The sequence below is a fragment of the Copidosoma floridanum genome, unplaced genomic scaffold (genome assembly GCF_036245765.1).
Source record: "Copidosoma floridanum isolate Cflo_tuat_1 unplaced genomic scaffold, Cflo_Japanese_pri ptg000020l, whole genome shotgun sequence".
Lineage (NCBI taxonomy): Eukaryota > Metazoa > Arthropoda > Insecta > Hymenoptera > Encyrtidae > Copidosoma > Copidosoma floridanum.
This window is the reverse complement of record NW_028321897.1, coordinates 24,317,839-25,471,271: the sequence shown is the minus strand read 5'-3', so window position 1 is coordinate 25,471,271 and position 1,153,433 is coordinate 24,317,839. Positions and strand designations below refer to the sequence as shown.

At 33.8% G+C, this 1,153,433-nt stretch overlaps 4 protein-coding genes and 1 pseudogene across 11 annotated transcripts in view; 4 read left to right on the top strand and 1 right to left on the bottom strand.

The window, feature by feature from the left end:
• Wdr33 (WD repeat domain 33) overlaps positions 1-225,224 on the top strand; it is a 312,953-nt gene extending 87,729 nt beyond the window's left edge. For all 6 annotated transcript variants that reach the window (XM_089593911.1, XM_089593910.1, XM_089593909.1 and 3 more), the window contains exons 4-9: positions 45,027-45,178; positions 111,700-111,797; positions 111,864-112,224; positions 173,771-173,982; positions 174,051-174,386; positions 223,686-225,224. In XM_089593911.1, coding sequence (XP_089450037.1) covers positions 45,027-45,178; positions 111,700-111,797; positions 111,864-112,224; positions 173,771-173,982; positions 174,051-174,386; positions 223,686-224,992 — 2,466 coding nt within the window. In that variant the 3' untranslated portion in view covers positions 224,993-225,224. The remainder of the gene's footprint in view (positions 1-45,026; positions 45,179-111,699; positions 111,798-111,863; positions 112,225-173,770; positions 173,983-174,050; positions 174,387-223,685) is intronic.
• A 60,625-nt stretch (positions 225,225-285,849) lies between these two features.
• Positions 285,850-288,307, bottom strand: LOC149374422 (uncharacterized). Its single transcript, XM_089593708.1, has 4 exons — positions 287,138-288,307; positions 286,585-286,714; positions 286,162-286,520; positions 285,850-286,110 (listed from the first exon to the last, which is right to left on the bottom strand). Exons 1-4 carry the CDS (start codon positions 288,305-288,307, stop codon positions 285,850-285,852), a joined length of 1,920 nt encoding a protein of 639 aa, XP_089449834.1.
• A 9,223-nt stretch (positions 288,308-297,530) lies between these two features.
• Positions 297,531-298,064, top strand: LOC149374421 (uncharacterized). Its single transcript, XM_089593707.1, has 2 exons — positions 297,531-297,571; positions 297,638-298,064. The coding sequence occupies exons 1-2, from the start codon at positions 297,531-297,533 to the stop codon at positions 298,062-298,064; spliced, it is 468 nt and encodes a 155-aa protein (XP_089449833.1).
• A 108,401-nt stretch (positions 298,065-406,465) lies between these two features.
• LOC106641739 (long-chain-fatty-acid--CoA ligase 5) lies at positions 406,466-1,111,610 on the top strand. Of its 3 annotated transcripts, XM_089593847.1 has the most exons (8): positions 406,466-406,758; positions 485,318-485,441; positions 693,104-693,440; positions 740,626-741,094; positions 905,218-905,508; positions 950,786-951,007; positions 1,047,456-1,047,773; positions 1,111,376-1,111,610. In XM_089593847.1, the coding sequence occupies exons 1-8, from the start codon at positions 406,687-406,689 to the stop codon at positions 1,111,511-1,111,513; spliced, it is 1,971 nt and encodes a 656-aa protein (XP_089449973.1). In that variant the 5' UTR covers positions 406,466-406,686; the 3' UTR covers positions 1,111,514-1,111,610. The 3 variants fall into 3 exon arrangements, with proteins under 3 accessions (XP_089449973.1, XP_089449974.1, XP_023247364.2); XM_089593848.1 differs by lacking the exon at positions 905,218-905,508; XM_023391596.2 differs by lacking the exon at positions 1,047,456-1,047,773.
• A 33,117-nt stretch (positions 1,111,611-1,144,727) lies between these two features.
• On the top strand, positions 1,144,728-1,147,461 carry LOC149374420 (uncharacterized; annotated as a pseudogene).
• The last annotated feature ends 5,972 nt before the right edge of the window (positions 1,147,462-1,153,433 follow it).

Sequence of the window (1,153,433 nt, the reverse complement as noted above, 5' to 3'; positions counted from 1 at the left end):
AAAAATATATTGTACACAAATTAGGTTAAAAACAGCAAAATGACTTAGTAATGATGTAAATTTTGTAAAAAAAAAGATTCAACAAAAAGGTTAACAACTTATAATGTGACAATGCAAAAGAATATTTAAACAAAAATATTATTAGGTACATTAACAAAATAGTATAATGGAAACATACAACTGATTGGCAATGAATATGGGTTGGTGTTTAGTGGAAGAAGCAGAAATAAATTAAAAATTTTTGCCTAACGTAAATAAAAGTTCAAAAAAAAAAAAAAAAAAAATTGTGTAAAAAAGCCATGAATGTTGAATTAAAAAATCTTACTAAAAATAAATCGTGGAATACAGTTCAAGGGACAAAAAGTAAGAAATTTGAAATAGTAAATTGATATTTAAGAGGAAGGATAAAAATACATTTAACACCAAACTTTTAAAATAAACTGAGTTCATAGAAAATGTATGTTGGCCTGTTAATAAAATGCAAACATTAAAAATATTGTTATCTTATTATTGTCAAAATAATTTGTTTATCATACATAACATACATCTGTACATATTGGATGTAAAAACAGTATTTAAAAATAGCTAAATACAATCAGAAACATGCATTATTCATCCAAAAGTCTATGAAATTGTTAAAAATGACGTTCGTTAACTGAATATAACACTATATGGATTTAAAGAATGCCCAATAATAAAGTAAAAAACATTTCATGAATTCTTAAGCGAACAAAATTTTGTTAAAAATGATTACAGTTTCTGTTTATTAAAAAAATAATAATTTTAGTTCAGTATACATTTTAGTTTTTGTTGATGATTTATTACTCTGTAGTAAAGATTTCAATGAAAAAAAAATGGAAGCAAAACTTAGTAAAAATTCCTGTAGAAAGATATAGGTAGAGTTGAAAATTGTATTGTGATTGAAATTGATCCTAATAAAGAAAAAAATACAAGAAGTTAAGTCAAAAAAAGTATGTAGAGTCACTAGCGATGAAATATAATGTAGGAAATGTAAAATTATATAATACTCTCATGGAAACAAATATAAAAATTAAAAAGTTTAGTAGTTGCAAACAACAATTAATGAACAACAATTTAATTGGATTTGCTGTACGTAAGTGCAAGCAAGAGACTGGATATAACAAGCAGTGTAAATTATCTTTATTGTGGAATTAGAGTGTAGAATATTGTTATATTCTATAGAATGTAGTTATATTGCAACTTACTATACGTATGCAAGGAGAGTGTTAAAATATATAGTAAAGACAATAGATACAATATTAGTTTATAATTACGATGGGAAAAGTATTAAACTGGATGGTAGATTCGGACTGGGCTGGTGATAATATTACCAAAAAATTAACAGGATGTGGAACAAGAATATACAATAACGTTACTTTTAGTAAGGCTAATTAACAAAAATGTATAACTAAATGTCAAATATTTGTAGAGTTGTCAGAAGCTGTTACTGAAATATTGTTTAGAAAGAGCTTTGTTCAATAAAATTTTAAATGTTAAAATTTAAAAACCAATTAATATTTATGAAGATTATTCAGGGGCAGTTGCGATTGTAGTACTGTACTGATGAAGTACTGTACTCTTGTGTATTGTTGTGTCGAAGTACTGTGTCGCCATATTAATGGAAAATATTGGAATGATAACTCCAGGGTGATGGAAACGATAAAAACAGAGTCACTGTAAAGAATACTAGATAAGTTCTATGTGAAATGGATATCCAAAAACCTTGACTACAACTGTTTGCGTGGAATCTGTAGCATTGCTGATGCCAAGAATAATTCTATCTCATCCTAGCTTCTTTCCGATCATCTCTTTGACGGTTATTAGGTAACCTTAACTAAATAATGTAGATTTATTTTCATCGTGAAAAACAAAAATACACTGAAAAATAAACACTTAAGGTGCATAAAGGCCTTGCGCGACCTATAGAAGCTTACATTTGACTTAAATTACTAAAGTACATGGTAAAATTTTAAAAACACACATATAATTCTGATAACGTTAGCCTTTCAATTCCAATCGTATTACCTAAACGTATAGGCTTAGATTATGAGCGACACATTACATTTCTAAAGGAAAATAGATAGCTATTGAAATTTGTATTATATTGATGACTGTGAAATTCTAATTTACGTTAATCAGTGTTTTAAATATAACGCGCATGAATAGTGGTATTTACATCCATTTCAAATAAATAAATATGAACGATTTTAAAACATGCTTCAAAGAATGATAATGAAATGACAATTACAATGTACAGTAAGGGATAAAACGAAAAATAATCTACATTAATAGTAGTAAACTATGATGGGTATATTATGCAACTCATATTTTGGGATTTGCTTCTGACCTAGAAATCTCGAATACTGATAAAGAATTAATCAGAACTTACAAAATAATTTTGATAATGATACAATACTGAAAATCCTCGTTTTACCTCGACTCATTAATTTAATTATCCAAACCCTCAACAATTAACCCATCCCCAAGCAAATTATGTACAAAATACTCAAGCCGCGTGGATCAAACTATACTGAGTAAATACTGTACAATACGATAACCAAATAATAACCAATACATTTAAAATACTAATTTAAATAAAAAGTTTTAACCAGCAATTTGGACATGATAGGAAAACAGTAAAATGATAACGCAATATTAGCAAATTTATTATCAAACTATAAAATTTTGGAAAACAAGTTGGAGTTGTACCTATACACTGTCGATTAGCTTCATACTTACTAGGTACAACTTAAGTATTAACTTGTTTCTACTTGTTGCGGATTGACTAGTATGTCAATTAAGTGGACTGTATAATTTAATTGTAGCCGGACTTGTAGCGAAAGGAGAGAGGAAGTTGGAAGTTGCAGGTGCGCAGCACATGGAAGGAAATTCTCGTAAAAAAAGCAAAACACTACACTTTTAACTATTAAAGAACTATATTATAATAAAGAAAAGGAGAAAACATTGATAATGAATTTAACAAAGAAATGAAAAGTTAATGCTGAGTCCCATCGCACGGGTACTTTACAAAGTCAAATAAACTAAAAGTGGTTTAACAATAAGCGTTGTGACTACTTGAGCGGACAGACGTGAACTAGCGGCTCGGCGCTACACGAAGGGCCGGAATAGTCGCACGCATACATGCATACATACTCGCGCACGCTCATACGCATACTCGCGCTCTCTCTCACTCGTACATTAGTCAGCAGACAGCTGTACAACGCCGGGTCGGCAAGAGCCTTCGAGAATTTTCTCGAATCCTTAACACTACTACATTACAAATAAAAGTAAAATAACTTTTAAAAAATTAAGACAATCATATACAGAAAGCTTATGTTTCAAAAATATTTAAAAAATCAAATTTAAAACAGTATGTAGGCACGTAGCTGCAAAAAAATTCGAGTGTTAAATTTGATTCTTGAAAACCCGATAAGAGTCCAATTGTTCGATACTTACCTGGAGAAAAAGTATACGTTCAATTTAAATGCCAAGAATTCGAAATTGAAATTTTGTTGCGCTTATCGACACAGAAAGCGAAATAACATGCGTGTAACAAAAGTTTTATGAAGAGAAACTTGTGGAATTAAAAATCTGCAAAACATTGCCTGTTATGGGAAAAATAATTATAAAGAAGCAACATGCACGAAATCTACGAAATAAAAATTGCATATTAAAGCAAACACCAAATTTGGAGATTTATAATTCGATTTAATCTATTTCGTAGTATCCAAATTGATAGTACTGTGTATTCTACGATATGATGCACAAAAAAAAATAAAAAGAATTCCAAACACGTATGACGACCTGGTTAAATCGCCAACAAATAATCATATACTTGAAAGCAAATAATTTAATCAAGTGTTTGTTAAAGAGATATAAACCTTTGAGTACTCTACATAAATAATATCTGAGTTACGTAAGAACGATGATGAGATACACGTCATGATAAAAATAGCTGTTCAAATGAAGAAGGTAAGATAAAGTTTCGAAATTCAAAATGAAATAGTTAATTTTTTTTAGATGAAAATAGTATATAGGCAGTTTTCAAATTCAATTTAAATTCATTATTTTACCTCGAACAAAATCATACATTCGGAGACAAAGTAAAGAAAACCCGAAAGAAAAAGTTTCCAGTTGTGGTTACGTCAAATGCTTTGAGACAATAGAAACAAAAATAGAGGATGAAAAAAAGAAGTTTCAAGAAACTAAAGAAATGAATAAGAAGATCTGACTAGAGAAAATTAAAATTGAGAAAAAAAAAGTTAAAGAAGTAATTCAGTTAAAAAAAGCAAAAAAATTATAGAAAATTCAGTTGCGAAAAGCTAAAGATTAAGGACGTCCGGTAGAAATAGAACCCAGTGATGAATCTTTTTGAAATTTTAACCAGACGTTCTTATTTTTGTAATAATAAAAATATTAAAATTTCAAGAGATTCGTCTGTTTCGTTTCTGGGATATTGAATTTCAAAGTTCAGTCATTTTAACATTTTCAAGACTTTTCAAGTCACATAAAAATTTAAGAATTTTATTTACATTAGCTACGAATATAATTGTATGTACATGTATCTGTCACAAGTCTTTTTAATTATTTACTCATTTATATTACATTGTTCTAACGAATAAAAATCAAATACTTACACCTTTAGCACAAATACATTACAAATATACACATACGCTGCCGTAACCGACGCAGCAGACAGTGCAGACACTGCAGAGTGCACATCACCTGATGTGTGTGTATATATGTGTGTACATGAACACTCACACATTGGAGACCCGTGCGGCGATGCCAAGTCTTAACTCATCGCTACTTCCCCCTTGCCCCGCAAGTGGTTCCCCCCCGCTATCTCTACCGAACGTCCTTAAGAAAAAGCTAAAATTAGACAGATAAAAGAATCACTAAAAACTGAGAAATAAAAGCAAATGAAGAAATAATGAATATTTTTCTAGAACGTACCCTTAATCTTAATTATTAAATACCAGAAATTAACATAATTTTTTTTATATTAAATTCAATAAATTAAGTATTTGGTATTTAGTTACTTATTAAAAGTTCATTTATAAATACTTCTTATTTAAGAGCATAATTTCTTTCTCAACTTATGTCAGTGTCTTCAACATATATTTTCAACGAACGAACACAGGATCACGTAAGAATGAATTTCGATACATCACGATCTTTTGCAAAAGAAAATAGAGACGTTTTTAAACTTGTTTTTTTGTCTGTTTGATATTTAAGTCTTTTTTTTTAAATATTTTTCAGTCGAATGCCAAAAAGTTGAACTTTATTTTTGTCAAAAATTCATGTGATTCCGAAATGAACGATAATGGTGTGAAAAAAATCTCTTTCTCACATTTTAGGTTACGAATGTAGGTACATTGACCTTATTTATCACCAAATAATACTAGCTTTGTATATTCTTATGAGAGATGAACTTTTCTTGTATTACTTAAAAATTAGTAAAATTTAATAAACAACGAACCTAAATCTAACTTTGGAGTGTTTGTATCTCTTTATGGCTTTTGATATTTATATGAATGTAGTGAAGATGACTATTTAGCTGGTACCCTGAAATTTGTCTTTCTAATTTTCACCAATCAATCATCAATTCTCATCAATTTTCATTAATCTAAATTTTCTAACACCAAAAACGTTTATATCTTAGTTTCCTTCCGATAGTCTCGAGATTTATTAAATGTACATATGATACATACGTATAGGCCACGCTACATGCATAAAGAATTTTGCATAACATTTTATTTGTTATTTTCAGTAACATAATTAAATAGTGCAAATTTATAATTATGATAGCACAACCACACTTATCAGGAATTTCCCGTGTTCAACACACACATGTCAAATTAAATTTCGATATGACTACTATCAAGCTTAAGGCCCTTTGAATTCTAGAAAATTCGTGTACCTTAAAAGCCGTTAAATCAGGTTAATGTATTGAAAATCAAACACTCAAAATTCAATTTAAAAAAGAGAATGTTAAAATTAAAAGAATATTTAAGAAAGTTAATGGCAAAATAAAGTACAATTACAAAAAGACATGACTGTTAATTTAAGATGGCGTGTAATTATGTAAATAAATTGGTACATTCTTATTCGAGCACACATACACGTGTTAACAACTACGAATTGTACGTTAAGCACTTACTGATGCTGGCAGTCACAATCTAGCTTTTGTCGTAAGCAGTAGCTCTTTAGCCGTTAAGGTCACGAAATATAATAGACCATAAATTTGTTTGCTTTCAACACTTCCTTTTATTATTCCCAACAAAATTTACAACACTGAAATTTTTTTTTTATAAATCCACAATTTTCATTTTCAATAAAATAATAAACTTTAAAGATACAGGTTTTCCGTCCTTAAAATTTACCGGCTTGCGTTAACAGAAAAGTTTTAAAACTCAGATATCTGGCTTCACAATAAATTTTTTTAATATAAGTTTAGTTGGTTAATACTCGCAAAATTTGTTTGTTACACATTAGCCGAAAAATAATTGATAATATTTTTATTTAATTCTACCATGATTTCAGCAACCAAGGCCTATTAATTGATAAAATTAAAATTGTTTTAACAAAATTCATTATTAAACAGCGTGAACTTGTCTATGTAACAGTTTTTAAAACTTGCAGTAATGTTGCAGTTCTCTTTACTCTTTCTCTCTCGATGTATTCAAATAATTACGTTTCTAAAACTCCTCTTTAATTTTCTGGTGCTATACATCCATAGGAATTTAAATGACTAGATTAATAAGAACTACTATACGGTGCCATTCTCTGATAATATCATTTTATTTGTACTTTTAGTGAACAAGAGTGAGTTGAAATCAACGTAAGTCGTTGGGTTTTTTCTAAGAAATTATTTTATTCTAATATTTTTCTAAGACTTTTACACTTGATAAAAGTAATAACTCCCATCTTATGAGTCGTATAAATTAATGTGCATGGTTAAGCTATAAAAAAAATTATAGTTTATCAGTGCGTGATTTTTAAAAAATATTTAATTATCTTTTGTTGTGAGATCATAAGAGTGTTTAGATGTTTACTTCACATCTCTCTTAAGCCATTCATTTGTACTATGTGTGGTAGTGCTTGAAGTAGTAATTTTGAATCATTATTAATTGATAAATTATTTAAAAAAGTGTATTTTCTTGTTTTACATTGTCGAATAAGATCCGTTAGTCAAATGTTCGAACGCGGACTTTTTGATAATACAGTCGGCCATGAAACTGTTGTGAAAGCTGTTTAAAAATTTGTTGATTGTAATCGTCCATTAGAAAATAATTTCATGTTCCGTTATTACAAATATACCTTAAAAATTATTGTTTTTTTTTTCCTTTTAGCCGTTTAAAATTATTTTATAATGATTAGACAGATGTATGGTGATAAGTTTGGGGGCTAATTATTTTCAAATGCTGACACAACTATGGAATGTACATCGATCATTAGAAGTGGTAAGCAAAGCGTATTGCTATATTAACTGACCAGATATGAATTTTTACATTTACTTGCAGAGGCTAATTCACAACTATCGACTAGTGGTTCAAATTGGTAAATATATGCAGATGTTAGTGGGGATGATGAAAAAGATTCAGACACGAAAAAAGCAAACAAAAAAACGATAATGATGACATAAAGTACAGTAGAAATAGTGTCAGTGGTATCAGTAGCAGTAGCATTAGTAGAAATTGTAGCAAGAATCATAGTAAATATTCTAAGATAATTTTTTTTTTTAAATTTATTTTCGAATATTCGGAACTTTTTAAAAAGTTGCAGTATCGTGAAAAAATTAACAGATAAATATAATAAATATTACAACTGGATATTATTGTCGATTTGATTATGAAGGGCGAAAAATTCAAGGCTGATTAGTAAACCATCCCTGAATGTTAACATGTACGCATAGGTTAAAGATTGTATGAATGATTTACGTAATAATTTGGTAGAAAATAGTAATCCTAAAGACTTCATAGGTGTTGCTATAGATTCTCAAATGTTCTATCATGGTCGATTGTCGATGTCTTTCAGGCTTACTTGAAATTGAATTGTTGAAGATTTATGGGATGTTTTATTGTTTTATTTGGTGCCATGTAGAGTTTAAGTAACTTCTAAATCGATAATAGTTTGACATATTAATATATAAGGCAAAGTCGCAAAAATCGTTGTAATCGCTAACTGCGAAAACTACTCAACCGATTTCGCTGAGATTTTGCATACTGATTCTTGACACTTCTCGAATGGTTTAAGTTTATTTTTTATTTTAAAAAAATTGATAACATTAGCAATAAATAAGCTCAAAGTTTTTCAAAAATACGCTAGCTTTTCTCTTTAGTTTAGTAGGATTCGCTAGATAGCATAAATGTAAAACCGAAGCTACCTGCAATAGAATTATGTAAAACTGGTTATAATATTACCGAGTAAAGTATCGACTGCCACAGTCGTTCACTAGCAGTGCATGAATCATAGAGCTGGGAGTTGTGCAGCTGGGTATCCAGGCTACCGACAACTCTATTCTCTAATGGACAAGCGAATTACATCAAACTCTATCCGAAACCACCATTATTAACGAGTGTCACCAATACAAAGGTTTTCTGAATGCTAACGTCTCTGGCGAAATACCAGGAGACGTCTAGCCAGAGAATAATCTGCTATAGCAGTTTAGGGCTTCATGGCCATTTTTCCAACTGACCTGGTGCCTACCAGAGCAGATTTTGCTACAACAGCAAGCCAGAGAAAACAACCCTGAGTTTTAGCAACCACAACAGCCTCCTCAGCGGTTCGTTGCAACGACATACCCACTGATAAGGTATTCTCCAGGCCCATTGACCCGACTACTGATAAGCAGTTGATTATTCGGGGAACGACCTGGAAACGAGATACTCTTCGGTCAGCGACGTACCTCCCTCCAGTACTATCTCCGTACGCAGAGACTCCGAAGGTTAGAGTCAAGCTACGAGGGGCCAGCTCTCCATCATTAAGAATAATAATAGTAAGCAATGGCTGCAAGTATCACCACTGGCCATTTCAGGGCCATCATAAGTATTAACGTTCCCTTATTAATCATGAATTTCATCGGTTTTTTAGGGCTATCTAACGTTAAACTACCTTGCCAATAAATATATTGTATCTACCATTTTTGGCAACAATTTGTTTAGTAAAATACTGTAGAAAGTCGGCCACTATTGAACCAATAAGTTATTTACTGGCAGACGTCACGAGCGAAGTTGTTCGCTTCAAGGCTTGGAACCCTGGCAACCGACAACCCTACATTATCCTCTCGACTTTAAGCATTTAACCAGCAATCACCGATCCTCTCCAAATTCTGCACTGGATGAACGTAACAGCTATGAAGGAAAAATAAACTTGAGCAAACAGGACAGTCTCCAACAGGCAATCATCACAAACCAATCTTCCCACTTCAGATCACCAAAACGACTGAAAAAAAATTCTTTCGACACCAACGTTTCCGGCGTAATACGAGGAGACGTTAAGAAAGAGCTTTCGAACTAGCTCCCACGCTTCAGACGTTGTAGTTTTCGTCCTCATCAGTCTAGTGCTATAATAGCAGACCAGAAAAGATCACCCTGAGGTATCCAGGCAGTCACGTTTGCTGAAAAATTCAGTCAAGAATGAGTCAAGCTCACTGGTCTTTTTTAGGGACATCGGACGTCGAACTATCTTGTCAACAAATATAGTGTAACCTAATAAAGGTAACAAAAAACAGCCTTTAGGGCTCACAAAAGTTTTAACTATTATGCCCATAGCCGACCATAACTATAATGCCTACGGTCGAAAAAAGGTGAATTAGAAGGAAAACTTAAAATGCTTTAAATGTATACAATTTTACGCATCAAGAAACTGATGCAGAATACTTATTGAGATTGAAATAGCAGCGTCAAAATCGACTAACAAAAAATCCATTACGTGAAAGGTTAGCTTTCTGTTATAACTCTGACAGTAATCATTCAAATCTTTTAGATTTTTAAATGAACGGAATTATATGTATTTGTTTTTATTGTGGCAATAAAAAAAAGGAGAGATTGAGCTTAAGTACTTTGTATCTCTGGTAACTAAGTTGTAATATTGGAAAAAACAATTTTTCAATTATGTATTTTTTGTGAGTTTCAAATATTTATAGTTTTAATGAATAGCTCTTTACATTTATTATAACTGGAGAAAGTGCCGTGTAGACCAAAATTTATTTGATAGCGTAAGGAACGCATGGTACTCTCCATCACAATTATATTATCTTTACTTTTTATAGCGTGTTATTTGACAAAATAAGCTGCATGGATTCCAAACAAATATGTTTTTTATAAGATTTTTCTTCTGAGAAGGGTTAGAGATAAATGTAAAATTTTTTACTAAAAATTTTTCACATCACGTGTCAACTTACTGCGGGGTCCTACTCAGTAAGTCTCAGATGAAGCTGGGACGGGACGGGGGGCTGCTAGTAATATACATCAAAGAACATGATGATTTATTTCTAATACATATTATCATGTGAAATCTCATGCAAAATGTGGAAAATTGTTTATTAGGACGTATAAAATTCTTGGTGCGTAATTATGATTATCATTATTATTATCATTATTATTATCATTATTATTATTATTATTTTTTTTTACGCATAAATTTGTGCCTAAATTTTTCATAGTTACAAAATGATGGAAACTGTGAAAATTTTTCCCTTGAAATATGACACTCTTTCGCAAACCATGTTAAAGAGCCAAATTGTAAAACCAAAAAGATCATTTTTTGAGTACCTTTAATTAAATGATCTAAAAAATATAAAAAAATAAGTACACTTCTTAACGTAATTTTCTTAAAGTCTATTGTACTTATTTGTATTTTATTCTTATATTTTCTCAATAAAAATTAAACTGATTTAGTAAAATTATTCGTACAAAAGTATAGTTTAATCGAAAATCTCTATCCAAACAATGTTTCCTAAAACTGAATGTTTTTTCTTTTCTATTGGAATAAATATCCCATTTGTATTTTTGCATTTTGGTAACGCTACCTAAAATTTACCATAGAAAAATGAAAATTTCTTTAAGTATAAACTAACACTATTTTAGCTTTGACCTTGAGATTTATCGTTGGCCGTAACAAAAGCTAAAACTCCAGAATATTGTGTTCTGTATAAAATAAATGGCAGTTAAGAAGTATCTCCAGTATTTAAAGTTTTTTTTTGAAATAAAAGGTTTTTTTCTAATTTTTTCTCTATGTATTATTTCACCTGTTATATTGTATTTTACATTATTTTATTACCTGCAACCGCGTACCAATACATAAACTATTTGATATACTTCAGTTTTTCATTAGTATTACTACCCTTCCAATTATTAAATTTTGTTTATGAGGTGTTAAGACTTGTTAAATATTATTTAGCACTTTCATAGGGAAGTTTGTACACGTATTATAACCTGTATTATCAACACCTTAATAAGTTTCTTGGTTTGTGCTATATTACACTTTAGACTACCCTTTTAGTGTTTTTGAAATTTTATTGTCAAAAAAAAGTATTTTATTGTGTAAAGTTAAAATCACTTGATTTAATGCGTTGTTATTGTCTCTAAATATTTTCTAACAAATATTGCCAATAATCCATTTTTTAGGAATAGTAAACGTTGGCAATTTTTCTTCTTTTTTTTAATAATAGTCTTGAAAATGTTTTATTGTTTAAAGACGTTACTTATAGTTAAGAGGGAACTGCAGAGAGTGCATTAAGGGGGAATTGAACATGCGGCATCGCCGGCAACTGTTTGGTGTGCATTTGTATACCTATACACAGGTGACTGACACTGATTTTTTAATTAAAAAAATTTGAAAGTATTTTTGTAAAAATTATAGTTTAATAGTTTATACTATTATTACATTTCTGTTACTGTTTTTTATTATTGGAAGAATTTGCCTAAAATCTGCTTCTTAAGCAACTAAATATTTTTTAAAGTATGTTTCCGTTTGACACAGGTCACGTAAAATTCTATCAACTATTTCTCAAGCTTTTTTTAGAGTCATTGACGCTTCGTCTTAAATAGTTAAATCTATCTATTGTAATTTTTTCTTGTCAATTTCCAATTTTGAAAATGTACTTTTAATATTACTGAAGTTAAAGAGTAATTAAAAAGTTCTGTGGCTTGTAATTTCTTTAGGAAGCAATATTGATGCAATACCCGTTCATTTTTCTACCTTCAGAAATAAAATAATGAATTAAAGTGTTACATAAAGTAGTTTTTCCTAAACCTCCAGGTCTATAAATAAAGTAAATTTTATTATCTTTTTTGTATACAGTATCACCAGTTATTTTTTCATCGTACTTTAAATTTCCATACGTAGAATCAAACATTGTTTTAGAAAATGATACTTTATCGGTGTTGTTGTTGTTGTTAGAAAATAATACTGAGTCGTGCGCTTTACTACATCTAATAGTAGTGTTTATACTCCTTTAATTTTTCGTAGTGCAATATACTTACTCAATCTATGTAAATCTGTAATAGTATACTGTGTTTTGCTAAGTTTTTAACAATATATTTAATGCTTCGATATCTTACATCTATCTTAACAGTAACTGCAGTATCTAAATATAAAGCAATTATATAGAAACATTTTTTTAATTGAAACATCAACTTAATAATATTTTTTCCTTGATTACACTTTTAATTTGAAAATTATTTTATGATCTTAACTTACGAGAAACGTAATTAGGATTCTTACATCTAAAAAAACCAACAATACATTATATACTGAAAAGTAATGGTTTTTTTAATAAAAAAAAAAATTTTTAATTTAGATAAAATTGTGTGTTACATGCATACTTTTTTCCCCTAATGTTTATTAGCTATTATGTTGGCTTTAATATTAGGTTTCATCAATTTTATTTTTTAATTCCTTAGCATTACATACTCCATCCACCTTACGTTAATAATCTATTGATATTTGTACTGCTCAAACTCTTAAGTTTAATTTATATGGTGTAATACTCAACGAATAATATTTGATTATCGTAGTGAGATATGAATATAAATATAAACATCAAATAATTTAACATTTTTCTTTGTGATGTCATACACATCGTAGTGAGAGACAGTTACCTTATTAATAAAATACAAAATTTTATTGTCTTTTAAGCTCGTATAATTATTACAGATTGTTAAAACTGTTCTAGCGTAATTTAAATCTGATTTTTTAAAATAAAATATATATTCAGTACTTTGTATTGATGCACAGAACTGAACATTTACCATAAATGGTAAATTTACTTTATTTTAATGGAGTTTATTATAAGATTTAAGAAAATAAGTATTCGCTTAAATTTTTTTGCTTAGAATTTTTCATCTTGTAGATATAGTCGTCAGAGACGTTATTCATTCTCCTTTACTTAAGATTCGTTAAAACATTATTTAAACTGTCGAAGATTTATTTAATTAGAACCTAAAAAAAGCCTTAATTCAAAGTTGTATAAGTTGTGGTTAATTCAATAAACACTTACTTGTAAAAAAAAAACTACATTATATATGTATGCTTTATGTACGGTGACAAAAATTTTACGTAATTGTCAAGTAACTCATTTCTATCATTGTAAGTGTTGAGTTTAAAGTAAACAAATGCTAAAATATATTGTGAAATTATAGTTTATTAAATTGCTTTAAAAAATTGCTGTGATACTTGAATGATAGTTACTAATTTAAATATACTTTCTTTTGTTTAATACATTACGTTTTATTTTCTCATTAGCGATTAACATGAATACTCACTAAATTTTCCTTAATATTTGCATTTTTATGGTATACAAAAAGGTATATTATTTGCAAAAAGGTATACATATAGTGCTTCGCGTAGCAAAGTTAGTCTGAGTAAATGCTGCTGCTAAGCTCAACGCAGTAAAAATATGTCGCTATTAATTTAAACTTTTTCGTATCTCGTTTGTCCTTCCTTATAATCTGCTTCCGATGGCGGCTTGGCTTAGCTCGCGATGGAAACGGCCCTTCCACATGCATTTTTGATAGTGGAGCATAGATCCTTTAAACGAAAAAGTTGAAGCAGTTTTGGAATTAAAGGCGTGTGAAGTTCTGTTTCGTAAAACGTTCTTTAGCTGCAAGTGCAAGCAGTTCATTCTCGTCTAAAATTTGCCAAGCTGTGTGAGTTCTCGTCACTTCGTTTACTCATACACAATGTTTCACACAGTTTCGTCGTATCACTAGTTCTCGATCAATTTGGTATTCTCTTGCAAGAGTTGTTTGGTGAAGTTTCTCGATCGCACGAAAATCTACTCAAGCGTGGACAAGCTATAGAAAATTGCCTCGACTAGTAACACGACAACGGAAATGAGTTCCTGCTGAATCATTTCCGGATTAAGGTGCCGTGAATGGAAGACTCAGCAATTATTTGATTGATTGATTATTTCTGTCAAATTTTTATGATCTTGCGAAAGAAGGTTACTTGAAATCAGCTTCAGGTCTATCTGTAGAGTTACAAAAGCTCCCTCCACAGCCAGTGCTGCAACCATCTTCTAGTCCTGTTAATGTAGAGCCGTAAAGTTTGCTTGCATTGTTTGTACCTACATTTCTAGGCAAATTGTATAGCTGGCTTGAATTGAAAGATTTCTTTTCAGCTGTTGTATTACGTAAGTTTTGCATAGGTAATGTGAAAAATTGTAACAGCTAAAAACTGAGTTAGACTACCAAGATGCTGTTAACAGTGAAAGTAATGAGCGTCAATTTTAAGGTTGCATCAAAGATGCTTCAGGATCATAGCACCAACATATGATGCCTAGTTGCAGTGACAACTCGTAATCTTCTCGCAGTGCCAGCTGTAGTTTTGGAATGACTGCACAAGTTGAAAATATTGCTCAGTGGCGCTGTGGATGTTTTAACCGACCTACAGCTAAAAGGGAGAACCTCGTGGTCACTTTCACTGTCTGGAAGCTTGACCCTCGAGCTTTTAGAGCGTAGAAATCTTTGTTTAGCAACACCATTAAGCCACCCCCATTCGCTACGTTAAAGCTCTTTATTAAGCAACGTATCTCGATGCTCGAGATTATCACATCTTCGACAGTTAAACATAATTTCTCGAAGGACAAGGGAGCTCATAGCTTGAGTTTCACGCTCACTGCAATAACAGAAAAATGCCGCTTACGCCAAGGCAAACACTTTATCTACACATAATGTTAAAAACATTTTTTAACTATCATTTATCTAATGATTCGTTAAATCAAACGTGTAATAACAAAAAACAACTTTGTTAGAAACATTATTTTAGGTATTTTTTTAGAATGGTAAATTAAACGATACGCATGATTTATTTTCCAATTTATTTATTTATTTATGTGTAAAATAGCACGGTTTTTTACTATTAAAAAAATCTTATGTAAAATAACTTTTAGGTTTTGTCCATCTGTCATCGCCTTGAATGTTTTCTGAAATTGAAAATCATACTATAATTTTTCGCTATTAAAAAATAAGCACAATTGAGCAAGCTGTCTCAAAAATTTTATTAATTTGACTATCGTAATCAACTAAATACGAGGGTGGATTGATAAGCAAACGCGGCACCCATCTTGCACAGAGCTTTTCCATGTACAAATATGTTGGTGCAAAATATTTTGTACACGTTCATATGACATCTTACAGGTCTCAGCTATCTCACGCACTTTTAATCTGCGGTCTTTCAGCACTATTTGATGGATTTTTTTGATCATATCTGGAGTTGTGACCTCAATGGGGCATCCTGAGCGAGGCTCATCAGAGGTGCTCACACGACCCCTTTTAAACTCGGAAACCCACTGCTTAACGGTTGAATATGATGGGGAGGATGTCCCCAGTGTTGAGTCCATCTCTTCTTTAATTTCCTTGGGCTTTAACCCCTTCAAATAAAAGTATTTGATGACAGCACGATTTTCCAGCTTTTCCATTTTTACGAAAAACACAGAGGCGTCTTGTTCAGCGTGCTCTCAAACCTAAACTAACATGGCGATCGGACTGAAACTATAGCTACAAGCTATCTTAGGATGGTACTATAGAACGCCACCTCAAGGTAGGCCTAGTGGCACCATCTCTTGGTCAGGCCGGAAACTTATCAATCCACCCTCGTATATATCAATTACACAATTGCAACACTCTAAAACGTTACGTATTAAATATTATTGTGTTAATATATAATATTGTTATATGTTTTTTAATTTTTGAATGACGTCACTTTATGCTTTAAATTTAATAGTCACTTTTTAAAAACTTATTAGTTACTTTTAGGAGATACTATATTTAATTTTCCTATTGCTGTAATTAAAAAAAAAAAAATTTTCTTTTTTCTCAAATTTAAAAGTTATTATTAAAAAAATAGTTTTCTGAAGCATGAACGTGAAATTACGATTTTTGAAAATCATCGATTTTATTTAACTTGAACCAAGCTGTGCCGAATGTCTGCCATTCTTTATCTTGTTTTACATTTTATTTTCTTCTAATACAAATTTTTACCCATTGCCAAGATCTATGGCTAGATTAGTCATTTCGTGACTGCTACCACAAATTGGAAACTCTTTTGTTATTTGATATCTCCTTCATTAATATGTATATGTTACCTGCAAATAATGACCACTAACACTTGGCATGTGTATTAGCTCACTTTTAAAGGTTATGTCTTATCGCAGTTCGTCAATAAAATAACATCTTCACGTATATGCGTGAGGGTAAGTATCGGGGTCAGTAAAAGTTAAAAGAGTTAAAAGAGTGTCAGGAAGTTTCCACAAAAATGGTGTGGAATAATGTAGGAGGAGTCGAGCAAAATTCTCTGGGGGTGAAGGATAAGATAGAGACGAGAGGGTTATAAGGAGTAGGAGAGGGTCTGGACAACAAGTAATCTAAGTAGAAATATGGGACAAGCGATAAAGTTTTACCTTATTTTAAGGGGGTGGGGTCAACGTTGGTCGGGCAGGTGTTTGTGGAGGGTTTGTGTAAAATAGGTATATATGTACATGTGTATCTTCCTATATTTTAAAGTGATTTTAAAGGGGCATTCCACACAGCACTCCCGCGACCCCTCCCTATCTCTCTTTGGCCAAAATGTTTTGTCAATTAAATGCTTTTTTGAAAACTTTTTTTAATTTTCTGGGTATTTAAAAATCTAAATTAGCTGTGATACAGCATTATTTTCTTTTACTTTTTCAGAAAAATTATTATAATTTTTTTTATAATAATTTGCTTATAAAGTTTTTGCCTCAAATATCTTAAGACATTAAGAACTACGTGAAATAATTGCTTAATTGGCATGACAGCATATAATATAAGTGTGTTTCAAAAATAGTATGAATTTAGAAATCGTGCTCTACTAAACCTAAAGCAAAAGTAACATATTGAAATGTACTATACAGAATTTTGTCAACTGTTCTAAAAATTTTAAAAGATTTGGCTCCATTATTACGATTTAAAGGTAGTTAAAAAATAACGCTTTAGGTTCTTGAAGGATACTATATTACGTCGATCCATTGTTAAATTATTTTGAACTCTTTCATGGTTCATCCAAGTTTTTGTCACTGCATTAAAACAGTAGTATTCTTAAGTATTAACATAGAGAATTGTGTTAAGCAAAATTTTGGCAAAGATTTCTGAATCACAAATTTTCACTGTTGTTAGCTTGGAAAAATATTTTTTGCTTTAATTTTTTATAATAATGTATTGAGGCAATTATTGAAACGAAGATAGTTTATTCAATATTATAATAAACTTTTTTCTTTTTAATTATTTAGTGCCAATGCCGTAAGTAAAATGAATAGTTACTAATAATTCAAAAAATCAAGGTCAAGTTTGCTACATGACGACCAAATCTATTATAAATAATTCTGATAATCCTTGTTACAGTGATATATATATATATATATATATATATATATATGACTTCACTTCTGAAGAAAAACGTTTGCCGTCATAGCTTGTTTTTATAATTTTTTGTGTAAAACATTTCTATTTATTTCTGTTTCATTGTTTGACTCACTTTTTTTCCGAAATATTATTTTTTGATTTTATCGTAGTATTGAAGATGCTACAAATTTGTTGTTTTTTATTAAAAATGATAATGCTTAGACAATTTTATATTTTCTTTTTTTTTTTAAATTACAATAATCTTCGTTTTTAATTTCCTTTAGTTTCTTTGCGATTTTGACATTATATTGTATTTAGTGATAGTGCCCGCTATCATCATTACCAGAAAAAAGTGTAAAATTTAAATTTCTTAAAGTTGAAAATCTCCGAAACACTTGCTCCCTTGCCAAAAAAAGTATCGCTTAAAACTCAAACTTCTTGAATTATTTTCAATGCTATGAGTTAAATTTAAATTTTAATGTCAAGTTGTAACAAAAATATCACCAATTTTAATGAAAAATTTCAATAAAATGTTTGTTTTGACAGTTCCATTTCTTCTCATAATAATATTTATTTTCAATTTACGTTACTTTTTAAAAGATGAAGACACGTGATTTATAATTTAGAACTAAAAGTAAAGTAGTTATATTGTATCACACAACCCTTATTTTAAGATTGAGTATTGGATTTTGAGTAAAACCTTTTGCCTCCTACCTCAAAGCCAATCTGAAGGATAAAAATTTCACAATAGCTTAGTCTGAGAAACGCTTTAATATTTGTTCTAGGCCTTTTCAGACAGTCATCATCAAAAAACTCTTTTCAAACAACATTTTTTTCTTCCAAATCATCACTTTATTTTATTTTACTATAAATTTCTTTTTTCTTTTTGCATTTTAATAATACGACCTATAGTTGACCATGCAATCACAGTGGTTTCTCAAGTACAGTCCAATATTATAGAAACTTTAACCTTGAAACTTATCTGTAGACGTGGAAAACGCTAAAAGTAAAGAGAATTATTTTGTGTATAAAATTAACAGTAATGATGATAAATTAAAAATATTGTGTCACTTGAACGAATATTGATATAACGTTTTAGAATACAAAACTTTGTTCAAAGATATAATGATTTAATACTTTCTTGTACAATTATGCTTCTCATACGATTTTTAAACACTGAAAGAATCAGTCTAAAATTTTCTCCTGGAACAATAAATTAATTATCAAAATTGGTATTTGTATTACTTAAATCATTTAACGTTTTTTAAACTGTTTTTAAGGCTTTTTTTGGGATCGTAGAAGTCTTATCCGATATAGTTAAATCAACTTTTTGGATTCCAATTTTAAAAACGAAATTTCTATCATGATTAAGTCTAATGGTAAACGAAATGTTTTATGACTTGTCAAATATTGAAGTACAAAAATGAATTTTTTTTAATGGGACTGCTTTCTGTTACATCAGTTTTTATTGGTTTAGGTAAATTGAAATTTTTACATGATTTGTCGTCTAATCGTAAAATTTCATCGAGTGCACGATTTTTGTATTTATTCCACTGGAAAAGGCAAACTAAAAAAAATGAAGTATACAACTGATATTAAAAAATGTTGGGTTGACGTATGAAGCATACAGGGGGTGAGGCCCTGCTAATATACATTACATACGTATATATATTAGTGCAAAATTTTTTTCCTAACACGGGAAATGTTTTTAGTCCTGTGTACTTGGGAGAAAAAAAGGATGAAGGATAGATAGACACCTATTACTTGGTGGAGATTAGAAGAGAAAATAGGTAATTTTTCTGCAACAAGGTTGCCCATCCTCTTGACGAGGAGCACTGCGTAGTGAAAAAGCACATATGAAAGTTCATAGAGCTACTTGTTTGAAATAGTAGCACTGGCCGAAAATCAATTTGCATTCTTTTGTATACCAACCCGCGATCTTGCCAACTAACCCTCTGAGCGCTCCGAATCTATACTAGTGGGGCTTCGCCGCCCTTCGCGCTTCATGCGCCAACCCCTAATTTTTATATTAAACAATAAAATTTTTGTAGTTTAATATTAGCACCTTATTTTTAGTCTTTAGTTATGAGTCATGTTATTTGAGACTTTAGAAAGAAATGTATATTGCAAAAAAATATTTCGTATTTTATTATACTACAGAAAGCAATATATTTGTCGCGAGAGATAAGATGATACTGCTTAAATGTTACCTAGCTTATTCTGTCCACCATTATACGCCATTATCCAAATGGAAACAACTCCACTCATTCTGTATCATTCTAGTCATGTCCAGATCCATGGTATCAGTAAGAATTAGGGTGTAGTCACGTAGAGCAAGCAATCTGCTGTATAGAATCACTTAAGCCCATGAGAGTGAAAAAAAGTTTTACGGAATGAGCATGTAAGAAATCCCTCATTTTCATGGGCTTAAATTTATTTGTATCGTAGATTGCGTGCTCCATGTGGCCACAATCTTAGTTGTAATTACTTATAAAACTTTTTCATTTTAGTTTATTTTGTTTTATTAATAAAATTAATGGTTTATAAATTAAATTTTCTAAAAACTTGAAAGCATTTAATCCAAAAATTTACTTAAAAAATCATAACATACCCGATCCCGATTCGATTCATTGATTATGCTTTACGTAGAATTACTATTACACCGAATTTGCCAGCCTAAAAACGAGTAGAAATAAAAGTGGGCTGTCAATCTAAATCGCATTTAACAATTTGAGCAACTAAGCCTGGCGGCAGTTGGATTTATAATGCCAAGCCAAGCCAGGCTACCCCCCCCCAATTTGCGCTGTTTTATGAGCCTACTGTAGACCAAGTTCGGTGCCAAGCTGTAGCCAAGGTGGTCGGCGTAGTAGCCTAGCTTGGCCCTATTTTTCGCCCTCTTCCAATTTCCATTAGGGAGTAGGTCTTGTACTTTTATGGCATTGGTGGCGCCACTACAACGAGATTTTTTACCTATGTCTTGAGCAAGTTTTACTGAAAACGACGTTTGTATACTTATGAATCTCACGATTGGATAAAGTAGTCTATTTTTATTTTCTTATGATACTCACAACATGTTAATGGCTATACACTACTAATATAGTGTTAGGAGTTGTGGTTTATGATGTATTGTTTATCTATATGATGTGATAAACCCTAAAATTGCTATATCATTGATAGTTGCTCAATAAAAATGATGTGATTTCTTTCAAAACGTATTGTTTAGCGTAGCAAACAACTCATATAATTATATAGTAACACGCTTAGAACACATAAAATAAGATTTGCCTATTTTTTGTTAGCCAAGTGCGTAATAGAACCTCTATTCGGCTATACGTAAACGATACGCTTTCATTATTTGAAGAAAAATCATACAAAGATTAAGTACTACCAGAACTAACTTTATCATTAATGAAACAGAACATTTATCAATTAATAAACACAGTTCAAAGATCTTGTCGTTAAGTTTAACAGTAATGAAAAAAAAATTTAATGAAATAATTAAGAGTGCAAAAAATTCTATTTTTTTGGTGGTCCAGGAGATTCAGGAAAAACATTTTTGTACAAAACATTTGTTCATTTTTTTTGTTACTAAAAAAAAAATTATTAATGTTGCTTGGACTTAAACAGCTTTGATTTTATGACCCTAAAAAATGATAAGTCATGGAACGTTTCGATTACCATTAGATACGACTACCTATAAAGTTAAAAAATAAAAATATGTATCTGATATAAAAAATAACGTAAAGTAGATGTAGTTATTTGGGATAAAGCTTTAATGATCTCTAAAAAAGTCTGAAGTAACTATGACTTGCTGTTTGTAGTGGATTATTCATTTTCGAAGACTACTTTATGCAAATACTTCTAGTGTTAAAGCATGAGTGTGAAACCTTAATAATTAACGATACTATAAAATACTTATTCTTCTAGAAAAACATCATAATAATATAATTGAAAAATAATGTGCGTTAAATGAATAAAGAATTTGCTTCATTGTTCATTAAAATTAGAAATAGAACCGTAAAATCGTTAAACATTTCTGAGAAATGACAAATTGATAACAGATCTAATAAAATTTATGACGATCAAGATGGTATAAATGATGACCTTAACAAGGTAATTCTACCAACTCACAAAATGAATTATCTTATATCTTAAACGAGAAAATTCTAAGCTTAATCAAAGAAATCGAGCATACGTATTACAGTACAGATTATGCAAAATATAAAGGTACTAATCTTAGAGACGATGATATAGATCTAAATTTTTCAATAGAAACTCTCAATCATACACGTGAAGACTTACCATCACATGTTTAAAATTTGTAAGTTAGTATAATCGTTAAGTAAATAAGAAACTCAAGTATTTACTGGTTTGGGCAATGGAATTAGGTTTGTAGGACTTAATTATTTGAATATAACATTAAAGCAGAAAGAAACTCTGGAGAAAAATCAGGTAATCAGGTTTTTATACAAATAATCACGTTAAATATGGGTAGATTTATTTTTATCGTTTACATTATTAAGAAAACCATTTCTTTTGATTCTAGCTTTATTAATGACAATTAATAATAATGACAAATAGTAAGACATAGAGCTTTTAAGAAAATAGGAATTCTATTATAAAAGACTCTTATTTTTGCACGATTACTTTTACGTATTGCTTTTAAGACGTAAGAATCCTAATAATATATTTACACGAAATAATTTCGGAAATAAATCAACTATTTAAAATACATTCAGGAAAGACATTTGGTATATTTTAATCTGAAAAATCTTTTTCTTCTAGGAAATAGTTACAGGCAACTCTTTTACTAATAAAATTTTTTTCTACACATGGTTAAATAGAATAATTCGTTTCTTTTTTACATTACTTTTTTTAGAGTATTCTTTACGCTAAGTTTATCGATTACAAATCTTACTTTCGTATAAAATGTGTCATTATTGACAAAAATAGTGAAAAAATTATTTACACCAATGTAAATTTCTAGAATTATCATGAATGTATAATGCAAATGAAGTGATTACTTAAATGATAATTTTACTGCGTGTCATGAGGCATTTTTATCATGAACTTAAAAATTCTATTGTACTAATCATACTAATTGATAATTTATTAGTGATTTGTTGTTGGAGTGACTATTGACATTTAATTTTAAAGTACGGAAATTAGACCAAAGAAAAAAAAGGTCAACGATTTTTTAATTATCTTGTTCCCATATTTTTTTTACGGAAAGTTTTGGATAAAATTTCGTCTTTGATCAACCAATTTGTACCCAAATAAAGTTTTCGTATTACTCAAATGATGTAAGTATTATTTATTATCTCCGAAGGTTTTTTGCTCCATCTTACATACCTTATCCTATTCAATTAAATCCACTTCTTTTAATTTCTGTTTTTTCTGATTCGAATACTGAAAAAAACGGTTTTGCTATGCCTTAAACCTTAAAGAAGACAAGTTCTATGGCTGGTCACACCTGAAAAAAAAAAAAAAAATTAAAGTTAGTAGGTGCTGGATACTAAAGTATAAAGTTATAATTCTTTGGCAGACAACACATGAACGTAGAAAAATCTTTTTAAAAATAATTTTTAAGGATGTTCACTATGGTTAGTGGGTGAAAGCTCAAGCGGTGAGGGGGGAATGAACAGGTGGCAGCGCCGGCAACTGTTTTGCATGAAAAAGTATAGCTATATGCATGCACCTGAACCGGTTTTTTTTTTATTATATTGCAAAAATAACTCCTCAATCCTTCTAAAATTTTAATATATTATTATTCTTATGGTATTGCGTCACGCGAAAAAAATTGGCTGAATTCTACAGACCGTTTTCTCATAAATCTCATTTTTATGTGAGTTTTTCATGAGGTTGCGCGTTGAATTCAAGTTTTTCCGACGTTTCATATCTCAAAAACGGTGTTGTTAAACAGTCTCTAAATAATCATCCGACTTTCTCAATTCGTTATAAACATCCTTGTAAAATTTCAGGAAGATCGTACAGAAACTGCTATGTGTGATAAATATCTTTAATAACTTACTGCCCTGCTGAGCTCTGATATAAAACAGAGAACTACGAAACACTTTCCCGTTGACAGTCTCTCATTGGCCGAGCTTTTGCGCGTCGATCAAACATCTCAAACTTGTAAGGCCCAGCATGTGAGGTCTGAAAACGTCCACCCAAGTACTTAATCCCCCATAACCCTGCGCACTTACAGCCAGTGCGCTGAATTTTAATATTTCAATAAAATCTCGAAAAGATGATCCCCAATAATCTAGCACGCTTACTGCCAGCGCGCTTAATTTTATTATTTTAATAGAATCACACACATCCAATCCCCAATGACCCTGCGCGCTTACTGCCAGTGCGATTAATTTTTTTATTTAAATAAAATCCTGGAAAGCTTTTTCCCAATAACCCGGTGCGCCTGCTGCCAGAGTGCCTAATTTTTTTATTCAAATAAAATCCTGAAAAGCTAATTCCCAATAACCCTGCGCTCTAACTGCCAGTGCACTCAATTTTTTTTTTTCAAACAAAATCCCGAAGAGCTAATCTCCAATGACGTTGCGCGCTTACTGCCAGTGCACTCAATTTTTTAATTTAAACAAAATCCCGAAGAGCTTATCTCCAATGACCTTGCGCGCTTACCGCCAGTGTGCTTACTTTTTTTATTTAAATTAAATCTCGAGCATCTTATCCCCAATGATCCAGGGCGCTTACTGCCAGTGTGCTTACTTTTTTTATTTAAATTAAATCTCGAGCATCTTATCCCCAATGACCCTAAGCGCTTACTGCCAGCGCTCTTATTTATTTAACGAAATTAAATTCTGACAACCGCAGTTAGCGCACACGGTCATTGAATGTTGGATGCTTGGGATTCAATTTTATTAAATAAATAACTGCGCTAACAGTAAGCACACTGAATAATTAGGGGTTAAATGCTCGGGATTTTATTAAAGTATAAAGATAAGCACGCTGACATTGTTCGTGCAATCATTATGGATTGAGATGCTTGGAATTTAATTTTATCATAGAAATAAGCGTGATGGCAGAAAACGCACAGTGTCATTTGGCGTTAGATGCTCGGGAGTTGATTTTATTAAATAATTAAGCGCGCTGGTAGTAAGTGCGCAAGGTTGTTAGGACTTGATGCTCGTGGTTTTATTTAATAAAAAAATTAAGCGCGCTGGCAGTAAGCGCGGAGGGTCATTAGGGATTAGATGCTCGAAATTTAATTTTATTAAATAAATAAGCGTGTTGACAGTAAGTGCACTAAGTTATAGGGGATTTAGTACTTGAGTTGACGTTTTCGGGCTTCGCGCGCTGGATCTTCGAATTTGAGGTATTAAACGACGCGCAAGAGCTTGGCCAATGAAAGACTACCTGTGCATAAGTGTATGCGAGTTCTCAGTTCGATATTGGAGCACTGCTATCCTGTAACAAAGGTAGTGCAATGATACTTGGTATAAGAACATTTGGTAACCAGGTGTTGTTTCAAAGAATATTCTCATATTTAATAAATAATTAACAAATAAATAAACATTATTCAATAAAAGAAAGTATAAAGTCAACCATGACTTGTGATGAAAATAAAAATAAAAATTTTTGTTTTGATTGCACAAAACTCTAAAAATATATTTTTTTTGTCAGTATTCTACAAAATAAACATTTTTCTTCTGTCCTTAGAAGTTTCTTTTTGCGCATAATGTGCCTGATCTTTGTTACTTATATCAAAATTATCCTTGACACAGTTCTTAAATACTTTCTCAAATAAACTTCAAGCCAGTAATCGTCTTAAGGTGGTTTCAGCAAGCACTAATATCATCTAAAAAATAATTGTGTCAGTTAGTATCACTGCTGCAGGTATATGCGCGTGCACCATCGTGTATGTATATGTATCAAGATAAAAACTATATGCCAATATAAGTGGAGTACAACGACTTGGTGAATACCTTACGAAATATCTCGAATTTTTTGAGGGTTACCTATACTTTGCAAGGTACCACCTGAGAGCTGAAATTTGTTTTTATAAAACAGTTACCATCCTGATTTGTAACTTCTTCATTATGGTTAGAAAATTAAGATGTTTTTATGTTGCTCCATAAGAGGTTGTGTATAATGTGCGAACTTTGACAGAAAATATCTCAAAATGTTTCACGGTTGAAGGGATAAACAAGAACACTGCTAGATTTAGTGGGTTGTTATCTATCAATAAAACTACCTAGGACTTTTTAGCTTCTCCTACTAGAAGCCCCTTAACTAAGGAGGTAGCATTTGAATCACACTCGCTTCATTGAAAATATTCTTACGTCGTCGTGACGTATTCTTTGAGCTAAAGCTTGCGCTTAGTAACCTGGTATCTACATGGAGTGCGTAGGTGAACCGCAGGGCCGGGAAACCGTGAGTGGCTTGTGGTGAACGGTCTCCTCGTATTGCTGGTCTGATTTGTTGCTGTTGTTGCTGTTCCGAGCAAATATACACAACTACGGTCAATCGAATGATGCCAAGTTTTTCGCCATTCTAGGAAGGCCTAGAGTTTGCCACTGCAGTCTTGAGTAGTGGTGCTCACTATAGCCTTTACGTGTGTAAAACAAGAAATGTATTGTAAAATCTGCGATGTGTCTAGAGGCTGCCTCTGCCGTCCAGTGTTGAACACCTGAATTTACGTCTGCGTAATAATTATTATCTGTTTACCTCATTGTTATCTCTGCTGCCTGGAACATTTGTGCTTAATCGACAACAAAATTAAAAAAGTGGAAAAATAAGACACTTAATTTTATTCACGAGTCTAGTTATGATACACGATGGAGCCAGTAAGTTAGCCCGGCCCTTTATTCGCCAGGTACCTAGAGGAACTCTATAGCTTGGCGAAGAGGACACAAGTTCCTGCTTACACGAGGCCGTAACTTTTACTTTTACTAGGTGCTTGGTTGGGTTATATTGAACGTTTAATAGCAGAAATAGATTTCCAACACCAATTGTATCGTTAGAAGCAAGAAAAAAACTGATTTTTTCGGGGTTTCTAGACCCTTTTATTATATGTACCTTGGTCACACGGTGGCTTAAAAATAACGCAGAAAAGTTTGCCGGGGAGACATCTCGATAAAAAGACAGTAACCAATTACCTAACTTGCTAGAGTTGCTCTAGTTTATTGTTATATGCTTTCAGTCAAGCTTATGCACTCAAAAATTGTTACTTTCCACATCCAGGTTGGTTGTCTACAATTGGTAATTAAGTTACTTGTGCCCTTCTTTTTTATTTTACATTCGGATTTGACGAACATTGGAAGTAACTTAATATTCATGTTCAGAGAGCATATTATAACTATATACATATGCTAATACTGTGAGTTTATTTAATCTAGCCTATTTCAAAATGAACAATGATAATAGCTTAACATTTTGATTCAGAGGATTATTGTGGAATTTTATTTTCAATGGAATTTCTTTAAAAAAATAAAATACAATTACTTTTGTATCTTAACACTTTTGTAACATACTTAAATTTCAGGATCCCTAGCATCATCTTACTAATATTTAAAGCAAAGTCGCTAAAACCGTTGTAATCGTTAACCACGAAAACTACTGAACCGATTTTGCTACAATTTTGCACACTGATTTTTGACACTTCCTAGATTGTTTTAGTATAGTTTTTAAATGAAAAATTTAATAAAAATATCAATAAATGAGCTCGAAAGTTTCCAAAAATGCTCCAGCTTTTTACTTAAGTTCAGTAGGATTCGCTAGGTGGCGTTGACATAAAATCGAGGCTACCTGCAACATAATTAAAAAAGTTTGCTTATTATACGCCGGAGCGTCTCAAAATTTCTACAGTCGTTGACCAGCAGTCCATCGAGCTGCATCGAGAATGTAGATGATAGTCGTGCAGCTGGGTATCCCGGGTACTCATGACAATCTTCTCTTATGGGCAAGTGACCTAAGACTACGTCTACCCTAAATCTCCCGGATTGACGAGTGCCACCAATAAAAAAACATTCTAACCGACGTCTTGGTGGAATACCAGGAGACGTATCTAGCGAGAGTACAACCTGCTTCAACACTTCAACGTTCAGTGACCATTCCACCATCCCACCTGGTGCTCAGAGAACTTTTGGCTAGAAATGTAAGCCAAGAAAGACAGACCTGAGGGGCACAGGCAGCCACAACAGCTTTGTTCTCAGTGGTTGTGTTCCCAACGGCATACCCATATTTTCCTGACTAACGATAAGCGGTTGGTTATCCGGGGAAACGATCCGAAGACGAGGCATTGTTTGGTCAGCGGCGTACCTCCTTCAAGAACGGTCTTCGTACACAGAGACTCCAAGGATAGCAGTCTGCAAAAAAATGTGCTTTGGACACCAACGTCTTCGACGTTATACCAGGAGACATTGGGAAAGATCTTTACAACTAGGTCCAAAGCTTTGGACTTTGTCATTTTTCTCCCAATTAGTCTGGGGCTTCAACAGCAGGCTAGAGAAGATTATCCTGAGGTATCCAGGCAGTCACAATTGCTGTTTACTTCAGTCAAGAAATAGTTTACTTAAAAAGCTCACTGGTCTTTTTAGGGTCGTCGAACTACCTTGCCAAAAAATATATTAGAACTGAACAAAGTTGACAAAAAACAGACTTTAGGGGTCACAAACGTCTTAAACATGCCAAAAGTCGCAAGAGGGTGAATTGGAAGAAAAACCTCAAACGTAATAATAAATACAATTTCAGGCGTCAAGAAATTGACGCAGAAGATTTATCGAGATTGGAACAGAAGCGTCAAAATCGACAAATAAAGAATCCATTACGTGAGAGATCAACTTTTCAAAGTACCCTCGCAGTAATCTCTCAAATCTTTAAAGATCTAAATTCAGATTTTTAAATAAGCAGAAAATGTATTTGTGTTTTTGTGGCAATAATAAACGTAGAGTTTATGCTCCAGGACTTTATTGCTCTGGTAATAAAGTTTTTAGAAAAGAGGAAAAAATTTTTCCTAATATATATTTTTTAGGAGTTTAAAATCTTAACAGCTTTAAGAAATAGCCCTTTTTGTAAATTATACGGAAGAAACTGCAAATTACTGCCAACGATTATTTTATGGCATAAGGAACGCACGGTACTTTTCAGCATAGTTATATTTTTCTTAATTTATGCAGCTTATTATTTGATCAAATAAACTGTATGGACTGCGAACAAATATGTTTTTAATAAGAAGATTTTTTTTCTGAAAAGTGTCAGGAATATATGTAAAATTGTTAACTATAAACATTTCACATGACATGTCAACACACGACGGTTTTCCATTTAGTAATTCTCGGGCGAAGCCGGGCTGCTAGTAGTTAATAAGAAAAAAAATTAAAACGTTGTCTTGCTTATACACGGGCTCTATTAGACAGAGCATCGTGAAGTCATTGTTACTATAACAATTTGACTCACTGTTCTGCAAATTTTTAATAGATTTTGTTAAAAACAAATATGTTGTAGTTAAGTATAATGAGAATTATTATACTGATTTTGAGCTAGCTTAGTGCCATTAATTTGGGAATGTGTTGACTTGCAGTTACACTAGAATGTTGTTTGTATATCTATGTAGCAATACAGTCTCTACAAAAGCCGAAACTGATTCGTAATTTTTGTACTTTTTTTCATGCTTTCTTGTTTTTATTCTAATTTTAAATTTCTTTTTTTAAATTTATGTGTCTTTCACTGGTGCTATTCTTTGGTAGAATATATCCAAGATGTCTTATTTCGTCCACTTCATCTAATTTTTTTTTTCTCCACTTCCATACTCTGTTTTTCTTCATTCTTTTTTCAAACACCATGATTCTTGTTTTTGTATCACTTAAGATAATTTTCTTCTTTTTGATATACTTCTTAAATCTGTTCAACATATCCTTTAATTCCTCTCTCTTGTCCGCTATTAGCACAGTGTCATCTGCAGACGAGAGGCACCACACTTTTTTATTTCCTATACTACATCCTCCTACTTGCCCTTTTCTCAGCTCTTCCCCCAGGTCTGCCAAGTATACATTAAACAAAGTTGGGCTCAACGGACATCCCTGCCTCACTCCTTTTTCAGTCCAAAATTCCTCTGATACTCCTTCATCTACTTTAATTACATTACTTGTTTCTTTATAAATATTTATAATTCTATTTCTTAATCTTTCACTCACCTCCATCTCAAACTTTTTCTTATGGTTTGCTCATACTTTTCTCTACTATATGATCTAGCGTGTAAATTGTTTCTATTAGTCCTCTTCCTTCTTTAAATTCAAACTGACTTTCTGGTAACTTCTTTTCAATTTCTTTCTTCAACAATCAATTTAGCATATTAGCATACATCTTATATGCCGTGTAAGTTAGTGTTACATCTCTGTAATTCTTCGGCTTACTCTTATCTTTTTTCTTATATATTGGACAAATTACTCCAATTTTCCATTGATCTGGTGTTTCTCTTCCTTCCCTTACTTTTTCTATCAACTCCCATACGGCTGTCTCTAGCTCTCGTGGCATACATTTTTAGACCTCATTTTTCAGCTTATCTTCTCCAGGTGCTTTGCTCAGTTTCAACTTGTTGATTTGTGTTCTAAATTCTTCTTACTTTTTTGTGCTTCCACTTGGAATCTACTCTTCTTTTCTTGATTCTTCTCGTACCATTACTCCTTTATTCTTACCATCCAACTTTTCTATAAAATGTGATCTTCAATCCTGCATCTTTATACTCATACTTATTTCTTCTTTCCTTTTCCTGAATCTGTTTATGTTCTTCCACACTTCTTCTTCCGATGTTGCTCTCCTTAATTCTCCTCTCCATTTTTTTGCAGCCTTACCCTTTTTGCTTTGCACCAATTTCTGTATTCTCTTTTTTTGCTTATGACGCATAATCTTTCCACCTTCCGTTTCCTTCATAGTTTCATTGTCTTCCTTAACTCTTTTTTCTTAGCTTTCCATTCCTTGTCATACCCTCTCCTTTCTCCCAATTTTCATTTTTTTCTGTTTTTTTAAATTTAGGCACTGATCTTTCCACCATTTCTTTTATTTCGCTTCACCTTTCATTTACTTCTTTTCCTCTCATCTTGCAATCCTTGCATCTTTTTCGAAACTATTCAATTATTTCTTGAGACCATTCTCTCGGTTCTTCTCTTTCCTCTTCTGTCGTTTCTATTTCTTCCTCTAAATCCACTTCCATCGGTAGGTGGTCTGACTCCGGTCTTTGTCCGATTTTCATCAGCTTCATTTGATCAAAAGCCTTTTAATTTCCTATAACATAATCAATTCCATAACGGTAATAATAATAATAATAATTGTAATAATAACAACAACAATAATAATAATAATAATAGTAATAACAATAATAATAATGATCATAATAGTAATTATAAAAGTAATAATAATAACATTATTCCTAATGGTGCCGATGATTACAATGATAATGACGATAATGATAATAAAAATTACAATAAAGTGCCCCACAGTAAGAGGAAATAGACGAATTTTTCTCCAACCAAGATAGCTTCTGACTTCTAAGTCTGATTCTAATGATTTTTTCTTTATTTTTAAGATTTGGGATGGTAAAATGAAAGAAAAGTGGTCTGAAGTACTACTTTGACCCTGGGTGGAAAGGGGGGGGTATAAACCTTAAGCCGTGCTCCAAAATGACAAAAAAAGTCTTAACAGATATTGTTGTAATTTGTCCTTAACAGAAAAAAAGCATCCTTTTTATTATTAAGGTCACATTTCTTAAGTATAAGAAAGATACGTAAGGATTCAAAATTGTAGTGGCAATATGGTGCCCAAGATGAAAGAATTATAAATAATTTACATTATTTCTGTCCTAATTTGATCTTATCCACTGAAACTTATTCGAAATAACGATCAAGCAAGCATTAAATATGCATTTAATGTAATAATGCGCGAGGTGCCATTTTTAATTAAAAATGGCGACTAACACAGAATGGCAGATCGTCCGTTTTTTTTATTACGCCTACAGTATGTATATTAATTAAAAGAGTTTAGTTAGTGAAGTGTATTTACTGTATTGCATTAATTTTTATTCAAAATGGTGACTAACACAGAATTATTGATCGTTCATTTCACTATAACCCCTCCAACATGGGTATTAAATATTAAAGTACGATAAGTAGGATCGAGTAAAATAGGGTGAAACATTTTCGATCCAGAATAATGAAAAATACAAAACGGAATATCATCTTTTTCATGGTAACCTCTAAAACATGGGTATAAAATAAAATATTATGGTAAGTAAAATAGCTTAAAATATGTTGCAATGTTTTGCATTCAAAATTGCGTCTTGCAGAAAATGGTAAATCAACTATTTTACATCAGTTTGTTTTCAAGTCTGCTTTATTTATTACTGAATTTACGATAAAGGCTATCTACAAATCATCGTTTTGGAATGGAGCATCGTAGAAGGATCCTTTTTTATAGCATACTAGTGAAGATTGTTGTATTACTGCATGCGAATTATTATTCCGAGACTTATGTTTACGTAAACAAACTTCATTCTTATATTTTTTAGTATTGTAAAGTCTATAGAAAAGTATATAATTCATACAAGATAAATATTCGAATAATACAATCGCTTAACTGTTTTTTATCTAATTGCTAAAATTATTTCATGCTCAATATTTCTGAACTTTAAATGCATGTAAATCAAGCTGTTTCATCGTACGGAAATGTGTATTTATACAGGTGAAAAATTAAAATTAATCTGGGCTTTGTTCATAGCAACCGATTTTGATTGTGGATAAATTTTTTGTACAGGTGAGCAATAATAATAAAATATGCTGTAATATATCTTTTTTATCCAATGAATCACATATTTTATTTTAATCTGTCGTTCCTTTTAAATTATTTGTATCCTACTCACTATCATTACTAGTATTAATGAGCTTATCTTCACTCCCTTCCTAACATTCATCCGAATTTTTGTCTAAGCCCTCGTTTTGCTCAGCCACTTTTTTTTATTATTTCTGCAATCTCGTAAGAAACTAAAAAACTATGAAACCGTAGGATTAGGGGGGGACTGGGTATGGTTGTGCCAATTTTTACTTGAGAGCCCGTAACTTGAAAGTATGACACTCAGTAGAATGAAAATTGCTAGGCATGATCAATTGAAGACTCCTCTACATGTGTGTACGAAAATTATGACTGCAGATACAGCCGTTCGCACGTACAAGCTGTTGAAAAAAAAGAAAAAAAGAAATATGCCACAACCGACCACACCCCAGGGACGGACGGTTGTGACAATGCCTGGGGACGATTGTGACAGGTTAAAAAAATTCATTAAAACTGTTTTAAATCACTTTTATTGTATCTTATGTTGAACATAATAAACAGCACCATCTTTTTGGAAAATTTAACATTAATTTTTAATTAAAGGTATCAAATTTGAAATTTGAAATAAAATATAGATATTACATACCCAAAGTATATATCCGCGCAACGTAGTAGGTATTTTGACAACCGCTGTTCCCGCTCCTTAGAAAAGACTTTGTTGTGAACAACGCAACCTATGCTGACGCTACCTCCGTTATTGCCGTTGGTATTGGCTGCCTCACGTTTATGAGTGTATCGCAATATTGTCATGTGATTTACTTGGTGCATTTCTGCAGCTTTTCGTACAGAAATCCCTTGCTTTGTATCATTGTATGCCTTTTAACATTACACGTACCTCTTTCTGTTCTCTTGGAATATTTACGAGGCATCTGAAAAGAAAAAAACTAATTTTACTTGTGTCACAACCGTACCGAGGCAGTATGTCACAACCGTACCCACCGCACTCATTTGAAAAAAAAGTTACCATGTAAACACAACATAGCTTACATGAAAAGTAACTACTGCCTTTTATGCACTTATATGCATCGTATAACGCGAAAAAATACTCATTGCTCGATCTGTACATATACAGCCGCAATCGAAAAAAAAAGTTTAAGGAAATTACTTACATTTCACTCCCCAAAAGTAATATAGACCTCTGCTGTCGTAGATATCACATGGCAGCTGATGCTATACTGTGAAGTACAAGTGGCCCAGCACTCCACTCCTTCCCCTTCTTGTATTTAGCGGTTCTCTCTTACAGTTTTGCCAATATGATCACTGTCACAACCTTCTTTTGGCACAACCGTACCCAGTCTCCCCCTACTATGCTTTTACTTTTGTTCTATTGCATCATCGGTACTATGTGTAAATAATATAACTAAGCCCTTTGAAAGAGGTAGGTATAATGTATCTTCCGTGACTTACAAATGAATAGGGCAAAATGAGTTTACAGGGTAACTAAGGCACTTTATCTATTTCATAAATAAATTTATATTTGAATTCTCAATTATTGTATGTATATGTTTTAAAATAGTTATAATGTTACATTCAGTGACTATCTTGTTGTGACACCACAGTTTCTATAAGTTAATGAGATTTGGTAAAAAACTGACGTTTTGGTATATTTGAGTTTTGAGGTTGAGTTATTTGAGCTTTCATTGTTCAGAAAACTATCCTGAAATTGTTGGCTACTGTTTTAAAGTAAGTTTTTCAGAAAAGTTTATTTTGAACTGCCAGTAGACGAAGAATATTACGGAATTTCGTAAAAAAAGTTCTTACTATTGGATATTTAAGATTGGAGGTTAGGTTATTTGACCTTTGGTACATCAGAAAGTAATTTTGGGATTGTAAGCTCATGTTTTAAGCTACTTGCTTGTAGATCTTTATTATAGAATTATAGAACTGATAAGTGCATAAGCTTAGAAATTTTCTAAGGAAATCTTAAATTGCAGTTTTAGTTTCAAATTATTAAAGGGCTTAGTTCTAGTTGTCAGTGTAGCCATTCTCAGTTGAACTTGCATTAATGAGTCTGTTAAAGTTGTTTTATTTTTTTGCATTAAAGAGTATTTATTTGCTTCTTATTTTTGGTTAGCATAGGCCTTAATGCTTTAATTGTTTTTAAACTTGATGTGGAGAAAATTTAAAAAAAGGAAAAAACAATTGATAGTAATTCTTGAAAAAAACTATAGCACTAGAAACACGTTTTATTCACAATTGGTCGCCTAATAAGTGACGTTAGCACCGCTTAAGATATTCAATCAGTAACTACGAATATAGAGTTTTAAATCGCGCTTTTATAGCATCGAATACTATAGTATTGGTACGTAAGTGAGTGCTACAATGATACAACATACGGTACAACTTAATATACATATTGATTATGAGAATGTAAATAACGTGCTTTTGGGCCAAGAATACAACGTTTCCTCTAACTTGTAAGGTCATTGACTTATACTTTTGGACAGTCGTGTGTGTTACTTGTTGTAGTGCATACTTACGCACCAATACTGCAGTATTCAATACTATGAAAATACTATTTAACATATAATATTCGTAGTCACTAATTAAATACCTTAAACGGTGCTAACGTTGCTTGATGAGCGATGAATTCTGAGTAAAAAGTGTTGGCTACTGTTTTTTGTAAAAAAATTTCTGTCCTTCAATATTGTACTGTTATTTTTCACATTGAACCTAATGACGGTCTTTAACTTGTTCTATATCGACCGAAACGTTGTTCAACTAATAAAAAATTTGATAGTACAATTCTCTACGTCCACAAGTATTTTATATAATTAAAACTTATCATATACTTTAAAAATATATTTATATAAAGTGAGAATATATACTAATAGGGCTCTACCTCTTTTCGCGCTATACTTGCTGACCCCTTATAAATTACTATTATTACCTCGAGTTTTCTTGAACTGAAAAAAAACTTTTATTATTACACACAACAAATACTTCATCAAATTTCAAACATAAAAAACTTTTTCCAAAATGATTTTTTTATGTAAAAACCATCAATGAAAGTATGAGTATAGGAAACCACTAACAGCAAAGTGTGGCGCTATTGCTGTTTTGGATTCTGATTTATCATAAGAGTTTTTAACTTTGCTCACACCACTATTACTTACGGATAAATTATTCTAAGCAGACATATTAAAATGAACTGTCTTATTTTGTTGATTTTATGGTTTTCCCATTATTGTTTCCATTAGGAAACTTAAGATGAAGTAAAATTTTTTTGCAAATGTATTTTAAAAGTAATAATAAATAAGTAACTTTTAACATTGTAATTAATACAGACTTAACGATTAAAATTTCGTCTTTTATTATAGGCTAAAAGATTAACTCTAACTATTTTTCATACGTGCTAACGTTATAATTCAGAACAATTGCTTGGATTATTTGAAACAGAATAAAAAAAATTTATAATTGACCTTATGGAGGCTTCTTTACTGCAGCATTTAATGGTGTTTTGATTATTTCAAAAAATTTGTGACCTTGATATTCTACTATTTACATACGCTGAAGGTCCTAGACATGCAGTAGCACTAACAAAATTCCATATCTATGATAAAAAAAGTACTACTGTACTAATAACAAAAGTTATACTGTTCGAATTCCAAAAAAAAATTCATTAAGTTATATTTTAAAGATAACTGTTGAATCATTGTATTTTAAATTACAATGCACTTAGAATGATATAACTTGTGAACACATTTCTAGTGAAGTATCAACTCACGTTTACACTATAGAATTTGAGAGACCAAAGCTACCACATACACATTTTCTGATTACATTACACCCAAAAAATAAATTAGTTACCTCTGAACACATTCATAAAATGACATTAGCTTAAATACCTTTTAACCATAATTATCTTGCAGGATGAGTCGTTAAATCCATCCTGAGTATTCCGTATGCCTCATAGAGTCCATGTTTGGATAAACGTTATAATAATAGTGTCGAAAAATTTTCTTGACTGTTTAATCTACTAATGTAATATCGTTCAAGAAATTTGGTTATCCGCCGTTATGAGAAAAAGTAATATTTTGCACAAACGTTATTGTAAAACCAAAAATAAAGATAAAGTTGTGATTAATGATTTCATGACTGAACCGTATTATGGATTTTTTTAAATGAAATACTCTGTATCCATTCAAAGTATTATATACGTAAATGACTGCATTCGTCAAGCTATTAATAGAGCATTTGTGGAAATGAAGGAAGGAAACGATTCTGAAAACGAAGTTTTTGACAAAATTAAATAACTTTGTTGATGGTACAAACTGAAGTCCGATGGAAGCAGCATGAAGATAGTAAGAGTTTCCAATTTGCGGTTGAAGTCACAGAGTAGTTAACTTAGCCTTACATTTTCAAAATAAGAAAAATTAGTATTTAAAAAAAATAGAGTTGAAAACACACTTTAAAAATGACAGACAACCTTATCAGCTTAGAGTAAGATCAATAAAGTCAATGGTTTTTCAGAATCATTTATCAATATTGAGTATCATTATTCAAAGGTATAATAACATATTACAATATAAAAAACATTTAAGTATAGTGCAATCATTAGGGGTTCAATTGATTATAGTACTAACATTAATGAAATTTTTTAAGATAGTACAGTTATGCTTCCTTTTTAATTACGACCATTTGATGTATGGTTTTTACTTCGAGAAAACATTTGAAGCAATAACACATAAAAGAGTATACAGATTTTTTCGCAAAAGGTTTTAGTAATAATAAAGAAAGCCGTGCTTTTTTTCACATGAATTAAATTTTTGTATCGGAAGATAAATTATGCTTATTGTTTCATTAACTAGTACCAATCAGAGTGGCCACTCGTCAGGGAAAACTGGAAAGTCAGGAAAAGTTCGGGAATTCTCAGAATACTTGGAAAGGTTATGGAAAGTCAGGAAATTTGCTTCGTTTTCTAAAAAGTTAGGGAAATTTTATTGTTACTATACGAACGTCTCCGTCGTTAATCAGGCAAACTATACAAGTTAAGCTTAATCGAGCTGCCGATCCGTGTGTGTGTATATGTATATACCGATAGCCTGGACAAAGAAAAGCTTAACTTAAATTGTGGGACATGTGGGACTTGGAAAAATACATAATCAAAACAAAACATGCGTGAATTAAAGCGTACCTATATACACAGGAGTGACCTCGATAAGCACACACATGTTGTGGTGTCACATATCAGTTTTAAATGAAAATGTATTTATGTAAATTCCATCATCTTTATAGTAAATTAGGTATGTGCAATATAATACCAACTACCAACGACTTAACTATATTCGTGTTTTACTTCGTGTATGAATGTTGTGTAAGAATTGTGCTTCAACTCGCTTTAATATGTGCAAGTCATTGCTTCACCGCTTTATGATAATAATGAAAAAATGTTCTGAGTGACTTATATACTTAATGAATTTATAATTTATAAGGCGATTTTTTGAAGTTATTCTTCATAGTTTGAATATTCAGTCATTATCCAAGCGAATTCTGCAAAAAATGGTACATTACGTCACTAGGGCACAAAGTACAATCATAAGAGCCCAAGGGAGCGATTGTTGTATGTTGGTGCCCGAGTCGCGTATAATGTTTTTCTTACCGAGAGCGCAAAGTAAAATTTTGTGCCCGGTAAATCACTTAGGGCCATAGGGCAGATTAGTATATTACGCACTAAGGGAGAAAAGTACGTCATTCTCTCTCGGGTGTGTAATTGCCTCCCGAGCCGAAGGCGAGGGGGCAAAAACCCGAGAAACGATGCCGTACTTTGTTCCCGGGACCCGTATACGATTTTTTCTCTTCCTCCTCTGAAAGTACGACGTTTTTCCCTGATTTGAGGGAGAAAAGTGTAACATAACCTCTTAGGTAAAAATCGCATTTACTGCTTATTAGGGAAAGTATTTTGGCATCCTCTGCGAGGAAAGTGCCTCCAGAGCCGTAGGCAAGGGTGGCAACCACGCAGAGGATGGCACAATACTTTTCCTATGAGCAGTACATGCGATTTTTTACCTGGGAAGATTGTAGCACTTTGCTTCCCAAAATCAGGAAACAAAGTCTTACTTTCGGCGGGGGTATGAGAAAAAAGTACTTTGGGCCCGGAAGGCGCAAAAAACTTTTTTTCCCATAGGCCTAAAGTGTTTCCAAGGGTGCAAAGTGTGACCCGAGAGTGCAAAGCGGCAGTTGCACTTTGGGCCCATGGTAAAGAAAAAAAATAAAATTAAGATAAGTATATTTATTTTTCCTTCTGTTTTTTCTTACGTGAAATTAAACTACTTCAGCAAATCTAGATACAAGTTTTAACTCACATTAAAATGGAATGATGGAATATCCTTAAGAATTTATTGTACTAGATTTCGATATTCATACAGTAATCTTACTTTGACTCGAATTTTGATACATATTTATATTAGTAAATAAGACTCTCAACAGAAGAACTTATTCTTAAGATGTAAGTAATTATTTTTATTGAATTGTAAGTGGGAAATAAATCGGTGATCTGGTTACGGTGAGGACTAGAAAAATTAAATCCAACAGTGTATCTCATTTTTCTCTGTGTTTATTTTCTTTGCAACGTTTTGTTCACTATTTGCGCCAGCCTCATCAGACTTTGTACGCAGGTTATTGATCAAACAGACAGTATATAACAATGAGTTTGTTTGTGAAAATTATAAACTCACTCGTTAAGGAACAGTATAATATGTAAAGGCAAAATGCTTTTACTTTTATAATTTTATCAGAGAGCGTAAAATAATTCTAATTTGATTTTTCCGAATGTTATAAAATATTCATCATAACGAATTTATGAGTCTAACTATGATGAATAAAATTATTAATCTGAAAATTTTATGTATTTGTTTTAAAAAAAAAATCAATATTTATCATAGTTAGACAAAAAACTTTCTATCATGAAAATTGGTGAAATAATCCAAAATATTTGTTGTAAATTCAACGTTGTAAAAACGATTTCACTGCGAGCATTAATGCATATTGTAAAGAAGGCAAAAAAAAAATTTTCACTAAGTAATATGAGAGAACGTGCTCTCCTTAGTCATAAAAGAGATAAATGTCATCAAAAAACTCTAGAAGACCGAAAGACAAGCCTACAATTAAACATTTTTGTTTCTGACAAATTGGATGTGGAACCACAGCGAAATTCGAAACATTATTTGATTGACATTTCTTTTAAATGTAACACCGCTGAATCTGGCAATATTGCCGGAGGTAAGAAAAAAAGAAAAAAAAATTGTATTATTTATTTATAATTCTTTTTATTATCCAAAATTCATATGACTTATGTAAAATAAACAGTTAGAAACTCTTTAGTTAGCCTATACTTGAAATAAAATAACAATTCATTAAAATTGAGATTAAAATGTGTTTGAAAAACGTAATTAAAAAAATGTTGAACATCATTTGCAAGTCTTTTTAATACATTTAAATCATGTAAGTAGTCTTATAACTTCGTTGAAAATTTTATTTAAGAATTAGAATTCAATAAATTGTTTTAAGACTCAAGTGCTTATTTACTCAAATTCATTAAAGTTCTTCTAAATAGTTTTACTTACTTAAATAAAAGACTCATAACTATTGAAACACGTGTACGTGTTGCAGATTCAATAAAAAGAAATAAGGCAGTAATCAGTTTAATTTTAAGTTACTTAGTAAAAGATAAAGTTCATGCTACTGAAATTACTTGGTGCTTGAATGTGATTGCATGACACATATCTATTAGAAGTGCTGCTACTTGAATTAATTTTTCCGAAAATGTTTCCGGGCAGCAGAATAGCAAAATCAATGCAGCTAGGCAAAACGAAAATTTATGACTTTATTCCTTATAAAATTGCTTATTACTTTCGTAAAGAGCTATTTAATTTATGTTCAAACTCTTCTTATTTTGTTGTTGTTTTCGACGAATCCCTGAGCAAAGTATCTCAACGTAGTCAAATGGATGTTAGGATCAGGTCATGGTTAAACGATGTACAAGAGGTTGTAACAAGATACTATACTTCTGAATTTTTGGGATACACTTGGGCTGAAGATTTATTACAGTCATTTTTAAAGGTAATAGAAAATCTGGACTTGCAGATATTACTGCAGGTATTAATGGACGGACCAAACGTAAATCTAAAGTTTTATAGATTATTAAAAGATTCTCTAAAGGATATCTTGAAATAGGAAAAAATAATTCTTCATATTGTAACTTGTTGCCTTTATACCGTAAATACTGCATTCAAAAATTTTATAAAATCCGTTGCTTGGGATATTGCAAAATTTTAACAATCTGCGTATGATTTGTTTAAAAAAAGGTACCGTCTAGATGTGCTAGTTTTATTATCTATTTCAAAATTCCAACAGATAAGTTTTTGATAAAATTTCGTAGTACAGGATGGCTTTAAAATGCAAAACCATCAGAGCGTGCGAGAAAAATTATTCTTTACTTAGAAATCTACGTTAACAAATGTAAAGATAATAAAAATGAACCCGCTTGTTATAGCTACAAAACTATCCGTGAAAGTTGAAAAAACAAACTTTTGCTAGCTAAACTTGCCTTTCTCCACTGGCTTGCATTAACTGTTGAATTTTTTAAAAGTTTTTATGAATCTGATTTACCTTTAGCACTGTTTTTGTACATTGTTTTGTTAAGCATTCAGAATGAAGTTATGTAAAAATTTAAAAAACTAGAAGTCATAAGAGTTTGACCAAATTCAGCATCGAAGATAAGGAGAATTTAATTTTTCCCTATCAAATCGAGCTTTCAGCTTCAATAAAAAGAGCTATTTATAACTCAAAAGGTTCAGTTGCTAAAGATATCAATTTATTTGAAAACAATTGTCTAAAAATACTTAGAAACTTCATTAAAAAAGTATTGGAAAGATCTCCACTTTAATTTAGTTTGACAAGAGCATTTTCATGTCTTGATTCTCAAGTAACTATAGATTTAAGTCTTCGAAAAAAACATTTATTGAAGCATTAGACATTCTTATTAATTGTAAATGGATAAGTGAGATAATTGCCGACAGAGTGTAAAAGCAATTTGAAGAAGTTTGTTGAAAAGATAATTTTTTGGAATTCTTAAAAGCTTTTAATAAGTTAAAAGACCTTCAGATAATTTATTGTTCGAGGCGTGGGCGTTAGCACACACTAGGCTCGGATAGGGTGATTGGGAAGACACAATAAAACACAATAAAATTAAACAACATAAAATAACAACGTTTAATATCACTCAAAGGCCAAGAAATCACAGTTAATATTCACAAAAATAGTAAAGGTCAAATAATACAGGAGAAAAGAAATAATGTCTATAGTCTTTAAGCAATGAACTATTGAAATATATAAAAGCGAAGAATGTAGAAAGAAAAGAGTCAAGTTGAATAACACAATATGTAAACACGCACTGGCCTTGAGCTCGCAAGAGAGTTTGAAAGTTACACGAATAAATGTGAAAATGAAAGCACTGATTTAATATAACTGATTGAAATATTGATTAACGAAAAACGATTGTCTGTAGAAATGCACAATTACTGTCTGTAGAAATACACAATTACTGTCTGTAGAAATACACAAGAGTTTCACTGAATCTTGCTGTTGATAATCACTGGTAGTTCAATGAAATTAACTATTTGAGCTGGTCTGCAGATTATGCAGTGAGCAACTTAAACAAAGCACTAAGTGCACTGCACTGCACAACTGAGTTTTGTCCACTGTATTGAGAGAGTTAATCAGAAGATTTACACTAGCATTTAAGGTGATGTATGCACCTTTGAATGCTAGAGTTTGGCAACGTAAATTAAGAGAGTCTATCTTCGATGAGAGCTGAGTATAATCTAGCGCTTACAGTATACAAAGCTTGCCGCGTGAATACGCACACACATACCTGCAGCGCGCCAAGTTGACCAAGCGCACACGCACAGAGCGTTGAGCTGACAGAGACTACAAGTGTACACAATGTACACAAAAGCCGGGCCTACTGTCGGTCGCTCTCATTTCCAACATTTATGAAATAAAAAATTGGTAAATTCAAATAATAGAAATATATTTTGTGATATTTTGCAACTGGTTTTCACATTATTTTATGGTCATGCAACAAGTAGAATGAGGGTTTTTAGTAAACAAGGAGACTATAATTGTAAATCTTGCTGAACACTCTCTAATCGCAGAAAGAGTCGTGTAAGATTCTGGGAAGTTTTATGGAGGAATGCAAAATATTGAAGTTTTGAAAAGTTTGATTTTGAGGTGCAGAGATTCATTATTAGTATACTTAGAAGCTCTAGAAAGAAAGAAAAAAAATCAAACTGAAGAATAAACTAAAAATCTGAAAAAAAATTGCAAGAAACAAATTTATGAGAATTGGTGAATACAAAGAATAAAAGGCTAGAAAAAATGCAACAAGAAACAGCTTGATTCATTGCTAAGATGGAAGAAATAAAAATAAAAAAGATAAAGTCAGCTTTAAATTAGATTCTTTATTAGAGTTGTCTAACGTACTTTTAAGTTCTAATTTATAATATTTTAATTCTTGTCAAAGTTTCTGAATACTGTTCCTGTCCTTAAACTATGTTTAATGCATGAAACCTTAAAAATTTGTAGAATTATTTAATTTAATAATCAAAATGGAAGTATACAATGAAATTTTTAATTTCGTACTTATTTTGCAAATAAAAATAATTTGTATTTTAAAAAAACTGAAGCTCTATATTTTCATTTAATCATCTTATAATTTCCCAGTATTTTATTACTGATATGATTAAAAGTAATATCAAGGAGAATTATAAATTTGTCATGGAAAAAGTCAGGGAAAGTCAGGAATAATCGATTTGAAAATTTAGTAGCCACCCTGGTAATGGTCCTGGAGGATCAGGAAAATCCGTTCCGTACGAAAAATTAATTTATTACCTTATTTCTTAATGTTAAAAGATTTTGAACCTTTTTTTTACCTGTAAACGTTTGGAATATCCGAAAAAAATTAATTGATCTAGGATAAGACTTTTGTCTCATTTTTTCCATCATAAAAAAAAGAAATGAAAGTATTTTAATGGCTGACAGTATTATATCATTTTCAAGAGCTCTGATGGCTTAGTGCTTAGCGTTCTCGCCTCTTAGCCAGAGAAACTTGAAGATCGTGGGTTTGAATCCTATCGAAAATCATCGACATTTTCATCTCAGACTTTTTCGATCGGATGAGTACCCAGGATGTCGCAACATTTTTTATCTGATTTTTATAAAAATACTCGATTTTTCTGGTGATGTCTGGATCTCTTGGGGCTTTTTTTCGAAGGACAAGCCAACACCTGGCCGGCTTATTAGGCAGAGTCACACTATTAGTTTGAAAAAGGGTTGGTAATACTTATACTAAACTAATACTATTATGTCATCATTATTATTGAAGCTTTTTTTATAGTTTGAAATTGTATCAAAAAAAGTGTTTAGTGAAAAAAATTTTGTCCCGCTATTACAGATTATAGTGGTAAAAGCTAAATCAATTGTGATTTTGCCACAGTAAAAAACTAACAATATATGTACCATCAAATGTATCAAATGTATGAGTATTTATGTATTTATGTAGTAAATTCAAAAAAATCAACGGTCTAAAATCCTTATATTTGAATGAATTAAAAAGAACTACTTTTCCAAACAATTCAAATGATTTATAATTTTTCTTTATTTATTTAAAAAAGTTGTTTATATTAGTTACAACTATAAAATTGCTTTTTTTTTATTGGCGATTTGAACCTTCAAATAAGTAAAAAAATAAATAAAAAAAAAAAAGCAATTTACTGTCACCTGACAGTTATTGTCCCGGTGGATAGACTGTGGGGGGCTGCTACAAAACATTGAGTCGCTTGGCTGTGGGGGTCTTGGCAGGCTATGGGGTCTAATTGAAAATTTGGCCTTTACAAAAAAAGCAGAAAACAAGCGAATTTTTTTTATTTTCGAGGTTGTAGGAAGAAATGTAGTAAGCCTTATCTTAGTAATTGTTGAATTTTTAATATTCTGAAATGAGTACTTTTTTTTATGTGTCAGTAAAAGTGAAGCTTTGCTACTAAATCTATCAACATAAAATTACTTCGATCTACCGACATAAAAAAAAACTAAGGTTTAAATGTGGAATTACTTCCCTTAAGATTTTTTATCTGTTTATTTTGATGCGTTTTCACTTACTTTTGTTTTTTATACACTCGTAAAAATTTGTTGTGTCAAATTTTAATTGATGAACAAGTATCCAAGATTATTACATGTACATTTTCTTTCTTTATTTAAAAATATTTATTGTTTTTTAATAAACCATATTTTTCAAAGGCACATGATAGTCCGGTTAGGACTATGGTATGGTCGCATAATGAATGCTGGATGGTTACGGGAGACCATGCAGGATATGTTAAATATTGGCAAAGTAATATGAATAACGTTAAAATGTTTCAAGCCCATAAAGAAGCAATACGAGGATTAAGGTAAGTTGTTATTTGTCAACGTAGATCTTGAAAAATTTCTAAGAACTATTCGTTTTTTTATTTTTACAAAGATATCATAAGCACAAAAGTTTCTATGTAAGTTCAAATAAGATGAAAGAAAGGACTTTTATTTTGCTGAATAATATAGACACATTTTCATTAGTAGTTTGATAAATTAATGCCTTTAAGTGTGAGAGAAGATTTCTCAACGTATTTGAACAGCAATACTTAATGATTTAGAAAGTAATTTTTCTGATATCAAATCTAAAAATTGTTTCAATTTCTATGAAACTGTTAACGTAGTAAGTTTGTTTGAAGTTTTTTGTTGACGTTGAAAAACTTTATCATTATTCGTATTTTGGGCCTTAACCACACTATTAGGTAATAGCTCTCAAATAAACTAATTTTTTCAAGTTGTTAAAGTTGAATACGTTCCGAGTAAGTCCAATATAACATAGGCTTAAAGTATTCAGTAAAGCAGGAGAAAGAATGGTTTTGAACATCTCATCCTTGATAGTCGGTAGGACTTTTCAGTGTTGTTACGCTAACGGTTTTAGACATAAGCAAAAAATATCATACATTCACTGGAAGTCAGCGTGGGTTTACCTTAAAAAAAATTTTGTTCTGTGATAGCCTAAAACACATTTTATCTTTTCATGCCATCTTCGTTTTTCTCGGCGTAATTCGTTTCATGTAATAGTTGGATTTACTAGAATTGTAATAGCTGTAACTTTGCTTTATTATTAAAAATTATTACTTATTAATTTCGTAACTTTCACTTTATATTTATACATACCTTAATTTCAAAACTTATATTGTTGTGTCTTATCTCTTTATATTACTGTCAGTCTTAACGTTCGATCCAGTATAAATGTTAGCTAATATAACGTAAATCATTTTGATACTGATAATGACTACTTGTGTGTATTTGTAGATAGTTAACTTTAGTTATTCTCTCCGCTATTAATATAATAAATCAGACATTTATCAACTAGCAAAGAGCCAACATCAATGTCGCTCTGAGCTGTGCTAACTGCTATTATAACACAAATATACAATATTAAATAAACGCTGTATAAACGACTAAGACCAATCAAAAGTTTCATTGATCCTCAGTAATTCCTGAACAATTAATATTGAAAGATCCCTGCATTCGGCAAGTACTTTGGCTTGACCGTAACAGCCTTCAACATGTTTACCCAGTACTTCGAGCCAATGTTATATTTAGCTTCTTGGGGTATGTAAGTATGTTCATCTGATTCTGAAAATCAGTTCATTGAAATGCTTTTAACTTACTAAAAATCTGCTTGTGTTACAAAGTACATTTATTCAATATAATACTATACAGAACAAAAATAATAGTCCACTGTGTATGAAAAATAGCTTATTAAATATAGCATCCCTTTAAGATAAAGATAAAAATTTAATTTAAACTTCTAATTTTTTTTTATAGCAAACAAGTTTAATAACATAGAATATGTACGTTGCTCTAGGATAGGCTTAGTTGTGTAACATCGTTAAAGTTCGTATCTCTATGATGCTCATAACAGTTCCCCACAATATCTATGAAGTTCATATTATCCCAAATCAATTAACATCTGGAGAAATGTAGGTTTATGGACTCAATTTGAATTACATATTACATATTACATTGAATTACATATTACTTAATTTAAGCATTTGCCTTGTTTCTCCATCTTAAACGTATGCACTTAGTGTCGCCTGCTGCTAACGCGTGTTTTTATGCAATACTACTGAATTTGAATTTGACACCATGTCTTATTTGGGAAAATTTAACTTTCTACACTATATGCAATAACATTATACAGAAAATTTTTTTCCTAGTGTGTATAGACTATGTTTTTTCATTATGTTATCTGCGCAAAGAAAATCAATTATCCACACACATTAGGTAAAATGGTTATTAATGTAGCAAGTATAAAAAAAATATTTTTTGTACGAATAGTAATAGACTCAAAATTTAACGGCACCATCCGTATACGTGAGTCCAACATGAGTGAGATTCGTCCTGCAGGATTTATGTACAAAATTAAAAAAAAAATAGGTTATTCACTTATACAAAATAGAAACAGCGTGGGAAATACCTTCTTATTGTACACTATTATCAAGTAAAAATTTACACCTTGTAACGTAAATATCTTCTTTTATCAACAGTTCGAACATCAGAAAAACTAATGATCTAGTCAGAATTGATGTCCACTGCTTAAGAAAATTTCTTGAAAAAGAAATTATGTGGCTTAGTATTATGAATCTTCAGTATATTGTATATTGAGAAAAGGGCATGTATGAAGGATATGGAGTGCTTGTATAAAAAGTGCCGCCATCTATACATATGCGCCTATTTATACAATGATGAAAATGCATCAACATTCGCTTGTACACCTATTGTTCGTATTAGATTTCTAGTTTACCTACAAGCATTAGAGTCATATACCTACTATATCGAGCTTAGGTGAAAGACAGCTTTAAAAATTAAGAATGAGAACTTATCCAAACTTACCGTGCGAGTAAACTTACGGCTCCTCAGTAGCTCAAGTGGTAGAGCCACTGTCTAGAAAACAGGAGGTTGTGTGTTCGATCTGCACATGGAGAAGATATTTTTCTCATTCTTATTTAATTTAATCATTTAAATTAATCTGTTTTAGAGTTAGTATGCAGATTATAGCATCTACAATGGCTAAATAATACTTTTAAAACATATTTTTCAAAATAACAACATCTACCAGGGACGTTGATAGCTATATCCTTAGCTACGTCTTTGTTGATGTTATCTGTGACATCCTCAAAGATGTATTTGGAAACGAACTTACGATATTTTTTAAAAAGTTCTTAAGTCGCATAGGGTAGCATGTAACTTGAACATTTATGAGCTGTAACTATTTAGCTTTGATTCTCAATGGATTTTGATAAATTAAGGCTTCGAAATACTTCTACAGTACCGACTTTTAGAATTATTTTACTACTTAAATAAAAAAAGCTATAAAACTATTCATTAATAAAAATGTATTTAGGTTAATTTGTCAGTAAAGTCGAGACTCTTGCTCATTATTAAAGGCCCCCATCAATAGCGATTTCATGAAAAGTCTGTTCTTGCGATTTATTTATTGTTATTGAAAAAGCTAAATTAATGAGAAACTGTTGTTTTTTTATTACAAAAGAATAGTCAGTTTCAGTTCTTTACAATAGTCAATTACTCCTTTCTCATTATCAGTTAGAATCTTATATTGTAATACATAACTACGCAGTTCTAAAAGTGAGTTCCTGGTTTCATTACATAAACATTCACTGATGTTAAGATTTTAAATAAGCGTTTAAGTATACAAGTATCGATCAGCTTGAAAATATATAACCTAGAAGGGAGCAATGGTACTGATAATGTGTTTAGATACTCAGGCAGTAACGCAATATCAGAACCAGAATAATCAAAATTTAATGTACTATCGATACTTGTATATATTGTTTCTGCCACGCATCGTATGCTGCAAAACAATCTTCTACAATATCCACATCATGTTCTGCGAAACAAGTATTAGAAAAATGAGTTAAGTTTAAATCATTATAAGTATTATTCAACTTTCCATTTTCTTATTCGAAAATGCATGCTATGTGCAGTGATAAAAATACTTTTTATAGTTGCTTTTTCATTTGTAAGTAACTTTACAACACCAAGCTCATTTCCATCCTTGCATCATTGAAGAATGCATCCTATACTGTGCAGTACCAAGACTAGTTTTATCTACGCATTATTTATAGGTTTATTTCCAGTACTACGGTCTATTTTCATCCTAGAATTATAAAAAATGCATATTTGTAGTGACAAGAATACTTTTAATTCTTCTATCATTTATAAGTAAGTTTACTATAGGGCTGGTGAGTTGGCAAAAAGAAAACTAAACAATTTGGCGAGCTTAGCTTAGAGGGTGCTTTTTGGAATAGAAAGTATATTTGTGTATGCTGCACCATGTTTATAAGTAATACATTTTCTATTGCAAGCCAGAGATTTTTTCTAATTTTTTCTAAGCTAAGCTTGCTAACTCTCTAGCCTCATACTAATGTTTATTTTTATCTTCAATCTTTTACAGGTTGATTAAAGATTCTAAAGATCCTTTTTATCCTTACATCCTTGCATGTTAACTTTCCATGTTCGCATTATTTTTAGTAAGTTTTACAGTACAAAGATTTGTTTTCATTCTTGCATCATTAAAAAACGCACCTTAACTGACGTATTAAGGCTAGTTTTATTCTTGCATCATCCAAATGCATCTTGTGTTTACTACTAAAGTTGCAGTTTTTTTGTCTCATAAATTAATGTACTGTCACAGCTTTTTCTCGGATATTGCTTTGATATCAATCACATTCACATTAAAGAGTTCTTACTTTAATCAAATATTTCTGAGTTCTATAAGCCGTTTCCCTTTTAAGATAGGATATTGTACCTAGCATATAGTCTGTTCATTCAATAAAATAACGTTTAAATTAAGGTATAAATCATTTATAGTTTTGGCACATTCCGGGGGGAAAAAACAATGTATTTTAATTACATTTGAGTATTCAATCCCTTGTATAATTTTGAAGTAAAATAACATCAATCACCATATAATCTTGCGCAATATAAACGGTTTCTTTATACACTGTGTCACTTTGCCCTTGTACCTGTATAGAAAAAAGGAGGATACAAAAGTGACCACCTTGCTGCGCGAACTGCGAGCATGCGTCTCGGGTCCTATGGCCAGGAAGGGCCTTCGTCCTGTTGCACGCCAGGCTTATGTTGCTCGCACACACACACGATTGCTCATTCCTCACTTCCGAAGCCTACACTACTCTCTTCTCTCTTAGTCTTTAAATACAATTTAATTTAATATTTTCTAATCTCTCTCTCTCTCTCTTCTTATAGTCTGTTTCTCGTCCTCGTCCTACCCCAATCACTGCGTGCTTTGTCTATGTACCCTAGCTTCTTTCTGTCTCTCTCTCTCTCTCTCTTTCTCTCTTTGCTGTTTTACCTGGAACACTCCAGTCCGGTCTCCTGATATACGTCCGACTCATGGCTACTCTACTACTATGCCCTACTCTACGGACTCCCACTGTCCCTAGACTCTGTCCTTTCCCTGGTCCAATGTCTTTGATGTCCTTTCTAAGCTTTCTCACACACGGCTCTCTCTCTCTCTTTCTTTCATACTCTCTCTTGCACAGATACACACCAGCACACACTTTCTCTTCTTATCCCTGTCCTCTACTCCTGACCAGTGTCTGGGTGTCCTATCGGCGCTTGCGAGGCCTAGCACGACGCAAGAAAACGGGGGAAGTCACGCTACCTCTCGACTCGATCTATTGATATTTGAAAGCTTCTACCATATGGGTACGTGTAACCTTTGATATTAATAAATTTCGTTAAACTCAAACTTTCTCTCTCATCTTAAACCTCGCTCTGGGTGGTAAGCACCGTTGACGTAGGTACAGCACCTAGGTTGCTTCTCCCTCTCTTCCTTGATTTCTTATGCCCTCTCGAATAAAACTTTCGCTCTCTAGTTCCTCACGAAGTAATGAAGAACATGTAAAGAAAACTGTGGTACACAAAAATCCTTTCTCTATCTCCGAACTATCTCTCCTTGCGTAATGGCTCTCAGACCGATACTAACTTGGGAGGCCTCTTGCCTTTTCTGCAACCGTAGTGCCTAATTCTACGGCCTTTTTTTTATCTCTTTCTTATACCCGAAGGCAGCCGCAGCTGACCGAACAGAGTTGCGCGTGCGTCCACTCAAGCTCTCTCTAGTCGGTGTTGCTGCTGTGTGTAGGCGCCGCGTCTTCGTCCGTGTTGTTTTTTTTTTTACCCAAGGAGCCACAAAGAAAAACAAAAAAATTTTGGTATTGTAAGCCTTTGAATATGTGATTTTCATAGTCATACACGTTGCATCAGCTAGAGTGGCGTGAGACTAGCAGCCAGACCTGCCTTGTTACAACTGGAAGACAATCACCGGTGATGACAATAACTGCAAAAACCCAGAGAAAGGTAGTAGCAAAATATAATACTAAAAATAGTGTGAAGTAGATCTCGAAATAACGTGAGTACTTATAAAATGAGTAAACTGTGTAAGTGATTCAAAAGTATACGAAGACGCTCTCCTGCAATAATAGTGTGATTGAATTAGTTTTTCGAACCCAAAAATTCTGACTATCTTGGAAATAAAGGTAGTGGTTTTAATAGATAGTAACGGATTGACACAGAATTTAATGTCTACAAATATCAGTCAAGGCCACAAAAAAAATGGAAACATTGTCAAAACAGGCTGTGTGCGTTTAGTAGAAAACCGAAAAATTGCACATAAATAAGTATGTGGTAAGAAAGATACGTAATTTTGATACTACTAAATAGGCCGTGTTGGGTCCAAAAAAGTAAATAACTCACGTTCTTTACAATTCTAAGAGCGTAAATTTGAACTCAAGACAGGTATTAGTAGTCGTTAATGTACCCACGAAATTTAAACCTGATCAGTCTTAACGTTTTCTTGAACCGTAACAAAAATCAAATAAAGGTTCTCTCCGAAAAAGGCTATAAAAAAGTTGTTAGCCAACATGAAGTCATTTTCAAACGTAATTTTTTTTGTCTATATTTAGCCAGCTACTAACAAAAGAAAGTATTTGAGAAATTGATTGCAAAAAACAGCCTTTTTGCTCTCTGATAAGTGAAGTCGGCAATTAGGTAATTTTTTGGTAAAACTTGGTAAAAATTATGTATAAAAATTGATTCCAGCCATAAACAAAAAAACAGCAAACAGCGCTTTTTACATTGGTATTAAAAATATATAGAATGGAAACAGTTAAGTTGTAAGTGCTGAAAAGTAAACAGCATAGTGAATAAGTCAGTATTAGTTAAAAAGTTGTATCCTTAAGGTCTGTGTAAGACTCTAATAAAATTGAAGGATGTTTTTCGACGGTATACAATCTAGCGAGCGCAGTAAAAGTCGAAGAATCTTAGTTAGAGTTATTTTTCATTGGAAAACAGGTAAGAAATGGAGTTTTTCGTATACCTAAGTACCAAGAATAAGAAAAAAAATAGTTACACCTGTAACAAAAGTGTACAAATAATACAGGAAGCTAAATGTTTGGGAACGTTGAGACGAATATTGTAGAAAAATAATTCTACGATAAACTTTTATCGGCGTATTCAAAATAGAAGCTAAAATTTAATAAAAAATGAGACATGAAAATATTTTCTGGAGACTCAGAATTTTAACAGTACGTATGAAAATAACGCTGCATTAGAAAAGTTAAACAAATAATATTTCAGACAACATATAAAAAAATATTATAAAAGGGAAGTTCGACCAAATAATTTTATACCAGAGAAAAACCCAAAAATCCAGCAACATAAACTATTTAACAAGACCTTAGTTAGTGGAACGTCTTGAAAAGAAAAAGTATCCAGATTTTATAAAACCTCAGTATGGTTTATTTTTTCTTCAGTGCTCATGTTTCAAAACAAATCTAACTCTCATAATAACGATATGCTTATTAACCTCAAATTTTTTTATGTTTTACAATGCTTTTTTTATCTGAATTGACCATATTGTTATAACTGAACTTGTTTAGAGTATAATCTTAACTGTTTTATTTTAGTGTAAATCGTGGGTCTCTTAGGGTTTACCTTGTGAGTTTTATTTGTTATTTTTAGTTTGGTAAAACTTTTTATTCAAATGATATGTGTAACTTCAATTGATGTATTTTCCTATTAAAACAATTAAAAATAATTTCTGATTAAAATTATTTATTGATTGTCTGATCTGTTGGTGTAAGCTTGTAATGCACAACACTCTCCCAATTAAAAAAAACAATCAACCTTGACTTAACATTGCTTCGACTTTGACTTGCTTTTTTTGGTCTTGGTGATCCAGAGTGCTTCTACTGAGAAGACTGTTGTTTGTTTCAGGATCATAACCATAAATTCATGAGTCATCACCAGTAATAACCTTTCTAAGCAAAGAATAATCAATATTGACCATTTCTAAGTTGTCCTGTGCAATTTCTTTGCGGAGCTGTTTTTGTTCTGTGATGAGAAATTTTGGTATAAACTTCGCACACACGCGTGTCATTCATAAATTTGAGGTTAAAATTTCCTAAATTATATTTCTGGTATTCCAAAGTTTTTTTTTAGTTCCCGCACAGTCATAGGACGATCTTCTTCGATCGCAAGTCGCACCCGCTCAAAATTATCCAATGTTTTTGTCATCGAAGATCGGCCAGAACGAGGATCAGTATTAATGGCAGTTTGGCCATCTTCAAAACGATTTAACCTCTCTTTTATTCATGTTTTGCTTATACACTCGTTCCCAAAAGCTTTCTGTATCATCTGAATAGTTTCAGAACTCGTTTTTCCGAGCTAAAAGAAAAATTTAATGCAAATTCGTTGATTTTGCTTTTCACTCATTTTAAACAGTCACGAAATCCACCAAACTCAAAAATAACTATGTAAACAAAGTCACGCTGTACGTCCGAAAGGTATTAACGAGTAACTGCTGAGTTTGTGAGCCTTCACTGTTTACGTTTATGCACCACAGAGATCGCTCGAACACTATGGTGCGGAGATGTAAAGGTACCTCCGATTCTTTGCAGACAGATCTCGTATATATAATGTACAATTTCAATACATACATGCATTTTTACCACGAAGCTGTTCGCATTATATGTCAGCATGTTATGAAATATTCACCTGGAAGCTAATACACATACATACACACGCGCGCGTACCCGCGTGCGCACGTATGCATGTAAGTGACGTTTAAGCTTCACTTGTCATATGAGCTTTTGTATATAGACAGTACGTCAGTATGAATTTGCCTAATAAATTGCATTATTACTTATAATATGATTTGTTTGTTTTAACCAGGAATGTAACAATATAAGATAAGCTAATCCAACTCAATAACTGTAAGTTTAATTACTTTCATACTTATGATAGTTCTAGTAGTACTTAAATTGTATTGCCAATTTAATTTTTTTCTTAGGAACATTTACTGTGTTGAAGTATAAGACTTTATAATTTTGGTGGTATATTATTTTGTGTATACGAGAGTATGGTTTCCTTCTTTAATATTATCAAAGATATATATATATACAGCATGATATGTAACGGTGGCATTTCCCGAGAACCGCGTGTAGAGCGATTTTTTCTGACGCAAACCCCGTTGGAATCAATTTTTTAGGGCAAATAGCTTTTAAATGGGAGCCGATTGAAAATACGTTCCAAACTACCCCTAAATGGGGTTGGAAAGCTATAGCGCGCCCGCATAAACTCGCAACGTTGCCACATTGTTATTGGAGCTTAGTCGGTAAGCATATCCATGTGCGCACGCAAGAGCGTCAGCTACTGCTGGTAACTTGAAGGTTGAATGAAAAAATTTTTATCTTTAGGTAAATATTGTCTGCTCCTTATGTTGTCAGTTGTTTATCCATCACGCGCTTACTGTCTTTCTCACTCTCATGTTGGACAAAAGCATCTTAAAATGTTTATACTTAAGTAATGTTACCTCGAATGAAAGTAAAATACCATATCAGTAGGGATTTGTCCACTCTACACGATAGTGTTTTTGCAAAAATAGTCGAGCTCTTTGTCAAAAATATTGTTGTTAGGTATGTCTTGCTTACGTTCTCGGGTATGTCGTCTGTACACGATTTAGAACGAGTCCATTCATAAATTGCAATAATCAAGTACCCGGGAAGTACCCGGCAAGTGCCCGACGAAGTGCCCGCCAAGTCCCCGCCAAGTACCCGGGAAGTACCCGCCAAGTGCCCGCCAAGTACCTGGGAAGTGCCCGAGAAAGTGCCCGCCAAGTCCCCGCCAAGTGCCCGGGAAGTACCCGCCAAGTGCCCCGGAAGTCCCCGCCTAGTACAATACAGTCGGGTACTTCCCGGGTACTTGGCGGGCACTTCCTCGGGTACTTCCCGGGCACTTCCTCGGGTACTTCCCGTGCTCTTTCCGGGTACTTGGCGGGTACTTCCCGGGCACTTGGTGGGTACTTCCTTGGGTACTTCCCGGGCACTTGGCGGGTACTTCCTTGGGTACTTCCCGGGTACTTCCCGGGCACTTGGCGGGTACTTCCCGGGCACTTCCCGGGTACTTGGCGGGTACTTCCGAGGCACTTGGCGGGTACTTCCCGGGTACTTCACGGGCACTTGGCGGGTACTTCCCGGGTACTTCACGGGCACTTGGCGGGTACTTCCCGGGCACTTCCTCGGGTACTTCCTGGGCACTTGGCGGGTACTTCCTGGGTACTTGGCGGGGACTTGGTGGGCACTTCGTCGGGCACTTGCCGTGTACTTCCCGGGTACTTGATTATTGCAATTTATGAATGGACTCGTTCTAAATCGTGTACAGACGACATACCCGGGACAGTAAGCAAGACATACCTAACAACAATATTTTTGACATTGAGCTCGACTATTTTTGCAAAAACACTATCGTGTAGAGTGGACAAATCCCTACTGATATGGTATTTTACTTTCATTCGAGGTAACATTACTTAAGTATAAAAATTTTAAGATGCTTTTGTCCAACATGAGAGTGAGAAAGACAGTACGCGCGTGATGGATAAACAACTGACAACATAAGGAGCAGACAATATTTACCTTAAGGTAAAAATTTTTACATTCAACCTTCAAGTTACCAGCAGTAGCTGACGCTCTTGCGTGCACACATGGATATAGTTCTCACTGCTTACCGACTAAGCTCCAATAACAATGTGGCAACGTCGCGAGTTTATGCGGGCGCGCTATAGCTTTCCAACCCCATTTAGGGGTAGTTTGGAACGTATTTTCAATCGGCTCCCATTTAAAAGCTATTTGCCCTAAAAAATTTATTCCAACGGGGTTCGCGTCAGAAAAAATCGCTCTACACGCGGTTCTCGGAAAATGCCACTGTTACATATCATGCTGTATATATATATATATATATACACATATATAAGTAAATCATGACTTATGCAGAAATTATTATGTAAAAAAAGGTTATTATGAGGGCAAAATCACCTTATATATGTGTATAGAATCCTAAAAATTAATATACAAATTGTTTTTTCTCTCAAGTTTTCAGTCAAAAGACCGTGCATTAATAAGTTACTTTGATAATTTTAATCGTTTGCCAAAAAACTGCTTAAAGCCGGCGCTTTATACTATTTCATTGCAAACAATAAAAATTATTAAAGAAACCTTATAAACGGCAAGTTGTACAAATGTAACAATTTTCACGAAACATTGACATGTTTGTGAAGCTGAACCATCCATTTCGAAGTACTTCTGAATTCTGATAATACTAAAGAGAATTATATTTTTTTCTAATAAAATACGTAGTTTACTTTGGTATTGCAAAAATTGTAATTTATATTTAGTGTAGGAGTTAATAACTTGACTATTTTTTGTTGTTTTCATTACTTCTAAACCTTTCGCTTTGTTTTTAAAAAATGTTTAATCTCTTCAATATTAGCATTGAGAAATTGTTGTTACCAAACCATCATTCGTGAATGATAATTTAATGTGGCAACAAATTAAACTTATTTTAATTGATCCTATTAATTTTTCAATTTTTTGTTTTGTTGCTTTTGTACAAGTAACATTATTAATATTAATTATGGTTTTTAACGAATTGAAAATTATTGAGCTACCGCTGTAAAAGTAACTTTTGAAAAACTTGCATAACCTTTTATTTTGGACTAAAGTAAGTTTCTTTATTAAGTACACATTGTACTGAAATTTTAAAGGGTACATCAACCCTTACAAAGTGAAATATTTCCAAACACTTTTAAATTTCAGGGATTTTTTGCGATCCTATGGATAAAAAATTGGTTTAATTGACTATAACAAAGTTTTATTAAACAAAATAGCTTTAATAAATATTAATACTTAAGTATCAAAAACAGGTTTAAAAGTGTTTAAAAACATTTTATGTTTTGTTAATGTTTAATAGAAAAAAATTCAGGGTACGTTACTTATTAGTAAATTCGCCCTTTTCCCCGAGAGATATCCGAAACAAATTGATTTCACTTTTACTTTTCAACCGTATTATTCCTGTGACCTTGTATGAAATTCTCTTTATAGTCCGGACAAACTTACCTTATCACTTTAATTCAATACTTGCAGTCTTTGACCGTGCTGCCCCCACAAGTGTCTATTTTTTCCCTTTACTTGCTTGTGCCCTCTCGCTTGCTACAAATAATACATATCTGCCAGACAACACTGTTTTTGTTCTTCTTTGCTGTTTTTGCCATAACGTGATAGCTTGTACCTAATGTGTGTTTTGCAGAATTTCCAACTTTTTATAAATGTTTTAATTATAAAGTGTCATTCATGTCTGTGCACTCTTAATTTTGACACTTATGGCAGTTAATTTTGATGCAGTCGAACATATTAACTCATTAATCAGCACCCTTTATTATTCATGCTCATGAAAAAATTAAACTTAGTCTTGTGTTTTAATTTATTATGACTTTATGTTAACGCAAGCATATTGCTCCAAGCCAATGTAACACTGAAATCTTTATCAATCAAGATCTTACAATTTTGAAATCAGTAAATTATTTGCCTTAAACTATGATAGCCTTGACACCCGTGACACTCAGTAAATTTCATGCTTCTCGAATCCAATGAAGCTTTTTACAAATCAACATCACAGTTTTTTTTACATGTTAATATCTATTTGAGCATCGTTAAAAGAAACTATAACCATATTGATAAAAAGTAAATAAAAAATTAGGAAATTTGATAGCTAGCTTAGTGGTTGAAGTGTTAGCCTGTTAGCTAGAGAGACTTGGAGTTTAATGTGTGCGTGGAATGTGTGAGTTCTAACGCCATCGAATTACATTGAAATTTTTGTTGTATCCAAGATGTCCAATAATCATTTTTTCAATTTTTAATACTTAATGGATTTTTCCGAAGAATATTTTGACTTTGTTTTTGAGGAAAGATAACATTTAGCAAATTTATCAGTTAATTCACTACTAGTTTTAATGGTTGTTACAATAAGTAAGATGCTAACTTGCTATCTTTAACTGTTGTTATCTTAGAACTAAGTAACACTTACCTGTACTTACTTGCAACATTGAAACCAAGTAAATTTGATGCTTTAATGCATGATAAATATAAAAATAGTAAAACTTATACTTTAGACTTCTATAACTTTAAAACCCAGTTTGCTGCACGCATTAAGATGCTAAAACGTTTTCATCTGGTAATAGGTAATAGTAAGATTGAGCCTATACAAATGGAAAAAAGTTAATACCATCTACTAATTTCTCCCCACTGTACCATTACGATACACGACTTTAAGTTTCATTGCAAATAACTGATTTAACTGTTGCTATTAAAATCATAGATCACTTCTAGTGCATAGCAGTAAGTAAAGAGTTCTATAGAGAAAGGCTATGTTATATACATATAGAGTAACTGCGGTGCACGATTGTGTGCACATGAGACAGAGGGACACAGAGGAAGAGTGATAGACAAATAGATCCTCTGTGCTGCAGTCAGCGCCGGCTGGTATACGTATAGATCATGCGCGCGCGCGCGCGCGTGTGTGTACATGGAAGTGCTCACTCGTTTGTTTCACTGGTTAACTCCCCATATAAGGTGCACCTGGTAAAGTTTCACTTTAAAACTATTTCAAATACAAATTGCCATTTACTTTTATCTTACTTCCGCAATGAGTTGTTCGTAATAATAATGAAATAAAATTACGAAATTTGTTAAAAGCCTTATTTTTTCTTAGCCTTTCATTGTATGTAAAATAACTGGGGGTAAACAAAAATGCATCCTTTAAAATAATGACCGAGTACCATTCGTCGTATTGGGTTTGTAATAGTACACAGGGTCTAGTCATCGAGGTTCGTATGCGATAAGCCCTAACGAGATTTGGAGCGAAGAAAACGCCGAAAATTCACGCAGACAGTGTTCGCAACACTTCCCCGTTTTTATGTAGGCATTTATTCCATCATGTATATATTCATTTAACTCTCCGGATTGTAATCAAGTCTGCGATCGATCTTGTTAAAATTTGGAATGGAAAAATAACATTGCTGTACCTAGAAATAATACTATGTTCAATTGCAGAAGTTTCACCCATTATGACCGGTCACCATAACAACATTATTACATAATCCAGTCGCATGTACGAAGAATAATATCAAATCAAGCCACTGGTGTTGTTTTACATTATTTACCAGTGCCTATTTGCCATTTATATCAAAATGTACAAAGCCAATTCTGCCACATTCTTTAATACATGGGTTTGATTTTTGAAACCAATTCCTCCCTGCAGCAGCGTAATAAAAATGTAATCTATCAAAACATATACAAATCCAACAAAAACTGGGCCTAGTTATAAAAGTAAACGACACTCAGCTTGTAACTTATGCCATACGAAATTTTTAAGTATACAGCGGAGAAACATTGGTAAACAATGTAAACAAGGTGAGTCCTTGAAACCACGTTTAAAATCATTAGGTCGGGGGGACGTGCGTGCACAGTGCTCAGTGACATTCGAGCGGCCCAACTAGGCCGAATAAATAAGCCAAAAGACCGAAATACATAAGGAGTTGGTTGGGAGGAACTCCGCAATGTTGATTAGGAAGGGAACTGAATGTATTTTTGTAGAAAAGTAAAGGTTAGTATGGTACCTCTCACACCTTTCCAGGTCTAAGAATGTGGGTTTTGTGACTTTGATGAGGACGTTATTAACTCGTCGGACACATAGCGGTATCAATTTTACATTTTAACGCCCCTCTGCGTGCTATTACTGGCTTCATTACCATGATAAAGTGGAAGCGAATTATTCCACACATCTGGACTCGAAGCAGTTGTCATCGCTTTCGCTATCCATCGTGGTGGCAGGATCAATTTGCAACTATTTATTGTAGACGTCGATGGGCCAGTAGTTTGTTTGATCGAATAATGTTTCATCGAGATTTAAGTGATCGATGGTCAATTACGCCACACATTAGTGGCGTCTTTAGGCACCTCGTTGAATTGTAGGAAGCAATCGGTGACGACTCGTCGCACTATGTGCCAAAGTGAGTAAATCTGTGCGAGTAATAGTATATTGCATACGAGTTTGCAAAGGCTTCGATTTACGAATCGAGAGGTTTACTGCACGTGCTGAAGGCAAGGGCCGTAACGAGGTTCGTAAAGAACCCTTTTCGAACGAGTTTCGTATACTATTTTTCCGCCTGAGTACCCAAAATAAAACGGCGAAGGTGCTATTTTGAGGTTAGAAGGTGGAAAAATATTTTATGACCCAATGGACTGGTTGTAACATTTTTTTTTTTTTTTAATTAAAGCTCATTGATTCTAGTTTATAGAAAAATTACAAAAAACATTGTCGAAAATTATTTTAATAAACGAATTCATCGTTAATAACACATATCGTGAAAACATGATTCCTCATGAGAGAGCCATGAATATTTCCGTAAAATATTAACTTTCTCAGCCATTTTCCAGCTTTATTGTCATATATCCTTACTCCTAATAAAGGATCCAGAAGGTAATTGTTTCTACAATGATAATAAAATAAGTAACAAACAAATTTAAAGAACAAATTTATTAGCATTTTTTTTATTAACTTGAATACAATAATCTCATATTTTCTAATATAATTTTTGTAGAAAAAATTTGAAAGTGCTGTGCATGCATACATACGTGCGTACATACATACAAACATACTGAAAGATTTAATTTCTAGAACGAAGTACTCTGACTAAAAAATTTTCTTTTCAAAGAAAAAATCACTAATTTTGTTCCATTTAAATTCGAGGAACATTGAAATAAAACTAGTGAATGAGTAATAATGATCTTTAACAATCGTTCATTGTGATATTAGTTTACGCAGCAGTGGATTACCATGATAAAAATCCATGAAAATAATAATTGAATAATTAAAAAGAACCATTTCGTGTCAAATATAAAATATCTTGTGTTTCTTGCACTTGCACCACTCTTTTCTTATACGTCTATTTTTAGATACCGCCAGAAATTTATCTTTACCTTTACTAGCATCCCCAAAACATAAATATCCAGTTTTAACAGCCTTAGTGCTGCGTGAAAGAGGCTGTGAAATAAACGTTTACGAAAACCACGTAAAACATGAAATATCTCTTTATTCTCACACTTGTATCGCTCACTAAATATTTATAATATATGTTTTTTAGATCTTGGCACTGGGTCCGCTGTTAAAATTTAAGAAATTTCAACCAGCAAATCAGGATAAAAGAATCTCTGAGGTCTCTTTTCATGAAATTTTTTTTTAGATAAAAAAACTGCTGCCAATTTAAGGGGCTGTCCATACTATTTTCAAAATTTAACGATTTAAACCGATTTTAACACGATCTAAATCATTCAATCACCAAATTTTTTTGTTTTATTTTTTAATTTCCATTTTACTTTGAAAAAACTAAGATACTAGTAACTAACAAATTTCAGAGTAAATTAATTTAATGTATTCTTTTCTTTATAAAAATCAGTCAGAATTCCAAGTGAATTGCATCACTTATTGACCTTGAAATGCACCGTTTTATTTTATTGTTGGTAAAAACTACAGAAAATCTATTTAATTCCGAATATAGTACAAATACAACTTGTATTCGACGGTGAGTTATTTATTACACAAGAAAAATGAAACCATGACTTGAATATAAAGTTCCTTGCTGAGCATAAGCTTTAAATACACACTGAAAAAATCGTTTCCCCACTTTTAAAGATTTCAGATTAAAATTTTTTGCGAATAAGTACTTATTACAATTAGAGACATTTTATTGTCCGACTGAGGTGTCTCTAATTCAAATTTAAGTATAATTTACATGTATGGTTACTAAAAAATTTTTAGAAATAAGATTTTGAATCACCCAAGAATTTAATTCTCTTATAATGTAAACTGCAAATTTCCACTAAGGAAAATGCCATGTATATGTTATTTGGGTGCAATATAATCTTTGTGTTTAGAGAGAAAGAGAGAGAGAGAGAGAGAGAGAGAGAGAGAGAGAGAAGACAGAATAAAGCGTAGTCTCATTTCAGGAATAAAACTTGAATTTCCGTCACCTTTGACTGAAAGCCGATGTCAACGTTATTTAAATATTATGTAAACGTGATTTTAACTCAATTTGAATCTTACAGCGCAATTTTTTTTTTTCATTGATAAGAAATGGAGTTCCCATTTACAACTTCAAATAATTATGAACGTTTAAATAAGTATATCTGTTTGTGGACAATCATAATGAACTACTACCCAAGCTGAGAAGGGTATCGATAAACATATGTAACATTTGAACCCCAGTTTATCAAAGCTGTAGTAGCAGAGTTGGGTAGCTGTTAGCATTTAAACCCGAAGATCCAGAGTTTGTGCGCACGTTAGGGCAAGTTATTTTTTTTTGTCTTTACTACACTTATTTGGTACAGAAAACAAAAAATTAAGTTTAAAATGCTTCTGAAAATTTATGTTATCATAACTAACAATTACAATTTTTTGTATAGGTACTTTTATCATCGTACGGAGAAATGTATTTTTTATTCCAAACATTGTAAAATCCATAAAATAAGTAGATTTTTACTTGTATCATTACGTAATAGAAAATTCAGTCAGACTGACTACGCTTCCGCTAGATCGAGTTTCTGGAAAAGTTCTTTTAGCGCTTTATTGAGATGAGAGTCCTCTAGCCTTACACCTCCAACACTCTCTGTATCGTTTCCCTTATTACACCAATCTCCACAGCCATCATGAATGTCGTATAAATGATGTGGTATATTAATAATAGCCTCTCTAATTTTTTGTACGTTTCTTTTGTTTTGTTTTATTGCGTAGGTGAAGCATCTATGGATATGCTTTATAATTTCAGTGCTAAATTCTTTGTTAGGATCTTTCGATTTATCATTTCTTAAATCATACAGTAAATTTCCCACACCTTTGACTGTATGATTAAAGTCAGACTGTTTCAAAATACGGTTTACACCGACTTTTTGCAAAGCTCATGTACAGCTACTATCATTGTCACCAATAAAAAACCCTACTTCAAGCCTGGCATATTTTAAAATATCACTTTTACTTATTAGTTGAACGGCTCGATCAGCTTCCATAGCTTTAGATCCACCACTTAAATTTGAACGGTTATCATGGGGTTTTGTATGACCTGTTGCAACTTCAATTTCACATGATCTGCATTTCCGATTATTGGTACAAAAATCTAACACTTTACCACTTTGCATACCGATTAGAGCACAATACCCGTTTAGGCTGTCGTAGGTGGAACCGTTATTACGTAAGCTCCATCCCATATCATTTGACCCAAAAATTCTGACAATGCAGTCTTCTAAATCCAAGGACTCTTTTTGAACGATGAAAAAACCCTCATGTAGCTCATTTGGTCTGTTACATTAAGAAAGAGACAGGAAATTAATAAGAAGAAATCATGTTTATGCAAACCTTGAATTTTTTTTATTAAAGTATTTTATTTTTATGTCTAGTGAGAGTACAATAAATTATACATTAGTAAAAGAACAAAAAAGTATATTTAAAAATAAAGCACATCTACGTACAAAAATAATCACATTGTAAAAGTCAGATAAAATTTCATCAAGTTTTAGTAAAAAAATGATTGATTTTTTTTGGCACTAGTATTAAAGATTAAATAATAATAATACTGTTTATTTTTACAAAATAATTTAAAAAATCATGCACCCTCAAAAAAATTGTCGTAAATAATATTTGGTCAAATCTAAAATGGTTATCTCTTACTTATGATCAAAATAAAAAGTTTTTAAAAAGTGCTGAAAACTCAGCAAACACACTCAAATAAGTTTTTTTAATGTTCTTATATTTTCCAATGTAAGCAGTCTCTTTAAATAAGTTGCTTCTATGTAACTTTCTGTTGCTACTAATTCTACAACAGGTCCAATCATTTTTTTTTTTTGACTTTTGAAAGTTTTATTTTTTAAACAAAGAACTTTTATCGTGCTCAAAAATTTTTTCAGCTGCGTAGCACCAAAACCAGCATGCATAATACCTGAAAATAATGACGTTTGCTTAGTCAATGCTGTTTAAATATAAATATGAGGTACAAGAGTAAATGATTGTTTACCAAGCACTACTGGGGCATTTAAATTACTAAATTTTTTATCGGTTATTGGACCCACGCTTTGAGCTTCAGTAGTAACTGCATTCATATACAAACAATATCTGCACTTGATGTGTAAAAGACACAATAATCCATTTTTTACTTTTTTTTCAATATCTTGGATGAACAACGGTATTTTGCACATAACACAAAAGCTTTTTTTTGTTAGCTTTCCCAACTTTAGGACCCTGAGACTTAGCTTCATATACTTTTTTAGAAACGTTAACTCCTTTCCACTTAAAATTAACTGGAGGCATTTCGAATAAGAAGAGTGAACAGTAAACAAAATAAATTTTTTGTGGTTAGAATACAGCAATAGTTTTCACACAGCAGAGCAGAATAGCTGGCTGAGTATTGTATAACTATATATACATCATTCAAAGTTTACCAACGTCTAAGTTGTCACGTTGTTACGTTTACTCCGTGATTTTCGTAGACGATATAAGCCAACTATTACTATTGAAAGCAAAATTAATTGTTATAGTGAAGATGCATTGACTAATCATTAGTGTAAAACGTGGTTTTTTATTAAAAAAATGTAATAACAATAACATTTAAACGGATTCATTTTTTATTTTTTCAAGTTGGCATCCATACTCTTGTCCCATGTACAAGTATATAGCTCCCCTCGAGCCTCAGCTCCCCTCCCCCGCTAAAGCTTCCAAACCTCCTTAGTACTCATTATTTTCTTCATTTTTCCTACCGTTTTCATATTGTGATGCATAATTATGACATTAAGGCTCCAATCGATCCATAGGTGTTAATATAATAGTTTTTCGTGAAGGCACAAATGGTGCTTCAAGTCTAAACTTCTTGATTTCTTCTGTACCAATTTTTTTATAACAGGTGCATGTATGTTTGTGCATCTATAATTTAATATTTCCCAGTGCCTCAGTTGTTGAAACTAAAATAAGTGGATCAATTAATTTGATTGCATCAGCTTTATTAAAACCCATGATGTCTAGCCACATGAAAATATGTGCATGTAGACTTCCATGGAGTTGAACTCCAATGCGTTAAAAATAATCAATTACTCGATATCGACGAAACGGATTAAACATTTTACATTGTAAAAATCTGAAGTTTAACATTTACCGATTATTTTAAATAAATGGCTCAAGTGACAGTATTGTCATTGACCACTGTACTTCTTTCCATAACATTTAATTGTGATAAGGTATCAACAGAGATGTGACTTACCAATTTCATTAACTTGAAGTATTAAAAATGCAGTTGGTTTTCATTTGTGTCTAATTCTAGCGAAAAAATCTTTTTTTCTTTGTGCCCGATAATAAGTAGATTTTAACAATAATTTTTGAAAAGCCAGAAACTTCCTCTTAAAATTTTTTCGGTTGTCCTAAATAAATGCTTGGAAAAGCAAGCTTTTCAGCGTGTCTATCAAAGAATCAACTAATGGAGACATTATTTTCTCCTAGAGCAATTTGTAAGTACTTTTTGTTATTTTCCAATAATGTATGTTGCGAAGCCATAAAATTTTTCTTGATTGGGATTTCTTTACTTGTCTCGTCTAAATTAACATTATTTTCTGGAATGTTATTATTGAAGAAGCTATCATCAATTGTAACATCATATAGTAAGTAAAGCGGTTTATATATGAAATATTAAAGCAAAGCCTTAATAGTTTTATTATTGATTACGCCCAGCACGAAACTTGATTTCTGTATTTTTTTCTGTTAACGTGCACGTATACGTAAAGATCGTCATAAATGTTTCTTGGAAGATGATTAACTATAGTATTTGCAGGTACAGAAACATTATTCATTTGACCATAAATGCTGTATTGTACATGAATGTAACGTAATCTTCTAATTTACATAAAGTTTATTCTTAGTCAAATCAGTCTTTTAGTAATAATGTCAAGCATAGGTTAGTTAGTTGGCATTGCTGTATACTTGAATCCATTATTTACCAAAAAACTAAAAAATATTTTTTGTCCAACGTTGATTTGCAAGTAGCGCACACCATTATCTGATTGACGTTCACGAGATTCTACGTGAAATATAACTCAATCTAAAGTTGTAGTATTTTATTTCACATTTAATAAAAAAGATATTAATTTTTTATGTTACCTTAACTATATCTTGTAATATGTTTTCATGATTAACAGGAGCTTCTACAAGGTCATTTTAAAACAACAATCTGACGCATACAGAGTAAGCACAACTAGATAAATTTATATTGAATGTTGTATAAAATACTTTAAGGGCTTTCTTATGTGAATAATAGTAGTATAGCTAGGATACGGATCCACTCTGGCCTCGTATCCCCTACGGAGCCTGTCAGGCATATCTACTAGCGGCGGATCGGACTTGACTCGATGCGTCTTGCTCCACAATGCATACATGGATGAGCTGCGTAATATGGCTCTATTTACGTATGACTCTGCTGGAGAAAATATCGAGCCACAAACGCAGATATCAAGTGTAATGTGATATCATACTTTTTATCTCACCGGTGTGGACGTGATTCACTCAGTTGTTTATTTATACACACTATCGTTGACGGAAGTTGTCCATAGCACGCGTACTTATGTAACTCGAAAGAGATGAAAGAATAAATGTGTTCGACTCGATGCGTCTGGCTCCACAATGCATATTATATGGGTATGCTGAGATATAAGGCTCTATTTACTTACGACACCACTGGAGAAAATATCGGGCTACAATGGCATAAGAAAAATAATACAAGGGGTATGATTCCTTTGGAGAAGGCAGATGATTTGCTACCTTCGGATGCTGCAAACCTCGAAAATAACGCAAGTGAGCCATCGAAAAGATTTTCATTCACGTTTTAAAATTTTAAATTGAAACATGCTTAAAATATCTTTGCTTAGTACCAGTGGCAAAACGAAAAGTATTCTTTTCAGATACCAGTGTGCGTTATGCGCCGAGCAAACTGCAAGTGTTATCAGTAGATAAGAAATCAAAAATTTTATCACCACTTTAATATAAGGACTACGAAATAGATGACGAGTTTTTTTTAAGAAAAAAAGATAATTGTGAGTGAAAATAATGCCAACAGTGATAGTAATACGAATAACATTAAAATCGAAGAAAATGTGAACGATGATGATGATGATGATGATGATGATGATGATGATGATGATGATGATGATGATGATGATGATGATGATGATGATGATGATGATGATGATGATGATGATGATGATGATGATGATGATGATGATGATGATGAGGATGATGATAATGAGGATGATGATGATGATGATGATGATGATGATGATAATGATGATGATGATGAGGATGATGATGATGAGGATGATGATGATGATGATGATGATGATGATGATGATGATGATGATGATGATGATGATGATGATGATGATGATGATGATGATGATGATGATGATGATGATGATGATGATGATGATGATGATGATGATGATGATGATGATAATGATGATGATGATAATGATGATGATGATAAAAATGTTAATAAAGATTAAAATTCAAAAAAAAAATATGATCGTATACCTCGTATTTCAGTGAATGGCTCACCAAAAATCTCTTTACCATTGAAATATAGACACTTTAGATTGGATCATGAACTTCCCTTGAAAAAAAGGACTGTAATCGATAGTAGCGTTAGTAGTAGTAATAGTGACAATGACATAAATAAAATTAAAACTAAATTAAAAGAAAATGATTATGATAATCATGATAGTGACGATAACGATGTAAGTGAAAGTGACTCTATTATTTCAGTTGGCAGTATGTCAGTTGTCTCACTTCCATTAAAATATAGGTATTTAGGATTTAATCATGAGCTTCCTTTAAAAAAAAGGAATGTGGTTTACAATAGTGTTGATGATAGTGATGGTGGTGCTGATTGTGAATCTCTAGTTTCAGTAGGTGATTTATCAGACTGGTACAGTGGACCAGTCGATATCACAATTGATGTTAGTGAAAACAAAGATCATCGTAATAGTGGTAGTGACAGTGAATCATTATTAAAACAAAAAAGTGTCGCTGATTATGACTGTGACGAAACATTTAATGGACTTAGTTCTTCGAAAGACGAAGAAAGTGCACAGTTATTTTCGTTACAAACGATAATGAAACCAATGATTATTGGACTTGTAAAAAGAAAAAAAATCTCGTGGAATGGTAAATGTTTGTTGTGTTAGCTCAAATATTAAAATCAAAATAGACAGAAAGGATGAAAGTGGTGTTATTATAATGATTTGAATGAGTGGTTATGCAGTCTCTGCATTCAAATATTCGAATAAGTGGATCGCAATAATAGTAATCAACGTCATCATCATCATCATCATCATTATATATGGTTAATAAGTTATTATTAAAATATTTGTCATGTTTATAATTCAGTTATGTTTTAAAACTGTTCTCATTACTTTTTTTGTCAAAATTATTTTACATAAATAAAAAATACATATAGTATATGTTTGATCGTAATTCATTCATAAAGAAATAATTAAAAAGTATTTTGTCTAAAAGATATTCACTTTTACTAATTACTCTTGCATACTTTGTTATTATTTAAAATAAATAAAATTTAAGACCATTGGGACCCTCAGTTGGTATAAATACTTTATTAGATAGAAATGCTTAATAAATATCTTTATTACCTTTGTAGGCGAAATAATTTACCCATATTTTTAAGATCAACCATATAATTCAAATTTTGTGAACCAAGCTTAAGAACAAATACGTTTTATAGGTAAGTTAAATAAAAAAGAGACAATATTTTTTAATAAGCTAAATACTTTTCTATTCAAACTAAAAATGCACTACAATTTAAATAGTAAGCAATTTATTAGAATGAATAACATTTATCCATCATCCATAACATTTATCTGAATTGTCGATCTTGACTTATTTATTACCTCATTTCAAATTTTGTATCCATTATTTAAGTGCATAAGTATTGTGCAAAGCGCACTGAGCCAGCTTATTGTTGCATGCTTTACGATTAGCACAAAATATTGACCCATCGTTCGAAGTTTTTAACGCTGAGCACCCAAATCTTCGAGATTATGAATTAAGCTGAAAACCAATTTCATTAGTTTAATGATTCTGTTTGCCAGTCTAAAAACTTGAAAACTTACCATTCAGGCAAAATTCTAGCCAACCACTTAGTTCTTTCTAGTCCCTTAACGTATACCTCATCACTCATGTTGATGACTGATTGTATTATATGCTGCACTTTATCATAAGATATTTTTTCCGATCTCCAAAGTATTCTATGAAAGTTAGTTTCCAACCGTGATACTTGGTACATGTTTATCTTAGATGAAAATATCCGTGGATAAGGAGGTTGAAAAAGAAATCCTAATAGTTTCGTGTTGGTCTTCATGTCCAATATGGCTACCTCTTTGAAAATGAAGTTATTTTTGTTAACTTGGTAACCTTGGACATCGAAAATGAATTTTTTTTTGTCACTAGTATCTGCAGTCGTTTTCAGATTACACATTAAACAATCTCTTTTCATTGGTGCAGGACCATCAATTTGATCTCTTTCTGCATTATGATGATCATAACAACGTAAGTGTTCTTTAATATTAAAGTCGTTTTTTAAGTTTTTACTTAAAGCTTCATATACAGAATCTATTTAAGCGCCAAAGTATTTCAGAAGAACTTTCTTTGGCAACATATGCAAATTCAAGGAGTTCACATGAGGTAACATGTCATTGATGGCAGCCATCGCATTACTGACTAAAATCATTTATTTGCGAGTGTATATAAGCAATTGCGACGTGCAATACAGTGCTATAGGAACAGTGGAGGAGGGTACATTTAAAAATTAGCTTTATACACCCTCTCCACTATGAATACTATTGATGTTATGACTAACACATTTCATGTCTTATGGAGCTGGCAAGCTCAGTTTAGAGGGCGCAAAAGAGAAGAGCCTTAAGCCAATGAGAGTTTAATATATATATTATAGGATAGTGGACATAAGCAATAGACGGCATATATATATATTTTGCATGTATATAGATGTACTATGGCAACTCCCATTGACTGGACTTTCTCTTTTATGCCCTCTGCTGAGTTTGCCAACTCACTAGTCTGATGTACGTCAATATAAAATCCGCGTCGTAGCATGAACCGTTCAGTTTCTTGAAAATTATCAAAGAGAATTAGACTTGTCTACTAAAAAAGTGAATCATGTTTACTGCTCAGTATTTTAGAGATGAGGCAATAAGCATACATAAATCATATCAAGAATTTTCAAAAAGTGAGAGTGATATTATATACGCAAATAAAATGTTAAGTTATTGCTACACAGTTCTTCAAAATGCTGATATTTTTTTGCAAACGTCAAGATTTAACAATATTAGATAAACAGAAATTTTAAGCTGCTGTGGCTCTCATTGAGAATAAACCTGATTTTTTTGAACCCTCTCAGCTAGTAAAAAGTGATTACCATAAAGTAACACAAGGAGTAGGAATCTCAACAGCAACGCCAGATACTACAGCCACAACATCCTTTAAAGATGCATCAGTGGATTGGAAGGTTATTAATAGTGCTTTCGAAAATCGAATAAATACTGCTTTAATCGTGAATCGCAAACATTTATATCTCCTCACATTCATGGAAGACGCTTGACAACAATTTGTTAAGTGAATAAAACAAACTCTGGACGAACATCAAGCGTTAAAAGTAAATAAAGTGCTCGCTGCTGAGTATGTGAAAGTGAAAGATGAAAATGAAATTGTTAATATTAAATATTTTAATACAAAGTCACAAGCTGTTTTTTAAACAACTGATTTGTATGAATGGGTTATGATGTATGCACAACAACCAATTGAAAAAGATGTGAAAGATTTTCAAGACAAAGAATCTGGTTGGTCATTACGTTCTATACTAAAATTTAGTCTTAAACATTAATAAACTTAATTTTATGAGAGAAAGTTCTTATATTAAATTGCCAAATTATATTTAAAAAAACAGGCTTGCAGAAAATGTGATGAATAATGATAATCAATGCTTTAAATGGGCTATTCTATCAGCGTTGCATCCAGTGCAGAATCATGCATATCGTATCTCCAACTACACTTACTATGAAAATGAATTGAATTTCAATGATATTGAATTTCCAGTACATCCAAAGGCAATTCAAAAATTCAAAAGACAGAATGATATTTCAATAAATGTATATATTTTGAAAAAAAAAAGAAATGTATATGATGTTTTCCCTTGTCATGTAACTTCTCAGAAAAAAGATAAACATGTAAATCTTTTGTTGGTTGAAAGCTTTTAGCTTATTTTTATAAAAATGAAGAAACAAAACATTAAGACAATCAAGTATATGTATCCAACAAATTTCACTACGTTTAGATAAAAAATCTTTCTCGCTTGGTACACAGTATATTCTCTAAAAAATGCGCATCATTCATATGTGATTGTTGTCTTCATCATTTTTGGACAGCGCAAAAATTACTAGCACATGAAACTGATTGTAAAAGTATAAATAAATGTAAAATTACACTTCCTAAAAACAATAATTATGAAAACAAACTCAAATTAAAAAACTTTACTTATAAAAATCGTGTACCATTTGTAGTATACGCAGACTTTGAATGTTTGTTACAACCTGTTAAGCGTGATCATGTTTTTCAAGAGCATAAGGCATTTAGCATTGGATTTTTTATTAAGGGTAGTTACGATAATCGTAAATCACAGTACAAGAGTTAAAGACAGAATTGTAAAGAAGATGAAGCACCTGCTATGTGGTTTGTAAAGAGCTTACGTGCTTTAGCATTTCAATTACAGTACTTATACGATAATCCATGCAGAATGATAAATTTGACAACTCAAGAACACGATGAATTTGGTAATGTCCTGCTGTGTCATATTTTTAATGAGTCTTTCAGATCAAAAGCAGAGAAGGTTGAAGATCATTGTCACTTTACTGGAAAGTAAATATCAAACAATACAATATTACTTTATGGGACTATTTGTATGATGTAGACAATTTATTATGTATAAAATATATTTCAGGTATCGAGGTCCTGCACACAATAAGTATAACCTTAATTACAAAGACTCAAGAATAATACCTATAATCTTTCATAACTTAAGTGGTTATAATTCACATTTGTTTATAAAAAAACTTTCAATGAGCTTTCCAGGTCAGGTGCAACTTCTCCCACGACCAAAAAAAAAAAATACATATCTTTTACCAAGTGTGTTGAAAGGACCAACATAAATCTTCGTTTTATCGTCTCCGTTAAATTCATGGGTTCTTCTTTAGATGAATTATCATCATATCTGAATAGTTTTGAAAAGCTAGAAAGAATATTAATGAACGATAATAAATACAGTATTGAGCAAATTGGATTATTAAAGAGGAAAGATGTATTTCCTTATGACTATGTTTTTTCATTTGAAAAGCTCCAAGAAAACAGTCTTCCCTCAAAAAATGATTTTCATAGCAGTTTATACGAAGCTCGTGTTTCTGATTAAGAGTATAAACATGCCATAAATGTATAGAACACATTTAATATTAAGACAATCGGACAATATTCTGATTTATATTTGAAGACAGATGTTTTGCTACTTGCAGAAGTGTTTAAAAATTTTCGAAATAATTGTCTTGAAGCATACGAATTGGACCCAGCTCATTATCATATTTCACCTGGGTTAACCTGGGATGCAATGTTAAAATATACAAAGGTAGTGATTGTGCTTTTGAATACATACAATTTTTATCGATAAATCTTATAAATTAAGACATTTTTTCAGATTCAATTGGAATTATTAACGGATATTGATATGCTTATGTTTATTGAACGTGGTATATGAGGAGGCCTTAGTCAATGTAGCAATCGTTATGCCAAAGCTAATAACCAGTATACGAATGAAGGTTGATAACCTAACGAAGATGAGAAATATCTTATGTATTATGACATCAATAATTTATATGGGTGGGCTATGACTCAACCATTACCTTATAGTAGTTTTAAATGGATACAAAATATGAATTCGGTGGGTATCACGAACGTTAAAGATGATGCTGAAATTAGTTACATTCTCGAAGTAGATTTTGAGTATTCAGAAACGCTACACAATGCACATAAAGACTTACCATTTTGCGCTGAACATAAAACACCTGTAGGATCCAAACAGAAAAAATTAATGACTACTTTATACGACAAAAATTGCTACGTCATACATTATCGAGCACTTAAACAAGCATTAAAGCATGGTCTCTACTTAAAAAAAAATTATCGAGTATTGGAATTTAAACAAAGTACATGCTTAAGGGAGTATATAGACTTGAATAGTTCAAAACGCTAAAATGCAGAAAATGAATTTAAAAAGATGTTGTTCTAACTGTTTAACAACGCAGTTTATGGAAATACGATAGAAAATGAGCAAAAACAAGTTGATGTAATACTCGTTAATAAGTGGAAAGGACGATATGGTGCAGAAGCACTTATTGCTAGACCGAACTTTCATAGTTCTGATATCTTTGACAATCAGCTTGTTGCAATTTAGTTGTTACGTACTGAAATCTGCATTAAAAAACCTATATACGTTAGATTATGTGTCTTAGACTTATCAAAAATACGTGTTTATAGATTTTACTATGACTTTATGAAAAATTATGTAGGGGATCAATCTAAACTACTCTATACTGATACTGATAGTCTTTTATATGAAGTAACTAACACCAATATGTAAAAAGTCATGAGTGATAATCTTGAAGAATTTGATACATGGGATTATGCTGAAAACAATCCATTTAACATTAAACGAGGCAATAATAAAATTGTTGGCATCATGAAAGATGAATGTAATGGAAATATCATATTAGAATTCGGAGGATTGAGAAGCAAGATGTACAGTATAAAAATACAAAATCAAAAGCCATCAAAAAAAGTAAAAGGTGTAAAAAACAATGTGGTACAGGCTACAATCATTTTTGCTGATTATGTTAAATGTCTATGTGAAAATACAAGCATCTTTCGAGAGCAGAAAAGTATCTGATCACGTCATCATCAACTCTACTCAGAAAAAAAAAAAAAAAAAAAACCTTGAGTGCGTATGACGATAAGCGTTATCTACAGTATGGTCAACAGATACCCTACCCTGGGGCCACTATAGCATCATCCCAAGACATATCAATGAAGAAGAAACCACCTATTAGAGAACCTAAAGGGGAACCTACCAATCAACAAGTCGAATTTTTGTCAAACAAAGAGGGAAGAGCCATATATGAGGAGTTGCAACAACTGACTAAGCTTAATCTGTCAACAACTCCAAAGAGAATTAACATTGAAAATTTTACAGACAAAACAGTGGATTCTAGTAGGATTGCACACTCATCTAACTTTAAAAGTTGTGACACCATCTTGAATAAAAAGCCTAAATTAACTAAAGGTTAGTAAAAAATTTAATAGATCTTTTTTGTTAAATTAATGCATGCACTGATAATTCCTTAAATGCTTCAAAGGTTTCTTCCAAGAATGATTGTAGATGCGTTACTAGAAGATGAAAATTATTTAATGAAATTGCAAGGAGATGCGAATAAAATAAAATTATTTATGTGTCTTAAGAAAAGTAAAGTTATATTTTCATATGTAATTTTCATAATAATTTTAGTGTAAAATAAAAAACAAGTTCAATGTAAATTTGTGTGTTTCATTTATTTACTTTTGATGCAATTAACACTAATAATTTTAATTCTCTGCAAATTTTTTTATATTAACATCAAGTTTTGGAAAAACACGTGATAAATCTTTTTTATCAATCCAACTAGTATGAATATTGTCGAAACCCAACTGATCATAAAATCTGCTTGAGCTTACTGGCCGGATATGGGGGGAGGATGAGATGCACGTAGGCGCAATGATCGCCTATATTGAAACTCAGAACACACTTTATTGAACAACTTACTTGTGTTTTATACAGGTGGTTAAACCGTCTGAAGCACCAATCAAAGCAGGGTCGCGCTCGACCCTCGAGAGACAATAATAATAGTAAGAAACTTAAAGGTATAGGTATTATAGAAAATCACGACGCTTCTCGTCTTGACACGCTGTTGGCTCTCTCCGTGCTTCTTGCAGAGCTCTCCACTCTTTTTCCACAGTCTCGACAAGCTCCGTCGCTGCGATGGTGGCGCTGGCGTGGGCGTGTGGCGCGGGAAAACCAAACACCAACCATTTAACACAAACGCAATTTTTTGGACGACTTATACGTTTTTCGACAAGATAAGTATCTGGGTATTTGATTTTCTCGAGTTTCTGTTCATAAAAATCTCCAGACATTGGTTGCTCTTGATAATCTTTTAAATGGTAAGTTGGTGGGCTAGTAGGAGCTACTCGTGCTATGGTGAAAATTTCAGTAGACCAGTTTGGTGTATATCCTTTTTCAAACATTTGCTTGATATTGTTCACTTGTACTTTATCACCCAACTTAAATTTAGGTTTTTTTCTTTCTAATGTTTTTTTTGATATGAAAATTTTAATAACATTATTTGAATTAGCAGCTGATACAGTCTTAGGTTTCATAGCTATTGTTAGGTGATTCGTATCATTGTAGTCTGCCAATAACTAAGGTAAAATATCAATCCACTTATAGCTACCTTGAAAACTGATTTTTCTCCTCATAGCATGCTTCAGTGTACGATGAAATCGCTCACATATGGATGCTTTGAGATTGCTATAAGTAGAGTACAAATTAATTTTGTACTTTTGCATGAGACTTTGAAAATTTGCATTGTAAAACTCTTTACCACGATCTGTTCGTAAATTAGTTGGAACTCTCCCCTCTGTTAATATCGACTTCATAGCTGCAGTCTCGACTTGACCACTTTTATTCTTGACAGGCACAGCCCATGCTAACTTTGAAAATACATCAATGACTGTAAGCATATATTTATAATCTTTACTTTCTCGAGCATAAGGTATCATCTCTACAAAATCAGCTTGCCATGTTTCATTCAAGCCACGCACATCAAACTCTCGACGGAGTTAGTTGCATCTGGCAGGTTTATGAAGTTCTTTCACTACTTCTTCCATCTCTTCTAAATGTCTTCTCAAGTTGTATTAGATGTTTGCGCCATAATCTCTTTAACTGTGTGTATTTGACGCTGCAAATTTAGTACTGTTTCTGAGAATATATCACTCAAATTACTCAATAGTAGACTTATTTTCTCTTGTTCATCTAGAATAAAACTTTTTTCCTTCTGTAAAGTAGTGAGATTTACAGCATCGTAAAGTTGAACAGGTGATGCAACATTGCACAATCTTTTATTTTCCAAATCAAATTGACCATCTGTGGTGAGCTTATATTTTTGTCAAATTTTCTTTCATGTGCACTCGAAGTTTCCAAGATTTGTTTGTATTGAGCTAAATTATCTGGTGTCATGTGCTTTTTATCAAGATGTTTTTTTATGAGTAACTCCATTAATTCATCAGTCATTGGGTATCTTAGATCTTTTATATGAATTTGACTTTTTTTGAAATATATGCGTGAATCACCAAGTATATATCTTCCGTCTTTTTCTTTTCTTATCCCATGAATTCAATCCAATTCCGGCTCATTTCTATCAAGAATTTGTAAGTATAGGTTTGTGGATAAATTTTCATTGATATCATGCGCTGAATCATCATCATCACTTTTTTCAACAACGGTATCATATTTTTTGATAGTACCATCCAACGAAGAAGTATCATCTTCACTATTACTATTACTATTTGCTGATTGGAACGCTGATGTGTCGATACTTTTAATTTTTGGCTTAAAAGGTTTGAAAGGCTCTTCAGGCGGGGATTCAAAGCTTGGTGAAAGGTTTTTTTTCTTCTTTTTGTCATAGATGATTTTATTAAGCGGATCAGTAATAGGCTTGTAAGTCTTCCCTATCTATTTTTCAAAGCTTTCTCTGCCTAAATTTAATAATCGATGCTGACGTCTAACAGCTTTTCTTGCTTGTTCAACTCGACGAAGAATGTGTTTTTCCTTACGAAAAGCATCCATGTTGTCCGCTTAATGGTTAACAATAGACTAATACACACTTATTGAGCATGAGTAATATTTATAGTAAAAGCGTCAAAACCTCTTCTGTATCTACCATCATCCACATCTCTTTTCTTGTCTACTACAATAAACCCATGTTTTCCAACTCCCTAACAGTTTACACATAATTTTTGGAATTCATTATACGTCATGTCGGTATTAACATGATCATTATAGATGTGCTTCAAATTCATATCATCTTGTCGAAATATCACTAAGAGATTTAAATTATCTCTGACAAAATGCTTTGGAACTTGAGCATATGATTGACAAAGATAAAAGCAATTAATACTTTTGTGACAGCCCATGCACAAAATGCTTCCACATTATCTTGTTCTTCACAGGCAATGTCGTCGAATATCATGATGGAGTTGGGTAGTGCCTTATCGGGAGATATGACTGATTCATGATCACTAAATGAAAAATACTTAATACCATTTATAGGCTCCAGCAGTTGTTTTAGAAACTTTTACTTTGGCTGATTCAGCGATTTTGAGTACAGATAAACATTCTCAAATCTCAATTGGTTGGGATGAGTAATCAAAGCAAGTAAACTGTTTGTTTTACCACAGTTTGATGGACCAAAAAGAACAGCTCTTATAGTATCGGGTAGCAGATCACCATGGCGTTTTATTTTTTTATCTTGCTTAACGATTTCGTCGAAATTCACGATAGGAAGCTTAATATTATGTTCCACAAAGCTCATGTTTGTTGTATGCTGACCCAACCAAAACTGAAATATAATACTATGAAAAATATGCCTTTATACTTTCAAGCTCATACGTCATCGTATTTTTAAATCTCGCTGATATGGTAGTTAAAATTAATGAAAGGAAGTTTGATATTGTGTTCTCCAGAGCTCGCGTTGACTGAATACTGACTCAGTTGAAATACGAATTTTTAAATAGTGCTCCACTCATATTTTCAAGCTCATTTATGATTAGGCACTTGAAAAGTGATGATCATTCATAATCGCAAAGGCTGTGGAGTTATAAACACACTTATCAACAAACTGCCTGTAGGACTGTCCATACCAGGATATCAGTATTGCGGACCAGGAACTAAATTAGCCAAGAGATTAGCTCGTAGGGATCCAGGTATCAACCCATTAGATAAAGCTTGTATACAACACGATATAGCCTATTCTCAGAATCGAGAAAACATCGCGGCAAGAAACACTGCTGACAAGATTCTTGCTGAACAGGAGTGGCAAAGATTCAAAGCCAAAGACGCTAGTTTAGGGGAAAAAGCTGCTGCTTTTATTGTTACCAACGCTATGAAATTGAAATCCAAACTTGGCATGGAATCGATTCGTAATACGAGTTCTAGTAAAGTGAGTGAGAATAAAATGAAGAAGAAGAAGAAAATCACTTTGAAAAGCTTGATTCGAAGTGCCTCGAAGTCTATGGTTCAAAGTAGTTGTGTTTGGAAAGTTATTGGTTCGGCGTTAAAGGGAGCGTGGAAGGCTGTGAAAAAAGTTGGTGGCAAGAAAAATATTGTGATGCCTCAAGTATTGCCTATACTACGAGAAACTAGGGGCTTTTTACCATATCTTATTCCTGCGTTTACTGGCTAAAGTGCTTTAGGTGCTATTACTCATGGTGTAACTGGAGTTTTCAAGGCTATTAATGATGCTAAAGTCGCTCGAAAACAACTAAGTAAAAGGCATACTAAAGAAATGGACGCTCTCTTACTTGGAAAAGAGCTCTTTTTAAAACCATATAAGAACGGCTAAGGACTACATTTAAAACCTGAAAAAGGCTTGAAAGATAAAAAAAAAAAAAAATTCCTATGTAAAACTGCCTTACCGAGCTCTCACAGACTATAATCTCATCAAGTATGAAAAACTTTTGAAAATTCAACATTTTCGTGGAGTTTTTATGAGAAATGCTTTGCCAGCCGATGGCCCACGTTTTTCCGAATCAGCAATAGTCAATCTCGATGATAAAGATGGTCCTGGTACTCACTAGGTTGCCTATCGAAAACGAGGCAATAACGGAACGTATTTCGACATTTTTGGTGACCTGCAGCCACCAATTGATCTAATGCTATATTTTGGTGTTAATAATATCAAATATAATTATCAGAGGTACCAAGATTTTGGTACATACAATTGCGGCCATCTTGGCTTAAGCTTTCTTTGTAAAAAACTCTATTGTCAGCCTTTATAAATGTATCTCAATACTCAAGTAACATTAGTCATTGAAAAACTGCGATGGGAGAGTCATTGACATTAAGTTTATTAGGAACATCATCTATTCTCGAAGCGCAATATTTTTCACCTATCGAGTTATCATCAGCACATAACTACGTTCTTGGTCTAGTAAAACTTCTAACTTTCAATTCAATACCAAATATTGATGAAGGTTATAATAAATTTTACGCAGTCGATCAAGTAGTTGTTTTTCTAATCGGCAGCTATGAAATTCAAGATATTGAGTCATTTCTGATCGATGTATTACAACCCGACGATATAGCTATTAGCATCAAACCAAACAATAATACTCTTCGCAGCGTAATAACGTGTAGTCATACTATTGATTTCAGACCATAAGATTCTATAGGCCGTCTTTTAGGCTTTACTGAAAGAGTTCTTAGAGATATCACTACTCATAACTCAAATTTACCTGTCGCTATTCTCAAGATTAATACATTGAGAGTTGAGTGCAATATTACTACTGGAGCCTATGTAAACGGAGAAAAACTTTTGCTGTGAAAATAGTAGATTATCTTCAAGTGCGCATTGTTGATCAGGACGGTAACTTGTTTAATTTTTGTTTTGGAGTTTTAAATATACGGCTACAGTTAAAACAACTTAACTAAAAATTGGCATAGTGTACAACAACAAGAACAACAAAAGTAAAGTTGGACGAGGCTATGAAAATAAATTAACGAGGGTAAGAACAATTCGTCATTCACGAGCCACCAAAACTAGACGAAGCTATGAAACTAAACCAAAATGGATTAGACGGATCAGTTGTCGACAAATGCCTAAAGCGTTAACGCGTCAAAACATGCAATTCTTAAAAAAACTTAGGCCTGAAAGTAAGAGCTCCTGGTGACAAATAACTTGTGCTTTCTTTTGCTGTCTGCAAACAAAAAAACACCGAGATGGAAGAGATTCTCAGCATTCAGTCAGGTGTCGTATTCGATGAGTTGGTTGCACACTATGAGATTCATGCACATTGACCCCACATTGCATCAGCATTTCATAACAGTGATGAGATTCGAATCTTGATTCAACATCAAGATTTATGTCTCTTATCTTTTTAAAGTTCCCTGCGTATTGCTGGACGTGTAACAAATGAAGAAGATTTAACAAATGGTGCTTTATTAAGAATAACACCAGTTAACAACGCCATCTGCCATATATTTGAAGAAATACGATATGAGCTGAATGGTATAGAAATCGACAAGTATAAAAATGTCGGATTAACAACTTTAATGAAAGGATGGATATCTTTCTCTCCCAGTCAGAGTTTAATGCTTGAAAATGCTTGTTGGATTGACGTTAAAGAGAAAAAATCTATTATTAATGATCATTCTCATTTTGAAGTGTCAATACCTTTGAGTATGATATTTGGTTTTGCTGAGGACCATCGCAAAGTTGTGGTTAATGCAAAACATGAAGTAATTCTTACAAGATCAAGAGATGATGTGAGCGCCGTTATACAAGTAGCTAACAAGCAAAATTTCGAAAAGTATAAGCTTACATTGACTCAGATTAAGTGACTTGTGCCTTACGTTACAGCATCAGATAGACGAAAAATTCGTTTGCTCGATATTTTTGCAAAAGACAAGCCTATTTCTATGAGTTTTCGTAATTGGAAGTTATATGAGTACCCTTTATTACCCTAAACTTGTAGACATGTTTGGACTGCAAAAACGTCCAATCATTTGGAAGAGCCTCGTTTTGTCATTTTGGGCTTTCAAAAAAAAAAAAGAAAAATGATCCTGCTTTTAATGCCAGTCTCTTTGATCATTGTAATATCAGCAATGTGAAACTTTTCTTAAACTCACACTATTATCCTTATAGAAATCTTAATCTTGATATTAATAAGAGTCAGTATTTAATATTATACGATATGTATACAAATTTTCAAGCAGCCTATAACGGGAAAGAACCAGAACCTACGTTAAATAAAACAGATTTCATCACACACATGCCCCTCATTGTAATTGACTGTTCTAAGCAAAATGAAGCTTTGAAAAGCGTGCCAGTGGACGTACGCTTGGAGCTTGAAGCACGAAAGAATTTCCCGGAAAATGTATCTGCTTACTGTCTTATTCTACATTATCGTATCATAGAGTACAATCCTATCAGTGGTGACGTAAGAAAACTTTTTTTATCACGCCTATGAAATTGAAAAATATTCGTAGTCTTCAACATGATAGAGTACGTGGTAGATATGCAGGGCTTTAAGAAACCTGGCAATGATTACGTGCTTAAATAGTTGGCGATTCTTTCACTCAATGGGGATGATGAGCCACAAGTATTTCTCTTCAAGCCACCATTTCCTTGGCGCAGACTAAATGATAAATACAAACGTGAGAATTTGTGGCTTGAGCTGGCCTATCATGGATTAGATTGGAAATCAGGCGATACTGACAACATGGAAATTGGTAATGTGCTACGTAAAAATCTCAAAGATGCAAAAAAGATTTTTGTAATTGAAGAAAAAGTGGCTTGAAAGGTTTAATTTGTAAGTTATTAATAAGACTGATTACCCACCATTTGGGCTTCCAACATTGGCTACTGCAAGACCCCACCGTAATGGTGCATATAGATCGATGTGTGCTGTCCACAATGTAAATCGAATGAAAAAGTTCTACTTCCGTATGGAGTGGGAAGATGTCACTAACTATGATAAAGAGGTAAAATAATAAAACCTCAATAGAAATTTGCTTTCTTATAAACAAATAAAAATTATATAAAGCTTCATTTGAAGTGTATTTGTTGAGCAGTCATCATCAAAATGGGTCCGTACTTTAATAAACCGAATAAGTCGGAGGAAAGCAGCAAGAGTTGTCATACCAAAGACGATGAAGATAGCCGGAAACCTCTTTTAGAGAAGCACGTTAAAGCATCTCAGCCAAAAGTCAAAAAGAATTATTATTCTAAAAATATTTGCTCATGTCCCAAAAAAAAGATATGAAATAATTAAAAATACGTTATATTATTTTGTTAAATAATTGGCCCTTACTAGAGCCATATACTTTTTTTCATATCTATGCAAATTTTAAATAAATGTATTAAATTTAAAGATTTTATTATCATTCAAGTAACCTTTCCTCATGCTAGCCTTACGATTAAAACCTACGAATTATATATTACTATACGCAGAAAATTTATTTAGTGAATGAATGGTAAACAGATATTAATTATATCAACAGCAACTTGTTACAAATGGTAAAACAATCAGAGATCACAGTATCGAGTCGAGCACGTTTATTCTTTCATCTCTTCCAAGTAACGTATGCGTGCTATGGATAACTTCCGTCAACGATAGTGTGTATAAACTAGCAAGTGAGTGAATCACGTCCGCACCGTTGAGATCAAAAGTATGATATTACATTACACTTTATATCTGCGTTTGTTGCTCGATATTTTCTCCAGTAGAGTCATACGTAAATAGAGCCATTTTACGCAGCTCATCCATATATGCATTGTGGAGCAAGATGCATCGAGTTGAGCACGGTCCGGTGCTAGTAGGAATGCCTGACTGGCTCCGTAGAGGGATACGAAGCCAGAGTGGTTCCGTATCCGTAGGGGGTACGAGTCCACAGTGGCTCCGTATCCTAGGGGGCCCCGTATCCCCCTAGCTATACTACTAACAATAATTTGTATACCTTATAGTTGAATTATCGCAATATATTGTATTACTAACATAGATGCTCGATTGATTATCATTCGCTTCTATCGGATTTTGTTGATTTGTATCGTGATTATGTTGGTTGTGTCCAGTCTAAAATCTGAAAAGCATCATGAAATATAAACCAAGAAATTTTCAATTTAGAATACCAAATTGTTGTACCATCTAATTGTTACATGTTATTCTTAGGCAATTTTTAAATATTAATAACGTCATTAATTTCTTGGTGCCTACGTAATAAAACGCAACTAAATTTATAGTACTATCATTGATGCTGAATTTCTGATTAAAAAAATGTTTTACAAGATGTTGGTGATGTATCCCGTTGTGGAGCTCTATGGTTTTGTAGACGATTAGCTTTGGCTATAAAAAATCATATGGTTGTTTATGCTACTAGCCTTATCATTGCCTTGACTACATTCTGTATCTACAACAGTTAGAACTTGCGATGACTCATCAGCTAATTGCGTACCAGCTTTTCTACAAACCCAGTACAGCCTTAGATGCTCAGCTTCTGATTTTGTAGTTGCTAGTCGACATTGTGGTGAAACATCTCGAGCTCTATATTACTGTAGACGATCTGTTTCGGGTTTCGAAAAATCATTTGTTAATGGTAGTTGATTCCCAGATTCACTAGCTTCATAATTTTCTTTGATACACTCTGTATCTGTAACACTTGCGATGATCTATCAGCTGCTTGCATATCAGCTTTTTTACAAGCTTGGTTAAGTCATAGACGCTCAGCTTCTGATTTTTGTGAGCTATCCTACTGTTAAGTATAACATTCTACTTCAAGCTCATTTGCTGCCTTTAAAAAATCTGCTGTTAATGATTATTGTTTGTTTGTCACACTTGTTTATTTTGTCGCTGTATCGTAAGTCAATTTAATACGCTTACGCTTAGGAAATCTAAAAAAAGTTAAGTTTTTGTATGTGCTAATAAGTTTAAGTATAAGAGAGATACAGTGAGAGAGAGGTAGATAACGAAAGAGAGGGAGTGAGTGTGATTAAGTGAACAAAATAAAATTATCTTTCTGTATTTTTCTCAATATTTTGTAAACAATCATCAATATTCTGGACATTTGCTGAGGTCGATCGAGCAGTATTCGTTTGGTACTTTATTATAACCCATGCTAATAATAATAATATTCAACGTACGTACGTACGTTACACTGGAACACTTAGCACGTGTATTACACAAATGACCTTTAACTGCAGCTCTATCATAAATGAAATGTCAATAGCAGTATGTAGCACCAAACAGAATGTCTAAAATTGCAGGACTAAATATTGCAGCTAGTTATCAAAAATAGATGAGAGAGAGAGAGATAAATAATGACATAAGAAAAATACTTTCACTGTCACGTACACTACACAGTAACCAGTTCTCATTCTGTCAAATATACACATCTTTGCATGTTTAGTGTCACTTAAAAGCGGTGTGTGGAATTTCTTATGCGATAGTATTGAAAGACTGGATAAAACTTGAACGTTCGAAACGTGATATCTTGAAATAACATGATAACCTGTGTATAAAAACAGGAAAGTAGAAAGTGGTTATTGCTTTGGTACATTAAAAAAAATGAATTCAAACAAAATAGAGTAATGTTTTTCATAAACATGTTCATTAATGTGTGTTCCAGAAAGTGTATAGCACTTATACTATGGCCATAAAGGTCGTGTATTGTGATAAGCACATTGACATAATGCCCATTGACAATAAAATTTCTCATCGAAATTGGATACTCGCACTTACACATGTAAGTAGTTGTGTTTGGTCAATCTATCTTTCCGTTAGCGTTTTTGCGTTTTTAAAATAATTTTTAAGATTATTTTTAGGTAAAAAAACAAAAATTATATTCTACATGTATTAATGATTTTACAAATATGCTGCAATTTTTTCTAAAATTTTCTACCTTGATTTTATACAGAAAGATTAAGAACACTGATATTTGAGGTTATGTCTTTAAAAATCGCAACACCTTTCTATTTGGGTGCCATGATGTTTACATTATTCTTAGGAAACCTGAGAAAATCGTTATTTTTAGTCTATTTTTTTGTTTTTAAATATGGCGTATTTTTTTACCATTTGAAGGTTATATGCACGCGTCACCGTGGTAAATCATTTCCAATTATTATAATTCTTAACTAAATGTAGTATAATTTTTCCAAAACTTTTTCACCTTTATTTTATAAAGGTACACCGAAAACATCGAAAATCAAGGCTTTGTTTTTAGATAACCCACGCCTCTCTTTTTGTGGGCCACAATGCTTCTTTCCTTTTCATAAACCGGTAGTTATCTTGAGTTTTTCTCTATCTTGATTTATTTCAAAAATATGGCTTATTTTTTAATATTTGGGGGTTATGTCACATAATAAAACCTGGTTAATCAATACTGGCTGTCTGCATCGATCTGCCATGGATGCAAAAGATTTTTGGTAATTTTCTTTATTCAAATAGTAAAATTACCTAGTTTGTATGGTACTAATATTAAAAAGTATATTATGTACACACATGCATGCACATGTATACACGTACACAGCTGAAGTAGAAAGTACACATACATACACACACACACACACACACATAAATGTACACTTGTATAGCTCCATGGTTCTATGCACAAGGTACACACACATACAGACGTGTATGAATACGTGCACACAGTCACAAACTATGACACGGCAATATGCATGTACAGAGCTCTATATGCTGACTGTATATATGTAGTATAATCTAAAAGCGAACTATAAGACTCAAGCACCACCAAGTTGAAGTATATATAAGTACGTACGTCCGTACACATGTAAGTATGACCGTACGTTTTTACCGTTTTGGTCCCTAACCGTGGCATCCCTAAATAAGTTCTCACTTATAAAATTCATTAACATACTATACAATGAATCCTCCTCTGTTTTTTTCTTGATTGTACTGTGTTATCTTATAATAATATATTTCATAAACGTTTTCAACGATATAACCTACACAAAGGCCATCTTGACCTCTTCGACCACCTACGTACCTCGTAAAATTCAGCCTCTTTTATCTTCGTAGGTACAGTACTAATAAATCCAATACGAGGTCTGTACGGATGGTATCGAGCCTACCACTACAACTCCGCGCTGTAGTGTTCGAACGATCTCTGTGGTGTATAAACGTAAACAGGATACTGAAAAATATGTACGGCCGTATTGTCAGTACAACACTGTCAAAACAGTAGTGTTGGCTACAACGATCACTGTATGGCGCCATCCTGCGGCTCTTGTAGGAGAGTCCTGCAGTTGTGGCAGTACGTACACAGCTAATCCATTAATTCGATACTACCGCTGGAACCGCTGAACCTGTTTATTTTTATTCTATTCAATAATCCTTTTTCAAATATAATAGACAAAACTATATTGCATGCCTGGTTGTACATATGTGCTAATACAAATATGCTTTTGTATATATATGTATGAATACTTTAGTCTACTGAACTGTGTGTATACGATATACATGCATACGCATGAAGCCTTGAATAAAACATGCAGAACGTATATGTATTGACACTGCATGTAGCGCGGGAGTAAGTACAGCGGTTTCGGTGGTGGTATCGAATTAACGGATTAGCTGTGTACGTCTGCCACAACTGCAGGACTTTCCTGCGATAGCCGAAGGTTGGCGCCATACAATAATCGGTGTGGCCAACACTACCGTTTTGGCAGTGTTAGACTGACGATACGGCTGTACAGGTTTATCAGTGTAAAACCTTGCTAACCCAGTGATTGCTCGTTAATGTAGAAATTGTTGTAGTTAATTCAGATATTTTTTGCATGCACGCGACTCTTAGTTAGAGGGATAGTTGTGCATTCCCCAAAAGTATCCACCTCGAATTTTTTAAAGGTTTCCCGAAACGTTAAACAAACTTATCTCAAAATTTTTACATCTCGTTTACAGTATTTTATAATTTTATTTATAAAGTTAAATGTATAATGATTTTCTACTTGTCCATTCTACCATTTTATAAACTGATCTCTATCATTCCTTTGCATGCTGCTGGATAAATATGCGACGAGCGGTATTCGAGGACCTATGTACGATTGATTTTCGGATTGTTTCAAAACATGTGGTAAAATACGTTCTTTTAAGGACCGTACGTCTAGAGTCATCGCTTAGAGGCATATAAAAGAAATTGAGTCTGTAGATATACTTTTATTTTTCATAAATTTTATCCATATTATTTTTCATCCGTTTATCATGACAGATAGTACTACATACCAACAGTGTTTTTCACTATCTATTTAGAAACTAATTACACAGTTTTGCAACATGACGAGCAAATTTTTTTTTATCACAACGATAAAATATGTATTATAAGATCCTTTTTAAAATACACCAAGTTCAAAAATAATCTGTACCATGAATTACACTTTTTTGATGGACTCGTCACATCACAGAGATTGCATTCATTTTTACCATTTGTTTGAGCATCTATTATCCTAGAAACTTTTATTGCATAAAGTGCAGTATCTGCATTTACTGCTTGTACCAATCAAATTAAGTATAGGTTCATAACGCTCAGCGTTTTTGTTGTTTATTAATCGTAATGTAACTTGAACTTTTACAAGACCAAACCCCCAAGTTACAGAATTTTTTTTTAATCGGAAAAGCTCTTTGGCAACTTTTTTTTCGATGGGCTCACAATCGCGGCTCACGAAATCCCAACAATTATGAAGTACACCTGTGCGTTTTTGTCTCCGAGCGTTGTGATTACAAAAAATTTCTGTAACTAGGGGGTTTGGTCTTGTAAAAGTTCAAGTTACATTAGATAAATTACACTGGCACTCAAAAAAAAATGGAATGTACTTTTGACCAGACTCACTTATCTTTATGTATTTTGAAGCGTTGAGTCCGAATCTAAGGTCCGTTTGACCCGTACACCCTTAAAATTTCGAGTGAACCGCAAAAACTGCAGAAAATAGCCGAAAATCGTAGGAAATCATATTTTTAGCTTTTAAAACATTCGAAAACATTTTTTTAAACATGTGTCGAAGTTTATTCTCATATATTTTGACGTGCTTTATCCGAATTTAACGTCCGCTTGACCCGTATACCCTTAAAATTTCAATAAATTTGCGAATGACAGCAGAAAACTGCAAAAAGTAGCAGAAAATCACAGTAAATCGTAAAAATGGAATTTATATGCTCTAGCTGAGTATAAAAAAAATTTTATGCAGATTCTGTCCAATTCTATTGTTTCATTTTTCACTGAGTTGAGATTAGAGATTCATTTAGCTCCAAAACTTTTAAAATTCTGAGGAAATCGTACAAACAGAAGGAAATTGCTTTCGTAAGCGTTAAAAAACTCAAAAAAGTTTTTTTCAAATCGTTTTGAAATGTTTTTTTTGTACGTCGAAAAATGATGTGAAAAAACGGCCAATGTAAGGAGTGACAAGTGTCGAATATAAATACCATAGAAATAAAATGGAGCCAAATAGGTCTACACATGTGAATCGTGTTTTCGTTTATATTGCTTTCACACTTTGTTCCTCTTGTAGCGAACTTGTTTTTTCGCTTTGAACGACCTATGAAGCGGATTTCTCTTTCTCTTATTCCTTTCTTGAGTTTTTTCTCTCATCAATGTCCAACAGACATCAGCCATTATGTTGATATCCCATCTTTCTTGATATCGATTTTCCATTTCACTTACATCTTGATCAAATCATTCTCCTTGCTCCTCGCTGTTATCTCCAAGATTTTCTGGGAAATAGTCAAGGTTTCAATTTGGAAGGTTCAATCAATGGTTCACGTATGATTTTTCCTGATCCTGGATGAAACTCAGTTCTTTTTGGCCAGTCTTTTTTAATATAATGACTTTTCCTGTCTTTTCTATCCCATAAACAAAAGACGCGGGGATTTTTTGTAAATATGGATTGTTGATCTAGTATTAGAGTTGAAACTTTAAGATCATTGCAATCTTTCCATTAATGTTTCGCGTAGTCTATTTTCTTTTATACTATCTGTAAATTTTCATAGGTCTCTTTTAGTTTCGTGGAATGAGCTATTGCAATAGGAGCGTACGAATTTCCGTTGTGAAGCGGAACTGCTTTGAGACTTCGTTTTGATGAATTAATGAAAAGTCTCCATTCTTCGTCCTGGTAAATATTTGATTTTAACTCATTTACTAATCCTTTCACGTTAGAGCAGAAAACCAGGGAGTTATCCTTTTCTTTGGTAAAGAATTTTCGAAACTCCCTATCTTTATCACGATAAACAAAAGCACTAGTTTCTTTTGATAGAAAATTCTTCTTTCCGAGTGCTGCTGCCAGGTATTCCGCTCTATCTTTGGGTAAACCAAGATCTCGTATCAAATCATTGAATTCTTTTTTGGTAAATGTTTGAGAAGCACTCCTCTTAGAGACTGGTAAGTAATCGTTTTCCTCGTCATCTTCCTCACTTTTTTCTTCGAAAAACTCATCAGTTTGCATTGCTCCCTCTTCGCAAAATTGGTCAACATCCATGGTTTCTGGAGCTCTTGTTTTGTTTGAGGCTACTACTTTTTCAGATCTCACAACTGAAGAAACATTAGCGTACGAAACTTTGTAGCTGTGGTAAAACCTGTAGTGTTTATCATACAGGAATAACAGTTTTTATGGCAATATGGGGCAGACCATAACATTGGCTTCGTGAATATTAAAATCTCTTTTTTTCTAGTCTTACCCAATCGTATCAACATCGTATAACACAAACCGCAAACTGTATGTTGCATCCAGTTCTCATTCTGATTAGAAATTTCCAAATCGTAGCACTCTTCGTAAAGACACTTCAATTTATCAGAAAGAGGCCTCCGGTATTTAAAAACTTCAAACTCGCCACAAACGCAGCAAAACACATCGAAACTTTTGTCACACACGTGTGAGATATTTCTTGCGGCATTACACTCCACAGAGGCCAAGTAACCCACCAATGTAGAGCTGTGGTTGCATGATGACGACGACTGCGGGCCAGCTTTCTGACCCTATCCAGCCACCGATACTGGGTTTCCAAATCCCTGCATCGTAAAGCACTCACTGCTTGTGCCTGTCATGACGGCATGAACGCCGTTAACCAAGAGACTCTGCCGCATGGACCCGTTGCCCACCGTCAACACGTGGAGGTGTCCCAGTTACAGGCACAAGCAATAAGTCCTTACGTAAACTGAATTTTAAATTTCCAAATACCAGAGGCCTCTTTCTGAGAAAAACCAGAATATAGTTAAAGAGTTGTTAGACAACTTCAAACAATTGGGTAGTTTGATGAGTCTCAAATTACATTTTTTACATTCTCACCTTGACTATTTCCCAGAAAATTGGAGATAACAGCGAGAAGCAAGGAGAATGATTTGATCAAGATGTAAGTGAAATGGAAAATCGATATCAAGAATGATGGGATATCAACATAATGGCTGATGTCTGTTGGACATTAATGAGAGAAAAAACTCAAGAGAGGAATAAGAGAAAGAGAAATCCGCTTCATAGGTCATTCGAAGCGAAAAAACAAGTTCGCTACAAGAGGAACAAAGTGTGAAAGCAATATAAACGAGAACGCGATTCACATGTGTAGACCTATTTAGCTTCATTTTATATCTATGATATTGATATTCGACACTTGTCACTCCTTACATTGGCCGTTTTTTCACATCATTTTTCGACAAACAAGAAAAACATTTCAAAACGATTTGAAAAAAACTTTTTTGAGTTTTTTAACGCATACGAAAGCAATTTCCTTCTGTTTGTACGATTTCTTTAGAGTTTTAAAAGTTTTGGAGCTTAATGAATCTCTAACCTCAACTCAATGAAAAATGAAACAAGAGAATTAGACAAAGTCTGCATAAAATTTTTTTTATACTTAGCTAGAGCATATAAATTCAATTTTTACGATTTACTGTGATTTTCTGCTACTTTTTGCAGTTTTCTGCTGTTATTCGCAAATTTATTGAAATTTTAAGGGTATACGGGTCAAGTGGACGTTAAATTCGGATGAAGCACGTCAAAATATATGAGAATAAACCTCGACACATGTTTAAAAAAATGTTTTCGAATGTTTTAAGAGCTAAAAATATGATTTCCTATGATTTCCGGCTATTTTCTGCAGTTTTTTGCGGTTCACTCGAAATTTTAAGGGTGTACGGATCAAACGAACCTCAGATTTGGATTCAACGCATCAAATTACTTATGAATCAACCTCGTCACGTGTGTACGAAATTTTTTTCCAATGGTTAAAAAGCTGAATAAGTGATTTTTTATGATTTACAGCTATTTTTCGCAGTTTTTCGCAATTTACTTAAAATTTTGAGGGTGTATAGGTCAAACAGACCTCGGATTCGGACTCAACGCGTCAAAATACATAAAGATACGTGGGTCTGGTCAAAAGTACATTCCATTTTTTTTTGTGTGCCAGTGTAATTTATGTTTACTAGGAGCTCTAGCAGCAGCTTACACCTGCATCGCTCGGGGACAGAAACGCACAGGTGTACTTCATAATTGTTAGGATTTCGTGAGCCGCGATTGTGAGCCCATCCAAAAGAAAGTTGCCAAAGAGCTTTTCTGATTAAAAAAAATTTCTGTATCTTGGGGATTTGGTGTTGTAAAAGTTCAAGTTACATTACGATTAATAAACAACAAAAACGCTGAGCGTTATGAACCTATACTTAATTTGATTGGTACAAGCAGTAAATGCAGATACTGCAGTTTATGCAATAAAAGTTTCTAGAATCATAGATGCTCAAACAAATGGTAAAAATAAATGCAATTCTTTCTCTGTGATGTGACGAGTCCATTAAAAAAGTGTAATTCATGCTACAGATTATTTTTGAACTTGGTGTTTTTTAAAAAGGATCTTATAATGCATATTTTATAGTTGTGACAATAAAGAAAAATTTGCTCGTCATGTTGCAAAACTGTGTAATTAGTTTTTAATTAGATATAAAAAAAACACTGTAGGTACGTAATACTATCTGCCATTATAAATACGCAGGCCAGGTCAAGATTGGCTTTGTCACTTGCCTTGTTGAAAAAAGGCAAGTTATAACAAAGTATTTCAAAGGTCTAAGGTATAGACATGCATCCTATGGCTGCAGAGAAGAGGGCAGATTAAAGCTGTGCTTTGAAAGCAGAAGCTGTAATCACTGCAAAAATAAATGCTGCCGTACAACAGTACAGCAGTACTACTACTACTACTACTACTACTACTACTACTACTACTACTACTACTACTACTACTACTACTACTAATACTACTACTATTACTACTACTACTACTACTACTACTACTACTACTACTACTACTACTACTACTACTACTACTAATGTTCCATGGCCTTTCTTCTCAGACAAAGGACGACGAGGAAGCCTGTCGAGTATAGGCACTAACGACACCGAGGTTAGCAAGGTGTCGGTATTTAGCAACCAGACCCAGGAAGAGCTTGCCTCTTTAAAAGAAAGTGCCACTAGGCTCGGAAAAAAGCGACAGCAAGTTGCTGATAAAGTCCAATCAGCAACGAATGACATTACAGAGACGCTAAAACTGATTAATGATAAGTACGGCAACACAGCGAACGCTGTTAAAAATGGGCTCAAAGCGGCGCTTAAGCATCTTCAAGAGGCAGAGGTGCTAAGAGAACGCTGTCTTACTGAAGAAGATTTGTACATGAACGCTTGGAAGTCGTCATTTGAATCCCTGCAGTGGAGGGAAAAAAGGCGAGATAATTTCCGTCGGCATGTACAGAAACGAACCCTGAACACTGCCTTAAAGGAAATAGAACGAAGTAAGAGAAACAGGAGCCCATCGGACAGCCCTGAAAAACGCCAGCATACTATGTCTTTAAAGAAAAAGAAGACAGGTAGTGGCAAACAAGAGGAAATTCCCCTGAATGACAAAACAAGCCAGAAGAAAAAAGTGGACCCCACAACAACAGTAGTAGTAAAGATGGCTGAAGGGCAGACCTTTGCAACGGTGCTGAAGACTATGAAGGCGAACTTTGACCCCGATAAGGCTAAAGTGGCAGTCCAAAGTGTTGTCACTACAAAAAAAGGAGACATACTTATTAAAGCCAAAGGTGTAGAGAATGCTACTGCATTCTCACAGCAAATTGAAAAGTCGGTAGCCGGACAGGGTACCGTGAAAATGAGCGACAGAAAAGTGACATTAGAGGTCCGAGACCTGGATGCCATTGTAGAGGAAGATGAGGTCAAAGAGGCTTTCGCTAGGACTTTTGGACATCAGAGCCAGGAGCTAGAAGTTGCTCTCTTAAAGCCAAATGCCAGAGGACAGAGGCTGGCTTTAATCAAGGTGGACGAAACAACTGCCAGACAAGTAGAAAAGGAAGGCAGGTTACGAGTTGGCTTTGTAAGCTGCCGAATTCGAAGAAGAATCGAAGTAACAAGATGTTTTAAATGCCTGGGATATGGACACGTCTCGGGCAACTGTAGGGAAGAAAACAGATCCAAGCTTTGCTTCCGGTGTGGGAGCTCAAACCACCGGAAGAAAGAGTGCCTAGGTCCAGCACGGTGCTTCCTTTGCCCAACAACGGACAACAAGCACGAAGCAGGCAGCGGAAGCTGCCCTTTATTCAGAAGAGCCCTGAAAGAGGCCAGGGATAAGGCCCAAGCAGGGTCAAAATAAGGCAGAAAGGCCTTCAGTGGAAAGACAGGCTTATGTGGACCCACGCTGCGCTGGGTACTTTTTACCTATCAGCAAGGGAAAGCATTAAGCTTATAGTGGTGCTGGCTGAGTAGGCGGCCTACTATGAAGCGCTAGACAGGGTGCTGGTCCTCAGGGACCCCGAGTCCTTTTCAGGACTCGAGAGCATCAGCACCTCTAGCAAATGGTGGCGAGTTAGCTCGTTAATGCTGTGAGACGCGATGGTCTCCCTGGTGGCTCCACCCCGAAGTAATGCTAACGCGGTTCCGGGGTGGATCAAAAGCCACGCGGCATGGGGGGGGTTTTAGTGGGTATGGGTGGTCTAATAAAAAAAATCCACCGAGTCCCACACTACCGCTGTCCCTGCGGTGTGCCTCAATGCATTTCCCCTCCCTCCACAAAAAAAAAAAAAAAAAAAAAACTACTACTACTACTACTACTACTACTACTACTACTACTATTACTACTTCTATTACTACTACTACTACTACTACTACTACTACTACTACTACTACTACTACTACTACTACTACTACTACTACTACTACTACTACTACTACTACTACTACTACTACTACTACTACTCCCGGGTGGGGTTTTCGCTAGTTTCTCCATACCGGGCCCTTCCCCGGGTGGCGGATAGGGGCATCCTCTTGAAATAAGAGGTGACGATGGGCAGCTGAGGTGGCTCTCTATGGTAGTGGTCGGGGGCGTGGATCGGGGGGCGTGTGTGGCGCTGGCGTGTGTATCTGCGGCGGTGTGGACGGGGGACTAGTGCCCCATGCCTCCATCGGTGTGGATGTATGGGCCGGCTCTGCTTGTGCTCCTTGTTCTTCGCTTTTTGCTGCTTCCGTGAGTGGCACTCCATTGCTTGATGCGGGCCAACAAAAACTAGCACCCGTCGTGTATAGAAGTAAGCGGCGGTTAAAACATTCTTCTCAGATACATGCATCACACACTCTTACTAAACAAACACAGGGACACTTACGGATTGTTCTGGGTTGCGTGTGGCGGGTCCTTTTCCGGGCTTGCGTTGGGGGCTCGGCCACGGGTGAAGCCGGATGATGAGGCCCGGGTAAGTCTGGGTAACCACATCTGATATGGCTGTACGCCTCATGAACAAAAAAGACGTGGTGGGCCGACTAATCTAGGCTTACTACCACTGAGAAGGCTATATGGCGGCACCTTAGTGCCTTACGCCAGCCCGTTTTGTTGGGTTGTCTGCGTGGTCTCGGGACTGTACGCCTGCCGCTCGTCTCGCTGGGATGATCGTTGTGTACCAACAAATACATACATCACACACGAACACCCTTCTTACACTGGTTACTCAACGCCAGGGCAGTCTCCGCGGGTGGGACTGAGGGAGAGTGGCGACTCCCGGCCGGCCCGAGCAAGTAGCATCTCTCTCTGGTAACAGAGAGGGCTGCTGCCCTGGTTTTACCCCTTTCTAAATGCTTATTTTTAGGAAAAAAAGGGTAGTGCTGGCCTTCGCGGGTCAGTACGAAACTAAAAAGATGCCAAAATGAAAAACGTCGATGTAAAACAGGTACCCCAGGCGGTAACCTCTCTGAGGGAATCCGCCGTCAGTTCCGATCCGGTGAAAGCCCGGGTGACTGACGCAGGCCCCACGGATTCTGGGGGGGGCCACAAAGACGTGTCTCATGGCCAACAGGGACTGCTAAATGTTCCATGGCCTTTCTTTTCAGACAAAGGACGACGAGGAAGCCTGTCGAGTATAGGCACTAACGACACCGAGGTTAGCAAGGTGTCGGTATTTAGCAACCAGACCCAGGAAGAGCTTGCCTCTTTAGAAGAAAGTGCCACTAGGCTCGGAAAAAAGCGACAGCAAGTTGCTGATAAAGTCCAATCAGCAACGAATGACATTACAGAGACGCTAAAACTGATTAATGATAAGTACGGCAACACAGCGAACGCTGTTAAAAATGGGCTCAAAGCGGCGCTTAAGCATCTTTAAGAGGCAGAGGTGCTAAGAGAACGCTGTCTTACTGAAGAAGATTTGTACATGAACGCTTGGAAGTCGTCATTTGAATCCCTGCAGTGGAGGGAAAAAAGGCGAGATAATTTCCGTCGGCATGTACAGAAACGAACCCTGAACACTGCCTTAAAGGAAATAGAACGGAGTAAGAGAAACAGGAGCCCATCGGACAGCCCTGAAATACGCCAGCATACTATGTCTTTAAAGAAAAAGAAGACAGGTAGTGGCAAACAAGAGGAAATTCCCCTGAATGACAAAACAAGCCAGAAGAAAAAAGTGGACCCCACAACAACAGTAGTAGTAAAGATGGCTGAAGGGCAGACCTTTGCAACGGTGATGAAGACTATGAAGGCGAACTTTGACCCCGATAAGGCTAAAGTGGCAGTCCAAAGTGTTGTCACTACAAAAAAAGGAGACATACTTATTAAAGCCAAAGGTGTAGAGAATGCTACTGCATTCTCACAGCAAATTGAAAAGTCGGTAGCCGGACAGGGTACCGTGAAAATGAGCGACAGAAAAGTGACATTAGAGGTCCGAGACCTAGATGCCATTGTAGAGGAAGATGAGGTCAAAGAGGCTTTCGCTAGGACTTTTGGACATCAGAGCCAGGAGCTAGAAGTTGCTCTCTTAAAGCCAAATGCCAGAGGACAGAGGCTGGCTTTAATCAAGGTGGACGAAACAACTGCCAGACAAGTAGAAAAGGAAGGCAGGTTACAAGTTGGCTTTGTAAGCTGCCGAATTCGAAGAAGAATCGAAGTAACAAGATGTTTTGAATGCCTGGGATATGGACACGTCTCGGGCAACTGTAGGGAAGAAAGCAGATCCAAGCTTTGCTTTCGGTGTGGAAGCACAAACCACCGGAAGAAAAAGTGCCTAGGTCCAGCACGGTGCTTTCTTTGCCCAACAACGGACAACAAGCACGAAGCAGGCAGTGGAACCTGCCCTTTATTCAGAAGAGCCCTGAAAGAGGCCAGGGATAAGGCCCAAGCAGGGTCAAAATAAGGCAGAAAGGCCTTCAGTGGAAAGACAGGCTTATGTGGACCCACGCTGCGCTGGGTACTTTTTACCTATCAGCAAGGGAAAGCATTAAGCTTATAGTGGTGCTGGCTGAGTAGGCGGCCTACTATGAAGCGCTAGACAGGGTGCTGGTCCTCAGGGACCCCGAGTCCTTTTCAGGACTCGAGAGCATCAGCACCTCTAGCAAATGGTGGCGAGTTAGCTCGTTAATGCTGTGAGACGCGATGGTCTCCCTGGTGGCTCCACTCCGAAGTAATGCTAACGCGGTTCCGGGATGGATCAAAAGCCACGCGGCATGGGGGGGGGTTTTAGTAGGTATGGGTGGTCTAATAAAAAAAATCCACCGAGTCCCACACTACCGCTGTCCCTGCGGTGTGCCTCAATGCATTTCCCCTCCCTCCACAAAAAAAAAAAAAAAAAAAAAAAAAAACTACTACTACTATTACTACTAGTACTACTAACTAATTAACGCCAGGGCAGTCTTCGTGGGTGGGACTGATGGAGAGTGGCGACTCCCGGCCGGCCTGAGCAAGTAGCGGTCTTCTCTGGTGACAAAGAGGGCTGCTGCCCTGGTTTTAACCCTTTCCAAATACTTATTTCTAGAAAAAAGGGTAGTGCTGGCCTTCGCGGGTCAGTACGACCCTAAAAAGATGCCACAATGAAAAACGTCGATGCAAAACAAGTACCCCAGGCGGTCACCTCTCTGAGGGAATCCGCCGGCAGTTCCGATCCGGTGAAAGCCCGGGTGACTGACGCAGGCCCCACGGATTCTGGGGGGGGGCCACAAAGACGTGTCTCATGGCCAACAGGGACTGCTAAATGTTCCATGGCCTTTCTTTACAGACAAAGGACGACGAGGAAGCCTGTCGAGTATAGGCACTAACGACACCGAGGTTAGCAAGGTGTCGGTATTTAGCAACCAGACCCAGGAAGAGCTTGCCTCTTTGGAAGAAAGTGCCACTAGGCTCGGAGTAAAGCAACAGCAAGTTGCTGATAAAGTCCAATCAGCAACGAATGACATCACAGAGACGCTACAACTAATTAATAATAAGTACGGCAACACAGCGAACGCTGTTAAAAATGGGCTCAAAGCGGTGCTTAAGCATCTTCGAGAGGCAGAGGTGCTAAGAGAACGCTGTCTTACTGAAAAAGATTTGTACATTAACGCTTGAAAGATGTCATTTGAATCCCTGCAGTGGAGGGAAAAAAGGCGAGATAATTTCCGACGGCATGTACAGAAATGAACCCTGAACACTGCCTTAAAGGAAATAGAACGAAGTAAGAGAAACAGGAGCCCATCGGACAGCCCTGAGAAACGCCAGCATACTATGTCTTTAAGGAAAAAGAAGACAGGTAGTGGCAAACAAGAAGGAATTCTCCTGAATGATAAAACAAGCCAGAAGAAAAAAGCGGACCCCACAACAACAGTAGTAGTGGAGATGGCTGAAGGGCAGACCTTTGCAACGGTGCTGAAGACTATGAAGGCGAACTTTGACCCCGATAAGGCTAATTGGCAGTCCAAAGTGTTGTCACTACAAAAAAAGGAGACATACTTATAAAAGCCAAAGGTGTAGAGAATGCTACTGCATTCTCAAAGCAAATTCAAAAGTCGGTAGCCGGACAGGGTACCGTGAAAATGAGCGACAGAAAAGTGACATTAGAGGTCTGAGACCTGGATGCCATTGTAGAGGAAGATGAGGTCAAAGAAGCTTTCACTAGGACTCTTGGACATCAGAGCCAGAAGCCAGAAGTTGCTCTCTTGAAGCCAAATGCCAGAGGACAGAGGCTGGCTTTAATAAAGGTGGACGAAGCATCTGCCAGACTAGTAGAAAAGGAAGGCAGGTTACGAGTTGGCTTCGTAAGCTGCCGAATTCGAAGAAGAATCGAAGTAACAAGATGTTTTAAATGCCTGGGATATGGACACGTCTCGGGCAACTGTAAGGAAGAAAACAGATCCAAGCTTTGCTCCCGGTGTGGAAGCACAAACCACCGGAAGAAAAAGTGCCTAGGTCCAGCACGGTGCTTTCTTTGCCCAACAACGGACAACAAGCACAAAGCAGGCAGTGGAACCTGCCCTTTATTCAGAAGAGCCCTGAAAGAGGCCAGGGATAAGGCCCAAGCAGGGTCAAAATAAGGCAGAAAGGCCTTGAGTGGAAAGACAGGCTTATGTGGACCTACGCTGCGCTGGGTATTTTTTACCTATCAGCAAGGGAAAGCATTAAGCTTATAGTTGTGCTGGCTGAGTAGGCGGCCTACTATAAAGTGCTAGACAGGGTGCTGGTCTTCAGGGACCCCGAATTCTTTTCAGGACTCGAGAGCATCAGCACCTCTAGCAAATGGTGGCGAGTTAGCTCGTTAATGCTGTGAGACGCGATGGTCTCCCTGGTGGCTCCACTCCGAAGTAATGCTAACGCGGTTCCGAGGTGGATCAAAAGCAACGCGGCATGGGGGGGGGGTTTTAGTGGGTATGGGTGGTCTTATAAAAAAAATCCACCGAGTCCCACACTACCGCTGTTCCTGCGGTGTGCCTCAACGCATTTTCCCTCCCTCCACAAAAAAAAAAAAAAAAAAAAAAAACTACTACTACTACTACCCGGGTGGGGTTTTCGCTAGTTCCCCCATACCGGGCGCTTACCCGGGTGGCGGATAGGGGCATCCTCTTAAAATAAGAGATGACGATGGGCAGCTGGGGTGGCTCTCTGTGGTGGTGGTCTAGGGCGTGGATTGGGGGGCGTGTGTGGCGTTGGCGTGTGTATCTGCGGCGAAGTGGACTAGTGCCTCATGCCTCCATCGGTGTGGATGCATGGGCCGGCTCTGCTTGTACTTCTTGTTCTTCGCTTTTTGCTGCTTCCGTGGGTGGCACTCCAATGCTTGATTTGGGCCAACAAAAACTAGCACCCGTCGTGTATAGAAGTAAGCAGCGATCAAAACATTCTTCTCAGATACATGCATCACACACTCTTACTAAACAAACACAGGGACACATACGGATTGTTCTGGGTTGCGTGTGGCGGGACCTTTTTCGGGCTTTCGTGGAGGGCCTGGTGGCGGGTGAATCCAGATGATGAGGCCCAGGTTAGTCTGGGTAACCACATCTGATATGGCTGTACGACTTATAAACAAAAAAGACGTGGTGGGCCGACTAATCTAGGCTTTTCACCACTGAGGATGCTATATGGCAGCACCTTAGTGCCTTACGCCAGCCCGTTTCGTTGGGTTGTCTGTGCGGTCGTGGGACTGTACATCTGCCGCTGGTCTCGATGAGATGACCGTTGTGTACCAACAAATACATACATTACACACGAACATCATTTTTACACTTTATACTCAACGCCAGGGCAGTCTTTGCTAGTGGGACTGAGGGAGAGTGGCGACTCTCGATCGGCCCGAGCAAGTAGCGGTTTTCTCTGGTAACAAAAAGGGCTGCCGCCCTGGTTTCAAACCCTTTCAAATACTTATTTCTAGAAAGAGAAGGGTAGTGCTAGCCTTCGCGGGTCAGTACGACACTAAAAAGATGCCAAAATAAAGATCGTCGATTCAAAACTAGTTCCCTCCGGTGGTAACCTCTCCTAGGGAAACTGCCGCTAATTCCGATCCAGTGAAAGCTCGGGTGATTGTTGCAGGCACTACGGATTATAGGGGGCCACAAAGACGTGTCTTATGGCCATCAGGAACTGCTAAATGTTACATGGCCCTTTCTTACGGACAAAGGACGAAGAGGAAGCCTGTCGAGCATAGGCACTAACGACACCGAGGACAGCAACGTGTCGATATTAAGCCACCAGACCCAGTGTAAGCTTGCCTATCTAGGAGAGAAGGTGCTAAGCTTAGAGTTAAGCGACAGCAATTGGCTGATAAAGTTCAATCAGCAACGAAAGATATTACAGAAACGCTACAATTAATCAACGATAAGTACGGCAACACAGCGAACGCTGTTAAGAATGGGCTAAAAGCTGCGCTTGGACACCTTCAAGTGGCAGAGGTGCTGAGAAAAGGCTTTTTTTATGAAGAAGAAGTGTATGCAAACGCTTGGAAGTTGTCATTTGAATCCTTGCCGTGTAGGGAACCAAGGCGAGATAAGTTCTAACGGCAGGCACAGAAAAGAACCCTGAACACTGCCCTAAAGGAAATAGAACGGAGTAAAAGAAACAGGAGCCCATCGAACAGCTCTGAAAAGTGCCAGCAGGCTTTGTTTTTAAAGAAAAAGAAAACAGGCAGTGGAAAACAAGAGGAGACTTACATGAAAGCTAATACAAGCCAGAAAAAAAAATTCAATGCCACAACAACAGTAGTAGTAAGGATGGCCCAAGAACAAACCTTTGCAAAGGTGCTAAAGACGATGAAGGCGAACTCTGACCCCCATAAGGCTAACTTGGCAGTCCAAAGTGTTGTCACTACAAAAAAGAAAGACATACTTATCAAGGCTAAGGGCGTAGAATTGCTGTTGCATTCTTACAGTAAATTAAAAAGTCGGTAGCCAAACAGGGTACTGTCAAAATGAGCAACAGAAAAGTGATATTTGAGGTCCCAGACCTGGATGCCATTGTAAGGGAGAATAAGGTTGAAGAGAATTTAGCTAGAACTTTTGAACATCAGAGCCAGGAGCCAGAAGTAGCTCTCTTAATGCCAAATGCCAGAAGGCAAAAGCTGGCTTTAATAAAGGTGGACAAAGTATCTGCAAGACAAGTAGAAGAGGAAAGCAGGTTACGAGTTGGCTTTGTAAGCTGCCGAATTCAAAGAAGAATCGAAGTAACAAGATCTTACAAATGCCTGGGATATGAACACGTCTTAGGCAACTGTGAGAACGAAAACAGATCTAAGCTGTGCTTCCGGTGTGGAAGCTCAAACAACCGGAAGAAAGAGTGTCCAGGCCCAGCACGGTGCTTCCTTCGCCCAACAACGAACAACAAGCACGAAGCAGGCAGCGGGAGCTGCCCTTTATTCAGAAAAGCCCCGAAAGAGGTGAGAGACAAGGCCTAAGCATGATCAGAATAAGGCCAAAAGGCCTGGAGTTAAAAGACAGGCTCATGTGGACCCACGCTGCGCTGAGTACTTTTTACCTATTAGCAAGGGAAAGCATTAAGCTTATAGCGGTGCTGGCTAAGTAGGTGGCCTACTATGAAGCGCTTGACAAGGTGCTGGTCCTCAGAGACCCCGAGTCCTTTGTAGGACCCGAGAGTATCAGCACCTATAGCAAATGGTGGCGAGTTAGCTCGTTAATGCTGTGAGACGCGATGGTCTCGCTGGTGGCTCCACCCTGAAGTAATGCTATCGCTGTTCTGGAATGGATCAAAAGCCACGCGGCTTGGGGGGGTTTTGACGGGTATAGATGGTCTAATAAAAAAATCTACCGAGTCCCTCACTACCGCTGTCCAAGAGGTGTGCCTTAATGCATTTCCCGTCCCTCCAAAAAAAAAAAAAAAAAACTACTACTACTACTACTCTTCTACTACTACTACTACTACTACTACTACTACTACTACTACTACTACTACTACTACTACTACTACTACTACTACTACTACTACTACTACTACTATTACTACTTAGGAATAGCTTCGAGGAAATAGCGCTGATCCTGCAGGTGAATCTTGATAGGACCGTGCTCGCGCACGATTTTCTGGACCAGTTTCTCCGTGCCCGGGGTGTGGATATGCTCTTTATAAGTGAGCCGTCCCGCACGCTACCGGGCTGGGGCCGGTACTGCGACAGAACAAAATGCGCAGCCATCCTGATTCGCATCGAGAAGTTCTCTGTATCTGACACTGGAGGTGGAGACGGGTTCGTGTGGATCAGGTGTGGGAGTGCTTTCTATGTGAGTTGCTACATATCCCCTAACATTTCGATTGGTGTCTTTAGAGATCGGCTTGCCGAACTCGAGGATACCGTTTGAGTGTGCAGGGAAAGTGGTGATGTAGTCGTGGCCGGCGACTTTAACTCCAAGGCCATCGCTTGGGGAAAGCCGAGAACCGACCCCAGAGGACGGGTGTGTTAGAGAGGGCTGCAAGGCTGGATCTCATCGTCATGAACTCTGGTGGTTCAGCAACGTTCAGGCGACCTGGCAACCGGAGAACGATCATCGGTCTCACGCGGTTGTCTTTAGAAATGGTGGTGCGAGTGTCTGACTGGCAAGTCCTAGAGGATAACACGGCCAGTTATCACCAGTATGTCAGCTTCGTGGTAAACGAGGATCATGGTGCAGGCTCGTGAGATGTAATCCGAAGGCGCGTTGCCGGGTGGAACGTGGCAAAACTCAACTGAGATTTTCTGCTGGAAGCCATGGTTAGCGCGCCTCCTCCAGCTGATTTGAACAAGATCAGAAATCCAGCGGAGGCCGAGCCACTCGTGAGCAGCACTACGAGACGTGTCAAGGAATAGTATGATGCGTGTATGCCTAAAAGGTTGGCCAGAAGGGGTCGAAGTTCGTGCTACTGGTTGACCGATGACATGACTAACTTGCGTGGAGAGGCGCAGCATCTACGGCGTCTTGCACAGCGACACAGAACTCGCGAAGGCGCTGGGGCAGCTGTTGACGCGTACAAGGAAGCAAAAAAAGCGTTGGTGAGGGCGATCAAGGTGAGATAGAACCGATGCTGGTGCAAGCTCATCGCAGAGGTTGATGAGGACACGTGGGGCCTGGACTACCAGATCGCGTTAAAAAGGCTTCGTGCTGCGGACCCGACGCCGCCGATGGGACCTTCCTTTTCGGAGAGGGTGGTCTCTTGCCTTTTTCCAGATCATTCCGCTAGGAGGTGAGATGACATAAGTGTAGGACAAGTGCCTCTCTTTACGCTCGATGAATTAAGGTCGGTGGCATCGGAGACGCCGGGGCGAAAGGCTCCTGGTCCTGACGCACGAAATGGTGCCGTCCGAAGTCCTCAAGATCATAGCTGCGGCGAAGCCTTACGTTTTGTTGGACATGTTTAATGCGTGCCTGAGCGTTAGACTGTTCAGCGAGCGTTAGAAGATCCAAAAACTGGTTTTTCTGGATGAGGGCAAACCACCACCTCTGGTCCTGTCGTCATTCCGATCCTTAGGTATGTTGGAAAATTGTAGAAAAATGCTTGAAAGACTAATAAGAACTCGCTTAAGAGGAGATATAAAGCCTTTCTGAGGATCAGTATGGGTTTCGAAAGGGGCATTCGACGCTTATGGCTGTGACTGAGATTCTTGAGTCGGTTAAAAAGGCAAAGAAACCCTCTTATAAGACGAGGAGCGTCTGTGTTCTGGCGACGCTCGACCTCAAGAATCCCTTTAACTCGGCAAAATGGTCTGACATAATAAGGGCAATAAGGCGCCAGAATGTACTGGTTTACCTGAGAAAGAACCTGGACAGTTATCTCCAGGACCGAGTACTCCGGTACGATACAAATGACGATACAAAAGTGAGGCGTCTGATGTCTGGGCTGGCGCAGAGATCTGCCCTTAGACCTGACCTCTGGAACCTAGTCTATGATAAACTTTTGCGCCTTGAAATGCCTCCGGGGGTCAAGCTGACGGGCTTTGTTGACGACATAGCATTCTACGTCACAGCGAGATCGCGAGAGGAGACCGAGCGCAAAATACGGTGGGCGGTCGCGATAGTGACAGAGTGGCTCCGGGATCACGGTTTTGAGCTAGCTGTTGGAAAAACGGAGATGGTCGTCCTCACCAGGCAGAGATGGTTCGGGGGTAACTTTCGCCTGAGTGTTGCGGGTAAGGTTATCTGCGCGAGTCCGGTGGTGCGCTATCTCGGAGTGTGGATCGATTTGCGGCTCACCTTCTGGGAGCACATTAGAAGAACAGCCGACAAAGCTGCTAGGATGTATGGGACACTCTTATTATTAATGCCAAACGTTGAGGGACCGCGGGAAGCCAAAGACGACTTCTTGCGTCGGTCTCTAACTCGATCCTTCTATACGGTGCGGAGGTGTGGGTGGACGCACTCGCGAGAAGATATGTCCGGAAGCGCCTCACTTCGGTGCAGCGCATTGAATCGCTGAGGATCGTGTGCGTCTATCGCACAGTATCCTCCACTTCCGTTCTGGTAATAGCACGAACGATTCCCGTTGTTTTGCTTTCGTTGAAGCGGCAAAGGAATTTCCTGGGCTCTGGCGACGAAAGTGATAGCGATAGGCGGGAGAAAACGTTGACGACGTGGCAACACGAGTGGAGTCGGTTTGGTGTGGGTAGGGTGACGCATCGGTTGATTCCGCACCTGTGGCCACAGGTGGAGAGAGGACATGGAGAGGTAAATAACTATCTCACCCGGTTTCCCTCCAGGCATGGCCAGTTGAATGCCTATCACCATCGCATGGAGGTGATAGCATTGACGAGATGCACTTACTGCCCTGCGTTGGATGATTAGGTTGAACATTCGTTTTTTTTGTGTGAGAGATAGTACCGTGAGCGCCAGCAGCTGATGGACGGGCTCAGCATGGCACCCGCTCCCGAAACCATTATTTCTGAGATGCTACACACCGAAGAGGGATGGAGGGCAGTGGATAGCTTTGTCGCGTCTGTCATTTAGCGTCAGAAAGAAGAGGAGAGAGCTGCCGCACAGGGAGCAGGGGTCCCTGAATAGGTCGGCAAAGGTGATTGATGATGAAAGGTAAGAAACCAGATTACAAAAAAGCACTAGACATAGGTGTCAGTCCTGAGATCTTTTCAGGACTCAAGAGGATTCGCACTCAGCAATTGGTAGCGAGCTTACTCGTTAATGCTGTGAGACGCGATGGTCTCCTTCGTAGCTCCACCCTGAAATAATGCAAACGCGATTTTTGGGTGGAACTAAAGCCACGCGGCGTGCGGGGATGGTTTAATGGATATGGGTGGTCTAATAAAAAAAATCCACCGAGTCCCACATTACCGCTGTCCCTGCAATGTGCCTCAATACATTTTCCCTTCCTCCACAAAAAAAAAAAAATAAATAAATTAATAAAACAAACCTTTGCTACTACCGCTACCACCAATTACCACTACCATTACACACAACAGTGAACTTGTTTAAACTAATAAGTGTAGGCCTTACATGCAAAATCCAGAGGAAAATCTCATAATACCTCTCACTCCTTCAAAAGTATTTTTCATTAAATGAATACAACATAACGTGGTGATTTTCCTACTTATATTTGCTGTTAACTTTTAATGTCTTTTTTTCTGAGAATTCTGGCTTACCTGTAGGCTATAAGATTGAATTGATGTATGTACGTAAATTAACAATAACGTACAGAAAAATATCAGCTGCGATTCAGATTTTTTGTTCAAAATGGACAACATAATTTTTATTCATTCTAACAGTATTTTAAAAACACCTTTACCCAGAAAAATATGCGCATTTAATCCATTTAGTTAATAGATGACCTTTGAACACCTAGAGTCACTGAGATTTCTTTTATGGAGTCATCGATACGAAGGTAGTTTATGTCAAAATATCGAAGTCGTACTAGCTAATGTATAACATTATACATGTCAGTGTATTTATAATATTACAATACTTACTTAAACCAAACACATTTTCTTAAACTAAAAAAGGAAAGACTGCTGTCATTGCGTTCGATTACTATTCTCAGGTATTAATTGCTTTCAAAATTTAGGTTTTAGAAATCCGTAAAATTCAGTAATATTGTAATGAAAAAGTCTCTTGTAAAACCTGACAAAAAAAACTTATTTATTACAAGAGAAGATCAGATTTACTATATAATTAATAGTCTTATAAATACAAACTGACTGAAAAAAAAATTTATTACCCTTAAATATTCTTTTCATATTTGAAAATGATATTTTATTTTCTTTGTGCTTTTTTTTATAAGTTTCTTGCAATTTTAGTTCGTTAATATTATCTACCCTAAGAAAGAACCTAAGTGAAAGGATAGTATATGATAAAAATTGTTTTTGAAAATGGAATATGAAAAAGTAGGAAACTTTTAATGTAATTGACATTCATGTATTGAACATTTCATCTGCATACGTTAAAAAAGAAAAGGTTTTATAATTTATTGAATTGAAAGTACACTAATACTTGCAGTATACGTAAAATGTTTTTTGAACGAAAAGTATTATTTGTAAAATTTTTAATTGAAATATAAAAAATTTTATTTACCTTATTATAATTACTCTTGCTCGGTTGCATTCGTTCCAATTGTTTTCACGCACTCTGTAAAACATTTGTTTATTTATAACCTTTTCGTCCAGTTTAGGCATATGCAATATCTTCATCGCTACCTTTGCCCCATATTTTGCTTACACGTATCCAGTAGTGAAGCACCAATTAGCATTTTTAGTTGCTCTTATTTTTTAATTGAAAAAAAAAAGTTACGTAAAAAGTTGCCAGAAAAGTGTAACACGATTAATTTAGGGTAATTATTGGTATAAATCTGTTTCGGTAATCATTGTGCTGTGCAACTTGTCATTAAAATTACTTATTAAAAAATAGAGTTAATTCCACCCAACCTGCCCCTATGGCGCGCTTGTAATCTCAACCGTGGAAAAATATGACTAATACTTACTCTTTACGCGCCTACTTATTATGCGTCGGCAATATTCATTAATTGTGATGAAAAGAGTTGCAGGGAAGGAATACAAAAATAATATGGAAATATCTAATAGCCATATATTTTTGATCGTTAAATCAATAAAGTTTTAATGAAATAGTCTTTTTGTTCCCTTAATTTAGAAAAATGTTAAGTTGTAAGAATTTCATCGATGTCATATCGTGCATAATGTATTACATGCGAAACCATCTTTAATACAACCTGTAAGATGGATGAAATTCTAACAACGTAATAATTATAAATTAAAAAATGGGGTTGCAAAGATTATTTTTATTATTTTACGATCTAAAACATTATTGATTCCCCCATTACCTATTTATTCCTACCGTGTAACTTCTCCCAACATACGGTTTTGTTGCTATATACCCCATAAAATTGTTTAGACTCTAATAACTTTACAGTTAAAAACTTATGTCAAATAGATAGTGGGATTATTTTACCATTTATCTACTATGCAATGCTCTAAAGCCCACAAATGATTAAACTATGCGTTAAGCTTGCTGCGAGAAATATGTCCAAATCCTTCTTGAAGGTAGAGAAAAGTTAAATTTCAGGAGGTGATGCTAGTAAGTTCTTACATTATTTCACTAGGCTTGAATTAAAAAAAAATTTCTGATTAAATAAAAGTTTAAAATATTTTTAAATTTATAGACGAAAGTAAAAACATGTAGCGTATCTAAGTCGATGGATACATATATACAGAATGCAAATTTTTTTTATTTAGAGGTAAAATTCTATATAGACTGAGAAATAACAGCGATAAATCAAGTCAGAAAAATGAATAAGGAAATTACAAAGTTAGTGCTAAACATATGTAAACAAATTATATACTAATTGAATTGAAAAAAGAAAACAAAAAATAAAATACAAGTATTATAAGAATTTAACCTAGAGGGAGGAGAATGCAGGGGTATCAACACATAGACAGACTTTATCTTTGAGGGAACACCTGAAAAAAAATAATTGTATGATTGGAGATAAGGGCAGAGAATTATGATAGGAAAGTGATAAGCTTTAAAAGCCGTTCATTACAGTTAGAGGGGAAGAGCAGAAAGTGCAGTGACGGGGGAGTGAGCATGCGGCAGCACCTGCAACTATTTTTCATGCATTTGTATACTTGTATATAAGTGTCTGACACTGTTTTTTTATTTAATTGCTAAGATAACTTGTCAGTTCCTCTAAAAATTGAATACAATACTAGTATTATAGTATTGTGTGATGCAAAAAAAAAAAATTTTGACGAATTCTACTACCCATTTTTTATGAATTTCATTTTTACGACTTTTTCACAAAGTTAAGTGTTAAATTAAAGTTTTTTCAATATTCAGTACCTAAGAAACAGTAGTGTGAAACGATCTTACATGTGACTTTCTAACATCATTACGAATATCCTGTTAAAACTTTAGGAAGATTGTACCCAAAACGCTATGTATTATGAATGACCTTAAAGATATTTTTATATCTTAACATATAGAGAGTTACTGATTTAGGAATGAGTACCATGAGATTTGGGTAAGAGCTTTACTACACAGACTAATAAATTATAAAATATTGAGATGAACTATTTTAGACGTAAGAGCTATAATACTCCAGATGATGTATCTTCAAGTAGTAAGTAACGCATCGTAAAACTGTAGTAAATAATTTTCAGATGCTGAAATGCAAATGTACTGAGGTTGAAAAACAGAGACAGAGAAGAAATCGCTTATCATGAACTCTGGGTACCAAGACCACAGCCCTTTAAGATACTTAAACAGTTTGAACATAATGGTATTATATTTTTATTTAAAGTGAAATCAAACTGTTGAACTACAAATGCAATTGATACAAAAATTGCCATCAAGAAATCGTACCGTGAGTGCAATGAAAATACAAAATTTAGAGTCCTTATTTTAAAATCTTGATTAAAAACTCTAATGTCTTGAATAGTTTCTTTCGATGTAACATCGTTGTTAATGTACCTACTATGTGACTTGATTTTGAATAATCTAAACTATGTATTTATGGAACTACTTCAATAAAATAACTTAATCATTGTTGTTACTAAGAGCGCAGGTATGAATAAAATTTATATCTTTCGCTAAGAGAAAGCTGGTACGTGTACAAAGCATGCGCGGTAAAAGCTATACACACACATCTTAAGATATTATATAGTTATTTGAGTGTGACGCAGACAATCACCCCATAGACCTTCAAATACCCCTCCACAACCCCCCACAATTAAAGGAAAAATTCTTTTAAAATCGAGGATTTAAGCGATAAGTTATTTGTAAAATTGAATTTGATTTACTTTTTTTTTAATCAAATTTAGGTTCGTTGACTTTTTTTGTTATATATTTGTGAATAATTTTTAGCGTTTATAGCGCACTTTGCGCTAACAAGAGGTTTCCGACAGAAATATTTACAGAATTCTCCATGCAAGTGGATGGTTTAAGTTTAACGTTATATAATAATCTCTGTAGACAGTAAAAAAAAAGATTTCCTACACCCAAACTATTATCTGATTACTACTTATTTCGTACCAGGAGTACTGAGTCTGGTGCATAGAGAATTTTAAACATAATAAAATGTTAGTGCACGTAGGCCATTCGAAGAGAACAGGAATTTCAATGGTTAAAGTAGGGGAAATAATTATGCACCCAATAATAATTATAATAATCAGTGACGAGAAAATAATTATAATAATTACGTGCCCGGTAATAACAATTATAACAATTATAATCAGCAACGAGAAAACAATTATAACAACTACGCGCCCGGCAATAACATTTATAACAATTACAATCAGCGACGGGAAAGTAATTATAATAACTATGGACCCAGGGAGGAGCGGCGTTGGCTCAGTGGTAAGCGTGCTTATTACTGATACAACGCTGTTCTAGGGGTCGTGGGTTCGATTCCCGGTGAATGCAGATTTATTCAAAAACTGTTTTTACCGGAAAAAGTTCCTATGAGCCCCTCATTGTTTCAGGGCGGCCGTGCAATTTTCCTTCAGAGTGATTCCACGGTTTTTTTTCTTGCTCCACAGGTCTTCGGACATGGCTGAATGCTGAACAGTTTTAAGGCTGTCAGTAGGTATTAGTGGATCTGATTCCAGGCAACAGGCAGGTATTTCCAGCTTTACCGGTGAGGAGTGGCCCCTCAAACATGGGGCTTCTTTGGGGCTTCTTCGGGGATCTCTGGGGGAAGACCACATAGTTGTGAGTTGACGTGATGCACCATTGGTGCAGAAAGTGCCAGCTTAACTAGCAAGGTGTAAGATCGGTGATGCTCACACTGTGCCCATCGTATCATAGGTAGGATGTCTATGAAGGGATTGGTAATTAGGTGCAGAAATGCACCCCCACTCATAGAAAGTGAGTGAGTGGCCCTGGTGACTACACCAACAGACTGCGAAAAAAAAAACCTATCTTCTGAAGTATGAAGTATCTTTAGTGTGATATGTTAGACTCATATTTCTCTTATTTCTTTAGAAAGTGCTTTGAATAAGCGCCTTTTAGTTTTTTTCCCACGTTACTCATACCTTCTACAATTGTATGTCCGATGTGAAACTATCAAGTGTAATAGCTGGGTTTTTCTGTGAAAATAGTATTTGTTTAATTCATTTTCCACTATTAAAAACTTATCATCTACTCAATACCTTAGTAGTATGATGACCTGTCTATAGAAAGCGTTAAATGAATTAGTGTCATGTTGTTTCCCTTATTTTTATTTATCTCATTTGTTGGTCATTGATTCTCTCTTTTCCATCATACCCGTTAAATTTACTGTACTATGAAAATTTGCTATTTTGACTTAAAGAAAAAGTGGTTTGAAAAAACCATTTTGTGATTTTTAATTGATTATAAATATGTATAAAAAGATTTCACAAATGGTTATACTGCTGCGTAAAAAATGCTGATCGAAATCTATCTGTATCTGCATTGTATGAACTGATGTAGCCGTTTGATTTTGATTGCTTTAATTGTTTGAGGTGCAATACAAAATGTATGCTTTAAGTGATTCAAGTGATGTTTTCAGAAGTAAGAAGAGAAAGTTAATTTAAATAATATATTAATTATAGAATATACATAAAGTTATTTAAAAAAGTTTATATTACCAATAATGTAAGCTCATACACAGTTAAAACTTTATTTGTTGTTTATAGAATCTCATTTTTCTCTGACTAGTGTAAATGTGAGATGCGCATATTCAAAACTAAAATAAGTAACAATAAATAAAACAAACTAGTTACTAGAAACTTTCTATTCAGCTTTAGTCCCACCGATCATAAACTGGCTACATGTAGTGATGATGGCACTGTGAGAATCTGGGACTTTCTACGTTGCCACGAAGAAAGAAGTCTGCGAGGTAAAAACTTTTTTTGCATGTAAAAAAATTACAATTATTTTATTTAGTTACTTTTTTTATTTTTAGGTCATGGAGCAGATGTAAAATGTGTACATTGGCATCCACAAAAAAGTCTTGTTATTTCGGGTAGTAAAGATAATCAACAACCAGTAAAATTGTGGGATCCGAAAATGGGACAATCACTAGCTACTTTACATGCACATAAATCGACTGTTATGGATGTTAAATGGAATGAGAATGGTAACTGGCTCATAACTGCTTCTCGAGATCATTTACTTAAACTTTTCGATTTGCGGAACTTGAGTCAAGAAGTTCAAACCTTTCGAGGTCACAAAAAAGAAGCTTCTAGCGTCGCTTGGCATCCTAGTCATGAAGGTTTATTCTGTAGTGGTGGAAGTGATGGAGCGATTCTTTTTTGGCATGTAGGGTACGTAACTTTTTTTGTATTTACAAAATTAATTACAATATATATATGTATGCAGTTCTCTTATAGAATACTCGCAATCAAAGTAATTTTTATCCAAGAACTTGCAAACTTGTTGTTAAGTTCAAAACTTCCAGATAACTTTGAAAGATAGTCATGTCTTCTGCATGCTGTGCTTGTCACGCTTGTGCTTTTATCGATTTTTCAAGGCCCAATACGCTTATTAAAACGTAAACTAGTGCACACGTACCTTTACTTCTTAAAGTTCTTAGAAACAAATGAAACTATTAAATGGCATGATGTAGTTGCGAATAAAAATAAGTTCTATTATTGTCAGAATGGCGTACCAAAAATGAAAAGGTTTCATGGCTTATGTGGTTCGTTATGGTTTGAAGCTCTCCGAGCACACCTTAAGTCCATATATGGGCATATCCACTGAAAGTGGGACTCTTTTCGCCTGAGCACGCTGTGTTTAACTCGCTCATAATAGCTGGAAGATAACTAAAAAAAAAAAAAAAAAAAAAAAAAAAAAAGGTGTGTCTCGGGACCCTCGGAAGTGAAACTTTCAACTTAAATGTTATTAAACTCGGTGTAACAGAAACTGAGAAAATTAGAATACACCTTATTTTAATAGGTCTTTAAGGATTAAATATTAAAATGGTAAAAATTTTATTATTATTGCTTGCTTAAGCACGCGCGTAGATAAAATACATAAACTTATACATACCACTTATGTTATACGTGATTCGCGCATTCTAAGAACTTGCTACTGAATGTTTGCTACTATATATTAAATAATAGATGTACTAATTGTTGATTATGTAATGCAGAGTGGAACAAAAATTTCCACTATACTGTACCGAAAAAAGGTAATTATTATTCATTTATTTGATATGACACCATATATATACATACAATAAAGTTAAAAGCATTTTATCCGACAAATACATTTTTTTTTTTAATTTTGGCTACCATAAAAGTAAAATAGTCTTCTCTGTCTGATTAAGATTAAGGAGAACAATAGACATACACTGTAAAAAATGCTGTAGTAAAATCACTATGCTCAGCATAGGTAAAGTAAAGAACTATGCTCAGCATAGAGATTTCACCATCGGTTAGTAAAATGTTTTTCCCGGATGGTAAAATTAAATGTCAAGACAGTAATTTTTAGCGAAACCGAAATCTTCAGGAATTTTTTGCGATCGCGTAGTAATTTTACCATCCCAAGCGTAAAAATCATATCTTAGAAATGAGAAGCACTACCGTAATGTTCATAGTTCCATTTCAACCAAAAGGGTAAGGTTATTATATCTTCATATTACATATACATACATATTACTTTCACATTTATATAAATATCTGTATTACTGTGTCTGAATAACATTTGTAATTCTGCATAGGTTCATTGATAGGCTGATTTTTATTTTAAAATTTTAATAAGAATTTCATTTTAGATATTTAAGTAGCTTTTTACAAACTATATTTTTGTCAGAAAAAATTGTTTCATTATTATAAACATTTAGCTACACAAATTCAAATGTACTGTTAACATTATATTTAGCTAGTGGTCTACTAAAGTGTATACCCACGAAGTCATAAATGATACATAACCTGAAAAGTGTTTACTTTCCAGAATGCTTTCGCTATATATACAATGTACCTAATATTTACTGATTACGAATTTGTAAGAGCACAGATGATAAATTAACTTTTATTCCTTATCACAGTTATTGATTATAGTGCGAGAGCATGAATCACGAACCGTGAATTAGGTAGAAATATACATGTACATCAATGTAGTCAATGCGAGATTTCCTTACCCCCATCAAGAGTAATAGCTGCATGTAACTTTAATACTAGATATTACTTTTACTATCTCGTGTTATTTGGATCACTGTACTTTTACCATCGGAGCGCAATATTACCATCATTTCGTATTTTTCCGAGGGATGTTAAACGTATTTTCACTATTGGAACGTAGAATCTCCATTGTCTTGTAATTTTAATAGCCGATTGTATTTATCATGCAGCTAGTAAAATTGATATGCTGAGCATAGGTCTCACTGTTACCTATGCTGAGCATATTAATTTTAATAGCAGATAGTAGTATCAATACATTGCTAGTGAATACGATGCTCAAGACATAGTTTTCGCTATCAGATATCATAATCACTGTGCTCAGGATAGTAAAAAAGTTACTATCTGCAAGTGATTTTACTACAGCATTTTTTAAAGTGTAGCTATTTTCCATTGTAAAGTTGTAATTTTTGATTCAGCTCATTTTCTATGATTATTTACAATTTCATATTAAAATTTACCCATGCTTAGAACTAATTTCTACTAATCTTAAAATTAATAATAAGAATACAGCTTTTGGTCATGTGACAATTATTCATATGAAACATGATAGAGAGTAGAAAATAAATAAACTTATTGCTAGGATTTGAAAAATGTATCTTTGCTTTTGAGATATGACTTATTATTTTTACTATTAAAACAATTAGAGCGAGTAATTGAATTTATCGACATTTCCCATCCATAACGAGAAACGTAGCAATTAAGAAAAAGTGCCTTCTCGACCAGGATTTGTACCTAGAACTCTTTTCTTGTCAGAAAAGTGCGTTATCAATTTCGCCATCAAGATCTTAGTGCCTTCTCTTCTCAAATGCTACATTTTATATTTTTGGCGATTTTCCCGTCCAGAACCTCCTAGACCATTATTTAAATATAATTATGTATGATTGTTAATATTTTCATTAATAATTATTTTTTGATCACTATTTAGGTTAGCAAATAAATCCTTAAAATTTGTTCCTAAATTAATTATAGTTTTATTGTCCTGTTATGTATGTTATCAACTGTTGTCAAAGTTTTACAAGATTTAGCTCCACTCGCCCGATTTAAAATTAATTGAGAAAAAAAACGCTCAGCGTCTTTAGGTGACACTAAATTTAGTCACCCTAAGTTTTTACTGTCGAATTGAAACAGTTATATTTTGGGATATTCACGTATCTAATTTTTTTTCGAAACTATCTATTTTATTCAATTTAAACGAAGCCGTTTTAGAGTTTTCTATTGCTTTAAACAAATTTTTTTCTTGAAAAACTATTTTTTATATATTTTCAATATGTACTAATACATTAAATACAGGATTACGTCCACACAGACGGAACTCTTTTAATTGCCATGCTGCTTCCATAGGGCTGAAATAGTGGCCATCTACATACTCTGATATTTCAAAAAAAAATTTCTATATTGTTTTTTTTATCACTTGTATCTGTTTTTGTTATTTTACGTTATGCACTGTCTCCTCCTTTATGAACATGATCAAAAATACTAGTACATGATTTATTTTTTAGATGAATGGTTACAATAGTATTAGTGAGATCATTCTCTTTTTTGAAATTAAATGGTATAAACGTAAGCAATAACTTTTCCGAGCATATTATGTTTAGTTATACCGTCTAAAATTAATTTCAATTTTGTATGAAATAATCTAACAGTTACATTCGGTATATCACTTGGAGTAGTACCTTTAGGAAAGTTTTCGAAATTTGGTTTGTTTCTTTTCATTGAGGACTAAATGTTACGGTGATGAAAAAATCAAGTTGTCTAAACTTTCGAATTATTGCCCTTGCATCTTGATAGTGTTTTTGCATATACCAAGTACTACCGATGTATGTTGAAGGTAAAATAAAAATATTTCGAATTTTTTTGTTTTCAAAGTTTTGAGTTATTTGAGGTACTACGTATTATGTAATCTATTAATCTTTGATAAGATTCAATGCTTAGAATTTTTCGGTTATTGCCAAAAAAATTTATTCTATTGCTTTCTATCATAATATATGCATGCAAAAAAAAATTGTTGCGTTGTTCTTCCATCATACAGTATGACACTAAAAAGTTAACTATTTGATTGATAAGAAGTTCAATAGAAGTAATATCGAAGCCACATAAGATTGTCTGCTCTTGTTAAAAATATTTTTCTATCGTATGTACTCCATCCTACATCCCCTACTGGAAATAATGAAAGAAATACCATTGGATCGACATGCTGTATTCGGCATACAGCATCAATCATGCAACCTATAGAGGCGATAATATTCATGTAAGTTTTCCCGTTGAAATGTTGAACAATATTATTGAAGGCTTGCCACCTCAAAAACATTAATTTAAAATAGGTACAATAGTAGCGTTTATTCGAAATTTTTGTATATCAGACGGCTTATGTAACGGCATACGATTGCGAATTACTTAATTGGTAAAGTATAACGTAGAAAGCGAGATCGTTACGGGAGAAAAATTTGGTAATAAAGGTATCATTCCAAAAATTACAATAAGTACCAAAAATAATTTAGTATTACCTTTTATTTTATGCTGAAAATAATTTCCATTAGTTGTAGCATTTGCTATGACTATAAAGAAGTCTCAAGATCAATGTTTTGATAATGTCTGATTATTCTTGAAAAAACCTTTATTTTCTCATGGTCAATTTTACGTGGCTTTATCGAGATGCAAAAATTAAAATAAAATTGTTGTTTTAATCGATAGAAAAAACATTTTAGATATTGAAAATATAGTTTGGAAAAAAATTTTTTGATTATAAGTTATAATGTATCTAATGATAACATAATTTTAATATTCTTATATGTATAGACAAAATTTTGTACTTGATAATACATCCTATAAATGTATACTGTGTTTATCTATTGTACCAATTACAACATTAATTTAAAAGAGAATCGGAATATGGAAATTTAAATGAAAAAACGTGGAATCTTGGAGCATGGCTATTTAGTAGCATTTAAATAGCCATGCTCCAAGATTCCACGTTTTTTCATTTAAATTTTCTTAAAGATGGCAAAGGAGCAAGAAGACAGTAGTTTAATTATCAAAAAGAATCGGAATATACCTAAGTGTTCGTGACCTAATAGGGCTTTAAAAGTTGACTCAGGAAATAAGTCATCTTAACGCAAATCATCCACAGTTTGTTTTCATGATAAAATAAATGTAGTTTAGATTTATGTATATATTTGTATATACGGAATAATATAATAGATACACATAAAAATTAACACAAGAACTAAGCGTACCAAGAACTTTAAACTTACAAATAAATTGAAATCAATTGATATGAATTGGTTTCTAATCGTACGTTTAGTTATATAAATGAAATAGTTAATAATTATTCGTATGTATAAAATCCATCTGTTTGCTATCTAAGTGGTGAGGAAAAATAGATGAAAAATAAGTTTATTGTAAAAAAAAATGTTCTCATTAGTTAACATTCTTCACTAATGAACATTTTCACAGTTCAAAAATATATATGACATTTTATTTGTAAGATGTATTAAAATATACTTTCATCGGAAGACTTAGGGTAAAACATGGATGAATAAATAACCTTTTAACTACCAATAAAAATGATTTTCAATAGTGAAACGTTGCTTAAAATGCCCCACACAGTTAACTATATGATATAATAGATAACTGTATAATTTCATATATAATTATAACGACGCTTTGCGCAATGACCCCCTATAAATTTTTTTTTTTTTTTTACATTATAGTGCTCTACGTCCGGCTCCTTTAATAAGGGCACTACTATGGGCACTTAGCACTTGGGAGAAGGAAGGGAAGAGGGATGGGGGGCCTCCCATCACTGGGAGGGGGGTAGGGGGAAATTAGGCAATTTTGCTGCGAGGAGGTTGCCTAAACCCTCCTCGAGGAGCATTGCGTGGTGAAAAAGCACATGTGAACATACACAGAGGTACTTGCCCGAAAGAGTCGCACTGGCCAGGAATGGAACCACGGTCTCCCGTGTGCCAATCCACGACCTAGCCGACTGAGCCACCGCGCGCTCTACCCCCTATAAATCAATTATGACTTTGAATTTCGTCTTGGCAATAAGATTAATCATGTCGATAAGACAGATTTGTTTTAAAGTTATTTAATAATAAAGCAGATAGATTAATAGATTAATCCATATACGACACGTACACATCTGTATACACTTAAAGATCTGAGAAAGACTGTATGATCCCTGTCAGGTTCCCCAGAAGAAGTGTGGGGGCTGGTGGAAGATCGTTGGGGGTCACGAAAAAATGCGTGGAAGGTCTGTGCAGGAGGCTGTGGGGAGTTAAGGAAAAACTGCTATCTATCAAAATAAGGAAGAGAATGTCGGGTTATTTTGTGGGGGCTGTGAGGGGGCACACAGTAGGAGATTTTACTTTTTTTTGTTTCAAAATTGTAAATCTCGTGATAGAAAGCAGATATCCACTTAATTTTATTTTATTATTGATATGATGATTCTGCATCAAGGGAAACCTATACTAAGAATATTTAATTGTTACAAACAATTATTATTTAAACATAAACATGCAAAATAATGTTGTTCAAAAAACAGATACAGCTCTAAAACATAAAGTACAAGCACGATTATCTTGAAATTTATTAAACTTTAGTTTTTTGGGTCGCTGAGTACGATAAAAAGGTTAATTTTGAAAGATTAAAAATCGCCGATCCAAGATGGCAGACAAACAAATTTTTTTGTTCAAATATTAATAAAAACTATGGGATGAGGATTTTTTGGGTTACTGAGTACGATAAAATGGTTATTTTTAAGAAATTCAAAATGGCCGATCCAATATGGCGGTCCAAAAATTTTTTTGGTTCAAATATTGATTAGAACTGCAATATAAAGACTTTTTGGCTCACTGAGTATAATAATAAAGTTATTTTAAAAAATTTCATAATGGAAGATTCAATACAGCAGACTTAAAATTTTTTTTTCTTGTAAAATTGATAAGAACTGCAAAAAACATTTTTTTGTACATAGATGATTATGACCGGTCTTCAAACCATTACGTTATATCAATTTTTTTACGTAGTAAACTATCAAATTATTGTGAATTAAAGTTACTTTAATAGACCAGACGACGGGGACGAAATAATATGAAAACGTGCATTTTCCGGGCGGTAGCAATGTTTCGATTGATTCTTATGTATTTATTGCCGTAGAATACGATTATCGTTACCTGTACTTTGTAAAAGTTGTGCTTCATTTTTTAATTTAACAATTTGTGAAAAAAAAATGATTTTTTTTTACATTTTCCTTTATATCTCCTTTCCTGTGCATTTTTAGCATTATGCAGGTATATAGTTTTTTGTTCCTTACTTAATTATCTAAAAAATAAGATCTGGTGCGATATCCCAAGTGTCATTGTTAACCTGCAAATTGTGTTGTAAGTTGAAAAAGTGCGTTTTTTTAAACATTCAATATCTCAACAATTAAAATACCCAAGAGCTTGAAATTCGTAGAAAATGTTGCTATTACTAATATAAATAACTGCACCAAATTCCAAAACGATCACTTTTTAGCTTTTAGAGTTATTAACGATCAAAATTTTTTTCGAAGCTTAATTGCATAATGCGCCAAAGTTGCTGTGATCGTCTAATTTTGATCCAACTGGTCTCAAAAATTCAAAAAACTATTCAAATTTAATATCCCGTTTGAATTGTAAAAAAGAGTTAATTAGAACCTATTTTATAGCGATTTGTTTAACAGTAGTAGTTTTATACACACGTATAAAACTATATAACTTTTGCAAAAATCAATATTGATGATTCTCGTTTGCACAACTTTAAAGCTGGTATTTTTTTATAAATTAAAAAAAAAGAAAGTTGTCCTAGCATGCACGGGAGCCGAGATAATTTTTTTTTGTTGAAAAATTCGTGTGGATGTATTATACGGCCTAAAGCTGTCAGGTTTGGAGGGATTTAAGTTCAATACTTGTACTTTCAATAAAAAAATATATCGTACTTGCAGCGCATCAAATAGTATATAATAACAATTGTTGAAGTTGACCGTGCAAGAGCCGAGCGCGCCGGCCGACGTGTGCTGCAGAGGTGGGGGGAGCGACTGCGGCGGCGGCGGCTCTCCGAGCGCAGCTCGGCAACAAGAGAGCAAGTGGTTTCAAATCATACATTCTCGTTCGAATATTATTTTCTCAGCTTCTTCTGCACGTACAAAAATCTTTTTGGAATGGATTTGGGGTAGCTTGACGATATATTATCGATGGTTATTACTATTTTTATGGACGATTAAGGTTTTCGTCTTTGTCAGTTAGTTAATGCATAGAAAATATAATGCACTAAAAAATGCCGTGAAATACGGTTTTTAAACATTATTATTCAAAGTAATGTGAAAATTTTGAAGCACTGTGAGCACGAAAGTACAAAACAATGATGAAGTAGAATGCCTCAATTATAATGTATCATGTGCGGAAGATGAAGAAGAGAGCAGTAGTGACGATGAGAATGTAGATACCAGTGAAAGGCCATCAAAGCGCGCACGCCTATGATTTTTATAATAATTATATTTTTTATACTTGTATCGATTTTATATTTAGAAATAAAAAACAATATAAATAAAAAAATTTTTCCGTAACTTCCCGTAACATAATGTTGTGTATATTACAAACTTTTTCTGCAAGTTCATTACGATAACACGTAAATATTGTGTAACATATAATATTATCATCATTACATTATTTTAGATATAATTGAAAAAAATTTCCTAATTAATGTTAAACATAAGCTTTAAATTTAAGACGAAAACCTTAATCGTCCATACAAATAATAATAACCATCGATAATATATCGTCAAGCTACCCCAAATCTATTCCAAAAAGATTTTTGTACGTGCAGAAGAAGCTGAGAAAATGATATTCGAACGAAAATGAATGATTTGAAACCACTTGCTCTCTTGTTGCCGAGCTGCGCTCCGAGAGCCGCCGCCGCCGCAGTCGCTCCGCCCACCTCTGCAGCACACGTCGGCCGGCGCGCTCGGCTCTCGCACGGTCAACTTCAACAATTGTTATTATATACTATTTGATGCGCTGCAGGTACCATTTATTTTTTTATTGAAAGTACAAGTATTAAACTTGAATTCCTCCAAACCTGACCGCTGTACGACGTAAAATACGTCCACACGAATTTTTTAACAAAAAAAAATTATCTTGGTTCCCGTGCATGCTAGGACAACTTTTTTTTTTTTTTTAATTTATAAAAAAATATCAGCTTCAAAGTTGTGAATACGAGAATCATCAATATTGATTTTTGCAAAAGTTATATAGTTTTACACGTGTATATAAAACTACTAGTGTTAAACAAATCGCTATAAAATAGGTTCTAATTAACTTTTTTTTAAAATTCAAACGGGATATTAAATTTGAATAGTTTTTTGAATTTTTGAGACCAGTTGGATCAAAATTAGACGATCACAGCAACTTTGGCGCATTATGCAATTAAGCTTCGAAAAAAATTTTGATCGTTAATAACTCTAAAAGCCAAAAAGTGATCGTTTTGAAATTTGGTGCAGTTATTTATATTAGTAATAGCAACATTTTCTGAGAATTTCAAGCTCTTAGGTATTTTAATTGTTGAGATATTGAATGTTTAAAAAAACGCACTTTTTCAACTTACAACACAATTTGCAGGTTAACAATGGCACTTGGGATATCGCACCAGATCTTATTTTTTAGATAATTAAGTAAGGAACAAAAAACTATATACCTGCATAATGCTAAAAATGCACAGGAAAGGAGATATAAAGGAAAATGTAAAAAAAATCATTTTTTTTTCACAAATTGTTAAATTAAAAAATGAAGCACAACTTTTACAAAGTACGGGTAACAATAATTGTATTAAACGGTAAAAAATACATAAGAATCAATCGAAACATGGCTACCGCCCGGAAAATACAGGCAAAAATCTCCGTTGTCTGGTCTATAAACGATTACTTCAGTATTTAATTCATGTTGTAAACGGAAAGGACCCCGCACAAATTTTACGAAAATTTGGTCCTGATTAATTTTTTTGAAACTCTAGGAAATGTTAGTTTTTGACCTGTAGAACAAAAGTTTCCATAGGCGCAAAGCTTAATAATGGATAGATTCTAATATACATGTAGTTAATTAAATATAGGTTTACTAACTCAAAGTAACTCATAACCTCATAACCCATTACGTCGTATGCTTTAAGAGCACATAACCTCAAAATACATAAAGTTGCATGTTTCATATGCTTTCGTTCCCAAAATCTACAAAGTTATTTGCATGATTTGGCCATGGCGAGTGACGAAAGTGATGGTCATACCATCGACTATGCACTAGACTTTACATGCCTCACCGATATTGTGGGAACTTTTTTGGATTGCCTTTTATGTCAGATACTTCATTCTTATTAGACAACGTCTTTTTTTAATACATTTTATGTAAAGTTTCACCGTGTTTTTGAAATAGACCTGACAATTAACTGATTCTCCGATGAGATTTACCGCAGAATCAGCTGAAAATCATCTGAGAATCACATGATTTTAACTTAAAACTCATGTGAGATTTTAACATGAGTCTGACCTGATTCGCAGCGAAAATTCGTCTAGTTGGTAGAGACTAGGGACCCTAGGAATCTCAAGATCCCAGAACTCATTGTATCTTAAGAAGTGACTACTACTTACAGCCTAATTATATTCAAATCATCCTAGGATATAGAAGTATTAACATAACCGATTAACCAGTCGCAAAAAAAACGAACTTATGGTTATGCATACATTACGTATTGATGAGCTTAAGTGCGTATAATTCATCTCAATATATCACAGCAAGTCCTTATAAATTTCTTACAAATCACTATCTTACGTGGAAATCGTTAAATCCAGAATCAAAATTTCAGCTGCGAGTCAGGCAGGACTCATGCTCCAATCTCACATGAGTTTCAAGTTAGAATCACGTGATTCTCAGATGATTGTCAGCTGAGACTAAGGTAAATCTCATCGGAAAATCAGTTAACTCTCATATCTATTATGAAAACTCGGTAAAACTTCACATAATATTTTGGAAAACCTCGGTAAGATATGAATTATTATTATTTTTCTGAAATTTCGAAAGATTTTAAGTGTTTTACAACTCGCATCTTTTGTTAATTAAAGTTTAATAATAACCCTGATGACAATCACTTGAAACATTTAAATAGTTCAGAATGGTCGATAAACAATAATTTTATTCCTTACTTTCAGAGGTTTTTAAATATTTTCAAAACTTCAGATAAAATTATGTATGATTATACTTGCTGAAAACTTTACCATCCTAAATCACTAATCCATAAATATATTGTAATAAGTACATAAAGTTTATGTAAAGACTATGATAGTACAAAAGTTCCTTGAATTATACTAAAAATTCATATTGCAAGGTTTTATTCTTATCCAACAAGGTGAAATATCATTCTGAACTATTATACTTTTTTTGTAGTATTTTTTTATTATTTTTAGGTAATGAAAAATTTCTACAAAGTCTGAAAACAAATTTTCTTTTTATTTTCGCAGTTTTTGTCTGGTACCTAGCGTATAATAGAACTTCATATCACGTACCTACTGAATAGGTCGTGATCAGAAATAAAATATATGGATCTGTTGATGCTTGCGTCTTCATTTAATAGTCATAATGTATATCAGCATGTTTGAAAACAATCTTTTTATTAAATCCGCTTATAAAAAATCCTTAAGACTAGCCTCTAAGTCGCAATTAGGGGTCCACAAAAAAACAGTAGACCAGTTTTCAATAGATTATAAAGGAAAACAAAAATTGTGTCTATCATATTTCTTCAGCCATTTTGGATTCGTTTCTAATTACTTAATGTTTATAGTTTGGGACACAAAAACCAATGCAATAGATTTTTTTTAATTAGAAAAAAGGGTTGTCTGCCATATTGGATCGGCCAAACTGCGTTTCCCAAAAAAACCTTTTTATTCAACTCTGCGACCCACAAAACCCTCATACTGCAGTTCTTATCAATATTGAAACAAAAAAAATTCTTTTGTCCACCATCTTAGATTAGCCACTTTGAATGCCTCAAAAATAATTTTTTTATTGTACTCAGCTACCCAAAAAAACTAAGGCTTACTAAATTTCAAGATAATCGTGCTTGTACTTTATGTTTTAGAGCTGTATCTGTTTTTTAAACAAGATTATTTTTTATGTTTATGCCTAAATAATAACCTTTTTATTGTATTCAGCGACCCAAAAAACTAAGGCTTACTGAATTTTAAGATAATCGTGCTTGTACTTTGTGTTTTAGAGCTGTATCTGTTTTCTTAAACAAGATTATTTTTCATGTTTATGCCAAAATAATAATTGTTTATAACAATAAAATATTCTCAGTTTAGGTTTTCCTTAATGCACAATGATTACATCAATAAAATAAAATGAAAATTGAGTGGATATCTGCTTTCTATCGTAAAGTTTACAATTTTGAAACAAAAAAAAGCAAAATCTCCCACTGTGGGGTGGTATGGGTAAATGGGGGGACTATGTGAGAGGTTGTTTGAAATGCCCTACTGAGATAACCATATAATATAAAAAGATATGTATACATATCTGTGCCTCCCTGCACGCTTCGCGTGCCAACCCCCCAAGAACATTTAAAACTTGAAAATTCAATAACAACATATAACAACAATAAATGTGATATGGCTCTTTTATATTGAACAAATATAATAATAAGATGATAAATTATGTTTATGCTTTAATTTCCCTACACAAAATAAAATGGAGAATAAAAAAGAAGACATAAATAAAAATTTAAATAATGACGAAAAAAAAATATTTCATATTATTTGGAAGTTCTGTCTCTTCGTGATTATGATATAGCTGAATTTACTAGGTTATTTACTTAACCTTTTTAAATTATGTGATACTTCCACCATTATTATTATTTAATAATTATGTAACGTTTTTATTGGATATGTATTTGTATGACGTCATACATGTACGTATGAGAGATAATGAATTTTACAGTACTAACTAATAATGAACATTATTCTACTATAACAGTAACGCAAAAAAAGCTTAGTGCACTGTGAACTTGATACTTATTTATGAATTAAAAATATTTTACGATAAATATATTATCATGTATTATTGATTAATATTAATACATGATTAAACATGAGTTCTATATATCATCAATACGTATAAAGTCCATCTTTTTGCCTTCTTGGCAGTGTATAAAATATATAACAATTAATTTTTTTTACCTTTACCAAGAAAAATGGTGTGGGGAAGCTGTGGGGGAACAAGAAAAATGGTGAGGGGGGTTGTGGAGGGGCTGTCGGGGGAAGGCTTAGGAAAAAGGTAAAAATGTCAAATTAACTGTGAACACGGTCGAATTTTAGCTTATATGTTGAGGGGTTGTGGAGGAGCGATACTGGGAGAATATGTGGAATGTCCAACACAAATAACTATATAATATATAGAGCGCGCGGTGGCTCGGTCGGCTAGGTCGTGGATTGGGACGCGGGAGACCGTGGTTCGATTCCCGGCCATAGTGCGACTCTTTCGGGCAAATACCTCTGTAATTCTTTGTACAACATCTCAATTAGTATATTTAGGCCTTGTACTAATAAGATTCTTTGTGTAAATCTTAGCTTCCAGTCATCACAGCTTCTTGTCAATATAATATCGAGGCTATGTAGAAACAAAATTCTTTAATAAAATCTTAATTTCTTGTTATAACTGTAGCCTTCTCATAAACAAAGCATTGTTTATAACTGTTTTGCTGAAATGAAATAATTAAATGATGTTATGCTTTTAAAAATAAATAAACTTAGCCCACTTTGATCTATTTGTTATTACTTAAGGGCGTTGTATGAACGAGAATTGCTGGAAAAATTTGAATTTCTCGTGATAACAGCAGAATTTTCTCAATTTAAGCGTCAATTATAACTGTTGTGCCTCAAATAAATTAGTTATATAATGTTATTTATCAAAAAAGTAACAAATCGAGAACTGTAGGATCTCTTAATTTTTATTATGAAGGTTTATAAGAATTCATTTCTTTAAAAGAATCTGGGTGTCTGTTTATTTTAGCAGATTTATCATGAACAAATAATTGTTGAACAATTTTTGTGCCTTACCCAAAAAAATTAGATAATGTTATGCTTAAAGAGAGAAAGAAATTAAGCCCTGCAGGACCTGTCATTCATTATTTTAAATTTTTGCATGAACAAGATTCTTTGAGAAAATCGCAGTTTCTTTTGATTGCAGCAGCTTAATTATAAACAAAGCATTGTCAAATACTGTTGTGCCTTAAAAAAAAAAAAATTCTTTTATTTCATGCATCAAAAAATAAAATCGAGCCTTTGGGACCTCTTTACTATTACATTGAGGCTGCGAAGAAATATTTTTTTCCTCAAACTCTTCTTCTTGTGTAATTTTAACAGCTTTATTACTAACAAATGATTATTTATAATTTTTGTTCCTCAAACAAAAAACTTGATGATTTAAGGCATAAAAAAAAGAAATAGAACCTCCTTAGACATCTCCATTATTATTTTAAGGCTTTGTATTGACAAGATCCTTCGATAAAATCTCAGTTTTTCGTCGTTACAGCTGCCTTATTATAAGCAACGCATTGTTTGTGATACGTTTAATAAAAAGGTGAAGTAGTATTCAATAAAAATTGAGTGTTTATGGATTCAGTAGAAATTAGTAACAGTTGTAAAAAAAATTTCAAATAGTTCGGCCATCCAGTATCTTAAAGAATACTTTATTCATTGTGTCTTACAAAATGAAGACTATAGTGTCGCTATGGCTAAAGGAATTAGAAATTTTTTTTTTTTTGTCTTAATTCTCACAATAATTGTAGTTGTTGGTGCAGTTATACAAATTCTGAAAATTACGCCCACTCCAACATTGGGAAAAGATCTGATGATGAAATTTTATATGAAGCTTTAAAGTGTATTCATACACTTTATTCAGTAAGTCAAATCGATTTATTTTTGGTATTTTAAGTGACGAAAGTCCTAATACAATGATATTCAGCTGGGCCCCTGGAACCAGATTTTCTGGAAAGAGTATATTCAGTGTTATAAAGTAGCTTTAGCTAAATTTAAGGCAGGTACACTGAGACAATTTACGACAATCATTTTTTTCAATAATTGTTTGAGACATCAAATAAGGTTATTTATTTTTATTATCATTATCTTTTTTTTTAATTAAAAGCTAAAATCCTACAGAATTAAAAGCCAAAAAAAGTTTGCTTGATATTTTTAAAATTGAGATGAAAAACTTTTTCTACATTGTATCAAGAAGTAGTAGCGTGACTCATTGATTTTGGCATGAACTTGTACTGGGACGAGAAGGTACCAATAGCAGGACAAATCAAAATTGCAGATGAGTAATAAAAACATAAAACGATGAAGTTTCAAATAGTTATTCAAAGTAGCAGTTTGTTCACACATATTTATTTTGAAGTACTAAAAGCATGTGAAATCGCAAAACTAGGATTATAACAAATTAACTTTTTTCTTCTTTTATTTTCATTTTTTTTTAACTAAAGCCCGCGTTTCCATAAGTAATAGCTTGTTTTCAAAGCTTTTTAATTTTGCGTTTAAATCATTTTTTTATCTACTAGGTGTTTTCTACTTTTTTTTTTTTTTTTACTATTCTCTGAATTTATGAATTTGGTTAATTTTTACCTACTTGTGTATACATATGTAGCAATATAGTTGCAGTTGTATCGACAAAAGTGATTCTCAGCTCCCCCCGCTTCCCCCTGCTCACCCTTTGCTCCCCCTCAGCTTCTCCTCAATTGACATAGTTATTTGCTTATTTTTACGTAGTTTTTGGTCCAATTATGTCCAAGCAAGCTCGCCCTGCTCCCCCAGGTCACCCATCCCTCTACCACTCCCTCTCCTTCCTTCCCCCGAAAATACATATATTTATATAGTATTTTACCCTTTCGAATGTTGAAAAATATATGTAATATAGTACCCAAGTCGCACTTCGTTTATATGGTTTTTTGAGTCGCTGATCATAGTTCCCCTTTGTTTATTCTTCTCCACTCACTCACTGTATGTCTCTTAAATTACGTCATTTATTCCACGTAAGTGACCTATTACGTTTTGATTTCTCTAATCTCTTTATAATCGATGTCTATTTTTTCCAAAGATAAAATTCTTGATTTACCGGGTACTTTATTGATGAAGAGACAGAATTCGGAAAAAGGTATAATTAAATGGACAAACCAATATTATGTATATGCAGAGTAACACGGCAATGCAGAGCCGTTAAACGCAAAGTTCGCCAGAATAGCTAAAACTTTTTGTTTGTATTAGAATCGAGAATAGTGTGGCGCTCTAGCCCGTGTCAGAACCTGAAAACTCAAAGAAAAGTCAGTGCTATCCAATCCACGTCGTTTTTAAATATCTTCCAATATTGAAGAAGGTATTAGTTTTTAATCGAAAAAATATATGAAAGCGTAAGAATTGCAGCAAATTTAAATTACTGGCTTCTCCCAGGTCTCACACAATTGACAAAGTGGGTGCCGATAAATGTGCATACGTTTCATCCCCATCAGGTTAGGGGTTGGCGAGTGGAGTGCTCACGCTAATGATTCATTGTATTTTATTTCTACAATGAGTTTTGTTGGTATATAAAAAACACCACAAGCAGTGAATTACTTAGATAGGGGGGCGTTATACACTTTTTAATTGTTGCTTGTTTCTGCTATTACAAGTCCACTCTCAGCCTGTATTTATAATTACACGAGTAATGTTTTTATTTTTGTCTGCTTACGTATATCAGTATAATCCAGATATAATCAGCGAGTAGTGACAGCAGCACAATGAACTAAAATACAGACTGCTTGTCCCATTTTAAAATACAAAAATTGAAATTACATGTCAGACCTTAAAAATCAATTTATTCTTATGTATTATTATTAATAAATAAATAATTATATAATCTGAGCCTTTGTTAAATGAAAAATCAAAACATATTCCGAAAACATTACAGTTCTGACAATCTGTTAGTGGGGGGTTGCTGCGCGGAGCGCGTATGGGGCTTAAGCTTCACTAGTATATGTATATATATATATATATATATCCACAATATAAATGTACCTACAGATGTATACACTTAATCAAAGTATTTTACAATTTAATTAATATCTTAGACGTCAGTTAATGTACGACAGTTAGAGCTGTAAAAAAACCCTTTCAATTAAACAAAATCTTAAGAAATTTTTATATAAAGTCGACTTGAGACTTAAAAAAGTAAGATTTATTGCAGTCAATTACTGTAATCTATATTTTATCAAAAAGTTTTAAATATATTTCAAAAATTCGAATTGAAACCTATTTTTATAATTAAAATACCTTTATCTTTGTCTGTGAGGTATCAAGAGGGCCAAAAATGTAGATATCTCTAGAATTCACTGTTATTTCATATAAATTTACAGAAGCTAAGAACCTACGGTTTTGTTAAACACTATTGGAAAACCTATATGTATATATGCAATTGGGTCTTCGCCCCTTGCCGCTCCTCGTACCAACCCCCAACGACCAGGTCTGCACATTCTTGAACACATTGCGACGAATGTTTTATTTTTAGCGCCAGCATAAATGCAATTATAAATATTAGATTAAAAGTCGATAACCAGATGGTTTGAAAACATGCATAAAATTTTTCATCGTTTTTTAAAAAGTAGCATTACAGGCTCTTATAAATACGTTAAAATATCAAGGTTGAAACCCACCAAATAGAAATGTAACTTTGCCACTGCACATACATCACGTAAATAACAGATGTTTTTTATAATACACCCAAATAAAACTTAACTTAGTGTTAAGATGTAGTTAATATACCAATGATTATTGACAATTAATAGTTGATAGTACATTCCGTTGGAGCGTTTGATGACGTTTTTTTAACTTGTCCTAGTTGCTGTTATTTTTTCTACCGATGGTTTTAACCGTAGTTTTGTGCCTGCGTACATACTTTACAACTGCTATTCACTTGGTACCATGGTGTAGTAAATTTTTTTTCTTATAAGGGCCATTTGCCTTCATTAAAAATATTATTCATTACAGAAACGATTTTCTTCGTAAGTCATTTGGGCCATACCAGATCACTGACAGCTATTACGTTCATGTAACGAAAAGTATTATTTTTAGTATGGGTACGAAGCATGGCAGATTGATTAGCTGGTCCATAGTCGCAAAACGGTATTTACTGCCTTAAAAAAAAAAAAAAAAAAAAAAAAAGAAGAATGTTTATAATAATAATAATTTTTATTATCACCACTAAGGTGAAAATATTCAATAACCACCCTGATGTGTCACGTTAGTCTTCTTTTGCGCCCTAGAGATGATAGTACATTCCTTACTATAGGTAAAATGACAAAAAAAGAACGACTTTTTTTTAACACTCAACACTAATGAGTGGGAAAGAAATTTTTGCATGGATGACTGGAGGGCTTCCTTCCGCCCATGGGCACGAAGGCAAGCGTTTGCTTTTACTATGCCAAGAACCGTATTTAATTTATTGTGAGTCTGTGTAAAATTAGAAACTAAGACTTCAGTAATATTTTAGACTGAAAATTTAGGATTCATGGACGCAAAAATTGTGGGTAAGACCTTATAAATATACGTAAAATATACGTGGTCTGGTTAGGCAGCAGTGGGCCAATGCTTTCAGTAAGTAGTGCAGCTTTAAAATCTCTGTTAATTTTTTAAGGATTCAAGATTATGATACTTAATTTAAAAAACTAGCATTACATACTTTCATAAACGGCCTACTTCATGGTTGGAAACTAAGTATCGTACTCTTGAATCCTTAAAAAATTAACAGGAGGATTGAAGGATTTTCTATTTTCCATGGATTTCGTCCATTTCTTCTGTTGTTAGAAGAGTTAAAGTTGTCTCTACAAGAAAAATCGTTCTGTACTAAAGAGTATACACAGTTTAGTTTTGTTTTACTGTAGTGTTCAAAAGCTTTGCCATGTACTCATCGTAATATTCGGTAGAAACAAATTCTTATTTTGAACGCTTTTTTAAGTTCATATGCATATATATGTATATTAGACGTTTCACATCAACTGTCCTGGCGCCATCCGCAAGTATTAAATCATGCTTTCTTTTACTTGCAAATGCGGCATTGTGACAATATTAAAAAAAATGTAATGGTTATACAGGATTGACGTGTACGTTCCTCAGCTTCAGGATGGTGCAATGGGTTTTTTGAGAAAATTACGATATAACCTAAAAAAACATAAAATGTGTTAAATCTCGAAATTGGAAATTTTTATATTTTTTTAACCATGACTTAACTAAACACCAGGATGTCTTACGTCGGTGTAGCAATTCCAAAAAAGCTTTTTTTTCATTTAAGCGAGATATTAAATAACAAAGTTGGGCGCAACACCTCAGTGGCAGTGTTTGTTTGATTCGTGCATCCCTAGCTACATCTGTGGTGTGCTATGTATAGACCGCAAAGCAAAAAAAGGTTAGGTTGCATTGTTTTGATTTGATTTTTAATACATAGAAAATGAAAAACTTATATAAATAATAACATTATTCAACAAATTGCAAAAAAACTAACATTAAATTTAACTGCATACAAATATTAAAAATATATTAATAAATTTAAAATTAACATACAGATACAATCAATTATTTTCACCGTTCAAATTCTGTGACTATGTTTCTCACATAATGTACTCAAGAGTCACTTAATTCTTTCTTTGATGAAATAAATTTTTTTTTTAGTAGCCTTCACTTAAGGATTTTTTCTTTATTTTGAGAAAAAAATTGTATTTTGTAACTGTATTTATAAAAAAAAAGTAGGGGAGGGTGGCGCGAACTTCGTCATGTGGGTGACTTCGTCACCCGATATTTTTTCTTTAATAATGCCTATTGCGATATCATTTTTGTTGAAATAGGTTCTTGAATGCATTTACTTAAATCCTCTCAAAAATGTATATGAAAAAACTATTCTACCTTATAATAAAATCAAACTGAAAAATTTAAGCAAAAAATGATGATTGGACAAGAATTTTTCAGCTCTGGCTGAATAAACAATTATAAGTTTACGTGTTGTTTATCATAGACGTTTAAAGCTTGATTGCTGAACTTTAAAATCCATTTTTTTTAATGTAAATTTTAAAAAAGTGTAAAGTGGGGTACAGTTCGTCACTTGTGAAGGGGCACAGTTCGTCACCGGCAATCGCAGCAGTAGGTACTTGTAAGTGAAGTTCTCGTTTTATTTACTATGGTGCGTAATTATAAAAAAAAGTTGTATTCTCATGATTGGACCGATGAGGATATGAATTTAGTGATACAAAGTGTTCGTACTGGAAAATTGATCAAATCTACTGCTGCAGAGTTTGGAATCCCGAGGACAACTCTTCAGTATAAAGTGCAGAACACAAGCACAACTGAAGAGCAAACACGTAATTTGGCGTTGATTTTCCTGTAATTTCTAATTTATTTTACTAGTATTAAAAAACTTGATACTGTGATTGAGACTACAGAAAATAAATCTATTTATAGAAAAAAGAAAATTTTTCATTTTGATTCAATAAACCTTTCTCTATTTATCTGACACACGCTCGCCTGCATTTTAAGAGCAACTAAACTCATTATTTGCATTTGTAAAATATTATTTAACAAGTAATTTCAATACAAATAATTTTTTATCACTTGGAATCATGGAAATAAGTGCACTGTACCTAACCTTACCGGCAGTCAGATCCGTGCCTAGCGAGAGTATGACGAACTCTGCCCCCTCTTATGACGAACTATGCCCCGCCATGACGAATTGGGCTCCACTCAAAGATCGTTTGATTTTACTTGATAAAAATGATAATTGTATGATTTTTTTTTTTTTAAGCGGAATTTCTTTCTTGAGATATTTACCTTTCAAATGCGTGTGTGTAAATAATCTCATCAACAATAAGTTCTCTCTAATTAACGAGAACAAAATGGGTGACGACAGTGCCCCACCCTCCCCTACGTGATTCTACCGTCTATCGAAATGTCGAATTAAAGTAATGAAACCTAATCTTTTTTGCTTTGTCGCCTTTACATAGCATACCACTGATGTAATCAAACATGCACAAGTCAAGCAGCCTTTGTCACAGAGGCGTTGCGCCCGACTTTGTTGTTTAATCGTTATATCGTCGTTTTTTAAGCAAACCAATTGCACCATCGAAAAACTGTTGATAAAAAATGGCAGAAACTTTATATTCTTGCAGTTCTTGTTAAATGGGTATTAAATGATAGGGCTTACAAAGCGAAGACAGTAGAACGTGTCATAACTGAAATTACAATTAATAGGATAAAATAAACTAAAGGAACTTAATAATAGGGTATAATAAGTGTAATGCAAAAAAATGTTGGAAACCGTTATGAAATCAAAATGGCAAAATATTAATTTAGATTTACAATAGGATCTTGATCCAAAATGAAAGTTGATACAATGACCGATAATTCAATTGACTGCTACCTCTCAAGGTATGACCTGAACATGGTAGCAATTAAAAGATTCTAGATGTATAATGTTTAACATACCTCGATCACAAGAGAAAAATTTGTTCATATACAAGAATCAAAATGTTACAATATGAAAGAACAGATTGTTTTTATGTGTTAACGTAATTACCAAGCAACAGTATTAGTGAAACTAATGACTTGACATTATTGTAATTTTTCTTTTGAGCAACATTAGTTTATATTTTTAGACAAATAGAAAATGATTAATCATTACGGATGGTGGTAACTTATTTTTATATGAAGAAAGCTTAGTTTGTGATTTTGAAAAATTCTCAAAACACTCTCACATTCGTTCTCTTCAACGGTTAATTTAATTCAGCTTTCTTTCAGTTTTGCTTGGATTTTGTTGAATAATATAGATAGTTAAGGATAGTAAAGTCTTAAAATTATGTAAATAAACGTGTTTTGCACTACAAGCAGAGTGACTACATTGAACTTATATTTGCATATCTATACTATTACATTTATACTGCAGACAGATTATTGGCCTCAAAATAATGTAGTGTTAGTTTGTGTGCCCAAGACCTCTTTTACCATCATTTTTTTCTGTGATCTGGCCTCTTCCGCATTTTCTTGCTTTTTTTGTTGCTCTCCTCGTTTTTCGTTGCTCTTATTTTCGTGCGGTTTTTATATTGGAAGTCACTGAAAACATGTTGTTAGGTGACGAGGGTCGTGTGTCGTAGAAAAAAAGTGACTCTATTAATCTAGATTCTCCTAATAATGTTGAAGACTTATCCCAGGAGCTCGTAGAGTATGCTGGAGGTCATCAGGGTGTAGTGGCTGAATTGGTGCAAGGTCAAGATATCAGTTTGACGCAGGAAGCCCTGGGCTAAGCAATCAAGAAGGCTCAAATTATAAAGAAAAAGAGTAGCAATAAGTAGTACATTGACTTTACACTCTGTGTATTTAAATTAACTGTCTTCCTTTTGTTTTCTTGCATTTGTTTATTATAATTGATTAATATTTTTAATGGTTTATAATTTGATTAAAGATTGTATTGTTAAAGTAGTTTACTTGAGATTGCATGACAGAGGTTTATTTCATTTAATAGCAATTATTTTCTCGGGAATTTGTAGAACTCAAGAGTTGACATGTGCTTGTTTTTGCGTGGGGTTGGCTAGCGTCGTATCAGGCAGAGACAAGCTGTTGCCAATGTATTCTGTTATCGCCAACGAGGACACCTTTAGGAGGAAAGGTGCGCCTTATGGTTATGGCTTTATTTTTGGTGCGCGCATCTTCTAACGTTATGGCTAGTGACGCGCATAAAATCGTATATTTTTGTATTCAACCATTTTCTCTCTCACTATGCCTGTCACATATTGATGTAGATGCCATTTTCTCTCGGATGCACTCACGCTTGTTTTCCGTGTATTTTCCACGAATAGTTTAGGAGACTCTTATTTCTGGCGTCTATAAAAGTCCTTATGGGATAGTGAAACTAGTGCAAAATGGCCACAGTACAAGTAACAACAATAAGTGTAAAGAAATTATAGATTATTTATTGCTTCTGCAGCAAAGACCGAAAAAACTTAGTAAGTCAGCACAAATAATAGTAGAAGCTGCCCTGGAATTTCGAAAAAAGTATCTATAAGGACTTTTTCAGATACCACCAAAATCGTTAAAAACAGAAATATTAATGGTTGTAAAGAACTCATGATTACAAAGATTCCAGAGGCTCAAAGTCCCTTTACCAAGAAGTTAAAAATATTTGAAAAAATTAACAGAGCCACGCTCTGGTACGTAAAATTTGGACATCCGTGGGTTAAATATGTCAGGCATTGCAAAGGTCTGCCAAATTTCTAAAATTAAAGGATTGCCTTTTAGCACTAAAAGAAAGAAGACAATTGAACCGCCTAAGATAGTTCACGCTAACACAATGGGAGCAATCAGTTTAGCCACCCATCCTAAATGATTCAAATTCGAAATTGTATAGACAGACGACTACTTAAGATTAACAAAGGCATACCCAGTAAATGTGAAAAGTGAAGCAGAATGTTGCCTGTACAATTTCATGATGAGTGCTGGAAACCTGCTGTATTTTGATGATAAGATGTGCTATCTGTGAACTGATGAAGGCACAGAGTTTTCAGTAGGTCAAACGGTAGAAGTTCTCCAGATGTTAGGAGCTGACCTTCAACTGGCCTGTCCAGACACTCTTTAATACAATGGTATCTCAGAGTGACTTAATCGAATATTGCAGGACAAAGTGCGAGCTTATATGTTTTATTACGTGTTAAAGAAGAACACTTTAAATTTAGGCTCTACTGCTACAGTCTGTCCATAATCACACGCCACACAGGTCCAACGACATAATAGCCCATTTAGAAAAGTTTGCCTCCATTCTAAAGATAGACATATTCAAAAGATTGAATTGTGTGGCGTTTATCAAGATATAAAGGAACACTGAATCCAAATGAAGCCTGCAAGGTATACAAGTAGTGCTGATTGGTTATTCTACTACTGGCTATATTTTTCTAAAACTAGAAAACGGAGAATTTTATGATAGTTGGGATGCAAAATTCCATAAAAGACTTGTATTCAGAGATTTATACAGGAAAAATAAAATGGCAAAGTGTAATAATAACAAGATAGACATCAAACAGAATGGTTGGTTTATTAAGTTTCATAAAAAATAGTCCTGAAAAGTTGTTAGAAACGAAGGGAGAAGAAGGAGTAAGATGACAGAGCTGCTTTAATCTGAGAGCGATGTTAATTGTTTAATTGTAGTGGTTAAAGACGAAATAACGCATGCCCTGATTGCTGGATTGAACGAAGATGTTACAAACTACAAAGAAACTGTGACAGCTCTAGATGAGAATGAATGGCTCAGAGCAATTGATGCAGAACTATAGTCAATGCTTAAAAATCAAGTATAGAAAATTGTAGATGGACCAACCATGAATGCTGAAGGTACAAAGCCGAATACCATTGAATTGAGATGTGTCCTAAAGAGAAACAAAAATAGAGATGAAAATACAAAGTTTAAAACGAGATTGGTAACTCGTAGCTTCAACGATAAAAACAAGTTCAACTTGCAAGAATCTTATGCTTCAGTGTCTGGATTAACTCTTAAGAGATCAGTGAAATCAGTTATTGATAAACATAATCTTGAGAGTTATTAACTTGACGTCAAGACAGCCTTCTTAAATGGTTTAATAAAGAAAAGAAATATGTATTAAGATTTTTTAAGGTCTGCTTAGAGAACATACACTTAAGAAAAATAAGGTTTGTAAATTGAAGAAAGCCCTTTATGAACTCAAAATCTATCCGAAAAAATAAAACGAGCGTTTTTGTGAGACTGCCTTAAAACAAGGTCTACAGTCTCATACCAGGTAGCCTTGCCTTTGTGCATCGCGAGAAGAAAATAATTTCTTAGTCCTAATTGGATGATATTGTTACATCCCGAGTTGATACAGATGAATCATATGAAAAATAAAAACGCAATTTATCCGTCAAATTCATACAAAACGTATTGTGTACATACAGCAAGCTTATTTGACAAGTGGGGCTCATACGTCACTTATATGCGTGTGTGTGTATTAGCTTTAAGGCAAATGTTTCATAATATGCTGACATACAATACGGCCAGCCTCGTTATAAGAATGCAAGTATTTATTGAAATTGTACGTTACATGTATAAGTGCATAAATCATATTTGTATGTATAAGTCAACAGTTTAATTGCGCATTGATTGTCCATTCTAAATATTGTTAACCAAATTAAAAACTATAATTCACACATTATTTTGTTAGACTTAAAATTTATTGTAAAATCGCCGCAAGAATTAATTGCGGAAATTGTAAACTTATTTATCACACTAGAGGCCAATTACTCTACGGCATGAGCTCTGCTTGAAGCGCGCTACGAGCACAGCCGCCTTCTCGTCCATGACCATGTCACAGCCCTGCGGAACATCAAGCCACTCAGAGACGAGTCCGCCCGCGGGTTGCAAAGCCTCTTGGACACCCTGGAAAAACATCGCGACCAGCTTCGCGCCTTAGGTCGTCCCGTAGCCGGCTGGGACGATTGGTTTGTCTCGTGTGGAATGACTGGCATGGATCCAGCGACGAGGCGTGCATAGGAGGAGAGTACGGTTGGAGAGTACCGTTTCCGGCTCCGAGGTTGACGTCGCCACATTCGCCACCTTGACCGACTTTCTTCGGCGCCGTTGCCGCGCCGCCAGCTCTGTCGAAGCCTCACAGCTCGCACGTCCCTTCAGCGGGACAGCCGCATGCTCGAACTCTTCGACATCAGGACGCAATTACCACGCCCTCGCCACGAGCAACGATACGCCGTCGTGGCCGGCGTGCCACGAGGGCCATTATCCCGGGCGTTGTGCGCAGTTCCAGGGGCTTGATGTACGCGCATGGAGGGAGCTCGTCTACCAGGCACGGCTGTGCTTCAATTGCCTCCGACCCGGGCACGCTGTGAAGTACTGCCCCTCCCGGTCAGCTTGCCAATATTGCCGAGAGCAGCATCACAGCTCACTGCGTGACGGTGCCCGTCGCCGCTGCTTGGGGTAGCCCGACGGCTCTACATCATCAAAGCAGCCCCGCACGGACCCGCCCACCTCTTCATCGGGAGAGCACTCGACTGAATCGTCACCTCAAGCGTGACTAGCCGTGCTTCCGACCGCCCTCGTCCATCTAAGCGGTCCTCCTGGTCGTCGAGTTCCGGCCCGAGCGCTGATCGACGCGTGCTCCGAGGTCACCGTCATCTCTGTGACTCTCGCGCGCCTGGTCGGCGCACGACTGGAAACCATTGAAGCCAGCATCTCCGGCGTTGGCGGCGAGTCCGCCGTCCGGTCCAGAGTCTGGGCCCATCTCCGCCTCGAGCTTCCAGGGCCCGCACCACCGGTCGCGCTGACAGCACTGTGTTTGCCCAGGCTCGGCCTGGTATCTCCCTCCACCTTGCTGCACCCGGAGGCGATCCAGCAGTGGGCTGACTGCGAGGGCCTCGCCGATCCTTCGTTTGGCACTCCACAACGCGTCGACCTCCTCATCGGCGCCGACTACTACCACTTGCTGCTACGACCTGGCTACACTCAACGAGGAGAAATCGTCGGGCAGCGCACAGTCTTCGACTAGGTATTGGCATGCCGTGCCGTCGGGCTCGCTCCAGGTACGTCGGCCGTCTGTGCAGCCGCCCAATCCGACGTGGCTCCGCCTTGGCATAACGAGCTGACCACTCTGCTACAGCGGTTCTGGAAGATGGAGGATCTTCCTCAGGCTCACCGCTGCTCAGATGAGGACATTGAGTGCGAGCGTGCGTTCGCAGACCACCAACGCGCCACGGACGGACGGTACATCGTGCGCCTCCCGCTGAAGGGCAGCGGTTCGCTTCTTCTTGGCGACAGTCTTCAGAGCGCCAAGGCCTCCTTGACAGCCCTACAACGCCAGCTTCGGCGAAGCCCCGACATGGCTGTGGAGTATAGTCGATTCATGGCTGACTATTTCGCGATGGGCCACATGCGCCTGCTCACCAGCGCTCAGCTTGCAGCTACAGCTGGGCCCGTCAACTACATCCATCATCATGGCATCTGACAGCATGTTGATTGCGGGCGCAAGCTCCGAGTAGTTTTCAACCCGTCCAACCCAACTTCCAGTGGCCACAGCTTGAACGACGTCCTCCACGCTGGACCCAGACTCCAAGCTGCGCTCCCATCGGTGCTCATGCGCTGGCGGCGGCACCGCGTCGCCTTCTGCAGCGACATCCGCATGATGTTCTGGCAGATTTGGATTGACTACCGTGACGTCGACCTGCAGCGGATCGTCTGGGCTGCCGATCCCATCCAGCCTCCAACCCACTACCAGCTGCTCACTGTGACTTACGGCGAATCGTGCTCGCCTTACCTGTCGCTGCGTACCCTCCAACAGCTATGCCAGGACGAAAGCCACAACTGTCCCGAAGCTGTGTCAGCCGCCCTGTGTGACCGCTACGCCGACGACTTTCTCTCCGGGGCCGACGACGTTACCGCGGCTCGGCGCTTCCGCGACCAGCTGAGCGGGCTCATGAAGGCCGGCGGCTTTTCCCTGCGAAAGTGGGTGGCCAATGTCCGCGAGCTGCTCGACGATCTGCCTGAGGACGTCCGCTTACGTCTGACCTGGGAGCAGCTCAGCGCTGAAGGCCTCGTCAGCGAGCTCGGGGTCAAGTGGGATCCATCGTTCTGCACTGGCTGCGTTCAGACAGGCCAACCAACAACGTGCTGATCGACAACTATGTCGCCCAAATCCAGGAAATCCTGCCTTTGAGCGTCTGGCGATACGTGCCGACCCAGTCAAATCCAGCCGACCTCGCGACCAGAGGTGCCGACATGACCGGCCTTTGCTCGCAGCGCACTTGGTGGGAGGGCCCCGCTTGGCTCGCCGAGGACGTCGACTTGTGGCCCCTAGACCCGCTCCCCGCACCGAACCAGCATTCATCCATCTGCTGCGTAGTGCAGCAGCTCGATGCCAGCTACCTCGAGCAATTCTCCAACTTACGCATGCTACTAAGCTTCCTTGTACGCATTTGTCGATTTGTCCGGAGCCGCTTGGACAGGGGCCCCGTGCTTTCGGTCGCTTCACCTCTTACGCCGACCGAACTCCACGACGCTTTTCTCGCGTGTGTACGCTTCAGCCAGGAGAAATCATTCTCGGCCGACCTCCAGTATCTTTGACGGGGGAACGTCTGCGGAAGACGAACCCCTTGGTACCGTTAGCAGCCTTCCTCGATGACGACGGGATTCTGCGCGTCGGCGGGCGGCTCGAGCATTCGCTGCTGACCTACGAGGAGCGGCACCTGCCGATCCTCAGCGGTGCCTCTTCCCTCGCTTCCATGGTCATCGCCTGGGCGCACTCTCGGGCGCTGCACGGTGGATACCGTGTCACCAGTGCCTACGTCTGTAAGCGCGCTTGGCTTCTCGGTGGGCCCCGGTGGATCAAGGCTCACTTCCGCAGGTGCGTCGTCTGCATCCGGCTGCGAGCGCGACTGGCGACTTAACTCATGGCCCCACTGCCGTCGTCCCAAATCTCCCCTTCTCGTGCATTTGCCTGCACCGGAGTAGACTACGCCGGCCCTTTCCATGTACACTCCGCCAGAGGACGAGAAGTCCGGACCACGAAAGGCTACATCGCCGTTCTTGTGTGCCTCGCCACCAAGGCCCTGCACCTGGAGCTGGTCGGCGATCTCTCAGCTGCGTCCTTCTTGGGCGCCCTCCACCGTTTCGCTGGACGCTGCGGTCGGCCCGGCGAGATATGGAGCGACAACGCGACTTGCTTCCGCCGCGCTGATGTCGAGCTGCGCGATGCCTTGCTGACAGCCGAGCTGGACTGGGGATTGGTCACGGGCTCTCTCGCCGATCAAGAAACTGCTTGGAAGTTCATTCCACCGGGTGCTCCTCACTTCGGTGGCTTGTGGGAGGCCGCCGTCAAGTCAACCAAAAGTCACCTCCGGCGCGTCATGGGGTCACGCCATGACACCTACGAGGAATTTTCCACGGTGCTCGTTGGTATCGAGATGGTCTTAAATAGCCGACCACTGACACCGCTATCTGGAGACACTGGAGACCTCGATATTCTCACCCCAGGGCATTACCTCGTCGGTGGCCCTCTCAAATCCATCGTTCTGCCCGGCCTTCCTGTGGAGAGCTTGGATGCGCTCGCCCACTGGGAGCTCGTTCGATGGGTCCGCGCCCAGTTTTTGTCCCGCTGGAGCCGAGAATACCTCAACACACTCCAACAGCGGTCAAAATGGACTACTCCTCGCCGGAACTTCATGGTCAGCGATGAGGTCGTCCTTCTCGACGCTACACTTCTGCAGTCCAGTGGCCGATGGCCGATCGGCCGTGTCATCAGCGTCCACCCGGGAGCCGACGGCTTTGTCCGCGCTGCTACCCTCAAGACGGCGACTGGCGTGTACGAGCGATCCATCACCAAGATGGTCTTGCTGCCTGTGTCGGCGCCTCCCGCGGCTCCGCCGCCTCCAAAAGACTCCCCGACCGACCCCGGTTTGGCAGGCGGCACGTAGTTCTTCGATCCAGGATCGAGGCGGGCGGATTGTTTGGTTTCGCGCCCGAGCGCGACAGCCGAGCGAGGCGCTGCGTGCACTTCCGCCATGCTCGAGGGCTTCCACCTTGCCGGGAGCCGCCTCTGCGTTCGGGCACTTGAGCACTGATCTCCGAGACGACCGGACGCTTGTCCCGCTCACACTTACGACGCCTCTCACGCTGTAATAAACCCTCTTGTATAATATCTAATAAAGTGTTTTACCAAACAACGTTTATCAGACATAGGTTTTTTTGACAGATATATTCAAACGTCACACGTATATTAAAATAGTATAGAAAATACCCACAAGCATTGCAGCTTGTTTGACTGTACCATTATTTATGCATGATACACTGAAAAAAATGGATATTTAACATGCAACCATATGAAAAAATCACGTTAAATGGCATTTAGGTGATCTGTAGGAATTTCCCAATTTTTTAAGTACAAAAAATTACTTGTGTTTAAAGCTATTGAATTTTCGAATAGATTTACAAGTGGTTTTTAAATGAATTTAGAAAGAGGGGATAAAGTGTGCGTAAAAGCACGTAAATGAGTACATCCACATAAGAAAAATAATTTAGCGTTACTCCACACATTAACGTCCCTGTCATTTCTCTGAAGTTTCCCCCACAAACTATGTGAAGAACGTCCTGAAATTAAAAAAAGCACTTAAATCACAAATGAAAAATTTTTAAAAGAATAAAATACAATAAAAATTAGTTATTGTATTAGTACAGTACAAAAAATTTTCATAATTTTTGAAAATTTTGAAAAAATATGAAAGAATTGTATTTAAAATTATTTATTTATTGTAAAAGTAATAAATAAAATACGTAGGAATATATATATATATATATATATATATATATATATATATATATGTAAGTTTGTTGTATTTAACACTTACAAACTTAGCCGCTGGTGCAACTCATGGTTCTCATGAGTCATTATGAAAGCACACAGCTAAACCGTCATCACCACCCTCGCCTCTCGTTGTCCACGTACTCTAGTCAATTAGCTACAAGCGCTCAATGTGTTCGCACCAAATATAAAATTGTATTGTATAATTGTTGTGTAATGTAAAGTTGTTAATGTAAGCTTGTAACACCTAAAGCGACATAATTGTTGATTCAGGTAATCAACATTGTAACATTGTTTTAATTTTAATATTGTGTATTGTTATTTACAATTATTATTTTTATTAAAATTACAGTTATATTTCTTTCTGCATCAACTTGTGTCTGATTTTGTGCCATTCAACACCACTCCTAACCATCCGAAGTTTCACGTTTAAAGCAACTTGAAACTTACAAATCAACAATTATGGAAGGAAAAATCAAGGCAACATTTCTCCTATCTGTGAAAGCTCAGGATAGTAAAACCACGATTGTAAAAGTAAAGACTATCCAAATCCTGGGACAAGAAGAGAAATTTTTTTTTCCGCCCGAATTTGAGCCCATATCTCAACATACAGAATTGATAAAATTGTCAACGATCCAGGGAGCTGTAAAGAGTCTGAATGTGAAAGGAAAATTCAGGAAAATTGGCATCACGTTAACAGAAAAATTAAAAGAAGCTTACACGGATGAGGAAGGTAATGTGGTGTTTGGCGGTTACTATTTAGAGGTAGTTGATAATACCCCCCCACCCACGGACAGCACATTGCCCACTTCTGTTAATGATAATCCGATGAAATTTGTCGCAAGCAACATGATTCTGCAAAAATTTTCGAGTAAGGATCAAAACGCAAAGTCGTGGTTAGATTTATTTATGCTTGAGTGCAAAAGATTGAATATCGCCGAATCCCAGTTTCCGGAGGTTTTAAAAACTTGTTTGGAGGGACCTGCTTTGGATTGGTTTTCGGTTCTATTTAAGTCTGGTGCTTTGATAAAGCCTTGGAATTATTGGGCACAGTCTTTTCTGGATACATTCGGGGAGATTTCTTGGTGTGAGATTAAAAAAGCTTATTCTTTCCGTTGGTTGGGTGGACCTTTCTTGGATTTTGCATTAAAAAAAAAAAATCTTTTAATAAACGTTGATCCTGATCTTAGTATAAATTCTCAAATCAATTTTATTGTGCTGGCTTTACCAAAATTCGTTAGAACACGTTTAAATAAGAAAGACATAATAACAATTGAAAACTTAATGTCGGTACTGCGCACACTTGAGCAAACTGTAAACACACACACAAATACGAGGAGATCCGAGGTGGATACATACAAACAGAAACAAAAGTACTTACCTTGTCGTATTTGCAAGAAAATTAGATACCCGAACAGATTCCACCCAGAAAATTTATGTAGAAACAAAACAAATTCGATTATAAAATAAGCAGAAACAAAAAACTAAATTCGATCCCGCTTATAAAATTAGGGATATTTGTTAATGATACTGAGGCCAGTGGGCTATATGATACTGAAGCCAATGTGTCACTAATGAACTACAATTTTTATAAGACACTACCATTAACAAGTGGAATAAGCGGGATCACATCGATAAAAACATTAAATGGTTCAATACAAGCTTACGGAACAGTAACGGTAAATTTAAAGATTTTTAATTCAACAAGAAAATTTTCTTTTACAATTGTTAAAAATAATTTATTCGATGATCACTTATTGATAGGTTTGGATTGTATCAAGGAGTTTTCTCTGTGTCAGAATGAAAATTTAAAAATTGTTCAAAGTTCGAATTCTATTTCTAAAAATATAAATGCCAAAGAATGCCAAAATTTGATGCTCGAAGATAAAAATGATAATAATGATTTAAATAATCTCTTGAAAAAACATAAGGCAATATTTGCTAAGGGTAAATTCGATATTGGTACAGTAAAAAATTTCGAGGCAACGGTCAAGTTAACTGAATGTAAATATATTTAAAAAAAATCATATAAATGCTAAATTCCGGATAAAACAGAAATAGAAACGCAAATAAACAATTTGTTAAAAGTGGGACTCGTGGAAGAGTCGTACAGTCCATATGCTGCGCCAGTCACTTTGACTTATAAAAAAGATGAAGGGAAAAAATCGCGATTGTGTATTGACTATCGTGAATTAAATAAATTAATTATTCCTGAAGGCCAGCCGTTTCCTAGAATTGATGATCTAGTGGTACGTGTAGGAAAGTGTATTTACTTTTCAAAACTAGATATCAATTCGGCCTTCTGGTCTATTCCCTTGCGAGCTAAGGATAAATACAAAACGGCCTTCGTGACTCATCATGGTCATTGGCAATGGAGATGCTTACCTTTTGGGTTGAAGTCAGCTCCGGCTATATTTCAGCGGATTCTTTCTAGTATACTAAGAAATAACGATTTGGATTCCTTTGCTATAAATTAAACAGATGACATTCTGATTTTTTCTAAAAACTATTCTGATCATCTTAAACATATTCAAAGAACGTTGCAAGTTTTAGAAAAAAACGGTTTTAAATTACATGAAAATAAATGCAGTTTTGCACAGAAAGAAGTAACATACTTAGGAAACATAATATCAAACAATAACATAAGGCCAATTAACGATAATATAATAGCGATAAAAAATTTTCCCACTCCGAAAACCAGAAAACATATCAGACAATTTTTGGGCAAAGTAAATTTTTATTTAAAATATATCACCAAATCAGCAATTGTACTGGAGCCTTTACACAATCTTCTGAGGAAAAATGTAAATTTTGTGTGGTCAAACAAATGTAAGGAAAATTTTACAAAAATAAAAAATTATCTGTGTACTTCACCGATATTAGCAATATTTGATCCTAATAAACCTATATACATTTACACAGATGCTAGCTTAGAAGGAGTTGGTGCAATTTTGAAACAACCCCAGGAAGATGGATCTATTAAACCAGTATTTTATTTTTCACGAAAACTCAATTCATCTCAAAATTCAAAAAGGGCAATTTATATCGAATGTTTAGCGATAAAAAAAGCCATTTTATATTGGCAGTATTATTTAATAGGCCTACATTTTAAAGTATTCACTGATCACAATCCTTTACAAAATTTTAATATAAAAAATTGTAAAGATACAGAACTCTTACATATTTTAAATTATATATCGCAATTCGAATTTGATATTCAGTACAATCCAGGAAAAGACAATTCGGAGGCTGATTGTCTTTCAAGAAATCCCGTTTGTCTGATGACAACAATGTTGAGGAATCAAAAATAAAGATAGTAAATTTTTTAACATTGGAAAATATCTTGAATGATCAAAAAGAGTTAGTTCGTGATAAATATTGTAAAATAAAAGATAATATTATATATAAAAACCTAAATAGGACAGAAAAAATATATTTAACAGAAAAATTTGGTGTAACGGTTCTTAAGAAACTGCACGATTCACAAGGGCATATTGGTGTCAAACAAATGTTATTAACAATTACACCAGTCATATATTTTAAGAATATGCATAAACATATTAAACTTGTTTGCAGAAGTTGTGAAATATGTAAAAAAAATAAAACGAGATTTGGCAATTTTAAAGCTCCGTTGTCGCAATTAGGTCCAGCGTCAAAACCGTCAGAAATACTATCATTAGATACAATTGGAGGTTTTAGTGGAAACAGATCCCCAAAAAAATACTTACACTTGATGGTGGACCAATTAACTCGATACGCATTTATTTTGACATCAAAAACACAAATAGCACGAGATCTCATTCATTTGGTAAAAACGGTTGAAAACAAAGGAAATATTGGGATGATTTTAACAGATCAATATCCGGGGATAAATTCCACAGAATTTAAAAATTACTTAAATCAGAAAAATATTCAATTAATTTTCACAGCAGTAGATTGTGCATTTTAAAACGGACAGAATGAGAGGACTAATCAAACTTTGATAAACAGAATCCGTTGTAGAATATACGAAAATAAACAAAAACCATGGTTTGTTCTTGCAGAACAATGTATTCGCGAATATAATAATACGATACATAGCTCGACGGGGGTTTCACCCAATTATTTATTAACAGGAGAGGATAACTCAATAATTCCAAGAGAAATAAACACAAATATAAATAATAATTTAGACTTTAACAGATCTCTAGCACAGAAAAATGCTAACAGATCACATATTGTAAACAAACAGTACTATGATAAACATACTAAAAATATAGAATATCAAAAAAATGATTTAGTTTATATTCAGAGTGGTAATAAGATGAATAAGAAGAAGTTAGATCCAGTCCGGATAGGTCCATTTAGAATAACAAAAAAATTATCCGAATCCATTTACGAAATAGATACTGGTGAGAAAAAAAAAAGCTTAAATATTTTTCATAAGAGTAAAATGATTCCTTACGATCCTAATTCTGCCGAATCCTCTCGGGGAAGGGGGATGTAAGTTTGTTGTATTTAACACTTACAAACTTAGCCGCTGGTGCGACTCATGATTCTCATGAGTCATTATAAAAGCACACAGCTAAACCGTCATCACCACCCTCGCCTCTCGTTGTCCACGTACTCTAGTCAGTTAGCTACAAGCGCTCAATGTGTTCGCACCAAATATAAAATTAAATTGTATAATTGTTGTGTAATGTAAAGTTGTTAATGTAAGCTTGTAACACCTAAAGCGACATAATTGTTGATTCAGGTAATCAACATTGTAACATTGTTTTAATTTTAATATTGTGTATTGTTATTTACAATTATTATTGTTATTAAAATTACAGTTATATTTCTTTCTGCATCAACTTGTGTCTGATTTTGTGCCATTCAACACCACTCCTAACCGTCCGAAGTTTCACGTTTAAAGCAACTTGAAACTTACATATATATATATATTTACTAATGCATTGAAAGGGTACTCCGCTAAAATATACTAATTGCCTCGTTTTTAAAAAAACTTTAAAAGACAAATTATTTTATTGAGTAAATTGCTTTGTTTATTTAATTTATAACTAAATCAAATAAATTAATGTACATTAAATAGAAATTTCTGTGAATAATAAGTAACAAACTGTAAGGTAAGATGAAGTTATTGATATTCCTATGTTGGGCCTGTTTATAGTAGAGAAGGTAAGGACCGTAGCCAGAAAATAAGAGGTCGGGGGTTCAAATCTCTTAAGAAACTGTTTTTTTTTTTTTTTTTCTTAGAATTGGTTGAGAGAAAAAGAAATAACATTTATAGAATTTAAAATGTGTGGCATGGTGGTGTGGTGTGACACCATGTAGTGTAGAGGAAATTGGAAGTACGTCACGAGGGGTGGGGCAAAGGGGCAGAATCAAGCAAAATCCACCCCTGTCACACTTTTTCTTTAGGTCAAAATCTAAAATCGTTAACTTACCCCTGCGAATAACGTGCCTATGGAAGTATAACTTGAAAAATAAAGCGTACGAGCTGAATCTTAAAAGACCTACGAACAATACTAAAATAAAACGGGAGTTTATCTCCCAAACAAGTCCAGTCATAACAAATTGGCATCCATTGTATATTCTTCAAATCTTAGTTTTGTCCGAGAAAAAAAATTTAATTAACCTACATATTTAAATAATTAAATTTAAAGAAAAAATCAATATTTAGAAATGCTCAGAAATAGAAAATAAAATTAGTCCGTGTACTAATTCATTACACAACAGTCTTGAAATCTTTCACAAGGATTAAATGTGACTAATTTATGAATGTGCATTAATCAAGCATCTCCACACATACCCTTTTATGACGGATACTTAACTCCTTTAAAATACTTTTTACAAGGCGTAGAAAATAGACCATGTCTAATAACAGCCACTCAAGAACCTAGGAACTTTTGCACAGTTATTTTTAGACTTAAAGGCAGAGCTAAAGAGAGTTTCTATGGTTTCACTTTTGCATCAATTAATCAGTTGAAAAAACATCTAAAACAAGAAAGACGTTAAACAAGTATCATAAATATATGGCAGAACTTTTGAATACTACAATAAAAAAAAAAACGAAGCAGTTCGAAATTTCTATTATAGAATAATTTATCTCGCTGAAACTTTTTCAACACTCCTATTGACTTTATTAAATGATGACAAACACAAGACAACACAAAAATCACAACTTGAAAAATTAGCACTATAAACAGTTATGAACGAATTATTTGACTCGTAGAAATTGAGTATAGCACGTCTGAAACCTAAAGATATCCACAAAGCTTTAGAAGCTTTTTTACTTAGTGAACGCACTTGTCCACCAGTATACAATTATTATCAAGAACGATATCGAGACTCTCCCTCTTACTCACCAAAAAACGAGAACGAGACTTGCCGTTTGGACGTGACTGTGAGTTTGAATCTGATCACGCATGCGAAATCAATAATGGCAGTGAAATCTACAGAGACTTCCGAGCAAAAACAACAGGAAATTCGCCAGCAGTTGAGTTACGTTGCGAAACATTTCGGAAAGATTTAGAAATTTTTATATTAGATTCGAGTGCAGAAATAAATGTCATTAGTTATAACGCATAAAAGAACGGCACAGAGATTAATTGTGATAATACAGCTACATTAGAAGGAATAGTTCCACAGAGAATATACACTATAGGCACCGTTACGGTAAACTTGTTCGAGACAGATCATGAATTTCACGTTATGAGTCTAGAATCGCCAATAAATAATGCATGTCTTTTAGGAGATACTTTTTCTACGCAAAAAAACGCTAGAATCAATTACAGATTAAATGCAACTATAGTAGAAAGCAGACCAATCAAACCTATACCTTTACTTTATCGAGATAATAAAAGTAACTCTATAAAATGAATCCAAAAACAAGAAAAATCCTTAAGACTAAAAACTGAACAAAATTTCGAATCAACTTTTAAAAAATTTATTTTTCCACTTCATGACAAAGAAAAAATATCCACACCCCTACGCAATACTATTTATTACAATTCTCAAGGATTTCAAGAAAATAGAAACAGAAGTTAAGATTTTCCAGCCAGAACAAAAGTAGCTATTAAATTACTAACTTAAAACAAGATCATCAGCCATGTTTATCTGTGGAGAATTACTACAGTACCCGAAGTGTACATAGGTGAGGCGGTAGTAGATCGTAAAGAAGGTCACTGTTGTACAATAGCTATAAACACCAGTAATGAGGTGACAAAAATAGAAATACCTGCGTAAAAACTTGAGCCCTTTGATGTCATGGTATCTGAAGACTTTTTCGCCACTGACTTTGAAAAACCGATTCAAGTGACATAAAAAATCGCTTTGAACTTATGATAAATAAGATGAAACGACCTTAATACTTAAAGCTAGTCGATCGGAAATAAAAAAATTTGTGAAAATTTACGATTACTATTTTAACATTTTAGGTGACCCAGCTCCTCGTACTTCTATTAGGACACAAAATACCTTCAATAGACGATCATCCTGTATATGTTTAACAAAACCGCTACCCCTTATCGTCACACAAAAAACTTGAAACTCAAATAAAATAATTATTAGCACACGGTACAATCATAAAATCAAACAGCCCTTACAGTAGTCCTCTCTGGAAAGTACCCAAGAAACAAGTACCTGATAAAACAAAAAGATGCAGATAAGCAATAGATCACCATAAGCTAAACAAAAAAACCATTTCTAATGCCTATCTACTACCAAACATTATTGAAATATTAGAGCAAATCGGAGGCTCAAACTACTTCTCTGTTTTTGATCGAGTCAGTAGATTTCATCAAATAGAAGTTGACCCTGCCGATCGATACGAAACTGCTTTTAGCACACCTAACGGTCATTATAAATATGTAGGAATGCCGTTTGGACTATGCAATGCACTTGCAACATTTTAACGTTTAATGGACGTAATTTTATTAGGACTGCAAGGCATTAAGTTATTTATACTTTTTGGTTACATAATTGTATGTTTGAAAAAAGATCATGTGACAAAAATCACTTAATTATTTGAAAAAATTTCTAAATCAAATTAAAAATTACAACTTGCCAAACGTGAATTATTAATTCAAATAAAACGTCCAATGACAGTTGGTAAATAATTAAAAACAACGTCCAATGGTGGTACTGTCATATTTTGAATTTATTAAAAAACAAAACGACAATTCGGCCGTTTGGACAACGTCCCGGCCCTCATCAGGTACAAAAATCTATGAGAAACAAAATTCTTTTTAATACAAATTTAAGTAAAATATAATAAACGCAAATTAAGTTACATGTATAACATACCTCTGACTCTTACGAAAGGGATGTAAAATCGTAATGTAGTAAGAGTTTCAAGCTAAGTTGCTTTTATACCCTGCACATATAGAAATGACATAGTACACGCACGTAATACAATCGAATAAGAATCACAAGCATTTCCTTGAGACGCACATAAACAGTTCATGTTTTCCTAATACTATGAATGAAAGGGGTCCTCGAATCATGTATTTAAAGTTAGTCACCTTTCTTAATTGACATAACGAGAGACCTATAACAATCTTTCAATTTTTCTGTATCTTGTTGTCTATTAATATTATTATTAAAGTAATGTATATTTAACATTTCGGAAAAAAGGCGCTTTTTGTAATTTTGTTCTATGTCTAAAATTTTAATATTATCAAAATTAAAATTATGTGTAAATTCAATGCTATGTTGTGATAGTACCGATGTATTCTTTTTTTTCTCGATGTCTCTTTTGTGTTCTGTCATTCTTAACTTTACAGCTCTCGATGTTTGACCAACATAACAGCAGTTGCAATTCGCACATGGTATGTGGTAAACAACATTTTTTTTATCGAGTGGCTCAGTTACATCTTTTCCAAGTGAAAAGATCGATTTTAATTTATTGTTTAAACTGTATATAAGACCAATGTGAAGCTTCTTATAATAATATTTAATATGACTATGCAAGTGGGGAATATACAGTATTGATAAGATTAATTTATAATTATTTTTATTTCTGTTGCTATTGTCGATCATATTTATGTTTTTCAAGGTATTTAATCTTTTATTCACAAATTTGTCAATAAATCTTTGAGGATAGTTGTTAGCTAATAAAAATTAATTAATTAATTTTAAATTATAATTATGAAATTGTGTGTCTGCTAATTTAATAGAAAAGTCTACTAGTGTGTAAATGATACCTATTTTATGTTGCATTGGATGGTGGGAAAGAAAATTCAAGTATCGGCCTGAGTGTGTGGGTTTTTGGTACCAATTAGTTAGTACTGTGTTATTTTTTTGAATAATAATCTCCAAATCTAAGAAACTGATGCTGTTGTTATTGTTACATGTCTCAACAGTGAATTGTAATTCAAGACAGTAGCTATTAAAAATGTTTTTGGTATAGTTGATATATTTAGTAGGCACGCATATGAGGATATCATCCACATACCGTACGTACAATGGAACATCAAAACATAACTTATCTAAACATGAAAGTAAACGCATTACGAGATCACACATTACTGGACTACAGGGACTGCCCATTGGAGAGCCGAAAACTTGTTTGTAAAATTTTTAAATTGAAAAAAAGTTGAATTCAAAACCAATGACACTCCTGCGCAAAATTCATTCAAAGAAACATTGATCTTATTATTCAAGAATTTCCAAAAATGTTTTATTGCACTTGTAATTAAGGTTTCACTAGTATTAGTAAATAAACTAACTACATCTAGACTAATAAGAGTGTAACCAGGTGGAATGATAACTTCTTTTAATTTATTTTTTAATTCATAGCTATTTTTTATGTGTGATTTTGCCAGCGGAATATTTTTAATCAAAAAATCAGAAAGAAATTTAGAAAAACTATATGTGGGTGAATTCAATGTTGAGACAATGATACGGAGAGGAAAGTCTTTTTTGTGTATTTTTATCAGTCCATAGCATTTAGATAAGTCTTTTTTATGAATATCTTTATCAAATTTACTTAATTCATCAAATTTATCAAAAACACCGTATTTATCCCACTTGCTTACAAAATTCTTAGTATCTTTTATTAATTGGTATAAAGGATTTTTTTCTATTTGTAAATAATATTTATCATCACTTAACAATTCTTCTACTTTATTAATGTAAGTTTCTTTTTCAATGACAACAGTGGCATTACCTTTGTCTGTTTACCTTTGGTAATTAAAATGTGTTCATTATTTTTAAGGAAGGCTCGTGTGAATTATTAGTGAATTATTAATGCCCGAAGTAATCTATTTAGGACATAAAATAGGTAGTTCTGGAGTCAAACCAGATTCAAATGAAGAAGTTAGAAAATTTTTAAATCCGAACAATTAATTAAATGTTAAATGATTTTTAAGATCAGTGAACTATAACCGTCGTTTTATCAAAAATGCTTTAGTAATTGCAGAGCCTACTTTGTCTTTGTTAAGGAAAGGAAAGAAATTTGAGTGGACAGATACTTACCAAAACAGGTTTCAAGAGTTTAGGAGAATATTGTGCAAATTACCTATGTTAGCTTGCGTCGATTTAAATATGCCATTTATATTAATAACAGACGCATTTTATGTAGCTGTTGGGGTTGTATTAGGCCTAGGAAAATCTGAAAAAGACCTCCTGATTGCGTATTTGTCAAAAACTCCTAATAAAGCTGAAAAAATTTATTCTTTAATATTTCAGACATTATTTATATGGCAGGAAATTAACTGTTAATGGAGATCATTAACCATTATTTAGGATTGAATCTATCAACGATCCTATAAGCAGGCTAAGTAGATAGAAAGCAAGACTTTGAGGTTATAACTGTACTAATAAATACAAGCCTGGTTGATGAAGTACTAACACAGACGACTTATCAAGAAATTCAATAGAATTAAAAGAAGACAAAATGATTAAGATAATTCTTCAGATAAATAAGTATTATTAAAAGCTCGTTTGTTACTTATAAAACTTTAACAAACTAATACTTCCATGGCTTGCCGAAATATATCAAAAACCAAACAATCTTATTTCGATGCAATTGAAAGTATACAATAAGCATCTAAAACAAGAAAAAATAAACCTAAAAATACACCATTAAAAGTACCTTGGTGTCTGGAACACGGACAAGGTGAGTTAAATGCATCTACAATAGCAGAAAATTTGAAAGCGAGACAATAGTGTTGTATATATGAATGAATAGTTTATTTGCGCATTAATTGTCTATTTCTCATAATGTATATCAATTTTAAAATATAACTTACTTATTATTTCATTATATTTTTAATTGAATATAATATTTCCAAAATAATTAATTGCAAAATTTGTAAACTTTTTCATCATACTTCAACTTGTACTTGGTTTTTCTTTTATTGCAGATGCAAACTTTTATCATCTCTGATCCAAAAATCAAAATCGCTTTTCTCAGAAAATTGCGATTGTTACTATAATATTTTTATTTTCTTATACATGAAATTATATCGTGCAAGCCTACTGTTCGGCTGTCAACGCAGTCTGCAAGAACGTCGCTTATAAGTTTAAATTTAAAGTTTAAGTCTACTCTTGACTTCCGTGACCTGTGAGTGCCTTATATACGTAAAGTATAATGTGTTGGCTGAGGCAACTGGGGTATTTTTGAGAACATCAGTAGTGTTGGACTATGCTAAGGAGCAAGGTATACGGAAGGAGGCCTGCTGAAAGTGGCAGCAGAGAAAGCAGAAACCGCAACATCTTTCTGGCCATGAACTCACTCGTGTCATTTAATTTATCTATATCATTTAAACAAAAAATTTTTACCCAACTAACATAAATTATTAAAGCTTACGAGCTGAACACTGAGAGACTCACGAATGACACTAAAATTAAACGGTTGAGACCATATTTCACTTTCATTACCAGTCTCAGTATAATCATGACTGTATTGTTCATCATTTGTAGTATCGTCACTTTCATCGTATCTTTCATCCACACTCGAACTGTCAAAAAAGCTACCTTCATATGTATGGTGTGTATTTGCTTTATAGAAATCTACAGTTATCTTGACATCTGCAGTACTCGTATAAATGTTTTTCGTATGAATGCTTATTTTTTATGTATTGAAGGCAGAATACTACAATACGACTATAAAGTTGGTGATCATTTTTTTTACGAAGGCAGACAATTTGTTATAGAAGGTAAAGAAGTAAGGAAAAAGATTTTAATGTCATTTTGCTAGGGCAACATTTTGTTTGACTTGTAAACAATCATGGCAGGCTTCTTAAAACGTTGGAAATTATTGATATTCCACAGATCATTTGTCCATGCAAAGAACTATATTTTATTTAAAATAATACAAGTTGTTGTTAAATTTTTGAGAACAAATATTTTAATTTCAATAACTGCAATACCTCTTTCGTTAAAAGCTGTACTTAATCTGTCATAAGCCTTTTTCGTTTTAACTTTTCCAACGCTTAAAGATACTTATTTGACTTGACTTACTTAAGTAATTAAATTGCCTTCTTCAATCAGCTTTTTATAGTAATAAGAGATATTTTTTGGATCGCTTATACACAATGTTCTTAAAAATAGGTCTTTCAACCGATTTTTTTCGTCATACTGTCTATAATACACATTGTTCTTTCTCCGGTGTAACCTGTGCCATGGTTCTTGACAGTCTTCAGAAAAGATGCCATAGAGAGTAACAATTTCTGAGCTTTTTTACAGCCATGTCGCAGATGTTTATGTAGCGTTAGACTATTGCGAGTCCATAGATATTTTCGGTAATACAACAAGTGTCCAGCAAAACATATGAAATTCATATAGATAAATCTCTTTTTTACACTTGAATGTGAGAGAACCGTTGCAATATTTTTTACAAGTTGTTTATTTATTCCTAATCAATTAGCAAATAATTGTGGTTATTTACCATATTTCTTTCGTAAATTTAACAAAAAGTTAGTCTACTTTATATTTTAATTGTAAGAATTATGTTGCTAATTTCTTTTTTTTAATAAATTGTTTATTTATGCTGAAAACAGCGTTTCGGACTTACAGAGTACAATTGACCACACATCGAGCTATAAGCGTGTGTGCAGCTCTTGTTAAAAGTAGGTGTGTGAGTGTCTGCTGCTGCTGCTCGAGGTAAACAAATGGCTAAATGTGTGGTTAACTGCTTTTAGTATATGTTTACGATGTTAAATAAAAAATTGCACTGAAGAAAAATAAAATAGCAATATAATTTTAATAATGTTAAAAACGTTTACTTCAATAACTTTTTAAGAGTAAGTAGTTTTTAACACACACACACACACACACACACACACACCCATATATATACAAGTGGGGCTAATGCCCCCCTGCGCGCTCTGCTCTCCAACCCCCCACTAACAGATTGAGTAGACAAAATAACGACATTACTCGTGTATTAAACAATGCAGGCTGATAATTAGTTCACAACAGCAGAATACGTGACTCAAAAAGGAGTTGATTAAGCATATGGTAACATAAATATTAATTTTTTAATAGAATTTTTAAATAATATCAGAGAAAGTCTTCCACCATACGAATAAAAATTGAAAGTAAATGATATAGCAATGTTAATAAAAAGTGTTAGTATATCAGACGGTCTCTGTAGAGGCACAAGATTAAAAGTAACAAAATTATTTAAGTTAAATATAGAAGCAGAAATAATAACGGAAAAAAAAGCAAAGCTTATATTCCTAGAATAACATTAAATACTGGCACCTCATCATGATTACCTTTTGTCTTCTATAAAAAACAGTTTTTCTTTGTGTTAGCATGTTCTATAATTATAAACAAATCACAAGAACAGAGTTTTGAATACTTTAGGATTGTATATTAAAAAACTTTTATTCTCTTACGGTCAATTATACGTTGCTTTATTAAGACGTAAAAATCCAAAAAGAATTTTTATTTAAATTGAATCCGAGAATAAATTAAAAATTAAAAACATTGTTTAGCAAGAAATTTTTCAGTAATTCAAGAACATGTAACTTTGAAGATCGTCACATGTATGTTATTGTATAACCAGATGTATGTTATTTAATAAAAACCATGAAAAAGAAATATGTTAAAAATGTGAAAAGGGTTTCAAAAGAACAGATGGGTTAAAACTACACATTAATTGTCATGAAGTTAAGCTAACAGAATAAATTATTGTCTCAAAAGCTTCATTTTATTTGTCTATTTAATTATATTTTTTCCTGAATTCTGTATTTTTTGTAAAGAAAGTCCTCAGGTAATCAAAAATTTTACATTCGGGCAAAGTACACATGGATCGGATGGATATTTAAAATGTAAAAGTTCAATGAAGTTAAACGAATAATGGTACTTTAGAGATATAGTAAGTAGGGGGGAGCAAATACACAAAAGAAGACCTATGATCAGTGACTTGGAAAACCCTAAAAATGAGGTATGACTTGGGTACTAAATTACTTATATATTTTAACATTAATAATAGTAAAACATTCTATAAATAAGTATTTTTTGGTGGGTAGTAGAGTCACATGTATGTAAGGGTTATTATGAGGACAAAAGTAGAATTATGTAGACTTCCGCATAATTCTATTATGTTATTAATATATATGTTAGAAGCACGTGATGTCCGCATAAGTCACTACTTATTAATATATATATACTTCTAACATATATATTAATAACATAATAGAATTATGCGGAAGTCTACAAAATTCTACTTTTGTCCTCATAATAACCCTTACATACATGTGACTCTACTACCCATATATATATATATATATATATATATATATATATATATATATATATATATATATATATATATATACTAGTGGGGCTTCACCCCCTGCGCGCTCCGGGCGCCAACCCCCTCCCCACCCTTGTTGTGTTATAAGTCTAATTTTTTCAAAATGAGCTTTGCATTAATATTTTATAAAGCCTTAAAAAATTATAAAAATAATTGTTAGTATGAAAAAAAAATTTCGAAGTATATGTGACAGAATTCGAAAGACTACGGCATTTTTCGAAAATACTCGGAAATATATTTTCTACGCTGTGGAATGACTACTGGGTTGCTTTTAAAGAAATATGAAAAACAAGCTGCTAATTTTGAATCAAAGTGGTAAAGTTTATATAGAAAGAGAGATGTGCCCTTAACTTTTGTTTTGGTAAGCTTTGTTATTCCTTTTAGTGGCCCCCTTTTCTAAATGAGCTGTCTACCCTGTAATTGTCAATACATATTTTTCAGACCTCGTTCTAAACTTTTATAATTATCTCTGCTCCCTGCGTGCTCTGCACACCAACCCCCGTAATTGTGAATATAGATTTACGAAGTTTAAAAGAAACACGAATTATATTAATTGTTTCTTGCAATTAATGTATGTAATAAATGTATACTGATCATATTTAATTACATGAATTTTTAGCAATTATTTTTTATTTTCCCTGAGAAATGCCTAATTTTTATATATTTTAAACGACAACGTATTGAAAGATTTCAAATATCGTCAAAAATTGAAAAATTACGAAATTGTTAGAGTCACAAATTAATTTTGTTTTAACCGTATCGTTCGTTGATTGTTATTTTTCTTTTAATTTTATATAACTAAAGTTTTGGCCCATTGGTATTTTTTTCTTCGTTTACTTTCACTTCGTTAAATTCGTTTCAAAAAGTTACAAAATGTCTAAACAAAAATGTGACAGTTAATTAGACTCCCAAATTGCAACAAAAAACGATTTTTTCTTTTACATCTACGTATAACTTTAAGTCTAAATTTGGAGTTGGAGATAGATCTGTGTAAGAAAATTATTACTATTACTACTATTTTTCAAGAAATAATGAAATTTGAAAAAAAAATTTCATTGATGGTTCTGGTGGATCTAAAAAAACGTTTCTATATGAAACATTCAATTATTATTTCATATTAATTCACAAAAAATTCTTACAATGGCTTGGACAGGTATTGCGTCTATTATCCTTCTAAAGGAAATGACCACTCACAGAACTTTCAGACTTTCTTTAGACTTAAGCACTGTAGAAAGTGCGTTCTTCCAGTTTGAGCCAAATAAACAAAAATTACGTAATGTAGAAGTAACTATTTGGGATGAAGCTTCTATGATACTGAAAAAAGCGTTATAAATCGTTGACAGGACTTGAAAAGATTTATTTAGTGGTAGTAAACCTTTTGGAAACAAAATAATAATTTTAGTTAGAGACTTTCGTCAAATTCTCTCAGTGGTGAAAAACGGAAGCAAAATTACTATTGTGTAAGAAACCATAAAATTTTTTAATTTTTGGCCTTCGTTTAGTATTTTTTATTTAAAAATTAATATATGTTTGGTTGATAAAAAATTTTCTTCATTGCTACTAGATATAGAAGAAGGCAAAATTAAAACTCTAAGATTTCCTTAGACAAAACATACAATACATTTTCTAAAATTTTTAATAATGATGATGATTATTTTATAAGCAAAGCTATATTAACATTTTACAATGAATACACTCATTTTTTAAACAAAAAATTTCAAATAATATGGTAGGAACATTTGTAACGTATAAAAGTGCTGATAAAGCAACTTATAAAGGAGTAAATAAGTTAGACGATAATATTTATATTTATTTTCCTACAGAATATTTGAATAGTATTAAAGAAGGTCTTCCTCCACACGAATTGAATTTCAAAATTAACGCTATTGTTATGTTAACATGAAACTTCAACGTATCTGAAGGACTTTGCAATGGTGCAACATTACGAATTACAAAATTATCTAAATACAACATCGAAGCTGAAATAATCACGGGTGAAAAAAAAGGAAACAAAGTCTTTATTTTAAGAATAACTATTAATACAAACAATTTTTCTTCGCTACCATTTATATTGTACAGAAACCAATTCCCATTTACCTTAGCTTTTTCTATGACTATTAATAAATCTTAAGGTCGAAGTTTTGATGCCTCAGGAGTATACCTTAGAAAACCATTATTTTCTTATAGGCAATTATATGTTGCATTGTCTAGATGTAGAAACCCAAAAAAAGTTTTTATTTAAATTGAATTGGAAAACAAATTTAAAAATAAAAATATTGTTTAGATCGAAATTTTAGAGTAACAAAAAAACTATTCCATGGTTCATTACTTTTTTTATACTTTCTTGCAAATTTTTACTTTCAATATGTTTTTAGACACACCATCATGGATGCAAAGTTATATCAGTGTGACAAAAGTAACTGAAAATTTTCAAATCAAGAGAGTCTATCATCGTACGAAAAAATCTACAATAAGAGATTTTTTGTATGTGATCTATGTAGCATTATAATATTAAAGAAGAAAAACTATTTGCGTCACACAAAAGAATGCCAAAACATTGAGAAAAGCTTAAAGTGTATTAAATGCGGGAAATGTTTCAAAAGAAATTGTCACTTACAGAGACATTTTAAAAGTCATGAAAAAAACGTTTAAAAAAATATTTGTCAAAATTTCGGGAACGGTTTATGTGAGATCAGAGCACCTCAAAAGACAAAAAATTTTTGTTAGGGTCTAATAAAATAATATGTAAAAATTTGACCATTTGTAACAGTTAATATCTATAAGGCTTCAGAAATTTATTTATATTATATATGTAGTAACTGGGAGGGAGTATGGGGGAAGCTGGAGGGGAGTGGCGAGCTGGTGGGTGGAGTGGGGGGGAGCTAGAAAAAAAGTAGGATTATTCGAAAAATGCAAGAAAATAAAAGAAAAACTACCTTAGTTGGGGCAGGGAGCGGCGGGGGAGCGGGTGGGGGCAAAACTTCGCTCTAACTCTTATGACTATATATTATAGGAAGATATATAAACTGGATTTCTTTCATAAAACCTGCAAAAGTTTTTCGTGAGGTAGCTTTATATTTTGCCTGGTCAAGTGAGAGCGCATAATCTTAATAATAACGATGCACAGTACTGGCTTGGAGATGATTTCCTGATTGCACCAGGCCCTTAAATTTTAATAAATGTTACTATCGAACACCAATTCGTGCTCTAACAAATGCATTACGTTTTTTGAAATATATTATTAATACGTGTTAAAAATTTCTGCAATTTAAAACATTGGTGTGCAGCAAGTGGTATAAAATTTGTATTTGATGAACTGTAACATTATACGAGAGCGATTGCTTGTTCTACAAGAAAGAATACAATTATATAGAATTTAAAATAAATTGCTACAGGTAAAGCACAAGTCAGTACAAAACAAAATTGCATCACGCAGAATGTGCAAGTTACTCAAGCGAAACATAAATTTTCTCACCATGGGCACAAAGTGCAACTGCTGCTTTGTGCCCTTGGGCCATACTTTGCGCCCTTGTAATCACTCGGAGCCTACGGGCTGCAAAGTTCCGAGTATTATCATGCGGATTTATAAAGTGCCAGCTGTTTTGATGACGTCGCGTAGTCCTGTAACCTTGGCCGTTATTATTATGTACACTCACACGATTGACTCGCATTGAATGTTGCTAGATTTGATTTTCAGGACCAGTATATTTGTTTTCAATAAACTTCTTCCTTCCATTGTAATCCTTCTAAATTTGCTAAGGTCTGACTGATAGCTTTGTTATTTCCAAAATTGATCATAGTGAACGCTTTTTGTGCTTCTTGTGGTAATTGTTGTATGATAGTATACTTTTTTTCAGAATTTGACATGATGTGGCGCAGATATAAAGTTTAGTTTAATTAACTACAGTAATAGGATTGAAGCGAACAATTTTGATGTTTGTGTTTTTTTTGTGTGCTACATTTATTTTTTATCCCTAATTAGACCGGAATGGAGTAAAATTTTCTTAAAAATGTCTCGTGAAACTGGTTATAATTAAGAAAAACATTCTGAAACTCGAGCTAAACACAAGCCTTCCCAGATATAAATAGGTTTACTATGCTTAGTTTCCTTTTATTACTTATGCTCTTTTAACTACAGTACCTGTCAACTTATCCCAAAAACTGCAACAGCTTATTTTCGTATTTTTATTGAGCTTTGTGATTTTTGTTTAATAATAACTTATTTGCATATTTTCTATAGCTACACAGAGCTCCGTAGCAAAATTACGTGGAACGGAAGGTTGCAGATTATTTCTTAATCTATCAAGCTCCTCCCGCAACGCATTAATTTGCTCTCGAATCGTCCGGATTTGAGCCTCTGCCGTTTTTCGAGCTTCACATGTGCGTTGTCACGCGAGCGTCACATAATTGTTCTAATTTGGCTGCCTGTCGTTGAATTGTCTCGTCCTGTCGTCGTATTATTTCTTTTGCTTTATCCACCGTTTTGTTCTTATTTGAATGTACAGTAATTTTTGAAGTGAAGCTTCCTACATAGGGCCCTCGCTTGACAAAAAGGGGGAAAGCTTTACACTTTCTCTGACCCTCTTGATTCCTGTTCGCCCCTACCACCGCATGTTCTTTTGCGGGTGAGAGTAGTATATCTCTCCTTTCTCTCGGCGTGACAGAACGGCGCGAAAATTTAAAAGTGAAATGAGAAAAGAAACTTGAAAATAAAATAGGTAAAGTACAAATATTTAAAATAAGATATGAGCCAGTAAAATTTATAAAAACTTCGATCAAAAACTTCCAAATAAGCACCTGAGCTAGCATTCATTGGTCCTCGTGTAGCAAAGGCGTTTCATGAAATGATGGTGGTGTGGTGTTATGGAGGAAGAGCTCGGCCCTACCCAGGCATCCTAGTATGTCTACATGTACATGTAATGGTTGCATAAACCTGTATAGGTGCAGATTTCAGAATGATTTTCTATAGAACTTTCAGAGCTTTTCGAAATTTATAGAAAACAGCTATGGATTAAAAAAATTAATTGATTTTTAGAAAAAAGTTCTCTATGACGTTGACTTGGGGGGGCTGAAATTTAAAAAACGAGATTTCCATAAAATGGAAGTCGCTTACAAAAAAAAAAAAAAAAAAAAAAAAAAAAAAAAAGATACTGGGATTCAAACATACAACCTTTTAATCAATAAGCCAAGCGTTTTAACCGCAAGGCTATCAAGATGTTACGATAAATGATAAATTTTTAAAAAAAATTTATTTAGCATAAATATGGTTATGTAGGTAAAATCGGATAAAGCGCGTTTTTACACATTAAATATTGGTATCTTATGCATTTGATACATAAAATACCAATCAATTTTTTTAAACCTAATCTTTTTTTGCAATAAATTAATTATTTGATTTATAAATAAATTATTAAAATAAACACACAATAGAGTTGCAGAACATATCAATAGTTTTTAAGGGCGCTTATTTCAAATTTTACATATAAATTATGTCAAAATGTTAAATAATTATACAATTAATTTAACAAATTAATTAATAAATTACGTAGGATCATTTTATATATATATATCGAGTTACATATGATTTTAATGGTTTTTGAGGGTGCTTATTTCGAATTCGACAAGCAAACTATGTTAAAATGTTTAAAAATTACAGTTATAATAAATTGATTCAGAAATAAGTTCTAAAGGATTACAAATATATGTATATGTTGATTTACATATCGTTTTGACAGTTTTTAAGGCTTCTTATTTCTAATTTGATAAGCAAATAATAACAAAATGTCATTTCATAATAATAAAAATGATTTATTGATCTATATATAATTTTATGTAAAATAAATTTCAAGTAGTTTTAGAATGCCCGCTCTAAGTTTCTTTTGGCTCTCAGCTGATGGCGCCGGCTGTCATAAATTATGAACTACGGCCGCAACAGGCTTCTTAAGACATTTCTCCCTCATTTGACAGTCGTCTTTGTAAGTAGAAGGGATTTTGAGTGCTACTTAGAAAGCACGTGTATTTTATTTTGAGGTTTATTTTCCTAGTGTTGCAACGAGTCAATGACTTGAGTGTTAATATTTTGTGATAGTGATTTTCTATAGGTGCAAAGTGCGTTATAAAGCTTAGTTTTGCACGTTTAAACAATAACTACATTAATAGTTAAAGAATCTGTTTGTTCTTTAAATTCAGTTGAAATGGGTTCAAGTCCTTCAAAATCAAAATCAAAGAAGTCAAAGGAATTGACGAAATAATATAAAAAATAATTAAAAATTAAAATTAAAAAATGGGGATGAAATTAAGAAAGACATAAAATAATGAAACGAAATAAAAAGAAAATAAAATATAAAAGAAGGAAATAAAATTAAAAAAAAAAAGAAATGAAAAAAATTAAAAGAAACAAACCGGGGGGTATAAATAAATCATGGAACCCACGGTTAGACCGAAGTTCTTGAAACATGAGATGAGTGCCGAAAAATAATTAAATATGAGATGTGTGTCGAAAAACATCATTAAATAAAGAAACACAATTTCTCAGGTAACAGGAGGGTCGCAAGACCCATAGGGAGAACGAAGCTCTATGAGAGTAAATACTGCATTTATGTAGTTCAGTAAAACAAAAACGATAAAAAAAAAAAATTAGTTCAGTACTCACGATGGCTGAACTTCGTGAGAATCTTGTGCATAAATACAGTACTCACGAAGTTCAACTTTCAGTTGTGAACTAATTTTTTTTCTTCTTTCATTCGTTTTTCAAGTTTTTGTTACACTAAGCTACATGAATGCAGTACTTATTTTTATAGAGCTTCGCTCTTCCTATGGGTCTTGCGACCCCCTTGTTACTTGAGGGCTTGTGTTTCCTTATTTTATGTTTTTTAACACCTATCTCATATTTAATTATTTTTCGGCACTCACCTCATGTTTGAAAAACTTCGTTGTTACCGTGGATCCCATGACCCATTTATACCCCCTGGTTTGTTTCTTTTAATTTTTTTCATTTTTTAAAATTTTCTCCATTTCTTTTTTTTTTTCGTAATGGATGGGTAAAACTTTAATTACTTGAAAAAATACTTACATTAAAAACACTTTGATCATCCTCAGTAACTCGTAATTCTTAAAGCACGATATACTTTTTCTGCTTGTTAAGGATGTTGCCTACTTACATAAAATAATAACAGAATTTCATGAACATTAAGAACAGTAATTTTAAAACTATTCTGAATCCACTTCTTTTTTTTAAGCGTGTGTTAAACTATTAAATATTGAGAAATAACATGATGAACAATCGTGTTCAACATGAGCTGTCATGGGACAGCTACTAAATCAGCATTAAAAACTATGATAGAAATAATGCATACCAACAAAACTTAAAGGACTGATACGTTACTATTCGAGAAGTAATTGTGCTAAGTTTCAACTTATGTTGTAATACTTTTTACAGATTAAAGCATTAAAATGATCAAAATCCTTTCGAAAATCACTTATTAGGTTATTATTCTGCTATTCTTATCCATTTTATTCAGCGTATCTGTAATGTAATTCCCTACAAAAAAAAATTAACGAGGCAAGGTCCTTCAGGATATTGTGATGTTGATGCAAACAATAACAAAACTTCTTGAATCTAAAAATTATGGAAAACGTGACTATTCTAAAGTTATTTCTAGATGGAATTTTTTTTTTTTTTTAATTTGTAATTTCATGTGTTTTTCCATACTACATTACATTTGTCATCATCAATCCAAAACCTCTTTTGTAAGGTTTTATGTTAAAGCACACGAAATATCGTATGGCTTACCCAAAGTAATGACACATAAAATTCTGTCATCTATTTTTTAGGTCGGTAGCCGAGTTCAAATTTCCGATCTCGAATATATGTAAACGTGACGTTTTCAAACAGCGCAAAAATCTGAAAGGATAAAACTAAAAGTGTATTAAACAAGACAGCAAAAGTACGCATGATAAATCTTTATAGTTATAAAATAGTAAATAAGCATTGAGTATTTTTATAATTATTTAATAAAATAATATGATATTGCTTATAAAAACGGGTTTCGTTATATGTGATGCACCGCAAAAGTGAGAACTTTGAAAATAATCAAAATACGTAGGAATTAACACTGAGAGCAAGAGTTTGTGATTGAAATAGTGAGAGGTTGAAGGTTAATGATTATTAGAACAATGAAAAAAGTGAATCTGAACACCTACTGAAATAATATTTTTATAAAGATGTTCATTGATCTGTGTTCCACAAAGTGTATAGTACTTGAACTGTTGCCACAATAGTCCAGTTTAGTAATAAGAAAATGGGCGTAATGCTCATGGACGATAAAATTGCTTATAAAAATTGCACACTCGCGCACACACATGTTAGTAGTTATATTTTGTCAACCTGTCTTTTAGTCAGCGATTTATCATATTTTAAATAATTTTTAATGTTAATAATACAAAACAAACTATTACATAGTCATGCTTCACAATACCAAGTTTATTTCTTAATATTAATTATAATGACTGAGGAGCAAGTGAAAGGAGTACATAGTTACGTATAAGTTTTTACAGTTATTTTTGGGCAAAAAAAATGAAAAATATATCGTTCACATTTGTAATAATTTAAAAAAATATGCTATAATTTGTTCTAACGTCTTCCACCTTGATATCATAGAGAAATATCGAAATCACTGAAATTTGCGGTAATGTCGTCTCATAACTCAATGCCCGTCTATTTGTGTGCCACGATGTTTTTTTTCACTTTAGAATGCCCGTAAAACTCGTTACTTTTGATGTATTGTGCTCACTTTTGAAGAACTGCCGTTTTGTTTTTAATATTTAGAGGTTATGTACACTTATGGGCATGGAAAATCATATCTGCGTTATTGTAGTTCTGTACTAAATGTTACATAATTTTTCCCATAATTTTCTCCTTTCATTCTATGAAGGTACATCAAAAACATTAAAAACTAGGGTTATATAATTTTACATACCTCATTGCCCTTCTTTTTATGCACCACGATGCTGTTTTCCCTTTATAACACCTGTTGAACTTGTTATTTTTGCTCTATCTTGCTTCCTTTCGAAGATACAGCGTATTTTTGATGTGAAACATCTTACGGCGGGCAGTGAACAGCTGCGTGAGGGGAAATATGCAACAAAAAGTCTGGTCCGCTCCTCAGTTTCTATTTACCCCACCACTGGGACCCGTTCTTTCTCTCTCTCTCTCTTTCTCTCTATACATAAACATGCAGTAGAACTTGTACATCTATATATATTATATTTGTGTGTATGGTACATTGTCGTGTATATATACATATATAGCTTTTTGTTGTAAGGTATGTGTATTGGTGTATTATCCGTCTACAATGTCTACATTTTTATACAGAATTGTACGTGTACATATGTAAGTAAACAGCATCTATGTACTTTATATATAGCATATGCATTACACATACATTACATATAATATATATATATATATATATATATATATATATGTATATATATATATATATATACATTTATGATATATATAATTATATATATGGTATGTGTTTATTATACATAATTTATGTGTATGTATTATACATAATGTATGTGTAAAAAAAATTTCCAAATTTTACTGACTCCGAAAATGGAACCCACATTCTTGGGAGTGGTAGTCAGGGACCTTATTGATTGTGCTATGCAGCACGCTAATCTGTTTTCTGTTCTTAGTAATTAAGGATACCAACTGAGAAATTTCTGAATTAAAAAAATTGAACGATGATTGGGCGTTTTTTATATTACATGTAATTTAGCCCGCTTATATAAAATGAAATAAGTATAATTATTTTTAAGCGGTCTGATCATGTTAAAATCGTGTTTTAAAGCTCGTTTTCTTATATCTAGTAATCGTTTGATGTACAGAAATAATAAAACAAGAGCGTGTAGAGTGAAAAATTGTCTTTTAATAAACACTTTTAATTTCGTTTTGACAGGCGCAAAATGTTGAGAAAAATAACTTCCAAAATGAAAAAATCATTTTGGCAGTACTTGTAAGAATAAGTGAAATAGAGAGAGCCATTGTGTGAGCCATTGTGTTGAAAACGTCTGCTTTGCTATCGCGCTTGCTCTCTTTTTATTGTACTCATACTGGTAAGCCTTTTTCATTGATTTTATTAATATTTTGCGTTTGTTGAAAATGATGAATTAATATTATAATTAGTATTATTTATTTATTATTTTTTACAAATTTCTTCTTTATGAACAGGATTACTTTAAAATATAAATATTTGACCATAATGCAAAGTTTTTCTAGCGTCTTCCAATTGTGTTTTTTCAAACACCATCTTAACTCATCTTTAGTAAAGAGCCAACTAAGTTTGCGCATGTACGCAACTATGCACAGGTATTTGAAAAGAGATAGAGAGACACAGATAGTAAAATACACGAACGTATTGTTAAACATGTATATACCTACGTGTGAGTAAGTAGTATAGATACTCTTCGCCAAGTATTATTGTTGTTTCTCGCTCTCATTGTTCATACCTTAATGAACAAAACAAATATAAACATAATTCAATATTTGCTTTTTCCTAATCTATAATATTCACTGATAAAAATACATATTTGTTCATTCGTAAGGTCTTCGCAGATCCCTTGGGCCGCAAAATAGCCCCAGAGACAATGGTATTTATCCGACGAAAACAACTATTTTCATCATAGACAATCAAATACCACCGAGTTCAATAATATATTCTTTGATGTTTCACACCTACTTTTTTTAATATTTGGAGGTTATATGCACGCATTACCAGAAAAAATCATTTCTGCATAATTGTTATTCTGTACTAAACGTAATATTATTTTTTCTTATGGTTTTTACCTACATTTAATAAAGGTACATTGAAAACACCTCAAATTAAGATTATGTTTTTACATAATTAAACGCCTCTCTATTTGAGCACCACGATAACTTTGTTCCTTTTAAAATACCTTTAAGACTCGTTATTTTTTCTCTATCTTGCTTCATTTTAAAACTATTGCCTAAGTTTTAATATTATGTAATTCGATAAAAACTCGCTCAAACAATACTGACTGTCTGCATCGATCCACCATGCATGAAAAGGATTTTATGTAATATACTTTGATAAAATAATAGTTGTAACTAGTGGATTTAGTATTTACATTAACTACTATATTACATACACACGCACGTAGAGGTACATGTACACACTTACACAGTAAAACAGTAGAAGTAGTGAGTACCCACACTTATCATGCACACTTTTATAGTTTTATCCACGATTCTGTACCCAATTACTCACACACACACACGATACACTCAATAACCCAAACTCTAAGTTCACAGCGTTAAATTCATGTTGCACTGTCACAAATGTTGGAAAATTTTAAGGACTAGTAAGCTACTATTGTCGTTTAATTACCAACTTTGTAGAAACTGCAGTGCTCTTGATGTCTTCATCAAGTCCAGGAAAAAAATGAAATTGAAAAGAAGAACAGTAGCAAAGTTTCGAACAACTACGAAAATCAACCATCTAAAACGCTGGTATAAGCTTTCCTTACCTTAAATAAACCGTTAATGTAAACAAGAGATTATAGTTAATGGAGCCGTATTGAGTCAAGGAGAGCTAGAAAAAAATTACTCCATTACGTATGTGTCAATTCATTTTAATAAAACAAAGTGACATCATTTACTACCTAAAAGAAATAAAGCAATGCTTAGCAGTGCAACCTTTTAGTCATTATTTATGTGGTACAATTTTCACGATTCACACAGAAAAAGTCACAAGAAAAGGTTATTACACATAAAATCCTCCTAAACTGAAACTTTTTAACTCGTTCTAATGAATCAAGAACTAACTAATTATTAGGCTTTACTCTCGTAGACAATACGCAAAATCAAATTTATAGTGCAGTCTGTCTATTTTTAGCCTCATGTTAAAATTTCACTTCAGAGATACAGTAAACAAAAATACGTAAAAAATGGTAAATTTTCTGTAGAATTCGAAAAACTAAATATAAATAACTGGCGCACTGAGAACTGACAGTAAAGGGGGCCCAAATTGTGCTCAATACGGTTTGTTCCAATTTACTTTCTTCAAGCTCGTAAAATAAAATAAAGTTATGAACAAAAATTGTAGCACTATGAAATACAGATCGATTTGTGCAAATCTAATGTTGAAAAATTGAAAACATAACTTAAAAATCACGTTTTCGAGAAATTAAAAAATTATTTAAACTTTTCGAAAACATTGAATTTTTTGAAAAAATAACGTTTTTTTAAAAACTCCATATATCATAGACGCTTGCATCTGCAAAGTCCTTTTTAAGCTTAAAATTTTCTTGAAATGTTGTAGTTATGTTGTGTTACATTTCGCGCTTTTTAAATTCATCGTTAATTTGCAAAAAATCGGTTGGAATATCGGTTTTTTTTAAAAACCTAAAACATGATTTTTCTTTGAGAAAAAACTCTTTTTGATGTGAAACATCTAATAGCGGGAAATAAACAGCTGCGTGAGGGGAAATATGCAATGAAAAGTCTGGTCCGCTCCTCCGTTGCTGTTCATTCCACCACTGAGTACTCCTCTTTCTCTTCCCATCTCTCTCTACACAGAGAAAGAGTTGGGAGAGGTGCTATCTCATAACAGATGGCTGCTGCACGAACCACGCAGAGCGCAGAGCTCCGTTGGCGTTGACTAGAGGCTCTCCGTTGTGGGAAAGCTACGCTCCCACTTTTGGTACGGTAGCAGCGCCAGCTTAGTGAGAGTGCTTCTGCCATGTAAGGAGTGGTAAAGTAACTCTACTATACGTTATGTGATACATACGCTCTCACTACTGGGAGAGTTGCTCGGTGCACTCTCAGTCGATATGAAAGCCTTTGTCTCAGATATTTAGTACAGTAACTGCACCATACGGGGCAACAGCGCTACTGCATGAGTGGGGCAGTAGCTCTCCCACTTTTGAGGGCAGCCACGGTACGCTATGGGAGAGGTGCTCTCCAAAAAGTAGGAAAGCACTAACCAATGTGAGAGAACGCTGCTGTATTACCACGCGCACAGCACCTCCACCAACTCTTTCTCCGTGTACATATATCCATGCGGTAGAACTTATGTATAAAATATACATATAATTGTATTTAAAAAGTATATACATATGTTTATTAATAGTAACTTGTGCAGACTTTACGTGCTTCTAACATATATATTAATAACATGATAGAATTATGCGGAAGTCCACATAATTCCACTTTTGTCCTCATAATAACCCTTACATACACGTGATTGTCCGCATAAGTCACTATTCATAAACATAAAGATATATATGTACGTATATACGGTAATTACATAACTATTTACTAGTATATATACTCTTTTTCATATCAATGTGTACTATTGTGTACTGACCGTACACATAAATAGATGTACAGAAGTGTATACATACATGTAATTAAATATCATATTTTATGCATATAGCGTATACATATATTTATATGTCAGAATACGAGTGAACATATATTATATAAATATATTTGTGTTGAAAAAAGTTTTCAAATTTTTCTGACTCCGAGAATCGAACCCCCAAACTTCGAATTAGTAGTCAGGGACTATATCCGTTGTGCTATACATCACGCAGTCCTGATTTCTATTCTTATAACTTATGAATACCAACGGAGAAACTTCTGAGTTAGATAATTGATCGATAATTCGGCGTTTTTTACATAATATGTCATTCAGCCCACTAATTGCGAATAAAATAGTCATTATTATTTTTGAGTGGTTAAATAAAGTTAAAATTGTGTTTGAAAGTTCGTTTTGCTTATATCTGATAACGGGTGCTTGAGATGCAAAACAAATAAAAATATCAGCTTGTAGGGCAAAAATTTTTTTAACAATGAGCACTTTTTTTTTGTTTCAAAAAGCGCAAAAGTTTGAGAAAAAAATTATAAATAAATTTTGGCAGTACTTGTAACAGTAAGTTAGATATAAATAACCATTTATCGTCTCCTGTCGCGCGCTCCCTCTCTCTCTCCCTCTATCTCTATTATACTTGTACAGGTATACCTATAGGCCCTTTTTATTGATTTTGTCAATATTTTGCGCTTGTAAAAAATAATGAATTAATTTTAAATTACTTCGTTGTACGAAGCGAGTCCGGAAGAGTCGGCTTCGCTTTCTATCTGATCATTATCATCATGATCATCCCCATTATCATCATCATCGTCGTCGTCGTCGTCGTCATCGTCATCGTCATTATTATCTACATTGGTCTGTGATTCATTCATCATCATACAAGACTCGTTCAGTACTTTTGTTATTCAGTACTCGTTCAAGTCATCATCAAAAGTATCAGCCGCCACTGTAATTACTTCAGTACTTGAAAAATTTTTATGATCTTACGTCAAGCACGTGCTCAAGCACTTCAGACCGTGTTTCCTGCAGCTGCAGATCTTTGACTTACACCCGCTTCCGCATCTGCAGGATACAGTTTCCAATATATCATCAATTATTAGCTGATCCACGTTTTTTTAGCAGTAAATCAGCATCATTAAAAGTCCAACCCTATTGATTTGGCTCGAGTGAATTTTCGAGCTACATTTGCAGCTTAAAATACGAGCGGTATTTAGGTTATACTGCTGCTTCCTCTGTCAGTTGTAGGGTGGCCAAATGGAAGGACAATCTTGATGCCGATTTAAGAAAAATTTTGTTTTGCCCCATTACCGTCCTTCCATACAATTGTTTAAGAAAGAGGGAGAGAAAGAGAGAGATTAGATTAGATTAGATTCTTTATTGAATGGCTCAAGGCTCAGGGCCCGAGAGAGAGAGAGAGAGTGCGTGTATGTGTTTTAATACTTATATTTCACACATTACTTTTCTTTTTCTTGACTGTTGGCGTCATGCTTTGTTGCTGTTTCTTTCTCTCTGTCGTAGGACAGTAACTAGACCAAGTACTCAATGTCATAAAAAAATGGTCTCGCACATTATAATTGACTTGAATACTGGCGTTTAAGGCTCTGAGTTAAAAAGTTGACTCTGTCTCAGTGCTTAAAAGTTGACGTAACATTAAAAAATAAGAGTTATTGAAATAAGAGCTGAGGGACTGAGGAAGAAGAAAATCGTGAAATATTCTACTTATTTTTTTTGTTCACAATTTATTTTAACTGCACGATCATGCATCTTTCTTTCTTTATATGATATTTTTATGTCTTTGTCGGATGTATCTACATTTAAGATTTTTGAAATATAGTACACATATACTTATAATCTTTAGTAATATTCAAATAATATTATCATATCACATGAGAGTGAAGAAAAGTCTAGGTACAACATAATATATCCTTTAATTAAATTTTAAGTAATAATAAAGGGCTTTTAACCAAATTTAATGTACAAGTAGCATCTATTATCAAAAACAATTATTTGTTGCTCATATTAAAGCACACGTAAAAAGCATTTGATTCTGTAATTGATAAACTTAGTGGTCAATGTTACAGCCAACAGGTTTCTGTGTATGTAAATACAACTAGATTTTAAACATAACAATCAATATATTGTTTAATTTTTACTAAAGATATCATAAAAATGTTAGCAAAACATAAGACATTCTCAAGCGAAGTATCTGATAAGTAGTTCAAGGATTTCTGTTTTGTTAGGGTGGGTAATAAGTTCATCACTTTAAAAGTTAAAATATTTTGTCACTAGATTATAATCTAAAATTTTTAAGGTGTAATGGGACACTTATGCTGATTTTTTAATTTTTACATTTTTTTATTATGTTTATAGATATCTTGCATGCAAAAAAAAAGTTGCAAATAAGTATGCTGTACCGTTAACATACAAGGAGTGCTTAAAAAGTAAGGTGACTTTGTACTTCAAAAAAAATATTTATTTATTTATTTATATTAATGATATTCCCATTAAAGTAATCCCACCCAGGTACAGTTCACTTGTGCCAACAGTTTTTCCAATGTTCAAAGCACTTCGTATGCCCAAAATGTTCTAAAAAATTTGTATTACGAGCCAACCGATTGATTCGACGGTTTTTCGAGACAATTATCTTCACTACTTAAACATTTTCACCTGTTGCTTACATGCTTTGGGGTCTTTAGTAAGCCTTTAGATCACCATTAGCATCTTCTAGGCAATCTTAAAAGAGTTCTTACCACTTATAAACATTCTCAATTTTTACACAAAATTTGACTCAAATTCTTGGATCCATTTTTTTTAACAGCGAAAAAGTCGCCAAGCTTGCTCAATACTTCTAATAATTATGCCTTTCACAAAGAAACTAAACATACTGTATAGCTAAAAATAGAAACATATGTGCGTCATAAGTGGACCAGCATAAAAAAAAATAAACAAATTTACAATGGAAATTAAATTTTTATTAGATATTATTATTATTATTATTATTATTATTATTACAATCCAATAACCCAATATTTAAAATTCTTTACACTTAGGTTAGGTTAAACGTGCATAAATTGCTTGTTGACTTGCATATTTTTTTCTCGTTTAGAGCTGATAAAGAGGTAGGTGCTATCGAACAAGCCCACGATAGCATTGTTTGGACTTTAGCATGGCATCCTCTGGGACATATATTGTGTTCCGGTAGCAACGATCACACTTCAAAGTTTTGGACCAGAAATCGTCCAGGTGACTCCATGAGAGACAAGTATAATCTTAATACATTGCCAGCGGGATCTGGAGGGGTTGATGATCACGAAATTGGTAAGTAGTATTTTATTTTGCCACAATTAGTTTTTCTGTTTATTACACATAATAATACATTTTTTAAGCTGATGAAGCAGCGGTCATTCCTGGAATGGGCCCTGAAGATCAAATAGTCATTAACGAGGAGTCAGAAGACAAAAATGGTGAAATACCAGGATTAGACTTAGAACATACTCTAGATGAAAGTAAAAAATTAATTGGTAAAAAAGTACCCTACAGTAAACCTATTCCACGCAATTTCCAAGCTCAATGGAATGAAATGGAAGCTGAAGATACAGAGCAAGTAGATACACTAAATGCTATAGTTAATCAATTAATTGAAACTACTCCAGGAGCTGTACCTCTAAATGATGTATCACCTAATGCTATTATACTGTATGGAAAAATGATTCCTGTTAAACGTAAGCAAATTACTTTCTACTTGGACGAAATTCACAATATCTAAAAAAATCAACGAACTGTGCACAAAAAACAACGAAAAAAAATTTTTAGTAAAAAATTTATTTAAATAACGCAAAAATATTAATATCTACTAAAATAATGAAATGATAAAATAGTGACCCTGGGATATCTTTTTGGCGTGCACATTTAAAACACTAAATGACGAATCTTTTTGATAAACTATTATAACAATGTACAATATTAATTATTATGTGCACTGCTGGTGAATTAATCCAAAATGAGATACGTACGAAACTAACCAACCAGTGAAAATCTATAACGTACTTAGCATTCATAAATTTTTTAACATTGTCAACAAAAAAAATTTCAATGGATTTTTCAATACATATCTGGACCTTTTATGGCTTTTTTTCAAGGAAATAAGCACCTTATTAGTTCGTCAGTAAAGTATTGCACTGTTGGTTTAAAAAAAGTTTGAATAACACGTTAAAGGAATCATTTATCGAAAAGATCCTTTCTTACATTTTACGGCAGTTAGGGCTTACTTAAAAAGATTGCTGCTCCGCAATGATTGCCGTAATGGAGTAAATGTTCCCAAAGCAGATTTTAGCATGTAGAAAAAGCCAAAAACTTATAAGAAGAATTACGAATATGTGCATATTAAAACGTACGAACAGTTCTGTAAAAGGTCACGTGATATATGCTCATGCACTACGCCACGTGGTAGCATGAGTTCCAAACTGTCCTATTTTAAAAATAACATCTGGTTCACATGTAAGTGGCTAAAGATAATGTCAATTCAGTATTTTTAAGAGTAGAAAAATCGATTAATTTATCAAAATATATGGGCTCCAATTTTTTGACAGCATTTAATAGTAGGTCCTTTCTACAAACAGTAATAGTTTGCAAAAATTGATTATGACTTTAATTTCGAATTTTACCATGCATTTAGAGCTTTTAGTACATATACTAAAATATTAACCAACTATGAATAGTTTGTGTTTTACCTTTCAAAGTTCATAAATTTTTTAAAAGACTTACAGACACTTAATTTATTGCCGATTGAGAGAAAATGGCTGCGTTTATTCATGCTTACCACAGCTTATTTTTTATTTTAGGAATTAATTTTTTTTTTTATCATTATCTTATTTTAAATAAGTTTTCCTTTTTTTCTATAGGCAAAAATCTAGGTTTAACCATCCAAACCATTTTTGAAATTGCTTACTAACATTTTCAGTTTAAAAAAGAACTACAAACTTCAACAGTTAAAGAAAACGTGTGCGTAAAAGTTTCGGATACCTATAGAAGTTTCCTTTGTTACGTAGATTTTTTGATTCTATGTAAGTGCATGAAAAAATCGTGGTCAATGATGCGTTATAAATGGTGTGTATTGGTAAAAGTGGCGTGTATTGTTTTTCTTACTCAGGCTTCGGTAGGGCCAAATCCCAAAAAGCTGGCTGAAAGTCAAAAAGTGTTATATACGTGCTTTTAAATCTCGTACTCGAGTTGTTAGGGATTGCTGATTATAAATCATTTATCAGAATAAAAAAAAAGAACTGTTGAGTATAGCTTAAAGTTATGCAAATTTTTTGTTATTTGTTTGATAATTAGGGGCCATCCATAAACTACGTAACGCTATTTAGGGGGGGTAGGGGTATGACAAATTGCGACATTAAGTTATGTAGGGGGAGGGGGGGTTTCATTAAAAGTAACGTAACCTCACTTTATGCCACGAAAATTTAAAAAAATTAAATGCACTACTATATTTTTTCAAATAGAGCGTGTAATTGCAAGTTTCTTAGTTGTGCCACGCTAAGCGCTGTATTGTACGTATATACTGGTGACACTACTACCTACCTACTCGTATTATATGTTGATAACGCAGCAGGATTTTGTTTTTCTTGTTGACAAGTCGCGACGAAAAAATCATACGATTTTATTTTTATTTAAGGTAGGACATGCGATTCATGTAGAGTATATTTTTCTTAAAAAAAACAACAAGACTTGCACACCAAAGACACTCATGGAAAAGTCAATAATCAAAAGCTACGTGCAAAAAAAATTTTAGCGAAAAGAGAAACATAATTACTTTGTGAACTTGATACTCTTGAGCCAATAATAGAGTGGCTCGAAGAAGAAGACGTAGAAATTAAATATTCTGATCTTACAAATAATGATTTTACAGATGATATAGCTTCCTTTCCTATAATCAGTGATATACACGAGTGGCTAGAAGCACCTTTTGAAAGTGCATGTGATGTAGAGTTAAAATAAAAGTTTTATTTAATAATAAATTTAATTAATAACTCAATTTTTATTTTTATTTAAAAAAAATTTTTTTTAATGGAAAAAGTTACGTAACATTTACTGGGGGAGAAGGGGTCAGGTAAAACGTTACGGTAAGTTACATGGGAGTGGGGGGGGGGGTCAAAAAAGGCCAAAAACAGCGTTACGTAGTTTATGGATGGCCCCTTAGAAGCAAATTAAATTTGAAAAAAAGTTTTTTTTCATTTTTTTTTTTACTAGTACGACAGTTATTGTGCATTAAAAAAGGAACAAAATATTTGTTAGAAATGCAATTAGTACAAAAATTATCGCTTTTTTCAGAATTACAAATGAAAAAAATTGTGAATACACGTGAAAGTATCTTCTGATGTCAAACATTCATAGCTAGAATCTTTATCATGTAAAAGATTTTCATGAGTTTGTATTTGTGGTGCTTACAGTGGATCAATAATTCCTCTTGACATAGATCTCAATAATTTCGCAGATTAATCTCGACAACTGGACAAGTGCAGGTTAGAGTTTATCAAGAATCTTAAAAATATATCTTTTAATGTTTTACTTCTAAGGGATTCTAAACATGTCCATGAAAAATATTCACGAAATTGTAAAATTAATTTACCGATAGATTTCTAGGTGCCTTCTGATATCTGACAAGTTGGTTATACCAAGTGCAATATTATTGTGGGAGAATAAATTAATAATTTATTAACTGTTTTAGGCATGGCATTTCAGCTGTAAAGTGTCATGTACTTTCTCACTGTTTTCAATAAATACTGATAGAGTTTCTGAATATTTATATCAAAACCAGACGATAAATCCGATAACATAACGTTATATTGATTGATAAGATTCTTTTCAACTGAAGTTGAAAAAAATTTTGTGGTTGCAGAAGTGTGACTATTTTCTGAAAAATGTCTAGCAGTGTTATCATTTTTATGTATTTTTGAATTTTTTGGAAATTGGATTTTTTCTCAAGAGTTCTGCGCAGTTATTGCTTACTGAACCAGGGGTTCCCAGATAAATGCATAGGTTCGGTTCTCTCTCCTTTTGTTTTGCAGAATGTAGTAGGTAAAAAACGTCTATTGTCGCTAATCCAATCTAAAAGTTATATTTGCCCTACTACTTTCCAAATGATCACTAAGGCAGTTCGCTTGCTGCCTTAGCAAACACTTGTTTTGCTTATGCTCCATCGTCCCTCTCATGCTAACCTACAAGTTCATCGAAAACGTGAGGTTAGGCTTGGTGGCCTTCCTCGACAGAGTTCAAAATGAGAGATTATTCAAGGAATGAGCTCTCTGGCCCTTAAATAAACGTGACCATCGAGTCCTCTCAAATTTGCATAGTAAGCGAGAACAAAATGAAGAGATCCCATTCTTATCATTTTGTCTCCTTTTTTTCATCATCACCAAGTAAGCAAGCTGCAAAAAGCCTAATTTTAACCCTATGAACCAAAAGAGCTCGCCAGCTTCAGCTACATCCAAATATTCCGACCCCTTTCCAAAAATACTCTTTCATCCAGAAAAAGTGTCAGGCCCCTACAAAATAATTATACAAACTTCCTTTTCCGCTACATCAAAACCGAAAAAAAATTTGATTACCTATCCATAGCCAAGTTACAACTTTATTTTCGGACCAGATCAATGCGTGCGAAATTAATTTGTCGATATACAGCGCATTTCGGTTTGATTATCATTTAGAAGGGTTACCCTAGAAAGAGCAGTCACCTACCCCCTTAACCACAGTGCTCGTAACATATAGAGGCCAAACCTCCCCTCATTTCACGTAACTATTCCGTTGCTGACTCCCTGTCTATACTTACATCCCAAAAATTACGTTGTGCACTGGTTGTTCTAGATACAGTTACACTAAGACCGTGTGTTGCTCAGGCCCCCGTTGCATGAAATGCGGTTCCAAAGAGCACAAGCTGAATCCTATGGATTAAAAGATGATCAGATCATTGCCATTTACTGCCATAAAGGCAATCACCTCCCTACCAGTAAGGTGTGCAAAGTGCAAAACACAGAACAAGAAACTCTGACCTTCTCTATATCCAAATGAATCTCAATCTAAGAGGCCAAGCAAGCATACAGACATTGTACTAATAACAGAAAAAAATAAGGCTTTCAGAATAACCAAATTGGATAATGCTTATTACTCCTATGACATTGACAATCCGTTTAATATCTCCCAAAACAAAAGATATTTCGCAATAATGGTTAAACGGCATCAAACCGTTTTGTCACCAAAATGAAAGATCGACAAAAATTTTGGTACTTTTCCCTCTTTCGCTCAAACCAGACAAAAACGCGCTAAAAAACTTTTTTTAGCACAATATAACAACAACCCTTCACTATCGAGGAATTTTCTGATATACTCTTCTTGCTCTGCCTCTCAATCAGTCAACTTTTCACTGAAGACTTAAAAACGATAGTCACTGCTAATAATTTTACCATAAACAACACTGTATATCCCATGAAGCAGATTGTTAATTATCTTATTAACAATATAAATATTATTGAAAACTCTCAACACAAACACCTTAATTTTTAATCTGAAAATGACTCAAACCTTACCCATCATTTACAACTTATCTTCTAAAAAACATAAGCAACAACTACGTTATAACGTTACTAAACTAAACCTGTATTACAAATAAGAGTAAAGGCCCAAATCTCAAATTAACTAGTCCTTATATCCTTGACGAAAGTAGTTAAAAATTGTAAGACCGCATAGCATGGAGGCCTGGAAATCCTAATAATAAATAAATACCGTACCGATACCAATAACATACCGTTCAAAATAAGAAATAAAATTCACCACCAAGATTACAAACTGAAAATCCTAGTGGTCTCAATTCCTCTTACACGGAACCTCAACGACAAAGCTAACTGCTTACTTCTCGTAAAACACTATAGAGTTCCATAAATAACAATTACTAACGTTTGGGGCTATTTCTTCGTTTTCACCATGACATACAAGGCTACATTCATCAAATGAGACTTGAATAGCCATTATTATCTTTAAGGCTCTCACAAAATCCGCCCTGAAGGCAACAAAATAGTTGACACTCTTATCAACTACATTTTTACTATACTCAACGACGGCTCCCCTACTAAAATTGTTGGAAACAGAGCCAATCAGGTTCCTTCCAACATCCAATGCCCTTCCGAAAGCCTTACTGCTGTTAACCTCTGTAATCTTACAACCGATTAAATCCCTCATCACACATGGTGAGTCCATAAGGAAATCATGATAAGCAATCACTTCTGCCATATCCAACATAACAGTTATACCATCCCAACAAATTTATCACATAAACTTGACTGTATAAACATTGACTGGCAATTATTTCACAAAATTATCAGCAACTACATTGTAAAAAATTCTGATTTTATTTCAAAAATCAGTATGGAATCCAAATAACCTCATTAATTAAACTGAGCTACAAATACCATTAATTTGATTTAAAAAAAATAAGTCTCACCTGATAAGGAAAAGCGCTTACTCTGATCAAAGAAAACTTTTTTGATGTGGTGACAGAAAAAATCGCACCGGTTCCGGAATCTATTCTAATCACGGCTGACCAACCGAGCTGTGGCGTTGAGGAGACTCAATTCCAGTTTGAATGATGAACCTCCAGGCGTTGGACTCCTGAATGCAAATCCGGCAAGCATAATTGACTCGTACGAGTAGGATTTGCGTGGGTTTCACATTTCAGTTGAGAACCTAAATGCATTCCATGAAGGTCACGTCCAGTTTCGTCGAAGTTATCCCAATGCAACGAAAGTGCCATACGTGCTAGTGAAGTCAGCATAAAGGAAGCTCTGAGTGAGCCAGATAACATATTATGGTTCAAAGCTACGCGTGACGAAATCAGATGCCTTATCAACAACAATATGTGAATCATAGTCTAGGAAAAACCTCGTGACTTAAAGATCATAAGCAGCAGGGCAGTGGTCTGGAATAAATTCAACTCAGATGGCACTATGTGCCATCGAAAGGCCCACCTTATAGTTCAAGGATTTTTCCAGATTCCTGATACATGTTTTTTCGAGACCGCTCCTATAGCAAGGTTGGATTTAATACATGCTGTGCCTTCTATAACAGCAAAATACAAATTAACAATCTACCAATGTGACGTCGTGACCACATATCTGCATAGAAAGTTAGGCACTGTGCTTTACATGAGATCTCCCAAAATGGTTATCGAAATCTGAGAGGCAATAATAGCTTCTTAAAAGAATCGTATCATTTTTGACAAGTTGGAGACAATGTTAAGTGACTTGAAAAAAGGCAACAATAGTGTTTGCAGATTAAACAAAGCCCTTTATGGCCTACGTCAGGCCAGTCAGAAGATAAGATGAAAAGATCGATAAAGTGTTTGAAGAATTATGTTTGCGGCTGACCAACTGTGATCCGTGCTTGTATAAAAACTATGATAAACTTCCATTCATCTTGCTTTACGTAAATGATTTATTATTCGTCTTCCGTAGCGCTACTAGAGTCAAAAAGATCAAGAAAGGCCTCACCTAAGTCTTCGATTTAAAAGAAATGGGTTTGACAAAGTACTGCCTTGGCGATCTCATGTACCTATCTGTGGGAACGAAACCCGACATTACTCACGCTGTGAATTAGTTGAGCCAGTTCAATTCGCGTTAAGGCTAGGCTCATTAGATGACTGGGAAGGATTTTTCGTTATCCAAAAGGGACCCTAAACTCCAAATTAAACTCCTAGCACTGAGAGATTTTGCCGATGTGGACTAAGGATCAGATATTGTGCGCAGGAGTTCCTATTCTCTCTATGTGTTCTCTCTGTCTGCTGGTGTAATCTTTTGGTGTTCGAAGAAACAGTGAACAGTAGCTTTATTCTTAACTGAGGTTGAGTACATGAGCTGCTCTAAGGCAGCCAAGGAGGCTATTTCCTTGACTAATTTGATAAAGGAGCTTGGATTCGCAAAACTAGCCAATACAAAAATCTTCAATGACAATCAGTCAGCCCAAAAGCTGGCCACAAATCCTGTTTTTTACGCAAGATCGAAACACATCGACATGAGGGTTCGTTTCTTTCGAGAGGCCCTCAAGGATGGGAAGTTTAAACTGAAGTACCTTCCCACGGAGGAAATGATCGTGGACATTCTAACTAAAGCCTTACCTAAAGTGAAAGTTGATTTTTGTGTTAAAGGCCTAGGACTTATTACATAAAAATCATTTTGAGTAAAGGAGTGTGTTGAGTTCACTAATTTTTACTTAATCTCACTTCTAAGTTGATAAAAACTACAAGTACTGAAAGATACCATATTAGCTACGGACAGATACAATATAACATATGCTTTGTCACTTCTACAATTATTTATCGATTACAGTTACCTGAAACAACACATCTAATCTTACACCCGTTCCACACATTTGGAATACCCTTAGAAAGTACTAATAAACTCTCTCATTATCAAAACCAGTGCAGTCAGCACAGTAAAAAACTATTTAAACCCTTCCATTAAGTTCAGAAAACCTTTTTACTCAAATTCAATAAAATGAACACTCCTTTTTCACTGACAGCTCCAAAGAAAACCCTCTCCCCAAACAATGGCATTAGAATCTTCTCTTCTTTACTAAACATCAAACTTTAATACACAGTGACTTCCCTTGCTTCTATCTCTATAACAGAAGCTATTGGGATATTCATGGCAGTAAACTATAAAACAGAAAATTCACTGGACACCTCCACTATTCATACTGACCCACTTAGTTTCCTCAAAGATGGTACCCACTTCTCACTGGTTAGATTTAATCATACCTCCTACTCGACCCTTGAAATTAAATAGCTTCTAATAGATTTTGAAGATCAAAACTTATTTGTCACTTAGATGACTGAATTGTCTCTATAGTTTTTTTATTCAAGACATCGAGCATATGCTTTGGTTGTCTTAACTACGCTGGCCAAATAGTTTCCTCTCTAGCAAAGCTCTATCACTTTTTCTCAAAATGTGACAAATATCTCACGAAAAATGCCACAGACCTTGTGAAATTAACCTGTCTACCACCAGCCAAGTTTATCACAGACTTTGTCAAAAAATTTTCTGAAAAAGAAAATAAAAACAATTGATCACAATAGACTTTTTCTTTCTGTCGTTTTTTTACAGTTCACGTTACCTTAAAAACATATATTATATTTCTACTTCCATTTTTCCCAATTGAAAATGGTCGTTGATTTATACTTCTCTCATGTTATAAGATTTGAAGAAGCCTATTTGTTTGAGTTGTAAAGATTCGAAACTGATAAAAAATGTATAGTTCAAAAATTTTGTTTTCAATTACAAAACTTTACTACCAAAGAAATAAAGTCCTGGAGCTTAATCTTTTTATTTTTTATCGCTACAATAAATGCAAATACATATTATTCTGCCTATTTAAAAATCAGAAAGATTTAATTGATAGCTGTCAAGATTTATAATGAAAAGCTGATCTCTTATTTTATAAATTTTTTATTCGTCGATTTTGACGCTGCTGTCTCAATCTTGATAAATGTTCTACGTCAATTTCTTGACGTCGAAAATTGTATACATTTGAAGCATTTAAAGTTATTCTGATCCGCCCCTTGTGGAACAACTCTAACAAGTTTTGTAGGGACACAAAGTCAGGCAATATTACTTTTTGTCCCAACTACATTGCAATTTTACTATCTTCATTCATAAAAATTACGTATAGTAGATGCTCACTACATATTACGAACTTGCTTAGTAAATACGTAAAAAAAAATTTGAATACCCTTAACACATTTTCTAAAGATAATTCCATTTGGACCGTCTGCAATTACTTCATTAGTAAATTTTTTGTACTGCTTTAAATACGTACAGATTTTTTTATGAAATAATAGCGTTAAGAACAAACGAATAAAGGATAGTAGTAACCACAAATTTTTCATTCTGTAGGAATTAATTTAACTTTTCCTGACTGATTCCTCACTATAAGAGGTGTCCGAGAACCTTCCCCCTCCGCAAAAAAATCCTATCCGGTACATTTTTTTTTTCATTTTTGCCAGCTTTATTGGATTTCCTTTCACTGTGCGATGGTGCAAAGTGTAATTTTATGGGCACACTTTACGGATAAAGCATAGGTTGAAACGGTGTGCTTATTACTTTTATTTCATATTGTATGTATGCTAGTTTAACGTCAGTTGGGCCTAGGAACACAATTTTGTATTCCTCTTCCTTTTTTCTAGATGATGTACTCCGTTTTTTTTTTGTTCGCATTGCCAGGCGAATTGTTCTACTAATGGCCTTAGCTTTTACAATAATAGGTTCTATAGCATTGGGTGGCAATGCTATAAAAAATTTATTAGAACAAAGTTCTTTATCGCGGGTTACGATGGGATATATACTGTCCGTGTACTTTCTGTATATAAGGACGGTTTTAAACAGAGACCTATCAGGCAAAAAGTGTTAGAAAAAAGCGTGCACTTGTAGGAAAGAGGAACACAGAGCAGTAGTGGTGACACAGAGGAAGAGGGAAAAAGAGCTAGCCAGTGTGTGCAGGGACCCATCAGCCAGAAAATGTAAAAAAAAGCGTGCACTTCCAGTTTTGCTAGCTAAAAAAAAAAAAACCTGAATTGAAGGAAATTTTATACCAAATCGAATGCAAACCGATGTTATTAAAAAAAATTAGAACAAATTATTGAAAAGCACTTTTTGGTCGACATACATTCATACGACTCTCATACCCATCGAAGACTAGGCGCCACAATTACATAACCAATAAATAGAGAGAGCAAGCATTGAATACGTGAATCTGAGCATACCAAGCAACTCACAAAAAAAAGGTTTAAAGAGACTGAATGTGTGTATGTATTAAAAATTATGACGCAATGCGCATGTGTACGTCTGCGCATTCGCTGGTAGAGGAGTGAGCAAGGGGACTGATTTTGGTAAACGATATACACATTTTTTCACAAATGTTTTTACAAATTACTTCTTGCGTTTTTGATGATTTATTTCTTGTTTTTATTAACTAATTGACATATTTTAAACTTAATAACCATCACTTTTAATACACCATTAGAATTTTAATTCTGTTGAAAAATAAAAATTAATGTTTTCTTGCTGATGGGTGCCCGAGCCTTTTATACATGACAAGTGTACAGGAATGACACGTACTGCTATAATATGCGATAAAAAAGAGATATATTGAACTCACATGTACTTACAAACCTTGTTTTTTACAGTATACTTGTGATTTCTACGTACATGCGAGAACTTCGATCTTACCGGCGGACTCCGAGTCCCACTTGCTGGTTTCTTATACTTAATAATTAACAACAATTTGACTCGAACAGTTAAAAAATCACAAGGCTTTCATCAGGCTTCAAATCTAAAATGTTAAAACTTAATGTAAATATAATTTTGAGAACATTAACAATTTTATAATTGAAACTCTAACTTACACTTACATTTGTCACATGAGAATAACAATAAGTAGCACGCAACATGGTAAAGCAGCGAATACAACATTTAAATGTGTCTGCTTGTAGTAAAATAAAAGCTAAATAACCTTAGTTGCTGGGAGGCATGATGACTTTTTAATAATTAATGTTTTAAATAATTTTACTGATAAAATTTTTGTCACATACTTTTTTATTATGTGTACCTAGTATTCTGTTGATATAAAGGAGTTGGCATCGCATGTGAAAATTCTGGTAGTAATCGTTTGAGTTTTTTATTTTCAGTATCTAATATTTTCACTTTTTAAAAATTAACTTAATGATTGTTTCTTCAAGATTTTCTGCTTATACTAATTTTGTCTCAAATATTTACAGTTACTTTTATGTTTGTTAATTATTATTTTTTAATTTCTTGATAATTGGCATGTTTGTAAACACAACTTACAGGTACTACAATTCATTTGATTTATAATCTTACATTATCTGTATTATGAATTCGATCGCTTACCAATTTTATAAAATCATTCAAAAATTTTAGATTTTAATAGTCGTAAACCTCCTAATCACCGATGTTATTTACTTTTTATCATACTACGTACAGACATATATAATACACATACATGTATTAGCAGCACCTGTATAAGATCTGTATGAAAAGGTTTAAATATTGTATTTGCTGCTTCACCATCTTACGTGCTACTTGTAGACAGCGTCGTGTGACAAGTAAAAGTTAAGTTTTAGTGTAAATTTTAAAATGTTACTATCCTTAATTTTATTTTATTCACATTAAGTTTTTACGGTTTAGATTTCGTACCTGCTGAAGACCTTGTTATTTTATAACTGTACAGACTGAAATGTTGTTAATTCATCAAAATAAAATAATTTTTGATATTATGACCATCCAGAGTCTTTGTTTTTTTTTATTGATCATCAGCTATTACTCTAGTCTTGATGGATTGAAATCATAGTTTTTGTTTTATAAATATATAAAAATGATGACGTAATTCGTAGACTGTAATTACTGTCGATTTACGTTCAAATTAGTATGATCAATAACCATGTCTTATAGCTTTTTATTACGTTGCTTGGTAAAGTCTTATTTTATTTCTCGTTGGCTTAGGATTTCTTCGAACTCATACTCTGATGTGCAACTTGTTACTAGGAATAGGTTGCTTATTTTAGGGGCAGTAAGTTTGAGCTCACAAAACTAGGCGTCTCTGAGATTAGTATACTTCTATCTCATATACTTTTGCAAGCTGGTTAGTAATTGTTTTACAACTGGTATAAATATATTAAAAGAGTCTAATGCTCAGATGCACCCTCTCAAATTCTTAATATCAATTAATACCTGAAAACACTGTTTTATGTACGTGGTCTGTTTCCTCTCTTTTCTTTCCTTTTACAATTTTAAACTAATTGATCAGCTAAAATCAATAATTATTGGTAAGTTAGTAGGTTATTGTAAAAAAAATTTTTTTGAGTGTGAAGTTCTAAGTTTATATATACGATTTATTTGTATATGTCTATGTTGGCATGATTATTTCCACTGCGCAAGACTCTCAGGATTTAAGAAAAATGCAAGCATAAACAAAAGGAAAATCCACTGAGCACTTTGTTAAGAAATTAGAACTGGTTGTATTTTACAAGGTGCTGTTGTGATACTTAACAAAGCTGTCGTGTGCTTACTGGGTAACGGCTAGCAATTAACTGTATAAACCTAGTATTTAGTTATTTGCACAGACGGCGGTATGTATAAACTTTTATTTTAACACTCCCTCTAGTATCAATATAGTGCGTATCTCACAGTATCTCTGGCTGATTGTAAAATTAATAGTACAAAGGTAAATTTGAAATAAAAAGAAAAATATAAGAGAGTCAGCCTTTATCTCGTGGTTTGCCGTGACTTACTAATGGTTGTTACCTATTAACAGAATTCAAACCATAAAGATTTGATCCTAATGATTAAACGAAATTTACTGTCGTACAGTATTAGCAGTCATTCAGCAATTTTGCAGTCATTTTCTCATGAAATTCAATTGGTAAGGCTTTAGAAAAAATTTCAGCAGTCTGTTCTTTAGAGGCAATCCACTTATTCCTATATTCCTATAAACCTATATTAGCATATTCTTTTAAATAATGTTCTCGTACTGATGCTATGTTACGAGTTTGGTGTCACCATAAAACTTAGCACTTGCTTTATTATCACACCACACTGTCATTAGATTAAATGTGGCAATCAACACTACTGTCAAAGTGTTTCTTAGAGCCATGAGCTCTTGACATGACTCGCTCATAGCAATATATTCAGCCTGGCAAGTTAATAACAAAACGTAAGTTTGTTTGTGCGTTCTCTAAGATACTGAGTCGCCAAATAGCTTTATAACGTATCCACTTGTTGTTTGCGAGTCTTTACAATCCACGAAACTTTCGTCATAATAAGCAGTCATAATTTCTGTATTTTTTTTGCAAGGAAAGCATGCCCCAATCTAACATGCCATAAGATAGCTTCGTTGATGGGGTTTGTCTTCTCAAGAGTCTTATAGCTGTTATTAATTAGTGCATTTTCCACACTTATTTTACTTGGATTTATAAGCTTACGGTCATTAATTGAGTTTTCGAAGCAAGAGACTGTGGGATGTGGCATATTTAAATTTTCAGTAACTTACTCTTGCTCGAAATTTTTACTAGTGTTTATGTCTTGTATGCTATCTTTCGTTACAGTTTTGCTTCGCGTATTATACTGAGGTTTGCCCGAGCCATTCGTCACTAGGTACGCAAATTTCCTGTCAACCTTATTTTGATTCTTGTAATAGACGTTTAACTCATTCAACAAGCCACTATGGTTGTTGCTAGACTCCTGTAACGAATGATTTGTTCGAAGTTGGATCTAATGTGTCGATTTTGTCGTTGTCAAGATAAATAATCAGGCCTGAATCTACAAATTTTATCGAAGAAAGTAAGTTTTCTGACAGGAATTCAGAGCAAATTACACTATTAAGTGTTAAGTCATTACTATTGTTTCTACCGACGATCGTTGTTACTTTTGTCACTGTCCCTTTTCTGTCTTTAGTTTTGATTGTTTTGTTCACTATCGTGCTTTCTTTTTTCCTTCTTATTTGTAGAGTTCTTTGATCTACGACGAGCTTTGTTTTTCCGTCTTTTAAAATACCAATTATTATTTTATTTCTTATCTGATAAGACACCCGTGCAGTTTCTCTTGTGCGCTATAAGGTTCCGTAGGAGCCTTCCGCAGGAGTAACACTTCTTAAGTCCTGCATCCACCAGGCAGTTGTACGAGTGGTGCCTAGTGTCATCACACCCATAACAACGGGCGTTATCATGGATAGATTTTGACTGGTGCCCCCTCAATGCCATTGCAGGAGCAGTTTCTCCAGCTGCTCAGTATCTGTCGTCTCAATTCAGTCTCTAAAATAAAGATTTTAAGTGTCCATAGGTCATTTCTCCTTGCGTATCTTTAATCGTGGCGTCAAGTATTTCAGTCTGTGATAGGTTGTTAACGACTGCATTATACAATGCCTCACGTATGTTTTCCTCGGACAATGATTGTTTCCCTTGTAAATTTTCGTAGCCTCTAAGGAGCTTTTCAAATTTATCAACGATTTCTGACCCTATCATTTTATTGGGAAAATCCTGGAAAGTGTACAGTTTTTATCTGATTTCATTTCACGAAAAATTAGTTTCATTTCTTTTAATTTATTTAGCAGTTCTTTGAAGTTAGAATAATGAGCAGTCCTTAGGTGATAAAAATCGTCAATGTAATTAATTATTATGTGTCATCCTCTTTCTTTGTAATCATCTAATTCTTTGGCAGAGAGAAAAGCGGGAAACTAAATGATATCATCCAATACGTACAGTAGTTTTCCAATCTTTAACTCTCAAAAAAAACTGATCGAGAAACAATTTTATCTTTGTTTCAGGGGTTACTTAATATTCGTTACGAGAAAGTGAATCCTTGTTTCATAGTTCGAGTTGAAATCTTTCGTTCCGGTCAAGGTCCGTCGTTCTGTCAGGCTGTGTATAATCAGAAATTTTGTTTTCGAAAAAGGATCAGTCTTATGTTCGTGATCTCGTTTTAATGAAAAAAATTAGTAGAGTTAAAGGTCCCTGCTTTTGAATTTGATTGACCTACCTCTTCTGCCGTCATGAAAGCCTTCAGCCGTTTGGATAGTCTCGAGATAGCCGACACTGCTTCTTTCAGAGCTCTTGTCCAATCGATGTTTTTATTCATGGTCTGCACCGCCCTCTGGTTCTCCGCCCTCTGTCTTTCTTTCAACCGGCCTATCCAGTGTCGCAGGATCACCCTTTCCTCCGCGGCCACACTCCTGTTAACTACAAGTTTATTGTTATCAGTTGTCTGTTTTAAGTAGTTATTAACAACTTGTATTTGAGTGACAAGTCTGTCCTTTTTCCTGTCATGTTTAAAAGTAATCTTTTAGTCTTTTATAATCTTCGGCTTTGTTGGAAAAGCAAGGCTTGCTGATCTCTCTTTCAGAATTCTGTCGTTACATTTACCGAAATGCATTTCGTCAACAATATTATCATCTGTCTTTCTATTAGTCAGAAGTTCACTCTTTTTCAATTCCGTCGTCTCAAATGGTGCTTTCTTTGAATATCTGGGCGATAAATCAAGCCTGTCTAAACTTTTTGGAGTTTTCAAACTTTCAATATTTTCCGCAGACAGGAACATAACGCCACCAGGTTTTTTTAATTGTACGTAATATTTTATCAAACTCTAATGGCTCAAAATTATTATTTGAGATGGTGGCGATCAACTTCTTATTCGCGTATATTACTAAACTGTCGTCTATTCTCACAGATAAATCCTTCATGAAATATTCTTAACAAATATCCTCACCAAGTTGGAAGAGTCGCATATACGCGTCGATCACTACCTCATCTAGGAGTAAGTCGTCGTTACATGAGTATACCTGTTTGCTTTCAAAAAGAAATACAAAGTGAAAATATACAACCGTGCGCAAACAACGAGACATAGTAATTTGCACACGCAATGTATGCAACCATCGTGCACGCAAATAGCAGCTAGGTCAGGCTGCCCCTTCCCCATAGTGCACACAGAAAACGCAGAACACATACTGTCTGGTCCACTGGAATACGGTTGAAGGGAGAAAAGATGGCGTATGAGATGGTCATGCGTACACACACATATGCGAACACAACACAAACGCACGCACTGTGGCACTGGAGAGAGAAAGAAAACGAGCCAATCGCTATGATTTTGCCGTGGCATCACCGTCTTGGTGCACAGGTGAGGCTAAGCGCCCTGGGTCCCAACCCGGTGCCCCGGCCGCCCGCGACAGCAACCACGGCACAGCACCGCCAATCCGTCCCTCTGGGGTGAGGCTCAACCAAGAGGCAACGAATTGTAGGAAGACGACACATGTCTATATACAAAAAGAACACGTCCGCCCCAATTCGCAATTACTAGAAAGAAAACGACTTACTCTTCATTTGGCACGCTGCGTCTTTCATGGACCTGCCCCTAGTTTCCTCTCCGTCCCTTGTCACCTCTCCCTGCGGTGACACAGCTTGCACCTCCTGGCCGCCTTTGGCTGCACCTTCTGACCTTGTCCTCAGGTTTTAGTGACACGCTGCTCTTGTCACTTTCACTCATGGTTAATATAAATTATTTAAAATAATAAAAGACACGTCCATCCCAGAAATACAAAATCTTGGCACGAGTCGGAAACGTGCTGTCCCTGTAACCTGTTGGCATAATTAATTGCACTACGCGAGGCTCTCAGGATTGGAGAAAAATGCAAGGATAAATGAAAGGAAAAACCACTAAGCACTTAGTTAAAAAATTTTATACAGAACAAGTTTTATTTTATAAGGTGCTGACGTGATTATTTCACCACTTACTGTCTTGTACAAAGCTGTCGTGTGCTTGCTGGTTAACGGCTAGCTATCAACTGGACGAGCCGGGTACGCAGCATTGGATTTTTACATACATAGTGCTTATACATATACACAGATGGCACTATAAGTAAATTCCTATTCTAACAGTAAATAATTTACTAAATATCAAGTTGGATCTTAGTTACGACAACTTCAATCTGAATAATTTACACTTATTTGACTTTCAAATAATGAAATAAATTACTATTAAGTAAAAGCAACACAATTTTAATTTTTCTTACTTTCCGTTTACGTCAATACGGTACATGCCATTCGCTGCTTTATTGACAAGGACTTTTAAATTTTAGATGTACACGTATTAAAGCTTTTTTATAAATAATACATCTGCATGTTATCTTCAATCTTCCGTAAGTTAATATGTGCTTTTTTACAACTTTTGAGGGCAACAGCTTGAGTTCACGTACGCTTGCATGCTGATTTTTCAGAGATTTTAACTGACTGTGCATATGTGAGACTAGAAAACAGTAAAAATTAGGGATATTGGTTCTGCTGTGTTGCAAGAGAATTATGATTTCTTGACAATTATTGTTTCTGGCTATTTAAATGTTAATTTTAATAGTAAAAATCATTAGCTTCTAATTAAGTTTCTTCATAACTCCTTACTCTTTCATATTTATAATGATCGAACTCAATGTACTTTCTTAGGTTGTACGATGTTAAGTGCTGTTTTTGCAAATAACACCGCTACTAAAAACTTTCCTCTTTATTTCAGCTACGACAAACCGATTTTAACTATTGTAAAAAGTGATATGCAAAAGATTTTACAAAAAAATTGTGATGTAAAAATTTCTTATTCTGCTTTTTTGGACTTTTTTTAATTAATAAGGTTTTCATATTTATAAAATTAACGTTTCGTTAAGTCTTGCATTTTTCATCCACTGAGGACGATATATATTACCACATAAAACTTCAAGGGACTGCACGCTTTTTGGTTGGAATCGATAACAATTATTTTTTATGTAAAAACGCATTTTATTACTATTTATTTGGTCGGCTTTTTCGAAATTGAAAAAAAACTTATTTTGTTTGAATTACATGTCTTAGAACACAAAAAAAATCTCAAAACGATTGCTGTACACTTCTATTTCTTTCAAGCTTATTTTGTGTGATAATTTTTTACTACTACAAACACGTATATTCATGCTCTTACTCACATTTTATAAAAGTATTTAAAGATGAGAGTACCGACACAATGGCTCAGCAGTAGAGTTGCAGTCCTGTCGATCACCGAGGTCAAGCAGCATTTGGATAACTCTTAAGTTTGCAACGTGGCGCGCAATGGAGATATAAATATTTACTCATTTTTTTTTAAATTAACATGCTTTAAACGCTTTAACAAGTAATAAGGAAGGCTCCCATCAATTTTTAGATCACAAAAATGTGCCCTTCTCGAGGTATAGTAGTTTAAAGATTGATTCGAGTGTATAGGCGTAAAAAATGCGTTTAAGCTGTCAAAAATATTGTAGTAAGATCCATATAGTGTATATGAATCAAGATAAGTCCCTGCCTACGCAATAACTCATAAGAACCATCAAAAAAGAGCTCCTTGCTATGATACCGTCACGATATAGCAATGAACCATATAACCCAATAACCCATCAAAGTTGAAATAGGCTGTATACGCATGTACAAATGACTTGAAAAATAAAGAATCATCTATACCAAAACAATATTCTTAGTGCTGGTGAAATAAAACAACTAAAATGTAAATTTCCGTCCTCAAAAATTTAACACATTGAATCTTTCATTGTAAAAATATCCGTTATAAGCAAACATTTCGAGACATTCTAATTAAAAAAGCTGTACAACACCGGAGATAGCAGGAAAAACAGAAAAATCAATAGCAACGTACAACAGCTCAAGCACATTTCGTCTTCCAAAACTTGTTATTTATTAAGTTTATCGTTGAAAAAACGACCGAAAAATACCTCAAAGAAATCCAATATTACAGGATGCACGCCACTAAAAATGTCTAATTTTACAGTAATGTAATTAGGTACATATAATAGTAATAATTTCCACGCTTTTTTTTCCAGAATTAATAATTTTAAGTGTTATATCTCAAAAAGAACCAGAAAATACGAAAATTAAGGAAAACCTCTTTATTACAGGCTGTACGCCTCTGATGATGTATACACATTTATTGATATTACTTAGTACAAATGAGAGTAATAAGTTCCAACAATTTTCGACTTCTGGAATTATACATTTCAAGTGTTATATCGCAAAAATAACCGAAAAAGTCAGACTTTTTTAAAAATTTAAGTGTTTCAGGTTATACGCCACTGATAATGCATAGACATTTATTAATATTACTTAGTACATATGGGCAATTTCTTTACAAACCAAACACTTTTTAACTGACCGATCACCAATTTGTCTCAAACTTTTTATATGATTTCTATATCAAAAAATAAGAGATACGTGTCCTGGCTTTTTTTCTCATGATTTAGATAATATAAGTGATGTAAAGTCTTGAAATGAAGTGATTTTTAGCTTTTCGGCTCATTTTCAACAATTGATAACTCCGAATTCACGAAGTCTACAAAGTTTTCTTTAATTATACTTTTGTAGCTTAAGGATTGAATTTGAATAATAAAATATTTTTAATCAAAAACATAAGCAAATTCAAATTGTTATTAAAAATTTAAACTTTGACATTGACTTTTATCAGTGTTAACCAGTATTCTAACCTTTCTACATATTTTTATCGTATTTTACATCAAATTTTTTACAAAAAACCGTTTAAAAAAAATTCAAAAAACTATTATTGATTTGAGAAAAAATTTGATTTTTTCCGCTAGGCACGTAAGAAGAAACGGTTTTTTGCTGATAAAATGAATTGTTTGGCTCGCATGAAAAAAATTAAGTATAAAAGTTGTAGACAATCAAATTTACAACTTTTATCCAAAACCTTTTTTTGCCATAATCTCAAAATTTTTGTAAAAATTGCAAATAATGTTGAAAATTTCTTTTTTGAATTCGTTCAATGCAAATAGCAATTTTTTTTAAAACCTAATGCATGTGTAATAAAAGTACTTATTGAACCAATAGAATAATTATTATTACTATTAAAAATACATTAATTTATTCGACGTGGCTCGTCCTATCACGCTATAGAGACACTTCGCGCTTCATTTTCTTGCCTTAAATTGTAAAAAAAAAAAATAGTATTTATTAGGTCATTCTGAAAATAAATATTTTTACGACAAGTACCCAAATCTGTTAGTTTCATCGTTATTGATGGAAATAGAATAACAAATAAAAAGTATGTTAGTTTAGGGACATTTTAAAAGAATTTAATAATTGTTCCATATTATTGCAGTGTACAACATTATCTACTTGAAAATTTTAACTAAAGTTTTTTGTTGTTGTAATGAGAACTGCTTCGCTTCTCATTGCTGTAGGGAAATTGAAATGATGCAATGATACTTAAAAGTGCCTTTAATTGTCACCGCTTTTTAAAAACGCTTTGATAATACTTCCTTCTCTTCTTCGTAATCTTTGTTTGTCGAGTAGCAGTACGTTATGTTTGGCAAAGCTTCTTTCGCCCCAGTAAACAGTTCCATTGGTGTTTGAATAGGGTTATTAACCCTTTGGAGATTGGCTCTTCCCGCAAAACGTTTCACAGTTTTACCAATTCCGTCTCATGGCCCCTTACCATGCGAAGTTAGGAAGAAGTGCCATTCAGCCAACATTTCGACATCTTTCATGTGATGGGATGGATTTATAAAATTTTTTTTATTTTTGTACTGTCCACTGGCTCCATCTGAAAAATATATGATTTAATTTATAAAATTTATGTTTGTTTTTATATGTTAGCATAGCCGTGTCCACTGCGCAAGACTACTTTTTTACTATTATGTGCTAGGGTACAGGAAATAAGGTAAAAGAAAAAACACACTGTCAGTTATTTTTATAAAGTTAAACTGAATTTATTGTTGTACAGCCTTGCTGTCCTGTACATACAAAAATCCTTACCGTCGTTTATATCTGTCGTCTGTACAGGCTGGTAGCTTGTATTCAACTAACTTATAGACCGATGCGCAGCATCGGTCATATACTTAAGTACTACTAGAGTTAAATCGATGGCGCTCTGTGTAAACTTTACGTACAACATTATATAATCTAGAAGCTGTTTTTGTAAAACGTGAACAGCAATAGTATTGTGAGGTAAACATTCAGAAATGCACAAGAAACTTTTACTTGTAATTTGTCTTGGTCGTCTTTATAATACATCGAAAAAAGTTGTATTGTTTCCTGTTCATTATTCCAGTGAATACCTTGTACTAAATTTTAAAAAATAACGGCATAGTTTTCAGAAAAAGCACATATTACAAGGCATTCATGTTGAGTAATTTTGTCTTTTTTTTTCGATTAAAATTTTCTTTGTTTCCTAACCAAAAAAGAATGAGCTAACAATTTACGTAAGCAGTTGCTTCAATAATCCAAAAATTCATAAACTGTCTACGTTAGTGTTTCTAAAGTAGTTCTTTCTCTTGTTACCCACTGCCTATACTGTATACTATCAATCATTTTTTCATTCAAATTTCTTTCTTATTGTTCAATTAGATTTGCTATCTCAAGGCACTTCTTGCATTTACCTAAAAAACAGTCTATAAATTGTTCAACACACACTATACGACCGAAACAATCACGATAATCTTTAATAGGCTGTTCTGATTAAGCAGTGATTGTTTCCAATTCGCTCCGTCGATTAATAGTTTGACATTTTTATGTTTTGAACACACGTTTTGACTTAAAAAAACCCGTATCTTGATAGGCGATAATCTAATGCTACTTAAACTTTTATCAAAAATTAATTCGATCGACCAATAATTCATTATTATTACCCAAAAATCCAGACGTTCCGCCACTGCCAATGTTTAAATCTGACTCTTCAACTGACATATTGTTGCTATTTTCTGACTACAACAATCAAAATAATTTTATCAGTAACTACTAAGTACATAAATATTGTCAACTAAATAGACTCGATACGCTTAAAGGAGTTTACTTGCTAAGAGAGTTGAAAGAGTAGAACGCTGCTACTACACTGGGAAAAAGCTACGGCCTTACAAATCACCTTATACACACGAGCTCTTTTAAGCGTAAAGGTTAGATTTCACAAAGTTACCGATTCAACTTAGTAATTCTTGTTTTGTGAGTCCGATTTAATTTGGGAATTCATATTCTCAGCTTCACTTCTTTCTTTTATGTTCTTGATGCCGAGACGACAGAAATCACATATTTTTTGTTGTGAAGTTTCTGTTGTTATTTCTACATTTTATTTTTGCAGTTGATTTTCACTCACTCACTCATCGTTATTAAGAAGCACTTTGTATTGGATATTATTTCAAATAAAAAGGAGTAAAATGACGATCTTTGCGAATCTCGGTGTCTCGAGATTTTTGTAGCCTTATTTGAGAAATCGTTTTGTATCCTGAAATAAAGATCACAAAAACACTTGTATGCGCGTCGATGGTAAACACGTGTATAATCCAAAACTATGACTCAAACATGCAACACTTCAAAACAAAAAGTTTTACTGAAACAATAATACAGACTACTAAGAATAAAAAAAAAATCAGACTGAAACACTGAAATACCAAACAGTTTCAGCGAGGATGAAAGAAAATCATCGCACAGCTGATCTTACCGCCAACAAACTTCGTTTTTTTTTTTTTTTTTTTTTTTTTGTGGAGGGAGGGGAAATGCATTAAGGCACACCGCAGGGACAGCGGTAGTGTGGGACTTGGTAGATTTTTCTTATTAGTCCACCCATACCCACTAGAACCCCCCCCCCATGCCGCGTGGCTTTTGATCCACCCTGGAACCGCGTTAGCATTACTTCAGGGTGGAGCCACTAGGGAGACCATCGCGTCTCACAGCATTAACGAGCTATCTCGCCACCATTTGCTAGAGGTGCTGATGCTCTCGAGTCCTAAAAAGGACTCAGGGTCCCTGAGGACCAGCACCTTGTATAGCGCTTCATAGTAGGCCTTCTATTTGGCCAGCACCACTATAAGCTTAATGCTTTCCCTTGCTGATAGGTAAAAAGTACCCAGTGCAGCGTGGGTACACATTAGCCTGTCTTTCAACTCTACGCCTTTTTGCCTTGTTTTGATCCTGCTTGGTCCTTATCCCTGGCCTCTTTTAGGGCTCTTCTAAATAGGGGGCAGTTTTCGCTGCCTACTTCGTGCTTGTTTACCGTTATTGGGCAAAGAAAGCACCGTGCTGGGCCTGGACACTCTTTTTTCCGATGGTTTGAGCTTCCACACCGGAAGCAAAGCTTTAATCTGTTTCCTCCTCTACAGTTCCCTTAGACGTGTCAATATCCCAGGCATTTGTAACATCTTGTTACTTCAATTCTTCTTCGTATTCGGCAGCTCACGAAGCCAACTCGTAACCTGCCTTCCTCTTCTACTTGTCTGGCAGTGGCTTTGTCCACCTTGATTTAAGCCAGCCTCTGTCCTCTGGCATTTGGCTTTAAGAGAGCAACTTCTAGCTCCTGGCTCTGATGTCCAAAAGTCCTAGCGAAAGCCTCTTTGACCTCATCTTCCTCTACAATGGCATCCAGGTCTCGGACCTCTAATGTCACTTTTCTGTCGCTCATTTTGACAGTACCTTGTCCGGCTACCGACTTTTCAATTTGCTATGAGAATGCAGTAGCATTCTCTACACCCCTGGCCTTAATAAGTATGTCTCCTTTTTTTATAGTGAGAACACTTTAGATAGCCACGTTAGCCTTATCGGGGTCAAAGTTCGCCTTCATCATCTTCAGCACCGTTGCAAAGGTCTGTCCTTTAGCCATCTTCACTACTACTGTTGTTGTAGCGTCAACTTTTTTCTTCTCGCTTGTTTTGTCATTCAGGGGTTTCTTTTTGTTTGCCACTACCTGTTTTCTTTTTCTTTAAAGACATAGAATGCTGGCGTTTCTCAGGGCTGTCCGATGGGCTCCTGTTTCTTTTACTTCGTTCTATTTGTTTTAGGGCAGTGTTTAGGGTTTTTTTCTGAACTTGCCGTTGAAAATTATCTTGCCTTTGTTTCCTCCACTGCAGGGATTCAATTGACGACTTTCAAGCGTTTGCAGATACTTCTTCTTCATGAAGAAAGCCTTTTCGTAGCACCTCTGCCTCTTAAAGGTGTTTAAGCGCGGCTTTTAGCCCATTCTTAACAGCGTTCGCTGTGCTGCCGTACTTATTGTTAATTAATTGTAGCGTCTCTGGCATATCTTTCGTTGCTGATTGGACTTTATCAGCCAATTGCTGTCGCTTAACTATGAGCTTAGCACCATCTTCTTCTAAAAAGGCAAGCTCCTCCCTTGCCTGGTTGCTAAATACTTACACGTTGCTGTTCTCGGTGTCGTTAGCGCCTATGCTTACTCTCCATCCTTTGTCCGTTAGAAAGGGCCATGGAACATTTAGCAGTTCCTGTTGGCCATGAGACACGTCTTTGTGGCCCCCCCCCCAGAATCCGTGGGGCCTGCGTCATTCACCTGGGCTTTCAGCGGATTGGAACTGCCGGCGGATTCCCTCAGGGAGGTTACTGCCTGGGGTACTAGTTTTACATAGACGTTTCTTATTTTGGCATCTTTTTAGTGTCGTACTGTCCCGCGAAGGCCAGCACTACCCTTTTTTTCTAGAAATAAGTATTTGGAAAGGGTTAAAACCAGGACAGCAGCCCTCTCTGTTACCAGAGAAAACCGCTACTTGCTCAGGCCGGCCGGAAGATGCCACTTTCCCTGTGTCCCACCCGCGGAGACTGCCCTGGCGTTGCCAACAAACTCTTAGTAGTAGTAAAAGTTTTTTTTTTTTTTTTGTGGAGGGAGGGGAAATGCATTGAGGCACACCGCAGGGACAGCGGTAGTGTGGGACTCGGTGGATTTTTTTTATTAGACCACTCATACCCACTAAAACCCCCCCTTGCCGCGTGGCTTTTAATCCACCCCGGAACCGCGTTAGCATAACGTCAGGGTGGAGCCACCAGGGAGACCATCGCGTCTCACAGCATTGACGAGCTAGCTCGCCACCATTTGCTAGAGGTGCTGATGCTCTCGAGTCCTGAAAAGGACTCGGGGTCCCTGAGTACCAGCACCTTGTCTAGCGCTTCATAGTAGGCCGCCTACTTAGCCAGCACCACTATAAGCTTAATGCTTTCCCTTGCTGATAGGTAAGAAGTACCCAGTGCAGCGTGGGTCCACATAAGCCTGTCTTTCAACTTAAGGCCTTTCTGCCTTATTTTTGTCCTGCTTGGGCCTTATCCCTGGCCTCTTTTAGGGCTCATCTAAATAAAATAATTAGATATTTAAAATATTTAGAAGAGTAGTAGTAAAAGTAGTAGTAGTAGTAGTAGTAGTAGTAGTAGTAGTAGTAGTAGTAGTAGTAGTAGTAGTAGTAGTAGTAGTAGTAGTAGTAGTAGTAGTAGTAGTAGTAGTAGTAGTAGTAGTAGTAGTAGTAGTAGTAGTAGTAGTAGTAGTAGTAGTAGTAGTAGTAGTAGCAGTAGTAGTAGAAGTAGTAGTAATAGTAGTAGTAGTAGTAGCAGTAGTAGTTGTAGTAGTAGTAGTGGTAGTAGTTCTAGTAGTAGTAGTAGTAGTTTTTTTTTTTTTTTTTTTTTTTTTTTTGTGGAGGGAGGGGAAATGCATTGAGGCACACCGCAGGGACAGCGGTAGTGTAGGACTCGGTGGATTTTTTTTATTAGACCACCCATACCCACTAAAACCCCCCCCATGCCGCGTGGCTTTTGATCCACCCCGGAACCGCGTTAGCATTACTTCGGGGTGGAGCCACCAGGGAGACCATCGCGTCTCACAGCATTAACGAGCTAACTCGCCACCATTTGCTAGAGGTGCTGATGCTCTCGAGTCCTGAAAAGGACTCGGGGTCCCTGAGGACCAGCACCCTGTCTAGCGCTTCATAGTAGGCCGCCTACTCAGCCAGCACCACTATAAGCTTAATGCTTTCCCTTGCTGATAGGTAAAAAGTACCCAGCGCAGCGTGGGTCCACATAAGCCTGTCTTTCCACTGAAGGCCTTTCTGCCTTATTTTGACCCTGCTTGGGCCTTATCCCTGGCCTCTTTCAGGGCTCTTCTAAATAAAGGGCAGCTTCCGCTGCCTGCTTCGTGCTTGTTGTCCGTTGTTGGGCAAAGGAAGCACCGTGCTGGACCTAGGCACTCTTTCTTCCGGTGGTTTGAGCTTCCACACCGGAAGCAAAGCTTGGATCTGTTTTCTTCCCTACAGTTGCCCGAGACGTGTCCATATCCCAGGCATTTAAAACATCTTGTTACTTCGATTCTTCTTCGAATTCGGCAGCTTACAAAGCCAACTCGTAACCTGCCTTCCTTTTCTACTTGTCTGGCAGTTGTTTCGTCCACCTTGATTAAAGCCAGCCTCTGTCCTCTGGCATTTGGCTTTAAGAGAGCAACTTCTAGCTCCTGGCTCTGATGTCCAAAAGTCCTAGCGAAAGCCTCTTTGACCTCATCTTCCTCTACAATGGCATCCAGGTCTCGGACCTCTAATGTCACTTTTCTGTCGCTCATTTTCACGGTACCCTGTCCGGCTACCGACTTTTCAATTTGCTGTGAGAATGCAGTAGCATTCTCTACACCTTTGGCTTTAATAAGTATGTCTCCTTTTTTTGTAGTGACAACACTTTGGACTGCCACTTTAGCCTTATCGGGGTCAAAGTTCGCCTTCATAGTCTTCAGCACCGTTGCAAAGGTCTGCCCTTCAGCCATCTTTACTACTACTGTTGTTGTGGGGTCCACTTTTTTCTTCTGGCTTGTTTTGTCATTCAGGGGAATTTCCTCTTGTTTGCCACTACCTGTCTTCTTTTTCTTTAAAGACATAGTATGCTGGCGTTTTTCAGGGCTGTCCGATGGGCTCCTGTTTCTCTTACTTCGCTCTATTTCCTTTAAGGCAGTGTTCAGGGTTCGTTTCTGTACATGCCGACGGAAATTATCTCGCCTTTTTTCCCTCCACTGCAGGGATTCAAATGACGACTTCCAAGCGTTCATGTACAAATCTTCTTCAGTAAGACAGCGTTCTCTTAGCACCTCTGCCTCTTGAAGATGCTTAAGCGCCGCTTTGAGCCCATTTTTAACAGCGTTCGCTGTGTTGCCGTACTTATCATTAATCAGTTTTAGCGTCTCTGTAATGTCATTCGTTGCTGATTGGACTTTATCAGCAACTTGCTGTCGCTTTTTTCCGAGCCTAGTGGCACTTTCTTCTAAAGAGGCAAGCTCTTCCTGGGTCTGGTTGCTAAATACCGACACCTTGCTAACCTCGGTGTCGTTAGTGCCTATACTCGACAGGCTTCCTCGTCGTCCTTTGTCTGAAAAGAAAGGCCATGGAACATTTAGCAGTCCCTGTTGGCCATGAGACACGTCTTTGTGGCCCCCCCCAGAATCCGTGGGGCCTGCGTCAGTCACCCGGGCTTTCACCGGATCGGAACTGACGGCGGATTCCCTCAGAGAGGTTACCGCCTGGGGTACCTGTTTTACATCGACGTTTTTCATTTTGGCATCTTTTTAGTTTCGTACTGACCCGCGAAGGCCAGCACTACCCTTTTTTTCCTAAAAATAAGCATTTGGAAAGGGTTAAAACCAGGGCAGCAGCCCTCTCTGTTACCAGAGAGAGATGCTACTTGCTCGGGCCGGCCGGGAGTCGCCACTCTCCCTCAGTCCCACCCGCGGAGACTGCCCTGGCGTTGAGTAACCAGTGTAAGAAGGGTGTTCGTGTGTAATGTATGTATTTGTTGGTACACAACGATCATCCCAGCGAGACGAGCGGCAGGCGTACAGTCCCGAGACCACGCAGACAACCCAACAAAACGGGCTGGCGTAAGGCACTAAGGTGCCGCCATATAGCCTCCTCAGTGGTAGTAAGCCTAGATTAGTCGGCCCACCACGTCTTTTTTGTTCATAAGGCGTACAGCCATATCAGATGTGGTTACCCAGACTTACCCGGGCCTCATCATCCGGCTTCACCCGTGGCCGGGCCCCCAACGCAAGCCCGGAAAAGGACCCGCCACACGCAACCCAGAACAATCCGTAAGTGTCCCTGTGTTTGTTTAGTAAGAGTGTGTGATGCATGTATCTGAGAAGAATGTTTTAACCGCCGCTTACTTCTATACACGACGGGTGCTAGTTTTTGTTGGCCCGCATCAAGCAATGGAGTGCCACCCACGGAAGCAGCAAAAAGCGAAGAACAAGGAGCACAAGCAGAGCCGGCCCATACATCCACACCGATGGAGGCATGGGGCACTAGTCCCCCGCCCACACCGCCGCAGATACACACGCCAGCGCCACACACGCCCCCCGATCCACGCCCCCGACCACCACCATAGAGAGCCACCCCAGCTGCCCATCGTCACCTCTTATTTCAAGAGGATGCCCCTATCCGCCACCCGGGGAAGCGCCCGGTATGGAGAAACTAGCGAAAACCCCACCCGGGAGTAGTAGTAGTAGTAGTAGTAGTAGTAGAAGCAGTAGTAGTAGAAGTAGTAGTAATAGTAGTAGTAGTAGTAGTAGTAGTAGTAGTAGTAGTAGTTCTAGTAGTAGTAGTAGTAGTAGTTTTTTTTTTTTTTTTTTTTTTTTTTTTTTTTTTTTTTTTTTTTTTTTTGTGGAGGGAGGGGAAATGCATTGAGGCACACCGCAGGGACAGCGGTAGTGTGGGACTCGGTAGATTTTTTTTATTAGACCACCCATACCCACTAAAACCCCCCCCATGCCGCGTGGCTTTTGATCCACCCCGGAACCGCGTTAGCATTACTTCGGGGTGGAGCCACCAGGGAGACCATCGCGTCTCACAGCATTAACGAGCTAACTCGCCACCATTTGCTAGAGGTGCTGATGCTCTCGAGTCCTGAAAAGGACTCGGGGTCCCTGAGGACCAGCACCCTGTCTAGCGCTTCATAGTAGGCCGCCTACTCAGCCAGCACCACTATAAGCTTAATGCTTTCCCTTGCTGATAGGTAAAAAGTACCCAGCGCAGCGTGGGTCCACATAAGCCTGTCTTTCCACTGAAGGCCTTTCTGCCTTATTTTGACCCTGCTTGGGCCTTATCCCTGGCCTCTTTCAGGGCTCTTCTAAATAAAGGTTAGCTTCCGCTGCCTGCTTCGTGCTTGTTGTCCGTTGTTGGGCAAGGGAAGCACCGTGCTGGACCTAGGCACTCTTTCTTTCGGTGGTTTGAGCTTCCACACCGGAAGCAAAGCTTGGATCTGTTTTCTTCCCTACAGTTGCCCGAGACGTGTCCATATCCCAGGCATTTAAAACATCTTGTTACTTCGATTCTTCTTCGAATTCGGCAGCTTACAAAGCCAACTCGTAACCTGCCTTCCTTTTCTACTTGTCTGGCAGTTGTTTCGTCCACCTTGATTAAAGCCAGCCTCTGTCCTCTGGCATTTGGCTTTAAGAGAGCAACTTCTAGCTCCTGGCTCTGATGTCCAAAAGTCCTAGCGAAAGCCTCTTTGACCTCATCTTCCTCTACAATGGCATCCAGGTCTCGGACCTCTAATGTCACTTTTCTGTCGCTCATTTTCACGGTACCCTGTCCGGCTACCGACTTTTCAATTTGCTGTGAGAATGCAGTAGCATTCTCTACACCTTTGGCTTTAATAAGTATGTCTCCTTTTTTTGTAGTGACAACACTTTGGACTGCCACTTTAGCCTTATCGGGGTCAAAGTTCGCCTTCATAGTCTTCAGCACCGTTGCAAAGGTCTGCCCTTCAGCCATCTTTACTACTACTGTTGTTGTGGGGTCCACTTTTTTCTTCTGGCTTGTTTTGTCATTCAGGGGAATTTCCTCTTGTTTGCCACTACCTGTCTTCTTTTTCTTTAAAGACATAGTATGCTGGCGTTTTTCAGGGCTGTCCGATGGGCTCCTGTTTCTCTTACTTCGTTCTATTTCCTTTAAGGCAGTGTTCAGGGTTCGTTTCTGTACATGCCGACGGAAATTATCTCGCCTTTTTTCCCTCCACTGCAGGGATTCAAATGACGACTTCCAAGCGTTCATGTACAAATCTTCTTCAGTAAGACAGCGTTCTCTTAGCACCTCTGCCTCTTGAAGATGCTTAAGCGCCGCTTTGAGCCCATTTTTAACAGCGTTCGCTGTGTTGCCGTACTTATCATTAATCAGTTTTAGCGTCTCTGTAATGTCATTCGTTGCTGATTAGACTTTATCAGCAACTTGCTGTCGCTTTTTTCCGAGCCTAGTGGCACTTTCTCCTAAAGAGGCAAGCTCTTCCTGGGTCTGGTTGCTAAATACCGACACCTTGCTAACCTCGGTGTCGTTAGTGCCTATACTCGACAGGCTTCCTCGTCGTCCTTTGTCTGAAAAAAAAGGCCATGGAACATTTAGCAGTCCCTGTTGGCCATGAGACACGTCTTTGTGGCCCCCCCCAGAATCCGTGGGGCCTGCGTCAGTCACCCGGGCTTTCACCGGATCGGAACTGACGGCGGATTCCCTCAGAGAGGTTACCGCCTGGGGTACCTGTTTTACATCGACGTTTTTCATTTTGGCATCTTTTTAGTTTCGTACTGACCCGCGAAGGCCAGCACTACCCTTTTTTTCCTAAAAATAAGCATTTGGAAAGGGTTAAAACCAGGGCAGCAGCCCTCTCTGTTACCAGAGAGAGATGCTACTTGCTCGGGCCGGCCGGGAGTCGCCACTCTCCCTCAGTCCCACCCGCGGAGACTGCCCTGGCGTTGAGTAACCAGTGTAAGAAGGGTGTTCGTGTGTAATGTATGTATTTGTTGGTACACAACGATCATCCCAGCGAGACGAGCGGCAGGCGTACAGTCCCGAGACCACGCAGACAACCCAACAAAACGGGCTGGCGTAAGGCACTAAGGTGCCGCCATATAGCCTCCTCAGTGGTAGTAAGCCTAGATTAGTCGGCCCACCACGTCTTTTTTGTTCATAAGGCGTACAGCCATATCAGATGTGGTTACCCAGACTTACCCGGGCCTCATCATCCGGCTTCACCCGTGGCCGGGCCCCCAACGCAAGCCCGGAAAAGGACCCGCCACACGCAACCCAGAACAATCCGTAAGTGTCCCTGTGTTTGTTTAGTAAGAGTGTGTGATGCATGTATCTGAGAAGAATGTTTTAACCGCCGCTTACTTCTATACACGACGGGTGCTAGTTTTTGTTGGCCCGCATCAAGCAATGGAGTGCCACTCACGGAAGCAGCAAAAAGCGAAGAACAAGGAGCACAAGCAGAGCCGGCCCATACATCCACACCGATGGAGGCATGGGGCACTAGTCCCCCGTCCACACCGCCGCAGATACACACGCCAGCGCCACACACGCCCCCCGATCTACGCCCCCGACCACCACCATAGAGAGCCACCTCAGCTGCCCATCGTCACCTCTTATTTCAAGAGGATGCCCCTATCCGCCACCCGGGGAAGCGCCCGGTATGGAGAAACTAGCGAAAACCCCACCCGGGAGTAGTAGTACTAGTAGTAGTAGTAGTAGTAGTAGTAGTAGTAGTAGTAGTAGTAGTAGTAGTAGTAGTAGTAGTAGTAGTAGTAGTAGTAGTTTTTTTTGTAGAGGGAGGGAAAATGCATTGAGGCACACAATCAGGGACAGCGGTAGTGTGGGACTCGGTGGAATTTTTTTTATTAGACTACCCATACCAACTAAACTTCTTCCCTATGCTGCGTAGGTTGAGTTCCACTCCGAAACCGTGTTAGCATTACTTCAAGGTGTAGCCACCAGGGAGACCATCGCGTCTCACAGCATGAAAGAGCTGACTCGCCACCATTTGCTAAATGTGCCAGTCCTCTCAAGTCCTGATAAGGACTCGGGGTCCCTAGAGATTAGCACCCGTTCTCCAGCACTATAACATTTGTTTCTTTCCCATGCTGCCACCTCCAGGGCAACCTTGGCATCTTGCGTGGCGGCTTTTTCCTTTTCTTTTTTGTGGCGGACCATTGATCTAACGGAACCGTCCACTGCAGATTGCGCAGATTGCCTCACTTGCAATGCTTAGGTGAAAGTTCCCCAAAATCACCTTTTCCTAGTTAGGACGATCATCTCCGTCTTCTCGATCGCAAGTACAAAACCGTGAACCCGTAGCCACTCTGACACCATCGCGATCGCTTACCTAATTTTGTGCTCGGTCTCCTCTCGAGATCTCGCTGTAACGTGCAGTGCTACATCATCAGCAAATCCAGTCAGCTTGACCCCTCGAGGAATTTCAAGGCGCAAAATTTCATCGTAGACCAGGTTCCATAAGTCAGGTCCAAGGGTGGAGCCCTGTGCGACTCTCGACGTCAGGCGCCTCTCTCTTGGTCCATTCTTTGTGTCGTACCGGAGTACACGATTCTGAAGATAGCTATATAGTATCTTTCTAAGGTACTCCGGTATATTCTAGCGCCTTAAAGCCCTCATTCTGTCGGACCATTTGGCCGAGTTAAAGGCGTGTCTAACGTCGAGAGTTACCAGGACCCAGGCATTTCTCGTCTTATGTGAGAGTTTCCATCCCTCCCTCACCGACTCAAGGACCTCAGCTACAGCCATGGCCGTCAATCGTTCCCCTCGAAACTCGTACTGATTGTCCGAGAGACTGACTTCTCCTCTTAGACGAGTTCGTATCAGCCTCTCGAGCATTTTTCTGGCATTATCCAGCATGCACAAAGGTCGAAGCGATGACGGGACCAAGGGGGGCGGTTTACCCTTGTCCAGAAAGACAAACCTTTGGATCTTCCACCGCTCGCTGAAGAGTTCGTTGCCCTCAAACGCATTAAACATGTCCAGCAACACGTGTGGTTTTTTCGCGGCTGTAACCTTGAGGACTTTAGATGGCACCCCGTCTAAACCCGGGGCCTTGTGGCCCGGCGTCTCCGATACCACCGGCCTCAATTTATTAAGGATTCAGAGAGGTACCTCGCCCACACTTATATCCTCTCGCCTCCTTATGGGATGCTCTGGAAAGAGACAAGAGATCACCCTCTCCAAGAAGGAAGGCTCCATCGGCGCCACCGGGTCCGAGCCGCGCAGTCTTTGTAGCGCGATTTGGTAGCCCAGGCCCCACGTATCTTTCTATACGTCAGCTCTAACTCTCCACCATTTGCTAGAGGTGCCAGTCCTCTCGAGTCCTTAAAAGGACTCGGGGTCCCTAAAGACCAGCACTCTGTCTAGTGCTCCATAGTAGGCCGCTTACCTAGCAAGCACCACTATGAGCTTCATGCTTTCCCTTGCTGATAGGTAGAAAAGTACCCATCGCAGTGGTCCACATTGGCCCGTCTTTTAACTCAAGGCCCCTTTGCCTTATTTTCGTCCTGCTTGGGCCTTATCCCTGGCCTCTTCTAGAGCTCTTCTAAATAAAGGGCAGCTCTCACTGCCTGCTTCGTGCTTGTTGTCCGTTGTTAGGCAAAAAAAGCTCCGTGCTGGGCCTGGACACTCTTTCTTCCGGTGGTTCAAGCTTCCACACCAGAAGTGAAGCTTGGATCTGTTTTCGTTCTGACAGTTGCCTGAGACGTGTCCATATCCCAGGCATTTGCAACATCTTGTTACTTCAATTCTTTTTTGAATTTGGCAGCTCACGAAGCCAACTCGTGAGCTCAGAAGTCCTAGCAAAGGCCCCTTTGACCTCATTTTCCTCTACGATGGCATTCAGATCTCGGACCTCTAATGTCACTTTTCTGTTGCTCATTTTGACAGTACCCTGTCTGGCTACCAACTTTTCAATCCGCTGTGAGAATGCAGTAGCATTCTCCACACCTCTTGCCTTGACAAGTATGTCTCCTTTTTTTGTAGTAACAAAACTTTGGACTGCCACATTAGCCTTATTGGGGTCAAAGTTCGCCTTTATCGTCTTCAGCACCTTTGCAAAGGTCTGTCCTTCGGCCATCTTCACTAATACTGTTGTTGTCGCGTCCGCTTTTTTCTTCTAGCTTATTTTGTCATACAGGAGAATCTCTTATTGTTGTCTAGTGCCTGTTTTGAATTTTTTCAAAGACATGGTTTACTGGCGTTTTTCACGGGTGTCCGATGGGCTCCTGTTCCTTTTACTTTGTTCTATTTCCTTTAGGGCAATGTTATGGGTTTTTTTCTCTACCTGCCATCGAAAACTATCCCGCCTTTGTTTCCTTTACTTCAGGGATTCGAATGACGCCTTCCAAGAGTTTGTAAACACTTCTTCTTTAGCAAGAAAGCCTCCTCTTATCACCTCTGCCTCTTCAAAGTGTTTAAGCGCGGCTTTTAGCCCATTTTTACCAGCGTTTGCTGTGTTACCATACTTGTCATTAATTGCTTATAGCGCCTCTGTTTAATCTTTTGTTGCTGATTGTACTTTATTAATCACTTGCTGTCGCTTTAATCTGAGCTTAGCACCTTCTTCTTCCGGGTCTGGTTGCTAAATACTGACACGTTGCTGTCCTCGGTGTCGTTGATGACTATGCTTGACAGGCTTTCTCTTCGTTCTTTGTCCGTGAGAAAGGGCCATGGAATATTTAGCAGTTTTTGTTGATCAGGAGAGACGTCTTCGTGCCCTCCCTTTCCCAGAATTTGTGGGGCCTGCGACAGCCACCCGGGCTTTTACTGAATAGGATATGCCGGCGTATTTCCTTAGAGAGGTTACTGCCTGGGGTACAAGATTTGCATTGACGTTTTCTATGTTGGCATCTTTTTAAATGTCGTACTGACCCGCGAAGGCCAGCACTACCCTTTTTTCTAGAAACAAGTATTCGGAAAGGGTTAAAACCAGGACAGCGGCCCTCTCTGTTACCAGAGAGAACCGCTACTTGCTTGGGCCCGCTGAGAGTCGCTTGTCTCTCTCTCAGTCCTACCCACGGAGACTTGCCTGGCGTTGGGTTATAAGTCTAAGAATGGTGTTCGTGTGTTATGTATGTGTATGTTGGTACACTATGGTCATCCCAGCAACACGATCTACAAGTGAACAGTCCCACGACCGCGCAGACAACTTGACAAAACGAGCTGGCGTAAGGCACTTGGGTGCCGCCATATAACCTCCTTAGTGGTAGTAAGCCTAGATTAGTCAGCCCACCACGTCTTTTTTGTTTATAAAGCGTACAGCCATATCAGATGCGGTTACTTAGACTTACCTGGACCTAATCGTCTAGCTTCACCTGACATCAGGCCTCTAATGCAAGCCCGAGAAATTCCTCGGCACCCGCGACCCAGGACAAACCATGAGGGTCCCTGCGTTCGTTGAGTGAGAGTGTATGATGCATGTATCTGAGAAAAATGTTATAACTGCCGCTTACTTCTATACACGATGGGTGCTAGTTCTTGTTGGCCTGCATCAAGCATTGGAGCGCTACCCACGGTGGCAGCAGAAAGCAAAGAACAAGGAGCGCAAGCAGGACGGGCCCATGCATCCACACCGATGAAGACAGAGAGCAGAGTCTCCCGTTCACACTGCTACAGATACACACGCCAATGCCGCACACGCCTCCCAATCCACGCCCCCGACCACCACCACAGAGAGCCACCCCAGCTGCCCATCGTCACCTCATATTTTAAGAGGATGCCCTTATTCGCCACTCGGGGAAGTGCCCGGTATGAAGAAACTAGCAAAAACCCCACCCGGGAGTAGCAGCAGTAGAAGCAGTAGTAGTAGTAGTAGTAGTAGTAGTAGTAGTAGTAGTAGTAGTAGTAGTAGTAGTAGTAGTAGTAGTAGTAATAGTAGTAGTAGTAGTAGTAGTAGTAGTAGTAGTAGTAGTAGTAGTAGTAGTAGTAGTAGTAGTAGTAGTAGTAGTAGATAGGCGAGTGATTCCTCTGTAACACACACACTTATAGATAAAACTTGCAGCAGCGCCTTATTTTATTTCTTATACTGACTTAACATAACCTCCATACACGCATGAAATGAAAATATGCTACAATAAGCAGCGGGCTTCTCAAGGAAAGCAGTTTGTTATGTAAAAAGATGTACAGTAAATAAAAGAGTGAGGTCTGCACGTCCTCCATTGCTAGGTGCAGCTCAGGAAAAGGCTGAGCTGCTACTGCTGCTGTGAACAACGAGAACGTACGCCTACAAAAGTGAAAGAGGGCGCGTGTGTAGACCGAGGGCCTCTACGCATATCATGTATGTACTCACGTACATAGACAGATTTACACATACAGTGCTTGCAATTCTTTCTACTGGTAGTTTTTTTACACGAAATTACCTTGTATTTCGTAAGTCATAAGGAAAAATAAATTTTTTTAAGGACATTTAATCTGAATATACTGTACTCTCAGAAATAAAATAAAATTGTTTACTGTGTAACATAAAAGGTAAAGGTAATTAAGATCCTTAAATAAGTGTCTTTATAAAAATATAACTTTTCTTAAAATTCCTAATTTTCTTTAAGTAAGTATTTAAGCTTTGATGCTGTGGAAATGATTTTGTTATTTTTAGTCTTGTGCCATAACACAATCCTTCTGGAAAGTATAAATAATTCGCTAACATAACAATGGCATAATTTTAATAATTTAGTTCGTGAGGTTGTAAAATTTTTTGAACAAAATTTTAAAATTCAATTTAAAAATTTAAATGACATGTTATCATCAGTTTTTACAATTATTTTAGTATTGCACAGTCTTTGCTGTAATAAGACTTACTATCCTAAGTGACTACTTTTTAAAATTTGCGTAACCTTGTTATATGTTGAAATAACGTCATGTATTAAGGATTATTTGTGTTCTTATGATTTTCTGAATAAATATCGTTTTCTGCCTTGTTTTTTCTTTAACTTTAAATATTTTCTCTTATCTTCTCTTTATTTTTTCAGTAATAGTAAAATATTTTCATTTTTCGGTTGTTCAATGGTTTTTAAATTTAAAATTTAATAAAAAGGCCATTAATATCAATATTTTAGTTTTTTTAATCATCATACCGTTAGCTTTAATTTTAATGATTAATATAAGATGGCAAAAATCTATATCTAGGATTATTTATTTGTTACCAAATAGCTTGTTACTATTGGATAAGTCCTCAATGCATGCTTAACGATTTTTGAAGCTTTTGTATATTATACATACTTTGTTTTCATTAATAATGTTCATAATGTTATTTTCTTCAATCTGATTTTCGATTTAATATTTGACGGACTTTAGCGACTTTTTATCGTTGAATGTAACTAAAGTTAGTTCACTTGCTTATTTTTAAAATAGAATAGCCAATGGGGGTTGGCGCTTAGAGCGCGCAGGGAAAGAGCCTCAATAGTGTGCATGCGCGTGCGCCAACATGCGTTTGTGTGTGAGTTTGTGTGTGAGTGTGTATTTGTGTGTGTGACATTGAAAACCTCTCTAAACAGTCAATGTCAGCCAGGAAGAGTCTGCATAAATAAGATTTTTATTTGTAAAGTATCAGCATAAGTCATGATTTACATAAATCTTCCTAAATTATACAGTAAATTTCTGTGGGTTATAAGAAATTACTCCTTTATGCCTCCCTCCACGTGATTTTTCGTATAAATGTTATTTCATTAAAAAGTAAAGGAAAAATATGGTTGTGGTTTATGCTTCTACTTCGTTTAAGTGGTCCATCTTACCCCTTAACGCTCTTCCTTGATTCGCTACACTTTTTTTATTGGTTGCTGGTGGCCGTTTCTCGATCCCCCCTTCACAAAACAAGGAGAAAATGTGTCGTTATTTTCTATAAACTAGTTTGATTTGCCCCTACACACCCTTCTCACATTTTAGGTCTAAGATCTCGAAGCCCTTTTTTGCTCCTCCTTCCCCTCCTCTTTTTGCCTCTTAAAGATATGCCTAAAAGTACGAAAGTTATAATGCAACAGCGCATCAACCATTAAATATTTGTATATTTGTGAAGAAGTAAAAAGTTTGAATTTGATAGCCTTCTGAAGAAGGTACTTTATTAATTATCGACCAACACTATTGATTAATTTATATTTTTCTATTATACCTCTTTCTTACAGTTTTTCTCCGGTTCTTTTTTTTTTCTTTTTATTATACTTATATAACTTTGCATTTTATAATCATGTGCCATTGCACAAGCTATTACCTATCCTTAAATTCTCAATGAACGTAACCATTACTCTTACTTTTTGATAACATTCATGGTGAAAAAATCCTTCGTTAATACCATTAAATGCTTAAACTTGTAAATTTATGTACATATAACTGCCGGATTTGTCAGGACTATCGTTAGTTACATGATGTATTCTATCGTAAACTAATATATTTTTGTGTATTCAAAATGTTTTTTATTTAAGAAACAGGTGCATTTATTACAAAAAGTATGTGTGATTCTATTTTTTAAATATATTTATTGTTACATTTTTCCATCTTTGAACATACATCATTGGTCTGCCATAGTATTAGTATTGCGTCTAAAAGATTTGACAAGTCATAGGACTCTTGGACTCCCGTTGGACTTATACAATGTAGAGTTAAAGTTTTGACAATACAAACGTGATAGTAGATAAATTAGGAAATGACGATTTATTCATTTAGGATAGAACTTTAGTGGTTTTACAAAAATCCCTTAAAAAACTCCACAGAACTTAAAAAGATTGAGGTAATTGTGATTTGACAGGTATTTGATTATTCAATGACACTATGATATTGTTTAGGTAATCGTATTAGTAGATTATTCACTATTTAATAATGATACATGACATTCTATATTCTTATCCTCTATTGTCTTAATTTCATTTGATACTAAAAATGAAACGAATAATTATAATTAGGTTTTACGTAGTCAGAAGAACCATTAAAAAGAGTATTTAACTATTAACAATTGCATGTGTTTTCAAAACAAAATTAAATTTCGTTATGATAACTTGAAACACGTGTTGCAAAAATATCTTTCATTAAAATTGTTAACTCATTTTTCTCGTACCATGAATGTCTAGACTTATTTTTTATAAAGTAAAACTCAGTTTCAAACGACAAATGCTTAAGGCTATCGATGTCATTAGCAATAATCATATAATTCTTTTACTATATTTTGGTCATTTGAAGAAAACTTAATGGTCCTTACTTGGCACACGAAGTAACACTAACAATTTTAATACAATAACATGCAACTATTGTGGAGAGCAATACTATTTTTATTGTAATATTCTGTAACATCTTCATCCAACACAACAAAAGAAGTGAAGCTATTGTTTGAGATATATTTTGAATGAAATTAAACTGTTGAAAAAGTTTCTGTGTAGATCCCTGCAGGATAGGAACGAATGGTACAGTCAATAGTTAATGTGATTGATTACTAAAATTAATAGAATTAGTCATGTTGAAAACAGCTTTTTATACGTATAATCGGTAATAAATGTGGGTGGATAACTATTTGCTATAAATAGTTCATAAATTAATTTTAAATATTATAAGAGAAATTTTTTATAAGTTAATTGAATACAATAATTTACTAAGGTGTTCACATAACCTTTTTTATATGTTGGTGTATAGTATGAATTGAGTATAAGATATCTGATAGAATGTGCAGACTTGCAATGCCAATTTCATAGGTTAAAATAACGAAGGAAATGACCAATGTTCCCTTTATTTGAAAAGGGGTGATTGGAATCGTTATAGAGCTGTGGCAGGGCTGCGGGAGTTGTGTCAAATGCCTGACACAAACAAGTATACAATAAAATGAAATCTTTTGTTTGATAAGAAATGGTCAATTTTTTTTATGACATTTTTTATTTGGAAATGATTTTTCGATTCTTACTGAATAAAAACGTTGTTTGGATTCTTACATCTAGAAAAAGCTACGAAATGTTACCTATATTATATGATACGTATAGTATCCCTGTATGATAAAGTTATTTATGTAGAACATTTAACACAATCTTTCGCTACCTCACATAGCCCCTAAATCTCCTTTCACCATCCTCCAGAAAATAGAAAATCATTGATCTATTGCCTTCATTATTTTGATTTTTACCATTTTTAGCTAAGCCCTCTATGTATTACCTACATACGTGTATGTATATATATATATATATATATATATATATATGTATACACAAACTTATTTTTATTTATTCTCCTCTGCTTTTCGAAAAGAGGATAAGTTAACTTTATTCATACAAATAATAACTAGTGATTATATTCTGTACCTAATTTATGATTATACATGTATTGATTTTAATTTTACGTATATTTATTTGTAAGTGGAGAGTTTCTGCACTGAGGTTTTTTTTCATTCATAATAATTTTAAATAATGAATATAAGTTTCATTTATTTATATGTACGACGCGTGACGTGTGATCACAAAGTAAGGTGACTTTTTGAATTGCGCGCGCTCTTTACACTCTAAGTTAAAAATTTTTTTTTATTATGTTGGTACACTAGTCACGATCATATGTTCATAGTTTTGACTATATAGCATGTGTTGTTCTTATGTGAGAAACTGAAAGGTCAGACTCGTGTTTGCGTACTCGGCGATTTCTTTTTGTTGAAAAAAATGGAGCAAAGAGTTTGTATTAATTTTTGTGTAAAAAATGGTATTAAGTGCTTAAAATCTCTTGAAATGTTGACAGTGGCCTATGGTGAGTCAACTATGAGCAAAAAAAAAGTTAATAAGTGGTATAAGTTATTCCAAGAGGTACGAGAAATTGTTAATGATGAACCTCGCTCTGGGCGACCCAGCACGTCAAACACCGACAAAAATGTTAAGAAAGTGAAAGAAATGGTGCTAAAAGATCGTCGAATCACGATTAGAGAAATAGCTGATGATCTTGACATATCGTTTGGCTCATGCCAATTAATTTTGACGGATGTTTTGGGTACGAGACGTGTATCTGCGAACACCGTGATAATGCACCTGTGCACAAATCGTTATTAGTCAGTAGTTTTTTGGCCAAAAATAGTACTTCCATCATGCCTCAGCCACGATATTCACCAGACTTCGCTCCCAGCGACTTTTTCCTCTTCCCAAAATTGAAAAAGCCCATGGAAGGACGAAGATTTGCCACGATTGAGGAGATTAAGGCTACATCGCTGGAGGAGCTCAAAGCAATACCCAAAATAGCATTTCAGAAGTGTTTTGACGACTGGAAAAAGCGTTGGCACAAGTGCATTGTATCTGAGAGGGATTATTATGAAGGGGATAACATAGTTTTAGATGAATAAATAAATGTTTTTTTTATAAAAATGAAAAGTCACCTTACTTTTTGATCACACCTCGTATTTTTATGACATGACACTTATGTACATATAAATTCAAGTAATCTTATTAAAAGACAAAAATAACAAAAAATCGCCGTGTTGCGGCAGCTTATTTTTATAAGTCACCTCACAAATCTTTATTAAATTACGAAGAGACAAATCGCTTTGATGTTATCTTGAATTTCATTCACAATACATCTTATTCAAAGAATTTGCCTACTGCCCATTCAACTCTTCGACTCATACGTATCATCAAATAACTTCTAAAAAAACGAGTCTAGATATATATTTTATATGTGAATATTACATTTTCTCACCGTGGGCACAAAGTGCAACTATCTCTTTTGCGCTCTCGAGCCACACTTTGCGCCCTGTAACCGCCTTAAATCCACAGACCGAAAAGTTTTTGAAGCGCTCTAGGCCCAAAAGAGTAAACTGGATGCAAAGTGTGTCTGTAAGCACAAAATTACATTTTGCGCCCTGCCCTTGGTAAGAAGAACAATGTATGTGACTCGGGCACATGTATACAACAACTGCACTTATACATCAGAAATTATATTTTAAGATATTTTTGCCATACATATTTAAAGTATTTGTATCGAAATTCAATTTTATTCGAAAAGTGTATGTAACTATTATTTAAGAGTAACTCAAATAGTACAGGTTCAACCGTCACTTGAGTAGTGAATCAGACTTTGTATCTTTAAGTTCTTAAACACTCACGTATTCATCATTTTACAGTAACCAGTTTATGAAAAAAATTTCGGTTAAATAAAGTTTTAAATATCAGAAATGAATATTATCTGGACAAAATATGTGAATTATACATATACATTAGAAGTGGTATTCTATATGAAATGAAAGGTGTTTGTTAAAGTATTTCTAGTATTTAATGCTAGTCTTGGGATAAAAAATTTACTACATTTTTACTCCTATAATTGTATAAGTTTCAATTTCTGCATTTTAATTTGATTGCTTTGATGAAATTGTATAAATCTTGATGAGTTAATATGAAACTATTGATTAAACAGTTGCTGAAAAAATATGAGAGTACAGCAATGCACATATTTAAAAGTAACTAACAAACCGTATTGACTATTAAATAACAATTTTATTGTGTCATTAAAGATATAAAAGGTAGAAAATGTTACATTCAACCTTGTTTACGAATAGTTCAAATTCGCATTTTTTTTCATTTAGATTGATAGATTTTCATTGTGACTAAAATTTGCAATGGAATTTCTGACGACTTTTTGTTTATTAAACTTGACCATGTTCCTACATCGAAATTATCATTTATAAGCAATATATCTTATTTGATTATGTTATCGTCATGAAGTAGTCAAGGAAGGGCTTCCTGTAAAAGTATGTATATCCGTGCATAAGCCTCTGCGGTGTTGGTTTAATTTGCACAGCTTAATTTTGTACTTAATTTTAATTGTTCATACTTTTCTGTTGGTTTCTGAGAAAGCTGACGTAGTTTGACGAAACGTCAAATCGTCTATAATAAAAGAATGTGCTTTCTTTTTTATTAAGTTGTAGTCGTTTATTTGTATTACTTCTTGCATCACCAAAATACTATTATCTTTATGTCTGTTAGAACCTCAGTAGTCATAACAATTGTTTTTAATAATTATTTAAATAAACATAATACTTAGATGAAATTATAAAATCATAAATCATTACCTAGTATGAAGTTCATCTATTTTTCTCCTACGCAGTGTGGAAAAATAGATAAAAAAATTTCTTACTTTAAAATACATTTAATAAAACTTTCACCAACAAATAAATATATTTACTGCATAATGTTACATTCTAAATATAACGTACTTGAATAAAAAGCTAACTTTAAGATTACCTCTGTTACATCCAAATTTCTAAGTGAAGGGCCAAAATCGTAGATTTGTTGAACAAACAAATAAATTTAATTTTTGTTTGTCAGAAACCAGCCGTTGGCCTTATTTGCTGTTCCTTACAGTATAATTTTCTTGTAAATCATTGACTTAGCGTTATGGTGTTAGTTTTCACCAAATAATAGTGTTAGTAAGTCGTACACCAAGCTGGCATTAACCTACTATTCAAATTTATATTTTATGTAATGCAGTGATAGCGTATTTTATCCGTCTTTTTATCACACCTTAATAAAAGTCTTTGTCATACGTGAATTGATTATTTTTTCTTGGTATTTGATTTATTCATCAAAGCTAAAATTTTGTTTTCATCAATTGGAGTTTTGTCAGTTATTTTACCTTTCCTAGATATTCTCAATGTTTCTACATTTTTATTTTCTATTGCTTTGTCTAAACTTGCTAAACGTAAGTAATAATCTTGTGGCAATATCCTATCTCTTTTCTGTTTTTTTAACAACCGAACAGAATACTGATTTATTTTTTAGTAGAATTACGTTTTAAGTCAGCTGTAATAAATGTTTTAATGTTGTTATTTGTGTGTGTTAAACATTCTCGTGTACTTAATATTTTGAGGTGATCTATATCTATCCCTATCAAAGGTCTAATCATAGAGCTTTCTTTACGAGTGGGTTGGTCATCGCGTGCAGCATTACATTGCTGTTCTAACATTTCGAATGAAGCTGTACGATGAGTAGACGGTGTCAAGTTACTCTGCTTCAGGGCGTTATGCTGTTTTATGAATGTGCCTCGCTGCGTAGCACTTGTACAAAAAGGTGTATTGGATATACTACCATGCATTTGTTTTTTCTCTCTAGCTTTTTTACTACCTTCTTGTTCAATAGTAAAAACATTAGGTTCTTTCCATACAGTATTGACATTATCTTCTACTACCATAGATGCAGCTTTGAAGCATCTTATAGGTGATTTTGATTTTATTGGAAAGAAAGCTTTTTTCTTCTATAGAATCTTCAGAGTCATCGAAATAGTCGAGTGAAACATGAGATGAAGTCTTTAAATTCTGAAAATTTGCTTCGGTTGACTCAGGTTCACTATTTCCTGTTGTTTGTATTGTGTTAATTAGTTCTGGTGGTATTTGATGATCCGAATATAAAGATGGGTCAGCAGGATTTGTATTTTGCCAACTATTAGTTGGAGGATACTCTTTATTATTATTTTCATCGTGTCTGCTTTCCAAAGAATTTTTATGCATTGATCTGTGAGCAGTGGATTGCAGCTTCCGATTTTGTTTTATTTTAGCAACCATTTTATCTTCTGATGTACTTGATTAGCCAGTGTCAAGTTTAGATCCTATTGATTTTTGAGGTACAGTTTCAATTTATTTATTTGTTGAAGTTCCGGCAGTTGATGGTTGTGCTGATAAGATAAATAAGTCTTCTAAATCAATGGCTCTAGTAATAGCTTTTTGTTGTGACTCATCTGTTATGGTTGAAATAGATAATAAATCAAGTTAAGTGTTCAAGATGCTTGGAACCATAAATTTATATCTTTGTGGTATCAGTACTTCCTGGTTTTCTTCATCTTTCGATGTATCTAGAATTTCTGTGTCGTCAGAGTCTGAAGTGGTTGTGGATCTGCCAGGGGGAGGTGAACTTCGTTTTTGTTGGGCTCGGCGCTTAAGTAACCTTTAAACTATTGATGGTTCAGTGAGATCTTCTTGCCCTCCTTTTATTTCTAGTGATAAATTGAGAGAATAATTTTTAGAGCCCTTTTTCCTGCCTCTCGTTACCTGCTTTGTTTTAGTGGTAAATTAAAGCTTATTCAGGCTTTGATTGTGTATACCACTATCTCTATTAGTACATTCAATATAAATTTTTGTTTGTCAGAGGACTTTTATAATAAGCTTTAAAGGTGGCATACAAGACTGTGATGTCTTATAATTATAATTACAAGACTCGCTATCAGAGCTTGAGCTGTTAAAATGACTATTGCTTCTGTAACTGCTAGATATTGAAATTTTTCTAACTCTCTTACACTTCCTCTTAGAATCTATGTTATCCTACGCTGTATGAATTTCATCAAAATCTGTGGGATTATGTGATAAAGCATCAACATTAAAGTTCAAACGTCTGGGTTTGTACTTATTGGTGTAATTGTATAAGTTTTCGCTCGTATAACGAAGTTTAAAAATGTGTTGCGGCGGCTATTACTGCTAAACACTCTTGTTCTAAAGCACTAAGAGCTAAAGTGGATGCGTCGGTAGTTAAAATAAATGGTTTGTCGAAATCGAACAATATGGTTAAAAGTTCTGCCATTTTAGCATGATTTTTATTTAATCGTCTATATCATCGTGTAAGTCCTAAGAATTCTTGAATTTTTGTACAATTTCTTGATATTAAAAAATTTTGAACTATTTTAAGTTTTTTGGGATCAGGTTTCACTCTATATCCATCTATGTTATGTCTTAAATATGTCACTTCAGGAGTCAGAAATTTACATTTATCTAGCGGTATTTTTGTTTAAGTATCTGTGAGTCTATTTTGTAATTTTTAAAAAATTATTTCTTGTTTGACTAAAGTTTTGGCACGTACTATAAAATCATTTAAATAGTTCCGTGCCTTGTAATCTTGATAATACGGAATCCATGGGTATTTAAAATGTAGCTGGTGCATTGCATAATTTAATTGGCATACTTGTATACTCGTTACATCCATATAGAGTTCTGAAAGCTTTTTTGTAGCAATCTTCTAAAGATACTTCCATTTGATAAAATCTGTTAGCCAGATCAATCAAACATCAGTGGTTTTAGCGTTTAATTTTTCGTAATCTATAACGAGACGATGTCGCTCATAGATACAGGTCCCGTTAGGTCCTGATTTTTTGAGGACAATTCACAGCGGACTATTGTAGGAGCTTAAAGAGTAGCTAATGATTCCTTTTTGTAATAGTTTATCGATCTGATCTCCAACTTCCTTGTGTAGAGCAGAAGAATATCTATATTGTGAAGTAAAAACAGATTTATCGTCAGTTGTCGGTGTATTATGCTAGTCATTCGATGTATGTAGGACAACATTGCCTCTGATATAAAATAGATGTTGATACTCGTCTATTGCATGGCACAGTTAATTGTAACTTGTCGTATCGTGATAATATTAGCATAGTTTTTCTGTGATATATTTGATTCTTTCTTCTGCTGTGGTGTTAGGATCATCATCACTCAAATCTGAATCGAGAAAGTTTTCTGAGTCATTTAAATTAAAAGATGCAAGATTGGGAGAAGAAATTTTGATTTTTACTAGCTTTTTTCTAGTGTTTACCACCATAACAATACAGTGATCTTTATCGTATGTTACCACTGCCTTCAAATAAATATACCAGGAGTAGTTTTTATCAAGCGCAGGTATGCCTGTCTATGGCTGTTAGTTTGCATTATAGGAATTTATATTGTAATCCTCATTCTAGCGTGTATTTTGTACACACAGTTTTAACCAAAAGTAACTCCTGTAGAGTATATATAATAAGAAGTTGGCTGAGATTCCCAGTCTTCCTTATTAATGCCAACATCGTCTATAATTTCGTAAAAATTTTTTTGTTTTCTGATAGTTTCTGTCGTTGTATCAAGCAATTCTAATATACGCTCTCTGTTCGTAGTTGTTGCAATTTTTCTCATAAATACAATAGGACTTATAAATTTTCTTTTCAGTGTCAAGGCTCCCATGTTATAACAATAGTCTGGCTCGTTTTTTAGCTAGAAATTAATTTCCTAATATTCCTGTCTCCTTGACCAGTGCGTCTTGTCATCAAACGTGAAAAAATCGATTCTTATCTGACAACATCCTTGTAGCTACGTCAGCTACCTTAGTAATGTCTTTAAGTATATGATTCATTATAAAGAAATTTTGAAAATAGAAAATAAAACAGTAGTAATAAAAATATGAAAATTTTAATTCAGTTAATATGTACTTTAAGTACAACAAAAGGCTTAGTTTCCCATGGAATGCCAATGTTTTACGTCTAAACTTCTTAGTAAAAGGTGAGATTCATAGATTGGTTCTACAAACAAACAAATTTAATTTTTGCTTATCAGCAACCAGCCGTTGGCCACAAGGCCTTCTTTGCTCTTACTTACAGTATACGTGTATTTTAAGTCGTTGAATCGGTGATATGGTGTTAGGTTACACTAAATGGTATGTATAGAGTGGTGTTAGTGAGTCGTACACTAAGCTGGCATTGATCTACTGTTCGAATTTATATCTTATATAATGCAGTAGTAGCGTATTTCATTTGTCTCTTTATCTTACGTCTTTGTAAAGGTTTTTGTCATACGTTACCTGATTATTTTTGTTTGGTATTTAATTTATATATCGAAGCTAAAATTATGTTTCTTTCAATAAGAATCTTGAATCTTGAAATATTTGAGTTAAGAATATGAATTCAATCTACAACCTAGTTTTATGTTTTATCTAATGATTTAATAAATTTGGTTAAGCCGGCAGTTATCGCTTTTTACAATAATTTAAATTATAAAGTTGCAGATTTACATTTGCAGTGTTTCAACAATTCAGATTTTTTTCTCAACTTAGCTTACTTCTATGATCCTTAGTTAGCCTCTTCTTGTGCGCACGCAGTCGCAAGATCTTCCAAGGTTAATCACAACGATGATTCTAATTCTACACAAGAGTACTTCAGGCGATAATGATAATTAGGTCGCTGCTTTCAACCTTGGAACTCAAGTAAACGGTCCTTTCTATATTGTTCCTCGTTTATTAATTTCTTAGGCTAGTCTACATTTACCTTGAAATGCACGCTTCTATCAAGCAGCTTAACACCAAATAAGGTTGTACATTCGGTTAAAACACGCAACAGAACTCATTTTTTAATCCTTATAGTTACTTTAGATTAAAGGATTTGGGGGATATAAGGACTCGTGCATTTAAGGAGGACACGTCAGGTTGAAGGTCCGAGTGACTAATGACCGCGTAACCTAATTACTCTCGATTGGCACGAGCACAGCCGTTGTGCAATAATCATACAGTAAATGATGGTTAAAACTGCTGAACTCTCGAATTTTACATCATCAACACGTTGCATTAAATGTGTTGATTGTTCACATTCTTGGATGTTATAGTGCGAAAACAAAACCTACTGCCCGGCTGACCTCTGGTGCGACAACAAGGCAGCGGAACTAAGTTAAAAAATAAGTGGAAGTGGGAAATTAAGACATTATGACAGAAATTCATGAACATCATGTCAAGGAGTGTGTCACTTTAGGCTGAGTAAATGGAAAGTGGCTGAATACTAGAGAACAAACGGCAGGCATTCTTACAAAATCCTTGCCTATCAAGCTCCACGAAAAATTCAGAAATCATATTTTTCATCAAGTCTGTAACCAAAATAAATGATTAATATGACATACTTTGTTTTAGACAAGAAGTAAGGTGTTCGCAGGATGACTGTGACACTTGGCCTGTTGTAAGTCGTTTGTATACTTTGAAAAATCTGTTGTAGCCAAGTCAGTCGTATATAGTTTGTGAAGTCGTATAAGTAAAGTTAGTTTAAAATAAAAGACTTTTGTCAATCGAATTTCTAAAGTCGTCTTCTCATTTTTCTTCAACCCAATAACCCTTCACTACGTTTAGTACGTTCTACTATTTTTTTCTTAGCACTGACATTAATTTACGAAATAAAACTATTTGCTGGTTTATTTTCTAGGCTGGTTTATTTATATTCTATGCTACGCAACAGTTCATCACATAATTTACAGGATACAAACTTTCTTCCACTGTTTCGTTATTTTTCATATACTTCTTATCTGCTATAAAATGCGGTGCATAAGTTTTATTTACATTTTGTCGGGGCTTTTATAGGAAAACTAATTTTCCACTAAAGCTTTTGTTTCCTGTTTCTTTCTTTTTTTTGCCACTAGGAAAAAAAAATGAAAAGGAAAATCTTATTACTTATTGAGCTCCATTCGCGGTGTTGAGTCACAAGAAGTGCCCACCTGATGGTTAGAAGCTGAAATATATCTACTACTAAGTATGTAGTTCAAACTGTAGACGTGCAAATATAATTAAAACATTAATTAGGTATTTCATAAATAAGTTTATTGGATTTATCTCTTGGACTAAATACTTAGTAGTAGAATTAGTTCTGCTTTCAACCATCAGGGTGGTGCTACTTTTCGCTTAACACCGCAAATTAAACTGCCTATATGTATGTATGTATTTTTTTCTTTTTTTTAAATAAACTAAAATATGCTATATTTTTTACATTATTTAAAGCCCTCTATAAAAGAGTTATATAAATAAAATAAGAACATTATTGTAAAATATTTATGATAAAATTCTACGTTGTAAGCTCTTAAAAATTTTTAAGAAGCTTTATTAAAAAAATGGTAAATAGTTGTGACTGGAACTAATATTTTAAAGTTCAAATTTTTACATTATTGTTGCTATAAGGATCTATAATTAATTTTAGTGGTAATATTTTTGAGCAAAGTAGAAATAGATAACAATATTTAAAAAAAATAATTTTTTTACGCAGTTGACTGAAAATGGCTTGTACATGAATATGTGGAAATCAGTGGTGTAGTGTATCTTGTTTTACAGAAAATAAAATTTTTTCTTTATTCTAATATTTATATGTTTTTTCAGCGGGTTCGAAGTTAGCTGAAGCTATATCGAAAGGAGCTGAAGCGATAAATAGTTTGGTTCTATCTGGAGAAATTGAAGAATTAAGAGATATCATTTGCTTAAAGCAAGAACAAGAAGATTGTGAAGATTACTTGCAAGATAAAGGTGAAATTGACTATTCAAAAATTCCTGAAATAGACCTACCAGCTCCCTTAGCTAGTTCAAAATTTTCACAAAATCCAGAGCTTCTAAAAGTGCTTAACCGTGGTGGAAAACACAACTCTGAACACTTAGTTGGTTGGAGTGATGGATTAAACGATTCAATAGCTAAAACTTATCAACCTGCTTCAAGTGGTATGTTTCTAGATAATCATCAACAATGTGATAAGGAGATAAGATTTTTTAATAACAAAATAGAATCTACTTCAGTGAAAAATACCTTCAATTACTTGAAAAATATTGATAATGAAGAGAAAAATATAAGTTTTGATGATAATATTTTGACAAGAAGGACTGACTTGCAAGAAAACATTGGTTCTAGAAACATCTTTGAAAAGTCTGACATTGAACAGATACAACATGAATACATGAATTGTGGTAATGCTAAAGATAAATCCTCAGAAAAACAATCACAGTGGCTAGAACAGTGTGTCATAAAAAAAACAGAAAACACTGTATCTCGAACAATTTGTGATGCCAATAGAGATGGAGACGAAAATATTTTGAATGATACTCATTTGACAAATATATCTAACCATCACAATATGCAAAATATTAACCCAAATATGCCTATGCGAAGTTCATCTTTTAAAACAAATATACCTGAAAATTTCCAAGCAACCACTAATTTTGGGTTGGATGTTCCAAAAAGTCAAGTCTCTCCGCACCGCAACATGCAGCTTTCATTTCAGTCGAATATACCACCACCGCAAATGTCTTCTTTCAGTTCTTCCAACTTTAGACCCTTATCTAATAATTTTCACTCTAACGTACACTTTAGACAAACAGGGACACTTTTAAATCAGAGTGGCTTTCATTTTTCAGGACCATCACCAAGCTTTAGACCACCAAATGATAACTTTGATAGGAACAATTTTGGTGGATCAAATTTTCAAACTCAATCTCCTAGTCAACATAATACGGGAAATAGCAATGACTACAATTCTAACAATAATAATCACGGTCCTTTCTCATCCAAAATGGGCCACAACCACTGCAATTCAATATGCCGACCACCAAATGATAATAATCGAACACATTCTCACAATCGTGGTCGAGGAATGGATAATGATTCAGCAAAAATAGATCGAAGTCAAGATGATTATTAATTTTTCTAAATGTATAAAAATGGTTTTTAAATAGAATTACGTTACTCTTTTTATTCTTATTTTATTGACACATTGATTTCTACGATTTCAATGTTTTTAAGAAACACATTCACAGACATAGCAACCTATATTAAGTATGTACGAATATTTATAAAATAACACGTATTCCTCACTATAATGTAGTAAAGGTTTGCAAATAAAAAATTGTAGCTAATGCATTTTTTAAATTTGATTTTTAAAATGATTGAATAGTTTGAGATGTCATCATTGAACTGAAATACATATTTCACTGCAAAAAAATTTGCTCACTTTTGAGTTATTCATTAACAAGACTCAAATTTTTCGAACATTATTAAATTTACGACACTTAGTGGGATGGAAACGATTTTTTGTCTCAAAGTCGTAAAACTCGAGATAATTGTATGGTAGGCCAATACAACTTTTTGGAGCTTGTAGGTAACCTAATAAAGAATATAGAAAAATTATATACAACTTTATTCAAACTTTTCTAACCTTAAAAAATAAGTAGAATGGAAGATTTTTAACCCATACTTGAATATTTCTCCACATACTTTTCTAATTTGAAGAACTAAACTCCAAAAACAGTTGCAAGTCACATCTTTCACGTTTATATTTTTTTACCTTTATAAACAGGTATCTTTCAAAATAAATAACCTCAACGTTGGTAAAAATCTTTATTAATCAATAAAACTGATATTTTTAGGTTTTCAAAATTAAAAAAAAAATATTCAAAAGTAAGATGATTTAAATTTCAACATAAAATTTAATGAGTTATCCTTTCACGTATCATAATAAAAGGTATTTTAAATGATGTTGATCTGTGATTAAGATGTTTATGAAATTGGAGAGTCATTTTTTTCTTTAAAAAGTTAAACATAAATCCATGAAAAATTTTTTGATATCTAATCCATACAAACAGAATATTATGAAATCAAACGAATGTTTAAATAGGTTTGTTTAATTTTACAATTTATTTTAGCTAAAAACTGATTTAAATTATAAATAATACTTTATTTGTAATACAAGTGTTATGAATAATTCACCGTAACTAAATGCCATTTGATAACTTTTTAAAAATTATTGAAGCAGAAAAAAATCTAATTAAAGAACGTTAAACCTACTATTTTTTAGTACAGATTTTACACAGTTTTAAAATAATTTAATGTAAAGAAGTAAATAATAAGATATAAGGTACAAGTTTAAAGTTCTCAATCTTTGTTCAATGATCAAACTATCGAAAAAAAAGTAAGAAGAGATAGATGTCAAAAAGAAATTTATTTTTCTTTTCTGGAAAGTAAGGAAGTAGTTCGATAAATATTTTTCCAATTTTCTTTACTACTTTATTAAATTATCAACATCTTGCAATAAGTTCCAATCATCGGTCTAAAATTTCTGTCAGGATTGGCGATCTAAAGAATGTAAAAATAAAAGTTTTATCGGTTTAATACAATTTTTACTAACTTTGATATTATGTTTTCGAAAGAAGAGTGTTAATGAAGGTAAAAAAAAAATTATAAACAGACTTGAAAGCTATGGTTTGCAAGTGTTTTTGGAGTTCTGTTTCTTAAATAAAAAAAAGTTTATGGAGAAACATTAAGGTTTGAGGTGAGATATCTTTAACTTTACTGATTTTTTGAGGTAAGAATGTTTCGAATAAAGTTCCCAACGATTTCTCCACATTCTCTACTAGGTAACCTGCAAGCTCTAAGAAGTTTCATTAGTCTACCATACTATTATCTTGATATTTGTTGGATGCCTGAAACACATAGAATTTAATGTAATTTAGATAGAAAACAACCAGCATAGTAGAAATTTTATGTGTTAAGGTTGTATATTTCAATTATTGTACATTTATATGCCTGTTTTTCAGGTCTGTACCCCAATTGTATCATAAAAACACTTTTCGTCCTTCAAATCTACCTGACGCAATAATAGTGCTCACTACCTGCATTATGATTATTTTAATGCCATTTGATTTTTATGTCTCTAGGAACAAGTGTTGGCGTTCTGCATAGAGGTTTTTTACACAATATCAGTTACATGGGTGAAATTGGTGGTTGTCAATCAAGATCCTTCCGCAGAAGTATTTTTTTTTAATTACTGTGGTTATTAGATCCTACAGAATGGAAATATTTATATTGCCTGTGCACAACTTGGTCACAATTTGTCTTAACAAGTTTGGTTAAAGTTATTTTTGCTTAAAAAAATATTTCCAGTTTGTTTTGACACATCTAAAACAAAAAATTAGCGGGAATGTATATACCAATAACCCAATATACCTTAACCTCACAGTTTTCAAGTAAAAAATTCTTCAAATTTAAAAATCTGCATTTTTCTGAATTTTCAAGCTTTACGAGGGTACTTGATAAAGACGTTCTTATATATAACAGCACTTAGATTTACACTATTAACCTTTCTCTACAACCCCTAAAGACCAAAATACCAAAACATTCGGTGGTAACATTGTTTTTGTGTATTACACTGTAATTTTGTAGGTTCTTATAAACATAATTATGAAAAAAACTGTTTGTAAAGGATCTAAAATGGCGTTATCTCTTTCGGTCCCACTAAATGTAAATTTTAGTTATTTGGTCAAATTTTGGATCTGATTACTTGTACGGTATAAAACTATAAAAAAATCATAAATTATTAATAATACTAATTAACGTAATAGGTAAAAAAAAAGGTTACCTACATAAGTAGTAGCAGTAAACTAGCACGAGTAGCTTGAGTTGCCGGAATTTAATGCTAGCTGATTGTACGAAAGCGTAGAAAAATGGAGGGAAAGTAATAATAATAGTAGTTTTTGTCGGATTAGTGCCATCGTCTTAGGGGCTATTTTGCGGCCCGAGGGACGTAAAGTAGTCACGGAGAGATGGCGCTTATGTGGCGAATGCTATTTTTTCTACCGAGGGCACACCGACCTCGCCAAAACGCTCGAAGTAGGAAAAATGATTTTTCTTACCATGGGCAAAAGTTTAATTATTAACGTTTAAGAAATGATGCTCAGTTGCGGAAACTTCGAAATCAGCAGTAACATAAACGTATACACTTTACGTACGGACGCATGTATGTACATGTATATACTGCAATTCGAATGGTAAGTATCATCTGTCAATAATTGTATTGGTGACCGCTCAATTCTCACTATTTGCCTCAAGATTCTGCCACACATGTAATGTATCATCAATGCATGGTATTAAGTATACCGTGTGTTCGTAATATATACGCATGTACGTATGTATATACGCGTGTATGTAAGAAATGTGATGATGCGCCAATGTAAGTGCATGCAATACAGTTATGAAAAGACTTGATACTAATTTTATTTCAATACAAAACAAAATTACCAAAATATGCTCACATGCTCGACAGATTGATAGAGTTATACAATTTTTACTTAATGGGTTGTTATTATAACTTAAACTCCAAACTTTAAAAAATAAACTATGTCCTTAAAAGGCAGCAGGATACACAAAAAATAACAACTGTTTTGGATTTTCGAAATGAGAAAGAATATCACTGTGCGCAAATATTGAGGTGTTGGTTTTTATACATACACAACTTTAATTTTATGTTTTTTCAATGTATTTTCAATATTTAAGAATATGCCATATCTTGAAAAAAAAGTTACATAAACAAAAACACTGATTGTCGTATGTGGTGGCGCATGTATCCTGAACATCACCAAGGATTACTTGCCCTTACTCCTGAGGATGCAGAAAATAACCAGAGGTTGAAAAATGTCTAGAGAATGAAACAGCAATTTTTATTGTATCGCATAGCCTTTATGCTCTGTGTAAGCACTTTGAAACTTACTTTGTGCCATTCAATTACTTTATATTCATCCTTAATTTTGACTTTGCGCCCTCGGAAAGAAAAACGACGTCCGTATCTAGAGTACGAACATACAAAAACCCCACTTTCTAAGCCGAATTTCTTTACTTTACGCTAACGGTGACTAAACTACTATTAATTGTGTCACCTGAAGGGAAAAAACGTTGCGATCTTCAAATAGACAGGTATGGTGGTGTAAACGAATATAACTTTTATATAATGTAGTGTGTATGCATCGTCACAAAATAAAAGAGAAAAATTTTGTCATGCGCACGCAAAACCTCTAAATATTAAAAAGTATGCCATACATCAATAGTAAAGTGAGATAGGCTAAAAATAAGAATTCTAATTAGATCTCTTCAGAAAAAAGGCCATCATGAAGCACAAATAGAGAGAGGTTGACTTATGTTAAACATAACCTTAATTTCATACGTTTTGGATGTCAATTTCAAAATTTTTCAAAAAATTCATGTCGTGTTTAGTAAATTATTACGGAAATGCAAAATTAACTTTCCATGATCATGCATACGCACAACCTCTAAATATTTGAAAAATCGTTATATCTTGCAAAGGAAGAAAAATAGACCAACAATAACAAATCTTATGGATTAAAAAAAAACTCACCCTAACGCGCAAGTAATAAAGTATTAGTTGATATTTAAACATAATCATAATTCTTATTATTTTCAATATATCTTCAAGGTGGACAATTTTATGCCAAGTTATAGCATATTTACAAAATTATTTATAATGTGCAAAAAATAAGACTTAATTTTTTTACCTAAACATCACCTTACGGCTATTAAAAATAAACTTTTTAAGAGGAAAACCGATGATTAGGAAATAACAATTTTTATGGGTTTTCTATCTTAAAATGCAATAGTTGCACCCGAATAGAGAAGTCGCAGTCAATAGGAAAATGATTTTGTCTTACAATAAATTGGCTTTAAAAGATCCTACAGTAACTCAAAGAACTTTTGGTTCCTGGTGAAACTGGCTGAAATTCACACATGTTGTGATTCTAATCTTCTGAACAAAAGTTACTACAAGCGCAAGTCCCGAAAATAGACAATTTTTGAGTAAATGATCATTTAAGTTAACGATTCTTTAAATTTTTGTCTTGTAGGCGGTGCAGTACAGTCAATACTTGTAACTTATTTGACACACAGAAGTATGATGAAAGAAGGTTCAGTGCATCTACGATTATTAACTATCAATAATCGTAGTATGAGATTATTCTAGTTTAATCAATAGTAGCGTAGCTCATTTAAATTATCGTCTTGTATGGTAAATCAATAGCCCCTAGCATGGGAAAGCACTTGTCATAGTAATTAACCGATAAATAAGTAGTTCCATTATTTTTTAAGCCTTAATAACAGCCAAAAAATACTCAATCTGGTTCAATCACGTAAGTTGTATATAATACAAATAATATTGTATATAATACGAATAATTTTCATACAAATAGATATGCTAACTCTACTTTTTTAACGTATCAAATCTTGAACGATTGTAGACATTATTCTAAGTAGAATTAGTTTCTTAATTAGTAATAATTTTACTAAACGTAAATTATCTATTAACAATAAGGGGCTAACTCATTTCATGTCGTGTCATAATTGTTTTTTTTTGTGCTATCACTTACAAGTACAGGAAGCTTAGATCTCGATTCCACCACCACTTTCTCGTCCAATTTCTAAAACCTACTACTTTTAGACTCTGCCTTATCTTTAACTTTTTTTGTGGTACTGATTACTGATTTTCTTACGCGAGATGAAGTTTTTCTGAGACAAGTAACCATATTTTGTGATAAATCATAGTTTTTTCCTTACAACTTTGCGTTCGAACAAAAATGAAGTAATTTTTTTTTCTAAATCATAAGGACATTGTTAAAATTTATTGGTATAACAACGGATGTGATCAAATCATGAAAGATGTTTTGTTTAGTGACGACTTGCATAAATAAATTTATTTTTTTTTTTTTCAATGATAAAATTTTAAGATTATCTAAAATGTCCTCTTGAACGAAAGGCGTCTCCTAACAAAGTTGACTGTGTACTTCATGGCTCTTGGAAGTGTCAAGTGAAAACCAAAGTGAGCCGCTAAGGACACAATATGAGGTCAGCAAGTGCCAGTCTCATAGTATGTAAGATAAAGAAGTTTAAACTAAACTTTGCGTAAGGTGCATTTCTTCGCGCGGAGTTTTCGTCCGTTGCTTGCCACTGCTCATCGAGTAAAATCTTGAGTCTTACTTCCTAATTCATTAATTTCATATCTTAAAAAAGTTGTCGTTATATATTTGTAACAATAAAATAAAAAAATATCAGTATTATAGAATTGTGTAGAGTGTTTAATTTGAATAAATTATTAATATCCAAAAAGGCGCGATACAGGAGAGTTATATAGAGTTAAAGCTGCTGATAAAAAATTACGTTAACACACATATTTTGTAAAACTCAAAACTTTCTCTCTTTTCTTTTCTATAAACAAAAAAATAATTGAAGTGGCTGTTGATCCCACTGCCTGTAACGGCGCGTGAGACTGCAGTCTACAACCTTCAGTTTCAAATTAAAGGCAGGGTTAAATGAAATTTATAGTTATTTTACATAAATGGTAACATAGTATACTTGTGGTCTCTCGCTATTTGTTTGTGCAGTATATGTTTTTCAATTATTATTTTTGAGAAAAAGCATAGTTCAAAGAAATATGTTAATAAACGAAGTGGAATTTCCATGTAGTGTGCGCGGATGTCTCTATGCTGTACCTTCGTAGAGACATAGTATATAGTATATGCAATTAAAAAAAAAAAATAAAAAAAATAAAACAATTATGAATAAACAATAAAATAAAAAAAACAGTTATACGGTCATAGAAATACAGAGAGAAAGTGAGAATGAATTGAATATCAAATAGTAGTAGAAAAGTATGTGAGTATACACCTTAACATCAGATCGTCTGCCATCGTCCTGTTTTGAAGATACTGATAAAAAAACATGCGTTAACAAATTTGAATGCACCACTGAGGCTTTCTCCATGTTAACTTATTTGAAAATGAAGTGAGTATTTAATTTCGTGCAGGTACAATTTGTAAAGCACTATGTAAATAATTGCTGCTTACGTATAACAATAGAACAATTGCTTTTTTTGTTTCAATGCATTACCCACTTTAATTAGTCGCATTCTTAGTACCAAGCGGAATAGTGAATAAACAAATGAAAATATTTATTAAAATTTATTTATTTCATTTATTAAAACTATAAGATGTATACCTAATATACTCGAAGTTTTTGAATACTTATTTTAATACCGATATAGTTTTCTTATGGATATCGGTCTACAAAACGAATGAACCATTAATTTGGTTGAATTCTGTTTTCTACGATACATTCAAAGCATCTTAAGAACATAATTTCTAAAATTAAATTAACTATTTTTCACGCTGCAGAAGACAATTACGGGTTGTAAAAATAAGTGATTCATACTCAATTCCTATACTAATCTTTTAGTTTACAAAGTTTAATTCAAATTTGCATTTTATGGAACTATTTTTTGTGTAAAAAAAATGATAAACATAAATTATGATAATAACGGTGTAATATGTAGTTTGAGCATGTTGCATTATATGTTTTTAACAAGATAAAAATTTGTACTACAAATGTACAAACTTGAGTGAAAACAGTCAACTTTTTTTGCAAATTAAAGGAATAAGTAATTAAATATATACCGTTCGAAAATATTTGCATTGTGTGCTCGAAGCACACCGAATCTTCTAATGTATTAAATTGATGTAGAATCATTCAAAAAACGTACCTAGCCGATGCTTGCTACAAGAATTAATGATCACTTTACTTTTTATAAAGTATATTATGTGTCAGGATTTATACTAAAAATAAAAATTTGTTTCCCGACATATTGAGTCGGGCTCATTTTACTCATAGTTATGATGTACTATGAAGAAAAAATGTTGAACACAAGGTTTAGTAAGAGTAACACCCTTTTTCCATGATTAATGTGTTAAAGTTATATCTATAGGTATCACATATAAAGATATAATTTTAACGCGTGAATCGCGGAAAAAAGGTGTCATCCTCACTAAACTTCGTGTTCAAAATTTTTTCCTCATAGTACATTACACTACGAGTAAAATGAGCCCTATCTCAAAGGTGTGCCAAAAAAAAATTTTTTTTATTAAAATGGGGGCCAAAAACGGGATGTTTTTCGTGGATTATTTCATATATTAGTGCAGGGGTCAGATGTTGTTTATAAAGGCTTACCTCCGAGCGATAATTGGTAATCTGATTAGAACTGATTTTGAAAATTCTGATTTTTAAAACTTAAGGTTTAAAACTCTTTTGGTTAAGATTATAATTACTATTTATAGGTAATCTATTGTAATGGTCACTTTAGACCCCATTTCTTTGATTATTTTTAGGATTTCAATAACCATTTTTTTTAGTGTAGTCACATACATCGTTGGGATTTTCATGATTTTATTGTCCAAAATTATTATGATAATAATTAGAGTTCCTTGAAAAATAAAAACAATTTTTATCCCTTCCCTTATTCTGAGAATTTCTGTGGTAATTCTGTCTATTGCTATATTGGTAGTATTGTCAATTATTATTATTCTGATTATTATTATAATACAGGTTCTTTCGCATCTACCTGCTAGCCTATCATAAAAGCTGGTTCTTTTATTAATATGTCCAATACCATGCTTTTTATTGGGGTCACCATATACGTGTTGTATGTATTGCCTTTATTTTTTATCAGAGCCTTTTTAGCACCGCTTATTAGTACATTTAAATAATCATAGTATTCACCCACCGATCGGCTATGTCATTGACGCAATTTCTGCAACTGAGTTTATTTATTGTTTTCCTCAATCTCAATCAGATATAGTGGATTATTTTAATGTTATGGTAGCCAAAATTAAAAAAAAAAATTATTTGTTGGACACAGATTCGTACCAAATTTTATTTATCCATACATATGTAACATAAGTAGAATATATAACTATACGTGTTTTATGCACGTGCGTGCTTGAATACGTAATAACAGTAAAATGTTCACTTTTTTAATACCGGATTGCCTGCCTATTTTCATAGATCTTTTTGATCATCTCTGACCCAACTTTCTCTGTTTCTAGCATCTTAAATGTAGTCCCAGAGCAGAATATTTTTCTCATTAGATAGGGAAATAGATTTAATTGTATGTTAAAAAAAAAAGTTGGAGTTTAGGTACTTCATCAGCGCTTCAACTACCGTAGTTAAAGCAATATCTTGATTATTTTTTTCATTGACTATTTCCACCGTTTAAGGACGATCGGTAGAGATAGCGGGGGGGAACCACTTGCGGGGCAAGGGGAAAGTAGCGATGAGTGAAGACTTGGCATCGCCGCACGGGTCTCCAATGTGTGAGTGTTCATATACACACATCAAGTGGTGTGCACTCTGCAGTGTATGCATCTGCAGTGTCTGCTGCGTCGGTTACGGCAGTGTGTGTGTATATTTGTAATGTATTTGTGCTAAAGATGTAAGTATTTAATTTTTGTTCGTTATAATAATGTCATAAAAATGAGTGAATAATTAAAAATAATGTCCTTACGAAGATTCAAAAAATCGTTGATGAAAAAATATATTTACCTACCTTTTCCCCCATGTCGTCTATCATTCCGAAACCAGTTATAAAAAATCTTAGTCAAAATAAAGTAGATTTTAACGTGATTATTAATGAATTTATGGAAGATGACGCTAGTTTAAGATCGTTTTTATTAAATGAACAAAATCCTTTTATCAAAAGAGAAGCTAATGTTAATAAAATTCTTGAATTTTTATGTAACTGTCCAATTGAAAGTGATATGTTAAATAATTAGGACAGACTCTAGTCTCTGCGATTACTGCAAGCATGTGATTTTGTTATTTTGTGTAAAAAATTGTATTGTTTATACATATATTATATAAAAATTGCAAATTAAAAATTTTATTAAGAAAAAGAAATATGTGTTATTATAACACATTGTTTTGTTATGGGTACGGGTGGAACTTATGTACATACACTCATACTCATATATAAGCTTATGTTTTATACAGAAATACATAAATATCTACCATAATATTCAAATATTTACTGATTTACGTCCTGGAACATTTTGAATTTCCCACTTCTTGTGACGTTGCCGTTGCGTTTTTGTCAATCTATTATTTAATTTTTTTATTTATAAAATAATCAGATGATCGTCGCGAAACTTTGTGTACGTATAGTTAATAACATTATTTGTGACATATAAAAGAGACATTTATCTAGCCAATTTTTTTTAAACTGAGTTTTTATCCCATAAGCGATCGTATTAAAATGACTGAACTTTGAAATTCAATATCTCGGAAACGAAACTGACGAACCTCTTGAAATTTTAACAGCTTCATTGTAACAATAATGAGAACGTCTGGTTGAAATTTCAAAAAGATTTATCACAGGATTATATCTCTACCGAACGTCCATAAGTATTATCTTTGTTGTATTTTTTATTTTTGTGAGTGTATTTTTTCCTTTCTTCTTATTTATTTTCATACAATCTTTTATCTCCTTGTGTAATATTCAAATAAAATTGATAAAGTTTTTACATTTTCCTTCTTGAATTAGATTTAAACATGCTTGAGAAAAAAAAATTTTATTATAATTTTCTTATTTATTTGTTTCAGAGAAGTGTTCTATTAAATTCATGCCATGCATCATGAAAGACACTAGAAAAAGGGAAATATTTGAAACTACAAGTATACATAATAACAATACTCATTTATTTTACATGTTACTTATGTTGAATTATGGACATAAAAAACAAATCATTTCCTCTTTAATGTGTGTGTGTGTGTGTGTGTGTGTGTGTGTGTGTGTGTGTGTGTGTGATATAACACCTTTGATAACTTCATTCAAATTGTAGGTTTATTCTGGATTCTTAGTTTTTTTTGAAACCCACTTATTAAACTGAAAAGTCAGAACAACAGTTAATGAGTCAATAATTTTTGAAAAATAAGTCCCAAACCGTAGAAAGGTTTTACTAGCATAGCATTCTATTGAACCTAGTAAAGCAGAAGTTAAGCAAGTTTTTATTGATAGAAGTTTATAAAGGAGGCTAGTATAATCGTATCGTTTTTTTATCATCACTTACATTTTTTCATTTTTTTTTCTCTTACCAATGGAGCAAAGTCAACTAGAACTGGAGATATCCTAAAAAAAAGGAGGGACAAAAACTAAATCATTTAAATAAGATTCGTAGAGCAAAGTTAATTAAAGCTATTTTCTTTCAATTGCAAAAAACTCAAATAGTGACTAACTTGCCCGTTGTGCCCAGCCAACTTTTCTAAAGAACTTCCTGTAGACATAAAATAGGAGCTATTCAAGGACAGCCTATGTAACACATTCCTTAGAAAAAAGTTACTAAAGATCTGTATAACATGCTTTAAAAATAATTATTAGACCTCGAAAAGAACCGCAGAGTTATGAAATCATTACGCAAATAAAAAAAAAAAAAAAAATGTAAGCAAATGTGATAAGTTCCAAGTCATATGTAAAGAAAATAAATATCACTTACACTGTAATTATAAAACTGTTAAGCTGATTTTTTCCATGCCTAAAACGCATATTTAAATACTTAAAGAAGGTAAAAATGCAAAAGACCTACTAGATTCCATCAAGCCCAGCCACTCTGTGATCAAAACTCTGTTGGTAGTTGAATCAAAGGATCTATTTCCCGATCTACCCCGAAATGGTTTCACCCGTCTCTGTGACATATCAGAAGTCGAAAAAAAGCAAAAAAGTCCGATAAGATAAAACGCCCAATACTTGGACAAAACTAAAATTCAGACTGATACTTGGGCAGTGAGAAATCAGTCATTGTAGCAAATAAAAAAAAAATATTTTTAAAAACGTAGTAGGTGAGTATTGCTATGATTATTATTGATAGTATACTTAATTTTTTTAATAAATCTTAGCAAAATTTAATACAACCGAATGATTCTAAATTCCACCTTAGGCGCCATAAGAGTGCGATAATTTTTCTCCGTTTTCTATGATTTTGATAATAGGTAATGCTTGTTAAAATTAATCCAATGCATTTTTATTCATGCTGTATGGTATTATTTTATAACTTTTACATTAATTAACAATATTTCTAATGTAACCATGGACAAAAAAATGTTGATAATTTAAAATTAGCTGTCCAAGTACACCTTACGATTTTGTAGTAGTTGGACAAACGTGGAGCTCTTGTCCAACTTCAGGTCATAGGCACAAAAATGTCGTAGCCAGTACATGGACATCCAATTAAAGTTGTTGACCTTTTAACGTAGTGAATCTTTTACGCAAATTTTTTAAACAAAAGTGTATAAACAAAGTGCAGTACTTTGTAGAAAAAAAAAACACTGTACTACTCAGTTTTGTTGTTAAGGGGTGCACTGCTTTAAAAAAATTGTTTTTTCAACATTTTAAAAACTTAACCTTCAATTCACTGTAAATACAGACGAAGTATGGGTTCTGAAAAGAGAAAAAATATTTAAAAAAAAGAGTGAAAGAATGAAAAAAACAAAAATGGAGGTCATACAACAAAAACAAAACAGAGAAGTAAGAAAAAATATAATCTTATTAAAAATAAATCTCAAATAACAAAACTAAAAAAAACCAGTAAAATTGGGTTTATACTATCTTACTGATAGAATAGTTGAAAAAACTGAGTAAGAACCGAGGTGAGAACTTAATTGAGTTGGATAATTCGTTTGCGATTGAAGAGATGCAGTTCCTGCGAAAGAACATTCAAATCAGGAAGGAGAAGTGTGATTTCACACAGTTAAAAATGTTGAAAATCAAAATGTACCCTAAAGGATTTATCTTGTATTTAATGAATTATTTTTGAAAAAAGGATTAAAAATATTATCTAAGTATTGGAAGTAATAAATTTGTAATTATTTGTTACCTTCGTTAACTTTTTTTCGTGACAAGGTATTTATCTAAATACATACTTTAGTTTTCATAAGTACTTGTGCCTTATCATGATTTATACAACTATTAAATCATTGAAGTTAGTATTGTCCAAATACTGCTTTCCAACTTGTCCAAGTATTGCAGCATTGTCCAACTTTTGGTTTTCAAGGTTATCCAACTACTACGACAGTCAAGAATGATTGTCCAACTACTCCGATAAGTTGACATGTTTTAAAATGTACGATAACTATTATTTAAGAGCTGTTTTAAAACATATTTTGTGTCTTATATAAGCCAATGGCATCCAAATTACAAGTTGATATTTATCAAATATGGAAGTATTGCAAATTAACTTCGAAATATGAGCGTTAAAATCAGTTTCAAAAAATCTGTCGAAGTATTGGGCGTTTTACCTTACCGACTTTTCATCCTACGCATTCAATAATGAAGAATAAACCTCTTAAAACTCACGAGAACAACAAGTCAAAGATAAAATAAGACGACCTCTTACCCAAAGCCGGCGAAACTTTCAAACCTACTACCCAACAACCGAAGCTTCAAAAAGAATCCTAAGGTAAAGCTTGAAAAAGAATACATGGAAAAAATTTTACAACTCCAAACGGACTAAAAAAATATTCAAAAAGCTGCTATTGTCCAGCTGTACCCGCTGAATAGGTTTTACGAAATCTTAAACGTGAGTATCAAAGCGAAAAGGATACCATAGTAGCGTATGCTAACAGGATATACGATATTGCAGAAAGAATTTTAGAACCAAATTAGAGAGTAACACATGTCATTTTAAGAGGCCAAAAATAAGGTAGATCATTATAAGTAACAGGGATTTTACTGACATCATAAAAGAAGCAGTTGCTATCGAGAAAGAACTTCATGCTTAACGTTCATTGCAGTCACTGCACCTCGAGCAACATTAACGCGTTCAATTATTGTAATAAAAATGGTATAAAAAACAGAGATATCCAGAAATGGAAAATCTGTGGTAAATCAGGACACTCAGCTACTCACTGTCCATCACAGCAAGTTTGCCAGCTTTGTAACAATGCAGGCTATGTCTACGAGGTGTGATCAAAAAGTAAGGTGATTTTTTGAATTTCGCGCGCTCTTTACACTCTAAGTCCAAATTTTTTTTTTATTATGTTGGTATACTATTAACGATCATATGTTTATAGTTTTGACTATATAGCATGTGTTGTTCTTATGTGAGAAACTGAAAGGTTAGACTCGTGTTTGCGTACTCAGCGATTTCTATTTGTTGAAAACAATGGAATTCTCAAAAATTCTTCAAATGTTAACAGTGGCCTACGGTGAGTCAACTATGAGCAAAAAAAAAGTTTGTAAGTGATACAAGTTATTCCAAGAGGGCCGAGAAAATTTGAGTTAATGATGAACCTCGCTCTGGGCGACCCAGCACGTCAAACACCGACAAAAATGTTCAGAAAGTGAAAGAAATGGTGCTAAAAGATCGTCGAATCATGATTAGAGAAATAGCTGATGATCTTGACATATCGTTTGGCTCATGCCAATCAATTTTGACGGATGTTTTGGGTACGAGACGTGTATCCGCGAACACCGTGATAATGCACCTGCGCACAAGTTGTTATTAGTTAGTAGTTTTTTGGCCAAAAATAGTACTTCCATCATGCCTCAGCCACGATATTCACCAGACTTAGCTCCTAGCGACTTTTTCCTCTTCCCAAAATTGAAAAAGCCCATAAAAGGACGAAGATTTGCCACAATTGAGGAGATTAAGGCAACATTGCTGGAGGAGCTCAAAGCAATACCCAAAATAGCATTTCAGAAGTGTTTTAACGACTGGAAAAAGCGTTGGCACAAGCGCATTGTATCTGAGGGGGATTATTTTGAAGGGGATAACATAGTTTTAGATGAATAAATAAATAATAATTTTTTTATAAAACTGAAAAGTCACCTAACTTTTTGATCACACCTCGTATAGGTGCAGAGCCAAATTTGATCTTCTCCATTAAGTGCCAGCTATGTGACTAAATCAGGCACGATACAAAAGGCTGCTCGCTAAGTAGGGATACATTTCTGGATGCCAAAAATACATTCATTAAAAAGCCATGGGATACGATTAAGTTGTAACAATATGATCCTAGCAATGTTTAAGATCAGTAACACCTGGGTAAGGTTATTACCGAAAGTGACCCCCGCACAGGCACCGCTGATGATAAAACCTGTGACAAATTTCTCCTAGCATTAAACCAGTCCCTAGGATTTCGCTTTTTATGCACATCTATAAGGAGTAGAATTTATAACGCCTTTGTGAGAATGCATTGTTTCCGATCAAACGCCAAGCATTGCTAATAATGTCACCACCATACAATATTCTGTGCTTAACTGATAAAATCCAGCCGCCTCTTTAGATAAGATGAAGTTCTTTTGGTTTTTACCTTATTTTTATGAGGTAAAATGTTTGTTTAAACTCCCCTGACAGCCCCTCTCCTCCTGCGCTTAATTACGTAATGTTCTTTCAACGATTCATAAGGTATTTTTCGGTAATGCATACTTTTTGTCCCCCGAACGCAGTGCTCTGAGCCCTAGGGCACACTTTCTGCCCGCTAATTACTTTCCACCTATGGGCGGGAAAAAATATTCTTGCTCTGCTGGGCTTAAAGTTCATTCCCGCCTTGAAGTGGTAACTTTATGTTGGTGCCTGAGTCTCGTATAATTTTCTTCTCCCCGAGATCGCAACTTTAAGCCTGGAGGGCCCAAAAAACTTTCCTGCCCGTGGGTCCAGACTAGTAACAAGGATGCAAAGTGTGGCCCGAGGGCGCAAAGCGGTAGTTACACTTTGTGCCCATGGTCAGAAATATACTATTTTCTACCTAGAGTGTTTTCGAAGGTTAGGTATGCCCCCGATAGGAAAAATAGGGTTCTCACGTAGTGTGCATCCAACCTGAGCAATCACAAGAAGTCTCTTGGCCTTGCTGTGCAGATCTCTCCGGCCTGGTGCTTGCCCTAATAACAAGCAGCATCAGGTAATAAAACTATCATTTCTTAATTTTTTTTATAAGATTCAAATACCAAGAACGAACTTTCTATGTTTTATAAGTCTCATGGCTATCGAAATGATCTATGACTGGTCAATCTTTTTGAAGATAATGTTGAAGCTACATCAGTCCATGCCGTAGACAAAATTTTTTTTTCTAAAAATAAAATAATAAACTAACGTTTTGTACCGAAATGTTTTTTCTAAAATTCTAGGGCCATCAATGGAACAAAAATCTTTCTTGCTTAACATAAAATTTTAAAATTTAGTTTTTATTTAATTTATCAAAATGTTGATGTTCCTGTACTAAGTCATGTCCCAATAGTCGATCATTTGGCTGATTTTAAATGTTCATTTTCAGAACTTAGTTAAATTGGGTAGTTATTCAGACACTGAACAATGACTTTCTTAATAAAAATTAACGTGTATACTCAACTACTAATATTACTAATAATATTACTGAAAATGTAATGGAGGCTTAAAAAAAAGTTATCATGGGGACATTTCGTGTCCGTAAGTAAGCGAGTACTGGGACATCTACCGTACATCAAATTGAAGATTTAAGTACAAAAAAAAATTTCCTTTATGGTACTGTTTTCCTTTTAAAGTTGAAATCATACATAAATCATTATAAAGTTGTTGAAGAGTCAAAACAGATGCAGTGTAAATATAATAAATACTTTTTAATAAATTTACAAGACGATTTTTTGTCTAGCTTCCAACTTCTAAGATTATCTAAGCATTTGTAAAGAATCTAGTGAAATTTGGAAAATATTTCTTGTCAATTCATGGATTCTATATTGCTCCCTAAAAAAAGTCCGAAATGTTTTTTCGACTATACTTTATCGTCCTAGTATGAGTTTCTAATTAGCCCTGATATTGAGTAAAAATACAAATATTAAAAGAATCAATAACAATGATAAAATTTTAATTGTACCCTCTAGCCGTGAACTACGTACGATAGTAGATGTACGAATGTTGTCGAAAAACAAGATCAGCTGTGAATGTCACCAGAACCTAAAAACCTTACGATTCATGAAGATGCAAAATATTTTTTGTTATATTTTATTCTAAAAAAAACATAGGTATTTTCATGGTACCATTGGGTCAAGTTCATGTACCAGCCGCAACTTCATAGAATAGATAGATAATAAAAAGATAAAACAGAAAAGTGCAGTTTGCGCTGATATTCAAATTGATCTTCCATCCTATGAATAGCCTTTAAAAAGTTTCAATCCCTTACTATAGTCCATGCTACACTCTATATAGTTTGGTGTGTCGTCTGTCTTTCTTGCTCTTCTGTGACAACATAACCTTTTGTAGTTTTTACCTTGGTTATTAATTAATTTCTTCTCTGACTAGTACCCTCGAGATGTTCGATAAAATGAAATACGATCATTAGATATTTTTTTATTATTAATAAAATTTTTATCTAAAGTTCATTATTAAAAAGCGAGGTAAATGCAACAAAAGCGGATAAAAAGATGGCAGCCCATAAGCCTACATGTAAAAATGAACTAGATATGAATAATAAGTACTCGTCTCCTAGGAACCCTTGTGCCTTCAAATTTTGACAGTTTCATTGTTATGACTTAATTCATTTGTAAACAAATTTTTATCTAATTCTCATTATTAATTCGCTTACTGATAGAACTCCCTTAAAAAAATATACCCCCATACAGCAACAATATGATGCAACGGACTGGTACATAATTAAATTTACTCCCAAAGGAAATTACCAGTCATAGAACATTTTATTTAATGTTAGACTTACACAATATAAGCAGTTTTTCTGGAAATAAACCCTAAAAAAAAATTTACAGAAGTAGATTTGGTTACATAGAATGAGGCTTCCATAATTTAACAAAAAACTTTTAAAATATTTGAAAGAATATTACGTGATATATGTGATTCATATATCTATTTTGAAAATAAATTAATTGTTTTGGGAGTAGGTGCTAGACAGATTCGTCAGGCTTAAAAAAATTGTAATAGAAGCATGATTTTACAAAAAAGTATTAAATTATCATATCCTCTGTTATTTTATTGTTTCCTACAACTTAATATCGATATTCGTTTCATTGACAAAATATTTTTAAAATCATAATTAAATATTAGAGACGGAAAAATGGAATCATTGTAAGTGCCACATAATTGGAAAACTGATGTTTGTTCCGATATTTTTGGTACAGATATTAACTTTTTAATAAAAAACAATAAATTTACTTCTCATAAAGAAAATACTTACTTTCTGGAAAAAAAAATTCTAAATCATGTAAGAAGAGAAATGTAGACGTATTACAGCATGAATTATACTACTTACGAGGGTATTGACAAATCTGATACTGATGTTTATATAAATTTTTCAATTAGATTTCTAAACAATGTTTGTGAATGCTTGCCTTCGCATGAGCCTGATTTAAAAATGGGAAAAATTGTTATGCTAATAAAAAATTAAAGTATAGTTAATGGCTAATGTAATAGTACAAGGGTACAAAATACAAAAATACTCAAATACAATATTAAAGCAAAAATTATAAGTGGAAAAAAGATGGAAAAGCTGTTCGTATACCTACAATAACTAAATACTGGAAACTCATTATCACTACCTTTTATTTTGTACAGAAAACAATTCCCTTCAGTTTTAGCATTTACCATGTTAATAAATAAATCTCAAAGTCAAAGTTTTTATAACATTGGTTTGTATTAAAAAACCAATATTTTTGCATGATAAATTATACGTCACGTTATTAAGATGCAAGAAAAAGAATATAATCTATATTTAAAACGAACATAATAATATTAATTTGGAAATAAAAAACATTGAAAAGAAATTTTCGTCGTTTACTAATCTACAGTAGATAAAAAATATTATCTTATTTATATACCTGAATATTATTTTTGCAATAACTGTTGAGTTTTATAAAATATCTGAAATTAAAAAAAAAATTTATTTTAATTGCGACCATACAAATAACATTTTTTTCGTCCACTATTAGTTTCTGAAAAATAATTTTGAAAAATACTTTAAAATTAATTTTAAAATGACAAAAAATTAAAATACCTTATATTAGTTGAGTTATTTTATCTAGTGGAGAAGCAGTAAATTCTAAATGACTAATAAGAACTTTTTGGTCAAATTTTTAGTGTTATTAAATCTCAATAAAATTTTCTTACAGTAGGTAGTAGTACACACTAAATTCAACAGAAAAATTTGTTTAGACCTGATTTTATTTTCATAAAAATATTTAGCAAGTGGAACCCATATCGTAATAGGATTTGAACACTTTTACAAAGTAAGACCTAGCTAAATTTGAGAACTTGCAATTCCTAATTTATAAGCTAAGGATGAGCATACAAATTCAATTTTAGTTTTGATTTTTCATCGTAAGAGAATGTTATGAAGGTTATTTTCTTTTATAAAAAACCGTCGGCTTTGCTCGACTCACTGAATGATGTGTTGACACGTAATGTAAAATAATTAAAGTTAATGTAAAGCAGTTTATTTTGTCCAATAATAAACTGTAAGAAGTAAAAAAAAATATGATGATGCTAGAAAGTACCGTGAATTTCTTACGCCATAAAATAATGGTTGGTCTGTGAATTTGCACTTTCTTACGCTATTATAAATAAAAAAGGAGTATTTGTTTAAAACGTAAATATTTCAAACTTACAAAAAATGTGTACTTGAAAAATTGTTTTTTTCCAATTTTACAACTTTGCGACCAGAACAACAAAGTCCTGGAGCTTAATCTCTCCTATTAAAAAATCTGGAAGATTTTAATGATTACTGTCAGGGTTATAATGGAAAGCTGATCTCTCACGCATGGATTCTTTATTTGTCGATTTTGATGCTGATGTTTCAATCTCCATAAATATTCTGCGTCAGTTTCTTTACGCCTGAAATTGTATACAAGCATAAGATGCGCTTGAAATTTCCTTCCAATGCGCCCTCTTGCAACTACAGGCATGGGTTAAAACATTTTTGAGTCCTAAGTGCTGTTTTTTGTCAACTTTGTTAATTTGTAATATATTTGTTGACAAGGTAGTTTAACGTTAAATGGCCCTAAAAAGAGCCGATGAGGTTGATGGTTAAGTAGGTAACAAAAATTCTTATAATGGCCCTGAAAAGGAAATTTATTATTAATAATTTAATTTTAATTAAAGTAATTTAATTTTTACCCTGGTGAAATTTCCAGTTATTCCATATTATTACTCTTGATGATGGAGAGCTGGCTGTGCGGGTAGCTTGACTTTTACCATCAGAGTCTCTGTATACGGAGATCGTACTGGAGGAAGGTATACCACAGGCCGAAGAATATCTCCTCTTCAGGTCGTTCCTCAGATAACTTACTGCTTATTGTTAGTCGGGAAAGTGGGTCTCAAGAATACTTTCTCTATGGATATACCGTTGGGACAAACCATGAAGGAGGAGGACGTTGTGGCTGCCGAAACTTTTTAAGGTTATTTTTCCTGCTTTGATGATGGATCAAAATATGCTCTGGTACGTACCATGTCAGTTGGAAAACTGGCTATAAAATCCCAAAATGCTAGAGCAGATTGTGCTCTGGCTAAACACGTTTCCTGGTATTACGCCGGAATGTTCGCATTTATAAAACTTTTTTATTGGTGTCATTCGTCCATCCTGGTGGTTTGGGATGAAGTTTGATGCAAATCGCTAGTTCAATAAAAAACAGTGTGGTCGGTAGCCGGGACACCGAGCTCTATGCTTCATGCACTATTGGTGAACGACTGTGGTATTCATTTTCTTGCTCACATGACTAGACTTAGTAACTTCTATTGTAGGTAGCTTTGATTTTACTTGTACCCAACCTAGCAGATCCTACTGAACTAAAGTGAAAAGCTAGTGTATTTTTTCAAAACCTTGGGCTCATTAACTACTATTGTGAATAATTTTTTAAAGATAAAAACTATAGTGAAACCACCTAGGAAGTGTCAAAAATAACTATGCGAAAAATCAGCAAAATTGGTTATCATAATTCAAACGATAACTTGAAATTTTACAGATTTCAAGAATCTCTGATGACTGATCAACTGCTGCATAAGTCTTTTCTCTACATTATATAAAAAAAGCAACATTTTTTTCTTCATTTTCTCAAGCATGATAGTATTATGACTCGTGAAACACAAAATTAAGAGCACAGGTTCTTTCTCATACTTAACCAGTTTTTGTCTTCCTAAAAATATTTTGTTATAAGTGGTCAACTGTATATGTTAAAAATCCTCATGCGTCAAATTTTGTTGACTGAGTAGAAGTTCAAGGAAGTGGGTTAATCATATAAATAAGTTTGAGATAGGGGGCAACAGACTGTGTACACTAGATGTAGAGCGTTAATCACTAAGTAGTGTGCTAGACTCTTATATGAAAAAAATCAAAAGATCGTGGGTTCGAATCTCACCAAAAAATGTTAGTTTTTTCTTTGTTTTTTTGATAGAATGAATACTCTGAATACCAAAAACTCACTTATCTAATTTTTTACACAATTAGTCGATTTTTTTAGAGATGATGTCTGGATCTTTAAATGCTTATTTTTTAGGAGAACGCCTAGCCAGTGCATCAACAAAGTCACTACCTTTTCAGAAAAGTCAGTATGGTTAGGTAGATGGTTCAGAAAAATCGTATCACTAAACCTAAAGTCAGACAGGGTATCCTTAAAACGATAGCTGCGCCTCACGAAAAGTACCTTGCAATGTAGATCGAGTGGTCTCAGGTAAACTTACAGTAAGGTCTCATAAAAAGACTCGTAAACTTAAGGAAAGAAGGAAATGACGGGAAAAAATAAGGAAATCAAACACAACACAGTCAAAAACTACGATGCCAATTACATTTTATTATTTACTTTATGCTTTATACGTAAATTTTCTCCTTTTTTTACATAGTCGTACTGGATTTACCATTGAACTCATTTCAATTGTTTTCCCTGCTCTTATTAAAAATCAACCATTATTCTTATCTCACTAAAATTAAGTTACATTTACCTCTCACTTTAATCCTCTTTAACTTAGTTTCATCAGCAGCTCTACCACAATAAAACTGTTTAATACGTCTAGAGAAAATCATAAGGTATAAGTGAAACCTTACATTGTACTTATTACATTTTATGTAAAGAGACTTTATTTATTTGAACAGTAAATTTTACAGCTCATTAAATAAATTTCACAGCTCTATCTCACGTATTAAGAAAAAATTCGTGACAGTCTTCCATTATTTTAAATGAATAATATATTGGTTAGGCCTCCCAAAACCTCCGAAATATTCCCACAGCCTTTTACCTTATTTTCGTATTACATATATATTTTAAATTTCTGACAACTATTTTTCATACTTTTTTTAGAACTACTGAATGATAAGTAATCAAATTATTATCTCGTAATTTTTCGTTCCATCAGTCAAACATATCTTTACTAGATATATTTTTTTTTTTAATGAGATTTTGTGTATCTTCAATTCGTTTTGATATAGGTAGACGAAAACATTTAGATAATTCATCTGTTAATTATAAAATTTGATTAATACATAAGAGATTGCGATTATCTCTATTATCAACAAAGTCTTTAGTAGTAGGTTTTTAGTAACATTTGTTTTGTATTTTATTCCCTTGAATGTTTTTCGGAATTAACAACCACCCAAAAAGTTGTCCCAATAAATCAGGACACTTTTAAGTAATGGTTTGTTTAAAAGTATTATCGATTTCAGAATTGTAATTGATTGAACCTATTACGCTTGCAGTATCTTTAAACATCTGATATTTAATTTCTTTATATATTTCCAAGTCTTCAAAGAATGTTGCACCGTTTTTTCTATTTTAAATAAGTTTAAATTCATTTTTATTTTTTTGGGCTATTTTATTAAATAAAAAAAAAGGGTTTTTTGATATTTTAATGTATTTAACCAATGAATTTATAGGTGCGAGTCACCGCGTGACCGGACGACTGCAACTTGCCCGTCGCTGCTCCTAACGCTGCCACATACCGCAAGACACTTTTATTTATTTATTTTTTAATAATATAAATGACAGTTGATAAATGTAGATGAAAATTTGGTAATAAGTAGACATGTAAGTTACAACATAATATTTTATTATTAACAATGAAGGAGTAATGAGTTTACATTAAGAAAAATAAGATTTAACTTTCTTTTACTGGAATCTTCAGTATATTTACTTCAGTTTTCTTTTTTTTTTATCGACAAAGTCATTTTCAAAGCCATCTTACGCCCTTTTAATTCGGGAATGTTTTATATTTATTACTTGCAGAAGAATATTTTAACACAAATTTATTGTCACTAGTGGGTATATCAGCGTGATATTTTAAAGTCCCTGAAATCATTTTTGCGTTTGAAATTCGATGTTTTAATGTTTTGACAGCTTGTTTGTAGTCAGTTTTACTACTGAAAAAAACTGTCGTTTCCTTGCAACATCATTCAGCTCAATGAAATAAATCTAGTAGTAAATTTTTTTTTGATCAAAGGATTTTTTTAAATAATCAATTATAATCTTTTGATACACGTATACAGCTATCGTATCATGAGATAGATTATCTGAAATTATTGCCAAGTATTAACGAATTCTCAATGAATTTAAAGTTATTGTCCATCGGTCAGTTTGAGTCCATGTTGAATAATTCACCTCAAAAATATCTTCAGCTTCTAAGTTCTCCGGAACATTGATCCAAGTCCTCTACAATTCAGACAATCTAAACAGTTTTCGGAAAAACAATTTCCAGAAGGATCGTGACATACAATTCGATTCAGACAGTTTCTGTAAGTTTTAAGAGGTGATACTGTAAGTTTTGTGAACTTTTCTAATTTTATTGCATATAACATGAGTTTGATGTTCTCATGGTGCACGTTCAAACAAACATTGTGAGTACCGCTACTGCCTGCTTAAATACAATTCGGTGGTCTTAGTTGAACAAACTTTGTAAGGCTTGCTTCGATACTCTCATTTTCTTCTTTAAATAAAACAAATAACTCGTTCAAGTTGCCAAGTATAAGTTTTTTCTGGACGCTTATTTGATCACCGTTATCTTGCTTCAATGAAATGCAATCTTCAACACCTGGCATTAGACGACTAACGTCATCTTGTTCGTAAAAATTCTTTGTACGATTCTCACTATCGGCTGAAAAAACTTTATCATTTTTTTTATTAGGTGACGATAAAATTCCATATTTTGTAACTCAATCCAAGGCTTTTCTAGCTTGTGTTTCGGTGCATCCAAATTTCTTCATCAGATCGCGTCGATTCCAAAATTTTGGGGCGAGTGAGAGCAGCGTAATTCTTTTCTTCTAATCATTCGACAATGCAAACTTTTCTTTGATTTTCTCTACACTGCGATAAGGTAAACACACTGTGTCTTGTGTCTACACTGTGTCTTAGATCACTATAATAATAGTACGTATTATAGGCGAATCACTTTCCTAATAGACGGAATTCAAAAAAAAGTGCAGCTTATAACAGAATATAAAAATGTCCTAATAATTGTAATCAAAGAGTATCAACTAATTGCAAAGAAAAAACTTTTCTTAATCAGTGTGTAGGTTAGGCGTACTTGTTTATACTCGGAATAAATAAAGATAATGCCTCGGGGTGTGTGGCGGCGCATAGTAGGCAAAAATAGCGTTTTTTGTGTCGAAATAAAATAGCGGCCGCTGTGATAGGCTGATCAAGACGATTCTTTATGAAGCTTGAAGCTCAAACACCCTAGAGTATAGGAAAAGTGGTCCGAAGTGGAAAAAAAATATAGAGGTTATAAACTACCCCTAAACGCACCCCTAATCACTATATCTTTATAATATCATAATCATTTAATCAGACAAATATGAATTTTTTACAAACAACTATAAACCTATAGATTTTTTGGGTCGCAGATGACGAATATGACGTCAGAATTTCAAAATTCAAAATGGTAGATCCAATATGGCGTCCGAAAACGTCAAAACGCTTCAAAAATTTGAGAAAATGTGCCCATAGAGATTTTTTAGGTTCCTTAACACAAATCTGGTAGCAAAATTACATAATTTAAAATGGTGAATCTAATATGGCGGATCAATTATAGCAGCCGAAAAAGTCAAATTGCTTTAAAAATTTAAAAAATTTGGCCATGGGTTTTTTTTAGGTCGCTTAACACGAATCTTCTATCAAAATTACATAATTCAAAATGGTGGATCTATTATGATGGCCAGCAAACTGATACTTGTTAAAAACTAACAAGTTCTCGGCTATAGGAGTTTCTTAGGTCACTGACCAAGCATCTGGCATCAGTATTGTATTATAATTCTAAACTTTAAAATAGTGTATTTAATATGGCGTCCAAGCAGTCTGGAATTTTGATGTTTAACGGAAGAGTACAGGATTTTATAGGATTAACAATATTTTATTCAAAATTTACATAAAGTCCATTCTGATAAAACAATATACATAGATTTTGGAAAAAATCATAGCAATGCTTGATGCTCGTAAGCCTAAGACTAGATGAATACACTATTAAAGAATAACATTGTTTACCGGGTAAACATTTTCTACTATTAAATAAAAACAATCACTTACGTACCTACACTCTTAACCAAAAGTAAGAAAATGAACGCTGAAAAGTAGAATATGTGCAATCCATGCTTTTGAAAGTATAAAACAAAAAATTCGTTCTATTGAAAGTGTAAAATCGAAAAATCTACTTTTCTAAAGTAAAAATATTTCATTTTCTACTTTTAAAATTAAGAATCTCGTTATTTCTACTTTAGAAAAGTAAGGATTTCGTTATTTCTACTTTTGAAAAGTACAAATAACTATTTTCTAATTTCAAGAAGTGTTCGAATATATCTATTCTTTACAAAAGTATAAATGATATGATTTATACTTCTGAAAAGTATAAAATAGTTCATTTCGTCTTTTTAAAGAGTTAAATACCTGTTTTGCATCTTTTTTCAATCAATCTGTTGTACAATATTCATATGTAAACAGAAAAAAAACTGATCATCATAATGCGGGTGCGTGTGTATGTGGATGTGTATGTATAACTGAGCAGAATTTAAATTATAGCAATGTAATAAAATCTACATATTCTCCGTACTTATATTTGCTTACAATTTTTCGAACAATGATAACTGAATGAAAGAGACTAGAATATTATTTTAAAAATTCGTTTTTACTAGAAATATGATAATTAAATTACGAACACAAGAACATTATTTTTGAACACTTAAATTTCTAGTTCAACTGCTGCAAGTTTTTCAATAAAAATCTTTACGTTTTCATTACTAGGTGTGATTTCAAGAAGACTTAAACAAAAGTTATAAAAGTCATTTAGAGTTTTGGGAAAATCAACTTTGAAAATAATTGAAAACTGTATCAAAACATTTGCTGCTGTGATAAAATCATCTCCTAGAGGCATCAACATATTCATAGCTCTTAAATAGAATGTCCCTTCCCAAGACACGTTTTCTCTTGTTAAACAGAGTAAAATTGGTTGAAGTTTGGCTTTTCCTTTTACGTCTTTTTCTAACAAGTCTCCATCATGCTAAAGAAATTTTCTCAAATATTAATATAGCATTTGTATATTGTTAAATAGCTTACTTACAGAGATAAACTTCAAAAAATTGGCGTATGGAAGATGTTCGTATGTAGCGTTAAGCTTTATTCTTTTTTTTTTGCTGACCTATAACATTTGAAAAAATTAATAAAAATACAATACCCTAATTATGGTATTTGCGATATGTATATAGTATTATTTATTAGTTATTAGTAATAAAATGAACATGAAAAATTCTGCGTTTGAAAAATAATAAATATTAAATTGTCTTTCTAATAATTATTTCTCACTCTTTCTCATAGATTCCAAGGCAAACAAATTTAAAACTGAGTCAGATGCATCTGAGCATACCATTCAAGGCTTTAATCAGTAAAAATAAACTGAAATAAATATTCATGATATTTCAATGGTCAAAACCAACTGACACTTGGTAAAAGTTTGTTTATAGAAAACATGGAATCTTCCTAGATCCATTCATAAGTTAAACAAATCTTAAAATTTAATTTCAGTCAATACATTTCTCTTGTAGAAATCAAAAGTTGAATCTAAAAAATGTCTACTTTAAGAATCATGACCACTTTAAAGTGAGAAAAAGTCAAAATTTAAGCTGTTGGTCCCACCGTCAAAATCAAAATCTTTTCCTAATGATTGAAAGTGACTGAAAATGGCTACCATGTTCAGAATATATTTTTCAAACAACTTTGTGTTCTTTCACTTTTTCTGTAGGAAGCATAGAAAAAAAGATACACTTGATTTTTGTATATACTTGATTTTTTTTAGTTCGACTAAAAAATTGTCTTTCTAATAATTATTTCTCACTCTTTTTCATAGATTCCAAGGCAAAAAAATTTAAAACTGAGTCAGATGCATCTGAGCATACCATTCAAGGCTTTAATCAGTAAAAACAAACTATAATAAAATAATAATGAATTTTGAAAGGTCAAAACCAACTGACGCTTGTTACAAGTTCGTTTGTATCATATATGTAAGATAATACAGCTTTTTGTTCAGCTATTCATACGGTAAGATATGGACTGAAGTAAAGGGAGCACTTTGTAAAGTTTTGAGAATACTTTTAAACATTTGTCATCAGTACAGATTTCTTTATGGAATTAAATCAAAAAGATTATTACCTTTAAAAATGTCAGCAGTGTTAGCGTCGACACCTTTACTCAATAAGTACTGTCCAAGAGTATATGGACATTGAAAAACTCCCTGTAAAAATTTTTCGGGACGATTCATTCGAATATACACGTGTAAGCATGCAGGCAATAAAATTCGTTCAAAGTAAGTACTTACCTCTGGTAGTTGCAGATCTAACGACATTTTTTACATTATTTCACTTCATTAAAATAAAAAAGTTACAAAAATGTCAAGTGAAAAAAATGTCAAAACGAGGATGAGCAGGTTATGTTGAGATTGTTGTAAATAAAAGATATGCCTAGTGTATACTATATATACATCATGTAGCAAAGGAGCGCTTATACGCGTTAATTATACGTATACTTTTGAAAAGTCTAAATTCTCAATTTTATACTTTTGAAAAGTACAAATTGTAAGATAATACTTTTAAAAAATTTAAAAATATTATTTTTTGAAAGAACAAAATTTCGATATACACTTGTGGAAAGTATAAAAGACGTACTTCCAACTTTTTAAAAGATGAAATGACTTGATTTCTTCTTTTCAATGAAGGAAAATAACGCTTATACTTTTGGAAAGTAGGTATTATTGGTTTAATACTTTTGATTTGTGTAATTTCTACTTTTGGTTAAGAGTGTATGTATTTGTATTCTAACAAAAACTGCTTGTTAAAACTAAATTACGGATTAGTGAAGCAACTCTACAAGTTTAGAATGTAAAAGCATAGAAATGTAGCAGATTTGTGTCAAAAACTTGTAACATTTTCACTCAAATATTCTAATTGTACATATACTCACATAAGATTTAAAAATTCTGCTTTTAAGCAATAAGTTCTAACTATTTACAGCTACGTCATAATATACATTTCTTACAAAGTTAGCTTCTACTCTTTGGCGTCAATGGATAGTATTTTTTTCCTTCAACTAAATAACAGTCACATGTTTAGATTAATGTTGAAGGACTGATTTTCGTTTATTCAATTTCCTCGTAGTCGTTCTCAGCTTCTGCTAACTCATCTTCTATCTCATGATAATTAGAATTCTCTCTACAGCCAAATAATATTGCAATATCAAGTGATAGGTGTGATAGAGTAATGTAAATAACTTATTAGCTCAAAACGTTTTATTTTACGAATTTTTTTTGCTATTTCAGAATTTTTCACTAAGATAAATAGAGTGAATTTTTTCATGGATTCCAAAAAAAAAGTGTAAGTTAGTATTGGCCTTAAAATAAAACAAACGTGATAGCAAGTAAGTACATGTACATCTTTAATTTGTGATGAATGACTTAAAGTGGTTTTTTGAGTCATATTTTAAAAAGGATTTTGCAAACTTGCCATAAAGCAGAGTTTATTTCTCTTATAGTAACAGTTTTGTTAGATTTTCGATCACTTTCAGATATACATACATTTTATTTTGATCGCATGATAGTAGCTATATATCTGATTCGAATTCGAAAATTCTTCTTTATTTTTTAAATTTTACGAATGGTTGGACTCAGATATTTTGAACTACATATACATATACTATACATCATTAAAAAAACTTACGTTCCCACTAAGAAATTTTCTGCTTTCGTCAATATCTAGTTATCTCACAGAGTCGAGTGTCTGTACTATGACTTATGACTCTGTTGAGATTCTTAAAAGCTACTTTTAGGCACAACTGTTCCACAAAAGTGCCTTATATTTTCCCCTACTTTGTAATCTCAGGTTATATTTCCGGGGATTTCTCATTTCAAAATCTCACCCGAGAAATTTTTTGAATACAGTTGTTTTTCCTGCATTTTTTAATATATTTTAGCAAAAGTGTCGTATTTTGGACTTGAAAAGTTTGTTGTCTCATTGTTAAAAAATTTACTTAGTCAAAAAATTTGAACAAATTTTTAAGTCTAAAATTAATTTATCATGCTTAAAAAGGCTAAAAAATTTTGAAAAAACACAAATATTAGAAAAATATCTCAGGGGAGATTTTGACATGATAAATCATCTGAGATATCGCCTGATAATACTAGGTAGGGTCGCCAGAGAAAAAAGTGTAACTTTGCCTAAATCCTTTTGTTTTTGGTGTGAAAAGAACTTAATACATCTGGCGACTCTGACTTCGCAGCTGAGCAAGTGCAAGCAAACTTTCGTTCCGCGCGATATCTTCAGTACACATCAGATGGTGCTACCGAACGGTTAATCGAGGCTCGGGATGTGCTGCTAGTTAAGCTGGCAACTCCTCGATCAATGCAAGAAATCAGCTTTGGCTTGCGCGAGAAACACACGCATTATTACCCATTTCTGTATTTAGTCAATAAATGAATCTTTATGTTCAACACAACTAAGTGTGGTCGAGCTTCTTGCACCTCGTACTACCCTCCTATCCTCGGGTAATTGGTGACCCTGACGTGATCTGTCGTAAGAAAAATGGCGAACCGCCATTGTTTTTTCTTCACTCGACCTAAAGTTTTCTTCACTTGGACCTTGCATCTAGTGTCTTTCCAGCCAAAACCTGTGCGGGCGGTTGCTCTTGCGCCGGCCGCGCGAGAAAAAAAAAGAGAAAAAGGGGAAAACCTCTAAGACGAGCCAGACGGGCGTTTTTGTTTTATTCTTTTTCCTTCTCTCTTCCAAGAACTTTGAGGCGCTGATCCCGCTAAAAAACGCTCTGTCTCTTTCTTTCCCCCTCGCCGAAGTACAACCTATACTTCCTTCGTGTGTAGACCTTTTACATTCATACACGACGACCCGAGTGAGAGTGAGAGTGGGAGTGAACATTAGACTGAACAAAAAATAAACAAAGTGACTGTGCCGTGCGTGGCTTGGCTTTTTGCCTAGCAGACAGCCCGCTTGCACACGACAATCGGCGTCCATTCGCCTGTATCCCCGGCATCACCTCCTCGACCAGCAATCCAAAGGCGTAGTTTCTGTCAGCGGAGGCCAAGTTCAACGTCAGTGGCCTCACTCGAGGCAGCAACGGTGAACGAGCTCCTGGATGTGCTGGAACATCCACCAACTGAAAACTTAAAGAGGCCATTCTGTCACGCCTGACAGACTCTCAGGACAAGAGGCTGGATCAGCTGTTCAATAAGCTGGAGCTTGGCGACAAGAGGCCGTCGCAGCTTTTTCGCTCCATGCGAGCCCTGTATGACAACAAAGTCACAGAGGCGGTGATCAAGGTGAAGTGGCTTCACCTGCTTCCTCCACAGGTCACTCGCATTCTGAAGATCTTTAAGACTACTTTATTGGAGGAGTTGGGCTCTACGGCAGACGATCTGATCGAGACCATCCCAGGAGTGTTTGCAGTCTCAGCACTGAAAAAAATTTTGAGGATCTGCCTCTCTAAAGTTGAGGAACAGTGCCCCCATCACTGTTGAGCAGCCACTACTCGAAATTCGAGTAGCTGACACTCGATGAAACCGAGTAGCAGGCACACTTTCTCATCGAGTGTCAGTTCCTTTGAAAATCGAGGAATATGACATCGAGATTGACTCATTAGAAGAAGACGCACGTAGTTAATTTTTACTCATCTCTATGAAATTACAAATGTTTGTTAAACTTAAAGAAACTTGCGAAAATTATCAAAAAAGGAATATTTTATGAGCTAATGAGATGTATGGAAAAACATTTTTCTTTCATATTAATCATATAATTTATTTCACAACCTTGACCTTAAACATACTAAAGACTCTTCATTTTGTTCATCTTGAGAGTTTATGAAAAAAATTATCCATGATGAACAAACAAAGTTACACTTGTCATTTGAGTTTCCTAACCTTGATTTCCATGTGGGCTATATGCTGCGGAACAGTACGCGAGGGACGGCCACTCAAAACAGCGAGGATCTGTCACTCATCAGTAATTAGATGGCAGCTCCTCTTTGTGAGGTATCAGACACTCGCTGTCGAGTTTCGCAAGTATCAGCTCCTCGATAGCCGAGGAGTGGCCACACTGAGTTATGAGCGACTACCAGCATGCGTATCGAGTGGATGTTCCACGGTTCGGAGTAGCTTCTCCTCGAAATTTTTTTCAGTGAATCACTACTCGACCGCCTCCTTTGACCCCGGCCCTCAATGACTCAAGCCTGACTTCAGTGTCCACAGCAGACAGCCAGCTGGCCCAACGGGTAGAGGCCCTCTCAGCGCAGGATAGCCAGCTCAGCCTGCAGCTCAACAACCAACCTGAGAGAGGTGGTCAAAGGAGAGGCAGATTTTGAAGCAGATCCAACACACGAGCTGGCTCAGGTATAGGTCTTTGCTGGTTCGATCGGGAGTTTGGTGCCAAAGCCAGACACTGCACACCTCCCTGCTCTTATTCCCTGAGTCAGGGAAACTAACCTCTCCCCCTCTAGTTTAGGCGACAGAGGTGGGACAGACTCAACTTAGTGAAAAACGCCTTTACATAATGGATAGAAACTCGCGTCTTAAGTTCCTCATCGACTCAGGCTCTGAGGTCTCGATAATCCCTAAGTCAATTTTCAGGAAGCCTCGACCTCCAGGAAGACTCACTCTCCATGCGGCTAATCTCTCTCCCATAAAGACTTATGGGACGCACGATATAGTATTGGACTTGGGCCTTCGCAGAGTCTTCAAATGGCCTTTCATCATAGTGGAGGTGTCCACTCCAATCATCGGCGCAGACCTGCTGAGTGACACTGGGATGTTAGTAGACATCAGGAACAAGAAGCTCATCGACTCAGTCACCAAGCTCAGCGTTGCTGGCACTCTGTCCCTGGCTAAACTATACAGCATCTCAGCTGTGCTCAGTCTGTCAACACCAGGACCATTCAGCCAAGCATACCATAGCTTGCTTCGTACATTTATGGACATTACTACCCCAGAGAGCACCACTGCTTCTCTGCGAGACCTGCCTATCAAGCACAGCATCGTGACCACCGGCCCTCCTGTGTTTGAGCGTCCAAGACGACTCATCGGCCAGCACTTGAAAGTAGCGAAGAAAAAGATTGGTCTTCTCCTCGAGCAGGGGATTGCCTGCCCTTCTTCCAGCCAGTCGGCCAGCCCGCTGCACTTGGTACCAAAGCTGGATGGAGGTTGGCGCGTGATAGGGGACTACCACCGTCTCAACGCCATCACCCAGCGAGACCGCTACCCTCTGCCTATTGTGGAGGACATCCTCTAGGAGGCAAGAGGCTCAGTCTTCTCCGTGGTAGATCTATGCAAAGCGTTCTATCAGATCCCCATTGCAGAGGAGGACGCTCCGAAGATGGCCATAACAACTCCTTTTGGTTTCTTCGAGCTTACCAGATCGTCTCTAGGCCAATGCAACGCAGCGCAGTCACTCCAGCTCACGGTGGACCATCTGCTGAGGGATCTGCCTTTCGTCCGAGCTTACTTAGACGATTTCATCGTCTTCTCACCAGACAACGAGACGCACATCAGGCACCGAAAGGATCTCCTCAACGTCCTACACAGCGCCAAGCTTCGCATCAACCCAGAAAAGTGCGTCCTAGGTCAGACACAGGTAAATTTTTTAGGTTACCTTGTGTCTGAGTTTGGTTTGGTTTGGAGCCAGAGATGGCCTCACAGCTGCGAAGGTACCTCAGCATGCTCAACTACTACCGTCGATGCTTTCCTAGAGCAGCCGCCGTCCTCGCACCACTCAACGAGCCTAAGGCCTTCCGGAGAAGAACAAAAAAGCCTAACTGAATTGGTCGCCGGAAGCAGACACTGCTTTCGCTCAATCCAAGCTAGCGCTGTCATCTGCAGTGAAGACCTCCTTCCTGCGCCCAGATGCACCTCTTGCTCTTAAGACTGACGCGTCTAGCCATGCGATTGGAGCCACTCTGAAGTAAGAGCACCCCAAAGGTGTCTGGTCACCCTTGGGCTTCTTTTCACAGAAGCTGTCATCCACCGAACAACGCTATGGCACGTAGGACAGGGAGCTGCTGGCCATCTACCGTGCTGTAAAGCACTTTTTCGTACTTGCATGAGTGGACGTAAAAAATGCTTTGTACGAGAACTATGTTTTATGATTGTAGCAGTCACTTTCACGCACAAGTCAGCTATTATGCCGTTATTTATTGTTTCGAATTGCTTATAATTAATCTTATTCTCGATCGTTGATTCAAGTGTACACTTACCTGCAAAATAGCGGTTTAATTCGTCAAAGTTCCCAATCTCCAAGAAAGTTTTTACCAGTGGATCCATTTCATACTTACAAGAAGTGCGTACACATCACAATTTCTGAGACTGATGGATAAAATTATTTGAATAATATATAAATAACGTAACCACGAGAATACACAATAAATGTGCCAGCACACTGAGGATAAAAAGCCGATAGCATGCATAGAAAATCGGCCTACAGCTCCCTGTATACGTTGATTTGCTCCTCTACCATGCAGGCTGTTTTTGTCCATAGCAGTGCACTGTCTTTTGCCCTTACAAAATTTCTCGATGTGTGTAGGGTCTATTGAGGACGGTGGTGGGTTTGGACAAAAATCACAATATGTCAAAATAAATGAGATAATAACGGAATTTTACCTTATCTGGTGGGGGGTTGGTGGGTAGCTGTGAAAGATCTGTTGGGGGTTGCGTGGAATACCCCACTTACTTTACTATATAATGTAAATAATTATATATATGCCCTTATGACGTTTGCTCTCGAGGTTTTTATATTTCAAAACAGATAAAGAACGTATGTACATCTTAAACCCAAATGGCAAAACTATAGTTGTATTATTTTAAGATAACTTTTACTAACATTAAGATGTAAGTTTATAACAGCCCTGTTTATTATCCCCACTATCATTTATATTTTATTTGTATATTTAATTATTATACTATTGTGTGGTGGATGAAAAATCAATCAAAGCAAGATGAAAAAGATTTTCCTGTTTCATAGACTTAAAGGAAGAATTTGATAGAGTGGATAGTGCAAATAGCAGTTTAAGTAGGTGAGGAGGAATCCAAGTAATTCTGGACAGAGAAAGATGTGAGGCAAGGATGTTCATTCTTGGAGGAGGAATTAAAAAGAGGGCAAGTGTAAACTGATGATGTAGTATTAATAACAGATAGAATAGAAGAATTAAAAAAGATGTCAAAAAGATTTAAAAGGTACCCCTTTAAAAAGAAAATGATTTTAAGTAAAAAAAAAAAGTTTTAGTGTTTGAAAAAAGAAAGGGAAAACATAGAAGGTGGAAGTGGGGAAGTCAGAAATCAGAAGAAGTAGATAAAATAAAATATTTAAGTAATATATACTACAAAAAAATGGAGGATATGGGAGAATGATAGACATATAGAAGAAAGTAAGAGGAAAGCAATGATTGTCATGAAAAATGCATGTAACATAGGGAAAATAATATTTAAGAATTGCTAAAAAAGAAGTAGGAAATTATTTGTAGCACTAGTGGAAAGTATATCGTTGTTCGGTGCAAAAGTATGGGGTTGAAAAAAAGAAGAACGGTTAGAAAATGTACAAAGGAGATAAATAAAATGAATATTAAGACTAGATAGCAATTTGCCAAATTGTATAGTAGAGGAGGATTGTAGATTACAAAATATAAATACAAAAGCGCTATTGAAAGCATTTAAATAAGAAGAGAAAATTAGGGACTTAGACATACAATTAACAAAAAAATGCACAAGAAAAATAGATAAGGACAAAGAGAGAGAGAGAGAGAGAAAATAGGAAAAGAATCGCCAAAGAGAGTTGAAATGTGACGTGAAGAAAAAAGAAAAAAAACAAGATTAATAAAAGAGGTGGAATGTAAAAAATAAGTAAGAAAAAAAATATTAAAGAATAAGGAAGGAAAAGAAAAAGAGAAGAGAGTGGAAAAAATAGAGAATATATGGTACAACGAGGTATATAAAGATATAAAAACAGAGGAAAAACCAGAATATTTGAAAAAAGACATGACATTAAAAGATAGACAGTTAGTAGCAAGGTTTAGGTGTAGAAATAAATAAAGAGGTAGAGAGTATTGGAAAGGAAATGAGGACAAGAAGGGTAGATTATGCATAGAAGAAGAAAAAGACCATAGAAACATAGTTAATATATGCAGAGATGTGTCCAAATCAAAACGAATAGAATGCTTCTTGCTAACAAACTTACTATAATATAAGCTATTTATTAAAATAATATTGTATGTAATTAATCTACGACGGAAAAAAAAAGATGTATTATTCCAACAAATATATTTATTTCCCAGACACTAATAAGCCATTATTATTATACTGTCACAAGTATTCCTATTGTCCTTTTTTTCACACATTTTCTGGAGTGTGAAAGAATTCATTTTGATCTTTCACATCTGTGCCCCTCAAAACTTTACATAAGTGAGGCTCCTAACTGTAAAACGTAGAGTAGGTACAGTTGATCAGCAAGTAGTTGGATGACACTATAAGACCCTTTACCTACGAATAGATCACCGTCTCCCATTCCCTTGTCGGCTAGATCCACCAGTTTTTGGAGAATTTTTCATCATCGTTAACTGCCACGACTGTATACTTTTATTTGATTAGCCACAATTCGTTGCCTCACCGTGACTGTGCCCAATCCACACCCACACACAAACGTCATTGTTGTAGACCAAAAAAATGTAAGTGCATAAATTATAAAGTAATTAAATCAAGTACCAATATATACTGCAATCAATATTAAAACGCTTGCATTCTGGAAAACAAACTTAGTCGTAGTGCTTATTAGTAATTTTTAGCTAGCACGTCCTGGCCATTGGATGTTAATTTGTCAAAGCCAAAGTTGCAAGGTAAAAACCCTTGTCGCCCTCTGACGTAACAATATACTACTGCTGCCTGCAGTGTCAGAGTCAGACTGCTGTTATGTCTATTGCAACACATAGGAACATTAAGGTGGTCGTTGAAAATTAAATTTTTTTAGGCGCTTGAAAAAAAATTTTCTTTTGACGAAAAACTACGGGGAAAATCTTTTTTTTTTTAAAAGAAAAAAAATAAATTACACGTGCCACCGGCCAATTGAAGTTTATTTTTCGACGAAATTGCAGTTTTTTTCAATATATTCTGAAGATTCAAATTTTAATCTAAAATGATGAAAGCGTGCTTGTAGGATATTAAATTCTCCACATAATGGTGTCTTTCGATTTTTAATAAGGTTAATATAATATATTTTATTTTTCATAATTTAGGAAAAATAAATCTTTAAGTCTTCAAAATAATGATTAAAAAGTGGTTATAAATGTATTAATGAGATTACTCGGATCAATATTAACTTCATTAAAAATCGAAAGACACTATTATGTAGAGAACTTCATATCTTACGAGCATGTTTTCATCATTTTTAATTAAAATTCGAATCTTCAGAATGTATTGAAAAAAACTGCCATTTTATCGAAAAATAAACTTCAATTGGCTGGTGGCACGTGTTTTTTTTTTTTTTTTTTTCGAAAAAGAAAATTTTCCCCGTAGTTTTTCGTCAAAAGGAAAGTTTTTTTTGGGCGCCTGAAAAAATTTAATTTTCAACGACCACCCTAAGGAACACACACACACATATTATGTTATGTATTAACAGAATCCTTATACAATTACCGCTTGTATGCTACCAGAAAAGTTCTGTTATAACCATGGATGATACAAGTAGAATAGAATCACGCAAATATTGTAGCTGTGATGTACTAATTAATAGATAGAACAACAGAGGTTGTGCAGTATTGTATTAGGTAAACTGTGTATGTTGGTTATATTATTTCTATGTTGCTACCTTAACTTATTTTTATGTGAATTTCAGACTATTATTACTTTTATTTAAGAAAACGTAACATGAAAAAGTAACCGAGTAATTATTAGGTTGGAGGACCATAGAATAGTATCTTGTTTGTTCTGTCCGTATAATCTACAAAGAGGTCAAGCACATCTAAAGTTTTTTCTCTCAAGATATTTAGAACCATTGCCCAGGATGTAGAGAACCTAGAATTTTGCAGCACCAATTGAAAATCTATATGTTGGTGAAATAAGCGTTCTAAGCAAATAAGATGTTGTGTATCAAAAAATAGAACCATGATAATATTACATTTAACGCTCGCAGATCGAGTAACTCTTTATAACCGTTATAGACTACATAGTCTTTACATTCTGTTTGATACTTTAAGCTATTTACGAATAAACAAAGTTACGTTTAATCAATGTGATAAACTAGTATATGGTTATTAATGCTTAGCTATGGAACCTTTAAAAGAACTCTATTCCTTAAACAAAAGTGAAATTCTTATACTATTACAACCTGGATCAGAAGTATTTAAACTTTGTTAAATTATATTTATACAGAAGATAAAAAGTTAAAGGATTTACTTATCAGCTGATTGAAGAACAATCAAGCATTATTTGTGTAAAGGGTCTTTCATAAATGACTGATGGTTGCACAGGAAAAATATATGAATTTACTTTAACTAGTAAATACAAATCATCACTTAACTATAACATACCTTTCAGGTAGAAGTGTACTCTAACTGAACTGCATTACATAAACGCTGAAAAAACACTAAAACCATTCGTGATGCCTTAAAATGGATTTGAGAAGTAACCTTTATCGAACAATCATTGGAAGATGAAGAACTAACTGTTCAAAATATAATGAATCAAATAAAAAAAATACGAACATGCAAATTTTTAAAAAGTACTGTCAATCTACCAAACACAGAACCCCGAGAAACTATAAAATAAGAACCAACAGACTGCGAACGAACTCAATTTTATGTTGAAATTGAGTAGAAACTTAACAAATCTAAATCATACAATACTCGATCCATGATAAAGTCACGGAGTTTAATACTCCTACGCCATACGCCAAAAAATTTGGAAATAGACTTATAGATCAATAGTAATTAAATACTTTTTTTTCTTTTAGGCTTTATGATGAATTTCAACTCTGAAATTAAAACAACAATAAAGACCAAAATCAACAAGGATTATTCTTTTCATCAAGTTATTGAACAATAAGAGAATTAAAAAAACATGAAAGAAATGCATGTACTTCCATATTTATACAGTCTTACACGATGAAGTAAAAATGTCATTCACGCTAACGATTCATTTATTAAAGAACCTTACAAAACACTTAATGAAAGGAAAAAAAAATTCAGAAACTTACTTTTAAGATAAAAACCTCTATCAGTCAAGCAGAGAAGTTTTTTTTATCAACATCGCGTAAAAGTGTAAAAAATGATTCACCATATACTGATCCACAAAGACTAATGTGTCTTCTACCATGAGATATAGAAGAAAAGAAAAAGGAATGAAACTTTAAATAATCTCTCTTGATTAGGAATGCTAGAATATCGATGTACCGTTAGAGATATATCAGGAAGACTATCCCCAGAATACACAAAATATATGGATCCTAAAAGTTGTATTTTAGCATTGCAGAACGATGAATCCATATGTTACAGGAAATACGCCAAACCCATTGAAAGAAGCGCAAAATACAAAATGAACACAAAAGTAACTCATTTTCTTTGTCAACAATAAGTTAAGTTGATGATATATAAAAGACATGTTATGAGATGCAGAAGACAGCGATGTCTACAGACTCCAGAAATAAGATCAACTTTTGACGAAACCATCAATTTACGGAAAAAAATTAACAGTAGCAGAAAATAAACCTAATATATAAATTCTTACTACCTAATATTTAGATTCTACGTCAAAAAGACACATCTCGTAGTTCTACGATTTTTGTTTTTAGCTTTATAAAAACAGTTAGCGAATTTATATTTAGTGCAACTATTTTCATCACTTAGTAAAATTGTATTAAAAGACAGGTGTAAAAATTTATACAATTCTGAAATATTAATTCTGTTGCAATTATTTTGAATATTTAGATCAATGATCGAAACTTGAGTTATGTACATTGCAGTCTTATCTCAAAACTATTTATATGTAAAAACTACATATTCCTGTGCACAAACTTAATCATGGCTTTTATTCACGAATATGCATGTACAGAATAAACTTTAACAGCATGATCTTACACATTTAACGTATACATACACATACATACTTATTAAATCAAGCACATAAAATGGTCATCAATTACGTTTACAGAAGAAATACAGTCGTTGCGGGAAATCAAAATCCAAAAATGGTTGAAGTAATGGCTGATAGACGATGACTAAGCATATTATTGCGGGGAACATACACCTGACCATTGCTTAAGAAAATTCTTAAAAGCTTCGAATCAGTCTAGTCTATACAACAAAAATTCTGTACCATGGGTTGCTTGAGTTACGAGGTGATCTTCAGTTCACCACAGGAAACCGTAAAAATGGTGAAACAACTTTGAGTAGTGCCAACATTACAAGCGCTAATTAATGTTAAAACCAAAGTAGTGAAATGGAGTAAAAAATAGATCACAACTGCAGAAATCTTAACAAACGGTCGTAAAAAAAGAACTGCTCTAATATAACTTTTTGAAAGAGTAAATCGTGATAGCGAGAAAATAAACAAGATTTTTAAAAAATCCTTAAATATTAAATATATAGCTGAATTTTTCCAACACAAACATTCAATTAAGTGTACCTATTTTTGAACCTTATGATAAAAATGGGAAGATATCATTTTTGTTCATGTAACATATGAAAATGCTGAGTGAATAGGAGACGAACGATGTGCAGTCGTATATTGCATAACTTATTAGACAAAAAATTAGAAAATAGAAAAATCAGAGAGCATAAATACTAATACAAATACAGAGCACAAAAATGCATTAATGCAACCAATTTAAAAACCTCATACGTTTTTTTATAAATAAATGGCAAAAGTGCCAGTAACGATGACACCGAAAGAATAGATAAGGCTTTTGATAACGTTCAGCCCGTTAAACAACATAACATATCATTCATTAGATAGTAAATGGAGTGATGAAAAGGCTACGTACATGGTATTCGCTACGTACTTTAATGAGGAGTAAAGTATGTAAGCCCTTGACGAACTCAAAATTAACGGAATCCGATATTTAGAAAATGATGATCGAGGCAAATAAGAAACGACAATCCATTCTTTGTGTGGAAACGAAATACAAAAGGCAGGTATTGAAGTAAATAGCCTTTTCTGCATAACAGTATGAAACATGCAGAAAATTTGCCTCATATGCAAAGATAGCGTCAGCATAGTGAGTTAAAATTGACACTGCAGATTATGTCTTGAAACTGGTATAACAACAAATCTCGATGTATTAAATGAATGAACTGTAAGACAATAAAAGAATAAATAAAATCCGACAACCTTTACAATCCAATAGTGTAAAAAGTCAAAAAAAAAACGTTTTTGTGCGTAGAAGTACAAAAAAAAATCATGAATACATTGGCATTAATCCATGATTAACTATCTTTAATTTAATCATCATTTCTTTCCTTTTGCACAACTCCAAAATGAATTTTGTAACTTTTTAGATTAATCATTACTTACATTATTATTATATTATGTTATTTTTTTTACAGCGATATCTTAATGCTACAAAAAAATACACATACATATGTATATATGTAAAATTATTATAACATATTTATTGTCATAAAACTACTATAAATATTTAAGTTTATTTGTAAGAAAAGTTTGTATGTAAAAACGGAATAGTTTTAAAAGGGGATGGTAAGCAGTGAGATCTTTTTTCTTTTAATTTTTGAAGAATTTTTCATGTATTTGATTAATCTTGATCGACTTTCTACTCCAACCCAGGTTACTTATATATATATATGTATATATATACACATATTCACCGAGAATGGTAATACTTTTAAGAAGAGGAGGCTGTTAAGTGACCACTTACATAAATAAATAAATAATTTTCTTTTTCAATTATAAAATTTTGCGTCTCTTAAAAGAGTCATCCTTAATAAAAGTCCTGCCCTAACAAAGCTGGCTGTGTACTTCATGGCTCTCTGAAGTGTCAAATGACAACCGAAGCGATTCACTAAGCCTAAATACATAAAGTCAGTGAGAGCCGGTCTCATAGTATGTAAGACAAAGAAGTTGTGAGCTGTACTTGAGGTCAGACATTCATGGCATTTCAATATGCTGGGAAAAATTTTTCTGTCAACGAAAAATAACTGTTGTATTTTAATATAAAGTTTGACTAAGTGTCTAACTGGTACAAAAAAAATGATGGACAAAACTGTAAGCCTGATGTCTGACATCGTGAGCGATAATTTATTTAGTACTATACGTATAATGGATGCAATTTTTTTAAATTGTACTGTTTTCGTATATTTTATAGTTAAAATTATACAATTTCATGTATAAACCTATTCAATCAAACTTTTAGTCATACTTTTAGCTAGACATAAAGCAAGGCATTCATCCAGACATTCAGCTAGTTATTTAGGCATACTTTTAGCCAGACTTCAAGCTAGACATCCAGCAAGACTTTGAGCCAAACATTTAGCCAGACTTTGAGCCGGACATCAAGCCAGACGTTGCGCCAGATGTTGAGCCAGACTTTATTATTGACCTTAAGCGAATCATTTACCCAGATAGATGCAGCCAATTAATATACACTATAGTTTAACAACCCAACGTTTTGCAGTCTTGTTTGCACAGTGTCACACTATTTTTTAACTAACTCTTTGGTACAAAGTGTGAGCACACTTCACACATTTTAATGTGGAAATTGGTATGCCACATAAGTAATCAAAGATTGACAATATCCCCAAGTTTTTGACTTGTACCCGCAGTTGGGAAACATAACCTAATTTTTGCATAGCAAAGGCCAAAGAGTGAAAAAGTTCAATGGTGATACTGGGTGGAAGCGACTTCAAACTCTGGCTTTCATCATTGGAGGAGAAAAAATGTAATTTTTTATTTGACAATGAATCTTTTTATTCCTAAATTTTGACTTTGTACGAGTACCTCAAGGCTTCGCACAGTTTTGCCAAATCAAGAAAAAGTGCAAAAGTTCGTACTTCATTGGAATTAAAGCTTTAAAAAATCGTTTGACAACTTAGATTGTTCCTTTTGTTATCTTTCTTAAGAAACCAAGTCCCTTGCCAGTGTATCTTAATGCTTTATTTATATGTATAGCATATCAACATACAGATTACTGATAAAATTTCAGTTTTTCCGAGATATCTTCGCGAACTTTTCATTGATTGCGATCATTTTTTATGAAGATTAACGATTACCAGAAATATCATTACTTAAAATTTTTTTATAGTTTTTACTACTAAATTTAAATTTGAAACTGCTGATTAACTTGTTTTTTTTAAGGAAAGACGTTTTTTTTGAGATATAATGGCGAGTTTTAATTGAATGGTAATAATTATTTATAGAGGTTAAAGATAATATCGAGTAATGTAATTATTAATTTTTTTAGAATTTTTGGAATTTAATTCAAAATCTGAGCTGCTAAATATCTCATTTTTTAGAATAAATGTGTTTTTCAACATTTAACAGTAAATTCAAAATAAATGGTACTAATTCTTGATAAAGGGTAAAAGTAGTATAAAGTATCATTACTGTCAATTTTTTTATGCTTTTTGATCCCAAAAACTTTTGAGAAACTTATTGTAATAATACTTGAAATTATGTTTAACTCTCATCAAGAATTATTATCATTTATTTAAAATTCACTACATTATCTCGAAAAAAACGTTATTTCTTCGACAAAACGAGATAATCAGAATTTTAAAATTAATATTTGGCTCCAAGAATTAAAAAAAATTTAACAATAATGTTACTTAATACTATCTGTAACCTTCATTAAGAATTATTATTATTTATTTAAAATTAGCTGTATTATTTCGAAAAAAACGTCTTTTCTCCAAAAACCAAGATAGTTAGAGGTATAAAATTAAAAACTTGCACTCAAATTTGTAGTAATTATAATTCGTATCATCTAAAATCGTCATTAAGAATGATTTGAATCGGTTAATTCGTAAAAATATCTAGAAAACACTGAAATTTTATCAGTAGTCTGTATGTTGACTTGCTGTACATGATATAAGTATATAAGTATATATTTTAAACGCACGTTAGGTCCTCATAAGGCACTTTACATAAAGATGTATGTATGTATGTATATATCATTGAAAAGTTATCAGGAGAGTCCGCATAAGTACGATTTTGTCCTTGTTATAACCTTTTTTACATAATAATGTCCGCATAAGTGACCATTGATAAAGATATAGAGAAAAAAGTGAAAAAAAAGTATATATATACACGCAAGGGCATTTAGATACACAGGCAAGGGACTTGTTTTTTTAGTGCATAATAGAAGGAACAAAATAAGTAATCAAACGATTTTTGAAGCTTAAATTTCAGTGAAGCACGAATTTTTTCACTTTTTTCTTAATTTGGCAACAGTGTGCATCGCCTGAGTCAGTTACGTCGGAATTATCCATATGCACATGTACGTCCTTACGTAATCAACTCTGATCATCCTCGTACTAGGTTAAAAGCTCATTTAACATCGGTAATATCAACTTTTAGAGTCTAAGATCTAGTTGTTAATGAGTCGGGAGAAATTTCTTTGGCTACGAAAAATGATTTTAGTACAGTTTATTTTTGAACGCGTTATTTGACATAGTTTACAGTAAATATTTTACAATTTTATGCACGAACCGTATCAAGCTGGACATTTAGCTAGACTATAAGTCAGACATTTAGGCCAATGTTTAACCAGACTACTAGCCTTGTATGAAGCCAGACATTCAGCCGTACATTAATTAATGTACTACGTTTGGTGTAGATACATGTAGTTGTAAAGGCTTACGTTAAATGCGTCTACTGGTTCTGTCTTTGAAAAAGTAAATAGTATTTTTTTTTGTCATTCAAGAGTAGTTTTACTTCTCCTTGGCAGTCAACATTAGAGCTTCTTACATTCTTGATGATTTATAAATGCATTGGTCAATAGCATTGATGTCTCATAAGCCACATGAGATGATTTTCTTACGAAAAAGAGTATCTTAACGAAAAAAAAACGTGTTTGTTCTATTTTTTTTAACTGTAAATAGTCAAAAAGTACCTCACCTGTAATAACTTTTTTGTAAGAGTCTAAGACCTTTAAAATTAATCTAGTACACTTACTTCACCCTTTGTTGGGATTATTAGATTTTTTTCCATTATCCTTGTTATATGCTAAAAATAATAGTAATATTGCATGGACAACAATGATACTTATTCATGATAGATAAAGCTAAAGTTATCTTTAATAATTCACATTTAGCAAAATATTTACCATCGTCTTATTGCTGAGCAACTAAGGTGCAATGGGAGGTTAAATATGTCCGAAAGAAACATTATGGTAAGTATTTTACCAATATAATTCGTTCAATGGATTGATACTTTTTTTGTCGATAGTTCAATACTTCTGTTTTGACAAAAAATATTAACTTTGAAACTGTACTTTTTAATACAAATGTTAAAATAGTAAAAAATAATAATTAAAGAGAACTTTGTTATTAAATACAAAATTATTGAATAATGCTCTGATTGTTAAAAAAAACTAGATAATTACACACTTGCTTACACACAAAGATTTACGGAAGTCTTACTTGTTTATACACAATATTCATCTTTTTTTTAATGAATTCATTTGTGGTAGTCTATTTGAGCATTTTCTATTTTATTTATTAACCTTTGTTATAGATGCTCCTTCTCTTGTAATCGGGAAAATCTTAAAGTTTATAAAATGCTGGTTACATCAACGAGTGTTTCTAGTGTTTGAGCTCTAGTTTTACAAGTTTAATTATAGCCTTTAATAAAATAATTGCTTACATCAGCGTTTGGCTAGTATAAAATTCATATTTGATACTTTGTTCGTTTATCTAATCGAGAATAGACTCTCTTTCTAAAAAGTTTGGGCTCTGGCAATATATTTATGTCGTTCAACATTTCAACTTAAAAATTCATAATTTTATTCCTTCTGCAATTTATCTTGCACGTATGATCGTGCAAGTCCAGTTTGAGAAATTCCAGCTGTTAGTTCTTTTAAGAAATCTCTTGTTAGAACAGGAAAGTCATTTGTCTCATGCGCATCTAGTATAATCCATCTGTAGGCAAAGTAGAAACGTATTGCATTTACTCTAATGCTACACAGAAATGATGTATTATACGTATAGGTTTAATTTTTATAAAGAAAAGGTCAATAAAAATTAATAAATATCATCATTTTAACCAAATACCTCATTTTTTATATTTTTTGAGTCTTGTTTCTTAAAACATCCATTTATAATATCATAAAAATATGCTTTTTATCAATAATATCGATAAATACTCAGATGTATGATAATTTACATTACAGACACGCTCTTTTTCTTCTTAAAAACTATCACATTTTTTTTTAGATTTTGTTTGTCTTGCACATAGTCATAAATATGTATAACAGAATTTATTCCAAGTTTAGCAAGAATCGTTTTGATGCATAATTACTTAAATAACTTTAAAGAGTTGTTCATTAAAAGGAAGATTCTCGTAACTGTTTGTAAAATATTGTTATTAATTTTATATGAGTTAATATAAAATTTGAAAGAACATAAATTTGTTGAACATTCATTAATAGTTTAAATATAGACTTTAAATTTCCATTTCGAGCTTTAATAAATAAGCATCTTCAGTTGATAGTTATTGCTCTCCTACTAGTAGTAACGGTGACATTTTACTTACGAAATCGTAATTCTTTAACAATCAAAAAACGTCTGCACATCCTCTATCAATAATTACAATACCCCTGTGTGAAACCAGTTGTTTATATTTTCGCTATAATTTAACTGTTTCCTACGTTTGGCTGCACCATTATCTCAAACATCTGAAAAATATGGTCTATTGATATCTAGAATTTTACCGGTAGGAGCAACCATTAGGCCAGATTATATTGAATGTTGCCCTGTGTGGGCACAAGATGACTCACACGGTGCTCTAAAATAAAGACTTTTATGACAGTAATTGTACGTTCCATCATAGTATACTATTGCTACATTATTGGTTGATTCTGGACTGTACATTATGGTTGTCAACTTGATGATGTGTTGTCTAATATACTGTTACCTAGGAATCGCACCTCATCCAATATTTTCTTGAGCAATCCTTTTACTGTACTTACAGTTAAATTTATAATTGATTTTAGTTAGAGATGTTAACGTACTTATTTCTTCATCTTATACATCATGTATATCACTGTCTCTTTTTTGCTCTTTAAATGAAACTTCTTGCATTACTTGTAGGAATGACTGCATATACTTCACGGATAATATACTTCCTACTCACCATGTGCACTGTAGTCCATCTAGTGATGGATAATTTAACCACAATCTGATCACAAATGTAACAAGATCTGACTTATCCTGAAAAAAGTAAATAACATCACATCAAAATTTTTACTTTGCACTTATCAGGCAGCCTGCCAAAATCATTCATATTATCACAAATAATTCATAAAGCAAGGTCGCTAAAACCGTTGTAATTGCTAACCGCGAAAACGACCCAACCAATCTTGCTAAAATTTTGCATACCCGTTCTTGAGACTTTCTGTATGGTTTTAATGTAGTTTTCATCTTAAAAAAATCAATAACAATAACAACAAATAAGCTCAAAGTCTTGAAAAAATACGTTAGCTTTGCATCTTCGTTCAGTTGATTCCGCTAGGTAGCCTCGACGTAAAATTGAAACAACCTGCAACTGAATTGAATAAATACGGTCAAAGTACGTATGGCCCGAGTAACGTACCAATAAAACAGTTAATCACTAGCAATGCATAAAGCATATAGCTAAGAATCGTGCAGCTAGGTACCATGGATACCGACGACAGTGCCCTCAAATGATCAAGCAACTTGCGTCAATCATCATTCCAAATCACCATGATTAGTAAGTGCCACCGATACACAAACGTTTTATGCGCCAACGTGTCTAGCATAATGAGGCTCTTTTACAGTCAAGCTTGAATCAGATGGCGCCAGGGCACGTCGCGGCTGTCATGGCCGTCGCACTTACACACCGTCAAATTTACAGTTGTATATTGTGTCCGTGAGCCTATCTGTGTGATGAGCAAAGCAGAAGAGATAACCTTTGTAAATGATTGCTGTTGTTTGCAGACAATTTTTGTTTGCATTTACGTTTAAAGATAGTAGGAAAAATGAAGTGCAGTGTAATTTCCTGCGATAAGAAAGTGAAATTTAAATTTCCTTCTGATAGTGTGTTAAAAAAAGTGGCTCGAAGCAATTGGGAGACCAATCATTAGTAAACAAATACATAAATAGCCTTGTAAATATAACCTAAAATGTACACTTACCTGTCCACGAGTTCTGCTTTTCTTCCACTGATTCTTGCTCCTTTCCCTTTTAAAAGCTTTTTCAATTCTGAAACTTTTGAGCTCCCATAATATTCTTTCTTGTCTTCTTTATTCATTTCAAAATTTCAAATATTGCGCTTTATCACTAGGGGTAAACGCACCATCTACCGTACACCCGTAAATTCACTTTATTTTGTTACCATGATTGTAAGACAATTTGATACTAAATATTGACTCAGTAAATTTTAAATTGTTATTTAGGATCTCAAGAGAGCACTGAAATTTTTTTGAGGTGTAAGAGCTTTTTAGAATGATTTTATAATAAAAATATGAAATAAAAGTCGTGTTCCTATTTCCGTACTGCCGTTCTCATTACCGGACCCCATCTACCGTACGCGTTCCTATTACCGGACCCCATTCACCGTTTGACGACAGATTTGACTATAACCTCACATTTTTGTTTACAACTGCATATCGATCTCAGTGCCTGCTACATAAATCACGATGAAAATGTCAAAAGCAAAGAAAGATGGAAAATTGAAAATTAAGGAAAAAACGCCAAGTCAATTATGCAATTCAAAAAGATAGCAGACAGAAAAATCAAAAAAGAAAAACAATTACAGAGAGAGAAACAAAGATTAGAAAAAAAAAAAAAAAAATTACGGAAGCAAGAAGAGAAGTTAAAAGCCATTGTAAAGAGAAAAAAGTCTGTTGAGGAAGATTTAATGGACGAGACAGAAGTTATTAATTTACAAAAGCAGATTGAAGAACTTCAAGAGAAACAATTAAAACTAAACCAAAAAAGAAACAAAGATCCATCATGAGTAATTTTTGTGATGCAAGTTATTCTTGAATAATTTTTGCCAAGTGATGTTTTATTTAGTATTAATAGATTTAATTGTCTTTAAGCTGAAACTAATCTAAGTTTAATTACTGCTTGTTTATATGAAATAACTTATTTGCATTTATTGAAAAAAAATTTATTCATTAATAAGATTTCTGTTTCATATCATGAGATATTATTGCTTTTAAATATTTTAATTAGACTGACAAAAATCAGTAAAAAAGCTTAAGACTATAATAGTAATCAACTTACGATGTTATGAATATTCAAGAATAACTTGCATTACAAAAATAACTCATGATGGATCTTTGTTTCTTTTTTGGTTTAGTTTTAATTGTTTCTCTTGAAGTTCTCCAATCTGCTTTTGTAAATTAATAACTTCTGTCTCGTCCATTAAATCTTCCTCAACATAATTTTTTCTCTTTACAGTGGCTTTTAACTTCTCTTCTTGCTTTCGTAATTTTTTTTTTTTTTTTTTCTAATCTTTGTTTCTCTCTCTGTAATTGTTTTTCTTTTTTGATTTTTCTGTCTGCTATCTTTTTGAATTGCATAATTGACTTGGCGTTTTTTCCTTAATTTTCAATTTTCCATCTTTCTTTGCTTTTGACATTTTCATCGTGATTTATGTAGCAGGCACTGAGATCGATATGCAGTTGTAAACAAAAATGTGAGGTTATAGTCAAATCTGTCGTCAAACGGTGAATGGGGTCCGGTAATAGGAACGCGTACGGTAGATGGGGTCCGGTAATGAGAACGGCAGTACGGAAATAGGAACACGACTTTTATTTCATATTTTTATTATAAAATCATTTTAACAAGCTCTTACACCTCAAAAAAATTTCAGTGCTCTCTTGAGATCCTAAATAACAATTTAAAATTTACTGAGTCAATATTTAGTATCAAATTGTCTTACAATCATGGTAACAAAATAAAGTGAATTTACGGGTGTACGGTAGATGGTGCGTTTACCCCTACATTTTAATTTCCTGTATACATACAATACTGAAAAGTAATGTTGTGTGAGTGAGACGGCCATGACAGCTGCGACGTACCCTGGCGCCATCTGATTCAAGCTTGACTGTAAAAGAGCCTCATACCAGGAGACGTCTAGCTAGGGCACAATCTACTCTAAAATTTTGTGTTTTCATAACTATTCCTTCAACCGTCCTGAGGCTACCAGAGCAAACTTTGCTACAACAGCAAGCCAGAGAAAACAACCCTAAGGAGTTTGAGCAGCCACAGCGGTCTTCTTTGCAGTTTCCATCCCAACGGCATACTCACAGAGAATGTATTCTCTAGGTCCACTTTCCCGACAAACGATGAGCGGGAGAGATCCAGGGAACTACCTGAAGACAAGATATTTTTTAATCAGTGGCGTACCTCCCTCCAGCACGGTCTGTGTACACATAGACTCCGAGGGTAAGAGTCAAGCTACTTGCAGCCAGATCTCCATCATAAAAAATAATGATAAGAAAGAGATGGAAATTTCAACACTGGCCTTTTCAGGGACATTAAAAGTATTTACGTTCCTACGTAACTATCAATCTCATCAGTTTTTTTTAAGAGCCACCTAAGATTAAACAACCTTGCCAACAAATACATTTTTACTATCATTTCCAGCAACGATTCGTCAACTAAAAAACTACATAAAGCTGGCTACTATTAAACCACGAGCGGAGTTGTTCGTCACAAGGCTGGAAAACCTGGTGACCGAGGACGCAACATTACCCTATGAACTCTAAGCATTCAACCAGAAATTACCATATCCTTCCCAGATCTGAGCTGCGTGAACCTAACAACTATGAAGGAAAAATAAACTTGAGCAAACGGGACAGTCTCCCACGGACAAGCATCACGAACCAATCTTTTTACCTTAGCTCATCAAAACGACTGAGCTCTGGAAAAAAAGGTGTTTTAAACGGTAACATCTCTGGCGTTATACCAGCAGACATTAAGAAAGAGATTTATAACTTGCTCTAATGCTTCAGACGTTGTAGTTTCCCTTACGATTAGTCTGGTGCTGCAACAGCATGCCAGAGAAGGTCACTCCAAGGTATCCAAGCAGTCAAATTTTGCTCAAAACGTCAGTTAAGAAAAAGTTAAGCTTACTGGTCTTTTTTAGGGCTATCAGACGTCGAACTGCCCTGCAAACAAATATATTGCACCTTAACTAAGTTGACAAAAAGCAGCCTTTAGGGCTCACAAAAGTTTTAACCATGCCTACAGTTGCAAGAGGATAAATTGTAAGGAAAACTTTAAGTGCTTCTAATGTATACCATTTCAGGCGTCAACAAACTAACGCAGAACATTTATCGAGATTGAAACAGCAGCGTCAAAATCGACAATTAAAGAGTCCATTACGTGAGAGATCAGCTTTTCATTGTACCTTCACAGCAATCTCTGAAATCTTTAAAGATCCTACTTCAGATTTTTTAATTAGTAGAAAATGTATTTGTGTTTTTGTGGCAATAAAAATGTAGGGTTTTAATGTCCAGGACTTTGTTGCTCTGGTAATAAAGTTGTGAGATATGAGAAAAAAATTTTTTTTTTAATATAAATTTTGTGGGGGCTTAAAATCTTAACAGCTTAAAAAAATAGCTGTTTTCGTGAATTACACATAAGAAACTGTACATCAATGGCTTCTTATGGCCACCGATTATTTTATGGCATAAAGAACGTACGGTACTTTTCAGAATAATTATTTTTTTGAATTTTTACACCTTATTATTTGACCAAATAAACTATATGGATTTCGAAAAAATACGTTTTTAATATGAAGATTTTTGTTCTGAGATGTATCAGGAATATGTGTGAAATTTCTAACTGAAATTGTTTCACATTACATGTCAACAAACTACGGTGTTTTATTTAGTAAGTCTCGGGTGAACCCGAGACGGGGGGCTGCTAGTATTTTTATAAGCAAATCCTTTAAGTTATTGAAAGCTTATTGAACTAGACTAAAATGTTTATTTTAATAATTGAACAAAGCATATTCCCCTTCATTATTGTGTCTGCCGGCTTTGGGATCCCCTCCAGGGCAAAGCAGTTTTTTGAAGTGTTGTTTATTCTTAACAATCAATCTTCAAGTAATAAATAATGACACAATATTGCGTATTTATGTCGAAGTTTCGTATATCTTTTTTCAAAAAAAAAATTTACTATTAAAATTTATTGTCATAAAATAATTGAATTTTCTGGGCTCTAAACGTTAATGCACCTTCCAGCCACCTTCCTCTGACGTATAAACATAATTGTCTTTTGTCTCTCAGATCACTAGGTAATCGTATTTAACTTTTTATCTTAAGAATTTTGTTTATCTTCAGTTTTTACCATCATTTTTACCTTTCAGCTTCTCCGAGTATACAACATTCCGTTACAAGGTATATGAATAAACTTCAGACAGTTTTCAATTATAGCATACTTTTTATTCGACATATTTATCGTAAGAAGAACCCAAAAATTTTGACATACGTGACTTCCCTCATAGTCATTCACTTGATAGTAAAAAATAAATGTTTCTGTAGGATTGAAACATATGCAAATGAAAGGACGTGGTAAAAATGGACCCTGAATAAAGTTACTACACAATTTCGTCAAAAGTGATCGGACTTGTACTTTTCAGCACCCCGAACAAGATTTTTGGCTAAACGGTTTTCTCTAGTCCACGAACACAAAAAGATATAAATAAACTATAGAGATTTAATATTGATATTAATTCGCTTTTTTTCTATCTTCCAAAACATCGTTTACCACCTGATCCGCATTTCCTAAACAAATAATGAAACATGAAAATTTTTAACATATTGTAATACCTACTTAAGCTTTAGAACCAGGTAAGTCTGCAAGGTAATGGAACTTTTACGTGCCCCAAATGAATTATAAAATAATTGCCTATTTGGAGCGCACAAAAGTATTAGAACCTGGTATCCCAGTTGGGTAACCGGACTTGTATTTTGTGCATCTTTAACAGGATTTCTATATTTGAAAGTATGTATTATTTAAAAAAAAAATATTATAGGCATTTTTCTGAAGATTAAATGATATTAAACAATTTTTGTTTGTTATCGTGCCATTTTACGTCTTTTTGCTTCGGGGGTCCAGGGGTTCGATCGAGTCCTTCGTTAACGTGATCAAGTTCAAGTTTTGACTGTCACTTTACTTGTGGAAAGGGAAGGTAAATAATATTGTCGTCACGTTTTCGTAACTTGTAAGGCAACATGACAGTCACAACTCAAACTCGAACGCGTTATTAAAGGACTCTATCCAACCCCTGTCTGTTATAATCTATTTCACATCTACTAAACGAATAATAAATCTTGTTAACTTAGAATATTTTTTATAACTATGCAAGCTTTAGAACCTGGATGTCCACAAAATGGTAACCGGACTTTCACTTGCTACAAATAAGAAAAAACACAACAATTGCTTATTTGAAGCGCACATGAGTAGTAGAACCTGATATCCCGGTTGGGTAACGGGACTTGTACTCTTGTGCATCCCAAACAGGATTCATGTGTTTAAAAGTATTTATTATCATTTATTTGCTCAAATTTTGCTGCTTACTGTAAGAAAAAAGTGTGCTTAAGTTGCAAAAACAGAAAAATTTTATTTGTTTTCTTTTTAATTTTTATGAAACATGAGTCTGAAGTTTGCCACTTACTCAAAGCCGCCGATTGAAAAAAAGTGGTTTTAAACTTTTTTGAAAACAGACTAAAAAATTTGAAAGAAAACAATGATTCTGTGTCATAAAGGTACATTATGACAAAGAAGATAAACATGCATAATTTAGAGAATTTCCTTCGAAAAAAAAAAAGCAAATTAAGTGGACCGTTCACGTCGAAGACTCGGTCCATGACTAATAGAAATGCTGCTGCTTTAAAACTATAGGTGTTTGTAAAATTTATGTGCGTATGGGGATACGTAGTTATTAGCAAAAATAATTTTATATTTGATGAAAAAGTTGTTTTTACACTAATATGCTAAACAAGAATGAACTCTTTAAGAAACGATACTGGAAACAACAATTTAGAGCAAGTAAGCGAGTCCCAAAAAAAACATTAGAAAAAAGTTTTAAGCTATTAATGTACGAATAGTGAAATTTTTAATAAACGCAATATCAGAACAGTATGTCTGATATCAATGTCTGAACAGTACAAGTACATTTGTTTTTCTGGCTTGCTTCAACCTCTAGTTTTGTTCTCGGGAAGAAATCTGATTTCTGATCGATTTCAAAATTAAATAAAGTTTAATTTCTTTCATTTAAATTTTGTAATGGATAATATATATATATATACACTAAAAACTTATAATATACATATACTAAAAAATTATTAAATTATATTAACACGGAGGGTGAGAAACATCCTAACTACCTTTTCTATAAACGATCGTCTAATTTACATTACTTTTATTAGTTGATTAGCATAATACAGGGTCCATTTCATGAGTGCAAAATTAACAAGAATTTTGGACAACAATCTTAAAGATTCTGTATATATAATAGTATATACATACATAATCAGTATACCAAAGATTGTTGTCCAAGATTCTCGTTAATTTTGCACTCATAAAATGGACCCTGCATTATGCTAGTCAAATTACAAGAATAATGTAAATAAGACGATCGCCTTATAGAAAAGGTAGTAAGGATGTTGTTCACCTTCCATATTAATATAATTTAGAAATTTTTTAGTAGATCTTATGGGGCAAACTTTGAAATAAAAAACACACACAACGCGTTTTTTATATGCAGCAACGTTTCGTTGACTGGAGTGTCGACCTCTTCAGGTTTTATTAACAAATTTAATAGCAAATCAGTACAAAACCAACAAGTTATTGATATAATATACAAGCGCCACGATAACCTTCATTACAAATACCGAAGGGAAAGATTTGAAGTAAAGATATTCGTTTGCACGCAAGTCAAATGGGCAAAAGCAACTACATTTTGCAAAGTTGTCAATTTATAGTTGAGCACACATATTCACACAAATACATCATGAGGCCAACGTATCAGACCGATGGACATGGTCAGCAACGTATATTTTTGTAAAAACTTTTATAAGTATGACACAAAGTGTATAGGTCCTCTTTCTTATTTATACTATTGTCGTCTGACACTATGTGGAAAACTTTAGAAATCAGTCTTTTTTTGTAATTTGACTAATTGTCCAGTAATTTAAAGTCATCCTTTTTAAAAGTATGATTGTTGGAAGTTTGATGCACTGGTACCAATCAACGAAGCGTTGCTATATATAAGAAACGAGTTGTGTATGTTTTTTTTTGGAGTTTGCCCCATAAGATCAACTGAAAAATTATTAAATTATAGAAAAGGTTATCGATGAATTACAAAAGCAAATAATTAACTAAGAAATATCGAAAGAGAAAGACCTTTAAAAGAACTGTTGAGTAAATTCAATAATTGTTACAATTTAAAAGCATCATAAAAAATAACGTAATTTTTAATTTTTTCATTCGTTTGTCGAATGTTTCAGATGTTGGAAAGTAAGTAATGATAATTAACCGTGAACAAACATTTTATAACACTTTAGTTAGATATTTTTATATATTCACGTTGTGATAATTTTTAATTTGATAAATTATAATTGTTTATTCTAACCAGATCTCTAAATTCTTTAAAGCTATCTATATCGTAGTAGACGACAATTGATGTTTATATGTATACCGAAGAAAACATGGATATAATAATAAATTGAATTTAATAAAATAAATCTAAACCAGTCACAGAGTCATAGACAACTTTTTGACAACAATTTGGTGACATAGAAATACCCCTGACTTCGTTTTATACTTTTTCCCACGGACGTCCTTTCACTGTAAATTTTCATGGAAAAAAAAAGTTACAGTTTTAAAGGTGCACCATATTTGTTAGTCACGGGCCAAGTCTGCAATGTAGACGTGCACCCTTTACTTGTTTAGTAGTTTTTTTAAGAGATGTTCTTTTGCTAAAACTTTACATAGCTGTTACGAATACAACATATAACACTAGAAAAAAATGTTGTAAGAAAAGACCTACAATTTTAAAACTGCAGCATTACTATTAGTCATGAGCCTAGTTTAAGACGTTAAGGGTCCTCTTAACTTGTTTATCATTTTTTTTAAGAGACTTCTCTGAATTACTTCTGCTTATCAACTTTGTCATGATGCACCTCTATGCCATAGAATAATTGTTCTTTGTTCCAAGCTTCTCAGTCTGTTTTCAGTAAAGTTGAGAGTCACTGTTTTTTCAATCAATGGCTTTGAATAAGTGGATAGTTTCAGACTCATGCGACCTTTTTCCATTACAAAGCTTTCTTTATGATGAAACAAAAAAACGTGACAGTTGAACACCGATTCTTACCTGTAGTTGTTATAAGAAAATAAAAATAAAACAGTTGTCAATGGGTGCTTGGGTACCCGAGTATGCAGTTATACTTCTATGACAGATAACATATGATTGAAAGTATACCTTATATGAAGTGATATTTTAAATAACTCGCTGCGATTCACTGAAAGTTCTTTAAATATCGTTTAAATAAAGAAATTCGGTAATTGGGTGTGATTTTAATAATTGCTTTAATATTCAATAAATAGACAGTTAGATAAATATATTATGTGGATAAAACTAGCTCAATGTAATGACAAGGCACGACGTGCTGCTCGGCTAGCCAGTACAAGACTATGCGCTTTCATCAAATATTCCGGTTATTTCAAATTTACTTGGTATCACCGGCACTTATTACATCTCTTACGACATGCTCGTATCTGTCACGTACGCCTACACACTTATTCGTAGTTACGTATGTAATACCTACAATATAAATATCTACATAGCTAAAAATCAATGTCTTGTAGTACCGCTTTATCTTTAATAGAGTAGCATTACATGCCAATGAAAGTAGCTTAGCTGAAAAAATCAATACGTTTATAAATGACAAAATTTTACGAATAACACGCTATGAAAATGGTATAACTGATTCATAAAATCCCGTATGAGTAAACCAATAAAGAACAAAGAATTAGAATTAAATCAAAATTAAAATTTCTTTTACATATGCACTTTGGTGGTGCAGCGTGGCCTAGGGAGCATGGCGTGGTAGGGAGTGGTTGAGCGGGGGCCGGGTAGGGGTTGTAAAATAAAAAATTTACTTCCGTTACATAATTCCTAAAGGTAACAAATCTAAAATTGTTGGTTTACTCTGTAGCGCAGAACACGCCTACAGAAGTATAACTTCAAAAAATAGAAAACAAATTCTTTCAGACAAATCCATTAAAAGTAGAATCAAGTAAAAAGAATAGGACTGCGAAAACAAGACCTTTTTGAAGCCTTAATCAAAATCTTTAGAGGAATAAAACGTCAAGTGGCTCAATATTTCTTGGAAGTGCTGAGATATAATTAATTATTTTCGTAGGCATCAATTACAAAAAAAGTTTGTATTTTCATCCCCACATTTTTTTTTCTTCTAATAGAAAAAGTATTATCCTCCAGCGCAGCAACGCAGATACCAAAAATTATCATTAAAAAATAACTTCTGTAAAAATTCAATGAAATAAAAAAATAGAGCAACATCAAAAACATACAAAAGAAAAAGTTCTCTATTGTGCTTATTTTTGTTGACTTTGCAAGATAGCGTGCTCTAAAATGAAAAAAAAACACTATAATTACATTTAAAAACATTATAATTACATTAAAAACATTACATTTTCCTGACGATTTCCATGAAACTGAAATAAAAATTTTATAAAACAACTTTTGTTTTCTATTGTGCTATTTTACTTCTCTTTCTCTTGGGGGGGGGGGTCCAGTTCGTCATACACTACTTTGCATCAACCAAACGAATATCGAATCTTGTAAATTTCTAATATTTTTAATACTAAGGCTAGCTTCATCATAGAGTATTAAAAAAAAAGTAACCGAACGTCCATTTGACACAAATATAAGAAAAACACAAGTGCTTGTTTGAAGCGCACATAAGTGTTAGAATCTGGTATCCCAGTTGGGTGACCGGACTTATACCTTTGTGCATCCCAAACAGAATTTCTATGTTTTAAAGTATGTATTACTATTTATTCGTTTAGATTTTGCTGCTTACTGTAATACAAGCGTGTTCTTAAGAAAGAAAAAATATAATTTCACAGTCATTTTCCTGACAATTTTCATAAAACTAGATTAAAAGTAATGTAAAACGATCATCGATTTTTATTGCACCATTTGACATCTTTTTTGCTTGGGGTGTCCAGTCCTTCATAACCTACTTCGAATCAACTAACCGAATTAAAAATCTTGTAAACTTTTAATATTTTTAATAATCATGCAAGCTTTAGAACCTAATTTTCCACAAAAGGGTAACTGGACTTCGACTTGCCATAAATGAAAAAAAACACAATTGCCTACTTGAAGTGCACATCAGTATTAGAACCTGGTATCCTAGTTGGGTAACCAGACTTATACTTTTGTTTATCCTAAATAGGATTTCTATGTTTAAAAGTACGTATTATTATTTATTCGCTTAGATTTAGCTACTTACTGTAATAAGATCATGTTTTGAAGTTGGAAAAAAAAGATTTTACAGTCATTTTCCTGATAAATAAATAATATTAAGCAATTTTTGTTTGCCATTATACCATCTTACGTCTTTACGCTTGGGGGATCCAGTAAATGATAACCTACTTTGCATCAAGTTAACAAATAATTTTTTTTGAAAATTTTTAATATTAATAATAATTATGCTAGTTTCACAACCAGGTATTCCAAAAAAAGTAACCGAACCTCTACTTGCCACAAGTAAAAAAAAACACAATTGCTTACTTGAAGCGCACATAAGTATTAAAACCTGGTATCCCAGTTGGGTAACCGGACTTGTGATTTTGTACATTCAAAACAGGAATTTTATCTCAACTCTTGTATTTTATTTTTTCGTTTCATTTTTGGTACATACTAGAGTATGACAACACTAACACAGGTAAGATACGTCAATAATTTTATGATACGATGTGATGCAGTAGTGTTTATATAACCTTTGTGGTTTTAAATACTAAAGAGATATTATAAACTACTACCTGATTAACATACACTAGAAAAATAATGTAACATAAAATAATTTAAGATTTTTAATTCACATACCATCTTTCAAAACTAATATTTTAAAGACAGTTAGCACACGTCAACTTGATACGATGCAATCATAACAGAGAATCGGAGGGGAATATATAAAATTGTGTGCAATACTGTGGTAGCGTATAAGTTTAATGTCTATATTTACCTGACTTATCAACAATAATTTATTCAAAAGCATCACTAAAGTTATTAATATAAAGTAAAAAGTGTAATAAGTAAAAAGTGTATGGACCACAACCAACTACCTATGAAAAGTTCTTTGGCTTCCAGACCTAATGGATGTGGCCCCTGTTAGGAGAGATTAAAGCATCTGTGCGTGTTTATAAGAGAGCGATAAACAAAGAGAGAGCAAGAAATTGAAAGAAAGAAAGAGAGAACAAGAGTGAGAGAGAGAGAGGGAGAGAATAAGCTCAGTAAACAGTAGTGTTGTGGTAACGTGAATGCAGGAAAGGGGAGCGTAGATAGGCGAAAGAATACACATGCATATAAGGTATACACTGACGGTCAAGTGGCGAGAGCGGGAGCTCGGCGTGGCGCACGACACGACTCTCTGGGCCCGTCTCCCCTACTACTAGAATTGAGGACGAGCGCCTCAACTTGTGTGTGCCAGACATAGAGGTCGCGCTCATGCAACACCTTTCCCTTTTTATTCTTTTTATTGAAAAATGAAATAATTAAAAGTTACATGAAATTATGGACTCTCCTCACCGTAGCGTTTCAGTGGGTTTTTTTGACGCTTCGATTAACGCTAAGTTACATTAGTTGCGCTATCGCCCTAAGCGGTGCTCTCGGCATGTTGCGCGGTTGTCCCCGTCTAAGGGCTACCGTTTGAGTCGTCTTCCACAGCGCCGCTTACAGTACCGGACCTGTTTTTGTTAGGGCCGTTTTCGCTAGGCGGACCACCGGCGTCCGTCGGGTTCTCGATTACAATTTGAGAGTCTTCTGGTATGATCGGTGGGTCCTTACAATTAGTGTTCAGCTCGAGCTTGCACGGCGCGGGCACCAAGTGCCATCGATTTCGGCGTATTAGGTTACCTTTTTCGGTTTTTACAATGAATGAGTTTGGAGTCTTGTCAATCTCGGTGATCTCACCGTACACTCGCATATCAATTATCCACACTCTATCTCGCACACATAATTTTGACAATTTCGTTACGCGGTGGCGCTTATTATAATTACGCTCTTGCTCGCTTTTTCTTTCTGTCTCGCGAGGGGCCACTACGTCGTGCTCGGAGAATGTTCCGAGGTTTTTCGGTAGCACTGGGACGCGCGATCTTATTTGACGAGAAAACATCAGTTGCGCTGGGGAATATCCATTTCCAAAGGGCGATGTTCTGTACGATTGCAGGCCGATATAAATATCGTCGCATTTTTTTATCAGACTTTTGGCTATTTTTACAGCCGCTTCGGCGGTGCCGTTACTTTTTGGAAGCTTTAGTGAACTCGTCACGTGCCTGAAATCGTACTCATTCGCGAATTGACGGAAATTTTACGAAAACTGAGTGCCGTTGTCTGTTCGAACAATCTCGGGATTTCCGTAACGCGCGAACAGTTGTTTACAATTTATTATTATCTCGGGTTTGCTCAATGTTTTTAATTGGCAAATTTCAAAAAATTTTGAATAATAATCTGTAGCAAGTAAATACCAATTGTCCGATTTAAAAAGATCTAAGCCTATTTTTTGCCAAGGTCGAGCTAGGAAATTTTTCTTTACGAATGGTTGGCGTATATTTGTTTTCTCTTCCGTACATTTCGGGCAACATTCCATTAAATTTTTCAATTGTGTACTCACCCCTAACCACCACACTGATTGTTTTGCTCTATCTCTACACTTGTTGATACCTACGTGGCCGTCATGTAATTTTGTTAGAATTTCCAACTGTAAAGCAGGTGGGATAACAAGTCTTGGGCCGAACAATAAATAACCATCGCAGTAAGAAATATCGTCTTGAAATTGAGCGTAAGGTAGTAACTCTTTCGTTAGTCGCGATTTTAACGGCCACCCACTTAAGCAAAATTCTTTCAAGTTCATGCAGACAAAATCGCACTCTTGTTCTTCGCGTATGCGGTTCAATAGACTTTTAGTCGAAGGTAAGCTACTAATAATAAAATTTACGTGCGTTTCGATTTCTTTTGGGAGGTCGTCATCTTCCTATTTCTCTCGCGTCGCCGGATTACGTGACAAGGAGTCTGCCAAAACTAATTGCTTGCCCGGAACATAAACCACTTGAAAATTATAGCGCATAAGGCGCATACGTTTCCTCTGCAGTCTAGGAGTGAGATCGTCTAGAGGCTTCGTCTGGAGGATTTGAAGCAGTGGCTTATGATCCGTCTCGAGCTTTAGATCGATACCTATAATATACTCCTTGAAGCGCTCGCAAGCAAAAGCAAGTGCAAGAGCTTCCTTTTCGATCTGGCTGTATTTTTTTCCACATGTAGACAAAGTTCATGAAGCGTACGATACAAGCTCGCGATTTGTTGGATCGTTCCCCTGCAGAAGCGCTGTGCCTAGCCCATAGCTCGAGGCGTCTGCTTGGATGATGACGTCTTTTAAAAAATCGAAGTGCGCCAACGTGGGCGCCTGAGAAATCAACTTTTCTAAAGTGTTGAAGGCGTGCTTTTTTGAGTCGAGCCAGACGAAATGCGCGTTGTTTTTTAGTAGAGAGTTTAATGGTTCCAACAGTTGAAATTTATTTGGAATAAATTTACTTATGTAGTTAACCACGCCTAAAAATTGCATAAGGGACTCTTTGTTAAGCGGCTCAGGAAAATTTATTATCACAGATATACGGGCGGGTGACACGTTAATACCGCGCTCGGATTCTATGGCCCAAGAATTCGACTTCGTTGGTCGCGAATATACATTTTTTCCTATTTAGAGTAACACCCTCTTTTCCGAGACGCTGGAGTACAATCTCGAGAGTTTTTGCATGTTCCTTGAGGTTCTCGGAATAAATTAAAACGTCGTCAATATGCGAGACCACATTCGGAATGTTGGCGAGGACATCGGTGAATTTCTTTGAAAAATAATCGGAAGCGCAATTCACTCCGAACGGAAGTTGCGTGTGCATATATCGACCGTACGGGGTAATGAATGTTGTGAGAAGCTAGCTCTCTTTGTCTAACTCCAATTGATAATATCCCGAGATAGCGTCCAATTTTGAAAAAACTTTTGACCCTTTCAGTCTTGCTAACGTGACGTCTACCTTGGGTATCAGATGGATCGCGCGCTTGACGTTGTTGTTTGATCACGTAAAATCGATACATAGTCGTATATCGTCTGAATCCTTTTTTTTTACAACGATGATCGGGCTACACCAATCAGTAGGGAAATCCACGGGTACAATGACTTTTTGTTTTACTAAGCGGTCAAGTTCGCTTTTTAGTTTATTTAACAGTGAGATTGCTACAGTTCGCGGGACTGACAACGAAAACGGTACAGCGTCTTCTTTAAGAATTATTTTTAACTTGGATTTAAATAATCCCAGACTGCGGAAGATTTTGTCGTATATTTTAATTAAATCATCCATCTTAGCCGAGTCGTTCTCAACGTTACCAACTTGTTTTATTAAACCGAACTTTTTGATTTCTGGTTTTCCGAGAAGGTTTCGTTTACCATCGCGTAATACATACACTTTAACCTCAAACGGATTCGCGCCGTACAAAAATTTCATGTTTAGCATCCCGGTAGTTGCTATGATTTTCTCGTCGAGAAAACTGAGAAGAACTTTGTCTGCGCGTGCAATTTTACTGAGTAAGGCTTTAGGAACGTGACTCTTAGCCATGCACGTAACTTGTGCGCCCGTGTCGACAACAAATTTTACCTCACGCGGAAATCCCTCGATTTGCATGTTGGTCGTAAAGTCCGCATCACTCATCGACGATACGAACGTATTTGTGGAAGTTATTCCGAGAAAGGCGATGTTGTTTTCCTCCTCTTCTCCCTCTTCTTCTCCGATGCTGAGTACCGCGCTTGACCTGCATGCACGCGCCCAAGGGCCTGCCTTCTGGCATTTTCTGCATGTAGCGTTGATAGCGGGGCAGTTTTTGGGGTTAGGATGAGACGGATATCCGCACCTGTAGCATGACGAATTCCTGGTAGGAGCGTTGGAGCTGGCGTCGTTTGCGTTGAAATTCTTTGGATCAGCCTTTCCTAGGTTGGAGCGTACCGATTTGTTTCTGCGTGCGACTTGGTCGACTGCTGCTTGCCTGGCTGTGTTTTGCGTCATATGCATAATCTTGTTCTCTTTGGTCTGCATTTCGGCTTGCCTGGCCGTAGCAACTGCTTTTTCCAACGTCAAATTGGCCATAAGTTGTAGTCTCTCCGACGTTCTCGTGTCGTGCAAGCCGATTACGATTCTGTCGCGAATCAGTTCGTCTTTTAAATTCCCGTATTTGCAAGTGTCGGCGAGATTATGCAGCGTGGTAATAAAGGTATCGACACTTTCATCTGGCTGCTGCATGCGGGAATGGAATTTATAACGTTCGAATATTTGATTTTTCTTCGGCAGGAAACATTTCGTGAACTCGTCTTTGACGTTTTTAAATGTTGTCGTATCCGTTAGAGTAGGTAGAATCTGTTTTAATATTTCCTCCGACTTTTCACCCATAATATAACATAGTAGATTGATTTGCTTTTTCTTCAGTTTTGCGGTGAGGTTAGACATGGAAATGTATCTCTCGAAACGCCTGATCCAAGTAGATCATGCCTCCGGTTTGTCGAAGTTAAATTCGCTTAGGGGCTGTATCAAGGAGGCGGTTGGTGGCTGGCCAGTCCCCTGTGACGTTTGTGAATTTTGACTGTTGCCTGTCATCGTACCCGTAGCACTTGTACAACACAATAAGGATCGATGACGATTTTCACTTGTAAATAACCATAAGATAATGTGTAACACGTGGCGCGTAGCTAGTGTGTGTGTCCGTTTTCGATTTAGCTACGATCCCTTAAAATTCACGATTTAGAACACTTAGGATTAGGGCAGATATTTTTTTATTTTGGCTTCTGACACCATGTTGTGGTAACGTGAATGCAGGAAAGGGGAGCGTAGATAAGCGAAATAATACACATGCGTATAAGGTATACACTGACGGTCAAGTGGCGAGAGCGGGAGCTCGGTGTAGCGCACGACACGACTCTCTGGGCCCGGCTCCCCTACTACTAGTATTGAGGAAGAGCGCCTCAACTTGTGTGCGCCAGACATAGAGGTCGCGCTCACGCAACAAGTAGTATACATGTGTACACATATTTATATATACAGAGGGCCAGGTGCGGAGAGCTGCAAAAGAGATTTGCATAAAAGGGAGTCAAAGAAAGTCTGGTGATATTCTTCATCTGCGTTTGCTCGTTTGACGTTTTACGAGGTAACTCTCATACGCCTCGTTGAAGAAGTCTTACTTCCAAAAATTTGTCAAACCTGTCCATTATTGCGTCGGCTTACATAAAATATTTCGTCATATTGACATTTTAACATGTTTACATAATAACTGTTGTATCCTGAAGCCTATTTCAGTTTGTTGTATTCGTCTTATAAAAGCTAGTAAATTTAATGATTAGAAGTAATTTTTTTATAACAACTCAGTTATCTCTATAATATTTCCATACGTGTAGCTTATCGCGGTTGATCATATCAAAGTGGTATTCAGTAAGTTTGCGCACTATCCAAGCACTTGCACCAAGACCAATACCAAAAGTTAACGTCACGTTATAATGCATACGTGAATAGTCAAATGGTACACTGAAAATAAAAAGCGGCCAGTGCAGTTTAGCTTTATGGCTACTGCAGCTTAATTGACCCAAGCAGCTACTTCTGGGATAACTTAGCATGAGAATAAACAGAAACTGCCAAGTATATACAGTGCTTGGTTTGTGACCGGCCGCATAGGTCCACTCAAATGTTTATTTGTCTGCACATATAGTGATTATTTATTTTCGACATATGTTTTACGTTTCCAGAAAGCTGTATCTTAAAAAATGAGACCCAGACCAGATGTTTGCGATCGTATTATAGATGGTTATGAATTTCGTACATTCAAAACAACAAAAATCAAAAAAGGTCAGCATAATGGGCTTATAAAAAGGTGAATAAGTGCTAAGTAATATTTTATAATCATTGCAAATAATTAATTTCCTTATTATTCATCTACATGAAACATGGTTAACATATGTTGCATTTGGCAAAATAATTATGAAAAAACATTAATTAGCAATACGATAAGGATTGCATTTATTTGGAAATATGTTAACTCTGAGAAAATATAATCAAAATTAAAAAATCGACTACCAGAGAGTATTGCCACGTCATTTAATACTAAGTTTTGGTTTTGAAAAAAAAATTTTTTGTTTGTTTAACGATATTCTTCGAAAAAAAGAGCGTAAGATTTATTAAATTACAATTAACAATTACTGCATAAATAAATATTACAAAAATTAGATTTTTTTATTAGCTGATATGACATTATTTGTTTTTTGGTTGCAAAAATATATAATTGTACATCGTGAAACTTGCAACTGCCACATATGATGTGGTGTAATCTGCAAAACAACTTCGATCTTGTCTGTCTGATTATATTGTACTTTAATCTTATCCCAATAACAGGTTTATATAAAAATTTCAGCGTTTCTTTATGTAAGATTGCAAAACATTGTCATAATAGTTCCTTTATTTTAAACTGACGATACTATACAAAACTTATACATTTTATGAAGCTCACGTCACCCACAAGAGATATCCACTGATATATATGCCAGTGTAGTAGAAAAATGTATTTCCAAGGTATGATACAACCAAATTGAGTGAACTGTTATTCTTTCCATTAACGTGTCCAATTATTACACAAGTAGTGAAATTACGTTACAGAAGTTAAAAAATACAAATTTATTATGAAACAGCAAAGAGAGTTCGGACTCTTTATTTTGTAGTGAAAAACAATAGATTATCAATATATTTTCGGCACAAAAGTTATTAAAATTCTTTATTTACAATGAAGATGCTGCAATGACTAAAAAGTTGGGATTTTTCACAGAAATGTATTTTGACAAAGCTTCTAAGTGGGGGAGACCGGGGCCGTATGGGTCATCAAAAATTAAAAAAGGTCAGTATAAAGAGCTTATAAAAAGGTTAATAAGTGCTAAGTAATATTTTATAATCATTGCAAATAATACATTTCCTTATTATTCATATACATGTTACATGGTTAACATATGTTGCATTTAGCAAAATAATCATGATAAAATATTAATTAGCAATACGATAAGAATTGCATTTATTTGGAAATATGTTAACTCTGAGAAAATATAATCAAAATTAAAAAATTGACTAATTGAGAGTATTGCGACGTCATTTCATAATAAGTTTTTGTTTTGGAAAAAAAATTTTTTTGTTTGTTTAACGATATTCTTCAAAAAAAAGAGCGTATGATTTATTTAGTTATAATTAACAGTTACTGCATAAATAAATATTACAAAAATTAGATTTTTTTTTTAGCTGATATGACATTATTTGTTTTTTGGTTGCGAAAATTTGGTAACGTAGGGTCTTATGATCCGGATGCTGTTAGCTGTGACATTAGATGGTACCGAGGATTGCCTTCGTTTTTGGCTGCGAACTGACTTTTGGCATTTGGATGGTTCGAGAGGCTACTAAGAAGCTCAGCGTACAGCGGGAGGAAGGTGATCAAGCTTAAATGAGTATTTCTTATTAGCAGATGTCTTGTTTCTTTCTCCTGCTGAATATTTAAAGAGTCTCAGCGAAATCTTTCCTACTAGAGAGTGGGCGTATTAAGATGTTGGAGATAAAGTGGGTCATTAGGGGACACAGACGCCCTTTCAACTGACCAACGCTGGCTCGCTGAATGCAGTACGTATGGGGCTTTTATTTCTTATCTACACGGACACGTTAGCTGTGACCGATGGCTTTTACTTGCTATTTAGGCGAATAATAAATCAGCGCAATATTTTATTCTCGAGTACAGGCGTATCGAGTGATGCGATATGTCAAAGAAAACATGTATACTATTCTATTACCAAAGCAGATCGCGTATCCCTTTTAATTGCTCAACGCTCGCTCGCTCATTTTTGACACTATACCTTGTCAACAAATGTAGCTATCATTTCTTATCTACGTACATGCATTAGCTGGGATCATTGATTCACAGCTTTTTACTTAGGCGTATACTGTACTAGCGTAATATTTTTTCTTCTCTAGAGCAGGTGCATCGAGTGATGCAATATTTTCTTCTCGAGAGTGGGTGTATCGAGTTGTTGAAGAGAAAATGTAGACTCTTTCATTGGGATAAGCGAACGCTCTTTAAACTAACTAACGCTGGCTTACTTAATGCAGTACCTTGCCAATTAATGGAGCTATTGTTTCTTATTTACTTATATGTGTTAGCTATGTCTGATGACTTTTCGCTTCTTATTTAGGCGTATAATGTACCAAAGTCATATTTTTTTCTTCTTGAGAGCGGGCGTATTGAGCGATAGGGAAGAGGAAGCTGCCAGGGAAAACATGTATACTATTTTATTACTAAAAATTAATCGCGTATCCCTTTTAATTCCTCAACGCTTGCTTACTCATTTTTTTGACGCAGTACCTTGCCATTGAATATAGCTATCACTTCTTATCTTCATGCATGCTTTAGCTGCGACCAATCTTTCACCGCTTCTCACTTGGTCACATTATGTACTAGCCTAATATTTTTTCTTAGCAAGAGCAAACGTATCAACTGATACGAGTTGCCAGAGAGAACATGTATACCATTTCATAACCGGAAGCGTATCCCAACATTGCGTGGCTTACTCCTCGTCACCACAGTATCTTGCCAACAAATAGAGTCAGTTAATACAATAAAGTAATTTCCATCGATGCAGTCATAAGGAGGTGTGAATGAAAAAAATTGACATAGATTTATGAAGAACTAATTTATTACATAAGTATTGTGTATCAGGTGCACATTGAGTAAAGAATATCGTTTTATTGTTGATGCTCTTTTAAAATCCATTTTTTAAAGCTGTAGCACTCCTCACAGTACAATGAGCTAAATTTAATTGGTGATTTGTGCATTCAATATCATTCATACTAACGTTTTTTTAAAGATGAAGATTGCTTAGTATCATAAATGTAACTATAAAATAATTATATTATGTAAATATTTAATAAAACGTACAAATCATACTATGAGTAATATACCTATTAAATAGCACACGGCGCAACCATTCAATTTTTTCAAGACCTTTCCCGTAAATAACATCATCTTCTTTAATAATGACTTGAAAGGTTGTAGCTACATCCTCGTAGGAAATTTCTAGAGGAACTGCCGAAAACCAAGTATTCTGATACATATTTTGTTGAAAAAATCATTCGTCGACAAGGAAATCGAAAATTTGTCAAGTGGTTGGGCTTTGATAAAACCCATACCGTGAGGTTGAGAATAACAAAGCGTTCAAATGATATGTACGGTAAAATTATTAAAAAGTAAAAAGTTGTAGAAAATTTGTATACAACTTGTTATAGTCTTTCAATGTAATCCACTATGTGTGCAGCTGAAACTTTTTTTTCTATACCTGCGAATGTTATATCTTATACAACGTTCATTGAGATAAATAAAAACTCAAAACATGTAATGGATTGTATCATTTTTTTTTCTCACGTAAAACTAGTTTTACAGAGAAAATTTTTTCTTGTAATTAAAGAATTAAACATTTATGGGTTAAAAAATTTAACGCTATCATTATTGTAGCGAACTGACAGCTTCTTTTGATCGATAGATTCCAACAAACTATTAAATGACAGTTTATTACTCACAATTTACTCTGATACTTGATTAGGTAAGAATATCTGGAAGTGGCCATCTAGTTTGGCGATAGCTTTCGTGCCAAATTTAGTGTTAGCTTTTCTGAGATTTAGAACCACAACTATCTTTATAACCACATGACTTTGCCCCTTCACCATTTTGTTGATCTTCTTTATTGGAAGGAATCTTCCACAGGGTAGTCGATTGAGTGCTGATAACTGAGCCATCTAAAACTGCCACACTGCCTTTGTACCTGGAAATAAAAAAGGGGGGAGGGTACGCAGGAAGTGGATTACTTCGTCTTGTACGTCCTCCGGGTCCCTCGTCCTCTTGGATTCTGCTTCTGAAAAAGGGGAGTTTGTACGGGATTTCTCCTCTCGTTCTACCGAGAAGAAATAACTTTGGGAAATGCTACCGTGTCAAGTAAGGAAATTGTTTATTGCACTCTCCACACGGCTCTACACAACTCCTCGATGGCGCTACAGCGGTTCCGCCTCGCCACGCGAACCACGAGCGCACGTTCGGGGTCCTGAGACCAGGAGGGGCCGCTGCCCTAACGCTCCCAGCCACGTCACGCACGCATACACACGCGCACCCTCACACGTAACCTCTCGTCCCTGTCCTTTCCCCACCCACTACACACCTGCTCTCTGCTATCGCGCCCTTTTCTTCTCGTCCCTTGGCAACCTTGCTCACCTTGTTTCTCTCTCTCTCACACTATCACTGTCCCTCGTTAATCTGCTCCTTATCCCTCTCAGTCCCTAGTCCCGGTTCTCTCTCTCTCTCTCTCTCTCGTCCTTTTTACACACCTAGAGCGGAAAACGCGCGAACACCCCCAAGATCCGGCACTCCCGAGCATCCACCCGCGACTTCCCGTAACCTGGTTCTCTCTCTCTCTCTCTCTCTCTCTCTCTCAGTCCTTTGGTCCTTAGCCTAATAAATCCACTTTTCTCTACTCTACTCTTCTGTATACTCTGGGACTTAGTCCCGAAGGCCTATCGGAGCTCGCGAGCCCTAGCACGACACACAAAAAGAACGAAGGGAAAACACGCTACCTTTGGGCTCTCTGACTCGCGGCAACGGCGTATGGCGTCCGGCTGGGCCTCGGGCTGCTGGTGAGTCTGTGAAGCTGACGGCGGCGGTCCTACTCTCTCTCTCTCGTCCTGCAGCCGCTCTGCTTCTCGTCGTGCTCTCTCTCTCTCTCTCTCTCGTCCTGCAGTCGCTCTGCTTCTCGTCCTGGGTCTTCTCCTCGTGGTGATGATCTCTGACGACGGGGACACAGCAGCTTTCTTTTTTCTCTCTCTCTCTCTCTCTCTTGATCGTCCAACAACGTTCTCTCGCACTTTCTCTCTCTCTCTCTCGCTCACAAATCTCTGGCTAATACGCGCGCGAAGGCTCTCGACTCGAGACTAACTCTCCGGCCCGCTGCAACCACAGCGCGTACCTCTCGGCTTTTACTTTCTCTTTCTCTCTCTCATACCTGAGGGCCAAATAGTGATGCGCGCGCTCATGCGTATATTTTTGCCGCTGTTGCTGCTGTGTCCCTTCGTCGCATCGTCCTCTTCTCCAACCATAAGAAAATTACATGAATTTAAAAATAGTAAAAAAAATAACATATGAATAATAAAACACATTAAAAACCTTTGTATCTGAGGTTTGCTGTCTCATGCAAATCTACTTATTTCTGTAGAAATTCTTAAACTCCTAACCTGTTTTTTTGAGAGCTTGTTGCTGACTTGAGCTGCCTACGTTGAATGATGAAGTAGTCAATACTTTTAGATGCTCACTACAGTTCTGACCAAGCTCTGCTGGTTGATACCGCTCGAGCTATAGGTTTTCTTCCATTACTGGAAAAATCTCTCCCTCTACATTGGCTGCTTTTTGCTTGGTTGCTGGTCTGCTATGATTTTCCACACATACTCCAGCTTTTTGTTCTTATATTATTTTAATTCTATAACGGCCTCAAGGCAGTGTATCTAAAGTGTTTAATAAAAGGTGTCGTTTATCATCTCGAGAATTAAGAGCAATTTTGATTTGCCTCTCAGTGTAGAGTTTATAATGACGTGATCTTATATGACTTTGCTTCTGATTGATGTTTATAATTTAGTCACGTAAGCATTCAATGAAGTCACTGAAAATGGTAGTTGATTTTATAACGTTACTCTTAATATCCATCGCTTCTTAATCACATTTTCATTTTCAATGAGAATACTATACATCCTACTTCTGAGCCTATCTTATATATCAGATTGTATGTACCACTGTATAAGAGCTTGTAATCATTTTTGAGTTTGGTAAGCATATTATCGTTATGAAAGCAATACACAAGTGTCTTAGATAAGACACTAAGCCCAATGTATATTGGCTTTTCTATCATCACTTTTGTACGTTGCAGCTGTATGGCTTGAAAATTCTTATCAAAAATACCACAGCTGTGAAAATTTGGCTTTGCAATGTACGCTGCCGCACCATAGCGTTCATCCCAATGATTAAGAAGTTTGACATCAATACTCTTTCTCTTGTTTTCCGTCGTTTTTCCTGAAATTATAAAGCTGTTGCTCGGCCATTTCCGCCGCATGTAACCGCATACTTAGTGATGTCAAAACGTACGTACACTGCAACCGCGTACGTTTTGAGACTAGCGTTGCAGCGAGAAATCCTACAGGATCGAACGTTGACATCATTCTGCTGAAGCTGTGAGCTCATGGATCTTACTGAGCCAGTGAGCCACAAAAATTTGCTGCGAGTGAGGCCTTGTTTTCATTCATCTCAGAAATCTTTGCAAGTCTAACCACAGGTATCGCTTTTTGCATTTCAGCTCTAGCTCCTCTTCGACTGATTTCAGCAAATACGTTGCCAATAAATTAGCATGCAGTTCTAAGCGTGGCACCGATAGAGAATTTGTTGGAGTTACCCTAGTTTTTTTCATCACAAGGGATACGTACGCTGGAAAATTAGGCTGGAGTTACATACAGCGGAAATAGCCAGCGGAAGGTCCCAGTGTCAGAAACAAACATTTTTCTACTACCCGTTTTGTTTGCTACACCACTGAATTTCTTTACTGTAAAAAGGAAGCATCCTGCACATGGAGTAAAATAAAAAGGCCGCGTCATAACAGCTTTAATGAGGGCATAGCTTTCGTGCGGCAATTGTTCGATGTTATGCAGTTGATGTAAATTATTAACGCTTACGTATGATAAATTACCATAAAAACATCACTATCATAGCAATGAACATTCTGAGAGATCTAAAAGTTTCTACATTAATAAAAAAAAAAATTTATTATTATTTCGTTCGCTTCTGCCGTTATGCTTTATGTGCACGATTCACCCTTTCTACAGCAGAAAAACGCAATAGTGTAACAAACAAAATGGGTAGAAGGGGAACTTTTGTCTTTGATTCTATGACGTTCTGATGGCCATTTCCGCTGCATGTTACCACAGGCTTAGCGATGTCAAAACGTACGCACACTGCAACCACTTATGCTTTGAGGCTAGCGTTGCAGCATCCCCGGACGAGCGGGAATAAGACAGCGGGCTACTCGCATGCCATTTATCTTACGCAGACTTTCCAGCCTAGCCAACCATTTAATACACTTTTTTTTACGCAAAGGCTCGACCCATACAACACCGCTTTTCCACACGTCCTGCATGATGAGTTTCGTTTTGAGCGTGAAATGGCAGTGGAATCCTACAGGATGGAACGTGGACATCATAAGTTTTAAGGATTCATGCTTTGTTGGCGTGCGAATTTTAATAATTTTTTCATCAGTTATACAGTTTAGTTTCACGTCGAGCCCAAGGGTAACAGTATTCGTGTCCCAATATAATTCCAACGCTTGTTCTCGCTCTGCATGATGTACGGCCCACTGTGCGCATTTCGGCCGATAACAGGTTTTAGTTCAAGCTCATCGGCTTCCAGGACCTTGTTGAGGCCCATGCCTCTTCCCACTCCAATGCGTTGGGTTCTGATGGTCTGCCGCTGCCCTCCATTTAACTATGTATGCCAATCATTTGGCCCGTGCTCGTTGATTCATTCAACATGTCACTTCAAACTAGCGTCTTTCCGGGACCCTGGAAAAGGTATTTTGTGGTCCCTGTACCTAAATGTAAGCATGCTAATGTTGTTGATTTGTTTTGCCATATCAGCATCCTCGATGCTACGGCTAAGCTACTTGAAACGGTGGCATCCAGGCAAATGATAACGTTCATCGAGGATAGTGTTCTTCTAGGCGATCGTCAGTCTGGATTTTGTAAAATGCACAGTACTAACATTGCGCTAATGAAGGTTATAGATGACATTAAACTTGAGATAGATAGATGTCAGGTGACGCTCCTTGTTTTGGTGGACTTTTTCCGTGCATTTGACCTTGTAAATATACAAATATTGCTGCTAATTAAAAAGCTAAGTGCATTGGGCTTCTCTGACTCGATGATTGCATGGATCTCATCGTACTTGACCAGCCGTACTCAGACGGTTCGTGCTCCTGATAGGCAACTATCGCAGTCGCTGTTTTACGGCCGTGGCGTCCCGCAAGGTAGTATTTTCGGTATCCTGCTGTTTTCACTTTTGTGAATGATCTGCCGGAAGTTTGCATGGGAGTGATCATGCATCAGTATGCTGATGACTTCTTTGTATATGTATCTGGTAGTGTTGAAGAGGCTCATGTTATTGCCGAGCATGTTAATGGCGTTCTTGATGCTGTCTCTTCATGGACGATTTGTAACGGATTGGCAAATAATGGGAGGAAGACGAAGGCAGCCTGGTATAAGTCACGTGGTCATCTTAAATCGCTGCATGAGTTGGATTCTCCTCCTGTGCTGTATATGTATGGTACTCCTATTTAGTTCTCTTCAGTGCTGGTTATACTTGCAGTTACACTGATAGTGATAGTGATAGCTTTACAGCTCACTATACATCTGTATCAGCCAGATGCTTTAGTGCCTTGTACTCAGGTGATGCGGTGACTGTAAATGGTAATTGCTATTCTCTAACCATATAGTGGAATTAGACTAAGTACATCATATTAGTCCCTGTACCAGACCTAAGATTAGGCACGCTTACCAATGCACTTGTACAAAATCTAATATTAGGTTACGGTGTCCCTAGAGTAATTCTATCAGACAAACATGCTACATTTATGTCTAATTTATTGGAGTAACTCATGAGAACTCTAAAGTCTAATCATCTAACAACATTAGCATGTCATCGTCAAACAAATGCATCACTGGAGCGAAAAAAGCTGATTAGAAAATTGTAATAAGGCTGGATATTAATAAATCCATATTGGAACAAACACCTACTTAAGGTTCAAATGAAACTTTTCAATATTGTATTGTACAGTTTGGTTATCGTATTGCACTCACTATATAAAAATGGACCTCTTGAAGTTGAAGATAAAGCAATTGAAAAATCTCAAAGCAACACTATTGAATATCATAAATACTGTAGGAACCCATGCAAAAGATAACATTGTTCCACCACCTAGCATACGAAGAAAAAGTCTGACACCTTTTGGAATCATTGAAAGCGGTGCTAATTAAAATAACTTTTTGGCTAAGTTGCAGAAGACGACATCAACGTTATAAATACTAACATCAAAAATTTGCACACGCATCAAAAGAAATATATTAAATTGTAAGAACAGATTAGCCTTTTTTTTGCAGCTGCATTTAAAGAACCATATAACACTACAAAATGCTATGAGTATATTCTAAAACATATTGCTGATATATTGACTACAGGACAAGATGTTACTCTCGGCAGATATCTGATACATTTATCAGCATTCCTTAGAAGAACTTAGGCTACCTTAGATCCCATTATTTGTTCCCATGAAGATCTGATTGACATCTTGTATAATTTACAAAGAGGTCAAGCACATCCAAAGCTACTTTCTTCAAATAAATTTAGATCTGTAGCCCAGGATGTAAAAAACCAAGCGGGAAATCTAGAATTTGCATAGTGATATTGTATTAGCCACTCGTAGATTGAATCCCTTTTAATCTTTATAGACTACATCCAGTGATGATACCTTATTACAGACAAAATAGATCTGCCTACATAAAACCATCGTATCCTTACTTAGCAGTAGCAGCAGACCATAATTGGCATTTTTAATTCGACGAAGTAAGACTTAACCACTATGAACTAGTACACATAATATCCTCACTCAGATACAATGTACTTATTAAGCAGATGTGAACTTGAACTGTATTACGTGAACTCTTAAAGGACACTAATGCCTTCCAGGACGATATAAAATTGGTTCAAGAATTAAACTTAAATGAACAAGCATGGACAAATAAAGAGTTAAATGTTCAAAATATAATAAATCAAATTGAGAAAATACGAACCCCAAAGTTAAAGAAAAACAAATTTCTCTTTTTATTTTAACATGTAATGTCATTGAAACTATTATTATCATTATTATAATAAAAATACTTATCACCAAAGCAAGAAGCTATTTCAAGAAGACTTCAAAACGATGAGTTTCAGAAAAATTTATAAAACGCACCATGAATCTACTGAACGCAGAACTCTAAGTAACCATGAAACAAAAACCAGAAAAACACGAACCAACTAAACTTTACTGATGCGCAACGTTTCGCTGACAATATGCGTCAGCCTCATCAGGCGCAGGTACGCGAAAATTCGTAAGTTTGGTTGACTTACTCGTCACCTGTCGTGCTGTCGACTGACAAGTCAGTCGACAGCACGACAGGTGACGAGTAAGTCAACCAAACTTACGAATTTTCGCGTACCTGCGCCTGATGAGGCTGACGCATATTGTCAGCGAAACGTTGCGCATCAATAAATCAACGCAGGAAAATTTAAATACACTTTACTTGTATTTATTTATTTTCTTACATTTCGCCCCCAACGGATCACTGATCACTTTGAATTTCCAAATTCACCGGAGGGCACTGATATATACTAACAAATCATTAACTAAACTTTACGTCAAAATTAAACAAAAACAAAAAGTACCTACATATCTAAAACTAGACTTTTAATTAGGACACGGAGGTTGATACTGCCACACTATACACCCCAATAGTTGGAAATAGACTCTTATAAATCAATAGGAATTTGATACTATTTTCCTTCCAGGCTGCACGACGAACCCCAACTATGAAATAACGATAAAGACTAGAGTCAACGTGAATTATTCTTTACATAAAGTTATTTAATAATTAGAGATTAAAAAAACATCAAGGAAATGCGCATACCTTAGAATTAACATAGTTATACACGTCGACTTATAACCATCATTTACAATAGTTACTCATTTCATAAAAAACCTGATGAAACTCTAAAAACATGAGAGAAAGCTCAGATATTTTCCTCCTTTTAAGATAAAATCCACTATTTGTCAAGCAGGAAGTATTTCTTCACCAACATCACCAATAAGCGATAATAATTTACCAAACATCGATCCAAAAAGATTTATGTGTCTTCTACCATGGGACATATAAGATGCAGAAGATAACGATGTACACAATTTTTAGAAGCAAAGCCAAGCTTTGCCAAAATCATCGATTTACGAGAGAAATCTAAAGTAGCAGAAGTTGAACCTAATAACTGAACCCTTTCATTGAACTAGCTAGTTCCTATTTCGAGAAATACATCATTTTATATTAAGATTTTAATTATTAGCTTTATAAAACCAATAAACAAATTGATCTTCAGTTAATTATCACCACGACGTATTCAAACTATGTTAGTAGACACAGACATCAGAAAAATAATAAAAAATAAATGAATAAAAAAAAAAAAAAAAATTTCGAGGCTTCGAGATTAAAACGCATGTTGTCATTTATCACAGTTAGATGTTACTCTATTCTAAAATTTTTTCCTAATATTAAGCTTTAGCATGTATTTGTTTCATTGTATTCTGAATCTGTAAATATTTCAGCACAGCATGATAAGTAACGATTGTTTCTATCTATGTATTCGCTACCCATCATCCAATAGTTTCATAAACCTAATTTTGTTTTTAAATTTACATTCCGCATGCAACCTACGGATCTTTACAATTAGTAACAGCACGAAATACACTACAATAGTACTCATACATATACAGTATCAATCAATAATCATAATAACACCTATCATATTTACGCTTACAGAATAACATACACAATGGACAAATAAAGCCCTAAAATCGTCGAAGTAATGGCCGATGGACTCCAACTTAGCATGCTATTGCAAAAAGATAAGAGCTGGTTCATGCTCAGGAAAATTATGAAGAACTTCGGAATAGTGCAATCCATCGAACGGGAACCCTGTGCTATGGGTCATTCGAGTTATGAGGTGGTGTTTTGTTCACTACTGGAGGCAGATATGGTGGCTAACAGTTTAAATGCAGCACCAGTGCTACAGGAGCTTCTGGATTTACTACCTTATTTATCTGGTAATGTAAGAAATTAATCAACATCAACGGCATCTGTAACCCTGATAAATAACAAATTATTTAGAATTCATAATATATCGAAGAATGGACGTTGGTTGGACATAATGATTAAAGATCCAGTCTGTAAAAGTCAAATGGAGAAATTCCTTAATAATTTTTGCTCCTCCATCACACCATGCACAATGCTGCATACTACCATCTATGTGATGCAGTGGTTGTGGCAGCAACACTGAATGCAGCACCAACCTTCAAAATAGAGAGGGCAAATCAACCACCAGTAGAAAAAGTACAAACGCTAATTAATGTCAGAACCTCAATGCCAAGTAAAAATATAAAATTGCCTACAATAGTGTAAGCTCCTTCAAAACATAATGAAGAAGAAAATACTACAATACTACAATTTGCGAGACTGAGTCGTTCTGAAATTAAAATAAGCGTCCTAATAAAAAAATCCTACAATACTAAATATCTCAATGAATTCTTCCAACCCAAGTATCCAATAGAGGATATTTATTTTTTAACTAAGTGGCAACCATGAAAAGATATTATTCCCACTCATATAACATATGGAACGGCTGAAATGGGAAAAAACATGCGCCGTACAATAGTATATTGCATAACCCAGCAGCCAAAAGAGGTAAAAGTTAAAAGTACGAGGAAAAAAAACACAGCCGATGAAGATGATGCTCCTAAAGACTGTAACCCACTTCAGTGGAAAGTGGTATCTAAGGTGCCAGTCATAATGAATTCGGATGAATATACCCGATTATTGATGACTTTTGGCCCTCTTAGTCATCTAAACTACTACCCGCTGGATGTCGTGTTAATCCAATAATAACATTTTAAAAACAAAATTAATTTCCATCGTCTTTTAAGTCACGAAAAAGATTTTGGAATTCCAGCAGAGTGGCATTTCCACGCTACTGCTCACAAGAACAAATCGTGTGATGGGATAGGAGCGAATATAACACGCGGCGCTAGAAGGATGAGTTAGCAACTTTCTGCAGGCAATCACATTTTAACGGCAAAAGATCTTTTTCAATAGGCTAAAAATCACTGTAAGGAAACAAAATTTTTTTCAGTAGCACATGTGAATATGAATAAACTGCCTTAAAACTAAAAGAATACATTTCTAGTGCAAAAACAATTCCAGAAACACTGAATTACCATGGGCTTATCCTCATTAAAGATAACAAATTAATGCGAAAGAAAACGTCGTTATGTAATCAATATAAAACTTCCCAAACTTAAAAGAATAAAAGTGGAGTGTAATTAAAAAGAAGCCAAAAACTAAGTAAAACGTCGATATTCTTATTTTTGAATATATTAAAATGTAAATGTTAAATATTTTATGGACATTCATCACTATTTATTCATTATTATAAAATTCTTAAATGTATAAATAAATTTTATCAAACAATTTAATACTGACCCATTGCGAACCCTCGTTGAATAACAATTGTTTACATTGCCAATACATACATAGCTTAAAAGACCAATCCAATCCTAGCAGAAAGCGCGCAGCCGACCAGCTACCAGCGCGGCCGCAGCGGCTCGTGCCGTTTTGTTTGTCGTTTAAATACTACGTAAAAACAAAAAATCTCTCTTTTTTCATTGTCAATAACTACGTGAAAAAATCTTATCTTTCGATGTAGATAGTCAAAAAAATTCCAAAAGTTGAAGATTATGAAGATATGATGTGTTTTTTAAACTTTTGCATTTTTTCGAGATTATGGAGGCAGAATTTTGAAAAACAGATGCCACCACTACAAAGCTTAGAAAAAAATACGTAAGAGTATGTGTTTTGTTAATTTTTTTATTAACATTTTGAGACCAAAACGACGAGTTGACAACGTCGTGTTTTACGCTCGCGCGGGCCGTGCATGGCAGCGCTAGGACAGTTAACGTGATTCTCCCCATATATGCTTTATACATTTAACTGACTTGCTCTCGCTTTTGCTTGAATGTTATCTGTAAATCTTATATAATTAAATCGTGGAACTAAATGTCCCTTAATTATATGCACAGACTTTTTCAACAATTTCAACTATTTTTTAAGGTTTTAAGTACAGTTTTAACCACTAATTTATGAATTTTACATATTCTAACTACTGTGAACTGTAGGACAAGCTCCGGAGAATATCCATGAGCATATGTGACTTTAAAAGAGGATCCACGTATCCTTTGCATAGCTGAGATGGATAAGGCTTATGCCGTTTTGTGAATTGTTTTGCACTTTAGGGTTTAAATCCAGATCATGGTAGTTTTTTTTTTTTTCATTTAATTCGTTAATTTTTTTTCATTTCTTTTATTTATGTTTCGTTTAAAAATATATGTGTCGTCAATATTTTTTTTAGATACATCAAAATAAATATTGTTACTTTGATCTTTCTTGTTAGTAAGGCCATTCCGTAATTTTATGATGCTAAAATAACTATTAAGGGTTTGAACATAATTGATGTATTTTAAAACTCCTTAGAAGTTATAAACATCCTATTTACGACAAAAAAAATCGGAAGCAGAAGTTTAAATTAGGGTACAACCATTTGCACCCGTCTACTGCTATATATCTAATATTGAAATTTTAATCAGGGAATGGATTTGATAAACAAAGTAGAAAATAGTTTTGTTAAATTTTTAAAATTGATTGCAAATCTCTAATAAGCTGTGTTATTTTTATCTAATTTTAGGCTGCTAGAAGAATAATAATAAATGAAACAGTATGATGAATTAGTAATTAAAATTATTTGGCAAGATTCTGAGACAAAATGTTTTTAAAATACCGTAGTATTTTATTATTAAAAAAAAAAAAAGTTAATTATTATGTAGGGTGAGGATTAAAATACAGCTATTCTTATGATGTGGATTATTAAGAAAGTTTAATGATAATTTATATTATATGCAGGAAAAGCATCGTAATACTTTTAACCATGATAGCATTGGGTAAGTGCAAGAAAGCGTCTTTTCAGAGGAAGAGTAGAGAAAGAACCTTTTTAGATTTTTGGGTAGAAGAAAGTATTTTTAAACTAAAAGATATAGTCTTTTTATACAGAGGAACACTGAGGTGTACTAAGACAGCGTCGACTGGTACAATTCAGCACAACGAAACGTCGCTCAAAATTATTCACCGACATTTTTGAGTTCTTATTTGCTCTTCACCCAGCTCTTGGTTGGTCATGTACCTCTATAAAAAATCCATACGCTTCTTCTATACTGGAGAGCAAAAAGAGAAGCTCTACAAAAATACATAAGCGGCTTTTTAACCAATTCTTTTTCTTCTATTTTAAGATGGTAATGTATATATTTTTATAGATTAATGACTGAAGCAATAGCTTATAACATTATCGTCAATCCCTAGATATCGCTAGGTGCTTATTCACCAACACTTAAATTAATCAAGCAATAATTAAAAACACAAGCGCCAATTACCAGGTACAGTGGATGGCTTACTGACCAATAATTGTGGTGGCCAGTAAATACCTCATGTTAATTTGTGATAAGCGCTTTTGTTATCAACTAATGCTTTATTAATCATTAAGGTGCTTAGTAAGCGCCCCATCACACCTAACGATTAACGATAATGTTATGATTTAATGCTTTGTTTTTTAATATGTATATACACATGAATGCAGTACCAATTTAAAATCAAGAATAAGAGTTAAGGGGGATGTCGTAATTTTTCATCTTCTTAAAAAATTAAAAAAAAAACTTGTGTAGGTAAGTTTTAGTATCATGAATAGGATTTTAAAATTTTAAAAAGCCTAGCCTCACCGTTTTTGAGAAATACATCGCGAAGTTGGCCACTTATTTTCTTAAGAATCTTTTAGAAAACGAATATGTAAGGGTTTGTTATAGTTGAAATAAGTATAAAAAATTGGAGAAGTTTAGCTTCATCGTTTTTAAAATATAACCGTTTGAAGTCCAATTACAATGTTACTAGAATACCTATGTAGCGGCACAGTCTGAGTCAAAAGTTAGGTGAATTTGTCACTTAAACGTTTGTGTTTTCTTTCTTGGGTATTTTTCTGTTCTATACATCTAATTTTTTTTATTATTTACTTGTTTTGTTAAGAATAATCATAACAAAGAGATTTTAAATACGAAAATTCAATTTTAAAGTTGACCGTACCACGACAACCCCCTTGAAATAGTACTAATATATTCATTAGTAGTGCATTATCTTAAAAAAAATTACAGTTTTCTGAAAAAATCGACCAATTATTTATCCTAGTATTCCATTTTTTTCTTAAAATCGTCAAGTATTCATACTAGTATCCTGTATTAATGTTCCTACTTCTTTATAATAAATTAATTAAGGTATGATTCTCAAAAATTAATAAATAGAACTATTAAAAAAGAACTTTGAAGATTTCAAAGTTAAAATACTCGTCGTAAGAGTTCTGCTAGCTTTTCAATAAAAGTAACCTCTGTCACGTGGCTTAAGATACCAACAATACGACTATGTTACTATAATTACGAAGAAAAAATTAGCTGCCTTTCGTTGTATGGCTAGAGGTCTTTTTTGATGGTCTATCTTATCAACTACAAACAATCGGATAAATGTTTGCAAATCATTGTGAGTTGCATTAAATGTAAAATTAATGAACTGATTACGAGGATTAGAAGTGCAATTTAAATTGTGAAATTATAATATTTATATAGTTAGTAATTGATCTATGAAAATATATACATATAAAGAGTGCAATTTAAATTGTCAGATTCTAATATCTTTATAGTAAGTACGAGGTTTGTTCAAAAAATAACGAGAATTTTCGTTTTCTGAAAAAAATATTTATTTATTCATCAATGTTTATTTTGTCCCCTTAAAAATATTCCCCATCGGATATAATACACTTGTGCCAACGTTTTTTTCAATCCTCGAAACACTTTTGAAACTCGATCTTTGTAATGGCTTTTAGCTCTTTCAGCGATTCGTTTTTAGTGTCATCTTTGCTTGTAAAACGATGACCTTTTAATTTTCTCTTTATTTTTGGAAATAGAAAAAAGTCACATGGAGCCATATCTGGTGAATATGGAGGCTGAGGCATCGTTACAGTTTTATATTTGGTCAAAAATTCACGAACAAGCAATGAAGTGTGAGCAGGTGCATTATCGTGGTGCAAAAGCCATAAACTGTTTTGCCACAAATCCGGGCGTTTTTTCGGATTGCTTCACGCAAACGGCGTTGAACTTGTAGGTAGTACTCCGTATTAATTGTTTGACCTTGTGGCAAGAATTCATGATGCACTATGCCATTAAAATCGAAGAACACAGTGAGCATAACCTTCACATTCGACCGCACTTGTCAAGCCTTTTTGGGTCTTGGCGATCCAGAATGCCTCCACTGGGACGATTGAGCCTGAGTTTCGATATCATATCCATAAATCCATGTTTTGTCACCTGTTATAACACGTTTTAGTAGTTCTGCATCGTTATTAACTTTATTTAGCGACTCCTGAGCAACTTCCATTCGTCGCTGTTTTTGTTCGAAATTCAACAATTTTGGAACGAATTTTGCTGCCCCACGTGTTTCATACCAAAAACATCTGATAAATTTCATGGCATGAGTCAACTGATATGCCAAAATCATCAGTGACTTCTTTGATTGTGATTCGGCGATCGTTCATAACCATTTCTTTCACTTTTTCACGTTTTCATCGGTTGTTGTTGTGCTTGGGCATCCGGGTCGTTCGTCATCTTCAACGTTTTTGCGGCCATCTTGGAAACACTTGTACCACCTGTGAATCCTTGTTTTACTGTTAGCAAACTTACCATATGCCTTTGTCAACATTTTACAAACTTCACTACACTTTATTTCATTTTTTACACAAAATTGAATACAAATTCTTTAATCAATTTTTTTTCACAAACGAAAATCGCCGAGCTCGAAAAACACGTCTACCGTTAGCTGCTGCCACTTAAAAAGTAAGCAATGAATGTTGCTGAAAATTTTATCGGACTTCAAGGGCATGTGTACCAGCATAATAAAAAAAAATTGTATACAGAGGGACTCTCCAAACCCGTGAAATTAAAAATTCTCGTTACTTTTTAAGCACACCTCGTAATTTATCTATAAAAATATACATAGTGCCACGTTCAAAACAGAGGATAGAAATTTTTGTTAACTGTATACGATTTACGCGCTATCAAAAGATTTTGGTAACTATTTCTGTAAAATTACAACAACAATTTATTGCAGGTAAAAAAGTAAATTGTTTATACATAATACAACTTTTTAAAAAATCCACACTCCGAGTTACAACTAGTTAAAACTAGTACATGTTAAATGAAAAAAACTTTATTCAGCCTCTGTAAGACTCATTAATCTAAAATACGCACTACTTATAAAGACTTAAGAATCTGCTTTAGCGTTTGTACATATATGTAGAACGAATTTCGTCAACGTAATGACCACGAGGTATTGGGAATGTTAATATAAGCCAAAAAATATAATTTATGTATGTGAATAAATATTCACGTATAATTGGATGTAAGTTGTACTTTACTGATAAAAATTACATTTAATAATCGTAGTAAGAGTATGAGTTTTCTTCTGCCTCCGGTTTTTTTGGTCATTAACAGGATGCTCATAATTTACTGAAAGTTTCAAAATGCATGAATTATGTTTAAACCCTTAATAGTTTTTTCAGTATCATAAAATTATGGAACGGCCTTGCTAACAAAAAAGATCATAGTAACAATATTTATTTAGATGTATCTGGAAGAAAATGTTGACGACACATATATTTTTAAACGAAACATAAATAAAAGAAATGAAAACAAAATTATAAATTATATTAAAAAAAAAAAAAAAAATTACCATGACCTGGATTCAAACCCTAAAGTGCAAAGTGATTTACAAAGCGGCATAAGCCTTATCCATCTCAGCTATCTAAAGGAGATGTGGATCCTCTTTTAAAGTCACATATGTGCATGGATATCCTCTGGAACTTGTCCTACAGTTCACAGTGGTTAGGATATGTAAAATCAATGAATTAGTGGTTAAAGCTGCACTGAAAACTTTAAAAAATAGTTGAAGCTGTATCTTTTTTAAAAACATGAATGGATTGGCGAATGTTAATTGTACGTGAGGATTGTAAAATAATGTATTGAAATCAAAAGTCTGTGCATATAATCAATGAGCATTGAGTTCTACGATTTAATTACATACTATTTATAGATAACATTGAAGCAAGAGCGAGAGCAAGTTAGTTAAAAATATAAAGCATATACTTGGTTGCAGAGTCAAAAGAAAAAAACTCGTGTCGTCGCTTACTTTAGCTGTGCGCTTAGCTATACAACTATACAGCCGACATTTTCACTCTTCTCCTCGTTGGCGCACATTCGGTATATCCCTTTCACGCGTCTTTAAGATATGCGCCTATATGAATATTTCCACGTGAATCCACTCCTCTTATCATTGGCACATATTCCTACCATGCTTTTCAAGTAAAAAAAAGCATCTGGTTCGGAGCTTGGCCACGATGACGGGGCACTCGAAGCAGTGGAAAAAAGTGGGTACACTCCGTTGCATTGCAGTCAACAATTTCCCTACCAATCTCTGTAGAAATATTTAATTTGATTTATACAGGAGAATCTGTAAAAACGTTTTCTCTGTGTCAGTAGAAAATACTACTTTGTGTTCGCGCCATTTCATGAAAATATTGAATAAATTAGGCAACAAATTTTGCCCAGTATAGAAACATGAATTAAGAGAGATGCCACTGTGAGAAGTGGCAGAACCATTGAAAACTACTCTGAGTATAGTCGTTGTACCTAACTAATGCAACACTCCATGGTGAGAGAGATACAACACAGGATTTTTGTGATTATCGATTAGAGTCATTTGTTTAAGATTTTGATCATAGAGCATAAATTCGCTGTATAACGCACAAAGCTGATCATGGGACTTGAAGCATGACTCCAGCTTAAAAAACTTAATTTTTGCCTTTTATTTAGCTTGAGATTAAAACAAAATCTTAGGAGATTTTTTAAAGGGAAGTTTAACCGTTAATTTCCGTGACGGATCTCGAGTATAAGTTCTTTGGAAGAAATTCTTCCCTCTGCTTTATCAGCTAAGAGAGGAGTAGGTTAAGGTGGCAATTCTTTAACTTGCCAAAATTTTTGCAATAAATCAAATAGCATGGATGCTTTCTCGCTGACGTGGAGGGTTATTAAGCGATTTGCGTTAGTGTGAGACTAACCACGTAAAAAGCTGGCCAGAATCCAGTCTAATGCAGATTTATAGGCCATCGGGCCAGTTGAGTTGCCTTTTTTAATGGAGCCCTCGATAATTTGGGCATGGGTAGTAATGTCAAGTAATAATGTGACTGAATCATTATTCAGATAATTAGGATCAGCAAGCTCTTATCTTTTTAAATGGTTAAAATTTAAAGCCAAGCACGACCAAGATGGTTGATAAGACGACACTTTATCAACCAAAAGAGAATTTACTTCATGCGTAAAATCAGAGTAGAAATGGGGTTTCACTTGAAAGCCAAACCAGTGCTTAGCAATAGCCAACACTTGACCTCCAACACCTGACAAGGAAACATTTAGTTTTTTCGGAGGTAAGTTCAATAGTTGAGCAAGTGCCTTAGAAGCTAAGGATACTTGAGAGCAAGGATCAATAAGAGCTCTCACATAAATTTGTTATCTTGGCGGAGCGACTATTTGTTCTCTAGCTGTCGCTAAGAGTACTGATTCTCTGGGAATCAATGGTTTAATTGACAAGACAACTTAAGTAGATGTGTCTTTTTTGACATTAAGGTTTCGCAAATCAGTCGTGTTTTCCTTTCGCTCACAATACATCAATGTGTAATGCTTTTGATGGCATATATTACAAGTGCTACTGTTTTTTCACGATTAAGTGACGTGATGGCCCAGACAATTTAAGCAGAGATCAGGTTGAAGCTGAATACTCCTCTTATCTTGCCAAGATTTTGAATTAAATACTTCAGAATTACAGATACTGTGATCCAGACTATCGCAGCAAGTAAAAAGTACCTTAGGTTTTAAGGCAGTTGTTTGATGGGACAGAGATACAAAAGACAAGTTATGCTGTTTACTAAGATTATTTGTTTGAGACTCAAAACCTGACTTAAGTATGCGTGTATAAGACTCTAAAGTCATTATTTATGCGTTTAAAAATTCTTTAAACTGGGCCATTGTAGGCAGTTTAGTGGTAGCACCGAAATGTTTTAGCCAATCTTTGGCAGTTGCAAAATCTAATTTATTAGAAACTACCCCTATGAAGAAGTCTCCTTGATCATGTTTTTGTCTGTTCAGAGCTTCTAGGGCAGTGAGACGCCTAACGGTTTTACTCATCAATGATTTAATTTCGCGACTAAACTATTTTTAATAGGATTGGCATTCAGAATTGAATTTACGTAATTAGTTACTCGGTAACATTTATTGTCCAAGTATTCACACAGGATATTCCAAGCCTGAACATAGTTGTCAGTAATTAGAGGCAAGTTTTGATGAGCTCAGCAGCTGCACCAGTTACCTGTGAACGGAGATAATGATGCTTGAGAGTTGATGGTATCTCAGTTTTGTTGTGCACCAATGCACTTAAGACATCTTTAAAATTTTGCCAACTTGCCAATTAATTACTATAGAGTCTTATACGCCCAGACATAAGTCAAGTTTTGTGGCTCAAACACCTAAGCCCAGTAAAAAGGATAACTCGTCTTTTGTAACTACGGCTCATTAAACAACAACCTTGAAACCTAAGAATCCTTGCTCTTGCTGCGATAGTACGCATCACAATATCCATAATTATGAGGTATTCAAATAGAAATCTTGACTAGACAAGAGGAGTATATAGCTTAAAGCTAACTCTGCTTTAATGGTCTGGACTATTACACCACTAAGTCGTGCAGAAATTCAACCATTTATAATACATGCCATTAAAAAGCATTACTCATTGATGCATCGCGAGCAAAAGGAAACCACTACTAACTCGCAAAACCCCAAACCAAAAAATGGCACATCCACTAAAGTTATTTTGGCAATTTAACTATCGATTTTTATAACATCAGTACTTTTAGCAAGAGCTAGAGTGCAAATAGTTGCTTCGTCAGGATAACGAATTTATGTGAGAGCACACATTGATCCTTGCTCTAGAGTGTCCTTAGCTTTTAAGGCACTTGCTCAACTATTGAACTTACTTCTAAAAAAGGTAAATGTTTCATTGTTAAGTGTTGGAGGTGAAATATTGGCTATCACTAAGCACTTAGTTGGCTTTCAAATCAATCTCATTTCAACTCTGATTTTACACATAAAGTAAATGCTCTTTTAGTTGATAAAGTATTTTTTTACCAACCATCTTCATCGTATTCGGCTTTAAATCTTGATTATTTGAAGGGATTACAGCTTGCTGATCCTTATTATCTGAATAATGATCCAGTCAAATTATCTCTCAACGCCACTTTCTATGCATGAATTATCGAGGGCTCAATTAAAAAAGGCAACTTAACTGGCCTGATGGCTTCCAAGTCTTCATTAGGCTGGCTTTTATCCAGCTTAGTGGACAAATGTTTTAAATTATATTATTTAAATGAGAACACCACGTACACTTGCAATTCACTTTTTGCAACATAAACTTAACTTTCCTTATTGGTTTTAAATAACTAGGGATCAACTTTAATGACGGTACACTGATGTTTTTTTAAACAAACTGAACAATGATTAGAGCCATAAGCTCAGTTAAAATAATGTGTCCTTTTAATATTAACATTTTTAATGGTGCTAGCTCAGAGGAGCAGCGAGAAACGCTCTACCAGCCTATAAGGCGGAAGCACACTGAAGAGCGAGCTCGTTGCTTCTCTCTGACTTAGCACGTTTGAGATATATGTACGTAGTAGGTGCGCTCGCTCACTATACTTCAGTACATGGATCACGCACAGTGACGAAAAAATCCCTGCGTCACACGGTTATTGACTGAAGCTTGTGTTGTCCCATAAGATTACGCTAATAGGAACTCGCTTATACTTAAGTTATACTCTGTATATATTATAACGTTTTTTAAGTATACGTCTTTTTTTTCTTCCTTATTTCTTAGCTTCATATTGCAATGCATAAATACTTACACTATTATCGTACGTTTCAGACATTTACTGGGATATTTTACGATTCTCTTCTGCTTAAAAATTTATTTTTTAATAGATATACTGATAGTACCATGCTAAAATTCGTTGCTGAAAGAAGTTTGATTTTTTAATCTTTAAAACATAAAAATTGTCTTCGTTTTTTTACCCGTACTTTTTATACTTTTTTCATCTTTTCCAAACACTTTTTTTTACGAGTGTGTTGTGAAATATCTCAATTAGTTTTGTAAGAATTTTTAACCACAGGTCCAGACACATGCTCAAGACAACTTTTCTCACGATGCCACTTCAAGTACTTCTGATGAAGAGTTCTACCACTAGTGGCCACTGATAGTTTGAAATAATATTTTTTTTTATACTTAGTAACTTTTAAAGCAGTACTTCAGTTCTGCCTCATTTTGATTGTACTTTGCCATTATATTTCGCGGTCTTGGGGACATTGTTTGAATTTTTGTTTGCTCAAAATTAATCATTCCTCTAGACAGATTGATACGTTGTTATATGATACTTATAACTTCGTAATGATTTCTGATTACAGATAGAGACCAAGGATCAAGAAAAATAACTGTCCACTGCCTTTTTAAGTACTCAAAAATCTTCAGATGATTAATCAGTACATTTGCCGTCACAATCTCCTCCAATTATCGCACAAGATACATTGCACGGCGATGGAGCATGAACATACATGATCTGTGAAGTGGTGTCAGACCTCAATAAAACTGTACGGAAGGCTCATGAGCTGCCGCCAGATGCTTACATTTCATGTAAAGAAACAATGGCTAAAGCAAAGCACAATTTAGACATGACCAACAAATTGGAGAATAGTTTTGTGATTGCTTATTTAGTGAATTTATAACGTGAGCGCCTTTTACACAATTACTCAGCGTTCTCACTGGCCGCTCTACGAATAAATGAATCATAAATTAATGACACAAGCACCATAACGAAATTACGTACTAACTACTCTAAAAATTAATAAATCATAAACAGATGACGCAAGCACCTATCACCTATTGACCCAGAGTCTTTACTAGCCATCCTTTAAATTCATATATCAAGAATTAATATTGAAAGAGCCTATCTCTAACTTATCTTGACTATGTTCCCTACTAACCCTCACCAGGGCACTCTTATACCTCTACTCTTTTCTGCGCATATTACTGCGCAGCAGCAGCAAACATCACGTAGGTACTGTTCAGCACAAAGCAGTTTAGCTGCCGAACTTGCTGCTCTCGGGTGTTCGACTGTTCACTCTTGCCCGTTATAGTCGTGCTGCCATCAAGTGTTTGCATTTCGTTATACTGCAGCTGGTGCCGTCTGTGCCATTTTCAGGTTCGTCGATATCGCTCTTACGTATTGTTTTTGTACTACCATCAAGTATGTGCATTTTTGTACTGTTGCTAGTGCCATCCATGCTGCTCTCAGGTATTTTTGACGTCTCTCTCGCGTGTTGACCTCGTGCTGCCATCTAATGCATGCATCGTTGTTGTACTGCTACTAATATCGTAGATGTCGCTCCCAGGTGTTCTCAGTGCTGCTCTTGATTGCTGCTTATGCTGTCGTTGTCCTAAATCACTGCTTTACTCGAATACGTCGTCGGCCTAATATCAAGTACGAGAATCATCCTGTGATATGCGTATTTGTATTCATTTCCTTAGTAAAAATATCCAATAAACGTAATCAATACATTTCTTTCAGGATGTTTATAGAGTTTGTTCTCGGTGCTGCTATTGATTGCTACTACTGCTATCATCGGCCTCGATGACTAAATACGTCATCGTGGTCAAACGAGCCAAAGAGCACATTGAGTTCTTCTCGAAGCAAGATACAAAAATTTTAACTTTTCTCATCAATCAAGGGATTAAGCATAACTTTGTGGTGAGTAGCTACTATTACCTATTATATGGTAAGCTATCAGGAATATGCCTGTACAATATGACATGGTGATATATATATATATATATATATATATATATATATATATATATATATATATATATCACTGAGAGGAAATGTAGTACAGGCCTTATGGGAGATAATTTTTCATTTTTTTCATTAAATATCAGATTTATTAATCCGACTGTTATGAAAATTTTCAAATTCTCACCATTTATCGTTAGTTTAATTACCATGTTTTTCCAAAAGTTTCTCTACAAGATATTTTAATAATTGTGAAAATTTCTGTAGACCAATTGAGTGTATAACCTTTTTTAAAAACGTTTTTTTTTGCTTATACGCTTTTTTATCATTAACTTTAAATTTTGGATTGTTTTTCCCAGACTCACTTTGAGAGTTGTAGGGTTTCCAAATTTGAGATTTATTTGTTAATGTAATATTTTTTGGTTTAATTTCGATTATTGTAGGCTGTAATTAAGTCTGGCAGTAAATCAATCCATTTGTAGCTATCATTTAAACTGAATTTAACCCACATTCTATTTTTCAATGCGTGATTGAATCTTTTACGTAATTATGCTTTCAGGTTACTGTGAGTTAAATACAGATTGATGTTGGGCTTTTCATAAGATCTTGAAAACTTTTATTATTAAATTCTTTACTTTTATCGGTATATTAATTTTTTAATACTCTTATTTGATTGAATAGGGATTTCATTGCTGCTGTGATGTCATCTCCTGTTTTTGTTTTACTGGTATGGCCCTTGCATCCTTTTTAAATATGTCAATTACTGTAAGCATATATCTTTAACCTTTGTTTTTTTTGGCATAAGGTATCATTTCAACAAGATCAGATTGCCATGTTTTATCCATTAATTATTATTATTTCCTCCTATAATACTTTTGACATAGATAGTACCAACGAGTTTATTTGTGGACCTCCTCCACTACAATTTTTTTCTTGCAATCCGTCCTCATTGATATCTGCTTAGTAAATGCGAGGGAATATACACACATACAACCAGTATATTCATCTACTATAACCATCTTAGAGAGTAATGTTAGAAATCTAAGATAACACTTCTCTAAGAGTATTTAGTTCCTATTCTAAATGTGCTATTTTCTGCGTAAATGAATCATTCAAATTACTCAAAATTTTTTAAGCGTATTCTGCTTGGTAACTGGAAATTTTCTTTCTTTTTTCTTCAGTCACTATGAGTAACATAGCAATAGGCAATTGTTTTTTTATAATTTACTTTTTAATTTATAACGTGGCAAGTAGGTGTCCTGAGTTATGAAGTGATATGCAGTTGCGTCATTGATTCATGATTTATTAATTTTTGAAATATCTAGTATTCACCCCAAAACATTTATTCATCGGCCTTTTTGTTATAAATTAATAATTAATTAGTTTATAAAGTTGTCAGTTATTACCTAGGGTCATTTGGGGATAGGCACTTGCATTATTCATTATCGATTTATAAGTTAAAAAGGTGGCTAGTGATTACTCAGGGGCATTAAGTGATAAACGTTTGCGTCATTAATTCATGATTTACTTTTTTTCAGAGTAGCCAGTGAACGTATCAGGCAATGTAATTATAGGTGCTTGTTTTACTAATTATTGATTTATAAATTCATTAAATAACCACTCAGCACCATGGATCATTTAGTGATAGGTGCTTGTGTCATTCATTTACGATTTTTTAAGTCAGCTTAACTTACCAGAGTCCTGGGCATTTCAGTGATAGGTTCCTAGTCAGTTAACAATGGCTGCTTGCGTCATGAGTTCATAATTTATGAGTTTCAAGAGTGGCTAGTTAGCGCCCTTAGTTATTTTGTAATAGCTATTAAATATAAATATAAACGCTATTAAATATAAACGCCTAGGCGTTTGTATTATTAACTCATTTTTCGTTAGACAATAAACTGGCCAGTGAGTACCATATGTTATTTGGGGATCGACACTTGCATTTTTTCAATTGATGATTGATGAATTTTTAGAGCTGCTAGTAAGTGCCACTGGTTATTTGGTTGTTTAAAATTAAAAGAAATTATTTATTCTGATAGAAGCTAGTAAATGCGTCAGGCCATCTACTTAAAAGTGCTTGTTACACATACTGTTTCTTTAATAATGTAGAAAGTTGCCATTAATAATTGCCCTGGATCACATTGTAACATTGTAAAATCTTGTCTTACTGAGTTATATTTTACAGATTTAAATAACAGCACATAATTGCCCCTAGTCACCTGGTGATTAGCGTTTGTGTTACTTATTGTTTGTATATTTACTTATAACGCTAAAACTGATAATAACTATAAGATACCTGATTATAAGCACTTGTGTCGCTTATAGCTTGTTTTTTAATTCATAATGTGTCAAGTAAGTGCCTTAGATCACTTAGTTATAGGCAGTTGTGTCATTGATTCACGATTTATTAATAAATATCGTAGCTTCTTAGCGTCCAGGGCCATTAAGTGGTAGTCGTTCATGTCATTAATTATTTATATTTTATCTTATAGAGTGGCTAGGAAGTTCCCCTGGTCATCAGAAATAGGCGTTTTTATTACTAATTCATTTTTCTTAAAATAATGAAAGGGTCAGTTAACAATTTAAGTCATTTAAAAATAAACTTTTGAATCATCAAGTTGCCAATAAGTGTCCTGTGTTATTTAGAGACATACGCTTGCATTATCAAGTGATGATTCATGAGTTCATGAAGTTTCTAGTTGGTGTACCTGGTTATTTGGTTGTCTGCAATTCTGTTGAAAATTATTCGTTTTGAATAAAGCTAGTTAATCCTTTTGGCCACATAGTAAGATATGCTTGTTGTATTTACTGGTTATTTAGTAATTTACAGTGTTTCCAGTAATAAAAGCCCTAGATCACTTGGCGATAAGACTTTTTAATAGTTAATCGTATTTTATGGATTTACATTACAGCTTATCATCGCCCCCGATTACCTGGTAATAAGCGTTTGTGTTATTTATTGTTTTTATATTAATTTATAGAAATTGAAGTTTTAATCACGATAAGCTACCTGGTAATAGACACTTGTGTCATTTATAGTTTGTTTCTTTATTGATAATGTGGCCAGAAAGTGCCCTGAGTTATTTAGTGATAATTATTTTGCTCCATTGATTTACGATCTCTTAACTGCCAAATTAGCTAGTAAATGCCCTGGGCCAATTAGTTATGGGCACTTGTGTCATTAACTTCCGGTTTATCAGTTTCTAAAAGAGCCAGTTATTGCCTAGAGTTATTTGAAAATAGGCTCTTGCATTATTTATTATAATATTAAAAATTCAAAGAGTGGCCAGTTATCACTTCAGGCCCTTGAATGATGAGAGCTTGTTGTACTGTTTAATGATTTATTAATTTTTAAAGTAGCCACAACGTGGACGGAGAAATTTTGTCATAAGTGATTGTTTCACTTATTATTAATTTATAAATGCAATAAGTGGCCAGTAAGCACCATGGGTCTTTTCGTGATAAGTGCACTAAGAAAAATGGTGTTAGAGGAAGTGTTACAACTATAATGAAAATTATTATATTTTATACAAAACCTAGGACATAGTCACGATATTATAAGACTTACTATGGTACATGGTAAAACTAGATTATATTAAAATTTGCTATTCGACAAAGTAAGAGAAGAAAAATATACTATCTATACATGTATATATATACACATATATTGCACAGGGAATATATATGTATGAACGTAAGAGCAAGATACATACAAACTATATCTATTTAGCTATTTTTTTCCTAAAGAATACAGATACAGATGAACTTCAAAATTATTTTTATTTTAAAGAAGATCAACCGTGACTGGGATTTGAATCTCCGTTCTTTGGCTTCCGAATCAGGCTCCGCAACCACTAGACCATGGCGTATAATATCTGCACAAGTATCAGTAAAGTACATGTAGGAACATGTACTGTTTATGACACACACAATAAAGTTAAAAATGAAAGAATTTCCTGAAGACCAAGGTGTTAACAACAGATTATAAGTCGATTCAAAATTAGTTGTTATCACGTATCAATTTTTAACTCCTATAAATGATAAAATATGTTTTTCGTCATGATTAAATTCGTATAACCTCGAATTTGAAACTCAATAGGCGTATGTACCTATAGACATCGTACAAAATTTCTGTCGAGCATAGTAATTTTTACCATACTAAATAGCAATGCAGTTGAATGAGAAATTTTACTATGTCACATAAAAAATTCTACTTTAGAACTTGGTCACCCGATGATAGAAGCTTGTCTTATTTAATAATATTTTTTTGATTTACAGAGTGGCTAATAAGCACCCTAGCTCACTTGGTGATCGGCGGTTGTGTTATTTAATAATAGTCCATTGATTCACCAAGTGGACTATGAGTGCGCAATGTCACCTGATAGTTGGCGTTTGTGTTGTTTATCGTTCGTTCATTATTCTACGTAGGTGACAGTTATAAGTACTCTAGGTCTTCTGATAATAGGCACTATTGTCATTGATGGTATCACTTATTAGTTTATAGTGTTATAGTAAGCCTTCCAGATTATTTGGTGCTAGGCTTTTGTATTATTAATTATCAATTTACAAATTAATAAAGTGATCAGTAAGCGCCGTGGATGATTTAATGATAGGAGCTTGCGTCGTAAACTAACGATTTATTTTCAGAGTTGCTAGCAAGTGCCCCTGTTCGTCTGAGAATAGACTCTAGCATTAATAATCATTTATTTATAAATTTAAAGAGTTACTAGTATTTGCGTTTGGTTCTTTGGTTATAGGCACTTGTACTATCAATTAAAATTGATTATATTAGGTTATATTTCACGATATATTGACGCCCTGGGCAAAGACTATGTCCTGCTTCGAAGCCTGGACGAAAACTATGCCCTTTTCCTCAGTTCCGACCAAAACTATGCCTTTTACTGTAGTTTGAACAAAAACTATGTCCTTTTAGGATCTTGGATAAAGACTGTGCCCTCTTCTGGAGTTCGGATGAAGGCTTCACCTGTTTGTCTGGTCCAGATGAAAACTATACCCTTTTTTCCTAGTCTGGGCTTAGACTATTCCATTTTTTCCGAAGATGTTGACCTTTTCTCAAGCCCGAATGAAGTGAAATTCATTTAAGCTCACCTAACATTTATGTTTGTAAATAGATATGTAGTCAAATTTATTTGTATAGTGGTTGTTGTCTACAGTTATTGTAATGTACACTTTACAAAATCTTTCAAAAAATCACAATCTTTTTTTTACAAAGACAATTGTAGATGATTTGATACAAGTATCGCGAAACGTTACTATAAAATATTGAATCGTTTTCAGGAGCTTTGTATTTGTGAGCTTCTTCTAGCTTTACGTACTAGTGGCTATTAGCCGTCAAAAGCATGACTAGCAAATCTGGAGGGGTTTTTTTGTTTTAGGGTAAGTACAACACAATAGGGATTAGTAAATAATACTTGGATATTCTTTTAACTTAGTTTTCATCCGGACGTGGGTATAGTTTTAGCCCAGACTTAGAAAAAATGGCATAGTTTTCGTCAGAACTAGAAAAAGGGCATAGTCTTCGTCCAGACCAAAAAAAAAGGTATAGTCTTCACCTGGGACCGAAAAAAGGGCCTACTTTCCGCCTGGACTAGAAAAAAAGGACTAAATCTTCGCTTGGGATATCAAAAAGGCATAGTTTTGGTCTGGAGTATCGATATTATCTGACATGTCAGATGATATATCTGTCAAAGTTTATTAGGGGGGCAGTTAATATGCGCTTTAGTTATTAAGTAGTATTTTGTTATTGAGTTATGTCGTTCGTAAGCGCTAGTCTACCCCGTTGCTAGATGCTTGGGTGATAAGTTTATGATTTATTAACTCGCTAAATAGAGAGTGGGCCCTCTAGGACAACTAATGCTTGATGCTTCTGTTGGAAATCAATGTATTATTATCAAGTGAAGTTGCTAGTAAGCGCCCACCAAATGATAGTTGCTTGTGTTGTTTAAAGTATATTTGTTAATTTATAATATAGACAGTCATAAGCACCCTAAGTAACCTGGCAACAGATACTTGTATTATTAATTAATAATTGATTTGTTTAAAGATGTACCAGTAAATGCCTTAAGATACTTATTTATATATATCGCTAAAATGTATATTGATATATTATTATTTATTACAGTTTTGAGTAAGCACGCTATTGCGATTGCTGATAAGCACTTAAATTATTTATTAACGTATCATTATTTTATGCAGTAGCCAGTGATCTTCTGGATCGACTTGTGGTGGGTCTTTGTTTTATTAATTCATAACTAATAAATTTTATAACTAACAAATTCATAATTTATTGATTTTTAGAGTGACCATCGAGTATGTAAAGTCACTTGGTTATAGGAAGTACCCTCTGTTACCTGGTATTAGTTGCTTTTTTTTATTAATTATTAGAGTAACTAATTAGCAGTAAAAAGTTATCTGAAGACTGGCAGTTGTGTATATAATTCATGATTCATTAGTTTATGGAGTAGCCAAGAAGCACCCTGGGTCACTTGGTGACATGTATTTGTATTAATAATTTATGATTTACTAATTTTAAGAGTGGCTAGTAAGCACCCTGAATCAGTTGGTGATAATTTCTTGAAATATTTATGGTTTTTTTTTAAATATATTTTTAGAGTGTCTAGTGAGCGCCCTATATCATTGGGTGATTAGAACTTGTGTGATAAATTAACAAATTATCAATTCATAAAATGGATAATAGGCATAAATTCATCAATTCATAATAGGCACTTGTGTTATTAATTTATTGTTTATTCTCTTGTAGAGTGGTCAGTTAGTTTACCTGGTTACTCAGTAATTAACGATTGTGTTATTGATTTATGTTTTAGTGAATTATAAATTGACTATAAATTCCTCTGATTCTTTAAGATATAGGTACATGTGTTAATAAACAAACTGTTTATTAATTTAAAGGGTGGCTAGTTATCACCTCAGGTTACTTGGCCAAAGGCGCTTGTTTTATAATTCTCTGTCCTAATAACTTATTAGATGCTAGTAATTGCTTATGTGTAAAGTGCTTCTGTTAATAAAATACGAGTGATTAATCTATAACTCATCATTTCTTAAAGTGGCCAGTCAGTGCCCTAGGTCTCTTGGTAATAAGTGCATAATTATTTATGATTTATTTATTTGTACAGTAACCAGTGAGTACCACATATCATTTTGTAATTATCACTTATGTTAATTGTTTATCATTTATTCATTTATACAGTGGTGAGTAAGCGCCCTGGGTCACTTGGTGATAAGCATTTGTATCATCAATTTCTGATTTATTAAGTCATATAGTAGTCAGTAAGTTAATAATCAATAATTTGTTACTAAATAAAGTTGTTAGTAAGCGCTTTGGATAACCTGGTGATATTTTTTGTATTATTTACGGTTTATCTGCCAAATTTATAGAGCGACTATTAAGCACCCAAAGTTATTTGGTGATTGGCACTTGTGTTATTATCCCATGGTTAATTAATTTATAGATTGGCCAGTAAGTACTCTGAGTGCTTGCGTAATAGGAGCTTGTGTTATTTATAAGCATTTGAATTATCAATAAAGTGGTTCGTAACTTAACTCATTTAGTGATAGTTGCCTGAAAGCGCACTTGGTCTTCAGTGATAGGGACTTGTAATATTTATTGATTATCATTAATTTATGAAGCCTATAGTACTGTGTGACTTGGATCATTTTAAAATTGGCATGCATTTTATCAATGCACCATTCAATGATTTATGAATATATGTATGTAGTGGCCTGTTCGTTCCCTGTGTTATTATTTCATAATTTATTGATTTGTAAAGTAGCCAGAAAGTGCTCAGAATTACCTTGTGACTGGTACTTGTGTTATAAGTTGATGATTTATTAATTAAAAATATTGCTAGTAAGCGCCTTAGGTCACTTGGTGATACGTGCTTGTGTAGTTGATGAATATATTATTATTCCTTACAGTTGCTAGTAAGTGCTTTACATCACTTAGTATTAGTTGCTTGTATTATTTATGGTTTGTTTATTAATAAACACAGTGACTATTAAGTGACTCAAGTTTTTAACTGATTAAAGCTTGTGTTATTAATTTATGAATAAATAATTCAAAGTTTTCAGTTAGCACTTTGGGTGATTTGGTGATAAGTGCTTATGTTATCAACTAATGTTTTAATAATCAATAAACTGGCCAGTTATCGCCTTGGGTAATTTGGTAATAGGCATTTATGTTTTTTATGCCTTGTTAATTTATTTCTAGAGTGGATGGTGAAGATCATGGGTCACCTGGTAGTTGGTCCTTGTTCTATTATACAACGTATTGGTATTCAATTATGTGGCCAGTAAGCCCTCAGTGTTCCCTGACTTTAGGTGCTCGTGTAATTAGTTTCTGATTTAGTGATCAGCAAGCTGGCTTGTAAGCATCCAAGGTTATTTAGTGATACGGGCTTGAGTTGTTAAATAATGTATTATTACTAATCTCAGATGACAGAAAGCGCACCAGGTCATCTGCTAATTTTTTTTTGTGTTAGTAGTGGTTTGTTTACTAATTTATAGAGTTTTAAGTGAGTGCCATGGGTTATCTGGGAATAGGCACTTATGTTATCAATCAATTTATTTTGATTTAATAAAGAGGTTAGTGAAAGCGCCAAATCCTTTAGTGATAGGTGCTTGTGTTATTGATTTATCGTAGGAGAGGGTCAAGTTAGGTGGACTTAAAGTGCCCTGAGCTGAGAGAAACGTAAACGCCAAGTTTTTTCCTAACATGGCAGCACCAGCATTATTCGCAACAACTCAGCTAGTCGTGGCAAGGGAATGCCCCAGGAGTATAATAACCAGCGCTTGACTTCACTGTCTAAATGCGAGGTGGAGTCTCTATAAGCTCTTTAGAATTCTAACCTCACTCAGACGTTGACAGAATGAGTGACCCAGTAGCAAAAATAACAGCTCCTGGACTCTCAATCTATGTTATAAGCTTTAACTTTAACTTTATCGATAACGGAGAGTTACACTTGGCCCACCTTGACAAAGTGCTTAAAAAGTTGGAGGAAAAGCATATGATAATAAGTGCAGACACCAATACCGAGTAATTGCTTTGGAGCCCAAGGATCGCGAATGTGGACATTGCATTTTTAAAACAATGAGTCAATTTCCATAGTAATTTCTGGACCTCCAGGGGGTTCCTTTTTAAAGGAGAGCCAAAATCTGGCCAGCGCATCGGGTGAAGTCACTGTTGGTTGTAAAAAAAGTTGGTACAGCAAATTAGAATGCTTATTAAAAAATATCTTTCCATTAAACTTGATAATAGTAGAAGTATGCTTGAGTCAATTGCTGCGCCCTGTGAATAGTACCCAATAGGATGGCCAAGCAAAGGAAAACCTTGCTTCGGGCCCGTACGAAAGATACTACAAATATAAAGATAATAGTACTAATACTAATACACTTATTTATTAAGACGATCAGTAAGACAACAATATATTTAAGACAACAGTAGACAATAATACATTTTAAAATGTTGGTATAAAGTTTCCCTATGTCCTGTTAACCTAAGACTAAGAGCCCGGAAAGTACAAACACCATTCCACAAGCCTGGGTCGTGAAAATAAGCACCAGCTAATATGCATTAAAAGTACTCTTGAAATAGTCCTGTAATGGCCAGACTCCTTAATTAAACGGTTTGTCACATCTTTTTTGTTCTTGGACGTGCGAGGTGTAAGGATGGTGTGCTGTTCGTATGAAGCCACCTCACTTGACCTAGTTTGCGAGTAGTACGGTCTTTTATAAGAATTCGTAAACCATGAAGGGAGAGTAGTAATAGTAAGTTTTTATTTTTTTTTGGAGAAAGGGAAAGTGCATTAACGCACACCATAAAGACAATGGTAGTGTTAAACTCCACTCATTTTTTATGAGATCATCAAATCCTACTAAACCTTCCTCCCTTACCGTGTAGCTTTTGTTTCACTCCAAAACCGTGTTAGCACCACGTTAGGATGAAACAGCCAAAGGAATCGTCGAATCTCACAGCATTCGTGAGCAAACTCGCTACTAGCTGCTACAGGTGCCAGTCACCCTAAGTTTTGAAAAGGTCTCGGGGTCGTAGAGAACTGGCACCCATGTCAACCCCTTCTTCGTAGGATGCATTCTTTGCAAACACTACTGTATGCCTCGGGCTTTTTCTAGCTGATAAGTAAATGTACTTAGCGCTGTATGGCTCCGCATTGGTCTTTTCACCTCTAATAAGCCTTGTCTCCTTACTTACGCCCACTTTTGGCCTGATTTATGAATTCCTTCAGGTCTCGTTCAAATGCCAAATAGCTTTCACTGCCAGCTCCATATGCCCTGTCATGCAGAGGAAACACTTTACTAGAGTCTCACAGTCTTTTTTGATAGTTACAGCTGCCTCACCGTAAGTACAGCTTTCATTTTTTTACCTCTTTGTTTTGTAGTGGGACATGACCGTACCTTAAGCATCAGAAATATCTAGCCATGCTTAAGTTCTCCTTCAGCATGGCAGGAGAAAGATCTAATTTTACTTCTACCAACGTGCCTTACTATTCTAACTACTGCTTGGTCTAGTGTTGCTAACTCCATTTTTTGTTCATAAACATTCGTTCTCAGAAGTTGAATCTTAAGGTTTTGATTAAGGTTTCAAATGACCGTCTCAAAGGATTCATTGATTTCTATTTCTTCGACGATACTGACAAGATTTGAAATCTCGATCGTCATTATTTTCGCTGTAGGAAGTATTTGTCTTTTATTAGCTACTGACTTTTCTATACTCCAAGAAAATTCTTCATTATTTTTGACTCTTCTGGCTTTTATGAGCAAGTCTTTTTTTTGGTGGCCATGACGCTGTCCACAAAAATTTTTATTTAATTTAGATTAAAACCAGTCTTTATTGACTTGAGATACATACTCTGGCGAAGATTTTTTCTTTACTTTTTAGTTGAACGTGACTGAAATTGAGTACTGCCATGTCATGGCATTCTTCACTTTTATTTGTTACAAGTATTACAGCTGTTTCAGTGTAACAGTACCTTCTTCAGACGTATGTACGACAGTACTAAGTAATATATCGCGTTTATTTAACAATACAAAGATTAGGCAGCTTCTACTGCCTGCCTCATGCATCATGTATCCTGTCTTATAAAGGAAATACCGTGTTAGACTACTGCAGTCTTTTTTGTAATGATTTGAGCATCCAAACTTAAAGTACAGCTTTGATCTACTTTCATCTTCGCAGTTGTGGAATACATGTCAAAAGCGCAGGGAACGAAAGGATCATGAAACGGTAAGTCTTTTTCTTACAAGGCAAGAGACGAACCCAATTTTGATTCTGCTTTCGTACTCTGCTTGCTTAGCAGCTGATTCATTCAGGGTTAATAATGCTTTTCTCTGTTCTCTACCGTTAGCCTTCAGGAGAACCTTTACTTCATAATTTTAGTTTTCGATGATCTTATCCACAAATTGCTTAACTTCTTGTTTTTTGACAATACCGTCTAAATTTTGTATCTCAAGCTTAACTTTCCGTGCTGTAGTTACCACTGTTGACTACAACTCTCGTCTCTTCAGAGTTAAAACCAGCCTTCATGAAGTTAAACTCTCCAATAAAGCTTTTTGCTTTGCTAATCTTTACTAGGACTTTTTTCATCGTGTCGGTGATATTTTTTTGGCCACTCCTATTACCAAGAGAGACCTCTTCCCTCACTATTGCTAGTTCTCTTTTTTTTTGAGGTCACTGCTCTCTGCCTTTTCTCAAGGCTTTGCCAAGGACCCTGGTTTCTTTTTGATCGTGCTATTTTCCTAAGGGCAGTGTTCAGAATGCTTTTCTGCATACGCTGACGAAAATCATCTCTCCACTTTTCCTTGTATTGCAGTGACGCAAAACTCTTCTTCCTCCGTGTACTGTAGAACTCTCTTTAAAAGCTTAGTTCTTCTCTTATAATAACAGCTGATTTGAGATGTTTGAGAGCAGTTTAAAGGCCATCTTTGACGACGATTGCCGTGTTCCCATACTTTTCACAACTTGCTTGGAGCGTCTTTTTCATCTCTTTTGTTGCAAACCGAACTTGAATTCAACTCAAAATTTACTAAAGTTGATATAATAGAGACTAAGAAAATTAGATTTTAGTTAGTTTCAATAAGTCTTTGAGAATCCGATGTTAAAATAGTAAAAATTTTATTGTTATAATGTAATTGAGCATGCGCGTGCATAAAATGCATACACTTATAAATACTACTTATGTTACACATGATTCGCACATTCTTAGTACTTGAAAGTTTGCTATGCTATATGTATTACTACATAGACAAATAATTGGTCATGTAATGCAGAACGAAGCAAAAATGCTATAAAAAAAGTGTTTTTGTCCAGTTACATGGGATAAAAATTCTTTTTATTCAAAATTTCTATTTGTGCATTTAAAATGATACAATACATGTATAATCAATTCTTGTTAGAATCATTGTATCCAACCAATAAAGATTTTTAACCAATAAAAATTTTTGCCACCATAAACGTAAAATAATCCACTCTATTTAATTGAGGTAGAGGAAAACAATTGACACATAGCTATTGGCAATTGTAAAGTTGTGATTTTTGATTTAAATTGTTTTCTGTGTTTTTAGAATCTTCGCAATTCTTTGTGTAAATTCGTGTTACATATATTTTTTCACCTAAATACTTACTGTCTATAAGTGAAAATATTTTTAGCCTATCTAGCTTTCCTTTCGAATTACTACTATTTTTCTATTTTGGAGAAATTAGGTTGTATCAAAAATTCTTTCAAGATTTTGTCAACATCCATGTTGATATTCCAAACGTACCAAACCGAATAAAAAAATTTTTTTAACTTGTTCTTTTTAAGATACAGTCAAAAAACAATAACATTGTGGTCATGTTTGGGCATTCTCTAACCCTTTCTATCTGTGTGCGTCGATCATGTAGTTTTCTTCTACAAAACCTGTAAAAATGGTGATTATGGGTCCATCTAGCTTTCTTTTTGAGATATGACTTTCTCGAATTTTGAAAGATTGTGACAATTTTTCGAAGAATTTGTAAATGTCCATATTAATTCTTCAAACATGGCTTAAAAACGAAAATCTTGTTTGACTCGTTCTTTTCAACAAACAGTTTAATAAGGAAATAGTTGAGGGTATGTTTGTGTATGATTCAACACCTTTATATTTGCGCACCTTGATTATGTAGTTCTCTTTCAGGAGACCCATCATAATAATTTTTTTAGCCGATGTTGCTTTCCTTTTGAGATACAGCGTTTCTTTTTTTTCTTGTTTTCAAAGGTTAGGTTATCGTACTATCGTAATACATATTTAATACTTTATGAACGTTTTTTATATATATTTATACATATAAAATAATAAATAGAAAAAGAAAATGATTTTTACTTTGTTTTTTTAAAGTCTTCGAAGATATCAAGGACTTTTGTACTATTCTGTGTACAAACAGTAAACGACAGCAAAACAAGGCTCTGTCTCATCAAAATTCCCACGCCGATGGGAAGATGCAACACGTACATATGCATACAATATACGTACGTATACTTTGCCTCTAGTTAAAATAAAAATGTTGTTTTTCTCATTTTGTCTCTTTTCTCAGTAACTATACTTAAGGTTGAGCAAGCGCATCGTTTACTCGTATCGTAGAAACATCCAAACCTATAATATATGTATATGTATAGGTACAGGGGCAGCATAAAAGAAAGGAAGTGTGCGGTATACATGTGAGAGAGAGAGAGAGAGAGACGAAGCGAAAAATAGTAGAGTGGCGCCCACTGAGAGAGAGAGAGACGAAGCAGGAAAAAGTGTAAAAGAGAGGAGATTAAGGAGAGGGTCTTGGCTGCAGGGTAAATGGCTACGTTTTTTCACAACGCAATTCCCCTCACATGGTGGTCCGCAGCCCAAAATAAGAAGTTTTACTTTAAAGAGACCATGGGACATTAAAAATTTCCTGTTGGCCATAAGATACGCCTTTGTGCCACCTCCCCCCAAGAATCTGTGGGGCCTGCGGTAGCCGCCCAGGCTTACACCGGATTCAAAACTGCTTGTGTATTTCCTCTGTGAGATTGCTATCTAAGGTACTTGTTTTCCATTCACGTTCTTTATTGTAGCTTTACTTTAGTAAAGTGTTGACCGGTGAAGGCCAGCACTATCTTTTTTCTAGAATAAAGATTTAAAAAGGATTGAAACCAAGGCAGCAGCCCTCTCTGTGCCTATAGAAAAGTCCTTCTTGCTCGGACTGGTTGGAACTCACCACACTCCCCCAGTCCCACCTGCGGAGATTATGCTATCGTTGTGTGAAAGGTGTTAAAGTAGTAATTGTGTAGTGAATGTTTATATAGGCCAAATACAAGTGCCTGAGTGTGAATAGCAGTAAGTATACAATCCCACGACTGGAACGGCAAACCCATTAAACAAGCTGGTGTAAACAATGCACTGAAAGAACCACCATATAAATAACCTCCTCAGTGGTAGTAAGCCTAGAATGGTCAGCCCACCACGTCTTTTTTGTTTATGAGGCGTGTAGCCTTTTTAAATGTGGTTACTTGGCCTTACCTAGGCTTCATCGTTGAATTTCAGCAAAAGCAGCAGCAGCAGCAGCAGCAGCAGAAGCAGCAGCAGCAGCATCAGCAGCAGTAGTAGTAGTAGTAGTAGTAGTAGTAGTAGTAGTAGTAGTAGTAGTAGTAGCAGTAGTAATAGTAGTTGTAGTAGTAGTAGTAGTAGTAGTAGTAGTAGTAGTACTAGTCGTCGTAGTTTTTTTTTGTGGCGGGAGGGGACATGCATTAAGGCACACCACACGGACAGCGGTAGTGTTTGTCTCGGTGAATTTTTAGAACGAAGTTCTTTATGTCACGTTACTCGGGGGGCTGGAATTTTCAAACCGACAGATTTTTTTTTTTGAAATGAAAGTGGTTTACCTGGAGTCTCTTCCTGTCAAGTTTCCCCTCTTACCCCGTCCCTCTCACCTACTGTTCTCTATACACTTCCCCTCTCCCACTATATATGTATATCTGCCAACCGTCCCGTGTTACTCTTCTGCACACACCATTCCCCATCACACTCCCCAGCAATTAATTTTTAAACAAATTTTAATTTTATTTTCCCACAATAATTTTTATTTGACTTTGAATTTTTTTCTTTTTACAATTCTAAAAAAAAAAAAAAAAAAAAAACATTTTCCAATAAAGAGGTTTGAACCCTCGAACTCCAGCATATGAGTCTAGTACTTTACCCACTCTGCTACGAGCGCTGCCGACTATAGAAACTCGGTTTCTTGTACTTATGGTGTGGTTCGTAACTATAACATTCCATTTTTATATGCATTCACTGAAAATACGTTCAATTCATGATAAATTATGTATTTGTTTTCTAAATAATACGTCTAAAAAAAAAATTTAAAAAAAAAAATATGTAGAATAGAGTTGAAGAACGTATTAATAGTTTTTATAGGCGCTTATTTTGAATTCGATCAACAAATTATGTTACAATATTATATAATTACATAAATAAAGTAATTCATTAAATCAATTATAAATAAATTATGTAAGATAATTTATAAATATATTTCGAGTTTCATATCATTTTAATGGTTTTTAAGGGCACTTATTTTAAATTTGATAAGCAAATAATGGCACAATGTCATTGAGTAATTATATCAAAATAAAACAAAAATTGTATTAATGGTCTATAAAATCGCAAAATAATAAGTGAAAAAAAAACTTTTTTTTCAAATTAATAAAATGTAATATAAAAATAAAATGAAATAAAATGACGAAAGACATTGCTCGGGCTGGCCGGGAGTCACCACTTTTCCTCAGTCCCACCCGCGGAGACTGCCCTGGCGTTAAGTAACAAGTGTAAGAATAACTTTTGTGTGTAATGTATGAATATGTTGGTACACAGCAGTCATCCCAGCAAGACGAGCGGCAGGTGTACAGTCCCTAAATGAATACAATAGAATAAAAAAAAATGAAAAAAAAGGGAATTAAAAAAAAAAAAAAATGAAAGTAAAAAAAGAAATTAAATAAAGGAAATTCAAAAAAAAGATAAAAAATGTAATAAAATGAAATATAAAAAAATTAAACCAAAAACAAAAAAAAACTATAATAAAACAAGAAAGAAGGGAAAAAAAAACAAAAAATTAAAAAAAAAAAAAAAACAAAAAAAAAGTTATAAAGTAAATTAAAACAACAAACCAGGGGGTATTAATGGGTCAATGGACCCACAGAAAAAACGAAGCTCTGTAAACGTTAGTACTGCATTCATGTTGTTTACTACAACAAAAACTTGAAAAACGAATGAAAAAAAAAACCATAAGTAGTTTAGTACTCACGATGGTTGAAAACTTCGTAAGAACATCGTGCATAAATACAGTACTCACGGAGTTCTACCATCGTAAGTACTAAACGACTTACTGCTTTTTTTTAAATTTGTTTTTCAAGTTTTTGTTTTAGTGAACAACATGAATGCAGAACAAACATTTACAGAGCTTCGTTCTTCCAGTGGGTCTGGCGACCCCCTTGTTACCTGAAAAGTTGTGTCTATACCTATCTCATGTTAAAAGAACGTCCTTCTTACCGTGGGTCCCATGACCTATTAATAATTCCTAGTTTGTTGTTTTAATTTCCTGTAAAATTTTTTCATTTGTTTTTTTTTTTTTAATTCTTGTTTTATTTTTTTCTTTATTTCTTGTTTATTTTTTTTTTGTTTCTTGTTTTATTTTTTTTATTAGACCACCCTGACCCCTAAACCCCCCCATGCCGCGTGGCTTGAATTCCACCCCAGAACAACGTTAGCATTACTTTGGGGTGGAGCCACCAGGAAGACCATCGCGTCTCACAGCATTGACGAGCTAGCTCACCACCATTTGCTAGAGGTGCTGATGCTCTCGAGTCCTCAAAAGGACTTGGGGTCCCTGAGGACCAGCACCTTGTCTAGCGCTTTATAGTAGGCCTCCTACTTGGCCAGCACCACTAAAATCTTAATGTTTTCCCTTGCTGATAGGTAAAAAGTACCCAGCGCAGCGTGGGTCCACATAAGCCTGTCTTTCAACTCAAGGCCTTTTTGCCTAATTTTGATCCTGCTTGGGCCTTATCCCTAGCCTCTTTAAGGGCCCTTTTAAATAGGGGGCAGCTTCTGCTGCCTGCTTCCTGCTTGTTTTCCGTTGTTAGGCAAAGGAAGCACAGTGCTGGGCCTAGACACTCTTTTTTCCGGTAGTTTTAACTTCTACACCGATAGCAAAGCTTTGATCTGTTTTCTTCTTTACAGTTGCCTGAGACGTGTCCATATCCCAGGCATTTGTAACATCTTGTTACTTTAATTCTTCTTCGTATTCGGCAGCTTACGAAGCCAACTCGTAACCTGCCTTCCTCTTCTACTTGTCTGGTAGTTGCTTTGTCCACCTTGATTAAAGCCAGCCTCTGTCCTCTGGCATTTGGCTTCAAGAGAGCTTCTTCTGGCTCCTGGCTCGTAAGTCCAAAAGTCCTAGTAAAAGCCTTTTTGACCTCATCTTTCTCTACAATGGCATCAACGTCTCGGATCTCTAAAGTGACTTTTCTGCTGCTCATTTTGACAGTACCTTGTCTGGCTACCAACTTTTCAATTTGCTGTAAGAATAAAGTAGCATTTTCTACACCTTCAACCTTAATAAGTATGTCTCCTTTTTTTGTAGTGACAACGCTTTGGATTGCCACGTTAGCCTTATCGGGGTTAAAGTTCGCCTACATCGTCTTTAGCACCGTTGCAAAGGTCTGACCTACAGCCATCTTCACTACTACTGTTGTTGTGGCATCCACTTTATTTTCTGGTTTGTTTTGTCATTCAGAGGAATTTTTTTTTGTTTGCCACTACCTGTTTTTTTTTTTTTTTTAAGATATAGTATGCTGGCGTTTTTCAGGGCTGTCTAATGGGCTTCTGTTTCTTTTACTTCGTTCTATTTGTTTTAGAGTAGTGTTCATGGTTTTTTTTTGTATATGCCGTCAAAAATTATCTCGCCTCTGTTTCCTCCACTGCAGGGATTCGAATGACGACTTGCAAGCGTTGGTATACAAATCTTCTTCAGTAAGACAATTTTTTTCTCAGCACCTCTGCCTCTTGAAGATGCTTAAGCGCGGCTTTGAGCTTATCTTCAACAGCGTTCGATGTGTTGCCGTACTTATCGCTAATAATTTGTAGCGTCTCTATAATGTCTTTCGTAGCTGATTGGACTTTATCAGCAACTTGCTGTCACTTCACTCTGAGCATAGCAAAATTTTCTTCTAAAGAGACAAACTCCTCCCGCTTCTGGTTGCTAAATACTGACACGTTGCTGTCCTCGGTGTCGTTAGTGTCAATACTCGACAGGCTTCCTCTTCGTCTTTTGTCAGTAAGAAATGGCCATGGAAGATTTAACAGTCTTTGTTGGCCATGAAACACGTCTTTGTGCCCCCCCCCTCCAGAATCCATGGGGCTTACGACAGTCACCCAGGCTTTCACCGGATCGGAACTGCCAGTGGATTTCCTCAGAGAAGTTACCGCCTGGGATACTAGTTTCGCATCGATGTCTTTCATTTTGGCATCTATTCTAGTGTCGTACAGACCTGCAAAGGCCAGCACTACCCTTTTTTCTTAGAAATAAGTAACAGGAAAGGGTTGAAACTAGGGCAGCAGCCCTCTCTGTTACCAGAGAGAACCGCTACTTGCTCGGGCTGGCCGGGAGTCACTTCTTTTCCTCAGTCCCACCCGTGGAGACTGCCCTGGCGTTAAGTAACAAGTGTAAGAATAGTTTTCGTGTGTAATGTATGTATATGTTGGTACACAGCGGTCATCCCAGCGAGACGAGCGGAAGGTGTACAGTCCTACGACTTTGCAGACAACCCACCAAAATGGGCTGGCGTAGGGCACTAAGGTGCCGCCATATAGCCTCCTCAGTGGTAGTAAGCCTTGATTAGTCGGCCCACCACGTCTTTTTTGTTTGTGAGACGTACAGCCATATCAGATGTGGTTACCCAGACTTACCTGGGCCTCATCATCCAGCTTCACCCGCCGCCAGGACTCCAACGCGAGCCCGGAAAAGGACCCGCTACACGCAACCCAGAACAATCCGTAAGTGTCTCTGTGTTTGTTTAGTGAGAGTGTGTGATGCATGTATCTGAAAAGAATGTTTTAACCGCTGCTTTTTTCTATAAACGACTGGATTGATTTTTTTTTATTAGAGCACCCATACCCACTAAAACCCTCCCTATGCCACGTGGCTTGTGATCCACCCCGGAACCGCAACAGCATTACTTTAGGGTGGAGCTACCAGGGAGATCATTGCGTCTTACAGCATTAGCGAGCAAGCTCGCCACCAGTTGCTAGGGGTGCCAATTCTCTTGAGATCTGAAAAGGATTAGGGGTTCCTGAGGACCGGCACCCGTCGTCTATTGCTTCATTGATGCTTCCACGTGCTGATGAGTATTAATTCTTAGCGCAGCTTAAGTCTGCATCCTTCACTCAGGTGCCCCCGTTACCTGCACAGCGGCTTTATCCTCTTTTTTTTTCTGCCGGTGGACCGACCCAACGAAGCCATCCACTGCCGTTAACTTCTATTCGCTGCTGATCATCTAAGAAATGATGGTTTCATGAATGGGTGCCAAGCCAACCCCGTTCGCTAGCTGCTGGCGCTTATAGTGCCATTTTTCACACACGAAAAAGTATGTTAGACGGTATTATCTATCGCAGGGCAGTAAGAACACTTAGGTGATGCCCTCACCGCCATGCGATGAAGATAGGCATTAAACTGGCCATGCTTGGAGAGAAACTAAGTGAGGTGGTAGTTTACCTCCCCATGCCCTCTCTCCACCCATGGGCGTAGGTGCGGAATCAGGCGGTGCATCCATCTATTCACTACAGCCTGACCCCACTCCTGTTGCCACGTCGTCAACGTTTTCTTCCGTCTGTCGCTATCTTTTTCGTCGCCAGAGCCCAGGAATTTCCTTTGCCGCTCCTGCGCAAGCAGCATGACGGGAATCGCTCGCGCTATCACTATAGCAGCAGCGGAGGAGACCGTGCGGTAGGCACATGCAATTTGTAGAGATCCGATGAGCTGCACCGAAGTTAAGCGCTCTCGGACATCCCTCCTCGCAGGTGCGTCCACCCATACCTCCGCGCCGTACAGCAGGATCGAGTTGGAGACCGCCGCAAGGAGCCGTCTTTTGACTTCCCGCGGGCCCCCAACGTTTAGCAATAACCGTAAAAGCGCTCCAGAGATCCCAGCTGCTTTATCGGCTGCTTTTCTGATGTGCTCCCAAAAGGTAAGTCGTAAATCAATCCACACTCCGAGGTAGCGCACCACTGGACTCGCGCAGATGACCGCTCCCGCAACGCTCAGGTGAAAGTAAACCCCAAACCACCTCTAACTGGTGAGGACGACCATCTCCGTTTTTCCTACAGCTAGCTCAAAACCGTGACCCCGGAGCCACTCCGACACTATCGCGACCGCCCACCGTATTTTGCGCTCGGCCTCTTCTCGCAATCTCGCTGTGACGTGCAATGCTATGTAGTCAGCAAAGCCCGTCAGCTTGACCCCCGGAGGCATTTTAAGGCGCAAAAGTTCGTCGTAGATCAGGTTCCAGAGATTGGGGCCAAGGACAGATCCCTTAGCGACTCCCGACGTCAGACGCCTCTCTTTTGGTCCATCCTTCGTTCCGTACCGGAGTACTCGATCCTGGAGGTAACTGTCCAGGATCTTTCTCAGGTAGTTCGGTACATTCTGGCGCTTCAGAGCCCTCATTGTGTTCGACCATTTTGCCGAATTGAAGGCATTCTTTACGTCAAGAGTCGTCAGAACACAGACACTCCTCGTCTTATGAGAGGGTTTCTATGCCTCCTTAACCCACTCGAGAACCTCAGCCACAGCCATAACCGTCGATCGCCCCTTTCGAAACCCGTACTGGTTTTTTGAGAGGCTGACTTTCTCTCTCGAGCGGGTTCTTATCAGCTTCTCTAGCATCTTTCCAGCATTGTTCAACATACCTAAGGGTTGAAATGACGACGGTACCAGGGGGGGTGGTTTGCCCTTGTCCAGAAGGACAAGCCTTTGGATCTTCCAACGCCTGCTGAACAGTCCAATTCGCAGGCACGCATTGAACATGTCCAACATAACGTGTGGCTTCTCCGCAGCTATGATCTTGAAGACTTCGGACGGCACCCCGTCTGGACCGGGGTCCTTATGCCCCGGCGTCTCCGATGCCACCGACCTCAATACCTCGAGAGTGAAGAGAGGTACCTGTCCTACACTTATATCCTCCCACCTCCTAGCGGGATGCTCCGGAAAGAGGCAAGAGACCACTCTCTCCAAGAAGGACGGTTCCATCGGCGGCGTCGGGTCCGAACCGCAAAGTCTTTTTTACTTGATCCGGTAGCCCAGGCCCCACGTGTCCTTATCCACCTCGGCAATGAGCTCGCACCAGCTTTGGTTCTTGCTCACCTTCATCGCCCTCACCAGCGCTCTTTTTGCTTCCTTGTATGCTGTAGCAGCTGCCCCAGCGCCTTCGCGAGTTCTGTGTCACTGTGCAAGACGCCGTAGATGCTGTGCCTCTCTGCGCAAGTTAGCAATGTCCTCGGTCCACCAGTAGCACGAACGTCGACCCCTCACTGCAGACCTTTTGGGCATACACACGTCGCACCATACTCTGACCTGCCTCGTCGTGCCACTCACGAGTGCCTCAGCCTCCGCTTAATTTTTAATCTTGTTTAAATTAATCGGCTGGAGGTGGCGTGCCAACCATGGCTTCCAGTAGCAGATCTCGGTTGAGCTTTGCAACGTTCCACCCGTTAACGTGCCTTCGGATTACATCTCTTGAAGTTGCACCACGATCTTCGAGTATCACGAAGCTAAAGTACTGGTGATAACTGGCCGTGTAGTTCTCCAGGACTTGCCAGTCGGATACCGGTGCCCCCATTTCTGACGACAACAGCGTGAGATCGATGATCGTTCCCCGGTTCCTGGATCGCCTGAACATTGCTGAACCACCAGAGTTCATGACGATAGGATCGCTTTACTCCTAGCCTAGTGACACTTTCTTCTAAAGAGGCAAGCTCTTCCTGGGTCTGGTGGCTAAATACCGAAACGTTGCTAACCTCGGTGTCGTTAGTGCCTATACTCGACAGGCTTCCTCGTCGTCCTTTGTGAGTAAGAAAAGGCCATGGAACATTTAACAGTCCCTGTTGGCCATGAGACACGTCTCTGTGCCCCCCCCCCCAGAATCCGTGGGGCTTGCGTCAGTCACCCAGGCTTTCACCGGGTTGGAACTGCCGGTGAATTCCCTCAGAGATGTTACCGCCTAAGGTACTTGTTTTGCATTGACGTTTTTTATATAGGCATCTTTTTTTATGTCGTACTGACCCGTGAAGGCCAGTACAACCCTTTTTTTCTAGAAAAAAGTATTTGGAAAGAGTCAAAACCAGGGCAGCAGCCCTCTCTGTTACCAGAGAAAACCGCTACTTGCTCGGGCTGGCTGGAAGTTACCACTCTCTCTCAGTCCCACCCACGGAGACTGCCCTGGCGTTGAGTAATAAGTGTGAGAGTGGTGTTTTTGTGTAATGTATGTATTTGTTGGTACACAACGGTCATCCCAGCGAGACAAGCGGCAGGTGTACAGTCCCAAAACCGCACAGACAACCCAACAAAAAGGGCTGGCGTGAGGCACTAAGGTGGCGTCAAATAGCCTCCTCAGTGGTAATAAGCCTAGATTAGTCGGCCCACCACGTCTTTTTTGTTTATAAGGCGTACAGCCATATCAGATGTAGTAACTTAGACTTATCCGGGCCTCATCATCTGGCTTCACCCGTCACCGGGCCCCAAACGCAAGCCCGGAAAAGGACCCGCCACACGCAACCCAGAACAATCCGTAAGTGTCCTTGTGTTTGTTAAGTAAAAGTGTGTGATGCATGTATCTGAGAAAAATGTTTCAACCGCTGCTTACTTCTATGAACGACGGGTGCTAGTTTTTGTTAGCCCGCATCAAGCAATGGAGTGCCACCCACGGAAACAGCAAAAAGTTAAAAACAAGAAGCACAAGCAGAGCCGGCCCATGCATCCACACTGATGGAGGCATGGGGCACTAGTCCCCCGTTTACATCGCCGCAGATACACACGCCAACGCCACACACGCCTCCTGATCCACGCCCCTTACTACCACCACAGAGAGCCACTTCAGCTGCCCATCGTCACCGCTTATTTTAAGAGGATGCCCCTATCTGCCACCCAGGGAAGCGCTCGGTATGGAGATAGTAGGCCGTCTATTCAGCCAGCAACACTATAAGCTTAATGATTTTCCTTGCTGATAGGTGATAAGTACCCAGCGCAGCGTGGGTCCACATAAGCCTGTCATTTAACTCAAGGCCTTTTTGCCTTATTTTGATCCTGCTTGAGCCTTATCTCTGGCCTCTTCCAGGGCTCTTTTAAATAAAGCTCCCGCTGCCGGCTTTGTCCTTGTTGTCCGTTGTTGGGCAAAGGAAGCACCGTTCTAGGCCTGGACACTCTTTCTTCCGGTGGTTTGAGCTTCAACACCGGAAGTAAAGCTTAGATCTGTTATATTCTCTACAGTTGCTTGAGACATGTCCATATCTCAGGCATTTGTGACATCTTGTTACTTCGATTTTTCTTCGAATTCGGCAGCTTACAAAGCCAACTCGTAACTTGCCTTCATTTTCTACGTGTCTAGCAGTTGCTTTGTCCAACTTTATCCACGCCAGCCTCTGTCCCCTGGCATTTGGCTTTAAAAGAGCAACTTCTTGCTCCTGGCTCTGATGTCCAAAGGTCTTAGTGAAAGCCTCTTTGACCTCATCTTCCTCTTCAATGGCATCCAGGTCTTGAACCTCTAATGTCACTTTTCTGTTGCTAATTTGGACAGTACCCTGCCCAGCTACCGACTTTTTCATTTGATGTGAGAATGCAGTAGCATTCTATACACCTCTGGCCTTAATAAGTATATCTCCTTTTCTAGTAGTGACAACACTTTGGACTGCTACATTAGCCTATCAGGGTCAAAGTTCGCCTTCATCATCCTCTGCACCTTTGCAAAGGTCTGCCCTTTGGCCATCTTCACTACTACTGTTGTTGTCGCATCCACTCCATTCTTCTAGCTTGTTTTTTCGTTCAAGAGAATTTCTTTTTGTTTGCCACAGCCTGCTTCCTTTTTCTTTAAAGGCATGATTTGCTGGCGTTTCTCAGGGCTCTGCCATGGGCTCCTGTTTCTTTTACTTCGTTTTATTTGTTTTAGGGCAGTGTTCAGGGTTTAGTTCTGTACATGCCGTCAAAAATTATCTCGCCTTTGGTCCCTCCACTGCAAAGATTTAAATGACGACTTTCAAGCGTTTGCATACACTTCTTCACCATGAAAAAAGCCTTTTCTTACCACCTCAGCCTCTTAAAGGTGTTTAAGCGCGGCTTTTAGCCCATACTTAACAGCGTTCGCTGTGTTGCCGTACTTATCGTAGCGTCTCTGTAATATCTTTCGTTGCTAATTAGACTTTATCAGCAACTCGCTGTCGCTTCACTCTGAGCTTAGCACCATCTTTTTCTAAAGAGGCAAGCTCCTCCCTTGTCTAGTATCTAAATACTGAGACGTTGCTTACCTTAGTGTCATTAGTGCGTATGCTCAACAGGCTTACTCTTCGTCCTTTGTCCATTTGAAAGGGCCATGACACATTTGCCAGTCTCATTCGGCTATAAGACACGTCATTGTGGCCTCTTTCTGGAATCCGTGAAGCCTGCGTCAGTTACTCGGGCTTTCACCGGATCGGAACTGCCGGTGGATTTCCTCAACGAGGTTGCCACCTATAGTACTAGTTTTACATCGACGTTTTTTATTTTGGCAACTTTTTAGTGTCGTTCTGACCTGCGAAGGTCAGCACTACACTTTTTCTCTAGTAAAAAGTTTTTGAAAAGGTTAAAACTACGGCAGCAGCCCTCTCTGTTACCAGAGAAAACCGCTACTTTGCTCAGGCCGGCCGAAAGTTGCCATTTTCCCTCAGTCCTACCCATGAAGACTGTTCTGGCGTTGACTAACAAGTGTAGGAATAGTGTTCGTGTGTAATGTATGCATATGTTAGTACACAACGGTCCCTCCAGCGAGACGAGCGGAAGGTGTACAGTCCTTAGACCGCGCAGACAACTCAAATAAACGGGCTGGCGTAAGGCACTACGGTGCCACCATAGAGCCTTCTTAGTCGTAGTAAGCCTAGATTAGTCAGCCTTCCATGTCTTTTTTGTTAATCAGGCGTACAGCCATATTAGATAAGGTTACCCAGATTTACCTGGGCATCATTATCCGGCTCTACCCACCACCAGGCCTCTAGTGCAAGCCTGGAAATGGACCCACCATACGCAACTCAGAACAATCCGTAAATGTCCCTGTGTTTGTTTAGTAAGATTGTGTGATGTCTGTATCTGAATAGAATGTTTTTAACCACCACTTACTTCGATACACAATAGGTGCTAGCTTTTGTTGGCCCGCAACAAGCAATGGAGTGCCACCCACGGAAGCACAAAAAAGCGAAGGACAAGGAGCACAAGCAGAGCTGGCCCATGCATCAACACAAATGGATTCATGAAGCACTATACCCTCGTTTACATTGCCGCAGATACACACGCCAACGCCACACACGCCTCTCGATCTACTCTTTTGACCACCACCACAGAGATTTACCCCAGCTGCCCATCGTCACCTTATTTTTTAGGAGGAGGCCCTTATCCGCTACCCAGGGAAGCGCCCGGTATGGAGAAACTAGCAAATATTCCACCTGCAAGAAGTAGTAGAATAGTAGTAGTAGTAGTAGTAGCAGTAGTAGTAGTAGTAGTAGTAGAAGTAGTACTAGTAGTAGTAGTAGTAGAAGTAGTAGTAATAGTAGTAGTAGTAAAAGTAGTATGAGTAGTAGAAGTTTTTTTTTTTTTTTTTTTTTGTGGAGCGAAGGGAAATGCATTAAGGCACACCGCAGGTACAGCGGTAGTATGGGACTCGGTGGATTTTTTTGTTATTAGACCACCCATACCCACTAAAACCCCCCCCCATGCCGCATGGCTTTTGATCCACCCCGGAACCGCGTTAGCATTACTTCAGGGTGGAGCCACCAGGGAGACCATCGCGTCTCACAGCATTAACGAGCTAACTCGCCACCATTTGCTAGAGGTGCTGATGCTCTCGAGTCCTGAAAAGGACTCGGGGTCCCTGAGGACCAGCACCCTGTCTAGCGCTTCATAGTAGGCCGCCTACTCGGCCAGCACCACTATAAGCTTAATGCTTTCCCTTGCTAATAGGTAAAAAGTACCCAGCGCAGCGTGGGTCTACATAAGCCTGTCTTTCTACTTAAGGCCTTTCTGCCTTATTTTGATCCTGCTTGGGCCTTATCCCTGGCCTCTTGCAGGGCTCTTCTAAATAGAGGGCAGTTTTCGCTGCCTGCTTCGTGCTTGTTGTCCGTTGTTGGGCAAAGGAAGCACCGTGCTGGACCTAGGCACTCTTTCTTCCGGTGGCTTGTGCTTCCACAACGGAAGCACAGCTTGGATCTGTTTTCTTTCCTACAGATTCCCGAGACATGTCCATATCTTAGGCATTCAGAACATCTTGTTACTTCAATTCTTCTTCGAATTTGGCAGCTTACAAAGCCAACTCGTAACCTGCCTTCCTTTTCTACTTGTCTGGCAGATGCTTCGTCCACTTTTATTAAAGCCAGCCTCTGTCCTCTGGCATTTGGCTTTAAGAGAGCAACTTCTAGCTCCTAGCTCTGATGTCCAAAAGTCCTAAAGAAAGCTTCTTCGACCTTATCTTCCTCTACAATGGCATCCAGGTCTCGGACCTCTTATGTCACTTTTCTGTCACTCATTTTCACGGTACCCTGTCCGGCTACCGACTTTTTAATTTGCTGTGAGAATGCAGTAGCATTCTCTACACCTTTGGCCTTAATAAGTATGTCTTCTTTTTTTGTAGTGACAACACTTCGGACTGCCACATAAGCCTTATCAGGGTCAAAGTTTGCTTTCATTATCCTCAGCACCTTTGCAAAGGTCTGCCCTTTGGCCATCTTCACTACTACTGTTGTTGTCGCATCCACTTCATTCTTCTGGCTCGTTTTTTTGTTCAAGAGAATTTCTTCTTGTTTGCCACAGCCTGCTTCCTTTTTCTTTAAAGGCACGATTTTCTGGCGTTTCTCAGGGCTATGCCATGGGCTCCTGTTTCTTTTACTTCGTTCTATTTGTTTTAGGGCAGTGTTCAGGGTTTAGTTCTGTACATGCCGTCAAAAATTATCTTGCCTTTTTTACCTCTACTGCAGGGATTCAAATGACGACTTCCAAGCGTTAATGTACAAATCTTCTTTAGTAAGACAGCGTTCTCTTAGCACCTCTGCCTCTTGAAGCCGCTTAAGCGCCGCTTTGAGCCCATTCTTAACAGCGTTCGCTGTGTTGCCGTACTTATCATAAATCAGTTGTAGCGTCTCTGTAATGTCATTCGTTGCTGATTGGACTTTATCAGCAACTTGCTGTCGCTTTACTCCGAGCCTAGTGGCACTTGCTTCTAAAGAGGCAAGCTCTTCCTGGGTCCGGTTGCTAAATACCGACACGTTGCTAACCTCGGTGTCGTTAGTGCCTATACTTGACAGGCTTCCTCGTCGTCCTTTGTCTGTAAAGAAAGGCCATGGAACATTTAGCAGTCCCTGTTGGCCATGAGACACGTCTTTGTGGCCCCTTTTAGAATCCGTGGGGCCTGCGTCAGTCACCCAAGCTTTTACTGGATCAGAACTGACGGCGGATTTCCTCAGAGAGGTTACCGCCTGGGATACATGTTTTACATCGACGTTTTTTATTTTAGCATCTTTTTAGTGTCGTACTGACCCGCGAAGGCCAGCTTTACCCTTTTTTCTAGAAATAACTATTTGGAAAGGGTTAAAACCAGGGCAGCAGCCCTCTCTGTCACCAGAAAAGACCGCTACTTGCTCGGGCCGGCCGGGAGTCGCCACTCTCCCTTAGTCCCACCCGCGGAGACTGCCCTGGCGTTGAGTAACAAGTATGAGAAGGGTGTTGGTGTGTAATGTATGTATTTGTTGGTCCACAACGGTCATTCCAGCAAGACGAGCGGTAGGTGTACAGTCTAGAGACCGCGCAGACAACCCAACAAAACGGGCTGGCGTAAGGCACTAAGGTGCCACCATATAGCCTCCTTAGTGGGAGTAAGCCTAGATTAGTCGGCAAACCACGTCTTTTTTGTTCATGAGGCGTACAGCCATATCAGATGTGGTTACCCAGACTTACCCGGGCCTCATCATCTGGCTTCAATCGTCGCCGGGCCCCCAACGCACGCCCAGAAAAGGACCCGCCACACGCAACCCAGAACAATCTGTAAGTGTCCCTGTGTTTGTTTAGTAAGAGTGTGTGATGCATGTATCTAAGATGAATGTTTTAACCGCCGCTTTCTTTTATACACGACGGGTGCTAGTTTTTGTTGGCCCGCATCAAGCAATGGAGTGCCACCCACGGAAGCAACAAAAAGCGAAGAACAAGAAGCACAAGCAGAGCCGGCCCATGCATCTACACCGATGGAGGCATGGGGCACTAGTCCCCCGTCCACATCGCCGCAGATACACACACCAACGTCACACATGCCCCTCGATCCACGCCCCCGACAACCACCACAGAGAGCCACCCCAGTTGCCCATCGTCACCTCTTATTTTAAGAGGATGCTCCTATTCGCCACACGGGGAAGCGCCCGGTATAAGGAAACCAGCGAAAACCCCACCCGGGAGTAGTAGTAGTAGTAGTAGTCGTAGAAGTAGTAGTAGTAGTAGTAGTAGTAGTAGTAGTAGTAGTAGTAGTAGTAGTAGTAGTAGTAGTAGTAGTAGTAGTAGTAGTAGTAGTAGTAGTAGTAGTAGTAGTAGTAGTAGTAGTTAGAGTAGTAGTAGTAGTAGTTGTAGTAGTAGTAGTAGTAGTAGTAGTAGTAGTAGAGCCACGGATGAATCCATCGCGTCTTACGGCATTAATGAGCTAAGGACTAGCTCCTTGTCTAACGCTTCATAGTAGGCCACCAACTTAGCCAGCACTACTATAAGCTTAATGCTTTCCCTTGCTAATAGGTAAAAAGTTCCCAGCGCAGCGTTGGTCCACATAAGTCTGTTTTTTAACTCAAGACCTTTTTGCCCTATTTTGATTTAGCTTGGGCCTCATTCCTGGCCTCTTTTATGGCTCTTCTAAATAGGGGGCAGTCTCTGCTGCCTGCTTTGTGCTCGTTTTCCGTTGTTGAACAAACGAAGCACCGTGCTTGGCCTGGGCACTCTTTTTTCCGGTGATTTGAGCTTCCACACTTGAAGCATAAATTTGATCGGTTTTTTTCTCTACAGTTGCCTGAGACGCGTCTATATCTCAGGCATTCGTAACATCTTGTTACATTAATTTTTTTTTGTATTCGGCAGCTTACGAAGCCAACTCGTAACCTGCCTTCCTCTTCTACTTGTCTGGAAGTTGCTTCGTCCACTTTTATCAACACCAGCCTCTGTCCCCTGGCATTTGGCTTTAAGAGAGCTGAAAGCTTCTTCTGGCTACTGGCTTATAAGTTCAAAAGTCCTAGCGAAAGCTTTTTCGACCTTATCTTCCGCTACATTGGCATCTACGTCTCTGACCTCTAATGTCACTGTTTTGTTGCTAATTTTGACAGTACCCTATCCGGCTACCGACTCTTTAATTTTCTGTGAGAATGCAGTAGCATTCTCAACACCTTTGGCCTTAATAAGTATGTCTTCTTTTTTTGTAGTGACAACACTGTGGATTGCCACGTTCGCCTTATCGGTGTCAAAGTTTGCCTACATCGTCTTCAGCACCGTTGCAAAGGTCTATCCTTTAGCCACCTTCACTATTACTGTTGTTGTAGCGTCCATTTTTTTTTGTGTCTTGTTTTGTCATTCAGGGAAATTTATTCTTGTTTGCCACTACGTGGTCTCGTTTTCTTTGAAGACATAGTATGCTGGCGTTATTTAGGGTTATCCGATGGGCTCCTGTTTCATTTACTTTGTTCTATTTTCTTTAAGGCAGTGTTTAGGGTTCGTTTCTGTACATGCCGTTGGAAATTATCTCACCTGTTTTTCCTACACTGCAGGGATTTAAATGATGACTTCTAAGCGTTGGTATACAAATCTTTTTTAGTAAGACAGCTTTTTTTTAGCACCTCTATCTCTTGAAGATGCTTAAGCGCAGCTTTGAGCCCATTTTTAACAGCGTTCGCTGTGTTGCTGTACTTATCGTTAATTATTTGTAGCGTCTCTGTAATGTCATTCGTTGCTGATTGGATTTTATCAGCAACTTGTTGTCACTTTACTATGAGCATAGCGGAACTTTATACTAAAGGGGCAAGCTCCTCCTGGGTCTGGTTGCTAAATACTGACACGTTTCTGGCCTCGGTGTCGGTAGTGCCTATACTCGACAGTCTTCCTCTTTGTCCTTTATGAGTAAGAAAAGGCCATGGAACATTTAGCAGTTCCTGTTGGCCATGAGACACGTCTTTGTGGCTCACCCCCCTTCAGAATCCGTTGGGCCTACGACAGTCGACCGGGCTTTTACCAGATCGGAACTGCCGGCGGATTTCCGTAGAGAGGTTACCACCTGGGGTACTAGTTTTACATCGACGTTCTTTATTTTGGCATCTTTTTAGTGTCATACGGACCTGCGAAGGGCAGCACTACCCTTTTTTTAGAAATAAGTATATGGAAACTGTTAAAACCAGGGCAGTAGCCCTCTCTGTTACGAGAGAGAACCGGTACTTGCTTGGGCCGGCCGGGAGTCACCACTCTCTTTTAGTCCCACCCATGGAGACTGCCTTGGCGTTGAGTAACAAGTGTAAGAATGGTGTTCGTGTGTAATGTATGTATTTGTTGGTACACAACGGTCATCTCAGCGAGACGAGCGGCAGGTGTACAGTCCCACGACTGCGCAGACAACCCAACAAAATGAGCTGGCGTAAGGCAGTAAGGTGCACCCATATAGCCTCCTCAGTGGTCGTAAGCCTAGATTAGTCGGCCCACCACGTCTTTTTTGTTTATGAGGCGTACAGCTATATCAGATGTGGTTACCCAGACTCGCCTGGACCTTATCTTTCGGCTTCACCCACCGCCAGGCCTCTATCGCAAGCCCGGAGAAGGACCTGCCACACGCAACCCAGAACAATCCGGAAGTGTCCCTGTGTTTGTTTAGTGAGAGTGTGTGATGCATGTATCTGAGAAAAATGTTTTAACGGCCGCTTACTTCTAGACATGACGGGTGTTAGTGCCAACGCCACACACGCCTTCCGATCCATTTTCGCGACCACCACCACACAAGGTTTTTTAAGAACTTTAGAAAATGAATTACAAAGGGTTGAGGCGAGTGTGTGTGAAGAAGAGTAAATCGATGAAATAATAGCTCCTAATCAAGGAGATTGTTCATGTATTTTTAGCAACCCATAACATCTATATTGATTTGTACTAGTTTGTGTTAATTGATTATTGTGATACTTATTTTTTTTATATCTACTGTCATTCAGTTTCGTTAAAATTTTGTTAACTTCAGAATGTAAACTATCTAATGGATTTTTATTCACCGTAATGTATGTAGTTTTATCGTTTAACATTGCCTTCATGTTCTGTACGTGTACGTTTTTGCCAAGGCAAACTGTTACATTTCTTTTATCTGAACAACTTAACACAATTTTAACGAAACTGAATGATAGCGAATCTTTAAAAAAGGGTTGCTAAGATTACATGAACAATCTCCTTGATTGAGAGCTATTATTTCATCGATTTACTTTTCTTCACACACACTCGCCTCAACCCTTGATTATTCTCTTTCTAAAGTTCTTAAAAAACCTTCTTCACATTTGAATCATAGTAGTGAACTTTTAAAACATATAAAAAATCGTAAAATACTGGAGAACTATATTTCTATTTCTTTACATGTCAAATCTCTATTTACCAATATTTTGTTAGAATTGGTCATAACTAGTTTGGAAAAAAGATATATGCAACTTCACAGATTATCAAAAATTCCCTATGACGAAATCATAGAATGAACAAAATTTTTATTCAACAATGTCTACTTCACTTTTAATAAACCATTTTATAAACAGATCTTTGGCAGCCCAATGGGTTCTCCTGTGTCTCCACTATTTGCTGAATCAGTTTTAGAAGATCTTGAGATGGAAGCCCTGTGCTTGTTAAAAGAAAATCATAATTGCGTTGCTTTTATACATATAAGATACGTTGATGACATTCTTCTCATATGTGTATACAAAAATCAGGCACAACTAATTTTGAAGATTTTTAATGAACAAGACAACTGCTTGAAATTCAGTTGCGGAGTAGAGAAAAACAATTCTGTAAATGTCTTAAACATTACGATTACACATAAAAACTTAAAAATAGCCACTAATTGGTATGTTAAGCCAATTTCATCTGATAGAATAACTTATTTTAATCCTTAGAATCTCCGATCGTTGAAAGTTAATGCTGCATACGGTTTGGTCGATCGAGCCATTCTTTTATCTAATAAATGCTTCTACAGGAAGAATATTCTCATGGCTAAAGTAATTTTACGCGATTATGACTATACTGAACTTTTTATACATAAATACATCAAGAAAAGACTTTACCAAATAAAAAATACTAATAATGATAATAACTCTTTACGAAATGACAATCTAAGTGCTAAAATAAAAATTCGATACCTTACAACCCATTATTTTTCAAATTTTGTTCGAAATATTTGAAAACATTAAATATACAATTTTATCCTACTGTTTGAATTAAATTGGACATTTTTATCATTCTTGGAAGGGATAAAATTGATAAGCTCGATCAAATCAGTGTCGTGTATCACTTCTTTTGCGATTCTTGCTCTGCATCGTAAGTAAGTGAGACAATAAGACCATTGAAAAAACGCCTGAACGAACACAGAAGTATAAAGAAAGATGAACTTGTTGTCGCTTCACACATGCAAGAATTCAACCATAACTTTAATTTTTGTCAAACCAAAATTATAGATCATGAACCAAATAGATAAAAAATATTAATATCAGAAATGCTATACATTCACTTGACTAAACAAACAATAAATAGAAAAGAGGATACCTTATATGTCAATAACATATATAAAGTTCTTGTAAGTAATCTCTTTTACATACGTACACACGTTATCTATATTCGCAAGAAATGTACATGAATTGTTTATATGTATATAAGAGCGCGCGGTGGCTCAGTTGGCTAGGTCGTGGATTGGCACGCGGGAAACCGTGGTTCGATTCTCGGCCAGTGCGACTTTTGGGCAAGTACCTCTGTGAGTCTTACATGTGCTTTTTCACCACGCAATGCTCCTCGAGGAGGGTCTAGGCAACCTTCTTGCAGCAAAAATTGCCTAATTTTCCCCTACCCCTCTCCAGTAATGGAAGGCCTCCCATCCCTTTCCTTGTCCCTTTCCCAACTGCTAAGTGCCCATAGAAGTGCCCTCATTAAAAAAGCCGGACGTAGAGCACTATAATATGAAAAAAAAAAATTAAAATATGTATATATATATAGAAATACATACATGTTCGACACTTACGTTATTTGTTTAAGGTGACTAAAAGTCTGTAACAATCGTTTTAGCAATGTACACGTGAGTATCTATTGTTAATATTTATAAACATTGGCCCTACAAGGTAATTTACAAAAATTGTTGTGTTTTTATGTTTTTGTTTTTTTGTTCATAAAGTAAGCCTTATGAGGTTGGCGTGAAGACCAATGAAACGTTGCTCCAACTAACATTTGATTTTTGGAGTTTTCATTTGTACTTCCAAAATTAGCTCTTACTGATCGTGTGCTTAGGCACTGACTCTCAAGTCATCAGGGAAACAACTGAGAGCAGAACAGCATGTTTAACAAATGACATAATTGTTTATTTGTATCTTCCTTCTTTATTAAAATTTTAAAAGACAGCAAACAAAAAAAATGCAAGAGATCCATTAATTGTTGATTCATTTGGAACTAGAGCACTAGCTTTTTTTTCATGGTTCAGACATTAGAGTATAATTGGTAATAAATTTTCGACGTTGCGTGCATTAAATATTGTAGAAAGTATTTTATCTTGCAAACCAATTAACTAAAATTGAGTTATTTAAGTTTTTACTACTGAAATTATTCCCTTACGAAACTGTTAAGGCTTGATCTTATTATTAATTTAATTTTTAATTAGTCATATATTATGAACTGATAAACAAATGCAAATTTTTACTGGAGTTCACAATAAAGTAAAAAATATGAGTCGATTGTATTGGCAACACTTGGCTCTTGATTTAAAAAAAATTGTATAAAAATAACTCTTTATGTACGAGTAGTGATTTGCAGTTGTTAAAAAAAAGAAATTTTTATCTTTGTCTTATGCGTACTTAAATTGGAGTAAGTCTCATTGGGTAAGTCTTATTCGTAACAGTGCTTTACATTATCTAAATGTTTAATAATTATTTTTTCATTTTCTGCTTTGTGTGTTAAGTTGTTGTTATGGTTATTTAAATTGGTGATTTTAAAAATTCCGTTGTAATATTTATCTAATTTTTCTCTCCGAAGTTCTTTTATTGCGTAAGCTTTCATACCATCTTATTAATTCTGAGGTCTGGCATGTTTACGATAGTTTTGTTTACTTTTATGTTATCATTTCATAAGTTCATTGTGGGCTTTTTTATGCATAACTTTTAAACAACGAGTCAAATTAACTGGATAGTTATTATAAGACTGCATTTGATTTTCGGTTGGATATAGATGTGGTAGACGTGCTTTTCTGCCGTATACTAATTCATATGGTGTAAATCTGGTAGCTGTCTGCAGTGATGTATTATATTCATGTGTAGCAAACGGTTAAATTTTGTCCCAGTCCTGTTTAGTTGTAGCTTTTGTTTTTAAAAAGCTTGCAAGCATGGCATGACTACGTTTTATTGAACCGTTAGATTGAAGATGGTAAGGTGTAGTGGTCTTGAGGTTAAAACCAAAAATTTGGGCTAAATTTGTTAGTATATCATTTCCAAAACTCTTTCAATTATTGCTGAGTACTATTTTGGGCACTCCATACAACGCTATGATGTGTCTTGCCAGAGCGTCTGCGACTGTGATATCTCGGATGTCGAGTATAGCTACTGATACACAGTACTTTGAAAATGAACATTGTATAGTTAATAAATGGTTATCACCAGATGTTGTTATTGCTCACGGTTGTATACAATCAATGCCCATTTTCGAGAAAACTTCAGCTAGAGTATCAGTTATTATCAAAGGTTCTTTTGTTTTCATCCATGTTAGTTTTTGTTCTTGGCAAATTTTGCATTTTCATACGAAATATTCAATATCTTTTCTTATACCTTCCCAGTAATACACTTTTCGTATTTTTCTATAAGTTTTATCCTTGCCTCTGTGTCCACCGAAAAGACTGTTGTGGCATTCTATTAATTTTTGTTGTCTCATTTCGTCTCATTTTCTTACAAAATTTTTAATATCATTTCTTATACCTTCCCAGTACCACAATTTTTGTATTCACCATTAAGTTTTCTATATGCTCCTATGCCCACCCAAGTGACTGGAGAGGCACTCTGTTAAAATCTCACTTCAATTGATATAGAATGACATTCGCTAAAATATGCAGTTATTTTAATATTTACGTGACTGAGTTTATCATGAATTGCTTTGGGCAATATTCCTCTAGGCAAATTGTCGGTTATTTCACCTTTTTTGGATATTCTCAATATTTCTAAATTTTTATTTTCTATTGCTTTGGCTGAACCTACTAAGCACGAGTGAAGATCTTAAAGCAATATTCCATCTTTTTCTTTTTCTTTGATAACCAAACAGAATACCATTTTATTTTTATAATTGGTTGCTATCACGTCACCTACTTGTGGTTGTATTTTATTGAATTCGGATTTTAAAATATAATTTAAATTTAATAATAATTCGTTGTTAGTAAAATTAAGCTTCAAGTTGGCTGAGATAAACGTTGCAATATGTTATACATTCTCGTGTGCTTAACATTTCAAGGTGATCCATTTCTGTTCTTATCAATAGTCTGATCGTAGTGCTTTCTTTACGAGTGACTTGGTCATCGTGTTCGGCATTCCATTGCTGCTCCAACATTTTGAATGCGGTTGTAGGATGGGTAGACGGTGTCAAGTTACTCTGCTTTGGCGCATAATGCTGTTTTATGAATGTGTCTTGCTGTTTAGCACTTGAATGAGAAGGTGTATTAGGTGTACTACCATGCGTTTCTTCTTTCTCTCTAGCTTCTTCGCTATCTTCTTATTCAATGGTAAAAACCATTAGGCACTTTCCATACAGTATCAAAATCGTCTCCTATTACCATAGATGCAGGCTTGGAGTGTCATATAGGTGATTTTGATCTTATTGGCAAGCTTCCTTCTTCTGTAGAATTCTTAGAGTTATTGGAACAGTCTAGTGATATATTAAAAGAAGTTTTAAAATTCTGAAAATTTGTTTCAGTTGACTCTGGTTCGTTATTTCCTGTTGTTTCTGGTGGTATATAACAATCCCAAGATAAAGATGGGTCAGCAAAGTTTGTATTTTGCAAACTGTTAGTTAAAGGATATTGTTTATCATTATTTTCATTTAAACTGCTTTCCAACGCATCTTCATGCATTGATCTGTTGATCTGTGAGCGGTGAATTGCAGCTTTGGATTTTGCTTTATTTTAGCAACCATTTCATCTTCTGTAATCTTGATGAGTCAGTGTCAAACTTAAATCCCACTGATTTTCAAGGTGCAGTTTCGATTTTTTTATTTGTAGAAGTCGTAGAAGTTGACGGTTGTGCTAAATGGTTGAATGTTTCTTTCAAGTCTCTGGCTCCAGTAATAGCCTCTTGTTGTGACTCATTATCTGTTGTGGTTGGAGTGGATGATGGATCTGGTTCAGTGTTTGAGAGACTAGGAACTATAGATTTATCTATTTGGGGTATCGGTGCTTGCTGGTTCTCTTCATCTTCTGATGTATCGAGAATTTCTGTACCATCAGAGTCTAAAGAGCCCGTGGGTTCGTCCGGACGAGTTGAACTTCGTTTTTCTTGAGCTTGGCGTTTAAATAACGTTTAAGCTATTGATAGTCCAGTGAGTTCTCCTTGCCCTCCTTCCATTTCTGGTAATATATTGAGAGGAGAATTTTTGAAGCTTTTTTTTTCCTCTCGTTGCTTGCTTTGCTGTAGTAGTAAGTTCAAGCTTACTTGAACTTTGACTGTGTAAATCTTTGGCCCTATTAGCACGTGCAAAAGATGTTTTTATGTATCGAGGAATTTTTAAAATAGGTTTTAAGGGTAACATACGGGACTGTAATGTTTTATAATGACTAGACTCGCTGTCAGAGCTCGAACCGTTAGAACATCTTATGTTTATGTTACTGATGGATGTTAAAATTTTTCTGACCCTTTTACGCCTTGCCTTAAAATCTATATTATTTTTTACGGTATTTATTTCATAAGAATCTGCAGGGTTACGAGATAAAGCGTCAGCATTTGAATTCAAACGTCCGGGTTTGTACTTGTATATGTAGTTGTACCCATGGAGTTTGGCTCTCCATCGATTAAGATGACTCATGAGGTTTTTTATTGACTCTATCCATGTCAAAGATTCGTGGTTTCCGTAAACTGTTAATTTTCGTCCGTATAAATAGTGTTGAAGATATTGTACAGCGGCTATTACTACTAAACACTCTTTTTCAGTAGTGGAGTAATTTCTTTCGCATTTATTGAGAGTGAGGGACATGTAGACTAGAGGATGGTCTTCTTCTAATTCTCCTGGACTTAAAACAGCACTGAGAGCTAAGTTGGATGCGTCGGTAGTTAGAATAAAGTTTTTGTCAAGGTTGACACATGCAAGTACTGGGACCTCACACAGGGCTGATTTTAATTTTTCATAGCTCTCTTCCTGAGTCTTGGTCCAATCGATTTTTTGACTTTTCCGTAATAATAGGGTTAAAGATTCTGCAGTTTTAGCATAATCTTTAATAAATCGTCTGTTATATAATATGAGTTTTTAAAATTCTCGAAGTTTTGTTCCATTTTTTGGTGATGAAAAATTTTTGAAGTGAAAACTTCTTATGGCGCGTTGGGCACTTTTGTGGGTGAGCATTTTCAGCCGTTCTCGCGACAGATGAGATTTTACACAGATATAATCCGCGTGTATTCTTATAATATATGTATACTATACGCGCTCTTTGCATGGGCATTCGTTCATGCTCTCGCGACAGACGAGATTACATACCTATATGTATAGGTATGCGAGAGCGCTGCATGCTGTACGCAGCAGCGTTAGTCTGAGCATTATTCCACGCTCTCAGTTCATGCTTGATCGCACATAGCGTCGCTGCCTGGATCTCATCGCGAACTACTTGGCGCGAGAATTCAAATTCAAAATCGTATGATTTTTTCAGCAGACAGTAGGCACAGAAATTCAAATTCGAAAGAAATCTTTGTATGTATTGGCTAATTAATGCCTAAAAATATTGGATAATGTTGTATGATTACATACATAAATAGTATACCAAGAATTCTTTCGAATTTGAATTTCTGCGCCTACTGTCTGTTGAAAAAATCATACTATTTTGAATTCAAATTCTCGCGCGAAGTATATCTCGGTGGGATCCAGTCAGCGGCGCTATGTGCGATCAAGCATGAACTGTGAGCGTGGAATAATGCTCAGACCAACGCTGATACGCAGTCTTTTGCATGGGCATTCGTTCGTGCCCTCGTGACAGACGAGATTAAGAGTTTTTTATATTTATTTTATAAATAAATATTAAACGGAAAATTTATTTATTTAAATATTTCATTTGACTTGTGTTGCTGCTATGGTATTATTTAAAAAAAAACAAATCTAAAGTGTTAATAGAATTAATAAAAACATTGTTGTAGGGCTTTCGTATACTATAGTGTTACTATATTTTGTATACATTATTACAACTGCTGCTTGTCATCACGTAAGTAAATTATTATTTTATTTGATAAATTTTGTTACGTACATGATACGTACATAAACAAATGCAATACGTTATTAAATAAAACTATCTAAAAAATGAGAAACACGTGGGGTACATATTTGTTTACAATAGTGTACAATACTATTAGTTTACGCATGGGTATATATCAGCTGTCTCTTTCTTCGGCTACGGAGACAACTTCCTGTTTCACCAACAGTTACAGGAATTTTGTATTTACTATTGACTAATATTTACTCATTTAAATAAAATCAGTTCCTTCGAATATAGTTTCTATATTATTATACTTCATGTCCATTCAAAAAGTGCCCACATTGCTTCGATAAACTTGATTTTTTATGTACAATTTCTCATGTCGCGAGCGCACCTAAAAATTCTCACCCATAAAAGTGTCCAACGCGCCATAATTTCAAGTTTTCACTTCTGCCTGCACTCCCGGAGTGCTTGTTTTTTAATTGCTTTAAGTTTCTTGGGATCGGATTTTACTCCATAGCCACTTATTCCAAATAAGTTACTTCAGGAGTTAAAAATTCACATTTATCTAGCTGTAACTTTAAAGTAGCATCTGATAGTCTATCAAATAAATTTTTTACTTTTATTTCATATTCTTCTAAAGTTTTAGCACATTTTATAGTATCATCTAAAAATATAAATAGTTTTGTGCCTTGCAATCCCAATAATATAGAATCCATGAGTCTTTGGAATGTAGCTGGTGCATTACATAATTCAAATGGCATACCTGTATACTATTAATGTCCGTATGGAGTACTAAAAACTGTTATATGACGATCTTCTGGAGGTATTTCATTTTGATAAAATCCCTGATCTAGATATAATACTGATAAAATATTTAACCCACCAATTTGCTCCTATATCTTTGTAGTAAAAGGCAATGGGAAAGCCACAGGGATAGTTTTACCGTTGAATTTTCTGTCATCTATTACGAGATGAGATCTCTTTTTTTCGTTGGGTCCTTGCTTTTTGGAAACAAATCACAGCTGACTATTGTATGGGCTAGAAGTATAGCAAATGGTTCCTTGTAACTATTTACCACTCTGATCTCTAACTTCCTTGTGTAGAGCAGGAGGGTACCTATATTGTTTAGTAACAACAGGTTTATCGTCAGTTGTTAGTATATTATGTTGTACACGTGACGTACGTGGAGCAAGATCACTTTTGAAATAAAATAGATGTGAATACTTTTTTATTATTCAGTAAAGTTGCTTATAGCTTGTCTTATCATGACGATGCTGGCAAAGTTTTTCTGTACTATGTTTAATTTTTTCTTTTATTGTTATGTTCGGAACATCATCACTAAAAGCTGAGTCAAGAAAATTTTCTGAATCATCTAGATCAAAAGATACGAGATTTTGCGGAGAGATTTCGATTTCTACTGGCTCTTCTCTATTGTTTAGAGCCGTTGTAAAACAGCGGCCTTTATCATATGTTACTGCTGCTTTGCTTATAAATATAACAGGAGTAGTTTTTATCAGGCACAAGTATGCTTGCCCGTAGCTGTTAGTTTGCGTTACAGGAATCTCTATGATAACGCTCGTTCTGGCTTGTATTTTATGTACACAATTTTGACGTAAGGTTTCTCCTGTAGGTTTGAAATGTTGAAAAGTTGGAAGAAGTTCCGAGTTTTCTTCGTTTATGCTAATATTATCTATAATTTCGTGAAAATTATTTTTATAACTTATATTTTCTGTCTTTGTATCAAGCAATACAAGTCCACGTTCTTTTTTGCTTACTGTTACAATTCTTTCTATAAATGAAATGGGGCTCATAGGTCTTCCTTTTAGTATCAAGGCTTTTGTGTTATAACAAAGCTTGGCTCTTTCTTTGGCTATAAATAAGTTTTCTAATATTTCTGTCTCACTAAGGGATGTTTTTTGTGCTAAAACGTGAAAAACGTGATTTTTATCAAATGTTTTTAACGTTATTGTTCCTAATGTTATGATATTTTGAGAAGTTAATCCAACAAGAGCAATTTTGGTATTAGTATTTATAATAACATTCGGTAGTAATGAAGCTATATCAGTAACATTGACGTCTACTCCTGCGTCTATGATAAAAATGTCTTCACTTTCATTTAATTGTGACATTTTAAGTCTTACTGTTGATGCTTTACCAATGCTTCTTGTGACGGACGCTCGGGCAATTTCATCAATTGGTTTATCAGTAGACGCTGATTCAGATCTTTGCTCGCCGCTTCGTCTGGGTGACAAGCACCGTTCCCGTTAAAAGAATGACCTGGTTTAGGAGAACTGGGTCTGAAATTTTGCGGTATCTGAACGTCTTTGCAAATGCAGAGGTGTTTTTCCATTGGAGAAGTAGACGAGTTACCAAATACACACTGTAGTAAGCTTGTGTGAAAGAGGCAATTTATATAGGCTAATGATTGGTTTTAGTGTTGCGTTGGTTGTGTTGGGCCAAAATTTCGATGATTTTTCCACGAATCGTTTAAAGACTGGTAAGATTGTGTTTCATTTGATTTTTGCATTAATTTTACTGATTGATTATTTGAGTCGTTATTTCGATATTGAAGAGCTGGGTGTGATACTATTCTTCCGTCTGAATTAAACGTAGTCGGGAAAATTTTTGTATCGTTAGGGTTGTAATAATAAAATATATCATCACGATTGTACATGTTGGAATCGTTATAGTCAACTTGTATATTGTTTTGAATGGGCTGAACATATGTTAAATTTCCTTGTCTTTTTTGTTTGTGTACTGATAAATTTTGTATTGCTGCAGACTGTAACTGCTGAGTAAGTTACATGTGTGAATTCTGATAGTACATGGTAGCTTAAGTATTGGGGTATGATACTTTTCCAACTTCTTCTGCTTCTAAAGCTACCTATAAAGCACCAACAAACGTTTTTTGTACGTCTGGAATCATTGTTGCCTTGAATCCATCAAATAGGCCTCGCATGAATGCTTCGCGGCCAACCACTTCTAGATATAAATTGGAATTAGGCTGTTGGTTTTCAGAAATGTTGTAGGAAACGGCCTCTGTTTTAGCTGTTCTGGCACCTTGATTAATGAGTTAGGAAATTTTCTTGATAAAATCGCGAACAAATTTTCCATGTTGTATTTGAGAATTATTAATATCAGTGATGTACTGAGCGTAAGTTTTAGAAGGAGCAAAATGTGCCTTTAAATTATTTATAAGATCGTCTTATGTATTTATCGTCAATCCGTCTAGACAACTTATTGCTCTACCTTTTAACATAGGCTCTTTCGCATTTGACATTAGGGGCCTACCATTTTCAACATCTTGCAAGAAATCTCTGAGAGGTGTATTCTGACCACTATCTATTGGGATGTGTTACTCAGCTTGACTTATACGAAAAGCTGAAATAGTTAGGGCTACGTTACGTGATAATTCGAGGAATTCTAGTAACTTTTCAGTATCGTTTAAGTAACTGTACCCTTGTAGCTACATTTGCTATCTTGCTTATATCCTCAAATGTCCGATTCATTATAAAAAAAATTTTGAAAATAGATAAAGAAAGGCGATAAAGAAATTTAGAAACACAATTAAAAAAAAATTTTTAATTTTGTTAAAGCATACTCTAAGTTAAACAAAAGGCTTAGTTCCCCACATAGATAGCCAATTTGTTACGTCCAAACTTCTATAAGTGAAGAGTAGAACCCGCAGATTCGTTCTACAAACAAATAAATCCAATTTTTGTTTGTCAGAAACCAGCCAACGACCTGAAAGCCTCATTTGCTTCTACTTACAGTATACTTTTCTTTGAAATCTTTGATTCGGCGTTGTGGTGTTAGGTTTCATCAAGCGATATGTATGGAGTGGTACGTGGAGCTGGCATTGACTTATTGTTAGAGTTCATGTCTTATGTCATACGGTAGTAGAGTATCTTATTTGTCTTTTATATCTCACGTCCTTTTAAAGGTCTTTGTCATAAAGTGTCTATTTTATTTTTCTTTGATATTTAATTTATTTATTAATGTAAGCATTATGTGTTAATTAGTTAGAATTATTAGATATTAAAATGTTACATATAATTTAGTAGTTGGAATGTTTCAAAATAAAGGAAATTAATTTAATCCATAACCAAGTTATGTCTTATCTGATGATTTAATAAATTTAGAAAAGCCAGAAGTAGTTAATTTTACAAATAGTATAAATAATATAGTTTTAGATCCAAGTTAGCGGTCCTTTCTTTCTTGTTTCTTCTTGATTCACTTTTTAGGCGAGTTTACAGTGGCCTGGTTTGCTCAAGCTTTTTTCACACAGCTTATCCACTGAAGTAAGGCTTACGTTTGCTTGAAATGTACGCTTTTAACACGTGGCTTAATCACCAAACTAAGTCTCACATCCGCTTAAAAGACGCAACAGAAGTCACTCTTTAACCTCTATAGTTACTTTGGAGCACTTGATGAAAGAGAAAAGGCCAATATTGTTATGTGCGAGGAGTTTTAATATTCTTGCTATTATAGAGGACACGTCAAATAGGTGATCCGAACGACCAATCAGAGCTTGACCTAATTACCCTCGACTGACACGAGCACAGTCGTGGTGCAATAATTTCACAGTAATTAATGGTTAAAACTGATTATTTCTTGGATTTTACATTAAGTGCAAGTTGCTGTCGAAATTGTGTATGATATTTTTTCTGTACATCCGCAGTTAAGAGTGTTGAAGTTGTTGATTAATCACCTTATTTGGTATACTTGCGTGAATTGATCTTATAAGATGAGCGTTTTATAAGATTGTTTGAGGTTGCACGCGTAGTTCGAGTTCTTCGACGGTAGCTTGTTTCAAAAGAAGTAAGTTATATGTCACGTGATTGCAGAATCAGGTATACCGCTTGTGGTTCGAGATCGCTGAGCTTTTGCTTTTTAAAATTTTAAATACCAACCTCTATGTTTCTAAGTAATAAATATTAGGTATATGACATGGGATGTCACAGTAACATGAGTCCAATCATATTTCAGAGTTTAATATTGTCTATTGTCAAAGTGAATTTTTTTTTCTTGTTTCATTTATTCAATTCTTTTCTAGAGAAATAGAGAAACAAGTTATTTGGTATACAGCTTTTTGTATTGGGACTTTCTACAGGTTTTCTAAAACGAAACTCTTCATCGCCACTGCAAACGTTATAATGTTGATTTTTAGTGTTATTATTATCGTCAATGTAATTATCACTAGGAAGAAACTAGTGGAGAGTGAGTGCTTATGTCCTGACCTATGAAGTTTGAGTTCAATAAATTTACATAGCAAGCAACATAATTATGAGTATAATAATACCTTCTTTGACACAATTTTGTGTAGGAAGGTAGGGCAATTATCGTGGGAATGAGTATACCTACGTTAACTGGGTATGGTTTTAATTAATATTTATTAAACTAACGATTATTAAAAATGTGTTAAGACATACTACAATGAAAGTAATACATAGTCTGGCCAGTACAAGACTGCGCTTTTATCGAATCTTCCGATTGTTCCAAAACAACTTCCTACTGCCTGTAAGCTGATTACATCTGTAACACAACGCTCACATCTATCACTCTGGCCCACACTGACATTTAGTCCATATATAATACCAAAAATATAATTGTATCACGAAAATTAAGAAAAACCATCCTATATTCTTGCTTTCTTCAATAAGGTAGTATTACATGCCCAGTGAATGTCCCTTCATGACGTTCATCATACATAGATATTTTTTAACAGATATTATTTACATGTCAAATGTATATTCAAATAGTAAAAAAAAAATACCCTAAAAAACTGCAGCTTGTTTGACTGTTTTATGTATAATTAATTTTAAAAAATCGATGTTTAACAAGTAACCTAATAAAAAATCACGTTAAATGGAGTTTTTATGGTTTGTAGGAATCTCCTAGTTTTTCGGGTACAAAAGATTACTTTTAGATGAATCTATTGAATTTATAAATAGACCTACAAGTTGGTTTTAAAGAAATTTTGAAGAAGGGGTGCAATTATATGTAAAAGCATGTATGTGAGTATATCCACATAAGAAAAACAGTTGCTAGCTTTACTGCACATATTATCGTTCCTCTCTTTTCTCTAAACTCTTCTCCCACTAACTATGTGAAGGACATCTTTAAGTCAAAAAATTACTTTAATCACGAATGAAAAAATAGTGAAAGATTAAAACACAATAAAAGTTAATTATTGCATTTGTACAGTAAAAAAATTTTTTTTTCCTAATTTTGAAAATTTTTTAAAAATTTAAAAAATTGTATGAACAATTAATTTATTTTTTTAAGGTAACAAATTAATTATAAAGAATTGAATATTCATTAATACATTTAAAAGCTGCTCTGCTAAAATATTCTTATTTGCAAGTTTTCTGAAAAAAAAGTATGAAAAAAAAATTATATTATTAATTAAATTATTTACCAATTGAATTTGTAATCAAACCAAATAAATTAATATATATTAAATAAAAATTAACATAAATAAAAAGTTTTAAATCACACCATAAAATGCAATATACGAATTTCTTATGTGAAGGCCGCTTATATCAGAGTGGGTACTGCCCATGGAGGTTTAAGTCTATTTGGAAACTTTTTTTTTTTTTTTTTTAATTGCTTAAAAAAAAGGAAATAAACTTCGTAATATTCAAGATGTGTCGTGTAGCGTGTCATTATATGATGTAAAGAGGACTAGACATTCGTCACGGAGGACGAGGCCGAAGGCGGGAGAAACGAAGAAAATCCACTTTTGTCACACTTTTTCTCATTGTCTCAATCTTAAATTATTGATTTACCCTCGCGCATAATGCACCTATAGAAGTATAACTTCAAAAATGGACGTTTCTCGTATTTACTGACGTTAAAGTGTGTTTTTAAAATATCAAGGATCCCTTTTTTATTTTGCTAATCGAAAATGTACAGATTTTGTACTTGGATATTGTTTTTTAAGACTTCGCTGGCTTTTTTTCATACATTGTTGCTTACTTTGTCTAACTCTTCAGTTTTATCGAATATTTAAAATTTTTTTAGAATGTTATACATACAAACGACATGTACAGTAGCTTCTGCAGGTATTTTTAGTGCGTAATATTGCATATTTTTCTTATCAGTGAATAACAATTTATAGTTTTAAAACATATTGGTATATTATAATTATAGATACACAAGTTTATGCATGATTTATGCGGAAGATAGAGAATGTAGGGGTTTTCCTTCAGCCGAATCTTAATTATAGAGTCATGAAGTTTTAAATATTCTATTACTTCAATACAAATAAGAACTGTAAGCAGATAACATAGTTGTATAATTTTTTCATGGTTCCAACTGTTACATTTGTTTTAATTTCAAAAATAATAGCAATCATAAGAATTTTGTGGTTCTTGTATCAAGATTCGATTGCATACTCAACAAAAACGAACTTGTGTACCTAATTTTAAATGTACAATTAAAATTTAACAAGTCAAAAAAAATTAGAACTTTTATAAGTCTAATGTTTATGAAACAAAAATGAAAAAAATATTTATGAAAATTTCCAGGCCCAACCATACATTTAGTTGACATACGCGCCATCTTGTAATGGTATACCAGATCTCAGGCCACTTTACTTAGATGATAATACTCAAGAACAAGAATACCTGCATAACCTACATCGTCGGTAACAGACTTGACTTGAAAATTTCTCCAATTTCTTGAAAAGTGTTACTTCCAATAAAAAAAAGAATTCAATATCCAAGCAGTTTGTGATTCCAAATTATGTATTTTTTACTAACTGAATTTTGACACGATGGCCATACGAAATGTAGGCAAATAACAAACATCATTCATTGTAATAAGCAGTATTAATGTTTTAAAATACTTGTGCGTGATAAAATACTACGAAAATGTTAAAAAACATCAAGAAACAGTACTGATAAGATGGCAGAGTTCTTATAGTCGTAATAGAATGTGATCTTGGAACCTGTTGATTTAAACTTTATGATTAAGTAAATAATATAAGTTTATTTTCTGATAGTTTAAGCCTCTGTAGCAGAAAAAGATCTTTTAGATTTCCTTGAATATTTTGTTTAAATATTTTATTTAAATAAAAAAGGGGTATTTTAAAAGGCAAGCTCAACGATTAAAGTACAGTACGGAAAAAATTGATGATTGGATTTAAAAATGACGTACATCAGCACATTTTGGTGGTGGTTAATTATTTGATTCGAATGTCCTGCTTCTTGTAATATTGGCACCTCATTGAGGGAGCTTTATTTTTGGAACGCGGCCAAAGAATTTTAGTTACAATTTAAATAAAATAGTTCGTAGTATTAAGAATTATTAATAAAAACATATTTAAAATAAAAAGTACTTATCCTCATTGGAATTTGTCAGTTTTCCATCAAACTAATTTGTAAACTGTTTTTCTTGCGAAAAATTTGTAAAAATTTTCTTACTGATTCAAAAAAAAGTTGTTTAGAAGACAATGGGATTGTTTTTAGCTCCTGGGTGCCTCTACATGTGCATCTTAAAATTTTAAGACCATCAGCAAATTCTTAACTACGTTTAAATGTATTGTTACATTCGGGTGACGAATTATTCAAGTTTAAGCTTGCGCTTAATAACTCGAGACTTACACTGGGCGCGTAGGTGTTACATGGGGCTAGAGGATAATTGAAACAAGCATTAAGGTATTCGAAAAGGGAGTACAAATGGTTTTGAGTAAGAAAATTAAATTGCAATGTCTCAGAGCAGTTGTTGTGCTATATTGCGATGCACTTACTCGTGACATGTATAGGGGTTGTCAATACTACCCAGAGCGGTGTATCAAAAGCATTTTTTTCACGATCTATATGCTACCCGTGCTCTCACGAGTAAAGTTAATTGATCTAGAGCTTACGTAAGAGGCAATTTGTGATTTAGTTCACGACCGGTCTAGAAGACACCAATACCATCACGAGTAAAAGTGATTGTTCTAAATTTTACGTATGGAACAATCTATTATTCAACCACGAAATCTAAAAGCTACCAATACTGCCACAAGTGATGGTGTGCGCTTTTGATGCTATGTCCACGCTGCAATTTAAAAAAAAATTTCTACGAAAATTAGTTTTCAGGGGTTTTAAGGTCTCTGATCATAAATGTATCTGTTTATACGATTTTTAAATGGCGGATACAAAATGGCGGCCAAAAATTAGAAATTCTGATTCATTTTGCGTTTTTTCGTATAAATTACTACAAACGATCTTTTTCATTTCTAATTACGAACTTATTTCTTTTATTATGTAACAAGTTTTAGTGGGTCACTACCATTTTTCCTCAAAAGTCAAAACCATAACCTCAAAAAATCAGGATACACAGAAGAAACTGATCAAACGAAAAATAACATTGCAAAAATTAGTTTCAAGGGGCTTTTTAGGTCTCTGATCAAGAATTATTTGTTTGTATATTCGATTTGAAAATGACGGAGACAATATGGCCCCCAGAAATTAAAGGTTTTTCTTTATTTTCCTTTACTCAACATAAATTAGTACACAATTTCTTCAATCCAAAAAATACTATATCTCAATCAAAGATGCCTTATGATGTTGTGTGTACAAAAGTTTTGAGAAAAATTATTCTAAGTTAAAAAAAAACAACTTTATAGATGTGTCATTCTTTGTTTTCTTTCGGTCATTATCCAACGAACTTTATGAAATCGACGAAAATATTCCTCTACAAAATAAAAAGATTTTTTTTCTTTGAAAATAATAGAACTTCCTTTTTTTAAACTGTCTAATTTATTTGTACCTATCTATTGTAAAGATTAATTAAATGTAGTTATAGTTTTCACACTTTTAAAATGAAATATTTTATACAGAAACTACGAATGAAGACAGTAAACAGTAATATAATTTTTTTGTATTTCACTTAACTAAAACTACCTTATACGACCTACGTTTTCCTGCTGTACACGATTTTTATACCAAACATACTATATTGTAGTAGATACTTTTCATGCGCTTTTTCATAATGAACCCCACTGTTTTAAAAAATATTACGAAATTAAAGAAAAACATGTCTTACTTTTTTTTACACGTGTTGGTCCTTTATTTTGTAGGCATCACAGAAATTCTATTTCAGACATTTCTGGAATTGAAAAGTTTAGTGCTATTCTCTTATTTTTGCTGAAAAAAAAACAACACGATAATCCAAAAAAATTAGATAAAAAAGGTGAAATGAATTGGTTTTAAATAACTGTTAACAAAAATAAATTTTTCGAATCTTTCACTACATTTTTGTGAAGTTTCTTAAGGTTAGGAAGGATTAGTTATGTGCTCGTTAAAAAATAAGCATAGGTTTGTGATCAGCGATGAAAAATACATATTATTAGGCTTTAATTTGAATTTTTAAAGGTCCAAAACCATTTTAAATGAAATTAAACTGCTACCTCAGAGTGATTTTGACTAACTGCACCCACCGTATCGGTATTGCCATTTTAAATTGCGGAAAAAAGCGAGACGCATAAAGAAAGCCTACTAACTGAGCTACAGTTTGCGCCCATTAAACATTGTTTACGACCTATACAATTTTGGACAGATCTTTGTTCCGTTTGACAAGGAACGTCCCATATATAAATTTATATATTGACACATGTAGGTGTGTGAGTATTTGTATCTGTTATTTCAAGTTCCAATATACAAAAGACACCTTTGTAATTTAAGACAAGGGGAATCCACGTGTGTCTCACTTTGTATTGCATCTGACATTTTAATTTTTAGGAAACAACCTAAAATTTGTATTACAAAACTCAAAGTTAAAATTGTCCATAGAGTGATTATTAAATAAAAAATTTAGATTCCAATCGCCATTTTGTATCGACCATTTTTAAATTTTATAATAAAAGTAATAAGTTCGTAATCAGAGACCAAAAAGATCGTTTGTAGTAATTTATACGGAAAAACGTAAAAAAAATCAGAATTCTTAGTTTTTGGCCGCCATTTTGAATCCACCATTTTAGAATTGTACAAACAAACCTTGAAGACCCTTAAAAATCCGTTAAAACTAATTTTCACAGAAACTTTTCTGTTTAATCTGTATTTTCTGTTTTTCCTGATTTTTTGAGGTTAGGGTTTAAACTCTTAAGAAAAAGTGGTAGTGACAAACTAAGGTTTGACATCTAAGAAGCTTATAAAAAAAAAATGGGAAAATAACGTTGAAAATTGTGGTGTTGGCATATTTTTGAACAAAAAAGTGCCTTTTTCCCACTGTGCACCGGTAAGAAAATAAGAAAATAAAGTTGGAAACGTTTGATAATTTTTAACCACTTACTTTTATTCTGTTTTTGAAAAATAACCTTATACATAGTGTACCAGCGGGAGATGTCTAAAGTCGAGATTTAACCCGCACTCGTGGAAGACCAAATGATAGCAGAGGTGGACTCTGGCTACCCATTAGACCGTTTGAGGTCAAAAATAAACAGTGTACTTTTTGGAACCTCCAGGCCTTTTTATAGGAAGTAGTAGACCTTGATCACGCGCTGGCTCAAACATGACGCAGGAAAACTTGCCGAGAGAAAATGTTGAAGAAAAAACAATAGCCAAAAATCTAATTGTCTAGAACTACTCTAGTTTAGATACTCAGAAATTGGCACTTCCCACATCTAGCTTACTTTCTTCCATATGTCAAGAGAATAGAAGGTGATTTACTTACTTAGATCCTTACTTTTTCCTTTACATCAAAATGTTATAGCTTTTATTGTGACTTATTAATATTAACAATAAAATATAATATTATTAATTGTTATTAACGCTAAACACTCTTTACTCATTCAATCAAACTTGATGCAAGAAGAGTAGTGGAAATCACTTGATATTTCGTTTAAGATTTAATCGAATAAACATTTAGTGCATTGTGGTATTAACAATAATTTTAGTAGTAGTTATTTTAAGACAGTAAAAACTATAATATCGCTAGATTTGCCATAGGTAGCACCTGTATATGTATCTATCAGTTAGACATGTTAGTGACAATAAAAGATCAATTAGCAACTGCGGTATCTGTGATTGAGCCACTAATGTCTATAGTAACAGTAGTAAGGTGCTTGTCGTGAGTAACTGATTATTATCTTAATTAGATTTATGAGTAGTTTAAATTCATTGTTAGTTACAAATATACTTCGAAAAATTAGTAGCTTTTAGTTAACTTGTTCTTTGCTACTAATCGTTGGAGAGGAAATCGGTTTGTGTTGCCTTGGGGAATGAGAAAATTCATTACCCATGTTGGAGGCAGGAGTACAGACTCTCTCTCGACATCTCTGAGTCAGAAAAAAGGAAAAGAGCTATGACTTCCAATTTTTTTCTTTACATTTAAAAAAGTAACCAAATTTAACCAGATTACAAATTAGGCTATTGCAGATGGTTTATAAAATTGTTAATGTGATAAAAACAGGATTACTCGGTAAATCATGCTTCTGCGAAGATGATTGGCAAAAATGAGATAGTTACTGGACAGTTAATAATGTTACTCTGCTAGGTTTAATGCAGCCAACACTTCTTTATGTTACACATAGTTGTTGCTTACTGCTGGTGTAGTATGTAGAGGTTTGTATCCAAACTATACATATACACACACAATTATTCTAAGTTATTTTAGCATTTAATATAACATTTCAGTGCATCTGTTCCCAGCTGAACTGTTGTATTTATTGGTTCTTACAGTCATTTCAGTTCTCTGCATTGAAGAGTATTTCGTTTGCTTTCCACTTTCAGTCAGCATATAGGCCGGCGTGCATGTGCGTGAGTCATACGACAGCTACAAGTAAACACGCAGGTGATTTACCTCTTTTAGCTACACGTTGGTTCCTGCTTTAAATGCTTTTGAATCAAGATGAGAAATTCCAAAGAAATAAGAGGGAAAAAAAATTAGTAGTTGTAGTTCACTGACACGACAGCATGATTTTCAACAAACACTGAAAATACTTTCAAATTTGAGCGCACTTTTGACTTCAACTCACTACTGCCACTGGGAGCTACAGATAAGCCACACTCCAATATCAAATAACGTTCATAAGGTGGACCCCTTATGCATATTACATTATACCTTATGGCTTTCATGGTGCAAATTAAATGACCTCTATAACATATTTGACTACTTATAATATACTATAAAAAAACACATTTTTATTATGTTTTACTTATATTGAGTTATATGTGTTACTAATATAATTCAGACACCTCTTGTTTATTGTAAATACTTATTGAACAAAGTGTAATGGGCAAAGTAAAAGGAGTTTTCTGGTGCATATATCAATTGCAAAAATATATTGAAATCATGCAAGAACCTACGCTATTTTAAATACCAAAGAATGATCACAGATAAATATGTTGATAACTACTTCAAGAAAAAGTCAAATCAATGTACATATTTCTTGGTTGATAATTGTTATGAATTTAATCTTGTGGGTACGATGATCTTAGTAATAATACTTCTGATGACCTGTACATAAATTACAGAGTTTTCTCTGCAACTTGCACTATACTTTTTTAATTTTTCAAAATTTTGTATCATGTTATCAAATGCGTATATTTGTATACATTATTATTTCCTACCATTTTATTAACATTTCAATTCTTATACCTAATTTATTCTTGAATTTTTAGTATGCATTTTTATTAATAAATATTTTAACAGTTGTCTTGTTGCTATTCTTAAAATCATAACTATGATATAAATATTTCATGGCCACGTTTCTTTGCAAATTAGTACTTAATTAATAAAACTTACATTCATTATTTTTGTAAGACCTGAACTTCTACGCTTTTTTTTTAATTATGCTGTCTGCTATTTCCCTCTAAACATCATATTTTTATTACTTTACTTATTCTGATTTTTTTTTTTTTTTTTTTTTTTTTTTTTTTTTGATAGAGCGAGGAGAAGAAAATCTTCATAGACACACCAGCTAATCCAGTGGTAGTGTTAGATGCACCCGGTGTACCTACCGACTAGAAACTTACCTCCCCGCATGGGACAGATCCGTGAGGACCACTCCTCTAGAAGACAAAAGGGCATAGGAGATGAAAGAAGAAGGAAAATAACGATGAATCTCAGAGGGCAGCTCTCTCTCTCTCAAGCTAATGAGAGGAGGGACACTTACGCATCTGGGCGAAGCTCGAATCTTGGCTTGCGCCGGAATAGAGTTAGAGAAGCTTAAATTTAGTGTTATTGTGTGTGTGTGTGTAGTTGTGTGAGTCCGCTGGGTTGTGTATTTGGAAGCGTACTTGTGATTAGTGTAAGTGTTGTATAGGGTTGAGGCCATAAAGGATACGGCGAATAGAAGTGTGCTCCTGAAGGAAGCGTATGGATTAAAATCACATTTGTTTCAGCGAGATCATGGAGATGCATCCGATAGAAGCAGGGGGGATTGAAGACCTAGAGTATATTGACGGTCCTCGGGGTTATGTGCTAGAGCGCATGGACGTCGTATAAGGTAGAAGCGCCTGGGTTGAAGGTTTGCGAGTGTGGCAATGGTGGGGTTTGGGTGGTCTGTAATGAAGGCGCGAATTTTAGATGCAAGGTGGGGGTCAGAGAGAGAGAGAGTCGCCTCCTTTAACGTGGATGAATCTGTCCGATAGGTAGGATCTGGCCGATGAGATAGTGTGGATAATCTAACTGAATAAGCTTGTATGGAAGGCCTTCGTGCCAAACTCTGTCCAAGGCTTGCTTTGCATCTATAAAGGCTATCGTGGTGAAGTTTTTGTGGATGAGGCTATCGGAAAGGTCTTCGGTGACTCTCAGAAGCTGGTGTACGATCGAATGTCTGACTCTAAAACCGTACTACACATCTGGAAGGATGCTATTTTTCGTGGCGTGCTTGTTTAGGCAGGTAAGAATGACGCTTTTGGTGATTTTACTGGGTGGTAAGAGTAAGCTAATAGGTCTGTGGCTCGAGGGGTTGCTAAAGGGACTTATTCTCATTGTTTTATTATTTAATTTATTATTTAAAGATAAAAATGATAAATTAATTTCGGTAATGTACGAAGAGTAGGACGAAGAAGATTGGTGAATCCATACAATGTTGGGTAGGACTAAAATCTCTTTGAATGAGGCTCTCTACGTATAATCACGATAAAACTTCATGTACTGGTAGGTTCGTTTGATTGCTCAATTATAACGGCCAGGGATTGAAAAGTTATGATAAAACATAATACATGTATAAAAATACATGATATTTTGGTGAAAGTTATATCTTTATGAGCAATTGGTCTTACGAACGGTAATAAACGTTGTCTTAAAATGAAGTTAACGGTTTTCATATTTTGAGATCTTGCTTTATATTGCGTAAATACATCAACTTAAACAAGTCGTACATCTGGTATTTTTTGCGTAGTTATGATTTTTTACGCTCTTACATAGTTGGAGCTAAACCAGTCGTTTCTTGTAAAGAGGTATTTAAAGTTCTTAAAGATTTGAAGATATTTAATGAAAGTGGTCCACTTAAAAATGGAAGAAATGGTGTTTGAACAACTGCTCGTGAACTGTTAGAGAAGAAAATTACAACAAATAATCTTTACACTCAAGTTATAAGTAATTGACAGGTCTACGAGACAGAGTATTAGCTCATTAAGGCAAACTTGAAGTTTCATGTATAGCTTTGCAACAGTTATTCAAACAGAAAATGATGTGATAGAAAAAAAAATTTTATGAGCATTTCTAACACATGTTGATTTTATTTTTAATTTAGTATTTAACGTAACTAACACGAGCTGTCAATATAAAAGAGTTAAAAATAACGATGCATACAAATTTCCAAATTAGATTTACAACAAATAATTCATTTATTTTCACATTATTATAGCATATTATTGCTATTAGTTTTATTAAAATCAAAACAAATAAATAAACAACCGTAATTATACAGCTGCAAGCATGTTAGATATAGTTTCATTAAAATATTTCTTTTGCTAACATGTATTAATTAATTCTCCTAAACTGTAAGCCACCAGTAAATTAACAACTGTTTTAAAATGTATTGTAATACAAGTTAGAATTGTATATAATCATAGATAATCATTTCCTCTCATAATACATTTGTAATAACTCCAATAAATTTAATAATGCATTACAAATAAAATTTAATTATATAATAAATTTATTGTCACCATTACTTTCTTGCATTTTCATTAAATAATGTTTATTTTTTGATACAAATAAAAAATTATGAAGCAACATTTAACACATTTCATTGTTGATGAATATTTGTATTAAGTACAGTACGTTGTCAGTATGAAAGCGATAAGGCGTCGTAAACAGGAGCAGTCGTATTATAGGAGTTGACGAGGGGTATGTGATAAATCTCATTTACACTGGTGCTGAGGGCCTTGCCCAACTAGTGGATGATCTCCAACTCAACTGATACTGAGCCTGAGCAACGTCGGACTTAAGTCAGTAACCTACAATAGAGTCATTGCTGCTGAGAAGATGGTAACTTGATAAACGGGGAGTTGTCAAATATAAAGCAGAAATTTTTTAAAAGTGAAATCTCATGGCTTACAAACAAATCAGCTATCAACAACTTTACAGTGAAATACAATTAATCAACAGCACTAGACGTTAACTTATTTCTAATTAAACTTAAGATTGTTTATTGTTTAGCGACCATAAAGACCTTTAAGAGACAATTTCTTAAATAAATTTTTTAATTTAAAAATTTTCCATTCCCCATTAAGTCACTCTTAGCAACAACTTTTATAGTGTGCAGTTGTCCCCATACGATTTTTAATCGTAGATTCGTAACCAGCAACCCTAATAAACCTCAAGAGACGATTTCCAAAGTACAATTTAAAGTTTTTAAAACCAACCCATTTCTGTTACTCCTAGGAACAGTTTAACATTTCTGTCCCTCCTAGGGTGGTTTAAATGTGGTGCAACCACTCTCATACGATTTTTGATCGGAACTTTGTCACGAGTGACCCCAAAAACCCCTGAGAGACTGCATAGTAGGTTAAATTTTAAATTTTCATATTTTTTTTATTATTTTTACTCTTGGGATGATTCAGGGGTAAAAAATTTACCCTAAAATTATATTATTTGTAGCAAGGCAAATGGTCGAAATATATATATTTCTGAGGGTTTACAAACCATGTGCAAGCCACAAATTTTTGAATCGGCGCTTGTTGTTAATACTTGCACTTTTTCTAGCTTATTTATTGGATTAATATTTTTAAAGATATACTACTATTTAACGCATTTAATAACACGCCTTCTATATAAAAACGAGTACTAGAGGGTGGTTCACATAAAGTCCCACTAATATCTTACTTTATTTTATAGTTAATGGTGTTAGGATTTCTTCATAACCCTCACTGACCTCCACAGACCCCCCCCCTCCACAATACAAGATAACATTTAGTCGTTTTCTGTGTTATTTTGAGGTAGCATATTTTTTTTCTAGACTTCCCATCACCTCCACAGCCTCCTAAAATTCCCTGTACAGACCAACTCCATTTTTTTTGTGAAGGCTTGCTAATTCTCAACTTATTTACATGGAATTTATCACATACACGCATATGCTTATACTTTGTTGTTTTTTTAACTTATTTTGTTATCAAACTACGATGAGGTACAAGTTTCCCCCTATTGTTTTTCAAATTTATGCTTAAATTTTTTAAATAAAATAAAACACACATGTGTGTATGTTTAATAATATTATTAACATGCAACTTATACACTTGTAATCTAATGAAAGTATGCAAACGCGTCGTGAGTAAAAAAATTTTATTAAAATTAAATACCAATTAATATCTGCATTTAGAAGAATTTTATCTTATCTCACTAATATATAAAGTAAAGTCTTAAAAATATTTGTAATCACTAACCGCAAAAACTATTGAAACGATTTTGCTAAAATTTTGCATACTGGTTCTTAACAGTTTCTTGATAGTTTCTGCATAGTTTTTTTTCAGTTTAACAACAATAGCAATCAATAAGCTTACAAATTTGCAAAAAAATGATATACCTTTGTGCTTTAGTTTACTTGAAAACGATATCTGGTGTCGAAGTAAAATCAAAGCAACCTGCAATTGAATTGAATGAGTGTGGTTATAATAGGCTTAGGCAAATTTTCGATTTCTATTGTCCTTGAAAAACAGATGTTCTGAACTCTAACGTTTCCTCCATTATACCAGGAGACGTCTGGCCAGAGCACAACCTACTCCAACACTTCAGGATTTCGTAGCCATTCAGTCATCCAACCTAGGGCTGCTAGAGCACTTTTTGTTACACCATAAAGACAGGGAAAATAAATTTAATAAAAATAAAAAAATAAAAAAATAAAAGGAAAAATAACTGTGAGGAGTTCAGGGAGCCATATTGGCTGGATACCTTATCAGCTATTTTCTCAGTGGCTCGTCCCAAAGGCCTCCCTACGGACGAGATATTCTCCAGGCCCACTTTCTTGACTAAACGCCAGATCCGTAGAAGATCTCCTGCAGATGGAGGTCATAGTTCTATAGTAACAATTTATGGAAAAGATGTATCAATCGATAACTGTTGGGTTGTATCGTACTCACTAATCTTATCTCGATGTTTTAATGCTCGCATTAATGTCAAATTTTGTCATTCAGTGAAAGCAATTAAATATATTTGCAAATACATTAACAAAGAAATGAATCGTGCAACTTTTTAAATTGGAAATATCGATGAAATTGCAAACTACGCCATTGGACGCTGTATTTATTCCTCTGAAAAATTTTAGCGTTTTTTAAACTGTAAGATCTACACACAGTATTCTACAGACATACATTCAGATAAACACCTTAAAAAATATCAAAGAGTTCACATTAATCAGCAAAGTATTTAACAAATTTTTTAGTATCCGCAAAAAACGATCCTACATAATTGATTTTTTTTTTTTTTTTTTTTTTTTTTTTTTAATTTGTATAAATGTCCCAAATACTTTAAATGAAAAAAAAAAAGAAATGAAAAATTTCTAACATTGACTGTGTTTCTGGAACTTTGAGTAATGAATGATTTCGCTAAGACTCTTTTGTGAACCGAAGTTGACGCCTATTACCAACGGAAGAATAATTAATTCATGGAAAGAAAACAAGTGAAAGATGTTCGAGGCTGGCCAGGAGTAAAAAAAAAATTCAGCTATACGTAGAAATTATACAGTTTATATAGTTTATACGGTTCATCCCACTGACCCAGAGTCCTTCCATCTTTAAATGTTACTCCAATACGTTCGAGGTCCAAGTTTATTTGCGTGCTTGAAAATTGCTGATGGTGTTACGTATACAACTTTCAAAGCTGCCTGTCATGCACTTGATTTATCGGAAAATGATAATCAATGAAAAAAACACTTGCAGATGCTGCTTTGTCTAAAAATTCATCTAAACTATGTGACTTATTTGCAATTACTTTAGTTTTCCGTGAGCCATCACAACGTTTAATTTTGTGAGATATGTTTTTGTGAGGTAAATTTACTAGTTCAAGATAAACTTTGTTCTTTTAATCCTTTTATCAGATGTGGTTACAATCGTAACTATTAAATAAGTTATTTAGTTAAGCAAAATCTTCTGAAGTTATTTCCAGATCAACAACAAGCTAAATGACTGATAGTGTCTTGCATTATAGTGGAAAAATTTTTTCCTGGATGCTCTCGAAGGCATTAGAAAAAAATTACTAATTCATCTAATGTCAGCCAAAGCAAGATCTGTTGTAAAACTTTCCCTTATTATTGCATCTTTTGGGATTACTGCCACTCTCTTGAATGGAAGTAGGACAGCTTACTCTACGTTTAAGCTCCCCCTTGTGTGTTTTTTTGGCAGAGGATTACACGTGCCCAATACGCAAAAATGGCTAATTTAAAAAAAATTTTTAAGATACAATATTTATCAAATGGAATGAGTGCACAATGAGTCACAGAGCTTATACAGAAGCAATTAATATAACATTAAAAGACTAAAGATTAAATTCAAAATTATTAGGTGGCATCATTCCTTTTTGCTGGTGATTTTAGACAGACATTACTATTGATTTCTAGAGGAACTAGAACTGATATCATTGATGCCTGTTTAAGATCATTATTTTTCGGGTATTATGTAAAGTCTTTTTATTTTCATACTTATATGAGAGCACATCTCTGTAGAGAAAATACAGAATTTCCAACACAGCTGTTAAATGTTGGCCATGGCACGATGGAAAATAAAAAAAGTTGTGTCACTATAGATTTATCCATTTGAGAACTAATTAAACATGTCAATAATTGAATTTATAAAGTTTATCTGGATATTGAAAATTTATTTAACAAATCGTACTGATGGTGATGCAAGTGAGCGATAATTTTACTAAGAAATGCTACAACAAATGAGATCAACAACAATATTCTTCAAAAGTTCGTAGCTAATTCGCTACAGTACCATTTTATTAATTCAGTTATCGCGACTAATAATGTTGTTAATTTTCCTTATGAATTTTGAAATTCCTTGAATCTATCTGGATTTCCATCTAGTAAGTTAAGTTTCTAAATTCGATCTCCGATTCTGCTACTATGTAATCTTTAACCCCCAAACTTGTCTAATGGAACCAGACCTTAAATTCAATCGTCGTGAAATAATGTTATAAAAACTACTATTTCAACACGTCCAGCATCAGGATAAATAGCTTTAATTCCTAGAATTCAGATAATACCAACTGATTTGCCTTTTCTATTCAAGCGTTTACAGTTTTCTGTCAAAGAAAAAAATTATTTTTATTTGTATCTTTTATCAGTTTTAAATCTTAACAGATTTAAAAATACAACTATAATATACTACAAGAAAACGCAAATCAATGGCCCTTTTGTAGGGCCAAAAATTATTTTATGACAATAGGAGCGCATAGTACCTTTCAGTATCATTTTTTTTCACTTTTATACGGCTTATTATTCAACAGAAAAAAAACTACGAAAATTCCCAATGAAAATTTTTTTTGTTTGAGTTTTTTCATTCTAAGAAGTATCAGAAATATATGTGAAATATTTAACTAAAAATGTTTTAAATAACATTTGAACACACTACATTAATTCATGTAGTGTGTGTCAGGACTTTCGGGTGAGTCGAGACATATATGTAAGCATGTATATGTATATGGATGTATATTACTATATTGTATAGTTAACTCAGTGGGGCATTCCACACAAACCCCCCACCGCCCCCCATTTGCCCCCCCTACCAACCCCCCACAGAATAAGGTAAGAATCCGTTATTTTCTAGCTTATTTTGACATATCGTAGTTTTTCTCAACCCCCACCCCCCACAGCCCCCCACCGACCCCCCACACATTTTTTCATGGCCCCCCATCATCCCCCACTGACCCCCACAAAATATTATATGAATAGTATAGAAGTATGGTATAAGTCTTTATTCAAGCCAGGGGGTTCAACCACGTATGGCTTCATGGGATAATAACAATGTATGTTTTAATATTTAATCAAATGGTTAAAGATTACTGCACAATACTATAATCAGCTAAACTTAAATACAATCAATTGTATTTCAATTTACTGGATCCCTTGGTTTCTTTGTAAGCAAAAAGTTTTTGGTGGGCTGACTTTTTTTGTTAGCATTTTGTAACGTTGCATTTTGCCAGCCCTGTCAATGTGTTAAAGTCTATTACTACATTCCTACCAAATCACATGGAAATGTTGTATAGTGTTTTTTCTCAAAATATCCCACATTCCCCCACCTACCCGCTATTGCCCGCCCACTGACCCCCACGAATTTTTTCATGGCCCCCACCGCCTCCCCACACCACTTTTTTGAAACCTGACCGTGATCATACCGCCTTTACCTATCTTTGGACAAAACTGTCTGATTGCGATGATTTATTTCATCGTCAAGAAGAAATTTAAAGTCATAAATTGATTCATAGGGGGTTGTTGCGCGAAACATCATTATTTATACAACTAAGTACGTTTAAAAACCAATTTATATAGAGTTAACAATATTTTGAAACCAAATAATATATATACACATATTGGTGCGCATAATTATTATATCATCATTACTTATATAGTCCTTTATTACACAATTCTTCTTTTTACGTACATAAACTTAAGTTGAATTTAGAGTATTATTAATATAAACAATGAAAGTTTCACATCACTTTATGAGTCATCTTATACAGCCTGATGAAACCATGAAGACTTACGTCCATTTCTATTTTGTTTTCAATTAATGCTGAAATTGGTACAATAGATGAACATGATATACGTTTATGATATGTATTGTTAATTAATAAATTTTACCTATACATAAAAAAATAATAATTAAATCATGTTATAAATATTAGATACATTATTATATTCAAAAATTTCTTTCCAAACTAAATTTTCAATCCCTAAACTGTTTTCTCTATCGACTTGACCGAAAATTCCATTTTTATTTTTGCATCTTGATAGAGCCACGTATAATTGACCATAAGAAAATAAAGGTTTTTTAAGTATAATCCTTCATTATCAAAACTTTGACCTTGAGACTTATTTATAGTTATAGAAAATGCTACAACTAATGGGAATTGTTTTATATATAAAATAAAAGGTAATGATGAAGTATTTCCAGTATTTAATGTTATTCTTGGAATAAAAACTTTTTTACCAATTTTTTCTCGCGTTACTATTTCACCTTCTACGTTATACTTCAGTAATTTAGTAATTCGCAATCGTGTATCGTTACATAATTCGTCTAATATACTCAAATTTTGAATTAACATTACTATTGTAACTATTTTTAATTTAAGTTCATGAGGTGGCAAGCCTTCACGAATGTTGTTTAACATTTCTACGGAAAAATTTATATAAATGTTATCATCAGATTTATCAACACTTTTATATGCTGCAGTATCGATGCTGTAATAAGTTTTAGATTCCCCCTGTAATTTACTTAAAATCTTATTGTTTAAAAAAAAAGTATATTCATTATGTGAAGTTAGTATCACGTTATTGTCAAAACAGTTGCTGTAATTACCAAATATTTTGGTACAGACATCATCTGTTATCCAAGATTTAGGAATGTTAAGTGTTTCTATGTCCCCTTCTTCAATTCTTAACAATAATTTTAAAAATTCGTTATTACTAAAACGGACATTATTTTGTAATCTTAAAATTTTGAAGAAGTTCCATAAAAATGATGATTAAATAGTTTCTTCTATTATTATAGTTCTATTACCGTTTTTATAACTGGAAGGATTTGTCGAAAATCTCTTCCTAATATTATTAATTTATCATTAAAGCAAAGTTTTGTATTACACAAGTCTCTCAACGTTCTATCACCGATTTCTTAAGCTTTTTTCGGAATCATAGAAACCTCGTCCCATATTATTAAATCAACTTCCCTTAATTTTTTTTTTTCAGTTTCAAATTCTAAAAATACACTTTCAATATTATCTAAGTCTAGTGCTAAACGAAAATTTCTATGACTGGTCATACCTTTTGGTAGTGATATAGATGCAATTCCTGTCCAAGCCATTGACAAAATATTTTTACCTCTAGAAATAAAGTAATAAATGAGTGTCTTACATAAGTTGGTTTTTTTCGGATCCACCAGGACCATCTATGAAATATACTTTTTTATCTTGTTCACAAATAGTTTTAAAAATTTTTCTTTGATGTTTATTGAAATTTGTGTACATTATATCGAACATTTTTTTACTAAAAGATATTTCCTCAATATTGCAATTATTTATATAGTTACTAATGGTTGGTGTCGGTTAACTAAAAGACTCACATGATTTACCTTCTGACACAAAAATTTGATTAATATGTAGAAGAGCACAATCATCATTATCATTATCGAAGTCTTTCGTAAAATAGTTTTTATATTCATTCCATATTTTATCTCCTTGAATGTTTTCTGAAATCAAAAACCAAGCAAAAAATTGTGTTAACTGGTATGGAAGCATAATTGTTATAGCTTCTTTAAAAATATTGCCGATTTCAGAATCATGTTCTATTAAACCCATTGCAATTGCAGTATCCCTTAAATTTTTATATGTTATTTCGTTTTGTTTTTTAACGTCTTCAAACGATGTAGCCCCATGTAATTTATTTAAAATAAGTTTTAAAAAAAAGCGTTCATGATCTTTTGGAGATACTACGTTTAATCTACCTGTAGCAATATTTTTCAGTGTAACTTTCCTTTTTTTCCAAATTTTAAGTTTATTGTCAAAAATGTAATGTTCTGGAATGTTAACATATTTTAGTGATTTTGCAAAATCATCTACTTTATTTAATTCAAACCAAGCTGTTTGATAATTTTTTATTACATTTCTGATATTATTTTCTTCCAATATGAGTTTTTGTTTATTTTCAAGATAAACAGCTAGATTTACAACTGTACGACTTCTACCACAAATCGGATATTCTTGAAGTCTCTAAGCTGCTTCCATTGGACTTACATATCTAGCATCTTCATAACTACTAATTGTACTTCGTATTGATACTGCTTTGTATTGATGCACAATATTTGGAAGTTGAGGGGTTGGGGGGTTGGCGCGCAGTGCGCGCAGGGGGGCGTGAGCCCCACTAGTGTATATACACACACATATATATATATAAATATATATATATAAGCATTTCCTACGTTTACCAAATTTTATTTTTTAATTATGCATGCCCCTAGTTTCTTTCGTTATGTCCTAAAATAAAAATCTGTATGACAATAATTAAAAAAATTAGCAAGTTAACATGTGTCTCTAAACACAAATCAATTTATCATCTAATTATATAATACAGTGAGAGTTTTGACATTTTTAGAAAATAATTTTTTTTCTACTTTAATGATATTGAACCCACTAAAAAAATGTAGCATCATGTAAAGTGGACTTACAACAATGTGCTTAATTTTATTTCGCTAGAAATTTCGCATAGGCAGAAAGAGGCACAAAATATCGAAAATCTATATTTTTTGCCTAAAATTACCAAATTCTCTTTCAAATGATAGATATCGTATCAAAAAATAATTATTTATAAAAAAACATAATCACTTGTCATACAGCATAAAGAATCGCGAAAACAGGCCCACATGACGGTTGCAATAAATTTTAATCTTTTATTTACAGTTTAAACTCAAGTTGACACAAAAAAACCCAAGGAAAATTAAAATTTAAGTCGAAGATTCATTAAAATTGTTGGTATTTAGTGACAGTAAACAAGGTTTTTTCCAGTATAATAAATAGGAGTAGTTCCTTAAAATACACTTCTAAAAATGGTAATTGTCAATTCATTTTATTTTAATAGTGTCCTTAGCCCTTACCCCTGAGTCACCAAACTTTTGTAGATTTAACAGTGATCCTAACGGGTGAGCCGGACCAAAGTTGGCTCCTCCAAAAGGATTGCCTGCTAACACACTAGTAAAACAAGTGCCAGAGAAAGGAATGAAACTGGTTACCTCCTGGAAGTCCTTGTCTTACAATATACAAATCCTTGCCTAATGATGCATGAATGAGATATTCCAGTCACAGTGGATATCATTGATGAAGCTGGTGTGAAGCCTATGTAAATTCTTTGAAAGCGACTAGTACAACTCACAAACTTCAGTAAATATAGCTGTGCTGATAGAAAGGTGTCCTTTGCTGTTTCTATTGCGGACACCTGAAATAAACATCAACGTTTTTTACACATTAAAAAGCATAGAAATAGCAGTAAAATGACTCCGCTTTTGTGCAAAAAAACTATTCAACCTGCATGGAGTAACTATTTTTATTATCCAAGTCATCTGCTTGCAGGCTTGCGCTAATTAGGTTGTAGCAATGATAATTATTCTTTTTACACCATTACAAGGAAATTTTGAAATTGTGTTTTATGTGAATGCTAAAAATATGATGCCTCCATGGTAGGTAGAGCAAGTTTTTATCGAATCGAACTTCTTAAAGAACTGCTGCCTTTCGTCATTTCAAAATAAACTGTTTTAATGCTTTTACACATATCCCAATCTTTGATTGCATTGAACATTGCATTTGCTTAAGTTACTCCTCCGTCGTTAGGTAGTGACGGTACATCATGCAGTTGAACTGTTTTGCCCATATTTTGTGAAATGAGAATGTGATCGGTTCGTTTACTCGTCAAATGGTCTGGTTTCAGTTTACTGTCAAAATGTTTTACTGCAGTATCAACTTTATTACCTTGCATGAAGATCTTTTTTGTGGTTTCTGTTTTTTTTGGCATATTCACTTCTGGATCTAATGAAAAGAGCTTTTGTTAATCATAAGCTTTTCCAAATCGTGATCCAAAGCTTTAGCTACTGCAGCGATAATAATCATGCAATTTTGATAAGAAAATATATAACCATCTAATGTCACTATGACTTACTTAGTCAAAATGTTTATGCGACCCTACTTATGTTTTAATTGAAAGTATCGACCTTCCAACAAAAAATCAGAGCTCGCACTATTTTGTGTCAATTTTATTTATTCACTTTTTGAAATTAATGTAAATAATAATATAGTCATGTATTATACTATCATCAGTCAATGGGATAGCAGCTTTTCACTTGCAAATATAACGTAAAGACTGAGCCGTTAAAATATAAATCACATGTTTTACCTCGATATTTTTCAAACCATGCATACCAGTAACGTTAAAAAGCATAGTTGGTACATCAGAAAACATTTTTTTACCAACTTAATTTTTTTCCTTATCCTTTAATTTAAAAACATTTCTGTACTCCGAGTATAATTCCATTAATTTGTTAGTATAATACTGATCACTTTAAACTTGGACATTTACGTAATCCAAAAAACTTCTACTGATAAATAATTGACACTGCGCCCTCTTTTACTGACATATTTAAACATCAAATCTTAAAAGGCAGATAATTAAAAACGTGTCACTAGTAATTAATTTTGTGGCAAAACCAACCAAAAAACTGTAACTCGAAGATAAAAAGTATTCGTTCCACGAATATAATCCAACTCAGTACACACAAAATCTATTATATAAAACACCAGATAAAAATATACTTTGCTCTACTCTGTAAACGTTCTAAGACTGTATGATTGGAAGGGGCTTTTTATTCATTACATTTTAACCAATATGCAATCTGTCTTACCAACTAATGATTTTGCCTTGTACATATTCTCGATTCAAAATCGACTCTCAGCGAGATCTCTAGCACACATCGTCTCAGCAGCGAGCCACAGAAGCGACATGAGCTCAACACCTGTGTTGTCTGCTGCAGTATTTAAGTATCTCACTGTTATAGATATAATTATCAAAAACTAGAGACTAATTCTCTGCATTGTAAGCTCATAATACCATCCTTTTCTATTTTAAGGTTAAAAATAAAATTCTTCATTGCAAAGAAAACACTTTTAAAATTTCTTTGTAATGGTGTAAAAAGAATAATTTTCATTGCTACAACCTAATTAGTGCAAGCCTGCAAGCAGATAACTTAGATAATAAAAATAGTTACTCCATGCAGGTTGAATAGTTTTTTTGCACAAAAGCGGAGTCATTTTACTGCTATTTCTATGCTTTTTCATGTGTAAAAAACGTTAATGTTTATTTCAGGTGTCCGCAATAGAAACAGCAAAGGACACCTTTCTATCAGCACAGCTATATTTACTCAAGTTTGTGAGTTGTACTAGTCGCTTTCGAAGAATTTACATAGGCTTCACACCAGCTTTATCAATGATATCCACTGTGACTGGAATATCTCATTCATGCATGATTAGGCGAGGATTTGTATATTGTAAGATAAGGACTTCCAGGAGGTAACCAGTTTCATTTTTTTCTCTAACACTTGTTTTACTAGTGTGTTAGCAGGCAATCCTTTTGGAGCAGCCAACTTTGGGCCGGCTCACCCGTTAGGATCACTGTTAAATCTACAAAAGTTTGGTGACTCAGAGATAAGGTCTTCTCTCTGTTTTTTTTCTCTCTCCATCGCTCTCTCTATATGTTTTAACGTAGTCCCTTTAATCTGAAGTTGTCCTAGCATCTCATCATCCAAGCTTCGCTACTACGCGCAAAAATTAACAATGTCCACCCTTGGTCGTAGATCAGTCACCAACTGTCAACGCATATCTCTTACTCTGTATCTCGAACTCTATTTTTTTTTCCTACTTTGAGGTCTATGGCCTTCCCAGCTGGTCACTCTCGGGAGAAGGTTTTCGTTAATAGGTACGTATATGTGCCTTTGTACGTAGGCTTGGCCGAATCTGATATTATTAAAATAAAATTAATCGACGATGGCCATTTCCAGAGGTTTCTTTGAAAGATTTTTATCTTCCCACTATACACAAAAAAACCTTCTTCAGTGTAACTAAATATCGAGAAATTAAATAAATCTTAGACTGAGACTTTTTCAATCCTTGGGTTTTTTACTTAGACTGGACTTAAAAATGTAGGTTAAATATTAAATGTTAGTGTATCTGCAGAATAGGCCTGTTTTGTAATCCTTGTCTTTAATTTGCAGCTACGAGACTTATTTTATCCCATAGTATATTATGCTTCATAATAAATAATTTTTTTTTTTCAGTAGCTTATTTTTTTGCGATAACTATCATTTAAAAAAATTTTGCTATTTGAGGCAAAAAAATGGATTTTCGGTATTTTGTGCTACTTTCTACATATGCTAAGTTCTTCTCAAAATTTTTTCTGGCCAAAAAAAATTAAGCACATAGTTCAAGTGCTTCTTATTACAATGTAACACTTTTCAAATGGAGTTGATATTAAGAGAGTAGTAAAAACAACTTTTTCTAAAATAGTGATAAATCGTTCTTGTTATTTGCATGGGAAATCGATTTTTGTTTCGTAACACGTGTTTACTTCATAATTTTTGGATCCTTATGTGTTATGTTAAAGCAACGAATTATTAAAGTCTAAGCTTGTGCTTAATAACTTGGGACTTACACTGGGAGCGTAGGTGGAACGTAAGGGTAGAAAACAATTGAATCACGCGATTGTTTTTGAGTGAAGGGAACCTAGGCGTAATGACATGAAGCGGTTGTTTTGAAACATCCCAATGCAGTTACTCGTGGCCTGCCTAAGATTTTTCAATGTTACCTGGAGCTGCGTAATAAGGATATCATGTTCGCGATTTAGAAACTACCAGCATCGTCAGGAGTAAGGGTAACATTCTAGAGGTTACATATATGGCTGATTGTAGTTCAATTCGCCACCAATCTAGAATCTACAAAACCACCACAAGTAATGGTGCGAGTAATAACAATAATAAAAATTGTCCTCATAATAGTAATCATACTTATTCAAAGAATAAAAATAACAACAATAATAATAATAAAAATAAAAATAATAAAAGTAAAATTAATAAGAAATAAAAGTAATAAAAATAATGATAATATTAATAATAATGATAATTATAGTAGTAATAATGATAATAATAATAAAGATAAAGTACTACGCCTTTTATGAGTTATCATAATTAGGTGTATGAGGAGTTCTTACTGACTCTAATATAGCAAAAATAAATCAGAATTTGTGGTAAAATTTTAGCCAACGTGTTTATAACTGCTAATCGTTGAAGAGGAAGTTGGCTCGTGGTGCTTTGAAAAATTGGAAATTCCTTTACCTATGTTGGAATCAGGTGGACAGATTTTCTCTTGACATATCTAAGTCAGGAAAAGAGGGAACGGCTACGACTTTCCAGTTGTCCTTTACATTTGAAAAAGTAACAAAATTCAACCAGATTATAAACTAGGCTATTGCAGATGGCTTATAAAATTTTTAATGTGATAAAAAGAGAATTACTCGGTAAATCATTCTTCCACAAAGATGATTGTTAAAAATTGGATAGTTACTGGACGGTTAATAAATTTACTCTGCTAGGTTTAATACAGCTAACACTTCTTCTGTATATCACACATAGTTGTTGCTTACTGACTGATAACAAACTTGGCAATTGCAGTTGGTCTATTAAATCATTGGTGTTTCAAACAACGGTTACTTGGTAAATTATGCGTCTGCTAATTTAAAGGTGAAAATCGGATAATTCCTTGAAAGTTAATAATGTTCCCCTGCTATGTTTATTGCAGTTAACACTGCTGTATGTAACATACAGTTGTTGCTTACTGCTGGTATACTATGTATGGGCTCGTATCTTAACTATATGTATTAATTCTAATAAAGTATTCTAATATTTTGTGTGAGATCATTTAATCATAGTCAATAGGTATTATTTGTAACTAAGTTATTTTAGTATTGAATGTTATAATTGAGTGCAGCTGTTTCCATTTTTACTTTTGTATCTATTGGTTTTTACAATTATTTCATTTTTCTGCATTGATAAGCAATTCGTATGCTTAACATTTTCGGTCAGCATAGGCCAGCGTGGATGTGCAATAATCATAGTTGGTCATTGTGCTGTAGCTATAAGCGAACTTCTAGGTGATCAACCTCTTTTTAGATTCACGTAGACCCATGCTTTACATACTTTTGAATCAACATGGAAACTTCCGAAAAAATGAGCGGGGAAAAATATTATGAGCGATTGCAGTTTACCGACATTACATATGATATAAATTTTTATTTTAAGACAAAACGGAGAGAAAAAGAGAAATAAGTAATTAAAATAAAATAAAGTAAATAATGTACACCCTAATAAATAAATATATGTCGATGCCTCGGAAGAAGAAAAACTTAGTTCAGATTTTCGCACTCAAAATAACATTAAAAAATCTGAACTGTACTTGTTTTCGTCGATGCATGCTTTTATGTATGCCTTGACTCACTCGAGACTCACTAAGTGGAACACTGTAGTGTAGTCGAACATAATTTAAAATGTTTCCAGCTAAAAGCTTACATTTTTCTTTGATATTTCTTAAAATAAAAAAATTCTTACAAAAAAATTTTTAATGGTAATCTACGTAGGTCTTTCTTTCAAATAGATAGTTGGATAAAAGTAAACAAAAATGATCCTGAAAAGTACTATGCACTCCTAACGTTACAAAATAGTTGTTGGTAAAAAAGGACTTTTTATGTACACTTTCTTACATTACAGTATTGATTATTTCTACTTAACTCGCTCAAAAAATTGTAATTATTTTCAATTTCGAGCCTCGAGTTTACGTAGAGTTTAAAAAAAAAATAAAGCTTATATTATTACGTGGATATAAATTTGTACAATGTTTAGAATGCCAAATTAGTCATATAACAAATAATAAATTGTTGTGCATACATAAACAATAATATTTAATAAACGATTTCTTGGAGTTAATTAATTAAAACAAAACGAGTAATAATAGTGCTTAAACAGACTTAAGTATTTTATTAAATAAAACGGTAAAATAACAGTAATGCAGAGTTTAATATTTAAACGAGGAAAGTAAAACCACGTGAACAATATGTAATGTGCGAATAAAACTATTGAAGAATTGCTTTGAAAGGATATGAAATTATAAACTTTGAATCTGACTACTAAACTGAATAATGACTGTCGAAAATAAAAACAAAAGAAAGAATTTAAATTAAATGAAACTAATACAAAAGTAAAACCTGACTGTTGAAGAAACAGAAGTCGCAGGTGGACTTTGACGAGGCGAGAAGAAAATGGCGAAAGGGCCTTGAGATGTGCTACTTGTCGACGTCGACGCGTCGTGGAATTGGTGCTGCGAAGAGCTACGTACTAGTTCGCGGCCAAGCAAGGAGTAGGCCGAGCTCGAGCAGAGCACTCGGCTCGTAGGCTTAAGCTGGTGGAAAAGTAGGCAGTGGGGAAACTGACACTTAAAGGGCTACACATTTATTAGCCGTTGCTTTGAGACACAAAGAAATTAATGTAAGTGTGTAAGTTTCCTTCAAAGCATATAAAAAGAATATGATAACGCTCGCCTCGTCAGAATACTAGCACCTGCTACTTCTAAGGTGAACAAGTATATTAAAATGGTATTTTTTTAATCTGGTGAGAGTCAAAACTGATAAAAAATATACCTAATCATTATTCTTTGTATAAAAAATCTTTAGTATACATAACAGGTTTTATGAGATATATAATTTCATGAGATGTTTTATCGCCTAACATCGGCTATGTGATGATGTGCACGTCACACATGACTGGAGCGTACTGCGAACTATTACCTATTAAAGTAACTCCATAAAATTGATCGTGGGAGCCGTCTAGTAAATGTAAAGTAACATGAAAAACATAATTACTCACTCTCTAGTGGTCAAAAGGTAAAACTCCCTTTCAGAGCTGTTTTTCTGTTAGTTTTCGTAAGTAGCATAAAGCGTTTCTGTAAGAGTTATCGTTATTTTTGTAGGCTCTGATACATTAGAAGTTGTAATTAAACTCCTATCACTAATTGGGACCGACTGGTTCAGTAGTTTTTAAGATTTTTACGAACATACCCCACCTGATAATCTCACCTGAGATTTCAGGTAACTATATCATGTCAAAAACTAATCTGAGATCTGAACTGAAATTTATTAAAAAATGTTTACACTTAAAAAAAATTAAAAATTGATTTTATGGTTTTTAAAATTGCCTCGTTAGTGTTATTATTAGAATCGTACATCGAAAAACACATCTGAAAAGGAATTTTATGTCTATTTTCAAAAAATAAGATACGTTTCTTCAAGTCTTAAGTGATCGAGATCTCATCCGATGTCTCATCTGTGAAAGCACCTGAGATTTGAAGAAATTCATTACATTTTGAAAAAACAAAAATAAGACACCTTTATAGATGTGTATTGTCACCCAAGGTGCAGCCATGCATTACATGGCCCATAATTTACACACGTTATAATCCATGTATCATAGCAAACATAGAAATACTTAGATTGAGCTTGAGTAACATAAGTAAAATATTGAAGTATATTTATTCTATGGGCGCGCGTGCTTGAATAAGTAATAATATTAAAATTTTCTCTATATTAATATCGAGTTCTAAAAGACCAATTGGTTTTTGGTCTATCCTAATCCTTTCAGTTTCTGTTATACCTAGTTTAATAACTTACGAGTTGGAAATTATACTTCTGCCAGGAGTCCCAAGATTCACACCTGATTTTTTAATGCTTTCTTTCTGAGTCTTAGTACAATAAAATTTTTGACTTCTCTGCAATAATAGGGTTTAATGTTTGGCCATTTTAGCAGAATTTTCTTATCAATCGTCTATAGTATTCCGTGACTTAGGAGAATTTTTGAATTTTCGAGAAATTTGTTGGTATTGGAAAATTTTTAACTGCTTCAAGTTTCTTGGGATCGGGTTTCACTCCAGAACCACGTGTTCTACATCCTAAATATTTTACTGCAGTCAATAAAAACTCGTATTAATCTAGCCGTAATTCTAATCTACCATCTGATAGTCTATTAAACAATTTTTTAACTTTTATTCCATGCTTCTCTTAAGTTTTGATACGTTTAACACATATATAATATCATCCAAAATATATGAACACTTCTGTGCCTTGTAATCCCAGTAATACGGAATCCATGAGTCTTTAAAATGTAGCTGTTGCATTACAAAATTCAAATGACATGTCTGTATACTCGTCATGTAATATAAAGTAGTAAAAGCCGATTTATCGTGATTTTCTGGAAATACTGCAATTTGATAAAATCCGTTAAGTAGATTGAATACTGACAAAAATTCTTACCCACCAATATCCTTTTAATATCTCTGTTATATTAAGCACCGGTGAAGTGTTGGAGATAGCTTTATCATTTAATTTCCTATAATCAATTACAAGACGATGTCTTTTTCTCTGTTAAGTCCTTGCTATTTGGGTCAATTTACAGCGGACTATTGTATGGACTAGAAAAGTAGATAATGGTTCCTTTTTATGATAATTTATCAATCTGATTTCCAACTTTTTTTTGTAGAGCGAAAGGGTATCTATATTGTTAAGGAGGTTTGGGAGAAAAGTTCAAAATGTAGAATCGTGCCAAAAAAATGTATGCTATATTTGAGCATATCAGAACTGCACATGAATTTTCAGATTTTTCGCTAGGGGAGATTTTCGAGAAAACAGATATTAAATATTGACAGTGCAACACGGTCTCTTATGAGATAACAAGAGTAACTTGCTTTGTAGTTTGTTTTAAATAAGGGCACATTATAAATGTATAAAACTAAAATAAAAAAACGTTTTCATAGATACTTTAGTACAAAAGGAAAATACTTTACAAAAAAAATCACGACTCGCCAAGTATTTTTTAAAGATATAATCAATTACAGTCGTACAGTTTGAAGTTTGTAGAGTACAAAAAAAAGTTTTTGTGTAATATATTTAATTCTTTCTTCTGTTTTTATGTGACAAACATCATCACTTAAGTCTGAACCAACAAAATTTACTGAGTCATCTTAATCAAAAAGGACGAAATTTTGAGAAGGGGCCTTGATTTTGACACGCTCTTTTATGGTGTTTACAGCTATCGTTACACGGTGACCTCTATCGTTCGTTATCATTGACTTGCCTGTAAATATACCAGGAGTAGTTTTTATCAAGCACAGATAGGCTTGCTCATGGCTGTTAGTATGTGCTTTAGATATATCTATTGGAACTTTTATTCTGGCTTATATTTTATTTACACGGTTTTGATCGAAAGTTAACCCTGCAGGCTCAAAATGGTGAAAAGTTGACAGTGATTTCGAGTTTTCTTCATTTATGCCAATATTGTCTGAATTTTTGGGAACATTTTGTTGTTTACTTATATATTCTATTATTTTATCGAGCAAATCAAGTCAACGTTCTTCGTTGCTTGCTGTTGCAATTAATGGAATTAGACTTAATTAATGGAATCTTTCTATTAATGGAATTCGAATTATTCGCTATGTGCCTGTCAGGTGGTGCCGTCGAGTGAGAGAAATCGTCCCCCACTGAGATCACCAGAATGTACAGAGTCTTATCGAAAATTTTTTTAAAAATCTAAGAAAAGGTTATTAAGAGTGTATTGACTAAACTAATCAGTGATTTGAGCGGGTATTTGGTTAGTGTACAGTTATTAATTTTGTTTAGTGTTGTCATGTGTACTACGAAATTTAAAAAAACAAAAACATGGACTGCGACTGTGATAACACAGCATATATAACTGCATATGAATGCTAACACTTATGCAAAGCTTAAAGGCACACAAGTAATTTACGGAAACGTAATATAAATGTGTAAAAGTTAACCTAACCTGTCATTAGTGTATTTACGTTTATTGAACACTGTGTTGTGAGTAATAGATAAATGTAAGCACGACTTGTGTGTTTCAAGCTCCACACAAAAGCAAGCATGTACATGCACTCATATATGCTGTGTTATTACAGTCACAATTCATGTTTTTATTTCCTCCAATCTTGTAGTACACATGACAACAGCAAACAAAACTTATTACTGTACACTAACATAATACACGCTTAAATCACTGATTCATCTGGTCAATTTACTCTTAATAACTTTTTTAAATTTATTTGAAAAATTTCCTATAAAGCTGCATGCATTCTTGTGATCTTAGCGAGGGATAGTTTCTCTCACTCGACGGTGCCACCTGGCATAGGCGCATAGCAAATAGGTCTTCTTTTTAGTATCAAGTCTCTTAAGTCATAACAAAGCCTGGCTCGTTTTTCATCTAGAAATAAATTTCCTTATATTCTTTTCTCACTGAACGGTGTTTCTTGTGATAAGACGTGGAAAACTTTATTTTTAACAAATTTTTTAATTGTTCCTTATGTCATGATAATTTGGGAGGTTAATCCAATAAGGGCAATTTTTGTTGTAGTATTTATAATATCACTTGGTATTGATGAAGATATTTCAATAGTATTGACGTCAGCCTCTGTCTCTATAATAAAGCTTTCAGTTAGTTGAGAATTTTTTGGTTTTACTGTCAGCGCATTGCAAACGTTTCTTGCGATGGACACTCGAGCGATAGCACAAATTGGTTTGTCAGTGGACGTTGATTCAGTTTCTTGCTCACTGTTACGTCAGATGAACAAGCTTCGTTACTATTTAAAGGATGGCTTAGTTAACGAGACTTTGGTCTGAAATTTGGTTGATTATTAAAAGAATTCCACCTCGAATGATAGCTAGTGTCGTTTCGTGATTCTCGTGGTGTCTGAACGTTTTTGCAAGTGCAGGAGCTACTTCTTATTAGAAAAGAAGACAAGTTGCTAAATGCACACTGCAGTAATCTCGTGTAAAAGGGGCAATTTAAATAAGCTTATTATTGATTTTTCTGTTATATTGTTTGTGAAGGGCCAAAATTCCGATATTTTTTCCACGAGTCGTTCAAATGTTAATAATATGACATTCCATTCGGTTTTTGTAACAATTTTGCAGACTGATTGGTAGAGACATTATAACGATACTGGAGAGCTAAGTGTAAAACTATTTTTTCGTCTGAATTGAATGTAGTAGAGAAAGTGTTTGTATCATTAGGGTTGTAAAAATAAGATATATTATCGTGACTGTACATGTTGAGATCATCATATTTATATTGTTGTATATTATTTTGATTGGGCTGAAAATATGAGAAATGTTCTTGTCTGCTTTGTTGGTGTACTGATAGATTTTGTTTGTCGAGTTAAAAGATCTTCTCGTAAAAATCCCAAACAGTGTTCCCCTGTTTTATCTGAGAATTACTGATGTCGGCACTGTATTGAGCGTAAGTTTTAGAGGGAGAAAAGTGAGCTTTTAAATGGTTTATTAAATCATCTAACGTACTTCATAGTCGTCTGTCTCGACAACTTCTTGCTTTCATTATATCAGCTATGAATAATTGCTTAATTTTGTTAGATACTGCATGACTGATTTTTTCAGTTATGCTCTAAATATTGAATTCATCATGAATAAAAAAAGTAAAAGATTCAAGTTAATTTAGATATGCAGTTCGACAGTTGCAAGCTTTACTGAACTCTATTGATTGCAAATTTATATGAGCCCTTAAAAAATGTGTGATTTTGAATAAAAACAATTTTGAATAAATGTATTAAAATTAATTAACTCATTTGCAAGAACTCACTGTAGTTTCAATTGGTATGACACATGCCTTACTAGAAAGAAATTTATCGTAAGAAATATTCATCCACAATTTTTCGTGTCCCTTTTGATTCAAGAAAACATTCATGTCATTTACGTAAGAAAATAAAAAATGAGGTATCTCACAAAAAATTTTGCACTTCATAAGAAATGCCATGCTCTTCTGTACATACTTTACACTTTTAAATCTTAAGGTAAAGCTTGCTCATCATTGAATGTACCTATCACAAAAAAATTAAACTTAAATAATAACACTTACGAATTCTTATTCAATAAGTGTATAATTAATTCATTATATCATCAGTTTACAAAAAACTTCACTGTACAAAACAACAAATCACAACTAACTGTATAAATAAAGGCAAAAAATTAATGCCAATGGCTTGGACAGGCAACGCATTAGTATTACTTTTAAAAGTAATGACCAGTCATAGAACCTTCCATTTGAATCTGGACTTTAACAAAATATGAAGTATACTTTTAAAGATAGAATGAAAAAAATAACGCGATGCTGATTTGATAGTTTAAAAAAAGGCTTTCATGGTGTTAAAAAAAGCCTTAGAAATAGTAAACACTAGTTTTTGTAAACTGTGAACTACAGAGATTTTGGAAACAAATTATTTGAAGTAGTGTTTGTTGCCAAATTTTTCCTGTCATAATAAATAGTAACAATAGTATAAAAAAACAATTACTGTTAAATCATCAGTTATATAATAGTTTTTTAAATTTTTTAAAATTAAGTATGAATACTTATTCGATCGGTAAAAATTTTCGTAAATTATTATTAGTGATTGAAGAAGGAAAAATTAAAAAATTTCAAATTCTCAGACACAAGAAAACTTATAAAAATATTTTGTCTGACTGATATATATATAACAAAGTTGCTAAGACCGTTGTCATCGGTAACCACGAAAACTACTCAACCGATTTTGCTGAAATTTTGCATACCGATTCTTGACACTTTCAAGATGGTTTTATACTAACACAAAGATGTTCTGAACGCTAAAGTTTTCGGCGACATACCAGAATAGACGTCTAGCTAGAGCACGATCTGCTCTAGCAGTTTGGGATTTAATGGCCATTCTTCCAACCGATCAGGTGCTGACATCAGAGCAGATTAAATAACAATATCAAGCAAGGGAAAACAACCCTGAGTTTGGGAAGCCACCACAGCCACCTTAGTGGTTCAAAGCAACGGCATGTCCACAGAGAAGGTTTTCTTCAGTCCCACTTTTCCATCTACCGATGAGTGGTTGGTTATTCGGGGAATGACCGGAAGACGAGATATTCTTTGGTCAGTAGCGTACCTTTCGATCTCCGTACTGAGAGATCCAAGGGCAAGAGTGAAGCTATCCGCACAGCCAGCTCTTTATCATTAATACTCATAATAAGAAATGGCTAGAAGTATCACTACTGGTCCTTTTGAGGGGCATCAGAAGTATTGACGTTCCCTTCTTAACCATCAATCCCATTGGTTCTTTTTAGTTAACCTGACTTGCCAACAAATGAATGTTTACTAGCATTTCTGGCAACGATTCATCGACTAAAAGACTATATAAAGCCAGCCACTATGAAACCAAATCAGTCATTCCTGATAGACCACACGAGAGGAGTTGTTCGTCACAAGGCTGGAAACCCCGGCAACCGACGCCCCTACATTATATTACTCTCTTGACTTTATGAGTATTCGACAAGGAATCACCGATGCTCTCCAAGGTTTTTGCTGAGCGAACTTAACAGCTATAAAGAAAAAATAAACTTGAGCAATCGTGACAGTCTCCAATAGGCAAGCATCACAAACCAATCTCTCCATCTTGGATCACTAAAACGACCAAGCTCAGCAAAAAAAGTGGGTGCTTCATACGCCCACGTCTCCGACGTCACACTAGGAAACGTTGGTGAAGAACTCTACAACTATCTCTAATGCTTCAGATGTTGTATTATTCCTCACGATCAGTCTGGTTCTACAACATCAGGCCAGAGAAGATCACCCTGAGAAATCTAGGCAGTCACGTTTGCTGCAAATTTTAGTCAAGAAAGAGTTTAGCTCACCAGTCCCTTTCATCTTACTAAAGTTGACAAAAAACAGCCTCTAGGGCCCACAAAAGTTTTAATCATGCCTATAGTCAAAAGAAAATGAATTGGATGAAAAATTTTCAATACTAGAAATGTTTAAAATTTTTGGTAACAAGAAACTGATGCAGAACATTCATCGAGATGAAAACAACAGTGTCAAAATCGAGAAATAAAGAATCCATCAAGTGAAAAATCAGATTTTCATTAGAACCTTTACAGTTGTGACTTAAATCTTCCAGATTTACAGATAGATAGAATAATGTGTATTTTTATTGATTGTGGCAATAAAAAATGGAGAGATTAAGCTCCAGGACTTTCTTGCTTTGGTTATAAAGTTGTGAGATCAAAAAAAAATAATTTCCTCATATATATTTTTGAGACTTTTAAATCTCTACAGCTTAAAAAAAAAAATCTCGTTTCATTTATTATATTGTAAGAAAGTACACATCAATGGTCCTTTTTCACTTTTTACAGCTTATTATTTGACAAAATAAACTGCATAGGTTCCCAGCAGAAATGTTTTTAATAAAAAGTTTTTGTATTAAGAAGTGTCAAATATAGATGTAAGATTTTTGAATGAAAACGTTTTACTTTACATGTCAACACACTTCGGTGTTCCATTTAGTGAGTCTCGAGCGAAGTCAAGGGGCTGCTAGTCGTACGCAAAGTCATACTATCCCCTTGTTACAAATACCTTACTCATTTTCTACTTCACAAAATTTTAAATTAACTAATCAGGAATGTATTAACACTCTGTAGTGTAGATCGTAAGACTCCCAGAGGTGATGATATGGCTAACAATTATATTTGTATACATTTTTTCACTTCAAGTTTTAGTTAGTATTCGTAAGATTCTCCTACCCCATAAACTTTATTTGAACGTTAGAGCACTAGTTATATTGAAAAGGAATTTAAGTATTCACAACGGTTGTTTAGATGGTATAGAACTGTAAATAACAAAACTTTTTAAGTATGACATAAAGCAACAACAACAAAAATACGCAAACCAAGCAATAAACTTTCCATACCAATAATTAGTTTAAATATAGATAGCTTATTAACCTTACCTTTTATACTGTACAAAAAGCAATTTCTTTCTTATTTAGCATTTGTTATATTACTCAACAAAATACAAGGACAAACTTTTAATTTTGTTGGCTTGTATTAAGAAAAAATTTTTAAACTACTCGCAGACATTTCTATGTAGCATCATCTCAAATCAAAACTGAAAATGTTATATTTGAATAAATTGAAGGTATTAGTATACATGTAATAAAAAATGGTATGTAAAAAGACATTTTTAATTAAAAAGCAAATAAAAATTATTCGTTATTAGTTAATGTGCAATACAAAAACAGTTAAACCAATTCATTGACAAAATAAAATTTATTAAATTATTTATTTTCACTTTTTTACCAAAAGTTGTCTACAAAGAAGTTAAATTTCTTTGTAGTTATGCAGTGCTACTGGCAACGTCCACAACATTTATTACTATTATTTCAAAATATGGAAATTCTAATATTTTATGTAGAAATATCAAGTCATAAAAGACATGTACGGAGAAATATAAGTTAATCATAAAATGTAGGGATTTTCGTTGAAGGATCTTGGGTGAGCATATTCAAATGTACAAACTGTTAAAGTGTGTATATATTATTTTATTTTGGCTACGTTTCGTCCGAGTTTCTCGCACCTCATCAGGCAACTAAAAATTAATACATATGCACATATAGAATCATAAATCAAAAAAAGGGGGGTTTTACAGAGAACGGACGCACAACTTAAAATAACCTGATGGAGATTAAACTTAAAACATTAAATAGTAGCCGAATGTAACTCGTGTGAAACAGACGGCAGTCAGCACCCTACTGATCTATAGTATACGCACTGTGTAGAATGAACGAACGCAAAAATAATACGAATATGAAGTAGTAAGGAAGAGAAAGTTATGTGTACAAAAGATTATTGAGAAGACGTTATGAATATTTGTATACCGAATATATATATGATGAAAAGGTAGTATAACTAAAATTGTCTGTACTGATCAAAATTATTTTTCTGAGTTTCTTATTTTCGAGAAAATTGGATTGTATATTTTACTGAGATATTGGATATCTTCGCGTTTCTATATAGTATTTTTTGTTAAATTGATGTGAATCATTTCTGAATAAATACGTTTTTTGTAAATAGATTCTTTGTCAAGAATTTTAACATTTTTCCAATCAAACTTGTGTTTATGACACTGCATGTGCTTATTTATTACGGATTCTGGATCAGATCCACGTTTATGTTTATTTATTCTCTCTTCTGCTTTCCTTTTGGTCTCTCCAACATATTTTGCAGGACAATTTTCGCAACTTATTTGATACACAATGCCCATATTTTTGAGGATCGGCGTGGAATCCTTACCCAACTTTATAAATTTATTGAAACTTCTCGACACTTTTGGTATTGTTATTAAATTATAATTTTTTTTCAAATGACTAAATTTTGAAAATATTTTTTGGTTGATGAAAGGAATGGTTATTGTATTATAGTTTATTTGTGGTGTGTAATTTGTCTGTTAGTAATTATTGTTATTGCTGGTGTTGTTACTGTTGGTATTGTTGTTGTGGATGTTGTTGTTCTTAAGTTTGTGTTAATAAATAATAGTGTGGATTTACTCAGGAAAGCCGTTTTTTGAATATAAATACAGTGAATATACAAGAGTGATGCGGGATCGCACGACCGCTACTGCCGCGTGCAGCCTGGGGAGGGGCTAAGCAGTGACTAACAGCACTACTACACTAGCGCCGAGACGAACGCACTTACGCGTAGCAAAGTCGAAAGAGAGGGCGCTCACGTAGGGCAAAATGCCCTTACATCTAATTATATATATATATACAGAGCTTGCTATTCTTTCTACTATACAACAGTTTAAAGTATCGAGATTTTATCAACTTTTCGAAAAAACTTGAAGGATAAGAATTCTTACGCAATAGTCCTCTTACAACATCAAGGTTAGACGTGTGAAATCTACGATGAGACAAGAGAACGGCTCTGTCTACAAAGTTATAAGCCATGTTTTTCCTTTAAGATATTGGGTGATTAGATTTAAAATTTAAGAAACGACCCGAGGCCGAAGGCTTGGAAAACCAATTTTTAAGGATTTTGTTGTCTTCTATTGTTAATGTAATGTCTAAAAAAATGATGCGACTGTTTATAGAAAGTTTATGTGTGAAATTCAAAACTTGATTGTAGTTATTAAGAACCTGTAATACTTTATCTATTTGGTCGGACTTTAAACACATTATAGTGTCATCCACATATCTGTAATAGAAAAGTGGCCGGTTCAATGTTGAAATCTTGGATCGATGTTAAAAGACCTTGAGGTTGACTGCTTGTATTTATTAAAAAAAGATTTCAACATTGAAAATATCCAATATCTCAGTAAAATATACAATCCGATTTTCTCGAAAATAAGAAACTCAGAAAAATAATTTCGATCAGTACAGACAATTTTAGTTATACTACCTTTTCATCATATATATATATATATATATATATATATATATATATATATATATATATATTCGGTATACAAATATTCATAACGTCTTCTCAATAATCTTTTGTACACATAACTCTCTCTTCCTTACTGCTTCGTATTCGTATTATTTTTGCGTTCGTTCATTCTACACAGTGCGTATACTAGATCAGTAGGGTGCTGACTGCCGTCTGTTTCACACGAGTTACATTCGGCTACTATTTAATGTTTTAAGTTCAATCTCCATCAGGTAATTTTAAGTTGTGCGTCCGTTCTCTGTAAAACCCCCTTTTTTTTGATTTATGATTCTATATGTGCATATGTGTTAATTTTTAGTTGCCTGATGAGGTCCGAGAAACTCGGACGAAACGTATCCAAAATAAAATAATATATACACACTACAACAGTTTGTATATTTGAATATGCTCACCCAAGATCCTTCAACGAAAATCCCTACATAATTTCATGTGAGCGAATTAAAATAATTTCTATACCTATTAATCATAAAATATTAATAAAATTAATTTAATGCGCTAAGAACGTTATAATTCAAAACAGCGTTACAACTTATTTACAACACAATTTACATAGGTCGTAAACTCTGTAAATTGATTAGTAAGAATGTCTTACAGCATTAATTAACACTAGAAAGTTGATCTATTTATTTTATAGGAAGTGCGAAAACAATAGTTGGGAGTGTTTGGAGAGCTCAACAAAAAACTGAGCCTTCAAAAATAAGAGTAAAAAAAGTGATGTTTTCCTTACATTCTGGGACGGTCCTTGAGCTGACAGTCGTGGAATACTTAGAGGCAGTGAGGGGGGGGAGGATAAGAAAATTGTGATAAGGCCCATCTAAACTACTGTACAGTATAATAAGATATATTTGTTAATCCTCGTATATTACATAGATCTCTTAAAAGGTCAGGTCACAACCTTCCTTCACACGATATGCCCCCCACACGAAAGCTGCTTCACAAAATGAGGAAAAATTAGCTTATTACTTTGGTATTAAAACTTAAGACTTCTTCGAAGTGATCCACACTGTTCCCCATATGATTTGTAATAGCATTTAAACAGGCATCCCTGTACGAAACCTCGCTCCACATCTGCTTAGATAAGCACATACGTTGTTAGTTAATGGAAACTCTTACTTCTTATGTTATACATCTCTTTATATTATGTTATAAGTATAAACTAACGTTGTCAAATCATTGTTCTAGAGATATCTTAACAGTTATTAGAAATGTTAAAATCAAAGAAAATCGCTTGCTGTATTAACTAAGCAGTAATGATGATGTATTTCCGGTATTAAGTTATCTTTTTTAATAAAAACTCTAAGCCTAATATTTTAAATCATTGTAACTTCTGCTTTAATAATGTATTTTAGTAATTTAGTTACTTTTAACTTCTCTTAATTTTTTTTTCTGCTGCCAATTAAAAAAAAACGTTTCTAACAATAACTGCATGGAAAGATTGTCAAAAGGTTTTATGACTGTTCACTTTTTCTATGGAAGGGTTTTTCCTCAACCTCCAGGACCATGGATAAAAAAATTCTATTAGTTTGTCAACATATCATTCTAGAATTTTTTTTTCAAATATCTAACTAGAAAATCCACAAATTACAGACGTGTTTACTATGAGGGTTGTGATGACATTCATACATACTTGTTGAAATTCAGTGTATACTTTTAGTCTTTGTACGTGACGTCATATATTTATGTAGGTTAGTATTTCTGGGATACACCTTTAAAAATGATGGGACGCAATAAGGAACTCGTAGGTACGATATTGGATTTGTAGTACCGCCAACATGTATTACGAGATACCTGAGGGGGAGTGTGTAGGGACGTAGTCAGATTCGTTATACTTCTGACTCGTGATATACAACATATCTGGGATTACATAATCTACTATGTACACCCAAGTGAATATGTTTCTTTCCTGGCACTTGCCCTGAATGGCAACGTTGCATACTGTTGTCTCGTATTGGCTACGGGATGGCGTTAGTTAAGCAGGGCAGCCGGATCTCTTCCAAAAATTTTAGGCTAGAGAGAGAGAGAGAGAGCAGACACGGCCCGCGATTGCGTTAAAAATTTTCAATTTGTTTTTCTGCTGCTGCTGCTCATTCAGTAGTATGTAATATCAGTTTAAAAGTGCGAAACCAACAGTTATTGATTAGTGTCGAAGCCTTTTTGCTTCAAACTAGTAACCGTCGCTGTCTAGAGGAGTTTTTAAACAAATAAATATTTCTAAAGCTGCATAGTTATGGTTATGTCAGATAGCAGTTTGTAGCATCAACCTTTCAGATAAGTATATTTATTGAGTTGAAAGTATTTAACTTAACGTTACAAGCTTGATACTTTGTGTGTGTATATTTTATTTCCTGCAGGTTGATCAACGTTTAATTTCCTGGATTGGTGCTCAAGGATTAATTATCATCAAGCATTACTGAAAACGAGAGGTATTAATCGACCAGAAGTAAAATAGAAGGAGTATTAAGACACATTACAGCTATTAGCCATTGACTGAAAGAATTACCTGGCTGCAAAAATCATTTTGCTTTCTAACAGTAAAGTTCGTTCTTAAGCACTAAATTATTTTTTGTCTAGGTTATTGCTCTCAAGATTTTTAAGTATAGTAGAAGTGAAAACTTCTTTATGTAACGGGGCCTACCAGAGCTGTTTTTAATAATCTTTGAATTAAAAAAAAAAAAAGGAATTACGTTTCCAAAGCTTTGTTGTCAGAGTCAAGACAGTAAGTGAAGTATTCTCTCAAGTGTTGAACAACTTATAACATGTATCTGATAATGTGTAGTATTATTTCTATTCTTTAAGTATGCAACAATCAAATTCGTCAATAAAAAAAATTTGATACTGATTGTGTAAATGTTTGATCAGTTCCAGGGTGGATAATATTCCATCATCTATCGCTGGTACCAAAATCTTTTGAAAAAAATTGATTGGAGTAATCGCCTGGTTATTAGATGTTTGCTTGTCGAAGACCAGCTAGAACTTCAAGTAAGTTTGCCCCTTTTTTAATTGTTGATATGTCTCATCAGCGATGTTTGAGTTTTTATTATTATGTAGCTTTAAACAAGACCAGTTAATTGTGTCAAAATCAGGTATAATTCAATGGCTTTAAACACATAGCTTTTCTTTTCCTTCAGGCATCGATGCAAACGTAATGATTGTGTGAAAGGACATTACGGTCAAGCCCATCTTATTAAATTATTCAAATACCATTAAAATATGTAAATTTTGAATATAATGCTCGTTTAATATATTTCTAGGTATGAAATCGAAATAAATAAAACTGTAAATTGTATTTTGTTAGTCAGAACTATACGGATCTTGAAAGAAGAGTCATAAGTTAAACTTTTGTGCTATATGTATTACAACACTGTCATATTATTTATTACAAAGAATAGGTAAGCCAAACATAAATAAATACTTACATGCGCAGTAAAATATTATAGTCTAACATTCATTATAGTCTTTATGGTACGTCTACATAAAATCGAGGTAACAATAAGATAACTTTTTTATTGCTCAGAACAAATTTTAAATATTTGATTTGATGTTTTAACATGCAGTATAACTGTAAATCTATAACATTGGTTATATGTCGTTGAAGTCGCTAATGTGCTACCATTTCATTAAGTAGTGCTTAGTAGCATGAAAAACGATAAATTAATTTTAAATTACTAGCTTTACAACTCATGAAAGTTAGCATAACATTTTAATAATCTCAAGTTAATGTTAGCTTTATAATCGCAAGTTGAATAAAAGGCAAGGCCGAGAACAAAATTTTTCTAATAACTTGACTAGTCACGCTTATTTGGATAAATGAAAGAAATACTTTGTAAGCTTAAAAAAGATGGCCAAAGGACTCTGCAATGCTACACAATGAGCAAGCAATAATACGTAATTACATGAAAGACTTTCAGCAATTATCAAGGTTGATGTTCGTATGAATAATTTTTTTATGGTCCAAATATGCAATTCACGTTTCGAGAGCTTTTATTAAGGAGGTTCAATACCCAAAACAAGTTACCGCTTTTTTCCAAAAAATTTAGCCTGACGTTAAATAATAATTTTATTAATCCAATAGCAAAGATTCAAGTATGGTTGCCAGTAAAAATATTAATGAATAGCTGTTCAAAGTTTAATTTTTTGTAGGTAATGACCAGCCTCTTATAAAAACTACCGAACTTTTCATCGGAAATTGCTTTATTTAGGCCATGAAACACCGCCTCCTGTGTTATGACCGGACTTGTTTTTTGTATAGTTAAAATCTTAGTTTAAATAATATAAATAATTTTAATTAATGTATTCCTTCATTAAAACAGTTAAAAATAATTTATTGTTTCAAACACAATTTCCTGGGGTCATCTTAACAAGGTTCAGTAATAATTATACTACTGATAAATAACTTACATCTATCACTAATTATTGTTACTGTTGCTTCGGAGTTCCCTACTGCTTCGTACGATAATTTTCAGTGGTTCTTTAAGCCACACAAAATTAGTTTGTGGCCTCCTTCTTTGTACCTCGCTCCTTAGCGTAGTCTGATACTAATGATATTCTCAAAATGTGCCCGAGTTGCCTCAGCCAACACCTTATGTCTTACGTGTATTCGCTATGCGCCTATGTCAGGTGGCGCCGTCGAGTGAGAGAAACTGTCTCTCGCTGAGATCGCCAGAATGTACAGAGCCTTATAGAAAAATTTTTTAATAAATCTAAAAAAAGGTTGTGAAGAGTGAATTGAACAAATTAACTTTCGATTTGAGTGTGTATTATGTTAGTGTACCGTTATAAATTTTTTGGTGTTGTCATGTGTAAGTACTACAAGATTGTAAGAAACAAAAACATGGATTGCGATTGTGATAAAACAGCATATATAAGTGCATATAAATTCTTACACTTATGCAAAGCTTAAAGGCACCGAAGTAATTTATGGAAACGTAATATAAATGTGTAAAAGTTAACCTAACCTCTCATTAGTGTATTTACGTTTATTGAACGTAACATAACACTGCGTTGTCAGAAATAGATAAATGTAAGCAGTACTTGTGTTTTTCAAATTCCTAATAAGTGCAAGCATGAATATGCACTTATATATGCTGTGTTATTACAATCGCAATCCATGTTTTTATTTTCTCCAATCTTGTATTATACATGACAACACCAAACAAAACTTATTACTGTACACTAACATAATACACACGCAAATCACTGATAAGTTTAGTCAATCCACTCTTAAGAACCTTTTCTTGGATTTTTTAAAAAATTTTCGATAAGACTCTGTACATTCTGGTGATCTCAGTGAGGGACGATTTCTCTCACTCGACGGCGCCACCTGACATAGGCGCATAGCGAATACGGTACTCGCGAGTCGTTGGAGTCAAGAGTAGACTAAAACTTTAGAGGACAGGTGACATACGTAAAAAGAGCGATTTCACTTCTTGATGGTGCGTTTTACATAGCATCAGTAAGAATAAAAGAGGCCTTTAGTTGAATTAGGTCAACTAATGAGCGATGTTCTTGCAGACTGCGTTGACAGAAAACTGGTAGGCTTGCACGATGATGTTACATGTTATGATTTTATGTATAAGGAAATAACAATACAACAGTACAAATTGCATTTTTCTGTAAAGTGTGATTGAGTTTTTGGGATCAATGATGATGAAAGCTCGCATCAGCTATAAAGAGAACGGCAAATACAAGTTCAAGTTTGATGAATAATTTTATAAATTTCGCACTTAATCCTTTTTGGGATTACAATAAATTTTGAGTATAATGAAATAATGTGGTAATTAAAATTTTTCAATTGATATACTTTATTAGAAATGGACAATTAATGCGCAAGTCAGCTATTCATTCTTACATACAGTATGGTTTAAGCACTCATACATGTAATGTACGATTTCATTACACACATGCATTCTTACAACGAGGATGGCTATGTTATATGTCAGCATATTATGATACATTCACATTATGGCTCTGTCAGTAACTTGTCTGACTACAGATTTTTATGGCCGGGGTTCAAATCCCACTCGATGCCAAAATTTTTATTAATAAATGAGGTTTTTTTCTGTACGGGATTTGAGCTTCAATTAACCTATCGTTTTCCACCTGCTGTTAACTAAAGAACATATGGCTAAATACACTTTATAGTGTCAGCCATATCTGAGCGTCTTAGAAGGCAATGATGAATTTAAAAAAATAAATAAATAACAACGAGCTGTTTGCAACACAGTCATTGTTATACACATTTTAGAAATAGGGTTTTTAATACTAAATGTAGTGTTAAAGGAAAAAAAGTTTATTTTTGAATATCCATATACTCGTTAAAACTTCTTTGTTATTTGTAATACGAGCTTTACCACTTATGCGTTGACTTAGCCAAAGCTCCAGTCCTTCTAAGCCACTTGTTTCAAAGGTTTCTTCCAAAAATTTTTCAATTAATTCCAGCCACACTTATTTAATGAATAATCTTAGTTGATATATTAGTTATACATTCCTGTAATGATGCCTTGCAAATTACTTGACTACCTATATCATTTGGGTCATGAAATATTTTTTGAACACCTTTTGTACTATTAATTATAATACCACAATTATGTGAGATGTTTTGTGTGAGTTTACGCAAAACGTTCACATCTTCTATGGCATTATGTGAGGAATCACTCTGTTTAGTAGGAAGATAGTCAGCAGCAATAAAGCTACACTGAACTTTTTTTCTCTTTTTGTTTTTCAAGGAGAATTTTTCTAAATAATTGTTAAGTATTGGCAAATCCTTTTACTACGGAAGTAAATTCGTTGATGATTCTACGTTGGGAAACTAATATTTAAATTCTTGGTACATTAAACGTGAAGCCAATGTGAGCTATTAAAATAACTTCTTTTTCAAAACTGTCAAAGTACTTGCTGTTTCAGTATAGAAAAAAATCAATTTACAACCTTAAAAATACTTTTCAGGAAAAACTGTATTATTTTTTTTAATTAAATGTAATGAGCCTGCTAATGCTATCCCAGACTCATAAATTACTCCTTTTTTCTTCTTTTGAAATATACAGCTTTCAGAAAACGTTATTTTTTTTTTTTTTTTTTTTTTTCAATAGTCTACATCTATCAAATAATACTGTACTTTTTAAATAATAATTATTGTCTAAATGTATCAAGCTCAACCACTCGTCGTGTTCCAGATTCGTTTACTGCTGGCATATGGTTCCAATATGCTTCCATAAGTTTTTCTTACAATAATAAGCAGTTGAGTAAACTTTTTTACAATTATGATACAATGTAGTCAAACAGTTAATAATTATGTTACTGTTTAGTAAAATGGCACACTTAGATACCTAATTGCTTAGTTTTTTCCCTTTGTTTTTGCCTACTAATCATAGTATTTTTAATTTCAGCAGTGACATTTTTTTTTTATAAACTGCTCTTTAATCTTGCCACGCGTTCTTCTCGCACGTTTCATTTTTATAATTTTTTTAGACTCCAAAGCTCGAAGGCGAAATAAAAAATCAGTATTTACATACAAATATAGGACAAAGATTTTATGATTATAATATAATAAACAAATCGAGAACACGATCCTGGGTTCGTCCGCTGAAATACAGATCTTTTAAAGAGAGATGTGCACAGTGCATATTACCAGTTACACTTAAATGACCTATGGTAACGAGCTCTTCTAAAAAGGTGCCCTCCGATTCTATTTTTAATAATAAACGATATCGCAAACAAAAGAAAGTAATCAATCCGAGCGTATGAGTACACACTGTTTTGGTAAGAAAGCAGAAGCTTTGAAACTTACTTGATTGACGGCATACAGTTATTATAGAAGTTAAACTTAAAGATATGACTAATTTTCATTGTCATCTCATTGACAATACTCGTACACCAATACAGTGTCACAACGAAATTCCTACTAAAATGCATAAAATAGTACCCGTGACCAAACTTTATACACTCATGAATTGGAAAATTAATTTGACATAAAACATAGGCTTACTTTGCCTAACGCTATACATTTGGATAATTTTCATTCCAATATCTTTAACTGGCAAATGAAAAATAAAATAATATCCACAACAAGTAATTAAGATACAAATAACTAATTACCACTCCGCTAATGAAAGGACATTATAAAGCCAACACCGGGACTACGGGCTTAGTTGACTGAAAAACCTACTTTTCCTGGAAAGCGCCAGTTCGATCAATTTGTACGTTCCCATTCTTAATTTTGAGCTGCTTTCATCTTAAGTTTAATATTAATAAGTATATTGAAAAATAATTCTTATGCTTGTGGATAAAAAAGAAATTGCTTAAGTTCAAACAGCTCTAAATTAAGAATAGGAATTCATTTAAACCTACGGTGCGAGTGAATGTATGGCTTTTTGGTAGCTTAAGTGGTAGAGCAACTGTCTAGTAAATAGGAGGTTGCGTGTCCACTTCATACCCGAGAAGGATATTTTTCTTATTTTTACTTAGCATTAAGTGATTCAAGTTCTTCTATGGCCCGAAAAAATCAACTAAGTCCAAACGATTCATCTATTTATAACGTTTTCTATTGAAGAAAAGCTTTTGATGGAATGTTCAGGATTCGGTTTGGGTAGTGACTTTCTAAAAACTGAAATAATTTTGCGACATGATCAAGTGGACCTCCAATGATTGTGCCTCTTTACTATACATATGATACACTTACATTCATAATTCAGCCAACGCGTGCGTACATAGACATTTGCATACAGCAACAACCACTGCAGCTATTGCTTATTTTTACTTGTAAAAAGGCTATACCTACACAGAAACAACTCCGTAGCAGAAATACTGAAATAAAATAGTATGATGTGTCGTTTTCCATAGTCATAGAGTAGAGGTCTTAATGAAATAAGCCGATTTAAAAATTTAAAACGTCAAAAACTTGTATGAATACTTTTTAGATTTCAAATTAGGCCTCTACCTAATTAAATGCACAAAAAAAAGAAATTTTAATGCCTTTAAAAAAATTACAATTCATCCAAAACAAAAAAATGTAAATTATCACTAAATTTTTCTAGAATGATGATTTTTTGAAACGAGCAAATTGAAAAATAGAAAAGACTATATTTACTGTTTACCAATTTCATCGATATTTCTTATTTTGGACAACTAATGTTATAGCATTGCTGACGTTTCACTGACTGAAACAGACAAATTTTTCTCTTAGAAAAACTACTGTAAAGATACCGAAAAAATAATATTCAAGATTTATTCGTCAAAACTGTACTGTTATCTTTTACGGTAAAAACTCACATAACTTTTTACTCCATGTAAAATATTTATTTTTTATTTATCAACAAACATTTACCTGCATGAATGTGTGTATGTACAAGCGATTAAATGCGTGTAATTTTCCTAAATTTTTCTCGTAGACACAGTACGCCATTCTCAACTCATACATACAATACATTTTGTATGTATCTAATAATAAAATTAACATCATGTAAGCGTATTAAAAAAGCCATTACGAGTGTAAGCATGTAATAAAGCATGACCTAAAATCTTCTAATTATTACATTATTATTCTTCTTTTATAAGCGCAATCGTAAGTCTAACGTCATTACAGCGAAAACGCTTTAAAAAAACAATAAAATTAGTTTGCTTTTCAAATTTAACTTCGTAAGAATTGATCTGAAAAAGGTGAAATAAAGACAACGATCTCTCTTTTACTCTCAATTAGTGGAACATATCCAAACGTTATTAACAGTTATTCTATCATATGTGCAATGAACGTGTACATGAGCATATTCATGTAGACTTACAAATATAACTGTATACGTATATGCTTGTTTATACACATTGATGGTGTTGAAAGGCTTATATTAATTACATATGGTACTGACAATGCTATTTTTTTCTGTTTTATTTTGATTCAAGCTAGCTAACACACTAAAAGTCTTTAGCTATCATTGAAATATTTTTAATTCATAGAGTTAAGTTTAGATAGGTATTCCATTTATAGAACTACATTAAATTATATGAGGCACTTCTGCAACTCTAAGCTCAGTCTGAAAGTTTTCTTGATTCACAGTTATTTTTTAGTACCGATAAATACTATGGAAATTTGACAAGTAATTTTTATGTGAGAAAAAATCAGTTAGATTAAGAAGTTGATGTTTTTTAATCTTATTCAAACTAAAAAGCCATATTTTTGATAGAACAAATTTTACTGTTCATACAAAAATCTAGATTTTAACAAAATCGTGAGAAGTAGAAAATGTCAACCTGTTTTTCTTATGAATCGATTCGAATGCCTTTTGATCTTAATGAACAATCAGATATTCTCAAGGTGTTAACAGGATTTTACACTGTCAATTAACAAAATTATTTAAATACTAATACCGTTACACATATGTGTGTGCGTATGCATGTGTGCGTGTTTGTGTGTATGTGTGGTTGTGTATACGTATGATTATAAAAACTGTTTTGAATGTTTGCCTATATTAAAATAACAATAGAAGAGACAAGATATAATCATGTAGTGTTTACAAAATAGATTCAAAATCATGGTTTCAAAACATGGGAGTGAAGCTGGATTAAGTTTAGTCACTGTGATCTTATAAATCTATAAACTTAAATGGTCTACTGAATAGGGTTATTTTTTATTATTCTTAGTAAGGTCTAGACTTTTCTGAGTGGTAAAATATCTTACAATTTATTAGTTTTTTTCCTTTTATTTTCTTAATTTCGTTTTAGAAAAGAGTGTTTGTTTACTAAAGAAATAATACGTGGTTTATTCAACAGAAGTATTCAAGAGGCTGAAGCAAAAAGATGTAGATCATATCGTATACTTCTAGTTTAGACAAACTTATCTCAGTAGCAAGAATAATTTAATAAACTCTCTAAATCATTAAGGTTTAATAATTAGGATTGCTTATTTACAATTCATATAAAATTATAGTCCATGGTATAAGATTCAGCTACAAAAAAAAGATTCTATTTAAATCCAACCATTTACATAACAAGCTTAAAATACTCGTCCCTCTCTTATTTTATTAAAGTATATTTTTAATCCTACAAAATCAATGAGTTATTTGTACGTATTTATGATAATCAAACTGCAAATATTTTATACCAAAATTAAAAATATATTTAAACTTGTGAATATAAAGTTTATTATATCATGAGTAATATTGTATTTTATCCATTATAGTAATAGTAGTTTAAAGTAAATTTCAATACAACATGCCATAATATCACTGTATTACGTTAGTTTTTTACGTATATAATTATCTATAACTATCAAAAAGCGTGATGTTAAATTTTTTTATCAATAATAACTCCTGTTCTACTGAGTAATCAATGTTAAACTTTACTTAACTTGTTCAACTCGTCAGTGGAATGCATCCATAAAGCTACACTTTTTTTTAGGTGTATAAAGATTGAGAAAATAATCGCACCTATCAAAGCAATTATGAGCTTGCATAGTAAGAAAGTTGGGTAGCTAAAGTTGCTCAACATTCTTCAATATATTATTATACTTAAAATCAGAAACTCATAATATTAGACTTAAGCTTTTAAATATCTAAAATTTATCTTTGATGGTCGATTGATGAATATTTCTCCAGAACAAATTTTTTTTTTATCTATCTGACTTTAAATTCATGTCGAAAAATTATAGATAATAACAATTTAGTTAACATGACTACATTAATTACCTGTCAATCATATCAGTTATCTACCAATGTACGGAAACGATGTAAGAAACATGCCTGAGTATTAAGTAACTTTTGCATCAAGTAAACAATATTATTTAATTTTATTGAGCACACATCAGCTGAAATCGAAAATATGTAACTTTCGTAAACAAGCAAATGGGTGAGATGCTTCTGAAAAAATTACGTGAAATTTCTGTTAAGTACCATAATATATTCAGGAAGGTAGGACAGTGGTGTCACCCTCACTCTTAATAGAGTTGTTAACTGGGTTTCACAAGTTTTTAATTATTAAAATAGAAATAAAACGATATGGTTATACATAATCACAATCCATATAAAAAAATTTGAAATTTGAATATGATTTTTTACTTATAAATCAATAGAAACTCCATAAAAAGTACTATCAGTATGCTACTAGCGTGGTAGCAGTTTTTTGATTCCCAACATAAAATAAGGAAACGAATACAATTTCTTGGTGGGTTGATTATTTTGTATATTAAAGAATGCCCTACTTCTTTTCACCATAATTCTACCTTACGTCTTTCGAAATTATATGGTCTAGTATATACTGTTACTTGGAAAATTATAATTTATATTATCCTTTATAGAATTAAAAAAAAAAAACTTCTTTAATTATTTTTTCCATACCATCCATGAGTCAAATAGACAAGCTTGCTGACTTTTTTTGTTGTTGTTATTTATACATTAGTTCATAACTTTTTTCTTTAAATGCATATAAATGTGCGACATGATGCACACACATGTTTGATAATTCAAAAATCATGTAATGAAGTTATAAGAACTATGGAAGTCATCTCTAATCAGTCTTATGCACTATCTTCAAAGAGGCTGTTTGAAGAAAAATAGTTAAACATATGACATTTACGTTTTTATATTTATTATACCTATGTACTTACTATTTAAATATGTAGATGAAATCAATATTAGTACATATTTACCTATTGTTATTAATATTTTTGAAAAAAAAAGAAAAATGACAAATATTTTTATTTTTCTAATCAATTTCCAATACTGAAAATGGGGAGTTGGTGCGCGAAGTGCGTAGAAGGCAGAGCCTTAAAAATTGTTAAATGATTAATTCTTTTATTTAACTCTATCTTCAGTTTTAAATTGAAGGTTGTGGAGTATAGTCCCACCCTCCTTTACAGTCCGCGGGACCAGCAGAAAGTCTAACTACTTACTAATTTATAGAAAAGAAGAGAGAAAAGATGTTATGTTGATGAAATCAATATGTTATAATATCTTTATCGCTCTTTTCTTCTTTTAAATCTCTGTCTTTAATGTCATCGATTAACTCGTAACTCCAGGCAATATGTGACTTCAACTCATGACGTACAATCAAATTATTATTTCAGTACTTTAATTTTGTACAGCTCTTCGTTATGACATTTCTTTTGGTATTATGAATTTATATAATGAGGCACTATATATCAGTTCGCTAAACTTATAATTTTTATTCGAATGGAACAATTGCAATTAAAACCGATTTCTTAAGATTTAAATAGTGTATCTGAGGTTCTAAGTAATGAATTAGGAACCACAGTTGATGAACAGTGGTGAGCTACTAACTAAAATGCTGCATGAAGAAATACTCCTGGCACGGAGCCTTAGTTAAAACTGTTTTGTTCTGCATGCTATGGGGCCGGTACTTGCTGACTTCATGTGTTTACGCTTAGCTGCTCACTTCGTTTGTTACTTGACACTTCTGAGAGCTATGAAGTACACAGTTCGCTTTGTTAGGTGACAACTTTCCATAAGTATGACTCTTTTAAGAGTCTTAAGATTTGATCATTGAGGGAATGTATATAATATAAAATAGAACAAATTGACAAATTTATGAAAGTCTTTACTTAACACAAGTATATATATATATATATATATATATATATATATATATATATATATATATATATATATTTATATATATATATTCATGAAGCTTTTCGTTGTTGTATAAATTTGGAAACTGCTCTATCCCATCAATTATGAATAACTATATTGTAAGCACTCATTTTTGTATAAATAATTTTTATTTGTACATTTATATGTATCCAAACAGGAATCTTGTTGAGGCAAACGAGAGGCCCTATAGAGGATACCTAAATAGCCTATGGAGGAACAACTGAGGAAAAGTAACGTGGCGTACAGTAGGTCCTCTTTAGATATCCCAAATAACTGTGTACCTAACCAAACTTGAAGAGTCTCTAGAGTTAAAATATATGTATAAATTCAATGTGAGAGAGTGAAATAATGTTATAATGAAATACGCTATTATACCTGCAGGTGTTTTAGTATGGAATAAAAAATAGATTGGTGCAAAAATGTTTACTTGCTTAAATGACTTTTACGTGCTGTACAATAATTAAAAAAATTACGACTACCTTAACGCCACAATTATAATGATTATTTAACGGAAATGTGCAGAGTGATGAAAAATGTAAACTTTTGGTATTGTACTTAAGTTTATTGTGTATAGTTTTGAGATATTGCATCTCAAAAGTACTGATATTGCTTATACTTTCAGTACTTAATATATATTTATGTGTTAAACAACTACATTAAGTATTAAAAGTATAAGCAATTTAAGTACTTTTGAGACACAAAATATCTCATTTAATCAATAATTTACATATTTATAAATTAGATTATTTTTTATTCATGAAACGATTGTCGTCATAATTTGTTTACTGAATCTAGCAGCTCTCTTACTCTGACAGATTAACTTGATTTCTGTACCTCGTTTTTATTGAATTCACACATATTTATTGACTGGAAAAATGCTTTAAGTTTGGTTATGCACACGGTTATTTAGGATACCTAAAGAGGATCAACTGTACGCCACGTTACTTTGCCTCAGTAGGTCCGCTGTAGGATACCTATAGAGGTCCTCACGAACTAAGGAGGTATCCTCAATAGATTTCTGTTCGGGTATAGATTGCCATTTGGACGTCTTATTTGTCTTTGGCATAAACAAATTGTTTTCAAATATAATATTTTTTTGTCACTTTTTCTATCCACCTATTCTCGCCTTCTCTCTTTCTCTTTTTTTCAATTTTCTTGAATATCTTTTCAACCAATCTTTCCTTTAATACTCACGTTTACAAAGAATTTTTGGAAAAAAGACGTCATTATACTGCTTTTTATGGTTCTGCGCTCATTATGTCCTTCTCATTCTCGTCCTGTAGTAAATCTTGCTCACCTTACCATGGTATTTCATATTCGGCTCTGTACTACTTCAAGACTGTGGTATTGCTTCTTAGAATATGCAAGCAGTTTATGCGTATTAATATCACTAAGCTGCTGTCTCTGCTGATTGATGGACGTGTCACTGATTATTAGAGCCAAAAATCTTAGGGTTGACGTAGCTAATAACTTTACTTGGAATAAGCAAGTTTCAGTGATTTTCTCAAGGATTCATGTGGTATTGTATTGGCTTTCTTACAAAAACCATTATCTTTCATGCAATGTAGAGACTGAACTTGTAAGTTGTCTGATTCTACTACATTTTTGTTGTACATGCCCAGTTTATATCGATCCCTGAAGATATTTATTAGCTGAATTGGATCCCTTTTTTAAAATTGATATCTATTTTGTTTACCATCTGAGATGTGACATGCCCCTGTCAACTGACTATGTTAGGTTAGGTTGGTTGCGCTTAAGCTTCTATCGTGAGTATTTTTTGAGAATGACAACGTTTAAGCCCTTGACCTTGAAGGAGCCATAATACTTATATACCTCTGCTTTATTCGAGCTGTAGAGATCTGTGCGCCGTGGGCAAGTAACTTTTTTGATACCATGCTAAACTCTTGCATTTTACATAACATCGTTTTCTTCGCTTGCTATAAAATTCTGAAACACCATTTCAGAACCTGTAAGCCTTAAGAGTTATCTTAACAGCTTTAAAACGGCTCTTAAAAGAAAATTCTATGGCAGATAATTTATTGATATAAATATACTTTTTATGAGATGATATTGTGTACAAAAGTAGTGCAGTTAACGTCGGGATGAGTATATGTACATTAACTAGGTGATGTTTCAATAAATAGTTCAGTATTTAATAAATAAACAATTATCAACAATATATATTACGTAGATTAAAAAAAAAGTAAATTATAGCCATGGTACGAAGTGCTGCTAGACTGGCAGGTACAAAACTGTAGGCTTTGATCAAATCTTCCAATAATTTCAAAATAACTTGCTACCGCCTACGCTGATAAAATCTTAAATGTCAAGCTTACATCTGTCATATATGCTTACACACTTATTCCTAGTCCATATTTAATACCCAAAATACGTTTGTATGTAGAATGCTAATTAAAACCATTTTGTACTACCACTTTATCTTCATCGTAGAATACACAATATCGTAGAATTACATGACAGTAAGAGTCGTTTTAGAAAGCTTATTACATGTAAGTTTTCTTAACAGACATTATTCAAACATCAAACGTCTATGTAAAATAGCGTGAAGAATACTTACTAAAAGCTATTAGTCGTTTGCCTATCCCATTTTTCAAGTTTAGTTATAAAACATCACAATTTAACACGTAATTCTTGGGGATAATCATGTAAAATTGCATTAATGTGATCTGTAGAAATCTCTAATTATTTGTATGAAAGATTATTTGTAGATAAACCTATTTAATTTCTGAATAGATGTACAATTAATATTTTCTTCTTTATAAAATAAAAAAAAAGAGCCAAGTATGCTTAAAACCTGTATATAAGTATATCTGTATAAGAAAATAATTGCCAGCGTTGCTGCATATTTTCACTTCTCTCACCTCTCTCAACGTTTTTCCTGATAATTGTGATAGACGTCTTGAAGTAAAAAAAAATTCATCTTGGTCAGGAATAATACACATTGTTAAAATATTCACTTTAACCAAAATTAAATAATGTGTGAACAAAATCTGGAGTGAGCAAACCATTAATTGAAAAAATTTTAAGGAAGTGTAGTACTTCTCGAAAATTTTTTGAAAATTCTGAAAAAAAATACAAACTTAAATAAAAAATTATTTGGTTATTAAAAAATTGGCAAAGTCATAATGAATAACTAAATATCTTACTTATGTATAAGGCAAAGTCGCTAAAAGCGTTGTAATTGCTAACCCCGAAAACTACGGAACCAATTTTGCTAAAATTTTGCATACTGATTCTTCATGATTCCGAAATGGTTTTCGCATAGTTTTTTTCTTGAAAAAGTTAATAACAATAGCGATAAATAAGCTCAAAGTTTTGCTAAAATAAGCTAACTTTGCGGTTTAGTTCAGTAGGATCCACTAGATGGTGTCAAGGTCAAATTGAAGTCACCCGCAACTAAAGATAGTAAAGAGTGGTTATAAGAAGCCCGATCGAGTAGACAATCATCGCAGTCGATCATCGGCACTACACCAAGAATAGAGAAGTCCGTCGTGCAGCTGGGCATCCCGGCTACCGATGAAACTCTTCTTTTATGGGCAAGCGAAATAAATCGGTTTTTACCCTGGATCCCCAAAATAAACGAGTGCCACGGAAAAACAGGCGTTTGGAACGTCAACGTCTTCAGTGAAATACCAGGAAACGTTTCTAGCTAGAGCACAACCTGCTCCAGCACTTCAGAGCTTTGTGGCCGTTCAACGATCCAATCTGGTGCCATCAGAGAATTTTGTACTTCAAATGCAAGCCAGGGAAGACAGCCCTGAATAGTACGGGAAGCCCAGCCTCCTTAGTGGCCGTCTCAACGGCATATCTATAGAGAAGGTGTTCTCTAGGCCCACTTTCCTGACTACCGATGAATGGTTAGTTATCCAGAAAACGACCTGAACATGAGATACCTTTGGTCAGTGGCGTACTTCCCTTCCTGTACCGTCTCCGTACATAGAGACTCAAAGGATAAGCGCCAAGCTATCTGCAGCTGGCTCATTATCATCAAGAATAATAATAAGGAATAGCTACAAGTTTCACCACCGGCCCTTTTCAGGGCCATTATAAGTATTTACATTCCCAACTTAACCATCAATCTCTTCAGTTCTTTTAAGGGCCACCTAAGTTTAAATTACCTTGTCAACTAATACATTTTTATTACGATTTCCAGAGACAATTCGTCAACTCAAAGACTATGTAAAGCCGCCCACTGTTAAACCAAGTCCGTCATTCACTGGCAGACGTCACGAGTAGAGTTCTTCGGAGCAAGGCTGGGAACCCCGGTGACTGATGACCCTATATTACCCTCTCAACTTTAAGCATTCAAACAGGAATCTTCGATCCTCTCCAAGGTCTGCGCTGGGAAAACCTAACAGCTATAAAGAAAAAATAATAAACGTGAGCCAACGGGACAGTTACCAACGGGCAAGCATCACGAACCAACCTTTCCACCTTAGATCACCAAAACAACTGAGTTTGAAAAAAAGGTGCTTTAGACACCGTCTTCGACGTTATACCAGAAGACATTAGGGAAGAGCTCTATAACTAGATCCAAAGCTTCAAACCCTGAGGTATCTAGGCAGTCACGTTTACTGGAAACTTGAGTCAAGAAAGACTTTGCTTAAGAAGCTCACCGGTCCTTTTTAGGTTCATCGGATGTCAAAATACCTTGCCAACAAATATATTAGAACCTAATAAAGTAGAAAAAAGTAGCCTGTAGGGCTCGCGAGAGTCTTAACTATGTCAAAAGTCACAAGAAGTCGAATTCGAAGGAAGACTTCAAATGCATCTTATAAATACAATTTTAGGCATCAAGAAGATGACAAAAAAATTTATTAAGTGAGAGATCAACTTTTCTCTATAACCCTCATAGTAATCTCTTGAATCTTTTGGATTTTTTAATAGGTAGAATATGTATTTGTATTTTTGTTGCGATAAATAACAGATATTAAGCTCCAGATTTTTGTTGCTCTGGTGATAAAGTTGTGAGATAAGAGAAAGAAATTTTTTAATATAAATTTTTTGTGAGCTTTGAATCTTTACAGCTGCAAAAAATACCCCTTTTCGTTAATTATACGAGAAAAACTGCAAATCAACGGCCTCTTATGGCCAATGATTATTTTATGGCATAAGGAACGCACGGTATTTTTTAGCATAATTAAATTTTTTTAATTTTTACAGCTTATTATTTGGCCAAATAAACTATATGGATTTTAAACCAATATATTTTTAATCAAAAGATGTTTGTTGTGAGAAGTATCAGAAGTAGATGTATAATTTTTCCCGGAAAACGTTTCACATCAAACGCTTGCTAAACTGTTTCTTTTATTTCAAATCCTAATACCTTAAGTAAATGATGGCTTATCTCTTTTTAAGTAGCGAAAAAATATGCTGATACTGTAGAGGGAGTGTGTAGGCTTATGTGTATGTTTTAGTGTGGTTTTGTAGAATAATAAAAATAAATCAGTACTGTCAATTTATAGTCTTTGTTGGAATTGTTAATTGTATCCTTTAACGGTGTCTTTTACAAATCATATCGTATCAAGAATAAGTATTAGTGTGCACATATATCTGTATGGTTAGAGGAGAGCCAAGTCGTATGAGAGTGAATTTGTACGAGAGGAGTATAAAAAAAAAGAGAGAGACAGAAGAAGATAAGCCAAAGACTACTCTTGAACTACCGACTTAATTTTTGGGAGAGTAGGCCCAAAGCAGTGAGACTAAGAGGACTTTTTGACTAGCCTTTAAAAGGAAAAGATCAGATCCATTTATGCTATCGAGACGTCATCCAACCACCTTCTGTCTACCAGCTTACGTCAATCTTCGAGAGGCATTATTTGTAGCACAGCTGAAGACTCTACAGTCATGAGAGGCTGAAGGGTACTAGGCAGTTCAATGATATTGCGATGCGTGGATCTAGGTGAGGTGAGGGTTACTGACTTGTAGGAAAGTGTGGGTGGGAGGCTTTGAAGGTGGTACTGGAGTTAAGATTGCTCGTATGTGTAATCTATAAAGAGAGTTTATACAAAAAAGAAGCGTGAAAAGGTGCGTGTGTGACTGTGGTAAGCTGTGAGTTTTTCTGCTGTTGAAGATAAGAGTGTTCTTTCTTTTACTCCATCTATGTATCTCAAATAAATAAAACAATTAAAAAGCCATGTATAAAGTGTTTTTTTTTTATTTCAATAAAAAGTTATCGGCGTTTCACCACTCGAGGGGGCCTCTTCAAGATTTTTTAATAGCCCTGTCTAAGTAAAAGCCGCAAGCAGTCCCCAAACTTCTCACAGATTACAATCGGCATCCAAGCTTTAACTAACATCTTCAATCAATAAATGTTTCGGCTGCCATGAACCAATGATTGAATATCTAGTTTGAAGTTTAGATGTCAATTGTGAATTGTAGAAAGTACTTGAGGTACCTGCTCAAGTGATCTGTTAATATATTTTGAAGAGATCTTCTTGAGTAGCAAAACGTCAACAATTTTCTATTGAAGTAAAGGCACACTTCACATGTGACTTTTTAATGTATTATTTATTGGAGTGCTTATCAATGCCTAGGGTTACAGGTACCCACGTGTAAGAGGCTTTTAAAATAATAATACCAAATATCAATGAAAAAAATTGTAAAATATGTGTGTAAGGATTCCGCTCAATAAGTCAATAACATTGAAAGTAGTATATAATATCCATGTAAACAACGTCAGTTTTAGAACGCATTCGTCTACTATCAATACATTACAATAACTAAGACATAGAAATATACACAGATAACAATAAACACGCTACTCTCTCCAAATTGCTGAATCCTGCGATAGTAAGTATTAGTAGCATACTACTTTGAAAGATTCAAGCAAATCCTTCAGTCTGATGCATTCAGGAGTTGGATCCCAGCGAGTTGAAGTTGTCAAATAAATTAGTAAGAGAAAATAAATGAAACTTCATATTTTTGTTGAATAATCTTAAAATTCCTGCAATTCATATAACGACTGTTTAAGATTATTACTTTATCGAAAGTAAACCTTTTTATACAATAGTATGACTAAACCTACATACCTTCATGACTTGAATTATCAGTCATTAGTTAAAATGAATATTTTCCAGTAACAAACTTAATTAAATTATTAATTAAATTTATGGTTAATCTAAAAACTTAGACACTTTTAAAAAACTTGTAATCACCTTAAAGGAGAAAGGTTACTTCGAAATGAGTGCAAACAAAATTAAAATTAAAATGTAATATTTATTTGAACAATTCATTTTAAATAAGGAAATCACTTTTTTTTCTATACAAAATACTAAATTTATTTAACGTCTCTCATTCTTCGTAAATTATGAAACTTCGAAATTTTTGAATCTGAATTTTTGCACCTTTATAAAAATAGATGCTCCTGTGGTTGAACAGATAGACAGCGCAAGGTGATAAAAATTTGGGTTATCTCTTGATAAATATTGCTTATTTAGGTCTCTGAAGGTTCGTAAACATAGCCCCCGATGACTCTCCCAGATTACTTTCACCCCGTGTAAGCGTGTTCTATCTACTAGAGACACTCGACTACTGGGACACACACAGATGTATTGAGCACCCAGTAGAAACAGTAAAAGTATTTTTCTCACTAATTTTGGAAGTCCAAAGATGACTTTGATTTTTGACTTATCCACATGACTTACTTCGATGATCAATTTCTCGTATCTCACCCTTGTCCAGGTAACGCTGATCAATGGGTCGAAGGCAAGAGGTAGACTGATAGCATAGTGATGTATCTCTCTTGACTAGGTCACACTGAAGAACGGGTCCTAGCCAAAAGATAGACTGCCACTCTGGGAGTATTTAGGGCTCTTTATACTCTTGTGTTTGTGTTTGTACAAGATTTTTCCTTTTTAGGTGGACCCACTCTAGCGTTCACTTAGCGTACCTTGTATAAATTATCCACGCGCGGCGTTCGAATTCAAATTTTAATGTGTAAGGTAACGAAGAATTTTAAATAAAAAACCAGTTGACAGTGGGTGCTTAGGTACCCCAGTGAGAGGTTATACTTTTATAAAAGTTACATGGCAGGTAATATAATCATAAATATAATACACCTTCTGTGAAACGATATTGTGCACAAATGTGGTGTAATTATTGTTGAAATAAGTATACCTACGTTAGTTGGGTGTGGTTTTGATAAACATTTTAATTTCTAATAACTGTCAATTATAAACAATATGTTATGGTACAATACTATACAAACAATATGGAGGCTGGCCAGTATAAGACTGTGCACTTTCATCGAATCTTCCGGTAGTTTTAAAGCAACTTCCTACTGCCTACGCTGACTACATCTGTAACTTCACGCTTACATTTATCACATACTTATTCCCAGTCCACATTTAATATCCAAAATATAATTGTATCTCAAAAATTAGGACAAATCATCCTGTAATACCGCTTTTTTCAATAGCATAGTAGTGCATGCCAGTGAATGTCCCTTCAGGACGTTTACCACACATAGATTTTTTCAACACATTTATTCAAGCATTAAAAGTATACGAAGAGTACCGTGAAAATTATCAGAAAAAATTGCAGATCATTCAACTATTTTTTCTTTCATATGTTGAGTTTTAAACATTTTGCAATTTTTATATTCAACCTTATAGAAAAATTACTTAAAATTGCATTTATCAGACCTACATAAGCCCCGTAGTTTTTGTTTGTATAAAAGATTGTTTTGAGATAAACTTGCTTCATTTTCAAATAGATTTATAATTTTTCTTTCTTACTAACACAAAAAAAGGCTGTCAAGCATGCGTAAAATAGTGTATAAGCTCACTTATTATGTAAGGAAAACAATTTCCAGCGTTGCTGCATATATTTATGCTTCTCCTACCTATCTTAATTTTGTTAAAGAAGAAAACGTAATAAAAATCAACTATTATATTTTTATAGTACGGAATACTTTTTTTTTAATTATAAAAAATTGTTGGAAAAATTTGAAAACTGTGTAAACAGTTATTTATTCATTTTAAAGGTTACAAAATCAATGATAAGTTAATAAATGTTTATGAATACATATAAAAGCTCCTCTGCTAATATATACGAATTTCCAAATTTATGGTTCAAACATGTATCAAAAAAATTTTTTTTTTAAATAAATAATTTATTTCTTCAATGCATAATGGAACCAAATAAATAAATACACAGTAAATACAAATTTATATCAACAATAAATAACGAGCTGTAAGATTAAATGAAGTGAGTGATTTTCCATTATTTGGATTGCTCATGGCAGAGTGGGTAAGGGCCTCGACCAGTATGCAAGAGGTGTGCTGTAGTGGGCGGGGTACTGTCACGTTGTGCGGTGTGGTGTAGTGTAAGAAAATTAGTGGTATGACAAGAGGGGTGAGGCAAAGAGGGAATATCCAGCAAAATTCACTTCCTTTACACTTCTTTTCAAGGTCACCAATTTGAAATCGTTGATTTACTCTGTAGGGCAGAACACGCCTATAGTAGTATAACTTTAAAAATTTTTTAAATAAAAAAATGGATTTAGTTTAGTTAATTTATTAAAGATGTGTTCCCGTTGAACAGCATGCTAAAAAAACGTGAAGCAGTTTTAAAATTCACGTGGCACATAAAAATTAGACTAAGAATGAGAAAGAAAGAGAGAGTGCGAGATGATGTAATGTAGTTAAGGGACTAAAAAAAGGTGTGTGAGGGGTCGCGAATCAGGTTGTCTAAAAAGGAAGAAGAAGTTTCGGTCAAGGAAAAAAGCTAGTCTATAAAATATAGTTATGAAAAAAACATTACGTACGCCACGTTAGGAAGTTTACACACGTTAAAATTATACGTTGGCTCACCTGTGACCAAAAATTCAAAAGAGCAATACATTTGTGGCGTCATTTACATGTACATAGTCTAAAGCACAATGAAATTCATAAATATTGCGGAAGAAAATTTTCAAGAAAAAATGTATTAAAAAGGCATCACAATAGAGTTAATAAAAGAGTAAATGAAGTATCATAACAGTATGTAAATAATCATCAACAATAATAGATATGTTTAATACGTAATTTTGTTACTTCATGAAAAATATAGATTCAACTATTATGAAAGGAAAAATAAATGTCAATGTCTACCCATCGATTTTTAAAAATATTCATGCGAATTACAAAGAAAACGAATTAAATGTAATGCTGATAAATAATAATGTATATTGAAAAAATATTGAAAGTACTGGTGTGAATTTTTTTTCTTTTGAGTTAAAAAATTATATTTCATTTAGTTTTATTATAAACCGCTCTTCATTGCTTACAACAGACCAACTGACGCTAATTTTTTATAACAACCATACGTAACTTATGTTAAAATTATTTATGGTATCTTTCTTATAATTATCATAATTATTTATACAATTCATGTTTTCAATCATGAAGAAAATTTTGTTTTGTTTAAGAAGTTTCGTCTCCTACGTGTGTATAAGCTTGCAGAGTTATCTTAGTCTTCTCAGGTCAGCTGGCGTGAGCGACGCGATGAGCCGCGGCAGTCGTTTAACTTTGGGCAAGAGAAAGAAGTAACATATAGTGTGTGATCTTGGTATCTTGCTACGTAACTCCTCTTTTCATAAATTGCAGTACAAACTTTTTTGTTTCAGTATCCTTGTTAAAGATAAAAGATATCAAAAATCGTTGTGAAGTAGATCACAGTCGGAATAAAAGTGCTGTCAGTTCAAGCTATGCTTTCATATAAATTTGAAACAGTTTCTTTAAAAATGCTTATATATCACAACCTTTTATATTGAACAACACAAAATAGTTTGCTATATTCATATACTAACTAACTTTTTCAAGTATAACAGGATGTCTGAAATTGGTTTATCAACAACGTCAAGAATTTAATGTATCCACACTAATAGAAATTTATATACAATTACATAAATTATTTATTTCACTTAAATACCTAATTCGATGTATACTGAGTTAAGTAAAGACAAGATCACAATTTCCAAAATTATATTTTAGCAAAAAAAATTTTTTTTACCGATGACCCAAGAGGCTTAGAACGAACATGGTTGTCTGAGACCTTGGTTAACAATTTAATATCTCATAGTAAAAAAATTTTTTTATATTGCGTAAAGAGGTAATGCTTCTATCCAACTTTTCCAGTAACCTAATAAAAATGATAATAAAATCAACAAAGTTTTGCAATGATTAGAAGAGGGGCAAAGGAGGGGCTAAGGATAGGGGTTTTCAATGTGTAAGGAGGGTTGTGGGAATACAACAAGATGAGGACTAACAAAATTTAACCCAATAAAAAAAAAAATAATACCAATACAATTTTACATTGATTTGTAAAGTGATAAAAGAAGATTGAAGGAGGCTAAAGGACATTCTTTCAGACTGTAAGGGTGAACTGAGAAAAAGGGCGTTAGAGGGGCTCAGGAAATAGTAACTGTCCCTTAAAAATCCCTGTTTGTTATGATGTAAAATCCCGATATATTTTTTTCTATTACACTGTGATTTTGAAAGGTCTTTTCACACATACCCACTTGACCCTTCTGAGACTCCTCAGCTCACAGTGTCAGATTTTAGATTATTTTTTTTTAATCAATAACTCTTTAGGAAAATCAGATATCTTAATATGTTTTTTTAATAACGATCGTTAAATGTAGAATAGTGGAAAACTATGGTTATTGCATTGCAGAACATTTTTTGAGGGTGGAAAACTTATAAGAACTTTTATTTTCCTGATAAAGTGTGATTCGGCTAGGCGATTTTCGGTGCAATTAAGATTGTTATAAATAAAACACTACTTTATGCATGGTATCACGCATCCTCATTAAATACTAAAAAAATATATCCTTACACTTAAAATTGTTAACATAACCTTAGAATACTTTCTTGAGTTACTATAATAAGGGTCAGATTTTGGATTTTTTTTTTTAAATCAATAATTCTTTAGGGAAATAAGATATCTCAACTTTTTCTCTTAAGTTAAAGATAATAATGTAAAAAATAGTGGAAAACTATAGAAATTGGTATAGAAAATTTTTTTAGTCTGGTAAACGTATTGAAACTTCCATTTTCTGATAAAGTGTAATTCGGTTCGCTAAGCGGTTTTTGGTAAAATTAAGATTCTTACGAATAAAGCACTACCTTTCTTGTGTTATCACGTATTCTCGTCAAATATGAGACAAAACTATATCTTTACACTTCAGATTGTCAATACAACTTAAAAATACTTTCTCGAGTGAATTTAACACGCATTGTATGAGATTTTTTACAGTTTCACAGATATAGGAATATTCTAATATACAATTTGATAATAAAACTACTGTCTTCTTGCTCCTTTGCCATAATTAAGGAAATTTAAATGAAAGAACTTGGAATCTTGGAGCATGGCTATTTATTTCATATATTAGTTGGACAATGTGATTCAATATTTTGGAGTCATCCTGACTCTCTCTTTAGGGAACTGTACAATTTACAATATTTATAATATAAAAAACATTATGACAAATTACATTAAATGAAAATATAAGTCACCTATGCAGATGCGAACATGAAAATCCCAAACGCAGCATGACTGATAAAGAGTAGTCAGTCATAACTACGGCAATGGAATGCTAATAATTAAATAATTTTAATATTATAAGCTTTATCAGTCAAAATGTATATACAGTTAAGTTATCTACAATATAAGTCACATCCTGACTCAGCACATGTAACTGAAAGATATTAAATGTAGTAATATGGTGTTAAGGTCTTGTCACCACATAAAGGTTCACCCACGGTCAATGTATGTACAAGGAAACAAGGACCAACAGAAACGTGGCCATCAAGTGACACACCTATCAAGCAACACTCGTCAAGAGCAACGCCACCCATGCATCCTGTCTCTAAGTTCATATAAAAAGGACTTGTAATGATCATGTAGTTTATTGGTATCTAGTTTTCTATTAACATTACGGTTGAAGTACGAAATATGTAGCATCTCCAAAAATTCCCTTTTAAATTTGTTGTTTTCTTGGTCCAAAATTTTGACTTCATCGAACTTGAAAGTATGGCTGAACTCAGAACAATGCGCGGCAATGACAGAATTTTCATCACACTTGTAAACCATTCTCTTATGTTCGTCAATACGTGTGGCCAACCTGCGCTTACTTTAGCCTACATAAAACAAACCGCACTCGCACTCTATCCTGTAAACAATGCCACTTCTTTTCAATTTTGGAGTCTGATCTTTACCTAGTCGGATTATGTTCGTAAATTTATTAGAGTTTTGGAAAATAGTTTTTAATTTGTGTTTAGAAAAAAATGAACGGAGAGTCTTTTCGAGACGAGGATAGAAGGGTAAAATAATGAATGAGAGTCTAGAACTACTTTTCATGACTGGTGGCGACATCTCACAATTGGTGAGTGAGTTAATGTGGTTTTTGTTTTCATTAAATCTATTGATAATACTTATTCTGGCTTTAATGTATTTTTCTATGAAATATGTAGGGTAACCATTCATGGTAAGAGCTCGTCTCGCTCGATCGATGTTCCGCGACCTAAACTTCGGATCTGCTAGTTTAAAACATTTGTCAATTAATGAAAAGACTATTACGATTTTTTGTGACACTGGGTTGTGAGAGAAAAAGTTTAGAAGTCTACCGGAAGATGAAGGCTTACTATATAAATCTATTTCACAAACGGAATCTGCGATACGAGTGATAGTGACGTCAAGAAACGGAATGACGCCGTTGTCTTCACGTTCAACCGTGAACTGTATAAAAGGGTCGAAATCATTAAAAATTCCGAAAACAGTGTCAACACTGTCCGATCGGATGATCAAGAGACAGTCATCCACGTATCTCCTATACATCAAGCAAGAATCCCTACATCTCGGCAACACGGATCTCTCCAGGGACTCCAAAACAATTTCTGCAATCCAAGGAGATGTACATCCACCCATGGGAGTACCACATGTCTGTTTGTACGTATGATTGTTAAAAGTAAAATAGTTGGAGTTGATTAGGAAGTCTAAACCGTCAAGAAATTCTTTTCTGTCTAAATGCATGCTGTCGAGAGTACGCCCAATCTTCTCCTCAACACTTTTTTTGATGAGAGAGAAGGGGAGGTTTGAGTAAAGGGAAACCATATCAAAAGAGACCAGTAGATAGTTATGTGAAACAATGAGATCCCTCAGCGTTGATTTTAGGTCATACGAATTTTTGAAGGAACTGGGTGATCTTTTGCAAAACTTATTGAAAAATTTCGAAAACCATTTGTCGAGTGTATAGGTTGGAGAATCAATAGCGGAAACAATGATTCTCACGGGAAGCCCAGGCTTGTGTACCTTAATAAGGCCATACGCTTTGGCCAAGTTACAACCACTCAGTTAATTGACATCAGGCTGGTCAATCTCAACGGTATCAAAGACACCCCTATTATCCCATATATTGACCAGTTTTTTTGTGGAATTGATAATACGAGTGAGATGGTTAGCTCTTTTTTGACTATCGAGCCGATGGTAATACATACTGTCACCGAGTACCCTCTCAACCTTGTTCATATAGTCTGTTTTATTAATAACAACGGTGGCGCCACCCTTGTTGGCCCTTGTAACCAAAATTTCTCTATGTTCTTTTAAGAACATTTTTGTCTCATTCAAATGATTATTTATAGTTTTGTCAAAATAACTAATTTTCTTAGAATTAAAAATATTTTTCTTAATTACTTGAAGATAGGTTTGTCTAATTTTTTTACTGGTATCAACTTCTATTTTTTTATTTACAGCTACGGCAGCCTCCAGTAGCTTAAGGAGGTTAAAAATCATATTGACATTTAGGTCACTGACAAAATTAAATTGTGGTCCAAGTTTTAGAATAAAAAGAACTGAGTCAGGAAGTGTTACATTTAATAGGTTTTTAACGCATCTATCTAAACTATGTTCATCGTTTTTGTTATATAAATCATTAAAAATATTGAATTTCTCTACATATTCTTTCATTGGACATTTGGCAAGACATCGATTTTTTCCATATTTTTTATTGTCATTGAAGGAAGTCAACTGTAAAAATTTACATTCTAAACTATGGCGAAGAGACAACCGCTTATAATATTGGTTTTTGTATGAGAAATAACTTAGAGCATTAAAGAATTCATTACTAAATCGTCTCACTATTTTTTGTTTGCAAGATAATATTCTATGTTTGAGAACGTGAATGTATCTATGTGAGTCTTTAATTTCAATGTTAAGTATTCTTTTTTTTGTGAGAAAAACGTTGGACAATTCTTCGTTGAGAGAACAATTATTTTTAAAAGAAAAACTATTTAAGTGTCGCATACAGTTATTGACATGATTTGGGAAAATATCATGGAATCTGCATCTCAATAAAAAGGAATTATGTAACTTCTCTTGTGATAATTTGAGATCGAGATCAAAAAACAACTTAAAAATGGAAACATAGTAATCATCAGCAATCCATTGTAATTAAGAGTAAAAAAAAGGGAAAAAATATTCATTATTATATATTAAATTGTATGTTACGTCTTGGAGGTCAACATGATAAAGCTCATGTGATTTGTGGTAGTCCATTGTGCGTGGGCCGACTAAAGACTGAATCATGAAAGCCATACAGCGCCCATCAGCAATCATCCTCCCATCCGCATAAGAAACTTCCCAGTGAGCTGCATAGATATGCAGCAACAGGTTATAACCTATTATAATTTTCATCCAAACCTGAATAGTCAATTTGATAATAAAACTACTGTCTTCTTGCTCCTTTGCCATAATTAACTTATATTGTAGATAACTTAACTGTATATACATTTTGACTGATAAAGTTTGTAATATTAAGATTATTTAATTATTAGTATTCCATTGCCGTAGTTATGACTGACTAGTCTTTATCAGTCATGCTGCGTTTGGCATTTTCATGTTCGCATCTGCATAGGTGACTTATATTTTCATTCAATGTAATTTGTCACAATGTTTTTTATATTATAAATATTGTTGATTGTACAGTTCCCTGAAGAGGGAGTCAGGATGACTCCGAAATATTGAATCACATTGTCCAACTAATATATGAAATAAATAGCCATGCTCCAAGATTCCAAGTTTTTTTATTTAAATTTCCTATATTCTAATATAATTTATTGGTCTGAACTCACATCTCTTACTATAGTTATCTTAATTTCTTGAGAGCTGAAGATCAATAATCTTAAAAATATTTTAATTTGGTGGCATTATAGTGTTTTACGAATGATAACCATAATGCAAGGGATAACCGCTTGCGTTACCTGAGTTATATTGATATATTCCCTAAATAACAACTACAGTTTTATTTATTGAGTAGGATAAAAAATACAAAAATTATTTTACGACACCCTTATAATCATCACTTATTATCCTGAAATTTGAATTCTTTAAATTTATCACTTATGAATACATAAAAAAAACAACGTTAGACTCGTATCGTATACTGAACTTTCTTTACCCTCATTTATTTAAACAACAGTGATACATTATTTATGAATTCTGAGAATCAGATGGATTTTGGTATTTTTTTTTTAAATGATAAAAAAACTCCATTATTGATACGTGCATTCAATAAACATCTTATCATACAAATTAAACACTGGAGCACTTTGTTGACAGAATTGAAATTGACAACAATTTTTTCTTATAGCCTGAAAATTAGTTGACTCATTAAAAATAACACCTTTTCATTGATTATCTTATACGGTTTTTTTTTATGATAAATTTACGATGTTTAATTATTACCATAGCTTTAACCTAAAAATCTCATACTTTTTATACATTTGCATTAGTACATTTCGGTGTACTTTAATAAGAAATTAAGTAACAGTCTTGATTATAGAATTATTATAAGATAAAAAAAAAATAATTTTTTAAATAACTTTTTAAAAAAAAAAACCACATACTTGTTTAATTTTCATAAAAACGTTTAAATTAAATTTTCTTAGCACTTCATGTATCTATTAAGAAATTAATTTTTCTAGTAAAATAATAAAACTTCGAATAATACTGGGTCATGAAAGTTTCAATCTAATGAATAACATAAGAAATAAGAATAAGAAAATTTATAATGATAAATTACTCGAATTATTTTTTTAAAAATATTTTTTCATCTCATTAGTGCACAACAACACTATCTTATCTTTCAATCAATCATCTATGTTTTATACTGAAATTTTCTGATCTGACAAATAAAGTCTCCTATTAAAAACGTCCGTTATTTGATGTAGAGGTTATACTTGCCTAGCATAGCTTACCATATTCCGACAATGCAGCCTTTGGGAAGCTTTACTGGCATCTTCTGAACAGAACAGCATTGGCAAAGGAAATAGGCTTGTTGCTTGACAACCATGCATTCATAGTTACGATTTCTCAATAATATTTCAGAAAATATTAATTTAATAATCTAAATAGGTATTTGTTTTGATGGTTTAATGGAGACAAATTATAGTCATCGAGAGTAAATGCTGCAGTAATCAATAAAAATGTGTAATTTTTAAGTCCATTTGTTTTGCAGCTATGAAAAAGAAATGTTGAATATCTCATTTTTGTGAACTACGTGCTGAAGTTGTTGATTTGTATGTTTTGATATTTATTTATTTAACGTTTTTACAATAATTTTTTCTTTAAATATTTGTCAAAAAATACTGAAATACATATAATTCTTAGAACTTACGAGTTGTGTTACAATATTATTTCAATAAATCAGAATAAATACAGCTCAGTATGTAATATAAGACAAACATTTTTTTTTTTTAATATTTAACAGAAAAACAACAGTTATTTTTTGCATCATGCTTACCAGACGTAAAAAAACTCGAATGCTACCGAATTTAAGTAATTTTAAGGTTGTACACCTTCATTTCTCAAAACTTTGACATAAATATCATTAGAGATAGAGATACAGACCAATAAAATATATTGGAATATTCGTGTATCTGCAAGACAGTGAAAAATCTCATGCACTGTGCATTAAGTTGACTTGAGAAAATATTTTGAGGTTACATTGACAACCGTAAGTGTAAAATTATGTTTGTGTCTAATATTTGACGAGGATACCCAATAACATAGATAAAGTAGTGTTTTATTTATAACAATCTTAATTGCACCGAAAATCGCTTAGCCAAAGCACACTTTATCAAAAAAATCCAAGTTTTGATAAGTTTTCTAGCCAAAGAAATTTTTCACAGTATATTCTACAGTTATTTACTATTCTGCATTTAATTATCTTTCATTTAAAGAAAAAAGATTAAGATAACTTTTTTCCTAAAAAGTTATTGATTTTTAAAAAAAATCAAAAATCTGACATTTATTCAGTTAACTCAAGAAATTATTTTGAGGTTATGTTAACAACCTTACGTGTGAAAATATATTTTTGTCTTATATTTGACGAGGATGCGCGGTAACATGAATATGGTAGTATTTTATTTATAAAAATTCTTATTTCACTGAAAATCGCTTAGCTGAATCTCAGTTTATAAAGAAAATTCAAGTTTTTATAAGTTTTTCAGCCGAAAAAAATTTTTTATAGCAATTTCCATAGCTTTTCACTATTCTGAATTTGATATTCTTTCATTACATTAAAGAAGATGAAAAAAAAAACTTAAAAATATCATGTTTCCTAAAAGAGTTATTAATTTTGGAAAAAAAACTCAAATCTGACCCAGTGTGGCCCTCACCACTCTTTATTTGTTATTTATTTTCCTACCCTTCATAATATTATAATGCAATAACTGGTTAATCTAGAAAACCCATGCCCCCTACAATTTGAAAGTCTTTGATCTCTAAATAAGAAAAAATTATATTGATTATGATGTGGTTTTTAGTGGAATAATGTTTTGCACCTCTCCTTCTGAGCTCTTCTTGTATTTCTTATGAAATCACTCTAAGCTTTCTCACAATTTCTTAGCACATTGTCTGAGTAACGTTACAATATTTGTTATAGTTCTCTTCAGCTACTTTCCACCACTACTTTAATAATAATTTCATCCATTTAATTTTTTATCATATTTTCACACCACTCTTGAGGTAGTGCTATGGCGCATTGGTCTTTTTTTCGTTAAATTTTTGATAAGTTTATCAATTGTATTATTAAATATATATTATAACATGGCATGATATTTTTATACTTAGTCAAAAATAACAAAAAGTTTTCTAGAATGTTTAAACTGTGGACCATCTTCGTAGCTTTATTGACCACGAAAAGTTAGAAATCATCTCATATGTCAAATATTTCAATGATGTTAACCCTTTTGTTTGATGTTAACCTAGATAATGCGTAACGTATGATAGAAAAGAAACGCATATGCACTAAAGACCCATTCAAATGTTTTTGTACCTATTATTTCAATGCAAATGTATCTATATTTTAATTTATTGTTTAAATATTACAAAGATATATTCTTATGATAAATCAGTAATTAAAAAAGTTTTTTTTTCAATTGAAGGTATTCAATAAAACTAAACAGTTAAAGTGAAAATGATATCCACGCATAATAGTACTCGATCAACTGAGTTCTCGCTGGTACGTTGGTGAAATATTTTAAATTAAAATTGTTTAAGACAGTGCCGGATTATAGTGTAGGCAGAGTAGGCACTGCCTATGGGTCCCCACCAATAAAAGGCCCCCACCAACCGCCACCAACGACAAAAGAAAAAAATTTTTTAAATAAAATAAATAAAATATATGACCATGAGTAAGCGACTCGACCCCAACAGTAACAACTAGTAGAAACCACAGGCGAGCGACGGAACCCCACCAATTAGTTAGAGAATCTTAAAGTACAAGTCGAGTATTTTGTCCAAAGCTTTGTTCTGTGTGTACTTTATTTAATTTATTAAATTAATGAATTAAATTTTCGCAAATTATTTTTATAAATTAAATAAATCAATTTAATTTATAAAAATAATAAATACAAGTGATGTATTATTAAAATTTTTTTTAGTAATTCATAGAAAACAGTACTACAAAAATTTAACGACTCAATTATATTATTTTATTATTAAATTATTTATCTAAAATACTTAATAATGTAGATAAAATAATGTATAAACGTAAAATGCGCTCTTCTAATTTTTTTACATGGTTTTTGTTAATGCATGACATAAATGTGACAAGATAATAATAATACTTTGTATTGTCTGATTTATCTGATTGAAAGCGATAAGTACTTCAAACAAGATTGAACTTGTAGGTATCATAGTCAGATACATTTTTGGTTTTAAGATATATTTTCCGTGGGCATTTATAGGAGTGGCATCACTACCTAACCAATCTAAGGTAACGTATCGATAGAATTAGATCTTCTTGTTGTAGTAAAGCATTGAAAAGTGATTCCTGCAGAAGTTTTCTCTAGTACTTTCTCTCAGAGATTTTTTTTCTTACGTTGTACTTACCTACAGTTTTTATTTCAGTACAAGTATCGTTTTTGTCCCTTGTCCGTACAAGTTACAAGTTCTGTTACTAGAAAAACTGTAAAAAGTATATAATTTTACGTACAAAAATTTAACAATGATGTAATTTGTTTTGTAAACAAAATAACCTTGAAATTATAATTGCCAATAATAAATTACTTTCAAGAAGCACGTAATACTTAATTTTCTAAGACGTAAGTTTTTCATTAAAAGTTTTTTCGTTTGATACATCATATCATATTTATTAATCAAGTGTTTCAAATTAAAATTCAGCCTAAACATAGAAGAATCATGTGTGATAGATCAATTGATCGTCATAAATCAAAGCGTATTTACAAATCTGGTCACGAAAAGTTGAAAGAGAAACAAGAAAAGCAAAAAAAACAAGACGATGTCATATCACGAACACCCAAAATGACTAGTTTTTTTTTCACTCAAGAAAGAAGCATAGAACTCGACGAAGTACAATTGGGTTCTTCAAGCACCAGTAAAGAGGTAAATAGAAGAAAAAAAACAAATATATAGGGAATTTGTAACAAGGTGTCTTAACTTTTTTGAAAAAATCAATTTACTTCATGAAAACATCGGCCTAAGCTTGAGCCGTAGCTCAGTCTGATTTTTCGTTCTTGTAAAAGATGTATTGGAGGACTGCTTTAGGGTGAACTAACAAGCATTTTTCTTATCGACTTTAAGAAAATCCGAGCAATTTGACTTAATTCCGGTTAAATCTAGTCGAGTCAGCCAATCATTATCTTTTTTTTTTCACGGGTATTTTAAAGTTTATTTTTAGACGAAGACGATTCATCAAAATCTTGCATTTACCATTTCATTGCAATTAATTAAAATAAAATGAAAATAATGAAAAAGCTTTTTCTAACTGACGTATTGTTTCTACCTGTTATTAGCTCAACATAAAAAAACGACCAGCTGACTCAACTAAAATTAATTGGAATCGCTCAAAACTGCTTGGAGTTGCGACTTAAAGAACGCGCGATATTGCGTGGCAGGAGCTGTTTCGAGCTGTTCGGGTTAGGCTCAAAATGGTCTTCGAACAACCTAATGATTGTGTCGTTTTATTGTCAACTCGTCCAGCTTAATTTATTATAATTTAATAACGATTTTTTTTTATTTATTACAAAACTTGATGAACTTTTACCAAGTGACTCAACTTATTCAACCTATTACCCCTATACAGCACAATAGCACATATTTTTAATACCTTACTCGAAAATATTAAAAGTTGTAACGTTTGTCATTTAACCTGACAATATTATCCTAAGTACAAAATTCACATTCAATTTTCAATTTTTTGGGCTCATTGTCTTCCTTTAATGAATTTATTAGGAGTCACCAGGGAAAGTTTTTGCAACTTTTTTCCTGGTGACTCCCTATGAATTTAGTAAAGGAAGATGAGGCCAAAAAATTAAAAATTAAATGTGAATTAAAAAAGATTCAGGTAATTTGTTGAATTCTTCCTAAATTTTATCAGAAAAATTGAACAATAAAATCTTATCCACAAAATCGCAAAATTTTCAGAACCAATCATATTATTGTCTGGTGAAATTAAGGTTTTTATAATTTTTAATACAAATTTAATTTTCTAGTAAAATATTGAAAATATGTACGTATAATAAAATGTAAATACAAATATATAGGAATGGTCGACTGCCTTAAAAAATGTCACGTTCACACGCTTGATCTTTTCAGACTTTTATTCATCGATCGATTTCCTGAAACTGTTATATTCTAGTTTTGCCATGAATTTCCGAAAAAAATGAAATATTTAAACAATACCCTCTAGTAGTCTTTCAATTTAATTATTGATTATAATTACTTTATAAATATACTTTTAAGGTCCAACTAGAAGTGATAGAAAACGATCGAACAGAGAAAGAACAAGAGGAAACAAATCTGTTTGATAGTGAGAACAATGAGTTCAGTGGAAATAAGAGAGAAAAAAACAGTCGTCAACAACCATCGAAAGTTACACCCAATAGCTTTGAAGTGCTTTAAAATTATGAGAATATAGTTGAAGCCGACCGTGACGCTACAATCAATTCATCAAAGTTTGATTTAGAAATCTCTGAGTGGCATGAACACAATATAAGTGAATTGATTGATTATTGGATAAAAAAAGGAAGCTCTGAAATTCAATACATCATCTCAGACTTATTGAATCGTAAGTCATTTATACAACAAGACATACATAGTTCTAGAAAATGCACTTCGTCAATGTTTGAAAGAAATATTAAGAATGGAGACTCAATTAAAAGGACATGGTTATGTTTCTCTCCTGTAACCGGAAAATTAAATTGTTTCCACTGCATACTTTTTAATTTAACGCAATCACAGTTTACTCGTGAAGGGTATTGTGATTGGAAAAATGCCCACCATCGCCTACATGAGCATGAAAAATCACAAGCTCATTTAGACGCAGTTTATGCATTTGCAATGAGAGCTTCTTCTCTTGATTTGATACGTGACGATTTAAAAAAACAGATAGAAAATGAAAAAAATTATCGTCGTCGAGTTTTAAAAAGAGTTATTGACGTAATTATTTTTTTAGCCAAGCGAAATCTTCTTTTTCGAGGAGAAAGTGAAGTTATAGATATGCCTTATAACGGAAACTTTTAAGGTATTATTGAACTACTAGCTAAATATGACGATTTTTTATCAGCTAGTTTACAAAAGTTCGCCAACTGCGGGAAAGGAAAAGTAAATTATTTGTTTTCGACGATTTGTAACGAGTTGATACAAATTATTAATAAAAAATTAATGAAAAAAATTGTTACTAGTATAAAAAAATCGAAATACTTTTCAATTTCAGTTGATTCAACAACAGACGTAGGTCATACTGACCAAATATGTTTAACTATTCGTTACATTGAAAACGACGAAACAGTGGAAAGGTTCCTAATATTTTTGCAAAATAAGGGCCACAAAGCTATAAATATGTTCGATGCTATCAAGACATTTTTAAACTCTCATAATTTAGATTTACAATATTGTCGTGGACAGTCGTACAACAACGCATCTGTTATGAGCGGACAGTATAATGGCTTACAAGCGTTGGTAAATCGTGAAAATCAATTAGCTTTGTGGATATCTTGTTTTGCTCATTCTTTGAATTTAATCGGTACTGCTGCTATGACGTGTTGTTTAGAGGCAACAAAATTTTTTAATATTTTTGAAAGTATTTCTACTTTTTTTACGGACTCTTCAGACTGCTATCATATTTTATCTGAAAAATTAAAAAAAAGTTTAAAAGGAAAAGATCGAGTGCTAATTCCTAAAAGAGTAAGTACGACAAGATAGGAATCTCCAGCTGAAGCAGTACGATCGCTTTCTAAGGGTTTTTATGCATACAGGACTATTTTACAAGAACTCTCACAGGATAACGTTGAAGCGCAAGGATTGTATAAATATCTTACGAGATTAAAAACTAGCATATATATCTTTTTTTGGAATGATATTCTGGAGGGAGTTCAAGCGACTAGTCTCAAGTTACAAAGCTGTGATACAGATTTAAACACGTCCATGGCTCTTTTAAAATCTCTGAAATCTTTTATAGAATCCTCAAGAGACAATTTTGACAATTACAAAGAATTGGGAAAAAAAATGTCTGAAAATAATGAGTATGAGTTGAAACAAAAAAGAGTACGCAAACAAAACGTAAGAAAAAGTCCTTTTAATTACAGAAGATCTGAAGGCATTCAGTTAAGTGGTTCAGAACAATTTAGAGTTGAGTCTTACATTCCTGTTATTGATCAAATACTTGCATTATTAAATCAAAGAATTGATGCTTGTAAAGATATTGACAACAAGTTCGGTTTCTTAAGAAGGCTTCAAAATCTTTCTACTGAAAAAATCCAAGAGCATGCTATGGAATTAGTAGAGTTCTATGAAAATGACTTAGATAGTAACTTAGCGAATGAACTAGTACAATTTAAAGAATTTGCTAAAGATTTTATAAATGATTTTGACGAAAATAGTTAAGACAAAATCAGTTATGAACTTTAATTGTTCAAATTAATCGCTGAAAAAAAATTGATAGACATTTTTCCTAATGTGTATACTCTATTAAAAATATATCTTGTTTTGATGACAACGAATTGCACTAGAGAAAGATCTTTCTCAAAACTCAAGCTGATTAAGAGTCGTTTACGATCATCCATTAATAAAGATCAACTTAATAACCTGTCACTTATGAGTATTGAGTCTGATTGATTAAAATCAAGAAGTTATGATGATATGATAGGAGAATTCGCTGAAAGAAAATCACGAAAGATATTATTATAAATAAAACATAATTTTAAAACAAAAATATAAATTGCTTTTTTAATAAATGTTAATATGGTAAATCTTTAAGTAAATATTAAAATATATTTAACACGAAATTCCCAGTTTTTCAATGTTGCTTCACAAAAGCCCCATAGCCATTATGCAAAAAAAATGTATATTAATTTTGTTTAACAATTTAAATAAATATTTGTTAATTTTTAAAATATAGTAGTATGTAATAAAATAGTTTGAAAATTGCTCCCCTTACATAGGCCCCCACCAAAACTTTGCTTAGGGCCTCTCCGATTAACAATCCGGCACTGGCTTAAGAACATTTTCATATAATGATACATAATGATTTTCTTTCCGACTAAACGTAAACAGTATAAAATAATAATAAAAATTAATTTTGCTATATCATAAAACAATATTCAATTTATGCTTTGATATTTTCTGAGGTTAGAAGTTACGAAAAAATTTGTCTTGTATACTTCCATATCTAATCAAGAAACAACGAAGAATCTTATAAAATATTTGAACGGTGAATCTTGTTTGTAGCCTTATTTACATTGAAAATAAAGAAATCATCTTTTTCTCTTGATTAAAATATTTTAAAAGTCTTAATAAAGCTTACGCTTTTGTTTTCAACCTAGATAATGCGCAATACACAGTAACAAAAATGTATGTGCGATAAAAACTTTATATTGTTTGAAAGCTTAATGTACATATCGTTTTAATTGATACATATTAATGTTCTTGTTTGATGTCTTAATATTACTAACACAATTTTTGTTATGGATCTGTAGCTGACAAAATCAGCTTCGCGCAAAGAAAAAAACATCTTTTTTACATGACGACGCTCGTCATTTTCATTCGAACACATTTTTCTTACTTCACTTAACATACATGACAGACAAACTTTCACACATTTTATTCTAAAAGTATAAGCTTTATCTATCCAGAACATCCTCCCCCCCGTAGAAATATTAGGTTTGTACCATATATTAAAACCGAACAATTTTGTAGGGGTATGAGTAGTTTTATAGAGTCGAACAATTCAAACTTAAAATCATGATAAATTATAAATAGTCTACAATTAATTAGTGAGTTCATTAAATTCATAGAAAACAAACTGATTTTAAAATATAAAGTCATTAATTTAACAACTTAAAATATGTCAAGACAATCACCTCACAGCTAACCATCCGCAACAAGCCTCTACGGTTGTTACCTTGTGCCCCTAGGATCTACAGGGAATGTGCTTCCGATAACTCTCAGAGTTTTCGTAACACTACAGCTCATACAAACGATGCCTTTCAATCATGAGTGTTGAAACGACTGTCTTTGCAAACACTTTTCAATTTTTTAAATAAATACAAAATCTCTAATTTTTAATTCAGATGTCAACAGCCATTAATTCTTTTAAATGAAATGTGTTCCAAACTACAATCCATCGTGAACCAGAGACTCTTTGGTAAGTATCACTGCCAATCAGGCCACAGATTAATCTTGCTTTCAATCTCTCTGTCCAAGTGCCAACCCCATCAAAACAAAAGAAAACTTTTCTTGAAATAACCATTCACATTGAGATAGTTTTGGAAGTTTGTAATTACAAAAGTCTAAATTTGAGAAATTTAAAAAAGAGAAACAGTTTTTTTTATCAGCTGTAATAAGCGACTTCTAAAAATTTCTGAATATGATTCGTCGAAGATACAAAAATTAAAACATGCTCTTTTGTTACTACCACTACTATTATACTACTAATACTAAATTGACAACTAAAAATAGTAGAATCAAATAACAGACAATTTTTCAAATCACGAATGAGGTCAACTAATACGGCTTCCCACCAAGGAAATCTCAACCTTCACTACGATAGGCTTCGTCTTGCTAGCATTGTCAGATCGTCACTGCTCGAGAAGCGCATCTCTGCCGTCGCGATCAGGGTCGATCCCAGAATAGATGTCCGAGTCTTTCACTGCTCGGGGTGTATCCCCGTGCCTTTGCGAACCCGGTATCCTGTATCACGTGACCACTAACTGGCCCGGCCTCTTCCACCATGCGTTTACTAACCATGTTCACGGTGGATCACGAGTCAGTGAGACGGCTGATGAGACTATCATACTTAAAGCAAATCTAATTCATGCTCATAGACAATCAATTTAAATTTACATATCCATTTGAATTCAATGCACCCACTCAAGATTACAATGTGTTAAGTACTCTAGATCTATTATAAATATTCAAAACGTGACGGTAGCAGAACATTTTTTTTTTAAGTTGCATGAAAAAAGGTAATTATGTTACTGATATGTACCTTAATGATGTAGGAGATGCAATACAATACATTTAACCTTTACATAAACGGGTTACAATGTTACTTGCACGCTTGTCCCACTATTATACTTTCGCACAATAAAGACGAATAACGTGGTGTGTACGACCTGCATGCAGCTGCAGGTATATTACTTACAGGAAAACAACGCAACATGCACAAGCGCACAGTTGCTTAGAAAAATCAAAAAAATGAGGAGATGGACGATGAGGATACGTCATGCTCAAATGCACTGCTGCTTAGCAGGATCAGGAAGTGAAGAAGACGGCATGCGCGAACACACTGCCGCTTAACAGGATTAGGAGGACAAGGACACGGCGTGCACAAACGCACTGTCGCTTAACAGGATCAGGACGACGAGGACACGGCGTGCGCGAATGTTTTGACACTTAACAGGATCAGGACGATGAAGATACGGCGTGCGCTAACGCACTGCTGCTTATCAGGATCAGGACGACGAGGAGACAGCGTGCGTAAACGCACTGCCACTTAGCAGGATCAGGACGACGAAAAGACGGCATGCGCGAATGAACTGCCGCTTAATAGGATTAGACGAAGAGGAGATGGCGTGCGCGAACGCACTGCTGCTTATCAGGGTCAGGACGACGAGGAGACGGCGTGCGCGAATGCACTGCCGCTTAGCAGGGTCAGGGCGACGAAGCTTAATAGGATAAGATGAAGAGGATACGGTGTGCGCGACCACACTACCACTTAACAGGATCAGGACGACGAAGAGATGGCGTACGCAATTGCACTGCCGTGCAGCAGGGTTAGGGTGACGAGGTGATGGCACATGGTATGGCGCACGAGATCATGTAGGAGTTGGTGGCAGTGGCTCGTCCTTCGGACCAACGATGCTTCTGCTTACGCTGTTACGGTCACTGCAGCAGTTGCTGCTGTCATAATTGCTGCAGAGCTGTTTTTTTGAAGTATTCTCTGGAGCCGCTTGCTTTCTTTTTCCCATGTTCTCTCTTGAGTGAAATCCCGATACAACTATAAGTCCCGGGTTTCGAATCCATAATGTAGCTGACAAAATCAGCTTCGCGCAAAGAAAGAAACGTCTTTTTTACACGACATCGCTCGTTATTTTCATTTGAACACACTTTTCCTACTTTATTACACATACATGACAGACATGCTTTTACACATTTCACTTTAAAAATATAAGCTTGATCTATCCAGAACAAAATCAGAAATTAAAAAAAGATTTTTTAAATTTAAGATATTCAACAATACTAAATAACATACGTAAAAGTGATATTTGTGTATGATAATAAAGTATAGTCTCGTTTTTTAATAAAAGTAAACAGTACGGAACGGTTACGAAAATTTACTTTAATGCCTCATAAAACAATATTCAATTTATTCTTACATATTTACAGATTGGAATTGGATACTTAGAGATTAAAAACCAGGCAAATAAAGTTCGTGTGAGTTTATAAAGAAGTATCTATTAAATTAATAGTACTAGTATTTTTACTCTTAATATACTTTAGAATGGATTTTATATTTTTTTTTCTTTGAAAGGCAAACTGAACGAATAAAGTACTTCACTGATATTTAAAAATTGAAGGCTCACGCACTGAGAGCACAGTGGAGTTCTACTAGTATAAAAACATATTTGTATATTATTCAGTTTTTTGTCGGGGATTCAACGCAAACCTCCCACAGCCACCTGGCAACTTCTGCCTACAGACCTCGGTTGACCACCGACCACTACCCACTGCCCCTCACCAAATATGGTAAAATTTCGTCATTTTCTCGCTTATTTTGATTCAGCTTATTTTTTGTCCAGATCCCTCACTGCCTCTCACAGTCCCCCCACACTCACCGACAGAATTTTTCTTGACCCTGGGGTCCCCAACTCCCTTTGTCAGAATTCAACTGAAGCTTGACTAACCTTTATGGTTCCTGACTCATATATGTATTCATATTATTTAATTTTTCAATATTGTATTGTTAGCAAACTACGATGAGACATAAGCTTTAAGAATAAAATAATACATACAAGTTTAAACATGTTAGTGCACAATATTCTCTGGTATTATAGACATAAATAATACGGTTAGTAAATGTCAACGTCATGTCCGTTATTTTGGCTTATGTTATTTTCCATTTATCTTATACACACTAGAATATTTACTTTTAAATGTATACTTTCACAAGTACTTCCCTCTGGCCCAAGACGCAAGTAAATAGACTGTACACAGACAAATAATTAATAATTTAATAATTTATGCAGCTCAAAGTAAGTTTTGAAAAAATAGGAAGGGGAGTAGTAGAGGTAAATGACTTGTTTAAACTCACTGTATTATTTTACAAATACGTAATTTTAATGAGTTTAAACGGAGCACGCCACGTGTATGCGTGTTAGTGGCGTCTCTCTCCAGACTGACTTGTCCACGCACGCTCTCTCACATTCGACACATCGCGCGACTATATAATTCGCAGAAAAATTTTTATTTGTATCGACCTGACGATATGCCATTTCACTCATCCTCCCACCGTTGAGGTATTGCCTCAACTCGATCTATGCAAAATTAGTACAATAAAATTCTTAAACTAAACGCTGAATCGTGCATAAAATTTCATAAAACAAAAATACTATCTCATTTATAATAATTAGATTTTTTGATAATACGCCCTCTTCTTGTTTTGACAACACTTTCTGTTTGTTCGGATTGAAATTTTTCGTCGTTGACTTTAGCGCTGATAGATTTTGGCTTTTCGCGAAATTCGTTCGCTTCGTTTTTATCATCACAGCTGATTTCTAATGGATAAATACGCTGTATCAAACGTTTTAAAAAACCGTCTTTTGTTTTCAACACAACAACGCGAGCTATACCATGGCGTCCTTGAATCAATTTTTCAATTTTGGCTAAAGGCCAATTAATGCGTTTTTTATTATCGTCACCGATTAAAACAATGTCACCGATTTTAAGAGGTTGAAAACCTTTCGTGTTATTACTTTTCAATATCAGTTGCCCCAAGTACTCTTTGCGGAAACGCTGACGCAAATGTTCCATAATCTCTTGCTTTTGTTTATAACTTGAGTTTAAATCGATCTTATTAAGTATATCTAAATCGGGATTTTCATAACCTTTATTATGTCGAAGAAACATTCCCGGAGTCAGCGCCGTCAGCAGTATTAAGTCATCGACCGCGTCGAAAACATATGTCAAAGGACGTGCATTTATCGTACTTTCACAATCGGTTAGAATGGGATACATTTCTTCATATGTGATACATCGATTTCCTAGTACTTTACGTAGAATGACTTTTACCATGCCTACTAATCTTTCCCACCAGCCTCCCCACCATGGTGCCGAGGATGGGTTAAAATGCCATGTTATTCTCATTGCAGTGCTGTAAGAGTTAATCATGTCCCAATTAATTTTTTTCAACGCGTTTGCCGCTCCGACAAAATTCGTCCCGTTGTCACAATATATATATCAGTTGGACATCCTCGACGATCAATGAAACGACGCAATGCCCATAAAAATGTCTTAGTTGATAAGGATGTAACTAACTCTAAATGCACAGCTCGATAGACGGCGCACGTAAACAGGCATATCCAGGCCTTTTGTTGTCCACGTAAAAACAAAGGACCTGCGAAATCAATTCCAACCGTTTCGAATGTATCACTATCTTTAACGCGTTTACACGGCAAAGGTGGGGGATCGGCTTGTATTGGTTTAGCAGAGAAACGTTTACAAACAACGCATGTAGAAATATTTTTTCTTACAGTTTTTCGCATTGACAAAATCCAATACGTTTCTCTCAATTGGCACATCACTGACTGTACACCTGCGTGACACAATCTCTCGTGTTCTTCCATTATGATCAACTCAACAACTCGATGATTATTATTTAAAAGAATTGGATACAAAAAAGGAAATTCATCATTGCGTTCGCTTATCTTTGTTTTTAGTCGCAATAAACCATCAGTGTGTATAAAAGTGTGTAATGTTGCCAATTTTGGATCGCTCTTCTGTAGAAACATTTGTTCTTGTATGTAGCTTAAAAATTTTCGTTCTACATTATATACTTCTCTGTAAGTTATATATTTGCTTTGCATGGATTTTTTCTTTACAAGAAAATTCTTAAATCTAACCATGATCGTAAAAAATTTTATCAATTTTTGATACGATGAAAACTTGTCTATCATACTAAAATCAATTTCTCCACATAACATTGCTATTTGCGCTGATTTTTTCATCTCTCTGTTCACCTCATCCTCGTCAGTTTTACCAGTCAAATTTGGCCAATTTTGCGAAGACTCGCGTAACCACGGCGGCCCCTCCCACCAACGTGATTCGAGCAGCTGTTTAGCTTAACATCCACGCGACGGAAGGTCAGCTGGATTTTTTGTACCAGGTACATACTGAAACTTATATGACGATGATAATCGACGAATTTTGCGTATGCGATTCCACACAAACGTGCCCCACTGCTTATCTCGAAGTATCCATGCTAAAAAAACCATTGAGTCGAGCCAAACGTAAACATCAATATCTTCGTAACCCAACACCTTTAATATCTCCGCAGTCTGACGGACAGCGATTGAGGCGGCCAAGAGTTCAAGTCGTGGTATAGTCACATTTTTCGGGGCGATTCGCGCCTTTGCAGCAAGCAGACGAATTTCAACACCGTTCTCGGTCTCGATGCGTAAATATGTCACTGCGCCGTACGCCGTCTTACTTGCGTCCGCGAAGGTATGCAACGATACTTTACCCGACCCAAGTTTTCTTGGTATTTCTATTTTGCTTAAATACGTCAATTGCTCATGCCATAATAAAAATTTTTCTTTTGTTTTATCGTCAACTTGTGTATCCCAATCGACTTTTAATTTGCACAACTTCTTCAATATCAACTTCGGCATTAATGCTACTGGAGAAGTAAAACTGATTGGATCAAAGACTTTATGTGCTGCTGAGAGAACTATACGTTTCGTTATTTCGTCGTTATATTTGCCGAACAACGAAGGGTTGATCAACAAAGTATCGCGAGACTTATTGAATAAAATTCCGAGTACTTGAGTAATTTCTTTTTCAGCACCGTCGTTCGTGTACTCCCACCCTCTAAGTTCAAATCCGCCTTTTGCCATTATTTCTTTAGCATCTTTGATAAAAGAACTTAACTCGTTAGCTGTTCGAACACTCGTGACACAATTGTCAACATAAAAGGATTTCGCTAATTTGTCGATATTTTCTTTCGACCACAAATCTGGAAACCATTCACGTACCGTGTGCGACAAATGATATTCTATAACAGCCATCAATAAAAACGGACTACACGTGAGACCGAACACTACACATCTATGTCGAAAAATTGTCAACTGATCATTCAAAAACCATAGAAAGCGTAAATAGTTTCGATCTTTTTTGTTGATTCCGATCTGTAAGAAGGCTTTACGAATATCCGCAATCATGCCAATTTCATTTTCACGAAATCTCAATAAAGCGTCCAGAATTAATTCTATCAAATTTGGTCCCTTCTCTAAACATTTATTTAAAGCGGGAAACCCCTTTTCACTGGAAGAAGCATCGAAGACGGGTCGAACTGGCGTAGTACTACCTGGTCTTATAACTGGGCGGTGAGGTAAGCAGTGAGAGAAATCATCAAGTTCATTTTTGGGTACAGGTTCGATGATGCCTTGATCGAGCCTTTTCATCAAAAATTTATCATACTCATCGTACAAATTATTCTTTTGAAGTTTTTTCATAGTATTGTCTAATCTACTTTTACATAAATCTAAATTAGTAGAGACTGGTGCGTGGTCATCAACCCAAGGCAAATCAACACTGTACTTATCATTTTCAAAACAAACAGTCTTGATAAAATTTTCTTTGATCATTATTTTTCGCTCAAACTCGTCGTTCTTTTCGATCGGATCTTTTATCCCTAAAACGTCTAAATTCCATAAATCAGATATTTTTGCTTCACTCACGAACATTGATACAGCGTTCAACACACAATCCTTTCTCTCGCTACTTGGAACTTTACCCATAGCAACCCAACCTAAATTTGATTCAAAAGCCGTCAAACCGTTTTGTAAATCATACTTATTACCAGTAAAAAGTTTTCCAGCGACCTCGGCGCTAATCAAGACATGAATCGAATCATTACTATGCGTAGAGTTTGTTTCCAAGTCAGAGAGAGAAATATTGTTCCTTTTCAGTTCATCTGTCCAATTAGCACGTGAAATTCATGGAATATCCGAGCAAATAACTTTTTCGTTCATAACTTGAAAATTGCAAGCGTAATTACTTTCAAGACTTTACATCCGTATCAAATACACATCATGTTCTTAAGTGCTCGAGATTGCGCCACCAAACAGTGCATGAGTCACTTCACGTTTACCAATAGACTCGTAACCTAATGACTTGGCAACATCAGAACGAATGTACGACCTCTGCTAGCCTTGATCGATCGCTACGCGTGCAACCTTTTCTTTCGTCTCGGAATACAACACGACACGCAGTGTTTGTAAATAAACGTCAGGTGAACTACAAAAACTCGCTAGATTTTGCTCTGGACGCTCGCTTTTCTCGGACTTATCATTCTTCGGCGGCTTCGCGCTATTCGACTCTTTGTTCAAATCTGGGCAAATAAGAATAGAATGACGATTACCGCACCACGCGCATGTTATTTTCACTTGGCATTTATTTGAGCGATGATTCGGTATCAAACATTAGAAACAGCCGTTATTTTCTTTGATTAGTTTTTTCCTACTATCAAACGACATTTTTCTCACGTTCTCGCAACTCGAATTACCGTGATTTTCACCGCAAAATATACACTTCGTACCTTTGTGTTCACTTGAAAATAACACGCTGGCAGTAGCTACTTCCTTCGATGACGTCACCTTGCTTTCTTTCTGCTTGCTATCCTTCGTCTTCTCTTTTTTCTCCCCCGTTGGTACTGCGAAATGGTTGATGGCTAAGTTGATTCTTTCTTCGTTTGTAACCTCAATTTTCAAAAATTCCAACAACTTCGTCAAACGGTCGGAAACCGGAGCTCCTCGCGTGTCGTTGTCGTTGGCTGTCACTGAACTCAACGGCGAGCGTTGCCACGTTCTAAGAACTTCTTCGGGCAGTGAAGATTCCACAAGCGGATATAGCATTGTTGCGCAATCGTCCGTTTTAACACCCAATGTATCAAGAGCACGAATATGAGCTGATAACTTGTCGTAAATTGATGCAATATCTAATTGGTCTTCTTTCTTTTTCGTGGCGTTTTGTATTGTCAAAGTCAACAATTCTCTAGTGTAGAACTCGATCAATAAATCGTCTCGTTCGTAACGACTCTTGAGACTTTCAAACGCTGGATCGTAGTTCTGCGCTGTTGTCGTATATCTATCAACAATACCAAATGCTTTTGAACCTGGTTGCATCATTCCCTTCAAGTACTCAAGTTTCACTTCCTTGGAAAGATTCGTGTCTTCGTGATATTTTCGAAAAAATGACCAAAACTGAAGCCACTTGTCAACTCCTCCTGAGTATTTCAGCCCATCAAGCGTAGGCCGTTTGTACGGTTTGTCGAAGTTTTGTACTGCATGATTTGCACGCACTTCACTTGTTGGTGCCTGCGATGCACTGATTTCGCTTAAGTACTTCACTTTTGCTTCTAAAAACTTCTTCTTGTATTGATCTTAAGCTTCGATCTCTTGCACGATCTCGTCGTCTTCCGTTTCTTTCGCACCGGACAACAAATCAACGAACTTTGAGTTTGCTATTTCTAGCTCTTGCATTCTTGTTTCGAGCAACTGTAACGCGATACTCCGAGCATCGGCAGTGACCGTAGCATTATTGCATTTAGTAATAAATGCATTGAGACAATTCGTAAATAAAGTACGTTGTACAGTTCTTTGCCTCTTCGCGCCGTCCATTTTAAAGTTAGTCGATCGTAAACAAATAACTTTCGATAAATTACTCACTTCCGCGTCCTGTCATGGTCGCCAGATTTCGTAAATAAAAGGAAGGAGAGTAGTAGAGGTAAGTGAATTGTTTAAACTCACTGTATTATTTTAAAAATACGTAATTTTAATGAGCTTAAACGGAGCACGCCGCGTGTATGCGTGTTACACCAGTGGCGTCTCTCTCCAGACTGACTCGTCCACACACGCTCTCTCACATTCGACACATCGCGCGACTATATAATTCGCAGAAAATTTTTTATTTGTATCGACCTGATGAAATGCCATTTCACACAGTAAGGTCATAAATTAATTGATATCAATTTATTTCAATTGACGTCACACTGTGTTATTTTAAATGGGGTGACGTCACGCTGTGATAGTCTTCCACGCGCACGTACTGTTAGCAAACTACGATGAGACATAAGCTTTAAGAATAAAATAATACATACAAGTTTATACATGTAAGTGCACAATATTCTCTGGTATTATAGACATAAATAACACGGTTAGTATATGTGGACGTCGTGTCCGTTATTTTGGCTTATGTTGTTTTCCATTTATCTTATGCACACTAGAATATTTACTTTTAAATGTATACTCTTACACGCACTTTCTTCTAGCCTAAGACGCAAATAAATAGTCTTTACACAAACAAATAATTAATAATTTAATAATTCATGCAGCTCAAAGTATGGTCATAAATTAATTGATATCAATTTATTTCAATTTATAAAAATACATTTATCAGTACTTACTACTCACTACTATTGCTACTGTATACTTACCGATGTAAAAGTACTTATGAATTCCCCTGTATAAGTGTAAAGTTGTTAGTATACTAAGGAGTCGTATATTAATGCCGTAGGCAGTTTTAGAGGGAGGGGGGTTGCCGAAATCATACGTATGTTTACGTGGTGGGAGGGGGTAGTCAGTAAGTTTATGTCTGACAAAACTCTTTTTTTATTCTAAAATATTAGATCTTGAATTATATTTACCTGATAGTTAACGTTAAAGAATTTTATATTTATCTAGAGTCACTTTTTTCGAAATCTTGCTATGATTTTTTTTGATTAAGGCATTCTTCGATAACATTGCTAAGTATGCTTAGATTTACATTTATAATTATTATGACTTAAGTTGATTTATATGCTACTATGCTTCGTTTTAAAAAATTGTCATTGTAACATAATAAGAATTCGTAATATTTTAATATTTAACAGAATTTAATAAAAAGGTATATTCTTTAATTTTTTTTTAAATGAAGAAAAAATGTGAGTCAATGTAACTTTGGGGCAGGGGGGGGGTTCAATTCTAATTAACACAAAGTTGACACGGGAGAGAGGGGTTGAAGAATCAAAAAAATCATCTACGGTACGTGGGTCCGACTCCTAAGTTTTTTTAAGTAATATTTATGATGAACTATGTAAAAAGAATTTAATTCTTATTTCTCTATGCATAACATGATACTCATTCATTTATAAATTAAAATAATACCTAATTATACAATAAAACAAACTATCGAAGTATAGCCAAATTATTTATGTCAAATTACAGAAACAGTTTAGTAGTTTGAATAATATTTTTTGTGCTGTTAGATTTATATCACAGTTTTGTAATAATTTTTATTTCACGTAAAGTATAAGAAAACTAAATCAGTCTTTTTTTTTAAATGTTGAAGAATCAAAAACATGTACATAAAGCATAAAGTAGTAGGTTTATATAAATACAGTTTGCTTATTTCTCTCAGAATTTCATCAATATGGAGAAAAATATTCATACCGAGTATATTGTTAAATGTGGGAGAAGAACAGATTCAAAGAATACTTTTTCTACTATCACAGAAGGAAAATCTAGATCTAAAAAAGTTATAACAATGGGAGATATATATAAACAATTTCTGATTGTTGCACGAAGGGGTAGATAGCTCTATTATCAATAGATCAAAAAAAACATTTTAAAACTTATGTTATGTACAAAGTATACAACATTGTCCAATTATGATTTGAATTAATATAAACAACTCAATAAATTTTTTGTAAGTGTACATTTTTCTGAATTAAAAAATGGACTATCAGTAACTTTTATGGATTACATAGAAGTAATTTCGATTTTTATTTGGCTGTATTATCGAGCCTCAAGATCATTTATACATCTATTATTGAGTCACTATCACTGATCTAGTTTAAGCTAAATACTCACTTATTTTAACTGCTTCTTCATAAAGTTGTGTGCATGCTTCTGAATAATAATAAGTTTTTTTAAAGTAGTGCATAGGTGCATCGGTTAATAACAGAAAAAATTAGTCTAAATAATACTTACTCAAGCATAGATTAAAGTAAAACATGCTGCTAAGTATTGCTAATTGAGGGCATTGATTTAATGGGCACGATAAATGTAGGGTACTTATTATCAACCTGATGGTAAATAAAAAAGAGGAAAGAAAAATTAAAAAAAAATTGTCGTGTATTAAAATGTATTACGATATTGCCATTACATTTATGAGGTGTATTCAGGCAGTCAATTTTTTATAAGATAGTGTAATATGCATGTCCTAATGAATTTTGGTAAGAGATCGCACGAAAACTGTAGTTTAATGATACAGCCTTACTTCAGACGTGTCAATTATATTTAAGTCTTCTTGATTTGAACTTTAACAATTTTGTAAGCTATTTTATTTAATAAACTTATAGGAAAAATAACTGATGCGAGTATAGTAACCTCTTATTATTTCTGTAATTGCTACTCAGAGCCTCAATACTTGTGACAGGCACGATAATAGGATTATCTACCTTATCTTGAGCAAGAACTGTGTCATTTTGCAGACCTACATTTTCTTTGTAAATTTGTTTTTTATCATTTGGAAAAGCATGAAATAACAAAAAATTAAGGTAGTTGGTGCGTGAAGCACGCAAGACATGGAGCTTTACTAGTATATTATATATCTAGGACTAATATCTGACAATTTACAGTCAAATATGTTAGTATACATTATTTACTAAGAAAGAATAAATAATAAAATAAAAATATGTGACTATCAAGTATAAATTGTATTAAAGAAATCTTATTAAAACTGGTGGGCTGCATTGTTTACACACACACATACATACGCGTGGGCGTGAACTATTTACACTGTACATACAGCCACATACGTATCATATATGACGTTGCAGTATATAAAGTCACCAATAGGCTTTTCAGAAGGTTAAACTCGATCGCTTCCAAGCTCGTACGACTGACTCCAAATATATGAGTAGCAGCTGCTACATGTACGCATAAACACCTTTTGCTACTAAATTGACTGAGTGGAGTGGGGGAAGCATGTCCGTTGCTTGAAATGTGTCACTTTTTGCTAGCTCTCTCCTGTCCCTAAAACAGCGCATTAAAAGCTTCGTTTTAGAAAAAAAATTATTAATTTTTGTTAGTTCCTTCCAAAGGTACTAATGATTTTAATGCAGTTATTGTTTCAAAAATTTTGAATACTCGTTGTGGAGAATAGGTGTAGCCTCACAGTGGCTTATCCCATTACTGGCTCAGTACGCAGAGCACGACTGTATAATTTTTTGCGTCAATGTTTAATGTTCTTATTCATTGTAAAATGAAGCAACATTTTTGGATTTTGTAGGTCAATTCTGACAAACATAAGCGTTTTTTAAAAACTGGACTACGTTTGCTAACTTTTCTAAGGCGATTTTTGGAAAGGACCTTTTTCAACTTTTCTTAGCAGTTCACCAAAAGTTAACAAGAAATATTATTAAAATTTTAATGATTGTTTTAAGGGCTACGATAGTCAAACTACAGTTTTTTAAAAAAATTCTAATTATTCAACTTTTTAAAAATAATTTTCAGCTTTCTTTTAAACACAAAAATCTATGTTAGCGATTTTCACCATTTTTTGAGTGGCTTTGATAAACTTTTTGAATGTTTGAAATAAGTGCAATTTGTTACAAATACCCAAGTCTAGTGGTCAATATTTTTTTCGTACTGCTAATTTTCTGAAATTCCGTTAGTTTTGAAGCTAACTCTTTCACAAAATTAAGTACAACCATCTCAAAAATATTGAGATTATAATTGTTATAATTATTGTCATTTATGCTAAAAATTTTTTCGAAAAGTGTATAAGGGACGATCATAGCTTAAGATCGTTCATTTGGTCTTAAATTGTCATGAAAGAAACATTGACACAAAGTTTGTCCAAAGTTTTTTTCATATCAAAAGCATAATATTTTACTCGTATCCAGTTATCATCAAATCACAATATCATTTTTGACTTAGTAGGAAGTTCGATGTTTAACAAAATTGTTAATATTAATAAAAAGAACAATAAAGTTTAAGTGTTTCAGTAAGTTATAGGTTTCTGAAAAGGCAGCTAGAAAACTTGAGATATTGAGTCATTTTTAGCCAACTTACAACAGCTGGACCAGATAGCTTTGAATATCAAACCCAACAGTAATATGTTTCGTAGAGTAATCACCTGAAGTCATGTGATTGAATTTAAGATCAAAATCTTCCATAAGCTGGCTTTTGGGTTTTACTGACTAAGTTCTTTAGATGGCACTAACTCATATTCACCTACAGCAGTTGTACTTTACAGAAAAATTGTTTGGTTAGGGCTCTTATAAAAGTAGAGTGTACGCCACAGTATATTTTATTGTAACATTATATAAAATTTATATCACCTCTTTAAAAGTATTGTTGGTAGCACTTTTAAGTATCACCTTAGTGACCAAGATTTAAATGCAACTGAAAACAAATAAAAATTTTAAATATTTAAAAATTTATTATTATCTTTTTTATATTTAATGAAACAAAAATACTATCTTAGACAGCAAACATTTTAAAATGCACCAAAAGTAGATGCTACAATTAAGCCCATCGAACTAAATCCACATAACCAAGATAAGAGCTTTCCATGACGAGCAAAGGTAATACATGTGGGCAGGCATTCTCCCTTAACTAATAGCTTCTCCTCCTCACTCAATGTGTAGGGATTGGCTTCTACAACTCTTTAGTTATTATCGGAGATATAGTTAAGACTTGTTATGAGGCGGGCATTAACTTAAGGCTTCTACAATGGCATTTGTATGAAATGATGCAGTGTTAAATATTGAATCGTATGCATATTCATTTAATAAATATACGCTCTTTAAGTAAGCTTTTTTGCAAGTTACAATCATCTCAGGTGGAATACCTTTTAAAGTTTATGAATATCAATTTGAATTTGCTTCAACCCGAAATTCTGAAAGAAATCTCTTCGATGTCTATGCTAAACTGCAGATTATCAATCGTTGTTGAACTATTTTTATATTTCAGGCCAACTAAGACTTTACGGCATATAATTTATTTAAGCCATAAAGCTTCTAGAAAATCTGCACAAATGACTGTTGTTGCTAGTTAACCTCAAAAGATTGTTTGCTCTTAACTCCTTAAGTCTCTTTCTCTAGGTCACCATTTTTCTGTCCCAATGATCGTGTATTGCGCACTTGTAAGAAAGCCAGAATGCTGAGTATCAAATTTTTACATACTATAAATATCCAGTTAGGATTTTGACACTCCGACGTTGTTTATTCTAAAAATTTGCAATAATATAATACAAACACCCACTGTTGTACTTTTAGGTATATGCAGACGATAAAGAGCAAGCGCATGCAGCAGACAATTAATTCAAAAACATTTTACTTCAAGTTCTGTAAAGATTTTATTAGACAACTGCTGCCATCTGATTTTGAGCTTCTCATTTTTTGTTTGCTACATCGCGATGAAATAAAATGTTTGGAAATTTTTTTATTCCATTTTAAATTACTAGAAAAATTAGCGAAAAATTTTGGAAAACCTTATCCGTTGTTTATATAACATAGGAACATCAAACAAATTTTACCACGTAAACTTGAAAATATGCTTTGTAACAGTTTGACATTCCAACGCGATTTCTTACAATATTCTTAGAATCAGTTAACGTGTTGTGGTATGTAAGGTTAAGTACGGTAGTTATCAAAATATTAGCCATTGAAATGTGTATCAAGTTATACAGCAACTCAACGTGCACCTTATTAATGTGGGCAATTGTCATCTATGTTCATAACAACAGCTGTCAGTTTCATCCACACCTTAGTGATAAATCATACCAATTTTGCAATTTCCGATGTAAATTTTTCTCCTACTTCTTTCAATTCCATTAAAAATGTTGACACTTGATTTCAACGGTACTTTGCCCTTACAGTAGTAAAGTGTGTGATATCTGGCCAACTTATTATTTTGCCACTGTGTCTGCTTACTTAACTTTTGTAAAAGACATGGTAATATTACTACCCAATGCTTGGAAAACCAATGTTTCAAGCAATGGTAGCAACTTCTTTTGGCACCGTTATGACTTTTTGTACCTTCAAATACTTATTATCCACTACGGATTCCATAGTGATTTATGAATAGTTAAACATATTAACAGAAACTGTCAAAATGTAATGACCTGTTTAAACAGTAAATTTAAGTATGTATAGCTAGTGGTGCCGTCTAGTCACTAAACTTAACTTTTATTTGACATAATGAATCAATTTTAAGAATATTTTCGTACTTTGAATATACTATACAGTTACCAGTCAAACTAAGAGCATTGTAAAATCAAAAGTCCAGTCTAATACTTAAGTGTTCAATTAGATTCAAATGGGAAGATTATTGGATAATAAATCTCGCATCTTACTAATATATAAAGCAAAGTCGCTAAAACCGTTGTAATTGCTAACCGCGAAAACTACTGAACCGATTTTCCTGAAATTTTGCACACTAATTCATGATACTTCCTAGATGGTTTTAGTATAGTTTTTATCTTAAAAAATTTAATAAGAATAGCAATAAATGAGCTCAAAGTTTTGCAAAAAAACGCCAGCTTTTCACTTTAGTTCAGTAAAATCCGCTAGGTGGCGTCGACGTAAAATCGAGGCTACCTGCAACAGAATTAAGTAAGTGTGGTTATAATAAGCCGGAGCGTCTCGATATCCATGAAGTTGTATTTTGGCAGTTCAACGAGCTGTACAGGGCATGTCGATGATAGTCTTGCAGCTGGGTGTCCCGGTTACAGATGACACTCTTCTGTAAGGGGGAAGGGACCTACGTGTCCATTCACCCTGAATCTCAACGAGAGCGATCAAAAAAAAAATTAATTCCAACCGATGCCGTCTATGCCACAATACCAGGAGACATATCTAGCCAGAGCACAATCTGCACCAACTCTTCAGAGTTGTGTGGCGGTCCCACCACCCCACCTGCAGGTGCAGTAAGAGAATTTTTGACTACAAATGTAAGCCAGGGAAAAACAGCTCTGAGGGGCACATGCAGCCACAACGGCTACTTTCTTGGTCGTCGCGTCCCCAACGCGCTTACCCACATGTTCCCGTCTAACGATGAGCGGTTGGTTATCCGGGGAACGACCCGAAGACGAGATATTCTTTGGTCAGCGGCGTACCTCCTTCCATCACAGTCTCCGTACATCGAGACTCCCAGGGTAAGAATCAAGCTACCCGGAGCCAGCTCTTCATCATCAGGAATAATATAATAAAGAATAGCCTAAAAGTTTCACCACTGGCGCTTTTTAGGGCCATTATAAATATTTACGTTCCCTCCTTAACCATCAATTTCATCGGTTCTTTTTAGGATACACCTAAGTGTAAACTACCTTGCCAAAAAATACATTTTTACTACCATTTCCGGAAGCGATTCGTCGACTAAAAGACTATATTAACTAAAGACGGGCACTATTAAACAAAGTCAGTCATTCACTGTCAGACGTCACAAGCGGAGTTGTTCGCCGCAATGTTGGGAACCCCAGTGACCGTCAACCCTATATTACCCTCTCGACTCTAAGCATTCAACCAGGAATCACTGATCCTCTCCAAGGTCTGCGCCGGGAAAACCTATAACAGCTATGAAGGAAAAAAAACTTGAGCCAACGGGACAGCCTTCACTGGACAAGTATCACTAACCAATCTCCCCATCTAAGATCACCAAAACAACTAAATCTGCAAATAAAAAAGGTGCTTCAGACACCAACGTCTTCGACGTTATACCAGGAGACGTTGGGAAAGAGCCCTTTTCGTGAATTACACGGGAGAAACTGTAAATCAACGGCTTCTTATGGCCACCGATTATCTTATGGCATAAAGAACGCACGGTACTCTTCAGCATGATTATTTTTTTGAATTTTTACACCTTATTATTTGATGAAACAAACTATATGGATTCCGAAAAAATGTGTTTTTAATAAGAAGATTTTTGTTCTGAGATGTATCAGGAATATGTGTAAAATTTCTAACTAAAAATGTTTCACATTACATGGCAACACACTACGGCGTTTTATTTAGTAAGTCTCGGGCGAAGCCGAGACGGGGGGCTGCTAGTCACTGTATATTTTCACGCGATAAGTAAATTTTTTTGTTGACACAACCGTAAATGTGACCGTAAGATCCAATGACATGGCTTAGAACAGTCGTAATAAAAGGGCCTTAATAATATATGGGTGAGCCAAGCCGTATAAGAAGGTAAAAAGTGCCTGAACTTTAAAAATTCTAAAAAAGTTCGTGTCGACAAAGTTTTGAAAAAAAAAAATTTTCACCGTTTTGTCAGACCCTAAAACCGTTATGGGGTCACTAGAAGCTCAAAAACTTTTATTTTGGATTTTCTCAAATTTCTCTCAAAGTATTTTGACACATTTTATCAAGATGTTGCGATCGTACACTAAACCATCTACAAGCCATGGTTAATTTTTGGATTTGTTTCAAATTATACGTATTGCACGCACACAGCAACTTACAGTATATTATATAAAATATTTAGTTGACAAAAATCTTGACGGATTCTTTTACGAGGAACAATTAAGGCAAGATGGCCTTACAAAAATAAACACAGAGAACGTCTTGTTACTTATTTCGTATAGTATGGACGCTCCGGTCTATACGCAGATATCGAAGAATTGATACAAGAAACTGGTAATTTCGATAGTACGCAAGATCACGTGGTTTTCAGTTCGGAAAAAGGTGATTCCGTAGTAGCTAAGTTAGTGTGTTTTCAAACAGTACCCAGTAAATATACACATAACTTGGTATTATCCAAAATATTACGTAATATTTTAGTTTTTCAGTATGCATTATATCTTTGCTAGAAAAGTAACGAAAAGTCCTAGCCCTATAAGAAGGTACAAAGTGCCTCAGCTCCGAAAATTCTAAAAAAATTTATGTCGACAAAGTTTAGAAAAAAAATTTTTCAAATTTTTTTCAGACCCCACAACTGTTATGGGGTCACTGGGGGCCCGAAAACGTGTTTTTCGGTTTTTCTCAATTTTCTCAGTATTGACAGCATGAAAAAATCTGAAAAGTTCGTAAAAAAGTATTTTTATGTTTAAAATTTACGTTAATTTTTTTGAGAATTTTGACGCCAAACTCTAATTTTGAGGGACCTTAGAAATTTTAAAAAGGACGGTTAATTGAAATTAAACTCAGTAAGATAGTGGACTGTATAATTTTATATCGCACGCCAGATTTGGGAGAGCGTGAAAAAGGATGTAAATAGAAAGGACACAATAATAAATGCACAACACACTTTTAAACACTTTAGCCGTTTATTATAAAAAAACAATCTCTCTATTTAATTTTACTTTAACAAGTCATAGAACTTGCTTTTCTTGTAAGATAAAAAAAGGAAGAACTAATTTTTGAGTCAGACGGAAAAATTACGGGTCAATCGAAAATGTGAATCGTTACCGTTACAGAAATCTTACACAAAAACGATACACGTGAAAATTATAAGCACGATTGCAAAGCGACTTACTGAAAAGGGCGTTTGAGGCTGACCAACGATAACCGCAGCAGCAGCAGCAAGCTGCTAAACAAAGGTAAGTATTAACAGAGTCTATTGGTGTATTAATAGACGCGCGCACGCTTATAATTGGCCCTTATAGGTAAGAGAATATCCTAAAAAAATAAAATCTAGAAAAAAAATAAATTGAATTAATTATAAAATCTGGAATAGAATTATTAAATTTTTTGTCAGTGAATGAAAGAAATATACAAAACAAGGAAAAATTACTTATTTTTAACTTTTAAACAGCGTTGTACAATGCAGGTGTTTCTTGTTACTTGATGATGTTTAAAAAAATAAAAACAAAATACAATCATTGTCGCATATTATTAATAAAATTATAATTCTTTTGTTAATAAGACTCCAATAATTGAATCGTGATTACTTTCTTTATTCATCCTAGGAATAATATCGTTATTTATAAAAACTTCTGAAAGCTTTTTAGTTGGTTTTATGATTCTAGACTGGTATCTCACAAATGATCAGTAATGAATAATTGAAGCTACAGGTTAGCAGTTATTGGAAAGGGGCCAGCATAATCGATTCCTAATTTTTGAAAAGGAGGACTCTGAATAACACGAGAACAAGGCAAGTCTCCTATTAACTGAGTTTCTGATTTAGACTTATTTTTTTTACAAGTGATGCAACGAGTAAGCTCAGCTCTTATCGTCCGTCTACCACTTACAATCCAGTACGTTTGACGGAGTGTAATAATTGTCAACTGCACTTCACCATGTGAAGTTAATCAATGATAATAGTCAATGAGCATAAATGTCAACTAATCTCTATCTGTTAGTATCAAGGGATGTTTGGCATCATCATTAAGTAGGGCTCTACTCAATCTACCCCCATCTCTTATCAATCCACAGTTTATAAACGGCGTAAAATTAAGCAAACGGCTAGATCGAAGTAGTGGTAAGCTATCTTCTAAACTACGATCTTGATTTTGAGTTAGTACCTTGAACTCAGCAGAAAAGTGACATTGTTGATGCTGATAAACTGGACACAGTCTAGCACAATCAATTTTTGATGTTGAAAGGTGAATTGAGTCAACTTCAATAAAAGAATACAAGTCAAGAAACTGCAAACTAGCCTATAAAGGGGGCTTAAGATTTCCAGCTATAGGTAAATATGAATTCTTTTGTTTAACTTTATGTAAACAACGGTATGTAAAACGAAGGCAAAATGCTGTTACTCTTAGCAACCGTTCCCACTCGGAACAACGAGTTAATAGAGTCATATAAAAGGACTTAGAACTATTTACAAGACTATTTACAGAAGGCGTTGAACTATTTACATTTATAGAGGTTAGGGCAATCATTTCTACTCGAAACTCTGGATAGTTAGGGTGCAATTCATGAAGAATCTTAGGGCCCTGAAACCATAATATTTGATTCAGCAATTGGCCTGGAAGAACACCTCTAGAAGCTACATCAGCTGGATTTTGCTTTGACGTGATATAATGCCACTTAGCATATGGAGTCAATTCATGAATTTTTGAACACCTATTAGCTATGAAAACTGGCCATATCGAAGGAAGTCCATTGAGCCAATATAGTACATTCCTAGAATTGGACCACATGTGAACTGGTACTTCTTTCAATGAATTAACATCAACGAAATGACTAACTACTGTGGATAACAATTCTGCAGCACATAGCTCTAGTCTTGGAATACTTAGCGTTTTAATCGGAGCTTTTTTCATTTTGGCTAATTGAAGATGTACAAGAATCTCACCCTCGCGTACAACGCGTAAATAAACAGCCGGCGCATAGGCATTTTTAGAAGCATCAGCAAAACCATGAAGTTCAAGAGATTCACAATCTAGCGAAAAATGATTCCATCTAGGTATTCGAACTTCGTTCAACAAAGGTGTTTCATTTAACCAATGAGTCCAGGTTTTAACCAAATCAGGTGACAGAGAATCATCCCAAGACACTTGCAACACCCAAAGAGATTGAAATAGTATTTCAGCAAAAATTATCGTTGGAGCCAACCATCCTAAAGGGTAAACAAATTTTGACAACTGCACTAATAAAGTACGTTTGGTCCAGCGAACGGGTGTGTCAACGTTTACTGTAACGCAAAATCGAAACTCGTCACTCCTAGGATTTTAATGTAAGCCTAAAACAGAAACAATTGGTTCATCATCACTTAGGATCTTTGGCTTACTAGATAAGTGGCTTACTGGTAACTCAGCAATCAACTCAGATGAATTGTCTGACCATTTTCTCAGTGGAAATTGACCTAATTCACACAATTCAATTAGTTGCCGACATTCAATCTTAGCATCTTCTAACGTATGGCTACCAGAAAAACAATCATCCACATAGAAGTCTTCACAAAGAACTTGAGCAGCTATAGAATGAGATTCAGTGTAATCCTTGGCAAGTTGCCTTAAAACACGTGTGGCTAAGTAAGGTGAGCTTGTCAAACCATATGTAACAGTGTTTAAGACGTAAGATCGAATAGGTACAGATGCATTAGGTCTCCATAAAATGGCCTGAAACTCATGATCTTCAGGAGCTACCAAAACTTGTCGGAACATTTTCTCAATGTCAGTAGTAAAGACGAATTGGCAAAATCTCCATCTGATAATAATATCAAATAAGCTAAGCAACAAATTCTCTCCAGAGTGTAAAATGGAATTGAGCGAGGAACTAGAATTACAAGAAGCTGATCCATTAAAAACTACTCACAACTTGTTGTTTTAAAAACTCCATGATAAGGTAGATAACAAGCTACTAATTTGTCAACCGGTAATTCCTTCATATGGCCCAAAGATATATAATCGGACATGAATGCTGAATAAGCATCATGTAAAGACTTATCTCTCACAAACCTCTGTTCTAAATGGTGAAAAACTGCCAACGCTAATTGGTACGATTGTCTTTGTAGTTCAGGAATAGTTCTAGGATTAACTTTAAAAGGAAGCCGTACAACATACCTGCCGGTTGAATCTTGAGAGTGTGAATTGATGAAAATCTCATCACAGGCTATCTCATCCTTACTCAAAATTTTTCGAGGCTTGAGAGGTTCCTCAATAATCCAAAACCGCTGAACTAACTCATTCAGCTGATTTTCCTCAACATTAACCATAACTAGTGATTTTTGTGACAAGTTGGATCCTGAACCAAGAGAAGATCCCATATTTTTAAACGGAGTAGTTGCTCGAATATTTACAATCTTATTTACAGGTTTACAAGGAAACGATTCCATTGTAATGATTTGTGCCGAAATGAAGTCTCGTAGTTGACCTAAAGTAGGAGGATCACTGCTACTACCTAACATTTTTGGCCAATCCTTGTTCGTTTAAAAATCAAGTCTACTAACTACAAGAGCGATAAATATGTCAGCATCTCCTACTGCTCTCTCTGAAGATATAAAGGAATTAACAAAACTTATCATCTCCTTAGATATGCGCTTCATTTCAGAGCAAGAACTGCCTCTCATAGCTTGACAACTGAGTATAGTAGTTGTATACGTAATAATGAGACGACGTTTATTATCATAATACCGGGTTATGGTATCTCAGGCCTGTATATAACTCTCTTCAGACAAGCATATATTTTTAATGAGGTCTAAAGCTTCACCCTTTAGATGCGCCCTAAGATGTTGATATTTAATAATAGCTGGTAATTCTTGCTTCCTATGGACTATAGCCCTATAAACATCGCGAAAATTCTCCCAACTAGCAAAATCACCATCAGAGGATGGCAAGTCTATTGGAGGTAAAGAAGAGAAACTCTGAAACGAACTAACATTGGCATTGGCAGGAGGTAAGGTGCCTGTTGGATTCGAATGATCATTAAGCGAATTGAAAAATCGTTAAAATCATTCTGAACTGAACAAAAAGTATCCTCTACTACTTCATAGCACTCATTTTTAAAATAATCATGAGTTGTGGGTAAGGGTTTAATATTCATAATATCATCATGAGTAGATTTAAACTGTTCAAAAGTATCTCTGAGTTGTTGAAGCCTAGAGTCAGCCTGACCCCTGGTAATTTTTACCTGGCCAAATTTCTTAAAGTTTGTAAAGGAACCTTATATTTTGTTAAACAATTCAACTTGTACCTCATGAAGGTTATCCATTTTGATAAGGTAAATTTTAATTCAATTAATAAATATTTAATAAATAAATACAAACCGCGCACCGTAGCCAAACTTGAGTCAGACACAAGCTAACTAATGTAACAATAACGCTAAACGACGGTAGTGTTCTTAATTTTTACAAGTGCTTACATAAAATTAAGTTCGCAAAAATATATTCAAGTTAGTCGGTAAACAAAAAAATGAAAAACTATTAGGAACTGATATTACAAACCACAAAATATACAATTTTACAAACCGTGTAAACAGGACCAAGTATTCGTAGTTATGTTGAGTTCAAAAGACCTGCAGGACTTGACAGCAGCGGTGCTGACTCAATAGCCTGTATTAGTTGGCAGCAGCACACGCTGAAGATGAAAGGACCCGTGGTGCCAGCAGTAGCAGCGGTGTTGTCACAATAGCCTGCAGAGACAGGCAGCAGCACACGCTGACGACGAAAGGACTCGTAAAGCCAGCAGCAGCAGCGGTGTTGTCACAATAGCCTGCAGAGGCAGGCAGCAGCACACCCTGACGACGACTAAAGTACAAGCAGCAGTGAGTCCCCAAAATAAACAATGGACTCGCTCGCACCCAACGACAAACGAATAAAGAAAAGAGAGAAAGAGATATGGCTATATATGTGTGAGCGTGTGTGTGTGTGTGTGTACGGACTACGCACCGGCGCGTTGACCGCGTCAGCCTCGTTGCCCGAGAAAAACGCAAAAAGAAGCCAAGATGGCCGATAAAACGACCACGTGTCTTACACAAAAGAAAAATGTCCTACACCTATATTTCACCTCCCTAAATCCAGCTCGAAGGACCATGTTCGAACTTGAACTCAGTAAGATAGTGGACTGTATAATTTTATATCGCACGCTGGATTTGAAGGAGCGTGGAAAAGGATGTAAATAAAAAAGACACAATAATAAATGCACAACAGACTTTTAAACACTTTAGCCGTTTATTATAAAAAAACAATCTCTCTATTTAATTTTACTTTAACAAGTCATAATACTTGCTTACTTGTAAGACAAAAAAAGGAAGAACTAATTTTTGAGTCAGACGGAGAAATTACGTGTCAATCGAAAATGTAAGTCGTTTTCGTTACAGAAATCTTACATAAAAACAATACACGTGAAAATTATAAGCACGAGTGCAAAGCGACTTACCGAAAAGGGCGTTTGAGGCTGACTAACGATAACCGCAGCAGCAGCAGCAAGCTGCTGAACAAAGGTAAGTATGAACAGAGTCTATTGGTGTATTAATAGACGCGCGCACGCTTATAATTGGCCCTTATAGGTAAGAGAATATCCTAAAGCACGAGATTTCAAATCTCATAAACTAAATTTTCAATTTACATCAGTACAATGTTACTGATGTTGCACAACGATTTTCAAAAACATGCCTGGGTGCAGTGCTAAGAAAAATTTCTGTTTTATATTACATTTTTTCTTATCATCATGAATTTGTTCAAGATTTTTTGAAGCCTGGAGACATATAGAAAAAAAATTTATACGTTTTTTTAGACATTTTTCTTGATTTTTTCGATGTAACAGCTTTAATATGGCCTTAATAGTTAATAAAAAAGCACTGTCGTCGTTTTAGATCCTAAAACTATTTATCCTATTTTTTCAGATACATTTTTCTATAAAGTTTTAGGGTTTAAAAGTTCATACGATTAATAAAATGAGTACAAAATGAAAAGAAATTAAAAAAAATGGAACTCTCTATGGTCTCAATTGCAGTTTGATAATTATTATTCAAATTAATTTCATTTATAAAATCTAGAAAAAAAATGAATTAAATTAATTATAAAATCTGGAATCAAATTATTAAATTTTTTGTCAGTGAATGAAAAAAAATACAAAACAATGAAAAATTACTTTTTTTTAACTTTTAAACAACGTTGTACAATGCAGGTGTTTCTTGTTACTTGATGATGTTTAAAAAAATAAAAATAAAATACAATCATTGTCGCATATTATTTATAAAATTATTATTCTTTTGTTAATAAGACTCCATTAATTGAATCGTCATTACGGTCTTTATTCATCCCAGGAATAATATCGTTATTTATAAAAACTTCTGAAAGCTTTTCAGCTGGTTTTATAATTCTAGACTGGTATCTCACAAATGATTAGAAATGAACAATTGAAGCTACGTGTTAGCAGCAACCAATAGCTCTCTTTTTATTCGCGTACTCATAGCAATACCTTTTTATTGCACTGCATCCTATTGTTTGTGGGCTATACTCAATGAAACAAACGTGTATTTTGTTCGAATTGTGCCTGAACATAACTTTGAACTTTATGATTGTAGAAGCCTCTTTTAAAAACTCTGTGCTAAAATTGTTTTTCTTATCTATTACTTCTGCTTAATAAGAAACTGCTTTTTGTACCTGATACGATCCTGTAAATAATATTTTAAGTTCTCTTTCAGTCAGTTCAGGACAACCTTCCGAGTCCCAAAATATAAGTTTACTAAATTTACTCTTTTAAGGCTCCATCGTCCTGACTCTTCTTCTACAGCCAAAGTATTTTGTTCATTTTTATGTTTTTGTACTTGAGATAAGACTTCAACGAATACGTGACTATTTGCATAAAACCTTTTACCGAATAAATTATGTAGAAATCCAGCTATTTAACAATAAGTTGAGGCTTCAGGAACCATTTTGTCATTCAATTTAACCCTTCTTTTTATGTTCTCACTCTCTCTCTCTCTTTGTTTCATCTAGCCTTTCCTACCTATCTAACTTCATCATATGCTCTTGACCTATTTTTTTAACAGCAGGTGAACTGCGAACAGAATTTAATGGCATATTTCAAATGCACACGGTGTAAAGAATTAATTCTTCTTTACAACACATGAATGTATACAGTTTGATGACGGAATCTGACTAACTGACGGTTTCCTCGTGTTTCCCGTCATCAAGTACGTCATTTTTTTGAATGAAATAAAAAAAAACACCCTTAGTGTCAGAAAAATGTGATTTGAGCACGCTCCATTCTGTGATAAAAGCTCGCTCTACTCGGATATCAACTGAAGCTATTTTCTTATTTTTGTTTTTTTCCAGTTTTTATTCAATTTATTAATCGTATAAAGTTTTTACCATACAGCTTTATAGAAAAATGTATCTGGAAAAATAGGATGAATAGTTTTAAGACTAAAAATGACTACAGTGTTTTTTTATCAACTGTTGGTGCCATATTAAAGCTGTTACATTGAAAAAATCAAGAAAAATGTCTAAATAAACGTTTTAATTTTTTTTTCTATATGTCTCCAGGCTTAAAAAAATCTTGAACAAATTCATGATGATAAGAAAAAATATAATATAAAACAGAAATTTTTCTTAGCACTGCACCCAGGTATGTTTTTTAAAACCGTCCTTTTTAAAATTTTTAAGGTTCCTCAAAATTTGAATTTGGCGTCAAAATTCTCTAAAAAATTACCGTAAATTTTAAACATAAAAATACTTTTCCACGAATTTTTCAGATTTTTTCATGCTTTCAATACTAAGAAAATTGAGAAAAACCGAAAAACACGTTTTCGAGCCCCCAGTGACCCCACAACAGTTGTGGAGTCTGAAAAAAATTTGAATAATTTTTTTTTCCAAACTTTGTCGACATGAATTTTTTTAGAATTTTTGGAGCTGAGGCACTTTGTACCTTCTTATAGGGCTAGGACTTTTCGTTACTTTTCTAGCAAAGATATAATGCATACTGAAAAACTAAAATATCACGTAATATTCTGGATAATACCAAGTTATGTGTATATTTACTGGGTACTATTTGAAAACACACTAACTTAGCTACTACGTAATTACCTCTTTCCGAACTGAAAACCACGTGATCTTGCATACTATCGAAATTACCGGTTTCTTGTATCAATTCTTTGATATCTGCGTATAGACTGGAGCGTACATACTATACCAAATAAGTAACAAGACGTTCCCTGTGTTTATCTTTGTAAGGCCGTCTTGCCTCAATTGTTCCTCGTAGAAGAATCCGTCTAGATCTTTGTCAACGAAATATTCCATAAAATATACTGTAAGTTGCTGTGTGCGTGCAATACGTATAATTTGAAACAAATCTAAAAATTAACCATGGCTTGTAGATGGTTTAGTGTACGATCGCAACATCTTGATAATATGTGTCGAAATGCTTTGTTGACAACTCTCACTGTTCTATCTATGATGAGCTCCATGCCAGTATATTTGCTGATGGCATTACTGATAACAAAAACATAAACGTAGTCGTGATTTGAGATTCTTATGGATTTTAAGTCTACTAAAGTAGCTTTCTATACGTCATTAAAATCACCTTTATTATAGCTTCTTCTGAGAAAATAATTTATGATGGGAATTCAACAATCATAGGCATTTTGACTCTCTGGTCATATAATAGTGTTTAGCCAAAATAATTTATTTTTCACAGCTCTTGCCAGTTTGTTACCACGTCTATATGCAGTTGGCTTCACTACTTCGTAGTACAGCTTTGATAAACTAGTATGCCTTTTTTTCTTCTGTTTATTTCTAGACTTAGATGTAACGTCTCTAGATGCACGAAAACACTACATAAAAATAATTTTGCTATACATAAGGCATGCTGTTAAAAAAGCCACCAATGCTTATTCAGAAGTGTTTTTCTAACAAGCACATGTAACAAGCAAATTTAGCCAATGCCCAATCTGCATTCAGATGTTTACTCTTCTTCTCTAAATCGTAGGTAAAACCGTGCTAAGAACACGCTTGCTTACAATGTTTTCTATACAAAGCGCCATTGCTTTACTGTTCCACACAATTTTGTATGTATTATTGTCTCCTCTATAAGATCGCTTACCAAATCAACCATATGTGACAGTGATATAAGAACTCCTCTCATGATGTTGGTATGTTCCTTGGGTGACTAAAATTTGTTAGTAGCGCGATCTTGTCGTACAATGATTCTAGCTTTTTGACAAAAGTTTTTCGGTACGCTTTTAATAGCTTGGGTATGCTGTTTCTTTTCCTCTGTACGCTTTTCCTCGTTCTCATTGATGGTCATTTTCAAAGGGATGGTTATCTTGCTATGCCTTGGTGTTGCTCGTGATAGTATTATAACGTCGCTTTCTTTTGTTGTTCTATTTCTGAAGTTTTTAACTTTGTAGAAAAATTTGTTAATATTTTCTATACTTTCCTTGCTTGTTAGTGTATGGTTAGTTCAAGATATCTCTATGTCAAGCCGATTCATCGTTGTATTCTGCATTAGCTTAGATTTTAGGCTATTGTTAAGAAATAGGCTATGCAATTTGTCCACGCTTTTTTGGGGCAGAACAATTTTTTTGCTTGCTCCATTCTTGTTAGAACATCAGCAACAATGTTTCAAGGATGGAGCTTAATTAAACAGGTAGGAAAATGCCCTTCGGTTTAACAATGATTTTTTTTTTTTTTTTTTTTTTAGTGACAAATAAATTTTTGCATTAAAAGTTTTTTGAGAAAGTTTCTGAAAGGCTCGTTTAAAAAACGTTTTGGGCACCTCCATGAGTGGAACTTTTCCTTCAAGAAAGTTCAACGATGATTTGAAAATGTATTTCAGTAGCATCGTATCAGCTTCATATGATAATGCTCAATATCATCTATTACTCAGTAGCAAGCTGTTAAAGGGCTCTTTAAATGGCTCCGCATTTTCGACTGAATGGGAAACGTGACTTTGACGTTATTAAAGCGAAAAAACTGCAACTTCGTTGGTAGTGTCACTTTCTTTCTTCCATTTTTTAAGCCACGTATACGTACAGATGCTCCTTATCTGGGAGAATCCAAGTTCAAAACCAATGATGCTTTGTGTATTTTTCTGAAATAGGAGAAGCGCGAACCAAATAGTGGCAACGAAGCAATCCAATAGGCTTGTTGCAAAAACCAAGAATCTTTCAAATACACATGTATTGAAGTACATTTCATTTGCATGCGATCTCGTAAATTTCAGAAGATTACAATGTGTTAAAAGTTGAGCAAGGTATTGTGCTGGTTTGTATTCTGATAGAATATATTTTGCATGATAAGGATAATCTCCAAATCGTTATAATAAAAACTGTTGTACAGTAATGTCTTTAATGTTACTCCCAAGATTTTGATAACTGTGGACTACTACTCACCATAGGCTATTGAACGATTCACGTGACGACTCACCTTGTAATGTCTCGTTGCTTAAGCACTTATCACAATGTTAAGTGAGTGGAGAAGATAACTTTCTAGAAATTTTTCGCATCATCTATAACAGTTTCAAATTTGAAGTAACACGAGTATTTGCCATTAAGATGATTCTTTCTTAAGGGTAAGACTTTATAGGAAAAAATGTGCTTATACAATATTTCTTCAAAAAATATGTTGTTTCTAATTAAACATGAAATGCAACACTTTTAACAATGCGCTGATACAACTCTAAGATAAATAATTACAGTTTTATTTACAAACACAGAATGCTAAAAACTCTGCTTATAATTTCCTAATTTGAACGATAAATTTGTTGGTCCTGAAAAGGGATGACTTTTTAAATATAATTAATTTTTTTTTTTAATTTTATTAAAGTGCTACTAGAGATTATAGCAGTAATGGAGAAAACAGTAGTATTGTTAATTATTAGTAATTTCATTCGTTAAACGTGTGTGACAGGCATTATTTAATACAAGGTCAAGTAAAATATGCCCTCTTTTCATAACAAACGTACTTTTTTAGAGTACGTTAATACGTAATAGTACAGAAACGCCACTTAAGTGTTTACAAGAAGTCTGCTCAACTATCGTAGCAGCTCACGTTTTTTAATATTAGACTATAAATGTCAGTGTTCTGGATTAAATACTAATTAAATACTAGCAGTCTTTTGCTTTAATGTAGGTTTTCTTAACAAATACACTTATTTGATCGAGCACTCAATCTGGACTACTGTACTCTATTTCGTACAACTTGTAATATTGCGATAAAGTCTACAGTAATCACTCTAAAAGCATGGCTCTCAAATATTAAGAGATAAGTTGGTAAGGGCACAACTGCTTCTTGATCAATGTTGGAGCTTACCAGACAAGCCAAAACATCTACCAAATTTTAGTACAAGTAAACAGCAACATTAGTTTCGTAGTAATTTTGCAGGTCTTTTCAGTATGGTCTAAGTGTGACCTCACAGAAACTTGAAACTAACACCACCTTGAATATTGTCTATCAGCTTGGCAGTTTACTTTTATAACTCTTATTAGCAATGCGTACTGAAAAAGTCTGCCAACGCAACACTGCGTTGTAAAGGACCTTTTTTTGCAACGAAGCACAACAGAGACAGCTTCTTGTTTCTTAGCAGAAGATGACTATCATATTGATAAGAGTTATCGGTACATGTAGTTTAATGACAGCATCGGCAATTCTGAACTCGGTAAGCTGTATGCATGTATGTGTAAGCTAGTTGCAGTAGAAGCATAGAGTGGAAGCAAGACATGAAATATAGATATTGAAGATAGATTCCCCACGCGCACTCGTGACGTAGGCGCCTCTTTCCCTTAATGGTGAATGTAATAAGTGGCATAGAAGAGATTTATACTTTATGAGCTTCTTAACACTGATCGCAAATTTTGGCAAAACTCAAACACATCAAATTGCCTTATTGAATTTTTTATCCATTTCTTTCGGATTAACAACAGAAATTAAAGAAAACAATTTTTCATCAATTTAACATAATTATGTTCAGAAAAGTTTTTAACAATTATAATCATCATTATTACTTCAAGAGCAAATTAATAAAATATATAATTTTCTAAGTTTGAGACAAACCTTGTCAATAACAGCTGAAAATTTAGCAATAAAAAAAGAAATAATTCAGCCAACAACTTTTTCCAACCCTGGTCCAAGCAAGATTTCTTCGTCTAACTTACGTAACTCGTCAATAAAGTTTTCAAATACCTTTTACCATAGAATGAACAAAATGTTTCTTATAAGAGTTCAAATACCTCGTCAAAATACATCTTCTGACCTTGCTGTGACTCAATTTGTAACTTCCAACCTAGCAGACATTCGCTCAACTGTGATTTCTTAAATTAAGTATATGTAAGACTTTGGACTGCGGAAAAACAACAAAGAAACATTTGTACTACTTAGTGCATCGTAACAATAAGTAAATGAATCGATCTTCCTTGTGAAATGCTTTATTAGCAATAGATATAACATTAATTCTGTTAATCCCTGTGATAGTAAGAAATTCTATGTCAAGGATAGTCAATCCAACAGTCTTTGTGAAATTTACCCTTTTATCAAATATTTCTTACATAAAATAAGACACTAATTTCAGAAATATCTCAATAAAACAAAATGGATTTTTTTTTTTTGTTATTAAGTAAAACTTACTCATTTCAAAGTTTCTGTGGAAAAGTTCTTTCATCAAAGTAAAAAGGTAAGATATCTGAGAATAATATTTCAAGACTCACAAATTCTACGAAATTGAGTGCACATACTTAGACATTTTTCTGTCTCTTAATTTAACTGAGTAATCTTATAGTAATAAATCTCGTTCAACCTTTTAACAAAACTACTTACTCAAATACCTAGATAGATAAATTAAAATACTGAAACTATTAAGTCTATTTATATGTCATAAGACCTGATATTTACAGACAATCTTTCACAACATACTGAGAAAATAAATTTAACAAAAACTTTTATACATCTTACGATATACTATTGAATTTAAAAATAGAAGAAAGCTAAACAAACAAAGGCTGGTTCATTATAATTAAAGGTGTTTTTCACATAAACACATAATCATCATAATCATCATCACCAACATAATCATTATCACCAACATAATCATTATCATTATCATTATCATCATCACCATTATCATCATAATGACCATTGTCATCGATATTACCATCATTGTGAGTACTGTTTTTTTCGTCATTATCATTATCACTATTATTATTATTACCAATAGAAATATTATATTGTAGCTAGTATTGTCACTCTTCGCGTGATTATTACCTTTATTTTTACATTGTCACTATTAACATTTTTATTTTGATCATTATTTTAATGGTCACGATAATTACTATCATCATTATCGTCTTCATTATAATTATCATTTCTATCATCATGATTTTTTTTTTATAATTATTTTCATGAGCACTTTTGTTATTATTACCATTATTGTTATCAGAACCATTATGTTTATTATCACTCTTACTAACGTTATTCTTGTTATAAATATAAGATTATCATGACTAGTTCTTATCATAGTTATCATTAGTATTATCATAATTATTTTAACTTTATTTTATCATCGACATTATCATTATTGTTGTTTCTATAATAGTTATTATGATCAGTATTATTCCTATTTATATTGTTTTTATCAGCATTTTTATTATATTTATTGCAATTATCTTCATTATTATTATTATAATCGTATATTATTTTAATTATTTTTATTATCATTGTTATTTTTGTAACTATCATTATTATTTTCATCATCATTATTATTATCATCATCGTTATTTTTATTATTACAGTCATAATAATATTGTCATAATTGTTATTAATATGGTTACTACTATTATTGTCATTATCATTATTATTATCATTATTGATATTATTATTATTATTACCATGTTTATCATAAGATTACAATTATAATGATTATTGATGTTATCTTTATTTTTAATGCTATTATTACTATTATTATTGTTATTATTCCAATTTTTATAATTATTGTCATCGCCATTATCGCTATTAGAGTTCTTACAATCATTATTGTCATTATCATTTTCTTAACCATCATCATTATCATTGTTATAATCCTCATTTATATTATTATCATGATTAAATTCAGCATCATCGTTATCATTTCCATTTGTTTCATCATTATCATCATTATCGTAATCTTTATACTATCGTCACATTATATATTATTGTGACCTGAGTAATCCTAACCATGGTCTTAACTGTTCTGTTTTAGCTCGTGAGCTTTATTTATTTATCTTAGTTGAGTTAAAATATTCAGTGTTACAATATGGATAATTTTAATTGAAGTTTAATTCCTAATTCTTTTATTAAAAAAATTAAAAAAAAAAATTTATCTTAGTACAATCTACTCAGATCACTTTAAGAGAATTTTGGTGTTATTCATTTTACTGTTTGATATTTCACATTTATCACTGATTCCTATTTCTGCTGCATCGAAAGTTACTAGTACTTTTCGTGCAGTAATTTTCAGTGGTTTCTTGAACTGCATATATGAGTTTGTGGACGGTAAAATATTGCAGCTTCTTTTTTGTTTGCTATCGCCAGAGCTATTTTTAGCGGGTCTTCCTCATTGTACCTTGTTTTTAAATGTAGTCCTATACTATTAATTCTCTTGAACTGCACTCAAGTTGCCTCAGCTAACACAAAATGTCTTACGTGTTTAAAGTACTCGTGAATCGCTGGAGTCAAAAGTAGAATCAAACTTTAGAGGACAGGTGACAGACATAGAAAGATGGATTTTTTCTTTCAATGGTGAGTTTTTATAGCGTCAGAGCGAGTAAAAGCGGCCGTTGGTTAAATTAGATCAACCAATGAGCGATGTTCTTGACAACTGCGTTGACAGCAAAATAGTAGGCTTGGACAATGAGGCCACATGTTATGATTTCATATATTAGGAAACAACAATATAACTGGACCAATTGCATTTTTTTGACAAGTGTGATTAAATTCTTCAGGCCAGTGATAACGAAAGCTCAAATTAGCAATAAAAGCACGCCAAATGCAAGTTAAAGTGAGACAATAAGTTTACGAATTTTGCAATTAGTTCTTATGGAGATTTGCAACTAATTTTGAATATAATGAAAGAATGTTTCGATCACAGTTTTTAAATTGGTACACATTGTTAGAAATGGACAATTAATGCGCAAGTCAACTTTTTTTCTCACATACAATACGTTTAATGCATAATGTACTATTTCGATACATACATGCATTTTTACAACGAGGCTGGCCGCGTTATATGTCAGAATATTATGAAACATTGACCTTAAGAATAATAAACACACACGCATATAAGTGACGTACGAGCTCTACTTTCATGTGAGCTTACTGTATATAAACACAACACTTCTTGTATGAACTTTTTGGATGAATTGCGTTTTTACTCACAATATTATGCGTCTGTATTTATTTTGGATGTAACACCCTCCTTCTTAGATTTTTGCTATCTTTACTAACTACAGATCCATCGAGAATTCAAGTGAGTTGAAGAAACGAATTATTTTAATATCGATTTAAATGTAAACTTCCGTTTTTACTCATTTATTTATTTTTTTTTTTTTGAAAACTAACCGATCAATCATTTTCCACTCCTGCGTCTATCGTAAAGTATTGTAGGTATCTAGTTGTTCAATAAAATTGCGTGCATGAGGTATTAATTACGTTGCATGTTTTTTTTAACATGTATATATATATATATGTATGTAAATATATATATATATATATATATATATATATAAATTTTTCTTGAAAGTTTAATGATTAAAGTATTTAATTAATGGTGTAGTTAGAATCTTTTCCAGCGACATGCAGTGAATATAGTGGTGATAACGTTTGCTAATACTGTAGGATTGTGGTTCATGCCATACCAAAGAGAAGGTAAAAGAAGAGAACAGAAGCGATGTTATTAAATTTTTTATTGCTAATTTACTTGTGCACTTTCTTGGCTTGAGATTAAACTTTGAAGTAGTACTGCAATTAAATATAATATAAATGACATACAATTAACAAGTACGAGAGTATATTTTTTTTTTTTTTGTATTATTTTTGACGAGAGTATTTATACCGTTTCTGGTCAGATATTTAGTAAATTAATAGTGACCTTGTACCGACAAGTAATCATCTGTTATTCTTTTGGAAATTAGTGGTACTGGATTTTTTGCAATTATTCGTACTGTTGTTAAAGTATTATGTTGCGTTATAAAAATTTTAGGCTTATTTAATCTGCGTAATTGAGCTATATACAAATCGTAGTCAATTAGTGGAATTCTCTTTTAAATTTAGAATGCATCTTAGTGAAATTGAAGTAATGACTATTGTAACAATTACATTGACTATTAAGATTGCAACAACTGTTGCTGTATTTTAAGAATTTACTTTTTTTCTTTATTGCGATATCTTCTAAGGTTTTTTTTGATCTAGTAAACGCTATTGCATTAGTTAATCCTGCCTATTCATTTATTTCGGTTTTTTCTTCGCCTTGAAGATCAAGAGTAAAGTTATTTTTGCTAATCTAAATTGTTTTTATTTCAGGAAGTTTTAATAAATTTTCTAAATTGTAGAAAAGCTCAGATCCATAGTGATAAGTCTCTGTTCATTCTAGTATTGTTACTTTATACAAGGTGTAGTCAGGAGCATAAGCAAGACGATCACTGTTGCTAGTTAGTATTCTCAAACCTTGTAATTTGATAACAGTTGAATGTGTGCTTGAAGGATTATTTTCGCACAGTACTTGTACTGTGATAGTATTTCGTGCAGAGTACAACCATTGTTTGGTAGTTTTAATCTTATCCAATAAATTTCTGTTGACTTAAATAATGCTATTCGACAAGTTTTAAATGCTTCTGTTGATAGGTTTATAAATAAAGAGAATTCACTAGAATGATTTACATTTTTCCCAAAAATAGGTATATCTAATCAGCAATGGAAAATCATTTTATCTTTTAATATCTTTTAATTTGTTTTTTAACTTATAACTATTTCTTACGTGTGATTTCATTAGCGGAATAGTCCTTATCAAAAAATTAGAAAGAAATTTTGAAAAATCATAGTAAGTCAATTCAGTGCCAAGACAATGATACGGATAGGAAAGTCTTTCTTGTGTATTTTTATTAGTGCGTAGCATTTGAATAAGTTTTTCTTTTAACATCTTTATCAAACCATTTAATTTATTAAAAATACTGTATTGATCCTACTTTTTTACAAATTTTTTTGTGTCTTTAATTGATTGCTTTGAAGGATTATTGTCTAGCTGTAAATAATATTTATCATTACTTAATAATTCTTCTACGTTATCAATGTAAGTTTATTTGTCAATGACAACAGTGATATAACCTTTGTTGGCTTTAGTAATTAATATATGTTTATTATTGTTAAGAAAGACTTGTGTTCTGTTCAAATTATCTTAGAGAATTCCATCATTCAAAGAAAAATGAGGAGATACATTATGTCTATTGTTACTAATAATGTTAAGTAGTTCTTTTCTGACAGTCTAGAATTCTTCAGAGTATTTTAATGAATGTTCAACATTTTTAAAAAGTTGAAAATAATCACATTTATTAACATTACAAACAAAATTAAACCTATCGCCCAACTCTAATATGCTTGAGACATAATCCAGTAGTGGAGTGTGTAAGAAAGGTTACATAGTCCGTTTCCTTTTATTTTACTTATGACTTTATTATTGACAAATGCAGGGCACCAAACCGGGCCAGGGTCACTGACACTTCCAGCTGAAAGTGTATCGTGTACACCTTTGCCCTCGGATTCTTCATGTAAGAAAAAAGCATCGATTTTTTTATTTAGCTAATAACGATATTCGCAAAAAATGCTATTCAATTAGTTCGTAATAATCAATAAATAAATTCATTATATAAGATTCACAGCCATGACTTTACATTTTTTTCTTAGTTAATTAATTTCTTAACTACTAAAGCAGACAAAGGTTATATCACTGTTGTCATTGACAAAGAAACTTACATTCATGAAGTAGGAGAATTATCAAGTGATGAACTTGCCTTTCTACCAAAGACGAGTTCAAAAGGTGTAAGGCTTATTTCTGAATGGACTGTAGTGTTGTACTCATGCGTTGCAAAGGTAACCACTTTATCTCAGTCATTTTGTTTTTTAGCGTTAGTTCTCAAAAAATCGTTTAATACAGCGTGACTTCTTTATAACAAAACATTTGATTGTGGGTGATATGCACTAGTGAGAGCTGAACAGAACCCATAAAATTTTAATATTTTTGTGAATACTTAATTCATTAAACTTTTTATCTGTCACTGAGAACAATTCTAGGATTGTTGAAAGTTGAAATTAAATATCTTGACAAAACATTGGAAATAGTTATTGCCTGTATATGAGAAACAGGAACTGTTATAAGAAATTTTGTAAGTAAGTATTACATTGTTAAAATGTGCTTATTTTCAGATGGTTTTTGTGGGAAGGTGCCTAATGTATCTGTTACGACTTTGTAAACTACTTATGATGATGTGTCTGTAATTACCAGAGGTTCTTTGATTTTTGTGTGGACTAATTTTCGTTCCTGGCAAATTTTTTGTTTTTGTATGTATTGAACAATGTCGTTGTGCATTACCTCCTAATTACATTTTTCTTTCGTTCGTCCATAAGTTTTTACTACTCCTTCATGACCTTTGTATAGGCTTGTCTGACATTTATCTAATTTTTTCTTTCGACCTTCTAGGGTTAAATAAGAACATTCGCAAAAACAAATTCTTACTGTAAAAGGAAGGTGACGTAATTTTTTATATGAAATCGATGGCATTTATCTCCTAGGAAGATTATCGGTGAACTCACTTTTTCTAGAAATACGAGCAGTGTCAACTTTCTTTACTAATAGCACATACAAGATGTTTGAAGAAGGTTCGTAAAATGCTAGGCTTTATTTTGTCAGTAAAGTTTCTGCTTACGACTAGTGAAAATGTGTAGCGATTTCGGTTTTCACAGTAATAACGTCTCTAAATTTTGGTTAAACATTTAATGATTTTTCTTTTGATATAACTCCTTTATCTGATATTAGTTTATTGTTTATTGATTTTAAATCTACAGTTTCATTTACAAAATGGATGTAGTTATCCTTTATGTAAGTTAAACTTTCACGAGTACTTAGAACTATTAATTTACTTGCCTTATAAGTTATATTAGATGGATTTTCAACAGGACTTATATTTCTTGTTACCTTTTCACTACTAGCCGAGTTCTAATTTTGCTGTATGCGTTCAAACACTGCTGTATGGCTTGCAGTATAATCTTTTGATTGAAAATTTTCTTGCCAGCGTAATCAGTTTTTTTTTATACGTTTTTCGATTGAGAAGGTATGTCGTATTTTTTTCGCTACTATTTTGTTCCATAGGTGATAAAGCTCTTCTGTATAGTTCATCACTAGAGTTTTGCAATTTTTTTTCAGCAGGACCATTCCTGTGTGATTTAATTGAAGATTCTTCTCTTATGGCATTTCTGTTTGCAATAAATTCGATTATTGTTTCATTGATCCATTTATTTTATAAAGTAGGAAAGATTAAATTTTGAGATGACGATGAAAGTAAAATTATTTGTTTTTAATTTAAGTAACTGCCCTCATTACCTGGGTCATTACGTAGATGTAGGTAAAAATTGTATTTCTCCAAGAACGCTGTTACTTGGTATTTTATTTTTCTTTCATAACTGTCTCACCATAATGAGTTTTGATTCCATTCTTTAATAAATCTTCCTCTGTCGCAATCTTTATTACTGTGAGTATTAATTCTTGTATCAGATAATTAGTCTTTATTTTGATTTGTATACTTGACTTGATGTTATACGGAGTGTCGAAAAATAGATTGAAATTTTGGTTTTATGGTAGTTAAATTTAAAGTTTCTTCCTCAAAAGAAGTAACGTTTTCATCTCGTTGAAATGTTACAGATTTTTGATTATCGTCATTGGCTCACGATGTACTGGGTTTAATTGGTATATTAGTTCGTCTTGGTGAAAAACATTAATTTTTTTCGACTATTTCTTGAATTTTACTGATTTTCGAATTTTCATCACTTGAATTTTCCATTATATTCTGAGGGGCTTCTGTTGCAAGTGCATTTATTTATCAATCTTGGCATTATTTATCGTTCTTGTAATAGTATTGGTGCGTCAGATCGTGGATCACTTAACTGTGACGTAGATGTGGTGACGCTTTCGGATGATGACTCTTATATTTGAGCTCTTGGTGCTTCTTTTCTTCGTCTTGGTTTCAATCTTCCCTCTATTATAGTTTAATTTAATCCACTTTATGTGCCTTTAATACCCTGAGGTACATTTAGTAGTGAATTTCAAGGTTTATTTTTTCTCACTCTAGGAGCTGATTTTATGCTTTTAATTGTGTCGTAACGAGATTGATTGATTTTCGACATATTTTGGCGAGCTATTTAAGTTTCAGTTTGTTTAGGTTTTATAGGTAGCAAACGAGCTTTTAATGATATTTCTTCGTCCGAAGAGTTAGTTTCATCACTTTCGTCATTTCATACTATTGCATTTTTTGATAAGGCATCCGCACTGGTATTTATTCTACCAGGTTTATCATTATAAGTATAGCTATAATCTCGAGGTCTTACTCTCCATCTATTGAGCCTACTCACAGGATCTTTGATAGACTCACTCCAGTATAGTGGTTTATTATCTCTGTTAACTGTAAATTTTCTGCCATATACGTTATCTCGAAAATATTGGACTGCTACAACTACTGCTAAGCATTTTTTTTCGTGGTAGAATAATTTTGTTTAGCTTTATTTAGAGCTTTTGACCTATACGAAATTGGGTGGTCTTGTTCTGGTTCTTCTTGGCTTACTATGGTCCTGATAGCTATATTAGATGTGTCTGTTGTTAGTATGAACGTCTTATTTAAATCAACGCTGAAGCAAGCTAACAGAGGTGATTTGCACAATATTTTCCTGAACTCTTAAAAGCTTTTTTGTTAAGTATCTGTCCACTCATATTTCTTTCCTTTCCTTAACAAGGACGTTATAGGCTCTGCAATTTTTTCAAAATTTATAACAAAACGATGGTAATAGTTTGTTAATCCTAAAAATTGTCTAACATTTGTCTGATTTATTGGTTTTGGATATATTTCAACAGCCTCATATTTTTATTAAATCTGGTCTGACTCCGTAACTTCCCATTTTATGTCCTAAATAAATCACTTTGAGCATAAAAAATTCACATTCGTCAAGTTGTAATTTCGAATTGGCTTTCAAAAGTTCTTTAAAAAAATAAGCAATATTTGTCACATGATCTTTTAAAGCTTTTTAACATAAAATTATGTCATTAAATGTTATCAAAAAATATAAATAACTCAATGCCTAACAGTCCTGATAAAATTACGTCCGTTCATCGTCGAAATGTTGCAGGTGCATTGCATGATCCAAATTGCACTCCCACGTATTCATAATGACCGTTAGGTATGCTAAAAGCAGTGTGATGTCTATCTGCAGGATTAACTTCTATTTGATGGAATTCACTGGCTAGATCAAAAACGGAGAAATAATTTGAGCCTCTAGTTGGCTCTAATATTTCAGTGATGTTTGGTAGTGGATAAGCATCAGGGATGGTTTTTTCGTGTAATTTATGGTTATCTCATACTAATCTGTATCTTATTGTTCCATCAGGTCCTTGTTTCTTCGGTACTATCCAGAGAGGACTACTGTAAGGGCTGTTTGATTTTATGATTGCACCGTCTGCTAATAATTTTTTTATATGAGTTTCAATTTCTTGGTGTATCGATAAAGGATAACGATATCGTTCGACATATAAGGATGGTCGCCTGTTGTAGGTGTCATAATAAAAGTATAAGGAGTCGGGTCACCTGGAATGTAAAATAAGTGAGCGTACTTTTATACAATTTTTGTTATTGCTGATAGAATAGCTTTTGAGTAACGAGGTCTTTTTGGCTTATCCATTATAAATTCAATGGAATGTTTTATATGTTTAAATCGTTTTCTACGAAGTAAGTGATGAAAAAGTCTTCAGATTGTATTATTATTGATTATTTTGGTTATTATTATTTTTGTCAGTTCATCTCTTGTGTTTATAGCTATTGTATATCAGTGACTTTCTTTGCAGTCCACTATAGTGTCACCTATGTACACTTCGGGTTCGGTAGTAATTCTACAAAGATATGCATGGCCAGTGATCTTGTTGTTAGTTGGTCATTAAATAGCTTCTCTTGTCCCAGCTGGAAAAATTGTAACTTTTGTTTTTATTTACTTTCAATCCTTGAGAATTATGATAAAGAGTATTGCGTAGGGGTGTGGGTATTTAATCTTAATCGTGAAATGAAAAAATAATTTTTTTGAAAGTTCATTTAAAATTTTATTCAGTTCTCAGTCTCAAAATTTTTTCTGGTTTTTCAGTAAATTTTACGGAGTTAGTTTTATTATCTTAGTATTAAAAAGGTATAGTTTCGATTGGTTTGCTTTTGACTAATAATACAGGACCACAAAAAAAAAATTAAGTGGAAGGGTCCCTTTCAGCAACAATGCATTTCTTATGTATTTTGAGGCGCTGACTTCATTCCCATAGTCTAAATTGCTCTATCACATCACACTTCTTTTTTAGTGACGAAAAACGTGTCCATAAGCGGTAATGCTTTTATTTCAGTAATTAAAGAATTCCCCATGTTAACAAGTGTAAAAGATTGTGATGTGATGGAGCAATTTAGACAATGGGAATGAAGTCAGTGCCTCAAAATACATAAGAAATGCATTGTTGCTGAAAGGGACCCTTCCACTAATTTTTTTTTGTGGTCCTGTGAATCATGTAATTTATAAATAATTCTAGCATTTTCTTGTAAAAAAAAAGATCTTTTAAAATACATACATTATTTTTTGGCGATTCTGTACTCATAACGTGAAATTCGTGATCTATACTTAACATATTTACCGTAACAGTACCTAGAGTGTAAATGCGCTGTGGAGCTATCCCTTCTAATTTAATTGTAATATCACAACTAATTTTTGTGCCATTTTTTAATGCATTATAACTAATGACATTTACTTCTACACCTAAATCTAATACAAAACTTTTTGAATCTTTCCAAAATGTTTCGCAACGTAACCTAACTACTGGCGATAACGTAACCTACTACTGCTCTTGCTCGGAAGGCTCTGTAGATTTCATAGCCATTATTGACTTAGGAGCGTAATCGGATTCAAATCCTCAGTTTCATCCAAATGGCAAGTCTCATTCTCGTTTCTTCGAGAGATAGGACGAGAGTCTCCGTATCGTTCTTGATTATAATTTTGATATTGTTTTTAGTTGTGGTATTGAAATAGGGCTTATTAATGGTAAGGACAGTCTTAAATATGAGGATAAGGATAATATATTTGTGTGTAGTAAGGTGGATAAAAAAGTGGTGGTTGAAAAAATAGAAATTTTTGAAAATTTGAAGGGTATTAAGAGTGATTAGGTTGATTTTTCGAGGATGGTGGTGGTGGTGTACAGCATGGTGGTAGAGTACTTGATCAACGTTAAAGTGCGTAGCTAAAAAGGGGATGTACAATTTTCAATCATACTCATCGAATTTTGGTTGAGTCATCTTGAAATCATTTTGATTGTAAGTATACCGAAAAGAATTTTTATTGTGAATCAATAAATCATCAAAACTGATGTAAATTTTTTGGTGGTCAAACTGAGTAGAGACGGAAATATAAAATTTAGTAACGTTCGGTACTAAAAATTTCTCAGTCGTAGAAGTGAAGGTTGTTGTTACGGCATTTCCACATACTTGGCCTGATTGTATACTGGTGGACAAGTGCGTTTGGTAAGTAAAGCAGCTTCTACAGGTTCGTGAATATCTTTAGGTTTCGAAAAGGCTCTACTCAATTTCCACGAGCCAGGTAAACCGATAATAGACGTTTAAAGTCTTAATTTATCAAGTTGTATTTTTGTCTTGTCTTTAGTTTGTCATCATTGAATTTAAACAAAAGAACTGTTAAGATAGATTCTGTGAGAGAAATTGTTTTATGAGAAAAATTTTGAACTGTTTCGTTTTTTTTTCATTGTAGTATTTACAAGTTCTGCCATGTATTCACGATACGATTTGGTGGGTGAAAATTCATGTCTTAGAAGCATTTTTAAATGATCCATCGATGCAAAAGTAGAACCTATTAAGCTTCTCGATCTTTGCCTTGAAGTGGATAAATAACTGTGCAAATGTACATAGGGTCTTGAGCATCTGTTAATAGAAATTGTCCATTTTCTACATCTTGTGAACATTCGTAGGTCTCTTATAATTCATCTGGTAAGCTTTGTTCGGTCTTTTTGGTTAAGTAAAAATATTTATTTAAATACAATTTTAGTTAATAAAAGTAATTTCAGTTATTGTTAAATTTTTAATTCTTTTATTAAATTAATTTAAAATAGTTATTCTTTTCAATACAATCTACTCAGATCACCTTATGGTGTTGATTAATTGCTGTTAAATAACTTACATCTATCACTGATTTCTGTTGCTGCTGCTTCTCAGTTTCCTAATTCTTCGTGCAGTAATTTTCAGTTGTTCCTTAACCTACCCAAATAAAATTGTGGTGAGTAAGATGTTGCAAATTTTGCTTTTTCTGCTACCACCAGAACCAATTTCGACAAGCCTTCTTCATTGCACCTCACTTCTTAACAAGGTCCAATACTATTGATGCTCTCGAGCTGCACCCACGTTGCCTCACCCAATATGTTATGCTTTATGTGTATCAGGCACTCGTGATTCGCTGGAGTCAAGAGTAGACAAAAACTTTAGAGGACATGTAACAGACTTAAAGAAAGGTGATTTTTTTCCTCTGGATGGTGAGCTTATCGTATCAGAGCAAATAAAAAGGCCTTTAGTTAAATTAGGTCAACCAATGATCAATGTTCTTGCAGATTGCGTTGTCAGCAAAATAGTAGGACTGCAGAACAATGTAACATGTAATGATTTTATATATTAGGGAAAAACAACACAACAGTACTAATCGCATTTTTCTGACAAATTTCATCCAGTTTTTTAAATCAGTAGTGATAAAAGCTCGCAATAGCAATAAAAAAACGTCAAGTAAAACTTTGGGTGTGACAGCAAGCTTACAAATTTAGCAATTATTACTTTTGGGGATCTTACAATTAATTTTAAGTATAATATAATAATCTGATGATAGTAATTTTTTAAATTCGTAAACATTGTAAGAAGTAGACAATTAATGCACAAGTAAACTTCTTATTTGTGTACGAAACACGATTCATGCATAACGTACAATTTAAATATATACATAAATACTTACAACGCGGCTTGCCGTATTATGTGTCAGCATATTTTGAAACATTCATCCTATAACTAATACACTCACACCCAAATACGTAACATATGAGCTTAACCTGTTATGTGAGCTTACAGTATATACACAACACCTCTTACATAAACTTTACAGATGGATTGCAGTTTTGCTCATTGTACTTTTTGTCTGCAATAATAAAAAATGTCACATTCTCATCAATGATATTATTATAATCACAACGATTTTTTTTTATCATTATTATAATCGTTATCATGCATATCATCATTATTATCATATTAATTTTAATTATTATTGTAATTCCTACTATCATCCTTACGATCATCAATATCATTATCTTAATCGTCATCATCATTATCATCATCATCATCATTATCATCATCATCATCATCATCATCATCATCATCATCATCATCATCATCATCATCATCATCATCATCATCATCATCAATATCATCATCATCATCATCATCATCACCATCATCATCATCATTATCATCATCATCATCATCATCATTTTCTTATTACTATCATCATAATTCTAACTATTATCGTCAACTTGTTATTATTATAATTAACATACTTATTATCATTGACATCACTACTATAATCATTTTCCCGATAATTATAGCTATTAATATTATCATAATTATAACTATCATTATAAATATTATTATGATTATGATTAATCTTTTTATCATGATAATTACTATTATTAATATTATTATTATTATTATTATTATTATTATTATGATCATCCTCATCATTATCATCATCATCATCATCATCATCATCATCATCATCATCATCATCATCATCATCATCATCATCATCATCATCATCAATCATTTTCTTATTACTATCATCATGATTCTAACTATTATCGTCAACTTGTTATTATTATAATTAACATACTTATTATTATTGACATCACTACTATAATCATTTTCCTGATAATTATAGCTATTAATATTATCATAATTATAACTATCATTATAAATATTATTGTAATTACAAATATTATTATTATAATTATCACTTTTAATCTTTTTATCATGATAATTACTATTATTAATATTATTATTATTATTAGTATTATTATTATCATCATCATCATTATCATCATCATCATTATTAGTATCATTATCATTATCATCATCATCATCATCATCATCATCATCATCATCATCGTCATCATCATCATCATCAACACTGTCATTATCATCAACATCATCACTATCATAATCATTATTATTGTCATCATAAATATTCTCATCGACATCGTATTCATTATCGTTGTTATGTTCGTTATCTGTATTATAATTATCATTATCACTATCATTATTGTTATAACACTATTACAATCATTTTTATCATTGTCATCATCCTTAGTATCGTACTTGTCATTATTATCATCGTCATCAGTAATATTCTCATTATCTTACTTATTATTCTCATCATTGTTGTCTTTAATATTATTTCTATTATCAGTTATATGTAAACTACTATCATAATTATGATTACCATCACTGTTATTAACATTATCATTGTCATTATCACCTTTATTACTATTTTTATTACCATGATTATTGTAATTATTGCCATTAAGATGATCATCTGTATTATTATTGTTATCTTTAATTTTAGAATTAAAGTAATTATTTTCATTATCATCAAGAGTATCAGCGCTATTTTTATTGTTTTTTTTATTTCTATCATCATTATTTTCATCATTATAAGAATATTTATTGTGATCTTTGATATAATTATTATTATAGTTAAAATAATCATAACTACTTTTATTATTTTAGTCTCTTTTGTGATTTTCATCGTCATAAATGTTTTTATTAGTTTTATTATTTTTATGATTATCTTCATTATGAATTTTATATTTATGCATTATTATTACCCTTATTTTCATTATCTTTCTTACTATTATTATCGTTATTACCATTATTATTAGGACCTTTATCATCATTATCATTATTATCAATATTTTGATTTTCGACATAGTTACAATTAGTATTATCATCTTTTTTATTGGTATTATTGTCTTGTTATGATTGTCATTAACTTTCTTAGTATTATAAGCATTATTATTATCACTTATACTATTATTATTTATAATTTTATTATTATCATCAATATCAATATTGCTACTACCATTTTCATAATTATCATCATAATTTCACATCAGAACAATCACTTTTACCCCAGATGGTACAGGTGAGTCCTAGACCGGTCGCAAACTTAAATCATTTTTACCCCTTACGTAACCTCCAAAGTGTAACTCTAAGGTCGTTACGGTACTGGTAACCTGTAGATCGCGAACGGGATACGGTACAACACATCACACCAAGTATCCTCGATCAATCCGAGGCGTGCATTGAACAAGTACATCGCATTATTACTTGACAATCGCGTTGATTTAATCAAGACGGACGCCCTCACCCCCTTTCAAATACTCAGACAAGAAAAATAATTACCTTTTAGCCCTACGTCCCTCCTACGCGTCCAGTGCGATTCCTAAGCTGTTAAGTGAAAGCTTAGACTCGAATGGTACGTTGCGCCGACGTTACACCTTATTGAAATACCTTTCAACAAAACAAAAAGGTAAGGTGATTTTGACGTGTTGAGTTATGTTTTTTAAGAAATTTCTGAAGCCTTTTTTCACTGAGAACTAATAGTATTTTTTCAAATAAATCTGTAGTCTTAAGAAGTTTCTAAATCAAAATAAGAAAACGGTCAAGTTTTTTTTTGGCGTTACATATATTTTGTATTATACTCGTAGTATAAAACTGTCTAGTGCTCGTATTTTAATGAAATCAGACTAAATTATATTGTTTTTTTACTGGTACTTCGTGCAAACCTCATCTTCAAAACATTAATGCCACTCTATGTTTGAAGTATATCAAAATGTTAAGGCATTACTCTAATCCATTAATTAAAAGGTTTATACACAATACCAATTTTAAGTCAATATTACTAAGTTTAATGTTGTTTGAGTATAAATGCTAGATAGTTTTGTACTATGTGTGTGATACAAAATATATATTACGACACAAAAAAAAATTTGACCTGTTTGTGTTTTGATGTCAGTACTATTCAAAGCTATAGATTAATTTTGAAAAATATTATTCATTATAAATGTACGAAGAGTTCAGAAATTTCTTACAAAATATAAACTTAACACGTCAAACTTACCCAACATTTTTGTTTTATTCAACGGTTTTTTTATGGGGTAATAATAACTACAAAAGTTAAAGTAACTATAGTAAATACTTTTTTTTTATCTTAAAAAATGATATCTGATTCTCTGACGCCCAGCTGACTAAACGTTTTTTTAATACCGTGAGGAGTATGCGTGAGTAGGATTGGGTAAGTTCATGGAAAGTATCTAATTTGTAATTTAACACACGTGTTTATTTAAACAAATATATTTATAAGTCTCTTATTTCTCTATAATAACTTTGAGCATCCATACGAAAATTAAATCAAACAAATGTAAACAAAAGGAAAAGACTCTACTTCATACGTGCTTATGCTCTTAGACACTGTAAAAAGAAATGTCACAGAAAGCCATCAATGAAAAGTTTGCGTAAGCTCACAGAGCCATCGTAAACTATGCAAATCTTAAAATAAGCATTACTACCAAATATAAATCTAACAATTTTATATGTCAGTGTTTCTATTAATGAATACCTCTGCAACATGCACTGCTTTGCTGGCATGGCTACATAATATGTGGTACGGAATTCATAAGGTTTAGTTTACAGACCTCTCTCTCACTTTTACGATGTTTTATATACGGTTTTGTTTTCTTTACATTCGTTTAATAAAAATTATAATTATAGTGTTGCAACTTTAAAATTTAAAAATAAAAAATTTTTCTGAGTTAGCTCACCCTTAGAGCAAATTTATATTGTCCCTTTCTAGTTGGCAATGGTAAATTGAGGTTACTTTTGATCTGACCAATGATATTTTATTATCTTCTAAGCATGCTATCAAAATTCTACTATCATACGTTCCCAAAGCTGCCAATCCGTGTAGTGCCTGTACTCATAAATATTAAGTTTTTTTCTTTAAGTTTTATTAAGAAGTTGCAAAATTACCTTAAGAAAGTTTGTTAAGTATTATTTAAATAAAAGTATTATTCAAAGGGGCGAGGAAGAAGGCATCCCTCCTACTTGTGCAGCATGGTTCCCTGTACCACGCACTTCCTCTTGCACCAAAAAAACTCAATATCTTTCTTACGTTTGACGCTTACATTGTTTACAATGCACTATTACAGGCCTAAAAATTTTGCTTACTTAAGCATTAAGGAATGATTAATTCGTACGTTGATTTTTTCTTATGCATTTTTCAAAAATTTTCGCCCATTAAAGCGAGACAAAGAGGTTATATTCCATTGTAGCCTATATAAATAACATGATTTTTATTTCTTTAACTTTTTTAAAGAGACCTGTTAAAAGTATTTAAAAAATTTATACAGGTTCTATGTATTCTAGACTATCCAGAAAACTCGACATCATTACAATCTCTCTGTTTTATTATTACTCACGAACATCCTGCATACCACCTTTGACAACTTTCGCAATATCATCATATATTGCAGTTATGTAATTAAGGACTTATTAACTTAGTCTGCTACCTAGTCTAGCATCTTCGTATTTTTGCTTCGAATCTTATGACCTTTTTATTTTGAATCTACCATGTCATCGAAGTTTTCTTGTATCTTGTAAGCTAATGTTAGTTCCTACACTTGTGAAGCTGTATTTTTATCCAAGTACTGTAAGGTCTTTGGATAAGTTAAATAGTTCTTGCTACATTACTTATTAAGGTGTTTGTGTACTTTTCTAAGAGTTCAGGAGTGGATATATTATATTCACGTTCTTTATAATGTTTTTTTCTTCATAACGTATTTACAAGTGAAAGTTTTCAGTACTTTCTCTGCTAAAACTTTGAGACTGTAATAAGTTAAAATTAGTACACCATTTTCTCTGTTGTCAGAATGAAGCCACTTTATCGAGTAAGCTGATAAATTCGTCTCTCTAAAGAGATCAGTCTATATAATCCTTATGCCTAGACTAATGATAATAAGATAATGGTATTATTAACGGAATATTTAGGAAAATAAAAATTCTTCTTTTGAATAAGACTCATCTGGAACAAACTCATTACCTTAGCAAATTTTACTTACTAATAAAAATTTCTCTTTTTTATCACAATGATTGTTATTCTTTTTATTCTTTTAAAATCGAGTTCAATACTTCCAAGTAATCATACAGTAAAAAACTGAATATTGTTCACTATAAAAATGTTTTAGGGCTCTGAGGTTATACGCATCTCAAAATTCTACAACGAAAGCAGGCAGGGTAAATTTGTAAGTTATATTTATGATGACACCCGTACTTTATACGATGCTTTTAGAAGAGGTGCTAAGGAATCCAGTAAGTACATTTTTGTTATTTGTTTGTAGTATATTATTTAACTTAAAATAAAATGCTTTCTGTATTAAAGTATGACTAACATTGTACTTTACTCCTTGATGGCTACTTAATACATTTAAGTAATATGTTACATTATTACAATGCATTTTACGTTTTTTTTTAAATAAGAAATATGATGTCTTGTACTCTTGATACTACAATATATCTTTGAATGTTGGACGTAATCATATAAAAAAAAGATTTTAACATCTATGAAATTTTTTTTTTAATTTTTCGAATAAATTGCATGTCAGACATTATCTTACTAGTTCTTCTTCTTTTTTTTTATGTAGACTTTGTATCAGCTACGTTGTTGTTATACTAGAAGCCTGATTGAATACCAAATTTCTATATTCTCTGCAGTTCATTCTATCTTGCTTGTTATAGTCTTAAAAATTCAAAATTGTCACTAAATATTTCTTGAAACGTTAGCGCAAATAGTGAATTTTATCTTTTACCTTACTATTATATGAAGAGACAGCATTTGCTTATATGTTTGCAAATAACTTTAAAAACTACTACACTAATTAATCCTCAATTTTAACAGAAAATACATTTCAAGTTCTTACGTGCCATAAGCTATCAAAATTAGCAATATCTTAAAAAAAAGTTTTTATGTTACTTGCAAAAACTACTGTTACGTCGAAGACGGCGAAAGAGTAAGTTTTGTATTTAGGCCTAAGCTTTCACTCAATAACCTGGGGACATGACAGCAAGGATTGAGGACGGGGCACTAGGGTAGGAACAGGGTAGATGATAAAAGAAGGGTTAGCTAGCTACTTGGCCATCGGTATTTGTACCCACGGCACGTAACTGGCCATTTAGTTGGAGTTGGTAAGTTGGTTCCTTTTTAGGGATCTATAGTGGTTGATTGCCAGTATTTTGCTAGCGACGCACGACATATAGTTTGAAAATTGGGTTGGCTAACTCAGAACTGGCTGTTTGGCCATTGGCATTTACACCGACCGGCACACAACTAAGCGGTACTTAATTTTCTTTAGCTAGTTGCATGGCCATCGGCATTTTCACCAACTGGCACACAACTTAGTGGTACTCGATTTTTGTTATTTTTTAATTAAAAATTTTCTTTCACCACCTGCTTGGCTATTAATATCCGGATTAAACGGCACACAATAGTGGGTTTTACGCGAAGAGTACACTATTGGGGATATACAATAATTAAGTTTGAAGAAAATATTATTAATTACTTTTATTAAAAGAAAAAAAAGGGGGTACAAGTGGCTTTCGAAGCAAGATCCGGGTGGCCAGATATAATTGAAATCAAAACTGCGGATCGGATTCTCCAGGTCACGAATAGACTTTGACCGGGTTCTCCAGGTCGTGTATTCTAGTCTGGCTACTGCTTTCGGTATTTTACAAAGCTGGACTGACCATTGAATGCATTGACCGGGTTCTCCAGGTCGTATGCGTTTAGTCTGGCTACTCCTCTATGTATACACCCAAGCTGGCCTGACCATTGAGCGAATTTTTTTGAGACTGAGCTGCTCGTGCAGGAGGCCATGGGCTTATATAGCCGAAGGTCTTGCCTCCTTATCACTGCCACTACGGCCAGAGACGACGAGACGCACATAGGTTCTCAGAATTAGTCTGCATCATCTCATGGCAGGGAGAGGGAAAGATTTCCTATATGCTTTCCGTCTTCCCTTACATAATATGTTGTTTTGGTTTTGGGGTGACGCTTACTTGCTAAAGAATATAGTATAGTAACGATACTGGTCCCAGTGCTTGCTTATTGGGATTAGGTTGTATTATAGTTCGCGTTATTTTTCAGCTTGGCGTCTCTGGGTATGTAAGTGTTAGAGAAAGAAGGTGGTAGAAGTATAGCATGCTGTTGTCAAGTCAGGTTGCATGAACGCTGGCTGATATGTAGATCAACATCCCGGCTCGACCGTCGGCTTATTTACGAATGGTTAAGACACAGAAGAGGAAAAGGATAGAAAATTATTAAATTTCATCAGGCGATGTCGACGCATAAGAAGGGAGGAAGATGTAGACTAGTTGTTAGGTGACGACTTGCGTAAATTAATAAATTTTTATTTTTATTTTATTTTATCCTGTTATATTTCATTCCCAATGCTACAATTTTAAGACTCCTTACAGAGTCATACTCAACGAGAGTCGTCGCCTAACAAAGCTGACTGCGAACTTCGTGGCTCTTGGAAGTGTCAAGTGACAACCGAAGCGAGCTATGAAGCCTAAACACATGAAGTCAGCAAGTACCGGCCCCATAGCAAGTAAGACAAAGAAGTTTAACTAAAACTTCGTGCAAGGTGCATTTCTTTGCGCAGCGTTTTAGTTAGTAGCCCGCTGCCGCTCATCAAGTGCAGACGTAATAATTAAATTTATAAGGTTACCAAGACATTCCGTCTATTTTTTCCTTTTCTCTTTTATTTTATATGTATACTAGTAATATAAAATAAAGTGATATAAAACAAATTGATAAAGGAATTTAAATTATTAATAATAAATAACAAATAAATAAAAAAATAAATAATTATAAATCGACGGAAAGAGGAAGTGCAGGCCATCAGAATCAATAATTAGCGGAAAGAAAGGTAAGTTAATCTGGATATTATATTCAACACTCTACTTCTTCCTCCCTTTTAATTTTTCTTAAACAAACGAATAGTTGGACTATCTGCTGTCCCGCAGCCTGTGAAGGAGCGTGAGACTGTAGTCCACAGTTTTTAGTTTTTGATTTGAAGCTGAAAACAAACTTAAATGACATTAAACGTTATTTAACAAAATTGGTAGCAGAGCGTGGTTTATGGTCTCTAGCTATTTGTTTGTTTATTATATATTCTCTTATTCCTATCTTTCTCTCAAGAAACACCAAACACCATAAATGAAGTATGTTAATGAATGACGCGTAATACCCCATATAGTACACTGTGCGCGGAATCGTATATGCTGTGCTTTTGCGGATAGCATGGTATATGCGATATTCCGTTAGAACTGAAAAAAAAAAAAAAAATAAATAAATAAATAAAGTAAAAAAAGAAAATAACAAATATAATACTACATCAATAAATAAACGGAAAAATAAATTAGAGTTAACTGTCGTTAAAATAACAAAAAATGAATAAGTTATAATAAAATAATGTGTTTTAAATGATAACAAAAAAATAATAAAATAGTGACCTCTTATACTACACGCTTACAAGACAGAACAAATACACTATTCCTACCCTGCATCTGCTAACCAGAGCGGTTCATCCCTCTTGTCCTGCTGAAATAGCGGACATTCTATACCCAAGATCTGCTAACCAGAGCGGTCTTTCTCTTTCTACCCTGAATCTGCTCACCAGAGCGGTTCATCCCCATTAGTCCTGCTGAAATAGCGGACACTTTTTACCCTAGATCTGCTACTTAAAGCAGTCTATCAAAACAACAAATACAAACACACAGACATATTTGCACGTAATAGTGTTAGTAGAAGAAGAATTCTTAAAAAAACGGAGTAAAGATTTAATATAATTAATGATTTCACTTATATACCCACGATTGCTTATAAAATAATATTTCATGAAACCTCCAACGAATAATTTTGCGAGTAACAAAAAAAGTAAGAGAAGTGGTAGAAAATTGTTTATACAGGAGCTTGTAAGAGAGAAAAACGTTCTAGAAAAAAAATTAGATTTTATTAATAATCAGTTACGAAATTACTATAACTGTGATACATGAAACAGTAATTTATCAAAAAACAAAAAAAAATCGAAAAACAAGTAGTAAGTAAGTTTTAGAAAAATAATTTTTATAATTCAGAAATTAATGTTTAGTGGAAATGCGATAATTTTGAAATTCGATTAAATACACAATTTGATGAATTAATTTCTTTCGCGAAAAAAGATTTTCTTAAAGGCACTTAAGAACATATAAACGCATAGGCAGAAGATTACTCATATACATACGAATATATAAAAAAATTATTAACACGGTATTTAAACCGTGAGCGTCGAGCCTATTCTTGCTTAAAGAGGAAAAAGTGTTAAGTTAAGTCGGATTTTCTCGTACAGAAAGAGCCCTTCAATATTACACCGCGCACTAGCTGATGCTCTCGTAGCAATTTGTATGTATAGCTACACATGCCACATTAGAAATCCCTGCGCCATATACTCCCTTGCTTAAAGCAGATAATATCATATAAGCGTGCTCGATTACACTCTCTCACTTTAGTTTTTGGGCATCCACATAGTACACTTATCGTATACCTATAAAAATTAAAGCAAACTGATTGCACTTGCATGCGTTAAGCAAATGCTCACATTAAACACATACACATCCACACACGAATAAATAAATAAATGTCAAGGATTTGATAGAATATTTTTCCAAAACAAAGAAACAAAACAAAATAGTTGTATAATTTTTTTTTGTTAGTATTACACACATAAAGAAAAAAAAAAAATTAAAATAAATAAGGTTTAAAAAAAAAAAACAAATAAAAAAAAGGAGAAAGAAAAAACCGCACGTAAAGTATTATACAACTAAAAAAATGGTCAATGGGACCGATGATGCTGATATCACAGTAGCCGAAGCGCTGATGGAGTCTCTCAATGCCAACTTCTCATTTCAGCATGCAATTAAATCCATCCCTATATTCGATGGGAAAAATATTCCACTGAAGGATTATATACAAGATGTTAGAAATGGAGAAAGCTGGGTCAGAGATGATCAAAAAGATTTATATAAAAGAGCAGTATTGCAAAATCTACGAGGTGCCGCACGCATAAGCGTAAGTGGCCAAGATTTCGAAGACGCCTTCGATTACGCGTTGAGATTAAAGAGCCGAATGAGAGCGGGTATAATTCCGGATACGCGATATCAAGGACTACCTCGTAGTAACTTTAGAAATAATTTAAACAACTCATATAAACAGCAGAATAGGTATCCCGATCAGCCATTCTCATCACATCAAGTGGCACAAGTTAATGAACAACAGATCGACAATGAGAATAATCACGCTGATAGGCAGTATAATAATTATCAAAATTATAATAGACAATATTAACAACAAAATAATGGACAGAATTACTGTACAAATTATCAGAATCAGGGAAGAAATTGGAATTTTCAAAATCAATCGAGAAACTCTAATTATTATCAGAATAATTTCGGACGATATAATAACGAAAATCCTTATGATTATTACACTCAAAGGAATGCTAATTTTAATCCTGGTAATAATCAAGGATACCGAGGCAGAGGTCAGAATTACAATAGGTATTCCCGAAATAATAATTATAATAGTTATAATCAACAAAGTTTTAATCCTAACTATCAGAATTAGAACTTTCAAAATCAATACCAACCAGGAGGCGATCGTTTGCCACATCATTTAAACTCTCAGGCGGCTCACCCCAATCGTCGTTCGGAGGTGAGCCCCCAAAGACAGAATTCAACTCCTACACCGAATGTTTCAGCGCAGGTAATGAAAATAGCAACAGAATTGAAACCGTCCACATTGGTACCTGCCAGGGACTTGGCGTAGATGACGAGCCTACAAGTATAAGGTTATTAATCCCAGAAGAGAAAAATCACTTTATAACACTCATGCTCGATAATGGCGCTGCCACAAATCTGATTAAATTAGATCAGTTGCACCCATATTCACGAGTAGAGACTAGTGAAATTATTAACCTTACTGGAATCACACCTCACCCAGTTTTAACTAAAGGAACAACGTATATGACCATACAAGGAAAACCTAAAATTTTTCATGTGATCCCTAACGATTTTCCGATTAAAGATGGCGGTTTATTGGGTCGAAACTTTTGTAAGGAACGACGAGCCACATTATCATATTATCATGATGCTATAGTACTAGATGATGACGTAATGAACCCCATCCCTTTTTTAAAAACTCTTGAGGAAATAGAGCAATTGGAAAAAGATGAAAAAGAACAAAAAACCATAAAACTCAAAAAACAAGCACAGGAAAATCAAATTTTAGCTACAACCCTTGATACTAACAAAGAGACGGAATGCCTTAAGGATAATATTAATCAACAGAAATTTTATGACGAATACATCGTAGGCCCACCCGAAAGGTCAAATATACCTAAGTACGAAAAATTTGGAGACATAAAAGCTGATTTTCATTTTCGAGATGAGTTTAATAAATTAATCTTATCAGAAAGAGGTGAAAATCTTATGAAGGCCACTGATAATAAAGCTGATAAAAGTGGGATATACAGTGAAAATAATGAATTAGTCGACCAACCCCATGCCATTGAACAGAATAAAAATACTCCTAGTGTAGAACATTGCCCTAATGAGGAACAAAAAAACACCAGTAAAGCAACTAAATATACAATTAAGGCTCGAACACGTCAAATAGTAAGAATTAATTTAATTAATACTAATTTAACTGAAGGATACTTACCGCGAATAGATGTAGGGTGTGATAACATATATTTAGGAGAAGGAATAGTAAAAAATGAGAACGGTCAATGTAATATTATGGCAATAAATACTAATAAGGATGATATTACGATTGAAATAAACCCAAGAGAAATCCTACCTTTCGAATACATTGCACCTGAATTTGATCCCGATACTAGCAGCGAACATGAAAGACCAATTGTTAAAAATAAACGAGATAGAATAAACGACCTAAAAGGACCCTTGCGCACCGGTCATTTAAACTTGGAAGAACGAGACCAAATATATCAATTGATTTCTGAATCCTCAGAAATCTTCTTGTTACCAGGAGACATTTTACCGTGTACTAACCTCATCGCACACGAAATCCTGACGGAAAATAACATCCCTATCAACACTAAACAATACCGTCACCCACCAGTACATAGAAAAGTTTTAGAGGAACACGTAGCAAAGAAACTTAACGATGGAATAATTGAACCTTCGTCATCACCGTATAATTCACCTCTTTGGATTGTTCCTAAAAAACCTGATAGCCAGGGAAACCCAAGATGGAGGATGGTAATTGATTTTCGAGAACTTAATAAAAAGACCATTGGTGATGCATATCCATTGCCTAATATCGCAGATATTATGGACCAGTTGGGAGGAGCCGTATATTTTTCAGTTTTTAATTTGGCAAGTGGATTCCAACAAATTCCCATGGATGAACATGATAAGTATAAAACAGCATTTACGACACCCTATGGACATTACCAATATAGACGAATGCCCGAAGGCCTGAAAAACGCACCTGCCACGTTCCAACGACTAATGGATCTCATATTGAGAGGCTTATTGTATGTTGAAATGCTAGTGTATTAAGATGATATTATTATTTACGCAAAAGATCTAGTAGATCACGAGCGTAAAAATAGGTTACTTTTCGATCGGTTAAGATCAGCGAACATGGAACTCCAACCAGATAAAGTTGAATTTTTGCGAAAAGACGTAATATTTCTTGGGCATATAGTGAGTCAACGAGGGATTGAACCAGACCCTAAAAAGATACAAGCCGTTAGAGAACTTCCCCAACCAAAAACTATGAAAAATATTAGACAATTTTTAGGACTAGCAGGATACTATAGAAGCTTTATTAAAGATTTTTCAAAAATAGCTAAACCATTATCAGATTTATTAAAAAAGGGAGAAAAATTTGAATGGACTGAAGTTCAGAAAAAGAGTTTTCAAATACTAAAGGATCACCTTTGCCAAGAGCCTATTTTACAATTCTAGCCGCACTATATGCAATGCATCACTTTCGTTCGTATTTATTAGGAAATAAATTCGTTCTCGTAGCCGATTATGAGCCATTGAATTAGATGCATACAAGAAAAGACCCAGGTCAGCGTTTGATGCGCTGGATGTTTAAATTCACCAACTATGAATGCACTTTTAAATACAAACCAGGAAGACTCAATACCAACGCTGATGCATTATTTAGAAACCCAGTAGGACCATTTCTTTATGCAGAAAATAATATAAACAATGGATTACCATTACTAAGAGTTATGATGATGGGTCGAAAGAAAATAGAGGAAAAGAAGAAAACAGAATTACAAAGTCAGAGGAAAGGAATAGTAAGAGCACCCAAATTAACGACGATCAAACCTAAGGCATTGCCAACAATCTCGAAAAAATAACAGGAGTAACAAAACCAAGAAGCATGACCAAATCAGAACCAGATGTACCCAAGTTGATCAAGGGCCCTGGACGACCCCTTGGTTCAAAAACAAACAAAGAACGGCCGAAATTAGATTATAGTGTGATTGCTCAAAGAACCCGAACAAAAACATTTCCACAGCCACAGAAATCATCTACATCTCAACCGAATATATTAAGAAATGTCACTAAAAATACATCAAAAGATTCTAGCTCATTAAAAGTGAATTTTTCAGAATCAGTAGCCTCAACATCACACGCTAGCGATACGAATTTAGAAACTACAGAAATAAAACATGATAGTTCAAAAAATGAGGAAATGACACAATTACCAGTAAGAGATATAATTAAACTTGGTGCATCGTCAAGAACAAGTATGTTCTCCGAAAATGACCCAAGCGATACTGAAGAATCTTCAAGAGAAGATACTCAAATACCAGTATATGACCCTAGACGAAGTGGATTACGGCAAGAACTGACTGAAACAGAAATAGACTCAAATACGGATACTGATTCAGACTCAGACATGACAAATACTGAAATTTCCGTTACACCAATTTCACTTAGCAAAAGTTCAAATGATGACGTTTTTGAAGACCAACCTAAAACTACGACAAATAATACTGATGAAGTTACTTATCAAGAAATAGAAGAGTTAACAAAGAGATTTAACCAAAGCCTTCAAGAATATTTGGAAAAGTCTAACAACGATGACGAGCCCGAACAGGCCGATTTTTTATCAGTAACTAGATTTTCTGATGGAGATAAACCGGATCCCGAAATTCAAGACATATTAACCGAAATGGACACCTACGATCCTGATAATTTTGATGATTCTGTATTAGATGAAAGAATTGCGGATATATCAAGACGTACAACAGGTCTTGAACCCCTATTCGATGAAGACGAAATTTTAAGAAAATATAGGACAAGTGGAAAATTATCAATTACCCCACGTATTCAGAAAAATATACCCTTAAGTTCTAGCACACCGACACAAACGAGTACTTTTGCTACTGCAAAAAACAGACAATCTAAAGCGCCGGACTTGCAGCAAATAACAGAAGAAACCCCGGTTAACTTAAATGAAAACAACAAACAAATAAACTGCAATGAAAATAAATCAAGGAATCGAACTATTGCACCTGCTTTCATGTTACTATCGGACTTATACTCTTTTCAACCCATTAATCGATACAAACAACAGCACAGAAAAGTGTATGTAAGTCTTAGTGATAGTAGCAGTAGTACTGATAATTATAAGAACGAAAATGGAGCTAAGCTAGTAAACAATGTCATTACCACCAGATATTGCCTTACATACAAAAGAGACAATATAGTTCATTTTATTAGCAAGGAATGTCAACCAGTCACATCTGTCTTAAGGCTGTTGAGATCGATAGGTGCACTGGACTTTAGCTATTTGAAATCGAAGAAACCAAGAGTTGGCCAAATTTTAATAACACCTTATGGAGGACATAATATACTATCAATCGTTATTAATGAAACGTCGACTGATTTAGTATCTTCAGAAAGTCTTACAAAAGCTTTTAAATCGCTTAAAAAAATATTATTGAGACGAAATCTTAAAACCTTCCAAATTTCAAGAAGGGGAGATCTTACAGACAAATTAGAACCTAGATTGATAACAGAAACGTTATTAACAATTTTTGATAAAACACCCATACAAAAGACTGTCTGTTACGGTAACATTGATTTTCTGAAAATCTAAGAACGTGATGAAATAATACAAACATTACATGACAGCCTTGTTGAAGGACATATGGGAATAAACCAAACTTACCGGAAAATAAGAGAACGGTTTTATTGGCCCGGAATGAGAAATGATATTCTCAATTATGTACGTAAATGCAGCAAGTGTTAAGAGAAAAAAATTGAACGACTAAAAACAAGAGAACCCTTGGTACTTACAGATACACCTATTGAAGCTTTCGATAAGGTTTCCATCGATACCATTGGTAAATTAAGAATAACACCAAATGGTTTTTGCCATTTTCTGACCATACAGTGTAATTTGACTGAATATATCATATTAGTCCCTGTACCAGACCTAAGATCAAGCACTCTTGCCGATGCACTCGTACAAAATCTAATATTAGTTTATGGTGCGCCTAGAGCAATTCTATCAGATAAACATGCTACATTTATGTCTAATTTATTGGAACAACTCATAAGATCCCTCAAAACCAATCATCTAACTACATCAGCATACCACCCTCAAACAAACGGATCACAAGAGCGAAGTCATGCTGCCCTAGCTGACTTTATACGAACTTACTCTGAAACATATGATGACTGGGACAACTTAGCAAAATTTGCAGCTTTCACGTATAACACGAGTGTACATGCAGCTACAAATTTTACGCCTTATGAACTAGTATTTGGGAGAGTAGCGAGGTTGCCCTTGAAGATACCTAAAGATGAAAGATTACGAACATACCCACTATATTTACAAGATCTTATAAGGCGACTTCAAGAAATACAAATTGCGGCAGGAAATCAACAAATAAAGATGAAAGAACAAGCAAAAACAAGATATGATAAAAAATTAAAGCCTCTAAATGTTAAACCAGGAGATTACGTTTGGGTCAAGAAAGAAGTGCGTTACCATAAATTTGATCGCTTTTATAATGAACCCCTAAAGGTTAGAACAGTTTTAGAGGGAAATAATGTGTTACTTGAAAAAACCAATGGTGAAACCATACGCAAACATACAGATAAATTAAAGCTAGTTCCCCGATAATAATATCTTGTAAGAAACATATTCTACATGTCTTCCAGAGAAAAAACGCAACGATGCAGATTATATTGGCCATCTTAATGACAATAGCGTTCGAAGGCCGCGCAGATTTAAACTATGCTAATCATGGCAACTATAGCATAGAACCACTTGAAACAAACCCTGGAATATACTACGAACGAATCGGTATAACAAAAATTAAGAGAGCCGATTGGAAGATTGTGATATGGCTGGATGTTAATAAATTCATATTAGAACAAACACCTACTCAAGGATTAAACGAAACTTTTCGATATTGTATTGTACAGTTTGGGTATTCTAATTGCACTCACTATATGGAAATGGACCTCTTGAATTTAAAAATAAAGCGATTGACAAACCTCAAAGCAACACTATTGAACATGATAAATACTGTGGGAATCCATGCAGGAGATAACATTATTTCACCCCCCAGCATACGAGCAAAAAGACTGATACCTTTTGGAATTATTAGAAGTATTGCTAAAGGACTTTACGGCTTAGTCACAGAAGATGATATTAACGTTATAAACACTAACATCAACAATTTGGATACCAATAAAAAAGAATATATTAAATTGTACGAACAAAATAGCCATATTTTTGCAGCCGCATTCAAAGAACTATACAATATCACGAAATGCCAAGAGCATATTTTAAAACAAGTTGCTGATATATTGACTTCAGGACAGGATTTTACTCTTGTCAGATATCTGATTTATTTGTCAGCATACCTTAGAAGAACTAAGGCTACCCGAGATCACATTATTCGTTTCCATGAAGATCTGATTGACATCTTGCATGATTTACAAAGAGGTCAAGTACATCCAAAGCTATTTTCTCCAAATATATTTAGAACAGTAGCCCGGGATGTAAAGAACCTTGCGGGAAATCTAGAATTTGTGGCACCAATAAAAAACCTTTATGCTGGCAAAATAAGTACCCTAAGCAAATTAGAAGTTGTACATCAAGAAAATAGAACCATGGTAATATTACATTTGCCACTCGTAGATCGAACCCCTTACAATCTTTATAGACTACATCCAGTCATGATACCCCAATCTGGACAAAATGGATCTGCCTACATAAAACCGTCGTACCCGTACCTAGCAGTAGCAGCAGAACATAATTCGTTTTTACGACTAAACGAAGTTACATTTAACCAATGCGATAAGACGGTATATGGTTATACATGCTCGGCTATGGAACCGCTGAAGGAACCCTATTCTATAAACGAATGTGAAATTTTTATGTTATTACGACCTGGACCAGAAGTATTTAAATACTGTGAAATTATGTTTACGCCGAAAACCGAAAGCCAATGGATTTATTTACCAGCTGATAGTTCATGGTTATTCTCAACACCCAATGAAGAACAATTGAACTTTATCTGTCCTAATAAAATGGATCAACAAGAAAGAGTAAAAGGTATAGGTCTTCTACGAATAAATAATGGATGTACGGGAAAAACTCACAGATTAACCTTAACCAGTGAACATAAGATTATCACTCAAATACAATATATCTATCAGGTAGAAGTGAACTTAAACTTAACAGTACTACATGAACCCTTAAAAGACACTGATAATTTCCATGACGCTATAAAATCGATTCGAGAATTAAACTTTAATGAACAAGCATGGACAGATGAAGAATTAAATGTACAAAATATAATAAATCAAATGGTGAAAATACGGACCCAAAAGTTGGAGGAAAAACAAACTTCTCTTTTTTCTTTAATACGAAATGTCATTGAAGCTATTATTATTATGATTATAATAGCAATAATCATCAGCAAAGCAAGAGGCTGTTTCAAGAAGATTATGAAACGTAGTGTCTCGGAAAAATTTATAAAACGTACCATCAACCCACTGAACGCAGAACCCCGAGTAACCATAAAACAAGAACCAAATGAACACGAACTAACTGAACTGTACGTTGAAATTGAAGAAAAACAAAAAATACCTAAATCATCTAAAGCTAGACCTATGATGAAGACACGGAGTTTGATACTCCCACGCCATACACCCCAAAAACTAGAAATGGACTCATAAATCAATAGTAATTTGATACTATTTTCCTTCCAGGTAGAACAATGAACCCCGAATATGAAATAACAATAAAGACTAGAGTCAACATAAACCAACCTTTACATAAAGTTATTGAACAATTAGAAAATAAAGGAAATATTAAGGAAATGCACATACTTACGGATTTACGTAGTTATGAACATCGAACTGTAACCGCCAAATACAATAGTGATTCATTTACTAAAGTAACTGATGAAACACTAAATACAGGAGAAGAAGTTCAACCACTTTCTCCTTTTAAGATGAAATCCACTATTTGTCAAGCAGAAAAGATCTCTTCACCAACACCATCAAGAAACGACAATGATACACCAAACATTGATCTAAAAAGACTAATGTGTTTTCTGCCATGGGATATAGAAGAAAAGAAAAGGGAATGAGATTTCTTTAATCATTTCTCTCAATTTGACACCCTAGAATATTGTTATGCCGTTAGAGATCGGCGGGGAAGATTATCCCAAGGATATGTAAAATACATGGATCCTAAAAGCGCTATTTTAGCATTGCAGAACGATGAACCCGAATATCGCACAAAATACGCTGAACCAATTAAAAAGAGTACAAAATACAAAATGAACCAAAAATTGACTCACCAATTATGTCAACAACAAGTTGAGTTAATGACCTACCACAGACATGTGATTACATGCAGAAGACAACGCTGCACACAAACTACAGAAACGAAGTCAATCCTTACCAAAACCGTTGATCTACGAGAGAAGATCAAAAGTAGCAGAAAATGAACCCAATAATTGAACCCTACCAATCAAGTAGCCACCTTCTACGTCGAATACACATCACTTAGTTCTAAGATTTTAACTTTAAGCTTTGTAAAATCATTTTTTTTCTTTCACGTATTCCTTCTTCTTAACTTCACTTTATTTTTTTATTTTATCCTTAGGATTTATATGGAGTACGTTTATTATTAGTTATAAAAAAAAAAAAAAAAAAAAAAAAAAAAATTAATAATAATAATAAAAAAAAATAAAAAAATAAAATAAAAAAAATTGTATATATAAAAATATAGTTATAAATAAATATAATTATTATGAAAATAATAATAATTAAGCTTTAAATTTAAAAGCGCATGTTGTATTCTATTTTAGCTGCATGTTACTCTATTGTCAAAATTTTTTTTTTCTCCTCTTTTGTTATATTAAGCTTTAGCATGTATTAAAACTACTTATTTAATTGTATTAAAAATACGCAAATATTTTGGCATAGCATGATAAGTAATAATTGTATCTATCCATGTATTCCCTACCCATTATCCAATAGTTTCATAAACCTAATTTTATTCTCATATCTGCATTCCATACATCACTTACGAACAATAACAACACGAAGTACACTACAAGAACACTCATACATGTACAGTATCAAGTGAGGATCCTCACAACATCCATCATATTTACGCTTGCAGAATTACACACACAATGGACAAACAAAACGCTAACATCATAGAAGCAATGGCTGATGGATCCCAGCTTAGCATACTGCTGCAGGGGGATTATAGTAGGCTAATGCTAAAAAAAATTCTGGAAAACTTCGGGATAGTGAGGTCCATCGAACGGGAACCCTGTGCTATGGGGTACTTAAGTTACGAAGTGGCATTCCTTTCACCACGGGAGGCAGCGTTAGCGGCTGATAACCTAAATGCAGCGCCAACGCTACAGGAGCTATTCGACTCATTGTCGAATGTATCGGACGAGAGGAATTGGGCAAAGTCAACGGCACCTGTCCCCTTGCCAAATAAAAGACAAGTCAAGGTCCACCATATATCGTAAAATGGACGTTGGTTAAACATAATGACCGAAGAATCAATTGACAAGTGCCAATTGGAAACATCGCTTAACAAATTTGGTCCGATGTTATCATTAGAAGAACAGCCATGTTCGGCCCCATACACCAGCTACGAGGTCGAATATTACCAACTATGTGATGCAGCAGTTGCTGCAGCAACCTTAAATGATACAACGACTATAGAAATAGAAGACAAATCATCTTCACGAAACATCGAAGCACCAGCTAAGAATGTAGAATCAACGACGGAAGTCAAAACCTTTAAAAAAATTAATGAAGAAAAGCTTAGTCCAATATTAAGATTTGTAAGAGTAAATCGTACCGGGACTAAAATAAGCGTCGTTTAAAAAAAACCTATTAACACAAATTATATTATTGAATTTTTCGAAAACAAATATCCAATAGAAGATATTCATTTTTCAACCAAAAAACAAACACGAGAAGATATTGTTCCCGTTCATATAACGTATGGATCCGCTGAGTGGGCAGAAAACATGCGCCAGATAGTAGTGTATTGCATAACTCAGCAGCCAAAAAATGTATTCACAAAAAATCCAAAAACAAAAAACACGATCAAAGTAAATAACGATCCAAAAGACAATGACTCACTTCCACGAAAAGTAGTATCTAAGGTACCGGCCATTATGAATCCGGATGAATACACCCGGTTGTTAATGACCTTTGGCCCTTTGAGCCATTTAAACTACTACCCATTAGATGTCAAACGCGACGATGGAAGACAGTTATACCTAAGCTTCGCTACATACTGTAACGAAGAATTGACGGAAAGGGCCCTCAAAAGACTCAAAATGTATGGGGCGAATTACTACCAAAAAGGTACAAAAAGGTAAAATTACTACCATCTTGAGGTGCACAGTCTTCTGTGCAAAACACAAATGAAATTAAAAAAGATCTGCCCATCATGCCAGGAAAATATCAACTTGGTAAAATACGACTGGCACTATAAACTATGCCTTGAGATGGGAGTGTCAGCAAATCTTAATGCACTTAATAGACTAGTAATTAACAACACAAAATCAGGGGCCAAGGAGAAGAAGAAGACGTAATATTCACGAATCCATTCCTTCCCTTTCTCTCAGTCCCGAATAAACAAATGTAATAATTCTGTAAATTAATACTTTATTACATTACTATAAGGATTATTGTAAAATGTTTATGTTATGTTACTCATAAATATTTACTTATAAGATGAAAAAAAAAAAAAAAAAAAAAAAAAAAAAAAAAACCAACAAAATAATATAATATAATATATTCACCATGGACGGTGATAGTTTTAAGAAGGGGAGGCTGTTGGGTGACGACTTGCAATAATTAATAAATTTTTATTTTTATTCTATTTTATCCTGTTATATTTCATTCCCAATGATAAAATTTTAAGACTCTTTACAGAGTCATACTCAACGAGAGTCGTCGCCTAACAAAGCTGACTGTGAACTTCGTGGCTCTTGGAAGTGTCAAGTGACAACCGAAGCGAGCCATGAAGCCTAAACACATGAAGTCAGCAAGTACCGGCCCCATAGCAAGTAAGACAAAGAAGTTTAACTAAAACTTCGTGCAAGGTGCATTTCTTTGCGCGGCGTTTTAGTTAGTAGCCCGCTGCCGCTCATCAAGTGCAGACGTAATAATTAATATTATAAGATTAACCAGACATTCTGTCTATTTTTTCCTTTTCTGTTTTATTTTACATGTATACTAGTAATATAAAATAAAGTGATATAAAACTAATTGATAAAGGAATTTAAATTATTATAAAATAATAAATAACAAATAAATAAATAAAAAAATAAATAATTATAAATCGACGGAAAGAGGAAGTGCAGGCCATCAGAATCAATAATTAGCAGAAAGAAAGGAAAGTTAATCTGGATATAATATTCAACACTCTACTTCTTCCTCCCTTTTAATTTTTCTTAAACAAACAAATAGTTGGACTATCTGCTGTCCCGCAGCCTGTGAAGGAGCGTGAGACTGTAGTCCACAGTTTTTAGTTTTTGATTTGAAGCTGAAGACAAACTTAAATGACATTAAACGTTATTTAACACTAGTTCTTCTTTGTCTTAGTCGGTTTCTCTTTATATGTGTGTCACGAAGCCTAAGTTTTGGTATGTTTGCGTGTATGTCATTTAGCTTGCTACGAAAACGTGGCTTTATGAGGAAGATAAGGAGAGGAGGAGGTAAAAAAAAGGTACGTTGAGCGCAGCCTCGATGTAACACTACTATAAAACAGCTTTTAACCAGCGTTTTGCCTTTCAACCACTCGGGGGTGAGTGCCTACGATTTTTAATATTAATTAACGTTAAATAAGCCACACTAGCAATTTATTTTAGAATGTCACGTTTGTGGTGATTTATGTAATGGAACATCGCAGGGGAGCGTGAAGTTTGCTTAGCAACGCTAATTTATGATGAAAAATGTTATAAAAATTTGTGGAATCTGTTAGCTGCTACTTAACCAATCACACGTATATTTGAATAATTAATGTTAATATTGTAAAATAGGAAAAACAAGTTGTAACAATTTATTTTTTATTTTGCATTTTCTTTTATTGGGGACCTCAAGGAGTAATGCGTTGCAAAAAAAAAACTTACAACCTCATCTCAAGATCCTTTATGATTTAGATCAGATTTCTGCTTTATACGAAGTAAATGAGAAGCTTCATCGGCAGATTGAACAACTGCACCAACAGGCAAATCAACAACAACAACAACAACAACAACAACAACAGAAAGAGTAACAAGGACAACAGCAAAAATAACAACAACTATAGCAGAATCAGTACCCCGCTGCTCTTGCTGCGGATCATCTTGGCGCAGTTTCATTAACCAAGTTCGTGGCTAGTACAAGCCGATTCTTAGATTGTAATTTTCGATATAACAAACAAAAGGATGTCATTTTAAACTACTCTCAGTTGCAGCCGTACACATTTTTGCGTACTTAATTATTCAAGTAATTGTCTGCGTCAGAAGAACAACGCGTTTGCCTACTGATCAGCTAGAAAAAGCTTGATAATCGCAAACCATCTCAGTTCTTCTGACACCTCTGCTCTTTTCTTGGTGTAACCGTCGTGCAGGAGAACCTTTTACATTAACTGTGGCTTCAACGACTCTCGTTAAATGACGCACGTTGAATGCTCGAATTATGCCAAATCATTATCCTGTTCGCCACATTCAGAATGTTTTTTCATCAATAACTGTACAGAATTTTTGGAAATCAACCTTGTTAAAGCTCACCAATAAATTCCAGTCGTTAAAAAAGATATTTGTAAGACTGTTATTACAACTCTATTTGACGTTCTTGAATTTTCGTTCATAACGTTCGGTCTTCAAAACGCTGGCCAAACATTTCAAAGGTTTCAGGACGAAGTCCTAAATGGAATGGATTTTTGTTTTGTATACATGGATGATATCCTTTTTTTCTCTTGCTCAAAAACAGTGCATGAAATACATGTTAAAACCAGCTTTGTACGACTTGTAAAATATGGAATGGTAATAAATTTAAAGAAATGTCACTTTAGAGTTTCTGGGGTTAATTTCGTAGGTTATGCTGCTAGTATCTGAATGCCTGAAGAACACATCCAAGCAATGAAGGACTATCCTTTGCCAAAAGCAGCTCAAAGCCTTCACCGTTTCCTAGGTATATTAACTTTTTACCACAGATTTATATCTTCTACATTTGAATACAAAGCTCCACTACATAATGCAATGAGCAAACCAATTTTAAAAGGTTCTCAACTAATAACTTGGAAATTTCAACTAAAAGAAGTTATTAAAATCTGTAAGAATTTTATTCCTACTGCCTCACTTTTGTTCATTTTTAGATTGGTGCATCACTTGGTTTGTTTAAAAATGCTTTAAATCATCCTTTTTTTACAACATCTTGTTGATAATGTTTGGTAACCCCTTGAATTCTATACTAAGAAGATGTCTTCGAAAGAAAGCTCTTGGCCTGCTTACTATCGTAAACTTTAAGCAGATTATACTACAGTTCAGCATTTTGGGTATTTTTTTTTACACAGATCACAAACCGTTAATGTATGCTTTTCAACAAAAACGTGAAAAACTTACACCAGTGCAGTTAAACTAACTGTCTTTCATATCGAAATTTTAAACTGACGTTGAATATATAAAAGGTATTGACAATGTTGTAACTAATACTCTTTTGCTAATCGAAGCTGTTTCTGCACCACTTGATTACAAGCTATAAGTTGAATCTCAAGAAGAAGACACAGAACTTAATCGATGAAATTTCTTCTTTGTATATCGAAAAAGTACCATTTTTTGGATCTCTACTAACTGTGTTTTGTGATACATAAACAGAAAAACTTCAGCCCTTTACCATAGTTTACTTTCGTTGTTGTGTTTTTAATCAACTTCATAACTTATGGCTTCATCCAGGTACCAACTCTTCACTCAAGCTTATAAGCGACTGTTTTTTTGTGGCCTTCTATAAATAAAGATTGGAGGAATTGGGCTCGTGCTTGCAAAGAGTTCAGTGATCAAAAATTTTTCGTCATGTTAGTGTTTCTTTCGGATTATTCGAAACTCCTACGCAAAGATTCGAGCACGTTCACATAAATTTGATTAGTACACTTCCACCTGTACATTTTTTAAGAGATTGCTTGACCGTTATCGATCATTTTACTCATTGGTCGGAGGCTTACCCTTTGCAAGATATTACTGTAGATTCAGTGACTCACGCACTTTTGAGTTGTTGTGTTTCTTGTTTTGGTTGTCCTCAAACTATTACTTCACATAGAGGAGCTTAGTTTACTTCTGATCTTTTTAAGGATTTTGTAAAACTTTTTGGAGCTTAGTATAAGCTTACTATAGTGGGCATCCAGCTTTAAATGGTTTGGTTAAACGTTTACATCGCTAATTAAAAGCTATAACCATGGCTGATTCCAACATAGATTGGGTTCGTGAATTATCTTTTGTACTTCTCAAAATTCGTTCAGCTTTCAAGGAGAATATCAAGACTACTTTAGCTGAATTGGTATACAGAGACACTATTTGCCTGCCTCATGAACTTTTTGTTTATGTTCTGAAAGCAAGAGTCTTGATAATGCAAAAAGTTTTCTTTCGAGCTTAAGAGAGTTAATGTCATGATCGTGTCAAACCAGCTTTTATTTTTCGAGACGACGCTTTGACGTTTGTTCTTGTTCCTGCCTTTACAACCATTTCTGTAACTTTTTCTAATCCCAAACATGTGTTCACAGTGCCCGCATAAGTTATTAAATGCACAACACGTACCAGCAGATGAGTTAGATTCAAAGACATTTCTAACTCATAGCCAAATTCTCTACCAAGGGGGGTAGTGTAGAGATTCATATAATCGAGCATTGCAGTGAAACATGAGGTTTGCTTAGCAATGCTAATTTATGATAAAAAATATTATACAAATTTAAGAGGTCTTTTAGCAGTTCTAAATAATATTCAAATCCACAACTTCGTAGTAAAAAGCATGACTTTTTACTTACATAATTAATTACACAAATCAATATTTCGCTTTTCTACTGACAGCCTCTTTAGGATTCATGATCATTTAGGTGCCAATACAACACGTAGTAGGGACACCCATGGCGTCTATATTGTTTTTTAGCTGTTGCTTTATCGATTGCAGGTATACGTTGGAAATAAATACTAATATTGTAAAATAGGAAATACGAGTTATAAAAATTTATTCATTATTGTACACGTTTATAACTAAAAGCTTATAGACTGACTTCTTGCATACTCCCAAGTACGACATGTACACCAGGATTGGTCTGATGTTAGGTAATCTCATTCTTTAACAAATCCTGATTTCATGTAACCTAAAAATTTTTACCAAGAACAAATATTTTTCTGCATATGCCTGTTAATCTTAGAGTTGCTTAAAATCACAATTTAGTTTTTATCGCCACATAACTATTACAGAAACTAACTGTTGATAGTATCAGTTATTGTGCCACCCTACGAAAACGCACTTTTTCTCCTTTAAAGGCCATTTATACTGCGATTAAATAGTCATAAGCTCTCAACACTTTATCATATTTCAAATTTATCTACTGATTGTGTACTTAAAAATTTAATTTCAAGTACTGCTTTGTTTGACCATATCTTTTATTTGAAGTATAGTGCCCTTAAAGCTTTTACAAATTAAAAAGACTTGGTTGGGAGGTCATCACACTGTACGCTAATTAGCGCTTACCACTGTTTTTTATAACAGGGGAAGTTCTTGCAAAAACCTTCTACTTTAACAATTTTCTTATTTTCTTATCTTAAAAATGTATGTTAGTATTACATAGATCCCCACAAGCTACAGTCTACTATATTTAATCTTTTTTTGGCATCAAAGAAGCCTGATCTTAAATTATAAAATAATCTTTAGGTATTTTTTTTTAATTTAATCTCTTGGAATATAGTTTCTATATTGCTTAAGTCAAAAGGTAAACTAAAGGTTCTAAAACTGGTCATGACATTTGAAATCAATACTGATGCGATGTCAGTTTAAGTCATAAGGACTAATTTTTTACTTAAAAAAATAGTGTCAGCAACTAACATTTTGTACAGGAAAGTTTTTTTAGGCTCTCCTGACCATCATGTACCTGAAGATAAATTAAAACAATCATGTGTTCCCTAAATGCAAATTCTTTAAAATTGTCATTTGATTTCTGTGTAAAAGTGCACGGCTTTCAACATTACTCACGAAAATTTTTGTAAAATAACTTTCATATTTTTTCCTGACATCATTGCCAAAAAAATTTTCTGAAATAAAAAACTGCACTAAAAAAGTCATAACCGAAAAGAAAGCATGATGGTGGTAGCTTCTTTAAAAATTTGACTGATTTTATTTTATTTTATAATTATTTGAACCCATAGTAATAGCAGTATCTTCAAACAATTTTTAGTTATTGTTACGTATTTTTAAGTTTTTTAATGTTATTACTCAATGTAGTTAATTAAATAATAACTTTTAAAATTATCATTTTTGATCTTTCAAAAACATTTATTTGTTTTGTGATGTAAGTAAAAATAAGCATAATTTTTTCATCGATAAAAATTTTTGCAAATCATTGCGATAAATGTTATTTGACATTAAAAGTCAGGTAAATAATTGTTGTTTTTAAATAGAAAGCATAATTGTGCTAATTTAATTAAAAGTTTTATTAATTTTAGTAGTATGATTGAGTAAGCCGATAACGATAATAGTATCTTAAAGCGTTTTGTATTGACTACTGTCATTTGTTTTAGGAATCATTAATTAAGGTTTTTTTTTATTCAATAATTTTTTTATTCAATAATTACTTTAAAACAGTTGCTTACATTTTAAAGTATGTATTAAATTAATCTGCTATAGCTTTATCACACGTTTTTGTTTTCTTAAATCCCAAGTATATAATTCAAAATGTATGGTTTTTAGAAATATGCAAGTTCTTAAGTAATTTTCCAAAAATATCGACTTCATTTAACTTAAACGAAGTTACAAAAAAGGGTTTCATATCGTCGTATTTTTAATTGTGCTCTTTTTTACTATAAGTTTTTGCTTATTTTCAAGATATAGGGTGATGTGATATCTCATATCATGTACTTAATATTTATAACTTCGAAACACAGAGTTTCGTTTTTTAATTATAAAAAGTCAAAGCTCAGCGATCTCGAAATATCTAGTGGTACACTTGCTACTGCAATCGTGTTACATATAATCTACTTTTTTTGAAACAAGTTACGTTACAAAACTTGCGACGAAGTTGCAGAGTCGAGCACACGCACGCAGAGGCATGGCTGTGGTAAATCCTCAAGTTTATGTTGTACAAGTATATGTTTATGCGCGTGTCTGTGAGTGTGCTCAACATGCTTGCAGGCAGAGCCAACACCAGGCAACAGGCGATCCAAGAGACCGGGGAATCACAAGCACCAGGGTGAGTAATGTTGATACCTAATCAGTGGTGGTAGTATGTGCAAGGTGCGCGAAACCATGAGGAGGACGCTAAGAGTCCCTCATATCGGGCTAGTGGCTGGCAGGGGCGGAAAACTCGTGGCTAGTTTACTTTGGAGTAAAGGAAATTTGGGTCGTGAGGTGCACTTCGTGCCTTCCTCGAGCATAGCAGGCAGTGGCTCCGGGTCGCAAGTAGTGGCTTTCTGAGGGCATAGTAGTGGCTTTTTGGGGGAAGATTGTAGTAGCTCCTCGGGGGCATCGTTAGTGGCTCATTGGCAGGAATTTAGTTGCCCGTCTATTAGTAGCTACTTGATCGGCTTATAATTTTTACTATTAACTGCTGTGCGGGGCACTTTGGGTTGCAGCGTCGGGGTACGACGGTCACATCGAAGAGGCGGAAGCTGCACAGCAGTACCTGTGGCATTGTACTCGGGCTCGTAGTATGCGTGTGCTCATCTGGCCGGGTACAAAGTTACAAACTTAAACTACGCGTGCAAACTCCAAAAATCTTATGACGCGCTCATCTTATAACCCAATTAACAGTGGTACATCCAAGAAAGTGAATAATTAGCTGCGTATGACCACAAGAAATATCATGTACAATTTTGACAGCACTTGTACTTAATGTAAAATCTAAGAGATCAGTAGTTTTAACCATTACTGTGTGAATATTGCACCATGAGTGTGCTCATGTCAATCGAGAGTAATTAGGTTCAGCTCTGATTTGTTGTTCAGATGTCTAACTTGACGCGTCCTCCTTAAACGCAAGAGTATGAGAACTTCTGGCGCATAACAATATTCGCCTTTTCTTTTTCATCAAGTACTCCAAAGTAACTATAAAGGTTAAAGAGTGAGTTCTGTTAGGTCTTTTAAGTAGATGTAAGACTTAGTTTAGTAATTTAGCTACGCGTTAAAAGCGTGTTTTTCAAGCAAATGTAAGACTTAGTTCAGTGTTGTAAGTACTGTAAGTAAAAGCAAATAAGGCCTTTGGGCTGACGGCTGGTTCCTGACTAATAAAAATTGAATTTATTTGTTTGTAGAGCGTAGTTACGAGTTCCACCCTTCACATATAGAAGTTAGGATATAACAGTTACATTTGGAAGTTTAAGACAATCACCAGAATAATGCAGTGTATATAAAATGATACGTTTTTGAATAATGGACACTAATGAGAATTTGGAAAATTATATTTTGAAATAATTTTTGATGTACAAATTCTAATTATTATTTTAGAATACTAGAATAGTAGTTAGTAGACTATTTGAAAAGTTTAAAAGAAAACATTTAAAAAGGGTTCAAAAATGACAAATTGTATTGAGACACACTTTCTCAATACTATCCGGAATATTTTCTTATGCGTTGTATGTCAAGAAATTATAATCCATTTATAAAATTTAATACTGCTAGTAATTTGAACTATTTATTAGTCGTAATTTTTTTTACACTATAACTTACTTAGATATGAGCTGGGAGAGTTGTTCCTTTTGTTATTCACTATTTTAAAAATGATCTTTTAAATTTCGCTTATGACATTGGGTATTTAACTAAACTTCATTTATTGAATAGTTAATTATAATTGATAACTAACTATAAACTGTGTAAAAATAAAGATTGCACGTATGTAGATTAATGGTAGAAAAATGATGTAATTTTTCATAGATTTTGTTTTAATTAAGGATAAACTGATATTAATGACAAGACTTTGTACAATTGTAATAATGTATTGACTACAAAACAACAACAATAACACATAAGATATTCATACGCTTTGAGGTATGAGAGTACACGTCTATAAATTAAACTATGGATTTAATAAGTGCCTAATGTCTTATTGTCAGAAAAAAAAAATTTCAAACATGGATGATATTTAATCCATGTAGTACATATTTATTTGTTACTATTATACAATAACCAATATAATTTTTTCAGTCAAGTTTCAAGTCGGTATCCTTATGTTGTTTATTTGGTACTACTTTAGGTTGTTCCCAGCACAGTTACTTATTTTTATTTAATTATGTAAATGGTAATTAAAAAGCAAATAGTAGAAATGCATTTATATTTTCTGTTACAATTTATTTATATGTATATGATTACCCTTATAGTTTAAGAAATACAGTTTAATCTATTCAACGATATAAAACTTCTACTTGCTACATTTTAAGCATTAATATTCCAGAATATCTTGTAAATCATAAATAAATAAATATGGTAAAATTAAATAGTTTCATATTATTTATTTCAATGAATAAGTTTAATAGTCCTTAAATTGTTTTAAGAAATAACCATAATAAAAAATTTTTGTATGAATTTTGAAAAAAAGCACTTAAATATGGGCGGAGTGGAAAAAAAGGCAATTTAAGTTTTAAATTTGTGTATCAGAAATTCCAAGAAGTATTATTGTTAATACAATAGTAACATAAACTTATGAAGGAAGAAATTGGCAAGATTTGTAAATTTACTTCAAAAAATTACAAGGCAGTGATCCTAGCAGGATTGGTTTATAATGATAATTTTCGTAAGTGAGCGTTGCAGGTAGCAAATAGAACTGGTTTTAACGAACTTTGATTAAGATAACCCAAAGATAAATAGAGCTAATGTAAAGGTATGTATAAAATTATGTAAAAAAAAAACTTTTTTTTAAGAAAAAAACTTTGGAAAATATTGAAAATGTCGAATCGTTGGAAAACAAGTTTGTCAATAATATTAGGCTGAACTCAACAATAATTAAAATTTAAAATGCGTATTTCTTGCGATACATTTGCGATCAACGTGGCTTCAAAAAAAACTGTATCCTGAAAAAACACTAGCTACAAAAGGAGAGTATACAATTGAAATGGATAGTAAAGTCTGCTTTGTCAGCCGTGAATACCTTTATAAAAAATAAAACTACTTATAACAGGTAATGAATAATTTGCATTACCTTTTTAATGAGTATTGGAAAAGCAGAGGTCAGCAGTATGATTGTCATGAAATCTTATTTACATTAAAAAATAAATATATATATTGAGACGCATCAAAGCTTGAAAAACTTACTACAAGCTTACAATTACTTTAGGTGTATTTTATATTTTTTTATAATTAATCGACAAAAATAAATGATTACACTTAAAAATATGGCTTACAAAAATTTATCTTCCCAATGTAGGACCAAACTCTGTGTTGTTAACTCATATACGGAGTAGGCACAACGATAAAGTGGTACAATAAATCAACAAAGTACAAAAGTATAGAAGTAAAAAGAAACCAATGGAAACAACGAAAGAGATCCAATTTTTTGTACGTTTACGGATTCCAAACATGAAAAAATTACGTTTGAATAACGCAGTTATATTAAACTATGACATTGATCTGCATGTACAAAATAATGCTGTAGAATCTCAGTTAGTTCATTATAAATTATTTTCAACACGATACCGGAGCATGTTCAAATACTCTTGCTACTGAAGCAAGTGCATCAATACAAGATCAACAGATTTAGAAAATACTGTTGAATTTGGTTTTGAAAATTTGTGTTAAACTTATTGGTAGTAGGTTCCAAGCTACACAAACATAGTTATAGTCTTATGTTACTGGTACAAAAAAGTTACTTTATTTTTAATATTTTAGGAAAGGAAATTATTGTTGTTTACCCTTAAAAAAATAATGTTGTAAAGATAAACGCATTTTTAAGATTATATTGACTTTTAGAATCAGGTATTTATAGTATTAATAAACATTTAATTTAGTAATATGTCTTAAAAAATAGCAAATATTTGTTATTAGAACAATTGCAAAAATCATTTTTTGTATTATTAACTATAGCTGAGACGTGGACTACTTAGATTGTAATTACAATATAACCCCATAACCTTCGTTGAGTTTTTTCCAGTACCTAAAATTCTTTTAGTATGTATAAACTAAAAGCATAAAGGAAAAATGATTAACTCATATTTTCAATATGAAGAAACTTATTAAGGGAGTAAATAAGTATCCAATGAGTGTTATCTGTTTTATTGATTAGAAGTAACCTCTATTATTGAGCTTCTACCAGAAGATTTACATGTTAATTATTATTCTTATAAGAATAATTACCAAGAACTCTTGTTTTATTAAGAGTAACAAATATAGAACTGTAATTTTTCACTTTTATATCGCAAAGTATAAATATTATAAAACTCGGGCCGTTATTTTGGTCTCATAAACCACTCGTCTTTTATCGAACTATGCGTCTAAATGTTATAATTAGCTTCACTTTAAAAATCTCTTGTGCATTCAACTTTTCTGTGCACTTAGCACATAGATACTTTAAAAGTATTAAATTTAAAATGAAAATCCTAATAAGAACTGAAAAAACCAGGTAGGTATCTCGGGATCCCCAGCAAAAGACTTCAAACTTTAATATTATGAAGCTCGGTACAACAGAAACTGAGAAAATTAAAGTACCTAATTTCAATAGGTCCTTACAACTCCAATATTAAAATAGTGGAAATTTTTATATTATTACGTATTCAAGCACGTGTGTGCGTGGAATACATATACTTTAATATTATTTTTATGTTACACGTAATTCACGCATTCTAAAAAGTTCCATATTTTTTTTATACATATTTCAATATTTTTACGAATTTTTGGTTATGTAATGCAGAAGGAAACAAAAAATTTTATCATACTGCGCCAAAAAATGGTACTTTTGTCCTGTAACGTAGGACAAATATTTCTTTTATGTTAAATTACTTTTCTTACGTTTGATTTGACATCATTTATGTTCAATTAATTCTTGTTGAAGTCATTGTATCCATCAAATGAAATTTTTTTTCAATTTTGGCTGCCATAAATGTAAAATAATCCACTCTATCTGACTGAGACTGGAAAAAACAATGAATACATTGCTAATTTCCATTGTAAGATTGTAATTTTTTATTCAATTCGTTTTCTATGATTGTTTATAAATTAATATTAAAATTCACTCGTGCTTATAACTCATTTATACTAATCTCAAAATAAATAATAAGAATATAGGTTTAGGCCATGTAATAATTTTTTTCATAATACATGACAAAGAATAGAAGATAAATTAATTTAAAGCTGGCATATGAAGGATGTAGCTTTGCCTTTGATATATGACTTATTATTTTTAGGATTATTACGATTGTTTGTATAGATTCATGTAACATGTATTTTTGCACCTCAATAATTATTTTCTATACGGGGAGTTATTTTTAGTCTATCTGGCTTTCCTTCCAAGATACGACTGTTATTTTTATTTTAAAGGTTATGTTATAACAAAAATTCTTTGAAGATTTTGTCAACATCGGTATTAATGTTACAATAATGCCATAAGATATGACTGTTTTTTGAATTTTGAGAAGTTACATAGTGATAAAAATTTTTCGAAGATTTCATAAACATCCATGTTAATTTTTCATACACGGTGTACAAAAGTAAAATTTTTTTTTACTCGTTCTATTTAAGATCCTGTCAAGAAAAAGAAGCAACTAAGGTTATGTTTGTCCAACCCCTCTATATTTGTGCACTTCGATCATGTAGATTCCATTTAGGAAGCCCGCAGAAATTGTTATTCTTAGTCAGATTTGCTTCCCTTTCAAGATACAGCGTTTGTTCTTGTTTTTAAAAGTTACGTTGCCGTATTACACATATTTAATATTTTACTTACGTTTTTTCATATACAAGTACACATATGTGTATGTAATGACATGAATATGTGTATGTTATAACTGGGACATCCAACATGTTTATTTGTGTACAATATTTATGCGTATACTTTGCCTCCAGTAAAGGTATGTATAGCTTTTCTCTTAACTTTCATCTTTTCTCTATATATACTTATACCTGAGCTTGAGCAAGCGAGTTGATTAAGTTGTAGCGTGGAAACATACATACCACATACCCGTAATATATGTGTATATATAAGTAAAGTAGCCGCTTGAGTGGAAGGGAGCGTGCAGCGTACATGCAAGGATGCGAGAGACTGACGGAGCAGTAGACAGTAAAGTGGTGCAAGCTGCGAGAGAACGAGACGGAGCGGGAGGAAGTGTGTAAGAGAGGAGACTAGGGAGATGGTATGAGCAGCAGGGTGGGTAGCTTCATTTTTTTATAACACATTTCCCCGTACACGGCTGTTCACGGCTTAACATAAGAAATTATATTTCGAAAATACTAAAAAACACTATTTTTTTAGTTAGCTTATCTCTATTAATTGCTTTTCTAGAACTTTTCTAACAAAAAACTATCGAATCGTTATTAGTTTTATGGAGATAAATTGAAAAAAATTTGAGATATGATAATAATTTTAGGCTACAAAACGTTGAAAAATCAATGATTTCTTACAACTCTCATTGAGGAATGAGATTTTCAGTGAGAGTTACGATTTTAATAATGTAATATCATCGACTAGAAACCATTGCTTTTTGATTTTCTAAAAAAGTATAGCTTATAAGGATTTTAAAAAAGACTTTTTTTAGTTTTTAAGGAAACCTTATTTTTTCAATAAGTTCCTAAAATTATTAAGCTGTAAGTTTTTACTTAGCTTCGTTTAAAAACAAAAGCTTGAAAATATATCGCTGTTTAAAATAAAAAATTAATATATTTCGCGAACGTATCCAATTTGACTTCACTTTTTTTTAAAGTTTCTAGTTGAGATGCCATAATAATAATTTTATTTTCTTTGTTATTCTAGAGAAAAACTTTATTCTCATTTCAGAAAAAAACCGTAAAAAATGATGGATTAAATTAAAAATAAAAAAAACGTCTGTCCAAATAAATTTCACTTTTTTACCCCTTTAGAAAACTTTTGACGATAAACAAAAGCAAGTTTGTTATTACTTTATAACGTGTGGTGCATCACACATTTACAAAAATCAGCGAGACAAAGCCCTGGTACTTTCTTTGTGAGTGATAATTAAATAGACTTAAGGTTTTACTCCTGCCAATTAAATTCATTAATTTTTTGTTAGTTAACTTTTTGACAGTTACGCTTATATATTAAGTACTAATAAAAATAGAAATTAAATAAAATACATCCACTTGCTTCTCTGTACACGATTATTAGTGTGTGGGTGCTGTGGGCTTCAAAAAATTGAATCTAATTATTTAACTTCATCATCTGGTAAAAATTTAAAGTTCGTGGATTTAAGTATCACACTTCCTTATGGACCGCAACTCTAGCAGACTGTCCAATTATTTACCAGTTGATAGAAAAGAAGAAAGAGAAGATATTATATTTGTAAAACATATAAATTATAATATTTTTACCTTCATTTTCTTTTTTTTTGGACTCTGTCTTTAACGTCACCAATCAACTTGTAACTCCAGGCAATGTGTGATTTTGATTAAATAATTTCAGCACTTCAACTCTGTACAATCATTCAGTATAACTTTTCTATTGGTATTGTTTAGTCATTATTGAGGCACTCTATACCATTTCGTTATACTTATATTTTTATTTTAATATTACAATTGTAATTTTAACAGATTTCTTAAGATTTTAATAGTGTATCTGTGAACTGATTTTATAAATTAAAAACCACACTTAATGAGCAGTGGAAAACTACTTACTTACATGCTGTGGTAAAAAATGCACCTTCCTCAAAGCTTTAGTTAAAACTATTTTGTATTACATGCTACGGGGCTGGTACTTGCAGATTCAATGTATTTAGGCTTAGTAGGTTCGGTTGTCACTTGACACTTCCGAGAGCCACAAAGTACACTGTCAGCTTTGTTAGTCGATGACTTTCGTTATGTATGACACTTTTAAAAGCCATAAAATTCTATCATTAAGTGAATACATATAATACAAAAAAGAATAAAATGAAAAATCTATCTATTTACGCAATCGTTACTCAATAGCCTCCCCTTCTTAAATCTCTCACCGTCCTCGGTGGGTATAGAGTTGTTTAAGGAGTATACAAAAAAAGGTTATAAACTAAATTACAAATATATATATATATATATATATATGTATACATATATAAATAGTGCTGGAAACTTATTCCTCAAAAGGAAATATGATTTGTATCGTGTTAATGATTTGGGCATTGGATGATGAAATGATTGTATTGGGCTTAATGATAGTGTTACATCGAGGCTGCGCTCGACGTACCCTCTTTTTTTTTCTCCTCCTCCTCTCCTTATCCTCCTCGTAAAGCCGCGTTTTCGTAGCAAGCTAAATGACATACACGCACACATACACCAAGTACCGAAACTAAGGCTTCGTGACACACAAATAAGGAGAAACCGAGCAAGACAAAGAAGAACTAGTCTACATCTCCCTCCCTCCTTATACGTCGACATCGCCTGATGAAATTTAATAATTTTCTATCCTTTCCCTCTTCTGTGTCCTAACCATTCGTAAATAACCCGACGCGCGAGCCCGGATGTTGATCTACACATCGGCCAGCGTTCATGCAACGCGACTTGACAACAGCATGCTATACTCCTACCACCTTCTTTCTCTAACACTCACATATCCAGAGACGCCAAGCCGAAAAATAACGCGAACTATAATACGACCTAATCCCGATAAGCAAGCACTGGGACCAGTATCGTTACTATATTATATTCTTTAGCAAGTAAGCGTCACCCCAAAACCAAAACAACATATGTAAAGGAAGACGGAAAGCATATAGGAAATCTTTCCCTCTCCCTGCCATGAGATGATGCAGACTAATTCTGAGAACCTATGTGCGTCTCGTCGTCTCTGGCCGTAGTGGCAGTGATAAGGAGGCAAGATCTTCGGCTATATAAGCCCATGGCCTCCTGCACGAGCAGCTCAGTCTCAAAAAAATTCGTTCAATGGTCAGGCCAGCCTGGGTGTATACCTAGAGCAGTAGCCAGACTAAAGGCATACGACCTGGAGAACCCGGTCGATGCATTCAATGGTCAGGCCAGCTTGGCAAACCACCGAGAGTAGTAGCCAGACAGGAATACACGACCTGGAGAATCCGGTCGAAGCCTATTCGTGACCTGGAGAATCCGGTCCACAATTTCAATTTTAATTATATCCGGCCACCCGGATCTTGCCTCGAGAGCCACTTATATTCCCGCTTTCTTTCTTTTTAATAAAAGTAAGTAACAATACTTTTTAAACTTAATTCTCATATATCCCCTAATAGTTTTTTTTCTTTTCTTCGTAAAACCCACTTTGCGTGCCGTTCAATCCGGATATTAATGGCCAAGCAGGTGGTGGAAAAATTTTTAATTCAAAAAAAATTTTAATTTAAAAAATCAAGCAACGCTAAGTTGTGTGCCGGTTAGTGCAAATGCCGACGGCCAAACAACTAGCCTCCATTTAAAAAAAAATCAATCAAGCAACGCTAAGTTGTGTGCCGGTTGGTGCAAATGCCGATGGCCAAACAACTAGCCTCCAATTAAAAATCAAGCAACGCTTAGTTGTGTGCCGGTTGGTGCAAATGCCGATGGCCAAACAACTAGCCTCCATTTAAAAAAAAAAAATCAATCAAGCAACGCCAAGTTGTGTGCCGGTTGGTGCAAATGCCGATGGCCAAACAACTAGCCTCCAATTAAAAATCAAGCAACGCTAAGTTACGTGCCGTGGGTACAAAAACCGATGGCCAAGTAGCTAGCTAACCCTTCTCTAATCATCTACCCTGTTTCTACCCTAGTGCCTCGTTTTCAACCCTTGCTGTCGTGTCCCCAGGCTATTGGGCGGAAGCTTAGGCCTAAATACAGAATTTACTATTACGCCGTCTTCGACGGAACAGAGAATAATTTTTGGAGGCTCCGGAGGGATAGATAGTGTTAGGGTCGCCGTAGCGACGACGTAGAGCACTTGTGCAACAGAGGAATTTAAAATTTCCAAAAGGAATTTTTTTTTTAATCTATAAAAGGATTAGGGCGAAGAAAATCAATTAGTTGACCCCCTTTTATTTTTATTTGTATGTGTGTGATCAAGTTTTTTTTTTTTTTCTTAATAAAATGAGCCTTTAACTCACCGAAGCTGCTAAAAGGCGGATCGAACAGGCGCCGTCAGAAGCAGATAAGAGAAAAATCATACGATATATAAAGAAACAACAGAGGTGGACCCTGAACAAACGAAACAGAAAATTACTTGGGGCCTATCAAAAGAGAGGAGAGTCCCGGGAACCATCCAAGAGAAATCCGGACTTACCAGTACCGCTGTGGCCAAAAGAAGAGAGTGTTGCGGTGAAATTAAGTCATCGCAGAAAGCGATCTTCCCGGCCCAAAATTATCAGCGACGTTATTTTACCTACGACATCGCACATAAAGGCAATATATCCACCAGCACTAAGAAGGACGTCACACGATCCAAACGCTTATGATCCTGACTATCCGGAGATAGTCACAGCTGCTGATCGCGAAATAGAAGCGATCTCACAACAGCAAACGCCCTTACCCGACCGTCTGCAGCAGCTAATATACGATCCGGAACCTGCTCGTAAACAACCGGAACGCCTAGTGACGCCGGGCAAATGGTATGTGAGCGGGAATACAAGTGCAGGTGCGAGTGCGAGTGAGAGTGTGCAACAATAAAAAAAAAAAAAAAAAAGGGAGAACACACACAGAAAAACTAAAGTGATTTGAGTGTAGTTTTAAAATAATAATAAGTGAAATGTCCTTAAAAAAGGGAAACATTTAGAAATAAATACAGTAAATAAGCGCATTTCTTGTGTTAAAAAAAAAAAAAAAAAAAAAAAAAAAAAAACCCTAGATTAATTTGCTTTAAATAATAACGAGTTTTACAAAAATACAAAAATACAGCTTTGGTTGTTCTTTTTATTTGTGGTGCAGGCGGGCTACTAGATTTGACTCTGAAGTGACGCGACTCTAGTGCATTCATTTGCGCAGAGGCGTATCGAGTAAGCTAAGTCCCTGTGCATTCAATTGCACGGGCTGGCCGTCTCTATGCAACGCCTCCCTTAGGAGTTCAAATTGGAAGCTTGTACGCTCCAAATAACACCTCATCTCTATAATACACTGAATACTATATTTTTTTTTTATCAGTAATTATTGTTTTTTTTTTCTTTTCCTTTTTCTTCTTTTTTTTTTTTTTCAAGTCTGTTTAATGAAGAGTCGAAGGGCAGGAAAACACAGGAGGCAATTTTTAGAAAAGGCACGGCTAATAAACGGGTCAGTTTCAAATCAGAGGACGGTCCAGAGCACCGCCTCAACTCAAACTGATAAAAACATATCAATTAATAAAGGCGACTACAAAATATTGCAGCCTCGCCACCCAAGGGCCCATACCCGTAGCCGTAGTAGCACCATTGCCTAACCCGAATCTATCAGCGCTCGACCAAGTTGCTAAATTACGCGCGATACAACGCATGCCCATACATGTTCTAGGCATTATCGAACTCGAATAGACGATTTCAACTAGGAATTATTAAAATAGTATAAATATTACTAATAAATTAGAAGCATAAAACATTCGGTATTTTAAGCATACTAACTCTTGTAAGGATAAAGGGCAACTAAGCCCGCACCTGTATAACTAAGGTAGTAAAGAGATAAAGGCAAGCCTTGTATTAGAGCTAGAAAGAAGAAAAAGAGAAATAACTGTCAGCAACGACCGAACAGAGATTCTAAAATATTATCTCAAGGTCAGGGACCGTTACGGCCAGACAAGAAGTCAAGGGCTTTTAAAGGAAATAAGAGCGAGGAAACATACGAGAGCTCTCATCTTGACAATAGGCCTCTATACGTACAAATACGTTGACCGCGGAAAATTCTCACATAGTTATGCTCGAAATTGACGATATCATCGAATTAGAGATCGAAATTGAAAGGGTAGAGCGAAAAACTCGCAAAAATTCATCGTTAATTTTTATGCACGCTGACAAACTTGTCGAATTAGAGGAAAAATTAGATATTTTAGACACTTTTGACAAAGACCGCTGGGCTACTGTCGCCTCCCTGTGCGATCAAGTAAAAGCCCTGCAAACGTACATCAAAACCTTACACCGAGTCTTGGAAAAAAATCTAAGTGATAAAAGGGATACGGATTTCGACGAACTGAGTGATTTATTCGCACAAATGCATATAGAGTAAATAACACTCAGCGTTTGGATTATGTCACGTGTAAACACGAGCCTTACGGCATTTGAGAAGGCCGCTTTCAATTTGCACTATTCAGCAGCTATCAATTTAACGGAATCGTTCTACATCTCAAGGCGCGAAGTAAGAGTATATTTTTATCACAAGAACGGATGTAGATCAGGAATTTTGAAAACCATTCCATACAAGGGACACATTATAAAGTATTACGAAATTGACGCGACCGGTATTATTCCGGTCACTTTCTGCGATTTGCCCATAAATATCGAATATAACTTGAAAACTGCTGCATCACTATTATGCGATAATGATTATCTTTGGCTCGATGCATGTTGTGGCTATTTCATTTCCACTTGGGTCATTTTAGATTTTGTAGCAAGTAGACCGGAAACGCTATATAGGAACCCCTTTTACTTTTTGAACAACAATTCGTTGCAAGAATACGCCAGACTACTTTGGGATTGCCATACGTTCGCTATCGATGAAGCTCCTACATTTAAGGAAGTCGACATTCGTATGGAAAGACTTATAACATCTTGGGAAGAAAAATTAAGGCTAGAAATACGTCACATTTAACGCACTCTTACTATCATGTATAGTAATGAGCGGTAAACGCATTACACGGCAAGAAGCTTTGCAAAGTAAAACACTTCAAGGCGAAGTCGATAAATTCGCACAATTTCAGCCTCGTTACCCGAATTTAAATACCAATGACAGCGAATCGTTAGATGATTCGAACTTACTCTTTGATTGAAGTTCAAGCATCCAATCATTGGATATTGATAACAGTGAGTTAGACGAAACAATACGAGAAGTGAATATTTTTCACTCTACCGCAAGAGAAGACAGTGAAGACACTTTCAATAATACTGCTATCGAAGTAAAGGAAGAAAGTGTCTCACCCCCACCGGTCGAGCCCCCTGTACCTAGACCTGTAAACCCATTAGTAAAAAATATGGCAGCTCAAACTGTCACATTGAAGGACGCCTTAAAGGTGGTACCCGAATTCGACGGAGAAAATATACCATTGAGTGTATTTCTCGAAGGCTGCGACGAAGCAAAGGAGATAGTAAGCGCCGCAGATGAAGCCAATTTGACCAAGCTATTGAGAAGTAAGCTAGTTGGAAAAGCACGTTCAGCTATACATGGAGTAGTCTTCGAAAATATCGACGCCCTCAAAAATCACGTAAAAACTATTTATGCGTCAGCAAAAACCATACACCAATTACAAGGAGAAATGGGCAATGAATTCCAAAGGGATGATGAGTCTGTGATAACCTACAATAATAGAATCAGAGATATACAAAAACGAATTTTAGAGGCTAAAAGGTTAAAGGACGGAGCTGCCCCACCTGCAGCATTTACTGCAGCTCTTCAGCAAAGTACTGTAGAGTGCTTTAGAAATGGACTTAAACCCGAAATTGAAACTAAGCTAAGCACTATTGCCAACGAGGAAATGAATGACGTACTAACAAGAGCCATCCGAGCTGAGAAAATACTTGAAGTACAACGAGCTTTACGCAATCAAGGAGTAAAACAGGAGCCACGTATAGAAAAAAAACGGTATACTCTCCATTGCAACCTATGTCAATCAAGCGAACATACCGTAGATGACTGTGTACTAAAAACAATTTGCCAACTGTGTAAAAAGAGAGGCCATACTGCAGACAAATGTAAATCGATAAACCAAGAGACCGCTGAAAAATGCAGAATTTTTCGACGAAATAATCACACTGAAGAACAGTGTAGATTCAAACAATTAAGTTGTCAAATATGCAGAAAGGTAGGCCATACGGCAAGAGATTGTTTCAGAGCCAACAATCAGAATACTCAAATTGTATGCCAATTATGTAATGCCATAAATCATACTGCCACAAATTGCACCAATGTAGCTAGAACGCCATTATTTTGCAATATTTGCAATAAACAAGGGCATAACAGAGACAACTGCTATCTTGCTAAAATGGTTTGTCAAATATGTGACACGTCAGGCCACATTGCTAGAAATTGCACACAACTTCAAACGCAAGCCAAGAATTCGCTGCATTGTCAACTGTGCAATAAAAATGGTCATACTGCCGCTACCTGTAAGGTATGCGCGTATTGCAAAAACACCGGTCACACGATACAAGAATGTAAAAAAAAACAATATAATGAGCATAAAAGACAAGAAAACCAGGGAAACGATTCGGCCACTCAGGTTATGAGCGCAACTTTAGGGACGCCGAACAACCCGACGCGCTCAGCAGATCTGAATCGCTTACTCGACGAGTTAATACCCTTGGTATAATATATAAAAATGAATGCATACCTTACGTAAATTTTTACTTAGGTGGAAATCCGATAAGCCTCATGATAGATTCTGGATCTCATGAAAATATAATCAAAGTCGGAAGTTATCCTAATGGGATTGACATAAACTATCACGACGCAGTAGAATTTCATGGAATAATAAACGAAACTATTCCTTCAATTGGAAAAATTATCTTGAAATTATTTGGGATGGAGGTATCATTTTATGTAGTTGAACAGTCATTTGCCATACCGCATGATGGAATTTTGGGGATAAAATTTTTACAAGATACTAAGTGTGAACTGAATTTTGAGCACAAGCTCTTGAAACTCCCAGGACGAGTTATAGGGTTTAAACAAATTTTTGGGTGTAATCCAACACCTACATGTCACTTGAATATTAATGAGACTCGTGGAGAATTTTTATACTTTAACATATACAGACCGAAAAAACAACTACTAGTAGACACTGGATCGGAAATCAGCATAATAAAAAAACGGCTAGTTTCAAAAAATTGCAAAATAGACAAAAGTAACACTAGACTTATAATGGGAATCGGGCAAATTCAAAAGAAAACTCTCGGTTTAACTACTATTAATCTAGGAGGTATTAATGTAGACTTTCAAGTAATCAATGACGACTCTAACCTACCATTTAAAGGGATTCTCGGCTCAGATTTCCTCACTAAATTTAAGACTAGACTCAATTTTTTAAATAAAATCATGGTAATAAATAAAGAAAAAATTCCCCTTTCAGTAAGAGACGCACATGTAGAATTAGAAAACCAAAAAGAATCCGAACTTAGATATAGCGATTCGAATGAGTCAACGAGTGATGAGATTGATGCGTGCGAATCACAAGCAGAATCGCTCTCAGAATTAGAAGACGATGATATTGAAGACCTTTTCAGTAACGGAGCTATAATCAACAAATTTTATAGCCTTGGTGAAAGGGAAACGTACATAAACTCAATAGACGAAACTTTTAATGAACTCGATATACCAATCAAACCAGTGGATGTGTATTTCATACAAGAAGATAGCAGCAAACCTGCCAACACTATCCCTGGGCCAAGAACAGCTCAACTAAAAAAAAATAGTGGATTTAAATAACTTAAGTAAACTCGAAAGGGAACAAGCTTATAAATTGCTTGAGCGACACGACGAAAGATTTTACTTAGAAGGAGACGAGCTTACGGCCACTAACATAGCCACACATCGCATACCAACAATAGACGACCTTCCTGTAACTACTAAGCAATACCGGCTTCCCCATGCCTTAAGGGACGAAGTTGAGCGCCAAGTACAGGAACTACTTAAAAACGGTATTATACGGCGGTCGCGATCCGGCTATAACACAGCTCTTTGGATCGTTCCAAAGAAAAGTCCCGATGGGAAGCCTAAATGGCGTGTAGTTCTCGATTTCAGGCCCTTAAATAAAAAAACCATACCAATGAGTTTTCCTCTCCCTAACATAACTGACATATTAGATCAAGTAGGAAACTCTAAATATTACACAGTCATAGATTGCAAGTCAGGATTCCATCAAATTTTAGTACACCCCGATGACGTACATAAAACAGCGTTTTCTACCCCAAACGGACATTATGAATTCGTCAGAATGCCTTTTGGCTTAAGGAATGCCGCTGTCGAATATCAGTCAGCTATGTCACGAACTCTTGACGGATTAATAGGCAAGGGAACTTTTGTGTATATGGATGACATTGTCATTTACGCCAAAACACTCGACGAACACGAGCGACTTTTCGACCTTGTAATGGAAAGATTGAAAAAGGCAAATTGGAAATTAGAGCCTAGTAAATGCAAACTAATGCAACGAGAAGTAAATTACTTGGGGCATATAATAACCGAAAAAGGGTTAAATCCTGATCCTAAAAAAATTGAAGCAGTAAAGTTATACCCTCGTCCTAAAAACATAAAAAATGTTAGGCAATTTTTAAGATTCGCAGGATATTACCGGCGTTTCATTAAAGACTTTGCTAAAAAGGCCAAGCCCTTAAGTAAATTGCTCCAGAACAATGAAAATTTTCATTGGACAAACGATCAAGAAACGGCCTTTCAGGAGCTAAAGGAAGCATTGTATACGGCACCGCTCTTACAATTTCCCGACATGAGTCATCCGTTTATTATAACAACAGATGCCTCAGGCTACGCTATAGGGGGTATTCTGTCACAAGGAAAAATCGGAAATGATTTACCCATCGCATATACTTCTCGCGTATTGAGAGGACCCGAGCTGAGATATGACACATATGAGAAGGAAGCTCTAGCGATTTTACACTCTGTGCAAACTTTTCGCCCGTACATATACTGCCGAAGGTTTACCATAGTCACGGATCATCAACCACTTATATGGTTTCAAACTGCAGACCTCAATACACGAATACAGAAATGGCGATTCAAATTATCCGAATATGATTATGAAATAATCTACCGCCCAGGTAGACTGAATTTGCCTGCAGATGCACTATCCCGTAATCCGATAGTAACAGAACAGGTAAATGTGTTAACCAGAAGACAAAAAGCTCTACAAAATCTCGAAGAAAAACCCTTAGAGGAAAGCGAAGGTACTAAGGACGTGCTAGAACCTAAGCCACGCGCTATGAGGCAGCAAAAACACCTCAAAAGGGGCTTGACGAGTGTCACACCAAATTTACCAGATAATACTAAACAAAAAATTTCACAAGTAAGAATCAAAAGGAAAAAACAAGACCGAACAAGAAAAACGAAAACCAGTGATAAAAATAAGGAAGAAATCATTGATCAACCACGCTTAGAGCAAGGAAAGGTCAAGAAAAAATTGAACAATCCCACAGACCCGGAATCATCAGACGATAACATCGATCAAGAAAGCGAAGCTGAAGATCTTAACCTTAACAATGATGAACCACTACCTAGGAAGGACTCTATTACCATTGGTGATGAAATCAGCAACACTCAACATGGTGTTAGCAATATCATCGAAACAAAGGACTTATTGGAGCATAGATTGGATAACGTAATATATTTTGTCGACACGACGGGCGCTCCGCTAGACGAGGGTGCGCGTAGATTATTTAAGGCTAATAAAATACCAGCTAACCGAAAATTAGAATTAGGAAGCATTAAAATTAAGAAGTTAACGAATAAAAGATATCAATTAGCTCTTTGCATCACTGATAAAGAGCAAGTATCGCAAATTATAATAAAAACCCAGATGCAAGATTCTTTCAAAAAATTGCGACTTGTTTTGACAGATAAAAATTTAACTACCATAAGCATATCTACAAATATAACCATATGTAACTTAGATTGGGCAGAAATATATAGTATGCTCAAAGGTACATTTAATGACAGTAATATCAAGGTCATAATATGTAAAAATTCCCTTAAATATGTAGAAGATAAGGATAGAGATAAAATTTTTTACGAACTCCATAAATCACCCGTTGGAGGACACAGAGGTGTCTCCAAAACTTTTGGTCGCATACGCCAAGAATACTACTGGGAAGGACTAAAGGATGATATAAAACGACGTATTCAGCAATGTCTAGAATGTCAATTAAAAAAATTAGTAAGATTAAAAACTAAGCAGCCAATGCTAATAACAGACACGCCTGGCACCGTATTTGAGAAGGTTGCACTAGATGTTGTCGGACGCCTACCTAAAACTAGAGAAGGAAATTAGTATATTTTAACAATGCAAGATCAGCTGTCAAAATTTTGCATTGCAGTACCATTAAAGGATGCAACATCTTCCACGATAGCCGACGCATTTATACGACGTTTTATCTGCATTTTTGGAGCACCTAAGGTGATTTTGACAGATCAAGGAAGAAATTTTCTAAGCAACCTAATGAAAAATGTTGCGAAACGCTTCAAGATTAGGAAAGTAAAAACAACAGCTTTCCACCCCCAATCAAACGGATCACTAGAGAGATCGCACCATGCATTGGGCGAATATCTCAAGCAATACGCTGATAGTGAAAACGACTGGGACGAATGGGTAGAGCTGGCTATCCTCAACTATAATACTTGCATACAAGAAAGCACCAAACATACGCCCTACGAAGTTGTGTTTGGAAAACTTGCAAGGTTGCCATCATCTGCACCACCAACGAACGAGGATCATCTGCCTACGTATCAAGATTATATTATTAATTTATTATCTAAGCTTAACAATATTAGAAAATTAGCGTATGATAACTTAGTTAAAACAAAAATTAAGTCTCAAGAATATTATGATAAAAATATAAACGAGAAATTCTTCAGAGTAGGCGAATACGTTTACTTATTAAAAGGGGTTAAAAAGAGTAAATTCGGAGATTATTTCACTGGGCCTCATAAAATTCTAGAAGTGTTACATAAATATAATGTTAAAATACAGATAGGAAATGAACACAAAATAGTTCATGCAAATAGGTTAAGAGTATCTAACATGCTTCCTCCCAACAGAAAGAAAATTAGTACGGACTCTAGCGAGTCAAGCAGTGAATAAATCACCGAGTAAGGGCTAATTTTGTACATACAAATACTACCCATCCTCCCACCGATACCTTTCTTTTCTCTTTCCTTCTTTCTTCTCATTTCTCACTTATCCAATATGTATGATTTCAGACCTTCAAAATGATGATTCTTGGCTTATCACTCCTGATAACAGCCCATATAGCTTACGCTATAGTGGGATTCGATTGCGGAGCTCAAAGCGTGAACGTAACAACCCTACAGCTACTAGAAGTCGAGCCTTGCGATATTCCTTTCGATACCATTAATATAACCAAACGCTACATACAATTGTTACAACTAAATAATTTCGCTATAACACACGTTGTGCAATGCAAAATAACGATCCAAAGAACCATCAATTATTGTGGCATGCACTCACACAGTTCTATAGTGCATAACGGTGTAGCCAGTTTCATAGATAATATTAATCGTGATAAATGTATGAAAATATACAATACTGGCATGTATTAGCGTGACCTACTGACCATAAATAGTGTTGCGGTAAACAGATCAACTAGTGCCGCTGTGACCTTCGCAGGTTCGGTAAACTCTGAAGGAAAATGCAGCGGGGCATACTACGCAGATCGCTATGGGTCATGGAGTGACGTCACCGTAGTTGGTACCCTCCAAGTAAAATTACAAGAGTTTTACGCTCGTATAAATTTGCTTGAAGATAAAATAATACTACCTTCTGGAGTTAATGGCCCTTTTAACGCTGGCCACTGTATAGACCTAGACAGTAGCAACACCTATTGGGATGTACTACCCAGATCTTCTTGCAACTTCGAATTATATGACGTTTTATTTGAAGGTATTGCTGACCGACTGGTAGACATAGAAAAACCTACAGGGGAAATAATATATTCGTTCAAGTCGGACGACGTAACATTCGCTTTGACAGTAAAAGAAAGAGATAATATTTGCGGGTACAACATAATCAGAACAGAACATCCAAAACTTCTAATCTTCGAAACAGAAAGAGGTCAATCTTTTGCCACCAATAATGTAAAAAACCTCGATAATATGTGTTAGAATAAGAGTTTGTATAAAGCGCCATCTCTGCTATTATATATGTACTGTGCATACGCGAGCCCCGATGCTGCGCATCAGGCCAGCCCAGTTGATCGCTAGTCTCTAGCCAGTTAAGACTTAATTGAAAGAACAGTTTGTAAAGACGGTATTACGACAGTTTATATCTAAATAATAATAATTACGATTTCTCTACAAGTGTTTAGTGATTTTCCCTTCTTGTTATCCTTCCTGGCTTATTTCCCGAATCCTGAAGGCCTCGCGCAGTGAATTATAATCTCAACAGGTTATGGGCCCAGCACGCTTCCACTGCGCGGGGCTTTTCTTTGTGATAAGGGACTTGAGCCGGGATTAACGCGTTTTTCTCTTTTCCATCTAGCAACTACTAATATGAGTGAAAGTGAAGAAAGCAACGTGCCAGTAAATGAGATTGGGTTCGAGGCAGAAGTGCCAGTAAATGAGATTGGGCTCGAAGCAGAAGTGCCAGTAAATGAGATCGGGGTCGAGGTAGAGGTGCGAGTGAACGACGGCGAGACGTCGGCCAACGACAGCGAGGTGGCCCCACCTGGGTTAGAAGGTGCGGCGGAAGGCGTGGAGGAGGCACGAGCTGTGTCACCGGAGACGAGGATACAAGGACAGGAGGGAAGAGGAAGGGTCATGAAGGACGCAGCATGCCAAGGTATTAGTGAGTCCTGTATTGTAATTGTGTTAAGGGGGCAGTTATTTTTCGTGCTTAAAATTCGTTGCCTATTGGCTGGGCCTAGCCCTGGAAGAGGAGGTGAGCGAGCGCACGGACGGATTGGCGGCGCTGTCCGTGGTTGCTGTCGCGGGCGGCCGAGGCGCCGGGTTGGGGCTGGGGACGCCTGGTCACACCTGTGTGCCAGAACGCCGTCACCGTGGCGCAATCATGGCGGTCGGCTCGTTTCTTTCCTCTCTGTAGTCCCGTAGTGCGCGCGCATGTGTTGTGTTCACATATGTGTGTGCATGTACGAGCAGCTCATGCGCCATCTTTTCTTCCTTTAATTACATCCCGGCGTGCCGGACTGTATGTGTTCTACGGTTTACGTGTGCGTGGGGAAGGGGCGGCCCAACCTGCCTGCTCTTCGCGCGCAAAGTGGTAACGTGTGCAGTGTGCATGAACAACTGTGTCTCGTTGTTTACGCACGCTTGTACATTTCCAGTTGAATCCCTTCTTGGAAATAAACAGGTAAACTTACGTAATGACGACTTTATTTTAGATGAAGATGTGATCGACGCGTATATGCGACTTTTCCAACTCGGTGTGGATATTTGCGGAGAAGATCTCGTAAGAGATTTATCTGTGAGATTAGAAGACGGATTAATTCTATTCGCAAATAAGAAAGAATCGATCGCAGCCATCTCAAAGGGTAACTTTAAGCCCTCAGAGTTTGACAAAATATCGCGAACAATTAGAAACTCTGGCGGCGTTGTATCCCTGTCTGCAAAAAGGACTGAAAATTCGCAAGTCCCAAAATTTTTGGACGCGCTTGATTTCTCGCCCGGGTATTCAAAGAAAGCACTGTTTAAAACGACGGAACTGCAAAAGACTGAACTTCTGACTGATAAAAGGACGGACGATGAGAGTTTTGACGAAATGCATTTCGGAAATTATCGTGACAGAGTTGCAAAAGAGAAATCAACGAGTTCAACTATCTCGGGAAAGCCGAAAATAATAAAGAATGAAAACGTTAATTTTAAATACGACAGAGAAAAAGATAAATTGGTCACTCAAAGACAAGTTATCAATAACTACTCAAGACAGGCACTTGATAAAAATGAACTTTTAGTTAGAAGGAGTGCGGCCGCGGAAGAAAGGGACAGCCTGAGACGTCGGATTGGCTGGCTTGAAGAACGGCAGAGGGCGGAGCACCAGAGTGCTGTACAGACCACGACTGAGGCCGTTGCCCGTATAAGGGCCTTAGAAGAGGCAGTGGCGACAATGTCCAGGTTGTCCGAACGACTGGAACAATTTATGACAGCTCAAGAGGTAGGTCAATCAAATTTTGCAGTAGACGCGCTAAACTCTACTGCAATACCTTCACCAAATCAAAATCTCAATAAGTTATGGTCCGAGCACGTAAATCGTAAACACAAAATTGATTCACTCTCGGAAAGAACCCTAAATCGAGTACTGCATGACAGAACGACTGATCTTGATCGGAGTGAAAGGTTCCAACTCGAACTGTTAAACAAGGACTCACCGTCCCGTTATGATTATAAATTAACCCCTAAAACAAAGATAGAATTGTTTCTCGATAAATTATTTTCAGAATTAAAAATTAAAAAACTACTGTACGTCTTGGATGATACCGTTGAGTTTCCCACATTTCTGTCTGCCAAAGAATTAGATGATCACAAAGAAAGGGTACGACATGTTATAATCAATCACATTAATGACTTTTACCATCTAAAGACTGCTCATTATTCCGATCCCAAAGAACTACTAAATAAATTGAAAGAAATCAAAAGAAACGAGTCAAACTTATCGTCAAATGAAATCAGACGAAAACTGTATACTTTTCGGTATTTCCCAAATAAAATGACAGGGTCTGACTTCGTTGATAAATTTGAAGAGCTTCTCAGAAGCTACGAAAATTTACAGGGAAAACAACCCTTGTCAGAAGAAGAAATACGTGACACATTCTACAATGCCGTCGTGAATAACGTAGCGCAGATTGAAACCCTCGACGCTGTGATTGAAGATGCGCAAGGAAAAAGGATGACTTATGACCGTTTGAAATCTTTCTTTTTAAAGACAGAGTCGAGACGACAGAGGACCGGAGCTGCTGGGGGAACTGCGCCTGCAACAGCGCTACGGGTGCACCAGCCCAACTCAACCCACGATAACGAACGGTGTTATCGGTGCGATGACTACGGGCACCACTCCTATAACTGCCCGGTCGACGCAGGAATGAGAAAGTGCTACTCCTGCGGAAGGCTTCAACGGAACCTCATGGAGCATAAGAAAAATTGCAGGGGTGCCAAATCAGGTGAGAAGAAAAATTTAAATTGGGATTTCAAAAGACGGGAAAACAAAGACGGACAAGGATCTAAAAATTCGACAAATAAAAGGGGAAAAAGGGAGCATGACAGTGAAAAGAACAACCAAAACAAAAGACAGAAAAGGGACAGTGATAAAACTAGTAAAAATGAAAGTAAAACAAAAAGACAGAGTGGAAACACAAATGACAAGAAAGGTAAGACTGTTTTTAAGCAAAGCGACATCGCCTCTTCGCTGTTTTCAAGTTCTGCAAATAAATTAAAGACCGACAACTACAATCTAGTTAAATTCATCGCTGACTCAGGAGCAACCGACCACTTGGTTAACTCTCGGCTAGTATTTAAGAGCTTAAATTGTGATAAAACAAGCAAAATTAAGTGCGCGAATAGTAATCCTCTGGCAGACTTGAAAACGGATGGAGAAGGCACCATCGTCGGTAAAAATAATAACCATGAGCTGACACTAAATAATGTGATCTGCTCTGAATCCTTGTCGGAAAACTTACTTTCTTTGAGAAAATTTGTGGATTCAGGCCTGGCCATATACCTCGATAATAACAAAATTGATATATTTGACCCGACTTCGAACGAGTCATTCATCACAGGAGTCTATCGACAGCCATACTGGCTTGTTGAATTAAATGTTCACAATAAAGATAAAAACAAATTTCACAGGAAATATGCATATCTAGTGACGAATGGCTCGGGTGAATCTCGGTATAATACACGAAGCAAAGCTATAACAAAAGACAGTGAACAAGACAGAGACTTAAGTAAAAATGTCGAGCAGGAGGAAGCTATTGGAAATCCGTTGGCACTACATCCCATAGGATCTTGCTTTGATAACTCAGTCAATGACCGTAAGCTTCTGAATCCTAATAAAATAAGCGTGTACAATACACCCATTAATGACAGCTATAGAACTCTTGAAAAAACAAGCCCCATCAACGAGGCCATCCTATGGCACGTGAGATTAGGGCATGCTTCCCTCGCTTATCTAAAGGCATTTCAGAAAAAATTTCCAAATTGCAAAGATCTGAAGAAAGTTATATTTGATGACAGTATAGCTAATTGTGATGTATGCTCCAAGGCAAAATTCAACAAACTTCCGGCTAAGACAGTTAGAGTGAGATCCACCGCTCCCCTCCAAATTATTCATTCGGATACCATGGGTCCCATAAGTCCAACTTCATACCCCAAACGCTACAAGTTTGTGTCAGTGTTTGTGGATGATTACTCAAGAATGGCCATGGCATATCCAATGAAAGCTAAAAGTGATACAGGGATTTGCCTGGAAAATTTTGTCCGGAGCGCCAGAAACATCTTGGGGTATGACGCCAAGTTCTGCTATCTTAGGTCTGACCAAGGTACGGAATTCACTGGTGGCCATACCCGAGAGGTCTTAAAGGAACTGGGGGCCGAACTGCAGCTAGCCAGTCCGGATACACCGGAGCACAACGGGACGGCAGAACGATTTAACCAAACAATCGCAAAGAAGACAAGAGTCTACATGTTCGACTCCGGTCTCCCAGAGAACATGTGGGACTTGGCTCTGAGTGCAGCAGTTTATGCTTACAACCGAACACCTCACAGGTCGAATGGAATGGAAATTCCGTTGGTAAAATTTGCGCCGCATAAGAATCTCAATATCGAACAACTGAAACGGTTTGGGTGCTTGGGATACATGAAGATTCAAAGAAATTCCGGCCCGAAGTTCAGTCCGTTAGCTCAACGAATTGTTCTAGTGGGATACACAATCACAGGATTTATCCTGATGAAACCTGAAGACGGAAAATTTTATGAAAGCAAAGATGTGAGATTCAATGAACGACTGGTATACAAAGACAGATACCTGAAAAACGATATAGTGAATTGGGAATTAGTTACAACGACAGTTGATAACGACTGCTGGCTCCTGAAGTTCGACGAAAAGACGGAAGAAAGCACAAAAACGAAGGGAGAAATCGTCAAATGAAAGAGAGGACGACCGCCGAAAACATCTGGTTCAGGAAATACGGAAGAGCTCTTACCAGCGAAACGACAGAAGATAATATATGACACTAGTTTCACAGGACTGCAGGTGCCCCATGATTCAAATAATCAAATCAGATTTGGACAGGAAAATTTTAACGAAGAAGACTGCTCTGTGGATCAAAATCAGGATGAAGTATATCATGCATTGTTAGCAGAAATTTACAAAGATCCAACCAACTACCAAGATGCTCTGAAGAGCAAAAACAGCACAGAATGGCGGAAAGCAATAGAAGAGGAACTGAAGTCGATGAATGACAACTTTGTTTGGAAAATTGTAAATAAACCAATGAGTGATAGCAAAGGCAGAAAACCAAATATAATTGACTCCCGGTGGGTCCTGAAAAGGAAAGAAGACAACTCTGGAAACACAAAATATAGAGCCAGGTTAGTGATCCGTGGATTTAAAGACAGAAACCAATATGATCTGATGGAAACTTATGCTCCAGTCTCAAGACTAGCAGTGATTCGAGTCTTACTGGCAGTCATAAACAAATATAACTTGGAAACACGACAGCTTGATGTAAAGACTGCTTTCTTGAATGGTACATTGAATGATGATATATACATGGAAATACCTGATGGTGTTCCGTGTGCCCAAGAGTTGAGAAAAACCAAAGTGTGCAAGTTGGAAAGATCCCTGTACGGTCTTAAAATTAGTCCCAAACGCTGGTATGAGAGGTTTTCAGAGACTGCTACAAAAATAGGACTCCAGGAACACCCAAGTGAGCCCTGTCTTTTCATATGGAGATGTGAAAGCAAATTTCTATTTTTGATTCTGTATGTGGATGATATGCTGATGGCAAGCAACGATGTCGATAAACTTACAGAAGTGAGTGATAAGCTTAAAGCCGAATTCAAAATGACAGATCTAGGGGAAGCAAATAATTTCCTGGGAATACAAATCGACAGAGACAGAAGAAATCAAATCATTCGTTTAACACAGGACAAATATACGAACAAAATACTGCAGAGGTTTGGTTTCGACAATGCACGACAGTGCAGGACACCTATGGTGACGAGACAAGTCATAAATCAGCAACGAAGAGACAGAGAAGAATCTGGAAACGAAGAAGAGCAAAGTGTGAATAGGCCAGAAGATTTCCCATATCGAGAAGCAGTCGGCAGTTTGCTGTACTTAGCAAACACTGTTCGACCTGATATTTCTTATGCAGTGAACGTATTAAGTAGACATCAGATCAATCCTACAGAAGAAGATAGACAAATGGTCAAGATAGTTTTCCGTTACCTCAATGGAACTAGAAAGAAAGGACTGACTTTTAAAGGAAGCACAGAAATCATGACGGCTTATTCAGACGCAAGTTTCGCAGACTGCAAAGATTCGCATACGACGAGTGGATACGTCATACAACTATTTGGCGACTCTGTATCTTGGAGAACGCATAAACAAACTTACGTCTCGTTGTCAACCTGCCAAGCTGAATATATAGCTATGAGTGAGGCATGTCAAGAACTCATGGCTCTAAGAAACACCTTAACAGCAGTGCTAAATATCTCACTCTATCCTATGACTGTGTGGTGTGACAATAAAGCAGCCGAAGCCAGCGCCAAGTCTTATGGAGGAACTAAACTCAGACACATGTCATCAGTGCGAGAACATTATGTGAAAGAATGTGCTAAATATGGGTTCATAGAAATCAAGTGGATTGCCTCTAAAGAACAGATTGCCGACATTTTTACTAAAGCTTTACCGATTGAATTGCATGAGAAAATGACTGCAAAATTACTAAATGACTGTTAGAACTACATGACAGTGAATCTCGTTTAATCAAAAGAATCTAATCCTTATGGTTTGAATTCTGTTTTAGGTAACAACAATCAGTGAGCAGACTTCAAAGACCCGAAAAACAGCGAGATTAAGGCTGACCCATTGATACATTTTATTTATTACTTTTATATTACTTATTTCTTATAACCGTTCAGAGATAGGCGCTCCATTAAACTGAAGGGAGTGTTAGAATAAGAGTTTGTATAAAGCGCCATCTCTGCTATTATATATGTACTGTGCATACGCGAGCCCCGATGCTGCGCATCAGGCCAGCCCAGTTGATCGCTAGTCTCTAGCCAGTTAAGACTTAATTGAAAGAACAGTTTGTAAAGACGGTATTACGACAGTTTATATCTAAATAATAATAATTACGATTTCTCTACAAGTGTTTAGTGATTTTCCCTTCTTGTTATCCTTCCTGGCTTATTTCCCGAATCCTGAAGGCCTCGCGCAGTGAATTATAATCTCAACAATATGGATTTATTCTTATACATAAACTCCAAGTTTATCTACGTAGAAAAACACCTTCGATCACAAGTCAAATCTTTATACAAGGACATCTTGACTCAGCGTTGCAGAGTAGAGCGCATTGCGCTGCAGAACGCTTTGGCAATAGTTGATAAATCTCCAGATCAATTTGCTTACAATGTTATGAAGGGACCCGGATATATGGCCACAATTACCGGCGAAGCCATACGTATAATCGAGTGTATTCCAATAGAAGTAGCGTTAACAAGGACCGAAGAATGCTACGCCGAACTTCCAGTAAATAACAACGGAACTACAATGTTCCTAACACCTAAAACACGCATACTAAAAAGATATGGTACGAAAATTACCTGTGACCATATTTTTCCACAACTATATAAGATAAACGATAAATGGTATCAAGTATCAGGTACTCCAGTAGAAGTAAAACCGCCCAAGGCCTTAAAACCCATGACACAGGCCACATGGCACTATATCAAGCCATCTAATTTAGCAACCAGCGGCATTTATACAGCCAGTGACTTGGAAAAATTAAGAGATCGCATAATGTTCCCGATTGAGCTAAATTCACTCCTCAACGATCTAGCCCGTGATATGCATGGCCAATCATCCGGCCACGAAAAAAACTCTATATTTAAACTACTGAACGAAGAATCTCTTAAAAAGCTAGCCAACTCAACGTGGAAGAGAATCTGGGACGGACTAACCAATTTCGGAACTGCAAGTGCCGGTTTCATAGCGTTATATATCCTATTTCAATTCATAAAAACGCTAGCAGAAGCAATGATAAACAGTTACCTACTACATCAAACTTATGGATGGTCTGTACGAATGCTCGGAGCTTTATGGAACAGTCTAACAAATTTGCTACTTTTTCTTGGCGAAAGAAATAATGATAATTATCACAGGCCTAGAAATGAAACTCAATTTCATCAAGAAGATGTAGAACCCCAATCTCCGCAAATTCCTCATCAGAATCCAACATCAATTCAACAAGAAAGGTCAACAATGCAAGAAAAGATTCCATACTACCCACAAATTATATACACTCCCATGTTAGCAAACCAAGGAAATACCCCACCTCCTTCAACCATTACACAAGCTACAATTCCAAGTGCCCCAGCCGTCCAAGCCATTCCAATTATTAACAGACAAAACGAAAACCAATTCTTCGCTGTTCAGTAATTAACATACCTCACCAATTTACATGTGCACTGTTAGACTTTACTCCTTAAAGTTTTTGTAACTATTCTTGTTCGAGGAAGCTTCTAAAATTTAATAAATGATTAAGTAAACGATAAGTTGTACCTACGAAATTATAAGCACATGTCTGCGCAATACCATAGGTTATACATGTTTTAACAAATATATTTTAAACCTATAACCTAACTAACACTTAGTTTGTAAGGGAAATTATAATCTTTACCAATACTACATTATGTACCGTCCTTCTCCTAAGGCAATGTACTCAGCGGACTGTTCCCAGGTCATCATTGGAAGCCCTAGTACCAGTTTTAGGAGGGGGGTGATAGGAGAGAATTTGACTAAAAATTATGAAAAAATACCATTTTTTTTTTTTTTTAGTTGTAAGTTCTTGCTAGTTACCATTAGAATATCACAATCATATAACCAATAAAATTAACATTAGAATTAAACAACTAACATTACAGTATAAAAGTAGTAATAAGTTTTTGCAAAAACCATTATGTAATAGTTAGTACGACCTAGTGCGATAAGATTTAATGAATATATATTTTCACACAGTGAACTGTTCCCAGTTCTTCGTTCGAAGTCCTAGCAACAGTCTTAGGAGGGGGGTGTTACATCGAGGCTGCGCTCGACGTACCCTTTTTTTTTTTTTCTCCTCCTCCTCTCCTTATCCTCCTCGTAAGGCCGCGTTTTCGTAGCAAGCTAAATGACATACACGCACACATACACCAAGTACCGAAACTAAGGCTTCGTGACACACAAATAAGGAGAAACCGAGCAAGACAAAGAAGAACTAATCTACATCTCCCTCCCTCCTTATACGTCGACATCGCCTGATAAAATTTAATAATTTTCTATCCTTTCCCTCTTCTGTGTCCTAACCATTCATAAATAACCCGACGCGCGAGCCGGGATGTTGATCTACACATCGGCCAGCGTTCATGCAACGCGACTTGACAACAGCATGCTATACTCCTACCACCTTCTTTGTCTAACACTCACATATCCAGAGACGCCAAGCCAAAAAATAACGCGAACTATAATACGACCTAATCCCGATAAGCAAGCACTGAGACCAGTATCGTTACTATATTATATTCTTTAGCAAGTAAGCGTCACCCCAAAACCAAAACAACATATGTAAAGGAAGACGGAAAGCATGTAGGAAATCTTTCCCTCTCCCTGCCATGAGATGATGCAGACTAATTCTGAGAACCTATGTACGTCTCGTCGTCTCTGGCCGTAGTGGCAGTGATAAGGAGGCAAGATCTTCGGCTACATAAGCCCATGGCCTCCTGCACGAGCAGCTCAGTCTCAAAAAAATTCGTTCAATGGTCAGGCCAGCCTGAGTGTATACCTAGAGCAGTAGCCAGACTAAAGGCATACGACCTGGAGAACCCGGTCGATGCATTCAATGGTCAGGCCAGCTTGGTAAACCACCGAGAGTAGTAGCCAGACAGGAATACACGACCTGGAGAATCCGGTCAAAGCCTATTCGTGACCTGGAGAATCCGGTCCACAATTTCAATTTAAATTATATCCGGCCACCCGGATCTTGCCTCGAGAGCCACTTATATTCCCCCTTTCTTTCTTTTTAATAAAAGTAAGTAACAATACTTTTTAAACTTAATTCTCATATATCCCCTAATAGTTTTTTTTCTTATCTTCGTAAAACCTACTTTGCGTGCCGTTCAATCCGGATATTAATGGCCAAGCAGGTGGTGGAAAAATTTTTAATTCAAAAAAAATTTTAATTTAAAAAATCAAGCAACGCTAAGTTGTGTGCCGGTTGGTGCAAATGCCGATGGCCAAACAACTAGCCTCCATTTAAAAAAAAATCAATCAAGCAACGCTAAGTTGTGTGCCGGTTGGTGCAAATGCCGATGGCCAAACAACTAGCCTCCAATTAAAAATCAAGCAACGCTAAGTTGTGTGCCGGTTGGTGCAAATGCCGATGGCCAAACAACTAGCCTCCATTTAGAAAAAAAAAATCAATCAAGCAACGCCAAGTTGTGTGCCGGTTGGTGCAAATGCCGATGGCCAAACAACTAGCCTCCAATTAAAAATCAAGCAACGCTAAGTTACGTGCCGTGGGTACAAGTACTGATGGCCAAGTAGCTAGCTAACCCTTCTCTAATCATCTACCCTGTTCCTACCCTAGTGCCTCGTCTTCAACCCTTGCTGTCGTGTCCCCAGGCTATTGAGCGAAAGCTTAGGCCTAAATACAGAATTTACTATTACGCCGTCTTCGACGTAACAATAGGTATGTGAAATAAGGTAATTTCATTCTTCTATCAAAAGGAAAATTTAAATTTTTTTTATATTTTTTTCTACCCTTGTAATTTGCTTTCAATTTCTCTGATGTGTTCTTATAAAAAAGACTTCTAAACGTTAGTTTTTGTAAACATTCGAGATCAGTGTTATGCCCTGTTCTACAACACAAGTGGTGGTGCCAGTCATATTTGACGAAGTTGACATTCTTACTACAAATATTACATCATATTTCCATTTTTATTTAAATTGTACGCAACATCCCATGCAATTGTAAATTGCAAGTACATTTCCATTCCAGGCAAAGGCAGTATGCACATGGCGTATGAATTGTCACACCTTATTTTTGGTTGCGTGTCCAACGATTGTTGGCATACCAAACTTCATGATTTTAAAGTTCATTATACGCCCTGACGTTGGCTCCTTTGGTGCTAAACGTGGAAAATTCCATGTATAAATCCATTTCATCATCTCTCGTGACTTGAAGTTTTATATGACTAACATCATTGAGTGGGACAAAAGTCATCAGATACTTGGTACACTCGTCGGTCATTATTACGACCGGTACTTTTATCATCGGCCTTGATGGTAAATTTTCAGTCGTGCCGCTTAAAGTATCTACAACTAGTGAAATATTCGTTGTAGTTTTGGTCGTAGTTGTGTTGGCGATGGCATTAGGCTCCTTTTGTTGCGTTAAAATTTAATGTTCAACTATCTTTTGCATTGTCTTAGCTTTATCTTCCGTACCAGTTGATATGAACGGGTACAATGTTTTTATCGTCTTGAGGTTCGTAGAAAAAAAAAATCTGGTACACCGTACAGATATTCAGAGAACTTTCTCAGGTATTTAGCATAGAAGGCTTCTTTATTAGAACATGAATTTCCCTATTTGTACGTTTCACTCGTATAAAGTAAAAAATAAGTATATCTTTATTTTTATCGCATGATTGGATTGCAGTATTTTTATTTAATCTAGACTGTAACGGTCTTATCTAGACTATAAATATAAAGATAAAATTAAGTTTATGAAATGGTTGGATGATGGGCAGAGAGTATATGGATGGATACAGTCATAACTAAACATGCTATGTCAAAATATATGTGGAAACACAATACAACGGAATAAGTAATATTAATACATTTTAAAGCTCAACATTATAACAAAAAAATTTCACAATAAAGTAGCATGCCGCTGTTATAAAATACAGCCTGCGTGTCAATCTCGAAGCCTCAAGGTTGTATTTTTTTTTTTTTTTTTTGTTATACGTGAAACCAAAAAGCATACATTGTCTAAAATAAATCTTAAAAATAAAAATAGACAATAAAGTGCAATAAAGTAAAACAAAATATTATGTGAAGAGTGTGTTTACTAATATAGTTTCAGAAAGTAACGGTAATAATATCTTAATACAAATTTGCATCTTGGTTTTATAAAGCTTAAAATTAAAATTCAAACTAAGCGATGTAATTTTTTGACGTAGGATGTGGCTGATGAAACGGCAGAGTTCAATTTTTAATTATTGGATTAATTTTCTGCTACTGATTATTTTTTCTTGTAAATCGATGATTTTGGCCTTAGCTGGCTCTCATCGTTTCTGAAGTTTGTGTACATAGTTCTCTTCTGCGTGTAATAACATGTCTTTGATATGTCATTAACTTAACTTGTTGTTTACAAAAAAGTGAGTTAATATCTTGTTTATTTAGTATTTTTTACTTCTTTAAACAGGTTTAGTGTCTCTCGTGCGATACTTAGGTTCATCGTTATCTGTTCATAACAAACTGGTACGGAAGATGTAGCTAAGACAATGCAAAAGATAGTTGAACATTAAATTTTAACGCAAAAAAGGAGCCTAACGCCATTGCCAACACAACTACAACCAAAACAACAACGAATATTTCACTAGCTGTAGATACTTTAAGCGGCACGACTGAAAATTTACCATCAAGACCGATGATAAAAGTACCAGTCGTAATTACGACCGATAAGTGTACGGGGTATCTACAATAATCATTTGTCTGGCCTTTCTAGGATTCAAATTCAAATTTTGGTGTGCATAATAACTGTTAGGACTTTTGTTGCCATATTAATTAATTTGCCAATACTTCATATTATTTTCTTAGTTCTTTCATCGTTCCTTAAATTACCCCGAAAAAAACATAATTATTATTAAATTGCCTTTAAGGACTGTGATTTTGATTATTGATTTGGTGTATATAAACTTATCCTATTTGATGCGATAACAATGGCTGGTCAGGGTACTTATTCTGCTATTAATATAAGTTATTTAAATTTTTTCTTAAATCACTGTGAGGTAGTTCTCGGTATCCTGTATCCAAAATTATACTCGCTCTCATTGGGCTTTCCAATCTTAACGCATACTCGAAGGCATTGGCTAAGGAAACCCATTTTTTGAATCTACCTACGAGATTATCATAAGTGCTAGTCGTTTTATCGAAATTTTTAATGCTATGTCTTTTATTTGGGTCATCATATACACATAGTACGCATTGCCCTTATCTTTCATCAAAGCCTTTTTAGCGACGCTCAAAAGTAGGTTTACATAATCATAATATTCGCAGACTGATTGGCCTTGTCGTTTACGAACTTTTCGCAGCTAAGTTGGATAGAAAGCAATAGTTTTTCCTGTTGCATTTTTTAAAACGTATTATAATGCCTTCAGGTTTTCATAGTCATAGCCACTTACGCTTATACGTGCTGCATCTCACATATGTTGCAATACTGCTCTCTTATAAAAATCATTTTGATCATATCTGACTCAACTTTGTCTATTCCTAACATCTGGAATATAGTCCTAGAGCGGAATGATCATCCCACAAATTATAGGAATGGATTTGATTGCTTGTTAAAACGAAAACTTAGCGTTAAGGGACTCTGTCAGCACATTAGCTACTGTTGTGTCGGTATCAGCTAATTTATTTTAGTTCACCATTTTTACCGCTTATTAATCAGCTTTGCTGTACAATTAAGTTTTGTAAGCTTGTTTTCTTCCTCTTTGATTATTCTTATACTACATTCTATCTTATTTCTTTTTCTTTAATTAGATTATTCACGATCGAGAAAAAAAATTTGTTATGATATTTTTATTTCATTTTGCTTATTTATTCAGAAAAGTGTTCTAGTAGGTCTTTACTATTTATTATAAAAAACCCAAGGAATAAGGAAATAATTAGATACTTACAAATATAAATAATATCGATAACCTTGAATTTGACATACTATACATAATTTATTGTGGATAATAAAGAAAATATTTTTTTTATGGGTGTTGTGACATAATATTTTGACGTGTCACAGAATTTTCCAAAATGTTCGTTAAATATGTCTCTTAGCTAAAAAAACCAAGTCTCTTCTATACGGTTTGGTACGTATTGCCTATAGCTGACAAGAGCCACAAAAATACACTGACGTACAGCTGACTTTCCTGGAGCTTCCTAGTGATGACCCTGCTGAGTGTGTGAGCCCTCAGCTTCCTCGAGCCTGGACGAAGGGTATCAAGTAAACTCAAGTCTGGTACGTGCAGCGTAATTACGGTAGTAGATTAAACGATTGACGAGCGGTTGAGCAACACTCTTTCCCTTAACGTTCCGTGAGGGCCACGCGAGTGTACACTGAATAATATTTTAAGATTCTCCACCAATTTGGTGTGCCATATCAGTGAGAAAAGCGTGGCTCATGCAGTGAGCATGAATAAAAAGCCAAGCTGTACAGTGCTAAATTATTCATTAAATACGTTTTAATAATACCTCAGTGTTCGATAAGTGTTACTTTTTGAATAATACAATCACACCGTTGAAGAGCGTAAGAATTGCGCGTGATGCTAAAAGTACATATGAATATCTAAGATTTATGTTCCCAAATAATACACAGTATCATCTTCACAACTTATAGAGTGTCTTTTTTACTCAGTGTTGCAGCAATTAGCGCAAGTTATGTTTTCTCAACGTTTACATAAATAATCGTTAGTTACATGCAAGTCCTCCTCCACCGTTGCTGTCATCCTCAGCAACTGCATGATAAATGGCGCTCAACGTGTAATTTTTCTCTACGTATTGGGTTCAAATAGAAAAGGTGAGTCAACTGCTCGTTGACTTTGGCATCCATATTGGAGCAAGCCATTTATTTTGCTTCTCGTGAGTGCTAACAATCGAACAAATATCGCGCATGTATAAGTACGTTTTTATTTGTAGCTATGATGCACGGTGCTTGATTCTTTTTTATATATATTACTGTTACCTTAAAGCGTAATATCAAATAGATGAGTAATACGCACGTTATATTTTATCGTAATCAAAATCAAGTAATAAATATATACAAAATACAATTGATTTAATACACTGTAATTTTGTCATCGTTAAACATAAGTCGCTGTTTTATTTCAATATTATATGTTTAACTAGTTACTCTAATTACCGAATAGCAAATTACTAAGGAATTGTATTTTTAATCATTTCATTCAAATTATAATATATTGCATGTTATTAAACGTTACAAATGTATATGTATATATAAGTGTGTGTGTTAGTCATTACCACCACCAACAGCCCTTACCGCTATGCCTGTTAGAAAATAATTTTTTTTTCCTCTCTTTTTCTCTTCCATAACTAAGATAAATTTTTTTTTACGTTGTCTCTTTTTATCTTTTTCCTCTATCCAAAACATAACACTCTTCCATAGGGATATCTTACTTTTATTTTTTTTTCTTTTCACAATCAAATTTTTTTTTTCATTTCTCCTAATACTGGAACTAAATTTTGTGTCCTTTCTCGTTTCTCAACCGTTATTAAAATTTACTTTCTTTTTTTCTCTATCTCTTTTTACTTTTTTCTAGTGACCTTCTTCTTGTCTACTCTGCCCCTAGAGTGTACTGGGTATGTAGCAATGGGATTTAGCAACAGCGATTAGGACGTTAGTTTTAATGCAAGTTTTGAGTTAGCAGATGAGTTGACATCATTAGACCCAATAACAGGTGGGCAAGCGATCAAACGAATAGAGGAGGTACTATCTGAAGAACACGTAAGGAAATATTTAAAAAGCCTTAACCTATATACCTGGGACCATTTACAGAAATTAGAGATAGGCTTGTGAGATATTACATTAGGCGTTATTATAATAGTCCAATGAATAGATGGTCCCATTTAGAAGATCCATTGTATCCAACAGGTAGGTTAGAATTGCCTCACCTACCTCTACTGCAAATACCTAGCAGAAATAGAATGCATTTTTCAATTCATTAAAATATACACAAAAAAAATATACAAAAAGATGTTAAAATTGATTATGACCAAGGCTTGTCAGGAAATATTATAAAATAGTTTAAAGTAGACAATTATACTAGTATAACACTAAAAATATAGTTCCATGGTGAGATTCAATTCTCTTTAACTTATAATAGTTCAATAATTATGCGGTGAATACGGTATGTATCCGGTAACTATAACCTGCACACTACCTATTGGACAGCTGGCTTCCACCACGTGAACGTTATACAATATTTTTTATGTTGGCCCGTCAATATTTTGAAGTTATAGCAGAATATTACCTGAATTCCCTACACTCTTGGGTAATGTATCATTTTCTCTTGAATTTTAATTAAAGTAGAATGTGAAACGTGCTGATGCGTACAGAGTCACTTCTGCTAGGTATTTGCAGTAGGAGTGGGTGAGGCAATTCTAACCTCCCTGTTAGATACAATGGATCTTCTTAATGCGACCATCTATTCATTGGACTATTATAATAACGCCTTATGTTATATCTCACAAGCCTATCTCTAATTTCTGTAAATAGTCCCAGGTATGTAGGTTAAGGCTCTTTAAATATTTCCTTACAAGTTCTTCAGCAGTGCCGGATCGGTAAGCGGAGAGGCCCCAGGCAAATTTTTGGTGGGAACCTATGTAAGGGGAGCAATTTTCAAACTATTTTATTACATACTACTATATTTTAAAAATTAACAAATATTTATTTAAATTGTTAAACAAAATTGATATACATTTTTGTTACATAATGGCTATGGGGCTTTTGTGAAGCAAAATTGAAAAACTGGGAATTTTGTGTTAAATATATTTTAATATTTACTTAAAGATTGACCATATTTACATTGATTAAAAAAGCGATTTATATTTTTGTTTTAAAATTATGTTTCATTTATAATAATATCTTTCGTGATTTTCTTTTAGCGAATTCTTCTATGATATCATCATAACTTCTTGATTTCAATCAATCAGACTCAATACTCATAAGTGACAGGTTGTTAGGTTGATCTTGATTAATGGATAATCGTAAACGACTCTTAATCAGCTTGAGTTTTGAGAAAGATCTTTCTTCAGTGCAATTCGTTGTCATCAAATAAGATATATTTTTAATAGAGTATACACATTAGGAAAAATGTTTATCAATTTTTTTGCAGCGATTAATTTGAACAATTTAAGTTTATAACTGATTTTGTCTTCACTATTTTCGTCGGAATCGTTAATAAAATCTTTAGCAAATTCTTTGAATTATACTAGTTTATTCGCTAAGTTACTATCTAAGTCATTTTCATAGAACTCTACTAATTCCATAGCATGCTCTTAAATTTTTTCAGTAGAAAGATTTTGAAGCCTTCTTAAAAAACCGAACGTGTTGTCAACATCTCTATAAGCATCAATTCTTTGATTTAACAATGCAAGTATTTGATCAAAAACAGGAATGTAAGACTTAACTCTAAATTGTTCTGAACCACTTAACTGAATGCCTTTAGATCTTCCGTAATCAAGAGGACTTTTTCTTACGTTTTGTTTGCGTACTCTTTTTTGTTTTGACTCATACTCATTATTTTTAGACATTTTTTATCTCAATTCTTTGTAATTGTCAAAATTGTTTCTTGAGGATTCTATAAAAGATTCCAGAGATTTTAAAAGAGCCATGGACGTGTTTCAATCTGTATCACAGCTTTGTAACTTGAGACTAGTCGCTTGAACTCCCTCCAGAATATCATTCCAAAAAAAGATATATATGCTAGTTTTTAATCTCGTAAGATATTTATACAATCCTTGCGCTTCAACGTTATCCTGTGAGAGTTCTTGTAAAATAGTCCTGTATGCATAAAAACCCTTAGAAAGCGATCGTACTGCTTCAGCTGGAGATTCCTATCTTGTCGTACTTACTCTTCTAGAAATTAGCAGTCGATCTTTTTCTTTTAAACTTTTTTTTAATTTTTCAGATAAAATATGAAAGCGGTCGGAAGAGTCCGTAAAAAAAAAAGAAATACTTTCCAAAATATTAAAAAATTCTGTTGCCTCTAAACAACACGTCATAGCAGCAGTACTGATTAAATTTAAAGAATGAGCAAAACAAGGTATCCACAAAGCTAATTTATTTTCACGATTTACCAACGCTTGTAAACCATTATACTGTCTGCTCATAACAGATGCGTTGTCGTACGACTGTCCACGACAATTTTGTAAATCTAAATTATAAGAGTTTAAAAATGTCTTGATAGCATCGAACATATTTATAGCTTTGTGGCCCTTATTTTGCAAAAATATTAGGAACCTTTCCACTGGTTCGTCGTTTTTAATGTAACGAATAGTTAAACATATTTGGTCAGTATGACCTAAGTCTGTTGTTGAATCAACTGAAATTGAAAAAGATTTCGATTTTTTTATACTAGTAACAATTTCTTTCACTAATTTTTTATTAATAATTTCTATCAACTCGTTACAAATCGTCGAAGACAAATAATTTACTTTTACTTTCCCACAGTTGGCAAACTTTTGTAAATGAGCTGATAAAAAATCGTCATATTTAGCTAGTAGTTTAATAATACCTAAAAAGTTTCCGTTATTAGGCATACCTATAACTTCACTTCCTCCTCAAAAAGAAAGATTATGCTCGGCTAAAAAAATAATTACGTCAATAACTTTTTTTTAAACTCGATGCCAATAATTTTTTTCATTTTCTATCTGTTTTTTTGTAAATCGTCACGTATCAAATCAAGAGAAGAAGCTCTCATTGTAAATGCATAAACTGCGTCTAAATAAGCTTGTGATTTTTCATGCTTATGTAGGCGATGGTGGGCATTTTTCCAATCACAATACCCTTCACAAGTAAACTGTGATTGCTTTAAATTAAAAAATTATGCAGTGGAAACAATATAACTTTCCGAATACAGAAGAATGACATAACCATGTCCTTTTAATTAAGTCTCCATTCTTAATCTTTCTCTCAAACATTGACGAAGTGCATTTTCTAGAACTATGTATGTCTTTTTGTATGAATGACTTACGATTTAATAAGTCTGAGTTGTTGTATTGAATTTCAGAGCTTCTTTTTTTTATCCAATAATCAATCAATTCCCTTATATTGTGTTTATGCCACTCAGAGATATCTAAATCAAACTTTGATAAATCGATTGTAGCGTCGCGGTCGGCTTTAACTATATTCTCATAATTTTAAAGCACTTTAAAGCTATTTGGTGTAACTTTTGATGGTTGTTGACGACTGTTTCTTTCTCTTTTATTTCCACTAAACTTATTGTTCTCACTATCAAACAGATTTGTTTCCTCTTGTTCTTTCTCTGTTCGATCGTTTTCTATCACTTCTAGTTGGACCTTAAAAGGATATTTATAAAGTAATTATAATCAATAATTAAATTGAAAGACTACTAGAGGGTATTGTTTAAATATTTCATTTTTTTCGGAAATTCATGGCAAAACTAGAATATAACAGTTTCAGGAAAAAGAACGATGAATAAAAGTCTGAAAAGATTAAGCGTGTGAGCGTGACATTTTTTAAGTCAGTCGATCATTTTATATATTTGTATTAACATTTGATTATACGTACATATTTTTAAAATTTTACTAGTATATTAAATTTGTATTAAAAATTATAAAAACCTTAATTTCACCTGACAATAATATGATTGGTACTGAAAATTATGCGATTTTGTGAATAAGATTTTATTGTTCAATTTTTTTGATAAACTTTAGGAAAAATTCAACAAATTACTTGAAACTTTTTTAATTCACATTTAATTTTCAATTTTTTGGCCTCATCTTTCTTTAATAAATTCATGGGAAGTCACCAGGGAAGAAATTGCAAAAACTTCCTCTGGTGACTCCTAATGAATTCATTAAAGGAAGACAATGAGCCCAAAAAATTAAAAATTGGATGTGAATTTTGTACTTAGGATAATATTGTCAGGTTAAATGACAAACGTTACAACTTTTGATATTTTCGAGTGAGGTATTAAAAATATGTGCTATGGAGCTGTATAGGGGTGATAGGTTAAATAAGTTGAGTCTCTTAGTAAAAATTCATCAAGTTTTGTAATAAATGAAAAAAAATCGTTATTAAATTATAATAAATTAAGCTGGACGAGTTAACAATGAAACGACACAATCATTAGGTTGTTCGGAGACCGTTTTGAGCCGAACCCGAACAGCTCGAAACAGCTCCTGCCACGCAATATCGTGCGTTCTTTAAAACGCAACTCCAAGCAGTTCTGAGCGATTCCAATTAATTTTAGTTGTGTCAGCTGGTCGTTTTTTATGTTGAGCTAATAACAGGTAGAAACAATACGTCGGTTAGAAAAAGCTTTTTTATTATTTTCATTTTATTTTAATCAATTGCAATGAAATGGTAAATGCAAGATTTTGATGAATTGTATGAAAATAAACTTTAAAATACCCGTGAAAAAAAAAAAAAAATGATCGGCTGACTCAACTAGATTTAACTGTAATTAGGTCAAATTGCTCGAATTTTCTTGAAGTCGATACAAAAAATGCTTGTTAGTTCACCCTAAAGCAGTCCTCCAATACATCTTTTACAAGAACGAAAAATCAGACTGAGCTACGGCTCAAGCTTAGGCCGATGTTTTCATGAAGTAAATTGATTTTTTCAAAAAAGTTAAGACACCTTGTTACAAATTCATTATATATTTGTTTTTTTTCTTCTATTTACCTCTTTACTGGTGCTTAAAGAACCCAATTGTACTTCATCAAGTTCTATGCTTCTTTCTTGAGTGAAAAAAAAACTTGTCATTTTGTGTGTTTGTGATATGACATCGTGTTGTTTTTTTTGTTTTTCTTGTCTCTCTTTCGCTTTGATTTATGACGATCGATTGATCTATCACACATGATTCTTCTATGTTTAGGCTGAATTTTAATTTAAAACACTTGATTAATAAATATGATATGATGTATCAAACGAAAAAAACTTTCAATGAAAAACTTACGTCTTAGAAAATTAAATATTACGTGCTTCTTAAAAGTAATTTATCATTGGCAATTATAATTGCAAGGTTATTTTGTTTACAAAACAAATTACATCATTGTTAAATTTTTGTACGTGAAATTATATACTTTACACAGTTTTTCTAGTAACAGAACTTGTAACTTGTACGGAGAAGGGACAAAAACGATACTTGTACAGAAATAAAAACTGTAGGTAAGTACAACGTGAGAAAAAAAATCTCTGAAAGAAAGTACTAGAGAAAACTTCTGCAGGAATCACTTTTCAATGCTTTACTACAACAAGAAAATCTAATTCTATCGATACGTTACCTAAGATCGGTAAGGTAGTGATGCCACTTCTTTAAATGCCCGTGGAAAATATATCTTAAAACCAAAAATGTATCTGACTATGATACCTACAAGTTCAATCTTGTTTGAAATACTTATCGCTTTCAATCAGATAAATCAGACAATATAAAGTATTATTATTATCTTGTCACATTTATGTTATGCATTAACAAAAACCATGTAAAAAAATCAGAAGAGCGCATTTTACGTTTATACATTATTTTATATACATTATTAAGTAGTTTGGATGAATAATTTAATAATAAAACAATATAATTAAGTCGTTAAATTTTTGTAGTACTGTTTTCTATGAATTACTAAAAAAATTTTTAATAATACATCACTTGAATTTATTATTTTTATAAATTAAATTAATTTATTTAATTTATAAAAATAATTTACAAAAATTTAATTCATTTATTTTATAAATTAAATAAAGTACACATAGAACAAAGCTTTGTACAAAATACTCGCTTGTACTTTAAGATTCTCTAACTAATTGGTGGGGTTCCGTCGTTCGCCTGTGGTTTCTACTAGTTGCTACTGCTGGGGTTGAGTCGCTTACTCATGGTCATATATTTTGTTCATTTTATTAAAAAAATTTTTTTCTTTCGTCGTTGGTGGCGGTTGGTGGGGGCCTTTTATTTGTGGGGGCCCATAGGCAGTGCCTACTTTGCCTCCCCTATAATCCGGCACTGTCTTAAACAATTTTAATTTAAAATATTTCAGCAACGTACCAGCGAGAACTCAGTTGATCGAGTACTTTTATGCGTGGATATCATTTTCACTTTTACTTTTTAGTTTTATTGAATACCTTTAATTGAAAAAAAAACTTTTTTAATTACTGATTTATCATAAGAATATATCTTTGTAATATTAAAACAATAAATTAAAATATAGATACATTTGCATTAAAATAATAGGTACAAAAACATTTAAATGGGTTTTTAGTGCATATGCGTTTCTTTTCTATCATACGTTACGCATTTTCTAGGTTAACATCAAACAAAAGGGTTAACATCATTAATATATTTGACATATTTCCATTAAGAAAAAAGATGATTTCTAACTTTTCGTGGTCAATAAAGCTACGAAGATGGTCCACAGTTTAAACATTCTAGAAAACTTTTTTATATTTTTGATTAAGTATAAAAATATCGTGCCATGTTATAATATATATTTAATAATACAATTGACAAACTTGTTAAGAATTTAAGGAAAAAAAGACCAATGCGCCATAGCACTACCTCAAGAGTGGTGTAAAAATATGATAAAAAATTAAATGGATGAAATTATTATTAAAGTAGTGGTGAAAAGTAGCTGAAGAGAACTATAACAAATATTGTAACGTTACTCAGACGATGTGCTAAGAAATTGTAAGTAAGCTTAAAGTGATTTCATAAGAAATACAAGAAGAGCTCAGAAGGAGAGGTGCAAAACATTATTCCACTAAAAACCACATCATAATCAATATAATTTTTCCTTATTTAGAGATCAAAGACTTTCAAATTATGGGGGGCATGGGTTTTCTAGATTAACCAGTTATTGCATTATAATATTATGAAGGGTAGGAAAATAAATAACAATAAAGGGTGGTGAGGGCCACACTGGGTCAGATTTGAGTTTTTTTTCCAAAATTAATAACTCTTTTAAGAAACATGATATTTTTAAGTTTTTTTTTTCATCTTCTTCAATGTAATGAAAGAATATTAAATTCAGAATAGTGAAAAGCTATGAAAATTGCTATAAAAAATTTTTTTAGGCTGAAAAACTTATAAAAACTTGAATTTTCTTTATAAACTGAGATTCAGCTAAGCAATTTTCAGTGAAATTAGAATTTTTATAAATAAAATACTTCTTTATTTATGTTACCACGCATCCTCGTCAAATATAAGACAAAAGTATATTTTTACACGTAAGGTTGTTAACATAACCTCAAAATAATTTCTGGAGTTAACTTAATGAATGTCAGATTTTGGATTTTTTTTAAAAATCAATAACTTTTTAAGAAAAAAGTTATCTTAATCTTATTTGTTTAAATGAAAGATAATTAAATGCAGAATAGTTAATAACTGTAGAATTTACTGTAAAGAATTTTTTTGGCTGAAAAACTTTTCAAAACTTGGATTTTTTTGATAAAGTGTGTTTTGGCTAAGCGATTTTCGGTGTAATTAAGATTGTTATAAATAAAACACTACTTTATCTATGTTATTGGGTATCTTCGTCAAATATAAGACACAAACATAATTTTACACTTACGATTGTCAATGTAATCTCAAAATATTTTCTCAAGTTAACTGAATGCACAGTGCATGAGATTTTTCACTGTCTTGCACATACACTAATATTCCAATATATTTTATTGGTCTGTATCTTCATCTCTAATTATATTCATGTCAAAGTTTTGAGAAATGAAGATGTACAACCTTAAAATTACTTAAATGCGGCAGCATTCGAGTTTTTTTACGTCTGGTAAGCATGATGCAAATAATAACTGTTGTTTTTCTGTTAAATATTTAAAAAAAAAATGTTTGTTTTATATTACATTCTGAGCTGTATTTATCCTGATTTATTGAAATAACATTGTAACACAACTCGTAAGTTCTAAGAATTAAATGTATTTTAGTATTTTTTGATAAATATTTGAAGAAAAAATTATTGTAAATACGTTAAATAAATAAATATCTAAACATACAAATCAACAACTTCAGCACGTAGTTGACAAAAATGAGATATTTAACATTTCTTTCCCATAGCCGCAAAACAAATGGACTTAAAAATTACACATTTTTATTGATTACTGCAGCATTTATTCTCGATGACTATAATTTGTTTCCATTAAACCATCAAAATAAATACCTATTTAGATGATCAAATTAATTTTTTCTGAAATATTATTGAGAAATCGTAACTATGAATGCATGGTTGTCAAGCAACAAGCCTATTTCCTTTGCCAATGCTGTTCTGTTCAGAAGATGCCAGTGAAGCTTTCCAAAAGCTGCATTGTTGGAATATAGTAAGCTATGCTAGGCAAGTATAACCTCTAAATCAAATAACGGACGTTTTTAATAGGAGACTTTATTTGTCGGATCAGAAAATCTCGGTATGAAACGTAGATGATTGATTGAAAGATAAGATAGTGTTGTTGTTCACTGATGAGATGAAAAAAAATTTGAAAAAAAAAATGCGAGTAATTTATCATTATGAATTTTCTTATTCTTATTTCTTGTGTTTCAAATTAGATTGAAACTTTCATGATCCAGTATCATTCAAAGTTTTATTATTTTACTAAAAAAATGAATTTTTTAATGGATACATGAAGTGCTAAGAAAATTTAATTTAAACGTTTTTATGAAAATTAAACAAATTTGTGGTTTTATTTTCTAAAAAGTTATTTAAAAAATCATTATTTTTTTATCTTATAATAATTTTATAATCAAGACTGTTACTTAATTTCGTATTAAAGTACATCAAAATGTACAAATGCAAATGTATAAAAAGTATAAGATTTTTAGGTTAAAGCTATGGTAATAATTAAACATCGTAAATTTATCATGAAAAAAGAACCGTACAAGATAATCAATGGAAAGGTTTCATTTTTAATGAGTCAACTAATTTTCAGGCTATAAGAAAAAATTGTTGTCAATTTCGTTTTTGTCAAAGTGCTTCAGTGTTTAATTTGTATGATAAGATGTTTATTGAATGCACGTATCAATAATGGAGTTTTTTTATCATTGAAAAAAAAAATACCAAAATCCATCTGATTCTCAGGATTCATAAATAATGTATCACTGTTGTTTAAACGAATGAGGGTAAAGAAAGTTTAGGATACGATATGATCCTAACGTTGTTTTTTTTATGTATTCATAAGTGATGTGTGATTCGGTTCGCTAAGCGGTTTTTGGTAAAATTAAGATTCTTACGAATAAAGCACTACCTTTCTTATGTTATCACGTATTGTCGTCAAGTACGAGACAAAACTATATCTTTACACTTAAGATTGTCAGGACAACCTTAAAATACTTTCTTGAGTGAATTTAACACGCATTGTACGAGATTTTTTACAGTTTCACAGATATAGGAATATTCTAATATACAATTTGATAATAAAACTACTGTCTTCTTGCTCCTTTGCCATAATTAAGGAAATTTAAATGAAAAAACTTGGAATCTTGGAGCATGGCTATTTATTTCATATATTAGTTGGACAATGTGATCCAATATTTTGGAGTTATCCTGACTCCCTCCTCAGGGAACTGTACAATTTACAATATTTATAATACAAAAAACTTTATGACAAATTACATTAAATGAAAATATAAGTCACCTATGCAGATGCGAACATGAAAATGCCAAACGCAGCATGACTGATAAAGACTAGTCAGTCATTACTACGGCAATGGAATACTAATAATTAAATAATCTTAATATTACAAACTTTATCAGTCAAAATGTATATACAGTTAAGTTATCTACAATTTAAGTTACTTATGGCAAAGGAGCAAGAAGACAGTAGTTTTATTATCAAATTGACTATTCAGGTTTGGATGAAAATCAACCTGTTGCTGCATATCTATGCAGCTCACTGGAAAGTTTCTTATGCGGATGGGAGGATGATTGCTGATGGGCGCTGCATGGCTTTCATGATTCAGTTTTTAGTCGGCCCACGCACAATGGACTACTACAAATTACATGAGCTTTAACATGTTTACCTCTATGACGTAACATACAATTTAATATATAATAATGAATTTTTTTTCCCTTTTTTTTACTCTCAATTACAATGTATTGCTGATGATTACTATGTTTCCATTTGTAAGTTGTTTTTTGATCTCGATCTCAAATTATGACAAGAGAAGTTACACAATTCCTTTTTATTGAGATGCAGATTCCATGACATTTTCCCAAATCATGTCAATAACTGTATGCGATACTTAAATAGGTTTTCTTTTAAAAATAATTGTTCTCTCAATGAAGAATTGTCCAACGTTTTTCTCACAAAAGAAAGAATACTTAACATTGAAATTAAAGACTCACATAGATACATTTACGTTCTCAAACATAGAATATTATCTTGCAAACAAAAAATAGTGAGACGATTTAGTAATGAATTCTTTAATGCTCTAAGTTATTTCTCATACAAAAACCAATATTATAAGCGGTTGTCTCTCCGCCAGAGATTAGAATGTGAATTTTTACAGTTGACTTCCTTCACTGACAATAAAAAGTATGGAAAAAATCGATGTCTTGCCAAATGTAATAATCTAATGAAAGAATATGTAGAGAAATTTAATATTTTTAATGATTTATATAACAAAAACGATGAACATAGTTTAGATAGATGCTTAAAAACCTATCAAATGTAACACTTCCTGACTGAGTTCTTTTTATCCTGAAACTTGGACCACAATTTAATTTTGTCAGTGACCTAAATGTCAATATGATTTTTAACCTCCTTAAGCCACTGAAGGCTGCCCTAGCTGTTAATAAAAAAAAAGAAGTTGATACCAGTAAAAAGATTAGACAAACTTATCTTCAAGTTATTAAGAAAAATATTTTTAATTCTAAAAAAATTAGTTATTTTGACAAAACCATAAATAATCATTTGAATGAGACAAAAATGTTCTTAAAAGTACATAGAAAAATTTTGGTTACCAGGGCTGACAAGAGTGGCGCCACCGTTGTTATTAATAAAACAGACTATATTAACAAGGTTGAGAGGGTACTCGGTGACAGTATGTATTACCATCGGCTCGATAGTCAAAAAAGAGCTAACCATCTCACTCGTATTATCAATTCCACGAAAAAACTGGTCGATATATGGGATAATAGGGGTGTCTCTGATACCGTTGAGATTGACCGGCCTGATGTCAATCAACTGAGTGGTTGTAACTTGGCCAAAGCGTATGGCCTTATTAAGGTACACAAGCCTGGGCTCCCCGTGAGAATCATTGTTTCCGCTATTGGTTCTCCAACCTTTACACTCGACAAATGGTTTTCGAAATTTTTCAATAAGTTTTGCAAAAGATCACCCAGTTCCTTAAAAAATTCGTATGACCTAAAATCAACGCTGAGGGATCTCATTGTTCCACATAACTATCTACTGGTCTCTTTTGATGTGGTTTCCCTTTACTCAAACTTCCCCTTCTCTCTCAGCAAAAAAAGTGTTGAGGAGAAGATTGGGCGTACTCTCGGCAGCATGCATTTAGACACAAAAGAATTTCTTGATGGCTTAGACTTCCTAATCAACTCCAACTATTTCACTTTTAACTATTATACGTACAAACAGACATGTGGTACTCCCATGGGTGGATGTACATCTCCTTGGATTGCAGAAATTGTTTTGGAGTCCCTGGAGAAATCCGTGTTGCCAAGATGTAGAGATTCTTGCTTGATGTATAGGAGATACGTGGATGACTGTCTCTTGATCATCCGATCGGACAGTGTTGACACTGTTTTCGGAATTTTTAATGATTTCGACCCTTTTATACAGTTCACGGTTGAACGTGAAGACAACGGCGTCATTCCGTTTCTTGACGTCACCATCACTCGTATCGCAGATTCCGTTTGTGAAATAGATTTATATAGTAAGCCTTCATCTTCCGGTAGACTTCTAAACTTTTTCTCTCACAACCCAGTGTCACAAAAAATCGCAATAGTCTTTTTATTAATTGACAAATGTTTCAAACTAGCAAATCCGAAGTTTAGGTCGCGGAACATCGATCGAGCAAGACGAGCTCTTACCATGAATGGTTACCCTACATATTTCATAGAAAAATATATTAAAGCCAGAATAAGTATTATCAATAGATTTAATAAAAACAAAAACCACATTAACTCACTCACCAATTGTGAGATGTCGCCACCAGTCATGGAAAGCAGTTCTAGACTCTTATTCATTATTTTACCCTTTTATCCTCGTCTTGAAAAGACTCTCCGTTCATTTTTTTCTAAACACAAATTAAAAACTATTTTCCAAAACTCTAATGAATTTACGAACATAATCCGACTAGGTAAAGATCAGACTCCAAAATCGAAAAGAAGTGGCATTGTTTACAGGATAGAGTGCAAGTGCAATTTGTTCTATGTAGGCCAAAGTAAGCGCAGGTTGGCCACGTGTATTGACGAACATAAGAGAATGGTTCACAAGTGTGATAAAAATTCTGTCATTGCCGCGCATTGTTTTGAGTTCAGCCATACTTTCAAGTTCGATGAAGTCAAAAATTTGGACCAAGAAAACAACAAATTTGAAAGGGAATTTTCGGAGATGCTATATATTTCGTACTTCAACCGTTATGTTAATAGAAAACTACATACCAATAAACTACATGATCATTGCAAGTTCTTTTTATATAAACTTAGAGACAGGATGCATGAGTGGCATTGCTCTTGACGAGTGTTGCTTAATAGGTGTGCCACTTGATGGCCACGTTTCTGTTGGTCCTTGTTTCCTTGTACATACATTGATCGTGGGTGCACCTTAATGTGGTTACAAGACCTTAACACCACATTACTACATTTAATATCTTTCAGTTACATCTGCTGAGTCACGATGTGACTTATATTGTAGATAACTTGACTGTATATACATTTTGACTAATAAAGTTTATAATATTGAGATTATTTAATTCTAAGTATTCCATTGCCGTAGTTATGACTGACTAGTCTTTATCAGTCATGCTGCGTTTGGCATTTTCATGTTCGCATCTGCATAAGTGACTTATATTTTCTTTTAATGTAATTTGTCATAATGTTTTTTGTATTATAAATATTGTAAATTGTACAAATCCCTGAGGAGGGAGTCAGGATAACTCCAAAATATTGGATCACATTGTCCAACTAATATATGAAATAAATAGCCATGCTCCAAGATTTCAAGTTTTTTTATTTAAATTTCCTTAATTATGGCAAAGGAGCAAGAAGACAGTAGTTTTATCATCAAATTGTATATTAGAATATTCCTATATCTGTGAAACTGTAAAAAATCTCGTACAATGCGTGTTAAATTCACTCAAGAAAGTATTTGAAGGTTGAATTGACAATCCTAAGTGTAAAGATATAGTTTTGTCTTATATTTGACGAAAATACGTGATAACATAAGAAATGTAGTGCTTTATTCGTAAGAATCTTAATTTCACCAAAAACCGCTTAGCGAACCGAATCACACTTTATCAGTAAATCAAAGTTTTAATACGTTTTCCAGACTAAAAAAATTTTCTATACCAATTTCTATAGTTTTCTACTATTTTTTATATTATTATCTTTAACTTAAAACAAAAAGTTGAGATATCTTATTTCCCTAAGGAATTTTTGATTAGAAAAAAAAAAATCTAAAATCTGACCCTTATTATAGTAACTCGAGAAAGTATTTTGAGGTTATGTTGACAATTTTAAGTGTAAGGATATATTTTTTTAGTATTTAATGAGGATGCGTTATACCATGCATAAAGTAGTGTTTTATTTATAACAATCTTAATTAAACCGAAAATCGATTAACCAAAATACACTTTATCAAAAAAATCCAAGTTTTGATAAGTTTTCCAGCCAAAAAAATTTTTCACAGTAAATTCTACAGTTATTAACTATTCTGCATTTAATTATCTTTTATTTAAAGAAAAAAGATTATTATAACTTTTTTCTTAAAAAGTTATTGATTTTTAAAAAAAAATCCAAAATCTGACATTCATTAAGTTAACTCAAGAAATTATTTCGAGGTTATGTTAACAACCTTACGTGTAAAAATATATTTTTGCCTTATATTTGACGAGGATGCGTGGTAACATGAATAAAGTAGTATTTTATTTATAAAAATTCTAATTTCACTGAAAATCGCTTAGCTGAATCTCAGTTCATAAAGAAAATTCAAGTTTTTATAAGTATTTGGGCCTAAACAAATTTTTTATAGCAATTTCCATAGCTTTTTACTATTCTGAATTTAATATTCTTTAACTACATAAAAGAAGATAAAAAAAAAAAATTAAAAATATCATGTTTCCTAAAAGAGTTATTAATTTTGGAAAAAAAACTCAAATCTGACCTAGTGTGGCCCTCACCACCCTTTATTGTTATTTATTTTCCTACCCTTTATAATATTATAATGCAATAACTGGTTAATCTAGAAAACCCATGCCCCCCACAATTTGAAAGTCTTTGATCTCTAAATAAGGAAAAATTATATTGATTATGATGTGGTTTTTAGTGAAATAATGTTTTGCACCTCTCCTTCTGAGCTCTTCTTGTATTTCTTATGAAATCACTTTAAGCTTACTTACAATTTCTTAGCACATTGTCTGAGTAACGTTACAATATTTGTTATAGTTCTCTTCAGCTACTTTTCACCACTACTTTAATAATAATTTCATCCATTTAATTTATTATCATATTTTCACACCACTCTTGAGGTAGTGCTATGGCGCATTGGTCTTTTTTTCCTTAAATTCTTAACAAGTTTGTCAATTGTATTATTAAATATATATTATAACATGGCACGATATTTTTATACTTAATCAAAAATATAAAAAAGTTTTCTAGAATGTTTAAACTGTGGACCATCTTCGTAGCTTGATTGACCACGAAAAGTTAGAAATCATCTTTTTTCTTAATGGAAATATGTCAAATATATTAATGATGTTAACCCTTTTGTCTGATGTTAACCTAGATAATGCGTAACGTATGATAGAAAAGAAACGCATATGCACTAAAAACCCATTTAAATGTTTTTGTACCTATTATTTTAATGCAAATGTATCTATATTTTAATTTATTGTTTTAATATTACAAAGATATATTCTTATGATAAATCAGTAATAAAAAAAGGTTTTTTTTCAATTAAAGGTATTCAATAAAACTAAAAAGTTAAAGTGAAAATGATATCCACGCATAATAGTACTCGATCAACTAAGTTCTCGCTGGAACGTTGGTGAAATATTTTAAATTAAAATTGTTAAAGACAGTGCCGGATTATAGGGTAGGCAAAGTAGGCACTGCCTATGGGCCCCTACCAATAAAAGGCCTCCACCAACCGCCACCAACGACAAAAAAAAAAAATTTTTTAATAAAATAAATTAAATATATGATAATGAGTAAGCAACTCAACCCTGACAGTAACAACTAGTAGAAACCACAGGCGAAAGACGAAACCCCACCAATTAGTTAGAGAATCTTAAAGTACAAGCGAGTATTTTGTCCAAAGCTTTGTTCTGTGTGTACTTTATTTAATTTATAAAATTAATGAATTAAATTTTTGTAAATTATTTTTATAAATTAAATAAATTAATTTAATTTATAAAAATAATAAATACAAGTGATGTATTATTAAAAATTTTTTTAGTAATTTATATAAAACAGTACTGCAAAAATTTAATCACTTAATTATATTATTTTATTATTAAATTATTTATCTTAAATACTTAATAATGTAAATAGAATAATGTATAAACGTAAAATGCGCTCTTCTGATTTTTTTACATGGTTTTTGTTAATGCTTAACATAAATGTGACAAGATAATAATAATACTTTATATTGTCTGATTTATCTGATTGAAAGCAATAAGTATTTTAAACAAGATTAAACTTGTAGGTATCATAGTCAGATACATTTTTGGTTTTAAGATATATTTTCCGCGAGCATTTAAAGGAGTGGCATCACTACCTTACCGATCTTAGGTAACGTATCGATAGAATAAGATCTTCTTGTTGTAGTGAAGCATTGAAAAGTGATTTCTGCAGAAGTTTTCTCTAGTACTTTTTATTAGAGATTCTTTTTCTCAATTTGTACTCACCTACAGTTTTTATTTCTGTACAAGTATCGTATTTGTCCCTTCTCCGTACAAGTTACAAGTTCTGTTACTAGAAAAACTGTAAAAAGTATATAATTTTACGTACAAAAATTTAACAATGATGTAATTTGTTTTGTAAACAAAATAACCTTGCAATTATAATTGCCAATAATAAATTACTTTTAAGAAGCACGTAATATTTAATTTTCTAAGACGTAAGTTTTTCATTGAAAGTTTTTTTCGTTTGATACATCATATCATATTTATTAATCAAGTGTTTTAAATTAAAATTCAGCCTAAACATAGAAGAATCATGTGTGATAGATCAATCGATCGTCATAAATCAAAGCGAAAGAGAGACAAGAAAAACAAAAAAAACAACACGATGTCATATCACAAACACACAAAATGACAAGTTTTTTTTTCACTCAAGAAAGAAGCATAGAACTTGATGAAGTACAATTGGGTTCTTTAAGCACCAGTAAAGAGGTAAATAGAAGAGAAAAAACAAATATATAATGAATTTGTAACAAGGTGTCTTAACTTTTTTGAAAAAATCAATTTACTTCATGAAAACATCGGCCTAAGCTTGAGCCGTAGCTCAGTCTGATTTTTCGTTCTTGTAAAAGATGTATTGGAGGACTGCTTTAGGGTGAACTAACAAGCATTTTTTGTATCGACTTCAAGAAAATTCGAGCAATTTGACCTAATTACAGTTAAATCTAGTCGAGTCAGCCGATCATTATCTTTTTTTTTTCACGGGTATTTTAAAGTTAATTTTTAGACGAAGACGATTCATCAAAATCTTGCATTTGCCATTTCATTGCAATTAATTAAAATAAAATGAAAATAATGAAAAAGCTTTTTCTAACCGACGTATTGTTTCTACCTGTTATTAGCTCAACATAAAAAACGACCAGCTGACTCAACTAAAATTAATTGGAATCGCTCAGAACTGCTAGGAGTTGCAACTCAAAGAACGCGCGATATTGCGTGGCAGGAGCTGTTTCGAGCTGTTCGGGTTCGGCTCAAAACGTTCTCCGAACAACCTAATGATTGTGTCGTTTCATTGTCAACTCGTCCAGCTTAAGTTAATATTATTCAATAACGATTTTTTTTATTTATTACAAAACTTGATGAACTTTTACCAAGTGACTCAACTTATTTAACCTATCACCCCTATACAGTTCCATAGCACATATTTTTAATACCTCACTCAAAAATATTAAAAGTTGTAACGTTTGTCATTTAACCTAACAATATTATTGTAAGTACAAAATTCACATCCAATTTTTAATTTTTTGGGCTCATTGTCTTCCTTTATTGAATTTATTAAGAGTCATCAGGGGAAGTTTTTGCAATTTTTTTCCTGGTGACTCCCCATGAATTTATTAAAGGAAGATGAGGCCAAAAAATTGAAAATTAAATGTGAATTAAAAAAGTTTCAGGTAATTCGTTGAATTTTTCCTAAAGCTTATCAAAAAAATTGAACAATAAAATCTTATTCACAAAATCGCATAATTTTCAGTTCCAATCATATTATTGTCAGGTGAAATTAAGGTTTTTATAATTTTTAATACAAATTTAATTTACTAGTAAAATTTTAAAAATATGTACGTATAATAAAATGTTTATACAAATATATAGAAATGATCGACTGACTTAAGAAATGTCACGCTCACACGCTTGATCTTTTCAGGCTTTTATTCATCGATCTTTTTCCTGAAACTGTTATATTCTAGTTTTGCCATGAATTTCCAAAAAAAATGAAATATTTAAACAATACCCTCTAGTAGTCTTTCAATTCAATTATTGATTATAATTTCTTTATAAATATCCTTTTAAGGTCTAAATAAAAGTGATAGAAAACGATTTAACACAGAAAGAACAAGATGAAACAAATCTGTTTGATAGTGAGAACAATGAGTTCAGTGAAAATAAGAGAGAAAGAAACAGTCGTCAACAACCATTAAAAGTTACACCAAATAGCTTTAAAGTGCTTTAAAATTATGAGAATATAGTTAAAGCCGACCGCGACGCTACAATCGATTTATCAAAGTTTGATTTAGATATCTCTGAGTGGCATAAACACAATAAAAGTGAATTGATTGATTATTGGATAAAAAAAGGAAGCTCTGAAATCCAATACAACAACTCAGACTTATTGAATCGTAAGTCATTTATACAAAAAGACATACATAGTTCTAGAAAATGCACTTCGTCAATGTTTGAGAGAAAGATTAAGAATAGAGACTCAATTAAAAGGACATGGTTATGTCATTCTCCTGTATCCGGAAAGTTATATTGTTTCCACTGCATACTTTTTTAATTTAAAGCAATCACAGTTTACTCGTGAAGGGTATTGTGATTGGAAAAATGCCCACCATCGCCTACATGAGCATGAAAAATCACAAGCTTATTTAGACGCAGTTTATGCATTTACAATGAGAGCTTCTTCTCTTGATTTGATACGTGACTATTTAAAAAAAAAAAAGATAAAAAATGAAAAAAATTATTGGCGTCGAGTTTTAAAAAGAGTTATTGACGTAATTATTTTTTTAGCCGAGAAAAATCTTTCTTTTTGAGGAGAAAGTGAAGTTATAGGTATGCCTAATAACGGAAACTTTTTAGGTATTATTAAACTACTAGCTGAATATGACGATTTTTTATCAGCTCATTTACAAAAGTTCGCCAACTGTGGAAAAGGAAAAGTAAATTATTTGTCTTTGACGATTTGTAACGAGTTAATAGAAATTATTAGTAAAAAATTAGTGAAAGAAATTGTTACTAGTATAAAAAAATCGAAATACTTTTCAATTTCAGTTGATTCAACAACAGACTTAGGTCATACTGACCAATTATGTTTAACTATTCGTTACATTGAAAATGACGAACCAGTGGAAAGGTTCCTAATATTCTTGCAAAATAAGGGCCACAAAGCTATAAATATGTTCGATGCTATCAAGACATTTTTAAACTCTTATAATTTAGATTTACAAAATTGTCGTGGACAGTCGTACGACAACGCATCTGTTATGAGCAGACAGTATAATGGTTTACAAGCGTTGGTAAATCGTGAAAATAAATTAGCTTTGTGGATACCTTGTTTTGCTCATTCTTTGAATTTAATCAGTACTGCTGCTATGACGTGTTGTTTAGAGGCAACAAAATTTTTTAATATTTTGGAAAGTATTTCTACTTTTTTTACGGACTCTTCCGACCGCTATCATATTTTATCTGAAAAATTAAAAAAAAGTTTGAAAGAAAAAGATCGAGTGCTAATTCCTAAAAAAGTAAGTACGACAAGATGGAAATCTTGAGCTGAAGCAGTACGATCGCTTTCTAAGGGTTTTTATGCATACAGGACTATTTTACAAGAACTCTCACAGGATAACGTTAAAGCGCAAGGATTGTATAAATTTCTTACGAGATTAGAAACTAGCATATATATCTTTTGTTGAAATGATATTCTGGAGGGAGTTCAAGTGACTAGTCTCAAGTTACAAAGCTGTGATACAGATTTAAACACGTCCATAGCTCTTTTAAAATCTCTGAAATCTTTTATAGAATCCTCAAGAGACAATTTTGATAATTACGAAGATTCGGGAAAAAAAATGTCTGAAAATAATGAGTATGAGTCAAAACAAAAAAGAGTACGCAAACAAAACGTAAGAAAAAGTCCTCTTGATTACGGAAGATCTGAAGGCATTCAGTTAAGTGGTTCAGAACAATTTAGAGTTGAGTCTTACATTCCTGTTTTTGATCAAATACTTGCATCATTAAATCAAAGAATTGATGCTTATAAAGATGTTGACAACACGTTCGGTTTCTTAAGAAGGCTTCAAAATCTTTCTACTGAAAAAATCCAAGAGCATGCTATGGAATTAGTAGAGTTCTATGAAAATGACTTAGATAGTAACTTAGCGAATGAACTAGTACAATTCAAAGAATTTGCTAAAGATTTTATTAATGATTTCGACGAAAATAGTAAAGACAAAATCAGTTATAAACTTAAATTGTTCAAATTAATCGCTGCAAAAAAATTGATAGACATTTTTTCTAATGTGTATACTCTATTAAAAATATATCTCGTTTTGATGACAACGAATTGCACTGGGGAAAGATCTTTCTCAAAACTCAAGCTGATTAAGAGTCGTTTACGATCATCCATTAATCAAGATCAACCTAACAACCTGTCACTTATGAGTATTGAGTCTGATTGATTGAAAGCAAGAAGTTTTGATGATATCATAGAAGAATTCGCTAAAAGAAAATCACGAAAGATATTATTATAAATAAAACATAATTTTAGAACAAAAATATAAATTGCTTTTTTAATCAATGTAAATATGGTAAATCTTTAAGTAAATATTAAAATATATTTAACACGAAATTCCCAGTTTTTCAATTTTGCTTCACAAAAGCCCCATAGCCATTATGTAAAAAAAATGTATATCAATTTTGTTTAACAATTTAAATAAATATTTGTTAATTTTTAAAATATAGTAGTATGTAATAAAATAGTTTGAAAATTGCTCCCCTTACATAGGCCCCAACCAAAAATTTGCCTGGGGCCTCTCCGCTTACCAATCCGGCACTGCTGAAGAACACCTAAGGAAATATTTAAAGAGCCTTAACCTATATACCTGGGACCATTTACAGAAATTAGAGATAGGCTTGTGAGATATTACATAAGGCGTTATTATAATAGTCCAATGAATAGATGGTCGCATTTAGAAGATCCAATGTATCTAACAGGGAGGTTAGAATTGCCTAACCCACCCCTACTGCAAATACCTAGCAGAAGTGACTCTGTACGCATCAGCACGTTTCACATTCTACTTTAATTAAAATTCAAGAGAAAATGATACATTACCCAAGAGTATAGGGAATTCAGGTAATATTCTGCTATAACTTCAAAATATTGACGGGCCAACATAAAAAATATTGTATAACGTTCACGTGGTGGAAGCCAGCTGTCCAATAGGTAGTGTGCAGGTTATAGTTACCGGATACATACCGTATTCACCGCATAATTATTGAACTATTATAAGTTGAAGAGAATTGAATCTCACCATAGAACTATATTTTTAGTGTTATATTAGTATAATTGTCTACTTCAAACTATTTTATAATATTTCCTAACAAGCCTTGGTCATGTTCAATTTTAACATCTTTTTGTATATTTTAATAAATTGGAAAATGCATTTCATTTCTGCTAGGTATTTGCAGTAGAGGTAGGTGAGGCAATTCTAACCTACCTGTTGGATACAATGGATCTTCTAAATGGGACCATCTATTCATTGGACTATTATAATAACGCCTTATGTAATATCTCACAAGCCTATCTCTAATTTCTGTAAATGGTCCCAGGTATATAGGTTAAGGCTCTTTAAATATTTCCTTACGTTTTCTTCAGATAGTGCCTCCTCTATTCGTTTGATCGCTTGCCCACCTATTATTGGGTCTAATGATGTCAACTCATCTGCTAACTCAAAACTTGCATTAAAACTAACGTCCTAATCGCTATTGCTAAATCCCATTGCTACATACCCAGTACACTCTAGGGGCAGAGTAGACAAGAAGAAGGTCACTAGAAAAAAGTAAAAAGAGATAGAGAAAAAAAGAAAGTAAATTTTAATAACGGTTGAGAAACGAGAAAGGACACAAAATTTAGTTCCAGTATTAGGAGAAATGAAAAAAAAAATTTGATTGTGAAAAGAAAAAAAATGAAAGTAAGATATCCCTATGGAAGAGTATTATGTGTTGGATAGAGGAGAAAGATAAAAAGAGACAACGTGAAAAAAAATTTATTTCAGTTATGGAAGAGAAAAAGAGAGGAAAAAAAAATTATTTTCTTACAGGCATAGCGGTAAGGGCTGTTGGTGGTGGTAATGACTAACACACACACTTATATATACATATACATTTGTAACGTTTAATAACATGCAATATATTATAATTTGAATGAAATGATTAAAAATACAATTCCTTAGTAATTTGCTATTCGGTAATTAGAGTAACTAGTTAAACATATAATATTGAAATAAAACAGCGACTTATGTTTAACGATGACAAAATTACAGTGTATTAAATCAATTGTATTATGTATATATTTATTATTTGATTTTGATTACGATAAAATATAACGTGCGTATTACTCATCTATTTGATATTACGCTTTAAGGTAACAGTAATATATATAAAAAAGAATCAAGCACCGTGCATCATAGCTACAAATAAAAACGTACTTATACATGCGCGATATTTGTTCGATTGTTAGCACTCACGAGAAGCAAAACAAATGGCTTGCTCCAATATGGATGCCAAAGTCAACGAGCAGTTGACTCACCTTTTCTATTTGAACCCAATACGTAGAGAAAAATTACACGTTGAGCACCATTTATCATGCAGTTGCTGAGGATGACAGCAACGGTGGAGGAGGACTTGCATGTAACTAACGATTATTTATGTAAACGTTGAGAAAACATAACTTGCGCTAATTGCTGCAACACTGAGTAAAAAAGACACTCTATAAGTTGTGAAGATGATACTGTGTATTATTTGGGAACCTAAATCTTAGATATTCATATGTACTTTTAGCATCACGCGCAATTCTTACGCTCTCCAACGGTGTGATTGTATTATTCAAAAAGTAACACTTATCGAACACTGAGGTATTATTAAAACGTATTTAATGAATAATTTAGCACTGTACAGCTTGGCTTTTTATTCATGCTCACTGCATGAGCCACGCTTTTCTCACTGATATGGCACACTAAATTGGTGGAGAATCTTAAAATAATATTCAGTGTTCACTCGCGTGGCCCTCACGGAACGTTAAGGGAAAGAGTGTTGCTCAACCGCTCGTCAATCGTTTAATCTACTACCGTAATTACGCTGCACGTACCAGACTTGAGTTTACTTGATACCCTTTGTCCAGGCACGAGGAAGGTGAGGGCTCACACACTCAGCAGGGTCATCACTAGGAAGCTCCAGGAAAGTCAGCTGTACGTCAGTGTATTTTTGTGGCTCTTGTCAGCTATAGGCAATACGTACCAAACCGTATAGAAGAGACTTGGTTTTTCTAGCTAAGAGACATGTTTAATGTACATTTTGAAAAATTCTGTGACACGTCAAAATATTATGTCACAACACCCATAAAAAAAATATTTTCTTTATTATCCACAATAAATTACGTATAGTATGTCAAATTTAAGGTTATCAATATTATTTATATTTGTAAGTATCTAATTATTTCTTTGTTCCTTGGGTTTTTTATAATAAATAGTTAAGACCTACTAGAACACTTTTCTGAATAAATAAGCAAAATAAAATAAAAACATCATAACAAATTTTTTTTCTCGATCGTGAATAATCTAATTAAAGAAAAAGAAATAAGATAGAATGTAGTGGTACGTAGGATAAAGAAACTGGTAAGGAGGTGCGTTACGAAAAGAACTCAACTCGTTGGTCAATTATTTATTAGCTTCTTAGAGGCAGAGGCGTGTGTGTTTCGCGCGGTGTTTTCAACTTATCGTTCAGTCTCTTGCCTAAAAGACGCTCGAGTGCCCCGATTCGTGTCTTGCAGGGCCTTATATAAGCTCGTTTCCTCTATTGGTGTCCTTTACTAGCGTAGACCTGTAGTTACTAGGGTGAGTCAGTATGATATGCCCAGTATATCGTACGTAACATGTCCGAGGCCGCGACGTCGTTCGTCCTCGACGACGCTGAATTGTGTTTGGTGGCCGTTGTACCTATGATTGTGTGTGTGATGCGTGAATTATGTTGTTTGTGTTGTTTTTCTCACATACGGTGGTTCACTCATCCTCTCATTCTTTTAGAAAACCGCCGTTCTCTGTACATTTTCACATTTAATCGTCCTTTTCATTCTGTACTCGAGTATAATTGTGTATGACAATTCTGTTTATGTATGCGCTCTGCCTTCTGTAACATTTTTGTTTAGAAAAATTTAGTGAATTAGTCAGCTGATTACTACTAGTTTACATTTAATGATGTTTTTCGTACTTAATCAATACATTTATACTTTACATGTTCGTGTTCGCTTAAGTATCTATCATAAGAGATTTTACTTTTTTTTTCTCTTTACCTATTTTCCAAGCTACTTGTCATTTTGTAAAAAAAATTCTTTATCCTTGTCCTACGGACTGCGCCCTCCGATATAGCCGAGCGGCTCCCGGCGCTCATTCTCGTTCTCTTATTTTCATGATTGTTATTATTTTTCTTATCATGATTATCATAATTATTATTATAACAATTACTGTAAATTATGATCAACGACAAATTTTTTTTTTTTTTTTTTTTTTTTTATACATAATTAAACTTAATACATCTTTTTTGTTAATACATATTTTAGAGGGAAGAAAATTCTTTCTCAGTCTCGTCCTACGGACTGCGCCCTCCGATATAGTCGAGCGACTCCCGACGCTCATTAAAATGGTATTTGTGGTTATTTTTCTTATAACATTTCTATTATCATTATTATTACTATCGCTACAACTACCAGTTTTTTTTTTTTGACTTACAGTGATTTTTTGATACTACATATTTTAAAAAAATTCTTTCATAGTTTCATAGTTTCATCCTTCGGACTGCGCCCTCCGATATAGTCGAGCGACTCCCGGCGCTCATTCTTATGATATTACTATTACTATAGTGTCTATAAAATTATACATTATTATTATTACCTAATTTTAATTATTATTGTTATTATCGTTATTACAATGATTTTTCCTTATATTTTACTTGTTATTCCATATTCCTTAATTTTATATATTTTTCTTTTTTTTGTAGTAGGAATCACTTGTTACGTCGTATGTTTTATGTGGGCCCAAGACCCGTGGGGGATGCTCCCGTGATGGTTACCGGGATGTTAGCAAGGTGTCTTGGTGTCCTCTTCTGCATTTCGAGGAATGTTGGCTGAGGCGCTGAGGGACTCGTCGCTGTAGTCCCTTCTCTTTCTGCGTTGTCTCTGCGTTGTCTACCTGTGAACATTCTAGCCAGATTTAATATCAAGGGGCCCCCCCATTTTAGGAACCCGAACGACCCTGCTGCCATGCCTATAGTTATCTCTGCTGCCATCCACGCGTATTCCTTCCAGTCGGATAATTCGCTTTGTGTCTGCAAGAGTTTGCGCACGCAGTGGACTATGTCCATTAATTTTATGCTAGTTTTTAAGTTCTCCTCAGGCCCGTATTCTTGACTACCGAGTTCCTGTAACCCGTCCCTTTCTATTATCGTGCTTATTAGTTCCTGTAACTTGTCTGTTCTTATTCCTTTTATACTCTGTATTATTTTCTCTACATTTAAGTTTGAGTTTTTAAATTTAACTATTTGGCTCTTGCCCTCCTCTGACCCTGGGCTCAATCTTGTTTCTGATGCTTGAGCCGTGCAATCATCTGATAAATTTACTACCCCTGCATCTATAACTTTCAGTGTTTCGTGCTCTGTATGCTCGCATTGTACGTGTATTTTCTCCTCCACTATGGTACTGAACGCGTGCTGGTTCCTTGCATGTAGGCGCGTCCAATAAGTGCCATTTAATCTGGCTAGTATAATTGGGCATTTCTCTGGATTTTTTATTGTGTAACCCAAAATCAATTTTATTTCGCAAGGATGGTCTTCTTCTATCTCATGTGCCAGTTCCATCAGTGTACAAATGCGTGTTCGTCCTATTTTCTTGCATTTTTCTACCGTTCGCTGTGATATTGGTGCGAACCTTTTCGCGCTCATGCTGACTGCCACGTACTTGTGTGTTGGTTGTAGATATGCCACAATGTTTGTTATATTGAACCCTTCCTGTTCTACTGGTAGTGGTGATATTCTGAGAAGATCAAAATCCTCTCTTGTTACCAAGGGTATTTCTATGTAATATACTATTTTCCCATTAAATGCTACGGTTGCTATCTCCAACGCTTCTCCAATATCTTCCCTTGTTGTTGCATTATTCTCTCCTGGGAGTTTGAGGTCCGGCCTTAGCTGTCCTGCTAATATTTTAGCCTCTGATATAGCTATCGATGCTTCCTCCGGTAGGTGTATCACGCCCCAACTTGCCAAATATATTATATCGGCCGTTTTCCTAAATTTTTCTGATAGTTCGTTGGCTATTTGTTGAAATTCCTTTACCATATTTGATACTTTGTCTTCTCCTGTAATCAGGTCTGCAAATATTTTTAAACCTTCTTCCGTTATTTTTCCCACTTTTTCTTCAAATTTTTTAATATTTTGTAGCTCTTTTTCATGATTACCGAACGTTGTAACTGTCATTTGTTTCGCTAAATATTTATTTATGTCGATTGTGGTACTTGGTTTTAAGGCTATCAATTTTAGTATTTTTCTTTTTCCGCTACTGTTAATTGACCCTTAATTACTTGCACAGCTGCGGTTTGACTAAGGATTTCTTGGCCCACTACCGCTCTGTATGCCTCTTGGGCTTTTTCTTTCGTTTGTAGAACCTCGTACGTGGCCCGACTAATATGTCTCATGCATTCTCTTTTCTTTCCTAATGTTACCGTGCACTTCCAGTTTGCTTGCGTCTGCGCCCGTAAAAATCGTTCCGATTCTACAATTAGCTGGTTCCAATCTACGTACCATTTGACTTTCCACGTTGATGTGGCTGATTGGATTGGGCCCAGGTTTTCTACAATTATCCCCGGATTTTTCTTGATTAATTCTACCTCGCCTAGTTGTTTATTTCCCTGTGCGGCCTTTGCCCTAAAACAAAACAACAACAAAAAAAATGGATACTTTTCTATATGATTCTTGCGTTCCTTCTCTTCATATACATTTTCTTTCACATGTGGATACATGCTTATACACCCGGGTGATTTGTCCCTATATTCAATGATTAGGACTATTTAATAATTCGCGTTCGCGTAATTGCTTTAAGCTGCGAGTGTGGTTTTCCCTTTACATATGGATTTCCCTATGCGCTCTTAAGTAATAACTTAATTTATATATTGGTACGTATATATACATGCTATTACGTTTGCTCGTGCATGTGTTCGGGTGCGACTTTCCCTTGCTGAGCTTTATCTAATGCCGTTTAATTTTCGTGTCTCTCGTCACTTCATTTCTTATGCCCTTTCCTCTAAGTGTATTACAAGTTTGTACATACTAGGCTACGTTACACGCATTCACTCATTCGGTTAATTCCCAGCGGAGGCGAGTGTGGATATGAGAGGGAGAAGAAAAAGGGGAAAATTTTATTGTTCTACATTATAAACCTCCGTTTCCCGACGCTGTATGCTACGTTATTCATCTTTTCCCTTATTTCCATTTCCTTCAAGTGACTCACCTAAAGTGGGAAAGGACTTACATAGGTGTACGAATCTGCGTTTGCTTTTTCTCAATCGTTGCTGCTAAGTCAGTGTATTCTACGTCTCCTTACGTGCACGATCTCTGAAATTAACTTCGATAGTCATGGCCGGTTTCAGTCAATTCTTTGATCGCCTTATTGGGTTTGTCCGGTTGCCTTTAGGTGACTCGCGATCCACGCGCTTCGTTGTCACTGGTGGTGGTGCGTGTGGATTACTGTTGGGGGCTGTTCTCCACGAGAAAGCCGCGTGCGCCGTGCCAGGTTGCGAAAGCGTAAGTATGAAAGCGAAGTTTTTTTTTTTTTTTTTTTTTTTCTTTGTGTTTCATTGATTGGATTGTAGGTTACGCGACTGTATGCGTGCCGGGATGTCCCCACTGTGGGACGGCCCCCTGGGCAAAACATTGTTGTACTAAATGGGTCGACCGCGCTAGCGCCAATATATTGTGAGCAGCATGGTTCGGTAAGTGCTCTTGGCTTTTGTCATTTTTTTTTCTTATGGCTCCTCTATTTTCTTAATGCAATTTTTTTTTTTTTTTTTTTTTTTTTTTTTTTTTTCAGCTTGGGGTGCGTCTGATAGTCGATCCCTTGGCCTTTTTCGGTGTCCCGGTTCCCCTACTGTTACCGGGGTGGCCTTCCGGCGCGTTGCCACTGCCAACCTTGCGCTACCCCTATCGAGGAGGGGTAGGGTCCTGCGAGGTGCGATGCCCTTCGGGGTCTCCATTCCTCGTGATTGGGCGGGAGGAGGAGAAGGCGCCCGTCCCCTATTTTACTGGGAAGGTGTTGTGGCTGCACTGCCCCACCTTGGTAGGGGGGGCTTTCTACTCTCTGGCAGTCGGCTGTAGCTGTCACGGTACCATCATGGTGCTAGTGGTGGACGTCACCCTGGAAGGTGCCGCCAACTATCCTCTCGATCACTGACCGGTTATCCAGGTAATTTTTTTTTTTTTTTTTTGGTTTCTTGTTCCTTATTTCAATTTGTTTATTTATTTCTTTATTTAATTCGTTTTTTTTTTCTTCTTTTTTTTGCTATTAGGTGCAACGTTCTGCCAGCGGATGCCTCGTTCCTTCCACGCTGATCACTGCTACCACTAATTCTCAGCCCAGCGTCGTCAACTGCCTTCAGCGGTTGCAAACGCTGCAGCTGGGGGAGGGTTCTAACGGGACTTCCCGAGGGAGTGGTTTGGGTCGTGGGTGACGGCGAAAAAAGGTGTGAGCCACTTGTGTGGTTGTTGTAAGGGCTGTGGTTCCCATTAGTTTAAATGAGGAAAAATAAAAAAAAAAATCATTTTTCAAATATAGTGTTTTCATCCTTTTATTATTTCCCTTTCATATTCCGCACTTATGGGTTCTTTAATTTTTTTTGCATCGCGTACACACATATCCTTCGCCTTTTTCGGTGTCCCGGTTCCCCTACTGTTACCGGGGTGGCCTTCCGGCGCGATGCCACTGCCAACCTTGCGCTACCCCTATCGAGGAGGGGTAGGGTCCTGCGAGGTGCGATGCCCTTCGGGGACTCCATTCCTCGTGATTGTGCGGGAGGAGGACAGGGCGCCCGTCCCCTATTTTACTGGGACAGTGTTGTGGCTGCACTGCCCCACCTTGGTAGGGGGGGCTTCCTACTCTCTGGCCGTTGGCTGTAGCTGTCACGGTACCATCATGGTGCTAGTGGTGGACGTCACCCTGGAAGGCGCCGTCAACTATCCTCTCGATCACCGACCGGTTATCCAGGTAATTTTTTTTTTTTTTTTTTGTTTCTTGTTCCTTATTTCAATTTGTTTATTTATTTCTTTATTTAATTCGTTTCTTTTTTCTTTTTTTTTTTGCTATTAGGTGCATCGTTCTGCCAGCGGATGCCTCGTTTCTTCCACGCTGATCACTGCTACCACTGGTTCTCAGCCCAGCGTCGTCGACTGCCTTTAGCGGTTGCAAACGCTGCAGCTGGGGGAGGGTTCTAACGGGACTTCCCGAGGGAGTGGTTTGGGTCGTGGGCGACGACGAAAAAAGGAGGGGGTGAGCCACTTGTGTGGTTGTTGTAAGGGCTGTGGCTCCCATTAGTTTAAATGAGGAAAAATAAAAAAAAAATATAATTTTTCAAATATAGTGTTTTCATCCTTTTATTATTTCCCTTTCATATTCCGCACTTATGGGTTCTTTTATTTTTTTTGCATCGCGTACACACACATCCATATATACATGTAAATACACACATACTCACACACGCATATATATATATATATATATATATATATATATATATATATATATATATATATATATAACGCGTTATGAGAAAAAACCACACGCGTAACTCTTCCGTTGTCGTTAGAGTTTTGTATAATCAGTAAGCGTTAAACTCGGTAACGAAAAATTTTGATTCCTTGTTTCGTGTATTAAAGAGAAAGATAAAAAAAAAGGAAAGAGGAAGAAAAGGAAAAAAAAAATATTTTGTGGCCCGTCCGTGGGCCGCAAAAATTTTGGCGAACTTTTATTATTTTGACTGTTGGTTTCCACTAACTATTTTATACATGCTGATGCCCTAACCCTACAATTGTGTATTTGTATGTAGGGACCCGCGTGAGCCTGCATCGTTTGAGTTTCGACCCTGAAGCTATATCCCTGTTTTGAACATGCGTATGGGCTTCGGCGACTGCGTGAGTCACGTTTACTGTTGAGCCCGCATGGTTACCTTACTTCCTTTGTTTTTTCTCGCACCATATCTCTCCGATTCAGACTTTCTCTTTATTATCCTCGTGTTGAGTTTTTAAGACACATGCTTTCTTGATTTTGTCGACATGCACCACCCTTACTTCGTCATTCCTCTGCAACTTTACATCATGACTCTTATAATTAATCCCTGTTATTTCGTATGGGCCTGCGTACTGGCAATCATATTTCCCTTTCGACGGCTCTTTTAATATGTACGCCATTTCTCCTTCCATAAAAAATTTGGTGTTAAGTTTCCTGTCGTAGTAATATTTGGATCTATACTTGCTTTGTCCCTGTTTCAGCGCTGCTATTGTTCGCATTTGTGTGAGGGTACCTGTGATTTGCTCAAAGTATTTGCTATACGTTTGATCTGCTTCTACCCGTTTAAAGCTCGAGGGGATACGTGCTCTCTGTCCAAAGAGTAACTCGTACGGAGTGTACCCTGTGCTCTCATGCTCGGATGTATTATATGCGAGCATGCATAAAGGTATTAATTCATCCCATTTTTCGTTTTTGTCGACGTACGCCTTGAGATACTCGCATAGCACATGGTGCATCCTTTCTATTGCTCCATTACTCTGTGGGTGGAATGCTGTGCTGCCGATTTTATTGATTTTGAACAATCTTGCGAACTCTTCCATTGTTCTGTTCATAAAGTGTGTCCCCGTGTCTGATAATAATTTTTCTGGGGCTCCAAAATATGCCATAAAGTAGTTTAAGAGAGCTTTTACCGTCTCTTGCGCCGTTGCTCGCTGTACCGGCGCTAATACTATGTATTTTGTCAGCCAGTCCTGGATTGACAATATATGCGTATTACCATGGTCTGAAGGCTTATTTATTGGTCCATAAAAATCTATTGAAATTTTCTCAAACGGTCTGCTCGGTGTGTCAGTAATAAGCATCGCCTGTTTGGTTTTTACTATTACCAGTTTTTTCGTTTGGCACGATTCGCATCCCACCACAAATTGCCTAACTTCAGGTCTCATGTTTCTCCAGTAAAAATCCTTTGCTATCCTATTATAAGTTTTGTTGATCCCTCTATGTCCTCCCACCGTTGACTCATGGTACTCTTTAATAACTTTGAATCGTTGATCTACCGGTGGCACAACAAGCGTGTTTGTGTACAAAGTAATTACAATATTCATTTCCTTAAAAATTTCCTCTAGCTGCTCGATCAAATACATCCATTGGTTTATGTCTAGAATCGCGAGGTCCCTTATTATTCCAATGTTTTTTAAACTATTACTTTTCACTAATCCCTGGAGTGATTTTAAGCATATCTTGATATCTGTCCTTAACGCCCTGTCATCGAAGTGTTTTTTCACGTACATGCGCATGACCGATACTTTCCTTTTTCTAGAAAGCATGGCATTTCCGACCGCCCTCACTTCGTGATTCATCATTATTAGATCAATGTATTCCCGCTCGTAGAGCGCGTCAATTGTCTCTGTATCCAGGACGTTTTCCACCACTGTACAGAAGGCTAGATTGTCTAGGTATCTGAAGGGGTGATCTTCTACTTTCTTTACTTTTTGAAATGGAGGGGGGTTTAATCCATCGCCTGGGACCCATGGTGGCTTATCACGCGGTAGTCGGGTACTGCATACCCTATATTTATCTAGCGCGCTTAAGTTCTTGAGATCACTCCCCTCCTTAGAATCGCTTTCGCTTCCCTCGACTAGAGCTTGGTTGAGTCCCCTGCTCTCTTCTTCGTTTTCCGAGGCTATTGTCGATGTGCTGTCGGAATCAGGTGGTGGTGGAAGGTCGGGTGGTGGTGTATCCCTGTCCTCGTGCACCTTCTCTGTTGCGCTCTCTCCCTCTTTTTGTGCGAAATTTTTACTGCTCGTCTGTCTCTCTCCTTTTCCTGACTCCTCATTGGAGCTCTCCCCGTTGCTCATGCGTCTTACATCACTATCTCCTGTTTCGTGGCCTTCTTCGCTATTGCCCTGCTCACTAGTGCTGACTCTAGCATCGTTCAAATATTTCCCGCCAGCTGAGCCCTTTTCACTATTTTCTTCGTGGTCTGTTGTCAGATGGCTGCCTTCATCGTATTTTATCAAAACGTGATAATGGTCATTTTTGAGGCGTATGTGTTTAAATGTTTCCCCTTTTTTCCCTATAAAATGTTGAAAGATTGTTCTTTCTCTTGATAATTGAAAGTGGATGCATAGGTTTACTTTATGTATTTGAGAGAATACAAAAGCGCATTCTCCGTCCCCAAATGCGTGGCTCTCCTTTAAAATATTTTTTGTGCCCTCTGGGTCTTTACATTTATTTATCCATTCCGAGCTAAGGAGCGTTTTTCTCAGTCTGTCCTGTGACATTTCCAATCCGTATAAAAGTATGAGGCAATGAAAGAGACAGCTTCCGTCCCGGGGTACATCAACTAACGTGAGCCTCTTATTTGGCTCTGCGCAAGAATCTCCACATTCACAAGTCTCCCTATCTTCTCCTTTGCTCATTTCGACCGATATTGCATAATTTTCCTTTAACTCATTTGTTGGTGGCGAATCGTATCTAATTTTCGTGTTCTCATTTCCTTTTTGGTTTTTACCGTTCGTTGAACTTTCTAATTTTTCTACTCTGTCATTTTCATCTTTCCATAGGTCTATTCTTAATCCTTGTTTACCTTCAACCGCTTGTTTTTTAACGTCAATTAGGACTTTTGCCCGAAATCCGTCACCAAGGCCATCTATTAGGTCGTAAAAGTGTGCGTCATGTCGGATTGCGCCGTTTACTCGTTCAGTACTATTATATATGTTGGTGCCATCGGTGAGCGGCCTATTTATCGCATGCTCATCCCGTGCTATCTCCTCTTCGCTCTCTTTTTCCTTTGGTTCGTTTCGTGCTTGGTCGGCTCTCTCCATCACTTCGACCTCCCTGCTTTCGAAAACGCCTTTCTCCGTGATCTCGGTCTTTTCTGCTGTTTCGTTTATTTCCGTCAGCTTTCGGATATCACTTGCATCTTCTTTGCCTCTCTTTTTCTCCGCCGCTTCGGCTGCTAGGCTTGCTTGTATCAGCTGCCGGCCCCAATCATCAAGTTTTGGACTATGGTTTTCTGAATCATCATTTGTTATTATTGGTGTCCCGCAGTTTGCAATTATAATATCTCCTGACGGACTTTCGTTGTGTTCTGTGATAGAGAATGGTGCTTGCTTCCTCGTAAGTGTGTCTAATTGACGCTTACGAGTTTTCCGTTCTTTTGGTCCAATTTCGTTTTTCTCGGTTGCCGGTGTGCTCGTCGATTTTATTCCTTGTTGCATTCGGTCCTCCCTTCGCATATAGGCTAATTTGTCGTTTATCGGCTCTTGCGAAATAATTTCTTCTGTTGCTTCCGTGTCTGTTTCCGTTTTTAAATCGCTAAATATAATGTTCTTCCTTGGGCGACCCCGTTTTTTTACGGTTTTCCTCATCTTGCTTAATTTTTTGCTTATTCCCACTTTTCTCTCGGATTCGGAGTCTCCGTCGCCGTCGGCTTGGCCGTCTGTTCTTATATCGCGCATATTTCCATCCCATCCACTGAAATTTTGTTTCTTTTTCCGTACTTTTTCATCTGAATCTTTTGAATCCGCATAGGTAATTTTCCTTTTTTTTGTGTTCCCTTGAATACGCTTACTACGCGTCGCCCGTGTCTTAAAGATGCGCGCCGGAGGTCCATCGCTATCAGCCAGTCCTTCTTTCTCTTGTTCGTCTGATAGTTGATGTAGCTCTTGGCGTGGCCGTTCAGGATTCTCTTCTCCCTCCTGTAGTATTGGGTTACGCGATAATGCATCGGGTGATCTGTTGTTTATGCCCGGACGGTATATAACTTCAAACTCATATCCTCTCAGTTCCGCTTTGAGCCTGTTGAAACGAATGTCTGGTTTCTTAGACGAGTGAAAGTGTTTAAGCGGCTCGTGGTCTGTGACCACCGTTAACTTGCGTCCATATAGATATGGTCTAAATTGCTCTTTTGCAAATACGATCGCCAATAATTCCTTATCGTATGTCGGGTAGCGGAGTTCGCTCCCTTTAAGGCAGCGGGATGCGTACTCGCACGGTCTATCTTTTCCGATTTCTCCCTGACTAAGGATCGCTCCGATTGCGTAATCTGATGCGTCCGTTGTAACGATAAAGGATTTTTCTACATCCGGGGCGATGAGTACAGGTCCACTGCACAGTGTATCCACGAGGGTATTGAACGCCTGTTCCTCCTCTTCTCCCCATTTAAATGCGGTGTTCGCTTTTAAAAGTCTTGAAAGAGGTTGGGCGATTTGTGCATAGTTTTTAATGAACCGCCTGTAGTAGCCTACGAATCCTAAAAATTGTTTTATTTTCTTTGCGTTTGTCGGTCGAGGGTAATTTCTGGCTGCTTCGAATTTCTTTGGGTCAGTCATTATCTGCCCATTGCCTACAATATGACCGAGCACTTTCGCCTCTCTTTTCAAGAATTGACATTTCTTGGGCTCGATCGTTAGATTTGCGGCTGCGAGCCGTCTTAGTAATTTCGTAAACCGTCTTCCATGTTCTTCTAGATCGGGGGCCAAGACCATTATATCGTCAAGATATACTTCTATTTCATGGCCTTGTAACCCTGCGAGTGCTAGTGCAATCGCCCTCAGAAAAGTGTTTGGCGAGTCCTTGCACCCCATTGGCATTCTCTCGTATTGGTTATGCCCGTCTGGGCCTGAAAATGCCGTCTTGTGTGCGTCGTCTTTGTGAATTTCTACCTGAAAGAATCCTGATTTGAGGTCCACTACCATGATGTACCGTGCTAAGGCTAGGTTTTCCAAGATATCGCTCTGAAACGGTAGCGGGTAACATGAGCCCACTGTAACCTCGTTAAGTAGTCGGAAATCTGTGACTACCCTCACCCTTTTTTCATTGTTCGGCCCTGGTTGCTTAGCCACTATCCAGGTGTTTGAGCTATAGGGGGAGATGAAGGGTTCAATTATTCCTTGCTCCAGAATTTTTTTTATTTCAATTTTCATTTGATCCCTTATTGCCGGAGGGTATCTGAATCTTTTCGCCACAATAGGTTTATCTGATGTTATAATAATCCGATGCTTCAGCAGGTGTGTTGCCTTGAGGGGTTCTCCGTCGAGGCCAAATACGTAAGGGTTTGACTCGATTAGTTTTCTCACGTGCTCTTTTTCTTCCTCGTTGCAACCAGCTGTGTCTACGAGTTGCATTATTTTATCTACCCGTTTTTGTTTCTCTAGCTCTCCTTCGTTTTTCGTAAAAATTTCAATTTTTTTCTTGTCATCTCTTTTTTCTTTATTAAATAATCTTATCATTGCTTCCCCCAAGCTTTCGACGTCGTCCCCTTCGACGTTTTCTGTGCGCTTCCGGTAAATTTCCTCATATTCTAGCAGCTCTACTTCTGAAACAGGCACATATTTTATTTCGTTACTTGTATTAATGCACTCTGCGACTATTTTTCCATTAACACTCCTGGCTATAAAGTTCCCGAACAGTATTCCTTCCTCCATTTCTTGGAGGGGTATCCAGCCATTTTCTGAATTATTTTTGCTTTGTCTTATTCGCGCATAAATTATTTGCCTCGATCTCGCAGGTATTTTAAAACACTCCGGCCTTACCAGTGGTATATCTACGCTATCCAATTTAATCGTATTCTCGGCGGCGCTTACCTGGCCCCGGTATCGCTTAAAAATATCCCACCCTATGATTCCTTCCGCGTCAATTGGGAAATCATGGGGGACTACATGTAATGTGCACTCTAATCCGTGCAACTGAGCCTGTACTGTGCCCAACGTTTGGCGTGCTCCGTGAGTCACGCCAATAATAGCTACTCGATACCTACTGTCTATTAGCATGTCTGTGCTCAGAAAATTAACCTTTACAATCAAAATCTCTGCTCCTGTATCCACATAAAAAGTCGCCTTTCCATTCTTTAACTGTGGTCCCTGTAACTGGACCGATGGTGGCATATGCCCTGTTCTCGCGATTTTTATAGTTATCTTCGGAAGCTGCTCTATTTCTTCGTCGCGCTCTGAAAGCTCGGGTTCATCATTATTTACATGTGTGTCCGGCGCCTTTATCCGATTACTCTTTTTGCGGGCTCTCCTGCCTTTTCTTGTGCGTTTTCCGCTCCGTTGTATCGGAGTGTCATCTTGCTCTACCGTATTACTTTCTATTTTTCCTTGCGCTGTGTAAGTACTCGGACTGTTGTTGTGCGTCTTCTTCTCTACTATCTCTTTCTCCACCTTGTGCGGCCTCTCTCTCACACATTCTTCCTCACCGGACACACTTTTCTCTATCTCTTTCTCTAGTTGATGCTCGACGTTTGGGGACCACGTCGAACATCTTGCGAGTTTAAAGCTACGGGAGGGTCTCTCCTGTTATCCGGAGTGTATGCGCCGCTTTCTCGCTGCTGTGGGCCTCTCTCCTGTGGCGGCCCGTGCCTAACTAGATCCCTATTATAGCCATCCCTGCTATCCTGATTTCTGTAGCCGTTACCATAGCGGTTGAATGTGCCCCTGCTATAATTATTTTACGCGTCACCGTTGCCACGGTTGTCGTAATAGTTATAACCTCTGGAGTTATAATCATCATACCTGTAATTGTGATTGTTGTTACTATTGTATGGCTCCGCTGGGCCATTGTTATAACCACTGTCGTAATTATTATAATAATTATTGTGGTTATAGTTATCATTCCTACCCCTGTAGTTATGGGCATTACTGTCAGTAGGAGTATTATCTGCGGGTTGGTTACGCCTCTCATTACGCTGTCTCTCTTTTTCCTCCCTGTCTTGCTTGCGCGAGCGGCAGTCTCTCGCATAGTGTCCCGGTTTTTGACAATAATTACAATTGCCCCTCAGTTCCCTTCCGTTTTCTTTCGAAGTTTTTCTATCACTTATCACCGCTAGTAGCCTTCGGCATTCCTCAACTGAATGCCCGGTTCGGCCGTCGCAGTATATACAGCGTTTTTCTTTTACTGCTGCTGTTCCTTGTACTCCCTTAGTGTTTTCTGCTGTTTTTTCTTTTCTTCTTTTCTTGCTAGGTTTACGAGTGGTCCCCACTCTGTTGTTGTCCTATTGCATGTGGGCAGTGCGCTTACCGGTATTGCGTGCCGTAAACTAAGGTCACTTTCAATTTTCAACGCCTGTATTATTGCTTCCCCTAGAGTTTCTGGGTTAAACCTTGCCATCCTCCAACTAAAAGTTGGAAGTAATCCGTAAATAAATTGTTTTACCGCCTCGGATTCTAGGTTTGCCTTCATCGCCTGTTTTTGAATTGGGGGAAAGTATGGGTTTGAATCGTACAGCATTGTTAGTCTATTGTATAATTGTTGTACCCGTCCCCCGTAGTCATCTATTGCTTCACTATCTTGCTGCGTTATTATTTTTAATTTTGCCATGAGCGAGTCTGCATTATTAATACTGCAGTATCTGTTTGAAATCTCTTTGATGAACTTTTCGACTGTACTAAACTGCGTCAGTCTTGGGGCAAAATGTTCCGCTGCTTTTCCTTTTAGCCTATTTACGAGGGTCCCAAAAAAAAAAAGTTCGTTTTCAGGGCTTATTGTACGTGCAACCATACGCACCATTCTTTCGAACAGCGGTAAGTTAATCGGGTCACCATCGAAAAACGGGATGTTGTTTGTCATATTGCTGAGCATGGACAGAATGTTGTGGTGCGTATACTGCGGTCTGCGTAGGTGATCGTAATTGCGTGTCTCTTGTTCCTTCTCTATGTATGGGGTCATGGTTGGTATTATGTCACCCCATCGTCTATCCTTATTCGCGTTAAAATCTACCCGATCTGTATGATAATTAGTTGGTCGTGGTGCCGTTGCCATACGCGCGGCTTTCATCATTTTTTCGAGTTCTTCGCTCGTATCCTTTATTCTATCCCATAGCTGTTGGTTGTGTAAGTCGCTTGCCCCGATTTTTCTCGACTCATCGCTTTCGTACTGTGATGCACCGGAAATCGGCCATTCTGATTTCCCCGGCATGCCCCATTGTATCGGTAGGGTGTCTACTCTATCCGTTCGAGCTCCGCGTGTTTCTTCGGCCCTTCTTATATTGCCCCCAATGGTCCGTTCGCCGGAGATAAGACTCACTTCTTTATTTGCAGGTCCTATGCTTACTCCTACGTTGCGTTGTATGTAGTCAAAGTCCCTATTTGTCGGTGACAAATTTTGGATGGGCCCTGCGGTCGCTGTGAATGGCACGCCCACTTCCTCTGTCTTCTTTAGCTTTGCGCTAATTTTCGAAAACAGGCCCATTACTATTGCCTTCGTTCCTTCATCGAGGGCGTCTAGTTTCTTGCACCCTTCTGGTTCGAGTTCGAATTCTAACATCTGTTCCACCATATTTTTCTTTTGCTTTTTATCACTAGGGTCTTGCCTGCACGTGTCGATTATCGTGTTATCTAGGCCTTCGTTCTCGCTTCCTGACTCATGGGTAATGCCGCCAAGATGAATCATTTTTTTCCTACTTTTTCCCTCCTTTTGTATGTACGTGTCGCGAAACGTATCTTCTTTTTGATTATTGCAAAGCTTATGTATTTTTCTAATTACGGGGCGACGTTTAATTACGTATAGAGTGGCTAAATAATAATCGCGCGAAAAGAATAGTAAGAGGCGAGACAAGAAAGCAAAGGAGCGGCGTGTGTCTTTTACTCGGTTTCTTTTAATTTTGTACTCTCTCTTTGTTTAGTAATAAAGAGGACAAAATATTCTTTTGGGAATATCTGTAGTCTGTTTTTGTTAACAAAAATTATGGTATTGAAAATAGTGATCTATATAGGTGCGGGTTATTATTATTATATAATTATTTTAGAATATTTCCTATATCTGTGCAAGCCCACTAATAAGATCCCTCTGTTTTATGTTTGTTACGCCAAGTTTTATATATTTTGTCCCGGGGTCAGGGAAAATAAAAAACGATATAAAAATTTAAACAACTCACTTACCAAGTCAACAGTACTCCTATTGCCAGAATAATTGTGCTGAATATCATCCTTTCCTGGTTACTACTCCCCTTTCTGGCGTTGAGCATCAGGAATATGGATGTGAACTGCTACCTTCTTGCTGGTCTTTCCCAAAGTTGCTTTGACCTTCTGTTTGTAGACATCCTGATCGTTAATGTCGAGAATCGCTCGTATGAACAGCTACCCGTTTACCTCTGTCCTGTTTGGGTCCGTTCCGGCACTCAAGTTCGATTTTCGTGGCACTGCACTATGTGTGCTTCTCGGCGGAATTTTTTTTTGAAAAGAGTAAACTAAGCGAGAAAAAAAATTCCGACTCTTACCGTACCCTACACTTAGCACCAAAACTGTAACGTAGGATAAAGAAACTGGTAAGGAGGTGCGTCATGAAAAGAACTCAACTCGTTGGTCAATTATTTATTAGCTTCTTAGAGGCAGAGGCGTGTGTGTTTCGCGTGGTGTTTTCAACTTATCGTTTTGTCTCTTGCCTAAAAGACGCTCGAGTGCCCCGATTCGTGTCTCGCAGGGCCTTATATAAGCTCATTTTCCCTATTGGTATCCTTTACTAGCGTAGACCTGTAGTTACTAGGGTGAGTTAGTATGATATGCCCAGCATATTGTACGTAACTGTAGTATAAAAAGAATTAAAGAGGAAGAAGACAAGTTTACAAAACTCAATTGTACAGCAAAGTTGATCAATAAGCGGTAAAAATGGTGAACTAAAATAAATTAGCTGATACCAACATAACAGTAGCTAATGTGCTGACAGAGTCCCTTAACGCTAACTTCTCGTTTTAACAAGCAATCGAATCCATTCCTATAATTTGTGGGATGATCATTCCGCTATAAGACTATATTCCAGATGTTAGGAATAGACAAAGTTGAGTCAGATATGATCAAAATGATTTTTATAAGAGAGCAGTATTGCAACATATGTGAGATGCAGCACGTATAAGCGTAAGTGGCCATGACTATGAAAACCTAAAGGCATTATGATACGTTTTAAAAAATGCAACAGGAAAAAACTATTGCTTTCTATCTAACTTAGCTGCGAAAAGTTCGTAAACGACAAGGCCAATCAGTCTGCGAATATTATGATTATGTAAACCTACTTCTGAGCGTCGCTAAGGAGGCTTTGATGAAAGAAAAGGGCAATGCGTACTATGTGTATATGATGACACCAATAAAAGACATGGCATTAAAAATTTCGATAAAATGACTAGCACTTATGACAATCTCGTAGGTAGATTCAAAAAAATGGGTTTCCTTAGCCAATGCCTTCGAGTATGCGTTAAGATTGGAAAGCCCAATGAGAGCGAGTATAATTTTGGATACAGGATACCGAGGACTACCTCACAGTGATTTAAAAAAAAATTTAAATAACTTATATTAACAGCAGAATAAGTACCCTGATCAGCCATTGTTATCGCATCAAATAGGATAAGCTTATAAACACCAAATCAATAATCAAAATCACAGTTCTTAAAGGCAATTTAATAATAATTATGTTTTTTTCGGGGTAATTTAAGGAACGATGAAAGAACTAAGAAAATAATATTAAGTATTGGCAAATCAATTAATATGGCAACAAAAGTCCTAACAGTTATTATGCACACCAAAATTTGAATTTGAATCCTAGAAAGGCCAGACAAATGATAATTGTAGATACCCCGTACACTTATCGGTCGTAATTACGACTGAAACTTTTATCATCGGTCTTGATGGTAAATTTTCAGTCGTGCCGCTTAAAGTATCTACAGCTAGTGAAATATTCGTTGTTGTTTTGGTTGTAGTTGTGTTGGCAATGGCGTTAGGCTCCTTTTTTGCGTTAAAATTTAATGTTCAACTATCTTTTGCATTGTCTTAGCTACATCTTCCGTACCAGTTTGTTATGAACAGATAACGATGAACCTAAGTATCGCACGAGAGACACGAAACCTGTTTAAAGAAGTAAAAAATACTAAATAAACAAGATATTGACTCACTTTTTTGTAAACAACAAGTTAAGTTGATGACATATCAAAGACATGTTATTACACGCAGAAGAGAACTATGTACACAAACTTCAGAAACGATGAGAGCCAGCTAAGGCCAAAATCATCGATTTACAAGAAAAAATAATCAGTAGCAGAAAATTAATCCAATAATTAAAAATTGAACTCTGCCGTTTCATCAGCCACATCCTACGTCAAAAAATTACATCGCTTAGTTTGAATTTTAATTATAAGCTTTATAAAACCAAGATGCAAATTTGTATTGAGATATTATTACCGTTACTTTCTGAAACTATATTAGTAAACACACTCTTCACATAATATTTTGTTTTACTTTATTGCACTTTATTGTCTATTTTTATTTTTAAGATTTATTTTAGACAATGTATGCTTTTTGGTTTCACGTATAACAAAAAAAAAAAAAAAATACAACCTTGAGGCTTAGAGATTGACACGCAGGCTGTATTTTATAACAGCGGCATGCTACTTTATTATGAAATTTTTTTGTTATAATGTTGAGCTTTAAAATGTATTAATATTACTTATTCCGTTGTATTGTGTTTCCACATATATTTTGACATAGCATGTTTAGTTATGACTGTATCCATCCATGTACTCTCTGCCCATCATCCAACCATTTCGTAAACTTAATTTTATTTTTATATTTATAGTCTAGATAAGACCGTTACAGTCTAGATTAAATAAAAATACTGCAATCCAATCATGCGATAAAAATAAAGATATACTTATTCTTTACTTTATACGAGTGAAACGTACAAATAGGGAAATTCATGTTCTAATAAAGAAGCCTTCTATGCTAAATACCTGAGAAAGTTCTTTGAATATCTGTACGGTGTACCAGATTTTTTTTTTCTACGAACCTCAAGACGATAAAAACATTGTACCTGTTCATATCAACTGGTACGGAAGATAAAGCTAAGACAATGCAAAAGATAGTTAAACATTAAATTTTAACGCAACAAAAGGAAACTGCCGCCATCGCCAACACAACTACAACCAAAACTACAACGAATATTTCACTAGTTGTAGATACTTTAAGCGGCACGACTGAAAATTTACCATCAAGGCCGATGATAAAAGTACCGGTCGTAATAATGACCGACGAGTGTACCAAGTATCTGATGACTTTTGTCCCACTCAATGATGTTAGTCATATAAAACTTCAAGTCACGAGAGATGATAAAATGGATTCATACATGGAATTTTCCATGTTTAGCACCGAAGGAGCCAACGTCAGGGCGTATAACGAACTTTAAAATCATAGAGTTTGGTATGCCAACAATCGTTGGACACGCAACCAAAAATAAGGTGTGACAATTCATACGCCATGTGGATACTGCCTTTGCCTGGAATGAAAATGTACTTGCAATTTACAATTGCATGGTATGTTGTGTACAATTTAAATAAAAATGGAAATATGATGTAATATTTGTAGTAAGAATGTCAACTTCGTCAAATATGACTGGCACCACCACTTGTGTTGTAGAACAGGGCATAACACTAATCTCGAATGCTTACAAAAACTAACGTTTAAAAGTCTTTCAAATAAGGACACATCAGAGAAATTGAAAGCAATCTACAAGGGTAGAAAAAAAAAAAAAATTTTAATTTTTCTTTTGATAGAAGAATGAAATTACCTTATTTTACATACCTATCACTAAGCCCAATACAATCATTTCATCATCAAATGCCCAAATCATTAACACGATACAAATCATATTTCCTTTTTAGAAATAAGTTTCCAGCACTATTTATATATGTATATATATATATATATTTGTCATTTAGTTTATAACCTTTTTTTGTATACTCCTTAAACAACTCTATACCCACCGAGGACGGTGAGAGATTTAAGAAGGGGAGGCTATTGAGTAACGATTGCGTAAATAGATAGATTTTTCATTTTATTCTTTTTTGTATTATATGTATTCACTCAATGATAGAATTTTATGGCTTTTAAAAGTGTCATACATAACGAAAGTCATCGACTAACAAAGCTGACAGTGTACTTTGTGGCTCTTGAAAGTGTCAAGTGACAACCGAACCTAGCCCCTAAGCCTAAATACATTGAATCTGCAAGTACCAGCCCCGTGGCATGTAATACAAAATACTTTTAACTAAAGCTTTGAGGAAGGTGCATTTCTTACCACAGCATGTAAGTAAGTAGTTTCCCACTGCTCATTGAGTGTGGTTTTTAATTTATAAAATCAGTTCACAGATACACTATTAAAATCTTAAGAAATCTGTTAAAATTACAATTGTAATATTAAAATAAAAATATAAGTATAACGAAATGGTATAGAGTGCCTCAATAATTAATAAACAATACTAATAGAAAAGTTATACTGAATAATTGTACAGAGTTGAAGTGCTGTAATTATTTAGTCGAAATCACACATTGCCTAGAGTTACAAGTTGATTGGTGACGTTAAAGACAGAGTCTAAATAAAAATAAAATGAAGGTAAAAATATTATAATTCATATGTTTTACAAATATAATATCTTCTCTTTCTGCTTTTCTATCAACTGGTAAATAATTGGACAGTCTGCTAGAGTTGCGGTCTATAAGGAAGTGTGATACTTAAATCCACGAACTTTGAATTTTTACCAGATGATGAAGTTAAATAATTAGATTCAATTTTTTAAAGCCTACACCACCCACACACTGAAAATCGTGTACAGAGGAACAAGTGGATGTATTTTATTTAATTTCTATTTTTATCAGTACTTAATATATAAGCGTAACTGTCAAAAAGTTAACTAACAAAAAATTAATGAATTTAATTGGCAGAAGTAAAACCTCAAGTCTATTTAATTATCACTTACAAAGAAAGTACCAGGGCTTTGTCTCGCTGATTTTTGTAAATGTATGATGCACCACACGTTATAAAGTAATAACAAACTTGCTTTTGTTTATCGTCAAAAGTTTTCTAAAGGGCTAAAAAAGTGAAATTTATTTGGACAGACGTTTTTTTTATTTTAAATTTAATCCATCATTTTTTACGGTTTTTTTCTGAAATGAGAATAAAGTTTTTCTCTAGAATAACAAAGAAAATAAAATTATTATTATGGCATCTCAACTAGAAACTTTAAAAAAAAGTGAAGTCAAATTGGATACGTTCGCGAAATATATTAATTTTTTATTTTAAACAGCGATATATTTTCGAACTTTTGTTTTCAAACAAAGCTAAGTAAAAACTTAGAGCTTAATAATTTTAGGAACTTATTGAAAAAATAAGGTTTCCTTAAAAACTAAAAAAAGTCTTTTTCAAAATCCTTATAAGCTATACTTTTTTAGAAAATCAAAAAGCAACTGTTTCTAGTCGATGATATTACATTATTATAATCGTAACTCTCACTGAAAATTTCATTCCTCAATGAGAGTTGTAAGAAATCATTGATTTTTCAACGTTTTGTAGCCTAAAATTATTATCATATCTTAAATTTTTTTCAATTTATCTCCATAAAACTAATAACGATTCGATAGTTTTTTGTTAGAAAAGTTCTAGAAAAGCAATTAATAGAGATAAGCTAACTAAAAAAATAGTGTTTTTTAGTATTTTCGAAATATAATTTCTTATGTTAAGCCGTGAACAGCCGTGTATGGGAAAATGTGTTACAAAAAAATGTAGCTACCCACCCTGCTGCTCATACCCTCTTCCTAGTCTCCTCTCTTACACACTTCCTCCCGCTCCGTCTCGTTCTCTCGCAGCTTGCACCACTTTACTGTCTACTGCTCCGTCAGTCTCTCGCATCCTTGCATGTACGCTGCACGCTCCCTTCCACTCAAGCGGCTACTTTACTTATATATACACATATATTACGGGTATGTGGTATGTATGTTTCCACGCTACAACTTAATCAACTCGCTTGCTCAAGCTCAGGTATAGGTATATATAGAGAAAAGATGAAAGATAAGAGAAAAGCTATACATACCTTTACTGGAGGCAAAGTATACGCATAAATATTGTACACAAATAAACATGTTGGATGTCCCAGTTATAACATACACATATTCATGTCATTACATACACATATGTGTACTTGTATATGAAAAAACGTCAGTAAAATATTAAATATGTCTAATACGGCAACGTAACTTTTAAAAACAAGAACAAACGCTGTATCTTGAAAGGGAAGCAAATCTGACTAAGAATAACAATTTCTGCGGGTTTTCTAAATGGAATCTACATGATCAAAGTGCACAAATATAGAGGAGTTGGACAAACATAACCTTAGTTGCTTCTTTTTCTTGACAGGATCTTAAATAAAACGAGTAAAAAAAAATTTTACTTTTGTACACCGTGTATGAAAAATTCACATGGTTGTTTATGAAATCTTCGAAAAATTTTCATCACTATGTAACTTCTCAAAATTCGAAAAACATCCTTCATATGCCAGCTTTAAATTAATTTATCTTCTATTCTTTGTCATGTATTATGAAAATAATTATTACATGGCCTAAACCTATATTCTTATTATTTATTTTGAGATTAGTATAAATGAGTTATAAGCACGAGTGTATTTTAATATTAATTTATAAACAATCATAGAAAACGAATTGAATAAGAAATTACAATCTTACAATGGAAATTAGCAATGTATTCATTGTTTTTTCCAGTCTCAGTCAGATAGAGTGGATTATTTTACATTTATGGCAGCCAAAATTGAAAAAAAATTTCATTTGTTGGATACGATGACTTCAACAAGAATTAATTGTACATCAATGATGTCAAATCAAATGCAAGAAAAGACATTTAACATAAAAGAAATATTTGTCCTACGTTACAGGACGAAAGTACCATTTTTTGGCGCAGTATGATAAAATTTTTTGTTTCCTTCTGCATTACATAACTAAAAATTCGTAAAAATATTGAAATATGTATAAAAAAAATATGGAACTTTTTAGAATGCGTGAATTACGTGTAACATAAAAAGAATATTATAGTATATGTATTCCACGCACACACGTGCTTGAATACGTAATAATATTAAAATTTCCACTATTTTAATATTGGAGTTAAAAGGACCTATTGAAATTAGGTACTTTAATTTTCTCAGTTTCTGTTGTACCGAGCTTCATAATATTAAAGTTTGAAGTCTTACTATTGCTGGGGATCCCGAGATCCCTACCTGGTTTTTTCAGTTCTTATTAGGATTTTCATTTTAAATTTAATACTTGTAAAGTATCTATGTGCTAAGTGCACAGAAAAATTAAATGCACAAGAGATTTTTAAAGTGAAGCTAATTATAACATTTAGACGCATAGTTCGATTAAAGACAAGTGGTTTATGAGACCAAAATAACGGCCCGAGTTTTATAATATTTACACTTTGCGATATAAAAGTGAAAAATTACAGTTCTATATTTGTTACTCTTAATAAAATAAGAGTTCTTGGTAATTATTCTTATAAGAATAATAATTAACATGTAAATCTTCTGGTAAAAGCTCGATAATAAAAGTTACTTCTAATCAATCAAACAGATAACACTCATTGGATACTTATTTACTCCCTTAATAAGTTTCTTCATATTGAAAATATGAGTTAATCATTATTTCTTTATGCTTTTAGTTTATACATACTAAAAGAATTTTAGGTACTGGAAAAAACTCAACGAAGGTTATGGGGTTATATTGTAATTACAATCTAAGTAGTCCACGTCTCAGCTATAGTTAATAATACAAAAAATGATTTTTGCAATTGTTCTAATAACAAATATTTGCTATTTTTTAAGACATATTACCTAATTAAATGTTTATTAATACTATAAATACCTGATTCTAAAAGTCAATATAATCTTAAAAATGCGTTTATCTTTACAACATTATTTTTTTAAGGGTAAACAACAATAATTTCCTTTCCTTAAATATTAAAAATAAAGTAACTTTTTTGTACCAGTAACATAAGACTATAACTATGTTTGTGTAGCTTGGAACCTACTACCAATAAGTTTAACACAAATTTTCAAAACCAAATTCAACAGTATTTTCTAAATCTGTTGTTCTTGTATTGATGCACTTGCTTTAGTAGCAAGAGTATTTGAACATGCTCCGGTATCGTGTTGAAAATAATTTATAATGAACTAACTGAGATTCTACAGCATTATTTTGTACATGCAGATCAATGTCATAGTTTAATATAACTGCGTTATTCAAACGTAATTTTTACATGTTTGGAATTCGTACACGTACAAAAAATTGGATCTCTTTCGTTGTTTCCATTGGTTTCTTTTTACTTTTATACGTTTGCTATTCCACTTTTTTTATGTCATTACTGCCATTGCAACCGTTATTGTTATAGTATTTGTTATCTACATCGTAATTGTCATTATTATGATTACTATTATTATAAACATAATTACTATTATTATAATTATCATGTTTTCAAATATTATAATTTTTATCGTTATTATCATCATCATCATTATTATTATAACTATCGCCATCTTTATAATCATTATTATTATAATTTTTATTAATCTCATCATAATTATTGTCATTAGAATTATTGTTGTCGGCTCTATTAACATTATCATAATCGTCTTTATCGTTTATTATTATTATTATCTTCTTTATTATCATTAATATTATCATTGTTATCATCAGCAGAATCATTATCGTTGTCACCGTAATCATCACTGATATAGATATCGTCTTCGTTGTTGTTATTGTATAATTTATTATTACCCTTGGTTTTTATATTACTATAAATTAAATCATCATCAAAACTTACATTATTACCATCATCATCATTAACATCATGGTCATTGTTTTAGTCGCTATTAATACCACATTTCTCACTATTATCATCATCGTCGTCTCGTCGTCATGATGATTTTCCTTACAATCGTTATTACTATTTTAATCGTCGTCACTATCATAGTTATTATCATTATTGACATCATCGGTATTATCATTAGTATTATATTTATTGTTGTCGTTCCAATTAACATAATTTAAATCGTCTTTATAATCATTGGCATAATCTTTTTTATTGTCATTATTAACATAATGATAACCATCATTATCATTATTGTCATTATCATTTTTATAATAATTGTTACTATCATTAACATTATCACGATCGTTATCATCATTCTTACCATCATCATCGTCACCGTTATCATCGTCATCATCATCTTCATCATTATCACTATTATCATCATTATCATTATTATCATTATCATTATTATCATTATCATTATTATCATTATTATTATTATTATTATCATCATGATAATCATTTGCATGATTAGTGTTTTTATTACCGATAAGAACATTATCGTTATCATTTTTATTATTACAACTGTTATCATGATCGTTATAACTAACTTTATTTCCTTTATTATCAGAACTATTTTCATTATTATTATCATTATTATCGTCATTATTACTATCAATTTTGTTTAAAATAGTTTTAACATCAATATAACTAACGTTATATTAATTTTTAGTAGTATCTACATTATGTTTAATATCATCATCACAGTCATTGTCACTGTCATCTTCATGGTCATCGTCAATAGCATTGTTATTGACATAATTATCATCATTACTGTCAACATGATTATTATCACTATTATCTTTATCATATAAATATTATCATTGTCAGTATCATAATCATAATTATTTTTTTAACCTATGTCATCTTCTTCTTCATAATTATCATAATTATCAGTATCATTTTCATTTGTAGTTTTGTTATTATTATTTTTATTTTAATTAGATTTATGACAATTGTTACCATTGTCATCATAATTATTATCATTATAATCACTATCATTATTAATGTTAGTATCATTATCATTATTACTATCACCAATCTTTCAATCTCATCATCATTATTATCATCATAGTTACCATTATCATCGTCGTTATCATCTTAATTATGAATTTTTCTATATTGATTGTTGTCATTATAACTACTATCAATTTTATTGTAATTGTTGTTATTATTATTATTATGAAATTTATTTTTTATTTCCATAGCCATCGTTATCCCCGTCGTCTTCGTCATTATCTATAATATCGTCATTATTGACATTATTAACATCGTTATTACATTTATCATTATTGTCATCATCTTGATTAACTTATTCTTTTTCTGGTCATTATCATCATCACTACTATTATTTTGAACCATTGTCATTATTATCGACATCGTTATCGGCATTGTTCTTGTTGAAGTCATGGTCATTGTTCTTATTATTATTGTTGTATTAATAATTAACTCATTATCATTATTATTACTAGTGTTATTATTATTATCATTATCAATGTCATGGTTATTATTGGTAACGTTACTATTATCATCAGCGTTGTTATTATTATAATAATTATCATCATCCTTACTATCATCATTATTATTCTGATTAGTTTAGTCTTTAGTACTACTATAATCATGATTATTATTATCATTACTATTATTATTATAATTATTAGTAGTTTAACTATTAATATTATTATTGCTGTTGACAGCACGACAGGTGACGAGTAAGTCAACCAAACTTACGAATTCTCGCGTATCTGCGCCTGATGAGGCTGACGCATATTGTCAGCGAAACGTTGCGCATCAATAAATCAACGCAGAAAATTTAAATACACTTTACTTGTATTTATTTATTTTCTTACATTTCGCCCCCAACGGATCACTGATCACTTTGAATTTCCATTATCGCTTATATTTTTGTCATTACTTATATTACTGTAGTCATTATTGTCCTTGTCATCGTTATTGTTATTATAATCATCATCATTAACATCGTTATTATTTTTATTATTATCTTTATTATTGTTGTTGCCATTATAAATATCTTTTAATCGTCATTATTATTTTTATTATTATTATTTTTTATTATCTAGGTTTATCACCATTACTCTCATTACCATCCTTATTATTTCATTATCTATCCTTATTATTAAATTATTTGTATTATTGTTACTTTTGTCATTATTATTATTAGCATTGTTTCCATCATTATAGTTAGTGTCATTATTTTTATCATTATTATCATTTTTATTATCATTATTAACAGTTATAATTATCAACACAATTATTTTTATCAAAATTATTATTATCATTATCAGTATCTTTATTATCATTATTAACATCATCATTATTAACATTCTTATCGTTATCGGCATCGTCATTGTTACTGTCATAGTAAACACCATTATCATATTTATTGTCATTGTCATCACTATTGTATTGTCATTTTCATCATCATTATTATTATTATCGTCATTTTCATAATCGTTTTTGTTTTAATCATTGTCATTGTCTGTAATATCAACATTTTTAGCAGTATTATTCTTATTATTATTATTTTGGTTATAAGTCATCTTTTTTATTATCATTATCACTCATTATGTTATTAAAATCGTCATCGTTGTCGTCCACGTCAGTACTCTTAAGTGTATCATTGTTATAATCATCCTTATTATTAACTACGCTCCCACCATTATTATTATCATCATCATTATTTATATGATTATCGTCATTATCATTATCCTTATTGTTTTTATTTTTATTATTTAAGATGTCAATAGTAGACGTTATCATTATCGTCATTATAAATGATATTGATATTATTATTATTCCAAACATTGATATCGTTATTATCGTCACTGTTAGTCTCGTAAGTTCCATTATCATTATGATGCTTATAATTAACATTAACGCTATCATTTTAAACAATCATATCATTTGTATCATTATCATAATTACCATTATAGTCAACATTGTTTCTACCGTCAGCATATTAATTTTTTTTCTGAGGTCATCTAGAATGCCTTTATGCACGGTAGAAGAATGTACAAACCTTTCCTTGTATGGGACTTGTTAAAACCATATCCACTTAACTGGCAAAACTTTTCTTCTAGGACACCCAGCTTGGAATTTGCTCTCGCATTTACACTTCATGCTGGGGCCACGGAAGCTTAGCCCCTTGTTCGGGCCTCCTTCGGTGTTTCATTACCAACGCCTCAAGTAACTTTTGCGTTCTCTAGGGTATTTTTTAGTTTTTGTCATGCAAGCAAGCTGCTTTTTTCTGTTTACTTGAAGGGAAGGAGAAAAATAATAAGGAGATGTTATTCAGTGTGAGCCCAAACCCGGCCACCTCCAAGAAAGGTGCAAGGAGCGCACCGACCGCAGAGCCTGTGGGGTTAAAACCTGGGCCACCAAGATACAGCCACTCATTGGTAGAAGGGTGATATAGCAAAGTGGCTCTCAAAAGCCTACCCACATTTAAGCACTGACGCAAGCCCTCATACTGCAAACCGACCTTCCCGCAACCATATCTTAAAAGTCAAGCCCCGAGAAATAAAAAAAAGGTAGGGCAGTGGCAGCAAAGTACTTGAAAGCATTGACCACCAGGCCACAGCTGCTTATCAGTAGGAAGGTGATAGAGAAAAATGGTTTAAAGGAGTCTGTACGCGCTTAAGCACCCACGCAGGTTCCCATTCCACACACTAACATCCCGGCGGCCACGCCCTGTTGGCCCCAACCCAAAGGCTCTACCATCAGCCCCCCCTGAACCCCCCGAGAGCCTCAGCAAAAACACCACCTCAAGCCCCCACGATGGCACCGGATCCACGCTCACACCACTTCCGCTCGTCCAGAAAACCGTCCTTCTTTTTGGCTTGGAGAGCTATATATATAAATTGGGCTACTACAGTCCATCTTTTTTCGTTGAGTAACATTTTTTCTATTACGTTACCGGGATTTAAAATTCCGATCCTTTCCTGCAGCACGTTTCGTTTGGCTAGCCACTTGATGCATTCAAAGAACGAATGTTCTGCGTCATCTTTGTCGCAGCCACAGTACTTACCAGCAGCCGTCTGTATTTTCTGCATCTTTTTGAGGTACAGATTTAGCGAAAATACCTGTGACTTGAGAGGAATTAGGTGAGGTCGTAATCTTTTTCCCAGTGTCTTTCCTCAGTCTATTCTTTGACATCTTTTATCAGACGTGCCGTTCATCTGGCTCTAGTTTCCTCTTGCCATCTATGTTGTCAGCATTTCCAGGAGATTTTCCAGACATTTTTCTTGGCCTCTATTCTCCCTAGGTCCTGCTCCGTCAGGTGCTTTTATCGTCTTTCACTCGCAAGGAGGTCGATGGGAACTACGCCTGCTATCACCATTATGGCAGTCTCTAAGACTGTGCGATAGACAGAGGCTATCCTTAAGGCTCCTATACTATGAGCTTGGATGATTCTCACTTTCTTTTTTTCGACGTTTATCTTATTTCCCTATATTACAGCTCTGTACAAGATAATAGTCGGGACCAAAGACATAGGGAGCCTGCATTTTGCAGGCTTTGGACTTCTAACGTTCGGAATAATTCGGCTAAATGCCGCTACTTTTGCTGCTGACTTATCTACTGCTTGCCTGGGGTGACTCTAAACCGTGAGCTTTATATCCAGCGTCACCCCTAGGTATTTCACGGCATCCTTTGTCATTACTTCTTTTTCTTCTCCTTGTACCTTGAGGAGGATGATGGTATCTATCTGTATCCTCGTTAATAGTATCATCTCCGTCTTTCCTGCTGCTACTTTAAGTCCATGGTTCTCCATCCTTGGAGCCACTCTCCATATAACCTGGTTAGGTCGTATCTAGACAAGTTTCATCGTTCATTCGACGATCACTACAGCAGCATCGTTCACGTATCCTACAAAGAACGTTCTCTCTGGCATTTCCTGGTAGAGAAGTACGTCGTATGATACGTTCCAGAGATCGGGTCAAAGTATGGAACCCTAGAATGCCCCTGCAGTTATTTTCTTCTTTGTTTCACCTTCTGTTGTCGTATAGGTCAAGAAGTGGTCCTTAAGATAATCTCTTAATACTCTTAAGAAATAGTCTGGTGTTCTGAATGTATATTTAAGAGCTTGAAGCATGTCTTTCCATCTTGCTGAGTTAAGAGGGTTTCTTGCATCCAAAATCACCAGAAAAACGAGAAATCTTGCTCCATGGCATATTTTTCGAGTGCTTTAAACTGCTTTTACTACTTCTTCTACTGCTCTTTAGTTTTCAAGCGATCTAGCTGCTAGCTCCAGCTCCTCCTGGGTAAATAAAGGTACCTTTTCTATGAGCTCTAAGTCTGCTTGATCTTTAAGTTCTGGATGCGTCGGGAATAGCGTATCTACGATATGTCTCATGGTATCCACGTCTTTGTTTGCAGTTGGTGCAAGTCTTTCCAGTTTTCCCATCACTATCAGGTATTCTCTGCCCCAGGGGTCGTTATTTACTTTTTGGCACAGAGTTTGCCAGCACTGCTTTTTGCTATTCCTAATAGCATCGTCTTTTTTGTAAGCTGGTACTCGGATAACCTTTATCTGGCCTCTGGCCTGTTTCCGGCCCTTTGATAGAGGCGTCTGTGTTTGAGAAATTAGTGCCCTAATTAGGAGTCCATGGTTGTCTTGGTGAGCTTCTGCACTGCTGCTTCTGTGTTGAGGTTTCGTTCATCGCTTTGAATAGAAGCGATGCCATTTTCGGCTCTTTTTGCTAGTCGCTCTGTGTCCAGTTTTTTTAACATTCTATACTGTTTTGCGTGCAATACCTCTTCTGTCTATTGTATTGGTGATTTGAAATACGATATATTGGTGATTGCTACCATTTTTGTCCTCAAATACCTGCTATTTCTTCACTCATGGCGCAAGGCTCTCTGAAGCCAGTGTAATGTCTGGTATTAATTGGTCAACTCCCGGCCTTTAGAAGGTAGTGGTCCTTTCTTCGTTTACAACGACTAGTCCTAACCTTGCCACCGTATCTAGGACTGCCTGGCCCTCAGAATTTGTTGTAGGCATTCCCCATTCTACTGCTCTTGCATTGAAATCTCAAGTGACCATAAGGTTGCTTTTCATGCCATCCCTGATGGTATCTTTAAGGTAATTTATTTTTCTCCTGTATTCCTTGATCCTAGTTTTTTCTGAAAGGTAGCAGCTAATGTTCGTAATGCCTCTACTCTTCAACCAGACATAATGTTTTTTCAATCCCCTTGCGTCTAAGTGGAATTTTTCTGATTTAGAAACTAAAATGGCCGACATATTTGTTGCATTGCTGAGCCACTTAGGTGGCTGATGCTTCCTGTACTGCTTACTCATGAGCGCTACAACTACCGTTTCACATAATATTAGTGGCAGAAAGGCATCTGCGTCAATTGCTCCCGTCCATAATTCCTTCTGGAGATTTCTGGGCATTATGTCGGGTTTTTCTTATTCTTTCCAGGGCTTGTCTAAGGGCTCTGCATGCTCCAGATTCAAGCACATGATTGGTGCTGTCTTCTTCATGCGCAGATTCACTGCATAGGACACATCATAGTTTGGCCTTGCAGTCTTTAGCCTGTGCTTGTCCTTCTTGCATCTTCAGCAGAGGCCTGATCGGTCTGAGCCCCTACAGTCGTATCTTGTGTGCTAATATCCCAGGCACCCGTAGCATTACTGGACGATTATTCTGCGCCTTAGCCGGCACTTGATCCATCCTACGTTTATCTATTTTTTCCTTGAAGGGGACAAAGCGCCAGTCTCTCCTGTAATCGATTTGGCAGTATCATAGCCACTTTAATGTCACCTGGGTCTCCTCCGGTCTAAGAAGCTTTTTGGATAGCTGTTATAACTTTCTTTTTATCAGTGACTGCCGCTTAGTTCAGTACCTTCAAGTTAACTCTAGATATTCTTGATTGTATCTTTCCTGTAGTTTCAATAGCCAGTGAGATAGCCTTCGTCAACTTTTCCTTTTCTTTGGTGCTTTTGGCAAGTTCCACTAGAATACAACTATCCTTTGTGCTCTGTATTATGGTAACCTCCGCACCGCGGTCTTTTGAGTCAACAGCGTTACGGAATGCTCCTAGTACTTCCACGTGTGATTTTTCTCCTGCTAGTCTCACGAGCATGGCCTTGTTCCTTTCTTTTGCCTTCTTCCTCTTCTTTATTTCCTTTCATGGCTTATTTTCGTTTGGAGTCGGTGTGCTACCTACCGGCTTTTTTCTAGCAGCCACTTGCTCTTGGCGGTTCACAAGTGCCTGCATTCTTTTGTTTACGACTTTCCTCCACAGTTCGTTGTCGTCGTCGTCATTCCAATTTTTTTGATGCGCTTTCATCCTCGGTAGCACCATCTTTTCTAAGTCTCTTCTTCGGAGGCTGTCTAATCACGGGAGCTGTCAGAGATGTTCTTAACGATAACATCTACCTCACAGTCTTCTGGTGGCGGCCTTTAAGGTTCTTCAAGAGCCCATATATTCTTTTGAGGTGAATTCTGGCTTACTTAAATGTACTGCTGATGCTTAGCTGCCTGCCAATTACTTTTTTAATACTTTGTCAAATATCTGTCATTTTATCTAGTACTTTGTCTTCCTTTTTTTCTGTGTTACTCAAGGTTTTTTGTAGGTGAGTGACTACCATTGGTTTAACCAGTACAAGATGATGTTCATTCTGGTTATTCTAGTCTATATCCTGTAATCCGTTGGTCAGATAGATTAACCAACCTCCAGTTAAAATTTGCTTTCGGATGTTACAAAGTACAGCACTTCCGTGCTGGACGCCTTTGTGGCTTTTTCCAGAATCCATAAGGCCAACACCAGTCATCCAGGCTTTTACCAGGTTGAAACTGGCGATGGATTTCCTCTAAGAAGTTACCACCTGGGGTACGTAGTTTTCATTAGCGTCTTTCATCGTTGGTTTTATTCAAGAACTTACCCTAGATTTTATTACGAGGCTTTTTACTTGGCATTCTGGTGCATGAGATCTATTTTATTTCATTCCAATTATCTACAAGTACAAGTTTGGACCACCACAGCGCCTCGGAACCATACACCTGCGAAAAGCTTGCCTCCATCCACTACCCGGAGAGCACACCCCCAATATGCTGGTTTCAGCCCAGAAATATTCATCTTTATTATAATCACAATAATTATCAACATTATAATGATTGTCTTGTTTATCATTATGGTCATCGTCTTTATTTCTTTATTAGGTATTATTATTATCATAACTGTTGTAACATCGGTGTATCTACATTAACTGTTTTCCCCTTTCTTTAAAATTTTCCATGCCGATTTTAGAGCACTCAACGCAGGGGCCTATGTGCATCTGGAAAGAGGTGAATCACCTACAAGATTAATCGTAGCTAAAGTACTACGACCATCCATGACTCACATACATGCACGCTTACCCATGCTGACTGGAAAGGAAATCAAATGAAATATTCTTTAAAGCATAAAATAGTAAAATAATTTTAAAGAACTAACAGATGCAAAAGAATAGCTAGGAACGATTGCACTGGTAGATAAAAAATAAGTCAAGTAGACTAAGATAAAGTTATTGCATAGTTCATAAGCAACCACAATATGAGTTATAATGTTAACTTCTGTAAACCTAACAAAGTGACATTATTAGTTTTTCGCTCGTTTTTGATACATAGGTTGCCAAGCTACCCTCTTATACTATAAAATTTTCATACCATCCGCTAAAACCTAATTTATGTAATCCGGACAAACGTTGCTACTTTCCAATATGTAAAGAAAAGCAGGAAAGTTGAGCCAACAGTCAACAATAACTCCTTCCCCTTTTTCTGACTTAGATATGTCGAGCAAAAGTTTGTACGATCAAGACAATATAAGTAACGGGATTTTTAAATCCCCAGGGTACCACGTGCCATCATCCTCTCCGACGAGTGAGCAAAAAAAAAAAGTTAGAATTTATCATGCTACTAACATTTTAAAATAAATCTGGAGCTAGCATTAACCGAAAAGCTTAGTTAAGTTAACAATCAATGGGTTGCGAAAAACACTCGATAAGTGTTCGGACCCCAACTACAGCTGCTTCAGAGATAAATGGTTGGACTGCTGTTAACAACTACTGTTTCCGACTATCAACTTGTTTAATTAATATATCTGTTAACCCTAGCAACTATTGTAGTTATAAAAGTGTGAGAATTACTAAGACTGACCCTATTATTAATATAGAAACGCAGTGAACGATTATTCAGTCAACACCTACATAAAATATTGTGCAATTTACACCGCTCTTGTTGCAATAAATTTAATTGAATAAACTAACAATTCTCAGTTTAAGTAAATTTATTTTATTTTATCCTAAAAATTATATTAAATAACATGGAAAATCTGTTAAATCTTGATGTAAAAGAGAAAGAAAAAGTGCAAGTAAGTGAATTACTCTCCCCTCTCTTGACGCATGTAGAAAAGATAGCCAGACGTGGGAAGTGCTAATTTTGAGTGGCTAAACTAGAGCAACTCCAGCCAATTAGATCTTCAGTTATTGTCTTTTCTCCCAAAATTTTTAGTGGCAAGCTTTCCTGCATCGTTTTCCAGCAAGCGCGTGGTCAAGGTCCACTACTCCTTATAAAAAGAGCCTGGAGGCACAGTGAGACTTTGTTACAGTTTAATTTTATCCTTGAATGGTCAACTAGATAGTTTGAGTCCGCATCTGCTATCTTATGATCCTCCACGAGTGCCATTATAAAATCTTTGATCTTCGACACTTTGCACTGGTTTGGCACGTGTACGTTTTATACCGACAACAAAAGTAAGTAAAGTTTGAAGACTAAAGTGACAAATCTATTTTTCCTCTCACTTCCAACGTGGACGTGTTTTTTAGAGTTTAAAATACGGTGTCGGTACAATATCACACTACGAGATTAAATGAAGAAATTATTTCTTACGTAAAGTCTATGGCAATTACATTTACTCCAGTTGGTACTGGTCATCCCTAGACCGGTTGCGAACTTGAACCATTCCACCCCCTTGCAAAACCTCTAGAGTGTAACTACCCTGGCTCGTTACGGTACTGGTAACCTGTACATCGTAAACGAAATACTTTTTATCACATTGCACCGAGTATCTTCAATAAATCTAAGACGCACTGCAAACGAGAGCATTGCACTATTCCTTGACAACCACGTCAATTTAATTAAAATGACCGGCCTCGCCTTCTCTTAAATACTCAGACAAGAAATATAACTACCTTTGGCCCCACGTCCCACCTACGCGCCCAGTACGAGTCCCAAGTTACTAAGCAAAAGCTTAGAACCAAATAATACGTTGCGCTGACGTAATATACAAATTTTGGAGGCTCCAGAGGGATACCACTGGTCTTGTAGTTAACGCGGGCATTAGGATGGTACCCTTTTTTTCCGCGTTTTTCCATTCTCAGTACGTTAAACCGTACTCAGATCACTCTGACAAGATACGTGTTTTGGAGCGCATTACAGTGCCTCTGAAGGGCATTGTCTTTGATTAGTCGAAAACGACTAAAATGTATGGGCCGCCACGTGAGCAGCAGAGAAAGAAACCTTGCAGCACGGACATGTATCACAGCACGCCGAGCGCCAGGCAAAGGATTCGTTTCATGCTCATGTTGGTTCGTTTTCAGTCGGTATTGTTTCACACTATTGTCCTGTATTGTCGCGCTAATTGGTGGACGTCATTTGAGAGACGCAAAATAAATTGAGAGGAGAGAGGTTGGCGCCACTGACGGCCAAGACGTAAAAATTAAGAAGATGTGGCGGGGGCGTGGTCATTCCGATGCTACAGTTTGTATCGAACGGTTTATAGTTTTTTCACTGCAATCTCAAGTACTTGCTGGTTTTTTCGGTTTTTTTTTTTGTTTCATCGTGCGAAGCGATTCATTACATAGTTTGAATACCGGGCTTACGTGTTTAATATCACGCATTCATGTCCTTTATTCAGTATCCTTAGTGTCCGTTCTTTTTTGTCGACGTGCTGCGAGCAAACACGGCGAAAATCCGTGTCAGCGGAACCGTGTCATCGGTGATCGAAAACGAGAACAGTGCAGACGCGCATTATACACATCCCTCACACATACTTCACACACATACACACATACAGAGTTTTGTGTACACCAGGAAATTGTTTGTATCTCAAATTTTCAAATTCTTTTTGTCTCGGTTGTTCGTTCGTCCAGGGAGTCTTCTCTTCAGAGTTTTCTCCTTGAGTCACAAATATATCTTTGTTGTGACTCATAAACAGCATCTTTTTTTAGTTTACCTGATGTCATTTCTTCCTTTGTCATACGATAAAGTCAATGAATTTCATAAATCTCAAGTTGAGTAGGTTTAATTCTTTCTTGAAACACGCGATAAATTGAGTTTCTTTCTTAGTGTCTAAATAGTTCATTGTAAATTTGTGTATCAGTCCTAGTTAAAGCTAATTTTGATCTTAACGTAACGCCTCGGATTTATTGAGTAGCCCATTTATCTCGCAGTTTTCCCCATATCCGTTGAAAGTAAAAAACTAATCGGTGACGTCACATAGACGCAGTCGACAGGGCAGCAGAGGGCTGTACTCTGTTAAACAGTCTTGTTAAGAGTTGGCTGTGCGAGCAGCTATCGAGTCTTGCGGTTTTTCTTTTCGCGTTCTTATTTTTCTATTCTTGGTACGTTAAACCATACTCAGACCACTTTGACAAGATACGTGCATCGGAGCATCTTACAGTGCCCCTGAAGCCCATTGTCTTTTTAGGAGTTGACTACGTGGGCAGCTACCGAGTCTAGTAGTTCTTTTTTTTCCATTTTCATTTTTTCATTCTCGGTACGTTACACCATATTAAGACCACTCTGATAAGATATGTGCGTCGGAGCGCCTTACAGTGCCCCTGAAGCTCATTGTTTTGTTACGAGTTGACTAAGCAGGCAGCTACCGAGTCTAGTGGTTTTTCTTTTCGCGTTTCTATTCTTCCATTCTTGGTACGTTACACCGTATTTAGACCACTCGGACATGATACGTGCGTCAGAGTGCCTTACAGTGCCCCTGAAGCTTATTATTTTGTTAAGAAATGACTGAGCAGGCAGCTACCAAGTCTATCGATTTTATTCTTCTATTCTTGGTAAGTTTAACTGTACTTGGAGCACTCTGACATAATACGTGCATTGGAGCGCATTATTTTGTTAAGAGTCGACCAAAGAGTCAAGACACTGAGGATAATCTTTTCCATTGTTATTTGTTTTCCCCTTAGTGTCAGGGCATCAGTCTGGAACAGTTTAAAAGTGCAGATAGCAAGGGGTTATTTAAAATAGGTTTAATAACCCGTGAACCCTCGGGCAGCCCACTCAAGCCATCCAGCCCACGAAAAAAACAGTGGTAGTCGTCAACAAGCCACTGGTTATAGACCTCACGGGTAACCTGGAGCCCGTCATTATACCCTATCACGACGAACCCATAATCCTCGTGAACAAGCTCAGCAGTTGCCAGAAGGCTCGAATAGAGAGCCTTGACCCCACCCTTAGAGAATTTGTGGCATCGATATTGACAGAACAAGCGTCTAATATTTGTACTTGATTTTTCATCAGAGGATGTAAATAATCCGAGAGCAGCAGCCCTCGTACGAATCTCATAGGTGCCAACGGAGGCCAGCAAAAAGAAGCTCCAGAGGTATTACCTAAAGATCTGGCGGAACTAAGTCAACAAGAAGCTTGGAGCAAGTCTCGATTTCCTGCGTGCCTTGATCAACAAACACCCACCGCCATGGGGAAGAAATTTTGATTGGCGCTCGGCACCAGAGTATGTGCCTCCATCATGCCATAGGATTGATTCAACCTTCAAAAAACCCAAGGAACTGTTAGAAAAACCTTGTATCGTTAGCAACATTTTGCTACCTACCCGGGTAGTAGCAATATCGAACGAGGTTACCTCTGCGGCTCCTTCCACCAGCGCTGCATGCGACCCAGAGCACCCCACCATAGCTGGGAGATCATCGAGTATCCGACTCAAGCTGAAAACCTTGAAGAGAAAGAGGACTGCCTTGCTAAGCTGTCTAGAAACACTTGACGCAGGGTCTCCCCCTTCGGCACCTCAGACCACACCTGAACTACCAGTTACCCCAGGAAAATGGTATATGGGCCGGCAACTGCCTGAGTCACGTCAATCACGGAAGTCAGGGCATATCAAGACCCTCTTCAATTTCGTGCCCACCCTTGAAACCCAAAATAATCAAATGTAGTGAACTTACAAAAAAATAAAAAGTAAGTTTAAATAATTAATTAACTTTGAGTGTAGAATTCCTTATTTTTCCCACCCCAAGTACAAGTAATTAAATTACCTAAACTACTAATGCGATGAAGTTTAATTTCCTGGAATCAAAAGTTTAAAATTATGTATAGTAAAAAAATAAATAAATTTATCGTAATAATATTAGAAATGGAATCTTAACTTTAATTTGCATTGTGAGTAGTAAACGATAGTATTTTGGATTTGCTATTCGTTTTTTTTTCAAGACTAGACAACTCGCGAAAAAAAATCCTAAGATCATACGAATATTTCAAGTACCAGGCAACGTGGATGGTCCGATATATATAAATATGTTTAGGTAAAAGGAAATAAAAGACTTGAGCACATAATGCCTTTATTTTTGTAGTGAAAACGTGAAGCTCAAAACACACAATCTCAAAAGAAGGAGGCCACCAGGAACTCTGGCGGGCTCGCCAAAATCAAAAACGAGAGGGAAGTCAGACGAAAGCCCCGGCCCCACCTGTGGCAGCAGAACAAGCAGCTGCACCACCAGAAGCAGCAGTTCCACAGAATTTTGGGATTCACCTACAACTGTCAGCAGGCACGGCAGCCTCCGTTCAGCGAGTTAGGGAATCAAAAGTGGAAATTTGCAATCACCTAAAAATCTTGAGGAAAGAAATAAAGGCACTATTTTACCGCGAACAGCAACTAATAGGCACCCTATGGGATTTCGGCGATTATGGTGACCCCTATAGATCAGATTAGAGTGAACAATAACTATAGCAATAACGAATAAACAAACCGGAACATCATTTCAAATAATAAACTGTTTTATTCTTGACTGTAAATTTAACAATACTTTTAAACAAAACCCTAAACCCACGCCATGCCAAAACATGGTCCCTAAAAATTTAATGAATTTAAAAAAGCAGTACTAAACTTGCATTTCTTATCAGCCAGTCGAATATCATGAGCACTAGAGATACAGGGCAAAAGTACCAAAGTAAACTTCTGGCATAGGGATTCCAATAAGATAGTGGAATTTATTGATTGTCAAGGCCAAATTATACGATACTTCGAACTTAATTGTGGCTAAATCAAATCAATAACCTTCAACGCCATTTCCAAAGTTTTTGGAAGAAGGTTGAGAGCAGCAGCCTACAGTTTAGGGTTACGCCGACTATTCCCCAGCCCACTTACGTTCGTGAAGTCCTACGGGTATTATCTTAAGTTGGAACAAATCAATCAAGGTAAACTCGACGTACCAGAAGTAAAACTGTTGAACCCCTTTTCGCAGATTCAGCAGGAATATGAGAAGCAATTAGATAAATGCTATGTTTTCGGTGTCAAAGAACAGATTTCTACCCAAGTAGTCAGAGAACGTGTTGAGGCCCTGAAACTGCATTGGCAAAACAAGAAGTAATACGCTCAAATGCGCCAAGTGTAACCATGCTCGAACTGGATGACATCCACGAGGCGGAAATACATATAGAGCAAGTTGAAATCAAAACGTGACATAACTTAGCTACCCTACGTTAACACACCGTAACGTTCTCTAGGATTAACGATAGACTTAACGCTTTAGAGTTGTATGACAAGGATCACTGGGCGACAGTCACGTCTCTGTGTGACCAAGTCCGTAACCTTCGAAGTTACATCACTACCTTGCACACAGTCATCGAGCACCTCTGCAATAAAAAGAAGGTTAATATAGATGAAGTGGCATCACAGTTTGCAACCCTGAGTGTGCGTGAATAGATAATACGCTTCGTCCACCCAATGAACAATAGGCGCATCGCTCGCAAACAGACCCAGTCTAATAACGAGTTACGTGAGTAAATCAACAGGCACGCAACTCTACAAGGTCCGAGCACACAATCAGAATTATCCAACCCTTTCTCGTCACGACGGTATCTCCCAAGGACACGTATAAAAATCAAAGAAAACCAAAGAGATGCTGTCGAGAACGCGGAAAACAATTTGGCGGAACACCCTTTTTACGAGACACCGTTAAACAATCTCACTGAATCCGAGGGTACAGCTGCAGCTAACACTAGGAACCTAATAAATACTGCTCAAGAGAACACAAACCCGCAAGAAGGCCTAATCAAACCATCACCTACAACACCTAGTGGTAGTATTACCCCTAGCGCAAGCGACCCACAACAAGACAGTACAGAAATTTCCCCGCAGCTTAACCCACCCAAACCAACAACCATGGCGCAGGCAATTGCTTTTAAGGATGCCCTGAAGGTAATCCCAGAGCTTAGTGGTAATAATATACCCTTAAGTATGTTTTTAGAAAGCTGCGACGAAGAGTATGGTAAACGCAGCAGACGAGATCAATCTTACTAAACTAATTAGGTGTTAATTAATAGGAGAAGCATGAATGGCCATACGTAGAGTAACCTATGAAAACATCGAAGAGCTAAAAAATCATATCCAAGCTATCTACGCCCCCACTAAAACGATACATCAACTCCTTGGTGAGATGGATAATGGATTTTAAAAACCAGAAGAAACAGTATTTAACTACCCCAATAGAATATGCGATTTACAGTAACAAATACTACAGGTAGAGATATTATAAGACGAGGGAGTAGTCCCAGCCACGTACATCACGTCCTTACAGTCGGGGGCAATAGAGTGCGTCAAGAATGGACTCAACCCAGGAATTAAAGTCAAATTAAGCACTATAGATTCAGAAAGTTTGAACGATATAATTAAGAAAGCCATTAAGGTAGAAAAAGCGCTACAAAACAAGACAAGCACTTAGGGGCCAAGTAAAGGTAACGCCACAACCGGAGAAACAGCGCTATGCCTTACACTGCCGATTATGCCAATTTCATAATCACACGGACGCCAACTGTGAGTCTCAAACCACTCGCCAGTAAAGTAAGCAAAAAGGCCATGCCGTGGGCAAATTCAAACCACTTGCCACAACAGTCCGTAGTAATACCACCTCTTCCGAGCAGCAGCCAAAAGAAGCCCCTATTAGTTATCAGGTATGTGGAAAAAGAGGCCACATAGCCATCAAGTGTTTTAGATACTTAGGGCGAGAAAATATGGGAGAAGCTGGTGCACTACCGGTAACATGCCAGTTATGTAACACCATGGGTCACGTCGCCTTGAGATGCACAAAAATGAGTGAAAATCCAGTAGCTTTCTCTATTCGTAAAGGACAGGATCATACGACGAATAACTGTCCAATAAATAAAGTAGTCTGCCAAATATGCAAGTTAGCTGGACACATAGCTCTCAACTGCAGATGGTGCCAGCCACCACCTAACGCCCAACCAAGTTGTACGCATTGCCGCAACAAAGGACACGTCACTGCAGATTGTAAAACTTGTGCCTACGGTTCTAACCGTGGACATACGATACTAGAATGTAGAAAGCGCGAATATAATGAACGCGTGAAATAGGGAAATTCCACTAGCACCCAAGCAATGAATGCATCTCTGAGCGCCTCCTAAGCATTAACGCACTCGGCGGATACGAGTCAAATTCTGCAAGAATTAATGCTCTCAAGCTAAACCCCAAATCAAAGTATGTGCACTACTTAGATTTTATGGCAGACACACAGCCCATAAGTCTAATGATCGATTCAGGCTCCATGAAAATTTGATAAAACGTAAGAGCGTCCCCGCGAATGTCTGCATCTACACAAACTCGTCAACTGGAACAATAATACTATAGGTGCTCGACTTTGCGGCTTTTTTTCGTGTCATAGAGGAGCCATTTAATATACCTTAGGATGGCTTACTAGAAATACGTTTTCTTTTACACACGAAGTGCGAAATGAGCTTCGAGCACCAATTATTGAAATTCCCTGGTTGTGTCACAAAATTTAAACAAAATCTAAGTATAGGCCCACGTGAAACTTACTGTTCCAACATTAATGAGTCGTTCCAGAGTTTTTTATATTTTAATATACACAAACCAACCAAACAGCTTCTGATGGATACCAGTTCAGAAGTCAGTATAATTAAAGACAGTCAAGCTCTTGGAGCGTATCAGATTAATGCAAACAACAAGATAATGATTAGTGAGTTTGAAACTTAGGGAACGGAAACACTCAGAAGTACAGTCATCGGCCTTAAGGCCTTAGAAGCTACATTCTAAGTTATCCCAAACGACTAAAAACTATCCTTCAAAGGAGTCCTAGGAGCTGAGCTCCTTAGCCACAATAAGGTTAATATTAATTTTACTAACAAGCTATTGACCTTACAGGGCGATAGAGTTCCCTTTAGTATAAGATACGAAAAAATGCAGTTACCTACTGACAGAGAAGGAATCATAAATGATGTGACCTTAGGAAATGAATTTTGCAGCTTTAGGGAAAGAGAAACATTCCTAAAGTCAACTAATGAACTATATAACAAATAAGATATTCCAAATATGAGTGACAGCGAAACCAATAATTACATTTTCTCAAGAAACCAATTAACGCCAGTGGTAATAAAAATACCAATAGTAACATCAATAATTATCATTCCCAGGGTGAGCAACTAGGAATGCTTATGGATTTAAAATTGCTAGAAGCTGATAAGATGGCTTAAGCTAGAAGATTGATAGAGCGTCACCACAGAAATTTCCACCTTGAAGGAGATACACTAATGGCTTCCTACATTGCAACTCACCGCATACCTACGGTTGATGATAAACCAGTGGTTACCAAGCAATACAGGCTACCTCACGCATTAAAAGCAGAAGTAGAGCGTCAAGTACAAGAATTACTAGAAAACGGCATCGTGTGACGATCTCGATCGGGTTATAGTACAGCCCTACTTATCGTACCTAAAAAGAGCACCGATGGCACCCCTAAATGGAGAGTAGTCCTTGACTTTAGACCACTTAATAAGAAAACTATACCAATGAATTTTTCTCTCCCCAATATAACTGATATATTCCACCAAGTTGAGTCTCTAAATATCGTATGGTAATTGATTATAAGTCAGGCTTTTACCAAATCCTGCTACACCCCAAAGATGCCCACAAAACCGCATTCTCGAATTCAAACGGGCATCATGAGTTCATCCAAATGCCTTTCGGCTTATGAAACGCAGCAGTGGAATACCAAGCCACTACGATAAGAACCCTCGACAGATTAATTGGCAAGGGTGTATTTGTATACATGGATGACATAGTCATTTACGCGAAAACTTTCGAATACCATGAACGGCTCTTCAACCTAGTATTGGAAAGACTATGTGATACTAAGTAGAAATTGAACCAACTAGAAATTAAAACCCAGCAAATGCAAATTAATGCAAAAGGAAGTAGTGTTCTTAGGCCATATATTAAGTGAAAAAGGATTAAACCCAGGCTTCAAGAAATTAGAAGCAGTAAAATTATACCCTACACGAAAAAATCTCAAGAATGTTAGACAATTTTTAAGGTTTGTAGGATACTACTGGCTTGGCCATACAGGGTTTGCAAGGAAAGCCAAGCCACTGAGCAAGCTCCTTCAAGGCAACAAAAGCTTTCATTGGAATAGTAAAGAAAAGAACGCTTTCCAAGCACTCAAGGAAGCTTTGAGCATGGCTCGCCTTTTGCAATTTCCAGACTTAGATCAGCTGTTTACAATAACATGCGACGCCTCCGGTTACGCTATAGGCGGTATCCTTTCTCAAGAAAAATGGCAGCGACTGACCAATCGCCTATACCTCACGTGTTTTACGAGGCCTGGAGCTTCGATACGACACCGATGAGAAGGAAGCTCTGGCAGTAATAAATTCAGTGCAAACCTTTCGTCCCTATGTATACTGCCGCAAATTTACGATAATAACAGATCATCAACCCTTAGTATGGTTCCAAACAGCTGATCTCAATACAGGAGTGCAAAAATGGAAGCTTAAACTTTTAGAATATGACTACGAAATAATCCACCACCCTTGTTGGCTAAATGCACCCACTGACGCATTATCAAAAAACCCAGCAACTTCCACTCAAGTTGACGTTGTGACTAGACGACAAACAGCTCAACGAGAATCAATGGATCGCTGAAAAGGTAGCATCACGCACTTGGCAAATTTCTCAAGCAATATGCCGACAACGATAACGATTGGGACCAATGGGTAGAGTTGGCCATCCTTAATTACGATAATTGTATACAAGAAAGCACCAAGTACACTCCTTACGAAGTTGTATTTGGTAGATTAGCTAGACTACCATCGGCTATGTTGTATTTGGAAGATTAGCTAGACTACCATCGTTTAACGACTATATTGTAAATTTAGTAACTAAGCTAACTAGTATAAGGACAGTAGTATATGCAAATTAAGTAAACTCCAATCTTGAATCTTAAAAGTATTACGATAGGAATATAAATGAAAAAACGTTTAAGGTAGACGATTACGTCTTTTTGTTAAAGGAGGTCGAAAAGGGTGAATTTGAAGACCATTTTTTAGGACCCCATAAGATTTTAGAAATATTAACTAAACAAAACATAAAAATCCTCATAGATAATGAACACAGAGTGCAAATAGATTACGACTGTCAAAAATAGATTTTAAAAATGATAAAAGCGATGAATGCGATAGCGAGAGCTCTGAATCAGTGGGTTAGTGAATATGGTAGGGTTTGCCTTTTAATTTCCAGCCTATCTCATTCCTGTCTTTCTCTCCTTCTTTCTCTCTCTATCTGCCTAACAAATTTCAATAAAACGTAACCATGGTCCTCGTTGATTACAGCCCAAGAAGAAAGGCATTATGAAGCTACTCTGCGTATTAATATCCCTCATGGATCCGGTAGCCCTAGAATTGGTAGAGTACGACTGTGGCGCGTAAACCGTAAATGTAACCACTCTACAACTGCTCGAGGTAGACCCTTGCAGTATCCCGACTAATACGATTAATTCAGCGAAGCGCTACATACAACTGCTACAAATGAACCATTATGTACAAACACACATCGTACAGTGCAAGGTGGTATTTCAACGCCACATTTGCCATTGCGGCATGCACTCTCACAGTTCTACAGTACACAATGGAGACACAAACTTCATTGAAGAAATGGACCGAGAGAACTGCATGAGAATATACAACTCAAGATTATACAGAAAAGATCTGTTAGTTCTTCAAGAAGTCAGGGTTAACAAAACTACCAGCACCCCAGGTACCTTTGCCGGTTTGCTCAAGTCTGACGGGGGTTGCACAGGAGCCTACTACTATGCGGAGCCTACTATGTGGATCAATATGGATTTTGGAGCAATGTGACAGCGCAAAGCACGCTCCAAATCAAGCTCTAAGAATATTATGCTAGAGTCAATCTGCTGGAAGACAAAATTATACTGAATTCCGGTATACGCTGCTCATTCAGGATGGGTCAATGCACAGACCAAGATGGGAGCAGCACCTATTGGAATGTACTCCCTCAAACAAACTGTAACTTTGAGATGTATGAAGGTCTCTTCGATGGCTTAGCTGAAAGTACCGAAGACTCCGCCAGCCTGCAAGGAGAAATTATTTACTCTTTTGAATCAGAAGATACAACGTTCGCCTTGGCAAAAAAGAAATTAGACCAAATATGCGGCTGCAGCGTTATTTGGACCGAACACCTAAAGCTTCTGGTTTTGAGACGCAAAAAGGACAAACTTTTTAGACAAAGGGGCCCAAAAATCCCAAAAATATGGACCTTTTCGCGTATATGAACTCAAATTTGTTTATGCCGAAAAATATGTTAGAGAGCAAGGGCAATTATTGTATCATTACATCAGAGAACAGCGCTATAGAGTAAAGTGCATAACATTAGAAAGTGTACTCGCCATAGCCAACAGATCCCCTGACCAGTTCACCTACACCATCGTGAAAGGACCCGCCTACACGGCTACCGTCACTGGAGAGGCCATTTAAATTATCGAATGTGTACCCGTTGAACGGTAACACCATGTTTCTGACACCAAAAACTTGGGTACTCAAGAAGTACGGAACGAAGATCGCATGCGACCACATATTTCCTGAACTATACAGGATAAACAGCAGATGGTACCAAATACTAGATACCTTAACAGAAGTGAAGACCCCAAAAGCATTAAAGCCGATGACGAAAACCACCTAGCATTACGCAGAACCGTCAAACCTAGCAATAAGCGGCTTATACACCTCCAGTGATCTAAAGAGGCTTAAAGACGGCATCATGTTCCCTATTGAGAGCCAGCACTTCTCAACAACATCGCCCGAAATATACATCGACAACCAGCAATTGATCATCAAAGTCTCATTTTTAGGCTCCTCAATGAGGCATTACTGTAGAAACTTGCTGATAATGCCTGGAAGCGTGTATGGGGGAAGCTGACCGCTTTCGGCATCGCTAGTGCAGGATTTGTGGCCATCTCCCTTTTCATCCATGTAATACAAACAATAGCAGGAGGTTTAATCAACAGCTACTTACGCACCAAACCTACAGGTGGTCAGTACGCCATCTGGAACACCCTTACGAATTTACTACTTTTCGTTGGACAAGACCACCCTAATCAACGGAGAAACAAAAACTCTGCACCACAAAAAGAAGCTACAGCACAATACCAAATTCACGTATCAGAATACATGCAAATCAGAAACCCTACCGCTCCAAACATCCATGATACTATCCCAAAAGAAGACCCACCTTACGCCATTTTATAATAACCCACGAGGGCGTGATGGTGAACCAAATGTAACACTTCTCCCCAAACAGGTACTCAGCAAACTGCTTTTAGACCTTATTGTCAAATGCCTCGTACAAATTTTAGGAGGGGGGTAAAAGGGGGAAGCACAACCCTATATGTATGCAAAAACATCAAATTTTTTTCACAACAAGTATGAGCGTTACTAAACTTAGTTATAGTATTGGTCCCGGTAAATGGTTTTAATTACTGTTTTCCCGTAATCACTGAGTCTTTCATTGTTTTTTTTACACCTTGAGATACCCTGGTAAAGAGCGGGCCAATTAATAAATATAAGTCATAGATAAATAAGAATTACTAACTTTAAAACGTAGATTAAATTTATCATATTGTAAACTAGCTAAATAAGTTCTTAACACTCAGCGAGTTTTTTCTAGACCTTTTTGTTTTAAACCAAAAGCCTTAGTACCAGGCTTAGGAGGAGAGTATAACATCGGTGTATCTACATTAATTTTTTTTCCCTTTCTTCAAAACTTTCCGTACCAATTTTAGAACACCAAACGCAGGGGCCAATGTGCATCTGAAAAGAGGTGAATCACCTACAAGATTGCTTGTAGCTAAGGAAATACGATCATGCATGACTCACATACATGCATACTGGCCCATGCTAACTGGTAAAGAAGTCAAATGAAATACTTCTCGAAGCATTAAATGATAAAATAACTTTAAAGAACTAACAGATGCAAAAGGTTAGCTAGAAACAGTTGCACCGGTAGATAAGAACTAAGTCAAGTAGACTAAGATAGAGTTAACGTATGGTTGATAAGCAACCACAATATGAGTAATAATGTTAACTACTGTAAGCCTAACAAAACGACATTATTAGTTTTTCACTCGTTTTTGATACATAAGTTGCCAAGATACCCCCTTGCACTATAAAATTTTATACCATTCACCAAAACCTAATTTATAGAATCCGGACAAACGTTGCTACTTTCCAATGTGTAAATAAAAGCGGGAAAGTTAAGCCAACAGTTAACAATAGCTTCTTCCCCTTTTCCTGACTTAGATATGTCGAGTGAGAGTTTGTACGACCAAGACAATATAAGTAACGGAATTTTTAAATCATCAGGGTACCACGTGCCATCATCCTCTCCGACGAGTGAGCAAAAAAAAAAAAATTAGAATTGATCATGCTACTAACATTTTAAAATACATCTGGAGCTAACATTAACCGAAAAGCTTAGTTAAGTTAACAATCAATGAGTTGCGAAAAACACTCGATAAGTGTTCGGACCACAACTACAGCTGCTTCAGAGATAAATGGTTGGACTGCTGTTAACAACTACTGTTTCCGACCATCAACTTAATTAATTAATATATCTGTTAACCCTAGCAACTATTGTAGTTATAAATGTGTGAGAATTACTAAGACTGACCCTATTATTAATATAGCAACGCAGTGAACGATTATTCAGTCAACACCTACATAAAATATTGGGTGATTTTTAACGCTCTTGTTGCAATTAATTCGATTGAATAAACCAACAATGCTTAGTCTAAGTGAATTTTAGCAATATGTCATTCTAATGTTAAGTAACATGGAAAATCTGTAAAATCTTGATGTAAAGAAGAAAGGAAGGGTGCAAGTGAGTAAATCACCTTCTTCTTTTTTGACGCACGTAGAAAAGCTAGCCAGAGGTGGGAAGTGCCAATTTTTAGTGGCTAAACTAGAGCAACTCCAGCTAATTAGATCTTTGGCTATTGTCTTTTTCCTCAAAATTTTAGGTGGCAAGCTCTCCTGCGTCGTTTTTCAGCCAGCGCGTGGTAAAGGTCCACTACTTCTTACAAAAAAACCTGGAGGCTCAGTGAGACTTCATTACAGTTAAATTTTACCCTTGAACGGTTGACTAGATGGTAAGCGTCCACCTCTGCCATCTCGCGGTCCTCCACGAGTGCGGATTTAAATTTTGGAACTTGGACACTTCACGCTGGTTCAGCATATGTACGTTTCACATGGAAACTAAAAGTAAGTCAAGTTTGAACACTCAAGTGACAAATCTATTTTTTGTCTCAGTTTCAACGTGGACGTGTTTTTTAGAGTTTAAAATACGGTGTCCGTAAAAAACAACACTACGAGATTAGAAAAAGGAATTATTTCTCACGTAAAAACTCGGGCAATCATATTCACTCCAGATGTTACTGGTGGCCCCTAGACCAGTCGCGAACTAAAGCCATTTTATCCCCTTGCGTAACCTCTAGAGTGTAACTACGTTTGATCGTTACGATACTGGTAACCTCTAGATCGCAAACGGGATACTATTGGATACATCGCGCTGGGTATCCTCGATGAATCTGAGGCAAGCCGTGGACGAGTGCATCGCACAATGGCTCGACAACCACGTCATTCATATCAAAACGCGTCGTCCTTGCCCTCTTTTTAACACTCAGACAAGATGTATAACTATCTTCTGGCCACGCGTTTCACTTACGCACCCAGTGTGAGTCCGAAGTGATTATGCGAAAGCTAAGACTTGAGAAATACATTGTGCCGACGTAACACTGTCCTTATTATCATTATTGTCATTAATCGTCACAAACTTTACCATTATTATCATTAACATTATTATTACTATCGTCATTATCATCATCGTCATCATTATTATCATCAATATTACTATTGTCATCGTCCTCAATATCGTTATCCTCATTGTTATCGTTATAGCTATCTGTATTTATTCAATTATTATTATTATTATTATTGTTGCCATTCCTATTCGTGTTATCATCATCGATGATATTATCATTATAATTGGCAATATTATCATTGACATTTTTATGAAAATTATTGATATTGTTATTATAACTATTATCGTCATCGTCATCTGCGTAAGTATAATGATCATTATTATTATAATTATTTTATTTATCGCCATAACCATTGTCGTGCTTCTTATCATTATTATTATTATAATTATTATCGTTATTATTATTATTAATATGATTATTATTATTATTATTACCATCACCATTATCATCATCGTCATCATTATCAACACTGTCTTTAGTATTCACTTCGTTATTACAATCGTCATCATTACAAGTGTTATTAATAATATAACTCTATTTACCTTCTTTATTTTAATTATTATTATTATTATTATTATTATTATCATTGTAACTATCAACAAAATTATTGTTATCATTAGTCACAACACCATTTTATTCTTTATTATCATTATTAGCACTATCAGTCATATTGTTAACAAAGTCATCATCGTCGTCATCGTCGTTGTCATCGTTATCGTCATCAATATCGTCATACTCGTGGTCATCGTTATCATTATCTCTTTAAATGTAATTATTGTGATCATTATTGATATTGTCATTTTTATTTTTATTTTAATTATTGTTATTAACACTTTAATCGTCATAAATACGATCATTACTATAATCATCATCATTTACATCATCACTATCATTATTATTATTATTATCGTTATAATCATTAGCATTATTATCCCTTTTATCATCTTTTTCAGCACTTTAATCATCACCATGATAATTTTTATTGTCATCATTTTTACTTTCTTTATAATATTATTATTATTATCATTATTTTTATCATTATTGTTATTGTCGTCATCATCATCATCATCTTTAACAATCTGATCATCAACCTCGTCATCGTTATAATTGTTATCGTTATTATTATTATTGTTGTTTAAAATGTCGTTGTCGTATTTGTTGTTTTGAGCATCATCATCCATATTATTATTAAAAATAACATTATTATCATGAATATTATGATCATCAGTATTATCATCCCAATTGTCATTATCATCATCATCATCATCATCATCATCATGATCATCATCATCATTATCATCATCATCATCTTAATCATTATAAATATATGCATGATCCCCATTATTATCGTCATTATTACTATCTCTATCATCCTTATCGTCATAATCATAATTACTTCTATTATACCAAATATTATTGTTATAATTAATATTATTTCTATCGTTATTAAGATCCTTTTTGCCATGAACACTAATAATCTGATCAGTATTATTATCACTGTCGTCATCAATGTCATTGCCATAATTTTTTGCATTTTTTTTTATTTTTATCACCATAAATGTTATAATTGCTATTATAAGTACTTTTACTGTTATTTTAATAATTATTATTATCATATTTAACATAACTAATATTATCATTATGGTCGCCCTTATTGTCATCATCATCTTTATCCTCAATTTTATCCTGATCCTTATTATCGTTACCGTTGCAATTATTATTGTCACCGTAATTAACAATCATTAATTGTATAATTATTGTCATTGTTTTTATCATTGTTGTCTTCATTTTTTTTATCATTACTATTCTCACTACTATAATCACTAGTGACATTATTGTCGTTATTGTTACCGTCATTGTCATCATTGATGTTATCATTGTCGTCATTTTCGTTATTATCATCATCACATTTGTTATTTTAATTATTATCATCATCATCAATATCATAATTATTATTATCATCATCATCATCATTATCATCATGATCATCATCATCATTATCATCAATATCATCATCATCATCATCATCATTATCATCATAATAATCATTATCATTATCATCATCATCTTGATTATTAATATTATCGTGAATATCACCATCATCAACAATGCTAAAGCTTTTTCAGTTATGAAAGTGATTCTTATCTTTATTTTGGTCATCTTTAATATTATCGTTTTTATTTTTTTTAATTGTTATTACTTTTCTAATTATTATAATCATTACTTCCCATATTGTCACTACCATTGTCATTTTTATTGACATCTTCATCATTGACGTCATTCTCATTATTACTATTGTTATTAAAAACAAAATAATCATCAGTATTGTCATCATTGTCATCATCAATTTTGTCATTATTATCATGAACATTGTAAATGTCATCGATATTGTCGCTGATTTTAAAATTGTCACTATTACAGTCATTGTCTTTGTCATTGTTATTATTATCATTGACATTAAAAAAATTATTATTATAGTTATCTCTATCTTTTTTATCATCAGTTATATCATTATAATCATCATTCTTACTATGATAATTACCCTTACAATAATTTACCATGATAAAGGTGATTATTATTATCATTGTTATCACGATTGTCATAGTTATTTTCATCGTTATTATTAATATCATCAATGTCATCATTATCATCATCAGCATGATTACAAAAATCTTATTATTTTTATCATTTTAAACATAAAAATACTTTTGAACATCATAATGGTCATTTTCATTAATGTCAACATCAGCCATATTATCATTATCAGTCCTCATAAAATTATTAATTTTATTAGTATCATCATTATTGTTATAAAAATTTTTTTTATTATTTAATTGGTCATCAATGTTGTCATTATCAACATCAAGATTACAATAATGAGCTTTGTCATTAACAATATTATCCTTATTATCGTTATTAAAATTATTGTCATTATTATCATTGGTATAACCATTGCAGTTACTATCTTTGTCATCGTAATCATCAACATCACAATTATTATTATAATCGTAACAATTGTTATCATTGTCAGCATCATCACCATCATAACACTTATCATCATCATAATCATTATCATTTTTATCATAATCATCAATATTATTATCGTTATCGTTATTATTATCATCATCATTACGATAATAATCGACATCATTATAATCATAAGCACCATTGTCATTGACGTTGCTATTATTACCTTTAACGTGATCATCATTAACATCACCGTCATCATTATCATCATTCCTTTCACTATCGTCGTAATTAATATTTTTATTATATTGTTTATCATTAGTATCATCATTATCATCGTTCCTGTCTTTATTCAATCATTATAATTATCATTCGATCCATCATAATCATTACCGTCATTGTCATTGCCATTGATATCTTCATTGTCATAATCATCTTGCCAGCTATTATCTTAATCATTTACATTGTCGATAACATTATTATTACTGTTATTGTTGGCATTATTATTATTATTATTATTCTAATTATAATTGTCATTATTTCAAATATCGTTATCATTCTTATTATTTTCATGATCACTAACGTTTTTAATATTATTATCATTATTATTTTTATTATTATGATAATCATTGTCTTTGTCTACATCATCAATAATATTATTATCATCGTCATTATTATAATAACTGGTATTACCATCATCATTACTATATTTTTTACCGTCATTATCATCATTGTTAGTATTATCAAATTTATTATCGTCATCCTTATCAACATTACAATTATTATTATCATCGTCAGTGTCATAAATATTACTAATACGATAAGGATACATTTATAATGTCATAGTCATCGTTAAAAGCGTTATTTTTATCATTGCTGTTTCTATCGTTTTTGTCATTGTTATCTTTATCGTTATCGTCTATATCTTAATTGTAACTGTTATTATGACTATCATTATCATTAACATCATCATTATTAGCATTATGATAGTCATTTTTATTATTATTATCTCTATGATCAATTTTACTATCCTTATTATTATCGGTATTGTCGTAATCATCATCGTCATAATAATCATTATTATTGCAAGTATTATAATTGTCATCGTTTTTATTATCGTTAACATTAACATAACCATCATTATTATCATCAATATAAATACAGTCATTATTATTATTTTTAACATTATAATCGTTGTCATTTATGTGATGCTTGGTATCGTTATTATCCATATCATTTTTAATATTATTGACACTATTAGTATCTTTTTACTATTATCATTTTCGTCATTATCACTGTCACTGACATTTGTACTATCGTCATTCTTATCATCAGAATTATTATCATTATTACCACACTTACCGTCATTATTTTTGCTAATGTTTTTATTATCAACCTTGTCATCATTATTATCTTTAGCAGCAACAGTATCAATATCATTATCATCACCTACATTATCATTAGTATTACCATCATTAAGGTCATTATTAACATCGCCGTCATTCTTATCATCAGCAAAAACGTTATCAACATTATTTTCATCATTAACAACATAATTATTATTACTATCATCATTGTCATTATCAAGATCATCATTATCACAATCATTATTGTCATCATCGTTATTATAATGATAATCGATACAATCATAATCCTTTTTATCATTATTATTGTTGCCATCATCCCTTTCATAATCTCTGCTACCAACCTTTTTTTACTATAGTCATTGTCGTCATTATTATTATCTTAGTTATCATTATTCTTATTATTCTTATTTCGATCAACATCGTTAACATTACGACTATCATTGTCCTTATCATCATCCTCATTTTAATCATAATCATTATAATCGTCATTATCATCATCATTATCAGTATTAATAATAGTATCTTTATTATTATTATTACACTCACCGTCGTCATTATCACCAATGTTTTTATTATTAACCTGGTCATTATCATTATCGTCATTATCATCGTAATCATTATAATTAATATCACCATTATCATTGTTTTTATCGTTTTCATCATCATTATTGTCGTCATAATTATTATTATTATTTTTTTTATTTTTTTTTTTCATATTCCATCCCTTTCGGGTTTAGAGGGCTTCCGTTACATTTCTTATCGTTATCTTTGCACATTACTTTTACATGTGTTTTACATTTTCATTCATGATTTTCAAGTTACATAACCTATATTTATGAGTAAGTAAACAAAAACACACAATAAATGAAAAAAAACTTTTTAAAGGTAATTTGCTTCTAATTTGAAATTCATATTAATATTTATATTCGAATTTAACTATTAATGAAATAAAATGAAATCTATTAATAATACTGAAACAATTAGTCACTTTTTCTTTTAGATAATATTAGAAATTTTAAAACTTCTTAAAGAAAATTTGCTTATAATTTAAAATTCATATTAATATTGATGTTTAAATTTAACTCAAAATGAAATAAAATTTAATCTATTAATAATACTGAAACAATTAGTCACTTTTTCTTTTATATAATATTAGAAACTTAAAAAAATACTGTTCATATAACCACTGCAATTAAATAAATTAAATCTTAAATACTACAGTCTTTTTTGAAGTATATTTACACTTCACTTTACACTTCACACTGTTTTTCTTAATCCTTTCTCCTCTTTCTTCTCTCTTCTCATATCCTTCCCTTCTTCCTTCTTGATTTCTTCATTCTATTTCTCTTGGCACTCTCAGGAACTCTCCCCTTCTTTTCTTTTCCTAACCACTCTTCTTAATATTTCTTTTTTTTTTGCGCTCTTATCAAGTATATCTTCTATTACTTTTTCGCTCCTTATTTTTTCGCATCTATTCAGTATGTGTGTATGATTTTTTTCCTCTTCCTTGCATAATCTACATTTCCTTTCTTCTTTTTCCTTTCAATGTTCTTTGCTTTTACATTCATAACCACATCTAAATCTTGCCATTAATTTTCTATCTTTTATTGGCATTTCCATCTTCAGATATTCTGGTTCATCCTCTGTTATCGTGTTCTTGTATATATTATTATATCTTGAGTTTTTTATCTTTTCTAATTTTTTTTCTTTTTTCTTTCTACTTATACTCTCTATTATCTTAAATCTTACTTGCTCTTTGAATTCTGTCCCTCTCATGTATCTTGTTTTTGTTACTTCCTCTTTCTTTAATATTTCCATTCTCTTTTTTGCTACTCTTCCTATGTTTTTGTTTCTTTATCCTTTTCTTTTTCTCTTATGCCTTCTTTTGCTAATTTAATTTTTGAGTCCCTTATCTTTTCTTCAAATTTTATTGCTCTCCTTAGCGCCTTCATTTTCATGCTTTCCAATTTACATTCTTCTTCCACTAAATAATTTGGTGTATTTCCCAATAACCACTTAATATACTTTCTTTAAATACTTCCCAATCTCTCATCTTCTTCCTAGCCCCATACTTCTGCTCTGAATAACGCTATACTCTCCACTAATGCCACGAATAACTTCTTCCTTCTTTTATAACTATACTTAAATATCCTCTCACCTATACTCCAAGCGCTTTTCATCGCTATTATAGCCTTTCTCTTCCTTTCTTTTAAATGCCTTTCATTACTAACATTTTTTTGTAAAATATATCCCAGATATCTAATTTCTGTCACTTTTTTTAGTTCATTTTCTTCCCATTTCCATACTCTATCTTTCCTTGCTCTTTTTTCGAATACTAAAATTTTTGTTTTTCTTACGCTCAAAATTATTTTTTTTTGCTCAATGTACTTTTTGAACCTTTTTAACATATCTTTTAGCTCTTCTTCTGTGTCTGCTATTAAAACTATGTCATTAACGTACGATAAACTCCATATTTTTTTATTTTCTATTCTGCATCCTCCTACTTGCCCTTTTCTCATTTCCTCTTCTAGATCCGCTAGGTACACATTAAATAATGTCAGGCTCAATGGACACCCTTGCCTTACTCCTCTCTCTGTCTAAAGTTCATCTGATATTTAATCTCCTACCTTCACTATATTTATAGTTTCTTTGTATATATCCATAATTCTACTTATCAATATTTTACTTATCTCCATATCTTGCAATCTTTCCTTTAAAACCGTTCTATCTACTCTGTCAAATGCCTCTTTTAGATCAATGAAGCATGCGAATATTTTTTCTTTTGGTTTACTAAATTTGTCTTCCACTATGTGCTTCAGCGTATAAATTGCTTCCATCACTCCTCTTTCTTCTCTGAATCCAAATTGACTTTCTGCTAATTTTTGTTTAATCTCTTTTTTCAATGATTTATTGAACATACTCGCGTATATTTTGTATGCCGTGCATGTCAAAGTTACCCCTCTCAAAATTATCCAGCTCCTTCTTATTACCTCTTTTATAAATTGTGCATATCACTCCTCTTCTCCATTGTACTGGAATCCTTCCTTATTCCCATACTTTCTTTATCAATTTTCATAGAGCTGCATCAACCTCTTTTGGCATGTATTTCCATATTTCATTTTCTAGTTTGTCATCTCCTGGTGCCTTCCTCAGTTTTCACCTATTTATTAACCTCTTGAACTCTTCTTTGCTTAATTCTTCTTGATCCTATGTACTTTTCTCTATTCTTGCATTCTCTTCTTCCACGTCTTCTATCATCAAAGCTTTTTTATCCTTACTGCCTAGTTTCCTCATAAAATGCCTTCTCCATTCTTCAATTCCTGTCTTATTATTAACGCCTGATTTCTGCTTTCTATATCTATTTATATAATTCCAAATTTCCCTTTCTGATTTTGCGACCCTTATATTTTTTTCCTCCGTTATTTCAAACCTTTTTCTTTTTGCCTCACACCAACTTCTATACTCTCTCTTTTTGTTAATAAGATAGTTTCTATCCACTTTCTTTTTCCTCCATAGCTTCAGTATTTTTCTCAGCTCCTTCTTTTTTGCTTTCCATTTTTTGTCATACCACTTTCTTTCTCCCAACCTCCATACCTTCGACTGTTTTTTAGTTTTTGGTACTGCTGCTTCGATTGCTTTTTTTATTTCTTCCCATCTTGTTTCTACTTGTATCTCTTTCCAAATCCATCCTTCGCACCTGTCCTGGTATTGGTCTATCAATTCTTGCATCCATTCTCTTCTTGAAATTTTCTTTTCTTCCTTTCCCCTATCTTCTACCATTTCTATTTCATTTTCTAAGTATATTTCTAGTGGCATGTGATCTGACTCTGTTCTTTGTCCTATTTTTAATTCTTTTATCTGATCTTACGCTTCTTGATTACTAATAACATAATCTATTACTGACTCACTTCTGCTGCCAATGTACGTATAGTTTCCTTTTTCTCCATTTTGTCCGTTAACTATACCCAATTTTTCTTCTGTTATTTTCTTAATTAACCTTCTCCCTTCCTCGTTGATTGTTTCATCCTTTGATTTCCTGTTACTAACTTCCTTGCTTCCAATCTCCATCTCACTGACCCATCCACCTCTCCTGCCTGTCCTCGCATTACAATCTCCTGCCAGTATAATACCACCTTTTTCCTGCGTTTTAATTTTTCTTTAATAATTTTCATTGTCTTCGCCACGTCTTAGCAGTATACTCCTACAAATGTCTACTCTTGTTTGCCATATTTGATCTCTTGTTTTACTATGTTATCACTCAATTCCTCGTCATTTTTAATTTCTAACTCCTTATTAATTCCTGTAATTATTCCTCCTTTCGCTCTACCTATTTTATGTTCTCTTTTTGCTGCAACAAATTTCCATTTATAATTTTTCGACATTTTACTTTCTATATCTTCCCATTTATTTTTCTCTAACCATGTTTCTACTAACAGTATAATATCAAAATAATTTCAATATTCCCATACTGCCATGTCCTTATTGAACACTCCTGCTATGTTCCAAACGCATATATTTACACTTTTTTTCTTCTCCTTCTCCAACTCCCTCTCCTCCTTCCCTTCTTATCCTCTTCATTCTTGCGATCTTCCTATTATCTTTCCCTGTATCCTTCTTCTTTCTTCTAGAAAATTTCCCTTCTATTCGTTGTATCTATACCACTTATCATTAATCATTAATTTCATATAGCCAATTTTTGTGGTTTTTCCTTCGTTTCTTTGTTCCTTTGATTTATCTAACATCATTCTTTGTATTTCTCTTTCTTTTCGTGTCAAATCTTTTTCAATATATATTCCTTTTTCAAGCTTCTTTTTGTTCATTATAATACTGTCTTTCATTTCCTTGCTTTCCAATTCTACTACTACCATTTTCGTATCACTTTTTCCTTTCTTTACCACTATTTCAGTAGCATTTTTCACCTTTACATTGACATTGATTTTCTGTTTCACAAACTCTTCCACCTTCTTTTTTATATTTTCTTTTTCTATAATTGCACCTTTAATGACAATGTTCTGTCTTCTTTTCTCCCTTTCATTTTTATCTAATTCCCATTTTTATCTGTTGATCCTTTCTTCAATAGCTTTCTTCTTTTCTATTTACTCTAGTCTTTCTTTTAACCACCTGCTTCTCTCCTCTCTCCATCCTTCTTCTCTTTTTTCTAATCTTTCTATTAACTCAAACATACTATCTAATCTCTTTTCTATCCTACTCATCTTATCATTTCGTTCTTTAACATCCTGACTTTTATCCTTTTTCTCTTTTTCTCTTTGGAAATTCAAAGCGGATTGTTTTTTAATTTTTGGATTTGTGTTTGTATTACTTCTCGTGTTAATATTTTTGCGTTTTTTCCTGTCATTTTTAAAATCTTACCGGCTCTACAGATATCTTTCTTACCGACTCTGTCAATTCCGGTAATTAAGGAATTCTTTTTATCTACTGCTGGTTACCAGGTTACCAGAAACTTCTCTATCTACTGTCGATATAAAAATATCCTTCTTTTTTCTTTAAAAAAATGGTTTTTTTCTTTATCGACCATGTATCTACCGTCAGAAAATTTGGTATCTTGCTTATCTACTTTCTCTGTCGGTAACCGATAAAAAGAAATCACCTTTCTCTGCCCGTGCCCTTCCCTCTCACTGGGTTTCCTAACCTTACTTTTTCCTATACCCCTGTTTGTCCACTTTCTCACTATTCACTGTTTACTTTCCTTTAATTATTATCACTTCTTTTTTTCTTCCTTTTCCTTAGTATACCACTTTTTCCTTTCTTTATCCGATTGCACTATTCTTTTGCGACTTGCATCTACGTCTTGTTCATCTCTCACGTTCTGTGTCCTACCTGTTTTTCAATCCTTTATAATCCTTCTGTTTCACTTTCTTTTTCACTTTTTGTCACTGTTTATTATATCCTCGTGTATTTCACCACTTTTTTAAGACTTTATCACAGCTATCTACCCTTGCTTTTTTTTCTATTTATTGCTTTATTCACGAGCTCACATTTACACGTCCACTCTCCTAGATGTCCACAATGGAAGTCATAATTATTATTATTCTAATTATTGAAAATCATAGTCAACAAATTTGTCCTTAATATGATCATTATTGTCAGTAATTTTATTATTATCATCATTATTATCGTTATTGGCATTGCCATCGTTTTCGTTATCATAATCGTCATTGTCATTTTGACCGTACTTATCATCACTATTACTACTTTATTGGTTATTTACATTACTGTCAGTGTTAATATTATTATTATTGTTAATATCATCGTTTTCGTCATCATTATTACTATTATCATCATTTTCATCGTCGACTTCATCGTTATTGGCATCGTTATTGTCACTGTCACTGTCATATTTATTATCATGATTTATATTGACATTGTGATGATTATAATTATAATCAAGTTCACCATTGTCATTATAATCATGATTTAAATTGTCCTTATCGTTATGATTATTACTATTATCATTATCGTTATCGTCGTCGTCAAAATTATCACTATTCGATTCCTTATTATTATTAGAATTTTTGTCATAATCATTAGTTTTATTCATTTCTCTTTCCTTATAATCATCTTCATCGCTTTTTTATTATTGTTATTATAATCGTCAATAATATCTTTATCGTCATTTTTAGCTTAATCAGCATTGTTATCGTTATTATCAGCATTTTTATCAATATCATGATTATCATCATTTTTATTATTATTACTGTAATTATCATTAGTATTATTGTCATTACTAACATCTCTAACATCCTTCTCAGTATCATTCTTATAAGCATTATTAGTATTGTTACTACTTTTATGAAAAACATCATTATCATCACCATAATTTCTATCAATATTGTAATTGTCGTCGTTATTATTACTATTTATATAATTATTATCAACATTACTATCATTGTCGTCTATATGATAACACTAGTACACAAAAAAAACTGTACTATACTTTTGACCAGACCTACTTATCTTAATGTACTTTGACGCACTGAATTCAAATCCGAGGTCGGTTTGATCGGTACACCCTTAAAATTTCGAGTAAATTGCAAAAAACTGCAAAAAATAGCTGAAAATCGTAAAAAATCACATTTTCAGCTCTTCAAACATTAAAAAAAAATTTCGTTCACATGTCACAAAGTTGATTTATATGTATTTTAGTGTGTTAAATTTCAATCCGAGGTTTGGTCCATGCGTACATCCTTAAAATCGCAAAAACCTGTAGAAAATAGTCAAAAATCATAAGAAATCAAAGCTCTTAATTTAAAAACATTTTGTAAACACGTTTTAAAGTTCATTCTTTTATATTTTGACTTGTTGATTACGAATTTGACGCTCGCTTGACCCGTACACCCTCAAAATTTCAATAAATTTGCAAAAAACAGCAGAAAAACTGCAAAAAGAAGCAGAAAATCACAGTAAATCGTAAAAAATCGATTTTTTATGCTCTAGCTAAGTAGGAATATTGTCCAATTCTCATGTTTCATTTTTCACTAAGTTAAAGTTAGAGATTCGTTTAGCTCCAAATTTTTCAAAATTCCAAGAAAATCGTATAAACAGAAGAAATTTGCGTTTGTGAGCGTTAAAAAACAAAAAAAAGTTTTTTTTTAAATCCTTTCGGTGTATGTTCTTCTTGTTGGTCGAAAATTAATGTAAAAAACGGCCAATATAAGGAATAACAGATGTCGAGTATAATCATCATGGATATAAAACAAAGCAAAATAGGTTCACATATGCGGATCATATTTTCGTTTATATTGCTCTCACACTTTCTTCCTCTTGTAGCAAACTTTTTTTTCTTCGAACGACCTATAAAACAGGTTTCTCTTTTCTTTCTTTCTTTTTTGAGTTGTTTCTCTCTTCAATGTCCAACAGAAATCAGCCATTATGTTAAGATCCCATCTTTCTTGATATCGATTTTCCATTTCACTTATATCTTGATTGAATCTTTTTCTTGCTCTTCGCTGTAATCTCTAAGGTTTTCTGGGAAATCGTCAAGGTGAGAATGTAAAAAATTTAGTGTGAGACTCATTAAACAACTTAATTTTTTGAAATTATCTAACAACTCTTCAACTTTTTTCTGGTAATTCTCACTCTTCGTATTCCCTAAAAAGTTTCGAGATATGCTCTTAAAACTTTGCCATGCTGCTTTTTTTATATTATTCATCTTTGTTATAAAACTGTTATTATAAAATAGAGCATAAATTTAAGAACCATCAAAAATAGCCTTCCTTAATGTTACTTCGCTTATCGCGGGAATCTTCTCACCTAAATATTGAAAGCAATCACCATCTTTGTTCAGAGCTTTGACGAATTGCTTTATAAGAATCAGCTTCAGAGGTGAGTAGCAAAAATATGGAAGGTTTAATCAATAGTTTACGTACAATATTTCTTGATTCTGGATGAAATTTAATTTCATTTGGCAAGTCTTTTTGAATATAATGATTCTTTCTGTCTCTGCTATCCTATAAACATAAAAAGCAGGAACTTTTTGTGAGTTTATATTGTTGACCTAGTATTAGAGTTGAAACTTTAAGAATACCGCAAACTTTTCATTGATTTTTGTGAAGTTTATTTTTTACAACACAATCTGTAAGCTCTCATAGGTCTTCTTCAGCTAAGTAGAATAACCTATTGTATTAGGAGCGTACGAATTTCCGTTGTGAAGCAGAACTGCTTTGTGACTTTGTTTTGATGAATCAATAAGAAGTCTTCATTCTGTGCTCTTGTAAATATTTCGTATAAGCTTATTAGCTCATTTTTTTACGTCAGAGCAGAATACAAGTGAGTTTTCCTCATGTTTGGTGAAGAATTTTTGAAACTCCTTATCTCTATCACGATAAACGTGAGCACTACTTTCTTTTTGATAACAAATTTTTCTTTGTCAGTGCTGCTGTGTGGTATTGGACACGTAAACTCGACATTAGTGGGAAACTTGGTCTTTGTTGAGTGTAATGCCGCAAGAAATGTCTCTGTCTCACACGTGTGTAACAAAAGTTTGGATATGTTTTGCTACGTATGCGTCAACATCAATGGAAAGTTTGCAGTGATCTTAAAGTTTTAACTCTAATACTAGGTCAACAATCCAGACTCACAGAAAGTTTCTGCTTTTTATGTTTATAGGATAGCAGAGACAGAAAGAATCATGACATTCAAAAAGACTGGCCATAAGAAACTAAATTTCATCCAGGATCGAGTAATATCGTACGTGAACCATTGATTGAACCTTCCAAATTTTTGCTACTCACCTCTGAAGCTGAGTCTTATAAAGCAACTTATCAAAGCTCTGAACAAAGATTGTGTTTGCTTTCAATATTTAGGTAAGAAGTTTCCCACGATAAGTGAAGCAAGATTAAAGAACGGTATTTTCGATAGTTTTGAATTTCATGCTCAAATTTATAATAAAAATTATATTACAAAGATAAATAATATTAAAAAAGCAGCATGGCAAGGTTTTAAGAGCATATCTCAAAACTTTTTAGGAAATACGAAGAGTAAGAATTACCAGAAAAAAGTTAAAGAGTTGTTAGACAATTTCAAACAATTGGGTTGTTTGATGAGTCTCAATTTAAATTTTTTACATTCTCACCTTGACGATTTCCCAGAAAACCTTAGAGATTACAGCGAAGAGCAAGGTGAGAGATTCAATCAACATATAAGTGAAATAGAAAATCGATATCAAGGAAGATGGGATGATAACATAATGGCTAATTTCTGTTGGACATTGAAGGGAGAAACAGCTCAAAAAAAAAAAAAGAAACCCACTTCATAGGTCGTTCGAAGAGAAAAAATTTCGCTACAAAAGGAAGAAAGTGTGAAAGCGATGTAAACGAAAACATGATCTACATGTGTAGACCTATTTTGCTTTGTTTTAAATCCATGATGTTGATACTTGACATTTGCTCTTCCTTATATTGGCCGTTTTCTACATGAGTTTTCGACTAACAAGAAGAACATACATCGAAAAAATTTGAAAAAAACTTTTTTAGTTTTTTAACGCTCACAAACGCAAATTCCCTCTGTTTATACGATTTTCTTGGAATTTTGCAAAATTTGGAGCTAAACGAATCTCTAACTTTAACTTTGTAAAAAATGAAACATGAGAATTGGACAATATTTATACTTAGCTAGAGCATAAAAAATCGATTTTTCACGATTTACTGTGATTTTCTGCTTCTTTTTGCAGTTTTTCTGCTGTTTTTTGCAAATTTATTAAAATTTTGAGGGTGTACGGGTCAAGTGGACGTCAAATTCGGACTTAGTAAGTCGAAATATATAATCATGAACCTCGAAACGTGTTCACAGAAATCTTTTTAAATTAAGAGCTAAAACTATATCTTCTGATTTTTGACTATTTTCTACAGGTTTCTGCGATTTACTGGGGATTTTAAGGATATACGCATGTAACAAATCCTGGATTTAAATTTAACGCATTTAAATACATATAAACCAACCTCGCGACATGTGTACAAAACTTTTTTTTAATGTTGGAAGAGCTGAAAATGTGATTTTTTTACGATTTTCAGCTATTATTCGCAGTTTTTCGCAATTTTCTTAAAATTTTGAGGATATATCGCTTAAACCAACCTCGGGTTGAAATTGAACGTGTTGAAATACATGGAGATAAGTTGGTCTGGTCAAAAGGACAGCTCACTTTTTTTTTATCATTATCATCATTGTTATTACAATAGTTAGCATGGTTATTATCATTATTCTTATCATCATAACAATCGCTGTTATTATTATACTTATTATTCTTTTTCTGAAGTTTTTAAATTGTATTATTATTATTATTATTATTGTCATTATAATTACCGTATTTATTATCATTATTAATACCATTATCATTATGATCGTTGGTACTATAAACATTATCATTATCATCATCGTCATTGCTATAAACAATATTATTACATCATCACTATCATTATTGTTAACATTATTATTATTAGTATTATTACTGTCATTGTTATCGTCATTGTTTTAATCATTGTCATAACCATTGTCGATGACATTATCATCTCAACTATCATCCTCTTCATCGGAATTATTATCATCGTCAGTTTATTAACATTATTAACATTATTGTCATTATCATTATTATTATTGCATTACGATAACTCTAATCATTGTCATTGTCGTTTTTATAATCACTAACGTTGTTATTATTATTACTGTCATCATATATATCATTGTCGTTTTAATCATGATTCATTATCATTTTACAAAATATTGAAATTGTTTATTTCTATTACTAACATTATCGTTTATGTCACTAGTATGAACATTATTGTCATTTTTAAGGCTATCGTTATGGTCATCGTTATTATTGATTTCTTTATTATTATTATAATAATCATTTGCTTCATAATTATTAGCATTATTTATGGTATCATATCATTATTGTTGTCATCATAGTCATAATCGTTATTACCATCGCCATTGATGTATCATTGTTACTGTCATGAGTATTGTGGTCGTTGTTGTCATTGTTATCGTCATAATTATCGTCATTATCATTATAATCATCAGCATCATCGATATTATCATCATCCTTGTTTACTTATTTGTCGTTATTTTTAATATCTCTATTATTATCATCGCTAATATCGTCATTGTCTACATCTATTATTATTGTTAGTATTATAATTAACATGATTATTAATATCATCATTTACATCATTATCGTCATGACCATCGTTATTATTATTTCTGAAATTTATATTATCTATATGATAATCATCCTCATTATCTTTATTATTAGTTTTCATGTTATCGTCATCAATATAATCATTAAATTGCAAATTTTATCATCATAATAATTATTTTTATCATTATTATTATGATTATGACTCATATTATCATTGTTACTATTATCATTACAACTATTGTTATTATTGTAATCATTTGGATTAACATTAATATAATCATTATTACTATCAATACAATAATTACACAGCTCCTCAAAAAAAAAATTGATCTTCTGATTAGACCATATAAGTCTTATGTTTTTTGGGTCGCTGAATTTGAATCCAAGGTCTATTTTATTTTTACACCCTAGGATATTTTATAACCTTAAGCAAATAAGCCTAAAAATCTAGTAATTTCTTCTAAATTCAATGTATTTATTTTTTAATACAAAAAACCATGTGTACTTAATCCCTAATCCCCTTGATCAAGGAAAACTCAAACTATTTAACACTTTTACCCAAAAACTTTATAACTATGCAACCCTATAACCCCATTACTACTTTACCCCATGACCCCACGCCTCGAAAAATGAACAAAATATTTTTTTGACCATGCCATGGTATTCTTATGTTTTTTGGGTCGCTGAATTCGAATCTGAGGTCTGTTCTACTTCATCATTTTAAGGTTTTTGTATTTAATATTTAACGTACTCTTAGCCTCACCCAGGAACAACGACGTGAACGGAGAAGGCTTGTATTCTCTTTGGGGTGCTTGATTAGCGTTAGTTCCCTTGCCTCTCACGTCTCGAGGTGCTTGATTAGCGTTAGTCCCCTTGCCTCTCACGTCTCGGGTTGCTTAATTAGCGTGAGTCCCCTTTCCTCTCACGTCTCGGGGCGCTTGACTAGCGTGAGTCCCCTTGCCTCTCACGTCTCAGGGTGCTTTATTAGCGTGAGTTCCCTTGCATCTCATGTTGGTAGAATCACATCAACTTTTTTCTTCATTCTGTCTCTTACTTTACCTTTGTCTTTTGTCTTCAAAGCTTCTGCGTAATGGTTTCCTTTCGCGCTTGTTTTCGGGAACTTCTTTTTCTCTTCCTTGATAGTGGCGTTCCATTTCTTTCAAATCCTGGTGGAAGCGTTCACCTTGTTCTTCACTATAGTCACCTAAATTTTCCGAGAACCCTTTAATGTGTGAATGTGAAAAATGCAGGTTTAAATTCATATTAAACCTAAATTACCGAAATTTTTGACCATTTAATTTACAATTCTCTTGTAATCATCACTTTTATGGTTCCCTAAGAAATTTGTAGCAACATTTCTGAAACTAACCCACGCTAAATTTTCTGTAGCGCTCATCTTACTTATAAATTCAGTGTCGCAAAATATTTTGCGGATTTGGGGTCCATCAAAGATTCCTTCATTTAATTTGGCATCTAATACATTTGGGAATTTACTTTTTATATGTACAAAACAATCTTCATTTTTATCCAAAGCCTCAACAAACTGTTTCATAAGACCCAGCTTTATATGAAGTGGAGGAAGAAGAATCTTAGATGAATCAACTAAAGGTGCGTTGATGACATTTGCAGATCCAGGATTAAAAGCTGTTCTTCTCAGCCATTTTATTGTTTGTAAATGATTTTTTCTATCTTTACTATCCCACAAACACAATAAGCAAGGATATTTAGTAAATCCACTTTTTTGGCCAAGAATCATGAATAAAATCTACAGATCACCACATATTTGCCACCTGTGCTTGGAGTATTGTAATTTTTCTTAGACAATGCTAATGTTAGGGTATTACTTTTCCATGACAGTTAAATGGGCTACTGGGACTGCGGCAAATTTGTTTGTGTTATGAAGTAAAATTGCTTTTAGACTTTTCTTGGAAAAATCAATAAATGTGCTACATTCTTGAACTCTGTATACATTTTCTGTAATTTTATTCATTAATCCATTAACATCACTACAGTAAAAAAACGATGAATCAGCATTATAGGAAAAATATTTTCTAAAATTTAGTTCTCTGCTTCGATATGTTGTCACTTTCGTGTCTACTGTTAGATTTCTTTGTTTTAAATCAGAAGCTAAAAACTCCGTAGCTTCCTTTGACAAACCTTAATTTCTGACAAGATCGTTTAGTTCAGCTTGTGTATATTTCTGTGTAACTATATTGTCTTTCTTTTTTTCTTTTCATAAAATCTTTATCAGAATTACCATTTTCTACTTCTCTTTCTTCTTCTTCGTCCTCTTCGTCTTTGCTGGTGTAATTCATGCTCCTGTCATCGTTGTCTTTATATTCTGTATTAACACTATCGGTTGTTGAATCTTTATTTTTCAAAAGTTGTTTTGTGTATTCAGGTTTCAACATGCTACTAACGTTTGCATACACAATTTTACATCGCGTTCATTGGTTGATACCCTCAACGTTTATTTGACAGAAGTAACAATCTTTTTTAGATTTGGGCTTGCTCCATCTTGCTGGAACTGAAATGAGTAGTGTGCATCTGTCCTTATTAGCATGCCAGCGATTACACATCGCGTAACAAGCTGAACAAATGAAGTTTGGTGTGCATTCTGCAATATTATCCGATATTTGAGTCTCAAAACATTCTACGTACATGCTTTTCACTTTGTCATTTATTTTCTTACGATTTTTTTTAACTTTAAAATCACCACAAACATAACAAAAAATATTAAGATCATTTTTATATTGAAAACCATGAAAGTTTCTTGTAGTTTTAAACTCAACGTTAGCCAAGTTACCCACTATCATTGAGCTGCGGTCGCATGATGACGACGCCTGCAGGCCTGCTTTTCCACCCTGACCAGCTGCCAATACTGGGGTTCCAACTCCCTGCATCGAAACGCACTTTTACCGTGTGCCTGCTATAATGGCGTAAAATCCGCAACCCAGGGACTCTGCCGGATCACAGATTAACTCCGTTTCCCACTGTCACCACGTGAAGGCGCCCTGGGCGCAGACACATGAAGAAAGTGAGCGACTTGTGAAACAATTTACTATGCATTCAAAAACAAATGCAAACAATGATGCTACAACAATAACATCAGAAGAGCATTGAAATATTTCTGATTCTCTCAAAACTTATTTTTAAAGGTAAGGCAGTTTTATCTAAAGGTGTTATCAAGTCAAGGGGTTTGAGGATTGGATGTTTTTTTGTTTTTTTGTATTGAAGAATCAGATTTCAGTTAGAAAAAGTTATTGGATGTTTGAGTTCATTTTTTAAGTTAGAAGAAACGCTAAAGCTATGGAGTTGAATAGACCTCAGATTCGAATTCAGCGACCCAAAAAACATAAGAATACCATGGCATGGTCAAAAAAATATTTTTTTCATTTTTTGAGGCATGGGGTCATGGGGTAAAGTAGTTATAGGGTTATAGGGTTGCATAGTTATAAAGTTTTTGGGTAAAAGTGTTAAATAGTTTGAGTTTTCTTTGATCAAGGGGACTAGGGATTAGGTACACATGGTCTTTTGTATTAAAAAATAAATACATTGAATTTAGAAGAAATTACTAGATTTTTAGGCTAATTTTGTTAAGGTTATAAAAGATGCTGGGGTAAAGAAATAAAATAGACCTCGGATTCGAATTTAGAAGGCAAATAAACATAAGACTTACATGGTCTGGTCAAAAGTTCAATTTTTTTTTTTTTTTTTTCTGGAGCTGTGTTATAATTATCATTGTCACTATTAACATTATAATTATAAACATTACTATAGTTATTATTATTATTATGATTGTCATTATTGTTATCAGTACTTTTCCTACTATTATCGTTTTTGTCATTGTCATCGTCAACGTCACCGTCATTGTCTTTGTCATTATAATCAATACCATAGTCATAATTAAAATCATCAACATTATTATCATTATAAATATTATTATGGTTATAATTATCATAACGGTTAATATAGTCTTTTTTGTTATCATTATGAAAATTATTACTCCTATCATCATCTTGATTATCATAGTTATTATTGTCATTATTGTGCTCATTGTTATCATAATCATTATCATCAGTATTATCATTACCGTTATCATAATCATCATCATTTATCTTAATATCACCATTATTGTTATTATTATCATTACCGTCATTTTTAATATCATTATCTCTTATATCGTGATCATCGTCCTCATCTTTATCATAAGTATTTTCAGAGTCATTCTTATGTTTATCATCATTTTTATTATTATCATCGACGTCGCTGTTATTATTACCATCATAATCGTTTTAATCATTTTTATTTTTGTTCTTATTATGCTGATCATCATCATTTTTTGATAAATATTATCATTACTACCCGTATCATTAGAATGTTTATTTTCATAACAACCACTCTTATTATTATCTTTATCATCATTATAATTATTATTATTATTATTTTTAATATTATAAAAATTATTCTTAGAATAATTATCATTATCGAAATTGTTATTATTGTCATCGTTATTATTATCATCGTTATTGTAACATCGCCATTCTCACCGTTGTTATTAACATCATTATTAATATTACAACCATCACAATTATTATAATAATTATTCATTATAATTATCAATACTCTTGTGCTCATCAGTATTTTTAACATCATTATCATTATCATTATTATCATCATAATTGTCATCATTATCATCATTACCTCCATTGGTATCATTATCACCATCATAGTTTTTTATCATCATTATCACTTTTATTCTCATTATTACCATTAATATTATCATTGTTACCTTCATTATATTATAATTGTTATCATCTCAACTGTACTTTCTATTATCGTCATGACTATCATTATCATTATCATCATTATCATCATCATTGTCATTACTTCTAGTATTATTATTATTATTAGTATTACTGCCGTCGTCATAGTCATTGTCGTTTTCGCTTATGTCATTGTCTTCTTTATTCTCGTTATCATCGCCATCGTAATCGTTATTATTATCATGATCATTATTATTATTACCATCCTCACTATGTCGTCGTCATTATTATTATTAATAACTCGTCGTTCTTATTACAATTCTTATCATTATTATTATTATTATTAATACTATTGTCATTATAATAAGTTTTGATTCATTTTTTTTGTCATAATTATCATAATTATCATTTCTATCACAGTTATTTTTATGGTCAATATGATGAATATTGTTATCATTGTCATGACAACCATCATTATTACAATTATTACTATTGTAATAGTCATTATCATTACCTATGTCATTTTTATTATCATTAATATTGTCGTTATCATTATCATTGTAGTTATCGTCATCCTTTGTTTTCGTTTTCGTAAACGGCGTTTTCATCGTTATCGTCATTGTCATCGTCATTGTTGTTGTGACTATTATCATCATCATTATTTTTATGATGAGCATTGTTATTATTATTATCATCGTTGTTATAATAATTGACATTGTTTTTATTATAGCCGTTGTCATTTTATTTTCCTTATCGTCATCATGATTATTACCATTATCATTATCAATATTAATGTTATCGCCAACATTATTATTGTTATCGTTAATATTATTTTAATTATTATTATGATTATTATTGTTATCATTACCACCATTATCATAATAATCATTATCATTTAATTAACACCATCATCATTCTTACCAGTATTATTATGGCATTGTAATTATCCTTATTATCAATTTAGTCGTTCGCTCAATTATTATTGTTATTACTAATATTATTTTTATCATCTACGTCATCATCATCATCATCATTGCCAGCTTTATTCTTATGATCATATTATCGTTATCATTATTATTATCATAATCATTATTATAATTATCATCACTATCATTATCATCACGATTATTAAAAATATTACCATCGTCATCAATATCATTACTATCCGCAATATCGTTATTACTGTCATCTGCTACATTATGACTAGCATTATCATTCCCATCATTAGCCTCATCGTTGTTACTATAGTCGTTATCGTCATCATGGTCGTCATTGTCACTATAATAATGGTTATCGTCATCGTTATCAACTTTTGATTGTTATTGTTATCGTTATTAATATTATGATGATTATTATTATTAATATCATTACAATTGTCATCGGCATTATCATTATTAATATAATTGTCATTATCATAATCATTTTTATCGTAAAAATTATTGTTATTACCTTTATAATTGGCGTCATTGTCATCATTGTTGCTAACGTCATTATTAACATTGTCGTTATCGTTATTGTCTCGCAATTGTCATTGTCATTAATATAGTCATCGTTATCATTATAATTTAAGCCATTGTCCTTGTCATCGTCATTGTCGATATTATAATTATTATCATTATTAATATTATTACAACGAATTTGCCATCAGCATTATTGTAATTATTATTATTATAGTTATTATTATTATGGTTCGTATTATTATTATTTTTGTTAGTAAGTTTGTCATAATGACCATTATTATCATTATCAAAATAATTATCATCATGATTATCATTATCACCATCCTCATAATTTTTTTTATTATTATTATGATAAAAATTGTCATTATTATTATTATTATTAGCGTCATCATTACCTTTATCATTATTATTATGGATATTATTGTTATAATTATTTTAATTCGTATGATCATTTTCATCATCATTATCGTCATAACAGTCATCATTAACATTATCATAATTATTATAATCATCGTCATTATCATTTTTGTCGTAATCATTATCATTATTACCACTTTGGTTTTCCTTATCATTGTTACATCTTGAGTCGATACGAATTTTGTTGTTACTAAAAGCTATCTATTCGTCAAATTCAGATAAGACGATATCTTAGAATAGAGCAAGCTCATATGACAAGAGGAGGTTGTACATTTTTTATGTGTTTGCGTGTGTGTATTAGCTTTAAAGTGAATGCTTTATAACATACTGACATAGGATACGGCCAGCCTCGTTGTAAGAATGCATGTACGTATGAATAAATAAATCGTATTGTATGGATGAAAGAATAGTTACTTGATTATCAATTGTTTGATTCTGATAGTGTATACTAATTTAAAATTTGTAATTCACAAATTACGTTATTATATTTTAAATTCATTGTTAAATCCCCAGAAGGATTAATTTCGAAATTTGTAAGCTTACTGTCACAATTAAACTTGTATTTGGCGCTCTTATATTGTTGACGTGAGCTTTGGACATTAATGACTCAAAAAATTAAATCGCACTTGTCAGAATCTACAGAGCCTTTTGAGCATGAACAATAAGAAGTTTACCAGCAGCTCGATTACGTTGCAAATTATTTTGAAAAAATTTGAAAATTTTTTTTAGATTTAGGCGCAGAAGTAAATGTTAATAGTTATAACACTTTAAGAAACGGTTTAGAGAACAATTGTGATAATACAATTGAATTAGAAGGAATAGCTCCGCAGCACATAGGCATTTTAAGTACCGTTACGGTAAATTTATTTAATACAAATTGAGAATTTGACGTTATAAGTCCAGAATCGCCAATAAATAATGTATGTTCTTTGGGAGATCCGTTCTTTGCACAAAAAAACGCAGACCGATTGAACCTATACCTTTTCTATACCGCGATTACAAAGTCAACTCTAAAAAATTAAGTAGAAAACAAGTAAAACCTTTAAGACTGAGAACTTAACAAAATATCTAATTAACTCTTGAAAAATTATTTTTCCATTTCACGATAAAGATAAAATACCCCTACCTTCACACGATACTATTTATTATAATTCTCAAGAATTTAAAGTCAATAAATACAGAAGTTATAATTTACCTGTCAGAACCAAAATAGCTATTAAATTACAGACTAGAAATAAGATCACCGGCCATACTTATCTTCGAAGAATTACTACCGTACCTGGAGTGTTAGGCGAGGTGGTAGTGGAGTGCAAGGAAGGTCACTGTTATACAATAGCTATAAATACAAAAATGGGCCAACAAAAATAGAAATACCCGCGCAAGAATTTAAGCCTTTCGATGTCATGAAATCTAAAGACTTTTTTGACACTGACTTCGAAGAAAACGATTGAAACGATATAAACATCGCATTGATATTATAATGGATAAGCTAAAAAGACCTTATAACTCAAAAATAAGATAAATTTTAGAAAATTCCGCTCGCTTATTTCACATTCCAGGTGACCTAGCTCTTCGTACTTCTATTATGACACATAAAATATCTATGACAAACGACAGTCCTGTAAATGTCAAACAATACTGCTACCTCTTATCATTACACTAAGAAATTTAAACTCAAATACAAAAATTATTAGCAGACGGTACAATCATAAAATCAAAGAGCCCTTACAGTAGTCCTCTCTGGATAGTACCTAAGAAACAAGGACCTTATGGAACAAAAAGATACAGATTAGTAATAGATTACCGTAAACTAAACAAAAAACCATCCCTGATGCTTATCTACTCCCAAACATTACTGAAATATTAAAGCAAATTTGAGGCTCAAAGTATTTCTGTATTTTTGATCTAGCCAGTAAATTTGATGGAATTTCCATCAAATAGAAGTTGACCATGCAGATACACATAAAACTGTTTTTAGCACATCTAACAGTCATTAAAAATATGTAGTAATGCCATTTGGACTATGCGATTCACCTATAACATTTTAATGACTAATAAACATTATTTTATCAGGACCGCAAGAAATTGCGTTATTAGTATTTTTTAAAACCATTAGTGTATGTTTGAAAAGTCTAAAATATCACGTGACAAAAATTACTCATTTATTATTAACACTTTTGAAATCAAACCTTATAGTACAACTTGACAAATGTGAATTGTTAATGCCTGACGTAATTTATTAAGGACATATAATAGGAAACTACTGAGTCAAACCAGATTCAAAAAAATTAGAAGCTGTTGAAAAATTTCCGAAACTGAAAAATCAAATGAATAAAAGACAACTTTAAAAATTAGCGAGCTATTACCGTTGTTTTATCAAAAATTTTGCAGAGCCTTTAACGTCCTTGTTAAAGATAGGAAAGAAATTTGAGTGGACAGATACTCAGCAAAGGAGCTTTGAAGAGTTAAGGAGAATATTATGCAAAGCACCTGTGTTAGCTTGTGTCGTTTTAAATGAGCCATTTACATTAACAACAGACGCATGTAATATAGCTTTTGTGGCAGTATTAAGCCAAGGAATACCAGGCAAAGACCGCCCAATTGCGTACATGTAAGAAATTTTAAATGAGGCTGAAAGAAATTATTCTACAACGGAAAAACGATGCTTAGCAGTAGTTGTAGCAGTTCAATATTTCTGATATTACTTATATGGCCAGAAATTTATCGTTTACAAAGATCATGAACCACTATCCTCGATTGAGTCTATGAAAGATCCTATGAGAAGGCTAAATAGATGGAAAGCAAGACTTTGAGGTTATAGCTATACTTATAAGTACAAACCTAGTAGACTACATACAAACGCAGATGCCTCATCAAGAAATCTAAAAGAGTAAGATGAAAACGAAAGTGATAAAGATAATTCTTCGGACAAAGAAATATTATTAAAAGCTCGTTTGCTACCTATAAAATCTAAACATACTAAAACTTACTACAGCTTGCAACATACGATAGCTTGCCAAAATGTATCAAAAACCAATCAATCTCATTCCGATACCATTGAAACCACCTAGAGTAAGAACAAATAAAGCTAGAGATACACTATTAAAAGTACCTTGAGATATGGTAGGTGGACAGGGGGAATTAAGTGCACCTTCAAAAGTGGATGGATTAAAAGCGAAACAAAAAAAAAAAAAACACTAAAAGCTCAAATACAAGACTCGTCATCCGAACCCAACACTGCGTCTACTTCACAGTTTAGTGACCCACAGTCCGACGTGCCAATACCATTACAAGAACGATCATTTATGCCAAGCTCAATAAATGCACTCGAAGAAGAGACCTCTTGGAATATGATGGAAAACTAAAGTAACGAAAATTCGGAAATCAGTGATATTAAAGAAATAAATTTAAAAAATGTAGGTTTTCCATTAAGACAAGCTTATATTCCAATCAAAGCCAGTACATCCTGAGATAATGAAATTAATCAAAAATTTGAAATGTTTCAACAAGTTAAAGACTCTACTTCTTCTGAAGAAGAAGCTTTAAATTTAACTATCATAAAACCAAAATTTCAATCTACTTTTCGACACTTCGTATAACATCAAGTTAACTATAGAAACGAAAAAAAGACTATGTATCTGATACAAGAATCAATACAGTAATAAGGATTTCGATAAAGAAAGATTTATTGGAAAAAAAAATCAAAACTTATTATGGTGGGATAGTTACGATAAGGAAAATAACATACTAATTAACAGCATTCTTAAAGAAATACAATCTTAATCTACATCCCCTACCGACCGTCATGACAGCAGCTACTTAAATCAAGAATAAATAAATTTACTCCCATCGTTACCTCAAAATTTAATCTCTCCTACAATAGTCAATAAATGGATCGATAAAATAATAAACGCATTTATTGCAAACGGAAATTCCACAAAAGCACAATCTCTAATTAAATTATACAGTAATAGTCCTGCTAAAAAAAAATTACAAAACTTTAATAATAAAATATACAGAGGAAGGTTATTACCTATAGAACGAAATGGTTATGATAAAAGAGACAACAATCCTTTACAATCGAGAAACATAGGAAATAAAACGGATTACGATACCAAGAAAACTTCCAATCAAAATATTTTACTGCAATCGAACCGTACAGTAGCGTTAGAACCCATACAGAAAACTTGGAACTTAGCTCGTAGTAACAAAGTAACAAGAAATACAAGTCCCGTTGAAACTCCCTCTAATATAACTTATGAAACAAATAAATAAGTATTTTTAAGTTCTCGTAAAAATTTAATGGTCACAAAGGATAACTACATCTAATTTATTTCTGAAACTGTAGATTTAAGATCAATAAAAAATAAACTACTAATAAATATAGGAGCTATGTGACCAGAAGAATCATTAGATGTTTAATCAAAATTAGGAGACGTTATTACTGCGAAAACCGAAATTGCTACCTATTCTCACTAGTCGTAAGCAAAAACTTTACTGACGACATAAAGCCTAAATCTTGCGTTTGCAATATCAGTAAAAAAAGTCTTTTTAAAAAAGGTGAACTCACTGATAATCTCCCTAGAGGAGAAATGCCATCAATTTTATGCAAAGAATTGCGTCACCTCCACCTTACAGTAAAAATTCGTTTTGGCGTATGTTCTTATCCAACCCTAGAAGATACTAGCTTATTTGGAGAGCATAAAGAAGTACTAAAAACTTATAGACAAATAAGAAAAAAATAATATTTGATTGGAATAAGCAACGACATTGCTAAATACATACAAAAATGTAAAATTTTCCAGAAACAGAAATTAGTCCACACAAAAACTAGAGAACCTATGGTAGATACAGACACACCATCAGAAGTATTTTACAAGGTCACAATAGGTACAGTAGGCCCTTTCTCACTAAATACGTTTGAAAATAAGCACATTTTAACAATGCAATGCTTACTTACAAAATTTTTTATTAGAGAGAAGCCACGCTATGTTAAACAATTTGATGAGACCTAACGCTAAATCTAAAAATGACTGAGATTGAATGGTTCCCCTTGCAATGCATGAGTATAATACTTCAGTTCATTCAGCAACAGGCTTTACACCTTTCGAACTTGCTTTTTGGTAGACAGGCACGTTCCCCAAATCCACTTTCAGACGAATTCTAATTAAAAATATACAGCTCATATGCTAGTGACCTTGCCCGCTGTTTACAAACAATACAAGAAATAGCTCCTGACAGACCTAAAATATTGAAATAAAATACAGAAACACGTTATGACAAAAGGGAAAGCCCCAAAACTTAGAAGTTGGAATGGAGGTTTATGTGCTTAAAGTATCTAGAAAAGGAAAATCAGGTAGATTTTATAACGGAATTTTGAAAATTTAAGAAATACATAGTCACTATCTCGTCATATTAAAATCAGGAAATAAAAGAATGATTAACAAACACTTTGACAAAGTCAAACGTTGCTACCTAAAAAAAAAAAATTTTTATTTTATTGTTACAGATTAATCCGATCACTATATCAACTTGAAACATTGCCTCTCTGCTTCTGCTAACAGTAAGACCTAGTATAATAAGAAAGCGAAAAAGAGATATCCACAAAACCTCACAATATCCTTTTATTAAATAATCCAGGTATATATGTGGCGTCTCACATCTCTCGCGCTTCAGGCTCGACTCGCTAGGTGACCAAGCCCCTAATAATTCTCTCCTGTCAAGTGGCCAAATACCTGCACGATTACTATATAAGCACGATCGAGTCAGTCTAAGCCCACACCTCTTCGGTGTCTAAGGCAGGGAGCAGGTCATCAGCCTTACTGATGAGTCCTAGCGTGCTCTCGGGACGAAGCACCTTTTTCTCTCTCTTATAAATGACCTCTCGATCTCTATATATAGCATGATATGTAACGGTGGTATTTCCCGAAAACCACGTGTAGAGAATTTTTCTGACGCGAACCCCGTTGGAAATAATTTTTTTGGGCAAATAGTTTTTAAATGGAAGCCGATTGAAAATACGTTTCAAACTACCCCTAAATGGGGTTGAAAGGCTATAGCGCGCCCGCATAAACTCGCAACGTTGCCACATTGTTATTGGAGCTTAGTCGGTAAGTAGTTAGAACTATATCTATGTGCGCACGCGAGAGCGTCAGCTACTGCTGGTAACTTTAAGGTTGGATGCAAAAAGGTAAATATTGTCTGCTGCTTATGTTGTCAGTTGTTGATCCACGCGCTTACTGTCTTTCTCTCTCTCATGTTGGACAAAAACATCTTTAAATTTTTATACTTAAGTAACGTTACCTCAAATTAAAGTAAAAGACCATATGTCAGTAGGAATTTTTCCACTCTACACGATAGTATTTTTGCAAAAATAGTCGACCTCTTGGTCAAAAGTATTGTTGTTAGGTATGTCTTGCTTACATTTCCGGGTATGCCGTCTGTACACGATTTAAAACGAGTCCATTCATAAATTGCAATAATTAAAGTATATAATAGTTGATTTTGCTTATAAAAATCATTTATTTATCATCCAAATTTACATACTTTAAAATAATACGTTTGAAAATGCTCTAAATACTATCTAGTTATTTCAACAAAAATTATAGAATATCTATTCAAAAAACTCATAAACTTTACAGTGTATTGAATGAAAATTTTAAAATGTCACGTTAAGGAAATGTTTGGTTAATGTACATCTTTATTCAGTTAAAACTTAACCATCAACATAAACTGACACAATGAGAATAAAAAATAGCTTACAACATACAGAAAATAAATTTAATCGAACTAAGTCCCCACCAAGTGCCTGGGAAGTACCTGCCAAGTACCCGGGAAGTACCTGCCAAGTGCCCGGAAAGTACCCGCCAAGTGCCCGTAAATTACCTGAGAAGTACCCGCCAAGTACCTGGAAAGTACCCACCAAGTGCCTGAGAAGTACCCGCCAAGTACCCGGGAAGTACCCGCCAAGTGCCCGGGAAGTACCCGGAAGGTTTCCGGCAAGTACCCGGAAAGTACCCGACAATTTTGTACTAAGCAGGGACTTCCAAAGCACTTGGTGAGTACTTCCTGGCTACTTGGCAAGCACTTGGCAGGGACTTCTTAGGCTCTACGCGGGTACTTCCTGGGCACTTGGTGGATCCTTCCCGGGCACTTGGCGGATACTTCTCGGGCACTTCACGGGTACTTGGCGGGTACTTCCCAGACACATCCTGGTTACTTCCTGGGCACTTGGTGGGTACTTCCTGGCTTCTTGGAAGGCACTTGGCAGGGACTTCCTAGGCTCTACGTGGGTACTTCCTGGGCACTTGGCGGATCCTTCACGGGCACTTGGCGGATACTTCCCAGGCACTTCACGGGCACTTGGCGAAAACTTCCCAGGCACTTCCCGGGTACTTGGTGGGTACTTTTCAGGCGCTTAGAGGGTACTTGGCGGGTACTTCACCAGCACTTGATGGTTACTTCCCGGGCACCTCCCGGTACTTCCTGGGTACTTGGTGGGTACTGGGCGGGTACTTCTTGGGCACTTGGCGGGTACTTCCCGGGTACTTGGCGGGCACTTGGCGGGTACTTCCCGGTCACTTGGTGGGTACTTCCCGGGTACTTGGCTGGTGCTTCTTGGGCACTTCCCGGGCACTTGGCGGGTACTTCCCTGGTACTCGGTGGATACTTAGTGGGTACTTCTCGGGCACTTGGCAGGTACTTCCTGGGCACTTGGCGAGCACTTCCCGGGCACTTGGCAGGTCCTTCCTGGGTACTTAGCAGGTACTTGACGGGCACTTGAAGGGTACTTCCCTGGCACTTGGTGGGTACTTCCCGGTTACTTGGCGGGTACTTATCGGGCACTTGGTGGAGACTTACGGGGTACATGGTGGGCACTTGGCGGGGACTTAGTTCGATTAAATTTATTTTCTGTATGCTATAAACTATTTTTTATTCTCATTGTGTCAGTTTATATTGATGGTTAAATTTTAAGTGAATAAAGATGTACATCAACCAAACATTTTCTTAACGTAACATTTTTAAATTACTATTCAATACACTGTAAAGTTTATGAGTTTTTTGAATAGATGTTCTTTAATTTTAGTTGAAATGATTAGATAGCATTTTCAAAAGTATTATTTTAAAGTATGTAAATTTGGATGATAAATAAATGATTTTTATGAGCAATATCAACTGTCATATACTTTGATTATTGCAATTTATGAATGGACTCGTTCTAAATCGTGTAAAGACGGCATACCCAGAAACGTAAGCAAGACATACCTAACAACAATATTTTTGACCGAGAGGTTGACTATTTCTTCAAAAACACTATCGTGTAGAGTGGAAAAATTCCTACTGACATATGGTCTTTTACTTTAATTTGAGGTAACGTTACTTAAGTATAAAAATTTAAAGATGTTTTTGTCTAACATGAGAGAGAGAAAGACAGTAAGCGCGTGGATCAACAACTGACAACATAAGCAGCAGACAATATTTACCTTTTTGCATCCAACCTTAAAGTTACCAGCAGTAGCTGACGCTCTTGTGTGCGCACATGGATAGAGTTCTCACTGCTTACTGACTAAGCTCCAATAACAATGTGGCAACGTTGCGAGTTTATGCGGGCGTGCTGTAGCCTTCTTACCCCACTTAGGGGTAGTTTGGAACGTATTTTTAATCAGCTACCATTTAAAAGCTATTTGCCCTAAAAAATTAATTCCAACGGGGTTCGTGTCAGAAAAAATTGCTCTACACGCGGTTCTCGGGAAATGCCACCGTTACATATCATGCTGTATATTATGAATACACTAACGGAGTCAGACTAATTCGTACGGAATGGCACGTTATTATTACGTTAGGTTTTTATAGAATTGGAGACCAAACTAAACTAAGCCATTAAGAGCTAGATACTGTATTTGAAGAATGTACTAGAGTTCTTAAAAATCAAGAATGCAAAAATTTATTACTAATATACACGTTGAATAATATAATTCGTTCGACGAAATCAACATACGAAGATTTAAAACTATTTTTTGGCACCTGAAATACAAAAACGTAGTAAAAAAATTGACTCTAACGATATTGTAAAAGTTATCCTAGTCACATGATAATGAGACGAGTATCACTAGAATTCGTGGGTTGGATTTCAAAACAATTAACTGAATTTCTGGATGCGGATGATCAGGATAAAATCAATACGGATATTAATAATCTTTATAAATTTACACAAACAATATCATATTTAGAAGTAAAAGAGACTCATATTACCTGCGCAAATCTCGAAAAACTTTAAATAGAATAAGAGAAAAATGGAAGACATAATAAAAAAGTTATAAAAAATTTGGAACGTTTCACTAAAGAAGCATGCCAATTAGATAATTATAATAGAATAATTAAGTAGAAATAAAAGTATTAGAATGGACTTACTCTTTTGAAAAATCCCTATTTTTTATATCAAATTCTCACAAAACGCTTATCATAGCAGTGGAAAGCACGTTACCAGGACACCTTCATCTGCTAATGATACGGAACGAACAACTATCAAAAACTTATAATGAAATTAATTTATACAAAAAAAAATATGCGCAACCATGGGATGATTTAACTGTAACACCTCAACGTCTGCACGTACTGTCCGTAACAAACACAGAAATAATAGAAGGTAGATTAGCAGTTAAACTCAGTTTCCCGTTAATAGATAAGGAACAATTCAGTAATCATGCCATGCACTCGATTCTAGTTCCAAGAAATTTACACTCAAATTTAAAAGGCTGTCTGCTTTGATCCCCGATATAGTAACCTGATCGTAAGCAATAATTTTCACAATTATTTCATTACCAACGATAAATTTTGAAATAATTGCATTAAAGATGAGAAAATCTTATATTGCTGACCAGATATGCCTGTTTACGAAAATGATATAAATAATCCTTGCCAATTCTCTTTACTTATAAGCCCATCAACAGAAGCATTAAGAACTTGTCAAATAGCATTATATAAGTCAACTGAAATTTATTGGACAAGACTAAAAACTACTAAACAAGGTTATATTCTGCACAAAATACTACCACGACACAAGTTTTGTGTGGGAATAATTCTTTACTTACACAACCAACTAAAATTAAAATACAAGGTACGGGAATACTAACGATCAACGATAATTGTATTGCTCATGCTCCCAGCTACATCCTATATGGAGGTACAACACTAGAATTGACAGAGACTTACTACTATAAATCAGAACTTTTCTACAGTTTAGCAAGTTTATTGAATGTCCCTAATATCAAAACAATTAAAATTGGCAATAAAAGCTTCACTCTTGATCTACAAGAGAAAGAAAAAACCGAAATAAATAAATGGTCCGGATCAAATGATGCAATAGCATGAACTAGAATGGAGGGAACCTTAGAGGATATAGCAATAAAAAAAGAAGTAAACTAGTTTACCACAAATTGTATAGAGAGCTCAACTCAGTAGATCAAATGACCCTCAAATTATTACAACGCAACAGAAAACTCTGAAAAGAGTACGAAAAATTGTAAAAAATCCTGCACCACCAATTCTGGACAGAATAATACATGACTATTTCTCAACAAAAGGTCACTATTAATTTATTAACTATCTGACCAATAAAACGGTGTCAAAATACAAAAAAAAAATAAAATAAAAAAAGAACGAACGTAGCAGAAAAATTTGTTTACAAATATATATATATATACATAAACAATGAAATATTTTACTCATGCATTGAGTAATTATACATTATTGATATTATATTTGATTTCCAGAAAAATTTTAAATGTATCATATCAAGCCAAGAAAGTCTACAAAGAAATAAGCTATAAAAATTTAATTACACCGCTCCTTTTGTCTTTCTTTACTTTCTCTCCGTTAATCTTCAAACACAATCCTACAGTATTAGCAAATGTTATCACCACTTCATTCACTGTATATCATTGAAAAATATTGTACCTACACCATAAATATAATACTTCAGTCATTAAACTAGCAAAACAAAAATATGTGGGAAAAACACACAGCATAATTAATACCTACCCAACGCATGTTTATTTAACAACTTGATACCTACACTGATCTACGATAAAAGCAAGAGTGTAAAATGATTGATCAATTGGTTATCGAAAAAAAAAAAAAAAATGTAAAAAGAAAATTCACATCTATTGTAATAATTCATCTCATCATCTCGTGTGAATTCTCGATTGATCTGTAGTTGACGAGGGTGGCACCTATCTAAGAAGGGGGATGTAACATCCCGAGTTAATACAGAATGGATTAAGGTAAACGTCCCTATTATGAATACAAATATTTAATCTATTGCTCAATAGATAAATTTTTCATAAGTAACAATATTAATGCAGATTCTTTTTTTTACAAATTGAAGGGCTAATATTTCTCTAAGAATTAACGCCTTGAAAAACTCGAATTTTTTGGTTTTTAAATTTATAATAATAAAAAAAAAATTAGATCAATGTGTACGTATTGTGGAATATAGAATTTATCGTTGTACCTCTGTTTCATACTGTCTGTCCCTATTATGAAATAAAAAAAAACTAAGGAGAATATACATTCATATAAAATAATTACATGATAAAGAATAAATTATCTTGGCAAAAATGCCTATTATAAATGAAAAAATATTCATTCTTATTAAATTAAGCATAACTCACATACATACATGTAATATAACCATACTTAACCGCACTTTTAAATAATCATAAATTTTTGTTGTTAGGAACTATCATTTGTACTATGATTTAATTAGTTCTACTAATAAAATATGGATTTATCTTGACTGAAAAATATTAACTTGTTGAAAAACGTAAAAAATTATAAATCATTGCTTTTCTTGCTTAATTATCTTAGCTACTTCTTTCATTTTTTCGGATATCTTCTTTCTTTCTTCAGCAAGTTTCTTTTTTTCTTCTTGTAATTTTTTTGTTTTAGCAGCTCTTTCTTCCTTCTTTCTTTTCTCTTCTTCCTTTTCCAAATTAGCTTTAATCCACTCATCAGAGGTTCCTGCTGATGGTAATTTTGGTTTTCCTTTTGCAGCTAATTTTTGCTTCTTTTTCTTTGGCAGATACTTTTCTGGTAAGATAAATGCTTGTGAAAAAGCGTTATCAGTGCTACATTCTATCTTCTTATTTTCAGTGCAAATATTCGTATTTTCTTTATTGAAACTCAAAATTTCTTTGGATACAGGCGCTGTAGAATCTAAAAAGATATTAATGTTACGAGGAAATCACTTCATTTCTTTATAAAAATATTTAATTACCTTGTATATTGTCGTTGTTAAGGATGATGATTTCTAATATAGAATTGCTGTTTTTGTTACTCTCAGAATTAACAATCACAGGAATTTCTTGCGGGCTTGATACTGTTTCATTCAACTGATCAACAATCACATTTAGATCATCCGCTAAATAATTTTGTATTGTATGACTGTTGTTGACAAAATCATCCTTTTCACAAGAAACAACTTCTACAATAGCGCCGTTTGATTCCAATGAACTGAGATAAGAATGAGTAGTACGGATTAGTACCGGGTCTTCATTTGATAATACACATTCATTGGAAGTAACTGTTTCTGTAGCACTTATTGATTCTGATGTATCTTGATGAAAATGAGTGTTAGAATGTGGTTTTTCATTTTCTTCCAGAACTTTCTTCTGTGCATCAGGAAGAGTATCTATTGTATCAGGTGGAGGTTCTTTTATAATTTTTACAGTGTGATTATTAACACTAACGTTACTTATAATTTTAGGTTTTACTTGTTTTGTATGACCTGTATTTTAACAAAAAGATACATTATTGACCAGTATTTGTTTCAACTCAAAAATTCATGCTATTAATTTTTATGCTATTAACAATCATTGAAAAAGATCCAATCAAAGATATAAGTAGTAGTTTTTTCTTAGATAAATGAAATTAAATAAGTAGATAAATAATAGTAAAATATTAACCTGCACAATTTTGGCTCTTAGTAAGCCAATAGTTAAATAAACCTAGGTGCTCAATTGCACCGTTCCATACACCATTAGCTGCACAAATTTTAAACTGCCTCAATAAGTTTTCTTGTATACCTGATTCAAATTCTATAAGGAAGTCTTGTTTTTTATCAGAATCATTTGTTGTAACTGTCTCATTGAGTGGAACTTTTGTTGAATTTTTTTTCTTTTTTTTCAGCACATTGTAATTTACAGCCTCAGGATTGAAAGGCCATAATCCAGATGATCTAAAGCCATTGCTAATAATATTTTTTTCTTCAGTCATAGAATTTAGAGTAATTTGCAAGACAGGAGCAAATTCATGTCTTGATAGTTTTTTGACATCATTATCATCAAACCATTGAGTGATATTCAATTTCCATGCTTCCTTGAAAGGGTGAAAAAAAGCTATGTCTAGGGGTTGCATGATGTGCGTCGAGTGTGGAAATAAAGCGATTAACTCTATGTTTTTTTCTTTACAAAAGCAAACAAGAGGAATCGTCATGTGAGACGAGTGGCCATCGAAATACACAATTACAGGGAATACAATATTATTTTTTATCAACCAGGGATAAAACACATTGGTCATATACTCAAAAAAAGTCTCAGAGGTCATCCACCCAGATTCAGAAATTCCTAGTCTCCAACCAGTTGGACAGTTTTCTGCTATTTTTCTAGGAATTTTATCTTGATATTTAAATAAAATCATGGGTGGAGCTCTCACACCGTTAGCACTATACATAAACAATGTAGTAAGGCACTCTTTTTCGTTGCCATCAATGATTTTATAAACGGTACGAGAACCTTTCTCTGTCAAAACTTTGTTAGATTTGGGACAAAGTTGGATACTTGATTCATCACAGTTGTACACTCTTGATCCATCAATATGTAAAAGATTTTTGCTACTCAAATATGCATGTATCTCTGAAAACCACCCTTTTAGATCTTCCTCTGTTACACATGCACGGTCAAGGCCTAAGTTTTGAGCTGTTCGAATAGAAATGTCCTGGTTTCGTTTCAAAAACCTCTCGTACCAGTGCCTGCCTGGCCTACCATTATTGAATGGGGATTCAATGTTTAAAAACTTTATGTATTTTTGTACAGTATCAAGCAACTGTGGTTTCGTTACTGGCCATCCTCTTTCTGCTCTATACTTAATCCAATTTGCTATCTCCTGTTCAACTGCACTAGACAAAACAGTAGGAGGCCCACTTCTCACATTTATACTTTCAGGATCCTTCAGCTTTCGAAATAGAGTAGTTTCTGGTACACCAAACTTTTTTGATGCTTCTTTAAACGTTTTTCCTTTTTTTATAAACTCTAAAGCTTTCTCAAGCGCATTAATTGAATACTGTTTTCTTTTTACCTTGATCTTCTTGATTTTGCTATTTTGGCGTACTTTCTTTAGTTTTTGTAAAACATTGGATTTACCTTTCTTGTCAGAAGCTTTTGATTCTTGTTTTTTCATTGTTATGTTAATAACTAAGATGTAGGGACTGTTAAAATATAAATAACGAAACTGTTTATATCTGTAAACATTGTGTAATTTTTGAGGTTATAATGAGAAGCTAAAGAAAATTAAGTTTAACTTGCTTACCCACTCAGATACTAACATAGACACACAATGTTCGAATGCCCAATAAGCTATTTAGCACTAATATTTAATTGAAAAATTCCTTACAACAATGTAAATTAGTACGTGAGCAATAAAAGATAGCAATATGAAAGACAAACACATCCCTTGTTTGTGTACATTTCATAATACGTACATCACTGACAAATGCTCCTGCCGTATTATGAAACAAGCCGAGGCTTCATTTCATAAATACGGCATGCAAGTAAAATTTGGTACACAACTTGAAATATTAAATAATAATAATTTCTAAGTGAATAACTGCTGATCTTAAAATCAATTATTATTCTAAGACCTTTATAGAATATTTTTAAATGTCATACATGATGTGTTATGAGTGACAATTAGATATATAATAAAAATAAAAATCTCCTCAAAGGAGTCACCTCTTGTTAGTATATGAGCAATAATACGTGATCTTACAACTGGCAAACATAATCAATTTATTTGAAAACCGTCTTCACTATAAACAATAATTTTTTTCATCCATTCGTGAAATTCAAATTTCATATGCTTTTGTAATATTTTTCGTTTCAACAATTTGGAACTTGCAGTATAAGTAATTTCAATAATAAAAAAAAAATTTCATAATATGGGCACGTTTCATATTACGTACTTTTACCTTATAACTTAAAGCTATCCATCCGTTAAATTAAAATAAGACGTATTGTGAATATAAAGCAAGCTGATATGAGAAGAGAAGCTCGCGTTTCACTCGTGTGAAGGCGTGTGTGTATTAGCGTTAAGGTGAATGCTTCAAAATATCCTGACATAAAATACGGCCAGCCTCGTCTTAATAATGCATGTATGTATAAATAAGTAAATCGTATTGTACGTATGAATAAATAGTTAATTGTTCATTATTTGTTTAATTATGATAATGTATACTATTTTAAAATTTGTAATCCACACATTACTTTATTATATTCCAAAATAATTGTCAAATCCCCAGGAGGATTCATTTTAAAATTTGTAAACTTACTGTCACAATTAAACTTGTATTTAGTGCTCTTATATTGCTAATGCGAGCCTTCATCATCACTGACTCAAAAAATTTAATCGCATTTGTCAGAAAAATGCGATTGGTACTGTTGTATTGTTATTGCTAAATATGAGAAATCATAACATGTAACATCATCGTGTAAGCCTACTGTTTTGCTGTCAACGCAGTCTGCAAGAACATCGCTAATTGGTTGACCTAATTCAACAAAAGGCCTTTTTTACTCACTCTGATGTTATAAAATGTAACATCAAGAGGAAAAATAAGTTTCTTGACGTCTGTCACCTGTCCTCTGAATTTTTAGTCAACTCTTGACTCTTGTGACTCATGAGTTCCTCGTACACATAAGGCATAACGTGTTGGCTAAGGCAACTTGAGTGCGTATTAAGAACATCAATAATATCGGACTACGCTAAGAAGTAAGGTACAAAAAAGAAAACCTACCAAAAGAAGTTCCGGTAATAGCAGAGAAAGCAAAAATCGCAACATCCTACTGGCCACGAACTCATTCGTGTAGTTTGAGAAAACACTAAAGCTTACCGCACGAAGCATTAGAAAACTCCAAGGCAGCAGTAACAACAATCATTAAACGATGTACGTTATATATCAGTAGTAAAATTAACGCTGAACCTTGCTACAGTGACCCAAATAGACTGTATTAAAAAAAAAAACAAATAATTTTTTAACAGCTCTGATAAAAAAATACGTTAATTTACATGACCCATATTATTTAAATAAAAATTATTATTCAATTAGGAAGGACAAAGGAAGCTCACGAGCTAAGTCCTAAGCTTGGGCCTAAGACCCACAAATGACACTTAAATGTAACAGTTAGGACCATACTTGAAGCAAGTCTGGTCATAACATCATCATTGTCGTCATTATAACAATTATCATTATCATCATCATCATCATCATCATCATCATCATCATCATCATCATCATCATCATCATCATCATCATCATCATCATCATCATCATCATCATCATCATCAACATTATTATTATCTTTGTCACCATCGTCATCGCCATCGTTACTGTCATTATCAGCGTTATTGCCATCGTCATTATGATGATCATCATTATTGTTATAAACATCATCATAATCATTATTAACATTATCAATTATATCATCATCAGTATCATTATTGCATTATGATAATCCCAATCATCATCATTGTCGTTATAAGAATCAGCATTAAAATCATTAGTGCTATTGTCATTATTTTCGTTATCGTCAGCATAATTATAATCATTATCACCATTATCATAATTATTATTATATTATCATTATTGTTATCATCATTATCAACATTACTATTAATATCATCACTATCATCATCATAATTATTATCGAGGTTATCGTCATCGTTATCGTTATTATTGATATCCACATTATCATTATTATCATCATCAGCCACTTTATTAATTAGCATTTTTGCTGTCATTATGATTATTATCGTTGTCATCAGAACCGTAGCCGTCATTATTATCGCTATTGGTAATATTTTTGTTATAGTTATTGTTGTCGTCATCGTCATCGTCATCATGATATTATTATTATTGATATCACTGTTTTCATTATTAGTTTTATTGTATTCGTCGTCATCATCGTTATCATTATCATTATTGACGTTATTAATTTTATTGTTATTCTTATTGTTATCATCATCATTATCGCTATAGTCATCGTTATTGTCATTGTCATTATTACTATCATTACTAACGTTATAATCATAATTATTATTATTATTGTCATCATGGTTATTCTCATTATTATTTTTACTATCACCATCATCATTGTCACTTTTGTTGTTTTATTATTATTGTTATTGTCGTATTTAATATAATTACCATTTTCACTATCGTTAATATCACCATAATCATCATAGTAATTATTATTATCATCATTATCTTCATTATTACCATTGCTAATGTCAGCATTATTATTATTGTAATTATAATCATTAAAAATATTGTTATTATTATCGTTATTGCCATCATTATTGTCACAACTTTTATGATAACTGATATTATTATAATTCTCTTTACCATTATCCCTGTCATTATCAATATTATTAATACAATTATTTTTATTATTGTCATTATAACTATTATTTTTAAAGTCATTATTAGTATCGTTGTTGTCATTATAATCATCTTCATTATTGTCATTGTTATTATTATCATTGTCAATATTTGATGTATCATTATCATCAGCATTACCATTATTATTATTATCTTCATTATAATTAATAATATAATTCCTATTATTATAATAACTATCACCTCTATTATTATCATCTTTGTTACTATAATTTTTAGTATGGATATTCTTTTTTTTTATCATTATCATCGTCATAATAATCATTGTCATTATTACTCTATGTCATCATTATTATTATTGTCGTCATTGCCATTGACATCGTTGTCAACATTACTGTTATTGTTATTCCCATGACTTACAATATTATAATTATTATTATATTTACTAATATTATCATTATGATCCTTTTGGTCATTATTTATCTTATCATTATCGAGATCATTAACCTTACCATCATTATTTCCATCATCATTATCATTATTTTTATTTTTATCATAATCATCGTCTTAATTATCATCATTTTCATTATTGACGTCATCGTCATTATTTCTTGCATTGTCATTATCATCGTTATTATCATTGTCTTTATTGTCGTTAACATCATTTTAATCATTAAATCGTAACTATTGTTATGATTATTATTATTATTATTATTATGATTTTTGATTTTATAATCATTATTTATATCTTCATGGTCATCATCATCATAATTATTATCACTATTGTCATTATCGTTATCATAAGAGCTTCTATCGATATTATAATTATTATCAATATAATGACTATCATTATTATTATCATAATTACCATAATCATTCGTATTAATATTATTTCTATCGTTATTATTTTTATTTTTATTACTGCTATTATCATTATCATTAACATTATCATTATCGTTATTATCATTCTTATCGTCATTGACGTCGTCACTGTGATTGTCATCGTTATTGTCACTATCAGTATTATTATTGTTATTACTGTCTTTGTTATCATGATTATTACTCTGATCATTGAATTATTATTGTCGTTATCACAATCATTTTTATAATCCTAATTGTGACTGTTATCATCATCATTATTATTATCATCATTATGATTGTTATTATTCTTATTTTTATAATTATAAGTATAATCATTGCATTATTATTGTCATTATCATAATTGTTAGTGTTATCATTAATGTTATTGTCATTACTTTGGCATCGTCATCATTATAATAATTATTATCACCAACATCATTATCATTATTATATTATCATTATCATAATTATCATCATCGCTAACTCACATGCATATTTGCTGAATGCCAATAAATGCTTACACATATAACTCTTTTTTTTAAACCTGTTTACATATAAGATATTTGTATAAATCAGTTAATTAGTTTTGTTAGTAATACTGTTTGTTGGGTTTAAAATAGTAGTTGTAAAGGAGGGTATTTAAAAAAAAATTGTGTCAGGTTTAATGAGAAGGGTAAATGTCTAGTGGTTGGTGTATTGGAACATTCCTCAGATAAAAAAGTCGACATGTGGACCTTTTTTTTTTTTAAAGATGATGGGGGCTTAGAGAAAAAAACTTTATGTTTAAGAGTTTGGCGTTATGAATTATGTTTTTTAAAACTCGAGAAACAAAAATAAAGTATTTTTTTTATATTAATCTTTAATAAACGTTTATATCTGTTTTACTTTTTACTTTCAGTGTCTTTAATTTAAGCTTTAGCTGTATCTAGTAATAACTCTAAAGGTTAATGATTCATTTATCTATGCTTTTTTTTGATGGATTTTTTTTTTACGGTCAATATTTTCCAGTACTATAAAGATGCAAAAATAAAAACATCTTATTTGTTTGAACATGTAGAGAAAGAGGAAAAAAGAGAGAGAGAGAGCGAGAAATTTACAATAAAAGTAATTTTTGGAAAGAAATTTTAAATTAAATAACACTTTTTCACCAAAGTCTTAATTAAATCAATGAATTATCCTGTTGTGTAGATATAAAGAAAATTTATGGTAGATTAGTTAATATACAGCATGGCTAGTAAAAAAGTTACTCTTGATGGTTAATCGGGGCCTTCATAAGGGTACGTAAAAGTGAGTCATGGTTATAGGACAAAGTTATTACTGATTCTGTGATTTCATAACTTTGGAAAAAATGGCAACCAAGTTACGTAATATTTATAAAAAAATTAACGCACCGAATTGATGTGTTACATTTATATGTCTTCTGAACAGTATGAGAAAGTAATGAAATTTTTTAAATTATAAAACTAAATTATTGTAACATGCTAGCAAAGTATATTTCTAATAGAAAAATTTTTTTTTTGTCTATGCGCAAATTTTTTTTTCAGGGTATTAAGGCAAGGGATTACATAGTACGCTTATTTAGAAAAAAAATCACGTAGACAGCAAAAAAGTATTGCAAAACAAGGAAACTGTGTACCGGGCATAGGGGGGCAATGAAAAGCAAGGAAAATGGTTTGGAAGTTCAGTACCTAACTCAACAATCATTTGGTTGTAATAATAGCAAAACAAGATACATTTTTTCTCTAATTATTAGAAAATGCAGTAAGAAAGTAAGTTGGTGGTACCAGTACTTTTTTGGGTAGAACAAAATCATGTAGAATGTTCCATACATTAAGATCTTTAATGTAAGACAATATTTATACTAGTGGGAATTCACTTTCTTGCAAGCTTTGCATGTCAACCTTTAGGAATAGATGACGACTTTAAAATTTTTTAAAATTTTTAAATAAATTTTTCTCTTTTAATTTAATTATCTAACCCACTATCGATCTTGTATTTATATTAAATTAATTATTAATCAATCACAACGGACTAATGTATTCATAATACCCATATTTGTACAATTTTACATAAACTATTTGAGTTATCCTAGTAAAATTTGCTTTCTATTCTACAAAGTTTATTTCTTGTCTGGTTTCTAATCTTAGGAAATATTTATGGCGACGATTTACTTAAGTAGTGTAGAAATTATTTTGCATCAAATTTTATTATAAATAAAGGAATAGTGCTGCTTTACACGTAAATTGAATTTTTAAATTTCCATATATGTCGTGCATATTCCATTATTTACCAACTCTAAAAAAATCAGCTTATTCCAAAATATTAATCTTATACAAATTTAATTGTGTAAACACATAAAAAACTTTACGGGTAAGACTGGCAGTTTGACAGTGTGACTTCTAAACAAAACGAAAAGTCATAGATTATATTATTTACCTTCGAACTAACATGATAAAGAAATTGTTTTTTTGTAAATGGAATCCAAAATAAAATATTATCCAAAGTTACTTTAATTGTTTTAGGTGAGGCTTATATTATTTTAAGAGAAGCTTTTAAAATAGAAGATGGGACTTTGCGTAATGATTGTAATTTATATATGCAATTTAGAGACAAATAAATTATGTTATGAAAATGTTTTTGCCCAATTCTGTCTCTTGTAATATCCTTTATATAAAAATTTTGTGACATTTAAAAAATAGCTGTAATATGAGTTCGATGGATATTAAATTAATTTTTCTAAAATGTTAATAGACATTGTAAAAAAAAGAAAAAGAACTTTTTAAGGTGGCTCCTCACTAAGTAATAACCCTGAAGAATGCAATGACCTTCTGAGAGATGGTTCATGAAGGTACAATAAGTCTTCTCCCAGAATTTCAGACCTTGTTATCACCGCAATTTAAAAAAAAAAAATCAGAAGATCGACGTTAAACTTTGCCTCTTATAAAAGGTCGTAAGCTGTATGTCATAAGTTGTATAATATTTCAGCAAAAGTACTGCAGTTCATAATAAAAAATGGGAAAGCAGATAGAAGGAACGATTTCTTCTAATGATATTCAGCTGTTGGGATGTTACCATGAAATTTTAGAACATATTTTATAGTGAGTATCTGAAAGTCACGAGGAGTAAGGCGTGTACTACATCGAAGAGCAGAGGTAGCAGACACGTGTAGTAACTAACTAAGAAACTTCACAGTTAATTAGAAGCGGTGTTACAGTATCTAGACTTTTTTTGAAGATCTATAGTGAGGAGCCACCCTAGAGTTCTTAGACATTAGAGAATAAATAAAGATATTTGATTATTAAGAGCATGTCGACTCCATACTCAACATATGTTTACTTCCTAAAAAAAAATTTTTTGAATAAGCTAAACAGTGACATACCGATTTATTGTTGTTGGATCGCGCAACTCACATAGTTGACAATATAACTGACAGTCATATTTATATGAATTTTTTCCACTTAAGGTTTTATATAGTGCTTGTACAAGTACCCCATAAACTTCTTTTTAAATTTGGGATAGTGCTGTTAGTAACAAATTAAAGTACATGCGATGTTTGTGCAATCGTACACGTTGACAAATAAAAAAAAAAATTTTTTATGATATTAAAGCAGAAACGTCAACTTAATAACAACTGGAAAAAAGTTTTTATAACTCAAAATAACTTGACATACATGTGATTTATCATCCTCACCTTGTACACTGTATCAAAAGCCATTTTATGTACTTTCAGCATTTTCCATTATAATTAATAAAAAAAAAGGACGAAGTTTTGACAGTGTTGGTTAATATTGAAAAAATACCTTTATTTACTTATTGACAATATTATGGAGCGTTATCATAGCGTAAAACTGAAAAGGCTTACTAAAATAAATCAAATGGAATCGTACTTATAAATCAGAAAACGCTGTGTGGAAAGACATTTTTGATTAAAGTGTAAGTAAAAAATAATTAGGATTAAAAAGTTATCTTCATTTTCCAACAAAAAACGATAATTACAGATTATTTTCATTTTTCTTTAAGAAGAAGGCTACAGAGAAGTCAAATTTGTTCGTAGTTGCGTAGGGATACCGTTAATGATCACAACGTTTATTATTGGAGTATTAGAACGTAACAAGCAGCTACATTTATGGAAAATAATATATCTTACATATTAAATACAACAAATAAGAAGACCTTACAGTAAAAAGTGTTATTTAAATAACAGAATTTAATTTTAATATAATTTTGTTATAATATTTAACTAAGCTTGAGTATCAGTAGTCTCATTTTATTTATTTTAAAAGGTTTTTAACATTAAAAGACTTTTAACAACACTATAGATAAAATTTGTCAATATATAAATGTCTATTTTTAGAAGATATATAGATTCTACATAAAACATTTTGTCTAATAATTTAAGGAACAAAAAATTAATTGATTTTAAACGATTTTTTAGCAATTTTGAAAAAATTTTTGTGAATAAAATTCTTAAAAAGTCATGTTTGAGAAAAAGTGACTGCTAAAAAAATGTCAATTTTTTTTAGCTCTACAACTTTTATATTCAATATCTAATAGAAGAAATCAAAAACATTTATGTAACAGACAAAAAATGCTTTTTCACTGTTTCCTATATATTCTGCTTTGCAATTTGAACCACAGCATATGACACAAAAAGTTATATTTCAACGGGTTCTACACTTTGTATTTGAGCTTTAATTGAAAATGTATCTAAAAAAAAAAAACAAAAAAAATACAGCGGAATAACTGATTTCTTGTCTCAGAGCACTGCTATGAAAGTGCTGTAAGAGTTTTCCTCTGAATAAAGCTGGTCCAAATTTCAACTATAAGCTACGATGTCTTAGTTCAAACTACGAACAAAGTTACACCTCATTTTGATTTTAATTACTTGAATTACTTGAAAAATTTGATGAAGTACAAATATATTTCTCTGCCCTTCTCATATTTTTCTCTGTAGTAAAATATTCAACTAGCTTAAGTATATTCATAATTGTAAAGTAGATTTCAAATTTTCAAGAACTTAACTATTTGTTGTTGATGTCATTTCTTCATAAATATTTAATTTTGTTTTAAAAAATTCTTCATTTTCTTGGATATCTTAATACAAATATTTATTTTAATATTAAAAAATTATTAGTTAGTAGGAACTCTAATGTGCCAACAAACCGGAGTTTTTTTCTACATCTAATTATGTTTTGCATATTTTTTTTCATTGAATACTTTTAAAGAAGGTAACATTACAAATATTATACGTTTTTTGAAAGGCACCTGACATTATCATGATTTTTGCTATTAAAATGACTACTATATTGCATACAACTGTCATAAGTTTTTAATTTCGTAGTCTTGTTTTTTTTTTTTAGGTTATCAAACACATAAAACTTGTTTAACCTCTTACTTTTAAATAAAATTAGTTCTTTTATGGAGATCTCACTTTTTTTGTTAGTTTTTTGAATTAATCTGCCATAATTGATAAAAATAAAACAAAGATGTTGAAAAAATTAATAAATCATTATTCCATTAAATAGAACTAAAAAAGTTCATATTTTATACTTCGTGGTCTTTTTTTATTGAACACTTTGAAATACTTTAAATATGCTCTAAAAATAACAAATCAAGACCTTAAACACCTTCTAGCCATTGTTTTTTTACAGTATCTTTATCTTTGACATGAAAAAAACCACTGATTTTGTTGATGTAGTATATTTGAATAAAGATCTTTTAATATACTACTATGGTTAAATACAACATTTACGACCTTATACTTTTTATCATTTATGTTTACCTTACACGTCATATTGCACTTAAGAGCGGGTCACTAGTATCTTCATCAGTTTTTTCAAGTTTCGTTAATCATACAACTACTACAGTATTACTAACTGCTGAATTTACTTGATTAATTGATATTTGATATCATAATAACTTTTTTTTCTAATGCAGCAACAAAGTTGACTGATTACTGTTGGTCTTATTTTTTTGAACCTTTGATTTCGTTGAATACTCCTGAACAAGTATTACATGAAATAAGTACCATACATTTTTAAGGAGGCAATTGATGTTATCATGGTTTTTAATTTAAAAATGACTACTGCATTTAATACCACTGTATGTTTACTATAAATTGCGTTCTAGAAAGTGACTAGCACTTATACTATTGCTGTGAAGGTCTAGTATTGTGCAAAGTGCACTGACGCAATTTTTTCCAAAATATGCATATTTTTTTATGTTTAGGGGTTATATAAGCATTTATCCATGAACAGTCATTCCTGCATTATTGTATTTCTGTACCAAAAATCATGTGACTTTGCAAAAAAATTTCCTCCCTTAATTTTCAAAAGTTCATCATTAACGTTAAAGATTTAGGTTATGTCCTGACACAACTCAACATCCTGTATTTGTATGCCAATTTGATTTTTTGCTTTCAGTGAACCTGTAAAAATCGTTATTTTTGGTTTATCTTGCTATTTTTTTGGATTTTTAGGCGTATTTCGTAATACTAAAAGGTTGTGTCAGATTACAAAAATCCATTTCGGTAATTTACATAACTAAAACAGTAATACTAACTAGTATATGTGCTTATTATATACACACATGCGTGCACATGCACGCAGTAAAGTAGACATTATACACACATATGGAAAGAATTACGTCAACGGCCCCAGAGCCGCTGCAGACTTCCCATACAAGCGTAAAATATGACATTTTTAACCCGTCATTTTAGTCCTAAAATGTCATCTGAAAAAAAATATAAAAACACCAACTCTTTCGTATTTTTTTTAGCTTTCTAGTGGTGGAATTTTTTTTTTTAATTTGGTCTGTGTAACTTCGAAAAATACAAAAGTTTAAAAAACACCTTATATCCTTGCGATCTTCAACTTTTGGTATTTTTTGAGACTATTGACTATGGGCTATCAAAAGATCCAACTTTTTACGTAGATATAAACCATAAAAAAGATAGGTTTTTTGTTCGAAAGTTGTATTTAAACGACGAACAAGACGGCTCGAGCCGCTGCAGCAGCCTCGCTGGCAGTGAGTCCACCACACGGCATCTGCTACAGTTTTTTCAGCTGTATGTATTGGCGATGTAAGCAATGGTCATTTTACGAGGGTTTGCAGTGGGTAAGTATAAAGTTTTAAAAAAAATTTATTTATATACACACGAATTTTATAGTACTAAATTAAAAATAATGAATGTCCATAAAATATTTAATATTTACTTTTGAAACGTATTTGCTAACAAGAACACCGATATTTTACTTAGTTTTTGGCTTCTTTTAAGATTTGACAGCCGGAGTTTCACTGATTTAACGTTCTTTTAACTTTGGAAGGATTTCATATCGATAACTTAAGGACGTTTTATTTAGCATTTGTTTATTATCCTAACTGGGAAAGAACCCATAATAATTCAGTGTTCCTGGAACCATTCTTGCACTAAAAGTGTGTTTTATTTGTTTCAAAGCAATTTCTTCATATTTACATTTGCTACTTAAAAGAACTTTAGTTTTTCTGCAGTCATCCTCCATCCAGTAAAAAAAACTTTCACCCTTAAAATGTGATTGCCTGTAGAGAGTTGCAGAATCGTCTTTCTAGCGCTGCGTTTTGTATTCACTCTTATCCCATTACACGATCCCTTTCCATAAACGGTAGAGTGAAAATGCCACACGGCTGAGATTCCTAAATTTTTTTGTAATTTAAAAGGAGATGGAAATGAGTTTTTAAGGTATTGTGATGCGCCATCCCTTACGTAATATAATTTTTTTGGATTATCGATGATGATTTTTTAATAAACGAATACGGCAATTGTGTTACGTGAAAGGTTTTTAGATATCACTGCCAAGCTTGTATGCTTAATTTAATTATTAAAATCATGATACAAAACATACATAAATATCGTCACTTTGTTATTATTCCAGTGTAATGATTTAACTGAATTTTGAGCTACGAATGGGTAATCCTTCGCGAAATCGAAGCTAACTATAAATTCACCGTCAAGTTGATTACTTTTTAAATTTTTTACGAATGAAAATTATTTTTAAAGCAAAGTTCATATATGTTTTTAGCCTTATTAATTTCTCACTAAGTTGATTACAATATTCAAGAATTTGTTCTTATTCGATGTTATCGTGCACCGAACAGTTTGTGCCCATAATTAATAACTTATTTTTAAAAACCCTCAGCTTCTAACGAATCGAATAACTTCGCAGTTTTCTGAAATTGAAACAATCCAAACAATTTTAAAGAGGTGTGTCCGTGGGTTTTGTCAACTGCTCTAAACTTATTGCCTGAAGCATCAATCTCACATTTTCGTAATGCACGCATACGCAAACATTGTGTGTACCGCTACTTAAGGCTTAAATACTGTGTGGGGTTCTGAACTGTTTAAATGTTGTGAGATCCTCTTTCAAGTTTTCATTTTTCTCTTAAAATAAGATGAATAATTTATTTAAATTTTTGCGTAGTGATCGTTTTTGAACATGCACCCGTGTAACATCATCCTGTTTAAATGAAACATAATAATTCAATCCCAGCATTAAACGACTTACACTGTTACTCTCATAAAAAAATTTTATATAGTTTTCAACGTCATCTGATGAAATTTTTTTTTTTTTATTCGAGTGATGTAAGTATGCCATGTTCAGCAACTCAATCTAAAGTTTGTCGAGCTTCTCTTTCCATACAACCAGATTCTTTTATAAGATCTCTTCGGCTCCATAATTTCGGGGTGAAGAATAAGAGTTGGTTCCAATACTGTGCTGCCTGCCTTACGATATTTATCTTGAATTTTTTTTCAGATTTTTACTTGCAAGCTTTAACTTTGCACTTTATGCAAATCAAAGCATTATCTCGAATGAGAAAAAAAGGTTTCTTTTCAAAAACTGTGGAACTTTAGCTAAATTCTTCTTGACTTTGTAATTATCTATATTTCATAGATTAAAACATTTCACCATCTTGAGTACTTATTATTGACACCAAATTATGAAAAATTAAATGACTACTAAAATGAACTATTGATGGATGATTTATGTAAAGCTCATTCTAATTCTCTGTTACAATCACATAACCTGTAACAAAATTTTAAAACAAAGTCACATTAAGAATTGAAAAAAGTACCGAAACCTATAAGAACTTTGAACTTACAATAACAAAATCTTGTGTTTTAATTATAATAAACATTGTCATACAAAGCAATAATCAAAAAAATTATTGTGCAAACCACCACGGTTTGGTATTTTTTTTACATCCAGTAAGAAAGACGGTAGCAAACGGCGCGCAGCAAACCCGCTACCAGTATGGCTGCAGTGGCTCATGCTATCTCGTCCGTCATTAAAAATACTACGTAAAAACAAAAAATTTTCTTTTTTTCATTGTCTTTATCCACATAAAAGAATCTAATCTTTTAATCTAGATAGTCCAAAAAATTCCAAAAGTTAAAGATCATGAAGATATAACATGGTTTTGAAGTTTTACTTCTATAGGCATGTTTTGCTCTACGGAGTAAATCAACGATTTTCGATTGCTGACCTTGAGAAAAAGCGTAACGGAAGTGGATTTTGGTTTGATTCTTCCTCTTCACCCCACCCCTCTTGACGTACTTCTGGTCCCCAGTACTACACCACACCACACTATCCCACTATACCAGATAACCAGACCACATGTTTTAAATTTTTCTTATTTTTTCTTTTAACCAATCACTAGTAAAAAAAAACAATAAAAAAGAAAAATAGAAAAGAAAGAAAGAGCAGCTTTTATATGTATGAATTAACATTTATTCACTTAACATTAATAAGTTTTTTAATAATTGTTTATATAATTTCTTACTTTTTTAGTAATTTTCATGATTAAAAAAAAACAAAATTTCCGGTACTGTATAAACTTGATGTATAATTTTTGTTTGTACAATTTTTTAAATTTTTCTATGATTTTCATGTTAAAAAAAAAAAAAGATTTTGGTACTGTATAATAACAATAATTTATTTTGATTGCGTTTTCTTTTTTCACGAAATTTCCTTTATAATTGAGAATATAATTCAGAGAGGTGGGAGGAGTGCAAATATATGCAGCAACGCTGAAAATTATTTTTCTTAAATGGATCAGCTTACATACACACTTTTACGCATACTTGACCCCTTCTTTCTTGTGTTGTTAAACAAAAAAAAGATGATCTATTTAAACATGAAATAGGTTTATCTAACAGTAATTTTTCATACAAACAAAAATGGGAAGCTTATACAGATCTTATAAATATAATTTTAAGTGATTTTTTCTTAAGGTTACATGTTAAATTGCAAATTTTTAAAATTAAACATGTCAAAGTGGGTACAGTTGAATAATCTATTATGTTTTTTGGGTCATTTTTATGGTATTTTTTGTATACTTTTAATGCTTGAATAATATCTGTCTAAAAAACCTATGTGTGATGAAATTTCTCAAGGGACACTGTTTATATTGCATTGTGCCATAATACGTTGTTTATGATGATTCATTTAATAAATATTATAATATTTATCAAAACCACATTTAACTAACGTTGGTATACTTATTATAACGATAATGGCACCACCTTTGTACACAATATCGTTTTATTGAATGTATATTTATATTTATAATTATATTATCTGCCAAATAGTTTTATAAAAGGATTACTTCTCACTTGGGTACCCAAGCACCCACTGTCCACTGGCTTGAACTTTCGCATTATTCGAGGTCATGGAGAAAAAATTATATGATACTGATACCACCATTGTAAAGCTTAGAAAAAAATATGAAGGAGTATGTATTTTGATAATTTTTTTATTAACGTTTTGAGACCAAAATGACAAGTTGAAAACGTCATGGTTTACGCTTGCGTGGGCCTTTTGCAGCAGCACTAGGGCAGTTGACGTGACATATCCAAGAACACAAGTAATACACATACGTATTCAAATTTGTGCAAATACTATGTGTACAGTAATATGCGTACATAACATTGTTTACTTACTATACATAAGCAATGCAATAAAAAGGTTAACGGTGATGGAGGTATTGGATTACTTTATTTTTTTTTTCAACGAAATTAATTTTAGTAGTGCTTTAAATACCGATGCCCTTACTATTCTATCGATACATTGACACAGTTTTCTGCGTAAACGTCCACCGTATACCAGACTTAAATATATTTAAATTCGAAATTTATAAATAAATAGTGTATGGCCATGGCTGACTTTTTAAACTTACCTGCGTGGCACAGTTGTACCACCTAATAATTAATACGATCTAAGCCGCTCGTGGTATGTATGATGAAGTGCACGCTTCCGCGCGCATTTTGCTGGTGGGTGCACATAAGTAACTGGTAACAGCTAAGTTTTCTTAGTTATACAAACATTTACATACGTGAGTACAAGTGGTGCATCTCAACTTACGAGTAATTGTTTTGATCTTGTTTTATTTTTATATACATATTTTTCTCCTAAATAGCCTGATTTCTGTAGAAAAATAATTATTTTGGTAACATTATGCAAAGAGGATAAACATCAGTAGGTAGTTACTCTTTGCCTAAGAACAATCAGAGAATTGCTTTTAATCTGAAAAGTTTTCTGCAATCTTTTCAGGAGCTTTTTCTGTCAGTACCTTTTACAGCTAAGACTTTTCATACGTGTCAAATAGATATTTATAATATAAAGTAAAAATAATTTTACATTTTGAATTGATCGCAGTAGTGGATAGTTCGATACTGCACCAGGGGAAACGGGAAAGGGGGTACTATAAGGCGTGTATATATATATATATATATCTCGCTTCTAGAGTGCTCTTTCTTTCTCCTTGTGCTATTAGACAAGGGTATATACGTTATTCCTCTTTTTCTCTCTTTCCAATTCTCCCAGCATGGTAGTGGGGATAGTGGATAGTGCAATACTGCGTCAGTGGTGGAGACTTGTACTGTAAAATGGGGCCAATGCGTTGTGTATACATGTATATCTTGCTCTGCAGAGTGCTCTCTCTTTCTTCTTCTTATTATTAGACCAGGGTTCAAGTGCTCCATGTATGCGTATGTATGTATATACGCTTTCATGTATATACGCCCGAGCTTTAATCTACACGCTTGAACTCATGCTCAAGTGTTATAAACGTGACACTTAACGTATTGTCTACAAGTTATTTCCTCATATTCGAATAAATACAATGCATATGTGACTCAAACAATTCCAAAGGTGAAAGCAATTAAGAAAAAAATGTGCATCGCACACTTTTCCAACTGATTGCCAGGGAATTATGAATACTAACATATATGAAGCTAAACAACATATATAACATATGTAAAGCTAAACAGGTCAATACTTGTCATTTTCTAAATAGCTCACATACATGAGCATTATTTTATATCTTAATACTTTTATAATTGACTCTATAAAGTTTAATAGTAGAAAAATCTCACGCATGCATGACTTGTGTCAGTCCTAAGAGAGAAAATATTAAAGGTAAGAATTACCTGTCATGTATTTATCTTATCTTCCTTGGGTCTTTTTTTTAACCAATAACCCCCCCTTTTCCATAGATAGACCAGAATAAACTGAATTTAAAAACTGCGTCTGGCTCATTTGAGTAAGTTCACTCTTAGCATCAACATTATACAGCACTTTTCTAAAAACTTTGCAACTGCAGACTCTGAGGAGCATTACGTAATTTTTTGCTAAATAGTGCAAAATAGCGCTTATTGAATGGTAAAAATGTAACCAACATTTGAGATTTAATCGATAACAGTAAAATAGGGCTTGAAAGTATTTAAAACTACAAACAATTAATGAAATTGCTTTCACACATTAAACAAAAGTTGTTCAATATTGAAGGTCTTCGATTGACTTTTCTGGCGATATTTTATAAAAAATTAGAAGTTCAAGGCTTCGGACTTCTTGCAAAATCTAACCAGAGTGATGAGACCATAACGTGGAAAGAATTAAACAGCGCATGCAAAAATTGAATAAGAACAGCTGTTATTTCAAATAGTGCACACTTGAATGCTATAAGATTTCTAAAATCTGCAGAAAAACAATTTATTTTTAAAGTGCGAGAAATTCTTGATCAGTAGCATGCTTTAAAAATTAATACAGTGCCAGCAGCAGAATTTGCGATAGTGAAAAACGATGCAGAGAATCTTGAAGTTAAATATTTTGATACTAAATCTGAGTACTTTTTTCATACAACAGACTTGCATGATAGGTTTCGAATAAATGTGCAAAGTCCCATCACGACTGACATTAAAGAATTTCAAGAGCGTGATTATGGATGGACACTGCGCTCGATTTTGAATTTAGTTATAGATGTAAATAAATATCATGCAATGAATGGTAGTTCTTACATTGAACTTCCCACTTCTATAATGAAAAAAAAGCTTGTGTGAATGTGCAAAGTTCAGATAAGCAATGTTTCAAATGAACCATTTTGTCAGCAGTACATCAAACGAATGAACATGCAAATTGAGTGTCAAATTATACAAGATATAAGAATAATTATAATTTCAAGGGGATCACATTTCCAGTGCGACCACATAAGATTTCTGAATTTTAAAAACAAAATGATGTGTCAGTTAATGTCTATTTTTAAAAAAATGAGAAAATAATTATAAAACCTTATCCCTGCAGTTGACAGCTGACAAAAAATGTAAGCATGTGAATCTACTATTCATAAAAAGTTATTACACAAATATGGATAGTGATAAAAAATCAAAACAAAATAAAAAATAAAAGACTAAAAATCATCAATAACGAAAATAATGAATTTTTTTGTGATGAAGCAATGGAAGAGGAAGAAGACGAAGTATACGAAGAAGATTTAGAAGAAAGTTAAAATGTTTACATTAGTGCTAGTGATTATAACAATAAAAAATATTACTACGTATGGAGTAAAGATTTATCTCGAATTAATAGAAGTTTTTTTAATAAACACAAGTGTAAAATGTTTATTTCTGACCGTTGCCTTGATTACTATGTAACTAACAAGAAGTTACAAATCTATACAGTAGAGTGCAAAAAATTAAATAAATATAAAGTGACTTTGCCTAGTTATGATGAGAATATTCTAAAGTTTAAAAATTATGAAAATAAAAATCGAGTAACACTTATTGTTTATGTAGACTTCGACTGTCTATTAAAACCCATTTATAGTAATGACTGTGTTATTCAACATCATACAGCACTAAGTGTAGGATTTTACGTTAAGTGTAGTTTTAATGACGCTAAATCACAATCCACATACTATAGAGAAGAAAATGAAAGCGATAAAGATCCACCTACTTGGTTTGTAAAAAAAAAGCATGATCTTGCCTTAAAGTTACAAAGCATATATGACCATCTGATACTAATGAGGCCTCTTACTGATCAGTAAGATTTTAATTTTTTCGATGCTGACAAATGTTATATGTGTGAAAAAGCCGTTACAAATATTAACAAGTCCATGACCATTGTCATTTCACTAGAGAGTAAGTGGTTTGCATTTACCTAATTTGTTTTATAAACTTGAATCCTAATTTTTTATTATTTAGATATCAAGGACCTGCACATAATGAATGCAACATTTAGTACCAAGACTCTTGATCAATACCTACAGTTTTTTATAATCCAAGTAATTGTGATGCATTTTTATTTATACAAGAACTCATTACTTGTTTTCCTGGAGGAGTACAAAACATTTTCCAAACGAAAGGAAAGTATATTTCTTTCACAAAATATGTTCAAGGGACGAGCATTGACTTACGTTTCGTTAACTCGTTTTGATTTTTACCATCATCTCTAGACAAATTGGCATTCTACTTGGAGGAGTATAACATTTTAGAGTATGTTTTCAGTCAAGATAATGCTAACTCTTTAGACCAAATTAAAATGCTCAAAAAAAGGCATATTTTCATATGATTATGTGTCGTCGTATGAAATTATATACATGCTTAAACTATATAGAAAACCATTAATATTGAAAACCTTGAAGAATACTTAGACTTATATCTCAAAACTGATATGCTTCTATTTTAAACTGATATGCTTCTGTTTTGAAAACTTTTGAAATAATTGTTTAAAAATTTATGAATTGGATCCAGCAGACTTTTTTACCACACCAGAATTTACATGGAATGCTATGTTGAAAAAAACAAACGTAAATTGTTATATACTTAAGTACAACTTACATTACTTACTTACAAGTTAGTAATTAATAATGGTTTCTTAGGTTTCACTGGAACTTATTACCAACATTGATGTTTTTTTATTTATTGAAAAGAAAATTAGAGGTGGAATCAGCCAATGTTGTTATAAATAGGCTAAGGCAAACAATCAGTACATGGAAAATCATCAAAAAGATAAAGTTGAAAAGTATATAGTTTATTTTGATGTTGATAATTTATTTGGTTGGGCAATGACTCAACCACTGCCTTATAGGGATTTAGGTAGGTTGAAAATATTCAGGAAAAGCCTTAAGATTTTTATAATGTTGGCAGTAAAAGTGCTTACGGTTACATTGTAGAGGTTGATTTAGAGTAACCAAAAGAGCTTCATGATTCTCATGAAGATTTACTATTTTGTTCAGATCATATAGCAGCTCCAGGATCAAAACAGACAAAGTTAATGACAACATTGTATGATAAGAACACTTGTGTATTGCATAATGAAACTCTTAAGCAAGCCGTAGACCATGGATTACAAGTTACAAAAATTCATCGTACTTTGAAATTTTGGCAAAGTGCATGGTTTAATATGTTAACCTAAATAGTAATCAGAGAAAAAAGTTTGGAAATAAGTTTGAAAAAATGCTTTTTAAGTGTTTAATAATGCTATTTTAGGTAAAACAATGGAAAACGAGAAAAAACGTATCGGTGTTAAGCTATTAGATCATTGGAGTGAACGATATGGTACAAGATCTTGTATTTCTCAATCTAATTTTTACAACTGTGATATTTTTTAAGAAAATTTCATAGCCATTTAATGGCAATGTACAGAAGTAAGAATAATGAAGCCTATATATATTAGATTTAATGTGTTAGACTTATCTAAAACTCTTGTTTATCGCTTTTATTATGACTGTATGCTCTCCAAGCTGAAAAAATACTTTAAATTACTCTATACTGATATAGACAGTTTAATTAATAAAATTACGAACCATGATGTTTATAAGATGATGAAAACTGACGTACAAGAATTCAATACATCCGATTATCCAGAAAGTAATAAATTTATGATCCCTCAAAAAATAAGAAGGTTGTCGGACTCATGAAGGATGAGTGCAATAGAAATATTATTTCAAAATTTATCGATCTAAGGAGTAAAATATATAGAATTCTTATGGACAATGAAAATGAGATAAAAAAAAGCAAAGGGTGTTGAAACTACCGTTGTAAAAGCTACTATTGAATTTGAATATTACATTAACTGCTTGCATGATATAAGCAAAAGTATCAGGTGAGAGCAATTGAAAATCAGATCTCGCCATCATAAAATTTATACGGAGAAGCAAATTAAAATTGCTTTTAGTTTCCACGATGATAAGTGATATATTTTTACTACTTCTACGAACACATTACCTTGGGCACATTATAAAATAGTGGATGGGAGAAACGGGAAGGATAATGAAAAGAAAAATGACAAAAAAAGTGACTAACCAAAAGAGAAATATTGAGCTATGGAATGCCCTAGAAAATTTTTCAAAAACAGATGAAGAAGACTTGAAGCAAAAAGTTAAATGTGTACATGACCACAACAAAAAAAAAGCGCAAACCGTAAATCTCAGAGAGTTCATATGATTGACTCATCATCATCTGGTGAGCAATGCAATCCAACCAATAAAATATGGAAAAGTAAAAAAGAGGAAAAAGAAAGTACAAATCATAGAGAGATAACAAGTCAAAAAAAGATGGATGAAGATCAGTTAATTGTAGCAAAATTACTTGAAGTGATAAGGGGTTCATTAAATGAAGGTAAGCTGCACCCTTTGCAAATCAGTTGCATCAAGTACGTGAACCAGCATCCCAAAGTGACAGCAGAATCAGTTGTTGACTTAAAAAAATTGCAGAAGCAGGAAAAACGTTGCAAAAAGAGTTCGAAGTTAGCAGAACTGTCAGAAAAAATTATTCTAAAGAACCAAAGCTTAGTTTTAAGGTATGTTAAAATTTTATTTTATCATTTATATTTTTTATAATTTTAACAAAACTATTGACTATAATTTTTCATTATTACAATTTGTTGTAAGTTATGCATTTTTACCCGAGTAAAATATTGCATTGCTTCACAATATGAAATGTTTTTTTTCTTTTGTTTCTCTGTCTCTATAATTATGTAAAAATACTTAATTTATAAGCTTAAATAACTAATTTAATTATTTCTTGACTTACATTATAGATGGCAGTTTTGGTAGCACTTAATAAATTAAACTGTGGAGGATTCTTCCAAACCAAAAAAATTATCAAGTTACCAGTTGGTGAAACATTGATAGTAACAAAACTGAAGAAGATGAGAACCAAATTTGGTAAGAAAATTATTGTGGAGTTAACAGAAGAGTTTTAAATATTCTCACCACAACGTGTATCAGCAAATTTCATTGAAAAAGATAGCATACATGATAGTTTGCTTGAACTAATGAATGAAATGAAATTATTTATAAAATTTAATGGTGTACATATTGAATTTTGTTAGGTATAACGAGATGTAAGAATAAAAAATCTAATTGTAATTCATGTTTTTTTTTTCGTTAAAAAAAATCCTTTCCTTATCAATACGAAATAGAAATAAGCATTAATTTAACTATTATGAGTTTTGTCGAGGCCCAACCACTTGACAAAAATTTTACTTCCACGTCGACGGAGAATTTTTTCGACAAGGTAAGTATCTGGATACTTAGTCTTCTGCAGTTCTTGCTCGTCGTAGCCCGCTGAGATTGGCTGCTTTTGGTAATCCGTTAAATGGTATGTTGGTGGCTTTGTAGGCGCCAATCTCACAACAGTAAATACCTTAGTCGACCAATTAGGCGTGTATATCTTTTCAAAAATTTGTTTAGAATAACTCGCTTGAACTTTATCACTCACTTTAAATTTATGTCTTACTTTCACTTTTGCTATGGATATAAATTTTTTCAGAACTTTATCTTTATTAGCAGTTGAGGCATCCTTAGGTTTCATCGCAAACGCTCGGTGTTTGTGATTGTTAAATGCTGTAATTAACTTGGGTAAGATATTGATCGATTTATAGCTACCATGCAAGCTAAATTTTTTTCACATAGCATGTTTTAAAGTACGATTAAGTCGCTCACATATCGATGCTTTAAAATTATCATATGTAGAGTATAATTTAATTTTATACATTTTCATAAGACTTTGAAAATTTAAGTTGTAAAATTCTTTTCCGTGATCAGTTTGTAGATTTTTTGTTACTCGTCCTTTAACTAATGTAGATTTTATAGCTGCCATAACAGTTTTACCAGTTTTATTTTTTACTGGCACAGCCCATGCATACTTGGAAAATATGTCGATTACAGTAAACTTATATCTACAGCCTTTATTCTCACGAACATAGGGTTGCATCTCAACAAAATTTGCTTGCCAAGTCTCATCTAATGAACGCACATTAAATTTTTTGCAAGGATGGTTACGTCTAGCGGGCTTGTTAAGTTCCTTAATAACCCGCTCCATAATTATATGTTTTTAGATTAAGAGTTGTTGTCAAGGCTCGAATAAATGAAAATTCTATTTCTGAGTTGTCTATGACAGTTCAAATGTTGTCAATTTTTTCAACAATAACTTGAAGTCTTTTATCCAAATGAGCATAATTTACCACATCCTGAAGCTGTATTGGTTTTGCAATATTGCACAATCTCTTGTTATTGAAATCATACTGGACATCTGGAGTAACTCCGTATCCAACGCCCGGAGAACCTCGAACTCTGCCACCATCAGTTTCACCTAACTTACGTCTGAATATGTCAACGCTCAAGCTGATACTGAACTCAAGATTGATTATCAGCTAAATAAATAATACCACCTCCTCGCAACTTCTCGATAATCGAATAAATTATTTTTATGTGGCTAGGGTTATCAGCTGATCTCTCAGTAATTAGCAATTTAAGGCGATGAACTAGCTCATTAGCATCATCCTAATACATATAGTCGGTCTGAGTATTCGAGCGTGCAATTTTTAGTTGTGGTAATGCACCATCCAATTTTTTTGCAACAACCTTATTAAATATTCGTCCAATTACTTTATCAAATTTCATAGTATTCTGATTTCGTACTCTTGTATTTTTGTCAAATTTTTTTCTACGTACGCTTAGAGATTCTAAAAGAAGATGATGATTTATTACATTCTTATTCGTGATAAAATTTTTATAAAAATGTTTTTTAATAAGCAGCTCCATTAATCCAACAGTTGTAGAATATTTTTTACCATTCATTTAAATCTGATTATTATCAAAACTTATTTTTTAATAACGAATCTTGTAAACTCCATCCTCTTTTTGTTTATTATAAATTAAATCTAATTGGTCTAATTTATTTTGATCTAATATTAAAAAATACAACTAAATATCATCAGATAAATTATGTTCAGTGTCATCATACTCAACTATTGTGGCGTAGCCTCCTGAAGTACTATCCAAAGAAACATTGACGTCATCAGTGTCATGACTCATAGGTGTATGAGACGTTTTAGTTAGGAAAGTATGCTTGGCTATATTAGTAACATCATCACTAGAAACATCAGAGTCACTATCATAAATATTAGATGACTGTAACAGTGGAAATTTATGAGCATGTTGGTTTTCTTTCTGCATGCGTTTATCTAACTTTTTTTGATCAATTAGGGGTATAGCCACTTGAGAAGTAATATTTCTCCTGCTTTCTTTAATGATTTCTTTAAGAAGATCAGTAATTAGTTTGAATGTTTCACCGATGGCTTTGTCGGGATTTGATCTTTCATTTTTTTTAAATGTATGCTTATGCCTCATAGCTTATATAGACTTTTCAATCGGTTGAAGAACTTCTTTTCCTCGACAAAATTCAGACATATTGACTGTTTACCGAATACTGAAAGACTAAGATAATTTGAAGATGTGGTCGTTATATTTATAACGAAACAATCAAACCGTTTTCTATAGCTACCCTTGTCAACATCTTTATCCTTATCTATCACAACAAATCCATGTTTTTCGTATTTCCAACATTTTATGCATAAGTTCTTAAATTCTGCAAAAGTCATGTCTGTACTTACATGATCGTGATAAATATTTTTTTAATTCATATTATCCTGTCTAAATATTGTTAACAGATTACCATTATCTTGAACCAAATGTTTTGGAACTTGTGTATAAGATTGACATGGATAGACACAATCTACGTTTCTGTATCTCCGCATACAAAAAAATGCTTTAACATTGTTTTGTTTTTGCACGCTGTAATATCAAAAATCATGATAGAATTGGAAAGTGCTTTGTCTGGCTCTATTACAACTTAATGCTCACTAAATGAAAAAATTTGAATTACCTTAATAGGTTCTAATCACAAACTTACATTCTTATTGATTCAGTGATTTTGAGTAAATTTATATCTGTTCAAATCTTAATTCATTGTTGTGTGTTATTATACTATATAAGCTGTTTGTTTTTCCACAGCTTAAAGGGCCACAAAAAAAGCCCTCATAACGTCGGAAAGAAGATCTTTATGACGTTTTATTGTTTTATCTTGCTTAACAAGTGGATCAAAATTTTTAACGGAAATTTTAATTTTTATTTAATATAACTCATGTTGACTGCGCAACGACTCACGTACAACTGACTATTTAAGTTATAAATAGAGTATTTTTATAATTTTAACATCATTTGTAATTGAGCTCTTGAACAGTTATGATTATTCAATGAAAAAATGGTCGTGAAGTAGTGAATAAAACAATAAAGGGTTTACCTGTAGAACTACGTATACCAGGTTATCGATACTGCGGACCAGGAACCAAGTTGTCTAAAAGACTTGCTCGTGCTAATCCCAATATACGTTCTCTTTATAAAGCTTGTAAGCAGCATGTTATAGCGTATTCTCAGAATTTTGATGATAATCTGTCTAGAAACGTTGTAGACAAAATTCTTGCAGAAAGTGCTTGGCAGCGTTTTGAAGCAAAAGATTTAAGTGTTGGTGAAAAGGCTGCTACTTTTGCGGTAACTGGTTTAATGAAAGGAGAATCAAAACTTGGAATAGAATTATCTAAGAATAAGACAAAAGAAAATTGCTAAGAAAAAAGTTGGAGAAGTAATTACTTTTAAAAAATTAATTCAAAGTGCTAAAAATTCTATGGTTTAAAGTAGATGTGCTCGCAAAGTTGTAAATTCGGCTTTAAAAAGGACTCAAGACGTTGTAAAAAAAGCTGGTGGTAAAAAAAATATTATAACACCTCGTGTACCACTCATACCACTAAAAATTGGTGACTTTTTACCCTACGTTATCTCTGCGTTCGCAGGTCAAGCCGCAATAGGTGCTATTGCTAATAGAGCGAGCGGTATATATGAGGCAATTAATGAAGCCAAACAAGCTAAAAGCAGCTCGAAGAAATTTTGAGGCATAATAGGAAATGGAAGCTATTTTGCTTGGTAAAAGTCTTTTTTTAAAACCTCATAAAAAAGGATTGGGCCACTTCTTGAAACCGGGAAATGGGCTTTAAAAAAAAAGTTTGAAATTAAACTTTTTAATCAAGCGCTAACTAATCAGGATATTATATAATTTGCACAAATTTTAAAAATCCTGCATTTTCAAAGAGTGCACATGAGGAATGATATGCCATCTAGAGGTCCACTTAAAAATAAATCATCTGTTATTAATCTATATGATAAAGATGGTCCCAGCACTTACTGAGTTGCCTATAGAAGACGTTGGAATAATGTTTCATATTTTGATAGTTTTGGCGATCTTCAACCCCCTTTAGATTTAACTTTATATCTCAAAGCTTATTATCTTAGGTAGAATTACGAAAGATGTTAAAAGTTTAGTACATATAGCCGTGGTCTTGTACGTCTAAGATTCTTATCTAAGTACCTTAACTGCAAAGCTATATAAGCAATAAATATATGTCAAGACATCATTTGTTCATTAACCGTCATGGAAGAAGCATCCACTTTGGGTTTGACTGGCTCATCGTCTGTTCCTCTAATTGAACTTTCACCGCATATAAATTATTTTCTCGAATTAGTAGAACTACTTACGTTTAATTCTATACCTAACATTCACGAGGGTAATAATAAACTTTATGTAGGTGATGAGATAATTACTCCACCAATAGTTAGTTATGAAATCGAAGAAATTAAAACTTACCTTATTTATAAACTGACATTAAAAAATATCTTAATAAGTTTAAGATCAAACAATAATACGCTTCGCAGCTTAATCAAGTCAGTTATCCAGTTGATTTTTGACTGCATGACTCATTGGGGTCAGTATTGAGCTTCACGAAACGTATACTTAGATCAGACTTACCTCATGAGTCGGATCAACCTGTACCGACACTTTAAATAAATGCACTTCGAGTTGAATGCAACATAACCACTGAAGCGTATATTAATCAAAATAAAGCTTATACGATTCATACATTTTTTCCTGCAGTTCTACCAGGCTATAAAACCATTGAAGTTCCATCACAAATAATTTACTTACCTGTTGCAGTGAAGACTATCGATTATCTTCAAGTGTGTATTGCTGATCAGAATGGAAATGTGGTTAATTTCTGGGGAGAACTAATAATAATAAGACTTCACATAAAGCAGTCGAAATAAGTATGGGTATTATTAACAATGTGCAGAAAATTCGTAAAGGGTATATGAGCAAGCTAACATGGGGAAAACTACTCAGCCGTCGATGGACAAGCAAAGTGTTAACACATCAAAACGCGCAGTTTTTAAAAAGCCTAGGTTTCAGGGTAATCGTTGGCTAAAATTTATCTGCATATTTTTCTGCTGCTTTAAAGATGAATGAAATTTTGAATGTTAAGTCAAGTGTCGCTTTTATTGAGTCAATTGTGCATGATGAAATTCATGCTGATCAACCATTTATTTTATCGGCATTTAATAACAATGATGAAATTTGTATTTCGATTCAACATTATGATTTACGCCTGCTTATTTCACACAGTGCTCTACATGTTTGTGGGAGGCTCACATTGGCCAATGATACTGTAGTTACGCGAGCTGCATTAGTTAATAATGCTATTTGTCATTTGTTTAAAGAAATATGCTACGAACTTAACGGTATTAAAATAGATATGTTTGAAAATGTTGGTATTACAACATTGACGAAGGAATAGGTGCCACACTATTCCACTCAAAGTTCAATGCTAAGAAACGCTGGGTGGTTAGATATTGTAAAGACAAGCATGCTGATTAATAATGCAGGTTATTTTGACGTTTTCATACCTTTAAGCATGATACTTGGCTTTGCTAATGACTATCGTAAAGTTACTGTTAACGCAAAGCATGAATTAATTCTCACAAGATCGAGAAATGACTTAAATGCAGTCATACAAACAGATGCTGATAATACTTACGAAGATTTTTAAATTTTATTAATTAGTACAGAGTGGCTCATGCCTTATATCAATGCATTGGATAGGCAAAAAATTCGCCTTCTCGATGTTATTGCAGAAGACCGACCTATTTCCATGTGCTTTCATGACTGGGAGCTGTATGAGTATCTTCTCCTTCCATTAACTTTAAAACACGTTTGGACTGTCAAAATATTAAATCAGCTTGAAAAACCGTGCTTCGTTATTTTGGGATTTTAAACGAATCGTATAGGTCAAAGTGCAATAAATGCTAGCCACTTCGACCTTTGTAGTATGAGTAATCTTACATTATTACTCAACTAACAACATTATTGCTACGGTAGTCTCAATCTCAATATTGACAACAATTAATTTTCATTACTCTACAGTATGTATACCAATTTTCAAAATTCATACTATGTTAAAAAAGTAGAACCCATGCTTGGTAAAAAAGATTTCATGACATACATGCCCCTTATCGTTATTGACTGCTCAAAACAAAATGAAGCTTTAAAAAGCACACCAGTCGATGTGCGTTTGGAATTTGATTCAAAAGATAATTTTTCTCAAGAAACAGCTGCATGTTGTCTAATTTTACATGACCGTATAGTTGAATATAATTCTGTGAGTGGAGGTGTGGAAAAACTTGTCTAGACTTGACTGGGGATTAAAATACTTCAGCATCAGTCATTCAAGTTAGTCTTCATTATGATGAAGTGTAGGCTTAAAGAAGCCTGGTAATGATTATGTGTTGAAAGAGTTGGCAATTCTGTCGCTTGATGAAAATGTTGAGCCATGTTTTTTTCTCTTCAAGCCACAATTTTCTTGGCGTAAATAAAGTGACAAATACAAACGATTAAATTTATGGCTTGAGCTCAACTATCATAAGCTACATTAGAAATCAGATGATATAAACTACGTAGAAATTAGCAACGTGCTTCAAGAGAATTTTAAGGATGCTTCAAATGTTTTTGTGATCGGTGAGATAAAGAAAAAATGACTCAAGCGATTTAACTTTCAAGTTACTGATATGGTGGACTATCCACCATTTAAGTTACCAGCAATGGCAAGTGCATTCTCTCATGATAATAGCTTATATGAATCCATGTATGCTATTCACAATGTTAAGAGAATGAAAAAATTGAATTTTCAAATGGGATGGGGAGATGTACTCTCTGATGAAGAGAAGTTATAAATAGTGGTTGCTCAATATATTTTTCTCAGTTTTTTGCAACGTGAAAAATTGGTTAGAGTGATAGCAACGAGGAAAAGAAGCCTATCGTCAACGGTGAAGACAAGGAAAAGAAAAATAAATCGTTTTTCTCATTTTTGAAAAAAATCCCGACCAATAGATACTCATTTAATAAAAAATCTTTTTCTGAAAATAAAGGTTATAGAAAAGTGTAGTAGTTTCAACATCATGGATTATATCATAGATATTAAAAGTTTTTGCAGTGGGGATAAAAATTACATACCAAAAGAAGTTGTAGTAGTATCATTACAAAGAAATATTTTTGGGCATTAGATGATCACTTTTGCGCTCACATTCAATTACCGCACAATGAGAAATTAAGTTATAGTCATCAGACGTTGGAAGTACATAGTATTAAGTAGTATGATGGTAACATTACAATAAATGATTTTAAGAATCATCTTGCTACTCTTGCTAAAAATTGCAAAAGAATCTATGTGCATGGTAATGGTAAAACTAAGTTTGTTAGTTCACTCTTGTCATGTGAAGTTCATGACAAGATGATGTGTCATGATACGTCAACAATTTGTCCTTTCTTAGAAGAAATCAAGGATAACTCTTCACCTATATGTCATACACATGCACAACAGTATTTTGAAAACAAGCAGCTATTTTGCGCATTACACAAAGCATACTTACTTAACGAATGGTGTATCAAGACCTTATCTTTAAAAACCTCTACGTATGATAGTAATGAGTGTTATAGTGCATATAAACATTGTATATTAAAAAAAAAAGCCAGACTGGAATGTAGGTGAAGATGATGTCGATTGTGTGTCAAGATGTGAGAAATAATCTATAAAATTTTTACTTGTACGTGTTGGAGTAAGATTATGATCAATAAATGTTATACACTAACACATTATGTTTTCATTCGAATTACCTATGTACAACGTTTCCTTATCATTTGCTTACAAGAATTAAAATATTATAAAAAAAAAAATTAGATTTATAAATTAAAATAAAAAAAATTAATAGTTTAAGTCTTTAACGGATCAATATGATTAACAAATATACACTAGTGATATGCTTAACCAACAAAGCTATCAAGGACATGCATATTGCAAAGCACTAACAAAATCTACGTCCCGCAAAAACGGTATGTGCACATGCAGATTTTTTTTGAATGCTAAGCTATGATCTGTATGATAATTTAAGATAACGAATAAACTAATCCAACCTCATAAGAGCTCGTGGTCTTATGCGTGCATGCGTATGCTCGCTCGTGGTGCAAGCATACGCTTGCGTGTGGTGAACGCGTACAATTGGGCGTGCTCACGTCCAATCGTGCGTGGTGCATACGTACTCACGCGCGTAACGCATGAGTACGCTCGTGCGTGGTGTGCGCATACGTTCGCGCGTGTGCATGAGAGGTCGAACATGTATACACACATGTATAGAGTGCTTGAACTCTTGTCTGAATTGAGGTGCCAGCTTTTAATCTCGAAATTCAAGTGATTTTTTGCAAGCTAATTTTAGTATTTTTTAACGACCATTTATCTTTAAAACTACTTAAGACATAATTCACGAAAATTTATACTATAAATGAAAGTGAAATGGAAAACGACTTCCTCGAAAGCCACAAAAGCTAAAAAAACTCTCTGATACATGAAAATAAAAGCTTCGATTTAAAATCTTAACATTCCAACAATAAAAAGTGCACTTATTTAACTTAAGTCTTTCCAGCGATCTCCCATCTTACCTGGAGAAATAAACAGGCAAGTCAAAAAAAAAAAATGACACCGAAGTTAATGAGCTTTTTACAAGCGCTAACATAGCACCTGTTTTCTGTGGGCAAAAAAGCCTGAGCCAAACAGAAAAAAGACATACAGAGTTGTACTGAACTATAGGAAATTAATGATGTACCTGACTACAACCATCCCTTATCCAATACAGCAGATATATTAGACAAAATCAGCATATTTAAATACTTTACAGTTTTTGATTACAAAGCTGGTTTTCACCAAATGTGCGATCTAGGGCTTTTTCATTTTAAAGTATGCCCTTTTAGATTTAAAATAAGTTCTCCAATATTTTTAGCACTTACAGCTATTTAAATTTCAAACATCTTGGCCACATAGTTAGTAGAGAAGAACTGAAACCTAACCCAAAAAAAAGCAGTTAAAGAACTTCCCTAACCAAAAAATCAAAAAATGTTTGGTAATTTTAAGGACAAGTAGACTACCACCATAGATTTACAGAAAACCTTGCAAAAACTGAAAAACTCTCAAACTACCTTACTAAAAAAAGATCAGGAGCTCACGGAACAAAGATACTCAAACAGCATTTGAAATCCGAAGAGATGAAATATGCTTACCTTTAATCCTAATCAACCCTGACTTAAAAAAAAAACATTTATCCTCACGACAGAAGAATCAGGCTATGCTTTAGGACGGACACTTTAAAAAAAAAAATTGGAAATGATGGACCCATTACTTTCATATCCTGCACCTTGACCAAAAAAGAAATTTGCTACAATATTTTCTCCAAATAAGCTCTAGGTAAAATATATTGCATAGAGAAACTTAGAGTATACCTTTACGGAAAAAGAATCATATGAGACACTGATCATCATCCCCTCGTATGGCTCTAATTCAACGAAAGACCCATGCTCTCGAGTAATACTGTGGTGACTTAAACTCACCAATTTTTAGTTTGATATAGTACACAAGCTAGGCCTCCAAATCGTTAACTCAGACGCATTATCTGGAAATTTATTTGATGTCTCCATACTTTTGCTCACCTACAGAGACGAAGAGCCAAATTAGCTAACAAATGCAATATCTGAAGAAACCAAAGGTTAAAAAAATATCAGCTCCCACTATAAGGAACCCCTTAGCTTCTTAAATATGGAAACTCAAGAGAATAAAAAATTAGGACTATACACCGAGATTACAAACTTACCAACAATGCATCATAAAAATAGCAAAAATAAACAACAAGACTCTCATAACGACAGAGAAAATTTTATTAACACCCTAACCATATGCGAAGAATCAGCTGTACAGGGTCGTCTATAGTGAGTAGTCACAGCTGTCAATGGCCGCTACTGGCTGCAGCTAGCAGCCACAAGCATCAGCTAATCAGAAGAGGCAGCTGGTTACAGAGAGCAGTGACTAGCAGTAGCTAATGTACATATATGTATGTACAGCAGCATCTCATACATGTATGTGTCTTATGTAGCTAGTCTAGTGAAACGGTCCACTTTGTGAAGGGTGATTCGTGAAGGAAAGTGGATCGTGGTATAACGGCAGACAGAGGAGCTGAGGAGACACGCAACCATAAAGAAACGAACTCAAAAATTAATCTTATTTAATTCTTGGTATTTATTCAAATTTCTCAATTGACAGAGAAAAGGGTCTTTAATATCAATCAAATAAAATCATAAGAAATTAAAGAACTGAAATCGATTATCTTACACAATGAATTATTTTTTATGATTGAAAACAAACAAAAAAAAAGAATTTTATATATAATTATTTTTGCTTCTGCGAAATCTGACTTAATTACAGAATGTGATTTTTAACAAAATTAGGAGAAATTAAATAACAAAATATTGACGAGATTCTATCAAATCACCTGATAACATAAAAAATTTACACCATCGCAGAAGACTCGTTTTTGTAGAATCCCCCTTATATCTTCTCGTCACAAATATTTCACCTTTGTACATCAGATTTGTTTACCTTAAGTCTAGGCGTGAAAACTATGTTATGATAACTCAAAATACGATTCTTCAACAGGAGAGTTTCAAAGTTCGAACAATAATAGTAAGACGCATATGTATAAGATCGCTATATATTAGAAGAAAAGCATCGCGAGTAAAATCAAAACGTACCACGGTTGAATACCTCAAATTCTTTATGAATGTAATATGCAAAAATCAAAAATCAAAAATTAACCAAGAGAAGGGCACAGAATTCGAGCACACATACAGTCAATAATACTGTGCGGATCGTTACACGAGAGCGTCGCCGACTCAATCAAAAACTTATAATAAAAAATAAATAAAAACCCTTAAGGATGACACAAAAAGCAGTCAGAAGGTCACCTCTCGGTTGACTGAACAATCGGGGATTTCTACCGACTAACTAAATGATCCCACGAAGTGAGATCAACGCTTGTCATCAAGCTTAAAAAAAAAAAAAAAAAAAAAAAACAAACAAACAAATCGGATGCTTCCCTAAACACAATAAACACTCCGTTAAAAGAAAACTATGGCTTCCAAGGCAAAGGAAACACCAGAGAAAAACTCCTCCAAACTAAATCACGCTCACCGGGAGACTCAACATGCACAAAAAAATCTCCTTCGTATCTGATCACTGACCTAAGGCCACCACTTGGTTGATCAATTAAGCAACCAGGGATTTCCGCTTTTTTTGGTCTGAACTCATCAACTAGAGTTGATGAGAAAACGATATCGGAAATCAAAGGGAACACTTACTCGTTTTACTGTGCAGCAATCTGTAATAATGTCAAAGTAGCTAAACGATTCCCAGCGACAACTAGACGCACGACTGGATTCCACAGGTCCCCTTGGTACTGCTGCCAACGTTGTCCCCTCGGAGGCGAGCTGATCTAACTGCCCTCATGAGCTCTTTTTTCCGAACTCCTCTCCAGCGAAACCCTACTCTCGGACCCCGTCAAGCGCCGCCGTCCCGGTGCGCGTCCCTTACAAATTCCATTCTCGCGCAGTCCCATTCTAATTTTATCCCCTAACGCTCTAGTGCACACACACACACAAGGTGCCACTATATGTGTACTCTCACTAGTCTTTAGTTAACTCTTTTACTCAGCGTTTTACTTGTAATCATAACAATTTTCTTTGTTTAAAATTCCTTCTAAACCAAAGCAAGAGCCGGGAAAATAGATTTAAATCAGTTATTTCAAACAAATACTTATCAGCAATGTGGTAAAATGACTAGTTGTATGAAAAAAAGATGATAATAATCACAAAAATAGTTGGCTTCAAAGCTTGAATTGGGACAGTGTATGTAAAGCTGTAAGAAAAAAATTTTACACGTAAGTGCATCAAATATTCTTATTCATGGAGAGCATCAGAAATAGGTTATGAATTACACATAGCGTACGCATTTTGTAAGTTGTATATGTATTATTTTCTTACTTGTTTATTAAACATTTTGCTTTTTTTTCTCTGACTTTTTTTCCCAAGTTCAGTGTATGACTATCTCCATTTTTTTTTGTCTTTCACACCATCTAAATTTTCATAATTAGTATTTTTCCCACTTTCATTAATTTCTTCTGTACCCATTATAATATTATGTAGCAATATGTTACATTTTATATTAAGATTAATCCTTTTCATTTCTTGCTTTATAATATTATAAGTAATTCTCAAACTTAGTATTAGAATGCTGAAAGCTAATTTGGCAACTTTTCTGGTTCGACTTAATCTTCTGTTAGATGTAGCTGTCCATTTTGGTAAGCCCTTACATGCATACGGCTTGATAAATTTTTCTTCGAGTGGATACATAGCATCTCCAACAATGCAGTATAGTAAAATTATTAGTAATCCTGGCAATTCATCTGGAGAGGATATTGTAAGTGTACCATGTAGCATGAAACCTAAATTTAAGTCTTAAAAAGTGCCACCATCACTCTACTGTCTATATCCTTTCACATTAATCGTTATAAATCGGTACTTGACATTTACTAATGCTTAAAGTACTACAAAGTAATACCTTTTACAACTAAAAAAGTGGGAGCCAGACTTCTTCGGGTGCTTTACTCAAATTTATTTTTCGTTCATGGCACTTAAAACATGAAAAGTTCCTTAGATTGAAAAAGTCTTAGCAATGGTGTTAAATATGTTCACACATATTCTAGGCATGTGTACTTTGTAAAATAAGCTCCATAAAAGCAGCATAAGTTCCATTACTATTTTATACAAAAAACTTGAGCCTACTTTAAAAGAAAACCCTAAAGTTTTGTAGATGCTTCCAGTAGCTAGCCATCTTTCAAAAATAGTAACCAAGCATTTTTATTTAATACTGCATAGTTTATTTTCTTTAAATGTAAAGTAAAACATTTGTTATATTTGTGAGGATGTAAAGTAATGGAAAGTTAAATAACATGCATGTCTCAAACTAAAAAAAAAGTACTTAGTTTGAAAGGAAATAGTTACGTGCACGTTACAAAACATCAACTTTTTTCAGAAAAACAAGTGAGAAATAAGTGTAGAAAAACAGCAAATTATTATCATAGTAATCATAAGAAAATACTTTTAGAAAAAACGATGAGGAGCCAGAAGTCTTACACCACCCAAGTTTTCAATCGAACATTCTGAGTTTTTTACATTTTTTAAAGAGAATTACTATTTAATAAATTTAGAAAAAAGAGATTGGTCAGATTTTACCAACATTCAAATCAAAGTGATGATTTTAATTTTTCCAAGTTGTTGCTGCCGTACGTACAAAAAGTGAGTGATAATAAAAAATTAGAGTTCCAATGAAAAGGTACTAATCCTATCATGAAGTGTTCTAAAAGTAAAGTGTTTTTAAGTAGTTGGAGTCTAACGATGTAATCCACTTAACATGATAACTTTTTTTAGATGCCCTGACTAGCAGAAATTCATTAAACATTAATAACCTTACTTATAAAGAGAATATCTGGAAAGACGTCTTTTACATCTGGAGCTGAGCAACGTAAGAAAATCTGTTTTAAGAAACTGCGTGTAGCTGCTTGTCTGAAAAGTACAGACTATCATACGAATAATTCCAGAATTCTTATTGGTGCATCATACGGATAGAATGTATGAACCTTCCATAACCTCCAAGTAACTGTCAAAGTACTGTGACTTCTCAAAATAACCGAAATAAAGATATCTACTCACGAGAATTGTTGAAGTAAAACTTCTAAGTGCATAAGCACTATCATGGTTAAAATTAATATTTTTCGATGGAAGTCAATAATTTCCATGGTAATTATTTATCAAAAAATAAATTAAATTAAATTAATTTTAGATAAATGGGTATAATAAGCAGCATTTAATTTGAATACGTATAAACACGAAAATACAAAATACGCCACTTTTAAACTAGTTAAGGAAAAAATATGATTTCTTTTTTTTTTTAAACCTTATATTTTTAGAGCAAAAGCAAATAAGAAAGTAGTTTTTAAAAAATTTTCTTTGCAATTTAATTATTATTGAAAGGGAAATACTCAGAAAGTTTAATAATTGAAGGCTAATTCAAAAAGTTACATTAAACCATAACTTTCTTGATATTTTACCCAAACAAAGACATAATTGCCAATTTTTTAAAGTTATTTTATAATTTATTGCATCTATATGCAAATCGTAAAATAAGCTTTTTAAGTCGTAATCTAACCTCAAACATTCAGTTCATCTAGCTATAGTTATATCAGTCCTTCCACAGGGGTGGCTTAAGTCATTTTGGCACCCTGGGCAACTGATCAACTTGGTGCCCTATATATATTTACATATCTCACGATAGTATATAGTTGTTTCGAGTGGGGCAGTTACTATCCCCCCCACGTCCCCACAGCACCCTTAAAATGGAATCTTAATATAAATAGCCCCCACAAAATAAGGTAAAATTCAATCGTTTTGTACGTGATTCTGACATAGTTTAAAATATGCTAGCCCCACATTCCATCCCCCTTTGCCCCAGCACATCCCCTGACAGGTTTTTTCGAGCCCCTACAGCTTTTTCACAGCTTCTTATACTATTTTAACGTGCCAAGCACAAGAATAAGGTTCATGCACCTGATTGTTCTAACCATGTTGTCATTTTATTGTTATTTTATAATTTATAGCATATTTTTTACATTTTTAACAAAAATTGGAGTAGTGTTGTGATTTAAAAAGTAAAAATTTTATTGAAAAAGCTTTTGACATTAGCCCAACGTAACCACGAAAAAACAAAGCTCCTTTCTCTCAACTTTTTTGGAAATAAACAGTAATAATTAATGAAAATGTTATTATTCTTATTTTTTGAAAAAAAAACCCGTCCATTCTTCACTAATTTCTTCGATTTGTGTGTAGTAAGAACAATTTTAAAAAATACTGAATTTAAAAAAATTTGGAAAAAATTTTTACAATACTATAATTGTAGTACTTCGAAATATTATGAATACCATTATATTAACAAATAATTTAATTAAAAGTTTATTCAAAAATAATTTTTTTTTTAATCAAACTTTCGTTAAAAGTAACATTTTTACTTTTTAACAAGAAAAATTAATTTACTTTTACTAATTAGGATTTTTCAATTTCAAACCGTAAAGGTGAATCATTTTTTTTTAATACAATACGCTAAGTTGATTTACTTAACAAAACTGTGCTATTTTAAAGTTATAATACATTACGTCATGTATTATAATTAAGAAAGGCAACATTTGTTTACATAAAAACTTATTTTTTAAATATTCGGTATCCAAGATATTTGGTTTTCTTAGATTGTTACAATTTATAAATGTTAAAAAATTTCTATTGAAAAAATTTTATCCCATACTATATCATTTATTTCTAAATCATTGTCACAGTCTATTTGTAAAAAAATGCCATTTTTTTTTTCCATCTTGATAAAGCTTCATATAATTGACCTTAAGAGAACAAAAGCTTCTTTAAGTATAGACTAACATTATCAAAACTTTGACCTTAGGATTTATTTATAGTCTTAGTAAATGCCAAAACTTAAGATAGTTGCTTTATGTACAAATTAAATGGTAAGGAGGATATGTTTCCTGTGTTTAGTATTATTTTCGGTATGAATACTTTATATCCAATTTTTTGCTTATGCATACAAAAGTGCGCCATAGCAGCTCTAGCTCTATACATCTATATACATGGCCTCTTTTTATACTTCTAGTACATGACAAAAATCGTAACGTATAATACGTGTACACGTAAATAGTTTTTACTGTCGTAACCAACTATAATGATAATAAGAATCTCACAAATAAATCGTAATAGACTTTGACCAATCGAGCCCAAGGGAAACCACCAGAAGTTTTGTTAGAGTCTAAGCATCCTTATTTAAAAATGGGGGGTTGGTGTATGGAGCCAGCAGGGGGGTGAAGTCCTACTAATGTATATATATATGGAATATTCCATAAAAACCAAAGCAGAAAAAAAATTGATTTTCTCTAAACTTTGAAGGTGGGTAAGTAGTACCTTATGTAAAAACTATTTAGTAATTTTTTGAGATTTTTAGACAAACACCATTGCCGTCAGTGATGGTCGCAAATTTCAAATTTTCTACTTTGACGGCACTAAGAAAAATGGTGTTCAAAAAAGTATAATAACTTCATTAAAAATAACTATATTTCTCAGGAAAGCTAAGACATACTTACCTAATAACGCTAATTATTACGTTAAAAATAATTTTTGTTGTATTGAAAATAATAATTATCATGTAGCAGCCATTCAATAATTAATACACAGCATAATAAAAATCATTCTGTCTAACATAATAAAAATTGTGATATTACTATTTTTGCTATACAGCATAGTAAATTTTAGTGTAATCGTCTTAAAATTTCCCACATTATTTGCTCTGTGACATAGCAAAATTTTCCGTTCCACTGCATTACTATTCAGTATAGTAACAATCTGAAGGCTCAATCCCCAGTCATTGCAGATCTTTTTCAGACTGAAAATATTTTTGAAACACATTAGTATCTGTGTTCTTAAGGAAAAAAATTTATAGACATAAATAGTATATATCCTAATTTTCTGCAAATATATATATATACACACACATATATATATATACACATATATATATATATTTTTTATCACATATATATATATATAACTACATACTTTTTTCTCATTTTAATATAAGAATCATTTCAGATCAAAGTGAAAATCACTACATTAAATAAAAAATTCTAATTTAATTATATAGCATACTAATTTTTATACTATCACGAGTATGTCTCAGTTTTTCGATAACAAACAGCAATTTTTATTATAGTTGCATCACTTTTTCATACACAACTATTCTAAGTGTGCAAATGGTACAAATATAATTTTTTGTTATATTTTTAGCTAAAGACATCTTCTTTTAAGCCGTTTTTGTCCGCAATGTTGATCGGTATTGTCATTGGAGGGCTTTAAAGATGCACATTTCTTAATATTTTATTTTTCTTTGTAAGGATCATTAGTTTTTAAATTACATGTTCCAGAGTTAGCTGATCATCATGTTAAAAATGTAATTTTCAACATGGTCAAGTCAATATAGCAGTCATGCCGATGCTAATGCAATAACATGCAGAAATAGAATAAATTAACAAATATATTTAGTTTGTTATTCGGTCATCAGGTAACTTGCTTTATTTTTTAATATTGTTCTTTAGGTTCTTATTTTGAAAAATAGAAAAAAAAACTTGAGTGAGATATTTGCAAACTTAATTTGTAACTAATCAAATTTATCTCAAGATACTTATTTTTGTAAGTATTCGGACTGATTTAAAATACGTATAAGCATCTTTTAACATGCAGTCAGAGTTTCTGAATAACTTTAAATAATAATTAAAATGAGATTTTTTTAAAGATGGCAGTCGATTTTTAATTACTTTTCTAATCTGAATATCATTATAGGAGTTATTTATCATATACCAGTAAATAAATAGTGTTTATTATGTATTTCAAACTAGGTGAATAGCAGTATCGTTTTTTAAAATTATAGGGTGTTTAAGAGTCTTTTTCTAAGCATGGTAATATAAAAAAAAATGAGTATTACAATCTGATTAAATCTTAAGAATCTAAAGGCACCTGTTGTTTTTATTGCAGATAACGGTCCATGTCTTGGTTGGAGAGATGATAAAATAAAAAGTTATCAATGGTTGCACTATAACGAAACCTTGTTGAGAGCAAAAAATTTTGGATCAGGACTTATTTTACATGGAATACAACCTTCTTCTCAAACTTTAATTGGAATTTATAGTCAGAATAATCCAGAATGGATACTAACTGAACAAGCTTGCTACACATACTCTATAGTGCTCGTACCTCTGCATGATACATTGGGACAAGATTCATGTGTATTTATTATAAACCAAGCTGAAATAAGCGTATTGATTTGTGAAGATGACAAAAAATGTAATTTTCTTCTAGCAAAAGCTCCGAGGTTAGAATTGTAAATAAGTATTACATAGGTAAACTCGTATGTTAGTACATAGAGACTTCTTTACTAGGATTAAATATTTAGACCTATCCATTAAAACAGCTTTTATAGCTACATAGTAGCTAAAAACACAGCTGACAAGCTTATTGTTAAAGTCATTTACTAAATTCAGTCAGTCAGGTAAATAAGATAGTCAATAGAAAATATCTTTTAACTAAACTTATATTAGTCAGGTTGTGCTTGAGATTATCGCTGCACTCTACAAATAATACCCAGTAAGATAAGAGAAGAGTTTTGTAAGGGGATTTTTGCAGTAAAGGTGTCACTAAGAACTAGAGTACTTAAGGAGACTACGGGAAGTAGAAAATGAGAGATTAGTAACGTATAATCTGAAAAGTCTAGGAAGAGGAATACGTAGTACCAAATAATATATGCGTACACAATTTTACATTAACAACATCTGTGTAAGCTTTTAGAAGTTAGTACTTGATGAAAAGTAACTGCTTTGCAGAACGTAAGAATTTTAGATTAACGATAATCTAAAAATCTTTTTCTACCTACTGCTTTAGAAAGCTGGTGAAGTTATAAGAGTTTTCTAGTGTATAAACTATTGCTAACTGTCAATGGTATATAGATCGTAATTGCTGTATATTGTAAGTATGGCATTAGTTTTAATTCATTAGTGATACCATTATATATTTCTCCAATGTTGTCAGAGCCTTCAGGGCAGTTATTAGATAGTTCAAATTTTTTACCTTATCGATTAGGTTACTTTAATTGTATGACTTTATAACATTATTTATTCAGCAGCTAGCTATTTTACCAAAAAAATAGGAGTAATCTCACATTCTCGACATTTCAAAGAATAAATTAAACCCACACATACAAAATTAATTTAGAATTTGAGGCAAAAAATAAAAAATCAGATGTTGGATTCATAAGGTGTAATCTGATTTTTACTTTCCATCTTTATATTTTAGTTAATCTTGCCAAGATCAAGTAATATTTATTCCTTATGGATTTCAGAAATGTGTGTCCACTGTTTCTCTGACATGTAAATGTTCCAAATTCGTTGACCATTCTAAGCTATGTGAAATATTTGTCCATCTATTATGTAGGAAACACATTTACGCAAAGTAATATCTTGTGCCTAGTTCTGTAAAGTAATATATGTTATTTGTATCAGTTTTTTACTCTACATCATAAATTTTGAAAAAAAAGCAAGTGTACATTTTTCAATCTATAAGGAATAAATATTGCTTGATTTTGGCAAGATTCATTGAAATATGAAGATGAATAGTTAAAAATCAGATCACGCCTTCCGGTTCAACGTCTGATTTTTTACGTTTCACCTTGAATTCCCAATTAATCTTACCTAGTAAGCGAGCGTTTTATTCTTTAAAGTGCCAAAAATGTGCATTTACTCTTCTTATTTTGATAAAATATTCTGTGAAGAGTGTACAAAAACTGTACTTTTATTTATGAAACTTGAGTAAAAGAAGCGCGTTTGTGAAACATATTGATGTTACGCATTTCAGGTCACATCGTTTTAGTTTTCGAAGTACAGTAATAAAAATATTATTTGTTTACACAAATTTTTAGTTAAGAACTTTTTAATCAAACAAACCTTTAATTTTTAATAACGTATGAATAGTTAATCAGTAATCCATCGGGATTCAGGCAGAAAATGGCATACATAACATTTTCGAGGATCAATTTCTTAAATGCACAGACGTGTAACATTGGCGTTGGCTTAGTATATATACAGCAAGGTTAAAGAAAAAAAATAAAATAAAAGGGATTTGAGCACAGTTTAAATTGTTGATGTAATTCATCAGTGTGAGAGTTCCAATGACCTTAGACTCAGACGCTGGTGTCACAGAATCGAATTTTTGCGTATGATGTGTATTCACATATTATTCACGTATACAGAATAAAGCGGAAGGGCCAGGGTGAATAGTAAAAAATGTAATCGCTGTACCCTACGGAAATATTTAAAAATAAACATTACTACAGCTTAACAATACTTAAGTGTCTTAAAAAGCATAAATTTTTTAATATTTTATAACACGAAGTATTAAGTTTTACTTGCTTCTAACTGAACATGGTCAGTTCTCAGAAAAAGTCTTGAAAATCAAATCACTTTGTTGGATAACCAGTCACTATCAAGGTGAGCTTACCTCTTACGCCTTGGTGTCCAGTTTCACATTATAATCTCTTTAAAAATAGCTTTTGTAAGGTACTTATTATTTGTACTAGGTGTAAAAGGAAATCATATTATTGGAACTAATTATTCATCACTCTTAATCCATTGTACATAATAAAACTTGTCAAAGAGTCTATTTAGTAAGAAAGTAATGATATCAACAAGAAGCTTAAATTTCCTTTTTTTTACTTTTTGAATTAGCTTAAGCATATAGACTTGTTAAGATGTACGTAAAGCTATATGTTGAACCACTTGCCCTCAGTCATACAGCCAGTTATTGAGCGCGCGGTGGCTCGGTTGGCTAGGTCATGGATCGGAAGTCCGTGGTTCAATTCCCTGCTAGTGCGACTTTTCACGCAAGTATCTCTGTGTTTTTTCATATGTGCTTTTTCACTATGCAATACTCCTCAAGGACGGCTAAGGCGACCTTCTCGCAGTAAAAATTTTCTAATTTCCCCTACCCCTCTCTCAGTAATGGAAGGCCTCCCATCCCTTTCCTTCTCCCTTTCCTAAGTGCTAAGTCCCCATAGTAGTGCCCTTATTAAAAGATCCGAACGTCGAGCAGTATAATTAAAAAAAAAAAAAAAGTTTCACAGCCAGTTGTTAAAAAATCTTTTATCAAGTAATTATCTAGTCTATTGTAATTGGATTAATACTTGATGTCATTATCTGACAAATAATACAAGTATAACCACGGTAGCTTGGGCGGTGGGTACCGCACCTAGGACAGAGTGCCATAAGGGCTCCTAAAAAATCAACGCTTTTCGACTGTAAATTTTTAATAAATATTAAAAAATTAATATTATGATTTCGATAAAACTGAAGTACAAGATAAAGAAATTGCCAGGAAACTACCGTGAAATTATAGTTGCGAAAATTAAAAGATGTTGACGAGGCAAACAAGAATAATATTTATCACTTTTTTTCTGATTTTCTCTTAAGTTAAGTCGTGGACCGTATATTTTTAAAAAATAGATAGACTTGTTGTAAAAAAATACCAAAAAACTATTTCAAATTTCTGAGGGTAATCAAAGATTTCCAAAGATATAATCAATTTTGTGACCACTGTCCACAAGAGTAGGTATTAAATTAGTGAATTTATAGTAGTGATTTGCGAAAAAATTAAGTCTTGGACCCCAGTATTTTCTTATCGCAAATAAATTTGGCATACCTTATTTACAGAATTTCAGTATTTTAGAAATTTTGATCAAGTTGATAAAAATCGCCCAAGCCACCTTTGGTACGCACAAAGTTTATTCTGCAAGCACAAGGTAAAAAAAACTGACAGTTACGTTAGCTTATTTTGTTGTAATATTGGCTCTATCTAAATTTTTTTTTATTATTTTATTAATGATCTATATAATTATCCAAAAACATTATTTCTGTCAAAGATCTCTCGTGTTCTACAAGTATTGGTTATTAACAGTGGCTTTAAATTTCTTACTTTACCTATGACACTTTCTGCCCTAGTCTTACTTTAAGTACATAGCTTAGTGTTGAATAACTTTTTCATAACTTTTTTTTTTGCCTTACCAGATAAGTTATAAAGATCAAATACAATATATAGTTTTCTTATGAAACAATCTATGCAATATTTGTACTAATATCACCTTTACAAACGTCTTTAGACTTATTATAATTTAATACAAACTTCTACACTGAAATTACTAGGTGCTATTGACACTATACGGCGTAGTAAAAGATTTTCCTCATTTTCGAAGAATAAAAGTACAAGGAAACTTGTTAAATAGCATAAGCAAAAGAGAGATGACCTGTATTATTTTTTGAAATTATTATTGTAAATGTATTACTTAAGTTGGCACATGTGACATACTATCATTTTGCAACGTGGCATTGATCCCTTTCTATGAAATTATGTTACAATTATAATCTCTTTTTGCATTTTTATTTAAACTTTTTTTTCAATACTATTGCATAGTAACTTATTTTAAAATGTATAACGTAGTATCCCCTTTCATGGCTTTATTTTTTTTTTTTTTATATTCTTATATGAAAGATATTTAATTTTATTTCTGTTAAAATTAATTTCACCTCTTGTCTCTTTAAGGGGGCTCTAAATTTTACTGTAGAAGAATAAAGGATACATTTTTGTATGCAAGCCGTCACTTAAAAATCTTTCCATTATAAAACTATAGCCATCATTGGTGAAAATTTGTGAGTATGAACAAATAGTGGAATTATAAGAGTGAACGATTCTGTGACGGAGAAAAAAAACTATAAATTAAAAAAAAAATGGTTTTCCAGGTTAAAAAAAAGTATTCACTTTTCACCCCCTCCTTTTTTTTAAGACTATCGTTGACCTCAGTAAGGTGTTTAAGCATAGATCTTATGATTTAGCTATTTTATTATATAGCTTACAAACATTTTACCTTATATTAATATTCATACAGATCTCATGAGAAAAATAAAAGGAGATTGAAAAATGTATGGTGACAAGTAGTAGTCATAAATACGTTTATTATTGTAGAAATGAATTATAAGTGGGTCTCGTAAAGTAACTGAGAAAAACATAATGATAAATGCTTATATGTTAAAAAAAAGTTATTAGTTGCTGGTCGTAGGTAGTGTTGTTTTTATGTATTTCCCTTTGTACTTGTCTGTATTGTATAACATCGACAAGAACTGGTAAAATAATGTCCAAATATCTTGGTCCGGTTTCTTTTCAGAACAGTTTATTATAATCTGCTGTTTGTGAGATCTTGATGTGATATTCAAATTTTAGTGCACTTATTTGTTTTGTACTTTGGATGATAATATTAAATGTAAAAGTTGTAGATTTCATTATTATACAGCTTTTTTGTGCGAAGCATTGTTACCTAGGATGTAACCCAAACCTTCTACAAGCTGAAAAGTGCTTGTAAAATAAATAAAAAGTCGTTTTTCAAAGTTAATTTTTTTCGTTTTGCATTTCAGATAATAAATTAAATATTATAGTTATAGATCTCGTTAGAATAGAATATTTTTGTATTTAACATATTTAGTTACAATATCAAATTTGCGCTCTACATCACAAAGAATGCCGAAAAATCGCAAAATTATAGTTTGTGTCTATCTAACTTACTCATTTTTTCTTATTTACATTTCAAATTACAAAGTTAACATAAAACTCACAGATTTTTAAGAAATAGGACTGTTTTGTATGTAACATTTATGTCTGTAAGATATAATTAGCGCCATAAATAGCAAAAAGTTATAAAAAATGATATAAATTTGTTTACCAACTCTACATTGAACAGTACTGACTTTTTACAGAGTGTGGTAATAACAGTCCTATTCTTTCTTGTATCAGTCGTGCCTGAAATGCAAAAACGCAGTTCTTGCGTAAATTCAGCCACTTCTTTGTTAAAATTTTTCCAGACATTATATATATATGAATATGTATTTACATTATACTTTGTCTAAGAAAATAATATGTTTTGCTGCGCAGGTACTTAACATGATCTCTACATATTGTATGGATAACCATTATAAAAACACACTGTTAATTATACACTGTTTCTTTTGAGACTAAAATCTTAAAACAAGAGTGATGTAGTTTCTATTATGAGATACAGGGTGCAAATTGTCGAATGGTAGGGCTCTGTTTTTAAGTTCTTTATCTGCTTTAGTTAGTTTTTTCTGTAAATCAATGACTTTGCCAAAAGTCAGACTTTTTCTGAAACGTGTATACATCGTCGTTTTCTGCATGAACCATGTCTTTAATACACCATTAACTTTACTTGTTGTTAAGAAAAAAAATTAGGTAATTTTGGATCCTCATTGTGCTTTGCGCTTCTAATAATGGGTCCAATGCATTTTGTGTAAAATTATGTTCATCATCACCTCTAGTTGATTTGGTTGCGTCAGTCATCTAGATGGTACTTTATGATTATTTTTTTTCCAGTTATAATAATTCTTTTACTGTGGTAAGTTACGGACTGTTGACATATATCCTAAAGAACAGTTACAAGCAATGCATGCTTCAATTTTCTTTATAGTATCAAGTTAACTACTGACCATTAGTTGTACTCGACAAATTTAATTTCAAGATCGTTACTGGGTGATACATGCGTGTTTGATTCAAGATTTTTTATTCTGGATTTCGATTTTGTATTTTAAATATTCCTGCGTTTTTTCAAAATTTTTTATTAGTTAAGTTTTACTATTCGATTTGTTACATACTGTATAGTTTGTTCTTTCCCACAGGGCATGTGAGACATTACATTAACTAAAGTATTATTTTTGTATGGATTTGAATTTATTGGTGTGTTTTTTACAGTATCTCCATCCTTTTTTTCAATCCATATATTGTTTCTATCTTAAATTATTTTCACTCTTAGAGGCTTATTACAGTAACTTACAGTAACAATCGAATTCATGAGTACGCACTTCTTTCTCCTCCATGTAAAATTTCCTAGCTTAACATTTAAAAGCCTAAGTTTTTGAATTATATCTTGTTTTTTCTTACATTTTTAATTTTATTTGTTGGTTTCTTGCCCTAACTTGCATTTATTAAAGCCGCTTTATAACAACTTGTAAATATAATGGGTGAGTTTATAACCTCTCATTCTTGGTTATTCTTAAAGGAAATTCCGCTACATTCCCAAGTTTTAGTTGATAGGGAATATGGTTTGTTAATCGTTGTGTAGTTATATTAGTGTCCTCCAATAAATTAAAAAGTAAGATGATCAGTGATTCGTTGGAGCGAGGTTCAAGAAATTATAATACCTTGAGTACTTGTATTTCACAGTTTAATACAGCAACGTTTCACTGACCATTTGTGCCAGCCTCATCAGGCTGAAAACGTTATTATTATTATGCTTACATACGCACAATGATACAACGTACAATACATCTTACAATAATCAATATGTATATGTTCAGAAAAGGTGACTTATGCAGACTCTACGTGCTTCAAAGACATATGTTAATGACATGGTTGAATTATGTGGACGGCCACAATATTTCTCATTTGTCATTTGTTTGCATAAGAAACCCCCCCCCATGCATATGATTGTCCGAATAAGTCACCTTTTCTATATATATTTGAACACAAATATTTCATTATAAGAATTTCATAATTACACACGTAACAAAGTGTAAAAACTACACAGTAGATATGCAGGATGTTCGAATTGCTTCATCGATTCGACAGTGTTGACACTATATCAAAGTTTAAATTTTGTTTGCATTGTGAGTGCTGACGTACACGAAATAGGCTGCATGATTTTGCTCTTGTCAAAATTTGTTTTTAAATAATTGCTGAGTTATTATAATATTGGCATGTATTTGTGTAGTTTAGAATAAAACTTTTTTTTGTTAAGCGTGCAATTATTGTAGTAATATTGAATTGTACCAATATCTTTGTTATATAGCTCCAAAAGGACTATAAATAGAAAGTTGAAACGTTGCTCATTAAACAAAATTCAATTAGACCGTATCCCGTTCAATTTAAATATTTTTCTGTTAGATTTTTTGTTAAAAGTGTTAATAGCAACTGGTGTACCAATTTTGCATATGGAGTGAGCATTCGGAGTGGTTTTACAATAATTAATGTATTGTTATCTTTTTAATTTAATTTATTTTGTTTCGTAGAAAAATTGTCATGGATAGTTGTTACTTAACGAATGTTTTTTCACCTCAACAATATTCACATTGTGATATCTCTTGCTAGCAAGTAAAGTCACTGTATCTATTAAATTGAGAATAATATTTCTTTTATAACTATTTGCATGTTTTAAAAAATAATGTAAAAAATAATGTAATGAATTAGGTGTTTCAAACTAGTCAAAAGTAAAATATTATGAATTTCTTTGGATAAGATATAAAGTAAATACTCAATTTTGATTTTATGTGTCAACTGTAGGTAAGGCTGATATGAATTGAAGATGTTAATATTTGGTTAATATGGTCTATATTAATAAAAAGTGAAATATCATAAGATATCAAACGTAACGAAAAAGTTTTTTTTTTTCTAACATGGGATAAATAGATTTTATAATAGGTGTCATTAAATAAGAATTCTGTGCACTTTTATATTTCGTCAATAGGGACTAGTTACTTATTAATTATACTCAATACGATTTGGCAGATGCTTTTAAATAATCAGAAAAAGAGATATTATTAAACATAAAGCTGATAATAAATTAAATAAATATGTATGTACATATATATATGTAAGTTTCAAGTTGCTTTCAACGTGAAACTTCGGACGGTTAGGAGTGGTGTTGAATGGCACAAAATCAGACACAAGTTGATGCAGAAAGAAATATAACTGGAATTTTAATAACAATAATAATTGTAAATAACAATACACAATATTAAAATTAAAACAATGTTACAATGTTGATTACCTGAATCAACAATTATGTCGCTTTAGGTGTTACAAGCTTACATTAACAACTTTACATTAGAACACAATTATACAATACAGTTTTATATTTGGTGCGAACACATTGAGCGCTTGTAGCTAACTGACTATTTATACATATTTGTTTTATTTTTTATACATATTTCACAACTTCTGCAAACAAGTTTAATGAGTTTATGCATATTCTTAAAATATATGACTGGTGTAATTGTTAATAACATTTGTTTGGCACCAATATGCCCTTGTGAATCGGGCAGTTTCTTAAGAACCGTTAAACCAAATTTTTCTGTTAAATATATTTTTTCTGTCCTATTTAGGTTTTTATATATATAATATTATCTTCTATTTTACAATATTTATCACGAACTAACTCTTTTTGATCATTCAAGATATTTTCCAATGTTAAAAAATTTACTATCTTTATTTTTGATTCCTCAACATTGTTGTCATCAGACAAAACGGGATTTCTTGAAAGACAATCAGCCTCCGAATTGTCTTTTCCTGGATTGTACTGAATATCAAATTCGAATTGCGATATATAATTTGAAATATGTAAAAGTTCTGTATCTTTACAATTTTTTATATTAAAATTTTGTAAAGGCTTGTGATCAGTGAATACTTTAAAATGTAGGCCTATTAAATAATACTGCCAATATAAAATGGCTTCTTTTATCGCTAAACATTCGATATAAGTTGCCCTTTTTGTCTTTTGAGATGACTTGAGCTTTCGTGAAAAATAAAATACTGGTTTAATAGATCCGTCTTCCTGGGGTTGTTTCAAAATTGCACCAACTCCTTCTAAACTAGCATCTGTGTAAATGTATATAGGTTTATTAGGATCAAATATTGCTAATATCAGTGAAGTACAGAGATAATTTTTTATTTTTGTAAAATTTTCCTCACATTTGTTTGACCACACAAAATTTACATTTTTCCTCAGAAGATTGTGTAAAGGCTCCAGTACAATTGCTGATTTGGGGATGTATTTTAAATAAAAATTTACTTTGCCCAGAAATTGTCTGATATGTTTTCTGGTTTTCGGAGTGGGAAAATTTTTTATCGCTATTACATTATCGTTAATTGGCCTTATGTTATTGTTTGATATTATGTTTCCTAAGTATGTTACTTCTTTCTGTGCAAAACTGCATTTATTTTCATGTAATTTAAAATCGTGTTCTTCTAAAACTTGCAACGTTCATTGAATATGTTTAAGATAATCAGAATAGTTTTTAGAAAAAATCAGAATGTCATCTATCTAATTTATAGCAAAGGAATCCAAATCGTTATTTCTTAGTATACTAGAAAGAATCCGCTGAAATATAGCCGGAGCTGACTTCAACCCAAAAGGTAAGCATCTCCATTGCCAATGACCATGATGAGTCACGAAGAACGTTTTGTATTTATCCTTAGCTCGCAAGGGAATAGACCAGAAGGCCGAATTGATATCTAGTTTTGAAAAGTAAATACACTTTCCTACACGTACCACTAGATCATCAATTCTAGGAAATGGCTGGCCTTCAGGAATAATTAATTTATTTAATTCACGATAGTCAATACACAATCGCGATTTTTCCCCTTTATCTTTTTTATAAGTCAAAGTGACTGGCGCGGCATATGGACTGTACGACTCTTCCACGAGTCCCACTTTCAACAAATTGGTTATTTGCGTTTCTATTTCTGTTTTATCCGGAATTGAGCATTTATATGGTTTTTTTGAAATATATTAACATTCAGTTAACTTGACTGTTGCCTCGAAATTTTTTACTGTACCAATATCGAATTTACCCTTAGCAAATATTGCCTTGTGTTTTTTCAAGAGATTATTTAAATCATTATTATCATTTTTATCTTCAAGCATCAAATTTTGGCATTGTTTGGCATTTATATTTTTAGAAATAGAATTCGAACTTTGAAAAATTTTTAAATTTTAATTCTGACACAGAGAAAACTCCTTGATACAATCCAAACCTATCAATAAGTGATCCTCGAATAAATCATTTTTAACAATTGTAAAAGAAAATTTTCTTGTTAAATTAAAAATCTTTAAATCTACCGTTACTGTTCTATAAGCTTGTATTGAACCATTTAATGTTTTTATCGATGTGATCCCGCTTATTCCGCTTGTTAATGGTAGTGTCTTATAAAAATTGTAGTTCATCAGTGACACATTGGCTCTAGTATCATATAGCCCACTGGCCTCAGTATCATTAACAAATATCCCTAATTTTATAAGCGGGATCGAATTTAGTATTTTGTTTCTGCTTATTTTATAATCGAATTTGTTTTGTTTCTACATAAATTTTCTGGGTGGAATCTGTTCGGGTATCTAATTTTCTTGCAAATACGACAAGGTAAGTACTTTTGTTTCTGTTTGTATGTATCCACCTCGGATCTCCTCGTATTTTTGTGCGTGTTTACAGTTTGCTCAAGTGTGCGCAGTACCGACATTAAGTTTTCAATTGTTATTATGTTTTTCTTATATAAATGTGTTCTAACGGATTTTGGTAAGGCCAGCACAATAAAATTAATTTGAGAATTCATACTAAGATCAGGATCAACGTTTATTAAAAGATTTCTCTTTTTTAATGCAAAATCCTCTTCAATCTCACACCAAGAAATCTCCCCGAATGTATCCAGAAAAGACTGTGCCCAATAATTCTAAGGCTCTATCAAAGCACCAGACTTAAATAGAACCGAAAACCAATCTAAAGCAGGTCCCTCCAAACAAGTTTTTAAAACCTCTGGAAACTGGGATTCGGTGATATTCAATCTTTTGCACTCAAGAATAAATAAATCTGACCACGACTTTGCGTTTTGATCCTTACTCGAAAATTTTTGCAGAATCATGTTGCTTGCGACAAATTTCATCGGATTATCATTAACAGAAGTGGGCAATGTGCTGTCCGTGGGTGGGGGGAAATTATCAACTACTTCTAAATAGTAACCGCCAAACACCACATTACCTTCCTCATCCGTGTAAGCTTCTTTTAATTTTTCTGTTAACGTGATGCCAATTTTCCTGAATTTTCCTCTCGCATTCAGACTCTTTACAGCTCCCTGGATCGTTGACAATTTTATCAATTCTGTATGTTGAGAGATGGACTCAAATTCGGGCGGGAAAAAAAATTTCTCTTCTTGTCCCAGGATTTGGATAGTCTTTACTTTTACAATCGTGGTTTTACCATCCTGAGCTTCCGCAGATAGAAGAAATGTTGCCTTAATTTTGCCTTCCATAATTGTTGATTTGTAAGTTTCAAGTTGCTTTAAACGTGAAACTTCGGACGAATAGGAGTGGTGTGGAATGGCACAAAATCAGACACAAGTTGATGCAGAAAGAAATATAACTGTAATTTTAATAACAATAATAATTGTAAATAACAATACACAATATTAAAATTAAAACAATGTTACAATGTTAATTACCTGAATCAACAATTATGTCGCTTTAGGTGTTACAAGCTTACATTAACAACTTTACATTACACAACAATTATACAATACAATTTTATATTTGGTGCGAACACATTGAGCGCTTGTAGCTAACTGACTAAAGTACGTGGACAACGAGAGGCGAGGGTGGTGATGACGGTTGAGCTGTGTGCTTTCATAATGGCTCATGAGAATCATGAGTCGCACCAGCGGCTAAGTTTGTAAGTGTTAAATACAACAAACTTACATATATATATATATATATATATATATATATATATACATAAAACCTCTTCCCAATCACATATTTATTCCGTATGTATGTTTAATTTTAAACTGTTGTTGATACATAATATTGATCTATTAACTGAATTTTTTAAGTACGCTGTAAATTGTTTTCATCAGAAAATATGTGGGACTGTTGGCTAGAGACATGATAGGACGCAAAAAGATATAAACATTGATTATTTTTGGCAGACCATACAATTTAGCTTGAGTAGTGTCCATAAGAGACAAAGCGTTAGGATAGTAAATTCTTATAACGAGATTATTAATATGCATTTCATTTAGAATGAACGAGGTTTTTTTTTGTAAAGAAATCAAGGGATTTTTTAAAATAATTTGCAGTCGACAGCACGACAGGTGACGAGTAAGTCAACCAAACTTACGAATTCTCGCGTATCTGCGCCTGATGAGGCTGACGCATATTGTCAGCGAAACGTTGCGCATCAATAAATCAACGCAGAAAATTTAAATACACTTTACTTGTATTTATTTATTTTCTTACATTTCGCCCCCAACGGATCACTGATCACTTTGAATTTCCAAATTCACCGGAGGGCACTGATATATACTAGCAGAATATTGTTAAGGTGAAAAATCATTTGTTAAGTAATAACTATCCGTTTTTATTGATCAACGAAAACATAAAGTTGAATTATAAAGACAAAAGTACATAAACCATTGCAAAACAAACCCGAATTTCCACCCTACATGCAAAATTGGTATACAATTTCCTGGTAGGTTTTTTGACAAAATATCAAACATATTGATAATTGAGACCTCATGACATTCACACATACTCTCGTATACGTAGTCTCAGGGGCGTCATTTTTTGGTAAAAGACAAAATGGGCAATCTGAAAGAGCCTAACGTTGTTTACAAATTTAACTGTAAAAACTGTCTGGCGCCTTATGTCAAGGAAACAAAGTAAGCAAGTAAGATACGCACAAACTAACGCTTTTATTATTACGAAAGTTCAAAAGTCCCGAACAAGAGTAATGCTCTACAGCGTATACCTTTGCCACGCCAGCTATATGAGCGCCACGAAGCTTTATCATTTAATTTAGTCCATCGTTCGTCCAGTGACAAGTGAGTCATAATACTTGAAAAAATTTGCGTACCTAAAGTAATTGTGGATTATTGTAAAATGTATTGTACATTGTATCATTGTACGTATGTAACCATGTTAATATCTGTTTTAGCCTGATGAGGCTAGCACAAATGATCAACGAAATGTTACTGTATCAAACCAAGAAATACAAATACTCAAGGTGTTATTAAATCTTGAAGCTCATCCCCAATGGATCACCTATGATTTTAGTTCGCAGTACAATTCGTTCATTTGTTGCTGTGTGTACACTTGTGTTATATGTCAAAGCTGCAAATTTGGCTACATTTTCTCAGTCATCATAAATTTTTGAGTAGGTTTGTACTTGATCTTAAATCAGGAACTATTACTAATATGATGAGTTTACTTAAATTAAACTATGTGGTTAAAAAGTAACTGTTAGATGTATTGTTGGCGCTCGTAACTGAATTATTACGCATGCGCAACAGCAAGAAGACGAGACGCTGTGACGCTGCACTTCAGCGTCTAGTAACTTCGGTTTTCGTTCACTCTCGCGCAGTCAGCCAGTCTGTACACACACGCATTCTCTGTCTTCGCTTTTCTTTTACCTTTTCTGTTCGTTTATTCATTGTACTCAAGATAGTAAAGTGTAAAGATAGTCAAACCTCAAGATAGTATTAATAAACGTTTCTTTTTAAGTTTAATTCGATATTTGCACTGTGTTTTATTCGCCAAGTCACTCGCCTAATCCCATACTGCTAACAGGTTATGGGCCCTAATTGGTAGTGTGGGTGTGAAATCTGTTCCATCGCGTCTTGTGTTCTTCTTCTCTTTTATTTTTTTCCGCTCCGCGCTTGAGCTTGTCGCGCGTTCTCTGTGTGCTTCCTTTTTCACCTGTTTTTTACGCGGGAAACGTAATGGCGGAAGCAACCGGGAGCTCTGTATCGGGCAGCGAGCACTGCGAGCTGGAAGAGCTTGGCAGTCCCCTCACCCCGACTACCACCGAAGCGGCAGAAGAACAGCCCCAGGAGGCAGCGGATCGGGATCGAGATGGAGGCACAACGGCCGAATCGCCTCGAGATACGGACGTCGCTCTTACTATCGAGGCTTCGGGCGGAGCTGTAAGAAGAGAGGAAGTTAAGAAGAGAGTGAGCAGTAGTAAGTACTAGAAATAGATATTGTTTTGAGGACTCGGTAATTGCGTGAGGTGTTGTTGTCGTTGGGTCACGTTCGCTTAAAATCTCTAAAGACAAAAATTGGTGTCTTGCCTTAAAATGGAGCAAGACAGCTCACTTAAGATTGCAAGATTGAGATTCCCTTGATTAGAAGGCTTTCCTTTGTTTTTACGGAGATTCGCAGAACTCGAGAGAGCCGGCACGCGTTTGTTTATGTGAGGGAGAGGCCCGCATCGTGACAAAGGAAGCGCGTTTCTTGATGAACCTGCCAGTCACCGCCAAGGGGGACGCCTCGAGGCGAGGAGGGGATGCGCGTCTTGGTTATGGCTTGCGTTCGGCTGAACTGAGTGTGCGCGTCCTCTCATGCTGCGGCTGGTGGCGCGCGTCGTAGTAAACGATGTTGATCGGCCATTTTAATTCTTTCTCTATGCATGTCACACATGATGCTAGCGCCATTTTCCCTCACATTTGCTTACGCCCGATCTCCGTGTCACTTCCACAAGAAAACTAATAGCCTAACGCACACGACAACAAAATATAAAATACTTTTACCCATTTACTCCCTGTTAATTTTAGGTCAAAATGCCCTCAATATGCTAAATGACGCATATAAAAAGATTGAAGACGATCTAGGGGAACTAGACGAGGTGGTAGTAACTCGTAAAAACAACCAGGCCATATTTTCCGTAAATAATGAAACCGTTGCATATCTGGGAGGAGATGCACATCGCAATCAAGATATGTTAGACCTGTTTAATTTGATAGAAAAATGTGCTGGACAAATTCGACTCGTCCACAAACAGCGTATCCAACGCAAAGGTTCTAAAGATAGAAAAATAAATTTGATTGATACCTCATCTAAAGATAAGAATAAAGACTTGAAAGATAGTAAAATAAATTTGATTGATACCTCATCTAAAGATAAGAATAAAGGCCCTAAAGATAGAAAAATAAATTTGAGTAATACCTCATCAAAAGATAAGAATAAAGATTTGAGAGATAGAAAGAAAAATTTTACTGATAACTCAACTCCCAACGAGGTTAAAGATTTGAAAAGCAAAAATTTAGATTCAATTGATAGCCAATTTAAAGACCTGCAAAATAGGAAAGATTATCTAAAGAAAGAGCTAGATAGCTTACATAAAGAAATGGCGCATGCAAATTATGAACTTAAGAAAGAACTAATGAAAAGAACAGGTCAAAACATCAAACCTAAAGAAATTATATACTCACGAAAAGAAATTACAGAAGCCTCAAAGAAAGACATCGAGGAGATTAAGAAACTGATACAACAAGAGAGGCATCAGCAAAGCTCCTGGATGTCGATGAGGTTTGAGGTTGTTGCTTCACAACATAAAAAGGCCCTGGAAAAGGAAAGAGAGGAAAATAGGAGGGCTCAAGAGGCAATTCGAGCTGAGTTTGAGCAGCGTATAGCCACCCAACAAAGAAAGATGGAGGCTCTTGAGCGAGAACTGGCCAGGAGTCGAATACAAGAGGTAAATAAATTTACTACATCTACTCCAGGACCTAAATTAAGTAAACAATTAATTAATTTAAACTCCGACTCCATTGATAATTCGCTGACGTTTCAACGCGCTGCACCTAATGATAGTCTAAAGATAGAAGTTATTAATAAAGATAGCCTAGGGTGTTTTAATTTTTCCCTCACTAATGCAACAAAACTAGAGTTATTCTTAAAACAATTGCAGTCAGAACTAAAAAGTAAAAAATTGCTCCACACAATTGATTCAAAAATGGAAGCAACCATGAACATTACTCAAGAAAAAATGGAAGAAGATAAAGAACAGGCCCTAAACGTAATACTAGGTAGGTTGTCCCTAGACTACCAAAACAAAGTATACCACATTACTGATCCATCAACAATGATACAAAAAATTAAAGATATGAAAAGGGGTGACATAAAGATGAGCGCATATCACATACGTAACAAAATACATTCCATTAGATTCGACCCCAAAAAGCAAAGTGCTACTAAATTTTGTGAATTTTTTGATGGATTGGTAAGAGATTTTGAATTAATTAGTAAAACTAACAGTTTCCCTGAAGATGAGAAAAGAGATAGTTTCTATCATGCAATTATCGATGGAGTACCGGATGTAAAAATAGCCGATTTTAACAGGCTGTTTGAAAGCGAGGATGGCTTGTCCTTTAAGTACTTAAGACAATATATCCTGAAACAGGAATCAGAAGGATCACTTCCACGACCAACAATGGGTGGAACAAGCCGAGGTGGGGCGAATGCAGGGCCGAGTCGAGGTGGGACCGGGACCGGTGCTGGGCCAAGCCGAGGTGGGGCAGGCTCTCGACCAGCCACCGTAGCTGCTGCTAACGTGGCCACCGCCAGCACTCTGTGCTACGAGTGCAACGACAACGGGCACTACGCAAGGGACTGCCCGAAAAAAGGGCAGAACCTAAGGCGGTGCTACACCTGCCAACGGTTTGTACAGAACCTACGAGAGCACATAGGCAGGTGCAGAGGTAATACTAATAAAACCAACGATTGGGATTTTAAACGCAATACTGGTGGTGGTAACAATAAGAATAATTTTAAAGATAGTAATAAACGGAAGCATGAAAAACAGCACACAAATCACAACAACAAGAAAGCCAAGGTCGATAACAAGAAACAAGGCGAAGAAGGTAATAATAATGTAGAAATACTTAGGTCTAATGCATGCAGTGGTTTGTTTGCTGTTAACCCCAAAACTTTGCTCTCTACGCGCGCGGAGGAAACACGAGATAGTGGTTGCGAGAAAATTGAGTTCGTAGCAGATTCAGGTGCCACAGAACATTTTGCTAATTCTAAACTCTATTTTAAAAATTTTAATGGATGTAAAAATAAATTGATTAAATGCGCGAACAAAGATTCCTCCGCGGACTTGAGAGCGGAGGGAGAAGGGTGCGTTTCGGGTAAAAATAACCAAAATAAGATAATCCTAGATAGAGTTGTATGCGCTAAGGCACTAGCTGGAAACTTGCTGTCGCTTCGCCGTTTTGCTGAAAGGGGCATGAGTATATACCTTGATAACACAAAGATAGATATATTTGATCCGCGTTCTAATGAAACTATAATTTCTGGTGTCTACAAGAGCCCTTACTGGATAGTAGAACTACTGCAAGATGGCCAGAACACAAATAATAATGAGAAGTACAAAGAAATTATAGACTGCTTAATGGTAGAAAATCCCCTAAAAGCAAAGACTGAGAAGGTTCAGCAAGTCAGCACTAATGATAGGAGCTGCCCTGGAATCTCAAGTAATGAATCAGAAAGAGCTGGTCCACACAGCTCTCATCAAAGTGAGTTTAAGAAAACAATTAAAGATAGAAAAATCAACAATTGTGATGATCTTGTGATTGGTGAGATTCCAGAAGCTCAAAGCCCGTTTACAGAAAAATACAGAACATTTGAGAGAAATAACAGAGCCATGCTCTGGCATGTAAGATTCGGACATGCCTCAGCAGAATATCTCAAGGCACTACAAAGAAAATATTCGGACAATAAAGATTTGAGTAAGGCCATCTTTGACAGCTTCATTACAACATGCGAGGTGTGCCAAGTTGCTAAAATCAAGAGATTGCCTTTCAATACTAAAAGAGAAAGGGCAACCAAACCACTTGAGATAGTTCATGCTGATACAATGGGACCGATTAGCCCAGCTACTTACCCTAAAGGATATAAATTTATAATCGTCTACACAGACGACTACTCAAGATTGACTATGGCATACCCAGTGAAGACAAAATGCGAAGCAGGACGTTGTTTGGACAATTTTGTGACAAGCGCACGAAACCTGTTAGGTTTTGATGCAAAGATATGCTATCTTCGAACCGATCAAGGCACGGAGTTTACAGGAGGCCAAACGGTAGAAGTTCTCCAGAGGTTGGGAGCAGAACTTCAGTTGGCCTGTCCAGACACTCCTCAGCATAATGGAGTTTCGGAACGAGTTAATCGTACCTTGCAAAACAAGGTGCGAGCCTACATGTACGACTCCGGGCTCAGGGAGAACATGTGGGACTTAGCCCTGGGTAGTGCAGTATATGCCTACAATCGGACACCTCACAGGTCTAATGATATGATAGCCCCTTTAGGAAAGTTTGCGCCCAATCTGAAGATAGACATAACCCAAATCAGAAGATTTGGCTGCGTCGCTTTTATCAAGATACAAAGGAATACTGGAACCAAATTCGGTCCACAAGGGGTACGAGTCGTGCTGATTGGTTATACTCCCGCTGGCTATTCTTTCTTAAGACCTGAAGATGGAAAAATTTATGAGAGTCGAGATGTAAAATTCCAAGAAAGACTGGTGTTCAGAGATATCTGGGGAAAGGACAAAATAGCAAACTGGGGAAACCACAAGACAGATATTAAACAAGATGAATGGTTCGTTAAGTTTGATAAGGTTAGCCCTAAAGAGTCATTGGAAACGGAGGGAGAACCAATAGTCAAGAGAAAGCGCGGTCGGCCCAAGAAAGTTGAAGATCTTGATCGAGAAAGCTCTAAGCAACTCGCTAGAATAAATGATACCAGTTTTGCAGGAGCCATCGACACAAACAAGTTGAATAAATTGCTCCAATCGAAGGGCGATGTTGACTGTTTAATCGCAGAAGTCGAAGATGAAATGTCACATGCCCTGATTGCTGGACTGAACAAAGATCCCGCAAACTACAAAGAAGCTGTCGCATCTCCGGATCGCGATAAATGGCTCAGAGCAATTGATGAAGAACTGGAATCAATGCGGAAAAACCAAGTGTGGAAACTTGTATAAAGACCAACCGTGAACGCTGAAGGTGGCAAGCCCAACATCATCGACTCTAGGTGGGTCTTGAAGAAAAAGATAGATAAAGATGGAAACACGAAGTTCAAAGCGAGGTTGGTGATTCGTGGTTTCAAAGATAGGAACAAGTACGATCTGCAAGAAACTTATGCCCCGGTGTCTGGTTTGGCCCTGGTAAGATCAGTAATATCAATAATAAATAGATACAATCTGGAGACTTGCCAACTTGATGTCAAGACAGCTTTCTTAAATGGATCTATCAAAGAAGAGATATATATGGAAATTCCTGAAGGCCTGCTTGATGGTGATAGTCTCAAGAAAGCTCAGGTTTGTAAATTGGAGAAAGCACTTTATGGACTTAAGATCAGCTCAAAAAGATGGAATGAGCGGTTTCGCGAGACTGCATCTAAATTAGGACTACAGTCACATACGAGCGAGCCCTGTCTATACACATGGAGAGAAGCCGATAACTTTCTAGTCCTGATCCTATACGTGGATGATATGATGATAGCCAGCAATTGTGCAGGCAAAATGAATGAAATTAAGACGGGTCTGCAATCTGAGTTTGAGATGTCAGATCTTGGCGAGGTTGGCACATTTCTAGGCATCAAAGTGGTAAGAGATAGAAAACTCAACACAATTTCACTGACACAAACATCGTACATAGATAAAATGTTAGAGAAATTTGGATTCAACGAGTCAAAACCCCAAAGAACACCAATGGTGACAAATCAAGTTTTGAATCGACAAAGAAAAGATAGAGAAGATTCTGAAGATGCTGGAGAGTTAAGCACGATAACGAGAGTAAATGTGCCGTACAGAGAAGCAGTCGGTAGTCTGCTGTATTTAGCCAACACAATTAGACCAGACATTTCATACTCGGTGAATGTACTGAGTAGACATCAAATCAGCCCAACTGAAGATGATTGGAAAATGGTCAAACGAGTATTTAGATATTTACAACACACAAGGACTCTAGGATTAACTTACAGAGGCCGTAAAGATGGATTAGAAGCCTATTCAGATGCGAGTTTGGCAGATTGTAAAGACTCAATAACAACAGGCGGATATCTCCTAAGGCTGTATGGGGATACAGTTGCTTGGAAAACAAGAAAGCAGAATTATGTTGCTATTTCAACCTGCGAAGCAGAATATGTGGCAATGTGCGACGCAAGTCAAGAATTGATTGGATTGGAACACTCTATAAGTATTATATTGTCTCGCACCTTGTTGCCCGCGGATTTGTGGTGTGACAACAAAGCTGCCGGAGCAAGTGCTAAGATAGATGGTGGCAAAAGGCTGAGACACATGACCGAGGTAAAGGCTCACTACGTTAAAGAATGTGTATCCAGAGGAAAAATAATTGTTAAATGGATTCCATCCAAGGAACAACTAGCAGATATATTTACAAAACCCCTGCCATTTGAACTGCATGAAAGACTAACGAAAGAAATTTTGAATGTTAATTAGCATAAAATGCATGATAATTAAATTTTGATTTGAGATAGTAAAACTAGTAAATTAATAATAGATAGACAATGATGGTAGACATGCTGATTAATGTATTTTCTGTGTATGTTTTAGCTCGTCGGAATCAACCACAATGAGTGATCCAGAAGCCCACGTGCTCCGCATCATTGGCTGATCAAAAACCCACATATATTTAGTGTTTACGTTAAAATATATCCCTTTCTTTCATTTTTTTTAATAAATTTAGATACGAACGGGAGGGAGTGTTAGATGTATTGTTGGCGCTCGTAACTGAATTATTACGCATGCGCAACAGCAAGAAGACGAGACGCTGTGACGCTGCACTTCAGCGTCTAGTAACTTCGGTTTTCGTTCACTCTCGCGCAGTCAGCCAGTCTGTACACACACGCATTCTCTGTCTTCGCTTTTCTTTTACCTTTTCTGTTCGTTTATTCATTGTACTCAAGATAGTAAAGTGTAAAGATAGTCAAACCTCAAGATAGTATTAATAAACGTTTCTTTTTAAGTTTAATTCGATATTTGCACTGTGTTTTATTCGCCAAGTCACTCGCCTAATCCCATACTGCTAACAGTAACCATAACTACTTTGCGTTATTCTTGATATGCCGTCAGTGTAAACGTGAGCTTTATCAAAAGCTCTAATAGGTGTATCTATAACGTCAGAGGTTCTCTTTTTTTGCTCTTTTAATTTTCGTTTCTTGAAATTTACTACGCTTACAAGCATAGTTGAGAATAATACTTTCTATTTCAGGCCAATGAGATCAGTTTCTCATTTCCCTATAATTTTAATCCATTTTTTTATGTGTTCTAATAGAGCTGTCATGTGGTGTTTATATTCATTAGGTATGCTCTTAGATTTTTAGAAAATATAATTTTTCGTAACGGATGGTAATTAATATAGGTGTCCTGTCAAATGTTCTCAATAACGTTTCAGTTATCAGACCAGGTTCTCATTTATCTGTATGATGTCTCCTTCTTGAAGTACAAAATCTTTTTAAATTTTGTCCTATCAATGTCTTCTTGAAACATTCGAACGCTTTTGAAAATTTTTCAGTAGTTAATAGATTAGTAAAGGTTTCACTAGTGATAATTGACATTATATTCTGTTTTGTAGGATGTCACTAGCATTTGGCCTACTGTTGCTTTTTTTACTTTTAACAATTAAAGTTAAGTGCACCTATCACTCTCATTGGTCCTAAGATAGATGTATCAAGCTGGCACTCTTTTATAATACAATATACCATATTCTTTCTTTAATACGCAAGACAATGTCTATTATTAATCACATTATTTACTCGCTTTTTCCTTCCTTTAAAATCATTAGTATTACTACTATTACCACTGGAACTTAAGAACATTTAATGATTGAAAAAGGCATTAGTCTAATAGCAATATAAAGTCAAGTGCAGTACTTTCATTTAATAATTTTATTTTATCATGATTCCTTGAGGTTTAATTATTTTTATCCAAATTCTCCGAGGATTCTTCTGTTATCTGTTTTAAGTTAAGTACTTTGAATTGTCTATTAGTAATCGTTTCTATCGGTGTATGTAAGCTTCAGAAATTTCCTTTTAAGTACCTGGAGCAATTAACTATTTTACGTTCGTTGTATATTTTTGTAAAACTCTGTCTTTATCAAATAGAGGATCAAAATCTATAATATGTCTTGACGTTCCAGCAATTTTATAAGCTTGTATACAGTTATGAAAGATCTTAGGATCACGAATATTTTTCTCTATTAGTATGTCATAAATTTCCGTGCCTGGGTTATCTTCATCGGAGAAGCTTATTATAGAAAGAAGATCCTTATTTGTCAGTACTGGTTCAGTATCATCTTTAGTATTACATAATATTTCTCATAGATTTTAATTTAAACTTTTTGTAAGGTTTTGTATTTTTTGATAAGGAACTTTGTCTTTTTTTTTAATTACTTCTATTTTCTTTAATGTTTGTTTTATTAAGAATCCTCTATTATCTATATCTTCATTTTATAAAATAGGTGTTAGTTCAAACTGCATATCTGTGTTTTTTGCGTCAAAGTATATGTTAATAGTAAAGTCTGTCTTAGTCATTTCTTATCGTAATCCACTTCTTCGTGGTTCATACACTGGTGGTTGCGTATTTTCTTCTGAAGTTTTTTCAGTGTTATTTAAATCATTCTGAAAAAAAAAATTTGTCTTCGATGTTGCACTAAGAATAATTTTACCTCCAACTAGACGTTGTGGCATTTATTTGTTTTTAGAACTATTTACTTTGTTTTAGGTAACTTGTGTACAAGTTTTGGTTATAAAATGTGACAATATCTCTTTTAATAAGCTATAATCTTTTGATATATTTTGAGTGACATTTCTGAATATACTTCATCAAGATGTGCATGGCATTAGTATCTGTGAAGTTATTTTTATTCGAGTCATTGAAGCAACCTAATATTATCTAATTTTGCACACTCTTCAGTTGTTTTTGAACTAAGGGATCGTTTGAGGCGGGCAAATGTAGGTTCATCTATTCCTAATTTGGTTATACTCTCAGTTTTTGTTATTTCTACAGCCTTTTTTTAGTTGTTGGCAATGTTTTAGGTTCTGCAGTCCATTACTTAGATGTTCCTATTGCTTCTTTCTAAGCTTTTGAATTGTATCTTCCTTTTATCGTCCATTCTTTTTTGACCCCTCGTAATCAAACTCTAAATAATGATAATCCGTTATTAATATTGTTTTCTGCATACAAGAATGGTCATACTTGATTTTTAGATAGTGCATCAGCGTTTGTATTGAGATTTTTTGGTTTGTACTCGAAGGTATATTCATATTCGGTGAATTAAAATGTTTAGTACATTAAACGCCGTCCTGGATCTTTTATTGTGTCCATCCACTCTAAAAGCTAATGGTGAGCTACAAAACTAAGTTTAATTCCTAATCAGTAGGAACAGAAATAAAGCATTTGTCGTACAGCTGAGCATTCCTATTGAGCCGTAGAATAACTTATTTCAGCTTTATTCTGAGTTATTAAAAGATATGTGACAGGAAGATTAAATTCTTCTTTATATTTCCTCAATGCCGCCTTAGTAGCATAGTAAGTTGCGTCTGTTATTAATTCAAATGATTTTTTAAAGTTAAGAAACTGTAATAAAGGGTCTTGACATGGATGGTTTTTTAGTATTTGAAAACTCTTGTTTTGAACTTTGATCCAATCAAATTTTAGTATTGCTGTTAGTATCAGGATAAAATTTAGCAGTGCTGTACTTAAAGGCCTAAATATCTTTTGGGTCCACGTCTATTGTAATATCGTCTTTAGTGGAATTGTTAACAATAATCGCACATTGGTCAGTTTCGTTTGCGCAATTCCTTCACTTAAATGTACACAATTATTTCCTTTGTCTATTAACAGTTAGTAACTTTGGTTAATTTAGTGTTTATTAAGTTAATTTGTGCAACTTAACGTGTGCAGGCGTAAATACTATATTTAAGTAAATCATCTCGATTTCGTTGTTCTAAGTTAGAATTGTATCATTTTATGTTGTTTTCACAGTGGAAAGTGTCGTTTAATGAGGTACACAAAAATTTATTATTAAGTTACTGTATTTACACTGACTGTTTTCATGACTTTGAGTATCGAGGAAAATAACATCTTTTGTATCGTAGCTTATCTCATTTTTTCTGTAACCCTGCTATATAATTAAAAGAATTTTATAGTCTGATTTAATAAGTGTCTAACCTTTTATTTAAAGTAAAAGTGCTGGCAAGAATTTGAACTTCTTGAGCTTGTTTCTGAAGATCCTGCATGATTTTTTTTTTTTTTCTAATAATATTATTTTCTAAGTTGTCTTGAAAAATAGAATAGGATTAATTGCATTATCATAGAGCATGATAGCATCATGATAGTACGTCAATGTAGCCCATCAGTCTTTACAAAAGTTTCGATCCAGTAATTCAAATAAGAAATAATCAGGGACAATTTAAAAAATTTAAGGTTTCCTTTGAATTGTGACAATAATGGTACCCTTTGTCAAAACAAAGTAAGGTGTTTATTATCGGTCATGGCTTTGTTATCAACCATTAAAGTTATGTACCTACTTCTACTTGCAGGGAAACGTAACTTTATACTTGTTCGCTCATCGTCTACATTAGGTCCTTGATACATGCCAGTATCAACGGTTTCAATTTTATTGCGATATTAATCGCTTGAGCCATAGTACTCGGTGATTGGTTCAGTTTAAAAATCTGAGGGCTGACTTTCAAATGACGCTGAAGGTAAGCTAACTCTAAGTTTTGATAATGTGGTGAAGAATTATCTCTTGTCTGCTTATAATTTTAAAAATGTTGCCTCTGATGATAAGAGCTAAAATTGTGTCGATCATATTTATTGTATTTATTGTAGGTATATTAGTTATAATCATTTTTACTGTACGTCTGTACAATTGGTTGTTTCTTTAATTTAAATTTAAATTTAAATAGTCACATATTGTATTAATAAGTTTTATGACAATATGTTGATTTTCAATGAGATACTAAAGAAAATAATTATTAAAAAAGCCACCCTTTTGTAAAGACTATTTTACTGAAAAAAAGTTGCCAAAATGCCATTAGGGAATTTTTGAATAAGGTGCTACGTACGATAACATATAGCTATGCGTATGTGCGCCTCCACTAACTTGGACCCAAAAGGTAGGGGAATAAAGAGAAGAAGTGATAGGAAAGGGAGAGCGAAGGAAAAGAGTAAAGGGGAGATTAGCGAGATACGTAAGAGCGAAAGAACCAACTCTACGAGACTAGAATACACCCGCATTTTTTCTCAACTTCAAGTCATTCTAATAAAGCATAAGTTAACAACAAGTCACGCTTTTATTTATACCCACACCGAGAAACCCACGTTATAGCTTGTGTGAGAAGTGGGATACAGACAAAAATTTTTACATTCTGTCTTGTGCACGGAAATCTCTTAGCCTTGTGAAACAGAAATTTAAAAATTATTTTTTCGATTAATCAACCTAATAAAATAAAGAATAAAAAAAAACTTATTGCTCTTCGCAAAGTGAAAAAGAAGGTGTCAAAAGTGCCAGACGCCAAATTCAGTGGTCCAACTGTCACAACAGAAAGAATCCAGAAAAAATGGAGAAAGAGAGGTAGAAATAATCGGAAAATTAATTAACACTGCCACCAGACCAGTACAGCAATAAGAGAAACAACTGCATATGAGGCCAGCGGATCAATACACCAAAATACTAGGACAACCACCAATTACTGCAGCCAGAAAAATACGGACAAAAAGAGAACACGGTACACAAAGCTGTAAAACAGCCACAGATGGGACACGGGGTACATACTCAAAAGTAGAAAATAACGGGAAAAGCTAAGGCAGGTCAACTCTCAGGAGGATCAAAGGCCAGATCATGGACATGCATAGGATAATCATTATACTGGCCATCATGACAGAAATCTGGTAAGTAAAATTTTATTGTTCTTGTATACAATTCTCATAGCCCCCAAGGAAATTATGCACTCAGAGGAATAATTTCTATATACCAGTATTATTACTCAATCGCGAAATTTAAAGGACTTTGGTTGTAACACAAAATTGCATGCACAAATATATAACCACTATACAGGTAAAGAATACAAGATAAAGAATTTTTTTTTAATCAACTAATAAATAAAAGGAGTGGTTAACCAACAGAGGAAATAAGAAAAAAAGGTCTATTGACTAACACTAACTAGAGTGCGCATATCTACTAGGCTAACACAAAATACACAATAACAATGGCGTTTTATAATTTAACAAATATATATGCATATGAACACACAAGAGAAGCTTCAGATAAAAATAGAGATTAACATTATGAGTGACGTAAAAGCAAATTATACTCTGGGAGGAGTACAGGAAGTCGTGAGGTGCACCCATATACACGAAAAAGCACCAAATGACACGGACGACGAGATAATACAAATTAACGTAAAAGATTATCCAGAATAGCAGCAAGTCAGCAAATAAAAAAAAATTTTTTTATGTAAATTTATAGGAAATTAACGCCAAACATAAGACGTGGGTGGCTATCTCATAGGCAAGATATAAGCTATAACGAAGCTGATGTGCCATCCCATACAAAAACACATAGACCCTCCTTATTTAAAACACTAACTCCATTCACTAAGCGTGATAATGCGACAACTAACAGGAGCCAACCCTTCACTAATCAACCTAGTGATAAAGCGCAAACCGAACGCAACACAAATCTACACGATATTATAAGAGAAACAGCTGCACAGGCGGTGCAACAATATACAAACCAAATATCTACACAATAAAAATATCCATTATTACAATGAACCCATTAAACAACTATACAGCGTCAAACACAAATGCAAATCTCAGTAGTTCAAGAGGAGCAAGTAATTAGGAACGGGGGGGTTGTTCGTGATACGAACTACAACAATAATAATTATTTATCACAGATCAACATTTGATGTAAGAAAAAGCACAAAAAATTCTTTTTCCACGAAAATATCTGCGAAAAATTTTTGCGCATGTTTTAATGTTTTCTAGTAGAATTCTGTAGTTAGTCTGACCATAAGACTTGTCTCTAACCCAATAGCTCTTATGCCGTGGTCACCTAAGATATAATCATATGGTAACTCGCTTATAAGGAATCCTTAGAATCATACAGTGTGTTTTTCCCCTGGAACTAGTTCCTTTCTTAATAGCCAGTCTTTTTTTACATAATGCTTATCTCGAGCCCAACGATTTCACTGACAGATAAAACAGGGAAAAGAAGTGTTCCCTTTTTGCTGACCCAGTAATATTGTAAATACCTTCAAGTCTCACAAAGTTGCCTCTGGCTTCGATCGTACTCTAATTTTTGCAAAAGTAACTCCAAGTTATGATATTCTTTATTTAGTACAACAGAATGAGCTATTGGTAAAGCGGCATAAACGTTACCGTTATGTAACAGGCTTTCAGGCTTCTTTTAAAAGAATCTATAAACAGTCACCAATCACTTGCTATGTGCACTACACCGTATTCTTGCACTAATCCTTTAATATTATGGCAGTAGACTAGATTTTTCATTTTGATAAAATATTTCCTAAACGGACGTTCTCTCAAACGATAGAAAAAAATTCTTGTTTCTTTTGATAGACACTTCTTTTGCTTCAGCCTACATGCTAAAAGCTCCAATCTATCTTTCAAGAGTCTTAAATCCCTGCAGAGATTGCTTGATTCGTTTTGATTAAACGTTTTGTCTTCCAATGTACTTTTTTCGTCATCTGATTCTGATGTGCTAAAATTTTCACTTTCTTGAAGATGGACTTTTCTATTTGGCATATCTTCATCAATCACCATCTCTTGTTCGGATTCAATTATCTCCATGATGTGATCAGAATCTGTGTCAACAAAAACTGGTGAAGTTACAGATGTTACTCGTGCGTAAGATATGGAATTCTTATTTCTTCGGTTGTACCCTTTCAAATTTGTTAAACAGAAGAAACAGTCAGTGGTATAATCTGTTGGTGGTCTTCATATCATTGTCTGAGACAATATTTTTTTCATAATTCCATTAAAAATGTTGCGGCATTTATGACAAATAGATTTTGATGTATAAGTGTTATCCAATGATATTGGAACATTAAAAATTTTGCAATATTTTTCTTTCAATGAATCTGAAAATGTGATTTTATTTTGTGGAATATATACTTGCCGCAAACAACACAAAAATGATTGAGTTTCATGAAACATGATAAATTTCTTGGAGCATTAGACTCTACAGAGGCCAAGTTTCCCACCAATGTACAGCTGTGGTCACATGATGACGACACCTGCGGGCCCGCTTTATCACCCTGACTAGCCACTGATTCTGGATTTCCATGATCCTGTCTCGTAAGCTTTTTATGAGTGGTTGCCATGATGGCATGTAAGCTGTAACCCAGGGACTTCGCCGGATAGTGAAACAACTCCGTTGCCACCGTCACCTCGTGGAGGTGCCCTGGGGGCAACTACATCTTAATATTAGATTTTAAAACAAGACTAAGCCAGATTTATAAGAAATAAAAAAAAACTTCAAAAGCATACTATAAGATGAGAAGTATTTCTAATGAGCGAGTGACTATATCGCCTAAGGCACCAAACAATTAAAAACAATCTGGTCAGAGACACCAACTTGGATTAATTCTATACATAACGTGATTCCAATACATCTGGCATCTACACCGGTTCCATATGGAAAAAACCGAATTCAAGAACCACAGGGTAAGCTTTATTTTTGTAATAAACTACGGAATCATACTTAGAAACCTTAAAATCATATGCATGAACTTTTTGCAGACGTTTTGATTGAAATATATATATGTGACCTTAAAATGACCTCGAAATTATACGTTTGATTTTTTTCAAATTTTTTTAGTCGCATCAAGTCACTTTGACCTTTAAATTACCTTCAAATGACCTTAAAAATATCTTCAAATGATCTTTATCAAAATTTTCTGGCCAGAAAAGCTACAAAATAGAATTTAGAGGCTTTCACAATATGCGCAAAAATTTTTCGCGGATATTTTCATGGAAATGTGTTGATTTGACCTTAAAATGACCTTAAAATGATCTTAGTTAAAGGCGAAAGGCCAAAAAAACTACGAAATCGTATTTAGAGACCTCTACAACATACGCAATATTTTTAAAGATTTTTTAGATCGCATTAAGTCACTTTGACCTTCAAATGACCTTGAACCAGATGTGATGAGGGTTAACCAACCCACTCACCGCAATCAGCGATCTGAAAAACCCCCAGAGCACTATAGTGTTATTCGTGTTTTTTTCCTATATCAAATGTTGACCTGTGATAATTATAGATAAAATACAACGACACAACCCGATCCTACAGATGAATTTGAATTAAGTTGGGTGAGTACAAATTACGTAAATGCCCAAAACCAATTTACGGTGCCTCCACATTATTTAGGAAATTTTAATTACGAACGCTTAATTCAGAGCACGATGTCATCATTAGGTCACTTAGCAACAAACGTGCCAATATTTGATGGTGATCCTGTTAAATTACCTCCATTCAAGCAAATGGTGAAAATGGTATCATGGTCTGTAAGCTCTTTGTGTGAAATTTTTTTTTTTGGCTCACTGATAAATACACTTAAACACAAGGCAGTCAAATTTATACCACGGCTTATACAGTTCTCTTCTGTAGACCAATTTTTAGTAGAACTGAAAAACAGATACAGCAGCATTGGTAGCGTTGATACATTGTTGGCAAAATTGAAAGTAATCAAACAATACAGAAGCAAACTCGTAAAAGATTACAACAGCCACGTACAGAAAACGTACGATGGAATAATAACTTTCTATGACTCGGACACGACACTACTCCCTAGTCAACGATAGGTGTTGAAAGAGAGCGCTGAAAAAGAAGCCATCAAACAATATACGTACGGGATATAGCCACCTTATAACAACAGGATTATATGCTAAGTAGGAGCTCAGCTTACGCGAGATTATTGCAGCACAAATCAAGGCTCAAGTATTCCTAGCAAACCAAAGGCAAGAGATATGGATATTCGTGTGCACAACCAAGAGCAAGCAGAAGCACACGATACGACAGAAAAAAGTAAAACAATCGGGGATTACCAATTTTACTTGTAATGAATACGGGAAGTATGCTACAAAGTTGTGTATGAAACTGGTGGCAGAGGCAACGAATAAGAAAATCCAAATCCAGATATTAAAGCAAATGACCTATCAGTGCAGACAGTATAACATAAACAAAATGTTAGAGTTAAAAATTGCGCTTACTGCAAACGCAGGGGGCACGATACAAGTGAATGTCGCATACTAGTGAGAGACGCAGAAAGTGGGAGAATAAATGAGAGCGACGGACGTGAACAATTTAACAAATATAACAGGAAAAATACGGAAGAAAATTTTAACTACCTCAATAATTATAATTACCCCCGTAATATGTATAACAAAAACTACGATAACGATTATAAAAGGAACTCCTATAATAATGCGGGTTACAACAGTTACAACAACTTCAACAGGAACGCTGATTACCCAAGAAATAACAATAAAAAATACAACAGCCAGCACGATAACTACAATAATTATAGAGGCAACTATAACAATAACTAAAACAAAAATAGGGGTAAAAATTATAACGACAGAGGACCCCCGAATAGAACATATAATGCACAAGATGAAAAAATAGTTACTCAGAGAACGGAACATTTCAACTCGCAGGAAGCTCATCGTGATTTCCAAGCGCCGAGTGGGCCCCAAGAATAAAAAGAGAGATAGAGCGTAAGAATGATTCAGAGGCAGCCAAGGGTAAGAAGGAGCCAACAGAATTAGCCAAAATACACATCGGAGAAACAGATCCCGAGCAGGCTCCTAGAATGGCTGAAAGTATTTACAAAGAAGACAGAGTTAAAATAAAATCTATGACTGGTAGCCCCTTAGCTGACGGAGAAAACATCAAGAAAAACATGAACCTACCTATCCACAGGGTAAATATTACGAGTACTGGAAGCACACCACCATCAGTTACATTTAGCAGCAATCAACTGCGTTCATATAGCACAAAGTTTTACGTAGATACTCGTGCTGAAGTATCAACTATAAAAGAATGCTGTCTTACTACAGACACGCGTATAGAGAGCAGAGAAAAAGTCCTAATAACTGGCATCACACATGGAGCATGCTGCATGTTAGAGACAACTAAAATATCTCTTAACGGTATCATAATGAATCTGCACGTAGTTCCAAATATCTTTCCGATAGAGATGAAAGGGCTTATTAGCTGGGAAACCTTCAAGTGATATTATGGCCTCATAAGTGCCAAAGAAGATTATTTACAATTAAAAGGCATCATAATCCCATTCATAAGACCAGAGTATTTTAAAAATCCCCGCAAAGTTAAGGAAAATAATGTTTGTGCGCATAAAAGATAATAGCAGCCACGTACAAGTCAGCTGGGTCTCTTTACAAGACATAAAAGAGGGAGTCTTATTCGGAAATTTCATAGGACAAACTAAAAACTCACAAATATATGCAGAAGTTATAAACATCCCGAATAGAAATATGCTTCCAATATTGATCCTTTCTGGATCCATGTACTGGAAGATTGGATCCAGCCTGGATCGATTATATGGATCTACCTTGGATCGATTGTGTTGGTAGTTTTAAATTTATGCTAGAACTGTTTTGACTACAGTACTGGATTATACATCATGTGATGTACCTCATGATAAAAGAACTTCCATGTAATGCATAAAGAATAAATCCAGACTGGATACGGAAGCTGTATCATCTATTGTGAGATCTTATCTTTTGTCACTGTGCATTTTAAAATGAATAAGATTGTTAATTTATTTTTTTCCCTTGTAATCTTTTCTATAACGTATTTGCTTTTTTCACCCACATGTAAATATTATGATTAGTTAATACGAGGAATCAATGTTTTGTATGCTTAACATACAATAATAAAAAGCACTTTTTAAACGCAGGAAAGGCATTACTCATGATTAAGATTACAGTCTATCATATTTTTTGTTACTTTATGTCTACATCATTAACTAAGACTGATTTCATGACATTTTATTAAGATCTTGTCATTCAATATTGTATTATATAAATTATTATTATATATTTACACACACACACACATATATATATATATTTTTAAAATTAAGTATTATATAAATATAAGTAAATCTCAAAGCAGACAGATGTTCCCATCTATGTATATCTTGTGATGTATAATACAGAACTGTAGCCTAAACGGATCCAGAATGGACTGCAAAAAAAACGAAACTGCAATCACATTGACTTCAGACTAGATCCGTGTAATGAATCCAGTCTGGATCCAATCATACATATACCGTAACTCAGTTTCTATTTGGGATACAAGACAAATGAATTAAAGTGTCAGTACCAGACGTAGATATTTTCGAATGTAAAACCAGATAAGGGGTGAAACCATTGAGCATTGCTGGGGATGACGGTGAACGGTTAAACAAAGCCATGATCGGGCTTTGAAGTAATTAAAATTTTGATAAAATTAAAGAAAATAACAAAGTTATAAAAAAAATCTGCCATAAGCGGTTAAAACCATAAAGATGTAAAGAGCAACATTAAAAATTCCGAAGATATTAAGAAATCGGATATAGCGGCTCAAGTTAACAAAATAATGGAAATTGTCGATACATCCGGCAGCAACATAGAGGAATTAAATTTCATACGGAATCTCATAGAGTACAATCTTTTCCTATTTGGCCTTGACAGCGAGCTACTAAAAGCTACAAGTTTACTTAAACATAGAAGAACAACATCAACAGAGAAACCAATCGTTGCCAAATGGGTACGTTATCCAATAAAAGTAAAGGAACAAATGCAAATACAAATAGAAAAGCTACTACAACAACAAATAATTGAACCCTCGACATCCTTATATAATTCAAATATGTGGATTGTCCTGAAAAACGTGGGACCAAACAAAGAAAAACGCTGAAGGGTCGTAACAAATTTTCAGCTATTAAACGAAGTAACGGTTGGTACGTGTTATCCGCTGGTATTCCAGAATGAAATCATAGAAAATTTAGCAGCTGTAAAATATAAAACCATGGTAGATTTGAAAAGTAGGTTTTTTCAAGTACAGATTTACGAGGAGAATGCTCATAAAACCTCGTTCTCAGGACTGAATGGACATTAACAATATAAACGAATGCCGATGAGATGTATAGACTCCCCAAGTACATTCATACAAGTAACAACACTGGTACTAGCGGGCCTACAAGGACCTGAAATAGAGGTATATACGTACGACTTCATGGTATTTGCAAAAAACTTGGAACAACATGGGATAGGATTTAATAGCCTCTAACAACGGTTAGCTAACTTAAACCTCACAATAGAATCGAGGATTACGAAGACGTAAACGATCCACCGGTAGATATGTATAAAATATGCACTAGGCGATAAAAGAATTTAATACGAAAGAATAAGAAATTCAGAATAAAAAAATCTGACTCAGACGAGAAAGTCATTAAAAAAAAGTTAACCTTGCAGCGGTAAATGACAAAGAGGAAGTTTTATCATAAGGACCAGCAGATAATAAGCTGTCATACATGTGCAAAAGAGAAAAACATGGAAAAAGGAGTAAAAATGACGAGCACACCATTTATAAACGAGGGTTTAACAGATAAATTACAACACAGAACTCGTAAATGATAATTGGATACTCTACATAGGAAAGTCCCAGATTTTTCTAATAATGCTGAAAAACCACAAAACTCAAAAGAAGTTATTATCACGCATTGTAATACACTGGCAGCAACGCAGAGGAAGCCTGAGCCAGAAAAACATTGGGGATATTAACTAGCGCAGAATAGCGAGGCAGCAGAAAGAGCAGAAAAAGAGAGAGAGTGGAAAGCTAGAGAGGCAGCTAAAGAAACGGCAGCAGCAAAAGTACCTGGCGTGGGCGAGGAAAGGAGAGAGAAATCGGACAATGAAAGAGAGGTACGTGACCAGAAAGAGAGCAGAGCTAAAGATGGACAGTGGATGGACGAGCATTAAATGGAAATGAACGCAACAAGCCCAACGGCACCAAACGAACATGCGAGTTAGCAACCACTGGATACACAAAAGCCTGATGGCGAAAATAGCAATTATAATAATAACATAGGCCTAACTACCAATTTGAAGTCAATACTCAATGAATCAACCAATTCATTTTAAGCAAAGTTCTCAATTAACGTTGAAAAGAAATACATTAGGGGAAAGAGGGCATGAGTATCGATGTATGGAAAAGCGATGATACACCACTCACGATAAACAATGAAGATGATGCAAAAATTCGAGTATCGGGGACTCAATGCGCGGAACCCCACTAACAGCTTATAATTATAGATGTCTATGGGGACGAAAGCTGTCTGTTCTGTTGCCTCTAACTTCTGCACGAATTGATAGAATCAACAGACGAGCTTAGAGAAATACTACACAGATCAGAATGGATAAATAAATGTAAGGACCCAAAAGGAACCAAACAAATACTAAAAAACAGCCATGAATTGGGTGACGAGGAATGGGCTTTTATATTCTCACAATAATGTGAAGCTCATGTATAAATACACCTGCAAGTGTCACCCATTAGACAGTATACTAACAATTTATGGGGGAAGAGATGCGACATTCAAGCACATATATCTTGAAAGCCGACACTATCAAGCCCTCGTGGAGGAAACCAGTGGCGACTACTCAGCTAAAAATGAAAGTGAAAATCAAGACGACGATCCTGATAACGAGGAACCTTAAGATAAAACAAAAGAAAATAATGAAGGAGATAGCAACGACTAATCCGTAAACAAGCGAGATGGAGAGAACGGAGAAGAGGACGCATGGTATACGGAGAGCGGTAAAGAAAGCGAGAGAGAAAAGGAAAGGGAGAAAACTGATGAAGATGGCAGCATGCCCCTGCCTAAATCTCCACCATCACTATACACAAATATCAATCGAGACTCTCTCTCACTGAATAGCAACCAGAGCCTAACTAAAGTGTTAATAGCGGAAAGCGACGATAGTCTTGGCAAGGAGAGAGAAATTTTTGACAAAGCAGGCACAACAAGGAAGTATAGAGCATGTAGAACACAATTACCACGTGACATACCTCCATGGGCCTCACAAGGCGGCTCAGAACCCACTCCGTTTCAAAAAATAAAAAAGCTCACCTATTTAGATATACCAACAATCCTAAAAAAATTAAAAATAATAATAATCGTAAGAGATTTAGTCATACTAAGTCTTAACCAATGGACAAATGTAGTCGAACAATTGGAGAAAATCCTCAAAAGCATAAAAATGAGCGCTATGTTAAACACAAACACATTAGTAGTACCACCAGTAGATCAGAAATATAAGCTCATAAAGGAATATCATGAATCAGCAGTAGAAGGAATCTGGGGTATTATTAAATCGTATAACAAAATAGCGAAAGACTTCTATTGGCGAAATATGAGGCCAGACGTAAGGCAGTGTATACTCGGCTGCTCGTCATGCCAAACAAAAAAGCTAATGCGAATAAAAACAAAATAGGCCATGGTGATCACCAACACTCTGAGCAGACCATTCGGAAAGATATTGATAGACTTCTATGGATCAACAAACAAACCATCAGCTTACAGCAATACACATATTTTATTAGTACAAGATTGTATAACTAAATATATAGTGCTCACCTCCCCTCAGAAACCGATGGCAGAGAAAGTAGTAAGAGCCGTAACGGATAAATTCATATCATACTTTGGAGCCCCAGAAAAATTATTATCTGATAGGGGGACGCACTTCATAAACAGAACTATGGAGCAATTGGCCAAACTATTTAAGGTCGACAAAATCGGGAGCACAGCTTACCACCCGCAAAGCAACGATGTGATTGAGCATATGTACCACGTCCTGACAGAATATTTAATAGTATACGTCAGCCAAACTGAAAAATGGGACGCGGTACTACCATTGTGCGCACTGGTACGAGCGCACGAAGGCACAAGCTACTCTCCACGAGCTCATACTTAGCCAACGTGCAAAACTTCCGTCAAGCTTCAAATAGCTGGAAAAAGGACATACGAACACAGACTTGCTAGAACAAATAACAGGGAATCTCACACAACTTAGAACGCTGGCGGCAATGACACAGACACAAAATAAGTATAGATAAAAACACTATTACGACAAGAAACTGAATACAAAGTTCTTCATGAAAGGAGAAATGGTATATGCATGTATCAAAAGAACCGTCAAAAGGGAAGTGTGACGACTATTTTAAGGGAACATATGAAATAACGGGCATAGATTATAAGAATCACAACGTAAAATTACATAGACAACGAATTACGCGTAGCATATGGAGACAAAATCAAAGGGCGTGTATAGTAATATCCCAACATCCAGAAACAACTCTTTAGAAAGAAGCCTCTTTATATTTTGCGGTCCTTGGACGCGCCGCAAGTAAACAACGACTCATATGGTAAGAAAATATAAAATAACTAATAACTGCATAACTAACAGATATTAAGACAGTAAATTACCCCTATCTAAAGAATCAATATTGATAAATTATTTACCAAAAATAAAAAAAATTAAAAAAAATCATCGCAGCCCTGAGACGGCAGCCCTTGCACGCGCAAAGTAAAGAAAAAAAAAAAAAAAGGAATAGTATACGTAAGCCAGATATTTTTTGACTGTACAACACCCAACTTCCGGGATAATGAGTAAAAGAATAAATGATAAGTTTATTATCTTTTGCAATTCTCAAGAAGAAAAGAATTTGCAGAAAAAACAATAATAGATATTGCTGTAATAAGAAAGTTATATGTTTACATTCGGAACAATAGGAAGAACTATTATAATAATAATGATAGTTACTAAGTAAATAAATATTATTATTGTATTTATATAAAAACAAAAAAACAATCAAAAGAAAAACATTATTAACAATACAAAAAAAAACAGAATTTAATAACAAAATATTTACACTTACAATTATACGTAACGCACTTCAGAAAAGTGTAAATAGTAGATCTTAAACGACGTGAAACGTGCAAAGTTTCAAGGAAAAAATCTTATTTTTAAATTATTTTGATTGTAATTATCGAGAAACGCAACTGCAATTGAAAATTTTTATCAAACGCGCCCTTAGCTACAAACTGTCAATTACTCCATTTATGTTAAATCCTGATATTCCTTACCTACTTTTTAAATCAACAACCAAAGTAGATAGGACCCTAGTTAAACTTTAAGAATCGTCTGTTGGAGATTACAGAAAAAGAAGCTATGATTGCATAATTGATAATAAGATTTTGATTGGAAAGTTATTAGAGAATAATAACAACTACTAGAAATTCTGGAGTTTTGTTTAACACAACGAGACTAAAATAAAACTGAGCAAGGGAAATACTCACATTTGGTTTAAAAGCCATGTAAGATAAGGTCTCCTCCACCGTGTAAGAGATAAAAATTGCAATTAAGTCTGAGGCAGCATTTCACTATGCCAATAAAAATAGCATATACATGCATAGTAACACAACATTGCAGAGCTTATAGGACACAGTTCTCAGGAGAAAATACAATAGCTGTAAAATATGTATCAAAGAAATAATTTTTGTATAAGTACGTACATGTATATTTATACGAAAAAAACCCTACTCAATAATATAATACGTGTTATCAGTCTCATAAGCGAAGTCAGAACATCTTAAGCAGACACCTGTGATATAACTCTTACGAATCTGCAGTGATAATAAAACATAAATTGCCAGAATGATTCAGCATCCCTGCTACTGAAACACCACATGGTATTTTATCAGTGAATATCAACACTACAATGGCAGAAGGCATACGCACCAGAAAAAAAAACACAGCTTGATAAGTGACGACGTGAAGAAAAGCCAAAAACCCTAGTATTATTGGTTAACAAGAGTATGTGTCCAGTGGAAAAAGCCAAATATCTGCGAGTCATACAGAAAAAAAAGATCAACAAACTTTTGCCTGAAAAAAAAATACCCACGAATTGCCTATAAATCTTTGTTCCAAGAATGAACACAGTCCATATTCAAAAAAAGAAACAAACATTTATTATAGCTGAGAAAAATTTTTAACTGACATAGGGCGAAAAGAAAAAGAACACATTTTGTATATAACTCAATCGCGTACGCAACCAACACATCCTCCAGAGTCCACTAATAAAAGTAACGAAAAAAAAAGAAAAACGATGTTATGTTTAATTAGAAAACTAGTATTAGCATTTTGTACACAAAAAAAAGTTGGCCATAGAAAAGTAAGAATTTAAAGTAAGGCAAAAAAATATATGTGTAAAAGGGGTGCAAGATATAATTACCTAATAATTAAACTCTATTTACATGGTTAGTTAATAACAAATCATTTTTTCCCTGGTACGTTGGGTGCGAAGTTGTTATAGAATAATTTTAGTTAACAAGCTAAAGAACACCAACTGGAGAGCTAACGAGCCATCACTGGACAATAGTTTGGCATTAAAACCAGCAATAATTTTACAGAAAGAAATTAGGACAAATCTAAGTGGCGTACTAATACACGAGCAATAAATATCCAGGCAACTAAAATGAATAAAAAAACTAATAATAATTAATTAAGATGAACACAGTAAGATTTTAACCAGTTCATCCTTGACGACAGACATAAAACACTTCTGGACCATATTTGTTAATATTATTATGTAATATAAATATGCAGAAAAAAATTGATATCGTGAATTTGCTGTACATTAAATATAATAGTAAATAAATTCTAATCACCGAAATATTTCTGAAGTACTATGTACCGTAAAATATGGTTAGTTATGATAAGCAAAGAAAAAAATAATAATAAATGTTGAATGTACTCAAAATGAGAATGAGAATAACTATAACAATAATAAAATTTATAGTAGGATCAGAAAAAAGATAGACACCAGTAACAATATTATGAATCGGTTGAAGTAGTAATCCCATGACCCCCAACATCCTTGACCACCATAAATATCAATACAACTTGAAATAAATTAAACAGTAGGCCCCCAACCCTTGAAATTCTTGACTACAAAACAAAAAAAAGAGTATCAAATTGACAATTACATTAATATATAGGGATGAATTACTGTTCAAGATGGAAAAAAGCTTGTTATCATAAATTATTGTATAGCTCATATGTAAATGAAAATAAAAAAGGACAAAAAAAGCATATAAGTAAATGTATACTATAAGTAAATAAAGACTTTAAAACAAAATCATTTTATGTAAGAAATGTGTGTAAAACATAAACAAAAATGTATACACATAAAGTACAGCGAAATAAAACAGGAGAGGAAATAGGGACGGAGAGCTTCAAACTATCCTTTTCCCTCTGACCAAAAATACTATACAACACAAACAACATTACATAAACACTTCTCTATCACAAACATATAAATGACGAAGAAAATAACCGCTAAGGACGTCGGCGTCGTGGCCTTGGACGTGTTACGTACGATAGCATATAGCTCTATGCGTGCGTGTGCCTCCACTGGCTTAGGCCCGAAAGGTAGGGGAATTGAGAGGAGAAGTAATATGAAAAGAAGAGTGAAGGAAGAGAACAAAGGGAAGATTAGCGAGAGACGTAAGAGCGAAAGGAGCAAGTCTGCGAGACTAGAATACACGCACAAGTTCCCTCAACTTTAAGTAATTCGAATAAAACATAAGTTAACAACAAGTCACGCTTGTATTTATACCCACACCGAGAAACCCATGTAACGAGGCGTTACAACGAAAAAAATGAGTTCCCGCTGGGACCCGTCAGATGTTGGTAACCCAATGAGATTGAATAAAACATTAGACACCTTTTTGATACCTAAATACATTTTCTCAAAAAGTTGACAATATATATTTTTTAACAAACAAATCTGAGTTGCTTCGTGCTTATGAAAGACTCATTTTTACTTAGTTTCAGAGCTGTTAAAATTTTTTTGGCGGAGTAAAAAATTGTGAAATCTCTGATTTATTCAATGTTGTATGTTGATTATTTTAAACAATTGTAAATTGATTTCTAAATTTCTGGTCGCAAAATGTTCGTTTAAATAATTCCTTTAAATGATATACTATAAGATTTGGCTTCTAATAATTGGCTTGAAAATGTAATTAAAAAAACGGTTACACAGCATTTTGTTACATAAAATCGTTAACAAAAAAAATAATGGCCATATTTTGAATATGCACTTTGTTAAAGAAGTGTTCCTTACCATCTAGTAATTCGAATCTACTATGCAAAATACTGTAAGGAATTTTATTCAAGATCAGCCTTCTAAGAAGCTAATTCTATTGCCTTACACGGAACTAGTACTTGCTGATTGGATGTATCTAGGCTTTACCACTCGCATCAGTTGTCAATTCACATTTCTGAGAGTCACTAAGTACACATTAAGCTTTACTAGCGAATGACTTTCATTCTTTTTAAGAGACTTTCAATTTTGTCATAGTGAAAGAACTACTAATCTATTACATTTTTTAAAATATTGGCTTTTCATTTGCTACAATGACTGTTTTTTCACTGTCCAAGTATCAGTCTGAATTTTAGTTTTGTCCAAGTATTAAGCATTTTACCTTATGGGTCTCAGAACCCCTAACAGATGTGAAACATTAAAAAGTATGTTATTGGACTCGGTGGCAGTAAATTGTCTATCATGAAAATAGTAGTTTTCTTGGGATAAGTGCCACCGTCTCCAAGGGGTATAAGGTAACCATAAAGCAATGGCGCTTATGTGGCGAATCCTTTTTTTCCTACCAAGGGTACACTAGCCTCTCAAAAATGCCCGAGGTAGGAAAGGTATTTATTTAATTCACTTTAAATAATATTTGTCATAAACTTTTGTATTGAAAAGACAGTTTGTTTACGAATATGTATTGACATAAGTGAGTATTATAGATGAAGAAAGAGTAAATAATAAGTTGTGTTTATATTTCCTTGATTCATTAACATAAATGTACTGTATTACAAATTTGTATTCACATTAATAAATATTTTAGATTAGGAAATAGTAAATATTAAGTTACCCATATATTTTTTTTATTCATTAACATATAAACAATGAGCACGAAAAACAACAATAATACACGACGACGAGTATCTATACCCATAATTACAAGTAGGTACATACGTATAATTAACAACATATTCGTATGTATTACTTTCACTGTCTCTTTTCAGATACCTGTAAGTAGTTGCACACATGCGCGAATTTTGTTGGCTCGTCTAAAGACGGGTTAAGATGGAGATTGAATGAACTTAATTGGAAGACCCCAGAAAACTTTGAATTATGGTCAAATATTTATATTTTAAAATAATCTTGTTCCCAAAGAAAAAGTTTTTAAAAAATAATTTAAAAAAAACTAATTCTAATACTATTTTATCATGTTCTCCTCTCGCAAAATACTAAGGAAAGCTATGAAAAAGACCTACCAGTATGAGAAAAAAAAAAAAGAAAGCGAGCGCAACAGCAAATAATCAATGGCTCTCTTCAAATCACTTTCTCCTACAGGTACTGCCAAAATGCTGTTTAAATTTTTTTCTTAACATTCTACGCTTGTTGAAATAAAATTAAAATATTTATGGACAGAAAATTTCTCACCCTACACGCTGGTAAATTATTTTTTCTGTATCTCAAACCATTACAAGTTATTAGCAAAACGAACTTTGAAACATGATATTAACATTGTTAGACTATTAAAAAAATTTTAACTATTTAATTTGTAAGCTAAATTACGAATAATACAAAAAACCCTTGATTACCAATAAATTTTCTAACTCAGAAGTTTCTTAGTTGGTATCCAGAAGTAATAAAAACAGAGGTCAGATCGGTGTGCTACGTCGCACTACTGATAAGGTCCCTGACTACTAATCTGAAACATGAGGGCTCGATTCTCAGAGTCAGTAACACATATTTTGTATATAAAGTATACATATATATGTATATGCTACGTATACACATATACGACACATACGATATTTAATTATATATATACACCTCTACATAGCTATATATACGGGTAGTACACGCGTTTACATGCGTACTATTGATGAAAAAGCTAAATAAACGATAATATAGTTATAGCTACAGCACATACGTATACATAGATATACAAATTTTACCACATGTACACATTTAGAGGGAGACAACGAGGCCTCAGTGGTAAAGTGAACAGCAACGGAGAAGCGAACCAGATTTTTTATTGCATATTTCCTCTTACACAGCTGTTCACTAACTGCCATAAGATGTTTCACATCCAAACAGAATTATAGAAAGTTATTGATTAAAACTATGGTGATATAATGCAATTCAAGTTATATTAATGGTTTTTCATTTTTGAAATTTTTTATGAATACAAATAAATATTACATATATATAATCCATTATCATAAAAAGATATAGCATAATTTTTTTAGATAATTTCTAAATTTCAGAGCTAGCCAGCATTTTATCTAAGATCACCCAAGCCTTCTAAGTTGCGTGTTTAATACAGTGTAAGTATAATATTTCTGATATTAATCCTGTTTGTCTATTTTGTTCATCGGCTAGAATTTTGGTTTGAAAAAAGTTAAATTATAATTAAATTGTTTCATGAGTGAAGTGATAACATGTTAATCATTTCTTCTTTGTACTTTTGTGTTCATTAAAACGTTTTTTCAGTGCTCTTTTTCTCTCATCCACGTATAATGCAGAGCAAGAATTGCAAGTGAAACCGTATACGACGTTGGTTTAATCGAGTTTATTAATTTTATTTTTTCCCAGAATGATGACACTGTTAAATTCAATTTAAATGATAGGGTAAAATTGTATATTTTATTTTCTGTAAGTTTTTGGACAAAGTTTAAGAAATAATGGGTTGTAAAAAATAGAAATTCTTATTTTAGCACATAGATTGTGATTTAGTAAGTTGTTGTTATTAGTATTGATGTTTTTAATTTGGTAGAGTTTTTTCTTGATAAATTTTTGTATAAAAATTTCAGTATAGTCATTATTGTGTAAAACTTTTTTAGCTATGAAAATATTCTTCCTGTGGTAGGATTTATCAGACAAAAGAATAGCTCGATCACCAAATCGTTTACCACATTGACTTTTAAACATTGGGCGTGGTTTGAATTAAAATGAAATATTCTGTTGGATCGAATTAGCTTATCGTACCAATTTGTAGTTATTTTTAAGTTCTTATGTGTAATCTTAATGTCTAAGAAATTTATAGAGTTATTTTCCTCTACTTCGCAAAGAGGGCAATAAAAAAACGCCTGAATAAATGTAAAAGTATAAAGAAATACGAACTTGTTGACACTTCAGACATAAAATAATTTAACCATGATATAAATTCTTCTCAAACCACAATTTAAGACAATGAACGTAATAGATAAAAAATATTAATAACAAAAATATTGTATAAATAGTTTTATAAGTAATCTCTCGTCATTCTACATTGTAGATAAGTACATACTTTATCTATATTTGTGAGAAGCGTACGTTTATAGTTTATATTTATAGACGTAAATATATACATGTTTGACACTTATGTTCTACGTTTAAGTTAACTGACACTGTTGAACTTAACGGTTGAAAAATTTAAATCAGATAACAAATACTGTCTTGAACAATAATTGTGCTACATAATTATTCCATTTTAGTCGCAATGGTTATAGGCAAACAATGCAGGATTTCCGAGTATTAGACTAGTATAACATCCATCTTTTATATCCTAATAAAATTTATTATTTAAAATCCTTATTTTTATAGCATTATTTTTTTGTGATAGATTTATCAACAACATGTTTAGGCTATTAGTAGTTATGAAATAGGAATGTGGCAGTGTTTTGCACAAAAATGCTGCTCATGATCTTATATTTATCATGTGCTACTGGTAACTGACTGGTATTTTAAGAATCGTCTTCTGAATATTGTAGTATGTTTTTGGGAGTACCGCTTCGGTAGTAATTATTGGAAGCATATAAAACGTCTGATTTCATGACATTCCAAAGTTTAATCAAATTTTTTTACTAGCAATGGTTAAGGTAAGAGATACTTCTGTACAACGTCATTTGAAAACGTAATACGCATAACGTAAATTGTAGGAACGCAGCCTTTGATATTAGGGTAGCTCCTCTGACTCTAAATGCTTAAGATAAAGTAATTGACGTAACTAAAAAATTTTTTATTTATCGTAAGGTTATAGAGTATAAGTTAAAATTATTAATACAACTTTAATATTTATCATACATAACTAAATTTTTTTATGTCTTTTATCAGGATTAAAATCTAGTGACACGTAAATATAAGTTTATTCGTTTTTCTCATTAGAAGATAACATTCTTAGATTGATTAACATGAACTAATGTTGGAAAAAAATCACGTTCCAGTGTCTGTTTACTTAAACGTTGAGTGAGAAATTAAAGAATAACCGAATAACCGTACACAAAACGTATACTAAATATTCAAAGAAAAAAAAAACACTCTAGCCTTCTAGTAAAAATACCTTTTTTAAGGTCATTCTCTGTTTTAATAAGTAACATCTAGAAAAAATATCTTAGAACATAGTGAAGAAATAAGTACAGAAAAGTAAAGCCATGTGATTGAAAAAATTTAACATATTGAATTAAGGTACTTTGTGTGTATTATAAAAAAGGGTATTTGCGTAGACTATATCTATATATTCAAAGGTTATTGACAATACTAATGTATAATGTCTATACTTAGTCGAGGAGCCAGAGGTTTTCATTTTGTTGTTGGATGGAATTTTACGAAATTTTGCAAAAACTATAGATTGTTATCCATATAATGATCCTTTAAGAAAGTTTGAATAAACCTGGTCAGGAAGATCATTTTTTATTGCAAAATAACTTTGAAAACCAATTTTTTTTTAGTTATCTCACAATTTCTTGGAAATAAGGCATTTTATAAAAAAAATTAAACACAATAGTTGTTTAACCGATGATTTTGTGAATTGGCAAATCTTTTTCAAGAGCTGAAAATTATTTATTCTTACCAAAACGTACCGAAAATATGTGCTAAGGTTGTAAAAAGTGAAGAACAAAGAGATATAAAAAAATAAGGAAAGAAATCGCTTTTTATTGTTGAAATTTTGATGTAAGATAGGTATTAGTATTGTTATCAAAATGCACCAGGTCTGCTTTTTCAAAAGCAATATGGCGACCCACTGCAAAATTGTTAATTTGAAAGCTTAACTTTAAACGCTGTAACTCCTGTCACAGAAAGCGGATCTTGATAAAACTAATTGGGATCGATAGGTGATAACATTATCTGTTATTAAGCCGATTTTCAAAATTTTTAGAAGAAGCGATACTTTTGCGTTTTAAGTTGTTGAGCCTAATATAATGCACGTAGACGATTGAAACTTGAATAATTAAATGTCCAAGGGCCATGGTACATTACAAAAATAATAAGACAATGATTCCCAGAATACTTATTTAGAAATTGTTTGTTACAGACAATTTGAGCAACGGCCAAAGTAATCAGTCGCTTTGCTGCGTCGATAAAGTCTGACACCGCGCTCGTTTTGTACTAACTCCACGCTCATATTTGGCCTACTCAGGCGTTGCTGGAATGCTTAATTGCAATGTAAGAATGTCATATCTCGGCTTCTAATGGGCCTACAATGAATTTGTTTTGTTAGCAAATTAATTTAAAAATAGGTTTAATCGAATGCATTTTATTCCAAAGCTATATCTTGCAAATTGACAAAATTACGAACTCCAAAAAGTGGTTTTAATAATAACAAAAAAGTAATTGTTAAAAATTTTTAAAAATTGGCTTAATAATAGATAATGTGATCACCTATCGATTCCAATTGGTTTTATCAAGATCCACTTTCTGTGACAGGATTAACAGCGTTCTAAGCTTTTGAATTGATAATTTTGCAGTAAGTCACCATATTGCTTTTGAAAAAGCAGACCTGGCGCATTTTGTTAACAATACCAATACCTATCTTATATCTAAATATCAACAAAAAAAAACTATTTCTTCCCTCATTTTTTCATATCTTTTTGTTGTACACTTTTTACAAATTCACCGCATGTTTTCGGTAAGAATAAACAATTTTAAGTTCTTGAAAAAAGTTTATTATTACGTAAAATCATCAGTTTAACAACTTTTGTTAACTTTTTCGGATAAAATGCTTCATTTCTAAAATACTGTCAGACAACTGAAAAAAAATTGGTTTTCAAAGTTATTTTGCAGTAAAAAAGGATTTTCCAGACTAGGTTCATTTCAACTTTCTGAAAGGATCATTATATGGACAACAATTTACAGTTCTTGCTAGATTTCATTAAATTCCATCCAACAACGAAAAATCATTTTTTTTGAACCTTTGGCTCCCCGACTAACTATCACAGATATGAGTACTGCACACGTAGCAGCTATAATTTTACTCTGTAGAGCACAATAATCTATTTCTTATCGTTTGAGTCTCTTATCTCGTCTCCTATGTTTTGTGCCCCGTGTCTCATACCTTCTGCTCTATGTATGAAATAACTGTTTGCCATGCTATATCCAAAATCCCTCATTTTTAAATAATGTAGTGTGTGCCACGTCCCGTGTTACGTGCACTGTCCATACAGTTGAAAACTTACATAATCTACCGTAGTTTTAAGAAACATAACTTAAACAGGACTTTGAAAGTTGTCAAAACAAATGTTTATTGTAATAATAATTTAAACATTATTTTTTCTGACTAAAAACGAAATAATTTTTTTTTGCTTTTAGTTTATATACACAAACTTAACTCAAATGATCAGTTCAACATGTAATTTTTGTATGTAAGTTTTGTTAACTTTGTGTTATAGATGTCTCCGAAAAATAATTGTCATTAAAGAAACAAGGTCGTCAACACAGCAAAGAGCACGAAACAGAGGTATAGAATTGTTGAAATTTTCTGAAGTTGAGAAACTTGGTTCGCAAAAAAATTATCCAGAAGTACCACCAAAACCAGCAGATCTTAGTACAGTTTGTTATACTTCAGGTACTACTGGTAGTCCAAAAGGAGTAATGTTGACCCACCAAAATGTTATGTCAGGTATATCGGCTGTTTTGCTTCAGTTAGGAGAATTTCGACCTACTCAACATGATGTCATGATAAGCTTCTTACCACTAGCACAAATGTTAGAAAGATGTTGTGAAAATGGTATGTACATGGTTGGAGGATCTGTTGGATTCTTTAGTGGGGATATAAGGACATTGTCTGACGATATGAAGATATTGAAACCAACTGTTATGCCAGCCGTTCCACGACTTCTTAATCGGCTTTATGATAAGGTACATAACAGTAAATTAGATAATCATAACTTTTAATGACTTTATATTTAAGATATGCTTACTAAGACATTAAGTTTTAACTTCAGTTAAAAAATTTAGTCACAATGATTAACTAGAATCAGCATCTTGCTACATCAACATGAGATCCTGTTTTCCTTTAAAATAAAAAATTTAAGAATCTTTATTATTGTGTAATTTTCCACTTAAAAAATAAGACGTTCTAAAGTACATCCTCAAACGTATCTTCTAGGATGTTTTGTAGGACGTCCTACAGGACGTCCTATTTTCAACTAAAATAGAATGTACTTGAGGTAATCATTTTAGATGAATCTTAAGATGTCATAAATTATTTTCTGCTCAAAAGGAAAAAACTTAACAATAGACATTGAATAAAAATGGTTTTTTATTTTGTCTTTTAGCGAACGAAAGAATTAAAAAAAACTATAAAAGAAAAAAAGTTTTTACTTGAGGGTCAGTGCATAAGAACACAATCAGTAAGAGCTAATTCAGATGTAAAAATAAAAAACTCCAAAAAGTCAGGTGTTGGTTTGAGCAACGTTTCGCTGGTCTTAACGCCTACCTCATCAGGCTCACTTTATTAACAAAAACAAAGCCATAAACAAAACACTTTTTGTAAATTACATTGTAGGGACACTTTTTACAAATATTACCATTGAATCAACAAAGAATTATATGTCAGCAGTCTAATATTAATTATAATAAAAGTAATTTTTAAAAATTAAATAATTACTTACGTCCATATCGTTATGACGATCATTACAGACTGTTGGTCGCCTTAACCGAATAATGTAAGTGTTGAACATGTATGTATTTCCATACATAAATATAAAAAATAAATGTACGCTTCTTACAAATGTAGATAACGCTTGTAAATATCTACAATGTAGAGTTAAAAGAGATTACTCATAAAACCTTTCTACATGTGATTGAGAAATAAGGCGTCCTCTTTTTTTATTGTGTGTTTAGTAGAGTGTATGTGTAACATTTCTGATATAAATCTTTTCTGTCTATTTCGTTTATGGTTGAGGATTTTGGTTCAAGAAAAATTAAAAACATGGTTAAATTCTTTCATGTGTAAAGTGACAAAAAGTTCATCTTTCTTTGTATTTTTGTGTTCATCCAGGCATTTTTTTTAATGCTCTCTTTGTCTCACCTATGTACAATGTGGAGCAAAAATCACAAGCAAAATGATATACGACGTTGGAAAAAAACGCCTGATAAACACCAAAGTACATAGAAAAATAAGCTTATTGTCGCTTTACACATACAAGAATTCAACCATAATTTTCATTTTTCCTTAACCAAAATTCTAGACCATGAGCTTCATAGACAGAAAAGATTAATATTAGAAATGTTACACCTACATTTTACTAAACACACAAGAAATAAAAATGACGACACCTTATTTCTTAATAACACAAATAAAAATTTTTTAAGTAATCTCTTTTAACTCTACATTGTAGATATGTACATAAGTTGTCAACATTCGCAAGGTGCTTACATTTATTGTTTATAATTATGTATGGAAATACGTACATGTTTCACACTCACGTTTTTTGTTTAAAGCGATCAACACTTTACCACGATTGCCATAATGATATGAACGGGAATAATTATTTAATTAAAAAAAATTATTTGTATTAAAATTTATATTAGACTACTAACATATAATCATTTATTGACTCATTCTTAATATTTGTTAATAGTGGTCTTACAACGTAAACTACGGAAAGTGTTTTTTTTTTTGTTAATAAAGTGAGCATCATCAGGCTGATGAGGTTGGCGTTAACACTAACGAAACGTTGCCCAAACCAACACCTGACTTCTTGGAGTTTTTCATTCTTACTCCTCAATAAACTCTTACTGATCGTGTGGTTAAGCACTGACTTACAAGTAATCATGGAAAAAACTAAGAGCAGAACGACATGTTTAACAAACCACTGCTAAAAAATATCAGCTGATTTCTCATGCCCAATTGTCAGCTGATTTTTTGACTGTGCGAAAAGTATTGAAAATTTTTCGATAGCCAAAATTACAAGTTCCCTACGCTGAAAAAGTATAAGTCCCGCCAGTTCAACGAAATACAAGCTCTGACGAAAAAAAATTTTTTTTTGCCATCATCAAAACAATACGTTTTAAGATATTTACAGAAAAATTAGATATGAAAATTAAGAGGTTTAGAAAATTTTTGATAGCACAAATTACAAGTTCCGTGCACTGAAAAAAGTGGAAGTTCCGTCAGTGCAAAAAATATAAGTCCCGAAAAAAAAAGTACCTTTACAAACATCAAAAATCTGCATTTTAGGACATTTACAGTAGAATGAGACAGGTAACAATTAAGAGTTTTGGAAAATTTTCGGTAGCAAAAATTACAAGTTTGGTCGCTGAAAAAATATGTCTCATCAGTGCGAAAAATGCAAGTGTAGACGGAAAAAATTTTTCTCGCCATTATCGACACTATGCGTTCTGAGATATTTACAGCAAAACAAGAGAATTAAAAATTGAGAGGTTTGAAAAGTTTTCGATGGCAAAAATTCCAAGTTCCGTGGGCTGAAAGAAGTTTAAGTCCCGTCAGTGCGAAAAAATAACAAGTCCGGAAGGAAAAAAATTACGTTCACAAACATCAAACATCTGTGTTTAGGGACATTTAGAGTAGAATAATATAGGTAACAATTAGGAGATTTAAAAAATTTTTGATAGCATAAATTTTTGATAGCATAAATTTGAAGTTCCGTGTGCTGAAAAAAATTAACTTCCATCATCGCGAAAAAAAAACACGTGTAGGCGAAAATTTTTTTTTTGCCATTATTGAAACTATGCGTTCTGGGACATTTACAGTATAATGAGATAATGAGATGGATGAATGTGGTACAATAAAAGAAAGAAAATCACCCAAAAATACCAAGTCATGGTTGGCACTTCGATTGTATGAAAAAATTTTTTTTTCTATGTATTCATAATCTCATATTAGGTAAAATGTAAACATGGAGATCAAGTGCCTCAGACAATAGTTACTGCGCGCGATCTTACTGGAACTGCTGCTACCTAATAACTGCGAGATCCTGAATAACTGCTACTTAACTACTGAAAATAAAATATTTTATACAAACATAAATTGAACTCTTTAGACATTGTTTGACAATTGTTGTCTTGTGACAGGAAGACCACGTCTAGCACACTATCTTATCAAGTTCACAAGATCTTTTTTTGCTTACTGGATTCAACTCACTAAGTGCCCGACTTTTTTGTCATTATATTTGTTGAATGGTTTTGCTCTAATAGTAAACTCAAGAACTCTATATTCGTTTAAATTACTGATGTAAAGTAGCCTTGTCTAATATAACTCAAATTAAATATTAAATTTTCTTTTTAATATTACACTTCAACATTTTTCGTTTTCTTAGTTGTTTTTTTATTTAATACTTTTTCTTTTCTCACATTTTTCATTATAAGTCAAAGGTTCCCATATAGCTACTCCTATTACTTGGCTAGTACTCCGTTGTTTACTGCCAAGCGGTTGATACCTTGTACGCAGGTAGATATTACCTTCAGCTTTCAGTATCAATGATTGACTGAGTACCTATTTCAAGGTTAGATTGAGGTACGTTTACACAAGGCAGTAACCAGGAGGCAGTATGAGTTGGTGAACCTAATAACTGCATTTTTTGACTTTTATATTAAACGTGTACAACAATATAGTATTCATTTTATCTTCAAAGACGGCAATATAATAAAATTAAATACATTGTTTGAGTCTCACACGAAATTTCAGAATGTACAGATTCTAAAAATTATTTATAAGTGCATGAATTTATGAACGCATTTTAATTTATTTACATTGTTACGTGGAAATATGAAATATAAGGAAGGAGAAATATGGAAAATGAGATCCGCAGTAACTATTTAACCCTATGTTGTACTTAACGAAAAACTACAAAGAGTTGAAGTATATATTGTGATACGCTAGCCAGGCATTACGACTAGCGTGTGTGTGTGGTTCTTACCTTAATCTTTTTTAGTTATTTATAGCACCGCTCAGTATCATATTATGTTTAGATTCTACTAGGGAAAGGGACCGGGATTCAGCTGGCAGTGTACAGTGCTGACTGCAGCAGCATGTAGTACAATATAGCAAGTATAGTAGACTAGCTTTTTATGACCTATGTAACGGCACTAGTCTGCTGCCACTACAATCAGCACGGTGCACTTCCAATTGAAAATAACACTTTGCGTTTAGTTGTGAACTGAGTGTTTATTAAAATCCACCTAATTACTGAAATATAAGATTCGATTGGCACACCACGAGGACGCTCCCTATGATGTGGCTTACTAATCTGTATGTTGCTATACTTTAATAACTTCCGTAGGGGTACTTCGGGTTGACTCTATTTAAACATTTAGGGATGGGTAGTTATGGGAGGACCACTTTCACTCACTGTATGCACAACACTAAGAGAACCTGGCGTCACCTACCAGTTCAATATTTCAGCCGAACTAATCGTCTTGTTCCCGGCAATGCTGCGTGCGTCACGGGCAGCGGAGAGCTCGGGCGACCTGATTAACGTCGTCGAGGTTGTGTGTTGGCACTAGCTTGCAGTGTTGCGGCTACTGAGTGGCTCGGCAGGCGAGAGTCTAACGATGCCACGTCGTGCAGCACCAGTACCAGCCTCGCAGTGAGCCCAAGTGTCTATCCTTGTCTCGCCGCGCAGGTGCAACGTACTCTCTACGGTCTGCCACACACACCACCCAACACTGCCTTACTGGTCGACCACCGCTACCAAGCTATCTCCCAATACACTGACAGCTATCGCTCATGGACCTACAGCCTACTTTTATGATATTTCTCATGTACACATTACTAAGGTGCCTTTGTAGGACCACGGGAGGGAGAGTCAAGCCAAACTCTTAGATTGTTTGTATTATTACGGCCTCCGGGCCTTGTATCGTAATTCCGCGTGTTATACTTAGTAAACCACATACACAAGGGGAAGAGAGAGCTATCTTTGAGACTCTTGCCGTTTATTCGCGATAATAAGAGTTCTGTGACGTGCTTATACACACCTTCGATTCGCCACGTCACAAATCCCCCCTCACAAACCCTACTTCCACCTTGCGCAGTTCAAGTTAATCTGCAGGTGTAGGTCCTATCATAGAAACTATCAAAAACTTGACGAAAATGTGCATTGATGTGAGTGTATAAAGCTTAGTTGTTCGTGCAGTGTCATGTACCGTCTTCTTCTTTCTGATCTTTTCAGGATATACTGGTCGGCATTATGTTGCCTTGTTCTATGTATTTGTAGTTATGTCGCGCTGTTGTTATGTCATTTACTCAGTGTATTATTATTGCTATTGTCCCTACTTGCTTGTGGTGTGCCAATACATTTACAAGAAAATCATTACAAAAAATAATTTAAAAAAAATCGTTACAAAAGAAACAAAGACAAAAAAAATAGACGGTTGTACATTATTCGTTGCTGAGAAATGTACAGGCGTTTACAGAATTATTTTTACTAAATGGTTAGAACTATAAAGTATATATTAATAATAATGGAAGTTATATAAAAATAATTATATTAGTGAGGTGAAAGCAAAGGGTTACGTTATTCGTTTACTATTGAAAATTCATTTGAAATGAAAAAATTTATTCCATAAATCTTGTGACCACTTTGCTTTCTTCCTCACGTACTAGTGCCATAGTGTATTACATGTGTATTGCTTACCTGATCGCCCAGCCCTCCCGAGCCCAAATTTCGCCAATACCTTGGCGTGTAATTGTACACGAATTTCGTCGTATTTTGTACGACCAGGTTACCAGCGCTATACATGTTGGCCACTGTAGTATAGTTTATTATTATGTATGTGATTTTGATAGTTGTTAAATAAATTATTCCAATTAGATAAGAGAAATACTCATTCATTTTCTTTATAATCACTAAGTCCCTTCAGGGGAATTTACAAAAGTTAAAAAAAAACGAATATTTACTAACAAAAAATAAAGTTATTTAAGCAATTTATTTTAAATTGGGCAAAGAAAAAAAAGAGAAATGTAAAGAAAAGAGAATAAAAAAAATAAAAAAGTGTGAAAAGAAAACAACAAAAAAAAATATTAGGGGGCGGTAGGGGGTCGGTAGGGGTGGCAATTTGCCAGCTCGGCCAAGTATTGTCGCCTTTCTTCCAGCCAGCCCTCGCGACAATACGGACAATGTGCTACTGTTACGTTCCAGAGTCCACACCGGTAACAAAATTTTCACGTTCGGGTGTAGCGACATCGTACGAACCGGTGCCCAGCTTGTCCGCAACCCCAGCAAGCAGTTTCCGGAGCTGGTTCCAGAGGTAATACCTCCTGTTCAGGGAGTGGGGGTGGGTTTTGTGTGCTGTCCAGGCTTGGATGCGCGGTGTCGCTCAGCCATGTAACTTTTAAGGTCATTAGCGCTGGGATCAGCGCTGGATGGATAGGCTCTTCGGCCAGTCTGTTCACCACATCTTCAGTGTCCATAGACTCCAGGGCTGCCTCCTCCACTCCTCCCACTTGTATCTGTTCTGGCTCTACCTGCTCCTCGATGGTGTTGCGGGGAGTACCAGGCCTATTGTGTTTATTGTCATATTTCTCTTGGCGAGCCCTAGCCTCGTCGACATGTTTCTTAGTTAAATCTCTTATAAGAGTCAACCTCTGCATTCGATCTTCGCAGTTTTTCGTGTCCCTCATGTCTTATTTATCTGCGTTCCCTGGCTTGTTGAAATTTTTTATTGGCAATGGATTTCTACCAAAATTCAAAAAGGCTGGAGTCATTTTTGTGGACGCGTTTTCCATGGTATTCATAGCAAAAGCAAACTCTTGTAGGTGAACGTCCCACAGCTGGTGGTCTTCTTCTAAGAACGAACTGATCATTGTGTTTCACGTTCGCATCACTCTTTCGGCGAGGTTAGTATGCGCGTGATATGGTGGAATTGTTGTATGTTCGATATTTGCGTCAGTGCACATTTTCTTCATATCTTTGTTAATAAATTCCGTCCCGTTGACTGTAAGTATGTATTTGGGAGTTCCCCACCGATTCAAGATCAGTTCTTCAAACGCTTTCCTTACATTCTTTCCGTCTGCTTTGCGAAGAGGTCGCAATTCCACGTATTTTGTGAAGAGGTCCTGGAACACTATGACGTATCGGTTCCCAGTCTTAGATGGTGGTTTTGGCCCTAATATATCCGCGGCCACCACCATCCACGGATGTTTGATATTCCGTTCTCCCATCAGTCCTGCTGGGGCTTGCTGCAAGACCTTATTTTTCTGACATTCCTGACACGCCCTAACATATTCCGCGACATCATGGTAGCATCCCGGCCAGTAATGGTACATGATTAACCGTGCGTAGGTATTATTAACCCCCAAATGTGCCGCTTGAGGCTCTGCATGGACTTCCTGTAGGACTTTACATCTTACTTCTTTCGGGAGAACTATCTTCCATGCATTGAGGTCGGGCATTACCGAGTCTATAAGAGCATTCGGTTTATGGTACCATAGTTTACCCTCGGAGATCTTCCAATTGGGGAATTTATGGGGAGTTCGCTTTACAGATTTTGTCCGCCTTTTATACCAGTCATCGTCTGTAGGGGTCGCTAAGGTTATCTTCTCTATTGCAGCTACCTGGCCTTCATATGCTCGCAACAATGCGTCTGGAACTTGATGTCACTTCCCTTTCCTGTGCATGAATTTCACATCATATGCCTGCAAGTATTCCATCGAGCTAACCTATCTACTGAGTCCTTGAGCTTGTTTAACCATAATAGGCTACTGTGGTTCGTGATTACCGTAAAAATTTTTCCTTGCAGATACCCTCTAAGACGATCTACCGACCAAAGTACTGCTAGACATTCTTTCTCCGTCACCATATAATTCCGCTCGGCTTTACTCAAAGTCCTGCTGACATAGCAAATAGGGTGCTCCTCTCCATCGACTTCCTGAGTCAATACACCAGCAATAGCGTAGTCGCTGGCGTCTATTTGTAACACAAACGGCTTAGAGAAGTCCGGTCTAGCCAATACTGGCGCTTCGGTTAGTGCTTTCTTTAGGTTTTCGAATGCCTTCTCTTGTTTGCTGGACCATTCCCATTTCATATCCTTAGCCATTAGCTTCGTTAGGGGTATTTTAAGATTAGCAAGTCCTTTAATAAAATGCGAGTACCAAATAACCATACCAATAAATCGCTTTAGTTGTTTTAAGTTTACTGGCGCTGGGTAATCAACAATTGGTTTGAGTTTATCTGGGTCTACTCTCAGTCCGTATTTATCCACTTTGTATCCCAAGTATTTAACTTCGGCACAGCCAAATTCTGATTTTTCACGATTTATTACTAAGTTGGCATCTTTTAAAGCGTTCAAGACAATTTTTAGCCATTTCTTATGATCCTGGAAGTTTTCCGTCAAGACTATAATATCGTCCATGTATGTATAAACGTAGGGCTCCCATTCTGACTTGATGATTTTGTCCATGATCGCTTGAAAAGTGGCAGGTGCATTCATGAGACCATAAGGCATCCGTACGTACTCGTAGAGACCTTGACCCGGTACTGCAAATGCTGTTAGCTCTTTGCTGCCCTCTTCCAATAATATTTGATGGTACGCTTCGCTAAGGTCTATTTTTGAGATAAATCTTGCTTTGCGGAGCTTATCTAGAGTGTCGTCTATCAAACGCATCGGGTATGCATTCTTTTTTGTGACCTCATTTAGCTTTCTGTAGTCGATGCAAAATCGGAATTTCCCGTTAGCTTTGGGGGCCAATAGTGGACAGCTGCACCAAGCACTTTCAGACTCCTCTATTATGTTCTCTTGTTTAAGTCTTTCGATCTCGTCATATGCTATTTGCAATACTTTAGGTGCATATCTCCGTGGTCGTTGTTTAATTAGTGCTTGTCCTTGTACATCTATCCAATGTTTTGCAACGGTCGTAACGCCTAGTTTTTTGGGACGTGGTGGTATCAGTTTATCTAAAATTTGGGTCAACTCATCTAATTCTGTAGGGGACAGGGAATGTAATCCTTCAACCGTTGCTGTGGCTGAACAACAAGCAGAATCCTCTGCTATTGGATAGAACTTTTCCCATGTCAATTTATCCTGACTCCATGAGTAAGTATTGTAATCTATCAGAAATTTAAGTTGGCGTAGGAAGTCAATGCCTAGAATTGCTTCGTACTTCAGTCCGTCTGCCAGTCCAAACTCTATTGATTTCTTTATCCGACCTATTTCAAGGTCTACCTTAATCGTACCTTGTAACAAGATGGGCATACCATTTGCTACTGTTATTGTGGACTGACATGGATTGAATTTTTCCAATTTTTTTGAAAAATTGTCACCCAAGGAACAATGGGCCGCCCCACTATCAATTAACGCGGATACCCGTGTCCCGTTAATATATACAGTGAGAAAATGCCTTGGTTCGCTGTTTAATGACAATACTTCTAATATCCCATTAGCACCTGTAAGCGTCCACGGACTTATTTCGTTACCGTTGAACTTACTCATATCCTTTGGCGTTGTGCCGCTATTTCCTAATAGCTGCCGCCTCAAACGCCTGCTTTGCAATATGGGGGGTATTCCGCTACCACATATTCCTTAGCCTGTCGAATGCATCCTTTTTATCTGTGTGCTAATAATTTTACCTAAATTAACAAGACTCACGAAGGTTTTGTCAATTTCCATTATTTGTTTGGGGACGACACTACATGCTCTCCCTACGAATCCTTTTATCGTTAAGTTGCCTTACGTATCCCCCAGAGAATTTGTATGATAAGCCACCATAACTTTTCAATTATGGGCGTATATCTAGCGCATACTAAAGAAAACTTATCAACTAAACTATTAACATTAAATTTAACATCGATTGGTAACTTAGCATTATATAGTATTTGAGCCTTTTGTCGGTTTGGAGAGGTAGCACTGACTCCTAATGCGTCCCCTCCTACAGGTTTTCCGGCCTAGGAGCATTACAATTCCTACATTTGACTCTCTTGCTGCCAATCTTACCACACTTTCAGCAGTAGATGGCTTCCGGGCAATCCCTGCGCCAGTGTCCACCTTGCTTGCAAATAAAGCATGCGCTTGATTTCGTGCTCTTTTGCCCTTCTCTGCTGGAGGTGTTTCCGTTGAGACCGTGCTCTGCCATAGGATTTGTCTGTGTGCATGCCTGATTTGATTGATCGTTAGTGCTAATTTTGGTCATTGATTCTACGTTTTTGATGGCACTTAGTGCATTATTATTATTTATTATGGAATCTACCGCTGCGACTTTCCTGGTTGTAACTTGTCGGCGGGGCTGGTATGCAGTAAAGGGAAAGAGAGATTCGTCAGGTCCGGGAGGGGGTCTATAGTCTATATCTTGGCTTTTGATCAACTCTACTTCTTTACCTAAAATTAAGGAATCTGTGAAATTTCTAATATGGGCCCTGTTGATTCTGTCTCGATAGCTAGGATGAAGATTCCGATACGCTCTGTTTACTTGCTGCTCTAGGGTAAGGGGGGGTTGACTTAATCCAAAAGAGTTCGAATTTCTAAAAGGTAGGCTGCTACTTCTTCGTTTGGCCCTTGTGTGCGCCTATCGATCTCTCTCAATAATCTCTCCTGTAGCTTCCCAAGCCGGAATTGTAATCGAAAGGCAACCGCCAGTTCCCAAATCGACCGCCACAGAAATTTTTTTCTACGGAACCAGTGGTTTGCCTCAGCATCCAATACTGCAGGTAAAGCACGTACCACGTCCTCTAATGTTAGCCTATAGGTTAGCGTACATTCGCATAATTTTGCTATAAACCCCTCTGGATTGTCCCTACTAATATTACGAAATTCTATTCCCCATTTATGAAATATATCCACTGTTTGTAATTCACGTCTAAAATCTGTACTGCACCGTTGCCTGCTGGTTTTATTATGCAAGTTATCTACTTGGTACAGACTTGGCTGTCTGTACATTTGCTGATTTTGTCCGTGATCTGTTGTGTAATTCCTAGACGTTTCTAACTCATGCGCGGGAGTACGTTGTCGTATTCTATCTGAAGAGTAGTTTATATTCACGTATTGCCTAGATTCATCGGTATTCTTGAGGTTTATTGACGGTAATAACAGACTTGGATTCCGTTCGTACGCTCTTCTAGAAGCCTCGTGTAACTCTTGGTGTGTATCTGGGCGAAGCGACTGTTGTTGTGTCCTTCTTAGTTGATGTATCGTCGATTGGGCTTTTGGGCCCAACTAGCTTCTCAATCGATTCCCTCTTTCTATTTCTTCCATATACACATCCTCTCTACGTCCTTCCAAGTCGTCATTTCCCTTCATACCTGCATCCCCTATGATGGCAGTTTGTCTTCTTCTCCTCTCTTCCAACAACTGACTTAATTCTACGTGATCACGTCGTTCCACGTGTGCCTTTCTAGTCTGGATGTCATCGGTAAGCAAATCCTGTTGGTTTCTGTTGTACGAACTATTAAAGTTATTCATTCCATTTGACGCTGCTTGCTCATCTTGTGGGTTCTCAGACAATCTCATTAGTGACATCTGGTTCTGTAAATTTCTTTCAACTTGTTGTCTGACTACATCTTCAAAAGTATTCCTGTCCCTATTTAAAGTGTTGATCTCTTCACGTTCATTATTCGTATTTTATTGGAAAATCGCTCTTCTTCTATTTCTGCTAGTTATTTGCGGTAGGGGTGGGCGAGGTAATTCAAGCCTACCTGTAGTGTACAGTTGATCCTCTAAGTGAGACCATCTAGTCATCGGACTGTTGTAATAACGTTTCTCGAAATATCTAATAAGTCTATCCCTGACATCTAAGGACGGTCCTAGATACACTAGGTTAAGATTTTTTAGATACTCTTTAACGTTTTCTTCCGATAATGCATTTACTGTTCGTTTAATTACTTGCCCCCCTGTTTTTGGGTTTAGTGACGCTAATTCGTCTCCAAATTCAAAACTATTATTAAAACTAAAATCCAAATCACTGTTGTTGAATTCCATTGTTCTGTGCTTGTTGAGTATTTTATTCTGTAAGGTATAGCAGAAAAGAGGAACGAGATAGAGTAGGAGAGAGAAGAGAGAAAGAGAAGAGAGAGAGAAGAGAAAAAAAAATTTAGATTAAATAATTTAATGAAAAATAAAATAAAATTTAATTACAGTATTAAAAGATAAAAAAAATAAAAAGAAAAAAAAAAGAAAAATTATTGTGAAAGAGACAGAAAATCAATATACAACTTTAAACTTATTAATAGTGGGCTATTACTATTTAACGGAAATATCACCCGTTGTAGCGAAGAGAACGGAAGAAGGAGACAACACAAAAAAATAATTTTTTTTTAATTTATTTATTTTTTATTATTATTTAATTACGGGTGACGGTAAGGGTTTGCCGGTAGTGGTGATAGATAACGATTATGTATATTTATGTATATATATATATATATCTGTACTCAAAATATATTTATGGTACAATCAATCTGTTTGCAAATAAATATTTTAATTATCCACAAAAAAAAATTGTTATTGTTACGTGGAATTAAACGTGTATGTTTGTAAATTATACATTTATTGTATTCTGTGTGTATGTAAAAATGTGTAAATGAAAACACACGTTCTACAGTAGCAGCGTTTTGTACCAACAATGGCCGTCTACGTGCAGTGAAAGTAGTCTTCCCGCTTCTCTCTGCTAAATCCCTTTACGCAGAGAGAACAGTGTAGGGCGCCATTTTGTGATACGCTAGCCGGGCATTACGACTAGCGTGTGTGTGTGGTTTTTACCTTAATCTTTTTTAGTTATTTATAGCACCACTCAGTATAATATTATGTTTAGATTCTACTAGGGAAAGGGACCGGGATTCAGCTGGCAGTGTACAGTGCTGACTGCAGCAGCATGTAGTACAATATAGCAAGTATAGTAGACTAGCTTTTTATGACCTATGTAACGGCACTAGTCTGCTGCCACTACAATCAGCACGGCGCACTTCCAATTGAAAATAACACTTGGCGTTTAGTTGTGAACTGAGTGTTTATTAAAATCCACCTAATTACTGAAATATAAGATTCGATTGGCACACCACGAGGACGCTCCCTATGATGTGGCTTACTAATCTGTATGTTGCTATACTTTAATAACTTCCGTAGGGGTACTTCGGGTTGACTCTATTTAAACATTTAGGGATGGGTAGTTATGGGAGGACCACTTTCACTCACTGTATGCACAACACTAAGAGAACCTGGCGTCACCTACCAGTTCAATATTTCAGCCGGACTAATCGTCTTGTTCCCGGCAATGCTGCGTGCGTCATGGGCAGCGGAAAGCTCGGGCGACCTGATTAACGTCGTCGAGGTTGTGTGTTGGCACTAGTTTGCAGTGTTGCGGCTACTTAGTGGCTCGGCAGGCGAGAGTCTAACGATGCCACGTCGTGCAGCACCAGTACCAGCCTCGCAGTGAGCCCAAGTGTCCATCCTTGTCTCGCTGCGCAGGTGCAACGTACTCTCTACGGTCTGCCACACACACCACCCAACACAGCCTCACTGGTCGACCACTGCTACCAAGCTATCTCCCAATACACTGACAGCTATCGCTCACAGACCTACAGCCTACTTTTATGATATTTCTCATGTACACATTACTAAGGTGCCTTTGTAGGACCACGGGAGGGAGAGTCCAGCCAAGCTCTTAGATTGTTTGTATTATTACGGCCTCCGGGCCTTGTATCGAAATTCCGCGTGTTATACTAAGTAAGCCACATACACGAGGGAAAGAGAGAGCTATCTTTGAGACTCTCGCCGTTTACTCGCGATGATAAGGGCTCTGTGACGTGCTTATAGACACCTTCGATTCGCAACGTCACAATATATTAACATCAGTAACTTTATTAATTATTTGTTATATATAGTTTATTTATTATTTACCAACACCTTACAATGCAATAAGGAACATTCAAGATTTAGGAAACAACAATTTTTTTTATAAAAACATAAAAAGATATTATTTTATATTGTCTCTGAGAGAATCAATTCTGTATTTAAATTTGTTGTTTTTTTGCTAAAAGTTATACTGCATGTTACATAACTGTTAAGTTAAATAACCCAATAACCCAATATACAGTATTTTAATAACTCCAGAACTCCTAACAAGAGCTTAACTTGTTTAAAAACGACAAAAAGAAAAAATCAATTTCATTTTATTTTCTAGTTTTTTTCAGTGCTTTCACTTTTAAAAACGAGACAACACATGATATCAAGCACTCACTGCATAATTACTTTCATATATTCCAAAGATCTTCATAAAGATCCCTTGTCTACTGCTCTAGTCCAATAGGATAGTTTGACGTGTCCATGTGTATATGTAACGTATGTACGTATAGCAGTAATAGTATTTTCCTACCGTCTGTCCTTCATAACTATATAACTGATTACCACATCTCTCTTGTAGAACATCTTTTAAAGCTGACTGATTAACAGTATTTTCCAAAGCAGAACTAAATAGAATGAAATCCTTTTTACATGTATATCATTAAATGTCCACTAAGGTTTTTGATTTTGAGTCCGGAAATGCTCGTAGAGCTAATTTTTTAATGCTCTTCTATATTAGCCCTCATTGAACAGTTGAACTTTAAGCTAGAATTTCTCAAGATTTTGTCTGATTTAAAGTAGAAACAGAGTTATCATTGGATTCAGCATATTTTACTCTACCATGTAAAACGTATTTTTTTACTTAGATTTTTGCAAGGGAGCTACGGTAAGTTCATGGAAATTTTTTAAATTGCACCTGCCTAATTGGACATCTTTGTCATGAGCCTTTTTAAGAAAGGTAGATTTTTTATGAATTTAAACTTTTTGGTTGTTATGATTTGTCTAACTCATATGCCGTCATTAAGAAATGCAGTTAAGATATATTAAATTAAATTTTTACTGAAGTATCTTTTATCTGTTTTCTAAAATAAATAAAAAAAAAAAATCTCAACCAGAATAATGCAGTTTTTTCATATATATAAGGAAAATACTTTTTTTTTTACTCACAGGTTTGTGAAATCCATTGAAGTACTTTAGTAATAAATCTTTTATTCTATAGGATTTAGAGATCCATTTGGCATTTATAGGGGGCATTGGGGATTTAGAAAAATTTCTTGTGGCAGTAGTGGTCTGCGGAGGACTGATCCAGAAATATAAAAAAATAATGAGGACTTAATTTTTCCCTTTTATGTGGGGATGGTGGGGGTTGCAATCTGCTAGAGGCTATGGAAAGTTGTATCGAACTTCCCATAATAATAACTATATTGTATAGAAAGAGATTTGATTGTAATCAAATTTATTTATGCCAAGGGTAAAACACTTGAATGGCAACACACCAAATAATACAAATATAAAAGATGCATAATAAACAACATTAGATGTAACAAAAATAAGGTAAAAACTTAAGTGCAACATAACAGTAGTTGAGTTACATAATCCTAAGTATAATAGATTGCATCGAGTAGGTATGGTGGTAGTTTATAATAAATCATAGGCTTCTAAGTAACAAATAATGAAATGAAATAAGCTAATTAGCTTGCCAAGTTTCATAAATATAGACATCAACAATTACTTCATATTCTTTTTTTCATTTTTTCATTTTTCATACCATGCCATCAGCCTCGGTCAATAATTGCCTGTACGAAAAACTCTTAGATTCATTCAAAGTTTCGGATAAATGGATGGGCGCCCGTATAAGGTCCCGGAACCACATAGCCATCTGCAAAAACGTTTGTTCGTAAGTAGCGAGAGTAACATGAGGTATTTCGAACAAAGAAGGAACGCGTCTCTCGGAACGTCTCAGCCCTTTACTTGCCGCAGGGAAAAGATTAAACAAGTAGCTCGACCTCGCGGTAGTAAGAATCTTGTTAGTGCTAGCACTATAAACTGGGTGCAACCACTTAAGCCTGGCGTAGAACGGCTCCAAGGCAGTGTTACGTCTAAGATTGAAAACAAGCGGTCGAGTTTTGTGGCCATATAATCAGAAAGACCTACGAAAACGAATCAGGCATAGTCAAGATGCGGCCACAGATATAAGTGTCACAGTTTGCTTTAGAATTACTAGACAGCGATCCGCCCTTGTATCACAAACGATAGAAAAGATCATGCACCCGTGAGCAGATAGCAGCCAAATGCCTATGTGAGATCGTCAGTGAGATAGACACCTAAGTCCTTTACACAATAACATACGGGAATAATATGCGTACCAGCCAGGATAGGTGGCAATGCCGCCCTGTCAACGCCTAACAACAGATGACGGGTACCAATTAATATTCCCTTGAGTTTTTTCTAGCTGAAATCCAACCCATGCTCGCCCAACCATTCCACTTTACCATAGATGTCCTGGTTCAACAACTGAATCATGCGACGCGGATCAGATGTAATGCATTGGATATAGCACTGCAAATCGTCCGCGTAAAGCACGCCCATACTATGACGCAGTACCGGCAGCACTGAATTAATAAAGATAAGGAAAACAATTGGTCTTGTGAAGTCAGTAAAACCACCGTTCAGATCCAAGACTGCCTGGGATCGATCTGACAAATAACTGTGAAACCACGTAACAGCATAGCTAGAAAAACCCATGCCAGCCATAATATGCAGGAGCACGACATGATCGATTAAATCAAAAGCCCTCCTAAAGCCAAATAATACAAGGATTTTTATCACACCACGCTCCATTCCTAAGCGGATGTCCTCCATAATCTTTACATTTTTCTAAACTCTGGAATTTTCCTAACATTGGATACTAAGCCGTTTTGAGTGAATCATAAAAAGCAGTTTTTGTATGAAAATTTATCAAAAAATGTTTCCTCTACTTCGGTTGTTTGTTTAAATTGTTTATAAGCGTACGATAAAATTAAATTTATTATTAACCATAGGTACAGTGGAAAAAAAAAATTTTTCTGTAATTCATAATTATTCTGTCTAAGGTATGTGGTTTTATAAATAAAATTTATTAAGTATTTAAAACCAGTTAAATAATAGAAATTTCTTTTTTTTATAATGTTGAGGTTAGGTCGTTAAGTAAAGTAATTTTATCATTGTACTCTATTAAGTCAAGGACAACATCTTGAAAAAAAGAAAGAAAAAAAAAATTTGAAGAAACTGTATAATCATTTTAATGACTGTGGGCATCAAGCTCTATATTTCATATACTTTCCATATTCTGTATCGTTAGTTTTTTCCCATACCTCATCTTGTTGATAATTACTAAACGTATGCTAGATAGTATTTTAACTTACAATTGTATTCCCGCAAAATTATTAAACTTCTTATGCATTGCGTAAGTGTAAGGGTTATTGGTGTAGTAATCAAATGAAAATAATGTTTTGCTTATCTCACACTTTGAATCAAAACAGTTTTTAAAGAAGAACAGTTTGCGCAAAAGCATTAAGAAAAAAAAAAATGTATTAATTGTTTTTTTTAAGTAGCTCAAAACCATTAAAAAATCTCTTTGATCAACGTTATGGCTTATAGATAACTTAAGGACATTTATGACAGTTAGAAGTGAAATGTAGAGAGTGCAATAAGGAGGAAGCAAGCATGCGGCAGCACCGGCAACTGTTGTGCATGCATTTGTATACTTATATATGAGAGTCTGACACTGTTTTTTTTACTTTATTACAAAAATAACTTGTCGACCCCTTTGAAAAATGATTATAATATTAGTTTAACAGTATTATGTCAAGCAAAAAAAAAATTGTATGTGATTCCATTATTATGTGATTTTTCCGTTAGGTTACGTGTTAAATTAAAATTTTTTTAACATTTAATATCTAAAAACCGGTAATGTAAAACGGTCTCAAATTTTACACGTTGCTTTCCAACATCATAACGAATATCGAGTAAAAATTTCAGGGAGATTTTACTTAAAACGCTATATGTAATGAACGTCCTTGAATATAGTAAATTTTTAACGCCAATCAAAAATAAGTTAATAACTGTTTGAAATCAACGGTTTTAAAATCGAAACATTAATTCTGTGCATTCTGTGACTAATTTCTTCACAGCCCCTAACCATGTTTAACACACATCAACAATGTATTTGATCATTAAACTAGAGTTTGAAGTAAAATTTAATTTGACACTTATGCCATCGTCATTAATAATTTTACTAAGACTAATTTTTTCTCTGACTTTTAGTTTCCTGTTTCTATGTAAGCGTAAAATTAAAAAAAAATTTAATCCACAAACTGACATTTTATTTGGTATTATTTCTTATTTTAGTAAGACACCAAGTCAAAAGAGAGATTATACGAAAATATTATAATTTTTTAGGAATACAGCAAACCTCTTATGCTAACAACTCTTTGATTTGCAGTTACAAAGAAGTACTTATTAAGATGTGATGAACAGAAACACAAATAAAATTAAAAAAAGGTTTCATTTTTAATTTATTACAAAAAACAAGCCAAAAATAATGAAAGTCTCCTACCATACTAATCAAAGTCTGTTGACATTCTAGGTAGGTTATATGATTTTTTGTGTTAATCCTAGTGTTTTTTAGTCTATAGCAATTGACGATAAAATAGCAAATGCAAATTGGTGGATCAGAATCCAATGAAATTCCTAAATATCGACAAAAATTTTCCGCATTAATTCTAAGAAAGCGAAGTTTTTTCTTACGAACGTGAGAACAGAATTACAAATGTAAGATAGTGAATACAGTTTGAGATGAGTTACAATAAGCAGATAATTAAAACTAAAACGCTAGTAAGTGAGGAAAATGAACTCGATAACTCTACCGTTAAAGATGATGATTTGTACATACGTGAATCAGTTAGTAGGAAAGGACAGATAGTGGACAAGCATGTATGGAAGAAGAATGGTGCAAATCAGAACTACAAAAACAGTAACACTGGAGGGAAAAAATGAAGAGAAAATTGCACACGTGACATCTCATTTTACATCTAGATCACCACTACTAACAAGGAAACAGTACCAGAAACAAAAGTAGAGAAAAAATGATCTACAACAATACCAATACTCATTTTCACTGCAACTTGTATACTGCTATACATACTCCAGCTAAAATCTCCAGAATACTTGAATGAATGTTGAGTATTCTTAGAAAAATTTAAAAAATTACATTTATTAACATTAGGAACAAAATTAAATTTTTCGTCCAACTTTAATACGCTTGAGACATAATCCGGTAGAGGTATGTTACAAAGGTTACATAGCATGTTTACTTTAATTTCACTTATGCCTTTATTGTTAACAAATTCAGAACACCGAACCAGGCCAGGGTCACTGACACTTGTAGCTGTAAGTGTATCATATAAACCTTCATGCTCAGACTTTTTATGTGAGAAAAGACCATCAAACTTTCTATCGAACTCATAACGATATTCGCTAAAAATGCTATTCAATTTTAATTCGTAATAATCAATAAATAAATTTTTCAGTTAAGATTCACAGCCATAACTTGATATTTCTTTCTTAATTAATTCAATTTTATTTTAAAAAAAATTAGTTTTTGTGTTAGAGTCAAAATTTCATTATTTTAAATTAATTTATTTAATGTAAGTATGGCTAATCAATGTTTTGTGTTCGATCGAAAACTAACGATGATAACATATTTAAGTTTGTGAGTACATTGTGTGATGTGTCTCGGGAAATGTCATAAGTCCTACATTTTATTAAAAATTAGCACTTTAATTCACCGCTTTTCAATTTCTTCTGAACACAACTAAGCTAATAAAAACTTAAACTTACATTTTTACCGAATCATGCACGCATAAAGTTAAGCACCATTGCAATATATACAATATACAATACATACAAAAAAATAAAAATATGAAAGCCAATTTCTTGCGTCCAACTTCATTGGATTCAGTTTTGAAAGACAGTTGTCTATAAGCTTATGTGCTCTTACAAGACAGAGAAAATAAGCTGTTGGTAAATACAGTTAGTCTAGTAGTGACCCTAAAAATTGTAAAGAATCCATTAAATTTGCTCAAAATTCCAAAACTTTATTATATTTGTTCTTTGAAAAATTAAGAGCTTAAAAGTTTTTACATTTTTTTAAGTTATAGTTTTTGTGCCTACCAAATACCACATCAAATTTAAGCATCATTGGTGTGTCAAATACCACATCAAATTTAAGCATCATTGGTGTGTACTTGGAACAATCCGTAGCCTACTGCAAAAAAAGTCTCATTTGTAATATAACCTTCTAAGAATTAAGGTATGACAACGAAATTATTCCTTATGTAATAGTTTTTTTTATAGTTATTGGACAATTAACTGAAATTTGAACATTTCCTCTTAAAAGTTACTTAAATAATTATTTTAAACAGTGGTATTTAGTGCTTGGCTCCATGGTAAGCGTAAAAGACCAAGCGGCTGTGCTACGTCACTTCTAGTTCCCATGAATGGGCTTTGTGATGCGGCAATGCATTTTTTTTACGGAATTACTTTTTTTAATAGTTAGTTAACAATTTACCAAAGTTTTAACCTTATAGCTTATGTGAAAGCCTACTTTTCTCAGCTCAGCTCCACTGGTTCCCTTTACTACACTCAGTGCACAACAAAGCGCTAAATATTATAATTAAAAATAGTCAGCTTATCAACTATAACATAAAAAAAGGGATCGAAACTTTGGTACATTAATAATTTACCAAAGTTTCAACCTTATAGCTTATGTGAAAGCCTACTTTTCTCAGCTCAGCTCCACTGGTTCCCTTTACTACACTCAGTGCACAACATAGCGCTAAATATTATAATTGAAAATAGTCGGCTTATCAACTATAACATAAAAAAAGGGATCGAAACTTTGGTACATTAATAATTTACCAAAGTTTCAACCATATAGCTTATGTGAAAGCCTACTTTTCTCAGCTCAGCTCCACTGGTTCCCTTTACTACACTCAGTGCACAACATAGCGCTAAATATTATAATTAAAAATAGTCGGCTTATCAACTATAACATAAAAAAAGGGATCGAAACTTTAGTACATTAATAATTAACTGTAATAGAAAATAATTTTGTAAAAAGAATCGCATGTTGCCGCATTTTAACCTTTACAGGGCCATTTTATGAAAATGCTGTTGTTGTATGGTTCTTGATTTCCTTTGACGTTAAGAACTTGCATGGTGGTCATTAAAATTATGCAATTGGTAACGCTTTATTTTAAAAAAGTAGTCACCTATTCTGGTTAAATAAGTGACGCGGAGAGAATTCAGATCTGAATGAGGCTACTCCTTTTTTTCTAAGCACACTTCGATGTTACTTTATTGTTCTGTCAAAGGCTTAAACATAATTTTTGTACAATCAGAATACCTCTTTTTTGTTAGCAATGCTTTACATACATAGCCACTAAGAAATGTTCGATCTCCAGTTCAACTCGGCTCAGCTGAGCTCTCTGTCTCTTTCTCTGCGTGCTTACTACCGCTCCTCTCTGGTTTGTAAAGTGTACTACCCGTATACATAGCTGTATAGAAGAGTATACAATAATTAAATTATTATATATTTGTATGTGTTGCATATAGCATACGTTTACATGTATATTATATACTACATATATGTGTAAATAAGATTTTCAAATTTTACTGACTCCGAGAATCGAACACACACCCTTTAGATTGGTAGTCAGAAACCTTATTGATCGTGCTACGCAGCACGCTGATCTTTATAGTATATTTAATTCATCCCACAAATTTCAGAAGAAGCAGTTATTGTTTTTTAGTGGTCCAATAATGTTAAAATTTTGTAGAATGTTTTCAATTTCATTTTGCTTATATCTTTTAATGGATTCATGTATAGAAAAAATGAAAATACCAACATGTAGGGGGGAAAATTTTCTATCAATAAGTACTTTTAATTTTGTTTCGACTAGTACACAATGTTGAGAAAAAAAAATGGAAAAGGAATTTTGGCAGTACCTGTAAGAGTAAGTAAGATAGAGAGAGCCATTGGTCGTCTGCTATTGTAGTCGCTCTCTTTCTTTCTCTCTCTCTCTCTATTGTACTCATACAGGTAGGCCGTTTTCATTACTTTTTTAAACATATTGTGCTGGTAAAATATAATTAATTACCATTAGAATTAGTATCATTTTTTCATTAATTATAAAAAATTTTTTCTCTGTGAACAGAATTATTTAAAAATATCAATATTTGACCACAATGTTGAATTTTTCTGGACTCCTTCAATTTTGTTTATTTAAACTCCATCTTAACCCATCTTTAGTAAAGAGCTGACCCAACGAAATTCGCACGCGTGCGCAACTACTCACAGGAAACAGGTATCCAAATCTGAAAAGAGACAGAGACACAGAGAAAGTAATAAACACGAACGTTTGTTAAACTAATGTATGTACCTATGTCTCGTTCTCGTTGTTTATGTGTTAATAAACAAAAGAAATATAAATATAAGTTGCTTTTTCCTAACCTATGATATTCACTGATAAAAATACAAATTCATAAATGATCTGTCTTTTTTATATAAAAATAAGAAACGAAGATTATTTAGAATGAAAAAAATAATTACTTCTTCTATCTCGCCTTTTTTTGATAGGCTGGTGTGCACTCGATAGAAAAAATAGGATTCGCCACACAAGCTTCATTGCTCCGTGGCTATCTTGCATCCCTCGGGTCCTATTTCGCATGTCCCTTGGGCTGAAAAATAGCCCAGGAGACGATGACACTTATCTGACAAAAACTATCATTTTCATCATTAACAATTAAATACTGCCAAGTTCAATAACATATTCTTTAATTTTTCACATCTATTGGGGGTCTCGAGACCCACCTCTTTTTTTTTTGTTATTATAGTAGAATATAGAAGGTGCTGTGATTCCATCAGCAGAGTAGTTGAAAAACACAGTCATACATGTTTTTTCAATAGTCCATACCTACCCTGAGGGACATCATTAGGAGGTGTACTAAAGTAAAATATTCTGATGTGTCATCAAACGCGTGCATGCATGGATAATAACATGTTAAAGTATCTGTTTGTGTATAATAGTATGTATTGCCGTACATGCTCGACCGCACCAGTGTAAATAGAGCTCACTGTTTATGAAACATATGAACTCACGTATTTGTTATACAACATATTTAATAATAAAATGAGGCCGCAAAATAGCCTTGAAGACGATGACACTTATCTGACAAAAACTATTATTTTCATCATTAACAATTAAATACTGCCAAGTTCAATAACATATTCTTTAATGTTTTACATCTGTTGGGGGTCTCGAGACCCACCCCCCTTTTTTTTGTTATTATAGTAGAATATAGAAGGTGCTGTGATTTTATCAGCAGAGTAGTTGAAAAACATAGTCATACATGTTTTTTCAATAGTCTATACCTACCCTAAAGGACATCCGTAGGAGATGTACTAAAGTCAAATATCCTGATGCGTCATCAAACGCGTGCATGCACTAATAATGACATGTTAAGGTATCGGTACGTGTATAATAGTATGTATTGCTCTACATGCTCGACCGCACCAGAGTAAATAGAGCTCCCTGTTTATGGAACATATGAACTTATGTATTTGTTATACGACATATTTAAAAATAAAGTTGTGGTAGTTGTATATTTTATTTATCTTTATTAACTCGCAAGAAAAGTTTCATCATACATACGATATGTGATTAATTTTAAAGATGATTCCATAAATAAAGACAAAGTCAAAAATAACCTATTGGCAGAACTGTACATGTTATGATACCAAACTCGATCGAGTTATTTATACCGTAATGTCGGTAAACTAAAGTCACTAATAATTTTTTTCCCCACTCATTTCTTCAGCATTTTTCGTGTTGATTTAAATGTACGTAATGCATGTTATCTACGTGCATCTAAAAAGAAGTGAATCATCTGCAAGTTTGCTTGTAGCTGCAGCACAATGACCAACTTTAATTCATACACATACACGCTGGCCTATGCTGAGCAGAAAATAAAAAGCAAAGGATGTAATTTTTAATGCAGGGAAATGAGATAGTTGAAAAATTCAACAGACGCAAAAGTTAAACTAGAAACAGCTGGACTGAGATGTAACATTTAGTACTAGAACAACTTAGAATCATCACATATAGACTAAGATTATATGATGTAACATATGATGTTAGAATTAATACATATAGATAAGATACCAACCCATACATACTACATCAGCAGTAAGCAATAACTACATGTAGTATCGAAAAGTGTTAACTGCAATCAGTTTCGTAGAGAAACATTATTAACTTTCAAATAATTATCTGATTCTTACCATTCATGTTCACAGGCGCATGATTTACCGAGTTATCCTTTTTAATCGCATTGACAATTTCATAAATTATCCACAATAGCCTCATTTGTAGTCTTGTTAAATTCTGTTTCTTTCTTAAATATAAAGGAAAACGGAAAAGTCGTAGCTCTTTCCCATTTTTCTGACTCAGAGATGCCGAAAGAGAAAGAGAGTCTGTACTCCTGACTTCAACATGAGTAACAGAATTTTTGATTTCCCAGCACACCACGAGTCGATTTGCTCTCCAACGATAAGCAGTAAAAAACATGATGACCAAAACTTAACCTTACATTCTAGATTATTTTTTTATTATTTTATAACCAGTCAAACTATCCAAAAACCTAATAATCTTGATTTGTGACAGACACAGTACCGTTATCTTCAGTATTATCTTTATGATTAAGCCTATTATCCTTATTGTTATTGTTACTATTATGATTATTATCATTTTATTATTATTATTATTACTATTATTAATGTTATTGTTATCACTAATATTCGTATTGTAGCACCAATACAACTGCAAGTACTATACAAACGGTCACTGTTGCTACTATTTAATTATTTATTCTAATTAATACATGTAACTGACAGTTTATTAAGGAGCATTAGACTGTAGCATTTAATCGGAATGTTAAGCAATTTTCACCGCTTTTTTTTGCAAAAAGTTTGGTTGGATTAACGAACAAGGCCTAGCATTAATAAATATTATTAATATCCTATTTTATTGTTAATATTGAGTAGCAATAAGGTTCTGTTAAATTTTGATGTAAGAGAGAAGGGAAGGGTAAGAGTAAGTGAATCACCTTTCCTTCTCTTGACCCATATAAAAGGGCAAGTTAGATGTGGGAAATGTCAATTTCTGAGTGGGTGAACTAGAGCAGCTCTAGCCAATTAGATGTTTGGCTATCGTCTACTCTTCAAGATTTTTTCCCAGTAAGCTTTCCTGCATCCTTTTCGAACCAGTGTCTGACCGAGGTCCGATACTTTCTATGAAAAGGCCCGGAGGCCCCAAAAGACACTCACTTAATTTTTACCTCTCAAACGATAGATAGAATAGTTAAAGTTTGCCTCTGTTACCTCTCAGTCTCCCACGAGGTGAGAATTAGTTTTTGTTTTTACCCTCAAACGGTCGACTGGGTAGCTAAAGTCTACCTCTGCTACCATTTGGTCTTCCACCAGTGTGGTTTCAATTTCGGCTTCGGATGTTTTACGCTGGTTTGCCGCATGTATAGGTGTTTTCTTTTCAAATAAAAGTAAGTATGCAAAAATTATCAAACTTTTGAAATTTTTTTTTTTCTTTGCCTTTTGGCATGGTCATAGAATCAACCGTGACGGTACTGGTAGTTTTTAGATCGCGAACACGATATCTTTAACACTCTGGGTAACGTTGACAAATCTTAGGCACGCCGCGATTGAGTCCATTCCTCCTTGATTTCCTTCACTCAAAAACTGCCGTACCCCAAATTTAAACGCCTTATCGCGTAGTTAAGCTATTATCTAGTCCCATGTTCCACCTACGCGCCTAATGAGAGTCCCAAGTAATTAAGCACAAACTTAGACTTAACGAAATTGTCGCGCTGAAATAATAATACAATTCTAATCAACAAATAACCGTTAAAATTATTCCTGTTAAATACAATACTTTTATACAAGTGAGAAACCTATATTGTCTAAGAATATTAAACTAAATTTAGGTTTTTAAGAAAGTTTCAAAATAAAAACATAATTCTAAGACAATAGGTACAATGTCTAATAACTATGTACGGTTTAATCTTAAAATATTATTATATACAAAGAAATGTAACAATTTAGGACCATATTTAAAATTTAAATTATAATTTTTAATTTTTAGTATACTAGTAAAAATCAACACTTCTACCATAAAAGCTAACAAAAGCTAAAAAAAGCGGAGAAACAAGTATGATAACATTCATGATCATAATAGGGACATTTACCTTACTTAACGTCTGCTATACAGATTTTTCTCCATGTATCTCTTCTCAGCTATACATTTAATTAATTTTATTTCTACAATTCCCTTTTTTTTAGCAAACAATGTTTACTAAAATAGACAATATATAATAAAAGCTTAGCTGCCACATATATTTGGCAGCTTTGCTTCTGTCAAGAGTTCTAAGACCCCTCACGCTTGGTTAATTTTTTTCCATTTCTAATTTTCGAAACGGCTTCATAATGAATTATACACTTTAGGAAATATACAAGGATACTGATATAGCTTCAAAAATATAGTTACTGAAACAATACCATAGAGCAAAGAAAGCTTAGACTACTTGATTTACATAAATTATCTTATAACGTAGACCATAATAAATCAGCTTCAGGCATCAATCAAGCTTTTCTATAAATACTTATTTTTATTGACCAAAATACACCACTGAAAGATTTCTTGCAAGATATTGAAAGCAGTAGGTCCCTTTTCTTAAATGCGGAAGAATCCATGTCTTAGAGAACAGTCATTTCTAGGCTAAAGGGTAAAGCAAAGAGTTATGTACATCGATCAATATTGAATTCACTGGATAGTTCCATAAACTATTTGAAACCACATTTTGCTCTATCCAAAATTCACGCTCAATACATTACCAAAATTGATCACTTTTAAATAAAACAAGGGGATAACTGTTCACAGTTTTCATAAGAAAATCTCCCAACTTACGAAATGAGGTATTAGAGCAGCAAAAGTAAAAGATGCTTCAAACAATACTCCAGGAAATCAACTGTCAGATTCAAAATTATATTTAGAATCAGTTGACAATTAAGCATTTTTATAAAGCTTACCTGATAGGTGTAAAGCAAATATCATTTAAAACATACCAAAAACTTTTTCTGATGCTTTACAGGTAGCTTTAGAAACCGAAGATAATGGGAAAATATTGTATCCTTACAGTCACGTTGACATGTATTATCAAAACACACATTTGTAACTTGCTCAGCAGTAACACCCTATAGCAAAACAAAACCTATTTTTTTATTAACAGAACAGACAAAAACATTTTTTTACTTTTAGCCAAATTAAGTTAATACACATAAAGTTCCATATGAGGATCCCAACACGTACAATCATGATGATTTATGTTGTTATTATAATCCTAATAACATAAAACTTCTTCCTACTGCGTTTAATTCAGACGGAAAAATAGTATCACACATATCTATTCATAATTGAAATAATGACTACACTGATTAATCTGTACAATTTTTATAAAAATTTAATGAAACACAATGTAACAAACCATTGAGTGACTTGTGAGAAAACATCGAAATTTTGACCACATACAAATAATACAACACCAACATTAATTATTAGCGTATTTCAATGGCCCCTTTCACACAAGCTTACTGCAAGATGTATTAGGCAATTTGTCTACTTTTCTAATGGAAAATGATTATTGCACTTGCAAAAACATTCAGCTATCATGAGAGTCATGAAACGATACTAGTTTTTGTTGAAGATCAAATTGAAACAATATTCATCAAAATTTCAGACTGAACTCGCCTATTTAACCCATTCTCTAAACAAAAATAATTATCGTTGCCCAAATGCAATGGCACACAAGGATCTAAATTAGCATCTATTGACAAACAAATTTGTACTAGCGCTTGAGTGTCCGTCACAAAAGAAATTTGCGATGCGCTGGCAGTAAGACAGTAAACAGAAATATTAGAAAATTTATTCCTAGCTGACAAACGAGCCAGGCTTTGTTATAACATAAGAGCCTTGATACTGAAAATGAGACCTATGAGTTCCAGTCCGTTTATAGAAATAATTGCAACATCAAGTGCTGAAGAATGATGATTTAAATTGCACGATACAAGGACAGAGTATTAAGTAAACAAGGAAATGTTCCCGAAATTGTAGATGATATTGGCATAAATAAAGAAAAGTCAGAATCTATGCTGACATCCTCACATTTTAAGCCTTCAGGAGTAACTTTTGGTCAAAATTGTATGTACCAAATACCAGCCAGACTGAGAGTTCTAATGGAAATTCGTGTATTGCAAACTTATAGACACGGAAAAGTATACTTGTGCATGATAAAAACCACTCCAGGTATAATCATAGGCGAGGCAGTGGTAACATACGAAAAATAAAGCTGTCTAAAATATCAGGAAAAACCCTGTAGAAATCGAAATTCCCCCTTAAAATTATGAGCCGTTTAATTGAGATAATTAAGAAAACTTTTTCGACTTGGATTTTTGTAATAATATCCCTAATATAATAACACAAAAAAAATTCAATCTATTATAACAAAACTTTGGTACAATCATTACTATCAGACAAGTTGCAATGAACTTTGCTGAGTAGTAAAAGAGCTAACGGTCTTATAAAATGTAAATATCTCCAGAAAACCGTTATAAAACAGCTGTTAGTAGTTTATATAGACGTTACGAGTATGTAGGTATGACATTCGGATTACGTAATGCACCAGCTGAATTTTAAAGTCTTATAGATTTTACATTGTTTGGATTATAAGGCATGGAACTATTAAGATTTTTAGAAGATATCATAATATATTCTGAAACTTTAAAAGAGTATAAAATAAATGTATGAAAACTATTAAATGGGCTATTAGATACTGGATTAAAATGGCAGCTGCATTAATGCAAACTCTCAACCTCTAAAATCTTGTATTTGGAACATGAAATAGGTGGTTATGAAGTAGAACCTGATCCCAAGAAATTTGAAGCAGTAAATAACTATTTATTACCAACAAATTGTATGAAAATTCAAGGATTTTGAGGGCTTAAAATATAACAGATTATGTATTAAAAACTACGCTGAAATTTCTGAACCTTCACATCTCCTATTTCGGAAAAGTCAAAAGTTCGATTAAACTAAGACTTAGGAAGAGACCTTCAAAAAATTAGAATTAGCCCTGTGTAAGGCCCTCGTACTTGCGTGTAGCAATCTTAAAAAACCATTTCTTATAACTACTGATACATTCAGTTTATCTTTTAGTGCTTTTTTAAGTCAAGAAGAGACAGGAGAAGACAACGCTGTAGACTACATGTCTTGCACTGACAATAAGTGTGATAGAAATTACTCCACTACTAAAAAAGCTTGTTTAACAGTAATAGTTGCCGTAAAAAATTTTTGGCACAATTTATATGGATGAAAATTTACAGTTTCTAAGACAACGAGCCTTTTACATTGATCAAATTAATAAAAGAGACATTACAAAACAAAGACTTTTAAATTCAAATGCTGACACTTGATCGCGTAAGCTTGCAGATTCTTATAAAATAAATATCGTAAAAAATCGAGTAGATTTTGACAGGAGACCATAAAAAAGATTGATAAATTTTTACATCTAGTGGTAACAGAAGCAGTATTTTCTCTTACAGCTCAAGCTTTGACAGCGAGTCTAGTTATTAAAAGACATGAAAATCATGAATACTTCCTTTAAAATCTATATCCACAATCCCCCAATAAATAAAAAAATTCATCACATGTGTTTGTTACCGTCCAGGGTATCATTTTATTAATCATTAATTATTAAAATAATTACTACTTTTTAAATTTAATCGTGTTACATAAATTTGATCTTTTAAATGTCATGCGCAGCTCCCATTTCTAAACTTTGCGCTTAATAGTACTGCCTATCGCCTGATAGGTGGCAACTACTAGTTTCTGTGATAGGGACCTTCACACATGCTTGTACACTACACTGCTCTTTGTCCTTCCTCAACAATCCGCTAGGTGTCCAATCATTCAAACTAACCTTCTCGTAAGTGTCCGGATTCCATGTTGGTTACTATAGAAGGGTCTTTAAGATGGGCTCGGGTATCCCCACTGATATAGGTGTCTAAGGCAGGGAGCACGTTATCAGCTTTACTGACAAGTCTTGGCATGCTCCTTGGACGAAACACAGAACAACCTTTTTTCTCTTCATGGCATCGCTCAATTGCCATATTGGTGACCCCGTACATTTGAACATTAAAACCTTCTTCTCATAGCTTCTCCATATTCTCCACGCCTCAGGTACAGCAAGTAGCTTCCCTCTTCACCATCCGATTTTCGACTACTACAGGTTTTCAGACGTCTTCTTGGTCACGCTATATCGGTAACTTGCTTCACTTCTTTCACTCGACCACTGGTCTCGGATGTCACAATACTTGGGCTAGAGCATCTGTTTGCCTCCTTCTAGGACTTTCACAAGGGCGTGGAGGATTTGAAGATCTACTTTATTGGCCTTTGGCCAAATCATCTCCCCTATCTTGACTTCTACTTACACACCACTTCATTCCACGCACTTCCTTACATATCATCTTTCACTCTTTCATCTGGCGTTGTAACTAGAGAGGGAGTGTGTGGGGACCTTCAAACACGCATGTACACTTCTTCTCTCCGTCCTCCCCCAACAATCTGCTAGGTGTTTAAGCATTAAAACAAACCTTTTTGCAAGAGTCCAGATTCCATGTTGATTACTATATAAGGGCGTTTAAGATGAGCTCGCATATCCCCACCGATATAGGTGTCTAAGGCAGGGAACATGTCATCAGCCTTACTGATGAGTCCTGGCGTGCTCCCAGAACGAAACACAGAAAAATCTTTTCTCTCTTTATGGTATTACATAATTGCTGTACTGTCAAATATCGCAAGTAAAAAAGTTGCTTATAGTACATAAGAAGAACTGTGCGACTACTTGCAGTGACCCTCCTGGATCACCCGATCCAAGCCAATCCTGGGTTTTGCTTGCCAAGATCTGTACTATGGCAGTGGCAAGAGTGATGGTTTATTACAATTAATAATTATGTTTAAACCACGTAAAAGGCTCTACGTGTCTACTCATACTTAACCCACTCTCACCATCCTTATCTGCATTACTGGGTATTGATGTCCACCTACTGTGAGAATCTAACTAATACCCTGGCAATGGACTCTTCTTAAGTGCTGTGAGTTACTGCCCAATGACCCACTAGCGGCATCAGCTCCAGCGGTGGCATTGGACTTCAGCAGAAGTGCACTACCTTTTGACGCCTAGAGTCTCTTGCACAGGGTGCTTATTGCTGCTTGATCCCGATGGCTGATCCATACCCTCGAAGACAACTCCTACCACCCTCAACTTTCCCTCGCTGTTCAAAACTGCCTAAAAAAGGCCACTTATAACATGCTAATAGAGCTAGTGATATACACAATTGAAGCTTAAATAAGTTTGTATCCACTACTACAACGAAGCAAGTAACGAGAGAAAAGAAAAATGGCTGTAAAGTTCTCCTTTAATTAAACCACATGGAACAGAAGGAGGATAAGGAGATTTCACTGGACCATTAATAGCCCACAAAATAACTGAAGTTCTAGATTCGAGAAAAACAAAGTTTACCTACTTCTGATATACCCACGGCTTCTCCTGACTCTGACAAGACGGAACTTCTGGATACATCTGAAGATGAAAAAGAAGCAGCAGCAGCCGATACCCCAAAATAATAAGTCCCTCTTTTCTAGCTTTTGGAATGCTAAGTACGATTCATCATCCATCCTGACTGCGATGGATTATGAGTCTTAACAAGAAGCTTTTATTAGAGCTAGTAGCTAAGAAGAAATAATTAACTTTCTAGCACAACCATCAACTGTCAGGACTTTTACAAATAAAAAAATAGAAACATTCCCTTAAAAATCAATAGGATTTAATTTTTACAGTGACCTATTAGGTACGTTATTGAAATAAATAATAGCTAGAATGAAAAAAAATTTGGAACTGCAATCCACTGCCCACAAATCAACGCACAAAAATGCTTTGGAAGTCTGTTTTGATGGAAATAATAATAAATTATACCCGTTAACTAATAGCTTGCAAAATACAAATCTGTTGAAATATAATAAGAATAACAGGAAATTGCAGACCACAGTCAAACAAAGCAAATACTTATAATCTTAGAACTCATCTCATCTTTTACTGGATTATTTCAACGACTCTAAAAGTTCTTTAGAAGAAGGAAGCTTTCTGATAGGATCGAAATCATTTACGAAAAGCTGCATACTGCATACTAGCAAGACTGCATCTACGATTATAGAAGACAATTTTAAGACTGTATGGAAAGAGCGTAATCTTTCTACTTTTGAAAAAGAAGTCAATTAAAAAAGCCACAAAGAAAGAAAAAACACATAGTTGCATACCCGATACATTTTCTCGTTGAAGTGATAACCAGCGTGACATATTTACAGAACAGCATTACGCTCCGAAGCAGAGTAACTTTATACCATGTACTTGTCCCACAGCTAATGGAGTACTAAACGCAATGACCAAGTCACTCGATATGGAAACATTATAATGAGACCTTCGATAATAACAGAAACGAATAACCTCAAAATACTGAGCATACAAGAATGTTTAATAAACAGAAAAAACAACATTGCAACGTCCATTAAAGCTAATTCAACACTTGATTCTGCTTAAAATAAACTATCATTAGAATCAAATTATTTTTTAACAAACAAGTGAAATAAAACGTAACCTTAAGTAGGTGACGTCATACCCACAACTTAAACGAATAAAATAGTATTATGTCAGCAAATCAAAGAATAAGAAAGAGACAAATTTAGTGCCTCAAGCTTTTTTTTCGTGTTTAGTAGGTTAAGCAAAGGCAATAAAAAATAAAAATACAGAAACATTAGGAATCTACAGAAACGGTGGAATGATTGAAAACTTGCGTAGTGGAATATTGTGGAAAGCAATTCATAGAGAAATCCGTCATGTGAACATTAAAATAACTGAATGTTTTAGTGAATGTCATTCTATATCAATTGAAGTGAGATTTTAACAGAGTGCCTCTCCAATCTCTTTGGTGGGTATAGGAGCACATATAAAACTTAACGGTGAATACAAAAATTGTAGTACTGGGAAGGTATAAGAAAAGATATTAAAAATTTTGTAAGAAAATGAAAAATATACCGATAAAGAAAACTCACAGGAGTGAAAACAAATAATTTATGATTTTAACCGATACTCTAGCTAAGGGTTTTGTAAAAATAGCTATCGATACTGTAGAACTGTCAGTAACAACTACATCTGAAAATAAACATATATTAACTATACAATGCGTATTTTAGAGCACTGTAGTAGTATCTAACAAGACATTCAAGTTATCACAGTTAAAGACGCTTTGGCAAAACACTTTATGAATTTGAATAGAGTACCTAAAACAATACTTTTTGGAATAATTTACTAATGAATTCAGCCCAAAGTTCCAGATTCACTCCTGAGACCACTACACCCTACCATTCCTAATCTAACGGCTCACTAGAACGTAGCCATGTCATGCTTGCAAGCTTTTCAAGAAAAAAAGCTATGATGAAACAAGTTTTAAATAAAATGTTTTTTTTTTTATACATGAATACAACACATAACTATTTACAGCTACCAAATTTTTTCCGTACAAATAAGTATATGGCAGAAAGGCATGTCCACCAAATCCATATTGAACAAAAAATATAGTGAAATCTTCTAATAATTATCTTATTGATTTGATTCGTTGTTCAAAAGTTATGCATAAAAAAACCTCATGTTGAGCTCATTAAATGTTAAAATGAAAAATATTAAAACTACGAAGAACAAGCTAGAATTCAGAGCTTAGATATATAAAAAAGTTCAAGTTGTTAAAATATAGATTAATAAATATTAACTAGTTTATTTATAAAAGTTGAGTTCTTTAAGATAACAAGAGATTGACATTGATAAAATAACAACTAAATAAATAATATAACAAATCAAACAATAATATCCAACAGTTTGCAAAAAGCTCATGAGACTTATAAAATAATAACGTCAATAAACCTTATAATGTTGGAACATAATTTTTATGCAGAAATAAAAACGATATCGTCAAGCATGACAGCAATACGGCAGTATTTCCTCTCAATTCATTTTGATTGAGCGTTACGGATCCCGCAGTAATGTTTCATAAAACGTCGACATCATTAGAATACTTCGTCAAAGACAAGGCATCCTTGCCTACTGCGGAAAAACACTACTAATTAAAGCTACAATCAAGAAGTAAAATGAATAGCAACTCTCTGACTTAACGTTCCATACAATCAACATGCCCAACAACCAATCCGTCGTGCATTTGCTTAAGATAATAGATATATCTCAACCATATCATCTACTTCAGTTTCAGTACAGGTAAAATCACCATATTTTGTGAGGCCTTAAGAAAGGAGAAGAAAAAAGAGTCGACTAACAAGTTCTAGTCGTCTTACTACATAAAACACAACACAGCCAAGTATAAACATCAAGTATAAAAATTAAAACAAAACTTCAAACTTCTAAACCATTTCATGCTTACCACTGTAGCACAATATCACCTACCATAAATTCAGCATGGAAGATTTGTAACATTAAAATCTAAAGGAATAAGACTTTATCATGTTATAAATTGTATTGATTCATGAAAAAACGTAATTTTCATGTCCTATTATTTCATTTGATATACTACATAACTGTGATTATACATATATGTATCAGGAACCTGATACAGGTTCGGCTGTTTTCTTTCTTATGATTACAGAGGATGGCAACTAGTTAAGGGTGAGTGAGTAAAATCTCATTTACTTTATATTTATCACTTCAAAATACAGAGTTTCGTTCTAAAATTGTTACAAGCAAATGCTAAACTATCTTCAAACATTGTACAGTACACCTGTCTCTGCAATCACGTGATGTATAATTTACTTTTTTATGAAAAAGCTACCATCGCAAAACTCAAATAACGCGTGCAAACTCGAAACAATCTTATCAAGTACTCAACGTACAACATTAATTCACACTAGTACATCTAAGAATGTAGATAGTTAACAATTTTTATGATAATTTACTACGTAAATTCAGAAGAAATAACATACACAATTATAACAGCAATTTGTAATTAATATCAAATCCAAGAGATGAGCAGTTACAACCATCAATTGCTGCGTAGTTATTGCACCACGACTGTGTTCATGTCCATTTATAATAACTACGTTAAGCTCTAATTGGTTATTCAGATCCCCAACCTGACGTGTATTCCTTAAATGCAAGAGTATAAAAACTTCATGTGCATTACATTATTCCTCTATTTCTATTATCAAGTACTCTAAAGTTACTAGAAAAATTGGAGAGTGAGTTTTGCTACGCCATTTACGACAATGTAAGACTTAATCTGGTGATGAAGCTACGTAGTAGAAGGGTACATTTCAAGCAGATGTAAGAATTAGATCCACGGCTAAGCTATATAAGGAAAGTTTCAGACAACCTGGCCACTGTATATTAGACAAAGATATAAATCAAAGAGAAAAAAGAAAGAAAACAAGAAAAAAAAGGTTTCTAGTTTTAAAGAAGCAGCCTTATTATTGTGATCGTCACGACTACTCTTGTATAGGTGTTTAATTATCATTGTGGTCAACATTGTAAGATGTTGTGACTGCTTGTGCGCAAGCAGTGGCTAGGTCACGATTATAAAAGTAAAATAAGTTAGAAAAAACAATGAATTCTTAAAACATAGTAAATGCGAATCTAAATCTTCATAATTCATATTATTTGTAAAAATTTTTTTTTTTTGGCTCTACCAAATTTAGTAAATTATCAGATTAAACTTTGTTTGTTGATTAAATTCACTTCCTTAATTCAATAATATTTCGATTGCTAAATTATATAAAATATTGTAAGATTCAAAACTCGCATAGATACAAGCACAATTCTTGCTTTCATAAACAAATTGAATACCAAAGAAATTTGAAAGAGATAACGCATGAAAAAAAATTCGACAAGGACGTGAGATGAAAAGACAAATAAGATGCGCCACCACTGCGTAACATAAATTTAAACAGGAGGTCAACAACAGCTCGGCGTACAACACATTCACACCATTCCACAAATATTGCTTAATAAAACCTAACACCACCACGGCGAGTCAACGATTCAATAAAAAAATTTACTGCAAGTAAGAGCCAATAATACTGTTGGGGTAACTGCTATTTCCTGATGGACAAAAATTAGATTCATTTGTTTATAGAACGAAGCTGCGAGTTCCACTCTTCACTTATAAAAGCTCATATGTAATAAAATTGTGGGGAACTAAGCCCTTTATTCTTCTTAAAGTATGCTTCAATCGAATTTAAATTTTTCTTTTTGTTTTTTCATTGGTTAATTTCGTTTGCATTATTTTTTTATTGTCTTTTCTTTTTTTCTTTTTTCATAATGGAACAGACACTTAAAAATATAAGCAAGATAGCTAATGAAGCTTTCAGGGTACAGTTACCGTAACAATACCGTAGGGCAAGGAAAGTCGAATAACTACTTAAATTCTTCGGATTATCATGTAACGTAGCCCTTACTAATTCAGCTTTACGTATCAATCAAGCTGCCTTACACATGTTAATTTATAGTGGCCAAAATACAGTACTCAGAAATTTCTTGCAAGATATTAAAAATAGTATCTCTCTAATCTCAATTACAGAAGAACCTATAGTTTTGAAAACTTTAGTTTGAACCTATAGTTTGTCATTTCAAGGTAAAAGTAAAGCAAGAAGTTGTCAAGACGGATTGACAATTAATACATTAGACGATCTTTCCAAGCCATTTCATTTAAATCACGAAACGACACAATCTATCACTTACAGTCAAACTCTTTTAATAATCAACAAGATTTTAGATCCAACTCTTTTAAACCAAACCCTGCTGACAGTAAGACTTCACAACTAAATAAAAGCGATTCTGACAGTATTAGCACTGTATTTTATGGTCCATGTAACTGTGGTAAAAGTAATAACTTAATAGAGTCAAGTTTAAGAAGGTGAACGTGTATTCTAAATCACTGCATCAATCAAAGTAAAAAATTTTAAAAGATTTATTGGAGCCTATAAAGGGTGTAAAATACTGACTTTTTAGCAAACACTGAACCATAGTTTAAGGAGATGATGCTTTACCGAATTTCATTATTATTCTTGATGATATAGTATATGAAAAACAAAATAATAATTGTACATGCCTTTTTTTCAGACGTAGACCAAAAAATTTGGACTACTTCTATCGTTGTCAGTCATATACTCAAGTACCAAAGTATTTAAATGAGAATAACGTACATTTTCTTAGTTTTCATTTAAGAATGAAGTTTACTTGAGGCGTAGGCATAATGTCCTGTAAACTCAATCGTGCCATACATTCTGTTTAATAATATGTGCTCTAATTGCTGGAATAACGATGAACATGTAATAATTGTTAATAATAAGAAGAAGCAAATGAATAATGATCACTAAAAAAAAAGGCTTTGATAACTTTGCTGTATACCGTTACTCGTCGTACCTTGCTCACCTTACCGTTAGCAGCAAGATACAATGTGTTAGTGGTTTCTTTTAAAATACTGGAGGAATGAGACAGACAAAAAGCAATTGAGTATAAATCAGTGGAAGACACCTATTTTTTCATGTATTAGTATTGCATTTATTCAACAACATCCACTACATGAACTACACCAAGGGGTGTACTGCCTGGCTATCCGACCTACTGTTCTCACTACTGCAGAGACGTACGCTGCAGCTCTAGACACGGGTACCAAGAGATCCGTTTGGCAGGCGTCGGCACTTGGATGACACAATCCTTGATAACAGTAGCGTTTGAGGGCGATCGCAGTCGGCCAGATCGTCGACAGGTAGCGGTTGCCGTGTCTCCTATTGTCGTTCGGTACGAAGCAAGGTTAACTGGCACTCACACACGTAACCAACGTATCGTCTTTTACACGGTTAACCTCTTAACGTGCGTTCCAATGGCAAGCAGACAAGAGCAAGAGTGTTTCTCTCGCCAGCCCACCGATTCGCGCTGCCTCAGTATCCCCGCTACCTGCATGTGTCGGTTTGCACCCATACTAACATATGCTCACAGTCGATTGTTGGCCGTGTTACTCGCAGCAGGAATGAGTATAGGTACAGGGGCCTTGGATTGGATAGGATTCGCATACACTGCGATACCGCGTCTCCTCTTGTCTGCTATCACTAAGCGTATCTTCTTACTGTGATGTTGGCTTGCCACGTCACAAATCCCCCCTCGCAAACCTTGGCTTCACTCTTACTTCTTTTTTGATCGCAGATTCTAAAGGGTGAGCGTTTGATTCCAACTAAATACCTTAGCAGAACGGGTGTGTAGGGTGATATAGAGTATTTGTTTGTGTTTAGTAGAGCAGATCGTCTACTTCTTCAGAATTCGGCAGGAAATACTGGTCGGCCTGAATTGGCAGCCTTGTCGATGTAATGAGCAGTGTATTATTACGGTGTTGTGTGTAATGTCAGTGTAGAACACTAGTTACTACCATTTCCCTACTGTTGGATAGCATGGTGCAGATGGACTGGCTTGTGCTTACAATCGAAATTTCAAAGTAATATTTGATAACCGATATCGATGTCTGCCTTACTATCGGAAAAAAAGAAAAACTATACTGCTGCAATAAAATAAGAAAAAAATACAAAAATTTTACAAGTTAAACAAAAGGCATTTTTCTTTGAGAAATAGAAAATTAAGGACGCACTGAAAATTGACAATAATGTAATTAACAACAAAAACGATAAGGGTCTGTCCAGTGGGGTAGGGTCATGTATTTGTTACATCATCTAGATGCATTACAAAACAACTCAATAAGAAAAAAAACTTTTTTTTTAAATTTTTTTACGAATCCCAAACCCAAAAAAAAAATGACTTCGTCTTTTTTGATTTATCAAAGCCATAAGGGCTCTTTCCTGCTCCCACTGTTGGTGCCATAGTGCTATTTGCACTTTACAATTCCACTTCCCTGTCATTTAGTACCTCCCCGCGCCCAAACTCAGAAAACACCTTGGCTGGTAGCACCAAGAAAGCGGAGAGAAAAGGGAAAAAAAAATTTTCAATCGGCAGTGGCAGAAAAGTAGAGGAACAGGTAAACAAACGAAAGGGAACATAAAGATGTTTGGGATCATAAGTAAGGATGGCCATATCGTATGCCACTGTCTGTTGCAATTAAAATAATTAAATATGGATTTGTTGCTTGATGAGCCACTCTGTTCTCTTCAAAAATATGCTAGAATTTATATTAAGAAAAAAGTTTACTTGTTTGTTGTTTTATATATATTGACCATTCATTTCTTATTATTTTTTTTTTTAAGGTAAATAAATTGTAAAGCCTTAATTATTAAACTAAAGAATTGTATTCAAAAGGCTAAACTACACATTATAAAAATTAAGTAGGCCCTCTATTAGGTAATGGAGTACAAAAAAACCACAAAAAAAAAGAAAAGGAGGAAAAAAAATTATTTCCCTAACGGTAGGGGTGGTCACGATTGCCTACTCGCTTCTCAGTGTGGCGTGTCATTGCCCGCTTGCCTCGCCAAAAAGGCTCACCTTTCCACCACTAGAGTTCACAATAATGTGGGCAGTTGGCAATACTAATAACCTGTTTGCCATACTTGTGGCAAATCTGCCTCGTCGAATCGCGGGTGGGTCACTGCGCATAGCGGTGGACTACGTCTTCACACTCCTAACACCCTTGGTGTGGGGTTGCAATGGCTTTTGGGCACTTCAGTGGCTCAGCTTCCAAGATTTTTTTATCGCTGACGAACGGTGGGGGTCTAGGCATGCCCACTGGCCAAGACACCTAGATACTTATCAGCTGCGGGATTTTTGAGGCTTGTACGATGATCAGCAAGGCTGCAGGAACCATCCGACGAAGCGAGCAGGGCGGTGCTGACACTGTTATGGGTACAAACCCACGTTGCGCGAGTTCTATTTGTCAGCGAGCCATTTGGTAGCACTCCTCATTATCTGTTGTACGCTCTGGTGGAGTAAGGCCATAGATATCGAGGACCCTCAGCCTCTCGGTGAAATCCTTAGTGTTTCTCAGGATGTCGTCCAGCACTCCTTCGTCCAGTGGTGCTGGCATCAAATATCCCGTAGTTTTCAGTGCTTGTGGGTTTGATAGCACTGGATCTGGAGATACTTGGCGTCTAGTTGAAACGGTCATTGCAGTAGGGATGAGTGGTGGCAGGTCGTACCCAGGTGGAGTAACGGGTTTGGTCATCATTGGCCATCTAAGTAGCACTTCATTATTCTTAATAAGAGGGGTTTCTTCAGGTTTGGGACCTCGTGGTGGGCCGCCTGACCAGGGACCTACAAATTTTGGCGCAATTTCCACTGCAAATCTTTGAGCTCTGAAGAGTGACACGTGATTTCTTCGCATTACACTATCCCCTAAAAAAAATGATTCTGCCCTCCATCCACGATTGTAATATATCGCCTGCTTCTCTATCGCTGATTCGAGATGCTTCCCAACCAAATTCCTAATCATTTCTTCGTGGCTCATCCTATCGGCCCACAATGTCGTATCCGTCAGATCTAACGGAACAGCCGGCGTGTCGTAGTTCAGAAGTGCTACAGGTGGCAGATTTCGGCCAAAGTTTAAAAACGCTGGAGTTAATTTTATGGATGCTTGCTCCATTGTGTCCATGGCAGGTGCAAACTATTGTAAGTGTGCATCCCTTAGCTGGTGATCCTTATCCAAAAATGAGTTTATCATCGGGTTCAAAGTACGGATCACGTGCTCTGCCGGGTTAGCTTGTGCCGTAATATGGCGGGATGGTCGAGTATTCAATGCTATATTTCTTACGCATTTCCTTTAATTCTTGATTGACAAACTCCGTGCTGTTGTAAGTTGAGATGTACTTTTGTTTTCCCCACCTATTCAATAGTAGTTCCTCTACCGCTTTCCGGATGCTTTTTTCCATCTGTCTTTTGGAGTGCTTTCCACTTGACATATTTGGTGCATGGGTCCTGAATAATTAACAGTTATCGGTGTCCATTCCTTGATGGAGGTTTGATCCTGCAATGCTTATTGCTATTGCCATCCACGGTTGTTTAGTAATTCTTTCCCCCATAAATCTGGTGGGGACTTTCTGTAGGACTTTTTGCTGTTGACATGCTTGACACTCTCAGACATACTGAATCACGTTCTGAAAATAACCTGGCCAGTAATAGGAGTTGGCAAGACGATTATAAGTCTTTTCCATCCCTAGGTGGCCTGCTTGGGTTTCATCGTGTGCATTGTACAATGCTTGTATACGGTGTTCCTTTGGTAAAACGATATTCACTCGTCGAGTTCCTCTATCATTGAGCTAACAATAGGGCTTGGTTTTTGGAAGAAAAGAATCCCATTTTTATACTTACAGCTTACGAATTTCTGTTGAACTGCTTCCACCTTTTTAACCTGCTTTAAAACCCACTCATCGTTTACTTGTTTATATTGGGTACTAGCGGCACCCCATCTTCGGCTTCACCCGAGACTAACTAAATAAGACACCGTGGTGTGTTAACATGTAATGTGACATGTCTTCAGTTAAAAATTTTACATCTATTTCTGACACTTCTCAAAAAAAAAATCTTCTGATTGAAAACATATTTGATCGGAATCCATACACTTTATTTGATTGAATAATAAGCTGTAAAAATTAAAAAAAATATAATTATGCTAAAAAGTACCGTGCGCTCCTTTTGCCTTAAAATAATCATTGGCCATAAAAGGCCATTGACTTGCAGTTTCTCCCGTACAATATACGAAAAGGGCTATTTTTTAGGGCTGTTAAAATTTAAAACTCCCAAAAATATATGTTGAAAAAATTTTTTTTTCCCTTTTCTCATAACTTTAATATCAGATTAAGAAAGTCCTGGAGCTTAAGCTCTACTTTTTTATGGCCGCAAAAATACAAATACATTTTCTACTTATTTAAAAATCTGAAAGAATAAGGAGATTACCGTGAGGGTACAATAAAAAGCTGATCTCTCACATAATGGATTCTTTATTTGTTGATTTTGAAGCTACTGTTCCAATCTCGATAAATTTTTTGCATCAGTTTGTTGACGCCTGAAAGTATACTCATTAGATACATTTTAAGTTCTCCCTCCAACTCACCCTCATACGAATTTGGCATGCTTAAGACTTTTGTGACCCCTCAAGTCTGTTTTCTGTCAACGTTGTTAAGTTCTTATATATTTCTCAGCATGGTAGTTTGCCGTCCGATGGCCCTAAAAAATACCGGTGAGCTTTTTAAGTAAGCTCTTTCTTGACTGAAGTTAATAGCAAATTTGACTGCCTGGATGCCTCAGGGTGATCTTCTCTGGCCTGTTATTGAAGCACCAGACTGATCGAGAGAAAAATTACAAAGTCCGAAGCTTTGAAGCTAGTTGTAGAAATCTTTTTCAACGTCTCCTGGTATAACGTTGAATACGTTGGTATCTAAAGAACCTTTTTTTTGCAGACTCAGTTGTTTTGGTGATCTAAGATGGGGAGATTGATTCGTAATTCTTGTCCATTGGAGACTATCCTATTGGCTTAAGTTTTTTTCCCTTCATAGCTGTTAGGTTTATCCAGCGCTGACCTCGGAGAGGATCGGTGATTCCTGGTTAAATGCTTAGGGTCGAGAGGGTAATATAAGGTCATCGGTCACTGGGGTTTCCAGCATTGTGAAGAACAACTCCACTTGTGATAACTGTGAGTGAATGACTGACTTAATTTAATAGTAAGGTTTAACATAGTCTTTTAGTCAACGAGTCGCTCCGGAACTGGTAGTAAAAATGTATTTGTTGGCATATGTGTTTAAATTTAGGTGGCCTTTAAAAGAACCGATGAGATTTAAGGTTAAGTAGAGAACGTAAATGTTTATAATGGCCCCTGAAATGGGCCAGCGGTGAAACTTACAGATATTCCTTATTATCATTTTTGATGGTAAAGAGCGGGCTGCAGGTAGCCTAACTTTGACCCTTGAAGTCTCTGTATACGGAGACCGTGATGGAAAGAGGTACGCTGCTGACTAAAGAATATGTCGTCTTTAGGTTGTTCCCCAGATAATGAACTGCTTATCTTTAGTCGAGAAAGTAGGCCTAGGAAATACCTCCTCTATAGGTATGCCGTTTAGACGATCACTGAAACGAAAGCCTTTGCGGCTGCCCGTGCTTATCTGGGCTGTCTTTCCTGGCTTACATTTGTAATTATAAAATTTTTTGACGGCACCAGGTCGAATGATGGAACGGCCACATAACTGTGAAGTGTTGGAGCAGGTCGTGCTCTAGCTAGGCACGTCTTCTGATATTCTACCAGAAACGTTATCCCTTAGAATAATTTTTTATTGGTGACACTTATCAATCCTGGAGGTTCAGGGTGGAAGAAGATCTAGGTCACTTGCCCATTGCAAAAGAGTGTCGTCAGTAACCAGGATACCCAGCTGCACGACTATCATCTACATTTTTTATTCAGCTGGATGAAGTGCTAATAGATAACTGCAGAAGTTTTCGAGACGCTTCGGCCTATTTTAACCACGCTTACTTAATTATGTTGCAGGTAGCTCCGATTTTTTGTCAACGCCACCTAGTGGAACCTACTGAACTAAAGTGAAAAGCTGGCGTATTTTCTTAAAACTTTGAGCTAATTCATTGCTATTGCTATTAAGTTTTCCAAAATAAGTACTATACTAAAACCATCTAGGAAGCGTTAAGAATCGGTATGCAAAATTTCAGCTAAATTGGTTCAGTAGTATTTGCGGTTATCCATTACAACGGTTTTAGCAACTTTGCTTTATATATTAGTAAGACTTTATTGTGTATAATCGCTGTGGCTGAGCTTTCCTGTGCGTGGAATAGGGCATTTAGGATCTGATGTAGTTTTCCTTACTCATGGACGAACTCAAAGCTCCTGCTCCTCTACAGGGATCATCGTTAACAATCCTCCATAGCAGTGATCGCTGCTGATCGTATCTGATCGCTCTTTTTATCTTTAAACTCTTGCCAAGGACTTGCGGGGGTACACTTTAAATCCTTACTGTGATCAATGGTAACTTTAAAATTTCTTAGGAAATCTATCCCACAAATGGCTTCGTACTCTAACTTGTCCACTAACCCCAACATCAACATCAAACGGTAGTTTGCCCGATGGTTAACGGTACGCTAATGGAGCCTTGAATGCTAGCCTAATATACCCGCCGTTTACTACATCTCTGTGCATCGCCTAGTTTACCTACAAGCCATGTCAAAAATGTCAGTATTGCAAGTCCTGTTGCTGGATAAATTTTTTAAAGCTTCCGTCGTTCCTTATTTTCATCTGCATTTATTACTGTTGCTTCTAGTTTATGTGAAGTCGTGACTTATTCCGGTGAGGTGGCATCGACTCCTACTTCTCCTCTCCTGTGGCGTTTTCCGGTCTCTTCGTGTTACATTTGATACAATTACAGCGTTTGTCGCCTACTTTGCCGCACTTCCTACAGTATTCACAGTAATGACAATCATTACGCCAGTGTCCAACATTACGGCAAAAAAAACACGACCGGTCCTTATTTTCTGTAGATGTATTTTCGCTAGGATTTTTCGTGTTACAGCCAGACGACTTTTTTTGTTTAGAAGCTGGCGTTTGTTTATTATAGTGCCATTCCGCAGCCTCTTGTTTTCTTAGCATCATATCTTTTAACGGAGCTAGCATTTCTTCTAGTTGCTGTTGCACACTTTTATACTGCCCTACCATTTTGTTCTCCTCGACTGGTGTAGTATTAGCTGCTGCGGTCAGTGCATTTACATCCTCAACACTATGGGTAAGGGTGCTTAGTACTGCTGCTATTTTCCTTAATGTAGTTTGCTTTCGATGCACGAAAAATGTTGCGAGAAATAAACAGTCCTTGGGTGGTGGAGGTGGGTGGTAATCTTTATTATGTTGCTGTGCAAATTTGACACTCTTACCCAATAATAGCAAATACTGAAAAGTACCGATCTTTGCCCTTGAAATTCTACCGCGATAGTAAGGATAAAGGTTCCTATAAGCCCGATTAATCTGTTAGTAGAGTAGCAGGGATAGTTAAATATTATCCAGTAGGGTTTGCAGATTAGATAGGTAACTCGTAATATCCTCATGTGGTGCTTGTGTACGTCTTTTAGCGTTTTTATTTACCGTACTTTGTAGATCAAATATCTCATACTGTAACTAGAAAGTGATGATAAATTCGCCTATAGACTGCCAGTGGTATTTTTCTCGAAGTAACCAATTGTTGGTTTCCACGTCAAACACTGCCAGTAACGCTCTTAACAATTCCTCTAGTGACAGGTTGTATGTCATCACGCATTCTCACAACCACGTCAAAAAATCTTCTGGGTCGTCTTTACCGCGTCCGCCGAGTTCAACGTTCCAGCGAGCCAATAAATCTAGCGTGTATCTTTCATACCTAATCTGTGATTCGCTTTGGTGTATTGTTACTTCTAAATCATTCATCAACAAACCCTATGATCTACGCATCGCACCTGTACTAAAACCACCCTCTTTATTTTACCTGAAATCGCTATTCGAAACCGAACCAAAATTATTTTGAGACCCCGGGTTGAAGTGTTGTCCGTACGTTAGGACGTTATGCGAGCTATGACTATGTATATCCACTCGCGGTTGGCTGGTGTTATCGGTTGTTGGTAACTGTATACTCAGGGGATATATTAGCGAGTGCTGGAGTATGTGATGTATTTGTACATGGGGTATGCTATAAGTGTGTTGCGGTGTCGTAATGGAATTGTATGAATAAATCGTAGAGAGTGCTTGAGTCCATTTGACGTGTGGTGGGGTAAGTTTGTCGTTTGGGATGTCAGTGCGATATTATGTCCAAACTAGCTGTCTGTCTGACGAATTTTACCCCTGTATCCCGGCTGTGTAACATAACGATGTACATCAGCCTCTTGGCCATAATCGATAGGGTTTCCATCTGACCATTTCACCCAACGTTCGTTTGCATCACTACGTATTCTATTTCCCATTCCAAAGTTTATTTGGTGGCTATTGCTATTGAGTGCCACATTTGCTTTATTCCCCATCTCCGAACCTGCTTCTTGTCCCATGTGCTTCGTCTTAACGTCTTCTCCGGTAGATCTAAATGCCCTGGGTGTGAGTGGTAAGTTTACTCCCGAGTTATGTGTAGTCCCTACCCCTAACACTCTGGATGGTCTATTAATGAAATCTCAAATTACCTCTTGTGTAGGCCACTCGTACGACCTCCAGTAGGTCTATGACTCTTGGTATGAGTGCATAAGCATGTTGTGCCTATTCACTAATTTCATTTCCACTTGGATTGTTTGTACCCCTATACTATCAAGGTTGTGACGCACTTATCTGTTAACTACCTCACAGAATTTCTGAAGTGCGGGTGTTGAGGTGTTGGTTCTACTATCTATGGCAATGCCAGTGTTTGTTTCTGATGATTCATTGTGGAAGACTCGGGTTTCACGGCGTTCCAGCCTATATTCTGCGTCCGAAAACCTTATAGCTAAACTACCATGTCCTACTTGTGTCATCTTATCGATTTCTTTGTTCCATGCATTAGCTGTCGGTCCAATGTATTTTTTGATTAGGAACCACCGCAAACGATCCCTAGCTTCCAGTATAGTTTCGTTACTTGTCAACCCTAATAATATTCAATACTGAAATATTTTCCTATGCATGTACTAGTTTATCGTGTCCGCGATTACTCTTGTTATTGTTTCGTGGCTCAATGCTTGCAGTTCTTTCTGCTCTGTCATGCTTGCACTAAAAGAAATGCCCTAGTCCTCCAGTAAAACAGTCATAATTAAGTGAACGTAATGCTAGGGAATGCGAAAATAAATATAACGGGATGATAGAGTGTACGCGGTAAGGTAGTATATCTATTAAACGTGTGCTACGAAAAAGACAGTGTTAAGTCGTGACAAATAGCCTTAAATAAACAGTGAGCTACTATGGGGATTCTTCACATTCTCTAAGCGAATTTTCAAAATCATACTATATCAGTACGCAGTACTTTATTAGTAACTGTAAAAAGTCGTGTTTATACAACAGAGAGAGACCCTCTTTCCCATCATACATTTCTTCTTTAGGACGCGTGAGCAATGGCAAAACGGCAGGGAGTATAAACAAACAAATTTTCAAACTTTAATAGATACATAAGTTAATTATAAAATAATATGCACTGAAAAATTACGTTATATTAACGAACACGTATCACAAGCACAAATACTGTGCCAAGCAACCAATTCCTATCTACGCATGTATAAAAACGTGAACAGCGGCCAGGTAGTACGCGTAAGCGAACCTACCTGCCAAAACACACTGTTCGCACACAAAATGGACGCCAAAAACACCGTGCCAAGCAATTGCCTGTATAATTAGTCGAGCACCATATTACGCGTCGTGCCTCGCTCACTTTACCATTAGCAGCAAGACTCGGCGTGTTAGGGTTTTCTTTTATAATACTGGAGGAATGAGACGGACAATTAGCAATTGAGTATAAATCAGTCAAAGACACCTATGTTTTCATATGTAAGTATTGCATTTATTCAACAACATCTACTGCATTAAGTACACCAAAGGGTATACTGCCCGGCTATCTGACCTGGCCTAATTATAATAAATTTAATCCTGTGGGTGCAGGTTCAGCTGTTGCTGATCGGAACAGTGCTTTTGCGGTAAGGACGAAATAGTAAGAAACAGGCCTACCGTTCTCACTACTGTAAAGACGTACGCTGCAGCTCTAGACACGGATACCGGGAGATCCGTTTGGCAGGCATCGGCACTTGGATGACACAATCCTTGATAACAGTGGTGTGTGAGGGCGATCGCAGTCGGCCAGATCGTCGACAGGCAGCCGTTGCCGTGTCTCCTATTGTCGTCCGGTACGAAGCAAGGTTAACTGGCACTCACACACGCAACCAACGTATCGTCTTTTACACGGTTAACCTCTTAACGTGCGTCCCAACGGCAAGCAGACAAGAGCAAGAGTGTCTCTCTCGCCAGCCCACCGATTCGCGCTGCCTCAGTATCCCCACTACCTGCATGTGTCGGTGTTCACCCATACTAACATATGCTCAAAGTCGATTGTTGGCCGTGTTACTCGTAGCAGGAATGAGTATAGGTACAGGGGCATTGGATCGGATAGGATTCGCATACACTGCGATACCGCGTCTCCTCTTGTCTACTATCACTAAGTGCATCTTCTTACTGTGATATTGGCTTGCTACGTCACAAATCTTCCCTCGCAAACCTTGGCTTCACCCTGATTTTTTTTTTTGTTTCGCAGATCCTAGAGGGTGAGCGTTTGATATCAGCTAAAAGCTCTCTTCCTCGATCCGAAAGTTTTCCTCTTGGATAGTCTTATCCTTGCTCTCACACACGCATTTCTCTCTCTTTGTTCTACTTGACTCTAACTCTTTCTTTCTCTCTTTTATAGTTAAGCTCACGTTGAGCGCAATACGTGACCACGTTCTTCAAGTGTTACGTGCGTTTGGTGAGCTTAAGTTCTCAGCCTTGTTTCCCAAATATTAAGAAAACTGTTTTATTAGGTTTTAGAGATTTCACTACACCTGAGTTATAATTTATACCCACACATAAAGGATATAGCAAAAAAAAGGGCTACTAATATGTTTGGACGCGCGAGGGCAAGATTTATGTGCGTATGAGGGATGGGTTTGAGAGAATCCCAATTCAGTCTGAATCTGATCTCAATAAATTAGTCTGACTACCATGCGTTCACCCAGTGGTTGCTACTTCATTAATAAATGACACCATTGGGGTTACCCCCATTAATGTTAATTCTCTGGCCGATCACCTCTTGAATGCTTAAAAATTTCTTTTTGATCACAAAATTGATGTTCTTTGTATCTCTGAATCTTAGCTTAGTTCCAATAGATGCTCCTTCCTTTACGATATATAAGGTTACATCCTTATTCGGAACGATCGTGGGCCAAACTCTGTATCGAGGACACGAAAGCGCAGATACATGCTGAATGCTGGTGTTGCATTCTATATTAAATACGAATTACTTCATACATTACTTGAGGTGCCACAGAATGAGTACATTTATAAAACTGAATATTCGATTCTGCAATTAGCAAATTTCGACTTTCGCAAATTGCTATTAGATGTGGTGTACTGACGCCCAAAAGAAGATGTATTAGGACCGTTTTTTGAGAACTTTGCTCGTCATGCCACTACCTTCTCTAATTTTCTAATTGCTTGTGACTTTAATTCGGATCTGCTGGTTGCTGATTACTATTCAAGGTACCTACATCGCTCATTATTGGAGTTTTCACTAAGTTTGGTTCCTTTTAGGGTGACCCATTATCGAGATCAGGCTCACAAGTGGCTTTACGTCATTGTTACGGACACACAGAACAAAGTTCAGCTGGCACAGCAGTCACAAGTTCCATTTAAAACTGGCCATGACTATCTGTATATCCATTATCGTTTAAATATGCCAAAGCCCACTGATTGACCTGCACACTTGCGAGAATTCAGACAGTATTCCAATGAACGCTTTACGGTGACTCTCTGTGATGGTAAATCTTGTGACTGAACTTTTAGATATCCATACGCCTTCTTGTGATAGAGGTTTACACCGGGGTTTCAGCCCCATAGATAATGCGCAAGTTACACGATACCTGCCACCTCTGGGATCGCTTATACCGTAAAACTCAGCGCTCATGAGACACAAATAAGATGGTCCCATTTTGGGCGCTGCGAAGGAAAATAAAAATTGATATGAAGATTGCCTGAGATGAGTACCTCACGGGTTCGTTGCGTGGCGCTGTGGATCAGTGAAGGTGCTGGTGCATCTTGAGTCACTTTGAAAAGACCACTGGTAAGTCTCCATCACCTTTGCTTTCACTGTTTCCTAATGAACTATTGACTCATAACACATTAGTCTCAAATGCATTGCCACCATGCACTATGCATGAATTTGAGGATATCCTCGCATCTCTTTCAGTTTGTGGTGATGCTTTTTAGTTTAGCTAGATTAATTTAGTTCAGGTCTACCAGTCGCTTGAGCATTGCTGCTTCTTCTTCGAAGGGGCACAGTAGCGATGGTTTGACACTGCGGTACTTCGGTGATGCCTTACCCTACCTAGCCCCATTTTCGTTGCATTCTTCAATACGTCTGGCGTTCCTGGCAACGGGAATTTAACCTGACCCTCAAAAACTCTCTACTATTGTCCCACATTCTAAAGTATGTAAGTCTACAGGTTCCCAGGATACGCGCCCGATTCCCAATCTTCCATACCTTGCCAAGGTATTCGATTGTCTCATTGCACAGCAAATTTACAATTACCTTGAGAGTGGCTCCCTTCTTTCACTTTTGCAGTTGGGGTTTAGCCGGGGCTATAGCACACAGTCAGCTCTCTTGAGGCTTTCAGACAACATCCGTTTGGGGGTGGGCTGGGGTCTAATTACCTCAGCCGTTTACTTACTTCAACTTTCAGCGTGGGTTTGACACCATAGATCATGCCGCTCTCCTTCAGACACTAGTAGACTTGCGCTTTTCCCACAACGCCATTAAGTGGCTGCACTCATATCAGATCGATCGCAGGTTGTTCTGAACCAGAACGGATATCTTACGGAACCTAGGCCGTGTTAATCGGACGTGCCTCAGAGCTTTTCTCTGAGCCCGGTGCTCCTTCTTATTGCCATTAATTCAAATTTTTAATAGTCTGCGTTACTGTAAGGCACTTTTCGCCGATGACCTGCAGGTCTACATTCAGTGTAAACCATTCGAACTAAATATAATTCCGCTCTTAAATCAGGACATTAAGGCTGTAGAAAAATCAAAGCTTACGAGTGAAAAGTACGGAATGGGGTGTCCTATATCCGGAAAATTCTTAGGATTTTTTTTAACAATGGACGATTAGGTGATTGAAAAAAAAAAAAAAAAACCAATGAGATCAACTTCCCACATGTTGGCGTAGCAGCTACGTTGCAACATCCTCATGTGGTATCTTATTTTCAGCTGCCAAGTACGCGGAGGACAACAACGGGCAGGGACGAAAACAAGCCATAGAGTATCAGGGGGGGTTACGCGAGAAATTCTCGTTAAACGTCGCTTCCTTTGTCATCTCGCTGTTTCGCTCTCTCGTCTGATACATCACGTGTATGCAACAGCCCACCGAGAAAAGCCGTCTAGAGTCGGACGCACGCGTATACTACACGTACATTCGTGCATTGATCTCGTGTGTGCGCTCGTACACGTCCGCCCTGGAGTTAAAGGTATACCGAGGAGCCACGCCAGGAGAAGGGAAACCGTAGAAGGTGGAAAACCTCTGCGAAGCTAGGTATTACCATCTTTTTTTTCTCTTCTTCTCTCTCATCTTCTTCTTTTCCTCCACCCTATTATCCCAGTCCCGCTTCCCCTCGTTCATCTTTCACTGCTCTCCACCGCAGTGCTATTTTATCTCCTACTTTGTTGTACTCTTTGACAAACAACTTTTTCCTCTCACATGGCGATACTCGAACGACCCTCTTGTTTCGTCATTTATTTTTTTTTTTCTCTTTTTTTTTTCTTCTCTCATTGTTGTTCATGGTTTATTTTATCACAAGTTATTTGCTGAGCTCCATTTTTTGCACCAGTGTTTGAAAATCATACGGATTATTTAAAATTCCAAGGACAGTTGAAATAAAAAAAAAAAATTACGCGTCTTAACGAGGAATTACAGAGATATATCAGACATCAGACTATTTAATGTTCGGAAACGTACCTGCAAACAATACACCACGTCCTAATTACATTCAAATTTCACGGTACTTGAGTTGGTTATGAGTGCGTGATGCTAATTGTTAGAGTTATCACTCTGGTTTCATGTAGCTGAAACAAACTTTTTGTTTACCTTCCATCCAAACGTACAGTTTCCAATTAATCTAAGTTTCAAATGACACGAATATTGTTATTATTTCTGCTGATCAGTGTTTATACACACGACTATGTGGTTAACAAGATAGTCTCGAGTGATTACGTAAATGCAATGAACCATATACAGATATTTTACGTGCGTGTAGTGAAAGGCTGTGTAATCTCTCAAGTATATTTGAGCGGGCACTCATTGTCAGATGGCTATTCGCTCTTTGGCGACTACCTGAGCTCATTAGTCCCAAGCTACCGTAAAAATTTCTTACATTTCTCATCAACAGATCTATATCGAATGTAAAATAGGATGATGGCGTTTGTAATAATCATTTACGAGAGCTTGAGTATACATTTTAATAGCCCCATTTTACAGTCTGTGTATATACATACTTATCAGAACAATGTATACCACGATCACGCGTATCCATGCGAGCAGAGGTATATGTTTGTTTAATGTGATTCAGAAATGAAAAAAACTTGTGAAGCTCGTCATAAAAAGGGACGGCCATGGTCTTGCGAACAAGGTCAAAGTCGAGGGATGCACGGGTTTACATATATATAATATATATTTTATGGTGAAGCCACTGGTAAGACATACACACATACGATGCATGTACGAGCAGAAAGGGCAAATTAATGTAACGCTTCGTGGTATAAAAAATTAGTTCAGAGCTCCACAGCGAGGATGCACATGTTTTATCTGTTAAACCGATTACCACTCGCCTGTACTTTCAGCCCATGCGTTTCTCTATACCACTTGGCTCTTTGTGCCCCTCTTCCTCCCCTCGTTTTTCTCTTTCCACCTACTACTTCTTGTTCTCTTGCCAGTGGAGTTTCGTTTTTTCTTGCAGACTACCTACGTTTCCACTCGCAAGCGTCGCTCCCCCCCTTTTTTCCTTATTTTATGCGTATTCGCTCACGTACGTGCACGTGCGTTGTTTGCCCTTGTAATATTTCCCCTGTTTTTTTTTTTTTTTTTTTTTTTTTTTTTTTTTGCTGCTCCATATATTATTGCAGAGCTCGTCTCGGGTGCTCCCATGCGTAATTGCTGGCAATCGCAAAAAGATACTCTGGAAATCGTTTCACGCTGACTTGTTTGATATACACCAAAGGTATGTTAGGCAGTTTAAAGGTAAGTATTAATTATGGGGTAAGGGATTAAAAAGTGCAAGATTAAGAGGTCATAACTATCATTATTATACATGGCGTTGTGGAGATTGAAAGTTGAGTGGTATAAAGTTATTGGGGTTACTTTGGGCACGTTTGGATCCATTTTGTTGAGGTTTATTAGTCATAGTTTTTTTTTTCTAAAGCCAGAAAGTTCTTTACGAGTTTATTCAGCCGCACAGTAAGCAACATTTACGAGTAATTTATTCATACGACGTCACTTAACGATTCTTTTTATTTTGTTTACTGTCTGGTTATCCTTAGCACGTCCTGTTGGATGGTACTTTATCAAGACGCATCACGAATCGATTAACCCCTCGAGACTTTTACGAAATCAGGGCAATGTAAGATTATAATATTTCTCTACCAAACCGTAAAAACATCTTGTTTCCAAGGTTCTATTAAAACTACAAATTTTCGAATGTCAAAGATAAACAACGTACAAGTTCGTTGTAGTATCAAAAAATTTTCGCATCAATGCTTAGGAGGAACAACGTATCATCTTGACAACTTGGAGCTATTAGCATCAGGTCAAGTTCCACCGATCTATGTAGATGAATTTTCTGTAACGACGGACTGACTCAAAGCCTATATGCCGTTAAAAGTCTCCCCCTACACGACAAAATGCGCCTCGCGTTCAGTCCTCCTTCTCTGGCCGTACAGACGAGAACGAAACCTCGCCGACGCCATTGGCTTTCAGCGCCCACTTTTGTGTGCCTATCTCTCTCTCTTGTAGAACTTAATAGGGACAAGACGCTTGCCGTTCTGTCTTTCACTGTGCAGCATCACATGCGCTTGAATAAGGAATTGCTTTCGAAGATAAGAGTGAAAGACCGTCGTGTCGTGCTATCCGTGCAAATGAAAAATTTAGGTGTGGCTGTTTCAGAGGACCTCCCTTGGAACATGGATGTATCGTTGGCCTATTCTAGGGTGTACGGGGCGCTATATAGATTGCGCTATAAAGGCAGCTCACACTTACCATGCGATTCCGCAAGATGTTGGCATATGCTCTGTTTCTTATACATTTTGAATATTGCTGCCTGGTCTACATTGATCTGGTAAGTAACAGCGTCTATTAAATGCTGTCATGTGCTACATTTTCCATCTCAGTCATGATGTGGAACCTTAGCTTTACTACCGACGGGACGTCTGGGGTGGATGACGCTGCCTGCTCGTAGGGAATATTTTTTTGCTATCCCAATGTATTCGGCTCTGACCACGGAAAGGCTGAATTATCTCAAGTCGTTTTTTGTAGAGATCGATGACTTGCGGTGCTCAGAGAAAAATATGTCATCTGCTTTTCACAAGCATCTTGCGACCACTCAGGCCTATTCGAGCTCATTTGTGGTACTTGAGCTTACAGTATGGGATAAGCTGCCCCCTAAAATTAGATTAAGTTAAACGATCCATTTTTTTAAGACAACTTGTATAGACACTTGGTTTCCACTGAATATAATTGTAACTAGTTCATTTGAACTGCCACACTTAACTACAATGTTACTGCTCTTGCATCGCCTTGGTTGATCAAGACTTGCTTGCTTGCAATAATTATTAGATTGTATTATTACTAACTTAGTCCTTGTCTGTAAAACACAGTGATTATTATTATTTAAACTCATAAATCTGCTCTTTGCCATCCAGGCTTTTAAATTTTGTATCAATTAATCAGTCAATCTCTCTCTCTCTCTTTTATAAAGATCCCAATCCTCGCGTTTATACTCGTCACTCCTCTTGTCAACAGCAGGAAATTCATACAAGCGTCGATCACACCACTCATCCATACGCTCGCATTTTACTCTTACTCTCTACGTAATCTTACACACGAATAATCTCACTTCAGCGCCACATACGAAGTCCCTCTTCTGCACTTTCCCACCAGTGTCTAACCTTACCTCGCGCCATGCTAATATATGTCCAGGAAAATCATCTCCAGGGTCAATCTTGGCGTAATGTTCCCATCATGTTGACTACTACCTTCAAGCTTCTCGTGACGGCACACTCTTCAGCCAGGCTGCAGATAATGCGACTCGTAGGTCACCATGAATGGATAAAGGTTGGATGAGGTTTTGATGACACATCCACTCTAGATCCTTCCCTCTTGAAGGCCAGTCAAGAAGTCCTCTTAGTCTTGCTGCTTGTGGCCCACTTTTTTCGAAATCTCCTCTATCTCTTTCTTTCTCCTACTTCTCACAAACATATACCTATCTTTCCCTCAACTACACATATATTGACGTCCCAGGCGAAGACTATGCCCTTCTTTGAAGCCTGGAGAAAGACTATGCCTTTTCCACAGTCTGGACGAAAATTATGCCCTTTTGTATGTTCTAGACGAAAACTATGCTCTTTTGGAGTCCCAGTCGAAGACTATGCCCTTTTCCGGAGTTCGGACGAAGACTATGTCCTTTTCTCGAGTCTGAACGAAAACTATGCCCTTTTTTCTAGTCCGTGTGAAGACTATTACATTCTTTCCAAGTCTGGACGAAGATGTTGACTTTTTCTGGAGCCCAGATGAAGTACAATTCATTTAAGCTCACCTTTTATTTGTGTTTGTAATTAGATATATAGTCAAATATAATTATATAGTGGTGGCTGTTTACATTTATATAAATAATTGTAAATAATAATACACGACTTAAAATAATAATACAAACTCAGGAATGTTCTTGTAAGCATGGTACTGTGCAATTAATAAATATGAAAGACTCTTTTATGTTTCATTTCCAAATTTATTATTTTTTCTACGTTTTTGTTGATTAAAATAAGTAACTTATATAATAACTGTAACTTGAAGTTAATAAATAAATAAAATTTTTACGATTCGTGATATAATAAAGTATAATATTTGTAAGAAAATTTAGAAAAAAGTAAACTTTTTTTTATTAATTAATGTTTGTAAGACATGCGCATTAGGATTACAAAGTATTTCTTAACACATGAATAAATTAGCAAGTTCAAGTTAATTACAGTTATTGTTATACAGAATTTATGGAAACTTTCAAAAAAAAGCTCAAAAACCCCTTTTTTCAAACACTTATCAAAACTCCCAATACTTAAGCCGTTAGACCTGCTGAGAATAATGATTACATGTTGTTTTCTTACTAACGCGCTTGTTGATTCACGTACATGGGAATCTTGATGTGAAGATAAAACTAACATCGATATCAATTTATACACAAGTATTAAGAAATTTGAAAATGTTCAACCGTTTTCAGAAGCTTCGTATTTGTGAGCTACTTCCAACGTACTAGTAGCTAGTAGAGGGGTAAGTAAATAATATTGGGGTGTTTTTTAATTTAGTTTTGGTCTGGACGTGAGAAAAAGACATATTTTTAGCCCAGACTCAGAAAAAAGGGCATAGTTTTCGTCCGGACTAGAAAAAAGGGCATAGTTCTCGTCTGGGCTAGAAAAAAGGGCATAGTCTTCGTCCGGGCTTGAAAAAAGGGCATGGTATTCGTTGGGGACCAAGAAATGGCATAGTTTATGTCCGGACTAGAGAAAAGGGTACAGTCTTGGTCCGGGCTTGAGAAAAGGGCATAGTCTTCGCCCGGACTCGAAAAAAACGGGCATAGTCTTTGTCGGGGACCGAAAAATGGCATAGTTTTCGTCCGGACTAGAAAAAAGGGCATAGTCTCCGCCCGGGATGTCGAAAGGGCATAGTTTTGGTCCAGGGCCAATTAGGGCATAGTCTTTGCACGGGGCGTCGATATATTCACACACACAATCCTTATTCCCAGTGCAATACAATTGACGAAGATGCCGTAAAATACAATTGATAATTTGGATAGTTGCTATAAATCGATAGCACATATTTCTATTTTCCTTTCAAATCACTCTAAAGTAGGCACATATATTGGCACGTCAAATGACAATATTATCGTCACTTAGACTCCTCTCATAAACAATTCTTCCTCCTACTCAAGCTTTTCACGCTCACTCTCGCCTTTGCTTGTCTCACTGGCTATAGATCGCCATCTTTATCTCCTCTCTCCTCCCGTGAAACATAGTGAAAAGACTAACACACTTACACAGGCATTAAAACGAGTATAGGGCATCAGAATTTGTACCAAGTCGAGTTTTGGTGCATTTTAGTTTAAAATGAAAAATGGCCCCGTCATGTACATTGGGATAATTCTGATGAGTTAGTCAGTCGTTCACGCTTATTAGTAGCTGAAAAGTCAGCAGGAAAAATCAGTCATATTAATGAAACTTCATCATTTATCGAAGAGCGTTCTGAAAATAGGTGTGTATATACATACTAATGTGTGTAATTTTTTTCTAGTATCAAATGATTGTTAATGTATTTGGTCAAAAACAAGATAAAATCAAAGGCAGTAGCCAAGGTCCTCTTGGTAATGGATACAAGCTTACGATGGATGGGAAGTTTGACTTATGTAACGATAGACTTTGCAAGACTTGATTAAAGTAGTTAAAAGTCCTGAAGAAAAAAAAGATAGCTTTCAAACTTTTATGTGCATCTTACAAAAAAAAGTCCATTCATTCAAGCTGTCATAAAAAATGAGCTGCAGCAAGGACTAATTATCCTCGCCAAAATTTTTACTTACAAGGTTCACATAAAACTTGGCAAGCAGACATTGTAAGGATGCAGCCTCACGCTAGTGTAAACGAAGGTTTTTGGTATATGCTCACTGTAATATAGTATGCATGTACTGTACCTATCAAAAAAAAAACTGGGGAAAAAGTAACTGCAGCTATAGATCTGATACTGAAAAAATATGGGTGCCTTAAAAATCTTACACAAAATTATGAAAAAAATTTATGGTCAACTTACAGTAATCTCAAAGCTTTTATTATGCAAGCAATTTCATTAAACTTTAGAAGATTAAATGTGGAAAAAATAGATTTGCAAGGCAGTTAAAAATGGTTGAATTTGTTACAAAAGTTAATTAAATTACAAAACAATAGAAAACATCAGAAATTGGTTTCAAACTAAAAGACATCACTTCTGCAAACAGAGTCAAATTTTTAAGAAAGTATAAAATAAGATGTGAAAATAGCACTCAACCAAAATTAAAAGTTGCTGATAAAGTACGCGTAAGCTAATTAAGAATTTGAAATAAATTATACACTGAATTAGTCGACAGAAATATTTACAATCACACGAGTAGCCGTAAGAAATTTAACGACATATTATCTGAAAGATAATCAAGATCAAACAATTTTTAAAGATTTTACGAGCAAGAACTGCAGAAAACAAAGCACCCAGATACTTACCTTGAGAAAAGGTCCTTCGAAAACATAGTAACAAAGTTTCCTCAAGTGGTTAGGCTTCGTAAGTACTTACAACAGTTGGGCTGATTTATTCTCCATAAATCATTTAAGGGGGCATCTCTAGTCTTTTTGCATAAATTTTCAAATTTTTTTTTCTTGCAGTAAACTTCATTATCACACTAAAATTTTTTTTATATTAAAAAAATTCATATTGAAGTCTGCAAGAAAAAAATTTTTTTTTCATTTTTCATCCAATATGGCCCAGATATGGCTGCCACAACGAAGCTTGCTTTTTTTGGCTGACATCATATCTTGACACAGGAACCTGTGACCTCTGAAATAAAAATTTCAAAAAGCATATTAGAGTATAAAAAAGTGGCTATAGCCCGCACTAAAATTATGAATATTCGATTACATTTGAGCACTTCTTTAAACAACATAACTTTGAAAAATAAGCCAAAAATTAAAAAAGCCCGCCATTTTGTTTTTTTTTAACTTAAACTTCTTGATTTTAGTACGGGCTATTGCCACTTTCTTGTACTTTAATATGCTTTTTGAATTTTTCATTTCAGAGCTACCTGTGTCAAGATATGATGTCAGCCAAAAAAAAGCAAGCATCGTTGTGGAAGCCATATCTGGACCATATTGGATGAAAAATGAGAAAAAAATTTTTTTTGCAGACTTCAATATGTATTTTTTTAATGTTAAAAAAAGTTGTAGTGTGATGATAAAGTTTACTGCAAGAAAAGAAATCTTGAAAATTTATGCAAAAAGACTAGAGATGCCCCCTTAAGTTATTGAATTATTATGAGTTAAAAATCGTGAGAGTACAACAAATTTTATAAATACTTAAAATTATAAAGAAAATTTCATTTATTTTTTCTTTTTCCACATTATGCATAACATAATACAATACGTTTTCCTTTAGAAACTGAAAAAAAGTTTGAATTTATTGTCAACACACAGCAATTCGTTACAAAATTCTTTATTTTTTAAGAGGCGTTAGCTTAATTTTAGTCTGTAGGAAGATTTAAAACTCATTATCAAGCTCTGCAACCATCTTTAGTCTAAATTTAGTGTATACCTTTTTTAGTTATGACACCATACAGTTTTTATTTGCAATCATTTCAGAAAATCTTTTGGTTTAAAAAAAACCGTTTTCAGCAATTATGTTAAGTGCTTTAAGATCTGTTTTTGACAAAAAGAATATGTATATACATCAGTTAATAGACTTGTACATCCTATATATTGTGTGCAAATATGTTCAAGTTTTTACAAATAAAATTTATTACCCTCAATACATCTAGATACTTTAGGAAACGGTCAACTTTAAGAAACACGTACTTAAAATGATGTCAGTCTCTATTGATTTAGTAACACCTTACTTTGGCTTTTGCTTGAGAGTAGGATCAGCTAGTCTGGCTACGACACATTCTTATCTAGTGCTGTCACCTATACTATTGATATGGGTTTATCTACGGGTAATGTGTCTATTTTTAGCTGCTCTAATGAAGCAACTCCCTTCTCCCAGATTCTTTCACCTGTTTGGCTACCCCCTTCATTGATTATTCGCTTTAATTGAGAAATTTTACCTCTCTTATGCTACAGTGATGCTATGGTAGGGTATCTGTACTATCAGATTGCAAATAACGTTGATGTCGTGTGTACTGAAAATACTATTACATTTCTTTCAATAAATAACTGATGATCACGTGATCTAATAAATCTCTGCTCTCCAGTAATGCTACAATTTTTATACAGATACTTGATGTAATCTCCGAAGATTATCGTAGCCTCTACAATAGACACTTTTACACTTTTAGCTGTTTTTTAATTAGTTTTTATTTTAAATTTATATGCTACTCATCTCACTTTTTAAACCTCCAAAGTTTAACATAATTTTACCATTGCATTCATCCTTTATAAGATTAACTTTTTTTTGTTTTCACGTATCATATGCAAGTCATTGTCGATAGGACATCTCCGTAGGTCAGTTTCTCTAATATTTTATCCATTATATGATGGATATCTTTTTTTGTCATTTTATACTTAAGACTATAAGTGTTGGTGTACGATAGTTTCTTCTTATCTCCAACTTGACTTCTCGTAGAATCGTAACGAAACCTATACAGAAGCCAATTGGATTGTTCTAAGACTCTTAATACTGTGTATACACATATATATATATATATATACTCATATACATATTGGTTTTTTAATGAAAATATAAGTGCGCGTTAACTATTCAGCAACAAGCTGGTAGTCAAACATGCTTCTGCTCCCCTGCCCACTTGTTAATAAGCTTAACGTCTACTCAAGCTCATTTTTCACTATTTTTCCATGTATAGCGTTATTAAATAATTTTTGCATTCCAAGGTTTTTGATTGTTTAGGTCTACACAGGTTTTTAACTATGACCTTTGATTAAACTGTATGGCTTTATGAATTTTTGTTGTACGGAGACCATGACTTACAGCTTGCTTAATAGTATATAACATATCGTTCAATATCGTACAGAGTGGTTAATCATTTTCTTTGTTTGGAATCTAGAGGTGTTATTTGCTTGTGATGGGAACACTTTTCTTGATGGTCTGTTTAAGGTGCTTAAAATATATTCATTTAAGTGCACACATATGTACAGTGTAGGTACAACTCTGCTAAAAAGGCTGTAAGATATAGGTTAGGTGTGTACATAGTGTAAGTATACGACTGAGAATGAGAGAGAGAGAACAGGCAACGCATAGGTTAGAATCAAGTCCTTTTGTGCATCAGGGCTAGCAGAGCACTTCCGATGTAGTACGCATACTGTCGAGACATCCACGCAATCAGCTTGAAGTCTTTTCTCGTGTGTTTTTTTTTTCCTTCCTTTTCGTGATCTTCCGTGTTTTGGCGTGAGTCCCAAGAGGCTTTAACAGGGCATCTGAAGTTGTTCATCCCACAAGGAGCTGAGCCATTAAACTGATGTCAATCCCAATCTCAGGGAAGCCGAGATGACAGAAACGATCAGAGTATGGTGAGAGTTAAGGTATGACAACTGATTATGGTAAGCGCATTTGCAGTAAAGGGCAGACAGAGACAGTAAGAGTGACTGTCGAATCAAGGCGTAGTGAGTGGAAATTTCAGGTAGAGCAATACCTCAGAAGTGTGTGAAAAGGGAAGAGTTCACTGAATCCTCGGAGCAGGATACAGGAACAAGTACCGAAGGCAACTAACGTGTGTGCCAGTGTAGTGCAAAAATGTTGCCCCAGCCCTTTTTTGTTGCCCTCCAGAGTATGTGTGTGTGAATGTCGCAGAAGCAATGTAACTTTAACCGTGGGGCCATTGTTTGTTGTTTTTTTTTTTTTCCCCATTGAAAGAGTTATTGTTAACGTTGGGCAATTTCCTCAAGGAGTCGCTTGTCTCCACATAAGTAACCTGTACTGCAATTTCTTTTTTAATTAAATTTCAGAAGCCGGGCCTCAGAGAATGCAGAGCAGAAGTTGAGTATAGTTTGCGTAAAAATGTTCTTAGTGTGGGCCTTTGGGACGATCCAAGGCTTAGCACTTTAAGCGTTAACTGGACTAAATTTACCTTGTTACATATTTAGCACTGAATAACAAATCTTTATGGGCATTATTAAAAGTTCCAGGGTGAGCAAGATCTACTTCTAGAACATACTCATTTTTAGCATTATCTTATACAGTCAAAACATCTGTTGGGTTAACATATTTTATTTATTCAAAAGCTGCGTAAGGTAACAGATAGGTTATAGCTAAACCAAAAAATTATTGACACCATAATACATCAGACATTTTTCATCCAAATTAATGGGATTGTTATCTTTTGTATATGCAATATTCGCCTTAGCATAGTGATTACAACATTGGATGATGCCACCACGTATGCCACACTCAATGAACTTAAGCATGTTGAACATCAGTTAACAACTTAAGTCTTACCTATAATCAATTAGTATCATTGTGTTAGTATCACTATTATCATTTAAGAATAAATGTTAATTTTAAAATTTATTTAAATATTCATTTTTTTAATATAGTATTCCAAGCTCAACTAGGAGTCCAACTCATATACTGCAAGTACTACTTGGTACTAGTTCTACAAATTCTACAAATACAACTACTATTGATATTACTACCACTACTACTGTTACTACTACTCCCCTCCACGGTATGTGTAACCTTGTTAAAGACCGTTCTGCTTGCAGCCCAGGTAGGGTGAGGGGGCTTTAAACCGACGGCATAACACCCCAAGTAGTAAAGCTCTTACGGAGTAAGCGGTGGTTATAACATTCTTCTCAGATACAGGCATTACACTCTCACTACACTCACACAGGCAAACTTACAAGTTATTTCAGGTTGCGGGTGGCGGGATCTTTTCCTGGCTGCCTTTGGGGGCCTGGCGGTGGGTGAAGCCGGATAGTGAGGCTAGAATAGTGCCGAGTAACTATATTTGATATGGCTGCACGCCTCATAAATAAAAAAGACGTGGTGGTCTGATAAATCCAGGCTTACTACCACTAAGGATGCTACATGGTGGCATTTTTAGTGCATTGTTCAAACCAGCTCGTTTTGGTGGATTATCTGCTGTGGTCGAAAGATTGTAGGTCTGCTACTCGTCACGCTAGAGCTTTTGTAGTTTGGCTACATAAACATTCACAACACACAAGCACTACGCTTACACTATTGACATAACGTCAGGGCAGTCTCCGCGGGTGGGACTGAAGGAGAGTGGTGACTCCCGGCCGGCCCGAGCAAGTAGCACTCTTCTCTGAAAATAGAGAGGGCTGCTGCCTTGGTTCAAACACTTTCCAAATCTTTATTTCAGAATAAAGGGTAGTGCTTACTTTTGCTGGTCAAAATGTCGCTAAAAAGATGCCAAAAGTGATAATCGTTGATGCAAAACTTGTGCCCCATGCAGTAACTTCGCAGAGGGAATCCACCTGCAATTCCAATCCAGTGAAAGCCCAGGTGACTGTCACAGGCCACACAAATTCTGGGAGGGGAGGGGTATACATACGCTATTCTTGGCCAGCAGGGACTGTTGGATGTCCCATGGCCCCTATGAGATAAGGGATGACAAACAAGTCTCTCGAGTATTGGCAGTAACGTGAACAAGAAATATATTGTTACTGTCTTTATTAATCAGGCAGAAGAAGAGCTTAACTATATGGAAAGAGATAATGCAGATCTAAGAGCAAGGTGAAATCAAGAGATTAAACAACTTTGGTCTGCAAAAAGGGAAATTAAAAACACGTTCGAAGCAATCCAAGAAAAGTATAGCAACACGGTAAATGTTGTCAAGCATGGCCTTAAAACTGCTCTCAAACTTTAAAAATCAGCTGTTACTGAAAAAGAACAACTAAGTAACAAAGAGGAGTTCTACAATACATGGTAGAAGGAGAGTTTCGTATCTTAGCATTATAGTAACAAGAGGAGAGAGTATTTTGATTGTAGGTGCAGAAAAAAAATGTATACATATAAATATATATGTACGCTTCTACCGCTTTGGTCCCCAACCAAGGCGTGCTTAAGGTGGTTCTTCACGATGGTGCCGTATCAAAGCGACACGGGACCCTGTGGTCTTCTAATTTTCGATTAACGTATTATTTGCAACATAAAATATGTTGTACTGGCACTTGACTATAATATCATTGCATTTACATACAAATAAACGTGCTAATAAAGTCAGAGTAAGAGTTATGAAAAATTTTTTTTTTGACGTAAGGTTCTGAAAATGGCATGTACGCTCCTACTCAAGCAGACGTTGCCGCCGATTTCTGCATGATCGATAACTGATTACGTTTATGATTAAATATCGTATACTATTTTTCTGATTAGCCCATACTTTTGTTATATTATTAGAAAGCTGACAAGTTCTTCTTTCACTACAAACTTTTTCTATTGCGATCTTAAGTCTACTTTACGAGATATTCCATGATATCGTAGTATGGAAAAGTAACCTACATAAGAATACACGTTAAAAGTGCATTTTTTGACTGACTTGTTTTCAAAAATATGCCTGATAAAGGGACTTGAAATTTTAAGAGAAGATGCCTTATAACTTTAATAACAATCACTCCAAGTTTCCCTGTAAGTTTAAGTAAATGGGTTAGGTGAAGAACCACCTTAAATGAGTTCTTACTTCAAAAACTTGATGATTTTTAAGAACGATTAAATCGCGTGTTGTGTGTGCTTAAAACTCGAAATCATTTAGTAAAATAAATATCCTAGCATTTTTCTCTACCAGCAAGTGCCTTGAAGGAATGCGTTTCTACAAAAATATACTCCTAATTATTTAAATAATACGGGTTTGCAAAGATTCTGTTTACATTCGACTTGTCATCAAGTTTTTTTCAGTTCAGAAATGTTTTTTTTTTTTTTTTTTTTTTTTTTGCCAGTAAAAACAAAAGTGAACGCTTTTTTAACACTTTGTAGCTGATGAGTACCTGCGCTAGTTATCACTCTCTCCTTCTTTTGCTGTATCACTACTACTGCTCCGTCTTCCCGCTACATACGAGTGCATGCTTTTTCCTTACACTTTCTGGATGATTGGTCCCTGCGCGGGCTAGCTGGCTTTCTCTCCCTCTCTCTCTACCTTGCCACTGCTACTCTGTATCCCCCCTAAAAGTGCTCGCTTTTTTCTTACACTTTCTGGCGGATGGGTTCCCGTTCCCAGCCATCCTTACACGCAAGAAATACACGGGGATTATATATTCCATCGTAACTTACGATGAAAAACTGCGTTCTAATAAAATATACAACTACTACAACTTTTTTACTACGAAACTACTACATAAACTCTGATGTTTCACGTAGAGAAACATGTTTCTTAAATTGGGACATCTACGTTATGTTTAATAGAGATTTGAATTTGCCACTGAGCAGGCATCGTCTGAAGCAATGGCGTCCTTAATGTTTACTAAAACATGGACTCAGATGTTACAGATTTTGTATTCTGTGTACATAATTATAATTATAGAAGGTAATTTAACTCTGAGTGAGCCACTAACTTTCCTACTTTCAGACACTATTGAAACTTACTCTTCAAATGGCATGGTAAGTGTTACTACATACACGTTAAATCCAGGAAGTGCTGCTTTCCATATTTAGCTTTTCTCAATAAAGAATTACACCAACTATCTAGAAGCTACTGCAGTGATTAAGACATACTAAAACAATTACAAAGGTATCCGTAAAAAATTGTGTAACAGGGTCTTGGAAATAAATCCTTCAGATTAATAGGAAGCACTTTATCTCTAGCTATTATAAGTTCTCATAAAAGGTTACAAAGTGACTACGGTACACGAGAAATAAGGTTGTGTTTCATATAACTTGGGAGTTTGGTAATATAGGCTTCTAAATTTGAGACCTAGTCCAAACATACTTGGCTCGTATCTCTAAAAAACCAATTGCTCATGTGTGTATTTCAAACTGTAGTCTGATAGTTCGATAGCCATTGATTTGAAGATACCGATTTCTGTATAAGTGATTTATCACATCAAATCTGAGGTGGTTTTTAAAAATGTCAATGACGATAGTATTTACATGGACAGTTTATACAGCAATGCAGAAGCTATTGAATATAGTTCACAGCAATAGCTGTAAAAAATATTATTTACAATAAATACGTACTCTTCAATTATAAGGTTTTTTTAGTGGGGCTGTCCACAAATTCTCCCAACACCTTCCGTTGTTTCTCTATAGCCCCCCACTGCCACCCCACCTAACCCCCTTAAAACAAGGTAAATTTTTTTTTATTTCTCTGTAAAGTTAACCCACTAAAGATGTATGAACATCCACGCCCCAAGCTATCCCACAGCTTCCACGTAAATTAAAAACCCCTCATAACAACCTCCACAGAAACTCAAAATACTTGAGAAAAAAGGTTATAATAATCCTAATTTTAAAAAAATATGTTGAACAAAAGTACAGATATGGTAATTTGTCCACCCCACAGCTTTTCTCCACATCGTTCTACAAAAACTTAGTATGTATTGTAAGGATACTTTATGATAGGGTTATAACGAAATACTAACGCCCAAAGCAGCTTCACACCCCCTCAATTAACTTATAATTCATTGTGAGACAACTATATGATAGGAATAAGAGGGACTAATTTGTCACAGCCCTTCATGATGAAATGATAATTTCCTTTGCATGCCAGTTGTTGTTATATTTGTTGACACATGACCTCCATTGTACAATAACTTCAATTTGTGTTTCTTCTATTTCAGTGGTTTTTGTCTAACTAACAAATAATAAAATTGTAAATTAGTACTTTCAAAGCAAATGTAGTTGAAGAGATAAAAAATCTCAATGGAATATTAAATTAGATTACGTTGAAATCCTTTTTATACAGTACGGGTAGTACTTCTAATTAACTTTACACAACTCTTTGTCGATAGTGATGGCACGCAGAGCACGTGAAGACTAGCTTATAATAAATAATTAATTTTTCAAAAATATTGCTAAGATTCTAAAATTTACCAAGCTTAAATACAATCAGATTTTCATACCTTATCTTGAAATTGAAAGCCTTAATACTTTATATAAGTTTACTTTTTCATAAAAATTTCTATAATAAGAAACTTTTTAATTTTACGAGTCAATTTTAAGCTGAAATTTAGGGTTGGCATTAGAAGCGTGTAGGGGGCTAGTTCCACTAGTATTTATCCATATAAATAGATACGATTGCTGCGGGGTATTAACTAAAATCTTACTTTCTGTAAAAAATACTTGTTTCTCATGACCTACTGTTAGCAGTTTTACGTAATTTTAAGAAAATATCTGTTCGAAGCATACAGCCAAAATTCAATTCGCCACTAACTTAACTATAAAAAAATTTTATAATGGCTCAGCTGTAAGAAATATGAATTTGAGGATGTCAATATACAATAGCCTTATTTTCGTTCTTCTTTCGACATTTGTTGATAAAGCTTTAAATTAAGATTGAAAAGACTGAATACATTTAAAATAAGTATAATTTATTTTGAAAAATGTTTATTTTTTACTGTTTAAGAAACTAAGTATGAAAGTCTGAAGTAAATAGTAGCACAGTAAATAATGCTTTACCGCTCTCATGCTACCAAATACTATTTCCCATCTTCTTTCTCAACTACTTTTCACAAACTTAAAAGAATAAGTTATAACTTTGCATGCATTGCATGTCCCAGTGTTTATTTAACTAGAGACAATTTTATGACTATTTTAAACTGTTCTTGTAATTTTCAACCATCAACCTGATTACCTACCAAGCTTAAGAGGAACTGTTACTGTTAAAGCAGTGCCTTCTTTGCTTATATTGCAATTAAAAGCAAGAATTCTTTGCCAAGTTCTTTAACATTAGACGATGGTATGGCACAAAGCGATTTGTGCCCCTAAGACCCCCCCCAAGTAAAAATGCACTTTTGTTGCAGTATTAAGTTTTTCAAAAGACAGAACAGTTTTAAAAAAGTGTTACCTAGATACGTTTATATGTACAATTTTAACAAATATGCGTGGCCTTTTAAATGTATAAATTCATGTTTGTAAATGTTTCCTACAGTGTTTATTTTTTTATTCTCAAAAATTTATAATTAATTAATTACATAATTATTAAATTTATAAAATTGTTTTATAATGTTCATAATATTTCTATGATAAGAAATTTAATATGAAATTGTTTTAATTGAAATTCATTATTTTTATTTGATAAATTACATACTCCACATAATTAGACTAAGTAAAGTCATTTTTTGAAATCTGGCTTTGTATATTAACGTTAAATAAAACATTTATGTAGATAAATATTTCAAATTTTATTGATAAAATATTTATTTATTCAAAACGAATATTTAATCTAATATTTGAATTAAAACAGTTTAAATCAATCATAATATTTATTTTCAAGAAATTGTCTAATACATAAATTTATAGTATACAAAGTACTTAAATTATTATTATTTTGAATCGATTGTATATTAATATAATTAAAAAACATTATTTCATTTAGATTTACAATAATTTTTTAATTCTTATTATTATTTATTTGCAAGCATGTATGAACATTAATATAAGAATATAAATATAAATACTTTCATAAAATAAAGTCATTTCAATATCAACATAATAAATGATTTTTAAAATTTAAGTACTATAAACATTCAAAATATTTTATAATAAGTTTTTTGGAAAATAAAAGTAATAAATTATTTTTTGTTTAAACTCTTAATATCCCAAAATTAAATTATTAGTCTATTTATAATAAAAAAATGTTTTATTAACAACAGATTTATGAATATATACTGTTTCATGTAGATATGCAAAACCAAATTTTTAAAAATTGCTTTAAACCGCATATTCGTTTGGAACATAAGATTTATTAAAAATTTAAATTTTTCATTTTTATTAAAAAAATTGAGGAATAATTTTGTTTTTGTACTATCATAATTAACACAATTAATTTATTTATTAGGTTAAGAAATTAAATAACTAATAAAATGTAAGTATTTAAATATATTTGGGAATAAAATAACTAGTAAATAATACATCCATTTCTTACAAGAAGTGTGATTTTTTCAATATTTGATAACAAAGAAATTGTGTCGTTGGTGTAAGCTTGAGTCTAAAGGTTGAAAACCTTTAGATAAACATATAAAAAAATTATGTAACTGGTAAATAAGCTATACACCCTTTACAAAATGTGCGATCAATTTTTTCATATTGAATATCAAAGGATTTAGACCAACACCGCAAGGTTTGAGTCGAAAAGTTGAGATTCTTCAGAAACAAATATTTGAATACATAATAAATAACAAATTAATTACACACCTCTTACAAAATGTGCGATCAATTTTTTCATACTGATTTTAAGGGACTTAGACCAACGGTGTAAGGTTTAAGTCAAAAGGTTGAGAACCTTTAGCTAAAAATATTGAAAAATAAGGAAACTGGTAAATAAACAATACAGCTCTCACAAAATGTGCGTTCAATTTTTCTATATGGGATATTGAAGAACTTAGACTGTCAAGGTATGGTTTGGATCCAAATAAGAAAGTCAATATTTTGTTATTGTTTAATTTAAAATACAGAAAAAAACTTTAATGAAAAAACATACTAAATATTAGCCCTCATATTGTTAATTTCAAAAAAATTGATGTCTTCCTAAGAAAGAATAAACTTTATTTCAAACATTTTCTTTCAGAAAAGAAAAATTTTTCAAATAAAAATCAAAAATTGTGATTTGGTTAAAAATTTCAGTATTTTTGATGTTTAATTTATCTCTTAATTATTAAAAGGATAAAAACAATTTTCGTAAAGTCCATACATGAAGATTATAATTTGTAATAGTAATAATTAATTTATCGAGAACTATTATAAAATTACAATTTGCCAGCATTTGCAGTCTTACAAAGCCTATAAATAAATAAGTTGATATGAAAAAATTAATGTTTGTTCATTAAAAGAGCAATTTATTTAAAAAATATAGGAAAAAATTTATAACTGTTTTTTTAAATTTATTTTAAAGATCAAATAAAGATAAATAGAAAAATATAATGAAAACTAAGCCAAGATACTTGAGTAATCTATTTTTTAAAAAATTGTATCAATTATTAATTTTTTTAAAATAAAAATTGAAGAATATAACTAAAAACTAAGATAACGTCCAATAGTGGTAATGTCAAATTTTGTATTTATTAAAAAACAAAACAACGTCTCGGCCGTTTAAAATATGTTCTGGCCCTCATCAGGTACAAAAATCTATGAGTAATAAAAAAATTCTTTACTATACACTTTTTGGTAAATACAATAAACGCAAATTAAGTGAAGTGTACAACATACGTCTGACTGTTACGAAAGGGATGTTAAATTGTAATGTAGTTAGAGTTTTAAGCTGAGTTGCTTTTATACCTTGCACATACACAAATGACATACTATACGCACGTAATACAATCAAACAAGGATTGCCAGCAGTTCCTTGTGAGACGTACATAAACAGTTCATGTTTTCCTAATAGTACAAATGAAAGGAGCCTATAAATTATGTACATTGTTTACACTGGATACAAGACTAATATAAAGGTTCTAACAATAACATTTAATAGAACCTTGCAATTGATAAATATATCGTAATTATAAGATAAGTTAATAATTATTATTATTTCTATTGGAATTGTCAATAATATTCATGTTTTTAAAAGTATTTACTCTTTTGTTCAGAAATTCATTAATAAATTCTTGAGGATAGTTGTTAGCTAAAAAAAGTTTATTGATTTAGTCAAAATTATCGTTATAAAATGGATTGTCTGCTAATTTAATGGAAAAATCTAGTAATGTGTAAATGATACCTATTTTATGATGTATGGAATGGTAGGAGAGAAAATTCGAATGTTGGCCAAAGTGTGTGGGTTTTTGGTACCAATTAGCAAGTACTGTGTTATTTTTATTGAATCAGAATTTCTAAATCTAAGAAACTGATGCTGTTATTACATGTCTCAACAGTGAATTTCAATTACAGATAATAGATATTGATAATGTTTTTAGTATAGTTATTATATTTAGTAGTCACACACATAAAGATATAATCCACATACTGTACCAACAGTGGAACATCAAAAAATAACTTCCCTAAGCATGAAATTTCAAGCAAACGCATGACAAGATCATACAGCGACTCAGCGACGGACAACAGGGACTTTTCATTGGACAGACAAAAACTTACTTATAAAATTTGTTAGTGAAATGGAACAAAGTCGATTTCAAAATTAAAGATACATTTGTGCAAAATTCATTGAGAGAAACATTGATTTTACAATTCAAAATGTTCCAAAAACATTTTATTGCATTTGTGATTAAGGCTTCACTAGTGTTAGTACATAAACTTACTTCATCTAGACTAATAAGAGTGTAACCAGGTAACGTAATAATATCTTTAAATTCATTTCTTCACTCATAATTAGTTTCTACGAATAATTTGCCAGCGAAATATTCTTAATCAAAAAAAAAAAAAAAACTTAGAATAATTATAAGTAGGTAAATTCAGTGCCAAGACAATGATACGGATAGGAAAGTGTTTCTTGTATATTTTTATTAGTCCGTACTATTTAGATAAGTGTTTTTTTTATCAATTTCATTTAATTTATTAGAAAACCCGTATTGACCCTACTATCTTGCAAGATTTTTTTGTATCTTCAACTAATTGCTTTATATAATTGTTTTATAGCTGTAACTAATATTTATCATCACTAAATAATCTTACTCCTCCATTAATGTAAGCTTCTTAGTCAATGGCAATAGTAACATTACCTTAGTCTGCTCTAGTAATTAGAATGTGTTTGTTATTTTTAAGAAAAACTCATGTTTGCCTTAAATTGTCTTAGAGAATTTCATCATTTAAAGAAAGACGAGTAGATACATTATGTTTATTGTTACAAATAATGTTAAATATTTCTATTCTAACGCATGACAAGATCACACAGTGATGGACCACAGGGACTTCTCATTGGACAGACAAAAACTTATTTATAAAATTTGTTAGTGAAATGGAAAAAAGTCGAACTCAAAACTAAAGATACACCTGTTCAAAATTCATTGAGAGCAATATTGATTTCAACATTCGAGAAATTCCAAAAATGTTTTATTGCATTCATGATGAAGGCTCCACTTGTATAAGTAAACAAACTAACTACATCGAGACTAAGGAAAGTATAACTAGGTGAAAAGATGTTATCTTCTCATTTATTGTTCAACTTATAACTATTTTTTATGTGTGATTTGGCCAGTGGAATACTCTTCATCGAAAAATCAGGAAGAAATTTTGAAAATATGTAAGTAGGTTAATTCAGTGTCTATACAACTAAATGGATGTAAAAATCTTGTTTTTGTATTTTTATCAGTCTGTAGCATTTAGATAAGTTTTTTTATAAGCATCTTCATCAAACTTGAAAAATTTATCTTAAATACCGTAATAATCCCACTTGCTTTCGAAATTTTTTGTATTTTTAATAAATTGCTTTAAAGGATTATTTTCTAGCTGTAAATAGTATTTACCATCACTTGATAATCCCTCTACTTTATTAATGTCAGTTTTTCTGTCACTGACAACAGGGATATAACCTTTGTCTGCTTAAGTCGTTAAAACATGTTAATTTTTTTTTTTAGAAAGGCTTGCGTTTCCTTCAATTGTCTTGGAAAATTTCATCATTGAAGGAAAGAAAAGTAGATACTTTATGTTTATTATTACAAAAATGCTAAATAGTTCCTCTCCAATTGTCTTAAATTCTCTAGATTATTTTAATGAATGTTTAATATTCCTAAAAAGATGAAAATAATCACATTTATTAACAAAAGAAAGAAAATTAAATTTATCGCCCAACTTTAATATGCTTGCGACACAATCCAGGAGCCCTATATTTAAAAGGTTACATAGCAAGTTTACTTTTATTTTGCTCATGCCTTTATTGTTGACAAAGTCAGGGCAGCAAACTGGGCCAGGGTCACTGACACTTGTAGCTAAAAGTGTATCATATACACCTTCGCACTTGGATTCTTCACGTGAGGAAAGGGCTTTGAAATTTCTATGAAACTCATAACGATATTCGTGAAAAATGCTATTTAGTTTTAATTTGTAATAATCAATGAATAAATTTATCATTTAAGATTCATAGCCATGAATGAATATTTTACTCTTAATAAATTTAATTTTGTTTTACAAAAAGGAAGTTTTTTGTAAGAGTCCGAAATTTTATTATTTAAGATTAATTCATATTATTTAGATATAGCTGATTTATTATTTATATTTGTTTTTTAAAATAACGTATATTTAACATTTCGTAATGAAGGCGCTGTGTATAATTTTTTTCTGTGCCAAAAAGTTGTATTTTATTGGAACTGAAGTTATGTGTAAATTTGAAGCTATGTTGTGATAGTACAGATGATTCCTCCGTTATCTCCGTCTCTTTTATGTTCTGCCATTATTCATTTTACATCTCTAAATGTTTGACCAACATAACAGCGGTTGCAATTTGCGTACGGTATTTAGTAAACGACATTTTTTTATCAAATGGCTCTGTTACATTTTTTTCAAGTGAAATTATAAAATTTAATTTATTGTTTTATACACAAGACCAATGTAAAACTTCTTAGAATAATATCCAATAGAACCATGGAAGTGGGGAATATACGGTAATGATAAGATTAGTTACTGATTATTATTATTTCTATTGCTATTGTCAATCATATTTATGTTTTTTAAGATTCTTATTTTTTTGTTTCAAAATTTATCAATAAATTTTTAAGAAGAGTTGTTTTTTAGCAGAATATAAAATTATAAAAGATAGTTGAAAGTTTGTCTCAAGACTGATTTCACCTACTTACAGTTTCTTAAAACTTCTTTCTGATTTTTTGTTTAAGAATATTCCGCTGGCGGAATCACACGTCAAGAATAGTTGTAAGTTAAAAAATAGATAACATAGTATTATTATCTGACATGTTTACACTTTTATAAGTCTAGACGTAGTTAGTTTATTTACTAATGCTAGTCAAGCCCTAATCATAAATGCAAAAAACTATTTTTTGAAATTCTTGAATGGTTAAATTAATGCTTCTCTCTAAGAATATTGCACAAGTGTATCTTTAATTTAAATTAAATTTTTTCTTCTTTCAACAACAAATTTTATAAACAAGTCTTTGTCGATCCGATGGGTAGTCTCTGTAATCCGGTGTTGTGTGATTTTGTAATGCGTTTGCTCGAAACTTTATGCTAAGAGAACACGGAAGATTGTTGTTATCAGAATAAGCTATACCAAAAGTGATGAGCATAGAAAAATAACGTACAGGTCTTGAGATTTCTGCAACCAGTCTCACATTTTGACATACTTATCTGGATCACCGAAAAACCTGTGACTAGTCAGTTTTATAACTATACTAGTACAAGTTTTCCAATAGCTTTAGTACAGGATTTTTCTGTACCATGGATAGTCTATTAAATTTGTATACTGCGCATAGCCTTCTACTGTACCGTCTACCGCGCATAGTACGTGCGCTTATAAAATACAGTGGAGATATGTATGTATATATATGTGCATACTTGCATATATGTATGGGATTGTCATTGTTATTTTGGCTCAATATGTAAATTGTTCTTTGCGAGTGAAAACCAATTATTATACGCAACAGAAAAGTGGCTAAAAGTGCCTACTGCACTTATCATTACATTTTGTTAGATTCGTATCAATGTATTGAACTTTATATTGTGTTGTGGTGGATATACTGAAATCCTAACCTCTTGAACTTTTACAGCTACGTATGTATATATATATGTATATATGTATATAATTACATATATATTGACATTCTAAATGCTCCCACTGGCCGACTAACTTTCGGTACTGGTACAGGAAAAACCTGTACCACGTATCGGATTTTGACGTACTAAGTATAAGGTTTATCTGTACTCACTAAGGTACTTTAAAGTATACTACCGTACCAAATGTACCTGTACCAGTACACATTTTTCTTGTACAGAGTATCGAAGATACTTGTACTAACATATAGTACCTGTTTTTCTGGTAACAATCTTCCGTGAAGTAGTGTTTTGATGTTCCGCTGTTGTACGATATGTGGATTATATCCTTATAACTGTGCCTATTGAATATATTAACTATACTTAAAACATTTTCGATAGCTATTGTCCAGAATTGCAATTCAGTGTTGAGACCTGTAATAACAACAGCATTAGTTTCTCATATTCAGAAATTATCACTCGAAAAAAGAACACAGTACTAACTAATTGGTACCAAAAACCCGCACACTCAGGCTGATACTTAAATTTTCTCTTCCACTATCGAAAACCACATAAAATAGGTATCATTTACGTATGAGAACTGTCTTTTATTAAATTAGCAAACATTTAATTTCATAACGATCATTTAAAATTAATTAATAAATCTTTATTTGCTAACAACTATTTTTAAAAATTTATTGATAAATTCCTAAACAAATTAATAAATACCTTAAGAAACATGAAATGATTGACAATCGCAATAAAAATAATAATAATCAAAAACAAATCTTATCATAACCGTATACTCCCCACCTGCACGGTCCTATTAAATATTTTTGTTAGAAGCTTCACAATTATCTTATATATAGTTTAAAAAATTTAAGTTCAATCTTCTTACTTAAAAAAGATGTAACTGAGCCACTCGATAAAAGTACTGTCGTTTACCACATACATCGGGAGCTGTTAAATTAAGAATGGCAGAAGACAAAAAAGACATAGAGGAAGAAAAGGAGATATATCTGTACTTTTACAACATAGCATTAAATTTACACATAACTTTAATTTTGATAAACTAAACATTTTATACACAGAACAAAATTACAAAAAGCGCTCTTTTCCAAAAAGTTGAATAGACATTATTTTAATAATATAATTAATAGACAACAATATACAGAAAATCTCAAAAATCGTTATAATTCTCTCGTTAAGTCAAGTAAGAAAGGAGATTAACTTGATGTATATGATTTAAGGGCCCCTTCGATTTATGGTATTAGGAAAACATAAACTTTTTACGTGCGTCTTACAAGGAACTGCCGTCGATTCATATTTGATTGTATTCCGTACGTAAACTATGTCATTTGTGTACGTGCAGGTTATAAAAGCAATTAAACTCGAAACTTTGACTACATTACAATTTACATAGTCATAATAGCCGAAACGTTGTTTACTTTTATACAAGTTTTGTTTTAAAATTAATTTTTAAAATAATAAGAAAGTTATTTCTTCTAGCATAATTGGAAGTAGGTGCAAATTGCCCGTGTTTTTTAAAATCAAAAGTAGGAACAAAGTAGAAATGTGAGCCAGATTAGATTTTATTTTTATTAATTTTAAAAATATTCGTGCGAGAAGACTCTAATTTTATACAAATTAGTTTATTTATAAGTTAAAATATGAACATTTTAAGAAAATAATGTAATAAAAAAAATTTGTTGACAAAAATTACATTTTTAAATTATAATTATGTACGTATGAATTTGTTCATTACATGGAGATTCACTGCCAGTCAGAACAACCCTATGGAGCTTGAGCAGATACATTGGCTGGAAATTTTATCAGCCTCCTCCTTAGTAGTAGGTCGCAAGAGAATCCCCACGGAAAAAATAATCTTCAGGCCCACTACCCTAACTTACAGTCAGCAGTTAGTGATCCGGAAAACGACCCAAAAACGAAATTTTCTTTGGCCAGCCACATACCTTCCTCCAGCACGTTCTCCATTTGCAGAGACTCTGAGTGCAAGGACTAGGAAATTTCGGGTCCAGATATCCGAGCTCCACGATCCTCATCAACTAAGCAAAGTCAAGCGGCAAATATTTTTCCTTTACCAAACGCCTGATCCAGTGTGTCAGATGAATGATCCTCTACTATCTCTCCATTATTAGGAATTTAAAAAAAATAAGTATCACCACCAGCCCTTTTCAGGGCTATTAATAAATTCTACCTCAAATTACCTGTCATCAATCTTATTAGTTCTTTAGCGGGCCATTAAAAGTTAAACTACTTTTCCAAAAAATAAATGTTTATTAAGCCTGCTATTTCAGACTTATGTCTTATAGCAACACTCAGCCCATCAAGGATCTGACCTTTGCTGGTAGACATCAAAAGTGGAGCTGTTCATTGTGAGTCTGGAAACCTCGGACACTGACGACTTTATACACTCAAAGTACATAAGCCAGAAATTTCCTTTCCCCCAAGATTAGCGCTCAGCTAACTTGGTCAATCTGATTGGCTCTTTTCAGATCCATTAAACGTTGAACAAAAATAATATTTTTATTTGTACTTTTGGACAAATGTCTTGAAGCGAGTTGCAACAATTCATCCAACAAGGATCTATTTAAAGACAGCTCATTTCAAAACTAAGTCAGTCATTTACTGGCAGACATCGAAAGCAGAGCTGTTTATCTTGAGTCTGGAAATCCCGGCCACCGATGACCTTCTATACTCTAAATATATAGGCCACAAATTACTTTTCCTCCAAGATTAGCACTCAGCTAACTTGGTCAATCTTATCGGCCCTTTTCAGGGCCATTTAATGTTGAACATCAGCCAAAGTATTTATTATAACTTGACAAAGTTTGCAAAACACAACCCTTTCTAGGGCTCGCATGAATTTTTAACAATTCCTCGAATTGCAAGAGGACGAATCAGATGGAGAAATTTTAATGCTTTAAATGTTTACAACTTTAGAAGTCGAGAAACTGATGCAGAACATTAATCGAGATTAGATAAGAAGCGGCAAAATCGACGAATGAATAACGTTTTAAGTGATCGATCCGCTTCCTATAACAATCTCGACATTGATTACTTGAATCTTCCGGCAACCTAAATTGGTGGAATGGTTTGTATTTGCACTCATTATGGTGCTAAAGAATAGAGAGATAAAGCTCCAGGGCCCTGGTGTTCTGATAGTAAAGTTTCTCTGGAGCCATTGGAAGATCCTCCTAAATTGGTAAGGTGTCTGTTGATGGACAAACACCCCCTATCAAAACATTTCCTCGATAATGTCAGATGTTATAATATGCAATTTCAAATGACTTTATTTGGAGGGAAAGAGTGTAGAGAAGAAAACTTTATGCTAACTTTCAAAATCCAAGGTCAAATATACTACTTATTAGGTAGCTTACTTCCTGAACAGAACAAAAGTCTGCAGTGCTTACAAATCTATTTCATGTCTAAAGCAGAACAAACTTCTATTCGGTCAGATAATACCCTAAAAATAACTTAGATTGAATCGCTGCATAAAAAATGATGCATGATTGCCGTCCTTTTATAAGAACTTTTAAATCCAGCTATGGTTTTGAAACAGTAGATGAACTCCAAAACTTGAAATTGATTATTCATGCTGACCAAACCCCTGTTGGGGAGCATCAAGAACGATACAATGTGCGCAGAGTGAATAAAGTTGCTGCACTAATAGTTAAAGAAAAAAATTGCCCTAGAGACATTATTGTACATGGTATTTATGGGCAGTTGGAGCGAGTTTCTGAGCTCCATCGATTATACCACTCTTTGCAATATTCTCTTATGTTTGTTTTCAAAGAAAATGGATATTCTATTGATAAACCACTTCATGGTCTTCCAAACAAAACTGTTTCTAGCATGCAATTCTACTCTTATAAGTTTATAATAAAAATGATCATATAAATTACCCACTTTATTATAAGAACTTACTCAATCAATTTTTGTTGATATGATGGCAAAAATGATCACAGAGCGTTTGCTTTCCTTGTGAGCTCATGAAAAACAACTGCGTGCTGAAAATTACATTCATCTACGAGATGCAATAAAAATGATCGTTATATTGAACCCTTTAGTATAGGACGGACTGTGATTCTACCATTCTCAAAAAATTAAGATTCAATGGCTTACGTACGTGCGTTTGGGCGTCCATGTTTATTTATTACTGTCACGTGTAACCCTGAGTGGTTGGAAATGAAAAATGAATTACACAAAAATCTAAAACCTTCAGACAGGCATGACATTGTTTCAAGGTTTTTTAACTTGAAATTAAGGGAACATATAGATGTCCTTACTAAGAAGGCAATATACGGCGAAGTTTATGCTTGGATCTATAGTGTCAAATATCAAAAACGAGGCCTACCTCATGTGCACATACTTTTATGGCCTAAAACAAAAATTCAGTCAGATGAAATAGACAAGATCATTTCAGCTGAATTACCAGATCCTCAACACTAACTTTAAATGACGGATACCTGACCTATCGTAGAAGAGCCCCTGCAGATGGAGGTCATAGTTCTGTACTTACAATTCGTGGCAAAAATGTACAAATTGATAACCGTTGGGTTGTATCGTACTTAACCGTCTTATCTCGATGTTTCAATGCACACATGAACGTCGAATATTGTCAATCAGTACAAGCAATTGTATGTATTTGCAAATATATTAACAAAGGATCGGATCGTACCACTTTTTTAGTTGGAAATATTGACAAAAATGGAAACTATGCCAATGGACGCTATATTTTCTCCTCTGAAGGGTTTTAACTTTTTTTTATTTTGAGATTCACGCACGGTATCCTACAGTCTTACATTTACATGCCCACCTTAAAAATGATCAAAGAGCTTACATAAATCAGGAAAACATTCAACAGGTTTTCATAACTCCGGGAAACACAACGTTTATGGCGTTTTTGGAACTTTGCGTAAAAGATGATTTTGCTAAAATTCTTTTGTATTCCAAAGTTGCCACCTATTACCGATGGAACAATAATAAATTTGTAAAAAGAAGACAGTAGAAAGATGTTCCAGGCTTCCCAGGAGTAAAAAAAGATTCAGTCATAGGTAGAGTTTATACGATTTATCTCATCCAGTCAGAGTGCTTCCATCTTTCAATGTTACTCTTATATGTTCAGGGCCCAATTTTATTTGAATACTTGAAAACCGTGGATAGTGTTACTAACGCAAATTTCAAAGCTGCCTGCTACGCACTTAGTTTATCAGAAAATGATAATCAATGGAAAAAACACTTGCAAATGCTGTTTTAACTGAGAATCCATCTAAATAACTTGACTTATTTGCAATTATTTTAGTTATTTGTGAGCCATTGCAACCTTAAATTTTGTGGGATATGTTCAAACAACAATTATGATATTCCTTACTTTTAAAGAATTTAACTGAACAATTTTGAAGTTGATTTCTCTGAAGAAATATGCAACGATGATTCAATTAAAGTTGAAGACAAGATCATCTCTCTTTCAGAAAAAAATTTTACTGCATTTGGGCTAAATTCACCGGTTCAAGATGATCTCTGTACTAATGATCCTTTTGAACATTCTATTAGACATAGTTATAATTGTAACTATTTACATAATTACGTTGAGCAATATCTTCCAAAGTTGGTTCCAGACCAACGACAAACTTTTGATCGTTTAGTTGATAGTGTCTTAAACAGTAGTGGAAAAGTCTTTTTCCTGAATGCTCCTGGAGGCACTGGAAAAACATTCCTAATTAATCTTATGTTGGGCCAAGCAAGATTGGCTCAAAAACTGTCCCTTGCTGTCGCATCTTCTGGCATTGCTGCCACTCTCTTGAGTGGAGGTAGAACAGCTAACTCCACTTTGAAACTCCATTATGTGTTTTTTCCGGAGAAAATTACAAGTGCCCCATACACAAAAATGGCTCACTTGGAAAAATTCTTTAAGATACAATATTTATTGTATGGGATGAGTGCACAACGAGTCACAGAGCTCACATTGAAGCAACTGATAGAACATTGCAAGATTTAAGATCAATTCAGAAACAAATGGGTGGCATTGCGTTTGTTTTTCCTGTTGATTTTAGGCAGACGTTACCAGTAATTTTGAGAGGAACTAGAGCGAATATTATTCATGCCTGTTTAGAATCATCATTTCTCTGGCATTATGTAGAGTCTCTTCATTTTTGTACCAATATGAGAGCACATCTCTGCGGAAGAAACACGGAATTTCCAACACACCTGTTAAAAAATGGCAATCGCCCTATGAAGAATAAAAACGGTTTTATCATCCTATATCAATCCATTGGAAAACTGGTAACAACTGACGATAATCTTGTTTCTGAAGTTTACCTGGACATTGAAAATTCATCAAACAAATCATATCAATTGTTGTGTGAAAGAGCGATAATTTCACGGAGAAATTCTACAGCAGAAGAAATTAACAACATTATTCTTCAAAAGTTTGTAGCTAATTCTCGAGAGTACCTCTCTATAGATTTAGTCAACGAATCTCAAGATATTGTAAATTATCCTCAGAAATTTTTAAACTCCTTAACTCCATCAGGATTTCTACCCCATGAGTTGAGTTTGAAAGTTGGAGCTCTGATTGTGCTACTACGTTATCTTTAACCCCTGAACCTGTGTAATAGAACCAGACTGCAAATTAAAACTCTGCGAAGTAATGTTATATAAGCTAGTATTTTGACAGGTCCAGCATCAGAACAAATAGCTTTTATTCAAAGAATTCAGATGATACCAAGTGATTTACTTTTTTAGTTCAAGCGCTTACAGTTTCCTATCAAAGTTTCTTTTGCCATAACAATTAAAAAGTCGCAAGGACAGACTTATAATTTTGTGGGTGTAGATTTACGATCAAACTGCTTTTCACATGGACAATTGTATGTTGGACTTTTGAGAACTGGTGATCCACATCATCAAATTGTTTTAATTTCTTCTGGAAATAACATTAAAAATGTTGTATATACTGAAATTTTGTGATTGAAAAAAAAAAATTTTAAATTAAGTTTTTATCTTTACAGCTTTAACAAATAACCTTTCATTATATCTTAACGTTAAAAAGTAAAAATCAACGGCCCTTTTTAGGGCCAATACCTAATTTATGACGTTAAAAATGCTCGATACTTTTTACCATTATTTTTTCCTTTTTTCGATACTTTTCAAAAGAAGTTTTTCGTTCCAAGAAGTGTCAAAAATAAATGTAAAGTTTTTTACTTTAAACGTCCTATATTATGTGTCAACACACATGTGTTCCATTCAGCAAGTCTTGGGTAAAGCCAAGACGGGGACTGCTAGTTAAATATATAAGGGGAAGATTTGCATTTATTTTTATTGCAGAATATGTGATAGTTATAGGCATCATAATATTCACAATATTTTCATTAATTAGTAAAAATTTTTTTATAATAATATTTGACTTAATTAATTAATTACTTATTTTATTTTTATTAATTGAGATTCAAGAAGCTTTTCCATAACTTTGATACAATAATTTAATATATTTAATTTAAAATAGTTATCTACCTGTTTGATTGAATTATTTGATATTCATTCCATTCATTGAAAATTTCAGGTAATTAGAAGAATCATTTTTTAATGTTTGTATTTAAAACATATAGTCTTAAAAACTTAACAGTTATTTATTTTAGTAAGAATCCAATCCTTTACATGTATTAAAATAAATAACGAAATATCAAAAAAAATGGTTATATCCGCCGATCCAGTTCATGTTTAAACTATTGATAAATCGGTAAATTTTTAAAATATGTCTTGCCTTAAAAATAAAATAAAAATAATTTCTATTTTATGTTTAAAATTAAAAAGTATAATTCTAATCCTACCATTACCATTTATGTGACATAGTCAAAAAAATTATCCATTATCTACATCATGCATTATATAAATAATACTATCAAACGCTAAACCAACATTTTAACAGTAATATAATAACAAGAATAGTTTTTTCAATAAGAGAATTGATAAACAAAATTGTAGTAATGAAGCAAAATGTTATATTATTCAAATATCCATCGAGTAGGTAAGATTATAATCATAAAATTATTAACTATTAGAAATTTATGCGATTTTCTTATAAAGGTATATTACGTAATGCCAATTTGTTTAAAACAATTAATTTAACGCTTATTCTTCATACAGTCAAAATATAAATAGTAGTAATGATTAAATTAAAATTTATAGTGAATACATACACATACGTACAGATACGTAAATATATATATATATAATTATGATTTATTAACTGTTAAGTTTTTTATGACAAATATTTTTCAAATGTTATCAAGATTATTATATAAAATTAAAATTTTCTTTATCCTAAATAGTAACATAATTAAAAATAAAATTATTATTATTGATTTAATAACAAAGCTTAGCAACATATGTTTTGTTTGAATGATATTAAAATAAGTTAAGTAAAATATAAGACAAAAATTATGAATTCACCTAATATAATATTACTATTAATATTCAATATCCAAAGACTTGTATCGTCAGGGCAAGGCTTAAGTAAAAAAGTTGAGAGCCGTGAGATATAATTGTTAGAAAGTAGAATAACTGGTAAATTAACTATATATTTTTTACAAAATGTGAAATCAGTTTTATTATATTAGAAACCGAAGGACTTGGACCATCGGGGCAAAGTTTAAGTCAAAAGGTTGATAACCATTTAGATATAAACATTGAAAAATAAAATAATTAGTTAATAAACAATACATCTCTAACAAAATGTACAGTTAATTTTTCTATGTTAAATACAGGAGGACTTTGACCATTAGAGCAAGATTTAACTCAAAAGTTGAAGAACTTTTAGATAAAAATATTTAAAAATAAAACAAGAGGTAACTAAGAGCGGCGTTGGCTCAGTGATAAACCTACGTGTTACTGATACAACTCTGTTTTAAGAGTCGTGGATTTGGTTCCTGGTAACTACAAATTTTTTTAAATTTGTTTTCATCGTGAAAAGTTCCTATGTAACCCTGGCTGTTAATGGACGGGTTTTTTCGTTAAATTTTTTTTCAGAGTAATTTCAGGGTTTTTTTCTTGCCCCACAGGTCTTCTGATCTAGGTGAATACGAAACAGTGTTAGGGCTATAGGTAGGGGTTAGCAGATCCGATGCGCCAGGCAGGTATCGCTGGCCTCACTGGTGAGGAGTGGTCCCTTAAATCTGGGGCTTTTTGGGGGATGCTAATTAGCTTTGATCAAATGGATCCAATGCTTCGGCAGAGAGCGCTGGCTTAACTGGGAAGGAGTGGACGTCCTGAAATATAGAGTCCTCTTTGGGAAACACTACACAGTGGCAAGGGGACCCGATGCACCATTGGAGCAAAGAGTGTCAGCTTACTGGAAACGTGTTTCACCGGAGATACTCTCCATGGTGTCCATAAATTAGGTATAACATCAGTAAAAAATTGGAAAATAGATGCGGCAATACACTCCCATTTATGAGTAATGAGTGGGTTGCCCCAGTGACTTGACCTAAAAGCTGTCGTGGTAACCCGTTGAAAAAAAAAAGAATAAAAATAAAAATAACTGGTAAATGAGTTTAATGAAATCTTTTACGAAATTTATTTAAATAATTTTTTTTTAAATTTAAATAACTATTTAGAACATTCAAAACCTTAAAGGTTTCAAGTTTGAGTCAACTTAAAATTTTAAATTTCATAAATAAAAATAAATATTGATATAAATATTAATTTTCAATTTACGTTATTTTTATAAAAAAATTTTGAATTAAGAAACTCAATCAAAATTTTTATGGTATTAATTTAACTTTAAAAACTAATAAATAATTTGTTAAGAAAAAGTGTTTCATAAAGAAATTACTATCTAGAATATCACTAATTGAATTTGTTTATTTAAAAAAGATTTTATAAATATGTAGTAAAAAAATAAAGGAAATGTAGGGGTTACTGCTTATGAAAACAGTAATGATATTGAAAATTAAATAATCATTAAAAACATTTATTTTTATTGCGGGAATAAAATTTACATTAAAAATATTTAAATATATATTCTAAAAAATGTTATTATGATACAAACAAGTTTTTTACTAGTTTTTTTATTTAAAAATATTTATATAAGAAATCATAATACTTTAATTATTGAAGAAAATGCATTGATGATTTTGAATCAAAATGTAAATTTTTATTTATAGAGCTTGAACTAAAATAATGGTAATAACTTACCATCTAATTTATTTTATAAATGTATAGAATAATTTAAAAAATTTAATTTAAAAATCTATCTCTTACAATGTATCATATATTAATAATAGAGGTCAACCTTTTTTAATTATTATATTTAATATCAAAAGAATAAGTGTTTTTGCATAAAAAAAATTAAAATTAGTTTTAAATAGTAAATAAAATGAGTATCAAACATGAATGAAATAAATAACTTTAAATATAATTTATTCAAATTTCTTTATGTATTTAGTTAAATATATAAATTACTATAACAAAATATTACTTATTTTATGTGATTTCTTTTTTATACATAAAAAAAAAAATTTAGAAAAAAAAGTAAGAAGTTAGAAAAAATAATCCTATAGTTCAAAAAATTATAAAAGTATCTTGAAATTTAATGGAAAACCTGAAAGAAGCATAATTTTGATAAACTAATAAACTTAATGAATAATTTATTAATTTTGTTGTTAATTGACGCTAAAATACGTCGTTGATAAGCTATTTGAAATTAAATTTTTAATGAATGATGCTGTCAAATGAAGATACTGAATTGTCAATTTATTTATGAATTTTATTATATTAATTACTATATAAAGTTGTAGTTTACATTTAAATTCCGTAAATTGAAGAAAATAAATTATTTTATTTAACAAATAAATATATAAATATAAGTCCTAAGCATATTGCAGGTTTTGAATAATTGTATAAGTATAAAATTTCTTATATCTTTAAAACCCAAACTTTTTTTAAAAATAATTTATGATTTTAAATGAGTTCTAAGGTACAAGGTAATAAACTTTTTTTAATTGAATTAAATTCACATGTATATATAAATATTTTTTCTCGTTCTTAAAATATTTTTTTTTAAAAATAAAATTTTGTTATGATATGATTTCAATAATAATTGGAAAAAAGCGATCTTTAAATATTTACTTACTTGAAGTTCTTAAACTTTTTTATTGAAAGTAAAATATACGAAACTACATGAAGAAAATATCAATATCACGATTCAGCTTGGAATACAAATTGATTGATACTTGAAGAATTTCTGATATTTATCCGAAAAAAACTATTGTATAAAAATATTGTCTTCACTTATCCATAAAATCCATAAATATCTCTTCCTAAAAAAAAATTAACCCGTTAACTTAATCTCTAAAAACAATAAGAACTGTTTCATACTCTTTTAATTAAAATAAAAAGTTAATTTTTAAAAAATTGTAATAAAAAGTCTCAATTTTGGTTACTTACAGTTTATCATAATTGATAAATAATGACATCATATATATAAAATTCCTAAGGATAAAAAAATTCCAGAGTTTAAAAAAGAAATTCTATACGGATTCAATACTGTCATAGTTTAATCAGGTTAGTTTTCACACATTTTAACTCGTGGAGATAAAAATGTGAAAATAACATCAAAAAATTCTGATGAAAAAAAAATTCTGATGAAAAAATACATAAAATCGTTATTAATTTAAAGCTTCTTAAAACTTCAATTGCATGATTACCCTTATGTATTTTTTTTTAAATAATATCTTGTTATTATTTGTAAGGAATGATGATAAATATTTAATATTAAAAAAAGTTTTGATTCTAGTATGTTATACCAATAAATACAACTAATTAATAAGCTGAAAATTTTAAACACTACTTTAATTGGTTAAGGTCCTATAGTTACTAGGTAAAAAGGTTTAATTAAAATTTTTAAATTAATCTTGATGATAAAAATGGTTTTATTCATAGATATCTTGATCTCGTTAAAACGTAAGAAAATACTCCCGTAAGACTATTAAATAAAATTATTCAAAATAATTTAATTTGGATTGATTAGTTAGTATCATTCAATTTTTTGTTTAATGATTATTAAAATTATCTGTTGAAAAAAGTGAATGACATTTATAAAAATGTAAGTTATAAGAAAAGAAAAAGTTAATAAATTATTGACATAAATATAAAATTATAAATTTGTCTAAGTCAATTTATTCAATATTTTGATGAAAATAAGGGATCAAAAATTAAAAATGTATTAATTTTTTTTTTTTTAACTTAAATTTAATAATAAAAGTAACAATATGTTTTATTGTAATAAATAAGTTTCTAAATACAAAAGTATAAAAATCCTTACATCATTGGTCTTATTTTAGAAATTGAAAATTACTAAAATAATTAATTATTCATTTGTAACAAAATAATAATGTAACAGCTTATATTGGACAAGAAGCTAGCACACGCTAGGTATAAGGCCTCGGGTCAATTGAATGACTATATTAAATTGAAAAGACTACGTGCAACGTGTTTGGGCCACTCGAAATTGTGTTATAAAAATTGTATTATTAGTGTCAAAAAATCTGCGTTGCGTAATGTTAAAGCTTTTTGGTCTTATGTTAATGGATTGCGTAAAGATAGAATCGATTCGGGCACTATGATATTTAATGGTAGCTCTCTCAGTGATCCCCACTCAATTGCTAATGCTTTTGCACAGTATTTTGGTTCAGTGTACAGTGATTCTAGTTGTGTTTGTAATTATAGTTTTGATAATATTGACCGCATGAATGTCATTCATATTGAGGTCGGGGATGTTGAGAGAGCTATCTCTCGTTTAAAGTGCGCTGTGCGTCCGGGCCCCGACGGGATTCCCTCAGCCTTTCTAAAAAATTGCCACATGTTTCTGTGCGATCCACATGTTCTGTTATATAATCAATCTGTTAGCACGGGTGTCTTCCCGGACTGTTGGAAAAATTCGTTTGTTCAGCCTATTCACAAGGGAGGCATCAAGAGAGATATTTTGAATTATCGACCCATATCTGTTATAAGTGCGATCCCTAAGGTCCTTGATGCCATAGTTGCAAGTAAGATCTCTGACTGCTTTAGTTCTAAAATCATAGAGCAGTAACACGGCTTCGTGAGGGCTAGATTGACCACTACGAATCTTTTGTCTTTTGTCGATTATGTCTCCGGGTCACTTAATAATTCTTATCAAGTTGACGCTGTATTTACGGATTTTTCTAAGGCCTTTGATAAGATTAACCATGAGCTTTTACTCTGCAAACTGTGGAATCTCGGGATCAGGGGCAGGATGCATGTGTGGCTCTCGTCGTACCTTGCGGCTCGGGTTCAGTTTATTCGTTACCGTGATGTTTTGTCCGGACCCATTGAGGCACTGTCTGGTGTCCCGCAGGGCTCACATATTGGCCCAATACTGTTTGTTTTATTCATAAATGACTTACCCCGCTACTTGAGCTTTGCATAGTTTTTGATTTACGCAGACGACGTTAAGCTATTTACTACAATTAAGTCACCATTTTACTCTTTCAAACTACAATATGATATAAACTCTTTTAATGAATGGGCTTTAATTAATAATTTGCCGTTGAATATACGCAAGTGCCATATTGTTAGATTTTGTAAACATAGAGACCCATTCATTTACGATTACAACTTTAATGGTAGTGTTATAAATACAGTTAAATCTATCAGCGATCTGGGTGTACCCCTAAGTGACAAGCTCTCTTTTGACGAGCACTTGGTTAAGGTAACGTCCAGGGCTCCCAATAGTTTGGGTTTCTTGATAAGAAATACGTCTGACTTTAGGGACTCCAGGACGCTGATTTATTTATACAAAACGTTGGTTCTGCCTATTGTAGATTATTGTTCGGTCGTATGGACCCCCCATTACCAAAATCATGTAGAAATTTTGGAAAGAGTCAATCATAGTTTTTTAAGATTCATGTCTTATAAATTACGGAGTCCTATGTCGTATCTGAGTCATGACTACACTGCTATTGCGTCAATGTTGAATGTGTGTTCTGTAAAGTCTGGTCATGATCTCATTGACTGTTGTTTTATTGATAAAATTGCACGCGACCTCGTTAATTGCGCCAATCTTACGTGTCTCTTCGCCGCAAGATCAATCCCATATAATTAGAGACACTATGCGCCGGTCGTTGAGCGTACCTATGCTAACAATTTCTCGTTTTTCACACCTACTGCAAGACTGAGAAGAGTATGGAACTACATCGCATCATTAGGTTGTGAACTCAATGTGTTCGATAATGTTTACCGGTTTAAGTCATTTATTGCCCCACTTATGCTCAATTTTATGTAGCGGCCCATAGCTGTGGTTATTGCGCTGTATTAATTTATAATTTATAATTTATAAATTTTTTAATTTTTAATTTTTAATTTTTCATTGTCTCTATTGAAATGGCGTTTTACGTTGCCTTGTTGATAGTGTGTATTATATGTTGACTGTCTTGTACTATTCGTACTGCGATACCTGAGCACTGTCCATCATAACACTTATTTTAATATAGATCTCTCGCCTTACTTTACTTCATTGTTTAAGATATACAATTACATGTAATGGGACTTTGGTCCCGTAAATTTGTAAATAAATCAATAAATAAATAAATAGTTTGAATTTTTATTAATTTAAATCTCTTAATTTAGAGAAAAATTTTTTTTTAACCTAAATATAAATATTTACTATAAATTAATATAAAAAATCATTGACTGAATATATAAAATTTTCAAATTAATTAAATTTTAAGACAATAAGTTTAAATTTCTAGTTAACTCTACAAATTTAAGAACATTGCCCATAAAATGTGCCTGGAAGAATTAAATTCCTTTCAATATAGTATTGTATCGGTCTAAATATAAAACGTATATCTCAATTAATTGGAATTCCGAATTGAATATCAACATCTCAGAATTAAAAAATTGAAATTTTCAATACTTAAAACTATGAAAAAATCAATCATTATATCTATAAAATCTAAATATTCGTATGATAAGCATCTCTTAAGTATAAAATTTTTAATGAAGAAGTAGTTCAAAAAATTTAATTGTAAATTAGTACAATTGCTTACATAATTTTAAGTACATTAATTTTAAGTACTCATTGACTTAAAAATTATATATACGTATATATCATTTTTCTGTTTTAATTTTACTATGAAAATAAAAAAAACAAAATGTTTTTAATTATTACTTTGTTTTTTACTATAAATTATTTTATAATTTGTGATAACACTTTGTTTTAGTTGATTTTCTTATCAATACGTATAAATAGAATTTATTTCCTAATAAGATCATTTTATTATTAAAATTTTTGATAATCGTTTCTTTTTAAAACTTTTTTTTATGGATAGATTATTTATTACTTCTAATAATGAACTATTATTATAAAAATTGTTATTCTGAACGTACTAACTATAACTCTTTTTATGTAAATAATTAAAATTTTATACTTCTATTTATGTTAATTTTTTTTCGATTTATGGAATTAAAGTGAACGTAAACGCAAAACTTTCAAGTTTTTAAATATATTTGCTGATAATAAAAAATGAACTTATCAAAATAAATTCGAAACAAAAATTTTTTTAAATTTTTTAACAGTTACTTAAGTATTCAATATTTTTATCTGGATGTTTTTAACCATTGGACTTAAATCTTGCCCCAACGAACCAAGTATTTGATATCTCATATATAGAAGAATTGATCAAATATCTTGTAAGAGATGTAAGCCATGATTTAATTTTTCAATATTTTTATTTCAAGGACTTGAACCTTCTAATCTTACAATGTTCGTGATAAACTAGTGAATAAACTATAAATTATTTCAAAGTTTGTAACTTTAAGATTTAAAAAACTTTGTTTTCATAATTAGAATAATCCATTTATTTATCAATTAAACATAGTATTTTCTTAGTATGTTTCATACAACAAATTTAAATAAAAGTATTAATTGCTTAAGAAATTTATTCTACCACATAGAAATTAAACAGTTTTTTTTCTACATGTTCAAGTTCGAATGAGAAGATTCTTCAAATAAAAGAAACTAAACGTAAACTAAACGTAGAAATACAATTTTTGTTTCTTTTTTTTTTTATAAAAAAGTTTCTTTATGTTATACATAAATAATTATTTAAAAAAATTACTCACCAAAAATAATTCAATCAGTTATAAGAACTAATATGAAAAATCCTATAATGTTCTATCATTAGTACAGTTGAAATAATTAAAGAAAGTAACTTTGTATTATTAACAAATTGATAGCACTTTATCAATGACTGTTAAATTTGGTAAATAAGTAGCTTAATATATGGAATTCAAAAAAAATAGTTTATTGAAATTTTCTTATAACTAGTTTTTTAAAACAATAACCAGGAAAAAACGTTATATCATGTAAAGAAAAATGAGAAATTATTATTATTATCATAGTTATTGGTAATCAGTTTGTTTAATTTCCTTAAAAACAAATATCTTAGTAATTATATATAAAATAAGTAGTAAATAAATATCATATAAATGTTATTGATTCAAATATTGCATAAGTTACTAAATAATAATAAGACTAACCGTAAAATTTTATCTCATAATTTACTTATACTTATGCTAATTGATAACAAGTATAATATGCAAGAATTAAACTTCAAACTGTATTTAAATTTAGCAGATAACCCAGCTATTACTAGGGTATCTATATATGTAATAAAAAATAAAATAAAAATATTTTATCATACAATTTTGATGTGTAAAGTTATAAAATTAAATCAGAACATAAATTTCAGTTGTTACTTAAGTTAGTGAACAAACTAATAAATAAATTATTTAGGTGTGGCTATTGCTGCAAAAAGTCGTTAGGATAAAAAAAATTGAGCTCATTTATTAAAAACTGTAATAACTACCAACAATCATAATATACTATTGGTATACTTTAAGTTATTAATATTTCTTGTTCCATGAATTATTATGAATTATTATTATGCTAGTTATAGCCTGATCAAATTAACCGAAAAATTTTGAAAAGTACCCAAAATTCCTGTTGGACGGAACAATTTCTTTGTACAAATTAAAGCATCAGCAGTTAACACCAATAATTTTTATAAGTGAATATTGTGAGCTAGGATGCCAAAAAAATGGTAAAAATCAGTTTTCTGCTTCTAGAAGAACTACAGCTCAGACAAAAAGAAACCTTTAAAGTCAAAAATGTGGGCGATAAAAAAACAAAGAAAATAAGCTTTGGTTGAGCAAAATCGGCTCAGAAAATCGTCTGCACTCAGGCAAAAACTGCGACTTCTTTGCATATATTGTAAATTCGATAACTCATGTTCCGGAAGTGCTGGAGAAGCCTGAATTTAAATATGATGTCAGTTATATGGTCGTCTGACTATAGTCAAACTTTCAGATTAAAATGTAACCTTCTTGTAAACCACCGCCTTTTGCAAAAAGTAACCTTTTTTTTAAATTGACGGAGAGGGTATTTTTATTTTTGAAAACTAGTATAACGTTGGTCCCAATGCGTTAAGGGGGTTTGAACTACAAATTTTTAAATTTGTAGATCATTTTATAAAGAATAAATGGTTTAAACAACCTACAAAGTTCATGTACTTTCTGCGCGCGCGGCGGTGGTGCGAGTGAAAAGGGTAACCGCCGTAGTCCAGTCAACCAAGCTCTGATATCAAAAAAAGTATGTTGATGTTATACTAGGTATTTTTGAGGTCACTGAGTACGGGAAAATTAGTTAAAGAATTATTTGTATGTACGTTGTCATGAACAGTTTAGTCATTTACAAACGCATTGGTTTGTATTTTTTTTCTTTTTTTGCACTTTTTTACCGTTTTGCGAGATACAAGTGGAGAAAAAAAATCTTTTAATACCGTTTCGACAATAAAAACTTTGTTTATTAATTTTATCACTATTTTTCCTGTACTCATTAATCTTAGTAAAACCTAGTATAACATCAACATAATTTTTTTTATTTCAGAGCTTGGTTGACTGTGCTACGGTGGCTGCCCTCTCCACTCGCGCCGCCACCGGGCGCGCAGAAAGTATATGAACTTCATAGGTTGTTTTAATTATTCATTCTTTATGAAATGATCTACAAACTGAAAAGTTTCTAGTTAAACTCCCCCTTAACGCATTGGGACCAACATTATACTGGTTTCCAAAAATAAAAATACCCTCCCAGTATATTTAAAAAATAGGTTACTTTTTCAAAAGGCAGTGGTTTGCAAAAAGTTCACATTTTAATCTGCAAGTTTGACTGTAGTTAAACGACCATATAACTGACATAATAGATAATTTTTAGCTCTACAGCACTTGAGGAACGCTTGTTATTAAATTTACAATATTTAAAATAGTTGCAAAATAACGTGTTTTTTTGCGAATTGCGGATGATCTTCTGGACCGATTTGGCTTTACTGGGACTCATTCTCTTTGTTTTCTTATTGTGCACATTTTCTATGTTTAATATTTTTTTGTCCAAGCTGTAGTTCTTCCTCTAGAAACGGGAAACTGGTTTTTACCATTTTTACTATTTTTTTGGCACCTTAGCTTTCAATATTCACTTATAAAAATTATTGGTGCTAATTTTTGATACTTCAATCTATCTAGAATTTTCTTACTAGTCCAATATGAATTATCTGGGCCAGAAAGCTAGTTCTATCATTCTATTAATAGTACACTTATTATATTTTTTCAAATTTCAGTTTAATTTTATTACGTTGTAAGAATTCTAAAATAAATAAAAAAAAAAAATTAAGATAAGGAATCACTAAATAATAAGGTACTAATACTTACTTCTGTTAACCTTGAATTAAAATAATTTAATAAGCTTTAATTATCGTTAATAATAGAAAAATGATAGAAAAATTAAAAAAAAAAAATTTAATATCATACAAATTGTGATTTACATATCCACAACAATAAAGTAAAATCATCGACAAAACTAGGAATGCACAAGAAAAATGCAACTTCATAACATTAAAATTATGTGTATCTGTGAACAAAGAGTCCAAACTCGTTAAACTTTTTTAATAATAGTATTTAACTCTATAAATATATTTAACTCAAAAAAAAATATTTTCTTAAATAAATGTAAATACTTTGATCATTAAAAAATGAATCAGACTTAAACAATATGAAACGACATACTTAAAACAGCTTTTATAATTTTGATTTCACAAATTAATAGTTTCAATTATAATATTTTAGTTGATAAAAAGAATTTATTTTAAAAATCAATAAATTTAGAGGTAAAAAATAAAAAAAAAATATAAAACATTTCATTACATTATGAGATTTAAATTTAATAATTGAATTATTTTATTTTTTATAAATGCAATATCAAAATAAACAAATATTGCATTATGTGTGAAAAATATTTTTAAGATCAGAATTAATTGAATTATTTTTCTACATCTTAAAAGTATCATAACTATTTTATTTTTATCACCCAAAGTTAAAGAAATAGGTGAGGCTATATTATTTATACATGATAAAAATTTAAATAGTTTTAATGAAGTTATGAAATAAACAATTTTTTCACTCAATGTCATATTCTGTCGTTCAGATCGGAAGTTAAAATAATTGTTTGAAACCAATATACTAAATAAACTCAATCTATGAGCAATTATTATGCATCCTTCAAATCACCGTCAAGTTTTGGTAGAAAATAATGTAATTAATATTATTCTTATATAAACTACTAATGAGTAAGCAACAGTTATTTTTATATCATACTGACGTAAACATAAGAATCTTAATAATGTTGATACAGAAAATCTTAAAATTATGAGTTAACTATTGAAAATTAAAAAATCATTATTTATCGTTATAATTATTTTGTAGAATATATTACTTTCTTATTTATGTATAAAACTTGATAAACTTATGGATTTAATTACTGCAGCTTCTACCTGTGAGTTAGGTAATTAGTTATAATCTCTTAATTTTAAAAAATAGAAAATAGTTATTTAAAGTTGATTAAATATAATTATATATATATATATATATATATATGTGTATAATTTTGTAAAATTTAAGATTAACAAAAAATGAATAATAAACTAGATAAAAGTAAAGAAAAAAACGTAATATCAAACGATGTACATATAATAATTTTCTAAGCGGTTCTGGTGGAAAACCTTAACTTATTACTATTGAAAAAGCAGTTCATCTAATTTAAAGTCTAAAATCATATCTTTATAAAATTAATACATGTGAATTTGAATAATAATACTAATTATAATAAAATTATAAGAAATTGATGTACAACAAAACTTCAATTTTTTCTACTTACCATAGTTACTAAGCTGGATGACAATAAGATTATTGTGATTATCATAAAACTAGTTTATCAGTCACAAAATCTGAGAAAATTGGTATTGAATAATATGTATAATTGAACAATCAAATAGTTATGAATAAGAATAAAAAAATTTTGATTCTTTGAAGTAAATCTAAATCAATATTAAAAAGTTGTAAGTAAAAACAAATTTGACAAGATAAATTGAAAGTTCTATTCCAAAATTCATTCATAAAAATTAAAAATCGTTATAACTTTTATTAAAAATCAATAATTATAATAAAGAGCACTTTTTATTTTTTTACAAACAATGAGAATTGATAAAATTGATATCAAATATAATAAATTAATTCTATCTACTATGACTATTGAAAGAATCGATAATTTTTCTATACAAAATACTAAATTTAGAAAACTTAATACAAAAAAAAGTATAATAGCAATACAGTTACAAATATAAGAATGTATGAATAATAATTAGGAAAAAATTTTTTTTTCACAGGTAAATGTTAATTAATAATCCTCAAAATAAGCTTAAACAATTTTTTGAATGATTGTTAATTACGAAAAAAAAGATCAATTTTGTTAATGAGACTAATAAATTGATATTCTATATACTTGATTAATATCCAAATCTCAGTAAATTTATTTTTACTACAACTATCATTTTCACCTGTCATATTATTAATCATGAGTTTTCCATCTTTCTACTGTAAAATATTTTATCTTATAATTTTAGGATTAAATTTTTTAGTATAAAATATATTACTTTTAAGAATATCAATAAATAATCGTATACAAAATTTCTAATCTTTTGAGGTGCATGAATGATTTTTTTTTAATACATAATTAAAATTATCATTATCATTCAACAGGAAAAATTTTTTTTTTAATTTTTATTAAATCAATAAATATTACTTCATTTTTTATCTTCAAACCATTAGATATAATTAAATTTTCTGATTGTATACCATAATTTTTAAAAAATTTAAAAAATAATTATAACAAATAATCTAAAATTAATAAATATCAAACTAATATTACGTATACATGTATGTATGTGGATATAATACAAATTCTTATTTATGTACTTTAAGTTTTAATTTTTACATTATTTTTATTTCTATTATTTAAGAATTAATTGTGAAATTGGTTATTTAAAAAAAATTGACTACACACAAAATAAACTGATAAAAAAATTACCTTTAAATTTGATAAATTATATTTAATTATTAGTTTTTTTGTTAAATTTTACCTACTCCACCAAAATTTTAACTAAATAAAATTTCATTTAATTATGAGAAATTCGATTGATAATTTTTACCATTGACAGGTTAAATATAAATATTTTATTATGGTCAAAATGTTAATTTAGAATTTAATAGTATTATTTCCACTACACAAGACGCACATAATGGATGATTTTTTTTTATTATGTCATTAAATGGTGCCTTAATATATTTATTTGCTTATTTGCTTATACTGAACAAAAAATTCATTAGAATTTTTTCTTTGAAGCTTAAAATTCAGGAATTTTTATTCTCTTAATTACTATAATGACAAATTCTTTGGAGTACGTTTTACTTTAAGGTCAAATAAAGTAAGATGTTACAGTTATTGCAAAGTTATTATTATACAATTCCTTATATTTAAACCTCTTTAGTCTTATGATTATTGGACTTTTCATTAACAAGATTACACTAAATTGTATTTTATTTTCGTATTTAATTTTACCTTTCAATTTTTAATCTATAGTAATTCTTTGTTTTATATCTTACTAATATATAAAGCAAAGTCGCTAAAACCGTTGTAATCGCTAACCACGAAAGCTACTAAACCAATTTTGCTGAAATTTTGCATACCGATTCTTGACACTTCCTAGATGGTTTTAGTGTGGTTTTTATCTTGAAAAATTTAATAACAATAGCAATTAGCTCAAAGTTTTGCAAAAATACGCCAGCTTTTCACTTTAGTTCAGTAGGATCCGCTAGGTGGCGTCGAAATAAAATCGAATCTACCTGCAATAGAATTGAATGAATATGGTTAAAATAGGCCGGAGCGTTGCAAAAATCTCTGCATTCGTCAACCAGCAGTTCATCAAACTGTAATAAAAATGTAGATAATCGTCGTGCAGCTGGATATCCTGGTTACTGACGACGCTGTTCTTCAATAGGAAAGTGACCTAGGTCTACTATCACCTTGAACCTCCAGGACTGACGAGTGCAACCAGTAAAAAATTTACTTTAACCGATAACGTCTCCAGTGAAGTACCAGGAAACGTGTCTAGCCAAAGCATATTCTGCTCTAACCCTTCAGAGTTACATGGCCGTACCACAATTTGGCCTGGTGCCGTCAGAGAATTTAATACTCCAAATGTAAGTCAGGGGAAACAGCCCTGAGGGGCACGCATAGCCATAACGGCTTTCTTCTCAGTGGTCGTATCCCCAACGGCATCCCCACATTTCCTCGACTAACAATGAGTGGTTGGTTATCCGAAAAACGACCCGATGATGAGATATTCTTTGGTCAGTGGCGTACCTCCCTCCATCAAAGTCTCCGTACATAGAAACTTCGAGGGTAAGAGTCAAGCTACCCGCAGCTGGCTCTCCATCATCAAGAACAAAAATAAAGAATAACTAGAAATTTTATCACTGGCCCTCTTCAGGGCCAATGTAAGAATTTACGTTCTCTACTTAACCATTAATCTCATCAGTCCATTTAAGGGCCACATAAAATAAGATTACCTTGCCAACAAATACATTTTTACTTTGATTTCTGGAGACGATTTGTCAACTATAAAAGACTATGTAAAGCCGGCCACTACTAAACCAAGTCAGTCATTAACTGGCAGACGTCACGAGCAGAGTTGTTCGTCGCAAGGCTGGGAGCTCTGGTGACCGACGACCGTATATTACACTCTTGACTCTAAGTACTCGACTAGGAATCACCGATCCTCTCTAAGGTCTGCACTGGGTGAACCCAATAGCTATGAAGGGAAAAAAATTTGAGCCAATGGGAGTCTCCAACGGGCAAGCATCACGAACCAATCTCTACTAATCTCTCCACCTTAGATCATGAAAACAACTGAGTCTACAACAAAAAGGTGCTTTAGACACCAACGTCTTCAACGTTATATCAGGAAACGTTAGACAACAGCACTACAACTAGCCCCAAAGCTTTGGACTTTGTAATTTTTCTTCTGGTTAGTCTAGGGCTTCAACAGCAGGCAAGAGAAAATTATCCTGAGGTATCCAGGCAGTCACAATTGTTGTTAACTCCAGTCAAGAAAGAGTTTACTTAAGAAGCTCACCAGTCATTGTTAAGGCCATCAAACGTTGAACTACCTTACCAACAAATGTATTAAAACTTAACAAAGTTGACTGAAAATATCCTTTAGGGGTTACAAAAGTCGTAAGCATGCCAATAGTCGCAAAAGGGTATATAGGAAAGAAAACTTCAAATGGATCTAATGAATACAATCTAAGGCGTCAAGAAACTGACGCAGAAAATTTATCAAGATTGGAACAGCCAAAATCGGCAAGGAAAGAATCTATTACGTGAGAGATCAGCTTTTCATTTTAACCTCTCAGTAATCTCTTAAATCTTTAAAGATCTGAATTCATATTTTTAAATACGTAAAAAATACATTTTTATTTTTGTGGCAATAAAAATGTAGAGATTGAGCTTTAAGACCTTCCTGCTCTGGTAATAAAGTTGTAAAATAAGAGAAAAAAAATTTTTTTTTAATATATATTTTTTGGGAATTTGAAACAGCTTTAAAAAATAGCCCTTTTCGTAAATTATACAGGAGAAACTGCAAATCAACCGCTTTTTATGGCAAACGATTTTTTTATGGCATAAGGAACGCACAGTACTTTTCAGCATAGTTATAATTTTTTAATTTTTTCAGCTTATGATTTGACCAAATAAACTGTATGGATTACGAACAAATATGCTTTTAGTAAGAAGATTTTTTTTCTGAGAAGTGTCAGGAATAAATGTGAAATTTCTAACTGAAAACGTTTTACATTACATGTCAACACACTACGGTGTTTCATTTAGTAAGTCTCGGGTGAAGCCGAGACGGGGGGGTGCTAGTTTTTACATAAAACTTGATCTCTATGTGCTTAAGGACTTAATAAAAATTATTGTGAAATTTCTTTTAATCCTTTTTTTTAGTTTAAGACAGTCTGAGTCTTATTGTATTTTCTTGGATTTTTTTATTTATCTGTTTATTAGTACCTTATAATTTATCTGATCCAAAAAGTTAAAATAGAGCTACTCCAATAATTACTTCTGTTTATATTCAATCGGACTAATATTTTTTATTTGCTTATGATATTTTACTATCAACTCCGAATAAATTAGGAGCAGTCATGAAATTCTCAATATTAATTCTAATTTTAATAATTATACTTTTTAATTCGAAATGTACAACAGAAATTATTTCAATTTAATTTTTTCACCCAAATCTTGTATGAAAAATTTATTGGTTTAGTGATTATTTTAACATGAATTAGAGCTTAACTAGTAAAAATTCTACATAGTTTTATTGGGAAAATATTATTGAGTCTTAATTTTTTATATTTCGTTACTTATAACTATATTTTTAAGAAATTAGGTTTGTATCTAAATAAATAATTTTTAAGTTTTTAAAACTAAATACACTACTTAACTTGAATACATACATAAAAAATAGATTTTCTTAATAACTCAAAATTTCAATCAATAAAATGGATATTTAATAAATAAATCTAATAGGTAAATAACTTATTAATATTAAACATTTTTTGTTATTGTGTTAAAAGTTGTTATTGTTAAGTTTATCCTTAGAATATCTAGTGTTACAAAAACAATTTATTAATTTATTGCATAGTTCAAACGTAAATTTTAAGTTAAATTTAATTTTATTATGCAATAGTAACGTATTAATAATCATAAATAAGGTCTAATTTTAATAAGAACGTTACAATATTGAGTTTTAATAGTTTTTATTTTTATGTCATATATTAAAAAAAAATATATTAGTAATACGGTTTTATTTGACCCTCATACGAAAGGTAAAATGTTTTAAATGTTTGACAAATATGATTTTTAAATAGTACTTTGATTACTATGTAATTGAATTTGTTATTGTTACTTAGGTGTTATTTGTTGTTAATCGAAAAATACTGTTTTTAAAACGTTAAATTCAATTTTATTTCTTTTGGATTCTTTTGGAACTATAATTTTTGAAATAATTTTTATGAGCAAAATAAATGTTATCAATGAAAATATTTTTTTAAATGAAAATCCTTTTTTGAGTTTATTTACTTTGTTTCAACTTTCAATTTAAAAAAAACGGGCACTTTGTACTAATTTCAAAGTAAATTGAAAAAAAATATTTTTCTAACTTGATATTTAATTTTAAAATGGATACTTCATTATTAGCAGTAAATAAAATTTATTGTTTTTTTGTAAATTTTTTGATATAGTTACTTATTGATTCGTCATTTTATTATATTAAATATTTTACTTATTAAATGTTAAAACTATAATTACACTACAGTTGTTTATTAATTTACTAGTAAGGGTTAGTTTTATCATGAATAATCTTATAAGCAACAAAATTTCCTAACAAATTAAAAAAACATTTATAATTTTTAAATTTATACGTTTTAAAAATATTATAAGTAATTTATTGTAAATAATTAAAAAATAAGCCATAAGCGTACTTTATTTAAGTTTTTATTATAATTAGTATAATTTTTTTAAGTATGTCGATTGAATTTTTTAAAATAATTTATAATAATTAGTAAAAATTTTATCTTAAAATTTTTAATTAAATTATTTTAATCAAGTAAACCTAACAAATTTATTCGCATCTACTTATTTTCTTGTTTGCTTTATATATTCTCATTTGCTAGCAAATCCTGATATCATATTGATTTTATATTGAATAATTAAATTATTATGAATGAATAGCCTTATATATTGACCATAAAAAAATAATTATAATATTTTTTAATCTGTTTATCTAACATAAAAAATAATGAATTTAAATTATATTTTTTTTTTTGAAAAAAATTTGTTTGAAATAAACTAAAATTTTTGAAGAAAAAAATCAATTAATTCCTAAATTATTTAAAGGACCTGTATTAAGTATTTTTTCTAATAAAAATTAACAATTATATTTTTTTTGAATTAAAATACAATATAATTTTACTTATTCTAATCTTAACCATACCTTAACGGTCCTTGTCCTTCGATATGTTACATAGAATAATTAATCGCACATCTTTTGAGAGATGCATAGTTTATTTGCTGGCTTTTTATTTTTAAATATTTTCAGCTGAAGGTTCTACACCTTCTGACTAAAACCTTGCTTAGTCGGTCTTGATATTCAACATAAGAAAGTTGATTGCACATTTTATAAGAGGTGTATAGTTTATTTATTAGTTATTAAATTATTTAATATTGCGATCTAAAGATCTTTATCCTTTTGACTTGAACCTTATCCCAACAATACAAGTCCTTCGATATTAAATATAGAATAAATTGCACATGTTATAAGAGATGGATCGTTCATTTACCAGTTATTTTATTTCCAAGCACTTTGAAATATTTTTATTTCATCAATTATTTAATTTGTAAAGCTATCACATCAATCAGTGGTGTTAATAATAATAATATAACGTTAATATCAATTTTCAATTTTTTTAATTAAAATTTAAAATTTTAACTTAACTCTTACGTTAACAATACAAGTTCTTCGATGTCAAATATAGAAAAAATCGCAAACCTTCTTAGAGACGCACAGTTAATTTACTAGTTATTTTATTTTCAAATATTTGTAAGTATTTATGTTTTGTCCATTATTCAATTCACCAATCTATTAAATTAATTAATAGTAATAATAACATTATATTTAAATCAATTTTTTACTTTTATTAATTGAAATTTAAAATTAATAATTTTATTTTTCTTATGAATATAGTTTTTAAAGAAATTTTTCCAAATCTCGTTTCGTATATTAACGTAAAAAAGCATATTTTTATTCATTTTTTGTTGATAAGGTATCAATTTATTTGAAGAAAATAAATAATTAAATACAAGAATTTAAAAAGATTAAGTAAATAATATAATAATAATATAATATTTTGAAAAAAAGTTTATACAAAATGTTTTTACTTTTTAAAGTACTTGAATTTTGAAATTAATAATTAGTTATATATTAAAAAAATTTAATTATGTTAGTTTATTTATATATACATCTTTATATTGATATCCATACAGGCTGAAATTTAACGGTGGTATTTCCCGAAAACAACGTCCAGAGTGATTTTTTCTAAAGCAAACTTCGTTGGAATTATATTTTTTAGGTCTTGTAGCTTTTAAATAGGAGGTGATTTACAATACGTTCTAAACAATCCTTAGAGGGGTTTGAATGCTACGGCACAGCTATATAAACGCGCAGCGTTGCCACATTGTCATTGTGCTGAGTCGGTGAGCAGTGAGGTACTGTCAGTATAGCTGTATACATAGAGCACGCGGTGGCTCAGTCGGCTATGTCGTGGATTGGCACGTGGGAGCCCGTGGTTCAATTCCCGGCCAGTGCGACTTTTTGGGCAATTACCAAGTGATTTTTCACATGTACTTTTTCACCACGCAACAATCCTTGACGAGGGGTTAAAGCGATCTTCTCGCAGCATAATTGTCTAAATTTCCCCTACCCCTTCCTTTAACAGAAGGCCTCCCATTCCTGTTCCTTTCCTTCTTCAAAGTGCTAAGTGCCTATAGTAGTGCCCTTATCAAAAAAGCCGGACATAGAACACTATAATATGAAAAAAGCTGTATACATGGGTATAAGAGACAAAGTACAAGCGATATGAATACCTTAATTATAAACACTGAAGGGAAAGATTTAACGTAACGATGTTCGTTCACACGCAAGCCAAGTTGGCAAAAGTAAGGTACTTATATTGCTTGTACTTTATGTCTATTTTTTGTTGTTTTGTACTGGTTATCTATCAAATTTCTTAATAAAGCCTGGAAAGGTTGACACTCCAGTCAACAAAGCATTTCTGTGTATAAGAAATATGTGGTGTGTTTTGTTTTTACTTCAAAAGTTTGCCCCAAAAGATGAGCTAAAAAGATGTATCACTCTATATTTACATCTGCATCTACACTGTGCTGATATGGAGAACATCAGATTGCAACAACTACTAACCATCCTTACCAGCTGGAAGTTTGAATCGCTTTCAGGGTGCTTGACTCCACACGTACATGGTTCGCTAGACATGTGAGTTTTAGTTTTTATAAGCTTAGCGGTGTTCATAAGGAATTGAAAAGCGTTAAATTGAAGCAAAAATTCTTAACTAAATGTAGAACTTATGATGTTTTTCCAAGACATATCACACAATGTACCTATAAACTAAACTATGTTGACTTTCTTAGTTTCAAATCAAACATTAAACATAAGTTAGCTATTTCTGAATAACAAAAATTAATTTTAAATAATGAAATTCCAGACTCGTACACAAAAACTAATTTTTTTTTAAATAAAATAAAATTAATTAAAGAAAAAATATTAAATCATGGCTGTAAATCTTATATGATAAATTTGTATTTTGATTATTACGAATTAAAATTAAATAGCATTTTTAGCGAATATCATTATGAGTTAGATAGAAAGTTTGATGCCCTTTTCTCACATTTGAGCGTGAAGGTGTATATGATACACTTCCAACTACAAGTGTCAGTGACCCTGGCCTGGTTCGGTGCCCTGCATTTTTGCGGTGAATTAATGTACAAATTTTTAATTAAGTGTAGGACTTATGACGTTTTTCGAAGACATATCACACAATGTACTAATAAACTTAAATATATTACCTTTTTTAGTTTCTGATTGAACATAAAGCATAAATTAGCCATATCTAAATTACATAAATTAAATTTTAATAATGAAATTTCAAGCTCGTACACAAAAACTAATTAAAAAAAAGAAAGTTAAATTAAGTAAGAATAAGATATTAAGTCAGTCATGGCTGTAAATCTTGTATGATAAATTTATATTCTTATTCTTACGAATTAAAATTGGTTAGCATTTTTTGCGAATACAGTTAAAAGTTGGATAAAAAGTTCGATACCCTTTTTTCTCATGAAGAATCCGAGCGTGAATATATCGATGGTTGAGAGAAAGACAATTTCAGCGTGACGTCACCCCGTTTGAAATAACATGGAGTGACGTCACGCTGGAATTTTTTTTCTCTCAACCATCGATATGTACGATACACTTTCAGCTACGAGTGTCAGTGATCCTAGCTTGGTATGGTGCCCTGCATTTGTCAACCATAAAGGCATAAGTGAAATAAGAGATAACTGGCTGTTAAACCTTTCTAATACACCGCTACCAGATTGTGTCTCTCAAGCATATTAGAGTTGGGCGATAAATTTAATTTTGTTTCTAATGTCAATGAATATGATTATTGTCATCTCTTTAAGAATATTAAACATTCATTGAAATATTTTAGATGATTTGAGACTGTTAGAAAAGAACTACTTAATATTGTTGGTAACAATAAACATAATTTATCTACTTGTCTTTAATAATCTGGAACACATTTTAATTACTAAAGCAGACTATTTTATTTTAAGATAAAGTATTTCAACTTGATAATCTTCATGATTTTAGCAATACTTTTGACAAATTAATCATTTATGATAAGCTAGTGTTTGCGCGCTCTGTGTGTTACTATCATCGACCAAGAGTTGTGTGAAGCTAATTAAAAATACTATACGTATACGTGCTATATAAAAGTATTTCAATGTAGACTTATTTAATATACCATTGATACTTTGTACATTGTCGACTTCTTTTGCTTAGAATGTATTAATTTACAATTATGTTAATTGTTAGTTAGACATGAATTGATGAAATATAAGAAACACGAATTAAACTTGTTGTTCAAAAGTAGTCAGATGTAAAAAAATATAAAAATAACTGATATCCAAAATAAAATCATAATATTTATATAAAGGGAGTGGTAACATAATCCCTCTTATCCCTATTATAAAGTTGTCGCACAAAAATTGTAAATAAATTTAGAGAGTGTGGAGAGGCTGTGGACATTAATATTTTATCATAACCCTACGATAAAGCATCTTTACAATACATTTCTAATTTTTGTAGAAATATGTGCGAAAAAGCAGTAGGTCGGGCTAATTACGCTATGTGTACCCTTGTTTAATATGTTTCTTCTAAAACAGGATTACTACAATTTTTTTTTCCTAATATCTTAAGTTTCTGTAGGGGGTAATTGAAATGGATTTCTCACTGTACGTACGAGGTGTGGTGGTAGTTAGGGGTGTGGCTGTTTACACAAACTTTGTTGGGTTAACTTTACAGAGGAATAAAAAGAATTATCACTTCTATTGCTGGAGTTGAGGAGGGTTGTAGTGGGGGGCTGTGGAGAAACGACGGAAGGTGTTGACAGGATCTGTGGACAGCTCTACTAAAATAGCTTTATAATTTAGAAAGATATATATACATATATACAGTTATATATTTTAAATAATATTTTTTACAGCCAATACTATCAACTGTATCCGATAGGTTCTGCGCTAATCTCTTATTTCTGCATGTATATGCTATCGTCATTGACATCTTAGAAGATCACCTTAGATGTTTTGTAATAAATCACTTATTTATCATACATGGCTATCAAACCATCAGACGACAGGTTAAAATACGCACACGAGTAATTGGTTTTTTGAAAGTACGAGCCAAGTATGTAAAGATTGGGTCTCAAATTTGAAAGACTGTACTACCAAACTTCCGAACCATAAGAACCATAACCGAAACCACCTTGCTACCGATACCGTGGCTGCTTTGTAGCTTTGTAGCTTTGTATGGTAGCTTTTAGTGGCTAGAGATAAAGTGCTTGCTATCAATATGGGGGATATATATCCAAGACACTGTTACGCAGTTTTTAAGACGTACCATTATAGTTCTTTAAATATGTTTTTGTCACTGCAATAGCTTCTAGACAGTTGGTGTAATTTTTTATCAAGAAAAGCTAATTACAGAGAGCAGCAGTTCCTGGATTCCATGTTTATAGTAACACGTACCATACCGTTTGAAGAGTAAGTATCAATGGTGTCTGAAAGTAGGAAGGTAACTTGTTGGCTCAGAGTAAAGTAATCTTCAATAATTATAATTGTTTGTACAAAATATAAACAGTGTAACATCTAAGTTTATGTTTCAATAAACACTAAAAAAAATTTTGCTTTAGATGATGCCTGCTCAGAGACAATTTTAATTGTCTATAAAAGTCGTGATTATCAAATACACACAATACAATTGTCGGACCTTTATGCGTCTTAAGTAACTCAAGCAACCAAAGTTGTAGTAAGTAATGACTTAATTTATAATAAGAAAAAATTTAAATCTACTACTAAAAAGTATAAAATTAAAAATTCACAGTAGACGGTACATTTTTTTTCGTGAATTTAGAACACAAAAATACTGTTAAAGTTATTTGATTTTCAAAGTGAACTCAAATTAAATAATTTCGGTAATTCACATAGTAATTTACAAAGAAACGAATTGTTTCCTACAATCACAATCAAATTTTTTTGGTTTTTTAGTCATAAGAGAAACAATTTTGCGTAAGGCAAGAAGGGAAATTGTTTTTCAAGCGATAAATATTTCAATAAAATCGTACAGAAGCGTCGACATATTTTCGTGCTATAAACGCAATCACGAATGTGCTTACATACGCTATTAGGCAATTATTTACGTATGCTAATCTCGTGTTCTGATTACCCTAGACTTTAGAAATGCTTTTCATTCGGCAAAATAATCTTACATAAAAGTAGCACTGTGAAAACAGGATATACCAACGTTCTTAAAACGAGTACGGGATAAAAAAAAGGTTTTTAGTAGTTTCATTGTAAGGGAAGATTGTTGGTAACTGGACAGCTATGTCACTTGACAGTTTTAATAATTTAATGCTGGATATAAAGAAGATCAATAATTATTAGACGCTAGAAGTGCAGAAGATATGATGATTTGAAAGTCATGTGATATTAAATGATTTCATGTATTATCTTATATTTTTTTCTATAAACTTCAAAAGAATATATACGCAGTAAAGTGATAAAGATTTAATTATATGCTTAATTTCTGGGCGTGAAAGTCACGATTTAAATTTAATATTTCGACCCTTTATCCATCTCAAGGACAAACTTCTTTCTTACGTCGTACCGTGGGACGAATCATTGGAAGTATAAAAAGCTTCATTGAGTGTCCTTTGTAAGCAATAGTTTACTTAGAGCGCATCATTAAACTTATAAAAAAAAACAGCTATGCATACTACACAGTATACGAATGCTTCCAGCATCTGTAGTAACAGTCTACTACGATAAGTAAACATATAAAAAAAAAATAATATCAATATTTTTTACTGTATATTTTAAAGAAAAGTTATGAAATGCATTTTTTTACTAAAAAATATTAGTTATTGTCATTTAGATTACTTTTCTCAAACTTTTCCTCATTAACTGTTGCAAAAAATACAGAAACTTTTTAATTCAACTGAAAATGTTATGCAATGACTGTATGATACGTGTATCATAAACATAGAATGTTGTATTTTTTGCTCTTTCCTTTAGTTTTAAGTTTTAATTTTTATGCTTCATTTGAATTTTGAAACATTGTTTTATCATAATTTTGTAAGTCAGCCTTTCATACTAAGGTTATAGGAAACTCTATAATTTATAGTTCTTATAATTTTTATAATTCTTGTTATAATTCTTGTACATTTTTAAAGTTTTTCCTGAAAAGTTATTTAGAAAACTCTTAGTGCGCTATCTTCACGACTAAGTCCCTTCTTACTCTGATTTACAACGCTGAAGGCCTATCTGCTGCATGGCTCATCAAAAAGACGTACAGAATACGTTTTCTAAAAAAAAATCTGGGAAGATTTAGTTAATCATCTGAAACGTCTTTGTTGCATCCCCTCTTAGATCCATAGGGCCTACGACAGTCACCTGGGCTTTCAATGGATCAGAACTGCTGGTGGGTCCCGTTAAAGAGGTTACTATATTGGATACTTTTTTTTAACATTAAGTTAAATCATAATTTTTGTGTAGGTCTGTGCATATTTTTATTCCGTTATTGCCTTCTTTTCCCCCAAGTATGTGAGTCTTTTGGGCAGGCCCTTCGCAAAGTTTTAATGATAACATATTTTCTAATACAAAGGGGGCTGGGAGATTTATGTAGGGGTTTATTGGCCCCGCAGGGATTGTGAAGGGCTGTGAGAAGTTTTTAGGGTGTTTATATATGATTCCCTACACTTATGAGTACATAATGAAGGAAGATATGTTTATTTGACTAGTATTCTCCTTATAAAGGTTCGTCATATGTTTTTTAAATCTCATGTGTTTTTATTTGTGAGTATAAGAAAGAAAAAAAATTAAACCATTATCTTTTCATTTAAATAATACGAGTTAAACGTTAATGACGTGGTGAATAGGCAATACGACCTAGCATATCACAAGACCCTTGTCACAGACAGGCAGCCGTGAGATTTTTATAGTTAGTTGTCTCTTACTCTCATCGCTTGCTGTTGTGCAGAAAACTCTGATGTGAGGTAACAGTATTACGAGTAAGTATAGGACTTTACCAGACTCTCCTACAGTCTTTCAATTTAAATGGCTTGGAGTGTATGTGTGCTGTTTATGGCGTGAACGTGTCAACGATGGCTATCGGTATGACAGTGTACTGAGAGTTAGCATAATAACAACGGTTGATCCACAGAAGTGCGTGTTGTTAATGTCAATCCCTAAAATACACTAATACTAGCGCACGTTTACACAGCTATCCAAACTTGTGGTGCCCCAGGACAGGAATTGTATGGTAGTAGGTATGCTAGGCTGGTTCTGGCTCAAATAAAAAGGAGAAAACCACATGGAGAGCTCCCACTTTTATTTGACAAGCTGTGCAACGAATACACAGTACTGGACTACAGGGAATGCCCATTGGAGAGCCAAAAACTTGTTTATAAAATTTGCTGTTGAAATGAAAAAGTTTAATTCAAAATAAAAGATACGCATGTGCAAAATTCATTGAGAGAAACTTTGATTTTACCATTCAAGAATTTTCAAAAATGTCTAATTGCATTTATTATTAAGATTTTACCAGTATTAGTAAATAAACTAACAACATCTAGACTTAGATGTAACTAGGTGAACTGATATCTTTTAATTTATTTTTAAACACATATCTATTTTTTACGTGTGATTTGGTCAGTGGAATATTCCTAATCAAAAAATCAGAAAGAAATTTAAAAAAAGTATAAGTAGGTGAATTTAGTGTCGAGACAGTAATATGGATAGAAAAATCTTTTTTGTGTATTTTTATTAGTCCATAGCATTTAGATTAGTTTTTTTTTTTTTTATGAATATCTTCATCAAACTTATTTAATTCATCAAAAATACCGTATTGATCCACCTTGCATTCGAAATTTCTTGTATCTTTAATTATGTGCTTCAAAGGATTATTTTCTAGCTGTTAACAATATTTATTATCAGTTTATAATTCTTCTACTTTATTAATGTAAGTTTCTTTGTCAATGACAACAGTGATATTACCTTTATCTGCTTCAGTAATTAAAATGTGTTTATTTTTTTCAAGAAATACTCGTAATCGCTTTAAATTGTCTTAGAGAATTCCATCATTTAAAGAAAGACAAGTAAATACATTATGTCTATGGTACCAACAATCTAAAGTAGTTTTTTTCTTACAGTCACAAACTCTTCCGAATCTTTTAATGAGTGTTCAACATTCATAAAAAGTTGAAAATAATCACATTTTTTAACATTAGAAACGAAATTAAATTCATCCCCCAGTTCTTATATTCTTGAGAGACAATCCGGTAGCCGTGTGTTAGAAAGGTTACATAGCCAATTTTCTTTTATTTCACTTATGTCTTCATTGTTAAAAAATGCAGGGCACCGAACCAGGCCAGGGTCACTGACACTTGTAGTTGGAAGTGTATCATATACACCTTCACGCTCAAATGTGAGAAAAGGGCATCAAACTTTCTATCTAACTCATAATGATATTCGCTAAAAATGCTATTTAATTTTAATTCGTAATAATCAAAATACAAATTTATCATATAAGATTTACAGCCATGATTTAATATTTTTTCTTTAATTAATTTTATTTTATTTAAAAAAAAATTAGTTTTTGTGTACGAGTCTGGAATTTCATTATTTAAAATTAATTTTTGTTATTCAGAAATAGCTAACTTATGTTTAATGTTTGATTTAAAACTAAGAAAGTCAACATAGTTTAGTTTATAGGTACATTGTGTGATATGTCTTGGAAAAACATCATAAGTTCTACATTTAGTTAAGAATTTTTGCTTCAATTTAACGCTTTTCAATTCCTTCTGAACACAACTAAGTTTATGAAAACTAAAACTTATATTTTTACCGAAGCATGCACGTATGGAATCAAGCACCCTTGAAAGCGATTCAAACTTCCTACTGGTAAAGATGGTTAGTAGTTGTTGCAATCTGGTGTTCTCCATAGCAGCACAGTGTAGATGCCAGTGTAAAAATAAAGGACGTACAGCCTTCACCAGCATCCACAAATAATAATGTAAGACGTCCAATGATAGTTGGCTAATAATTAAAATAACGTCTAATTTTGGCACTGTCAAATTTTGTATTTATTAAAAAACAAAATTACGATTTTATATCTCCTTCATAAGAGTCAGAGGTATATTATACACTCTACTTAATTTGCGTTTATTGTATTGATTAAAATTAGTATTCTAATGAATTCTTATTGCTCATAGATTTTTGTACCTGACGAGGGCCTGAACATTGTCCAAACGGCCGAAGCGTCGTTTTGTTTTTTAATAAATACAAAATTTGACAGTACCACCATTGGACGTTATTTTAACTAATAACCAACTGTCATTTGACGTCTTATATAATCACGATTAAAGGCTTTGGTTTAGAAAATGGTATTTACTCAATAAAGGTGCGTGATCTTCACAATAATATGAATGTTAAGAACTAACATACACATCATATAGCAACGTATACTAATAATGTGTTATATTAAGATTGAGGTAACCATAAGAATGTTGTGGGGAATTTAAATAGAGTCTTACAAATAGTGAATATTTATATAATTCCAAAGTATAAGAACTCATAGATATAGAGTTATATTTTTGCAGATAATTTAATGGACAAGTTTTATCTTTATCTGATATTACTACAAAGGTTATAATTTACTAAAGCTTTAATATAACAACTTTTCTTAAGTTGCTACTGCAGTACCATTGTCTACATTAACTAGAGTTCTTAGTACTGTATTTAAATCATTTTTTAATCGCGTCAGTATAAACTTATGTTTCAAACTATAACTAACAGCATAAGTTCAGTGTGTATACATATGGGCATGTGTGTGTGGCTGATTGCTTTGCTTACTGAATGGGCCAAATATAGTTTTGAGCCCGGTTAATCACTGTGTACCCTAGAGCAAAAATTCACTTTGGGCTTAGAGGTTCAATAATTAATTTTTCTTACTATGAGTGCAAAGTGCGATTGTCGCTTGACGTCTTAAGTATGAAAAACAATACACGCGTCTTGAGCACAAACGTGTAACAACCTCACTTTTCAGACTTTTAATTTCTTACTTTACGCTTAGTAAGGTAAAGTACTATGTTGTACCTTATAGATGCGAGGGTATGGTTGAGGCTCTTATTTATATATAAGGACAAAACTTTATCCTACGGGCTAAGTAGAGAAGAGAGCTATGTTTAAACCATCTGAGGGTTTGTGTGGAGTTATGACTGTCTGTGTACAGTCATGCACGAAGGGACAGAAGGTTGACATAGGAGCAACTACGGAGTTATTGCCTTTCTATAGACATGTCAATATATAATTTCGATAATTTTTTTAACTGGCAAAAGTGAATTCGGGAGCTCAACTACGAGCTGATATTTAGTAGGCTATGATATATAAATAGTGGTGACGCAAAGGGTGGAGTTGTAAATTGGCAAGCGAAAATCTAAGATCTAATGATGCAATTAACAGTTATTCGAGATGACTATGCTATTAACAAGTCGGTAAGTCGATTAGTGATTAAGGTCTCATAGAGTGATCGACTAGATGTCCTATTTTGCACTTCAATATATTTAACCGAGTTTGAATGTGACTGTCAATGCACCTGTGAGGAGAAAAAGGGTTTGAATTTTTTGTGTACCACGGATAATATGACAGTCAATCTTGAAAGCAATAACAATTTATAGAAGTCCGTTTCAGAGGCAACATTATCTGACGTGTAGTATGGTATCAGGTGTTACCTTTTACGTACGTATAACAGCACCAACCATACCGTCTCAACTTTTAAGTACAACTAATAGCTATTACCTCTCTAAGTACGTATTTATATATTGAGCAACGTATATGTATTAATATTTTTATGCTATGCACAGATATAAGGGTGGAGCTCAGCCTAAGCTCTCATGTCAGAATAATCTCTGCCTGCTGTATCTTTTCTTTGGTGACTCTCTCCTCGTAATATTGCATGAGATCTATTAGGCAGTTGCTTTATTTAGAATGGTAGGGTCATAGTACACCATACTATGGCAAGAGCTTCGACCTCAGAATGACCCCTATTCCCCTCTCATTTTCCAGATCCATTGCATCATGTAGATGACTGACCATCACTAGTCTACTTACGTTTAAACTGCTCTTCTATGCTTACGTAAAATAATCTTACTTAAACGTACATTTAAATGGTTGTAAGAATAAGAGAAAAATGATGAGATACAACTATGAGCAAATTTTTTTATCTACACGTGCAATAGCTGTACACTTTAGCTCATCAGCCCCATGATTTTTCCTGTATCTTATTATCAATATATCATATATCAGTATACTGTTTATCAACGTAATATATGTATATGTATATATATATATATATATATATATCTTCCTATATTATATAGTCGTAAAAGTTAAAACGAGTTTCCCCCCCCCGCTCCCCCCAGCTCCCCAACAAATAAGGTAGTTGTTCTTTCATTTTCTCGCATTTTTCGAGTAATCCTACTTTTTTGCTAGCTCCCCCCACTCCCCCCCCCAACCTCCCCCCGCTCCCCTCATTTTCCCCATACATAATGTGAATATATTCGTAAAGCCTTATATATTAACTGTTACAAGTGGGCAAATTTTTACAAATGATTTTATTTGACCATAGCAAAAAATTTTGTTACAAATATTTTACTTACGATGTTTATTTTGATTACATACTCTAAAATGTCTTCTTAGGTGCTCTACTCTTACATAACCTTTCTCACAATTTTTACGAATATTTTTTTGAACGTTTTTTTCATGTCTTTTCAAATATCTCTGTAAGTAATAATTTCTCTTGAAACTTTTTTCGCATTCAATACACTTAAAATTTTTTTCAATGTTTTGGCATTCCTTTGCGTGACGCAAATAGTTCTTCTTGTCTAATATTATAATGCTACACAGATCACATACAAAAAATTTTTTTTGTGAATTTTTCGTGCAATGATAGACACTCTTAATTTAAAAATTTTGAGTTACGTTTGTCACACTGATAAAATTTTGCATCCATGATGGTGTATCTGAAAACAAATTACAAAAAACAAATTGCTTATGATTACATAAATCTGGGTTCTAGACGGTACTGAAATTTGCTTTCTTGAGGAAAGAGGAAATTTGCAAGGAAGTATAAAAATAGTAAAGAACTATAAAATAGTTTTTTTGTTACTCTAAAATTTCATTCCAAACAATATGTTTAATTTCAAATTTGTTTTCTAATTCAATTTGGATAAAAATTTTTTTTGGGTTTCTACATCTAGACAATGCAACATATAATTGCCAATGAGAAAGTAATGGTTTTCTAAGGTATAATCCTAAGGCATCAAAACCTTGACTTTGAAATTTATTGATAGTCACAGAAAAAGCTAAGGTAAATGGAAATTGTTTTCTGTACAATATTAAAGGAAGCAGGAAGAATTGTTTATTTGTAGAGTTATTCTTGTAATGAAGACTTTATTTTCTTTTTTTTCACCTGTGATTATTTCAGCTTTGATGTTGTATTTAAATAATTTTGAATTTGTAATCTTGTACCATTGCAAAGTCCTTCAGATATGTTTAAGTTTTGTATCAACATGACAATAGCGTTAATTTTTGAATTCAACTCATGTAGAGAAAGACCTTCTTTAATACTATTTAAATATTCTGTAGGAAAATTATTATAAATATTATCGTTTGCCTTATCTACTCCTTTAAAGGTGCTTTATCAATACTATGGTGCGTTACTAATGTTCCTACCATATTATTTAAAATTTTTTTGTTTAAAAAATAAGTGTACTCATTGTAAGATGTTAATAAAGCTTTACTAATAAAAGAATTGGCATCATTATTAAAAATTTTGAAACAAACATCATTTGTTTTGCATGTCTAAGGAACTATAAAAGTTTTAATTTTGCCTTCTCCCATATCCAGTAGCAATAAAGAAAATTTTTTATCAATTGAACGTAAATTATTTTTTAAATGAAAAATATTTAAAAAAGGCCAAAAATTGAAAAATTTTATGATTTCTTGAACAATAGTTATTTTGCTTCTGTTTTTTACTACTGGAAGAATTTAACGAAAGTCTCTACTTAAAATTATTATTTTATTTCCAAAAGGTTTATTTACTACTAGATAAATCTTTTAAAGTCCTATCAACGATTTCTAACGCCTTTTTTGGTATCATAGAAGCTTCATCCCAAATAATTACTTCTACATTACGTAATTTTTGTTTATCTGGCTCAAACTGGAAGAATGCACTTTCCATAGTGCTTAAGTCTAAAGGAAGTCTAAAAGTTCTGTGAGTGGTCATTTCCTTTGGAAGCAGAATAGAAGCAATACCTGTCCAAGCCGTTGCAAAAATTTTTTTTCAATTGATATAGGATAACAAATTAATATTTTGTCTAGAAAAGTTTTTCCAGATCCACCAGGACCATCAATGAAAAAAATTTTCTTTTAAATTTTATTATTTCTTGAAAAATTCAACGTTGATCATCACTGAGTTGTAAGAACATTTTATGGAATTTATGCTTACAAAATATTCTTTCATCATTTTCAATATCAATATTTTTTTCAGTAAATATAAAAGGAAGGATTTTTTTTTTGTTGCAATTTAAGAGTCTAATTTGCTGTTAAATTTAAATTTAGACATTTTGTAGTTTTTTAAAATAAAGTTACGAAGTAAAAGTAAACGAAGAAAAAAATACCAATGGGCCAAAATTTTGGTTGTGAAAATTTTCCAATGGGCCAAAATTTCAGTTATAAAAAATTAAAAAAAAAAAAAACAATCTACTAACGATACTGTTAAAACAAAAGCAATTTGTGATTCTAACAATATTGTAATTTTGTAATTTTTGACATATATTTGAAATCTTTCGACACATTGTTGTTTTAAATATTTAAAAATTAGGCATTAGTGAGGGAAAATAAAAAGTGATTGTTAAAAATACATGTTATCAATCATGATCATTGTATATTTATAACATTAATAAATTTAGAGTAACAATTAAAATAATTCGAGTTTTTTTCCATACTCCGTAAATCTTATTTGCAATTACAGGGGTTGGTGCGCAGAGCGCGCAGGGGGCATACATTGTTATAAGAGCTAAGTAATACCTATTGACACATACAGGATAGACAGCTCATTAAAAAAAGGAAGCCGCTAGAAGAAATAATAAAGCTCACCAACAAAAAGTCAAGGGCTTATTTCTCTGTCTATATAAATTTAACCTTTTTTATTTGAAATCAGCAGCTTGTTTTCCATATTCCTTCAAAAGCAGACCAGTAATCATTCCCCAGCGTAGAAAATTTATTCCCAAATATTTTCGAATAATGCCATAATCTTTTAAATTCTGTAAAATATACTTCAACATATTATTTTAATACTTACAATTAATTTCATCATTTTCTAAGACTTCAAAAAATATTTATACAGAACTTTCTTTAAAAAAATTTCACTTATAACACAATAAAAGGGGGGATTGGGGTGCAGAGCACTCAGGGGGCGGAGCCAAACTAATATATATACATATATATATATCTTCCCATGTTATATAGTTAACTCAGTGAGGCATTCAACACAAACCCCCCACCGCCCCCCATTTCCCCACAGCGCCCCCCCACCAACACCCCATAAAATAAGGTAAAAATACGTTATTTTCTTGCTTATTTTTCCATATCGTATTTTTTCTTAAAATCCCCCACAGCCCAACATCAACCCACCACATGTTATTTCATGGCCCCCCACTGCCCCCCTACCGATCCACCACAAAATTTTATATGAATAGTACAGAAGTATGGTATAAGTCTTTATTCAAGCCAGGGGGTTTAACCACGTTTGGCTTTATGGGATGATAACAATGTATGTTTTTATATTTCATTAAATAGTTACAGATTACTGCACAATACTACAATTAGCTAAATTTAAATACAATTAATTTTGTTCCGATTTACTGGATCCCTTGGTTTCTTTGTAAGCATAAAGTTTTTGGTAAACTGACTTTTTTGTTAGCATTTTGTAACGTTGCATTTTGCCAGCCCTGTCAATGTGTTAAAGTCTATTACCACATTCCTACCAAATCACATGGAAATATTCCATAGTATTTTTTCTCAAAACATTCCACATTCCCCCACCTACCCCCTATGTCCCTCCCACTGACCCCCAAAAATTTTTTCATGGCCCCCACCGTCTCTCCACACCACTTTTTTGGAACCTGACCGCGATCATACCGTCTTTACCTATCTTTGGACAAACTGTCTTATTGCTATGATTTATTTTATCGTGAAGAAAGAATTTAAAGTCATAAATTGATTCATAGGAAGTTGGTGGGCAAAACATCATTATTTATACTACTAAGTACGTTTAAAAACCAATTTATATGGAGTTAACAATATTTTGAAACCAAATCATATATACACATATATTGGTGCGCATAATTATTATATCATCATCACTTTTGTAGTCCTTTATTACACAATTCTTCTTTTTACGTACATAAACTTGAATTAAATTAAGAGTATCATTAATATAAACACTGAAAGTTTCGCATCACTTTATGAGTCATCTTATAAATCCTGATAAAACCACGAAGACTTACGTCCATATCTATTTCGTTTTGAATTATTGCTGAAATTGGTACAATAGATAAACACGATATACATTTATAATATGTAACAATAATTAATAAATTTTACCTATACATAAAAAAATAATAATTAAATCATGTTATGAATATTAGATACATTATTATACTAAAAAATTTCTTTCCAAACTATAGTTTCAATCTCTAAACTGTTTTCCGTTTTGACTTGAACAAAAATTCCATTTTTATTTTTGCATCTTGATAAAGCCACGTATAATTGACCATGATAAAATCAAGGTTTTTTTTAATTATAATACTACATTATCAAAACTTTGACCTTGAGACTTATTCATAGTCATAGCAAATGCTACAACTAATGGGAATTGTTTTCTGTATAAAATAAAAGGTAATGATAAAGTATTTCCAGTATTTAATGTAATTCTTGGAATAAAAACTTTATTACCAATTTTTTTTCATGTTACTTTTTTGCCTTCTACGTTATACTTAAGTAATTTAGTAATTCGCAATCGTGTACCGTTACATAATCCGTCTGATATACTCAAATTTCGGATTAACATTACTATTGTACTTATTTTTAATTTAAGTTCATGAGGTGGCAAGCCTACACGAATGTTGTTTAACATTTCTACGGGAAAATTAATATAAATATTATCATCTGATTTATCAACACCTTTATATGTTGCAGTATCGTTGCTGTAATAAGTTTTAGTTTCCCCATGTAATTTAATTAAAATCTTATTGTTTCAAAAAAAAGTATATTTATTATGTGAAGTTAGTATCACGTTATTGTCAAAACAGTTGCTGTAATTACCAAATATTTTGGTACAGACATTATCTGTTATCCAGGATTTAGGAATGTTTAATGTTTCTATGTCCCCTTCTCCAATTCTTAACAATAACTTTGAAAATTCGTTATTACTAGAACGGATATTATTTTGTTATCTTAAAATTTTGAAGAAGTTCCATAAAAATGATAGTTTAATAGTTTCTTTTATTATTATAGTTCTATTACCGTTTTTTGTAACTGAAAAAATTTGTCGAAAATCTCCTCGTAATACTATTAATTTATCACGAAAGCAAAGTTTTGTATTACACAAGTCTCTTAACGTTCTATCAACAATTTCTAGAGCTTTTTTTGAAATCACAGAAGCTTCGTCCCTTATTATCAAATCAACTTCCCTTAATTTTTTTTTCAGCTTCAAATTCTAAGAATACACTTTCAATAGTATCTAAGTCTAGAGGTCAACGAAATGTTCTATGACTGGTCATATCTCTTGGAAGAAATACAAATGCAACTCCTGTTCAAGCCATTGACAAAATACTTTTACCTTTAGAAATAAAGTAATAAATGAGTGTCTTATATAAGTAGGTTTCTTCGGATCCACCAGGACCATCTATGAAATATACTCTTTTATCTTGTTCACAAATAGTTTTAAAAATTTTTCTTTGATCTTTATTTAAATTTGTGTACATTACATCGAACTTTTCTTTACTGAAAGATATTTCCTCAAAATTGCAATTATTTGTATAGTTTCTAATGGTTGGTGTCGGTAAACTAAAAGACTCATATGATTTACCTTACGATACTAAATTTTGATTAATATGTAGAAGAGCACAATTATTATTATCATTATCAAAGTCTTCCGTTAAATATTTTTTATATTAGTTCCTTATTTTATCTTCTTGAATGTTTTCTGAAATTAAAAACCAAGCAAAAAATTGTCTTAACTGGTATGGAAACATAATCGTAATGGCTTCTTTAAAACTATTGTCGATTTCAGAATCATGTTCTATTAAACCCATTGCAATTGCAGTATCCCTGAAAGTCTTATATGTTATTCCATTATGTTTTTTAACGTCCTTAAACGATTTAGCCCCATGTAATTTATTATAAATAAGTTTTAAAAAAAAGCCTTCATGATATTTGGAGATACTATGTTTATTCCACCTATAGCAATATTTTTCAGTGTAACTTTCTCATTTTTCTAAACTTTAAGTTTATCGTCAAAAATGCAATGTTCTGGAATGTTAACATATTTAAGTGATTTTGCAAAATCATCTACTTCATCTAATTTAAACTAAGCTGGAAGGGGTGTTTGATAATTTTTTATTAGATTTTTGATATTATTTTCTTTAAATATAAGTTTTTGTTTATTCTCAAGATGAACAGCTAGATTTACAACTGTATAACTTCTACCACGAATTGGATATTCTTGAAGTCTCTAAGCTGCTTTTATTGGACTTACATACCTAGCATCCACGTAACTACTAATTTTATTTACTATTTCTTCTTTTAGTTCGTTTGATTTTCCTATTTTAATGTATGTTTAATATCATTAATTAACATAAATAGAATATTGGATTTTATTAAAAAGTTTACGTGTTTTTTTATTTCAGATAATAACTTGAATGTTTTAAGATAACTTAATGTATCAGAAATTACAAATTCCCAGTAAAAATTTGACGTGGTGACGTCAAATTTATTATATTCCAATGTATATCATTTTTTAACAATTACTTTACTGTGTATCTGAAAAAGTTAAGAATAAATAAGAATAAATACACACAAATTGTAAAAATGTATTTCTTATAAAATATTTGGAAGTTGGGGGGTTGGGGCGCAGTGCGCGCAGGGGGGCGTAAGCCCTACTAGTATATATTTATATATATATACATTTAACACTGGTGAGACATGAGAATCTCTTCTGACGTCCCCTATCCTCTTTTGATCTTTACTCTATAGCTTTTTGTGAAGCAGTGGCTAATCAGCTTCTTACCAGGTGACATAACGTGAAAAGAAAACTTTTTGGTTGACAATGGAGACTTTAACGATGTGCATGAGGATTTAAAGTTTAAAGTCAATCAATTAAGACAAAGCATAGCATAAGTCAGTTATGACGATTCAAGCTTTAGGAGTATTGATATTAGCGATGATAGCAGTAGCAAGTGGTTACGAATACGTAGAGGATCTCTATTTCAAATTAATACACACTGAATATTAAAGGTTTTGAATGATCCAGAAGTTTTACAGTTACAAAGCTGTGATCTAAAAGCTTATAACAAATATTGTGTTGTGTGTCTTAAATATATATACATATATATATGCCATAATTAATATGTACGCTTGCTTTGTTAAATCTTTTATCATTCTTTGTTCATCAGCAGAAGACTAGTTGCATAAATAAAAACTGCGTGAGGGATCTTAGAACTCTTGACAGAACCGAAGCTACTTCATATTTGGGGCAACAAAATATTACCCGACATCAATGCTGCCAGTAAAGTGAGTGGACACACTCACATACATGACAAAGGACATACACAGTTATATGTGTTTTAAATGTCGAACAATTTATTGGCAATTATGAAGGGTATGATTATGCTCTGAAATTAAATGAGTAATACGATATTAAATGCACAAAAAAAATTTATGAAAAAAAGTATAAACTATATACAAGGTACATGCAGCTACTTGAGCAGAAATTGTAAGTAAGCGATCAGTAAAGCCTACTTAAGCTGCCTCTCTAGCCTAATGAGGTTTTACATTGGCAGCGTCAGGGGGCGTTTGGAAGCCAACTTCCTCAATTGACAGAATCTAATCATTTTTTTATACATAAATGTATATATGTCCATATAAAAATGCACATTGTATTAAAATTAAATAAAAAAAATTTTTTATTTTGAACGAATTATACAATACATTGAAATCATGAATCTTGAAAATTTTGAGTAGCTGTTTAATGATGATGTAATCAATGGGGGTTATATTGATGCATCTCGTAGTCATACCAAACGTGATGTTGAAGAAGAAATAAACGCCACTACAATTACTTCCAAAAAATGGAAAAAAAAGAAGAATTGTTTTGATGATGAATCGTAATTAATACATGCTTCATGAATGATTATGTAAACTATTAAGAGGTATGTGCTGATTTGTTTGGCATACACGATGTAGGTTATTATTTTAAGCTAAGCAGCTGTGATCTCAAACATTGACACATCTAATAAACCTGGATCTTAGTAGATAGTGATTAATATCAATAGAGCCTTACAAACTATTCGTAAAGTTTGGAGGTATTAGCTCAAGATACATCATACTCAATTCTATAGATTAGATATCACTGATTATCAACTCAGTGTCCATAACAGCGTACTTAAATAAATGGGAAAAAATGAAATTTTTAAATTATTAGGTAATGATTAACATTAAAACACATCTAATTTATTTAATTTCTCTTACCATTTGCTTTTTTAAAGAACAAAAGTATTCATTTTAATATCACTTTAACAAAATTTAAATTTCTTATAATACTTTGACTTACTTTTTTTTCTTTTTTTCCATTCATACTTCTCTTCCTCTTTTTTTTTTGTTGATGATTGTTGATTTTCCTTGTTTATTCAGTGGCGGTAGTATATTGTCCTGCTGACTAAGGTTTTTAGTTGACAAATCCAGAGGCTGCAATACCTCACTATTCAAGCTAACTAATGGTAATGTTGCCTCAGACATCGACGACTGTTTGACCGGTGCCCATGTTACATCAATTATGGGTGGTGATGCAGCTGGCAGTGATGGTATCCGATGACTAGTATGCTGCTTGTTAAACTTCTTTGTAAATGAAGAAGTTGAGCTTAACGGTGACATCAACAGCAGAGCCGCATTTGGTAATACAGGGTCAACTATCGACGACGTTGCTGTTGATATTGCTGGATGTTTTACTGGTGACCACATGAGATCAATTATGGGTGGCGATGCAGTGCATGTTGGTAATGGCTATTGTCTAGCTATTTTATGCTGCTCGTTACACTCTTCCATAAACGCAGGAGTAGGATTTAACAGTGTTATCGTTGAAAAAGGTCCACCCAATAATAATGGCGATATAGATTGAAAGGCTAGATTCTTCCAAAACCAATCATTGCCGTTGTTGTCATTGCTTTATTAATATTTTACGAATTAATCCAACTCCTCTTCAATTGGAGGTGATTGTGAACGGCAGTCAGAGATGAGCGGTCCCACATCCTCAGAGCTATCTTGCGGTGATGGTAATAGTAATGGTAATGGTAATGGATTGTCAGCGACAAATCTTCCTGCATCCTGAGGGTTGGTGAGTTGTGATGACTCGATCAGCTGCTTGCAGGCTTCCATTTCTAGTATCACAATCAGCATAAGAAGTACTTGGCGTGAATTCATGGCGATGTATGGTTGAATGAATTTCTAACGGACTGGCACCCCGTACAAACAGGCAGTCGAGTAGCTACGCCAAAAAATTATAGTGTTATAGAAGGATAAAATTATGACTGCTACTATCTCTCCTGTTTACATGCATACAGCATTATACATGTAAAAATTTATAAGAAGGGGAAATCTGCGTTTCGCATCTATTGGACTATCATTGAGCAGAAATCCATGAGTAGGGGGAAGTTGTATTTTAAAAGGATACAATTATGGCTATATATATTACTCTTCTTCACACGTAAGCAGAATTGTGCATGTAAGAATTCACAAGTAGGGGAAAACTGCGTTTTGCATTCATTGGACCATCCTTGTGCAGAAATTCATAAGTAGGGGAAATTGCTCTTCTGTTTTTTGCTTTAAATTGCTTTTCTGCATTTTCTCATACTCGCTTGATTTAAACTGTCTGAAAAATTTTTCGTAGTGAAACTATTTTTCACATTTTTACCAGATACATTTTACTTTACCTACTAAAATTTTTTTCAAACTAAATATTATTTCTCATTGTTTATAATATCTATCTACATATGTTTCATGCAAACTTTCTTTCATAAATTATTTATACTGTTTCTTATACTCGCTCGATTAAAACCATCTTTTCGGAAAACTTTTCGTGGTGAGAATATTTTCTCTTAATACATTAACCATTCACTTATTTTTATTCTCAAACTAAAAATGAGTTTCCCTTTTATATGTTTTTGCAAACTTAGATAATTTTTTTCGTTTCAGCTTCAACCAAATTTTTATACCTGCAACAGCGATTAAGAAGTAAATAAGTTTTATTATTAAAATAAATAGAAAGGACAATAAGTAGTTTTTTTTTAAATCGTGCTTTCGACAGTTTATTTAATTCATCACCATTTGCAATGCATGGACCTGGATCATCATTTTGCTATCTTGGTACGAATCTATGAAAGCACATTAATTACGGGAAAGTAAGTATAAACCACTTAGAAAAAGCGTGTTAGAAAAACGCCTTTGGATAAGCAAACAGCTGCTTTACTAACAGCATACTGGATATGCAGCAAAATTCTGTTTTAGAAATTTTTTCGTTTATCTACAGAGGGATTTCATGTCGGGTTAGGAATAAACAGGTGAATCGAAGGCATACAACTTTGCAAAAACTGTACCACGAAATAGTCAATCCAACTGCATATAGACGTGGTAACGAACTCGCAAGAGCTGTAAGAAATAAAAAAACAAAAATTTTGGATAAACATTACAGAAAGATCAAAAAGCTAAGATGCGTGTAATTGTGGAAGACCCATAAAATATTATTATGTCAGAAGAAACTATAATGTGCGTTATTTAATGACGTATAGAAAGCTAATTTATAAGACTGAAGATCTATAAAAACTTACCATTACGACTATCCTTATATTTCCATCATCATCAATGCCGTCCACAAAAATGCTTGGGTGGAACTTATGATAGATAAAGCATTGAGAATTATTACCTAAAAATTTCAACATATTTCATCAAGATGTAGAAATTGTACACCAATGTATCACTAAACAAAGAAAGGTTAAGAGTTCTTAGGATACGGAATGCAATCAACTTCACAAAAAATAATATTAAATACAAAGTAGCATATAACCCACAGACAAAGGCTGCAAGAGCTTAATGATTTATGAGGAGAAAAAATTTGCCAATCGATTAAATATATAAGCAATCGTCACTTCACACAAGTTTTTCTGAACATTTTATAGACATACGATGCACGACAAATCTGCTAACAAAGATAGCACTAACCAACAAGATTGCACAGTATTGCGCGTGCATGCGAAAATATAAGGCAAAGCTGTGACAGACATATTTAAGAATCCCCAGATAGAGTGTTCAATATTTTTATCAAATCAGTAAGATGGGAAGTCTTTTTGTCAAAGACTGGAAAAGTGGTTAAATTCTATACTTATTAAAATTAAACGTATTGTATGCATGCAGTAATCTCTAGTATATTTTATGAGAGATTCAGTTGACAAAGATATTGAATTATTTTACGAGAAACAATTGAGGGAAGATGGCCGTACAATAAGAAATACATAGAACGTCTTGTTATTCATGTAGTTTACTGTGTACGCTCAGGTCTATATGCAGATATCGGAGAATCGATACAAGAAACCGATAATTTCGATGCTAGACGAGATTGCGTGGTTTATAAATAAAAGATATTTGTGGAGGTATGAGCATTATATCTGACATGACTACTATAAATAAGCCTTTTAATATTCACTTGTTACGTGAAGACATATGGTCATACGTTTTTAGAGTAAGACCAACCCTCCTGACAAATTGCACCCGAGATCTCATCTTATACCTCATGTGATTTCTCACCTGAGATCTCAGGTGAGATCTCATGCCAAAATCTCATTTGAGATCTCAGGTGAGATTTCTGAAAGAAAAATAAATAAAAAAATTTTGTGCAACGATTTTAATTCATACATTAATAGAATGATTACCTAAAATATCAACAGTTATAGGAAAAAAAAAAAAAATTCTACTACTATGGGATATGAACTCGAGCCCCCAGTTTATCAGGCAAGCATCTTACCGCTTGGCCAGATTGGATGAGATAATGGTCCGACAATTTATGTCTATTGGGATTCCAAAAGATCACGTGACTCTCGTGGTATATGTAGCCACTTGGAGGAAAGATGACACAGGCCTTGTAGGTGCAATTGTATTTTTATTTTTTTACCCGTTCAACGATTGTAATACGATAAAAGCCGTTCAATAACATATTTTTAAGGAGATGACAATACCTTAACAATTTTTTTCCAACTCAATTAGTCTTTTGCAGCTTAAAACTTTTCTTTGAAAGTGCGAAAACGAACATTTAACCTTACCAAAATCCCGCTTGTTTTCCTATATATAGTCGAGAACGAGAGAACTTTGTACAGGTTAAATGTTCGTTTTTACACTTTCAAAGGAAAGTTTTAAGCTGCAAAAGACTAATTGAGTTGGGAAAAAATAGTTAAGGTATTGTCATCTCCTCAAAAATTTGTTATTAAACGGATTTTATCGTATTACAATCATTGAACGTGTAAAAAAAATAAAAATAAGATTGCACCTACAGGGCCTGTGTTGTTTTTCCCCCAAGTAAATATATATATCGCAAGAGTCACGTGACCTTTTGGAATCTCAATATAAAGTGTAAGTACAATGTATTATTGTTATTATTATCCACAACTGAATCATACAATTATTAATAGATACAATTTTTCCCAATCTTAATTCTGATAGTTAATTAACTAGATAATATTCAGGAACATTATTTTCATTACAAACAACATTTGCCCTCTTAAAGTAACACTTAAGAAGCCTTTACATTAATGTAAGGCATACGTTTTTAATAATTATTATAAATGTTTATTCAAATGTAATAATAAAGAAAAACTACAATATAAAACAGGGGGACTTGATGTGTTGTGAATGAATTATTTTAAAAAAATCCAAATTACTTGCGTGTATATTATCTTATTTTGAAAAAACACTTCTAAAAGTTGAAAATCCTTAAATCTATGCATCTTATGCAACTTTTCAAACTTATTATACTCTTTAAAGAATTTCAGATAGAGTAATTACTGTAAATTTTTTGATACAATACATGTGTAATGAGTTACGTGCAATTGTTTATACGAAACTGGAGGTTTTCACTCGCTTTTTGCGTTTTCGGAAAACAATTACATTTAACTCACTAAACATGAAATGTATAAACAAATTTCCAGTGATGACTTCATCGAAAATTCATCAAGGAGTATAGTCAGTTTGAAAAGTTGGAATAACATGAATAGCTTTAATGATTTTCATCTTTTATAAGTGTTTTTTTAAAATAAGATAATATACACGCCAGCAATTTGAATTTTTTAAAATAATTTATTTACAACACATCAAGTCCTCCTGTTTAATGTTGTAGTTTTTATTTATTATTACATTCAAACAAACATTTGCAATAATTATTAAAAACGTATGCCTTACATGAATATAAAGGCTCCTTAAGAGTAACTTTAAGAGAGAAAATATCGTTTGTGAAGAAAATAATGTTCCTGAGTATTATGTAGTTGGTTAACTATCAGAATTAAGATTGGGAAAAATTATATTTATAATTGTATGATTCAGTTGTGAATAAGAAAAACAATAACACATTGTACTTACACTTTATACATACGTAAATTGTCGGACCACAATCTCATCTCCTCTGGCCAAGCGGTACGATGCTTGCCTGATAAACTGGGGGCTCGAGTTCGTGTCCCATAAAAGCCGTTTTTTTTTTTTTTTCCTATAACTGTTGATATGTTAGGTAATCATTCTATTGATTTATAAATTATAGTCGTTGCACAAAATTTTTTTATTAATTTTTCTTTCCGAAATCTCACCTGAGATCTCAGGTGAGAAATCACATGAGATATCAGATGAGATCTCAGGTGAGATTTATCAGGAGAGAAGGAGAAATGCTACAAACTTATGGGAGGTTCGGGATACAATGAAAGTTGACTAGATAAGTCATTTCAGTTTCAAATTGCTTTGTAAGACTATTTAAAATTGCAAATCTCAGATTTTTAAATAACTTTATGGATTTATTGTTTAACTCAGTCTATATATTTTCCAATCAGTTACCTGTACTGCTCCCAAACAATGCATACGCTTATAGAGCGTATTTGGAAACTTTACTGAACTATAGAGCTATGACAAAGTTATTGAACTTAATAAGTACATTATTGTGTGATCATCTGGTAAAAAAGTACGATGTCAGATGGTAACATATAGCTCGTCTAAAAATATTCATCACTACCAGAAAATAAGTCGATCGAATCCATTATTTATTTGAGTTGCAATGTATGTGATCAAAAATAATTACTCATGAACGGCTTCAAGGAAAAAAGTGGTTAATAAGCTCTGACAATGCATTTTGCCTCATAGACACCTCCAACTAGGTTTCCGTTTGCATCATATAAGTGAGTTTTTTTGTAAGGCACGTCATAATAAGCACATCTGTTTTGCCAGCTCGTACCAAGGCTCTATTTAATAACACTGCTGAATATTTGCTCACGCGTTTGGATGTCAAAGCTGTGACGTTTCACACACACCAAAGTAAGATTATGCCAAAACTGTGTTAAAAAGTACGGGAAAGTATCTACTTACTTTAAACAAGGCCAATGCTGTAGCGATGCAATGTTATTCTAATAGTAATACATGACATAATATTATTTTAGGTCAGTTACCTATATGAATGGTTATCATCTTCCTTGAAAATCAAGTTTAATTTGTCAATTACAATAGTAAATACATTAAATTTCTATTATTTAAATATTCATTAATTTTCTCTGTTTGCAAAATTAAGGCACTTTAGTTTTTTTCCAAGTTATTACTGCTATAATTTCAAACAAACAATCTGTATGTAGATGCTTATCATCTATTATTTTCAGGTGCTGGTGTAAACTATCTCCACAAAAGAAATAACATTGATCGCAAGTTCTAACCCTACGGCAACAGCCTCTTAACTTTTGATTTAACACCAGATTTATCGGCCAATAAATGTTCCCATTGTAATCTGATTAAACACTGTAGTATTAGACTGGACGTTTCATTTGCCAATGCGCTAATTTGGACTGTTAACTGTATAGTGTATGACAATTACGAGAATATTCTACCATCACGTTACATCAAGGGGTCAACTTTAGTGACAAGACGGCACCATTAGTAACATATACTTACATTTATTGTTTAAACAGTACATAATCTCAGTTTTTTTTGTTACGTCCAACCATCTATAAAATTCAATGGACCTTGCAGTAGACATTAGGTATTTAAAGGTAAAAAAAACATAACAGTGCTGAAAGAAGTTTCTGTTGTTGCTTTGAAAATTGGTTTTTTAAGCATTGGATGATAACATTACCTTATTTTTCAACAAAATTAAGGAGAGAAGAAACAATGACAAAATTAGAAACTAGCCAGACATCATACAGTTAACTACTTGGAGGGCAAAGTTCCATTTAAATCAGTTGTCAATATTTTTAATGGCATTGAAAGAAGTGAGAAAAAAATTCACATCAGAGATTGCAAAAAGTGGTATGACTTACCACTGCAGTGTAGATAAAACTGACAGCTCTTGTTATTAACACAGATGATGGTTGTCCATTTTAATAAGGTACACAGTAAGTTGCTATATACGTTGACACACATTTCAATGGCTTATATTTCAATAGCTATAGTATTCAACCTTACGTACGGTAACATGTGATTGATTCGAAAGATATTGTAAAAACTGCGTTGGAATCTCATATATAGTTAGAGAGCATATTTTAAGTTTATGTGGTGAGTTTTGTTTGATGTTTTTGTTATATATGAGCAAAGGATTAGATTTTGGGAAATCTCTCGCTATAGTCTTTCCAATAATTTAAAATAAAATATGAAAGTTTCCAAACATTTCATTTTATCAAGATGTGACAAATAAAAAATTAAGAAGCTCAGTTTTGGGTAGCCATAGTTGCCTAGTAAGATCTTTACAAAACTTGCAGTAAAATGTTTATTATTTAAGTGTCCACATGTATGCGTTTGTACTTTATTATCTTCTTATTTCTGACAGTATAACAATATATATTTGTATTATATTGTTATACGTTCTTAAAGTAAACGATGTCAGAGTTTGGCAATCCTACCATTGAATGTTTACAGTTTGTAAAAATTTGATACTCAGCATTCTTACAAGTATGCGATGCACGATCATACGTGTTTTAATAAATGCTATCCTTGACGTATTGTTGATAAAATTTGTTATGCTAAAACTTTTCTTTTTACCTCCAAACGAATTCTACTCTCTTTTTTTGAGTTACAACTAGTATAAATTAATCAAATAAGCCGTTGATATTTTTGTGATCGTTATTTTGCTTATGTAATTAAACAGAAAAAAGGTGTCCCAGAAAAAATGAGTTCGGGAGTCACTAGCAATCAATCTCTGAAGCTTAGGTAGCATTGACAGTCATTTGTGCAGATTTTTTGCAAGATTTATAGTTTGAATAAGTCATTTTCAAAAATCCTTAGTTGGCCTGAATTATAAAAAACAGTTGGACAACGATAATCTGTAGCTAGTCATAGATTTCGAAGGGATTTTTTTAAAAACTTTGGCTTAAAGCAAATTTAAAACACTGTTCACAGACGATTACAACTTGCAGAATACCTTGAACTCATTGTTAAAGTTCACTGTGACACATAACGATAAAGCTATTGAAATTGTTGAAGAATGAAAATATTTGTTGCAATATTTGTAGTTGTTGCAAAGCAATAGCATTGCAGTTCAGAACTAAAAAAAGCAAGCTTCATTAATCTAAGCAAATTAATTGTCAAATACATTGATTGCAATTAATGTTTATTAAGTTACTTATCAGATTTCGTGCCTGCAGTTATGCAGAAATTTGTAGATTAAATTTAAGAGAAAGGTGGTTATACGTATTTAGCGAAAATTGATTAGATTATCGTAGATCTGATATTGTTAACTAAACTATGTAAGAAATGAATAACACAAATTTAGAGAGTATACACAAAAAATTAATGTCTATAGATACTGTATGGAGCAAAAATTTAAGAAACGAATATTTATGCGATTTAGCATACAACACTACATCATTCCATACAAACGTAATTGTAAAAGCCTTCAGTTTCAATATAAATTAATAAACTTACTTATTTTTGCTTTTTTTAACCCCTTATTCCTATTTTATCTTGATTCAGAATATTCATTTTTTGATGTCATGAAAAAAAAGAAAACTAAAAAAAGTCTGGACACTTTCTGTCGGAGAAAACAATGGCAATAAATCCCTTACCAAAAAAATATCTCTACTAAAAAAGAGATAACTGTATCACCTCTAGTAACTAAAGAGTAGGAGAGGCCAATCTCTACACATTAAGTTGGAAGAAGAAGCTATTAGTCATGTCAGAATGCCTGCCAGCATGCATCACCTTTGTTCGTCATGCAAAGCTCTTATCTAGATCATGAGGACTTATTTGATGGGCTGAATTCTTGCAACTACTACTGGTTAACTTTAAAATCTTTATTCTAAGATAATGTCTTTGTCTTATTAAATGGAGACAAAGACGATAATGAATGTTAAATATTAAAAATTTATATTTGTTTTCAGTTAAATTTAATCTCAGTGACTAAGGTTATAGTTAGAAATGCTACCAACTATGTTTTGACAAAGATGATATAAATGTTATAGATATAAAAATGTTACCATTAAGGTGGTTCTTCACGCTGGTGCCGTATCAAAGCGACACGGGACCCTGTGGTTTTCTAATTTTCGATTAGCGTATTATTTGCAACATAAAATATGTTGTACTGGCACTTGACTATAATATCATTGCGTTTACATACAAATAAACATGCTAATAAAGTCAGAGTAAGAGTTATGAAAAAAATTTTTTTTGACGCAAGGTTCTGAAAATGGCATGTACGCTCCTACTCAAGCAGACGTTGCCGCCGATTTCTGCATGATCAATAACTGATCACGTTTACGATTAAATATCGTATACTATTTCCCTGATTAGCCCATACTTTTGTTATATTATTAGAAAGCTGAAAAGTTCTTCTTTCACTACAAACTTTTTCTATTACGATCTTAAGTCTACTTAACGAGATATTACATGATATGGTAGTATGGAAAAGTAACGTACATAAGAATACATGTTAAAAGTGCATTTTTTGACTGACTTGTTTTCAAAAATTTGCCTGATAAATAGACTTGGAATTTTAAGAGAAGATGTCTTATAACTTTAATAACAATCCCTTCAAGTTTCCCTGTAAGTTTAAGTAAATGGGTTAGGTGAAGAACCACCTTAAATACACTGTGGAATGCACACTTCTTTTATAAGAGCACCAACCAAACGATTTATCTATAAAGTACAACTACTATAGGTGGATCTAAGTTCGTGCTATCTCAATAACTTGGACAGTAAAACTCAAAAGTTAGCCTATGAAAGATTTTGGTTCTAATTTCAATCACATGACCACATGTGATCACTCTGCAAAATATATCACTATTGGGTTTAATATTTAAACCTACATTGTCCAGCTGTTATAAGTCGGCTAAAAATGACTCAACATGTGAAATTATCTGGCTACCTTTAAAGAAAACCATCACTTAATAAAACACGTAAATTTTATTGTTATTTTTATTAAAAATTTTATAGAATATCTAAAGTATTACTTAGTCAAAAAGAAGGTTTTGACTCAATAATACCTGGATAAAAGTAAAAAATTGTGCTTTTGATCCAAAAGGAACTCTAGAAAAACTTTTTTTCCATTTTTCTTTCATGTCGTTTTAAAAATCTTGGGCTATAATCGTATCTTATTAACTTAATGAAAATACTTTAGGCATAAATGACCACAATCACAACAATTACCATCTCAATATTTTTTATGATTATACTTAATTTTTTGAAAAACATAGCTTCAATACAAATTTTAGAGAATTAGTGGGAGGAAAAAACATTTATCACAAGACTTGTGTGTTTGTAACAAATTGCATTTATTAAAAACATTTAAGAAGATTATCCAAGACAATTAAAAAATAGTAAAAAAAGTTGACATAAGTTATTGTGTCTAGAAGAAAAAAAAAGTTATCCCAAAGATTGTTGCATAGTACAAGTTTTTTTTTAAAGCTATAGTTAAGGTATTAAAGCACTAAAGGTAAACATCAAATTTCAATAACACTGATTGTTAAATTTTGGAAAACTACTAAAAAAAGTGGAAAATGGCTCTTTCTAAGTAGGTCTTAAAAAACTTATGAAATGTAGCCCAGTTTTGGAAAAACGTAAGTATTTTTTATAGTAGATCTACAATATCTTTAATTGTTGCTTCGTTTTATCATGAATAGGAAAATAAAATATTCATGCAAAAAGTTGTACCTTCGTGCTCTGCGCCCTGAGCCAGGTAATGTGGTGAGCTACCAGGGGCTCACGCCTACCCTTCACAACAAGTTTTGGACTTTTTGAGACGATAACCACATTTAAATTATTAGTATCTTTGGATCGAAGTGAGGATCATTATTTTTTAAGTAAAGCTTTTTATGCGCTCCTCACCGTTCGCGTGCTTTACGCATTATTCACCTAAGTAATTTATTATTTTATGTTTTTCCAGGTAATAAAAAATGTATGTACATAGAAAATGTATGTGTGAAATGTGACAGAGTTCTTGCTTAGAATAATGTAGATACTGAAATTATTGTGCCTGCCTCAAGTATTAAAAGTCTCAGAGGTAGTTGTAGAAATAATAAAAGGCTTATGGACTAGCATTATTATTTTTTTTTTTACTAAATTTATTGGATACTATTACCTACAGAATTCTCAAAGCTCAAATTAGGATTGGCCACATAAGGGTCGCGCCATGTGTTGGTAAGTTTACAAGCAGCGAGAGAAGGTTTTCTTGCAGGCTCAAAACTCAATTAGTGCTCCCAAGTGTATTTAATTTATTCTTTATAAATATTAATTCACGGTTCTGACAGTGTGTGAAATAGGTAGATTAAGGAGAAGTGTATCTGTGATTAGCGCTTTAACATTAGGAGATAGACTATGGCGGTTCTGCACTCCCCTCAGCTCCACCCTAGGGTAGTGGTGGGGATAGTGCGATACTACTCCAGGGGAAAGGAGGTACTATAAGATGAGCTATAAGACGGGGTTAAAGCGTTATATATATATATATTAACGTGCTTCTAACATATATATTAATAACATAGTAAAATTATGCGAACGTTCACATAATTCCACTTTTGTCCTTATCATAACACTAACATACACGTGATTGTCCGCATAAGTCACTATTCCTAAGCACACACACACATATATATATCTTCCTATATTATACAGTCGTAAGAGTAAGAGCGGGGTTTTGCTCCCCCTGTTCCCCCCCACCTCTCCCCGCTCCCCCAGCTCCCCCTCAGCTCTCCCCAAAATAAGATAGTTATTCTTTCATTTTCTAGCATTTTAAAAAAAATTTACTTTTTTGCTAGCTCCCCCCACTCCCCCACCACCCCTTGCTTCCCACACCGACCCCACTTTCCCCAGCTATCATCCTGACTCCGCCCCGCTTCCCCATAAATAATGTAAATATATTGGTAAAGCCTTAAATATTAACTGTTACAAATGGTCTAATTTTCACATATGATTTTATTTGACCATAATAAAAAATTTTGTTACAATAATCTTACTTACGATGTTTATTTTGATAATATACTCTAAAATGTCTTCTTAGGTGCTCTACTTTTACATAACCTTTCGTACAATTTTTACGAATATTTTTTTTAACGTTTTTTCATGACTTTTCAAATATCTCTGTAAGTGATAATTTCTCTTGAAACTTTTTTCGCATTTAATACGCTTAAAATTTTTTTCAATGTTTTAGCATTCCTTTGCGTAACACAAATAGTTTTTCTTGTCCAATATTATAATGCTACACAGATCACATACAAAAAATTTTTCTTTGTGGATTTTTTCGTGCGATGATAGACACTCTTGATTTAAAAATTTTGAGTTACATTTGTCACACTGATTACATTTTGCATCCATAATGGTGTATCTGAAAACATATTACAAAAAATGGATTGTTTATGATAACATAAGTCTGGGTACTAGACGGTACTGAAATTTGCTTTTTTGATGAAAGATAAAATTTGCACGAAAGTATAAAAACAGTAAAGAACTATAGAATAGTTTTTGTGTTACTCTAAAATTTCATTCCAATCATTATTTTTAATTTTTAATTTGTATTCTGATTCAATTTGGATGAAAATTTTTTTTGGGTTTCTACATCTAGATAATGCATACCATAATTGCCCATGAAAAAATAATGGTTTTCGAAGGTATCTTTCTAAGGCATCAGAACTTTGACCTTGAAATTTATTGATAGTCAGAGAAAAAACTAAGGTAAATGAAAACTGTTTCCTGTACAATATAAATGGTAGCGACGAAGAATTGTTTGTATGTGGTGTTATACTTGGAATAAGGATTTTATTTCCTTTTTTTTTACCTGTTATTATTTCAGCTTCGATGTTGTATTTAAATAATTTTGTAACTTGTAATCTTTTACCATTGCAAATTTCTTCAGATATGTTAAAGTTTCGTATCAACATAACAATAGCGTTAATTTTCAAATTCAAGTCATGTAGAGAAAGACCTTCTTTAATACTATTTAAATATTTTGTAGGGAAATTAATATAAATATTATCGTCTGCTTTATCTACTTCTTTGTAAGTTGCTTTATCAATACTATGGTACGTTACTAATGTTCCTACCATATTATTTAAAATTTTTTTGTTTAAAAAATAAGTGTACTCATTGTAAGATGTTAATATAGCTTCACTTATAAAAGAATCATCATCATTATTAAAAATTTTAGAACATACATCATTTGTTTTCCATGTCTGAGGAACTGTAAGAGTTTTAATTTTGCCTTCTCCTATATCCAGTAGCAATGAAGAAAATTTTTTATCAATTGACTGGATATTATTTTTTGAATTAAAAATATAAAATAAAGGCCAAAAATTGAAAAATTTTATGATTTCTTAAACAACATTTATTTTGCTTTCGTTTTCTACTACTGGGAGAATTTAATAAAAGTCTCCACCTAAAATTATTATTTTATTTCCAAAAGGCTTATTACTACTAGATTAATCTTTCAAAGTCCTATCAACGATTTCTAACGCCTTTTTCGGTATCATTGAAGCTTCATCCCAAATAATTACTTCTACATCACGTAACTTTCGTTTATCTGGCTCAAACTGGACGAATGCACTTTCTATAGTGCTTAAGTCTAAAGGAAGTCTAAAAGTTCTGTAAGTGGTCATTTCCTTCGGAAGCAGAATAGAAGCAATACCTGTCCAAGCCATTGTAAGAATTTTTTTATCAATCGATATGAATTAATAAATTAATGTTTTGTATAGAAAAGTTTTTTCAGATCCACCAGAACCATCGATGAAGAAAATTTTTTTTTCAAATTTTATCATTTCTTGAAAAAATTCGATATTGATCATGACTGAGTTGTGAAAACGTTTCATGGAATTCATGTTTACAAAATATTCTATCATCATTGTTAGTATCATTTTTTTTTTTTTATCGTTTTTGTTGGATCTGGTATACTAAAATCTTTAAAAGACATATTTTCAGAATTAAAAATTTCGTTTTAACGTAAAAGAGCCTTATTTTAATCATCCTTACAATCTTTAATGAAAACTTTTTTGTATTTGTTCCAAATAATATTATCAAAAAAATTTTTTAAAATAATAAACCATGCAAAAAATTTTCGTAGTTAAAAAGGCAGCATAACGTTACATGCTCATTCAAAAATCATATCGTTTTGAAAATCGCGTTTTACTAATCCCATAGAAATAGCTGTTATTAGTCAGGGAAAATTTAAAGTAATTGTTCAAAATTCATGTAATTAATTATGATCAATATACATTTTTTACATACATAAATTTTAAGTAACAATTGAATAATTCGGATTTTTTCCATATTTCGTAAATCTTATTTGCAAATACGGGGATCGGTTTGCAGAGCGCGCAGGGGGCACATATGCATATAAGAGCTTAGAAATATCTATTGACACGTACAGGATAGACAGCTCATTTAAAAAAGGTGACCACCAGAAGAAGTTATAAAGCTCACCAACAAAAAGTCAAGGGCACATCTCTCTGTCTTCATAAACTTCACCACTTTTATTTGAAATCAGCAGCTTACTCTTCATATTTCCTTAAAAGAAGACCAGTAATCATTCCTCAGCGTAGAAAATGTATTCTCGAGTATTTTTGAAAATTGTCATAGTCTTTCGAAATCTGAAAAATATACTTCAGCATGTTATTTTCATACTTACAATTAATTTTATCATTCTCTAAGGCTTCAAAAAATATTAATACAAACCTTATTTTAAAAAAATCACATTTATAACACAGTAAAAGGGCGGAGCCTCACTAATATACATATACATATATATATATACTAGTGGGGCTGGCGTTCCTCTGCACGCTCCGCGTGCCACCCTCCCCCCAAATTTTAAATCGGTTAAATACTTTACTTTTATTAACAAATTATATCGTGTAGCTTAGGAATAATGGGAAGTGGCTAAGTGTGGCTAAAGCTAATTAGCTTGGTCAAGACAAAATGAAAATAAACAAATTTTTTTTTTATTTTACAACCATTCTGACAAATGGTACGTATAATGGCTCTGAATTGCTGTGTTACTATGCAGGTGTATGCTATTGTCATTGGCATAGTGAAAAACCTCTCGAGATTTAATTGTGACATCTATCACTTACGGAACCAGTGTTGTAGATTACACCTCAACACTACTTAACACTACTTTTCTGCTTGGTGACGGTCGTCAGCATGAACTTGTATTTTAATTAAATGGAGGTGAAGGGATTTTTTTCTTTTTCTCCTGTGGTTCTGGCTACGTCCGATGTATACAACCGTAGCCTTAAATTTGCAGTTTACAGGGTACTCTCATAAACATTATTATAATGTAAATATTTTTATATCATCAAGCTGTGATTGATGTTAGACTTGAAAGGTATATAGAGATCTACCTAAGACTAAAGGTATGGGAACGTTGTCAACCAAAAATCTTATGATGTATAAACTTATAATTAAAATCTGTACCTCATAACTCCCTGACCTTAAGGTTTGGAAAAAAAAAATTTTCCACTAACAGCTTTGTCTTGGAACCTGATTATCAAAACGTTTTGAAGCCATAGATGGAAGTATTACTGTATTTAATACATCAGTCTTAGTCTTATAATATTATTTAGTTTCTTTGTAGAGTGAACATCAAATAAGATATAATTACTAATATAGTGAGATGTTGTGATATTACAATAGTGAAGTTTATAATGTAAACGATAATAATTTAATGTTATTTTTGTATTGCACGATTATAGTTTAAAAATATAGTTGTTTTATAATACAAAGCTTACACGAACTTTATGTATTGTCATTCTGGTATTTATAATTTTATTGTTATACATTTTTAACTTTTTCTGGTATACAGTAAAGTAATTGTTGGAAAATTACATCACCACGTCAAATTTTGTTTTAGGGCTAAAGTCTCAATTTGTGATTCCTGTATAGAAATACATCAAAGATACGTCAAATTATCTTAAAAAATTTAATCTATTGTCTGAAATAAAAAAACACGTAAACCTTTTACTAAAATCCAATATTCTATTGATGTTAATTAATGATATTAAACATCTTTTTACTAACAGTTTTGTGAATGTTTCTGCAATGTCTTAATAATGAATATTTTCTTGAAATCTTTTTGCCACATTCTAAACATACTATATCATCATCAGACTGATGAATCATTTTATGTCGTCGTAACTGTGTTTGTCTCTTATATTTTTTTCCACCCATAATACGCGGTATAATTTTACCATTTTCCTGTTCCAATGCATGACGCAAATAATAATTTTTTTATTTTATGATGATGTAACATATTGTACATTAAGAAAATGATTTTTTATGCTTTTTTTTATGATCCATTAATTTCTTTTTAGTACCAAAAACATAGGAGCAATGTTCACATTAAATTAAGTTGATTGTTTTGAAAAAAATAATTATATATTCTCTACATACATGTTATATTGTACAAAATTAAAACTTCTTTACTTTAAAACTATTATATTCCAAATTAAGATTGATAAGTATTGACATTTCCATGTAACTATTTATACATACTTACTTATCCATTGTTATATTTTAATTTATAATCTTGATTTTTTCTCAAAGATTCACTAAAATTATTTTATATACAATAATTTTTTGAAATTAGCAGAATAATGAGCGTATACAAAATTGAGTGTAGTGTCAGATGTTGTCAATTATTATTTAGATGATACAGCATTTCATAACCAATTAGACAGTTGTGTATGAAATTTTTTTAACGTTTTATTTCATATTTTGTCATAATTTTGTATTTCATAATAATTAATTATGTCTAAAAGACCTAACGAAAACAGCTATGATTATCAATTATCAAAAAAAAAAATTTCGTTCACTTCTACAGATGATTTGAAATCAAAATTTAAAATTGGTGATAAGTCAGCGTAAGTTAGAATAAATTATAAATACAGAAACAATCCTTAATTAATTAGTCCTATTACATAAGATTTTAATTATTTTTGTGCGTTAAGTTCTTATCATTGGCTGTACATACAACACATATAAGATAAACAAAAACAAATATAATAAGTTGAACAAGATACTAACCTCTACAGTATTTTTAACAAATTTTTTGGCGTCTTTTAAATATTGATTTTTAACTGGTTATCAAACTTTTTTGTACGGTTCATATTAAAAAATAATTTCTTACGCAAAATATTTTAGTGCAAAACTTTGAATACTTATGTTTTGCATATTACAATGAGTAATTGAGTAATAATCAGAAAAATGTATATGAATGTTAGAAATTAAATGGTTACTGGTGCTTGAATTTCTTTTAAATTGTTATATAACTTAAAATGGACAATTAAGTAAAAGGTAACAATAAACATTTTATTCTATTTTTATTTCATTAATAACACAAATATTTAATAAACAATGAACTGTACCAATAAAATAAAAGATTATATTCAGTATAAAGAAAAACACTTAGACTATTTAAAAAGTCTTAAAACGACGGACACAATTGATAAAATAACAAGAAAATAAAATGAACTCAACTTTAGATCTATAATAGTTAAAAAAGAGAAAAAAAGGTTAAAAAAGACAATAAAAAACAATGACAATATAGAAAGGCAAACAAAAATATAATAATTTTACTATTTATTATATATCTAATTAAAACTAAAACTATTTATGCAACTGTTAGTGTAAAAAACTAATATTATTTTTTAGAACTATCATTGCTTTTATTGAAGAGATTTTTGATGAAGAAACTTATACCAACAAAGGAAACAACACTGAATTCACGTTAAAAAAAATTTCAATTAATAACAATGATGGCTCAAAAATTCAATGTAATATTTACAATGACAATATTTAATTGTTTGAAAAAAGACTTTGGTAACCTTTTTAGAAAAAAATAATTCATAATGAAATAATTGTAAAAGCCAAGAAATGGAGTAAAGGAAATTTGTTCTTTGAAATCAATTTGGAATTTTATTCAAAAATTATGAATTTAGGTGAGTTCGAGTGAAAAAAATCAAAAGTTGTAAAAGTAGACTTGAGCGATAATAAGTTCTTATTCCTAAAATTACATTTAATATTGCAAACACTTTATCATTACCCTTTATTTTATAAATAAAACAATTCCCATTTGTTGTAGCATTTGCTATGACTATAAACAAGTCTTAAGGTCAAAGTTTTGATAATGTAGGATTATACTTGAAAAAACCTCTATTTTCTCATGGTCAATTATACGTGGCTTTATCGAGATGCAAAAATTAAAATGGAATTTTCATTCAAATCGATAGAGAAAACATTTGAGATATTGAAAATATAGTTTGGAAAGAAGTTTTTGATTATAAGTAATACTGTATTTAATAATAACAACATGATTTTGATATTCCTATATGTATGGACAAAATTTATTACTTAATAATACATTCTATAAATTTATATAATGTTGTATCAGTTGTACCAATTGTACAAATTTTAACATTAATTTGAAACAGAATAGGAATAGACCTAAGTCTTCGTGGTTTGATAGGGCTTTATAAGTTGACACATTAAATAAATCATGTTAATGCGAATCTTCCACGGTTTGTATTAATAACAAACTAAATGTAATTTAAATTTTTGTGCGCATTGGTATGATTCATTCGTATATAAAGTAATATAATAGATATACATAAAAGTTTTAAGTATAGTTTATCATAAATGCTAACAAAAAAAAAAGCTTAACGCACCAAAAACTTTATACTGACAAGTAAATGGAGATACAATTGATATAAATTGATTTTTTGTCGTATTGAGTTTTATAAATAAAATGGTTACGAATTATTCGTACGTATAAAGTCCATCTACTTACCTCCTGGGTAGTGTGGAAAAATAGATGAAAACAAAATATATTGTAAGAAACAAAACATGTTCTTATTATCTAACAGTCTTCACAAATAAACACTTTTACGGCACAAAAATATATATGACATATTATTTTTATGATACATTCAATCATATTTTTTTTTAAAGACTCTGAGTAAAACATGAATGACTAAATAATCTTAAAACTCCCAATATAAATGGTTTTATATGGTGGAACGTTGCTTGGAATGCCTCACACAGTTAACTATATAATATAACAGTTAACTTTATAATTTAATATATAATAATAATGATGCTTTGCGCAATGACCCCCTATAACTCAATTATGACTTTAAATTTATCTTGACGATGAGATAAATCGTGGCGATAGACAGTTTTGTCTTAAAGTATTTTAAAATTAAAGCAGATTAAAAATAATAGACTAATGCATATACGACACGTACGCGTCTGTATACACATCAAGATCCAAGAACTACGATAAATACGATGTGATCCACGGTCTCCAAAAAAAGTGTGGCAGACGGTGGGGGGGGCGGTGGGGGGTTACAAAAAATGCACGGGAGGCTGTGAAGAGCAGCGGGGGATTTCAGAAAAAACTGCGATATGTCAAAATAAGGGACAAAATGACAGGTTTTTACCTTATTCTATGGGGGGGGGGTATGTGGAATGCCTCACCAAGATAACTATATAATATAGGAAGATATATATATTTATACATATATTTCTTGCTTCCCGAGTGCTCTCTCTTTTTCCTTGTGCTATTGGACAAGGGCCATGCGTTATCTTTCTCTTACTCCCAGCATGGTGGTAGAAAAGGGTAGTGGTGGGAATAGTGTGGTACTGCACCAGGGGTAGTGGTCCTATAAGACGAGCTATTAGGTAGGATCCGAGCGTTGTATGTGTTTATATAAATATATTTTGCTTCCAGTATGCTCTTTCCCTCTTTCTCTTTTTTTCTAACACGCCCAGCATGATAGTGGGGATAGTAGAATACCATGCCAAAGGTGGAGCCTTGTGCTGTACGATCGGGCCCATGCGTCATATATATCTTGCTCTGCAAAGTGCTCTCTCCAGTAGTTTAACACGTACAAGTGAAAATTTTATAGATTATTTCTCACATTATTGCCACACAATCGACGAAATTTTCTAGCATTCATCGTATTTTCATCCTGATTAAAAATACGCTCTCCAAGACAATCTATGGTCTTTACTGCAACAGGTAAGAAAATTATTTGTGATGGAACTTCAATGGTTTTATAGCCTGGTGGATCTGCAGAAAAAAATTTATGAATCGTATAAGTTTTATGTTGATTGATATATTCTTCAGTGGTTATGTTGCATTCAACTTGGAGGGCATTTATTTTAAGTATCGCTACAGGTTGATCCAACTCATGAGTCAAGTCTGATCTATGTATACGTTCCGTGAAGCCCAATACTGACCCCAATGAGTCATGCAGTCGAAAATCAATCGGCTGCACTTGATGAAGCTGCAAAGCATATAATTGTTTGGTCTTAAAATTATTATGATATGTTTTGATGTCAGTTTATTAATAAGATAAGTTTCAATGTCTTCGATTCCATAACCACCTGTTGGTAGAAAAATTATCTCATCACCTATGTAAAGTTTATTATTACCCTAGTTTATGTTAGGTATAGAATTAAACGCAAGTAGTTCTACTAATCCGAAAACATAATTTCTATGCGGTGAAAGTTAAATTGGAGGAAAATATTGTGCTTCGAGGACAGACGATGTGCCAGTCAAACTTAAAGTAAATGTTTCTCCCATATCGGTTAATAAAGAAATAAGATCTTGATGCATATTTATTGCTTGTATAACTTTGCAGTTAAGATACTTAGATAATAATCTGAGACATAGGTGACCACAGTTATATGAATTAAACTTTTGATATATTTCGTAGTTGTACCTAAGATGATCAACTTTGAGGTATACAATTAAATCTAAAGGGAGTTGAAGATCACTAAAACTATCAAATCATGTAACATTATTCCCACGTTTTCTGCAGGCAATCCAGTGAATTCCAAAACAGTATTTATCATCTTGATTAATAACAGCTGATTCATTTTTAAGTGAACCTCTAGATGGCATATCATTCCTCATGTGCACTCCTCGAAAATGCAGGATTTTCAAAATTTGTGCATATTATATAATATCCTGATTAGGTAGCGCTTAATTGGGTAGTTTTACTTCAAACTTTTTTTTTAAGCCCGTTTCCCGGTTTCAAGGAGAGGCCCAATCCTTTCTTATTAGGTTTTAAAAAAAGACTTTTACCAAGCAAAATAGCTTCCATCTTCCATTATGCCTCACACTTTCTTCGAGCTGCTTTTAGCTTGTTTGGCTTTGTTAATTGCCTTATACATACCGCTTGTTCTATAAGCAATAGCACCTATTTCGGTTTGACCTGCGAACGCAGGGATAACATAGGGTAAAAGACCACCAACTTTTGGTGGTATGAGTGGTACACAAGGTGTTATTTTTTTTTTTACCACCAGATTTTTTTACAGCGTCTTAAGCCCCTTTTAAAGCCGAATTAACAGCTTTGCGAGCACATCTACTTTGAACCCTAGAATTTATAGCACTTTGAATTAATTCTTTAAAAGTAATTACTTCTCCAACTTTTTTTAGCAGTTTTTTTTTGTCTTATTCTTAGATAAGCCTATTCCAAGTTCTAATTCTTCTTCCATTACACCAGTAACCGCAAAAGCAGCAGCCTTTTTACCAACACTTGAATCTTTTGCTTCAAAACGCTGCCAATCACTTTCTGCAAGAATTTTGTCTGCTACGTTTCTAGACAGATTATCTTCAGGATTCTAAGAATATGCTATATCATGCTGCTTACAAGCTTTATAAAGAGAACGTGTATTGGGATTAGCACGAGCAAGTCTTATAGACAACTTGGTTCCTGGTCCGCAGTATCGATAACCTGGTATATGTAGTTCTACAGGTAAACTACTGATTGTTCTATTCACTACTCCATGACCATTTTTTCATTGAATAATCATAACTGTTGAAGAGCTCAATTATAAATGATGTTAAAATTATAAAAATACTCTATTTATAACTTAAATAGTCAGTTGTACGTGAGTCGTTGCGCAGTCAACATGAGTTATATTAAATAAAAGTTAAACTTTCCGTTAAAAATTTTATCTACTTGTTAAGCAAGATAAAACAATAAAACGTCATGGAGATCTACTCCCCGACGTTATTAGGGCTTTTTTCCGGTCCTTTAAGTTGGGGAAAAACAAACAGCTTTCTCAGTATAATAACACATCCTAATGGATTAAGATTTGAACAGGTATAGTTTTACTCAAAATCACTGAATCCACAAAAATTTAAGTTTGTGATCGAGCTATTAGATCCTATTAAGAACGTTTAAATTTCTTTATTTAGTGAGCATTATGTTGTAATAGCGCCAGACGAAGCACTTCTAAATTCTATCATGATTTCCGATGATATAGCGTGCGAAAAGCTAGACAATGTTAAAGAATTTTTTTGTATGGGTGGACACAGCGAGATCGATTGTTTTTACCTAGGTCATTCTTGCGCCCAAGTTCCAAAACATCAGGTTCTAGATAATGTTAATCTGTTGACAACATTTAGACTTCGTTGAGGAAAAGTAGTTATTTAACAGATTTAGAATTTTGTCGAGGAAAAGAAGTTATTCAACAGATTGAAGAGTCTAGAGAAGCTATAAGGTATAAGCATAAGTTGTTAAAAAATTAAAGATCAAAGGACCCCGCACAAACCCTTAGGATCTTCTCTCTCAGTTAAATTGGCTGAAAATTTTATTTATTACAGATGAAGTTATCCTGAATAAGATGCAACTTTTTTTTCCAAACAAATGGCTAGTTTTTTACAAAAAAATTGTTAAGGATGGCGATTTGTCATGAGGTTAGTTTGACAGGCAGCATAAACCTTTACAACCTTATAATGTGTATATAAATACATATATATGTATATTTATTGTTTTTGACTCTTGATCGCCGTTTGCACCTGCTGGAGAAGAGCGCGTGATAAATTCTGAATGAAGCATGAGTCAACGAAGGGGTTAGGCTAAGAGAGGAGTGAATAACCGCAGTGAAATTATGAGCTTTTTGTAGATTTGTACTTTGTAATTACAAAACAAATTTTGACATTATGTTAAAGTCTTTTTAATAAAATTTTAGAGTTTCATCCAGACATAAGACAAAAATCAAAGCCACACTTTTAGCCAGACTTCCAGTCAGACTTTCAAAGTTCCATGACCAACTCGCTCACTGCAGGATTTTTGGCGTACAGGATTATGTAACTATGAGCCACCATGAGCAGGTCCTATAAATCCTTGAGCTAGAACAGCCCACTGAGGCCCTGTTTTGGTGGTACGTGTACCAACTCCGTGCTTGCCTGCTGAGGGAGGCTCAACCAGCTCTTGGCGAACCATTGGACCTCCTTGTCCGCCACTGTAAAGCATTCCTTCTTGATGCTTGCCCCCTGCATGACGAAGTCAAAGCGTGGCAGCAGGAACGTGCCCACCACATCCATCTTCAGCCAAGGGGCGAGCAAAGAGTTGCCGATATTGTTGACACCAGAGTTTGTCGGACCTGGTACCCTGTGGGTATATACCTAGATGGTTGTAGGCATAGGTGATGTCAAGCGTAAGCAATGGCACGCCCTGCAGCTCAAACGTGGTCGGCCGCACAGTACCCCCTCTTCCACCAGTTTCAAGATTTACTTACGTCAAGAACCGTCCCACCGAAGGCAAGAGCCCACGGGTTCATGGACCAATTCGGAGACATGCATATTTTTTGACGTAAACTACTATCTCATTTTCTCTATTATTTTAATTTTTTTGGTTGAATTTTGTAAATAGCAGAATTAATAAACATGTGAATTTGATGTAAGCATTTAAAATGATGCTGAAATTATTTATTGCATAGTTTAAAAAAATCAAAATCCTTCAAAACTCATAGAAAACGATTCATTTCGTATGATTGAAATTTTTCACTGCCGTTTATCGAAATAAAATTGAAAATAATGTCTTATTCTTTATTTTTGCCATGTTGTATTGCTAAAATTGTTTTTTCTTGTTCTGCTAAATTATCCAGTGATATCTTTTGTAAATTTAAAAATATATTTTCTCCCTCATTTATGTCGAAAAAAAAATTCACCAAAAAATGTTTACAGTCATTATCTTTATATTGTTTTTATAACAATAGTTCGATACTTATTATGTTGTAAGTTTTAGTTGTGCAATTGAAATCTTACAGTACTGCATCCAAATACAAAGTTTGCTGGTGAACCAACGATCAAGTAGACGTGAAAATGGAAAAAAAACAATTGACAAAGTGTGAAGTCTGAAGTCCGGATAATACGTCACAGTCATACCTTTTTCACAACGACGCTAATCTTTTTTCTACAGTATACAAGAAATTCTCGTATTTAAAATTGTTAACGTTTTCATCATTAAGGACACGTAAATTTTTTTTTAAAGTTATAATTTGTCAGTGACGTGACTGAAAAGTGTACTACTAGTGATAACTGCATGCTGTATCTTTGCTATTTAAAAAAAAAATATCTGTTGAAAAAATCAAATGGAGATTTGTGAAAAATGATGAAAGTCTGACAGAAAAATTGGCTCAATGTCTAGCTGGAAGTCTGGCAAAAAACATGCTGAATGTCTCACTGAAAGTTTGGCTTAATGTCTGGCAGTAAGTATGGCTGGATACCTGACTTACTGTTTTGATCAATGTCTGGCAGATATAATGACCAAATGTATGTCTGAAAGTCTGGCTTAATGTCTGGCTGTGTGTCTGGCAGAAAATGTGGCTGAATGTCTGGCTAAAAGTCTGGCTGAAAGTCTGGCTTTACGTCTGGCTGAAAGTCTGGCAGAAAGTCTTGCTGTATATCTGGCTGAAGGTCTGGCTAGAAATCTGGCTGGAAGTCTGACAGAAAAATTGGCTAAATGTCTAACAGTAAGCCTGGCTTAAAGTCTGGTTTAATGTTTGGTAGGAAGTCTAGCTGTATGTCTGGCTGGAAGTCTGGCTCAAAAACTGGCCTAACGTCTAGCTGTATGTCTGGCTGAAAGTCTGGGTCAAAGTCTAGCAGATAGAATGACTGAATATATGTCTGGAAGTCTGGCTTAACGTATTTTACGAAGTCTGGCTAAAAGTGTGGCTTTGATTTTTGTCTTATGTCTGAATAAAACTCTAAAATTCTATTAAAAAGACTTGAACATACGTCAACGTTTGTTTAGTAATTACAAACTACAAATCTACAAAAAAGCCCATAATTTTATTGGGACCCAAAAAAAATAGCGTTTTCAAAAAGATCTTGATTCAGGTCTCTGAGCTGGTTACAAATACATCTAGAGAAAACTCTCTTTATTGATATTACAATGTATTGGAACAAATAATATGTATTAAACATTTTGTGACAGCAGTATTCAAACAGTTCTTGAAAAATTATTTTAGTTACTTTAAAAACTGGTCGGTTATTAGGTCCTATACCTTGTCTTAAATCTGGTAGTTAGATAATTTTTAAATATCATAAAAATGTTGTTTTGAAAATGGATTTTGATATTACTCTTATGGTTTGTCTTCAATTTGTTTTCATGATACGTCTCAAACAAGGCCTCAAAAATTTTCTTGGAACTGGTCATGTAAACAGTTTCAAAGAGAGTCAAACACTCTATCTTAAATCTGGTCTTATATTACGTCCCATAACGTATTTTTTAATAAATCTCAAGGTTTGCCTTAACGTACGTCTCAAATTAATCGCATGTCTTACAAGGTATGCATTAAATCTGGTAATTATGAAGGTACTGAGATCAGTGAAGCAACAGATATTTGAATAGATCTCAATACTCGTCTTTCAACTTGTTCCGAAAAACAAGAGTCCAAACAGTTCTCAATGTTAATCGGATCCTAATGTTCATCACAAAAATAATTGTTTAAAAGAAAGTATTACAGTATCAAAAAAAGTAATATTCTAGTTCTTCACTTCCACAAGAGGCAGAGCACGATCGTTAACGGCCCTGCAGTTGTTAGCAAGTAGGTCGGATTAGAGGTGACGGCTTCTTATCGAAGCCAGCTGCGAGGCAAGGAATAGGAGTTGGTACTGGTGTATCTAATAAAAATATTGAAACAAAGTAACGCGTTACTATAACGATTATTTATATATTAATAATTTATTGAACTTATCTGAGTATTTAATAGGAAGGATTGCAACTCAAGGACAACAACCACTGTTAAGTTTAGGGCTTGGATCGGACCAACGGTGAATAGCATTAGAGCAGGATTGTAGTAACGGCCACCCAGATAAGAGGAAGAGCACGTCCGCTCATGACACTGCAGTTGTTGATAAATAGGTCGGATCAGTGGTGACGGCTTTTCATCAGAGACAGCTACGAGGTTGGGAGAGGGAGGGGGTGCAGGTTCATCTAATAATACAAAGTAAAAGTATGGTGTACTTACTATAATAATTATTTAAGAGTAATATAAAGAAACTTATCAGAGAAGGGGATTATTAACAATATTTTTTTATAAATTAAGAACAATAAAATAGGCACTTAGTACTCGGGGACTCTTATTAAATAAAAAATATGTTCTGGTCTTGTATTAGACCTTTAGACTACAGTAAAAGAGCAGCCACAGAAAGAAACTTTATTAGTGCCTCAAATGAAATAGGAAAAATATCACATGTAAGAATAATTGTATTACATATCAAAGTTAAATTAAAAAAAAATATTAATAGAGTTTTCATGATGAATAAGACAGTGAGAAATTGTAAAATATCATAAATGGTTTTAACAAGCATATTCAATTGAAGATGAGCGCATACATAACAAACGTCTATTGCACAGTTGATTATGCCTATCCAACCGTTCAAACCACATCGTTAAGGCTATGGGATTATTCACTACTCTCTTAGCCTAACCCCTCCGTCGACTTGCTTCATTCAGAATTTATCACGCGCTCTTCTCCAACAGGTATAAACGGCGATCAAGAGTCAAAAACAATAAATATAGATATATGTGTGTATATATACGTTATAAGGTTGTAATAGTTCATGCCACCTGTCAAACTAACCTCATGACAAATCGCCATCCTCAACAATTTTTTTCTAAAAAACTAGCCATTTGTTTGGAAAAAAAATAGTTGCATCTTATTCAGGATAATTTCATCTTAAATAAATAAAATTTTCAGCCAACTTAACCGAGAGAGAAAATCCTAAGGGTTTGTGAGGGGTCCTTTCGTTAAAGCCATCGGTAAAACATTTTAACCAATCACCGATTCTTTTTAAGAGATCATTAAAAAAAGCAAGAGATATGTAACTTTTTGCATGTCTATACCCTTAGTTGGTCAAAAGAAGTTAGATAAACGCATGCAGAAAAGAAAATGACGTGCTCTTAAATCTCCACTGTTACTGTCATCCGTTATTTATGATAGTGACGCTGATGTTTTTAGTGATGATGTAACTAATAGAGCCAAGCATACTTTCAAAACTCAAACGTCTCAAACACCTATGAGTCACAACACTGATAACGTCAATATTTATTTGGATTGTACTTCAGGGGGCTACGCCACAGTCTTCGAACACAATGAGCCTGAACATGATACATCTGATGATATTAAGTTGTATCTTTAAATATCGGATCAAAATGAATTGGATGAATTAGATCAAATTTATGGTGTACGAAGAAATGGATGGATAATTCGAAAATAAGTTTTGTTAATAATCAAATTCAAAAAAATGGTAAGAAACATTTTACAACTGTTGGATTAATAGAGCTGCTTTTTGAATAACATTTTGATAAAAATCTCATCACGAATGAGGATTAAATGAATTATCATCTTCTTTTGGAAACTTCGAGCGTACATAGAAAAAAATTTGATAAAAACACAAGTGCACAAAATCAGAATAGTATGAAACTTAATAAAGTAATTACACCAAAGGTTGATAAGGTTGTTGCAAAAAAACTGGGTGGTGAATTTTCGCAACTAAAATTTGCACTTTTAAATAGGCAGACAGACTATGTATATTGTGATGATCCCACTAAACTACTTGATCGCCTTTGATTGTTAATTGCTGAGAGATCATCTGGCAACCCTAACCACACTAATGAAATTCATTCGATTATCGAGGAGTTGTGAGAAGGTTATTATATATTAAGCTGATAATCAATCTTGACTTTAGTATTGTCATGAGCGTAAACGTATTCGGACGTAAGTCGGGTAAAAAACTGAGGGTGGCAGAGTTCGAGGTCCTCCGGGCATCGGACTCGGACTTACTCCAGATGGACAGTATGATTTAAATACTAAGAGATTGTGCAATGTTGCAAAACCGATACAGCTTTAGGATGCGGTAAATTATACTTGTTTGGATAAAAGATTTTCAATTATTATTGAGAAAGTTGACAATATTTAAACTGTCACAGACAACTTAAAAAAAAAATTTTCATTTATTCGAGCTTTGACAACAACTGTTAATCTAGAAACTTAAAAACATTAAGGGGGTTGTTAAGGAACTTCACAAGCCTGATAGAAGTAACTATCCTCGCCGGAAATTTAATGTGCGTGACTCAAATGAGACTTGGCAAGTAGATCTTGTTGAGATGCAGCCCTATGCTCGTGAAAATAAAGGCTACAAATATATTCTTACTGTAATCGACATATTTTCCAAGTATGCATGGACTGTGCCAGTAAAAAATAAAACTGGTAAAACTGTTACGGCAGCTATAAAATCTACATTAGTTGAAGGACGAGTACCAAAAAATCTATAAACCGATCGCGGAAAAGAATTTTACAACTCAAATTTTAAAAGTCTTATGAAAACTTATAAAATTTAATTATACTCTACATAGAATAGATTTAAAGCATCGATATGTGAGCGATTTTATTGTACTTTAAATCATGCTATGTGAAAAAAATTCAGCTTGCGTGATAGATATAAATTGATCAATATCTTACCCAAGTTAATTACAGCATAAAATAATCACAAACACCGAGCGTTTGCGATAAAACCTAAGGATGCGTCAGCTCGTAACAAAGATGAGGTTTTGAAAAAACTTATATTCGTAGCAAAAGTCGAAGTAAAACATAAATTTAAAGTGGGTGATAATCTTTGAGTAAGTAATTCCAAGCAAATTTTAGAAAAGGGATGTATGCCTAATTGGTCAACTGAGGTATTTACTATTGTGAGACTGGCGTCTACAAAGTTACCAACATTCTGTCTGACGGATTACCAAAAGCAGCCAATCTCTGGGGGCCTCGACTAGCAGGAACTGCAGAAGACTAAGTATTTAGATACTTACCTTGTTGAAAAAATTCTCCGTCGACGTGGAAGTAAAATTTTTGTCAAGTGGTTGGGCCTCAACAAAACTCATAATAGTGAAATCGATGTTAATTACTATTTTGTATTGATAAAAAAAGGATTTTTTTTTATAAGTAAAAAAAACATAAGTCATAAATAGATTTTTTATTTTTACATTTGGTTATGCCTAACAAAAATTAATATGTACACTGTTATTATTTATAAATAATTTTATCTCATTTACTAATTTAGCAAACTATTATACACGCTTTTTTTCAATAAATCTACTGATACACGTTCCAGTAAAAGAATTTGAATTTCTTCTCTTAAATCCACAACAATTTTTTTGTCAAATTTGGTTCTCACCTTCAGCTTTGTTACCATTAATGCTTTGCTAACTGGTAACTCGACGATTTTTTTGGTTGGGAGGAATCCCCCACTAGCTAATTTATTGAGGGCTGCCAAATCTGCCATCTATAATGTAAATCAAGAAAGAAGTAAACTAGTTACACAAGTTCATGAATCAAGTTTTTTTTTATAATTATAGAGAAAGAGAAACAAAAAAACATTTCTTAGTGTAAAGTAATGCGATATTTTACTCGGGCAAAAATGCATAACTTACAAAAATTGAAATAATAAAAAATTATGGCGAATAGTTTAATTAAAGTTATAAAAAATACTAATGATACAATAAAATTGTAATATACTTTACATCTAAGCTTTGGTTCTTTAAAAAACTTTTATTTGACAGTTCTACTAACTTCGAACTTCTTTTGCAACTTTCATCCGGCTTCTGCACACTTTTTTAATCCAACAACTAATACTGCTGTCATTTTGGGATGCTAGCTGATGTTCTCGATCAAACTGATCTGCGACATTTGTAGCTTTCCTTTGTATAGAGAACCCTCATCACTTCAAGTGATTTTGCTACAGTTAGTTTATCTACATCCATCTTTTTTTGAGTTGTTATCTCTGTATGATTTGTACACCCTTTTCCCTCTTTTGTGTTTTTTTAAACTTTATTGGTTGGATTGCATTGCTTCCTAAATAATGATCAGTCAGTCATGTTAAGTAATTCTCTTTGACTTATGTTTAGCGCTTTGTTTTTGTTGTGATCATGTATGCATTTAACTTGTTGCTGCACGTCTTCCTCATACGTTTTTTAAAAACTTTTTAGAGCATCCCATTGCTCAATATTTCCCTCTTAATTAGTCATTTTTTCGTAATTTCCACTTTGATTGTACTTCCCTCTATCCCCATCCACCATTTTATAATGTCTTCAAGGTAATGTATCCGTAGAAGTAGTAAAAATATATCACTTATCATGGTGGGAACTAAGAGCGATTTTATTTTGCTTCTCCGTATGGATTTTATGATGGCAAGATCTAATATTCAATTGCTCTCGCCCGATACTTTTGCTAATATCATGCAAGCAGTTAATATTATCTTCAAGCTCAATAGTAGCTTTCACAACATCAGTTTCAACACTCTTTGCTTTTTTCATTACATTTTTATTTTTCATTAGAATACTGCACATTTTACTTCTTAAGCCGACAAATTTTTAAATGGTATTTTCAGTGCACTCATTCCTCATGGGCCAAACATCTTTCTTATTTTTTAAGGGCATCATAAATTTATTACTTTCTGGATAATCGGATGCATCGAATCCTTGTACGTCAGTTGTCATCATTTTATAAACATCATGGTTTGTAATTTTATTGATTAAACTGTCTATATCAGTTTGGAGTAATTTAGAATTATTTTTGAGCTAAGAGAGCACATAGTTATAATGAAAGCGATAAACAAGAGTTTTAGATAACACTAACACCCTAATTCCAATATATGTAGGCTTTCTTTTTCTCACTTCTGTACGTTGCCGTTGAATGGCTATGAAATTTTCTTAAAAAATATCACAGTTATAAAAATAAGGTTGAGAAATATAAGATTCTGCACCATTTTGTCTACTCTAATAATCTAACAGCTAAACACCGATACGTTTTCTCTCGTTTTTCATTATTTTACCTAAAATAGCATTATTAAACAGTTGAAAAGCATTTTTTTAAACTTATTCCTAAACTTTTTTCTCTGATTACTATTTAGGTCATTATATTAAGCCATGCACTTTGCCAAAATTTCAAAGTACGATGAATTTTTGTAACTTGTAATCCATGGTCTACGGCTTGCTTAAGAGCTTCATTATGCAACACACAAGTGTTCTTATCATACAATGTTGTCATTAACTTTGTCTGTTTTAATCCTGGAGCTGCTATATGATCTGAACAAAATAGTAAATCTTTATGAGAATCATAAAGCTCTTTTGGTTACTCCAAATTAACTTCTAAAATGTAACCGTAAGCACTTTTACTGCCAACATTATAAAAATCTTGAGGCTGTTCCTGAATATATTAAACCTACCTAAATCCCTATAAGGCCGTGGTTGAGTCATTGCCCAACCATATCAATTATTTTCATCAAAATAAACTATACGAGTGTATTTTTCAGCTTTATTTGTCTGATAATTTTTTATGTACTGATTATTGGCCTCAGCATATCTGTTATAGCATCGTCTGATTCTACCTCTCATTCCCATTCCAATGAATAAAAAATATCAACGTCAATCAATTTTTTCTTAATATAGCATCTCAAGTAAACCCTAGTCTAGTTAAATAGTGTGCTGGATCTAATTTATATACTTTTAAACAACTATATCAAAATTTTCCAAAAATTTCTGTCAAAAGAAGTTCAGTTTTGAGATATAAGTCTGAGTATTCTCTGAGGTTTTTAATATTAGATGTTTTCCATAAAGTTTCAGCATGCACTTAATTCGCATAACTTATATGAGTGTCTTATAATCTACCGTAAAATTCTTTTGAGAAGGGAGCATAGTTTCTTTTATTTTTTTATACGACTACACATCGACGTCCTGGACGAAGGAAAGCTTAGCTCAGATTTCCCTATGTTATTGTCAACGGCAAAATCTGAGCTGAGGTTTTTTTCTTCTGGGCCGTCAACATAATCGTATGGAAATAAACCTTTTCTTTTTAGCATGTTAATTTGGTCGAAAGAGTAAGTATTATCTTGACTGAAAACATACTCTAAAGTTTCATACTCCTTAAAGTAGGATGCCAATTCATCTAGAGATGATGGTAAAAATCGAAAGGAGTCGATGAAGCGTAAGGTAATGTTTGTCCCTTCAATTTATTCTGTGAAAGAAATACACATTTTTTTTGTTTTAGAAATAACTTGTACTCGTCCGAGAAAACAAGTTACAAGTTCTTGAATAAATAAATGTTCATCATAATTACTTAGACTATGAAAAAGTATGGGTATTTATCTACAGTCTTGGTACTTAATATTGCATTCGTTATGTGCAGATCCTCGATATCTTGATAGTTAAAATGACATTTTATTTTTAACAAAAAAATATTTTTTAATGAGGTAAATGTATTGTAATGTCAGTAAACTAAAACTACTAATAATTTTTTTTCCTCCGCTCGTTTCTTCAGAATTTTCCATGTCAACTTGAAAGTACTTTCGAACAGGGTAGCGTGCATTTAAGAAGAGATAAACCACCTGCAAACTTTATTCGTAGCTGCAGCACATCAAACAACTATGATTCATGCAAAAGCACGTTGGCCTATGCTGACCAGAAACGAAAATCAAACAAGATAATATAATACTTTTCAATACAGAGAAATGAAATAACTTTAAACACTAATAGAGGCAAAATGTCCAACTGGGAACAGCTAAACTGGGGTGCAATACTAAATGCTGGCAAAACTCAATACGATGTAAAAATTAGAATAACGTAGAGTTAATACCTCTAGACAGATAATAATACATACTACAACATCATCAACTTTTCATTTGATTTTTATAGATGCATAACTCGCCGAGCTACCTCTTTTTGTATTAGATTCCCAAATTTTTTCATATACCATCAGCAATAGCCTAAATTTTTAAACTCGTTTAACATGTAAGAGAGAACGGAAAAACTGAGCTGATCATTACTAGGTACGGTTGTGCCAATTTTTACTTAAAAGCCCGTAACTTTTAAAGTATGACACTCAGTAGAATAAAAATTGCTAGGAATGATAAATTGAAGACTCCTCTACATGTGTGTACGAAAATTATAACTGCTGATACAGCCACTTACACGTGCAAGCTGTTAGAAAAAAAAAAATATGTCTTAACCGACCACACCCCAGGGGTGGTTGTGACAATGCCTGGGGACGATTGTGACAGGTTAAAAAAATACATTGAAACCATTTTAAATCACTTTTATTGTATCTTATGTTGAATATAATATAACAGCACCTTCTTTTTGGAAAATTTAACTTTAATTTTTAACTAAAGGCATCAAATTTTAAACACTTTATGTCTTATATCTACTTTTGAATAGTATAATATATTATTACAGAGATATTATACACCCAAAGTATATATCCGCGCAACGTAGTAGGTATTTCGACAACAGCTATTCTTGCTCCTTAGAAAAGACTTTGTTGTGAACAACGCAATCTATACTGATGCTACTTCCGTTATTGCCGTTGGCATTGGCTGCATCACGTTTACGAGCGTATCGCAATAATGTCATGTGATTTACTTGGTACATTTCTGCAACTTTTCATACAGAAATATCCTGCTTTGTATCATTGTATGCTTTTAAACATTACACGTACCTCTTTCCGTTCTCCTGGAATGCTTACGAGGCATCTGAAAAAGAAAAAACTAATTTTACTTGTGTCACAACCGTATCCATGCAGTATGTCACAACCATACCCACCACACTTATTTGAAAAAAAAATTTACCATGTAAACACAACATAGCTTACATGAAAAGTAACTACTGCCTTTTATGCACTAATGTGTATCCTATAACGATGAAAAATACTCATTACTCGATCTGTACATATACAGCCACAATCGAAAAAAAAGTTTAAAGAAAATACTTGAATTTCACTCCCCAAATGTAATGTAGACCTCTACTGTCGTTAATATCACACAACAGCTGATGCTACACTGTGGAACTCAAGTGGTCCGGCACTCCACTCTTTCCCCTTTTTGTATTTGGTGGTTTTCTCTTACAGTTTTGCCAGTATAATCACTGTCACAACCGTCCTTTGGCACAACCGTACCCAGTCTTTCCCTATTCTAAAAGAATCAGAATAAAAAAAAACTAGGAAGAAGAGAATTCAACTATTAGGATATTGCTTGTACAATTTTACAGAAAAACTTTGAAAATACAAGGCAAGACCTTACGTAATCTATTTTTATAAAAAAATTTTTTAAAAACAACCTTACAGTCGAAGAAAACCAGTTAACAGTGGGTGCTTGGTGACTTTAGTAGAAAGTTATACTTTTATAAAATTACATGACGAACAATATAATTTTGAGTATAAAAATACCTTCTATGAAACAAGGTTGTGTACGAAGATGGTGCAATTATTATGGAAATGAGTATACGTACGTTCATAAGGTATTATTTTAATTATTTTTTATAAGTTAAGGACTATTAATAGTTCATTACTCCACAATGCAATAGAAAAATATATAGGCTAGCCATTACAAGACTGTAATATGTGTACACTTTCATCGAATCTTCCAGTGATTCCAGAAAAACTTTTTACTGTCTACGCTAATGACATCTGTCACGCCACGCTCACATCTATCACATACGATCCCACACATATTCCTTGTCCATATTTTATATCCAAAGAATAATTGTATACAGAAAATTAAGAAACGCCATTCTACAGTATAGTTTTTTTGAATAGGGTATAGTAGTATTGCGTGCCAGGGAATGTCCCTTTAGGACGTTTATCACACGTAGATTTATTTGACAGATACTATTCAAACGGAAAACGTATATTAAAATAGTATAAGGAATACCCATAAAAATGGCAGCTCGTTTGACTGTGCCATTATTTTAATGTGTAACATTTAAAAAAATAAATATTTAGCATGTAACCTTACAAAAAAATAACGTTAAATGTAATTAATATGATTTGTAGGAATCTCCTAATTTTTTGGGTACAAAAGATTACTTTTAGATAAGCCTATCTAATTTTTTAATAGATTTACAAGTTGGTTTTCAAATGAATTTACAGAGGGGATAAAGTGTGTACGTGAGTACATCCACATGAAAAAAACAATGGCTAGGTACACATTAACGTTTCACTCACTTCTTTGAACTTTTCCCCTACTAACTATGTGAAGAACATCCTTAAGTCAAAAAATCACTCTAATCACGAATGGAAAAGTTGTAAAAGAACAAAACACAATAAAAACTAATATTTGTAAAGTATTTTTTTTTTAATTTAGAAAAAATATGAAAAATTGTGTGAACAACCATTTATTTATTTTAAAAGGAACGAGTTAGTGTTAAGTGGACAAATATTTATCATTACATAATATAAAAGCTGCTTTTCTCAAAAATACTAATTTCACAGTTTTTTGAAAAAACATTATTTTTCAATTATTCTATTAAGTGAATTATTTATTAATTTAATTTATAATGAAACCTTAGGAATCAATAGACATTTAATAAAAATTTACAAAAAAATCATGGCAATGCACATGGATTTTCTCCCCTCTGATAAAATTCTGAGAGGAATCAGCAAACTGTATATAAATAAACCTACTGCTTTAGGCTTTATAGACATGTCTTTAATTTTTTTACCTTTGAACGAAAAACTTTTTTAATTTCATTATATTTTACTTAAAATAGAAATTATTATGAATCCTATACATCTATCAGCACAATAAATATGATTCTAACTACTAAACTGGCTCTATAAGTTGACCTTCTTTATAGGAAAATACTTTCATGGTTCAAATTATTGTACATTTAAGTATTATGAAAATTCATGTATGTATTAGTATTATGTCATACATAACGAAATAAAAATTGAAAATTTTTTACACAGCTGATTACAAGTATTACCAAAAAAAGCTTAGCGTGCTAAGAACTTTGTACTTGTACAGGGGCATTTATAAGTACCTTAATATCAGTAAGTTTATATAAGCAATAGTAGTTAATTGATAAGTACTTATGAATGTCCCCGTATAAATTAAAATAAATTGATGTAAGTTCATTTATGACCTTACTCTTCGCTGTACGAATGACTCAATTATTTATTATTTGTACGTATAATGTCCGTTTGCTTGCGTCCTAGGCAGTGTGAGAAAATATATATCTACATAAAAATGTATTTAAAAGTATATATTCAAGCATGTATGAGGTCAGTAGAGGTAGAAAATGGGTCTGGGTAAGAAATCATATGAATTAAAATAACGAAAAATTAAGTCCGCATGCATTCACTATGTTATAATTATATATAATCTAAGTAAGTAATGTCTACGAACATATTTACACAAATGTATTAGTTTACTCTGAAGGCCAAAAGATAAGAAGGATGTCATTAAGATTTCACATAAATGGTGTTGGAGGCGATAAAGGGTTAAGAAAAGTTTTGTGGAGAGATCATAGGAATATAAAGCGACCACTGAAAGTAGAGGAAAAGCTAATAGGGGCAGTAGGGAGTCAGAATTAAAAGTAAGGTAAGCCAAATTAAGGAAAAAATGACTAAATTTCAACCATTTTTAGAGGGTAGTGAGGGGGGCAATGAGAGTCTGTAAGAGGCAGTGGAGGTTGTGGAAAATTTATGTTAATTTCTTTACACAAGCAACTATTTGATACGGGTAAATATGTTCTTATATTAAATAGTTATTCAGAAAGAGCTGTCTACATCCTCTCTCTCTATTTAAGTATTTTAAAAAATTTTTTAAGTTATACTTCTATAGGCGCGTTATGCGCAAGGGTAAATCAACGATTTCAAATTTTGATCTTAGGAAAAAGTGTGATGGAAATGGATTTTGCTTAATTCTTTTCGTTTATCTCGTCCCCTGTAACGTACTTTCGGTTTCCTCTACACTACAAAATAGTGTCCAAAGAGGTTTGAACCTCCGGCCATCTGCACACTAGTCAAGGCCCTTACCCACTTTGCTACGAACAGTCCTCGTATAGAAAATTGGGTTCCCGCATGTTATGGTGTGGTTCGTAACTGATTTTTTTGTAAATTTTTATTAAATGTCTATTGATTCCTAAGGTTTAATTATAAATTAAATTAATAAATAATTCACTTAATAGAATAATTGAAAAATAATGTTTTTTCAAAAAACTGTGAAATTAGTATTTTTGAGAAAAGCAGCTTTTATATTATGTAATGATAAATATTTGTCCACTTAACACTAACTCGTTCCTTTTAAAATAAATAAATGGTTGTTCACACAATTTTTCATATTTTTTCTAAATTAAAAAAAAAATACTTTACAAATATTAGTTTTTATTGTGTTTTGTTCTTTTACAACTTTTCCATTCGTGATTAGAGTGATTTTTTGACTTAAGGATGTTCTTCACATAGTTAGTAGGGGAAAAGTTCAAAGAAGTGAGTGAAACGTTAATGTGTACCTAGCCATTGTTTTTTTCATGTGGATGTACTCACGTACACACTTTATCCCCTCTGTAAATTCATTTGAAAACCAACTTGTAAATCTATTAAAAAATTAGATAGGCTTATCTAAAAGTAATCTTTTGTACCCAAAAAATTAGGAGATTCCTACAAATCATATTAATTACATTTAACGTTATTTTTTTGTAAGGTTACATGCTAAATATTTATTTTTTTAAATGTTACACATTAAAATAATGGCACAGTCAAACGAGCTGCCATTTTTATGGGTATTCCTTATACTATTTTAATATACGTTTTCCGTTTGAATAGTATCTGTCAAATAAATCTACGTGTGATAAACGTCCTAAAGGGACATTCCCTGGCACGCAATACTACTATACCCTATTCAAAAAAACTATACTGTAGAATGGCGTTTCTTAATTTTCTGTATACAATTATTCTTTGGATATAAAATATGGACAAGGAATATGTGTGGGATCGTATGTGATAGATGTGAGCGTGGCGTGACAGATGTCATTAGCGTAGACAGTAAAAAGTTTTTCTGGAATCACTGGAAGATTCGATGAAAGTGTACACATATTACAGTCTTGTAATGGCTAGCCTATATATTTTTCTATTGCATTGTGGAGTAATGAACTATTAATAGTCCTTAACTTATAAAAAATAATTAAAATAATACCTTATGAACGTACGTATACTCATTTCCATAATAATTGCACCATCTTCGTACACAACCTTGTTTCATAGAAGGTATTTTTATACTCAAAATTATATTGTTCGTCATGTAATTTTATAAAAGTATAACTTTCTACTAAAGTCACCAAGCACCCACTGTTAACTGGTTTTCTTCGACTGTAAGGTTGTTTTTAAAAAATTTTTTTATAAAAATAGATTACGTAAGGTCTTGCCTTGTATTTTCAAAGTTTTTCTGTAAAATTGTACAAGCAATATCCTAATAGTTGAATTCTCTTCTTCCTAGTTTTTTTTTATTCTGATTCTTTTAGAATAGGGAAAGACTGGGTACGGTTGTGCCAAAGGACGGTTGTGACAGTGATTATACTGGCAAAACTGTAAGAGAAAACCACCAAATACAAAAAGGGGAAAGAGTGGAGTGCCGGACCACTTGAGTTCCACAGTGTAGCATCAGCTGTTGTGTGATATTAACGACAGTAGAGGTCTACATTACATTTGGGGAGTGAAATTCAAGTATTTTCTTTAAACTTTTTTTTCGATTGTGGCTGTATATGTACAGATCGAGTAATGAGTATTTTTCATCGTTATAGGATACACATTAGTGCATAAAAGGCAGTAGTTACTTTTCATGTAAGCTATGTTGTGTTTACATGGTAAATTTTTTTTTCAAATAAGTGTGGTGGGTATGGTTGTGACATACTGCATGGATACGGTTGTGACACAAGTAAAATTAGTTTTTTCTTTTTCAGATGCCTCGTAAGCATTCCAGGAGAACGGAAAGAGGTACGTGTAATGTTTAAAAGCATACAATGATACAAAGCAGGATATTTCTGTATGAAAAGTTGCAGAAATGTACCAAGTAAATCACATGACATTATTGCGATACGCTCGTAAACGTGATGCAGCCAATGCCAACGGCAATAACGGAAGTAGCATCAGTATAGATTGCGTTGTTCACAACAAAGTCTTTTCTAAGGAGCAAGAATAGCTGTTGTCGAAATACCTACTACGTTGCGCGGATATATACTTTGGGTGTATAATATCTCTGTAATAATATATTATACTATTCAAAAGTAGATATAAGACATAAAGTGTTTCAAATTTGATGCCTTTAGTTAAAAATTAAAGTTAAATTTTCCAAAAAGAAGGTGCTGTTATATTATATTCAACATAAGATACAATAAAAGTGATTTAAAATGGTTTCAATGTATTTTTTTAACCTGTCACAATCGTCCCCAGGCATTGTCACAACCACCCCTGGGGTGTGGTCGGTTAAGACATATTTTTTTTTTTCTAACAGCTTGCACGTGTAAGTGGCTGTATCAGCAGTTATAATTTTCGTACACACATGTAGAGGAGTCTTCAATTTATCATTCCTAGCAATTTTTATTCTACTGAGTGTCATACTTTAAAAGTTACGGGCTTTCAAGTAAAAATTGGCACAACCGTACCTAGTCTCCCTAGTTAAACTATTTGTTACATCGAAAGCGGATCAAAAAGTCTTTTTGCAGTCACGTTTTTTTAAAGTTAATAGGATGCAATACTAGCTTATCACATTGATGCATCATTTTAAAAAAAAACTAAATAATAATATTATGTTTAGTATATATATATTTACACCTACCTATCCATTAATGTCCATGATGAGTGTTTTATCATTCTGTCTATGTATGATTTTTGCTATATGACTAAGTTTATTTTCGTACTTGAGAATTCTACGTATACAAAAAAGGTTTAGACTTCTTTTATTTAAATTTAAATCTTATGTAACACAATTTCTCTTATTTTGTTTCCTGCAAATGGATAAAAATCTTTTCTAACTATTTAGACAGCATTATAATACTAGCTTTTTAAGAATAGTATTAAACCAAGAAATTATTTAACTGAAATCCACAGTAATAACAATAATTTCTTCACGATTTGGCTAGTTTTATTTTCATGGGATCCCCAAATTCTACATAATGTTGCTCTTTGTACTAAGTTTTATATCAATTAAATTTATTGTTATTATCACTAATTATTATTTTAATCGTATCAAGAAAATCGGTAGTAATAAAAAAAATAAAAAATAAATTCATTATTTATTATTAAAAACACAGTCAGCTTACTCCAAATATTTCGCAATAAAAGTTTTGATTTATTTTTAGTCTCCAAATATTAAAGTTGCATTTATTTTCTTGTTTTTTAAGAAAATACGAAACTTGTATATCCTAATGTTATTTAAATACAATGTTATTTAATACATTAAATCAATACCTATTAGTAAATAATTGTATTTTATCTTCAGTTGGTAGTAGGGGCTTGGCGCACGAAGCGCGCAGGATGCTGAAGCTCTTTTCGTATATATATGTACCCATACATACGTACGTACGAAAATTCACACAAGTAGTAATTAGTATATAATTAAAAATGAAGATATCTCTTTAATTCTTATCAAAAGTTAAGATTATAACTTATTATATAACATTATATAACTTTTTATCTTATTCACTCCCTTACGCGAGATTTAACCAACGCATTTATTTCATTAATATACACACTTAAATACTCATAATTTGTAAGGACCTGGTAGCCACTTTCTTGTTCTGTGACATATTTTTGCAATGAATGCCATTTGGTACATGAAGGTTCTGGCCATAAAATGGCCGTCCCGACAATGTACCACAAAACTCTTGGACACTACTTACTTCGTCCTTACTTACTAGATTCTTATTTTCAAGGAGGTCTGCTACGGGTGTTTAGCTCAGAAACGTTGAACACTAATAAAATTAAACTTATAAGAAAGACAAAAGGGGACTTACTTAATATCAACACAAATTACTTTGATAGACCTTATGGCATACTGACGTCTTTTATTCAGTCTTTTACATGCTCTTAACAGTCCTACTCTCTTTTACTAATGTTCGCTCACTGTTCTTACAGTAGATATTTTTATCTAAGTATATGGTCCAGTCATCCTTACTATCAAACTCCTCCTTGGCTCAGCTGTTGGAGGCCCACACCTGCATCATATATACACACATTATATAATCCCGCATGCACACCTCCTTTTAATTATTATCCCTGGATTTGTTTCCCTAGTAGCAAAAGTTCCGACGTCATGACTTGGCTCTCATGGCTAATCACGTACTACCAACCCTGCATACATCCACATACAAATTCTCTTGATTGCTTGAATGGTCCTCTTACACTTTCATCCCCATATTAAATTTAAACACACTTGTAACTCTAGTCGCAGGACACTTACCTTTCCACTATCTTTATTATCACACTGTGCTACCTAGAACTCGTCCTGGTTTTGGCGATGGTCTAGCTACACGGCTTGCTTCATAGCTTAGCTACATGGCGAACTTTTTAGCTGATGCTACTTCCTTTTTGAGCTGACCTGTCAACTCATCTATAGTATTCTATTTTATTCTCTTCCTTTATACTATTCTCTATCTTTTTATTAATCACTAACTTACCCTCTGCTGCATATTGTCTAATCTTTCACTTTATCTCTCCTTTTCTCCTAAACTCTGCACTATATCTTACTATGACCTACTATTCCGCTGGCTGGTGGAATACTTTTGCTGCTACTTTATGCAGTATATGCCTGCATAGATGTACATGCCCCTTTCTTTGTATCAGAAATCTTTAACGCTCTGTATAATCAGCAAATAATTAAATGATTAAGAATAAATTTCTGACACGATGCCCCAACTTCAATTTCTCTAGATTGCTCTGAGATATGCCACGAGCTTCTGCGTTTTTTATTATGTCATACATTTACTATCCAGATATGCTTCATAGGCATCTTACTTCTTTTAGAATCTGCTATCTTTCATGCTACTCTTGGCTCATTGTTCTTGGCACCAAAACACATTTAATAGTATGTTGTTAATATACATTAAAAAAAAAAATGTGCTGTTCTAAGACTCAGTAGCAGTTGATGACTACTTCGAAAGTATTGGTGTATGATGACGTAATAGCATTAGTTACCATGTCACAATATCTTTTGTATGAAGATACAGAAAATAGTATGCGACAAAAATTTAGGAAACATTATCATATAATAATAAGCGTTATGTGTCAAAAAAAGTATTGTATGATATAAATGACTTCGTACATAAAGAACAAAAGAATTTTTAGGCAAGTGTACTATTTTTCTACGAAAACAACATAATAACCTATAAATATTAATACTATTAATAAAAATTTCTTTTTTTTTTTACAAATTAATATAAAAAATGTTTAAAGCCTTATGAATTCGTTTTTTTTTCAGATTCGTCAAGAACTTGATAACTCATTTGTTAAGCGGACTTTATTTAACATAGGAATACGATCGAAAGAATCTGATTTAAAAAAATGTATTATTCACAGAAATTCTATATGGGATAAGACTCTGTTTAAAAAAATTCAAGAGGAAATGGGTGGAAATCTACGACTTATGATTGTTGGTTCTGCTCCACTTGCGGGAAATGTTATGACTTTTGCTAGATGCGTATTAGGTTGCCTTATTCTCGAAGGATACGGACAAACTGAATGTTGTGCTCCAATCACCTTAACTCTCCAGGTAACAAAGTTTTACCTCTGAAACTTATACAGCAACAAAAAAAAATACTGATTTGGTGCCTTGAAAAATTTTCAGATTTAGAAGAAAAGTTTTTAGCTTTTATCAAAAATTTCATATCAATATTTTAACAACTAGTGAAAATGTTATTACTTCACATATGGATAATTTAAACTCATCCTTACATATGTATGACGAAGTTGCAGCGTCAAGAACACACACACGTGCATCTGTCTGTAGTTTATTACTAAGCTGTAAGTATAAAAGCATACCCTTGTGTATGGTAGGCACGAGTAGGTGTTGTCCCTCAGGCTGTAAGTCGTGCGTACGCGTTTAATGTGCAGAGCTGACGTAACTCAATCATGAGAGGTGTGGCTTATAGGCCAGTGTCAGGTGGCAGTACCTACACTTTTGAGTGAGTGGAACGGTCCCAAACGTGTGGACTAGACCAGTGGAGATGTTGGTACGATTTCCTGGTAAAATTATTATGCCAGTAAGAGTTAAGGGGCAATTTTATGATTACAAGTGGACGCTGGTACATAATTAGCCAAACAGCAATTGTTGATCAGCGGTAGGCAATCAATTAAAAGTTGTTGGTAAAGACTCCTACGAGCTATTGAGCAGGAAAGAGAAGCTGGGTCAGTTAGTAGTGTTTGAGTTTCTCTTTTTGTGTGGCTCTGGATTCTCTGCAGTTAACCAAATTGTAAGATTCTGTGAGATTTTTAAAGTAAGTCTAGTTGATCAGAAAAAATGTTACTGTATCATAGACCATCGATCAGAGCTAGAGACGACATCCAGGACAAGAAGTTCCAAGAAAACAGAAGGTCACAAAAATTTAGGTAATGACAGTTCGTCTGATACTACGTTGGCTATTGTGTCCGCAACGTGCACAAGACAGTTAGGGCGATGCTTGTTCATACCCCTCACATTGAGTTAGTGACTTCCTCATGCTGAGTGTTGGTGGCTATACGACAAGTGGCTAGCAGTATTTTGGGTCATAAGGTGCACTTTACGACCCCGTCGAGCAAACCAAGTAGTAACTATGGGTTTGTGGTAAGTAGCTCTAAAGTTTGCGAGTAGTTGCTTCTCAGAGGCATTGCAGTGGCTTCTTATGGACATTATAGTGGTTCTTCAAAGTTGAGCCAGTAGCATAAGTAGTGGAGAAAACTCTGGCTGTGTGGAAAACTTTGACCAACGCCTCTACAGTACGGTGGTAGTACAAGAGAGGCTGAAGTAGCATCTCTGTCATGTCAAAGTTCATATTAGGAAACTAAACATTAACATTGCATTAAAATAGCCCTGTAGAAAAAAAGTTAGTTTAATAATTACCTATGCTTAATTGCCTAAATATACAGTTTATTACAAAATAATCCCCATAAAATATCTCAACGTGGAATACAGGCTGAAACAATATTGATTTAAGAGTCTAGTTAACGACGAATTAGTGCTTTACTAATGCTGCATCATCGATGTATCATTGTAAATCCATGAATAAGATTAGTCTGAAGTTCTATCGTTGATTAAACATTAATTTTTCATGTATTCAGCAGCTTTTCGAAATAAAATGATTTTTTTAACCTAAATAACTTATACGCAAGTAAGTTAGTCAAAACTTTTTTAACCAAACATTTTTTTTTTTTTTTTACTATGTTATAGGTTTTTCTTATGAAATTATACGTGGCATAAGTAAACACTCAGTCAATTATTAAAGTTAATAGTTTACAATTATGTAACTTACAAAATTATTAGTCAATACTGAACAACACTTAACTGCAAACAGCTTAAGGGTTTGTATTATTAAATATTTTTTCTGTGCATGTTTGAACATGAAACTATTACCAGTGATAAGGTTAATGTTGGACTCTATTTATGTATTTGTAGGGTTTTGTTCAAGAAATTTTAATAATGAGCCAATGGAACTTTTACTGTATACAAATATTAATGCTACATTATCTGTATCTCATTTGCTCCAGCCGAGTGAATGAGATAATAGCATAGCACACTGGAGGTATATAGCTTAGTATTTCACCATCAGCACGTATTTGTTTTTATTTATTTATTTATTTAATTTTTTTAATACTATTTTTATTATACTTTAAAACAAAATTTATAATTTTCAATGATTTTTTCATTAAATAAACTAGCCATACTGTCTTACAGTTGTAAGCATTGAGCTTTGACTGGATTCCTACCATACGCTTATATATGTAATGTGAAATGTCGAAAATTGTGTACTTTAGGACAAGTGCAGAGTGTGAACATTAAATAATAAAATGATGAAAATACGACTATACTGTTAGTATGTAAGCATAAATGTATTTAAATGAATATTTTTTGAAATCTCAAAAATGCAGTAATATCAACCAATTTAAACCTTATTTTTAATTTTAATCCAACAAGATATTCTCATAAAAATAAGATAGTACAGAATGTTCAGTATAAAGTGAACTTATACTTAAATGTGCCGTTAAATTGTTTGTTATTTAATTGGTGTGCAAAACCGCTAAAACACTTCAATGACTACTATTTATTTAAATTTACTTGCTTATGTTTTATACATTACTTGGATTAAAATAATACTCTAGAGAGTGCGACACATTCATACATTAATAGAATTATACTTCAAAGGAGACTCTTACTATATAATTTATTCAAAGGTTGTTATCTGCAGAGACTAAATGTTCTACTCTAACCTAACATAACATTACTTAAAACTGAATCTTCTCGAACATTCGCATGTAAGTTTGTGTATATACCGTGCTCTGGGTAGCTTAGTCAGCCCGAGTAAGCGACGCAGCTGAGCTGAACACTTCACTGAGTCAGCAAATGCACATTTACCAATTGATTATGTCTAAATGTTGTTTTTAGCTTAGACTTTTAAGTATTTCGTTTATCCTTTCTAAAAATTTGCTTTCAACGTAGGCTGGGCTTAGCTCACGATGAAAACAGCCCGTCCATTAAAATTTTTAGTAGCAGGGAGCGTAGTTCCTTGGAACAAAAAAGTGGGGCAGTTTTGGAGATGGAGGCGCAAGAATTCCTGTATTGCCAGAGTCAGTGCTGTGCATGTGAGTGTCAATTAAGCATAAGAGTTTTGAGCTTTTATTAATTTTTTTTTAGCTGCAAGTACAAGCATGCTTACCCATGTCTAGGATTCGCTAAGGCAGACAGGTTTGTCACCTAGTGTTTTCGCACATACCACTGCACAAAGCATAGGCATGTCACTAACACTAGATTGATTGGGTATTCGCCACCAAGAGTTGTTCGGTAGAGTTTCTTGACCATATGAGAATCTATTTAGGCTTAGATAGAACAACATCACGTGATAAGCTATAGAACATTCTTTAGGCTAGTTATGCGCTTACTGGAATAAGTTACTGCAGAATCACATTTGCAATGTGGCAATGTGTATTGGAGATACAGTAGAAATCGATTACTTCAAATCAGATTTCTATGATCTTCCGGAAGAAGGTTACTTAAAATCAGCTTTGGGTAAGTCTACAGAGCTACAAAAGCTACCTCTAGATCTAGTGCTGCAATCTTCTTCAATCGCTGTTTTTGTTGTACAGAGAACTTTGCCTGCAAGACCATTGCCTTTATTTTTTGGCAACTAATTTTTCTACCAAAAATCATAACAAAAGGCAAACGTTTGGTTTAAGCCCATTATGTAAAAAATTATGAGAAGCACAAAAAAAATAAAAAGAGTTTTGAAATAACGTGTTATGTTATTCGCCAAACACCTGTTTTATCTCCAATATATATAACAAAACCTTATATAATCTACTCGTCAATGTATCAATAAATTTCAATTCTTCTTTATCTTTTATCAAGTCACGTACTAAACTACATTTTTAGTTGGATGAATAATATTATATCGCTTTAACTTTGTGAACCTGCGTCTACAACAAAAGTTGAAAACGCCAACACATTCCAGCATTGATTCACTATGTAAAAAATAATGACAGTTGCATAAAAACTGACTTTGAGCAAACGTTGAGAGCACTCACTTCATGAAAATTCACTTTAGATAAATACAGCAAGGGTCAGTGCTTTCATCAAATCTTAACTTGCAAAAAAAATTGTAAATGAATTAAGTATTTTTTTTAAAGCTAGGGTCGATTTTAGTTGTTACTTCTTATAATTACGCATGTATAAAAAAGCTGTATTCTCAAACATTGGATAATTCAGCCACGCATCATGAATGGGACAATGAGTGAATTGCTTGAAAAAAAATAAAGAACTGTACAATAAAAAAATCCTCAAGGTTGGTGCTTTAAGTGAGCCACGGTTAGTTTCAGCTTTATACCACCCTTGATGGCGTTAACTCTAAAAGTAACAGCACATACAGAATCTTAGAAATAAAATGTCCAGTGTCATGTAAAAATATCTTTGCTGTTCATTCTAAGATACAGGCTTCTATTGTAAAGTATGTACAGTCTAAAAATGGTCAACCAAAATTGAAAAAAAGCGTTTATTCATTTACGAATTAGCAGTTTATTACACTCTTATACTAATACAACTGTTTGTTGGTGGTTGTAATACGTGTGACTTATTTTTGTACTCACCAATAAAAGATGTATGTTGTCGCATTACAGTTACTTAAGATCATTCATTTATATTCTCTGTGATTTGTAAGTGCCAACAATTTTATTTTATGTATTATTCATCAAAGATTAGAGAAGATTGACCAAGAAAAAATGATATAAAAGTCTGACCTTAGATACTGAGATAGAAAAAAATTAATCGTAGTCTTCCCATAATTAAAGAGTCTTCTGGTTTTTCATTACAGAATTACTTATTTTAGATTTTTTTGTTAGGTCTTACTGGCATAATTTTCTTTGCTTCATAAAGCATGTATGTCTGTAATAAATATAAAATAAAATAATAAAGACAAAAAAACTGTTGAGGGCAAGTGCGAAAAAATATCTTAGCCATGCAAAAGCATCAATTGTAAACATGGGATTCATAAATTTTGTTTGCATTTTACATTGTAAAAAATAAGCTAGGTGTTCAACTTGGATTCGTCTCTTCTTTCGATTTTTGATTTTCCACGGAAAGATCACTGCAAATGTAATTTAATGGTTTTGGTGTTCATGGGGAACCATTAGGGCTATGGAAAAAGATTATTTACATTAACAGAGGATTTGGACTTATCTACGTAAACACAATTAAGTACAGGTTATTTTACCAACTAACTTAATTCTTCAAACTACAGCTATCCGGTTCATCCATTGTTCGGACTTTTTCAATGAAGAAAACAAGATAGATTAGCAGTTGATTGTATTATAATTCAAAGTAAATAAGGGCTTCGTCATTATATTTTTCATTGCCAAAACTCCGGTAAAAACAGTGACTGTAAAGTCCTGAAACAATGTCCTTTCCTCTTACCATGAGCTCTGGAATTGCTGTTTCTTACTTCCCCACAGGCTTGTACATAGCGATTAAATAGTTCATCTATCAATACAAGAAATTAAATAAAAAATTTATATACATTGAAAAAAATGAAAAACTATTCCTAATAATTAAAAAGACAAAATAGCGGTAGATCCTTAAAATTAGGAAATAATAAGATGTTGTCTTTCGAAATCAACACTGATAACATATTTAAATTCTTGTATTCTTTACGAAAAAGTTGTTATAAAATCAACAGTCACACACATTTAACTGCAAAAATAAGTCAGAGAAAATCTTTGAACACTTGTTTTATTTAAAATAAGATGTGTCATGCCAAAGCATACATTAATACGTTGGTTATAAATATATATATCTTCCTATATTATATAGTTAACTCAGTGGAGCATTCCACACAAACCCCCCACCGCCCCTTATTTGCCCCCCACCGCCCCCCCACCAACCCCCCACGAAATAAGGTAAAAATCCGTTATTTTCTTGCTTATTTTGAAATCTCGTAGTTTTTATCAAAACCCCCCACGGACCCTCCACAGCCCCCCCACTGACCCCCACACATTTTTTCATGGCCCCCCACCACCCCCCACCGACACCCCACAAAATATTATATGAATAATAAAGAAGTATGGTGTAAGTCTTTATTCAAGCCAGGGGACTCGACCACGTATGGCTTCATGAGATAATAACAATGTATATTTTAATATTTAATCAAATAGTTACAGATTACTGCACAATACTATAATCAGCTAAACTTAAATACAATCAATTGTATTTCGATTTACTGGATCCCTTAGTTTCTTTGTAAGCAAAAAGTTCTTGGTGGGCTGACTTTTTTTGTTAGCATTTTGTAACGTGGCATTTTGCCAGCCCTGTCAATGTGTTAAAGTCTATTACCACATTCCTACCAAATCACATGCAAATATTGTATAGTATTTTTTCTCAAAACATCTCACATTTCCCCATCTACCCCCTATGGCCCTCCCACTGACCCCCACGAATTTTTTCATGGCCCCAACCGCCTCCCCACACCACTTTTTTGGAACCTGACCGTGATCATACCGCCTTTACCTATCTTTGGACAAAACTGTCTTATTGCCATGATTTGTTTCATCGTCAAAAAGAAATTTAAAGTCATAAATTGATTCATGGGGGGGGGGGTTGTTGCGCAAAACATCATTATTTACACAACTAAGTACGTTTAAAAACCAATTTATATAGAGTTAACAATATTTTGAAACCAAATAATATATACACACATATTGGTGCGCATAATTATTATATCATCATCACTTATATAGTACTTTATTACACAATTCTTTTTTTTACGTACATAAACTTGAGTTAAATTAAGAGTATCATAATTATAAACAAAAAAAGTATCGCATCATTTTATGAGTCATCTTATAAAGCCTAATGAAACTACGAAGACTTACGTCCATATCTATTTCGTTTTAAATTAATGCTGAAAAAGGTACAATCAATGAACACGATACACATTCATAATTTGTATTATTAATTATTAAATTTTACCTATACATAAAAAAATAATAATTAAATCATGTTATAAATATTAGATACATTAGTATATTCAAAAATTTCTTTCCAAACTATATTTTCAATCCCTTACTGTTTTCTCTATCGACTTAAACAAGAATTCCATTTTTATTTTTGCATCTTGATAAAGCCATGTATAATTGACCATGAGAAAATAAAGGTTTTTTTAAGTATAATCCCACATTATAAAAACTTTGACCTTGAGACTCATTTAAAGTCATAGGAAATGCTACAACTAATGGAAATTGTTTTCTATATAAAATAAAAGATAATGATGAAGTATTTCAAGTATTTAATGTAATTCTTGGAATAAAAACTTTATTACCAATTTTTTCTGCCGTTACGATTTCGCCTTCTACGTTATACTTTAGTAATTTAGTAATTCGCAATCATGTACCGTTACATAATCCGTCTGATATACTCAAATTTTGAATAACATTACTATTGAAACTATTTTTAATTTAAGTTTATTAGGTGGCAAGTCTTTACGAATGTTGTTTAACATTTCTACGGGAAAATTTATATAAATATTATCATCTGATTTATCAACACCTTTATATGTTGCAGTATCGATGCTGTAATAAGTTTTAGTTTCCTTATGTAATTAACTTAAAATCTTATTGTTTAAAAAAAAAGTATATTAATTATGTGAAATAAGTATCACGTTATTGTTGAAACAGTTGCTGTAATTACCAAATATTTTGGTACAGACATCATCTGTTATCCAGGATTTAGGGATGTTAAATGTTTCTATGTCCACTTCTCCAATTCTTAACAATAATTTTAAAAATTTGTTATTACTAGAACGGATAATATTTCGTAATCTAAAAATTTTGAAGAAGTTCCATAAAAATGATGATTCAATAGTTTCTTCTTTTATTATTATAGTTCTATTACCGTTTTTTGTAACTGAAAAAATTTGTCGAAAATCTCCTCCTAATACTATTAATTTATCACGAAAGCAAAGTTTTGTATTACACAAGTCTCTCATCGTTCTATCAACAATTTCTAGAGCTTTTTTTGAAATTACAGAAGTTTTGTCCCATATTATCAAATCAACTTCCCTTAATTTTTTTTTCAGCTTCAAATTCTAAGAATACACTTTCAATAGTATCTAAGTCTAGAGGTCAACGAAATGTTCTATGACTGGTCATATCTCTTGGAAGGAATACAGATGCAACTCCTGTCCAAGCCATTGACAAAATACTTTTACCTTTAGAAATAAAGTAATAAATGAGTGTCTTATATAAGTAGGTTCTTTCAGATCCACCAGGACTATCTATGAAATATACTTTTTCATCTTGTTCACAAATAGTTTTAAAAATTTTCTTTAGATCTTCATTTAAATTTGTGTACATTATATCGAACATTTTTTTACTGAAAGATATTTCCTCAATATTGCAATTATTTGTATAGTTTCTAATGGTTGGTGTCGGTAAACTAAAAGACTCACATGATTTACCTTCCGATACCAAAATTTGATTAATATGTAGAAGAGTACAATTATTATTATTATTATCGAAGTCTTTCGTAAAATATTTTTTATATTTGTTTCTTATTTTATCTCCTTGAATGTTTTCCGAAATCAAAAACTAAGCAAAAAATTGTCTTAACTGGTATGGAAACATAATTGTAATGGCTTCTTTAAAACTATTGTTGATTTTAGAATCATGTTCTATTAAACCCACTGCAATTGTAGTATCCCTGAAAGTCTTAAATGTTATTTCATTATGTTTTTAACGTCTTCAAACGATGTAGCCCCATGTAATTAATTTGAAATAAGTTTGAAAAAAAGCATTTAACATCTTTTGGAGATACTATGTTTAATCTACACATAGCAATTTTTTTCAGTGTAACCTTCCTTTTTTCCCAAATTTTAAGTTTATTGTCAAAAATGTAATTTTCTGGAATGTCAAAATATTTTAGTGATTTTGCAAAATCATTTGTTTTTGTTTATTTTTAAGATGAACAGCTAGATTTACAGCTGTATGACTTCTACCACAAATTGGATATTCTTGAAGTCTCCAAGCTGCTTCCATTGGACTTACATATCTAGCATCTACGTAACTACTAAATGTCCTTTGTATTGATACTGCTTTCTATTGATGCACAATATTCGGAAGTTGGGGGGTTGGCGCGCAGCGCGCGCAGGGGGGCGTGAGCCCGACTAGTATATATATATATATATATGTTTGTCGTAAAGCGATTAGGGTGTTAATGTGTATTTACGTAAGGGTGATAGCTATTCGCAACACATTTTTATTGAGTGTTAAAGTTAAAGAAAATTGTGCGCAAAATAATTTAAAAGGTCCAAATATTGTAACTTAAGAAATTATTTCAGCTGAAATTTATCATAATAAATGGAAAAGTGAGACAAGAATCTTGAAACGCGTGATCGTAATAGAGTATTAAGGTGCTTCTGGTTAAAGTTTTAGTTTAAACGATTCTGTATTACAACTTTTCTGACGCAATTCTTCATAGATCATGGTACATTAGGGCTTTAAAATTTCTCAGAAGTACAACTTTTGTGTCTTTTTATTATTTTACGTAGAAGGAGCTATACAGTCACTGATTAATAATAATAATAATGTGTAAGATTATGCAGATAGTTAGGTATAAGCTCCTGCTTATCTATAGACACACTTAAAGATACGTATTTAAACTTGTTATCCAAGATAGTACCGTTAATATCGCATAAATTAATTAAGAACTTCATCTTAAAATCAATGCTTTAGTGTATACATATGTAGACTTATACTAGGCAGGCTCTGCCCCCTCCTTCCCAAATTCTCAAGGTGAAAACTCCCTAAGAATCCATTGGGACTTGAACAAATATTTTTTTATGGTAGATGTGTCAAATAAGCGATCTTAGCCGTCCACCGTAAAAATGAAAAAAAAAAATTATTTCAAGAAGACAAAAAAAAAAAAATAAAAAAAAAATAAAAAATTAAAAAAATCACGGCTATCAGTGTCATCAGCTTAATCTTGATTAAATAAAGTCGATTTTTTTCAATATCCTTGAAGCACGAGTATGTTCCGAAAACGGTATTTTTATTTATGACCTTGAGATTCGAGAAAAAAAAGAGAAAACGTAAAAAAAAGTACAGCAATATTAAATTAAATATGCTATTTTCTCACAATCGTAGACAATTTTTTATAAAAGATATTATTCAAAAACACACAATACTAAACAGAAAACAACATTATTATAAGATTTTGAGAAACATAATACTAAAGGTGAGGTGCTTAAAGATGCTGCAATTCCTATAAGTTCTTTAAGAATAATATTTTAAATGGTACAACTTTTAGTAAAGCTAGAACAAGTATGTTTGCTGTACAATAACGAAAAATTCTTGCGTGGTTTCCGGTTAGAAAAAACACTTATGGGAATGAATTATAGGAAAAATATAAAAAATACTATACAAAAATTTTGTTTACAGTAAAGACCCGTGTTATTCAACATAAACATCAAATTTTATGAATATAAAAAGTAAAAAAAATTAGACAAAAACGATACCACTCAGAAATTTTTATTTTGTAAGCACATGATTAATTCAATGTTTTTTCAGTTAAATTATGATTGAGAGGACCAGGAAAATCTTTATCGTACAAAAAATTTATTAATTACTTCTATTCTATAGGTAAAAAATTTGATTGATAGCTTGGACTGGTATATCGACATCGGTTTGAAGTGGAATGACTAGTCATAAAATTGTTTGTTTACCTTACAACTTAAATAATATAGGAAGTGTATTTTTTGAGATGAAATCAGGAAATAAGTTTAAAAAGTTACTTTAATAATTTAAGATAAGGCCTTCAGAATTTAGATAACAAGCCTTAGAAATTGTAGACAGGGCTTTGCGAGATCTATGTAATGCAAACACCCATTCAACAGATGAATGTATTGTGTCAGAAGAAAACTTTCGCCAAATGCTGTCTGTTATAAAAAACAGTAAAAGAAGTATGGTAGTAGCTTATACAATGATATCATCATTTTTATAAAAATTATCTTATTTCATAACTATCTATAAATATTCGTTCTATAGATACAAATTTTGCTAAATTCTTGTAAGAAATTACAAAATGAAAAATTAAAACTTTTGAGATTCTTTGACACTAGAAAACTAGTAACAGTATTTGTCATGAGTTAACTTATACTGACTTCTCATAATAAATATACTTATTTCATAAATAACAAAATATAAAATTAACTAAACAAAAATGTATTAACTCACTGTTGTTTGGATCGTTACACTAACAATGATTATGATAATACTGACAGTAATTTTCATATAAACTTTTCCACCTAACAGTGAGATAGTATTAAAATAAGGCTTTTACCCTATAAACTTTATTCAAAAATTTAAACTGCAGTCTTGTTTCAAATCAAAATTTTTATGTAGATGTTTATAATTTTGTGCTACTTTTACGGCAATCCATATGAATATATAATAGTGTGCAGCATAAGCATGTACAGAAAACTTAGATAAGTTTCTATAATAATTTACTAGCACCCCCCCCCCCCCGTCCTTGCCCCTTGGCTTCACCTGAGACTCACAAAATGGAGCGCCATAGTGTGTTGACGCTACGGACATGAAATGTAAAACGTTTTTAGTTAACATTTCAATATCTAATTCTGACACTTCTCAAAACGGAAATCTTCTTATTAAATACATATTTGTTCAGAATCTATAAAGTTTATTTGGTGTAATAATAATCTCTAAGAAAATGAAATAAAAAAAAAATTATGTTGAAAAGTACCGTGCGTTTCTTATGTCATAAAATACTCGGTGACCATAAAGGGCCGTTGTTTTGCGGTTTTTTCCGTATAATGTATTAATAGGGCTATTTTTTAAAGCTGTTAGGACTTAAAACCTACAAAAAAATTTATAATTAAAAAAAATTTTCTTTTTTTATTACTACAGCAACAAAGTCTCGGAGCTTAATCTCTATATTTTTTATCACCACAAAAATACAAATACCTATTCTACGTAATTTAAAATGTGAAAAATTCAAGAAATAACTATAAAAATTTAGTAAAAAGCTTATCTTACAAAATTAATTGTTTATTTATCGATGCTGATGCTACTTTAATCTCAATAAAAGTTCAGCGTCATTTTTTTGATGCCAAAGCTTGTATTCATTAGATGCATTTGAAGTTTTCCTTCCAATGCGACTTCTTGCGACTTTTAGCATGGTTAAGACTTTTGTGGGCCCTAAAGGCTATTTTTTTCAACTTTATGAGGTTGTAACATATTTGTTGGCAATTTGTAGTTCGACGTCTGATGACCCTGAAAAGGACTGGTGAGCTTCTTAAGTAAACTCTTCCTTGACTGAAATTTCCAGTAAACGTGATTGCTTCTACATCTCAGGGTGATCGTCTCGGGCCTAATATTGTAGCACCATACTGATCAAGAAAACTACAACGTTTAAAACTTTGGAGCTGGTTGTGAAACTCTTTTTCAACGTCTCTTGGTATAACGTCGAAGACGTTGGTGTCTAAAGCACCTTTTTTTTGCAGACTTAGCTGTTTTGGTGATATAAGGTGGAGAGATTGGTTCGTAATGCTTGCCCGTTAGAGACTGCTCCGTTGGTTCAAGTTTATTTTTTCTTTATAGTTGTTATGTTCTCCCAGCGCAGACCTTGGAGAGGATCGGTGATTTCTGGTTCAATGCTTAGAGTCAAGAGGGTCATATAGGGTCTTTGGTCACCGGGGTTCTCTGCCTTGTGACGAACAACTCCGCTCGTGACATCTGCCAGTGAATGACTCACTTGGTGTAATAGTGACTAGCTTTACATAGTCTTTAAGTCGGTGAATTGTTTCTGGAAATGGTAGTAAAAATGTATTTGTAGGTGATGTGGTTTAAACTTAGGTGACCCTTAAAAAAATCGAAGAGATTGATGGTTAAGTAGGGAACTTTAATACTGATAATGGCCCCGAAAAGGGCCAGAGGTAAAACTCCCAGTTATTCTTTATTATTATGCTTCATGATGGGGAGCCAGTTGCGAGTAGCTTGACTCTTACCCTTGGGGTCTTTGTGTACGGAGACCGTACTGGAGGAAGGTACGCCACTGACCAAAGAATGTATCGTCTTCAGGTCGTTCCTCGAACAACCAACCGCTTATCGTTAGTCAGGAAAGTGAGGCTGGAGAATACCTTCTCTGTAGGTATGCCGTTGGGATGACGTTCAAGAAGGAGGCTATTGTGGCTGCTCATACTTTTCAGGGCTGTCCTCCCTGGCTTGCATTTGAAATAGAAAATATCTGATAATACCAGGCTAGATGGTTGAACGGTCACAGAATTCTGAAGTGTTGGAACAGTTTATGCTCTAGCTAGACACATCTTCTGGTATTCCGCCGAAAACGTTGACGTTTCGAACGCTTGTTTTTTCATGTCACTCAGTTATCTTGGCAATACGGGGTAAAAATCGATTCATTATGCTTGCCCATGAAAGAAGCGTGTCATGAGTAGCCAGGATGTTCAGCTGCACAACTAACAACTCCGTTCTTGGTGTACTGCCGATGAATGAATGCCTACAATGATCGATAACTCGATGGGGCATCTTATAACCACTCTTCAGCAAAAGAGAATCGATCGTTTCCAGTTCGTTTAAATTGTATCTTTCAATAAACTGCCTGCCCAAAACCTGGAAATAAGTGCGAATTTTTAAATTTTTAATTAAAAGTGCGATAAAAAAAATTTCATGTAAATGAGAAGAAATTTGAAAAAAGAGTTGAGAAAAAGTTTTAATGACTCGGGGACGAATTTAACTGTACTTATTACTTTGGGGACGAATTCGGTAATCCCGGTTACAGTAATGCCCATAATCGTACATAATGGCATGGGATCTTTTTTCTATGTATATTGACCTTCTAGAAAACCTATTATCTCATCATTGTACATTAATAACTAACGTGCCTAAATTTATTTGTATTTAAATAACTGTATATTTATCTCCTAGAACAAAAAAGTTTCCGAAAGTAACGCAATCACCAAGAAAATGTGCATTCAAACATAATTAGTTTATTTTCATCTTAAAAAGGCATGTCACAGTTTTCTATATTATTGCTTTAGAAACATATATTTTATCAGTTCATCCATGCAGTAATGGGCAGTCTTATTTTTCTATTTACGTATAAACATCTGGTCATAACTCATGTTAACACCAATGACCGACAAATACTATTCTCGAGTAAAAAAAACTATGACCAAATTATTTTTCAAATCATTCTCTCTAAAACCTATACATCGTCGAATACACAGTTACATAATGAAGGAAACCGCAGTTCAATTCTCAACCAGTTTGGTACTTTGGAGCAAGTATCACTGTGAATTTTTACATGTGTTTTTTTTTAACTACGCAATGCTTCTGATAAAGAGTATGGGCAACCTTATTGCAACAAATTCACCTATCACTTAGATTCTTCGCTCTCAAGATAGTCTATATGAGGTCATCACTGCATCAACGAACTATAAACTGTATGTAATTATAAGTAAGACTGTATTGTAATTAACACTGTAATATGTAACGAATAGAGTAACGATGTGACTTACTGGAAAAAAGCTATATGTACTCCGTTTGACAGCCCTAATCATGAAAGTAAGTAACAGTTTAATAGCACACCTTTGTTGGCCTCTAGGTGGTTAATTTAATGCAGTCAATCAAGCCTTGAACCTTTTTAAAGTTTTTAAATTTCTATGATATGCTTTTCAAGGAGATTTTAATAAAAAATTAGGAGTATTAGGTCAAACTGACTAAAAATTGTGCTTATTTAAAGAAAATTTCATGTGCGTATTGATTTTGAAACATTTTTACCAAATATATTTTTGAGAAAAAAATATTTTTAATTGACGATTGAATTAAAAAAGAAAAAATTTATCATAGGCTCTTATAAAGGTCAATCATGAAATTTTATTAAGTACAATTATTATTAATGTTGTTCTTGGTAACTTTTTTTGTTTGTTATTTTGTCATAAGATTATTTTTAATTAGGAATCATTATCTCTGCTTTTAGAAAGTTTTGATTTATTAAAATAGTAGAATAAAAATAAATTATTGACTGATCCCTATAAGAGCCTACGTTAACTTATAACATTGATTGATTTTGTTTTTTTCAAAAAAGCATTTGGAAAAAATATTGAAAAAATGTGAACGCTTATAAATTGTTCTGGAAAAGAATTTTATTTTGTTTAAACTTTATTTTATAGTTTTCTTGGGATCTCTTTAATAAGTCTTTCTACTGTAGTAATTAAATAGGATACTCTTAACACATTAATTGATTTACAATCGCATGGAAACTCTTGGAATAAGAAATTCTGATTACACTAATATGGGCCTACTAGTACAAGTCTTGCTGGAAAAAAAGTCCAAGCTTCTTTGACAGACAATATTCATATTTTTTTGCAGTTAATCACTCATTCTTAGAGTCACTATCGTGAATCCTTTTCAAATAAATACTATTAACTATAAATTTCATGGTAAGACAACAATAATTCCGTTGTGTAATTTTCACCGCTAACTTTTTGTGAAAGCTACTCCCCTAACTTATGAAATTAACGTGTACGCGACACTGGCTAACGATTACTACCTAATCTTGAACTAGTTCTTCATCTTTTATCTAACTTAAGTGTGCATATTTTGGAAAAGATTATAAATAAATGAATATTTTTCTATCCCTTTTATGAGTTTATAAAAGTACGTATGCAAAAGATTACGCAAATACATGAAAGGCCACATTCTACCCTCTTTGTTCACGATCACTTGGATTTTTCGTAGTCTGATTAAAAATATTGTTCTTGAGAATGACTTAATAATTCATGTTGGCATAAAACAGTTACACATTTGTTTAATTTTTCCTGACATTTTGAGCAGATTGTCATAATTTAATGTCCTAGTTGGGACAAATAAAACCAACATAAAACACCTATTCATATTGTGTCTCTCTTTTGCTGACTCTCTGCCAGAAAACTCTTAAAAGCTGTACACTTCAAAAAGTTGTAAATTTCAATATTAATAGTAAATAGAAATGTTAAGTTATTGTGATAATGGATGTCAATTAAGAGAAGTTAGAAAAAAAGATTCTACAATCAGTAATATGTACTGTAGTAGTTGTACAATTATTAATAGAACATTAAAAACTGATGAAAGTATTTTTTAAATCATTACCGCCAAAATGTACTACTGACGTGTAAAGTAGTTATAAATAATAACGGTTTCAGGTTGTTCATAAGGTGTTTTACAATGGTAGTATATGCAATCATACTTTATCAAATATATATCAACTCATTAAGTAGATATGTTACGTCAACAAAACCAGTAGTTTTACGTCAATCTTAAAGATACCGTTAAAACACAAAAGCCAAAAGGTGCTTATCTTAATAGCAAAAAAAATCTTTTTACAACAAGTTTTAATATTTATTATTATTAGTTAAATTGATTCTTAAGAGGTTAAACAATTTTTTGTATTTATTGACTTTGTAATCATTTATGTTCAATTTTCATCGGCTATGATAGGTCGATTCAAGAAGTCCATACAAATAAAGTAAAATCTTCAAAAAAAATCAACTCTATATTAAGGTGAAAGGTTAGGCGAGGTTGAATCTATCAATTAGAACAAAGACTTCAAAATTATTAATCTTATACAGATGGTAAGTCATACTATAGTCGTTTTAGTAGCAGAAATCGTAATAGTATTAAGTGCCTCTTTGAAGATGTCCAACACTTCTAGTGTAACTTATTTGAAAGTATTCGTTGAAATAAAAGATTTTATAAGGAATGCGATGAACAAAAACAGTCAAGTTTGTTGCCACATCAAAGAGTTTTCACTTACCAAAACCAATTTAATACCCAAAGAATTATCTTTATTAAGAAAACAAAATCGATAAGAAATTTCATGAAACAAAATTAAAATTTTACAAAGTAATGAAGTTGACCAAAAATAGAAAACATGGAAAATATTGGATTCTAGAGAAAAACAAGTTAATATTTTACAACATTAAAAAATCTGTATAACTTGCTAGGCTGCCATTATGTTTTATTTTTCAGATTATTGGAAGTAAACTTACAAAAAGAAATTTGTGTTATAACAATTTACGTGGAATAAATCAGAAACTGGCTTGCGTTTTTTTTTTTTTTTCTTTTTTTTCATTTATTTAGATTCTTTAGCAAAAAAAGTTTCTTAAGCCGTAAAGTACTTTTTTTTGTCTGTAATAAGCATTTATGCTTCAGGCATTTTACAGTGCCCACTTTTTTAACTTGAACAACACTAGGTCATCCATACACATTACTATATATAATAAACTGTATATAATAAACAAGTTAATTTAAGCTTGAAACTAATTGACTTGAAATATTTTAACAAAATATTTGTAACAAAATATACAGAATTCAAGTATTGCAATAATTGTAATATAAATTTTGGATAATGCTTGGAAACTAGACTTCTTGGGAATTTTGATCCGTTGTTTGAGAAGAATAAAGTTTTTGGTGCCAGATTGGTCATTTAGGATAATTTAAGTACGATAGCTGGATTGGGGTGAGTTCCTCTGTGAATAATCGAAATCTGGGCTTACAAGAATTGCAAAAGCCCTAATTGAGTATTTTACTAGTACTTTTAGTGGCATAATTGCTGAGAGTACAGGTGGTGATCTAAAAGCAAAAATGGAAGCAACAATTTCATATGCGTATAGAGATCAGAGTATTTGCTCTTCTGACAAAGGTAAATAAAACGTTGCGTATCGAAGACTACCAGGAAAAAAGTCACAGGAAAACATCAATCCAAGAGTTTTCTAGAAAGTAATTGTTTGACCCCCGTCCAGACCACTGTCTTGGTCGGTATTTGAATTGCCTGGTCTCACCAACCAATCGCCTGTCCTGCATTTGGAGAGGTTTCTAGCGGGAGCAGGGTGTGTGGCGCCCTCCGAGCGGTGGGCGCGTCTGCAGTCATTCATCTTGGAAAAGTCAACATGGCATGACGGCATCGCCATTTTTTCTGCTTTTACGTCTCATCTCGTCTACACAGTGTTCTTTCACTTGATACTCTACTTGTACCGAATTGAATAAACCGACTTTAGAAAAGACACAAGGGCAAGTGAAGTTGATTTATCCGCCCAACAACTGGTCCTTCGAGCCAGATCGCGCGTCACAGCAGTGTGAGGATCGTCTGGGTGCAACGCTGATCGTTATCATAGGAGTACATAATATATGCATTAGCATTAGGGCGCACCTCTCCACCATTGCCACGGGAGCAATAAGCTCTTGGCAGCAAGTGATGCCACGAGGTTGATGATTGCTAGGAAAGCGGCGTGTGCCAGGTGCTGCTGGGTTATGATCTCGTCGAGGTCATATCACCCATCAACTCGAGAGAGTCCTCTCCATGTAGTGGCCGTGGTCGACGAGTGCCCACGCCTCATTCAGAGAACCGTGTATGTTGGTTAGGAAATGCCGCGGCAACCAGGAGCCCGCGTCGCATACCAGGCTCGCGTCAAGGCACGCTGTGTAGGTTATGAACTGCCGCGACCGCCACGTGCCCGCGCCGCATGCCACTCTGTATTGGTACGCGCCACATACGTTAAACGGAGTATATCGAACTCTCTGTCTTTTACAGGGACGACCGCACTACGTCTTTGCTCGCGACGCAGCGATCACTCGGGAACGTCATCGCTCGATTCTTGCAGACCGCCAGTGACACCCAGGATAATCAGTGGACCCTAGGTCTTGTCGAAGCTCGGCTTGAGCTTCTTGACGAGTATTGGCGTGACTTCCAGGCTAACCATGTAGCCCTGCTGGAAGCGGCCACAACCGCCACGACAGATGCTGCGGGTAACATGTACGCCTCAGCTGAGATCGACTATATTGCTGCACGGTCCCGCATCTACGACCACCGCAGCCGCCTACAGCCGAAGCCGCCTAATTTCCCGGCTCTTTAAACCAATCTCACTCAGCGTCGTGGGCCAAGACTGCTGTCCATTAGCATCCCTCAGTTTTCTGGTCAGTGGGAGGACTGGGAGTCCTTCCACGACCTATTCAAAGCCCTGGTCCACAACGAGCCTCAACTGACCTACGTCGAACGCCTCTACTATTTAAAGTCGCTCGTGCAGGGGGACGCCAAGGCTGCTCTCAACACCGTTCAGACTGTTGGCACCAACTACAGCATTGCATGGAGCCTCCTCGAGACGCGGTATGAGCACTGCCGGTTGCTTGTGCACGATCATCTCTCGGCGTTGCGCAGCATCAAACCCATGCGGGAAGAGTCCGCTGAAGGTCTACAGACACTGCTGGACATTCTCGAGCGCCATCGAGACCAACTCCGCGCTCTAGGTCGCCCTGTGGACCACTGGGACGATTGGTTCATCTCACTCGCTGCCACGAGCTTGGATCCATCGACTAGACGGGCCTGGGAGGATGAGTTGGAGAAGCTTGAGGCATCCAGCCCGGAGCTAGAAGTTAACATAGCCACGTTTTCTGTCTTGGCGTCTTTCCTTCGTTGCTAGTGTCGCGCTCTCCGCTCTGTTGAAGCTTCTCACGTAACACGCGCTCCTGTGCCCTCCAGCTCACGTACTAAGGCACCCTCTTCAGCCACCCGGAGCTTCCGCACCCTTGCAACTCAAGAAAGCTCGCTTACCTACCCTACCTGTCATGGTGCTCACTATCTAGGCCACTGCAGCGAGTTCCAGGGCTTAAACGCGACGGCCAAGAAGAACGTCGTGTTCCGCGAAAGGCTCTGTTTGAATTGCTTGAAGCGGGGGCATTCCGTCAAAGATTGTCCGTCCAAATCCGTCTGCCAACACTGCCGCGCCACCCACCACAGCCTTCTGCATGACGGACAGAAGCGTCACGTGGAGTGCCAGAACGATACTACCCCAGCGAAGCAGGCCAAACGCAAAGACAAGGCTCGCTCCGAAGCTGGCGATGGCAACCTGAAGCCCCAACAATGACTAGCAGTGCTCCCAACCACCCTTGTTCAGCTCAGTGGCCACACTGGGTGCACAGTAATTGTCAGAGCGCTCCTAGATCCGTGTTCTGAGGTCACTGTAGTGTCAGCGCGAGTGTCCCACCGACTCGAGGCGCCAATGGAGGCGTCTACCATCAGCCTCTCTGGACTCGGGGGTCATCCTATTGTCCGGTTAATGGCAAGAGTGCAGCTCAACCTCATGCCACGAGATAACACTACTTTGATCACGCTGTCAGCCCTGTGTCTGAAACGCCACGGGCTCTACACCCCTGCAATGTCTTTGGATCCATCAGTCCGGCAGCTTTGGGAATCCATTGACCTCGCAGATCCCACCTTCGATCAGCCGAGCGAGGTTGAACTTCTTCTCAGCGCTGATGTCTATCTTCGTCTGCTCAAACCCAAGTCCATGCAGCATGGTGAGATCTTTGGTCAGCGCACAGTCGTGGGTTGGGTTCTCACGGGCCGGGTGCCCAGACGCTCATCAAGCTCCATCCTCTCCTGCTCAACCCTACGAGATGAAGCTGCCCCAGCCTGGCATCAGGAACTTGTCTCCCTACTGCAACGCTTTTGGGAGCTCGAGGACCTCTCACAGGCACGCCACCAGGCGCACACTGACATTGAATGCAAGCGGACTTTCTCTGACCATCGGCGCGACGAGGATGGTCGCTACATAGTGAAGCTTCCCTCGAAGAAGGACGCCCTCCATCTCCTCGGCGACAGTCTACAGAGTGCCCGAGCATCCTTGAAGTCCCTGCAAGCTCGTTTTCATCGGAACCCAGATATGGCCATCGAGTACTCTCGATTCATGGACGAATACGTCGCGCTGGGCCATATGAGGCCATTGTCCGATGCTCTGGTCTCCGTACCGACTCGTCCCATATACTGCATCCCGCACCATGGCATCTGGCAGCACGGGGATCGAGGATCAAAGCTGCGCGTCGTCTTTAATGTCTCGCACCTGACCTCGAGTGGCTACAGTCTCAACGATTTCCTGCGCACTGGGCCGAGGCTCTAGGCAGCCTTGCCAACGGTCCTGCTACGCTGGCGTCGACATCGCTTCGCGTTCTGCACCGACGCCCGAATGATGTTTCGCCAAATTCAAGTCAACCCTCAGGACGTTGACCTGCAACGCATCGTGTGGATCCCCGACCCAAGCATTCCACCTACACACTATCAGCTGCTCACAGTCACTTACGGCGTTTCTTGCTCGCCTTACTTGTCACTGCGGGTTATCCAGCAGTTGTGCGAGGATGAAGGCCACAGGTGGCCTGGAGCCACAACTGCTGCCATGCGTGATCGCTATGCAGATGACATCCTATCCAGAGCTGACAATCTCGATGCCGCACGTGAACTCCAAAACCAGCTTATCTGCCTGTTGCAAGCTGGAGGGTTTCCGTTGAGGAAATGGGTAGCCAACGTGCCTGAGCTTTTAGACGACCTCTTAGAAGAAGAACGCCTTCGCTCCACTTGGCAAGAGCTAGCCACTGATGGTATTGTGAGTGAACTCGGTGTTAGCTAGGATCCAGCCTCAGACCATTTCCGTCTTACTCCTCCCCGAGAGTTCAGGCTCAAGACACAAAGCGGACAATTCTCGACGCTCTGGTATGGCTTTTTGATCCGTGTGGCTGGCCCCTACCATCCTGAACGCTAAGTTTCTGCTCCAGGATTTATGGCGCGCTGGACTCGACTGGGATAAGGTCGTGCCACCGTCAATGGCCCGCCAGTGGTCAGCTTTCGCCTCCGAGCTTCAGGCGATCCATGGGTTTGATATCCCACGCTGGATTGGATGGTCGCTCGATTTGGATCTGTAGCTCCACGCCATCTCCAATGCAAGCCGCCGCGCCATGGCAGCTGTAACTTTTTCTCGACTTACCGACTCTACAGGCTTAGTGCGCTGCCACATTCTTTTGGCTAAAACCAAGCTCGTCCCAATCCGAACTCTAAAGCCAGCTTCTTCGCCCCAGCCTTGGATGACGATACCTCGTCTTGAGCTCCGAGCCGCACTACTCGCAGCCAAGCTGCTTCAATTGACATCAACGGAGCTCGGTGTCCCTATAGAAAACTGCCGTGCGTGGACTGACTCCTAAATTGTCCTGCGCTGGCTTCATTCCGTGGAGCCCACAGGGAATGCCTTGGTCGACAACTATGTTACCCACATCCAGGAGCTACTACCGTCTAACATCTGGCGCTACGTGCCAACCTCATCAAATCCAGCTGATATCGCGTCCCGCGGCGCTGATGCCGGCCAACTTCATCTACAGAGCTCGTGGTGGCATGGTCCAGCCTGGCTGTCGAATGGCCCGGAGTGTTGGCCGCACGAGGATTTGGTTACACGTCCATCGACGCCTGTAACCTGCTGCGTCGTCCAGCGGCCCGAAGCCCATCTGCTCGGCCGATTCTCTGACTTCATTCCGCCTGGAGCTCCTCACTTTGGCGGTCTCTGGGAGGCCGGCGTTAAGTCCGTCAAGGGACACCTCCGACGTGTCATTGGCAGCCGACACCTCACTTACGAGGAGCTCTCAACAGTGTTAGTTAGTATCGAAATGGTGCTCAATAGTCAACCCTTGGTCCCACTCTCTGGAGAAGCCGATGACCTCGAAGTGCTCACGCCCGGCCATTTCATTACCGGAGCCACTCTAAACTCTATCATCAAGGCCCCTCCTGCAGAGCAGTGTCCCGACAGGCTTGCCCATTGGGAGCTTGTGCGCAGCCTTCGAGCTCAGTTTTGGACGCGCTGGAGCCGGGAATACCTTAACACCCTCCAGCAGCACCCTAAGTGGGCCACGCCACGCAAAAATTTCGCCATTGGAGACGTCGTAGCTGTTCTCGATCCTACTCTCCTTTCCGTGGTCGGCTGCTGGCCTCTTTGACGGACCCTCCATGTGCACTCGGGCCACGACGGGCTAGTTCGAGCCGCCGTCATCAGAACCTCCACGGGCGAGTACCTCCAGCCAGTCACCAAGCTCGCACTCCTGCAGGTCCCGTCCCGTCCCCACCCGTCCACAGTGCTCCAGATGACACGCGTACGGTGAGCGGGACTACTGTTTTGTTCCAGGAACAAGGTGGGCAGGATGTTTGATCCTCGTCCAGACCACTGTCTTGGCTGGTATTTGAATTGCCCGGTCTCACCAACCAATCGCCCGTCCTGCATTTGGAGAGGTCTCTAGCTGGAGCAGGGTGTGTGGCGCCCTTCGAGCGTTGGGCGCGTCTGGAGTCAGTCGTCTTAGAAAAGTCAACACGGCATGACGGCATCGCCATTTTTTCTGCTTCTACGTCTCGTCTCGTCAACACAGTGCTCTTTCACTTGATACTCTACTTGTACCGAATTGAATCAGCCGACTTTAGAAAAGACACAAGGGCGAGTGAAGTTGATTTATCCGCCCAACAGTAATTACAATGCGGTATGTTAACGACGTTAAAAGATAACTCCTGCAGCATCAACGGAGGTAAAAAAAATTCTTTAATTACAGTATAGCATCTAAATGCCCTAGATCAAAACACTTTTCTAGGTCTGAAGCATTATCTTTTCGCGTAGCAGCAGCTATGTATCAGAATTATTTAGTCCTACCTACATTGACAAGGTTTTTAAAAAATTGCGATTGAGTCCACTCTGAAGTGGTTCCTATTACAGAATAGTGAAACAGAGAAAACTGGTTAAAAAACATTAATTTGCACCCAGTCAAGCAATAAAAATGTGAATATTGGTCTCAGTGAAATGTAAGAAATTCCAATGATTGTTTCAGTGATGCAAAATATTCAGCAGCAGTACCTAATTGTCATAGGTTCAATGTATCAACTGATTTAAAAATAGTTTAATATTTTATTTTGACATCTAGATTACTGCCTTAAGTAAACATAACGATCTCATATGCCAGGTATTAAGTATTATTAGGTCAATCTTATATTTTTCAAATTAGATATTAGAAAAATATATTCTTAATCACCCATATTACAACGGCAAAACATGTTAAGATGCTCACATTGTTTCAACTACACTGATAAAGCCGACGGTTTGAATTAAAACAAGACTAACAGTGAAGAAAGTATAGTTGTATCATTAAAATTGTAAGTTATTGTAACTAAAGCTGAGGGCGTCACATCGACACAACTAATTTTTTTTATAATTGTTTCATCCATTGATTTAAGCTTTTATGATGTATGGACTAAGACCTGATAAGTTAATCTAGAGTATGTGGTGAATTCATTAAATGGATCTACTGTTGTTGAGATACGTTGCATCTCTTGAAGAAAAATTTACCTGAATCTGTATAAAGTAAGCTTCCATTTTCTCAAAAAGTACTGGTCAAACTTTTCCTGTCCACTGAAAGTGTGGAAAATTTTCACAATGCTCTTCAAAGTAAAAGGATTTTAAAACAACTAGTTAATTTACCACGCATTTGTGCTAAAGTATGGTAAATCTGTGTCAAAGCTGAAATCAATTGTAGAAAGCTAAGTATATCTCCAAACAAAGAAAGCTTTCAAAATAAGTCATTGATACAAATAAGCAAAAACTAGCAGTGTTGGAAAATGTGATTAACAATAAATGGCCAAAGAAGGAATCTCTAAGGAAGTATAAGTTTATGCCTGCAAAGAAGTGCACAAGTGGTGTGAAACTATTATAATCTATGAGTGTTTATAAGAAATTGTGAGTAATTTGTAGTGCTAAAATTATTAATGCTGTATATGATAAAATTAAAAACAAATATGTTTACAAATAAAAAAATTTATAAATATGTTTGTTCAGAAGACTAGTAGAAACTTAAATTATTCAGTATCCTATATAGATGAAAAATTAAAATTTAAAATATGATAAGTTACGAACAAACAAAATGACGTCAACATGACATAATTTTTTAACTAGAATCATATAATTTTTCATAATTTTGAAAATGTATTTAATACACCGTTAAACATCTGGAATGAGTCCATTTTTAATAACATGTAAAAGTACCCACTATTTTTAAATTATTAGGGAATATATAATTATATTAAATTTAAATGACTTAAAAAGCGCAAATTTTTTTCTTGACTGACAAACACGGCTTCGTTGTATGCAGATGGAAATAAAATGAGTCGATTACTTTTGGATAGTCTATTGCAGTACTTACTATGGCTATAAATATTTCACCATAAAAGCTTTGGTATTAATTGAGAATTTTATCACTTCTTTACTGTACAACTCCTTAGTGTGTAATATTTAAAAATTGTATCTCTCTTACCAAGTAAATGTAATTACTTTCAGGCAAAATATCTCCAAGTCTTACATGACTGCAGATATAAACGAGAACACTGTTAGAATCACCAAGTCGTAGATGATCATTCAACTTCCTTCGCTGATACCACTAAATCTTCTAAGCTGAATTACTTTTTTTCTTATTATTTAGGCAAAACTCCCCCCCTTTCTTTACAGTTTTCGCGACAGCCCCTCCCCTTACTGTGCAGTTTTAAAGATCTTTTTTTAATTCTGTCAAGTAGCTGTTAATGAACCGTGGAAAATTCCGAGGCCCACTGTAACCTTATCACTATCTAAAACCTAATAAACCTTATTTGACAGAAGACAAAAGCATCTTCAAATCGTATAAATCAAAATCCAATCTTTAGGTTCTTACTTGTTTATTTAAATGATAGTTTTGACTAGAAATTATTTCCAGAAAATTTTTTTTCTACTTATTTTTATGACTCCTTATGATAAATCTATATTAAAGATGAATTTTTTTATATATGAGACACTTGAGGTATTTGGAAAAAGATTCGCCTATTTAAAGAAGTCTCCTTTACGTTATAAAAAATGATTAAATTATACTTTAAGATTCCTACGTTATCAGTTTTGTAAGAACTTTCATTTGGCAATCTCAAATTAATTAAAATTTCAGATGAATTTAACTTTTAATTGACATTAAACAAAAATGTATGCTTTTGCTCGTGTAGAAAAAAAGAAATAAAAACAAAAAATCAAATGCGCAGGCGACAACTAATTTATGAGCAAAAGTGATATAGAGAAAAAACAAGTTAATAACCTTAAGAGACTTACGAATAATATGCAAGTTTTTATATTAGTCACAGTCATTACGTGTAAGTTACGTGAATTAAAAAAATGTATTCAAGAACAACTTAAGAAGCAGAAAAACGTTAAAAGATACAAAAAATTATAATGAATCCGGACGACCCTAAGGTATGTTATTTCTATAATTAAAAGTAAAATGTAGAAACAAAAAAACAATATAAAATGGTTTTCAATATTAAAACTTTGAAAACATAAGTTTGTAGAAAAAATTTTTATTTATGTGCTGGTCTAAGGAAATTCAACATTTTAGTTACTTCATCCTATAGTCCTTCAATTTGATAAGAACTACGTCAGTATAGGTGAAAATGTATTTAAAATTTTACGTTATTCAGAAGCAAAACAGTATTAAATTTTTTAAGACTGTTACCGTCAGGGGTATTATTTTAATAATTATTATATATTAAAATAACTATTTTCTTTAAATTCGATCGTTTAACATAAATTTGAATTTTGAACTTTCGCGCGCAGCACCGACTTCCAACTAGTACTTGTTAGCACCACCTATCGCTCGCCAGGTGGCGACCAAAATCGCAAGTAAGAAAGCGAAGTAAAGTATATAAGAAGGACTGTGCGACGACTGATTGTATCGATCCGAGTTATGCAAATATGTGTAATGCATACCTATTAAGCCACTCAATTACTTAAAGTACATATTCAATAAATATCACTGTACCAATACAAACACTTGTCTACACCCTTTTTTTTTCCCTCAAAAAAAAAAATAACAACAACAAACACCCACCGGTCAACCTGGCGATCAACCCATCGAAGCCTCTACACATCACTACTCAAACGCCACATCGCTCTGATGAGTTGGATTCCGAGGAATGAAAGGAAACCACTACGCCAACATCGGACCTAGTACTACCATCGTTTGTTTAACCTAAAGGGAAGGCTTGAGACACTTGAGAGTAACTCCAATCTCTTCCAACTACACCCCCCTTGTTCAAAGTCACCCACCCCCAAAGGGCACTTTTAACAAGACTAACCCTTGAGACACAGTTATTCATCTATTATCTTAAAACTTATATACTTATAAATAATATGAACTACATTTACGTTTTACATTCATTATAAAAAAATGTTGAGATATTACATGTTTCATTTAAAATTAATTGTTATTTCTTTGAGTTTTAAACTGAAATCATTCTTCAACCTAGCAGTTTTTCAACTATTGTCTGTGATTAAGATTTTTGATTAACTGGATACGCATCTATCTTTACCATTCAGAGTGGTACTTAACTGAAATAAATACTACTTTTTATAACTGATTTAAGTATGTGTAAAATTATTTGCTATAATAGGAATTTCAGAAATTATAAGGGAATCATGCGGTGAATACAGTAAAATGTGCTTAACGTGTTGCATACTTAATTATTATTAATCTATTTCTGAACACTTCGTAGACTCACTATCCAAGGCAGTTCTTATAAGTGAGACCTTACCATAGTTTTAAGTGGATTTTTTTTTTGTTTACAATGTGGGACATAAAAGTTTTAAGTATCAGGGTCACCAGAGTAGACAGTTATAGTCTAATGTAAATGTTAGAAAATTTTCTTTTGTTTTTGCGTGGTTCGTAATCAATTTGCGTATGTCTTCACTACTTAGATCGACAAATACGATTCTGCTAATTCACACAGTAATAACAAAATGCGCACAAATCTATTTAATATGTTGTGAAAAGAAAAAGTCTATGAACATTAACTATAGTATTCTGCGCAAAATGCAGGCATTAGCCAATGTATGTAAATGTATTATAAACACTGTAAGTAAAGAACACAAGATATTACTACTATGCAAAATATCGCATGGTTGATAAATTTCTCTACTTATTGTAAGCAGTAACTCTTCAACAAAAAAACTATTATCATTAGAACAGTCCATGTAAGTGAAACCTTTTGATAAGTATTTAGGATATCATTTATCTCTCATTTTCAGACCTTGTCAAAATACTCATAAAAAAGTTATTAAAGATAGAAATAAAACTACTTATTTGACAAAATGTAACCTTAATCAAATGAACAAGTGGAGTAGATGGAAGAATATTGTCGAATATTATCGACATTTTCTCCTTTCCTCCTGCTCCTTTGTCATAATTAAAGACATGATAATATGATAAACTAGGTGATTTTAAAATATAACTAAATTTATTGCTCAGTAATTATTATTTTCTCATAATTTTTAATAGCTTCTTCAGGATTACATTTCCTGTCGAAGAAATAAAACAAGCACCACTAACACCTTTAATTACTTGATTTCCATACAAAGTACTTTTGTACGATAGGCACACGATCTATTGAGAGCTCTTAAGCGAATTAATTTTTCAATGAATTTGATAACATACGTACCCAAGTCAGTTAAATGTAACATTGATACGCAGTACTTTGTGGAGCGTAATAAAAATATGGAAGAATAGAATTGAAACGTTTCGTTCTAGATTATCGACGATTTTTTGGTATGGCAGTGTCAATGATCTTAGTCGTGAAGCCAGATCTAGAAAACATTTATATCTCATCGTTTTCTCCACACTTTTCTGGATTTTTACCAAGTACTGTGTAACAATGTTGAAATTGACTTGTTTGATTATGTTAGAAATTCAATTAATTAAATAATTATATAATTCAAGAGCTCTGAACAGTTTATCTGCGTATTGCAAAAAATTCATAGCATTAAATATCGTAAAGAGCAAAACCAATTGTTCTTCTTTCTTAATATTATATGTATATACATATATATATATATATATATATATATATATATATATATGTGTTTATACGCAGTGACTTATGCGGACTTTACGTGCTTCTAACGTATAAATTTATAACATGGTAGGATTATGCGGACGTCCACATAATTCTACTTTTGTCCTCACAATAACCTTTAAATACAAGTTATTGTCCACATAAGTCACGATTCATGAACATATATATATATATATATATATAGATATATATATATATATATATATATATATATATATATATATATATGAGAGCGCGCGGTGGCTCAGTCAGCTAGGTCGTAGATTGGCATGCGGGAGACCGCGTGGTTCGATTCCCGGCCAGTGCGGCTTTTCGGGCAAGTACCTCTGTGATTTCTTACACGTGCTTTTTCACCACGCAATGCTCCTTGAGGAGGGCTTAGGCGACCTTCTCACAGCAAAAATTGCCTAATCCCCCCCTACCCCCCTCCTGTAATGGTAGGCCTCCCCATCCTTCTTTCCTTTCTTCTCTTAAGTGCTAAGTGCCCATAGTAGTGCCCTTATCAAAGGAGCCGGACGTAGAGCACTATAATATAAAAAAAAATTATTAATATATATATTAGCCTCCTAGCAAAGTAGGCTAGCTTCAAAAGAACTTTTGACTAAAGATTTATAAGTTCACATTGCATTCTTTGATTCCTACCTTGTCTTGACACACAAAATACTTGTGATTGTTCTGCATAGCTACTAACAGCTAGTAGGTGCACAAATTGCCATTCTAATTACTTACTAAGTTCTGCGTATCACTTATAAATTAAACTTGCTCGAGTTTGTGAGTTATAAGATTGGTTGAAAAATAGAATAATTAAAGCAATTTTAGCAGACTGTATGCAGATTGCATGCTAACATACAGTATTGAGTATGGCAGAGGGCGAAAACGTTTGTTTTACCAAGATCAATATACTCAGATCTCAGTTGCATAAGGTTTTGTTAAGGTATTCATTTTATTTTACGAATGGCAGCTAATAAATAGCAAACAAAGTCTTGCTGCATGTAGAATTTACCCATCAAAATAAAGAAATAAGGTGCGCTGCACAGAGAAACAAGGAGCACTGATAGCCGAAAACTAAGAGCCTACCTTACAAAACTGTTTTTTCTGAGTGCATACAGTATTTCTTCATAATGTTATCCAAAACTATTCAATTATTTTATCGATATTGGTCCTGTTGTAAAAAAAAGTATTTTTGGGGCCTAAGGGCCTAAAATTTTTAATATTTAATATAGATTTACTTTATGAATAAAATTTCTTCAGTTATACATCTATAGGCACGTTCCGCGCTGGAGTTAACTAACGATGCTGAAATTTTGACCTTGAAAAAGTATGTAACAGGAGTAAATGTTTTACTATATTCACTCCTTTCCTACCATGCCTCACCCCAGCCATTGTACCACCTTATGCCATATCATTCCATGAAATCACGTACGTAAGAATGCTTCTTTAAAATTTTTATCATCATTTTTCACCTTAATCAAAACAAAACGATAAACACTATCGAAGAGAATCACGCTGGTGACCTCCTACATACGAATCATGCATCGCATCTACTCTGTAAGGAGCTACCCACGTATGAGGAAATCTCTTACTTCTTTTTATAGTGTGGCTAACAACTGATTTTAAGTTTCAATATTCTTTTACTGTTCATGGAGAAACATAATTCTGTTATGTATTATAATAATTGATAATTCATTCTTTTTATTAAATCATTTATTTCATAACCTCAGTAACTTTATTTTTAAAGTAGCTATTTTTTCTATTTTTAAACGATTATTTGATTATAATTTACAATAAATTACAGTTAAATCAATGATCTTAAATTTTTTTTAATAGTTTTTTTTTTCATTATTGGCTTATTCATACAAGGTTTTATTAATAAATTATTCTTATAGTGTGTTTTTTCTTGTAATTTTTTTGTTCTTGAATAACGTGATTTTTAGAGTTAAGCTGCATTTATTTGTATGTAGTTCAACTCTATTCAGAATAAATCAGTACTACAATATGATTTTCCTCAACCTTTTAGATATGTATTGTAGGTATTATAAATATGCAACCAAAAATAAGTGTGGGAGAGTATGTAACAGATGTGAGCCTGGCATTACATATTTTATAGCGTACACAAGTTTTTTTTTACATAAACAGAAGATTTGATGAAAGCTCATAGTCATGTTCTAGTCAGCCTGGCAGCATTCATGCTATGGCTTTACTTTTAACTTTTCTTATCTACGCATTTTACTGTTTATAACTGTTTACTTATAAAATATAGAAACATTCATTAAATTTAATATAGGAACCACACTCACTCCACTGTAGGAAAACAAAAGCTCTCAATATGACTAATTAACGTTACATTAAAGTTATCAATATGACTAATTAACAATCGTTTTCTATTTTTTTTTTTAATACCTTATGAATTTAGTCTTACAATTATCACTTTTAAAAGTGACTTAACTGTCACCCAAAACAATTAAGTTATTGAAAATAAATTCAAAAACTTTTATACTTCAAGTTGTGCGTGTAAGTATAGGTTATTGGGCATTTATTAAATAGATTGTAAAAGCTTTAAGACCGTTCTACAAGCTGATTCGTCTCTAACTACGACCGATACATCTTCACAAAATTATTCCTGACATGAAAAATAATGAAAAAATTTTTTAATTAAAACTTGGCAACTTTGTTTTAATAGTCACATCTTTTAACTAATGTAGAACTGAATCTCAATGGTATAAAAGTAAGAAATTACAATAACTTCCGGCTGTAACAGTAATAGAAATAAATGTTTCAAGTAATAATTCAATGGAACGTTGTTCAGTAGTATTAACGTATTATTTCTCTCAGATAGAGGTTATTTAAATAAATTTTTTCTAGTTAACTATTTCAATAGGAAGAACCAAAAATGACCAAGTCACGGAACAATTGAAAGTGATTACATCGCGTTGTCACATCAGCAATTTACTTTTTTAAATCTCCACCTTTTTACTGGTTATAAGAGCGTTGGAGGTTTTCGATGCAAGGGGGGGTGCGTGCGCATTCATTCAGGCATACTGCATAGCATACAAATAGCAGCAAGAGTAGCAGCAATAACAGTATTGCATAAGGCAGCTGAAAAAGCAGAGACTATAGACCAGAGTTTAAAAAATATATAGAATGTGACAGCTTAAAGGGGCTTAGCAGTCAGATAGAAAAAAAGTGTAGTAGTAGCTGATCAAATCGCTGGAAGTTATTCTTGCAGCTAAGGCACCACCAAATCCAGGACAAGTAAAAGCATATGATAAGAAACCACTTGAAAATTGAACCATAGTTAGTTTATAGTAGCAGAAGTTGTAATGCCAAGTCTGGCAACCAGTGGTGGGGACGTTTAATTTTTTCATAATTTTTGGAGTTCATAAAAATTTTTCATGTATTCATTGTAAAATTTTTGTGTAATATAAAACTGGTTCTGTAAGAGATCAAGGATAAAGTAATAATTCGACAGAATAAGTACATCTAAAAAGTCAATGTGATAATGGCGTATTTATCAGAAGTACAATATACAAGCCTGCCAGAAGTCTTACTCGTCTCATGGCTCGAGTCTCTCTGCTCTACTTACTCGCTTACGGTACTAATGGTACTCAATAGTTTTTCACTTACGCATGTACACTACATTTATATACTTGGTACCTGAGCCGCTATATTACTCGCTTGCTCATCCATTATCACATATACCACAACCGCTTTCTCTTTAGTTTTTGTTTATGGATTGCTGCTTAGCCCCTAGTCTAGCAAAACATCTCAGAAAACGAGTATCACGTTTTTTCTCTTTGTTTCTTTCATTTCTCTATCCGCATTTATCAGTTAATTGCTTCTTGTACTTATCATTTACTCCATTTTCGCTTTCGCTTTCTAGATTGAAATAATAATCGACTTCTACATTTTTCCTTTTTTTTGAAAGAGAACTAAGATTTATTCATATTTTCTGATTAATATGATGCTTAGTTATACAGCTGTCGTCGAATTTGATAGTATACGTGACAGGTGATAACTGTTCTTCGATCGTCACTATAGTGTTATTGTTCGAATTTTATCTGAGATTTCTTGCGTTCACTATTTCATTCTTATTAAAATTACATTTAGGATCCCCGTGCTTGAAACGCGTTTGATCAAATTGACATTTTTCTACGTATGTTTTAGTATCAGGTTTTAATAATTCTAAACTGCTTTTGATTGTACGATAAAACATAAAGTGAGGTGGTTTCTGATTTGTTGTCCAATACTCCGTATTTCGATAATCGAATAAAAATTTATTTTAAGCTACATCCAATGGAAACCAATTTTGTATCATTTTACTTACCTTATCCTTAACTGTGCAAACAAAATTTTCCGCAGCTCCATTTGTTGCTGGGTGAAATGCTGGAGTGAGTACATGTGTAATTTTTTTTTTTTTTAACAAGTTTTAAATATAGATCGGATGTTAACTATGGACTATTATCACTTACAATCATGCTTGGTAGTCTGAACCTTGCAAACAAAATATCAAGTTCTTGATTTGTCTTTTCAGATGTAGCATTTCTTTCATATTTACTACTTTGAGCCATTAAGTATGCGCATCTACAGTAACTAAAAACATCTTGCCGTGAAATAGGCCCATTAAATCGATTTGCGATCGGGACCAAGGTTTGATTGGCCACAGCCAGGGTGTCAATGAAGTTTTTCCACGTTGTAACGTGATTCTAGACAAATTTTGCAAGTTTTTGCCCAGTTCTTAACATCTAAATTGATATTGGGCCACCAAAAATAATTTTTGGGATTTATTTCATTCTTATTATACCGAGATACGTAGCATGTATTTCTTGCAGTAATGTCCTTTTCAATTTATTTGGAATCACCAATTTGTGCCCACATGTAATACATTCGTAATATATACACATTTCACTTTTTTACCCTCAAATGCTTGTTCTACTACAGATAGTTCCTCAGTTTTGCGCCAAGTTTTTGTATATAATGCGTTCATGATGCGTCTTAAGTATTATTTAATTTCTGTACACGTACTAATAAAATTTTTTTAATCCAAAGATGATAGAGCCTACTTCTTTGTCTATGATGGCTCTGTGCCTCTCATTTTTTGGAATTATTTTTGACGCGAAAGCTATAAGGCATTCCCAGCCATCAGCATATCGGTGCTAAAATCACTGATAAACCTATATCACTCGCATCGCACGCTAAAACCAGCTATACTTTTGGGTCATACAAAGCTAGTTCCTAATACTTTATTATTACTTACGTAATCTTATACTTTTATTTTAGTCTTAAAAAAATCGCAGTTATTAATATTCACCCACAGACCTACTTTTTCAATGCGTGTAAAAATTTTTGTAAGTATGTTTATGTGCTCTTTATTTGTTCTACCAGTGCAACACATATTGTCTATATAGATTTCTGTATTTTTTATGCCTTTCAAAATACCTCTTTTAATATATCCTGACATTCCCCTAGGCTAGAAGCTATACTTTCGCTAAGTTTCGTGTACTTAAATAGTCCGTCATGCCTAATTATTGTTAGTGCGTCTTTAGACTCGTCATCTACTGCAAATTGCATAAATGTGTGTCTAAGATCAATTTGAGACCATCTATTACCTACTCTTATCGTATTAAAAATTGTCTCTTTCACTGGGATAAGGTACTTTTTTATTACGAGTTGTAGATTCACTTTAAGCATAAGTTTTCACATATTCTAACGTCATCGTTTTTTTAAAGCCAGGATAATGGGTGTTGCCCATGCGCTGCAAGATACAGGTTCTAAATTACCTAATTCTACCAATCTTTTTATTTGCTTAAAAATTTTTGGCATAAGGGCAAACGAAGCATGGTGAGTCTTTAATTAAATTAGTTTCACATTTTCCTTAAACACTAAATGTACTTTTCTACCTGTATAACAACTCTGAGTATTAGAAAAAAGTATAGGAAATCTGTTGAACATTTGATCTTTGACTAAGGTACTATTAATTTCATAAATTTCCTTGGCACTAGATGCACTAAATTTTAACGGCCATGAACTAAGTGCTGCGACTTATTGTCTACCTAAGAAAACAGGACCTTTTTTCTTTAATTATATAAATATCTAAAAAATTTTCAATGTTATTAAATTGTACTTTAACTTTCTTTAGCTTACCAATTGGATGTAACAGTTGTTCGCTGAAACAAGTAAGAATAAATTCGCTCTCTTTTAGCGGGAGACTAGAGAAGAATTTTTGTTTATCGTTCTCTGACATAGCCGTAACATATGTGCCAGTACTTTCATTTTCATTTTAACATCATTCACCGCAACTTTAGTATACCAAGGTTCTGCAATAATTTTGTTACACTCAGCTTTCGCTTTTTTGATTATTAAATGGAAGTCACTACTGGACGAGCCATTGTCATAAAAATCATCATTTTTTGTCATGTGTACATGATTACACTTATTTTTAGTCGTTTTACTTTAAACGGTAAGCTGACATTATTTAAGTATATGGTCTTTACCATGCTTAACTATGCACATTCTTTCTAAGTGCTCCTTTTTATTACAATAATTATACACTTTGTCCCTTCATTTGCACTCATGGAGCTTATGTTCATTCACCGCACCGCAAAAAAAACAAATATAAATATCTCTTTTTCAATTGGCCAATTTGTGGTTCGAAATTACCTGTATTCTTCTGTTGAAAGCCGCTGCCTGATGCTCGTTGCTGATTTGCGGTGTCCATGTACTGTACTGTTAAGTTGAACCGTTGTTGCGTAATGTTGCTAGATTTTCGTTGAGAGATAATATATTGTTAATCAGATTTTTATCAAAAGCATGCAATATGCATATGATATCTTCTTTTCTCAAATCCTTGATTTTTATAGATATAACGTCCATGTGTAATGCTTGTTAATAATACTTTCACTGAGCACCTGTTTTTATTTTTTTTTCTTTCTTTTTTTTCAATGTAGTTACATTAGTCCGAATTATCCTCGTCGCCAGTTATAAGAGATCAAGGGTGAAGTAATAATTTGACACAATAAGTACACATACAAAGTCAATATGCTAATGACGTATTTGTTAGAAGTACAGTATACAAGCCTGCCAGATATCTTACTCGTCTCATGGCTAGACTCTCTCTGCTCCATTCGCTCCCTTGCGGTACTAATAATACACAATAGTTCTTCGCTCATGCATGTACACTACATTCACATACTTGTTACCTGAGCCGCTAAATTGCTAGCTCGCTCATCCATTATCTTATATACCACAGGTTCTAATTGAAATATTGCATTTTTAAATTATTATTTCTCCTGAATATTAATGCCATACACGTGCAGTGGGGAAACAAGGCAACGAGACAACCCATAACATATTGTACCGTTATCTCCGGGTAACACGAAACTGTCTGGCATTTTAAAACATTCTTTATTAAAAAATGTAATATATTTTTATCCAAGCCAGACAATTTTAATGGGGCAAGTGCCCCACCAGACATCGCAAAAGAGCAAAATTAGTTTGAAATATTGTAAAATTCAATATTTAAATACAACATGACTTAAAATGTTGAAGTGTTGTATTTCAACGGAACAGTAAAGGTAGTTGGTTAGTTAAAGCTACTAAAAAAACAAAAAGCTGTAAAATTTACAATTAATCCTTGATTTTAATGTTACATAAAACTTACGATGGTAAGAGAGACCTTTCTTGAACGTGTTGAATATGTGTCTTGAATGAGAAAAAAATCGATTATAAAAGCAAGTACGATAATATGTAACAATTACTTAGTACATGATACACTCATAGTGCAAGAACTAGAGAACAGTTTTACTAGTTACCTTGATCTAAATAATAATTATAAAATTATAAAATGAGGAGCTGTTTTGTGAGAAATATGTTTAAATTGTGAAAAAAAAGAAAAAAAAATTAGTCAACTCACCACTACTTCTTATTTTAATCAATCACTTAGAAAATTTACACTCACCACATTTCTAAATGAAGTTAGCAGCAGAAGCATAAAATCGCTATACATGCAAAAAGGTCTGCACTATGTAAGACAGTGCAGTCGACACCTTAATACCTTGTGCACGTTTGCCTCGTAAGATGGCATGTACTGCACGGTATTTTTACGTGTAGGCACGTCTACCTTCTGTGTATGCTACACAATCTGTAGAGCTGCTTTCACACGCTCTTTTGACCTGCGTGCACGGCATTTTCGAGCGTAAAGAGCAGTAGTCGTTCTTGCGTTGTGCATATATCTGTTGAATGAATAGGGGGACTCAAAACAGTGTATGATAATACAGTAACTTAGTACTATCATTGATGATTGCTTTATTAAATACAAATGATAGGTAAAAAATATTATTTATAATAAATGTACAGTCAGTGAAAAAATCACAATACGTGTCTATTTACAACGTATAAGTCATCATTTTTGAAAAAAATAAGGGATGGAGTAACAGTAATTGAGGAGTCGTAATGTATGTACTCGCACGTTTATTTTTCGACAAAAACAGAATCTGCTGAAAAATGAGAATCAAATCCGATTTATTTTATTGAAACTTACCTAAAAATAATTTTCTCGTCCACCACAAATATATTTATTATTTTGCCGTATTGTATACCATCATTTTCGACAATTTTTGCAACTATGCACGTATTTTTTTTAGTAACAAATCCATTTTTAGTAATTTTACTTAATTCAGTCCTGTTACAAGCTAAAGAAAACAAAATATTTACCTCAGAACCAGCTACTGCTGAGCCTTTGAATACACGCATTTTGTTATACTCTTCAAAAGGCTGCAACATCAAACTAAGTTGTATTCGAATCCCAACAGTCTTTGAGATGTTTCGATTAGACGGTGTGTTTGGCAAGATTGCCTTTACTTAACGGTTTTAAGACTTAAATCGCATTGATGATGAGTTTATTGCTGGGCCGATTTGAATTATTATTCTAATGCAGTGTGTTAAAAAATGAAATTTACTCTTTAAATATCCGAATAATTGTTTGTATAAATCATGATGTTCTTCAATTAAAATGTCCAGTAACAAAATGTGTGATTTTCGTAGCGTGGGTGATGACAAAATATAAAGTAGTTCACTTAATTTTTTGTGTACTTTCCAAATCATATTACCTCGTGGAACTTCGTCATTTACCAAGATTTCAAAATGTCTGGTAAAAAATAATAACTCACTTGCTGACAATTCAAATTTTTTATTATTTCTTACATATTCAAAACTGTTACGTGGGATTCTAAAGGTTCGAGGTGCTTGAAAATAACGCGGCAGGTAACTCAATCAATCACTTTATTGCTATATTCCTTGAGGGAAGGCGCTTTGCGGTCCCGAGTTACTTATTGCGACTATCCTCCTTCTAGTCCCGACGTTCAAGAGCCCTGTGGCCACTGCTGCGGGCCTTTTTATGCTCTTTCTTCCCCCACTTGTGCTCCTTTCTAATACTAATAGCTAAGGCCCATCCCACGTAGTATGTTCCATACTGTACGTGACAATACTAATGGGTGGAGGGATATTGGAAGATTCATATCCAAAATCAAGTGTTCGTAAATAATAGTTAAGAAATTCTGTCGTAAAAAATTTGTTTTCTAACAACGACAGCAAGACTTCGGCCATGACGTAATCACACACGCCCTCATACAGATCGTGCATAATATCAACACTTTGATTTCGAATGACATCAAAATCAATTAACTGATTAAAAATACAGGGTTCCTTGATCTGAAAATACTAATTGTCGGATATCTTTCTCGTAGTTGTTGGCAGTTTTAAGTAACGGGAAATATACTCTCGTTCAAGTTGAAGTAAGGTCAGGCACGGCATAGTATATTTCACAGAATCTTGTACCAGAGAAGCACTTACTAAACCCAAAAATACCATTAATACCTAAATTGTCACCTAATATTAAACTAGTTATGAAAAATATTTGTTTTTTCTCTTTTTTTATGAAAAATTCCATACCATTCCTTTTTAAACCATTTAATTCGTTGATAAAAGCCTTGAAAACTATTTTATTTCCATACTTTTTTCTGTCTGATAAATAAAAAATATTTGATACTAATATACTCTCTAATGTTGGAATAACAAGGATTGTCATACTTTTTGAAAATTTTTTAAATTTTATTTGATGCTTCATCAGAAACACCATTTTTTAAATGTTCATCTAATTTTTTCAGTAAAAATGGGTTGTATGTATCGTGGATGAAGTTTTTAGTGGCAGTTATTATAAATTGAACGTCTAATCTCGAGAATTTCAAATTTTTATGCAACGTTGATGTGAAATATGAATGCAATATGATTATGGAGATTCATTACCGCAAATAAATTTGATTTAAAAAATTAACTGTATATAAAAGTTGACTGAACAGATGAAGTGATCAGCAACAGAATTGTCAAAGTCATAAATAAAATCACTAATTACAGCGTGACAACAAGAACTCTTGTTTAAACCACCGCAAATAACTACGTAGGGTTGTGTCTGCAATATTTTTCGTGACAAGCTGAAAATTTTCGTATCCCCAATTAAAACCGCAAGGTCATTATGCTTCTGCAAAGATACGTACACATATAATGCACACTATTTATTTAGTAGTGCAATTTTTTTAGAGGTTTATCAATTAACAAAATGTAAATTTTTTTATTACACATTGAACAAAAGAAAATATATTTACCTTCATATATCGAACAAAAGAATTCTGCATATCTTTTTGCAGTGGTTTCCAATCATCCTAAGATTTTTTTTAACGCATATTTCAAAACAAATGGAAGTATTATGAATGCCAAAGAATTGATGTGGTCTGCAAGTAGTATAATGTGTGTTAATATAATTTTATGAAATAACGAAGGTATAAAATATGACACATCAGTACAAACTTACGATCATCTTTGATGTTCTCGTTTTTCAAAAGAATATCACTTATATCCATGTAGCACACGAGATAAGTCTTGTCTGCACACGGAGTTGTGCAATTCTTTTTAGTTAAAGTTTTTGCGTAGGCCACAATTTTTTTTACCTTACTATTCCAATTAGTTTTTATTTCATCACTGAATTGCGTGCCACTATCACTATTACATTTTTTGTCAAATTTTTTTTTGAAATCTGAATCAATTTACGATGAATCATACGATTTTTTAAATACACAATTGCAAATTATACAGCAAAATACTACTTAACAGGACAGTTACAAAAGTTTACGCTTACCAATAATGGGGCCAGCTCAGTCTGTAGTATGACAAGGGTATTTAATATTTTAATACCTTTATTGTTCACAAATACTGACTTGTGCCTATAATCAAAATTATTCTCCCAAGTACTAAATATTTTATTCTTAGCTTCTTGCGTAACGTCAGTCGATTTTTTAGTCAATAAATTTAAATCTACTTTTGTTATCCCTGTGAGTGGGAATCAGTATAAATGAATAATAACAAAAATGCATGCAAAAAAAGATTTTTAATACACGTTATTTTATTTAAAGTAATCAACAAAAAAAAATTAATTAAACTGCACGTATTTGACATTATATACCTTCTGGAGGCGTGGTAGAATTTTCAAAAACTTTTGGTGGCTCCATCAAAAGTCCTACTTTTCGTAATAAATCTCGACTCTTCGAATATTCCAGTTGCAACAGATCAGAGGCATTAACTCGAATTGATTTTTGTTTTGAATCCGGGGCTTGCATTGCATACTTTTCTTGGTAATATACTTCAGTCATTTCAGTTGGGAAAAGATTCACAATTTTTTTCGATAGTTCTTGAAATCTATTTTTAGTTATTCTGTTATATAAATAAATTTACAGTGCGTGAAAAAAATTTACATTGATGAGTGGGGTATGCGTTTTCTTTTTTAAAATTATAAATAATTTTTAGTACAATTATTTAAATATATCTACTTGACCAAACAGAATCAAAACGTCCTGACATACATAAAGTCTTCCATGCAAATTCACATATATATATTTAACTGTAAAGATGTGTCTTACTTGAAGGGATGGCTTGACAACTTTGTACATGAAATTTCATTATTAATTATTATGGAGCTCAATTGTCTTCTAACGTCTGTCAAGTTTTTATCAGCCAAGTACTTCATTAAAATACCTATTCCCACAATACTATTGTCGTTATGTAAGAGTTGATACGATGAATTGTTTCTCTGTACTACAAAATTAAGTGAAATTATTAAAAGTGGTTTAAATTCGTGACTTATTTACTAGATTTGAAATATCAACTGTTCGCATATAAAGCAGTCCCATATGCAATATTTGCATACATTATATGAATTAATAAAATGTTAACTTTGGGTGGAAAAAGTATGTCAACCTTCTAATTTTGCTGAAACAGCACTTGATGAACCTATAATTCTACGTTTTTTAGCAGTAGTCTCTATATTCATTGATTCATGATCAGTCATAAAATGAATAAGACTTGGATTGGAAGTATTGAAGATAGAGGATTCTTGGGAATCATTCATACTTTCATATCTACTGCTTGAATCTATAAGTTCTACATCTTCACTATTATTATCATGACTGTGAATCGCAATGAATGAAATCCCTTTCAAATCAATACAATTAGTTAATTCTTCTGGTATCGATAATTCACAGACATCATCAGCAGAAGTTGAAATAATTGATTTATAATATTTGTAGCAATTTGTAAACTTTTGCTTTGATTTACATTTCTCTGGAATTATGTTGTCTATTTCCGCTTGAGTCAATCCCATAAATTTCTTTTTGTCAACTTTATAAGCTGTAGTGATTTGTTAAGTATTCTCATAAAAAAGTTTTCACATTTATGAATTCACGGCAAAAATTACTACGTTATGTCTTTCATAAGAAAAAAATTTATTTTGACATTGAATGAGCATGTTGCATCTGTGCACCATTCAAGTAAAAAAGTTTGGTACATCGTGACTCTTTTAACACATGTGTAAAACGTCGTGCATATACGAAGGGCACAGTGACAGTGTTTTTATGTTGCATTTACTGTCTTGTGTATGTTCATTTATGTACAAACAACCAAAATGCATATATACACGCAGATTAAAATTAAATAACAACATGATAGTGTGCATATGATTTTATGAAAAAAGTTTCGTACATCGTGACTCTTCTAACGCATGTGTGAAACGTCGTGCATATACGAAGGGTACAGAGAGGTCATTTCTATGTTGCGTATACCGGCTTGTGTATGTTCATTTATGTACAAACAACCAAAATGCATATATACACGCAGATAACAACTAACTGACAACATGATAGTGTGCATATGATTTTATGAAAAATCTCTTACTATCAAAATAGTATAAGATGTCAACAAGATCCCAGTCAGTCAAAGTTTTTTTCACATGTTCATCCATAGCAACATTTAGGTGATAAAAGTACGATCAATTATTTACATTATACAAGTGTGATAATGTAATTATTTTGCATTTAACAACAAAAAACTGCGTTTAACACCAATATATTTTATTACGTATGCTCAGCGCAAGCACGACTGCTCCTCTTTACACTCGAAAATGCCGTGCACACAGGTCAAAAGAGCGTGTGGGTGCAGCTCTACAGATTGTGTAACATACACAGAATGTAGACGTGCCTACACGTAAAAATACCGTGCAGTACACGCCATCTTACGAGGCAAACGCGCACGAGGTATTAAGGTGTCGCCTGTACTGTCTTATATAGTGCAGACCTTTTTGCGTGTACTGTGTTACTTGAGCTCAATAATAAAATTATAAACAGCTGTTCTCGTTTTCGCTGTTTATTTTGCATTCGTCCGTGCTGTCACCCAAATCGTCAATGTCACTGATCTAGGATGTCTCAGAATTTTCTAAAAAAAAAAAAAAATATTATTTTGAAAAGGTTACAGAAAAAAAGACAGTTTTAGTTATTATAACTTAATTTACACACTGTTATTATAATTTGACTCTGAATTATCTATTATTCCTCACGCGAGTGTTGTAGGGAGCGTATCACCCTTAAACTAATTAAAAACGTATGTAGTGCCGTTAAAGATTCACTGTTACTTCTCCGGAACTAATATTGAGGGGTATCTTAAATAAGTATTGCACAAAATATTACTAATGTATTTCGTTCACAAAAAAAAATGAGGGAAAAAAGAAGAATATCAATTGCACTTACAGTCCTTGCCGTTTAGTTTGCTGAACAACGTGTAGGAGTAGCAGTGTGTACATTAAGCAGAATTGCTAAGCACTGGCACCATGGTTGATAAGTTTCAAAGACTTATTATATAGTTCTTATAGTAGAAGATAGCATAGAGGAAATTAAAAAGGTAGAGACTTATAAACAAGTGTTATCTGATCAAATTGTCTATCATCCATCACATTATCCACACAGTATCATCAAAGTTGGATTACTAATACAAGTGTAATCTATCGGAGTGGCAGAAAAGAGTGGTGTGCCACGAACCGAGCAATTTTAGACAATCGTGTAGTAGCGTAGCAAAATGCACCCATAGCATTAAAAATGGCCTATCACCAAGCTCATACTTTTTCACTACCATAAACACTAATGAGCCTAGTACGATATCCATTTATCTCGTCCAGGAGCCGGGCCACGTCGTTAGCAGAATAGTGCCCGAGATGAAGAAGGTGGGCAGAGTAGGGTGGAACTCAGAGTTATCGTCACTCCCTTTGTCCCCAGCCATCTCTTGGCATCACCAGCTGCAGCCAGCTATCAACACATTGTAGCAGATGATAGGCAAATGTGAATTGTAACTGTCCTATAAATGAAAACTATCATAGATTTAATGTATAAACAAATGAATCTAATTTTTTTCATCAGAAATCAGTCATTGGCCCAAAAGGCTTATTTGTTTTTACTTGCAGTATCGTTTTTTAAAATTATATTCTCTTTTAAATTGTTGACTCAGCGTTATGGTGTTAGGTTTTACTTAACAGTATGTTAGTGTATCGTACGTTTAGCTGGCGTTGACCTATCATTGACGTTTATATCTTATGTGATGCAGTAGTAGCATATTTTATTCGTATCTTCTTCTCTTGTTCTTGTCAAGATCTTTGTCATACAGTACCTTCTTAATTTTTGCTTGGCACTAAGTTTGTTTGTCGAAGCTAAGATTGTTAATGTTTCTATCAATAAGAATTTTAAATCTTAGAATATTTCAACTAGAAAAAAAAGTTTCATCAACAACCATGATATGCTTTACCTGATGATTTGATAATTTTGGTAAAGCCAGAAATAATTTTTACAAATAATATAAATTATAAGACTTTAAGCTTGCATTTACAAAATTTTAGCGATTTGTGATTTTTCTTAAATTAATTTACTTCTATGACCATTAGCTAGCTGTTGTTTGCGTGCACGCAGGCGCAAAATCTTACAATGTTGATCACAACGATGATTCTAATGCTACACTAGAGTACTTGTGGCGGTGATGGCAATAAGGCTGCTGCTCTTAACGTTGGAACCAACGTCAATAGATCTTTCTTTATTGTTCCTCTTTCATTTTTTTTTTGGGCGATTCTTCAATGGCGTGGTTTTTTCTGGATTTTCTCACACAGCTTAGTTACTTAACATAGTCTCACATTTGCTTTGAATGCACGCTTTTTACACGCAGCTTTTTTACCGAATTAAGTCTTACATTCACTTAAAAAGCGCAACATAACTCACTTTCTAACCTTCATAGATACTTTAGATCATTTAATTGAATAGAAAAAGCAAATATCAGTATATGCAAGAAGTTTTTATACTCTTGCACTCAAGGACGACACGTCAGGTTGGGAATTCGAATGACCAATCAGGGCTTAACCCAATTACTCTTAATCGATATAATCACGGGCGTGGTCCACTAATTATGCAGTAATTGATGGTCTAACTGCTGATCTCTGGAATTTCATATTGGGTAAAAGTAACTGTTAAAATTGTGTTACTATGTCAAGTTACTGTGTACGATATTCTTTATAGATATACGCAGTAGAGAATATTAAAATTATCGATTGTTCTCATTCTTGCGTGTACTAGTGCAAACTGATGTGTAAAATTAGCGTATTATAAAATTTTTTCAAGATTGCAATCGTCGTTTGAGTTTTATGATAATAAATTGCTTCGAAAGGAGTAATTTATTTGTCACACGATTGCAGGAGCAGGTATACAGCTCGATGTTAAAAGATCGCTGAAAATTCGCTTTTTATAATTTTAGAATGAATCTTCGTGATTTAAAGTAACAAACGTTAAGTATATGACATAGAATTAACGTGTAAATGTACGTCAAAAATTAATTGCTTGCTAAAATAATCTACGTAATTTAGCATATATTTTCTTAACCTCAAATAGCCTTTTTACATTTTTACAAATTTTTAGTCATATCTCCAATTTTATTAAAAATTTGTCTGAAGAATCCTTATTTTTGCTCTAAAAGTGTCTCAGTACTTGATAATAGAATTTAAAAGTATATTTTTAAACACTATAATATTATTTTAAATGCTTTTTTAAGTAAACAAAAATGAAGATTTTAATTAAAGTCCATATATAACATAGAAAAAATTCCTGAAAAAATTTTCCTGAATTCTCTATATTTGCAGGGTGATTGTATACCAGAGCATGTAGGACCACCTGTGGCATGTTGTTGTGTCAAGTTAATTGATGTCCCAGAAATGGAGTACTATACAGTCAACAATCAGGGTGAGATCTGTGTTAAGGGGGCCAATATTTTCGCAGGATATTTCAAAAATCCTGAACTATCGGCTGAAGCAATAGATGAACATGGGTGGCACCATACTGGAGATATTGGAATGTGGCTTTTGGTAAGTAGAATTATATTTACGATAAAAAAGGTTTTAGTCATATTTTAATAAAACTTATTTAAAAAAAACATAGAATCAAAAAAAAGTATTACATACAGAATGATTATTAAAATTTAAGCTAACATAAGGCTTTGCTTTATCAAGTTTTGATAGTCTAGTATGTTTTTAAGGTGATTGTAGGCCTTTATTATTAATACACGACTAATACACTAATTGACCATTAAACTTTGCATTATGTTATTAAACTAATAATGTTTTGAACAGTCTAAAAAACATTAAAAAATAGCAAAATACGTTTTACAAGGATTAACAAATAAGTATTGCCAGCTAACTCAACTGAATAAACTAAATGACTAATTGAGAAAGCATAAGTAAGTAGGAGTTAAGTAGTTTTATTTTTTCTTAAAATTCATAATAAAATTTTAAATTAGTAGGCATTTCTTAAGCAATGCTTCTGATGCTAAGCCTGAGTGGATAGACCTAAAACGAAAAATCCAATATTACGAAGGTATGATTTTTTACTTGGCACGTATTTCATAGCGCTACTGCAGAAGAGCGTGACAGGATGTAGGGGAATGCAGCGAGACGAAGCAAAAAAAGTAAGAAAGATACGGAGAGCTGGTGATAGTACACATCCACGTGAGTACGTGTATGTTTATGTAAAAGGACGTGTAGTGGGTATAGGGTCCATGCACGAAGACACCAGCGACAACTTTTAGCTTGATGGTGAGTCCACGTGGTTACGAGAATACACAGAAAAGCATGGTTGCCTAAAGTCAAGAATATTTTTTTTTATTAATATTAAGATTCTTTCTAGTAGCCCAATCATCTCAATTAGAATTTCTAACTCCTTAACTTTACGATGATATTTTTTCAGCATGAGATTATGCCTAAAAAAGTTGTAAAAGAGAATATATATTCCTTTGTTGCTCGTACGTGTGAGCTACATTGCGTGTCTTAATACTACTAAGAGCTCTCTATCTCTCTCACACAATTTACTGACACATGCAATGTACCTCACATGTACGAGCAACAAAGGAACACATGTCTCTTTTACAATTTATTGAAGCAAAATCTCATGCTGAAAAAATATCATCGTAAAGTTAAGGTGTTAGGGATTCTAATTAAGATGATCAAGATACCAGAAAGGATCTTGGTATAAATAATAAAAATTTTTGACTTTAGACAACCATGCTCCTCCGTGTATTCTCGTAACCACATGGATTCACCATCCAGCTACAAGTTATCGCTGGTGTCTTTGTGCACAGAGCCTATTGCAGTGCTTACGTGTGCATATTAATTTACATGTATACGTACGATGGTATGAACATACATATGTATACGTCTATGTGTATGTATATATATATATATAATAGTAACTACATCAATAAGTATTTGTATGCGTATACGTGTACACATGCATCTACATACACATGCACACACGTTTACATCTTTTTCTTTTATATAGTATATACACAATCAAAAATATAAACTACGTTTATATACGACAGCATGTATATTTGTACATCGTGTACACATAAACATTTTTTTAAACTATACAGTTATTTTACGAAAACTTAGCCTCTAACCCCCTCCATCCCTCTCTATGCTTCTTCTATTCAACATCCATCTCCCTCCCATTGCCCACAAAATACGCTGCTATACGCTAATTTTCTTGCTGTTTTTGAGACATTTTAAGATTCATATTCATCCCTTTTCTTTCCCCTCTATCCTCACCCTCACCCCATGCATTCTCTATTCGACCATTCGCGATGTTAGTTTTGTCATCTTGGGGTCGGTTTAATCGTTCAAAGGTGAATTGAATATGTGGTTAAATCACAGGTCCAGTTGAATTTGACGAGCTTGAAGGTTAGAAAAATGATTGCGTTCTTTTGGGTAGTTGACGTTTGTGGATTTGATTGCATCAATCAGTTTGAGTGTTGTATGAGAGACTTCGATATTTTATTTCAAGAGTTTTAAGCTTGTATGACGTTTCAGTTTCTTATAATAATATTTTGTAATAATGGAAAAAAGTTAATTGTCATTTGTGTAGCAAAATAACAATTTAAAAAAAAATTCTGTTCAATTTCACATGTTCTGTAAATTTTTGTCTAATTAAAACTGTAGACCTCCTTAATTTTGTATTACAATGTATGCACTAGATTGTTTTTTTTAATCGTGTTCCTTTTCATGTCTAACAAAATTTTGTTCTAAAGTAATCATAGTTTTACAAGTGTACGACATATGTATTAAGTGATATATATGTTAAAAACATGGTAGAATTATGCGTACGTCTGCGTGACTCCAGATTTGTCTGCATAATTACCGCTTCCTTCCCCATTCATTTTTTTGTCCAAATATGTCACTTTCTACACAGTCACACATACATACTTTTGTAAAAAAGAGCGTTAAAATGCCGTTGTTTGATCCCTTGCCTCTTCCTTCATAGCCCTTCAATAACTTCTTACAAGCCCTACAAAGTTATTTTCATAAAAATTTGATTCTATTTATGTATGAGTGGTTTTAAATTAAGAAAAATGTTATAAAACGTGTCTTAAAATTTCATAGGAGATATTTAAACGTTTGATTCTGTAAATTAAAAGGCATTCTGTGAATTCATGAAAGAAAATATAAACATTTTTAATGAACGGTAGAAGTCATTGGGTCAATCAATTAACGGTTTATCTTGAAGACTGTTGAAAAATTATTTATGAACTTATAAAGTTGGATAAATCTATTAGTATCTTATTGACTTCTCTAACAGTTTGGTTTACATTCAAATCAGTCGGATGTTTTGCAAGAAAGTGACTTGAACGTTTTTAACAATATATTAAAGAAATAGAAAGGACAGCAATCAGTAAAAGGATCAATGCTGTAGGTAAGTTTTAAATATTTCAAAACACTCGTAAAAATAGCAATGAAAAATTTAAGAAAAATTGCTATTTCTATGAGTTCCATAGATCACGATTCTAAAATTGATCAGAATAATGAAAAAGTAGTCACTGTTATGAGACAATTTTTTTACAAAAATTTTCAGTCAGATTTTTATTTCAAGAAAATATTCTATGTGATACAATGTTATATAAATATAAATATCTCTTTACAGAAGATTTCTCAGATAATAAATAAAATAATCAAACAAGATTTTTAAGTCAGAGAATAAAAGATGGAAGAGTTTTGATTTACCTGTACTTGTAAATAATCGTTAAAAAACACAAATACTGCCACAAGTGACATAACGTTAATCATTTAAATGTAAAATACACTGTATAATTTATTTAACGATACACAAAAAAAATTTGTAATCAGATATATGACAATTAACGGAAAATTATTAACATTGACGTTCTAGGTCGTACATTTGTTTATTATTTCATTTTAATCCAAAAAACAGTTTTGCCTATGGCATTGACAGGTAAAGTAAGTGACCCTATTACCGGGCACTCAAACACATTAAAAACTTTCAAGGCAGATAAAAATTAAATAACGATACAATATGCGTTTATTTTCAAAGGACTGGTTATGTGATAAAGTGATTAAAATGTTTATTAATGGTAGTAAATGCAGATTAAGAATCGATAAGTTATTACTAACAGCTAGCTCCCTGTACCTATATCTGAACACGTAAAAAAAGGTGTGTCTATGTTCATATTTTATGTACCCAAAGTTGAACGTGCTCTTTATAGGAATGATATTTACGACTCACGAATAAAAAATTATCAAATAAACCTTATTTATAAAGGATTGATATACAATAAACATAATTGTACATGTGTTTTTAAATATATTAAAAATATATAACTGCTTTTATATCTTAATTTCACAGAAACGTATCTAATTAAAATAAATTCAATTTTTTTCTGTTTGGTTGTTTTCAATTTATTTATTGTATCTTGCAATTGTATTAATTCTGAATCAAGCTTTTTCTTTTCTTTCATTAAAAGTTTTTTTGTCATTGTTTCATCAAGTTTCTTTTCTTATCCTGTCTCTGTCGCTTCCTTTTGGCAATCCCCTATTTTCTTTCAGATTTAAGTTCTTAAATTTTGAGTTGCTCTTGTTGCCATTCTTCAGATAAAAGTAAACTATAAAAATAAAAAAAATATCCGGTGGCAAAACAAGTGTCTCTTGCATTATCTGTGGTAACTACTTGCGAAAACTATGTGTATTGTATTAATTCACTAAAATATATTTAAAAAAAATTAAACATAATTTAACAACAAGACGTTAAAAAAATTTTGAATTTTTAATATAATTTAACATTTTTAACATATCTAACCTTGATTTCGCAATTCATGCTGTAGAGTTGTCGTTAACTGCCTGACTTCTAGGGAAAAAATGTTTTTACTAGAATTAATCGGTTCAGTCAACGCTGATTTGATGGTAGCAGCAATTGATAAAAGGTCTTGCACTAATGTTGCGATTCCCATAATATCTAAAAAAGTATTTACTGTTCAATTTTTACTTAATAAATAATCACATATTAACATATTTGAAGAATGCTCAGTTATATGTACTGTTCGGTAATAGGGTAACTGACCTTACTATCTTCGTCATACTCCTGACAAAAATAACAAGTAAGAACACTTGTGAATTACTATGAAAACAACATAATGCTGAAAGTGCATTCTTGAAACTACAATCAGAGAAAAATGGCTGTGAGTTCACTTAATTATATGAAATGAAGTCTTAATAATTCCAAAAAGCCTTAGAAATAAATGGTAATGTACAACGAGACTTTGACAATCATGATAAGCCTTTCGAAGACAAACAAATTTCTGTAGGGGTTTTGTTAATAAATTCTTTTTGTCATAAGAAGTATCACATGTAGAAGAAAATTAAAATGAATAAATTACTATGGCTGTTATGTGAAATATATAAATTATATGATAATCTCTGCTAAAATGACATAAAATTTTGGAAATATGACGAAAAATAGATGATAATAATAAATGCGAAGTCTTTTGTCATTCAAAAAAATGGTTAACATCTCATGTCTGTTTTAAAATATTTAGCAAGGAGTCTCATTCTAATAGTAAGAACGTTAAGTAAACAATACTTAACAAATGTACATATTTCTCAAATTATATTATTTTAAATTTTATTAAAGAAGAAACTATAACTTAATATAGTGTAGACAAAGAAACTTATAGAGATGTTAATAAATGTGATGATAAAATTTGTATAAATTTTGCAACAGAAATTGTAAATGATGTTTGTCAATATCTTTTACCTCATAATTCAAACTTCAAAGTTAAAGCAGAAAAGATACTTATCAGTCGTTCAAGTATAATAGCACGATAATGTAAGAAAATGTGTTTAAAAAAAAAAATTACATAAATTTAATACTGAAGCAATAATAATGACAGTAAAAAGAAAGCAAAACAAAGGAATAATCCCACAAATAATCATATGCCCACAAAAGTTAACATCTTTACTATTTTTTTATCGTGCCAAAAGAAATTCACCTTGTTTCATCGATGTTTAAAAACAGAGTTCTTACACAATTAGTTTGAACTGAAAAGAACTTTCTTTCACGCGAAAAATTATTTGTTGCTTCCTCCAGGTGTTAGAATTGAAACAATATTTTTCTACAGTTCGAATAAATGTAATTCGCAAAAAAATAATGTAGTGTGTAAAACGATTTTATACATTACTGCTTTAATAAAAAAATGTACATGTTCATACATAATCTATATTTAGTTTGAATAAAAGATAATTAGAAAGGATTTAAAGTATTTGTGACTTACATTATAAATAAAAGAAAAAAGAGCATTTTATTTATCATTCAAAACAATAAAAATGAAACGTTATCGGAATTTATAACATGTATTGTTACATTAAAGATCACAATGTTATGTATATATATAATTATATAATTATTATATATTAGCAGCCCACCCGGCTTTGCCTGAGATTCACTAAAGAGAACACCGAAGTGTGTTAACACATAATGTAAAACGTGTTCAGCTGAAAGTTTAACATCTTTTCCTAACACTTCTTAAAACAAAAATCTACTTGTTAAAAACATAGTTATTCAGAATCCATGCAGTTTATTTTGTCAAATAATAAGCTCTAAGAAGTAAAAATAATACAATCATGCTGAGAAGTACTGTGTATTCCTTATGCCATAAAATAATTGCTGGCCATACAGGCCTGTTGACTAGCACTTTCTGACATTATCATGAATAAACAGTGCTATTATTTAAAGCTGTAAATATTAAAAAATAGACCACAAATATATAATTAAAAAATTGTTTTTTCCAATCTTATAACTTTTTTACCAGAGCAATAAAGTCCCGGAGGTTAATCTTTCCACTTTTTGTTGCCACAATGAATACAAGTACACATTATTTTACGTATTTAAAAATCAGTAGGATTGAAGTAATTACTGTCAGGGTTTTAATAGAAATCTGTTTTCCCACGTTTATGGATTCTTTATTTGTCTATTTTAACACTGCTGTTTCAAACTCGATGAATGGTCTGCATCAGTTTCTTGACACCAAAAATTTTAAACATTTGAAGTACTTGAAGCTTTCCCTCCAATTCGTTCTCTTGTGACTATAGGCATGGTTAAAGCTTTTGTGAGCTCTTAAGACTGTTTTTTGTCAACCTTGATAATGTAATGTATTGATTGGCAAGGTAGTTTGATATCTGATGGCCCTAAAAAGGGCTGATAAACTGAACTCTTTCTTGACTGAAGCTTTTAGCAAGCGTGACTGCCTAGATTTCTTAGGGTCATCTTCTCTGGCCTGCTGTTGCAGCACCAGACTGCTCGTAAGGAAAACTAGAACGTCTAAAGCGTTAGAGCTATTTGTAAAGCTCTTTATCTACGTCTCCTGGTGTAACGCCAGTGACGTTGGTGTCTAAAGCACCTTTAACTTCGCAGAGCCTAGTTGTTTTGATGATTTTAATCTAGTCGCGTTTGCCTAAGTTCATTTTTCTTTCATAGTTGTTATGTTGGCCCAGCGCAGACCTTAGAGAGCATCGGTAATCTCTGGATGAATGCTTACAAAGTCGAGAGAGTAATGTAATGTAGGATTGTCAGTCACCGGGGTTCCCAACCTTGTGACGAACAACTCAACTCGTTACGTCTGCCAGTGAATTACTGACTTGGTTTAATAGTTGCCTGCTTTATACAGTTTTTTCGACGATGAATCGTTGCTGAAAATGGTAGTTAGTATGTCTTTGTTTGTAAGGTAGTTTAACGTTAGGTAGCTCGAAAAAGATCGATGAGATTGATGGTACAAAGGGGTATGTAAATACCTATAATGGCCCTGAAAAGGAGCAGTAGTGATACTTGTAGCTATTTCTTATTATTATTCTTGATGACTGCTGACTTCTCCTCGTTGTTCAGATAGCTTGACTATAACCCTTAGAGTCTCTGAATATACGGAGACCGTGCTAAAGGGAGCTACGCCACTGACCAAAGAATATTTGGTCTCCGGGTCATTCCCCGAATAAACAACCATTCGCCGTTAGTCTGGAAAGTGGGCCTGAAGAATACCTTCTCTGTAGATATGCCCTTGCTACGAACAACTAAGAAAGCTGTTGTGGCTTCTCAAACTCAGGGTTGTTCTCCGTGGCCTACTATTGTAGTAGAATCTACTCTGATAGCAGAACCAGATCAGTTTTTAGAATAGCCATAAAACTCTAAATGGCTAAAGCAGATTACACTCTGGCTAGACAACTCCTGCCCGATTAGAAAGCTTCAGAGGGCTCTATGTTGGGCCTACGTTGATTACCCAGTTACTTATGTAGGTCCAACCAAGGCAAATACATAGAGGTATATGACACAGTCTAATGGGGGATTATATGAGGCCAACATAGTCATTTCAATTAACGTAGAAAGTACAGCGTTAGAAAAGTAAAGAGAGATTTGAAAACAAAATTTAATAATTCATTCAGGCAACGCATATAAGTCTAACTCGTAATCACATTCACAAGCATTATTTATTTGCAAATCATAATTATTATTAAATGCTCCCACTTTATTGATTATTTCACTCTTTTAACTTCTATGCTCACAAACTCTTCAAAAATTTAACAATAATAAACGCTTTACTTTGTCAGCCATAATAATATTGTAAAACGATTAAACTTGAGTAATACTTTGTATTTAATACTTTATATGAGAAATTACTGCTCTACTTTTTGAACACACACATGCAATCTGCAATACACACGATTACACAGCTGCTTATAAATATATATATCCCTCCGCTCTCAAATCTCTCGCTGCGTACAAGGAAAAACTAGGTAGACGATAATTTTCTTGTCCTCAGTTAACATCCACACAGAGCCCTATTACAATCTTAGTTTGGTACCATCTAGGCAACTCACATAGACCCCAGTTAACTAGCTTGGGTGCCCTGCTAACTTTCCGATCGAGTGGTCTTTTACAGAAGACGTTTGCATTAAGGACGCCTTTGTGTTGATAACACTCGTCAAACATGGTGTTTCAGGATTGAGTTCGACGTGAGTCACTTGTCTATAAGGGAATAGTGTGGTAAGTAGCTGAAATACCCAGCTGCATGATTCCCAGCTCTGGGTGACATGCACTGTCAGTGAACGGATGTGTCTTAGGTACATTGCTTGGGCCTATTATAACCACACTTATTTAGTTTGATTGCAGGTCGCTTTGATTTGATGTTGACACCACCTAGCAGATTAAACTGAGACTATCTAGGAGGTGTCAAGAATCGGTGTGCAAAATCTCAGCATAATTGGTTAAGTAGCTGTTGCAGTTATCAATAACAACGGTTTATAGCAACTTTGCTTTATGTATTAGTACGATGAACATTGTATTATACTGTCTTATCCATTAGAATACTAAGTACTTATTTCATATGCAATGTCTTATTACGTCTTGCGTTCATCTGCTACTTAATCATGTAGCAGATAATCTAGAGGAATATAACAATAGCACTGATGTATTATTATTCAACATTATCTTCTTTTATGTCAAAAATGGGTTGGCACGCTAAGTGACGCAAAAATAAATGGAAAAAAAATCATATTATTACATTTTTTGTTGAGTATTAACTTTTTTAATTATTGTACGCAATCTTTCCACAGCCTCCTCAAGTAAATGTTTGATATTGCACGAATACATTTTCTTTGTAAATAAATTTTAAATCGTCCAAAAAAACATGGGATGACTATGAGTTTTTACGTTATTTCAATAGAGAAACATTTTTCTGTGCCCGGTTAACACCACTTTTCAATCCCGTTAGTTTCTATAAACAATCAAAAAAAGGGCCCTTAGTCTCCTAAATATCCCACAACTATCCGTTAAATAAGGTAAGACTATTCATTTAACGTTATATCTATTGAGTTGAATTTTTATTTGCCCTCCCTTCACTACTTTAGCCCCTCTAACAGCTTTAACGTCCCCATTTAGCCCACCTTTAGATATAAAGTAAAATACTATCAGTTCACATGTATACAACATAAAAAAAATTTACATGCAATAAGAACTGCACATGATTTAAAATCTTCAATGTACATATTGCTTTAATAGGTCTATTTTCATATTCTCATTCAATATTTAATACAACAAATAAAATTTGTTAAAGCAAGTTAATGATGAGGAGAAAAAAATTTCATTTAAACTAAAAGTATGTGATAAACGCTGACAGAATTTAGAGAAGCTATATTTACATATGGCAATACATTAAAATTTTTATATTAATGTACGTTAAGACAATCGTTTTAACTTTCAAACAAATATTAAAACTAAGCTCATCGTATTGTAACATAAACTTTAAATAATAATTCCAGTAATCCTTACGCCCACTTCTCGTTGAAACGAGCTGCACATGATTCAACGTGCGGTTTATACTCTTTTCATAGACAAAGTATAAAAGTTTATGTTTTATTGACTTAAGTTAAGTAAGCAATTTTGATACTACGCTCAAGAATACAAAAGAATGTTTGAACATATCATGATTTAATACTATCTTGTACAATCATGCTTTTGTTACTATTATGTACAATTGGAATAGTCTGTCTAAAATCTCCTTCTGAATCTATTAATTTATTACCAAAATGAATATTTGCATTGTATGAGTCACGTGGCGCTCTTTTTATCGTTTTGAAGGCTTTATTTGGGGTCATAGAAGCCTCATCGTCTCAAATGACCAAATCTACTTCTCTCATTTTTTTTATGATTTAAATGATAAAAAAAAAATTTACTATATTGCTTAAGTTTAATGGTAAACTACATGTTCTTTGACTGAAAATTAATGTTGGAAGTAATATTGATACTATATCAGCCCATGCCATGGAACTTTTTTTTTCACAAGAAATTAAATCGTAAATAAAAGTTTATTGTAAAAATGTTTTTTGTAAAACTTCTGGGCTAATAATGAAAGGAAGTTGTATTTTTGGAATCGTACATAGTTATAAGAATCGCGATTCAGTTTTAGTTGATGGTACTGTTTTCTTTTATATGAATGATTGTAAGTATAGGTTAATTGAAGTTTAACAGAATTTGTCTTCTAATTATAAAATTTTATTTATGCATAAAAGCGCACGATTTTGGTATTTATTCAACTACAACAGGCAAACTAAAGAAATTAGGTATTAAAATGATATTAAAATATTAAGAGTTGGCATGCAGAGCGTGCAGGAAGGGCAAAGCTCCACTGGTGTATATACACACGGATGTTAGTCAAATAAATTAGCATAACCCTATACAGGTTTACGTTTACAGTAATAAAAATTTTGATGAATATTAATAGTGTATATATGTATGTATATATAAACCATACATATATGTTAACTTTAATCTTCTAAAAAAAGATTTTTACATTTTTTGAACTTACAAAAGCCTCTTAATGAATTTAGTATTGCACAAAATTCAAAAAGTGCGGCACTGGCACCTCTCTCATCTTCACCCGACCTATACCTCTATCGAAATAAGGTGAGATTCTATCATTTTCTACCTTATTTTTGCTGAGTTAAACTATAGTTTTAACTTCTGCATCCATCCTGAACCCCCCTCAGCCATCTGCCCGTTTTTTAAGAGCTGACCTCATTCTTCCACCGTCTCTCCTTAGCACCCTTTTAAATGGTAGAAGATTCAGCTTGTTTTTTCCGCCAATTTTTCTCTATCCCACACCTATCCCTCGCAATTTGAAGCAAATTGTGGTCAAGAATTTTCTTTAAACTTAATTTGGTTATCTTAGAGTTGATTTAGTTCTGTAAGAGTGAATTGCATGTGCAGTTAAACTACGGGTCTAGAGGTCCAGATGGGTTTCAAGGGCTTAACATTTTGAGAAATGGTTGCGTTTTGTTAGGTAGTTAGTTTGATTTCGACATAATTAAAGTGATGTACAAGAGATTTCGTTACATTTTAAAGTCTAAGACGATTATGAAAGTTAAATTTTACTAGAATAATATCCTGTTATAATAAAGATAATTAAATTATTCATCCAAAACATTAATTATTCATTCTGAAAAAATTGTACACTATAAATTTAACCTGGTAACTTTTTATTTATCTTTTCAAACTTTCTAGCGTTAAAAATCATTTTCTACATTTTGCTCTTATTTGTTTGATTCCACATTTACTGTGAATTCTTATGCCTGTTAAAATGTGTTAAAGACTTGAATTTTTTTGTACAATGCATGTCTGTAATTGTTCTATCTTGGTTATGCTTCTTTTGATCTCTAACCAAATTTTGTTAAAAAGTAAATACAACCTCACAAATGTCACAACGTATAATAGTATTTAGTGTGTTTTTTATGTTTTATTAATTTTTCAGGGTTTAAAAATTTTGTTTTGCATGTATTGCAGATAAATAAATCTTTCAAACTAAAACATAATTTCTTGATACAAGTTAAATTAAAACAAGCGTGTGAGTTCCATGATTTATTTCCACCTTAACTGCATTGTGCGACCTAAACTTAGTAATATATTTAGTTTTTCAATGAATTTTATTAATTTATTTTAATTTTGTGCCATTAATTTTCATTTCATTTAAAAGAAACATGAACAAAAATTTTTTGTTATATGAAAAATAGATAACTACGTCTTTTTCTAAATTTTGTAAAACAACATTTACAAAATTTGCAAATTTACAAACTACGGGTAACATTTTTGTTTAGAGAACATCCGTAAATGAAGCAAAATTTTTCTACTTGTAACTTTTTTATTGTTAAAATATTTCTTGGATTCTTACTTATTAAAAAGGCAACATACTAGTATAACTGTCCATGAGAAATGAGGTATTTTTTTTTTAAATACTATCCCACAGAATCAAAACTTTGACCTTAACGTGGCTCATCACGAAATCGAACTACCTTAACTATTACTCAAACTTGGAGAATTCGTACTTCGATATAAAACGAATCACCTCTCAAAATTTCAAATCACATCACCAGGCAATATTTTTTAAACAAGTTGCTAGAAAATTAATGTTCAACATGCATGTGCGCATGGAAACCATTGAACTTTGATTAATTATGTTCTGATATCTCTGTAAATATACCTTAACTCTTATCATAAAACTAGGTCTAGATAGTAGAAATATAGAAAGCAATGACTCTTTTTTATTGACTACATAAGTGTTTTTTATCAGATGAATTAATGTGGAGTTGGAAAAAACGTCTTACGTATTTTATTAACAATGAAGGGTTTAAATAAAAATTAACTGACACGTAAGCCTTCAAACGATTTAAATATAACCTTCAATAAACGAAGAATAAATGAAAGTATTGTAAAAAGTAATTAATTTGATAAATAAATTAAGAAGCAAGCGCAGGATTGTCATACAAAATATTTTTTATACTTATGGTTAGCAAATGCTCCATAAACTTTCTTGAACTTTTTTGACCAAAAAATTATACGATAAATATATTATTCGCCTGCAAATAGCTTATAAATTTTTTCTAAAATTTAAGAATTTTTCGTAACTCTGGGCTTCCTATTCACAGTTTCACTTGAAAAGAATTGTAAACCGTCTTTTTCATTCTTGTTAACAGCCTCTTGAATCACGTCTTTGGTAATACCCACTTCTGACAGTTTATTTAAAATTCTTGACAATAAATCATTTTTAAACTGGATTCACAGTTGCTTTATTTTAATCTTTTGTCACTTTCAACACTTTTTCTTCATTTATTTAGGCAATAGCTTTGGCGTGATTTTTTATATCAGGCTCTAACTGAACAATAGCTTGGAGTAACTTTTTTTGAACGGGTACGTCCTCAACATCGTTGTGAAGTGACTGTGAATGGCATTCAGATATGTAGTCTTGCGCTAGGGCTTGTAGTTAAAATTTTCTTTTCTGTTTCTCCCTACCTTGCAAAATACTTCTAAAAATTTGTAGAGTATCTGCAAAACCCTTTACACAATTACAAAATTCTTGGTATAACTGGCATTGCTCAACAAATCGAATCATTCTTGGATTATCAAAAGAAAAAACGATTGTGTGCTACTCAAACGATAGGGCACTGAAAGCTTTCTAAGTATTAAATTAATTTCTGGGAAGCAAGTGCAGCTGATGTAGATTCAACACGATTTTCATGCTTATACAGTTCACCTCTTGAAGAATAGAGTCGAGTGATCTGCTATACTGCTTTGATGAATGGCTTTGATGAAATAATATAAGTATTGAAAATATTTTGCCCTTCAAAAGACTTTACTGGAATCTGACAGCGAGGATAACGTATGGACGAATGCGTGCACCACAATACACTGTTGATCTAAGTAAGCCTACCTGCACAATCTCATCCTGAAGAGAAGTCCCAGTTGTCTCCATATCATAAATTAAAACTTTCCAACAATGCAAGTCTATTTTTTCTTGTCGGAAATCTGTAGTATTTTGTGGAATCAAGTGTGAAACGTCACCTAGTGCTCAGTTACTTTCATACGTAGAACCTTCTTGTCTCTTATAAGATGCATTTTTTGATGAACGTAATTTTTTGTAAGCGTGCCTTCTTCATTTTGTCTCAGTTTTCTAAGGGTGATTCAGTATAGTCTCTCGTAGAACATCTTTTTTTTTATAAGCGACACTAGCACTCTCTTGAAATTTTTTTTTAATTTGACGCATACCAAAATATAAGTGTAGTTAATTTTAGTTTTACATCGACGTCGGTCAGGCATTTTCCTTGTGGTAAGTACTTGTGAAAAAACTGCTCTCTATGTACAGCCTCACACCAACTACTAGACAGGGAATGATCTTCATAGGCTTGAGGTACAGATGATTAGAAAGCCATTGCAATTTTTTCGGCATTACTTTTAGCTTATTTTACGGCTACGGAAAACATTTTACCAAAATAATGAATGAGATCTTAGGGTAGTTTCAATACGTAAAGATTAATGATAGAGCTTTTTTTTTACGTAGTTGAAGGCTGACTACTTTTTAATTTTATAGGTAGTTTCTCTTCTGACTGCAGCTATTGTGTAACTGTCTTTGTCTCCGATGAGAGTTCTGACCTCAACGTTTTCTTGCTTGAACAAAGGGTTATTAATAAAGAGTTCAACAGCCACGTATGCTTTCATGGACTTGGCCAAGCCCTCATAATTTAATCTGCAATCGTGATCTGTTTTAAGATGGCCAAGCTAACAAAACCGACAATCTTTAGATGGTATAGCACAGGATAACACTTTTAGAAGAGTAAAAACTTATTGCCATTCCATGTCCTACAATATTTTACATTTCATACTTCAATAGTGTATATTGAAAAATAAAATAACACTTGGTTGACTTGAGAACAACAAGCAATAACTATTTACAGTCAGTACAGAAATAATTTTTACTCGTTATACGTTTTGATTTTGTCATACCACTGAAACTATTTTAAGATCGTCCAGTCCCTCATTTCTGCCAGCTACTCTCGTACGATGCCTTTAAACAAACGGTTTTTACATTACAATCTTTAGATTGCCCATTGATACTGTCATTTTTAAATAAGGTTCTGTCTTAGCAATCACAAGTGTGAAAGGGAAAGTGATAGAAACATCAAATGTATTTTCATAAAAATTTTCACTTACAATTGGTAAAATGAATCAAAACATATTTGTACACATTATTTGTATTGTAAGAAAATAAATTAAATACTTGCTGTAGTCAAAATTTGAAAAAAAATCAAAGAAAAAAAATTAATCAAAAATTTCCAAATTAGGTGTAGATATAAAAAAATCCAAGTGTATATACGTAAAATTGAAGCACTAAGAAAAATGTTCCTTCCATGTGACAAAAAAATCATGTTTAGAATAATTTTTTTGTCATGACTGTCGCAGTAAAGACTTATAAGTTTTGTTCCGGCTCATTTTACGCCGTTGACACTTTTTCTAACTAAATTGCTTGGGTGCAAGACTCCTTGGCCACTTCTTGAATCATATGTCAAACTTGCCTCTCGTACTTCTTTCGTGTTGCTGAACCTGGTGTTGGTACATCCATCGATGATAAAAGGGCACTGAGGTGAGCCTCCCTGGTACCAGTGTCAATCATCCCTAAAATTAATGAGAACTTAGCTGTATTGGACTTTTAACTGGTATACTAATTATTTAGCACATAAACTATCTTGACCCACCAAAAGCAAATTACGCATTAACTTCATAAAATGATGGATCAGTCTTGCTTAGTTTATTTGTTTGAACAGTTCAAATAATATTTTACATGATGCATCTTACATTAAAACTACTAGCCAATCCAATCTTCTTTTCAGAAACTATGGATGATAATGACAGTGGAATTTTACAGTGTTTACACCACAGTTAAGAGTCTAAGGTATCTATAATTGAATATCAAATTGTTTGGAGTTTTCTAATAAAAATGTAATTTGTAAGTCTTACTTTTGTAAAAAAAAAAAATAAATTTCAGACGAATAAATGTATATTATTCTTAGGTGCACTCACATTTGTTTCCAAGAGTAAATCATTTATGGCTGCAGCAGCTTTCAGAGCTCTTGATGTTTCTACAGATGCTAGAGATTTTTCATATCTTAGCTGAACTTTTTTTTACAAACTGCCCATTTCTTTTTTTATTTGTACGACAAGTGGAATATTAAGGAGGAATTTCAGTGAGATAAAGATTTTTATAAATATAAACTACGACTATGCAAGACACGTAATAAGTATATAGATTAGTTTACCGACAAAAGCAAACATATTGTTATGAACCATATCCGAATGTAGTCTGCTTGGATAGTAACGTATGTATCATTTTGATGAATGTCGAGCAAAGAAAAATTGCTTTATTCAACGAAATTCTACTATATACCTTGTTCCGATGTAGATACACGACAACGTACTTAATGTTAAGTACATCTTTACAAAAATTTAATCAACAAATATCAATTTGATTCAGACCCCCTAGCCCCACCTAAATACGGCACCATCTTGATGAGTCACCTTAAAATTTGTTAGTAGTCATCAAAAGAGCTAGTACAAGGGGAAATTGTTTTCTATACAAAATTAAGAAAAGTCATGATCAACTACTTGTACTTAATGTTATTTTTAGCATAACATCCCTGCATTCATTTTTGTTACCTATATTTATTTTGGCTTCTAGGTTATATTTAAATAATTTTGTTATTTTTGAGCTTGTGCCACTACAAAGGCCGTCAAAAATACTTAAGTTTTTAATTAACATAGCTTTAAAATTAATTTTCAAATTTGTTTCATGGGGTTAAAGTTGTAAGTATACTAAAATTTTATTGTTCAAAAAATAAGTGTATTTATCATGGGACGTTAATACTTCATTGTTTATTGGACAAACATTAACATTACTAAAAATTTTTTAATACACAATGGTTATTTTCCATTCTTTAGATATTTTCAAACAATAAAGTTTTCCACTGCAATATTCAGTAAAAACGGCGAAAATTTTGTTATTAATCAATCTAATATTTGTTTTTAACTGTAAGATTTGAAATAGATACAATATTTTCCAGTTTTTAATAGTCTTTTCTATTATGTTAAGCTAATTAACATGTTGAACTACAGGTAGAATTTAACAAAAATCCATTCCTAAAATGATTAATTTGTTTCCAAATGATGTGTTTGTATGACACAAATCTCCTAGAGTTATGTTGCCTATTTCTAAAGATTTTTTTGGTATAATAGAATCTTCGTCCCAAGTTATGACATCAACTATATGTAATTTTTTTTTAACGGATTCTAGTATTGTAAAAGCACTTGTAATTAAATTTAAATTCAATGCTGATCTAAAAGTTCTGTGGCTCGTAACTCTTTTTAGTACTAAAATCAAAGCTTTACCTGTCCAAGCCGTAGATAAAATTTTTATGTTTATTACAATAAGGTATGTATTATCGTTTTACATAGAAAAGGTTAACCAGAACCACCAGGACCGTCAATAGTCTTAATTCTTTTTTTTTACTGGCCAACTTCTTAAAAAATAGGTATTTGACCATTATTTAACCGTGAAAACATGTCAGAAAATTTGACTTTATTTATTTCACTTTGAATTGTGTCATTAACAAAATTTTATTTTGTGTGTGTGTGCTTACGCGTGCGTATGGGTGTGTGGATAATTAGTTCTAGTAAACCAAAATCCACGTAAGATTTCTCAGTAGAATTAAAAATTATATTGAAATGTTAAAAAGCTGGATTTTTATTATCTTTTTAATCTTCAATGATAATTTTTTTATATTTAAGCCAAATTGTATTTCCTACAAAATTTTCGGATACAATGAACTAGGCAAAAAATGAACGTAATTGAAATGATAACGTTACATTATTAGCTTTTTCAAAAATATTGTCAATGTGTGAATTATTTCCTGCTAATTCTATGGTAATAGTTGTTTCTTAAAATAATCTCAAACAATGTTATTAAAAGTTTTCAAATCAGAAAATATTTTACCTTGAACTTTATTGAGTAAAAATTTCGAGTAAAACTTCTCTTGGTCTTTTAGAAAAACAACATGTATTCTACTCATGGTAATATGTTTTAGTAAATATTCTTATTTTTACTTTTTTTTATTTTAAAATCGAATTTGTAATATTCTGAAATATTAACTGCAAAGGCTAGTCGTGTAGAGCCACGACCTGGGGTAAGGAAGCGCAAAAATGCCCAAAAACAAGCAGTGGTTGTGTTGGGATGGTGAAGGGAAAGGGAAAGGGAAAGGGAAAAGGAAAACCAGGCAGGGGCTACAGAGCAAACACGGCAGAGGCATTCAGAGGAAAAGTTTCTGTTAAACCAGATCCAATAAATTTGGATGGCTGAGTGTCATCCACGGACTATTGGCTCTTTTTTGATTCCCTCAGTAAACGAGACCCTCCTCGTTTCAAGCCTCTTGCCTCTGATTGGTCTCCTTTCTTTGATGTTCGTGAATAAAAGGGGCCATCTGATTAGCAAATGAAATGAGTCCGTGAGTTGTCTCCGTGATAATTCCTCACCACTAAAGCAGTGAATCTCTCGTGATGGCCTTGTACATGTACTTGTCTTTCTTTGCTAACTGATCTGCCTATCTTTTATTGGGGTTGCTTTCATTTGTTGTTTTCTCGATCGTCGTACCATGCCATGTAGCTGACACACCACATTGATTTTGCGACGCGCTATCAATTATATTCCTTTTCTTTGTATGTATTATAAGTATTATACTTAAGAGATTGATGAGTCCAATAGAGTATAGCTGGTAAAGGGTTTCGATTTTAATGTCAAATTGTTATTAGTCAGCGCATAGAGGCAATTAGTTAAAAAGATCGTGCGTTTGAATATATTTACCATTTTTATTTATAGTTGTTATTTTGTGAGCTCAGTGTGGTTAAAAAAAAAGTGCTGAATCTTGTAGTACGTTATTTTAAATTGACTGAAATTCTGATTTACTTGTGGGCAAAATCATGTTAACTTTCTGTATTTTATCTGAGACCCACGTGAGAATAGGCATTCCTTATGATTTCATCATTTATTGATACAGAAGAAGAAATAATTATTTAAGCTTTAAATACGAACTTCGTCATCACTTGAAATGCTAAATAAACAAGCTTTATTCGAAGAAATGATGCTTATGTATTAATTAATAAAATCCAAACTTTAACACCAAAGTTAATTTAATTTTGTATTAAGTTGCGATTCAATTGAGTTTTAACAAAATTTAATCATGGCGTTTTGTTTTTCTGTAAGCTAAGAGCTTTGCCACTGTATTAAACTTCGTTCTTCATATCGTTGTATATGAGACATATACATTTTAATATATTTTGAGATTATTTTGCAATCAATTTGTAATTATTTCGCGCACCTGACATTACCGGCCTCAATCATATGTTTGTGTCGTTGTAATAAATAAGGGTGTATCGTGACACACCAATTTTATTTAAAATTCAATATTTTTACAATGACGAAAAATCATGGCCTTTACCAACATGGGTTCTATGACTGGCCCACCGTTTTTAAATAGATACACATTATAAAACTCATGCAAGTGCTTAGATATTTTCAAAAACAATAACATGAATAAAAAAAATAAGGATCTTGTGTTACGTTCTTGAAAAAAAAGGAATATTTGTAGTATTAGATGCAGATCTCATCCAATTTCAGTATTCACGAGGACCTTTGAATTACTAAATTAAAAATCACTATAATTGTATTATCCATGATGGTTCAGTTAAACTTAAAACTCAACTGACAATCTTTGTCCTAAGTTTATTTAAAATCATTTTAACGTATCCACCGTAAAAAATTTATTTTTAATCATCTGTTACTTTCAACACAATAGCAAAACGTTGAGAGAAGGCTACAATGAAATTTCAATGTTGAAGGTGTAGTTACTGCTAAGAGACAAGCTGTATTTTACTTTTTTAAATTTTATTTTACTCTACTTACTTCTCTTGTAGAAACTAATTTTTTAGCAAAATATTTATTCATGCTTTAAACATTATAATTATTTATTTTACAGGAAAATATACATTACTTTACCAGGGCTTCACATAATTCGTATACAATAGTATATCTAATATCTTTATAGCTAATAAAATACTGTAGATAATTTATAGCATCACGATCTCTTTAAAACAGTTCTTACTACGCTTGAACAAAGTTTGATTGTGTGATTAAAGCAGTGTTGCTATGCTTATGATTTAGAAAATATTATTTTCTTATTTTACCCTGCACTAAGAATAATGAGTTGAAACACAGCTTTTCATATATACTACGCCCATTCATATAAGACTTGTTTCTCTAATTAAACTTTTAGTATAACTAAGTTATTATTTTTAATCGTTACTTATCAGAGTCTACCATAATTAACCACCTTTAGAGTAGTTCCCTTAGAAAATTATTTTTTAAGTTCATGAGGCGTATCACAATTAGTTTCTAAATGTATTAGGAACCCTTGTGTTACAAATATGTTATTTATAAAAACAGAATAATATTATTTAGTTGAATTAAATCCTATTGAGTATGCTGACTAATAATAATCAATTATAGTACTTAAAGGACAAAGAAACAGCGTACAAAATGATCAAAAAATTTGATAGAATTTATATAAAATTTATATACTGCATTGCAAATGAGTGTAAGAAGCTTGTTGGAAAAATAAAATTTAAAAGACTTTGAAAATTTAAGTATATTTTTTAATTAGCTTCAAGTTTAAATTAATGAATTAGAAAGTACTGGTTCAAATGTGGCTGAAAAAGACAAATTAAGCTACATGATATGAATGCTTCCTAGAAAATTGAATTACATTGGTGATTTAATAGATATGTTAAATGCATTTCATCAAACAGTCAAATACGTAAAAAGAAAAATAAAAATTTTCGAATTGAACGGAAAGATGGATAGCGTTTAAAACTAAAAGAAAAAAAGATTAAGCATGTTATTAGTGCGTTAAATATAGACACTTTAAAATACAGTATGCGAGAACGAGACAAAGTGATAACTAATGGGAGCAAGAAAGATCGCAGCAGCAACAAGGCAGGCGATGCCAACAACAGCAGTGGCAACATCGCGGTGGCCGAGGCCAAGGTTGGAAAGCTCGTAGAGGCTCTAGTGAACATTGTCGAAGAGGTGATTGTCAGCAAAATAATCGAGGGCATTAAAATAAAGACTGTAATGTCAATCATTTTAATGCGGAATTCGAGGAAAGACCTAATGAGTCGCATGTTAAAGTAAAAAGCTGTGGGAGTAAAGTTAAATGGTTACTCAATACCAGTTATTCAGGTTATGTTATAAATGGTTATCAATATTTTTATAAATCTGTTAAAATAAAAGGGCCTATAAATGTAAAAGTAAGTGATGGTTGTTCTGTAAAAGCAACAAAAATTACTTACATTTGACACAAGTTTAACGTTTATAGTCAAAGTGACATAAATATAATGAATCACAATACTCTCTTTGTTTAAGATATGGATAGAAATTATGTAGGTTGCAGTAAAATAACGAAAGCAAATGATATTGTATCCGTAAGGAAGATATTAAAGATTTCTGACTAAAATGGAGATTTCATCGCGTTAGCTATTGAAAATAATGATATTCATCATATGAAAAGTAAAATTATGTATAGCCAGTCAAACTCAATGACAAAGAACGAGTTAACGGGAAAGGAAAAATTGCGTAGAACACCAGATCACCTGAATTTAAGCTGTTTAAAAACAATTGTGATAATCAAATGCTTGATGGCTTACGCAGAAGCTAGAAACTAATTATTTAAAATCAGGAATTTGTTTTGGAAACGAAGTACATAATTTAATATTTAATAACAAGAGATCAAGAGCCAAAGATATTTTAGAAATTATACTGGTTTGAATGGCAAGAAATTTTTTGAGTCTTATCGATGATTACAGTAAAGAAACCTAAATGTACTGTATTAAACTAAAAGATTAAGTACATAATTATTTTATTGACTGTTGAAATTTAATTAAAAGAAAGACAAAAAAAATTAAAAAGACTAAGATGTGATAATGAAAAGGAATATATAAATAAGGATATAAGTAATTTTGCAAGTGAAAGAGGTATATCTATTATAGAGTGCTTGGTGGCTTGGTCGGCTAGGTCGCGGATTGGCACGCGGGAGACCGTAGTTCGATTTCCGGCCAGTGTGACTTTCAAGCAAGTACCACTGTGATTCTCATATGTGCTTTTTCACCACGCAATGCTCCTCGAGGAGGGTCTTAGGCGACCTCCTCGCAGCAAAAATTGCCTAATTTCTCCCTACCCCCCTCCTAGTAATGAGAGGCGTCCTATCCCTTTCCATATCCCTTTCCCAAGTGCTAAGTGCCCATAGTAGTGCCCTTATTAAAAGGAGCTGGACGTAGAGCAATATAATATAAAAAAAAGGGTATATCTATTGAACCGTTTCCACATTATGTACATGAATTGAATGAAATGGCCGAAAAATGTGCCAGGGATATTATGGATATGTCAATATGTTTGTCAAGAGCAGCAAAGGTTTATCATTGATTTTAGCCAGTAATAGTTGAAACAGAAACTTTTATAAAAAATAGAATTATCACTGACTTTGGAAAAAAAATAACATCCTTAAAAACTATGGTTGAGGAGAAGCCTAGCATAAAAAAAGTTTTTCAATGTATGGAAGTAAAGTTTTTAGAAGAATATTTGAGGAAAAAAGAAATTTAAAATGGAACAAAAAGCAGACTTCGGAATTCCGTTAGGTTGTGATAATGTTGGTTAGAGAATTCTGATAAATGATAAAATAGTAGTTGCAAAACACGTTAATATTATCAAAAGTAGCACAGATTGTATTGGATTAAAATGAGAAACTGACACAGTAAAAATGAGTTTAAATGAAAACAAAGTTAAACACACAAAAAACAATTTAAATACAAATGGCAATGATTTAAGATAAAATTTCAATTTAACATGGTCAACTAGGAAAAGAAAAGAGCCTGATAGATATAGACATAATAATCTCGTACTTAGTAATATTATTTATGTTAATCAAACAAATGCTGAGACACCTGTTTCTTATAAAGTTGTAATAAATTATAGTACTAGGAGTAATGAGTGTGAAAATTGGGAAAAGGTGATAAATAGAGAAATAGATTGCTTAAACAAATAGAAACTTGGATTTCTGTAAATAAACTAAATAATAAAAAAACCTTAGACTTAAAATAGGTTTATACTAAAAAGGCTAACGACGCTTTTAAAACTATATTAGTAGTTAGAGGATACCAATAAAATGTTTGAATTAATAATATTCATTTACCAGTAGCAAGAATGCAAACTCTAAAAATTTTACATTCTTTTTGTCGTTAAAGTAAAATAATTAAGGTAAAATGGGGTATAGTGGGATACTTTTTTAAGCAAAAAATTTTCATTCCTTATTTTTGAAGTTCCACCAATGCTAATTTATCTAAATTATTTTTTAAATTAAAAATATAGGTTTTTACTTGAGGAAACAATATTTATTGACTGTGCTTATCATTATCCATTTAATTAAATAATTTTTCAAACAAGTCATGAAATCTGCAGTAGTGGGACATAGTCTTTGAGGATTACGGCAGTAGTAGGACACTGTATGTGGTAGTAGTGGGAAGTATATGATAATGTTATTGGCATATGTAAGAAGGCTATTTTTTATTCATGAGATGTGAATCACTTTTAATAGTATATAAATATTTAAAATAAGAGATTAATAGGGATTTCTCTTTTACGTATATTTTTTTCAATGATATCACAAAATCACTACTTACTATGTCCGTTAATAATAAAGGAAAAAATATTGTCTAATACAACATAAACTAAATAATATAATTATCAATAATACAAACAACGATAGTAATGATAGTAAATACAAGTTTAAAATAAATGTTAGTTACTAAGGTCTTAAAATTTTTTTTTTTTCTTTTTATATTGCTCTGCAATAAATAAACTTCACACGCACTTCATGCTTTTTCATTGTCTTCTAGTTTAGATAAACATTTTTTTATCTGCTGAACTATTTAGTCATTATTCGCATTCTAGTTTTCTTACTTGAGAATATATTTTAAATTTCTTATTTTTGAGTTATTTTCTTTTTTTGTTCCTAACAGTTTACGCTCTTGAAACGTCTTGTTTGAATTTTTTTCGTACTTTTTAGCGTTTTTTTTTCCTTTTTCTTGTTCATTAACTAAATCCTACTACTTTTTTAATGTTTTCTCTTTTTTTTTTCTTTTTTTTTTTAAGTAATATATCAAATTCTTAACAACTGCCACCGATCGGTTTTCCTTAGCTGCTTTTTTCTTGATTTTAAAATTAAAATTGGTTACAGAAAATGTATTTCTTAAAGAAAAAAAATTATTTGATTCTTCTGTAGAGATAAGAAGCAAGTTTTAAAGGCTGAAATACTAAATGAAAATATAATGTGAGTAAACTAATACCTGTATTTTTCTGTTAACAATTTTCAGAGGTATTAATTTTGTTCAGTTTTTTTTTTCAATAGTAGTATGATAAAAATTAATTATTGAAATTTTATATCATTTCCTGCAAAGTTGATTTTTTTACATTGGGTAGGATGAATTATTACAGATTGAATTGAGGTTAGGTTTCAGATTATGTATATTTACCAGTTAACAATGCTCTCAGTCACCTAACTACTAATCCTACAAATATATTTGAGTTTAGTTTTACTATTAAAGATTAGACTGATGACACTCGTGTGATTACTATAGTAAAAAGCATGAAATCACAGTCGTTAAAAATAGAATTTGGTTTTGTCAAGTATTTGTCCCACTACTACTTAGTTTTTGAAAAAAAGGATGCAGTGGTCGGACAGCAATGAAATGCCTCGTCCCACTTCTACATGGTGTTTGCAGAAAATAAGGGTTTACTAGGACAGACTATATTTTATGACAAAGTAATTATTTTTAAAATCTAATTAATTAAACTTGTTTTTTAGCGTCATATTATTACGTATAAATAGTTTGACCGAACGAAATAAAATGTATTTTGGGTATATTATCCTGATGGTCAACTTTAGTGTCATATCTAAAATGAGCAAAATGCCTCGTCGAAGACGTATGCATCAAACGAGTGCTTGGACAGCTTGATAAAATTTTTTTTTATTCTTCCTTGAACGTTTACCACAATTAATTTTGGGAGTCTTATCTAGCTAAGAGATAAAGGAATATCAGAAAATTTTTTTAAGGATATTTTTTGACAATTGAATGTACCAGTTATGATTTTCTCCTCCTGTCCCACTATACCCTGCAATTTCTGCGTTGTCCCACTATACCCCATTTTACCTTATTGAACAAATAGATGTTGGAACATCGTTTTTAAACGTTTAAGTCAAATCAAAAGTATATGTGGAACAATTTTGTCTGTGTTCTTTAAAATTCTGAATCAATAAGTATTTGGTTGATACATCAAATTAAAATTTTTTAGAATTATTCTTTCCCGTTGCATAGAGGTTTTTATTTCTCTGCACTTATTGTAACTACAGTATGTGTAAGTGAAAATAATAGTGCAATGACATAAATAGTGCAGTTTAAGGAAGTTGTTGTTTGAGATTAAAATGGCTTTGAGAATCTACGATATTTGTCAGTATTAAGGCTGTCAGAAATCAAAGCAGTCTGCGAAAACGTTCAGGTTCCCCGATGCTACGACGCAAAAGGATCGTCAAAATCAATGAATCCCCCACGCTAGAGAGTTTTTATATCAAACAAACTGTGGTAAAGATTTTGTTTAAGCGATGTTCTTTATCGTGCACGCATACAAGAGTCACTTTAATTTTTATCCTTAAATCAACGGTAAAGTTAGGACACCATCCCCGGCACCTTATTTTTTATAAACGTCCAAAGTTAATTTTACTGCCATTACCGGTAATTTTTTAGTGTACATAGAATTTATCGGGATTCATCTATAAATTTGTCATCAAACGCCTGTATCAGAAATGACCAATTCTCGACTTCTGGCGCTTATAAGAGAAATACTAAAACGAATGCCCTGCTGAAAATGATCCTGGATAAACTTACAAGGCGTGTGATTTTCTATCGATATTCCGATGTACGCCATAGCACGAATATTACCATGTTTAGAAATCTGGCTCTTATAAATTAAAATCTATAACGAACGCTTTGTTGAAAATGATACACGAAGCAGAGCTAAGGAGACCGTAAATTATTTCAGGGTCGATAGCGTTAATGCGGCAAAGTTTTTTTCTGATGAGAGTGTAGTAAACGTCTTAAAATCTCAAAAAACGCTTCAAAGTCGGTCATAATATATATTTCAAAGAGATTACATTTTTTGGGCTTCGTGACACATATGCGCATGCACACACACATGCACATTTGCGCGTGCAATTTTTTTTCGTACCAAGTTAGCTTTTTTCATCGTAGTTAATATTATTTACAAATTATTTACAAATTCAAATAATTTTGAAAATTAATATAACTTTGAACAATGATACTTCTATTGTGTGCATGTCCCTGGAGGGGGTAACAAAGCTTATGGTAAGATGGGAGTGTAGAGTTGCAGAAGTTATTGCAAAGTTAATGCATTATTGACTGTATATTATTTAGTTTCACAACTACTCCAATTGTTTGGTATAAACATAAAAGGAATCATAACAAGCGCATGCTCCACAGTTCTCTCATTGACAAAAAATTTAAGTTAACAAATTAATGTCATTGTAGTAAATAACATAAAATAAGTGGCATGTCATCTTAAGCATACAGTTACTCACATTACATCCACGTCACCTTACAGACTATCTCAGTTCGTACTTCAACACAATGAAATTAGGATAATGTTACGGATTTTGTTAGCAACTTTATTTCACAACTCCGAATGTGATCTTACAAATTTTATACAGTAAACAATCACAATGAACAGTTTTTGATGTTTTTTTTATAGATACGCTTAGCATTGTGATAATTCACAATAATATAGTCTTGAAATTCGACAGTGAAGTCTTCAGAAGATTCTGCAAGTTAGCACAAGTCTGGTATCAGATGGCGCCAATGTACTTGCACACAGCAAATAATGGAGTTTATCAACTTGACAAAACATTTTTTCTTACTAATTATTTATAGTAACGTTACGTTTATTATTTTGTCGATAAATATAGCAGGTTATTCAATAAACATACTTTTTTAATAGATAGGTTAATTGGTGAAATATTTTTCTACACAGGCAAAAATGATCTTCTTACTTGGTTAGCATCTTCTATACGATCAGCAGGCCTGTGCACTGATCATTTTGCGGAAGGTGATGTGATACAGAATAAAGACGGTATTCTACGCTTGCCGGCCAAAGCAGTACCTATCGGTTGGTGAGTGGATAAAAGTCAGATTATGGAGGGAGAATCTGAGCCAGAATCTGCTGAATCTGAACCAATGATGCAACTGGGTTTTATGGACCATGACGCAAGTGACGTACAAAAAGGACAAATAGACATTGATGTGAGTAATCAGCATAAAAGTGTGGGTAATAGTGAAGCATTTTCAATCCCTATATACCAAAATAGCTTATTTAGTTACAGCGTCAAAAAAAGCGGTGAATCGTTTGTCGTAATGAAACACATAAATGATTCATCACATTCTTCGAAAAATAACATTTTTTCAAACGTTAATAAAAGTGAATTCAACGAAGCTTATTTACGTCATGAAGTTTATAATGATAGTAATAATATCGCAAAGGATGTGATGATTGATGTGATGAACTCAGAAGCATGTAAATCAGCATATTTAAAGTAATAGATTTTTAAAGAAAAAAGCCACTATCCGAAAATTTTGTTCAGTCAAGTGTGAACAGAAAACGCGGCTTAATGAGCGTTGGATAAAATTTCTTGAACAAAATGTGAAGCATTTAATTAAGGTATACAGAAATGTCAAACAAAATAATTCTTGATTATAGCAACGCGTAAAACTTGGAAAGGCCAAACAAGTGATACAAATAAATGATTTTATGACTGACCTGAAGTGTAGTGAGTCTTGTAAAACCTTAGTAGCGATGTCATTCAAACCGAAAAACAGACAGAAGTTCACACTTGCTGAATAAAATTTGTGTAAAATAATGTATTATCATTCTGCAGCTGGCTATTCTCAGTTAATTAAATTAGGGATAAGGTTGGCCGTGGAGTCAACCGTTAGGAGTTGGGTAGCACAGTTAGATGTAAAGCCGGAATTAAATAAGAATGTTCTGAGAAAAATTGAACAGAAAAAAAGCTTATAACCTGCTGAGGAGCGTATATGTTCTTTAAAATTTGACGAGACAAGCCTTAAAAAAATGAAAGAATATTCTCCAAGATACGATGAGATAGAAGGTTTGGAGCATATGGGTGGCAATATGAGGAATGGAGAAGTTGCAAGATATGCCTTTCTATGTTGTTTGGATAACATTAATGCTAAAAATCCTTGGCACTAGCTGTTTTGTTTCAGTTTTAATGAAAATGATGCATCTGCTGAACAGTTGCATACAATTTTACGTCAAATGTTATCAGCACTGTTTAAAATTGGAGCTCTTCTTAAAATTATTGTATGCGACCAAGGTTCAAATAACCAATCATTGTTGAAAAAACATTTAAAAGTAGACATAGAACAACCATACTTTCAGCATGAAGGAAAGAAAATTTTTTGATTGGCTTTATCTTATCAAATGTTCGATTTATCACTTGAGAACGCATAGAAATATTTTCGTACACGACAAAGTTATTATATGTTGGAAAGATGTATTAGATAAGTATGCGGTAAATAAAATAAATTTTTCATCTAATTTACTGGCGTTTTGGAGCGATAGGCACTTATACCCTTATAACTTGGAGAGTATAAAAGTAAAATAAGCTTTCCAACTTCTTAGCAAACAAATGGCAGCTGATATGAGAACTGCTAGTAAAGCTGGTAAAAGAGTTGATGAAAACGGGTTGATATCAGACACGTGGGAGCAGTCAGCTGAGTTTGTTAAACGTTTGGATGCTATAATTGATGCATGTAATTCTTGTAGATTGCGTAACGTAAATAAACAGCGTCCGCGGTCCCATCTCAACCCGAAAATCCAAAAGCGTCTTTAAAAGTGTGTGCAATGGTCTAAAAAGTTGACGACACATCGGCTGCGCTTGGGTAGAAACGGTAAATTTAAGTCAGTTGGTAGACCGCCATGATTTATTGGCTTATCTTTAACTGCAAATTGCTTATTACAATTGTTTGAAGATCTTGAAGTAGAGTTAAACAATCCAGAATTTGAATTAGCAACTGGTCTTTGTAACCAAGATAGCGTTGAATATTGTAACTCAAAATGTCAAGATAAAGGTGGCTTTAATCCTAATTCAACTTGCCGGGTGTATCGTCTAACTCTTAGACACATCATGTCAACTGACTTTATCGACACTTGTCAAAACGGAAATGTTTAAACAACAGAATAAAATTCGTTGATAAACACAAAAAATACTAAATGTGGTGATGAAAATGTGGACTCATTAGCAGCTGTTGCAAACAATTCATCTGATTTAGAATGTGCCGAAACACAAGACCTTTTGCAAGCAGCCGAAATGATGGAGACATTTTTATCCATAGACTTATTGAAAAAAGTAGATTTCAAATCCAAAGGCATGTATGAGAAAAACGCTATTACTTACTTGAGTGGTTACACTGCTAAAAATGCTTTAAAAATTAGTAAATGTCCTGATTTTTAAAAGGTATTCAATAAAACTGTGGAAGAAGTAGTTACTTTTGAGGAACATTACACTAAATGTAGAGAATACACTCATACTGATAAGTCACTATCAGAAGTTGCATATTTAACTGGACCCACAGATGTTTTTTCTAAAATTGTTTTTTATCAGTTGGATGCTTATGAACAACATTATGCAAGCCTTTGGCCTCAAAGAAAACTAATTGAGTATCTAATCGATGCAGTAGAAACTTACTAATGATGAATTTCCTGAATGGCTCAATAAAAGTTATCCGTGCTACCAACACCGAATCGATGCGTTAAAATTTTCATTAAAAATAAAAGTATTTAATACTACTTGGCAAAAGAATAAAAAACGCAGAGCAGAAGCAAAACTAGCGATGGAAATAGTAGTCATAAAATAAAAATAGTAAGAAATACCTAATTTGATCTATCAATATTCAAATAACAATTCAAGATTTCATTAACGTTCTCTGTTCTCTTTAAAAAAGGTTATTACCTACATAAAGCACTAAATTCAAAATAAATATATATGTATTGTGACGTGACGAGTCACCGTCACAGTCAGAATACCGGTTTTGTGGTAGCAGACAGGAGGAGAGGCGGTACAGTGCGCACTACCCCTACCTTATCCCAAACCCATACATAGGTATCCATCCCTACTATGGGCAACACAACCGATTCCCGACTGTGGGTAACACCTGGTGTGTGTGTGTGTGTAACAACGCAACACACACCTGTGTAAGTGGCTGAGGTGCCAAGGCAGCACGGATCAGCGGGCCGGGAGGAGAGACACTCTCTCTCTTGTCTGCTCACCGTAAAGTCGTACTCTGATATACGTCGGTTGAGTTTTGCGTAAGCTAGTGAGGCGAGCTCGGTATCAGGTGACAACAGGAGACGCAGCCACGGCTACCTGTTGCTGACCCGACCGATTGCAGGCGTATACACGCGGCTTCTGCTGGGACTCGTGCCATCCGAGTGCTGATACCTGCCAGACGGATCTCCCAGTGCCCGTGGTCAAGTTGCGGTGTACCTCGCCATAGGAGTGTTAACGGTAGGCCTGTGTCCCTTAATCCTGTCCCTACCGTGAGAGCACTGTGCCGAACAGCAACTGCCGGACCCACAGGGCCGAATTGTTAGTTGATAGGTCTTGTCGGATGGCTGGACGCTGACATTCTTTTGTGTGTAATACATAGTCATTGCTATAATAAACGCATTATCTTTGTAGATAAATAGATGTGTTTTCTTTAATAGTAGGTATTTGAATGCCAGTTACCCACCTATCCTACCGGCCCTTAAGGATAATTATTAATAAATATAAGGTGAACAGCGTCTTGCTGCTGACTGCAAGGCGAGCAAGACGCGACACACCACAGTATATATATATACATAAATATATATGTTCATTGCAAGCAATTCACAGTTTTTCAAGTGATTAACTACTAGTTTAAATAAGTAAAATTTCGTTTTATGTTCAACGTCAATTGATACTTTTTATAAAATCATAAATTTATTTTTTATTGCAACATATAATTTATGAGCTCTTTTTATTATGGATTTTTATCATTAGTAGTTTTCTGCGAATAATTATATAAAGTCATATTATACTTAAGAAGCGGAAAACACAAATTTAAGTGCAATTATGTTGGTTGTTGAACATGTAGTTCTGCACTCACTTGTTTTCCTAATGACTTGAGGGGCAGTGCGTAAGCACACGATCAGTAAAGAGCTCATCAAGAAGCAAAAATAAAAACTCTAAGATGTTTGATTTTGTTTGAACAACGTTTCGTTAGTCTTAAAGCCAATGTCATCAGGCTTACTTTATTAACACCGAAACCACAACAAATTTTGTAAATAACATTGTAGGGCGACTAGTTGGAAATATCTTAACAATGTTTATATATTAAGAAATAACGTAATGAGTTGTAAGGAATAGAAATTTTTATTTCAGTACGTACATTGTAAGTTAGTAAACTGTAATTTTCATAAGGAGTATTTTTTATTTTTCATTCGTTTAAGTTAACCCACAGTGTGTTACCATCCTTATAACGATATAGATGTGATAAACTATTAAGTTTTAGAATATTTATATTTATATTTAATATTTGAATATTATAATTATATTTAGTAGTTTTCCTACTTGGTGGCACACCTGGTGCAAACCCTATTTTTTCTACTAATGGCACAACAGATCCTATAAAACGCCCGAAGTAGAAATATTATATTTATTACGTAGAGTAGAAAGTAAGACTTGCGCGCCCGAGGGTTGCGGTTGTTGACATTTTTGCCCAAGGTAAAGATGACATTTTTTGTATCAAGGGTGGAAAGTGCAACTATTCACCTGTGGGTATACTTTCCGCCCACCAATTATTTTTCTTCCTAAGGAGGGAACCAACCTTGGGCCCAGTAAGACCAAAATGTCTTTTCACACCTATGGGTTGGGAGTAAGACATCAGTAATTTTTGAAGTAATACATCATATTTTAACCTTTACAGTAAATAGCTTCAGATACTGCACAGTACTATTGGACCTTATTTAGATAGCTGATATCTAACGTATCATTTAAATATAGTAGTGCATGATTTTTTTTTTCAAAAAATACGGCTGAATGAAAAAAGTGCTTTATGATTACATAATTATATACTAATACATGTGTCATTAAAAAAACTCAAATACTTAATATATGTGTGTCAGCTTATATTAAAAGAAAAATAATTACAATCATAAAGTTGCAAATAAACCATTAAAATAAAAAGCAAATTGTTTGCATTACATTAATAGCATAGGCAATAGGAACCAAATCATCTAGAGAGCTTTACGGCCAATTCATGTAGTTATAAAAATATAATAGATAACTGTTTTGCCTATCAGTAGGTAACCTGGGGTAAAACTACTAGCCAGTTTATTAATTATTAAAAATTTAGATAATAACGCAAACGCTTATCACTTAATAACCCGGAGCACTTACAGGCCATTTTATAAATCAAATAAATAAAAACATATAGCACCCATCATCAGATGACCAGAGATGTGTACTGGTAACTTTCTTAATTAAATAAATAGAAATTAACAAGCCAAGAGTCCTTTATCAGATGTCCCGAAGCGCTAACAGGCCACTTTATAATTAAAACATCAGAAAAAAGACGTGAATTTAGATGAAAAGAATTTTTTTTTTGAAATCAAAACAAAGATTACAAAACAATTTAATTAGTGGCATAAGCCTTAACCACCTTAGCTATCGAACCTTTGAACTCTTCTAATGTTGAAGTCACATATGTTTATATATAACCTCCGACTTGTTCTATTGCTATTATAGCAATTGTGATGATAAAAATAATAAACTTGTGATCACAGCTGAACTGACATTCTTAAAAAATAGTTGAAGCAAAATATTTTTCCAAAATATTAGTGGATCTTTCGAATAAGTATTGAAAGTACAGAATCTAAAGAAGAAGAAATGTCTTGAAATCCAAAGATAGTGTATATAATTTTGAGCAGCCTATTTCTACAATTTCATGAAAGGAGATTGGTATGAATAAAATTGAAACAAAAGTCACTTAAATAGCACATACTTATCAGTATTTTTAGTTATAATAAGCATATAAGTAGAGAGAAAGAGTCATGCCATTGCTTGCGTTGGTTGTGCGCTCGGTTATATAGCTATATAGTCATTCCCACATTCAGTGTACCCCCTTTCCACGGATCTCCAAAATGTGCGTCTACATGCTTATTTTCATGCGAATCTACTCCTCTCCTTGTAGGTGCACATTAGGTATACCTTTTCTACGTGTCTTCAAATTGTGCGCCTATATGCTTATTTTCATGCGAATCTACTCCTTTACTCGTAGGTGCACACCGTTCGATACAAGTCTCGCACTCTCGAAAAATGTGCGCCTTGGTTTGACGGCTGGCCCCGGTGGGTCACCCCGATCAGTGGAAAAAAACTTGTGTCACGCTGTAGCATTGGCGTTAGCAATCTCTCTACTTATCTCTGATTCTACCAAGCTGGCCTGACCATTGAATGCACTGACCAGGTTCTCCAGGTAGTGTGTATATAGTCTGGCTACGGCTCTAGGTATGCACTTTAGCTGGTCTGATGGCTGATAATCAAACGAATTTTCTCAGACTAGTCTGCTTACGAAGGAGGCCATGGGCTTATAAAGTCGAAAATCTAACCTCTTCATCATTGCAACTATGGACAGAGATGACAAAACGTACATAAGTTCTTAGAATAAGTCTGCATCATTTGCAAAAGCATTGCTAAAAGCATCATTTCGTGGCTGGGGGAAAGAAGGATTCTCTATATATCTTCTGTCTTCTTTTAAATGTATTGTTTTGTTTTCGGGGTAATTCTGACTTGCTGAAGAATATCGTAAGGCAATGATACTGATTAAAGTGCTTACTCATCAAAATTAGTTCGCATTATAGTTCACGTAATTGTTTAGCTTAATGGCCCCTAGTATTGTAAGTGTTAAAAAAATAGAATGATAGAAGTGTAGTATACCGTTGTTAAGTATCGTTGCATGAACATTTGCCAATGTGTAAATTGAACATCCTGCCTTGAGCGTCGGCTTGTTGATGAATGTTTAAGGCAGAGAAAGAAAAGAGCAAAAAATAATTATTGAGTTTAACCGAACGATATAGATTAATCTGTCAACGCGTAAGGAAGGAAGGAGATGTAGATTAGTTTTTGTACCTTTATCTTACTCGATCCCTTCTTATACGTGCGTTGCAAAGCATTAGCTTCAGTGCTTGGTGTATATATAAGTACGTGGCGTTTAGGTTGTTACGAAAATGCGGGCTTGCAAGAAGAAAAAGAAGAGGAGAAGAAAAAGAAAGAAAAAGGTACGTCGAGAGTTACGTCATCCTCGATGTAAGAATCGGTTTTAACAACAAGCCAGTTTCATTGGAAGGTTTTATTTAGTTCAATAATGCATATATACACTGCAGCCGTGCAAGCATGCTTAAAACTGTTACAAAATCTATGCAACTGAATATACTCTGTATTCGAAGAATCTACGCCAAGCCCTGTTAAGAAATTTTATGGTTTTTAAAAGCACAAGTGAGTGTTGGAACTTAATCTACTTTTTTAACAAGAAATTTAGTAATAATTGGTCTGAGTCTAGATAAAGCAACCAGGTATGTTGAAGGTCAACCCTAGAAAAGAGCAATGATGAGCAAAACCAGCTATAAGGGTCAATAAGACGTGCCAACTCTGACAGAACAAGAGATTTTGCTTATAATTTACTGAAATTTCTAATGTGTAATATTTACTAATTGAAATACATGTTTGTAAATTAACTGTTTTTCTTACATAAAAAAATGACATAAGATTATTTACAATCAAAAAAATAAATACTTTTCCTACCTCGCGCGTTGTTGAGAGGCTGGTGTGCACTTGATAGCCAAAGTAGGATTTGCCACATAAGCACCATTTCTCTCAGACTGCCTATGTCCCCCAGGCTCTGTTTCATAGGTTACGTGGGCTGTAAAATAGCCCTGAAATCGGTGGTACTTATTTGACGAAAATAGCTATTCATATCTTAGACAATCAAAAACTATGGAGTTTAATAACATTATCTTTAATGTTTCACATCTGTTGAGACCCACAAATGTTTTTGCACAAAATCCACTATTGCGTTCCATTTAATTTGGATATTGGTGGCCAAGCAGGTGGCAAAAGGAACCGTTTAATTAAAAAAAAGTCAAGTGAGAAAACAACGTTAAGTTATGTGCCAGTTAGTGTGAATGCCGATGGACAGGCAACTAGTACTTGTATCTGTGTATTTTCAACTTTCAGCAGAGAGTGTACACTTTAGCTGGTGCCTCTTTGGCATGAGTTGCCTTAGGTAGGAAGTTATAGTGGAATCTTGAGCTACATATGCTAAATACATGCCACCTAATAGTTGGATTGCGCTATCTCCAAGCGAATAACAGTACTTGAAACAATGGACCTGTACTTGAAACAATCTTAGTACACATTGAATTCTCACACTGTTTTGAGACTTTAGTGTTCATTCTTTTCCTACACCTGTTCTGCCACACCTTTTGCGTCTTGGAGTCAAAAGCGCAAAAATTTACTGGATCTTAGAATTCAAAAGAACATACAAGATTTTTTGCCATAAGAGTTTCTCAAACAGATTTTTAAGATGATATAATAATGGAGTTCTTAATGCTACCAATGTCGGTGAGCATAACAATAACACAATACAGAGATTAGGTAATAAGAAAAACTTTTATAGCACACTTTAATAATACAAAAAGTTAATACAAGACTCAATAAATAAAGACTAAGAACTTTGTATTTTAAAGCATGACTGTTCATTCAATTAATCATCCATACAAAATAAGTATATAGTCATCATACCGACAGTCTCTTCAGGATTTCGCCACATTCAGGTGCCAAGAAAACACGTTGAAAACACACTCATGCCACCTAGAGATTCATCTACATCTACATCATTACAACTTATGACGTTAGTTAGTATAAGATTCATGTTCTCATAATGAAAATTTACATAGAAAAATAAAATAATCAATTTCAAAAAGTAAATCATATTGTATGATAATGAAGTACGTAGATGAATCTCTAGGGGTCATGAGTATTCTTTTAACGTCTTATTTTGGCACCTACATGTTGTTAAATCCTGGAGAGGCTGTTAGAATGATGCTAAAATAAAAATTTTGTATAAGCAATTATTTAAGTAAACAGGTAATCTCAAAAAAACCAAGTTTTTGGTCCTTATTCATTTCTCATCATGGGTGAAGGAGCAAGTATAAGAAGTCCATTTGTACGTATATACTTAAATAAATAGAAATTTGTAACAAATAAAACTTTTCTTATCAAGAGCTACTTGTAACGAAAATCTTTATAGACTTATAAGGAAACTTTAGGTCTTCTTGTAATGCATATGGATAAGTTTGGTCCCAAGGGCTTCCATGCATATCAACAAGTTATTAAGAATCTGGCCAATTCTTACAAATGCCAGAGTAAAATTTGCCTTACTTATAAATGATAGACAATAACTAGTTTTAAACTATAAAAACCTCGAAACTCCTAACAATGAGTTTGAAAGGCAATTAAAAAAAAAATCAGATAAGCGTGATCAGCAGTTACGTTTCAACTTACGCCAACAATGCATATCTCTAACACACTATTGAACCAACTATTTAAAAAAATGTATTTACTGCATTTTGAGTTACAGGCATTTTTCACACTGACTATTCTATTTCCCGTTGCAACCCTAAACTTTTTTTTTAATATAAGTAGAAGCAGTGATACTTTTAAATTTGAGGCGTGGATGTCGAAAAAAAATTTCTGGAACAATAGATGCAGATAACTAGAAAGAATCGCTACCAAATAAATAAAACAAAGTCTATGAATATTACATCCATATAATGTTACTTTTAATATTTCTGAGAACAAAGGAAGGCAATCTAGACACTTCGGCTTTATTCGATAATGATACGTTGGTCAAGTATTTGGTAGATAATTACTCCCACTTTGGTTTAACCAACCACCTGTGTGTTCGCACATGTAAATGAAAATTAATCAGCTGGTGACACTTTAGCGTACTTTGAACGCTTTTAAGAGGTTCAAGAAAAATTGGAAGCGCTCAAAGTATGCTGAAACGTAATCAGCTGATTAACTTTTATTTACATTTTATTAACAACATTAATCAGCTGGAGTGGGGTAAGTACCAACCAAAAACTTCACCAACGTATAATTTTCAAACAGATCCTAAAAAAATGCTTTTAGAGATTTGCGATACGAAGATTTAAAAAAAAATTTATTTATTTTAAAAAACTTGGAAAAAAACTCTTTTCTTTTGAGAAGGAAAAAAATGTGAAACAAACCGGATAATGAACGTACCTAACACGTACATCATAAACTAGCTTTTAATCTTATTTTTTAGCTGAATCAACCAGATGTTCTACTTCACTTCATTGTTCCATAGCTCTTTGTCAAGAAACATTTATGTCATTAAGGTCTTTTTAAGCCATTTTGCTAGGGAAACTCATATTACTTTTAATTCTTTTATTGCTACACAAGTAAGTGCATCTAGTTCTTCGTTCCAATCCTGCAGTACCTGGAGGCAAAACAAAGAATTTCTCCAGTCCAGCTAAAGCATTATTGTGCCTAACACCCTCGACATTTTTAAACGCAGAAGCCCATCGTGCACGAGGTTTTAGAGATCTAAATCCAGCACGAAGCCCTGAGCTACCCATGACGTTAATTTCCCCTCTCGTGATCCCTCTGTTGTGTTGTACCGAAGAACATGGTCCTAAGGTTAGTTATTTAGCTAGGCCGAAATGAGGCTAGGGTCACTGGTGGACCCTTACACTCGCCCATTTATAAAAGTAGTAGTAGAAGTAGTAGCAGTAGTAGTAGTAGTGCTGGTAGGAGTAGTAGTCGTAAAAGTAGTAACTAAAGAGTTACAGAAGAAGTAGTAGAAGTAGTTTTTTTTTTTTTTTCGTAGGAAAAAGAAAAATGCATTAAGGCATACCGCAGAAGCAGCGGTAGTGTGGGACTCAGTGGATTTTTTTTATTAGATCACCCATACCCACAAGACCCCCCCCCATACCACGAGGCGTGAGTTCCAACCTCAAATCGCGTTAGCATAACTTCAGGGTGGAGCCACCAGGGAGGCCATTGCATCTCACAGCATTAACGAGCGAGCTAGCCACATTTTACTAGAGATGCCAATCCTCTTGAGTCTTAAAAAAGACTCAGGATTCCTGAGGATCAGCACCCTGTCTATTTTTTATTACTTTATTTTTATTTTTAGTTATTTTTACTTTCAGCTTAGCATCCTCTTTTTCCAGTGAGGCGAGCTCATCTTGCATCTAGTTGCTGAAGACTGTCACGTTACTACCCTAGCTTAGGTTAATGCCTATGCTGAAAGGGCTTCTTCTTTGTTCTGCATCTGTAAGAACAGGCTACAGAACATTTAACAGTCTCGGTAGGCCATGAGACGCATCTTTATGGCCTTCCCAGAATCCGTGGGGCCAGCGGCAGTCACTCGGGCTTGTATCAGGCCAAAACTGTCGGCAGGTTTCCTAAGAGAGGTTACTGCCTGGGGTACCAGGTTCACATTGACATTCTTAATTTTTGGTTCTTTTTGGAATCATGTTGACCAGTGAAAGCCAACACTCCCCTTTATTCTGAAAGTGATTGTCTGGGAAGGGTGAAGACCAGCGCAGCAGCTAACTTTGTTGCCAAAAATAGGCGCTATTTGCTTAGTCTGCCGGTTGCCGGTTGCCGAGAGTCATTACTTTTCCTCAGACCCACCCACAGAGAATACCCTGAACGCAATACCCTAGCCTTGTGTAGAGAGTGTGGAAGTGGTGTATGTGATAAGTGTACGTGTATGTTCTTACACTACAGTAATCGTCGCAAGACGATTGGCAGGCATATAGTCCCACAACCAGGGCAGACAATTTGACAAAGCGAGCTGGTGTATACAAGGGACTTGGAAGTGTCACCATGTCGCCTTCTCAGTGGTAGTAAGGCTAGATTAGTAAGCCAACAACGTCTTTATTGTTTATGAGGCATGCAGCCATATCAGATGTAGTAACTTAGACTAACATGGGCCTCATCGTCTGGTATTACCCGCTTCCAGGCCCCCCATGGCAGCCAAAGAAAGACCCCACCACACGTAAAATAAAACGACTAGTGACACCGTACCAAGTCAGCAGGCTGATTCTTAGTGGCTTGACTGGGGGGACAGCCTCTGCCAGCCCGGATGAGTTTTATTCAGGAATCCAGACAGCTCCCTTCGAGCTCTAGTCCCTACACGCAGAAACCACTCATACTTTCTCTTATTTTAAAAGGTTCCCTCTTTTTTGGTTTTTTTCTGTTTTCAGGGAAACCCAATCACTCACACATTAAGACGAAGGATTACCTATATATTTAGTGGATTCGGTAAACATGGTGGATTTTTCTTATTAGACCACCCATACCCACCAAACCCCCCCCCCCCAATGTGGCGTGACTTTTAATCCACCCCAGAACCGCAATAGCATTACTTTAGGGTGGAGCCACCAGTAAGACCATCGCGTCTCACAGCATTTACAAGCTAACTTGCCACCATTTGCTAGAGGTGCTGATGCTCTTGAGTCCTAAAAAGAACTCGGGGTCCCTAAAGACCAGCACCTTGTCTAGCGCTTTATAGTAGGCCGCCTACTAAGCCAGCACCACTATAAGCTTAATGCTTTCCCTTGCTGATGGGTAAAAAGTACCCAGTGCATTGTGGGTCCACATGAGCCAGTCTTTAAACTCAACGCCTTTTTGCCTTATTTTGATCCTGCTTGGGCCTTATCCCTGGCCTCTTTAAGGGCTCTTCTGAATAAAGGGGAGCTCCCGCTGCCTGAATCGTGCTTGTTGTCCGTTGTTGGGCAAAGAAAGCACCGTGCTGGGCCTGGACACTCTTTCTTCGAGTGGTTTGAGCTTCCACACCAGAAGCAAAGCTTGGATCTGTTTTCGTTCTTACAGTTGCCCGAGACGTGTCCATATCTCAGGCATTTGTAACATCTTGTTACTTTAAATCTTCTTCGACTTCAACACCTTACAAAGCCAACTCGTAACCTGCCGTCCTTTTCTACTTGTCTGGCAGATGCTTCGTCCACTTTTATTAAAGCCAGCCTCTGTCCTCTGGCATTTGGCTTAGAATAAGCAACTTCTGGCTCCTGGCTCCGATGTCCAAAAGTCCTAGCAAAAGCCTCTTTGACCTTATCTTCCTCTACAATGGCATCCAGGTCTCGGACCTCTAATGTCATTTTTTTGTCGCTTATTTCGACAGTACCCTGTCCGGCTACCGACTTCTCAAATTGCTGTGAGAATGCAAGAGCATTCTCTACACCTTTGGCTTTAATGAGTATGTCTCCTTTTTTTGTAGTGACATCACTTTGGATAGCCACTTTAGCCTTATCGGGGTCAAAGTTCGCCTTCATAGTCTTCAGCACCGTTGCAAAGGTCTGTCTTTCAGCCATCTTCACTTCTACTGTTGTTGCGGCGTCCACTCTTTTCTTCCGCCTTGTTTTGTCATTCAGCGGAATTTCTTCTTGTTTGCCACTGCCTGTTTTCTTTTTCTTTGGAGACATAGCCTGTTGGCGTTTCTCAGGGCTGTCCGTTAGGCTCCTGTTTCTTTTACTTCATTCTATTACCTTTAAGGCAGTGTTCAGGGTTTGTTTTTGTACATGCCGTCGAAAATTATCTCGCCTTTTTTCCCTACACTGCAGGGATTAAAATGACGATTTTCAAGCGTTGGTATACAAATCTTCTTCAGTAAGACATCCCTTTCTTAGCACCTCTGCCTCTTGAAGATGCTTTAGCGCCACCTTGAGCCCATTCTTAACAGCGTACGCTATGTTGCCGTACTTTCTAGTAATCAGTTGTAGCATCTCTGCAATGTCATTCGTTGCTGATTGGACTTTATCAGCAACTTGCTGTCGCTTTACTCCAAGCCTAGTGACACTTTCTTCTAAAGAGGCAAGCTCTTCCTGGGTCTGGTGGCTAAATACCGACACGTTGCTAACCTCGGTGTCGTTAGTGCCTATACTCGACAGACTTTCTCTTCGTCCTTTGTCTGTTAGTAAGGGCCATGGAACATTAAGCAGTCCCTGATGGCCATGAGACAAGTCTTTGTGGCCCCCCCCCCCCAGAATCCATGGGGCCTGTGACAGTCACCCGGGCTTTTACTGGATCGGAACTGCCAGCGGATTCCCTCAGAGAGGTTACCGCCTAGGGTACTAGCTTTGCATTGACGTTTTTCATTTCGGCATTTCTTTGAGTGTCGTACTGACCCACGAAAGCCAGCACTTTTTTTTCTTGAAATAAGTATTTGGAAAGGGTTAAAACCAGGGCAGCAGCCCTCTCTGTTACCAGAGAAAACCGCTACTTGCTTTGGCCCGCTGGGAGTCACCACTCTCCCTCAGTCCCACCCACGGAGACTGCCCTATCGTTAAGTAACAAGTGTGAGAATAGTGATTTTGTGTAATGTATGTATTTGTTGGTACACAACGATAATCCCAGTGAGACGAGCGGCAGGTGTACGTCCTGAGATCGCGCAGATATCCCAACAAAACGGGCTGGCGTAAGGCACTAAAGTGCCGCCATATAACCTTCTCAGTGGTAGTAAGCCTAGATTAGTCAGCCCATTACGTCTTTTTTGTTTATGAGGCGTACAGCCATATCAGATGTGGTTACCCAGACTTACCTGGGCCTCATCATCCGGCTTCACTTGTCACCAGGCCTCCATTGCAAGCCCGGAAAAGGACCCGCCACACGCAACCCAGGACAATCCGTAAGTGTCCCTATGTTCGTTTAGGGAGAGTGTGTGATGCATGTATCTGAGAAGAATGTTTTAACTACGGCTTACTTCTATACACGATGGGTGCTAGTTTTTGTTGGCATGCATCAAGCAATGGAGTGCCACCTACGAAAGCAGCAAAAAGCAAAGAACAAAGAGCACAAGCAGATCCGGCCCATGCATACACACCGATGGATCCGCAGATACACACGCTAACGCCACACACGCCCTTTGATCCATGCCCCCAACCACCACTACAGAGAGCCACCCCAGCTGCCCATCGTCACCTCATATTTTAAGAGGATGCCCCTATCCACTACCCGGGGAAGCGCCCGGTATGGAGAAACTAGCGAAAACCCCACCCGGGAGTAGTAGTAGTAGTAGTACTAGTAGTAGTAGTAGTAGTAGTAGTAGTAGTAGTAGTAGTAGTAGATGTAGTAGTAAAAGTAGGAGTAGTAGTAGTAGTAGTAGTAGTAGTAGTAGTAGTAGTAGTAGTAGTAGTAGTAGTAGTCGAAGTAGTTTTAGTAGTAGTAGCAGTTTTTTCTTGTGGAGGAAGAGGAAATGCTTTGAGGTACACCGCAGGTACAGCGGTAGTGTTAGACTTAGTTTCAAGGACTCTTGAGTCCTTAAAAAGACTTGGAAGATTGGCACTCGTTTTCTAGTGCTACAACATTTATTGCTTCCCCATGTTGCCACCGAAAGGGCAGCTTCGGCTTTTCGCGTGTTGGCTTTCTTCTCTTTCATCTTGCGACGGACCACTGACATGACGTAACTGTCCATTGCACTCCATCACTTTTTGGTTCGAAGCATCTCAGAGATGATGTTTTCGGGAGTGGGTGTCACGCTAAGCTTGTCCACTAGTTGCTGGCGCTAACGGTGCCATCTCTTGCACACGAAAAACGTGTGTTCAATGGTATCAACCACTGCGGGGCAGTAAGCACATCTGGGGAATACTTTCACCACCACGCGATAGAGATAGGCATTGAACTGACCATGCCCACAGAGGAACGAAGTGAGGTAATAATTCACCTTTTCGTGCCCTTTCTTCACACATGGTCGCAGGTTCAGGATCAGCTGGTGCATTCATCTACCCACACTAGTCTGGTCCCACTTCTGTTGCTACGTCGCCAACAATTCCACCCACCTGTCACCATAACTTTCGTTACCGGAGCCCAGAAATTTTCTTCGCCACTCCAGCGCAAGCAACATGACGGGAATCGTTCGTGCTATCACCATAAAAGCAGCAGAGGAAACTGTGTGGTAGGCGTAAGCGATGCTTAGAGATTCGATGCGCTGCACCGAAATGAGGCGCACTTGGACGTCCTGTCTCGCAACTGCATCCGCTTATACCTTCGCACCATACAGCAGTATCGAGTTGGAGACTGACGCCAGAATCCGTCTTTTGGCCTCTCGCGAGCTCCCAACGTTTGGCATCAACCGTGTTAGTGCTCCAGCAACCTTGGCGGCTTTGTCGACTGCTCTCTTGGTGTGCTCCCAGAATGTGAGCCGTGAGTCAACCCACACCGCCAGGTAGCGCACAACCAGGCTTGCGCAGATTGCCTTACCTACAACGCTCAGGTGAAAGTCCCCCCCGGATCATTTTTGTCTGGTAAAGACGACTATCTCTACCTCGTCGATCGCAAGTACAAAACCTTGATCCTGCAGCCACTCCAACACTATCGCGACCGCCTACTGAATCTTGCGCTCGACCTCCTCTCGGGATCTCGCTATGACGTGCAGTGTTATTTTATCAGCAAAACCCGTCAGCTTGAATCCCAAAGGCATTTTAAGGCGCAATAGTTTATCGTAGACCAGTTTTTATGAGTCAGGGTCAACGGCGGAGCCCTGTGCGACTTTCGACGTCAGGCGCCTCTCTCATGGTTCATCCTTCGTGTCGTACTGGAGGACACGATCCTAAAGATAGCTATTCAGTATCTTTCTAGGTTTTTCGGTACATTCTGGTGCCTCAAAGCCCATATTATGTCGGACCATTGGGCTAGTAGAAAGCGTTTCTAACGTCAGGAGTTACCAGGACACAGCCGCTTCTCGTCTAATGTGAGGGTTTCCATGCCTCCCTCACCAACTCAAGGACCTCAGCCACAGCCATGACTGTTGATTGTCCTTCTAAAAACCTGGACTGATTACCCGAAAGACTCACTTCCCATCTTAGACGAGTTCGTATCAGCCTTTTGAGCATTCTTCTGGCATTATCCAGCATGCACAAAGGTCGAAGCGGCGACGGGACTAAGGGGGATAGTTTACCCTTGTCTAGAAGGACAAGCCTTTGGATCTTCCACCGCTTGCTGAACAGTCCGTTGCACAAAGACAGCATTAAACATGTCCAGCAACACGTGTGGCTTTTCTGTGGCTATGACCTTGAGGACTTTGAATGGCACCTCGTCTGGACCTGGGGCCTTGCGGCTCGGCGTCTCCGATACCACTGACTTTAATTCATCGAGGGTAAAGAGAGGCTCCTCACCCATACTTATGTCCCCCTGCCTTCTCTCGGGATGCTTCGAAAAGAGACAAGAGATCACCCTCTCCAAGAAGGAAGGCTCCATCGGAACCACCAGGTCCAAGCAGCGCAGTCTTTTTAGCGCGATTTGGTAGCCCAGGCTCCACGTTTCCTTATCTACATCAGCGATGAGTTTGCGCCAGCATCGGTTCTTGCTTACCTTGATCTCCCGCACGAGGATACTTTTTGCTTCCCTGTACGTGGCAACAGCCACCTCCACGTCTTTGCGATTTCTGTGTCACTGTGCAAGACGGCGTAGGCGCTGCGCCTTCCCACGCAGGTCGGCAATTTCTTTGGTCCACCAGTAGCATGAGCGCTAGCCCCACCTGGCGATTCTTTTGAGTATATGCGTGTCATACTACTTCCTGACACGTCTCATGGTACCTTCTAAAATAGCCTTGACTTCCAACAAATTGGTGGTCTTGGATAAATCGGTAGGAGGGGGCACGCTTGTTATGGCTTCCTGCAACAAATCTCAATTGAGCTTTGCCACGTTCCACCTGCTTGCGCGCCCTCGAGGCACTCCTCGCAAGTTTGCACAATGTTTCTCATTAATTATAAAGCTGCATATTGGTGACAACTAGCCGTATAGCTTTCCAGAACCTGCCAGTCAGACACCTGTGCCGCCATTTGTGACGACGCCAGTGTGAGCTCGATAATCATGCCCTGGTTTCCGGTTTGCCTGAACGTTGCTGAACTTCCAGAGTTCATGGCGATGAGATCCAGCCTTGCAGCCATCTCTAGCACCAACTGCCCCCTGGAGTCGGTTTTCGGCTTCCCCCAAGTGATGGCCTTAAAGTTGAAGTCGCTGGCCAGGACTATGTCGCCATTTTCCCGGCACACACGAAAAGCATCGTCGAGCTTGACAAGCCACCTTCTAAAGACGCCGATCAATATGTTGGGGGAAATGTATCAGCTCACATAGTATACACTTCCACTCCTGATCCACACAAAACCGTCCTTGCCTCCAGAATCAGATACGGGAAACTTGTCACTGTGAATCAGGGTGGCCGCGCATCCAGTCCTGTCGCAGTTCTAGCCCCGACCCCGTAACGTGTGGGACGGCTCATTTATGAAGAGCAAGTCCACACCCCGGGCGCGGGAGAATTGGTCCAGCAGATCATGCGTTAGCACGGTCCCATCAAAGTTTACTTGCAGGATCACCGCCATTTCCGCCAAGCCACTCCTACAGACGCCTGAGGCACTTGACACCCAACACACAGTCGGTGAATTCGAATTTTTTTGTATCAAAATCGTAAATCTCAAGACATAATAAGGACATCACTATGATTTTATTTTTATCTTACAGGTCATTGGACTAGGTATACAGGAAAACTATAGGCAATCGCGTAATATTTTTAGAAACAATTATAATTTATCATAAACATTGGAAAAATTACTATAAAAAAATTAAATTCCTTTTAAAATTTCTGTTTTCAATACAGTTTTCTTAAAATTTACCACAGGAGGGTTTTGGAGTCACTGATTATGATTCTGAGGATAGTTTTCAAGGTAAGACTAGCGATTAAAAAAATTGTCGGTTCAATAAAGCCAACAAAATTACGCATTTTTCTGAATTAAAATATATTTATTTCTTTTATTAATAAACGTACGTAATAAGTTATGTTCACATGCTATAATCTTCTATATAGGTATATACGTATTGTCTAAGCTAGGGCTTGCGTAACATAAGTTGAATGCATGAAATTCAAAATGTCCAATCCAATATGGTGGACGAAAATGTCGATACTAAATGTCTTAATATATAATTGGTTTTTAACTACAATTAAAGTTTTTTTTTGAATTGCTTACAGCGAATTTGAGGTCTGATCCATTTGTTACCATGCATACGATATAATATGGCCAAAACAATCGTAACATTGTTTGAATTTTAATACAAAATTTCAGGTTAAAGAAATGGAAGAATTACAGTTTGCTCGCTAACTTTTATCTATGTGGATTCAGATAAGAACTCAGGGTCAGATATTCGATAACTTTAATTAATAACTGCTTTTGTTATTTTGCAGGCGAAATCGAAACATCTAAATATATGATAGAATATCAGTAAATTGACTTATTTTTCTTTCTTCAGTTACAGATCTAACATTCCTTTTTAAAATTAAATGTTGCATGTCCATGAAAATCTACTAATTTATCCATTATTATGTATAACATACTAATAATAGCATGAAGAGGAGTTTTAAAAATAATGAGAGCTTCTTAATAATTTTGTAAAATTTTGCTTGAGGCCAATAATAAGGTCATAGATTAAGAATTTAATAAACAGAATACATACTTCGCTGTTATCGAGTTAATCATATATTTTTTAATAAGTATTTTAAAAATAAAAAAAAGTGAGTTGTATATAATCTTTAATAACATTCAATAATATCTTTTAGCTTCACTCTGTAAGTCGGTCACATCATCACTATATCTTTCATCATAACTTTTGTCATCGTCAACTTTCTCATCAAAACAAGAACTAGTTAACATGTGATGAGTTCAACGATCTTATTGTTTTAACTTACCTTTCAGCGAGAAATCTTCTGATATCTAGAGCTGCACAACCATTTTTTGATTTTCTCATTCTTTCGTCAATCAATATTAAAGAAATGACTGGATTGCTACAGTAAAGGGCTCGATTAACAATATCTAATAATTTTGCTTTCCTGGATATTTGTCGTGCGTGTGAGGTCTGGTTCTTACGATACAACCTGTGCCACGGCTCATTCGCGTCTTTGGAATAAAAAAGTATGGGTAGTGGTAATTAGCTTGCGATTGCACAGCCATGCTTTAAGATTTGTAAGCAGTAGGACTCATTGTTGCAAACAAATACGATTTGTAGTATAAGTTACACGTTTCATGTAAAAATTGTTCCAGTTCTTACAAATTTAAATTCTTACAGCATTTAAAGGCTAATAATATTAAAGCAATATTCATTACTATTTCCGGTAGAATTTCTAGTCATTCTGCAAACATTTATAGATATTGAAAGCACTGCCTCGCGGTATTACCAGTATTACAAGTCTTACGACCTTGCAAAATTTTATCTATGTGAAGATGAAATTTTTCATAGATTTTTTCTTCAATGGTAATACTTTCTTTTTTTAAATCGTCTGCAAAATAATGAACACACTTCAAAACTTATGGATTGCAAAATAATATTATCTGAAGAAAGGCGCAATAATTAAAATTTAATTAATATAAATTAACATTATTATGAAAATTCATTTAAGGATGCTCTGTATTGTATGTATATATCACACGAAATTTGTAACAATTGTCTAAGGTCTCCATAATAATTAGGTAATAAAAAGATATTATAGAACAAAAACAAGGTTTATTATGAGAAATTAAAAAAACACTTAATTTATTGTTACGATTCTTTTGACCATATCTTTAGGTCTTGCATCTTAATTGTGGACTTATAGATGAAATGTAAGCAATTAAGTAGTTGTTATACCTTTTCTGCTTTTTGGAATGTTCCACAGTGACAGGTTCAACTTTATGCGTCCAGCTAATTCAATTAAATGCTCGAAGGATCGTACTTTGCAGTGTAGTAAGCTTAACCCATGTTTTAGTGACCATTTTGTTGGAGTACAATTGTCATCTAAGTTCTTAAATCTATAGCTACTGATTAAACATATTGAGCAGGATAAAGATAATTTGTTGCTGACCACTGAGTTGAGAGCTTTACCATATGGTTTTGAAAACAATATAAGTCATTTTAACTGCTTTCCCATTTGTCAATAGGAACATGTGTTGTTTAAGTGTCTATATCTCATTCTTCAGTCGACAATATTCTGGAACCGATGCTTCATCATTTTCTTTTTCGATCGTCAATCTTAATGGTCTGCAAAATCTGTAGCTTTGTGGGGTCGGGTTCTACCAAAAAATCTCTAGATATGAGCACCAAGAAGTAAAATTAAACTTTTTCTATTATTCATATAATTTACATAATAGCTTGCACAAGACTTGAATAAATATTTAGTTTGTTCCCTCTTTTATCTAATTCTCGAAACAAGACAAAGAATGGAATATAAAGAGACAATATTCAGACGATAAATAATGTGTTGAACTAATAAAAAGTAAAGAAAACAATATCAAGATCTTGTTAAACTTCATTTTTGTCTAAAAAAATTGTAATTGTAGAAGTGAACTTATAATTTTTTAAAATATTACTAACTTTACTACTGTCTTACAGTGTTTATGGTGTAACCAGTAATTTTATCGGAAATGAAATTGTCAATAATGTTATGATTTATGGTTTTTGTATATGAAAACATTATATTCATCTAAATTAATACTGTTTCAAAGCTCAGAGATACCTAAATTAGTTGTACGTTTCAGCTGTATAATAAGACAGCTGCTTACAAAAAGAGAATACTGAGCTTGTAAGTTCTCATTGGATTTGTTTTCAAATCTTTAATGACTGTTGTTGTTACTAGAGGAGCTATCGAAATCCAGAGTTACATGAAGCTCCAACTTCTTCAAAACATCTTTTAACCAATCCTAAGCCACGGAGTCACAGAAACGCTCTTCAGTTTTATTCAATATGCTCCGCAATAGTGTACATATTTCTACTTCAGAAATACTGCATTCATTAGTTTTGCCTGCTTTCATAGTAATGCTTAACTTATCGTAACTTATGTTAATTTGGCTGCCATGCTCTTTAACGTCCTCCACTAATGCAAGATATCTTCTTTTGCTGTGATCATGTTCGACGTAAAAAGCCAATGCAAATTCATTTGAGTGCATGTCATCTCTTTTTGTATCGGAAAGAATTTTTGATTAATCTTCATACAAATAATCATTATTGTGTTTTTAAGCTTGTTTTAAAGCTAACTCTAAAACAAATATGCTATTCTCAGCCGCTGTTCCAATTCCCAATGCACGTCAAGGTACAGTCATTCGAGACGTTCCTTCGTTGCTTCTACGTTTTCGACCAGTATTAATGCTTATTTTAGATTTTTTCCGAGGCCAGCCTTCTTTATTATCAGCTCCTCTAGCAAATGGTTGCGAGTTAGCTCGTTAATGATCACAGCATTAACGAGCTAACTCACCACTATTTGCTAGAGGTGCTGATGCTCTCGAGTTCTGAAAAGGACTCGGGGTCCTTAAAGACCAGCACCTTGTCTAGCGCTTTATGGTAGGCCGCTTACTTAGCCAGCACCACTATAAGCTTAATGCTTTCTCTTGCTGATAGGTAAAAAGTACCCAGCGCAGCGTGGGTCCACATAAGCCTGTCTTTTAACTCAAGGCCTTTTTGCCTTATTTTGATCCTGCTTGGGCATTATCCCTGGCCTTTTTTAGGGCTCTTCTTAAAAAAGGGCAGCTCCCGCTGCCTGCTTTGTGCTTGTTGTCTGCTGTTGGGCAAAGGAAGCACCGTGCTGGGCCTGGACACTCTTTCTTCCGGTGGTTTGAGCTTCCACACCGGAAGCAAAGTATGGATCTGTTTTCGTTTTTACAGTTACCTGAGACGTGTCCATATCCACGGCATTTGGAACATCTTGTTACTTCAATTCTTCTTCGTATTCAGCAGCTTACGAAGCCAACTCGTAACCTGCCTTCCTCTTCCACTCCTCTGGCAGTTGCTTCGTCAACCTTTATCAACACCAGCCTCTGTCCTCTGGCATTTGGCTTAGAATAAGCAACTTCTGGCTCCTGGCTCTGATGTCCAAAAGTCCTAGCGAAAGCCTCTTTGACCTTATCTTCTTCTACGATGGCATCCAGGTCTCGGACCTCTAATATCACTTTTTTTGCTCATTTTAACAGTACCCTGTCCGGCTATCGACTTTTCAATTTGCTGTGAGAATGCAGTAGCATTCTCTACACCTTTGGCCTTAATAAGTATGTCTCCTTCTTTTGCAGTGACAACACTTTGGACTGCCACATTAGCCTTATCAGGGTCAAAGTTCGCCTTCATCGTCCTCACCACTTTCGCAAAGGTCTGCCCTTTGGCCATCTTCACTACTACTGTTTTCGTTGCATCCACTTTTTTTTGTTTTTTTATTTAGGAGAATTTTTTTTGTTTGCCACTGCCTGTTTTCTTTTTCTTTGGAGGCATGGTTTGCTGTCTTTTCTCAAGGCTGTCCGATGGGCTCCTGCTTAATTTACTTCGTTCTATTTACTTTAGGGCAGTGTTTAGGGTTCTTTTCTGTACATGCCGTCGGAAATTATCTTAATAGCATTTGCTGTGTTGCCGTACATATCGTTGATTAATTGTAGCATCTCTAAAATATCTTTAGTTGCTGATTAGACTCTATCAGCAACTTGCTGTCACTTTACTCTGAGCTTAGCAACACTTTTTCCTGAAGAGGCAAGCTCCTCCTGGGTCTGGTGGCTAAATACTGACACATTGCTGTAATCGGTGTCATTGGTGCCTACGCTCGACAGATTTCCTCTTTGTCCTTTGTCCGTAAGAAAGGGCCATGGAACATTAAGCAGTCCCTGATGGCCATGAGACAAGTCTTTGTGGCCCTCCCTCCCCAGAATCCGTGGGGCCTGCGAAAGTCACCCGGGCTTTCACCGGATCGAAACTGCCAGCGGATTTCCTCAGAGAGATTACCGCCTAGGGTACTAGCTTTGCATCGACGTTTTTTTATTTTGGCATTTTTTTCAGTGTCGTACTGACCTGCGAAGGCCAGCACTACCCTTTTTTTCTAGAAATAATTATTTGGAAAGGGTTAAAACCAGGGCAGCAGCTCTTTCCGTTACCATAGAGAACCGCTATTTGCTTGGGCCAGCCAAGAGTCGACACTCTCCCTTAGTTCCACCCTCGGAGACTGCCCTGGCGTTGAGTAACAAGTGTAAGAATGGTGTTTATGTGTGATGTATGTATATTTTGGTACACAATGGTCGTATCAGCGAGACGAGCGGCAGATGTACAGTCCCACGACGTCGCAGACAACCCAATCAAACAGGCTGGCGTAAGGCACTAAGGTGCCACCATAAAGCTTTCTCAGTAGTAGTAAGCCTAGATTAGTCAGCCCACCATGTCTTTTTTGTTTATGAGGCGTACAGCCATATTAGATGTGGTTACCCAGACCTACCTGGGCCTCATCATTCGGCTTCACCCACTGCTAGGCCTTCAATGCAAGCCCAGAAAAGGACTCGCCACACACAACCCAGAACAATCCGTAAATGTCCCTGTGTTTGTTTCGTAAGAGTGTGTGATGCATGTCTTTGAGAAGAATATCTGAACTACCGCTTCCTTCTATACATGACAGGAGCTAGTTTTTGTTGGCCCGCATCAAGCAATGAAGTGCTACTCACGGCAGCAGCAAAAAGCGAAGAAGAAGGAGCACAAGCAGAGCCGGCCCATGCACCGACACTGACGGAGACATGGGGCACTAGTCCCCCGTCCACACCTCCACAGATATACATGCCACTGCCACACACGCCTCCTGATTCACGCCCTCGACCACCATCACAGAGAGCCACCCCAGCTGCCCATCGTCACCTCACATCTTAAGAGGATGCCCCTATTCGCCACCCGGGAAAGCGCCCGGTATGGAGAAACTAGTGTAAACCCCACCCGGGAGTAGTAGTAGTAGTTGTAGTAGTAGTAGTAGTAGTAGTTGTAGTAGTTGTAGTAGTAGTAGTTGTTGTTGTTGTAGTAGTAGTAGTAGTTGTTGGAGTACTAGAAATAGTTTTATTAGACCATTTATACCCAGTAAACCTCCTTATCCGTTTAGCGTAGCCCTAGTGATTTCGCTTGCGACTATTTCAAGATGTGCTAATTCTGTTGAGTCCTGAAAGGACCCGAGGAATCTAAGTTATTTAACTCGAGTGAAATGCTTTTTTATAGGCAACATTTTTTGCAAGCCCTACTATATATTTGATGCTTTTTCTAGCTGATAAACGACTTCTTCTAAGTGCAGCGTGATTTTTAATACTCCAACACTTTAGTCCAGAATTTTACCACTTTATTTTTCTGCAACTTGGATTTTTCTCCTGATTTTTTTTTTGGCTTTTGTCTAAACGTTCTGCAGCTTATACTGCCAGCTTTTGTATTTCATGTCTTCTGTCTTGCAAAGGAAACACCATTCTGTACTACCACAGTCTTTTTTGTGGTGGTTACAGCTTTTGCATTTGAAGGATAGTTTTGATTGGTCTTTATTTTTACCGCTATGGGATATGTCAGGACATTCAAGCCTTTTTAAAAGATCTTGTTACAACTAGCCTTACCTTAATGTGCTAGAAGGCAAAACCAATCTTGACCCAGCCTGAACAATCGATTTCACTGGCATCTGTTTCGTTAATGATTACTAACGCTATTCCTTGTTCTTTACTGTTTGCTTTAAAGAGTTAAATTCCTAAGTTGTGTATTTGATTTAGAATCATCTTTTTAATGAATACCTCTTTTTTTTATTCTTTGACAATACTGTCCAAATCTCAGATCTTTAGTGTCCCTTTTCAAACAGTAGTAATCACCGTTTTTTGGCCCACTACTGACTCTTCCAAAAATTTCTCAACATCTTTAACTCCTTTGGCTTGCAAGTCTCTTTTCATGATGGCAAAGATTCTTTTAACAACCGCTTCTATTCTTTCAAGGTTAATACCTACCCTTATTGTCTTGGGTATCTAGGCAAAGATTTTTTCTTTCCCGATTTTTATGTGGAATTGTATCATCGTGTCAAAGCCTTTTTTTTATCCCCCTATGAGCAGCAGTAACATCTTTCGTTTGGATATCGTTGGTTCTCTTTTTTTCTGAATTCACAGCATTTTAAAATTTTTTAGGGCTTTTTGAGGGAGTCCTTTTGGCTTTGTCCATGCTATTATTATAAGGGCTGTGTTTAGAGTTCTTCTTTTTTCTGCTAACTGAAATCATCTCATGTCTTTTTCCTGTAATGGCATGATGCAAAACTGTCTTTTCACTGAGTGCTGTAGTAATTTTCTTTGATATATAAACGTTTTTATATAACAACAGCTTATTTGAGATGTTTAAGAGCAGTTTTAACGTCATTCTTGACATTGCTTACCGTGTTTCAATACTTTTCTTTGATTTATTTTTAGCGTCATTTTAATTTTTTTTTTATAGACCAAATTTACTTGATCTTTCGGTTTTGCCTCGCTCTTAGATTGAAATTATCCCTCTTTATACAGTCAAGCTCTTCTTCTGTCTAAATTAATAAATAATACATAAATTAGGTGAAAAAATGCCTACAGCTAATCACAGAGTTCTCTAGTTTTTTCGATTACAAGTCTCTTTTTTTCTTCCCTAGCCAGTGAAGAAAATGTGTCCATTGCTTTATGTATAGCTGAGCTGATGATATTCGTATACCTCTGATACAATTTACTGTCGAGAGGCATGTTGAAAATAGCCAGTAAATGATTAAATTTATTAACTTTAATTACACACTCTATTGAAGATGAAAAATTCAGATTAAAAAATAAAAAAGTAACACACCTGTAAAAAAAAGCTGGTTTACTGAGATATGCATATAATGTTGTTTCTTAGATGTAAATAAAACAAGAGGAGCTTATAACAAACTAGGGATGTTATCCTTACATATATCTAAAAAGCCAATAACAAATTATTAATGCCTAAAACAAATAATTCATTGACATCTTGATGGTGAGTTTCAGTACCGTTTATGTGCTTACGTACCAGATTAGGTGGAACCAAGTGAGATTTTTCAGTAGGTACTCTTTAAACTTTAAAACAATCCCTACACTTAATATGCAGAAACGAAGCTGCTCCAACAAGCATCTCCTTTTGTACATCTAATAAGCGTAAATCTTTGCCACATTAATCATAAACTAAACCAATTGCTAGTTTGTCTCGTTCAACAAATTTCCTTTCTTGCAAAATTTCTTGTGCAGGTAATGCTGCATTTTGACGGTTCCCTGGAGTAGAAGCACTGGAATCATTCTTGCTTACGACTGTTTTTCTTATTCCAACTTTGAGTCTTCCTGCTTTTTTTAACTAATCAACAATCACGAATTTATGACCAGAACGTAAAAATTTCTTCTTATTAACTGTGGGAGTCGACATTTCAAAAACTTACATACAAACTCAAACCACTCAAGTGTTAACAGCTCTAGCAGAATATTTTTAATGAGTGCACTCATGAATAATAAATATATGTACATACGTATGTGTGTAAAGCAGTTTACCCACTTAATTCGATAAGCTACTGTACCGTTGGTAGAATTTTTTCTTAGTGTTATCATTTTTCAAACAGATCGCATCATCTATCGTGACCCATGTATCTTAAGAAAAAATAAACTTGAGCAAATGGGATGTATCTAACGGGCAAGTATCATGAACGAATCTCCCCACCTTAGATTACCAAAATGACTGAGCTCTGCAACAAAGAAGTTGCTTTAGACACTAACGTCTCGAGCGTAGCACCAGGAAACATTAAAAAAGAGCTCTAGAACTAGCTCTAACGTTTCAGATATTGTAGTTTTTCTTCTGATCAGTATGGTGCTATCACAGCAGGCAAGCAAAGGTAACCCTGAGGTTTTCAAGCCATGACGTTTGCTAGAAGCTTTAGCCAAGAAAGAGTTTAGCTCATCAGTCATTTTTAGGCCCATCGGACGCTATACTACCTTACCAACAAATGTATAATAACTTAACAAAGTTGACGAAAAATAGCATTTAGGGGTCACAAAAGTCTTAACCATATCTATAGCCACAAGAGGGTGAATTGGGAGAAAAACTTCAAATGCTTTAAATGTACAAAATTTTAGGCATTACGAAACTGACGTCGAAAATTGATTGAGATTCAAATAGCAGCATCAGAATTGACAAGCGCAGAATCTATTACGTGAAAGATAAGCTTTCTATTCTATCTCTTACAGTAATTACTTAACTCATCCAGATTTTTAAATAGTTATAAAACTCTGTACATATATGTATTATGGCGATAACAAAAAGATTACGCTCCAGGAGTTTGTTGCTATGGTAACTAAGTTGAAAGACTGGAAAAAACAATTTTGTAGTTACATATTTTTGTCAGTTCTAAATCCTTACAGTTTTAACAAATAAACCTTTTCATTTATTATAACGTGAGAAAGTGCAAGTAAACGGCCCTTTACTGCCACTCCATGGTGTAAGAAATGCATGGTTTTTTGAGCATAATTACATTTTTTTCATTTTCTACAGCTTATTATTTGACTAAATATAGTGCACGTATCTCGAACACAAATGTTTGTAACCAGAAGTTTTTTGTTCTGAAAAATGCCAGGAATAGATATAAAATTTTAAACAAAAAATTTTTTAAATTACTTGTTAAGACACTGTGATATTCCATTCAGAAGGTCTGTGGCGAAGCTGACGCAATGAGGGGGGGGGGCAGCTTATACCCATATGTTTGAAACTAAAGTGTGTTTTCCATTGGTCCTCTAACGTTATACTCTAATAAAGTGGAGGGTAAACAAATAGCAGGTGACAATAATAATATATGCTTATAAAATGGTTCGATTATTTGTCGTGTGTTACCACCGATAAATTTGTATTATCCTGTACCATCGGTAAAAATGCATGGTAAGCTCTCGTGCAATGTGTTATTTTTGAGATACGGATTCCAATTTTTATGTATCCCTAGAAGAACTTAATAATTCACCTGTTGGCATGAAGATTGGAAGACTTACTAAGGAATTAGCCAATAAAAGAGTTGGCTCATACATTGATTCGTTTCTATACAGTGGATCAAAGTCTCACGCATGCAAGAGTAAAAAACCCGACGACAGTAAAAATTATGATTTCAAGGTAAAACGTATCGAACTTAACTAAAGCAAATTAAAACCAGAATTTGGTAAGAGTTACTTTAACACTATGATCACTAGTTATCTGTATGGTTTTAAATGGGATACCGCAGAAGAATAAGAATAGTACAAGGAGTAAGAAAAGACACACTTCGTCAAGGTGTGACTAAGTTTTTTGTTTGATGATTTTCCTGTTTATAGCCAAAGCATCAACAATCGAAGGATAAAATAGGTTTCAGACATAGCAAATTAAACGCTGCATCTACCTGCTCTAGGAATGACAAAGATAATGGTGTTGATTGTCAAAAACTACCGTAGGAAAAATGATGTGGCAAAAAAAAAAGAAAAACTCGTTTCCCAAAACTGGGAATTATTGACATTTTGATTCGTGAATCGTCCAGTAGTGACGGTATCGTTGACTAACTTACTGAAGGCAGTCATTATAAAAATCGTAAAGTAATCCTTATCATGCAAAAATGTTGATGTACCTTTAAAATCGAAGTACAACATCTTCCTTAGACATTTGTGAGAGTGCGAAAAAATACAACATCTTTTGAGACAATTGTGTCCAAAAAATCCTTAATTAATAGAATCGTATTGGGACACTACATTGCAACTATTTGGCTACGTTGCCAAAGTATTTTAACGTGATTTATCAAGAAGTGACGATCGTACACCAATGTATCTCCTAACAAATGGAGGTCAAAAATTTGTAAGCCATGAAATGCAATCCATTTTATAAATTAAATACACAGTAGTACGTAATCTCCAGACGAAGGCTGCAGTAGCTGAACAGTAAAATACAGAACAAAAGTAAAACGTCGAAGGTTTAGTTTGTATCACTAAGACGAGAAGTATCTTTGCCAACGGTTAAAAAGTGGTTGGACTTTGGATTTGTTAAAAATTGCACGTATCTCTTTTATGCGACAACTTACGGTACATTTTCTCAAAAATTTGGCTGACGAATATATTGACGGTTTCTTTCACGAGGAAGAGTTAAGTATAGTGGGAAAAGAATTAAACAATAGCTTTAACAACGTTGTCAATATTTTGGAAATTTATGAAAGAGGACGTTTGAAAGAGTATTTTGTTACATTGAAGGGGGATCCTAAAAAATTTCAATCCACGTGAAGGGAAATTATTTAAAAAATATAAAATTAAGAAAAATTTCTAAATTTTTTTGCTTAGCACCAGAAGCATGCAGTACTAGCCTGATGATATAACAAAGCATGACGTGACTAGATTATCTCAGCAAATGATCTCGCAAGTTTTGGCATTACAGAGATTCAATTACCATTTACTATGCGGTAAAAAAGAGCAACAGAAAAATTCCTAAAAATGCCTTACATGGCTTCAAAATAATGTACACAGAGAGCATTTTATTATTCATTTACATTATTGCATACGTTCCCATCTTCTCATAAACATCGAAGGAATGATACAAGGAATCACTAGTTTTGATACCACGTGAGACACGTGATTTTCCATTTATAAAGAGGTGATTACAAAGTGACTAAGTTAGTCTATTTTGAAGCAGTTTGCAGTCAATATGTGTATCGCTTACTGTTATCTGAAAAATTATGTTAGGTCTTGGGCTTTGAAAGTGCAACAAGTTTTTTCTGAGAAATTAATAAAATCTAATCCGTTTATTTAGCAAATTTTGCCATTGCTTATACCACTAATTCTCACGACTAACTGTAACATCTATGAATAATAAAGCGCAGGATGCATTTAATAGTGATTGTTTCAGGCCATGTCATTAGACCTACAAGGTTACGCACATTGCTGGGCAAAAAATGAAATTATCTCACCTTCTATGAAAATACCGTTAATATTTGACTTATTTAACAATAGTAAGATCGATATAAGAAATTCAATTGGTAGTCTTATGTTTTTCGACTTTGGAACGCTGATAGTAATGCTTTACTTTAAACGGATCGTTTAAAAATAATGGATTCCTACGAGAAAAACTTTATCGCACAAAAAAGTTGTGGTGGGAGTTAGACCAAAATTTACGGAAACAATAGAGCAGATGTTAGACGCATTAACGTTAGGCCCCCCTATTAACGAGGACAGGAAGGTATTGGACCGTTTTTTGATGGAGAATTTTAACGAGTTTTAATACTCATTGCACGAGGTACCAAACCTGTTGGTACAAAAGCTGTTCTTGCAGATACAAATATTATGTCTGACATTACCACTAAAAATAAGCCTTTCAAAAAGGCATTTTGCAATCATGTGAGGAAATCTAGTAATATGCTAAAAAGAAAAGCAAAAAAAAAATTTGACAAACTTTTGGAAGGCTTAATATATAAGGTTGGTTGACTAGACAAACCATTTAAGTTGCAATTGTTTTGTAGAGGTGTAAATGTTGCAGGAATAAAAAGAAAAAAATTAGGAAAACGTGCAAACAAGATAAAAAGAGAAAAAAATGAACAATGAAAAAAAAAAGAAGAAGAAGCAAAAGAAAATTGCGAGACATATTTTTGAAAATTAAATTTTAAAATAAAAGCTTTTTTATACCAACACTCATGTAAGTGCTAAAGGTCTGAGCTTTTTTTTCTTCATACTCTATTGATTCAAACAACCCTCAAGGGGTTACACTGGATGTAATATAAGCCGATATCACCACTCACGTATGATTCACCGATCAAATTTGTCATATCGGGTTATCGTGACAAAAATATTGATCTCGCACACACGGTGCTCAGTCTTCGTGTCAAGTTAGCCGTCAAAGAAGATAAAAAATTGAATGCTGACTTGGCATTTGAAATCTCAAAGGCAAAACTTATAAATAATTTTATGCATTTGTTGTTCAACTAATTCAATATGTATTTAAATCAGAAATCTGTTTCATCTCGTAATAATGCATATACTTACAGAGCGTATTTAAATACTTTATTGAATTATGGATCTACGGCAAAGTCATCCCACTTGACGAATGCATTATGGTGTAACTGTAAAGTGATAAAGATGGACAATGTGTCGAATGCCAACGCAGGTCTTGTCAAGTGACATATAATACTACCCTCAGAGAAATCGAATAATTTGATTCGTCATTTTCACTGTGATGTATTGGCATTGGTATTTTGATATCTAGGACTCTCCTTAGCTTTTGCCATATAAGAGACCTTCTTTGCTTTCGATTTTTTGCCCTAAGCACACAGTGAGTGAGTCTTTTGTGCGGGCCACTGGCAAAGTTCTCCTCAGATGACTCAGTCATTCACCATACTGGGTACTATTTACAGGGTGCAGCGATTGTCTCACATACATCCTAAATATTATCAAGTTTTAATGGGAAGATGTTTTCCAATAATCCATCTGATTTGCTCTACTGACTTTTTATAACCAACAGAGACCTAACCCAGTGAGCCAATCAGGTGTTGGCTTTTCTTCGAAAAGAAAACCTTTGGTGGTCCAGACATTACCAGAAAAATCAACTACTAGTTTAAAAAACCAAATAAGTCGTATTTTGGCATCCTGAGTACTCCTCTCATCAAAAAAGCCCGAGAAAAATGTCTCAAAAATTTTCGACAGGATTTGAACCTACGACTCTTCGAGTATCTTTGGCTAGATGGCTAGCACGCTAACTACTACGCTATCAAAGCTCACTCGACTGTGGTGGATGCAATCAAGAAAAATTACTCATCAATGGCAAAGAGGCAAAAATACGATGAGTAAGATCTTGTAATGCATTTGGTTTCATAGTCATTTCAAACTTGATTTCCGTTCGCATTGAACTACAAAATCTTTAAGTGAGACACATTCAAATGAGTCCATTTACTTGACTGGCCTATACCAAAGTTCTGTCAAAGAGCACGGAAAATTATTCGCTCACGATTGTCAAAGTAAAAGCTGTGGCAATGCACAGTGGTTTTCATGGTAAGACTTTAGATGATACTATTTTGGGCTGGTTATCTAAGCAAATAATCGTCGGTTTCGTTAAAAATTAAGCTTCTTATGGTGATTTCACTGTAAACTTGTTCAATTTTTATCATTTAAATATTTATTTGCTTCGTTTGTTTATCGACATTGTTTAAGTTTTTTTAAAACCATTACAGCCAGACTTTGAAAACAAATAATCTCTACGTAGATGCTTATTATACATTGTTTTTAGGTACTGGTTTTTACTTTCTTAATAAAGAAAATCACATATCGATTGCAAATTTTATCCTATCGGCAACAGCCATTTTAATTTCGATTTAATATCAGATTTATTGCCCAACGTATATTTTCATTGGAACCTGATTTAACACGGTAGCTTAAGATTGGACGTTTTATTTTCTGACATTGTAACCTTAAATGTTTACTGTATAGTGCATGCCAAGTACAAAATTCATCTCGAAATCGATGCAGTACGTTAAATCATGGTTAACTTTAGTAACTTGATAGTGCCACTAACTACATATACCGACACTTACTGCTCGGACACGTCAATTGTCTCTTGATTTAGATTCTGTTAGTGTGCTTCACCATTCATAAAATCTAATTGACTTCTTAGTATGCATTAAATATTTCGAGGTAAAGAAAAACCTAATGGCGTCGAAAGAAGTTGCAATTGCATGTTATTTTAAACAATAAACTTTTTGCACATTGGGTAATAACACTCACTTGTTGCTTGCAAAAATTGAATAAGGAGGCGGAACAACAAAATATTTGGTTCATGGACTTAATTACTTTGAGAGTTAAGTACCTTGAAAAGTATTTTTTTTTTAAATTTTAAATAATATTGAAACAAACACATTCACATTTATGTCAGAGGTTGTAAAAAGTAGTACAATCTCTAAAAAATGACAAATTGTGGAGTTATAAGGTAGAAATATGAGATCTACTGTCCATCTTTAAAAGTCATATAAACTGCCAAGTATTGAAAGCATCACGCATTAAATCCAGATCATCAAAAACATCGATGTACCTCGAATAATATTTACAAGTAAAGGTTTTTGCTTTGTAAACACAATTTTGCTAAGTAATTATCAAAAACAACAGAAATTAATTGACAGTCTGTGGATACTGCAGCACTTTTCGTAAATCCCTCTACATAATGTGGGTATATTTTCGAGAGATCAGATCCTACTGGTATGGACAAAACCGACAACACTTTTCATAAAAACTGACAACTATACAAAGCCATGTACTAATTGGAGTGTTATGTATGACGATAAACAAGGTAATTGGCTTTTATTTTGATAACAATGGTGTAGAACTTTGCAGACCAGATCACATCAATCGCTTACAAAAAAATTGTACAAAACTGCGTTAAAATATTAAACAGCATATGAAATTTAGATCTAAGCTCTTATTCTGTGTCATTGTACGTCATTATAATTTGTAGTCTACGCATTGTAAATTATGTAGCTACGGACTGTAATAAATTCTACGTATTAAAAAAAATGTCAGCATTTTAGAAGTCTACCTCTGAATGTTGTGTGAAAAAGTTACTGTAAAAATTCTTATACTTTTTCATTTATACTTATTTTTCAAATAATACCATCAAAAATGCTTTGTAATACAGTTTTGACAAGCTCAAACGTAACTTACGACCTCCAAGCGTCTTTAATATCCTCTGCTGTTTCTAATAATGAGTATCATACATTTATGCTGTAACAAAAAATTTCTGTTAGTTTCTGATCAATCATCTGCCAGTTAATACATTACAACGGAGAGAAAATAAAGCCCGTTAAAAAAAGAAGCTTGGAGAGAGAGAGGAGCTTTTTGATTTATCATTCTCAAAGCAGTATCAACAATTATCACTTTCTCAGATTGTTGGCAAGCTTTACGGATTAAGCAAATCATTTGGTAAAAAAATAACTGCTCGGCTTGAATACGAAAAAATGTTTAACAACCATAAGGAATCTATCGTTCTTTTATTAAGCGTAGATTTCGAAGGAATTCCTTGCACATTTTCTAGTTGGAGTGAGTTAAAACTATGAATACTTTACGACGAATAACAGTGACAAGCAAGATATCAAGATTTACGGGTCCAACTCGTCCCTAAAAGTTACGATGAACTATGAAGAAAAAGCCATCGAGATTGAAAAAATGAGACGACAAAGTAAAGACAATAGAGCTGCAAAGAAGTATCATTAAAGTTTAATATTTAAAAAAGGAACGCTTAATTATTTACAAGAATTAATTGTACATAGCGTCGATTATAATTTACGCACATTCATTCAGCGAAATATCACTAGACATTATAAAAAGTAGGGTAAGCGATTTAAATAGTAACAATGACCACAGTATGTACGAAAAAATTGAAGTATATGACACTTCAAAACGACAGACTTTGACAAAAGATCTAATGTATTAAATTGTGTACAATAGTGCGTCTTTTGATGAAAACCTCTGGTTTATGCTATACATTATAAAAATTAATAAGATAAATTTATTGATCTTGTTGTTGTCTTACCATAAACTTACTCCTTTTTCTTATAAGAATAAAAATCAAAATGTAAATAAAAGTAAAAAGGCATATACAATCAAACACATTCACACAAATAGAGTTCAGGCAATCATAGTGGTGGATTGGTCAGAAAGTGTAAGGAGGAGAAATGTATAGTGACCTACCTAGAATGTCTCTCATGTTCAGGTGTAAAAGGAGAGTACCTCCCTACTATGGTAAGTATACGGCAGTATAGTAGCTCCGTTTGAAAACTCTTCACAGATACTAATGGTTTGTTTAGACGGGCCAGAGTACTGAGTATCGAGTTCTTGGTATTGAGTAAAAGCGTCGTTCCTGGTATGGATGGTGTGAAGTGCTCCATACCATGAGTTGGATATGGTATGGAATTCCATACCATAGTTCAATATCACCAGTACTTGGAATTTGATTATCAAACAGCACTGTCATTGTTACGGCTGTTAATATGGTATGCTTGTACTACTGTGTCTTAGGCCACTCCATAAGAGCGTACCAACGGGTGCGTCGGGACTGCGTCTGCGTTCACGTTCGTGTCTACTTATCGAGATATTCGATATTCGTTAATATTCTAGTAATAATCTGTTAAATCGTAGTAATATACTAGTATTGTAATATTTTACTATAGTATCGACTAATGTTGAATGTCTCCATGTATGCTTTACGTACGCTCGAACGCGGACGCACGCATCTGCACGCTCTTATGTAGAAGTGGCCTTACACAAATAATGCTCGTAATAGGGCTCCAACGAACACGTATTTTATCAGACCAGCTCCACCGGATAAGACTACGTGATGAACCTATGTTCAGAGGAGTCTTTAACTCTTCATTTGCATGTGACTCCTGTACTATATCTATTTACACGTATCACATGGTATTATTTGATCAGGGTAAATCGGAGCTGATCAGAGAAGGCGTGTTCGTCAAACTCGTTCAGATCGATCACAGTGGTTGGAGCCTTATCTCCAAAATACCTCTCAAATGAATCTTCTTATTATAAAAAAAATAATAAAAATAATTTTTTCTGTGAGCGTAGTATACTTACCATCGTTTAATTAAGTTTTTCTTGAACAACAACAAGAGAAAACTCATTTTTATTTGCATATGTCAGTACACCAAAATCTTCCCCGAATTTGCAAGAGACATATAAAAAGGTGTCCTTAAATGAATAACAAAAAGCGATATGCACTGTTTGCACAGAGGTTACAACCATAACATGAATTTCTGTTGATAACAAAAATATAAAAACATGTAAAAAAACCTTCTTTGATGATGGTCTTAATATTTCGAAAAATGCTACTCGTGCTTTTATAAACATGAAAAAAGTGAACTTCATTTAATGTCAGTCAATGTCACAGCGAATAAGATTTTTTAGAATATTTTGGATCATTCAAGTACAGCGAAAAAAAGAGAGATGTTAGAAGCCCAAGTTGGGTTAACAAAAATTTGTACATCTGTAATATTTTTTGCTAAGTAAGGCTTATCTTCGAGAGGGCACGAAAGGGATAACTCAAGCCTGATTTAGTTGTTAAAAAGAAGAGCTAGGGATATTCTCGAATTAAGAAACGAAATGAATCGTGTAGACTATAAATGGCTCCAAAATACCATTAAAAATATAATGTTACACTTACTCTCCAGTGAAATAATGAAAATGATAGTATACAACATACAAAATGCTGTCGTCTTCTTTTTAAGAGTCGATGAAACATCGGATATCCTAAAACTTAAACAAGTCTCTATCTGAATGTTAATATTGACGGATGAATTGACAGTCAGTTAACATACAATGGGATTTCAAAATACATCCAACACAAACTCAGATACATTACTTGCTCTGATCATAAAATTTTTGTCAGAAAATAATTAAGATATCAGACATTTGCATGAAAAAAGTTATGACCGTGCAAGCAATATATCAAGTAACACAAGAGGCCATCAGACTCGAGTTCGTAAAATTAAGCCAAGAGCTCTATTTGTACATTGCTGTGCTCACCGTCTCAACTGGGTTTTCCAAGACACACTTAAAAAATTTGAAAAAAATTTAAAAAATTAAAAAAAAACAAACCACGGGGTATAAATGGGTCATGGGACCCACGGTAAAAACTATAAAATATAATATAACAAATAAAAATGAGATGAGTGCCAAACAATAATTTAACATAAGATGTGTGTCAAAAAACATCATTAAATAAAGAAACACAATTTCTCAAGGAACAAGGGGGTTGCGAGACCCATAGAAAGAATTAAGCTCTATAAGAATAAGTACTGCATTCATGTAGTTCAGTAAAACAAAAACTTGAAAAACGAAAAAAAAAAAAAAATAAATAAGAAATAGTTCAGTACTCACGATGATCGAACTTCGTCAGTACTGTATTTCAAAGTTGCACGACGTTCTCACAAAGTTGGACCATTGTGAGTACTGAACTAATTAAAAAAAATTTTTTTTTTATTCATTTCTCAAGTTTTTCTTTTACTGAACCACACGAATGCAGAACTTATTCTTATAGAGCTTCGTTCTTTCTATGGGTCTCACGACCCCCTTGCTATCTAAGGAATTGTGTTTCTTCATTTTATAATGTTTTTTGGTACACATCTCATGTTCAATTATTGTTTGGCACTCATCTTATTTTCAAAGAACTTTATTCTTACTGTGGGTCCCACAACGAATTTATACCCCCTGGTTCGTTTCTTTTAGTTTTTTTTTTTTTTTTTAATTCACTTTTTTTCATTTCTTTTTTTACTTCTTAAAAAAAAAAAAATTGAATGAAAAAAAATTTAATTATAAAAGAAATTTAAAAAAAAAATTGAATAACTTTTTTTATGATTACATTTTTTTTTTATTCCATTGTATTTTTGCATATAATTTCATTTTTTTTTTCATTTTTTAATTATGTGTTATATTACTTTGCATTTTGTTTTTGTTATGATTTCATAATAATTTATTTCTTTTTTTTCATTCAATTTTTTTATTTTGATTTTATACCTTTCTTTTGATTTGTATTTTTCATTGATTATCATTGTATTCTGTTTGATTCATCAATTTCTTTGACTTTTTCAATTTTAATTTTGAAGGCCTTGAACCCATTTTAATTAAACTTATTTGCAACTAAAATGACCTTCAAGGTAGTCCATGACTTCAAAGCCATAGCATTAATACAATTTCGAAATTTTCATCTAAAAAAAAGTCAAAACTTAAAACTGAAAGTTGCAACTGAACGAAAAGTTGAAACTGAAAGTTTTTTCCAGTGGTTTTCTTTTTTTTTAGCTAAATATTTCGAAATTTCATTAATACTACGGCTTTAAAGTCGTTAGTGATACGGTGAACTGCCTAGGAGGTAATTTTAGTTTTAAAAAAAATTATCATGCTTAGCTAGGGCCAAGTAAATAAAAATTGAAAAAAATACTTTTAGAAAATCGTTTCCACAAGTAAAACAAACATTTAGACCGTCTACTATGTATATATTCTTACAGATGACTACAAAGCCATAGCATTACCAAAAATTTGAAATTTCTGAGATGAAAAATAGCTGAAGCCAAAGTGCCCGTATCACCGTAAGTAATGGATAAATTAAACCAGTGGATAGTGGGTTCTTGGGCACCAAAGAATGAAGTTATACTTCTACAACGTTTTGCGGCAAACAATATATAAACAGAAATACCGAGAAAAATATCTTGTATGAAGCGATATTTCAAATAACCCTGTGCGATGTATCGCAGGTGGTGGAGTATTTGAAATATGATATTCGGTAATTGGGTGTGGCTTTAATAAATGTTATAATTTCAAATAAATAAACATTATTAACAATGTATTATGTGGATAAAAATAGTTTGGATTGAAACCATGGCACGACGTGCTGACAGGCTAGCCAGTATAAGACTCTGTGCTTTCATCTTTAATGAGGTAGTATTACATCATTATATGGCAGTAAACGTCGCTGCAGAACGTTCATCACACAAAGATTTTTTTATAGATATCATTGAAACGTGCATTTGTTATAGAATAAAAAGTACCCACAAACAATTGCAGACGTTGAACTGTACCATTTTTTATATGTTTAATTTGAAAAAAATCTCAAGTTATTATTTAACTTTATGTAAGAATCACGTAAAATGGCATTTATGAGTAGATGATCTGTTGAAAGCTCCCAATATTTTGTATGATGGATGACTATCATATAAACCTATAAAATTTTGAATTTAATCTACAAGTTGTTTTTTTAATAAAATAAGAAAAAAAAGTAAAGTATTAATATAGGAAAATCCATATAAAAAATAATTTCCAGTTTTTCTATGCATTTGCGCTCCTCCTACCTCTTTAAACTTTCTTCCCGCTAACTGTGATGAGCGTTTTTTAAGAAAAAAAATCACCTTAATTTTGAATAAAAAAATTATGAAGGAATAAAATGCAATAAAAATTAGTTAGTGTATTTATAGAACCTCGTATGAATAAACCATTGATGAAAAAACTATAGAAAAAGTATAAGACTGTTGGAAAAAAGTTGGAAAACTTTGAAAAAAATAGAAAATTTGTAAAAATAATTATTTATTGATTTGTTTAAAAATTAAGAAACTATTAAAAATAAGGTTAATATTCATTAATATATGAAAAAGCTGCTGCAAAAAAAGATATTTTATTTAAGTTTGGAAAATAGTTGTTGAATAAAAAAAAAAAGTTAATTGAATAAGTAGTTTAATAATTGATAAAACATATGATCGAACCTAACATTCAGCTACAAACCACAGTATATGTAGAAGAAACTAAAAACCTCGTGTTGAGAGCGCTCGTAGCAGAGTGGATCAAATTCTTGGTTTGTATGCAAGAAGTTAAGGGTTTCAATCTGTTGGAAAGTTTTTTTTTTTTTTTTTTTTTTTTTTCTTAAGTTGTAGAAGCAAAAAGTTTAAAGCTGAATAAAAATTATTGTGGAAAAAACAAAATCATGATTCAGTATAACATTAATTGCTTGGTGTGTGTGCTTGGTGGTGTAGTGTGAAGGGAAGTGGCGGGGCGGGGCAAAACGGGGAGTGATAAAAGGAGTCGTGCAGGAGAGTAGTGCAGCACGGTTGGAAGAGACAGGGGAAGGCGAAGTGTGCAGGGTACTGATGGTGAGGGTTATGGGGTGAGGGGGAAAATAAAATAAATTAGGAGGAAGAGACTTCTAGTAAGCGACTTCTGTTTTATGAAAATCTGTCGCTTTTAAAATAATAGCCCCCCCAAGCACGCAACATAAAAAACTTCGTTCTAAATGTAACATTTTTGACGAACTTTATTAGATTCGTTAAGGAAACTATGAAATTGTCCAATGAGGTATATACATTTGTATCTGTAACTTACACTTAATTAATGTGTACAACGCACCTTATAAATATATTTTTACTTTTTACTAAATCAAATTTCAGGTAGGTCATGCGAGTATATAAATCAAATCAATGTACGCAACTGTTTAGATTCATCTTTGCCTTGTTGAAATTAAAATTGCGCGACATCCAGGCTGCTATTGTACGATTGAGGGAATAAGTAAATATAGTTTTGTTGTTAGTATTGTCATTGGAACGAAATTCTTCCCCCTTAGCGGCGGCTAGATCGTGGCTTCGACGGCACTTACGAAGCGTTGCTGGCTCTCTTGCTTTTGAGACTTTGACCTGTTAACATCGCTTGAGTAAATTAAGATCGTTGTATAAGTCAACTAATTGCTCGTTTTTCGATGTCGTTTTTCTAATAAAGTCCTTTGGAAAATTTTAATCGTCTTGGTTGGCTTTTATAGGGTCACAGGTATTTTGTGTCGACTCATATTTTTGTTCGTTCTCGCTCGCTTTACAAAAGACAGAACTTATTTGTTTTTACTTTTCACGTTTATCTATTGTTTATTAAATCTAAATTATATTCAAATTGCTCTGTAAATGTTGTAAATAGCCGTTGATTCAATAAATATTTATTAACACTAAAACAATTCGCTTTCACTGCTGATTTCATTTAATTATTTAATTTATTAGTTTAGTGCAACGTCTCAATGATATTTTTGTCAATAAAAAATTGGTCGAGATGCCACTAACAGCAACTAACAACTACCAAAGTGTAATGAAGTTTTTAAATACGTTACTAGATTAACAATTAGAGCTAAAAGATTAAGTGACTTAGCAATCTTGCACATCCATCGGTATTATATAGATAAATTAGATTTGAATATAATTATGAATACTTTCATGAAAAACAATTTACAAAGATTGTCTATGTTCTCATTGTTGTAGATGTTTTAATTGTAAATCATTAAACTATTTTAGGTAAATGAAAAATTTGAATAGTATTACTAAGCTTATTTAACCTTCAATATTTGAAATAATTATTTAATAAATAAGAGTATTTATTCAATGTTAATAAATTTGTTCCATCTCGACACTAGTCTTAAATTGAAAATGCTAGACTAAATGTATTTAACAACTTAATAAATCGTTGAAAACTATGTGTTACACCTTTCAACTATTCATTAAAGTTGTCCTGATATTTAGTAGACTGGAAAGCAGATGGTCTACGTTTCTTCTAGTTTAGTTTAGTTTCTCACTGTAACGCACAGCTTGCGTTCATCAAAAGCTAAAAGGCTGAGCGGGAGGTGAGAGGAGGGCTAACAAGGGCGACTACAAATCAGGTAAACACAGTCTAAAGGTATCAGCTTATCTTTCTCGTTGAATCGTTGAACTTTGCAAGGTGATATTGGTATTTGTCTGTTTTGTCTTGATTTTTCTGTGACTGTTAAAATAATTTTGAAGAGAATGTCGGAAAAGTAGTACACTGATCAGGTCACGCTTGGAAAAAAGATAAGAAATTCCTTCGCGAATTTCAAAAAGAAAGGGAGAGCCAATATGTCGTTAGGGTAAACTCGTGCACGCGTCACACTGTTAGATATGGATCTTGCTGATTTTAAAAAGAACCACGCAATTACACAAGCAGATAAAAAAATCTTGCTTTCTTATGAGTATTATGAAAAGCAAATAGCTGAAAAAGTGTTTGAAGCATATACTAACGCGTTGGGTGAGTTCAGTTATCACATATTTGATTTAGAAAGTTTATCCTCGTGTTGATCATGGATCGAGTAATACCGAAAAAGTAAATTTTCCTCCTCTATCGCTACCAACGTTTTCTGGTAAACACGAGGAGTGGGAATCGTTTAAGCAGCTGTGTACCTCGCTCGTAATAAAACGCGAAATGCCCAAGGCTGTTAAATTGCAACACTCTTAATCGGTAGTACAGGGCTCAGCGCAACAAAGATTAAAAGGCATTGATACAACGCATTCAAATTTTGACATTGCATGGGAAAAATTAGTACGTAGATTCGACAATACTCAAATACGTTTGTTTAATCATCTTGAAAATTTAATAAACTTACCTGTTGTTGAACCCGGAAATTTGCCTGATTTGATTCAAATTTTGGATAAAACTGAAGAATCAGTTTGTGCATTAAAAGATCTCGAATGTCCAGTTAATCATTACAATAATTGGATTATACATTGCGTAATTCGGAAGTTGGATCCATTGAGTCAAGAAGGTTGGGCCATATCGCGTGAGAGCAGGTCTGCGAGCCCTACGTATGTGGAACTCGTTGCCTTTATCGAGAGGCGCACTCAGTCTTTAGAACGGGCTCACGTATCGATTGATTGTGCTCTGGCTCGCAGGGGTGAAAAAAGTGTACAACCTTCAAAAGGACAAAATAAACAAATATCGGTGAATGTATCTACTAAAAAGGTTGGGAAGTCTCAAAGTGAATCGAAAACAAAAAAACGATCAGTAGTATTGTGTGTTCTTTGTAAAGAGAGTCATTTGTTGCATAAGTGTCTTCAATTTGAGAGACTGTCTCAGCCGGAAAGATTTAATGTCTGCAAAAGGTCAAGATTATGTTTGAATTGTCTTTATGACTCACATTTTTTTAAAAACTATCCTTCTGAGAAAAGATGCTTGTTTGTGGAGCGAATCATAATACACTGCTACATTCAGAGCCTACAAAATCAGATGATTTTGGGTCTTTTGGTGCACATAAGCCGGGTGGTGGTGGTCGTGATTTCGGATCAAGCGGGATATTGAACTCGATTTCAGTTAACGTCGCTCCTGTAAGTGCTTCTATATTGTTGGAAACGGCTCGAGTCGTTCTTGTCGCGGAGCATGGAAGCACAATTGAAATTGGTTCTTAGATTAATCTAGAAAGAGGGGATAAAGTATGCGTAAATGCATATATGTAAGTACATCCACATGAGAAAAACAATTGCTAGCTTTACTGCACACATTAGCATTTCTCTCTCTTCTGTAAAGTATTCCCTCATTAACTATGAAAAGAACGTCATTAAGTCAAAAAATCACTGTATTCACAAATAAAAAAATTTTAGAAGTATAAAACACAATAAAAACTAATGATTGTGTTTGTATAGTACAAGAAACTTTTTTTTTAATTTTTGAAAGTTTTAAGAAAATGTGAAAAAATGTGTAAACAGTTATTGATTTACTGTAAAAGTAATAAATTAAATATACAGAAAAAAATTATTTATCATTACATTGGAAAGGAGTTCTGCTAAAATATACTAATTTTAAAGTTTTCTGAAAAAACTTTTTTTTTTCAATTGTTCTATTTAGTAAATAATTTTTTAATTTAATATAAAACTCAACTAAATAAGTTAATTTACATGAAATAAAAATTTAATTTACATAAGAAATGAGTTACAAGCTACACCATGAGATGCAGAAATCGAATTCCCTATATTGAGACTGTTAATAGAAGAGTGGGTAAGAGCTTCGGCCAGTGAGCAAAAGGTCGGGGGCTTAACTCTCTTTGAGAATGGTTCTTTTTTTCTTATAGAATTGATTACAAGAAAAAAAATTCAAAATTCAAAATGTATGGCGTGGTGATGTAATGTGAGGTCATGTGCTGTAGAGGAAACTAAAAGTACGTCAAGATGGGTGGGGTGAAGGGGGAGAATCAAACAAAATCCATTTCCATTATACTTTTTTACTGGGCCAAAACCTGAAATCGTTGATTTACCCTCGTGCATAACGTGCCTATAAAAATATAACTTAAAAAATAATAAGATTGATGAAAGACGAATATAATACAATAATTATGCAAGAATTCCTCATAACGTCTTAATTTTTGAGGTTCTAACACTATACAAAGAAGAAATATATGCATACTACTTTTAAATGTAGAATATTCTTTTGTCATTGCATAAAATTATAAATTTAACCTATGCAAAACTATAATATCTATTTTTTTTGTACTGCAGATGTATCTAGCTACACTAAACCAAATTTCTCACTGTGGTTTTCTATTCATTAAAAAGCTAAATTAAATGGTTCAGGGGCAAACATTCATGGTGACCATTCTGAAGCAAGCAAATATTTTATTCGGACCAGAAATAACTGCTGAGTTGAGGGATGAATTTCAAATCTTCGTCCCAACTAATCTATCTGCAGCCAATTGAGACAATATTAGATTTTTTTAATAAACTGTTAGAAGCACTTGATGAAAATAAATTATTCGTTTTATATGATGGGAAAAATTTTGATGTACGTTATGTTTAAAAGAAATAACAACAAATAACTTGTAATGAATTTGAGTATTTATTTAAAACATCCTTACATTTACTTGAATTTAAAAGGTGGTATAGTATAAGATTCTAGTTGGTGTTAAATATTATATTTTTTTTAAAGTAGCACTTTTAAACAGTGCTTATTTTATAAGATCATATTTTTTTTTGCCAGAAACACTTTACGTTATGATAAGTAAATATTACATTTATTAACATACATATTTACACATTACAGATATGTAATAAGAACTTTACACGTAACAGATATATTTATAACTAGCAACCCCCCCTCTTGGCCTTACCCGAGAATCACTAAATGGAACACCGCAGTTTGTTGACATGTAATGTGAAACGTTTTTAATTAAAAATTATACATCTATTTCTGACACTTCCCAGAACAAAAATCTTGTTATTGTAAATATATTTGTATGGAATCCATACAGTTTATTTGATAAAGTAAAAAGCTGTAAAAAGTGAAGAAAATATAATTATGCTGAAAAGTACCGTGCATTTCTTACACCATAAAATAATCGTTGGACCTAAAAGGGCCGTTGATTTGCAGTTTCTCCCGTATAATCTATGATTAGTGCTATTTTTTAAAGCTGTAAGGATTGAAAACTCACAAAAACTCTACAATTAAAAAAAAATTTTTTCTCTTATCTCACAACTTCATTACCACAGCATCAAAGTTCTGAAGCTTAATTTCTAAATTTGTTATCCCCACAAAAATACAAATTCTATTTTAAAAGATCGATTATATATTTATAAGAATCTATTATTTATTATACACATTAGAAAATTGCTATTTAAAAATCTGGAAGATTCAAGAGATTACTGCAAGGGTTATAGTGAAAAATAAATTTCTCACTTAATAAATTCTGTATTTATCGATTCCGATGCTGCTTTAATTTCGATAAATGTTCAGCGTCATTTTCTTGATTCCTAAGATTGTATTTATTAGATCCATTTGATGTTTTCTTTCAATTCGGCATCTTACAACTTTTGGCATAGTTAGGACTTTTGTGAGCCCTAAAGCCTTTTTTTAAAACTTTATTAGGTTGCAGAATACTTGCTGGCAAGGTAGTTCAACATTCGATGACCCTGAAAAGGACTGAGGAGCTTCTTACGTAAACTTTTTCTTGACTGAAGTTGCAAGCAAACGTAATTGCCTGTATACCTCAGGGTGATTTTCTCTGGCCTGTTATTGCAGCACCACACTGATTGGGAGAAAAAATACAACGTTTGAAGCTTTATAGCTGGTCGTAGAACTGTTTCCCAATGTCACCTGGCATAATGTTGAAGACGTTGGTATCTAAAGCTCGTAAAGCACCTTTTATTTTGCAGACTCAGTTGTTTTAGTGATCTAAGGTGGACAGATTGGTTCTTGATGCTTGCCCGTTTGAGACTGTCTCGTTGGCTCGAATTTATTTTTCCTTCATAGCTGTTAGGTTCTTCCAGCGCAGACCGTGGAAAGGATAGGTGATTCATGATTTTCCAGCTTTGCGACGAACAACCCTGCTCGTGACGTCGGCCAGTGAATGACTGACTTTGTTTAATAGTGGCCGGCCTTACATAGTCTTTAAGTCAACGAATCGTTTTCGGAAATGGTAGTAAAAATATATTTGTTGGCAAGGTTGTTTGAATAAAGCTGTCCCTAAAAAGAACCGATGAGATTGGTGGTTAAGTAGGAAACGTTAATACTTATAATGGCCCTAAAACGGGCAGTGGTGAATCTCCCAGCTATTCCTTATTACTATTCTTGACGATGAAAAGCTGGCTGTGGGTAGCTTAACTCTTATCCTTAGAGTCTCTGTGTACGGAGACCGTACTGGAGGAAGGTACCCCACTAACCAAAGAATATCTCGTCTTTGGGTCGTTCCTCGGATAACCAACCACTCATCGTCAGTCGGTAAGTTGGCCTTGAGAATACCTTTTCTGTAAGGTATGCCCTTGGGACGACCACTAAGAAGGAAGACGTTGTGGCTGCCCGTACTGTTCAGGGCTGTCTTCCGTGGACTTGCATTTAAAGTAGAAAATTCTTTGACGGCAACCTGACTGTATGGTTAAACGGCCACAAAGCTCTGAAGTGTTGGAGCATGAATCGACTATGACAATTGACAAAACGATGGGGTATGTTGTAACCACTCTTCAGTATCTCTAACTGCGGGTGGATTTAATTTTACCTTGACGCCATCTATCAGATCCTAGTGATCTAAAGCTTGCCAAAGTTTTCAGTTTGTTTATCGCTATTGCTATTTCCTTTTTCAAGAAAAAATCCATGCGAAAACCATCTCGGAATTATCGAGAATCAGTATGCAAAATTTCAGCAAAATTGGTTCAGTAGTTGTCGTGGTTAGCGATTTCAACGGTTTTAGCGACTTTGCTTTATATATTAGTAAGATTTTACTTAGGGATTATTAACTTTATAGAAGTAGAATAAATACTTTAAACGTGGAAAAAACCCAATCACAAGTGATTAACGAAATTATAAAGTGGAAGAGTGTACATGCTTTCATTCTGCAGATTTGATACAACATAACTATGACTATAAAAAAAGGAAGGAGAACACAATGTAAAGCTAATTCAGAGATTATTAATGCAACCAAGGGGTTATACCCAAATTACGTAAGGCTTTTCATGGGAGGGGGGGGTCTCTACTTTTCTTACGCATACCTTACATGAGGGAGTGGGGGATCGTTCAGATACTTACGTAAGATTATTATATAGCCGTGAAATTATTTTTTTAATTAAAAATTTTTTTATATGTCACCAAAATCCCACCTCATAAATTAATTCTAATTTTTTTGTAGTTAGACACATTCCTAATGGGCCCGACCACTTTTTTTCGTAATTTGTAATACGCTAGCTTGTTCTTAAAGATTTAGTCAAATCATCGCGCTACTACCTATGCTAAATTTTGATGCATAAATAGAGGTATAAGTAAGGATCATATACGATTTACATAACGTCCAGCTTCCACTTGTTCGGCTTGTTGCGTTATCTGTAAAAATGCACCTGAGGCCGCTGCTTCATTAGCGCGTTCGCCTGTGTGTGTGTGGTGGTGCCGGTGGCGTTACGTGAATGAGTGTAGCCAACCTTTTCAAACAAAGACATAAGTTGTTAACAAGAATATTACTTAAAGGGTCTTCTCATAGAGATATAAGACTAGAGTGCGCGAGAGAGCAGCGAGAGTGTCCACACTTCACTCTATAAGCATGAGAGAGAACGCTGCCAAGCTACTGTGCAATTAATATGGTAGCTCGGCAGCGTTCTCTTTCTTGCATGCGGACATTCGTCCTAATGGCTAGCATAGGCACTAGCGCACTCTATTCTTATATCTCTATGGGATCTTCTTTACAAGTTTGGATTAACAATTCATTACTTCTTGGTTGGCTGCACTTGTTCAAGCGCAACGCCACCGCCACCGCCAGGCTAACGCGCTTATGTAGCAGCAGCCTAAAAAGCGCTACTGTTGGACTACGAATGAAAATGAACCTTAAGACCCAGAGTCAAGCGATCTGTTCTGCTAGTACCGCTACTTGTGGAATTTATTTTGCTTCTAAAAAAGCTGTTGTATGGCATACTCAAAATTTAGGACATTCGGTAAATCGGAAAAAATCTAAAAAATTGAAAGTTCGAATTAAAGCCAAAAGAAAAGATGAAGTTCTATGTGTAATCCAAGAAGAAGAAACAAGAGCTGAAAATATAGAATGGATTTTGGAAAGTAACGTTAGCTCTGAGGATGTAGGTGGCTGTATTGATCGTAAAAATACAAAAACAACTGATGATTCCACACCAATCGTAGAAGCTGAATATTTCAAAAATCTATGGACGACTGAAGAGAAACAATGACTTCCATGATTAAACTAGTCAAAAACTATTCGTTAGAGTATCTATTCTTTAAGAGCTTTATACAGCATCACTCTGTCTTTGTGATGAAAAAGATTATTATTACTAATGAATAAGTTGTTAAATGAACAATTAATTAATTTTCCGTATACTTTAAGAGTTGAATATTAGTACATTTATTATTTATTAGTGTTTTTCAAAAGTTGAGAATTGAGTCCCATAAATAAAATATTTGAACATGAGTATTTAATGTATCACGGTAAATTTTTTATCTTACGTAAGATTAACGAGGGGAGGGGGGGGGATTCAAAAATCTTACAGATTATTACATGACGGAGGGGGGGGAGTCGAAATTTTAGAAAAAAAGCCTTACGTAATTTAGGTATGACCCCCAACTGCATATCTTTATGAGTAATATCGTATGAGCAAATACAAAACAAACGCACAGTTGTAGGATCTCTTTTTGCAATACATGTTTAGAGCGCTACTAAACAAATTATTTTCATTATATGCAACCAACTAATACGTTTGATAAAAATCCGTTGATTATAGTTATGTATTTTTACTTGGAGACGCAATAGTCAGTACCTGTATTTGATGATGATAGAAAAAAATTCATGTTGAAAGTTTATGCGTTGTGAAACAATGATGTAATTTTTGTATTGATGATTACAACCCAGTTATTACCAAATATTTACCCGATAGTTTGTCTGCAAAAAAAATGAAGTCTGAGTTGTACTAAGAAAAAGCATAAAATAGTTACTTATTCAACTTAAACGTAAAACTGTGAAATAGTGTAAACAGTGAATAAAAATTCTGAGACTTGCTTGCATAACTTATCTAGTTTTTGTTAAAAAAAAAGTGTGTTGGTAAAATCAAATGTGTATTTTACCATAAAGAGATTTCTGTCTCAAATTTCTGAATAGTGTAAGCTAAAGTAGCACTAAAGTATTACGTTGAAAAAAGAAAGAAATTTTGATCAGATAGTAAAACAAAAAAGTAACAGCAACACATATAATTGATAGTTTACTAGAAAACACATTTTTTGCCGTCACTCATATAAGTGTCGAAAGTCTAAGCTTTTTTTTTATACTCCCATGACTTAAAAAGTTTTGAAGGATTGCACTGGGTATGGTACAAATCAATATCTGGCTCATGAAACAGTCAGCGATCAAATTTGTCGCACCAGATTATAAGGAACAGATAGTAAGGAACACTTTTATCTTGCTTAGACAATGCTCAGTCAACATATTAAGTTGAGTTGATTATGAAAATCTAAGTCCAGAATAATCTTCTAAAATTACAATGACAGGGTTAATGAATAATTAACTGCATTTGCTGTGTAATCCAGTCGATGTTTATAAATATTTTGTAAGTACCGCCCACTTTGCCAATATTTTTTTTTGTGTTATCATATATTTTTTTTCTTATTTTTCAGATTGTGTTTTTAAATTTCATGTAATGATTGTAAAAAACGGACAAACTAAAAAAAAACAATTTTTTGTAGCACTTTCTTATCAAAAATTGAGTGTGCGCACATAAGTATTTAAGTTTTTAATCATTTTCGAACAGAAAAATGAGTATTTATTTGTAAACATACGGAAAATATAATTAAAAAATGTTTAAACATTTAAACTAATCGAGTCGACTTAAAGAATAACAATGTTTTAACGCAGTTACACGTTAACGTTTGTGTACCTTTTATATGGGTCATTCTTTTAAATACGGTAAGCGTTTGTACCTTGGGTTCTCCGATTTTTTTGAAACTTTGCATATCGATTCTATGATTAAAAAAAAAATAGAACCCGCCGGGAAACATTTTTTTTAGTGCCTACAGAGGCCGGTGCTACGGTTCGAAAATTCAAAAAAATTCAAAAGTCATTATTTCTTTTATTTTTAGCGAGCATCTTAATGTTATAAAAAAATTTTTTTAAATATGTATTTCGACGTAAAATTTTCTCAACTTTTCGATAAAAATATTTTAAAAATAAAAAAAAAGCGTTATTCGTTCGAAAAACGACTTTTTTTCAAAAAAATCAGTTTTTAAAGCCGTTTCCCAAATTTTATTTTAAAATTGACTCCATCATTCAATTTCTTGTCAAATTTTACGTCAAAAACTGTTTCTTAAACAATGCGGAAACATTGGGATATGTGTATAAAAAATAAAGGAAGAAAATACAGGGAAAAATCTTGGAACATGAAAAATCGACTTTTTTTCTTTTATTTTCTGCAGGCTTACAAAAATTATTAAAAATAAGTATTTTTACGTAAAATTTTCTTATCTTTTCGATAAAAATATATATGGCTGCTGATTATATTTATTTAGCTAGAAATTTAGAAAGAAACGAGTTTTTTCATGTTAGTAACAAAAGCTATTTAGAAATGAATTTTATTTTATAATTTTAACATTTTGACAACAAGTAGTATTGGAGTACTTGAATACATTTGCTTGTCCAACTACATCACTTAAAGGTATCATTCCGTGCAAATTGAGTGTACCTTTTACAGTAATTGCTTTAGAAAAGCGATTATCTAAAAATTTAGATGTTTCATCGTAAACTTCATTTCCAACATAAAAAAAAGTAACATTTTTTATAGCAGTTTTGGCCCACTCGAATAAATCATGGGCGTTTAGAATTGGGTTTGTCGATCCCCGTTGTAGACTCACACGGTGAGCTAATCGTTTTGTGCTACCCGCGATCCCATCACAAGGCCCTTTTCCATGCGTCGTGGCAAAAAAATGCCATTCACATTTAAATCCAAAATCTTCTTCGTGATGGCAAATATTTACAAAATTTTTTTTATTTTTAAACTGCTGTGGAGCACCATCACTCATGTTATATATTTTGTCAATTTCAGCATACTCTGACTTCAAAAATTCAATAAAATTTTTTTGGAACATATATACTGAGATTGTATCATGTTTAAAACAATCAGAAATGTAAATAAAATAACGATGTTTGAGCTCGTTGTTTTCTTTGTAATAAATTATCACTGGAAACAATGTCGATTGCTTATTATTCCAGTGAAAAGCTTGTACCGCATTTTGCATCACGAATGCAAAATTCTCAGCAAAATCAAGAAGAATAGCAAATTCTCCTGGTTTCAAATTGTTTTTTAAATTCGCATAAAATTTATTTTGTTTAGCTGCAATGAAATCATGAGTAATTAATTTTTCAATGAGATTGAAAAGTATTTCAGAAAACTCATCAACATCTTTCGTATCACTTAACATCGTACACCTGTCTGTTGTAACCCAAATTCTATAATTTATCTCTTTAATTTGATGTTTCTCGAAAGCTTCAATGAAAATTTCTTTCAATTCACACGTATTTTTACAATTCGTGCACGTTTAATCAAAGCATAATAATGTAGGATTTTCACATACGATTTTATTAATTAAATTTCTATAGTTAGATTTAGTTATATCATACCAATCTTGCACCGAAAAAAGTTCCTTAAATTGACAACCTGAAAAATAGCAAAAAGAATTATTTTAATATTGTCGAAATATTAAAAATATTTAATGATCACCTTCTAACATTAATCTTGCGTTTTCGTGAATTAAACAGACACATACAACATGAGTACCGCTACTTCCAGCTAACACGCAATTTTTAGGACGCAACATTGCAAATTTTGAAAAACTTATCTTATCCGAGGGAAACTGTTCTTTATATGATTAATAAAGTTCTGACAAATTGCATAAAACTAATTTTTTTTTAAGTCGTACTCGTTCTCCATCCTTTTGAATGATCAATTTAAAATCTTTTTTACCAGGTAAATATCTAGAATTTTGGTCATTTTCGTAAAAGTCTATTACTCTTGACTCGATCAATTCATCCAAACATTGCCTACCAGGCTTTTTTTGCTCAGTTATGTCTTCATTTTGCAATTTTCTTGCATTTTCTATGAGTCTTCTTGGAACATTGAATATGTCGACTACTTTACTAACTGACCATTGATTAGGATATAAGGATATATATATCATCTTTTGTTTTCTGAAATAATTATTAGATTAAATTTTAAACTATTTGATAGTAAGACTTTTATGATTAAAATTTAAAAAAAATGCTTTTTTGGGTTATAAACTGATAATACTTACTTATCAGTTTCTTGTTGAATCAATCTTTTAAAATTTACAATAATAACTTTACAATCGTGTATGATTTCATCAGCACTTGTAACAGGATTGACATTGAAATCAGACTTGAACTTTTTACATACAACTTCTTGAATTTCATCAAGTTTTGATGCTGTATATGATGGCCTATCAAACCTTTGAAAGAAAAGGATAATCGTACAAAGTAAAATTAAAATTTCATGAATTCTTGAACAGTGAATGAGTTACAATACTTACAATTTTCGTTTGACTGGTGATACTCCTACTAAAATATCTATTGATTTTTTGACTTTCGGAGATACTTCTTGACTACTTAACGGTTCTGAAGACGATTGTACAGACTCGATTTGTGAACTCGATGAAGCTTGACTATCAGTTGGATTATAAACATTTAATTCTTTACGACAAGCTGAGCATAACAAAGAATTTTCATCTGCACCATTCACTTTGCATAAATCTGCTGCTGATATAGGACGCAAATCAGTTACTTGACGTGAATCTAAAGATAAATATTTATACATAACTTCTATTGAAGTATGTTTACATGAAAACAAAGTACATGAATTTGTTTAATTTTTTATGCAATACTTACAACTAGCAGGCTTATTAAAAGGATTAAAACAAACTTTTCTTTTTGTTTGCTCTGACGTTTTAAATTAACAGCTTATAAATAACAATAAATAAGATTTTTTTGACTTAACGATCAAGCTTTACTGGTTAAGTTTGGCAGTATAGCTGCTATATTATATACACACATAAAGGTGTGTATACAAAAGAGTTACGCTCGTGATTTATGGCTTAAGAAACGTGGTGCCGCGAACGCGATTAAACGGAACCCAATTTTTTTGAAAAGTGAGAATATCCATGTTTTTTCATTATTTTTTATATGCATATCCCAACGTTTCCGCATTATTTTAAAATTGGTTTTTAACGTAAAATTTGACAAGGAATCGAATGATAAAGTCAATTTTAAAATAAAATTTGGGAAACGGCTTCAAAAATTTATTTTTTTGAAAAAAAGTCGTTTTTCGAACGAATAACGGTTTTTTTTTAATTTTTAAAATATTTTTATCGAAAAGTTGAGAAAATTTTACGTCGAAATACATATTTAAAAAAATTTTCTTATAATATTAAGATGCTCGCTAAAAATAAAAGAAATAATGACTTTTGAATTTTTTTGAATTTTTGAACCGTTGCACCGGCCTCTGTAGGCACTAAAAAAAAAAGTTTCCCGGCGGGTTCTATTTTTTTTTGACTCATAGAATCGATATGCAAAGTTTCAAAAAAATCGGAGAACCCAAGGTACAAACGCTTACCATATTTAAAAGAATGACCCATATATACATATAACATTTTCATTTCAGTCTGATACCAAGCCTTCTTTCTGTAGTCTCGAGCTCGTGTACAGGTGGCGTGAGCGCTATGTAGAATGTGGGGAGTTTTCTCTTCTACTGCGTCTTCTCTCTTGCTCTTTCTTCATGACCGTTGCGCTGCACACACGTTAGCTCACACAGTCAGCCAGTTTCTTTTTGTCTACCGACACTGCTAGACAATTGTACTCTGTAAAGCACCTTGTAACTTGCTCTAACCAAGAATAAAATCTCGTTATCGTTAACTAGCAAGACTTCATATTTTTTACTCCGTCCTCATCCTTAATACGGTAGCAGTGGGGCTACCTAGCTACCAGATTCGACGACAAGCCATTAAAGCCTTAAATTGCCTCAAGCATATCCCAACACATACTTGCTTTTGAAATAATATTATCTGGAATGCCTGGAACTGCAGTTTTTGTAAAATAAAACTAACTTTGGTTTTCGTGATACCTTATTACTAATGTTCTATTTCTGTAAGTCATTCATACCTCCTTCTTCAGAATAAAAATTGGCATGCATTTTAGCGAGCAATTGTTACCTTATCAGATTATTTACAAGCTTGACCGCTTCAATAAATAATTTTGTAAAGAAAAATAGATTCTTTTAACAATAAATTGACGGTCAAAGAAAAGTAAACTATTCCCTACTTTAAAATTAAATAGTACTTAATAACTAAAGACGTTAATTTGCAGTTGCATGCATGAGGATTGGTGTCTAAGATTGATTTGTCCTTGAGGTTGACGATGAGCCATAAGAAGAAATCCATCAAGATTAAAAAAAAACATAATCGTGAAGGTGGCAGCACTTCAGAAAGCTACATATGTATTGTAAATTATAATAGACTGTTACAAATTTGATCAATCTATAATTTCAGACCCTTGTTATCTAGCATTTAAGAACTTATTGTTCCATAAAAAATATACAGTCAATATTTGTTTACTTCCATCTATACATTTGCTTCTTAAAAAACATTATCTAGAACACCAGACAATGCAGTTTTCGTACATTCAAACGAATACTTTTAATAATTTAATAGTTTATTAGTAACGATCTATTCTAATAGGTCTCTAGTGCCTACATTTTTAGGTAAGCAGAAAGCGGCTGTTAGTGCTTAGTCATTTATGCTATAGGAGATGTATTATAATGGAAGAATTTAGCATGAGCAAATCAGTATCAGAAGAAGAGCTGAGGATCTGTCAATTTTGTAATAGCATGAAATAGGACATTATTACCTTCTCATATTATTTGCAAGCTCTACTACTTGAATGATTTGGTCAAGAAATTATTGTTAGACGTTAATACGAAAAACTGTTGAACTATGATTAAAACTTTACAATTTGTATATTGGGCGTCGATTAAAAATAGATTCTTCTAACAGTTTATGAATTTTCTATTTGTTAATTATATAATGATCTTTCAGTGACAATGAAACTGCTTATATGTGTCTAAGCTATCTGATAAATACTTGAACTATCCAATAATGTTAACATAACGTTATAACATTAGAAACAAAACTCTATGTTATCCACAAACGTTCAAATTTCTCTTTAACTAATCTATTACTTCTTGTCGTATCGTATACGACACGTCAAGAATAAAAAATACATCCTAATTGATTGTCAAGGTTTTAATCCTAATATGAATTAATAACTGTTGTTTAGAACTAGGGAAAGCAAGCGTTTAACCTCAACATTTCTACAATTCTGTCTTATTATTTAGTCATGTACTTACCTGAAAAAAGATTCTTTTCTTTCAGATAATTGCTTCACAAGCTTTGTTATTAATTATATAAGCTAAATATATGTAATTGTTTATAATCGTCAAAATAATCTAAAGTGTCTGTTAAAAACATGCTACATAGTCTACAGTCTTTTGTCGAACTATTTAAATGTAAAAAGACTACTAAAATTATTATCAATCTATTGTTTTGTACAGAACTGTATGTAGTCTTGTTTTTTATTATGATGAAATTGTATAACCTCAAACTTATGAAAATCATGTAAGTAAGTAAATTCGTGATAAATTGCAAAGATGAGAGGTTTTTTTGTCTCAACAATATTTTCGTTATTTTATAAGCAAATGTAGACGTTTATAATTTAATAAAATATGTAACATATTGTTACAATGCGTTTTACGATATAGCAATGAAAATGGTTGTACAAGAAAATGTTTCGAGGTTATATCAATTATTCTTGTCGGAAATTACTATTTTTGTTGAAAAAAGTGACTCTATACGTTACCTTAAGCTATGTTATATTTTGTGCTTTTGTAAAGTTTTACATAACCTTATCGCTCAATTTCCACAAGTTCAAGTCTTGTAAGTTCCTCAGGAAAAAAAGTTCTCAAACTGATTTTGTATATTTTTTTAATTGTTATTTAACCATCTATATATTAAAAAAAATTAAAAATTGCCTTATTTTCCTTACAAGTTAATGATTTTTAAACAAAAAACGACGAAATCTGGCATCATGAAACGCGTTGGAGTATTTCCCGGTTGAGATACTATTATAACACTTCGTGTTACTCATACTCATACTTACTTTAAATTGAGTTTAAATCTTAATGCTGAAAATGCTGCTTGTCTCTATTAAATTAGTAATTATTAAATGCCCTATAGAAAGTTACGATAGAACTTTCAGTATGAAAGCACAAAGATATTGTTATTCTTCTGTGTACTGATAAAAATGTCAGTATGGTCTCATTCTAAAAAACAAGATACTTAGTCTATGTCAAAGCCATTATTGTTATTATTTTCTTGTACTTGAAAAGCTGTTATAAACAAAAATATTTAATTTAAATTTTTATTATGACAAACCACTTTTATGCTGTCCTAACAGTCTACAACTAAAATTTATTAGCTGATGTTATTCACTATAAAAGTACTTCGTTAAAGATAAATAAGCCAGAATTTGTTGGTTAAATAAAGACCGTTTTAGGTAACTTAATATTACGCAATTTTTTTTTTTTATTGCAACTGTTGTTACCGGATAAGACTACCTAAAAAACAAATAATTCATTCTTTTTATTTTGATATATTGACTCCTGATATTTTTTATCAAGACCCTCACCAACTTACACATATTCCAACAAAATTTCTTTCTACCCATCGCCAACCTCTGAAAAGATCTCATTTTAATCCTTATTGACCCTTTACCAAGCTGGAACCCTGGACAACAGCAACGTTTATCGATGGTACAAAACACTAACAGAGATGAGAACTACAAAGAGCATGCCAGACGCTTGAGATCGTCAAAAATACACAAAAATATCAATATAGTAAAGGAAATAGTACATCCCAAACGTTAAATTAGCACCAGACTAGTTACTGAGAATCTTTATATATTGATCGGCTCATATCATTAAATTGCTATTAATTAGATAGGCATGAGATCGGTGCCCAAGAATTTAAATCTAAATTTGCTCAATTTGGCTAAATAATAGCGACAAATTACCACTGCTTGAGTAACAATGGACCATAATGATACAGATGTTCTAGAGAATCAAGATTGTCGATGGTTGATCGTTATTGATATTAAGTTTTAGAACACGAAACAATGACCACAGATTAGATGATTTAATACTTTCTTATTTAATCGTGCTCCTGATGCTTTTTTTTTTAACTGAAAGAATCTGTCTAATGTCTTCTTCTAAGATACTTAATTTATTATTAAAATTATTATTTGTATTACATAAATTACGCAAGATTCTTTGGACTACTTTTATCGCTTTTTTGTAAATCATAGAAGCCTCATCCGATATAATTAAATCTACGTTTCTCAAGTTTTTTTTTAAGGATGAAGTTCTAACAACCAACTTTCTGTAATGTTTTAGTTTAACATTAAACAAAATATTTCATGACTGGTCATAAATTCACTTACGATCGTAATTATAACTATATAAATATAAATTATTATGTGGGAGAAATGCTGTGGGGGTCAAAGGGGGTACGTAAAAGATTTAGGGGTTAGAAGGTGGTGAGGGGTCAGGACAAAAAGTATGTCAAGGCAAAATAAGGGAGAAAATGATAGAATTTAACGTTATATTTTAGGGGGAAGTAAATAGGTTGAGAATGTATATATTTATACTTTCAACTGTTTCACTTCCCCCTAAAACATAACATTAAATTCTGCCATTTTCTATATGTATACATCGATGAAGTATTCTTTGTGAACGAATGACGCCCGCTTCTCCAAAATTCGTTTAATTTGTTTAGGTCCTGTAGGTAGTCAAATAAAAGGTCTGAGCATATAGTTTGTAATGCCCAGTGGCATATATATTGAGTCAATATTCCTGATCCAATTTGACTACCTGAACCATGTGACTTACAGATTTTTTTCCATAAAACTACTATAAATCTCGTGGCATGGACCCTGCAAGGGTAAAAAAAAAGGCTAAAATAAAAAGTCTTGAGCTTCTTTCTCAAAATAAGTATAAAAAATTTTTTTGTTTGCTATAAAATTTAAAATGGTGGCAATAACACGTGACCTACTGCTGTTTTTCAAGAAAACTACTATAAACCTTGCAGCATAAGTCCTTCAGCCATCTGAAAATGCTTTCATTAAAAATCCTTAACTTTTCTATCAAAACAAGTATAAAGAACATTTTTTGTCTGCTACACAGTCCAAAATGGCGGCAGTACTACTACGGCGCCTCGGGCTCATGCCTCAACAACAACAATGGCCTTGATGCTAGCGAAAATGACCCCGGCAAACAAATTCCACAAGTCACAGATGATGAATCAGAATACGAAGACGCCGCAAACACCCGTAACAGGAGAAAAACGCCATCTCTACATCTGCCACCCATCTGGAAAATGAACTCCAAGGTCTGGTTTGTGCGCGTTGAATCGGCCTTTAACAATAACGGCATCCGCGCAGACACAGCTAAGTTCGACTACGTCGTCGTGGCTCTAGATGACACGTCCAAGAGATCTCGGATGTTTTGCTCAACCCCCCAAATACAGGCAAGTATGTTTATCTAAAAGAGGAAATATTAAACCGCTTGACGGATACACAGGATCAGCAGCTACATAAGCTGTTCACACAACTCGAGCTTGGCGACAAAAAGCTATCGCAGTTGCTCCGTCACATGAAAACTCTGGGGGGAGCGGCAGTCTCTGACGAGGCTATTCGAGTCAAGGGGCCCGACTTGTTGCCAGCCTCCATCGCCCGTCACATCAGGGTCCTGAAGACCTCACCTCTCAACGAGTTGGCCACTTTGTCGGACGAGCTCATCCTAGACTACCCCACTACAGCAGCCGTCCACCACCAACGTCCACTGGCCCAGCAGATGACCCAGCACCAGGCACCACCTGCAGTGGCAGCAGTTCAAGCGCCTACGGTGGAATCGCTATCCGCGGAGATGGCAGCTATGCGTCTCTTCATGGCCCAGCTCCTTTCGCTCACTCGATCCCTGAGGGAAAATTGACGACGCTCCAGGTCAAGAAACAGGTCACGCAGCAGAGGTCCGGACGCCAGCGACTGGTGTTGGTACCACGCTAACTTTGGTGAAGATGCGAGCAGATGTAAGAAGCCCTGCTCGTACCCAGCCCAGTCCTCGGAAAACCAGTAAGGCTACCTCCTGTCCAGACGGTGGAGGGTGGCATGACACTGCCCACGGAAAACCGTCTACACATCTTTGACAGATCATCAAAACTCATGTTCCTGGCCGACACAGGTTCGGTCATCTCCTTGCTTCCCAGGTCGCAGGTCAAGACCAACCTGCAACGCCGACCCCTCACACTTTCTGCAGCCAATGCTTCGGCCATCGCCACCTATGGCTCGCACAACCTGCAGCTCGATCTACGCCTCCGTCGGGCCTTTGAGTGGTCCTTCACCGTGGTGGATGTCGAGACTCCAATCCTCGACGCAGAATTCCTGGCTCACTACGCCCTTCTGGTAGACTTGCGCAACAAGCTGCTGGTCGATGCAACCACTCGACTGACGTCCAGAGCTTTCACATTGCCAACATCACTTCACAGAGTGTCAGTCGTCGTCACGACTTCCAACGTACCAGCTGGCAATCTTGGTCGCCGCTACCAACAGCTGCTGGATGAACTCCAGGATATCACCAAGGCAGATGGCTTAGCAGCGGAGCTGCCGGATCTGCTGGTGTACCACCAGATTCACACAACTGGCCCTCCAGTCTTCGACTGACCACGCTGACTCACCAGTCCACCTCTTGAAGCAGCCAAAAAGGAGTTTCAACGGCTCCTTGACCAGGATATCATCAGGCCATCGTCCAGCCAGTGGGCGAGCCCATTACATCTAGTGCCAAAGGAAGACGGAAGCTGGCGTGTGACAGGCGATTATAGGCGCCTCAACGCTTGCACCGTACCTGACCGCTACCCGCTACCCATCGTCGAGGACCTGCTCCAAGAAGCCAAGAGCAACGTTTTTTCTATTGTAGATCTCAGGAAGGCATCCTACCAAATCCGTAAAGCGGACGACAACATCCCGAAGACAACTGTTACTACGCCTTTTGGGTTGTACGAATTCACCTGGTCTTCGATGGGTCAGCGTAATGTGGCACAATCTCTCCAACGCACTGTAGATCATCTTCTCCGAGGCTTGCCTTTCGCAAGAGGTTACCTGGATGACATCCTTATCACTTCCAACAACCACGAACAACACTTCATACATCTGCGACAGCTGTTCAAGGTCCTGCGGGTGGCTAAGTTGCGCATAAATCCGGACAAATGCGTGCTAGGTCATCAACAAGTAATCTACCTGGGGTTTTTGGTTTTGGCGGACGGTTTCAAGCCCCCGCCGCACAAGATCCAAGCCATCACCGATTTTCCTCGCCCGGAAAACTAAACGGAGCTTCGCCACTTCCTTGGACTCTTCAACTACTACCGACGCTGCGTGCCTATGGCAGCCAGGATCCTAGCGCCTTTGAACGATCTCTTAAAGGAGCTACCGCCCAAGTAGAAGAAGGCCAACCTGACGTGGACTCCGCAAGCAGACGCCGCTTTCAAGGCAAGCAAACTCGCCATCGTTGATGCCACGATGTCGTCCTTCCTTCGTGCTGGCGCTCCCTTGGCTCTACGTACCGACGCATCGGACTCTGCTATTGGAGCAGCCCAAGAACAACAGGATGATGATGGCAACTGGAAGCCCCTAGCCTTCTTTTTAGCCAACAGGCACGCTACATGGACTTCATTCTTCAACTCAACGCCAACCTCGTTTACGTGAAGGGAGAAGACAATCCAGTCACCGATACGCTTTCCCGAATTTTTACTGTCTCTATGCCCTCAGAATTGGATGCAGAGACCATCGCCATAGCCTAAGCCACAGACGAAGAGCTGCAGCACCTGGAGGAAAACACCAGCCTGGTCCTGCAGAGTTTGCCCGTCGACGGCCACAACGTCATCTGCGACACTTCCACAGGAGCAGTAAGGCCTTATCTGCCTGCAGCCCTGCGTCGCAAGGCATTCGAGATTCTTCAGAATCTCTCTCACCCAAGTGTCAAGGCCATAACACGTCTCGTCGCTTTCAAGTTTGTCTGGCCCGGGATGCGAAAGGAGCTCACTCGTTGGGCGCAAACCTGCGAAGCATGTCAACGTGCTAAGGTACATTGGCATAATCGGTCAGCATTAGGGAATTTCGAGGAGCCAGAAGTGCGCCTCGAACACCTCCATATCAACCTCATCAAATTACCCATCTGTCAGGGGTTCCAGTACTGCCTGACCATCATAGATCGTTTCACTAAATGGCCAGATGCAATTCCTATCCCTGACCAGCAAGCAACAACAGTGGCCAGAACCCTCATTGACAGGTAAATTTCTCTGTACGGAACCCCACTCACCATCACTACCCACCATGGCGCTCAATTTGAGTCAGCATTGTTCACCGAGCTCACAAAACTCCTGGGTATCTCCAGGATCCGAACGACTCCGTACCATCCCCAATCAAACGGGATGATTAAACGAAACCACCGGACAATCAAAGCAGCCCTTATGTGCTGACCAGATCAGCCATGGCCTCAGACACTGCCACTGGTCCTGCTTGGCTTACGCACTTCTTACAAAGAAGACCTGCAAGCATCTCCAGCCGAGATGCTATATGGCACTACGCTTCAGGTACCAGGAGAGTTTTTTACAACTCAAAGTCATCCAGACGCATGCCCAACGACCTTCGTTGAGAAACTCCGGAGCCTGACTCAGTCGATGATGGCAACACCAGCTTGCAGACACACAGTGGTAAACGCAACGTTTTTCCACAGAAATCTCAGGACGTGCTCTCACGTCTTCAAACGCGTGGATTCCATCCGGAAACCTTTGCAGGCACCATACACGGGTCCTCACCAGATCATCAGACAAATAGATGACCGAACATATGTAGTCAATGTTAACGGCAGACATCTCACCGTCTCCACCGACGCTCTAAAACCAGCCCACATGGAAGTAGCCGGCTCATCATCCAACGCAGCCGGCACCGAGGAGACGCTTAATCAGACGCCTAATCAGACGCCTACCCCAGCTATACCCGCCTCATTACTGCGACCAACGGCACCAGAGTTCAACATGCGACCGGCGCCTATAGTTTCGCCGCCTCCAGCTTAGTCAAATCCTGCGAAACGGCCTACACCACCCTCATCGTCCACGCAGCTTTCATCGCCTGGACGAGCCACCCCAAAGAAGACGTTATCGTTCAGCTCGCCTACTGCGAGCTACACTGGAGGGAGAGTGGATATGGCACCACCGTCCAAAGACACGGGGACCAAATGAAATCGACGCAAGCAACAGCTAGTCTCATGTAAAGTCTTCGCAGCAGCACCACCGTGCAGTGCTGCCACCACCGATCACTCCGACTACTAAGATTCTCTCAGCCACCTAAGTGTAGCGTACTAGCGTGGACTCGTCAGTAATACACAATCATCTACACGAGACACACGCGCTCCTAGTCAGTAGCACCTACTCTTGTAATTACATAGACGAGTCATCATTTCTCGCCCTGCATACTCCTCCGGCCTCCTTAGCTAAGGATAGCTTCCCAGCTAGTTCCAAAGACCTCTGTAGTGCTTATGCTGCGGGGTTTATAGTAGTTTTCTTGAAAAAAAGCTGTAGGTCACGTGTTATTGCCGTCATTTTTAATTTTATAGCAAACAAAAAATTTTTTTATACTTGTTTTGATAAAGAAGCTAAAGATTTTTAATTTAAGCCTTTTTTATCCCTGCAGGGTCCATGCCACAAGATTTATAGCAGTTTTATTGAAGAGAATCTGTAAGTCCCGTGGTTCAGGTAGCCATATTGGGTCAGGAATGTTGACTGAATGTATATGCCACTCGGCATTGAAAACTAGATGCTCAGACCTTTTATTTGACTACCTACAGAACCTAAATAAATCAAACCAATTTTGGAGAAGGGGGCGTCATTCGTTCACAAAGAATACCTCACATTTATATATATAGCAATACATATACACGCTGCCCGCTTTATATGCCAATGACCTGACTAAATTTTACATTTGATTACTCAAGCAAAACTTATATTTCTAGTATTTTTCTGAGTAATAGTAAAATATATTAGAGGAACGAATAAGAGTCAAAGTACTTTAAAAAAAAGTAACTGACAGACTGACAATAAAAAAAATGTACACACATTATTTTGTAGCTGTAAATTATTTTATTAAAGATTAGAGGTATCTCCAGCGCAACTTTGTTGCAGGTGATTTCGTATTCTTCTAACGTATGTCACCATTCCACGGTGATAAATCAATAAAGTATGCCAAAGTTCATTCTGAAAATAAGATTCGAAAAGTAACGTGAGACTGACGTTATTATTTAGAACACTCAGAAAAAGCTTTGCGAATCGTTAATTATAGACCGATAGACTTTTTTAATACTAACAAAATCTTGGCAAAGAATTAATATTTTTAGGTGGTGGTTATCTGCCTTTTCATTAAATTTTTTTGAACAGCAATCAATGAATAATTATTTAAAGAAATAATTTTTTACCACTAGTGTTAAAATGGGATGATAAGAATAACATTTTATGTTATTATGATAAGGTGTTTTTATGGTTCTTCAATCTGTTTACTGAATAGTACTCCATTTTTACTAAGTTTTGTTTTTAACAAAAAGATCGTTAAATTTTGTTGGAACCTCATTATATGTGGTTTGACAAATGTACATCAAAATAATACGTCTGTTTCTATGTCTATGTAAGTAATACTTGTGTTAATCAGTATAATAATTCTGTTATAAATATAATGTTTTGTATCCCCATCCTGATACCGTAAGGGGTAGTCGACTAACTGTGGAGGGACATACGTAAGAAAAAGTTGCCTAGGTATTACCTTGTCAAAAGGCTGTTTAAGTGGGAGAGGTTTTACTGTTAAAAACTTAAGAGCAAGACATTAAAACATTAATTTTTTCTAAGAAATAAATAAATTACTATATTTGTTCGAAAATATTTTTAAATAAGAATAGTGATAAAATAAATAACTTCATATAATAGGTACACTTTAAACTTAAAAACAAATTTTTAAAAGGTTAAAAAGAGTGTCTGAATTCTATTATAGCACAGGTAAAGCAAATAATAGGGGTGTTAATAAGTTAGAAAATAATATTCATTCAAGCGTTCTTATAGAAATACTGAATAATATCTATAAAGGCTGACGACCTCAAGAACTAATTATAAAATCAGAAGTTTAGGGATGTTTATAAGAAACTCAAGTCCAGCTAATGGTTTGTGTAATATTTTATGATTGCAAATAACTTAATCACGTAAGAACAGTGTTAAATAAAGGAAAATTACGTAGAAAAAACTAAACTAAACTTTTTATTCAAAGAACAATTGCAAACACTGGCAACAGTTTATCTTTTTCGTTTATTTTAAACGAAGGATATATTTCTTTAGTTTTTGCTTTTTCTATTAGAATAGGATAAATTAAGCAGAAAAGCATGGTTAACTTTGAAAAAATTACTTATACCACCAAAAAAATTATGGTGGTAGTTATTAGGTATCTGAACAAATCAAAATAGTTTTAGACTTCAAATTGTGTCAGCTAACAGCCCAAAAAAAAATAGTCAATAAGGTAAAAAACAGTTTTTCACATCTAGAAAAGAACTCGAGAGTCAGACAATAAAGTTGTACAGTTAAAAAAGATGTCCAATTTCAAGACAAAGAATATAAGCTCCAGGGAAATAAAACTGGCCCAGCCGTTTTTTTTGCAATTGGCCAAAAAGTGCTATTTTGGACCGTTTTTTGAAAAATCTATAACTCACGTTCATTTAAATATTAAGACTTAAAAACTGAATACAAGGTAGATCTTGTGCCCTTTAACATTCACATGAAATTTTAAGAAGATCGGTTGTAAGCTTTTTGCGTTCCACTGCAAGAAGCAAAAAATGGTCCCTGCACAAAATAGTTGGACATGGCTGATTTTTCAACATATTGCCATTTTTCAAACGGCATTGTTCTCATCGAGAGTTATTCCACAACCTACCAAAACATTGTTCCGTTCGACATTCTGGACGTATGCAAATAATTGATGACAAAAAGCAGCTATTTTTCGTGGATGGGGTGGCGTATCAAGCCGTTGACGTAGGCCACGCCCATTCTCCCCATCGTGCCTCCAGAATTTCCGAGCAGCCGCGTTCAAAATGAAAACGTGCATCAAAAATAACAACATCTCGGGAACCATGTTAGATAAATTAATGATCTTTTTTCAACATGGAGTAGCTTTTAACAACATTAATATTGCGAAAAAAACACATGGGCCAATTTTATCCCCCTGCAGCTTATTTTCTTCGTCCTGAAATTGTGCTTTTTTATAATAGCAAAACTGTTTGTCCGACTCTCCAGTTCTTTTCTAAAGGTGAAAAACCATTGTCGACCACGTTGACCATTTTTTTTGGGCCGTTAGCTGACACAATTTAGAGTCTAAAACTATATAGATTTGTTCAAATACCAAATAACTACCTTAATGATTTTTTTCATGCAAATAGCAATTAAAGTCTGTAAAAAGCTAATTCAATTTTACTATAAGTATTGTTAAGTCTGACGAATGAGGTTTTAATAAGGTAGATGTGTACTTAGTAAGATCTTTGTTTTTCTATGGCTAATTTTATTAAGCTTTATCACAATGCAAAAAGAAAAGTGAGATAGTTGATTAAGTAGGAACACAAAATGTTGCAGAGTTGTTTAGACAGAAGGTTTTAATTGAATGACACTTTTGTATCAAAATATTTATGAAATTAACTGAATTTTTTTTTATATAATTCATTATTTTGTTATCAAATAATTCTTTTATTACAGTTTCGATGACGTACAGACAGTAAAAGTAGGGGTAAGAATAATGACATTCCATAACGTGTACTAAACCCTTACGTAACTACTTATGTTAAAAAATAGGTAGTAGAAGAATATTGTATCACGGTTTTGTTGGGCAGTATGAAAGGCCTCGTAAGAATGAGTCATATTTATTAGGTGGAATTTTCACTGTTTCTATTATTTTATAAGTGTGAAAAATTAGGATAGAAAGTGATCAAATTGTAATGCGTGCGGTGGCTCAGTCAGCTAGGTCGTAGATTGGCACGCGGGAGACCATGGCTCAATTACTGGCCAGTGCGACTTTTTGGGCAAGTACCTATGTGATTTTTCACATGTTTTTTTTTACCACGCAATGCTCCTCGAGGAGGGTTTAGGCGACCTCGCAGCGAAAATTGCCTAATTTCCCCCTACCCCCTGCTTCAATGGGTGGCCTCCCACCCCTTTCCTTGTCCCTTTCCCAAGTGCTAAGTGCCCATAGTAGTGCCCTTAACAGAGGAGCCGGACGTAGAGCACTATAATAAAAAAATATATATATTTTATTGTAATAAAAAAATAGCATACCAAGAGATTATATATTAAAATTTGTTACAAATGAATTATTGTTTACTTCTATGTGTATCATTAGTATCTGTTGAGCTTATCTATTCTACTTTATCGTTAATTTTTTTCAAGATTCGAAGAAAGTTCATGGGTATGAGTACAATTTTTTCGAAAAACCGTGTAAGAATGTTTTTTGTGAGACAGAAGATGATGTGGGATCGTATTATTTAACTTTTTTAAGCATTTATGTGGACACTGCGAAATAAGTATGGGACCAGAAAAATTGTCTGGGTGGTAGTGGGAACGATGATCGAGTTCAAAAAAATTGTGTGGGGGCAAGGTGGGGTCGTAAGGGTAGTGAAAGATTTAGCTTAATATCGATTGGGTTAAAATAACTTATAAAAAAGACTTATTTTCTCCTAACTTGTATAGTGGCTGTGTTAGGCAGTGAGGGGGAGCGGTCGTGGTTACTTTGAAAGACAGTAGGAGTTATGTTGAACGCCCTTCTTATTCAATTAAATATTGTGTAGTACATATATACTGTAGTGTTTTAAAGCTGGCGCAAATTTTCATAAATGATTTTTAGAATTTATAGACTTATAGGAAATGGTCAGGAGAAAGTCAAGATAGAAATCATCTTCGTACAAAACTTCGGGTTCACTCAAGAGTAATATTTATTTCTTATTGATAATCAGAAAAATCGGCCATTAATTTGAGTGAGACTTGCTTTAAAAGTCGATATTCTCCTTGTAGTAATGTTATTTTCATGTGCTGTAAAAGATTATTGTGTATTTTGTAGGGAGATAACAGGCATTGGGAATTTGGATATAAAAATTTATGTTAGGGTACTTATTAAAAAGTTGTATCCCTTTAGTCGTTCGAGCCACCTTATCCATTCTTATTACGCTGTAACAAAAATCATGTATGCGTAATTTTATACTGTTACAATAATTGTAAATGTATAGAATTATTGAATGTTTTAATGTCATACGATCGGAAAATTTTTATTAAATTAATTACAGTTAATAAGTTGAACTTAACGGTGATGACAGTCATCATTTAGAAGGCGTATTGATAATATATAAGAATAAAAAGACTGTATGGTTAACTTTATCAAATCATGTTTTTCGAAAAATTTTTCATGACCAAGCATTTGATAAATACTTTAAGCACCATACAATATAGAGACTGCTGAAAATATAAAAATAAAATTATTTGTGTGACTGTACAAGGTAATCAAGCTAGTTTTAATATATTTATCATTATACTAATCGGCACCGACGGATGCAAGTACCTTTAAATAAGTACTCTTAGACCTATCTGCGTCCTTTCTGATAACAAAACTCTCAAGATTAGAGATAAAAGTTTTATTATGTTTTATTTCAAGAAATGTTTACGAAATAAGTATGGACTAGAAAATTTTCTCTCTTGCATTAGGCTCACTACGTTCTGTTTTCTAGACAGTTGCTCTGTCTTTCAATCCATCGACGGGGTGTGCATTTACTGACACCGAAGGTTCATATAAGTTTTCATTTTTAGTTGGAGTTGTTTTCCAACGCTAAAGTTACTTTTATGGCTTTCAAAAGGGTAACAAAAATATGGAATTGTGCCAATCTAGATTAATTAGAAAATATATTAACGGATGTATAAATATAATCTTAAAAATTTTTGTTTTGGCTATATCATTCAAAAAAAAAATCTAAAACTATTTACACAAATGTATACTATGTTTGTATAAACGTAAAAAGATTATTTTAAAATAGTTTTAAGACCACATACCCTTAGAGAACTGAAAAAATTCTTGTATTTTCAAGGAAACCACAATGTGCCAAAAAATGCCGTTTCCAGGAAATTTAATTATAATAACATGAAGTCCAGTAACAAACCGTTATAAAGTGTCACTTTAACCAAGGGTCTTAAGTTTAACACCTTGTTATAAATTTTTGTCCCATTTGTTTTAATTGAATGACTTATTTACGTTGAAATTGTACCAATTTTTTTCTTTAGATATTAAACTTCTTGTAACAATGTTAGAATGATTTAACCAACTCAAATTTTTTGCCATGACAAAAATTTATTCTTTCAACAGTTTGATTAAGTTAAGTGATAATTTACTCAATGATACCTAAAAATTTTTAAACAGAGTAATGCTTAGGTTTAAAAAAAGACTGAAGCCATTTTTCTTATACAAGTAAACAAACAAAAATTTTTGGTTTTAGAATGGGACGCTGAAAATAATTGATCGTAAAAAGCAAATTTTCAAATTATCTCAAGGAGAATATATAGTTCCAGAAAAAATTGAGAATATATACATGAAGAGTCAATATGTCCATCAAATTTTTGTGTATGGTGAGTCCCTTAAGTCGTGCATTGTTGCAGTTATAGTTCCAGATGTTGATATTGTCAAATGTTGGGCAACAGAGAATAAAATAGCTGGTACATTAAGTGTACTATGTGCTAATATTAATGTTAAGCGCTTGATACTTGAAGATATAAGAAACTGGGGTAACGAAGCTGGACTCAAATCGTTTGAACAAGTACGTTGATTTACATTTAACATATTTTTCTTTAGCTAGTCTGTTAATACTATAGACTTTTTTTCAAATGAATATTGTGCATTATAGTAGAAGATTAAAAGACTAAAAAAATAATGCAAAAATGTTTAAAAAACTCCTAAAAACTACAAATTATGAGGAATAAGTGATCCACAGGTACACAAAAAGTTATAAACGTGATAACCTTCGAGCTAAAAAAATTAAAGTGCTAGTAGATTCTTATCCTGTCTAGAAAAATCGAGATTTTTGTTTAAGCTTTTATATTAAAACAAGTAACAATAATGCTGAAAAGCTACTTACTTATTTCTTCAAAAAAAAAAAAAAAAAAAAAATGGCTATCATCGTAATATTTAGACCTCTTATGACTCCATTTTTAGAAAAGGAAACACCGGTCCAGCTCATCGGTGACGCCACTATCAGTTCAAAAAAGTTTAATACAGCAAGTAGTTTAATTAAATAGCATGAGATTTATAAATATAACTTAATTATAATAAGGTGTACATCAGACGATTTTTGTCCCGTGTAAATTCTTTTCATTAGAAACAATATGCAATTTGATGGGGAAAAATTTCGAAATGGTAGTGCAAAAAAAACTCCCATACATGGAACGAAAAAATGTGTAATCGAATCATGATCATCATCATCGTCATCATCATCGTCATTGTCTTCATCATCGTCGTCGTTGTCATCGTTGTTGTCATCGTTGTGATCATTATCGTCATGATTGTTGTCATCGTGATCGTCGTCTTCATCATCGTCATTTTTTTCGTCGTAACTATCATGAGTTTTTTTTATTACTACCTTCAGTATCAGGATCGTTATCTTTATCACCATTACCGTTATCGTAAATATTCCGGTAGTTATTCAAATAATTATGTATTATTTATGAGCGATTAAAATGAATTATACTGGACTTATTATAAACAAGCCACTATAAGGTTCTTGAAAAAAATTTTTTAAGATTTTAGTAAGCAACGAGCTGCTTCACATTAGAACACCTCGTACTTCTTATGACATGTTCTGTTCTTAGTAGTGCATTATGGAGCTACCGTAAAACTATAATGCAAACCCAAGTAAGCCTTTAATTCTAAATAAAAAGCATGAAACTGTGAGCTTGGTCTCCTTGCAAATGTTACACTTACTATGTATCTGTAGAGAATAGTGATAACTGCTTCTTTTTTGCGACCTTACTCCTTCTAGGTACTTGCACTTTTGGGTGTTTGCTCTTGCTATGATTTCATCGTATCAACGTTACTTTTTGATCTCTCTCAGCCAGCTAAAGCCTAGCTGTACCTTTCTAGTCAATATAATTTCCAGAAAAAGCCAACAATTGCTGCAAGCCGTTAAAACATTTGTTGCTATGCAAAAAATTTTCTCAATTTGTCACAAGTCTAAGCAACAAAGTTAACTTTAAACGAAAAATCTAACTGTCTCTTCTAAGCTTTTTTTCTTTGCTTAATACTTCCGAAAAATTCTTGCCAGTAAATCCTAATGGATCTTCTACCGTTGATAAACGGAAGCTTATTATTCAATTAAGCACCTATGTTTACTTTAATTTATTTAACTAGCCTCTACTTATTATTAACATTTCAGTTTGATCAGAAATTTGTGACAATTCTTATATCATCTATTAATTCGTGTCCCAGACCATTCTAATCTCTCAAAAGAAGAGGTATCATCACAAGCAGTTAACCCGCCAATAATCCACATGCTTCATGTAGAAGCCTTCTTTTTTTGCAACACGTTTCTTGCTGATCCATCAGATCCAGAGCCAATTCTACGACTAACAACCATCAACTTTAGAGCTTATCTGTCGACGGTACCTTTTCTTCACGATATCTTAGTGAGCGTCACTATGATTTCAGCATCTAGAGGTAGGTGTTACGTCATCCACAGTTATGCTACCTAAGGGCTTTGCTTATACATCTTGTCTAACTAGAGCTGCACTAGGCATGCCAACTCAAATACACTTCTAGATGTTAAAAGTAACCTCAGATCAAGGTCACCCTCTGCCACCTCATCTAAAATTATCGGTATTCAGCCTTGCGATACTTAAAACATTTCTATTCTCACTTGAATAAGTAAGAAATTTGAAATACCATGCGTATAAAATCTTATTTGTTATAAGCACTATATTGTTAACACTGAGAAACAGAAAAAAATAGCTCTGATTCCAAAAGATAATAAGCGCCATCTACTGCTAGACTCTATAGATACACGGCCTTAGGGGCAAAAATTTATAGTTGATAAGGAGAATAAAGCGTTCCTTAAAATCCTACTGCAGCAAGACAAAAAAGTAGTAGAAGAAGACAGAGAGCGACAGCCAGTGAAGGTACGAGATGTTGGAGTGGGAGGAGCACCTGAAGAGAAAATATCTTTATATCAGGAAGTACTTAAGCCTGTAGAACTTATTTAAATGCTCAATGAGTCAGAGAGTGAATCAGATCCTCTTCCATGTAAGATACAGAACCCAGCCCTACATAAGGATGCGGACCAGCCTCCAGATATCACTTTAATGTCAAACAAATCAGAAGGCACCACTAAGTAAGTTACGAAGGCTTAAACTCTTTTTATTTATTAAAATATGAAGCTTAACTTAAAAGAGAGTAGCTACTTTAACTTAAAATACTGTAAACTATATTACATAGTAAGTAAATTTTTAGATAGTCTTAAAAAATGGACTTAGCTGGGTAAAGTTGTATCACCAACAACATCTACGTCCTAAAAAGGAAGTTATCAGAGTTTGAAAAGGATGAGAGATGTATAGTAACAGATCTCAAAAGATAAATACCTGCTTGAGATGCAAGATCATCATCACCGTTGATAGTAAGTTCCAAGTCTTCTCTATTAAAAAAAGCCATATACATTTACCATATGGAAAGACCACATGGAAAATCCATGTGGATTTTCCATATGGCTTTTGTTTCAAGTATCCATGTGGATAAACCATATGGAAGTGCATAAACCATATAAAAAAAGGTGAAACATATAGAAGTAGGTAGACCATATGGAAGTTAATAAGCCATGTGGAAGTCAGTAAATTTTCAGAGTTGTGATATTCCAGTACAATAATTCATACGCACATGAAAAAAATATTCTGCTGTCAATACAACGTGAATAAATATAAGATATTAAAATAAGGATACACTAAATAACTGGAGCAATTTCGTAAACCTTTTTTGTTTACTTTTTTAACTGAGGACCCTGTTTTTTTCTCATTTAATTTCAAAGGAACAAAGCAATGGTTTCTTTGACCGCGTATAATACTAGTAGAAACCAACATACGGAACGTCATAATTTTTATTCTCTGTATTGTAAAATATAAAAACTAAAAGTGAAGTCGTGGATTGCAAGCTGGTAATGTTAATTGTATTCTTACAAATTTTTAATCCAATTTAATTTTGTTACTAACACGTCAACCGTATAATAAACTGTACATGACTTACAGCATTAAGTAATAATAATCAAATAGTCAAGAATATTATTTAGAAAAAATTTTATCTTTTATGACTCTCATAATTATGATATATAAATTTTAAGATCACTTTTTTTAAATCAATTTTTGATTTTTTTGACATTGAACCATTCATAAGAAAATTATATTATTTGTAATAAGGTCATTGTAAGTTATTAATTAAAGTAATATTTTTTTAACATTACTATTATTTTTTGGTGATAATAACGTCATCTCTGAGCCAGCAGAGTTATAGTCAAGGCGCCAGAAGCTTAAAACTAGAAAAGTAGTGGTTAATCTTAACGATGCGTATTTACGATTAAAATGAAGGAAAAAATATAAGAAACAATACCTGAAAGTCTTCACATAAGCCAATACACGTGTTGTAAATTTTTTCGTGCAAAATGAATGATTTTTCTGGTTTTTCTAAATTCTCCTAAATGTTTTGAAGACTATCAAATATATAAGGAAACGTTGAATTAAAAGTTGTTTGAAAAATTATTTTGTATATGGATTGAGTGTGAAAAAAATCCAAAAATAAATTTTCATCGTTTACACACGTGAAAAAGTAAAAAAACTAAAAAATAAAAATTGCGTCAAAATACATGTGATATTAGTTAAAATTTGCTGATAATAGGATATGTTACAAACATAAGTGTGGTTTACATTGAACGCCGAGTCCGATCGCGAAATTCTAAAATGGCGACTTTTTGCAAAATTGTTGATTAAAAATTTCGATACCTCGTACAATTGGCAGACCGCAATGAATCGAGATTTGCTTTTTTTTAAATCGGTAGATACTAATGATATCTTTGATCTCTTGAAAAGGTAGATTTTTAAATAAACAAACAATAAAGTTATTTAATACAAAATTGTAACAGAGGACCGTATTTGTATAACTTTTTTTTTTAATTTCTACCTTGTGGCACTTGATTGTGTTTTTTTCTAATGAATTTGAAAAAAATATATTATTCTTGCAGGATCAATAGTAGCTCAAATGTAATGCCTTTACTTTTGAACTATTATTTTAGCTTCTATTGACCGTACAAAAATTTTTCTTTTTTTAATTCATCAAAGACTAATCGAGTGCCACTAATTACAAATGAAAAAAAATTGGTTACAAAAATAGGGAGCTCTGTTACAAGTTTTCATTAAATAATTTTATTGTTTGTTTATTTAAAAACTTAAATTATTGAGGGATCAAAGATATTATTAGTACCTAGTGGTTCCAAAAACGCAGACCTCGATTCATCATGGTTTACTAATAGTACGAGTAATCAAAATTTTTAATTAAAAATATTTTAATCTATCGCCATTCTAGAATTTTTCGATCGAACTTAGCTTTTAATGTTAACCACACTTATGTATGTAACATATTTAATTTTCAGCTAACTTTAACTAATTAAACATGTCTTTCGACGCATTTTTAATATCTCGATTTTTGCCAGACGTATCAAACAATTGTAAAAGACCAAGGCATCTACACATCGTGAACCAAAAGAAACTTTTGTTCTAGTAATTCGTATGCAATAAAGAAATATTGTAAGTATATTTACCTCGTCAATTTTATGGTTGATGAAATGACCAAAAAGAAAATAATATTATGTAACATTATTAACATCGACAATTTACTTGACCCACCGATCCATCTAAAACGAGTTCATAATATTTCTGATGAAATTACTGTTATAGTAACAGACGACATCAATTATATATGTATTCTTATCAATGTTAATAATAATTATTTTATTAGCAGTAATCTAAACCTACATTCTCATTAAAAAAATATCACAACCTTTCCACAAAACATTATGTAAGTATAAAAAAATTCAGCTAGCAAGAAAGATACACATGCATCTTAGCCATTTTTGTGGAAAATAAATATTCTTATGTGCTAAATAATTATTTTATTCGATAATACCGTTTTTTAGCTTGTTTATTTAGAAGTCTACAATAATCTGATTTTGTTAAGTAGGATATATGTGATCTTACTTAAAATGCAACATTTCTTGCAGTCTATGTTTCAATTACAGATTGAATTATTTTGAACCACAGCTTTTTTTAAAAGGTATAATCTAAGTCTCCCATGCAAGAACAGTTTTGTATAAAGTTGAAGTAATTTTTTAATTGCCAAAATGTTTCTGTAAATAATTATATCATAACTTCTTTACGGTTCTTTAATTTGGTTGTGTACAGGATATATCATACCCCTGTCTACGACAATCAAGTGAGATCTCATCTGAGATCTAAGGTGATTATCGCATGCCAAAAAACTAAAAAGCTAAGATTGCAGAAAAAAATATCCCTACTAAAAAAAAATTTTAAATCAATTTTACGGTTTTCAAAGCTGCCCTGTTAACGATATCATTTGGATGATGCATCGAAAATTACATGTTTCAAGAATTTTCTGTCAGTTTTTAAAAATCAAATTAATTTTTCAAATTTTCAGGTAAGATCTCATCTAAGAAAGCATCCGAGAATTTTAGAGATTCATTTAATTTTCAAAACCTGACTTGAAACACTTTTAAAGATGTGTTTTTCGATGTATCATACGAATGGTACCTAAACAAGACAGTTTTGAGTACTGTAAAATTGATTTTTAATTTTTCTTTAGCAACGATACTTTTTATGAAATCTCAGGTGAGTTTTTGGCATGAGATAGTCACCTAACAGCTCAGGTGAGATCTTACCTGATTGTTTTAGACTGGGTATATAAAGAAAAAAACACTATCTTACGAAGTAGTCTCTAACAAATGTCATGATACGCGTCACTTACGGGCATTAAAATCCAACATGTGTAAGTGTGTAGTAATATAAATATGTAAGAATTCTCTTCTTTCTTTACTGAGAGGACAAGCTTTACCAAAATAGTATTCTTCTTTTTCAATAATTGTAGTATAAGCTTCAAGTCGAATGCTAAACTTTTGCCAGTCAAAGAACCATAGCCGTAAATTATAAAAACAACTTTCGTTATCATTTTTTGTTATCTTTCAAGTAGCTTGTGCATAAAATAAAAAATTTACGTGTGTCATTAATTCTTCGGATGAAAATGTTTATTTTGGTGTACCTGTATGAAAATACATATTTTAGCAGCTGTGTTTCTTCGTACAAAATACATATTTTCTACATTTTTTTTTAATGAAATTATGAAAAATATTGTAAACGACGATTTTATAAATCATAAATCATGTTGCGTTAAGTAATAAATAAGCAAAAGCACATTATAATTTATTTGTATGCATCCTATTTACACGCAAAAGTATTATTCTATCTGTTCATTTACAAAGACATAATAATACGTAACTTCTATCACGTATACGGACTTAGATATAGCATAGTGTAATAACACTGTTGTACATACAATTCTTGCCCTTCATAAGCATTAAACTTATAATGTTGCAACACCGATGGATTAAATACAGTTATTTATTACACAAGTATTACTTATTTTTCCTGTGTTACCTCTGACCATAAGTGATAAACTTTATCACAATCGACTTAATAGTCAAATTCTAATTCAATCTGTATTTGTTATTTCAACATACTATAGTATCTGATATTTTTAAATTGCGTTTAATAACGTATGACTTTTTCAATATTATTGTGAATGGTAAGCCATGTGAAAAACCTGTAAGTCTATTACTTTTCAATACATTAAGTTTTTATTCATTCTGAAATAGTAAATCATGTAGTCAGTTAAACTTGCAAGATAAAGAAATATGCTCTTAAAGGTTGCATGTTTCGTCTTTGACGGATCTCATTACTAATCTTTAACTTCATTAAAACTTACTAAATGATAAAAATCTAGATTCAGTCATACTCTTTACAAATGCGATAGCGGATATTAAATTTTTTTCAGTGTGTTACACAATATGAAGAAATACAATTATAATGTTCAGTATATGTATTTAGAGCTTCCACTAGTATTATACGTGATCAGAAAAACCATTGCTTTGTTTGCAGAATATTTTTTTCTCGTGCATATGAATTATTATACTGGAATATCACAACTCTTAAAATTTACTGACTTTCCCATGGCTTATCAACTTCCATATGGCTTACCTACTTCCATATCGTCTACTACTTCCATTTAGTTTACCTACTTTTATATGGTTGACGCACTTCCATACGGTTAATCTATATGAATATTTAGAACAAAAGCCATACGGAAAAACCACATAGAAAATCCATATGGATTTTTCATGTGGTTTTTCCAAATGGTAAATGTATATGGTTTTTTTAATAGTTTGCTTCAGATTGCATGTCTCCAAATCCATAAAACAAAATAAAGCCTTGTATAATAGTATGAAGAAAATAATTAAAAACTATCCTTTATTTACAGATAATCATGTTACTTGGCCTTTAGTAGTTTTTGATCATATAATCTCCTGCATACAAGTTGATCTCTACATTTTTTTAAATGTAAGTAGTTAGAATAAATTATAATAATTTTGTTATTGTGAGAATATCTGTAGACAAATAAGGTGTGAACCTTTATTCTATAAGGTTTTTCGCTTTGCTCATACGCACTCTATCATTAACATAAGATTTTGGATTTTCTTTTCGAGACTTACCTTGAGAACTTTAATATTTCAAAAGTTAAGCTACATGGGTCCATGCAATATCGTTTGGTTTCATCGCTGTTTTGTGATGTTTTCGATTATTATTATAGGCTGTAATTAAATTTAAAAGTTAATCGAGCAACTTATTAAAACCATTTGAACTGAGTTTAACCAACATTCTATTTTTTATTCTGTAATGGAATCTTTTACGTAAAAATGCTTAAAAATTACTGCTAGCTTACAAAGATTGATTTTGTACTTTGTTATAAGATCTTGAAAATTTTTGTTATAAAATTGTATACGTCTATAAGTATGAAAATATTTAATTACTCTTTTGTGATTTAATATAGATTTCATGGCTGCTGTGACGTTATCACTTGTTTTTTCGTTTCACCGGTATGACACATGCACACATTAAAAATGTGTCAATTACAATAAGTATGAATCTATAACCTTTGTTATCTCTATTGTAAGGCATTACTTTAATGTATATAAGTACTGTCTGACAGTATTCGAGGTTTTCACTGCAATCCATCGCAGCATTTTGTAAAAAATAACGTTAATCTTCTATCTTTATTTTATCAAGATTAACTTAATTGTAAATATGTATAGATAAATAACAGCTGATACTGTAAAGTTTTCGTCAGTTCTGCTATGAATATAGAACGTACAAAGCACAAAGTTATAAGCTTACTTTGACACGTCAAAGCGCCAACATAAGCAAGAGAAATAATGACGTTTTCATTAGCTGGTAAAGGCAGTAAGAGCCGTTTAGAAGAGATATGAATTATTTAAATTAAGAAAAGATAAGACTAAAAGATTATTAAGTAAGACTTTCAAACCAATTACCGATCCTTTATAGCAAATTTTGTTGCAACTACAAAAAGGGATTAAAAACAGTAATTCAGTAATTGATAACTATTGCTATCATTGTCCTACACCAAAGCACCACCTACACCCCAGCCTGAAAATTGTTGTGTATACAAAAAAAAAAAAAGGGTCTTATATTTTCAAATGCTTCGATCACCTATGCATAAGGTTTTAATTTTTTTTATCTCAAAATAGCAAAAAATAAAATTTTTAAAAAGAAAAATTGGCTTATCTTTGACAGGTGATAACACAATAAATACGAAACACTTCGAATTTCTTTTACCGCCAGTGAACTGCTTTTGACCTCTTCTTAGTTGCTTCGGTGAGTTTGATAACAGCTTCGTTATTATAAATAATTTATTGATGGAAATGAAATTTCCAGCAATAATCTAGGAAAAAGTTGTGACTCGTGCATGCGTTAATGTCAAGTTGACATTAAACTATCAGGCATAGGTGGTCACCAAATCTGCCTACCAAACAAATTAAAAATAAATACAGCGATAATAAAGATACGATGCTTGGATCTGCTGTCAATCAAAGTGATGATGATGATGATGATGATGATGATGATGATGATGATGATGATGATGATGATGATGATGATGATGATGATGATGATGATGATGATGATGATAGAAATATTATTACTTAAAATCAGATGGATGATAAAAATCAAAATACTTCCAATGAACTATACTTACTCCATTTAGTGTATAAGCTTTGAGAACATGATGTAAAGTACAGATGTAAGAATTAGTAAATCATTTTAGTTACAATAAAATGAGAATCAATTGGATAAGAGTTTTTATAACAGTTATATTGATGAAGCTTTTTATCAAAAAACATCCTCATACAACTCGCATCCCTCAAGATATTTTGAGAAAATACTGTGACTTTGTTGAACCTTTGAGTGCACATCAAAAGAGACTTAGCAAGAATGGATTTACTTAAACGCACAATAGAATAAAATTAAATAAAATTTAAGCTTTGATGTGTCAGGTTATTATCAATAAAAATTAAGGATCAGTGTGACTTTACTATAAAACCGTTGTTTCATTGCAGCAGCAGCAGCAAGTGGACTATGTACACTTAAATGATCCCAATGAGCTTGCAAAGCATCTTTGCTTACTTACAGCTGAAAAATCAGCAAAAAATGAAATAACATAGAATACAGAGTTACAAGAAGAATGGTATACATACAGAGTTATACATAAATTTAAACGGACGTTAGCTAAGTAAGACTAAAGGCACTAACCAAGGTCCTTCTAGTATTTAATGTAGGATCACTGCTAATGGGAAATATAATTAACAAAACAAAAGATGTGCAATGTTGCAGCAGTTATTTTGAACACTGCAATGAATCTTAGTCGTTTTCAGGGAGAGAAAGAAGTTCAAGTTGACAAGCAAGATAAGCTGAAAGCAATCTTGAGTCATTCAAATGATTTAGAAACTAGCATATTTAGAGCAGGAAATAAATACTTTAAAAAAGGTCTTTTTCCACATTTCGCATATTACTTGAGGCAATAACTATAGCCGATAAATATACCAGTTGTTTTTATAATCTTCCTTGCATTTACTGATAAGACATTAATGAATAAGTATCGTAAAAAGAAAATCGTAGTGGAGGAGCTTTAAAAACAACCTCGTCATAACTATTTACGTCAAAAGTATGATATACGAGGATTGGAAAAAACATGGTAAGCTGATCTCATTAAAGTAATGCCTTACGATAGAGATAACAAAGGTTATAGATTCATACTTATTGTAATTAACACATTTTTAATGTGTGCACGTGTCATACCAGTGAAATAAAAAAACAGAAGATGACGTCACAGCAGCCATAAAATCTATATAAAATTACAAAAGAGTAATTAAATGTTTTTATACTTATAGACGTAAGCAATTTTATAAAAAAAGTTTTCAAGATCTTATAACATAGCACAAAATCAATCTTTGTTAAGCTAACAGTAATTTTTAAGCATCTTTACGTATAAGATTCCATTACAGAATAAAAAATAGAATGTTGGTTAAACTTAGTTTAATTGGTTTATATAAGTTGCTCAATTAAATGCCAAATTTAATTACAGCCTATAATAATAATCGAAAACATCACAAAACAACCGAACGATATTGCATGGACCCATGTAGCTTAACTTTTAAAATATTAAAGTTTTCAAGGTAAGCCTTGAAAAGAAAATCCAAAATCTTAAGTTAATGATAGAGTGCGTATGAGCAAAGCAAAAAACCTTATAGAATAGAGGTTCACATCACATTTGTCTACAGATATGTTCACAATAACGAAATTATTAATATTTATTCTAACTTCTCACATTTAAAAAAATATAAAGATCAACTTGTATGCAGGAGATTTTATGATCAAAAACTACTAAGGGCTAAGTATTTTAATGTCGATATTGTAAAGAAATTTCCTAAAAAACGCACTAATCAGATTGTCATTAAATGGTTATGACTTTATAATTCTCATAATAGTTGGATTAATAAATCTGATGACAAAGAAAAAAATACATTTATGTATATAATAACTTATACGAACTTTTGTTATCACCATGATTATCTTTAACTAAAGCATACTTTTTAACTATTTCCTTAATATTATCATACAAGGCTTCGTTGTGTTTGATGAATTTGAAGGCACGCGATCTGAAGCAATGACTTGGAACTTATCATCGACGGTGATGATGACGTTGCATCTGAAGCAGGTATTTATTTTCTTGAGGTCTGTTACTATATATCACTTATCTTTTTCGAACTCTAATAACTTTCTGTTTAGGAAGTAAATGTTGTTGGTGATACAACTTCACCCAGCTAAGTCCATTTTTTAAGACTATCTAAAAGTTTACTTACTATGTATTATAGTTTACAGTATTTTAAGTTAAAGTAGCTACTCTCTTTTAAGTTAAGCTAAATTTTTTAATAAATAAAAAGAGTTTAAGCCGTCGTAACTTACTTAGTGGTGCCTTCTGATTCGTTTGATATTAAAGTGATGTCCAGAGGCTGGTCCGCAACCTTATGTAGGGCTAGGTTTTGTATCTTACATGGAAAAGGATCTGATATACTCTCTAACTCATAAAGCATTTAAATTAGTTCTACAGGCTTAGGTTCTTTCTGATATGGAGATTTTCTCTCTTCAGGAGCTTCCCCCACTCTAACATCTCCTACCTCCAGTGGCTGTCGCTCTCTATGTTTTTCTTTTAATTTGTTGTCTGGCTACAGTAGGATTTTAAGGAACGCTTTATTCTTTTTATCCATCATTAGTTTTTGCCCCTAAGGCAGTGTATCTGTAGAGCTTAGTAGCACATGGCACTGATCATCTTTTGGAATTAGAGCTATTTCTTCCTATTTTTCAGTATTAACGTTATAGTGCTTGTAACAAGTTAGATTTTATGCGCATGTTGTTTCAAATTTTTTACTTATTTAAGTGAGAAAAGAAATGTATCAAGTATTGCAAGGCTGAATACCGATAACTGTTGATGAGGTGGCAGTGGGTAACCTAGATCTGAGGTTACCTTTAACACCTAGAAGTGTATTTGGGTTGGCAATCCTAGTGCAGCTCTAGTTAGACAAGATGTATAGGCAAAGCCTTTAGGTAGCATAACTATGGATGACGTTACATCTACCTCTCGATGCTGAAATTATAGTGACGCTTGCTTAGATATCGTGTAGAAAAGGTACCGTCGACAGATAAGCTCCAAAGTTGACAGTTATTAGTCGTAGAATTGACTCTGGACCTAATGAATTAGCAAGAAACGTGTCGCAAAAAGATAAGGCTTTCAATAACAAACATTTATCACTTCTTTTCATTAATCTACGATAAAAGATGAACAAATTGAGGTAGTTTTTTTATCACTGTAAATTCATTACTAATAGTTAAAATTGAAGAAAAATTTCAAAATTGAAAATTTACCTTGGAACCGCCTCTTAAGAGTTTTTAGCGTTGATTATTATGAAATAAAGAAACTTTTAAAATAAAATATTTTACCTTAGAAGTTATTACTCGGGAGATATTGATGTCGCTGATTACAAGTCTACAGTCGAAAATTGTGTTCAGGTTGTGGCACCTCACTAAAACCACTTCTAGGAGTAACAAAAAAAGGGAAATTTCTAAAATTCAGAGTTAAACCTTAGAAACTATTTTACGGAAACAAGTGATGTCACTGATTATGTATGAAAGATTAAAAATCGTGACAGGGTAATTTTTTTTATTGAAACCACACCTAGAAGTAACAAACTGAAAAGGTCTTGAAATTTAAAATCTTATGATTTAACTATTTAACGATTTTTGAAGAAAAATTTTAAATTAAATAATTTATGAGTTTCTGTCTTTAAGATAAGTGGTTCTAATAGAGTACAATTACCTTTTTATAGTTGTTAAATGCAGACTTATAATCAGCAATTCAAGTATTTCCTAAAAGACGGTTTTGATACTCTAATTTTTAATTTTGAATGCTTCTTTGTCTTTGTTACTCCTAGAAGTGGTTTAAATAATGTGCTACTATCTTTATATGACATTTGACAGCAGATTTTTAAATCATTGATCTTTAGGATTTCTAAAAGAGGATTTTGAAGATTAAATTTTAAATTTCCTAAAATTTTTTATTTTTGTCTCTCTGAAGGCTAGTTTTATTGAATTACCGTATGCCTTAGACGATTTTAAAATGTGAATTTGCAATAAGCGGCCACAGTAGTCCATTTGGTGATAATTTTTTGGATAAAATTTTTAATACTCAAATGTTTTCTATTTCTGCGAAACATTTAAAACCGAGAACTTATAGTTAGCAATCTCCATATGCCCTTAAAAATAATTTCCAATGATTTGTGATAAGTGATTATAAGTTTGTTCATTTCTGTTATTGTAAAGGATGATTTTAATGTAGTGCAATTACCCTTACAGACATTTTGAGCAAGGAGTTGTATCCATTAACTCTAACTATTTTAAAAAGACAACTACCAAAGAGAAACGTAAGATTTTTCAAACTTTTAGATTGCTTTAACTCCTAAGTGTAATTTTAATGAGGTGCATTCAGTCTTTTATAATTTTTTACCTCAAATTCGTAATGAGAAACCCTATAATCTGTAAGAAGATGATGTAAAACGTTAAATTTTAAATTTTTATAGTTTTCCCATTTCTGTCATTTCTAAGGCTGGTTTTGATGTCAATGCATTGACAGTGCAAACACCCTCATACGATTTTTGACTACAGGTTAATAATCAGCAACTTCAACATTTTCTAAGAATTCATTTTCAATGTAGACTCTTAAATTTTAAACGTTCCTTTATCTCTGTCATACCTACGAGTGGTTTTAATAGGGTGCAATAACTCTCACACGATATTTGACTGCCGATTTATGATTTGTTACTTTTATATCTACTAGAAAATAATTTTCAAGATTATACTATAACTTCTAAGTTTTCTTGCACCCGTCATTTTGAAGGTTAATTTAAATCTGGTGCAACCATTTTCACACAGTTTTTGAGCATGGTCTTGTATCTAATAACCCCAATGATTTCAAAGAGACTATGAACTAGGTAAAACATAAAATTTGGAGCTGTTCCAAAAAATGATTTTATATGTAAAATTTTATTTTTTATAAGTATCCCCATTTCTGTCATTCCCAAAAGTAGTTTCAATGTCATGTTAACACCCTGACACAACTTTTAATCTCAAATTCGTGATAAGTGATCCCAAGTTTTTTAAATAAGGGGGGTGAATTAAATAAGGTTCAATTACCCTTATACGATATTTAACAACAGATTTAAAATCATTGGCAATTAGTACCTCTGAAAAACAATTTCTGAGATGGGATACTTAATTTTCGAGATTTCCCTTCTCTTCGAAATTTCTTTCTCTCTGAAGGGTGGTTCTAATAAGGAATAACCTTTTTTATATAACTTTTAACAGCAAATTTTTAATCAGTAACTTGAATAATCTTTATAAGATGATTTTTACGATACAATTTTGATATTCCAACGTTTTTTTATGTCAATCTTTGGCATGATTTTAATAAGGTCTAATCGCTCTTAGACGACTTTTTACCGTAAAATCAGCTACTACAATTTATTTTTTCATAATTTTTAAATTAAACTTGTAAATTTTGAGAGTTTTCTTATTTTTTTTATTTACAGAGGTGATTTTAATGTCGTGTAAAGCATCCTAATACGATTTTTGAGTGCGGACTTGTAATTAACAACCTTTGTCTTTTCTGTAAGACAATTTCTATCGTTATATTTTGAATAAAAAAAAATTTGTTTATATCCATCCCTTCTAGAAGTTCTTTTAAAAAAGTGCTACCATTCTTAGGCCATGTCTGACCAAAAACTTATAATATGTAACCCGATTGTCTCGCAAGAGAAAATTTCCAAATAAAAGTTTCAAATTTTGCAAGTCTTACTATTATTATATACTTATTATCATTTGTAAGTGTGGATTTAAAGTATTGCAAATATCCTGAAATAATACTGGACCACAGACTCGTATTTAATAACCCTAATTCTTGCAACCTGTTGTCAAGGTTAAATATTTCATTTAAGAAATTTTTTTGTTTTTGTAATTCCTAAGGGTGGCTCTTATAACGTGCTATCACTCTTATACGACACCATAGGGTCGTTATCAGTGACCCTAAATTTTTTTGTAAAGTATTTTTAAATGTAAGATCTAAAATTTTTGGAGTTTACCTTCTTTTGTCATTTTTAAAAGTAGTTTTAATGTAAACACCCTGATAGGATTTTGGACCACATAGTTGGTAACCCAAATATTTTCAAAGAAATAATTTTCGATGTAAAATTTAAAACTTCTCAATTTTCTTTTTTCTGTCGTACCTACAGGTAGTTCAAATGAATCACAATAACTCCCAAACAATATTTTACTGCTGATTCAAAATCAATGAATTTATTATTTACCAAGAAAGGATTTCGAAGATAAAACTTTGAATTTTAAGGGATGCTATATTTCTGTTATTTGTGAGAGTGGTTATGTGGTGCAGCCACTCTAACACAATTTTTGACCGTAGACGTATGTCTTTTAATTCTAATGATTTTTAATAGACGACTTCTAAAATGAATTTCAAAATTTTGAGAATTGTCTTATTTTTGTAATTCTTAGGACAGGTTTTGATGAGGTGTAACTACTCTCAAGTAATTTTCAACCTTGGATTCATAACTGCTTAATCTGTTTACTTTTAAAAATTAATCAACGAAGTAAAAATTTTAGTACAAAATATTTTTTCATTCTGTCCCACCAAGAACTGGTTTTAATAACGTAAAACTTTTTTTGAAACAATTTCTCACCAAAGAGTTGTAAATAGCTACCCCGATGTACCTTTAAATATAATTTTAAAAGTCAAATTAAAAATTCTTGAGTTTGTTGTCTTTTGCTATTAACCATAATTACTTTTGAAAGACAATATGCAAAGTAAAATTGTATAGTTTTAAGACTATCCTTTTTTTCGTCACTACTAGGGTCAGTTTGAATGAGGTACGACCATTATTCTACGATTTTCAACCATGGATTTGTAATTGTATTTTGACTCTAACAGACTTAAATCATAACACTTTTTAACGTCGTTTTTTTTTCTCTTTTTTTAACTATCAAAAAAATCTGGAAAAATTTGTACGTATACAGTTTAACATTACTATTCCAAAGAATTTTTTTTTAAATTGTTGAAGTTAAATCATGTCCAAGAATGCAAAAAACCGTTGTTTACTTATTTTTGATTTTTTTTAACCTACACCCTATCTTTAATAATATAAACATATCCATTTTATACAAAAATGAATAACTTGAGGTTTCACAAGAAATAACAGTAAGCCACTATACGGAAGTACAGAAACTCTGTGAAGATCTTGCTGAAAAAGTCCACTTTAATTTTTTAATTTTTTTTCATAGTGACGTGGTGTGCTGTTTGTCTCTGACATTTGTAGCACCTTCTACTACTTTTCAGCAATACAGATATACCGTTCTATTACTTTGTAGTAACGATATAGGCATGGTACAAGTATACAAGGTAGGTCCATGCGCATGATTATCTGAATCGTCCAATTAGACGAGGAGCCCGTATAATGTCATATCCAATTAGATGTCGAGCCTGTTTGACGAGATCCATCATTCTAATGTGATTTCAATGGTATTTTGTCTTCTTGTACCATGGATAAAGGTATAAAAATAATAGAACTGCATGTGGTGGGAGATGCTATAAATGGCAGAGAAAATCAGTACCACGTGATCCTATTCACCACACTGTCCCTCTACCTACTGTACTACTAGCAAGTGTTCCATAAACCACGCCAAAGAGTTTTTGACATGGTGCACCACTATAAAAAATCATAAAAAATATATTTTCGACTAAATTTTAAGCGCTCTACAAGATGAAAAAGCACAATTTTGTGCAGGTATAATAAAACCTTGCCAAAATAGCGTTTTAAAGATAAACCATTTTTTTTAAGGTTATGTTTAACTCTTATCAATGAAAAAAAAATTTTTTTTTGAATAATGTAAGACTGCAGACTTATAAATTTTTCCATATTTATTTTACATTTGAAAAGCAAAAAAAAAACTAAAACATGAACAAATATGTTTTTGGGCCCTATCAGGACCCAAAATTTTTTTTGGAATCTACGAGTCATAGACATTTTGCCGAAACGACATTTTGCCCACCACTCAGAAGATTGCCCATTGCTATGACAACATGGTATTTTTATTTACTCTTGATATAATTCTCAAGAAGATTCTGAAGAAAATTCTTGAGAAAATTCTTGAGAAATTTTTTGAGAAGATTCTTGAAAAAATTCTCAAGAAAACTCTTGAGAAAATTCTTGAAAAAATCAGCGTTATAGATTCCCATTCTAATAAAGTACAAAATTATATAAAGAGATCAAATGCGGATAGTCAATAGTTATCTATGATTTTTTTTGGTATAAACAGTAGTAGTACTGCTGGTTTGTGCAATTTTTATCATGATCTCGAGTTTTGGATAATACTGTGCTCAAAGATAAAAACGGTTAATTATTTTATTTCCCCGAAGAATAGCACACAATTTATTATTTAAAAATTTATTATTTAAAAAAGATCCATTAAAATTGGTCTTTAGTATTAAAGAAAGAGGTTTGTATTTTTTTAGGTTTTGAGCTTCTAGTTTTGTGATAATATTATGAAAAAAATTGTGTTTCTAGCATGGCAAAGTTAGGAAATATCGTAAAAAGCATATTAATTCGGTGGTCGTTAATATAGTACATTAAGGACGTTCGGTAGGGATGGAATCCTGTGAATTTCAAAGCTTAGTCATTTTAACACGATCGCTTGTGGGGAAACTTATAAAAACCCAGTTTAAAAAAAATTGGCGTAATGAATGGCTCCAATTTTTTTATATGTCACAGATAATGTTATTTACTATATGTACACAAAGTTTCGCGACGATCTTCTGATTAGTTTATGAATAAAAAAATTAAATAACAGTGCGATGAAACGCAGCGGCATCGTCGCAAGAAGCAGGAAATTAAAAATGTTTCAGGACTTAAATCAGTAAATATTTAAATATTATGGTAGATATTTATGTATTTCTGTATAAAACATAAGCTTATATATGTGTGTAAGTGTGTGTTCATAGGTTCCACCCGTACCCTTGACAAAACAATGTATTATAATAACACATATTATTTATTTGAACATATATTATACATTATTTTTCCTAATAAAATTTTTAATTTCTTATTTTTATAAAATACAATTTTTTTTCACAAGATAACAAAATCACATGCTTGTAGAAATCGCAGAGATTAGAGTCTGTCCTAATTATATAACATATCACTTTTAATGAGACTTTTTAAGTCACATAAAAATTCAAGAATTTTATTTACATTAGCTACGAATATAATTATATAAACGTATATCTGTCACAAGTCTTTTTAATTATTTACTGATTTTCATTACATGGTTATAACGAATAAAAATCAAATACTTACATCTTTAGCACAAATATGTTACAAATATACACAAATGCTGCCGTAACCGATGCAGCAGACAGTGCAGATGCAGACACTGCAGAGTGTACTGATGTGTGAAATGTGTGTGTACATGAACACTCACACATTGAAGACCCGTGCGGCGATGCCAAGTCTTCACCCATCGCTACTTCCTCCTTGCTCCCCCTGCTTTCTCTACCGAATGTCCTTAGAGACCTAGGATAGAAAAGTAAGGATAGTCTTAGATTTTCTGTACATTGATAATAAATGGATGATCTATGGTTTCTTTATATCTAGCCATGATGTGTACCTATACTATTTTTCTGCTTGATGGTATCGGAAAATGACTACGTTTTTTGAGCAGTAGCTAGAAAGTTGGAGCTTTCAAGCTGGAGGGCAGAAAAAATTTCTTAATTTCTAAATTTATTGTTTTAAACAAAATTTGACCTCAAAAGAATTAAAAGAAAAAGATTGGTTGTCTAATAATATTAAATTATTCTTTTTATAAAAAAGGTATTCGTTAAAAAAGAAATTTCTTCTTTTTTATTCTATGCTTATTATTCATAATTCTCGTAGACTTAAATGGTATGCTTGTTCTTGTATCTTACGGGAACAATGAAAGCTCAAAAACGTGTGACTAAGAAATTTTCTCAAGTACTTTTGCTAAAAAAAGACTGGAATTTTATTTCCTCTATTAAATTTAAGTTACGTTCGATGAAAAAACAATATAGTTTAAGACTTACTAAGACACTTTATTTATTTACATTAGCTACGAATATAATTGTATGTACGTATATCTGTCACAAGTCTTTTTAATTATTTAGTCATTTTCATTACATTGTTATAACGAATAAAAATCAAATACTAACATCTTTAGCATATCATCAAGCAAACATCTGTATATTTATTCACAACTCTTCAATAAACATCGTTTTTGCACTACTATCAAAGAGACAACATTCGTACAAGTAACACAAGAAAGCAGAGAAAATTCTCACTATACATATAGTTAGATATAACAGAATCCTCGTCATCTATAGTTTACTATTTGAAGTTGGTAAATTTGCTTGTTGATGTCAGTGGTTAATCAATACTTTTATATTTCAATAACCTAATATTTATCGTTTAGTTATTAAACTAAAATGGCAGCAAAAACGAACTATACGCAATGTGAGAAAAAAACTTTTATCAACGCAGTTAGTAATAACCGTGATGTTTTGAATCTAAGCAAAAATTCAAAAGCAATCAAAGCAAAAGAGCAAGCTTGGATAAATATAACTGGTGACTATAATTTAAATGTAAAAGATGAGAAGCGTGAGGAAATTATTTCAATTTTTTGAGATTGACTACACATAAAATAGTTATATTTACGTACCTACTCACAATTACACTTTATTATACAAAGAGATGTGAAACAGTTGCAGAAGATTTTCACCAACAACAAAGAATGGGTTAAGAACTGTTTGGATATAGTGTCATCAATAACCATGACCCTATACATGCTTCAACTCCTTAAATTTAAGTAGCTACATACACTGATATTTTTTATTTTACGTATTTATACTGTTTAAATATAAATTTTTTTACGATGAACAGAATTATTCACCTTTGTACGTTTGCACATACCCTTGGTCGGGGAAATAGCATTTGCATCTGGTGAACAACCGACCAGGGCTAGCATCGGGCCTAATAGACTACTGGGCAAACTGCTCTTTTTTTCTATTTTAGTTTCTGTTCATAAATTTTTTTACAGTTAAAAAGCTTAGGATAAAGAATAGAGTATCACTTTAAGACCACGCGCACATACAGTTTATAATTTTGCTATGATAAATATAATAATTTCAATTAATGTTTAACGCAGGATATGTTTAAAAAAAATTCATACATAAGTTCTACATTCAATTCATTACATATTGTTTTGATAAGAATTTCCTACATTTTTTAAAGTCATCAAGATTTACTTATATACTGTATATTTGAAATGATGCAAAATAATTTAAAAATAAATTGATAGAGTAAAATAAAAAGTTGCACTTAAAATTTTTTTTAATCCAATTTTATCATCCTAGTTAGATACAAGTAATACAAATAATGATTCCATGAGTGATAATAGCGAGACTAGTGAAAGTATTACAGACAGCGAGGAAAAAATGAGAGATGAGGATATCGATACAAATGTCATGGATGATGGAGTAAGAAGGAAGGATTTCAGTGATTGTTGTAGAGACGAAGGGTAAAAAAAAGTAGATTTTCGTCATGCAACCGTAAACAAAGTTATGGAATCAGAAGGTAATAATGGAACAAATATATATTTTTATAAGTGCTACAATTACATTAACAACAAAGGCTATTTTATAATGATTGAATTAGAAAAAAATGTCGGTAAATTTTGCATAATTCTGAGTTTTGAGAAAAAATTGGCTTGAGTACATGATTATGATACAAACTGAAGAAACTAAAATCGAACACTTTTTGATGGTTGCAAATTAATGTTCCAAAAACAGTGGTAAAAATGGCCAAAACCGGTTTTTCGCATCGGACATCGTCAGACTGAGTTTAAAAAAAAAGATGCTTCTTATAAGCTTATGCTTCTTAGAAAGACAAAAAATGAGCTGTAGATAAACCCGATTGGTCCAGCGATGACACCGAAAACTGCAAAAAACCATCAATTTGGCTCAAAATTTCAAAAATTTATTACTCTTGCTTTTTTACAGGTTAGGAGATAAAATTTTAATAGGTTGTAGCTTTCAAACTCACAAACGACCACACAAAATTTTAGCAAGATTGAATGTAAACTGTTTGCAAACCTCAGCTTGATGAAAAAAAATCACTTTCGTAAAATGGCTCTAAAAAAAGTTGTAGTGCGGTAACCCGCTATTTTTTTACGGGATCATCTGCTTAAATAGTTAATGAAAAACTTACCAAAGTTTTAACTTCTTCTTTTATGTGAAAGTTGCTAATGCGATAATGTTAAACAACGGTATTTCGTGTGATTGGCTGTGTTGCGCGCGTGAAGTGGGGAGCCACCTGAGCTGAGCTGCGGAAAGTAGGCGTGGCCTAGCGAATAGCGTCTCACCCTTCCACGCGCGCTGCACAGCTAAGCACATGAAATACTGTTGTTAATCATTATTGCATTAGCAACTTTTACATAAGAGAAGATGTTAAAACTTTAGTAAGTTTTTAATTAACTATTGAAGAAGATGATCCCATAAAAAAATAGCACGTTACCGCACCACAACTTTTTTTAGGGCCATTTTACGAAAGTGATTTTTTTTGCATCAAGCTGAGGTTTGCAAAAAGTATACATTCGAACTTGCTGAATTTTTGTGTGGTAATTAGTGAGTCTGAAATTTTGAGGAAGATTGATGGTCATTTGCAATTTGCGGGGTCACCGCTGGACCAATAGCGTCTATCCGCAGCTCATTTTATCCATCTTTTCACAAAGCATAAGCTTATTAAAAGCTTTTTTTCGAAACTTAATCTGATGATGTCCAATGCAAAATTCGCCATTTTTACCTTTTTTTTGGACAATTGCCCGTGTTTACGTAGTAAAGATATTAGTAAGGAGGTGCGTCACAAGAATGATCAACACTTAGTACGTTGAAAACCTTTATTCAGGATATCGCTATTATAAGGCAAAGTTGCGCGTGTGTACCATACCAAGACTCGTCGTGTACTCCCCAAAAGCTTCTCTCTTTGCTTCCTCTTCCCTTCTCCTGGCCCTGAAGCTCCTTGCTACGAAATGCAAGGAGAGCGAGCCTAGAACCAAAAATTGTTGGATTTAAATTTTTTCAATTTGTATCTAAAAGCTAATTCTATCACACTAATGAGTAAAAATTTTCATACTAAAGTGAAAATTTAAATGGGAAAAATCAACTTTTAAAAAAATGAAAAGGAACACATTTTTTTATATATTTACATACTACTTTAACATAGTTAATGCATAGAAGATATTCTAAGTTTCTGTAGAGTCACATTAAAAACATATTAATTTTTTAAACATATTATTGTATTTTAGGTAGTAAACACAATCAAAATGAAAAAAAGAAGCATTATATTAACATTGATGAAAGTTTAAGGTAATAAAAACTCACCGTACTTGAACACAAATTGAGAGCTGCAGTCTTCAAGGCAGAGTATTATAAAATGAAAAAACAGTTGTTGTACTACCAGCATTAAGATATCTCCGACAAAATTGATAAGCAATAAAACTATAGTAATTATTTAATATATAATGCATTCATTAATCACAGCATATGTTCTCTTTTGTTTTAATCTTTTATTCACCAATGATTTTTTTTAAATTTATAATATATTTATTTTATTTATTGATTAAAATAAGTTTTGAAAAATATTATTCGAACAAAATAATAGAAGAATTTATAAAACAGCTATAATCTCAATCTTCAAGACCACACTAACAAAAATATATGTATAAAGATATATGTATAGGGCTCGTTTTTCTGATAAAAAAAATAAACTTTTGTTTATGCAGTGGCTTGTATCTAGGTTCATTTATGTTGTATCATCATATGTTTCGAATTTTTTCGTAACATCGCATAGATTACGTACATGTTTCATGTATATTCAACAAAGTTTGCACCATAGTAAAGCAATATGAATCGTATTGCTTGTAATTCAAATGCCCTTCCACTTTTTTTAACATCGCAGAACCATCAAAAACTTATACCGGTAAGTTTCAAATGTTATTTTATACTTGATCGGGGCGTAAGCTAACTATAAACAGTATACAGATTGGACAAAATTTCTTCTTCATTCATTTATTTGTGGTTTTTTTAAGAATAATGGTACGTGAGTTAATGGTGAATGCTTAGTCTAAATGATAATGAAGTACAAATAATTTTTCTGGAACTGTGAGTGTATTTCTTATGCAGACCTTTTTACATATAATTTGGTTTTTACGCATTAACGGATATACCCCTATTTTCTACATTTTCCAATTTCAAAATAAAGTAGCCTCGAGTAAAACCGTATGAATCATTTTGTAAAATACAATATGAGACACAGATATTTATAATTAGGGTGTGTTACTTCTTTTTAATCTGTAAACTAATGTCTCGATTAAACGAGCATGACAAGGTTGGCATTAACACCAACAAAATGTTGTACGATGAGGCGATACACATAGTAATTTTTTCTTTACTCATTTACCCACTTTCAACAAATCTCGACAGCCTATATGCATAATCACTAATCTTGGCTTTTATTGGATTTAATGAGGAATCAAAATTGTATAACGTTTCTTTAAGGTAAATGGTGTTTGGCATTACAACCAGCAAGTTTCAAGCATTATTTCCTTTCCGAATCCCACTCAATCAAAACAACAAAAAAACTTCCAAGCAGCATGTGATTCCAATATAAATTAAAATAAATTGTTTTCATTCAAAGGTTATCATTTCAATGTGTTAATAAGCTCTCTTTTTTACAATTCCAAAACTTTGTTCATCCACAAGTCTCGAGCCGATCTGATTGATTAAAGTTACTCCGATGATCTTCGATCTTACGGATGAGTAAGCGTTTTATGTAAGAAATCAGCTCTGGACAACTTCGGGAACACATGTTCCATTAAGAAATGTTAATTTTATAAAATTATTGTTAAAAATACTTATAAATTTTCATTTATTCTTTATTTTATGGAGCAAGCAATATTTGCAATTATACATTACTTATAATGCAGTTAAAATGAAAAATTACCCAGCATTAAATACCCAGCCTTCAAAATTAATAGCCAGTCAATTAGTTTTTCGGGACATGTGTTACGTTATTTGCTTAAAATCGTCTATAGCTAATCTTTGCATGAAAGCATATAATCTTGAAATATAATTAAACTCCTGTTCATTTGTGAGATCAAAGTTTATCGAATCGATCTGAATGAGGTTGAGTCAGCTAAATTCGTAGATGGACAAACGTTATACTCGTTTTTATCACAGTTCTTTTAATTTCATGAACTCATTGAAATAATTTTTCCAGCTGTACAAAACCCCGCAATCGTCTGATCATTCATACCCAGTGTTAATCCGAGTCCCAACCATTCATCCCCAATCAAATTCCCACCATAGCTTAGTGAATATCATGGTAACAAATATGAGAAACTAAATAATCTAATTATACATATGTATACATTACATGAAAATTTCTTGCACTCAGACGTAATACGTTTTTTATATGTTCATCTCGAACTCAAACTATTGTTTGTAATGGATACAAATTAAATCTAAATCTCCAACTGCGATCAACGTTTATTCATTCTTTCGGTAAGATTAAAAATATCATTTATAAGATTAAATTAGATTAAATAATTTGTAGTAAAATTATTAATGTGTTTGAGCATTGTTTAATAGTTTTCTATCTGTTTTATTTATCTGTGCGTCAAGAGCCTTTTGAAATTATTTTCATATTCTAACATATTATAGATATGCCAGCTTTCGCAAAACCCTCATGGTAAGAACTTTGTTGCACCCACTCTTAAGACGGTCGATAAAATGCAATCAAAACATACCAACGCCACCCCTGACTTTCAGGTAAAATTAAATACATATGTATACACATGTGTATATTAAATTATTATCTTACAACATCGTTGTTTTGTTATTTAACTGTATTTCTTATTGATGATTAAAATTCTTAGTACTATAAAAACCATTTCCATAAAATATTGTAAAAAAATGATAGAACAATGTTTAATTTTTATTTGAAGTATAATTTTACATTACATCGAGCTGTAGGGTTCAAGTTCTCTAAATGCTGCTGCATTGTATTTACCTATCGTTATCGTTGTATTGACATTCTCAATGAATCAGCATCAGTAAATGAATTATAACTGCTGTAAAAATTTTAGCAGTTTTATTCCCTCTGTTTAAATAGAGATATGTATTTCCATCATTAGTGTGCATCTCTTCCAAGGCAATCATTGGACCCGAGGGCAATGCCTGAACGAATTTTGTCATCACCCTGGATGGGTTCACACAAGTGATCACACAAACACTTTTCTTTCCATCTAGAGCCCATCAAACGCCCAAAACTAAATAAAAACGTGTTTTCCAATCGTGTGCATCCATCAAGGGCGATCACAGTAGTCTTTCAGGCATTGCTTCGCAAGCGCTCTTGCGTGCGATGTTCAACCCTGGAAGAGATACACATACGAGTGATGAAAGCTACTATTTAATCATACACTGTATTTGTTACAAATAATTTATGCAAAATAAACGAGCACCTAGATATTTATTTTAGTGTTTCTAGAAAGTCATAAAGTAAATACGTCACTGCTTCCTATTACTCTCTAAATTTTTGTATTGTAAATGATACATAAATAATTATAAGTACCATAATTTAATTATGTAAACGTTTGTTACTTTTGCAGACGCAGCAATTAGAAGCTTGGGATTTTTCTATTCCCATTTCATCTAGCACCCTAATATTTCAATATTTTTCTGTAAGTTTTTCCATTAGGACGTATATGAATATAACAAGAGTTTTATGATTTTCAGTTTGATAAAACTCTGAAATGTGCCATTGATATTCTTAATCCCAAAAATTCATGTAAGCAGGTTGTAGGAAATGACTCTATGAATAACAATACCACACCTACTCCAAAGTAACCTCGTATTTGGACAAATAAACTTAAGTTTCAAAATGTATGATAAATAACGTTTAAATTATCATTTTTGTTTTTATTTAAATAATATTTTTTCGTGTACCATATTAGTTGATAAAGAATACCCGTAACATAAAAGATCACCATAACTCACCTCGCCAAGATCCCATTATCGCAAAGTCATCGCTGATTGATCAAGCCTCTCAAATTAAAGTACAAGTAATTTAGATTCAATAAATGCAGTCATGTCATTTTTATTTACAATTTTATTTTGAATCAGCAGTCAGAAACACTCCAAGAGAATGCTGTTGTCAATGGGTCGTCTAAGAAATGTCAGATTCCAAAAATTAAATTTCATCAATCAGGAGATTCAGTCAACACTTTTTTACATGTAATGATACACAACGTTGTCCGTAAATTAAAAAACAAAACTGATTACTAATAAGCTTACATAATTACAGAAACCTGAAACGAAAAAAAAGATGATGCTCATGTGATTCTCCCTGGATTTAATTATGATGGTTATAATTTTTCTGCAAAAAACAAAGACAAAACAAGGTAGTTTTTTATGATTTATACAATATAAATCCTTATTTGCATGTATGTGTGTGTGTGTGCTTTACACTTATTAAAAGAATTTGTTTTCTATTTTATCAAGATTTTTTTGTTCTATTTTTTTACATTTTTTATTTTCTATTTCGTTTACAATTTTTAATTTTTTTGTAATGTTTTTAATGTTACATTAAGAACAATTACAAGTTATATAGAAAATGACGATCTTGGTTTCTTCAGAAACTTATATTTGCCTCCGTAGTTAAGCAACAATAATCGTGCTTATGACGCCAATAAAAGAGCTTCTGTACTATTAGAACGAATTGCTCAATCGCTAAAATTTTAAAAAGCTCTTTTATGATCGTGCATGGAGAGCTACCAGTCGAACATTTTCTTCATAGCTCGTTTGCGGTCAGAGACAAAGAGTTAAAACAATTATCAAAATACGTAAGTCAATTGATTTTGTGACCTGCTCTTTCTAATGTTGCTATTCGTTTTTGCTTTGATCTTTTTGTACATTGGCTATATGTCTACATCGTATTATAAACTGAAGCAGGTTGTGCAAAAAATGGCTTTTTTTGCTGCCTAATTACAATTTTTTATATTTAAACTCACACTGATGAATAAAGCATCGTGGCAGCGGGTGGTGGTGGCACTATTTATTTTATTTTATTTCAAAATCTTGTGCTGTCCATTTTTAAAAATGTTTTAAATAATGATGAAAAGTTGCTTTTCTAATTATACCAATTTATAAAACAAAAACAAAGGCCAATTTTCGCTAAACTATCTGAAAAAACTATTTGCACTATTGGAAAGAGTAGTCAAAAGAAATCGATTTGCTTATAATGATAATTTATTTATTCTTTACCTCCGATCATAATTGAGCTATAAAGAAGGTATTCGCTCAAAATCTCTCCCAGCAGTGTCAGTGGACAGCGCCATTGAAAAAAGCGAGCAGACCATAATCTATCGATTTTTGTGCACGTTTTCGACAATTTTAACGAAGTGCTTTATAGTAGAAAAATACGCCGCGAACGCATGATGGCCCACTTTTAATGAACATCCTCACATATATTTTTTTTTTAATACTTACGTAATTACCGATATGGTTGCGTGAAAAAAAATTGTAAAACTCAATTGTAGTTACTTCAATAAAACTATCAAGTCCCCACACATGCACAAAAAGTGATTATCAAAGTGTTGAAGAAAGAGCGATGAGAAAGCTTTTTAAAAAAAAGGCCACGGATTTAGTATCACATTTTTCAAAAGCAATTTTTAATGATGTTTCAGCAAAGTAAGTTTATTACAATTATTAATTTTTAATGTGTGTGATTATCTGTATCCCAATATTAAAACAGGATCTAAAAGCTACTTGAAGAAGTTACTTGAAAAATCGTAGATATATCACGTATAAAAATAAGATAACCAAGAGGGCACGGTTGCTGTCTAGTTCTTTGTCTTAGATTAGAAACTTTCTTAACTTTCTCTCTTAGATGCATGATATAAAGCTCATCATTTTCATGCTAGTTGCAACAAAATTATGGCAAAAGCAATGCCGTGAGAAATAAGATGCTAATTCGGTCAAGATCTAAAAAATATTATCTTCATTTTCATAACGAATTTCATAAATAACAAGAATAATTTTTTACGGTATGCTTAATTGTACATAAACTATTTTGTCTCTATAGGTTCCCTGTAGCAGCATCAAAAGTATCTTACCCAAGTATGCAAAGAACAATTCAGAGAGCTAGAATGAGTGGGAAAAAAAATCCTAGTATTTTGAAAAAATACAGTTCGATTAAAGCATTTGTTAAGCATGTTAAAGAAAAACCTGAATTTCTCACGCACAAAGAAAAAGATCAAGAGGCATCTATAGAGGGAGATTTAGTAAGATCATCATGAAGTGATCATTTTATACTGTATGACAAATCTTTGGTGCAAGAATTTCAAAGCCAGAATGCTATGTTTATTAAAGCAACGTTCAAAGTTTGCCCGAACATCAAAGGTTGCAAGCAATTTCTTACAGTAATGTGTAAAAAATATTATACTGTGAGTATTAATATTTGCCGATTTAATCCGTTGTACATAAATATCTGCCTAAAAATTTTGATCGAAAGTAAATAAATTTTTCCTACCTCAGAAAATTTTTTGCGACATTCCGACGTTTGTTGCGCCCTAGGTAGGAAAAATACCGTTTGCCATGCGAACGCCATCCAAACGGTTTCTCATCGGTCCGTAAAATAGCCCCAGTAATGGTGTTGCTCATGTGACGATAACTACCATTCAAAATCCTAACATTTTAAAATTGCACCTACACTTTTTCATGACTTTTTCATAATCTACATAAAAGTTTTATCTGAGTAATTTTTTCAGCTTAACTTGATGTTTTAATGTTTAAATAATGTACACTTGCTATACAAATAATGTGCTTTGTTTCTGAAAAATTAAAAAAAATTTACAGGTACAACCTTGTATTTGAGTTTTAATGAGTAGGAAGACTACGAAAGCATACGTATCGATATGGAAACGTATCATAGAAATTTTCTCCAATTTTGAACCAGATCAGGCAATTTGTGACTTCGAGAGAGCATTGATGAAATCATTGAGACTATCATTTGAAAAAATTAAAGTCACTGGTTGTCATTTCCATTACGCCCAAGTAAGAATATGTTGTTTTTTTTCGCAATAGTACCTATACAGAATATAGGTGTTTTCCACACAATTTTAGTGTGAAAAATAAACTTTTCTCCACTGATAATGGTTTTACCAGTGCACGGCAAGACCTTGTCACACTACTCTAGAAAATAAACAATTTTTTTTTAATTAAATTATGCCACTAACTTTCTTCTTAAAATTTGTCCCGAAAAAATTTGTATATAATTTTTTATAATACTTAATAAATTTATCAGAAACTCTAAGTAATCGCTGAATTTCGAATGTATACAACTAATGAGTATATACATACTGTAAAAATGTTGCATCATCAGAATTAATCATCTGATGCGAAAGAGTTAAATAAAATTGAATGTTTATTGTACTTATGAATGTTTAAGTTAAAATTTAAATGCATTGTTTCCATTATGAAGGATGAAAAGAAAAGCTTTTTGAGATTTTCTCTCCTCCCCTGTAAATATTCATTCATGGTGGCTTAAATATGTTAAATCAATGAAGACCCATTAATTTATTAAAAGATTAAGTAGTTTCTCTTACAAATATGAATATTACAGAAAACCGCCGTTTTTTATCCAAAAATACTTAAAAATTTTATAAGTGGCTTGTAACTAGTATATATAAAATCAATGTCATTAAAAAAAAATTCTATATTTTACAGGCGTTGGTTCGCAAAGCAAAATCTAAAGATTATCGACTGTTTCTTCGAAAAGACAACTCAACAAAAATCCTGAAGGTCATGAAATTATAAAAAAATTAATTGCTGTTTCGTTGTTACCTAGTGAAAAAATACCAGATGCTGTGGAAGTAATTGAAAGTTTGATTGAAACAAAATTAAAAAATGACAGAATATTATTAAGAAAATGGCAAAAATACATGATCTATTATAAGAAAGAGTGGATCAAAACAATTACTCTAGAGGTATTCTCAGTATTTAATATGGTTGACCGCACTAATAACTTTTTTGAAAATTACCACCGAACACTGAATAAAATTATTAGAACCAGGCCCACTGCTTATGATCTGATTCGTAAGTATTTCATCTTAAATATATTAACAAACAAAGCATTATTTATGCATTACGGCCCCTAATCATTTTAAAATGTCAGGACAGTACCTATAATGAATTTAATAGCAGTACATTTAATAGTCACTATATTGGCAAGCAGTGAAACTACGATAGTTCACATGCGAAAACACTTATATGACGAACTCTTCCCTGAGAAAGGACACTTTTTTACTCAAAACTAAAAAAAAATTTTTTTGAGGCACACTGAAAATTATATATTTCTTTTTAATTCACATGGTCAATAGAATAAGGGATAGAGTTGGAATAAGTGATTGAATCGATGTAACACACTTTTTTAAGCTTTTTTTTTATTTAAACATCCAATTAAGAACATTTGTAACCAAAACAATCTACGTGAAAATATAAATATAGTATACTATTTTTATACATCCTCAATAGTACACCATTGACCTTATTACTTGCCATCTTGATTGTTAAAAGCTTTGTACAATTCTTTGCAGTTGTATTGTAATGCATAATCCTACCTTTTAAATGTTTCTCTGATAATTGTTGAATACAATCGACACATAACAGTAGTGTAATTTTTTTATGTTAAATAGGGGATATCATCCTACTTAAAGAAAGAGTAAAACTGGATTTTAAACGCACAAAAAAAAGTTAAAAGTCACAGTAGATCCTAAAATAAAAACTCGACTACGCGATGAAGCGATTAGAAATGCCTGGATGCAAATGTCATCAAAACAACCGTGGACCGTAGAAAAATTTCTTAATGAAATGACTGGGTACGAAGATAAATCACTCATAGAGACTATTCAGCGTGGTTTGTATATTCTTTCACCTTTAACTGAAATTCACCAAATATAAGTATAAATTTCTAAAGAATATAAGTAATTCTATGAAATAATTTAATTTTTTATTTAAAAAATTTCAATTTAAAACATTTAGCTAGGTTGGTTAGTAATGAACTATCCTAGAAATTAAGTATACTTATTCAAGTCTCGATCTATATCTTCTTATATGTGTCCATCTGAAAAAATGAGCGTTTTTTCTGTGAATTTAATAAAAAAATGAAAAAAACATTGTAAGATTTAACGCTATAAATTTTATATTAAAAAACGAAATTGCAAATGTTTTGTCAAGAGAAAAAAATGATAATCTTTGCTCGTATAACATGAAACAAAAAAGTTCTGCTTATTTAGAAAAATGTATCAAATTACATTTTTATTTGAACAAAGGATCTCTATGGTCTAGATTGTATGGTCTCAGTATGAAAATCCCCAAATTTTTGTAAATACAATTATGTTCATTTCTATACTTAGTAATTTTTTTAGAACTGATAGAGGAAAATAAATAAGTTAGATGTTAGACAAACAATCATAAACGTCATTCAACCGAGATTCCAGTTATTCATTATTAGTATTATTATTTTCTTTTACTTATATTCCTAAAACTTCTGTTTTTGACTCGCTACTCTATCTAAGATTATCACGTAATAAATTAATAGGCTCTCAAGATTATAACGTAATAAATTAATAGGTTCTCGTCAATTATTAACAAATGTTTTACAAAAAATTTGTGAAGAACAGTAAAAACTTGAATCTTCATTGAAATCTGATGATACATATGAAATAGTTTATGTAACCTTGAAAAGTGACTCTAACTCTTTTGCCAAGACTGAAGTTCTAGTTTTTTTACTTTGTTTTAATTAACTACAAGAATTGAGTTGTCACATTTTTCATCGCAACAGTTGGTTTGCCCTGCTTTTTTTCAAGAGGTTTTTTATTGATAATTCCAAGCATATCACAGCATTTAAGAAATACAATGGATAATGAAGAATACATTCAATGCTAAAAAAATCGAGTTCATAGGTGAGGAAAGGAGTGAAGATTTGGAAGGAGAAGAAGATAAAGAAATCAATGATTTTGATGATGAGGACGAAGAAATGGATTTTAAAGATTTTACCTACTCTAATTATGATACAACGAATACAAATATATTCTCAGTTAGTAGACTTTATTATGTTAATACTTAGAAATTACGTATACACAAAAACTTTAGACGTTTCTGCGTTGATCATTAGGAAAATGCTTTTAAACATATGCATAATGTTAATTGCTTCAATTAAATACATATATTTCTTAACAGTTGATGCACATATTATGAAAAAAATTTGGCGTTGAAATGATTGTTCATATGTATTAAGTTCATTTTTTGACGAAGTATGAATGGCTGAATCGAATGTGCTTAACATGTGTAGACTTTCTTGTTAACATTTTTGATACGTAATTTTTGTTTTTCTCACTGCATACAATTTTATTGCAAACTATTGATTTAAAGGGGAAGAAATTTGAAAGTCTTTTTTTCTTTCTGTTTAACTACAAAGTAAACAAAGCAAAACGAGAGAATTTTGTACGTGTAACTAAGAGCATGACACTCTTTTATACGTCTATTTAAATGAATCTACATACATTTAATTAACGTATGGACCGTAAAGTAGCCCTGGTTAAATAAATGGTGCTTATGTAGCGAGCGCTATTTTTCCTACCAAAGGAACAATAAACATCCCAATGTCATGAAAAATGCCCGGAGGTAGGAAAGACAAGTTTTCGTTCTCCGTATGTATGGCTATGCACTCTAAGGTTGCATTTTGCACTCACGGATATAGAAGTACTTTTTGGCTGTCCAGGCCCTAAGTACTTTTTCGAACAACGGCGCAAAGTAACTAGTGGAAGCACAGTGTGCCTACGCGCGCAACTCTGCATTTTGCGCTTTTGGTGCAAAAAAAATGACGTCCGCAATCAGACACAAACGTATAGCAACTGTATTGTTTAAACGCGGAAGTTGTACTTTGCGCCCTAGTGACGGTAACTACAATTAAAAAATCGAGAATGGCCTTTGTTAACAAAAGTTAGGTTCTATTACAGTCATTTAATTAAAATATCCTCTCATTATATTGTATAATATTATTTTCAGGATGCAGTAGAAACACTCGTGTATTAGATTAAAAATGATAAACAAAATATCAAAGAATTCTGTAAAAAAAATTCTGAAGAAGTGGGTAAAGAGCTTGTAGAATTTATTGTAGAAGCAAATGATGAAGCTGAAGAAAATCACTTACATGATAAAACCAAAGTGGTGATCGAAAAAAAAACTTATGAAAATACACGAACAAGTTGCTTTGCCGATAAAATAATTTAGAAGACTTAAGGACGTAGAAAAAGAAAAAAACAAAACACAACAGGAATTAAGAACACGGAAAACGAAATTACTAAAATTACCAAGAGAATAGTTTAAAAAAATATCATCCAGATTTCAATTATTACTAATGATTATTTCTTAATTTATTATGGTGTAGAGTAGTTTAGGTATCAAATTCTAATTTAGACTCAACCTTGTTCAGTTAGATTTTGTTAATAATATAAGCTTTCGTTGTATTTGGGTGAAATAATGAAAATGTATTGTCAATCATTTTTTTTTTATGATTGTTTTTAGTAAACTATCAAAAATATGGAGAAATGCAAATCTGCTTCATCAACATTATGTAATCATTTAAATTAATCTCATAATTTCTAAAATAAAAAATAATGTGCTTTTTTTCGGAAAAATAAAAAAATGTACCAAGGTTACAATTTGTTTAAAACATTAAATTTTGCATTTAAGAAATGTTTTTCTGCCCTCCAGCTTGAAAGCACCAAGTTACTAGCTACTGCTAAAAAAAAAAGACTTTTTTCAATACCATCAAGCAGAAAAATAATATAGGTACACACTATGGCTAGATATAAAGAAGCCATGGATCATCCATTTATTATCAATATACAGAAAATCTAAGACTTTCCTTAGTTTTCTGTCCTAGCTGCGAAATAAACTTTATAAAGGTAGTAGTAGTACTGTTATTATAGTAGTACTGTTAGTACCTCCCTAGTCAAATGTATAACTTTTCTCAAAAATAAGTGTCAAGTTATACAACAAGCGGTGTTAGCTCATGTTAGCGGGTCGAGGGTTCGATTAGCGGTAAATGCAGATTTTTTCAAAAACTGTTTAAAAAAACCCTAGCTGTTTTGAAGCGGCTTTTTCCGTGGAGTTTTCCTTTAGTGTAGAGTTTCAGGAGTTTTTACTTGCCCCACAGATATTCAGACCTGGGTAAATGCGAAACATTGTTAGAGCTGTATGTAGGGATTCGCGGATCCGATGCCAGGCGCCAGGCAAGGAGCGGCTGGCCTTACGAGTGAGGAGTGGTCCCTGAAACATGAGGCCTCTCTGGGGATGCTAATACTAGCCTGGATCCGATGCTTCGGCAGAGAGCGCCGGCTTAACCGGTGAGGAGTGGACGGCCTGAGATATACGTAGAGTCTTCTCCGAGGACAGGCTACACAGTGACGAGTGGACCCAAGGCACCATTGGTGCAGAGAGTGCCAGCTTAACTGGCAAGATGTGATAAAGGTTTTACCAGAGATACTCCCACTGTGCCCATGGTATGATAGGTACATGATAACAGTTAGGTGATTGGTAAATGGATGCGGCAATACACCCGTACACATAGATGGTAAGTGGGTTGCCCCAACGACTAGGCCAGTAGTCTGTCATGGTAACCCGGAAAAAAAAAGTTTTAAGTTATACTCAGTGATGTGGATTCACTGGTCAGAAAAAAATTGTCTGACGTCAACGTATTTTTTACCGTAATTTTACCGTAATTAACAGTGAGGTATTTTTGGTTTTCTAATTAAGAAAGACCGTAAAAAATTTTTTCACAACAGTAAAAAATACAGTGAGTTTGTGATTGATTAATGTTATTTATTTATTTAATACTCAATAAATTAACGTGTTTTTAAAATTACAGTGTAATATAATTATAAATTACAAATGAAATACTAATTTTTATTAAAATACTGACTTTTTTAAAGATCCTTATTAAATAATATGGTATAACAAAGTAAATATGTTATTTTTTCAATCAGAATACTTGAATTCCTTTTTACTTGTTGTTAAATGTTATCAAGAAAATTTACATTGGCTAAGCCTTCTTGGTTTGTACCTTCAACTTCATCTATCTCATCTTCATCACAAAAACATGATGGGTTGGACTTTAAAATTCTTAAATTATGTGCAACGTAGGTGATTTTATAAGCTCTTTTATTTATCAATCGATTTCTTTTGTTGCTATAGATCCAGGTATGTATACTAAAAAAGCGCTTAGTAGCCGCAAAACTACACGGCAAATTCAATATATTTACTGCAATTTTCCTTATAGAAGTTACTTTACATGTCCTCTTTCACCATAGTATATTTGGCAAAACATTAAGAAATTCTTTTACAAACTGTAAGCTCTTTAATTTTTTGCTTGGGTAAATTAAATTTTTTCGCAACGTTTTGTCACTAATTCAGCTCAAAGTTAGTATTATCTTTGATTTAAAAACTTGCCGCGGAATTTGGGATCCAATAAATTGGATCTAAAGCCATAGTAAGCGAGCAGCTAATTTTATTTATAAAGCTAGTTTCTTTAGAGTTCAACAAAGGTAAAACACTATTCGACTCTCACGTATATCGATGCTAGAGTTTTACCGTCACAAAATTTTTTGACGGGTCAGCGTAAGCTTGCGGTAAATATTAGAAAAAATTATTTAGTAATTTTACGGTGATTACCATAAATTTACGCGTAAGTTTACCAGTAAATTTACGAACTCATACCACTGGTTATACTAAAACTACAAATTCATTACATTTAGTTGATTATAGTCTGTAAAAAAAATTGTTTAGTTTGCCTAGACAAAATTCTTACATATAAATAAAACTTTAATTAGAAAAAGTAAATGACAAAGTTTTGAAAATCGAAGATATCTCAATTTTACTGTTTATTTATTTCTCGAAAGTACGTGTACAAAGTTTCAAGTACTAATATTCAGTAGAAAATATTTGAGAAATAATTTGGTGAAAAAGCGTCATAGTGCAGCACGTATTTAAGTTTATTTTTTTCACTTTTTTTCTACCATAAGCACCTAATCGGTACATTCGAGTGCTTAAACTATTCTCTAAACATTGACTTTCCTACCTGTCACTTTTTTCCAGATTTAAACGATAATTTCAGTATAATCCGCGTTTAATTTGGGTAAATACGTAATTTTCCACTAGCATTGTGTTTAATTTATAATAGCATGAATGTCTGTTACTTTTTTCTTAGGTACCCTAGCTTCACTAAACTTTAACCCAATTATTTTAACGTCAGACTTTAATAGTTTGTACAGTTTCATCGATATCTGAACTATAATTAAAGTACCAATAGTACTACCTTAACGACCAACGAACTAATATGATTTTTTACGATATTTCCTAACTTTGCCATGCTAGAAACACAATTTTGATTGTAATATTATCACAAAACTAGAAACTCAAAAACTGAAAAAATACAAACCCGTTCATTAAATATTAGAGACCAATTTTAATTTATCTTAGAACATTTTAAAATAATAAACTATGTGCTATTCTTCGGAGAAATAAAATAATGTACCATTTTTATTTTTATGCACAGTACCATTCAAAACTGGAGATCATGATAAAAATTGCACAATCTAGCAGTACTACTACTGTTTATAACAAAAAAAATCATAGATAACTATTTACTATCTGCATTTGACCTCTTCATATAATTTTGTACTTTATTAGAATGGGAATTTATAACGCTGATTTTTTCAAGAATTTTCTCAAGAATCTTCTTGAGAATTATCTCAAAAACAAATAAAAATACCATGTTGTCATACCAATGGGCAATCTTCTGATTGGTGGGCAAAATGTCGTTTGGGCAAAATGTCTATGACTCTCTACAACCTAGTGGACCCTTTATTTTAAGCTTCAAGACATAGTTGTATGCTGTATAAAAAAAAAAAAAACTTAGGGCATTTTACCTCCCAAAACTGAGGATACCCTTTTAAAAGTTATCCTATCTCCGTTGTTTCGATAAGTGGTTTGGATGTCATACAACAACCTTTAAATGAACTTTAACTAATATTTAAATATAATTAACATATATTATCTCTTAGAGACATTTTTCAAAATAAAATTTCAATCCTTAGAAACTTTCCAGTTTCACTTTAAATCGTGGTTTAAATAAGGTTTAACTACTCTTAAATGATTTTTGCTCGTAGATTCGTAGGAAGTGACCATAATAATTTTTGACAGATAATTTCTGAGGTAAAATTTTCATTTTTCAAAACTTTGGTATTATTTTTAACCGTAGAGGTAGCAAAGATAGAATGCAACTACTTTCAAACGTTTTTATGCTGTAGATTCGTAATCAGCCAACCCAAGAATTGTCGATAGAAAAATGTCAAAAAAGAAATTCTTATTTCAAAATCTTTTTTTTTTTTACCTTGTGGTGATTTAAATGAGGTGCAACCAACTTTCAAAAATTTTAACGGCGTACTTATGACCATTGACTCAAAACATTTTTTTAGCAAAGATTTTAAAAGTAAGGTCTTTAAATTTATTTTTCCTTAAATTTGTCTTGCTTAGGGAAATTTTTATTATGACGCAGCCATCCTCCCTCAACTTTTGACCGTTAATTTGTAATCGTTACTCTCCGTTACCCCTGTAATAAGATTTTCCGTATATAACTTAATTTAAAAAATAAATTTTTCTTTTCTATCTCTTCTACAGGTTATTTTAATGGGGTGCGACCACTTTCATACGTCATTTTTTAATTAATTTATAATCACCAATCCTAACATCTTCCCAGAGATTATTTCCTACGTGAAATTAAGAATTATGACGTTTTTTTCTTTGTCGTTCCCCAGGGTACTTTTGGTGTCGTGCAACTGCCCTAACACATTGCTGACCACGAATTTATAATGATTGACCTTAAATGATTCTGAAACAAATTTTTTTAGGTTTAATTGAAGGTTTAAATTTAAATAATTTTTGTTATCCTGTCACTCCTAGGCAGGATTTTAATGAGGCTAAATCGGTTGCACATGATTTTTGATTCCACGCTTAACATTTTTAACGCTAGTAATTCCTGAAAGAAGATAATTAAATTAAAATTTTTAATTCATATAATTTTCCTGTTTTTGTTTTACCTAGAGGTAGCTCTGATAAGCTGCAACACCTGCTACACAATGTTTTATTGCAGATTCGTGGACAGTTACCCCAATAATTGAATTTCGAATCATCCAGTGGTATACCTGATTCTACAATTGCGTGAGATATAACTTACTTCTTTTAAAAGAAGCTACCGTCGCAAAACTCGAATTAAGGGTGGAACATCAAACAATCTTGTAAACGCTCATATTCCAAAATCAATTTGAACAAGTACACCAAATAATGAGATTATTCAACAACTTCAACATTTTTTACTGCAAATGTACACAAAAAATATCATACACAATTTCGACAGCAACTTGTACTTAATGTAAAATCCGAGAGATCAGCAGGTTTGACCATCAATTACTGTAAGATTATTGTACCACGACTGTGTTCGTGTCAGTGAAGGGTAATTACGTTAAGCTCTGATTGGTCGTTCAGATTCTTAACTTGACGCGTCCTCCATAAACGCAAGAGTGTAAAAACTCCTCGCATATAAAATTTGCCTTTTCTTTTTAATAAAGTGCTCCAAAGTAACTGTAAAGGAGAGAGAGTTAGTTTTATTGCGTCTTTTAAACGAATGTAAGACTTGATAAGGTGATTAAGCTACGTGTTAGAAGTGTGCATTTCAAGCAAATGTAAGACTCAGTTCGGTGAGTAAGCTGTGTGAGAAAAGCTCGAGCAAACCAGACCACTGTAGACTCACCTAAAAAGTGCATCAAGGAGGAACAAGAAAGAAAGGACCGTCAACAAGGGTTCCAACGTTAAAAGCAACAGCCTAATCATTGTCATCACCACGAGTTTTCTCGTGTAGAATTAAAATCATCGTTGCGGTCAACCTTGTAAGATCTTGTGACTGCGTGCGTGCAAGCAGCGGCTAACCAACGATTAATAGAAGTAAGTTAAGTTAATAAAAAGTAAAAATTGTTAAAACATTGTAAATGCGAACCCGAAAATTGATAATTAATATTCTGAAAATTTCGAATATTTCCTGCTTTACCGAATTTATCAGATAAAACATAACTTGGATGTTAATTAAAATAATTTTCTTAAGTCTAAAACATTCTAGTTACTTAATGTTATGAAACATTTTTAGAATTAATAATTATAATTGATTGACACATAATTCTTACTATAATGAATAAATTGAATATCGAGGAAAAATAAAGTAGACACTGAATGACAAAGACCTTTACAAGGACGTGAGATAAAAAGACAAACAAGATACGCTACTATCGTAGGACATAATACATAAACTCTAACAATAAGTCAACGCCAGCTCAGCGTACACTACTCCATGCATATCGCTCGGTGAAACCTTACACCACAACACCGAGTCAACGATTTCGAAGAAAAGTGTACTGTAAGGAAAAGCAAATAAGGCTTTTGGGCCGATGGCTGGTTCCTGACGAACAAAAACTGAATTTGTTTGTTTATAGAACGAATCTACGAGTTCTGCCGTTTTCTTATAGAAGTTTGGACGTAACATTGTATTAACTTTCACAATCTTGGACTGCAGATTTATCATCAGTGGCTTAAATATTTCCTCAAAAATAACTTTTTAGTCAAGATTCAAAATTTTATTTTTTTTGGGCATTTTTAGCGGTGGTCTCGATGTAGTGTAACCACCAATATTTCATAAATCTAGACATTGCACTCATAATTATCAGCCTTACCGACTATTAAAAGAAGACTGTAATGGTAAAATTCTAAATTCTCAAAGTTTGCTTGTTTCTGTTGCTCTTAGGGGTGGTTTAAATAACATGCAACAGATCATACACGATTTTTGACGGTGAACTTTTAGTCCTCGACTCCAGTGATGTCTAAAAACGTTTTTTAAAGTAAAATTTTTATTCAAAAAAAATTTTTTTTATCTGTCTCTTGTAGGGGTTGCTTTGATGGAGTAAGATTATAACTGCACATTTTTTGACTACATATTCTTGGAGGACACATTTGATGACCCCAAATAATTTCTGAAGCATTATTTTAAAGGGTAAAACTTGAATTTTCAAAATTTTTCCATTTTTGTTACTCTTAGATGTAATTTCAATGAGGTGCAATCACCTTTACATGATATACGTTGCAAGATTTGTAATTAGCCCCTTTTTTAGTCCACGAATTATAGCTCTTAGTGTTAAATTTCGTATTTTAAAAGTTTTTTCATTTTTGTCATTCTCAAGAGTGGTTTTGATTTTGTGTAGCAACCCTTATATAATTTTAAACTGCGGGCTCGTGATACTCGATCTCCATCACTCCTAGAAAATGATTTTTAGGTAAAATTTTGATTCGTAAGGGTTTTTTTATTTTTGTCTTCTAAAGAGTGGTTTCAATGAGGTACGACAACTCTTACACAATATTTGAGCGCTGATTTGTAAGTAACGATCCTAATGTCCTCCGAGAGACTGTTTTTGACGCAAAACTTTGAATATTTTAAATTTCTTAAAACTTTTACGATAGGGTTATTTTCAGGGTAGAAGAACTATCCTTATTGTTTTATTTTCAAGAGCCATGTAGATGTGAGTGGTGACAAATGCTGTTGCAGTTCCACAGAACTCGTACAAATCAACATTATTTAAATCTGGGCTTGTCCCCATCTTTTCCAGATTCTCTGGTTTATTTACTGGGATAACTATGGGTAGCTTATTACAGTAGGATTAAAATTTATTATACAAATGTTTAAAGTACAGTCAAAATAACTGCTGCGTAAATAGTTACAAAACTTGTTTCAGGTACTCTTGAAATGTCGATTGCTTCTGCAGCTGGCTGGCTTAATACAATTTATGCTTGAACAAAAAAAATTGCAGTTCTAGTACTAATCACAATTACAAAAACAGTATTTCATAAAATTGTTTAATAAGTTGACTACAACTTGAATTTATGATATTATATATGAACTGTTTTATCTAGGTATTTCTTTCAGAATGTAATTAGCTCTATGAAAATGAATTTTCATATATTATATAGTTGTTTATGTGGAGCATTACACCCAACCCCCACAGCCCCTGCATAATCCCTCATAGACCCCTTTTGATCCTTAACCCACTCACAAAATACGCATAAATTTTGTCTATTTCTGCCTTATTTTGGCAAGGCCTACTTTTCTTTCGTGAATCTGTATTTTAGCTACTGAGAGTTGGGACTCTTAAAATTTAGAAGTTTCTAAGCGTTTTTATGGCCGCACATGTCAAAGTCTTAAGAAAAGGCAGCTTAAGGAAAAAGTGTTCTCATTTTGTTAACTAATTGCTGATAATAAGTATAAATATCTGTGTGGGTACTACATTTTAATTTTGATTCTCATGAGTTATATTAAGTTTATTAGTAACACAATTTATTAAGCATTGACAATTTCTATATTCATATAAAAATTATGCAACTGCAATATTTGCGATCTGCATTAAAGGGACAGTACGGCACCAATGCATATCGATTTTTCGTCACGACAATTATGTTAAAAGGTTCTATTAGAAATGACGTGGATTAGATCTAAGGAGGAATAATGTTTACGTCTTATTAAATATCTTTGTTACAATTTTACAATTTGGATCTAGAAGGTCAGTTAAAAAGTTCAGTTAAATACAAAGTAAATTACGATTGCATTATTTAGTTTTATAACAAATGTGCGGATATTTACTCTCGTCAGTGCTATTATCCATAGCTAGATAATAAGGTAAAAAAAATCCTTAGCTGGATGCATGTCACAATTACCTTTCGTGAAGGGGGGGAGGGTGAGTGATATAGTCAGGGTATAACATTGATGCAATTTGTGAAATGACGCCCAAAAATAAAGATAAACGGTTATCAAAAGCCCATCAAAAAACTTATTAGACTTTATAGCGCTTGGAGATGAAGCTATATTACAAAATAAGTTAAGGGATATTTTGAACTGAAAAATTGAAAATGTATAAGTAAAAAAAAAATTTTGTACGTGGACGTAGAATATTATTTTGAATATTTTAAAAGACACTGTCACAAGACTGCAGTAGAGGTAGATAGTAAATTTTTTTCAATGTTCTTGACAAATAATAAAGTTAAAAAAAAAAATTGTTATAATAAACTAAGAATATTTAATCCATAAATTATAACTGCAGAATACAAAGAGGATTCAATGCTTTTCAAGTAGTATAATTGTAAGTGATTTGGTATACAAGTATTCAAATAAATTAGGGTAAAATTTTTGAAGTTATACTTCTATAGGCGTGCTCTGCCCTACCGAGTATATCAACGAATTCAGATTGCTGACCTTGGGAAAAAGTTTAATAGAAGTGGATTTTGCTTGATTCTCCCCCTTCACCCTGCCCCTCTTGACGTACTCCCTGTTCATCTACATCACCCAACATAATCACACTACACCACTCATCATCATACCACACCACATATTTTTAGTTTTTCTTATATTTTTTTTCTAACAAATTAAAAAAAAAAAAAAAAAAAAACAGCAGTTTTCACAGAGATGTAAACCCCCAACCACTTTCTCACTGGGCAAGCCTTTTACCCACTGTGCTATGAGCGAGCCCAACAGAGGCAAGCCGATTACTTCATTTTATCTTACAATTTGTAACTTATTTTTAATGCGAACTTCCATTTATTACAGGTTCATTCCTTTGGTTTTGTTTTAAAATTAAATAAACAAGTCATTTAATAGAATACATTTTTTTGGTACATGATTTTTTCAAAACCTTGGAACATTTATTGATTTGTCATTAATTTTTGATTTTCAAAATAAATAAATTATTGTTTACACAATTTTTTCACATTTTTTGGAAACTTTTATAAATGAAGAAAAAAACATATTCGTACTGTATGAATACTATTGTGTTTTGTACTTTCACAATTCTTCCTTTTTAGTTGAGAACACAGTTTCGAGATGTAGGAGAAGTGTAAAAATACGCTGCAACAGTGGAAGCTCGTTTTCTCATAAGGATAAGCTTACATACACGCTTTTACGCATACTTGACCCCTTCTTTTTTGTGTTCTTAAAAAAAAAAATAAGAAAAAAACTGTTGATTTATTTGAAAATGAAACAGATTCATCAAATAGTAATACTAGTATATGTCAAATAGTAATAAATAGTAATTTTTTATACAACAAAAAAATTGGCGCTTTATATAGATCTCATTAATCCAATTTAAAGTGATTTTTGCTTCTGGTTATATGGTGAATTGCAGATTTTTAGAACGAAGTTCTTTATGTCACGTACTGGGGCGGCTGGAATTTTAAAACGACAGATTTGTGAGAAACGCCCACCATTCCCCCAAGCAATTATTTTTTTAACAAATTTTAATTTTACTCTCCCACGATAACTTATATTTAACTTTAAATTTTTTTCTTCTACAATTCTAAAAAAAAAAAAAAAAAAAAAAAAAAAAAAAAAAAAAAAACTTTCCAATAAAGAGATTTCAACCCACGACCTCCTGCATACGAGTCAAGAACCTTACTCACTCGGCTAGAAGTGCTGCTGACTACACAATTTCGTTCTCTTTTACTTAGCGTGTGGTTCGTAACTTATTTTTCATTTTCATATGCATTCACTGATAATTTTTTCAATTAATAATGAATTATTTATTTCATTATTTATTAAAACAAAGTCTTAATGTCACGTGCTGGGGGGCTGGAATTTTGTAAACGACAGATTTTCATAAAACAAATGAATTTCAAAAAACAAAAAATCAAATTTGCATAAATATGGTTAAGTAGATTAAATCGAATAAGGCACATTATTACACATTAAACATTAGTATTTTTTGTATTTGATGCATAAAATACCAACTAATTTTTTTTAAACCTGATGTTTTTTTGGCATTAAAATAATAACAATAATTACTGTTATACATAAGTAATTTAATAAATAAATGAGTTATTAAAATAAACATATACAGTGGAGTTGCAGAACGTATCAATGGTTTTTAAGGGCGCTTATTTCGAATTCGACCAACAAACTTTGTTACAATGTCACATAATTATAAAAATATAGTAACTTATTAAATCAATGATAAATAAATTATGTACGATCATTATATATGTATATTTCGAGTTACATATCATTTTAATAGTTTTTAAGGGTGCTTATTTTAGAATTGATGAATAAATAATGGCAAAATGTCATTATATAATTATATAAAAAAAAAACAAACATTGTAATTATTGGATGTACAATTGCAAAAAAATAAGCAAGAAAAAATTAATTAGAATAAAATTTATGTACAAAAATTAAATGAAAACTATTTAAACAAAATGCAATGATAAATAGTTCATTAAAAATAAAAATAAAAAAGGTTTACAAGAAAAATAAAAAAATTCAATGAAAAAAAAAAAGAAAAAAAAGTAAATATGAAACAATGAGAAAAATGAAATAAAAAAAAGTATGAAAAATCATTAAACAATGAAATCAAAAAAAGGGAATGAAATCAGAAAAGAATTAAAAAATAAAATGAAGTGAAAAAAAAATAGAAAAGGGAATGAAATAACAATAAAGGAAATAATATTTTAAATAATAAAAAAAAATGAAATTCTTGAAGAAAAAAAAATTAAAGAAAAAAAAGTAATGAAATGAAATATGACAAAAAAATAAAATAAAAGCAAGGAAGACATGAGTATAAAGACACACAATTTCTTAGGTAACAAGGGGATCGCCAGACCCATAGGAAGAACGAAGCTCTATGAAAATAAGTACTGCATTCATGTAGTTTACTAAAACAAAAACTTGAAAAACGAATAAGAAAGTAATAAAAAAAATTTAGCTCAGTACTCACGATAGTTGAATTTTAAGTACTGTAATTATTTATGATGAGTACTGAACTAAATTTTCTTTGCTTTATTCTTTTTTCAAGCTTTTGTTTTAGTGAACTACATGAATGCAGTACTCATTTTTATAGAGCTTCGCTCTTCCTATGGGTCTGGCAACCCCCTTGTTACCTGAGAAATTGTGTGTCTTTATACTCCTTTCATGCTTAAAGAACTTCATTCTTACCGTAGGTCCCATGACCCATTCATTCCCCCTGCTTTGTTCCAGTTTTTTTAACTTCCACTATTTTATTTTATTTATAAAATTTTTTGTTTCTGTCTCATTTTCTTTTTTTCATTCCTTTTTTTATTTCATTTTTTTTTTAATTTAAATTAAACATGAAAAAAAGGGTACAGTTGAGCGATCATATATTTTATAAGGGTATTTTTTATTTTCTTAAAAAGTTGTTTTGAAACCATCGGGAGATTCAATAAAAAATTAAAAGTCTTGTACTGGTCAGCTGACATATTGCTTATGTTGTATTGTGTCATAAAATATTGTTTATGATTGCACTATTATTAGGTATTACAATATTTATTGAAACCACATCCAACTAACGTAGGTATACTCATTCCAATGACAATTACACCATCTTTGTACATAATATCATTTCATACGAGGTATACTTATAATTACAATTATATTGGTTGCCTTATAATTTTATAGAATTATAACTATTTACTTGGGTGCCCAAGCACCCACTAATCACTGGTTTTTTTAACTGTGCTTCTTTGATGTGCTATTATTTTAATATTGAATTTCAAGTCCCTGAGTAAAAATAATTTTAATGAAAATAAATATTACAACAGCTACCATAAACTACAAGTGTAAGCAATTAATTACAAGTTGTAAATCACGAGTTGTCTAAGACTTCTGCCGCTTCTCGAATAATTTTGCAATCTTGAGATCGATTTCAACGGATTGCATTTTTTTTTTTCTTTATTTTTTCAGTACAATTCGTCATTTTAGTTGAATTTCTTTTATTCTTGTTTTATTTAAATTTTAATACTTTGTAAACACTCTCTTTGTGATTCGTTCGAATAAATATACTTTTAATTCTAATTCTACGAAATAATTTTTCAATTTCATTTTTATAAAATAATGTTTTAGATTCTAAATCAATAAGTATTTAATCAATACTTTGGTTTAGAATTTTCTACAGCAATTATTTGCCGTTGCACGGACATGGTTATTCCATTTGCGCGTGTTGTAATTACAGTGTGTGTTAATGGATATAATAGTGCAACGTTATAAAATGTCAAGTTAAGTGAAGTTATTACTGTCAGAGACTAAAATGGAAACGACGATCGAAGGTTTGTCAGTATCGGAGCTGTAAGAAATCAAGGCAGTCTGCGATAGAGATCTTCAGGTTGAAGCTTAGATTTTGGATGAAGGATCTGAGCTTGAATCTGAGCAACTAGTGCAATTGTATTATATGGACCATAACGCAAGTGACATACAAAACAAGCAAAAGAATATTGCCGTTAGTAGTCAGTGAGAAAGTGCACATAACAGCGAAGTATTTTCAATCCCTGCAAATCAAAACAATTAAGTTGATTGCAGCGTCAAAGATAACAGTAAATCGTTGGTTGCAACAAAAAACTTTAGTGATTCATCATATCCTTCGAAAAGTAACGTATTTTCAAAAGTCGATGAAAGTGAATCCAGCGAAATTTATTTAAGCCATGAAGTTGATCATGATAGTAATAACACCTTGAAGAATGTGATGATTGATGAAATGGAATCCTAGAAGCATGTAAATCAGTGCATTCTAAATAACAGAAATTTAAAGAGAAAAGTTACCATCCAAAAATTTTGTTCAGCCAAGTGCGAAAAGAGGACGTGGTTAATTGAGCGTTAGATGAAGTTTCTTGAAGAAAAAGTGAAGCATTTAACAACGGTATGCAGAAATGTCAAACAAAAAAATTCTCGATTAAAACATAGCGTAAATCGTAAAAAGGCTTAACAAATGGTAGATACAAATGATTTTCTGATAAACCTTGATCATAGTGAGTCTCGCAAAACCTTAATGGCAATGAAATTCAAACCGAAAAATAGACAAAAAATCACACTCGCTGAACAAAATTCATGTAAAATAGTGTATTACCATTCTGCAGCTGGCTATTCTCAGTTAATTAAATTAGGCATAAGGTTAGTTGCAGAGTCAACTGTTAGTAGTTGTATAGCGCACACAAAAAATAATTTTGAGCCTAAGAAAATCCAGTACGTGTACTTACAGAGTTCTAATCATTTTGAATTCCTACTACACAAGTATTTGGACTACCTCAGATCAAAGATTGCGCCACACTAGTTCAAATGTGCATTAAACTTGTAAAGCACAAGCATGAGAGCCACGGTGCCTATAGTTTGTGCGCGCACAGTACGGCGCAGCATTAAACTGTAGAAGCTTGTGGAGGAGAGCCCCAAGAGCTTAGCAATCGTGCTCTCACAGCACAAAGTCTGGGCTCATCTTATGTGGATAGTACAGGTATATACTAACATGTGTATATTAACGTGATTTTGCAGTGCAAGCCTCTTATCACTTTTGTGTTTACATTAATGTGTAGTGTAGTAAGACAGTCCACTACAGTTAATGATAAAAATTAATCATTTTGTAGCGACCAGATACGATATTTAAATTGAAAAAAAGCAACTTAAACTGTATTTTTTAAATAAATTATTCATTACTCTAGAAAACATTATGTCACCCCCACCCCCCTCTAATTTTTTTATTCGTGTCACCATTTAATAAAACACCATGTTTATAAATTATTTAGGTAACTAGCTGTTAAAAAAGATCCAAGACTCTAAAACTAATATCTATTAGATTCATTTACTATACTAGTGTATTGAGTAACAAAATTTATATTTGTAGTTGCGTGGTTTGAACAACCTTAGTTAAACTCATTAGATCTTATTTTGCCCAGCACAGCTCTCTCAATTAATACAAATTGTGACCTAAGGTATGTTTTGTATAAATAAATACAACATAATTAAAACTTGTTTCAATAATTATTCAAAAAAATTTATCAAGTAGAATTGTTAATCCATTTTTACATACAAAAGTACTCAAATTTCGAATACTCCTTTTTGTTGTATACTAATTTTTATCTACAAACTACGTTTGGAAAATGTAGTTCCACGAAAGTTTTTTGATGAAATTTATTGATATTATAGTTAAAACGATTCTGATAAAAAGGAGGTTAAATAACTAAGTGTAGTCAATCTTTTGATGATTTTTAAAAATTACATTGAAAATATGTTATTGTTGCACTCAAGTATTTTCAAATATTGTAAAAACTAACGAGATGTAGTCTGAATGAATAACAATTTTTTTTCAATAAAACAGTTTTCATATCTTTGTTAAAAAACTATTTCCGTTACATACATATAAATACTCACTGTGGTCATTGGCCGTTAGCCTGTAGTATACTAATTCAAGTCCAATAATTAGCCTCATGCAGTTCGATGATGTTTAGGGCCGAGGAGGTATACGCACGATTTAGCTTTCTCAGACCAAAATACGGTATTACAGAGCTCAACGAAGCTTTGAACGCGCAGGTCCCAGACTTTGTGCTGTGAGAGCACGATTGCTGAGCTCCAGGGGCTCTCCTCCACAAGCTTCTACAGTGAACTAGTGTGACGCAATCTTTGATCTTAGGTAGTCCAAATACTTGTGTAGTAGGAATTCAAAATGATTTGAACTCTATAATCACACGTACTTGATCTCCTTATGCTCAAAATTATTTTCCGTGCAGTTAGATATAAAGCCGGCATTGAACGAAAGTATTTTGAAAAAAATGGAACAGAAGTTAAGTTCATTACCTGCCACGGAGCGCACATGTGCTTTAAAATTTGAGCCTTAAAAAAATAAAAGAATATTCTCAAAAATACGATGAGATGAAAGGTTTGGAGGACATGGGTAGTAATATGAGGAATGCAAAAGTTGCTAGATATGCTCTTTTATTTAAATTAGATAGCATTAATGCTAAAAACCCATGGCGCCAGCTTCTTTGTTTCAATTTTAATGAAAATAGTGCATCTGCTGAACAGTTTGCATACCCTTTTACGTAAAATATTGTCGGCATTTATTAAAATTGGAGAGCTTGTTAAAGTTATAGTATGTGACCAAGGACTGAACAACCAGTCATTATTAAAGAAACTCTTACAGCTAGACGTAGAACGACCATACTTTGAGCATAAAGGCAAGAAAATTTTTCCAACTTTTGACTAGCCCCATGTTATCAAACGTTTGATTTATCAGTTGAAAATGCATAGATATATTTTCGTACGTGACAAAGTTATTATGTCTTAGAAAGATGTATTAGATACTTATGAGGTAGGTAGAATGAATTCCTCTACTAAATTACCTGCATTTTTAAGTGATAGACATTTTTATCCAAATGACTTTGAGAGTATTCAAGTAAAATTAGCCTTTCAACTTCTTCACAGACGAATGGCAGCTGCTTTAAGAAGTGCTGGTGAGGAGGGTAGAAACGGTGATGAAACCGGGTTAATATCAGACACGTGAGAACAATTGGTTTAATTTGTAAAGCAATTGGATGCTGTAATTAACGCATGTTATCCATATAGATTGTGCAACGTAAAAAAAAGCGCCTGTTTTCTCATCTCAACCTGGAAATCCAAAAGTGCCTCGAAGAATTTGTGCAATAATCTAAAAATTGGTTCATCCATGCAGAACGCTTGGGTAAATGTGGAAAAATTGAGACAGTCAGTAAACCGCCGTGTTTCATTGGCCTATCTTTAGCTGCTAATTGTTTATTGCAATTGTTTAAAGCTTTTAAAGTAGAGTTAAACAATCCAGAGTTTAAGTAAGCAACTGATCTTATCACCAAGATAACGTCGAGCATTGTGATGTGAAATGTGAAGGTAGAGGTGGCTTAAATCTTCATTCCACTTACCGTGTGTATCATCTAACTTTTAGACACATTATGTCAACCGACTTTATTGCCACTCGTTAACCGGGAAATTTTCCAACAATAGAATCAAATTCATAAATAAATACGAAACATACTGAATGTAGTGATAAAAATATTTACTTGTAAGCAGCTGTTGGAAACAATTTACCTAATTTAGAATTTGCCGAAATGCAATAACTGTTGCAAGCAGGTGAAATAATAGAAATATTTTCACCCATAAAATTATCGACAAAAGTGGATTTTAAAACTAAAGGCATGTATGAGAGAAATTTAGTTACTTACTTGAGTGGTTATACCGGTAAAAATGCTTAAAAAAATAGCAAATTTCCTGATTGTAAAAAGATATTTGTGAAAACTGTGGATAAAGATGTTACTATTGATGAATATTACACCAAATGCAGAGAATACACTCATATGGACGAATTTTTATCAGAAATCGCGTATTTGACAAGACCCACAGATTTTTTTTCTGAAGTTATTTTTTGTCAGTGCTTATAAACAATATCATGCAAGTCTTTGGCCTCAAAGAAAACTACTTGAGTGTCTGATCGATGTAGTAGAAAAATTATTAATGATGAATTTCCTGAATGGTTTGAGAAAAGTAATCCGTACTATCAACATCGAATTGATGCGTTAAAGTTTTTATTGAAAGTTAAAGTATATGGTACTACTCAGGAAAATAATGAGAAACGTAGAGCAGAAGCAAAACTGTCTATTAAAACAAGTAGTCGCAAATTGAAAACAAAGAAAAATTCTTAATTTGTGTCTTAGCATTAAAACTTTGTATAACGTAAAAAAAAATGTTCGAATATTAATTACAGGATCTTGTAACACGTTTTCTTAAAAAAAAAAAAAAAAAACTCAACTTACATAAAGCACTGAGTTATACAGTTATTTTTTACCAGCTATCAATACATTTATAAGTGATAAATGTGTAATTTAAATAAGTGAAATTTCGTCTCATGTTTGGTGTCAAGGCACACTTTAAAAAATTATAAATCTATTTTTTTTCTGACATAATTTATGTGCTCCTTTTATTCTTGGTTTTTTATCATTGGTAGTTTTTCGCAAATAATTAATTAACGATTAATTATAAAAAGTTAACGTATAATGCCTAAGAGGCAGCAAACACGAATTTAAGTGTCATTACTATGTACTTCCAAACGAGCATGCATGAATAAGTATGAATGAACAAAGGTTCAGCTGTAAATATGTACTTTGGTGTGTCTTTACGTAAATATGTGTATATGCGAATATGTACGTAATAAAAGTGAGTTTTCTTGTGCCTCTGGCTTTTTTCTCACGTAATGATTGTGTTATTCTTTTAATCGTACCTTACATTTTGACATCTGCATTAAATAGCTAAGAAACTATTTTATTATAATAAAACTAAAAAAATATTTCGTAGAATTAGAATGAAAAGTATATTTATTCAAACGCATCGGAAAGAGAGTGGTTAAAAAAATAGAAAAATTTAGATAAAACAAGAATAAAAGAAATTCAACTAAAGTGACGAATTGCACTGAAAAAAAAAATAAAGAAAAAAAAGTATGCAATCAGTTGAAATTGATCTCAAGATTGCAAAATTATTCGAGAAGTGGCAGAAGCCTTAGACAACTCAGCTATTGTAGCTTCGAATACCATTAATCTGGAAGTCACAGATATTTATTGATAACCCTCGGATCTTGTCCTACAGTTCAAATTAATTATAATGAGAAAAAATAGTAAATTAGTGGTTATAGCTACTGAACTGCCATCTTTAAATGAAAAGCTACATATTTAAAAAAAATAAGTATTAAAAGTATAGGAAAAATAATATGAATTAAAAAAAAAATATCTTAAAATCTAAAGTTTTCACGAGTAATTATGAGCATTTAGTTCCTCGATATGAGTAAATAAGATTGATAGAGTCAGTAGATTATATTATATACATTATATACTTGGTAACGATCAAAAGAGAGAAAACCTCGTATCGTCGCTTGCTTTGGCTGTCCGCTTAGCTACATATATAGCTATAGCTAACATCTCCTCTCCTCGTAGGCACTCCTTCCACGTCTCTCCAAAATGTGCGCCTGTGTACTTATTTTCACGCGAATCCACTCCTCTTTTTGTAGGCACACGCTGTTCGATACGAGTCTCGCACTCTCGTAAAATGTCCGCCTGGTTCGATGGCTGGCCGCGGTGGGTCACCCCGATGAGTGCTAAAAAGTCGTCTGACTTCGTAGCATTGGCGTTAGCAATCTCCCTACTTATCTCTGCTTTGCACTGCAGTCAGTACTGACTGGTACGTAATGAGAATATCTGTAGATTTGTACATGGCAGCGTTCGCCCGTTTGTGTCATGGGTTATCTCTTGTACAAGGCAAGCCTAAAAAAATGTCACTTTAATACTTGCTTCATAATCTTGTGAGGGAAAAAACTATTTACAGCTGGTATGTATCTGACCAATGCTACTGATAAAAGTCTCTTGAAGATTGTACTAACTGGTAGGATGCATGCCAATGACATAAGAAATTTACACTCATAATTTACTGTACTTTTTTTAAGATCCTTACTTGCAAACACTTCAAAGGGTTGGAGTGAAGAACATATTTCTCACAACCGTCTTTAAAAAATTTTAAAGTCTTTATTTCCATTATATTAACAACACATTAAAGTTTCAGAAATCGTAGCAACACTGTTTTTGAGAAATAAAAATCATAAAATTAGAATATTATACACAGGTTCTTATGAAAATGTTTTCGAATTTTTACCTTTTTACCAATAACTTGGAGAATATTTCTAGAAATCTTTAAAAAACTAGTATCTTATCGGAAATAACGATTACAATAACAAATTTAAAGGTTTCAACCATTTCTGTTCGTATATCTATATATACATCAGACAAGAAATAAAACATTGCTCATAAATCCAATTATAATGTATTATCTCTTTATTGTCTTACTTATTGGTCATCTTCTGCTACACGATTTTTAATAGCTCGCACAATTCATCAAGAATAATAATAAGAAATACCAATTTTCAATTTAAATCAATTTTTAATACTGACTGTACCACCTCAACCCCCTTAAGAAAATATAATATTTTACTTTCTAACACATAGTACAAGTTTCAAACGTTGAGGTTTTTATAATCTACACAACATGCTATACCTGTTGTATATTATAGATGCCTTTTATTTACAAACTGTTAGGTTTGATTGTAACTATAAACATAACGTTTTATTATTTTGCCTTTAAATTTGGTTTTTACGTTATCTGGATGAAATTATGTTCTCAAAAACCTTTTTTTGCATTTAAGGTAATATACAAACAAACACTTGTTTAACAAATAGAGAGATTTTTAGGTAAGTTTGAAGTTTGACCTTGGTGTTTATCAAACGTTACACGCTGAGTCAGTCAAGAAGTAGTTAAATAATTACGTGGATCCATTTCCCAAAATTCTAAGCTAGTTGCACAAAAATTTTTATAGATGTCTGCCATTAGAAGAAGTAAAGATTAAATAATTATATGGCTATTTAGTAAAAGTATAAATCCAAATAAACTAACACAATTTTTTAATTCTTATCTTCTTATTCTAAGATATGGTTGTTGGTAAACTTGCTCTAAAAATAACTTCTTGATAGTTGCCTATCTTGTTTAAGTTTTCCAAGAAGCAAACATAACTATGAGAGAATATTTTTTATAAAAATTATTCAATAAGATGCGTAAAACAGATTTTTTCAATTGAAATATTTTTATTTTATCTTGATATTCTTAGAGTAATGCGTATTTTGGTAAAAACCAAATTATACAAAACCAATGTTCAGTGGATGCTTTGGTATAAGATTACAAGGTTCTATTTCTCTGACAGATACTAAACGTATGTACAAACCCCTATACGAAACGGTATATTAAATAATCAACTACAATATATTAAAGGTAACGCATTTATCTTTGAACATAGAATACAAAATTGTAAGACAAGGTTGGCAATGAATATTTAAATGTTTAATAAATGTTAAATTATAAGGGATTATATTTAAGAATAACAGTATGATAATATTTTTAACCTCAGACTCTAGCCTGTTTTATATGGTCGCAAACTCATTTTTAGTGGCTAACATCTGCAGTATTTAAATAAAAGAAAGTTTTGAAATTATTAAAGAACCGTTTTTATGCGTAAATATTTGGTAAATTGTATACTATAGATAATTAGTGAACAATAAATAAAATGTATTGCAAACATAGTAATGTGTATGCATGATAGTTTTCAAAAAACAAAATTAAATAAACTGTTTTTCACATGTTTCTAATTTTTTTATACGATGGAATACTACCTAATCAATAAATTTGATTTCTAAATGGATCCACGAGTAGGTTTCCTCATAACATAAGAATGAAGGGGGTAAGTTCAAGACTAACAAATAAATAAAAACCTAATGAATATACACAAATCTATGGAAAAACTGCTTCTAAAAAAAGTTTCTATAATTTTTTGAAAAAAATAACTAAATTATATGAATCATGCATCAATGTATGTGATTTATCATATTTTAAGAAAAAAAAAAATTATGAACAGTAAATAAATATTTTTCTGAAAAACAAGTTGGGGCCACACTATTTAAAAGTAGAAGGTATCATTTTTATAGTTTCTCTAAATAACTGAAAATAGAAACGTTATTGTTCTAGTGAGATCTAAGAACCATTGAAATAAACGTATAAAATTTAAATAAAATGGTGATTTTTAGGTATGCAGTAAAGCTTGATAATAAATGAGAGAATTACTGAAACCGTAGATGTTGTTATACTGCGCATAACAGCGAGTTTTAGTAGTAAAAAAATTAGGTAGTGGCACTGCGTTTATAAAAAAGTAATGCATATCATAAATAGAGGACAGCATGTACATTTCAAATTCTCGTGACTGCTGTATGTATGAATAATAATTATAAATTAAATATTTTAGAATAAATACAACTAATACAAAAATGTGGAAGTTAGAGAGCAAGAGAAAAAAAAGGAAAAAGGAAAAACACATTGCTCAGTACTATTGTAAGATCCACATCTATTTTTTACCCTGAATAACCGAGACACATTATGGATAATTAAACATTTAGTTTTTCTATCCATTAAGTTTTTTGAATAATTCATTATTTGATTATAAAACCGTTAGTCTGGCGTAAGTATCACACGATACAGGCCTTCTTTTGGATTAATTAATAACAATACATACATTCATTTTGTAAGGTTGATTGACATATATAATATTATGAAGATCCCTGACCAATCTTAGCACTAGATTTAGTGGCTTTATCATCACAATTTAAGCGGTGTTTTCACATCATTTTACCTGTCCTGGCATCTTGATTTAAGAATTTAGTACCTGATTTGTTTCATTATAGTTTCGTAATATCCTGATTTATTAAATCCAATTTATTTCATGATTTTTATATTGACTACTAAGAAAATAGCATAATGTTTAGCTTTTCTTGTCTTTCTCTCAAAGTTAATATTGAAACAGTTCTTTTCATGACTGAGATCCATTATTTTAAACTTTTCTTGTAAGCTTTTTTTCACCTTGTCTAGCTTAGGTATGTTGTTGCTTGCTATTCACATTTTTTTAACATGAAAGTTTGTAATTAAAAGATTGCTATCCCATACTCTTTTTTCCATTCAATTCACCGTATTATTTACTGCTTCAAGCCATTTGCATGTATTTTTGAAGTCAGTTACATCTTTTTAAGTTACCAGATCTTTTTTATTTCAGTAAGTAAGCAATGACTCAATAGTTCTTCTGAATTCACAAATTTTATATAAAAACGGGATTCACTATCATATCTTGAGCCTTTTATTATGTATTAGTTTTACAGTACATTTTTACACCTTGTTTCATAAATATCAACGTAGCAATAAAAGGAAGAGACTTAAACACTTTTGTAAAACAGGAGTCAACAAAAATTTTTGTTAAAAAAAAGTCAACTTAAATTACGTTAAATGAGCATTACACTCGAATTCGGGTAAGAGAAGCAGTTAACTCAGAAGAAATCTTATTTATTTAAGTTTCATCAAAACATCACTGATATTTATAATATTAACATACCTAAGTAAGTAAATAGCGACTTCTTAACTATTTAATCAATAAAAGAAGTATTTTACATTATAATACAGGACTAATCACTCAGACTGTCCAGCTTACTATAACGTAGCACTGTTTACTATAATCTTGAATATTTAAATAAATAAAAAAGATTTGTAAATACCTTTTAATATAAGTCAAACTTATACCAGTTTGATGTTGTTTTAAGCGTGGATATCATATGTACAGCCTAATTACATCAAATATTTTTCAAAAAGGATATAGTTTTTGGAGGATTTTTTATTTGATTTTGTTATAAGTAATAAATAATCAACTATCTTTATTATACATAACCAATAAAATTGAGAAACGCAAATAAATTTAATTGCTAGCTACTATTTAAAAAAGAAATTCAATAAAAATATAACAAGTAAATATAAAAATACCTCTGGTGTCACTAAAAAAAGTTTTTGGTGATAGAATTATCAAAGACGGAAAGTAGCAAAATAACGACTCATGTAGTTTTGTTACTTCTTAAAACAAATTTTTATTCATTTATATGTATCATATACTTAAAGGGAGAGCACGATTTTACATTAGGCATAATTTTTACATAAATTATCTAATATATGGTACATAATAACCCTTATGAAAAAAAGTTAATGTTTGCGATTTCAGGTCGCTATGTTTCTTAGTAAAATTTATGTATACTGGGTCTATCCGTACGTTTGATAGATAAAAAGACTAAGCAAGTATATTCAATAATTAAAAATTAATTGGAAATAACTAATTTTAAAAAGATTCGATTATTCTTCAAAAGTAAGATCAAGCTAGAGTATCAAACACTAAGAAATCACCTCATTTTTAAAGATCTAAGGATTTCTGCAGGTCAAAAATCATCATCCCTGAATCGACAAAGTTTTAAAATCCAAAAAAAAAACCAGATTCGGTTTCAACTCAGAAGATTTGAATCAACCCAGTTAATCTATTTTCACACTTTTTAAAGCTTCTAGTGTAAGGTTTCGTAAATTTTGTCACTCTTCTATCATGTTCCATCTAATTTAAAGCTGTGAAATAAATTTTTTTTTCTCAATATGTACTCGTATAAGTACCACCCTCTAATTTTTTTTTTTTTTTTGTATATATTTTCTTAAAACTAATATAATACATAATAAAATATGGTACAAAATAATAAATGACTTGGTGCCAATGGAAAATCGGAGATCTCAAAAAATTGGCCCACACACAACTATTGGAGTAAGTGGAATTTTACTTCAAGAGCTTTCGGAGGTGTTGACATGGACTTACCAGGTGTATTAAAATCTTCTTACTTTATAGGTAATTTTACATTGTTACTTAAAGATAAAAATCAAATTTGGGACCAGTTTTTGATTTGCAGCAATCATTGTATCCCTAGTGACAAAGTAATTTTTTTCTATTAGCAGTATTTACTATAGCATTATTTTACATAAAATAAGATAATGAAAATTGCAAATGTTAGCCATTTCATCTCAAGGTATAAACTTAAACTACAGTCCAAAATGAAAATATACTTTGTTGGTGTAGATTCACTAGACTTAAAATTAAAAGTGGACATTAGATGTGGCTTAGGACTAAGAGTAGGAAATCAAGATAATTTCAACGTTCCCAATACTGCAGTAAGTAAGAAGAATGTATTTTAACACTTGCTAAACCTCTCAGTGCAAACTGCATTGTTATAATTAATCCTGCTTTGTTATATCGAACCTAGATCGAGTTTCAAATTAATTTTTTACCTACCACGATCATGAGATTTATGGCAATAAAGTAATTTTTAATTGTTTGGTACTGTAGATTTATTTCACACTTTCACGTTAAAAGAAAATTTCAAAAAGTAAGTAATTATAAATTATTGATCGTTTGTTGGCGTCACTCAGGACTGTCTGATGGGCTCCTGTTTCTTTTAGCTAGTTCTATTTCCTTTAAAGCAGTATTCAGGATTCTTTTCTGAACATCCCGTTGGAAACTATCTTTTCTGTGTTCCCTATAATTCAGAGATTTAAATCACTCCTTCCAACCTTTTGTAAACCTTTGTATTTGAAAAAGTAAGCCTTGTCTAACAACCTCAGGTGCTTTCAGATGTTTAAGAGCACCTTTGAGGCCTTCCTTAACGACGTTTGCAGAATTTGCATACTTTTCGTTAATAACTCCAAGCGTGTTTTCGATCTCTCTTGTTGCAGATTTAACTTGCTTAATTTCCTGGTTTCGCTTGATCATCAATTCTACGCCATTACTTTCCATATAGGCAAGATTTTCTCGAGTCTGATTGTTAAAAATAGTCGCATTATTTTTTTCGCTGGCGTCGCTGCTGACACTAGGAAGACTCCTCCTTCTCTTTTTCTTGAGTAATGGCCATGGGACATCTAACAGTCCCTGCTGGCCGTAAATATCATCTTTGTGACCCCCCCAGAATCCGTTGGGCCTACGACAGTCACCCGGGCTTGCACCGAATTAGAACTGCTGGCACAAGTGTTGTCACTACAAAAAAAGGAGACATGCCGATAAAAGCTAAGGAGGTTAAGGATGCAATTGCATTCTTAAAACAAGCTGAGAAGTCAGTAGCTATACAAGGATTGGTGGTAGGAGACAGTAAAAAGGTGACACTCAAGGTTTAGACCTAGATGATATAGTTAAAGAAAAGGAGATTTAGGAGACTTTTTTTACAACTTTCAAACAACAGAGTACAAAGTTCAAAGTTATGCTTCTCAAACCTTATATGAGAGAACAAAAAATAACGCTTATTACAGTAGCTGAACCCACAGTAAAACATGTGGAAAACTTAGGCAAACTAAGAATCGGCTTTGTAAGCTGCCAAATCCGGAGAAAAATTGCAGTACCACAATGTTACAAATACCTGGGATATGGATATATCTCAGTAGAATGCAAAGCAAAAATTAGTCCAAGCTTTGCTTCTGGTGTAAGAGCTGCAACCATCAACAGAAAGACTGTTCAGGTCCAGCATAGTGCTTTGTATGTTCAACGACAGACAACAAGCTCGAAGCTGACAGTTAGAGCTGCCCTATATTGAGAAGAGTACTAGAAAAAGCTAAGAAAAAGGTCCAAATAGAACGCAAATGAGGCAATAAGGCCCGGAGTTGGAAGGTAGGCTAATGAAGACCCACGCTGCTCTAAGTACTTATACCTATCAGTAAGGGAAAGCATCAAGCTTATAGTGGTGCTTGTTAAGTAAGCAGCCTACTATAAGGCGATAGTCAGGGTGCTTTTTCTCAGGGATCCCCAGTCCTTCTTAGTACTCCAAAAGATTAGCACCTCTAGCAAATGGTGGTGAGCATGCTCGTTAATGCTGTGAGATGCGATGGTCTCCCTGATGGCTCCACCCTTAAGTAATGCTAACACGGTTCTGGGGTGGAACTAAAGCCACGTGGCATGGGGGGAGTTTATCAGGTATGGATGGTCTTATAAGGAAAATTCATCGAATTTCACACTACTGCTGTCTCTAAGGTGTGCCGCAATGCATTTCCCCTCATTCCAACCAAAATAACAATACTTCTACTGCTACAGCTACTGCTACTGCAGCTGCTACTTCAGCTACCCCTTTACGGTATGCATAACCTTGTCGAAGGCCGTACGGTTTGCAGCTTAGGTTGGGTAAGAAAGCTCTTATCTGACAGCATACCTCCCCTATAGTGTATAGTATTAAGTGGTGGTCATAACATTTTTCTTAAATACAGGTATAACAATGTCACTACTCTGACAGAAGCAAATGCATGAGGTTGTTTCGGGTTGTGGGTGGCGAGGTTTTTTTTGACTGGCGTAGTGAGCCTGGTGGCGAGTAAAGCCAGATAAAAAGGCTGGGATAATGCCAGGCAACCATATCTGATATGGCTGCAGGCCTTGTAAACTATGTAAATGTAGTGGGCTAACTTATCTAGGCTAACTTCTACTAAGGAGGCTACATGGCGGCACTTTTAGTGCATTGTTTGAACTAGCTCATAATGGTGGATTTGCTGCTTTGGTCGTGGGATTGTATTCCTACTGCTGGTCGCACTGAATTACTTGTAGATTGCCTGTATTTACTATACACAATCACTACCTTCACACATTGTATACAACGCCAGGGCAGTCTCCGTGTGCGGGATTGAAGGAGAGTGGTGACTCCTAGCCAGACTGAGCAAGTAGCACCCTTCTTTGGAAACAGAAAATGTTACTGCATTGGTTGTTATCTCTTTTTAAATGTTTATTTATAAAAAAGAGGTAGGGTTGGCCTTTACCACACAGATTTCGTGGAGGACCACAAAAACGCTATTTCTGGACCACAGGGATTGTTGTATTTACCAATGCCTTCATTAGTTAAGGAACGACTAACAAGTCTCTTGAGTATTGGCAGTAATGTAAGTAAGGAATCTAGTATTACTGTCTCTAGTAATCAGACAGAAAAAGAGCTTGACTGTATGGAAAGGGATAATGGAGATCTAAGAGCAAGGCAGAGCCAAGAGATCAAGCAAGTAAAGTCTGCAACAAGAGAGATGAAAAAGATTCTCGAAGCAATTCAACGAAAGTAAGAGAACATGACAAAAGTTTTCAAGAATGGCCTTACAAATGCTCTCAAACATCTTAAATCAGCTGTTGTTATATGAGAACAACTAATTGTCAAGAAGAGTACATCAATACACAGTAGAAGAAAAGTTTTGTATTACTGAGTTACAGGAAAAATAGAGAGATGATTTCCGTTGGCAGGTGCAGACAAGATCTTTTAACACTGCCCTCAAGAAAATAGCATGAAGGAAGCAAAGCAGAAGTCTCTTAGCAAGCCCTAAAAAATGGCAAAGAGCAGTAACTTTAAACAAGAAGAGAACTAGCGATGGTGAGAAGAAAGAAGTTTCTGCTTCTCATAGCAGTGCCAAAAAAAGCTTCGACACGATGACAAAAATCCTGGTAAAGGTCGGATAAGGTCAAACATTGCTGGGTACTTAAGACAATGAAGACAATATTTGACCCTGAAAAGACCGGTTTAGTGGTCTAGAGTGTTTTTACCACCAAAAAAGGAGACTGTTTTTAAAAACCAAAAGAAGTTAAGGATGTTGAAAAGTTTTTTTTACACGTGGAAGAGTCACTAGCAAGCCAAGGAGTGGTGGTTACTAATGCACAAAAAGGGATACTGGAGATTCCAGATTTTTACAGTATTGTCGAAGAATGAGAAATTAAGAGATTCATTGAAAAAATTGAAAAAAACTAAAACCAAGATCTAAGGATTGAACTCCTTAAGGCGAATAGAGCAAAGAATGGCGTTCGTAACTCTTAACGAAACAGTTGCCAATAAAGTCGAGCACACATGCTGGGCCATGATTCAGTTTGTCTTCTGTCGTGTTAGAAGAAGGCTAGTGGTATTTAGGTATGTTAGATGTGTGGGGTATGGTTACTTATTTCATGACTGTCAAGAAAAAGGTCAATCAAATTTATGCGTCAAATGTGGAAGCTGCAACCCCCGCAATGAAGACTGCAGTAGTACAGCATGGTATTTTTTGTGCAAGACAGGAGATACAGAACACGAAGCTGGCAGTAAAAGCTACCCAATCTTCAGACAAAGGCTAGAATAAGCCAGAACAAGAGCCCAAGTCACACAAAAGTAATAAGATTTAATTCTTCAAAAGAATGTGTGCTAACGTGGATCCTTGTTACGCTAAGTACACGTCATCGCTCTTATATATAAGAATTTTCATGTGCTGGTAACTGACATGTATACATATATAACAGTTAAAACTTTACTTTTTCTTTTTCTTAAAACAATAAACAGCATTTTCGAAAAACTTTTTAGCGTGAATTTGTCATTTTCTATTTTAATCCTAATTAAATATGCTAGAGATAGAAGGTTAATGTAAAAAAATTTTAATATGCTTTGCGCAACACTTAGAAAATTAACGTCAATGTCTTGTATCATAACATCAACCATACATTATCACTTTGCATTATGTGATTCTTGATACAGCAAAACTAAATATGAAAATTCCTAGCTCAAGTTAATAATGTAACTGGTAGGAAACCTTTCTTAAAAAGCTTTGCGTGTATCGTTTACCATATGTATTTAGGGAGTTAAGCCATTCTCGCGGAGGAATTAAGGGTCTTATGTGTACGTGCACAAAGTGTCGTAATAATGTCTGACGTGTTAAGTGTACATCGCATAGCCTTATTGTATGATATGGGAGATAAAAATATGGAGTCATGGGCACAATAAATCTCTTTTCATTAGGAGTATCCTATAAATTTAAAAATTGGAGATCTTTCAATTTTTCACAGCATGTTCACTGTACTGTACTATTATCTGTACACAATAATTTGTGCATACATTAGCACACCTTAGCTTGGTAATTTTTCCTACAAGAAAGAAAGTTTGAAGTTAAACAGTGTAATAGCATGAGTTGTTGTTAGCTCAATATGGTAACAAATAATAATTAAATATCTTTGATAATCTAATCTTTTTTTGCTAATATGTTAGTCATTTATAGTCTAATGCAAATGTTATGCTGTACGATGTGAGAAAATCATTCTTGTAAACAGTATAACACATTATTTGCACGAGCAAAACAACATTTTATAAAATACAATTATAAAACGTTTAAGGAGATTTGAACGTAATTGTGAATTCGGAATTTCAATACATCTAACTTGTTTCATATTTTTTTGCGTTCAACAGTAATTCTCGTGAGGATCACTTATAACTATAACTAGTGTAATTTCAGTTAATTGTTTTTTTTTTGTTTAAATAAAGAAGTTTACTTTTTAATTGCCAAGCAACAAAAATTTCCTGAAGTTTAAAACAAATCTGTTACTTTTATTTTAGTAAAATTATTAAAAATTTTTCCATTGATTTTACATTTAAGTGTTCCATAATAGTACTTCTGTTATATTCTATAAAAAAATGTGTTGTGCACGCCTATAAAACAAGTTTATGGTTAAATATTTCTACAAAAACTTTAAGATAATAATTATAATTGACGAAAAACTTTTGATGCAGGTCAGAGATTTGTATCTGCATCCGGATCCATTTTCAACTCAGAACGGACTTTTATCACCATCATTAAAATTAAAACGAAGCCAATTGAAAGCATACTTCAAACCACAACTCGAAGATCTGTATCAAAATTTGAAATAATAAAGAGTTTCGTATAAGTCCTTCACAAACAATTATTTACAGTTCCAAAATTATCAAGTATCAGTAAGTATTACCAATCGTACTTAGGCAAGTTTTACTTGAATACACCTATTCTTTAGCCATTCTAATAAAGACATCATAACTGAAAGACATATTCTGAATTGTGAAATCGAAGTAGAGTACTCTGAAAGAAGTCTTGATTTATGTGTGAGTTTCTCTGTACTTATACGTCTATATAATTAAGTTATATGTCAGGATTCCAATAAGGAACTTCAAACATATCTTGGCCAAATTTTCTCTGCTTAAGAATGTTTATTGCCACTGTAAGATAAAAAATTAATTTCATGAAATTTTTAATTTAAATTTTAACAACTTTTTTCGGAAATCAATTTTCAAAAATCTATTATCCATCTTCTTGTCATTTTTTCAACAAAATGAAAGAAAAATCAGGTACGTAAGTTTGTGGGTGCAACTAGTTACTTTTGAAAATTTAGTAATATGTGGGAACTAAGTTTATTAATTGAAAAAAATTTTTTTGCAATACATAACGGATTACAAATACTAAAGCAAGCCATGATCTTGAGATTCATATGAAATAGACTAGTAGAGCTTAATCCGTCACTTGATGAGCGTCTATTAATAGCCGTTATTGTTTACATCAGTCGTAATCGCCCGAGCCTTGCAGATAGCAACGTTTGTTATGATCAAGGTGAGTTGAGGGAGCGCGGTCTTATTTTAGTTTTTTTCTAATACCTGTTTCGATTGTAGTTGAACGTTCGTATGATTACGATTTGGGATGTTTTTACCGGGGATTCCAGCGAGCTTATATAAGAAAAATAGAATTACTTACATAAAAAAAGAGAAAATTTTGATTAATAGTAAAGAAAAAAAAGCGTGCGCTTCATTGGAGTTTACTCTAACTTTGTAAAACTATTTAAGTAAATGGTTAATTACAATGACGTTGATTCGTTTTTAACATAAAGTTGTTGCTTTTTCCTATAATCTGTACCAATCCTCTGTATCCATAATTGAGTGCCTTAGGTCAATAAAACATAACTTTTCAATATGTATAACTATATAATTTAATTTTTTTTCCTCCAATATCTAATAATAGTTTTAAAAATATTTTGTTAATTAAACGAATAGAGATGGTAATAAGCTTAAGAATACGAAACAACGACCAGAAATATAATGATTTATTACTTTCTTGTATAACCATGCTTCTATAAATATTTAAAAACTGTAACAATCTGTCTAAAATGAACTCCTAAAACAATTAATTTATTACCAAAACAGATATTCGTATCACATAAATCACGTACTGTTCTTTCAACTATTTCTAAGGCTTTTTTTGAGATCGTAGAAGACTTGTCCCATAGAAATAAATCTACTTCGTTTAACTTTTTTATAAGATTCAAATTCTGGAAACGAACCTTCTACATTGTTTCAGTCTCATAATAAAAAAAATGTCCTATGACTGGTTTTTTCTTTTGAAAGAAATATTGATACTATACCAGTTCATGCCATAAATGAAGCTTCTCTTCGACGAGAAAAGAAATAATAAATTAACGTTCTGTATACAAATGTCTTTTCTAATCTTTGTAGGCCATGAATAAAAAAAATTTTATCTGTTGTTCATATATAATTTAAAAAATTATGATTTCCGATAAAAGAGATTTATTACGGCCAGAGCGTATACTCACCATTTTTTCATTTTTAATACTTCTTGGAATATTTTTATTTGTACTCATTATAAGGCCTTACTACCATCACGTATTGGAACGTTAAATTGAAGTTAAAAGATAATGACTGAAAATGTTTCTTAAATTTTATCTTTTTGGATATGTTTGGCAATTAAAAACGAGGCAAAAAATTATCTTAACAATTCATGAAAAGGTATTTAATAAATTCACACTACTACTGTTCTTATATATATATTTATGAAGAGGTGACTTATGCGGATAATTACATGTACGTAAGGGTAAAAATGAGGACAAAAGTGTGATTGTGTGGACGTCCGCATAATTCTTCCATGTTATTGATATATATGTTAAAAGCACCTACAGTCTGCATAAGTCAGTATGTTTAAAACTTATGCAGACTCCACATTCATATAGAATACATACTCATGACAGTGTAAAGCTATGCGGGCTGTCTGCATTACTATGATTTTGTCCTCATAATAACCCTTTTTTATACAATAATGTCCGCAGACCAACCCCTGATAAAGATACTTATATAGGCTTTTTTTTATTTAATACTTGGCAACTATGGTATGTAAAGAAAAAACTTGTCTTTAAGCGTATACTAATTATCTTCTAATCATTTCATCATAATTGTTAAGTAAATGTTCTAGAAGGTTGTGGATTAATAACTTTATAGATGTGAATACTTAAATAACATATTTAACAACAGAAATAAGGATCATCCAAGATTACAAGATCTCCTTTTTCATTATTCTGAGAGAATCTACGAGAGCGTGCGTGCATGGCAGCGGTCATAATTTGTCTGCTTGTTTTGTATCACTGGACAAATTACATATACATATCATTATGCACACATCGCGTTTATGCTGCATAGTAGATGTCACAAGTTACATGTTTTATATATATTTACTTATATTCTAACAATAATGATGACTAATCTTGTAATTGTTATATGCAAGGTTGAAACATTATGTTTAGTGAATCAGCCTAATGTATTATAAAAAATAAGTTGCCATAAAAATAGCTTTTTCTAAGCAGGAAGAGCAAATCGATAAAGACTTCTTGATACATTTATTGTTCTTAAGTTGAGATATCACATGGATTATTACATTTACTTTCAAGAAACGATAGAGCCAAGTTGTGGTTTTTTTTCACTGTTTGGATTCTCTAGTGAATTATGACTGATCAAATACACTCATTTAATTTAGTAAATATAAAATACGTTGATTTTTATTACAAAATGTACTTTCAAACCAAAACTATACAGAAAACAAAACCCTTGTATTGTATAGCGTACAGATCTAACTTTTGAGTGAAAGTAAATCTCAGACATCAACAAGTTAACTCTTCATTTTTTTATAGTCCTAACGTAAGGGTTTTGTCAAGTGCTCAAAAAAATAAAAAATTTTTAGCAATTGTATAACAGAACATTATGTACAACTCATCTTTAGTCAAAATTCGTAGAATCAGTAAGTTGAACAAATTTCCTTTATTATTTTCATTGAAGAGAAAGAACGTGTTTGTAAAAAAGTCTGGTGTAAGAGATGCAAAAGTAGAAGCTTGCATCTGTAACTGTGGTAAATATTTACCATTAGCATGATGTCTATGCAGTATGATATTATATAAGTATAAAAAATATTAATTTGACGAAAATTTTCTAGAAAATAATGTAAGAAAATTTTCAGAGTTAAATCAAAAAAATAGATAATCATATAATTATATTGATAGTAATGATTTTAGGGTAGTGAATATGTACGAGGAAAAAGTACTGAAAAAAATGATAATAGTGATAATAATAATGATAGTTAGTGATAGATTATGATAATCATACATAGCTAGAAGTTTAAGTTTGAATTACCAACGGACATCTCAATGAAAAAGTCTCGAGTATTTTACTCTTACAAGGTCTTAATTTCACTACTTCGTAACAACTGAAATGTAATTAAGGAGAACACTGTTAAAGATTTAATGAAATTTACACACAGTAGATACAGCCTTGAATTAGGAATAAGTGAATACACAAAATAAAAATAAGCGTTACGACCCCTGTAAAATTACTAAGTGACCTTAACATAGAAACTAATAGAATTATGTATTAGTACGATGGATTCAATGAATGTATCAATTACATATGTGTCTGTCTTGCATTTAATAAATAAGTTTGTTATTATTACATAAGATAATACCGGGCTTTAAATAAACATTAAATAAACACGTCACAAATCAAAACTTTCCGCTAATACATTTTGGCTATTTAAGTTAATGGCTCCCATGTGTATTATATCTTAATTATATGTACAGTAAATTAACAGTATATAAAGATATAAAGAACTGATAGGTGCTTACTAAGATACTTAACTATTACAGTAAGAGAGCAAGTGAAAAAAGTTTATAACGCAAAAAACTTTAGCATCACAGCTGAAACCAAGAAATTCACGGTGTCTTCCATTTTTTTAAAGGGATTTTAATTTCATTTTCTTCAAGAATTAGCTTTAGCTAGTTCTTAAGATGTGTACTCAAGGAAGCATTCAGATTACAAAACGTGTTCTTTAAATAGTAACGTCACATTTATAAAATCTATGGTGTAAGCATCTAACTATATGTTTTTCTAATTTGGTACTCCATCAATATGACTACGGAATGTATGACTCATGCCTATACACTTGTAGAGCTATGTTTTGACTCGCCACGTAATAATTAATTAACAGATACAGTTTGTCAACATTCCATAATCTATGTGTGTGTAGTATAAAGGTTCCCATAACATTTATAAGGTTGAGATACCAATTTCTATGGTTGTAATTTCTACAGTTGAGATACCAAATCTAAAAAAAGTAAAGGCAAGGGGGGAAGCCCCTAGCCCAAAATAACACCAGAAAAGACTTTGTGTTGGAAACTGCAGCACTTTTTCTAATTTTCTTTTTGTTTAAACAATACTGCATACTTAATTTAAAATTTGGCGCCTTATTCTTTCGTACCAATTAAGATTACATATGTCTTGCAGTAGTAGCCAGTCAGTGCGATCCTATACGTAACTGTACCAGAAACTCGATGTTGCTGTGGTTACAGTGAGTTGGCGTTGCAAGCCAGTTAAAACAAAAGTATTTAAGAGAACACGAGGTATTTTTTTGGCCATCTTGCCCTTTTTGACTCTTTCTACGAGCGTCCAGAAAGTGCACTTTTGGACGGCTGTACTGCTACTGGTTGCCTTCTGAACATCGGAAGCCAGTTTTTGCCTTTGTCGTCGGCGCCATCGCTCCTATAATCGTTCTGCGAGCCCCTTTGACTGTTGCGTGCTGCTTCTGCCTGCTCTGCTGGCCCTTGTCGTTAGCAGCAATGCTGCTCTGCTCGCTGCCTGTTCCAGAATTCACGCTATATTGGTGCTGCAGCTGCTGTACCAACTCTGCGTGTTTTAAGAAGAGTTGCGAGGACCTGCGTTGCAGGATCTGGTAATGGTTTGAATATTGAAACGAGGTATATTTATGGCATACAGTTGAACATTAAATAATATTTGAAATCGGATACTTTCGTAATTATTGGTCTTAACCATAAGATTTCAGTACGATGCTTCTTACTATATCATAATTATATAATCTATATTCAATGTGAAAAATGCTATTTAAACCTTCTATTGTACTAAGTATATGCGGCATAGCTGTTGCTAAGCAGATATAGTATTACACCAATTTTTTTCTCGACTGGCTCAAGTTTAACTGCAACATACCGTTTTTATCTCTTTCACTACTAACATTGAATTTACTAGTAAATTTAATACTTGATTGTATCAAAATGAAAGCCTTGCATTCTAAGCAAGTTACTTTGTCAGAAAAAGATTAAAATGATTTCAGTAACTTTAAAGAATTAACCGTCGATCACGATTATTTTTAAAAAAAAGCAGTTTGATATCATTGAGGATCTTTATTATGGTGCCTTGGGTAATTTTGAAGACTTCATACTATCTGTGTTTTCTATCCGCGCTTTATTGCATAAAAAGATGAATATTCCTCCTATTTTAATATACTAGCATCTTCGCAATTATTTGGAAGAAAAAGCTTCCAAATTGATTAAGAATATACCCTCGTGGGAGATAATTATGATGCAGCTTGGGAGGCCATTATGGGCTACTACGATAAAAGACGTCGTCTTATCAAATCTTATTTTGTGACCATGATTAATTGCGCTTCAATGAAGAACAATACATACTCAAAAATAGAGCATATATCCGAGAAGATGATTAATTCCTTAGACTTTCTTCTTTCTTTGAATCGGCAGGTCAGCAACGCTGATTTATTCATTGCTTTGGTTGAAAGTAAATTCGATTCTCACACCAATCAAGACTGGCAAATCGTTTTTGGTAGCAGTTTCAATCCTCTGTCATTAACACAACTGAGTAAATTTGTATCTGCTCAAGTGATTATTCTTGAGTCCTATACGAGTAAGAGCACGGTTTCATGCTCATCCAATACAGATAAACCCAATAAGTCGATGATGGCCAAATGCAATTCACACAGTTATCAGATCACCTTAGCTGATACCAGCAAGTGTCTATGTTACCAAGCCTCTCATCTTTTAGCTTTGTATAAGGCTTTCAAGTCCTTATCGAGGAATCAAAAATGAAACCTTTTACAGAATCATAAGTTGTGTCCAAATTGCTTCGGGCCTCACAAACATAGAGAATGTTCTTCTTCCGAGTGGTGTCAGCGCTGCAATAGAGACCATAATATCATTATGCATGGAGACTCAAAAGGAGTAAAGTCCACCCAAACCAATAAAAATGCCTCCATTGATTTAACGCACAAAGGATCAGCTCCCATATCCCTGAACTCGAGTATTAACTCACAAGCGTGTAATGTTATTCAAATAAGTGCACCTAAAGTGCTCCTAACCACTGCACTTATTAACGTGTGTCCCTCTACAAGTTTTTGAGCTTTAGTAAGCGCACTTATAGAGAAATGCTCTCAAATTTCTCTTATAGCAAAATCGCTGTGCGATTAACTGCAGTTGAAACAAAAGCCTGCTAATGCCACGTTGTCTGGAGTCAGCGGATCCGTGTCCTTGGTCTCAAACCAAACAGTTCAGTTTTCATTCGAATCCTACTTTAAATCAAACTTTAGACGTTCTGTTAAAACTATAGTCGTTCCCAAAATCTCATCGTATCATCCACTCATAGATAGCCAGGTAATAAATCTAGCCCTCTATGAGGATTTAGTCTTGGCCTATCCTGAGTACTATAATCTTGATAAGATTTAGGTCTTGCTAAACGTTTCAACCTATGTCACAATCGTCAATGGCGAAATCCGCAAGATATCTCTAGACATGTCCATTGCCTCAACCGCTCAAATGGGTTGGTTACTCTCTGGGTCCGTTACTTTAACCCAAGGTGCTGACTCAGGTGGAAAGGTTCTGATCATATTGAATACGGAGGAGACACAGCTCAACGACTTAGTTTTAAATTTTAGGTGGTGGAGGAAGTGACATTCTCTGAAAGAATCTTGAATAAGGATAATCAAGCATATAAGGAATTCTTGTTGTGAACCCATTCACAAGACTCAAGTGGCTGATACATAATTGAATTACCTTTTAAGTCTGTGCCCAATATCTGTCCTTCTTTTTCAGAACAGTCCTTTCAATCAGCTCTAGCTCTGTTTCTTCGCTTATAGCGTAGGTTCATAACTAATGAGCCTCTACGTCTGGCTTATGATAATTTTATGTCTAAATGTACTTGCTAAGGTCATATTAAAGAACTTTAAGATGAAGAAGCAGTAGCCTATTACTTGCCTTACCATGAAGTCTTGAGAAATAATAAGCTCAGAGTAGTGTTTAACGGTTCGATGACTGGAAAATCTGACATTTCTTTGAACTTTTTACTTCACGTCGGTGAAAACCTATTATTAAGTCTGTACGATATTGTTCTTAAATGAAAGTCTAATGAATTCGTGTTTATTTTGGATGTAGAAAAGATGTTCAGACAGATTTTAGTCTCCCTCGAATGTCAAAAAGTCCAAGCCATTCTTTGCCGTGACGATAAGAACTTACGTCTAAAGACCTTCGTTTTGATGACAGTTACAGGATTGACTTGCTCTCCGAATTTAGCTATGCTAGATCTTCAGCAATTAGCAACTGACTACTCGGATACTCACCCTTTAGCTGCTTATGTGATTCGTGAAGAGTTTTATGTTGATGACTGTCTGTCAGGTGGACATTATTTTAAAAAAGCGAGATCTAAATGCATTTAACTGTACGAATTAAAAAAGTTGGGTGGCTTTCCCTTACATAAATGGCAAGCCAATCAGACTAGTTTGCTTCAAGATCTACTTGTCAAGTATTCATCTGACAAGAAGTATCTTAATGACAACGAAGAGATCATTTCAGTCCTCGGCTTCTATTGGAACTCTAAGTCGAATTCTTTCCAATTTTGGATAGATGTCTCACAGTCATTTTATCCTTGGACCAATCGGCGACTCCTAGCGCAGCTGTCAAAGTTTTTTGATCCGTTAGGATGGCAAGTGCCTGTCATCGTATTCGCCAAGATTCTTTTTCAATCCTTGTGGCTGACACAGTTATCTTAGGATGATGAGTTACCTTCCTCGGGCACCGATCCTTGGTTACGTTGGCTTATTAAAACACCGCTACTTAACCAACTCAGAATTTCCAGATTGAATCGCTATGCTATGAATAATAATTTGACTTAAATTCACGGTTTCGCCGATGCTTTCAAAGCTGCTTATGCGGCTATAGTATATCTTAGGGCTTAGCAAGGTAAGGCTACTTACGTTTCTCTACAGCTCACCAAGACCAATGTCACCTTCATCAAAGTCCTGAGCATTCCAAAATTGGAACTCTGCGCTGCTCATTTGCTAGTCAAGGTCGTACAACGCTTTGTTGAAGTCACTCAGTTGAACTTAGCTCCTATACAATTGTGGTCTAATTCAAAGATCACGTTGTATTGGGTAAACGGTCTTCCTTCACGCTGGCCGGTGTTTGTAGCAAACCGATGCTCATACATTCATACTCTGACTCCTCAGGTTAAATGGTACAATATTTTAATAAAGCAGAACCTGGCTGATCTAGCCTCCCGGGGCCTTTTCGCTAATCAGATTCTCAATACTCAGTTACGGTTTCAGGGACCTAGCTTCCTTCAAGAACCTAATCCTAAATATCCAGAGCTTAATTCGGGTTTAATTAAGAAGTCGGTCTCTGCGTTAGTCAATGTAAATAGTTCAGATACTTTTTTTAGTCTTTTAAGTTGTTAATATTCCTCTTGGAAAAAATAAGTGCGCATCACCACCTACTATTACCTGAGATTCTTAAACCGTTATTTATTTTAAGTTAAGCAAAGGGAAATTAACAAGTTCTATCGTGTTAATATTGTTACCTCGAACCTACTCTTTATTTGCTTATCAACTTAGTACGCCATACCGTCCTTTAGACCGTCTACTTCAGAGCTGGAGAATGCTCGTTCCTTTCTCGTGCATCAGCATCAAATACTTTACTTTTCTGCCAAGTTTACAGTGATGTCAAAGGACTTGGGGCGCTCTTCGGCTGGCCTTTTAGCTTGACCCAATTCCAGTCGCTTGCGTCATCTTAGACCTGTGCTAAAGAAAGGACTAATTAGAGCCAGCGGTCGTCTTAGCAATTCGCTACTTAATTCTGACACTAAACATCCGATTATTCTAAGTGGTAGGGGTCATCTGACGCGTCTCATCATAGACTACTTTCACCGTTTAAGTCTTCATAGAGAAGTTCAGCTCACTCTTATTACTCTGCGTCACAAATATTGGGTTCTTCTTGGCAGACAAGTAGTCAGGACCTAAATACATTGTATGCCTTGTAAAAGGTCTTCGGCAAAGTGTCAAACCCAATTAATAAGCGATTTACCAATATCTCGAGTGATTCCATGTCTTTCTTTTCAAAAAACTGGTGTGGACTATGCCCGACCGTTTCCGATGAAGATGTCTGTACATAGAGGTAGGGGCACATTGAAAGGCTATGTAGTAATATTCATTTGCTTGGTGACTAGAGCTGTCCAACTGGAAATTGTTGAAAACTATTTGTCTAATGCCTATACCAAAGCCTTTCACAGGTTCACTTCGAGGCGTGGGCGTTGATCTGAGCTATTCAGCGATCAGGGCTTTAACTTTATCGGTGCTGACGCTGAATTTAGACCAATGTATCGGAAATGCATAGGTCTTTTTTTTGCGCAAACTCTAAGTAACCTCGGCACTCATTGAAACTTTAACCCAGCCCGGCTCCACACTCTGGGAGTCTATGAGAAGCTGCGGTTAAGTCGTCAAAATTTAATTTAAAGTGGATGCTATTGTATAGGAAGATGAGGTCAAAGAAGCTTTTGCTAGGACTTTTTGACTTGAGAACCAGAAGCCAGAAGTAGCTCCCTTAAAGCCAAATGCCAGAAAACAGAGGCTGGCGTTGATAAAGGTGGCCAAAGCAACTGCCAAACAAGTAGAAGAGGACAAGTAGAAGGCAGGTTACGAGTTGGTTTCGTAAACTGCCCAATTTAAAAAAGAATTAAAGTGACAAGATGTTACAAATGCCTGGGATATGGACATGTCTCAAGCAACTGTAAGAAAGAAAACGGATCAAAGGTTTGCTTCCAGTGTGGAAGCTCAAACCACCGGAAAAAAAAGTATCCAGGCTCAGCACGGTACTTCCTTTGCCCAACAACAGACAACAAGCACGAAGCAGGCAGTGGGAGCTGCCCTTGATTTAGAAGAGCCCTAGAAGAGGCAAGGGATAAGGCCCAAGCAGGATGACAATAAGGCAAAGGGGCCTTGAGTGAAAAAGCAGGCTAATGTGAGCGGCCTTCTATGGAGTGCTAGACAGGGTGCTGGTCCTCAGTGACCCTGAGTCCTTTCCAGAACTCGAGTGGATCAGCACCTCAAGCAAATGGTGGGTATTTTTTTACCTGTCAGCAAGGGAAAGCATCAAGCTTATAGTGGTGCTGGCTAGGTAAGCAGCTTTCTATAAAGGGCTAGACAGGGTGCTGGTTCTTAGGGACTGCGAGTCCTTTTTAGGACCTAAAAGGATCAGCACCTCTAGCAAATTGTGGCGGGTTAGCTCGTTAATGCTGTGAGACGCGATTGTCTCCCTGGTGGCTCAACCCTTAAGTAATGCTAACGTGGTTCTAAAGTGGATCAAAAGCCACGCGGCATGGGGAGGGGGATTTTAGTGGGTATAGGTGTTCTAATTTTAGAAAATCTACTAAGTTTCTTACAACTGCTGTCCCTGCAGTGTGCCTCAATGCATTATCCATCCCTCTACAAAAAAAAACAAAAAACTACTACTACTACCACTACTACTACTACTACTACTACTACTACTACTACTACTACTACTACTACTACTACTACTAGTACTACTACTACTACTACTACTACTACTACTACTACTACTACTATTACAACTACTATTACAACAACAATACCAGGGCAGTCTCAGCAGTTGGGACTGAGGGAAAGTGGCGACTTTCTGCCGGCCCGAGCAAGTAGCGGCTCTCTTCGGTAACGGAGAGGGCCGCTGCCCTGGTTTTGATTTTTTCCAAATACTTATTTATAGAAAAAAGTGTGTCGCTGGCGCTTGCAAATCAGTACGACATTTGAAAAAAAGCCAACATAAAAAATGTCAATGCAAGACTTGTACCCAGGTGGTAATCTTTTTGAGAAAATCCGCTGGCAAATCCAATCTAGTAAAAGCTCAGGTGACTATCGCGGGCCCCACGGATTCTAGGGGGGCGGGGAGGGGGAGGGGGCTACAAAGACGTATCTGATGGCCAACAGGGACTGTTAAATGTTACATAGCCCTTTTTTATAGACAAAGGACGAAGGAGAAGCCTGTCATGCATAGGCACCAAAAACACTGAGGACAGAAACGCGTAAGAAGTTAGCAAACTCACCCAGGAGAAGCTTGCCTCTTTCGAAGAAGAAGGTGCTAAGCTCTGATTAAATCGACAGCAAGTGACTGAAAAAGTACAATTAGCAACAAAAGACTTAACAGAGGCGCTAGAAACAAATATGATAAACATGGTAACACAGCAAACGCTGTCAAAAATAGGCTTAAAGCTGCGCTCAAACACCTTGAAGAGATAGAGGTGATAAAAAAAAGGCTTTTTCAATGAAGGAAAAGTGTTCACAAACTCTTGGAAGGTGTCATTCAAATCCTTGAAATGCTGGGAACAAAGGCGAGAGAATTTCTGACAGCATGTACAGAAAAAAAACTTAAACACTGCCCTAAAAAAAAAAGAACAAAGTAAAAGAAACAGGAGCCCATCGAACAGCCTCAAGAAATACCAGCAAACCATGTCTTTGAGAAAAAAAAAAAAAACAGGCAGTGTCAAGCAGAGATCCTCCTGAATGACAAAATAAGCCAGAAGAAAAAAGTATATGGGACGACAACAGTAGTAGTATAGATGTCCGAAGGACAGACCTTTGCGAAGGTGCCGAAGACGATGAAGGCAAACTTTGACCCTGATAAGGCTAATGTGGCAGTCTAAAGTGTTATCACTACAAAAAAAAAAAAAATACTCATAAGGCCAAAAGTGTAGAGAATGCTACTGCATTCTTACAGCAAATTAAAAAGTCCGTAGCCGGACAAGGTACTGTCTTAACAAAAAAGTTACATTAGAGGTCCGAGACCTGGATACCATTGTTGAGGAAGATGAGGTCAAAGAGGCCCTCTCTAGAACTCTTTTGGACTTAAGAAACAAGAGCAAGAAAAAGGTTTCTTAAAGCCAAATTCCATAGGTCAGACGCTGGCGTTAATAAAGGTGGACAAAGCAACTGCCAGGCAAGTAGAAGAGAAAGGTGGGTTACCTGGTTTTAAACTTTTCCAAATACTTATTTCTAGAAAAAAGGGTAGTGCTGGCCTTCGCGGGTCAGTATGACACTAAAAAGATGCCACAATGAGAAACGTCAATGCAAAACAAGTACCCCAGGCGGTAACCTCTCTGAGGGAATCCGCCGGCAGTTCAGATCCGGTGAAAGCCCGGGTGACTGACGCAGGCCACACGGATTCTGGGGGGGGGGCCACAAAGACGTGTCTCATGGCCAACAGGGACTACTAAATGTTCCATGGCCTTTTCTAACGGACAAAGGACGAAGAGGGAGCCTGTCGAATATAGGCACTAACGACACCGAGGACAGCAACGTGTCAGTATTCAGCAACCAGACAAGGGAGGAGCTTGCCTTTTTTGAAGAAGATGGTGCTAAGCTTAGAGTTAAGCAACAGCAATTGGCTGACAAAGTCCAATCAGCAACGAAAGATATGACAGAGACGCTACAATTAATTTACGATAAGTACGGCAACACAGTGAACGCTGTTGAGAATGTGTTAAAAGCCGCACTTGAACACCTTCAACAGGCAGAGGTGCTAAGAAAAGGCATTCTTCATGATGAAAAAATTGACGTGAACGCTTGAAGGTCGTCATTTGAATCTCTGCAGTGGAGGGAACAAAGGCAAGATGATTTTTGACGGCACGTTCAGAAGAAAACCCTTAACACTGCCCTAAAACAAATAGAACATAGTAAAAGAAACAGGAGCCCATCGGACAGCCCTGAGAAACGCCAGCATACTATGTCTTCAAAGAAAAAGAAAACAGTTAGTGGCAAACAAAAAGAAATTCCCCTGAATGACAAAACAAGCCAAAAGAAAAAAATAGACGCCACAACAACAGTAGTAGTAAAGATGGCTGGAGGACAGACCTTTGCAACGGTGCTGAAGACGATGGAGGCGAATTCTGACCCCGATAAGACTGACGTGTCAATCCAAAGTGTTGTCACTACAAAAAAAAGAGACATACTCACCAAGGCCAAAGGTGTAGAGAATGCTACGGCATTCTCACAGTAAATTGAAAAGTCGGTAACCAGACAAGATACTGTCAAAATAAGCAGCAGAAAAGTGATTTTAGAGGTCCGAGACCTGGATGCCATTGTAGAGGAAGATGAGGTGAAAAAGGCTTTTGTTAGGACTTTTAGACTTAAGAGCCAGGAGCCAGAAGTAACTCTCTTAAAGCCAAATGCCAGAGGACAGAGGCTTGCTTTAATTAAGGTGGACGAAGCATCTGCCAGACAAGTAGAAAAGGAAGGCAGGTTACGAGTTGGCTTTTTAAGCTGCCGAATTCAAAGGAGAATTAAAGTAACAAGATGTTACGAATGTCTGAGATATGGACACCTCTTAGGAAAATGTAAGAAATAAAATGGATCAAAGGTTTGCTTTCAGTGTAGAAGCTCAAACTACCGGAAGAAAGAGAGCTCAGGGCCAGCACGATGCTTCCTCTGCCTAACATCGGAATACAAGCACAAAGCAGCTAGTGGAAGCTGCCCTTTATTTAGAAGAGGCCTAGAAGAGGCCAGGGATAAGGCCCAAGCAGGATGAAAATAACGCAAAGGGGCCTTGAGTTGAAAGGCAGTCTAATGTAGACCCAGGCTGCGATGGATATTTTTTTACCTGTCAGCAAGGGAAAGCATTAAGCTTACAGTGGTGCTTCCTAGGTAAGCGGCTTTCTATGAAGGGCTAGACAGAGTGCTGGTTCTTAGGGACCCTGAGTGCTTTTCAGGACTCGAAAGCATCAGTACCTTTAGCAAATGGTGGCGAGCTAGCTCGTTAATGCTGTGAGACGCGATGGTCTCCCTGGTGGCTCCACCCTGAAGTAATGCTAACGCGATTCCAGGGTGGATTAAAAGCCACGCGGCAAGGGGGGGCTTTTAGTGGGTATGGGTGGTCTAATAAAAAAAATTTACCGAGTCCCACACTACCGCTGTCTCTGCAGTGTGCCTCAATGCATTTTCCCTCCCTCCACAAAAAAAAAAAAAAAAAAAAAAAAAACTACTACTACTACTACTACTACTACTACTAGTACTACTACTACTTCTGTAACAACAACGCCAGGGCAGTCTCCGCGGTTCGGACTGAGAGAGTGGGGCGACTCCCTGCCAGCCTGAGCAAGTAGCGGTTCTCTTTGGTAGCAGAGAAGGCTGCTGCCCTGGTTTTAATTTTTTTCAAATACTTATCCATAGAAAAAAGGGTGGTGCTGGCCTTCGTGGGTCAGTACGACATTTAAAAAAAACCCAACATGAAAAACGTCGATGCAAAACTTGTACCCCAGGTGGTAACCTTTTCGAGGGAGTCCGCTGACAGTTGCAATCTAGTGAACGCCACAAAAAAAAAAAGAAGAAACTACTAGAACAACATTAACAATAACCTTTTTTTTTTTTTTTTTTTTTTTATATTATAGTGCTCTACGTCCGGCTCCTTCAATAAGGGCACTACTATGGGCACTTAGCACTTTGGAGAAGGAAGGGAAGAGGGATGGGAGGCCTGCCATTACTGGGAGGGGGGTAGGGGGAAATTAGGCAATTATGCTGCGAGGAGGTCGCCTAAACCCTCCTCAAGGAGCATTGCGTGGTGAAAAAGCACATATGAAATATCACAGAGGTACTTGCCCGATAAGTCGCACTGGCCGGGAATCGAACCACGGTCTCCCGCGTGTCAATCCACGACCTAGCCGACTGAGCCACCGCGCGCTCACTAACAATAACCATTAAGACTACTATTTCCAGCTGGGGTTTGCTAGTTTCTCAGTATTGGGCCCTTTTTCGGGTAGCTGATAAGGGTGCTCTTTTAAGATCTGAGGTGAAGACATTTAGTTAAGGTGGCTATTTGCGGTGGCGGCGGGGGGCGTCGATTGGGACGCATTGGGGGCGTTGGCCTTTGTGTCCATATCTTTGTAAACGTAAGCCTTGTGCTCTCTATCTACATTAGTATGAATGCGTGGGCTGGCGTTGCTTGTGCTCTGTCCTTTATGCTGATGCCATTGGTGACGCCTCCCTGCTTGGACCAAGCCAACATAAAACTAGCACCCCATCATGTATAAAAGTAAGTGTCGGTTATAACCGGCATTTTCAAAACAATGCATCATACTCTTACTACACTAATACAGGTATACTGACTAGTTGGTTTAGTTTACATGTGGCGGCATCCTACTCTGGCTGGCGTGAGAATTCTCGAGGCGGGTACAGCCAGACGATGAAGCCCCAATGAGTCTGGGTTATGGCATTTTGAATGGCTGCACGTGTTATAAGCAAAAATGACTTAGTGAGCTGAATAATCTGGATTTTTTATCTCTGAGGAGGCTACTTAACTTCACTTTGAGTGCTTTTGCTACGCCAGCTTGTTTCCTCTGGTGGTCTGCACCACTCGTGGGATCGTATCCCTCCAACCCGTCTTGCTGAAGTGACTGTAGTGAACTAAAATATACGTTAACTGAACACAATTACTACTTTCACACTTTTTACACACCTTCCAGGCAGTCTCCGTGGTTGAGACTGAGGAGACTGTCGAATTCTGCCCAGTCTGATTAAGTAGCGCCTATCTTTGGCAATGAAGTAGACTGTAGTGCTGGTTTTTAACCTTTCCAAATATTTATTTTTCATAAAAAGAGGAGTGTTGACTTTTACCTGTCAACACAATCTCAAGAAAAAAAATATAGAACGTAAATATCAACATTGTTCCCGAGGCGGTAACTTATTTGAGAAAATTTACCGGTAGTTCCCATCCAGTGCAAGCCTAGGTGACTGCCACTGGCCGCACAGATTCTAGAAAGAACCACAAAGACGTTTCTCACGGTCAACAGTGACTGGTATATGTTTCATGGCCTTTCCTTACAGATGCAGAGCAAAGTTGAAACCTTTTAAGCATAGGTAGTAACATTAGCGAGGGTAGTAACGTGGCGGTCTTCAACAACCAAACTTAAGATGAGCTTAAATCGATGTAAAGAAGGGATTCTGATCTTGGACTGAAGCAACATGGAAAGATTAAGCAAGTTTGATCGGCAACAAGAGAGATTCAAGAAACGCAAAAAGCAATTAATGATAAGTTCGAAAACACGGCAATCACTGTGAAAAATGGTCTTAAAACTGCGCTCAAACACCTAGAAGTAGCAGAGGTGACAAGGAAATAGGTACTTATAAATGAAACAAGGTTGACTAACAGTTAAAAGGATTGCTTCCAATTGCTTAAGATCGTGGAACAAAGGCAAGATAATTCCCGACAACATGTACAGAAAAAAACTCCAAACACTGCCCTTAAGAAAATGGAGGACGTTAAAAGAAACAGAAGCCCACCAGACAGCCCTGAAAAACGCCACCAAGCCATGTTTTCTAAGAGAAATAAGAAAGGCTGAAGCAAGAAGAGATCCTCCTGAATGACAAAACAAGCTAGAAGAAGACAGTAGACCTGACAACAATACTACAGGTAAAAATGGCCAAAGAGCAGACCTTTTCTAATATGCTGAAGTCAATAAAGGCAAAATTTAACCCAGACGAGGCCAATGCTGCAGATGAAAATGTTGTCACCACAAAAAAAAAGACATACTTATGAAAGCCAAAGGTGTAGAAAATGTGATTGTATTTTCACAGCAAACTGAAAAGTAAGTGGCCACACGGAGATTTGTCAAAATAAGCACAAAAAAATTGACAGTAGAGGTCCAAGACCTAGATGCTATTGTCAAGAAAGACTAGGTCAAAGAGGCTTTTGTCAAGACTTTTTGACTAGATAGCCAGGAGCCTAAAGTAGCTCTCTTTAATCCAAACATTAGAGGACAGATGTTATCGTTAATAACGGTAGACGGAGGAACTGTCAGACAAGCAGAAAAATAAGGTAAGTTAAGAGTTAGCTTCGTCAGCTGCCAAATATGACAAAGATTTTAAGTAACAAGATGTCACTGATGCCTGGGATATGTACATGTCTTTTGCAGTTGTGAAAAAAAAAATCTAAGCTTTGCTTACGGTGTAAAAGCTCAAACCACCGAAAAAAAGGATGTTCAGACCCAGCACGGTGTGTCCTCTGTTAAACGTGAGACAAGAAGCACGAAGCCAACAGTGAGAGCTCCCCTTTATTTAAAAGAGTACTAAAAGAGCCCAAAAAAGGCCCAAACAGGAAGTAAACGAGGTGAGCATGCCTGAGTATGGTAAGTTTGCTCGTTTATGCCGTGGGATGCGATGGTTTCCCTGGTGGTTCCACCCTGGAGTAATGCTAACGTGGTTCTAGGGTAGAACTCAAGCCACGCGGCAGGAGGGGGGGTTAAGTGGGTATGGGTGTTCTTAAAAAAAAAAATTTTTCGAGTCCTACACTAGCATATCCCCTTTGGTATGCCTTAATGCATTTACCGTCCCTTTACAAAAAAAAAAAAAAAACTACTACCACTACTATTACTTCTACTACTACAAGTACCTAGCAGAGGTTTTGCTGGTTTCTCTGTACTGGGCGCTTCCTGTGTGGCCAATAGGGACACTTTATTAAGATTTAAGGTGACTATGGGCAGAAAGGTTAGCTGTTTGCGGTGGTGGTAGGGGGTGTCGATCTGAAAGCGTTGGTGGCGTTGGCGTGTAAGTCTGTATCTTTGTGAACGTAAGCCTCGTGCTTCCTGTCTTTATTGATGTGGATGCGTGGGCTGGTGCTGCTTGTGTTTTTTTCTCTTCACTTTCTGCTGTCGCTGTGGGTGACGTCTGAGTGCTTTAGGTAGGCCTTGAAAAACCAGCAGTAGTCTTAAGGGGGCTCCAGCGAGCACTGGTACCAACCCGAAAACTATTTGGTTAGTTGGTATCACTTCTGTGAGTATATATCTATACATACGTGTATATATAAGCGATCACCATCATCTATATATATGATGTGTCCGTACCTATGGTAAACAAACAGCAGCTTCTGTCACATACAGAGCGTTTTATTTAGAATTAGTTTTTTTGTGTTATAAAAAATGAAAGAAATCACACATCACTGTAAGAGTCATCAAGACTTGCAGGATGCTGAAATGATTTTGCAACAGCAAAAAAGAAATAAAAAAGTAATTGATGATAACAAACAAAAATTAATATTATTAAAAGGTATTATTAATGATAAGATAATTTATGAAATGGCCAAAGAATCGATATCAATAGACGTATTAGTAGATGCACATAAAAAAGATCCTACAAATGGCATCACCTCTTTATTATCTATGAGTGTAAATAATAAAGTAAGAGTTACTACAAATAAAAAAATTATTGACGCAATTTTTGATAAAATAAAAAGTAATTGCAGTTAAAATTTTTCAATGTTCTTTTTTATTTAAAAAAAACAAGTGTAAGTAATTCATAGGAGAACACGATTAAAAAAGAGTTACAAATGACATGAAACTTATGTAAGTACATGCAGTGTAATTCTAAAATATTCAAAAGCGCGCGCCTTACAAACAACAAGATGGCATCCCGTCATGACCCTGCTAATTCAATGACTTGATCAATACTTTACAAAATATCTTAAATATTTCTAGGTTTACCTATGTTTTTGAAGGTACCATCTGAAAGCTGAGATGTTGTTCTATAAAACAGTTACAGTCCTGACATGTAACTCCTCAATTATTGTTAGAAAATACCGATGTTTTCACGTTGCTCTATGAGAGGCTATGTATAATGTACGAACTTTGAGAGCAACTATCTCAAAATTTTCCAGGGTTAGAGGGGTAAATAAGGACACCGTTGGAATCAGCGTGTTTTTATCTATCAATTAAGCTACCTGTGACCTCCTAACTCCTCCCGCTGGAGCCCCCTTAATTAAAAGTAAGCAACGGTTATAACATTTATTGCAGATACAGGCAAAACAGTAATACTCAATTGACTTTAGTATACCTTCTGTCTGCTCATAGTGGGATAGGGTGGTGTTTTTTTTTGGCTGGTGGTGGGGCTTCAGCGGTTGGTCAATCCAGACGATGAGGCCTGCGTAATGCCGCTTAATCAAAGAAAACCATGTGACTTCACTGTACGAAAAAAAATGTTGTTTTACCATATGGTTTTTAGTCATTCACCATATGGTTTTGTCCTTAAAAACCTCATGATATTTAAAAACCCTATGATTTCTTAAGAAACTGTATGGTTTTTAAAAATCATGTGGTTATTTTCGACAAAACCATACTGTAAATGAATAAAAACCACATACTAAAATTACTTTTTTATCATGTAGTAAAATTACATAGTTTTGTTAATAGAGCGGGTAACTATATCTAGTACGGCTGTTCATCTTGGTAGCTAAAATGACGCAGTGGGCTGACTAATCTTGGCTTACTACCTCTTATGAGGCTGTATGGTGATACTTTTTTGTGCATTGCTTACGCTAGCCTGTTTTCTCAGTTTCTCTGCTCTAGTCATGAGTTCGTTTGCCTGTAGCACATTTTTCCTAGGGCTCTTGCGGAATACTCACACCAACATTAACTACAAACAAGCACTATCTTAACACCTTACACCCAACTCAAGAGCAGTCTCTGCTAGTGAGACTGAGGAAGAGTGGCGACCCCCAGCTGGCTGAAACAAGTAGCGCCTATCTTTGGCAACTAACTGGGCTACTGCACTGGTTTTTCCTCTTTTTATATACTTATTCTTCATTTTGCTGCGATTGTTTTAACTTTTTTTAGATATGTATTGTCAAGAAAAAAGGTTATGCTGACTTGTATTGGTCAATACGCTTTCAAGAAAATTAAAAAATAAAGAACGTTGATATTGAACTAGTACCCCAGGCAGTAATCTCTTTAAGGGAATCCAACGGCAGTTCTGGTTCAGTGCAAGCCCGAGTGACTGCCACTGGCCTCACGAATTCTGTAGAGGGCCACAGAGACATCTCTTGTGGCCAACAGGGACTGCTTGATGTTCCATGGCCTTTCGTCACAGATGCAGAATGAAGAAAAACCTATTCGAGCATAGGCAGTAACGTTAACGAGGGAAGTAGTGTGACTGTTTTCAGCAACCGAAATCAAGAGAAGCTCGCCTTTTCAGGAAGCAATAGTGCTGAGCAAAGATCTAAGTAAATTGGTAGATTAAGGAAGTTTAAAGTGCAACAAAAGTAATTAAAGAGACGTTTAACTCAATTAATGAAAATTACGGAAACACGGCCAACGCCATAAAAAATGGTCTAAAAGCTGCACATAAACACCTGGGAATAGGTGAGTTAATAGAAAAATGCTTACTTTTGAAAGAAAAAAAGTAAGCAAACAGTTCGATAGTTTGTCAAATTTCTACAACATATAAAAAATAATTTTTGATGGCATGTGCAGAAAAAATTTGTTAACCCTTTTTTTTTATTAGGCTTTCTCTTTTTACAAACTCAAAAAGCTAACTGTGTACACTGCCCTCAAGAAAACAGAAAGAGTTACATGAAACAGAAGCCTATCAAATAGCCCTGAGAAACGTCATAAAGCCATGTCCTCTAAGAAAAAGAAAACAAAAAGGGGCCACTAAGAAGAGGCTTCCAAGAGCGACAGAAAAAGACAAGAAAACACAGTAGACGTGATAATGAAAGGCTCAGTAAAGGTGGCCGAAAGACAAACCTTTGGTTATGTGCTTTAGTCAATGAATGCGAATTTTGACCCTGACAAGGCCAATGCAGCAGTCTAAAGTGTTATTACCACAAAAAAAGGTGACATACTTATAAAAGCTAAATGTGTAAGATATGCGATTGCATTCTCACACCAAAATTGAAAAGCCAGTAGCTGGACAAGAAATAGTGGTAAAAGGCAATTTAAAAGTTACTCTTAAAGTTTTAAGCCGGAATGCTATTCTTAAGAAGAAGAAGGATAAAAAGGCTCTTCTAAAGCCTTCCAGACTTTAAAATATGGTGTTTAAAGTAACGCTTCCAAGACCTAACACTCGAGGTCAGAGATTAAAAAAAAAAAATTCACCAAGCCCAGCACGGTGTTGTGTTGTTCTACTATTATCTCAACGTGCGTAATTGAGAAAGAAGTAACTGTGGCAGTTGAAGTAGTAGAAGTTGTAGTAGTAGTAAAAGTTTTATTTTTAGGAGGGGGGGGGGAGGAAAAATGCATTGAGGCACACTGCAGAAAAAGGTAAATTTTGTTAACTAAACCACACATACCCACTGAATCCCCCCCCCCATGCAGCACGGCTTTAGTTTTACCCCAAAACCACGTTAGCGTTACTTCAGGGTACAGCCACCAGGGAGACGATCGCATCTCACAGCATTAACGAGCAAGCTCGCCACCATTTGATACATGTGCCAATCCTCTCAAGTCATAAAAAGGACTCGGGATCCCTGAGGACCAGCACCCTGTCTAGCGCTTTATAGTATGCTAACTCAGCTAGCACCAGTAAAAGTTTGATGCTTTCACTTGCTGATAGGTTCAAGTACTTAGCACAGCGTGGGTCCACATTTGCCCACCTTCCTACTTTAGACCTTCCCATCTTATTTGCGTCCTGCTTAAGCCTTCTTCTCGCCTCTTCCAGCATTTTTTTAAACAGTGGGCAGCTCCCACTACCGACTTCGTGATTGTTGTCCGTTGTTAAGCAGAGGAAGGACCATGCTTGGCCTGGACACTCTTTTTTCTGGTGGATGCAGTTTCCACACCGGAAATGAAGCTTAGTTCTATTTTTTTCCTTGCAATCACCTAAAACATATTCATATCCCAGGCATTAGTAACAACTTGTTACTTTCATTCTTCATTGGATTTAGCAGCTTATAAAGCCAACTTTTAACCTGCCTTCACTTTATGATTGCCTAGCAATTGCTCTGTGTATCTTTATTAACGCGAGCCTCTTTTGTCTAGTATTTGGTTTCAAGAAAGATCCTTAAGTCTCCTAGCTATTCGCACCCAAGGTCTCAAAATAAGCCTTTTTAACCTCGTCTGCCTTGACAATAGCGTACAAGTCTCGCATCTTTAGTGTCACTTTTTTAGTGCTTACTTTGACAGTTCTCTGTCTAGCTACCAACTTCTCAATTTTCTATGAGAATGAAATCACATCCTCTTTATCTTTGGCTTTTATAAGTATGTCTCTTTTTTTTTGTGCTAACATTACTTTGGACTGCGGTATTAGTATTGTCAGGGTCACAGTTTGCCATCATTGTCTTCAGCACCTTAGCAAAAGTCTACCCCTAGTACATCTTCCTTAATAGTGTGGTTGTCGCGTAAGTTCTCTTCTTGTGGTCTTATTTTGTTGTTTAGGAGAACCTCTTCTTGTTGGCCTCTAGCTGTTTTTTTTTTTTTTTTAAAGTTATGGCTTGTTGGCGTTTTTTAAGACCGTCCAATAGACTCCTGTTTCTCTTAACCCGTTCTTTTTTTTGTAAGGGCAGTGTTGACGGTGCTTTTCTGAACATGCTGTCGAAAATTATCTTGTCTTTGTTCCCTCCACTTAAAAAATTAAAAGGACTTCCTTAACGCTTTTTTTAACACTTCATCTTAAGAGAAAAAGCCTTGTCTTATCACCTCTGCTTCTTCAACGTGTTTAAGTGGCGCTTTAAAACCATTTTTAACAGCGTTTACCATGATTCTGTACTTATTATTTATTGCTTCTAGCGTCTCTGGAATGTCTCTTGTTGCCATTTAAACTTGCTTAATAACATGCTGTTACTTTACTCTAAGCTAAGTTCCATTGTTTTTTGAAGATGTAAGCTTCTTCTGGGTCTGGTTGCTAAAAAACTGTCATGTTACTGTTTTCGCTGACGTTACTGCCATTGCTTTAAAGTCTTTTTTCTCGTTATGTATCTGTAGTTACAAGGCGTGGAACATTTAACAGATCCTGTTGTCCATAAGACACGTCTTTCTGATCCTCCCAATAATCCGTGGGGCAAGCGACAGTCATCCGGGCTTGCACTTAATCGAAAAAACTAGTTAATTCTCTCAGAAAAGTTACTACCCGGGGTACTAATTTGACATTAACGTAATTTACTTTTAGTTATTCTTAAAATTGTATTGACTAGTGGGAGCCAACACTTTCTTTTCTTTACGGAAATAAGCTTCTGGAAGGAGAGGAAACCAGCGCAGCAGCCCACTTCGTTGCTAAAGATAGGTGCTACTTGTTTGAGGCAGCTAGGAGTTGCCGCACTCGCTTAATGGTATATGCAGAGACTGACTTAACGTTGCGTAAAAAGTGTAAAAGAGATGATTGTGTGTAGTATATGTATATGTTAGAGCACTACAGTTATCCTAGCAGAACAAGGAGCAGGCATACAATTACAGGACTGGCGTAGACAACCCGAGAAAAGAGCTAGCTTGTACAAGGCACTAAAAGTGCTGCCATGCAGCCATTTTAGTAGTAGTGAGCCCAGATTATTCAACCCACTACGTCGTTTTTGTTTATTAGACGTGCAGCCATATCAGATGTGGTTACCGAGACTAACGTCAGCTTCATCGTCTGGCTTCAACAGCCACCAGGCCCCTCAACCTAGCCAAAAAGAGGCTCCACTGCATGCACACCAAAACAACTAGTAAGTATACCTGTGCTTATTCAGTAATAGTGTGATCCATAAATCTGAGAAAATAACATAACCACCGCTCACTTCTGAACACCATGGAGTGTGAGTTTTTGTTGGCCCGCATCAAGCATTAAGGCATCACCTATAGCGGCAGCAGAAAGCAAAGAGCAAAGAGTAGTGGCCCCACTGGCCCACGCGTACATATTAATAAAGACAGGAAGCACGAGGCTCACGTTCACAAAGATACAGACTTACACGCCAACGCCACCAACGCTTTCAGATCAACATCCCCTACCGCCACCATAAACAGCTAACGCTTCTGCCCGTAGTCACCTCAAATGTCAAGAGGGTGTCCCTATTGGCCACACAAGAAGCGCCCAGTATGGAGAAATCAGCAAAACCTCTGCTAGATACTTGTAGTAGTAGAAGTTATAGTAGTGGTAGTAGTTTTTTTTTTTTTTTTAGTAAAGGGACAGTAAATGCATTGAGGCACACCAAAGAAGATATGCTAATGTGGGACTCGATAAATTTTTTTTATTAGAACACCCATACCCACTAAGCCCCCCCCCTCTCATGCCACATGGCTTGAGTTCTACCCTGGAACCGCGTTAGCATTATTTCAGAGTAGAGCCACCAGGGAGACCATCGCATCTCACAGCATTAACGAGTAATGCTTAAGCTTAATGCTTTTCCTTGCTGAGGTACAAGTACTTAGCACAGCGTTGATCCACATTAGCCCACCTTTTTACTCAAGGCCTTCCCGCTTTATTTGCGTTCGGCTTCAACTTTTCTTCTGGCCTCTTTTAGCACTTTTCTAAACAGTGGGCAGCTCCCAATGCTGACTTCGTGCTTGTTGTCCATCGTTAGGCAGAGAAAATACCGTGCTGGGCCTGAGCACTACTTCTTCTGCTAGTTGCGGCTTCCACACCAGAAGCAAAGCTTAAACCTATATTCTTCTTGACAGCTGCCTGAGATATGTCTATATCCCAGGCATAAGTAACATATTGTTACTCCGATTTTTTATCGGATTTTGCCACTAAGAAAGCCGACATTTAAGCTGCCTCTGATCTCTGCTTGTTCAGCAGTTACTTTGTCTACTGTTATCAACGCCAACCTCTCTCCTGTGATGTTTTGTTTGAAGAGAGCTACCTAATGCTCTTCGCTATCTAGCTCAAACGTCTTGACAAAAGCCTTTTCAACCTCGTCTTCCTTGACAATAGTGTTTAGTTCTTGGACCTAAAGTATCACTTTTTTCGTGCTTATTTTGACAGTTTCCTGTCCAGCAACCGACTTTTCAATTTGTTGTGAAAATGTAATCGCATATTTTACACCTTTGGCTTTTATCAGTATGTCTTTTTTCCTTGTGGTAACAACACTTTTAACTACAGCTTTAGTCTTGTCAGGGGAGAAATTAGCCTTGATTGTCTTCAGCAAATTTGCAAAGGTCTGCTCTTTGGCCATCTTGACCAGTACTATCATCGTTGGATCTACTTCCTTCTTTTGATCATTTTTGTCGTTCAGAAGAACCTCTTTTTGTTAACCTTTTCCAGTTTTATTTTATTTAGAAGACATGGCATGGTGGCATTTTTTAAAATAAATTTCTGATGAACTCTTTATTTTTTTAACTTAAACTTCTTTCTTTAGGGCTGTGTTCAGGATTTTTTTCTGAACATGCCTTCAGAAATTATCTCACTTTTGTTCACTCCACTCCAGAAATTTAAAGGAATCTTTCTAAGACTTCGTAAACGTGTTTTCTGGAAACCGAAAGCATTGTCTTAATACCTCTGCTTCTTCAAGGTGTTTGAGTGCAGCTTTATGACAGTTTAAACAGCGTTAGTCATGTTTCTATACTTATCATTAATTGCTTTAAGTAACTCTTAAATCACTTACATTGCCCATTGAACTTGCTTAAATTGCTGCCATCGCCTCACTCTAAGCAAAGCACCAGTGTTTTCTAAAAAGTCGAGCTCCTTACTAACATTACTGCCTATAAATGCTTTTTTTTAAATCCTATATCTGTAAAAACAGATCATGGAATGCTTTACAGTCCCGATTGGCCATAAGACACGTCTCTATGACCCCTCCCTAGAATCCATGTGGGCAGTGGCAGTCTTCCAGACTCTCACCAAGTTGAAACTGCCAGCAAATTCTCTCATAACCGTTACCACCTGAAGTACTAATTTAACACTGACTTTCTGCATCCTTAGTTTTTCTTGAAGTCGTGTTAACTTGTGAGAGCCAACACTTCTCTTTTCTTCAAAAGTAAGTGTGTAGAAAGGGTAAAAACTAGCGCTGCAGCCCACTTCATTACCAAAGATAGGGGCATCTTGCTCAGACCGACTGGGAGTCACCAATCTCTCCCAGTCCCACCAAAGAAGACTGCCCTAGCATTGTGTATAAGAAGTGTGCAAGTGGTGTATGTGTAAAGGGTATGTATATGTTGGTACACATCCCAGCGAGACGGGCACTAGTCATACGATCCCACGACTGGCGCAGGCAATCTGCAAAAACGAGCTGACGTATAAAGGCACTTGGAGTGCCACTATGTGGCCTCATCAGTAGTAGTAAGCCTAGACTAGTCTGCCCACCAAATCTTTTTTGTTTATGAGGCGTGTAGCCATATCATACGCGGTTACCCAGACTCACCTGGACCTCACCGTCTACCTTTACCCACTGCCAGGCCCCCTACGCCAGCCAGATAGAGACTTCACCGAACGCAAAAATACAACGACTAGTGACAACATACCTAGTTAGCAGGCTGATTCTTAGTGGCTTGACCGGGGGGTCAGCCACTGCGAGCCCCTTAAGTCGGCTGGTTTTTAATCAGGGATCCAAATAGCTTTCTTCGAGCTCTAGTCCCTACACGCATATACCACTCACACCCTCATTTATTTTTTTAAAGTTTCCCTTTTTTATTTTTTCTTTAGTTTTTGGTAAAACTAAGTCTCTCACACATTCAGACAACTGGTAACCCATTTCTCTAGAGCCTACCTAATCCCAACCCAGGCAGTTTCACCAGTGACAAGGTCACGCTACCTCTAGATGGTGAGTAGTAGAAGTAGTTTTTTTTTTTTCATTTTTTTTTTTGTGGAGGGAGGAAAAATGCATTAAGGCACACCGCAGGGACAGCGGTAGTGTGGGACTCAATAGATTTTTTTTATTAGACCACCCATACCCACTAAACCCCCACCCCCATGCCGCGTGGCTTTTGATCCACCCTGGAACCGCGTTAGCATTACTTCAAGGTGGAGCCACCAGGGAGACCATCGCGTCTCACAGCATCAACGAGCTAACTTGCCACCATGTGCTAGAGGTGCTGATGCTCTTGAGTCCTGAAAAGGACTCAGGGTCCCTAAGGACCAGCACCTTGTCTAGCGCTTCATAGTAGGCCGCCTACTTAGCCAGCATCACTATAAGCTTAATGCTTTCCCTTGCTGAAAGGTCGAAAGTACCCAGTGCAGCGTGGGTCTACATAAGCCTGTTTTTAAACTCTAGGCCTTTTTGCCTTATTTTAATTTTGCTTGGGCCTTATCTCTGGCCTCTTTTAGGGTTCTTCTAAAGAAAAGGCAGCTCCTGCTGCCTGCTTCGTACTCGTATTCCGATGTTGGGTAGAGGAAGCACCATGCTGGCCCTGAGCTCTCTTTCTTCTGGTGGTTTAAGCTTCTACACTGAAAGCAAACCTTTGATCGGTTTTATTTCTTACATTTGCCTAAGAGGTGTCTATATCCCAGGCATTTGTAACATCTTGTTACTTTAATTCTTCTTTGAATTCGGCAGCTTAAAAAGCCAACTCGTAACCTGCCTTCCTTTTCTACTTGTCTGGCAGATGCTTCGTTCACCTTTATTAAAGTCAGCCTCTGTCCTCTCGCATTTAGCATCAAGAGAGCTACTTCTGGCTCCTGGCTCTGATGTCTAAAAGTCCTAGTGGAAGCCTTTTTGACCTCATCTTGTTCTACAATGGCATAAAGGTCTTGGACCTCTTATGTCACTTTTCTGTTGCTAATTTTGACAGTACCCTGTCCGGCTACGAACTTTTCAATTTGCTGTGAGAGTGCAGAAGCATTTTCTACACCTTTTGCCTGAATAAGTTTGTCTCTTTTTCTTGTAGTGACAACACTTTGGACTGCCACATTAGCCTTATCAGGGTAAAAAATTGCCTTCATCGTCCTTAGCATCTTTGCAAAGGTCTGCCCTTCGCCTATCTTTACTACTACTGTTGTTGTCTTATTTTCTTATTTCTTCTGGCTTGTTTTTTCGTTCAGAAGAATTTCTTCTTGTTTGCCACTGCCTGTTTTTTTTCGGGGGGCATGGTTTGCTGGTGTTTGTCAGGGCTATCTGATGGGCTCCTGTTAATTTTGCTTCGTTCTATTTCCTTTAGGACGGTGTTTAGGGTTCTTTTCTGTACCTGCAATCAGAACTTATCTTGCCTTTGTTCCCTACACTGCAAAGATTTAAATAACGACTTCCAAGCGTTTGCATACACTTTTTCTTTATAAAGAAAGCCTCTTCTTAGCACCTCTGCCTGTTGAAGGTGTTCAAGTGCGGCTTTTAACACATTCTCAACAGCGTTCGCTGTGTTGCCGTACTTATCGTTGATTAATTGTAGCATCTCTGTTATATCTTTCGTTGTTGATTAGACTCCATTAGCCAATTGCTGTCACTTAATTCTGAGCTTAGCACCATTTTCTTCTAGATAGGCAAGCTCTTTCTGGGTCTGGCGGCTAAATACCGACACGTTGCTGTCCTTGGTGTCGTTAGTGCCTATGCTCGACAGGCTTTCTCTTCGTCTTTTGTCCGTTAGAAGGGGCCATAAAACATTAAGCAGTCCCGGATGGCCATAAGACATGTCTTTGTGGCCCCCCCTCCAAAATCCATGGGGCCTGCGTCAGTCACTCGGGCTTTCACCGGATCGGAACTGCCAGCGGATTCCCTCAGAGAGGTTACCGCCTGGGGTACTTGTTTTGCATCGACGTTTTTCATTGTGGCATTTTTTTAGTGTAGTACTGACCCGCGAAGGCCAGCACTACCCTTTTTTTCTAGAAATAAGTATTTGGAAAGGGTTAAAACCAGGGCAGCAGCCCTCTCTGTCACCAGAGAAGACCGCTACTTGCTCGGGCCGGCCGGGAGTCGCCACACTCCCTCAGTCCCACCCACGGAGACTGCCCTGGCGTTGAGTAACAAGTGTAAGAATGGTGTTCATGTGTAATGTATGTATTTGTTGGTACACAACGGTCATCCCAGCGAGACGAGCAGCAGGTGTACAGTCCCAAAACTGCGCAGACAACCCAACAAAACGGGCTGGCGTAAGGCACTAAGGTGCCGCCATATAGCCTCCTCAGTGGTGGTAAGCCTAGATTAGTCGGCCCACCACGTCTTTTTTGTTCATGAGGCGTACAGCCATATTAGATGTGGTTACCCAGACTTACCCAGGCGTCATCATCCGGCTTCACCCGTCGCCGGGCCCCCAGCGCAAGCCCGGAAAAGGACCCGCCACACGCAACCCAGAACAATCCGTAAGTGTCCCTGTGTTTGTTTAGTAAGAGTGTGTGATGCATGTATCTGAGAAGAATGTTTTAACCGCCGCTTACTTCTATACACGACGGGTGCTAGTTTTTGTTGGCCCGCATCAAGCAATGGAGTGCCACCCACGGAAGCAGCAAAAAGCGAAGAACAAGAAGCACAAGCAGAGCCGGCCCATGCATCCACACCGATGGAGGCATGGGGCACTAGTCCCCCGTTCACATCGCCGCAGATACACACGCCAACGCTACACACGCCCCCCGATCCACGCCCCTGACCACCACCACAGAGAGCCACCCCAGCTGCCCATCGTCACCTCTTATTCTAAGAGGATGCCCCTATCCGCCACCCGGGGAAGCGCCCGGTATGGAGAAACTAGCGAAAACCCCACCCGGGAGTAGTAGTAGTAGTAGTAGTAGTAGTAGTAGTAGTAGTAGTAGTAGTAGTAGTAGTAGTAGTAGTAGTAGTAGTAGTAGTAGCAGTAGAAGTAGTAGTAGTAATATTTTTTTATTAGACTACTTTACCCCACTAAACCCCCCCATACCGCATGGCATTTGTTCCACCCCGGAACCTCGTAAGCATTACCTTAGGATGAAGCAACCAGGGAGACCATCGCGTCTCAGATTATTAACGAGCTAACTCACCACTATTTGCTAGAGGTGCAAATTCTCTCGAGCCCTGAAAAGGACTTGGGATCCCTGACGATTGGAACCCGCTCTTTAGAGCTATATTTAATGCTATTCTATGCTACTGTTTAAAGGGCAGCCTTAGCATTTCACGTAGTCGCTTTCCCTTTCTAGAATGAAGTTCTTTATGTCACGTTACTTGGGGGGCTGGAATTTTAAAACTGAAAGATTTTTTTTTTTTTTAACGAAAGTAGTTTTACTTGAAGCCTCTACCTCTTAAGTTTCCCCTCTTACCCCGTCCCCCTAACCAACTGTTTTCTACACACTTTTCTTCTCCCCACTATATATGTATATCTGCCAACTGTGCCTTGTTACTCTTCTGCACACCTTCACCCACCATTCCCCCTCACACTCCCAAGCAATTAATTTTTCAACAAATTTAAATTTTATTTTCCCACAATAAATTTTCTTTGACTTTGAATTTTCTTTCTTCTACAATTCTAAAAGAAAAAAAAAATAATAAAATAACACTTTCCTATAAACAGACTTGAACCCTCGACCTTCTGCACATCAGTCCAGTACCTTACCCACTCTGCTACGAGCGCTGCCGACTAGAGAAACTCGGTTTTTTGTACTTATCGTGTGGTTTGTAACTATAATATTCTATTTTTATATACATTCACTGATACTTCATTCAATTCATGATAAATTATGTATTTGTTTTCTAAAAAAAAAAAAAAAATTCAATTAGCATAAATATGGTTATGTAGATTAAACATAATAAGGCGCGTTATTACGCATTAAATTTTTGTATTTTATGCATTTGATGCATAAAATACCGACCAATTTATATTAAACCTGAGGTTTTTTTTTGCATTACAGTAATGCCAATAATTACTGTTATGAATAAATTATTTTATAAACAAATAAATTAGTAAATTAAACTTATACGATAGAGTTGCACAACGTATTAATGGTTCTTAAGATTCTGAATTCGACTAACTAATTATGTTACAATGTCACATAATTATATAAATATAGTAATTCATTACATCAATAATAAATAAATTTGGCGCTTATTTGGCATTCGATAAACCAATAATGGCAAAATGTCAGTAAATAGTTATATGAATAATTTATATAAATAATTCTATGTGAAATGTATTTCAAATAGTTTTCAAATGCCCGCTTAAAGTTTTTTTTGGCTCTTACATGGTGGCGCCGACTGTCATCAGTTATGAACTACGGCCGCAACAGGCTTCTACAGACATTGCTCTCCTCTCTGACAGTCATCTTTGTAAGGAGAAGTGATTTTTAGTGCTACGTAGAAAGCATGTGTATTTCATTTTGAGGTTAATTGTCATCGTGTTACAACGTGTCAATCAGTTCAGTGTTAATATTTTGTGATAGTGATTTTCTGTAGATACAAAGTGCGTTTTAATCTTTAGTTTGCACGTGTTAGTAATAACTACGTCAATAGTTTACGAATCTGTTTGTTCTTTAAATTCTGTTAAAATGGGATCAAGTTCTTCAAAATCAAAAACAAAAAAGTCAAAGGAATCGACGAAGAAACATTTAATTAAATCTCCTCATAATGTACAAAAAAATTTTAATTCTCTTGAAGTACATAAATATGCCACATCACAAACGAGTCCATATTTTTCCATCCCAAACCAGAATTTTAGTGTTCTTAAAATTAATCCATGCATAAGAGTAGACACAAGTCCATTTTTTGATTCCGAAACATCACTTCAAAACAAATCAAATTCTGACTCTTCGTCTCAATTGTTGAGGCTATATCAAAGACATACAGTAACATCTCACGAAAACGAAAATCGACAACAAAATCAACAGCAAAATCAGCAACAAAAAAAACGTATTACGTTTCAAGTAAAATCACAGGAATCTTGTGATAATGAGGATAAAACAAGAAGCAAATATTCCACAAAAAACCAAAATCTATATCCTCCTTTACATGACTTGGAGAAAACACATACAGACATACTGATATCACAATTACGTACGCCTACATGACAATTGTCAAATTTACGAAAACGATATTCTGATAAGACATCTGACCAGTAAGTTTTAATTTTGTTTATAAACTTTTTAAGTACTTTTTAACAATCTACTGTTAACTTTTTTTTAGTACGTCTACGAATGCTAAATATTGTCAAAAATATAGAAAAAAAATTTAAATCACAAAAACAAATGTCTCAACTTAACGCTGCATTATCTTTACAGAATTATGATCTTCAAAGGTATTACGCGTCGTTATATTTTTTACTTACAGTTAACGACAAATACATCTTTTGTATTTGCAACGAATTCCAAATTAATTTTTTAGCGTGATAAAATTTAAATTTGTATTAATTATCGTTTTTAAACTTTTAGTAAATTATTAGTTTTCATTAACTTTTTTTTTTTTATTTTTTTTTAGAGACAAACAAACCAATACTCAGGAGCCAAGACAAAACATATGCACAAATTTATGGACGAATGCCTCGTTACATGATGATCCATGCTCGATACAGGACTCTGTGTGTATACTGACAGAATTTAATAATACCCTGTATGAGTATAGTGTCACATGTGCTCAACCGGATCTTATTTTTAATCAGTACAGAGATATTCCATCTGAGCCAGCTGGAAATTGTTTGTTCTATTGTTTTTTAAAACTTTTAAATCTTACGATAACACCTATACAACTGAGACGGCAACTACAACAATCACTTTTTTTGCGTTTATGTTTGAATCCCAGAAGTGCAAATAAGATATTCTCTAGTGACCACGAGTACGGAGACATGGACTGCACATGTATATTTGCAAGATTATATGATACAAATATATGCATACATTATCACTTTATTGATGTAAATATTAATATGGAAAGACAAATCTTCGCTCATTTTAAAGTGAACGATTCTCCAAATTTTATCCATTTGCATCTAACAAACTTGCATTTCACACCATTAATTCCAGTTTCAAACATTAATTTACAATACAGAACTGATATTGAAGACATTGGTGAGCCTTCCGGTATTGTTTTGGACATTGACGTTGATTCGGAAATAGATAATAATGAAGTTGTTGCGAAATACATGAACTATGATCAACATGCACAAGCACATTTCAATTTTTTTAACACTTTTTTAAATAATACTTTTGGTCATTCTTGCGCAGTTTGCGATAGGCTTTGGTGGAAAAAAGATTTGAAATCATCATCCGCAGCACATGAAAATATTTTAAAAACAATTTTACCGGTAAATAATCACTTTTTTTTATTATACTCTCAAACAAATTTTTATATTCAATAATTATTTATATTTTAGTAGAATTTTGTTTGCGGCACTACTGTAGTGGCAATTTGTTCTACATGTAAAAAAAGTTTGGACGAAAAAAAATTCCATGATTATCCACATACAACGGATTTTCATATCCAGTCATTCCATCACATTTACCAGAGTTAAATCTTATTGAACAGTGACTTATTTCTCCAAGAATCCCTTTTATGCAAATAAGGAGACTCAGACATGTTCATGGCCAATTCGGTATTTATGGACAAATTATTAATGTTCCAATTGATGTTAAAACAACAGTCAATAAACTTCCAAGAAATATTCAAGATGACCATTATTTTTATGTACACATTAGGAAACAGTTAATACATAAATCGAGTTACGTTCATGGTCTTGTAAAAAAAAATAATATCAAGGGCTGGTAAATATATTTAGTGCAGACACCACTGTACTTATTTTATAATATTTCCATCGAAGAGGAAGCCTTAAATAATTATTTAGATGATGATGAAATTGATTATCATGAAGTTAGTGAACATGTTCGAAGGGAAGATAATCTGACAGCTCAACAACAAACTTTAATGTGGAATAAAGACAAAATGTTATACATTGCACCTGGCAAAAATAATGAGCCTATTAGTATTTCGTTTGATGAACACGCTGAAGAGCTTTCATTTCCAACCATTTATTGTGGACAGTTTAGAAATTACAAGGAAGGAGTTAATGTTACTTCATTTATGCAAGCCACCAGTGAACTTCAACGTACAGATCGTTGGGGTGCAGATCCACAACATCTTTTATATTTGGCTGTTAAAATTATGAGACAGCGAGTTCGAGATGCTGTTACTATAGCTTTCAAACATATTGGCCATGAAACTAATAATACAAAAGAGCAAATTCAATCGGACAATTATATAAACAGTTGTATCGAAGGTAACCTCGCTTTTCTTCGATGTATACCTAATTCTGCTTGGTATTGGGCTGATCGAAAAAAAGATCTTTTTGCGATTATTAGACAATTAGGTGCACCAACAACTTTCATGACTATGAGTGCAAATGGAGTTGGATGGAACAATTTATAGAAATTATTATATACATTAAAACATAATGAAACAGAAGTTTCTGATGAATTTTTGGCAAAGCTACATTACATCAGAAAAGCCAAACTAATCAATGACGATGCTAACACTTGATCAATATATTTTAATAAATTAGTAAATTGTTTAATGGACATTCTGAAAAATAAAACAAACAGTCCATTTGGAAAATACAAGGTGATAGATTATTTTAAAAGATTAGTATTTCAACATCGAGGTAGTTCTCATGCTCATATTCTTTTGTGGTTAGATAATTCACCTGCAAATTTATTAAAAAATGACGATAATGTTATCAATATGATTGATGAATTAGTTTCAGTAACAGCATTTGAAGCATCAGGAAATATTAAAGTTTAAACTCATAAGCACACTTTTACTTGTTATAAAAAAATGGATCCAAATAAAAAAGATAATTGTAGATTTGGAGCACCTTTCATGCCATCTAAAAAAACTGTGACATTGATATCAATAAAAGATACTGATTCCAATTTTTCAGAAGAAACTTTTAGTAATTGTAAGAAACATTACAGTCTCATTCGAACTAATTTACAAAATTTCGATTACGAAGATTCTGAACATTTTTATTCTCACAATGACATCATGTCTGACAAACATTATTATAACATTATCCGTGCTGGCATCACTCGACCAAAGTTGTTTTATCGTCAAACACCGTCGGAAAAACGGCACAATACATTCAATCCATTTGTTTTGCATCATTTAAAATCTAATATGGATTTTCAAATTATTCAAGATGAGTATTCTTGTGCGGCTTACGTTGTCGAGTACGTTAACAAACACAATCGAGGTACAACTAATTCACAACGACAAATTATTGAAATTATGGATGAAAATCCTGAGTTTGATATAGTTAAAATTACAAGAAAAATGAGTGTTGACGTTCTCAATTCTGTTGAAATGTCAGCACAAGAAGCTGCTTGGTACTTATTGCGCAAACCAATAGCCAAATCATCTTTAACAGTCGTTTATATACCTAATATTCACCCTACAGAACGTATGAGAATAAGAAAAACTATGAAAGAACTTAATGAAATGGATGACGATTGTGTTGATATTTGGAAAGAAAATGTGTTTGATAAATACGAAAAAAGACCTGACAGTCTAGAAGACATTACGTTGGCACAGTTTGTCGCTAAGTATTATTTGAATAATAAAGTAGAATACATTAAAAGACAAAAGCCTAGAGTAATTAGGTACCGCAACTACGATATGACTGACTTGAATGATTATGCACGAGAAATGGTACTGATACACATTCCTTTTAAAAGCGAAGAAAATGATGTGTTAGCTGAAAATAAGTTCATTCAAATATATCAAGATAATGACGATTTAATTTTAGAGCGCAAAAAAGAGTTTGAATCTAACTCGAATATACAGAAAACTATCGAAATTTGCAAGCAGTTGCATACAGAAAATGATGAAAACGCTGTTTAAGACGAAGATTTACAAAATCAAGCTAACATAATTTTTGAACCGGACCCGTATGAAAGATTGCTTTGTGATCCTGAAGGTGCTGTTAACACTGATTTGCAACGTGCATCTTTAAATAAACTTGGTGTCATAGCAAAAAAAAAAGAGAAAATTTAATGGATACTAAACAGTTTTACGATTTAATGAGATCTGCAAACAAAAAGCAACGAGAACTCTTAGATACCATTATTGATCATCTTCAGAATAAACATGAGTCACCTTTTCAAATATTTTTGACTGGTACTGCTGGGTGTGGTTAAACATTTGTTATAAAACTAATTATGAAATTATACAATAGGTTCACTGACACCGATGGTTATTGCAATGCTTACATAACCTGTGCTTCTACTGGTAAAGCTCCTGTAGCAATTGACGGTACAACCGCTCACACTGCTCTTAAAATTTCTCTTTCAAATCTATTACCATTATCATCAGAACTTTTACGATTATACAGATGTCTTTTTAAATACGTTAAAGTACTTATCATTCATGAAATAAGCATGGTCAGTGCAGAACTCTTGAATAAGATTGACACGCGTCTAAAACAAATTACTAGAAATCATTAAGATGATTTTGGAAATATTGACGTTATTTTTATTGGCGATTCACGTCAACTCCCACCAGGAAGATCAACGCCTATTTACAACTCAATTAATACTTGTCTGGTTGGGCCTTATTTGTGGCGAAAATTGAAATTTTACCATCTTACTCAAGTAATGAAGCAAGCTAATGAAACGTTTTCTTCTATAATAACAAAAATTGGCAATGGTGAAGTATTATCAAATATTGAACTTGATATTCTTGAATCAAGATTTTTCGCAAAAGCTGAAGTTCAAAGATTGTGCCCTGATGGAGTTCGTTTATATCTTAAAAATGTAGATGTTAATAGTTACAATAATGAAATTTTACAACAATCACCACGCAAAATTATTTCTACAGCTAATGATGTAATTGTTGGATCAAAAGATGCTCAACAGGAAAGTGCTTTTAGACAAAAAATACACAAAATATCAGTAATAGATACAGGTGCTTTACCTTACATTATTACTTTTGTTAAAGATAAGTATTATTTCATTACTTCAAACATTGATGTATCTGATGGCTTAGCCAACGGTGCTGTTGGTAAGTTAGTACATTTAGATTTTGATAAAGATAATATTGTTTGTCGAGTATGGTTACAATTTCCTGGTAACATTAAAATTGGTGAAAAAATCGGAAAAAAAAGCTGCTTCATTCGCTAAAAAAAAAAGATTAATAGATCGGCCGTACCAATCAATCTACGAACATCGAATATTTCTCTAACGAGAGACAATAAAGTTACTGTTACACGAAAACATTTTCCATTGATAGCAGCTTGTGCTATGACAATTCACAAATCACAAGGTGGAACGTTTAATCAAGTTGTTTATCAGTATGAAAAATTGCAATTAAAATTACTCGTTTACGTTGCCCTTTCTCGTGTCACAAGTCTTAAAGGCTTATATATTGTAACACCTGATAACGATTGGACTTAATTTAAATTTTATCATAACCGTCGACAAGCTGCTTCGAGAGTAAGTTTAGTACAAGAATTTAAAAGGCTCTCTTTAAATTTTCTAGAGACTAAAGCTCAAATGATTACCAATTTTATTTCTGGTAAAAGAAATATGTCTATATTGTGTTTTAATATTCAAAGTCTATGGAAACATTTACTTGATTTTAATGATACAGTCACTAGACAATGTGATGTCTTAATGTTGACTGAAACATGGATGGACAATAATCAACAAATCGACATACCACAATTTAACTGTATTATCCATTTTAAACGTGACAATGCACGGTCAGCGGGAGTTGCAATACATCATAATATTGATGATACAGTAAATATCGTTGGTCCAAATATAGATATGACTGTACAAAATACCCACGATTTTAATGTCCGAACAACAGATATTGCAAACATTTGTTCAGCCATATCTACAATGGAAAATGGCCAAAAAAAAGTGATAGTAGCCATATATGTTTCACCTATTAAAAAAATAGATGATATAATTGATACAATTCACAGAACACTACTGGAGTATACTGAAGGAGGTGCACAATTGCTTGGAAAAAATTTTGATAAACTTCTACTTATTTGAGCTCGCGATTTTAACATTAACTTTGCTGATAAAAACTCCGAGCCATTGACCAATTTCCTCTTCCAAAAATTCAACTTAACTATTAATAATGATCCTGAAAAACATACAACAAGGTATGGGACCACGATAAATGCTGTTTTTTCTCGATATCTGAATAAAATACAGTCCAAAACATACGTATCTTATTTTAGTTACCATAAATCACCAGATTGCTATCGTAGAATGTGATTAATTTTGATATTTTGTTATTTGTAATATAATTAAATATATGTATGTATTTACATAGTCGCAGTTTTTGTATTTTTTTATTATAGTAATAAAAATATTTTGCATTTAATTTCAACGTTTTATTTCTATCCCCCTTCCATAAAAATATGAGTTTTAAAATAAAACAAAAATCGTATCAATTGGATAGACAATTGCAACAAAATTACTGAGAAAAAATAAAATTTGGAAAAATTTTATTTACAGAAATAAAATGAAACATAAATACAATAAGACGAAAAAAAAGACATACAAAATGAAAAACAAAAAAAAAATTAAATAAACAAAAAAACAATGTCATAATGGAAATACAAAACAATTTTTTTTAACTCATGAAATGTAATTATATGAAATAAAAAAATAAATTAAAATGAAAAATGAAAAAAAAAAAATGATAGAATGAAGTAAAATATTAACAAATTAAAAGTAATATTTAAAAATAATGAAATAAAATGATATGAAAAATGAAAAAAAAAATTAAATGAAATAAAATATGAACAAATAAAATGTAATATTGAAAAATAATAAAATGAAATGAAATGAAACAAAATATGAAAAAAAACGAGAAATGACAAAAACAAAAAAAAATTAAAAATATAAGATTAAATAGAAAAAAAAAAAAAATAAAATAAAGGAAATAAAAAAGAATAAAAAAAAAGTAATAAAATTTGACATGAAAATAAAAGAAATGAAATATGTAAGAAAATAATTATAAAATAAAATGGAATTTCAAGAAATAAAATATTATATTAAAAAAAAATAAAATGAAATGAAATGAAGTATGAAATGAAATAAAGGAAATACAAAAGAATAAATATAAATAGAAAAAAAAAAAAAAAAAAAATGAAGGAAATACAAAAGAATGAAAAAAAAAGTAATAAAAATAAATATGTAAAAAAAGGAATGATATATGAAAAAAAGGGTATGAAATAAAAAAGAAATTAAATCAAGAAAATACAAAAAATGAAAAAAATGTAATAAAATGAAATATGAAAAAAAATAAAACAAGAAATGAAAAGAAAAAATAAAACAAGAAATAAAGAAAAAAATTTAAAAAAAATGTAATAAAATAAAATACAAAAAAAAAAAAAACAAGAAATAAAAAAAAAAATAAAACAAGAAATAAAGAAAAAAAAATAAAAAAATAAAAAAATAACAACAAACCAGGAGGGATAAATGGGACATGGAACCCACAGTAAGAACGAGGTTCTTTAAACATGAGAGGAGTATAGACACAATTTCTCAGGTAAAAAGGGGGTCGCTAGACCCACAGGAAGAACGAAGCTCTGTAAGCATTAGTACTGCATTCATGTTGTTTACTAATACAAAAACTTGAGAAACGAATTAAAAAAAAAGAAAAAAAAATAGCTTAGTACTCACGATGGTTAAACTTCGTGAGTACTGTATTTATGCACGACGTTTTCATGAAGTTCAACCATCGTGAGTAGTAAACTATTTTTTTTATTTTTTTTATTCGTTTTTTAATTTTTTGTTTTTGTAAACAACATAAATGCAGTACTAAAGTTTACAGAGCTTTGTTCTTCCTGTGGGTCTGGCGACCCCCTTTTTACCTGAGAAATTGTGTCTATACTCCTCTCATGTTGAAAGAACCTCGTTCTTACCGTGGGTCTCATGTCCCATTTATTGAACGCTGCGCTGCCGAATAGCTCACACAATCACTCTTATGGCTGCGGCCACTGATACTGCGTAAATAGTTAGTGTTGGTTCTTGTTGTTGATTCAGGTGAACATCAGTTTTAATCTTCCACGGGTATTATAGACCCATATATCTTGTATTTATAATAGTGTATTTAATGAATTTACAGTGTTTACTTGCATCAACAGCCAAACCTATTTTAAACCTCGTAAATTCCTGTAAGACTTGATCTTAGACTTACACAGTATAGTTAATATTACCAGATTTTTAATCTAATATATGATAGAAGAGCTCAAGCCATAAATTTTCACGTTTATACTTTTGACTCAACTTACGCCAAGAAAACGGTGGTTTAAAAAGAAACACTTGTGATTCAACGCGCTCACTTAACAAAAGAATCGCTAATTTTTAAGCACATAATCATTCCCAGGCTTTGTAAAGCCGTTGTTGGCCGTTCATTTCATCTGGGTTTTGAGAATAAGCTATATCGGGTTGTTTACAAGCTTCATCCAATAGGTTAACGCCTGGATCTCCACGGGCTAATCTCTTGGCTAGTTTAGTGCCTGGTCCGCAGTACTAATATCCTGGTACGTGCAGTTCTACTGGCAGTTTGTTAATGACTGTATTTATGATACCACGACCTTTTTGTCAATAAATGATCATTACTTCTAGAGTGTACAACGTTAAATGAGCTCATACATATCAATAGCATGCTATTCACAGTTTTATGTTGAAAACAAGTTAGCTAAGGCCAGGCTTAAATGTTTAAAAACATGCTGATTACACTGTCACTTTAAGTCTCAGTTGAGTCAGCATGCAGTTAACATGAGCTTCGTGGAACAGAATATTTAACTTCCCGTCGTGAATTTTGATTGTATCGCTGAACAAGAAACGAAAAAAAACGCCATGGTGATTTGCTACCTAATACTATAAGAGCTGTTTTTTGCGGTCCATCAAACTGTAGAAAAAACAATAGCTTACTATCTCTTATTACTCATATCAACGGATTGAGATTTGAGAATGTTTATTTGTACTCAAAATCGTTGAATCAACCAAAGTACTAGTTTCTAAAAGAACTATTAGATCCTATAGATGGCATAAAATATTTTTCATTTTAGCGATCAGGAATAAGTCATATCTCCAGATAAGGCGCTACCCAACTCCATAACGATATTCGATGAGATTGCCTATGAAAAACAAGATAATGTGAAAGCCTTTTTCTGCAAGTGGCGTCACAAAAACGTTGATTGCTTCTATCTTTGTCAATCTTATGCTTAAGTTCCAAAGCATTTAGTCAGAGATATTTAAAACCTCTTAGTGATATTTTGACAAGATGATGTGAATTTGAAACACATCTATAATGATCATGTTAATACTGATATGACGTATAATGACTTCAAAAAGTTATGTGTTAAATGTTGGGGAGTTGGAAAGCATGGATTTGTTGTAATAGACAAGGAAATAGATGTAAATAATGGTAGATATAGAAAAGGTTCTAACTCTTTCGCAATAAATATAACTCATATTTATTAAGTATGCATTAGTCTTTTGTTAACTATCAAGCAGTAAACATGGATGCATTTAATAAGAAAAAACACGTTCTTCCACAAATTGAAAAAGCATGAAAAGCTGTGAAACGCAAGCATTGATTGCTAAAGTTAGGAAAGATTTTGAAAAACAAATTAGTGAGACTTTTAAGCCTATTACTGATCCGCTTCGTAAAATAATCTATAAATCAAATAAGGAAGAAAATGTATCGCAAAGCTTCAAATTTTCATCTCAAGAGCCTTTTAAGCCTTTTAAGCCAAAAAATCATACCGACACATCAATGTTTCAATCAGCCAATAGTAACAGTGATGATGAGGGAAAAGAAGATACTTTTTCATCGAATGA

Bases quoted from the DNA above. Each gene is read 5' to 3' on its own strand.
- LOC106641739 (XM_089593847.1), top strand. From the start codon at position 406,687: ATGTCAACCTGTTTTTCTTATGAATCGATTCGAATGCCTTTTGATCTT. The intron at 741,095-905,217 runs GTACATAACAGT...TTTTTTTTTCAG, and splicing joins TTAATCGGCTTTATGATAAG to ATTCGTCAAGAACTTGATAA. The intron at 951,008-1,047,455 runs GTAAGTAGAATT...TTTTGGTTTTAG, and splicing joins ATATTGGAATGTGGCTTTTG to AATGGGACGCTGAAAATAAT.
- LOC149374422 (XM_089593708.1), bottom strand. From the start codon at position 288,307: ATGGGTGAAAAGTCGGAGGAAATATTAAAACAGATTCTACCTACTCTA. The intron at 286,715-287,137 runs GTACCGTTTTCG...TATTTTTCAAAG, and splicing joins TAATTCTTAAAGAAGACGCT to AAATTCACCGATGTCCTCGC. The intron at 286,521-286,584 runs GTGTTACTCTAA...CTTGGGCCATAG, and splicing joins CCAGCGTCTCGGAAAAGAGG to AATCCGAGCGCGGTATTAAC.
- LOC149374421 (XM_089593707.1), top strand. From the start codon at position 297,531: ATGTCACTTCAAACTAGCGTCTTTCCGGGACCCTGGAAAAG. The intron at 297,572-297,637 runs GTATTTTGTGGT...TTGCCATATCAG, and splicing joins TTTCCGGGACCCTGGAAAAG to CATCCTCGATGCTACGGCTA.